The sequence below is a fragment of the Rhyacophila brunnea genome, unplaced genomic scaffold (genome assembly GCF_057557595.1).
Source record: "Rhyacophila brunnea isolate RB1 unplaced genomic scaffold, BYU_Rbru_1.0 scaffold_10, whole genome shotgun sequence".
NCBI lineage: Eukaryota > Metazoa > Arthropoda > Insecta > Trichoptera > Rhyacophilidae > Rhyacophila > Rhyacophila brunnea.
In genome coordinates this window covers 37,050,621-38,204,053 of record NW_028232752.1, presented here as the reverse complement: position 1 = coordinate 38,204,053, position 1,153,433 = coordinate 37,050,621, and the positions used below count along the sequence as shown (strand labels likewise).

Genomic DNA, 1,153,433 nt, shown 5'->3' with positions numbered 1-1,153,433 from the left:
ATAAAATGAGTGTTACTAAAGAAGGTTTATAGAATAATATTACACAAAATTTGCCGATACGATAAACAATGAGCGACAACTAAAAAAATATGTAAGTACCATCACGCAACTACATTTTTAAAAATTTGTATGTACATTATGGATATCATAGAAAGTTGACAATTTCTTAAACTTTACTTATAATATGGGAGTAGAATAAATTTATGAAAAATAAAAAAAAATCGGCGCTTTGCTCCTCGCGGGTTGGCTTCGCCCCCCTGGACCCTTCAGATGATTGCGCCTCGCAGGGGTGGGGGGGGGGGCTTCGCTCTTCTGGGCCTCTCAGATGATAGTTACTTAAACCCTGACGGCTAAAATTATTAAACATGGAACATGCTTTGCCTACTGATTCTCTGAATGCTGGTTGTCCAAATTCGATAGAAAATTTATTTGTCATAGTAACCGAATCCAAAGGATTCAAATAATTTAACTATTCTGAAAATTATGTAAGTAATTACTATAATAAAACCAAAGAAGTAATAATAACAGACGAACAATACATCGCACGGAATGTAAGCTACTGAACGTAAATTGAAAATAGTCGGCACGCGTGAGTAATCGGGGCGGGGCGCGGGCCGCGGGCGGGCTGCGCGTCTATAGTTATTCTACGTCTATTTTTCGTAACACTTTTGCGTCGGAGATCATGAGTAAAACATGTTCCATATTAAAAAATGTGATAACATATTATTTATCATTCGAATTTACGTGATCTACGAAGGTCATAATTATTATAACGAAAACCTACGATACAGTCTAGTAGTCGATAATGAATCATGGCTCTAAATACTAATCTAAAAATAACACAGTAGGCAATAATGTATGTTTTATCAATACAGAGTAGCATAATAAAATAACGATTTTGTATGTGAGAGAACTGGAATGATACGTTTGCAGTGAAATAACATTTACCAATTTGCACCTGGGCTTTCTGTCGAATATGCCTGGTCACCTGCTGCAAAAAGATATACATAGATATTATGTTATACATGCTGTTTCGTAGTATTTTTTTTTACATTACAGTACATTGTTTTCGTTAAGGCTAATACTCCACCTAACAGAGGCGCCTAGCAGAAAAACACGAATCTTACAACTTAAGACATTTTTTGAGAATTTACATTTTAAAGTGTTTTAACTAATACATACGTACCTAAAAACAAAAATTTAACCTTACCATTAAAACAAACGTTACAAAATGTGAAATGGTTAAAGAGGGTCGCATCTTATTATTACTTACATATTATTTTGTTTAGTTTAGTTTAGTTTTTAAATTTAGTTTATTAAGAGCATACTTCAGTGAAACGGCAAATAATTTTCAACTATAGGTGCGACCAAATTTTGGACTCGCTGGCAATCGAAGAGCGAAAGTCGAGCTGTGAGCACGTCAATTTGTTTCGTGATGGCGACGGGGGTATTAATTTTTAAATCGTGTAAAGATGACTAAAAAACGTTACCTATTTACTTGAAAAAGAAAACATGTCAATGAATATATTATTATTGTTACTAATAGAATAATAAACATAACATTAAATGGACGCATGTTGGATTTATGTGACAAATTATATTTCGTTCGGCACACGTCATTTGCACAATCCCAAGTTTACCCCCAATTCCAATTTAGGTATAGCCTTAAGTTTTTTCTAACGCACATGAAATTTTGATGTTTATAACTAGGAATCATTTTTATTTATATAAAATCTAATTTTGACAATATTAAAGCTCTCTAGAAAGGGAATAGTGCGTAGAATTACACATTGGGGGGGCTAAAGAACATCAATATAGGTATACAATGATTATTGTAAATATTGTTTTTTGCTGGCAAAATTATTTATTATTTCAAGTCTATATTGACATTATAGCAAGTGAGGTTAGTCGATTTTTACCAATTCTGAGTTGTGTAAATACATTTTTTAACTCGCGATAATATTTATCATATTATCTTCGTGTAATTTTAAGAGTATTGTACCTTTTTTTATTTCTAATTTAATGATAATTTCTATTTTGTCATAACGAATTTATTTCGTATGTGCATGCGCCATTTAAAAACAAAAATTGTCAGGAAATGATCTTTTGTAATAGGAATTAGTTACATGTATACTAATAGTTTTAAAAAGAAATTCAAACGTTTGCAAAAGTACTAATTGGGCCCCTAGTTTCTAGAGGTTACAATATTTGCACAATTCTCTGCCTCAAGGTTTTTTTAATGATTATTTTCAATTTATTTTTGGTCCCTGGGCTCTAATAAATTTGGGGACCCTTGGTTATAGTCCCTTTAGCACATGGTAAATTCAACCCGTGCGGTGACCATAATGTCGTAACAGTTTTTTGCGGGATGTTCTTTCAATTCACTTTTCGTTTAAAATCCCACTTTTGATTTTTATTTAGAATTTTTTAGATATCTACATTATTTTTACCGAAAATAATGTAAATTATAAATATTAAAACCAAAATTGTAAAAAAACAGTTTTTTCCTTATTCTAAAAGAGAAAATAAATCGGCAGCTAGTAAAGCACACATAACTCATTGCAAAAGAAGACACAATAATGGCCACTATGTTTACTAAGTATAATTCGTAAATATAACGCAGTATAGTATTATTATAATAACGTCAGAAAAAAGTCTACCACAAATGTAGGTACCTATGTCATATGTGTGTATGAATAATATCAAAATTAAAAGCAATAATTCAATTTAAAACTATTAATTAGCTTGTTTTTTATTCAAAGCTGAGTATATAGTATCTAATGCCTGTACAAGATTAATATTATTCATTGAACAACTTCAGAAACAGTTGAAAAACTGTAGACCAAATAATAAGACAAGAACACATATTCAATATTGTTGGAATTTGAAATAAAACTTCAGATGCATAGTCATTAGGAAAATATAATATATATTATATATATATATGTAGTATTTAAGCCGATAACGTAATTAGTAAAACTTCTAGCTCGGATTGCGATGGATGTGAGTTCATGTTGAACATGAACATGACATGGTCTATTAAGTTATAAAATTTTATGAAGATTTTTCTTATGTTATGTTTCTGAGGTTGCTTAAAATTATGTAGGTGGGTACAAATTATATTTTATTGGTACTTATTTCTTTTTTTTAGTGGTTATTTTTTCTGATTAGCTTTCGAGTAAAATTTTGTTTTATATTCAATGATTTAGATAAACATAAGTATGACGTAGTGAATGTGCCTTTGTTATTCTGAATAATAAATTCTCACTACTATCTTGAAATGCTATAAATACATTATGCCTATGCACAGATAAGAAAATATGACAAAAAGACCGTTATACAACAATCATTTTCAAAATAATTCAATAAAGCTAGAGCTTATTCACTTTAATGAATTTAATAAAAATGCAATGTTGAAAAGATACACACTTTGTTAGGCGGGACGTAACTGTGCAATCTGCACCTATATGCTATTTATTTTCAGCTTACCGTTATTGGAAGTGAATATTTATGAAAGGCTTTGAAAGGTATCAAGAGATTCAGTACAAAATCGTATCAATGGAAAAAAGCCATATCGATATTATTTATGAAATTAATTCGGATAATTTTGTGCAATAGATCTATATTACTTTAGTACCTCATTCATTTACTAGTATATTGACAATATTATCAAAATAATATTTACCAAAGAAGAACTAAAGAACACAATCTCTTTCTTCTCAGTCAAAATATTTGTAACGAACGAACCTACAACCATCGCAATCAGGATGGTGCGCTTTAGCAATTAAGCTATATAGGCTACAGATAAGCTTGCATGAAAACTATTTTTTTTGATGTGATATATGTATGAGGAGTTCAAAATCCAATTCCTGTCCTGATCCAGATTTCCCTCTGATTAGCGACGGACAAAACATCGAGAGTGTCGACAGCTTCAAGTACCTGGGGGTACACATCACGGGAGATGGCATTTTTCAGAAAGAGCTCGCTATCCGAATGGGAATGGCTGGAGCAACATTCTACTCGATACGGAATGTCTGGGACTACGATGACGATTGTACTCGGTCAAAACCAAATGCCGCCTATTCGTCGCTTGCATTCTGACGGTGCTGCTTTACGGTAGCGAATCATGGCACCTTACGAAGGCTCAGAGCAATCGTGTACTGAGCTTCGAAAACAGATGTTTGCGACGAATACTGTATGTGCGGTGGTATGACTTTAAGAGCAACGAGGAGATAAGAGAATGCACCAAGCAGCCTCTCATTACGCTGAAAGTGAAGAGGCCCGTTGGACCTGGCCCGGCCACGTGCTGCGGATGCCAGAAGAGAACTTCAACCTGGCTTGCCTGTTCTTCAAGCCGACCGGATTCCGTCGTCCTGGAAGGCCGCTAAATACAATAATCAACAGAGTGTATACGGTGGAGCTACGGGATGCTGATTTGACCTAGAACGAAGCAAGAAGACTGGCGAGCGACAGGGATTCTTGGAGGCGCCGCGTGGTGTCCATATGCTCCAGTAAAGGGGCGGATGGATATGGCAAAAGAAGAAGAAGAAGAAGTTCCAAATTATCTATGTTCAATAAAGAATGCTACATTCTGAATGTATCATTCATTGAATAAATTGAATTTAATTAAAAAGTTATTATTGCATTGTCTTGAGAAGTAAATAGAATTAAAATATGAGCTAATTATCAAGTATTAAAAACTATGAATTAAATTTTGTTTTTGGGTTATAATTATTTTGCATTCCTCTTTCTCCCTTTTTTCTCGACTGTCTGAGTTTATCGCAGAAACTATTCTTAAGAGACGACAAAATACGCACTCTTCAAGGAATCCATAACATCGTGGACAAGCAGAAGAACAGCCCAAAAACAAATAACCCTAAATATACTACAGCCTTTTAATTAACGTTTTAGGTAGGTATCTAATTATTGATATTACCAAACATACAGCAAACATGTTTGACTATAATTAAACCAGGTATTTTGAAAAAAAAATATTTAGAAAAGTATTATATTGTACCATCATACCAGTAATATATTATAATATCTACCTTGGCAGCTTGTGATTTTATTATATCCTAACATACACCAATATGATGGAATGAATATTTTTTTGCGATTGATATGCAAATTCGATTTTTTCAACACATATGAAAATTAAAACGGAGGCTTTCGAGTATGTGTACAACATTTTTATTACATTGTTAACCACGAAAAAAAAAGAATGTACAAAACGATACAGCGTAGCAGTGACGTAGGTACGTAGAATTTTCATTAAATTTTATACTACCTCCAAAATTAAACTATTTTTATTTCAAATATGAATAGGTAGGTATGCACTGACACCCCTCTCTCGGTTACTCGTTGAAAAAAGGAAGTTTTGATTGTAGTAAGCGCTTTTCCGGGAAAGTTTGTTACAGACCTAAAACAAATAACATTAAAAAGCTGCAATATCATGTAGATAGCTGCGTAGTACACGTTTATTTATAAATTGTTTTTTAAACGAGAAAGGATGGAACAAGTCTTATATATAAAAAAATACTATCTAGTTGTTATTTGATTCTAGGTTGATAATAATTATAATGTTTTGCTTTTCCGTTGCCTGAAACGAAATAAATTACCCAAGTGACTGACGTATATAAAAACAAAGCCTACATACTAATAATGGGATTCGCTCTGCAGGGAATTTACTTTTGCGAGTGTGATCATGATGGGGTTTCTGATCCATGTATAAATTTACACACATATGTCGAATAACTGGTATACTAACGTTTCGTTATGTTCAAGCATTTTGTACCTACCTATACAATCGACACAAAAAATATAATACTAAACTTCTACTGTTGAACTGTAGAGAAGTACTGAAATAATAACTAAATTGTACATAATCGTAGTTAGGTACCTATTGATGGTTTTTTTTTTTTTTTTTTAGAATTATTAATAACCATATCCTTGCTTTTTCGTACAAGGTGGTTGTTAGTAATTTTGAACAATCACAAACACCCAGGCTTTGAGAAAAACACATAAATGTTACCTATTGATGGTTATATTTATTATGAACATTGCAAATTAAATTTGTGAATAAAGGTTAGTTTACGAAGAAAAGATTTAGTTTGAGTGAACATGGAATTATGTTTTTATTTTCAAAGAACAGTAAAGTTATAATTTTATTGAATCAAATATGCACTAATGAAATACATAAATTCAAATGTTGGTTATTCCACCGTGAAGAATAGGATATTGGTAAAGTAGCGTTTTTCTATTCACTAGTCGAAGTAGTTTGTTATCAGTTTTTAAAAATGTTGCTACGGTAACTTAAAACTATGATTTATCATAATTCATTACAGATAAACCATACATACATGTTATACATGTTTAAGATTAAAATAAATACGTATTAAATTAACACTGTTTTTGGTATTATAAATCGTTGTTGGAACATTGTTGGAACAAATAGTTTTTATATAATAATATAATATATCATTGTGTTTACCCTGTCACTTAAAGCACTTCGCAGCGGCAGTGAACACTGTTTACATATTGTCCAGACAACACAAAACGAATATTTGCATAGGTATAAAGCTTTTCAGCAAATTGCAATCAATAATGCCGATAGTATATTGATTTAGGTACCTATTATAAGCATACTATTGTATATATATACGTCATATTCATAAATTTTATTTCCAATTTATACTAGGTACCTATTTAGCCCTTAAACTTTAATAATAATGTTATCATTTATTACCAGCTCTATCCAAATATCTATATTTCAACATTTTCTGTCTGCAATAAAAAAATATGTATCATCTATTATTCGTTGTGTATAATAAATAGGTACTAGATAATTATATCCACAAAGCGTCGGATGCGTTGTTTCGAGAAAAAGAATCCAAAATCTTAAACAGCTGATATGTACCTGGGTAGTTGAACATCATTCAATAAAAATGCTAGAGACCGAAAACTTTAACGTTGGGCCTAGTGGCGGCGCTCGTGTTGATCTTATCTATGGTTTTCAATTTCGAAGTATTGTGAGTATTGCCAGAATTAGAAGATATTATTTCCCACTTCCTTAAATACGTATATATTTTCGCAAATTTCAAATAACATTTCAAATACATTTTTCCCAAGAACTTATGAAAAATTTTATATGGCAACATTAAAATTTTAAGTGTGTTTTGTAGCTGTAATCGCGGCAACTCTTTCGACAACGTTTTTTTTTTTTTTTTTTTTGAATTATTAATAACCATATCCTTGCTTTTTCGTACAAGGTGGTTGTTAGTAATTTTGAACAATCACAAACACCCAGGCTTTGAGAAAAACACATAAATGTTTTTGTCATGACCGGGAATCGAACCCAGAACTCTCGGGTGGAAGGCCAGCGCCTTACCCACTGCACCACGAGAGCCGCCTCGACAACGTTGTTGAAGAGCTGAATTAGGTTATTTTGTCGTTTTTCTTCTTCACAGTAGGAGATAAGATGACTTATAAACCTCCTGCTGTCTAGAGAGATGATGGCGAGAATAATCTCACGTTTTTAAGTATAAAAATAACTTGCAGTACAGAAATCTTAGATATGTAGGTACTTACCTACTTCATTTACACTCAGGCCGCTTATATTGAATTGGACAAGTAAAATAATACAAGGGGACCTCCGAACCTGTTATAAATTGAGAGCAAATAAATATGACATAAGACATAAGTATGTGTAGTGCAAGGTGGCGACGATTCCTCACAGGGGTGGAACTATATTATGTTTTAGCACACTAAGCAATAAAAAGTATCTATAATAATATATAAGTACCTATTGCATTCTGATACTAAATAGATTTCAACAAAACAAATAAGTTGATTTAAAAATTAATGGGATATATGTAGGTACATTCAATTAAGTAGATACCAATAAATTCCATATTATATAATATTATAATACAGTAGTGTTGCTACTGTGTCACAAATTCACTTTAGGAGCTTGTAAATTCGCAAATCCTATTTTTTGCTGATTGGGTTTCTATTAATAAATTTAATACACGCCTTTGGTTGGTGGTCTAAGGCAGTACTTCTCAAACTGGGGGGCGCGGCCCCCTATGGGGCCCTGGAGCTCCTGCCAGGGAGGCGCGAAATATTTCAGTATTTCAACAAATATCTCCCAAACTTAAATGACGACCAAAAGTAAAATTTTATTGGATAAGAACACCATTTGCTAAATCCTTAAAATATGATCATATTACGTGGACTGCTCAAGAAGAATTGATTGATATTATTAGGTCAGATAATTCCCTTGAAGTCGAATTTAATGATAGAAGTCTTGCAGAATTTTGGATAAGGCGACAGCAAGAATATTCGTCAATCGTACATAAAAGCAGCATTGTTAATCATAATTCCTCTTCAGACAATATACCTATGCGAAACAGCACTTTCATCTTTATAGGTGTGTGTAAAAAATATATACAGGTCGTGTCTTTCAACGGAGACTTTGGAGCAAACCCTGCGAATTAACATTTCAAACATTGTACCGGATATTGATCTATTATCTAAAAATATGCAACCTCACCCCTCTTATTAAATTGTTTTTGTAGGCTGTAGTAGCTGTAATAAATTTGAAGTTAGTTTTTGTTTGTTTTTATTTAAATTTTTGATTTAACAAAATTGAAAAATGTTCTATTATTTTTAATAAAAACGTACCTATAATAATAATTAACGGTAAATAAAGAACTATTGGTCAAGACTAAAATTTTTGGGGAGGGTGTCCTTGTATTTTTTCTGATTTCGGGGGCCGTGGTATAAAAAAAGTTTGAGAAGCACTGGTTCATAATAAATTATTTTTAATTTGTGAAAAATGCGTGTTAGCCGAAGCTACCGAATCTGTTTTGTTACCCAGTGGTTCCGAACACTAAATTGTTATTAGTTCTCAACATATAAAAATGTACCATTTTTATATTTTTGGAAATTATACAACAAGAAACAGGGGTTTTCCCGGGACGGCTGTCTTTCTAGCATTTTCTTCGTTTTGCCGCTGTACACCCATTCTAGTATTTTATCGTCTTTAAGCTTGAAAGTTGTCTTTTTACGTTAAAACGTTAAAAAGGAAGTAAGTATTAAATTTATACCTTACGTATATGTTACCGTACATAAATTTAATGTTACCACCTGACGTTGAAGTTTCTATGTTTTCTTTTTGAATCAAAAAATAATATCTAAGTAAGATAAAATCTAAGATACCTATTCGTTGGGTTTCTTTCTATGTTTCAAAGGAAAAATCCAGCAACTAGATTCAAAACACGTCTGAGATTTGAGTTGTTACGGTCTCCAAAAGCGAAAAAATGAGTTCGTACGAAAAAATACATTCACAAGAAACTATAGCTAAAATAAGAACATCGGAGTCATTTTTAAACCTGCTATTTTTTTTTAATTTAAATAATTGAAAAGTTAAACACTACATAACATTTTGATATTTGAAAAAAATGTTGCTGGCTTCTTTATCTTTCTGGAATAGAGGTAGTTGTTACTACAGTAAAGCAGTTCATGGAATCTTCACGAAATTAATATGGTTTACATCTAGGCGCATCTCTTGCATGGATACGACAGAAAAAGAAGATTAATTCTTGTTTATGCCATTATCAAAGACTAAGGTCACCACGAACTCAGGTATGCGTTGACTGAGTTAATCAATGACATTATTAATGGACGACGCACTCAGTACAGTAGATAGCAAGTAAATTCACTCATAGCGACATTCGAGCGTGCATAGGTAGACGTCACGCAATATCCATTATGCGATATCACGCACCGGGAATTTATAGCAATATCACCTTTATTGTAATGTCGTTAGAACAGTGTTTCTAGTATCAATGTTCGTTTGAGCGAACCCGTTCGAACCGAACCATTCGGCAGACCCAACAAAAATCATCGGGAATTTATAGCAATATCACCTTTATTGTAATGGCGTTAGAACAGATTATGCCATTCGGCAGACCCGACAAAAAAGTGAGTGTCATTTTTTTTCCAGATGCTTCGTCCATATTAATGTCATTGGAGTTAATACGACTTAAGCGACTATGACATCCGTTTCTCTAAAAAATCTATTACGGAAAGAGATTTGCATGAGGCTAATAATATCCATACTGGATTGTAGAGCCAATTAAAAAAAAACATTTCGTTAATCACTAGAAAACTTTGGCGAAGCCTAAAGTATAAATACCATAAGTTTGGAGGATGTACATGGCAGCGAAAAACTATAAGCCGAGCATAGTAGAAGGAGCTAAGGGAGGCCTTCATCTAACAGTGTATTAATACTGGCCGATGATGATGTAAATTTACATATCAAATATTACATAAAACCCCATGGAGCATTTTGTGTGGCTGTTCGTGTTAGGCAGATACCAAGATAGTAGTTTAATGGTAGGTAATAATTTTATAATCCTATATTATATACATAGGTCCAGGAATAGAATAGGACTATTTTCACATACAGTCTATTACTGGCGAATTAATCATAAAATGGTAACTGATTAAATCACGTATGGTGAATAGAGCTATGAAACCAAAGGTGAATCAGACTAAAGGCACGTCTTGCCAGTCAGTAAACAAGTTTTCAAGAGAATTTCAAACATTTTCTTTTATTTTTTGCACGATCGCAAAAAGAAATATTTAAAAGGACAAATTGAATACATTGAAATCTCTGGCTGAGTAGCCTGCTCACAGCGTTGTGCTTATAACATTATTATTTTGTTCTGCTATTGGCAATCAAATATCGAAAAAAAATATATTTCTTGACACGTTTCACGCTTACAGTTTACTTCAAAATTTTATTTTGAAGCATGCTTCATCTTCAAGCGTTTTGTATGATAAAATAAATGTACATTATTTTAACGATTCAGTAAAACATCGTCTGACCAGGTTTCTTAATTAATTTTTAAAATTATGTATCGTTTAATGTACCACATACTCCTGGTATTCGATTCACCGTCAAACAGAACAAAGGTAGGTACGAGGGTGGGTCAATAATTCCTTAGAAAAAAGCATTAAAACAGTTTTTATTTTTGTATTTTTTTTTTATTTCTCAACATAATCTCCTTGGAGCTCAATACACTTAGTTAGACGTTTCTCAATTTTTTTTAAACCGTCAGAAAAATAAGTTTTCGGAAGGTCCTCAAAATAAGCATTTGTCCGATCGATGACTTCTTCATTTGAAAAAAAACGTTGTCCACTTAGCCATTTTTTTAAGTTTGGGAAAAGGAAAAAGTCACTGGGGGCTAAATCTGGCGAATACGGTGGGTGGTCGACCAATTCGAACTTCAATTCTTCAATTTTAGCCATTGATCGTAAACATGTGTGAACACGGGCATTGTCCTGATGAAAGAGGATTTTTTTCCTGTTTAAATGAGGCCGTTTTCCTTCAATTTTGTTTTTTAGCTGGTCCAATAAAGATGCATAATAATCCCCTGTTATTGTTTTTCCTTTTTCCAAATAGTCAACGAAAATAATTCCACGTGCATCCCAAAATACAGTAGCCATAACCTTACCAGCTGATTTTACGGTTTTCGCCTTCTTTGGACATGGTTCGCCTTTCGCAATCCACTGCTTTGACTGTTTTTTCGTCTCGGGAGTATAGTGGTGTATCCATGTTTCATCTACAGTCACAAAGCGACGAAAAAATTCATCCGGATTGCGTTGCATGAGCGACAACAGGGCTTTAGAGGCCACCACCCTATTGCGTTTATTGTCGACTGTGAGCAAACGCGGCACCCATCTTGCAGAAATTTTTTTCATGCCCAATTTGTCATGTAAAATAGAAATGACGCTACCTTTTGAGATCCCTGTAACCTCAATTATCTCACTCAACTTTAATCTTCGGTCACTTAACACCATATCGTGGATTTTATTGATCATTTCTGGTGTAGTCACCTCTACAGGACGTCCTGAGCGTGGTTCATCCTTTGTTGATGTACGACCACGTTTAAATTCATTTAACCAGTTATAAATAGTTGCAAGTGAAGGAGCAGATATGCCGTGAACTAAATCCAACTCATTTTTTATTTCCTTTGCTGTTAACCCTTTTATATTAAAATGTTTAATAACAGCTCTAAACTCAATTTTCTCCATTTTCCATTTTTCCATTTTCCACAAGAAATTTTTTTTTTAAATGTACGAGAAACACACAACAACCCGACCAATCTGATTGAAACTTCGCAGCATACTGAATCGGTAGTGCCGCTGCATGAAAACAAACCGCTTACAGTACTAGTCGCGCCACCTGTCGGCTTTTCTAAGGACTTATTGACCCACCCTCGTATATTAGTTTAACACTGGTTACCAAATACCAACCCATGGATGGTGAAGTCATATTTTCTGGAATCGCCAACTACTCTTAAATTATTAAAGAAAGAAAGATTTTCTTACACTTTTCTTGGAAACTTGTTCCATAGGCAGTAAACAGTAGACTGCAGCGTTATTTTGTTTTGCGGTTATCAACGTTTAAAATTATGTTGTTCCTGGTTAGGTAGTACATCTGCATCTATGCAAATTAATCAATGGTTAAACAGTTTCACTATAAGCCTAGTACAGACTACAGACCAAAATAATATATGTGTGGACCTTTTTAATGAGTTTTCTACTTTTTTGCAGGAATAAGCGATGTATGGTCCCAATGGAGTTTTACATTCTCGCGATATTGTGCCACAAAACTTAAATTCCGACGTTGTGACTTACCCTACCACTCCCTGCAAGAACGATTTACATTCTACGGTCTGACATGGCAAGTGAGGCTGGATATCGTGCGACTTGGTGTTTACCTTATGATCCAATGCTGGCGTATGACAAAATAAACTACAAATTATGTAAGTAAATACTGAAACCATAAATTGTGTAATTGAAGAGTTTTTTTAGAGATTCTATGTCGTTGTGACAACGTAACATCTCTTCGGAAATCCAGATATAGTTCTGGGCACTTGATGGAGCGTGATCAAGTGCTACATGACCGTACTAGTCTAAGGACTTGGAACGTGGATGTTAAAGAAATGGATAATACGAAGACTGGATGCTTTGGAGGATATCACGGGTACATTAACAATGAGAATAAGAGCCAATAAAATAAGATGCTTTTATATATAGTATGAAGGGCAGAAAAACTGCATATTTTCCGTAATGACAAGTACGATTTACTCCAACTCATAATGCAGGAGATGGTATAGTGCAGCATAAGCGTAAGTATAAAGAGATTCTCTTGGCTACACAATCTATGTGAGTGGCCCAATGTCCAAGGCGTTGGGGATATGTTACGACTGGCCCAGGATAGGGAGGTGTACAACTTGGTCGCCAACCTTCGATAAAATATAGCATCTAACTAAGAAGATATCGCATGATCATTATAATGGATTTTAAGTTTTTTTTTACAATGTAAAAATATTTTTTAATTTGAGTCAGACAGTGCCTATTATTTAATAATTATTATAACCATAATATAAATTCTTAAAAGTAACTTGTTGTTTTGCCAGTTCAATTCTTTGTTACTTTGTTGGTTGAGCACTTATATAAATTAAATTTACACTGTAGCCTGTATACTTTGTGATTAATTTAGTACACACTCTAGTATTTCGATCAACATAATTTACAACAAATTCGGAGATAAGTATTTTGTGATTTATTACTTTCTCCCTAAAATTAGAAAGTGAAAGATTTTTCTATTTATCCGTATATTATAATATGTATTAAATACACCCATGATGACTGCGCCGTCGGCCTATAGTGTCGTGGGTCCCTGTTTCCAATCCTGGGTCTGGCGACTACACATATTGTTTTTAAATTTGTGTATGAGTCAGAGTATGGACCTAATAGGTTAAGCAAGTGGCTGACATATTATATTTCTCGTAAAAACAAAACCTGTAAAAACAAAACCTGTTAATACAAACCTCCACTCTGTGTTGGTCCATTTGATCTTATTAGGATCGGACACGGTCCAAAAAAAATAAGTATTTCAATTACATAATGTAAATGTTACATGTGAATTTGCGTACATGACGGTGGACCATATCGCACGTATTAAAATCGGTATTGCTTGAGCATAACCTGTTAACTGTAAAGTTTTGAATTTACTAGAGAGCGATTTTAAACATAGAATTGGCCCTGTAACTCTGTTAATTTTTTAATCTAACATTGAAAATATATTTTAAAATAAATAAATAAATAAAAAAAGAAAAATATGACAATAATTATATTTTCGATTATTATGCTAATTAAGAAAATAATGTCATTTAGTGATCAAAATTTTGGTCATGTTTTGATCAAACGGACCGCTGTGTTTGTTCATATAATATCATAATATTACCATACAGATATCAAGTTATTACCAAATGGAAGATAATACCAATATTTACTATCAACATAAAATAACCAAACAAAAACTTGATAATGCCCAATCATCACCGAAATAATATTATGATAAAATAAATCGAAAGCATTTTTTTAGCCAGTTTCACCTTTACAATCTACTAAAGAAAAATATCTAGATGTGGAGATAGGAAGACCATATCATTCGAATAATATATCATTGCTGGACAAATCACATCACCCAATGGTATCCAAGAAATCTTCTGCATCAGGGTTCTAGAGCGCCTGATAGGAAAATGAGATAATCTAGATTAGAGGAAGTAAATGGCTACGAACGACACTACCGAGAAGAGTTGACGAGTAGAGACCTTCATACAATAGTAAATCGACAGCTGCTGAGATGATGATGACTGTGAAATATTAGCCAATTAGACAGTTTTTGTAATACATTTTGCATTATATTCTGTATTGATCAATGCTACAAATAAGTATCATCGTATATTTCGTTACAAACACTATTTGGGGCAGCTCAGTTTATTATATATTCTGAGAGGGATCATCGTATTTCAACAAAATGTCCAGAATACAGTTTGTCCATCCTATATTCAATTCCGACCAGGACTTTCCGTGCATTGCTGTTGCATTTTCAAACACCGTACAGAGGCTGTGTAAATTATGCATTATTTTTCGTAAATAAGTTAACAAACCATACATACACGTATTATAGAGTTAGTAGGGGCTAGAATATTCGTCTCTTGTCCCACATGTCTCTTGATATCATGGCCAATTTTGAGGCATTTGACAAGTTTTAAGAAGCATTCCGATTTCTTCTTAAAATTCATCAGTTTAATCTTTTGACTTCTCTCCTTCAGGGTAGTTTCAGTACACGAGTACAGAGGACACAAAGGTTGACACAATATTGTCACGTCATGTGAATTCATATAATAGAACCATCAGAACATTCCATAATAATACCTGACAATCTACAAAAATGTTGTGTCAACTACCTGTCATGTTTAGCTTCCTTCCAAACCACTAAAACAAAGATAATGGATAATTTTCACACATAATACAAGTGAGGTGACTTGAGTATGATGTTGATACTTAATATATGTGAACGTTTTGCCAGTGAGGCGAGTTTTCTATGAATTCGTGTGGCGTAATAATAATATGTTTCTGCCTTTAATGTTGCTAAAGATAAAAAATGATACCAGAGACAATTAAGATTAATCATTAATAAAAATTAAGATAAATATTCTATACGTTTCTTTTAGCACTGTGGTGCAAGATTGTTACACCAGCTCGTGCGGCTTCGTTTCTGGATAAGGAAGCGTGACATTAAAAACCTTTCATTCATGCAAGTTTACAGCGTCATGGAAGGTGATCTAAAAATATATTCAAGCTCATAATCTTATAAATTTGTTATCCTTATGTCATATAATATATACCTATCCAATATATCTATATATTTAAGAATTTTGTTTATATTTTTTATTTGGGGGTATATTTACATACCTTCTCAACGCCCACATAGGTACAAGGCTAGATAGGGGTTCCGATCGCAGTTATAGTTATTAATTACTTATATGTACCTACTTACCAACTTCAAATTCAATGCGAACTATTTGCGGTGTAATGTGAATCGTACGTTTAAAACATTTTCTAGCGTCCCTTAGGGTTTAAATTTGGGGCGATTGTTTAGGATTTTTATAAGTAAGGTAATTACAAATGCTATGTTTTTTTGTTCGCTGGTGACTTGAAACTCTTTATGGAAGTTTTCACCTTGGACGATTGTCGTCAACTCTAGCTATCAACTAGCTATAGATTATATATTATATTGGGACAGGCGTAACAAATTGTATCTACTTCAATATTTAATACATAAATGCAATATTTTGAGTAAATGATTTTACTCACGAATATTATTTTTCCAATATTCGATGTATCTTAGAAATTGGAAGATTCGGTTGTTTGTTCTTCCAAGGTCGGGAGGACAATAACCCTCTTTTACAAAATCTCTTCGGATATTGATGTATTCCACCTACACGAAGATGATAAGAGATGGAGGTTGGTTTACGAATTCGTAAAATAAGGTCTATTTAGTACATACATGTATCTTTTATATAATTTTTGGATTTAATCTTTTCTAATACTACTTATATTTCTTTGTTTTTCCATGACAGTGTGTGAACGTCTTGAATTTGTAATTTTTAATGTTCACTATATTTAATAAATTCGAATTTGCATAAGTAGGATGTGTACTAAGATAACTGATAAGATTAATGAAAAAGATTGACGTTGTAAATAGGTATGACTTATTTATTGAATTTTAATTGCATGATATTATCAACAAACTTTTATTGCTTGTTAATTGAATAGTGTATGACAATAATAATTAAGTAGGTTCGAAATTGATCGGTCATAGTAATTTGAGCAAGTACTGTAAACAGGTACAATCATTCGGATATACATATAATATTTACCATGTTCAACAGAGTGGACGAAAAATACACAAACTCAAAATATATAAATATCAGATTCTAGAATCAAGACCAGCGGAGCCCAACCCGTAGCTCGCGAGCAACGTGTATCTCGCGTAGCGTTTTAAAGTTGCTCGCGACTCACGTATTCAGAATATAGCGCGCAGTGTATGTCAAAAATAGGCAAAATTGCTACTCACTGTGGCAACACCTCGTCGCCAATCACTACTGGCGAAAAGGCGAGAGTAATAGGTAGTATATTAGTCTATGAGCGAGACGATGCGCGTTCTAACACAGGTTGCTATTAGAAAATGGTACAACGTAGAACGACATTTTAGAACGGTTCATAAAAATATGGTACTGAATGTCCTATTAAAGGCAGTATAAGAAAGTCTAAAACGAAAGAATTGAAAACCACATTAGTTGCCCAACAATCTATATTTACTATGTCCGTAACTAAATCAAGGTTTACTACAATTGCTTCATTTAAGATTGCACACATACCTACTTGCTACATCAGAAACATTGTTTCAAGAATTTAAAAATAAGAAGGAAATTAGTTCAGATATTGAAGATGTTCAATTATCAAGAAATTCAGTCACTCGTAGAATAGAAGCAGTGTCTGAAAATATCAAATTACAGAGAAAAAAAGATTTCGAAAAATGCGTTTTTTTTTCAAAAAAAAGAAAGGTCATCGGTCCAATGTGTGGCTCGCCTAAAATTTTTTAATTCTGAATTTGCTCGAGATAGACTAAAGGTTTGGCATCACTGATCTAGACTAAAGTTTCTATTGAATTTAAAAAAAAGATTTATAACAATATGTTATATATTATCTTAATAATAATATGTAAAAAATTATATACATGAAGGTGATTTTACACGAAACAATATACTTACAAACTTTTAGTGTAGTTCAAACGTTGAAAATATCTCTATTTGACTAGGTATTTTTTGTACTCAAGTAGTCCGTTATTATTCCGAATGTTTATCTTATCCTTGTTAACCAACTAAGAATTTAGGAGCATCAGTTCTTTGTTTTCTCAAGGTTTAGAAACATCTTCCATTGATGATGGAAATTGGAACAAAATTGCTTCGGGTATCGATTCCTATAAGTACTTTACTTTAATCTTTACTTGTTTGAAGCAGGTACGCACACAGGGGTGGGTTCACCCGATAGTTCTGGGTTCGATTCCCGGTGACGACACAATATTTATGTGATTTTCTCAAAGCCTGAGTGTTTGTGATTGTTCAAGATTACTAACAACCACCTTGTACGAAAAAGCAAGGTCATGGGTATTAATAATAATATTATTTCTAAAAAAAGCGGCCACACACTGACAATAATTATTTGGCAGTGTAAACAAATAAAGAAAAATAAGTCGCCTAAAAGAGTAGGTATCAGAAAAGAAAGATATTTGGTTTATGGTGTATGTAGGTACTCATTGTTTCAGATCGTTACCTAAACAAATGAATATTTTCATCACAGGTTTCATAATAAAAAGTTTTTTGTGATGACAGCTTGCGAATGTTGTGCAGAAAATATGCTTCATCAAATTGCAACAGACTGATGCATTTTTTGACCGAGTTTCGTCTATTTTATGCCGCGAGTCTTTGTCATTCATTATTCATAAAAATGCCGCAATGAAACCTGTCATAAAATTTATACAAAAAACGGCAGCAAAGTAACACATTATTATTTTGTAGTTACTTTTTTTAAATTTATTATTATGTTTAAAAAAATCTTCATTAATTATTTTATATTAACAATTTAATCTGGTGGAAATAATTTCATTTCTATTATTTTAGTGGTATTCAAAGTGTGTGCTGCAGGATATTCGAGTATTGTTATAGTTCGCACCGATGCACGTTACTCGTACCTGTTTCTTTTTCAAGAACTGTTTCGCACATAGTTTGAGTTAGGTCTACCTTTGTGTAAATTGTACATATTACATTGGAGAAAGTATATCCATTAATAATATTTTTCATTCATACAAAATTCAATGATGATTAAGTCATTATTTTACAAATACATTATTATTAATAAACCTACTTATACTACTATATAATATTCATTCTATTAATTCCATTAATAAAACTACCGATCGGTATCGAGGGCAAAATGTGTTTTATTAAAAAAAATCATTGTATTATAGTTTCATTTCCTGACAAATTGATAAATATTTTCATTTATAAAATCTCATTGACTGTTTTTTTTCATTCATAAAAATCATTGAAAAAATATTTTTCATTCATAAAAAAATTCTATTTTCATTTATAAAAACACATGGATAATATTTTTTTTCATTCATAAAAAACACATTCATTAAAAATTGATAAATATTTTCACTGATAATATTTTTCATTCATAAAAAAAACTAAGTAATTAATTCAATTATAAATACATTGTTATAACTCAACCTAATTTATCCTAACGCAACTATATCGATTTTTGTTTATTACCTATTTATTTTCTTAAGTAAATTATTGTAGCCTCTTGAAGATTTATATACGTAGAAAAGCCCATAATTGATTGCCAAAATGTGTGAACATCTAAATGTGGATCCCAATTGGAAGTATATCTTCAAATGTTTGAATCTTGTTAGTACCTATACCTGCTAAGAAAAATGCCATTTTCTACATTGTCACAAATGAAAAATACGCAATAATCTTTGACTAACATCGATGATATCAATAGAGTCTGAAATATTAAAAAAACTAACACACTTATTTTTCTAAATATTTTGGAAAATTATCGAGGCCTCCAGTTCGTAAAATTTTCCATTTCGATCGCCGTCTTTTATTGCTTATTAATATAGAACTGTGGAGTAATGTAGTGCAAAATATATAAATACAATGTATGCTGTGTTGCCCATAATGATAAAAATATTATTTTTTTCTAAAATAAGTATATGACATAATATTTGGTTTGGCTGTGTAGGGCCAGCCCTGTTTTTGTCATAAGGGTGGACGCTATCGAGTTAGATACAACGCTACTTAGAAACTAATCTCGCAACATTATTAGTAAACATCGTGACTATTTTCCTAGAAAGACTAATTTTTTAAAACAATAGGTACCTACCTGCCTAAATAATAATTATACAATGAGTTTAGTTGTTGGAAAAACATTGTATAATATCTATTTACTAAGATAAATGATATAATTATTGGCATTTCATAATTAATAAATATTATGTTTTTACCATTGACAGCATAATGTTTATAAGGAAGATACATTATTACCACTTCGCGTTTTTAATAATTTATTAATGACATCTGTTGACAATCATGATAACTAAAATGACGTTTATACATTTACATATTATTTTACTGTTTACTAAAACGCATGTGAAATGACGCCCTTAGTATACAACATTATTCATGTTTGGTTTACGTACATCACTGATCGGTTCAGTCCGTCATGGTCTGAAGTTTCTAACCTAACCATATTATTGGGCCTCTTTTCCGGGGTATCGGGTCTGCCTTTAGGCTGGAAAAATTGAACCCCCGGATAAAAATATTGTCGTACCGTACTACTTGAACTAGACTAACGAAATACAATGAAATTGGGTCTATTTCTAGTCACGTGCGGTGAAATATGATAAAATCGAACAATGGTCAAGAGTCAAGATTAGGTTAACAAACATTAAACAAGTACTTACCTAACTAACTCCGCCTTACTATTATTATTATTACCCATCCTTGAGAGTGTCAGGGGAGTTAATTTTTAAATTTTTCAAAAAGTGTTACTTTATTTCATTACTGATAGTGATTACACAATACATTATAGCAGTGTTTCCCAACTAGTGTGTCGCGACACACAGCATTATAAAAAAAAAATGTCAGTGGCTCGTAATTTTATAAAAATATATTATTCATTCATAAATTTCTCAGTTTTTGTATTTATTATTATTATACTATTATTACTTGGATAGTAGGTATATAGTCCAACAAATTTTGTTAAGTTGTGAGTAGAGTGGTTCTCAATATTACATAGGTACTTATACCTTCCAAAGTAAGTACTTATATTTTTTTCTAAATTCATCTCATATTTTTTATTGAATTTTCTGCTATAATTATTTCGATTACATCATAAACTTTATAGTACATCAGTGGTTCTGAACATTTTATAAAAAGATTTTTTTTAATACTATAAATACCTAAATAGGTATGTCGATTGCATAATAAAAAAAAATCAATGATTATTATATTATTCTTATTTTGCTTGGATAAAAAATATCGAAAAATTATTTCAGTGGTTGTCAACATTTTATAAAAAGATTTTTTTTAATTCATCCCATAATATATTTTTTTCATTGATTATTATTCTACACATTTTTTTAGATTACATAATAAACGGTAGCAAATCAGTGGTTACCACATTTTTTTCCAAATACTAGTTCTAATTCTAATTATAGGTAGGTACCTACTATAATTATTTCGATTGCATAAGAATTTTCATTTTCTTCTAACGAATATTACACTATTCTTATTTTGATTGGAATGTAAAATTTAGTAAAATAAATTTAGTGGTTCTCAACATTTTATAAAGATATTTACCAATCTAAATTTATCTTATAGTGATTATCATTAAACTATTATTTTGATTATTATACTATTATTATTTTTCTTGAATAGTAAAATATATACTTACTTAAAACATTTTCACTATTTCTCAACATCTAAATAATATTTTTATGATACTCGTATTATGTAATCCGTAAGTACTATAAGAATTATGGTATTTGTACATATTAAGTATATTTTTTGTTCCGTGTACTATCTACGATAAAGGTATAGTACTTACGCCCAAAATACTTTGAATTTTCAAAAAAAAATATTTTAAATATTTAATTTCTACATTAAAAAAATAGACCAATCGCACCTATTTACGTACCTATTTCTGTACCTATTTCTGTACCTACTATAATTTCGTAATAGAGAGAAAATTGATGAGCCGAGAAAAAAATGTTTGTGAGGTAAAAAAAAACTTGAAACGTGACGGATTTTCTCAGATTCGTCGGTAAATTTTTTTGACCAAAAGAGGTAAAAAAAGATGAATCGGAATTATTTCTCAAATTCCCGTTACTTTTTTGTGATACAAAAAACCTATACATTTTCAACTGAAGATAATGCGTACTATAATTCGGTGACAAAAAGATGGCAAAACTTTTGCCTCTAGTGCGTTAATTCGTAATGCACTAAGGTAGTATGAAGCAATGATTCCTATAATTGTCAAATTATCAGATTCCGTAATAAGCTATAAAATCTTATACTTAGCTTAACTATAAAAAGTAGCATTGATTTTAATTATTATCATACAGTTTATTTGTTTTCAGTCGGTAAGCTACGAGTATAATAATATTATAATTTATATCAATTTTTGCTCATTCAGTCGTTCTTTGAGAAAATCATATCAAACGACACTCAAAAAATGGAATCTCCACTGTATAATAATAGTACTTATTTTTTATCATAAAAAGCATCTTCGATATAAATATAAATGGTATCATAGTTCGTATTCAAATAAAGAATCCATATCTTAAATCGATTTCAGTATTATATTGTAAAAACAATATTGAATAGAATTATCAGGGCCTGCGGGTCAAAGGCGGAAGTAGCCTTACTCACAGTTCATTTTCATTTTCCTAAAACTTAGCAGAGTCGTTGAAATTTTAGAAAATAATGTATATTTTGAAGGGCATCTAATTAATGCTTCTTAATTGCGGCATGATATAGATTACAGTCAAGTTAATTCGTCTTTTCACTGTGAAAAGTTTTTTATACACCTGAATAAACTATCCATACTCTCATTTCGCAAGGAAATTATCGTATTATCTATCAGTGAATAATCAGCTTTATTTTTTGCATCCTATATGTGAAAACATCGAGTTGCGGAGTCATCAATATTCAAAACAAAAGTATGTGTTATAATATCATTTGAAGATATTATCAATACCTAACTGCATTGAGAAGAATTAATAATTGTCGATACTTTTTTCCCTTATCTCTGGATATTAGTTAATATTCGAGTAGTATTACAAAATACTAAAAATTTTAACTGAAATAATTCATTAATATTCCTTCGTCGACGATGGAGCAAGTAGAGTTTACGTGCTGGTCTTCTGATCAATACATCACGGGTTTGAATAATGCAAGCTGAATACATTTCAATTATTGAAGGTTTCAATCCATTTGTGTGTAAATTAATGGATTCATTTAAATGTATGAAGATACTTCCGATATCACTATGGGTGTACATTTGATAGGTAGGAGCTAAAATATTTAAAATATTTCCTTACATAAATTTAAAAAAAATACCCAAATAAGCACAATAAGAGCATTTGATAATATATTTTAATAGTAACGTTGGTTACACTTGGCAGTTTACTGGGACTATACGATGTAATGCAGAGGAATTCGAGATAACAGAAACATAAAATAGAATATTGCAGTAGTAGACAATGTATAGAATGTGAAATTTCTGTGAAGTACCTAAAGAGTTGGATTTGAATGCACTTGTGAGTTACAATATTGACTTTATCGCCATAGCGATGGCGCAAGTCCCAAGTAATAGTTACTTTTTATTATTATCTTATTAGTTATTTATTATTTATTTTTTTACTGAAAGGTAGTCCACGAGATGTTAATTTTTTATTTTTTTTATTTTAAAGACTTCTTCATTCCGCACGGTTTTTCGCTCTCCTCTGTTGTAATGTAAATCAATTCAAATTAGCAAATTAAATTTCAGTCTCGATTAAACTACAAAAATATTTCTGTCCTATTTATTTTTATCCTTCACATATTACTATTTTCAAGCATGTATACTTACATAAATAACATTAAAATTAGCAGTTGTGGTTATCAAATATAATATGTGTGATGAAATTATACTGTATTATATTTTTTATATAACTGTACCTATTATATTTTTATCAAAATCAAGAGAACTCTAGAGAAGTTTTTTTCAAATACTTATATGAATAAATATAAAATAATATCATGCATTCCGCTTTCATAAAAATGTCACCTATCACTGAACTACTACAATATTTCAAATTGAAATGAAAGTTTACCTGTTATTCAAACAGTTGAAATTGAAATCTACAGGTGCCGATAGGAAATAGCAGGTTGATATTTTAACAGATCGTTTATACGTTTGTGCAATTGAATAATGCCAAATACCTACCAAAATATACACCGTCTATTCAATATTGAAAAAATAATTCTACCTACATTACAGTAATAGAACTCGTGATTTCTCGACTTTTTCGAGATTCAAGATTTAACTCTCTCTTAATTATTTCTCGAGAATTCTCGATCACTACCTCTAATTGCAATAATATTGCAAATTGCACAATACTGTTCATGAATGTGACATAATTCTATGTATGTATCTAATTATATATTTACATTATCTATGATGATACCTTTCGGGTGTGTTTATGTGGTTGTTTCACTACTATTAAAATGAATATTATTTGGAGTATACTTATCCAAAAAGCTTAATTAAAAGTTTGGCGATATGGCGATTGTTTAGAATATCTGCTTCGTCGTCTTAGAAGTGCATCGGAATGAGTTATTCTGTGACAAAAAAATACTAATATTTCGTGGTAGAGTGAAAAATAGATGACTAAACTATTACAATAATTATTTTGAATTGGTCTCCTGTATAGTTTCAAATTGTCAGTGATATACTTTTGACTTTGCAAATTCGATACTTATATACAACTAACCTTATTTTACCAATGTTGAGAAAATACAAAATCATTTTAAAAGCGGTATGTTGTCATTTCGTGTAGCTTTCTAAGTTATAAAAGTTAATAGACCTATTGTGTACGTAGAAATTGGTTCATCTTTATTATTTATATTATAAATGGACTTTTCACCGGATTCAATATCGAATATTGGAATTTTATATTGAGAATCGTCGCGCGGGCACTGTGTGCAGTGCTGTACATATATACAAGACAACCCGTTGACATTAAAGGAGGGCAGAATGGCAAAAATGTAACATAAAATATTCAGACATGTTTTCTATTTCCTTTCTCAAAATTGAACCTTTTCCACAGTCTGTAATACCTAGTCACTGGTATAATGTTAAAGTATGTTAGCATATTGACAGTGAATGGGATTCAGTGCAAAATCGATTGTATCTCAATGATTTAGAACGTTATATACTCGTAAGTCGTAATACAGTTTAAAAAGTATTACGTATTTATACTTGTGTATCGCATGAAATCAAATTTACTAGATATTATAGTGTAGGTACTCAAGTATATTTTTTACAAAGTGACAGGACACATATAGGTTATTAATACTTTTTATAATACATATAACACCAATTCCTACCAGCTTACTGAAATTATCAGACACTTATATTATAGAATTGTACCAATATTAATATAACAGCATCATCACTCGTTGCCTAAAAGCCCAGGGTGGATATTGGTATTTTCAAATCGTCATCACCAGTTTTATGCAATCCTCGTCACGCCATCCAGCCACCGCAATTTGAGTTGGGCAATTGGGGAATTTCGATGCTATAGATTATGATGGGGTCTTTGAATTGGGGAATTTGAAAGAATGAACTATAATTTAATACTGACAATAAGTGTTTCTGTATTACTTTCTCTGGGTCATGAACCTCGATGATATATAATTATACAATTTCCAAAAGTACTTTAAAGTGTCAATCTGAGGCGAAAGATTTTCGGATAATTTTTGATTCTTCATTATATTTTCACTCGCATATAACTTCTACAGCTCTACGTGTGAGTAAACTTCTAGGATTCATCATGCGACAAGCCAAACTAATCAAGAATCCAAATGTTGTACGTACACTCTACGTTTCGTTAGTGCGTAGTATTCTTGAATATGGGTCGATTATCTGGTGTCCTTATGAGGTTTCCTACATGCATAATTTAGAGCGCGTCCAGAAGAAATTTCTTGGATGTCTTTATTTTAAGACGTACCTATAACAATTTTCCTTTCGTTAATTCGTCAAATGATTACTTTCCGACTGTCTTTCTACAAGGCATGCTCACTTTTCACTCTCTTGAATCTCATAGGTCACTTTCTGCACTTGATTTTTTTTGCTTGTTATCGTGAGGAATAGTTTCGAATCCCGATGTCATGGAGAATTTGAATTTACATGCGCCTGTCAATTACCTACGTGGTCGCAGTCATGATCTATTCGGGGTCGGAAACGTTTCTAGTGTCAAGCCTATCAGGCATCATTACAGAGGCGTGCAAGACTAGTCTATGCGCTTCCCAAAGAAATAGACATTTTCAATGACGTGCTATTTATTTTGATTTAGAAATCTTATTTTTCTGTATAATTGTATGTTTTTTTTCATATATTTTCTTCTTCTCTCTTGTGAGGTTTATATTTGTTCTAATGTGAACGTCTTAATTTAGATTTGTTAGGTCCAGTGTCTTTTTTTCTTAACGTAGAAAAGTCAATAGATGAATTAGTCACCTGGCAGTATCAAAGAATTAATAAGATGCGAATGGTAGACCTAGATGCAGCTGGAATGACGAGATACCTACCTCCATTTCACACGCAGCGAATATTATCGCGTGACCATTTTCCATGTACACGCCTGTGAATGAGGGACAGTTAGCTTCTGCGGAAGTAAGACGAACGTGGCCATGCAATTGCACACATAATGGATTGATGTAGTTTTATTCGTGTCGTTACATTACATTTGTACGTATGCAGTTGGCCGTATCACTCTTCACTGTGAGATGTTTTATCGGAAATATATGGTCGTATAGTATTGAGATCAAGTTCATGTCCAAAAACACTTAAAAATACTAAACATACATAACTTGAAAACACCTACTAGAAAAAATCACATTAGAAAAAATACGACACCAGATGGGATTTGCAATTACTGCGAGAATGATACTCCGAACAGTATATATCTGAGGTGTTTACAAGTTATGTATGTTCAATATACTGAATATTACATTCTCAAATATAGTGAATTATTCGTTGAATAAAAGATATGGTTTACTTAAAAATACGTAATAACAACCACCGGAATACACAAGAATGATAGAAGAAAATAGTTAGTTAAATTAATTATAAATAGAATCATATACTTAACTATTTATATAAAATTATAGAAGTGGTCGTACGTATCAAATATAATATGATAGGTAATAATGATAGTGATATTGTCAGATATATGATATCAAAATCTAACTAATGTTTTTAATGAATCAAATAAAATTGTAAAATTACTGTCTTCAATGCTCCATGAACAACGCCTTATTTAAAGATATCTATATTTTGTCAATGCCATACGGCCATCTCTTTCTGGTAAAACAGCTCACGGTGAATGATACTACAACAAAATGTAAACCGTACACTTACATCTAACCAATTTTATTTTGACGATGATTATGTTTTTTAGACGAGACGAGGAGAATAATAAAATTGTTGTACAATTTAATCTGCAATTAAAAATGACACGCATTTATTTGGTGTCGTATATTAACGCTCTATCTACATATAAGATAGTGTTTCTTCTACATGTTTGATCGCTTCACACTTATGATGCATGGCATCCAAATATATTAATGTAGTGTTTCCATACAAAAATACTACGAAATAGTTTCCCATAAAATTAAAGGTAATTCTGAGAATCTTATCGTAAACGCTGAACACACCAGAATACATCATAGCGCTACTATTTTGTAACGAACAAGTCGCCATTCGACTCTTTTAGTTTAGCAGATGGCATTCCAAAAGTTACCTCGTTTTAAATCAACCTATGCTTTGTACCAGGCATGGCATTAAAATAATACACACCTATAGTAGGTAGACAATATAATATAATGGACACATGCCATAATATGAGGCGTCTAATTCCAAAAATCGATAAGTCCACATTTGGTCAAAATCGAGAAAAAAATACGCACGTATTTTTTGTATAATTTTACACAATATGTATTGATATATAAATTCCAAAACGCGACATAACCCTACGAAAAAAAATATTTTAAGTCTCGATTTATTACAAAAAGCGCTCCGTCCGTGTTTCATATTATTTAAAGCTTGATGATTTCGCGCGTGTTTAAGTCAACCAATAAGGGAACGTTCAATATTGAAAAGGGCGTCTTCCATGCTGTAGCATCTGGTAAACTCATGACAGTGCCACGAAAATATGTGCCTTATGCGGAATAAATTAAAAAGTGAGGTACAAGTAGCACTACGTCCAATTTTATTTTGCCCATATTTATTACATTTAAGAGTTTACTAGCTGAAACGAATCGCCATTTGGTTCTAATTCCGACATAGAATACAACGGAAAAAATAATATCACGTTAAAACAAATAATTGAAGCTTGAAACAAAAACGTTGTTTCCCGAAAATATTGAATTGTGGACATGTCGCTTTTTGTAATTAGACGCCTCATATACTACATAATTATGAAGCTGAATAATGTGAATATTGATTACACATTCTTTTAATATTTATAGTCCTTCATTACATCCATATTGAAAAATAGATCGACGCAACCCGTGTTTTTTTATATTTCTATCTGGAACCTGTTAAAACCGTGGAAATCAATAATCTATTAGTAAATGTCTCAGATCGAGAGGTTTATTAACAAAAGGGTTTTTTTGAAACCGAATTTCAAGTCTGTGGCTATAAGGCTTTAAAAACGTTGAAAAAAGATTTTAGTCATTTTATTTATAGGGTTAAATATTATTGCCACTGGAAAATACTAAACCTGTCTGTACGCAAAATAAATTTATATACTTATACATATTTTGTATTTATATAAATATATAGTTTCGTATGTATATATATATATATATAAAATTATTAGATATGTATCTCATTACGAAAAAAATATTTAATTATGCTCGTAATACCACTCGGTTGCCACTAAATACCTGCTGTGCATAATTTATTACCTATTACTAGCAATTAAGTGATAAGTTATAGTTTTCAGAGGGCCTTATAATTTTCACTAACGATATTATATGCCTGCGTACCTAAGTACATATTACAAATTATCTTTTACGGTTTAAAAGTTTTGGTGGCAAAGTCAAACAGAGCATTAACAGTACTTAGTGGTTTTTAGTTATGTTTTCTTCTAACTCTTAACTCCTATTGTCTCATCTTTTATTTGACTTTATAATCGAAAAGATTTATTAACAATTTATTTATGCCAATAAATGTTAGCCACGTTGTCAAAGTATTACTTCCATGGTTTGGATTCAAACATACATTAAAATCAATATATTATACGTTTTTCAGCACATGATTCTAACTCGCCACCGACGATTTCGTAGGTGGATACATAACACACGCGTCCATTATGGAGGTTTATTAACTTTATATATAGGTACTATGTTTTATATTAATTATTGATACGATGCCTTATTAAGTTATCATCAAAACGTTTTGATTGTTTACATAGTTGAAGTAACTAAACTAAACCAATGCATATATTTCGCAGCCTTACATTATATCGAACTATTCATTATAATGCTAGCAATATTAGACGGCCAAAACATATTTGTACATTTTAAAATTGTGAATTATAAAAGTGGATATTTTTTGAATTACAATGACATTTTTTGAGTTAGTGATTTTTAAATGCTATATTATATTATAAACTATACCTACCTGGCGTCCCTGGTTTTATATTTAGCGGACTATACGAAGGAATTTAGATGTTGGTGGAGGACAGTTGACGCAGGGATTTAGTCGAGCCACTTACCTTTATGATGTGGTCCGGACTGTTGTCTCTTGGAGCGCTATGGTGAATCCTGGTCAGTCACTCACACACACTCGGTTGGATTATGTTTGGTGTATCACTCTCACGGTAATTGCAATCCACAGTGTACTTGCTTTATCTAGCGGTTAATGAGTTTATTGAGTTAAACTGTTTGGCGCGGCGGCCGGCGAATTATAACTGGGAATTATTTTATAATTGAGTCACTATGATGATGATTGATGAAGCTTTGATGGTCAAAAGGTAACTCCTGATTGAATTCCGTCGGTGTTGACGCGGTAGCGGTGAAATGGTAACAACACTTGTTATGTGTAGAGTTGGGTTTCGTGAATTCTCGATAATTTTTCGAGATTTTCCATCCCGAATCTCGAGAACCTTTTCTCGAGAATCAGGATTTCTTTATTATTAAATATTAATGAAAAAAAAAACATTTTTATAATGAAAAAGTGGACAGAAAACAAAACTTTCAAAGACTGATCGGGGCATTTAACACAATAATTAAGCCAACGTCGACTCAAAATGAGTCCAATTTTTTAACATCAGGGAATTTTGTGTCTCACAAGCGTACGCGATTGTCAGACGTTGACATTGACAATGTAAATGTTTTGAATTATTTTTGTTTTCCTTCTTCTATTTGTTTGTCTTCTTAAATAAAAAATCATATTTTTTTGGAATTTGTTTGTTTTAGACTTATTTTAGGATTTTTACAGTATTTTTTTAATTTTCTCGATAATTCTTTTCTGGAAATCACAAATCTCGAGATTGAGATTTTCTCGGGAAACCCAACTCTAGTTATATGCCTGGGAGACAGAAAAGATTTTGGGATGGTATTTGAACGGGAGGGAGTATTGGGTGGGAATTTTGCAACAATAATTGGCGCAACCACTAACTACCCATCGATGTATTTACCATTCACTCTAAATATTTGCCATACAAATCATAATACTTCCCAAAATTATTACAACATGTTGACATAACAAAGACATGCCTAAATATTTTGTGTTCATTCAGCATGCAAAAATAAATCTAGAATACTTATTACGTTTTCCTTTATTAAAAAAATAGGTGGTGCTAAAAAACTTGAAATCTTATTGTTGCCTATAGTCCGGCATTGTACTGTCACACTTTTAATTTATGATGGCTAGACTACTCATATAAAATATATTTTTTGTGAGATTTTTTCAACAGGTACCTAGATTAAATTTGATAACACTACCTGCGTGTTAGATTATATTTTGCATTAGGTAAATACCTACATAAAAGTACGCAGTAAAACGTAATTTAAAGAATAACAAAAAAACCATAATGAGAAAGATACTGAGATAGCGTTAGATAAAAATAATTGTTAATAGGTTGACAGTTTTCAATATGATATTTTCTCAAAACTAGGTTTTTAATGAATAATTCGATTTGGAAATCCCACGCTATTTATAACTTATCACGTTTCTGTGAGAATGGGAACAATATAATAAAATATTATGCTTTATTAGAATATTATGCCTAGTCAATGTCATAATCTTTTTAGCGTCGAACTGTTTCAACGCGTCGAGTTTATGAAAATGCCAATTATTGCAAAAGCTGTCGACTCATACATGTCTATATAATATACATATACTGTCTGAAGATAATATATACATATTATTCAGCGATGGTTATATTATCTCGTGTCCGGAACTTGTACGTATGCAGTTCGCCGTATCACACTTCACCGTGAAATATTGTATCGGAAATATATATGGCCATATATTAAAGACCGTCCAACCTCTTTGGGTTGAAATTCACGTCTAAATAAAACACGGTTCTTGTCGGTTTACACTTTACAGGAAACCAGCGGCAAACAATTTTTGAAAATAGCCAATATAGTGGATTATTTATTAGGTTAGTGTGACACCCCCGTATGGTCCCCATTTGGGGATGTCTTTGTGTATCTGAAGAGGCCCGAATCGGTATCGAAGCCAACAAATAATAAAGCGCTGATTACGAAAATAAATAATAATAACAGAGCCGAGCCACCAATGCCTAAGAGTAGATTATAATATGTTGAATGGCAACAATGACATAATATAACCGTTGACGATTTGCAACGTCGCCTTCTTTCGCCAACGGCTCCCGTTGGAAAAAATCACAAGATGGCGCGCAGATCGCGACAAGCAGCAAAACCGCGAGCACGCCGATTTCGTAGAGATAAAATAAAATATTCAAAATGTAACCATATAGTATAATATTAACGTAAATAAACTCGTCGTCTTCCATCATAATTCCGGTGTGTCAATTATCCACCTCCAAATCCCGAACCCAGACGATAAAAAAGAAAACAAAACACAAAGTGACAGTTGAGAAATTTTCTCATACCAAAATGGAGGGAAGTGATAAGTGGCCCCAATCAACGTGGGACTACGCTTCTTGATTTTGATCGTCTGGAATCAAGAAACAGGTGAAATTTCTTTCACCCGGACACACACCCTGAGATCCAAACACCGGAATAGGAAACGGCGAGGAAGAAACATCCAGAGGCTTGCCTCTGGTGGCGCTCAACAAACTATAATAAAAAAGCAGTAGAAAGAGGATGCTGCCAAAGCCAAGCCAGTGAAGAAAAGAGCAGAAACACCCGGATTGCGAAGTCATGGCTCCCGATGTACTCCCGACCAACTGCATCCGCCAGCGAACTTGGCCCACGGACGGGTGTATCGGGCAAGACCCTGGCTCCAACGAGGGAAAACGGCGTCAAATGCCCTGCATCATCAGCCGCTTGAGCCCTCTTCGTCAACAGCAGCGTGTCTGTGAGCCTTGCAATCAGCCCTGGCCCAGATGCACCAGGATGAAGAGAGCTACAAAGCGGCCTTCTTCAGCTGAGCAAAGCAGCCTCCATCAGCGGAAAGCAGCCAAGCAGCATCCTCAGCCATTAGCATCATAGATTAGTTAGTTTTAAGTGTTTTGTGTTTGGAAGCGATGTATAATAAGTTATTTCAGTGCTCGAAGTGAAAAATTTTACAACCCGGAGCGGTTGTATGAGGCAGAATGGCGTTCCGGTCCATTTCGGGCCCTGATATATTTTTAAAATTATTTTTATGAACTTTAAAGCCATTTTAAGTATTAAATTAAGTTTTCTGCATATCATATTAGTATAATATCAGTGTAGTGCGTGTAATTCGATAGCCGCGGCAGGGCAAGCGAGCAAAAAAAAGGGGGTCGAGTAATGCGCCGGTATGCATTTTCGTGAGGGATCGACTGATTTTCGGACGGTCGCTGTTGGGAAGGCTGGGTGCGACGTCCTCTCTCAGCATCCGCCCGTACGGTAGACATGGGGAGCCGCGAACCACTACGCCCACAAAGCGGCGTAGTGCTGCATCCGAAACTCTCCGGTTGCCGACGGTCCGAGGGTGTTGAGAGGGCTGGGCGCGACGCCCTCCTCTCTCAGCAGCTTTACGGTAGGCCTGGGAACCGCGAACCACTATGCTACAGTGCTGCATCCGAGTCTCTCCAGCCGCCGACGTACCGGGAGGGCTTCGATCCTTCAACGTCTAGAGACGCAACCACCCCTTATCAAGCCGCCGCACTCTCCAGTTACACACGCTATCGTAATCAGCCCTTAGTTGGCCCGATCCCCATTCGGGCCTTTCCGGAGAGGTGCGCATGTGACACCCCCGTATGGTCCCCATTTGGGGATGTCTTTGTGTATCTGAAGAGGCCCGAATCGGTATCGAAGCCAACAAATAATAAAGCGCTGATTACGAAAATAAATAATAATAACAGAGCCGAGCCGCCAATGCCTAAGAGTAGATTATAATATGTTGAATGGCAACAATGACATAATATAACCGTTGACGATTTGCAACGTCGCCTTCTTTCGCCAACGGCTCTCGTTAGAAAAAATCACAAGATGGCGCGCAGATCGCGACAAGCAGCAAAACCGCGAGCACGCCGATTTCGTAGAGATAAAATAAAATATTCAAAATGTAACCATATAGTATAATATTAACGTAAATAAACTCGTCGTCTTCCATCATAATTCCGGTGTGTCAATTATCCACCTGCAAATCCCGAACCCAGACGATAAAAAAGAAAACAAAACACAAAGTGACAGTTGAGAAATTTTCTCATACCAAAATGGAGGGAAGTGATATTAGGTTAGGTTTTCATTCTTGAATTCATGAATTTTGCAAAAATCAGCTATGACAATTGAATTAATGTTCATATTGAATCTAATAAAATTTGAGACCGTATAATATACGGTTATCTCTTTCCGATATAAAGTTCAAGGCGAACTGTGCCACGGTGAAACGTTTTACGTACAATTTACGTGTAACCATATTATCTATTGTTTATTAAATTTTTTTTCCTGCAAATATTATTTTATTTAATAGTGTGCATACTTACATTTTCCGACAGTATAGTACACACTTTTAAGATATTTATATATATATATAGGTACCTCTTATATCAGTAGCGTGCGGTCCATATATGCTGTAGATGCGAGATATATTCGTGAAATTAGAATAATATTATGCATTTCTTGTGCAATTTTACAAAACTATGCTTCTTCTAAAATATGTTGTATATTATATTATTGTTTGAGACTTTTACGCTGTGTTATTCATGTTGTATTATAATATTAAGAAAATGCAGTAAAGCTAACACTCCGCAAAACCACACACCATACTAACTACCAGGTACAATAATTGATTAGTTACAAACCGCATGTAAGATAATAGGTAGAAATAAGATATAACTATATTTTTTTCAATAGCATCCTCATAAACAGTTTGTCAATATCAGTTTGTAGAGATAAGTTTCTAAGTAAATACTCTACTCAAATACATCAATAATTAGCTAAAGACTACAGGTAATTGTGATCAAAATTGGTTTAATTTGACTAAATCACTGTCTATATTTGGTTTGTCGCAATATTATACGTCTACCAAAATAATCACATAAGAATAGTTTCAAAGACTTCAGATGAGAAATTCGCGGTGCCATTTCCGTATTTGAAGGCGCCGATTAAATTGGAGGGGTAGCGGCGAACCGACATTCCCCTAATCCATCTCTGTCCCAATACCATCCATCCATTTGACCTGGAGCAACTGATGCCGTCCACAGATTCGGAGCAGATATTCCTCAAACTAATGATGATTGGGAGCCATGGAAATGACTTAGTGCTCCGAACTTAGTGATATATATCGCACCAACCATGGGAAATAATAATTCAATTTCGGACAAATGAATCGATAAATCAGAACGTATTGTTTGATCGAGTTTTCAATAAAGCTCGCCAGACCCTTATCAAGAATGGCATCTTACAATAGCCACTTTAATCATTTGTCACTATATAAAGTCTTAGTGTATAATAATTAGTGAATAGTTTCTATGGATTTGATCAGTAGGCAGTATTTTATGAAAATGAAAATGGTTTTTACCAACATCGGATGATAAAATTTCATTACTTTTATTAAAAAATACCTATTTACGTAAATAGTGTAGGTACATAGTAGCAAACATAAATTAGTTTAATATAAAGTAAATTTTGTGAATAAACGGAGCATTCGCCAACAATTAAAATACTTATACAAATTATGCGTACACAGATATCATAACATAAAAATAATCGTAAGAATCAATATAGGATTAGATATATAGGATTTAAAAATGTAAATATACTTATTGCAATTACCGTATTGATTTACGTCAGGGGTCTCAACCTGCCATACGACAACTTTAGTATACGTAAGTCGGTTGGTTGTCATGTAGTCTTCAACTCGTTTCATTGTGGTGCGGGAAGAAATCAAAGTTTTTATGGAATAACGTCAGTGTGAGCTGGTTAAGCCATTGAAGTCAAGAATTTGTCCAAATTCTGGGTAATTTTTCTTACATTTTCATTTGCGATCTCGATATTTATCTTCAATTAAAAATTATACCCGTATTGAAGGCTTATGACAAGTTTAAATCCTTTAAAGACCATCCTTTGACATCCAAAGGATTAAAAAAACCTATTTCATAAATTATCTTTCACTTGAAGACATGCTTAATGATAGGAATATTTTTTTTTCCATGTTTTGACTACAACATGAATAAGAAACAGGAACAAATAAATCTAATGTTCAATAAATTGTGGTTGTTTGTACCGTTTATGTTTTTTCTAATTGCGCAACGTATATTATCATTGTATATGCTAACTTAAAAACTTATTTTTAGTTCAATTTATTCAGCCACATTACCGCTTATTGCTGTCTGGTTAAAAAGGCTTATTCATCTTTAGACGTGATTATTACCTTTGTTGTAGTTGCGAACATTAATCAAACATTTCCATGGGTTTTGGGGTGTAGAAAAGGTTGGTAATTATTCTTCTATCGGGTCAAACCATAGATGATTAAGAAACCCACTATCAGATGATTGGAGGCTTTCGAGATGTGGCCACACTTATGAGAAGGTTTTATGAGTCAATAACTTATAACAAGTACTAACTACTACTACTAAGTCTACTACTAACTCTAATAGCAGTTATAAAACTGCTATTAGACTTAGTTATCATGATTAATAATATTACTTCCTAGATATTTTAAAGTAATAATAAATCGCACCCATAGTGTAAAACCATAGTAAATGTAAATGATACGGTCTGGAGATATCAGGGTTTAAAATAAAAAAAAAGAGTTTTAATAAAACAACATTTGGTTTATACGTAAATTATGCGACATTCGTTTACGAATGTCTATATTGTTTAATGTAACTTATCAAAATTATACGTTGTTTCACATTTAAATCTTTATGTAATATAATTCAATAATACCATTTTTTTTAAAATCAAGATTACCGATTTAATTTTCATTTTGAGAACTACGAAATAAGAGTACCTACTGAGTTTTCGCGCCAAATCTCGTGTTTTCATTGATTGGTATCTAATATAAAAGTCTATTAATACATTATTTTGCAAGATGCCAATATCACACCAGGTACACACTATGAACTGTTTCTTATATTATTTTGATTCTAGAATACAATACATTCATAAACATAATATTATGTTGAAAAAGTTGTAGGCTTTTGAATAGTTTAATAGTATAATTAATTCATTCATATTGCAAGCATTATTTACATAATTTAGTAGAAAGGAGCCATAAATTGACACAAACATCGGTCGTCAATTAAAGGAAATTAACTTTACTTGTTCAATATTACTTCCTTTTTAACCTTTTTTTTTAAAATATATTAATTTAACTTTGGTATCTTCGTCGTACTAAAAAGTATTGCCTAACTCTAGAAGGCATTAAATCAGCGTAATTGTCGTCAATTTGCAATTAAATTTTCCTCTATAAGGTTTTTGTAGCTTAATTCGTCGGTTGCGGAGAGACACAAGCCCTTCGTCGCTTCTTTGAGGCATCAGCATGACTCTCCCTCGACGTGGCTGCATGCTGAATTTATACGATGATGTTGATAAATTACTCAATTATCCATTCCCGCTATCCGGACCTGGATGGCAGTGCTGTAGACCTATTATTCACATAATAATAATATTTTGTGTTATAAGAACTGCATTATTTTGCTGGACAAGTAATTTTTGTGACATAACATATCCGTTTGATTTTTTAAATTCACAGTTCTGTACAACGCAAGAATTAGTTGCGTTTATGGCTTAGTTTCGTTATTATTTGACGATTTTTTGTTACCCGGTCCATATAAGTCCAATTTAACAGTCTAAATAATTCATTCCTTCATATTTCCGGGGTGTGGAAGTGGGGTATTTTGTCCCACATTGAGTTTTGATTGTGTTTATATAAGTACAGCATGCAAGTCTTGCCCGAGGATATGAAGAGATCTGTAGAACGCTTTCTTCTTGGAAACTACCAACACCATGAGAGCCATTCAGTTCGCGCGTAAACTTTACTTTTGCCACTAATCCCCGACTTTTCTCAAATGACTGGATAAAATCAGATAAGCAGTTATATATTCTTCCGACCATGTCCGATCCTAATGAGACCATTTGGGCCTCCAAAGAGTGGAGGTTTGTATTAACAGATTTTGTTTCTACGAGAAATGGATGTCTACCTATTAGGTCCATACTCTGACTCGTATACAAATTGAAAAACAATATGTGCACTTTCCAGAACTAGGGTTCGAACCTGGGACCCACGACGCTATAGGCCGACGCTTAAACTTCACGGGCGTTGTGGGTGTAGTTATATAATTGAACATAATAATTTGATGTTTTTTTTGTAATAATTGTTAAATGCCTGTAAAAATAGATAGGTATTTTTGGTTGATGGATTTATTTTGGTTGTTATTAAATACACCTAACCTTGAGTAAAAATTGTCTGATCCCTAGTGGAAAGTAGTCATGCGAAGGGAGGTTATACAACTTACAAGTAATCCACGTGCGTGAATCTTTAAATTATATATAATACCTACATAGCGTTTTATATATTAGTGTTTAAGCTATATAAAACAATATGCGTTGTCAGTTAAATACTTACTGAAAAAAAATAAAATTTACCATCTCATTAGTAAAGCTGCACCTAATCTATGAAAAGAAAAAAAGGGTGAACACCAAGAAAAAAAACCGGCGAAAGATTTCAGACATAAAACAGGAATCACAGATTTTTTTTCAAAGGAAAACTCGCTAATATTTTGATTTAACTCTCTTTGAAAAATGGACTATCTTTAAAATTTTGGTATGTATTATAAAGGCTGATAGTTGATGTCGCAAGATCCAAGAGAATCCTAAAAAGATAGGTCATTTTAAGCAGCAAGGCAGTCATATATGACTTTATGAGTAAGGTGAAAGAGTTAATCTAATGCAGTATCTCAGCCATTATATCAACGAGGAAGACGACATGCCGATCTCCGCTTCAATAGAGAAGTAATGTGATTCTTAAAAGTATGTAGAAACGGTAGAAGGAAACAAAGAAATAAAATAATTTTTTTATTTTCTAGATACGCTACTGTTGTGCAACTAAACGATGGGACGTTCCCTCCAAATGTCTAGCTTTCAAATAGACTTAACCAGACGATCCTAGCCAATTATTTTAACCACACGTCTATCGGGATTAACCAACACGATAAAGCTTTCAAATCATTTTGTTTTTATCATGTTTGAAATGTCGTTTGGCTCAAGTAGCGGTTATACTTTTTATGTCATCGGTAAAGTTTCAAATGAAAAAGCGGCGCAAAGTTTCGCGAACTCTGTTTTTCAATGTCGCTACGCTTTAAGTGCTTCTTGAAAATACATAACATAATTTTATTCTGTCTGAGTCTGGAAACAGATTATCAACATTTAAATAGAAACAAAAACAAAATACTTGAAAATATAAGTTATTAATCACTTTAAAGGCATTAACTGTCAATTCTTGCTAAAAAAATAGTAAACTATTTTGAACCAAATTTAATAGTAATTCCCTTTTTTTGAGCTAAACAGTATAACATAGGTAATTAAATTAATGAAACGAACGCACTATTAAACTTAAAATATGATCATTACGTTATGATATACCTTTTAACAAGCAAAATTTAATGATGATCAGGACCGGTTTCGTTTACTAAGAAGTTTCTAGTTTCTAAGAAGAAGAAGATCTAGTGAATAGTATGATAAAAGCGCGTATTTGTTAAATGGTAAGAACTAAATAATCGTTAAGTAAGGGATTAACAAGGCGCTTAAGATGTTGGGCTTCGTCATGCGTACTTCCCGGGTCTTTTCGGATGTTACTAATGATGGTATTAAACTACTAATGATTACTAATGATGGTACTAAGGATGGTATTAAAACTCTTGTTTAATTCTTTAGTTCGAAGCAGGCTTGAGAGTGGGTCTATTGTTTGGGCACCGCATCAGTTGAAGTATGGCCTTATGATCGAGAGGGTTCAGAAAAAATTCTTGAGACTCCTTTACTTGAGGTTGTATGGATACTATACGTGGCTTTATCCAACTGACTTTCTCTTAGGTATGCTTACATACTGCAGTCTGCAATTTAGAAGAGATTTTCATTTAGCTACGTATTTTTTTCGACTTATACGAGGTCTAAATGAGAACTCTGCCATTCTGGGCAGTGTTCACCTGTGTGTCCCTGATAACTATCTTAGAAATAGGGAGCATCAGTTGTTTATTCTCCCAAGGTGCAAAACCAACCTGTCATTGGTAATGCCAATTGGGAGGGCGATAACTATGTTCAACCAAATTGATTCGGGTGTTGATATATTCCACTTCCGTGAGGTGAGTTTAGGTGGACGCTATTTTATAAATTCCTAAAATAGGGTCTCCTTAGCAAACTCGGTGTACTTCTTTGACCTACTGTATTATACCTAATTGTATTTTCACTGCATTTGTATGTTTATATTATGTTCTCTTTTTATGTTTTCATTGTTTTCCCTTTTATTACTTTTCTTTTTCCTTCTTCTTTATAATACTATTTCATGTCATGTTGTGAACGTCTTATAATTTGTAATGTCCACAATATGTAAAATAAATAAATTTAATTGTATTGAATTGAATTGAATTAACCGTGACTGGTACAAACTAAGCAAAATTAACTTTATTACGACATAATAGGATGATTGGTGTTAATCAATTTCAAATACAACATTCTCCAACAATACAATGCAGTTCCACCATGAATTGACAGTTAACAAAATAAAAGAAATATATACTTACGTATTATAATATGAAGTAGTCAATTTGTACAAAAATGGAAAATACCTATTGTAATGCGAGCGAAAGTAAATCAGAATTAATAATAATGTAAAAGTGATCGATTGCCAACAAGATATTAATTGGATGATATTATTCGTTGGAAATTACCCCTGTGAACTCTTCTCGCTATAGGACTCTCCAAAATAATTCTTGGGCACCTTCTATTCCAGTTCAATATTGGGTACATTTTCTTTCTTGTTTACCTTGACACGCTTCATTCTGTCACTGCAATCTACACTTTAATGAAAATGGAAGTGGAATAATATCTTATAATAACCATTTAACTGAAAATAATAATTTGAAAGGGTTAATATTTAATATATGAGGGTCTCCTTAGCAAACTCGGTGTACTTTTTTGAACTACTATAATAGATGTATAATTGTATTTTCACTGCTTTCGTATGTTTATATTATGTTCTCTTTTTATATTTTCATTTTTATCCATTTATTTTTCTTTCTTCTTTGTAATAATGTTTTATGTCATGTTGTAAACGTCTTAAAGTTATAATTTCTAATGTCTACAATATGTTAAAAAATAAATAAATTGAAATTGAAAATCATTAGTAATAATATACATAAAACCATAACATACTATTAATAAAAACAACTATTTATTTAGAACTAGAAAATAGTAAATAAACATAGTAATGAAAGTGACATAATAAATATGAGCATTTGTGATTATTTCATTCCAGATTGATAAACTTTATTTAAAATTTTAGAATATTTTATACCTTTTTAAATTTAGTTTATCTCCTGATATTATGTCATATTTATATACGCCGGATACATTGAAACTCTTATAATATACACTAAATTATAATATATTGCTAATCAGTGATAGACAGATTATGTTTTTCACACACTAAATAAATATTGGTGAATGTAGTGGTAGTCCACCTAATATTATTATGTATGAAAGCATTTCTTTAAATACAGTGGAAAAACTGATTATAGCTCAACATAAACTAACCTCAAAATTTGTCATTTCACATAAGCACCAGTTGCGTCGATATGCCCACTGCGTCAGTTTAATCTAATCGAATATCACCTTTATATGATACTTTTAAGTATTGGTCTTTTACTTCATTCGTTCAGTCTTTTTTATGTTGGCGGGGCTAAAGAAATTTAACTTAAAAACATTTCATAAAACACGACACAATGGAACGGCGTAGGTATTATATAAAAACCTTATACGCAAACTCAAGGCAAACACAATGCAAAAAAATATACCGGCCACGTACTGAAAGTTGGCCACCCTTTCAAATTTCTTGTGTAATATGAAAGCGTAGAATTTTAGATAATGTTGACTTTAATTATCGCAATTTATATACTTATGTACGAGTAGTATGTTCATGAATTTAATTTATATAATGTTCAAGTGCCATAATTTTATAGTGCAGTGGCGTAGATGTTTTTCTATGAAATTGGTAGTGCAGACTGTAGAAGTATAAAGCGCGTCACCTGAGCGTGAGATTGTTGTGAAGTGCAAGGTGTTTGCAGGAAAGAAGCAGTTTGACCGCGCCGTTCAATTTCGCTGCCCATCGTTAACCATATAAGATTTTCTTCCTTCCTTGGTAAGATACTTTGGTGTACGAATGGCGTGCTAAAAAGACGTGCAAATGGTGAATTAATTAACATTCAGTTTAGAAAATACTTATATTACGTCGATAGATGAATACACCATGATATAAATACTAAATTGTGTAGTTAAAAACATTGGTGACTCATAAAAAAAAACATTGATAACATCGATCGAGTGGGATTCGAACCCTAATCTATCTGCGGATATTATTACCGAAGAACTATGCATATGTGGTATTTTAAAATTCTGTCAATTAATACCAACTATCTTGGTTTATCATAAGTCATCCATGAAAACTTCACTGATTAAAACATTTCACATCATCTATTTTTATATGGATTTATAGCCAATGCAATGGTTTCATTTTATTAAATAAAAAAACACAATTTAAATACAATTCTTAATGATAAATACAACTAAATTTGATTCATAAATGATGTCAGGTTTACTGTAAAGTATTGTAATTTTGACAGGTTTGTACTTGACAGTAGTTTTGAAATAATTTATTTTTTATTCACAAATAAACAAACATAATGCTGCATTTTTAAATAGTTTATGAATATGTATTAAAATAATTTAATTTGGTCTAATTTTGTATAGAAGTATAGACACATAATACATTCGCTAAAATCCTGCACAGTTTAGTGCACGTCATTTAAAACCAAATACTTAGGTTCTTCAAAGAATGCACCCAGCTAAACTTTGAAAGACGGTCCTCGTGCTTTACTCCACGGTGTACTATCGAAAAGATGTCAATATGTGGAGAAAAAAACGCGTTAGATTTTAGCACGGCATTGAAATATGACATATGTACCGATCGAAATTAAAATAAATATCCTGTCAGATTTTCGTTTTTCGACTTCTTCAGGATAATATGCTCGTATGAAACTTGTAAACATCCTGCATTCTGATTTCTTATATCCACAATGCTTTGTTTTTAAATAAATAAATAAAATACAATCAAATGAGAACATATTTTTATCAATCATGTGTATTAATAATTTAATCGTCATTGCTATGATATTGTCTAATCTAATCTATAATTGAGTTTTTTTTAAACGTATTGTATTTGATTTTAGCACTGAAGATTAATATTATAGAAACAAAGTTTGAATGGTCGATCAACATGAAAAAGTCTTCACTTTCAACCAATAATAATATGGATCGTGGACACGTTTCACGATTTTGTATAGTCATTTATTATTTTGCTAATAAACTTGTTATTTTCATTTGTAGTATACGCCACTGTTATCCAGGCTCGCAAGACTGGCAGTTTTCACAAGAGAAACACTCACGAAAGGTGGCGCGTGGAAAAGATACCGTTTCACTAATGGTCTCTGCAGTCATGAAAAAAGATAGCTATGCCTTCGCCTCTGGTTCTCAAATATTAATTATAAGGTTTCGTCCTCTGCTAATGAAATTGACTTACAACTCGTTGTATTTGATTATGTCGAAGTAGGAAAGGAAGAGAAAGAGCATTTTCCAAATGAATGAATTAAATAGATTCTGAGACAGGTTATGATAATATTTTCCGCGGAATGCTGAGAGGATTAGAATCAAACCCGGAGAAGGTTGCTGTACATCGGCTAAATCATCCGGACCACGATGTTGATCTAAGAGGTTCCGATGAAGAAGTAGATAGAGGTACCTTTTTAATATTATCTTCAAACCATACATACATTACTTGATATCAAAATGATTAATTATATCTAATAACTAAAATATTTACTCGATGCAATGTGGTGGTAATATTTTTGAACAGTTTATTTAGGTAACAATTTAAGATATTTAAAATTTTATTTTTATAATATTATTCAGGCTTTGTAGGTAATAAATAAGTTAAATTAAAAGTCAAATTAAAATAAACAATAAAATTGTTTATGCAACATCTACGTGATACTGTTACAGCATAGCGTAAACGTAATGCACCCTTGTAACCATACCCATAACACTAACCTACTACAGTAAACTGTAGGTAGCTCAAAGGGTTTGCATATTATGGCTAATCAATTATTGTGGTGAGAACGGTTGTCAATCAACATTAAACTGAACAGTGTATCTAAGAGAAAGCGATTTTTAACATTACTTTAATAACGTACAAGTGAGTACAATTTGTAGCTGTAAGAAGTATAACCCATTCCTATAACACCGAAAGTAACTGGTTACCAGAACTTGGTAAGTGTTAGGTTATAACACTATTTTTACAAATTTTGAATCGAATAAATGTTTTGTTTTATTACCAACATTTTTATTTAAATATTGCTTAAACATCATTACAATAAATATATTTAACGTACATGTTAATACTATTTGTTTATTTTGTAGAATATTTGAAAGATTTTCAACATGATGAAAAATCATTGAGAAACGCTTGTTAGACTACATATTTACCAGAGAAGATTACGGGGCTATATAAAGATTTTTGTATAAATATAAAGAAAGTATTATATTCTTTGGATGGTAAATTATGCATTCATCGTTAACCCAATATACGCATAATGTTACTACGAGTACTACTTTACTATATTAATATAGGATTAGGTAATTGATCACACTCAAATATTAAAATATTATGATCAAAAATCCTCTTCATATGCGTTTACATGCGTATGCATGGACACTGAAGGGAAGAGAATGAAAATGGCTGTATGCTGTTAAGTTGGGGGAAAATACTTAAAAATAACCAAATTCCATGAATAGCAAACCGGTTGAACTCATCTATCTTAAAATAGCTATACACTTAGGATTGGCTCTCGGCGTTATGCATATTTGGATTCTTTGGTTATATTGGACCTAGAAGCGCCGATATAATCTGTCACCAGGGAAGTGGACAGAGAAAGCCAACGTGGAATGATCCCGACTATTTTCGATACCTATGAATCCCGGGATTGATAAACATAATCCAGAAACTTTCGGGATTGATTTTTTTATCAATTTTTATGGAAAATAAAATAAAACGAAAATATAACAGAAAAAATACTTTTAATAACAAATAACTACATTATAAATATACTGAGTTTGAATGAAGTTTGATTTATACCCATGTGTAAGTTGCCGATTCATTTTATTTTTTCACATAAATTAATTAAAATGAGAAAGATTGGGAAAAAAACAATGCTTAACGCTTTCGCTGCTGAATAGATAATGAGATTTTAATTGCCCCCTTTAAAATGCACGTTAATTACATCGATCGGCCGCCTGGTCATTACGCACCGTGTGCGTCTTCCGCGTCCAAAGTATTAAGTAATTCCACCATGATCTCATAAGTTTTACGGCAGTTTCATATTTGGCTGACTAATTAGATTTATGAAGCGGAAAGGCCTTATGTACACCATGATTTGCTTTGCTATTTTAAATGTCGCTAACCCATTCATTAAGTATTTACTATCAGAAACAGCAATCTCATATTAAATTCACATTATTATGTATATTACAATATTATTTAATCCATTAAACTTATGTATTTCCAAGATTGAACGTATACAATATTAACAATAAATGTCTTATATACTAGTATAAATTATACTAGATTTATTTTTGACCGATTTTATTAATGTTATTTGTAAATATACAATTTTTATATTAACAATGGAAAAAAATGCCAATCCCGGGATTGTCAAATTGTAATCCCGAAATCCCGGGATCAGAATTTTGGCTCGGGATTGGATTCCCTAATCCCGACTGACTAGAATTACTTGGTTTCGGACGCTACAGACTTTTTTTTAACAATGGCCCTCGGAGTTATGAACTATGGCACGGAACCGTCGAGTGTATCGGGAGTATAAGAATAATATCATATTACATAATATTACTATGGTTTATCTAGTAGTAGATATACTTATTAATTGAATTGGTGTTTATGTGGTTGTGAAACAAAGTTTTTTTTAGTTGATTATACGATGATTGATTTATTTATGTTAACAACCATTTGGACCACAGACCACCAAACACCATACGAGAAATTCAGACAACACGAAATTGTTCAGTAATTTATTTTGATCAGTAATAAGCAGAAATTTTCTTACTAGGTATAAGGAATACGTACAGTCATGAAAAACAGGTAAGGAAAATTTACACTTCGTAAAGCACCACATTTTTCATCCACACACCTAACAATACCTGTCTACTTATCGTCGCTATAGGATTTGTTTCCCGAATATCCATTTTTGTCGAAATCGACATTTTAATGCAGTTCAATTTCTTTTATCGAACTCTACCGAAATCATTTATAAAAACAATATATTTTTATCTAGGAACAGAGATATTTTTTTGAAAAACCCGAATACGCCATGTTAAGTTGCAATTAGTCCGTGTTGTTCTCCCGAATGTCCAACTATTCGTACCTGAATATCCAAGTTAATTTTGGTCGAAATAAATCTCGGCTGAGTTTTTATTTCCCGAATATGACTTTTAGCCAATCAAACCGCGCTGACGCCGTGCATCTCGCTCCCACATTCACGCTGTCCAGCTCTAAAACAATCACGCCCACTTTCATATTTTTCGGCCGTCCGGAGTGCTCTTTCAAATTTCGTCTTATTGATATTGTTTTTAAAGTTACTATTGTTTTAATAGTGAATTCATCAAATTTGAAGAGATCATTTATAACTGATACATCACCAGTTCGCCCTGAACTTATAGTAAAGTTTTGGAAGTGAGTATTTTAACCTAAATAACTGCATTTTGTTTTGATAAATGACACAAAATCCCAACGGTTATATGAATTCTACAGTATGACCCGGCAACTACTATGACGTAAAAAATAATTATTATTTTAAATTATTATTAATCAAACATTGTTTGTCTTTGTTTTACTTTTAATCTAGGCATTTCTATGAAAATAAAGGCGATGCTATTATTTATTTTTGAATGCGCTGATAGTTAATTTAATTTAATATGTATGTTAGTAACTATTTATTTGGTGAATATTATATACTTAGGATATTGGTACCTACCTAATATTAGCAGCCAATGGTAATTAATTTATAGATGCTATTATTTTGTGTTGTCATTCCAATAGTTAATATATAATATTTATTTGGTGGTTTGTAATAAGTTTAATTGTTAATTATATAAATATATAGATATAATAATATACAGATATATATATACATAGTTTTTTTTTTTTTTTTGGAAAAAGTATTAATATAAAATTGTTAGCAAGTACGAGTAAGTACCATCATAAAATATTGGAGAAATCCGTGACGTCGGTTAGTAATTGAAGTAGTAGATACCTACTTTTATTTAATAAACAAAAACCGATCGCCGATAGTCGCTTGATTTTGAAGAATACTGATGAGCAGGTATTAAAAGGCCAATAGTTAAAGTTTGTCGTCATAAGTATGTCACCTCGTAGCATAGTGGATAATTCGTGGACTGGGTCGTAAACCCAAGAGATGCAGGACGATTCCTGCCGGGTGTCTTACTTTTTTCAAAAAGATTTTTTCTATTGGTTACAATATATTTTCTCAGAAGTGATTTTCAAAATTATGTATGTTCAATAATTAGAGTGGTACATTAATCTTGTGAATTATTCGTTGAATAAAAAAAAGATTATTAAAAACTATTTTATTACTTATTACGAAAAAAACCGAAAAAAGCGAATGCCGCATGTTATTATTACCTACGAACTTGGGTTATTACGATCATTAGATATTTAAATAGTAAAAGTAATCATTAACAATTATCGTTTAAATAAATATAACATTTGAGGTGCGTACTTTTTGACCACTCAGTAATCCGTGGGCCGTGCAGCAACACACTACGGTCTTAAGTCCCGAACGTCCATGTTTTGTCCCGAATATCCATTGTTCTGAGAGAGCGCTAAAAATTTCCCGAATATCCACAACGAGTACTTGTAAATAAAACGCATTTTATGTGCATTTACTGATTTATACCAGTATATTATTCTTGGAATCTATTCTTAGATAATGTTGCAATCATACAGTGTAGAAAGAATGATTGATACATCTACTGATATTTCAATATACGACAATGAAATTTGTTTTTCGTCTCCTGAAAAATTGACATTTGGTCTATTCGGGAAACAAATCCTATAGCGACGTTATGTGACAGGCGTCATCGACTTTGTTTCTTGGAGCAAATCGGGACAAATAAATACATTAAGAAAAAGTCCAGAGATGACCTTCCTTTTGTAGATATTAACATGTTTACTAAACTTCTTCCTAAATTATTTTAATAGCTACTCAATGCTAATTAAATCTGTAAAAAAGAAATAACCAGATGAAGACTACACCATTTTTGTAAAATTCAAGATAGCCACTATGTAATAATATGTATTATGCTTTGTCTTTAAAACTAAAAATGCATGGTGTCTTTTTCTTCTTCTTCGGCCATATCCACCTCTTAATTGGAGCATATGGACACCACATGGCGCCTCCAAGAATCCCTGTCGCTCGCCAGTCTTCTTGCTTCGTTCCAGGTCAAACCAGCATCCCGTAGCTCCGCCTTATACACTCTATAGATAGTATTTAGCGGCCTTCCAGGACGCCAGAATCCGGTCGGCTTGAAGAACAGGCAAGCTAGGTTCTCAGCGTGATGAGAGACCACCGCACACACAGTATCCATCGCAAACATCTGTTTTCGAAGCTCAGTATACGGTTGCTCTGAGCCTTCGTAAGTTGCCATGATTCGCTACCGTAAAGCAGCACCGTCAAAATGCAAGCATCGAATAGGCGGCATTTGGTTTTGACCGAGTACAATCGTGAGTCCCAGACATTCCGCATCGAGTTGAATGTTGCTCCAGCCAATCCCATTCTGATAGCAAGCTCTTTCTACAAAATGCCATCTCTCGTGATGTGTACCCCCAGGTACCTGAAGCTGTCGATGCTCTCGATGTTTTGTCCGTCGCTAATCAGAGGGAAATCTGGATCAGGACAGGTGCTATTACACAAAACGTTGGTTTTCTTCGCGTTGATTTTCAAACATTTTTCACCGATTCAAAGGTGTAATTCATAGCGTACTCGGCGAGGTGGTTCGAGATGGACCACGGGCGTTTTCTGTTCGTATATTGGTCATGACGATTTTTCGTAATACATCAGCCGGAATCGCTCTATAGTTGAAATTGGTGCACTGCGCGTAAAAAAGTTTCTAATAAATTGCTTCATCTTTAATAAATAATATTCTATTGAAAATTTACCTAAAATATCGTGTGACCAATTTCACATAAACGTGCACCTTTGGAGGCAAAAAAGTTGTGAAAATATTTTACGTGCAGAAGGAATTGTCTCCTTAATGGCGGTAGAAGTCGGAAAATGTCGAGAAAAAGTCGCCGCGATGCTTATTTATGGGCGGCAATCGACGCTATTCGAATGCGGTGCGAGACATCGAACTGTAACATTCCAAGAGAAAAATCGCCCATACCTTCTGGTGCGGTCAGTGTATTTTTTTCCGAAAGATCTTTTTATAATATCCAACGACAGTTTAATGGGACCAAGCTTATTTATGCGGTAATTTTGGCCGAGAGAAAAATCTATCATTAATGAATATCCATACTATAGGTTTTTAATATTTTTTCATTTGTTAATATTATTGCAATATCGTGCCTTGCCGGCGAGAGGGAACGGTGGATGTTGATGTTGAAAATATTCTTCAAAGAGTTTGATCCTAAAAATTTGAAATTGAAACAAGGTTACTGAAACTCATCATAAAAGTCCGTCGTTTTGCATTGCAGATTAATTTGCTAAAGCTGCATTACAGCACCTGTACACGTGCATGGATTTACTGTTGGCAGTATGTATTATCGCGGTCATAATAAGAAAATGTATGGATAAACATGTATTATCCTGCAGTTGCCAAGATTGCATGCATGAATCAATAATGTAAGCTTCTATCAAGTGGCGAAACTGCCAACAAACAAACGAGCTACGATTGAATTTTCAGGTTGACCGATTTTCACTACCTGTCAAATAGTACGAAATAGTACCATAAAATGACATCATCGCGTCTCGCTTACTCTAAATAAATAAAGCTCTAAAGAATAAATCGGAGAGAGAGTCAGCACTTTTACATGTAAACAGTTATTGTCACAATTGTTTAAAATACGCACTATTTCTGTCAGTAAATCCATGCACGTGTACAGGTGCATTATATTTATTTATCAGTGCCGCATTAAAATATAAAACTGCCTGCATAAGTGATATAAATGTATGACAATATTATTTTTATACAATTTATATTATATATTATTCAGATAAACAATCACTGATAGTCGAAAAGAGCTATAGGCACATCTTATTATGTATAATGTACAATGTTAATATAGTTCGTTAAATTATTTTTATATTACCAAGCTGGCAAAACATAATAAAGTAGAATATATTATTTTTCTCTGATTACCAAATCCAGTGATTACCACCCGCGGTAATTCAGTAGATACCACAGGTTATCCAGGTGCTTACCGCTCGCATCAGAGAATCGAGTATCCTAGCACAAGGTATGTTTACGGGAAGAGGAAAGTCAGTGTTCGAAGTGATTAAGTAAAGTAAGTAAACGTACTTAGTATGATATGAAGGCGTTAGGTTGACGAGAAGTGGACGTACCGTGGTGAATACTGAATCGCAGGTGTTCGACGTAGCAAACGCAGCGTGTTCAACCGTCTCATACGAACAGTATAAAAATGCAATGCACAGTGTGTGGCTTCCAGCTGTTATTAGAAATTTATCAATGGGTACGTACTCTTATTTTTTTATATTGAAAAAATACACAAAAATACAGTATGATTGTGTTAGGTACTGTATTATATTACTACTACATTCTACGAAAAAAATATGAAAAAAAAAAATATTGACTTCATTGAAAAAATATTAAATTTTCGTATCAAACTTAAACACGAGGGGAAAAGTTGCGATGTTCCAGCAAAAAAATCAATGAACTTGTCTCACTCTAACTCATTGATAAGCTGTATAAAAATATGCGTAAAAAATGCACAAGCCTATAGAGTAAGATGTTTTAATACAGTGATGTCAGAAAGATTGTAGATAATAATATTATTGTCTTTTTTTTTTTTTTTAAAGAAAATCATATTAAAGGTACGGGATAACGTTCATTCTTTTATCTTTACAATCTGTGTCGTTCTTGACCATCTCCATCATTTCACACCATCAAGGTCCTATCACGGTAACCTTTTCCAATAGAAAACACGTCATTACTGGAGAAAATGTTATACAATACAATAATATAAGTATAGATACACGTTATAAATATATAACGTAGAAAAGCCTCAAAAATATAGATACCATATTATGTTATTTTCTTTAAACCGACAAAATTAATAAATACCTAGTATTGTTGACTGAAATGAAGAAAATACAATTATTGATACTTGGTAAATTGATGGACTCCACTTTTGGCTGAAAATTACTAAAGGATACCATTTATTGCATCATGCTTTGAGCACGTGCTATATAAATTCGATAAATCCAACTATTTAAATAAATCGAAAAAACATTCCAAGAAAATTTGCCAACTCCACTGGGCTCCGAGATCTACACTGCAGAATACGTCATAACTCCGTCATTTTGTATCCAGATCTATTAGAAGTGCATCGTTCATAAGCAGCTCTAAATAAATCGTTAAAAGGTGGTTTTTTCTGTCGATAATACAAAAATGATCCATGGTAAGTATGCTTACAAACAATATATTATACTTTGTTAGAATATTATATTTTCCAAAAAAAGTGTTGGGCTGAGTGGGATTCGAATACATGTCTTTCGCTTGTTTTGCGATGACTCTGAATAATGTCAAATATTTTTTTCCTAAAAATTACATAATTATATTATATATTACCAAAGAATTGTTGAAACATATATACCTACCCATAATTTGGCTGGTAGGCTTTTATATGACAATTATGCCCCGTAAGTTAATTGAAAGTTAATGAATAATTATTTTGATGTAATCGTGGAACGGTAAAGTTAAATAATCATATAAAAATACTCGACAACTATTTCAGTTGTTATAAGACTGTGAGATAGTGTTGATTGTTTTTTTTTGTTTCTATTAAATAGGTATGATTAAAAATAAACGATTTTTTCTTATAGTTTTTTTTTATTATGAATTCACCATCAAAATCACCCTGTTTTGATAGAATTGGCCAGTTTGGCGCCGTAAAGGCACGTGTGTTTTATGTGCCTTACTCTCCTTTCGTTTTCGATCTCCCGGCCATAAAATGTGACGCGGTACATCCGCACGTACGGTGGCCGCGCAGCTGCCTATTATTTATGAACGGGAGCTGAAAAAATATTGGGTAGGTATGTTTGAATGTAATAATCTCGGTTTGACGAAACTGTTTAGAAAAACAACGAAATTTACTATAACATATTGTATTTAAAGGTAATAGTAATTCTTATAAATTCATTTATTTATACTGTGGTAGATTTTTGACAAATAATATACAAAGAAGAAACACAAAAATTGTAATGAAAATAATCTTTATAAATAAAAATAAGGTTTGGTACAAGTCGGTTACGGGGAAGCCAGGCGGGAACTGCGCTAATTGTCATAGCCGATTTTGGCAAAATTAATGAATTCAAGAATTAAAACCTAGCCTAACTTAACCTCACCTAAACTAATCCAACCTAACAAGTAATCCAGTATATCGGCTATTTTCAAAATGTGTTTACCGCTGGCTTCCCCATAACCGACTTGTACCTACCTAAGGTTTTACCAATTGAGTTAAAGACGTTTCTAATATAAGATTGTTTTATTGAATCAATATGTATGTTCAAGCATGTCTGTGAACTCAGAATAATGTTAATCAAGATGAAAATCCTATTTAAACTTTAACGGAACCGATAGCATATCCAATTTTTTAATTCAATTATATACGTTATTAATTATACGAGTATTATATTAATTATATAATTAGAATGTATTTTAAGAGTGTTTAATTATAAAGCATTTTTTCAACTTCCCATTCATCTTTCAAAACATAAAGATTTTATAACACGCCAAACGAAATTTAAAAAATGTTAAGATTTAAGGCTATATTCCCAAAGTGCAAGGGCGGATTCACCAGTATTCCGAGTGCACACAAGAGCAGTTGCCCGCGTTGATAAGGGCCATCAAAATTCAAAACACATTGAGAAAAAATAGCGAAATCCTTGACAACAAAGTTTTAAATTATTGAAAGCTATATAAAAGCTGTTTTCACAGTAGTATGGATTCTTTATTGGAAATTATGAAGGCGGTAAGTCAATACTGTAGTACAAAATGGTGCTAGAAATCTTCTCTGAAAAATTCTTCGGAACGAAAACCTTTGGAAACATTTTGAATGGGAGACAACAACGTATTTCGGAACTAATTAACACAGATTGTGATACTGTTGTGGAATTTAAGATAAAGAAGGAATAAATTATTATGATATCAAACATCACGTACATATTATGAAATGCGATGCTTTGTGTTCTTCACCATTTTTAAGTAGGTAGTTACATTATCTTCAATGTATAAAATAGAAATGTCAGTCCATCGACTGGTTAAGTCCACTCTTGAACCCCACATAATTATTTAGTTCTACGATATCAGTAGATACTGTAAATTACGAACACACGTTTTTATTAGAGTGCAAATTATTTCATTGATAACATTTTAATATGTACCTATGCAAAATCCAAAATAATATTATATGGATACATTTTATTTATTGCATCACGTTGTTTGTATCAGATAATTGGCTATTTAAATCGTGACCGTATGATGGTCTTAATGAAGATTATCTCATCGTTTTATATAAAGATTGTTATATTATAGATAGATATAACTAACTAAATAATATTAATATGTAAGTACATTTATTTGTTACATAAGTGTATATATTTCGTATGTTTATAAATTTGTAAACGTACATGCAAAAAAAACTGATATAACATGTTATTTAATGTATTCTTGATGCCAATATAAAATTAACTACACATTATTAATTTTAACTGTTTTCTAGAAAATATATATAGCAGTCAACAAAATAATGCATTAAAACTTTCAAACCAGATTGTAGACTACAGTTAGACTGAAGAGCATAAGTTTACAATAGGTACCTATATATAATATTAACATTTTAAATGTTAACAAAAAGTGAGAACTTTTTAGTGGTTGACGCAAAGTTGATCATACTCAAACAGTCCATGTTCGTACAACTTAACGAGCTTTTTTCAGTTATAAAATAAATGCTCGTTAAAGTAGGGTAACCAATAGCAGTCGTCATTATAATTCTTTCTTTGGAAATATTTTATTATTATTATTATGAAATTAAATATGACATAACATTTGAAAATATCACATTGCTATCTTTAAAATATAATTCTTTCGTGAAAGATAGAAAATAAATTATAATAAATTAATATATTTTTATAATTTAGTATCTACTTATTGTACAATTATGTGATTTGATGACTACATATTTTATTATTATTGATATTGATTAATTGATGATGTTTATCATCCATTAATCTTTTGGTCCAAATCCAACTGTTGTTCCTCAGAAGAATGACCAATAATTATTTGTGAAATGTAATTCATATTGGTCAAAAATCGAGTGAGAAAAATGGTGCGTTTTTGAGATCGACTCTCTCTCATACCAAAACATTAATTTAAGAGTCATCTTCTAAATCGATAACTACTTATATCAATAACAAGAACTAATCAGGACATGTGACTGGAAGGGGTGAACGGGGTCCTGTGCTTATATAATGCACTGATACTGCAGTCCGAGCAGAGTAGAAACGGCTGGGATAGGTCTTCGTCTAGCAGTGGATCGACTTCAGCTGATGATGACTGTGGCATGAAAGGGTAAAGTATGCAAGTAATGACACTATCAATTAAATATTAAAATGACATAATATATTATAGCTGTGGTTGCTACACGCTGCCGACAGTATTTTTCATACTATTAATATGCATGATTTGCTTCTTTCGCAGATCACTCACATCCACAATTTGATCTCCCATACCTTATATAAACAGTCATCATTGTGGCGTGAACAGTAAACACGTTAGTTATTTAGCAAATAGTATTAATTAGTAAATTATCGACTGAGAGTAATAAGTGGAATGTAAACTTAAATTTGAAATGATTAATGTTTTGTACTTTTCCATTTGAATCGTTTTTGTGACCCAGGATTCACCTTTCGTCATATTCTGACACATGCACGCTCACCAATGGTAAACTTACAACTGGCACTAAATATAGTTAGGTAGGTACATACTATTTAAATATGTACATAATTAACATATTAAAATATAGCAAAAATAGATTGAAGACCCGAGAATGAGAACAGGATATAAACCAAAAAATCTAAAAACGGTTTTTCGGTAATTTCATATTAAAAAAAAAACCTCTCTCGATGAGTTCGAGAACGAGATATAACGAACTCCTACTTTTGCCAAAAGATGGCATTAGTGGTATCAAATTCAGCTAAAAGCTAACTTCACTTAGAATGAGAAAGATATATAAACCATTTATATCTCGTTTTCATTCTAATTCGAACGTCAGTGATATTTTTGTAAGCTGTCAATTCAAAGGTATCTTCTTAATATGTCTAGTGAAAGTGAAGATATGTTCAAGAATATGGAAGATAGTGACTCTGAGTACATCTTAGAAAGTGAGGAAGAAGACATTAGTACTACTCGTCTTCCTAGGAAGACTAAAAAACAACCGGCGAAAATATTGAAGATGTTGATCCCCAAATGAATGAAAAATATTTTTGATACTCATATTTTTAACATTTTTACTTATAAGTGATAAAAAAACATTTATGAAAATAAATAAGCCAAAAAACGGACTTAATATTCATTTACTTAGTGTTCAAAAATTAAATAATAAAATTGATATTGAAAACAGGATAAAGACCAAACACAATATTTAATTGATAAAAAAATATGTATCTGCAAATATTTAATTATTTTTTTTATAAAATGTTCAAAACCCCTTTAACTATCACGTTACATTCACTTTTTGAAAGGTAAGATCACATATATTTTTTAAATCAGTTTATAGGCTCTCCTGTAAAATTCACTATTTGGTCTTTGTATAGTTCTCATTCTCATGTCTTCGATTATTCAAATGAAGAATTTCCATTTGATCGTTTGCCATTGACGAGTAAGGCGAAACCCTGGGTGCAAAAAACTATTCAAATAGAAAAGTAAAAAACTTAAATCAATTAGAATAGTTATGCACATTGTATTATATTTGTAACAAGAATGGTGACACCAGCTAACATAATATAAAATTCATCGAGTGTAATGAACTTCTGAAATAAAACGCCCATTAATTTTCTTAGTGTATCACTCGTTATATGAAACTGTTCAGACGACGTTGAAAGTATACATTTTCTCTAAGCACTTTTCGTGTTGCGTTTTGTGATGAATTTAGAGCTTTTAAATTCGAGACATTTATTATTTTTCACCAAGGGAGTGTAAAGTTTTGTTGCACAAGGGAGCACTGTCCTTACACTAGTGTTCTTGTTTTTAACATTGTTACTCGTATATAGTTCACAAAAATTGAAAATTTTCCGATTAAATTATTAAAACTAACTATATATCTACCTAATGTATAGGTAATTTCTAAATAATGCGCCGTAAGTAATACTTTTACAGCGCTTATCGGTCACACGCCACACGGGCTTCCCGATACAAACCGGTTTTCGCAGGTAAGCTTGTGGTAACATGAGCGTCTAGCCGGCGCGTAATTGTAAAATGTGTTTTTACTTGTTTTGTAAAGGTATACGATTGACTGCAGAGGAAATATGCAAATTACTTCTACACAACCCATTTACCTTGACCCAGTGCCATTTTCCGTGCTTCTTTTCGAGTCAATCATGCAGCGTGTATATTGCTCTTGCTGTATCACTGCGGGGAGGGAGATGTCAAGATATCAATGCGTGTGATTTAATGATTTATGTGCGTGGGGTCAGATCGGAGATCATGCGCACCATGTCGCATGCTTTTGGCGTTGCGAACGCAGCGTGGGACAACCAGTCCCATACAAAGTGTATGAGAAATGTAGTCCACAGCATGTGTCTGTCACCGGTCGCAGCAAAGGGTCTAGGACGATTTGGCACCGCGAACTGGCCTCCGGCGATTGGCCTCCGGTAATTGGCCGCCGGTACAATCGGCCGCTGGCACAATTGGACGCCGACCCAATTCGACGCCGACCCAATTGGCCTCCGGGAAGATTGGACGCCGCACAATTGAATTAAATGCGCAAAGGAATAGACGTACGTTACGATTTGTTGGAGTAAATAAGCAAGTCAGTTTAATATGCTTCTATCTTCTCAGTAGTTGTACCTTATGCATTTCGCGCTTGACACATTTTTTATTTTAGATTGAGAATAATTATTATGCCTTATAATGTTTATTAAAAGAAAATAATTCTTCCCTCATTAAAACTTAAAGATGTGGAAAATCAATTAATTTATTGTCTATATATGGGTACTTATTTATAATTACAACAAATATTAAAAATAATGTTAGATGTTAGAATTTAAATAACATTATATTTCAGCGTTTTATCGACTTAATATTATAACAAAGCTTAAACATGTATATTATTATGCATAAATGCGTATTTTAAGATAGTATGAAATTAGAAACAAATTTTTAAGAAGTTATCTGCTAAGTATAAATGTTTCAGTAGTTTGATTGATAAACTACTTAGGTGCTGAAATCTCGAATGGCCGAAATCCCGAAAGCCGAAATCCCGAATACCGAAATCCCAAAGGCCGAAATCCCGAAAAATAAAAAATACAAACATCAATAATTGCGCAATGCAAGAGACACAAAAACCCATTTTTTGTGGAAATATAAAAAAAATGTAAAATACAAACATTGCGCAATTTTTACAAGAGACACAAAATCCATTCGTTCTACAAAATGGTCACTCCTGAAAAAAAAATGCGCAATCGGAAAACCCATTTTCCGCAAAAAATGGGATTTGTTTCTCTTACAAATTATTAAATTATCGTGAATTGCGCAATTATTGGTATTTGTATTTTGCATTTTTTATATTTCCACAAAAAATGGGTTTTGTCTCTCTTGCAAAAATTGCGCAATTATTGATGTTTGTATTTTTTTATTTTTCGGGATTTCGGCCTTCGGGATTTCGTCCGGCACCCAGTACCTAAGTAGTTTATCAATCAAACTACTGAAACATTTATACTTAGCAGATAACTTACTTAATATTTTGTTTGTAATTTCATACTATCTTAAAATACGCATTTATGCATAATAATATACATGTTTAAGCTTTATTATAATATTAAGTCGATAAAACGCTGAAATATAATGTTATTTAAATTCTAACATCGTTTGATGTTGTTTCATGTTAGCTCCTTTAATCCACAAACTGATAAAGATTTTACAAAACATCAACGCTGTAAAATATCCAACCCCCTTAGCAGACTTAAACTTGAGGACAAAATCCGAGACCTTTCATCCGATCGTAATGCATTCATCTGTGGCGATAGCGGCATTGTTTACCTCTAGCTGACCCTAAAACTCGATCCAAATCTAAGGATTTACCCTTGCCCCAACTTGGCTTTTAACAACAAGGGACCAAGTCACCGACGCACGGCGGGATTATGAAAGCTCTCGCACGAAACTTTTATGACTGGCCGGATTTATGATGAAGCTTAGGAATTTCCAAAATGTGGGAAAAATGGCACCCGATTAGTTAATTTATTAGAGGTGTATTTTTTAAATGAATTCTGTAAATTTTGAAACAGATGTGGCTTCTTCAGTATATTACCGCTAATATGGCAATAATTATTGTACATAGTAAGTTTATTCACTTTGTAAATAATATGCCAATATAAAAGTAAGAAACAATATGTATTTACGTGTACCAAGGTATAGAAATGTCAAACAAATAGGTATGAAGAAATCTCTACACAAGGTACCATGAAGATCCACGGCGAGAGACAAGTCAAGCACACAAACTTTTGTATTGTCTCTTTCATACCTAGCGTCTGATGCAGTATTTGCGGCAGGAGAAAGGTTTGTGTTCCTATTCATTCGATTAGTCTAACCTTGACCCACACATGAAATAGGATATCTTTGAACTTTCAGAAACGTCTTGTTGAACATTTTATTTTAAAGGATGCCTTCGAGCGCCATCCATAAAAAATCAGTTTATCGTTTAACTTTACCATATTTTAATCACTTTATTATTTTTGTAAACCAAAACCAGTCTTCTTCTATTAAAACCATGTCCATATTTTGTATCGCATATAAGATTATAATTTTATTTATATAATCACTGAAGTACCCGGCTTAGCACGAAGTCACTTTGTCAATCGATATTACTTAACAAAATAATAATTACATTCTTCAATATTAAATATCTGTATCTATGCATGCATATATAATTCTGAGAGCTTACTCAAATAAAAGAACATTGAACTAAAATATAATTCAAAATATGCAAAGTTTATCTAGATATGTCGTGAAAATTCAAAATTGGAATAGGCAGGTAAGGTAATTTGATCGAACAAACTTACTGTATCTTTTTTATGTAGGTGCTTGTAGATGTCAATTAGGCACAAGTAGGAAAAGGATATCAAATAAAAATATTGTGACTTAGAAAATAGATTTCACTAGCAATAAAATGTTTATCATCTTATTTAAAGTACAGTGTTTTCTTTTTCAGAAGCGGTCCGTTTGACTTTTGCCACATATAGAGTATGACCAATTCAGAAGAGACATTACAGACTCCATTTCATCCACAAAAATCACCATTTGGTACGATTTACATGCTGGTGGCATCGTCAGAACTTATTTCGTTAAAGTGAGGCCAGAGTTCGCGTTAATAGTCAATGGAGATTGTTACTGGACCATGATCAATATATATATATTTTAAATACGACGTGATATTGTGGTTTCAACAGGGTAGCACTACTTGCCAAACGGTCACCGCAGCCACTGACTTCAAAGCAATCAAAATTTGGCGATGATAAGTTGATTTTGGTCTATTTATAATAACTGGTCTTCAAGCTTATTCGAATCGACATTTCTGATTTTTTTACTGTAGGGCTACATCACTGGTTTAAATTGATAAGCCAGCAACAATTGACGCCTTGGATGCCATTGTTCGTGTTATTCGTAATATATGACCAGAATTGAACCTCTAGAATGCACTTAGTCAAAAACAACCGTGGTGGCAATATAACCGAAATCATTTTCAAATATTAATGATTGTAGTGTATTGATTTTTTGAATAAAAAAAATGATTGAAAGGTAAATTTTTGTATTATTTTTTACAACTTAAAGTTCTATCAAGCGTAATCCTTAGATGCGAGTATATATTTCCAAATTAGATTATAACGCCCTCTCATGAAATGAGCTTATAGTATATTGACAATAATTATTACAATAATCAAGTAAAGTATTCCCATATTTTGAGAACGTCTGGACGAAAGCTGGTGTTTGAAAATAACCCTGAAAGTGCCGCCTAAGTTCATGAATAAGATGAATACTGCATCAGGTGACAATAATTGATTGGACGTTGAGCTAAAGACGAATAAATCTAAAAATATCTACTTAGTTAATCATACGTTAGCAATTCTTTGGCGTAGACGTCCATTCATTAAATATTACGTAGGTACATAGATTAGTTATAAAGATAGAGTATATCGACAATAAGTTATAAAGAACAGTCCCAAGTGCCTGAATGAAATGTAATTTTTAAATAATGTAGAATCAGGCAATAAACACCTCAGAGGAAAAATATTTTGATTATTTGCGTTCAATTTAATCATTGGATGATTACCTCTCCAAGCTGATTTCATATTTCGCATTGCGTTTCCACGTATATACGTCAGCAGATATTAAATATCTCGTCAATCCAGTAGCTTATATTGTCTACCTTTTATAATTAGATTAATTCAACGATTGTACCTCCTCGAGCTAGCTATATTTTCGCATTATAGTTATGCCCACCATGTACCTCTCCATGCCACTCTCTGTTAATTTAAGTGTCTGAACCTCTTTTTTACTGATGATCTTGTTTCCTAAGCATATGTGATCATAAATTCAAGAATATAGCATTAATTAAAACATAAATATTCGAATCGCTGCCGGGCGGGGCTCGAACCTACGTCCACTGGCTTCCGGCCAATGTTCTAAGCACAATTTTTCTAATAAAATTGGTATATTTTTTAGTTATTTTCGAATTATATACAAAGTTACTTTACTTGCTGCCTTCGGTTTTCAAGTTTTTTTAAAACTTTTTTCATAATAATATGTTCAAACAATTTTTGTCTGAACAGTGGAATATCGAAAAGAGTTCAAGGCTGATTTCAGAACCCTTGATATTATGACCTGAATAAATTTTTACCAACCGCATGGAGCAGGTGTGCCGAAAAAGGTTAAGGTCATTGCATGTAAGGCCAGGGAATTATATTAAACATGATAAAAGTTTCGTAACAATATTTTATGACAATAATTAATTGATGTAAATTAACACTATTACCATGTTCATTTCTAAATGGCTCATATAGGTCTCCGTGGAGTGGAGGTTGTATTAATAGATTTAGGTTTTTGCTAGATATGGATGTTAGCAGCCACTTCAACTTATTGATCCATACCTCGGGTCTAAATACACATTAAAAAACAACACATGAATTTGCCAAACCCGGGATTTAAACCAGAGACCCATGAGATTTATCATCGCCATCATCAACCGAGGTCGATCCACTGCCTCTTCTATCTCCTTCCACCTTTTTCGGTCCCTAGTTATTTGCTGCCATGTACATTCATCAAACTTTATGAGTTCATTTATCTAGACTCATAATGGCGAAATTTTTTACTCGCCATCCAAAATTTTATACTTACTGCCTTTAATCTGCTTAGCCACCTCTTGTCTGGTTCCTTATATTATATATTTTGTGGTGTTTACGTGTGATACCCAACATGTACCGTTCCATGCCTCGTTGCGCTACTCGTATTTTTTAGATTTATCTTAAATTAAGGGTCCTTGATTGATAACTTTTCGCTTAAGATACAATACGAGGTCATTTCTGAAAATAACATTCAGACGCCAATTTTTCTTTAAGCTAAGCTGTTCTCATTATAAAGTTTCTGTATCCAGTTCAGGAGGTCATTTGGGTCATTCGCTAAAACATCAGTGTAATATAAAAAATGCTAGTGACTGAAGTATTTACCGTTGATGGTGATCCTACTGTTCTTCCAGTCAAGTCGACTGAATGGATCTTCTAGAGTTGCGGTGAATAATTTGGAGTGAGATCGTGTCGCCTTGCCGGACACTTTTGCTAGTAAAAAATCTGTAAGACAGCTTATAAAGGTTTACACTATCCGTTACAACATTGTATTTTTATCCAGGATCTTTGTAAGTGGGATTTATTGGTTTGTATAACGCACCTAGATTTGGGAATTTTCAACTAGAATTAAATGCCTTTTCGTAGTCAATGAAACCAAGATAATATAGTGATAGTCTATAGTCTTGATATCGCTCTCTTGTCTATTTTAATGTAGCGTCTTCTGCCCCCATGCCATTAAAAACCTTAAATTAACTATGTAATACTATACTGACAATCCATTTTCAGATAGTAATTCATCACGAGGTGATTCACATTTTTGATAAAAATATGATAAAACAGCATTAATTTTCGGCAGCCACTAATATATGATGCAGTAGCATACTAAAAAGTATTTAAATTATTATCATTGCGTCTCCCTTGTGTGGCTACGGATACATCTATGTATCCGTATGTCTTTCTCAGATGACTTGTTGCCATTCTCTAGGATGATTTCGAAAGCCATGGTATGCATTCAGAATCGCACAGTATAATATAAAGAAAAAATAATAGGAAGGATATATATATAAATAGGACATTTATTTTTTTCTTTTATTATTTAATAATATTATCTACTGAATAAGATACCTACATAAGATTTAAGAATTTTAGATTCTTCTTTATATACTATTGAAAAATCGCAGGCTGGAGTAGACTTGCACTCACATCTTTCACTGTCCGGATGAGTGCTCTAAACTTTAAGCTATTGATCTATCTATAATTGTTAATATGTTTGAGGGTTTTAAAAATTGTATATATTTTATATATCATTATATTTCTGAATTATTAGAGATTTTTGTTTTTTTTCAATAATTATTGTAATTGATAGTTAACGGTATTCATTGTTCACGTTTCTGACTCGTATGACATCGGTGTTATCTTTTAAGTTATAATTATCTTTTTGTATTCTTTAAAATCGTTACATACATATATATCTATATTCGTATATACTTACTTGTAAATTGATTGCTACTAGTACATAAATATTGCTGTACTTAATTGTATAATATAATGTAATGACATATTTGGAATTTATAGTATGAGATAATGTAATTAATTACTATTGAAAGTCGTAAACAAAAGGGTAAGTAAACTAATTAAATTTTATGAGTATTACATCGATACTTATATTGGAATATATTCAATATCGGGAGACATGTAATATTAATTTAGTAAAAGGTTTATTTCTCGGTAATACGATAAAGCAAACTTGCCTTTGTTAGATATTTACCTAAGCAATAATGTGGAATTTGCTTAATTAAATCACAAACTGAAATTGATAATAAACTAAATAGCAGTAAATTTTTTAGTGATATTATGCCATAAAACGAGCCTTTGATCTCATTAATAACGTAATATTGAATGTATTTTATTTTATAGCGATAGATTTTGCTTTATAGGGAAATTACTAGATATATATTTCATTTTCCAGAATTTACTAAGAGGTGAATGATCGGCTATTATCGTATACACTGTAGCGGCAATTGGTTGGAATTGTTTCGATTATATAATATTATATTATATGACTGTATAGTTTATGGTACGTACTAAGGCCGATCGGCTTTTTATCCTAGATAATCTTTATGACTCACAATTATAATTATTGTATACATATTGATATTAGTTGTGGGTCAAAAGGGAAAAAAATAGAATAAATGAAAGATGATTATACAGTGTATGTGAGCAATGTTAACCAGATGATTAATTAAGGAATACGTTGGTTTATTGGTTTATCCTTCTAATTGAAGAGGAAAGTAGTGCAAAATGAAAAAAAAAAAGTTCCATACCTATTATCTGTACGGATAGAGAGAGAATAAAAAATGCTGTCATGGAGCATAGATTTTTTATAGAGCTTTAGAGGATAATTTCATATTATAATGTTTAATAATGATGATAATGTGTAAATATATGTAAGAAGTGGTGTTACGAAGACAATCATTGAACAAGGGAAAGACGTGCACCTTTCCAAACTAGTATCTTTGGACAATAAATAATATTGAAATCATCATTATCATCGGCACTACAGCCCAAAGTGAGTGTTGGTCACCTCCAGAAAATATCTCTACTCTCCACCGCAGTCTAGTTTTAACTATTGAAATCAATGACGTATTTGAAATACACAAAATCCCGTAAAAATATACATGGATGCTATATTATTTAAAAGTTGCTATAAATGATCATAAAAAAGGTTTGTTTTTATATAGTTGATTTATTGCAGTTTGCTACAGTAATTCGTGGGGTAAAATAACAGATTTGCATCAGGTTTACAGTTTTTAAAAGTTAATTTAACTACTTAATTTTTTTCGAATCAATAATACCTAGGATTCATAATTGTAATAATATTTATGGAATATACATCATTTTTCATATTACATTAGAAACATAATAATATATATGTATTAAGTTATACATATAAATATATTTCAACTGAATGGGGGATATGGTGACGAAGTTTATACCTTCGTGAGTAAAGTGACTGAAACCAATAAAATTATTATTTAATTTTGCTGCAATATAAACTGACAATTTGTCACAAACGCCTGTTTGGCTTATCAATCTTAATATATTATTTAAAAGCATTTAATTTGTATTATTTAAATTAATTACTATTGATATTAATCAACAAGAGAAAAATAAATTTTAATAACACATTATTAACTGCAGCTATGCACCATGCTTAAGTATCGGTTTCTAAAATATTTAGAGAGAATGTTCGGGTTTTTTTGTGAGCGATAAGACGATATGATATTTTCAAAGGCATAGGTAAAGAATTTTGATATATTGAGTAATCCAAAAGAAGCTTCAAAGATTTCGTGATGCGTGAAATTGATAATCAACCCACAAAATCACGGGGGGATCACGTGACTGGCAGAATATTTTACATAATCCATCAAAACTCTTGGTTAAATTCCTTTCATGAATGATTATTCAGTAATAAGATTTCGTTATGTTCTCCACGATTGATTGATGAAATGAAAAACGGGTCTGATTATTTTTGACTGTTTTACTTCATCAGACAATTTACATGGTTCAAAAGTTAGCATTCACATCAGACTATCGATTTTGGCGGGGTATTTTTCTAATGTAACAAAAAAAAAATCAAAATACATCTATCTCCGTTAACATAATATTTCACCCAATTCCCATATATTAATATGTCCACGTGCTGTGACCCTGCCTATATTAGATCTGCGGCCTGTAGATTGCTCTTGTACCCTCGCTGCAGAGAGAAGAAACTTTGAGTAGGTAGGTGAGAAAAAGAGTAGGTATGTTACTGCCGGTCAACGGTTAGTTTTATCCCGCAAAGAAATTGATTAACAGGATAGAAGAGAGGACCAAAATAAAGTCTGGTCGTTCTGTTGCGATAGTGTTTATATAATAATTATCGATTCTTTGTTTACGCTATAACCAAACCACCCTTTTGACTATACTACAGCGATTGCAAAACTATGGTACGTGTATCAGGTATGGCATGCACGCAGACTCAGGTGGTACTCGAAAGAATTGTGATAATAATTGTTGACACTGTTGACAGAGTAAGCCGGACGGTTGATATTATAATATTATGAACATACACCTGACTTAAATTGTTTTATCAGTTAGTATTTTTGCATGGTCATTCCTTTTATTTGTAAATTAAGACCTATTTTAAATGGAAAGTATTTTATTGGCTAGTTTTAATGAACGAAAACAAGTAGGTATAGAAGATATATTATTATAAAAAAATGTATTCCCACGTTATATGTATGCTATTCTGTATATTCACGTACCTACTTGTACCTATATTCACGCCCCTTACTGTATAATTTTAATATAATATAAATTATGGACTTATAATATAAATTATATATTTAATACTGAAACAAAATGACTCAATTGAACGAATTACTATCTACAATTAAACTAAAGTTGCCGAAGCACTTCTAAGTGACTCAGTTCCCGTGTCTGATTTCAGTAGTAAAATCATCTGCTTGTAGGTATATGAGTATATACCGCATTTAAGCAGGGTTTTCATCGGATTACCTAATTTATGTGATTTTATGAAAAAAGAACGAAAATTATAACAATACATGCATACTCCTAATATGTAGGTAGAGTGTAGACATATAAATTTTCCCAAATAGGAACTGTCGGCGCGCACACATTCTTCAAACATTTGTTTGGTTTTTTGGAACGTAAGCATAAAAAAGGTTCGCCATTGATGGAATAATATGCTATTGATAGTCAAAATGTGATCTACCTTATTAAAATATATTATTATAATAAACAAAGCATCGTTTTTAAAGTTTTTATTTCTCTTTTAATGCTCAATTTACAGATATTTTCTATGTATATAGACTTGAAATTTGGAACGCAGGTGTCTATGCGGTAGTAATCAATATATTAAATTAAAATTGTGAAGTGGTCGAGTAATTCAAATACAAAGTCTCCAAAACATGGTTATGGTCAGTTAACTATTCGAGATAGTGGAAATTTTTGTGGAGCATTGTATTATTTAGATGGGGTCTCTATACAACGTTATTAACTAAAACCATCTTGTTTGTTAATGATTCTATTGATCTGAAACCTTTATTAATAATTTTTTCACTTATGATTTCCAGATAGAACTGTACAAAATATGTGTGTCGTATATTTACTTTTGAAGATAGTGGAACTTAACTAGTGCACGTCGTCGTTTTTCTCGTGTGGCGAAAACTGTGCAGTAAGATTTACGATATACAATACTTAGTAAGTAACTACCTAAATACATTTTTTCGCAAGTAAAATTTATATCATAGGCCCACAAAATAGATTACATAGTGATAATATAAATAAAATGAAATCATACAGATTGGCTTATTGATGGATCATCATATAATACCGGTTTGAAGTGTATGTCGACTACTGAGACAATCGGAAGTTTTTTTTATAAATGGAATTCTATCAAGTAAATGCGAATGGATTATTAATAATTATTTTTTATGATATTACTTAATAGTATTATTATGTACTTATAAAATTTACAAATTTATTCAAAACGTCTCTACGGATACCATAACTATGAAAAAATAATCATTATATGAAAACCGTTTTATAAAATTATACTAATCCTATTAAGAAAATTAAACTATTTTTAATGCCATTATTCGCTATTGAAGTGAAAATTTCATTTTTAAATATTTTGACAGGTCAATTGAAATTGAGTCTATGCTTTTTCAACGTCTCTTCGAATTTTCTTTACCGATATTGTTTTCGCACTATAAATGGTTTGAATAGAGAAATATTTTTTTATTCAATTGATTGATAACTCACTATTCAGCTCTAAATAAAGTTTTACCTGGTCTAAAAGTTGTAGAACATTATTTCATCAATCAAGTTTTTTGTTTTCCATTATTTTACTTAATTCTATGTTTTGAAATCGTTAATTTATCGAGAGCAAAAATATTGATATTCGACAGTGCAATTTAGATAAATTACATAAAACGAAATTGATACTGTTCTTTTAAATAATTTACTTTATAATATCAGATTACAATTATAAGTAAAAACGACAGTCACTTCTATTAAGTAAATCGCAACTGAAGCGACCAATAAATTCTTTATTTATTATTTCATAACTTTCTGTTAATGAAAATTTGTTTTCAATTAAGTATTACTAGAATCTCATTGTTTTTATTATTTAGTCTCCCACTCATAAGTTTTGTCAAATTATTAGTAGTAATATTTAAATAATGATCTTTAGTATTTTTATCCTTACAGTTGTAATTTGAATTTAATTTGAATTTAAGATTATACTATGCTTCTAGTGGACTTGGATCAAACGGTCTACATGAACCTCCACTCTTCACAACTATCTTGTCTACATGAACAAAGTACATATCTAAGACGTTTAATCTCGATGACTGTTGCAATGATATTATGAGGGTCTTTTGTTAATGCTTTTAGATCGTCATTGTATTGTCTTCTCTATCTTATCGCAACATCATCAATGGGTTCAAAACGTCACAAAGCAGCTTACCAACCTTCAAAGAGACTTACCCAGAATTTTAATATAAATCAAGCTGACAGTCAATTAGGCATATTATAATTGAATGGGGTTCCCTAATTTTTTATATTTTTACAAGGCAGATTTTAATAAGTGTTTATATCAAAGCAGTCCTTTAGATACTCAAGTGGAGTAGCAGGAACTAATAAAATTATTGATCTCCCCTGTTTTATATCGACCCCCTTTTGTCGGTGCGGCCGGTACCCTCTGATAATAATCTCTCCTTTGTCCGCGGTGCCTTTGTTCGTCAAAGTCCAAGAAATGCACAAGTTTGGCTTTCTCCAAAGAAAATATACACAGGCTTACGTTATCTGACTAGGAAAATGCTTTGGGTGTGTGCCAGGCTGTTTCGCTTTGAAGCCAAGGGAAGTGAGCCAAATTGAAGACGATCGGGCGAAGCTGATATGGACAATATCAAATTTGATAATAACTCTGCGTACAGTTTATTTATATCATCAATCGACTATAACATGTAACATTTCTCTTTTAAAATAAGTATTGTTAATTTTAATTGAAAAACACAGTTAAAAATAACTATTCAAAATTCAGACAGCCCTAATCCCAAATACCGATTTTCTGAAAGCCGAAAAAGTATAACAATAATTATAGTGTTTATCAATCTAACTACTTAATTGTTTTCAACCGTCTACAAATAAAAATAATTTCATGTGATGCTTCTTTACTCATACGACAAATAAACCAGTTATATACATTGCTGGGTTTATTAGAATGTTTGTGTTTAAGGGGACACAAGTCATTCCAATACATTTAAATCAGATACATTCTTATGAAAATATTAACACTATTTTATATAATTTAAGAATTCATGTAGTGTTATCTAATATTAAAAATAAAATGATTATAACTTCTAATACAAAACAATTAAATCATAAATTTATGCACAAATATGTATTTACGTCAAAACTAGACGCAGTTTACATATATGTTACTTCTACCTAGGGATTGCAATATCGAATGAAAATACTTATACCGGTGATACCTCCACGTTTCTACGTGAATGGAGGACCCCTTTAGGGTAAAGTACGAGTGAAGATATGGATGCCACATTCATGGTTCTTATAGTCCGCCAAGCCAAAGTCCTTCTATCGCCGCTCTATGAATAAGATGCTTTGTATTAATTAACTATAAATATACTAATTACCAGATACGCGAGATAGAGGCTGATCACGCAAGATTGATATGTATAATAATTCGAAACAAAATGTAATGAGTACGTATTTAAAGGACACCTAAAGAAATAATTTTTGTTTTTAAAACAATACCGTAACGCGAAAAAGTAAGTTAGGTAAGTATAATATTTCGACGGCGCGGAAATTTAAATTTAAATTTTTACAAAATTTTGAATCGTAGGTACTTAGTAAACCTCCCGTCGTTATTAAGGTAAGAGAAAGCAGGTTATTTTGAAAAAAATTACCTGCGATTAGGTCCAAAGTATGCAAAGTCGATAGCCGTAGCCGCATAGGCGGGTTGGGTTAACCTGCAAAGAGCACTTCTGGGAAATGCGTTGGTGACCGGTCGTCGGACGCATGTAATCTAATTATTGTAGATAAATAGTCCCGACTTTCGATCTATTAATTCTAAACGAATTATTAAAGCAATGTATCCAGCATATTAAATTTTTTTTTAAATCGAATGGCGTAAGTCCCATTTCGGGGGCCTACCTACAACTAGTCTAAAATTGATGAACAAGGTTTCTTCGCCTGGTCTGATCGGCCAATCAGGGAGGTACGAGACTCGCGCCTAATCCATCTAAGGATACGAGGGGTCGAAAAAGGGAGAAGGAAGTCAGTAAAACCGAGGCCGTTGGGTAGGATGGACAGGGTGTCTCCGCGTACCACTCCTAGTGTTTTCGCCGATTGTCAAAAATAGTTTCAGAGTTCACGTGTTACGTACGTGGAAGGATTAGATCCTTAAATTTTTAATTGCCGTAGTCCACGGCGCTCATCAGTAACAAATTTAGGGCTGTTGCAAAATTATTAATGTGTATTGATATTGTGTTGTGTATGTAACTTTCTGTGAACCTAAACTGTTAGAAATAAAACTTTGTGCTACGAACAACGTGTGTTTCATTGGGAATATCCACCGTAATCAACTGTCAAGACCTAAACTTACACTGAGCGTGCTCTACCCAAACACAAAACCCAGCTTCTATTGACCGCCCTAAACAATTTACATCACTGAGCTAGTCGAAGGGTGGAAGCTAGTTGTGTGACTCCCACGTATCGATCGACGGCACTCTACCAGGGCGTCATTGACGCCCGGTCGACCGGAGAGTTGAGCGCGGAGGTCGGATCGGGCTGTGCGGCCCCGACTCCCCTCCCTACCCGGACTTCCGGGGTGTCACCGGTATTTTGGAATTTCCTATTGAATACTATCGACCATGTCCGATCCTAATAGGATCATATGGGCCTCCATAGAGCAGAGGTTTGTATTAACAGATTTTTGTTTTTTACGAGAAATGGATGTCAGCCACTTGCTCAACCTATTAGAATTAGGTCCGTACCCTGATTCACACACAAATTGAAAAACAATATGTGTACTTGCCAGACCCAGGATACGATCCTGGGACCCACGGCGTGATAGTCCAACGCTTAAGCCGTGCGGCCACCGTGGGTGTGAATACGAGTATTCGTAAAATATATGGGAAAAAAAAACAGAAGTAAATCTCTTTAAAATATTAATATTTTACAGCACGTGCCATTGTTGGTCTCCATGGGCGTTGAATGGCAACATAAGTAAACCAGACATCGCGTAAACCGACAAAAATAGTCATGTTAAACTTTTTTTGTAAATTAGTACATTTTGTTTCCACTTTTAATAACGAATATAGAAATATATAAGAAATACCGGTATTGCAACCCCTAATTGTACCCATTTAATCCTCAGTTTGTCAATTATTATTTCACCGCTGCTTACTCTTTTTGTGAGTTATAGCGTGAATGAACATTACAAGTTACCATTACCTATAGTCTATAGGCTAAGGGTATAATCATATTACAATCCAATGTAAAGTAAAAAATGCCTAAACTATAATAATTGAAATAAAAGATAAATGCATTGATCAGACTATAAATAGTAAAGTGACATTATTTTAAAATAAGTTGTATCATAATAAACCCTGTAATACTGCAGCTGATACCTTCCATCGATAAGTATTGTAAAGGAAGATGTCCCCTGGGATGGGCTTTTTGTAAGGAGACAAGTGCAGTGGAAATATATGAAAACGTTCTCTGTCAATAACATGGCCACTGGGCAACATCAAACAAAATCATATACCGAATACCAAAATGAAAGTCCTGTGCAAACTTAATACGCATTCAAGAGATTTTATAGCTTTCTTTCGATATTTTGTAGTTTGTCTTAAATTGCACATGTACCAAAACAGTATTTTGGTACAATGCGCATTGATTGATTGATGTTTTATTTGTATACTTATGAAATTGATTTAATTTTATGCAAAACCTATTTTATTGTTAAATTTATCAAATAAGTATTAGTAGGTACTAACATTTATGACTCTAAATTGGACTAAATTTAATAGATTATAATTTATATTGGAATAAATTTGATAAATCTAATGGATTATAATCAATATGAACACTTTAATGGATTATACTCAATATGTAACGATTATTCATACTTGCGAACTATTTTTTGAAAATAATAATAATTTCATTTCAGTCTTCCTTATCCACGGTATTAACTATCAACTGGAGGCACGGACATAAATAATATTACGTGTCAAACGTTTAAAGACAAACGATTTTCTAAAACTATCGTAATAAACTTAGACCAGGGGTTTACAAACTTTTTCGCCAAAGGGGCAATAATTTTGAAATCAAAAATGTTTTGCGGGCCGCCGTATATACAAATATTTTCTGTTTTTAAAAAACATAGGGCAAAAAAATAAAAATAAATATTTCATTATGTAAACTTATATTTTTAACTAAATATACATTATTATTACTTTTATTAATATATTTAAAAAAATATTTAAATTTTTGACGATTTTTTGTGATTTATGGAATTATTTTTTGTTTGAAACTAAATCCTGCAATCTAGGCTCAAATTTTATGGTGTGAATACGCAATACAGATGCGATATGGTTGTTTATTAATTTTGATCATAAGTTTGATTTATTAATGCTCATTATAGAAAATATTTTTTCACAAATATAGGTGCTTCCAAATAAAGAAGCCATTTCATGAGCATGTTTAACTATATTTGGATATACCTCAAGTGAAAGTCCTTCGTTGAATCCAATTAAATTCTAATCAAGATAAGATGCTTTTGCTTCCACGTTCCCTTGCAAGTCTATTATTTCAAACTGCATTTTTACGGGAACAGTGTCCGGCTTACATGAAAAGGGATTTTGAAAAATATTAAAGTTCATTTGATGATTAAAAGGATATTTAATTTTAAACTTAATTTTTAATATTCGATATGAAGACGAAAAAATAATACAGATTTACCATAAATTCCGCGGGACACATCAAAAAGTCACGCGGGACACACTTTGTGAACCCCTGACTTAGACGATAAATTAAAATTTATGTTATAGGTATATCTTTGAAATGTGGTATTGAAAGCGTGTGATAAGGATTCCACGAACGGAAGGAAAAGTGCACGAATATCTTTGTTCTATAAAAAGAAAAATAAAAGTATAAAAATGCTTAAAATATGTATTATGATAGTTTTGAAGTTAGGAAGGTTCACAGTCCGCAAAAAGATCAAGAATCGACGTGGAGGAGTTTAGTCACAAAATGAAGGACGCTATGAGACTCTCAATATCTTCAGACATGCAGACTGTGGAATGCAGCAATCGCTGGATAAGTATAACTAAGAGGGCTCGCACATCAGAACTCGCCGCATGCGTCTTACGACAAATTCGTCGATGTGACGTCATCGTAAACCAAGAAACAAACGTTATCAAATGGACCTTCGCAGATTGGCCGATGCAACTGCAACTCTGCGACCCTGCGACATTTGTCTAGTTGCAATGGCCAAAGCGTGCATGTCGATCTCGGGAATGTCGCCTCCGCGCAAGCGCACAGCTTGCGGCCATCGGCCATTTCTGTTTCTGTCTCTTTCTACACTGTCATTGCTCGCTCATCGCGGTGAGTGTTTGACGCTTGTTCATACAATCAACACAATAAAAATGGCAGACGAGAGACTTTTCCTTTTTCACGTTTGACGTTTGCCGCTAGGCAGATGTGCGAGTTGTAGCATACAACATTCGCCGGCAGTCTCAGAAGTCTTTGATTTATGGCCGTCAGGCACACAAGGCGAGTTGCGATGTGCGAGCCGGCTAAGTCGGCTCGCACATTGGAACTCGTCTCGCCTAAAAACGCATCGAATACGTCGATGTGACGTCATCGTAAACCAAGAAACAAACGTTATTAAATGGACCTTCGCACATTGGCCGTTGCAACTGCGACGCGAGACGATCCGCTGATGCAACATGACGAATTTCGAACAGCCTGCATGTCGTATCTAAAAAAAGACGACTCCGCGCAAGCGCACAGCTGGCGGCCATCGGTCATTTCTGTCTTTGTCTCTGTCTACAATGTCATTGCTCGCTCACGCCGCCGCGTTTGACGTTTGTTCATACAATCAACACAATAAAAATGGCAGACGAGAGACTTCTCTTTTTTCGTGTTTGACGTTTGCCGCTGGGCAGATGTGCGAGGATGTACGATGCAACATTCGTCGAAAGTCTTAGAACTTTTGATTTATGGCCGTTAGGCACACAAGGCGAATTGTGATGTGCGAGCCGGCTTAGAGTTACGATTGTCAATAGTGAACGAAATGAAAACGAAGATGAATATAGCTACTTCTTAATAATATAATATTCATATTATTGTATGATATAATTATATGTATTTTATTATAATAATGTGGATAAGTACCTACCTACAATATTATGAAATTGTCTTTTATTTGAATAAATATTTTCTTCGATGCATAATTTATTAAAACAGTTTTAAAATGATTATTCTAGAATTCATAGAAATAAATTTAAAAAAACCAGCAACAATATAATTCCACATTTCAAATCTTAATTGCTTCCCATTCTCAATGTTTCTTATGTCATCATAAACTAAGATAGTTTTTTCCAGTTTGACATAACTACTCTTCTATGAATATTGCCATGGTAACCTAATAACTAAAGAAGTTTCCCGAGGCAAGAAAGACAACCCAAAGCGACATTTTTTTGTATCCAATTGTAAATTTTAAATTCAAAGCGACGAAGGAAAAAATAATAACGTATACAAAGAGTCCACTTTCCTTCGTGAAGTGGAAAACTTTTCCTATAGAGCGGGGTCACCATTGGGCGAATTTTATTTGTTCTTTCCGGAAAATCGAGGATAATTTGATTTGGGAGACAATATTCTTTTATATTATTATATGAAGTAGGCGGAAATACCGTGCTCTTTTTGATTGATAAACAATGTTATGAATGCTGAGATGTGATTTTTGTGTTTTCTTTTTTTCTCTCTCGTATACCTAAAATATAACATACATGAAATAAGCTATTCGCTAAAGGAAAATGAGTGATTTTTTTGATTTACTACGTAAACATATTATTATGTTATTATTTTATATGCCTACTCGAGTAATCAACAAATACAAAAAAAATGTATTGAGACTCTATTTTATGTTTTTTACTGTAGGTAACAATGTTTTGTTTGTATACCTGCATATTATTAAAACCTAATCTCAGTGGTCAACAAAATAAAATACCTATTTGCAGAAAATAAAACAGATTCGGTAAAATAATAAATACATAATGTCATTGTTGTGTGCTTGGACTATGTTTTATTTTTAAGAGACTATCTACTGATCTACGCGTATATAGGTACTCTAATTTTATATAACATTTTAACATTCCGGGGTTGGCCCTGGACTCCTCAAGTCATAGTTTTCAGTTTGCTATATCCTCCACAATAATCCTCCAATTCGGAATTCTGATCAGTCGCGCATCCTGGGCCACGCCATCCAACCACCTCTATGTGGGTCTCCCAACTTCCAACGCTCGTCCGCTTAGACGGATTCACATTAGAAATTTTCAGTGCCGGTCGACCCAAGACTTCGCAATTGTGATGACGTATGCGCCACACTCCATCTTCAATTCTTGACTATGTCCGATCCTAATAGAATCATAATAAGGGCCTTCACATAGTGGAGGTTTGTATTAACAGATTGTTACGAGAAATGGATGTTAGCCACTTGCTCAACCTATTAGGTCCATACTCTGACTCAAACACAGATTGAAAAACAATATGTGTATTTACCAGACACAGGATTCAAACCTGAGACCCACGATATTATTTATTTATTTAAGAAATCAAAACATTGTGGACATAGCAAATCTAAAGACGTTCACAACATGAAATTTACATTATAACAATAAAATTACCATCACACGAGAGATAAAGAGAATATGCATAATGATAATAAATACATACACTTTTATACAGAAAAATAAAATTTCGAATACAAAATACATAACATGTCACCGAAAATGTCTACGTCTATGGGGAGCGCATTGACTAGTCTTGCACCCCTCGCTAACGGTGCCTGATAGGCTTGACACGAGGAAACGATTCTGATCCAGAATAAATCATGGCTGCGTTCACGTAGGTAATTGACAGTCGCATTTAAATTCATTATTAGCCGACGCTTAAGGTTCTTTGCCATCGTGGGGTATCTTCAATATTGGGTGCAAATATCACATTCTGGATCTTTCGTTTATATATAATAAGACCGTTTTCAGACTATTATCGACCTAAAATTCTGATCTTTATTTGAAGACTGGCCACAGCAGTGTTTTGTATTTTTGTGTTTCGCGATACCACTTTGAATATCAGATACTTACGGATTCTGAAGTTATACTTGTTGGCTATCAGAACTCATCTTATAGTTTCTGTTTACATATCGTTGTTAGCGGTGATTTTTTTAATAATGCTTTTTAATTGGTATTACCTATAAATTTAAATCGTTACAAACTGTATATTATTCAAACACAAAAACCAACGTTACCATTGAAAAAAATCAACAACCAAAAATCAACCTACTTTCCATTAATATTACTAATTCGAGTTCATGACTTTGATCTATTCTGCCAAATTGTTCAATTTAATGTTGAGGTTATAATAAATGCGTATGTGTCTTGGGAAAGAGAAACTCGCTATAGTTTCGATCGTTTGGGAATTAAAACGCAATTTTTCACATTATTTTGTACTTTATTGTGTTTTTTATTCATTTCAATTATAATATAAACATAAAAAATGTTTACACACGTTTTTAATTTATTCTTAAAAAAATTTGTTCGGTACGACTTAGGAACTCGTAGCCCTAAGTCGTACCGGATATAGCATTAGTCGTACTTAACGTAAAAAATAAACATGAAGAATAAATCTAAGTAATTTCTATCCTCTTTTTTGGTAAGTAGAAACATAATATAGATAAATAATCATAAAAATAAACTCTTATTAATCTTGCAAACGTCATACTCGCACAAATTTGTCTCATTTTCAACTCAAGCTTGGAAAGCTTAACTTCGAATTTTTTAATTGTTAAACCATGGAAACAAGATTCCAAAACAATTACGTGCTCCACCAGTTCTTTCTCCATATTGTTAGTCAATTTATTTGGTCTCCTTAACTTTGCCTGTTTGTTTATGGCTAATAATTGATGATGCTGCAAAGTTGGTTTCGGGATTTTAAAATCTCTACCAGTTTTATTAAAGCACATTAAACCACTCTAAAATTAGGATCATATCACCATTCTTTTATATGATGTATAGTAGTTTAGCCACTTCAACCAGAAAAAATAAATAAAAATAATTTATAAACACTAAACATTTCATAATCATATGTCGTACCGGTATGATTTCAACGCAGCTTTAGGACACAGAGGTTTTCAAAATAAAATCTAACATAAATTTATAACCGCGACGTTAACAGGTAATTCATGTTCCAAAATGACATCACTAAACACTGTTAAATCGGGAATAATTGACATTTATTTATATATTAAACCACTGATAAGTATTATAATATAATCTTACGAATCAACCAAAAATATAATACTAAGAGAGCCAAAATACTTTCCAAATGAATATTTCTTTGATAAACGTATTGGTTACGTATTGCTGGATGCAATTTAACATGAATTACTTATTAGTACACTTTCTGATCGATAGATTCAATGTTATGACCCCACTTGTCGAAATATTGCAGTGGTACGACTTAGGAGGCAGTGCGACTTGGGCAACCTTCCCTTAAATGCTCGATTCTTATGGCAAAGAATTAAAAGCAAGTCTGACCTCCTACGCATCTATTCTATATATTATGCGTAGGAGGTCAGACTTGCTTTTAATTCTTTGCCATAAGAATCGAGCATTTAAGGGAAGGTTGCCCAAGTCGTACTGCCTCCTAAGTCGTACCACTGCAATATTTCGATACACACGACTGATATCGACCGCTGTCGAGGGTAGTTTTTCATATTTTTGTGTTGATGTATTATAATTTATACAATAGGTTAGTTATAATTGTTACAATAAGTGCTGTATTTTAACTGCACCTCACTTGGCTGTGCTAATTTTTAGAGCGAGATAGACAGTTATAACAATTACATATAATACCGCAATACAAAATATGAAAAACTACCCTCGATAGCCGTCGATAGCAGCCCATAGCAGTCTTGTGTATAGAATAGATGCGCTAGTGTCATAATATAAATTTATTATTAGGTAGATTCTATCACTATATACCTAATTACAATTTTCAAATATTTATTAAGTAAAATAAAATACTTAATGAATATTTAAAAAAAGATGTCTTATTGTGTAAGAATGCTATGAACGTTATTCGTTTGTAAAGTACACGCAGGATGTGTAAAAGGGGAGCTGCTTTTCTTGTAAGATGCGATTACATTTCCACGTCGTTGCCTTTTTATGCGTTTCGAGTTTGAACTTTCGACTCAATGATTTATTTCGCATATTATCGTCTAGACTCCAGACGCGTCCATGACTAGCAACTTTTGCGCATTTTTGTCCAAACCTGATAGGTTTATCTATCGGTGATTTATTTAGCTTTTTCCACTTCCGTGACGCATCGTGAGCCGTGATGCCCATGGGGACGCCCCTTAATTGAATCGAGGGATTGCTCATTCGATAAGGATGGAATGAATCATTTCTCGTCTATTGACTAGTCACGACTCACGAGTCAATTACTAGAATAAATTAAGTGCCTTCCACTTATACAAAATTAATAACATTATCAAGTCTATTTATACATTTGTATTATAAATGATGGTAGGTAAAAATAATTATATACTTGTATTGTATTTTTACTAATTATCAAAAATATAATAATAATATTTTGTATATGTAATAATAATATAATAACAGCAAACATATATTATTCGGATTTAACCTTTAAAATCGAGTGGGTAATTCAAAACTAACATATTACCCCGTTTACACGTGCATGCATTTACTGTTAAGAGTAAGTATTATCGCGGTCATAACAAAAAAATGTATGGGCTAAACATGTACGAGTATTATCCTGCAGTTGCAAGCTTGCATGCATGCATCAAAAAACATTGGAAGCTTCTGAATTTTCATGCGACAGTAGGATTTTCTCGATCTGAGTCTGCGCAGTAGAACGATAGTGGCGAACCTGCTGGCAAAAAAACGAACTACGAACGAATTTTCAGGTTGACCGATTTTCACTACCTGTCAAATAGTACGAAATAGTACCATACAATGACAAAATCGCGTCTCGCTCACTCTTAAATAATGAGATTGGAGAGACAGTCGCCACTTTTACGTGCAAACAGTTATTGTCATGATGGCTTAAAATACTCATTATTGCTGCCAGTAAATCCATGTACGTATACAGGCGCTATATATCTTACTTACAACAGTTAGGAATGGGTTGATGGAACGTATTTTAGAACGTTTCTTTTATAGTTATTTTTAACGATCAAAATTCAACAAGAACATAGTTTATCTTAAAGCAATGTGCCCATACAATCTGCAGAAAGCAACGCCAATAAAAAAGACAAATTTCTTCCTCCCCTCCTGACATATCAGGCCTCTCCCACCCCCTTTCCATACCCCGTTTCTCTAATAGCCATTCCGGGTTCGAATAAGGACACTATATTTTCCGGTAATTGTCTTGTTTTCATGTTTCTCTCAACTTTTTGCTAGCTTTCCTTTAGATTATCAACTAGCTACGCTGCTGGCGCTACGCAATGTATTTGGCAAACAGTTGACTCAGTAGTTTCTACGAGACTTTTTATGTGAGACTATCACAGTGGCAACTCGTGACGTATTTTTTTAATGAAAGCAACTATGAACATAGTATTATCCTATTAATAAATTGGGATAAATATACGTTTTCAATAATTAGTGTTCTTAGTGTATATTTAGTATGGAATATTAATTTTACAGCGTACTTATGCAACATAATATTGTTCCCATTTTTACGTACTGTAAGAGAAAAATGTCATTTTTTTTGTTTAGCCAGTTATTAAAAACTATGAAAATCTATGTATTTTTGATCTCTCTTCAGTTGAAAATGCATCCAGCAAACATAGCGTTGAAACTGAGGTGACGATATAGCATATTTATAATACTAAGAGAATGAGAAAAAAGACATATTCATAAACTACTCGTCCCCTACCATCAATTTACTAATACACCATGTAATTCATTAAATTTACATACATTCATGATAAGAAATACTGCCAAGTATTACCTAATAATATTTTTAGTGTGTTTTACAGTGATTGCAATTTTCATAAAATTGTGTAGCATTTTTGGCTATTCGCCCCATCCATTAATTAGGTCTTTGCTATAAAAAGTATCATGTCATTTTTTTCAAAGGCAGAATTTTAACCCTCGAAAATCCTAAAATAGTGTTATATTCAGCGCGCGGTACAGCTATGGATTGCAACATACATTACTCTTCAGACAATGCACCAAGCGAGGGTTTAAAAGTACATACGCAGATTTTGAAATTAAAAAATATGATATTTTTATGTACTTATAATAATAAATGAGTAAAGTACCTACTCAAATGCTCTGATGAAGCGTTACTGGAAAAACAAATAATATCGATTGTACCGTTATTCTGATGATTACTACCGAAAGGTGATTAACCGTTTGATTTAAACGTACCATTTTTTTAATCACTTACCTATACAATATAATATATTTTAATATCAGAAACGGCAAGTAAAAGGTAAATGTAAACCTAATGCGTTGACTGTAAAGTTATTAATTAACATGACAAAATAATAGATTGCTTCTTAACAATGGAAAAGCAGCGTTCGAATAATACAATGAAAATTTGATATTTTTTTATTGTTAAAAAGTCGATGTAAATAATTAATATCAGAATACAATAATTTAATTTAATTTTAACGAGACGCCCATGATGTTTATCAAGCTTGTCATCAAAACAGACTCCATTATTCCCGTTTGATAAAAACATAATATAAATATTAACATACATGTTGCCTTATATTATTTTCTCTATAAACAAAGCATTTTCGATACAGAGCCGGCTTGAAGACATACTGCTTTTGTTTCTCTGAAATATTATATATTATAGTAGATTATAATTAAAAAATACTATACACATGAATTTTCTCATAGGTAATAAATTTTGTTTTTGTTTTCTGTTGCTTTATCGTCGATGCGGAAAACAAACTTATATCAGGTTATATTTATATCTAGACAAGACGAATTGAGGTTTCACTTATTCCACCATCTTGTTTCATGTATGTAATAAATGCTAATGTAAGTCGTAGTAAAAAATACCTACTGAGTAAAAAAAGTTATCGAAACATCAACAATAAAAGAAACCAACACTCATAGAATTGCAGACAATAATATAACGCACACAGAATAAGTTAAATAAAAATGATTGAGATATTTTAACTTTTCAACCAATGAATAATCAACTCATCTTAAAGAGGTAATCGCTTTTAGTTGTGTACTGCATCAGTATTGACTTAACAATACATGAGGATATGGTGTTTTGAAAACCGCGTTTCATGTTTCTGGATACATATTAAATATTATATGAAAAGCGGTCAATATAAAACGGAAATCAATTATGATTTCTCAAATCTTGATTTTTTGTCAACTCAATTGATAATAATTGTGGTTTGGTGGTTAGTGATAGACCAATATTCATTTGTAAAGTGTTTTTTTGAGTGAAAGCATAGTATTGTATGGCATGTTTAATAATTTTGTTATTATTATAAATTACAATCACTCACATGAATAATGTTTGTCGCTATTCTAAAGGCAACCCGTCTGACGAATCTGACAGATTTCTTCCAAAGTAAGTTTGTTATTATTAGTAGTCTTGGCATGTTGCAATAATCTATGCATCAGCGATCTAATTTCTAAGTTAATTTCAAAAACAAAATAGGTGCAAGTAAGTAGGATAAATAGTGTGATATTATAACGACATTATCTGAATGAAAAATACGATTCCTGATTTAATTTCTTCAATGTTTCGATGCAAATTTTTAATATTATGTTTGGCATGGGTTTTATCTAAATTCTGAATATTTGATAACCGAACAAAAACTAGTTCAACTCACTGTAATATAGCATGTTGCTACATGATACTTTGGGTCATGGCCTCCATATCCTGAAGCGAGGCTACGGTGTTTGACGGGCCCCCCAACTTCTCGCTAAGGTTCAGGGCAGTGTAATATTCTACAGTAGTGTCCCCAAAATGGTTATTCCGTGGAACTCCAGGTTCCGTGTAAAATAAAGGGAATTCCATGTTTTATTAGCGATTTTTCGTATTTTTAAATAAATCTGCTTGAACTATTGTCGACACTGGGAATCATACTATGAAGCACTGATCGCGACCGCCTTTGTGATAGCCAAGTAACATGCGACCCTTCGCCAGTCAGGAAATACGCCAACAATAATTATAAAATTTAAACCCACCCGTATAATTACCCCGCAGGCGAATTTTTTTACTATTAGAGCAAATTTGTGGTGTGTGTTTATCTCGCTTAACTGGTCGATACGCCACGCCGGGCCCCTCCTAAGCTCGGGCCCCCGGGAGAGCCCTGTCACCCCCCCTCTTTTTGGGGGCCATGCTTTGGGAACTGTATTGATCGAAGTGAGTGATGGATCAAGTTTTTCCCCTGCCTGATCCTCAAAGTATCGAAGAAGAAAATAATCTCCTACTTCAGGCATTTTATGCGTAGCCAGAATTATAAAGTTCTCCAAATTACAATGGAAAAGAAAATTTAGAGATGAATATTGATGAAATACTAGTCCTGACAGGCCGATATACAAGTATAAAGTCTCAGGATTCACGCATTATTTCATGGGGCCTAGAACGGAGAACACTTCGACAGATATATTCTTCGACAGAGACTACAGAGTTAAGAAGCTGACAGAAAGAAATTAAATAATCTTTCAATATTTTATTTATGCATAGTTATTGATTCCACCCTGGGCAACTTCATATTCATACGACTAATTTTCTTATACGACTATTAAGCATTTTCTTAACAATTTACCCACAAAAACAACGAATCTAATAATATTATTCTGCCCTTTGTGTCGTTAATAACGTCAATTTGGTATATTGTATTCATTAGAGAGAGAATTTATTTGTTATTTTCCGAGCAAACAAACATAATTAATTAAAAATAAATTACGGTATTGTATAGTTATTTACGTCCACGACTGTAAATATCACAATAATATTTTTATTACTTTGGCCTCCTTACATTCAATCTAGATTTTAATAAACCGGTACACAGAGGATTGTGCAAATTATTATGATTTTATTTTAAGATTTAATTTAAACTGAATGGTCAAATTATTAAAAGAGTAAAAATAATATTTTGAAGTATGAATCGAACCAAAGTGGAATTTGTAAGTGGTATCGATTTATGAATTATATAAAGAGCGAACCTGACCGTTCGACTACCTTCGGCGGCCAAAAGGATGGGAACTTTTGGGGTATTAGATCGATATGATCATTAACTAAAAGCTAGTTTTTTATAAAGAAAAATGTATGGATACAGCACGTTTGGAGTATGAAATCGCACCCAATTTTAAAATAACATAATATTGTTACCACATTAGCACCTGTATAATTTAAAATATTTGGGTAGATTTAAAGTAAACATGTAACATACAATTTAACACACGATTTTAATTTTATAAATAGGAGACACAATTTATTTAGCGTCCTTTATTTTTAATATTTTTATATTTTGTAACATTAATAACATATATGTTAACTATTACCTTTTATAATAGTGTAATGAAACCACATGTAATATTTTTTAAACGAAACATTTCTAACTATAAACCGTAAAACATTTTTTTTTCAAAATATAAGGTATATTTTTAATTGGATATAATATATTATTTTTTACTCTGTTCAAACTTTTCTCCAATAGAAAAAATACATTCAACGAAAAGTCTACAAAACTTTTTCAAAGATACGGGCTTGCAAAATAATATATCACGATTTGAGTACAGTACAGGAGTATATCATTTAAGTGTGTATTTGTAGTTTGTGTACAGTCTCAATGTTACAGTTCATTGTTGTCTATCGAAAACAGTTCCATAAAACAGTTTATATATTTTTTCTCCTTATAATAGTTATTCTCTAGTTATCTCAAGTGAAAATGCGTGAATTAAGTTCAAAGTGAAGCGAAGCGGTGATTGAAAGCGTTACGTTTTTTAATGGCCGATGGTCATTTCACTCAGTATCAGTTTTATTTCGCACTGTATCATAAAAGGTAAAATATAAATAATATATAATTATTTCTGATTATTAAAGGGTGTGTCAATTTTGTTGTCAAATATAATGTATTTTGAAAATAGGTATAATATTAAAATATGTATATAAATTAATATTTATAAATAAAATTTCTGTTATTATACAAGCAGCATGAAACACTTCTAAAAAATACACAGAATGAAAAAAATGATACAGGTAGAACGTATTACTTCTTAAAAATACTACAGTATTACATAGTAAAGAAAAATAATAATTTAAATGCATGACACTACATGAGTACATAATAATATAATGAGACACGCAGGTAGAAACCTTAGACATTGATATGAATTATTTTTCTCTTTTGAAAAACCAACCGTTACGTCCTACCCCATTATTTTTTAGCAATTTCATTGGAAATCACGTCTAGCCTAGTTATCATATACTTTGAGTTTTTCTTTACGATTTTTATGTATAATTTTCTTCAATTGATTAGTATACTATTTATTACATATTATTAGAAAATTAGTTGGAGACATAATATAGGTATGTATTTGCTAAAGTATATAAATCATATACAATTAATATTGAAACTGAAAAATTAATATTTTAAAAACCACCGATGAGTATGGCACAGACGAAACAATAAATTATTGTTTCTGGTCGCTACCATATTTTACTGTACAAATAGGCCGATCGCAAGATATTGGTTACTTTCGAAAATGCCGTTATTCTAGTCATTGTATTCTCTCAACGGCATGAGTTCAGTGATAATACCACATTTTTATAATGGACTATACTGTAGATAATCAGTAATGTTTGACGTCAATTAGTGTGTATAATGGCCCGAACATCGACACGTCACGTGCTAGCACTTTAGAGATTCATTATCTCTATCTCAACGTTTCTATCATTCTCTATGTCGCGTTGAACAGCACGCAATGTAACGATATTGTGTTCGGGCCATATGCGTATTCTTAATGTTTTCAACCGTATTTTTAGGCAACAGTTGTTTCAGTGTTAAAAACAAATTTCGTCGCTCACAGTTGCCGCTTCGGTTCACTGTGAACGCAAACTTTTCCATACATAAAACACGCGTTTGCCTCCAGCAATGTTTTTTAATCTTTTTTGCATGATAACTTCATCACAGCGATTTCTGTAACCTTCAAGAAATTTATTTTTGTAATTGTCTTTTGCTTCCATTTGTGATATTAAACTAAGTTGAAGTTTGTGATGGAGCAGAAATTCACTTCTTGATGCAGTATTTATTTAGTCATTTCCTGTACAGAAATTGACTTTAGGTATATCTAATATAGACATTGATTTATTTTTTGATAATCAATTAGTAAAGCACTTTAAGTCTTTTATTATTAATTGAAGTATGTAATATATTATTATGAGAGTCGTTAGACAATTAAGGATGGAAAACCATAAGAAGAACCACAAAATTTCAAGACTAGATAAAATGTGGAAAAGCCAAAACATATAACTAAATAAGTATACTTTAGAACATCTACAAATCTAGTCGGTAGTTTTCTTCATAATATGCCTTTATGGTGTGAAGACATGAGAAAGTATGAGGTAGAAAACGGATATAATATTATGTGTTTAAGACAAGGCTCACTAACGTCGCGGTACAAAACTGTGAATTTTGATCATATTGCTAGCTTTTGCTCATACTTTGAATGCAATACTGTAAAATATTTATGGAAACCGATGATTGTTTAAAATTAAAATAAATGGTAATACTTAAATTTATTTGATCAGAAAATGCAATCTCCATTTACTTCATACTGATTACAGCATTGCATTCGAAGATAATCAAAAACTATCACTAATATCATAGCTCGCTATCCATTACCACAAACTGACCATAAACGGCCTTGGTTTGAAATATGGTGCTATATTAAGAAGACGCTCTGATTAAAAATACCAACTCTATTCTGAAGAAATATGTAGGATATGGTCTCAGCGCTGTATTTAAGATGCATACCTACTCGGTTTCTTTAGTCATAAATTTCTCGTAGTAGTTAGTGCTGACAATTTGAAGAGTATAATAGTCTTCTATAAGATGAGGATGACGTGGTAGGATGCCAACTAAGTGGAGTGACGTGGTGATGACTATGATGGATGTTAACTGTCAGTTGTTACCACTCAGCTTTACTTATTTCAGAAGAAGTGGCAGACTGGCAGAGGGTCGTCGAGTTGTCAAAAGTGGAGAACACTGGTTAATGGCCTACCAAACAACACCCGCCCCGCACCACACCCGGTCTTAATTGGGCATATCACGAAACCCTACGTTTGGTGTGAAGCATAATTTTTATTTTTATGACTGGGAGTGTCTCAGGAGCAGTTACCCAAGACTAAGGTTGCCATGCACTCAAATGTGCTTTGACTGAATTTACAATAATGGAGAACAGTAATTAACTTTTCTGTACTTCAAAATGCAACCACAGTAAATCGTTCTGAACTTATTATCAAATGTTGTATTTCAACAAAAACAACTACGCCACTTCGGCCACATCATCAGCATAGATCACTGATGGAGAAAAGTGCTATAACGAAATCTTGGAAGATCCCACTATTAGATGGACAGATTACATTGGAAAAACTGTAAGATTGAGATACGGAAGTATATTGAAAGAAATGGAATACGTCTGTGCCTAGCAGTGGATTCCAGTACGCCAAAGACGAACAAGAAATCGATATTCGAAAAAGTTTAAATACTCTCTATAGTCCAAACTCTTTGAATTAAACTATTAATAAAATATGCTCATCTAATCACGTAGGTAGATTATTATTATTTCAATGTATAAACTTGTAAACTTGTTAATCTGGAGACATTATCGACGTAGTATCGAAAGCTTTAATGATACATATTATAGAACAAATTTTATTTATTTGGCATTCCAGCCAGCTACGCCTGAGAAATACGTCCGCAGGCGATATATGTATGGAATAATAAGTCAAGGGGGTACATTGTATTTCGACTTTAGTACAGTGTACTCGTGTACCACCGACTTATCCTTATAACACATTTTAGACCGGCTATATGGGATTAGTCGTAATAATAAAATAATATCAAAAGTAATTTAAAGTAGTTATATATTATTAATACTTTTTTCTCCATAGTGCTACATCATAATATGAGGTTTATTCTCATTTTCAACCTGTGGTATAGTAGAGGAAGATCATGGTAATCGAGTTAATAACTCAGTAGCTAGAGCATTTGTTCGGTACGTGAACGACGCATGTTAGAATCAAACTCGATTTTAGATTGTTTTCTAAATATCTTACCTGGTATAGTGCAGATGGCAGAGAATGCAATAGATTTAAACACAGGTTTTACTAAAAACTCTTTATTCTACATATTTCCCCCTATTCCTCCTATTCTCACCATTGAGATTATGTTTTAATGACAAACGTATACTGTATAGGTACTTAAAGGTGTAGGAAAAAAAGCACTTCATACGGAAAGGTTTGAAGGATCGACCGATAGCAAGTGAGTTGACAATGGGAATGTTTTGCTGATGCGGAGCGTGTCATGTTGATCGGTGCACAGGTATGATAGTGCGGTTATTAGTTACGTTGGTACGTTTGCGACATACCAGTGAGATAAGAGGCTCTATCCAGGCCCACCAGAGAAAAGGTTACCAATCTTTGGTCTGGAACTTTATTGTTGTTGTTGAAAGTATTGTAAAACGTCAATAATATAAAAGAATGATTATTCAAAAGTCAAAAAAGTACTCACTGGGGTGGTATTATGCCATTACGGGTGAAACTATACCACTGGGTCTTTTTGACTTATTTAAACTTGGTGTCTCGGTGTTATTAGTGCTAGTTCCCTATACCATCATAATATTTTCTGTATGTACTAATTTATTCAGGAAAAATAGGGGTAATTGAAGACAATACCATCTTAATTTTGGTGATGGTAATATTGTGTAGGGCTTAGTGGCCTACTGAACCCGACTCTCTCTGATATTTCTACAATGACCACAAAAAAATATTAACAAACTCACTCAAATATCCAAAGGAACATTTTTTAGATGCCTCAAATGCAATTTTTTTTAATACTTAAATATTTTTTTTAATGAATAAAGATTTTGAATGTAGAAAATTGTTACATTACATACATAATACAGGTAAACTATAGTTTAATTCCATCGTTAAACCTTAAACTTTATAGTATTGGTCAAAACGTATGGCTAAAATAATATGTTTTGTTATCCTAAAGATTTTCACGAAGTCACATATTAAATTTACAAATACTAATATTTCTTGTGTGTAAGTTAACAATGTGTTAAGAGGGGAAATAAACGAAATTAAGACGAAATAGAATCAAGGGGACATGAGAAGAAATAAGGAAGAAGAAGTATTCCGATATTGCACAAGGCTTGTGCCTAGGGGCTGTTTAATGGAAGCATTGATGAATGTAATAGGAGGGAAGAAACGGCTTACGGGAGTTGCATCAATGTAATCTTAACTGTTATTACTTGCTGCAGTAAACTATCTACAAGTTACGACATTAGTTAGTTTACTAACTAACATGCCATAGAAGCATGTAATAAAACTATAAGTTCATATAGTGTTACGTAATAAATTTTATTATATTTTTGGCAAACTATATTCTTGTTTTGGTTCCATACATCTAAACTTAAGCAACTGTGGAAATAACTGACCTGCTTTTAAAATAATAGTTAATCAGGTTTTTTTTCTAAATCCCTTTATGAATATACCGCAATTCCGATTAATTAAGAGGCCTTCAAGTGCTTTGACACGAAAAGTACTAAACACAATACTCATACGTATTGAATTAATACATGGTAGAATAGTAGTACCCACGATGGTCGATCGGTTTACACGTAGGCTTATCCGACGTATGGCAAATATACATATTGTTTGTTTGGAGTTTGGACCTAATTGGTCGAGCATGTGGATCCATTTCTCGTAACCTATAATAGGTCAATAGAACATGATTTAAAAAACACTTGACATGGGGTTATTAACAATTTTCTTAATATTGACACACCGCGAATATGATTTCCAAAATAATTGCACCACACCCGCATACCCGTTTTGAAATAAAAATAATGAAGAAATAACGAAAATATATCAAATAATATTAATAGAAATAATTGTAAGTTTTTCTAAATTAGGTATTCAGTATAACATGTACATAATATTAAACCATCTGGAATAAATAGGATACGTGAGACTAACGTGGTTTACATAAATTAAGAGCCATTGGTAGACAAACTTACGCACAACCATAAGAAATCTTATGCAATGTCTCTTGCTAGTCTGATTAGAATAAATGAGTCACCCAGAGTCATAACTCACATTTTGCATATTTGTCATGTTTGACTTAAATATATAAAAGTGATTCTAAAGGCATTAATCTATACAAAGAAAAATAGTTGGCTATCAGAAGTCACTTTAAACTACCTGAAAATCGTTCAAAAAGTTGACTATTGGTATCATAACTCACATTTTTCAATGAATGATATGATTTCTGTCATCAAGACCATTCTAATCGATCACGGACCTTTATTTATCATGCAACCTTAGGAGTATTATAAATATATATATATATATATATTATTTAAAAAAAATAATGTAAATCGACTCACTTGCTCATTAATATTCAAGGGAGTTCAAAACTTTTCTTCTAATTACAAGATTTTTGGAATATGCGAGATATGACTCTAGGCAACTCAAATATTGATTATTTTTGTTATATAAGTTTCTTCACTGTATTAGATTACATAATATCTATCGACTGCGCTATGTTTAGTGATTATTTCTCAATATAACCAAATATCTCCTGACATCATGTTATCATATATCGACCATATCCGGTCCAATTAAGATCATATGGGCTTCCATAGAGTGGAGGTTTTTGTATTAACAGATTTTTGTTTTTACGAGAAATGGATGTTAGCGAAAAATGGATGTTGTGACCTTGCCAGACCCAGAATTCGAACCTGGGACCCACGATGTTATAGGCCGACGCTTAACCCGCGCGACTATCGTAGGCGTCCATATTTACCAACCAGCGAAACACGCACTGTATCGCATTACAACGGTTGACATTTTTGAACATTTTTTTACAAATAATGTAAAAAAAGTAAAGGTAAATGATTTTCAATTATGCAAATTTATCAATTTTGATGAAAATAATATAATTTGATTTAAAAAATAATATTTTTTTAGTCAACATAACACATTGTGTGGTATTTAGAGAAATTTATTGTTTCATAAAGAAAGATTGTGATTATTGTACGATACGTTACATACATACGATTTCTCTTACTGAATAAGATCCTAACTACAGTAAATTACTATATCCTACTTTATTTTGGTACAAGGTTATGAAATAATAATTGCAGATGGCAGACTTAATAAATTTAGCGGAGCTGACAACCGAAAAAATCGGGTCACTATACTCGTATCTAGTCGACTGGAATTGTTTAACGGCCCGAAAAAAGTTTATTACAGATAAAATAATGTAATAGCAGACTCAGATAAATTAATCTGTGTGTTCTAGGCCTACAGATAAAATATATTTCGCAAATACTTTTTCGTGGTACTGAAATATGGCGGATTTATTACTAGCATTGCAATTGTTATATTTACCAATAATTACTTGCGTTTCGGTAGGCAGGTACAACAATTTGGTATATTTTCAGCGTCTGTAGTGTACAAATCTGACAATTCTAGGGATGACTAATTATTATAAAATATTTTAGACACACTGTTAGAAAATATCTATTAATCGGATAGATCCGAATATATGGTTGTCTCCAGAGGACAGAAACGGATTTTGAGCACTTTCAGAGTGAATGGCCAATAAATAATTGCGTGTGTAATACTTTATAAACAATGAAATAATAAGCATAGAAATTTAAATTAAGAGAATAGTAGTGATTATTCCTATTAGGATCGGACATGGTCGAAAGAAGAAAAGTGATAGGCTATAAATGCCTCTACGGTCCAGAAAATGTGTTAATTAAATTAATTGGCGTTTACGGAGTAGAACTACATTATAAGAGATTAATACTTGGTGCTGTTTACGGATTGAGACCTGAGGGTAGCCGTTTATATTTCGGGAATAACAAACAAAAACGATTTTTTTTACAATAAAATTTTTCAAAATATTCTCCACGAAAATTTATACACTTTTCCATGCGTTTGAACCAATGCCGTTAAAATGTCAAACTTTAAAATACAGAAGTCAAATTACACCTAGCAACACCAGTGTTGCAAATTCTCGAAATATAAACGGCAACCTATATAATGGTTTAAAACAAAGTTTATACAATTTTACGATTTTTGGTTTATTTATGTTGGCAGCTATTTCGGGTTATCAAATCATCTTGAGTTGCAAACCACTAAACCGTCATTTGAAATGCATCTTGTACAAAATACTAATAAGACAAGTTGTCATGTATGACTCGGAATTCTGCTACATGACTAAAAAATGGGAAAAATCCTGGGTTCATTTGAATGGACCGTGATGCGCGGTATCTTTGGACCTACCAAAGGTGGAGACGGAGATGCAATAGTAAGATGTACGGTTTATACAGGAGCCCGCACACTGTGATGTATAACTAGGACGCACAAGATTGTTGAACTATTGCATAGTAAAGTATACTGTTCAACAAGATCTTCTTGTCAACGTGTTAAAACTGTGAACTAATAAGCCCCTCCTATTTAGTTAATTGCACTTCGACTCCAGCGACTTTCAGTTATTGCCTAGATCTTCTCGTCGGACAATAGACGAGTCACGCCCGATAAAGAAACTGCAATCCAGAAAGCCGGAAGACAAACGAAGATCTGATCGACTTCATGCAAGATGGAGGGATCGTGTCAAGTTGGGTTTAGAGATAATAGATGTCAAGATCACATTTAATATCATAAAACAATATTAGAATGTGAAACAATACAGGCGTCCAGCTGGCGGCTCTGAATTGTCCCCTTTCTAATTAACCATCAAAATAAGCCGATTAGTTGTGCGATAATAAATTATCTGACAGAATTATGATTAAATTTATTTTATCTCAAATTATAGAATTATAAATTAAAATTTATAAAATTAACTATTAAAATAATTTCGATTCGTCATAAAATCGTGCGTACATTTTTCATATTGCTAATTGAATGAAGCGCTTGAAATCCTTTGTGCATAGAACCAGACCGGGAATTTAATATGATGTAGTGCAATTTCAGTGAAGCTGAGGGAACATTCGTCCAAATATTTTTTATATACATACATATTTGGTAGAAGAAATCGCTCCACCTTAATAAATTTAACTTAGTTCTGCATTTCTCTATCATGATAAAATAAAAAAAAATCCCAATTAATCCTGTCAAATAATTCATTTGGAAATTAAATGGAGTGACGAATATTGCAAAGCCTCTTTCCACAAAAAACTTTTTTTATAAAATATGTTATCACTTCACCACATATAAAATAGAGTTTAAAAACTAACCTTGAGACGATTTTGATGATTTACGTAATTTAATAATAGTAATTAAACGTAATTGCCGTTTTCGCGAAACCGATAATTAATTGGTTTTATGGTGTTATATTTCTTAATACTTATAGGTAGTTGTAGAGCTCGTACATATGTTCCGGATGCCGTTTGGAGTACGACACTTCGTATCTTTGTGGCACGGCCTCAAGGGTTCCGTCGCCGTGGCCGGCCCTCCCTCACCCTGCAGCGGTGGTACAAAAGCGACCTACGTGTTGCAGGTTTGACATGGCGGGAGGCGCAAGAGTTGGCGATGGACCGAGGGAAGTAGCGCGAACTTGTGCTTGCCCTATGTTGGGTCATGACAGGGTGGAAGAGGAAGAATAGAATGGTGTCAGATTCTTATGGCAGTGCAGGCAAGTCATTTAGGTGTTGGTCTATTACATTTAAATGACACTATTACCGTTGCACAGTAGTTTCGTCGTGTCCGCAATGTCAGAAGAATCTGTCCTTCCTCTACCTAAAAATCGATGTTGTTTTTACATCAAATAAAAATTGTTTAAACTATAGATTATAAAAACTTTTCTGATTACATTATTGCATTATCAAAATACATTTGAACGACTAAAATAATTACTTATAAAAAAGTAATATTAGGTTGAAACCGTTCAACGAACGGCCATTTTGTAGCAGTCATTGAATTCAAAAAATAGGTTTATATAACATTGATTACATTTTTGAAGTTATACTTCTTTTGGCGCGTTTGGGAAATCAGATCAGAGTGTGTTTTTGGCGTGTGACATGTAACACATAATTTATTTTTTCACACGAAAAAAAACGCACTCGATTGGATTCGAAACACCGATTGTTCGGTTATCAGCCGAACGCACTATCTTTACGCCATGGTATGGTGCTGAAATCGTGACGATTATACAGTATAATATTATAGTTTAGAATTGTTCCGTAGCCTAGGCAGCGAATTTATTATTGTCGGCCATTTGCAATTCCTTACGTAAACAAACTATTAAACGTCATAGTGGCAGTTGTTACTTTAAAAATAAAAACAACGATAAATAATTATATAATTTAGTAATATAATTAGTTAAAGTGTATAGAAATAAACTAACGGCGTTCCAATAAGCGGTCCCTTTCCTTGTAATTTAACAAGATAATTAAGAGCTAGTCGAAGAATCTAGGCTATCACAAGTTTTGTTTTTGTTTTGTTACGCCAAAGAAGTATAACTTCTAACCCACATCGATTTTTTTTAAATTTGATTCATCAAACGTAACGCATAATTTATTCAAATATTTTGCGTTATAAATTTATAAGTCAATCAATCGTACAGTAATTCTGCCACTTGTCCCTATTGGCACTTGGTCCCTTACACTCTTTGTTAAATATTTTATATAATTGCCACCATGGCGTTTCATTCATGACTCTCTCAAACAGACATGGATCTATATTTTTGTTTAATGTTGTTTTTTTATTTCTAACTATAGTTTTACTAACAGTTATATGTATATAATATGTCAATTGATCTTCAAATGCATAACATGTTCAAATTATAAACTGTAGTTTTTAAATAATTTTTCCAACCAATCTATTTATAGTGCACAGTGTAGATAAGTTATAGTAATAATTAATAACACAAAGCGTCATTGATAAATTTTAAGATTAGTGTAAATGTAATAACTAATAACATAGGCAAGAAAATATTTTACTGACATTGATATTATAAACAAAATGATAATAATTTAATAATAAACAGTATATTGTACGTAATATTTTTGATAACATTGTGTATTGTAAAATATGAATGAAAAAAGATGATATTTGATATCATATTACGATGAAGCCAATTTCAGCTTTGAAACCTGATACCTACTATGAAAGTTAAAATTTGGTCCAGCAGCGCTCACATTTTTATAAAATTTTAAAATGAAAAATATTAATAACATTATTAAGGTTTCATGTCGTATAGAATCATTTTTTACAATGTATTTAGGGAAAGTCTACATAATAGTGTAAGTATTGGTATAAAAGCATTATTTATCCATTTAAACGAGAGTTATTTTTTAATATGTAAGAGATTTTAAAAAATATCAAGAATTCTAACTGATATGTATTGATAGGTATTCGAACATAGTCGTTGATGCGTAGGCTGGAAATAACGCAATATAAAGTTTCGTATATAAGACTTCACTTTAGTGATCAACAATTTCAGGAACAGCCATAACACGACATGTAGAACACTACTATACCTCATCGTATCAGGTTATGGCTACAGAGTATCACTACCATGGCCCTCACAAGGGAGGAGGTTGGGCTCTAGACTAGGGGCCCGGGTTTAAAGGGGGCCAGCGTAGCGGGTCGATCATATAAATGAGATAAACACACATCTTAAATTTGCTCTGATAGTAAAAAAAGTTGCCTGCGGCGCTATTTTATTTCAAACTTATTACTATTTTTAAATATAAAGTTAAGCGATGCTATTTTTGTTGTTGTGTGTTGATGATACTCGACAACTTCATAATTCGATGTGTTAAAAAATAGCTAAAAATACACTGAATTTTATTCGACCTTGAACACCATTTGGAAAACGTCAGTGTAGAGCTGAGAGCTGTCAGGATGCCTTGAAACTTAGCGGTAGGTAGGGGACCCGCCAAAAATTCTGGCCTGGGGGCCCGCTTCAGGATGTGGGAGCCATGATCACTACATAATATGCTATTCTATAGCATTATTTCACTCAACTTGTAGAATGTCGTTGAACTTGCATTTTCGTGGAACACTTGATTCACCATATTATTGTCTCTGCTAGTACGCCCTTCCAAGGTTTTTACTTAATATAGCTTTTCATATTCAGTACCGAATACAAATTTCGATAGGGAGGGGGGGGGGGTAAGCTTAAAGAGTAAAGACCCTCACAAACTGGTTTCATCGGTCTTCATCGGGTAAGCAGGTAAGTAGATGTAATAAAGCTTTTCCTGGGATGTGATGGAACGGTTGTTTTTATGAGAAGGTTCAAAAATAATACAGAATACATAGGTTACTTTATATATTATAATCCTTCATCCTTTTATTATGCCAATAGCTATGTAAAATTAAAATATTTTTTTTCAAAGCTTTGTCAGATGTCACCTGTTGAGAATGTTTCTACAGAAATGGTTAAAACTTAATTAGCGAAGCATGGATTGTTTTGTAATAGTGTGTTTAATTCAATGTGTCGCGCACGGTATAAACCAAAGTACAAACAAATGGACGCGCCATCTATTATCCGACCATACAATTAAAGAATTTCACGATGCTATTTAGGATGTTTTTTCAACATATTATCAAGAAATGACAAATACTTAATGGTTTTAGCCAATAAATAGCAGTTAAATGTACAACAGTTATAATAAACATCAGAATTCGATATCTCAGATAGCTAAGTCATGTTGTAGTCAATTTTATAAAATAAAAAAAATCAACGATGATCCAGAGTTGATGACCATGTATGAAATGGATACACGTAATGTAATATCCTAAGGATATATGTAATTTCCATTTATACTACCTGTGATAAAATGTATAAATATTTAAAAGAATAGAGATTTGGGTCAGTTGCTTAGTAGTAAGGTGTTATCTTACTGACAAGCAGAAGACGTGTGTTCGAATCCTACTCGGTCCAAGATTTGTTCTATTGTTATGTTTTTGATGATTTTACAACTTAAGTACTTATGTATTTTTAATGAAGAATGTTGAACTCACAAGTTTAGTATCCTAAATATTGCGGGATCTAATACTCTATCAAATTACGATGTGATGGTTTGTATATTATTATTATATCTGTGTGTGTATGGATAGGCAATGTGTGAGCGCCTAGCGGCTTGATTTTGCTAGGCGGTCACGATTTATATAGCTGGCCTACTGTTTCGAAAATTTATTACCAACCAACTGTCCATATAATTTAACAATTAGAGATGCAATCCGAAATTTACATTATTTTCCCACTAAAACACGTATTTTAAAACTAAATTTGAAAATAGGCTCAAATAATACAGGTATTGTTATACTTCAATAATTTTATTCTACTCAGTATAATATTATTATGATTCTTTTCCAACTTGCCAACGTCTACAGCTGATCACGTTTATCTCACATTTCACCCCACTGTGTCTGGTCCTGTACCTTTCATATTCAATACAATCTGGTAATATTAACCATGGTCAACTTTCGTCTGTCTATACTGTCGTATGAGATTTATCAACTTCAAATCCTGTGAAAATGTGGCACTATTTTCTTATTACCCTGACACATTTATAGTGTGTAGTGCACTAATAATTCAAATTTATTTATTTTACATAATATTGTTAACCTTGCCAAATATTTAAATTGAAATTTATTTATTTTACATATAATGAACATAACAAATTATAAATTTAAAGCGTTCACAACATGACATAAAATAAGTGTTAACAATTTTTGAAATATAAATACAGAGCAATGTGAGTTAATAATACGAATAAGTAACATAATAAGAAATAAAAGAACATAATTAAATAAAAGTAGATGGAAGCACACAGAGTGAAAAATTGATAGACCCTATCTTAAAAACTTATAAAACAATGTCCACCTAAATTCACCATCGCGTAAGTGGAATATATCAATTTCCGAAGCGATTTCATTAAACATGGTTATTGCCCTCCCAATTGGCATCAATAATGGCAGGTTTGTTATGCACCTTGGGAGAACAATGAAACTCGCAACATGATATGGGAAATATCTAGGTAATAATATTAACAATGTTTATAATACCTACTTAAAAACATGATAATTAGAAGTGTAAACCGACACGGGTAAAAAAAGTACATGAGAGTACCTACACCAAATAAGCTAAATATACCATCTATTAAGAATTTGTAGGCCCATTTAAACTCATCCTCACGCAAATGGAATATATCAATATCCGAACCGAATGATGACTGCATGACGAGTGATGGTGAAGCTACTCAAATCATTCATATTTATGTCATTCATCCATCTACTAAGAATTATTTCCTTTAGAGGCTTCCAAACAATCCGGAGTCTTGCTATCTATTATTCCTCCTACTAACTTTTTCAGCCCATTTTTTGCGATATCTGTGAGGTTTTGTTCCTCTATAGATATTTATAATTTTATCATTCAATGATTTTTTTTTTACAAATTTATTACTTTATCGTTCGCAGTGCCAATCTTAATTAATGCGACTGTCATACTACATTTTTATTAATTACCGTAGATCTGATTCTTTTCGGTAGTAAAAAGAATAGTATTCCCAGATTAATTAATTTTGATGTTGTGTGATTGCCTATTTATTACCTATGCTTTTTTAAGCACTACACGCTATCATACCCTGGAACTGTAAAGGAGTTTTAGTTATTTTAACAGTATATTCTGTATAGCATTGATGAGGTGGATTGTGTGGCATATTATAACTATGTTATGACCTTCAATTTAAAGTACTGTATATACTCGTACTTACATTAAAATTAATTATCGGTCAGAACAAAATATCTACATATACTTACTTATAATGAGGCTTTACTTGGAATATATTATGTCATGTGTAGTGGCTTTTTGTGATCATATCCTTTGTCAAGGACCGACGTGTCTGCTCACAAATTTTTCAAAATTAAAAAGACGAGACCCACGAGCCTTGGTAAAATTTTACGTTTCACAGCCATCCAGGAGCACAAGTAGCACCCAACGATTTAATAACCGGTTTATGGTTCTCATAGAAGACAACGGCGAATTTATTTACGCTTTAATATCCTGTAAAATTCTTGATATTATGTAATTTCGATATATAAATATATGAGTCTGGGATTTGTCTCTGGGCAATCTCAAATCATTCACCTAACAGCTATTTCAAAGAACTAATAAATATATTGCTATTGATTCTATAGAAAATCATCTCATAGTAGTGTACAATTATTTATAGGTTTCTCTTGTGATCTGACAGATGATATTTTTTGCCTTTCGCTCATTTAATCTTCCTTCTTTGTGTTCTGTAGTTGCTGCGCTGATAACTTTGCTGCTTTATCAATGATCATAAAGAACAACGCAATAAAATTGCTAATACTACACAATACAGCTATTTGCAAACAGAAATAGCAAACTCAATAACTATCTCATTAAATTGATTATACTTTCATTTTTACAAGCACGTACTATGAAGAGTAAACTTTACAGAATTACTAATATATTTCCATGGTTTTTTTTATTGTTGCGAATTTTCTTACTTATAGTTTTTCATTTAATTAAATATGTCAAATAAAGTATCAAAAATCTTTTCAAAATATTCAGCAGTTATTTGATGAATACCAAGATATAATAAACTCATTTTATATTTTAAAAAATCGGTGCGTGTACTTATGTAGTCGCGCGTTACTTCTTTGGCGTAACAAAAACAAAACTTGTGATAACCTAGATTCTTCGACTAGCTCTTAATTATCTTGTTATTTCTCGTTATTTTTATTTTTAAAGTATCAACTGTCACTCTGACGTTTAATCGTTTGTTTACGTAAGGAATTGCAATGGCCGAAAATAATAAATTCGTTGCCTAGGCAACGGAACAATTATACTATCAAACTTGCGTTTGTATACAGCTGACTGATTCGCAACTATTTTCATACTGTCGTAACGGTGTGCGTGCGCAGCTCTCGATTTCACTCACGCCCCAAAAGAAGTATAACTTCAAAAAATAAATAGTTTCCATCTAAATTGCATTAAATTATTAATGTATAGTATTATTTTGAAATACTACGAAACGATCTCATTTTTTGGTTCACTTACATAATTATCAAATATTTGAGACGTCAAAGCACAGCAGTTTATATGAACTTATTTATCGTGATGTTCGTTAGGATTATTTATTCGCGTCGATTTTTGTATGTTGACATGACGTTTTAGTCTAATTTAACGATAAGACGCAAACGAACTTCGCTGTTTGCAATATCTTCTCTCTAATGTATTTTTATTCTAAATGCTACTGCTTCTTTCCCTTATTATATAAAAATAAAACTAAAAGCTCTATATAAAAAAATGTATTCTAATAAACATCGGCCCCAGTACCAAAATATTATATTTGTCGCAACATCCTTTGGTGGGATTTTTTAAACCAAATGATTCAATACCACTGATTTTCAATTACTTTGACCGAGCATCCTTATATTATAGTCCATTACATGCCGCACATAGGCTTTTCTGGTCCGGTTCTATCTGTGTGGTCAATCCAGTGAAGTCACTGCATTTTATATGTCATATCTAATGGTCATGTTTTTTTTTATCCATCATTAATGTTTTCATAAAGACAGTGAACAAAACGAGCAAATGAATCGCATCGAGTATCCAAGTTACTGGCATGCGTAATCTCAGGCTTGAAAGAGAAAAAAACCGCATAGAAAAAAATATACATGGAACAAAGAAAACAAATACAATGTTTGATTGAAGGGCCCCGTCTTCTGTTTGAGTCGATGTGTTTTGTTTTCGATGAAAATCGACAACCGCAGTGATTTTATCTTCGCTTTTTTCGCCGAACGAATATTTTACAAAGATGCGAACAGAAAGATTTTCCATACAGCGCAAGACCGCCTGCGTCTCGGAATCAAATGATTCTGAATAATAATAATTATTATTATCATATTGTATAAGATTTTAATTTCAGAGAATTATTGGAAATTTTTTCAAGGTGATCTGAAATAATCTTCATGAAAAACTGATGAAAATACATACTAAATAATGAGTAAACTCGTCTCACAATCAGAAATAACCAAGTATAATAATTTTACAAAATTTGGACAAAAAAAGATATTGCATATTAAAAATGTACACTCACAGACAATTTATTCATTATGAACAATGGGAGGTGACTTTTGAAGACACTATTAAATTTAGGCGCCTGAATGTTGTACAAACGCGAGTTTGCTTATTATAGGTATTCACATGCATTCCAACATATTTAGCATGCGTTCCCAATCCACAGTGGGTTTTTAACTCTCTAGTGGTAAGTTAAAGAAATGTTGATTATGATGGAAAAATCTTTTTCAATCTGGTGAAATTTAAATCCATAATATAGAAGGGCTTTATTTTTAACAATAACAATAGTTTGGGGCCACGTTGGACGCCAGTTATAGGATGGTTTTATTAATAACTGAGAAACACGTTGGGCCCACGTTGGTCGCCAGTTATAGTATCTATGTTATAGTCTTTATAAAATATAAACACTTCCGGTTTTAGTATTTATTTCGAGTTCATAGAGATTAATCAACAATAACAGAGAATACTTCAAACGGTACACGAAGATAGATGACTTGCTCGAACAAATAACCATCTGAACTTGCTAAAGGATTAGTTCAGTTCAAATAGGTATCACATTTGAAAACTAGATACCACACTCACCACTAGAAATGAATCTCAATTGTGTAAGGGGCTTAGTCTCAAAATAGAGGACCTGTATGATCAAAAGGGTTAAAGCTAATCAGACTAAACTGACTGGCTGTGATAGATCTGGGAAAGATCTCTAAGAAATACCAATTACGGAGTTATCATCGAGTTAAATCCTAATTCGTCTATATAGTGCTTGCAATGTCCAGTCAATGGGCAGCGCTATCTATGTCTTTTAGAAGTTATGCCTGCAATACTAATCGATGAACCATGTCGACCGAAAATATGAGAATTTAGTTAACAATAAGAACAACAAATGGAGTACAAAATTAACACAAGTGCATAAAAAATAAATTTTCAGTTAATCAAATTAGCATGTTGGTCCACAATTAACAAATGTGTGTTAGATCTATGTATGGATCCAATAATTTACTGGTATTGGTCGTAAATTATTGGTGAAAATTAAACCTAAATGTAGTAGCTTATTTTGGATAAATTAATTTGGAATCCATATACCAAATAATTACTACATATGAGTATTATGTTTTATTATTATAAATGAAATAATAATAACTATTAAATGAATGACTACCAGCCAATCGAAATACACTAACAAATTCATACTATTCGAATGATTAAATGCGTTGTTTTAGATTATTAATGGTAATTTACCACGTGCGCCCTTACATGAATGACATAAAGAAAAAAATAGTAAAGAAATTGTCTTTCTCCTTTCAATCTATATCAATTTATGAGACTGATGTGTCAGCGTCGCTCATACCATGAGCTGTATAACTTATACATATAATGATCCAACCATCGTCAAATGTACTAAGATTCAACGTCGTCAATACGCTTCATACATTTTTTTGTAAGTATGATACAAACGCAGATTTACTATCTTAAAGTCTGAAATTTTGATTGACAGAAGCTTCGGTGGTAGAATGGAGTAGCGAATAATATTCGAGTTCTTGGCAATCAACAATTTCCACAACAAGGTACAAAGTAGAGATAACCTGGTGAGCTTGTGTAAAGAAACCAGGGATCATTCTAAGCTGTAGATGTATGATGATAGTCGTGACGTAATACACGAAACTATATTTTTTTTATTGATGTTTTCTATCTATGTGGTAATCACTAATAATTGCTAATTTTCAAAGAGTACAAAATCAAAAATAAATCATTATTCACAAGACTATATTTTTGTGTGGGTTACAGACATTATAGTTTCTTCCTTATACAACGAAAATCTAAAAACTCTATTTGTAAATGGTTATGAAAACCTATTAAATGTTGAGTGATTATATTTCACTACCTCGCCACAGTTACTCACTGAATCTGGAATAGCTTTATAATCTTTGTTATATCGTGAAATTTCTCGGTTTCTCGAATATGCAATTTTCATTCTCCCTAAAGACACTTATAAATTATAATAAACGTAACACGTCTGCTTATGATGTAGGGGCAGATGCTATGACGTTTATAAAACTGGGATACGGCTGATACAGAAAACATTTTAAACGACTTATATTCGACGAAATGTTTGAAGAAAATATAATATGCGTACGAAAAATTGACTCCAGTGAAAGTAACGTAGCAGACTGTAGTATGGAGAAGTGTATGCTGGGTATAACGCGTAAGGATTAAATATGGAATAATTGTATGAGAGGAAAAACAGGGTCATGCAATATGACAGATTTATTGGAGTTTGATAAAAAAAATCTTAAATAGTATTGGATATGAAATTCTAGAGAAATGTAGATATTTGACTTTTGGGCTGTGATAGTGTGTTCTTATATCTACTTTCTTAGAGATTTCGGGGTCGTTCTAAATACCATATAGTGAAGTGTACTATTAGGTGTGTAAATGCAAACGCTACTCTAAATGTGTCGAAAAGATTCGGTTTATGTAACAGCAAACGTTACATAGAGTAAAAATTGGGTGATAGTATATTGTGTTAGTTAAAATCAGAGATGCGATGTTGGATATTGAATTATGAACTGACATCGCCGGATGAAGTCATGACGTTTTTAAACGTGGTCTGTCATCACTGTCAATATTGTCGGGGTTCCTGTACATTTAAATGGGCTACTTTACCAAGATAAAATAATTTTAACTTATTTTATTTTCTCAGCACTACATTCTGAGGGATTTGGCCTCTTTCACCAGTGTTTTATACTGGCTCGTATTCCTCTGCAATCTAATCTAGTTTAAAAACCTTTCTATCATTTTGTTTAGTCTGCCTTTTCCTCTCTTCAGTACTCCACTGTTCAGGATATTTTGATATCCTGTCGCCCGGTATTATTTCAATATGGCTTTGCCAAAAGCAGTCATTCCAACGTAAATATTCTACAAATAATTAGCTATTCATCTAGGTTGTTTGATTTATACTTTATATTTATGCTGTGATGCCCATTTTCTAGTATGCGTCCAAAGATTCTACTATACAGATTAAACATTGAACATTTCTCTTCTTCATTCTGGGTCCGATATAATGCATCACCACACATAACATAACGAATTCCATACATTTTATGGGTAAGTCGAGAACAAGGGTGGCAAAAAAATATTGCCACCGGTTGCAAAAGGAAGAGTAAATCTTGATAAAAAATAAATCGTTTACGTGCGCTAGAGCCACAATCGGCCTAGAGTGCATTTCGCTGTACACTTGGCGGCGTTTATACGCTTAAACACTGGAGATTGCAGGCTATAAAATATATCATCTTTCTATAATAGGATTTTTTTATACGGGTTTAAAATTTAAACGGCTGACTTCATCGGGAAATCGATGAGATCTTAAATTTTTATGCCACCAATATTGGAGTTATTGCATTTTCAATGTTATTTTGCGATCTTAAAATGCATTGGGTTATACGATTTCTCAATAAATAGGTGCTTTTTAATATTTTTTATGGCTAATATAAGAGTGAATTACAAAAAAAAAAAATATTACTTGTAAACGATTATATGATACAATTCGTACTGTTGGTTGCATACACACACATTTCTACAAGTATTACAGTATTTAGACAAAAAACAATATACCTAATATTAATTTATTGGAAATCTAATAAATCGATGGAACGATATTTAGTGTCAAGTTTTAGATTTATTGATACCTCTTCCACAATATAATATTATTATATTCATAACTGGTTTCGTCCTGACATTGAGAATGTGCATCATGACGAAATTGGTCTCGGATTATAATCATATATTGTGGAATGTGTACAAATAAAACTATAGCTAAACAATAAAAGTGTTTGTTTTTATTATAATTTTCATAAATACTTTATTATAATATGTATTGTTAAAAATATATTAAGATGGTGTTTACAGACAATCTAATAGACAAAATAAATGCATGAATATTCTATTACCACACGAATAATAATCAATCATGCATCTAGTAAAAAATGTATTATATTATTATGTGTGTTTGACCCAGAGAAATTCCGCAACGAGTTGGGAAAATCGCTAAAATGCATTCCTCGTAAAGGCCACTTCATGGAAGCCCATATTATCGAGGTTGCTAAGAAAAAATGGCGTAAGAAATATTATCGCAAAAAATATTATTTATGGCGTTAGATTGTTAAGATCATCATCGTCAGTTTCTCAAAAGTGTACCAGAAAGATTTATTCCGTGACGAAGTTATAATTATTTTTTGGTATGGTAGGTAGTTAGTTAAAAATATCTGACAAAACAAATAAAATTTCTATGGTAGCAAATTGTCACATACACTCTTTGGCTTAGCAAGGTTATTTAATTTACTGTTTTATTATTTGATAATGTTATATTTGCTTTTTTAAATTACACTCAACTAAATCAGTCCGCTAATTGCCTTAATTTCAGTCCCGGCTTCTACCATAGTGATTTTCTATTCGTTTTTAGTAATACTAAAGTGAAAACTGTTAGAAAATTTCCTTTTCAACGTTCACTATTATCCTATAACATTTCATGTGGTGCTGTAACTTTATTCTTAACCCCAATTTGCCCTCGGTTTGTTCACTTTGCACCGGGTTAAACAAACCATTAAGATGCAGGTGCACAGACTCTTAACCGATCTCAGATGGAAAGTTTCTCCCGGTTTCCTCTTTTATTTGGACACTAGTTCAAAAAACAGTCAAGCAGGGATAGTTTCCAACTCTGAGGTGAATATATTGCAGATGTTATCGCGCTAGAGACAATATGCTTTGCGTGTCAAACTTTTAATTTATTTAAAATTTATTAGGGCAAGTTTCCATATCAAACAAATGACGCCACTAGATAGATGTTAGTGAATATTATTATATTACGAACTATATGTTATTTAAATGTTTTACTAACATTAATAAGATCAATTCTGACGGCGCCCATTCTTATTCTTAAGTAAATATATGGCAGTGATCTTCTGAGACTACATGGTTTGGGAACCTAGTTCTAATGAAGTAGGTTTAATCTAAAATAGAAGCTCGGATTCATACCTTGAGGTTAAGGTTTTAAAGGCTGAGTTAGGCGTTGGGTTATACTGGGTTTGAGCTATCCATCAGTAAGTTTCACATTATGGTTACCTATATAAATATAATTTTTTATAATAGTGCCGGTTGAAACAAATAAATTGTCGCTAAAAAAACATAAACGTCATCTTTCTCTGATTGACTTCCAACCTAATTATTATGTATCTATTGTAATTTAATATATAAAAAATTATCTTACCATTATTTTCGTATGTGTGTTACAATAATTCATCTCCATTATACGTTTTCAGCAGCGCTCGAAATGGAAAATTTTATGAACCGGAGCGGTCGATTTTACGAAAATATTAACATTGTTATCCAATTTTATGTGTATTTTATAAAAATAAGTACATTATGTAAGATTTTTTATATGACCTATATAGCTCAGACGATCAAATATTTTATTCCACGAGACGGAGCGATAATTTAGGGGAATGTGTGAACCGGAACGGCGCTCCAGTCCATTTCGAGCCCTGGTCTTCAGCAATCTTTACATTCCATCTTATGCGATACCTACATGAAAATATTGAGATACCCAGTACGCCCGTCACATGGTCGAAACATCGAGTAGGGGACCCCCTCTCCCACATCGGCTCTCGATGCTGCCGGTGACGATCAGGGTCGGTCTCAAAATTGCACTTATCTCTTCTGGCAATAGGTATAACGAAAAAACTCCAGATCTCTCTAGAGACATATTTTTTTAGCGCAGTTTCTTTACATTTATATTTTTAGTATGGATACTGGGCAATCTATGGTCCATTGTGTTATGGCGCTGCTAGTTATATTTTGTGAAAGCCCGTCATTGTTTTTTTGGCAATCCCGATTATTTTATCAAAACTAACAAAATATTTACTGTTTTTCTTGGAACACCATGTACGATACAGCTGAAGTTAATTTTAGGTTAGCAGAAAATAATTCACTATTTTCCTTAGAGTTCAGGTACAGTATGAATTAATAAAAATGTTCCTTTGTGTTCCTGTGACAGTTTTGTATGAGGCGCTTAATTTGATTTATAATGGAACTGAAACTCGGCACAAAAAAATAATTGTCAAAATCTAGATAAAGGTACCTACTACATTATTACACGTTTCGTTATATTTACTCATTTTCATGATTTTTCTGAGTGAATAAGAATTCTTGGAAAAATAAAAATACATGATTATCATATTATAATTCCAGCCCTTTAACAGGTTTTATTATTGGAATAGGGAGCATTTTCACATTGGAAGGCCAATATTATTCAAAAAAATCATTTGAAAATGAACATTATTTTCTTGTAGTAAATGTCAGTAATTTTAAAACTTTTCATTTTACGCTTTCTTTCTAAAAAAAATACTTTCTTACCTGATCGTAGCATAAAATAACCCTAGACTGGGTTTTGGACGTTTTAGTGATTATTTATTTTTGAAACATTATTAAATCGATTTATTACTTTTAAGTTAACTAATCTTTTAATATCATTGTTTTAATTGATTTTTCCGAATCTTCTATTACTCTTCGGTATTTAACTTAATCTAACCTTCCTTAGTCTGTGAATATGAACAAAAAAATAAATGGAATAAACATTATTCAGTAAAGGTTAGGAGTCATTTAAAAGGCTACGGGTTCCCTTGTCGTATTTTTTCTCCCCTTATATTAACTTTACATGGAATCTAAATATATATTATTTGTCTTTTTCTTCATCAGAGATCTCATGATTGAGGCTTGTAACTCGGATGATTTGGCTATTTTGCTGCCTTATTTATGACTTGACTAATATATATCCCATAATACATCTTATAATATATTACCAATTAATTCAAACAGGAAAGATTAATTTATTAGGGATTGAAAGCTTTAATATTTATTTATAGCTTCTATACTCGGGTCGAATCCTTAGTACCCGTATTTTTATGTATATTTCACCCTATGGTGAAGAGGGTTAAAAACAAATATATTTTTCATCTTCTGAAGGTCTTAAACTTGTAATTTATAATGTATATTCATGTACATTGTAAATAGTTGAATTTCAATTTTAAAAATAAGGTCAAATGAGATTAAATAATATCAAAACCACAACTTTTACACTGCAGTATTTTTTTTTTAAATTTTGCGAACTATCCTATTTTAAATGCAACTGTACGAGTATGTCAAAACCAGATTCGCAATGTCATTTTATTCAGTCAAGAGTTATTCGTTTTCCATTTTAAAATCATTTACCAAAGAAACCTTGCCGATTTTATTTTATAATAGATTTGAACTATTAGTTTAAAATATTGATACATTAATAACATTGATACTGTGTTTAATTTAAAGCAATTATTAACAAAATCTTTTATCATCGTAAAAATAACAATTCATTTACTTCCATGTACAAGTAAGTATCCATCTGATTTCTAACATTGAATAAAAGTATGTATCTACCTATTTTTGTTGTTTATATTCATTGAATACTATTGGTACTTTGATTCAGACCGTCGGTTGTCAGAAAGTCGGTTGCAAATATTAACGCAGTCTGAAAAGTGCTTAAGTTGCATGACTATTAGTTAATTTTATCGTAATTAAGTATCGTAACTAAATTGCTAAAGCTGATTTACTTGCATCCGATGAATTCAACTCGGCATCACATTTTTTCAATTAAAAAATAGGTATGTTACTGAGATGTTTCCGAATAAACTATGTTCAAAAAAGTATATATTTTGTGAAATTTATACATGTGAAATATATACTCTTATATAATACTATTATGTCTTAGTGTGATGAACAAAATCTCAGTTCTCATTCTATGTTTTTAGGGTTTAAGAAAAACATCAGTAGTCAGCATTTTTACCAGCTGGTCTTAGATATTTTAACAAAGACCAATGAACCCCAAAAGCAAAATGGTACAATTTTGACCGTTCAAAAATTCAATAAACTGATCCCTCTCAAAGAGATAAGGTGACCAAGTTTTTAAGCAAAACAATAATTTACACTTCGTTTAATTGGTGCTTTCATTTATATGTCATATTTTCTCATGTTTTTTTTCTTTCTTCTGTGGCGTTACTACTGATCTTGGACGCACCAAGCAAACTCTTTCTTTCTGGCCTTTCACTCCTCTTCAACTAAGATATTATATAAAATACAATAATTATCTATTGGCTGGTCGCCCGATGCATATTCCTACGACTGTTATCTCAGTTCTAATGGACTTAATTAATGGTAAAAAGAAGACGTATTTTGGGCAGTATTATATATTCGTTTGACGGATCTTGGATGCCTCGTAAAGAGCTTACAGTTTTTTTTAAGCCAGATATATAATGTAAACTTTGTAATCAATCAAATCAATTGGATGAATTTACTTAAAATATAATTATGACTCATAGGTAGACCACAAAAGGATTGTAAGATTGAACGGATTTTAATACTTGAATACTGAGGACGATGTCGTTTACACAGTATTATATTCACACCTTCCAATTTTTTTCAGATGTGGAAAATAACATTACAAATCATATACCTACTCACTAACTTTATTTATCGACTCTACAGTCATAATAATTATATTAGTGGCCCCACGAAGAGTTATATAGTTTTTTTTGTTAAATATAAATGGATATTACCCAAATGGTCAACCTATTAGGTCAATGCTCTATGACCAAACACAAACAACATGTGATTTTTCCAAATCCGAGATTCGTACCCGAGACCTACGACATCATAAATGGATAGATTATAACTCATCCATCGTGGTGGATCAAAAATATAGAACTTAAAATATAATAGTTACCTATAATGCAAATGCTCAGAAGAGTTTGAATTTATTGATTATTCCATATAAAACATAATGAAATTATAATCAAAATTATTATGTCTATGCAGTATATACATGGTTGATGCGTGCTGCACTTTGTGAGCTTGGTTACCATAATTATTATACTAATCATAATAATTGTGTGGTGTACTCAAAGAAGACGCCCACGATTTCCGCGCGGCTTAAGCGTCGACCGATAACATCGTGGATCCCAGGTTCGATTCCTGGATCTGGAAAGTACAAATATTGTTTTTCAATTTGTGTATGAGTTAGACTCACTAGTTGGAGTATGGACCTAATAGGTTGAGCAAGTGGCTAACTTGCATTTTTCGTAAAAACAAAATCCGAACACAATACAAACCACCACTTTTTGGAGGCCCATATGATTTTATTTGTATCCGAAATTGTCAAAAAATTACCGTAGGTTTATTGAAAACAATAAGAGTAGATTACATTGAAAAAAAAAATGAGTTTGATTGGCGATCCAAAACTGCCATTTGCCATTACGCTACTTCGAGATTCAGTAGTGTGGAAAATGCTGTTGAACTCTAATAATAATATTATAACATTTTCAATAAGACAAATATAATATTATCTATTAATATAAAATGTAATATGAAATAACGAAGTATGGTCACTTGACCGAGTAAGGGTTAAATGGAATCCAAACATTAGGACCTTCGTAGATCGCGTTCACATCTGTTGCTTGGGTTTTGAGAGCACTTCTAAGCCCGTCCGGCCACTTCTTCGGCTGATGCCCGCTTTTCTTTTTTCATTCAATTTTCACAATCCCTTCGACATTGTACCGATTTTCGAAATTACCGAGTCAGTGCATCTGAAATTGGGACACACTTCATGTTTTAGGTTTATCAGTGGGCATTGAACTTAAAAAGTTATTATACGAGTATTATCTAAAATTGGATTGCATATTGTAACTGCCCTCATCTTCGGTTACATTTCATAATTACGGTAATATAGAGCCACCAGTGGGTATATTCCTTACTCATCGACCACTAAAGTGATAAAGTGATAAATATTATCAAACTTAGGGTAGGTTCGTATCAAAGTATTAGCACTTATTGTAATTGTTACAATAAGGGCTAATATTTTGATACGAACCTACCCTAAGTTTGATAATATCTATCACTTTATCACTTTAGCGGTCGATAAGTATAGAATAGACCCACAGATAAGGATTTTAATTTGAGAGGAGGGAAGTAGGGGTATATTTATTGGAAATGGAACTTATACATGAAATTTAATGTTTAGTTAAAAAAACATTAATTGTTAAAGTTAAAATTACTATACATTTAATGACTTGCGACTTTACTAAACAAATACCTTTCCTTTTTCATGCAGCTGCGTTTAGATACTAAATAATATGATACTACAAAGTTGTAGGTAGTATTTTTGATAAACTCATAATTGAATACAACTGCCACAATTTCATGTTACTTACATTATTTTACTAGACATGATCTTTTAAATATTTGTGTTTGACTCTGGATCATGGATGTAAATGATATACTATATTGAGAGAATAACTATCAAAAATACTATTACACGAGTTTCTTCACTTATTTTTATAGAGTGTTAAGGTTAATTAACATAGTCGACGGCAATTAAAATTACAATTTATCTAATAGTCGATTAAAATTACGTGTTTTACTTGGAAATAGTTAAAATATTATACATAGCGCTAGTTCCCAACAATAAAATACTAAACTAGGTAGTTATGTCGATGGTCTACAATGGTCACCATCTTTTGGATGTTATTGGTACTAACACAATATAAGCATAACTAACTTGCATAACTTTAGCGGATGTCCTTTATTGTTAGGTTATTAGTGAACTTTTTTCTTAGAATTCCCTTAGTTTTCTTAGAAATCAATAAAACCAATAAAATCAATAATTTATTAATATAGATACGTCTACAATTCCATATAAATATATGTAAATTATGTATATATCAACAACATGAGAATATTTTTGAAGCAATTTATGTGATATTAAAATGTTGAGACAAATACTATTTTTTTTTAAATTAAAATCACTGCGTTTTAAAAATTAAAAAAAATATTTCATCTATTATAAATGTATACAAAATCGCGGGCCATTCAAATTTTTCAATTGCTACGCTTTCAACTTCTTACAATAAAACCTGAAAATAATATCCATCAAAGTAAAAAAAAACTTCAAACTACCATTCCAAATACTTCCAAATGGAAGAGAAAAATACAAGTGGAAATTGAAAATTCAAAGAAGTATTTTAAATATTAATTTTTTGATAAGAGCGTAATCTTGTGGGGAGTGGATGTACCTACCATACAAAATTTGCAACATTATGAGGGGGAAATATCAGAATTGGAAATTTCAATGCATTTTATAAACGCAAGAAAAATGGTAAGTAATATTATATAAGTGCCGACAGTACTTTTTAACATCAAATGGCTAAATATAAAAAGTAAAGTTTGAATAATCATAAAAATTTTAGGCTCCACACCTAGATCGGTTTCTTTCAAGATATCAATTATAATATCTAAACAAATTTAAGCATTTTTTACAAATACTCACTTGACAATATAATATAATATATAATGTTAGTATAATTGTTGACGTTGGCAGACGAATGATAAATGACCGAATAATTTTGCGTAGTATCAAAACTAGACAACCTCAGTACCTTGACCATATTAAAAGAGAACAAAAGTGTATTACCAATCTAATTATTTAATAAAAGATCACCGGTGTAAATAGCAGAGAAAGATATTGTATACCGTGGCCAGTGATTGGTGCGAGAGTGGTTCTATCGATCTGTTCCAGTTATTAGATGATAAAGTGAAATTTGCCCCATTAGTGGATGACCTTGGGTGCTGGAGAAGAAGGGCTGTAGGTGAACACGCGAATAAGTAGACTGAGGAAGAAATTATGATCCCTGACCCACGCTTTTGTATCCGATCTTAAATAATGTAGAGATTGTAAACAGATATGTTAAATAGCTTTTTAATATATAATTAGCATTTATATATTAAATACGTATATATTAAATACATTTAATATAATAGCATTTATAATATAAATGAAATATTTAACAAAACCTAACATGAATCCTATTCGAAGATCATTTAGATACATTATTTACGTAATGACTGAGGTATTTATCATACACTTCTAAATGGATATCATGAAACATAATATTATTATCTAGATACAAATAAACATTTTAAATAATTCATATTATGAATACATACGTTTTTTTTTTTTTTTTTTTTTCGACCATGTCCGATCCTAATAGGATCATATGGGCCTCCACAAAGTAGAGGTTTGTATTGACAGATTTTTTTGTTTTTTACGAGAAATGGATGTCAGCCACTTGCTCAACCTATTAGGTCCATACCCTGACTCACACACAAATTGAAAAACAATATGTGTACTTGCCAGACCCAGGATTCGAACCTGAGACCCACGGCGTGATAGTCCAACGCTTATGCCGCGCGGCCACGTTTACTATCGTGATATTGCTTTAGTCAGTGCAATATGAAAGTTTGCCAAGAATAAAGTTTTTATCGGCCTCAAATTTTCTTTGAAACATGCAGTCTGCGTCTAACGCCAAGTTATAATATTTAATTATATGCGAGATATTTTATAAGATAGAACAATATACACTTTGCTTTAGAATTATTTTTTAACACGATATTTCAATGACATCAGTAGATGGGGACCGATTTGCAAGAAAGGTTCTAGAAAGTAGGCCTCTAACGGGACATCAAAGTATCATCAAAGAAAAATTCCTCATTTAATTAAGGTTGGAGATTATTTCGGGTATTACGCTAAAATATATTTGTTTACAACGACATGACCTCCTTAAAATTGAAAGTAAGATTTGTTTCTTTAATTTAAAGAAAAAAGAGAGCATTAAATTCAATATACATAGTAGTATAAAAAACAGTCACACATATGAATAAAGCATACGATAAGTACGAGTATGTAATATGAATGTATGATAATTTCAAGTATAAATTACATTAACAATGAAAATCTATTGACTAAAACTAGAGATAAGATATTCATATAGAGATGGGGCATTGCGCGATTAGGTCAAAATGTATTATTTGATGGTGGTGTCATCAATAAAACGCTACGAACCGAAAGATACAAGACAAGATGTGCTGTTGGGTCGTCTGTCGAGTCAGTATCGACGCTCGGGGCAGAAATCCTTGACTGGTTAAATTTATTACCAACTTCTTTCAAATGACTTCTTCCAATTTAGATTCACTTTACTATATACTCAAAAATATAATAATATATTCGTACAATTTTATTGAAGTTATACTTCTTTAGGCGCGTTTGGAAAATTAGATCAGAGTGTATTTTTGGCGTGTGACATGTAACACATAATTTATTTTTTCACACAAAAATAAACGCTCTCGATTGGATTCGAACCACGGATTATTCGGTTATCAGCTGAACGCACTACCTTTACGCCACAGCATGATACTCCAATCGTGACGATTATACAGTATAATATTAGTTTAGAATTGTTCCGTTGCCTAGGCAGCGAATTTATTATTGTCTGCTGTTTGCAATTCCTTACGTAAACAAACTTTTAAACGTTATAGTGGCAGTTGTTACTTTAAAAATAAAAACAACGATAAATAATTATATAATTTAGTAATATAAGTTAAAGTGAGTAGAAATAAACAAACGGCGTTCCAATAAGCGGTCCTTTTTCTTGAGTGTGTAATTTAACAAGATAATTAAGGGCTAGTCGAAGAATCTAGGTTATCACAAGTTTTGTTTTTGTTTTGTTACGCCAAAGAAGTATAACTTCTAACGCGCGTACATAAGTACACACACCAATTTTCTTATATGTTTATCAAGCCTTTACTACGACCAAGATTTTCATTTTTTATCACACTTTGGATAATGTACCCAAGTTTGTTATCACCGTTACTAGATTGACAGATGTACAAGCCAAGAGCACTTCAGCGTTAAGTTAGTTGTAATTGTTACAATAAGTGCTATGTTTTAACAGCACGTCTCTTGGCTATGCTAAATTTTAGAGCGAGATAGACCGTTTTCACTGTTTAGAGGCTAACTTATTGTAATTGTTACAATAAGTGCTAATACTTCGATACAAACCTACCCTAGATAGCAGCCATAGCGGCCGAAATAAATTAATATTATACTAATTAAAATAAAACACGTACGATATACATGAAACATCATATTATATCCATCATGCGTGGTATCTCAAATACAGCAGAGTCACGAGTGACTTAGTGAAAACTCACTATAATCATTAATAAAAATATATTTGAATGAAAAAAGAAACGCAAAAAATGGGATGCGTTGTTTGATGAAACAGTCTTCATGTCGTAATATGAAAACCGCCAGAAATGGTAATTAAAAGAGTCGCGACCGCTCGCTGAGCCAAAAACCTCTTCCCGAAGTAATAAATGTTTTTCGGGCTTATTAAAGCACATTTACGAGTGGAAAATGTTTATATTATTTTTTGGCCTGTTGTCATGAGATAGTGGATTTGTTGTACCATCGGATGCAGGACTGTACTGTTAAAATAAAATATTGAATAAGTGCAACATTTTTATCGCACAACAACTACGATGATAATAATAAGAAAACATACGATATCAAAATTTAAATATTAGAAAAAAACAAATGCTTCAAAATTATTGGTACTAATTTTATTTGCAATTTATTTATATTTTCTAATAAATGATATTATCCCTATAATATATTAATACATTGACTGCTGACCTATTAATTAGGTACCGCTTAATTACCCCAATTAGATAACATGCTAATGATATCTAATGGCCTTGGGCCAGGCGTAGTGTGCGCACTTAACGAGTTAAGTGTTCTAATAACAATTGATTCTATCACCTATCGAACATTTTTTAGTTTCAGAGTACTATCAATAATCAACGTAATATTTATCCAACTGCCCCTTTTCCTGATTAATTCATTATAATCTTCAGCATATCAAATACCGTCAAGAAATCACCAGGTATCGTTTTTTTTTTTTTTCAATATTTAGATAAATAATATATTAGTAACGTGATTGAACGAATGCGATGGGCAAGCGGTAATATATTGTAGTAATATATAATGTCGCGGATTCTGGGTTCAAACCCCGGGTCAGAAAAATTCAAAAAGTATGGACCTAAAAGGTTTAGCAAGTGGAATCATCAATTTTTCGTAAAAAATATCAACTCTAGAGACACATTTTTGATCCTATTACGATCGAATGCGGTGATGTAATTTAAACAAAATTTATAATTAATAAAAAACATGATTAATAGCCTGTACTAAATATAATCCAAATTTGAGTTATGCCGTTCTTCCACTTGGTAATAATTATTAATTAAATCATTTTGCGCAATGCTTAATAATGTAAAATTCACGATTAAATATAATATATAGTTTAAAAAAATCTTGAATCTGATTCTGAGGAATAAAATCAATCAATAGATAAATTAGAATATATTTTTTTAGTGCTCCATGAAAGACACTATATTATATTCAGGGCGCCATGAACCAAAAAAGTTTAAAAACCACTGTATTACGTCATCGTACAGATAGGTATGTTGCACCTTTAACAGGAGAGTTTTGGGTTCAAAATTATAATGTAAGATTAAAATATCTAAGTTTTTATTCCGTTTTATTATAATTTGGCCACACGTTTATACTCTGTGAAAATTTTATTTCAGTTACTGAATACATGATAATAATTAATACTACCAAGCCCTTGTCCCAGTGCTAGCCTGGTTCCGGATGTAGGTACCTACTGAAAAAGGGTAGCCCATCGTCTTTGAAGCTCCGACCCGCACTCTGAAAATTATTTTATTTCTGGTTTTTAAGCTTTACAACAAAATTTATATGTAAATTGGCGTAAGAACATTTTCCGGGTTGCCATTTAGCAGCAAGAGCCTACCTTTGCATTTTTATGGTTGTATCTTTTGTAACATTTTTTCCAAGTACATATGTAAACATGTATACATCATTACTATTAAAAGCATTAGAAAAAGGAGCGTATGGTAATTCCAAGATACATGACGTCATGTAACACATTTTATTACATAAACGTACGTTGTACAGCTATTTAGGGTAGCGTTAGCTCATTGGTTTAACTTTGGCTCACAATGCTTTATATGTAGTAATATTTAACTTGAAGTGTACCTAGTAGGTACATACTGTGATCATACCTCCTTTATAACAAAAAATGTTGACTTGTTGGAATGAAAAATCATGTAAATTCAGTCAAAGCACACTTGTATGCATGGCGTTACAAAAGACTTTCGTAACTACTCCTGAGACTTTTCCAGTAATAAAAAAAATAAAATGCACATCAAACGTAGGGTCCCACGATATATCCGATTAAGATCGGGTGTAGTGCGGGTTAGTTGTGGTTGTGGAAAAATAGAGAAAAAACAATTTGTAGTAAAATATATCAAAAATGATACTACACCAATAATACAACAGTAATACACCAGTAAAGAACACATTATGTACTAATTGATTTGTTTGGAATTATTGTGATTAATTGTAGGTAAATACTTTTGTTCGTAAAACACCAAAGACATAGCTTAATTATATTTGTTAAAAAATCTGGTGTACTTACTGTATCTGGTTACAAAAATATATGCAGTCAATAATGAATACCATTTTATCAATAAAAGTAAAACGTTTAATTGTAATATAATGATATTGTTAAACAAAATTGTAAGATACTATTTCTTTTATTCAACGAATAATTCGCAATGATTTGACAATATAACATTTTTTATGTTGAATACACATGATTTGAAAACACATATACCAGTAAAAATACGACGCCCGACGGGACTTGAACCTGTAACCAATTCGCGCCAATGTGCTTTAAAAACCGATAGCATATTATTTAACGCAATTTGGTAATCATTTCATGAAAGAACTACTATTTGATTTCGTCGTAATTGAGTAGGACGCCCGTAGCTTAATTGGTAAAGCACATTAGCGCGAATACATTTTCACTCTCTCGAAGAATAGTGGTTAGCCATATATCTAGAATACGAAATCGTAAATTTAGAATACAGCATAAATTTTAAATTGAGTCCTGAAAGTTTATCAAGTTATTAATAAAGAATTACGCATATTATTCACGGAGAACGCGACATCATAAGACATATTTTTCAATTTCAATTGAAAGATTATCTTTGAATGGAAAAAAAATATTTTTTCTTAGTGTTATTTTTATAGGTATATATTTGTATTGATTAATTGAAAAAACTTTAAATCGTAATTATCAGTAAAGTATAATATGTATCTTATTATGTTGATAGATGTTCTGAGTAAAAACTGAGGTATAGTACCTCGTAGTCCAGTGCGTAAGGTGCTGACCTTTCATTCGGACGCTACGACTTCGACTCGGTGAGGTCACAATAATATATTTATGTGATTTTATGAAAGCCTGGGTGTTTGTAATTGTTTCTCTTCTATTACTAAATACACTACTATTTCACAATACTACTTACTATTGGGCCTCTTGGCCCGCTGTAGTGTTGAAAATAATACGATGTTTTCGAAATCAAATTTATGAAATAAATAAACAAAAATATCTTAATTAACTGTAAAAAAATATTGTGACTCAAATAGTGGAAATAAAACAATATTATTGTATAGCAAGAATAAAATAACAGTAAAATAATCAGGGAACAAATAAATATTGTCGATGAAAAATATGTATTATTTTTTCCTTTTAAAGAAAATAATATTTTGAATAAACGAATCATTTAAATTATATATTTCTATAATACTACGTTAATTAACCTGTCTGTGACATTGTAGCGATCTATTTTCAAAAAACTATTTTCTATCTCGAATACATTTTAATGTAGTCACAATAAATGTATTGTGACTGTGTCCTTTAATCTTTATTTCAAACAATATTTGTCCTCCAGACAAGTAAATTTAGTAATGAATAGACGCACTATTTTATTTAAATGAATAATGATGATCACCACTATGCGTGCGGCAAGTCGGAGTCTGCCTGATGAAGACTTCTTGTACCAATAATTTCTGCACCTGTTAATATCAATAGTTGCCATTCTTATTTAAAGTCCAGTAAAAGATTATTCTTATTGTTATTTATCTATGTTTGCTCATTAGTCAGGGAATACATACACCACGAGATGCTTCCAATAATAGTTTATGTTTTACTGAATCTTCCCAGGGTATAGTTGGACCATTAATTTACAACATGTTGATGGTACTTTTTTTTCTTCCATAATATTCGATCCTAATATAATCATATGAGCCTCCACAGAGTGGAGGTTTGTATTAACATATTTTGTTTTTACGAGAAATGGATGTCAGCCACTTGCTCAACCTTTTAGGTCCATACTAATACATAAATTGAAAAACAATATGTCTACTTGTCAGAACCTGGATTTGAACATTGGACCCACTACGTGGTATTTAGCGGCTTGAATTTAAAGTTTGTGCCTTATTCCGTATCATCCGAGGAATCCGTTGTTGATTTCAGATTACAGCAACTTACATGGTTATTTATTTGACTGCTACGAGGATAAGTGCCTGTTGGAAATACCCACTCAATCTCTATTTAGGAAAGATTATTAGGGATTAATAATGGGAAAATATAATAATATAATAATACACCCACGATGGCCGCGTGGCTTAAACGCTGGCCTATAGACTCGAGGGTACCAGGTTCAAATCCTGGGTCTGACAAGTACGCATATTGTTTTTCAATTTGTGTATGAGTCAGAGTATGGACCTAATAGGTTGAGCAAGTTGATGACATCCATTTCTCGTAAAAATAAAATCTGGTAATACAAACCTCTACACTGTGGAGGCCCATATGATCCTATTAGGATCGGACATGGTCGAAAGAACAATAATATAGGTATGACCTGGAAATAGAAGAACATAAAAAAATATCTTTTACTCAGCCGACTAAATTTGAGATTAGGGATTCCGTCAAATACATCTATGTAATAATATTAGGCTGCTCACATGTAATTACAAGCTCCTTGGTAGAGTAGTTGATAAAGCACTTGCTCTCATAATACTTATATTATCCAGATATTATTATTTTTGATATAAATTAAATTATAATACTTAAGTAATAACTTAACTTCACGATAAAATACAATATAATATAGTACTAAATACATCTAATATGATGTAGGTTATGCTGCAATTCTTTTGTATTAGAATTAGAGCTATATACTATCTTGCTCGTTTCTATTGAGATATTTTTAGCAAATTAACACTTCACAATTAATAATTTTTGCTATTTTATCTAAATAATTATTATGATCATCATGCTTTATTGTAAACCACGCTATGCTACTCTAACTTTCTGGACATGTCTTTTACTGCTGGCCCATGTTTAGCATGCATATATATTATGTAATTATTTCCGGCGGAATATTTTACGTTTTAGATTTTGATACAGTGGGAAGTGACTTTTGAGTAAGTATTCATTTAGCTAAGTACACTCCAGAACAGTTTTGATCAATGAATAACGTAATGAAACATGTCCAGAATACATTGCACGTATAGGTTAACAGTAACTAAGAAAAAAACATCAATACATTTAAAATTAATTTGTGTAACAAATAAAAATCGAACATCAACCTGTCCATTGTTATCAGAAAATACGAGAAATTATCTTCAATATTCTTTGAAAAGAACGTTTTTCTCTTATATGTGCATCGATAAACATGTCTCATTTCCTCTTTTTGGTAAGGATGGCTCATTTTTGTAGGATGATATACTAAGAAAACGTATTAAAATGTCGACGGAGAAAATGGAAAAATATCAAAGCCTTATCATCACCAATTTCCGGCATAGAAATTGAAAAGTAGTGCACGGCTTGTATTATATAGGTGAAAGATGACATTATTTTAGTATATTATGTAATGATAAGAGAAAAAAATCCATACAGTGCTTTTATATTTTGTGAGATAATATTATATAATAAAGCTAAACATATTTCGACTTACATAATATTTTTCTCCATGTAACCGAACATAAAATATTATACCATATACATTGTAAGTAAGGTGAGTATGAAGCATTTTCGTCAAGGCAAGGAGGTTCATTAATTTATTAACAATAAAATAGCACCAATTGGCGCATATGATCCTCCTTTTAATCCGTTATTGTTTCACTTTGCCAATTATCATTATGTAATTGATTTTTAATTTAAGTTGATAGTTTTTTATTTTTGATTTATTATTTTTCAAAAATATTTACTTGTCTAATATACCTAATATTAGGTACTTTTATGAACATGATTTATTGTGAAGCCAAGCAGTTATTTTTAATTAAAAGTATTATATAATACGTCTTAATTCAGATACTATAATAATGATGACTCTTATACCTACACGGATATTAAAAAATAATTTGTACTTGATTTAGTACGAATAATCTTGTCAATAAAAGACCACTGTAGGCAATGGCTTCTCATGCGGAGGTCCAGGCTATATTCCTTGATAAGCCAGCTTATGTGCTTTTATCAAATGGTGGGTGGGTGTTTCTGTGATAATTTCACGGCTTCTGCTGCACTACTGTTTCCTTACTACTACAACACTGTAAATGAATATCGTGATTTGTTGAAATGGTAACAGAAAGAAAAATAAACCAATCCTACTAAAAATAGATATCACATGTTAACAAATCACGATAGAGAAGTAATAATAATAACACTTTAGAAAAAAAATAGAAAACCCAATTTATATGTGGATCCATTGGACGAGCTTTCTGACTTTAGGCTTCCACGTAAATATAGCGAGTGCTTATGTTGCGTGATTTGACGCATTTTCATCTTCATTATGACTCGGTTACGACTTATTCTGCGATTAAAGTTGTGATTATATTGAGATGCACGTCGCGTACTATCACGTAACGTCACAGTAAGGTGCCGCTACGAGAAAAAGTGTGTAATGTCGTTTTTCTTGGTGATTTTGAATCTTTAAATCTTTAAAAGAACATTATCAGATAGAAAAATCTGCCAAAATTATCAGAACATATTGTGCCGTACTGCATCGGCACCTGCATGACTCAATGAACGTTTTTATCATCTTCTACATGTCAAAATCGCATGTTTTTTGTTTTTAGCGGTTGGTACTATGTACCTAGTTTTATATAAGAATGTTGTCTATTATCTATAGTCTGCATATTGGGTTATGTTCAAAATATTATCTATGGATATAATATCGCAAGTAATTTTCACATACACACACATAGAAACTGTTAAAATTAATTGAATTTAGCGTAAATAATGAATAATAATTCAAAATACTTATACATAATAGTTGGCACTCCCCATTATTGAATTTACAAAGGTGGTGATCGTCAAAATATTCTGAAAAATGACGAAACCATAGACTAAATTTGTTGCCGTAACAGCGTGACAGTACGCGACGTGCATCTCAATATAATCACAACTTTTTTTGCTATGTTTTCTGATATTTTTTTTCTTTGCCATATGCTTATATATTATATTATAGCTAGGTACTCAATTTATATGTATAAGACAACACATTAAACATTCAGAGTATTTCAAGTTTTTTATTTAAATTATATTTTGAATTCTTAATCTATTTACTTAATTTAAAACGGTAGGTATAATAAATAATAAAGCTACTAATCATTTTGCTTATTTTTATAAACTAAGTTTTGAAATTTTTTAAATGTAATATGAAATTGGTAAAGGGATTTTTTAATACAATAAATACACAAAAATAATGTCTATATTTCATCATTATTTACGTAAGTTTTATAAATCCTAAAATTAATCTCTGAAGGGTTGAGAGTATTCGTACTGAATTTCTGAAATCGGTTTGACATCAACCATAGAACTTCCTCCCCGTGTTCTTCCGTGATCTTGATTGCGGATAAAAACTGCAGGGTTTGGTTATTGTAGTCAAGGATTTCAAAGTATCTTACGTCAAAGGGCGCCGTTTTGTCCCACCTGTATAGGGCAATAGGATAATTCTGCCCGAAATACAATCGTCCTGATTTGTCGAAGTCTTCACCTGCTGCTTGTGTTAGACGAATTCCAGTGATAGGCTATAGGAATAGATATTAATCATTAAAATTAACTTTATTTACATACTTATACTTTAGAATTTTGATAACACATTGAAAAAAAATAAACATATATTTCATACACATCAGAAGTAGGTATACATATTAGATTTTTTTTAGATCAATATTTGCAACGACTGGGATTTGAACTTCTGGATTTGAATCCGGGTGCTGTTTTTTTTTAATTTTAGTTTTATAAAAATATATGTTGGTAAATACATTTTATTATTTTTTTGACAATATACCAATATAATATGACTTGGCTATAAATTATAAGCCCGTAATGGCCTAGTTTTAACGTATTTGATTAGCATGTCATGGGAGTCGGGCTTGAATCGTAGGTCTGGAAAATTCACATGTTGTTTTTTTAATATATGTTTATATCTTTAGTATGGTTGAACCTAATAGTGAATAGGTTGAACAAGTTGCTAACCTCTATTTTTAGGCAGCTAATATCCACATCGGATCTTAGAGATGGAGAAAAATGGAATAAACTACTTTGTTTATTCAACGGATAATTTAAAAGATTAGAGAATGTAAAATTCTAGGTATAGGTATATTGAACAAACATAATTTGAAAACATCTCATGTATATAATATAGTGATTATTATGCATTTAATTGATACCTACATACCTAGATTTAATACAGAAATACCGATAGCCAACATTGTAACGTAAATTTATAAGCATTCCATGTAAGAACTACTAGTTAAAATCGTCATAATCAAATAGGATGCCCATAGTTGAGTTGAAAAAGCACGCTAGCGCGAATCCAACGGTTGCAGATTCAAATCCGTATTAATATAATACAATCCGTATAATTGTCGTATTTTTTCTATTTTTTTTTCTTGTGGGTATATATAATGAGATGAGATGTTTTCAAATTATGTATGTAAAATAAAGAGGTTTAAAATAAGACTATTATATGACGTAAAATTATTATAGGGTATCTTAATAACATACCTACATATATTTCATTAAAAATGTAAGAAAAAAATGGATTCAATATCGTACCCGAAACTCCCGGGGCGCAGCATTGGTATTCTTTTGAAACAGCGTATAATTCTTGATGACAGATGTAGATACAGTGTTCTCCACATTTGATGCCAACGCATGAAAATAAAGGGTATCAGCTGGTCTTCCGCGGATGCGAGGATATAAAGCTAATCCAAGAATTCCTGCCATGAGGTCAAAGCTTTCTCCTGGAGATATAATCAATAAACTTATTGAAAAACAAACAATATTTACCTAATTTTAAACACAATTTTAATTACTTAAGGTATTTTTTCTAACATAAAAAGACTTGCTACGGAAAAAATAAAAAAAGTTAAATGTAAGTACAAAGAAAATTGTTTTTTAAAGTAGGTATTAATTTTTGCATTCCAAGTTTGGCACCAGTCTATTCTAATTTTCCGATGTAACAGTAAGTATACCGGTATATGCAATTGCTAGAATAGGCAAGCTGATGTAGCGAGACTAAAGCCTAGTGCAGATGCGACCACTTGTGGCTAAGCGTACCCACCAGTGGCTAGCATACATCGCATGTTCATGTATCTACTTACAGCTGCTGCCCACGTGTTCACTGTTCACCTCACAGTAAAGCAAGAAGAGAAATATACAATCGTTGGATTTTACATTCACTTCATCGTATGTAATATCTGGTGCTTAGCCAATATGGTATAATAATTGACCATATTATGCCTTATTCATTGTATCTTTGTGTATTAAACCATTATGCATTGGAGTAAGTTCACGATCAACGACACGCAGTAATAGCTCGCATGGTCATACGTGAAAGTACTATCCACCCACATTCAATTAACACCCATATTCATTTAACAGTATACCGATAAAGTAATAACTGAGTATGTGTGTGTATGTTTAATCACCTGCAATGGTATGGGTACCAAAAGTAGGCATTGGATAAAACTCCTTGTTCTCAATTCTCCAGGATCGATTGTTTTGCATGTCAAATACAATAAGGCCGAATGCGGTTGCATCTGCGATGTATACATATGTGTTTTTGCACGAATCCACCAAACTTTGTACATCTGGTACCTGTAAAAAAACATGTTGGTGGGCATATAAATGACAATTTTTGTTGGCAGTAATTTATTTAATAAGAAATAAACGCCACAATATAGTTTTTTAATAGATTGGTAATATTTTTTAGACTTGATCATGTGCGATTTATTCCACGAATATAAAAATAATATGGCACAGTGACAAGAATTGTGCAGTCCATGACCTTTTCAGATAGTATGAAATACTGGCAAAAATGTTTTATTTAATATTTACCAACTTTGCTATTATATATATATGTATGATATGATATTTGCTAACTTTACAAACTACCCTGGTATGTTAATTTTTCGAAAGGATATTGCAGTGGTTAGATCTTCACAAATGATAATAATTTTAATTCTAATGGATTTAAGTTTTATACTATTCCATTTGAGTCGTTTTTGGCAACCCGGGTTTCGCCTTTCGGCATTTTCAGGCACTGTGTATACTCACCAAAGGCAAACACTCACTGACAACGAACACCCTTAATTCTAACTTATATAATAAATCAATACAATAAAGTAGGTAAAAACTCCATTACCTATCTATCAAGTCAAGGGTCATATGATATCAGTCTTTAAAAGTTATTAGTTAATAGTTATTACTTATTAAGAATAGTACAAAACATTAGAATTTAAATTCAAATTCCATCAAATAACTTCGGTCGATAGTATTAATATGATAATAATTTAAATGATACTAATCTTACCGGATTGACAAGAAGTGTTTTCTCCCTGATTTGATCTTGTGGAATCCTATATCTCAATATAAGTTTGTCAGTGGCTAGGTCAAAGGCAAGTAGTTGCGGTGGGCAATTGGCATTGGAGCCGATCTTTCCAGAGTCCGCTACCCACAGCCTATTGCAGTCGTCAGCCTGCAAGTTAACAATATAATCTAGCATCGGCCTCTGGCGGTCGCAAAACCACCAGAGGTCGAATTAACTTCGCCACAAAAATCCTCAGATCCACACTAGATATGAAGATGATAAATGCCAAACGCATAGGTGGCTCACTTAGAGAAGAGAACCCCAAGTATAAGTAGTATATAATAATAATATTATAATGTGTTCTCCAGCAGAGCCACAAGCTGAGAATAAATACTTGGAGAATACCGTATCCATCTAAAGGTCAACGCCATAATCAAACCCCCACACGAGAATATCGAATGCTCTGTCAGAATTGATGACACTATTACAGAATGGTTCTGGGTTATGATCGAAGTCAGACATGGTTGTGTCTATACCTTTAACATTGACGATTTAATTATTTTTCGGAATTTATTTTAAGTTGTCTGGATGCCTAATTGGGATGAAAATAAAATAAAAAACGAGATAATGAGAAATATAGTTAAGTACCTATATCACTTGATAAAAATTAATAATAATTACAAACGATTAAGTAAGACATATTTAGGTATATAAAAATATTAATAATTATTAAATGGTACCGCAATTCTGAATACGGAAGTCAAGCCAACGCAATTGGAGCCTTGGTTAACATGCCATGAATAGCTAGGATAGGGGAGCAGAAGAGGTCCACCGACTCCTGGCGAAGAGCTGATCGTGGTGAGGGTGAATGCACGCCCGGGTCCTTGACGGGGCACCGTCACGAATATCCGTCCTTTGCCATCGTTCCCTACAAATATTTTATATTCCATATTTATTATGTATTCTGCTTTACCCACTATGGCTGAGCAGCTTCGGCTTACGATGTAGTGGGTCCCTAGTTCGAATCTCGGGTATGGCAAATTCACATGCTGTTTTTCAGTGTATGTTTGGAGCAAAGTACCTATTAGGTTGAGCAAGTGGATAATATCCATGTCTACTGTTAAGCGCCGGATAGATGCCCTTGCTTTATGTACCACAAGCTTACCTGCGCAAAACGGTTTGTATCGGGAAGCCCGTGTGTATGGACAGGAAAACTGAAGCTCGCGCAAACCGAAAAGCGCTGTAAAAGTAATTTTCACAAAATATACTGCGCAGGCAAGTTGTTACCGTCTAGCCGGCGCATTAATACAACATATTAATATGATTATAAATGATTTTCTTCAAATCGGACATGATATAAAAAAAAATCCGCTTCAGATATTTCATGGCCAATCGCCAATCGCTCATCCTGATGAACACCATTCACCCGTCGATGACTGCTCTCTTCCGAATTCCTCTTCGTGTTTGTTTAAGTATCATTTCCCATGTAGTGTGTATCGTTCATGAGTAGCCAATGAGTTTGTTGTTGCGATCAACTTTTACATTAAAAAAATACTAATAGCGAATTAACCATCAAATTTGCAAAGTTTGCAACTTTGAACAGCTTCATTAAAAGCTTAACGTGTTGTGAACAGATTAAACTCATATACACCTTGTAATGTTGGCTTAATGTTAATAATAACATTTTAATTTGAATAAGATAAATTTCATAAATATTCTTAACTTAAGTTAAATTCAAAAGTATCGTTGGGGAACATTTTTATATTGGAAGGTCACATTAATTAGTTAGCTGTAACCCAATAAAGTCACACGTAAAAAACTTTGAAATGTGTGTACATTTCTTAGTAAAAAATCTAAATAAAAAATATTTATGTACTAACTTTAAAATAAAATACACGTTTTTTTCAACCCTTGGCTTATTTAATGTAATTACCTATGTAATCTGAATAAAGATCTAAAGGCACGGATGCTCCAGGGATGAAGTGGTTCAAGGAAATTGCCTTCTGCCTTTCTGAGGCATTGGGAAACTGGAAATCTAGCTGTGACCACTGGTGCATCAGCTTTAACGACAAATGGTCTCCAACACATGATGATGTAAGGTATGACAAACCAATCAGACAAAGCAGAAACGGCATCGTTTGGAGAGTCATTACTGAAAGAAAGTAAAATTAAAGTAAAAAAAATACATCCTTTCCATTATGTGGGTATATATTTTTTTTATCCTACGCTCGAATCCCACTCGGTTTAACTTTTTTTTCTAATATTATGTTCAGGTTTCTGAGGTTTATCAAAATGATATATTTATTTTGAAATAATAACATAATACCATTTTAAAATCTTATGTATATTAAATAGGTATGCATGTATTTGTGTATGTGATTTTTATCAAACGTTCAAGTTGCCTAATGGTAATTTTTATCGAAGTTTTCCAAGTATTACTAATGTATATTAGAAAATAATTATTTAAAAGGTATGAAGCCTTGTCATCATTGCTTTTTTTAGAGTAAGCCTACCTATTCATATATATCGAGATATTGAACATTTATAGTGTACTTTTCTTCGCGGGATTCATTCATTCATTCGTACACGTCTTTTACTCCAGCCCAGATAAATTATGGCTTTCTGTAGGTACTAATTAAGTAATTTGTTGTCAACTGAACTGACAAGTATTAATAATAATTGTTTAGTTTATATAATAAATATATCTAAATAAACGTCACTTAATTTATTGTCTATCCATATTTTATTTCAATATTAATCGGTTTTGTCTGTGGCATACATCAAACGCAGCAATTGTTATTGGTTGAAAAAGAAGTAATTAGAAAGTGTTATAAGTGTTACACTAAAAATAACACTATAATGTAGAATAAAACTGAATAGAACTGAGATGCTTAGTAGAAATAAAATAGTTTAAAACATAAATAAACTGTACATACCTTTGTAAAAAGTAGATATAATTTCCAACAATACTGCTGTAAAATGTAATAACAAATTGATTGCAACTATAAAATTACCACTGCAGAAATAAATCTTCACTATATCACTTAACACTGTTCTATTTTTCACGGTCGAAGCAATTTATACATAGTAGACATTATTTGCAGTAAGTAAAATGTCGAAATAGTTTATCAAATAATTAAAAAAAATATTTAGCTAACGTCTGTGTATAATATTGTTAAGTCGCAAATATAATAAATTATTTGCAATGAAATGATAAGAAAAAATAAATTTCATAGGCACAGCCAGTATGTCAGTGTTATTCTACGATCTATATTATCTTTATTGCGCATATTGCCGGGAGTTTGTATATATGTCAGTCATGGCCCCACAAGGGTGGGGGGAGGGGTCACATGACTCTAGCCCGGGGGCCCGGCGTGGCAAGACGATCAGTTAACTGAAATAAACACACACCACAAACTTACTCTAACAGTAAAAAAAAGTCGCCTGGGGCGCAATTTGATGAATAGAATTTTATTATTGTATTTCCCGATAATAAGCATAATATGCAATATCGCATATTACTTAGCTATCACAAAAGGGGGTCATAATAATACCAAAAAACGCTATAAAATACACAGGATACCCGGATACACGGAATATCATTTGGGGAACACTACTGTAGAACATTACACTGTCATTAAGTTAGCGATATGTCTGGGCCTGCTTCAGGTGTGGGGGCCATGATGCCAGGAGTCAAATAGTAAATATATTAGGTTCTGCGGAGCAAGAAGCAATCTTGAGAATATTCATCCTATTTAAAGAACATGTTTCTAAAAAAATATTGAATAAAGTATAAGAATAAAGCCTGAGTGGTCACACCATTCGGCGGGGCGTGAGCGGCGTCCGTAACTCAAACGTATGCATATAGAGTTTGCATGGTATTTGAACATTTGGCTATCTACTCGTTATACTACTACTGTTATACTCCTATCCCAACTAGTGGAATTCCGTCCTTGCTTGGCAAAAATATCCAGCGGGGTGATATCGTCTCGTCAAAACTATTGACAGCTACTTTTGTAAACTCATTCAGGCAACAAATATGTAGGTATCATACTTATTAATGACAAAAACTCACGTGGTAACTGTTTTTTGGACTATTTTATTTAACAAACAGTTATAATATTATGGACCTACTTGTATATTGCCAAATAATATCATTATTAAAAATTAATATGATATTTAAAAAAAAAAACAATAATTCTAACATATTAATATGTTCAAGGTTCTAATTAATGCTTAGCATAATATTACGTTGGTATTATTATCTTTGTATGTAATATAAAAAAAGTCATACTAATAATAATTGAAGTACAACATTTAAAATTATTAAAAAAATATTCAAGCACGTGCCACTTTTAAGAATTGATTAACATACGATATTTTCAATATTATTAATATTTACTATAATATAGTTATATTTATTTCACTGTCATACCGTTAGCTTTATTATAACTGATTTGTATAATAATATATAGGTATATTATGTAATGTAAATGTTCACATATTTGAGATATTATGAATACGAATATAAATAAATTACAATATGTACTTATCTTATAACATTCTAAAAATAAAATCTTCAATTCAAGCAATCGCCTGACTAAAAGTTTTTTAGTTAAGTTGGCGATGTCCACACATCGAAAATAATAGTATAAAAGTGTCACTAATTTTTTTGTCTATTTAAAAATACCAACTTTAAAAAATCCTTTATTAAAGTCTAGAAAAATATGATAAGTTTGAAGAATATTTATTTAATTATTAGGTACGGCATGTTAGGAAACTACATAAGTACAAAATGCTTGAAAATAATATTTATCATAATGCTATAGTAAGGAATTAAATGCAAAATAAATATTATTAAGAATTGGCAGGTATGCTTCTCTCTGCGGAAGATATTGTTATATCCGGATGCTTCATTGCATTCAGTTTAAAAGTAACTTGCGGTACAACGTAAAACTTTTCCATCCTTTCCCATTCGTTTGATGATATCAAAATTTGCCATCCTGTCAATTCTCATAAATTTTAGTGTCCATACACCCATGTAATAGAAAGAGATTGAGAACAGAGGACAATGCCGCATTTCATGGCTAAGAGACAATCTCTCTGATGGTGGCCAACCTCCGATGTGAGATTGTATGAGAAGATGTAAAAAATAATTTAATTGTGTATTTGATACGTACGTATGTTGGGTTTAAATGCACAGATTCACTACGTAGTGAATATTATAAAAAAATATTTGTTGCTTATTAGAAAAAATCTCGTAGGTATCTAATTATCTTAACCCCATTTTGACTTTGTTTTCACTTAAACCATTTAACCTGGTTTGTAAACAACATAAAAGCTACATCGAATATGATACTACAGACTCTTCCACATAAGGATTCGTGTGCCATACACTTTGTGTCAATTTTCTGTCAATATAAATCTTTTAATTAAAGCTTAAATTATTCTGAATCATGTGTGTTTACAATTTCATTGTATTTTATAAATTTATGTAACATAATATTCATATATATTATACGCAATAAAAATAGATTGTGTTAGTCACGCGAAAACTCACTCTGTGAAACACAGCATATCTTTCGAACAATTTACTGGCATAAAGGTGTAAGAAAGAAAAATTCAATTAAATTTTTACGGCGTTCTGGCCTGAATACTTCGCTTGTATTGTAAGACTGGAGGCAAAATTCTTTCACAACACTATCCAGATAATGGCTTCAAATAGAAGTTTTAACGCATATTTAAGAGCAATATTAAAGTTTCCATAATGGAAATGTGATTTTATTAAATGATACCACTTTTCATAAATTCATTTAATTCTTCACTCACCATGGTGTACGTGACTATGATCATTCTCATTAATATTCTAAAACTATGTGGATATATTATTATCTTTCGGTTTGAGAGGTATAGTGTTGATCAAATACGTTGAAATATATTCTCTATATAGAAGGAAATAGTCTAAATAAAAATACAACTGAAAGGCTGGTAATTAAATAATTATCTCCAAGGTATTTTTCGGTGTAGATTCATTTTGAGTAGTTACACAGTTTTCTATATTGAATAATCAAACACTGTAAGTATTTCAGTCGGTACGATTTTAGATTCACTTAAATAGTCAATTCCATGACTTATTAAATATTAAGATAAACACTGAAAATTGCATTTATTACGATCGTTTCAAGTACAACAAATAATTTACTTGTACTGGAACGAACTTATTTGTCATGTTAAAGGGTGTTTTCTTTGATAAATATTGTAAATAGGTACCGAATACACCAAACCAGTAATTAATACCCATCTAAATATTAAGATACATCATCACAAAAGATCGCAAACAATGGTATTTTATACCGACAGTACACGTACAGAATATAAATTGACTTATGGATACCAATAATCTAACTATCTGTTAAACTAATCGAGTTTTATAATACGTTCATAAGACTCGCACATGCTCTTTAATGTTAAGATTGGTACATTTGGTATATTAGAGCATGTAACTTAGATGCCACGAGGGTCAATTTTAACGCTTTTTTTAAAAAAAATTAATCTGCGAAAATCTTTTCACTTTGTCAACTTGACCATTTTTCCTTTTTTCTTTGGTCTTCTCCCGTGAGACGTTTTAAAAGTAAATTCAGCAATAGCATCCTTGAGTGCGTGGTAACCAAAGCCTTTGGTAGATGGTCTTTTTGCATTCCCAGACCCACATACAGGAGACGCTTCTGGTCAACTTATTGGTTTTTATGATATATCCGATTAAAATCCTCAGTAGAAGGTAAAAGTAATTAATGCTACACCATACAACTTTGCTTTTTAGATATTGATGCTGGTTTCATCTAGATAAAAAGTGGAAAAAGTGTTAAAACCGTTATAATTTTGTTGCTTATTTTTTTTTCTGAATTTATTGAATATATTAACTGTGCGCATGATTTTTCTTTCAATGTTAAGGTAATAAATACAGTTTTTACATGGAGATATTGAAATTTGATTTCAATAAGCTAACGTTTGTATAAGTGGATAATGCTGAGATGTTGAATGGGGATTTCATTGATGCATTTGTTTCTAAAGGCACATTTAAATCTGCTAGTTTCAAAGTCGGTTATCTCCATATTCAGCCACTTTGAGATAATCGCAAAAAACCGAACACCATTATTCAAACTGAAAATAGAATATTTTTTTGCAAAAATATTAGTAAACAAACATAATTTAAAAATACGCCTGAGAAATAAGTAACCACTAGAAAAAAAAATAAAAAAATACGACCACTAGTCTATAAAGTATCCCATCTGTTTGCGACCAATGTTGACTAGTGGTTTTTACAAGCGTTTTTTTTAAATTTTGTTATTATTGGCAGTCGGCTTTTGTATAATAAACAATGTGACATTCTTAAATAATCATGTAGATTATTCGTTGAATAAAATAAATATTTTATTAAATTAGAAAACAATTAGAAAAAGCAAATAACAATATAAAGTGCGGCGTCGTCGTTATTGCTATCAAATTACGCCGTAATTGTAATAATATTTTTTGAATGCAATCTATTATGGACCATACTGTGACGTTGGGTTTATCGCCCAATTCTGAAGTGTTTAGTTTGCCATCATACTTTGGTTGTATGATGTGATACCCCAACAGTATAAGTTTCTATATATTATTACTTAAGGAAAGATTGTTGGTAAGTAAGGCTTAAGCAAAAAAAAGAACGCCTTTGCTAAAAAATGTCAGAGATGTGAGCATTTCACTCACAGAACAGATTAATAAATATAATTACTATAAGTTATACCCCACACACTACATTTGGACGCAGGGTTTTGAATATGTGAGTATCTTACGTGAACCACACATTGTATACGTGAAATAGTGTATGTTGTGACCTTCAAAAACACCAAAATTGAATGAGCGTCAGTGCATAAACCAAGAGCTGTTGTCAAAAAAGGACAGGCATATTTTTGATACGTGTTCAAGTTTATCCCATATTCTTCAACACTCGAGATCGGTTACGTGTTACTCCACAACCGTTATGTATTTTTGTTTCCATCATTTCTGAGTTCCCTGGTTTCATTTCTTTTCAGTTCTGCGGTAGGTAGAGAAAAGATTATCAATATCATCGCCAATTTTTGGTAACAGATAATGTGGCACTTACAAAACAGAAGGGTCGTCAACTTAATGTAATTAATTATATTCATATAGAATAATATTATAAAAATTTAGCCTTGGCTTTATTTTTTTTGCAAAAATTCATTATACTTAATTATTTTAGAGACAATTAAAAAGCATTATAACAAAAAAACATTTTTCGTTAAAATTTTTTCATAAAGCTTCACTTTTTCCGTCAATTAATCAAAGTTTCCTTTTGTAAATGGGAAGGAACCCTTTCACTGAATATTTTTTTAATATACCGTGACTTAAGTTGTGAATAAAGAGCAAAAACTTAAAGTTTTCTCTCTGATATTGAGATGGGTCATCAAATTGCTTATACGGGTCGGGTCGGTGATAGCGTAAAAAAGAAAGATAAGGTCACAAGAAGTTTTTTGATAGAAAAGTGTAAAAATCTTTTTATATTACCGACCTACAAAGTACCGTAAAAAGTAGAATATTTTTTTTACTAACATGACTTATCAATAGGTTATATTTATGTCAATGTAAGTACCTATATATTATTATGTACGCTTAATTTTTTTATAACATAGCTGATATAATATGTGCTTTATAAAATATTTCACAATATTTATGGGATAATAATATGTACTTACAAAATACCTGTCATTATTTACATGCTCTTGCCATTAGATAGTAAATATAAAATATAAATATAGCTAATAGCAATTGGCACATAAAGCCTATCGACAACCATTTCCAACACCACTCCGCTGTGGCAATGTTATATAAATCATCACAAGGCTACATAATATCAGTGATACGTTTTTACTTGACACATTTATATTAAAGCGCCTGTACATGTGTATGGATTTACTTGCACCTATAGTGTGTATTTTAAACTACCGCGATAACTGTTTACACGTAAAAGTGTTGACTGTCTCGCCAATCTCATTCTTCAAGAGTAAGCGGGACACGGTGTTGTGATTTTATAGTACTATTTGACGGTCGATAAAATCGATTCACCTCAAAATGAGTCTGCCTGGTGTAGTTCGTTTTTTTACCGGCAGGTTCGCCACTATTATTCTACTGCGCAGGCGCAGATATCGAAGAAATTACAACTGTCACGTGAAGATTCAGAAGGTACCAAACTTTTTTATCCTTGCATGCAATCTTGTAACTTGCACGATATTACGTGTTTACACGTGCATTTATTATTATGACCGTGATGATATGTACTATCAGCAGTAAATCCATGCACGTGTAAACAGGTTATCATGGTTAATCATGTAAGTATACAATAATTTTTCGAAGAGTGGTGTTATGTGTACACTATGAATACTATGAGAATATTATGGGTAATATGGACACGCTGAAGGACGAAATTTCGTAGAAGTGAATAAATAAGGGGGTTAAAGATCGATTTGACAAATGTTACGTAGTCATACTCTTACAGCGGTATAGACGTATAAAATGCCCAAAAGACAAGATGAACCATCTTGAAGAGGTCATAATCAATCAGTGAATTGCTCCAGATTATGATTTCGATAACCTTCAACTAAGAGAAATCGAACGTTCAGAAGAAAGTTATGAAAATTGACGTTTCTGCCATATCCTCAATTCATTCGTTTGAGGGTCGCATGATTTTTTTCATTCTTACGGTAATTACTTCACCCCTTTTTTGTCGAGTCACAAAGGGTTACAGGGTGAATAAAACAAGGGATGTGCATTTTATGTACGCTTTTTTCTGTCTGAAAAGGGTTCTTAATAGCATATTGTTGATGTTGTATTGGCTACACATGTAGCGAATGATGAATATTAATTGACCGCGTGACGCTTTTAATGGAACACCGTGCGATGACAGAGATTCTTATTTCGTACTTTTTATTAAAATTATATTATATTATAAACTCTCAGAACATATTTAAGCTCTGGCTTTTTACTGGTTTTTGGATGATTTTTTTTATTATTGGTAAATTTTTAACGAATTACGGATTTAGATTTCTTATTATTATTTGTTTTTTGCATTTATTCAATAGATAAGGGTTGGGAGTTTAACGCAATATAAGAATATTAATATAGCACTTCAACTTTATTGTATCATCTGTATTTCAATGTATATATTATATATACTCGTGTATAATATGCGTAATTTTTAACACGTACGTATTGTATAATAAAATTTGTAGCTTGGACGGATGTATTTCATACTATGTCGTCATTGCACCTAATCAGCAATGTATTTTTTCATTCATTACAATTCATGATATATAATTTATATTAAACGATGTTGTTATCTTAATTATTGATGTAATGAATTCTCATCATTGTTAATCCTTTATATAGAGAAGATATAAAAATACTTACGAGTGACGTGGATTCTTGGTACTCATATTATTAATTATCCATCTAAAGACAAATAAAAATGTTAATAAGGTGCATTGGGGAATTCCGAATATGGGTATTGTCCGAAAGTTCAAAAATTCTACCAATCGAAGCGATATTTTCGTATAGGCAACATTTAGTCTAGATGCCATGTTCATTGTGCTCGCCTCGTCAGTCATCGCTAGTCGCTAGTGTCAACAATGCGTGCATACCATCAAGTTTTTTCGGATAAGTGTTTTTCGCGCCATTTTTGCTGATTCTTCTTTTTGATTCTGTGTTTTTTTTTTTTTTCGGAAATACCCCTTTGGGGTTATTCCGATATATATTCATTCCGCAATAGCCCACTTAACTTTTTCATAGTAATTGGCAGTGATTCTCAATATGTAAAGAAACTAAAATTGTATCTAATTTAGATGTACATAATATACTTAATTAAATTAATAGTAAAGTAAGTAAATTTAGCGTCGTCTTAATAAGAAGCTATCGCACGTCCTATTATAATCTTGGGTAAGTGCGGTAACGCCAGCCTTCACTTAACAGCATAACTAGTGTACCGATATCATGAGCGAATATAGCGATTCTGATATTATAGATTATCTTGATTTTGAAGAATTGATGGATGAATACTCTGAAGATGATTTTAAAATATACAAGGAAGAACCAAGGTCACAAAAAAAACAAAAGATGTGAAATATGGTGAAAGTTTAACTGACGAAAAGATACTCACCAACAACGATTCAAATTCTCTCTGTACTAAGAGTAAAGGTGTTAAAAAAAATCAAGCGGATAAAACAGATAAAAAAAACGAAGAGAAAAGACACATTGAAAGAGATGACAAAGACAACGTTGATGTTTTTATAAAAGGAAAAAATATGACAACTAGAGAAGACTCAAAAGAAAAAGACAAAGATGAACAACTGCTACTAAAACTGAAAAATAAAGATATAGTATACAAAACTCAAGAAAAGGACCCTGCCATGAAGGAAAATTATAAATTAAATGATTCAGTGCTTGTCAGATATTCAATCAGAAAAAATGGAGATTGGGTTCATAGAAAAAATAATAAAACATGAGGAAACATACTTCTCTATCAACTTCTTAAAAACTATGAGACCACAGCAGCAGCTAACCTTTATTACGATCAAAAGGAAAGATAGTGACAACGTTCCAGAGTCATTAATAGTGAAGATGATAGATATACAAAAAAAGTGCCGATGAAAAAGAATATTACTTATGTAATGATAAAGATAGATTTTATTTTGACTGATTGCGTACCAAACCAATAGATCGTTATTATGTATATGTAAGGCTTTCAGACCATGTCTTAAGCAATTCTGTTATATTTTTTAACAGTGTAGCCCGCATTTTAGTTTTAGGTTTACTAGCAGGAATAAATATAAGTTTATGCCATAAAAGTAGACGAAAATGATTAAAAAGACAAGTTCCGACTTTGATTTAACATTTTTATGTTGACTAATTTAATTGTATGGGTATGAAGAAAGTTTATTTTGCTATGCAAAAAGCAGTAAGTAAACAAAAGATATCTTTATAAAAAAATATTGTTCTATCAAGGTAGTCAAATAAGAATGTAGTCTCAAATAAAAAAAAATATATTATTAAAATTATCACTTTCTTTGATTTTCCTCGTCTTTATTTATTGATTTAAGGTGGTAGGTACTTGTGTCATATTGGGATATTTTTCCTCATTATTTGTCACCGGTGGGAACAAAACTGGTAGTGACAACCGGTAATAAACCTCCCCCTTTTCATCCCGTTCCACAATCCCTATAATCCTAAGTACTTAACTGAAATGTTGAGAACCACTACCTTTTTTGGGGTAATTCCGAACTAATAGTATCAAAAGTTAGGGATTATGGATACTATTAACAAAATTGATGATATTTTGTGTTAGGAGTAATTACGGTCGAAAAAGAAAGGTAAACCTTCGGTCAAAGTGCAATAAAATCAATTTTTGAATAATTTCGGAATTACCCCAAGATAGTTCGTAATTTCCCCAATGCCAAAAACAAGTGACTCAATATTTCAAATTCTCAATTTAAAGAACCCAACTATATTATATTCCAGAATCTAATATATATTTATCATACATCTTTTCTTTAAGTACACAGAGGTAAAACAATAATTGCAGTAAATATAAAACACTTTGAATAATTAACCGAAATATATAACCTCTAGCCATCTCATAGAAATTCCTGTCGGAATTACCCCAATGCACCTTACATAATTTGAAAACACCCCAGAAACACACCTATTAAAAAAATCTAAAAAAAACCATAGAATTCCTGCCAATGTTTTAGCCACTTACACCATACCTAATTATGATGAAGTTAACTAATTGCTATGTAGTTGAAGTGCTTATAGGTTTAATCCTTGAGGATAAGTCATTGGTGTTTTATGGTCTTTTTTTATTTTTTTTTTATTTTATAGTTATAATTTGTTAATAATATTGGTTTCATTTTTAATAATATTTTGAATGATAAGATTAATGCTCTTAATATCTTCTACAATTTAAAACGATTTATTATAAGTGGGTACATAAATTAGTAAGTATTGAAATTTTGTTGTCATTTCGTTAATGATAAATATTAATTACGAATTTACAAATATTAACTACTTAAGTAATTAGATGCAGGTACGTTTACCTCAATTATAAAGTAACTACAGTTATTTAGAAATATGAACCCACCAACAAAACACTGGATTTTTAAACGGTTGCATGAATACGAAATATAAATATTTTTAAAATCAAAATCCAAATATTATCAAAACTGTACAATATCGTTGGTAAGTCATTAACATAAGTTTGTTTGTCAATACTAAAATAAATATAATGAGTGGAAAAAAATGCTTTTGGCTAATAATTCTATTTTTATTTCTATGAAGAAGAAATGTAATATTCAACAAAAGAAGACGAAGAAAGAGTAAAGGAAGCAAACGGTTCCGTACGGCAGTCACGTATTTTAAAGTATTTAGCGTTAAGCCGTTCACAATTTAACTCCATGCGTAGATTTGACGTCAGAAGCTGCTTTAGCCGACTGCTTATCTCTTTAAGCTCTTTTTGGTGGAATGCCAGCGTTTTCATATCAGAACTTTATAAAATTATAACGCATTTACTTTTGCTCTGAGACATTACATTTTCGAAGTTTTCCTATAACAAAATGTTAACTTGGCTTTATAATCGAATGCCAGCGGATTTTCCAAGAAATTTTTCCCATAACAAAACGTTATTTGATTTTGTAACGAAACGACAACAGATTTGCTATAGCTTTCCGCAGTTCAGATAGAGAAAGTATTAAATTAAATTACTGTTGATCACGTCATAAAGATTACGTCTTATAATATCTAGAATAATGTACTAACAACAGGATTATGATTATCTATTATATATTATAAAAAGATTAGCCAAACTTTGGAGCCTTTTTCTGTTTTCTGTTACAAAAATTTTTGCTCTGTTTTTCGTATAGCTAGAAACTAAAATTTACTATCAGGAAAATAGAAAAGATACAGTAACGTATATAAAAATTTGAAGGCGCCACAATACTCTAAAAATAAGGTGTCTATACGTCAATTGATATGAAATACATTCACTAATACGTTCCTCGTGGATGGTTTCCAGATACAATTAAAAATAATATGTTATCGATTTACTTTTCGTGCTAATGAAACTTTAGCATTGCATTATCATCGTTGGACAAGGGGTCTAGAGCGCGAAGCTTTTTAATGAATCGTGGGTTATTATTTACATTAATGCGGAAAAGCAAAAAATGGGCACATGTATTCTGCGTAGTATTCTATTTATGAAATACCTACTTTCTTTATAGCAAAATATAATAAAGAAACAAAAAATATTTTGTTTAAATTGCTATCCGTTATCACCTTCAACTTTGAGTATATATCTATTGCTCAAACGTATGATGTCAATCAGCAACCTATTAAATATGTACCGAAGTCTAGTCTGCATTCCACAGAATAATAATTATTGAATTATATCATCATATTAATTTCGGATAGATTATTATCATATAAAGTATATTTTTAAAATACCGTAATACTATTAATATATTTTTTTTCAAGCCTGGTAAACTGAATCCTGTTGAAAATTCCAAAAATAACATCACTCGTACCGAACGTTGACAAAAAAATCTCGACAATTTATGAATTGTCAAGCATGTCAGAGATTAGAGAGCAAAACAAAAAGTTTTACTTCTGTAGGGAGTGTTGGCCACGCATACTATTTGCTAGTTAGCTTTTTAAGTTTTAATTCAATTATCTAAACTATGATTAAACGATTCTTATTTTTCCAATATAATTATGTAAATATATTACATACATATACGAGATCTTCCTTTTTATTCACAAGTCCATTCAGTAGTTATTTCAAATATAATAAAACTATTCCGGAAACCTTACTAACCGTAACTATCAATAAAATACGTTTGTATTATTTTTGTCAGAATTTCGTATACTAAGGCATTACATTTATCATAATGTATCTGTTTATTTTTTCGCAAAGTATTATATTAAAATAAATAATGTTTTACAAAGCTATTAGTAGAACATTCAATAAATTATGTAAAAAAGATGAAATATAGAAAGTCCGATAAAATATATAAAATAATGTTACTAAAAGCTGTTTTCGGAAGTGCTGCATATCAAAGGATGTAATATCCAACGATAAACAATGAAAAATGAACATTCTACCACTATCAGCTTCCTGGATATAGCTGGAAAATGTAGTTTTTTTTTACAGAGAAAAATAAAAAAAAATGCATCGTTTCCGACAGTGTCTGTAATGGAGAAGATAGAAAATCTGCCACCAGTGAGCCCCCTTCCATATTTGTTGGAAAATAGTCGCTGAACCCCCCCTTCCCCGTCGTTTATTATTATCTGTCCGTTCTACCGGATGCAGTATGTACTATGTTAGCGTTAGATTTTATATTATAAAACGAAATAAAACGCAAATACGGCATAAGAAAAATATGCATAGAAATAGTTTCTTTCGGTTCAACTTTATTTTCCTGGACTTTTATGAAATGTATGATTCCAAGAAATGATTTTTTTCCATAATAAACAATCTACCTAAGTTCCCACACCCGTCATGTATGTAGAGTCGTGAATATGCACGGCCACCTTCCATGACGCTATAAACATGTCTGAGAGAAGTGATTTTAAGTGCTCATTTCGTCCCGAACGGGACTGATGCTGTGACTATGCACCGTCGTGCTTAAAGAAGGAAGTTAAGAAAGAAAAAAAATAGACCAGCTCTGCTGTCCCCTTATGTTAAGCGTCCTGTGTATCCGCATACTGAGTGTCACGAGTTGAAATAGTCTACAGAGAAGTCGGGACTATCCCTCTCCCCATACGACGCTGCAAATTTCTCGAATGTCGCAAAGTTGGCCTTGGTTGTTATCAGATCTGCGTGGCCAATTAGGCCCATGTGAGGGGACGGATACAGGCAAACAGCTCCGCTCATTCGTGTTCCATAAGCGGGCAATCCCAGAGGTCGTGTTCAACGTCTTGGTGGTTATGCCCGTAGGCACAACCCGGCCCATATGTTATCAAGCCAAACTCATGGAGTCTGGCGGCGAAGTTTCCATGGCCGCTTAGGAACTGGCTAGTACAGCGTGAAGGTTGGAGTCTTCTAGTTAGGTGCCTGCAGAATACGTCTGGAAAAAACGGTAAGTGTGCCGCCTCGTGGTGGAGGCCGTCCACCTCGCCTGACATGCCGCATATGCAGTATAATATCAATACTGAAGGTTCGATAAATTTGGCTGTATATTATATCGGCACTGAGACAACTGGACGCCAGACCAAGTGGGCGCTGCACTGTCGAGTGAAATAACGTTCATGAAATAAATAGGCGTTCGATACGATTTGATACAGAAAGTAGACGAGGAAGTTTAATAAATTTCGATCTACTACTTAATAAGTAAGTAATTAAGTTAACATAATGTTTTGCCTTTTTTTTGAATTCAAAATGATTATGCCCGACGCATCATATAAAAATAAAGAGCCTTCTTCTCGTTGGAACTTAAACATAATAGGGTGGCGGTGGGAAACTTAACATATTATACAATATGTATATAAACACATAGATTGTAAAATACAGCTATTTTTTTTTTGAATAGAAAACGAGATTTTTAAATAGATATACTAGAAAATATTTTTGAGTTGAGTGAAATTCTAACATACACCTTTTTCTTTCTCTTTACTTATTTTATATAATCCAGTTAAATATCTTCTGATAATTTATAATAATTACACTATCTGAGATTTTCAAATTCCGAAAATAAATTACTGACATTCTTTATAGATCGTATGTGGAGATTTTAGTATAAAGTTTATACTAAAATCTCTATATACTATAAACCTCATTTCACGTGTAAATAATTATTACTTTAATTATAACACTAGCTACCGCGAACTACTCCTTGTGGGAGCAAATGTCGCGTGAGTTGAGATTTACTATTAGTTTGTTAATGAAAAAAAAATGATAGTGATGGTGGATATTTCCAAATTTATAAATAAAAAATATTTTGTAAATAAAGTAATAACGTTTAGCTTGCCCACTTCACACGCAATTTATTAGATGGCAACTCTTACATATATGCTGGGCAAAAAACTGAATAAATATTTATCATAACCTTAACATTTAAAAAATTGTAAGGGCACTCAATGTATTTTCCTGAACGTATAATACCATCACATGCCTGCGAGTAGGTCGAATCACTTCGACATAATTGCATATGATGCAGTAGTGCATTTAAATTTCTTTGAAGCAGCTTGTTTAGTTTGCCTACTATACATGCAATTTTGTTAGATAAGAGCAGCGCTCGAAGCAGAAATTTTTACGAACCGGAGCTCTTGACAATTAACATAGTTATCTAATTATATATATGTTTTATAAAAATAAGAGATTTTTGTTATATGGCCTATCTAGCTCAAACGGTGAAAATATTTTTTCCACGAGACGGAGCGATAATTTTGGGGATTTCATGTACCGAAACGGCGCTCCGGTACGCTCCAGTAAATTTCGAGCCCTGGATAAGAGCAATCATTTTTAGATCTAACTAAGGTCGAAAAAATCTGAAAGAAAATGTTTCATACTTAAGTAGACATAGGAAAGATATTTAAAAAATTCTCATGGCAACCAAGTTGTTCCGATTGATTTTAAAACAAGCAATAAATAAATAATAATTACAAGATAAAAAGAACTTTTTATATACCTCGTTTTTAAATTTTCTGTTGAATCATTATAAACTTGACAATTCTATGTATTAATAAATACTTATTTTGGTACTTGATAGAAATGCTGAATAAATATAGAATACTGAAATTTTATTTTGACATTTCATATTGATTTCCATAGTAACGTACGTATATATTAATAATTTAGTTGCTAGGACTGGACACACAAGAAAAAATGTGTAATGGACAAACAAGAATACGAGCTAATAAAAACGTGGTAAAAATGAAAAATGACACTTTCTGAAATTATTAGAGAAAAATTTGTCAAATAAACGTAGTTTGTGTGCAAGTGACAGTAGATGGGATTTTTGTTTGTTTTTCTTAAAGCTTATTATTTAATATACTTATATGATTGTATTCAAAATTCAATGATAGATGATTTAAGAATGTAGCACTATTTTCATTGAAAATATATATATTTAAAAAGCTTCATGCATATAAGATTTTTTTTTTGAAAAAACATTGGATCGGCGAGTGATCTAACATTATGTTACTATTGAGTGCTTTGAACAAATTAAGCCACGGAACTAAGTGTCCTTACAAATAATTCTTTAATTTCCATTTGCGTTCAAATATGCACAAAACTGTTTATATTATAGAGCTACTGTTCCGTAAAACCGATGTGTCAGCCAAAGGCAAGATTCCGAGCGGCCGCTCACAGGCTCACTTGGCAGGGCATCTGTAGTCGACAGGCCGCTCTACCACTGCAGTAACACGCCACTCTCCGATACGGTGGTAGACGTATACCTAGGTGCCGATCTGTACTTGATACATCGCTGTGTCAGAAAATTAAAAAAAATATATTTATGTGCAATTCCTCCGCACGACAATCCAAACAACTTTGTAAAGAGTCGAACACTTTTGGTTGATTACTAGTCAGAAAAATATTTGGAAGTGAATTTTCTTTAGTTATTTTCCGTACATAATCTGTATTAATAATTATGTTTACCGTAGAGGGTACTAACATTAGATTAAACTCGGAAAAGATAATTAAGTTTGAAAGACTGTGCATATTATATAATCTAATAAGAACCTTTTCGGAAAAACGGACTTCTAAAAAAATTAAACTCTAATAGAGTTATAGTATTTAAGGGTAATAGAAAGATTTTTAGACTTCTGTTTTGAATATCCGTTTTGAAAACTTTAAAAGATATTTTAGAAAAGAAAAAATGTAATAATTTTTAATATATTAGTGCATCTTCCTTCCGGAATTATTTTTTCCTTTAATCTAACGAATTATTATTGGTAATGTAGGTATTTAGTTAAAAATAGTCCAACAATTGATACACAATTATTTTAAAAGTTTGATTTCATTTAATTTTATTATAAATACAGCATTTGCATTATATCATTGCGTCTTTCTCCATGTTCTTATCTGAATAATTCTGTAAATATAACGCTAGTTTTTACGGTTGATTTCACAATAAAGTTTTATGAAATAATCGGTTTATTACAGTAAAATATTGATTTATTTTTCAGCTCTATACTGAAAGGATTATGTGGTCAAAGAATTTAAAATATAAAAGAAAAATGCTATTTAAAAAAAAAGTAATTGAAAATATATATTAAAATAAAAAAATGTATCATTTCAAATACTCTCAAAATATCGCATTATTACCTAATACAAATATTTACAAACCTCATCGATGTATTATTATGTTACAACACTAATTATTTTCTTATTCAATTGAATACTGCTTGATCTGTGATGATGGTATACTGAGTTTCTCGCAGAAACCTTTTGATAATGTTTATTATTTTTAAGCTATGAATTCAATGAAAACGGCTTAAAAATAAATTATATCTTATAATATAATATAGATACGTCAGTTGATGTCTTCAATAGATGTTAAACATATAGAGAAAACACTTACAATTAAATGAATTAATTTATAATTAATATAAAAATAATACAATACTCTTTTTATGAAATTAAGAAGTTAGTTTTGTTTCTATTGTTAAATTATGGAAATATTCCGTTTAAAGGTAGTCTAGCCGTGTAATAATAATATTATACTTATCACAATATAGTCAGTAGATATCATATTTGAATATTTTTATTGTATGCCCAAAATCTGTCTCAAGTTTGAGAAGAAACCAGACGACTGCTTCTTTATTGTATTTTTCTTTCCTTATATTCATGCCTTCTTTTTATATATTCTACTTTGTATGTTTTTCAATATTTTTTCTATTTTTCATTTTTTTGGGATTACTACTTATATGTTTTTATTTTTTAATAACCTCTCCAATACATTCTTTATCTTAACTGTTTTTAATATTTCATTTATTATGATTTTTGTGTCGCCTATTATTGGGACCATCACATATTTTTTTATTTATTATTCTCTATAAATATAGTTTTTGTCTGTGATTTATCCCGTTGGTTGACTTAAATAAAAAAAAATACTTTAGTTTAATTTAGTGAAAGTATCAGGATAAGTAGGTAGTTAAAATCAATAGACATACCTACCTTGTGTCATGTAAAATATATTATTTGTATAAAGCTAGTTATTGTTAGGATAACATATTAATTATCTCATATCTGGGTCGATATTGCCTATTTGTACTTCTCGGTCAAAAGTTTTTTAATGTGACTTTTTTAAAGTAATTGATAATTATCATCGATTACGTAACATGAAATATGCTTCCCAATCGGTCGCAGCAACTGATGGAAAGCGATATCAGTAGATGTAGTAGTAATGTAATTATGGTTTGGAATTATTTCTAATACTATTTGGATGTTAATTATATCTTTAAGTACCTACATAATGTAAAGAACTCAATTCAAATCTTAAAACTAATATGATTCATTAGAGTATACATATTAATTATTTAGAAACCATTATTATTATAATATTTAACCCATAGATCAATTTTCAAAAATATTACCTTTGAATTTTAATCAAATTTATGGCATGCGTTACTTAAAAATATACTATTATATAAACCATGGCACAACATGGCGTCCGTTATAACAAAGAATAGAGAATAAAATAAGATAGAGGCCCCATTCCGTTTCCAAAATTACAAACCCACTTTATCACACGTCACGTTTGAAAAGCTAGGTACCAACCAACACCAACCCGGCCGGGACGAATGGCATACTTATAGGCAGCTCATGATTTCATACAGAGGCGTACATAAACTTGGTAAATTATATTTTTTATGCAGTGGTTGTGATCATTATTAGATGTTATTTCGATAGAACCAAGTGGACTGTACGGAACGGCAGTGATTACAATCACAGTATAACGAGAGGTGGATAATGTGGAAAGACAGTGATCTAGTACTGATGTTGATGGTATACTAACTGTAACTCTTGAAGATGGCGATCGTAAGCCATGGATATCAACTTAAGTTTGAACGAAATTATTATGCCAAATATATGTTTAGTTTTGCCCTATCTTTTGTTTTACGCTTGAATATTAGTTGTTCGATCATTAGAATTGAACTGGTCCATCATTCACAAAAATATGCTAGCTACGGTACAAAAATAATTACAAGATAAAAGAACTTTTTATATACCACGTTTTTAAATTTTCTGTTGAATCATATAAACAATTCTATGTATTAATAAATACTTTTTTTGTACTTGATAGAAATACTAAATAAATATAGAATACTGAAATGTCATTTTGAGATTTTATATTGATTTCCATAGTAACGCACGTATATATTGATAATTTAGTTGCTAGAACCCTCTTAGCTACCAATAATAGTGTTTTACTTTTTACGAATTTTTTCCGAAATAACTTTCCATACAAAACATAATTAGCTGAAAATGAATTCAATTCTGTTTAAAGATGGCTAAAAGTATTAAAAGAATGCATTGTCGTTGTGTTCTGATATATTTTAAATGTTTCAAATGTCTAGATAGTCGGGAATTTAGCTACAAATCTTCAATCGTCCAATACAAATCTTGGACAAACAAGAAAAAAATGTACTGAACAAACAAGAATACGAGCTAATAAAAACTAGATAACAGAATAAATGCCAAATTTTCTCAAAATTTAAAATTTTTCCAACGACACGCTAAAAAATATGTTACAATTTTATTAACATTGTTTTTACAAGAACAAAGATTTATAAGGAATTTTGTATATTGTCATAAAATTGCAAATGAATGCACGTACAAAATCGAGTCATCGTTTTGTATATGGCATTTATTATATTTTATAAGATATAAGGTATTAACATGTTGATTTTCAAGCAAATCCGGTATAGTATTTTAGTTATATTATGAAAAGTTTTAAATTGTTCGCGATACTGAAAAACATTTGATTTAACACCATACACCAGAAATGAATTTTGAAAGCTAAATGTTTATTAAAAAATGGCAAATCTGACAAGAAAAATGCTTAGTTGCCAACACCGTTCACCTCGTAATTGGCTCAAACATGCAATATTATAATAGTTTTTAACTGAACTAAAACTGAAACATTAAAAAAAAAAAATTCTGATTAAAACTGAAATTTAACAAAATATTATTCTTTTGAAATATATGTATATTTACGAGAATACTAATTACATATATATACAAATTTTCATTCAGTTGTCAAAAAATATTCAGAGGTTTTTTTTTTTAAATTGTATATATGTTATTTATTATAAATTGTATTTTTGTCTTTTTATTCACTTATATTATATTCAATCACTGACACATTATTATTGCATGTTTTTTGGATTATTTTCCACTACTAAATTAAGATTACGACTTAATTAAGATTTCATCAAATGTGTTGAATGACCCAATGTTAGAGCGGCATGCACAATCTAAGATTTCGATCCTAAGGATAAGTCGCCGAAAAACATTACTTAACTATAGACAATCCTGTGTATAGAGTTAAGGAATCCTTAACCATAGACTACTTTTGTTATGAACACGCCCCCTTCTGTATTACCATTTACTACTGAGAGCTGCTGTCAAAATAAATTTGCATGTCTATAAAACAGTCCATACACTCAAATTTATTTAACAATGTATCTCATCATGGATATTGATAATTTTAATTCGTTTGGCATGTACTTGCAGAATATTATTTTACTTTTATACGCCAGCCCGCAGAAATACAAGATGCCAGATGATAGAATGACACTTGACGCTAGTGTTACCATGTTAAAAAAATATCTTGCGGTGACTGTGGAATCACGTATAATGACTTATAACGGAAACATAAGAGTATTATAATTAAATATTAATATGTATTTATAGTTATTGCATTTATAAAATGCAGTTGTCATATTTTTGTCATCGTTTAACAATTATAAAATAATTTATCTAAACTATAGGAAAGAGAATTTTTAAATATGGTATTATTTTCAATTGTTTCTGCATAGTGTTTTCTGCTTAGGAAATTTTAGTTATGACAAATGTTTCTGCATTCCGCTCTTACACTATTATTTGTGTTTAAAATATTTAATTAATGAAGTTAGTGATTAATTTGTGTCTGGGCGGTAATGTCTGGGCGGCTTTGTCGTGACCCCGATTCTACGTCTTTGATTTTTCGATAGAAATGTATAAAAAGACGAGTAAGTCGTCGATATACTTTTCGAGATAATCAACTTCAAAAATCAAAAATATTATTGTGATGAGAGGGTTTATTATAATATGGAAAATGTAATATTATTACTCATATAGTAGTGAAATAATAGCAATAATATTTAATGTAATCATTCTATTTTTTAACTATTAATGAAAATGAAAAAAGCATTGAGGTACTTACATATTGTATGAAAATGAGGCTTTAGAAACGCCTCTGCATCCATCCCACCCCCACCCCCACCCATGGCAGAGACAGACAGTTAAGACCAGCTGCTGCGTCAAAAGTGGGATGAGTAAAGCGACCCTTACAATTTTACGATTGAAGAAGATATTCGAATGGTATGCTGGAAATTCAGAATTTATGGAAATAAAATATAATCACTGATGAAATCGTCAGACGCGCCCGTCAAAGAGCGAACCATTCGAAATTGTTTAGAAATATAAAAAACGATCTAATGATTAATTCCGAATAATGAATAACAGTGTCGGAAATTAATGAACTGCGCAATCGGATTCCGGTTCAATTTTCAATTAATGTATCTACTGAAAATTACGAACGGCAAAAAGAATTGAATGAATGTTATCAATCAATTCAGCCGTTCATCGTAATGACAGCGTATTTCGTATCTACTTTTAACATTAATTTGAAAGTATTTGTTTTTACTTGAAAATAACTACTCACTAAATGATTATACTATACGATAGAAAAAAAACGTCGCCACTGAATTTAAAATATAAACAAAGAAGAGGTGAATTTAAAACGTAATTGGAGCTCCTCAAGATAAACTTTCCAAAAACCCATGTTATGAATGGCGTTTAATAAACTGTATGGGATTCTTTGTTTGACCATCTCTTGTCAAGTCTGAATGCGTAGAGATCTATTTTTTTGCCGTAAGTAAGCTAAATATTTGTTCCTCGTAGATGCCAGGCTTAAATAACCGATCAGGTCAAATGAAAGCTTGACAAAATGCAGTAGTTTTTCATTTGCAATTAAAACATGACGGCACTCCCAGAAAATGGGATTAATTGTAAGACACAATATATTAATAATTTATTAGTAGTCCGTTGGGACCTTTTTTGGTGGCGGATATCACATGACGCCTTCAAGAATTCCTATCGCTCGTCAGTTTTGTTGCATCTTCAAAATCATCATTTACTTTCTATGCACTAAAATAAACATTTTACTCGATGTAAAAGTAAAATAAAAACTGATAATAAATTACCTTACAGTTCTCATATAAAGCGGAATATCCTCTTAATACATTGGGCTCATATACTGGATTCAATTATTCGTTTAAAAAGTAACATCCCATGGAATCAGGCATTGGTGTTTATTTGCTATTCCACGTTGGGCACGAATAAATATCATTTATTAATATAATTATAATTAATATAATTGAATTTGAGGTTTCACTAGTATACTATCCACAAAATTAACACAATCAAATCATATGTATGTGAAACATAACTCCAAATAAACATAGTCAAGAAACTTAAAGTAACATATTATCATGGCAGGGAAAGGTGGATGGTGGCAATAACGTGTGCAAAAAACATGAAATAATTGAATAAGGAACAAACCAGGATCTGCAATATATGATATAAAGTTTGCTAAACATCTGAAATGAAATTCTTTTGCCACATGGGTAAATTAAAAAAATAGTGGCTGAACAGATTTATGCATCTGAGAGATACACAGCGCCTGCAAGTTAGGTCCGTTGACTGTTGGATCGACGAAATAGTTAAGCTCTAGAAAATAAAGTACGTAGGTGACTATTTTAACTATATAAGGTTGAGAAAGACGGAATCAAATTTTCTGTTACATGGTGGGGTAGTATGGATGCAAATTTAGGAGATGAAACGGAGAGTTGGGACGAAATGTGGTTGTATAGATGCATCCTCAAAATTCTTTGGAATGATAGTACTATCATCAAACGAATGGGAAAGAATAAAGCTAGCAGTTTATCGTAATATTAAAACCAAAATATTACTGTACTCTGCCACATTATGAAATGACAGAATCACATCTTCATCAACTCGTAGCAGAAGATGACGCCGCATTTTGCCACTTAAAAACCTTGATGATTGGTAGAAGTGCGAGTCCAGCGAACTGTTCCGGGTAGCTCGAAATGATGGTGGCAGAGAAAAGAGTGCCACGAGCACAAAAAGAAGATTGAAATAGGAAATACGAAACCTGATTTTAAATGAAACTTTGTGATTAAATAACGTAGAGAAAAATGAACAGATTGAAGAACCATAATTTAACATAAATTATAATTCAGTCTTTCTAATTCGACTAACAATGTAGACATGTTTTAATGATATATAATTTAAGGTGCACCCAATAATCAACTTACTGTAGAATATTTTTACCTATAGCCAAACTTTTATAAATCCTATCACGGCTGAATTAATTAAATGACATATTTTAGAATAATATTGACCAGACTAGACTTCGTATATAAACCGTAAATAGACCGAGACTAAAGTTTCGCACTTGTATGATATAGTCAAAGTTTGCAGTGGATGGGGAGAAACTTTTGATGTGTTAGTTTAATTATTGAAGTGAAACTCAACGGAAAGCAATCTCGGTGGAAGTTTATTTTGGGTACCTACTATTCAACATACATTGTATGTAAAATAGAGTGGTATTACATAATCAGTGTATTATTAATGTATTAGTAGGTTACAGTGTCGATGATATTATTATCATTTGAATGGATTGAATTGATATTCATTCTAGAGCTATTAATCTTGATATTGTTGATACATAAACTAGGCACTTAACATAGGAAATTAGTCTGATTACTAAGAAACTTCAATAAATTATTACCCAAAAGATAATTGCTATAAATAAATTATTGCAATATATAATATGTTTATGCCATTATACTACATATTGATGAAAAGAAAAATGTTACCACCAGTGTGTATTTCATGATATATCTGGTGATAAGTGGATTATGAGACAATTTATTTTTAGGTAGGGTGTATTGAAGACTTCTTCATCGTTGAGAATTCATGATTCAAACCCGTGACGCAAATGATTTGGCCGTCGCCCGTCTGACAGTCTTCTCCGCGTTTGGTTCAAATTTAATTTAAAACTTTAAAATTGTTAATTTTTTTAACATAATATAGTGAATATTACTGATTACTAATTTAAGACGTTCACGACATTTCATTTAGAGATAAAGAAATATTATTAAAACAGTATTATATAAAAAACAAATATATCAGTATTAAGTTATTAAACAGTAGAGAATCGTAAACACAAAAAATATAAATTAGATACAAGAAAGTACATCGAATGAGCTAAGCAGACCCTATTTTAAGAATTTATAAAACAACATCCACCTATAATACTCATCCTCACGTAGGTGGAATATATCAACATCCAAAGCGATTTGGTTGTTGATATATACCAATTGGTATCACCAATAGCAGGTTAGTTCTGCTCCTTGGGAGAACAAATAACCGATGCTCCCGATTTCTAAGATAGTTATCAAGGACACACAAGTCAATACTACCATGAAAGGCAGAGTTCTCATTTACACCACGTATAAGTCGAAAAAAATACGTAGCTAAATATTGATATCTTCTAGCATTTTAATGTATGTAAGCATACGCTACAAAGCTAGTTGGATAAAGCACGAATAGTATCCATATAACCTCGAATAAAGGAGCCTCAAAAATTTCTTTTGAATTCGCTCCACCATAAGGTCATATTCCATCCTTTTTATTATTATCTAATGTATGTTCTCTATGTTATTATACACTGTAGTTAATCTTGGTCTATATTGTGGAGTATTGGAAAACAACAAACTGTCAAATGGAAAATATTTACCTTTACATAATCGACGTAAATTATCTTTTATGTGAAATGATTATATTAGTCATTTGCTTAACTTATCGAGTCCATGCTCTAAAAACAAACTATATTACAGTCTGTTAAAAATATAACGTCCACGATGTAGAGGAATATACATTCCGTTAAGAAGCAAAATTGTAATTTAATGCCATTTCGTTTTCATTATAAATATACCTAACTATTTTTTTTAGATATCCAGGGGATCTGACATTTATAATAAGAAAAAGATCATTCATTTCACGCAATATTAAATGCACTGTCATCAATAGACTGATAAATATCTCAATCGCTCGCTTCAGCGGTCGTTAACGACAAAAAGCTATGCGATTTTTATTGGAAAGCTTCGTCGAGATGCAAAAGCTCCTTGCCGTTACTTGGAAGAGCGGAAAGGGTACCTAAACTTCGCTACTTTTCCGTTCGTTCCAATTATTCTCACAGCTTTCGCTTTTTATTAAAATCATAAATTCCACGTCAGGAACACTTGTACATTATTCCATCCCGCTGTTTGCCCTCTTGCTCTTGCGTTATATTCCAAGGCGATTCTTACCCTCTCGAGATGAGTGAAGAAGATGGAGATATGTACTTATTGTACCTACTTTTGAATACAATATGTTAACGCCTTAAGTTTTTGTACGTGACCCCTCATTTTTGTATGTTAATTTTTACAATATTCGTGAATTTGCCTACAGGCTTTTGAGTAATTCATCGACCCATCACCGAAACACTCCAAGTACTTATGCTTAATATAATGTATTGTTAAGATGTTTTACACGCATCACTAACATTCCCGAAGAAGCTACATTTCGCACTGGGATTACGATGTCATTACTACGGGTAAGCGAGCGGGAGGCAATTGTTCAATAGTAGTATAGTTGTGAGTCCCATTCGGTCCGCACCGAGTTGAATGTTATTGCAACCATTACCATTCGAATAGCGAGTTCTCTTTTCAATTAGACATCTACCGTGATGTGTATTCTTAGGTATTGAAACTGTTGATACTCTCAATATTTAGCCCATCGCTAATCAGGGGAAATCTGGATCAGGACAGGTGGTATTGCACAAAACATTAGTTTTCTTCGAGTTGATTTTAAAACCAACGCGAGACGATTTGTCAAGCAGCCTTTCGATTGTCTCTTGAAAACCCTCAAATGAATTGTCGAGTAGGATGGCGTCATTATATGGGTAACAGGTATACCCCGGTCGGCTGATATGAAGTCAAACAGGATGTTGAAAACAAATGGAGCAAGGACACACCCTGTCTGACTGCGGTCGTGACTCCAAACTATTCCGTGATAATGTTCCAATTCTGACGCAGTATTCGCTATTCTCATGCAGGAGTTTGATTATGGCGATGATCTTGGGAGGTATTCCAAAAACATGGCATCTTACGAAGGCTCAGAGAAACCGTATACGAATCTTCGAGAACATATTATATTTGCGAAGGATACTGGTATGCGAGGAATAACTTTAGGAGTAATGTGGAGATAAGAGAACAAACCATGCAGTCACTCATCACACTGAGAGTGAAGATGCGTCGTTGGACCTGGTTCAACCACGTGCTGCCGATGCCAGAAGAGGACTTCAATCTGGCTTGCCTTTTCTTCAAACCAACCGGATTCCGGCGTCCTGGTTAGAATTCATTTATTTTATATTAGTTCTCCGTGGCATTCTTTCCCATGGGCACTTTTTATTAAATTAAGTCTTTGTAAACTCAGCCAAAAAACACTTAGCTGATGTTTCATACCTCTATCTGCCTCGTTTGGTCCCCCACGGTAATTGGTAATACCAATTAGGTCAAATCGCTCATCAACGATATTATAATTATTATACTAACGTAGTATTTTTGTGGGTGATTTCGGTTGATTGTTTTTTTTTATAAATTATTAATATACGGTATGTTAAAGCTCACTTAGTGGCCTTATACATAATTTTATAGATTTTTTCACTATTTCCATATTTTTTATTATTGGTTAATTTGAATTATTTCACTTCTATTTTACATATTTTCTCTATATTGCGTGTAATTTATAATGTTTGCTGATATAAATAAATACGTATAATTTATAAAATCCTTTTATTACTTGGTATTCATTATACATGGGAACTATTTTGGAACACATGATGAGCATTATCAAGTACATCACTTTTTGTCTATAAAATGCGCAAAAAATGGTAGGTATCATATATATTATATAGAGACTTGAATGATAATAAAAGACTCCAAACAGTGATCTTATTGGATATCTGTAAGAGTAATTAACCGAAAAAGAGGTGCAAAAGGACCGATAAAGTAGTGGATGACACCAATACCTCAAATCGAGTCAAATTATAGCGCTTTGGAAGAAAATAAACAAACGAACATTAAATTAATATACCTACTCGTAGGTAGGTACATACCCATGCATTGTAAATAATGCTTTAATTTCAAAAAGCATTGGCGTTAAACTAGAAGAGCCCTTGTTATTTTCTAAATGTATATATATATAAATCAATACGACGTGATATTCGTTAAATAAATAAATAAAAATACTGAAGCATCAACGTTCAGGAAAGTACTTGCCACCTGACCGACACGAGTGGAATTAGATTTTAGGGAATGCAATTAAAAATTTGTACTAGTAGGCAGCTTTCGACATTTCTCTTCCAGTTTTTCGCCAACAATTTTCCCCAAAATATCACTAGTTTGCGGTTATAATATATTTATACAACATTTAGTTTCTGGAGATTAATCATCCTTCAATCTTAAAGGTTCTGACAGTATCATAAATGATCTTAAAAATCATCAAATTGAATTTAAAAAAATATTTTTTAAGATACCTAGATAAAATTATTTAGACCAATCATAATAGAGCTATTAAATATATTAATCACATAATATATAGCGTTATGAAATATCGCATCCTACCAGCGATTGTGTATTTTGAATCCGCCAGAATTACGAATGACATTGGTGGGAACATTAGTGAATGCCATTTCAGCCTATGTTCAGCACATGTAAATTATACGTAAAACATTTCACCGTGGCACAGTTCACCGTGAGCTTTCTTATCCGAAAGAGATGACCGTATACTATACGGTTTCCAATATTATTAGATTCAATATGAACATTTATTCAGTTTGCCGATTTTGGCAAAATTCATGAATTAAAGAATGCAATCCTAGCCTTTCCTTATAAATAATTCAGTATATCGGATATTTTCAAAATTTGTTCGCTGCTGGCTTCCTGTAAAGTGTAAACCGAAAAAACCGTATTTTATTTAGACATGGATTTTATGTCAGGTACTATACGACCCAAAGAGGTTGGACGGTCTTTAATATACGGCCATATATTTTAGATACATTTCACGGTGAAGTGTAATACGGTGAACCGCATACGTACAAATTTCCGAACATGATCTTAGATGCTATATTCTATGACATAAAACCGACGCTTGTAGTGAATCTTATACAAAATATTAATAACACCACTTTTGCCACGTATGGCACGCAGACGTGGTATATTAAATAGGTGTCTTTACAAAATCATAATAAAAAAGGTCTTGCAAAGTTAATCAGAGAGTAGTGCATGGTCTCTTTTCACCGAGGCTTGATTTATATATTATATTATTAAATAAAAGTAAGAATCCCGCACGCTCTAGTCTAGTGCATTCAGATTAATGTCTTGATAAGTTGCTCCTCGGACACTCAGTATGAGTTTGAAGGACGGCGTTGCAAACTTACGTCCGCTCAGCGGTGAGTGAGTATATTGATACTATGGTATGGTACATGTATTCTTTTAATCATACCTATTTTATTTAATAAAAATATTTTGAGCCACGAATCGTTTGAATACCAATTAGTTCACTGCCTCTTTCTATGAACCGAATGTTCCAGTCAAATGTCTGATTGGACCGCAAATAACTTTTTCATCAGTAGTAAATATATAGATAAACTTTGCAATAAATGCACTGGATTCATTTTAAAGGATTTTTTTGATTATTTGAAATAAGGTTTATGTTATTTTAACAAGTTTTAATGATATAGATAATGATCTATCGTTTGTAGCTTGAAGCAGTTGTATATACCGAGTATAAACTTAAAAAATATTGAATATTATTGAGATGCATTCTATTTTATATATTTCAAGTAAATGATAGCTTTCAATAAGAGATTATAGTAAAATAGCGGCTATTTTTAAAGAAACACTACAAATAATATAAAAATGAATAATTGACAGATATTGACGATTAAAAAACTAGGAATTTCCATATAATTTATTACAATTTACATTGCTTTTTCAGAAGACAGAGAATAAATTTTCCAAGGATAATTAAAAATATATTATATGTATAATATAACTATTTATATAAAAAAAAACAATAAAAAAAATCTTAGAGACCAACCAAATTATTTCATTTACTATATCTTAAAACTACTCTTAAGTTTTTAAACAATATTGTCATAAGAGCTATTTTCGCTAAATTTGATAACGACTTTGATTACTAATAATTATTGTCAGAATATTATAAAAAAAATCATTAGCTGTTAATAATAATATTAATTTGTAAATAGCGATAAAGTAGTATTTTACGTGGTATAGATTATAGAATATAAAGTGGCTAATACTATGTGTTGTTTTATTTCAATCATGCTTGGAAGATATAATTTTTCATCGAAATGCTGATTAAAAAAGAGCAATCTTCTGATTTATTTAATTCACGAAAATATGCTTTTCTCACGAAAAATATCAAGACCTCAGAAATAATAATGTAGGTATCCCAGGATTCAGAATCCCGGGATTACAAACCCTAGTTCCCATATACACATGTTTATAACTCAATCAATTAGGAGCGCAGCAAACATGGTCTGAATGCTGAAATTAGCGGAATTTCCCAATCAAGTGAGGTCCCAGACGTAATGCGATGAATTTCTGAAGCATATTTTCTGCTATGGTATTCTTTGCACGTATATTGGGTTACATGTTATACAATTTTCCGTCGAATTCAACTTAATATATCTCGACCGTTCGTACGAATGAAACGTACAGAGTCAATCATATCATACTGCATTTATTATTAATAAATATTTAGATTATATAATAAATAAGTAATATATTATTATTATCATTACCAGCTGGCATTGATTTACTAGTATATAAGACGTCTCTAATAGTCTTTCACTCTTCCTGGTACTACGAGTATGATAATTCTTAGCTAATGCGTACACAAATAAATTTGAAGCAATTCTGGTACCATATGTGAGAAAGTGTGTAATGACCATGATTTAAATTACAATTTTCGTATTTCATATTTTATAGATAATAATAAAAAAAATACCATAGATAGTTTTGTTATTAGAAATTATCTACGAGGTTGACACTTGCGTTGGTAGATTACCTAATGGTTAAAACTCTCACTCAGACAAGTAAGTGTTTGATTCACATTCGGCTTAAAATTTTCTCAGAGGCATGTTTCTAAAGATTATCTATGTTATGTTTGTATTAATTATAGTCAAAGCTAAGACTTATCTGTTGACATGGTCTTTATTCTATCCTGATGCACACGAATGCTTGCTTTATTGTTATACTTGCTTTATACTTGCTGTTGTTATTGTTATACTTGCTTTATTGCACACGAATAGTTTACGTATAGTCGACCGTGTCGATTTTTTTTAAATGTATACATATGCAGCTCGCCCATCACACTTTACCGTGAAATGTTGTATCGGAAATATATGGTCATGTATTAATGACCGTCAAAATTCTTTGGGTCATATAATACTGAGATAAAATTCATGTCTAAATAAAATTACGTTTCTTGCAGGTTTACAGAAAGCCAGTGGCAAAAAAAATGAAAATAGCTGATATACTGAATTATTTGTTAGGCTAGGTTAGGTTTTCATTCTTGAATTCATGAATTTTGCCAAAATCGACTATGAAAATTGGCGCGGTTCCCGCCTGGCTTCATGTAAACCGATATCTACCTAAAACACTTAAGTAATAAAAACTACCGAAATACAAAAGGAAGGCAGTAGAAAATATGAATGTAATTAAATTAGAAAAACAACGCGTAATTTTTTCATCTCGGTGCTATAGAGATGACCGTATAGTATATCTATATACGGTGATCTCTTTCTGATAAGAAAGCTCAGGGCAAACTATGTTACAGTGAAATGTAATACGTACAATTTATATTGTAACCATAGTCAACATCGTAAGAGATATTGTACGTACTGCCGGACTGATGGAAACAACGCGACCTCGCGCTCGTCATATACTTCAAATATACCGAAGATAGATCGAAGATATATTGAAGTAAGTAACCAAGTATAACGGTTAAAAATGAATGGTGAATAATCACTATGACTTATTCAAATAATATCTTGCCAATACCACGCCAATGGTCGTTCCGTAACTCGTGGTTTATTCACTTGGATCGTAAATAAGTAAATGATACAGCGCGTATGCATTATTATATTCATCAGAAAATGGGGAATATACTTCGTGGTGTGCTCACAGCCTTGTTATCTTATGTAAAAATTACTACGATATTCACCTGCAGTCAGTTTATGTACGAGTATCTACTACAAACTATACTCATGCAATAAAATATGAAGACGGAATGTGAGACCAATTTGCGTCACGCGCGAGACTTATATTACCGGCTTGCCAATATCGGAGGAATGATAAAGATACGAGGGTGGGTCAATAATTCCTTAGAAAAAAGCATTAAAACAGTTTTTATTTTTGTATTTTTTTTTTATTTCTCAACATAATCTCCTTGGAGCTCAATACACTTGGTTAGACGTTTCTCAATTTTTTTTAAACCGTCAGAAAAATAAGTTTTCGGAAGGTCCTCAAAATAAGCATTTGTCCGATCGATGACTTCTTCATTTGAAAAAAAACGTTGTCCACTTAGCCATTTTTTTAAGTTTGGGAAAAGGAAAAAGTCACTGGGGGCTAAATCTGGCGAATACGGTGGGTGGTCGACCAATTCGAACTTCAATTCTTCAATTTTAGCCATTGATCGTAAACATGTGTGAACACGGGCATTGTCCTGATGAAAGAGGATTTTTTTCCTGTTTAAATGAGGCCATTATTTTTTCTTCAATTTCGTTTTTTAGCTGGTCCAATAAAGATGCATAATAATCCCCTGTTATTGTTTTTCCTTTTTCCAAATAGTCAACGAAAATAATTTCAAGTGCATCCCAAAATACAGTAGCCATAACCTTACCAGCTGATTTTACGGTTTTCGCCTTCTTTGGACATGGTTTGTCTTCGCAATCCACTGCTTTGACTGTTCTTTCGTCTCGGGAGTATAGTGATGTATCCATGTTTCATCTACAGTCACAAAGCGACGAAAAAATTCATCCGGATTGCGTTGCATGAGCGACAACAGGGCTTTAGAGGCCACCACCCTATTGCGTTTATTGTCGACTGTGAGCAAACGCGGCACCCATCTTGCAGAAATATTTTTCATGCCCAATTTGTCATGTAAAATAGAAATGACGCTACCTTTTGAGATCCCTGTAACCTCAATTATCTCACTCAACTTTAATCTTCGGTCACTTAACACCATATCGTGGATTTTATTGATCATTTATGGTGTAGTCACCTCTACAGGACGTCCTGAGCGTGGTTCATCCTTTGTTGATCTACGACCACGTTTAAATTCATTTAACCAGTTATAAATAGTTGCAAGTGAAGGAGCAGATATGCCGTGCACTAAATCCAACTCATTTTTTATTTCCTTTGCTGTTAACCCTTTTATATTAAAATGTTTAATAACAGCTCTAAGCTCAATTTTCTCCATTTTCCATTTTTCCATTTTCCACAAGCAAATTTTTTTTTGAAATGTACGAAAAACACACAACAACCCGACCAATCTGATTGAAACTTCACAGCATACTGAATCGGTAGTGCCGCTGCATGAAAACAAACCGCTTACAGTACTAGTCGCGCCACTTGTCGGCTTTTCTAAGGACTTATTGACCCACCCTCGTACGATATTTTTCGATGAATTTTCATCTCACATTCCTTTCCTTCAGGCGATTTTACGCTACTATTGCGTTCAAAAATCTTATATCTCGTAAAAAAAACATTTTGTAACGTATTACATCTTTTTAGTATTATAGGTAAGAAAACTTTTTGTAGTTTCACTATATGTGAGACCGTCTGGGTTAAATAAATCAAATTTACGAATAAAAGAAACAAAAAAGAACTCCCATTAAATTACATTCTAAACTCTAATAAACTTATTATGAAATAAGTCTGAAAAAGCTAACTGTATTGCTTTTTTTATTTGAGTAAAATAATATTATTTAGACCTCTAGACTTCTAGTCTGAAATAAAACGCTAAAAAATACATATTCAATCCATCATTCAATTTATTGGTTTATTAACTTTACTCAAACAATAATATAATATTAAACGTACCTATACAGGTGGATATTATAAAATATACACTATATGAATACATGATTATTAGAATTATCAGGCAGACAGAGAGTGCAACTAAATAAAAAAAAAAAACAAATCGACATCAGTAAAGAAAAAAAATCATTTAACTTGGTAAAATTAAGCGAATCAAAAATTTAACAAATAACAAAACATAAATATGCACAGCTATTATAGTTTTGGTTATAGTCAACTTTATAATTGACATTATAAGTAATATTATGTAATTAACATTTTAATGGAATATTTATTTAACTTTTTACGTGTTGATTAGGAAGGTGAAATATAAAATAAATTAAAAAAGTCAATAGTAAAAATTTTAAACAATAAATATTGGATACTTTGCATCTAAATAAATTAATACAATAAAAAACTTATTTCAAAGAATACTAATTGAATTCGTTTACATCTATATTGGCCATCGTAAGTTGAATTTTGCATTTCGGCATCTAAATCTAACACCAACTATATACTATACTTACCTATGATAATATACACACACACCCAAACACACCCATATATAAGTATATAATCATCTTATATATATTCAGCGATATCTGTTGTATACCTATATATTATGAATGTACAATAAATTCACTGCCGGATAAACGGACGTGCATCTTCTCCTCCTGGGCCAATAGTATTGGCACTTATATGTAGCAGAAACCGACACAATCATACCAAGGTTTAAATTAATTTGATACACCTCACGCGTATAACACATACAATCAATTACACACATATTATAAAACACACACACAATATCAAAGCCAGTCTCATACTATCACGTGACCTGAAGGTTTTTGTAGTCTAAAAATCCCTTTTGTATTTTGTTATACAATCATGGATTCATCTCGTGGTCTCGTGGTCTGAGCCTCCGACTCTCTTGAAAACGTAATTTTCTAGTTCGAGTTAGAATTGGGGTTGGGTATTACATTTTTTAATTTAGTGCTTGTTGTCGTTTTTCGTATAATATTTATTATAAAAAGGTACAGTATAATATTTTTCTTTCAGTACAATATTGATAATGAACAAACTCTAAATTTAAGTACCTTCTGTAAATTTGGCTATCATGGTAGTTGTTTTCAGCTATCTACCGTAGTCTACTTATCTACAACAGGCACCCTTCGCCACTGACACGTATAGATATATATTATAATAACAAGGCGAATTAACTGTTTTTGTCAATTAATCAACAAATAAATATCTAGCTTTGGTTGTGTATATAATAATATGGTACTAGAATAAAATTAGTAAGAGAAATAATAATTCACAAAACTTTTAAAAATAGCGTAAGTAGATTTTTTGTAAGTATTTATTTCAGAGAATTTATACAAAACCTTTCAAATGAATATGTTGCAGTAAAGAAGTAAATTCTAGCAGTGTACGTGATATCTGGAGTTTTCGAAGGGAGGCATTCCACAATCATTGAGCGCTATTTATATTTATTAAATATATATTTGGACGTCTAGTGAAGTGAGCCTACTAGATTTTCATATAATTAGACTAACATGATAAAAGTCATAGTTTCCATCAAACATAAGAAATACCAAAGTATAAACTCTTTAATGAAATTTCATATTAAGTATACATTGTATCTACTCATTCATCATAATATTGTATTTTACGCCTTTTCTTTCCAATTTATTTATTTTCCTTTTAAGGGGGGACATGCTCAGCGTAGGTCAAAATGGAGCTTTTGTTCTATTTTCAAAGCATGATCCTGGACATACCATAAACGTTGTAGATAATCTATTTATACAATTTTGAAGCCTTATTATCTTTTATATTTATTTTAAACATTTGATGACTGCATAAAGTATTTTTATTACATAAAATAGTATTCTTTTAAACCTCTTGCTCTAATGTTTTAGAATATAGTCATATTTCAGTACATAAATGTGCAGTGGTGTTAAGATTTTTTACATTTATTAATTTTTAAAGGCATTTATAAAACCATCAGTATATTTTATGTTGACATTATTATAGTGAAATATTTACGATAAAAATTATATTGATAATCTCTCTGATCCCAAATTTGACAAGAATTAGGCATTTTATTATTCAAAAATAAGCAAGATTAACACATTTCAAGATAATTCTAAAGATACTAATTATCAGCTATGTCTTTGACCATTCAAGTGTGATAAATATTCGACGAATAGTGATTGCTTTATAATAATTATTGACCTAAGAATAAGGTAGTGTTTTTTTGAAATACGCCATTTCTTTTGGCATTCCCCAGTAGTTAAGCTACAACATACGGCCGTAGCCATAAATTGACAAACTATAATTGAAGTAGGGAGTAAAATGATGTTAATGCGCGTGTTTGTACATGTACCGTTTAAAAAAAATCCGTTAGGTATAGTATATTTGTATGTTAGATTTTTTGCGTGAGGGGTTCGACGGATTCACTTGTCAGCAAAAAACAAAAAACCGAGAAGAGTAAAAATAAATTATATACGTCTTTATCAATCAGAGGATTGCAAAGGGCTGGTGATGACTTTAACATAATATGTATTAGTATGTTGCGAAAAGATTTGCTTGCAATATGAGTTCTTGGAGACATCGGTTAGTGTCTATGTATATGCTTACATGGATAAGTAAACACAATGAAGAAAAAGATTATTATATCAGTTTTAATTTCAAGGTTTTAATAATTTGTGTGTTTTCTCGTAATAACTTGCAAGGTAGAATGCGGGAAATGCTGAAATCAGCAGCAAAGTAGGGTCCAATATAAACGTGTCCAACAAGAATGGTTTACTGACCAAAAACAGTTTTCGTCAATGCAACTGAGCTAGAACAGATGAAATATAACTTTCTGGGTCGTTATTTATCCATATTAAATTGATCGTATTTCCAAAGTGGTCTATATTGTTTTCGGCAGACAGAATAATATCCTAAAAAGTAACCACCCACCGTGCTTTAAATTAAAAATGTTGAACTAGTGTGTATTATAATCAACTTACCTTACCTTATAATCAAACATACCTCTCAAGCATAAACTCTCAATAAAATTGAGATTCTGAAACTTGGAGAAGCACAGCATGGTATATAAAAATGAAACTTGAGACAAATAACAAAATAATTGGATAATGGAACAAACAATGGTATGCGACTTAATGGAGTTTGCTATACTTAAATGGAAGCAGGCATTATACATAATATAAAAAAAAATAATCATCATGTTGTACCGAGGTATTTCTAGACTAGGTATGAGTAGCTGGACCAGCGAGATAGTTACATGCCAATATAACGTACATGCTCGAGAGCAATGGGATCCAGAACGATAATAAATATAATTTATTTATTAATCCAACGCTCGTAGGTGGAAACTTGTCATTGGTTTCATACATTCAGTTTTGCAGCTTATATATAGGCCAGATTTGCAACGATGTAACTTCTTGCAGATGCATACTCAGCTTTCTGTGAAATACGTTTGCAATTTATTTTACATTATTAACTTTTCTGTGAAAATTTACTTAAATTATTTGATATTGTGAAGGATAATAATTTAATAATATTGAACAATCAGCCAATATTATGTGCTAATATATACCAACACAGCAATATGCAGTTATCAATAATTGTATGACATGTTGAAAATTACAGTCTGAAAATATTATGAAATTTTCTTACACCTATTCATTTAGTTCTAACTTCACGTAAGTTATATTTATTAGTTTTGAGTTAATCGAGTTTGAAGATATATACTACAGAGTAAAATTCTAGGTAGCATAGTTTTATTCAAAATAAGTCTAATTTGGAGAAGGAAATCAGTAGAGCATTACCATTTTTGGCGGTAAATGGTTGACCATACTAAAATAATATGCGACCCGTGATGTCGAATTATTTAAGTAATGAGTAGTTATATACAAATAAAATTAATAACATCAATTATATGTTGCAAATCTGTGTTTGCATTTGGGTTTAAAAAAAATTGTCCGCTAATAGATCTGCATGGTTCAGTTATAATTCTGATCTTCTACATTCGTTATAATTTTTTTTTACTTATATCTCGTTCTTTAAATATTTTTGTATTGTTAAAGATTAAAACAATAATTATTTTTTCACGCGAACTATTTTTTGACATGCGGCCGTATTTAAAAAATAAACTTAAAGACGAATATGACCAATTAGCCTAAAAAGTTGGCCGAACCTAGTCTAATTTATATTAGTTTGATTTAATTTAAAGCTACACTAGACAGACATACTCGTAAAGTCACGTCATATAAGCAGGTATTTTGATTTAGATTACCCCCCTTTGTGAGAAAAGCTTCAGTGAAATGATTAACAGGGTCTGAGCGTCGCGCTCACAGATGGGATTATAGGATTTAGTTCATGGCATGCACGAGATAATCACCTTCCAGTCTGCCAACGTTGCGCAAACATTTCAAATATTATAGGTAAAGATTTGGATCAAAACGAAAATACCATCGAATTAAAACTCAATAACTAACATAATATATCTACAAAGCAGAATTCACATAATGTAGAAACCGTAAATTTAAATTTAACACAATCACTGCTGAACTTTTAATTACCTTTTAATTACCATATTTAAATAACATGTTAATTATACTCGTATCTAATGGCCAAGTACTCCGAACGCGCCAGTCGCGGTGTTAGCACTACACGAGTAACTAGTAATGTGTAACTGTCTCTTTATTCTTGGTGAAAAGACTTTGCTTTAATTAAAAAAAAAAACAGAATATAATTTAATGATGATCAGAACCGTCTGCTTCAATAAGACATCTTCTTCTTCGCCCATATCCGCCCCTTAGTTGGTGCATATGGACACCATGCGGCACCTCCAAGAATCCCTATCGCTCGCCAGTCTTCTTGCTTCGTTCCAGGTCAAACCATCATCCCGTAGCTCCGCCGTATACACTTTATAGATAGTATTTAGTGGCCTTTCAGTACGCCGGAATCCGGTCGGCTTGAAGAACATGCAAGCCAGGTTGAGGTTCTCTTCTGGCATCCGCAGCACGTGGCCGAGCCAGGTCAAACGTCGCCTCTTCACTCTCAGCAAGATGAGAGGCTGCTTGGTGCGATATCTTATCTCCTCGTTGCTCCTAAAGTCATACCGCATACCCAGTATCTGTCGCAAACATCTATTTTAAAACCTCAGTATACGGTTGCTCTGAGCCTTGCCATGATTCGCTATCGTCAGAATGGAAGCGTCGAATAGGCGGCATTTGGTTTTTACCGAGTACAATCCTGAGTCCCAGACACTCCGCATCGAGTAAGGCTATCATAAAACATTACCAACTGATAAGAAGTATGCATTCTTAAATACAGCTTGTATCGTCCATGCATTATTTAACCAAACTAATACTTGGTGATCAATTTATTATTGAGTGTCATTGGTGCTTTATTAAAATTATTATGATCGTCTAATGTGATAACGAGAACATGGCTATCCTAAAACCCGCTGGATCGATAAATTCAGTGCCTGAAACTGACAAAAGATAAAACCCGGGTTCTGATTTCAGAAACAATGATACATAATATTATGGAATAGTAAAAAACTGTCATCAGATTGAATAATATAAATAGATTTTCAGTAACCATTATTATTTCTTATTTGTTTTATCAGAGATTTTAAGAATATATATCTTATATATGGAAAGGATGTACCTACTGCATTTTAAAATAAATATAAAATATTTAACAATCTATGTAACGCGATAGGTTAATAAGATAATATCTGTACGAGATAATACCTGCTATATTAATACATAATATGTGTGTTTATTTATCGTTTCGCCTTGAATTTGTATTCTGATCGTCGTTGTATAAGTGAAAGCAAATCTGAAGCCCATAGTTTATCCGCCTATGTTTGTTACATAATATGGATTAAGTTTTGATTAGGATGAAGGATTAATACGGCTAACTCGTCTCGCCTCATCGTACCGGTAAGCTTTCACCTGCTATATATTATTATTATTATCTCACCAGTTTATTGTAAAAACATCTTTCAGTTTTCTTGTAAGCCTTGCCGACATTACCTAGCGTCCGGTTATTGGCGAAAACTTTTCTACTATCAATAGGATTAACGCGGGAAAACTATTTAATTACTTTTGTTTTGTGTTGTGTTGTTTATTAGTTCGTTTTTCTATGCTTTCCGTGTTACACGTCGAGCGACTAATTAAGCATTAAATTCATAAGCTTTTTTATTTATATGGTACATATTACCTAATTACATAATCGGCCATATTCACATAATATTTATATTTAATGACTAATAAAAAAAAGTTTAATATTATGTAAGTGATATTCTCATTTTTCGTAATTTTTCATAGTTTTAATTAAAGAAGACAGGTTTCTTCTTAACTGATATTTTAAATTGGATTCAACCAAGATTGTGTGTAAATAAAAATTGTGGAAAAGGTACGAACGAAAATGTCCATTAGGATGAAACCGGTTTTTGTTTAATCCTAACGGATAGTGTTTGTTTCTTATAATACCTATAAGTTATAATACTAATAAGAAAAAATAGTATTATTTTTCTATTAATAATTCCCAAATACAAAACTCCTGACGTCTGCCTACTCCTCATCCTCGACAAATTCCATCGCGATGAAAACTTCTCCGTCACTATGCAGCGGGCACGGCGGTGCTATAAAAGCAATATGCCTACACGCTGCATGTTTCACATGGTAAGTGGAGCGGGATGTGGCGATGTATTGAGGGAAGTAGCAATGACTAATGAAGTACTTCATACAGTTCATACATAATACATTTTACCTAAACTGGCTGTAGAAGTTGATAGCTCTTCTCATTTATATAGGACGTATTACTACGATTAATTGATTGTTAATTTCAATGGTTGCCAAAGCATGTGCCGTGGAATATAATACTTCATTGAAAGATGGTGGACAGATATTCTGTGAAAAATTTTTGGGCGCCATAAAAATCACCAAGAGCAACCTGAACATTTTTTTTTTTTGGTAATCCTTCGTTTATTGCATGTTCATTTCAAATATGTTGATAGTTATATTGTTTAAAAAAATGGCAGAAAGCAGTTCGAACAATTTAAAACAAATAAAATTAGCCTTAATTTTTTAAATGTATTTTTTTTAAATAATAAAAAAAATAATAAAATCAAACTGTGGTTTGGGTAAGAAACGGTTAACGTATTTGAAAGGTAAATGATGGGTTAAAGCATGTCCTTTATCAAAAAAGTAGAATACTAACCCGAAACCAGTCTTATTCTATAGTGGCTGCATATAGTATAGGAATAAATCAACTAAATAATATAAAATTTGATTATAAAAGGTTGTCCAAGTTCCGGTACGAAATTGTCTTGTAAAATAATACACAATTTATTAATATTGTTAACTTTTTGCGAATATATTTATTTCAATAGAAAATTTGTTTTTTGCAATTACATATGAAATAAAATATCATTCAATTGACCTCCCTGCGTCATCCTGCAGCTCACGATATGCTGACACTAACTTTCAATGATCATTTCACATATTTAGGGCTCCATTTTGGTCATAATATTAAGGATGCCGTCCTTAAATATATCAAAGCTTTGCGGATACCCCATAAAAAACGACTCCAAAGGTGTAACATCATCTTTAAATTCATCCGACGTTAGACACCATTAAATAGTTCATAATACGCGGCGAGGGTACTACCTGTAGCAGTATCAAAAGAATATTAAATTGAACATACATAATTTTGAAAACACATATGAGAAAAGTAAGACACCCGGCAGAAATCGAACCTGCATCTCTCGGGTACCGTGCCCATGCACATAGAATTACTATACTAAATGAGTCATACTTTATTTTGACAAATTTAACTAATGGATTTTAATGATCACTGAAGTGCTTTCCAAATTGAGCTACTATTGGCGATCGTCGCCGGTGGCGGCGGCGTCGATCAGCGGTGTATGTTCAATAATTAGAATGTTACATTCTTTAATATTGTGAATTATTCATTGAATAAAAAAAAATAGTTAACAAAAACATATTAAATTCATTAAAAGAAAAAAAGACTCATAAAAGATTACAAAATATAATATTATTTACGTGAGATAATTTTAATTTTGTATACATCAACAAAATATGTCATCGATAAAGTCAAAATTGAATAAAAACGTAAACTTATAGGTTCACAAATAATTCAGTAAGCATCTTAAAAATTCTTTGATATTCATTCTTTTTACAAGAAATTCTTTTAGCCTTGGACGAAAGAATTTACTGTCGAAAAAATATATATCAACCGAAAAAAGAAAGAAGACAACTTCAATGGATTGTAATTGTAATAAAATGAGAGACTTTTTATCTGACAATAACATTTTTAGTATGTATCCACGGAGGGAAGTTAGAGAGACTATTGAATCTTTTCATACATTTTCCACGTGAAAGAAATAAATCCCCCTGGGCGGTCTGCTTTCACGTATTCAAGAGAATGTTTACTCGTCGCCCTGGCCGAGAAAAATACTAAATAAGTGAAGCAAAACTCTATACCCATCTAAACACCAGAGTTTTGATATTATTTTTTTTTGGGTTTGATTAGTACACTTAACAATGGGAACTAAAAATGAAAACTTCTCTAGAAACACAGATGGCTCAATTAATAGACAATGCGGCGAAGAACCTTTTCGAATATTGAATGTGAATATACTATTTATTTTTAATTGTATTTACTAAAACATAAATAATAATAACTGTATAATATTATAGCAATTAAAATAAAACAAAATAATATAATATAGTACTTAATATTACTAGAACTGGTTTTCCACAGACGCAAGCTCTATATGCTGTTAAAGTAGCGCCAAACAATGGACATGTAAGGCCAAATCATTCAGAACACGATCGTAGAAGAACATATTTTGAAGTATAACTTAGAATTATGATAATTAGTATAAACTGAGGTATAGTAGCCACGTGCTTTTAATTGATAGAATAATATATATATAACAAGTTTTTTCTTGCTTCCCAGGGTTCTATAGATATAAAAGCAAGAGTAGGTACCTATGTATTAAAGTTATGACCATGTCCAATCCTAATAAGATCATATGGGCCTCCACAGAGTAGAGGTTTGTATTACCAGATTTTGATTTTATGAGAAATGGATGTCAGCCATTTGCTTAAAATAGATCCTGACTCATACACAAATTTAAAAACAATATGACATCTGTACTTGCCAGATCTATGATTCGAACCTGGGACACATGACGTCATAGACTGACGCTTAAGCCGCGCGGACATCGTGAGTGTCTCCATATGGTGTGGTGTGGGTCCATGTATTAAAACTTCTTTATAATATATCAGTAATCTGAAGAGTGGGTAGATTATTTGGGCTCTATGTAAGTTGAAAAATACTCGTATGGTGAAGATAATTTAAATATTTTTACATGAGATTGTGTACATGTCATTCGTATGAGTATAGAATTAAGTGTAACTTGAAGAATGTTCAATGGTTACATACCGTAGTTTAAAAGTTAGATTATATTTTTCTTTGGCTATGTATATTTATCCAATTGTACGTGGTGTAAGTGAGAACTTTGCCATTCTTCTTCTCCCTGCTTCTTTAATAACTATCTAAGGATTCAAGAGCATAAATGATTCTCCCGAGGCTTTTGACTAACTTGCCATTGGTGATAATAATTAGGAAGGTAATAGTTGTGTTTATTTTTTAGTTTAAATGTCATGTAACTACAAAATGCCTAAAAACTAAATGAATTGAACTAGTAATAATATGCAGAACCTGGATATACACAATTAAATTATGTGGAGTACGGATTAAATATATATTATTTTGTTTTAACATTAGTTAATTAATATAATATTTAGAAACAAAATAATTTTGAAAAACCTCAGAAACATACATAGTATTAGAAAAAAAATTATAACAAAGGATCTAAAATATTTTTAAAACCTTATGTAATATATTCGATATTGAATAAAAACATAATATTTTTACATATAGGTAGGTTAAATGAAACTTGAATATGAAGACTTTGATGAAAATATTATTATTTGCTACAAAAGAAAATAACAATAACAAGGAAAGAAAAGCCATAATAATATATAAATGAGGTACTTTTATTCAGTTGTGAAAATGTTTTGTTCTTAGAGTAATGGAGTAGATATACTTACAATTTTATATCATTATACCTTACTAGATTATGACGTTCAATTTTAAAGAATCTATTTTTTTTTATTAAAAATAAATTATGCTTTTCTTTATTAATGATTAATTAAAACGAGTAATTATTAAAAGATAGCAGTGATAGAATTTATATAATTCTCAGTATTATTTCATTTGATTACAGTAAAAAGTTTTTTTTTGTTAGAAGAATCTAATAAATCTCAGGCGAAGGAAGAAATGTTAAATACGACTGACAGAAGATGGCAAAGACTTAAATAAATAAAAAAGCAAATATCACTAAAAACAAACCAAAAATGTTCTGGTGAAAAAATAAATCATATCTTTCAACAATATAAAAGACATATAGATTCTTATCTGCTTTGTACAAAATATGAATTGTCTTTTGTGATGAAAAACATACTTTTTTATTTCGATAGAATTGAAAAGAAATGTTTCCAAGCTGGATTATTTTATATTGAAAATATACAACAAATGGAGGTATATTATTTCTTCATTACAAACGATTTTACGAGTATTAAAAACCAATATTCTTTTACTGTTTCGAAAAGTTCAATACCAATGATCACCGATCACCACGGATGGATGCCATGGTCTTTGTAAGATTAAACATACAATATTTAATTGTCGATATCGGTGTAAATAGATATTTGTATAAACTTTATGATGTTATTATGAATTATTTGATGGAAATACCGATAGCTTAAAACTCAATATTTTAGTGGCTTTTACAATGAAAACGTCCTGTCGACCTGTTGGTCATAATAGGCTATAAACCATAGACAAAAACAAAGCAAAGGAAACATACAAATTAGAGTAGATTATTTATTTTTTCAAAATCCATTGTCAGTGAGTTTGATATTCAAGGCAGATTTTCCTCACCTTTTCTAAGCCGCTTTCTTTAGTTTTTAGCGACAAATCTCGTAGAGAGAATGATTATTTGGAAGCATTCGTGGGATTTGGTCTAATCATTTATGTCGAAAAAGAGGAGGCATAACTCTCTCCAGATGAACGATCAAATGAAAAGTACCATGAGTATTCCACTGACATAAATATAAAATAATATTAATATATATATTATATAAATATTTCTCAACTAATAATAAGATTTTATGTAAAATACGATTTGAAATTAAAATTACAAAGTATTTATTATAATGAAATAACTAAATTCCATTGCAGATATTAAACGAACTATGTTAGGTACCTACAATACACTGTCAGTAGTTAAACCAGCTAGATTTAAAATAATAACTAGTGATGTGCTACCAATAATAAGTTATTTGGTAGTCACATCATCAAGAGTAAACAGTAAACTATTATATTATTTGAAGGAGATTCTTGTTTTTAGAATAAAATAGCATTAAATCTACATGCTGATAATTGCAGGATACCGATCACATCCTCTGGGAATGTCCCCATAGTCGGCTGAAAGGGAAGAGCTTCTCAAGTCGGTCCGAACCTCAGTTGGACCGTTCTGCCATTGCGACTTGATATCTACGAGGGAAAATTTCTCAGCTTTGAAAAAGTTTGCGGCATTTTACGGCGAGTCAGAAGGTCTTTTCTGATCAGTGTTCTCTAGAGCACGCCAACCAAAGGGAAAGTTGCTCTTGGGACAATTTTGGCACAGATTTGAAAAGCGCCTAACGTTCGTTACGCTACGGTATACGCCTGCATAACTGGTGTGGAGACGTGGCAGGTGGTGGAGGCAAAAGCAAGTTCAAAGAAATAGGATGAAGGTAAAATACCACCCCCAACCCTTACCCATATAATTTTAATACCGGTTTTGAGAAACCACTTACTGCACAAATATATATTATGCTATTAATGTATAAATACTAAACCTGGTATTGTATAGTTTACGATCGATTTATATGGGATTATTTTGGATGATTCGAATTATAAATAATATTGAAAATCTCGTATTACAGGTTCGATAAGATGATTGTCATTATCGCCTCCCAGGAATTTGAGTTGAATCGGGAGCTGACGTAATTTGGCCATCACACATTCCTATCATTTTGCGGTGTCCCACTGCTAAAGATTGCTTTTAAGCCGACCCTCTCGGAAATCCGAAACTCAATAATCCGAGAAAGCCATGCCCAAAAGGCCATACCAATACTCCCGAATACTCTTGACTTACACGAAGGGAGTTTATTGGCATCAAAAACCGCTTTCTAATACTCAGACTCAACGGGAATTTAGTGTTTTGAATATATTTTAGTACGTGGATAAAAAGGTTTAAAAGATTTCACGTCTTTTGAGATTTGTGAAATAAACATGTGACAGGTGGTGAAAGAGAAGCTTAGGAAACTATTTGGTACATTCACCTACTTAAACTTGTGTATACCCTTTAAGAAAGAAGAACACCTAACAATTACGACTAATAAACACCTTTTTTAAAACGGTCTAAAATATGTTTTGTTTCATTTTCTTATTTTAAATAAATTGAATTATTAATTACAAACCTTTCAACGATAATTACTCAATAGAAATTGCTTCATCATTTTTACTTACTTTATATTATAAAATAAAGTAGTATTTAGTATGTAATCAATACATACTGAATATACACAAGATTTAAGAACGTTAGATAATGTAAGACAATACCTACACAATTTTGAAAAAGCAGAAACATTAGAAAATATGTATGTTGGATAGAGTGGGATTCGAACTCACGTCTTTCATTGTCTGGTGGGTGTTCATATTCATTAAGTTTACAATATAACTCATGCTACTTAATCCTAACAACTACATTCTCTGAGTTTGTTCAAATTTAACTAGTTTAGAGTTTACTATCATGATCGTGTGAGGTGGTAACCAATGATTTTTCAAATATTTAATTAAAACTATATACTTACCGATGATATTAAGATGAGAATATATTTTACTAGCGGTATCACCCGGCGTTGCCCGGGAGTGGAAAGGTTTAATATTTGAAAATAAAATTTCTAAATTTAATACGTAGAGTGCAATGGATTGAATTTAAAAAAGTAAAAAAATATAATTTTAGGGATTTTTATTTTTAACATAATATAGTATATTTTTGTACATTTATTGCATTTAAATATCTTAAAAAGTAATAAATATTCAACTTATTATTGTAAAACTGTCCCGGGGTGCAACGGGTTAAATCTGAAATTCGAGACCCCGACCACGCACTCCGGCTTCATGCCGCTACATACAATTTAATTATTGTCCGTGAGTGAAGCAATCCGATTTAATGTGGCAGCATTGCGTTGCCCGCGCTAACCTGCCGATTAGCGATTCTATAACACAATTATTTGCATCTAATTTTGCTATTTAACCTCCGATCGAGCTGAAATAGACACCAATATTTTTTAAATGTACACATTCTAGCGACATTTTAAATAAAATGGGGGTTGCAGCATTAACTTCCGCGTTTTAAGGCCCTGTACGCGGCGGCATTTTTCGCCAAAACTGTAAAACTGTCCCCGGGGTGCAACGGGATTTATTAAATCTGGTATTTGAGACCCCAACCATGCACTCCGGCTCGTCGGCCTCTATCTACTGTCCAAATTTTGTCGAAATCCGACTGCATGCAATGGAATTGTATAAAGAAAAACCGAAGGACGGTACAAACATACAAACATCCAAATATTATAATAATTCTTCAAATTATAGTATAGCTATAGATTATAGAAGATAACAATTTTGGGTCTTACTTTATGTTATTTACCCTTTGTTCGTATTAAGTTTTACCCCATTTTCGCAATCCGAAACTAAAGTGGTAGGTATATATTCAATGTTGAATGTATCTAAGTACCTACATTATTTAAATTGACTGGCTTATAGAGATGGCCAGCTGACTGACGCAAAAAGCGTTGAAAGGGTTGAAATAATCACTAGCCTACCCCAATTTACGTATATCTTTGTGCACTGCGGCTTGATTCCGGTCCGGCCCATTCCGGTTAAGATGAAGAAATTCCGGTGATAAATCACGTCGCCGGCCCTGTCCTTCATTGTGCAATTCAAGCACACTCGATAGAAATAATATCACTGCCCCATTGTTCATATCGTTTTTTCCGCACCACCCCGGAATTTATCGGGCTTTTCATCACTGTCTGAACGGCCAGTGGGAGGCATCGCTCAAATGGAACCCACCCCACACCCCAACCGTTACCACTGACCACAATTATTACGAGATAATATATTTTCTGAGATTGGGATCTGTCGATCGACTTGGTCGGCCTAGTGAATGTGTGGGATTATAATTTTTGGTTTGATACGCAATAAAGAAATTGTAAATTTTAAGACAATCATCATGCATAGCCATTATTCGTTGAATCGTCACTATATAAAATCAACATTTATGTTTATAGACTTTCATGTTTAATTGCAGTTTATTAAAAGTAGCATATTATATAAATCTAAATGAATTTTCTTATATTTTTAATACAATATTTCAAATGACATTATTTTTTATTATCTATATAAATAAATAATACAAGCGATTTTAGAACGTTTCATAACACCCAAGATATATATATATGCATACTAGAAAAAATTATCTGTGAAAATATAGATGCAACACTCATAGCGGCGGAATTAACACAAGTCTATGGGGATCCGTGTCAGCATATTGATCGGCGAAATTAAATATCCATTTCATGTGATGTCAAATTATGGCAAACTCAGTAAATAGCTGACTGCCGTGTTAATTTCCGCATACCTATCTGTTTTTTCACATAGTCAGCTATATCCGATGACTCCATATAAAATGGCTGACTCAATTATAATAATTCTTTTCAAGATATTGTTTTGATTGTGAGTACGTCAATAATTTTTTTTCCCGACCATGTACGATCATAATAGGATCATATGGGCCTCCACAGTTACGTTCCCGGTTTGTTAGTATCTCAGTCTCTATATCGCTCCGCACAACATCTCATTCTGCCGAGATTCGGACCTCAGAACAGTATCATATGTATTGTAACATAACTACTGTAACATACTCTTGTACCGACTGTTTACGCTGCAAATAAAACTCGCTCTTCCATCCATCGGAGCAACCACCAAGTCGCGACTTCATCATCCACCACACCATGACACCAAAAGTGATGACCTACCACAAGTCTATCAATATGCAACTGAGGCATCATTTCAGATTCCGTTAATATTGTATCTCATCTTCTTTTTAGTTTGAACCATAATACATAAGTACTCACCTTGATTCCTAGGCGGCGCCCGGATCTTTCCAAGATTTGGTTTACATGTACGAACGTTGGAAATTGTGTTAAGGGGGGACATGCTCGTCGAAGGTCAAAATTGAGTTTTTATTGTATTTTCAAACCATGATCCTGGACACTCCTTAAACGTTGTAGATAATCTATTTATATAATTTTGAAGCCTTATTATCCTTTATAGTTATTTTAAACATTTGATGACTGCATAAAGTATTTTTGTTACATAAAATAGTATTCTTTTAAACCTCTCGCTCTAATGTTTTAGAATATAGTCATATTTCGGTACATAACTGTGCAGTGGTGTTACGGTTTTTTACATTTATTAATTTTTAAACGCATTTATGAAACCATGAGTATAATTTATTACGAGATAATTTTTGTAAAATATTCACGATAAAAAATTATATTGATAATCTCTGTGATCCCAAATTTGACAAGAATTAGGCATTTTATTATTCAAAAAATCGGCAAGATTAACACATTTAAAGATGATTCTAAAGATATTATTATAAGGTATGTCTTTGACCATTCAAGTGTGATAAACATTCTACGAATAATGATTGCTTTATAAAAATTATTCACCTAAGAATAAGGTAGTGTTTTTTTGAAATACGCCATTTCTTTTGTCATTCCCTAGTCGTTAAGCTACAACATACGGCCGTAGCCATAAATTGACAAACTATAATTAAAGTAGGGAGTAAAATTATGTTAACGCGCGTGTTTGAACATGTACCTAACCAAATTTTTTTTTATTTTTTTTAAACGGTACATGTTCAAACTCAATATCATTTTACTGCCTACTTCAATTATAGTTTTTCAATTTATGGCTACGGCCGTATGTTGTAGCTTAACCATTGGGGAATGACAAAAGAAATGGCGTATTTCAAAAAAACACTACCTTATTCTTAGGTCAATAATTATTATAAAGCAATCATTATTCATAAGATGTTTATCACACTTGAATGGTCAAAAACATAGCTTATAATAAATATCTTTAGAATCATCTTCAAATGTGTTAATCTTGCCGATTTTTTGAATAATAAAATGCCTAATTCTTGTCAAATTTGGGATCACAGAGATTATCAATATAATTTTTTATCGTGAATATTTTACAAAAATTATCTCATAATAAATTATACTAATGGTTTTATAAATGCGTTTAAAAATTAATAAATGTAAAAATCTAACACCACTGCACAGTTATGTACCGAAATATGACTATATTCTAAAACATTAGAGCGAGAGGTTTAAAAGAATACTATTTTATGTAACAAAAATACTTTATGCAGTCATCAAATGTTTAAAATAACTATAAAAGATAATAAGGCTTCAAAATTATATAAATAGATTATCTACAACGTTTAAGGAGTGTCCAGGATCATGGTTTGAAAATACAATAAAAACTCAATTTTGACCTACGACGAGCACGTGGGCCGTTTGTTTAATTAAACTATTTTATTATTTAAATGGTACACACGATTTCAAGATATGGGATTCTTTATCACATCATATAAACACATTATCACATGTTTGAAATAATTAAAATGCGCATATAATAATTCATAAACATAGTAGTGGGGCTCCGCCCTCCCTGAGCCACTATCTTCCCTTGGAAATACGCGCATTTAAAAAAAACTCATATCGATAGCTTACTATCATAGTAGAATATTCAATTGAACTGCAATGGATAATATTGCGTAACGACGGACAAATATATTTTAATAAACTTTTGATAATATGATCATGTCAACAAGCCAGCTGGACCAAATAGGCAGCACCAAATCGTCTTAGTCGCTGTAGAATAATATTACTTCCAGTCACTTGAATACATCAAGTTTGTATGTCAAACAATTACGGTATTAAATCTTTATATTACTAGGGTTTATACGCTTGTTTCCTTATATGGTAGTTATATTGTGTAAAAAAACCAATTAATTATCTCCGGATCAACAATATGTGAAAATGATAATGAAAATCCCATAGCGATCTGTGTAAAGTTTTAAAAGCGTGACTTGTTGTGTGTTTGTACATTTTAAAGCACTTTGTTTAAATTAAAATCTCCCTGTCAGACGAGTGTATTAGAGAACAAAAAAACAGATAGTAAAATCGAGTGCTTCCTAACATTTTTCGCGTCATGGCATAACTATTCAACCCACACAATTTTTGTGATATACCTACTGAACAAAAATTCTTGCTCTTTATATCACTTTTTTAGAATGTATATATATATATATATATATATCTTATATGTATTTAAAACCACACAACTCTCTTTAATTGGATTGATGCTTATAAATATTGATTGAATAAAATTGAATGATTATCATTTGATTTGATTGAAAATATCGAGAATGATTGGTCACATATATGTATGGTTGCAAATATTGATGAATAATGATTTTGAATCTAATCTAACTTAAAAGTATTCATGGATTTCGTCGAAATAATAATGGAGCTTCTACTCAACCGTGGTAAAATGCTGCCAAACTGAATTGGAATTAAAACTATCATTAGTTTTAAAATATCTATAATAAGTTAAGTAAATTTTTCCAAAAAAAAAAATAGGTTAAATTTAAATGTATTATCTGGTAGTAAACATTGGCATATGTATTTTTTTCTAGAAATAATTATAATGTGAATGTTATTCCACTAAATGCGACAAATTGCATGACAATTTGTAGACATAGACTGTACGGAATAATATCTTTCTTAGCACATTTTGAAATCGTTCATGGTACACCAATGTGACGCATTAAACCGGTTGAGAAGCTCTGGTATAAGTAATCGGGCTCGCGGGATATCTGCCGCTCGCTTTGCCCCCGCTATGCCATCAAGGTACAGCATTTACTCACTTGACTGGATCTTGATTGCGAGGCTGTGGGGAGAAGAAAGCCGAACAAATCACTGAGATTGCCATCGGAAAAAAACTGATAAGTATGAAAGTATAGGATGGTGCAAAATTGTTACTTGTGCGTTTTATTATTGGCATAATATTATAACCTACAAATAAATCAATGAAAAAGCGGACAATAGTACGCGATATGATACAGGTCGCCAAGATGGTACAATGGGATGCTGGTGATCTCTGGGCATATGCTGTCATGCAACATCATACAAGTTACGCTATTGATCTGTTGTTTATTTCAGTATTTAAGAGCCGGACTATTTCATTCTCAAAAAGCACACTTCCGAAAAACGCAATTTATTGTAGATTTCTCTTGCCCATTTTATTCTTACATTTATGGCTTTATTATTTTAAGAATTTCGAGTTTCAGATAAATTCAAAGTAATATAACACTTAATAACCAATAATCTTTTTTAATCGTAATTTTTTACATATTTTTTCCCAATGCTGTTTCCAATACAGGTATCCCACAACAAATTGAATATCACCTCAACCCATTTGCGATATCTAGTGTGCCTGAGACATCGGCGACATTTACTCTTTGAGTGTTAATATAAATCCGCTGTCTTATATACTCACCAGAACGACACTCACCAGTTTCCCCTACGCTAAGCGACGCTCAATTCCCACTAGTGTCTTAAATGCAGAGGATCCCCATGGTCTAAACGTTTCGCACACCGAGGAGCGGAAGATATAATTGGACATTAGCGTCACTTAAATTTTTAAACTCTTCCGAATTATCCGAATATCCAAGCTGTTCGCGGCTGCAATAAGGCCGTAATAAAGCGATAGAGTCAAGAGCAGACTGTCTCAAGAAGATTTAGAAAAATGATTTCTGCGGACCGCTGAACCGCGATTCATCATATTATATTTAGTGGTAATTGATGATGAGTCAACGTGGGGCGCCAATTTTAAATATTGTAGGTTGCAATAGGAATACAAAGATATGTCTAATAGATATAGGCTGAAAAAGTGTAATACGGTAAAGTATAGAGCTAGGATTAATAAAATGACTCTTAATATCAAGGCGTGTGATCGCGCTGTCACGTTGATCTGACTATCAGTGATACTTGAATCTATAGAGTATGAAAGTAGATAATTGAGTGGAATGTGAAAGATGCTGAATTTAAGAATATTATATTAATGATCTGGGCGCCAAGTGTCTTCTAAATAGGTACATAATGAAATACTATAAATTGAAAGAAAACACGGTTATAAGAGTTGACAATATCACAAGATAACACACATATTAATTTGATTATAACGAAAGAAAAATAGACACATGATTATTATTAACTATGGAGACTCGTTATAAATGTTTGCAAAGACATTATAATGTGTAAATGTGGGTAATCATTTGTTCCAAGATAATCACTGATACTATATATCATAAAAAGGTTCAAATGAAGCTAAAATACTGAATTTAAGGTTGGCCACCGGCCGAACGGCGACCGTCAATGTTAACTGTTTTAAGGAGATCCGTCCATTTGTGCTACCAGGGTTAAAAGTGACTAAGTCCAAGGAATATCGAGTCCTTCTGTGCTACCGCAACGTTAGAAATGTGTGAAAGGGAAAATCAATATCGCGTTCCTTTCTACTTCTGCATCCCTATACTTATTTTTGATAATGTATATTTGCAATATGATAGTACCTAATTATAATATTATGTTATTAAACTAGGAATGGTATCAGATCATTAGACCACTCTGTATCTACGCACAATAAATTTATTTATTGTTTGAGCGTGGCTATTTATCTTTCTAGAAGGCTGTGTTTTCTTTCAGTTTATGAGGATTACAAATTTAAATCTCTGATTGTCAAACAACTTTAGATAGGCCAAAAGGTTTTCCTTAATTAGGTACTGAATTTGATAGCAGTTTTTGCCTTTTCTAGCTTTTGCACAAATATTGAAATAGGTACGTATATTTCCATACATATGTCATATATTTTTTTGCAAAACTTCATAATTATTAGTAGTATTGCTTACAATATAATGTTATAAGGAATAAAATTTTACTTTAGCTACCTTATCTTGAATCAACTTCATTCTGGGTCTATATCGAGGATGCTAATATTTCAAATTAAATTACTGCATTTATGTACCTATACCTATTTATATATTATTTTTAATTAACTATTTTTTTATTTAAAGAATAATTCGCAAGATTGAAGAATGAAATATTCTAATTATTGAACTACATAATTTTTAAAACATTTCTGAGAAAATATACTATAACCAATAGAAAAAATCTTTTTTGAAGAAAATAAGACACCCTGCAGGAATCGAACGTGCATCTCTCGGATATCGCGCCCACGCACATAGTCCATTATGCTAAAGGAGTCATACTTAATTGCGACACATTTTAACTCTTGGCTTTTAATATTCACTGATTGATTCGCTACTTTCGATACTACTTCGATCTACTTACGAATTACGATCACTACTTTGATTTAAAATACAAAAGCCGCAAGTAAGCAAAGCAAGTAAGTAATGTTATGCAAATATATTATAATTATAATATTATTTATATCGCACCCGCGGTGGGATAGTTGATAGGGCCTTGATCTTTGATTATTATTATTGTTATAATATGATATGATAATTAATTCGAGCCTTCACGTCTGGGAAAATCTGTTTTTTTTGTGTATGTTTTATTCACTGCATGGCTCTAACTAATGGATTGGAAAAATGGTTAATGACCATTCTGGTAAAACATAGTATGTTAACATACCACCCACTTTGTGGAGACTCATATTATTATCATGGTCAATGTAAGAGCAACAATGGAAATTTGTTATTTTCTATTATTTTAGGTACATTTTATATGTGTAGAATAACAATAATATGAGAAACGCTATATTCTTTTTCCTTACATTCGTTCCATTTTTACACGTGCGTAACAACGGTAATAAAAGACATTTTAATATTATTTTCATTTCTCTCGTAAAAAGCTGAAAACTGATAAACGTCTGTTATGGGTTATAACGTAATAAAATTTTGATGTTTCTGTTCACATCTTTGAGATTTATTGTTTTTGAGGGCCAAGATTGCTGTCATAACGTACCGAACTGGTTTTTTTTATCCATTATTCAAGTGTCGTAAAAATTAAATTCTATTGGAACAAAAATTGATGTCGATAAAGACGTACACTTCATAAATAAATATTATTTGTGATTTATTGGTGACGTTGACGGTTAAGTAAAATGACAGTTATTTATGAGATGTGTGGGGTATATAACCACGCAGGACGAACGCAAAGGGTATAGTAACCTGTAATATATATTATAAAAAATAGTATATGCATAGAAAATATGTATCTGATTAGCGGCATATCCACTTTTAAAGATGACTTTGCACGTTCAAATACTTTACTCCAATACGTCTGCGTTGACTAAGATTCCACGGAAAATAATTATATCTCATTATTAATAATAGAAATCATTATTTAAGATAAACTAAATGTTCAAACCACCTGTATTTAAGCTTAGTCGCTGTAAAATACCCCATGATTTAACGTAAGCACAAATAGTTTGAAATAATAAACGTCGTGGATAATATAAATAATTCAAATTTTATTTAAATATAGACTAGCGTCATACATATCATGAAGTATCGTTCCACAAAATGAAATACACCGAAATAATAATAAATAAATGTATTGCATAACCATAACCGATCATTAGTTAACCAGTATTGGGTAATATATCTTAAACACTGATTATGAATGTAATATATACGCATGCAAGCAGTCAAGACTTCGTGCATCATTAAAGATGGGCGCACATAGAGGAGTAGAGGATTATCTCTACTCTTCTGTTTACTCTACTAGTCTACTATATGATTGTCAATTGAGGTGGTTAGGTTGCCCTCGCCGAGGTACTAAATCATCGGAAAAGTGTAAAGGACTTCATATACGTCACTTCAATACAATGTCCAAGAATGATATTAGTTGTCTCACCAATGTATAGAAAATCGCAATATGCCAAACAATAAACTCTACCGAAATAACTATCCATTATAAAAAAATATGTTGTAGAATTTAATATTTTACAACGTTTTTATTAGGTCGTATTCTTATTTGTCCGGTGGTTGTTTGTCCGGTACAAATCTTGCAATCAATTTTTCACTAACTTCCCGACTAGCTAGATATTTAGAATATATCAGAACACGATGCCAATGCATTTTTTTAAATACTTTTAGCCATTTTCAAGTAGAATTAAATTCATTTTCAGTTAATTCTGTTTTGTATGAAAAGTTATTTCGGAATAAATCCGTAATCCAATCCACTATTATTGGTTGCTAGGATCCTAACAACTAAATTATTGATATACGTGCGTTACTATGGAAATCAATATGAGTGTCAACATGACATTTCAGTATTATTTCTATCAAATACAATTGTTTTAATCGTTTATGCTAGTCAATTCAAATTTATATGATTCAACAGAAAATTTAAAAACGTTGTATATAAAAAGTTCTTTTTGTCTTGTAATTATTTAATAGTATTATACTGTTAGAAAATCGAATTCTACAAAATTTTACCGCAATTAATAATTTGCAATATAAATAATATATTATTGTCATTATTTATATGGTTTTTACGGTAAAAAAAATTAATTACATGATGTAATATCCTCACGTCATCTATCACGATAACAAATTTACAATTTATTAATAATTGGTTTGCCTTTAGCCAAATGTATTATAATCTTTAATTCGTTATTCATTGAATATTTAGATATTTTTTTATGATATTTCATGAATAAAGATTTAGGTACATAATATCTTATCCTATAAATTTTGTGGTATAGTTTGTCTTTTAAAAACATAATATATTATGTAATAATAAATTATTGTATCTATATATATATATATATAATATTGAGAATTGCAATAATATAATGTACAATGATTATATCTGGTGATTAGATAAGATACATTTGTATAATAATAATGTTATGTATCCAAATTTGAAAATACAAATCGCACACCTACACATATTCTGTCGAAGAGGAAATAGCCTTGCTTCTAATTACCTGTCCAACATCAGATAACCGCCCAATAATTTCCGCGAGTTTCCTTTCGGTCACATGTCAAATAAACGTCAGAATTACAAGCAAATCATTCAATTTATTACGAATCAAACGCACGACCAACTACGCTATTTAGCTGTATTTATATTTACTGAAATTCACTTCCTTTCTTTTGTATGTACGATTGATTGACTCATAAATTTATAACGTAAAATATTTCAACGTACGTTTGGTGAATTAAATTTTAAAAAAAATCGGTGTGTGTATTTATTTACGTGTGTTAGAAATTATACTTCTTTGGCGTAACAAAACAAAAACAAAACTTGTAACCTAGATTCTTCGACTAGCTCTTAATTACCTTGTTAAATTACACAATGAAGATTTTTCATGAGCGTATTGGAGCGCCGTTGATTTTATACACTTTAACTTATATTATTAAATTATATAATTATTTCTTGTTTTTTTTTTATTTTTAAAGTAACAACTGTCACTATGACGTTTAATCGTTTGTTTACGTAAGGAATTGCAAATGGCCGACAATAATGAATTCGTTGCCTAGACAACGGAACAATGTTACTATCAAACTTGCGTTTGTATACAGCTGACTGATTTGCAACTAACTTCATCCTTCGCGCACTTTCGTAACTCTCAATTTAACTCTCTACCAAACGCCCCAAAAGAAGTACAATTTAAAAAAAAATATTATTGTAATGTAATAAAAACTTTAAAAACCAGACAATATTTATTACAATTCTTCTTCCGATGGTACTACAACTAAATATAAGATTTGGCATCCTCATCGTTTTTATCAAGCCATAGCGCATATAGCGCCTTTACAGACATCAACGAAAAAAGGTATTTTAATATTCCCTTCTCTGAAACTCTGCCATCATCACAAAAACAGGCCACGGAGCAATGTGAGCCTATCTAAAACCCTTCATCCCGTCCTAACAAGTACCTACTTCCATAGTTTCCTGCATGTTTTCACTTCACCACCCTTTCAGGCATATACCGTGGCGTAACGAATAAAACGATCTCTTACAAAATAAAACAAAATGACACAGGTAATTATGAAATGTATTTAAAAAAAAATATTTCACCATCTTCTACGTATCTACACATATTGTCGTAGGTATATCGTAGCGTTACGAATGAGGCGCGGACAGTATTTCGTAAGAGCCTTGTTGTGAATGGCTTTCACTAAAGTGTGCAGGTTTCCTAGTTTAGATTATATAATTACTAGGTCAGTCGAGCTTATATGAAAATACGCATTTTTTATAGCTGTATGATGCCTCAAAATACATCAAATAATCATTTCAACAATTCCTTGAATAGTCTCTCGACTAACCTTATAGTGACGGTGGTGAATTGATGATACTGCATTTTATAAATTATAATAGGCGATTATATTTTTTTTCTAACAAAATAATGTGGCTACATACCTTTGTAATTATTATTTAAAAAAAAATCTAATTTTATACGGTATTTATAGGTATAGTGAAACCGGACTATGCAAGGTATTGCTGTAATAGTATGTTATTGTCCGTGTTTGTTTCATATTACCATAATATTACAATACTTTATCCAACGTATTATGATTTTCAAGTTCAAATAATAGAATTTGTTGTTTACAGAATGTGAAAACTAGCTCAGATATAGTCTGTTCAGAGCAAAATTGGAATACACGTATGCTGATTTACATAACATAATTTAAAATCCGTCCCATACTCGCGACGTCTTGCCGGGTTGAAACTATTGTTTTGCAACATTTTTTTTATCTACGCGATTTGAATTCAGTCCACCCTCTCGTGGATAGTTTATTTGAACATGTATCACAGAAAGGGTGTGTTCATTTTTTGTTGTTGTTGTTGTGGTTTGATATTCATGAAATTTTTATGTTCTTACATTGAAAGATTTTGTATGCAAACATGTATCGAAATCTAATCTATTGTAATAAATACCGATTATAAAAATCTAGTCACGTCCCTAGGCAAAGTGCCGACCTTAAGCAGACTTATGCGCCGGCTAGACGGCAGCGACTTGCCTGCGCGGTAAAAAATGCGGAACGCTTTTACAGCGCTTTTCAGTTTTTTGCGTACAGTTTTCCCGTCCATACACACGGGCTTCCCGATACGAACCGGTTTGCGCAGATAAACTTGTCGTAAAGCTTGAGCGTCTAGCTGGCGCTTTAGAATGCTGTCCTCTTTGATTTTTAGTTACAGATTTTATGCAAATTTGTTATGCACCTAATTACATATTTTATTATTTATTTTTGGCTATCTTAAACCGATAAATAACCTAAATAGGTACACCAAAGATCTTTAAATTGATATAAGAACACACCATTTACTAAAAATTACAGCATTTCTAAGAAACCTACTCTCAAAAAGTGATGGTTTTTGATATCTGGAGATCTGTGGCACCCTTGTGAAAATGCCATTACGATAGGTTTTATAGTACAAAAATAATTATGCTCTCGAGATTTGCTTCGATTATATTTTAGACTAAAATATCGATTATCTGCTTCACGGAAAACCGCAACTGCTCTCAAAGGTTATAATATTTCAGTATCAGTTCCTTCATTCGCCGCCCTTTATATTGTGTCGTCCTTATGCAGTGTATGCCTTGCGTGCCCTCACGGAACGTCACTGTAGAAAATAAGTCAAGATGTATTTTTTATTGTACACTAAATCTACAATCTAAGTATAGCTACGTATATATATTATATTTTGAATATAAAATATTACAGCAAAATATATTTTTAAAATGTTTCCACGCCATCACAGTCAGAGCGCTGCGTTTTTCTCCGAAACCGTGCTTTCAGATTCAAATCCGGCTTCGTAATTTCACATTTTGTTTTTTAATATACTTATATTCCTAATACCAATGTTATTATTATGACATGAGTGATCAAGACCAGAGTACATAACGCTAAAAAGAGGTCACATAAAAAGTTAACCGATCCAAGAAAGTAGAGGATTTGGTCAGATGGGAAAAACAACGAAGAACACTTTGAAATTCCCACGTGAAAAGTATGGATGAAACTAGAACCATACGCGTTGTGTTGCATGGAAGAGCCACTCGGCTATATCAATGAAAGTGAGTATTTTGATCTAAAGCAAAGGTCCAATATCTGTTGAGACATCCTTAAAATATAATATGGTCTGCTTAGAAGCAATTTTTAAAAATATATTTATATTTATTTTCTGTACAACACAATAATTATGGTTTATACAAAATATACAAAAGTCATTCTACAAAATATAAGATAAATAATACAGATCCTCTATCTATTTTTGTAAAATATTGCCAATTTAAAACGTACTATGTATATATTATAATAATTTATTTTATTTTACATATTTATTTCGTTTGTAAGTTGTTATAACATAAGCTTCGTCAATTAGTGAATAGTGACTACATATAAATACGTTTTGTATTATTTATATCATCATTTCTGTTACAGATGTATAGATATTATTTATTATATGTAGAGATGTTTTAACATATTGAGTTTAGGTAACAATCCCGCCAAACAAAACGCTGACTATCAAAATTCCGACAAGTCGATGGATTTATCCATACTATATTTACATTTACTCGTCTAAGCCCGATCGATAATTTGGTATTTTTCGTGATTTTAAGATGTCGGGATGATTTTAAGATGCAGTTATAAAATCAATATGGAAAATTGTAATAATATTAATTAAACTTTCAATACAAAATTAACAAAAACATTTGGTCGCGTTCATGTTAAAGTAAGTTGCCTTTTAATTAATTAATCATGGCTAAGAACAACTTGAGTCTCAGTTCCTTGAATACTATTTTAAACTAGATATTTCCTTACAAGCTTAAGGCCAAGATTGTTTCATAAAAAGTCTCTTTCAAAACGACCTATGAATCCAGATGTAACTAGAAGCTCTAGTATGACTGCTATCTAGTAAGTTTTTCATTCGCTTTGGCGCCCAAAACTTAATGCAAATTTGTACAAAATTCACTAGCAACTGAGCGCTTCACTGATTTCATTTTCAAGATAAACACACCCGAGCGTAAAAGTTTTTCTAATACAGCGATCCCTAACCTTTTGAAATAATTTAGTTTTCTACGAATATTGGCAACTGTTTAAAAGAATGTTGGATAATAAAGCAGTAGACAAACTCATATATTATAACAGCATTGTGATTGATTATTATTTTATTGCCAAGCAATGTGCAATAGTGTCATATTGATAGATGTTTATATTTATTTGAAAGTCAAGAGGGATTGAAGAGTGGATTCTTCAAAAATATCATTTTACAACGTTTTTCTCAGCTCGTATTCTTATTTGTCCGGTGGTTCTTTGTCCGGTACAAATCTTGCAATCCATTTTTAACTAACTTCCCGGCTAGCTAGACATTTGAAACTTTTAGAATATAATAGAATATCAGAACACGATGTCAATGCATTTTTTTAAAAATACTTTTAGCTATCTTTAAGTAGAATTGAATTCATTTTCAAATTCTGTTTTCTATGAAAAGTTATTTCGACACCATTATTGGTTGCTGGGTCTGGGGTCTTAGCAACTAAATTATTAATATATACGTGCGTTACTATGGAAATCAATATGACATGTCAAGTAGAAATTTTTTTGATCGTTTAAGGTAGTCAAGTCAAGTTTTTATGGTTCAACAGAATTTAAAAACGTTGTATATAAAAAGTTATTTTTATCTTGTAATTATTTAATTTATGAATGCAATAAAATAGCTTTGTGTATTGTATTATAAAATGATATTTTGTACCATGTTCTCCATAGAGTAGAAGTTGTATTAAAAGATTTTTTTACGAGAAATGGATTTTAGCCACTAACCATACTTTTGGCCTAAATCCAAGGTTCGCACCCGGGACCTTGCTATAATAGACTGTCGTGGTAGTCGTTTGGTCATTGTTGAGTTATTGGTTATTATAGACGTTAACAATAAGAATTGATGGTGGGGTATGAATGACAAGATTGCACAAATAACCAAATTGGCATTGAACGCGTTTGGGCGCCTGAATAGTAGGTATATGTATTCAAAAGTGACCTTCTATTGTGTGTCAAGTGTAAAGTTTTCAAGCAATATTTAATACCGGTGCTCACATATTCATGTTCATGATGGGCATAATGCGATAACATCATAAAAGAAACAAATTGATAAGAACGCAGACGAGAGTACACTATGTGATAGAGGTCGCTGTCCACCCATAATAGCCGCGCGCAATAAGCGTTGGACTATAGCTTCGTGGGTCCCAGGTTCGAATCCTGGGTCTGGCAAGTACTCAAATTGTTTTTCAATTTGTGTATGAGTCAGAGTATGTACCTAAAAGGTTGAACAAGTGGCTGACATCCATGTCTCGTAACAACAAAATCTGTTAATACAAATCTCCACTCTGTGGAGGCCCATATGTTCTTATTAGGATCGGACATGGTCGAAAAAAAAAGTATATGATATAACAATGGGCTACACATGTCGCCCAGCGAGTGGATAACCGCTGGACAAGTGATCATTTAATAGTACCCAAGAGGCACTCAATGATCACAAGGACGCCCTAAAATCCGCTGAATAGATGCACACATAAAGTTCGGTGGGTGTACGTGGCAGCAAAGAACTAGAAACCGAGAAGAATGGAAAGAGCTGGAGAAGGCTTTCATCCCGCAAGAAAGAAACCCCGGTTGATGGTGGTAATATAAAACCACTCATAATGAAAAGCATTCCATATTTCAAAACTCACCGGGCGTCTCTGGCATGTATATTTTATTTAATATCATTAAAGTTTTACCTAATAACGAAGTTGTAGGTATCTACTGTCATCGTATGCTAAGTAAATCTATTTCTCGACTCATCTTATTGAATATCAGTGACAGCGTACCTCGTCTAGGATGTTTACCTTGTAATTTTATTGCCATTTTAGTTTTATAATGTAAAATACTATGAGTGAAAACCGACAAAGCTACATGGTCTGTGAGTGAATTTATATCAAAATTGAAAATTAAGTGAATTGCCAATTTATTTAAAATGTACTCGTATGTCACCCTATGGTTATTCATCCATGCCGAATCTATGTACATATTATGTAAGAGGTAGATACACTACGTGCGTACATTGTAGAAAATTTTTACCAGCCTGGCTTGTAAAAATACATAAGTTTCTTCACGATAAGCCTTTGTAAAACCTGGTTCCTAATATAATATTTAATATCGTACTTTAATAGTTTTTCGCTAAAGCTCGGATATGCAATAAGCTCACCGTACTATTATTATACGAACGGATTAGTTTCTTCTATGTGTAAAAAGTGACATCTTTACGAATATAGCATCGTTATCATAAGATTTTTTGTGCGAAACGAAAGTAGGGCATTATATACTATAATACTATATTATTATTTATTATATTTGAAGCAAGCTTAAATGCTATCAGTCGTAAATACCGCAAACAAATTAGTAAACATTTTTTTAAATTAAAATTTTCTTAGCTGTAAAAAATTGCGCGAAAAAAATACCAAATTTGTTACAAAATATCATAAATGTATAAAAGTATATCATATAGAATGTTTTACGGGGTCGAAACAAATCTGAAAAAAAATTTAAAACGATTTTTTATGTCAGATCAATAAATCGATTATAATACAAATGCTCACATTTATAATGCAATTCTTTCTTCAATATGAAAAAAAGATAATTTATTTTATAGTACTAATTCTTGTCTAAGTATAATTTCATCGGTACTTTAAACTTATGATAATATTAATATTTTAGACATTTCATATGGTTTTTAGACATATATTCATAATGGTATTACAATCGAAATAACAATACAAGTATATTACCATTTCGCTCCTAAATATCTACTTAAGTAATATTAACAAACTGTTTTTAGAAATGGTTGGTATCAATTTGTCCAACAAGTTGGGCGATTGTATTGAATCAAACACATATTTAAAAAACAACATAATTTTATTACTCGGCCGCAGGCTGACCGCACGGATTCCAGACGGTTGTTCTATCAAAAAAGTATCCATGGGCTTTCGGAAACGACTGGTTGAGAAGATTTATCCAGCAATGTCCAGTTAATATATTATGTTTAATTCAATTTTTTGTACATTATTATGGCACGTTATGATTATAAGATATAATATCAAGAGAAACTAATAACAGTATCTGCTCTATCAGAATATTATATTATATTATGATCTTGTGATTACAGAGTAAAAGGTAGATAGATATGAGATTAAATTAGCAAGCTATTGAACGGAGACCAGAGACGAGCGAAGCTAGTCTCCCACAAAATGGTCGGCTGCATTCTGAAACTTAATTTCCTTTCCTCTGGCTTTGGCATAAATCACTAGACCAACAAGTAGCTGTGCCTTTTAGAGTGGGGCAAAATGTTTCGTTAGATGTTGGGTTTTTTATTTTTATAATAAGATTTGTTTTAATAATATTTACATAATTAGATTGACGTAAAGTGATCTTATTAAGACATGGTCAAATAAAAGCGACACTGTCGGTTGAATGTCACTTATTTAATAATTGTATTCTGATGGTGATGCTATGAAATTGTATAATATCTTTTCATACTTTAGAAAGTTTAGATGAATACGCGACAATAGATTTAGGTTGGCCATGTGTTAATACAGTATCAACCCGGTTTACTCTTTCTACAAACCAACCAGATTTCGACGTTTTGAAAGGCCACTAAAGAAGTTATATGACCCGAGAAGACAAAATGGCAATTTGGAGGTGCCGCGTGGTGTCTGGATTTAAAAAAAGTAAAATAATAATATCATTACTTTTTTGAACATCGGAAATAAATAAGACATCCAGAGTCAAAAACGGTAAATTTAGGGTACGGTAGTTATATAAATACAAAAAAATTTTAAATTGTTTAAAAATAAAGATTATCCATGATTATTTTGATATTTTTTTTGTATTTGCAAGTACAAGTAAAAAATGAAGAGTTTGGGGATTTTTGCGAATTTAGCCTTGACAATCTGTACACGGTGTAGGAAAAACGTGTATTACGTAATTATTTATTTATTTAACACACATGACACATGAGTACATAACAAATTATTAATTCAAGACGTTCACGACATGACATTTAGAATAAAAAGTACAGCGAAAATCAAATTAGTAGAGAAACAACAAACCAAAAAATAATTTTATAGCAAAAAATAAAATAAAAAACAACATTAATTCAAGAAAAATACAAATTAAACAATAAAATAGAATTTTAAAAACTAAATACATAGCGCATCAATAAGCATGTCTACATCTCCAGAGAGTGCATTCGCCAGCCGCACTACCCTCGTTATTGGTTCTTGATCAGCCTGACGTGAGGAAACAGTTTTCATCCAAAATAGGTCATGTAATTAACCACTCATGTAATTGACGGGTGCATAGATATCCAAATTTTTCAGAATATCAGGATTGAAAACTGTACTACGGAAGACCAGGAAAAATGCTTTAAGAGCAGAATGTTTATGATACCTTTTCTTTTCTCATATTATTATACATTAATCTTTAATGACCACATTAAATAAAAAAAAATCCCATTTAAAAAAATGATAAATTGATTAGGGAATAGAATATTTTGTATTCCAAAATATGATTCTATAAGAACACATGTTTTTCATCGGTGGTCTATCGTCAACTGAATATTTTCAGACGTCATGTAAAATCAAGTTCCATTATCAAACCATATTTTGTAACACTTAGTTTTTTTAATGAGAAACGACAAGGTATCATAATGACATAAACACGTTTTACAAAGGTACTACGTGTTCTTCATTTTCTATCTTCACAAACCACTCCGGCCTTTAACTCAAAGAAAAGTTTTTATTGCACATATTATAAGTATTTTTGAAGCAATGAAACGTTTTTGGTTTAGTTTTTACGTATTTAATGCTTTATTTATAATATAATATATAAATAAAACATTGGATATGTATACATATTATGTAAGTGCAGTTTTATTTTACACCAAAACTCTAAAAACGATATTAAATGGATTAATTTAAATTGTTTGACTGATTATCTAATGATGATAATAATACAACAAAACATTCCGTGTAACTACTTCCCATACATTTAAAATTACCCATCACTAACTATCGTAACTATATACCTAGGTATAAGAAGGTTTATATAGGTGAATGGGTAAGTTATTATTCGCCCACCTCTACCTATTGCTTGCTCTTTTCCTGAAAGATTACTTGGTACAAATTTCAGGCGTGGCGTTTTGATTACGGGCTCCACTAAACAAATTATTTAATGTAGACATAATAAACGTCAATTAACCAGAATATTGAGAATTCTTTGTTTTTTATATATCAATCAACAACATGTTTTTTTTGTTTGATTATAACAAATCGGAAGGATATAATATGAATAATACGTATGTTTAGTTAACATCGAATTGATAAAAATAATATACCTATAACACCTGTACTCACATTCCCACTTAAAGTTGTGCAAATTTATTATTTAGTATTACCAGAACTTTTTTGTAATGTAACGCGGTGGAACGGCATTCCGGCACCTTTTTTCGCGGTATTTTTAATGTTTCAAAAGCAATTAGATGAAACATTGTTCGCGATCACATGGTACAGGTTAATTTTCTTGAATCATCTCATATGAATCGACATTATCCTGAAAAACTATCGCGTTTGATATGTGCATTGAATTCTCTTACCATTTCTTCAAATGAATGTGAACGTGAATGTTTGCAAATGAATCTAATTATTACCCCAAGAGCTTCGTTGAAGACCAAAAAAGTTTCGGCACTTTTGGTCATCAAACTCGTCGAACCACATTTGACACTTTTCGATCATTCAAAATACATTGATCGGTGGTGACTCAGTGGAAGAAGACATTTGGCCATAGATTCTAACTATAAGAAAAGGAATCGAGACGATTTGTCAGACGAAAGTTGGACTGAACTTTGGAAATCACCATGGCCCCCAATCAACCATATAATTGAAATAACGCATATCACAAATTTGCTCTAATCGTAAAAAAATCGCCTTCTGCGTTAATTTCCTTCGGACGTATTAACATTTTAAATTATATGCTTGTGTAATTGCATTTTTGGCTAATGTTTGTTAATACACTGAATACCATTAATTTTACCTCAAACACCATTTGAAAAACGCTACTATAGAGCATCACATTGCCTTTAACCTTAGTGATAGGTAGAGGGCCCGCTTCACGATATGGGTACCATGAAAATTACTATATATTTTTATTCAAATATGACGTTTTTACAGTAGGTAAATTTTTTGGCAAGAAGTGAGTTCCGGCACATCTTTTTTTTTTTTTAAGCTTTGAGTATTACTACGCGGAGAATATTGAACTTCATAGTATGGATGTTAGGTATACTGTTATATTAACACTTGTTTCAAGAATTAATAGTTATTAGCCATTTGCCCAACCCACTGAGTCCATTTCTGGATCAAACACGTTTTGACACGGCATAATCGAATCTGTATCAATAAGGGCAGAGATGGTCGATCATTGACAATGTAACGTAATATATTAAAATATTTGGTTCTATGTCATTTTCGACATTTGTAGCGTTGTCTTTCCAGCTAATACGAAGCATTTAGTTTTATGACCATCATTTTATTTTTGGATAATATTATGTTAATCTTTACAAATAAAAAATAACTTTTTTTTCAGCCGGTGGAGCCAGATAGCTTCGTCTATCTTCGGGTAATTTTGCAATAAGAAATGTGTCGTCCGCATAAATCAAATTTGACAGCTTTTTTTCAACAACAGTGACGCCGTTTTTCCTCTCCCCAAGTACTTATATTATTAAAATATCTGGGGGGAAGACACATACCTGGTGAGCTCCCGATTTCACTTTTTATAATATTTTACCATTTTTAGAGTTACGCGAATAAAAACTAGCCTTCACAAATAAAAATGTTTGAATCTTCGATTTATAAAAAAAACTACCCACTTCCTCTGCCATCGTACATCGTCACAAACCTAAACTATATTAAATTCCTTTCATTTATCTCTTAATTAGCGTACATTCAGGATTTATTCATAGGTATCTTATATCAGCCTTATCCGATATATCGGCAGTGTAATAAAAAATATAATCCTATTAGAAATCAAAGTTATCATTAATACAGTAATACTCCGAAGTTACGCGATAGGTGGGTTCGACGAAAATCGCTTAAGGGGGGACATGCTCAGCGTAGGTCAAAATGGAGCTTTTGTTCTATTTTCAAAGCATGATCCTGGACATTCCTTAAACGTTGTAGAAAATATATTTATACAATTTTGAAGCCTTATTATCCTTTATATTTATTTTAAACATTTGATGACTGCATAAAGTATTTTTATTACATAAAATAGTATTCTTTTAAACCTCTCGCTCTAATGTTTTAGAATATAGTCATATTTCAGTACATAAATGTGCAGTGGTGCTACCTACTTCAATTATAGTTTGTCAATTTATGGCTACGGCCGTATGTTGTAGCTTAACCACCGGGGAATGCCAAAAGAAATGGCGTATTTCAAAAAAACACTACCTTATTCTTAGGTCAATAATTATTATAAAGCAATCATTATTCGTAGGATGTATATCACACTTGAATAGTCAAAGACATAGCTTATAATTAGTATCTTTAGAATTATCTTCAAATTTGTTAATCTTGCCGATTTTTTGAATAATAAAATGCCTAATTCTTGTCAAATTTGGGATCACAGAGATTATCAATATAATTTTTTATCATAAATATTTCACTATAATAATGTCGACATAAATTATACTGATGGTTTTATAAATGCGTTTAAAAATTAATAAATGTAAAAAATCTTAACACCACTGCACATTTATGTACTGAAATATGACTATATTCTAAAACATTAGAGCAAGAGGTTTAAAAGAATACTATTTTATGTAATAAAAATTCTTTATGCAGTCATCAAATGTTTAAAATAAATTTAAAGAACAACAAGGCTTCAAACATGTATAAAAAAATTATCTACAACGTTTGGAATGTCCAGAATCATGATTTGAAAATAGAAAAAAGGCTCCATTTTGACCCACGCTCAGCACGTCCGCCCTTAAGTCGAATTCGCGTAAGTCGGGGTACAACTTTTCATATAAATACATATATATTTTGTTTAATTGGGACCAAGGACTAACAAAAACACTTTTTAGATGAAAAAAAAATTAATAAAATTGCAGTTCTTTCTTCATATTAATTTGTACAAAATATAAAAAAAATGAGTTACGTAAAACGTTATTTTGATGTCGATAGCTTCATAAAATCTTACAAATTCGTCTGATGACATAATGCCTTCTTTTTTTCACACAGAATTACGTTGTAGCAGCATAACTTTAAATGGAACCTGTTAAGACTTGTAATAATGTTCGACTCCGGGTATGAAGTGGTGACCAAACTAGTCCTCAAAAAAGATAGCTGTCACCCAAAATTTATGATTTCGCTTCCAAATCACTGATAAACGAAAAAATCAAAAACCGCGTAACTCCGAGTTTGCGTAAGTAAAATAAGGTAATTTAAATATTACGCCACAACTTAAGCCCAGATAAATAATTGGTGGCTCCCTATTATAAGGCACTGGATTCTCATCCGGGGCTTTAGGTTCGATTCTTGGTGAGGTCACAACATATTATTTATGTGATTTTCTCAGAGCCTGGGTGTTCATATGATCGTTTCACTTATATTACCACTCTATCGCCATTGTGCCCCATGATCTGATAATGTAGTATTTAGATATTTGCAAATAATTTATAATAATACTTACCCATAGTGGTACTATATTATTTCAATTTCAATTTACTTATTTTTAGCATATTGTGGACATTACAAATTATAAGTTTAAGATGTTCACAACATGACATGAAACATTATTATAAAAGAAGTAATAAAATCGATAAAAATGAAAATATCAAAAGCGAACATAATAATATAAACATACAATAGTAGTGAACATACAATTATACATAGTTCAAAGAAGTACACCGAGTTTGCTAAGGAGGTCCTATTTTAAGAATTTATAAAATAGCGTACACCTAAACTCACCCTCATGCAAGTGGAATATATCAACACCCGAAGCAATTTTGTTGAACACAGTTATCGCCCTCCCAATTAGCATTACCAGTGGCAGGTTGGTTATGCACCTTGGAAGAATAGACAACTGATGCTCTCTATTTCTTAGATAGTTATCAGAGACATACAGGTCAACATTGCCCAGAAAGGCAGAGTTGTCATTCAATTATAATATATAAACGTTCCAAATAATTTCTAAAAAGGAAAAATTCTCACATTGTTTCAATAGTATTTCAATATTTTTATACAGACGTTTTAATACAATGAAGTTGTATATTATTTTGATTTACACGCCATTAAATATTTATCGCGTCAAAACACATTGTCTCAAGAAGCTAATACAATATTCTTTTACCAACATTGTATCGGATCATACATCTTAAGAATAACACATAAACGCTTTACGAACAACTTGAGGATTTCGTGCTTAAGATTTTCAGTGGCGTCTGAAACGATTATAGCAGTTTTAGCCGATTTTCAATTAACACAATTTATGGCGAAAACTATATTCTAGTGGCATTGAATTAGTGATTTGGCTAAACATCTAAATTTACGAAGATACCGCCATGTGCTAGAAAACAAATCACCCATATAATTTAGGCAGTGAGTTTTGGGCCTGCTAATACTGGAATATATTAATTTGGTCTAAACCACTCAATTTGTTAGATGATTATCATTTTATACCGTACACATAACCTAGCCAGCGCTGTCTCCCGAATTTTATTGAAGAAACTGTGCTCCAATATTCATACAGATCGACCAGTATATGATTTTATCTTTTCCTTACCATTCCTGATTGACCTGTAGAAATACAGTGAATTTATTTAAAAAAAAAATCACAGTCTTCAAGGGTTTATAATATCTAGGTTTTTGCGGAATAAGTGAACACGCAGGCTTTATGTGTATCTTGTAAAGAGTGTTTTTACTTTTCATAATAATAGAATTGTTAAAAGCATTAATTGTTTGCTGAAATGAGTTTCTTTTTAATTTCCTTAACGCAGTATATTACGTGTTTACATAAGCTTACGCAGTCAAACACATGAAGAAACAAGCAGTAATATAGGTGTAAAAAAATAATATATAATCGACTTAATTAAATAAATAAAAAATTAATCAAACTTCTACGTCTTGTAATAAGTTATTTAAATAAAGGAAATGCTATAAATTATAAATTATAATTTTACATATTTTAATCTTAAGCTTTAAACACTTTCTACTGACTGCACATTGTGGAGACATTTAATACTATTAAGTCCTTCTGATGAAAATGCCTAGATACGCCACTAAAGGTATTCCAGCTATGGTAATAAAGAAGACCTCATTCTTTATCTTTATCGTTATTGTCTCGGGATACACGTTACGCTTTATTCTTCTTTTCTGTTTTTATTTTCTTTCTTAAGCCTCGCTGTCTTTTATACTGCAACACCTTTATACAGATATACTACTGCTTATACAGGTGAGCATATAATAGTACTTTGATAACATTTAGCAATCAAAAAATCGTGGTATTTAAAAATAAATCGTCACATTAAAATCATAAATAAATATTATAAATACCGAAGTACGTACCGGGATTTTAGCATTTTTAACACTATGATATTATCTAGCCCTATATAATATTGTCCTAGGGTTTCGAGGTTATATACTCGATAACCCAAAAAAATAGTTTTGAAAGAATACTGTATAAAATTAATCCAATTTATTATTTATTTAGAAAAATCAACGCTAAAAGGAAAGGAATCGATAGGTACCAATTTAAATAAAAAATAATTTCACAATATATATATTATGTAATTTTCTCAAAGTTTGCATGTTTTTGGTTGTTTCACTTTTACTACTGCACTGCTGTCATTGGGCCCCATGGCATGGTTTAGTGTAAAATATAATATATATTTCCGTGTAATGATTTTTATCATGCATGCGAAATTGTTTTAAAACCCTTCAGCTTATTTTTCATGGAAACATGTGTGATAGTTAATTTTTGACGTTGGATCTAAGTGTGCATTTTTAATTAACATGTAACGTCACATCATATTTTAGATCCGGTGATATTGCATGCATGTTATAATGAAATTCCTAAAAATTCGCGCTGCCTCGCACACTACCAAGTACCTACCAGGAATACGCCGCCCCGTACGAAATAATACGAGGCTTCGCCCCATTCAGCGTCAAGTGATTATCCAAGCGTGAAGTGTACGACTGGCTCATTAAATCTTTTATGCAACGTCACTTTGCAGCACCCATATTCTTTAATATCCAACATTAAACCGGGATTATGTCTCCATACTCCCATCCCAGTTGTAAAACTCATAATACATGCCGAAGTTTTGCCAATTAGACTGTGGGTTGGCTTGTTAATTGGTTTTAATATGCACCATATGAGCGGTACTTAAATTTAAATAACATGGAATGATGACAATTTTGTTTTAATTCTTGTTAAAATTGACTATTTAGTAAAGTTATAGTGGTACCTAATACAATTATTTTACACAGTATAATATTAATGCAGTATTCAAAATATTTATTATAATAATAGTTATAATAATATCATATAATATATATTCTTATTGATGTTGTGAACTTTTGTGTGTTAAGGCTTTGATGTTTTCCATTTAAAAATAGATGTAAAAAGTATACGGCTGCACAACGATGTAACTTCTGAGTTTCGTGCTAAACCTACACTAACTATTATTTTAGTTGGGTTATTCCCTGAGATCGGACCATCATCAGGGTCTTTGACCGCAGTCTATAACATTTCCGTGATGTTATGTCTTCTTCTGCCGATAATACAGTTAATCAATATTTGCATATAGCCACACTTGTATCATCTCATAATGTGACCGAAGTACTGTAATAATTGTAGGTACGATTTGTTAGGATATAGTAAATGCAATAAAAAAATTATTTACCACACTACATACCCAGGCGCTTATGACGTATCATTCGTTAGCGGTATCGTAAAAGAATGTTTTTAAAAATGGGGGACTACAGGGCCACCGCCCACGGCGTCGCGTTGCTGCAGATAGCCGTCGCCTTGGGTGGTGGCCCTTAACTATATTGTGATTAGTGATTACTGATTACCATTTGATTGCTATGTACCTTATACGTAGTATCTTATAAAGTAAGAATGTTCTAAAATAAAAACATTTACGAGTACAAAATGAATCGTTTAATATATTTTATTTCATATTAGAGATTGTAATCCTGAACAAAATTTTCAATCACGAGATTTTTCTATTAATATCCTTGAATCATATCTTGGGATCTCGGAAATTGGGGAAAACATTTTTTTCCCCTTTTTTTAGTACCTATAAACATATTGGAAAAAAATACCTTACCAAATTAAACGATAATCTTTTTTTTTGCTACATTTAAGAACATGTTATTAATATTATTGTTAGATACTTATTTTTTTTAAAAGCTGCCTAAATTAAACATAATATTATGCGAAAATTCTGAGAAAATAAATTCGCTTGATCAAAAACTGATTCCAGAAAATCTAAAATAATAATGTTTAAAATCAAATAATACAATATGAATAAAATAATGTTCATTAGGACTGAGTCGAAAATATTTTTTTATATATAGGTATTACATTAAAACAAGTAAAATCGCAATTGTTTTTTATTTAGAAATTTAACGCTATAATATTACGTAGGAATATAAATTCAGTTTACAAATATACGGATTTTTATAATAAAAAAAACAGATAAAAATATTCCGATATTCTGGGATTCCATTTTAAATCATGGTATAAGAAACCATATTACGAGTACCTTTGTACAATGCATTCAATATAGGAGAGTTTCTTCCGAGACAGTGATAATTTCAAATCAATTTTTAATACCAGACACCAATAGCTAATGCTATTCATTGATTCGTTTAATGGGATATTATCGTGATTTATCTGAAACGGTAAACATGACAAAATATTTAGCAAACTTCTCCGACGACGGTCGCAAACTTGAAGTTTTTATCCGAAAGGCTGTATGAAAACTTTTCCATTATATAAAAGGCAGTCGGAAAAGCTCACGACCAGCCAACCACTTCCATACATTGTATTCATATGAAAATCTTCCTGAAAAGAAACCTTACTTTCCAAAGGTCAAAGTTTATCCTTATATCGGCTTAATGTCTGAATAGTGAACGCGCAAAGTTTTTCTATAAACTGGAAAGTCGACAGAATTTTTATCAAGGTATGAAGAGAAAGGACATAAAATTTTGCAATGTTATTATTTTGTGCATCTAAAAACTAAATTTACTGACTACTTTGAATTTTCCATCCCACGTCAACAACATTGACTCTTTCCTGTTTTGGCTTTTATTATCTTAAGTAGACCATGTACTTACTTGATATATTTTAACTACACAGATACTTATACAATATTGATAAATATTACATTTAAGAAAATTTAATAATAACAGAGACAAATACTAGAAGTGATAATATTAATTATTTATGATCATATTATGTACAGGTGACGATGAAAATTTTATGTCAATAGCTACTACACTAACATTAAATGGGTAGGTATTTATGTATATAAAATTTTACAAAATATTTTATTTATTTGATTGGTATTTCTGTAAGATCAGTTAGAGTTTAGTCTTGACAGTGGCGTTACAACTGAATTACCCTCAACCAAATATTATGTCGTGCATTGATGTAATGTGAAAAGACATGCCCTCATCAATGACAGTGACATATTATTATGTTAGACCCTTTTCGGTAAGATTGGTTAGCTATGTACAACTGAAATGACAAATTCTGAATTAAATAAAAATAACTGATCCAAGTCGATTCCGATAAAATGCGGAAAGAACCATTCCACATATTATTATGTATAACGATTTATATATATTATGGGTATGTTTTTCAAATGTATTTTAATATGTACATATTTATATTCGGTAATCATAATAAATTGAAACAATTAAGTCAATACATACTAATTGTTACTCTTAGTTGAATATCTTAATTTAAAAGGTCTGGTCCCTTTCTAGTATATTGTTTTGGAAACTTATTTTAATTTATTTTTTATTAAATAGTATTGATATCAAAATGTGTTTACTTATATTCGATGTATAGGTACGCCTTTGATAGAATAATCGTATTTCAGAATGAGGTCGCGAAAAAACAAAACTATAAATTAACCCTCTCGCATTGCTGGCGTGTTCATGGAAAGTGACATCGTTTTCAAAAGTTTGTACCCCTTCCCCTCGTTAAAAGTTTAATTTTCGTAACACCGAAAGTTGAAAAACTTTTCCGTAAGTATGTAAGCGACACCTGCATTATCTTGTTGTGGGCAAAACTTTACCTGGAAAGCGGTATTTATTTATTCTACCTATTCTAAATAGAATATAAACATGGATGAAGTGAATTATTGACGCTGTGGGTTTCTTGTATTCTCAGATTTATTAGTATACGACTTTTAAGTTTATACAATACTTAACTTTTTCCGATATATGTGATATCAAGTTACATTGCACATGTTAATTAAACATTAAGTATTTAACACTTATTTCATTTGTAATGCATGTTATATTTTAACTATTATTAAATCATCGTAGAATAGAAAATCTGCGTTTCCGGTTAAAAGTACTTAACATAGTTTTGATGCAGCTGAGATTTGAAATTAAGTTTACACAACATTTAACTTTTCCGATATGTGATATCAAGTTATAGGTATTACACAATATGTTCTTAAGTATTTAAAATTTATTTCATTTACAATGCACGTTATATTTATACTATTATTGAATCATCAACCGATAGGAAATCTGTATTTACGATTAAAAGTTCTTAACATAGTTTTAATGCAGCTGAGATATTCGTACTTAAATTATATCGAAATTTGTAAAATGTTCTTAATTTCAAAGATATTTCTCTCACTTTCAAATTAAAATTTATTTATGTACATTATAATAATATACTAAGTGAACATTGAAAATTATATGATAAAGGTGTTCACAGTAAAAGATTATTTAAAAAATATTATACATCCGTATAAATAAAGAAAATATAGTTACATTAGCATATTAAAAAAATAATATATTGTACTATTATATTAAATGTTTATACTAACCATTAAACAAACTTGAATGCTTGTCGATTTGAGAACTTGTTCTCAGTTGAAAAAAAAGCCAAAACTGACAAAACTTACTTTTACTCAAAATTTTTGAATGATATAAATTTTTATGTCGGTTCACTTGTCTTATACTTTTACAAAAAATAGATAAGAATATATAGTTGGTTAAAACTTTAAATAAGACCCTTACTCTGGAACCATAGAATTTATGTTAATTTTAAGCAGAAAAAGTGCACAAGTACGCTGCGGTGAACATATTATGAAGTAACATTATACGGGAAATGGTTTGAGTTACGACATATTTACCTGTCGTGTATACCTATATGCAGCCGCGTTTTGTGCACGGCTGCCCTCCATCACACTGTAAGTGTCTGAATGAAAAGATTTTAGTGACACTTTCTTGTCCCAAAACGAAACCATGCAATTTTGTGCTCAAAGAAAGAGTTTAGAAAATAAAAAATCTTGACTTGCTTTGTCATTATTTATCTTTAGTGACATGAAGTGTCCTCTATACTCGTGTCCTGAAAGTCTGCCAAAACAGGAGTTGAAAGTGATGAATCTAAGGAGATCTTCAGACTTTTGAAATTTCATAAAGTTGGCCAATTGGACCCGTGTGTAGCGGACCATGGCAGACAGCTTCGATCGGTCGGATCCCATCAGCAGGCAGTCCTAGAGAACGTGTTCAATATCATGATGGTCGTGCCAGTATGTGTATCCCGGCCCATGTTCTATCAAACGAAAAGTGTGAAGCTTGGCCACGATGTCACCATGGCTGGTCAGAAATTAGCTTACCTATTGTGCTGATCTTAATTATCGCATATGCAGGACATATCAGAACAAAAAATGCCGACTACCTCGACTGCTATGTATCGAGTGCTATCTTGTAGCAGAGTCTGCCTTATTCTTCAGATCTTGGCAGAGTCAGCAGATGGACGCCCTCGATGGCCATACGCTAGAGGCATAACCGGTAATTCCCAAGAAAAATTGCGCCACATGCGACCTTGAGGGGTCTAGCACTAAGTCCCTAATTTTCTCCTACCATTCTGCCATTCTGGTCATCTTTTAATAGACTAAGTACATTCGCTTTCGAGGCGGCCGTGTTGGGGTATTATGTATAAACTTGAAATCCTTGTACTCATAGAAGACAAGTTTCACTTATGCTCGACTTGTTTTTTTTAATTTTTTAATTTTTTTTTTTTTTTTTTTTTTTTACACATAGTGAACATTACAAATTATTAATTTAAGACGTTCACAAAGAACAAAGAAATATTATTAAAACAGTAATATATAAAAAAAGAAATAGAACAGTATTATTATTAAAGTTATTAAACAATAGAAAAGTATGAATACAAAAAAAATCACTGTGTGTACGTACGCGTTTTAGAAGTACTGTCTTCTTTGGCGTAACAAAACAAAAACAAAACTTGTGATAACCTAGATTCTTCGACTAGCTCTTAATTGTCTTGTTAAATTACACACTCAAGAAAAAGGACCGCTTATTGGAACGCCGTTGGTTTATTTCTATACACTTTAACTTATATTACTAAATTATATAATTATTTATCGTTGTGTTTTTTTAAGTAATAACTGCCACTATGACGTTTAATAGTTTGTTTACGTAAGAAATGGCAAATGGCCGACAATAATAAATTCCGCTGCCTAGGCAACGGAACAATTCTAAACTATAATATTATACTGTATAATCGTCACGATTGGAGTATCATACTGTGGCGTAAAGATAGTGCGTTCGACTGATAACCGAACAATCCGTGGTTCAAATCCAACCGAGTGCGTTTATTTGTGTGTGAAAAAATAAAGTATGTGTTATATGTTACACGCCAAAAATACACTCTGCACCGCGATTTCCTAACTATCGACTCGTGTGTCAGCCGACGACATGACCTAATTGTGACGTCAGCCAAAACACGCTCGAGGCATGCCGTCCAGCACACAGTGCTCACCATAGATATTATTATGATGAAACACCTATATGTGTATGGTGATAATGAATAACGCCACTGTCTGACCAGCGTTATTTTCTCGAATGCTATTATCACTCCGGTAGTACGTCACAATGATGTCATATGACGTCATGTCGACCGGGCGGCTTGCACTCGCAAGTTCTAACATAGGGCCCCTGATCTGATTTTCCAAACGCGCCTAAAGAAGTATAACTACAAAAATATTAATTAAATAGGTACAAGGAAGTACACCGGATGAGTTAAGCAGGCCCTATTTTAAGAATTTATAAAAAAACGTCCACCTACACTCATCCTCACGTAGGTGGACTATATCAACATCCGAAGCGATTTGCTTGGACAGAGTTCTGCCTCCCAATTGGTATCACCAATGGCAGGTTAGTTTGCTCCTTGGGAAAACAAACAACTGATGCTACCAATTTTTAAGATAGTTATCAGGGACACATAAGTCAATACTACCAAGAATGGCAGAGTTCTCATTTATACCACGTATATATATAAGTCGAAAAAAATACGTGGCCAAATATTGATATCTTCTAGCATTTAACTATTTTTAACGAGCTACTTCTCGGGTATACCGAGCAAAACTGTTAATGCGTCGATCGTTTAAAAACAACATTTTTGACCCTAAGCAATAAAATCCGACCGGGCAGTTAACTCGACCGATGCCGCCGGGATCGGATTACGTTTATGACACTAGTTAAGTGTCTAAGTACCTAATTGGTGTTTTCGCCGACAACATTGAAAAAGTATCCACGCATATGGTTGAAATTGTATGTAAAAAATCCAAGTTTTGTGAAGTCAGTAGGTACCTACCAGCGCCGGCGGTTCATTACAACAAACAACTTCTTTTGTAGTTTATGAATGCCATGCTTGTTTCGGGGATTTTTACGATGGTTTTCAGATTTTTTATGTTCTATGTTTAACTAGAATGTGGCGCGTCAAATTCAGTCGGTCCCATCTTCCTCGTAGTAACCAAGTTCGACTGTAAATGTTAAGAATAATGATAAAATAATAAATACCGCAGTATTGTAGTGTTTACGCCAAGTGATAGCATATGCAACAAGTCAAGACTGTCGGAATGAAAACTTTTCCGTACATACGCCTTCTCTCGGCAGAGGCTCACGTTATTATATCTGACCGTACTGCGGCCCCGTTCCTCCCCAAGCTGAAGTTTTTTAGTTTCCCATTTCCCGGCGGAAAGTTTACCGCGCGCAGCCGGCCGAGCGGGCCGCCGTATGTCTCGCTTACGAAGTTTTTAACCGAATAACTTCTCACAGCGTGGGCTGATCATTTCTTCCCGAACCGAATGTGAGATCGCGTGATCCTGGAAGCCATTATCCTTTAAACTAAGCGAAGAAGATACAAAAGTTGTTGGATTTTTTCATCTGAAAACGTATCTTATTTCATTGCAGTCGGACGTACTTTTACAACTGCGCCGTACAACCTCAGTTATCTACTATCGTTTCAATAAATTGGACATAGTTATGTAATGCAATCATAGGTCAAATAACGTTTTTGAAAACCGTAGTTTTTCTTATAAATTGTTTACAATAAAGATAGTTACATTCTTAAACCTTATGTGTAGTATTTCACATTCAGTATATTATAGGATTTTTTTTTATTGAATTATAAATAGCTTGTACTGCTGCTTACTAGATTGTACTCGGTCAAAACCAAATGTCGCATATTCGATGCTTGAATTCTGACGGTGCTGCTTTACGGTACCGAATTGTGGCACCTTACGAAGGCTCAGAGCAACCGTAACCGTATTGCGACGGATACTGGGTGTGCAGTGGTATGACTTAAGGAATAACGAGGACATAATAGAACGGACCAAACAGCCTCTCATTACGCTAATAGTGAAGAGGCGATGTTGGACCTGGCTCGGACCTGTCCTGCGGATGCCAGAAGAGAACCTCAACCTGGCTTGCCTGTTCGTCAAGCCGAACGGATTCTAACATCCTGGAAGGCCACTAAATACTATCTATATAGTGTATACGGCGGAGCTACGGGATGCTGGTTTGACCTGAAATGAAGCAAGAAGACTGGCGAGCGACAGGGATTCTTGGAAGCGCCGCGTGGTATCCATATGCTCCAATGAACGGGCGGATATGGCCGAAGAAGAAAAAGAAATAGCTCATGCACATATATGAAAAAACAAGAAATATTAAATAAAACAGTGAAACTGAGCATACAGAACATTCATAATAAAATATTATAGTTAGGTAAAATATGATAAATAACAAAATACAAATTAAATTATAATTATAATTGCGACAAATTTAAACTAATGTCTATTAATATTCACTAAAGCGCTTTCCAAATTGAGCTACGATTGGCTTGGAGTGATCCGTGAAGTCGGTTAGTAATTAAAGTAATACCTACCTTCTTTGATTTAAAATACAAAAGCCGATCGTACATAGTAGCTCACCTATGGTTATAATATATTTTTTTAGAAGTGTTTTCAAAATTATGTATGTTCTTTTAATATAATATGTCATAAAGTATATTTATTTATTATTCTATTAATATGTTTATTGTAATATTTATAATTTTCTCTCGTATTTAATATGAATTAATTGAATGATTCCTTGAAAATATTTCGATTTTTGTAATACTATTTCAAAATAGTACCTATACTATATTATAATGTCATGATTTTCGATTTCATACAAGAGCGAGCTTTGACCTCAATCCACCAACAGTGAATAACATTTTTCGGACTCGTATAGTGGGTCGGTCTTCAGTCGCAATTTAGTTCGTGATTTCGTTTCCCGCACATTCATTCACATAAATTGATGATAACTCGCCCTGCGCCATGTACCGATTGCCTAATGAATCGAAAAATTCGGTCCCGTTTCGCATTTTAGGTACGAATATTCACAAGCAGAATAAAATGGCGGACATTTTTATCGCCATGTTCATATTTCATGACTTTTCTGATAAATAAATCTGTAGATATTGTGTTATAGACCCTTTTATGCGAATTGTAAAACATAAACTGATGTCTTTCTTTTAACAAAAATATTTAAACTGTTTTGTTACTAGTATTATCTAACATTATATCCTACTATATTGGCGAAGATTCATCAGGTGATGATTTAATGATGAAAACTTCGTTTATTAATTATTGATAACAAATATTTCCATATGGATGGTTTATTAACTTAAAAAGATACATTCAATTCAAAAATGTGTAATATTACTGTTGTGGTACTTATAGCAGTGGACTAATTTTGAAAGAGATTGTGAATGGTGTATTACGGATCTAGGGAGGGGGGGGAGGTTACACGATAATGCTAGATAACTGATCTTTATGTTGAGAGGGCTGACGCGCACTGTAACCGGTTCGGTGTTTCATGCACTCACGCACTGGTAAACGGACGATACACTCTTGGATGGATGATATTATAAGAGATTGATGAATGATGATGATTTGTAATATGAATGATGAGAGCCGGTATCACGGCTTGGCAGGTGATCAGAAGTATCGGTTGAACGACAGTCACCCTATATCAAGCTGACCCGGCCGTGGCCCACGAACAACTTCTGAATCAGTCTGTATATTAATTGAATTAATCAAAAAACTGTGGTTTCGCGTTAACAGGCTAGCACGCAAACCAGTTGTCTTTAGCTGACTTATACGCAACGGTCTAGTCATGACCTAGTAATTGGTCGTCGTCTGGTCTTGTGACAATAATAAATAAAGAGATTTGAGCAGGGGGGGAATAAGGATGACGGCCACCACAATCGGCTCAACCAACTGAATAATAGAGAGAGCACCAGACTTGAATTAATACCTACTTAGTATTAAAGCTTACACAAATGGCAAAGAATTCAATTTAAAAAATGGTGAGTGAATCTATCTACATGCTGGAAAAAGTTATATAAGAGTGATCTGACACAGATCATAGATATATTATGTCACTAAAACCAATTTTGAAGCATAATAACGCATTGATTCATTATCTGTAATGCATTTCTTATAACACTAATGCATTATCACCTCTGGTGCGATTGTAATATGAATAATTATGTAGTTTCAGTTCAGAGTAAATTTGGAACGCCTCCCGTGGAACTATCTTAACAAGACATTTTCTAGCCATTTGGTTATTTCATTAAAATTACACGCTCTGAAGTCAAACACATAGGTACAGAAAAAATCACATGGCGATCTGATCTCTACACGTAATTCAATCTCATGAATGCAGGATTTGCTATTTCAGAAAAATGATAATTTGTCTCTATACATCTATATGCATCTATAAAAACTACGGTATGTTAACAGTTAATACAATAATAATAGTGTGCTAATTATTATATTATAAAAATACATAATTTTAAGACACTTCTGATACATACCTATTAGAAAAATAGTTTGGATTACTAGGAATTCGAACTCATTACTCACTGCCTTTGTGAGCACTTTTGCTGAGCACCATTATTATGACGAAGCTAATAATATGTGAATACATAAATATATTATATATTAATATAATATAATTTATTTAATTCGTAAAAGTATCTTGAATGTACAATTTTAATTTAAAATATCGCAATGTCATAAATGGGCTCTAATATCCAAAGTAAACGTTTTACCAAAATGTCTAAATGTATTTTAATTAATATTTAATAATATTCGCTGAGGCCTTAATTAAGGCTAGACTCATTTCTGTCTCTTTGATGATTGCTTGTTGTCTGTTATATGAATTTATTTTATGCAAATTTGCTAACTAACAACCCTCTACCCCTTCCAAGAGTATGTGAAACAATTTTAATCAAAACTTAATCATCTTATTCATTAGTTTAATAACATACTCCCCAGCAATGAATTGCGATAATTTTGAGTGAGTTTTGAATTTTGTGTAATTTATTTTGATATATTATTAACACAATGAATAATTTTATAAAATTTTTATCGTATCATACGTATACACATCCATAATGTGCTCAAAACAAAACTCAAATTTAATAGAAAGGTAGAATATTCTTATAGTGTAGGTATTAGTTCAATTTCTATGAAGTATCTATTCCTAATCGATTGATTTAGTTTATATGGACTAAATTAATATCATATATTATTTTATATTACCCTATCGAAACTAAGTGAAGTTAATAATGTTGGTAAAAATGCTTTATTTACTATATTTTAAATTCACTTTTGATAATAGTAATTTTTTTATTCATTGTATGTATTTTTATTTTTTAGTCGTGTAGGTATTTAATAATTTCACTGAATTTATTAGAAAAACCAGTTTGGTCAATATCAAAGAGAAGTATTTATTTAAAGTCTGCAGAGAATGATGCAATTAAATTCGACAGAACTCGATGCAGTTCCAGCGCAACTTCCAACTATTGGTATCCAATTTTATTTAACTACCTGACAAGTCATCTAAAATACACGACCATCTATAAAATACATATTGCAATGGCTCCGTAATATGCAATTCGAGGATCCGCTTGCAGTATTTCAGAATGAAATTGTCAGGTCGGGTAATCTTCCTCAATACTTTGCAATAAAAATGTAAAATATTGCATTTGGAGTACGTGAATTAATTCCCATTTTATGTATTTGTGTGAAGTTGTTTTAGAGCAGAAACATTGTTGTTTTTATTTATTTGTGTTTTAAATACACGCTGAGATTTTTTTCCAACACTGCAATAGATATGATAACTATCTTGATCGTGACAAGTTTGAAACTATTTTTTTCCCTTTAACTTTTTTTGTTCAGATTTTATTGGTAATCAATCAAGCTATATGTGCTATTAATCATGGGGGAGTGTATCAGTAGTCCAATGCAACAGGCACTGGATTTTCACCCGGGGGGTTCCAGCTTGATTTCCAGTGAGGTCACAATGTATATAATTATTTAATCAATGCATGGGTGTTTCTGTGATCGTTTCAATGATACTAGTACTACATTACTACAAGCCTCGTGGTTTGTTGTTGTACCGAAAAAATAGTTATTACTAATGCTGCGCTAAGAGATATTATGAATAATTACCATTTAAAACATAATTTATGCATTTAGAGTTATTTGTTTAATTTGAATGAATTTTAATAATTAAACGTAAAATTTTGCAATAAAAATAAGTAAAGTAAGTGTACGATATCGAAATTGTACTGATTTAAAAAAACAGTGAGAACAAAACAACATTCATTGAAACGCAAATGATTTTTTTGTTTGTTGATACATTTAAAGTAATTTGGTTGATCGACATTGGATTCTGAGGATGCGGGGTTGACGAAGATTTATCGTTTCAAAGGGCTAAGTATTTACATAATAATTTACCACTGTATTCACCCCAAATAAAATCATATTTTACAACACATTCTTTGCTCACACTATGAACATTATCGATAATTTGTATGAAACTCTACGTAAAGTCAAGTATATTATTGTTTATTATAGTAAAGTTATTTCCAATACTATGAGAGTATGAGGAGGGGATTAAAAACAGTTAAGTATGTAATATGATAAAGGGGGTTCAAAATTACGTAATAATTGGGTAGAAAATGTAGTGTTTTTGATGAAAAAATCATGAGAATCGTGAAAATCTCTACCCCACAGTATTGACAATAATAATTATTATATTTTAAATACGCTCGAATACTACAGTTTAGTATTCAAAATTGATAAAATTCTTAATGTGTGTGAGTGTGCATCAAGTTGTGAATAGGAATACCGAGGATAAATATATTATATAAAAAATACGATTATTAATAATAAGTTAAATAAACATTAAATTTGACATTTTATGATAGCTTTGCAGTGATATATAAGAAACAAAGGATGGCTAATAAAACAGCGTATTAATACAATCTTAAGGGGGGACATGCTCGTCGAAGGTCAAAATTGAGTTTTTATTGTATTTTCAAACCATGATCCTGGACACTCCTTAAACGTTGTAGATAATCTATTTATATACTTTTGAAGCCTTATTATCCTTTATAGTTATTTTAAACATTTGATGACTGCATGAAGTATTTTTGTTACATAAAATAGTATTCTTTTAAACCTCTCGCTCTAATGTTTTAGAATATAGTCATATTTCGGTACAGAACTGTGCAGTGGTGTTAAGATTTTTTACATTTATTAATTTTTAAACGCATTTATAAAACCATTAGTATAATTTATTACGAGATAATTTTTGTAAAATATTCACGATAAAAAATTATTTTGATAATCTCTGTGATCCCAAATTTGACAAGAATTAGGCATTTTATTATTCAAAAAATTGGCAAGATTAACACATTTGAAGATGATTCTAAAGATACTTATTATAAGCTATGTCTTTGACCATTCAAGTGTGATAAACATCTTATGAATAATGATTGCTTTATAATAATTATTGACCTAAGAATAAGGTAGTGTTTTTTTGAAATACGCCATTTCTTTTGTCATTCCCTAGTAATTAAGCTACAACATACGGCCGTAGCCATAAAATGACAAACTATAATTAAAGTAGGGAGTAAAATTATGTTAACGCGCGTGTTTGAACATGTACCTAACCGAATTTTTTTTTATTTTTTTTTAAACGGTACATGTTCAAACACGCGCGTCAATATCATTTTACTCCCTACTTCAATTATAGTTTGTCAATTTATGGCTACGGCCGTATGTTGTAGCTTAACCATTGGGGAATGACAAAAGAAATGGCGTATTTCAAAAAAACACTACCTTATTCTTAGGTCAATAATTATTATAAAGCAATCATTATTCATAAGATGTTTATCACACTTGAATGGTCAAAGACATAGCTTATAATAAATATCTTTAGAATCATCTTGAAATGTGTTAATCTTGCCGATTTTTTGAATAATAAAATGCCTAATTCTTGTCAAATTTGGGATCACAGAGATTATCAATATAATTTTTTATCGTGAATATTTTACAAAACTTATCTCGTAATAAATTATGCTAATGGTTTTATAAATGCGTTTAAAAATTAATAAATGTAAAAAACCTTAACACCACTGCACAGTTATGTACCGAAATATGACTATATTCTAAAACATTAGAGCGAGAGGTTTAAAAGAATACTATTTTATGTAACAAAAATACTTCATGCAGTCATCAAATGTTTAAAATAACTATAAAGGATAATAAGGCTTCAAAATTATATAAATAGATCATCTACAACGTTTAAGGAGTGTCCAGGATCATGGTTTGAATATACAATAAAAACTCAATTTTGACCTTCGACGAGCATGTCCCCCCAGTATAACAATAAACTGAATACAAAATGACGAGCATTTAATACGAATCAAGATAAATATCTGTCATTAGTACAAATCGGTAAATAAACCTCTATTATTTGAGTTTAGGGATTTAATTTAATTTTCATTACAAAATAATATGCGAAAGCCGCAATGCACCGTCCGAAATTATAAAATTAAACAACATTCATTGTCTGTGAGATTTGATCGCGCGCGTTCTCCTCTCGCCGCGGTATTGTTCTAATTACGGGAAAGAGTCTAATGGGGTGGGGAGGGTGCGTTGCCAAATGAAATCTTTTTGTTTTCAATTCGAGCGGTCCATAACTCGCGGCCGTTAAGCAGGCGACGCGAAAGTAAACATTTATTTTAATTCAGAATTAAGTCCGTCACTCCTTCAGTCTCCCCCTGTTTTATTTTGAGAAAGTTTAGTCTATGCACGCGCTTTATATATGACAAAATGCTTGACCCGCATTAATTAACATTTAAATGTGAATATTATTGATTAGCTATTTGAGATTTTTTTCGGAAGCTTACAATCACTCGAAGCTCTTTTCTAAAACCTATACTTCGATTTTTACGGGGTAATATTCTTAAAAATATTTAATTAAACTTCTGTTCAAAAAAAGAATGTTCATGGTTGATATTATGTATTTTTTTCTTCCAACTATTCGCGTTGAGTTTGAGACCGATTCGAAGACCGATTTCAAATGCCATTTGACTTATCAACGCAATTTCCGAAGATCATATTTGGAAAAGTGTTATATTTATTGCTAAAATCATTAGTATTGTTAAAGTAATCTGAGAATTTATAGCATGCCTGTTAAACTAGATTAAATACTTGGGTGACACAGTTACTGCCACACTCTTTTAAGTAATAGATATGGGGGGATTTGTATTCAACTCTTTGAATCGCCACAGTATTATGCGAGAATAAATGGAGAGAAAAAAAACAGGTCCTTCCTATAATGACAGAGAGTCATAGCTTTTGATCGGACTCAATGGTTCAATATCTGGGTGTACGTGTATACTGTTACGACCATTTTAGAAATACTCATAAAGAGACGCAAGTGGATGCATTTTCCTACTAGATATACTGTGGCTCCGCGAAATTGACAATGCGATCAAACGAAAAGACAAAGAATAAAATTCTGGAAAGCAAATGTGAAACGGATGGGTGAAATTATTATTCTAAAATTTGCGTTGCATTGGTGACCTGCTTGCTATCATCGTCCAAGCAAAAAAACAAAATTGACCTCTCTTCTTGGTCGTACACTCATGGATGAGGATCGTGACCACATTTGAATTTCGTCATCCTTTGAGCGACCAAGACTTTCCATCCTTCTCGATCTTCCGCTTCTCTCGGGGCAGAATGGATGGTGCCCCCCCAGTCAGCTCTTTCACTTGGTCGCTCCAGCGCGCAGACGCTCTTCCTCTGCTTCGCCTTCCCTGGAGGCCACCCAAAACCACCACCTAACCTAACCTAACCTAACCTAACGGTTCACAAAATGAATAAGAAGAATAATGGATTTCACATGGAATGTATTTATTCAGTGGAGAATGAAAAATGGCTGATATGAATTTATGAATTATTATTATTAATGAATTAATTATTATGAAAAGCTTTTTCAAGAAACTTGCTTCAAGCAGTCGAGTTTCAAGTGATTAAAAAATACAAACGCCTTTTTGCTCGAAGGCAGTCGCTCCCCTCTCCCCCCAGGCATCTTCAATTGTTTTTTGCGGCCGCCATTAGTTCATAAAGCCTCCACGACGCAGCGATATAATGTACCAGCGCCGCCGTAACTTGTATAATGGCGCTGCCGCTCTCCTCTGAGGCTTTCCATTGTCTTCTCCGCTGGTCTGTGTACTTTTGTAGTCGCCCGAGATTCTGCCAGATGGATGGAAACGGAAGTGGGCGACTGGAAGAGACATATGAATTGCAGGATATGGTTTTAAAGTACGCCTATATATTATTTTACCTGATTTAAATTTATTAATTTAGTAATTTGGACTATACATAGAAAAAAAATAAGATTTTGTGACCCCAGAACATGTTTTTTATTCAACGAATAATTCACGAGATCTGTAAGTGTGACATTCTTTATTGAACATAAATAATTTGAAAACACTACTAAAAAATATCTTTTAGAAAAATATTCGATCACCAGGACTTACGTTCACTGTATTTGCGCCAATGTGCTCTACCAACTAAGTACCTAAACTAAAGCTATGCGTGGTCTATCTAATTACGAAGATAATATTAACTAGTAGTTTTACATTTTTGAAGAGCTTCAAAAAATATTGCGTTAATTTTGACAGTCAGCTTATGTATTTTAAATCAAAGTATCAATTACCTTAATTACTAACCGGTGCCAGGATCTCTCTAAATTTTAGTTATAACTTAGTTAAACTTGCAACTAATTTAATATTTATTTATTTTTTTAGATTTATTCTAGTAATTATATGTTTCTCTGAGGTTTTAAAATAATTAGTAATATTCATATTATGATTGAATTGGTAATAATAGAAAAAACCTTGACAATTTATTATGGTTGCTTATTTGGTTGGAGCGGTTTACGCATCGGTCTATGGTCATGGATCTCAGGTTTGAATCCTGAATCTGGAAAATACACATAATGTTTTTCAATTTGTATTTGGAGTCAGAGTATGAACCTAATAGGTTGAGCACGTGGTTAACATCCATTTCTCGTAAAAACAACAATCTGTTAATACAAACTTCCACTTCGTGGACGTCGATAATATTCATCACTCATTTCAATCACAGATTCTATTTGGGTCTAGACCGAAGAGGTTTCAATACAAATACTTTATACGAGAAATGGTTATTAGGTGCTGACTGACTTACATTGAATACAAATACACACCAAAAAACAACACCATGTGAATTACAACACCGTTTCATTAGTGGAGCATAAATTTTTAAAGCAGTGTCTCCCAACTTAAGATAATTACCCGAACCCAGTAAGAGCTATAAGAGACGAGACAATAAAAGGCAGAGGTAGTAAGAGACATTAGAAGACAAGACGGAACAGTATGAGTGTGTTAGGCTTCTCAAAAATGTAGAAGAATACAAATTGATTCTTCAGATATTTATATGTTTTGAAATAGAGGCTTTATGCATGTAAAAGAACACACATTGTATAACATAATCACTGCTGACCGTTTAATTAGCTTTTAATTGCTACATTTAAATAACACGTTAATTATATCTAATGGCCAACTGCTCCAAACGCGCCAGTCGCGGTGTTAGCACTAAATGAGCTAAATTGTTAGTATATGTTTTTAGTAAACAAAGATTATGCCGAAATATTGACATACATAGCGATAACATTATTTTATCCGGACGTGACATGATGAAACTGCCTGTGCAAAAATTCATATCAAATATACGAAATAGTTTATTTTATTAAAATTTAGTTTTATAAAATATGTGCAGCGACGAAATGTATGCTAAATAGGACGGACAAGTCATTTTTATTTTAGTTTACATAGTTATTTTAATTAAAAAAAACTTTTTGTGGTTGTGGTTAGTGGTAAAAAATAGGTGTTAAATGAAAAATGGATTTCTTATTATTCATAAAACATATTTACACATTTCTATTATCATAAACAAGTATCATCTCAATTATAATAATAATATTGGCAACATCTATCTCTTAAACTTATTTGTTTATTTCCAACAGAAGGAACAAAATAAAACATAAAATTTGATAATCAATGAATACAAATTTTCATGAACACCAATTTAAATGTTATTTACCTTTGGGTACAGACATTGTTGGTTAGAAGTATTTTGGAGAGCTTCTTTCCAAACTGTAAAACCATAATATTTCATTCAATTTACTAATTTGAATTGATTTTAATAGGTAATATAATAGGCGGCTCTCGTGGTGCAGTGCGTAAGGCGCTTGCCTTCCACCCGAGAGTTCCTGGGTTCGATTCCCGGTCAGGACACAATGTTTATGTGTTTTTCTCAAAGCCTGGGTGTTTGTGATTGTTCAAAATTGCTAACAACCCCCTTGTACGAAAAAACAAGGACATGTTTATTAATAATTCTAAAAAAAATAGGTAATAGTAATAAAGCAAAAAATCAAAGAAACTTCTTAAGTAGCTGTGTAAAGATATTGTTCTCAATCGGTAGCCGACGGCTCGAGGCCAACAGTGGGTATTTTTTTCATTTTCATGTTAAATAACTCTTATATAAATATTTAATTAAGTTATGACTTAATTATATAGTATATAGGTAATTATTGAGCAGAAAGTAATATAAATTAAACTATAATAAATAATCATACCAAAGCCATATTCCGCCACTTTTCATTTCACCCTGATAGAAGTCTTATATTGCATGGGCGTCCTGTAATAATTAATTGAAACTTTTCTTGAAGAAAAAAGTTTGACTCGATTCTTTGGAGGGGTTATGTCACGTCAATTCAACTTGCATTCTATGAAATCTTTTATCTCTACTAAATTGAAAAGAGTTGGAAGCGCCATTTTGACATTTATAATAATTGTTTTTTTTTTACTCATTCAATTATTATAATATCCCGATTAGACAATATGTTATAATATTAAATTATTAATATAAATACATGAAGTTAGTTATTTATTATTAATAATTCATAATTGTAATGTAGTGGTTTCTTAATTTAAAAAATACGAATTTTCCTCGAAAATAAAAATGTGCTATGCCTGGATGATCTTTTGACACTTTTGTGTCTCCTGACGCACGTAGCACATTGGATAGAGTGATCTGATAATATTTATTTATTAGAACTTTTTTTAAGAAGTAAAGCATATGGAATCAAGATATAAGGAGCTCGATGAGAGCACGCGATATGATAGAAAGTGACTTGGTAAAATTCCAATAGCCCGGACATATTTTTTGGTGAATGGACAACCGCTGGATAAATGCACTAATACAGTAGTACCCACGAGTCTCTAAAATTTGTTTGATTGATAAATCGGTCAAATTTGTCAAAATTCAGCGGAAGCATGAATGAGAATAATGAAATGAGCATGAGAAGATCTTCATCCAGCAGAAGTTAAATTCCGCCGGATGATGATGGCATCTAATGCTAATAGCATTGCTTAAAGATAGATATTTTAACGCTAAAGTTAGACAAAACGATTAAAGTTACTTGCAATAACAAATGTTCATAAGTAGTGAAGGGTAGAGGTAGGCTGTTAAGATCGGACATAAATAGTGCACATTGATAGGTAATATAAAAAAGGGTATGCGATTTAATATAGTTAACTAAGAATCTAAGAAGAAAATGGATATGATATATAGATCAAAGAAGATGTAAATGCTGGTGAATCTACTTATCTACTTACACAAAAAGCCTTCGAATATTAGAACTAGTTGAATAAAATTAGTTGAGTGGTCTAGCAATGCACGTTACGTGGTAAAGCAAATCATATGATCGATAAGAATGGAAGCAGTATAGAGAGGCATTTATCCAGCAGTGAATGCATCCATATCAATGATGATTACCTACATCTCAGTCTATTATTGTTTCAGAATGTATATACCCATGTATAACCACGACATGTATCTGACACGAGGGAACGTGTTACAAAAACATAAAAGAAAAGCAGCCTACGGACTGTCAGAATTTTCTTTAAAAGAAAAATTAAGGTTCACGGTTGCTTATTTAATAACATGTTGCGAGTTTTCGCGTATGAAGAAAAGTTACGTATTTTTTCACTGACACATTTCAAGCAGGGGCCTTATTTTTCCTCTCGCAGTCGTCATTTTTCAGCGAAAATATTAAAATCGCGGTATTAATCAAATAAGAGTAGGCGCTTATGACGTCATTTATGTCGTTTTAGTTGAGCCCCTGCTCCGTGATAAAAATGTGAATTCGCGGACTGGAATTTTAATTAGTCCAAGTATTTTAAGTGACAAGGTTTAAAACATATTTAATTCAATAATAAATGTATGATAATCATCATTTATAGCACTTCAACCGTTGATGGGTGTTGGCCTCCTCTTAAAACCTTTTCCATCCTGAACGATCTAGCGCCCATGCTTTCTAGCTGTTGCTTTGGCCAAACATTTTCAATTCTCTCGTCATGCACTTCAGATATCTCAGTTTGGGCCGTCCAGATCTTATCTTGCATTCAGAGAATACGTACATGGCCCACGTTGATGATAACTCCTCCGACATTATATTATGCACGTGGCCAAACCAGCACTGCATTTTCATATGCCATGTGATTGTTATATCCCATAATGAGTCTACAGCTCTTCACATTACTGTTATTATATTCTTCATCAGCCACAAATATTCTTTTCATGATTCTTCTCTCAAAGATATCCATCATACTCTCTTATTTTTTTTACTGGACACAGAAGAGAGAGTTGATTTTGGTTTTCCTTGAGAGTGCTTTATTTTTCAGAGACTTTTGGAAACCTTATTTTATCGGTGGTATTATTTAGATGTATGTGACAAGAGACACGAAATAAACAAATGATTCCATATTTTCAAAAGCATCACCATCAACGATAAGACTGTTATTACCATTTGTTTATGCACCATGGAGAACTGGCAAGTATATTCTTAATACTTTCGTTTATTCAAAATCCCATTTTCGGAATAGCTTCTACCGAGATAAATCTTTGAGGGTTTCTGGAGACCAGATAATGATGACAATATCATCGGAAAACGCCAATAATTAAATTGATTTATTGAATTATATGCAATTGGCTTCCAATTTTGTATCACAGGTAACCTTTTAGAGGGTTAGGAAAAAAATGTTATTTTTAATTTAGATTTTACGTAGCCATATCATAAAACCCTCAAAACTCCATATAACTCTACTATCCAGTTATCATCAGGAGTAAACTAAATTTCACGTTCTTTTACTTATGTATTGCAAATAATGAATGGTATATAATATTAATTAAATTAGTATTTATTCAATAACAAATGAATAATTATGTACACAATTTATAAAATATTGAAAGATTTTATTGATGAAAATGGATGATTTGAATACCACTGACACATATTATGTAATATTATAAAAATTATAGACACAATAGTCTAAGTGGGATTTGAACAAAACTTGTACTATCTGGAAGAGTATACTAATTTGTTTCGCTACAGATCGGTATACGACTTATGTAAATCAATCCTAACGGTTTTGTTATCTGACGGTATCGAATTCTGCCAATGGAAATGCAACCAGATTTGAAATAAATCAATGTAAATAAAGGAAGTTTTAATATTGAATTGCTCAAAGTCAGCAAACCAAGTGGCTGAACATAGTAGAGAAACACCTCCACTTTCAAGGAAGAGGAAATTGTGTGTAATATTTAAAAATAAGTGTTTGTTGATAGAGAAGTAAAAAGTAAAACATGAATATTAAATGTATCAGAGCGTACGATTGCACTGTTCGTGGATATGACTATCAGTGAAACTTGAATCAATAGAATATATAAAAATGGATTTAAGTAGAATGTAAAAGATCTATATAATATATAAGATTATTTTTATATAAGATATAATATGTAAGATAATACATCAATAATTTGGGTGCCAAGTGTGTTCTAAATAATATATACATGATGAAATACTGTAGATTTAAAAAAAAAACACTTTAATTAGACTAATTAGAGATAAAAATTATTTATTAGAAGTTACAACACAATTAAAACAAATGAAAATATAGAGACAAGATAATAACTAAAAATCGAGACTCATGATCAATGTTTGCAAAGACAAAGAAATTATAAAAAAATTATAATATATGTGGATACTCATCTGTTCGGCCGTAGATAATCACTGATTCTATATATAAAATGTCCACATGAAGCTACTTGTAATACTGAATTTATCGTTGGTTACCGACCGAGCGGCAACTGTCAGGTAAACTATTTTTCAAAGAGATCCATCCATCTGTGCAGCTAATGTTAGAGTGACCGAGTCCAAAGAAAATAAAGCCCTTCTCTTCTGCCGCAGCGTTGCAGTTGGTGAAAAAGATAAAACCGATCTTGCGATACTTATACCTATTTTGAGATAGGGTATATTTGCAACGTGATAGGTGAAGTAGTAATAATAATATTACAAAGATTATAGATGGCGTCAGGTGTTAATACAATTTATTAATGACGTCCTTACAGTTATTACGAATAATTATAATTTAAACGTCATGTTTATTATTCAACAACTAGTGAAAAATACACATGATTGATGTTAGATTCTTATTATTTAAATTATATGTATTTTCATTGTATATTAATTAATATCGACAAGTAGATATATTATGTTGATTTTTGACAATTACGCACATTTTAAATATCTAAATACCCACGCTTTTTAATACATACACACAAGTGGAGGAAAATTCAAAAGACGTATATTTAAAATTGTACCTATATTTGAAAAAATCTTTTATTGTTCATATTATGTAATATATTATTTCTTTGTTCAATTACTTTCTATGACAGCGTAATTGATAGAAAATTTCTTTGTAAAAAATATAAAATTGTCAAGTACGTAATGTCAAAAATTTCGCCATAAATACTACTAAAGTAGATATCTTAAGATTGAATATGATATATAATCACAGCACACGGAGAGAGAGAGAGAGAGAGAGAGAGAGAGATATAGAGGGAGAGGACATGTGTTATATTCATTGTTTTCGCTTTATTTAGGCAGTGAGCTTTTTCAAATTCCGTGACGGATCATTTTGAAATTTTACCCGCAGAGCTTTTGGTTTTTCGCTCTTTGATATTCACAAACGGAATGATGTGAAAAAGCAGGCCTCGTTTGTGGAAATATTTCATAGAACATCTAAAATGATTAAAAAATAACATTACTGATTGTAGCCGCGCCAAAAAAAAAGAAAAGCTTCATACTAAGTGAAATACGTACATGATTAAAACTACAAGCTTTGAAAAAGAATTCTTTGTATTTTTTACGTGTAAGAACTTTTGAAACACTACGACTAGGTACGTTACAATATTACTATAAATATTACACAGTATAAAATATATGCTAGAATGTAGTCAGATTTAATTATTTAATTTCATCTTATTACGTATTTACAACAACTATTTGAATCTTAAATTGTCAACAGTAGTTAAACACGATGTCTACAAAACGTCGCTATAGGATTGGTTTGCCGAATATCCGTTTTTGTCGAAATCGACCTTTTAATGCAGAATGTTTTTTGTATCTAAATGAACCAGAACCATCCTTTTATTTAAATTACTTAGTAATGATAATGAATACATCATTCATAGCTGTAAAAACAACAATTTAAATATTTCCATGTATTTAAATATAGGATTATGAAATTTGCTTTTCGTCTCCTGAACATTTGGTCTATTCGGGAAACCAATCCTAAAGCGACGAAAAGTGGAACCATTTCACCATAAATGCGTACATGCGATTTCTTCTAGTGCGCAATAATTATGCAAGACAAATATGTGATTTTTTTTACTGTTGCTATTTTCGAATTTACTCACATCAAGTATATTGCATCGCTTTTTCTCACTCACCGTTCTTCTCACTATGTCTTGCTTCGTGAGAAAACTATCGAACCTCACGTTTATGTGTTATGTTTATACGTATTCGCAATATTTTGATTCAAAATTATAAAAGATAGTCACTAATATTAATGTTTTTTGTTTGCATATTATTAGGCAATTTCTACGTGATAATTGAGAAATATATCAGCAGGGTAAGTGGTAAATTGGAGAACCGGAAGCCGATGAATATAAGATGGTTAAGTTTCATTTCGTGCAAATATTTTTTTCTAATAAGAATGTTACAAAACATTATAGCATTTCAGTATTAAAACGTAAAGTCAAACCACACTAAGAATATATTTTTGAATCAGTTGATTAATTTAGTATAGAATTTTAATTATATAATAAATAAATTCAAATCCATCAAAGCCTACCTAAAGAAAAAATATGATGAGTATGGAAATACATTAACAGATTTTAACTATGATTGGTTATTTATTTTTCTCTGGCTCCAAACATTGAAAAAATCAATATGTTGTTCTGTACCCATTCATCGGAATTTGAAACCTTGACCCACTTTCAGAAAGAAAACTTTGTGGGTAAACTCAAATTTATTTATTTTACATACAATAAACATGACAAATTATAATTTTAAAACATTCACGACACGTAGTATCTCTGAGCTACTAGTTACTACACACTATACGACATAGCAAAATAAGTGTTAACAATATAATTATAAATAAAAATACATGATAACATGACTAAAACAAGTACATGAAAACACACCGAGTGAACCTCACTTAAAAATACATAGTGAATAGCAACATAATGCGTAATTTAATTAGAATAATGTCATATAGGTTGGTATGTAGGCTTTTTATTTGATCATAATAATATACTGCTTTCGAATAAATGTGTGGAGCCATTTATGTACAGTGGCGGACCTCTATGGGTAATCACTAATCAGTGTATTTATTTTTTATTAAAAGGTTAATTTTATTATGGCCCGAGGCTAAACCTTTCTTTCAATGTCCTGATTCCAATCATTGGTCTTCAGTAACTTTATCTACTATAATCTTTTGCTCTACTTCGTGATTGGTTAAGCTCTGCCCGAGAAAAAGAAAAGTTATATCTTTCTATTGGCATCACGGATTTTCTATACATTTGTAGCTTACGTGACCCAAAAGAATATGGCAAAGATATTTGTATGCTGGTTTGGTGAAATATAACCAGTGGCGTTATTTAGGTCATTACATTATTTCAGTAAACATAATTATAAATTTTAAGCCAACCTAGATTTGGAAAATGTCTTGAAATGTCTCCGTTATTATATTGTGTATAAAAAGAGTTCATTATATTATAACACAATAAATAATTAAACTATAGTATTAACACTGTAAAATTATTCTTTATATTATTATCGTACGAAATTTTGGATAGCACATTAATAAAATTTCTTATGTAAACACTATTTTGTTGATTTTTTTACATTTTTACTTCGAATTATACTTTCCGGAATTTTTTTTTCATTTGCATTGACTATATTTACAAATTGATACTTTAAGGGATGAAACATCATGTTAATAAAATCTTCTTTTAAATACAATGCCTTTTGAAATGTTACAGAGGAATAAAATTATTCGAATGTTGTTTACAACCTTTTATATAATCATACTGGATATTAATTTTTATAATTTCATTATAGTCATCCTAAAAGTTTTATTAGCAAGCATTGCGCGTTAAAGAAGTAATAATTTTTTGACAGGGGATGAAAAATATAATATCAACAAAACCTATAAATTATTATTTAATTTTTCTTTCACGTAAAGTTGCGATTTCCCCATTTCGCTCTTTTATCTTCGAACTTCGGTATTGTACGTGAGGTCACCAGTGTGCACTGCACTGCCTGCAATCCATACGTACATGAGAAATGGCGTTACAGTGATATATGAAATGATTTGTGAACAATTTATCGTTTATTGAGTGGAGCCACATACTGCGCTCATTGTTCACTGCACACTGGGAACAAATGCGTGATACAATTTTCGAAAATGCACTATTTTGATAAATGACACTGACAAAAATAGGGGGATGTTTCGAAGCCGGTACCAACTGGTGTTATACATACTTTTATTTAAGGTTGTAACTATTTATCATAATGTTATATACACGTCTATTCTATGACTGATCTAAAGACCGATGCCAATAAAATATTTCATTTATTAACATATAAAATAACAACTTTAAAAAAATGAATTATTTTATTTTTATATTCCACAACATTTGGTTATAAATACAATACTGGTTTCTTCCTGATGGACTCTCCTCAGGTCATTTCAGGTAGACTTTTAGATTCATTGGTAATATAGCCCGCATGAAGGATGGTACTTTTGATAAAAACACGTGGTATTTTCTCAAGACGACAACGAGGTCCCTCAAGATGAACGGAACAAATACCATAACTTTTACAATGACACGGGCCTGGCGTGCCATTGAAATTTTCAAATGAACAAATCATCTATCCAGTCATGGAATCCCGACGAAGAAGAAGTAAGGTAGAATATTGTTATCATACATCACCATAATATTAAAGTTGCCCACTTCATACGCAAAAAATAACAGTAACACTATATTATTTTGATTTTAAAATCTGTCGTCGAGATTTCAAAATTGAATTATTTGGCGTAGGTATCAAAAATGGCAAATATAAAATAAATATATGATCTTGCTGAATATATCTCATAATAATGACTATAATGGCGGCTCTCGTGGTGTAGTTCGTAAACCGCTGGCCTTCCATCCCGAAGCTCTGGGTGTGATTCCCGGTGAGGTCAAAATATATTTATATAATTTAATATGTAAATTCCTCAAGCCTGGGAGTTTTACCACTATTATTGGGCTTCGCGGCCTATTGTAGTGTTTAATAAAGAAACAAATAAATAATAAAAACATATATAACTGCATTTCAAGGTGGTCACAATTCACTTACATGAGGTAGCGACCGAGAAGAATAAGAAGAAATACGATTAGGTATAATATATTATATATAACTTAAACTTACAATCGTGAATTATACAACATATCTGTAATAAGTATAGCAGCTTCTGTATTTTACCAATTTATATCTTGTGAATAATGTGATATTATTCATAAAACACTTTTTGTATAACAAACTGCATACTATCAATCATCATAAGTATTGTTTTCCGTATGCATTTCTTTTCCGGTTATATTTTCTCCAGTCGGCCATCCGTCATGATTGTTAATTCGCTGTCATTTATGAAAATGCGACTGTTTCTGACGTCACTCAAGGAGAGCGTGTTTTACATGGGAAAAAATAGCGTGGCATGCAAACCGTGTTGTAGGCAAAGTGAAAACACGTCAAGAATAAGCGAACAAATTACTCACAGACCTGACAACATGCTCAAACATGAATTGTTCAGCCTTTTGCCAGATTCGCAATTCCTTGTTACATATAAATGCTAACATGATAATTGGACATATTTTTAGCATGGATACATGCTTTTTCCTTGACCTCCCGGGCGAATTCGTCACGAAATATCGCACAGGCGTAATGAAAAGTAAGTAATGATAGACTCGAGTCGGCCGCAAGCGGCGCTTCGCGGGTGACGGGTAAACCCCCGCCCCGCAATTTATTTTGATAATTCTATAAGTATTAACAAATTTCAAGCTGTTCTATATTTTTTCGTAATACTTAAGCAGAGACAAGTAGTTTATTTTTGTAGTCTTGATAATGTGTATGTGCAATTTTTGAGATATGTAAGGTAAGTACCTACTCTTCGTCAAGATGGTTTTCCGATATTCCTTCTGAGAATAACGTACTCTTACAATTAATAATTTGAAAAAATATATTTCCACCTTCAACACCGTTTTAGTACATTTTTTATGATAAATATAGTGTTCACTTCATAACTTTGCATTCCGTAATATATTTTATTAAATATATTACCCATTTATTTATTACTATAATAATACAATTAGTGAATATCATTTGTTCTGACCAACTCAATGAATGAGTATATAATTCGTTAACAAGAGAGATTATCATTTTTTTCTTTCGGATTTGGACAACCAGAATTCAGAAAACTAATAGGCAAAGCATGTATCCATGTTTAATAATTTTAGCCGTCAAGGTTTAAGTAACCATCATATCAAGGGCCCAACAAATGAAATGGAACAGTGAGCTTGAAGTCCAGTTTTAAGAATATAAGTAGTCGTTCATGAAGAAGTTGGTGTAAAGCACGGTCTATAATAATGTAAGATCATAAACATCTATTAAATACACTAATAGGTTGTTGTTATTGATGTTTGACCCTTCGCCGTACGTATATATTTAAAATACAATACACATATAAAATATACACTTTCATAATACAGCGTATATTATAAATTCCGTCCAAACATTTGAAAATGTACCACTCCAAATAATTTTAAGCCAAGAAGGTCTGGCTGATGCTGTGGTTTGAGGGCCAGAACAACTAATTAGAATACTCCAGTTGACATTATATTATTATACTCCGTATGTGGAAAATACTAGTAGCCAGCTGAGGATTTGAAATACCAACCTGGGAAAGCTTTTATAGCATGGATTTTCTTATTTAAATTATATTTGTCATAGTAGCAACACAGTTTTAAACAATTTTATTACCTTTGATCTAAATAAATTATTTTTATTACAGCATTAAGGTTATTTATGAGCAGGATAATAATATATTTATTATTCAGTTTTATTTACTTGTCTAACAACATAAAAAAAAAACATTTGATAGTAAACATGATTGCGTTCAAAAGAGACGAACAATTAGAAAGATTTGTCTGAATTCCATATTTGAATAAATGTAAATTATTTTATGAAATGTACTCTTATTAATATGTTTGTGCCCACGGTGGCCGCGCGGCTTGAGCGTTGGACTATCACACCGTGGGTCTCAGGTTCGAATTCTGGGTCTGGCAATTACACATATTGTTTTTCAATTTGTGTGTGACTCAGGGTATGGACCTAATAGGTTAAGCAAGTGGCTGACATCCAATTATCATAAGAAACAAAAATCTGTTAATACAAACCTCTACTCTGTGGAGGCCCATATGATCCTACTAGGATCGGACATGGTCGGGGGAAAAATTTTTTTTTTTTTTTTTTATTTAGGTAGACTGTTGTTTCCCAAAGTAGGCACTGGAGGGATCTCGTGGAACTTTATTTTTCCAATGGCAGTTACTCGCGATTGATGATCAAGTATGAAAAACTTGGAACTATATGCATAAAACATAACGGATACGCGAAGGCGTTTGAACTATAATTAAAAAACATTGTATTGCATTTCTGTCATCTAATTGACGACTCCATATAATTTATTGTGGACATGTTAGGATATACAGCCTGATAGGGGCAAATTTGTAGCATGAAACTAGGTTATTTCTACTCCTTAATTACATTTTTTAAACTTACTGGATTAATTACTAATATTACTGATCAATCTAGTTAATTTATCTGCAATCGAATTGCAATTTAATTGCAATTTGGTTTTATAATTTCTGTTCTATTTGTATATTTCTAGAAACCCTTTTTGAATTTAAAAAATACAATTATTAGTTCAATTAAGTAATTAATTATTAATTAATCCAAAGAGAACGATGAAAAAATTATAAAAAAGGAGCTAAGTTTAAGTAATTTTCTGTTAGACAATTAAACTTTAAAACGTATATCCAAAGGTCATATTTCAAAAATTTTCAAAATGAATTATTTAAAAATCAAACTCAAATTTATTTATTTTAAATACCTACCTATAGTAAACTTTAGACAGTATAAATTCAAGGCATCTATAGCATGATATGAGGTAAACAAGGGTAACATCATTCATAATACATATTTACAGAAAAAAGTATAATTAAAAGATAATAATAAAAAATATTTAAAAAAAAAAATACATGAAAGAAGACCTTGCTGTAAATATTTATAAAACTATGCTCACCTAAACTCATTCTCACGCAAGTTGAATATATAAATATCCGAGTTGCTTTTTTTAATTCTGCACCTTGAGAGAACAAAAAAGTGATATTCCTAATTTCCAAGACAAGTTACCAGAGATATTCACATAAATATTAACTAAAAATGTTGAATTCTCATTTACACCGTGGATAAGATAGAAAAAAAAATATGGACAAAAATAGAATAATATATCTTCTAACATTAGACTATAGTATGTAAACATAACTATGAGAAAGTCAGTCAGATCAAGAATCTAATAATAAGATTAAAATTGGAGCGGACGATAATCGCCAAAGGTAAGAAATTTTGTGGTCGATCCACGCTAAATGAATACCTGACCTAACTCGTTTGTTTCAGACCCTAAGTCAGCCGTCGTAAAAATATCCAGCGGTTCATTTTTATACATAAAACTTGTGTAATCGCAATCGGCTGAGCTTATGATGATAGAAGGGGAATTTTCAAAAACCTAGAAGGAAAGCTATTAAAATATGCCGCATTTTTTATTTTGGACAGAAATATTTTTATTCAAGTAGAAAGTATCATTTAACTGTGTAACATATATTAACGGTTACTTCTTTAAGGACATCTAGTGGTTTGGAATGGCGGATACTAAAGTAGGCATGTCCTGAAGTGCCGAAAAAACATAATTTTTTTTTTTTTATATTTGACATAGCGATTCGTATCGATAAAATTAACATGTTACAAATTAGTATTTCTGAAATGAAAAGAAAATGTGTGAAAACTTGCATTCTATATTCATTAATAAATCATAATATCATCATAATTATAATGATCGTATTAAGTTTCATCTACTTAAATCAGTGATTTTCATCCACGGAACCTTGACCCGTGCGTCATGAATAAGGGGCTACGCTATAATTTGCAAAAGATTTAATTTGGCAATAAAAGAAAATGAAATTGGTCGTGGACTATTTTTAAACAATGAAATAGTTATAAGTTTACTGTAAATATCGAAGAATCCAATAATTATCAATAATGAACGTCACCTTCTATTACGCATTGGACATTCCATTTCTAGCAAAGTCTTGAAAACTAGCAGAATTATGATATCGTTACAGCACACTAATTATTTATTTATGACTATACTATTTATCAATAAGTGTATATTTACTGGCCTGCTCAACATCTTTGGATAAAAGTTTTGATATAATAATTTATTCTATCAAAAAAATTACATGTCCCGCCAATACTCTTAACTATGAATCCAAAAATACTAAAAGGCGGCTTTTTTAATTTAATTACTCATTCTAATGTTCCTGTTGTCACCTTGAATAACACTGTGAGGATTATAATGTTATATATGTACATACTATTATAATACTAGTCCATGTTGGCTCTCAATTTCAAACGTACTCCTCGAGGTAGAACCAAAAAAGAGTTCATAATGCAGATGAAGACCTTAATCTTGCAGTGATGTGGTACATTCAGTTTCGGGTTGACATATTTCTAGGTGGTGGGGTTTAGCCATTAATTATTAAATATACATACCTACATACCTTCTAATATTATACATTATGTACCAAACTACTTGTAATAATATGATTTTATTAATGAGGAAATAAGTAATTTTGCAGTATAAATAATATTATTATTTGAGTCGTCACTTAATCGAAATCTACACCTAAAAAGCGTTTAAAAGTATTAACCTAATTAATAATAATTATTATAGATTTACCATTATCAGTTTTGAACAACGACATACAGCGAGCGTTTTTACTCACCTAAAGGTTATTTGATTCGCTCCCCGGTATGCGAATACTAACGCTAATGCATTCACGTACTTTGTAGACCGAGATTTGAGAATTTCAGCGAAAAAGCTTTCTTAATTTATACATATAGGTGTCACTGTGAAATATGGCGTATTTAATTTAATTTATTATTTTAATACCGCGTAATCATCATTATAATATTATTACATAAATTACAATTATTGGTTTAGTTATTTGTATAATAATACTTAATACATCTATAAAATTGCGACGGGTTTAGATGGATAAATTAAATTAAATAGTTCATTTATTCAAATAATAAAGTAGGTATATTATGACAACGATAAAAATATCAGACGTATATTTTTGACATGATAATGATGTTGGGATAGTTCCTATAAACCCTTAAGGTAGAGCCGCCACTGGGTACACTCAAATATAAGTAAGCCCGTACTCCAACCTTCTTTTCACCGATTACCTTCCACTACACATCGAGAGGTATTAGATGACGATTTCATCTTTGACAATACAAAACATCAGCTGAATGATTTACTCAATTGAAGAGTATATAAAATTGTTCAGTTATTATTAATAGATAATACAAAGAATTCACATATTGAAAGCTTACGTGGGCAATAAATTGAATTCCGTTCCTCCAAAAGAATGTCAGGTGAAAATACTTCAATATGATGTAATTATACACGCAACACGATTTTTATAGAGCGTTCCGCCAAAGCCGACTTAAGTACAAGCGGATGCATTCGAAAACTTGCCGAAAACGAGTGGTCCTACCTCTTCTACCCCCCCCCCCCTGCTGGCAATAGGTGACCTATAAATAGTGTTGTATAACATTGTTCTATATTTATAGTGCTTATACTGACGTGTCTGTCGTGCTCACTAATTGTCAGAGCATAATTATTGATTTCGTTAAAAACTGACTATTTTAACGTCTTCTGGAGACTTTGGAGTTCATGTGATTTAGTGGTTCAGTGTTATTAATAATTAGAAGTGATGATCAAAATGAGTAAATATTGTATGCTGTTTACGTCAGTTTTAGGTTATGTTTATGAAAAAGCATTTCGCAACTATCGCTCAATTCACCTTAAATAAAACACGCTGTTTAAATAAAATATGTTGAAAGTTAAGTAATATAATTTAATTTTAAAATGAGAAAATACTTAGGTAATGAAATTGGATTTAATAGTGTGTACTTTCCTACTCATATTTTTTTTAAATCAAAGTCTGAACAAAATATGTATCTATCTCCATACCAGCAATAATACAATAATTTATATGTACCTAGTTAATTGTCCACTAGGAGTTATTATGAAAATAAATATTACCTAAAAATCGATATATCCTGCTGTCTTCACATAAGGAATGGTTTGATTTTGATAGATGAGTTACACGATAAATTTAATTATACACCAACGTTAACACACCTTCTACAAACGTAATGTATAGCTCAATGCTATTTAAGATAACTTTTGGAAATCGGTATTACCACCAGTTTTTAAATGAAGGTCAAATCTGACTTTAACAGTTGATGAATAAGAGGAATATATATTATTATAAATAACACTGATAGGTAATACATTTGATTTGCGATTTTTTTTATAATTCAATTCGAAACGAGAAAGGGCTTATAATTATGTTGTTTTGCAAATCAATATATCAGGCAATCTGGGATCTGATTTTGATAGCTGAACAGTGGGACCACTTGCTTGTGCAAAAAGATATGCTCAGGCTTAAGATGGCGCTGGTTCAGCGGATCGACTTACTCGGGATTTCTTTAACTTAAGTTGATCGAGTAAGAACGACACTAACTATGTGCAGCTAGAAATGGGAATTTTGTATTTTCATCTAGCTATTAAAGAGCTATAATATAGGTAAGTAGGCACAGCATAAATCTTAAGTCTCTATAGTGAGCTATATATTGAATACAAACGTGAAAATGCGATGGAAAAATATTTTATCATTGAGTAGGTATGTACCACCCATTGAAAATGTATAAATTAAATACACCAAATTAACTATTCATTTCGTTAAATCAGTTTAGCTCACATGCCATCGTGTACACATATAATTATGTTTCCTGCCACAATCCTTACAAACGCGCATGCGCATAATCTACTTAGACGAAGGTTTATCCTGGACACATTGTCTTAATCCCATTTAATACACACGGTATTACTTAGGCAAACTGGTAATTGGTATAAGCTACCTGACCGAACCGTTTGTTTTGACTTTCCCGGATTCAAACGTATCTTTCCCATCTATTTAATACGAATACAATGAAGCGACGAGATTGGCCACTATTATCTGTAAAATAAATTAAGTTTATTGCATGATTTACTTACTTATATCTTGCCATAATCAATACTGGTTCTAGCTTATTTTACAATATAATGTATAGAGTAGATATTTTATAATTTCATATAGAACAGTTAATTTCTGTACCTCAGAGGCAGACGGATGCAACTCCGTTTTTGGGGAAAATGAGTTTTTTTAAGAATCGTCATGCTAAAGGCTTTATCTATTAGTGGCAGAGAAATGAAAGTCCTAGTCCAAGATATGCATAGCATAAAGATGCAAATACCATACCTGCCTTAGAAGCAGAAGGATGCAAATCCAATAATCCACTAAGATAAAATTCTCTCAAACCGTCTGCAATATGTACTAGACGAGAACCAGCCAGGAGAACGAGCTTTAGAGGAGGATACAGCACTATGGACCACATTATCCAAGTCATCAGAGAAATCCGAGCGGTAGCAGGAATACAAGCTGCCGCTATCCATGGGTTTTATAGACTATCAGAAAGCGTTCGATTCCATAAAGAAATTTTCAATACTCGATGCACTCAGAAATCAAGGAATCCACGGGCGCTATATAAATATTTTCAATAATATATACAGTAGCGCATCAACATCTCCATAAACCATCGCGCATTTCCTATCAGCAAAGGAGTCCGACAAGGTGATACAATCTCACCTAAACTATTTACAGCTACATTTGAAGACTTATTTAGACAACTTGACTGGAATGACACGGGTCCCCATAAATGGAGAATACGTAAGTCATCTACGCTTTGCCGATAACAATGAATAGTAGTTTGCAAGGCCTCCAAAGCAGAATGTAGTAACTCGTTGGAGTAAGCAACAAAGTAGGCTTGAAAATAAATTCATGTTCATTCAGCTCGAACTGGTGAAAAACTACATCTATCTGGCACAATAAGTGTCTATAGATGGATGTATATGTATATGAGTGCTTTTGTCCGCCTGAATAATTTCTTCGAAAATGCCTAAAGTGCAAAGTGTTCAACCAGTGTGTACTTCCCGTAACCACATGCGTGTGAAACATTGAGCCTAAGTAAAAGAGAGATCCAGAAACTTAGAGTAGTACAACGTGGTATGGAAAGATGCATGCTGGGCATAACGCAAAAGGACAAAAAAAGGAATGAGTGGATAAGGGAACAGACAAGGATTAATGATGTGATAGAGTTTGCTAAAAACCTCAAATGGAAATGGGCTGGAACATGGCTCGAAGAAAGGACAATCGTTGGACAAATTTTGTCATCCAGTGGTATCCAAGAGGTAAAAAACATCCGCAAGGTAGACCTAGAGGCCGCTGGATCGATGAAATGATAAAGTTCTCTGGAAAAACTTGGCAACGCAACGCACAGGAACGAGAGAAGTGGAATCAGCTTGGAGATTAGCGAGGCCTTCATCCAGCAGTGAATATGATGATGATGACATAATATTTTTTTTTTAAATGTGTTTTGCTTTGTTATATTTATACCTATATTTTTTTTTAACTTACGAATTGTTTTATTTTGGCTAGGTAAATAAGATACAAATCCACATTAACAAAAAATCTTTAGAGGCAGAAGGATGCAAATCCACACAACGTTTTTTATTTTATTTTTTTTAGATATAAAATTGTATTATATTTATTCCTTTCTTACATATTCCAGAAGTACTTTAATTGAATTAGAATACAAAAAATGGAATTTTCAAGATGCATTCTGTAATTTTACGTACACATTACTTGTCATACACCGGAGAATATAGAATATTGGTGGTTACGAGTAATATCAATGGATGCAGAGAAAGAGCATCAGTGTGTTGAAACGTTCACGTGAATAAACTTACTGGGCGCAGTTTTCACTCTACCCTGACAAAGTTCTTGAAGTGATCACAATTCTCAGCCACGATTGAATGTTCGATAATGTTTTATGTACCTGTGTTGCAAAAATATTGAAAAACCATATCCGCATAATATAAGAAGTATATAATATAAAAGTAAAGATGAAAAAATATTAGGTATTAAGGCTACTGTTTATTAATTCACTGTGTGATTCATTCAAACTATATGCAAATACAAATTTATCATCAGCATGTTTCAAACATCCCGAGAATTTACACCAAATTTTAGATACATTGAATCAGTCAATTGTATAAATTATTAATAATCTTCATATACTGTCAATCGCTGGATTATCATTATCATTTGAACTAATTATAAATGAATTGTGTTGTTTTATAAATTAGTACATACTATGACTATTACCCACGCTGACCGCGCGGCTTAAGCGTCGGTGTATGACGTCATAAGTTCCAGGTACGAATCCTGGGTCTGACAGGTAAAAATATTGTTTTTTTTTTTAATTTGTGTATGAGTCAGAGTACGGACCCAACAGGTTGAGCGAGTGGCTGACATCCATTTCTTGTAAAAACATTTTTTTTAATACAAACCTCCACTCTGTGGATGTCCATATGATCCTATTAGGATCAGACATGGTCGAAGATGACTATTTAAAATACGAATATAGATACATTGTCGACTTTGAACCAAACTGCATTTATTGTAACACACTTTTGTCATGCTATAAGTTCCACTGAAAGTACAAAAAGTCGTCGATTATTTTACATCATTGGCAGCTAAATTTAATATAATCGTCATTATTTGGGAAGGGGGATATGAACTACTATAATTTTCAGGTTTCCCATTATTAACATGTATTAATGTTTGTGTGTATCTAACATGTTATGATTATTTACAAAACAGACTATTTACGAGGGTGGGTCAATAAGTCCTTAGAAAAGCCGACAGGTGGCGCGACTAGTACTGTAAGCGGTTTGTTTTCATGCAGCGGCACTACCGATTCAGTATGCTGCGAAGTTTCAATCAGATTGGTCGGGTTGTTGTGTGTTTCTCGTACATTTAAAAAAAAAATTGCTTGTGGAAAATGGAAAAATGGAAAATGGAGAAAATTGAGTTTAGAGCTGTTATTAAACATTTTAATATAAAAGGGTTAACAGCAAAGGAAATAAAAAATGGGTTGGATTTAGTTCACGGCATATCTGCTCCTTCACTTGCAACTATTTATAACTGGTTAAATGAATTTAAACGTGGTCGTACATCAACAAAGGATGAACCACGCTCAGGACGTCCTGTAGAGGTGACTACACCAGAAATTTTTTTTTTTTTATTTTTTTTTTTGATCAATAAAATCCACGATATGGTGTTAAGTGACCGAAGATTAAAGTTGAGTGAGATAATTGAGGTTACAGGGATCTCAAAAGGTAGCGTCATTTCTATTTTACATGACAAATTGGGCATGAAAAATATTTCTGCAAGATGGGTGCCGCGTTTGCTCACAGTCGACAATAAACGCAATAGGGTGGTGGCCTCTAAAGCCCTGTTGTCGCTCATGCAACGCAATCCGGATGAATTTTTTCGTCGCTTTCTGACTGTAGACGAAACATGGATACACCACTATACTCCCGAGACGAAAGAACAGTCAAAGCAGTGGATTGCGAAAACCGTAAAATCAGCTGGTAAGGTTATGGCTACTGTATTTTGGGATGCACGTGAAATTATTTTCGTTGACTATTTGGAAAAAGGAAAAACAATAACAGGGGATTATTATGCATCTTTATTGGACCAGCTAAAAAACAAAATTGAAGAAAAACGGCCTCATTTAAACAGGAAAAAAATCCTCTTTCATCAGGACAATGCCCGTGTTCACACATGTTTACGATCAATGGCTAAAATTGAAGAATTGAAGTTCGAATTGGTCGACCACCCACCGTATTCGCCAGATTTAGCCCCCAGTGACTTTTTCCTTTTCCCAAACTTATAAAAATGGCTAAGTGGACAACGTTTTTTTTCAAATGAAGAAGTCATCGATCGGAAAAATGCTTATTTTGAGGACCTTCCGAAAACTTATTTTTCTGACGGTTTAAAAAAAATTGAGAAACGTCTAACCAAGTGTATTGAGCTCCAAGGAGATTATGTTGAGAAATAAAAAAAAATACAAAAATAAAAACTGTTTTAATGCTTTTTTCTAAGGAATTATTGACCCACCCTCGTATTTATTGTGGTAAAGTTAAGTATTGTACCGTTATTAGATTCTTGTACAGGTACGTCTAATCACAGGTGTGTAACTGTTATAGCAATGCTAAGAACCTCTAATCTACTAGAAATATAAATGTTATGTAATTGAAAAGAAAACGATATGGGAAATTAATTATTCACCATTTTTCGTTTTGAGTCTAGATTCCCTGTTGGCTGATTCTATACTCCAACGACCAGGCGGCAGCATAGAGTACTAGGAAAATTAAATTGCTGTTGGTTTTATTTCTAGGCCATGAAGCTTCATAATACATAAGCCGTTCCCGTGAAACCACGCGTTAAATAAAATATTCATTTTAACTGTGCAAGGTTTGTCCCCAGTGTAAAATTGGCATGTGTTTTGGAATTGTTTCATTTATTTTTTCATCTGTTTACTCTGCACAGTCTTAAAAAACCTGATTGAAACATTATACTTTCAGAAATATACATGACCAGGTAGAAGAAAACTATGTATTTGTAAATGTAAATGTTTCACGTTGTAAGATATAATATAATGATAAATGTAAAATATTCCATGCTAAGAGAGGAAAAATAAAACAGTATGATTGTTATAAGCTAATTAGTTATTATTAGTATTAAATATTGTAGATACGTGAATGCACAAAAAATGTATGTGATCATAATTATTTTTTTTATACATAATGACTCTTTACTCTAGGTCCTAGGATGTTGTTCATTAAAAGTCCCACTGACTTATGTCCTTTATTTGGATTTAAAAATAGGTACTACAGTTTATTTTTTCAAAAAACTCATATAGAAAATGATAGGTACATTTAAAATACTTTTATTTCTGATTGATAATATTTGATTGTTAACTCTTACATCTAATATTTTCATTAAGTACCTAGTTCAGAAAAGGTAAAAAAACGTCTGGAATCTGACAATGAAAGAAAAAAATACTACTTGTATTTTTTGTGGTTCTATAGTTACAGATTTTGTCATAATTTATTTTTCAAAAAAAAAGATTATTTTTTGGCAAAAATATAAGATTTATTCAAAAAATTACGCACTTATTAATTATGTTTAATTAAAATGTATTTATGAACTCATAAGATTTTTTTTATTTTTAACTTCTTTCATCTATGTAATAAAGATTAAAATTAAACAAATGGCTATTCAGCAATAATTATTTTAATTTAATGATGAAAAAGTTCTACATTATAAAATTATGATAGCTTATAACTTGTAATATTAATGGAGGTGCATTTCATCCACAGTCCAAACATTTTTTTTTAAATATTATGTTTATACTTAATATGTAATATTATATAAAAGAGAAATCGCTTAGTGTCTATTATGAAAATAGTTATTTTATTATTATAGCATACGCGTACTTCACATAGAATCGAATAGCGTGGAAAATTTAGTCTTCGAGTTAGAGGTTCAACGCGTTTTTTCATTAATCAATATCAGCTATAGTTTTTTTTTTTGAAACCATGTCCGATCTTAATAGGATCATATGGAACTCCACAGGGTGGAGGTTTGTATTAACAGATTTTTGTTTTTTACGAGAAATGGATGTCAGCCACTTGCTCAACCTATTAGGTCCATACTGACTGACTCATACACAAATTTTTTTTTATACATTTCTATTATTATTCCTTCCTGTGTATGGAATTACTTTGAAATAATCGATTTAACGATATCTTAATATAACTTCATACCGTAGAATTAATATGATCCTCTTATAGTATTATTTAAATACTTTTCATATTAGGATCTTAGGCGCATGATAAAAATACATATTATTGTAACAAAAGTTTATAAAAAATATCATTATGATCTGATGATGATGTATATACGAGATTATTTTTATATGTATCCTTTTTTTAATATACCTAACCCCTCTTTTGCTTTAATCACGTAATGGAAGTATCTTTTTAAATCAATTACTAAAATAGGTAACTGAATATACTGCACAAGGGAGGGCTGCCGAGTTTTTGTGCTATCTGAAAAAAAAAATCTATCCACCGTGCTTACATATTCAGGTTTTTAATCTTCACTTTCACGGGGTTTTAATCAACATAAAATCCTACATTTACATAATGCGTGTAATAATATGCGTAATGTATACTATGCTATCAGCGATGTAATTATTAAACAGTATTTATAATGTATAGTGTCTTTTTTCAACAACTTTTAACAAAAAAACAATTAAAATAATAATGAACTCTTGGCGGTAAGACATTGTATTAAATTAAAACGAAATTAAATTTATACTCCGTATCAGGATTGAATTCATCCGCTTGTAGGAAGAAAATTTGTAATTAGTTTGATGACAGTATTTTTCCAATAAGACGAAATTGGATCTGATCGTTATTAAATTATTGAGATTAAATATATGGCGATAAAAAACTCATTACCTGTGTCAGAAGATAGATCGGCGATATTAAATACTGTACCGCAATTACAAATTCTTTAATATGCATTTCCGTAGTGTCAAATTATAGTACTTAAGTACTTTAGTAAATTATAGTTATTTCCGCGATATCAGTCAGCTACTCAGATGTCCGTAAGTAGCTGACTCGATTAATATACCTAGTTACTTCCTAAATTATAATGGGTAGATATTATTTTGTTGTATAAATAGCGAATAATAATTCAACGGACAGGTCACTCGAATCTAAGTACCTGGTACGTTTCTATCGCAGTATAAATTACTGTCAGTTTATTTATATAATTGTACCGATTGTACCCTTGTACTTATGTAACCATAAATAAACTCTCACTTCTCCATCATAACGAATAACAATGATCGTCTTTTATCTACAACACCATCGACCCTCACATCGATCACTCTCATAAATGTTACAAAAACATCATTAGCCCTGGTTCTGTAGTCCTAGGTGGGACTTCGTCTCCATCAGAGAATGTCTACATTTCGAAAAATCTAGCGACGCTGCTTTCCAATTATTTTGGCCGAATATTTTCGAGCCCCCTATGACAGAGTTCAACTATTTCAGTTTTATCCGGGTGTTCTTTTACTCTCGGGGAATACATACATAGCATTATAGCATGTATTGTTGATGGCTCTTCTAGAATTTTATGGAGTAGCCGTTATGGTAAATATGTAATACACAATATTGATTTTTTTAAATACTATTAAATATTAGTAAGTAATTACCGTGTTTATAATAAATAAAATATATCCAAGACAGCGAGACATCGGCACTGACCGGTAAGGTGCATATTAGTTGGGAAGACGTCTCATACAACAGAATTTTTGTACGATACGAGAAAATACTAGACTCAAGGTTTTGTAGACCAAAGTAGCACCCATTTGAGGCTATGGCTATCTGCCTATTTTTTTTACTGATGACATTTTTTTTGATAACCAGGAAATAAAGGACATACTCGAAGAGGTAGGTGATGATTTGAAGATCTGGGGGATTATATGCTTGGTGATTATAACCGCCATATACCTACACTGTTTTTTATATTCAGGAATATATTTTATATATATGGTTTCAGAGCAGTTAACAATAATTTATACGATCATAGGTAACCATACTATATTGTGTTTAATGAAACCATAATAGAGTTAATAATCAACAAAACGCTTGCATTTTATTTCATTAGTTAGGAAAAGGGTACGTTTAGTATGTAATTTTGCAGTCAATTCCTATTTTTGAAACCAACACGTGGTCTCAATCATACTCGTTAATCATCTCTTAAAATTAAATCACATAATTATTATGATCCACATTAGAGCACGCATGATTATATAGCTTATGTGTTTACGGTATTTTTAATAAAATAGATAAAAGATTTCACTCACTCAGTGTGTTGATAATCTAAAAATGAAAATAAATATGATTAAAAGTCAATTAAAATTGTTAATATACTTAACATGTCAGTGTATCAAGTAAAGGGGCAGAAGGTGAACCTGTGTACATAGCATCCATTGCAAGGCTTGCGGAGAACAGGGAAATATTAATAAATCTGCAGAGCCTACTCTTGAATGATAATGATCCTCTGTAATGAGAGTGGCGATGAGGAAAAGAATACAATTTAGAATAATGACTTCTCATAAGCTATATGATGATAAATATATATGTATACAATATACCTAGATTCAGTTAATTATTGTGGAAAACGAAATTTGATAACTTTGCCAATTCATTTTCATTAAAAATTCTTGGAATAACGAAGAAAAATTTCGCCGCTTTAAATTAATTTGATTAAATGAAATCAATTTGTTTGAGAAGATTGAGTAAAAAATATTAAAAAAAACATGTAATTAAACATTATAAGTTGTCTGGCAAAATGGTTTGCTCTGACTTGGCTCTTACAACATATTTTAGGCAGGGATTTTAATATGCTCGACTTTTCTTTTTATTCCTTTTAACAATTCAACCATTTCTATATGATATTTTCATCTCAATAATATGTAGATTGATATTTTTAGATCAAGATATGATCAAATAAACCCTCAATCATAAAAGTCTTAGCTATACATAATTATCCATAAATAAGCAATGAAAAGTATAAAGTATAAAAACGGACGGTCATATGAATTAACGGTAGATGACGCATATCTCATATATCAAATATATTATCAGTGTGACTATATTTTAGGGTGTTAAAAGCATTTAACATAATTATTTTATTCGGCATCTCGGTTGATTTGTAAATATATAATATTGTTAATAACAAATTATACAATACGCAAGACCCAAGAATATACCATTTTATGGATAATACCTGCATACTTTTAATTAATAATTACAAAAACATGCCTATTAGATAAAATCACAAAAAGACTCTAGAATTTGATACCACAGACAGCGTAGTTATAAGCCGAAACAGCCTGCTAAAGCAGTGCTCCGTAACCTTTTCTCATCCACGGGACACCAAAGGTCTTCTCAGAATTCCACGGCACACCACACGTAAAACAATGTATACACCAAAACATGGACCCCACATCCTGAAGGGGGACCCTATGCCAGGATTTTTTGCGCTCCCTCTACCTATCGCTAAGGTTAATGACAGTATAATACTCTAAAATAGCGTTTTTCAAATGGTGTTCGAGGTATAATTAATGGTATTCTTCGGTCCCCAGGCTGGAGCCCTGTTGTGGTGGCCATGAACTAAAATTACATTGATTTATATTTTTTTTATTTGATAAATAATTAAATATAGGTACAAACAATATAACACACGACAAAGTACTAAATGTACATATTTGTATTATCAATATAATAGCCAATGGAACATCGGCGAATTTCAGTTTTAGCGTCCCGTCGTTTCTCAATTCAACAAATTCCTCTCGAATTTATAGGGAAAACGCTTCTATAGAATTGGGTGCAAAAGGGTTTCAAATCCAGTCGTATTGATTGTTTGAAAGTAATGGTGAAATTTCTTTTGCAGCAAAGTTAAATGTTTTTGAGACGGATCCAAAATTAAGTGCTTATTTTCAATGGTGGTCTGGTAGGTCCTTTAGTACATTTGTAGAGATCCTTGTCTTAACTCCTACTTTGTCAGAGCACGTCAATATATATTCATTCTGACCTTGCATTGTTTTAAAGTTAATACAGGTGCTTAAATATATTACCAGCCATGTATGAAAATTTGGCTGTTAAGTAAGTATTGTATAATATACAAAATTATTTGTATTTTTTGGAGCAATGCGCCATGGCACACCTAGCATCGTCTCACGGCACACTGGCTGCGGATTTTTGTGCTAAAGGACAAAATTCGAATGAGTTATCTATGATTCCCGGGTCATTGGCAAGTGACGATATGTAATCTTGGTGGAGAGGGTTTTGAAACTCATTTATTTTTGGCTGTATAGATATTATCATATTATCCGTGGGTTTATCCGACTGATTTTCTCTTAAGTATGCATGCATACTGTAGCCTAAAGTTTAGCAGGGAGGGACGCGGCGTAAATGAAAACTCTGCCATTCTTGGTAGTATTAACTTGTTTGTCTCTGATTACTATCTAAGAAATCGGGGATATCCGTTGTTTGTTCTCCCAATGTGCATAACTAACCTGCCAAGTGGGAGAGCAATAACTATGTTTAATTAAATCGCTTCGGATATTGATATATTCAATTTACGTCAGGTGAATTTAAGTGTACTTTGTTTCATAGGTTTTAAACATAGGGTCTATCAACCTAGTTCACTGTGCTTCCATGTACTTTTATTATTTTATTATATACTCATATTATCCTGTATTTTTAATTCAAGATTGTTAACACTTACTTTATGTCATATCGTGAACGCTTTAATTTTATAATTTGTCATGTTTATTATATGTAAAATAAATAAATTTAAATATGAATTTAAATCTTCACGGTCACCCATCGCTGGCGGAGGTGCCGTTTGACCTTTTCAGCATTTTGGTCAGCAATATTCATTTGAGCAGGTACCTTTGATTTTTTTCTTTATATTTTTTATATTATATCATGGGCATCTTTAAATTACAATTAATTAAATATAATATGATATTATCATAACGTTTGATCATACAAATAAATAAGCTACTCGAAATATCTTTTAAAATGATCACTTCAAATAATTATTCTACTGATTATATTTCTAAGATTTTCTAATATCTAAATACTTTCCGTGCCTCTGTATTTCCAGTCATTATGTATATAAAAAATAACATTGAGATTCCCTATTACACCCATAAAAGCTTAGATTTCATCTTTAAGCTGTTATTTTATACGTAATATCTGAACGGAGACAGATTACGGAAGGGGAAGCTGATAATTACTGCCTGTAAAATGTGGTTGTTATTTCTTGTACAGATTGTCCAACCCAACGAAGGAAAGCATTCATTTAAATATATATTAAATAATAAGGTATCTAAGTCTAATACATAACTGTACCAGCTATAAAACATAAAGTTTAACCGTTCAACATATTTAGTTATTAAGTCATATTTTAAAATAATATTTTTTGGTAGCAAATCAAATCGTATTCAAACTTAGAGAATTCTTTTCTAACCCATTCACTTTATTGTATTGAGTGTTCGTTATTTATGTACAAAGACAATATCAATGAAATTCACGTAAAATACACCATCAATCAATCGATATTGCTATTCGAATTGACGCGTTCTTTGGTTATAAGTTGTTACTGTATGGCTTTTCTTATGACATCAAAATAGTATTATTAGTAGTAGTAAAAATGTTGAAAGGTGGCACTGCAACCTGGTAATTTTTTTCTAGTATACTATAATATTATAATATGTAAGTATATAATTACTTCATGCTCTGGTCTTACTTCAGTAGACATTGCAATAATAGAACATTAAATAAGCGGCTACCCTGATTTTTTTGTGATTTTACCGAGGCTTTGACTGCGACTCGCTATCATATCGCCTCTTCTCTTCTAGAAAGGGATCCGCCGATCAGGTCCTCATTCCTATTATGTAAAAGAACTTTAGAATTTTGCCAAGCTCTTTCGTCTTTCCCACCGCCGGGCACCTTTCAATTCGTCGACATTATCATAGATATCCGCAATTCGCAGCTGTACTCTGTGATGTTCATATGGGCATTGTACTGCTATAACTATACAATGTCCTCTAAAACCTTTAAAAATGTATTATGTTGTAATAGGTATAATTATTGATATGCGCCGTAGTGTACAGATATACTACCTAAACTTGTTGCGTGGTCAATTATATAGGTAGATGGATTGTGTGTCGAATTGTGAGTTTTAAAATAAATAGCAGGTATTGACTAGCATAAGCGCTGGCAATGAAATTCATTATATTTGCAATACAGAGTTTAAAGTGGCCGGAAAAAATAATGATTTATCTTGACTCACAAAAGAATAGGTAATAATATTATCATGGTTTTGAAAAAAAGTAATTTTTAATAAATATTTTTTTATTCAACAAATAATTAGCAAGATTTAAGATTGTAACAATCTGTAATGAACAATTTCGTCATAATAATATAGGACAGACATAGCTTAGCGGTCAGTGCACATGGGTGAGAACCCCAACGGGTGCGGGTTCGAATCTTGCGTGTTTTCAAATTCTGCAAAGTTATTTTTTATAATTCTATTAATATGATTCATTTACGTTGACAGATGTTTCAGACTATAAACCGAAGTCGATCGTTTCGAAAATGGATCTTTAGGCCGAAACAGTTAAAGTAGAAACAAAAACAATAAGTTATTCTACCACGTAAAGAACAGTTCAATTAATAATGAATATATTATCATTATCTGCGACATTTATTATCAAAAATCAGATTGAGGTCAAATTAACCTACCGATAAAAATGTTGTGTTTCACTGATCTAAATAACATTTGAAAGCATACGTAACCATATATTATGAATACGAGGGGATTTTACAATATTCAAATTAAAATACCTGTATGATCAAAATTGCAATATAAACGAACAATGGCAGTCCCCTTAGATTTAAGAAAGTCATAAATCTTAGCCACGCAATTTAGCTAACGTTAAAATAAAATCGGTCTATTGTTCCGCACAATAAACTTTATAAGACGTTCAAAGTCTTCGTTCTGGCGGGCCTCAAAATATCCTTACCTGTGCATACATATCACGTGAGATAACCAGCGGGTTGCTTGCGAGCTACTTTGTCATTTTGAGACTTAAGTGTAAGTTGGATAATCGGAAAGCATATTTTTTTCACCTAAAAATAATACTTATCGAATTCTAGCAGCCAAGTTATAACTTCATCAAGTTCCATTTCACAATAGCATAATGTACTGTTTCCTATGGGAGGAAATGCGATGTGGTATGGAAGAAAATAAATCAGCCGATATGTTGTTTATTTTTGGAAATTTAATATTTTGTGCTAAAATTATATTGTATTGGTTTTAACTGTGGACTGTGTAAAAAATCACTGTATGAATTCAAATAAAATACTTGCACAATCACCAGTATCATTATAAGCGTAGATGAATCTACTTTTGAAGGCTTCTTCGTACCGATTTTAAATCTCATGATACTGTAAACTGCATTGAAACGAACCTACTATCGCAGAGCTTTACAATCTCAAAGACCCAGTGACCTACATCTACCTGTCAAACATTGTATACCGCTTTGGTATCTCTGGATGATTAGTGTAACGACTTTTCTTCTTCTATCTAAGTGTTCTGTATTTACATTATTAGTTCTTGGAAAACTCTTAGAATGGTTAACGTAGTGGGTTTTCCTTTTTTCAAACAAAATATATAATGCCTTTCTACAATTCACATTTTTTTTTAAATCAAGTTCGTAGTTGTTGTTTAGTTATTAATTTATGTTGAGATATTATATCAAAATATTATCTTATCTGCATAATATTGTTATCTTACTACAATTAAACAGTATCATTTTCATATAATTACGAAAAATGCGGTTGAAAAATTATTTTTTTCGAATTTTTATTACCGTTTTTTTTATTATATAAATTAAGGAAATTGTCTTTATTTGAAATATAATTATATGTAGAAATAAAATAGTTAACAGGTTCTGTCTTGGGCTGAAAGTGTTGTTTTACCTTTTGTCTACATTCGTGTTATAAAAAAACGAATAGAACATTGAAATTCCTACATAATTCATTGATAACAAAGCCATTTCAATATATACAAAACATGTAGCTTTTAGAACCTTCAAAACTAATACTAACATTTTGGTACAAATTGAGCCTCACTTGTAAATCGGAAAAGGTAAGAGACCCCTGTTATATAGTTTGAACTTAACCTAAACCTTTCAGTGGCTGCGCGGAAATTGTCTAGAGTTTACGACATAGGCGCACAAAATGCGTAATATCAGAGGATAATACTGGTTTAGCGGAAGAAGCTGGGTTTGATGGAACTTTAACGAAAGCTTTCAAAAGCATTTCGAGAAGGAGCTTTTTAGAATTTGAAAATATTGAGTATTCAATTCATAATTTATTACTCGAAGGGATGAGTATGTACTTTATTTTTATTGTACTTTCTGCTCTATAGTCACATATGTTACTGCTGTACCCGGTTACGATCACCAAAAATCTCTGAATTCTTATTACTACTAACAACCTGAACAATCCTTCTTTTATAAATCCGAGCCATCATAAAGCTATAGTTATAAAACCATTAACGATCACATACTATAATGACTTCATACGTTAACCTACGTGGTTATAATATTATCAATTTACTGTATTCTGCATACAATGTACATCGTCAATATTCATACTTCAATTAATGTAGATCATAGTCACTGAAGAAAATGAAAAACGATATTTTTGCTGTAATCTCATAGGTTATAACTGCATAGCCTAACGAAAGTTATGTTTATTCATACACCGTGTAACCATCATATCTCCAAGCCCTACTTTTACCTTCCGACCTAATGAAGAGTATCATTTTGGGTGGTTGAGTGTTATGCTTATAATATTATACTACCTATAAGAGTTTTTCAACCTTTTTTGCAGGTGGTCCCATTTTAAAATACCAATAATAGTTTCTTTCAAAGAGTGAAAAAATAACATTAAAAATTGCACTGTGAATATTATAAATGTACAAAATGGATTTTTAATAAAAATAATAATTATAACATGCCTATTTATTATTTTAGCCATCTATATATGAACTTATAGAATCGTTTTTTAAACGTAATAAATTGATATTTCCTTTCATAAGTGTAATCCCGTTCATTGATGCAAATTTAACTAGTTTTAAACGTTTGATTACAATGTTGTCAGTGACAAATAAAGATTTATTTTATTCATGGCATCAACACATTAACGAGTTTTTGAGAGTACTGACTTTTATCTTTTCCCTAGTTTAGATAGGTAACCTATTTTTTAATTGTTAAGCGATGGCAAAATTAAAAATTAATCCTATTGAATTTATATTGTATAATTTGCATAATAAATAAAAAGGATTGCAAGTTATACACATTTATATTTTTATAAAAATCGATGTTATTTTAAAATAAATATAAAAGCCATTAAAACGATGAATTAGTAAAAAATCTACACCGTGAAAAATTGAAAACTTAATGAACTAAATTTTAATAATAAATATGACCATAAAATATAATGTAATAATAACGTAACTGTGGACATAAATATGTAACAGATTCACATTTTTTTACAATTGTAGGTTTATCTTTGACTTAAAAAAATAGTTTTCTTTTTAATGTTTTCAGCTTACATATTTATTAATTAATACAGTTGAAATTGTAAATGATCAAAAAAATGTCTCAAATTGCAAGCTTCGTATTTTTCCGCTAGGTCTCCGCTTTCCCCTTAACCTGAAAATGAGTATAGTTCGTTTTTTTGTCGGCAGGTTCGCCACTATCGTTCTACTGCGCAAGCGCAGATTGAAAAAACCCTACTGTCGCATGAAAACTCAGAAGCTTCCAAACTTTTTTGATTCATGCATATAAGCTTGCAACTGCAGGATAAAACATGTTTATCCATACATTTTCTTGTTATGGCCGCGATAATACTTAAGCGCGAACCAAATTGAGGTGCATGTCATTGATGTAGCATCAATTGCATTCAAACCGAATGGGTCCATCACCTTGGATATTTTTAACTATTGTATCATTGAATTTTAATAAAATATCTAATGAAATTGTTTAAAATGGTCAATACCTATACATACACAAACATAACATCATCACCAGTATATCAATCGTTGCTAATGATGAAAATTGCGATAACTCACGACGCCCAATATCAATTTTGAAAATATCAAGTTTTTCGAGAAACGCCAGAATTGTCTATTTACACGTTATGGTAAGCTTAAGTTAAATAAGTATTAAGCTGATTGAATATATCGGATAGATCAAAGATATCATACTTAATACCAGGTATTTTACTCCAAAATGTTTATCACTCAATGAACAAAACAAAATTGCGCTGGATTTTTTTTATTAAAGATTCTCTGACGTTTATATGCATCGCTCTGTATAAAAAAGAAATGTATGTGTAGCTTGATAAAAAGAGAAAATAAGTGGAAAAGAAAAGCCTATCTTAATTTTAATGTATTGAATAGGACTTCGTAGAGCATGGCCGATGACTCAATAATACATCGAAAAAGGTTTCTTGTGAGCTATAAATTTTTAGGTAGGTATAGAAATAAAAAGAACGAAGTCCAAACTTATGCATATATTTTTTTCCAATAATATACTATAGACACACACATAATAATTTTCACATTCAAAATAAATGGTCGGCTAGAGCACTCTCCCGAAAAGCGACAAATTTGTTTCAAAATCAAAAGGAATCGAAGCAGATTTTTCTATTATGTATGTTTCTGCAGTAGTATTCGGCAACTTTTACTGATAAGTATCCTGTTAAAAATATTCTAACCTACTGTTTGCTACATGATGGTTATTACCTTGAGTTTTGTAACTAATTCAATTTTCGGTGAAATAATATTGTTTGTGGTGCTATAACCTAGATTTTCTTATATATTTTTATAATACCTACTTAATATTATTAATAATATAAAACCTTTACGAGTGGATAAAGTAAAATTTCCAATACCATTGCAAAATAAATACCAACATAATATTATGAAAAAGTATTATATCGATTATTTCTGGAAATGCGGATCATCTATAGGTGCTCTATCTATAGCATCTATGGACCGCACGCCACTGTGTGGATTTTGCAAAGCTTCGTATTTTGAATAAAAATAATGTTACATTCGTGTTGTGTGTATTCAGTCTTGAATAAAAATTAAAAGATTACGGTTATATAATCCAAAATGGGACTCGGTCGCCTCTAGCATCCAGCATTCCGCGAACATGAAAAGTAGCCTCTTGGGTAGGAAGATTTCTTTGAGACATATTCCGCCGAACTGAGTCACCACCCACAAACTATCAATGTAGATACAATGTACATAGTTCGTCGTCATACCTTATCCGCACATGGCTCCAAGTACCCTTCTCAATATATCCCGTTTGAAAAATACCTAGCATAAAAACGACCTACATAGCGCTGCAAACCATATTATGTTAATAAGGGTGTGATGGATATTTTTGGAGCTTAATTTTATTGAGGTAAAATTGATAGGTCCTCATTAAAAAGTGAATAACGAATATACATAATATAATTTATCAAAAAGAATTATAATTTAATATTATTTATTATCTTACGTTAAATTCAAGACGTTAAATTTTATTCTAATACGCTTTTATTGAATTTTTGATCTTTTATATCAACAAAACCATTAGCAAAATAAAAAATAATCCTCATATATTGCAATCGCTCGAGTGAGGCTTCTGCTCTTATACGGCACTCGATAATACTCGGCCGAATTTTTCAGGTAAAAAAGCACTGATCGGCTATACTTTGTTTTTATGTCAAATCGCGAAGTCGGAAAATTCTCAGGCGAAGCTACATTGTGCGGAAATCTTTTGTCGAGTGCCCTGACGTATGCTGGGGTGGATCAGGCGAGGAGGCTTTGAGGGATATAAAAACGAAGAGTGGAGAAGATTTTTTAATAATAAAGCACATCCGGCGGAAACCGAACATCGCGGGAGATTTATTTTTATTTTGTTTCCTTTCGAGGGAACTTATTTCGATTGTAAATTGGCTATTTTGGGATGAAATATTTTTACCGATAAAACGAAAGGTATTTCAATATTAGTATGAATCGAATTTGTAGTATTCCTACAAATTGGCTAATCAATTCACTTTGATAGCTTTTTGATTTATTTCCTATGTTATTACATAGAATAATTCAGACAATAAAATATCTTTAATAAAATAAGAAAATTTTTAAAATACTTACAAAAACACGTATTCTTACATTATTATATTAAAAATTTAATAGATAAATTCTCAGTCGCTTGATAAATAATTAGTTACTCAGTTATTCTAAGGAAATATATAAACTTAACTTAATTAAAATTATAAGCACAACCTCTCTCTCCAATAGCGTGACAGCCCCGACCTCCTCGATTATTTACTTTTACTATTATCTGTATCGAGACATCTCATCCCAAAAGTATTATACTTATGAAAGTTAATGAATTAAAATGTCTGCACTCCTAATTTAATCATTTTTTTTTTAAATGTTGTCTATGTTCTGTCTGGCTACATTATTATTGAGATAAAACATTGTATTGGTGGTTGCTAAAAACTAATAATATAGCAATTCCACAAAAAATAAACACAGTTGTAATGACAGAATGATGGTAATTCAAAAAGCCACTTATGCAAAGTTAAAAACAGAGTGATGATATCTCTTTAGAACACCACATTAATTTCACCTAGTCATGAGATTTGAACCAACGTTTAATGACTTCAGAGTAAAGTGTGTTTGACTAATACTGGTCTGCATATTTAATAATATTAAATTGGTAAAATATTTTAGGATATTATTTTTGAATTGTTTGTCGTTTTTTGGAACAGGCACAAATTTATACTGTAACGATATAAGTAATAAAACAAAAAAATATATATCAGCAATATTACAGCTTTCGGCGATTTACCAGAGATATTCAAAGTGTACCCCGAGGATATTCGAAAACATTAACCATTCTAGGCAATCTTATTTCAATGCATCACAAAAAATGTATTTTTAAATAGGTACCTACCATTTAAAGCTTATTTGAAAAAAAGACAATGTGAATAGAAGCTGACTCTTTTCACCAATTGGGATTTTTGTGGGATGTATACACTAAGGGTGTCATGGTACGAGTATGATACATTTTGAAAGCCACATTTATACACAATGAAAAGTCAAGTATACCCTAACGATGCCTACAATAACATAAGACTTGAGGTGTTCTGTTTTCCACATGCAATAAAAATAAAAAATAACAAGGCTTAGAGCACATGAAAACAACACTATAGAACCTACTGAAATAGAAATAAACAATTTTTATGGCATAATCTAGACGCCACGATAGAAAATAAGAAAAAACGCACGCACAAAATCTTCGCGAAATAATAACTAAGAGATATTTAATAATATTTCACTGTCAAAACGAATAGTGTTTTGTATTTGAACAAGTAGTAAAAATGTGCGATTCTGTTGTTAAAAGGAAGGCAATTTTATTCGGGCCGAAAACACGTCCAGTCTCACTTACTTGATGATATATTTTCTAAGGTTCACATAACATAACTAAGACGATGCTTATAGAAATATAAGAGATACAATAATATTCTCACTACAAAATATGGAGTCCAAAATAAAAAAAATGTTTTCTACACGTCATCAAAAGTTCTCATTTTAAGTTTATTTTTTTCTTGACTATTCCTACTTATAGAGCATAAAAACGAAAATTATGTCGGACCCCCAAATGATGTCAAAACGTAAGTTTTTGTATAATGTTGTTCACGCGTTCGCCGTCGTGCAAAATAAATTGGCGCTATAGTCACCAGCAGCGCATTTCAAATTCTGGGGGGACATGCTCGTCGAAGGTCAAAATTGAGTTTTTATTGTATTTTCAAACCATGATCCTGGACACTCCTTAAACGTTGTAGATAATTTATTTATATAATTTTGAAGCCTTATTATCCTTTATAGTTATTTTAAACATTTGATGACTGTATAAAGTATTTTTGTTACATAAAATAGTATTCTTTTAAACCTCTCGCTCTAATGTTTTAGTATATAGTCATATTTCGGTACATAACTGTGCAGTGGTGTTAGGATTTTTTACGTTTATTAATTTTTAAACGCATTTATGAAACCATAAGTATAATTTATTACGAGATAATTTTTGTAAAATATTCACGATAAAAAATTATATTGATAATCTCTGTGATCCCAAATTTGACAAGAATTGGACATTTTATTATTCAAAAAATCGGCAAGATTAACACATTTGATGATGATTCTAAAGATACTTATTATAAGCTATGTCTTTGACCATTCAAGTGTGATAAACATCTTATGAATAATGATTGCTTTATAATAATTATTGACCTAAGAATAAGGTAGGGTTTTTTTTGAAATACGCCATTTCTTTTGTCATTCCCCAGTGGTTAAGCAGATTTATTTGAAACCAGCAACATGACAAAAAGTAGCACAATATAAATTTTCAAGAAATAAAAAAAGTTTTTTTAATAACTTTGATGATGAGAGCAAAAAGATACTAGAGACGACTATTGGATTACAGATCCAGGTTTTGCCACTCATGTTTGTGACATTGGCGTAAAAGCCATGCCAAATATTTTTATACATTTGAAAATAAATTATAATAAAGTTTACTTTATCAAGTACCACAATATTTCAATTAAACAATCTTACCCTCAAAAAATACAAGATTACCTCTTTCTAATTAGTGATTGTCTAAATTAAAATAAGGAGCTATTTTACATTATCACATAGGAACGGATGAAACATTTATTATAATATCCGCTTATCAGTCGCAGGATACCTTGATTCTAACCAAAATACGATGATTAACATAGCTCTAAATGGCCGGACTGCACTGGAGCGCCGTTCCGGTTCAAACAATTCCCAAAATTATGTATCCGTCTTTTGGAAATATTAATTTGACCGTCCGAGGTAGATAAGCCATATTTATAACAAAGAATCTAACACACGTAAAATTAGAAAACTGTGTACCTATCTATTTATACCTTTATATAATGTAAATATTTTCGTAAAATTATCGAGCGCTCCGGTTCGTACAATTTTCCATTTGGAGTGCAAATGAAAATAAATATAATAAAGTTTACTTTATCAAGTACCAAAATATTTCAATTCAACAATCTTACCCTCAAAAAATGTAAGATTACCTCTTTCTAATTATAAGTGATTGTCTACTTAAAGCAAGGAGCTATTTTACATTACACATAGGGACGGATGAAACATTTATTATATCCGCTTATCAGTCGCGGGGATACCTACCATGTTTCTAACCGAAATACGATGATTAATCGCATCCCTAATTTACTTTATAGTACCTATGTATCATAACTTACCATGTCATTCCGAACGTCTTCAAAAATACCATCATTTGAATTTGTTTAATTTTTGTTTTGAATAAATAAGAATAATTATTTAATTGTTTTATTAAGTACATTTTTTTTATCAACTGTAGTTACGAGTGGCAGTCACTGTTCTTGTACCTATTTATTGTTTTATAATATCAAACATTACATTAGCTACTAACAATTTCATTAAATCAAATATATTTATTAGGTACCTACCGACTCTTTTTAAATGTTCAAAATATTTTTTTACTCCAAATAACCCACCTTTATTGATTAGCAACGCTAATATTTTACACCCTCTTGAACTGAACCTGTGTCCAAATTAGTGTGGTTTGTAAATCGGTACAAACTTAACGGCCCACGTGCTCGTCGTAGGTCAAAATTGAGTTTTTATTGTATTTTCAAACCATGATCCTGGACACTCCTTAAACGTTGTAGATAATTTATTTATATAATTTTGAAGCCTTATTATCTTTTATAGTTATTTTAAACATTTGATGACTGCATAAAGTATTTTTGTTACATAAAATAGTATTCTTTTAAACCTCTCACTCTAATGTTTAAGAATATAGTCATATTTCGGTACATAACTGTGCAGTGGTGTTAAGATTTTTTACGTTTATTAATTTTTAAACGCATTTATGAAATCATTAGTATAATTTATTACGAGATAATTTTTGTAAAATATTCACGATAAAAAATTATATTGATAATCTCTGTGATCCCAAATTTGACAAGAATTAGTCATTTTATTATTCAAAAAATCGGCAAGATTAACACATTTGAAGATAATTCTAAAGATACTTATTATAAGCTATGTCTTTGACCATTCAAGTGTAATAAACATCTAATGAATAATGATTGCTTTATAATAATTATTGACCTAAGAATAAGGTAGTGTTTTTTTGAAATACGCGATTTCTTTTGTCATTCCCCAGTGGTTAAGCTACAACATACGGCCGTAGCCATAAATTGACAAACTATAATTGAAGTAGGGAGTAAAATGATGTTAACGCGCATGGTTGAACATGTTTAAAATAAATATAAAGGATAAGAAGGCTTCAAAATTATATAAATAGATTATCTACAACGTTTACGGTATGTCCAGGATCATGCTTTGAAAATAGAAAACAAGCTACATTTTGACCCACGCTGAGTACGTCCGCCCTTAAAGTATCGGGATCCCATGCTTCATACGTACAATATTGTACGAATAATACATATAAACGATTTTGTAATAATATTATATACGAGTAGGTAGGAAATTACTTACAATCAAGTTGTACAGTACAATGGTCATCGGCCCTGGATAGAGGCCACCAGGTTGACTGTTCTTACAATGACTTCTCAAAAGCATTTGACAAAGTCGATCATGATGTCCTGATGGTAAAACTCCAACTTATTGGATTGTCTGATCGATTTTTGAAGCTATTTGGGAGTTATTTTAGGAACCGTCAACAATACGTATCGTACGGCCTTTATCAGACACAGAGCTTTTACACATTTTCTGGTGTCCCTCAGGGCTCAAACTTAGGGCTGTTGCTGTTCACGATTTTTATAAATGACATAGCATTGGTAATAAAAAATGTTATGTTTTTGTTGTTCGCTGATGACTTGAAACTCTTTTTGGAAGTTGTCACCTTGGACGATTGTCGTCAGCTCCAACTTGATATAGATAATATATTAGATTGGGGCAGGCGTAACAAACTAGAATTCAATATTGATAAATGCAATCTTTTGTCGTTTCGTTTACCAGAGCCTCAAAAGTGTTGTTTTTCCAATACTCGATGCATGGCAGAGTTCTGTCACGAATATCATCTGTAAAGGATCTTGGCATTAGGTTTGAGAGTAAACTGACATTTATTAGCCATATAGTTACCATTTGTAATAAGGCGCTTAAAATGTTGGGCTTCGTCATGCGTACTTCCCGGGTCTTTTCGGATGTTACTGTATTACAACTTTTATTTAATTCTTTAGTTCGAAGCAGACTTGAGAGTGGGTCTATTGTTTGGGCACTGCATCAGTTGTAGTATGGCCTTATGGTGGAGAGGGTTCAGAAGAAATACTTGAGACTCCTTTATTTGAGGTTGTACGGATACTATCCGAGGTTATCCGTACTTTATCCAACTGACTTTCTCTTAGGCATGCTTACATACTGCAGTTTGCAATTTAGAAGAAATCTTTATTTAGCTACGTATTTTTTTCGACTTATACGAAGTATAAACGAGAACTCTGCCATTCTGGGCAGTGTTGACCTGTGTGTCCCTGATAACTATCTTAGAAATAGAGAACATCAGTTGTTTATTCTCCCAAGGTGCAGAACCAACCTGCCACTGGTAATGCCAATTGGTAGGGCGATAACTATGTTCAACGAAATTGCTTCGGGTGTTGTTATATTCCACCTACGTGAGGATGAGTATAGGTGGACGTTATTTTATATTTTTTTTAAATAGGGTCTGCTTTACTCATCCGGTGTATTTCCATGTACCTATATAATTAATATTTTTGTATGTACATATTTCTACTGTTTAATAACATACTATCTATCTCTTTTTTTCTTCTCAATTCTTTGTCAGCATTGTTAAATTATATGTATAAACTATAATTATGTAGGTACTCCGTTGGCTTTAATTTTTAAAAAGCATACAGGAATTTCCCCACGGTTGTAGGAAGCATTTATTAGTGATTAACATTGTCACATATAGACAGACTCAGTGGTAATATCGGCGGATGTTGACATATTATTAATTCTTGTTCTTTCTATCGTCATAATAAAAGCGAGACAAGTAGTAAGCATCAGCCAATATTATAATAACTTTATATTGCAACGTCGTAGGAGTTCACATTGGCATAAGAATGGATAAAACAAATATACGCTGGACGTAACTTTGGCGTTAGAACATAAAATAATAAATAATCAGGAAGTGGAATTGATAGTTGTTTGAAAGGTTTCCGAAATGATAGTGGTTTCTAAAATAAGCGTATATGTATAGTTTTTTTTTCGAGAATCTAAATACCAGATGGCCATTGTGCCTCAACAATATTGTATATTCATAAAAAAAATAAAGAAAGTGAGCTCCTTCCAGTGGACGCACATTTGTCGATTCGGTGAAAGGACGCAGTATTGGTATCTGGATGTATATATATATATATATATATTTAAATATAATGTTTTTCTACAATCAAGGTGATCGGCAGTTATCATACTACATAGGCACTTAGTTGTGATATTGGCTCTATCCTTTTTGGTTTTCAGCGGCAAGTTTTGCCAGTGAAAAACCTGTGACATTATTGATTAGATCCGTCTATCTGGAGTGAGCTCTTCCAGTCCTACGACACGATTTTTTATAATTGCTAAACTCCTACCAAAGTATATGATCAAAACAGTCAGTTTCGAGTCTGGTGATATTTAATTAAAGGATTTGATTCATTTATACCTCTGAAGCTATACACCTGCTTCCTGCATAAAATGTATTCTATATTCGTGTAGCCTCTAAATATCTTTTGGCTTTACCATCCAAGTATCAGAAATTAAAACTTTACAGGAGAGACAAAGTTAAAAATGTCCCTCTGAGGCGGACGAAGCCGATATTATATACACGAGCTTACTAAATGTGTTTTAGTAGCTTTGGTAATGTTGCTGGTCTTACAAAGTGGTTGTAGTATCAACATGTAATTTCTCAGCTACTATTGTCTTTTCATTACCATTGATTCGCCTTTGTCAGAGATATTTGACCCAAGGTAAATATATTATTCGCTTGCTACCTATATGTGTTTCAGCAGCCTACTTGGTTACAGCATAGTATTATTACGATCTATAACCATTTGTTTCATCTTGAATATATTTACCTAGACATTTTCTCAACCCGGTTGAACAAGATTGTCGTCCTTATGGATTACTTTATTAGGGATTATATTCTACTAAATTATAATACATGTCTTTAATATTACACTTTGTAATTTCAAAAGGTACGAATAGAGTAATAAATCGATGTTCATTATGTATGGCAATTATATCCCATAATATTATCCCTAAGTAAAAGAGAGATCCAGAAACTTAGAGTACCACAACGTGGTATGGAGAGGTGCATGCTGGTCATATCGCGAAAGACACAAAGAGGAATGAGTGGATAAGGAAGCAGACAAGGGTTTGCGGTGCGATAGGGTTCGTTAAAAGCCTCAAATGGAGATGGGCTGGACACATAGCCCGAAGAAGGGACAATCGTTGGACAAATTTAGAAATTTAGTCATCCAGTGGTATTCAAGAGGTACTAAACGTCCGCAAAGTAGACCTAGAGGCCGCTAGATCGATGAAATGATAAAGTTCTGCGGAAGTACTCACACTCACAGGACCGAGAGAAGTGGAATAAGCTTGGAGAGGACTTCATCCAACAGTGGATAGATTCAGGCTGTTGATGATGATGACCTCGCATTATGTTTAAAATATTTATCATTATTACAAGCCAAGATGAACTTTAAATAATCTTCGTTTATTATCAAGATTTTACCATTGACGAATGGTTATAAACCTTTAAAATGTCACTCGCATATTTCATATTATTATAAACTACACCCATGAGGCATGACGTGAAAGATCCGGCAGCACTTACAGCGAAGATCAGCGGTAATGAGCACAACGAGACGACAGTAATTAGCAGCACGTCATCTGTTCCTGATGCGACTCGTTGCACGTTTACTCTATGTACGCACGTACAGAATATTATCATAATAATATTACAGTAAGAAGCGTTTAAACTTAGCGATGCTCAGAACCCTATAAATGATAACTAAATAATTGTAGGTTTAAGGGGGAGAGGCACGCCAGCAGAGAACCTAGCGGAAAAATATGAAGCTTGCAATTTGACATTTTTTTGATAATTTACAATTTCAACTGTATTAATTAATAAATATGTATCTGAAAACATTAAAAGATGTTTTTTTTGTTTTTTTTTTAATTTAAAGATAAACTTACAATTATTGTAAAAAAATGTAATAACATCTGAATTCGTTGCAGGGTCACATCTTATTATTACATTATATTTTATGGTCATATTTATTATTAAAATTTAGTTTATTAAGTTTTAGATTTTTTGTCGTTTAGATTTTTGACTAATTTATCGTTTTAATATTTTTTATAATTATTAAAAAAAATATCGAATTTTATAAAAATATAAATGTGTATAACTTGAAATCCTTTTTATTTATATCGAATCGAGCTTTAATATTGGAACCATGCCTAAAATAAAATTTGATATAAATAAAAAGGATTTCAAGTTATACACATTTATATTTTTGTAAAAATCGATGTTTTTTAAAATAGATATAAGAAACATGAAAACCATGAATTAGTCAAAAATCTAAACGACAAAAAATCTAAAACGTAATAAACTAAATTTTAATAATAAATATGACCATAAAATATAAAGTAATAATAAGATGTGACCCTGCAACGAATTCACTTTTTATTACATTTTTTTACAATTGTAAGTTTATCTTTAAATTTAAAAAAAAATCTTTTTAATGTTTTCAGATACATATTTATTAATTAATACAGTTGAAATTGTAAATTATCAAAAAAAATCTCAAATTGCAAGCTTCGTATTTTTCCGCTAGGTTCTCTGCTGGCATGCCTCTCCCCCTTAACGATCAGCTTAATTATATAATTATGTATCTAAAACATTTTCTAAAAAAGGTTTTTATTGAGGTAGTTTTTACGAACTTTTCAAAATGAATCCGAGTGAAAAAACAACCGTCACAGCCCAAAGGCAATTAAAAAAAACTTTCTTCAGTTCGCAAATATTATAAACAAATAAAAAACACATTAAATAATTAAAGCTGGATATGTTTATGTGAATGTTAAATATTATAATATAATATATTATATTCTAATTGATTTAAGTTTTGTACTATTTGCGTCGTTTTTAATGACCAAGTTTTACCTTACGATCTCTTTAAGCACTATGCGTACTCACCGATTGTACATGCACAACAGTATAGTTAATTCTCGTTTATATAATAAATTAATATAATGCAATACCAACACGTTACCTATTTCCACTATTTACTAGTAATGACAATTTAATACACTTACTGAATGTATTACTAGTGAATATCAGAATTATAATGTAGGTATATACTACAGGTTTTTACAAACACTACCAATATTGAAAAATTATTTTTACACTTGATCATTTACTTGCTATGTAATAAGGTGTTTATGTGATCGTTTCACTTATACTACTATATACTACTTTATACCACTATCATTAAATTTGGCATCACGGCTTGCTCCGTCACAGTTAATATGATGCTCGACAGAGAATTGGCGTCACGTTAATATGAAAGAAATCTTTTATTTTAAAAACCTTATTTATTATAAAAATTTTATTGTTCGTATGATTATACTTTACATGTATCACACAAAATTAATGAAACTTCTTCTTTTCATAGAATGAAAGATGTAATTACATCCACGAAATAACTTAAAAAACTTATTCCTTGGTGCAGCATGCACGTAGCGATCGTAGTACTATCTCGGCGTAGCACAGTTTCGTAGCCACCGATTCGTAGTTACAGTCTACGGCGGTACTACGACTAATGCTCGTTTGCTTTGCGATATGAAATTCTCATTTTGCAACGTACGCGCCAATTTATATACATGAAGGCTATGTTATTTAAGCTCAAATAGATTTCATATTAAATAATATATTTACATTCATTTTATTTACTCTTATTTCCAGTTCATTAGAGATTTTCATATAATTTACCACGATTGTTCTTAAACTGAGAATATGTACATCTACATAGTTATATTAACAGATTTTTTAGAGAAATATTTGTAAGCAATTTTTTAAGTCCATTAGGTTTTTCTATATATCAAATGGACATTGAAAAAAAATTATATCTGTATTTTATTCCAACAATCTAAATGTAAGTGGCTCTCGTGGTGCAGTGCGTAAGGCTCTGGCCTTTCACCCAAGAGTTCTGTGTTCAATTCCCGATCAGGACACAATATTTATGTGATTTTCTCAAAGCCTGGGTGATTGTGATTGTTCAAAATTACTAATAACCACCTTGTACGAAAAAGCAAAGACATGGGTTATAATAATTCTTAAAAAAAAACAAACTAAATGTACGAACAATAGAACTATGGTCTAAAATTGACAAACCAGTAAAAAAAAATACGTCAAACTTAAGAGCGAAAGTCCGTTTAAATATATATATATATATATAAAACAACCACCAATACCTTCAACCGAAAGTAACCGAGTACTCATAATCATATTTTTATTGAATTTATTTCGTATTGAAATTAAAATCTACTATGCTCTTAAATTCTTTAAGCTGGCAGCAAAGCTTAGCAAGGTAATTGGCTTTCACCGGATGGTTTTGTTTATTATAAGACTAATAAATATGTTATTTTTAATAATGATTTTTTTCTTAATGGATTTAAGTTTTGTACTATTCCATTTGGGTCAAATGAAATAGTACAAAAATTAAATCCATTAGAATTTAAATACAAATTGCATCAAGTACCATCGGTCAATAGCATTAATATTATAATGATTTTTTTTATATTCTTACTATTCACTCAAAATAATATGCTATAAAGTACAAATTATAATATGCTATTTAAATATAATGTTATGTAATTTGTTAATATTTTTTACTTCGCGTCTAATTGTATAATATACATATTATATCTTTTAATTTTCTTCTATAGAATAATAATATTTTTTTATGATAATGATATTAATTTTAACAATGTGTATTTCTGCTGCAATACCATATAATGAGAAAAAAAGTGTATATGACCTGATTACTTCTATCTCGTATTTTACAAATGATAACTGGTTATCCATATTATTATTTTATATATTTGATAAACTGAATATAATATAGTATACGTATACCTAATACCGTTAATAAAATAATCAGGTTGTATTATTATTATTATGAAGCGCTCAATCCTAAAATATGTCTACTATTGTCCTACCGACACCATTACCGTGTCAAGTCATCAAGGAAGCATAAATTAGGTTTTAGACGTAGAACCGTCTTGCTACTTTTCAACATTTTATTAAAAATATTTTTTCAAACAAACCAAAATTATTACATAATATAAAATTTAGAAATAACAGGTTTGTACGCTAAGAGATTTTTTCCCACTGACTCAATATTATCCTACAATAAATAATCCTGGAAAACGTAAAAACCATACCTACTAGAAAAAAAATCTTCAACTTCACAGTGAGTGCTCTTCACCATTTAAGCTACTAAATTAAGCTTCTTTTAAAATAATTCCTAATAACGCTAGATATATGAAGCGTTTCACGTCAATATATAACTGTATTGAAGTAGGTACCTATATGAGAATTTTAATATAACATGAATACAATACAATACACAATTTACATACTTCTTTAAATGTAGTGATTTTAGATATATCTGTATTTTTCCTTTGGTCACAGATATATATCGACGTGCCCTAGAAAAACCATGATAAGTCTGAAAATAGCGTTTTAAGTTTTATTAGCTTTTTATAATATCATATTTTTTGTGCATGTCCTGTAAAAATTTCAGGTCTCTAGCATAAAAATTGACAAAGTTAGGTTTTCGACAATGGTGCTCTATATCTACATATCGCATCGACCAAATTTGTGTTCACATAAATATCCGAGGAGTATAGTCATATATCAATAAAAAAAGTATACTGCGTTTTATTTTACGAGTAAGAAGGTTGTTATACTTGCAATAACAGTCTTTAACGGAGATCCTAATATACGGCATGGTTTATATTTACGTATCACATTAGTTTTGAAAAATATATTGGTTTATCTTCGGAAAATATTGGAATTTGCAGTAGGTAAATGCAGTTTTAGTTAAAAAGCTACTCACTAGTCACTAGTACTAGTGTTTTATTATCAAAATATTATATTATTGAATATAAAACAAACAAAATAGAAAAGAATTATTTTGTACTAATATAGGTAGGTACTTTTACTATACTAGGACACAGTAATAATGTTTAAATATTGATTATTCATTATATTGATTCATCAGCCAATTTCAATCCACCGCAAAATAAAGACCTCCACAAGCTTTCTTCGACTATTTTCGGTTAAATACTCTTCTACTTAGATACCCAAAAAACAATGTTGTAGGTAATGTTTAAGTTTGAAATTGTTATATTATTTGATATTAAATAAATATCCAATAGAAAACGATATGGATATATCATTATAATAATTCACTGTTTCAATTATTTAGATGAGTAAAAAAAGTATGTAATTATAAATAAACTTAATTTAAATAAATACCCAGCAGAAAACGACATATTTTAATTAAATATTATTACCTATCACTAGAAAACAAATTGTTTTGCAATTAAAAATGTACCCACCTAAAATATCCGATCATGACCGATCATAATGAGGCCCCCCACAGATTGGAGAACAGGTTTTGTTTTTACGAGAAATGGATGTCAGCCACTTGCTCAACCTATTAGGTACGTACTCTGACTCCGACCATAAATTGAAAAACAATTTGTATCTATTTTTCAGACCCATGATTCAAACTCGGAACCCACGATGTTATAGGCCGATGCTTATACCTATAATATTATGTTTTAACTTCAAAACATTATTTTATTTTCGGTACAGTATGACACATTTTGATTAAATTAGTCTTGTACATCGATAATAACAACTAGGCAGTATTTTCATGTTTAAATTACAAAATATTGTATTATTTAAAAGGAAAGACTTATCTAGCTAGCAAATACAAGAGAGTTTATTTTATTATTCTCTTAGTAAAATTCTTACTAATTACGGAATAATATTTATGACTTAAGAAAGTGAAAAAAATCATTTTTATTACTCTTTCAAATGGTGAGAATTTCCGAAAGGCTTACTAATTGATTTGTACACATTGGGACCAACTTAAGCTCATTGTAAAACTTAAATACGTCCGACGTGTTAATTTTATGTTTGCAATAATATAAAAGGGTATATATTATTATTACTTTGTACATTGAATGTTTCTCGAAAACGAGCTCTGTGGATTATAAATTATTATTACATGTCGGTCACCTAAAAGAAAAGATTAGCCGGGTTTTTTGAAAACTTATTTTATCTATTATTTTCAATAGAATTTTACCGAAAAACGTGTATAATAGTCAGTTTATGAATCATTTATTGTTGTCTAGAATCTAGGTAAATAATATGTATGAGATGGGATTAACATATTGTGGTATCCCCGGTAGGTATAATATCAAACAAAATATCAATTGGTTTTGAAAAATCTAGTACCTACTCTCATATATACTTACCTCGTATTAATTTATTGAATATGATTGTTTTAAAATATGAAAACTAGCATAAATAGTAATTACTATTTTTTATCTAAGTTAAATCGGTCGGAGTTATATAGATCGATCAAAATAGTAAGTTAAATAAAGTGCTATGAATGATAATTGATATTAAACTATGTTTTTTTGAGAAAGTATTTAATAAAACTCTACGTAATTGATTAGATTAGATAACAATATAATGTATCATTTAAAGAAAATACTAGTTAAAAGCCAACCATTTAGATAAATGCAGATTCGTACCACGATTATTTAAATTTTAAACCAAATATTACAATGTTGGGGAGGTACATATTTATTTTATCTTTGCAAATAAATTATTGCAATCATGACACCTCGTAATAATTAACATAACTGAGTTCAATTAAGACGTACTTATACTGATGTTTCATGATTTATGTTGACAATTAAATATAATTTAACTATGTTTACTAATCGATAATTAAACTCATATCAACAATAAACATTAGAAAAACAAAACGAAAGTTAATATGATCACTGTATCAGTATTTATAAGCTTTTAATTACAATTTTACAAGATCAATTACAGAAAGATATTATGTTGCAAAAATTGAATTGAAAAAAGTGAATAGAAGGTAGGTACTGAAAAGGTTATCACTCTTGCTACAGCAGAACTACATAATGTTGTATCAATGTTATTTTAGATAGGTAATTACCTAATCGTGATTATAGAATGTGTATGTAATACAAGCCTAGTAAAATTTTTATATGAATTTAACCTATTTTGATGAACATTTTAATAATACGATCTCATTTGATAACGAAAGTGAATTCAGCTGTCTTTAAATAATAATTATTAGGTTATAAATAACACTTTCCTTAGGTTTATTAGTATTAAAATTTTTGAAACTAATAAACCTACTTAAATATATTTTTTCCAACATTTCGATGCTTTGGTAGGTACATTTGTGCCAAATTGTTATGTATAATATTATATTCCACTAGTTATTTAATCTTTTTGTATTTTTGTATTGAACAATAATAATTATGTGTGTTCTAAAGTGATAATTACTAATTTAATTCACTCAGTATATCCTTTATGTAAACCATTAACGAACTTATAATGATTTATTTAATGAAATATATTATCTCTCTGGTTTCGATAATTGTACTGAATATTAATTAAATTAAAATTGTTCTAGCGATATACATGACCATTAACATAACACTGTTTTTTTCTATCTATTCTATATTTTTAATGAAAAATTTGTTACGAAGTAGGTATAAAAAATAGATATTTTATTGATGGTGTAGTAAGTAGTGTTATGTACTAATTTCCTCATAACTTCTTTATTATTCCATTATAAACATTTTTCCTGAATGTTTATTATTTTGTAATGTACATATTCTGATTATTTATAAAAATATCAATAATAATTTGCAAAAAAACATAAAAAGTCATACTTAAATACATTTAAATTATAAAAACTCCGTATAAAAATATATATATATATATATCAATATGTCCCTATATCCCTTGTTAAGATTTTATAGACACGCTGTACTATTTCGAGTTAAATATTGCGCAATGTCAATTTTTCCGTAAAAGAGCGTTATAACTATAGTTGTAATTAATAAAATCGTATGGAGTAAGAAAAATGCGACGTAAAATAAGGTTTCTATCTCAGAATATGAATGTGTTATGCGGAGTCAGTAATCTATTTCGTCCGCGCAAAAGCATGTTGAATCGAGTCAAAATATAAAGTGCGTAATATTATTCCAAATAAAAACGATTTTTGGACATTATCTCAGCTGTTAATTAATGAATCACCATTAAATTTTGATAGGAATATAGACCATATAATGGTCTATCTGATTTACTTAAATAAGATAAGAAAAAACTTACTCATTTTATATGATGAATTTAATAGCGTAAATATTTTAGTTTTTTCGCTCTCCTGAACATTTATGATTTTAGACTTATCATGGTTTTTCCTGGGGCCGTCGATATATACATTGACTATTATAATTATATTGCTTGATTCCGTGATATTTTACAAGAAAAAGTGATCGTTTCTGTTTATGTAACTCTTCCAATAGTAATGATAGAACTAATTGTATTTTTCAAATCAATCTTATCTTAATACTGTTATAAACCAGTATAATGGATAATATTAAATATATTGCTATCTTGTTGTAGGCTTTTTATTATATATATATATATATATATATATATAGTCACGGAACCGGAAGACTACAGTACCTTCAAAATTAGGTATTACTGGCAAACACAACAATAATCAATACCTAGACATTCAAAATAAACGTATGACTGACATTAATATAACTAAGGATTCCAAAATTTTGCAGGCACTCGCATGGACGGATAAATCTCGAAAAACTGATAATTTTTTAGGTAGCCTAGAGAAGACGGTGACCTCACAGCGTCTTGTGTCAAGTTGCTCGATTGTGTGAACGCAACGACGAGCATGCTTCCAAGTCATCATGCTCGGTCGAGCAAAACCGCCGAGCAAGAACGTGCGTATGTACTAGGCTTTAGAGGGGCGGAGCATCATTTAGAGAAAAGCAAAAGATCTAAGAAGTGGAGCGTGCTGGTCGTTCAAAATATGACTGCTTTTTGAATAGTGATTCTTAATCTTCAAAGAAACCAATGGGAAATATACCGATTATGAGATAGGGTCATAATAACGGATACTGTTTGGAGAAGTAAGCATTGGCATCCAGTTAAATGTTTATAAAACGCTTGATACTACGCAATAGGCATGACTTTCTTAAGTATATTGGTTGGGCCAATTGTGGTCGCATTCATCCTTTATTTCCACCTACCCTCGAATCTTTATTTATTATTGTTGCAAGATCAGGGCGACTAGTAGTTACGGGTCATGAGACGACCGTGATTGCGAATAACATTTTATTAGCTCAGGTTACTGCAAGACAGCCGACGCGCCTAGGCTTGTTGAAATGTCGCGCTCTACCTGATACGATACGAACGAGGCCACGTTAACTACAGAGTGACTCAAAACGCATATGTTTGACCTTCGTTGCGCGAAATCGAATACGGTTTGAGTGAACGTCGCGCCTATCATCTATCCTGAACTTGTCATCATCATCATCAAAAACAAAGTGAAAACGTGAGAGTGACATTCCGAGCCGAAAAAGAAATATTTTTTAATAAGTTTTTTTTTTTTCGACCATCTCCGATCCTGATAGGATCATATGGGCCTCCACAGAGTGGAGGTTTGCATTGAAAGATTTTGTTTTTTACGAGAAATGGATGTCAGCCACTTGCTCAACCTATTAGGTCCATACCCTGACACACACAAATTGAAAAACAATATGTGTACTTGCCAGACCCAGGATTCGAACCTGGGACCCACGGCTTTATAGTCCAACGCTTATGCCGTGCGGCCACCGTGGTATAAGTAGGTACGTAAATAAATAATAGGTAAGTACCAATATTTTTTCAACTTTTTCCACAAATATAATATTATGTATTTAAAAATATACAAAAAATTTTAGATTCTTGTTGACAATTTTATTTAGCTTGAAGAAGAGACAATCGTTGGACAAATTTAGTCATCAAGTGGTATCCAAGAGGTACAAAACGTCCGCAAGGCAGGCCTAGAGGCCGCTGGATCGATGGAATGATAAAGTTCTGCGGAAGTACGTGGCTACGCAACGCAGATGACCGAGAGAAGTGAAAGCAGCTCGAAGAGGCCTTCATCCAGCAGTATATTCAGGCTGATGGTGATGATGGTGATGATATAAAATACAATAAAATACCAACATATACGCAAAATATCATTCTATATTCTTAAACAAAAACTATCCAGTAATCTTTACAGTTCTCTTACGCACTGGTATTATATTGCAGCTAGATATAAAAGTAAATTTATATCTACGCAATAAAGTTACAATTAGGTATAAATATTATATCACATAAGTGATAGGTAGTTCCATACATATATCTTAGGCAAGACAGGGTCTAGTATGTTTTATCGGGCGTAATAAATTTGAAGAAAAGAAATACAGCCCGAATTTCGAATTTATCTACTTATGTCTCTCAATAAATGTGAAATAACGGGACTGCTCGCTTTTACTTTCACATATATAGCACTTTTTAACTTTTAATAGTCATAAACATGAATACGCTCGGTTTTGAGAGAGAAATAAAAAAAACATTTTTCTGTCGCATTTTCAAGTTATTGGAAAAGTTTTTCGAGATAATTTAAACGTTTCGAAATTAATAGATCCTAGTCTATCTATCATGGATTACCGTATTCCACCGATATCATGAAACCCTCAACAACGCGCAGCAACACAGGCGCTAGACCTTTGCTACTTATAAATTGAAATAGCCACAGAACTGGATAATAAATAGAATTCCGTTAGGCTATATTATTCAATACGCTACATTTTGATGCAGGGTTTTTAATGTGTGAGTGTCCTACGCAAATGAAACATACATTATGCACGAGCAATAGTGTGTGTAATATACCAATATTAAATGAGCGTCAATGCATAAGCCGAGAATAGTTGTCAGTATTCGACGTGTGACGTATTCTTGACACGTGTTTAAGTTTATCCCGGGTCTTTCTTACTCGAGATCGGTTACCTGCTACTCCTTACCGGTTAGTTACTTCAGTTCCCATTATTTCTGAGTTCCCTGGAAATAACTGAGACCGTGCGTACACGACAATCGCTAGACGTTACCACTATTTGAAAAATGTCATATACTAGGCATTTATTTTAGGGACGGTTTTGACATGGAATTTCATACTGGAACTTTCGTGGGTATCAAACGTGCACCAATCTGGTGAAAAAAAATATCTCAAGCCAGTTCCTGAATATCCATAATTGAATGATAAAGTGTACTATAATAAATAAAACAAAAAGAAAAGACTTAAATTTTTTATAATATATTCAATTTGTATCATTGTCATTTATATAATAAATTCACTCGTTTTATAATAAATTTATGTAATATAGTATTAATACATTTTTATACTACTATTTAGTACTCAAACACATATCATATCGAGGGTGATATTGCAAAATATTATGGGATCAATTAATTAGATGGCTCTGCATCTTTGTAGAGGTTTGGACACGGTGGAATTTTGATTGGCGGTATTTATGATGTCTGTAAAATGATTAACTATAGGCTTAATTAGACAAGCGCTAGGTAAATAATGTTAACAAACTCATATTTAGAGAACACAAAAGCGTCGAAATACCTCTGACACATAATTTAACACATTTTTTTAAAACAACGAAAACACATTCGTTGCAAGTAAAACAATTCAATTGTAAAATTATTATTTTTTAACTAAAAATATAGGTATTATAAGATTTGAAAATCGTCAGAAAAACTAAATATGTAGGGTAATATCTTTAAGGCTTATCTTTTTTTTGTAAACTAACCTGTTTCTATTAAATAAATGTAGTAAGTACTAGGTACTGGAGACTTACTCGTGTAGTAGTAGGGAATTTACTTTTATACTCCGTAGGTGGGTTAAAATATATTATAAAAATACGATCGCTGTTAAAGTATGTAGTAGTATTCATTTTACATATTATAATATTTTGTGGACAATTTCAATACGTAGTATTTGTCACTTCCCTACAAACAATGAAAGTTTTATCATATTATCAATGAGTATATGAAAACTGTATTTTTTTAATATTAGGTATTCGTTTGTACTTAATAAATAATAAGCATTTTTTCAGTATTTTTATCATATTATGTAGGTATTAAGCAATTTCTATTATTTTATGATAACAGTAATCTACAAAATCGCTGATTTATGTATTTTACTCAAAATGACGAATAATATAATACAGGTGTCATTTATTATGTTATGAAATTTATTAAATACTTCGTCTCAGAAATAGGACGTAATCCAAATCCAGGTAGCAACTTTGATGACAGCCTAGTCTTTCTGCAAATAGCTGCAAATTTATATTTAAGCCTTTGAATTATCGGGGTTGTTACCCTCCTTGCTAAGCAAATTTTACAAATTTTCGTAATGTATCTCAAATAATATTACGATAATAAGTCATTAATTTTGATCTTATCTAGAATTTTTTTATAATAATGTATGTTTATGAGGTTTCAAAGGTGTGTACCTATTTTCAATATGTGAGTGTTTTCCGTAGTGCAATATTTACTCGTAATTAAGTAATATTTTTTTTACATACTTTATTTATATTTAGTTGATAATATTTTGTGATTCCGGTGTTGAAAGGATTGGCCGGCTGTTGGTCTGCCGTTTCCAGGGGACGCCCGATTGCGGTAAATATGTTTTTGGTTAGGTACAGTGGCGATCTTCGAGGAAGTGTGCTGGCTCCAGCCCTATATAATATTTATACAAACGACCAGCCAACACCATCGAGTACAAGGCAGTTTATTTACGCGGATGATACGGCCGTAGCAGCTCAAGGCAAGACTTTTGAAGATGTTGAAAATGAACTATCCGCCACGCTGGAGAAACTCTCAGTGTACTACGAGAGCAACCACCTCAAACCGAACACACGGAAAACACAAGTATGTGCATTTCATCTTCGGAACAAAGAGGGCAAAAGAGAACTACGTGTTACGTGGAGAGGCGATAAACTCGACCACTGCCCAACGCCGAGATACCTGGGTGTACTACTCGACCGCACACTGACGTTCAAGCAACACTGCATTACTACAAAACTCAAAGTGTGCGCGAGGAACAATATTATAAAGAAACTAACCGGGTCATCTTGGGGAGCGCAACCACATACCCTGCGCACGTCTGCCTTAAACCTATGCTTCTCAGCCGCAGAATATGTGGCACCAGTATGGAGCGCATCTGTGCATGCCAAATATGTGGATGTATCAATCAACGAGACAGGTCGCATCATATCGGGATGCCTGCGACCGACCCTCGTTGATAAAATATACCCCATCATAGGCATAGCTCCTCCCGATATACGAAGAGAAGTAGCGGCGAATGTCGAAAAAAGGAAGCATACGCATGATCCCAGACACCCACTCCATGGACATCAAGCAGAGACCTCAAGGCTCAAGTTCAGATGTCTGAAAGGCACTGAACAGACTAAGAGTCGGTGTCACAAGGTGCAAGACAAACCTCAAGAAGTGGGGTGTCTTAACCGGCGAGGATGTCTCATGCGAGTGTGGGGAGGTGCAGGATGCGAAACATATGTTGGTTTGCCCTCGAATAGGGATTGAGTGTGTTGAGGAGCACCTGTTGAAGGTCAATGACAGGGCGGTCTCCACTGCAACGTTTTGGAAAGGAGCGGTGTGATCCCGGACACGATAAGTAAGTATTATTTAGTTTAATTTTTGTGATTGTTGAATTGAGTTGAATGAATTTGAATAAGCGCTAGTAGTTACCCTTTAGTATTAAAATACCAATACCGATTCTATAACATTCTTAGTATAGTTGAATTGGTAGCCATACAAATATATTTTAAAGATTGGTAATTAAAATTATATTAAAACTATTTGAAATAAAAGTAATTTTAAAAATATATAGGTAGGTATATTGATATTTCTAGCTGGTTTTATATTATGTAAATTAAAACTCAAGCCATGTTATGAAAAACCATAGAAAAATACCTTCCAAAATAAACCCTCAAACTCAAAATAATTTCAAGGGTTTTTGAAAGTTGCCTCCATGTACCTATATTGAGCTTGTCAAAATGAATCGTAATACAATAGTCTATATAATGTAGATAGATTTTTTTTTTTTGAATTCAACTACAATACGAAAATTTTAGTTTTTTATTAGCTAAAGATCAGTACGAGTAGTAAAAACATATTTTTACAGTAATATTATATTGTATATATGTCCTAACCGATATGGGTCCTTAACAATCAAGAATTATGTACCTAGTAGATGCTACCTACCTGCCAGTGACGTGCGGTGGTTTTTACTTGTAGAGATGCTACATATGCCCACTATAGGCTACAATATTATCTTCTCCTAACTAATCGAATCAATATGTCAATTAGTAGCCGATGTAGTAGTATGATGTGTAGCATTGCTGAGTGGTAGCTTTGCGATATTATAAACATAATATTATGTAACTAGCCGCTCGGTACTACTCACCATGGGAGCAAGTGTAGCGTGTGTGTGATTTAGGTACTAAAATAAAATGGTGGAAATTTAAACTTAAAATTGTAAAAATATTGTTATATATAACTATTAAAAATTATTTTTTTAATAGTTTACTATAAATAGGTAAAAAGGATTTAGCTTGTGCAGTCCAAACACATGCATCTTAAAAGCGAGATTTATTCTCAGCTTTAAAAGAAAATTGCGTTGACGTGTCAAACCTTAATGCATATTATGATGAATATTGTTATTATAATATTATTCTATTACAAATGTTTAAATTTTGCAAATATTTATTCACACATGAAATTAGTACTTTCTTACAACCACTTCCAGAAAGTGATGTGCGATCCAATATGTTTATGTTCATTGAAAGCAGTTCCTTTTTAGCAGCATTTTCCAATATAGTTTGTTATTGTGAATCTTTTTATGAAAATTGTTGGACTACTGGTTATTTACTTCATTTGAAAAAAAGATTTTTGTAAAAGCATTTCCACATTAATAAATTTCACTGAGAACTGTCATAGAAACATCATGATAGTATGTAATGACAAGAGATATCACTTTTTTTAATCTAGCATAAAATGTGTATCAGATTTTCCGAACAATAAATTTTAAAATTGGAATAACGGAAATGGTTATATTTGTATATTATAAATATCGAAAAAAAACCGTTTATGTTTTGGATATAATTATTATAATATGATATTCATAATATAATATAACGTGAACGATAAATAACAGCCACCCGTGAAAGTCTCTATCAATACATTATTAAAATATAGACGTTTTAGAAGATATTATATAGTTAAGTAAAATTTATCATATACCTAATTACACAATAAATATTATATAACATTAATATTTCTTCAGATCCTTTGCATCTACTATGGACCACTTATCACTGTAATATACCTTCTCTTAATTTATATTAATCTCAAGGTAAACAAAATCATAACATGTTTACAACGAAAACATCAAGTAAACATAATATTATTTCAAATCAATAAATAATATTTAATTACCGTAATTAATACAAACAATACATCCATATAAATTGGCCTTGAAAACAGGTTTCAATTTTCGCATTGTTTTAAAGCCATGATAGAAATACTTTCTTTATCAAATTATTTCTTGGCTAGACGGTATTATTTAGTTATTTTCTGTAAACATTTCTGTTTATTTATTCAGGATTTTTAAATAACTTCGATAACAATGGCTTTAAAAACTATTGTCTATATTCAATTGTATAACTATTCATTCGAAACGAGGGCCTATTCGATTCGAAACATAATCATCTTTGATAGCTTTTCAAGTATATTTTGATTGACAATTTTTTTAAAATATTGTAAAATACATTTCTCCTATACGTCTAGGATGATTCGGTGCCACTGACCGGGAGCTTATGACTGCCAAGACAACTAAACAATTAGAGAACTGGTCGTTGGGACAACTGGGTGATAGACTATTCGATGACAGATTAACGAAATGCATGAAGATATATATTTTCAAGATATTAAACAAGATATATAATATATACATATAATTCAGAACACCCCAAGCACACGTATATCACCTATCATTGATTAAAAACTATTGGTGTCAAACGGGACTCATAACCACGTCCATCAGATTCCGGCCAATGTGATTTACTAATTTAATCACCTGCACCATAGCTAATTACTACGAGATTGAACAATATATGATACGCGTCCGAAATGTTATTAATTTTAATGTCGGCAATGCCTAGAATCCAATGGGTGCGGGTTCGAGTCCCGCCGAGTGATAACTATGTTTGTGAGATGTTCCGAATTATGTATATTGGATAGATTAAATTAAACAAAAAAAGTTTTATTAAAAACTACATAGGTACTAGTATATTATAATGTGAAAGTCAAAAATATTTAGTATCTGCAATATAATATCAAATAGTAATTATTATTACTACTAGAACTATACAATTCATTCATAACAAATTCAATTTCATGGTTTATTTTGATTGTTTGAGTAAATCTAAAATTATTTGAAATGCTGGCGGTTTTTTGAGAAATGCATTCGACAATACTGTAAAGTTTGATATAATAAATACGTCATCAGAAATTGAAAATTGCTCATGAACGAGTTAATCATTATAATAAGTAGGATTCTTTCCATTTACACCTTCGTGTATTTAGGTACTATTTTCTAATGATTATTTTTTGCAATGTCTTTGACGCCTGCCTAAACTCTGTAAATAACTATAGAAGTCTATCGTATCTATAGACTTATATTAAAGAAAAATGTTCGTGAAATGTTACTCATTTGTCCAAATGGATGAAATTATCAGTGCGTTGTATTTGAACGTAGAAGCTTCGCAGTAATCCATCATATTATTATAAAGATTATAACCACTCAAATCCCGGACAGTCTAGATTACAAGTTTTCTTTTTCGTCTTCTTTGTTATATAATATCACCTAATATTTCATCCTACGATTCTCATTAGTGGATCCGGCAAAAGTTAAGGGCCCTTCTTTCCCTGTGCCCGTCCACCGTTTCACATGTGCCCATTATTTCCGTGAGCGAAAGCTGTTCTGGGCGCGATGAGTTGATGACCCAGAAGAATGGGACACAATTAAGATATCTTTCTATATCAAACGGTTTTTGTTCGCTCAAGATGTCGGGGTGGGAAGGGTGCAGCATCTGGTAACACAAAGAAGGAAATAAAATTTATCGCTTTTGTCGATTATTCGCTGTATCCATGTAAGTGTGAACGGGATAACGCCATGTCAGCGTTTTGTAAACTATTCTTAAAGGTGCTATTTCAGAAAGAGTAGATATTTTCTAAAAATGGAGACTTCAAAGACAATAACCACCATTTTCCAGGAAAGCCAAATCAAAAATCAGTTTTTGACAATTTTCTGTTTTGTGTGAAAATTTCTAATAAGGCCGAGTTATTTCATCTCTCTTTCTTCATTTTTCATTAATATGAATTATCGTTATTTTCTCACATTTAACTTTCATTATTAAGGTTCATTTTTAATTTTATTTCGCGTATAGAATACCATCTTTAAAAATCGAGTAGGTTCATTGTGGAGTTAGATACTACCATACTTGGTTACTGATTTACTTCATCCGGTGGATATATGATCAGCACAAGGTCGCGACTCCGCTTTTTTCAGTCTATCACCAAATCTTGCGCCTCCCGCCATTCTAGATCTGCAGCGCGTATATCATTTTTGTTGCACCACTGTATTGTGAGGGAGGGCCGGCCATGGCAACGGAATTCTTGAGGTTGTGCCACAAGTGTACGGAGCGTTGCGGAGCTCTCTGGTCGCATCCAGAACATATGTACCAGTCATGTGAAGTGTCTTTTCATGATTACTTCAATCACCGGGGACTTCCGTATTCGCTTACGAACTCTAGTGTTTGTATCACGGTCGTAAAAATGTACCATGTTTGAAACTTTGAAACAGCTTTGACCTCCATGCGACTCGAAGATAGCTGAATGCAGACACCACCACACCTATTTTGGATTCCAAGTTCAATAGAAAAACTGCCATCGACGGCAACTATGGCACCTAAGTATTTTAAGTTGGTCATCGGCTCGACGGGTAGACCGGAAACCCGCAGAGTAGTGTCGGCGTCAATGCATGCAGAACTCGACATGGATTTGGTCTTTGCAGCATTCAGATGAAGTAATACTGTCTACCTGTCACTAAAGGCTTGCGGTGAAAAAACAATGGCCTTATAGAAAGATATAACAAAGTAAGATATAACATGAAACAATATAATATATTTTTAATTTCAGGATTTTTTCTGAAAATTTCTTTATATTTTTTTTTTTGGATTACCAGAAGTAAATCAGTTGTATCAGTGGATATTTCTGCAAACTAATTATTATGTAAAAAAGTCAAAGGAGATACTATAAGTCGTTTTTGTTGTGCTTAAGCAAATAAGTTAATACTTATACAATTATTGTTATATTATGGATAGAAATCATTTATTTTATTTAATTCAATATCACAGTACGCAGGTAATTTTTGAATTATGAAAAAACTTGTGAATCCGTATATGCTTGGAATTAATTATCCGGATCTGGTGGTCAAATCAATGGGTACCCGCGTATGTTATTTAGGTCAGTTTTAGTTAGTTAGGTAAGCTCAAAACACGCGTCGAAAATAGCATTTTATTTTTTATCAATGTGTATATGTATCCACATTATCAACACAAAACCAATGGTTTGGAAAAACGGTTAATAACTACTATCACGTCATGAAGTATGTTAATAATAACCATCACTCTCACACTCACTCATCACACTAAGTTCATTTTATACGTGGCTTAGGAGCGTCTTTGGTAATTTTGTTATTATTATGACCTATACATTATACTACAATTATTTTCATATTATTGAAACGTATATCAGGTATGGAAAGTTATAAAAAATTAAATCTAATAATTCTGCCCTCAAAGGTATATATATATCAATGCTGACCATAATATTATTGACGGAAAGCCATTATATTAAGCAAAACAAAACTAATTTGTAGTATCCATAAACTTTGTCTGTTATATTTATGAAGTGATTTTTTTACGCGCAGTAGAGTAAATTCCGCTGATGCACACACTGTAACCGAAAATTATTTACTCTCGAAGGTCTACGAAAAGTCACGACAATTTACAACCCCCGAATTTTACACAAAATTATATTTTATCAGTAAAACTACATTTTACCATGAGAAATATTATTTTGCGTTGACTATTGTATTTTGCCGACATATTTATGTAGAAATAAAAAAGAATACCTTTTTTTGAGTGCTCACTCACTTTTATCTGGGTATATTAACCAAAGTGCATAATATAATATTAAAGGTATTTTACTAGTAAAGTTCCACATCGATGGCAGCGAATATCAAGTAGAAAAATAAATGCTGTCACTAATAAATTTGAGAACTTCTGGATACCACCTTTACATTGGATCGTAAATTATTATGGAACGGATTGCCTTCGCTTCACGGTAGCAATTGAATGTTAAGCCATACAAAAAGATATTTTCATGTGGGATTTTCCTGTTGAAAGAAAAAAAAAGTATTATCATAATAATACTTTCCATATAATTGTATCATTCCAAGTTCTTTTGTTGAACAACGAACACAATTAATTATTTTAGGTCTAGTTAAACACTTATGAGAAATATATTATAATAAATAGAAAAAATCTTTTTGATACTCTAAAAATACTCTCTGCGCATCTATTCTATACACAAGGCTGATATCGTTTGCTATCGGTGGCTATCGAGGGTATTTTATCATATTTATGTATTGAGGTATTATAATTGTTACAATAGGCTAGCCATCTAAACTGTCAAAACTGTCTATCTTGCTCTAAAAGTTAACACAGCCAAGATATGCGCTGTTGAAACACAGCACTTATTGTAATAATTATAATACCTCAATACATAAATACGATAAACTACCCTCCACAGCCGTCGATAGCGGCCGATAGCAGGGTTGTGTATAGTATAGATGCGCTGAAGCGCTTTGTAAGACCCATTAATTAAAATTCGTCGCAATTAGATATGATACCTATAGGATAGTGGTCAGTGCACATGGGCGCAATTTCCGAGAGACTTAGGTAGAAATCCTGCTGGGTATCGTATTTTTTTCAAAAAGATTTTTTCTATTGGTTATACTCATATATTTCTTAGAAGTGTTCTCAAATTATGTATGTTCAATATAAGAATGAGAGATTCTTAAATCTTGTGAATTATTTGTTGAATAAAAACCAGCTAATCAAAAAATACTTATTCTTTGTTCTTTTCTTTGTCCGAAGAACATATTGACAGCATGCGACGCCTCCAAGAATGCACGTCACTCGCAAGTCACCGAGTTTCCCATATATTTACCTTATATACCCTGTGGATGGTAACTACCTAGCAATTTTTCGAAATGTCTAAATTCGTTAGTTTGAAAAAATGGCAAGCCAGATAGATACTTTCTTGATTCATGCCTAAAAAGCTAGGTCTTTGCCTTGGTTGAGACGAGAATCAAATAATGCTTTTATATATTTACATAATGTTTCACAGCCTTTATATATTTACATGGTATTTCTTTATCCAATAAAAATGCTGTTTGACTATTAATTATGGTGAACGGAAGACTATTGATTTTTAGAAACGCTATTATATAGACACGAGTTTGGTAGAAAACCGAATGATATTTAAGTGTTTAATTTTGTATTCATATTTTAAAGTTCAAAATATGTAATTAATTGTATTATAGTTTAAATTTATGGATGTTACATAGGTATATCAAAGATATGTACATACATCAAAATACCATAACATCATGTTCGATTTAGCTATGTGATTTTAACTACGTACCTATATACTATAATTATTTAATCAATACCCGCCATGGGATATTATAAGCCTAGGTTAATCAGTGACCTGATCAGAAATATAATTATACGAGACTCGAAATATATAAATACATATCATATAATTGGTCTCGTTTTCCACGATTTCGTTTGTTCACTATCGCAAGCAATTATAATTGGTGGGTATACTGTATTTCATACTGTAAGAATTTTGAGATTGTATGGCCATAGAGTAAGCGAACGAGATTGAAGTATCACTTTTTGAAATCGTTATAGCTCACCGGTGGACTGAAAAATGGTGCTATTATTTTAAATAATTGTGCATATTTCGATTGGCCTGCATCTGCATTTCCAACTTGTTGCTTTTAGACATGAAGAATTAAGTATATTATATGGACCAGATTATCAATATTGTAACATTTTTCCTTAATTTATTTTTAGGTTTCATACATATTTTAGTATCTATTTAGTTACCTAAAAACTTCTCAGAGTTATTAATTGTTATAAGACTCTCATTGATTGGTGAATTGCTATTTTTAATCGATTACTTATTCATTTCTGTTATTGAAATGTTTTGCTTCTATAAGTAATATAATAATTAGTTTAAATAATATAATGATAAATAAATAAAGCTGCGAAATCGACAACTTTTGCAATGATGTACCAAACATTGGTGTATTAATAGAAAATTTAGAGGCCAGTGCTCGATATGACCCGAAAAAGAATAATGAAATATGACACAAAGATATAAATTTATTATTGAAGTTTTTATAAAAATAATTACAAGATAAAAAGAACTTTTTACCACGTTTTTAAATTTTCTGTTGAATCATATAAACTTGACAATTCTATGTATTTAATTAATAAATACTTTTTTTTGTACTTGATAGAAATACTGAATAAATATAGAATAAGTACTGGAATGTCATTTTGACATTTCATATTGATTTCCATAGTAACGCACGTATATATTAATAAGTTAGTTGCTAGGACCCCGTAAGCAACCAATAATAGTGTTTTAAATAACTTTCCATACAAAACAGAATTAACTGAAAATGAATTCAATTATGCTTAAAGATGGCTAAAAATATTAAAAGAATCCATTGTCATCGTGTTCTGATATATTCAAGAAAGTTTCAAATGTCTATCTAGCCGGGGAGTTAGTTAAACAAGATTTGTATTGGACAAACAAGAAAAAAATTGCACTGGACAAACAAGAATACGAGCTAATAAAAACGTGATAAAATGGTTTATACATTTTAAATTTAAATTGGAGCTTGTCACGTCAAAATTTTGTGGTACATATATTTAATACAAAAGAAGTCGTACTATCGAAATGTCTATATAAAGATAATACATATTTATATATATTATCAAGTATGAGGCTGCATACTTTGGCCATATTTTATGCGATGTATGATTTACTCAAGCTCATGCTGCAGGGAAAGGTAGAAAGCAGCATTGGTATAGACAGAAGATGATTCTCTTAATTCGTTCCCGACTAATGTCCAAGGCATTGTTGGTCTGATTGGGTTGATCTAGTATAAGAGGTTGAATTTATTACAAATTGGTCGACAACCTTAGATAGCGTAAGAAATACGAAAGAACGTAAGCAAGTGTGATTATTTTCTTGTCTTCTAATTTGTCATGGAAAGAGACATTATTTTAGTGAACACATTTTCAAATAACGTCATCGTGCTAAATACCTACGTAAAAATTTTCAGACATGACCTAAAATAATTATCACAGATCGCGCATTAATTAAAATTAAATTAAAACCAACCGTATTTCGAGAAAGACTAAAATAATTTTCTCGGATCATAAATTGACAAGAGTAAATGCTAAAATAAGGCATGTCAAATTCGTGTTTTCAATAACTGAAATTTTGCGTTACAATTGTTTACGAGTAAGGGATTGTTTAAAATTATTTAAAAAATAATTACAAGATAAAAAGAACTTTTTATATACCACGTTTTTAAATTTTCTGTTGAATCATATAAACTTGACAATACTATGTAATATAAATAAATATTTTTTTTGTACTTGATAGAAATACTGAATAAATATAGAATACTGAAATGTCATTTTGACATTTCATATTGATTTCCATAGTAACGGACGTATATATTAATAATTTAGTTGCTAGGACCCATTTAGCAACCAATAATAATGTTTTACTTTTTACGATTTTTTTCCGAAATAACTTTCTATACAAAACAGAATTAACTGAAAATGAATTCAATTCTACTTAAAGATGGCTAAAAGTATTAAAAGAATACATTGCCATCATGTTCTGACATATTCTAAAAGTTTCAAATGTCTAGTTAGTCGGGAAGTTAGTTAAAAATCTTCAATCGTCCAATACAAATCTTGGACAAACAAGAAAAAATTTGTACTGTACAAACAAGAATACGAGTTAATAAAAACGTGGTAATAAACAATACCTATCTGCATTTTATCGAGCCGTGAAACGCGAGACTCAAGTCTCTTGGTAGTCGATGAATAATAATATTGTAATAAACTAAGCGCTTATAATATTGATATAAATCTAAATAACGCGTATTGCTTGTAGCCATGTTAATTGGCTACTTTTTTCTTTAACTAGTATTCTGCAGAAACCATCCTGCAATTGAATCATCATTGTGCACTTAGGCGTGAGGAAAAAAATATTAATCAGAAACTGTATGATTAAAATGAGAACGGTAAAAAGAACAATAATTTTTTCTAATAAAAATGAGAAACATAAAGTCTTCGCAATTTCCCTCGGTTTCACGCTGACCTTAGGATACCGCCAACTGGACGGCGCCATCTGGATACCAGGATAACATAACCACGACAATCTTGGCACCACTACATATGAATGAACTGTATTAAAAAAATTACCTACATTACGAATTAAAATAGAAGACATCTGCGGTAAATGCTCTGTTAAACATAATGGGGAAATATTGTTGAGTAAGCCTTCGTAGGTTTGAAGGGATCCTCAAAAGTCTAAACAAAATAAAAAAACTTATTTTGTAATTTTTTTTCCATCACCGTCCTCAAGACGTTCTCGCTGTTTTGAAGGGCACACTGAGGATTTTCAAAGTTTGAGCATGACACACATATATTATGTAATATACATGCATTCAATTTAATTTATTTAGTTTTTACATATTATGAACATTACAAATTATAAGTTTCAGACGTTCACAACATGACATGAAACATTATTATAAAGAAGAAAGCAAAAGAAAAGTAATAAAAGGAATAAAAATGAAAATATAAAAAGAGAACATAATACAAACATACAAACTCATGAAAATACAATTATATATTTATAGTAGTTCAAAGAAGTACACCGAGTTTGCTAAGGAGACCCTATTTTAAGAATTTATAAAATAGCGTCCACCTAAACTCACCCTCATCCAAGTGAAATATATCAAAACCCGAAGCAATTTGGTTGAACATAGTTAACGCCCTCCCAATTGGCATTACCAGTAGCAGGTTGGTTCTGCACCTTGGGAGAATAAATAACTGATGCTCCTTATTTCTAAGATAGTTATCACGCACACACAGGTCAACACTGCCCAGAATGACAGAGTTCTCATTTATACGTATATAAGTCGAAAAAAATACGTAGCTAAATAAAATTCTCTTCTAAATTGCAGACTGCAGTATGTAAGCATACCGTAAGACAAAGTCAGTTGGATAAAGCCACGGATAGTATCCATACAACCTCAAATAAAGGAGTCTCAAGAATTTCTTCTGAACCCTCTTGACCATTAGGTCATACTTCAACTTATGCGGTGCCGCGATAAAAGATTGCATTTATCAATATTGAATTCTAGTTTGTTACGCCTGCCCCAATCTAATATATTATCTATATCAAGTTGGAGCTGACGACAATCATCCAAGTTGACAATTTCCAAAAAGAGTTTCAAGTCATCAGCGAACAACAAAAACATAGCATTTTTTATTACCAATGTTATGTCATTTGTAAAAATCGTGAACAGTAAAGGCCCAAGTTTGAGCCCTGAGGAACACCAGAAAATGTTTTAAATATGTGTGACTGATTTAGGCCGTACGATACGTATTGTTGTCGGTTCTTAAAATAACTCCCGAATAACTTCAAAAATCGATCCGACAATCCAATAAATTGGAGATTTTCCATCAGGATGTCACGATCGACTTTGACAAATGCTTTTGAGAAGTCATTGTAAGAATAGTCAACCTGGTGGCTTCTATCCAGTGCTGATGACACATAATCGGTAAATACCATCAGGTTAGTTTCCGTTGATCGGCCTACTCTAAATCCATGCTCTCCATTTATTATAAATGACTCAATTTTTGAAGAAATCATATTGTGCATGATCATCTCAAGAACTTTTGCTGGTGCAAAGAGAACAGCTACCAGCATGTAATTCTCCACAGATGACTCAGTACCACTGTTATGGATTGGAGTAACTTTTTTTTAATAAAACGCAATTTTTTTGTAGTAGGTACTTATTTCATTTTTAATCAATAGATTAGGACCGGTTTCGTCTGCCACAGAGGGATATTTATCTGTGACAATGTCCCTATGTGGCGGACGAAACCGGTCCTAATCTATTGATTGAAAGTGGAATAAGTACTACAAAAAAAAATGCGTTTTATTAAATTAAAACAATAATACAATGCAGTTCCACCATGAATTGACAGTTAACAAAATAAAAGATTGGAGTAACCTTCGACATCTTCAACGTTTCCGGTAAGATACCCGTCTCAATTGTGAGATTAAATATATATGAAAGCGGGCCTTTGACAAAGTCAATACAACCTTTAAAAAAAAAGTATTAAATACGTACAGCTGATAATATCAATTTTAATGATAATTTATTCATATTGTTACTGTTTTCTGGAAATGTATTATTTTAACAAAATGGTTAATTCGATATGACATATATTGCCTTTGCAAGGCTCCCCTCAGATGTGCTGTTCATCATCCTTTGCCGGAATGTTACTCTCGACGCATCTCTCGACTTTAAACGTTCAGTCTCTTTGTAACAAGAATAAGTTACAAGATGAGAATCTGCCTGAACTGAATTACAAGAAAATTATTTTCAGAAGCGAAATTTGACGGAGCTATTGATAACAATGGACACGTATTATTGTTTCTTATCGTCTCGGAAACACTCACTCAACTTTCATTTAAGTATATATTTACTAACTTTAAATTGAATTCATAATGCTCTATTATATACCTACTATAATATAAGGATCAGTATCAGGAATGGATAGCTGAAAAGAGAACACACTTGGAAGTAGCTTAAAGTTGACTTTTTTCACCCTGTCCGAGCAAGCATGAGGATATATGAAAAGGTAAGTTTTAAAATGTAGTTATTCCCTTCATAATAATGTATTTGTACGTCTCACTAACGCATCATCATGATGGTAACACTACATTCACATTAATAATATATCATTAATTTTATAATAATACAAGATTGATATAATATAATATATATATATATTTATTCATATTATTACCTGAATTAATTTATACAATAATTTTTCTCGACATATTTTTATTATTATTCTGACAAATCGCTAATCTTTTTTTAATAAGTAAATTAAGGTTAACATTTTTGTGATTATGACGTGTGTTAACAAAAAGGTTTCTAATATAATAAAAAAGGTGTAGCCAACTTTCAGAATAATACATATTTCCCTGCATGTTATCCCATTCTTGATAGAGGTTTAATGCAATAATTACAACAATAAAGATATTATGTGATCTACGGTGATATATTGAAGGTCAATAATTGCTTTTTTTCTATTAATAATGTTTACTTATCTGATAGTGTTCTAAGCGCCAACTTTTTTTATTCTATAATGATGCTTTAAAATCATTAGATCCGTACGATCCAAGATTAAACGTGCATAAAAAAGGTGATAAACTCGAAACCATTTGGTTGCCATAATAATACAACAATATTAATGTTTCACTAGTATTAAAGACAATTATCTAACTATGTATTCTTATGCAAGAAACATATTAACATCACAATTACAAATACATTACATATACAATTTAGTTACAATTTAAGTTAACATATATTTTTGTTATCACGAAATTAATTTTCTTTAACGGATGCTGCTAGAGTTCTTAGAATAGTGAAATAAGATACAGATGCACGAATTATCTGAAAATAGTAATAATTATTGGAAACAACATAATTAAATAGTTTTAAAATATATTTGCAGTAATACTACATAGCAGTTTTACCACATTGGAGTGTCGCGAGAATAACCGTGTCATATTTTTTTTCGGAAATCAAACTATAATAAATGCAAATTTAATGTGTTATTATTTCATTAAAAGCTGATTATTTTAATAATGTTAGTATTCTGGGATATCTTTATTAGTTTTAAAGCATGTTCCTAGTACTAAAAGGTTAAAAAAACAGTGCTAATGTAGTAGGTATATAGCATTGTCTCTTATAGGTACATTTTGACTAAGTACCCAGCATTTTGATCCATATTATGATAATACTGGGCGCAAAAGATTTTTATAGTGAGTTATTTTGGTTGTCTATACGTATATTTCTGAGTATGTTCCATGTTATGTTTTTTTTAAGTTGGTGTACAACATGTCAATGTTTACATATAGTATGAGACAATCTATATTATAATATTACATCTTGGCCAAAAGAGGGAGAGTTAGTCTGATGTAATGTGATGATTTATGACGATGGGGATGGGTGGGGTTGTAGAAAATGTGATGTTACAAAACTGACAAAACTGACAAAATATAAATTATTTTTTTTTAGTCTTCAATATACTGTAATAATATTTTTTTTTGTTACATAAAATATATTATTCAATTAAATACAAATACTTAATAAAAAATATTACCGTTGAAAAGCTTTCAATAGATATCAGGTAGAATTTGGATGCCGAAACCCCTAAAGGTTTCTGCGACCGCTGTATTATTAGTACAATTGATTTCCTGTAACTAGGTCCGTACATATACCATGGGCAGCTATATGCAGCGTCTGCGATTGCAGCGCTCTAAAACAATTAAAGTAAATTATTTCTTAAAATTTCTATTACTATATAGGTATACTTTGTATAAATATTTAGATTTAACTTCTCGAGTCCGATCGGCTACTATAAACATGGTTCCACAAGTAATGATTTTTCTTATTTTTATACATTTTAAGAGGCAGTTGGTGCGATTGAAAGTTTCCACATATATAGACTGAGCAGAAATATAAATTGACAAAAATATTGCACACTCTGATATAGGCAGTGGCGAAGGGTGGAGGTAGGCTGTTAAGATCAACCATAAATAATGCACACTAAACTTTTTCAGTCATACGTATTTGTTTTAAATTAAATAAGACTACAATTTACATAATATGGTATTGGTTAGTTTTTAAAATTCAATTAAACCCTGCGAAGACTAAGCCATAATAGATAATACTCAAAAATACTCATCTATCTACAAAATATCGAATATTATGCAATTAAATCATTCATAGCTTTGGATATTTTATAGATAGACTTATATTTTTTATCTATTATAATTAGGATAGTGTAGTGGTTTCCAAACTTTATGTTACTACGCCTCCCTTTTAAAAAACTCTAATCTTGGCACCCACCTTTATTTACAATGTACTAACACAAAAATGAAAAAAATAATAATTATAAAAATAAACTAGGTCGTACTACTTATATTATATTCATTTTTAAATTAAATTACTTTTCATGCGATGAATGTGCTTGTTTATTAGCACAACCAATTTCAAAACTATTCAATCCGAAATCATCATCGTTCATTGACAAATGGATTCTATCATGGGCCCCACATCCTGAAGCGGGCCCCCAGCCCAGGATCTTTGGCGGACCCACCTACTTATCGCTGAGGTTAAGGGCAGCGTGGTGCTCTAACGTGGTGTTTCCTAAATTATACACGGGAGTTATTATTTAAGTATATTAATCGTCATATAGATATCACGTCAAATTGCAACGCACAACCACATATTTAAAATGTCTAACAGCTCTCAAATAAAGTAGCGCCGCAGGCGACTTTTTTGTACTATTAATAAAATAATGTGAAAAATGCATTAGCAAACTAACTAAGACCTGAGTATATAAATTTTTGTTTGCTTCAATATATCAGGCGCAGAAATCATTCATAGGTGGAAACATGGCGAACTTATTTTTTTTAAATTTTGATTTCCAAAGCTCCAATTTTTTATGAATGCCTTCACTTTATCTTTTTAAATCAGTGAATGCATGAGTGGTCCTTGCATTATTTTTTTTTAATTTCAATCAAATAGACAAGTTTAACAACAAAATTATCGTTCCTAAACAAATTTTTCTCAAATTTCAACATTATGATTTGACCCTTTTATTTCATTTTTTCACAAAATAGCCAGCGCGCTTCACAATAGTTTTGAAGTAAGGTATTATAAAATTAGTCTCCATATTTTCAGACAGATTTGCAAACAACCTTTTATAGGGCTGTTTTTTTCTATGTAGTTTATAACTAGCGGCCGTTTTATAAACTATGCATTTGCAAACTGCAAACCTGTGGCTACATTAGTTGTGTTAAACTTTTCGCGCCTCCCAGTTTGGAAATCGCTGGGTTAGTGTCATATTATTGGTTCATTTTATGTAATTCAAATTTAATTTAATACACATTGTGTAATATGTATTCCTTACCCGATGAAAACCAATAAGTATGAATGAAAAATTTGTCGTATCACCCAAAATATACTAAAACTATTATGGTTTGGTTTAGGCAAGGTTTAATTAATTTTTAATCACTAACAATACCATCTGTAGTCCCAATAAAAGTAAATACGCATGACTTACAAAGTTTAATGTGCACTATTTATGTCAGATCTTAACAGCCTACCTCCACCCTTCGCCACTAGATGTAGGTATACCATTCACAAACAATAATTCAGAAATTATTCCCGTGATGCTTTCATCACAACTTTAAAAAGTGCTTTTTGTTTGTTACCCCCGAAAGAGTGTGGAAACATGGTGGGTAGTAGAAGAGAAGTATGTAGAATTCTGTTTTTTAAATTACCAAAAACTTTACTTTACGGTACAAATAGTTATAATTTTATAAATAATATAAAAACACAGGAAAGCAAAACTACTGTAACTAGTAAAGTTTCCAACAATTTAATAAAATAGAGCATAGCCAAACACCATAATAGTAAAAATGTTTAAAGAATAACAATGACCTAAATAAAAAGGCACAAAAGTACAGTAATTATAAATAGGTACTTATCTAACATTTTCATATTATTAATGTAGGCTCTCATATATTACTAATATATTAAAACATATCGATTATACTGTAAAAAGGAACAGATAATTTATTTATAGCAAATACGCAGTGGGCTACTAAATTTTTTTGCAAAAATATTATCTCGTCCATACACGTTTAAAAAATATATTTTGACAAAAGAAAAGTTTTATTATATTATGGTGTGTTAGACCAGCAGATTAAAGTTCTTTCTTTAAAGAAATTAAAATATTATTTTTTAATCAATGTAAGCAAAACCTTGAATTCTAGAATAATATAATCAATTTACCTCGTCCAATAGCAGTTGTCCGGCCCAGGCATATATGTAAAGGTGTCCAATTTTTATCATTACAAATGAAACTAGAGGAACAAGCTCTATATAGTTATGTGAATTCTGAAAATCAAATTAAGTATCTGTTATATACATATAGACCTACAAACTTATCTGAAGAATGAAATGTGGGAGCCACTGTCGAAAACTACCCAATCACGACTCGTAACTGGCAAAATCTGACATTGAAATGTTTTTTTTCAATAATGCGTCCTATGGTAGTTCGTAGTTCCATTTTTAGCCATTCTCCAGATAAGTTTGTAGGTCTGTACAAATGAGTTAATTTTAATAAAAAGATGATAAACTTTTGTATACATATTTAAATACCAGTAACTTGAGCAGTAAGTTGCGACCCTTTTCCTGCAATCTATTAAAAGACGAGGAATGTAAGATAAAAGATAATATCAATTGTAATACGTCATAAGTTAACTTCATGAGTAATAAAATAAAATATTTAGTGAATCTTTAGTAATATGGTAACAAAATGATAGTTATCGCCCAGAGCCAAAAATATTTTTACGGTACCATAATAATATGAAGATAGTGTCTCGCAACTTAATGGGATGCTTATACCTACCAGAAGCACCTAGCGAAAAAATACGAAGCTTGCAATTTGAGACATTATAGTATAGATGATATAAATAGAAAAGATTTCAAGTTATACACATTTATATTTTTATAAAAATCAATGTTTTTTTAAAATAAATATAACAAATATTAAAACAGTGAATTAGTCAAAAATCGACAAGAAAAAACGACAAAAAATTGAAAATAAGCTAGATTTTAATAATAAATATGAGCATAAAATAAATAATATAATAATAATGTAACGGTGGACATAAATATGGAAGAAATTCAGATTTTTTTTACGATTGTAAGTTTATCTTTGACTAATTATTTTTCTTTTTAATGTTTTCAGATACATATTTATTATTTAATACAGTTGAAATTGTAAATTATCAAATAAATGTCTCAAATTGCAAGCTTTGTATTTTTCTTCTAGGTGCCTCTGGTAAGCACCCCCCTTAATGAGAAATTTACATTATCTGCAAATGAAATTATGAATAACTGATAATATATCGCTTTTCATAAGATCATTTTATTTAAAATAACGGATTTTTTATTTATTTATTTAAGAGAACAAAATATTGTGGACATAACAAATTTTAATTCAAGACGTTCACAACATGAAATTTACAATATAATAAATAATACTCTCACAAGAGAGAAAAACATATATATATACTTTATAAAAAACATAAGTAGGGGTAAGTCGTGTACCTTTGGACAATTTTTATTTTTCTTCATTCAAGATTTTTTTCTCAATAACGAAACATGATAGAAGAAAAATGGTATTGTATTTATGTAAATCAATCAATTGTTTATGAAGTTCATATTTTTAATTATGTAAAACATTACCCTACTCTTCAGTAACATTAATTTTCCTGAAAAGAAGGTTTTCGTCCATAAGTACAATACATGCATGTACCTTTGGACATGAGTAAATGTACCCTTGGACATGAGTAAATATACCTTTGGACATTGATTGTACATGTGGACACGCTAATTAAAAGCAGGTTAAAATAAACGTAAAAATAAAAAAATATAAAACGAAGAATGAATATAAAATCACACTGTAATATAAACTTTTATACATTGGTACACTTTAAGAAGTCATTAAAATAATTAGTAATATATCATATGTACATATCTGAACTCACATGTATCGTGATCAAAAATTGAAATTTTTTCAGTCGCATCTGTTAATGTGTAACAATATATACGTATTCAATTAAGTTAATTCTGTTTTATAAAAAATAATTTAGTTTTTTTGGTGTGACTGAAAAGGTTACCTTTTTTCACGTATATCACTTACTGCGACTCTAATTTTAGAAAAAATAGCATCTCTGTATCTTTGTTATACCTACATCGTATGGCATCAATTGGCCAAATTCCGCATGACCTGAAATCAGCTGCAATATTCTAGGATGTAAAATGATTTCAGGTAACCTTTACCAATTAAGGCTGCCATATCATAAATATATAATATGATTTATCCAAAAGAAAATGATATTGATTCATTATATCCAGATATTTACTGAAAAAAAAGACATATCGTTTTTTGTTAGAGCTCGTTTCTCTAGCTAAGATCATTGCTTCTGGCCTTCTGAGTGATAATAATTTAGACCGTATTTTTTTAAAACCACAGAACTATCCTTGCTTGCGCTGAGAACCCAGGACTGCGGATTTTTTTGTTTTTGTTTTTAGCAATTGAAAATTAATTATATTTAAACCAAAATGAAGGTATGCGGTTTTTTCTGTTTCTTATCTTTTTCTAACTCTTTGTTCAACGTACCAATTTTTCTGCAGACTATCATAGTGTTCTTCCTTGGATTACTTCATTAACGACTTTTTTAATGTCGTCAATAGTAACATACTTTTTCTTTTTAGTCCCCATTTGCTTCTTCTTAATAACAATAAAATCATAAGTTACTTTTATACACTATTCGTGTACCAGTAGACATATACCGTGTACCTTTGAACGCGTCCATAGGTATACGTAAAAAATTGTCCACAGGTACAAGTGGTATACTAAAATTACAGAATACAATCCACATAATCTTGAGATTATAAATAGCCAATATTAATATTCTGACCAAAAAGAGCAGTTCTTCAGTTACAAATATGTTGGATAAATGTCATTTGTAACATGCTATTAAGTATAATAAAAATTTGTCAAAAACAGTGTAAAAATTTACTTTTTTGTTGAAAATTTTTTACACTGAATCTAAAACACAGCACATGCTTTATGGTATATTTGATAGGTGAGTATTTCTGAGTTACATAAATAGCATGCATACGTATTTTTGGAGAAATTATATGTTGCGTATTGTAATAGTTACCGACTTTGTCCAAAGGTAAAAGCGTCCAAAGGAACACGACTTGCCCCTACAATTTTATACAAAAAAATTAAATATCGAAAACAAAATACATAACATGTCACTGAAAATGTCTTTGGGGAGCGCATTGACCAGTCTTGTACCCCTCGCTAATGGTGCCTGATAGGTTTAATACGAGAAAACGGTTTCGACCCAGAATAGGTCATGGCTGCGACCACGTAGGTAATTGACAGGTGGATATAAATTTAATCTAACTAATTAATTAATCTAACTAATCTAATTAAGCTCCAACAATCAGGGAAAGTAGATTTACTCAAACATAGATTAAATATATACAAAAAATGATCACTTAAAAGTTTTTCGCATCCATTCAATAGAAATGTTGGAATACCATCTGGACCTACTGAAGATTTCAGATATAGTTTAGAGAAAGCATATTTCATATATGACTCATGTAGAGGGCCAATATTAAGTATGGGCCAAGAAGTATTTAGTAGATACTAGGTACCTACCTATATTATCTACCTTATTAAAATTGTAAATATAGGATATTGTCAAAAATTGTCATTTAGAAATATACCAAATGCGTGTAGTATAAAAATGGTAAGAAGGAAAGTCGGCTTTAAAAATGATAAAATATATCTTAGTAGCAAGCATACATTTTAGGAGTCCAACACTTTTTCTACTAAATATTTGAAATAAATAAAGCACTAAGTACAAAAAAATTAATTGAGATATAAGATATTAAATGAAAAAATATAAAATACTTATCCTTGAATTTTTTTTTAAATAAATCCTTAGTTTTTTAATTGTTTTTATTTAATGGATTTACAATAGAACAAACATAATTTGTATATTTTTTGTATTTTTTTCAAAAATTTAATTACAACTTATTTACATTGTCATATAGTGAAGAACAAACTCTCAAAATCCACTCACTATACACACACTCCACCAATCAGTTGTGATTTCTTTATATAAGTATATTATAATTTCAGAAAAATAATATTATTGTATATTTATAAACATATAACTACTGAACTAAAAAAATATTGTAGTGTCTTTTCTTACCATAGTAATTTCATGAAGTATAAGACAAATTGTGAATGCGCAGAATCCAAATTCAAGCATAGCATGGTGTTTGAAGATGTGCTCCATTTGGTTGACATAGCCAATTAAAACATTGTGTCTTTGGACAAATTTCTTCATCAGAGATGTGGCTAATTTTTCAGGAACATATTTGCTTATTCGGATTTTGCAAGTTGATTTACAAAAATATCCCTTCATAATAAAGTCCTTTGGTATGTATCCAATATTTCGTATATTCTGATTTAGAGTTTTAAAATGAGCCGATATATGTAATGCCATCGTTATAAATACGCTGTTTATAATACTGGCAGTCAACGAACATTTTATCGATGATATCACAATAAAGATGTATGTCAATGAGTATGGGAGTATTGTCGATGTATCGTATATGAATCTTGAATTTTCAAAATAATATTATTTAAAAATAGTTTCCCGTTCTCAATCACAACGAACAAAATATTTTCAGTCATAAATGAACTAAATAGCAGTGCCGAAGGGTGGAGGTAGGCTGTTAAGATCCGCCATAAATAGTGCACATTAAACTTTGTCAGTCGTAAGTATTTGTTTTCATTGGAACAAGACTACCCTGTGGAAAACCGGGCCATAATAAATAGATAATAGTAAAAAAATACTCTTCTATCTATAAACTATCTAAAATTATGCAATTAAATCATACATAAATTTGGATAATAATTTATAGTTAGAATTATATTAAATTTGTTTATGTATCATAGATTCAGATAAGCAGGGCTTAATGAATTTAAAAAAAAATAACCAACGATATTATGACGTGTAATATGTATTCTTTCTTAAGCCAACGAAAACAAATAAGAATGAATGAAAAAGTGCCCACAATTTTGTCGTATCGTAAAAAAATATGCAAGAACTATTATGGATTGGTTTAAGCAGGGTTTAATTGATTTTTAAAAACTAACCAACACCATCTGTAAATTGTAGTCTTAGTTCAATAAAAACAAATACCTACGTATGACTCACAAAGTTTAATGTTCACTATTTATGGCGGATCTTAATAGCCTATCTCCACCCTTAGCTACTGCTAAATAGGTAGATAGATATAATATGCAATTAACGATTGAGTACACATAGAAAAATTACAGTTATTTATATATGAACGTGTAGTATTCATATCAGCACAAATGAAACTATTGGTTTCAAAGTCGGTTACCTTTATGAGTATTAATTTTGAAATAGGTTATTACAAAAACAGTTATATACATTAGGACTGAAAATGGAATATTGTATGTAGGTATATCGTTGTGCAAACAATGTTATTATTTTTTTAGAATAAGTGAAAGCAAAATAAACGACTTTACACGCATTTGGATGACTAGAAAACCATTTTCAAAGTTAGTTGAAAAATATAAAAATGACGGCCGATGAATAAAGACATATTTTCGAAAAATTTCCGGGTTAATACTAAGTATATGTATAGCAAAGGGAGCTAGATTATGAAAATACACGACGTGAGAGACCGACTTATGAATAATACCAAAATTAAAAATGTGTAGGGAACGGACTTTGAAACCAATAAATTAACCAAGTAAGTATATATTATCTTCAGAATTCATACCGTTTTAATAAAATGAAGTCAATTTTAGTAGATTTTATAATAAAATGGCCGCTATAACTAAAAATAAATTTGTGCTGAATCTCCAAATTAAAATAAACTTCTATTAAGGAAAATAACTTACTCTAGCTTTACCGGAAATACAAAATTGTCAATGACCCCTCCACTGCACAATATAATAATTATATGGCACAGTGGTGATATAGCCATAGCAAACACCGCAAAATTCATAAAATATGTATATGCAATTGAAATTCGGTTGCCTTTTCTTTCAGCTGAAATAAGATATTTATTTGGTTTTTCGGTATTGAGAACATCTGAAAATTAAATATTTGTATATCAAGCGCATATAGGTATACCATACATGATAAAGATTAACAATTAAATAAAATAAGTGGCATTTTAAATATATAAATATGAAGTGAACACTAAACGATAGATAAATTTATAAAACGATGAACCCTAAAAAAGATTTAAAAAAAAACCCACTCTTTCAAGGAGTGGCGAAGGGTGCCCGTTGAATGTAGTAGGCTATGATAGATAACAGAAAATAAGTCATATGACAGTCAAATCTACAGGACAAGAAATTTAATTTACAGCTTCAGTAATTTACTGAACATATATTATTTAACTTTTATATAATAGATGTTTCACTAAAAAGAGACGACACGCATTAAAACATATATTCTACTAAAATGAAGTAATGGTCAACCACGATTTCAACTTGGGCTAGGGCTAGACAATTCTATTGTCTCCAAAGTTGATCTTTTTAACCAAGAGACCATTTGCATCAATCAAATCTAAGTATTAGTATACACTAGACGTCAAAATTACATCACTGTAAAAACATCATATTTCTTTATAAGTTAAAGCCGTATACGTTAGAACAGTAATATTGATATAAATATTCTGATTTCATAATATATTTTTTTTCACACAGACGGTGCAGTATTTTTGGTAAACACTAAAATACATAAAACGTTAGGGCACAAGATAGTACGACACTGATTCTCAAATTATATGTGAAAGTATTTTAGAAAAGTGTGTATTCGTATGTATGTTGTATATTCATATGCATCGAATTTAAAATACATACCTTCATACAGATTTCGTTGGTTAATTAATATATTATTAGTTTTATGGTGTATAAAATAATAAAATTATTATTGAATTACGTTAATAGGTAATTAGAAATAATTTTAATAATAATGTAGGTTTTAAATAATATCCTAGTATGTTGTAGTCTTCGCCACAGTCTTGTACTCAATTATTATAATTTGAAATTTTACCAACGATGCCTTTCGCATATCATATAGCTTCCTTTCTACCCGCACCAAATATTATTTTCAACAATTATAACATTTAATAAATTAAAACATAATTGTCGGTATTATTGCTTGATAAAGCTCACCATAAGAGTGAAACACGTATTGTCAAAATAATATCTAGTGATGGATACCTAGTGAAAATCTTATAAAGTATGTTAAATTTGATTTTATATTAAATATTCTTCACTTACATTCATTCCAATCCTGTTGTAATAGGTTTTGGATATAAGTATATTCATATCTTCGATAAAAAATACATAAATACTGTAAAAGCGACGTCGCAGCACCCATGGCAGGAGTAAAAGCGCAAATTTTTTCAATGATTTTAACAGCTTTCAAGTAGATGTATAAAAAATTTGGAACTGATAATATCAGAGAGGCAACTATTTGGATAATACATAATAAATATTGAAGCCAAGTCGACATTGTTTCATTAATTCCCATAAATGTAGACCAATATTTTATGTGCCACATTATCGTTTGGGGATTTATTTTTGTCATTATGACTTTACTGAACAAATTGTATTGGTTATATTACAAAAAAGTGTATGTATCGGTAACTGAACGTGATCTAAATTAATGCAAGCGCGCGTATCATTTATAAACTAGTATACCATCTGTTACATTCATATTTTTAACAGGATATGCGGTAATTAAAGTTAAGTTATTGGACTCTTTAATTGGTCAATTTACCTATAAAAAGTTAGCCTACGTAATTACCAATTATCAAACAGTATTATGATCTTGTAAATAATGGAATTCTTAAACATACACCCCAATACAAGTGAGTATAATAAAAAATAATTACATACTTTGAAAATTGTCATTAGAATAATTTTTCGCCAATTATGGAACGAATTTAGTACCTACCTCGTTATAACCCGTCAAAAACATAAATTTAAGATGTAAGTATCATAAAAATTTAAACATTCTTTGAATTTCAATAGCATTGGTAGGTCTCAGTTGCTCCACTTCTAAGTATATTTTAATAAAATAACAATATTATTTTAACAATAACTAGGTTTTAAAACAACATAATTTAGTACATACCTAAAGTTATTTGAATAAATTAGATGTTTGGGAGAAACGTCGCACCAGGAAGTGGGTTTCAAATTGACAATAGTGCACCATGTCCAAATTTCAAAAGAATACGTGTCGATGAAACCAACTTCTATGGAATACTAAAAGAAGTTTATCAATTAGAGTTTCAACCTGTTTTCAATGAGTATTTTACAATCATGTCTGACTTAAATAAATAAAAAAATAACAATCAATATTAGGTCTCTTGTAGTTACTATGTTTTAATACGTTTGCTTGTAAGCATATTTTGGTACAAATTACTAAAAGCGCTAGGCAAACAGACTAGATACCGAACTCAATTTAGCCCAATAGCCAATCTTTGAATTGAACAGGAAGGGTGAGAGATCCAATATATGGTTATGTTCCTTCACGGGAGAGGGAAGTGATTTAGGGCTCGGAGGGAAGATGAGTTCACTAAGCGAATCACCATTTCAAAGGACTTTACCCCTTTTTATACCCACAACTTAGGAATGTGGTAGTGAAAAAAAAGGATTGATGTTTGATATCGTTTTCTTATGTTAAAGAACAGTTTATTCACTCTATTCTATCGATATATACAAATATTTCAGTTTCAACATATTTATGTATTGTATGAAACTATATTATACAGAAAAGGTGTTAGATTTTTTAATAATACATCTATTAAGCTCATATTGAAAAATGAAATAACAGTCTTTAAAGTTGCGGCATGAAAATATTGTTAGCGGGTTGTTAACGGGTTTTATCATATCTCGTAGATTTTTTTAGTATGATTCCGACAAATTTCATATTGAACTTTAAAATTATATATTAGGTATGTGAATTTAATAGATTTTTAATAATTCACGACTTAAATGTGAGAATTTATACATGAATAAAATCATAAGGTGTATCAAATAAAATAAAATAATATGTAGGTAGGTACTATATTTAAACGAATAGCAATTTGTGTTGTTTTCATGCTGGGATACATATTCAATATGATACTTTCTTTGGAGGTATATTTTTTAAATTAGTATTTACAATCAAACACAAAACACAATGGAATACTTAGTAAACGTCTTGTCGCTGACCGCAGCGAGACTGATACATCTACGGAAATCATTAGAAATGATTATTACTATCCAACGTCTGAGAAAATTACAATATTTATGAAAATCTCGGTCGTCTTATTTCTAAGTGAATCAAAAATCAAATAAATATATTACATAGATAATCAGTGAAGCCAACTGTCATTGACTAAAATATGTCAGCAGTGTTACAAAATAGTATATTATTGCCAAAAATGATAAATCGTCTAAATAGCACTTTCAAAAATAAATTTATTTATCAATATTGTTTTCACGAAAAGAAAGATTGAGGTAAAAATTATTACTGTTTTGAAACAAAAATATTTTTATAAATTTTACTTTATTAAGTTATTTACGTTGACAGCTGTTTCGGGCTACAGACCCATCTTTATAAAAATGTTGATTATAATCAATAAAAAAGTTATAGTCGACATAATCATAATATGGAGTTCTAAAACGTAAACGCCAGCTCGATTAATGAAAAACATTGTTTCTAATAAATAAGGCATACAACGACAATCAATGTAGGTGTGAAAGTTAGTCATCGCTAACATTATAATAGCGTAAAGTGGATAGTATAATGTACCAAGAGCCTAAGCATGTTGATTTCCAAACAAATATTATGCTTAATTTCTCAATTTTTTTTTAAATTTTTTAGCTGCTTACTATAAATATGGAAAAATAGATTTATTGCCAGAATAAATGTATATTTTTCAAGCTATGTATTTATTCAAATATGCTTGATCTAACAAGTATAACACTATGTTACATGATTACATGATGCACATTCATTTACCCACTTACCGCTTTCAATTCTTCAGTATATTGAAGATATTTTGTTTGGCATAGTTTTTCTGAAATCATTCGCAGATGAAAGTTAATCTGGACCGTGTTAAAAGTGACCTCGCGTACGATGGAAACCTCGTAAAAAAAAGGCCCAGAAACATGTCGTAGCATAGCGTACTGTGTAAAGCTGTGAAAAAATAATCAGTTTGGAGAGGTCATCATGGAACAGTGGACTGATCCAGGGAGTGGCATAAATAATTCAAAAAAATATAAGTTGTCCTTATTTTATTATCGCAATAAAGAATCGTTTCTAAATCAATACATCGATTAAGTAGGTGTCTAAAAATATTCGCTTAAGGGTATATATTATTTAGCAATAGTATTAAAAAACTATTGGATGTCCCCAAAAACACCAATAAGGAAATCTATTGATAAAAAAGTATCGTATACCTAGTAAGTATTGACACGGGACACGGTCATGGCATCCCTATCTACAAAAATATTTTCTACCCTAGACTTCCAGTGCCTCTCTAAATGTAGGAAAGTGGCGTAATCATCTCACTCGAATTACAATTATTGTTTTTTATTTGCCCCAGAGGTTTCCGGCTAGAAAACATTTAGCACGTTTCATTTTAGAAGTTTATTAGAATTAGTCTAAGTGAATTAAGTGGATTAACTCTAACACTACACTTACGAATATACTGTAGTTTTACGTAGGTATGTGTGTATTATATACTACTTATTTCTTACCTTTCTCTTCATTAAAGTTTTTACCTGCAAAATCGTATTTATGCGTTGCGATCAACGTACACATAAAAGAAATATTTATTATATTAATATTATCGACCGAAGGTACTTGATGGAATTTGAATTTAAATTCTAATATATTTAAGTATTGTACTATTTGAGTCGTTTTTTGCAGGTTTTGGCGATTTATTATACGCTTATAGGGTGTATTATTATTAATGAAATAGGGGGATTTTTTACAAACACTTTCAACTACTCAAAATATCTTTGCTATATTTTTTATTGTGACCCCTGACTTGATAGGTAGGTAATGGAGTTATTACCAACTTTATTGTATTGATTGGTTATATAAGTTAGAGTTAATAGTATTCATTGTCAGTGTTTATATGTCTTTTGGTGAGTGTACACAGTGCCTGAAGATGCCGAAGGCAAAACCCGGGTCGCGAAAAACGACTCAATGAGAATAGTACAAAACTTATATCCATTAGAATATTTATTAAATTTGTTAAGCTACCCTAAAATTTCATTTGCGTCAGTCTACTAAGTAAAAAAATATGATGATTTTTTACACTAAGATTTCCGGGTCAAACTAAATATAATTCTTAGAATTTCCATTTACAGGTTGTGAAAATTCATTTCAAACATAACATCAATTTTTGGGACTAATTATTTAACTAATAAATCTAGTAATAGTATGATTTATAGTAGGTATACCAATAATATCATTAAATAGGTTATTATTATCTCAATGTGACTGGACTATTTTTCATTCAAAGTATATTATCGTAGTAATAATTTTATATAAAACGTAAAATTGGGCACAAAAATAAAAAGTAGGTACATCTATAGTCTAAGAGGTACATAGTTAAACTAATGTGGTAAACCAATTTTAATAGTTTCGACTAATATATAGGGACTTACATAACCAATCAAAACGCTCAAAGGCAATATTAATATATAGGTACGTTAGATTATTGCCTCTATAATCTCTTTATGCTAGTGACACATCATATTGACAGACTGTGTACAATGAACGTCACCTACCCCATCGTATGAACCCTTGACAAACGATAAACCGAGAATATCAAATAACGCAAGTAGGTAGAAGAACACACCAAACTTGACCATACAATAGCTTCGATACCTATATATTTAATACTTACTGAATACACAGAAGACTTACGAATATTAAATTCTTTATTCTTAATTCTTTAATTTTGGAATATTACGAGCACAAGCTAGTAAAGGCGTTTCAATAAAAACTGACTTTTATTTTTATTAAAAGTAAAGTAATATTTTTATTTTTTATCAATTGTAAAACGGACACATGGTAATTATGCACAACATGGAACATTGTTCAAATAATCGCTACGTCTCCTCTGAAAGATGATCATTATTTTGACCATGTTTTCCATGACTTTTGTACATAAGTCTTGCTATGTATCGCAGATGAAGCGCCGTATATTATTTTGTTAGAGATAAGGCATAATTTACGGCTTATCAGCGTAGACACATTAATTTTGAAAGAACTCAAAAGAAAGGTGTTAAATAATAATTATGATCTCGGAGGCCAGTAAACGTCGCCAAAATGGGAAATAACAAGACATGGAAACATAATTTACAATAACTCCCGTATTTCGAATGCATTATGATAGTTGGTGCTATCTTGCTAGAACCATAAGTCCATTTCGTCGACTCATTCAAATAAATGTAATCATGTCACGGTAATGGTCACCATCTACCACCAAGGCAATTTTAATTCCCAACTTCAAAAAAACACGGCCCCATGACAGAAGCTCCTACCCATATATTATATCCTCACCAAGCTGTAAACTTTTCACGATTTATTGTATGTACCTACTATATATTTGTCCATAACTGAATTACCATAACTCTAGATTATGTAAGTAAAATATATAATATGAAATGACAAAAAAAAAGTCCAGTCCAAAATGGCGACAAATCTAAAACTGTCAGCTTTTGGTTTTACACCTTATACAAGAACGTTAATAAGCTTGGTTAGCGTCGGGTCTCGGTTACAATACATTAAATAGATATTATGTAATTTTCCCTAATAATTATTGATTAAAAAACCGATCGCCTTTCGATTGGCTAAATTTGAAGTAGGTAAGTATCAGAAATAATTCATATGCATCATAGAGGGATCGACAACTTCAAGAATAGAGCACTCACCCGGAAAGTGAAAGATATGCGTATGACTCGGGGCACCTTTTTTAAGGAATTTTTCTAGTATGTGTAGGTATGTTTATGAGGTTTTTCCAATTATGTATCTTATTCTTTTTGTGGCATATCCGTTATCGGGCGTCGGTGATTTGTTCAGCCATTTTTCCATGACTCAAAAGGGATTGAGTGCTGAACTCAAACCAGTCTCTGAGATCTTTGATCCAGGACGTTTTTATTCTATAAAAGTAAAATGCAGAAATTAATATTTCTCCGGATGTCGCATGATATGACAAAAGTAAGCCACATTTTTTGTTTTTATTTCTTTGGTTATTTTTTCTGACCTCTTTATCCTTGACATAAACTCGACATTCGTGACTTTGCCATTCCAGTTGATACGAGGCATGCTTTTGTACGACCACATTTCGAAAGTTTTGTTTATTGTATATTGTAAAATAAATAAATACTTTAGAGAGTACACCTTTTTTCCCTTTTCTTTGACCAAGTCGCCTTTTAGTTTTTGCACATGGACACCACACAGCTCTTTCAAGAATCTATGTTGCTCGCAAGTCTTCTTAAACATTTCCAGGTCATGCCAGCATCCCGTACCTCTACTGTATACATTCTGAATTGTATTTAGGGCCTTCTAAGACAGTACTTTTCAAACTGCGGGGTGCGGCTAACTAGGCTCTGGAGCTCATGCCAGGGAGTCGCGAAATATTTCAGTATTTGCAAAAAAATCATAAAAGCTTGATGACTGGACGATAATATTTTCAAAACCTAAATGAAGACCAAAGTACAATTGGATAAGAACACCATTTGCTAAATCCTTAAAATATTATTATAACGTGGGCAGCTCAAGAATAATTGATTGCTATTCGATCAGTTAATTCCCTTGAAGTCGAATTTAATGAAAGAAGTCTTCCAGCATTTTGGATAAGGCGACAGTAATAATATCCGTCAATCGCAAAAGCAGCAGTGTTAATCATGATTCCTTTTTCGACAACATACCTATGCGAAACAGCATTTTTATCATTACTGGTAATAAAAAAATAAACACAGGTCGTGTTTTTCAACGTAGACTTTGGAGCAAACCCTGCGAATTAGTATCTCAAACATTGTACCGGATATTGATGTAGGTATTATATAAAAATATGCAATCCCCTCTCATTAAATTGTTTTTAAATTTTTAATAAAGGTGTACATATAATAATACAATGGTAAATAAAATAGAGTTGGTCACTAAAGACTAAAATTTTTGTGGAGAGGAGCCTTGGATTTTTTTCTGATTTCGGGGGCCATGGCATGAAAATGTTTGAGAAACACTTTTCTAAGATACCGGAACCCGGTTGGCCTAAGTAATGTTTTTAACATCAATTAAATATTTGGTAAGTACTTTTCCATTTATCTAATATAAGACTATGACGATTAATGTGTAGGTATATTTAAATTTCATTATATATATTTTTTTAATATGGCATAGGTGGTATTATGATTGATAAAAGTGATATTATAATAATAAGAAGCCGGATAAATCATCCGCTCAGCACAATGGGCGGCTTATACGGATTATAACAGCGTTTTATTATCACAGAGTTGCAGCAGAGAACACGTACAATGGAGTTATGCAAAAGTGATAAAATGATTAGAAGCGAAAGGGTAGAGACAATATTTCTCTTTTGTACTGTAATCTCTCAAACATACGAAATATACGCGATGTGGCAACAAAGCTTCTATTATTTTTTACATTTTCCTCATTGGGTAATATATATAACATAATATATATATATACATAATTCTGAAAATACTCATGAGAAAATTATAGCTAATAGAAACAATCTATTTCGAAAAAATTAAGACACCCGGCAGGATAGAACCTGCGTCTCTTGGTTATCGCGCCCTGCGCAGTACCACTATGCCACGACTGCTATGCTTCATTGCGACAAATTTTAACTATTGGCTTTTATTAATACCTGCTCATTAATGGTCTCCAAATTGAGTTACAACACATTTAATACAAAAATCACGTGACGTCACATTAAGAAAAAATTGTGTTATGACGTTTTTCTTGGTGTTTAAAATGTTATGAGACTGATGCTCCCATTTTCTGGCACATTTTGAACCGTTAAACGCACATTGCTATTTAAGAAAATCTGCCGAAATCAGCAGAACAACAATGAGGTTACCTCACCTTGAACTGCACTGCATCGACACCTGCATGACTCAATTAACGTTTTTATCATCTTCTACATGCATACATGCATACACTTCTCGACTGTCATGTCAAAATCAGGTTTTTTGTTTTTAGAGGTTGGCACTATGTATTTTCTATGAGAATGTTGTCTATTATCCATGGTCTGCAGGTTGGGTTCTGTAAAATATTATTTATGGATGTAATGTCGCAAGTAATTATTTTGACATACGCATACATAGAAACTGTTAAAATTAATTGAAATTAGCATGAATAATTAATAATAATTCAAATTACTTATATATTAGAGTTGGCACTCTTCATCAGTGTCATTCTTCGGTGAATTTACAGAGATGGTGATCGTTCAAAATATTCTGCAAAATGAAGAAACCATACACTAAATTTTTCGCCGTGACAGCGTGACAGTAGGCGTGACATGTAGGCGACATGCACCTCAATTTGATCACAAATTTAGAAACATTTTAGAACAAAAAAATGAATCGAATATGACATACATATATCGCTTGCTAGACTAGTGCTTCGACCAATTAAGTTACTGACTCAAGTCTTCATCTTGCGAATAATTTATTATACCTAGGTAACTTAGTATACTTTCAAATTCCGTTAACATAATGGATACCATATTTCCAATTAAAATCTAGGAAATAAATAAATTATTTTGATTCATGAATCACTTCAGGATTGGTCAACATTTTAATGGCCTTTGTTAAGGGGGGACATGCTCGTCGAAGGTCAAAATTGAGTTTTTATTGTATTTTCAAACCATGATCCTGGACACTCCTTAAACGTTGTAGATAATCTATTTATATAATTTTGAAGCCTTATTATCCTTTATATTTATTTTAAACATTTGATGACTGCATGAAGTATTTTTGTTACATAAAATAGTATTCTTTTAAACCTCTCGCTCTAATGTTTTAGAATATAGTCATATTTCGGTACAGAACTGTGCAGTGGTGTTAAGATTTTTTACATTTATTAATTTTTAAACGCATTTATAAAACCATTAGTATAATTTATTACGAGATAATTTTTGTAAAATATTCACGATAAAAAATTATGTTGATAATCTCTGTGATCCCAAATTTGACAAGAATTAGGCATTTTATTATTCAAAAAATCGGCAAGATTAACACATTTGAAGATAATTCTAAAGATATTTATTATAAGCTATATTTTTGACCATTCAAGTGTGATAAAAATCTTATGAATAATGATTGCTTTATAAGAATTATTGACCTAAGAATAAGATAGTGTTTTTTTGAAAAACGCCATTTCTTTTGTCATTCCCTAGTGGTTAAGCTACAACATACGGCCGTAGCCATAAAATGACAAACTATAATTATAGTAGGGAGTAAAATTATGTTAACGCGCGTGTTTGAACATGTACCTAACTGAATTTTTTTTTATTTTTTTTTAAACCGTACATGTTCAAACACGCGCGTCAATATCATTTTACTCCCTACTTCAATTATAGTTTGTCAATTTATGGCTACGGCCGTATATTGTAGCTTAACCACTAGGGAATGACAAAAGAAATGGCGTATTTCAAAAAAACACTACCTTATTCTTAGGTCAATAATTATTATAAAGCAATCATTATTCATAAAATGTTTATCACACTTGTATGGTCAAAGACATAGCTTATAATAAATATCTTTAGAATCATCTTCAAATGTGTTAATCTTGCCGATTTTTTGAATAATAAAATGCCTAATTCTTGTCAAATTTGGGATCACAGAGATTATCAATATAATTTTTTATCGTGAATATTTTACAAAAATTATCTCGTAATAAATTATGCTAATGGTTTTATAAATGCGTTTAAAAATTAATAAATGTAAAAAATCTTAACACCACTGCACAGTTATGTACCGAAATATGACTATATTCTAAAACATTAGAGCGAGAGGTTTAAAAGAATACTATTTTATGTAACAAAAATACTTTATGCAGTCATCAAATGTTTAAAATAACTATAAAGGATAATAAGGCTTCAAAATTATATAAATAGATCATCTACAACGTTTAAGGAGTGTCCAGGATCATGGTTTGAATATACAATAAAAACTCAATTTCGACCTTCGACGAGCATGTCCCCCCTTAATATTTTTACGCGAGTTTAAAAATTTAGGATTCTTTATTGAAACCGCATAACCTATAACTAAATATTATGAATGAACATATTAAAACATAAACAAATATACGATAGTGTTTTGAATGTGTAGATATATCAACATTTGTTTTAATAAACTCTCTGTTTATTTATATTCTATTTTAAGTCTCCAAAGTAGATAACATTGTTTTATTTGTATTTTTGTACATTAATTATTCTTAACAACGTTTACCTACAAGGAAAATATTCTATTATTTATTGCTAAATTTTAGTGGAATATTATCAGAGAAAATAAGGCATCTTCAGTGGCATTGTAATACATTATTTTAGAAAACTATACAAGAAAACGACCACGTTTATCTGGTGTTAGTATGCATGTGATATAGTAAGTATAGGTGAGCAGTGTTCGTTTATGTTTAAAAGTCAGTACAGGTACACAGCAGCTAGTAGCAGGTATCGCTAAGGGCGGTACTGGAACGCAAACCACCGTCATTGTCTAGCGTAGTGGTAGATAACCAGGAAATTCTGTATTATTTAAAAGCAATTACCTGTAATAATTATTGTATATGGATTTTATACGTGAATACCAACTGTTGAAATAAGTATTTTGATTGTGAATATTCTTATAATTTAATTTATTCTTTTGGCACTGTCCTTTATTCTTGTGGCGAACAGATTGCAGGACATCTCCTTATTCTTCATCATTCGTAACAGATCACCAACGCCTGAAGACATTTGCAGAGGTTGCGTATCCAAGACAACATCTTTATGTCTAAGCATTTTTGTTAGCCTCTACCTTTTCCTGCATTATGAAGTACATTTATAGTAGATCCTATAAATCTTATACATAGTCACTCATGATGGCCACGCGGTTATCGCATCAGCTTATAATTTCGTGGATCCTGGGTTCAAATCCCGGGTCTAATTAATGCGCAATTTTTAATATGTGTTTGGACCAGAGTATAGAACTAATAGATTCAGCAAGTTATCTAAAATTTATCGTAAAAACAAAAATCTCTTAATACAACCTCCACTCCGTGGAGACACAATCATGTGATCTTAAGATTGGATATGGTAAAAAATACATTTTGCGGAAAATGAAACAAAAATGCGCCTTTCTGCTATAAGTTATATATAATCTAATTTAGACAATTATAATAAGAGTGCGTACAATAAATGGTAAATGATTTAATGTTTTTTAGTTTAGTTATATTGCACTTATCCCATGACAGGCAATAGTAGTAGATTTCCCATCTTTGAAGCCAAAGCAAACGGATTGTATTTTAACGTAATTCACTGGATAAAAATCAAATGAAATTAAAAATTCTTTTGGTTGTTTTGGCCCTACGGATTTCGACGAATAGCTGAATTACCAAAGATACATTCACATTGTGATAATCTATGCACTGATAGATATTCATGAAATACTTAGAATAAAAAGGTTGCTCTCTTTCGGCTGGTTGACTCATCGAATTATAGCATACGTCTTCTGACTATAAAGTCTATCAAACTATAGGGTTGCATCCCTAAGAGGCTTTCCGGTACCAGATTCCGGGAAATGTGTTATACCTATTTATTTATTAATAATTTAAAAAATATATTCTTCTTTGGCCATATCTGTCCCTTAATTGGAGCATATGGATACCACGCGGCGCCTCCAAGAATCCCTGTCGCTCACCAGTCTTCTTGCTTCATTTCAGGTGAAACCAGCATCCCGTAACTCCGCCGTATACACTATGTAGATTGTATTTAGCTGCCTTTCAGGACGCCGGAATCCGGTCGGCTTGAAAAACAGGCAAGCCAGGTTAAAGTTCTCTTCTGGCATCCACAGCACGTGGCCGAGCCAGGTCCAACGTCGCCTCTTCACTTTCAGCGTGATGAGAGGCTGCTTGGTGTGTTCTCCTATCTCCTCGTTGCTCATCCAGTATTCGTCGCAAACATCTGTTTTTGAAGCTCAGTATACGGTTGCTCTGAGCCTTCGTAAGGTGCCACGATTCGATACCGTTAAGCAACACCGTCAGAATGCAAGCGTCCAATAGGTGGCATTTGGTTTTGACCGAGTACAATTATCCCAGACATTCCGCATCGAGTTGAATGTTGCTCCAGACATCACTATTCGGATAGCGAGCTCTTTCTGCAAAATGCCATCTCCCGTGATGTGTACCTCCAGGTATTTGAAGCTGTCGACGCTCTCGATGTTTTGTCCGTCGTTAATCAGAGGGAAATCTGGGTCAGGACCGGTCCTATTACACAAGACGTAAAAAAATATACGGCCATAATATTATATTGTATTATTAATTAAATATTTTTTATTTATTGAGTTTTTTATTTTAAAGCATTAGGTAGACGTATGTACTTATTATAATATAGTAGGTAAAATAATAAAATTGAGTAAGTAGGTACTAATTATTATTAAAACAGATAAAATAATTTTTATTTCATTGATTGTTAATTAAATAATAAAATGCTTTTATTGTGATTGAAACTACTCAACTTGATTATTTGGGACATTTATTTTATTTTCAAATATGAAAATTAATAATTGAATATTCGTGGTTAATTATTTTTTTCAATCTGTTGTATATTCAAATAAATAAAATATTCCCATTTTCATTAATAAATCACGTATTTCAATGAAAAATCAAACTGAACACATTTAAATAATTTTCCAATGTTTTCTTATGAATAAGTTATTATTACAATTTGTTTTATAGTTATATAAAGTTTGTGTATTGCAACGATTTGACAAAACACTTTTAGTTTAGTTGATTTCGTAATAATTATAATATATACATCCACATTTTTATATTATGCTATATTGATTTTTAATTATGTAAGCCTCTTCTCACACTTAGTTCTACTACTTTATCATGCTGTCATTTTTGATTTTCTGAAATTATTCATCTAAACTAAACAGTAAATATGCATTATATAAAAGAAAGACAATTTTAGACTTGTAACATTACATCTCTGTCAGTGTAGTTGTAAATAAATCTTAGTGCACACTAAGTGTTAAGATTGCTACAAACGAACCAACAATGTAAAATTAATTAAATAACTTTATTATATTTGTCTTAGTCACCTTTATCAGCTTCACTTTCATATATCAATTAGACTCCATCTTATATTCATTTATATACAAAGGTTTTTTTTTGTGATTTTACCGAGGCTTTGACTTCGACTCGCTGTCATATCGCCTCTTCTCTTCTAGAAGGAGATCCGTCGATCAGATCCTCACTCCTATTCTGTTATATAACTTTACAATTTTGCCTAGCTCTTCCGTCCTACCCACCGCCAGGACACCCTTCAATTCGTCGACATTCTCATAGATATCCGCAATTCGCAGCTATACTCTGTGAAGTTCATATTCACGGCATTGTAGTGCTATATGTACAATGTCCTCTAAAACATGACATTCATCGCAGAGCTGCGATTTGCTTCTTCCCATGAGGACATCAAATCTTTTGCCCATGGTGTGCCCTGTTCTTAGCCTCAGTATTAACTTAAGCTCATTCCTCGTCAAATAAGACTCTACAAACCAGGGCACCTCTTGTGGTGATGGTAGAATAGACTTACTCCATTTCCCCTTTTCTAATGATGCCCTATGGTGAAAATCTATCCACATACTTTGGCACATTTTCTTTATAGCCTCATTCTAGTCCAGGTTTTCTGGTATCCACTGATATGGTACCCCTGAATGGCCAGCTTCCTTTGCCAGATCAACGTGAAGTTTAAATTAATTAATAACGACAATTTGTTGTTAAACGTAGGTAATGCATTATTTTTGAGTTGTACAACGCTAAGTATTGTTATATAAAGTGTTTGGGCACACAGAAAACAATCTTGGTGCTCGAACCTTTTGGTGGGAATCGTCATTCTACTATCGCTTGCCGAGTCAGTGTTTTAACCAATTTAACTACCCGCTCAAGTTTCCTTCATATGGATAGTTTTAAATTTATTTATATTGAGGTGAGAATATTTTCAAATTCTGTGGATATATGGCTTTCATCTTTCTAATTTAAATCAAAGTTTATTCAATAAAATTAACATTACTTTTACTTGATTTATATAATATGGAGGTAGAATCGATCAAAATTTTAGTGTTGACATCTTGTGTTATCCAGAGAATTGTAGTCCGTAGTCTATAAAGAATAAAAAATAAGAATCGATTCGTTTTGCTTTAAAAATTTCTTATAAGCATATTATATATATTTTTTAAAACTAACGTACTTATTTTTATATAATAACCAATATTATACGAAACAAATCGCTATACCGCTCAAAACGTCGGATTGTAGGTATGTAGATCCAACGTAAAATAAAAAATGGGATTTATAAATTTCACTGGATACATCCTGTATACGGTGAAGTAAATTCATTAATTATATTTTCAACATTGTAGGATAAAACATCTAAGTAATATTTTTTGGGAATATAAAATGGCGCTAAGTAATAAAATAAGAGTAGCTAATTCAAAAAAATACAGAAGAATTTTTACACTAAAAGGGCCACTTAATTTAATCACGTATTCTACATTGTACTCACAAATCGTTTGTCATTTTGCTAAGTTGAAGTAACAATCATTCTAAAAGCAACTCAAATAAACTGGATTTCAGTTGAAAATACTCCAGCAGCTCGGGGGAAAAAATAAAAACAGTATTCCGTTACTCTTTTTATCTAGGACAAGGTAAAAAATGTAATCTCGTCAACCATCTCCTTAATCCTGGCTATCCGAGACTGAGAGAATTACAAAAATTAAAATAAGCTCGAGAAATAAGGGTGTTTCGTGGAGAAAGGATTTTTTTTATAGCGAGAGAGCGACGCATTTGTATGTTTAATGCACGCACTGAAAGTATGCGATAGGGTACGTAAGTAAGTATAAACAACCCGGTTAGAAACATTATTTGTTATTATTCGAACTAATGTTTCTTACTATGAAGACCACAATTAATAATTGCTTAGAACTTCATTTTCTTGTACATAATATTATTTATAACATAAAATTTCATAATTTTACGTTTTTAATCTGTTTACCAAAATCAAGACTGTCTTGTTATACGAAATATCCTTAGAAATCTAAAACACATATAACATACCATAATAATTAATAGTACAACGTTAATCTAAAATACTATTATTATAATATATAGAGTTCTCTCAATTTTAGCAAGCGATCTTATTTAAAAAACAAAAGTGTAAATTTGAGATATCTCGACTCCAGTATACCCCATGGGTAAGAGTAAATTACATAGCATAGCATGGAAAAAAATTAACATGTTATTTAGCATCACAACTTTACGTATAATATTAAATTAGTCTATGATTATTTTCATCAACCTTAATCGATTCACTACTAGATATAAGCATTTCCAAGTTAATATTCCTGCATCGCTCTATTTATCAGAGTTTGTGATTGTATATACCTTTTTTATTATCATTGTCAGCCTTGTTCAATCCGACCATGTCCGATCCTAATAAGATCATATAGGCCTCCACAGCGAGGAGGTTTGTATTAACATAGTTTGTTTTACGAGAAATGGATGTCAGCCACTTGCTTAACCTATTAGGTCCATACTCTGACTCATACACAAATTGCAAACAATATGTGTCCTGGTTGCCAGACACACTACTGAATGAAGTCCCCTTAAGGTGATTCTACGATTGTCGATTCTATGAATTACTATATTTATCAACATTCGTAATGTTGCATAGATATATTTTATTTATATCATTATTATCATCATTAACGTATATCAATCCACTGCTAGACGGAAACCTCTCTAAACTACATATAACATTTTTGGTGATACGTTGTTTTGATTTCATATTAAGTTACGTAGAAGAATAATTTATGCACTATTCTGCTCAGCTTTCCAACTATATTTGACAATACCAAAAAATTATCAATATTATAATAATATGTCAAACTGTTTTGAAACCGGACCTAGCTAGGTTTTTTTCATTATATATTGAAGTCAATTCAATTTTACACTTCTGACTACAATTTTCTTTTCCCAATTGAGAAACGTGGTGACAAAAATAACTATGTATTTTTATTTCTTTGCCTACTTAGGGAATAGATTATAAAGAGAACACGTTATAATTATTTATTCAATTGGTGCATTACGGATATTCAAATAAATTACTATTTTCGCTCCAAATTAGAGCATTGCAAAACCCAGAGTGACAGTTTTCATAAAATATTTTAGGAATGGTTGTTAGCCATTTATCTACTCCATTAGGTTCATGTCCCGTAATAAAAAGAAAAAAATAACAAATACTCCGAGTGCACAAAAAATAGAACTATTCTGGCAAATCGTAAAAGTAACAAATTAAGGCCATACCTCAGTTGAGACACGGTCTAAAAAGATCGTCGCTAGGCGATGCGTGGATTGCGGGTCGCGGGTGCAAATGAGGCATATCAAACCAAATATAATTTGTCTTATACATCCAACATGTGTCCATTTAATGTTCTGTTTATTGTTTTATCAGTAACAATAATAATATATTCATTGACATGTTTTCTTTTTAAAGTAAATGGGTAACGTTTTAAGTCATCTTTACACGATTTAAGAATTATTACGGCCGTCGCCATCACGAAGCAAAATGACGTGTTTCCAGCTCTACATTCTCTCTCCGAATGGGAGCGAGTGCAAAATTTTGTCGCGCCTATGGTTGAAAATTATTTGCCGTTTCACTGATGAATCACCTTAACAAAATGTCAAATTGTCAAACGGAAACAAGTGAAAAACTACGGCACAATCACTGCGTTACCTTTTAATTACTTTTTAATTACTACATTTAAATAACATGCTAATTGCATATATTTTTTATTAAATTTATTTCACAATTATATTAAAATCCACCACTCTGTCATCAGGGCGCTAAGCCGTATGTAAAACTCAGCGATACAGCTCGCTGTTGCCAGGTGGCTCTGCTAGTATCATCAAGTTCCACAAAATTACAGGAAGTGAATATTTCCTTTAATTTTCGTTGTTTTTCCAACAAAAACCATAAACGTTTACATCGTTACAAAGCTGAAATCAGGGCCCATTTTATATTATCTGGTAGCCCGGATAACCGTTTATAACATACAAGTAACCTACTTTTCTCGACGACTTTTTCCTTTGATCTTATCTTATACTTAATGGTATTTTTTATAATAAAACGCACGTTTACATCGAAAGTGAGTCGTCTCGGTAAATATAGATTCTCTATCTCAGAAAAATTGCCTCGGCCACCCCCTTGAGTCAAGTCGTTGCGAGGTTGTGACGAACATACAAACTGCCTATGATTCCTGTCTAATGTGATATCAATAAAAACCTAACACCAACGCTCCGTTTACACATGCTGGTCACTTGCCAGTGCAGGGAATGCTTGGAATTTATATTAGGGGAGCAATTTATTAAGACAATAATTCGTAAGAACTTACTATGTACTGATATTGTTGAGAGCATGTACACTTAGGGTGCTTGATAGAAATTGATTTAAAATTACCAAAATACTATAATTTAATGGTTTCATAAATGCATGCTGATAAATATATATGTTTTTGGAAATCTTGATCACCATGAAACACAGCCAACAAAATGTGCGACAAATACTATCACCCTTCATGGCCGTTACTTTGACCAATTTCATGTTAGCTTTTCGTACTACATTATATGCAAGGCTATCGGTTTCAAAGTCTGGTATCATATAATATCTTTTCGAGATAATTCTAAAAACCGCTATGTGTATATGTGGGACTGCATATAGAATTTATATTGTTTTGAAACAATATTAGTGTATTATAATAGCTTACATACCATTAGAAACCAACTATTAAAGTAGGCCAAAAAATTGAATAAATGACACCTGAATATATTATCTAACTTTCTTTTGAACCGACCTCTTATTTAATACTATCTTACTAGAAAAACTGGATATGATAGATCATAAACATACACAAGATAACAAGTACCTATTCAATGAACCCAAATCGTGAAAAATGTCAACAAAGGAGTAGTTACATGTGTTCTTGACACTATAAAAGAAATCTTAACATCAGTGTTTGTTCTTCTAAGATTAATAACTAACCAGCCATTAGTGATTTCAATAGCCGCCGTATTTAAACAAATTGATTTGGGGTATCAATATATTTCACTTACGCTGGAGTGAATTTAGTTAGTCGTTAGGTTATGTAAGGTAAATTGGTAAAGCACATTGGAGCAAATCCAGTGGTTACAGATTCAAGTCCCGTATTTAAAAAATATATTTTTTCAAAGTAAGTAAATAATATATTTGACGTGAAATTATTGTGTCTTTAATATTACTTTCTACTTGTAATATCATGTTGTTAACGTGATGATCTTATATTCAATCAATTATTATAATAAATAAATGTGTTTTAATCTTTCCCAATATTTATAGGGCTGTAGTTTCAATTATTTTGAATAATATGCATATGGCAATTGAAACGGAATATTTATATATTATATACAAATTTATTTGTTATTCCATTTGAAAATAATGAAATTACGGCAGTAAAATCTAGCATCGTCATTAAGTAGGTACTTCTAAAACATTGAGCCTGTAAAATTGTAACTAATATTTTTTATTGTATTATAGATAAATAATTATTAAAATACTTGGACAATATCTTCATATAAGTAATAGAATACATTGTCATGCATTACTTGACGTATCTAATAGGTATACTGCAATCATTCAACAGTGGATGTAGAAGTAATTGTATTGTTTGCTAGAATATCAAATTCTATGTTAGCAAGCAAAACCAATAGAACTGCGAATCTCTTTTCAGTACCTATTAATTGTGACACTATTATTATGATTCTTGTATATAATATAACACGATATAAACGGCTATCGAAGTTCAACAGACAGCCAGTGCCACTGCTGTGTGTGACACAGTAGAACATCTCTATAACTACATCTAGGGGCACCATGCTGCTTTTTTGTGTATTATTTCACATTAAATGGTAAAAAAAATGACGAACCCGGTTGTATTAAGTTTTGCACTTTTGATGTTTTACTTACGCCTTGTGTGGTCACCACAGACTTTTTTTAACAGACTAACTATTAATACTATCGACCGAAGATAGTTGATGGAATTTAAAACTAAATTCTAATGGATTTAAGTGTTATACTATTCCATTTGAGTCGTTTTTTGCCAGTCAAGTCAAGTTAATTTTTTTTTATTGTGACCCTTGACTTGTAGGTATGTAATGGAGTTTTTACATACTTTATTGTATTGAATTACTATATAAGTTAGAGTTAAGAGTGTTCGTTGTCAGTGTGTGTTTGCCTATACATAGTGTTTGAAGATGCCGGCGAAATCCGGGTTGCAAAAAACGACTCAAATGGAATAGCACAAAACTTAAATCCATAAGACTAACTTTACTATTATTAGTATAAGTATTTCTTCGCACACATACCTGTTGCGGCAGCCCTGACTACACCAATTATTGCATTTTATATGGTGGCCGAAACAAATTAGACAAATTCACTTCCCCCATTGCAATTAGTCTACAGTTAGAAGGCATAATGGTGGTACAAAACGCTCTCGCCATGTTATTACTGGCAACTTTTCATTAGAAATTCCGGTCGCAGACTTCGAAGGTTTTTCCCGGTCGTACGTGATGCAAATTAATGCTGGGAAACCCGCTGCATCGCGAGGAATTCGATTTGGCATGGGGTGAATAAAATTCGGAAAACTTTTTTCCGGCGACTGATTTAAAAGTGCATTAACCCTGAGAGAGATTAATGGGTTTATTTAGAATGGCGGACTGACACAAACGTTCGTTGGGATCTCAAAAAAATATTTTAGTTTTAGTCGTTTCTTGAATATTCAGAATATACTTTTCATATTATATTCATCTCTTTACACATATCGGATTATAAAAAGCTTTTTAATTATAATAGTATACATTCTTGTGTTAAAGTTCAGTCATCTTCAGTTTCTTTTTAAATTTCATAAATTTATAGAGAACTAATCAAACCCTCATCAAACCCATATTAACCTATGGGTCGGAATGCTGGGCTTTATCAAAAAAAGATGAGAGGAAGCTGGATATCTTTGAACGAAAGATATTAAAAAGAGTCTTCGGAGCTGTATGTGAGGAGGATGGCACGTGGCGAGGAAGGTACAACCATGAATTATATGCGTTGTATGAAGATCCCCCTGTAGTCTCACACGTGAAAATGGGGTGACTTCGTTGGGCAGGCCGTGTCTCAAGTATGGAAGACACCCAACCACCAAAGAGGCTTCTTTTCAACAGACTAGAAGAGGAAAAGAGGATCGGGAGACCTAGACTGTATAGAAAGAGACACAGCATTCCTGGGACTAAGGTGGTGGAGGGAGCTTGTGGTAGACAGAGGGGAGTGGAGACGTTTCCTGGAGGTGGCCAAGAACCACATTGGGTTGTAGTGCCGATGATGATGATAATCAGATGAAGATGAATTTTTCGACTTAATGATTGAAGAGCTGGGGATTGAAGTAATAAATGAAGGGAGAAGTGATAGCTGAGTAAATCGACTTAAAAGTTAAATGGCCGATTATTAATTCTACAAAATTATCTAAATGAGGTTCTGTTCAAATAATTCATTGTTACAATTCAATGATACAATATTGTAATTTTTTATGTTTATTCATATTTCTAGTGGTTTAAGAAAGATTAATCGGGTAATATATTCAAATCATATGCCTACATTGGTATGAAAATAGTAACAACATTTAAAACTTATGTGTTATAAAGAAAATACTTATACAAAGCAGTCAAATATTTTACGTATAAATATGTACTTACATAAATATTGTGATGATGTGAAAATTTCTCTTATCTCATTTTTTATTTTCCTATATAATATGTATTGATTTTTGAGTTGCTGAGATGGCTGGACTGCGCCGCAGGGCATTTAAGGATGGAAGACGTTTTTGAAGAAACCCGCCAAAGGTTGTAGTATCAGAAATAAAATACATAAATTCTAATGGATTTAAGTTTTGTACTATTCCATATGATTCCGATTAATATGATAAATTAATGTAATACTTATCTTATTATTTATATTTATTTTTTTCTAAAACATGCGGATGGGTCAAATAATTGTAATATTGTTTTTTTTCAATAAGTAGTGTGTTTAAACCTATTCGCCCGGTAACCAAATACTTATTATAAAATAATTTTAAGATTCGTTTACATTGTAAATCTAAAGGTGTAATTACACCAGAAGACTACAGAATGCAGAAACAACCAGATTCAACGATTCACGCCGATCGTCGACTTTAAATAACAATAATTACACGATTCACTTCCAAATTCGACTTTGTTGACGGATGATTTGATAATACACGCTTAGTTGCTAATATTAATAATTATAATTTGGTCAAAAAATCTAGTGGTCAGCTTAGTGGCAGGACTAAACTGTATGCTTGTGTATATTATAAGTTTGTTCCAGCATTTGAAACTAAATAAATCAAACCGGTTCTAACTGATTCATCATGTATGTGAATGTGCTCTGAAAGGGAAGAGATGCTCAAGTCGGTCCGACCAGCTGTTGGGCCCATCGGGCCGTCCGAACAATTGACAATACTTATTATATTAAAAAATTGCGAATGTGAAGATATCTTCACATAGTTTTTGTATGGCCATAATATTTAGCTTGGTTTTTATGTTATATTTATAATTATTAAATTCATTTTCTTATATATTAGTTCCCCGTGCCTTACTCTCCTATGGCTCTTTTTATTAACTTTAATATCAACTCAGAAAAACAGACATTACCAGGCTTAAAAAATGCTGATGCTTCACATCCAGACATAGAGTCGTGTGATACGCTCGATTAAGACCGAGTGTGGTGTGGGATGGGTTAGTTCGGAGAGGTCATTGTTTGTGTTGGTTCATCAGATGACGGTCAGGTGAGAACCGAGATTACAAATTTTAGTAAAATTTAAATGAAGTTTGGTCTTGTAATTGAACTACGCGACTAGCAATTAATATTGGCGTTGGTATTGCTTAATGGGTTTCATCCGTTATCTATCCTTGACCTAATTTATGATTTATTGTATTTTATCCTCGAAAAAAACAGAAAACACGTATTATGTGGTGCCAATACTACAGATTACTTTTCTTGAAAAGGCGCGTAAATATAATTTTCTTCTACTAAATATAATAGGGCCGGACCAAAAGAAGAAGAGGGCCCTAAATTGTCCACATATGTTCTAAGTAAAATAACATTTCACAAGACGTCGCTATAGGATTTGTTTCCCGAATATCCATTTTTGTCGAAATCGACATTTTAATGCAGTTCAATTTCTTTTATCAAACTCTACCGAAATCATTTATAAAAATAATATATTTTTATCTAGGAACAGAGATATTTTTTTAAAAAACCCGAATACGCCATGTTAAGTTACAATTACTCCGTGGTGTTCTCCCGAATGTCCAACTATTCGTACCTGAATATCCAAGTTAATTTCGGTCGAAATATATCTCTGGCTGAGTGTTTATTTCCCGAATATGACTTTAGCCAATCAAACCGCGCTCACGCCGTGCATCTCGCTCCCACATTCACGCTGTCTAGCTCTAAAACAATCACGCCCACTTTCATATTTTTTGGCCGTCCGGTGACTTCTTTCAAATTTCGTCTTATTGATATTGTTTTTAACGTTACTATTGTTTTAATAGTGAATTCATCAAATTTGAAGAGATCATTCATAGCTGATACATCTCTAGTTAGCCCTGAACTTACAGTAGAGTTGTGGAAGTGAGTATTTTAACCTAAATAACTGCATTTTGTTTTGATAAATGACACAAAATCCCAACGGTTATATGAATTCTACAGTATGACCCGGCAACTACTATGACGTAAAAAATAATTATTATTTCAAATTATTTTTAATCAAACATTGTTTGTCTTTATTTTACTTTTAATCTAGGTATTTCTATGAAAATAAAGAGCGATGCTATTATTTATTTTTGAATGCGCTGATAGTTAATTTAATTTAATATGTATGTTATTAACTATTTATTTGGTGGATATTATATACTTAGGATATTGGTACCTACCTAATATTAGCAGCCAATGATAATTAATTTATACATGCTATTATTTTGTGTTGTTATTCCTTACAATAGTAAATATATAATATTTATTTGGTGGTTTGTAATAAGTTTAATTGTCAATTATAGAAATATATAGATATAATAATCTTACAGATATATATAAATTGATTTTTTTTTTTTTGGAAAAAGTATTAATATAAAATTGTTAGCAAGTACGAGTAAGTACCATCATAAAATATTGGAGAAATGACCGTGACGTCGGTTAGTAATTGAAGTAGTAGATACCTTATAATATATTTTCTCAGAAGTGATTTTAAAAAATTATGTAAGTATGTTCAATTATTAGAATGGTACATTCTTAAATCTTGTGAATTATTCGTTCAATAAAAAAATAGTTAATTACTTAAAAACTATTTAATTACTTAATCCAAAAAATAATCGAAAAAGCGATTGCCGCATGTTATTATTACATACGAACTTGGGTAATTACGATCATTAAGTATTTAAATAGTAGAGGTAATTATTAACAATTATCGTGTAAATAAAATATAACATTTGAGGCGCGTACTTTTTGACCATTCAGTAATCTGTGGGCCGTGCAGCAATACGCTACGGTCTTAAATCCCGAACGTCCATGTTTTGTCCCGAATATCCATTATTCTGAGAGAGCGCTAAAAATTTCCCGAATATCCACAGTGAGTACTTGTAAATAAAACGCATTTTCTGTGCATTTAATGATTTATACCAGTATATTATTCTTGGAATCTATTCTTAGATAATGTTGCAATCATACAGTGTAGAAAGAATGATTGATAAATCTACTGATATTAAAATATACGACAATGAAATTTGTTTTTCGTCTCCTGTAAAATTGACATTTGGTCTATTCGGGAAACAAATCCTATAGCGACGAAGAGGTAGTGATTGTGATAGAATATTGGCGTGAGAACCCGGTAATGTTATTTTGGCTTTATAATGCTCCATTCTAAAGCGGAAAAGGTGATATACCAAAGAGAAAACTAAGTTTTTTGCAAAAATAAAACGAAAAATTCCTGTCGCTAGTTCGGTGAAAAAATTCAACTCGTTTGTTTTATTTAAAATACCACATTATTATAAATTGCAGCGGCAGATTTGGCCGTGTAACGAGGGCGCCATTGTGATTGAGACCGTCGCAATAATACGAGCACTAATCCCGGTTTAAAGGTTATTCCCTTGAGCCATCATAATGCAGCGGACCCATTCCAGGCGACTGCCTTGCGACGGCTTGTAGAGCCGGGTTACTTGGAATGGGCTGCTTTGTGATTTCGACTCGGGTACAAAATTTGCATAATTACGGCGCGCGTTTGCGACGTTTTGTTTATTTTGGTGTGTTATGAAAGTGTGCTTGATTATAAAGAATTTTAAAATTGTACGTAATCACTCAAAATTTAAGAAAATTAACTGAAAACAATCGTCTTTTTCTTAAAAAAGACCATTTACCCAGCGACGTATGGAGACCATCAGGTTTTTTCGTGAATGCGTACACTTACCACTCGACTCTCTACTATAAATTGATGATGCTGATGCTGTGGTTACATTATGCGATGCCAAAAGTACAGCATCCAAAGAAACGATCCACGCATCACTATACTTAGCAGAGGAAAACACCCTACGTCGTTAGTAATTTATCTCCTTTAGTTGTACGAGTGTAGTTCTACCGAGCTGTTTCGAGTAGCAGAAGAAGAATGGAATATTGTACCAATACTGGCCATCTTTCAATAAGGGATGGCACAAGAAGAAGAATGAATTTCAAACACAATGATTGTTGTAAAACAAGTTTAGATATTTACCTAATATTATTTCAAGAAAATTAACTGTCTAAAAATTCAAAGCTACACACTGTTATAATAGTAACCGAGCACTATATTTTCATAGCCATCTTGTTTCTTGGAAGTATGTTTACTATTATACGAACCCTTTTGCCATTCTATTGAGGCGGATTTGTGAGTCAGATTACTGGGAAATACACACTGTCATATTATTTGAGTGTAATCTTTCTAATAGATGGAATCAAACCCTTTCGTTACTCTAGTAATTTGCCCGTAATTTTCAAGGGTGTGCGCCAAAAGCCTCCCACACCTAAACACCTGATAGCATCAAGGGGCAAAAGTGTATTAAGGGTAAGAAAAATGAATTGCGATCTGTGTATGAAAGCTTTAAATAAGACAAAAAGCTCAGGGACAGTCGTAATTTGTCCAAAATCAAAAGTGTGCTTTGTAAGGTCATATCTTTTTATTTCAATATATATTATAATAACGTCATTTGCGGTCATATTACATTGATCGTGAAAAACGAAGCAAGTGACAATTTGCAACTTTAGATTCATTTCGTTATATTTTTTACTAACTACAATACCAAATAGTACACGTAAATTTGCCACTGAATAACTGTTAAGCTAAACTTTGGGACCCAGAATATGACATAGGTACTTAAAACTATCCAACCCAACAAATAATCCATTTAGGTTAAAATATTCCGTCCAGTATTTTGGCTCAAACTGTAAAATGCAAAATGCACTATTATTGCAATGTAGGTAAAGTTACAAAATTTATATGGACAGACCCAGATGTCTAGGAGAGCACTTTATTATGCTTTATAAGTCCTGAACGAAGTGTATGAACCTCTGTGAGGGGAGGAGAGGGAGATAATGGAAACGTCCGCGAAAAAACTCTGTAAGTAGTGTAATTAGTAGTCGTTTTAAAGATAATTACGATTTTCAAAATACTTTTATTACACTTATGAGATTATTTACGAAAATAATTATGACATTGGATAAGAGATATAATATCTCAGTAAGTAAAGCACTTAAGAAGAGGCATCACATATTATTGTATCTTGACAATTATTATGTGACAACTATGGAATACATATTTTCATTATATCAATTTAACTGTTTGCTAACCACATGTATCTTGGTCAACAAGTGTATATAGATAAGATGTATAATAAAATTATTTTTTAATGACTGAATAATTCAGGACGCCAAAACTTGGTTGCCGCTATTCACAAAATGAAAATAAATCAACTGTGAATTTTTAAAATAAAAATATGAATAATACCTACTTAAGCCGGCAGGTGGTATACTTTATAAAGATCTCACCCGGATTGCAATGTATGCGGATTCAATCATAATTATATGATTTATTTTTTTGATCATAGATTTTTTCCAATATGTACCCATATTATTCAACTGACTTTCTCTTATGTATGCTTACATATTGCAGTCTGCAATTTAGATCTTGGAGATCGTTATTTAGCTACGTAATTTTTTTTGACTTATACGAGGTATAAAATGATTAACTCAGTTGTTTATTCTTCCATGGTGCAGAACCAACCTGCCACTGGTAATGTTAATTGGGAAGGCGATGACCATGTTCAACCAAATTGTTTTGGGTTTTGATATATTCCACTTGCGTAAGGGTGAGTTTAGGTGGATGCTATTTTATAAATTCTTAAAATAGGGTCTGCTTAGTAAACACGGTGTACTTCTTTGAACTTCTATAAATGTGTTGTTGTTTGATTTAATAAACGCATTTTTTTGTAGAAATTTGGACCGGGTTCGTCCGCCTCAAAGGGACATTTTCAACTGAAAATATCCAAATTCAGTATGTTTATATTAAGTTCTCGTTTTATATTTTCATTTTAATACTTTTTTTTACTTTTTTCTTTATAATAATGTTTCATGTCATGTTATGAACGTCTTGAACTTATAATTTGTAATGTACACAATATGTTAAAAAAAATTGAAATTGAATTACGTAATAATATTATTATGATGACTTTAAAATTGTATTCATTTATTTTTCTACAAATATACCAACTTCCTTGTTGAAATCGTTGCCAGGTGAATATCTTACCGTCATTTACAGCAGGTGGAACGCTACAATCCATATTATAAATACAGACATACCTTTATATACTTACGGGTATATAAAATATTATAAAATTAAAATAATATAACCCGCTTTACTCATTATATTACAAAACCCTGTTCCCTGTTATAAAGTCTGTCACTGCAAGCACCCGACCTAAGTAAGCCGAGATAAGGAATAAGATGGAAGAATATGGGTCGAGGATTCTAGTACGTCGTTAGAAACGCCCAGAATAGGCACTCCTTGTTTGTACGTAGTTGCTTATAAATTCCTGTGTCAACTTCAAACTAGAGAGGACAATCAAATTGTTGTGTTCTGAAATTCGTTTTGGAAATTTCATTTTTGTTGACAAAGGAACAACGGGCTAAGGTCAGACTAGTTCAACAAAACGTAATGGGGTTTTCGAAAAATGATAAGTATAGCAATGGGAAATATTGGTAGGTACAGTTATAATAACTCGGATTTCACAACAATCTACTGGTAGGTACGGATAATAACATATTGATTATATGTACCTATTCACTTTTTTTGTTTACTGTTATTTATGCAAAAGTTTGCTAACTGTGTATACGAAAGAGATACAATCTATGGACAAATTTAGTCATCTAGTGTTTACCGATTTTTTTTTTTTTGAAAGGTAGACTTAGATACCATTAGATTGACTAGATATCTAGTTAAGTTGAAATTCTTGTAAGTTAGATTACAATAACAGTTTGTATTTAACAGTGTATTTGTCAGTTTGTACTGACAGTTTGTATTGTCAGTGTGCATTTACCTTTTGGTGAATGTACATAGTGTCTGAAGATGCCGAAAGGCGAAACCTGGGTCGCAAAAACGACTAAAATTGAATAGTACAAAACTTATATCCATTATAATTTAAATTCAAATTTCATCAAGTACCTTCGGTCGATAGTATTAATATAACTCGGAGAAACTTGATGATTATTATTATTATGATGATTATGGCGCATGGAAAACCATAATCATCAAAATAAAAATACGAAAATGAATAACATAATGATGTTATTTGTACTAAAAATACTATCGTACAAAAATAATAGATATTATGATACTAACTGTCATAGTCTGGTAGCATTATTTTATAGATCCGAAACGTTCTGGGTTCGAATCCGCTCAATGGGGTTAATTTTAAAATAATCTATAGTTATTTTATAAATTTGACTGAAAGGCTTGAATATTTTTTTGTTCCTCTTTACTGTACTTTCTTACAGACCACTAAATAGGGTTTCAGAAGATGATTTCTAATTATAACCAAACCCTATAACAAAAATCGCTGTAGTTACTTCCTACATTGTGATGGAACCCATGTGTATGCTTAGTTTTATGCGTACCTAAGTAGCGTAATAATAAACAAACTACTGAGTATACAATTTAAGATAATGTATCAGTGTCGTTTGGAGAGTTTTGATCCGGCGTAGAGTAGGTACAACACAATTTAAGTAAACTGCATACTATACAATACATAATTTTATTATTTCAGGTGATAAATATTTTTTCAAAAATCACCAGGAATGTTGTCAATTCGTTACGTTGCGTATTTCAAAACCACACATTTCTTAGTCGTAAACTCGATCGTATATAATACGTATATTTTTATTTGGCAGTATTTTTTACAGCTCTGGACGTCACGCAGTAGGTAGACACTCACTGCCTTTTTCGCCTTTCACGATATTTTTATTTGCTCCAGTTGTTGACATTGCGTTTCATATTATTGAGTACACACTTAAAAATATATATACCTATATATGGATAGGTTTATAGGCAGCCATTAAACTGAAAAACAAATTCATATATTTTTTTTATTTGGCCAAGATAAAAATGAAATTGTCTGTCACACGGTCTAGCGAATTCAAAAAGTGACACAAAATAATTTATCGTTATACAATAAAATAATATTTGCACTAGTAAAATCAATCAATAAAAGACATGCTTAGTAGTATTTTTTTTTTATTTTGCATTATTTCTTCCGGGTTCTTGAGTTTTTGTATAGTCTGCCAGATTAGATCTAAGTTGGTAAAAAAAGTAAATTATCAGTCAATAATATTATACTCCTAAGAGAACCAAATGTGATTGCACATCGTGAATTTATATTAATATATTTTACCTCATTAGTTGCTATTTACCAAAATCATTGAATCCTTTTCTTAATAACACATGCTGAATACTGTTAAGTTGAACAATATTATGTTCTTCGGAGGCAGACAAAACCGGTCCAATTATTTAATAAGAAGTGGGATTAGTACTGAAAAATTTGCGTTTTTATTAAGATTAATAATATATCATAATATATTATATAGATAATATTCTACATTACAATTAATGATAACTTATTTTACGTAACCATTATTCGCAGTATATTAATATGTACTTGAAAATACCTACCCTATTTCATTTACTGGCAGCAGAATATCAAGGAATTGCTACAATTATTTTGTGCAGGGCTGAGTCTTGCCAGTGTACAATGACTGAGGGCGGTCAGTATATTAATATATGATACAATATACAATATTTTTTTAAATTTTGCATTTAAACGCTTCTTTTTCAATGGCATTACAGCACAAACTTGGCATCATCAGTTTTTTACTTCCATGAGATTCAATCCTCTGTTGCTCCATTCAGTCACCCACCATCAGCAGCATTTTACTCTTCACGCTCATATTATCTCCTTATACCTCAGTGATGTCTTACCATGAATTTCCTTCTTCAACATCCATAAAACATTTGTTTTAAATTCCTAAGTCATGCATCCGTTGCAGGTGATCCACCCAACTCCGTTGGAGTATTTGTATACATATGGAAAATTGATATATAGGTTATTTAATTTTCCTTTTGAATGTAACAAGTAGTTCAACTGTCGCCATTAAAATAGCTCAGTCGGTTGATTATTATCATGCGGACTATTGTCTCTTTGATTGATCTATTGATCTATCACCAGCTTAGTTTTGCCATATTATATAATTCTGGGTCGTAATATTCGATAGAAACGATAAGATCTATTCCCTGTGACTATTCTTAGTAATTCAATGCATATATCTATATACAAGCAACATTTAAATAAGATATTATACGAAAAATATTGGAACCCTTTCGTCTTGGTAGATATTGTGATAAAAATATACTGACTCTAATGCGAGTGTAGAAAAATTATGTTGCATTTCGGTTCCATTACGTAACTTTAATCTATTTTGATTATATAATAGTATAGGCCGTTTACACGTGCATGGATTTACTGGTAGTGACCATATTAGTAAAATACCAATGGTTATTACGTATTATCGTGCAAGTTACTAAAGTGCATGCATAGATCAAAAAAGTTTATCGGCTTATGAATTCTCAGGCAATAGTTCGTTTACGTTTAAAGAGTGAGATTGGCGAGACAGTCGGATATTTTGTGTGTTAATGTATAAATGCATTTGTTCCAATGACGTAAGTGAAGTTTTCCTGTTCTCAAACGAATATTATGAGGCGTGTATTATTTCACACAATTTTTAATGCTACAACTTTACTTTCTAAGTACAATAAAATATAGGGAAAAATAGTGTTTAATAATTAATTATTATATACAGACAGGATTAATTAAAATAATACAATTAAATTAGGATATCCCTATTTTACTTATATAACATTTATTATAATAAAGGGTTTATTGAGTATTCTTCTATTTTGAAAGTTAAAAATAATGGAAATAAATAAACAAGCATTAAAAGCAACAATTTACGCTTGAAACACAAAAATATCGTTTGCTATACATATTGAAAGTCAACTTCATCAGTACCTATTTAAATAAAGAATCCTTATGAGAAGATTTATGCATGCATAAAGAGATATTCGTGTTATATAATATTGAGAAATACTCTTATCGTTTGATAAAGCGTATTAGTTCCTTATGTAAAATGGGTTCCTTAAAAATCGAGTAAAATGGCAATCAATTAATTGTTCTCATAGGCGGCCAATCTCCTGGTTACCATCCTATTTCCAGTCCACTTTGATCCTAGTGTACGACAGTCCAAGCAAACCACAATAATACGGGCCTACCCTCGTCCACCTTAACTGGGCTGCCCTCTACGCCGCTACGGTGCTACGCCTCTACGACAGAGTATGTCGTCCCAACTAAATGACCCCTGCAAATGTGCGCGGAATTTGTAAGTGACGCCTTGCGGTATCTGCGTCAACTTTCCGAGACAGCCAAATCTGACATAGCCACGCCGAGACAACACTGATTTTAGTATTGTACTTGTTTTGTAACAGTGATTCTTTAATTATTATTTATGAAACAGTTAATATAGTGGGTTCTTCTATATTTTTTGTTTTATGAATAAAAAAATTCATCGCATCTATTCCATACACAATACTGATTCGGCCTTTACGGCAGCTAACCAGGGTAGGAAAATATCGAAATATTAACACTTATTGTAACAATTACAATAAGTTAGCCGTCTGAACTGTCAAAACTGTCTATCTAAATATATATCTTAAAAAATATCATTAGTTACAATAAGTGATAATACTTGGATACTTTCCTACCCTAGATAGCGGCCGAAAGCAGTCTTGTATATAGAATAGATGCGATGGTGTGAAAAAATATCAAATCGTATGAGTCTGATGTTTTTAAAATCTTGGAATAAAACTGGTTACATCAACCATAGTTTTCACGATTTGCGTTTAGTTTTGAACGATATTTAATTATAATTACATAAATCCAGCTTGCAGAAATAATTTATTACAAATTGTTACAAAGAAAAGGTTTGCTTGCTTTCATACCTAGCAAGAGATATTATTTGTCATACACTTATATCCAAGACTTCCATATAACTCATATATTCCACAAGTAATTCCATATGTATAATTATTGTATATCGTGTAGGCACTGTACTCATACAGGTCAATCAAACTATCTTCTTCCGTTAACGTAATTGATTACTAAAATCCCTGATATGTAAAAAATAAATTTTCTAATGTAGCTTTATCTTTTCAAAAGACTATGCATTTACGTGGTAGTAAGCTTTGATAATTTACATATGTATATATATATATTAAACCATGTCCAATCCTGAGAAGATCATGTGGGCGGCTCCACAGAGTAGAGGTTGTATTAACAGATTTTTGTTTTTATACGGGAAATGGATGTTAGCCACTTGTTTAACCTATTGGGCTCATACTCCAAATACACATTGAAAAATAACATGTAAATTTTGACAGCGTCGTAATTTGAACAAGGAACCACAACATTATAAGCCTGACGCGTAACCGCACGTTCATCGTGGGCGTCTAAATTTATACTTATAAATACTGTATTATATCTCTCATTCAGTATTCACCACGCAGAAAAAATATTTTGTATTTTTGTCAGTTGTATCTAGCTCACATAAGTTACACTACTTACTAGCTGTGATATTTTTTTAACCCAGACTTATATAAAATATATATTTTATTGCCTCTTTTTAAAAATGATTAGCATATCCAATCTCATAATAAATATTCAGGTACAACTAATCATTATTAACTCTGGTATAATTTAAATTATACGAATTCGTTCTACTATTCACAACCTGTACCTACAAAAAAAAGGATTTTAAATAATATTATCATGATACCTACTTCTATATGAGTAGGTTTGTGTTTTCGTTAGGTTAGATTTTATCTCCCGAGATCAATTAAATTTCAATGTTTGGTTTTCTCTACATAACTTCCACGTTTCACTGGATCCTTTTAGCTTAGTTCGATATATGTTTCTCTGTATATGCTTCCCTACGTCTTCGGAACATTGATGGAAAGCTTCTCCACCAACATCAAACAAAAAGCTCTCGAGATGTGCCCACTCGCGGAATTTTCCGGCGAACTTTTTCAAAAAGAAAAATAAAAGCGAACGCACTTTGAACGGGATTTGGCATGTAAAAAGAGTTAAAAGATAAACCGCGAAGCTTAAATACACAGCTCTATTTACGTGACCGGCTTAACAAAAGATAGAGGGAAGGTACGGCCTTAACAGGACGAAGTATAACGCCTTAACACATCGAGATCGTAATGATAACTATACCAAAACTTCACAAAAAAAGAAACAGTAATAGTTTCGCTCAATAGCATAATCAAGTTCTGTCATAATATCTACTTGCTCACATATTTTGTTTAGTAAACTAATATATCAACAACGTAGAATTTTTGATTAGATTCCTCATTAGTACCATTTAGATTAAATCTAAATGGTACTAAGGAGGAATCTAATTATGATGAATGTCATTCATTCAATTTTAATGAATGACATTTATTCTGTATTAAGCTTCAAACCTATTAACTTTTTATATTAAAGCATCAGGCCATATAACGACTAAAATTAAGAAATATGGTGTATCTTTAAAAGTCGGAACAATTTGTAAACTTCGTATGATATAATTTGTAAAATATCATTATTCTGTCACCATCCAACAATATATAATAACATAAAATATTCTTCTTCTTTCTTTTGCCATATCCGCCCCTTAACTGGAGCATATGGACACCACGCGGCGCCTCCAAGAATCCCTGTCGCTCGCCAGTCTTCTTGCTTCGTTCCAGGTCAAACCAGCATCCCGTAGCTTTGCCGTATACACTCTGTAGATTGTATTTAGCGGCCTTCCAGGACGCCGGAATCCGGTCGGCTTGAAGAACAGGCAAGCCAGGTTGAAGTTCTCTTCTGGCATCCGCAGCACGTGGCCGAGCCAGGTCCAACGTCGCCTCTTCACTTTCAGCGTGATGAGAGGCTGCTTGGTGCGTTCTCTTATCTCCTCGTTGCTCCTAAAGTCATACCACCGCACACCCAGTATTCGTCGCAAACATCTGTTTTCGAAGCTCAGTATACGGTTGCTCTGAGCCTTCGTAAGGTGCCATGATTCGCTACCGTAAAGCAGCACCGTCAGAATGCAAGCGTCAAATAGGCGGCATTTGGTTTTGACCGAGTACAATCGTGAGTGCATTGGTACATATAAAATATTAATAGTTATATAATATTATATTCTGTCAGCTAAGTAAACATACGAAGACATTTCTTAGAATATTGTATTTAATTAATGTCAATATCTTAAATGTTTTTTTAGCTTTAAATTAAATATTGTTAGTGTGAACAGCTTTAAGAATGACTATTTCGATCAATTAAGAATATTATCCTCTTAAAGGGAACTTAGACGGTTCTGATAGTTATTAAGTAAATTAAGTATCACTAGAATTCCAGGTAATGTGCAGATTATGCTAGGCATTACAATATATTGTAAGGTACGGTAAATAAAGAAAACCATGTTCGCGAATAGTAGATTTCGGTTTAATGAGAACAATTTCACGGTCTTCTGTGTATACGAAGTCTAAAAGCTAATTAGTATATTTATCATAATTTGAAGAATTCCTTTTGATTTTTTAGTTTTAAAAAATATCGTAGGTAACTGATTGATTTTAATAATAACTTACTTATAACTCATATTTTAATTTCACTTTAAGTGGTCCAGCGCGTCTATTCTATACACAAGACTGCTTTTCAGCCTCTACGTCAGCTATCTAGAGTAGGTTTGTATCGAAATATTAGCACTTATTGTAACAATTCTAATACGTCAATACATACATGATAAAGTGACAATATTTATTACTTTAGCAGTCGATAAGTATAGAATAGACCCACAAGTATCGCGAAATTATCTATAGTAGTACCATACTGATGCAAATTAATGTACAAATTTAAAAAAAATGGCAATTTTATTGTTATGATATTTAAAATAATCATTTTATGTGAAATAAAACTGAATATCCTTTTAATCGTAATTTTAGTATTGTCATAACTATTGATTGTAATGGTTTCTTTTATTGGGTGCAAGCATAAAAAAATCAGTAATGTTTTGAAATAACTATTACTACAATCATTCCATTGAACATTAAACGGGAAAAAATGGCAGAAAAGGAATTGTTGCATTTGACGGGCTTGCTTTGATTGCGTAATTACACAATCATTAAATGAAAGGGAAAAATAAATTAATCAAAAAACAAAATATCTATATTAATATTATAATAGTGAATATTATTATTATGATCATATATGTTTCGATATTTTTCTTATGATACGATACCGGTACCAGGAGTCAATACTTTTTCTATCGATATGACGGCCCTAGCTATAATAACTAGTAGGTATACATAATATTTATTATGTTGTGTTTAATTTTAATTAATATTATAATGACACCTTTTAACTATCTGACATACTGGAAACTAATCTTCTAACATAGGTACTGTAACCAAATATTATAAGGAAAAGTAAAATAATAATTTAATAATATCTTTCCTTAAATGTACTGATATAGACCGCAAATTTTGCTTTGCCAAAACGCCCACGATAATAAATTAACGAAGACACAATTTTCCCCATCGTATACAAATTTCCATTAGTATGTGTAAAGTTTAATTCCTCGTGATCTCCGTCCATGCGTGAAATGATTTGAATTTAATATCCAGCCGACTCCCGTTCGGCGGTCTCTCGAGTGTTGAGAGCCGACGCGTTAAAAGTTTGTTTCACTTGTCTAGTATGGTTTGTTCAGACACTAATGTAGAAATGGGCCATGAAAGGCAAATTGATACGTATTTTTCGAATGCCCATACTTGCGTAGAGACTTTACTAACTATTTAAAGTTTCCAGACTCCCATTTGAATTAGTTACCTACGTCTAAAATAAAAATGTGTTCTAAATTTGAATAAGACTAACTGCTGCGAACTTTGCACATATTTCGAATTATTTAGTAGTTAGTGAATTAATATATTTCTTGACATCGGCTATATTATATTTCTACACAAAGTTTTAAGCTGTTCATAGTTCACATACATACGACCAATAATTGCACTTATTTATGTATAACATTGGTTAGCCTTAGACGAACAATGATGCAGATAGATACTTTTTATCTCTAATATATTGCACTATATTATATGCGATATTATTATTAAATAATAAATTACAAATATAGGTCGTGACTGTTGTGATAAAACAAATTTGTTCTCTCTAAAACAGGAGGAAAATGTTGTATTTTTTACAACATATGACCAATGATTGTAATATACGGGCAACGTTGGACTTATCAGTGCAAAATATCAATATTTTAAATGTCAAATAGAATATATTATTTTCAGAATTTCCGTGATATGTTATTTATTATTGTATTGTTTTTTTTCTATTACAACTATGCTACATAGCTGTATCACATTTTGTTAGCACTTTATATCGTGACATTCATGGCACGAGACCGATACCAGTCCCTAGAGGTCGCGATCATTACAATTGATTATATATTCTGGCCTGGCAACACTCAATTTGGATAGAACACGTCTTTCTAGTTAGTCCATGTGAATAATTAAGAATCCTTCGTTCAGTGTAAGGTAGACACCGTTTCATCTAACTATTCTTGTAACTTACACATAGCCTCTAGCTAGATATAAACTGCATATTGTAAATGCATTGCAAAACACTATTCCTATAAAGAATTAATTTACAATCAACTAAAAGTATGCTCTTCATTAAATTATGTAGTTAATTCATGTTTTATTAGGCAACGCAATCGTATGGCTTATATAATATTATTGTATTAGTACACCGAGTGAGCTAACCAGTGGCGCACCCAGGAGGGGGCAAGGGGTCCTGGCACCCCCTAAACATGAAAATTATCAGAATGATTTTAAACATTGAAATGGCAATAAACTATACCTTTGGGCTTAGACAAATAAAAACACGGCGAAAAAATGATTTGTAATTATTCTCCAGCACCCTTTTTAAAAAAAAATCTTAGATTTTAATTTCTAACACAAAAATTTCGAAACACTAATGTCGGGTTTTTTTAGAAACCCAATCTCTAATGGAGCTGTCAAAAAATTCTCGGTGTCCACCCGAATTCCGGAGTGGTGTAGGTCATGGCTGGGGAGCCCCCCCCAATATTAAATCCTGAGTGCGTAACTGGAGCTAACTATACCCTATACCTTATTTTAAGAATTTATAAAACAACACAAAGCCGCCCCGCACCACACTCGGCCTTAATCGAGCGTATCACGAGGCACTACGTTTGATGTGAAGCATCTGTACAGTTGTTTACGCCTGGTAATATCCCAGGAGCAGTTACCCAAGAGTGAGGTCACCACACTCTCAAGTAAGCTTTGACTGAGTTTACTGATTTTACTGTAGTGCATAGTTCCGGTAAGAGAAAAGACAGAATGAAATTAACAAAAAAGAAAGGAATTTAATAAATATAACAAAAAACGAAGCTAATCATATGGACAGCAAACATTATGAGAAGAGATCTTCACGCCCGCAGTAAGACGCCGCAATTTGTTTAAATGCACGATATTTGGCCTTTATGGCGACAAGGTCAGACGGCCCAATGGGCCCAACAGCTGGTTGAACCGATTCGAGTAACTTTTCCCTTTCGGAGCACATTCTCGGACATTCCCAGAGGATATGGTTTGTAATATTTGAATTTATAAAACAACTTCACTGAATGTCACCCTCATGCAATTATCACTACCAAGACAAATTCTCATTTATATAACGCTTTAGTTGGAAAAAATAAATAGCAAAATGCAGATTCTTTCTAACTTTTAAACTACAGTTAGTATGCAGGCTTACCTCAGAAAAAGTCAGTAAGATAAAACCACGGATAGTATTCATATACCTAGTCTTAGTAAAGAATTTTCATTTTTTATTAAGCCTCTCCAGTCTCAAGCATACATTTACTATTATTGCGGAGCCCAAAAAAATCCTTAGATTCAAACCTGATAAATATGCATAAATAATCTCACATGTTTCGTCAACAGCAATATTCTAATATATATCGATGATTTATATCTAAAATGTATTTTATTATCATTCAAAATTATTGTATGACCATAATTTTACTCAAAACTTTAAAACAACAAGAATCACTCCATGGAACGTAGTCTAGTATTAAATTATCCCAACACTTATCGTTGTTTTTTAGATAAACCAAAATGCTTTCAGATAAAAGCTATTGTATGTTTGGTAATAAACAAATTATATTTTATTTATATTTTAGGTTAGAATGATAGTTACTAGAGACATCTTGTGGTGCAATTTATAAACACAAGTATAACTATCTGCAGTGTATATTCAAATATAAAAAATGACATTATTAATAATTACAAAAGAGTTATCACTTATACAAGACAAATAAAATTCAATTTAGTAACCAAATAATTTTGCGAAAGCTGTTGAATTTATAGAAGTAACACTACGTTTGGTTTTGCATAAAGTTGTGGGCACAATGTAAATAAACATCACATATAGTTGAGACCTTCCAAACCTTTGAAGTGAAAGAAATATTAATATTGATGTCTTCAAATGAGTTAGAAAGGGACGAAAAGTTTTACGTATCGCCAAAACAATAAAACTGCAGAGCCTTGATCAGGCTATAGAAAGGGAAAAGTACAAACTTTCTCAGGCATTCCCAATGAAAGATCAATGGTATACGTATCTACTTATTTTGTGGTTTAAGATTCATCGCGTTTGATACTTTTACAGTTCTAGCAAACTGTCCAGGGCAGTAGGCGATAACATGAAGATTTATCTAATGTTTGCTGATCTCCGATAAGCTAGTACAAGGAAAAATACATTTGTCCAGTGTTATTATAGAAGACAGATAAAAATCGATCCTAATGAAATAGTACAAAACATTTATCATCAATATCCAGCAAGTAGATAGCAACTTTATATAATTATTTTAATCACTATTTAATTTTTGAAGTTACACTTCTTTAAGCGCGTTTGGAAAATTAGATCAGAGTGTATATTTAGCGTGTGACATGTAACACATAATTTATTTTTCACACAAAAAAACACACTCGATTGGATTCGAACCAACGAGGTACAAGTCGGTTATGTGGAATACAGCAGCAAACACATTTTGAAAATAGCCGATATACTGGATTATTTATAAGGTTAACCTAACCAAACCTAACCTATTCTAACCTAACCTATTCTAACCTAACCTAAACTAACTCAAACCAACAAATAATCCAGTATATACGGTATTTTCAAAATGTGTTTGCCGCTGTATTCCACATGACCTACTAGAACCAGTTAAGACGATGTCATTATTCTAATTACGAAGGAAATGTGACCGTTAACACCATCTATTAATATTTAATACGCGCGTACATACATAAGTACACACACTGATTTTTTTGAATAGGTACCTTTCTAATTAATTAACCTTGGTCGGATTTGGGATCTTCGGAGCAGATTCTTTCACTCAGCCCAGTCCTCTACTTTCTTTCTCCAGTTGATAACTTCTAGTGCTTGAAAGTATCTCTGTAAAATATTACGCCATCCGCATCGTGGTCTTCCCACAGTTCGTTTAGGTACCTTCTGGACCATTAAACGTTTGTATAATTTGTAAGTGCTTGTTCATCCTTGTGTCATGTAGCCAGTCTACTGTAGATGCTGGTCATTGATAAATCTGACAAAATCATGCTCATTAAAAATATTATAGAGCTTATAGCGACATGTCCAGATTCCATCCTTGCGGATTCGGTCAAAGATATTCAGAAAATCATCTCTCATCTATATTTAAGCATAAATCTCAAAATACTTCCTCGCAATAAAAAATAATTATCTAAATTGAAAGCCCAGCATAATATAATTAAGATTTTTTTGTGTTAGTGTCACTTTCCTGTTGTTTGAATATATTTTATTGTAAATAATTGATTAATTAAGTTAGCATTTACTTGGTAGAATTCCATTTTACAAGAAATGAAAATATAATTAATATCAATTACTAGCTGAAGTACCCGGCTTCGCACAGGGTCGCTTCGTTGTTATATTTATCTTAGATATTTAAAAAATAATAAGGGGTAATTATTTTTTTAATATTAAAATATCTGTGTAATACAATATGGCAACGTGAAAATAATTCTAATAGGAGTAAAGGTCAAACAAAAGACACTAAATTAAAATCGCAAACTATGCATGTAAAAATATGCAAACGTTATTAATGTTATTTATATGTAGTAAAAAAACAATCTAAATTAGATGGAACAAACAAACTTTGTATTTTATATAATACTATTAAAAAACCTTCGCAGGTGTGCCCACGACAACTGACAAAAGCTTCATCGCAATCGGATGAATGGTATAGGAACGCATACGAATAGAAGAAGAAGAAGATGGTTGTACTAATTTAGAAACATTCGCGGGCGTGCGCACAACAACTGGTCAAAATTTCATCGCAATCGGATGAATAGTATAAGAACGCATACGAATAGAAGAAGATAGAATAGAAGAAAAAGAAGAAGAAAATGGTTTTATCAATTCAGATACCTTTGCGGGCGTGAGCACAATACTTGATCAAAATTTCATTTCAATCGGATGAATGGTATAGAACCGCATACGAATAGAAGAATAAGATGGTTGTACCAATTCAGGAACCTAAGCGGGTGTTGGCACAATTACTGACGAAAGTTTTATTGCAATCCGATGAATGGAATAGGAACGCATACGAATAGAAGAATATAGAATAGAAGAAGAAGATGGTTGTACTAGGTTGAAGGTTTCATCGCAATCGGATGAATGGTAAAGGAACCATACGAATAAAAGAAGATATAATGAAGAAGAAGAAGAAGATGGTTGTACTAATTCAGAAACCTTCGCGGCTGTTGGCACGCTGTTGCTGTTGGCTGTTGGTTGTGGTTTATAATGAAGAAGATGGTTTTTCTAATACAGAAACCTTTGCGGGTATACGTACAACAACTGACGAAAGTTTTGTCGCAATCGGATGAATGGTATAGAAACCATACAAATAAAAGAAAATAGAATGAAGAAGAAGAAGATTTTTCTAACTCAGAAACCTTTGCGGGTGTGCATACAACCACTTACCAAAATTTCATCACAATCGGATGAATGGTATAGGAACGCATACGGGATAAACAGGCAGACAGACAGACAGACAGACAAACAGACAGGCAGACATTCATTTTTATATATAAGATATAGCCTATACTCTTCGCGAAAGTGCAAGCAATAAGTTGACAAAGTTTTATCGCAATCGGATGAACGGTATGGCAGGGCATAAAATACGAACAAACAAACAAACAAACAAGCAAATATTGATTTTTATATATTAGATATTTTCATTTCTTGTAAATCATTGAAGTTATGCAAAGCAAATTATTTCCCAATTAATAATATGAGGCGTGTATTTTCAAAGTAAATTTTTCCACTTTAACAAATTTTTACGGTGTTGGTGTTAGGTACGAGTACATATGTTTTTTAGATTGGAATACGTTACTTTTGTAACTAACACCGATTTTGAAGTTGATTTGTCTACTGGATTGAATGCTATTAAGTTCTTTAATACAAAAAATACTTGTTCAAAATATTATCCTTTAAATTCTGGCATTCATAACTCATTTTCGTCAAGTAGTGGAATAAGTTTAATTTGAAAATAAACCCCTCAAATAATATTATAATATAGTATCTATTTAAAACAATAAAAGAACACTTATTACTTTCCTTATTTTTTACTCAGGTATATAAGCTATTATAGTAGGTATAGGTATATACCTACATATAGTAAACTTTAATGATGAATCAAAAGTCATTAAAAGACATTTGTTGGATATTCAAATGAATTTAAAACTGGAGAAATAATAAAGTGATAAAGAATATTTTCAATGATATATTATATTATATGTAATTATTTCATAAAATAGTATTAATTCATCTTGAATTTAAGTTTTAATTTTATGTACAAATAATTGTATATTTGATACTCATTATATCTCGATTGTTGATTTCGGTAAAAAACACACAATATGCAGCGCATCCATAACTTACTATAAGAAATCTCCAAAGAGCAAAGAGTAAAGAGATGGAAATCCATGACTAATTTAGTCATTATTTTATACTTCTTCCCGCGATTATCGTACCTCTACTTATTGATGAGTGAAGTTATAGTGAAGTAAGTTGTTCAGTACATTATTTAAATCCAAAGTATTCTCTCATAAATATTCGTTGCAAATCCTTTACATCATTTATTTAATAAGGGACTTACAATAACGAGCTAGAATTTTAGTAGAGATCGAATTGCTAGATAAAAGATGAAAATGTCTACGGGTATGTATGTACTTAGAACTCGATATTCTTGTTAATGTCTCTTGTTTTGGTATTACGATACTTACTTTGTTAAATAATGTACCTCTGTTCTGTTATAAGATACTTATATATAACGTAGTAAATTTTTTATACGGGATATCCACAGGACAGATTGATAAATAAAGTCGCACAGACAATCCTCTAAACTCTACATTTTGAAGCAGGGTTTTGGATGTTTGAGAGCACGTGCAAATTGTTGATAATAAATAGCTTTACGAAAGAAATACTCAGCCGTACTATATCGATGTCTACTTTTCAATAGAAAGGTTTCAAACGAAATATATCAGTATTAGAAATATTGGTATTTTAACACGTTTTTTAAATTAACATACCTACGCATTTAATTTACACTTTTATACACAATTAGGTAGGAACATCCTTTCTAGATATTGATAAAAGGGCGCATAATTGGATTTTCTAGTATATTTATATGAAATGAATGAACATAAATAACATATTGTACAGAATAATTACAAAAATCTTATCAAACTTATACAAGACATAGTTAATATTTTAGACTCATTTAGTGCTAACACCGCGACTGGCGCGTTTGGAGCAGTTGGCCATTAGATATAATTAACGTGTTATTTAAATGTGGTAATTAAAGGGTTAGCAGTGATTGTGTTAAGTAATAACTACATACAGCAATGTTTACGTACAATATTTTATACTAGATATCACATTAATTGCACATATTATTAAATAATTAAATGAAAACATACATTTTTGGCTTATACAACTAACTGTCATCCATCAAATACATATTTTATTAATGGTATGGTAGCAAAAATCATCGTAATAAACAAAAATAATGGGAACCATGTATTTACAGACTTTCGATTTCAGACTATACAAGTATAATTAAAATATCAAAAACGACATACGGATATAAATAATAAAAAAAAAATATACAAGATTTATTCAATTGATTCTATTAACTATTTTTTTTGTTCAACGAATAATTCACAAGATTTAAGAATGTAACATTCTAATTATTGAACAAACTAAGTTTTGGTCTGTGATTTTATTTCCCTGGGTATGTATGTATTTGTATGGCATCATTTACACTGCATACGAGTAAGCGAAGTAAACCTTTATGTAGGTACTGATATTTTTCATAATATTCTTAATATAAAATCTACACGTATTACCTAATTTTCTCAATGATTCAAGGGTACAATAAAATTTTGTTTACGTTAACTCTACACAATATTACACATCCCTTAGTTATGTCATTCTGGTATTGTGATTAAGAGTTTAGATTACTTACAACAAATTATATCCATTTTAAAACATATGACAATCCTTCTTACCACGCCGTTACGACAATACCCTTTCCACCACTATCCAGAGAGATGAAGCCCTGTGGATGTTTGCTTTGGTCTCTTATCTGCGTGTACTGCGTCTAGTAAGCAACTTACCCTTAGACCCTGGGCCATCTATCATGCATGCATGTCCCAGGGTACATTCTATTTGCCATTGTTTACAGTACTGCCTAACCCTTTGCGCTAAGTGTATAGGGATGAGTGAATATTGATTACTGTGCTTACGCTATGCTGGGTGGTATGAATATTTTATTTTTGATGTCATAATACTTAAAAATTGTACATGTATTTTAACAGGTACCTATTTCAAATCACCGCTTACTATAATTCTGTTCGACTCTTTTAAAACTACGTAAAACAAGAATATCAACATTTTTTCATATGTGCTCATTTTTATGCAATTGCTTGATATTATTTTTAATTAACTATTTTTATATGCAACGAATTATTCAGAAGAATTAAGAATGTAACATTATAATTATGGATCATTGGAAAGCGCATCAAAGAGTATTAAGAGCCATTAGTTAAAATTTGTCGCAATTAAGTATGGTGCCTTTAGCAAAGTGGTATATGTGCATGGACGCGAAACCTGAGAGATGCGGTGTCTTACTTTTTTTTTATAGATTTGTTCTATTGGTAATAATATATTTTCTCAGTTTGTTTGATATTATGTTTTATGTTGCCATACTTTTGAGAGATATATATAATAAAGTTCTCTTTATTTTGTTTCAATATTATATATACTTATATCAATCATTTAAAAATCATCTGTTCTCATTTGTGTGACTAGTTTTCAGTAACAAAGAGTATATGGGTAGTGCGACGGTTGGCGAAGTACTAACCTCTATGTAGCAAATGCTTACTACAGTACTTGGTTGAGTCCATACAGCCTTCGCGGTGAACTCGTAAATTATTTTGGATTTAAACTCCTAAACCGCTCAAGTGGCGAGGGCTTACATTTAAACCAAAAGCCATATAAACTTTGCCCAGCGATTCTAGGATTTTCTTCAAATTACTCGAGGAAAATCGAATGTTATACTCGTAGTATGATTCTCCGTGCATGAAATATATGTTACTTTGAAAAAAAAAACAGATTTAACAAGTGAAGAAATATCAACAGCTTTATGATGCACAAAATAATTAAAAATTGGGACCCAATTTAATTAAATGTAATAATTACTTAGAGTAATTGGTACTTAGTGAAATTTTCGACGTTGTGCTGGCACATTTTATAATTCCATTTTTTCAATATGTATATGGTTTAGATGTATTGGGTGAAAATTTAATAACAATGCCTGGTAAATAAAAACGTTGTAGATAACGTAACTTTTACTTATACTTTAATATAATATGATAAAATGAGAGGCATTTTCACAAGAATATAAAATATATTATTAAATAAAAAGCATATCAATAATGTAAATAGTCACTTCTTGACATTATATTGTGCTCTATTTTAATGAAGATTAAGGAGAACAATATAACGCATATGTAATATGAAATTATAAAATGATAAAAGAGGACAATCTCTACATAAATACTAGTTTCGTGGTAGTTGCGGTTAGTAGGTATTCAATACGTTCAAAACGTGCAAAATCTGCTGGATTTAAGTGTGAGAAAAATGAATAATCGAAACAACTAGTGAATTGATTTTGGTAAATAATTTAATGTAACTAATCAGCTATATCATTTTATTGATTTTTTACCAAATAATTTGATTTAATTGTAGGAATTTGCTGTATTATTCTGTAAAGTGTATACTGTAATTTCATACTTTATTCAAGTTATGTATGTTGACAGTGATGTAGTTTTGGGCTACCTATTGTTAATATAAAATTAATATATAAGTTATGTTCTTTTAGATATATCATTTTAAGAGATTTGGTTTTAACAGCGTAATAAATATTTATATAGAGTGCTTATATAATATTATTATGTACTTGTTTGAAGAAGGGGCTTTCAATAATTTAATCTTAATCCATACAAATTAAAACAAAACTTTTAGTTTGCAAAGTATCCGCTAATTTAATTTTATGCTAATCCCTGTCAAATACCTTTTTGAGTGAAAGATTATTGGCGATATTTAAAGTTTCTTTGTTATCTTTGTCCGTCGGAATTGACTGTTTAAAGGAGAATTTCCAAATTCACCCAAATGATAATCGTATGTACACAAAATTTCGGTTTACCTTTCCAGGCGCTCCAACTTTAGGGTATATTGGCTGGCTGAGAATTGAGGATTATGCTACTCTTTGTCTACTGGATTAGGAAAAAGGTTTTAATTGAAATTCACCGTTAGGTAATTCCGTTAGGCCACTGTGCGGCGTTATACTCCGATATTCTCTTGCCATGTTCAAAATCAACCTAAATTTTCATTTTTCGAAATGTTAATAATACTTCTTTTTATACTTATATTATTAATGTCTTCAAGTAATAATTTATCGATCGGTATGTACGATGTAAAAATATAGGTAGATATGGATTTTCTATAATAATTAAGTAGAGCCGTTTGTAGTCAACTGTCATATCCTTGAGGAACCAGTTTGACAATAAGTCACTGAACGCGGCGGACGATTACACGCGCAGACAGATTCAAAAGTTTTTACAAATATTATAACCCACTCATTGAGGTAAGGAAAAAATATACATTACCATTACTTAAAATTAAAAACTAATATACTGGTATCATTCACTTCAATGGGTCATTCTCAATAGTTAAGAAAATAAGTGAATGAAACCAGGTCCTAATGATTATTAAATTATGTCCAGTTATTTCTTCATAATATTGTTTTATTTAAATTAATGCCGTGTATTTTAACCAAAAAATGAAAGTTAACACCATGACTTTGACATTATAAGATCATTGCATTTTTTTCAATTCATGAAAATGCAGTACATAACTACAAAGTAAATGAAGAAATGGAAAACGAATATTGGAATTCAAATATAAGATAATGAACTACGTTTTTTGTCTGTGGTAAATTATTCGCAGAAGTCTAATCCGCAGCAGTTAAGTTTCCGTGAATTTACTATTAATTAATACTAATAAATATTGAAATGGCGGAAAGAGTTCCAGGAACCCAGTACTTGGCCAAGATCATTTCCTACAATGTGTCGCTACATTTCAAAATCAGCCAAGTCCACCTTTACGTATTTTTGACTTTTTTGTGAATTGCTGAAGAACTATTGCTTTCTAACATTTCTGCATTATCAAAATGTGGAATTTATTCATTTTAAATATTCTATACTTGAAATAATATAAATTTTCACCCTTGTGACTGTGTATTTGAGAAAACAAAAAGCTGTTTTTCTCCTATTCATCTATTATGGACTTGGCTGATTTTTAAATCTAGCGATACAAAAATGTTAGTGTCTAATTCTTTAATATTCCATACTAATATAGAAAAAAATTAAAGTCAATTTGAGCTTCCCTCATTCATAATAGGTATTTTCGATGATTGAAACTCAAAAAAGTTTACATTTAATTTAATTATAGCAAACTGTTTTGAATAGGATTTATTAAATCAAATGGATTTTCTCTCAAGACCTGTCCGACAATAACGAATATATTAACAGTAAACAAAATTAATTTATGAATTTACTTTATTATAAAATTAAAGTAATTCACAACCGTCGTTTGGATATGGATCCGGTGCTTACCATCAGGCTAACGAGTGTCTTAAGAGTATATTACTTAATGATGAAATAAATACTTTGTATGGATTTGAGACCTGGAACCTGACAAATAAACAATAAAAGACCACGTATTCTAAAATATAAGTAATGAGAAATTTGTACTAATAACAAAAAACCATAATTGCACTATAGTAACGCTGAGATAATTCAATCCTAAAACAGTTAGCAAGATGTTAAAGGCAAGAAGCCACAGAAGGGCAGGTTACGATGTTAGATGCCATGAATCTAGAATTCTCAATAAGGTTTATGATTAGGATTCTAATCGGCATCTCGCATCTGGTCTTCCTATAGGTCTTTTGTGCTGCATCTTCAGTTGTTTATGCTTCTAATGGTCCGTTAAACGTGAAGCGTTTTGATAGTATTTTATAACCAATATATTTGTCACGTGGTAGGCTCATCGCAGATTTTTGGAAAATTTAAAGATTCGAAGGTCATCAAATAGCTTATAGCCCTCATGGTTGTAGCAACGTCACCAAGGTAATTTCCAACCATCTTTCGCAATAATATGTTATCATCATCATCATCATCAGCCTGAATCTATCCACTGCTGGATGAAGGCCTCTTCAAGTTGCTTCCACTTCTCTCGGTCCTGTGCATTGCGTTGCCACGTACTTCCGCAGAACTTTATCATTTCATCGATCCAGCGGCCTCTAGGTCTACCTTGTGGACGTTTTGTACTTCTTGGATACCACTGGATGACTAGATTTGTCCAACGATTGTCTCTTCTTCGAGCTATGTGTCCAGCCCATCTCCATTTAAGGCTTTTAATAAACTCTATTACATCGCAAACCCTTGTCTGCTTTCTTATCCACTCATTCCTCTTTTTGTCCTTTCGCGTTATACCCAGCATGCACCTCTCCATACCACGTTGTGCTACTCTAAGTTTCTGGATCTCTCTTTTACTTAGGGTCCATGTTTCACACGCATATGTCATCACGGGAAGCACACACTGGTTGAACACTTTGCGCTTTAGGCACAGTGGAAGGTCACTTTTGAAGACATTATTCAGGCGGCCAAAAGCACTCCAGCCTAGCTTTACTCTGCGAACAATTTCATCAAATATACATCCATCTATAGATACTTGTTGTCCCAGATAGATGTAGCTTTTCACCTGTTCGAGCTGAGTGCCATTGATGAGGATCTCTTTTTGGCCTGCAAAGCAGTTGAACATGACTTTCGTCTTTGTAACATTTATTTTCAAACCTACTTTGTTGCTTACTTCAGCGAGTTCCTGCATTCTGCTTTGGAGGTCTTCTGAGTCTTGCGAGAAAATTACTATGTCATCGGCAAAGCGCAGATGACTCAGGTATTCTCCATTTATATTGTCCACGTATATCAATAATAGGACTACAATAATAGGACTACAATAATAGGTATATAAACGGATTTTTTTGTTTCTTGACAACCTGTAGGATCTACAGTGAATTTTAATGAATTTTTAATGAAATTATTCAATAAATAAATTGAATACCGATAATAAAGAAATCACTAAATAGAACAGGGATTTTTATAACTTCTTTTAATAGATATAACATCCAAAGAGTATCCACATCAAATTATTACAACATTAATAACATCGACCAAGGATACTTGATGGAATTTGAATTTAAATTCTAAATTGTGTGGGGGGCTATACGAGTGTTGGTATACAATAAAAAAATCAGTTATTTTCTTAATTTTATTTTCTTAAATTTAATTCATTGTATATGGTAAAAAATAACAGAAATATTTCTACAGAAGAAAGAATCATTAGTAATGAATCCGGATACCAAAGCTATTTTTTAATGGAGAGAGAAATGCGCAAAAAAATCTGTAAGATTTATGGATTATTTGCATTAAAAAAGATTTATCATAGATACAAAGGTCAATTGAAGTACCTAGTGAGCGATAAATCTGTCAAATTCTTATGAAATATTACTCCAGCGATATAAACAACAAACCCACTACTACTCCTCTGAAGTTTTACAATCGGTAGGTATTGTTTATCATAAAAATATATTTTAAAAAAAAAACATTTTTTTTCAAATATTTATTGAAGGTTAATAAAACCTGTGAGATATAACTAATTGTAAAACTTATAGATTATTTGGGAAAACTTTGTTTATACGTATATTATTATGTATGCATGTATACAGATCCAAAGATATTATACCCAGTGGGCGGGCGAGTAGTTAACAATTTCTTCTTCTTCTCATGACATCCTTTATTGAAGGTTGGCCACCATCAAGGTGGTCTTTGCTCTGCCTCTTAGTTTTTTGGAGGTGCAGTAGTATCAATCACGTAGGTTCTTACGCGACAATATGCAACGCCCTTTGCTACATTTACCGTTAATCTTTCTTTAGATGACGAGTTGTGGACTGGTGTACTTTTATCCTCTCATAATGTGGTCGAGGTACTGTAGTTGTCTGGTGCAAGTGCTTTCCTATTCACTTGAGGACGTGTGAACATTTTATTGCACTGGGAGACCAAGGATTTTTTAGAATGCATCTATACAGTCATAAGTCTCCGTGACATCTCCTGGCTTTGCGTCCGTATCTCTGTGTCATACTTATCGTTAAAAGTAGATTTGTTGTTATAATATCAACTATATATTATATTACATATGTACATGAAAATATATTCTATTTAGAAGCTAATATATCCATTTATTTTTTTATATAATAATACTCTAGAACAGTGTTGTTTACATAATTTACATAATTAAACGTTTACGTTATGAAACCTTAATCGTGTCCTTTTGTGATAACGATTTATGTAAATGTTACCTTACTGCTGTTATACAACAAGGAGAGTCGGCGTGCAAAATAAAAAATCACGTGGATCATGATGTTCAATTATTCTAAGCTATTAAGTACATAATATTTCTCAATTGAATACAGGCATAAGTGGCATCACAAGGCCCTTTAATAAACGATAGTACCATGGGTGCGGAAAAGGCGATTCGCAGTTGTAATGGTATTGTTTGTTAGAATTAAAAGAGGCATTTTAGTAAACAGTTAGTATCAATACAACTGCAAATTACCTTTGCATTATCCATGCTGCCGCCATAAAATGATTTCAGTATACATAACTCCGATTTTCATCCATTACAATACTTTACATAGAGCGTTATGAAATAATTACAGTCAAGATGTCATGTTAGTTTTCGTAAGCGATTGTATACATGTAAAAATAAATTATTAGTAGATATATAATACAATAATATCAAGTAACATAAATAAGGTAAATTAGTTATTAATTATAAAATGGCGTAAGTATTTATCTCAAGCGATATAATATAATATCAACCGTTTCACATCCAGTGAATATATTCGCTGCATGTGACACGAGGGTGATCGAACAAGCTTTTTTCCGACGATTGTTGGTGGGTAAGTCATAAAAAATATAATTGAAAAAAATATATCATCAGCTGTCAGGCAGTAAAATGATTATCAAAGACTTGCAATAGTAATATAGGAAACAGTGGGTCTATTCTATACTTATCGAACACTAAATTGATAAATAGTATCAAACTTAGGGTAGGTTTGTATCAAAATATTAGCACTTATTGTAACAATTACACGAAGCCGGTTTTTATTGTTGCAATAAGTGCGATATTTTAACAGCAGCAAGATAGGTGCTGTTAAAATATAGCACTTATTGCAACAATAAAAACCGGCTTCGTGTAATTGTTACAATAAGTGCTAATATTTTGATACAAACCTACCCTAAGTTTGATAATATTTTTCACTTTATCACTTTAGCGGTCGATAAGCATAGAATAGACCCACAGAACTATTTATTTTGTTATTTACAATTATTTTGAAAATACAGAAAGTTACACAAAAAAACCATCATTCAATTTGATATAGTCACTCTAGTCAGTGAGGTTTTTAATATGATTTGAACTAGTTTGTACGTTATTATCATTAGTGTATACCTACATAATCACGAATAAGAATCTAATGCTATTTTACCACGTTTTTATTAGCTCGTATTCTTGTTTGTCCAGTACAAATTTTTTCTTGTTTGTCCAAATCTTGCAATCGATTTTTAACTAAATTCCCGACTAGCTAGACATTTGAAACTTTTAAAATATATCAGAACACGATGACAAAGCATTCTTTTAATACTTTTAACCATATTTAAGCAGAATTGAATTCATTTTCAGTTAATTCTGTTTTGTATGGAAAGTTATTTCGGAATAAATCCATAAAAAGTAAAATACTATTATTGGTTGCTAAGGTGGTCCTACCAACTAAAAATTATTAATATATACATGAGTTACTATGGAAATCAATATGTAAAGTCAAAATGACGTTTCAGTATTCTATATTTATTCAGTATTTCTATCAAGTACAAAAAAAGTATTTTATTAATACATAGAATTGTCAAGTTTATATGATTCAATAGAATTAAAAATGTGGCATATGAAAAGTTCTTTGTAATTATTTATAATCTATTCACGTCCCGTAAGATTGACCCTCCATGAATGCACTATTCCTTACCTCCGTCCATCAGGCACTCTTCGTCACCGACAGACATCAGCTATATACCCGTAAACAAGACCGTCCGGGATCTAACTATGACACGTAAATGCTATGCACGTGTGCAAGATAGGTCGGATCCATTGGGGAGATTTATTCGATATGGAATACACATCGGTCAACAGTCACAGGGCTGGTTGATGCGCGCACGGACTGATCTGATACCGCGTCGGCTTTAGAGCGCCGTGTCTGTCTCGGTGATACATCAACGCCAAAGGGTATCGATAAGTATCACACATCAGCGAAATTTGTAATATGGTGCATGATCAATACCTAGGGTTGTATTTATTATGTTACCTTTATTTGGTATATTGTAGCGAAGGATGGAGGTAGGCTGTTAAGATCCACCATGAAAAGTGCACATTAAACTTTGTTAGTCGTACGTATTTGTTTTTATTGAACTATCACTACAGTTTACAGATAGTATCGGTTAGTTTTTAAAAATCAATTAAACCCTGCCTAAACTAAAATACGATAAAATTGTGCACACTTTTCCATTCATACTTATTTATTTTCGTTGGATTAAGAATGCATAATATTACACATATTGTTAGTTCATTTTTTTAAATTCATTAAGCTCTGCCTCCAAACTATAATAGATAAAAAATATTATTGTATATATAAAATTATAAAGTATGTACAATATAATTGCATCATTTTAGATATTTTATGGATAGACGAGTATTTTTTGACAATATTATTATCAATTATGACTTGGTTTCACAGGGTTTAATTGAATTTTAAAAACTAATCAACACCATCTGTAAAATGTGGTCTTATTTCAATGAAAGCATATACGTTCGACTGACAAAGTTTATTGTGCACTATTTATGGCGGATCTGAAAAGCCTACATCCACCCTTCGCCACTGCTATTTCGTCATCTTAATACTGCAACCATACAACTTCAATTTTGATTTTGCTGGGATTCTACGGTACCTATATACCACCACTGTCATTATCGCCCGGGACACATCCACTACTGTATAGAGGTCTCCTTTAGCTTCCTTTATTCATCTCGTCGACTCAGCTGATTTCAAGGCAGCCTTGTGGTTTTTTAATGCCCCGTGAAGTTGAATACCTGTGTTTTCTTCAGAGGCTGTCAATTTCAGAAACAACGTGTCCAACCCATTGTCATTTGAAGCTTGCATTATTGTATATGTATATTTATATTACCTATCACGGTTATTATTTTCTTAGTAATTTTCCATCGTGTGTTAGTTCATTAACAATCAAATCGAGTTCTTATTGATAGAACAAGTAAAACGGTAATATACCGGCAGGTGGTTGCATACTAGGAATACATAATATTATCATCAGCGACAAATTTTTAACCAACTTTAAACATAGTTTTCCAATATTTTTATTGTATTTTAGGTGATTGCCATTAATTTTATGAAATTGTCATACGTTTTTAAAAAGCGGACATACCTAGCTACTGTTTTTGCATACAAGTAGCATCCAGTTTGACCTAATCTTCTCAAACTAAGAATTGAAAGCTATTTATCATTTGGCTCACCGGCTGGCTGAGAAACCTGTAAGTAGTATCTGTATAAAAATTAGCTTATAAGAAAATATTGTCAAATAGTTCGTCATCACCAGTTAAATATACAGGGCAGCCAAATTTATTTATAGAATATGAAATAGAACAGAACTTGTGGCTTCCCATGGTAAAATTTTGCTATCATCTTAAAAGAATTTGACGTTGAAGCAAGGTTTTTTTCGCATGCGGAAAATTTTTACACTATAAATTAATGCTGTTAAGATGTTCTGTATATTGTACAACAAAAAACAGACCCGTGACTAAATTTATTTAGAAAAAAACTAATGTGCGGGTTAATGTGATTATTGATAATCCGTCGCATTATTCGTTTATGATTGTTTTATATGTATATGTCACATTAATAAAAACGCCTTTTTATTCAAATGAGAGAGTGGGGGTCGCGACTTGAAAAGGGTTGGAAACCTGTGGTTCATTTTATGCCGCTATGATTATAATTTCGAACATATATTTTTTTATATAGTGTTTACGGTTGATTCTTTGTATAAGGAAATTTTACTATAATAATAATACATTTTCATTTATACTTCTTTTATATTAGTTTATATCTCGTTTAATTTCAACATATATTTGTAGCTAAACATAAACATAAAGCTATATGAAATTACTTTAAACAAACCAATATTATTATGTTATTATGTTTCAAGAAATATATAAATAAATTATATAATTTTAAAGCCAACCCTAGTTAGTCGTCAGTGTATGCAGGCAGCAACGTAACGGAAAAGTGCATTAGATGAAATGAGTTATATTGGAAATCATGGACTAAAAATGGTAATAACGTATATATCGTCTTTTCCTATCAGTATTATAAGAATGACATGAATGTGTTTGACATTCGAGAGGTAAAAATATTTTTTTTCATATTTAGAATTTTACATTTTCACGGTTTTCGATGGAAATGTTTTCATTATAATAACAAATATATATAAAAAGCATTTTACACCGACTTTTGGCCGATTTTTTAATGTATTTATAGATTATATTAATTAACATAGGTAGGTTTGTACCTACTTGATTTTTTTTGGTAAATATTTTTTTATTTGTTAGGTTTGAAAATCAACTCTTAAAACAAGTAGTTATATTACAACTAACTTACCTATATAAATAAGTTCACGGCATGGTAAATAGGTATATTTATATAGTACAAGCTCTGTATAATAGTTTGAATAATGAAAAAATCTATTAAATGTGTGAAATTACTATTAAAAAGTGTCCCACTATTATAGCAGATGAAATTAATTCAAACGGATAAGCAGCAAACCATCTCAAATAATAAATTATACAGTTTTAGTTATGATTGAGAAAAAAAAATGAACTCGTGATACGTAGAGGAAAATATAGGAACCAGATCAATATTTGAAAAAAAAAACAGTAAAAGTATAATAACAACATAATATATAGATATGAGATAAAAGGAATTGCTTGATTGTCTGAACATAAGTATTGAACATTTCAATAGATGCACTATTATAAAGGGAATGAATCTTTGGCACTGAGGAATTCATTTTAAAGTCTGATCTCTGAAAATCAATGTGAAATCGGTCTCATTTGTTCACACGAAACTGGATAATAAACTCTAGAGATCGAAACAGCATTTCAATTCAGCATTGAATTAAGAATTTCAAACTTTTAAAAAAGCTCCGTTGTCTAACGCCTTAATTTAATCGTGTAGATAGTTAGTAGATTCTGTCAATATATTAACAGTAATAATTAGATATATTAAATAATACTATTACATAAAAGGATTTTGTCATATTGTTATTTATGTATAATTAGGTATCGTACATTATAAATATTTAACAACAAACTGTAATAATACGTAATGATTATAAGTCGCTTCAAAATCACACAACAATATTGTAACGTTTCAGAATCCTAACAAATTACAAATAGTAATATTATACCAGCACAGGCTTAAATTTTGTATCAAACCAAATATTATTATTGAGTCACATTCAGTACGATATAATATATAATATATAATATTTGCGTATAAACAGTATAATAGAACGCTAACTAAATAATCAGGAGTCGAGTGTGTGTACTGCCGTGGCTTTAAATGCTTAAGCCTGGGGATTTACTCCAAATCTCGAGAAATGTACCCACTGAATCTTTGAAATACAAATAATATGGTTAATTTATTTAACATAAACACATATGATATTGCTATGAATCATACAGCTTTACAATAATACTAGTAATACATACCACAGTGTTATCGTAATATATATCTAGGTATTTTTGGGATACTCGATTCATGCCAAAAAAAATGTTTTAAGAAGTTATGTATGACCTATTAGTTTAAATTGTCGTAATTAGATAGGAAACTCGTAGCAGAATTGGTTAACACACAGATTGTCGTAACACCAATGGTTATACGGATTCAAATCCCGACGAGTTTCGTATTTTTTTCAAATATGATTTTTTCTAGTGGGTATATTATATCTGAGGTGTTTTTAAATTACCTATGTATGTTCAATGGAATCTTACATTCTCAAAAACTTTTTAATTATTCATTGAATAAAATAAATGGTTTATTAAAAAAAGTTCAAGTAGACGTTATAACTAAAATAGTTGGCAAGAGCCGGGCGTCAGTTAGTAATTAAAATAATTAATATTCCTTGATTTAATACACAAAAATCGAGAGTCAATTTGATAAGCATTTCATGTATTTATGACCCATTAGTTTAAATTGTCGTAATTAGATAGGAGGCTCGTAGCATAATTGGTTAATGCACGGATTGGTGCGACACCAATAATGGTTAAACGAGTTCAAATCCCGTCTAGTTTCGTAATTTTTTCAAATATGATTTTTTTTAGTGGGTTTTTTGAGGTGCTTTCAAGTTTTGTATGTTCAATAAATATGGAATGTTACATTCTCAAAATCTTGTGAATTATTCATTGAATAAAAGAAATGGTTTATTAAGGAAGGTAATGATAATGTATCAATTACCCATTTTCCGGGAAACAGATGAGTCGTTTCATCAGAATGTATCAAAATATTTATACGATACGTCTTTTTCACAATTTGAGTGTGCAAAATCAATCAATGCATCAAAACCGGATAAACATTTGAAATTAGAGTTTTTTTCCATTTTTATCGTGGTAGTTGAAATCCAGGTAATCCGGCCCGCGTCGAATAATTTATCCCAAATGCAAATACGGAATGCGTCGCAGACATACTGTAGAGATAACCTGGTGCTTTTGGGGAGCCTCCAGGAAAGACAAAGCACAGGAAGAGCGTCAGCGCGCAGGATATGTCGCAATAATTCGTAGATGAGCACCTGTAGTAATAACTGTATAGCTGCAGGCCGGGTCTTCACCGCTATACTTAAAGTGCGAAGAATCTGGGTATGGGGAAAGTGTGAGGGTTCACAGATGAAGCGACTAAAAGCTATAAATACTGGCCGGGGTAAATGCGAAAGCCAATGGCACTTATTAGATTTTTTATCACCCTCCCGCCGCCTTGAAATATCAATAAAAATAAATGGATTTTTTTTTAACGTACCACTTTTAGCACAAGCGGGTGAAGGTCGGCAGCAGTCATATAATACTAAGTGGACAGAAAAAAATTATAATATTACACAATAAAATTGTTAACATGAATTATTTTGAAAGGCATTATTTTCCATACTGTTTCGTAAAAAGGATCAGGCAAATAAGCATGTAGCATATCGTTTTAATAACGCGAGAGCTCTGTACTTATATTGACTGTGGCCGCAGTGGTTTTTTAATAATGTCGGTTGTACGAACGAAATGATTCCTCTCACAGAATCCGACATGTGACATTTTATTTAAACACGGGTTTCATTTTAAAATACACATCAAAACGAACCCGAGGCTTTGCACATATAGCATATTGTAATATTATATGCCGTAACAATGACTAATCTGTGTAAATTTGTTTTAATACTACGTAATGGAATTGTATCAAAGAAACTTCACTTTTTTGTAAGCAAACGATTAAATGAAGTCTGAAGCGATTGTAATAATATTATAAAACATTGTCATTATTTATTGTACCGTTATTCAGTTTGTGAATGTGACAAAAACAAAATAGACTTGAAAATATTCGTTTTTCATATTCCAACAAAAAAGAAATAAATGGATAATGAAGCAAATAAAAGTGTTTGTCATAATACAATCCGTAAAGACATTAGAAGCTCGAACGACCAGAGATACCGGATCAGATATTGGATTTTGCTGCAACAACTGAAGCTGAAATGAAGAACCTTGGAAATGTCAAACATTATATTATGTTACACGGGTTTTTCAAAATGATGTATTTTCTATAAAAGTAACATTATTGATATGAGATAATACAGTAAAAAAAAAATTGATTGCAGTGTAATAAACAAAATCATAAAATTATGAAGAAGTCTAGTTACCTTCACCCCTATTATTCTTACCGCTTACTTGTTTACTACTACATCACGAGAGCCCCTGTCGAGAGTTTGAACTTGAGAAATTGGTGTATTAAATTGATAATATAACTTGTATGTGAAATGTTTACTAAGTCAAAGAGCACACTCAAGTTAACCGTTATTATTACTAAATAATAATAAGATAACAATTATTTTAAAAAAAAATACGCTCTAAAAATAGAGCGCTTGATGAATCTACATGTTAGAATAAACAAATATTTTTCAGATCAGTCAGTAGAGCGATTTTCTCGGGCTCGAAGGATCAGAAAACTACGACGCAATGTACAAGTTTGTATAGGTATATAAAGATGTAAACGGGCAATTTGGATTTCTTCCGGTGTTGACACTTTACACAGCTATGGTTAATATAAAGTACACAGGGATGAAAGTCTTGTTATGAGATTCAAAATTTAATAATATATAGTATTACAAATTAAATATCTATTTTTCGTAGTGTCAAATTATAGCAAACTCGGTAAGGAGCTGACCTCAACAGAGTCGAACAGTCATCCATTGACGTAAATGCCAGATAATAGCTGACTCGATTATTTCAATAAAAATAATATTATTTTGATTGTATAAATAGCGAACAATAAATCATCGGAAATGTTACGCGAATATACGATTCCGGTCTGTTACTATCGTTGTATCGTCCCGCACAACATTTCATTGTACCGAGATCCGGACCTCGGATCTGTATCATAAGTTTAGTGTTGTTACATAACTACTGTACCGACCATTACGCCGCAAATACCTCGCTTCTGCATCCAAATTCGACTTCAAAATCATCCTCAACACCATGACCTACGACAGGTCGACGACTACCATAGTGGTAACTCAAATCGAACCCCACATTGATGACCCACATCGAACACCACAAATCTAAATATGTGATGTTGATATGCATATACGGCAGAAATGAATTTCTGTTCGAAAACTTAAAAGATGCATTAAAATATTTCCCTTAGTTAAAAACAAGTTTAAAATGGGGTTGCATATTTTATTCAATACTGTTTTATACTACTAATAAATAAGGTTAATATTTCATTCGTAAATAGTTAAACAAGCAAATTAATTTGTAAGCAAAACAAGCGGCACAACGCCGATATAAACCTGTATAGCATTATTTTACACCGTCAATAAATACACAATTGCATTTTCATGGTTATCGCAATTCGCAATTCTAACCGGCAGCGATAAAATAACGCTAGCGGTAAGTTCCGCTCTAATAAAGGTAACGCCATTCGCGAGAATTTATTTCAGTTACAGTTAAAAGCAATATGCACATTTACCGGTCTACCATGATGCAGTAAACTTTTCGTATATAAAGTACAAAGTATAAATTAAAGCACTGTTTTGAATTGCTCTTAATAATTAAGAACGGTAGTGTACCATTCTACTCCATTTAATAACTCCATTATGGGGCCATTAGCAGGCTTTATGCATAAATAAGGCATGACACCAATATTTTATCCGTTTTTTATATAATTAGTAAACAGAGAGCCACATTTCGGTGATCAACTTGAGGGGTTGGTGTACTAATTAATAGTAAAACTTCCAAGTTGCCGGTGTATTAGGTAACATATTATTTTGAAAAACAACACCAAAAAAACTATAGTGCAGCGCAACTAGCAGTGTTGACCTGTGTGTCCCTGATAAATATCTTTAAAATAGAGAGCATCAGTTGTTTTTCCTCTCAATGTGCAGAACCAACCTGCCACTGGTAATGCCAATTGGGAGGGTGATAACTATATTTAACTAAATTGCTTCGGGTGTTAATATAGTGTTAATACACTTGCGTGAGATGAGTTTACGTGGACGCTATTTTATGATTTCTTAAAATAGGGTCTCCTTCTTTGAACTTCTATAGATGTATAATTGTATTTTCACTGCTTTCGTATGTTTATATTGTGTTCTATTTTATATTTTCATTTTTATCGTTTTTATTACTTTTCTTCTTTATAATGTTTCATTTCATGTTGTGAACGTCTTAAACTTATAATTTGTAATGTCCACAGTATGTTATAAAATAAATTGAAATTGAACTTGAAATACGTAATGACAGAAGAATTGGAGTATCTCCCTTAGAATAATAATTATAATATATTACAATCAATTTAATAATTTACACCACTAGATTCCGCTAAAATGAGATCCTAAGTGGTTAAATATCCTAGACATTGGTGATAGGATACGGCTGGTCCAGGGAAGGAAGATGTGTTATAATTTGGTCGTAGAAGACAGTACCAAAAGAATAAGAATAAATCAAAAACCTACATAAAATAAAAAGCTCAATCAATATTATAAAACTTAATAGAAATATATTATTATTATGATATTATTAGCAAAGTTATGAAGATATTTTCGTGAACGTTGTTGGCGTAGGTACGCACTTGTGAAAATTTATGATTTCGGCCGAAAAGTAGGTGGGTAGGTACCTACGCTGTTTTGATCGACTCAATATTTTCAGGAAAAGCTTTTAATGGGCTCAACTATATAATATTTCCTTACGTTTTCTCTAGAAAAGTTTATAGGCATTTCCCAACCCCTCGGAAAAGTCCGGAAAAGTTGGCTTTTGCGATTTTTGTCTCTCGTGCAAAGTTTCGTGGCTCACTTAAAAAGTGTCATAAGTTTCCAGTGGATATTGCATAAATAGATTGAAATTTATTTGCGGCATAATAATATTCACCTAACTTAAAATGTCGTATCGTTTTTAAGTTTTTGAATAAAAAAGTCTTCAACTCTTTTTCGTTTGAGTCTAATGGTTTAATTAAAATTTTGGGTAGTAATACTTCGGGCGAAATAAAATGAAAGAGATGCCTAGGCTCCCATTCAATGTGATGAATTCTAATATAATATTTCATATAAGGATTATATACGGCAATGTGGAGGCGTGCAAGATATTTGTTGCACACTTATTTTATTGCAAGTCAATTTACCAAATTATGGAGAAAATGTACCTCTTAAAGATTTCGTCGTATTCATCTTATACATGTTGCAAAGTCTCCTATTTCTATATAGTTATTTTTTTTTCGTATTTTTCTTTGTAATGTATTAACATTATTTAATAAGATAATGAAAGAAGACATATTACTTACTGTAGAGATGTAAATATTTTTATTATTGCCATGCTACATATCTGAAAATAAGACAGTAAGGCGCAGACGACACCAACGGGCACTAACAGTAGTTAGGTAATTATCACAATAGCCATATTTTGCTACGACATGTTGGAGCGATTCGTAGGTGAGCACCCCAGTAGTTATAGCTGCATGGCAGGTATTTATTGCCAGTGTACCTAAGAAAGTGCGGGTTTTGCAGTGGAAGCGACGAGGCGCGGGAAGTAATAGGTGGAGTAAGAGTGGAAATAAGTGGAATACGAATAATACAGCTGTAACACATTTCATACGAATAAAAATTAATATTCTACGGCGGTGACATAATCTGTTCAGTAGATATTATGCATGTTCAAAGAAGTTTTATGATTTTTATTGCATTTGAAAGTTTTCTTCTCATACCCATTGTTTAATCTACCTTTACCGTAAGCGATTTTTAAGAACTGTAGGTATATGCTTTTTGAATATTTGTTTCTATTGTGTATTCTGTGTCCACCTGTTACACCTTGTCTATTTTACCACGTTTTTCTTAGCTTGTATTCTTGTTTGTCCGATAGTTGTTTATCTAGCTAAACATTTGAAACTTTTAGAATATATCAGAACACGATGCCAATGCATTCTTTTAATACTTTTAGCCATCTTTAAGTAGAATTGAATTCATTTTCAGTTAATTCCGTTTTGTATGAAAAGTTATTTCGGAAGTAATCCGTAATTCAATCCACTATTATTGGTTGTTAAGGGGGTGGTCCTAGCAACTAAATAATTAATATATACGTGCGTTACTATAGAAATCAAAATGACATTTCAGTATTCTATATTTGTTTGTTTGTTGCAAAATAGCAATAAAATGATTTGTTGACAATTGCTTTATTTATCCTAAATTATTAATACATAGAATTTTATTGTCAAGTGTATATAATTCAACAGAAAATTTAAAAACGTGGTATACAAAAAGTTCTTTTTATCTTGTAATTATTTATATCTTATATTCATTAATATTGTATACTTTTGTGATTATTCTTGTTGATAGGCGTTAATAAAAAAATATGATAATAATAGATAGCCGATAACCGAGAAAAAATAATGATAGAAAATTAACTTTAATAAAATTAAGAACTTTGGGGGTGAAATTTCATGTCTACTACATAGAAGTACGTATAAAAACGTCACAGCCGAGAGCCTTTATTGTATAATGTACCTAAATCAAATGATTATGTGTATAATAACAATATCTTCGATTGCCAATACTAATCAAGTTATACTTAAGATGCCGTTGGTAGAGTAGTCGCAGAGTATATCATATATAATTATATGAATAAATATATATGTATATATCCATGGATCGCAGTATCAAATGTCACACTTGACAAATTTCCATGTTCTATTCTTTCATGTGTACCTATTTAGCTCTAGTTCCAATAAGTTTAGTGAATGGCTTATAACCATATCATGCAACCGTGCCCGGAAACTTGTACGTATGTATTTCGCCGTATCACACTTCACCGTGAAATGTTGTATCGGAAATATATGGCCGTATATTAAAGATCGTCCAACCACTTTGGGTCATAGTACTGACATAAAATTCATGTCTAAATAAAACACGGTTCTTGTCGGTTTGGAAGCCAGCAGCAAAATAGCCGATATACTGGATTATTTGTTAAGTTAGGTTAGGTTAGGTTTTCAATCTTGAATTCATGAATATTGCCAAAATCAGCCATGAAAATTGAATTAATGTTAATATTGAATCTAATAAAATTAGAGACCGTATATTATACAGTTATCTCTTTCCGATAGAAAGCTCTGGGCAAACTGTGCCACGGTGAATTGTTTTACGTACAATTTACATGTAGCGATGTAACCTCATGCAACAATAGGAAACACCAAATTTGGAGAAGTCTGACGCCTTGAGTATTTGGACTGAGTAACTCACATATGAATTATCGGGCTACTACCAAATCAAAATAGCCCAACAAATTGTAAGCTTCAATCATATATGCTGCCGTCATCCAATGTGTTTATAAGAGGCATCCGTAGGGATTAAATCTTCTTCCATTGTGTGAATGTGTAGAAATCTTCTTCTTCTTCTTTGGCCATATCCGCCCCTTAGCTGGAGCATATGGACACCACGGGCGCCTCCAAGAATCCCTGTCGCTCGCCAGTCTTCTTGCTTCGTTCCAGGTCAAACCAGCATCCCGTAGCTCCGCCGTATACACTCTTCTCTTCTGGCATCCGCAGCACGTGGCCGAGCCAGGTCCAACGTTGCCTCTTCACTTTCAGCGTGATGAGAGGCTGCTTGGTACGTTCTCTTATCTCCTCGTTGCTCCTAAAGTCATACCACCGCACACCTAGTATTCGTCGCAAACATCTGTTTTCGAAGCTCAGTATACGGTTGCTCTGAGCCTTCGTAAGGTGCCATGATTCGCTACGGTAAAGCAGCACTGTCAGAATGAAAGCGTCGAATAGGCGGCATTTGGTTTTGACCGAGTACAATCGTGAGTCCCAGACATTTCGCATCGAGTTGAATGTTGCTCCAGCCATTCCCATTCGGATAGCGAGCTCTTTCTGCAAAATGCCATCTCCCGTGATGTTTCCCCCCAGGTACTTGAAGCTGTCGACGCTCTCGATGTTTTGTCCATCGCTAATCAGAGGGAAATCTGGATCATGACAGGTGCTATTGCACAAGACGTTTGTTTTCTTCGCGTTGACTTTCAAACCAATGCGACAGGAGTTGTTATGCAACCTGTCGATTGTCTCTTGAATGCCCTCGATTGAGTTGTCGAATAGGACAGCATCATCGGCGTATTCCAGGTCGCACAGCTTCACCGTGGGGGTAACAGGTATGCTAACTTCCGTATGAAGTCAAAGAGAATGATAAAGAGAAACGGTGCAAGGACACAACCCTGTCTGACTCCGGTCGTGACCCCGAACCATTCCGTGACAGTGTCTCTAATTCTGACACAGAATTCGCTATTCTCGTGCAGGCTTTTGATTATGGCAATGATCTTGGTAGGGATCCCGTATGCTCCCAGTAACATCCAGAGGGAGGTGCGGTGCGGACTGTCGAAAGCCTTCTCATAATCCACAAAGCAGCAAGCCATCGGACTGTTCAGCTCATGGCTCTGCTGGAGAAGACATCGAAGGTCTTAACCACTCTAAACTATCGCAAGTACGATTTATAAAATTCAAATTACACTGGCAACCTCGCAGATCCAATCAGGTTCGACGACACATGCCAATCGTGAAATTTCATTTTGGATTCATTCTTTCGCACGACTCAGTTACCTATCGTCTACTGAAACGTTCGCAACGGGAACTTTTCTGCATAATTCTAAAATACCTCAAAAACATACATATTCAATACAATGTATGTGATAACTTTTTGTATTGCAGATTAGGCATATTTTGGGAAATGTTATTACTCCTGGTTTTGTTTCAGCACGTACTTCTTTACAGTCTTCTACATTCTGCCGCAACATTACTGAATGAATTAATACAAACCGTAGCAGTCGAGAAGAACTTTTCCTTCTGTCACTTAGTTCATTATATTTTAAAATACGTTGCGATAAATGACACTACGTTTTATGTAAAAACATCTTTTCTGTAAATTATAAATAAAAGCTTGCGTCCGGATTCACTTGTAGATAAGGCGGATATTTAAAATTAATATATACTGCATAATAAAGTGTAGGGGAATCTGCCTTGTAAAGTTCTTTTTAATCCAGATTGGGATGTTTCCAATAAAAAAGTTGCCGCCGAGAGAAAGTCTTAATATAAAAACGACAGGCGATGTTCCTCCTCCCGCACGAGAATAAAAAGAGAGAAAAATGTTATTATACTTTCAAATCTTGCGCCTTTTGAATAATTTAGCATTTTATTTACATGGCTATAACCGTAAATCGTTACGGACCGAATTCAGGTGGGGCGGCAAGGGGAAGGCAACTTGTGGAAGTGAACAAAGGAGATATTGCTTTTGCAGCTGTTACGAAGCAAAGATGACTAGACAAGTCAAACGGCTCGGCTTTTTGCTCTCTTCAAGGCAAAGCTATTTTTAAAATTTGATTTAGGCCTCTGCTCTACTATATTACAAACACGTCAACTATCAAATCGTAAAGCCTTCCTTAGTTTTAACGATACGTCTTTTCTGTACTTCTAAATTGAATTGCTAATTTAATAAACATATACAACATGATTATATGTTTGCGTCATATAATATTTTATAATATATTGTTTGGCTGCCTCCATGAGCTTTTGTAACAAATTTTCTTTCGTCATTGAAACGACTTCTCTTCGATTATCGGAAAGGCTTGGTTTTAATTCGTACAATATGAAGCAGGAATCTAGAGTTTTCAAAAAATATATGTATAAGTACTCACTAAGGGTCAAGTCTGAGCTTTGGTGTAACTGACAATTACGGGTTTCTCGTAAAGAAAAGCTTTTATTTTATAAGCCAGGTTGTATTTTTAATAATATGAATAAAAATGATTTAGTAATTCATATGTAAATTATCGTTGTCACATGCGATTTGAGAAAAATCAAGACAAGAATAAATAGTAAAAGTCAGTGACGTCCCTAGGCAATATGCCGCCCTAAATCAGACTGAGAATGCGTACCCCTTTCATTTTTAGTCTCAAATTGTTGGATACCTATGTACCTACTTATTTTCGGCTATCTTAAATAGACAAGTACAACTAAAAAAAATTAAAGTCACATAAGTACACATCATCTACTGATGATTGGAGTATTTTTACGAAACTTACTCATAAACATCGGTGTATTTAGGTAACCACGTAAAGTTATGAGTAGTTGACAGGTTTGAAGGCCCTCTGTGAAAATATTACCCGTGCGATAAACTTTGCGGAATACCGCCACTGCACTCAAAAGTTGTAATAATATTCTCAATTGCTCCTTCATTTGCCGTCCTTTACAGTGTGCAGATCCTAAGCAACGCATGACATGCCACTGGTAAAAGTACATTGTTAAATTTGTATTTCAACATTTAGTTTAAGGACCATGCATGTATATGACGTGTGGTCACCTTTGCTTTAAATAATAGGAAAAACGTACTGCGGTAAATTTTTTTTAAAGATTTCAGAATAAATGCTTTCTAGTTGATTATTACTGGAGATACTCCGAAACAATAGTATATATATATAGACCGCACACCACTGTTTTAGGTATGTACATAGTTACAATTACAATAATAATATGAAATGTATCTTGAATATTATTTTAAAGATATCGGTTATAATCCATCCATTTATATTCTTAAGGAGTGAAAATAAAAGGAGTAACTAGACACTTTTAGATATTCAAAAATTATATAATATAACAACATAATTGTTATGAATTTCACATAACTAGTAGTAGGTGCTGTTACACCCCCGAATGGTCCCCATTTGGGGATGTCTCTGTGAATCTGGAGAGGCCCTAATCGATATCAAATCAACAAATAGTAAGGGGTGATTGCGAAAATAATTAAATAATGTTAAATATCCGACCGGCAACATTGTCTGAATGCTGTTAAAAAAAATACGAACGGCAACGTCGCATTTATAACGCTCGCAAGCGGTCATTTGTTTTAGCGGGAGAAGCATTTTTGACAGCAGTCAGTCAGTTTGACATCAGTTAGCAGCAGTGTTAACCTCGCTATCCGTCTAAATTAAATTGAAAAGAATTTGTATAAAAATGTAACCATTTAGAATATTAACGTAAATATACCTTGCCGTTTCCACCACAATTCCGGTGTGTTATTTGTCCACCTCCAAGTCCTAAATCCAGACGAAAATCTATACAACGAAGCAAAGTGACAGAGTGTTTTCACTTTCGAAAATGGAGGGAAATGACAGTGCCTATTCAAATTCAAAGTAAAAGTATAAGATGCTAATTCCGCGTCAGGGTGAGTGCTATGGTTGGTATGGTATTGGTTACATATCAAAGGTTACGTCATGCTCGTCTCTGGTATTTTAGGCGAGTTTAAACTTCACAATTGTATCGACTTGCCTGTTATATTAATGTATGTGTTTTTTATTAAGTCGATATGGTTAATGGATGGCTAATAACCAGCCCTCTAGATAATATCTGAACTATGAATGTTTATATGCTTTGTATCGGTAAAAAAAGGTCATTTACAAATGTAACAACCCTATGGCGCCGGTTACGTAAAATCAATTGGTTGGGCCAATTATGGTGGCACTATTTCCTTTCTTCCCACCTACCTCAAATCTTCAGATATTGTTGCAAGTCAACAGTTACGGGTCATGAGTCGACCGTGATTGCAAGTTAAATTAGTTACTTTAAGACACCCGACGCGCCTTAGCTTGTTAAAGCTATCTGAAACGATCCGAACGAGGCCGCGTTAACCACAGAGTGACTCATCTGTTCAACCTTCGTTGCGCCAAATCTGATATGGTTTAAGCGAAGGTCGCGTCTATCATCCATCCTAAGCTTGTCATAATATATCCCAAATCCCAAGTAAGCCGTGACAGTGAGATTCCGAACCGTCCATTTACTAGTGCGTGAGTGCGTGAAGACCGAACCAGCGCACGCCAGCCCTCTCAACATAAAAGGTCAGTATCTGGCATCCTGTTTTAACCCCCTCGCCTAGATCCGCAATCCACCAGTATCTTCAAATTATAGTCCACTATAAAAGTGCAACTATCGATATTTCATATAATTTTATAATGAGCTGTTTATTTTAACGACAATATTAAGGCGTACTGATTCATGTTTTTTTTTTTCATTTTTGGTTGCAGCTGTTGTGATTTTTTAATTTATTGGCGTTACAGTCCAGGGTGGACCTGGCCATCTAAAACAGACCAATTAACTCGACCATCTTCCTTTGTTCTCCAATCGATTATTCCCAACAGCCACCAGTCTTTCTGAAGTAATCGTATTCTCGTACTACGCCTTCTAGTTCACAAAATTTAATGTCAACCGGTTCTTAATCATCCAAAAAATCCTACCCGTCGCAGGCGTAGGATTTTGACATGGGTTATAAATAGCATAATTGTAGTGACGTCACCAGACGCAAATTAATATCTGTAACTTTTAGGTATCATTAACAGTGAATATCCAGCTATTGTTTGTTTTCTTTTTCTTTCTAATGCTACAATCTTATATGGATCTCTGGCCCCCATCTGGTAACTGCTTGCATCCATGTTTGTCAAAATCCACTTCCCCCTTGTTTAAGACGGCCAAAATCATTAAATCTATCGCGACCGATTTCTTCCGTCATGTACGAGGTCATTCAAGATTGCCGAATATTAGTTCATTTGTCATGCGTGACTTGTCTACTCTGCAACAGCAAGATTTAGGCAAAAGCCGGAAGGCGTTGTTGTTGACTAAATGGGAGGAGCTTGTTAGTTTCTAATGGAATTGCGGTTAAAAATGCGAGGAGCTTGTAGCTCATAGTTTTAACATGTAGCCAAGAAGATGTTATTCGAGTATACCTTATATACGCCGCGCAATTTGAATCATTGCACAATTTACCGACGGGCTTATGCATACATCGTAAACCTCGTTATTTTATCTCCATCTCCAACACGACTGGGTTTCATTGATACGTCCGAATATGCCACGTAGCACGCATTGCTCATTGCCCATCCAGATTTCCTTGTTTTTGATCATGAATCCTGGTGATCGTTTGCAAGCCACACAAGGCAACTTATCTTATGAGTATTTTATACAAAATACATTTCAAGTAATGTATTAATTTCCAATTAATGGGGAGCACCTCAGTCACCTGCGCTTTGCAGATGATATTGTTATACTTTTACAAGACCCTAAAGACCTCCAAGGTAGAATGCAAGAACTCGCGGATGTCAGTCAAACGATCGGCCTAAAGATAAACGTCTCAAAGACGAAAGTGATGAGGAACTGTTTTTCGGACCCTGCGATTGTCTGTATTAATGGCACCCAACTCGGGCAAGTCAGCAGCTACGTCTATCTCGGACAGCAGGTGTCCATAGACGGAAGCATGCACGATGAAATTGCTCGAAGAAAAAAGCTGGATGGAGTGCTTTCAGACGTCTGAATAGTATCTTCAAGAGTGACCTACCATGGTGTCTTAAGCGTAGGGTGTTCGACCAATTTGTGCTACCCGTGCTCACGTATGGTTGCGAGACGTGGACCCTCAACACGAGAGATGTCCAAAGGCTAAGAGTCGCACAGCGAGACATGGCGAGGTATATGTTGGGCATCACGCGAAAGGACCGTAAGAGAAACGAATGGGTTAGGTAGCAGACAGGAGTACGCTATGTAATAGACGTTGCCAAACAGCTGAAATGGAGATAGACGGGGCACATTGCTCACCGAAAGGATAGCCACTGGACAAATGCCGTCATCCAGTGGTACCCAAGGGGGACGAAACGGCCACAGGGTCGCCCTAAAAGCCGCTGGATTGACGAACTGGTAAAGTTCAGCGGAAATACGTAGCAGCGAACGACACAGGACCAAGAGAGTTGGAAGAAGCTTGGAGAGGTCTTCATCCAGCAGTGGATTGACTTCGGCTGATGATGATTATGACATTTCAAGTATCGCTTCAATGCATTATAACATTAGCGTAGAATCCCAGGTACTTTTTTTAAATTTTTATACTTTCAAAAATATTGTACACCCTGAAAGTTTTACAATTAATAGTCAACACAATTTAATAATATTTCAATTCAAGAAAGTATATATATAGTATGTAGTGTTTATAATTTGGAAAACTAAGTAGCAGTTGTTCCGTGTGATCGACGACAGTAGGACGTCTCCAATAAGGAGATAGTGAGTGTTTACAAATTAATAATAACCAGTTGTGCGTGCGGCGTAACAATAAATTATTGTTACAAAGTTGTTTACATTTAATTGTCTCTGACTACAGGGGCGCTTATTAAAAATCAAAAAAATACAACGTTGCCAGCAATGGATCACCAAAAAGAAACCCAACAAACAATGTCATATGCATCAGTTGCTCAAAAAATGCAGTTTCCGAAGAAGGAGCAAGCCATCGTTCTAGATGCTATCGATGGCATCTCTATACGAGAATACACGCTATCGATCGGGAATAAGGTAGGTCCATGTAATATAAGATATGTATCTAGGATTTCCCAGGGAAGAATATGTATATACTTGAGTAGTGAAGAACAAGCAGACAAATTAACAGAAAATAAAGAAACAGTTAAAATTGGAAACCACATACTAGAAATCAGGCCGCTGATCACCAAATCAAAGAGGATAATAATATCAAACGTATGTCCTATAATCCCACACAGCGTTTTGGAATCAAAACTCAATGACTTAAAGATAAAAACTACCTCACGTATCACAAGCATCAGAGCTGGTATTAACGAACCGGGTTATGCACATATTTTAAGTTTCCGGAGACAGGTTTATGTAAACCCAGAAGACACCATAAAACTGCCAGAGTCAATGCAAATAAATTTTGATAATACCCTGTACTGGATTTACGTCTCCACCGAAAAATTGACATGCTTTATTTGCAAAGAAGAGGGCCATCTGGCCAAATATTGTAAAACAACTGGAAATAATGAACCTCACACTGTACAATTGCCTGAATCTCTCAATGTTCCAAAGGTGTTAACCTCTCTTTCGTTAGAGAGAGAAAATACACTCCAGGAGGATGAACTAGCCGCAGATATAGAGTCGGACAACTCTATTATCAACAAGGATACGCCAATCGGTTCAAAAAGGCCGTTGACCAGTCCAACTGATATCAGCAGTGTAGAATTTGAATTTGAAGATACAGTGAAAAGGAATGCAATCACACGCATTCCTGCACTCCAACAGACACCAAAAAAATCGAAAAAAGTATCCACTGAGGATACAAATGAACTTTTGTTACCTGCCAAGGAACATGTTGAAAGTAATCGTCATAGATTTCCCATCGATTATGAAACATTACTCAGTTTCCTTGTGAAAACACATGGAAATCCCAATACCGAAATGATTGCTAATGAATTTACTACTGATATAGAAGCTCTTAATAACATGCTAACAGAAATCTATAGTCATTTAAAAGAACGTAGCATTAAAATTCGCATAACAAGGATCAAGAAAAGACTCGGTAATCCACAATTAAAAGTTTCCAGTGAAGATATTAGTTCGTTGGAAGGACAAGAGGAACAATAACATAATGCATAATTCCAGCAACAAAGTTAACCAATTTATTCAATCTGATATACGTATTGTTTTCTGGAATACAAGAAGTATTCTTAATAGACTAGAGGAGCTTAGAGTGATGCTAGATGAAATTGATATTTTTATAGGCGTGGAAACATGGTTAAACGACACTATTTCTCACATAGTTATTAGCTTCCCAGGTTTTATGGTGCTTCGGCGAGACAGGACGTACGCCAGAGGAGGAGAAAATCTTGGGAAAGAAAAAGGAACACACTACTATCAAAACTTTTATAGTAGATCTCCTAAAACTTGGTTTAGTAAACATTGTAAAATAAAGCGAGATGTAATAGTGACAATAGCTAGAAGCAGGACAGGGCATTACAGTCTCAACGAATCATTGTACAAAATTAAAGTGGTAGATAGCCCTCAGTGTCAGTGTGGACATCCCACTCAAGATCTTAACCACATTGTCTGGCAATGTGATGCCTATGACCTGGAGAGAGAAGTGTTATTGAATATGTTGGGAAAATGCAGGTTATACCCTCCTTTTCGTTCGTTCCTGGCAAAACCAAATATTTCAGTTATGAAAATTGTACATGAATTTCTCCAAAAATGTAACGTAAATGTCTAGTGTATAATGTAACAAAAATGTAATTCTGTATCATTAATAATGTAACTATTTATTCCTGTCGTTAAAAAAATGTATGTATACTTTTGTAAACCATTGTAAAGCAGAATAGCCTTCCATTCAGAGAAGAGCTCAATTGCTTCCAAATAAAGAAAGAAAAAAACTACGTAGATTAATTGTAATTAAGTATATTATAATGTTTCTAATATCAATCTAAAAAAGCAAGACAAAGTCGGAATACTCCAAAATGCAGTAAGAAAAAAGAAAAAAAACAAACGCGGAGTAATTTATACTTACACCTTTTTGCTGGCAAATTACTCATTAAATCTTACCTTTAGAAACTTGAGTTATTTACAGCGTTCTTCGTAGACGTTGATTTATGATCTTCTCTACTTAAAGGTGCAACAGGATTTTTACTTTGTATTTTAGCACATTTTCCTTGCTCCATCAAATAAAGTAATTACATTGAAAAATATCAATAGTACATAATATCATTGCCTTACTTATTACATTGAGAAATTACATAAACGAAGGAGTAAATCAGTATAGAATTATAATAGTGTAATGTTATCGTATATCTTTTGATACTAGACTGGGCTGCATATTTCATATTAAATAAGCCATTTATAAATCATAAATGCACTAAAAAAATACCTTTATACTAAAAAATACTAAAAGAGGATAAACCAAATAATAAAAAAATACTGAAGCATAATAGTGACTGATGATTACTGTTATTAGATAGTAAACAAAAATAATTCATTATAAAATTAGAGTTCTCGGATAGGAGAAAACTTTGAGCAACATAATATATTATCATTACGACAAAATTAATCAAATTCCGTCAAATACAATTTAAGTAGTAATAATATTAGTTAGGTAATAAATTATAATTATATTTTTAAATGTAATAAACTCCATTAATTTACTAATGTATCGTTAATTAATATCGATATAGAGAAGTCATTGCAAATTATTTCATTATTAGGCGCATACTGATTGAGTGAGCAGCCTCTGGCATTTGCTTTGCAAAAATAGCTTCGCGAGGCAGCTCCCAACAAAATTAACGTCACACGAGGCAGCCGCGTACAGCACCTTTAAGCACCGATAAACCGACAACGATTGGATCGGGTCGCGGCAATGCTCGGGCGAGTTGCGTACTGAATGACTGAGCATTTTGCCTCGCGAGGCTTTTACGTATATTATCTATGGCGAGCTGGCTCGCGATCCCGCCAGGCTGCTCGCTCAGTAATTACGCACCTATTGATTGAATATAATGTTTGGACGTTTTTAATAATTCCAAATTAAATTATTAGTTAGCAGTACCTTATTATGAGTTTATTTAGTAGATACGCTGTATTTTCATTAATATTAAGGCATTCAAATAATAAAATCATGACAAAGCTAAGATCGCATTGATGGTGGCCGACCTCCGCTAGGGAATGTCACAATAAGAAGAAGAATAATATTGTGACAAATATAATTCAATAATTGCAGATCTATTAAAACGTTTTTATTTGATCGTATTCTTATTTGTCCGGTGGTTTTTTTTTTCGGTACAAATCTTGCAATCGATTTTTAACTAACTTCCCGACTAACTAGACATTTGAAACTTTTAGAATATATCAGAACACGATGCCAATGCATTTTTTTAAAATACTTTTAGCCATCTTTAAGTAGAATTGAATTCATTTTCGGTGAATTCTGTTTTGTGTGAAAAGGTATTTCGGAAGAAATCCGTAATCCAATCCACTATTATCGGTTGCTAGGGGTCTGGGGTCCTAGCAACTAAATTATTAATATATATATACGTTACTATGGAAATCAAAATTACATTTCAGTATTATTTCTATCAAGTACAATATTTTTGATTGTTTAAGCTAGCAAGTCAAGTTTATATGATTCAACAGAAAATTTAAAAACGTTGTAAGTATATAATATAAAGTTCTTTTTATCTTGTAATTTTTTTATCATTATCAGCGAACTGCACATTCTAGACAGAATGTACATGGTTTGCTTGCATGAGTCAATCTCACTAATCTGTGGTAGGTACCTATTATACCCCGCAGGAATGATGAACGCTTGGAAAAACTTTTAATCATAATAGTATTTAAACAGATCAAATGTCGAATGATAAGAGAACGCACCAAGCAGCTTCTCATTACGCTGAGAGTGAATAAGCGACGTTGACCGTGGCTCAGCCACGTGCTGCGGATGCCAGAGGAGAACTTACACCTGGCTTATATATTCTTCAACCCAACCGGATTCCGGCGTCCTGAAGGGTCGCTAAATACTATCTATAGATTGTATACGGTGGAGCTGCGGGATTCTGGTATAACCTGGAACGACGCAAGAAGGCTGGCTAGCGACAGGGATTCTTGGAGGCGTCACGTGGTGTCCATATGCTCCAACTAAAGGGCGGGTATGGCAGAAGAAGAAATATAGAATACGAAGTCCTTATAGATGGACAAACTTAATCAAGAATATGAAAGGTTTTCCATTGGTGTAAGCCCCGGGTGCCGTGAATTCTAAGAGGGCTGCAAGCAAGTCAAAAATATGTACGTATAAAAAAATCGTACATACCAATTCAAGTAAAGATAAGTTATTATTTTTTTTTAGATAAAATGCTATTACAGAACTGTAACCTTAATTCTTCATAAATGAAATAATTCTGCTGAAGAGTTTGATAATAAACTTATCAGAATTATTTCTGATTACCTGAGATGTAATTACATGAAAGTTTGTTATAAAAATAACATTTTTAGCCTAGATAGATTCCATAGAAATAAAAACAACAAGCACAGAGAAGGCGTCGATATAAATAAAAGCGAAGCGCCTTAGTTATTCAGGCGGCGTCCGTATAATTCAAATCGCATGTACACTAGTGCCGTTTGATAGAGGCATCCAAAACCGCCCTCTCATCTTCTCGATTCAGTCATTTTTCAAGCGCAATGATGTGTTTGCGAGGCGAGGTAGGCGGATGAGCTGGATCGAAGGGCGGCAGGGCGCTGATGGATTAGATACGCCGCCCATCTACCTTTACAACATTGCGTATGGCGGAATTGAATCAGGGTTAACAAACATATTAAGACTAATATCCAGCTAAAATATTTGAAAGATTTTTCTTATTATTATGGCAGACCGTTTGGCCTGTTTTATTAAGATCTTTGCTAAATTCAGTAAGACTAAGGCCACATAGGTAGGTGCTTTGCGTGGTGGCTACGTGCTAGGTGACATATCCTAGCGAACGAACACACAATATTCTATCGCAATGGCCACACTGCACGCTTCGCGCCTCGCTACGTGATTATGAGTCACCTCGTGAGTCTCCCGGCGAACAAACGTGTTGGTTATTTTTATTGTGTCACCTAGTGATTTTGCCATTGTTTATGGATTTTGGAAGATGGCGGATGTTTATTCAGTATGACAACGTCAAACACCGTTATTTTGAGGTTATGAATAATGAGGCATGGGATGAATTGACATTATGCACCCAACAAGTTTGAATTTGCGACTTTCGACATTTTAAACTTAAATTCTCTGTGAAAAGTAGCTTTCTGGTTAGTTTTGAGAGTGACATATTGTTGTTGACTTGAGCGCACCCAAATGTCAAATAAATTTGTACCTAAGCACGTAGCATACAATGTGGCAGTAGTGTTTTTAGTAGACAAGCATAGCACCTAGCTCAGCACTAGCGAAGCACATGCCTATATGGCCGAAACCTTATGGCTACCTTTCTAGTGATTTGCTGGCAGGATGACGGTAAGTCAGTGTATTCATTAGATGCATTTCGAAATCGTCTATTCTTTACGTGATCTATGTGTCATTATTTCTAGGGTTCGCATCATTTTGTTTTGGGTATGTCTATAATATGTATAATATGTTTATAATATATAATATGTTATAACTATGTTCAACCAAATTGCTTCGGGTATTGGTATGTATATTCCACTTGCGTGAGGGTGAGTTGTTGTGGACGGTATTTTATAAATTCTTAAAATAGGGTCTCCTTAGCACACTCGGTGTACTTCTTTGAACTTATATAATATATTATGTATAATTGTATTTTCACTGCTGTTTTATGTTTATAATAGTAGGTATGTTCTTTTTTTATATTTTCATTTTTACCCCATTTAATACTTTTGTTTTCCTTTCTTCTTCATAGTAATGTTTCATATCATGCTGTGAACGTCTTAAACTTATAATTTGTAATGTCTACAATATGCAAAAATAAATACATTGAGTTGAAATTGAATTGAATATGTCATATTTGATATTCGGCACGTTTTGGAAAATCGTGTTTCTAAACCATGTCTTGTAGATAATTCTGAAAAAGTTTATATTTTACTAGTCATTTAATTTATGAAAGTGAGGTTGCAAAATATATTCTGAATATCCTGAGTATTATTAAAATGTTAAATTGTCACATTGCTGATGCATATGTAACGACCTTCGCGCATATTATGTCGTGATATTGCAGCAATTCAAAATGCCTCGAATTAATATTACAATAAGTTCAAAAGAACTTTTTTATACAGAGAAGTATTATTTATGTGAAAAATTGTGTCGCAAATAACAAAATGTAAGTAAGAGACCTTCGCAAAACGTTTCAACAAAAGTAGCATGCGTTGACTTTTGCTTATAGAGATTCTGTTGGGAAAAAAAATGATATAATATGTATAATTAGCAACATTTTTTATCATTATTATTCACTTACTATTAAAAATACTACTTTTATAATTTTCAGAAGAATTAAAGTTAAGAAGAATTCAACAAACAATTTATTGTACAAATAAAACATTGTATTATTACACAGTTTTCAATCTTCGATTTATACGGATGTTTCTCATCTGCGTCATCTATGGACATACGCCATTGGTCATTGGTATTGGCCATACGTCACTGTCTTTTAACAAATATTCTCATCTGTCTTATTTGGTAGCCCTTGTTTTTTCCACCTGAAAACAGCAACAATTATATTATTATGAACACTAACCGACGTACCTTAGTCTTCGTTGTATATTTATTAAGTGTAGCATATGGACACCACACGATGCTTCTAAGAATCCATATCGCTATTCCTGCATTTTCCTGAGTCATATCATTTCCTGTAGCTCCGCCATGTAGACAACGTAGCTGCTATTTAGTGGCTTAATATGACGCTGGGATCTGATTGGGCTTCGAAAAATGAACGCTTATTTGAAACACTCTCGTAATATCCATAATATTATATTACCTATGTTGTATATGTTATATGTGCTCGATGCACCCACGCTACGTTAATGTTAATTTTTGGTAACCCTGCTTCAGATTACCCACTCTATAAGCTCTAAATGGGAGCTATCTGTGGAAACCCTGCAACGGAAATAAAATCGAAATCGAGGTGAGTTTATCAACCAATCAATTGCAGTCTACCAATGGTAAATATTCGAAAGTCTCACAAAATGGCGGAAACGAACTAAAACACATGAGAGAACTCTATAATACCAATCTTTTGGTAAATAAATTAATACTGTATTTACCTGCTTATTCTTATTCTACGTAGGTAGTTTTTGGCAAATTAAAAAAAATACATCAATCAATTTAATAGTTCAACATGTTAAGTTTTGCTGGAAAGATATTGCATAAAATATTTTTCATTTTACGGTGCAAATTAAGTATGATAGAAGAGCATATTGTTCACCATGCAATTTCTCAGATCATGGAAACAAAATATACAAAACTATCCGATGACATACATATCTAGATAAAATGCTGACATTAAAGTGACTCAAAACGAAGATACACTATACTAAATTTTATGGTTTTGTTAATTATTACTACATAATATTATTTGATCATGAACATAGCCATACAGAAAGACTATAAAACTCGAATGTACAAATCTACAAACACGTATAATGTATTAGCGCGACTGGCGAAAAAATATCAACTCCACGTAATCTACTCTCCTTAGTTTGCCGCCCAAAAGCAAGGCATGCTCTTAAATGGAGCATCACCATCCTTGGCAATCCTCATTATGAGTCTCAGATTTTGATTCCACGTGAATGTTGTCATATTATCTCTTGGATTTTTTTTAAAAACAAGTTGCTTAGAAATGACAAAAATTATTTTTATATCATAAAAGGAAGTTTTGGAGGCCACAAATTGGTGCAATATTAGGTTATATTATTGTGATTTTATTGAGAGTATTCGTAATCATCATATTTTTTAAAGCTCCTGAAGACTAATCGACTTCAAAATATAATAACTCTTTCACATAATAATAAGGAAGTATTATTGTAGATATCGGAATCGGTAGTCAACCAGTAAAATTATGTAGAATAAATATTAAATTAATATGTATATTGCATTTATTTTAATTATAAATACGTCACCATGTACTGATAAATTTATTGAAGTTATGAAATACCTGTATTCTGTTGAGTGAGAATTGTTTTTCCATGAATGTGTTACTTATTGTCTTTGAATACAAAAAAATCATTTGTGGCTAATTATATTCAATATTACGGATTGAACGATTAGTTAACAACATATCGTCGTAAAATTTAAATCTGTAAAATGATTTGCAAATCTAAGCCCTAGTGATACATCGTTATTGCGAGTAGCAAAGAAAAAAATAATTAACTAATAGTACTAAATATTATACACCTCCATGTATTTCGATATTTACCATACCAACACCAATAATTTTAGGATCATGTCTGCCCAGATTACACGTTCAGTCACATAAAATATGAACTAGAATACTGAGTCCAAAACTCTGATAAAGATCAACACAAAACTAGCTTAATATTCGTGTGATTTGATCGGATGTATACTATCGTAGTAGATTTTTGGGTTTCCACCGTGTGTCCTTCTTCCTTCTTTACTCGACGTTTCGGGCTCGTTGAAAATGTTTCTGTATTACATTTTATAGGTCAAGAACCCCGATTACATATAATTATATTATGTCAAAAGTATATTAAAGCGTCAATCTGAGGTGAAAGATCTTGGGATAATTGTTGATTCTTCATTATCTTTTCACTCGCATATAACTTCTACGGCTGTACGTGCGAGTAAGCTTCTAGGATTCATCATGCGACAATCCAAGCCATTCAAGAATCCAAATGTTTTACGTACACTCTGCGTCTCATTGGTGCGTAGCATTCTTGAATATGGGTCGATTATCTAGTGTCCTTATGAGGTTTCCTATACCGCGTCCAAAAGAAATTTCTTCGATATCTTTATTTTAAGACATATAACTATTTTCTTTTCGATAATTATTCGTCAAATGATTATTTTCCGACTGTCTTTCTGCAAGGCATGCTTACTTTTCACTCTATTGAATCTCGGAGGTCTCTTCTGCTCTTGAAACACTTTCGCCTGTTATCGGGAGAGATCATTTCCAATCCTGGTGTCTTAATGAAATTGAAATTAAATGCACCTGTCAATTACCTACGTGGTTGCAGCGATGATTTATTCTGGATCGGAACCGTTTCATCGTGTCAAGCCTATCAGGCACCATTAGCGAGACTAGTCAATGCGCTCTCCAAAGTCGTAGACATTTTTGGTGACGTGTTATGTATTTTGTATTCGAAATTTTATTTTTCTGTATAAAATTGTACATAGTATATTTTTATTTTTTAGTATCATTATTATATATAATATTCTCTTTTTCTCTCTTTAATGTAAATCTCATGTGGGTGCACGTCTTGAATTTAGACTTATTATGTCTAAAACGTTTTGTTTTCTGAAATAAATAAATATCGTTTTTGCCTTTTATAAATTAGATACTTATCCAATTTAAAGTCACCAATTTTTCAATTTTCTTTGGTCAATGAGTTTTTGAGATTTCGTATGTAGTCATCAATCACTATTGTGGCCTTTCATTAATTGTCATATAATTATTATTATTATTTATTATATCCCAGTCTATATACTATTATTTTTCTGATATTAATAAATATATAAATGTAATTTGTAATAAATACATATTTTTTCTTTACTGGAGGGCCGCAGCTGATTGTGCAAACTGGAAGCAAGTGATTTATAATTCAAACCCTCAAATTGAAGTGTAGCGCCATCGAAAAAAATCTTATTTATGTAAAACCTCTTCCCGAATCTCTATAAAGTTTTTATTTCTCTTTGTCTCTGTTAGAGACTTTTAATAGTGATTGTTTTTTATTTAAGACTAAATAATATACTTAGGTGCATACGGCTTAAGAATGTAAGTAGTCTGTTATATTAAAAATACATATTTTGAAATATGTACTCTCAGTAACATACATAATTTTGAAAAACCATACGTAAAATTGATGGCCATAGTAGGATTCAAACACACATTTTTAACGCTTGCTGGGCTACTTATTTACTAGTTAATCCACCGACTTAAGTACGAACTCAGTGACCAAGATAATTAGGTAATGTTTATTTATTATCACACTAGCACTTATACTAAAAAAATCATAATTCACCAGTTTATTGATACTAACACTATCTCAATGGCATTTTCCATTAAAAGGATCTTTAAATAGTTTAACTGGTAAATTAAATAATAAATTATTCCATCCACAGAACGTGGCCATGAAACAGCAGTTATAAAATATTAAATACTACCTTTTCCGCAGTTTTATGGTTTAATCTAAAAATTTGCATAATCTCCACCGAATTATCCATTGCTAGGGTGACCATGATATTTTTTTTACTAATCAGGACACATAAAATTTTGTATATATATATATGTATAGTTGAATGATTTTTTTTTTCACCAGATTCTTTAGTCACCATCAGATTTACTTTTATCCAAACAAACAGCACCAAATGGTATCATCACTTGCAAGTGAATCGAGGAATCTCCATGTATTGTAAAATATATAATATATCGTAGATGGTATAAATTATACGATTTCTGCTTTAAAGTTTCTCTTACTGTTATCATAAATTGTATTGTGTCTTGTGGATGGCAGTGAAGTTACCCTAATAACATAGTTTCTAGGTCTATTGTGACACAGTACGTTTAAAAGTATAAATGTCGCTTTGGCAACGTAACAATACATAGGTTAGACCGTTAAATAATATTTCTTCGTTGTTATTTGCTATTTGTTTTATAAATAATACTAATAATATGAACTACATGAAATGCACAACATATATTATGTAAAATATTCTAGAACCTGCGTAACTTAATTCAAGAAAATTTATAATATTTAGATTCTGCGATTTATTATTGAGACATGTCACTTTTAATAACTTTACTTTCAAAGTTGAAGAGTTATAGAAGAAAAGTCTATAAGCCGTGGAAACCACTTACGATATGTTTAGATACTAGTGTGTATTCTCTGCATATTTAACAAGACTAACATTAAGAACGATAAAATCAGTGACGTATTCATTATAATAAAATTATTAATATATAAGTTTACACGATTTATTAGCTAACTTTTATGTTTACTTCATTGTGGGCAGCTTATTGGTTCGCTCTACACTGTCCGAATTTTTTTACATATTTGACATCAAGATCACATTTTATATACTTCAATTGCCATGCTTTATCCTGCCTATAATATAATTTATTATATGTTGTTTATTTAATGTTGTTGGGTTCGTATTTTCCTCTTTCTCGACAAAAACGTCTATTTTCTATACACTGTTAAAGGTAGTTACTATATAGTAAAAAAATATTTCTTTAAAACTTTATTCGTAGTACCCTTCTAGACTTGTTATTAACGCAACGACCTTAAATTAATTATTTAACAGGTTCATAGTAGATCATCTTGAAAAATATAACAAAAGAATTTAAATATACAATTTGAGAATTGGTGAATTTCAGAATGCAGATTGTATACTCTTGCCCTATAGGTATATGGTATAACGCTGAAAGCTAGGATTACCAATGTTTTAAGAACAATTGCTTCATTATTTTCGTATGATGAATTATTGAGATTCCTCGATCCTTCTATAATATTATAAAGGTTGCTAAGTCGAAACTACTATCAGTATTCATTCATACACATTATATGATGTAAAAAATAAAAGGAATATACGTGACGTGTGCTAACCCTATCCATACAAAAATTTCAGGCGAACACGCCAACTGTTTCGATTATTTACACTCCCGGTGCCACTTTTTACGATACTTCGGACTCGAAGCAATTTTATCTCGCGCGCCATATTGCTAAATTATTATTATAAGACGGAATGAAAAGTTTGGCGGGAATGGGTTAATAAGCACGCGGCCACAAAGCTTCGGGGAAAGTTTTATTCGCTCTTTTGGGAAATCGCGCGTCTACCAAATGGCAAATTTGGAGCAGGACTACTTATATGTATTACTGTCGTTTCTAAAAACCCACTCCTTTTTAATTATTTCTCAAAATTATTTTTAATCGTTAAAATAAATATAGTGCTGTATGTGATATTGTATTTATGTGAATATTTAAGACTCTTAAAATAAGAGAAATCCATATTACGAATTATAATACAGACAACGTGGAAAAATTATAAATTAAACAATAAATAATGGACAATGATATACCTAATATCATGCAAGGTATCAAAATATTAATGAACCCGACATATCGAACGAACAATCGCTTGTCAAATACAGTTATAAATTGGTATACAAGGGGTACTAAGCAACAACAAAACAACCCTAAGAACTGATAGATTGAGAAATTCATAAAGTTTGACAGAATAATGTTATCGTGAATAACTAGGAACCGAGAAATAGCTATAGGAGGCATTCACCTAGCAATGAATTGATACTAGCTGGAAAAGATCACGCCATGATTAACTCGCGAAATCCAGCACCTTCAACGAGTCTATCACATGAAATTTATCGACACAACGAAGGTTTGTGGACCCGGTCTTAATCGGGCGAATTACGGGACCCTATATTTGGTCTAAAACATTAGTATGTTTTTGATTGTTATCACATTTTTATGACAGTTATCCAAAACTTAGGTTGCCATGCACTCAAATGTGCTTTGACTGAATTTACATGACTAAATTGAAAGTTCCCATTGGAAAGAAAACCACAAAGAGGCAACATTTGATAATACATGTTAATAATACAAGATAATACATACAAAACTGCCGAACAATCTAAGTCAAGAGCTTTTCAGGTTGACAATATGCCGCCGCTAATTTTATACATGCAACAATATTAGCTTTGTGGCGACCAGGTCGGATGGTCTGATGAGCCGAACAGCTGGTTGAACCAATTTACGCACCTATTTCCTTTCCCAGGACATTCCCGGAGGATACAATACAACGGAGGAACAATATCTACGTTTCGCTGTATAGTGCCAAGATGTCTGTTCCTTAGATAAAGCATTTTGACAATAATTGGGGCCAGCGCCAACTCCTGTAGCTATAACGCATGCAACATGTGGGTAGTATTTCGTGTTCTTCTAAGAAGATGACAAAATCCGGTTAGCACAAATAAATATTTTATTTGTATTATTATATTATATCTGTAATTGGATGAAAAGCATTTTACAGACATATTTGTAATGTACTCATAAAACTGAATAATATTTGACTGGATTGTGCAATGCTTGTATAAATAAATACGACCGTTAATGGACTGAAAAGCGTAGCTTTAAGCCGTACCATTATTGATAGTATCCACCAATAATACATATCGGCCAGCCCTAGTTCAAAAGCAGCAATCCTCTTAACAGCTTTCGCGCTGTCGGCTTGCGTGGATCAGACTTTCGGTTTATCTCTACATGGAGTGGGACAATAGGAAAATCGCGAGCGCAATCTCTCCGGACTGCTCTGTGATTATTTTCACCGGATAACGCTTAGTTTCTATCTATCCTTCGCAAGAAAAACATAAAAACTGGCAGGAAAACCTTTAATATTTTTTAGAAAAAGTCTTTAAACATCGAACATTCAATATAGGTATTAATTTAGTTACCAATCACTATCATTCTACTACTTACTCGGGTCGGGTATGGCGATTCGATTATTGAGACACTTGTTATTTGGTTAAAAACTAGCATACTGGTAAAAAAAATTGTATCACCTCGACAACACTCTCAGAAGATCAATGGTAACCCCATGAATCTGAATAAAATGCAATTAGAAAAAATAGTGGATGCTGGACTTCTTTGAAATGAATAATGAAAACGGTATTCGAAACTATATTCGCCTAAAATAACATTATAACGAAAAATACAACCTTAAATTATACACGCTTCAGGTATATCGATCTTCTAAATCATCTCACTTGTAAAAGTGGGGTGTATCCGTTAGGCAGACTATAATTATTATTATATCAAAGATAAAAATAATATGCCCAATCATAAAATAGACTTCAATAATTCACTGAGCCGGACTAGAAAAGTAAGGTTAAGAGACCAAAACTGAGATGGTTGAACTGTGAAGAAATAAATACATAAAGCTTGCGACAGACAGAAGTGAGATCAGGTAGGTATAGTTAATTATCGTTTGTGCCAATTATAATAGTAAAAATAAATACAATATTCTCAAGCTTATTTTATTTATTAATGGGTCATGCATTTTGTGAATTATAGCCACCGAAGCACCAAGTAAACGCTAAACGTAAATACGAAGATGCAAATCATAATATATGTACATATTTACATAAAAACGTTATAATTATTAATAATATTCCTTTAAAATTAACATAACAAATCTAGAAGGGTGCAAAATTACTTGTTAATATTTGTGAAAGAAAATTGTGCAGAAGCCTCAGGATATGTACATGAAAAGTTAGGTGCAGGTGAAAATATACATAAAGCAAAGCATGAAAATAAATTTTCATCGCCGCACAAGCGTGCAAAATATTACCCGAGGCACTCTGTCCATGCTGCACCGATCTAGGGATTTTAACACCGGTTTTTTGAAATGTTAATTAATTTCTTCTTGTTGAAAATACATAATATTGAAATACCCCAGAAAACATACATATTAAAAAACTTTGAAATAGAAGTTGAAATCGAACATTGATATGTATTTTCAATAAGAAGAGTTCTTTCATACATTCTTATACCTGGAGTAAAAAAAAATATATTTAATTAATAATTGTTCACAATATGTAGAAATAAAGAAACAATAGACAAAAATAATTGTGTTTTAACAACCTAGAAATCGTGTTAGTAATATAATTAATTACCTTGATTTAATTGAAAAGCCGACTGCTCCAACTTCCCGAAAAGTAATACTCAATAGGCGTATATTATATAAATATGTAAGATTTAATTCACATGAATCACCATAGAACTGCCACCTGGATAGTGAAGATGTGATGCTCGACTCCCACTTGGAATTACCCTTTTATTTAAGATTTTTTCTAATATTCATGTTTTCTGATAATTTCAAAATTATATATTTTTTTAATAAAATACTATATAATGATAGCTTTAACCTCAATATTAACTACATAGTATCATAGTAATAGGCCAGATGCATAGATGTCATTCAGTTAGCCTATGCTTGACTTAGTTACATGATAATTATGCTTTTTGAGATCGAAAGAGGTTGTCATTTTTAAAAGTCCAAATATCTTTATTAAATAATATACATTTGATATAATATAATGGCAAAAATAGAGAATCTGGGCCATATAAATTTAATGATTATACAAACTTTAAATTATTTATTATTTGTGTTATCGTTATCTGACTATAATACCGTTGAAATGTGAAAATACGCCACTAAACCGGTAATGTTTCATAATCCATGTGCGAGCTATTTCAGTTTTACTGCAAATTAAGATTTTCTAAAACATGATGCGTTTATTCATCTTTTTCAACAGGTGCATGAACGCTGTCAACAGGTCCTTGCCATTCATAGAGAATGGTGCCTTTATGAGAGGAGATGAAGATGCTCGGATTTAAATATTCTGCATATTATTAAAGAGGAACATTGGAAAAATGCAGGGTGGTTAAAAAAATTGCAAATAATTATATTTAAGGATGTCATATTGTCTAAAAGTAAAATATAAGATGTTTTACATAAAAAAAAAAATTTATAAGGAAGTTATGCGTATCATCGTCAGACTGTAGTAATACACTGATGGATAAAGATCAATCCAAGTTGATTACAATCCTCTCAGGCCTATGCGTTGCATTGCCAAGTTCAATAGAACTTGCAACAGGGTTTTGTACGAAATTTCGTACGTTTTCTATTACGTATCAATTCTATTTTATGTTTTTATCAAACGCACAATAAACTAGCCACCGTTCCTCGATATCGATGTGTTATTCTATGATACATATTATTACAGTATTGATGTTAAGTTACGGTATTCAACATTATTAAACGGTTTACCTTTTAATAATGTTAAATCTGGTTAAACTCTAAATTAAAATGTTATCAGAAAACTGAATACATACCTACTTTCATAGCTGTTAAGACTCTCAAACTAAGAAATAGAAAGTAAATGTTGACAAAGCTGTGCTATGAGAATTCTCTTTTTGAAGTTAATACTTCTTTAGGCGCGTTTGGAAAATCAGATTAGAGTGTATTTTTGGCGTGTGACATGTAACACATAATTTATTTTTTCACACGAAAAAAATCGCACTCGATTGGATTCTAACCACGGTTGTTCGGTTATCAGCCGAACGCACTGCCTTTACGCCACAGTATGATAATGCAATCGTGACGATTATACAGTATAATATTATAGTTTATTCCGTTGCCTAGGCAGCGAATTTATTATTATATGTGCTAAGAATTGTTCCGTTGCCTAGGAAACGAATTTATTATTGTCTGCCATTTGAAATTCCTTACGTAAACAAACGATTAAACGTCAGATTGACATTTGGTACATTGAAAACATTATATAATTTATTAATATAAGTTACAGTGTACAGAAATAAACCAACGGCGATCCAGTAAACGGTCCTTTTTCTTGAGTGTGTAATTTAATAAGATAATTAAGAGCTAGTCAAAGAATTTAGTTTATCACAAGTTTTGTTTTTGTTTTGTTACGCCAAAGAAGTATAACTTCTAACGCGCGTACATAAGTACACACTGATTTTTTTTAATTATTATTTATTATATCAGCGATGTCATAAGTAAGCCGGCTTTGCTAACTATATGAACATCAAAAGCTCGTCTATAAGTTGCTTGAAAAATGTTCCATAAAGTAAACGACATGGATAAAATGCCTTTAGGTTCTTGCCTGACAGATGTTTAACTGCACCAGAATAGAAGTTTTAATAATGTCAACTTTTTTTCCGCTGCAACTTTAGCTTCAGCTTTTTAATGTTTTGGAGGCGTAACAGATGGCAATGTCATTTGCTGTGCTGTATGCGGCTTCATTTTATACAGTGATTCCAGTAAGGAAGATTAAAATCTCTCAAAATTAAGTGTATACATTACTATGATTAAATTAAAAATAAATTAAAAGATAACTTCTTGTGTGTTGCATAATTACAAATAATTTTATTGCTCTAAAAATAAGATGTGTAGCTTATAGGTGGACACGAACGTGTCAAAATTTTGTATTTTAGATGAAATAGTCTTCTTAGCTCTAGGGAGGTTGTCACTTGGATCCTTAATGGCAAAACTGCAGGACGGAAAACTGTTGAATAAAATGACTGTTTAACAGGAATTTGTATAGTGTTATTATAGAATAAATAACTTTGAACTCGCTTTTTTATAATACGAAAATAATATATTGAACAGTCTTTACAACTAGATTTATACTTACTCATTTGGCCAGGAAGAACTTTGCATTATTATTTTTTATTCAATAGTGAATTATACACAATATTTAAGAAGGTTCGATTCTTCATTATATAAAAATACATATTATTATCGTTGAAAAGCCTTAGAAACGAGTTCCACTCGGTCCAACCCTTTTTTCAATGTATGTTTTCGAGATTTATCAAAATTACGTATTTTTTTAATAAGTAGGTAAGAATATATAGGTTATTAAAATTAATTATTTACATATAAGAAACTTTACAAATTAAACATTCAAGACGTTCACAACGTACTGTGAAAAGACAAATAAATGGACTGAGTATTAAGCCGCATTTAGACCAAGCGAGCGAATGTTTGTTCTTCCCCCACTCCAGCGAAATTCTTATGCTAGCTCAATAAAAAACGTTTACGTCAAGAGAATTTCGCTGGAGTGGGGGAAGAACGAACATTCGCTCGCTTGGTCTAAATGCGGCTTTAGACTATACCGAACGAACTTAGTATACCTACCTTATTTTAAGAATTAACAAAACAGCGTCTGCCTAAACTCATCCCCACGCAGATGAAATACGTATATCAGTATCCGAAGCGATTTAGCTTAGATTGGTGGCTATTTCTCGTCCAATTGGCAGTACCTATAACAAGTTAATTATGTAACTTGGGAGAACAACCTGAGGTTTCAAATTTATAGGGTACCTAGGGCAATAGTAACAAGAATGGCAGTCTTATAATTTACACAGCGTATATGTTGTAAAAAGTATGAAGCCAAATATAGATCCGTTCTACCTTTAAGACTACGATACCTATGTAAGCATACCTTAGAAAAAGTTAGTCGATACATACAGCCTCGAATAAGTCTTATTTTTGTTGAACCCGTTTTGCCGTAGGATGCGGTCCCCTAACAATATACCTGCTCTCACACTTGTATTGAACTACGGAATTGAAGTCGCAAAACCTACTCTGGAAATTTTTCAAAACCCACTTTCAATATTTTTTAAAACTCACTACTAATTTTATGACATTTCCTTGCAATTTGTGTTCATCATTATCTACGTATTAGGCCCGTTTCAGACGGGACACCGGTGTCGCGCTCGTATATAATAAGGATGCCTTTGTATTCGAATAAAAGAGCCTTTGTATTATGTTTATGAACGCCCCGAGCTAATGAGTCACTTTTTGAGCCGCTACATTCTCAAGCCGCCGATACACGTGTTTTTATGACCGCAGCCAGTTTTATGTTCTAATTAATATCGCGAAATTATGCGTCGACTCATTAGCTCTGAGCGTTCATAAACATAATACAAAGGCCCCTTTATTAGAATACAAAGGCCTCATTATTATATACGAGCGCGACACCGGTGTCCCGTCTGAAACGGGGGTTATACGTCTGTTAATGTGATGATAAAATAAAATTATAAATATCTAATATCGCCGTAGTAGGTATGAAGTCTGTAAAGACCCGGGAACTATATAAGACGTAACCCAACATTTATAGAGCTTTTTTATAAATGATAACTATAATGGCCACTAAATGACAGTTAACTGTCAAATGTAGTGCCAAGATCCTTTACAGATGATATTCCCTAAAGAACTCTGCCTTGTATTTAATATCGGAATAAACAATACCTTGGAGGTTTTATTAGGTAATTGAAAAGAATATCGTAGGTATTTATCAATTAGGTGAATGATCTTTAAAGCCAAGGCACTGGGTGGACTTTCCGGGAGACAGAAATGACGAGTCAAAATATTTCTTGAAGGTTTTTAAAACCCGCATTGGGCTTTTATGAAAAGTGTTATTGTTTCATAAAGCGCAGGTTTGCCATAAAGTTCAAAATTCTTAGACATATGCATATTTTTCATATTGAGAGATCATTCATTGTGAAAAAATCATTGCAGAACAACTCTATTAGTTATCAAAAAATGTATGTAGACTTATCCGCACAAGTTAAGGACAACAGGGATTTGAAACCTCTGATAAAATACGATTTTTAAATAATAGCATTTGAAACATATTATACGTTTTTACGTCAATCTGTGTAAACAAATTTATATAATAAATAAAAAGATATTTCTATCCATTTACCCAGAATTGATTGGCTTAATTTATATTATCGTATGGTATTTCAATATCAGTCAGCGTATGAAGTATCCACATATGTTAAACAGTCACTGGTGCTGAGTATGTTGATATTGATAAATTAAGGCGTAATACAATATATTTGACATCTATGATTTATTGCAAGAGCCAATATCCTATCCAGTAATGCAAAAGGGTGCTGTTAAAAATTGTGGGTGGTGAAAAACGATCGCAGCACCCGTGAGGGGTGGCTGACAGTTAAGCCACCCTCAAGTGAAAAATGTGACTTGCACTGTTGCACATATGGCCGAGACTGCAAGAGCCACTTAGTTGGCTGTAAGATGTACCCACAAAATGTAACGTAGGTATTATATTATATTAATTATTAAATTTCTGCTGTTTTTATTTTGAGCCATTTAAGCAGTTATTATAAGAAAATAATACTAAACGCACTCAGATTAGGCGAGTCTACGAAATTGTATATTAATATATTTTAATAACATATGAAATTAACCAATCAAATCAGTGAAAATAAATCTTTGCTAATACAATTAATGTATATTTCAACAAATTTTAAGCCTTGATAATGGTGTGACAGCAGAAATAGATATCAACAGAAAAAGTAATTTGTCGAATTAAATTAACAATCTCAAAAACGTACTTATTATCACAGAAAAAAAGTGTATCGAATGGGATCGATATTCGAAAGGTATGTTTCTGAAGTTGTCCTAAATGTATTTTTCATAAAAACTGTTGAATTCTATTTATTAAATTAAAAAATAGTGTGAATCTTTTGTAGAGCTTAATTAAATATATTATATACAACTCTAACATGAGGCACGGGTCGGTGCTGGTGTCGCTATGCGTGTATTGCCGATGTATTGCGAGCTATCAGTTCTCCAAACCATCTCTAAGTCTCTACGTTGTATCAAATAAACGCTTTCTGATTCAATAGTTGAATTGAGTGAAGATTTAATAAACAAAAAGTACGAGCATAATATGAAATGTAAATCAATTATAAACGTATTATAATATATCATATTAACACATTGAATGACAATGGTTGACTTGCTAAATTTCTGATCTATAGTTCACTCTGTTGAATAGGCTAAATATAATAATGTGTTTAACAAATGGCTTACCATAAATCCTAATAAAAATTGTTATATCTTCGTTGTATAGGTTCATATTCGGTATATGCGACATCCACAATGTAAAATAATTACGAACAATATTTATTTATTTTTTGAGAGAGGACAAGGAAATTAGCAGAATTTTAATTTTATCCAGTCTCTGAAATTCAAGCCAAATACAAGCTTACCGCTTACATTACTTGGGTTAGGTTAGGTTTGCGGTTAGCGCCAAAACTAAAAAAAATATTTGGGTTATAGTATCAAATACTTTTTATTGCTGAGATTTTGAAAAATCAAATTTATTACTGCCTATTTACGATTTCAACAAAAATCTATTATACGCACTGTAAATCGCATCAAAGAAAGGTTAAACATAGTCTATATTGAAGCGGCACTTTCTAAGAAGGCGGTGAATTATGCAAAGAATGTGAATAATACAATTTTTGTACATTCTTTGTATATTCCATGGAGATGACCATTTTAGCTAAATTTCTTTACATGTCATATTTTTTAATATGTATACCAATATTATAATGAATTTATTTGCATGCCATGTAGGTATCCATTTAAGATAGCCTTTCAAAAAATGACAAAATGCAGAAGGTAATGAAATCACAATTTTATTGATATCTGGTTCTGAGTGGCACTTTGATTAGATAATACGTCACTGATTACTGATTTACACGATATCTTTTTTTATAATTTATTGTTCTGAATCACAGAAAGCACCATTCAGGTAGGGGTTCCACGAGATTTTACAAAATACTCCAAGGGTTCCGGTTACAAAAAAAAAAAAATTGAAAGTCGCTGGTCTACACTCCACATGATGCAGTCTTTTGTTGTGATTTGTGGAAAGTATCATCCTTAGTATGGTTCAGTAAACTCTATCAAACATGCTGGATATTGTGAACAAGAATCATGCGGAAAGTTTGAAAAGTTACTTAACGCATTGGAACCAAACTTCAGTTAAGTTAGTAGTTATTAAATTGTATGATAACATTACTGTATTTGACATCTCTCCGCTATTTAGCGGCCATGTCACGAGGAAGATTCTGGGCTTAACCCAAGCTATATCATAAATTTAAAAGTATGCATGGCTGTAATTTTTTCCTTTCCTCCTTTTACCCTTTCCCTAATATTCCTAAGTGAGCTGGAACATACAGGGAAAATATTTACCAGTATGAAATCCCCATAAAGAGGAGGTTTTGCACATTCATAATACTAGTTTCCATTAAGTGCTACTGCCACTATCTTGGAAAACAGCACCCGATGAGGCACAGTGAAATAATGTGTATCTTAGTACTCATAATTTCAAAATCTCTATTTTACCTTCCTACCTACCCCATAAAGCTTAATAACCGTTGCAGATATGATGAAAATATGTTCTTCAGCTTTCAATTAAAAGCTAACAATTGTTTGCCACTTTCCAAAATGGCCTCCTTAGTACAGAATGCACGAGTGTTAATTTTTATTATGTTATTTATTATTACATATCCCAGTATGTATTATACAGGTAAGTACATTTTTCGACATTATCTACATATGTAACATTTATGTTGACGTATACAACTTCACATATTCTAATTGAACATAGCAGGAATACATAAGTTAAGACAATTACTGTTAATCGAGTAAAATTTCTTTCTTTTATGGTGGTAACTGTAAATTCTTGTTGGAAATGCATTGTTTTAATTTTATTGAAATAAAAACGAATTTAGTACTAGTTCCGTTATTTTAATGGACAGGACTAGTTGAAAATGTCCCATTGAAGCTACTACTGCTAGTAGAATTATTTAAGGGATTCACGAATATAAAGGAACATTTAGTTTAGGTGGTAGTTGGAAGCATCATGTTGACTTAGAAGTGTTAACACAATAATTAGGAAATGGGTTCCAAATAGTTAAAACATCAAATGTATTATCTCCTCGTATTCCAAGCCTTGGCGGAGTACCTCGCCACTCGTAACTTGTTCAGCGCAGCGCTGTAAATATATTACTTACTCACCTACCGCTGCGCCGCTTGCTTTCGGAGGATTGCACCAACGGATTTAATGTTAATAAAGATGAAGTTTATAAACAAAGCTTATAATTTTAAACTAGAAGTTGCACATAAAACTTTTCTATCTACTTATATATGCAGAGGTGTGAAAATTAATATAACGAATATAATTTGAAATAACTATTAAACGAACTTATAAAACACCGTTATTATTGCATGGTTTTACAAGTCATTTATGGATTTTAATAAAAACATGTTTTTAACATTATGTGGCATGGAGAAAATAGTTTATTAACATTTTAAATACAAATTTGGAGCGACGTCTCTATTCCGTCTAAAAATTTGACAATGGCCTAATTTGAAAATGGTAGCTATTTTCTAACATAATTCGAAACATCCTACGATATATATATTACAAAATATTTGCATGATTGGTACGTAAGACGTACGTTCTAATCCACTAGATTTTATTTTCTTTATTTATTTTTAAAAAAGACATGTTGAACACATAACAAAATATTAATTCAGGACGTTCACAAGATGACATTTAGAATAAGTAAATCAATTCGATAAAAAACAAGGTGGAGAAAAAAAAGCAAAAAATTATTTTATAGAAAAGAAATAAAATAATTCAAAAGCCAATATAAATTAAACAATGAAATAGAATTTTAAAAACAGAATACATAATGCATCGCTAAAAATATCTACATCTCTATTGCTCTACATCATTGACCAGCCGCACAGCCCTCGCTATTGGTGCCTGGTGAGCCTGAAATGAGAAAACAGCTTTCACCCAAAATAAGTCATGACTGCTGCGACCACGAATGTGACAGATGCATAAAAATTCAAATTTTCTAGTATATCGGGATTGGAAACTATACCACGTGAGAGCAGGAAAAAATGCTTTGAGAGCAGAAGTAACTAAAAAGAATGAAAGGCTAGCATGCCCTGAAGAAAAATTTTCGGAAAATACTCGCTTGAGAATCTGTCAAAAGGAAAATAATTAGTAATAATAGTGTGAATAGGAGCTATATTCCTTATTTAGGAATAAAAAGCACCCAATACAAACAATACTATTCTGAACTACTAATACAATCATTCCTAGACGCTAAATTTGGATGTTTAAAATTAAATGGGAGTCGTTTGTTTCTCTATGTAGTTAATAAATAATGTTAAATGAAACACTTAGGAGAATAAAGCTTTGTGTACATACGTATGTAATTGAATCGAAATGCACCCGCCTGATTAATTACTTACATACCAGTTTGCTGTATCATATATTTTAACCCAAGAGGTTTGTTCGGAATTTACAGACTGCTCTCCAAGCTAAATAACATCTGAGGGCCTATTCATTCGTAAATGCAAGCTTTGCGAATAAATTCATCACACTGACGTAAACTAAATATAAAGTTTTACAAACAGCATTGATGAAAGATTTACGAAAAAAGTCCTAAGCAAATAAAATATGTGGATCTGAGTGTAACTCATATTCATGACACTTAAATAATAGTTAATTTAATACGAAGTGATCAAATTATAAATTTAATCAAAATATTATGCAAATCGGATATAATAATATGGTACGAGTATGTACTTTTTCATCAAGGAAAAATATATAATGTCTTTAGATCTATATTCGATAATAATTTCATTTACGAACTGACTGGTATTTATATATCGCACCCCCAGTAAGATACTGTCGTAAGTCTGAAATCGGCGTTTTCGAGTTATGGATGTGGTTAGATTCGTATTTTTTTTTGCTATTTTAATAAAATATTGTCATATCTCAAACTCAAATATTGTCAGAGAGAAAGCATTTAATACAGTACATTACTTTCCGAAAACTGTTAAATCGATAATAAAATAGTGTTGTAACTAAGTTACGACAGTATTTTACAAGAAGCTTTCTAAAAAACTAAAACAATATTTTTCAAAAAAATACTGTTGTAACTCTGTTACTACAGTAAGATCTTGAGATACATCGTAATTTTCTCACTAGTTGCATGGATATTATTGTTCCAAAGTATTCAAACAAAAAAACTGGAAGCAGCAGAGGCAACAATGTTTGTTATCAACTTCAATTAAATGGAAGTAAAATACAAGAAGTATGCAAAAAATACTTTATCAACACATTTGGGGTGAGTGAAAGGTACTGCTCCACTGTGTGGAAAACAAGGGATCTTCTTTTCGGAACGCCAATTCCAGAACAAAGAGGTCACCATGGCAATCACAAAAAAATTGAAGATGATTTAAAAAATGATATAAGAACTCACATTAAGTCTTTCCAGTGATCGAGTAACATTATTTGCGTGCACAGACATCTAGATTGTATTTAGATGGTAAATTAACAATTGCTGAAATGTATCGGTTATACAAAAAACAACAAGCTGACAGCAATATGCCATTTGGAAAAGAACACTATTATACACATCCATATTTAATGACGAATTTAATATTGGCTTCTTTAAGCCTAAAAAAGATTTGTGGGTTGAATGCGACCCATACAATAATTGTTCACCAGAAGAAAAAGAACAGCTTCAAGAAAAGTATGAGACACATCAACCTGGAAAAAAAGAGGCAAGGGATGAAAAGACCAAAGACGTAGCAGAGTCCCTAACTAATGGCCAAAACAGCGTCATTAATGTAGCTGTATATGATTTGCAGGCTGTTTTACCGCTTCCTTGCGGAAATGTGTCAACTTTCTATTATAAACGAAAGTCGGCAATGTACAATCTTACAGTCTATAATATCACTGAAAATATTGCAAACTGATACATGTGGGATGAGAGTCAAGCTGCATGAAGATCCAATGAAATTGGTAGCTGTGTACTCGATTACATTGCATGTGAAAAATATCATCACATTGAGCATTTTATTTTTTACAGAGACAATTGTGCCGGGTAGAATAAAAATAAATACATTGCTGCAATGTATTTATATGCCATCAGGAATTCACAAAAAAATAAAACGATCTCTCATAAGTTTTTGGTCATCGGGCATACCCAAAATGAAGGCGATATTGTCCATTCTACAATTGAGCAGCAGAAGACTAGGGCTCTAAAAAGTGGACCAATATTTGTGCCCGGCCAAATGATTACCATTGTACAAACAAGTTATAAAACAGGACAACCATACATTGTTAAACCCATGACAACAAATAATTTTCACAACAAGAAAAAACTAGCAGATGAAATCGGTAAAAATTACAACACGGATGAAAATGGAGAAAAAATTTTGTGGCAGAAGATTAAAGTTATAAAAGTAGACAGAGACTATCCATACATTATTTTTTTAAAACAAGTTATCATGAAGAATGTAGTAAATTGAATGTTCGTCAATGGAAAATAGGTAAACCGTTACCGATGGATGGTCTCGATTCATCCAAAGCATATGAAGAGCGGCCAAAAATAACGACAATTAAAAAGAAGGATTTGCTTTCTCTCTGAAATGCTAAACATCGTGAATTTTATCATGATTTTGTTGCTTCTCTTCCAAGTGATGTTTAAAAATTAAAAATCGTATCTAGAAATTTTATTTGCCCATTAAATAAAATAATTAAGTATTTTTTTGTTGTTTTGAACTAATAATTGTATTTTTCTTGTTTTTTTTCAATAAATCTTTAAAGATTGTACCATAACTTAATATTTTGAAAACCTTCCTTTACAGTGCCCAACAAATTAGTTGATGTGTGATTAGTGTGATTAGTGATGGTAGGGAAATTTACATAGAAAATATTGAGTTGATTCAAATTTTGCCATGAAATTTTCAAATATCCTAATAAAATACTGTCGTAACTCAGAAATATTCAAATATCTTTATTTGTATATGTTTTAGAGAAAAATGATGAATACAGTTGAAAATAGATCATGTTTTTCCATAAAAATGAGGAATAATTTTTACATTCAGACTTTTCCTGTATTTACAAAGAATATTTGAAACTTCAAATGGCTCTCCTGCAAAATGCCATTTTCTGGATTACTACAGTATTTTACTGGGGGTGCGATATACATACGTGAGTGGTGTAGTTCTATGTCGCAAAAGACAACAAAAACAAGAAAAATATACGTGTTTCCATAAATTATTTTATTCATGATCTTGACCCTACTGCAATGTTTGAAAAGAAAATGAGGTTTAGATGACGGCAACATAAACAAGCTATTTCGTCATTCGTCCGGAACAAAAACTGCACATTTTATTACCAGCTATATATTTCACCCTTCATGGTCGCTGACGCTAAGCCAGTGGTCGCCAAATTTTTTGCCTCTAAGGAACCTAATTATATTAATGTTAGAAACATTCTGAGTCGTTAATATTTTGTGCTACTATAAAATCATCGTCTACAAAATGTTTGTGATATTTTTTATAAATAAAACGAATGAATTTATATAATTATTATTGTATTGTTCTTGGTACCGCTACCTTTTTTTGTTTATTTCAATATTGAAAAGAAACTATGTACGTATAGTTCCATGCGGATTATATATTCAATATTAAATTAATTAATACATTTCAATATTATATAATATGTACCTACTATTTAGATTTTGAGTTAAACTTTTCATTAGAATTTGCAATTGACTTGTAATTTTGGAGATATTAAAATATGCAGTAAATATGTGACCGAACCTAAATCATCATTCTTGTTATTAAATGCCATGGTCATTTTCATCCTGATGAGACTGCGAAAAACAGAAAACGAAACGAAAATGAAATTAGCACGAAATCGGTTCTGATCGTATTAAAATAGGTGTAATTATTAATTTTTATTATATAATCCTTGTATTATGCATTTTTTTTTAATTTAATTATTACAACAATTCATTTTCATCAAAATCCAACATCATTAACGTGATTAGAAAAAGAAATATGTACATTATCTGTATTTCATTAACTGTATCCTGAGTTATGTAAGTGCATTTATTATGTTCCTTCTTCAAATTTACTCCGATGTCAACCTAATTCATTGGGTGAAAATAGGTTAAAAGGTCCGGTCTTTACTGAAAACACCTAGATAAATAACTAGCTTGTGGGTAACTTTGTTTACCTATATGTTATAATGTGGCAAATATGTATATAGTGTATTCGTGAACTTGTAAAGGCCTACTAGTAGCGGCTTACATCATCAAGAGAAAGGGAAAGTTGTTATAATAGTTTACTACTGTTTAAACGGAAGTTTTCAAACTTTGTCGTTTCACTGTCCTCTAAAAATATCAATTTGTGGATGAGTCAGATTAATTTTTCACAATTTTCATCACAAGAAAACATATTATTTTATGTACGAAAGCTCTATAAAGAAGGACATGTTGAAAGTGTGGCTGTACGAAGCAACGTGCCCTCTGAATTTTCTATTGTGTATCATAAAATCATACAAGGAGTAAATTAAAAAAATATATTCTCAATTTTTACGTACATAAATAAACTCATTAAATTATAGTGCTTCAAAAAACGTAGGTACTCGTACATCCTTAAGAATGCAGTTATTTTTTTATGTAAACTGTTCAATATTTTTACCTGATTTGGTGCGATCTGGTGTCGCATACTAAGTATATTCAACATAATTTCCGTGTGCAGATTGGAAACGTTTATGCGGACATTTTTTATAGGTGCCTTATGCCGGGTAAGTATGATAATTATCGTAAAATTTAACGAGGTTGCCGGCGACATGTTGCCAATGTGGACCCGGCATTAGAGCTTAGAGGAAACATTGGTTCAATCGGGAGGCAACAATGGTAGTGGTATTTTCAAAAAAACATTGTTCTTAGGTCGGTACATTGGTAATTGGTCGTTCGGCAGACAAATGGAAGTGAAATCATACACGATTTCGACTTGCGTAATATCTGAAAATAGGATAGATCGTCTTGAAACGATGACTTGAATAGATTTTGGCATACTAAATCACATTGCATTATACAATTTGTGTTATAAAGCTAGAGCGGATTTGATTCTGGAAAACATTCCGTTGAATTTTTCACTATATACGAATTTATTTTTACATCAGGACTATTTATGAATAATTATATAATAATGTTATCAATGGAGTTAGTTGTTTATTACCTGGTTCAGTTATATTAATTTATATACTGCCATCTTGTAGTTCAGATTGGAGCCGTATACACTGTACGTACAGTGTGACATGGTATTCATTTATATAATATTATGTTCAGGATGCTACATAACATTAGAAAAATAATAAGATTAAGTAGTAAATGCTAGCCATTGAATGACCATGTCGGATCTTAATAAGTTCATATGGGCTTCCACGGAGTGGAGGTTTGTATCAACTCATTTAGTGCTAACACCGCGACTGGCGCGTTTGGAGTAGTTGAGCATTAGATATAATTAACATGTTATTTAAATTTTTGTTTGTAAAAGAAATGAATGTCAGCCATTTGCTCAACTTATAAGGTCCACACTCTGACTCATACACAAATTGGAAAACAATATGTGTACTTGATAGAACCAGGATTCGAGCCTAGGACCCACGACGCTATAGTCTGACGGATAAGCCGTGGGTGTTTACCAAATACTTTATGTCAGACTTTCGCTAAGTTTGGCAGAATAAATCTTTATAAAACAATTATTTAAATCTATCTTTTTATTTATACTTTGCATACATAGAGTCACGGGGTATTTTATGAAAATATAATGATAATGTTTTTGAAACCCCTACCTACCGCCCACCATGACAGCTGGAACGCCCACTAGTGGGCGGTAGGGACCAGGTTGAATACCCCTGATTTAATTTATTATTACTATAAACAAAGCGATGGCAGCTGACTTACTAAAACTTATCCCACGCGATTATTTGTTTTCTTATTTGAGGGCTACATGTAAATTTACGTATTATATAAAATTATATTTAGGTACTTACCTATCTATTTTCAAATGATTTCTCCTTGTATTCTAGTGGCTTTTTATTACGTATTTTAAAGTGTTTTTATTTAGACATTAATTTGATCTTGATATCAATACTATACGACAACATGTTTCCGATACAACAAATCACAGTGAGCTGGGATACGGTGAACTGCATACGTACAATTTTCCGGACACGTTATTTGAGAACCAACGTGCTTCCCAAATAATACGTTAAATTAATGCTCCTAGACAAAGAGGAAAACATTTTGTTTCGCATGATAGATGCACGCTACAAAATATTCCTAAACACATAAAAGTTTCGCACAGCTCCATAGGGTTTTATTGCGATTCTTGCCCTTGCGTTGGAGGCAGTAACCTCAGACCTGGCAAATTTATTAACATTATATTAACACGACATAAGGTAGGCGCACTACGCCATATCACCCTTCATCTTGACAATGGGTGAACATTTCCTAGAACATAATATTATATGAATGAGGGAGGGAGGTCAACTCAGAGAAATACGACAATCTCAGAATTACGTAAATCAAAGTAGGTACAAACAATGCTTATCAGGTAAGAATTCTGTTTATTTAATAAACTGTAAAAAACATAAATAATCATAAATGTCAATGATAGGGCAAAAATCTTTAACACATATTTTTTCAAACCTTTTTGATTCTTTTTATATTTAAATATTATTTGTTATATATTATTATATTTATTAACATAAAACACGTTAATTATATTTACGTAAATTAATAGTATTATAATAAATTGCATCTTTCATATTATTATGTCGCTATAATATATCCGGTGTAGTACACCATTCATCTTCAGAACGACACTAAGATAAAAAAAAATCCTTAGCTGTGTTCTTTCTTTCGTCCAAGAAAAGGAGAGAGCATCCATATATTTTTTTAAATATGTTGTAATCGTGAACCTGGAGTCTCAGAAACGTTTAACGAGGAAACCATGAGAAGCCTATATTTGAAAATAAAAGTGGTTGAAGACAATCAAAGGTGACGCATCTCTACTAACGATGTACTGTTCTAACAATTAAAGTGCGACATACAGGTTGGAGAAGCATTCACTACCGAAAGGTATTTCGCTAAAACTACTAGTACAATTAATAGACAGCAAAAAACATAATATATATAGTAGGACGTTCATTACATTTTATAAATCTCAGCGGTTAACCTATGACATACTTATAAAAAGTTTATTTTTCATTTAGTCCCTTGACAGCTAAATGCAATCTATTCACTAGTCCTGCAATAACGTTACCTAGTTTGAAAAAAAATATTGTTCTAAAAACCAGGCTCTCATTCTTATCTTGATAACCTTATCGCTTAAAAAGCAGAGTAGCCAGGTGTACCAGGAATAACTGCTAGGGAGTGGTTTATCTGCTGCAATTCAAAATCCTTGAATGGCATTCTGCGTATTCCTAGATATGTGCACTGGAGCGTTATCGTGAAGGCGCATCATGCTTGAAATGAGGTTTCCATGAGTTTTTCCTTGATAAGACTCCCGTAAATCGCTTATTCTGTCATAGTTGTCTTCTGTGGCATGAACTCGAAGAGCAAAAGTCTTCACTTACCCCAGAATATATTACTTACTGGCAGTAGCGCACCCAGAGGGGGGGGGGGGGCAGGGGGCCTTGCCCCCCCCCCCAAAATATGAAAATCATCAGAATGATTTTACACATTGAAATCGAAAGCGAATAAACTATACCTTGGGCTTAGACAAACAACACGGCAAAAAATGATTTGTAATTCTCCAGCACCCTTTTTAGTAAAATTTCTTAGATTTTAATTTCTAACACAAAAATTTCGAAACACTGATGTCAGGTTTTTTTAGAAACCCGTTCCCTAATGAAATTCTCGGTGTCCACCCGAATTCTGGAGTGGTATAGGTGATGGCTGGAGAGGGTTGACAGGGCTCTAGCCTGGGGGCCCGGGCTGTGGGGGGCCGGCGTGTCGGGTTGACCAGATAAGTGAGATAAACACACATTATCACAACATTTTAAATTATATAATTGTCCAATATATTTTCAGATTATTATGTGTCGATACTCGACAGCTCCATTATTAAAGTAGATGTATTGAAAATCGCCAATAATTCACTGTATAAGTACCCTCAATTTGAAGTAAAACACAATTTAAAAAACGTTAATGTAGTGTTTTACACTGTCTTTAATCTAAGCGGTGGATAGGGGGCCCGTCAAATATCCTAGCCCAGTGGTCGGCAAACTCATTAGTCAATAGAGCTAAATATCAACAGTACAACGATTGAGATTTCTTTTGAGAGCCAAATTTCTTAAACTGAAATTATATGCGTAGGTAGTAAGTAGGTACACTGCTAATTTACTTAATAAACTTTAGTTAAAGTTTTAAGTCCTAATTAAATTATATGGAGGTACACTGAATAAAACTGAATATCATACGTAATAATGATCTTATTTATTAATAAAAATTAAATTGTAAGTCAGGTATCCATAAAATTGAATCATGACAATGACTGACAAACTCAATGTGAATAATGGCCTTGCATCTCCTTGTAAAGTTTGGGTAAGTCAGGTTCGTATGTTGTTGATTTAATTTTAAGCACGATTCCAGGTTCTCATCAATAAATCGATTTTTCAATTGGAAATCTTTTTACTAATCACAAAACTTGCAATATTAACATTGTTGAAAGATTTTATTCAGTACCTAATTAAATACAGAACTTTATTTTTCTTGACTCTTCTCCTCAGCTGCTTTCTTCCTTGCATCATCGACAGAATATTTAGCGCAAAATTACGAGTTTTTAGTTGTAGTATCTCTCTAAATTTGAATGCGATAATTTTTCCCGACACATAAATAAAGGTCGGTAAGCCATTTAAGTTTTGAATAAACGCGAAGTCTCGGTCTATTCAACATTACATTTACGGTTATCCTCTTCCATTTTCTTTGCTTCTTCTTTGTAGCCATATCAAATATGGCAGAGAGCATCTGGGGGAGAGAGCTCAAGGGGCCAAAGAGCCGCAGTTTGCCGACCACTGCCCTAGCCTGAGGGCCCGTTTCAGGATGTGGGGGCCATGGTGTAGGTACACCGAGTGCAATAGACAAAAGACCGATAAACGAGATATTAGGCTGTGTTGTATTGAGTAGGTTGTGTATAATTTAAAAGCAATAATACTTTTTTGTCCATTTTCAATTAATATGTTGAAACCTCAATATTAAAAAACCAAAAATCTGCGATAAACATTCGGCGAAAAGAACGACTACACCCACTACGGCGGTGGTGTAAATCAAAAGAACATTTTTTTCGGTGGAATTCGGCATAAATATTGTAGCTCTCTAGACCAGTGTTCCCCAAACTTACGACATCTGTGTACCCCTTCTATAATTTTCGTAACACTGAGTACTCCTCGTCAAAGAAAAATGCATATAAGTACTTTAATAACAATCAAAATATATTCCTTTTGTAGTACATAAACAAAATAATAATAAACGAAAAATAAAATTCATTCATAATAAAATATAAATCAAAGTTATACTATAAAAAAATAACATTCATTATAAACCATGAGAAGGATGAAATTATTTATGTTGAAACGATAGATCATCATAATTTGGTTCCCTGGTTATTAATTTTAATCTGAGATGCGGTTCCACACCCAAAGGCTGTTCCTTTTTTTGACTTAATGTCTACAAATGCTGAAAAAGCAACTTCACATAGATATGAAGTTGAAAAAGGCAATGTATTTCAGGAATTTCTCTGTTAAAACTGGATACACATGTTGCATTTGCAACCTAAATGATGTTTAAGTACACTCCTTATATTTATTTTGCAAGAATCCGTCTGAAGCTAGTAATTCCAACAATTGCTCTTCTTCCGCATGCGATAAACCTAGCATGGATGTTGTATTAATGCTTGTTGCACCAGGCGTAGCCATAACCCGGTGCAGCACGTACCCCCACCAAACTCTTCCCGTACCCCAGGGGGTATGCGTACCACACTTTGGGAAACACTGCTCTAGACCAAGCGGGTAGCACAGCCGATATTATTTAAGCAATGTTTCAGCATACTAGGTACACATGTCCAGCATGGTCGCTGTTCACTTCCAATCCGCCAGTCGCTCAACGGTTACCGCCACTATGCCTCAAATTTAATAAAAACTAGGAGAAACTGTACAAATATATCGCCGTGTATTGTGAAATTATATAAAAATATTTATATGAAGAAGAAAAGGAGCCTATGGGACTAATTTCCATTCTCCTCCTTCGCCCCCCCCCCCAATAATAAATCCTGGGTGCGCCACTGTAATCAACTATAATTGTATATATATTCAATAACAATAGTAGATTCCATCAAAGATTCCGTTTGACCAAGCACATAGACACAGTGACGTCTTTAGGTAAAGTGCCGCCCTAAAGCAGAATAAAATAATGCAACCTCTTCCATTAATATTCTAAAATTGTACGGCTAATTTAGTTAATACTGCATATCGAAGGGTTGCCAGAGTAAACGTTTTATAACTTTGCACTTTTTTGCACTCTTTACTATACTGATAAGCCTCATTGCGTAATTACCTCGCATAAAATTAGATCAAATGATATTTACTTGTATTAATATAATATATTATTTACTAATAAATAAATAGACAAACAATACATGTAAAAAAAAATTTTAGAATATTTAAAATCATTTTCATCCTAGAGCTGGAGTGCAAAGTTATGAAGCATATACTCTATCAGGGAACTCTTGAGTGTGGACATTTGCGACTAAAGTAGAAAGCCGATACATTCACAACGACTGGTCCTACTTTTTCCGCCCCTCTCGTTGTTGTCTATGGATGACCTGTCATTGTTCTATAGAGTGCTCATACTGACGCGTCTGTCGTGTTCACACAGGGAATGGTTTGATTTGAATAGATAAGTTACATGATAAATAATACACTAGCATTAACACACCTTCTACAAATGTAATGCATAGATCAATGCTACATATTTTTTGGAAATCGATATTACCAACGGTTTTTGTGTGAAATACTAGTCTGACTTTGACCTGGTGAGGAATAACAGGAATGCATATTATTTATAAATAACACTGATAGTTAATATATTTTGATTGTATAATTCAATTTGAAACGAGAAAGGGCGAATCAATATGTCAAGCAATCTGGGATCTGATTTTGACAACTAAACAGTGGACCGCTCGTTGCTTGTGCAAAAAGATATGCTCAGGCTTTATTAATCTAAAGACGGTGCTGGTGTGGAGTAACAGGCAACCGATCGCGAGTGTGGAAGAATATGTGATAAAATTAAACACGACGTGTCAAGAATGCCACACGTCAAATACTGACAATTGCTCTCGGTGTATGCATTGACGCTCATTCAATATTGGTGTATTGAAGGTTGCATCACACACTATTGCACGTCTATAATGTTTGGTTCATTTTCGCATTCACTCACACATTCAAAAACCTGCTTCAAAATGTAATGTATTGGGGAATAGACTATCGGAATGATATTTATTAATCTATTCTGTGATATGAACTATGTATCATCATCGGCCGGAGTCAATCCACTGCTTGATGAAGGCCTCCCCAAGCTTCTTCAAACTCTCTCGGTCCTGTGTCTTTCGCTGCCACGTATTTCCGCCGAACTTTACCAGTTCGTCAATCCAGCGGATTTTAGAGCGACCCTGTGGCCGTTTCGTAGTATGTATATATATCATGATAAGATTTTAATTGAATTCTACAAAGGACTTTTACTTACTTACTAAGGAGGTATATCCAAATATAGTTAAAAACGCTTCTTTATTTGGAAGTACCTATATTTGTGAAAAAACATTTTCTACAATGAGCATTAATAAATCAAACTTAAGATCAAAATTAACAGACAACCATATCGCATCTATTTTGCGTATTCACACCACAAAATTTGAGCTTAGATTACAGTATTTAGTTTCAAACAAACAAAAATATTGCATAAATCGGTGTGTGTACTTATGTACGCGCGTTAGAAGTTATTCTTCTTTGGCGTCTAAACAAAAACAAAACTTGTAATAACCTAGATTCTTCGGCTAGCTCTGGTGTGGTGATTTAGAATCAGATTCACAAAATAAATAAAAGTTTTTCTTTGGTTCATCGAACTATCTATATTTCAAAGTATTACGCAACCAGAATGCATTATAAATTATAAAAATTATGTGTTACATCGCAACTGGTCACACGCAAAAAATACACTCTGATCTGTTTTCCTAAACGCGCCAATATAAGTATAACTTCAAAAAACAGCATCGCCTGGGTTGTATGAGTGCCTAGACATTTTCCAGTGCTTTTATAAGAATGTAGACTAAAGTAAATAGTATCATGACACCTACTTTTGTATTTCATAAACCATCATCTACTACCTACACTATACAGGGATTTTATAAGAACCTAATACATTCGCCTAGTATGAAAATATCTTTATTCATTATTTAAATTTAGTAAGAATGCGAAAATTCTAAAAGAAATTACCATGGTAACTATTAAACAATAATCAAAAACGAATTGTCTTTAATTGATTATAAAGCAATATATACCTACATAAGTTTATGAGTGCCTAATCCATTTTTTCCAGTGCATCGATAATATTTGAAAAATAGAACATTATGATGATTTTATATTTCGTTCACAAACAATCTACCTTATCTATATTATGAAAGCCTAATACATTTTTTTTTAAATATGGAATATCAATATTATTTTTAGCGTAGTAATAAATAGGTGAAAATTGTAGAAGGCATTGTCATTTCTACATAAACAATCTACCTGCAGGATCTTATGCGAGCCTAATACATTTTTTTAAAAAAATGCGATATGTATATTATTTTAAGCTAGGTGAAAATTCTAAGAGAAATTTTTATTTTTTTTAAACAATCTACCTGCAGGGTTCTATGCGAGCCTGATACATTTTTTTCAAAATATGCGATATGAATATTATTTTAAGATAGGTGAAAATTTTAGAAGACATTGCCATTTTTCTAAAAACAATCTACCTGCAGGGTTCTATGCGAGCCTGATACATTTTTTTCAAAATATGCGATATGAATATTATTTTAAGATAGGTGAAAATTTTAGAAGACATTGGCATTTTTCTAAAAACAGTCTACCTGCAGGGTTATATGCGAGCCTGATACTTTTTTTTCAAAATATGCGATATGAATATTATTTTAAGATAGGTGAAAATTTTAGAAGACATTGCCATTTTTTTAAAAACAATCTACCTGCAGGGTTCTTTGCGAGCCTGATACATTTTTTTCAAAATATGCGATATGAATATTATTTTAAGATAGTTGAAAATTTTAGAAGACATTGCCATTTTTTTAAAAACAATCTACCTGCAGCGTTCTATGCGAGCCTGATACATTTTTTTCAAAATATACGATATGAATATTATTTTAAGATAGGTGAAAATTTTAGAAGACATTGCCATTTTTTAAAAAAACAGTCTACCTGCAGGGTTATATGCGAGCCTGATACTTTTTTTTCAAAATATGCGATATGAATATTATTTTAAGATAGGTGAAAATTTTAGAAGACATTGCCATTTTTTCAAAAACAATCTACCTGCAGGGTTCTATGCGAGCCTGATACATTTTTTTCAAAATATGCGATATGAATATTATTTTAAGATAGGTGAAAATTTTAGAAGACATTGACATTTCTTCATAAACAATCTACCTGCAGGATCTTATGGCACCCCCCAAACATGAAAATTATCAGGATGATTTTAAACATTGAAATTGAAAGCCAATAAACTATACCTTTGGGCTTAGACAAATAAAAACACGGCAAAAAAAAGATTTGTAATAATTCTCCGGCACCCTTTTTAGAAAATTTTCTTAGATCTTAATTTCTAACACAGCAATTTCGATACACTAATGTCAGGTTTTTTTAGAAACCCAATCCCTAATGGAACTGTCAAAAAATTCTTGGTGTCCACCCGAATTCCGGAGTGGTGTAGGTCATTACTGTGGAGGGCTGACAGAGCTCTAGCCTTGGGGCCCGGGCTGTGGGGGGCCCGGCTAGTCGGGTTGACCAGATAAGTGAGATAAACACACATCATAAATTAGCTTTAATAGTAAAAAAGTCGAACACTTTTAATTACTTATATAATTGTGCAATATATTTTTTGATTATTATGTGTCGATACTCGACAGCTCCATTATTAAAGTAAATGTATTAAAAATCGCCAATAATTCACTGTATAAGTAATTTAATTGTATAATTAAGTTTTAATTTAAACTAAAACACAATTTGAAAAACGTTAATGTAGTGTTTCACACTGCTTTTTATCTTAGCGGTAGGTAGAGGGCCCGCTAAATATCCTAGCCTGAGGGCCCGTTTCTAGATGTGGGGACCATGGTATAGGTACACCGATTGCAATAGACAAAAGATCGATAAACGAGAAATTAGGCTGTGAAGAAGGAAAAGAGCCTATGGGACTAATTTACATTCTCCTCCTTGCCCCCCCCCCAATATTAAATCCTGGGTGCGCCACTGCTTACTGGAGATTTTCCACTTTCAACTATTTAGAAGCAAGGGAGGCCAATTAATGCTTTGGCTGCATATTATACTCAATTGGAGTTTTACCAGTTGGATTTGACAATATTTGAATACAACTTACATGGAATTTCCTAAGGTTATCTAAAATAAAGCAAATATTTATAATATTTATTTAGATGAATGGAAAATTGTCTACTAGATCCTAGAACATTGTTTTAAATTAAATGAACCATTCAGACTTGACTCCATCTTGGATGCCACCTTTGTTGAAATGGACTTGACCAAGTTCGATTTCAAAAGTATTGCGCCGGGAACGGATTTAAAAAAGAAGTTTATTTTCTATTTCTCTTCTCTCTTTCAAAAACAGAATTTTCTTAAAATCCGATTGAATGCAGTAGTACGTATTTGTTATTTCCATATTATCATTAAAAAAAACATTCTTTTGGGTTATTCTATTTGTAGACAGCCATTTTTTATCTGCAGAGACTCAAATATTTCCAAAGCCGTGCTGAAAATAAGGCTATAAATAAAAAAACCAAGCAAAGACCTTTGGCATATTTTATTGACTATCAAAAAAACTGACAATGAAGTCAGTTATATAACAGGTAGTTATATATACTCACATGACTTTATATGTAGGTATATAAAATATATGCATTAAGCGTTGGCTTTGATCGAATCAGCGAATAATTTGCTAATTAACCCGATCAAACATTGAACTAAAACGGTTGAACCATCGTTTGGTTATTTGCATTAAATGAGCGTGTGCTTGCGAAGTCCTTTTGATGTCGTTCTCAACGAGGGTTTATAAAATGACGTCCCAGTGAAAGGGTTAACAAACCAAATCGATTTTTTTCACATTTTGCTTTCCTGGTATTAAATTAAACTCACAATGGTTTCGGTTACGATATTTTTTCTCACTATACCTGTTCAATATTATTCACCGACTCCGCATCTTTTGTTTCAGTGCGCATTGGGTGTTTTCATTTCTTGTGAAAGTTATATTAGGCATATTCGAAAAAGTATACCTTCAGAATCTACACGTCTTATTAGTTAAGATAGGGTTGGGAAACCTGCGGCCTTATAGACCATTGGGTGAGCCCATTTAAGTAAAATATTAAAAGTAAAATATTGCTAAACAAATATCTTTATTATTAATAATATCTATGCTTTCATTTTTTTATACTTAAAATGAACATATTTAAAAAAGTAACGTATGAAAAAATCCCCGACTTGTGATTTCTCGACTTTTTCATTTTGATTGATTTCTCGGGAATTCTTGAAAAATATTTTTTCATCTAAAAAATTATCTTTCGAAAATTTAGAAAATTTATTCCTCGAATTTCAATATTCACCTTTAATGATTATTTCTCGAGAATGTTATTATTGAGGCGAGTTTTCTCGATCTTAGCCTCTATCCTCTACCGACAGCGAGAAACATAGCATCAGTAAGTCATAAATGCTATTTAGACACCACATAATCATAATATGTTAATAATTTTGTTATAATGCAACTTTAAACGACAATTTTAATATTATAAAGTTTTTATATGGGGGAAAGAAATATTGAAATATGAAAAATATGATAAATTCTCACGCCTTCGGCAACATACGCAAATTGTGTTCTTTTGCCTTCCGACGTATATAAATAGTCGACTATGTTCCGACCACTTATTGGTGCAAATCTATATTATCCTAATGACCATTAAGATAAAAAAATGACGGATTCCCATCAAGATCATCATCTGAAACTGCAAACCTCCCCGTTGTTATCATATATTCAAATTTTTTCATAATATAAAAAACGATCACACATCATTTAAACGCTACGTAGTGCAGTTTTAAAAAACACATTTTTTATATTGCTATGCCAAAACAAATAATTACGGAAATAAGTCGCCCTAATATAATAGGCAATACAAATTGTGTATCAATTGGTTCTAAACACAATATATTTTTAACGTTAGTTAACAAACCTTGTTAGACTATTACAATTATTATAATGTGGATTGTGAAATGCGACAATGTAGCCGTTCAATATTAAAATGCCCCCCCCCCCCGAGTTATAGCGATTTATTATGAAACATTTTTATTTAAAATAAAATCGCTTTTTATTTTATTCAACTATACAGACTTCACTGATAAGAAGTCATAGTTCACATTTCATAAGGCAAAAAGCGGAAAACTTCGAGGATACTCATTATCTACATTAAAATACTCAATAACAATAACAAACATTAATACATAATGTTTACTGAAAAGCATAATATTATATATGTATATTCCTAATTCCTAGGGTAGTAGGTATTATATTGTCCTATTTATTAAATTGAACAATTGGGATAGGGAGCCGCCTGGTTTGATTTAGTTTAGTTGGTAGCGTGATCCATGGATCCGAATTCTCCGAGTTCGAATCAATATAAAATCTGTCAAAATCCAGAGAATGGACGTTTTTTTATATTCTACCATTGCTTCGTTCCATTATCCATTCCCTCTCTACCAATAAGGGACGAGCAAATAGTTTACGAAAATCCTCATAAAAATTCTAGCAGGTGAAAACTCAAACGGTTAGGATAAAGAGATTTGCAATAAACATCCCTATTGTAATATACATATAGAAATCGTTTTATAACCACATTCATAATGACTGTAATCATAATAATTTATGTATACAAAATTTTATTTATATACCTAGGTAGGTACTTAGTGATGCTGTTGAAAATATATAATAATAAAGTAAAACAATTATTTTCAACGTATTACTAATTTTTATTTTATAACTATTATAACATTGGCATACAATAAAATTAATTATATGGTGTATACCAGGGTTTGCGAACCTTTTTCCGTACGCGTGCCAAAATTTTTCAAATATTATTTTTCGCTTATCTGACGTGCCGAGCGTTTATATAAAATTTTATTTTAGGTATGGTTATAATGTTTTTTTAAATAAATATAAAATGTATTAAAACTATGAATTAAATTTAAATAACAAATATCACCATAAAATATAGTGACGTAATAATAAGAAGTGGTCCTGTGACAAATTCACAGTTTTTATAACATTTTTTTACAATTTATTGTAAGTTTATCTTTGACTTAAAAACAATCTTTTTAATGTTTTCAGATACCTACATATTTATTAATTAATACAGTTGAAATTGTACATTATCAAAAAAATGTCTCAAATTGCAAGCTTCGTATTTTTCCTCTAGGTGCCTCTGCTGGCATGCCTCTCCCCCTTAAGGGCGGACGTGCTCAGCGTGGGTCAAAATGGAGCTTTTATTCTATTTTCAAAGTATGATCCTGGACATTCCTTAAACGTTGTAGATAATCTCTTTATGTAATTTTGAAGCCTTATTATCCTTTATATTTATTTTAAATATTTTATGACTGCATAAAGTATTTTTATTACATTAATAGTATTCTTTTAAACCTCTCGCTCTAATGTTTTAGAATATAGTCATATTTCAGTACATAAATGTGCCACCACCACCACTGTTAAGATTTTTTACATTTATTAATTTTTAAACGCATTTATAAAACCATCAGTATAATTTATGTCGATTATTATAGTGAAATATTTACGATAAAAAATTATATTGATAAAATCTGTGATCCCAAATTTGACAAGAATTAGGCATTTTATTATTCAAAAAATGGGCAAGATTAACACATTTGAAGATAATTCTAAAGATACTAATTATAAGCTATATCTTTGACCATTCAAGTGTGATAAACATCCTACGAATAATGATTGCTTTATAATAATTATTGACTATATATATACTACTACTTTATAATAATTATTATAGACCTAAGAATAAGGTAGTTTTTTTTTTGAAATACGCCATTTCTTTTGGCATTCCCCAGTGGTTAAGCTACAACATACGGCCGTAGCTATAAATTGACAAACTAAAACTGAAGTAAGGAGTAAGATCATGATAACGCGCGTGTTTGAACATGTACCGTTTAAAAAACAGATTTTTTTCGGTTAGGTACATGTTCAAACACGCGTTACATTAATTCGTCGTTTCCGTTTGCGCATCGATTGGTAAATATTATTCGAAAAATTAATATAAAAACCGAAGAAAATATGCTTGGCTTTATCGTCATTATTTTTTAATATTATGTAGGTATATATTTGTTTGTAAAACTCTTTTGTATATTTTTATATGTATTTTTTTCTCTCTTCAAAATAAAACATTCGCGTGCCATGCAAAATCATCTCGCGTGCCACTAGTGGCTTGGTGTATACAGTCGTAATGTGGTAGCTCTTATATTATATTCTAGGAGCGGAATGCAGAAACATTTGTCATAACTAAAATTTCCTTAGCAGAAAACACTATGCAGAAACACTGTCCTTAGTTAAGATCATTTTTATTGAAAATAATACCATATTTAAAAATTCTCGTTAGGTAAATTAGGTAAATTATTTTATAATCGTTAAACGATAACAAAAATATGACAACTGCATTTTATAAATGCAATAACTATAAATACATATTAATATTTAATTATAATACTCTTATGTTTCCGTTATAAGTCATTATACGTGATTCCACAGGCATCACAAGATTTTTTTTTAACATGGTAACACTAGCATCAAGTGTCATTCTTCATCTGGTATTTTGTATTTCTGCGGGCTGGCGTATAAAAATAAAATAATATTCTACAAGTACATGCCAAACGAATTAACACTATCAATATCCATATTGAGATACATTGTCAAATGAATTTGAGTGTATGGACTGTGTTATAGACATGCGAATTTATTTTGACAGCAGCTGTCAGTGGTAAATGGTAATACAGAAGGGGACGTGTTCATAACAAAAGTAGTCTATGGTTAAGGATTCCTTAACTCTATACTCAGGATTGTCTATAGTTAAGTCATCCTTTTCGGCGACTTATCCTTAGGAACGAAATCTTAGATTGTGCATTCCGCTCTAGGATATTTATTTAATAATAATAATACCTATAGAATCAATCAAGTTAGGTCAAATTTACCGTATAATGGCATCATAAATATCTAAATAATATTGCTACGTAGCTATTTACAAAATATCTTGGAATTCACCATATACCTAGTGCATGTATGGACCGCACGCCACTGGTACTTACGTATGAGCAAGGTCGCCTACGAGAGCTCTTTTATACTTTTTAGATGTTGCGTTAAGTCGATGTGAGACGTTGTTGACTTTTGTCGATGGACATTTATTTTTTTCATTAATGATTAATCATGATCTAGTGCTAGTTCTAGTAGGTAGATTGGCGAGCCAAAAGCTCATGGACGTAAAGTCATCGGATTTCCCTATGCTCTGCTACTACGTAACATAATATCAACACACGAGTAAATTAATCATATTTTTGACAGTAAATTATAATGGTTAAACACTGTACATTAATGTCTTATATTGAAAAATAATTATCTTATTTTTGTGTATGTTTAGGTCATGACACCCACATCCTGAAGCGGCCCCCAGGCTAGGATCTTTGGCGGGTTCTACTACCTACCGCTAAAGATAAAGGCAGTGTGACGCTCTACAGCAGGGGGGGGCAAACTTTTTGGATGGAGGGCCAAATTCAAGAATTCGAAATGAGCGGCGGGCCGCAAGCAAAATACCATTTTTAGATATACACTATTTATTATCACGAAAAATAAACATTAAAAAAAATTATTGAGAAGAATGAAGTGGTGTACATTTTTTAAATTCAGGTGTTAATTTTGTAGTTGATTTTCTCAAAACTGCTTGTAAATGGGCATCGGGGATATTTCACCGTAAAGAATTTTTATTGAGGTTCATGATCGAAAATGTTTGTTCACATATATAGGTTGATCCAAAAATAACGAACATTTTTCTTGCATAATCTTCAAGTTGGTCGAATTTGTCTGAATTAAGGGCATTGTAAAATTTGGAGATTTCTTCACGACAATGCAATTCTCTTAAATCAGTGTCACACTGCAGATCAATAATCTCAAGTTGTAGCTCTGTCGGTACACTATCAATATCTATTGAAAATGGATCGCGTACTATTGCTAAACTTGTCTCAATTTTTCGGAAGTCACCAAATCTTTGTGAAACATCGTCATTCAGGGCTTTAATAATTTTACCATATTCTTCAAATTTATATTCTGGTATATTCAGCAACTTCAAAGTTGGAAAGTGGTCCGCGTTGTTATTTCATATTTGTCGAAGGAATAACTTGAGTTGTAATTGAAATCCATTCAAACTTTTTACCTTATCTTAGGCATTATATTTTTTTCCTTGCAACGCAGAGTTAACAGTATTTAAATGTGTCACGATGTTCAACGTAGAAAATAGTGGTTACATAGTGTGAGACGAGACGCAAGAAAGACGTACTGAGATAATACATTTTTACGAAACAGCAAAAATTCTTCAAATTGTTATCTATTGTCAATATTTTTTAAAAGAATATAAAAAAGTTATTCGTAATCAGAAGTACAATTAATGATGGCGGGCCGCAAAAAAATACCCGGCGGGCCACATGCGGCCCGCGGGCCGCAGTTTGCCCCCCCCTGCTCTACAGTATCGTTTTCTAAATGGTGTACGCGGTAAAATTAATGACTGTGTATATTTAGTGTTTTTTTGTACATTTTAATACATCAAGGAATCCCAATCGTCGGAATAAAAGTATGCAGACTTGAGGTGATCCACGCGAGTGACAAAACCTATAACTTTAAATCATCTGATTTGCGTGGTAGATAGAGTGTAGACACAATAAAACAAGTACGCCACTGTATGATAACTAGTAACAAAGGCACCCAGTATTATTTTACTCCAAATAATTATTTACTCTCCGGTATAAGAATTGAGTCGGTTGACATTTTACACAGGTACAAGGTTAACCCTTTTGAAACGCGTTATATTTTCCACTTCAGTCATTGTGTAATCGAGGAGGTATAAGTCTACGTCTAGTGATTAACATTTTGGTGAGTAAGTAGGAGTTAACCTAATTTTAAAAATAAATTTCCTTGTAGAAGAGTAAATACATTATAACAAACTTCTTCGTATGTATTATGCCATGAATTAAAATGTTTCTGCATACTCAGACACTCCGCACTTTGAGTATAGTGATAAACATCTTGCCTGCAGATTATAACTAAGGGTATTCACCTACGAGTTATTGCGAGTTGTCGTATCCAGTAGCTCATATATTATATATATATAGTTCGTATCATAAGTGGTTTTCGAATGCGCGTGACTTTAATGTTATAATTATTGTATCTTAGTGTCCGTTTGTGATCTGAATAATAAAGCAAACTTTCAGTGCCCCAGATAGTTTCACCAATTTATGAATGGCTTGAGTCCACATGCCTTGCTAAGAGGAATTATTGGGCCAACCCGTTTAAATTCTTTTACTTGAATAAAACAGTGCCAACATAGTGTACAGGTGGCGACAATATTATTACTGACCATTCAATTCTCAAATTTTATTTCTTCATCAATATTGTTGGCACAAAATTTCCTTTACATGGTTTAAGTCTCGCTAGATAGGTACCTACTTCAATTTATACTTACGTTTAGCACAATAACTATTTATAATGAAGCAACATTAGAAAAACACAATTATTTAAAAAAAAAAAAAAAAAAATTATGCGGTTTTTCAAAAAAAATACTCGCGGAACCCACGGGTACCGAAGAAGAGGTTGGGAGTCACTGCTCTGGTGACATGTAACTTAATTACAAGTTGTGTATTTTAAAGTGTTTTTCTCAAAATAATACATTTAACGTATGTGATCTTTTTTATTTTAAATCTTCATAGTATTAATATTAGTATTTGTCCATTCTTCACATCAAAATAAATATCAAAATGTCATTTATTTCATATTTTCAAATAAAAAAATTATCAGTCAGTATTATTGACTCAATAATATATTATACATACATAATATTATAAAGAAAATATTACGAGAAAAAGATTATCTAAAGCTAAACTAACCTATATAATGTTACTGTAAGCCGGTTCACGGAAAAAAACTGAAAATATGAGAATCTTAAATATTCTCCCGCATCTTCTGTCGTATTAGCTCCACCTAGACGGGGATTACTTAGTGTTCTGCTATTATAACTCCTTTTATTTGTGGGGATGGATGTCAGGATTTAAGAATTATACCTAATGGAATTGTATATAGATACACGTCCGTTGTATCAGAATGGAGTTCCCAAAAATCCATCCCAAAGGCAAAACTATAACTTCACAATTTTATTAAAATCCAACACCATATCATTATGACGAAAAGCTGTCTACAAGATCTAGTGAGACCTAAGAGATTAAAGACTGGAGAGGGAACATGCCATCATTTATGTACTAAAAAATACGAATCAGATAAAGACAGTTGGTATTCTGGAGCTGCTACTTCAAGTTCGTGTCGTAAAACAACATGGCGGATATAATATTGTTATTCTCTCGATCTTGAAAGAAGTAAGACCTTTGAAGTAAAAAAAACATGGTCTCTTGCAGTGCAATAGGATGCAAAGCCAGGAGAAATGCCGGCGTATCTTTTTACAGGTATTTATAATAATTATATTACATTTTTCTTTACGTTTATTGACGTTTATACGTTATTATTCGGTGAAAAAAGTGTTTATTAATGGAAGAATACAAATGAGTAACAGCATTTCGGAAAAAAAATATGCATACTATTAATTATTTATGCATTGATAGTTTTTCCTAAAAGATCTTTTACAATAACAATTCACAACTTTTACATCAAACGTCAAAAAAACGATTGCGAAAAATCCAGGGCCGTATGCATAATATTATTTTGAACCCAAAATACACGATGTGTTTTTCAAAGTAAAAACTGTAGTGCTAGCTATGTAAATAATGACTGTTATTAACTAGCAGCTAGTTAATGACAATCATTATTTACATAAATTTTATATTTCATTTCAGAGTAAAATATATTTTTAAGAATACCAGAACCGGAATAACAAAAAAAATGTATTTATATGAAGTATGTAATGGAGTATATGTAGCAATTTTATAATGTTATATAAATTAAATTATTTCAGATTTCCGAAAAATGAAGTTCTTCGGACATTGTGGATTGACGCAGTCGGGTGGGTGGACTGGGTGCCATGTCAATATTCATTACTGTGTGGGAAGCATTTCTTGGAAAATGATTTCATCAGAGGTGGATACATAATCCGGCTGAAAGAGTCTTCAATACCATCGATATTTTATATGAATGTACTTCAAGTGCGGTTAACACTTTGTGCATTTTATACATTTTTACTATAGTTTAATGAAATGATATTTTGTATCTAATATGTTTATATAAACAAGTAATTTTATACACAATATGTCAGAAACGAACCCATGTTATATTTTTATTTCATAAAATATTTTCAAAATACACATGAGTGTAAATAAGTAGGTAATATAATAAACTTTTGTTTTGTTTGTAATTTTTTGTGTTTTTTATTTAACAGTTTTATGTAAACAATACTGCTATGTTATTTTATATAGAACAATATATAAAAACACGACCTTATTTCTTATTCTAATATTTAACCATTTGCTATTAACTGATGTGTGTTTAATTTTTCACAATATTGTCTTTTTGTTATTAAAAATAAAATACTTACTTCCATTTGCATTATTCTTTCTTACTCTGATTCCTAATAAAGTTTTTATTGCGGGAACTTTTTATAATGAAAATACGTTTATCATAAATTGGTTGTAAGCTGAAGTGTTGATAAAAAAAATACTCAGTGGGGCGTTTTTATGTCCGAGTATGGTCCATTTGCAGCAAAGTGTACCTAATATCAGAGAGATAAAACTTTGTCTCACAAAACGAGTACGCACTGACAGTTGTGTGCTACCTCTGTGGGAGGAGTCCAATCACTTTGAGCGAGACAGACTGGCGAAAGCCATTATTGACCCAGAGCGGAATGCAGAAACATTTGTCATAACTAAAATTTCCTTAGCAGAAAACACTATGCAGAAGCACTAAGGTTATTGAAAATAATACTATATTTAAAAATTCTCGTTAGGTAAATTAGGTAAATTATTTTATAATTGTTAAACGATGACAAAAATATGACAACTGCATTTTATAAATGCAATAACTATAAATACATATTACTATTTAATTATAATACTCTTATGTTTCCATTATAAGTCATTATACGTGATTCCACAGGCACCACAAGATTTTTTTTTAACATGGTAACACTAGCATCAAGTGTCATTCTTCATCTGGTATTTTGTATTTCTGCGGGCTGGCGTATAAAAATAAAATAATATTCTGCAAGTACATGCCAAACGAATTAACACTATCAATATCCATATTGAGATACATTGTCAAATGAATTTGAGTGTATGGACTGTGTTATAGACATGCGAATTTATTTTGACAGCAGCTGTCAGTGGTAAATGGTAATACAGAAGGGGGCGTGTTCATAACAAAAGTAGTCTATGGTTAAGGATTCCTTAACTCTATACTCAGGATTGTCTATAGTTAAGTCATGCTTTTCGGCGACTTATCCTTAGGAACGAAATCTTAGATTGTGCGTTCCGCTCCCAAACAGTAAGGTAAATGTACCAGTAATTGACTATGTACCAGTAGTTGACCTTTTTTCAATAAAATGCCCAAAATAAGAAACATAGACACGGGATTGCTCTAAATTGTAAAGTTGAGACAAGTGAAGCCATCTGTGGTCGGATTGAGGAACTAACACATCACCATATGTTATAGGAGCGTCATAGCAGCTATTTGAAAACAACACATCACGCCGTAAGCATTTTATTTTTAATTTCTTAAGTAAATTCTTAAGGCCGTACATCAGTTGAGGCACGGTCTAAAAAGATCGTTGCTAGGGGATGCGCGGATTGCGGGTCGCGGGTGGAAATGACGCCTGTCAAACGAAATATTATTTGTCATATAAATCCAACATACGTCCATTTTATGTTCTGTTTATTGTTCTATTAGTAACAATGATAATATATTCATTGACATGTTTTCTTTTTAAAGTAAATGGGTAACGTTTTTAGTCATCTTTACACGATTTAAGGATTAATTGGCCCGTCGCCATTACGAAGCAAAGTGACGTGCTTCTAACTCGACATTCTCTCAGTGAATGCGAGCGAGTCCAAAATTTCGTCGCGCCTACAGTTCAAAATTATTTTCCGTTTCACTGATGCGTCACCTTAAGGATATCAGTGGATGTAAGCATATGGCAATTTAATGTTTTTGACTAACTTCATAATATCAAGTTAATGCATTACGGGCAGTCATAATATTGAAGTATTGATATCATTTGTAATTTTTAAGTTATATTTACAAGGAAGCAAGTTTGTGGGGGGTCAACTACTCAAACTTTTTTTAATACCATTTCAGTAGTTGACCAGGGTGCGTCTATTTATTAAATACGTATATTAAATACGTCTATTTGAACCTTAAGGTTATCTCTGACATTATATTAAAAACAATTCTTAAATGATTATACCTAGATACCCACGTATTAACACTTTAAAATGAGTAAATTCTCAAAGAAATATTTCAAATTGCAAAAATACAATATAACCCAAAAATATATTATATAATCTGACATATCAGGGAATAATAAATAATATTAGTTACAACAATTTATTTAAAATTCAATAGAGGAATAATGTACATATTTATACATAGGTATTCCGAATAGGCCATAGAGCTGAGTAGGCAAATATTTAAAAAATAATAAGCTGCTACATAATTGTGAAGTTTCATTAAAGTAGCAACACTGCCGTGAGCCGTCTGCCACAGAAAGTTTCCCGCGCCAAATCTGACAGCGGTTGTCAGTTCAACTTAATTTTTTGGTTATAGTTAAAAACTGTGCTAAAATAATAAAGAATCTGTTGTTATCAATTTTAAACAGTTAAAGCTCTCTAAAATTATTAAACTTGTGTTAAGTTAAGACCTAATAAACTTTTCTGTCGCGTTGTTTAAGTAAATAATACTATTAGATATGTAACCTAAAACAATTTGTTTACTTTTCGAAGTATAATTTTAGTTACGGAGATATTGCACATTACGACGTGTGAAACGTGTTTTTAACTCTCTGAAATAAATACTGAATGTAGTTTGTGTATAGTTTTAAGTGGATAGATTCTTTGAAAGTTGTTAAATAAAGTGAAAAGATGTCAACATTACTTTCGGCGGAGTTAGCGGCTACGTGCAATGCATTGGGGTCGCTGGATAAAAGAACCGGGAAGTATCTAATTGACGACTTCACATTGGATACAGTCAAAGATCTCATTCGTTACTTGAGGCGTGACGACGAAGATCATGAGATAAGAAGGCATTTGGGGCAGACTAAGGTTTTGGAAACTGATCTTTTGCCCATTTTGATACACCATTCGGATAATTCTGAGCTCTTTGACGTTACTCTCAGGTAAAAAATGTTATATTATAATATATAAACTATTTATTCCATATACCTAAAGCAAGTTTCATTATGTACTAAAGATATCTATAGATTATCTTTAGTTCTTTAGTACATAATGTTGGTATCATTTTTTTTTTTATATATTTGTGTATAATGATGTTTTGAATCCATTGATCTTGGATTCAAATCCCATATTTGGTGAAATTTACATACCCCTTTTTGAATGTGTGTAAAGCAATGACACCATGACTTAGGTTGTATGGTTGATAAGGGGTCGTCCATATATATGTTGTCATGTCTTAATGGCGTGGAGAGGGTCTGTGACCGATGATCATGGTGGTTGTAGTAAATGTCATACATCCAAGACTAGAGAGAATATTCCAAGATGACATTTAGGTAAACTGAAATCAATAATTATTTAAAAAATGCTGACAAATAAGGGGCATCCAAGAAATTCACGTAATTTAGATAGGGAGGTACAATATTTTGTGACTGAAGGGGACGACCCCCTAACCATTTCTTGTAAAAAAAGGGTCAGTTGATGTAATTCTACAATTGGAGACCCAAGTGCAATGCTTATGAGTGAAAATGGTAATTTACCATGAAAGTACGTGTATGTAGGTAAAGTGTACTAAAAGGTAATTTTTGAAGAAAGCCATTAAACTAATAAATCAGTGTAATCAAAATATTTCCTTGTCCCACGTTACTGAGGATTGTAAACTGATATACTGCATACTGCACTGCAGAAATGGAGTCATTTGTGAAATCTCTTAAATAGATATTACCTAGGCACCAGTCTTCATCAAAAATGTCTGATTTAAAATTATCCTGGGATACATACTAGGTATGTAACACCCACGGTGGCCGCGCGGCTTAAGCGTTGGACTACCATGCTGTGGGTCTCAGGTACGAATCCTGGGTCTGGCAAGTGCACATATTGTTTTTCAATTTGTGTGTGAGTCAGGGTATGGACCTAATAGGTTGAGCAAGTGGCTGACATCCATTTCTCGTAAAAAAAACAAAATCTGTTAATACAAACCTCTACTCTGTGGAGGCCCATATGATCCTATTAGGATCGGACATGGTCGGAAAAAAAAATGTATATTTGAGGAATGTTAATGTAATAATAAATTGAAATATTTACTTACTTTTAGGCTCGTCGTAAACCTGACAAACCCACCACTGCTTCTGTACCGTGAAGAAATACCGACGGAGAAAGCAGGTCGGAGATGTTACTTACAACTCTCAGCTCACATGGCTGCATACAAAGGAAACTCCTTCACTGGCCCTGATATCTGGGCTGTCCTAGCGAATCGACTTACAAAGATTTTGGAAACCGTAATATATTTAAAATTATCATCAAGTACATTATTATCCAATAAAGTCTACAAGACAGTCTGCTAGCCTCTAAATTCATGGATTATGGGTTCGATTAGCGGCTTAATCTGTGTTTTCTTAATGCATTTGATTCCAGAGCATGGACTTGATAGGTGGAGCGAATGCTGATAAAATAGTATATTATACTGCTTCCTAATTTATTTAGACCTATCTTTAGCAATACCTGACCTAAATAATATATGTATGTAAATTTAGATTTTCTTAAATGTTTAACTGTAAATTATTACAGTTAACTGTTTTCCAACATTCCATATTTATGTTTGTTTAAGCTTCGCCAGCATATTACATTTGCATATGGTCTTATTATTTCGAAATTCTAGTTTCTGTTGTATTGTTTTGCTCCAAAGTTGCTTTGTATTTTGCAAACTGATTGGAATGAATTTATATTCAACGAGTATAAATATTCACATAGAACTGCCAAGCTCTTACTGTTGTACGGTTCTGGGCTACAGAAGCATAGTATTCTTAATAGAATTTCCACATAATATACCTGTGGCTCTTTCGTATTCATAATATAATTTTAAGCACTATAAAGTTAGTCTCATAAGTAAATATACTGTTTTACTTAACTTAATTGCTGAAATTTCATTGGCTCGTCTGCTTTAGTTTCTAATCCAAACTCCCACTGTATTTACACTGCATAATCTTTTCCATATTCAAGCTGTCAAGACACTAATTAACACTTTTCAAAGCAGTATTAACTGCATTTGACTCAAATGTACTATTTTATCGTATACTACCAGATTTTAATAGAAGCTAATTAAGTAAATGGTCATAATAACTAGGTAACTACTGTCTAAATTACTAAACAAAAGTCCAGGCTGGGTGAAACATTTTTTACGAGGATGAATTGTAGACCATTCAGTTATCCCTTAATAAGAGGGTGAGGATATTGAAGTAAAGAGAGCATTTAAAATATATGTATGTATCAGATCCAGATAAACAAATAGATTTAAAAAGGACATGGTAGGATTAGAACCCGGTCCCTCCGGATTTATATTAAAGTAAAAGAAAATTACCTTGTGACCACTAAACAGTGAATGACTCAACGGAGTAAAGTTTGTGTTAATAGAGTTTTGACGAGAAATGGTTGTTAGCCATTCGCTTAACCTATTGGGACATTGCATTGAATGAAACACACATTCTATCCAGCCGTAGGATCGAACTTGCAACTCACAGCTTGGGGGTGGAAATTGTAATTAACAAGAAATTTACTATAGATTAATTAATTAAGTAGGTAGTACTTAACCTAACATAACATACAACACTACATATTACGATGAACTATTTTTTAACCTACCATTTTTGGGTTTTTTATACTTTCATAGCCATTGACTTGTGATTTCAGTTTCAGTTGGTTTGTACTTTTAAACTTACTTCAATTAGATTCTCCTTCTGAAAAGTATTTATTTCTTTTAGGATGCCAGTGAAAGGGACGATGATACTGGTCTTGTGATCGAGCGGATCTTGGTGTTGGTGCGAAATATTCTTCATGTCCCAGCTGATGACAATGATGCTAAAAGACCCGATAATGATGCTAGTGTCCATGACCAGGTGAACTAATATGCAAATTACAATATTTTTTTACAAAATTTATGACAATACTGTCATCACAAAGTCATGAATCGTATAACAATGAAATCAATTATCAAAGAAAATATTTAAAAACAATTGGAATAATACTGTCAATTAATATTATCATCATCGTTATCATGATCATCACAGCTATAGCGGCCAAATGCTCCATCTAGAGCGGATATGGAAACAAAATAGTTGATGTAAGGTATTCTTATTTCAGGTATTATGGGCCCTCAATCAGTCTCGCTTGCTCGACATCATACTGTGCATGTCGTCAGAAAACGAGAGGCAGTACTTCATGCACATTGTTGAGATAATTTCATTGGCTCTGAGGGAGCAGAACCCGACAAGTCTGGCTGATGCCGCTCTGCAACGGAGTATGGATGAAAAGCTGAGGGATGAACAGGAACTCCTGCAAATTAGATCCCATGAGACAAAGAAAAAGTTTGATAAAGTCAGGAATTATACAGCAAATAGGTGTGTTTACTTCAATATACAGTCGAAGTTGGTTATTACGAGGAAGATGGGACCAACTGAATTTGCTCATTATAAGCGTTACTTGTTATATCAGAGAATAGGTATTTTTAAATGAGCGGTCACATAACACAAAAAGTCGCAATTCAAACAAGAATTTTTCCCCGAAACAAGCATGGCATTCATAAACTACAAAAGAAGTTGTTTATTGTAATGAACGCTGATAGGTACCTACCGACTTCACAAACCTTAGATTTTTTACATGGAATTTCAACCATATGCGTGGATACTTTTTCAATATTGTCAGCGAAACAACCAATTAGGTAGATACTTAGACACTTAAGGTGACGCATCAGTGAAACGCCAAATAATGTTCAACTGTACGCGCGACGAAAATTTGTACTTGCTTCGCATTCATTGAGAGAACGTGGAGTCGGACGCACGTCACTTTGCTGCGTGATGGCGACGGGCCAATTAATTCTAAAATCGTGTAAAGATGACTAAAAACTTTACCCATTTACTTTAAAAAGCAAACATGTCAATGAATATATTATTATTGATACTAATAGAATAATAAACAGAACATAAAATGGACGTATGTTGGATTTATATGAGAAATAATATTTCGTTTGACAGGCGTCATTTTCACCCGCGACCCGCAATCCGCACATCGCCTAGCAACGATCTTTTTAGACCGTGCCTCAACTAATGCATGGCCTTAACCAGACCCCGGCGGCATCCTGTCCAGTCAGATTTTATTGCTTAGGGTCGAAATGTTTTTAAACAATCGACACATTAACAGTTTTAAGAAAATTTTTGACGATGTTTTAGCTCAGTATATCCGATAAGGAGCTCGTTAGCAAAGTGAATAAATGTATGGAGAAAATCATAAACTAAAATGTGAACGAATGATTCCTCGTTACATCCGAGATCGCGCTATATCCGTGATTGTAATAACCGAGCTCGACTGTAATAAATTTTATTTAAATAACATTTATCAAAAAGTATCAGCGCAGGCAGAAAAAGGTATGTTTTTATAATAATTTTATTGGAACAAACTGTTTTTATAAGAGTTAATGTATGATATATACTAGACCTGTGAGAACCTCCATATATTTTATAAGTTTAGTTTCAGTAGCCGCTTCCATTAAATCAAGATACTGAGCTGTTTGGTTGACGGGAATGATCATTTTGTCACATTCTGAAACTGTCATCTTAAAATCAATGGTATCATTTTCAACATGGTATATACCTGATTTTTGCATACTGAAAAAGACATAATACAGTATACTTTACATTTTACCCCCAACTAATGTGTAATTTTTAAATCAATAATTTAGTTGAAATGATTTTCAGGCATTCACGCTTTGGTGGTACCTACGTAGTTCAAAACATGAAGTCGATTTCGGATAACAGTCTTATATGCCACAAGCCTCTATCAAAAGTCACCAGCCTTGATTTTGATATGAATAAGGATAGAACAAAAAAACCTAAAAACAAGAGACCAGCTGATGATGTGGCCACCGTGGAACGGAGATCGGCGTTTGCTATCAGGTAATTTTTTGTAATGGAATGTCCCACTATGAATGCTGGCAATGACTAGGGCATTCTGATAAGCAATTCAATTATATGCCATTCTATAATTATATACATATATAACACATTCCTGAATAATTGAATTTAGGTATTGATGATATTATGTAACCCTATCACTATTGTCTGTCTTCTATAAGCTGGCGTGCGGTCCTCCCCCCCCCCCCGCGCTTCAGCATTCAGCACTGCATTCCTTCTTGTTCCCTCCCATTAAAAACTTGCAACAGTCAAACGCGATGGCACAATGCTCTCCGTCCGCGAACAATGTGACGTGAACGCCAGCTTATAGAATATAGACTCAACATCTGTACATTTTCTGTGTTATTAAATTTATTTAAAATTAACAACATAATCGTTGTGCCTTCATATTATTATAAATCATTAGCCAATCACTAAAATCTAATAACTCAGCTAATCTAATGGCTCCCAAACTTTTGAACTTGAAGAACCCTTGCAAAATATTTTTTTTTTTATCTCTAGAAATATTATAAATTTCCCTATTTTTACAGGCTGTGTCTCAAAGAATTCTGTATCATATTTTTAAATGGGAGCTATAATACGTTAATGTACTATGTACGAGACGTCCTTGTAAGATCAAAAGCTCAAAAGAATGATGAAACCTACTACATGTGGACAATGAAGTTTTTTATGGAATTCAACAGGAATTATAATTTTCAAGTTAAACTTGTGAGGTAAGTTCAAAAATTAAAACAAAACTTTATTCCATAATATAATCATCACCCTCTCCTATCTCCACTCATCTCGGTCCTTGGTCTTTCATTGCCATGTACTTTCGTTTAACATGATAATTTCATCGATTCGGTAGACTCTTACCTATGTAAATTTGTGAGTAGTAAAAGTTAAATACACTACTGTTTCACTACACTACTGTCATTGGCCCTCATTGCCTGTTATAGTGTTGAAAAGAATATATAATAATATGTAGGTAGGTATATATAAATAAATATTTTTAAAATAAAATTCTTTAATCCTCATTGACTTTGTTTAATGAATTAAAAACATAATTTATTAATTTTCAGTTACCTAACCTCAAATAATTTAATGACCATTATCTGTATTAGGTATTTACATTAAATAATGTTATTATTATCACCATCATCTCAGCCAATTTTGATCCGCTGCTGGATGAAGGCCCCTTTATGATGTTTCCACTGTCGTCAGTCTTTTGTTGCCGCGTAATCTCATCATCTAATGTTACCCAAGAGATATTAAAAAACTCGAAGAGGGACCAAAAGACCGCCGGATTGATTAAATAGTGTTCTACCATTCAAATAATTTATGACACCCCTATAATAGAAAGCCCCCTGGTGAATATATAATCTTTTTTTTCTGCCGAAATAAAATTAAAGAGAAAACCCGAGAACTAAATCAAAGAGAAGTTAATTTAGCAAACTTAATTTCTTGATGTTTATTTGAATTAAAATATCACTCTTTCTCTTTCTCTCTCTTTCCCTATTGTTCTCGAAACATTCTAATTGTTTTTTTATTCAGAGTTTTTTTTTTCGAAAAGTTTCAAATACTTTTTAAATATACTTGAAGACTTCATTTACATCTTTATTTATTCCCAGAATAACTTCTATCCTTTTAATTATTTTTTGCCTTCATTAGCTGTTACTATTTCCAAGTTTTCTCCTTGCCAGTTTCTTATTTATGAAATAAAATATTTAACAGTCTCTCATATTTAAAAGAAATATATTAGAAATTCATTATTATTGAATTAAGGCAAACGTATTCATCTAGCGATAGAATATGAAAGTTACAATTATATACATTTTATTGACAATTAACATTTTCTAACATTTTGTTTTCAAGCGGGTATCTACTTATTTTAAATAATCAATAAGTACAACCATTAAAATGAAAAATATTTTTTTGTTCTTTCAAAAGTGTACAATAATGATGTACTAAAAAAAAAATATTTTTTGTTTCAAATTATTAATTAATAATTTTTATTATTAAAATGTGCTTTAATAATAATATTATTTTATGTCGATTTTCTAAAAATAATTCGTAGTTTTAAACTTTTAAAGTATGTTTATTGAAATTAAATAACATTAATTTTTCTAAAACTTTAAAAATGAAAATTATTTGTCCTTTTTATTTATATCGAATTATCGGTTTGGCAGTCATGATAGCGAAGCTCCAATCGGTGTAAATAAAAATAATAGAAAAACATTCATGCCATTCTAACTGTAAAGTAATGCTTTCTCTGACTGTCATTATTGGCACCATCTTATAATTTATTTTGAATCCTTTATATATTTTCAACTCACTCTCACTCATGTGGAATAAAATATAGTAACAGATAAAAAGAGCAATATACGAACCTACAATATATAAAGTGCACTGAGTCATATTACTATAAAGAATAAAATCCCATACAAGCATTTAACTGCGCTGTTGAGTACACATTTCAGTTTTGCAATTAATTATATTTAGTTGTGCTAATACTCGTAGCTCCCAAGTGTTGTAGCAAAAGTTTGCAAAAGCTTAACTAGTTTCTTATATCTGAAGCCGGGAAAACATTTTCCAGTTACCTTCCAACTCATATTAATATCAAAGAGGACTTTAATTACTGCACTCTGTCTCTCCTGTGGGGACATTAAATTATTTATGTGCCATACACTATTGAGTTTGTTTAATGTCTACTGAAAGAAATATTTCATAAATTAATATCAGTATACTTACGTAATTTTGAAAACACTTCTGAGAAAATATATTATAACCAACAGAAAAAATCTTTTTGAAAAAAGTAAGACACCCCACCCCGCAGGAATCGAAATGAGTATTAAAAAGGTCAATAGTTAAAATGTGTTGTAATTAAGTATGCCTCCTTTAGCATAGTAGACTGTCTGTGGGTGCGATACCCGAGAGATGCAGGTTTGATTCCTTTTTTCCTAAGATTTTTTCTATTGGTTATAATATATTATTTTCTCAGAAGTGTTTTCAAAATAATGTATGTTCAATAACTAGAATGTTACATTCTTAAGTCTTGTGAATTATTCGTTGAATTAAAAGAATAGTCAATTTAATATCAGTATATTTCTAAATAAAATGCAAAGCTTATTCAACATTATATTATAAACCAAGATGATAGAGTAAAAGTCAAAATATTTGAAATTGAAGCTGATTTTTTTTACAAAATCTTTTGTTTGACACACTGCAAGGAATCAATAAATTGACGAATAACTAACTACCATTGCTCATGAAAAAGTCTGTTAAATTAACCCTCATGAAGTAGAAGCTTATAATATGCTCCTCTGGTGAGAAAATTTGGATTACAAAGAACTGATTAAATTAAATACAAGTCATTTCATATTGCAAATTCATTTGGAGCAAATATCATACTTATGAGCTTTCTAAGCTTATTTGCCAAGGCCGCACTTTAATAAAAAAGCCTTGCAAACGATGCCACAATGAACCTTCATTAATTGGAATATTTCGATGAACAATCACAAAAATCGTCATACATACATAATACTAAAATGTACTTTATAGATTAAATAAATATACTTTATAGATTATAGATTTATTTATTAAAAGTGGAATTAGATAAGTATAAAAAAAAATGCATTTTATTAAATTAAATTAATAATACTCTACCATACAGCCGAACTAAGAAGACATGTTTTTTTTAAATATTTTTAGCGAAACTATGTCCGTGTCAACATTTCATTACGTCCAGCAACAAATGGATAAGTGCGTTGAGATGATCATGATGGATAAAACGAACATCTCACTCTGGGTGAAGAGGCTCCATTTATCCCTGAAGGCATACCACGAGCTTCTTCAGACCATGATGGCAATGGATAGATGCAGCGATACTAGTGTGCAAGACTCTTCAAAAGTTATCAAGAGCAATATATTTTATGTTCTCGAATACAGGGAATTTATTTTGCAATTGATTCTCAACTTCGATGAAGCAAAAATGCCAAGGTATGTATGTATAGATAATAAATTCTATGTATTTAAAAAAAATATTATAGAGTGATCGCGAATGATTACAAACATAATTATAATCATGCAAACCTAACTCTCGTTTGATGCATATTTTTTTTGCTAAAAAGTTGTCCGTGTATCTAAAATGTCGGATTCGCCGTTATCTTGCCAATCGCCTAATTTTCATATTAAACAATATGTTTGTATCTCTGTTTTTATTCCATGCATTGAATTAAAGAATATTTTTTCCGTTAAGCGAGAGTAAAGTTGGCGATGCGAAGTCAAATATAAATGGTGGGTTTGTACATTTTTCTTTTAATGTCATTTTATATATTTCACTTTATGTTAATTTTAATAAATATAAATAAATTTAATGTGTTCATCTTTTTTTTAGAGCTTACTTAAAAGATTTGATTGAAACTGTCCACGTGTTTTTGAAAATGCTTGAACAATTCTGTAACAGACATGGTCTCGTCGTCCAGAAGAAATCAAGGAATAAGCTTAAGAAGAAATCAAGTAAGGAAATGATGGCTTCTTTTAATATAACAATTACTCATCTACTATAGAATATTGCAGGATCATCCGCCTCGAAAACTATGAGTTGCGAGATTGAATCCTATGTCTAGCAAAATCATCAAGTGTTTTTCCAACGTGTGTTTGATTAAATGCAAGGATTTGATAGATTGGGTAAATGGCTAGCACCCAGTCATCGTAATTTTTTTACTAAGATAATGTCCGCTCTGCGGAGCTCTATATGCTCAACTGGTGATTGAAAATGTAATATAGTGAAAAGAGTAGGTATCTACTTACCACAACCGTCTTTCAATTTTTTTTATCAATGAGTGATAACACCAGTTTTTTCTTCTCTTCACAGACAAAAAGAAAGATAAAGCAATCAAATTTGCCACTCCCGTTGTGATCGACAAAGAAACCCAATGGGATGAAGTGGCCAATGAGCTGTCGGCTGTACTTCAGAGCGATGCAGAAATTTCCACTGACTTCCTTCCGTTTGATGCTGCGTCAGATGTCGCCATTGAGGAACAGAAGTAGGAAGTATTCAATTCCATTATGTATAATTTTTCAGAGTAGGTGGCTGGCACCTGTGGCGATGATCTTGATCCGAATCTGTCATGGTAACCATGGCGATAAATAGAAAATATTCACTGTCATCATTTTCTTCTACTAGCATAACAGTTCAATTCGAGCCTTGGCCTCCACTTGTGCTTTCCTCCAATAAGTGCGACCTTCTGCGGCATCTCTCCAGTCTTCAACGCTGAGTAAGGCTCTTTCATCTCTCTTCACCCCTTCCTTCCAGCATCCGTGGTCTACTGATGGCTTCCTTCCTCCTACGTTCTCAACGAGGACCATTTTTGGTAACTTCTCATGTTTCTGGCATGCACCTAAATTGCATGTGCATACAACTAAAAAAGCATAAATTTACGATTACAAACATTAGCATTTAATAAATTAAGTATAATTATACCTAGTTCAAATTTAGTACATAAAATGTGTTGAGAGATGTTTGCTTTTGCATTATTTCTATGTTACAGACTGACATCAGCTATTAAAGTTCGGTAAGCTATTTAAAAATCCTCCCTTTATCTATTCAGTATCAGTGAAGCATTTTGATTATGCATATTGATAAGATGGTGTATGAAGAAAACATTCTTCTTGGATGATACAGGGTATCCAAGAGTGTATTGAAATATTTCTCGATTGTGATGTGTTTGAATTTTGGCAATTTTGAAAACAATTGACAAGAAGTGATTTTACTGAGTTTAATTATGAATTAAAGAAGCTGCTGAAATTCTGATATTACTAGTATAGATATAATATGTACTAGTTGTAATGAATCGGATATTATCTGTTAGAAAGCATTTTTCCTTTATTCTTGTGTCCAAAATATAGTACTACATACTTATGTATCTTTGTTGGTTTTCTTTATACATCCATGTGTAGAGAATATAATATATTTTCCAAAATGTCCAAGGTCAAAAATATTTACCACTCTGTATAAAAGGCATTTTCTACTATTCCTTATGTGCACAGTATACCTAGCATGTTTATTTGACGTATCCATGAATTGGATTTTTTATATCTCCCAGTTGAATTGACACCCTCTTGTTTTTTTCTTTCTGCTAGGGGAGACTGTATGAGGAAAATCCAGAAACTTTTGAGCGAACATCGCTTCGAAGATGCTATTGGCTTGATTCGAGCTGCAAGGTATGTATTTTATTTCTCTCTATACATATAAATTGGATATTAATGTGACTACTATCTGTTGAATTAAGTTTGATATTGGATTTACAGCGAGACATTTATAAGTAAATTCCGCATATTCATAACATGTCAATATTTTGTTTTATTTACCTACATATTTATGTAATGTAGATCACTGCTTCTCCAACTTTTTCATACCACGGCCCCCGAAATCAGAAAAAAAATCCAAGGCCCCCAAAAATTTTAGTCTCTAGTGACCAACAGTATCTACTTTATTTACCATTAATTATTATTATAAAAATAAAAAATAAAAAAACTTGTCTTCAAATTTATTACAGGCCTTGAGATTTTGACTAATTTGTATCAGGTATCGTCCAGTGATCTCGTTTTCAAATACTGGAATGTTTCGCGGCTCCCTGGCAGGAGCTCCAGCGCGCCCCCTAAAGGGCTGCACCTTCCAGTTTGAGAAGTACTGCTGTAGGTAGCTAGCCTGTAATGATTCAATTTATTTTTTATGAATATAGATTTGGAACAAACAAACTTTCACCTAAGTGTAGTGATATAAAATATTTATAGGTACGTATATTTTTATTTTGTTTGTAATTAGGTACCTATTCCATAATTTCACAAAACAATTACGGTGGCTTAGCCGATAGAACAGCGATCTCTGAAGTCATGGAGCGCAAGTTTGATTTATCATGGCTGAGAAAAATGTTTTTTGTCAATGTGTGTTTCATCTAGTGCAAGGTACCGATAGGTTAGGTCAGGGGTCGGCAAACTCTTCAACTAAAGGAACCAAATATGAGTAGCACAACAGTTAAAAAGATTTTCGAGAGCCATAAATATATATTTTTATAAATACGATTTATTTAAATGAATTAATTACATTTTATAATTGTTTATTTATTAAGGGGGGACATGCTCGTCATAGGTCAAAATTGAGTTTTTATTGTATTTTCAAACCATGATCCTGGACACTCCTTAAACGTGTAGATAATCTATTTATATAATTTTGAAGCTTTATTATCCTTTATATTTATTTTAAACATTTGATGACTGGATAAAGTATTTTTGTTACATAAAATAGTATTCTTTTAAACCTCTCGCTCTAATGTTTTAGAATAAAGTCATATTTCGGTACATGAATGTGCAGTGGTGTTAAATTTTTTTACATTTATTAATTTTTAAACGCATTTATAAAACCATTAGTATAATTTATGACGAGATAATTTTAGTAAAATATTCACGATAAGAAATTATATTGATAATCTCTGTGATCCCAAATTTGACAAGAATTAGGCATTTTATTATTCAAAAAATCGGCAAGATCAACATATTTGAAGATAATTCTAAAGATACTCATTATAAGCTATGTCTTTGACCATTCAAGTGAGATATATATCCTACGAATAATGATTGCTTTATAATAATTATTGGCCTAAGAATAAGGTAGTGTTTTTTAGAAATACGCCATTTCTTTTGGCATTCCCCAGTGGTTAAGCTACAACATACGGCCGTAGCCATAAATTGACAAACTATAATTAAAGTAGGGAGTAAAATTATGTTAACGCGCGTGTTTGAATATGTACCTAACCGATTTTTTTTTTATTTTTTTTAAACGGTACATGTTCAAACACACGCGTCAATATCATTTTACTCCCTACTTCAATTATAGTTTGTCAATTTATGGCTACGGCCGTCTGTTGTAATTTAACCACTGGGGAATGACAAGAAATGGCGTATTTCAAAAAAACACTACCTTATTCTTAGGTCAATAATTATTATAAAGCAATCATTATTCATAAGATGTTTATCACACTTGAATGATCAAAGACATAGCTTATAATAAGTATCTTTAGAATCATCTTCAAATGTGTTAATCTTGCCGATTTTTTGAATAATAAAATGCCTAATTCTTGTCAAATTTGGGATCACAGAGATTATCAATATAATTTTTTATTGTAAATATTTTACTAAAATTATCTCGTCATAAATTATACTAATGGTTTTATAAATGCGATTAAAAATTAATAAATGTAAAAAATCTTAACACCACTGCACATTCATGTACCGAAATATGACTATATTCTAAAACATTAGAGCGAGAGGTTTAAAAGAATACTATTTTATGTAACAAAAATACTTTATGCAGTCATCAAATGTTTAAAATATTTATAAAGGATATTAAGGCTTCAAAATTATATAAATAGATTATCTACAACGTTTAAGGAGTGTCCAGGATCATGGTTTGAAAATACAATAAAAACTCAATTTTGACCTACGACGAGCATGTGGGCCGTTAAGTGAAGAAGATTTCCAGAATAAAACTAACGTTAATATATGTTTTTATTGTTGAAATTATAAATACAATTTTCACGCATTCATTAAAAGTAATGTAAACAATGACCTTCCTTGCATTTCTTTGGAGAGTTTCTGTATGTTTGGTATGTAACTTGCAGTTTTTAATTTTAGGCGAGTCTCCAAATTCTCGTCGGTTATTTGGCTTTTCTAAATGCTTTTATATTTTTCATGTTTGAAAATGACTATTCACATACATATTATTAAGTAGAGTCGAATATAGTAAAAATAGCAAATGCAATTTGTTTCAACTGGTCATATGAGTTCGGAAAGCTATTCCATGTATTAAAAATCATTGTATCTAGGTACCTTATGTAGATCTTTTAGAGTGCTCCACTTGTGTTGTGAAATTAAATTGCATTTTTCTCTCACCAACTCTTCAATTTTGGTGGCAAGACCTACAAATTTCGAGTTCCATAACTCTTTGCATGTTAAATCCACCAATAAAATTGTGTTTCAAAAGTGCTCCTGTCAATATCAAATATAGACAAATTTAATTTGTCGACTTTTACAATGGGCGGATTTAAAACAAATGCTAGGGTTTGATTACTATTTTTAAATTCTTTGAATCTTCACATAATAATTATATTCCCTCATATTTAATATTGCTATCCTAAAATAATCAGTGGTAATGAAAGCATTATTATTATCAGTTACTTATAATATTTTCGAACTCTGTTTACATTTTTCTGTTTTATTTGTTAATAAAAATCTTAGCGAAAAATGTTAAATTATTTAGGAATATTTTGCACTGTATGTGTTGTATGTGACCTTTTTGCATTCAAAATAAGAGACATAATGTAAACAAACAATCATACATTTTTGCGTCAATCATCACTGAGGAAAAATTAGGCTCGCGATAATGTCATTATATAATATAATAAGTGTTCATAATTGGACACAAAAAATAAAAATTTTGAATTTTGCAAAAGTTTTTGTAAAGATTGTGAATTGGGAATTTGGCAAAAAAGAGCCGCACGCCAATACCCAAAGAGCCGCGGTTTGCCGACCCCTGGGTTAGGTGAATGACTGACTAATGTTCCTTGTAAAATATATTTTTATTATAAACTACCCTTTCCAATGCTCCTAAAACCTAAATTGAGCTATGGCCTTCCCATTTTTTCGTCTCAACGGTATTTGGTTTTTCGCTACTCTTGTCTACCTGGTCATCAGTACCAGTAGCAGTGTTCGAAATGGAAAAGTTTACGAACCGGAGCGCTCGACAATTTTCTGAAGATATTTACATAATTAGCTGTGTCAAATATTATGTGTATTTTATAAAAATAGGTGTGTTAGATTTTCTATTATATGGCCTATCTAGCTCAGATGGTCAACATATTTTTTCCACGAGACGGAGCGATAATTTTACTGATTTCACGAACCAGAACGGCGCTCCGGTGCGTTCCTGTCCATTTTGAGCCCTGACCAGTAGGCATTCCCTTAGCATTTTTTCTTACATCATTTCCCCAGTGAAGTCTCGGTTGTCCGATGGTTTTTTTCTCACCAAGCAATCCAACAAACATACATATTTGGTATTCGCGCATCGAAAAATTTAATTAGGAGCCTACCAACAATTATTCGAAAATATATAAAGAATAAAAAATATTGTATTTTTTATTTAAAAGAAACTGTATTTTCGGAAATTAAAAAATAATTCATTTCAGTCTCTCCTTTTCGGTTAGGTAATAATTAGCATTTTATTGGATTTTGATTTAAGACGAAGGAAACTCGGAAAATTCTATTAACTTTTCGAGAGTTTTTAAAAGCTGTAACTTTTTTCTTTTCAACTTTATTGCATATTTTTATGACCGATAAATTTCTTTTTAGTGATGTAGTTGTTTTCCCATTCTATTAAAAAAGCACTCTTGTACAGACTGATTACAAAGTTTAACATCCTTTTCAATTAATGTATTTAGATGGATGTACTATAAAATATAGTAATTTGACATAAAATTGAAATCGTTAAAAATAAAGTTTGATCTTGTCATTTTGGAACCTTTGGAGATTTCGAAATGAAATAGTACCAGTATTTTGTGCAAGTTTATGGTCTAGCAGTTTTTGAACTAAAACGGAAAAAAATTGATAGACATAAAATTCATTGTTATGGATATTGGAAGTAGGTAGTCAAAACGTCGACCAAAATAAAAATATTTAGAAATCACAAATAGACACTTTACAAATAAACGATTTTATTGTATTTATTAAATTATAGTCTATGTCACAATTTTATTGATTAAATTAAGTATCCACTGATAAATAAAATGCAATAACTCAAATCAATAAATTGTGTACACTTGAGTTGAATACGTATTACTTGCTAACATCAGTTATCACCCTATTGCAAAATCCTACCATTTGAAATACCTGTCATTATATTGGTATAGTAGAGTAGTGAGAATTTTTTTTGGAATTCTTACATATTGCAGTAGAAAAGATAATCTTTAAAAAAATACTTCGGTATGATTTAAAACTGTTTACTAGGTAAGAAATGAAAATGAAAAACATGTGGTGTCAGCAGATTCCATGATATCATCCACAGCATAGCAAGCAATAGATGTTATGATAGAATTGTTCCATCGCGTATCCATCGACTGAAATGTTATAGAACATCATCCAATATTGCATAGCTTTTAGAGGCAGCTGTTTACGGAATACTATTAAAAAAGCGAAATAACATGTTTTAAAAAGAAATACTCTTTTTTTTATTATACTCAAAATTGTTTCCATAAATTTGATGTCGACGTTTGCGGCCACCCTGTTCTTGTTTTACATATGACAACCCTTTCATTATTAGTTGTGTTAATCTGCCTTTCCCTGATAATTATTTAAGAACTTAAAAGTATGAAATAATAGATGCAAAATTATCCTGCCATACGTGTGATGCTAATTGGGCGGTCAATAAATGTGTTAAACCATAATATTCCATTCGAGTAAGGTGACTTAAAGTGGACGTTGTTTTATAAATTCTTAAAATAATCTCTATTTTGCTCACTCAGTAAACTTCATTGTTATTATCGATGGCGCTCGTCGTCATACCTTTAAAAAATACGATATATATATATATATTTTAAATACGATATATAGCTCATCGGAAAAACTGTATAGTTAGTGATTAAATAATACTCCATCTTCACAGATTGGCCCAAGTATGTTTTAGAATACCCGCGTTCAAATACCACCAGTTTCTGACAAATCACTGGAGCACAGCGGCCATGTATTTGCCCCGTGTGTCAGCGTGGCGTCGGTCTCATGAGAGTTTTGTACAGCCGTATTTTTGTTTTGCTGAACTTCTTTGTACTTATATACTTAAGTAATTTTGAATGCATATATTTTTACGAATTATATAGACACCTACATACTGTTTTGTATTAAAAAATGTACTTGGCAAACAGCCTGTATTTTACCGTTAGTATACCACTCCTATGATTCAATAATAGCCTTTGTTAGGGTAGTTTTATCGTAAAGTAACCGAGGGAACATTTCCAAATGGAATACTTAAGGGCGGGGGTTGTCTATTGACATTTTGCCTTAGTTCCGCCTCACATTCCAGATTCCAGAATTTCTTCTATTAATTCGGGTAGGTATTGTTAATTTAAACTGCTTTGACAACTTTTATCAGTTCCTGTACTTTGAAATACGATAGCGAGCGTATTTATTACTAACTTACTGGTTATTAAGAAATGTGGTGTATTCACCCACAATATAGGTACATAAATAATATTTCGAATATTCTAATAATATAAATACAATTTTAATCATTATGTAATGTTTTCGTTCAACACTTTTAGAATAAAATAAAATACCTACCCATTCCAACGCAACTGGTGCGTTGCCCATCAGGTAGCCATTAGATATTATTATCATGTTATTTAAATGTGGTAATTAAATATTAATCAAAAGGTCCGCAGCAAATGGGTTTTAATATTAATATGTATCCACTACATTTTTACATTCGTCCGGCGGCAATCCTGCCTGCGAGTTATGTGTCTGGCCCATCACTATTTAAGGGGTAAGGGGTTTGGCATACTTAATTACGTTGCATAAATGATTAAATTTCGTCATTTTTTATAGAATTTACCGGTTATAGAAAAATCCTTAAAGCTGAGAAACTTGCAGTGTATAAACATGTTTATTATCATCACGAAAACTTATTTAAGTTCTGTGTTAAAAATACGTACCTACCTACTCTTTTTAGACTAATTCTTTTCCACGCGGAACTTTACGAAATCTTAGTTGTTGTTGAAACTATGGAGGGTTTATTTTATGCACTTTTAATAAACTCAAAATTAACTACCTATTTCACGTTCTTGCTGCAGCTTTAAATTACATGAAAAAGAATCTTGGGATATACCTCCTACGTAGGTACTATTATTATATATTACTAACATAACGTTATGGGCGCTCAAAATCCCATAGCAACAGTAAGTTGGCTACATTCTTGTTATCTCTTCATGTCATTTTTATGTGTAAATATGGTATCCGAGGTACCTCTGGTGTGGTTTCTCATTATTTACGTTTACTTTTGATAATTTTGAAATTTCAAGAAGCCACCGGAATTTCGTAGCAACTTATTATGAAGAAAAAATGGTCGTAGCCATCAGGCCAATACATACATGGCAGAAAACCTTGAAGTCGAGTGGAATTTCCATCGACCAGTACTTTCCCCAAACTGTAATTTGTATATTTGTTATCATTGAATTTCAATATATTTGAGTAGGTATACGAAATATAATTGGAACTTTCGCTGAGTTTAGTTCTTCTCCAGTTCGAAGTAATCGTTTCTTAAGTATTGTCTTCTCAGATTAAGTTCTTGCATCCTCCTAGGACAAGGGTTGGCAAACCTTTTTACGATCGCGTGCCAAAAATTCCCAAATATTATTTTTCAACTGTCTGGCGTGGCGTCTATTCTATTCTAAAAATATTGATGTTCTAGACACCATTCACAAAACATAGCACACATATAGCTGTATCGCTTTTTTCAATTATGCCATACATTTTGATGCACCAATTTTAAAACTGTCTGCCAGAATTACTAGTACTAGCTCCATAGGGTTTTTGCTTCTTATTTGATGCAGCTATTTTTTGTTGCTAGAAATGAAATTGTTTGTCAATGTATAAATTAGTTAGGTTCTTTACGCACTAATTGACACCATAATTGCTCTGATCAGATGGGGCATTCTTTCGCTACAGTGGTCTCAAACATTGTAAATCGATCTAAATTAGAGATTAGCGGCGCTGCATCCCCCGCCACCTGAGGTTAGTGCGATAATGTTATACGTGACGCATAAAGTTTAAGGACCGACATATGCAATTATATATTATTTGCATTAAACGTAATGCTTATTCTGGTCCTAGGACCTAGCGAATAGCCAACCTTTTGTAATGTTAATTACAATGGGTGGGGGTGAAGGGTTAATGGATATTATTGAAAAAAAAATTATGATAAAACAGAACTATATTATTGTAAATTTACATAATATATGTGTGTTCAACAGGGTTCCTCTCCAATAAAGCTTATCAGATTCAAAACAAATATATATTATGTATAGATATATGCGATATATGGGATGTAAAAACAGGCTAGGACGAAACATTAAGCACGATTTACTCTGGTCTAACGTGGAATCTACTACTGGAGGAGGCCGGGATCCGTGCCTAGTTATTAGGTCAAATATGTTGTAATGAAGCTTATATTGAACGATATTATTTGTGAGTAGAAAATCGGAACACCGAAAGGAAATTGCACGGTGTGCCTAATTCTAATTCAAATTCAAATGCCTGCTTTTTATTCATGCAAATCTGTACGGAACCCAAATAATCGCCAAGGCGTAAATAATTTTTGTTCACTGATACAAATGTATAAGACAGCGTTTTTCCATTAGTGGAGTATGGGGGAGTGATTGACGTGCTTGGTGGTGGAAAATACTCCGATAAAAAGCCGCCGCGACAAAAACAATGCCTCTTCGCATTGTGGGAAACGGAAACATACTGATGTAAATGTATCTTCTTATCTATTTAAAATCTGAGGATGCGGGACGCCACTGGATGTTGTGAGTCCGACTGGAGGATATATTAAACTTATAGCGCCTGTACACGTGCATGGATTTACTGTCGGCAATAGTGCTTATTTCAAAATATTAAAATTAAATTGTAGGGTTTTTCAAAAAAAATGCTCTAGGATTTCATTTTTAATAACACAGTCACACATAAGTCACAATTTCATAATATATATTATGTGATAGTGGATGAAGTACGACAGATTTATCATTTTTTTTAATGTACAAAATTGTCATCTAGCTTATTCAGTAAGAACATAATAATATAATCATTTCCCTTAGCGTGGAGCCATTTTGTTTTTAAACATTTTTCCATGGCTTACTTGTGTTGTATCACATCCCACATTTTCTTCTCCCTTAGAATGTAGTTTCGTTGTAAAATTTGCCTTTTCACTGTCTGTCAAGCGGTATTAAGATATTGAAAATGTCTACGTCGAGAGGGGAGAGACTGGTAAACGGGACGGAACACAGTATACAAATATTTTTTTCCGAAAAAAAAACAAATGATAATTCCTCTTAATAACTTCCGCGTCAATTCTTTTTTATTACATCATTGACATGACGCTAAAAGCAAAGGTGATTGACAATAATTTATTACTTCTCAGTTTTGCTTTTCGTTACACCTTACATAATTTATTAAATCGTAAAAGTATTTAGTTTACTCAGATTTATTCATTTATATCAGACAAATTTACTCAGATTTTTTTTAATGATAGGTATACAAACACTAAATGATAATAATATAAGTATATGGATGAACTATTTTTTTTATTCAACGAATAATTCACAAGATTTAAGAATGTAACATTCTAATTATTGAACATACCTACATAATTTTGCGCGAAACCCGAGAGATGCAGGTTCGATTCCTGCGGGGTGTCTTACTATTTTCAGTAAAGAATTATTATATAGGTATTTTCAAAATTATTTATACATGGATGAATTCGGTTTCTTCCACAATCGACAAAATAAGTCAAAATAGCGTCGATACAATACACGATCGATACAATCGAATACATGCTAAAAGGATATGACTATATTCACAGTTCATTTCAATCAATATAAATGCAATAATTGTGGGAAAATGATAACGTTTTTACTAGACGTAAAGTAAAGTCATTATTTAGTTACATTTTAAGAAGTCCATCGGTGAAACCTGGCGAGATAAACATAAGTAGGAATATTGCTTTACTCCTCGCTAAGAAGATGGCACAGAAAGGGGAAGATTTAAAAAATACGAAATCGAGTTTGCTGAGCTAAAAGGTCTAAGTGACTATTTGCAATTTTATAAAAGAGTAATTTAATTAAAATTGGTATTTAATTTATTTAGTTTCATTTTCAGTAATTTACTGATGCAACCTTTTTATAATAGATTTAACTAAATACAAAAGACAATATGCAGTAAAATACATATTTTACGAAAAAATTGTTGGCCACAGATAATTGAACTTGCAATAAAAATTCTACGGTTTTGTTACTTGGCTTCTTGTCTGGTAGGGCACTCGAACTTAGTCTGTTCTGTGCAAAATGTGTGCAAAGGTATGTAGGCGTTGAAGCATTATTCGTTTCTTATAGTAATAAAATACACGGTTCTAAGATCACTAGGACAAACACCATTAAAGTTAATCCAAAAAAATTTAATTATACCGAGCCTTTGTTTGCATGTGTTAGTGGAGGCTTCAATAGACTTGGATACAGTAGGTATATATTATATGTGTTTGTGAATCATGGCCCAACATCCTGAAGTGGGCCCCCAGGACAGGATCTATGGCGGGCTTCCCTATCTATTGCTAAGGTTATGAACAGCGTGATTTTCTACAGTTGTGTTCCCCAAGTGGTTTCCACGGAATCCCAGGGTTAAGGGTATTCCGTGGATTTTTAGCGATTTCCGGATCCGGATGATTTATTGAGCTGTCGGCGTTCAGGATAATATTATGAAGTACTGATTGCGACCTCATTTTGTGATAACCAAGTAACATGCACCCCTTCGCCATATTGTATAAAAAAGCCATTTTCACAGTCAGGAAACACTTAAATTAATTATAAAATAAAATTTTACACGTGAATTATCATTTAATTATATCAATCATCAAATTATATCACACAGCCACATATTTTTTAATGTTAATAATTATTAAAGAAAATAGCACCGCAGACTACTTTTTTTACCATTAGAGACAATTTTTATGGTGTGTATTTTTTTTGCTTACGTCAGCGATTTCCAAACTGGGAGGCGCGGAGTGTTGCGAAGGGAGGCGCGAAAAGTTTCACACAATTAATGTAGCCACAGGTTTGCAGTTTGCAAATGCTTATTTTATAAAGCGGCCGCTAGATATAAACTACATAAAACAGTCCTATAAAAGGTTGTTGCAAACCTGTCTGAAAATATGGAGACTAATGTTATAATACCTCACTTCTATAGTATCTTGTGAAGCGCGCTGGCTATCTCGTGAAAAAATTAAATAAAAAGGTCAAATCATAATGTTGAAATTTGAGGAAAATTTGTTTAGGAACGATAATTTTGTTTTTAAACTTGTCTATTTGGTTGAAATTTAAAAAAAAAAATGGGTGAATAAATCAATGCAACGACCATTAATGCATTCACGGTTTTAAAAAGGCGAAGTGAAGACATTCATAAAATGTTGGAGCTTTAGAAATCAAAATTACAAAAAAAATAAGTTCGCCACGTTTCCACTTTTAATGCATTCACTGTTTTAAAAAGACGAAGTGAAGACATTCATAAAATGTTGGAGCTTTAGAAATCAAAATTACAAAAAAAAATAAGTTCGCCACGTTTCCACTTTTAAATGATTTGTGCGCCAGATACATTGAAGCAAACAAAAATCTATTTACTGAGTTTTTGGTTAGTTTGCTAATGCACTTTTCACGGTATTTTATTAATTTTTAATTAACTTTGTATCGGGGATATTAAATATTTTAAATATGTGGTTATGCGTTGCAATTTGATGTGACCCCTATATGATGATTGATATACTTCAATGATAATTTTTGATATATATGATGATATTTAAAAAGGTGTCTGTATTATTTAATGAAATAAAGGGGGGAGGCGCCAAGATTGTATTTTTTTTTAAAGGGAGACATAGTGACATAAAGTTTGGAAACCACTGGCATACGTGTATGGGATCGATCCTCCATGCCGGGCCCCCCTAAGCCCTGGCCCCCAAATTAGAGCCCTGTTGCCCCCACTTGTACCTACATTTAATACCTACGTAGAGCTTCATGACTCTGTTGGTATTTTTACCTTGCCTAATATGGAATCTGCGACTGGTGTGTTCATATATTTTCACTAGCTACCCCACCAAAAATAGTTGTCACAGAATAACTGTATTTAACGCAATTTTGCGACCCTAAATTTGACTTTCTAAACAATATAATCACAGAAATAACTACTTTTTAGTGAAATGTCTCTTTGCGCCCTTCTGGCTTAGCAACCTGGATATAATCCCGCTTGCATGCACTTTTAGGATTGGCAGTTAATGACGTCAGCTCGCTATGTGCATCCTCGACTCGGTTTATGCATTTTCTATGGACAAACTTTGTCTCAATTAAAATTTTCATACTCTGCCAACACAATAAGGTGCAAACACTGGCCCTGCGATGAGTAAACCGCACGTTGCTAACCTTTTTAACCAAGGATGGAATATGTACATTTTTTTTTTACCTAAAGTATATGCTTCATTACTTTGCATTCCGGCTCTAGGGTGAAAATGATGTATCTAATATATGCATTCTAAAAATATTTTTTAACATATATTATCTGTCTATTTATTACTACATATTTATTAATAGATACAAGTAAATATCATCTAATTTTATGCGAGCTCATCAGGCAAAGAGGCGTATCAGTATAGTGAAGAATGCAAAAAAGTGTTATAAAACGTATACTCTACTATGAGGATCAAATCTTATTGATAATAATCAATATATTTTTTTAAATGTAATTCCCTGCATTAAAACATATTACCACGTGGTAATTTCTGACGTTTGAAACTCATTAACCTCAAAACGAAACCTGAATCCGTGATTTTTTATTTCTCCATTGAAAGTTAACCCAAAGTATGAAGGTACCCGTCGATGAATGTGCTTAAAATCGGACGAATTTTGAGTTATAAGGCAAGATTTTTGTGTGTGAAAAAAATCTCATTAGTTTGCGGCATTCGCTGGCAGAGACTACTTGCTAAAGGTACCGTACTTAATTACGACAAATTTTAACTAATGGCTCTTGTAGTACTCTCTGAAGGGCTTTCCAAATTGAGCTACTAATGGCTATCGGCTTTTGTATTTTATTTATGCATGTTTAACAATTAGAATGTTGCATTCTTAAATCTTGTGAATTATTCGTTGATTAAAAAAAGTAATTAATGAAAAATAAATAATATTATAAAAAAAATTAAAAAGTATAGATCCACTGCAGTGGCGAAAGGTGGAGGTAGGCAGTTAAGATCCGCCATAAATAGTGCACACTAAACTTTGTAAGTCATACATATTTGTTTTCATTGAACTAAGACTACAATTTACAAATGGTGTTGGTTAGTTTTTAAATTTCAATTAAACCCTTTGAAAACCAAGCGATAACAGATAATGGTCAAAAAATACTCGTATAATCTATAAAATATTCAAAATTATGCAATTAAATCATACTTATATACCTAACTTTGGGTATTTTATAAATATAATATTATTGTTTATCAATTGTAGTATAGTTTAGGCATGGCTATAATGGATTTAGACAAATTAACAAACAACATGTGTAATATGTACCTATTCCTAAAACAACAAAAATAAATAAGTATGAATGAAAAAGTGTACACAATTTTGTCGGATCGCCCAAAGTATACCAAAACTGTTATGATTTGGTTTAGACAGGATTTAATTGATCTTTAAAAACCAATCAATGTCATCTGTAAATTGTAGTTTAAGTTCAATGAAAACAAATACGTTTGACTAACAAAGTTTAATGTGCATTATTTATGTCAGATCTCAACAGCCTACTTCCTCCCTTCCCCACTGAGAGCCTGTGCGTTCCAGGTACCAGAGCAAAAAAAGAACAATCGCCAAATCCCAAGGTTGTTAATCCATCGCAGCCCTCGTAGAAGTGAAACTGTCGAGTAGGTACCTATTGCTTACCTACGTGAGATTTGCATAGTCAGCCGGCCGCGTCACAGAACAGCAGCGGCCCGGCTAACCTCATTTGCATAGCAATTGGCGGTGCAGCGTCGGCTTCGGCCTCTGGGGGGTATCCAAAGATCGACCGGAAACATCCGAGAGGTGACTAGTCGCTCGTCCCCCGACGATAAGTCACATCTAGTTTGGCTTCGTGGAGATACAATACGACTATCCGGGAATAAAAGTTTGTTTTTAACATTGGTATTTTTATCGCCTTTATTTACGACTTCGAAAGGTTTACGTGATGCGTATTCGTACGCTTATATGGATTGTGGGGTGGGACATCTAAATAAATAACTGTAGCAATTTTAAGTTAAATAAATCCTAAGTAGTGGGGTGATATCCTAACAAATTTATTACTGTATCTAACAGTGGCAAAGGGTGACTTTTGGAAAGAGGTAGGGTGTGGAGAGAGCACACTTGTCAGGTAAATACTTACGGAAAATAAGAAGATAATCCGATATTACTACTGATGAATAGGTTACACACTAATGACAACGACACACTAAATCGATGAAATTTCAAAAACTTACTGACGATATAAAATTAGGCAATCCGTTTGAATTATGTATTATCCTATACATTTATAAACGTAACATATTTTGTCATCTTTGAAAAAGTCCGTTGTTGTGTATCTGTTCCACAACAGTTTATAATTTTTCCCGTAAAACTAAGCATTTTGAAATACTTTTATATTTAAAACACTGACTTATGACTTATTAGATCTCAACTGACATAACTGACTGAATAAATTATCTTAATCTATGATTCAACTAACTGATAGATAAAAATCACGAGATTAATTATTTTTTATTTTTAACAACAATCAATATTTACATGTAATTGAATCCCATAGAAATTATTTTTTTAAATATCTTATACATTTATTATTTGCTTAAAGTGGCAACAATCGACAATAAACATTTACATAAAGAGTATGGCTAGGCCTACACTAGACGGAAGCTCTGTCGCTGAAATTACGTCGCGGTAAATCCGTTACTAAACATTGCAGCCACATTCAATATTCCGTGGCAGATTATTAGTCGACTGCCAAAGCTTATTTACTTGCACACGCGACGCCGACTATCCGCCCAGTATTGCCAAGTCAAAATTTTTAATTTCAGTAGAATATGTAAAAAAAATTCAGTAGATTCGACAAAATATCAGTAGATTTCTGTTTTAGGAAAAAAATTTCGCCGCGGGCCGCAGGTTCCCAGATTTTAATAGTCGGCTTTTAGAAAAAATATTTCACCGCGCGCCGCAGGTTCCCAAATTTTCAAAGACGACTCGTTTTTTTCCCGGATGGTGGGAATTTTGTGGAATGAAGAAATATCAGTAGATTTCATAAAATATCAGTAGATTCAGTATATTGCCAAAAATATCAAAAAATATCAGTAGATCTACTGAAATTTCAGTAGACATGGCAACACTGTATCCGCCGAATGTGCCGCGTTGCATTATGTAACGTACAATGCAACGTTGGCGATCTGACGCTAACGGAAGATCGGTTCGCGGAGGACGGAGCAAACGCCGATGTTGAGCGGACCGCTGACGGACAACCGATCTTCCGCGTAATGTGCCCGATGACGGCAAATTATATGTAATAAAATGTATTGGCGTTCCGTCGCGCATCCTCCGCGACGGAATTTCCGCGTAGTCTGGCGCTGGCCTATAAGCAGACACAGGCGTTTATAAATCCAGACCAAATTTGTAGACTTGCCTGAAGAGATGTGACGTCACAGCTATAGAAAATTGGTTTTGGATTATCACGTTCAGATTTCAGTCATTCAGTTGAAAACAGATGACGCTTATCATTTGTTTTTGATTCTAAACTTGACTAAATTAAATAGTCGGCATTCTTAATTCAAATGCTTACGATAGATGACCCTCAATATTTTTAGATTTTGCACATTTTATTTATTTGTTTAAATATAAATTTAATACTTGAAGACATACTTTTCTTAGAAGGTAGGCATTAAATAATCGCCTAGTATGGAACCTTCGCTACTGGTATCTAAGTGCCACAAAGCTAAAAAGTCCAATTTAGCCGAAAACGAGTTAAGGTGTCTAGATTTTGTATCTACCTAAATTATCATATTCGTCAGTACCAATTCACACTTTGAGTCTATTCATAACACAAACCCGAAGATTTTAAAACAATACAGCCGTAATTATATTAACATTAATGGCATGAACAATCTTAAATTACGTTTTCCCGAAAATCTTCTCAAACAAAAAGCTGTCTAGCTCTCAAGTACAGATTTTCTTTAGACGATTGTTTATTTTTTCGTTCTATTTATTTAAGCCGGTGAGAACATCAAAAATTCATCATGATCCTACAAATAAAGTAGAAATTTGGTACGCTTATGGAGTGTCATTCGTGGATCAAGGAAATCTGCAGTTGCAGGGTTTGAGTCGTGGACGGGCTACGCAATAGCTTCTCAATCATGCTGATTATCTATATAGAAGTTTCATTTATTTATTTACAAAACATTGTGGACATAACAAATCTAAATTCAAGACGTACACAACATGAGATTTACATTATAAGTCAAATATTACCCTCACAACAGAGAAGAGAATATAGAAAAAAATATATAAATAATAACAATAATAATAACAAAAAATAAAGTAAAATCAAAACATACTTAAGTACAATTTAATACAGAAAAATAAAATTTTTGAAAACAAAAAACATACAATTTTATACAGAAAAATAAAGTTTCAAAAACCACCTAGGTGCCCAATATTAACACATATCCACAATTTATTTATGACAAATTGTTATTACATATTCTCAATTCACATGTATTCCAAAATTCAACCTGATACTTTATTTATTGCAACAAAGACAATTGTTTACTGTTTTAATTAGGGTGTATGCCATAGATAAATTATGAAAAAAAAAAAAGATTTTTACCATGCCAGTAGGACCTGAATCAACGAACTTACTCATTGGGATTACAGCTTCATTGACAGCATCGCAATATAAGACATTTTCTATAATGTTCCTGAGGAACTTTTCTGGTGATCCAATGCCATGGCCATGTCAATTGTTTCTTTTTTCAAACATGTCGGCAACAAGACACGGCAAACAAATAGGCCATGGTTTATTTAGTGCCACAGTTGCAGTTCGTGGGAGCACCGGGGTATTTTCCAACGTTCTCATGTATTTGTTTCTGAATAAAATCATTTTATTTTTGGATGGAGTTTTCTTACAATTTTCAAATCATGGGGTTTACGGTTTCCATATAAATTTAGATAGGATTATCGGGCCAATAATGAACTATAAGCTACTGGTAGTTTCTTGAAATACAATTCGTAGCAAAACAATGCTGATTATTTGTGGCATTTACATTATAAATTATTTTTAAAAACAATTGTAGTGAAAGCATTTTTTGTAGTTAAATGGAAACGATAACTAAACAAGTATTTACCATTACCTGCTGGAGAACATTGTAAAGGCTTAATTACATTGGCAGACGCGCAGATCCAACTAGATCCAACGATCCACGCCGACCGTTGTGACCAACATCTTTAATACTTTGGACGCGGAAGACGCACACGGCGCGTAATGACCAGGCGGCCGATCGATGTAATTAACGTGCATTTTAAAGGGGGCAATTAAAATCTCATTATCTATTCAGCAGCGAAAGCGTTAAGCAATTACATGCAGCGATTTGATCGCTTTAGTCCTTACTTTTGATTGGTTTAAAATAACATAGCGATACTATTATTAAAAATATAGGTTGACCGAATTTCTATTGAATCCTATTTCTTCGTTAGATTAGTGGCCACACTGTAATTTTACAATTTGCAATTTTACGTCAAAACTCAGCTTTCAAACCGAACCTCGCAAGCGGGTGGTAGCTTCGGATATTTTCGTACGTTCTCGGTAATCTTCGCTCGAATCTTCGTGAATCGTGGCAGACGGAAATAGGATTGGTTCCAATTTGCTCACGATCGTTCACGATCCCGGAAAACTACAGATAATGGATTTTGGCAATCGTGGCAGACGATCGGGCCAGATACAATCTGCCAATGTAATTTGAGTATTTGATGTTTGTAGCAACGTATTAGGTTCCTTATAGAATAGAGTTGTAGTGGCGTCGGTCATTGACCGGCGTTTTAGCAGCGGCGCTCGACGGTGCGTCCTACTTCGCTCTTCAAATTCCAAGGTGTTTGGATGCATAATGTACCCACCTAAGCGCATTTTTTTTATTTACTATACTTTTGTTCACTATCCTCCCTCCAATTATATAAAAAACTTCATTATTTTACCAAACTCACCTTCCCAATGCCAGGAGACATCTCAGTTCACCAACGCTCTCAAAGACATCTACAAGTCGCTCAGTCGCAGCTCTGATCTGTGTACCATTGCACTGCAATGCATACAATGCTCTGAACAACATTATTATCGTAGAGCTTCGAATCGGTTCTCTCCAAGAGAACATCGAATTTGGTAAAGTCAATTACCATTTTCTCTTTCCAGGAAAACATGCGAGCCGCCATTGGGTTGAGGTTATATACGACTTTTTACGAGTAGTTGTTAGTTATTCGCCCAATGAATCATGTCCTTACTTTGAATGAAACACAAATTAAAAAAAACGACACATACTTTTGCCGGTGACAACAATAAATTAAAGTCCTTTTAATTGCCTCTATCTAGCGTTTTTATACCTGTTAATCCGAATTCAATGTTGATTACTAAATCTCTCGCCTAATTTTATTTTGAAGTGTTTGTAGGTGTTTCTATAAATACCACCACAATCACAAAGTTAATGAAGTAAATGTATTCCGACTTCTATCCTGTCTCCTTTAAGTTATTCAGAACCCAAGCCTAGTATGCGATTCATAACATGTGACTTATGAATTTAAATTTACATTTTGTGCTTGATACAATAATTCTTCTCGACTCATCATTTTTTTTTCGTATTCTAAAATCTAAACCATGCTACAATAAAATTTCCGTTGAAAATTAAGGTTAAGACACTATTACCAAAAAACCCGTTTTGGCGACCATTTTACCAAGATGGTATCGTTTTCCCAAGGTAGATTTGTAGTCTAAATACCGTTTTCCCTCGACATTACCAGTCCTCCCCTCTGGCGACCAGGTTAAATCACGAAGTAATTATGCAATGAGTGCCGAAAAGACCAAAATGACTGATGAAAAATTGAGTATTTCTTTGTTATAGTGAAAACAAATGCCGTTTAATTTGTAACGCTTCAGTATCCTCAGCCAAAATAAGTTAATAACACGTTTGTTCAAGTCGAAGAATTACAACGGGAGAGTGTGGTAAATCACTGCCAGTTATGGATACTAGATAATAGATCATAATCTACATGAAGTTGGACATGCCTATTTTAAACAAAGGTTAGTTCTCAGTGTCTTATTCAATATGCTAGAGTTAAGCTATGAAGAGAATAATTATGTGCTCTTCTTCCAAGTCTTCAGCTAAGAAATACTTATGAATGAAGTAGTGCATAATATATATCATTTCTATAAAGCCGGTAAGGAATTCGAGTTTTCTGATGGGTCATTGGGGATAATTATTTTGGTAAAAAAAAACTGATTTCACGGTTATTCGACTTTCGATTAAATACAAAATTATGTAACATAACTCATGTTTTGTGAGGAAATCTAGGGTCGGTAAAATATTCGACTCATTGGATATTGAGTTTGCCATTCTCTCATATTCAAGGGTAGACCTTTTCGAAGTAAGCATTGCTTATAAATAAACCCCCTTTGGTTTAAGAGAATTCAAATAAACTTTACTGGAGTAGTTAAGAATATTCCAAGTTTCCAGTTGAGCAGTTTACTTATATTGATTTCTTTTTGGGATTCTAAATGATATTGAAACATATTACTTTTATTAATCTTATATTAATTTAATTTCAGCTATATATGACTAGGTACATGTATGAATGTATGTAAATATATGTCTTTACACTAAATTGACAATATCCTTTTCGATTGTTTTCCGTATTCTATGAGACGTCACGTTCAATAGGCAGATGCTAATGCGGCGACTATTCATTCAAATAATATGGTCTCCGCGTTCAACGTTCTCCCAAAAACTATTACTTTTTGTTACTGATGCTACTGATCAGAAACCTTCGCCAATCGAATCCACGTAGAATGTCCATTCCTTGATAAATTAAAAAAAAAATACCACGATTGTATATCATATTTAGTCAACATTAATGCACTAACCAAAAAATAAAACCCACATAATATTATGTCGGTGACATATTTATATCGAGTTTATATTACCGTTTATTTCCTAATTTAAAAAAAAAGTGAAAGCCATTTAAAGGTTCACAAAAGAAACTAATTCAAATAATTATAATACCTAGTTACCTGCTTTTTTTATAATGTAATTAGTCGAAAAAGTAGTTTAAATTAATCCGATCAAAAATATAATATGTGTACCTATATAATGATAATAACAATAGATTTAGAATTTAGACTGACAGTTCAAAATAATGTTGACATCAATACGATGTTATCTCACATGACCCTTATTATGATGGATAAGTTATTAGATAATTCATAAATGTCAATAGTGACTACCGATTCCATCGAAGTGATGAAATTAATCATTTGAATTTCAATTTCCGACGGAAACAAAATACAACTGAGATGTTTTGCCTGTGAACATCTTTGACAGTAAGCTATGAAAGATATTTACCATTGCAGTCTTATTAATTAAATATATCAATATTTGCATATTAATTAATTAACATGGAAATATACATTTCCGAAGGTTAAAATTTATAGGTAGAGAAATCTCAATAACATGTTATTTAGGCATTTACCTGTATTCTAATTTTATTTATACACGTGTCTCGAATCTTGAAGCAGTAATTCAAATTATTATATACTTATTTTGTTTTTTTCATTGAATGGAATGAATAAAAAAGCTTGCCAATACAATTGTATTAAAAACGTAGGTAGGTATCTAATTTGTATTGAATTTGAATGCTTTCGTAGTGGAATTATTATATGATTTAAAATAAGATCAGAGTTTGAAATAAGATTTGGATTTTTTTTTTTAAATTTTTTGGCGAATATTTCTAATCATATTAGGTAGGTATATCGTAAATTTTATTGAACTCTTATGAATAAATACAAATTATAACCACATTACATAATATTGATCAACAACATTTAAAATAATAATTACTCCTTTGCTTCGCTTACCACGATTTTCCCCTTAAAAATTCCTACCTTCCCTACTGGGAATGGGACGACTGGACACCGGACAATTGGACGCCGCACTGTCGTAGACACGTATACAGAACGTAGACAAGGTATTTTAATCAGTTTCTATCTACTATTTAGTAGTTTTAATTCATTTTACTCTTAACATAATGTATTCTTTATTGCGGATTGAGAATTACCATGCCTAAGGCTTTATATAAAATAAAAAACTCTTTTTTCGTTGGAACTTAAACATATGCACGATTAAATCATTATTTACGTCTGCATATTTACATTCTCGCCAACTATATATAATCATTTAAATATAAATAATAATATTAAATATTTTTTTAAAGTACCTATAAGTACCTAACGTCTATTTATTTTCGAATTCCGTGGCGTCCAGTTGTCCCGGTGCCAAATCGTCCTAGACCCTCCCTACTCTATTGTAACTTTGAGTTTTTATCTCAGTAGTCTTTTTCTCACACGTGGTGAATACCATTTAATAAAACTATCTATGTAAAATAATATAAGGTGATTTTGCAATTAGACGTCTCCAAAGTAATTAATGATACATTAGTAATATTTTGATTCAATAGTTATATTATGTACCGTGTTTTTTGTATTTTTTAAATTAGCAATAATTACTGACGTTCAATATCGAGAAATTGTATTTGTAATATAAATGTCATCTATTTTAATTAAATTTATGTCACAATTTAAAGAATTTCTTTCGCTTTTTCCAATTACTCTATAATTTGTGTAGAACTTTCCCCGCTCAATGCCTTAACCGGGAAAGAAGAAAAAATGCACGAAGAAAATATCTCTTGACAGTAAAATGCAGTTTCTTTTAGAAGTTGCGCGGCTGAGTGCTTCGGGCCCATTGCCATAGGTACCACCTACAAAGGAAACTATTTATCTCCTAATCCGCCGCAATCGTGGTGATTTTTTTTATTGCAAAGTTCGCTTACTGTCTTGTTTAAATAAATATCGTATGAAACTAAAGATAAATAGTTTAAATCTTATGATGTATTCGAAGAACTATTCACTAAAGTAGGTGTATTTTCAGTCGTGTAATGTCGGGTGTCTGTAGTGTCATTTCGTCTTAGCGTTACACTAGTAGACACACAAAACAGATTATTTTTGTGTTTGACCAGTAAGTAAAGTAGTACAACTTTATACTATGATCATTATTATTCGTAATCAAGTAAAACAAAAACATTACTTAACATAATTGTGATCTTCAACCGTACCTACGCTATATAATATAGTTTGTCGATTTTATGGTATGAAAATCTCGAGTGGGTAGGTACTCGTACAATGTACGAAAACTGATGTATTTTTATTAGTCCCTGTTGGTAAATTTAATAATAACTCAGTAGGTACATCGTCGGGTCTGGTAGAAAATAGACGGAGTGTTGTCGAGAAACGAATGCTTTTCTTTCTTACGTATTATTTATTCGAGTTGTTCGCTTTGTAATAATTTAAAATCTTTTGATAATATCCCTTTGATCAAATAATAATTTCGCCGCTAAGAAAAAAATCTGACATTCCAGGTATGTTAGTCAACTTAATTTAAACTTTTTGTTTTTAAATCAACTTAGCTTCTCTCATAAATAATGATGTTTGCTTTTTTAAACGAATTATCTCAGCTGGCGAGATGAAATTTCAAGGTTCGGAATCTAATTTTGAAAGAGAAAACCTTTTTTTCCCTTTCTTGTTAAGAGTTTTAACCTGCCTTGACAGTTTTAGCGTTGTTTACCTGGATTCTTAACAAACTTTTCCTTGGGCGGCAGCTTGACATAAATTATTCGCGTTCTGCTCGTGACTTATGGGTTTTATTACGGCCCACATTGTCTATGACAGAAAAATATACCGGGATCCCGTGTATTTTTAATAAATTTCGCTGAAAATTCCCGCTCTGATTGTCAAATTAAAACAAGTTGGTATTTCTGGCAAGGTGTGATTTACGCAGAGCGCTTTTTGTATAAATTTAAAAGTCTACGTAAATAAAGAAAACAATGCTTCTTGACGTAAAGTATATAGGTAATATCATTTTGAAAAGCTTTGAAACACACATATTAAAAATCCCAGATTAAAAAAAATGATTGGAATTCGAACTTCTTCTTCTTCTTTGCCCATATCCGCCCCTTAACTGGAGCATATGGACACCACGCGGCGCCTCCAAGAATCCCTGTCGCTCGCCAGTCTTCTTGCTTCGTTCCAGGTCAAACCAGCATCCCGTAGCTCCGCCGTATACACTCTGTAGATTGTATTTAGCGGCCTTCCAGGACGCCGGAATCCGGTCGGCTTGAAGAACAGGCAAGCCAGGTTAAAGTTCTCTTCTGGCATCCGCAGCACGTGGCCGAGCCAGGTCCAACGTCGCCTCTTCACTTTCAGCGTGATGAGAGGCTGCTTGGTACGTTCTCTTATCTCCTCGTTGCTCCTAAAGTCATACCACCCACCGCACACCCAGTATTCGTCGCAAACATCTGTTTTCGAAGCTCAGTATACGGTTGCTCTGAGCCTTCGTAAGGTGCCATGATTCGCTACCGTAAAGCAGCACCGTCAGAATGCAAGCGTCGAATAGGCGGCATTTGGTTTTGACCGAGTACAATCGTGAGTCCCAGACATTTCGCATCGAGTTGAATGTTGCTCCAGCCATTCCCATTCGGATAGCGAGCTCTTTCTGCAAAATGCCATCTCCCGTGATGTGTACCCCCAGGTACTTGAAGCTGTCGACGCTCTCGATGCTCTGTCCATCGCTAATCAGAGGGAAATCTGGATCAGGACAGGTGCTATTGCACAAGACGTTGGTTTTCTTCGCGTTGATTTTCAAACCAACGCGAGAGGAGTTGTTATGCAACCTGTCGATTGTCTCTTGAATGCCCTCGATTGAGTTGTCGAATAGGACAGCATCATCGGCGTATTCCAGGTCGCATAGCTTCACCGTGGGGGTAACAGGTATGCCTCGGTCGGGTGGTATTGACTTCCGTAGTATGAAGTCAAAGAGAATGATAAAGAGAAACGGTGCAAGGACACAACCCTGTCTGACTCCGGTCGTGACCCCGAACCATTCCGTGACAGTGTCTCCAATTCTGACACAGCATTCGCTATTCTCGTGCAGGCTTTTGATTATGGCAATGATCTTGGGAGGGATCCCGTATGCTCCCAGTATCATCCAGAGGGAGGGGCGGTGCGGACTGTCGAAAGCCTTCTCATAATCCACAAAACAGCAGGCCATCGGACTGTTCAACTCATGGCTCTGCTGGAGAAGACATCGAAGGTTGTGGATTTGGTCTGCACACGCTCGACCAGGTAGAAACCCGGCTTGGTTTTTCCTGAGGACGTGCATTATTGGGTCCCTTATTCTCATCAAAATGATGTTTGCCAAAATCTTTCCCGGAACACTGAGTAGCGTAATGCCTCGGTAATGTTACTTGCTGGATGAATGCTATCAACTCAGATTACAGAAAAATAGTTAGTACATGTGATTTCCATTTTTAGGTGGAATTTAAAATACAAAAGAAACACATTAAAATTTTGAACTATTTAAAAATATATCCAGTACATTCGAGATGCGCCATAAAAATCACGAAGTCGACGACTGATTTTCAAACTAAACTTATATAATTTGGAAACGTTGTCCTAGCGTGACTAGTCATGATCATTTGCCTGGATGTCAAAAAGTGAGTGTTGTATCACAACTAGGTTTGACAGTTAACCCTTTCGTAAGTTCTGTCTTAACAAAACAAAAAACAAAAACACCCGTTATATGCATGTTCCCTGTAAGGTGTGCGCGCACATCTACCAAAATGTGTCCGCACACATGTTTTCATCCCTCGCACAGTCCTCACAAAAAAATATTGTAAAAGAATGTTTCCTTAAGCAGATTTTAGTTTTACTCGAATGCACGAAACCATCACATGAACAATATTATAAATAAGAAAAATATTTGTTGCATCACCCCATTCGTCAGGGTGAAAAGAAACACTTTTTTATAAATGTTTTTATTGAACAAAAACAACCCAACATACAAATATTATACATTTAATATAAAAAAAACTTTTTGTAAGTTTGGTATTTAATATATCGTTGTAAATGTTATTATTATATAAAATCACTGAAATTAATAATTACCTTAAAAATATAAGTTTTAATGAAAAATTTTATGTGTGTGTTGTGGGGGGGGGGGGGGTGTAAATTTACCGCACCGGGGACGGGTGACACTAACCCTAGTTACGCCACTGCTCAAATCCGCACACACAATAGAAAAATTAGAGGGAACGTAGGTTATAAGATAAACGTGTGAATGTATGAAATGACGAACGCACATTTTATTATAAATAACAAGTTTATTATAATTATTTTTCATTTAATGTTTTAATGAACCTAACCTAACCGAATTTTTTTTTAAACGGGACATGTTCAAACACGCGCGTTAACATCATTTTACTCCCTACTTCAATTACAGTTTGTCAATTTATGGCTACGGCCGTATGTTGTAGCTTAACCACTGGGGAATGCCAAAAGAAATGGCGTATTTCAAAAAAACACTACCTTATTCATAGGTCAATAATTATTATAAAGCAATCATTATTCGTAGGATGTTTATCACACTTGAATGGTCAAAAACATAGCTTATAATTAGTTTTTAGTATTATCTTCAAATGTGTTAATCTTGCCCATTTTTTGAATAATAAAATGCCTAATTCTTGTCAAATTTGGGATCACAGAGATTATCAATATAATTTTTTATCGTAAATATTTCACTATAATAATGTCGACATAAATTATACTAATGGTTTTATAAATGCGTTTAAAAATTAATACATGTAAAAAATCTTAACACCACTGCACATACATGTACTGAAATATGACTATATTCTAAAACATTAGAGCGAGAGGTTTAAAAGAATACTATGTTATGTAAAAAAGATACTTTATGCAGTCATAAAATGTTTAAAATAAATATAAAGGATAATAAGGCTTCAAAATTATATAAATAGATTATCTACAACGTTTAAGGAATGTCCAGGATTATGCTTTGAAAATGCAATAAAAGCTCCATTTTGACCTACCCTTAAGTTGAGATTAAGATGCTATTCTGCTAATACTCCCTAAATGATTTAAAGCATGGGTGGCCAACCTTTTCAGCAGCCGGGCCAGATTCTAAAAATGAGACTTCCTACCGGGCCGCACACCCGATTGTTTTTATTATACAAAACAAACAAGAAATATATATTATATATTAATTAAATAAAACAAAAATGAGAATCCGACATATTTATTAGATTAGACTTTTTTAAATAATAAAAAATAAACAAAATAATATAAAAATAATAAATTTTAATGGGAAGTTTGATTTTGTGTGGCAGAACTAAGTGCATCAATATCGATATCGAGTGAGGTTGTTCCTACATGCAAACAGTTTTCCAAATGCACGTAAGTGATTCGTATTCTCACTCAGGATTTGATATGCTTCATCCGACTAAAAAGCTGTTCACACGTGTAGGTGTTTCCAAATAGCGAAGTCATCATTAGATCATGTTTGTAAAATGCAGGATATTTCTCCTTGTCCAAATATGTTTTGTAAAACTCTTCCAAGCCAACCTCATGGAATATCTCCGGTAATAAATTCACGTCTACGGAGAATGGCGTTGCAAATGCAGCAAAAAGCACACGGTGATTTTTAAAATCATAATAATTTGCGAAATTAGCACATCTAGCGGCAGCATTTGATATTTTTTTTTTCTCACTGCTCCACGGGCCACAAGTTGACACCCAGTGGGCCGCATGCGGCCCGCGGGCCGCGTGTTGGCCACCCATGATTTAAAGTGAACAATAAATTTAGGAAGTATCACTACGAGTACTTAAATAAATTTTAGTTATTTACCTACGTAACATGGATTAAATTATATTAATTATTTACTACTTGTAAATTAAAACTACTTTATTTATAATATTATATTACTTCGATATTTTCTGTTTCCTAAAATTAATCTCTTGTTTCTACAGTTCGCCCTATTCTACTGTTTAGTTCAAATCTCATCGGAACGAATCCTCTGTTATGCAATGATCGTCATTAGCCTCGATCAAGGCCTCTCCACTTCTCTCGGACAGCCTCTAAATATGCATAATTTGACTTTTTGAAATAAATTTTACCGAAAATGAGTCATGTGCAGGATGTGTACATTAATTATCATATTATCTATCAGGCAAAATCCGATATTATTAAAACAATACAGCGTTATTACATTAACATTAACGGCATGACAAATCATAATTGCGTTTTCCTGAAAGTGTACTTTGTCGAAATAAAGTAGTCTGGCTCTCAGATGCAAATTAATACTATGTAATTATATATTACTATAATAATTATTATAAATATAATTATTATAATAATTGTTTTTCCTCAAGCAATTTCTGATATTTATTTCATATGTATGATATTTAATACCTGAGGCTATTAATTTCAGTTTGCACCTCGCGAAGTTTCAGCTAATTATATTAGAGGAGAAAATTTTCGGCCGAGATATTAAAATTAATGTATGTAACTTATGGTCGCCCTAATGAACACTTCAGATTTCGTCAGACAGAAAATTGGAATAAATTGTTTCTTTTCTTTTGCAGACAATGAAGTTATCTCGATTGCATTAGAGGTCAAATGTTCGAAGAAGTGAATGATTTCTTCAAGGTTTTTAACGATTCATATTATGTGTATGTACAGGTAGGTAGCTGCAGCGTGTGACGATTTTTCCTTGTATGGATGCTTCTGAACATAATATCATAATATATTATGTAGGTGCATGGTACATTTACTTAGGGTTTTATAATCTTGGCGGGAAGCTGATGAAGTGATGCGGTGTGTGATGTTGCAGCCTGGTAATAATTCTCATTTAGGTATATATTTAAATAATTACGTGATACCAGTAATTTATAACCTTTAGAAGAAGTAAAGTTATGTCCACATTATCATTCGATGCACATTGAAGTTAATGGCCCCACCAAAACACACCGCCCCGCACCACACCCGGTCTTAATCGGGCATATCACGGGACCCTACGTTTGGATGTGAAGCATCTATGACTGGGAATCTCTCAGGAGCAGTTACCCAAGACTAAGGTCGCCATGCACTCAAATGTACTTTGACTGAATTTACATGACTTTCAGTTAAGCACATAAAGGCAGTATTAAAAATTGTAGTAAGGAACAAATTAAAGCTAATACAAAACTGATGAACATTCTAAGTGAAGAGATCTTCACGTTGGCAGTATGACGGCGCAAATTTTCTAAATGCAATAAAATTGGCCTTTGTGGCGACCAGGTCGGACGGACACACATAATATTATTACATCGCGATTTTTTCTGGGGATCTCCACATCTACTGTATCTATGGATCGTACGCCACTGGTAGATTAGTATCTCTGTATTCTATAAACTGGCGTACACGTCACACGGTAAGCATTGTGCCGTCGCGTTCAACTGTTCAAGTTTTCAATGGGTGGGAACGAGATGGACGGTAAAGGGTGGGGGGGAACCGGCACGCCAGTTTATAGAAGACAGACTCTATCTATACGTACTGCCGCCATAAAATAAAAAGTACCAGAGACCAACCAATAAGGTATAATTTAAATTCATTTTCCACCAAGTAAGCGTAGTTTAATAATAATTTTATTATTCGTCGTCGGTCAACATATTGATCGATACGACCTATGCCGTCGTATTAATAAGTATTAATAATATGTAGTTACGTGTCGTTACAGTCTTATTTATAACATATGCTCTCCTTCCAAAACGCAGTACATTTTCATACTTTTTCGGGCGTGTACCTTGACGATGGATAGGTACCTCTTAGGAAAAACTTCAGACAATCGTGGTGGTAAATGAATACACCAAGTGTAATATTCCTATTGAGAAGAAACCTTCCGTCTCGTATTATGACGCCGAAAATGTACTAAAATCTAAACAATTGTCACTTTTAAATCAGGTTGTAATAGGTGATCGGTCTAACTCAGCGTCGCATCTAACGTATGGCTTTAAATCTAGCGTTTTTCTCACCGCAAACAGCTTGAATTTTCTCACCATAGAGCTCGAATATTATACCAAATTTGTTTCAAAATCAACATGCCGGTCTTTTCTACCTTATATTATCTTATAAAATAAATATATAAATGTTACCAACAAAGTGATGACTAGATTTCTTTTCTATATAAGTACATTTTTTTTATTATTTTCGGATTTTTTTCTTCTTCGATCTTTGTTTTTGTAAAAACAATGTATAACATATAATATGTAAACAATATATTTAAAAAATGCTAGTTTCTAGACACTTGGAATTTTGAGATAATCTATTTTTTTGCCATCTATCTTCATTACTCAATATGGCAAATTTTTGTAATTAATCTAACTGCATTTCGGACATACCATTTCAATCAACACAATATGGGGACACTCTCAAAGAATGTGCTTGAATCCTGCCATCCTGCGATTCATCTTATAAGCAGTCAAGTCGTCTATTAGACCTAGCTGGCAGAACTTGGCGGGAAACTACCATGACTTAAGTACCTACCATAACTATGATTTGGATATCATAAAATAAAACATTGAAAGATCTCTAAGAATATATTACATGCGACCCATTTTTCCATATGATGTGGTTTTCAGCCTCTCTATATTTTTCTAGAATTTGCTAAAAAGTGTATCATCCCACTCAGTTTATTTCATCAATTTACAACATAAAATAAGTTTATTTGTCTCAATATTCACTCGATGGAAATGTTGTTTTCTTTTATCGACTTATATGTCATACTAAGAAGTACTCCATATAACAGAGCATCTCAAACTGAATACCTAATTGTAATACAATATTGCCATATTTACAATCCTTCTATTATTACCAACATGTATTTATATAAGTAGGTAAGTACCATTTTTATGTTCTCATCGATATCTCTCGATTTTCCTATCTGCGGTTTCTAGCATATGTTGTCACTCTATATAATATAAGATATAGATATGGTGTGATTCATAACGCTGTCATGTGGTTCACCAATTTTATAGTAAGATGTAAGTATTTAAAAAAATATTTAATTTTATTTGTTCATGTTTATAATTACTAATTAAATCATCGACTAGAGACACTCAGGTTGATGGAATTGTAATAAAAAAATAATCGATTTAAGTTTTATGTACCTACTATTATATTTCAATTGTTTTAGTGACGCGTTTTTCGTCTTTTGGCGTCTTCGGGCACCATATATGATTCGCATTTGGCAGAATTTTTATACTATTTATTGTTAAGTATTCGATTTTATCTATTGCTTCCACTGTATTCTAATATATTATTATAATAATTATATTAATGTTACCTAGGTAGGTACCTACATAAATTTCTTCTCCGTATTTTTTATCTTGAATATTTTTTTGGCTATTGCATTCTATTTTGTTAACTGTCTTTACTAACAATAAAATTAAATTGTCTGCGATTTCATCTCAGCACTATGTGTATATACACATTAGTTTGTGTGTTTTTCTGTCCGGTCCGTTATACAGAAAAAAAATATTTGGTATACCATTATTGATGAAATTCACAGGTTATAGGCAACATTGCTAACACAAATTCAGTATCTCGATGTTACGAAGTTACAAGAGACAATAACAAGACAATAATTGGGTACCAAGTGAAGAAGTGAGATGCGGGTCGAGGTGCACTAATCTACGTGCAATCGTGCACGCATGCGATCGCGTGGGCAGTGTTGCAATGTCTACTGCGATTTCAGTAGGTCCAGTGATATTTTTGTGGGAAAAAATAAAAATATATGATGTCATCATCATCATCAGCATGAATCTATCTACTGCTAGATGAATGCCTCTCTAAGCTGATTCTTCTTCTCTCGGTCCTGTGCGTTACGTTGCCACGTACTTCCGGAGGACTTTATCATTTCATCGATCCAGCGGCTTCTAGGTCTTCCTTGCGGACGTTTTGTACCTCTTGGATACCACTGGATGACTAAATTCGTCCAACGATTGTCTCTTCTTCGAGCTATGTGTCCAGCCCATCTATATGTAGGTATGTTATATATGTATGTTAGGGAAATATTTGACGTGGCTTAAATAAAAATATATTTGTGATATTAAACAATATGTACCTATGCTTTAAAGGCTACTTATTCAATTTTCATCAAAGTAAAATAATGTATTTTTATATTTATTCTGCAACCTATATATATACATACTTACCTACTTACCTGTTTTTTTTTAAATTTTCATCTGGCAAACGCATAAATGTAAAGTCTGATTAGAGAGGTTCGCGCCTAAATCCAACCGTTTTGTATCTTATATATTTTAATATTATCTGTTTGTATTTTCAATTGATCGAAAGAATGAGCTGTCGTTATTTTTATACAAATTGTGTACTTTGGCAATTTTCTGGCTATTCTCGTACACCCAATAACTTCTATGCGTGTTATTCCTCAATAAATATAGCTATGGAGTGAGGGTATAATAAACTTGATGCATATTGAATATACATATACTCATATTTACAGAAATCTTGTGTACTAGTTAAAAGAAAAATGCAAGATTATTATACCTTTGAAATAGATGAGAAGACATAATAAATAAAGATGATTATTTAAAACCAAATTACTTCATCGGTAGGCATGAAAAACACTTTTGCTACGTCCTGACAAACCTAATTTAATGGCGAGCAATTTGGGAAGCGCTGATTTAATAAAATGTTCTCGTTTTTGGCAAAGAGAGACAAAATTTGTCGAACAAAATGGCCCCATAGGATTAGGCCTGCGCCCTCGTCGATAATGGTCCTATTGCACGCTCCGCAGCATAAGGTTTAACACCTATTAACTTTATTACGTACGTAGAGATTCGTACCTATGGAGAGGTACGGTTGTACGATTGTACGATATGGCCGCCACCTGACACTATTCTCCGTACAATTATACACACATACGAGCACTCGCATTTTCACACATACTGAGAAATACAAGCACACTGAGAAATACAAGCACACTGATACATACATAGTTACATATTATTATATGATTAATTAAAATATTTAATTGTGGCGGTTAGTTTACAAAGCCAGTGTTGCCAAGACAACATGTGAGAAAACAAGCTAAGCCTAACCAAAATATTGTCTATTTGGGTCCCTATTATTTATTCTGTCTTCTCTATGTGTTTTCTATGATATATGCTATTTACACTAAAATAATTGTGTGTACTCAATATTGTATAAAAAATAATTAATACTTACCACTGAGGCCCTCAGTAGGTATCCTTACTGAGGAAAATGAAATAATACAATGTTTTAAATTATCTTTTACATGGGTAACCTTTTTCTTTTACCTAAATTAATACCTCAAACTTACATTCGTAGTATCGACTGGTAAATCGTTAAAGTGACAAATCAGGGAAATGCCAAACTGTTCGAGGTCAGTGAAAGTCCAATCCACAGGGAAAACTACCCCGCCATCAACGCATATATTTTTTTAGATTTACTTCACAGTTATATTAAAATCCACTACAATGTCGTTAATACACTAAGCTGTGCGCATGACCCAGCAAGATAGCTGTTTCTGCTAGTAAATATAAATATAGTAAAGTCATAGTAGGTACAATAAATGTCTTAATTAATTATTTATGCAAATAGAAATGTCACACCACCTTTCGTTGTTTTGTCTGATTTCCGCTAATTTTAAATAGGTACTAGTGTCGTGTTTTCAGCTTATATTTCGTGAGGAAAAATCCATTAATTATTTTTTGTTAAAACTCATACGTATACCAGTGTGTTAATTTGAGATTTAAATAGCTTTAAATAATAATTTTGATTTGTGATATATCGAGTATATAGAAAGTATTAAAACTGCTGACCAATGTTTCGATTTTTCAAATGAACTTCAAAATGGAATCTCAGATCATATAACCCGTGCTTTGTTCTTCACAAAATCGCCCACACATATACACACATTGACACATACAGATATAAAATTAAAATATCCTAGTTGTGGCAGTTTTCCCGCCTTATTTCCGAATCAGCGAGTGTTGCCAGCACAACGACGCTAAACTTTTATGAACTAATCCAATTAGCGGCTACCATTGTGGGATTTCTCATTGCGGGAACCAAGATTCTAAATAATCATACTGTTGCAAGTTTTGCCTTGCTCGTCGGCAATGGCGGCTTAGTTTTTTAATTGAATCGCCCTGGGCACGTTTGCTATGCCCCTCTATAGTCAACAGGGACTTTCGATGCCGGTAATTAAAAGGAAAGAGTTACTCAAAAGTGCCCAACCTTCAATTGGGCCGATCGGCTATTGCGATCTGGTTTCTACGAGTGACGATAATTGAGGTAATGAGGATTAAGCTAATAACATAGGTGCATCGCTACATGGGCAAACCGATTTCAAAGATAGATATATTATGATTGCAGTGGCCAAGTATTTTCAAATAAAAGAATGTTACATTCTTAAATCTTGTGAATTATTCGTTTAATAAAAAAATAGTTAACAAAAACCTAGCGATACTATGAAATCATTCACAACATATTATATCTATGTGTTTATTCGCTATATTTTTATATATTACTAGCTGAAGTACCCGGCTTCGCACAGGGTCGCTTCGTGGTTATATTTATCTTAGATATTTAAAAAATAATAAGAGATAATTATTTTTTTAATATTAAAATATCTGTGTAATACAATATATCAATATGAAAATAATTCTAATATGAGTAAAGGTCAAACAAAAGAACACTAAATTAAAATCGAATCCAAAATACGCAAACGTTATTAATGTTATTAATATGCACTAACAAACCAAAATTGGATTAAACGAACTTTGTATTTTATATAATACTAATTTAGAAACCTTTGCAGGTGTGCGCACAACAACTTACAAAAATTTCATCGCAATCAGATGAATGGTATAGGAACGCATACGAATAGAAGAAGATAGAATAGATGAAAAAGAAGAAGAAATGGTTGCCTCAATTCAGAAACCTTGGCGGTCGTGAGCACAATACTTGATCAAAATTTCATTGCAATCGGATGAATGGTATAGGAACGCATACGAATAGAAGAAGAAGAAGATGGTTGTACTAATTCAAAAACCTTTGCGGGCGTGCGCACAACAACTGGTCAAAATGTCATCGCAATCGGATGAATAGTATAAGAACGCACACGAATAGAAGAAGATAGAATTGAAGAAAAAGATGAAGAAAATAGTTTTATCAATTCATTAACCTTTGCGGGCGTGAGCACAACACTTGATCAAAATTTCATTGCAATCAGATGAATGGTATAGGAACGCATACGAATAGAAGAAGATAGAATATAAGAAGAAGATGGTTGTACTAATTCAGAAACCTTCGCGGGTGTTGGCACAATTACTGACGAAAGTTTCATCGCAATCGGATGAATGATATAGGGACCATACGAATAAAAGAAGAAATAATGAAGAAGAAGAAGAAGATGGTTGTACTAATTCAGAAACCTTTACGGGTGTTACCACAAAAACTGATAAAGGTTTCATCGCAATCGGATGAATGGAATAGGAACTCATACAAATAGAAGAATATAGAATAGAAGAAGAAGATGGTCGTACTAATTCAGAAACCTTTGCGGGTGTTATCACAACAACTGACGAAGGTTTCATCGCAATCGGATGAATGGTATAGGAACCATACGAATAAAAGAAGATATAATGAAGAAGACGAAGAAAATGTTTGTACAAATTCATAAACCTTTGCGGGTGTTGGCACAACCACTGACGAAAGTTTCATCGCAATCGGATGAATGATATAGGGACCATACGAATAAAAGAAGAAATAATGAAGAAGAAGAAGAAGAAGAAGATGGTTGTACTAATTCAGAAACCTTTACGGGTGTTACCACAAAAACTGATGAAGGTTTCATCGCAATCGGATGAATGATATAGGAACCATACGAATAAAAGAATACATATATAATAAAGAAGAAGAAGAAGATGGTTGTACAAATTCAGAAACCTTCGCGGGTGTTGGCACAACCACTGACGATCGGAATCGGATGAATGATATAGGGACCATACGAATAAAAGAAGATATAATGAAGAAGAAGAAGAAGAAGAAGATGGTTGTACTAATTCAGAAACCTTTACGGGTGTTACCACAACAACTTATGAAGGTTTCATAGCAATCGGATGAATGATATAGGAACCATACGAATAAAAGAAGATAGAATGAAGAAAAAGAAGAAGATGGTTGTACTAATTCAGAAACCTTTACGGGTGTTACCACAACAACCGATGAAAGTTTCATCGCAATCGAATGAATGGTATAGGAACAATACGAATAAAAGAAGATAGAATAAAGAAGAAGAAGAAAATAATGATTTTTCTAATTTAGAAACCTTCATGTGTGTGCATACAACCACTTACCAAAATTTCATCGCAATCGGATGAATGGTATAGGAACCATACGAATAAAAGAAAATAGAATGAAGAAGAAGAAGATGATGATGATTTTTCTAATTCAGAAACCTTCATGGGTATGCATACAACCACTTACCAAAATTTTATCGCAATCGGATGAATGGTATAGGAACGCATACGGGACAGACACACAGACAGACAGACATACAGACAGACAGACATTCATTTTTATATATTAGTATAGCCTATACTCTTCGCGAAAGTGCAAGCAATAAGTTGACAAAGTTTTATCGCAATCGGATGAACGGTATGGCAGTGCATTCAAAACGAACAAACAAACAAACAAACCCACAAACAAATATTATTTTTTACTAGCTGAAGTACCCGGCTTCGCACGGGGTCGCTTCGTGGTTATATTTATCTTAGATATTTGAAAAATAATAAGAGGTAATTATTTCTTTAATATTAAAATATCTGTGTAATACAATATGGCAATATGAAAATAATTATAATAGGAGTAAAGGTCAAACATAAGAACACTAAATTAAAATCGAATCCAAAATATGAAAACGTTATTAATGTTATAAATATGTAGTAAAAAAAAAATCAAAATTGGATGGAACAAACAAACAACAAACTTTGTATGTTATATAATAATAATTTAGAAACCGCACACAACTGACAAAAGTTTCATCGCAATCGGATGAATGGTATAGGAACGCATACGAATAGTAGAAGAAGATGATTTTCTAATTCAGAAACCTTCGTGGGCATGCGCATGACAACTCACCAAAGTTTCATTGCAATCGGATTAATGGTATAGGAACGCATACGAATAGAAGAAGAAGAAGATGGTTGTACTAATTCAAAAACCTTCGCGGGCTTGCGCACAACAACTGGTCAAAATTTCATCACAATCGGATGAATGGCATAAGAACGCATACAAATAGAAGAAGAAAAAGATGATTATAGTAATTCAGAAACCTTTGCGGGCAAGGGCACAACAACTCACCAAAGTTTCATTGCAATCGGATGAATGGTATAGGAACGCATACGAATAGAAGAAGAAGAAGATGGTTGTACTAATTCAGAACTCTTCGCGGGCGTGCTCACAACAACTGGTCAAAATTTCATCGCAATCGGATGAATGGTATAAGAACGCATACAAATAGAAGAAGATAGAATAGAAGAAAAAGAAAATAGTTGTAACAATTCAGAGACCTTTGCGGCGTGAGCACAACAGTTGATCAAAATTTCATTGCAATCGGATGAATGGTATAGGAACGCATACGAATAGAAGATAGAATAGAAGAAGAAGATGGTTGTACCAATTCAGAAACCTTCGCGGGTGTTGGCACAATTACTGACGAAAAATTTGTTGCAATCGGATGAATGGAATAGAAACGCATACGAATAGAAGAATATAGAATAGAAGAAGAAGAAGAAGAAGATAGTTGTACTAATTCAAAAACCATTGCGGGTATTACCACAACAACTGACGAAGGTTTCATCGCAATCGGATAAATGGTATAGGGACCATACGAATAAAAGAAGATAGAATGAAGAAGAAGAAGAAGATGGTTGTACTAATTCAGAAACCTTCGCGGGTGTAGGCACAATTACTAACGAAAATTTTATTGCAATCGGATGAATGGAATAGGAACGCATACGAATAGAAGAATATAGAATAGAAGAAGAAGAAGATGGTTGTACTAATTAAAAAACCATTGCGGGTGTTACCACAACAACTGATGAAGGTTTCATTGCAATCGGATGAATGGTATAGGGACCATACGAATAAAAGAAGATAGAATGAAGAAGAAGAAGAAGAAGAAGATAGTTGTACTAATTCAGAAACCTTTGCGGGTGTTGGCACAATTACTGACGAAAATTTTATTGCAATCGGACGAATGGAATAGGAACGCATACGAATAGAAGAATATAGAATAGAAGAAGAAGAAGAAGATGGTTGTACTAATTCAAAAACCATTGCGGGTGTTACCACAACAACTGATGAAGGTTTCATCGCAATCGGATGAATGGTATAGGGACCATACGAATAAAAGAAGATAGAATGAAGAAGAAGAAGAAGATGATGATTTTTCTAATTTAGAAACCTTCATGGGTGTGCATACAACCACTTGCCAAAATTTCATTGCAATCGGATGAATGGTATAGGAACGCATACGAATAAAAGAAGATAGAATGAAGAAGAAGAAGAAGATGATGATTTTTCTAATTCAGAAACCTTTATGGGTGTGCATACAACCACTTACCAAAATTTCATTGCAATCGGATGAATGGTATAGGAACCATACGAATAAAAGAAAATACAATGAAGAAGAAGAAGAAGATGATGATTTTTCTAATTCAGAAACCTTTATGGGTATGCATGCATACAACCACTTACCAAAATTTCATTGCAATCGGATGAATGGTATAGGAACGCATACGGGACAGACACACAGACAGACAGACAGACAGACATTCATTTTTATATATTAGTATAGCCACTCTTCCCGCAAGTGCAAGCAATAAGTTTACAAAGTTTTATCGCAATCGGATGAACGGTATGGCTGCACATTAAATACGAACAAACAAACACACAAATATTAATTTTTATATATTAGATATATTAGATTATATTAAATATAACTAATGTTTTAGCAAATTTAATATTCACGTTAATTGAGATGTTTCGATCTTTCCGCGAACACAAAACCAGTTTATTTTGGCACACTACGACAGAATGTTTTTCATAATTTGGATAAGTCGTGATTTTTTTCTGTTTCGAAATAAAATACCGACAAAACAGCGGTCAGAAGAGAAGTCCAATTTTCGCCCTAGCCACGAGCGTTTGAATAACTTTTGCTCAGTTGGCTTTTTCTCTAGTAATTTATCGACTGGTCGGCATGGGATGATTTCGCAGCGTCAGCGAAAAAACCTTATATCAGATTGTGTGTGTTTTTTTATTATTAACTTTAGGTTTTCCTCACATTTTCTCTTGGTTTCGTTTATTCGGAAAACTCTATCATTAAAATATGATCGTGTTCGGAAAGTTTTTGCATCTTTTTTATGTTAGTTAGGATTTGTTGCTATTGCGATAAGAAGATTTATGGCGTTCGTAATAGGTTATAACTACAGTGTTAAGCACCGATCGGGAGAAACATATTAACCCCTTTTACTAATCTCATATTAACTTCATTAATATTTTGTGCTCTATTTCTATATTATATCGGTGATAATTAATATTGTGTAATAGTTAAAAAGAGGAGATTAAAAGAGTTGGTAGAGAAGTAAAAGTATTGCATGATTATTGAATTGATCAATGGATATGATTAACAGTGAAACTTGAATCTATAGAATATGTACAAATGGATTTAAGTAGAATGTAAAAGATGTTAAATAAACAAGTCTTGTAGGTGTATAATTTATTAATAATTGGGGCGCCAAGTGTGATCTAAATATGTACATGATTAAATACTGTAGATATATATTGTATAATATACAATATTATATTATATATGGATACTCATCTGTTCGTCCGTAGATATACACTGATTCTATATATAAAAAGTTCAAATAAAGCTACTTGTAATACTGAATCTAAGGTTAGCAACCGCCCGAGCGGCGACCGTCAAGGTTAACTGTTTTTAAAGAGATCCGTCCATCTGTGCCGCCAATGTTAAAGTGACCGAATCCAAAGAAAACAAAGCCCTTCTCTTCTGCGGAGCGTTGCAGTCGGTGCTAAAGAACCAATCTTGCGTCCTTTTGTACTTGCTTATCCCTATACCTATTTTGAGATTAGTTAGAATGAGGTATGCTATGGGTAACTGAAAAGGTGCTAGGGCAGTCATATTTACCGGAATTCAAGTTGCAGAGAGTTAATATCTATACTTAAAAGACAGCGTACACTTTTATTTGACCAATTGCAGAGTCGAATCTGCGACTTGCGGTTTCATACGCGATCACACAGAGATGTCTCACAAATAAATATTATTTTTCAACCACTTATTACTTAGTGGTTGATTAAATATTTACAAGTTAATGTAAACATTGAGCATTAAATAATCGTTTGCTATCGAGTATCCAATATTAAGGTAAACGCCTAATAATTGTTTAAAGAGTTTGCGCCACTAATATATTATATATATATATATATATATATATATATTATGTATATGTACTTCATTTTACGTCAAACGACATGTTGTATTTTTATTTATTATTTTAATTGGATTTCGGCGAAAAAGTTGAAGTGCACAAAAAGTCACGCGTTTACGTACGTCATAAAATACATTCGCTTTTGTATTCGATTGCCTCTTTGGCGTAGAAAAAAAATCGAATTGTGTTCGATGAGTTTTTTCTCTGAATCAATTTGTTGAAGAGTCCTTTGCGAAAGTCGCTGGCAAAGCTTTATGCTTTTTTCATAACACTATTGTCAATTGTATTGTGTTGTTTAAATTTTTCTCAAGCTATAATCTTTGACGATTATCCGGACATAGGCTGCTCTACTGTTGTTAGATAACGCATCGAACATTATAGTGCAGGATCCCATAGACTTTTCGTATACATAATATGCGGAACGCATTCTGACAATTGGAATAGGTTTTTGGGGTCACAAAGATATATAATGTCGATGTTGCCAGGCGATATTAGTGGTAATTTTTTTTTATTGAGGTTTTAATTTTTTTTCTTATAACCCACCAAAAATTATTCTGTGTTCTTCAATAAAACCAAGACCGAATCAGGGATTGATTGAAAATGCAATAATTGTACCATGCCAGCGGCATGGTCGTAGAACGGTTCGTCCCATTTGAAAAAATAAAAATAGCGGGTAGTGCAATGTGTTCAAAATTATCGATTCTTAGAATCCTCTTTGGCTTAAATTATTTTAATTGATTGTAATTTGTTTTGAGGGCTGACAAAAGAATATTTGCAATTAATCCACCACATCTAAGAGACAGTCTCCAAGGCTTACATATTATTAAGAATTTAAATATAAGTATTTACATTGTTTAAGGGCTTCAGCACTAGTTTATTTATGGAAAAGCTCATCTGATCCACTATTTGAGCCTGTTGATTTCCTACAACTTGGCTATGAGTTACGAGAAAATAATTTGTATCCAAGACAAATGACGAATGAACCTCCAACAAATTATTTAGTTAAACCATGCAAATGTAATTCTAACTGCCGTACATTATCATGTAGCTATAAGAAATCGGCTTTGACATCTATATCATTGTGCAAATCTGTAAGTAGTGTTTGTAAAAACTGTGATCATGATATATAAAGCAGTTTGAACACTTGACTTGTTTCTTTTTTTTAATAAAGTGCACTTAGTGTGGTTAGCGGTTATCGTTATTTCATTTATTCACCTACTTATATGTGCAACCTACACTGTTTCTGGATTGACCATTATAGTAAAACTAATGTCATTTGCATATATATGGTAAGGAAACCAATCTGAGTGATTCTATACAAAAATATTACCTAAATAAAATAATTTAAGCCTAGGAGGATCCTAAGAATCGATAATTTTGAACACATTGCACTACCCGCTATTTTTATTTTTTCAAATGGGACGAACCGTTCTACGACCATGCCGATGGCATGGTGCAATTATTGCATTTTCAATCAATCTCTGATTCGGTCTTGGTTTTATTGAAGAACACAGAACAATTTTTGGTGGGTTATAAGAAAAAAAATTAAAACCTCAATAAAAAAAATTGACCACTAATATCGCCTGGCAACATCGACATTATATATCTTTGTGACCCCGAAAACCTATTCCAATTGTCAGAATGCATTCCGCATATTATGTATACGAAAAGTCTATGGGATCCTGCACTATTATGAATACGAACGCTATATACGCAAGTCTCTCCCTTCAAAAATGCCGATAGGCTAGTCTTGCTAGTGCGAATTGATTTCCACGAGTGTTAGTTACTAATTGCCATTTAATTTTGTTTGCGGTAGATAACATACGGTGAGAGACACGGTTTCTTTTCTAGTCAGCAAGTACTTCCCAAACTTTTTCATACCACCGCCCCCAAAATCTGAAAAAAATAATTTCCGGCCCCTCTCGATAAATAAATTATTTTAGTTACCAAAAGCTTTATTTGGTATGAAATATTACTATACTTATACATAAATAAGAAAAAAATACTATACGTGAAACATACAAAAACAATTTTATGAGAGTGATGCGATTGCGTGTTTTTACATAACACGTCAATATCAGCTTAAGTTAAATATTAGAAATGGTAATTCACAGGGAATCTTCCCAAGTCTCCGTTGAAAGGCATGACCTGTGTTTATTTTTTATGAGTGACACCGATAATGAATAATATATGCTGTTCCGTATATGTACCTATGTTGTCGCAAAAAAATATGGAATACCAATGCTGCTTTTGCAATAGACGAATATTCTTGCTATTGCCTTATCGAATATTATGAAATACTTTTTTCATTAAATTCCGCTTCAAGCGAATTATCTTCTGATGATCTTACAACCAGGGCTTTAGAGAGTTCCTGGAGCACTCTCGGTAAAACTTAGGCGTTTCTCATTAGTTACGCCACGGTATAAGTCTGAACGTGTATTGAAATATGAGAGGTAGTGGAGAAAGCATATAATAGTGATAGTGAATAAAATTAATCCATTTTCAAATTTTATATTTTTTTAATCCATGGATAAGAACAACTATTTTTTAAATTCGTTGACAAATATTTTCAATCCGTTTTTAATCCCATGGCTAATCCGTAGCTTTGAAATTCATTATTATTTACCCGATAAGATTGACGGGCCCAAATTGGCAAAATATTGTTCAGTCCCAATTAATAATATTTCTTCCCGTGACCACACTGGGATTGAGGGCATTACGCAACCAACATGGCATATTTCTAATTAGGGAGCCGTCATTTTCAAAAACAGGATTCAAACCTTTTCAATTTAGGCCATGTAATTGATTTTCTAATAGGTCTCCTATTCACGGATATATATTTGGTAAATAAAACCGTTGGTTTGATTTCAAATTATTCGGGGTTTCTTTTGCTTTTAAGTAGGTAGGTACTACTACTTCACCCTATCATTTTCCAGTAGTCGTAAAGGCAACAAATTCTCGGTATATTGCCACGTTCTACGCCTCTCGAGGACAGCCTATGTTTAGCTGCCTGTTTTGAAGTTTGATAATAATGAAAGTATGAGTTAGGGTTCTTACCATAGGTACAATGTCCGAAAAAAGGATATGGATATACCTATATATTATATGCCCTTCATCGATTTTAGAAACGGCCCTGCTCTATCTTTCATAGTCTTCCATTTCATTATAAACACACATTAACATGCATTATAATATATATAAAAAATATTAGGGTTTTAAATTATATATAGGTATACTTATATAAATATAGGTATATCTACCATAGTGTCTTCCATTCCAAGTTATTTATGTTTTGTCAAGTAGTAGCTACTTTTGTATATGGCCTATCGAGATATTGAATACATATTATGGAATGTTCAAATAGTTAAAAAAAAATGATTTTGTTTTTGTACTTGCTAGGGATGTCTGGCCCGAGAATGACGTCTTCGGAAGTAACCAGATGGCGCCTGACGAGGAGTTTTCCATCATGAAAATCATCTTCATGGCACAAATTGGAGCTGAAGAAATGGGTAAGTGATTTTAGTATTGTAATTATTGTATTCGCTTATTCAGAGATTATGTAAATGATCGTACTTCCAAGTCCAACTTCCTTTTATGTCACGCATCCTTATTATTTGTTTTCAAAAATGTTCCATTCTTGTTTATGCCATATTATTCATATTTCATATCCCAGAGAAACCGACCAGGTTATCTGCCATGCACTTCATATGCTCCCAGAAGAAAAAATGGACTTGTGCTAGGCTGGCACACTTGGTTAATTCAAGTACACATTCATTTATGAACTTATTGGAAACAAAGGCAACATGGTTCCAATTTGTTTACCGTTTTTCGAAAATAGTCAAAATCTTTCACAGAAATATGTGAAATATAATTGTGGCTAATTCTTTCGTGAATAATAGGCAAGCTAGTGCCATGGAAAGATTCCTATGGCGTAAGGCTGGACTAGCCACTAGAGGGATTGTTGTATAAATATTGCCATAAGCTCCCATGGTGAACAATCCATTTCGAAGGTTTCACGGGTAGGGGATACCTTCAATAACAAATCAGTGTGTGTACCTACTTATGTACGCGAAGTTATACTTCTTTGGCGTAACAAAACAAAAAAAAAACTTTTGATAAACTAGATTCTTTGACTAGCTCTTAATTATCTTGTTAAATTACACACTCAAGAAAAAGGACCGCTTATTAGAACGCCGTTGGTTTATTTCTATACACCTCTGACGTTTAACCGTTTGTTTACGTAAGGAATTGCAAATGGCCGACAATAATAAATTCGCTGCCTAGGCAACGAAACAATTCTAAACTTTAATATTATACTGTATAATCGTCACGATTTCAGTATCATACTGTGGCGTAAAGGTAGCGCGTTCGGCTGAAAACCGAACAATCGGTGGTTCGAATCCAATCGAGTGCGTTTTTTTTTGTGTGAAAAAATAAATTATGTGTTACATGTCACACGCCAAAAATACACTCTGATCTGATTTCCCAAACGCGCAAAAAGAAGTATAACTTCAAAAAAATCAATATCTTTATTGCGGAATGCAACGTTGCCTTGCCAATTTAAAATTTCCTATCTATCATTATATTATTGGGATTTAACGTAACCTCCGCAGTGTATCCATAAGTGAAATATGTACCTAAGTCTAATAATTGTTGCGATGTCTTTAAGTGGGACAGGAGCAACGTATGATAAACCCAAGGAACGTATTCATTTCGTGGAAAAGGTAAGGTTAATATGCAACTGTGCGTAATAGAAGACTTAAGTCAGTTTATGATTGAACACGATGTGAAGAATATTGAAAGTGGCTAAAGTGCGAACCAGGTGGAACCATTGAGGTGACGTCACAGTAAGCTGCCGCTACGGGAAAAAAGTGTGTAATGTCGTTGTTCTTGGTGTTTAAAATATTATCAGACAGATGCGCCCATCCCGTAGGACATTTTGAACCTTTAAACGAACATTGTCAGTTGGCAAAATCTGCCGAAATCACTAACGTAGAAACTGTTAAAATTAATTGAAATTAGCATGAATAATTAATAATAATTCAAATTACTAATACATTATAGTAGGCACTCTTCATCAGTGTCATTCTTCAGTGAATTTACGGAGATGGTGATGGTTCAAAATATTCTGCAAAAAGACGAAACCGTAGACTAAATTTGTCGCCTCGACAGCGTGTCAGTAGGCGACATGCACCATACATGCACTTCAATTAAACGTAGTTGTGCAGAATCTAGCCAGTCCACAATAATGTCAAGCTGAGATAATGGCACTTTAACAACAACATGATATTAAAAATGTATGTAAAATTTTAAATAGTATTTTATTTCAAGAATATTATTTTGCGGCTTGGCTATTTTCAGCAGAACGTAGAGAAAATCTTCTCGCATCTGATCTATATCATATCTCATTTTTTTATTTTTGGTGGACTGGCTACTTTCTGCATAACTATGTCCAATTGGATTCGCGCATAAGGGTTTAAAAATAGTCGATTCCTAATAATGATATTTTAAATATCCCACAGCTATTGCGAAAAAATTTAACAAAATAAAATGAAATTGTAGGCGAGAAGTATTCAAGTAAATCATTTTTTCATCTACCACAGATAAAAGTTTCTCGATCATTAAACGCCAAACCAGCTATACTTTTTTTCTGAAACGCTCGGTAAATATTCGCAGAATAATATTCTATTCCGACGATTTCGCAAAAATTTAACAAGTCGACGCGTTCCCCAATGATAATCACCTTATTCGAATCGAAAACAGAGACGGGCGGCAAAGAAATTGGCGTTATTAACAACTCCGTCTAACCCACCTGAGATTCTGGAGAAAATAACGATAAAAAGTTTTGGGTAAATACTTTTTTAGCCTCCCGCGAACGAGTGTTTTATCAAAGGCGTGTATTTTTTCGGTTAGTAGAGTTTGGCAAGTATTATAAACGGCAGGGTAAGTATTTACAGTAAATGGAAAAGTAACTGTATTCCCAGTGGGTATAATCTAGCTGTTTCATTTATTTTTAAAGTGAAACACAACACTTGCATAAGCAACATTTATAAGTTGGTACATAATATCTTATTTAAATAAATATTGGAAAATTCGCAGGTGCTTATGCTCAAATAGGCTCATATATGTCAGAATTGAAGGCTTATTGTTAGAGCCATCTGTATATTATAATACGTATTTGTGTAAATCAGTCAATTATATTTATCATATATTATCGTAATTGAAATAAATGTTTATAATAGACAGTTGGAACACTATAGATAGCAAGAATAAAAGTGAACGACATTATGTGCGAGAATGGAGAGTAGGTAATACAAAAAGTTTCATTTCTTTCGCGTGTGCTACCAACGCGGACATGTTATTTTGTTAACGATCATTTTGGGGTTCTCTCGGTGTTGACATATTATAAATTATAATTTCAATGGGGATGTTGAATAATGAATTAGTTTTCATGCCTTTGTTACGCGTTGGTATGCGAGTAACACTAGTAAGGTCATTTTTGGATGTCGCTGACTGGAAGATGCTATCTGGACGGTACTACAACTGGACGATGGTTATCTTCGTATATTTGATAATGTTAAATGTTGTTGATTGTTTGTCACCATGCGTTAGTTGAAATATATTGAGCATCTTGAAAATACGTGTTCATTTTCATTTATTATTGTGCAATATTACTCCAGTTAAGGTTCTAATGTCACGATGACGCCCAGTTGTCCTGGCGTCCATATGGCGGCGACACTATTTACCATTTCCCATTTCCCATTCCCGTTTCCAGGTGACACTATTTACTAAACGTTCATGAATGCACTTACCTTTCTTCTTCTTATTGTGCCATCCCCTAGCGGAGGTTGGCCACCATCAAGGCGATCTTAGATTTGTCGTCTGCTACCAGGAACAGTTCAGTGGAGCTGCACTCGTACCTATCACAGAGGTTCTTAAGGCACGTAATGCGGCGCCGTTGTCTGGTACGCTTACCATTGATATTTCCTTGAATGACAACTTCTCGGTCCTTCCCCATTCGATTGAGAACTTCAACATTTGTCACCCGGTCAGTCCAAAGAATTTTGAGGATGCGTCTATACAGGCACAACCTGATGATAATTAATTATAAGGCTTTCATCAAATATGAGAAACGTAAATATAAGTAGAACATGAATGCAGTTAAGATGCACTGTTAACTAATATGTAATATTTTTAACGTGACCTATATTCTAATTAGCCTCTGGTATTGTTTCTCCTCTGGGCGAAAACAAATTCCGTCTCGCTCCCTGCCGCGCGTATACCTCTCGCTCTACTCTACAGATCCATCGTGGAGAAGACAATTTGGTCGGAAGGTTGCCGCATAATAAAATTACCTCGGGGAATAAATTTGAATGCGAAAATCATTCGACGTACTTTAACGGCGCGTCAGCCGCGACGGGTGACATGACGCCGCACCTCACGGCTCACTGTCAGCCCCGTTTATTTCAACCCCCTCGTTCTGCACCCTGCGTTCCGGCAAGGTAGTCACTTGATTGTTTTTTCGGACCCGATTTCGTTTTCACACTGTGACGCCTTCCAGCTGTAGGTACGTTAACAATATTTTTCATCACAGTTTTCCGTTAACAGTTTGTATTAGTAGCAAAGGGTGGAGGTAGGCTGTTAAGATTCGTCATAAATTGTGGACGTTAAACTTTGTTAGTCACACGTATTTGTTTTTATTGAACCAAGACTACAATTTACAGATGGTGGTACAAACTATAATAGATAAAAAATATTATTCTACATATCTATAAAATATCCAAAAAGTTATGTATGATTTGATTGCATAATTTTACAAATTTTTGGTTGTGTTTGGTGTATATTGGTTTCGATTAGGCATTAACGCCAAAAAAGCGGCTTTCTTAATAATACAATACTATAACCGAATATGGGTAACTGCCGCCCTCAGGAAATAAGCTACTTCCACTGCACAAGGCATATTATGCCTTAATATTGCTATGCCTCATGGATGGTGTATCTTTATACTCAGTTCAAGCATCTCAGAAGTTATGAAGTCAGAAGTATGAAGACTCCCCCTTTCCCTTCTGGTCCATTGGAAAGGAGCATTTTAGGTAGTTTTGTATCTTATGTAGTATATATTCAATTTTTTAAATTTATTCATGCGTATTGCAAATTAAAAACCCACAATTACCGCGTGGCTTAAGCGTCGGCATATAGCGTCGTCGGTTCCAGGCTCGAATCCTGGGTCTGACAAGTACATATTATATTGTTTTTCAATTTGTGTATGGGTCAGAGTATGGACCTCATAGGTTGAGCAAGTGGCTGACATCCATTTCTCGTAAAAACAAAATCTGTTAATACAAACCTCCACTCCGTAGAGGCGAGGCCCATATGATCTGATTAGGATCGGACATGGTCGAAAAAAATATCTTACGATGGGTTTGCAATTAGAATACGTTTTAATTTTTATTCAACATATTCTGCGATTACCCATTGTCGTAATTATTGGTTCAATGATCAATGAGTAGGTAGGTACTATTCGTTCAAGATTTTTTTAGATCCTGATAAGTCTGAAGGTTGATATTCTCATTTTTTTTTTAATATTACTAGTAGTATGTTGTAACAAGGATTACCTACTATCGATCCTGCGTGAAAAGCGTGAAGATATAGTGTAGTGTTTTGTTTATTGAATTTTAGTTGAATATCACTTTTCAACTTTGCCTAGTAATAATACAATACATAAATAATTATTAGGGATTAGTATACATATTGTCTCACCACAATGGCGGTAAGCATACTAAAGTACCTACACAAATTCAATGATAAATAAAGAGATTATGCAATGTCTTCGGAAAGTGATGATTTTGAATAGATACTCAAAAAGCATTAAAATATCCAGTACAATACCAATAATGAGAAATTAAAGTACATATTATACTATTCTATGTTCTATCTAAACTGTGGTGAATAATACATATTTTTTACGTAGTGTGGTTTCTTGTGCTTAATATAATTTTTATTTTTTATTGTGCCATTTTGTTTGTGTGTACCAATATTGGTGCGATTAATCAATCTCATTTCACTTACTTCTTTTATTTATATGTTTTATGTCATTTTATGAAAACCAAAAACTAATAATTTGAAATGATCGGTTATCCAAGAAAAACGACTCGTAATAGATGCCAAAAGGCGAAACCTGGATAACAGAAACGACGCTATATTGTAATATACACTTACTAGGTGGAGAGCACATCCAAGGATGTACGAAAACATATCTAAATTTTTGTTAATTTTTAGAATCTTTATGCGGATATCTATACTTTAGGAACGTACCTTATGTAAGTAAAACAGCAAAGTTCCCATATAAATTTGGTAACTAATCCCATACCATTTTTTAACCACTGCCAAAGAAAATGTCTTTCGTATGTAAATGTGTTATTTATATAATGAATAATATTAATGAATGCCTTCTAAAACCTAAAAAAATTCATGCTTTGCAAAATGTTACGTAGGTACCTATTATTTTAAAGAACCACCTCAAAATATAATATGCATGTATAATTTAATTAATAATTATTTTTTAGTAATGCGAACGACAGCAATGTTATTTTCATTTGTTCTGTTCATCTGTCATATCAAGAAATAACCCGTTCGCATTTGAGGCTTCAATATTGGGAAAAATGCTAATTTAGATTATGTAAGATTTTATATACGTTTGAATATAAATAAAATATACATACATCAAGTATACCATCAGTAAATAGTAGGTATACTAATTTCTGAAAAAAAACCTTATGTAAAATAGGTTGCTTTCACATAAATTCAATTGTCATTATATATTATTTTTTCTTAGAATAAACAGACAAATAATACTGGATGGCATATACGCACATACGGAAATATGTTGAGAAATGCACATTATTATTTTCATTCCAAGGCAGAAATTATAGACCTCTACAGAGCAGAAGTTAATATGAAATTTAATAGTTAACAACGATTTTTTTTAGATGCTCTGGATTTAGATATAAATATTAAAACAATACTAAGTATATGAATACGGTGGCCGCGCGGCATAAGCGTTGGACTATAAAGCCGTGGGTCCCAGGTTCGAATCCTGGGTCTGGCAAGTACACATATTGTTTTTCAATTTGTGTGTGTCAGGGTATGGACCTAATAGGTTGAGCAAGTGGCTGACATCCATTTCTCGTAAAAAAAACAAAAATCTGTCAATGCAAACCTCCACTTTGTGGAGGCCCATATGATCCTATCAGGATCGGACATGGTCGGAATATGGTGCGGTTCCGACATTCAGTTCACTATTCCACCGCGGTCTCCAGACCATAGTCAATCAAAATATATAAAATTTAAAAACAGAGAAATACATGCCTCGTGGGTATAGGTACTGTGTAAAAGGAATAGAATTACTTTGGTAAGACTTTCACCCAGGTGTGGATAATGCAGACTGAAGATGATGATGACTACATCCGAGCTCCAGCTTTAATTCAGTGTTCCGCCCGCCTTGTTTAATTTTTCAATGATCAAAAATTAGAGCTACCCCCCTCCCTCTCTGTTCGCTACAATATTTGAATATTTAAAATTGGAATGCTTTTGTCTAAATTGAACTGAAAACGCCCCGCGCGCTGCCAACTTTTGAGTTTTCGGCTGTCGAGAGTTTTTTCATATCATCCGCCTGCCGGGCCCCCTTTTAAAACATTTTAAATGAAATGGCGAATATTTATTTAGGCGCCGCATAAAGTTGCGAAATATAAATTGAATGGGAAAGAATTATGCCACAGAATATCTTGTGAAAAATACAGAATAACTTTTATCTGTTTTTGATAAAATGTTGTTATTAAGACACTGCATTTCTTGTCCGTCCAAAGATAGTGATGAAAAATAAAACCGTACCTCTGCGTAGATTCATTTACAAACGGTACGTTGCACCATTTTGTTGGAACCACATATTGTCCAGATCAAAACCATCTAATTCATGCTAGAAAAAAATAAGTACCTAATCATGTGTATGTAGCGTTATTCATTGACAGTAACTGGTTTACCATTTTCATTTTCAAAAGAATACGGTTTAATAACACCCGAAAACCATAAACCACACCAAACTGCTAATTTTTGCGGATGCGAAAATAATTGTGCTTATTTTCACCGGTAAAGTGATTTTTTCATGAAATAATGGATCGGTTTGAAGTTGCTCTAAAGCCCACTCAGAAAAATTTCGATGCACTAAAACGGTCATTCGGTCAAAGTTTTTGTGAAACTGTATTTTATACGTCTTCAAATGACAATTTTATGAAGAATATTACATTTATAACAATGTCAAAGTTCTTGAGAACAACATGTAATTGATTGTTCTAGATTTTCTTCCATACTTTGATTGACAACATCAATATTTTCAGCTGTACGCTTACGTTTTTGACGGGTTGGATTCTTACCATCACACACGTTACTATTTGACTCGAATTTCCCAATTAAATTACGAATAGTAAGCTCTAATTATTTCGACCATAAATTTCATCTAATGCCCGAAACGTAGCACCAATAGATTCATTATTGTTGAAATAAATTTTAACAATTTGTTTACCCTGTAGGTACAACTGTGTACCTTTTCATGATAATTTACCAAACAATACTGAACATAAAATGTAAATTTTGGTAGGAATCAGAATAAAATGGTGGCTATGATTTTTGACAAATCTAAAGTGCTAATTTGATAACCCTATATATAAGCAGTGAGTGTGTGTTGAAGATTAGGGTGATTGACCATGGACTGTTTACTTAATCGGTTAAAGGATTCTAAGAATGTGCACAGGCTCTAACTAGTACCTATTTATACAAAACTTTCAGGTATATTATGATTGATTTTAATTCTGCACCATCGAGTCAAATTTGAAAAATATCGACTTACGTAATACTTAACCATAAGACTTAACTACTTTTTCATTTTAAGTCCACGATATGTGCCTATACAATATTTTATATTTAGTTACTTATTTTCTTCGCCCTGTCACGCAACTTCATCGGATAATAAGGCAAGCATAAAATGACGCGCCATTTCTGTCAGTCCAGGGTCACGTCCCGCACTTCTTCACAATATGTAGATCTCTTTTTAGCATTGCTAGAAGATTGCATCTAGAGATATATATTGTGCCATACATGTACATGTCGTGGGTACTCGGACAGCATTGTAAGTACATACTTACATGACCCGTCCACAGCATATGCTTTTTCAACAACTAAAGTGTATGACATCGTCGTACCAGTGACTACACGCTATTGATCAGATGCCAAATCTCACAGCCATGCATTTGCATAGGTAGCATGCAAGCGTTTTTAAGTCTAAATATTAGTCTAGCTGGAAACTAAAATGACTACATTGTATTTATGTCACAATAACGACTATTCACAACGTTGTGCGTTACACAGTTTAGAAGTTGGTGAAAGATTTCAAGTCGCTTTTCGATCTCATCTGGCTAAGTGAGAAATGCTCACTTTATTCCCATTGTGCCCAACACAGAGTCAATAAAACGTCGCCTTTGATGTCTTCTCATAACTTTTCGATCGTCTAATGAAACGTTATTTTTTACACCGAAAAGATTTTTCTTTCTTTAATTTACATTTAAATGCTTCTTTCCGGCTATTGTAACAAACCGCGTCGGGGATTAACGATCGGTATAAATTAAAAACCATTGTTTTGTGCCGTGACAATAAATAATCTCTAATGCTTTGTATTTTGATAATTCTATGATGAGATTTTCTTTTGTTGTACAGGGTGTCATAGAAATATACGACTATAAATGAAAATGTCTACGTTGATCAGTTAGTCCTTGTAACGTGTATTAAATCCAATTTAAATCTATCTTAGCAACTTCAATAATGGTGAGTCCGTGAACACACATTGTACTTATATGCAGTTTTTAATAATAATATGTTGGTAATTATACACATAGAGCCTGTGTGCATCATACATTTGTAAAATATTTTAGGTCTAAAAATAGTACCTCTGAGAATATATGAGACATTCTAATACTTACATAATAATATCTTCATTTCGCATACTATTGTTATTGATTCGAATCATTTCGATTTTCTTAAAACATACAAAACTGGACATATAAGTTATATGCATTCATCTATAATAATCATCGATAATAAACAGCAGAAAAAACAACTTTTCTGAAAACCATGTTATTAACTAGTTACATGAAATAGTAAATTACCAATTTTGCTCTCAAGTGGAGCATGAAGGCCGCAACAAAGTGCGGGTTGTATTAACGGACTTGTTTATATCCATTCATACAATGCATTGCGTTGAATGGGGACCAAAGAATCCGGATGTATGTTGACTTCATGTGTTTTTACTAGTAAAAATTGGCGCAATAAAGTGTACAGAAGTGGCTAAAAGGCAGGTATCAGTTCGTTATAATACAATAAAAATATTCCATTCTCAAATCCTGTGAATTATTCATTGAATAAAGCAAATAATTTTAATAATTATTGGAAATATATATTTTTATCAGAACAGTGAACAAACGAGCATATTATTCTCCTTAAATATTGAGTTTTCGTATTTTTCGGTAATGCTGTGTCCACGTATTAGTCATTGATTTTTTAGGTATAAGAAAAAAGATACCTATTTATTATCACCATTTTTGTATTCCCACTAAACTTGTTTAATATAAGCTTATTTCCGAACCTACTGTAAATTGTGAGCTTTCATTTTAATAAAAGAGATAATATCTGAAACCTTAATTAACTCATCTCGTTAGTCAACGTACTTGTTACTATGAATCATTTTATATTTGCTAAATTTTCAAAACGATAGGCGTCTATGATGTAAATATTGATTAATAATATAATATCCATAACAAAGACAGATTCCTGGTTTAATTATTACCCACCTATTGTGAATGAATTTCGTGTTAATTAACGCTTTATGGGGTCGACATCTAAAGTTCAAGTGTAATAATATGTTTATTTACAGTCGATTTCGTATAACGCTAGTTTCTATTTACTATAAACATACCTATATCTATCAATCGTGAAACCTTAGATCGGTGACTTTTAAACTTGTTTATTTTCGCCGACAAGAAGGGAAATTAAGACATATCTGATTTGAACTCGTAGTTTTATCATAAGGGAATGTGGTATTTGAAATGATGTTATTGCTTGAATAAAACAGCCACCGAAATATACGATACTATCATTGTGATCATGCTCATTGATTTAAGAGATTCTGGACTTATAATAATCATTTTAAATACTCTGCAACGTCCCTGAGCACCGAGTCCCGTACTTCGAAAACCTGTCCTTTAGACGAATATTATAAACCGTCGTGTAATGATATATTTTCATTATCATTACACTTTCACATTATATTAAAAGGCTTCGTATTTATAATAAGGGTTGGATATAGATTCACGAGGAACTTGCAATTAACCGGGTAAACACGGTTATAATCGGTTTTTTGTTTTCTTTGTATTAAAAAACGTATTAATCAATCTTTGGAATATCTATTAAGATATCTGTGTAACTTAATATTCGATCAGTCTTAATGAATTTCATAAATTTTTGGGGATTGTCTCTACTGTGCCCGGTGCCTGATACATTTTTTACACTGCGTCCAACAGGTGGCCATTAGATATAATTAGCATGTTATTTAAATGTGGTAATTAAATAGTAATTAAAAGGTCCGCAGTGAATGGGTTTTAACCACCAAAGTTATCCTCATATCCTATTGTGCTCGATCATCATCAGTCTCCGTTTAGTGTCTCACGGCAAGGGGTTCCTAAGCAGCCTCCTTTAGTCATACCAATCCAGCGAACCAGTAGTCTTCACACCTAATACCAAATATGGTAAGGATTATTTTGGAAACCCGTGAGTGGAGCGGAACCCGTTCGCATACAGTGCACATGTTCTCATCATTGGAGTCGTTGCATTTATAGAGAACTTGGGTAGATTTTAAACGTTATACAGTTATGTCTTATTCGTCAGAGTCCTCCTTTTTGAAGTCAACCGTTCAAAATACAATTTCAATATTATTTGTGTTTGAGAAATTCACTATAAGTATACGAATTCCGTCCTTAATGATTAGAATAAACCAGTTTTAGTTGTTTTATATGGCCAATAGACTGATGTTTCGGCTTACGTTTTAACCATTTGTAAGCCCTGTTTGGGGAGTAAGTAACTATTCTGAATTGGTTACCTAGTGATTTGTGTTACGTATTAGAAATTAAATGTTTAATATTGGAAATACTAATATTGGTTATTATTAAATTGAATTTGATTAGACCTTGTATATGTCAAGGTATATAGTATTACAGCTGATTGGTTGTAAATAATTAGATACCGATAGACGATGTTGGGTTAACATCGTTGTATACCGTAGTCAATCTATAAATACCACCATAATTCAGTTTTTGGTTAAATATACCATTGATTTTATAAACCTCAGCTCCGTAACTTGAACTTTGTATATCAAAGGCACCGTGCGTACGCCTCGTCGTCTTCGATTTCAACCTGATAACATATCACGAATGACTAGATATCATGTATGGCTAAAAAATATGGTGCATGACCAAAACATGAAAAGAGTGTTTGGCACATTTGACTGAAATTGTTGCGCGGTATCCACGAACCCAACAACGACGCAAAGTCTGTGGTGTAGACGGATATACTCGAGTTTTCTCTGCACCTGGACTATAACTAGTGTGTATGTATTGAAAAGTAATTTGTGGGCTGCTTATTATAAAACTAAAATTGTTCATTGGCGACATGATGACGTAGGTAATTGGAATTGAAATTCTGAATAGAATTTAGAATTCTGAGATTGTTCAATTTAGGAAAAACATAATCTTCAGCATATGCACCCACCAAAGTAAATAATATTATACTTTTAATAATAATCAAGACATTTTTTTATTGTAATCGAGTAGGAATTTTCTTATACCACCACAAGCTCCTTAAATATTGTGGATACGACGCAGTCTTCTTGTGTCTTCGCAAATCATGTTAGCATCTTGAACCTCTGGTTGCATACATCCTGTGAGGTATTTAATGCTCATCCGGAACGCTGAAATCTTAATGGTTTCAAAAAACGTAGTGGAGTCTCTTGTAGCATCCGTAGCACGGAGTCGAACCAAAAGCCATTTTTATAGGTTTATCAATATAACTGAAAACATAAATGCAGCTAAAATAACATTATGTGGTTTACAAACATCCGCAATTGGTACGACTGCTGCTCTGTCCACGCAATTTTTCCTGTTGTAGATGGTAAAAAGAAGGTCACCCCGATGCTGGCCGTCCTCTGAATTATGGTATGCACAAGAAGAAGAAAAATTAATACAATCGTCTCATTTTAACATATTGTTGACATTATTCTATAACAAATATACAAATAAAAAGATGCAGTTCTATATATATACGTACAATTTAGAAATTATCACTCGTTCACTAGTTTGTTTTTCAGTTCTCGAAATATGCGTTCATCTCGGTATTTAGCATTTTCAAGCCCAGGACCACAATCAACACATCGAGCGCGATCCCAGAATCCCTAGTCAGTAAGTTTATTTATATAATAGATATACACAGTTCTCTACTATACAATAAACTGTTTGGTAATGTGATTATTGGTCTTTATTTCCGAAAATAATCACAGCGAGCTGTAATTAACTTCAATATTTTGGGGCTCGCGAATAATCAAGCGGGCCATGGACGTCCAATTATATTGCCACCGTGGATTAATCGCGTTGAATAGTTCGTCTGACGTTTTCGGTCCGGCGGGTGTGTTCAATTCAAATTATTTACTCGGACGGAAAAATAATTTAATTGAAACGTTGTGCGACCCAAATAAAATTTGACGCCGCTCTCTCCTGTCATCCGCGCAATGGCGCCCCAATCGAGGAAATGAACCGCCCGCCCCTTCCTTGAATTTCGTCTTAAATTTGCTGACATTAATATTGTAAAATATCCCGGAATATTGCGACGAACAGTCGACATGACAATAAAAACGCTTGGTTAACAAAAAAAACAAGCGTAGATAAGTACTTACAGCATCATGAAACTAATCCAAATGATAATGAAAAAAACTTAGGCTTGCTTATAACAATAATAACACATTAATTTAGTTAACTGGAAATTCTTGATGGAAAATTATTATATCGATTAATAAAGATTATTAAATAATATAATTAAACAACGACAGGACTGGTTGCGTCCTCTTAACAAGGAATTTAAATCTAATAAGAAAAAATAATTAATTTATTAATAGGAATCAATGTAAAGATTTATGTTAATTATTGTAGCCATTACAACTAATTGAATACAATATTCTCTGTTTGATAATAACACTTCAAATAGTTACTTACTGCAACCTGTTACGTTCCAGCATCGTAGCATAGGTGACACCTTTCTTCTCTCGAACCATCGCTACGTCTCGCTCATCCCCTCATGTACATTTTGAACATATTCAATAAGTTTTCATGTCTTCAATAATTAATTGTTATTTTAAAATTGTTTTTTAATTGTCATACATTTTATTATTATATCATTTAGTTGATTTATATTCTTAATAATATGATTTAAAAATTAAATTTCAATTACTATTTTTATTATTCCTAAATGATGAATGTTCAATTAAATTTCAGTAAATTACAATATATTTTTATAATATTTTATTTTTCCAATATTAAAAATCCACACTAGGGATCTATCCCCCAACATGTAATATACCTCCCTCAACCACCTTGTAGCATAGTGTAACCATGCTGCATTAGCCCTTTGAAGTGTCATACTAATCACCCGTATAAATAAATACCTACTACTATTTATTTCGTACAATTTCGCAGGTGATTAAAAAATCTGTGCGTTTTGAATGTTTTTCTGTCCTCTATGAAGCAGTTTATGGTTTCTGTCAAATTTACTCCGTGTAAGTGTTTCAGTCCACATAACATGCGTCTATTTATATTAGCTTCTTGCCTATTCAATCGGTGAAATAAATATAATATGCACCAATGCCTGATACAGATTTGTGTTTTTGCTAATCGCCTTTCAAATGCAAATAACACGTCAATTACAAAATCAATTAAAAGTGCCCGTAGCCATTGTGATCATAGCTGTGAGAGTCAATTAGTTAATTTTATTCATGCACTAATATGTTGGACGCCATTGCTTTGGTGGTAGGCCTCGGTGCTATTTGGCCGAGGGTAATTCGAATTCGGTGAGCTGTGACTGCCGACTCTGATACTACCCCCGGCCGGGTGTAGGTATATTTAAATACCGTTTTTAAAATTTCCCATTTGCAGTCGGGGAGAGTTCAGCGTAAAAATAAATTGCATTTATTCTATTATTTCTGAACGCTGAACATGTACTTGTACAAATTTCATTTTACAATTAATACAAGTCAATCAAATTCTACACGTTGGTTTTTGGTCGATTGCTATTTTCGATGCCTCTATCTTCCATGCTGGTATTTTGGTTAAAACATTGAGCATTGACAGTTTTTCTGTACACAGTAGGTACCCATTGCTCTTTGAATCAATAGGTAAAAAATGATAATGATCGCAGAATTATAATATGTTAAATGAAAATTTTCAAATATTTTCAACATAATAAATATCGTAGACACGTCATCGTAATAATATATTGAGCATTTTGTTTTCGCATTACATCAGTGTCGACTTAACACACAATATGTCGTAGATTTAAAAAAAATGAATAAAGAGTATCAAATATGCCTAACTTATGATAAATAGACAATGATGCACAGCGTAAATAAATAGTCCCAATGTATAACAATGAAGTATGTATGGTGGATATACATTTAAAATGTATCCGTAGTCTTGCTGATACATCGGGCGCACTGTGTATACAATTGTGCGCTAGATGGTACACCTACTTCAATTTTAATACTAAAAGCTTTCTTAGTTCACTGTACGATAATTAAGTACATTTTACACAAACAAATTATGTGCTGTTGATATGCGCTTTTCAATTTGTGGTAGGTACCTATCTGCCAACTTCACGCCGTATAAAGATAACCATAGTCCTGAATCCCAGTTGACCCATTTATTCCAGAATAAATACAAATAAGTACACATACCTAAATAATCCTCATGGGTACATAATTTAAACAATTGTTTTTTATGCGGTTTCTTTTTAAAGTTGCTAGCCCACTTTAACTGATAAGGCGTACTGTACCTAATTCTGTTTTATATTAAAGCTTTCATTTCCATACGCCATACGGTACCAAAAGTTAATTAAAAAAAACATATTTTATAAGTATGTATGCTTTTTTATATAAAGATGTGACAACGATAATTATGATTTTTACCTATCGTGTAATTTATTTCATTTGGTTTTCGTGTAATTTGCAAAAAAAAAAACAGAAATCCATCGACGTTTTCCAGGATATTAATATTCCATTTTTGTACGTTTGAATTTTCCTTTTTTGAGATTATATTACTTTTAATTACGTTGTTTATACAGCCGACCTTTCCCCCCCAACTGCCACCTCCTACAGCGTGGCCTGTGTTGTGAACGATGTACGAAAGACGAGTCATAATACAATGTACAACCTTTATCTTTTTCATCATATCAAACTAAAAGTTTATTACCTTAGTAGTGATAATAATGAACAAATTGAAACAAACCCGTCCATGTTGGCGTTTGTCTTGGGATAAAATATGCACGGTTTCAGCTCGGTGCTATTCTAAAATTCAAAGTTCGATATAAAACAATGGTCTTAGCATGAGCGTACTGTGTGAAGTTCCTCCAATACTATACAGTCAGATATTAAGAAGTTTAAATCGGGTCGGGTAGAGAGTCCGCTGAAGATAACGTTCACACTGGTCGATCTGTGGAAGCAACGTCCGAAAAAAAGTTCAAGAAAGTCGAAGATTTAATTTTAACAAATAGACAACTAAAGTTTTCTCGAACGGATGATGACATTGTTATATCGGGAGGTACGGTTTATTAAATAATTCAAGAGAAATAAGCTATATCTAAGACCAGCACGAGATTGGTTCCTGGATTCCGTTTACGTTGATACCATTTCAGAAAGATACCAAACGCAAATACCACCATGAAAACTTTGATGAAGACAACAGTATTTTTTTACATCAGACGATAGCTCAAATAGAAGACATGTGTCTGCCATCAAGATCCTGAGTCATAAATGGAGGTTATACAGTGGAACCACAACATAGGTATATTCGTGAATCCCATTTGAGTAATATTTTTTTTATTACAACGTTAATATTATCGAATTCATGTCTAATCTAAAATTATTGCACCTATAAATTTAAGCCACCCCATATTATTTAAAAAATGAAACGACAAAAACATTATAGTTCGTGTCCATACAAAGAAAAAATCATCATTGTTTAGGATTAATGACATTGACTTAATTAACTCCATATATTCTACATTAACTCCAGGAGTTGGGTGTTTTCCGTTCTCGAGATACAGGCTACCCAACGGAACTCTTTCACGTGTGTGGAGATAGGGAGATCATAGTGTGTACCCACAGCGCGTATGAGTCGTGTGTCATCCTCTTCGCATGCGGTTCAGAAAACCCAGTATCTTCCTTTCAAAGATTTTTAGTTTCATTTCTTTTTTGTAAGGCCGGCACTCTTATCCATATGTCAATATTGCCTCTATGGGGGTTTTGTTGGGCTTTATTATAGTTCCATTTGAAAGGAATCTCGATCAAAGTATTTACGTAAACCGTAGCAAGTTTTGTTCGCCAGATATTGCCAAGATTGTCAATACTCACCTTTAGTCAATTACGGAATATGTACTATGCGAAAGAGACTTTTTTAGAAAAAAAATCTAAAATCGCGGATCAGAAAATATTAGCTGTTTATTTTTTAAGCACATTACCGCCTTCAAATTAAGATGGATTAGAGGCTTCCAAGTTACCATTACTCAGAATAATATTATTTTCTTTTATTTCGCGTATAAATCATCATATTTTTCAAATTTAAAAGCAATGCTCGGCTATTGTTCTGTTTCATTAATATTTTCGCCAAAAAAATAAAATCGCGTTTCTCTTGCGAGGGTGAAAATTAATGTGGCTTAGTCGGAGTTTATTATTAGTGCAGATTATTCTTTATTATTTCGAATTAAGTATTTTTTTAATGGAAACCAAAGCACTTCTCTACTATTATTACCATAATGTAATAAATAATATTACCATAGTGTAGGTACATATTAAAAAAAAAAACAGTATCAATAGGTACCAGTGGCTAAGACTCCATAGTAGGCTATTATTTGAAGCCTGCATTCTAAGAAAAATAGATAGAAAATATTTAAATAATTAAAAAATGTGCGGGAACCAATCTATCGTTAGAATAATAATTAATTAATATTTAAAAAAAAAATGAAAGCTATCTATCGTTAGAATTTTGAATAAATAAAAAATTAGTGACAAAGCAGCGCCACGTGTTCTCTAGCGAGTATTGAAATATCGATTCATTCGAGATAATTTTGGCGTTCTTTTTGTATGAACTGCGTGTCACGTGACGTCAGGGTGGTATGGTTTTGTTCATACGAATCTATAAGCTTATAAGGCAAAGCCTAAAATCTCCGCATATATTTAGTGTCGATGAATGCCGCTTTATTCAAATAATAAATAATTATGCGGTAATAAAGAAAAATAATTCTATGGGTTCAATCACGTCACATACAAAAATATTTTTAATTTTAAGTCAAAGATATACTTACAATTGTAAAAATTGTAATAAAATGTGAATTTGTTGCCGGACCCCATCTTATTATTATATATATATTGTACGGTCAAATTAATTATTGAAATTTAATTTACCTTCATTAGACTGAAGCTACATTTTTTTACCTAGCACAATTCTTCTTTTAATTTAGATTTCTTGGCTACTCTCTCTCCTAATAGAGAACCCCGGGTTAATTATTTGTACACAGTAGAAGTATCTTTGTATTATTTTATATATGGATTTGTGTTAGCGGCAAGACATTAGGTCAATATTACTTGATAGTAGTGAAACTCTATCCGCCATCTGCATAGGCACAGTAGTGCTATTCACTATTAGTCGAACCACCTTGTAAGTGACTACCCTCTTCCACATACATATTTCGGCTTACGATATATGCTATGTAATAATGGATTTTATAATACTATAATCTACCATCTAACAATGAAACAAGCATGACGTTCTGCTCTCTCGTGATGTTTTAATGTTTGCAATATTTATTCGTGATCTAGTTTTCCACAGGTGAACCTACCTACGTATTTGCATAGATTTATTCAACTGTATTTCCGCCCGCTTGCACGCGCGCTGCATGTGAAATGCATTAGATACATTATTATTTCCTGTCAAAATGAGATATTTCAATTTCCGTTGCGCTGAATAGGTACGGGATTGGTTTGACTTACAGCTGTCGTTGTGGTGATTACTCTCGGAGGCTGTATAGCTAAAACCACCAGGAAACAAAGGATGTTCTATCAAAAATAAAATAGCTCTCTCTTATATGTAATGAGATTCAGTATTTAAGGGGGGACATGCTCGTCGAAGGTCAAAATTGAGTTTTTATTGTATTTTCAAACCATGATCCTGGACACTCCTTAAACGTTGTAGATAATCTATTTATATAATTTTGAAGCCTTATTATCCTTTATAGTTATTTTAAACATTTGATGACTGCATAAAGTATTTTTGTTACATAAAATAGTATTCTTTTAAACCTCTCGCTCTAATGTTTTAGAATATAGTCATATTTCGGTACATAACTGTGCAGTGGTGTTAAAATTTTTTACATGTATTAATTTTTAAACGCATTTATAAAACCATTAGCATAATTTATTACGAGATAATTTTTGTAAAATATTCACGATAAAAAATTATATTGATAATCTCTGTGATCCCGAATTTGACAAGAATTAGGCATTTTATTATTCAAAAAATCGGCAAGATTAACACATTTCAAGCTGATTCTTAAGATATTTATTATAAGCTATGTCTTTGACCATTCAAGTGTGATAAACATCTTATGAATAATGATTGCTTTATAATAATTATTGACCTAATAATAAGGTAGTGTTTTTTTGAAATACGCCATTTCTTTTGTCATTCCCCAGTGGTTAGGCTACAACATACGGCCGTAGCCATAAATTGACAAACTATAATTGAAGTAGGGAGTAAAATGATGTTAACGCGCGTGTTTGAACATGTACCGTTTAAAAAAAAATTAAAAAAAATTCGGTTAGGTACATGTTCAAACACGCGCGTTAACATCATTTTACTCCCTACTTTAATTATAGTTTGTCATTTTATGGCTACGGCCGTATGTTGTAGCTTAACTACTAGGGAATGACAAAAGAAATGGCGTATTTCAAAAAAACACTACCTTATTCTTAGGTCAATAATTATTATAAAGCAATCATTATTCATAAGATTTTTATCACACTTGAATGGTCAAAGACATAGCTTATAATAAGTATCTTTAGAATCATCTTCAAATGTGTTAATCTTGCCGATTTTTTGAATAATAAAATGCCTAATTCTTGTCAAATTTGGGATCACAGAGATTATCAAAATAATTTTTTATCGTGAATATTTTACAAAAATTATCTCGTAATAAATTATACTAATCGTTTTATAAATGCGTTTAAAAATTAATAAATGTAAAAAATCCTAACACCACTGCACAGTTCTGTACCGAAATATGACTATATTCTAAAACATTAGAGCGAGAGGTTTAAAAGAATACTATTTTATGTAACAAAAATACTTCATGCAGTCATCAAATATTTAAAATAACTATAAAGGATAATAAGGCTTTAAAATTATATAAATAGATTATCTACAACGTTTAAGGAGTGTCCAGGATCATGGTTTGAAAATACAATAAAAACTCAATTTTGACCTTCGACGAGCATGTCCCCCCTTAATTGTTTGTAAATATAATTCATAAAATGTGCCTATCAGTAATTTGGTATTTACCATATTACAGTGGCGAAGGGTGGGAGTAGGCTGTCAAGATCCGATATAAATAGTGCACATAAAACTACATTTGTTTTTATTATACCAAGCTACAATTTACAGATGGTGTTGGTTAGTTTTTAAAAATCAATTAAACCCTGCCTAAAGCGAACCATAATAGTTATGGTATGTTACGAGTGATCCGACAAAATAGTCCACATGTTTCATTTGTACATTTGTTTTCATTGAATTAAGAATACATATTGAACATGTTATTGGTTAGTTTTTTTTTGAATTCATTAAGTCTTGCCTATACCAAACCAGAATCGATAAAAAATATTCTTCTATCTAAAAAATATCCAAAATTATGTATGATTTAATGGCATAGTTTTAAATATTTCATAGATAGACGAGTATTTTTTTACTATTATCTATTATATCTAGGTTCTTGCAGGGTTTGATTGATTTTTAAAAAACTAACCAACACCATTCGTCAATTGTAGTCTTAATTCAATGAAAACAATAATACGTATGACTGACAATTTGTAGTGTGCACTATTTATGTCGGATCTTAACAGCCTACCTCCACCCTTCGCCACTGCCATATTGTTATATTGTATTATTGTTTATTGAATTCCAAAGAATGAACATTGAAATAATAATAATACATTATGTATTATTATATCATGATAAAAAACATATGTACATACCTATTCATCTTATTTTTCGTAATTTTATATGCTATTATTTGTACTTTTTCGTTTTTATTTCTGTTCTAATGATACATTGTATTTGGTTACCTTTACCAATCTGCAACATTTTGTTCTGTGTGTTGTGTTTTATTTAATATAATTATTTCTCTTTTAGGTGCCTGCGCCGATTATAAATAAATAAATATGTTTTTTTTATTCGCTCTATAATCCGGTGTGGATCTTGGCAGCCCAACGACCATGTTTCTTAATAGATTTTAGTTATGGAATGGAAATGGATGTAAGCCAATTGTTAAACATTAAATTTACGCTTGATGAAGACCGAGTGTTTTCCGGGGCGGATTGGTTTGGAGCAGCGATACTCAACCTGCGACCCTTTAAGCTTTTATGTGCGGCCCGAAACACATTTATTATCAGGAATTTCGTATATCTTGAGATTCGTTTCGACTTTGACGTACAGATAGTGACACCCGAAGAGGATTGTCATTATGGTCCACATCAGATCTGGTATAAGAGTGTTGCTATTGCACACGATTAATTTAAAAAAACACGCATAATTTTTAAGATCTCAAAAATGTTTTGTAAAAAAGGGGGGCTTTCATGATTTTTTTCGTCACACCAGTAGTGATGCGGCCCGCATTACTTTACAAATATATGTATTTGGTCCGAAGAAAAAAAGGTTGAGTATCATTGGTTTTGGAGGGTCTCTGTGTTGTTCAACCTATTCAGTCAACCTAGGTCATGGCAAGGCAAGATATATAAAGTATATTATAAAATGTCGCTATTTCTCCAAAATTGTTAGTCAATTGCAATTTCTAATGCAAATTTTTTCTTACTACTGTAGATAAACCGTGACATTTTAATTTGTAGAAAATGGGTGGAATTGAAATGTATTAAAAGGTATATAAGGTTGTCTTGTACTGAATCCAAAATATTTACATAATAATGAAAATTAGCCTTTTTTAATAAATTATTTCTTTTATTCAAATGATTCACAAGATTTTGAAAATATAACATTCCAAATATTGAACATACATAACTTGAAAACAGTTCAGATACATACCCACCAGAAAAAATCAAATTTGAAAAAAATACGTCCCATCGAGGTTCGTATTTTTTTCAAATTTGATTTTTTCTATTCGGTATGTATCTGAACTGTTTTCAAGTTATGTATGTTCAAATTAGCCTTTGAAAAGTAAAACTGCGCCAATTATTGTACATACTCGTACATAGAAGAGAACCAAATACTACGAACGATCATATTTCATAGTATTTAGATAAACAGTCACAAAAATCTGATGTAAGCATCATACGTATATTAAAGATACGTCAGAATGAGCAATGCTGCGCCAACATACATACCTAATGTATTTTTTAATGCTACCGATTCAGCCACATTAAACATGTTGCAGAATTATCATACACCTTGTAATACTTAAACACATAAGATTTCCTCTGCTTCTCAAGTCAGTACAACCGGTTGGAACGGTTGGCCATTACGATTTGATTCTGCGAAGGAATATTTCTCAGCTTCTAAAATGTTTGCTGTGTCTCACTCTCACGGCTAGTAAAAAGGTCTCATCCCGTCAAGACTTGACCATCGTAATAGATTAATCCCTTGATTACACGTAACGAGTACAGTGGTGAGACAGCAAAATGTCACTAGACCGAGAGAGTGTATAATATAAGTACGTATTTTTCTCTTTTCGCCTTTTGTTGCGAGTCAGTTCACTTAAGATCAAAAAGCAGATTAGTTTTGAGTACCGAAACATGGATCGTAAAACGTACATTAAAAAATATACTAAGCTGCTCATACCACTACTGATAGAAGAATTGAATGAATTATTGCGCGATGAAGATAAACGTATTTGGACAAGACAGTGGATTTTAAGGAGACCAGATCGTGGTGCAACATACACTCTTTTTAGTGAATTGGAGTTAGAACACCATGATGAATTTAGAGCGCTTCTGATAGGATGTAGAACGTTTCAATAAATTGTTAAAAAATATTACTCCAATGATACAAAGGTACGAGTGGCGAGTGTCTGTTTAAACATGTCGAGCGGGCCAGCCAGTCAGTGTCGGTAGGGTGGGGGGTCAGGCTTTCGGTCTAGTAAATAGAAAAGGGTCCGAGTGACTGTCTCGCCATCCTACTAGGCTGAACGCTCGGCCGACCGCTCGGTAGTATGTTTATACCAACCGAGCACTCGGCCGAGAACACTGTCTCGCCACTGTGCTCGTTAGGTGTAAGCAAGGCATAAGTCAAAATAGGAATCACTGAAATCTAATTCACGCGAACCGAGGTCTTAGGTTGTTGCTCTTGGCATACTTTCAGCAAAACTTTTAGTGGCGCCTAGCATTCATTATATCTTGATATACGCCCTTACAACGGTTGAAATGTGGTGGCTACTGGAGGGAAAATCATGTTCAAACTCTTTGAGTACCTAACTAATGTAGATTTCCGAACAACTGCATTGCGACATTCCAAATTCAATTATTTCTTATTCGAATAGGTATTGTATCTACATTATTGTTCTCAGTTTATTATTCAAAATCCAAGTTTTGTATGCCAGCGAAGACCACCCAGTACTCCGTCGCAGTAGTTCGTACTAATTAATTGGTATTCGCGGTTTTGAAACTTTAAAACTTCTCCCGCCGCAATTGAATTTGGCTTAGTATTATTTGCCGGAGGACCCGTACCGAGTACTATTTGTAGTAATGTTGGAATTTTAAGTTGATTGTTTATTCTAAGTTGTAGGTATGTTTCTGTTTGTATGTCAAGTAACAGAAGTTATCGCGGTGTTGTAACTTTATCTCTCGGATATATCCGGACATCGAAGTTCTTGAACCGAAGTGGTTGCTTTTATGTTGTGATCATTGTAAAGAGTGCAAGTAAAAAACGGCTTTAGTTACACAAATATTAATATCAATACATCTTTAGCACTTTAATTTGTTATACATGTAGTATGAGTATTTTCCGACTAACATTCTTCAAGGTATGCTCACTTTTCATTCCCTTGAAGCTCGTAGGCCACTTCTGCTCTTAAAGCATTTTTCCCTGTTTTATCGTGGTATAGTTTCCAATCCCGATATTCTGGTAAATTTTTGCGCCCGTCAATTACATACGTGGTTGGAGCCATGAACTATTTTGGATGAAAGCTGTTTCCTCATGTCAGGTTCACCAGGCACCAATAATGAGGGTTGTGCGGCTGGTCAATGCAATCCCTAGGGATGTAGAAATTTTTATCGATGCATTATGTATTCTGTTTTTAAAATTCTATTTTATTGTTTAATTTGTATTTTTTTTAATTATTGTTTTTTTATTATTTCTTTTCTATAAAATATTTTTTTGCTTTGTTTTTTCTACTTTCTGTTGGGGGTCACTCGGTGTGTGGTGTTCGATGTGTAGGTAGAGGATGATGATAATGACGAAGTCTTCAATGTAGCAGGGTGAGATTTATTAGCAGCGTATTATACAATGATAGTTACGAGCTACGTACTTGATTTGAGTGACATTGAGATAAATTGTTCTTCGTTATTTATACAATAAAAGTTAGTACATTAACATTAAATTCTGTTACATAATCATATTAAACTAAATATAGAATCAGCGTTTTAAATTGAATATCGAAAAGAAATATTATTTGTTATTAGGTTATTACAGTTGTAAGCAAATACTATCGGAAATGTTTACTCAGCTCATACACCGTACTGGTATAAAGTGCTGTGATATGTAATAATACACCATCTCTTATTTCGCCTAATCGACTTGCTGGTCTAGCTTGAGTTGTTTACTGGAAATGGCTTGGGAATATTTTACTGCAAAGTAACTTGATATTTTTATAAACAATAGATATCTGATCGCTTATTATTCTGCAGCTACATACCCCCTTTCCACTTTCCACTTTCTATTCTAAATGTCATGTTGTGGACGTCTTGAATTAATAATTTGTTATGTCCTCAACGTGTCTTTTTTTTAAAAATAAATAAATAAAATGTTGCATATATGTACATATTTAAATTAAAATCATTACGACGTTCACATGATCCTGTTCTAAACTAAACTGCTTGAAGGCATAGATCATGTCGATAAAATAACTAATAAATCTTTGTTTTGGGTGTCTTTTAAAGCAGTGTTTCTGAATGTGTTGCCAATTGGGAGGGCAATAACTCTGTTCAGCCAAATCACTTCGGATGTTGATGGTGGATGAGTATTTATAGGTGGACGTTGTTTTATAAATTCTTAAAATAGGGTGTGCTTAACTCATTCGGTGTACTTCCTTGTATCTTTTTTTTTGTATTTACATTTTTCTACTGTTTAATAATTTAATAAGTACTGATATATTTCTTTTTTATATAATATCTACCTACTGTTTTAAGAATATTTCTTTGTTTCTAAATATCATGTTGTGAACGTCTTAAATTAATAATTTGTTATGTTTACTATATGTAAAAATAAATATACTTATGTACAAATAAAATAACATGTCTTGGGGACAAGTAAAAAACTCTTTTGGGTGCCTATAAAATTAAATATTATTAACAGTATTAAAAACCATGTTTCAGCGTACTTAGATATTAAATTTAATTTGCATTAATCATAGGCAGGGTGATACCTCTATGGCTAGAGCGTTCACTCGGACAGTGAACATTTGTGCGGTTTAGTCCCACTTTGTCTAATATTTTTTCTAATGCGTATGTTTTCTGACGCACCTACCTATTTCAAAAGTGTGTATTTTCAATAAGAAAAATTAAAAATTCTTAAATCTTGTCTATTCACGATTAAATAATAAAATAATAATTTAACAAAATTATGTGTTGGATGGATTGACTCGTTTGTTTTGACAAAAATGATGAATGGTGTGTTGATGTCACATTCTACTAACACGCGTTCCATTATGCTTGTACAAAAACGGTTTCTTAGTAATGTCATGCGTGATATTAAAAAATCCCTGTGAAGTCCTTCACCTTTTCATTATAAATTAACAATACACGCCGCCACATTATTTTGTTCTCGTATCTTTGTAGCGTGCTTTTTAAAAATTCATAGTACATATAGGTACCTATGAAAAAATCTCCATTGAAATCCTCACTTTGGCAAATGTTCCATCACCTGACCCTTTTCGGTCATGTGTATAACCTTTTTCGCTTAATTTTTATTTATGATGATGGAACTTGCTTTGTTCGTTTTCGTCCGTTCCTCTTCAGGCCGCCTTTTATTTTGTTTTGCTGCCTATGTGTAACACGGAATGAACTTTTCTTCCGTTTACTCAGGTACAGATAAAGTGACAGTGAAGTGCGAATGTATTATTATTTACTTGAACAATCAAGGTAATCTCTCATATGAATATTAATACATTCACACTTCTCTGTCACATTATGTCATCACAGTGATAATTATAATTGCATTTTAGTTGAATATTATGTTTCATAATATTAATTTACGGTAGGAATCCAAAAAAATTCTCCAAAATATTATAAATGCGCATTTTTGATTGCGAATATCTAAAAACAATATTATATAGTACCTACCGACTTACGTTTTGCGAGTTTTTTGGCGATAATTGAAAAAAATATATACTTACCTACCTTTGATTATTATTGATAAAATGAAAGAAGTTACACATTTTAATACCTATTGTATCGTAATAATATTAAACCATCCATAAATTTGACTTGTTCAGCTTGGTGGAATAGTGGCTGCTGATTATACTTATTTGAGTACCTAGTTATATATAAAACACTAAAATTACCACAAGGTACCAAAAAAAAACTCTACGCTTGCAATTAATGCATTCTATGAATATTTATCCCAGCACAAACTTATGATTAAAAACTGCGATTGGTTTGGATTTATAATATGGTGGGTCGTTTTTAACACGGCATATAAGCCTTAATACTATGTGTCTCCTCCACTACTGTTGGTACTACTAATTAGACTGTACATATGTATTTTGTTAATTACCTTTATATTTGAAAGCAAATCTACGCACGTCCATGGGCCGGTGCGATGTATTTGTTCAGCAACCGCGGTCCAACCTTTTTATTTGACCTAGTTCGTCTATTGAGATTTACTAGAAACTTTGTTTCCATCCGTGATGTGATGCCCGAACAGTCCCCGTGTGTGGTAAAACTGGCAAGACATGGCCGAATTACACCATAAGATACGAGTCTGGTCGTTGGGACAGAAAATTGGATGGAGAATTTATTCTCGGTAACATTTTTAGGGATGATTCAATTCTTTATTTTACGCATCAATCGCTTCACCCCTTTTCTTCTTCAGATCATAATATTCCTTAATAAACCTCCTGAATTACACATCGTATTTTTCCACATACCGCACAACGCATGGGATATAATTTAAAATGCTCTGCGCCAGTGCTATGGGAAATCATTAAATTTACTTCTCCATTTTGTCGCGCTCTAGTATCGGAGCATAGGAGTACATGCATGGTCATAACATTTTCTTCATTTAAGGAACACATCCTTCGCCGTTTTCATGCTATAACTACAGAGAGTAACACTTTCTAATGAATCGCTGTACGATAAGAAAGATTCGGTCATAACATTTTCTTCAGTTAAGGAACACATTCTTCGCCGTTTTCATGCCATACCTACAGAGAGTAACACTTTCTAATGAATCGCTGTACGATAAGAGAGATTCAATCGCCGCAATGGTTTCCGTGTGATTGCGGCACAAGAATACAGACTATCAGGCGCCATACGTCTCAGGCACGTCAATCGCATGATACAGAATGAAACCGTATTCCCATTTGAAACGATATGCAATGAATGCTCACTAAAATGCAATTTCAACGAGATACTAGAAATTGAGGAAAATATTGCTGTTGCTGTTCATTTCTGAAGCGAACGCTGTAGCCATTGAAGACTCGATATGATTAAACTATACAGTCTGTACCGAGGTACATACAATAAATCATAACATGCAGGTCCATCAATCGTTTGAAAGAATGGTTATGTCATATGCATCGTATAAATAACATGGACCGGCAAAGATAGGTATATCCAATAATATATTAGGCACAGAATAAGAGGCAGGATATTCTTCAATTAAAGTATCCAGTTAGAAAAATGACTCTTCGGATAGAAAGTAGTGGAGATCTCTTAATGTTTTATTATATCAAAAAAATGTCAGATCTATAATGTATGCTCTTCTCGTTCATTAAAAGTGTTCAAGGTTCGTCTGAATTCAACAACCATCTCGACTAATCAATATTTTTGCTTTTTATAAATCCGTCAATCATTTTAATGAAGTTTGAGGCTTTCACGGTTGTTTTTTATCGTAGTAGATTTTTGGGTTTCCACCGTGTGTCCTTCTTCCTTCTTTACTCGACGTTACGGGCCATTGAAATCCATAGAAACCCTGAAAATATTAATAGGGATGATGGATTACGGTTAAAAACGTCATGGCTTCCGGCACTATCAGCAAAATCCAATATTCGAGCCGGTACACCTGGTCGTAACGATTGACAGATTACTCTGAGCAACGTTTGCTCTTAGCTAATCGGATTCGTTTTGAGATTCTTAGAGTAACGTTTACATTCACATACCTACACTACATTTTCATCATAAAACATATCATCTCTTGATAATGGCCTCTGCAACGAGCCCAAAACGTCGAGTAAATAAGGAAGGTAAACACACGGTGGAAACCCAAAAATTTACGACGACATTTTAATGAAATCTTGCCTACCACTATTCTAGGATTCCCATATCCACCTGTCGTGTATGTATAGCAGTGAATATGCAGGGCCGCCTTCCATGGCGTTTAAATTGTGTCTGTAAGAAATATTTTACGTTGAGACCGTGCACTGCGCTGTTTATCGAAAAAATTTAACACACACAGAACATTCAGTGATCTCTGTATCCGCGTATTGAATATCAAGATTTGAATGCGATGTTGATTCTACGGAGGAATCGGGATCAACCCGATTAACCAGCTCTGCAGATGACGCTGCAAATTTCTAAAATGCCTCAAAGTCGGCCTCAGTTGATATCAAGTCTGCGTGGCCAATTGAGTTCATGTGCTAACGGAGTCTGGCAAACAGCTTTGCTCACTCAAAATTTTGTCTACCAGTCGAATTTAATCGAATTGGGTTTTCTGTAGTAATATCGCTGATGATAGTATTCAACGTATCCGCCACCTTCCTTCTTTCATCCTGCCGTCCTACGTGACTTTATTTAGAGGCGAAACTTCATATTATGTTTTCTGCAGATCTCATCCGACGCACTTCCTTTCAAACACTTTGCAAAGTAATATTAAACAACTGCGTAACGCCATTTCGACCGTATTGGCTGCGCCCAATATACAAAAGCTTCGTGTAGTTTTTCTTTCTTTTTGTTGGTATACAAAGTTTGTAAACCTTTCGTCAAGATTTTGTATTTCAGTCTATGTCAGTAACGGGTCCAAGCCATAATCCCAACACTCAAAGTCACGACAAAGGTGCGGAGGCATCTTGATGGTTCTGTCGTTACATTTGTCATTTGATCGATTTCACAATGTTATATCGATTTTCACTATGATACATTCTTACAAAGTCTTTAATTCGATCTTCACTTTCAATCGATATCACTGGAAATAGCCAATTGATAACGGCTGGAAACAATATAAATGTTATAAAACTTCTTTGGTCGTAATAGCATACAATCGCATAAAGGAAAATGACATCAGACCAAAATTCATCACACAAAGTTATCAGGAAGTTATCTAGCAGAAATAGCTTTTCAAACAAAGTTAATTTTGCTAATTCTCATTTATAATTTATTAATACTATAATTATTTTATATGTGTATCTAATTAGTTAACTCCATTAATTTCCAATACGTTACCATTGTTCCTAGAATGGACGATTTTACACCTCTTGAGTGTAGTATTTTTATTGTTTATGATTACTAATGATCTATTATTAGGTTTTGACGATTTATTATAATATGCTTATCCAGTGTATTATTATTGATAAGGTAAGAGGTTTTTTACAAACACTTCAACTATTCATAATTTGTTTATTATATTTTTTTCATGTGACTCTTGACTAAATCTAAATAGGTAGGTGATAAATGTTTACCTACATTATTGTATTGATTGGTTATATAAGTTAGAGTTAATAGTATTCGTTGTCAGTGTTTGTTTTCCTTTTGGTGAGTTTACACACTGTACGCAGTGCTTGAAGATGCCGAAAGGCGAAACCCGACTCGCATTAAACGACTCAAACGGAATAGTACAAAACTTAAATACATTAGAATTTTAATTCTCATTTAATTAAAATTGTTTTAAAACCATTATAATGGAGCCCTTTACCCTGTAAACGCCAATCCAATTAATATTCACCTAACCAAGAAACAATAGCATTAATCAAATTTTCGGACTAATAACAAATCGTCACTGTTCTGGCAGAAGACACTAATTCGAAAAAATGACATATTGCGTTAGTTATACCAAAATGTTCCTTATTTCAAACTTTACCGTCTGGAAACCTTCTTAATAAATAAACAGTCTTTATTTTGAAGTCATCCTTTTTACGATTATTTAATAAACTCACATGATAGACCATTTCAAACATTTTAACAACTTCAAAGTCAAATTACTCAAAATTAGTATTCTCCAGTTAGTGTGTTCTGCCAGAACAGAGACGAAATGTACATAGGGGTTTTATCAACTATATTGACTATAATATGTATCTACCCGAAGCTACACGCTCAGCTATTCTTTGTATACCCACGGTAATAATGCGCAATGTTTAAGCAAATATCTAGTGAATCAACAGATCAATCATAATACATTACCTTTACAACATAATAAATCCTACTAGAAAATCTTTATTTAATGAAAAATACTTTCGTGAGAAAATCCAAGTAATCACCTGCTGGAATACATAACACCGACAGGTAGGTACAGAAATATAATAATATATGAGTGATGACCACGTCCCACATTTTTTTTATTCCAGGCTGAATGTATTAGACAAGATCTACGAATATAGGATTGTTTATTGAAAATAATCAACTTAGAAAGCCTTCAGAAACATACTTGTTACAAAATTAAATAAAAAATGTACAATAAAACCTGAACCTTGTGAGATTCAAATACCCGTACTTATGTCGTTCTATGATTGTTTTATAGTAATTATTGACCTACGAATAAGGTAGTGTTTTTTTGAAATACGCCATTTCTATTGGCATTTCCCCAGTGGTTAAGTTAAAACAATCATTATACGTAGGATGTTTTATCACATTTGAATGGTCAAAGACATAGCTTAGGTATAGTCAGTTTCTTTAGAATTATCTTCAAATGTGTTAATCGTGCCCATTTTTTGAATAATAAAATGCCTAATTCTTGTCAAATTTGGGATCACAGAGATTATAGATATAATTTTTTATCGTAAATATTTCACTATTTAATGTTAACAACAATTTTACTAACGGTTTTATAAATGCAGTTAAAAATTAATAAATTAAAAAGTCACCACTTTACATGATGTACTAAAATATGACTATTCTAAAACATTAGATCGAGAGGTTTAAAAGAATACTATTTTATGCAATAAAAATACTTTATGTACCTAGTCATCAAATGTTTAAAATAAATATAATGGATAATAAGGCTTCAAAATTATATAAATAGACTAGCTGACCAGGCAAACGTTGTTCTGCCATATAAATTATTTTTAGTGAATATTTTGGTTGTTAAATAAAAAGTAACGAATGTATCGTAAGTGTGTGGGGATGGGATCTATGACAGAAAGAGGAATAGAGCACTGTAGACGATGACCGACGATAAAAACAAAAAAACATCAACCATTCATTTTCTCAATTCAAAATGAGTAATGATGTTCATAATGAATGAAATACCTGTGACAGGATCTCGTTGTTTAATGTTTATGCAATATCCGTCTTGTCCCTTCCAGAAAATTAGCGGATATTGGAGAGCGTCGTATGAACGGTGTGTGTCAGCGATGAACTCCAGATTATTGTTTCTTCTTCGAATCACGATTTCTCGCGTCGATGTGCGGTCGCCAACCATGATTCCAGCAATGTCGTCAACAACAGTCGCATTGAATCGACGTACGTGCTCTCTAGCTGGTGTTTTATCAGGATTGATGACAATAGCGTGATTGTTACTTTGCAATTCGTGCATGTGTGCTTTGAAGAATTTCAATAATTCATTGTGCTCATTCAACAGGGCGTCCAGTTCGCCGACGATGCGCCTGGCATTAGGCGAATTGAGGCTATTGTAGCCGCAACGTGCATCCACATGATTGATGTCCTCACCGCCGCGCCCATGAAGTAGATTTGTAAAAATGTATGTGGTTCGTTTGGCATAAGCAGCAATGAGCCTACTTTGTGGTATACTTGACCTTTGATTTTGAACGTAGAATGGAATTGTTGACCATTTGCCGCAGTATTGTGAACTATTTCCGTTTCCATTTGGAAGCATGAATTGAATGTGCGAATGGACTTCAGGAACAGGTTTGAATCTGGAACCGTGCCAATGAGCAAGCTGTTCAATGGTTCTGGTGGTATCTCAATTTCTGGTAGTTACACTTTTCCTGATGCGCAACACATCCCGGCTGACTCATGTTTGAATTTGAGCGCATGACAATGGGGACATTCTTTGTCCATAGCACCAATCAGCACTTTTGGATGAGCGGAATATTCAATATCTGGCTTGTACTCGAATGCGAGAAGAAGGAACGAAGCGGATGTAAATGTTCGATGTACTTGTTGGCGTTGTCGGTCATTTGCTCTGCGTGTGTTAACTACGAACCGGCGCGCTTGGCTCCATTCCAATTGTCGTTGTTGATTTCGTTTAGCTCGTGCCTCTTGTGATTGAGATGCACGCAATTGCGACATGCGTACACGCACGTTTTTGTTATCTTGTTGGATTTGTTCGTCTGTTCTTTCTACTCTACTATTTCGCATCTTTGTTGCTTTATTCGTTCGACGGCCCAAATGGCCCCCCTTGCGTCTTACTGGCATTGTGCACTGTAATACACGCACATAAAAATAGATAAATTAAAATAAATCGTACAAAATTTTGCACGCACTGCGTTGTGATTTGCCGAATGAAATGTCAAAATGACGCGACGCTTCTCTTGAATTCTTCTCGGACGTAGTGCCATCTGTCATTCAACAACATAAACAATTTCGTTCTGTTTGAAATACGAATGACGGTTAAATTTGTTCATACAAAAATAATAAAATCGCGATTAAAAAATGGGAGGATGGGGGTAGGAAAATGAAAATTTGAGGTTATAGGTATTTTTTTATGCCAAATAATAAAAAAATACAAAAAAAAAATTGTCAAAAAAATAAAAGAAAATTTTTCTGGATAGAGATACCCTAATCATTTAGCGGTATGAAATATACTTGTTGACCTATTCTCATACCTAAAAAATATACATAAAAAAATTCATAAGAATCGGTCGAGCCATTTCGGAGGAGTTCGACCACAAACATCGTGACACGAGATTTTTATATATATAGAGATTATCTACAACGTTTAAGGAATGTCCAGGCTTATGCTCTGAAAATACCATAAAATCTCCATTTTGACCTACGTGGCGCATGTGGGCCCTTAAACTTTATCAATAATCCGTAAGAAGAAAGCAGATCGATACCGAAATGGTTAGAGCACTCACCCGGATACATTTGTGTTCTAATGCATCTAAGATTTTTTTAAAAAAGGTATAGTTCTGTTTATTATTCTAAATAATAACTTATTCTTTGCTGTGATATTTATTACTGTCTGTTATGATTTATTACGTATTATTTTTCTAACGTATTTTTCGGTATTCAGATATATGAGCTTTTTTTGAATGATAAGTTTTTGCAAAATATGTTGTTGGTTCGTGTTCGTTTCTTTGTTGCTTTATGTGTCACACCGATACAAATTTATTGCAAAAACTCACTCAATAAAAGTCACTAAACTTAGATCGGGAATAACAGGATTCGCATATTGAAAATATATGAAGCCTGAACTGGAATAATAAACTTTCCCCCCTGTTATAGCAAGTGTGGATACAGGAGTCTTCAAGCTTTCACGGAATACGTAACAAGGAATATAGTATTAAAAATAACCATTCAATTGGACAATTTATTATTTAGTCAATAGCTACTTCGGCTGTAACGCCCCCATTCATGAGGAAACTTTAGACTGTTTCTCCTAATTTATAGTTATTTAATTTAACCCATGGTCGCCTGATTGGTACGTCTCTAAAGCCGTCGTTCACGGGGTTGATGCTGCGCCTGCTCACAAACATGCATGTTCCATTTTAAATGTGTGTTTGATCCAGTACAAGCCTATGGTAAATTAATAGCAACCATTCTTCGTAAAAAAGGTCTGTTCATATAACCTGCACTATGTACCTATGTCCATATTCTCCGATTAGGATCGAACATGTTTAGTTACCTACTGTTTGTTTTAAAATAAGTATTTAAAAAAGTTTCTTTATAAATATAATTGGCGTTTACGTGGTAGACAATCGTTTTGTGTTATAAACCCACCCTCAGAACGATCTGAATATAACTAATCTTAAAGGGAATGTTCCCGATTCTCATATCGTGTTGGAGAGAACGTACTCTCTGTTTCGTCTCTTCAGAAGAAGTGGCGTAAGTAGTTTATTTATGTATTGTTTGATTTTATTTTGTATTCTTATATTACACTAGAAAGATTTAATTACATGGACTTATATATTTTTGCATAGGTATTTAAACGGTTAAGCGAGGGCTATTCCACGTATTGACAGCTAGATTAATTAAGTTACAACTGCAGAATGTATTTATTTATTTATAATTTGTCCGTAATCTTACATTGATGAACGTTGACACACAGAAGCACTATTATAGGACCTTGAATTGGATCTACAATATGTCCGAACTCTGAATGTGCTTTACTTCATTTTCACGAAACCTTGATTTCCGTGCTCTTTATACCTGGTATTTAATAAAGCTTACAATCGATTTGACCCAAATAAACTGCTGGACAAGATCCATATTATAGAAACTACTGTAAATGTGACATTTTAAATTGTTACTTTTAAGAGAGTTTAAATTATATTAAGGCTACTTCAGCTGAGGCATGGTTTAAAAAGATCGTGACTATGCGACGAGCGGATTGTGAAGATGACGCGTGCCGAACAAAACATAATTTGTTATAAAAATTCAACATGCGTCCTTTTAATGTTATGTTTATTGTTATATTAGTATCTAATAATAATAATATATTCATTGACATGATTTCTTTTTCGAGTACATGTGTTACGTTTTTTGGTCATCTTAACACGATATAAGAATATATTCCTCCGATACCATCACAAAACAAATTGACGTGCTCACACCTCGACTACCGCTCTCCGATTGCTGACGAGTGCGAAATTTCGTCCCACCTATTATTGAAAATTATTTGCCGTATCACTTATGTATGCTCTTAAATACCACACACTGTACATGTTTCTGTACAGTATGTGGTATTTCTATATAACATCATAAAAGGTTTATTTTGGTCCGCGTGACGCAGCTTGCGCGCAATCCCAATATAATAGAGAATGCTTTAATCGAAGTTGGGCGCATAAATATTGTTTGATCGCGTAATTTAATCCGGGAGAGAAGGGGGCATTCGAAGATAGTTGAATCGCTTTTCGGAAATTTATGTCCTGGATCAAGGACCCAGTCGAAATGCCTATTCTTTGATTCTTTTATCCGGAGGCCTTCTCGGGCTTATGAGGATGCGCCGGGACGCCATACTGCCGAAAGCCGACGCCGATATTTTAGGTAACCGATCCTCAAATATATTAAACATGACGCATGTAATAAATTATTTTATAATAGCATCTACAATCGTTAAAATTTATTATTATATGTTAGTTCTAAATCTATTTTGATTCCATGGTGATATAGTATCTATCAATATTTTATATTATTGAACAAATAAATAATTTTGAAAACACTTCTGAGAAAATGTATTATAACCAATAGAATAAATCTTTTTGAAAAAAGTAAGACACCCCGCAGGAATCGAACCTGCATCTCTCGGGTATCACGCCCGCCGCGTAGATATAGACCAGACATATACCACTATGCTAAAGCTGCCATACTAATTACGACTTATTTTAACTATTGCCTCTTATAATACTCTGACGTACTTTCCGAATTGAGCTACGATTGGCTGTCGGTTTTTGTATTTTAAATTTAAGGAGGTATTTTAAATACTTTCTAAAGTCTTACTTTTATCAAAAATATTTTTTTCTATTGGTTACATTCTTAAATCTTCTGAATTATTCGTTGAATAAAAAAAAAGTTAATTTTATATTATTGTTTCGTTTTTGGGTTAACTAATACTTTGGACGCTGAAGACGCACATGCGCGTAATGACCAGGCGGCCGATCGATGTAATTAACGTGCATTTTAAAGGTGCTAATTAAAATCTCATTATATAGTCAGCAGAGAATGAGTTAATAACATAATAATACGAAAATAAATCAATTAAATTAATGTAAATAATAATTTATTAAAATTAATTGATGTTGCATTTAGAAGAAACCACAAATACCTAGGTAATTTAGTGAATCATGCTAACACGATCGGTTACCGCGGTTATTTTTTTCATTCACGAATCAGGAAGTATCATTAGAAGAGTGGGGAATATCAAAACTGCTCTTTGTCAACTTCTGGTGCTCAGAGCTAACGTGGAAGGCGTCTTCTCACCAAGCAACTTGCGAAAGGGATTTTTCACTATGACAGCATATTATTACAATATAGGTGCCTACCACAAACCCTCTAGCGTTACGTCACAGGAATCTTTACATAGCACTAGCGTGTATTTCTCTCACGTAAGAAGTTCCGGATATGACCATAGTATATATGGAAGAACCTGTTTTTTGATTATCTGTAAATATAGAAATGCTATTTCAATTAAAACAAACATTTTTAAATAATGTAGTATTTGTGTAAAAATGCCCGCTCTGAAATGATCTTATTTACTATACCTTCTTACTACGAGCTATACTTACTTAAAATATCTTCTTCTTCTTCTTCGTCGTCGTGTCGGGTCTTCAATAACTACAATATGTCGCTCCAGAAGTTGGCAAAGGCGACACCATTTTTCTCGGCTTGTAGGATCTCGTCGAAACTGCAGCTTACTGGGCAAGCCTTGCATGAAAATAGGTGCTCCGTGCTTTGCATTTCACCGCACTTGGAGGTTTGTCATCGGAGAACTCCCACTTCACCATGTTGTCTCGGGTGCGCCCTACCATGGTTCTCAGTCTGTTTAGGGCTTTCCATGTATGGTACCCGAGACTGACTCCGGGTGGGAGATTCTCCGAGACTTAAAATATATAAAAAATGCATGATTGTCGTAAAATACATCTGCGAAAAATAATAAATAAATACTAATAAATCAATACAAACCACCACTCTGTGGAGATCCATATGATCCTATTAGGATCGGACATGGTCGAAAGAAGAAGAATGAAGCATACATATTTCATTATAATTTTTACACTTCAGTCATTTTGATCGCCACGTTGAATATCGCGCCCTATGAACTTCCAATATTAAAAAAATATATTTGGTGTCGCCTACACCCTGCTTTCATACGAGTGAATGAATTTCCCATTAATAAGATTGTACAAGACGAATAACAATTTTAATTACCAAAGTTAGTTTTCAATCCCAGGTTTTGGACATATAACTTAATTCATTTTCTATTTTTTGTAGAAGAAGCCATTTTAATGATTTCTTTTTATATGAAGACAATAAGAAGTCTTCTATCAATTGTATATTTGTATCTCTGTAGAGGCCGTCATCCTAATAGCTTTATTTTTTTTATTTTTTCATTCGCATATTGTTGAGAGTTGTTGCATATAAACCTACCGTGAAAACATCGAGTGCTAAAGGAGATGTTGGTAGTAAAAATATAAGTTTCACGATGAGTATATACATTTATTTTGAAACAAAAACAGCTTTAATAAAATTTTGAGTTGACCTAGTATTAAATTAACGCGACGCCAAAATGTCAACTATTTCGAGTTTTTAATGATGTCCTTGTTTTAAAACTTTCCTCTTCTAGCAATTCCGTTTGAGAAACGGCGCCGTACGCTTGCTTGTTCTACAATCTACAGGCTCGATTGTACTCCGCTCTGAGCCAGTATGGCAGTAAGTAGAGATACGTTGAAACTTTGTAATGAATTTGAAATTTACGGTGTGGACCAGACATTTGAAACTCGGCTATTTCCTCCCAACAAGCTTCGCGTTTTCTCCGCAGGCCTCGGAGGAAAGAGCCTCTTATCTCAACCCCGCGTGTGCTTTTAATGAAATGGGTTATTATACGATCTCTTGTACTTATTTATCAGAAGGATCGCTTTATAACACTTTGTTTTTGTTTTAAACTGCGTTTTTTTAAATGAGATTTCTTCTGGGTCATGACGCAGGTGCTTATTACATTTTTATTTCATTCTTCCTATTTTAAGCTCTACAACGGGATAGTTGGTAAACCGGCTTATTTGTGAATATGTAGATACTGGATACCACTTTGATTACATCTTACAAATTATAACTTTTTTGTAAATTCTCTTTATTCACAGAGTGCAGTATTTTTTCGTTAATATACATAATTCTAATGGATTTAAGTTTTGTACTATTCCATTTGAGTCGTTTTTTGAGATCCGGGTTTCGCCTTTCGGCATTTTCAGGCACTGTGTAAACTCAGCAAAGGAAACACCGAATACTATTAACTCTAACTTATATTATTAATATTAATACTGTTGACCGACGGTATGAATTTAAATTTACTGACACTTCAACTATTCATAATTTGTTAATTGTATTTTTTGTGACCTCTGACTAGATAGGGAGGTAATGGAGTTTTTACCTACTTTATTGTATTGATTTACTATATAAAGTAGAGTTAAGAGTGTTCGCTGTCAGTGTGTGTTTACCTTTAGTGAGTGTACACGACGCCAGAAGATGCCGAAAGGCGAAACCCGGGTCGCAAAAACTGACTTAAATGGAATAGTACAGAGCTTGAATTCATCAGAATTCTAACTTATATAACAAATCAATACAATAAAGTAGTTAAAAAATCTATCACCTACCTATGAAGTCAAGGATCACAATAAAAAAATATAGCAAACAAATTTTGAATAGTTGAAGTGTTTGTAAAAAAAAACCCCGTACCTTATCAATAATAATACACTCGATAAGGGTATAAAAATTCGTCAAAACCTAATAATAGATCATTTAGTAATTATAAACAATAAAACTACTACACTCAAGAGGTGTAAAATCGTCCGTTCTGGGAACAATGGTAACTAATGGAGTTAACTAATGAGATATAAATCTATGATATCAGTCTTTGAAAGTTATTAGTAAAACAATTAATATTCTTACATGATACCTACTTTTTTATTATTTTTATTTTATAATATTATTTTTAAAATATAACAAATCTACAAATAAACCCACCTAATATATGTATATATTTATATACACACGTATACATACCTACATCCGCATCCATACATCCTCATACATAATATATATATATCTATATTATATAAATGTTGTATACCAATACCATTGATCTTGTAGTCTCGCATGTAAACCGTCATTTATAAGTCATAGGATATAGCAATGGGCTATTAATTAAGAAAGCTACGTTGATCACTCAGCATAGGTAGGCTCTGCAACTGTGCTCTATTTCTAATATTTCTTGGTAGAATTTTGCACCTTTTTAATATCAGACGTATGTTTTTCATTGCTAATTTATGAAATAATATAGTTACATAGCGGTTTTTCAATTGTATAGGTACTGATTGTTTACGACGTAAAATTTCATGTTTTAATTACGTACGAATACCTAACTTATTTTAATCATTTTATGCACTAATGTAATTATAGTGGATAAGACTCTTTCAAATATTATTATTTTATTTGAAATGGGATAAATAAATCCAATTAAATATGACATAATGTAGGTTACCTTATATTATTACACCTGCGAACAGTCTAGACTAAATCCACACAACATAATTACTCATATTTTTAGAAATATATTATTTTCATATATAACAATTAAACGTATTTTTATAATAATTTATATATAGAGTCATCCAAGCCAACATAGTATTGTAATTATGTGTTGACCCTTTCTTACTAAGCGAGATTTCAATTGTACCCACAATCGTTTTCATATATTGTCTGGACAAACACATACTCAGTGTAGTGAAAGTTATAATAATTACATATCCAAATTAATAATTGTGAGCTTTGTATAAGTCAGGGGGGGCAAACTTTTTGGATGGAAGGCCAAATTCAAGAATTCAAAATGAGCGGCGGGCCGCAAGTAAAATACCATTTTTAGATATACACTATTTATTATCACGAAAAATAAACATTAAAAAAATTTAATGAGAAGAATGAAACTGTTGAACATTTTTTTTTAATTCAGGTGCTAATTTTGTAGTTGATATTCTCAAAACTGCGTGTAAATGGGCATCGGAGATATTTGATCGTAAAGAATTTTTATTGAGGTTCATGATCGAAAATGTTTGTTCACATATATAGATTGATCCAAAAATAACGAACATTTTTCTTGCATAATCTTTAAGTTGGTCGAATTTGTCTGAATTAAGGGCATCGTAAAATTTGGAGATTTCTTCACGACGATGCAATTCTCTTAAATCAGTGTCACACTACAGATCAATAATCTCAAGTTGTAGCTCTGTCGGTACACTATCAATATCTATTGAAATCGATGTTCAACGTAGAAAATAGTGCTTACACAGTGCGAGACGAGACGCAAGGAAGATATACTGAGATAATACATTTACGAAACAACAAATTCTTCAAATTTTAATCTATTGTCAATATTTTTTAAAAAAATTATAAAAAAAGTTATTCGTAATCAAAAGTACAATTAATGATGGCGGGCCGCAAAAAAATACCCGGCGGGCCGCAGTTTGCCTTCCCCTGGTATAAGTGATACAATTCTATAAAATATATTTTCATACGATAAACACTCTTCTGCAATCATGACATATGTACTTGATGGAAGGCGATCACATACTAGGTACCTACATCATAGGTACATCATACGCAATTGTCTACCTACTGAGTCTGAGCTTAGATGTTAACATCAATGTTATAACTTGGTTTTGCAAATAGCGATTATACGCATACTAGTACTACTATAATAATAAGAAAAGATCGCGGAATTTCGACAATCACTGCTGAACTTTTAATTACCACATTTAAATAACTTGTTCATTATACTCGTATCTAATGGCCAAGTACTGCAAAAGAAAATTTTAACGAAAATGATACTTGTAAAAACATTAGTGTTCAACATATTTTTGTAAAGTGTAAGGTACATCACGAGTCACGAAGTTAAGATAACGCAATTTAATTGGTGTATTTTAAATGTAGACGTCGAATTGTTCGAAGTCATTGGAAGAAGCACGAACCAATCAATCATCCAGAAACTCGATACAAAATAATAGTTGTCAATGTCTAATACGCATTCTACTATATTTCCGACATATTGCTCTTCATGGACCGTATAATCTGGAGCGACTGGTGATTTTTGGTAGTTTTCTGGAAGGCGACGCACAGGATAAGTGCTGAAGGGACCATGCGCATTTCTGCAGGGTCCAGGACAACTCGATGCCGGGGCAACTGGGCTCCACGCAATTCGCAATGCGCAAAATCGAAAATAAATAGACGTTCGTAAATTATAGGTAGAATTTTTAAAATATATATATTTAATATTATTATTTAATACTTGGTGAAAATGTAAATATGCACACGTAAATAATGATTTAATTGTACCTACATAATATGTTTAAGTTCCAACGAGATGAGAGTTCGTTTTATTTTTATATAAAGCCTCAGGCATGATAATTCTCAATCCGCAATAAAAAAACATGTTAAGAGAAAAATGAATTAAAACTACTTTGTAATAGATAGAAACTGATTAAAATACCTCGTCTATTTTCTGTATAAAATCGTAACGGACGTCTATTTATTTCATTCGACACTGCGGCGTCCAATTATTCTGGCGCCCAGTTGTCCCAACCAGCTCTTGCAGAATGCACTCTGTCCCGAGAGAAGTTTTATGTATGCCATACTCATACATTTTTAACACTTCTGTGATTTTTTTAAATTAAACCAGCCAGCAGATTTTGTTTGAATTGTTGGCAATATTATCTCTTCTATAAAAACAATATTTCAAACACATGTAGGTACTAAAATTATTATGGAATATTAAATTTGTCAATTCTTTTTGTTTATTGCTATTAAGGTTTATATTTTCGCATAATTATTATGAAAGAGACACCCGGGCCACTAAAACCGAAACTTTATGAAATTGTATAAATTTATTATTTATTCTTACTGCTTTTGAAATCTTTTTGAAGTTCTGTCGTCAATCACATTATGTACAATATTATTGCTTGCAATGTTCTACGCGGATTGAATTACTGCATTGTAATAATATACTACACAGTGAAAAGATAAACAGAACGTAAACATCTCGAGGTAGAATATTATGCATTTGTGTTGCTGGTAACTTTGGAGCACACAACAAGCCGAGGCTTCACAAAACTCCTCGTAAAATATTGCAATACGTATTTTTCTCCGTTTACATGCACAGGAGGCAACTTTGATGGAATTTATATTGGGTATCTAGGTATGTTTGTGAACTACTGCTGCATTGTTTTATCGTTTTAGTTTTTGCAGTGTACTATGTTACGATTGACGTAGGCGTAATTTATTAGACTGTCAGGTTGAGAAACAGACAACCCTGAACTTCTATCAAGATTAGCGAACATGATATTAGTGAATATAAAATACAACATAATATGAATAAATGTCGGTCTCAGTAACCGTTTTAGGTTCGTTGAGGCCCCAGGTTTGGAACTCCCTTATCGATTTTCTTTCTGCTATATCATGTCATTGACTGATAAAAATACTGCATTAGTTATATATCCAAGATTTTCTGTGATTATGGAAAACATGCATCGTTAAAAGATTTTGCTATTTTCCGATGAAGTGACCGTCTTTTCTGCTTAATCGAAAACCGCCACTATAACGGTCCCTATAACGCAGGGGTAGTCAACCTTTTTATACCTACCGCCCACTTTTATCTCTTTTAGTAGTACAATTTTCTAACCGCCCACCGGTTCCACAATAATGGTGATATATAAAGTAGTTATGTAACTTTACTTATAAATCTTTATAAAACAACTTACTGTAGTTAAATCTATCTTTTTATTTATACTTTGTATAATACATAGAAGCATTTGAAGTCTGATGAAATTACATATAATTAATAAAATTATTAATGACTATATATAATTCACTTACGTAACGTGAACTAAACTTATGCGAGGGCGATACAAATAGTATATTTTCTGAAATTTAAATTGTCACGGGGAATTTTATGAATGAAAATGCTTTTAAAACCCCTACCGCCCACCATGAAAGCTGGAACGTTGACCACGAGTTGACCACCCTGTTATAACGAATGGAGATAGGAAGCATTATTAAATCAGTTTTTACAGTTATTAATAATCGTATGAATATTATAGGTACAGTGGGCGAAGAATAAAAAAATAAGGTATAAAAAATAATTGGTAGATATATGTAGTTAAGCAGGAATCAGGGAATTAAAAAAAAACTACGTTTATTAATATTTTCAAGAAATTCAGCGTTTACTCGGTGGCAATTCATAGTAAATACCAAAAGGTGGTAACTGCCAAGCTATTTATAATTGGCAGTTATCAAGTTATTATGTATGGTTTGTATGAAACTGTGTAGTTATTTGTTTTGAATTGAGCAAAATAACAAAATAATACTAACAATTGATAGAATTTTCAAATATGACCTCCCAGTGAATTTAACCGCCGGGCTGGTGATAACGTATGCATGTGCAACATGGATCGTAAATCTAAGAAATAACCAACAATTAAAATAAGTTCAACGTACATGTTGTGCATAATAGTAATACTTATATACTATAAAAGATACAGATAGATAGGGAAGTGGACAAAAGTACCGGATGTGATGTGATATAGGTCGCTAACGTGATATGACTGAATTCGTCACTCGATGAGTTGAAACAACCAATCATTGATTTTATCATAAAGCTTGTACGTAATTAACAAATTTCAACTTAAGTAGGACAAGTGTGAAGTTTTTTTCAGATTCTCATCCCCCTCCGACAGGCATTATTCGCCACTGCTTTATGTGTGTTATCCCTAACATTGAAGCCACCTTTCATAGCTATAATTTTTAAAAGATTTCTTTCTTTCTCTGTGGAATATGTGCGTATATTTTTGTTAGCTCACTGGAGATTATTAGGTAGCAAGGCGGCGTGCCAATAAATCCACTTCAACCTATTCATTTTCGCGGAAAATTGCGATCAGCTTATCGTAAAAATGTTAATACACACACACCTACTAAAATATCTTTTATAGTGTTAACTGTCAATTCATGGTGGAACTGCATTGTATTATTTGATAAATTATTTTTAATTAAGTAAAACACACTTTTATAGTACTTGTTCCACTTTTTAATTAAATTTTGTACCGGTTTCGTTCTCTTCAGTTGATAATGTCCCCTTGAAGAGGACGAAACCGGTACAAAATTTAATTGAAAAGTGGAATAAGTACTATAAAGTGGTGTTTTATTTAATTAAAAATAATAAACCAAAAAATACCTACTAAAATATTATAAATAATATTTTATTTAAAGAAAAGTAAAGGTTTTCAATATAAATATATCCGTTTATTTTTAAATGGTTAAGTTTGCTGACTACATAATTTTGATAAGAGCTATTCGTTCATTACGCCACTGTATAATCCCGATATTTTGTGAATACGTAGTGGGTAGTAGGTAGAAAGTTAGGTGTTGTTTTCAACTGGCACACACAAATTATAAACAAAATAATAGATGTTAACTATAAACGCGATAAGCACACTATTCATCTGCACACAATAGTCATAATATAATCATTAAAAAAATATATTGAATAAAAACGAAATATTACAATTTGATCAAAATATATATTTAGAGAAAATACAAAGGTATGTAAAATGTCAATAAATGAACGATATTAAAAAGAAAAGAATTAATCCCTAGAATTGAACAATGCGTGGAAAGTTTGATTTATATGGAAAAACACGTACAATTATATAAATGTAGATATTTAGAGGGTTAAATATTTTGTTTCATAATACAATAAATTGTGATTATATTTCCAAGGGTGTGTATCCAATAAATAAGTCATTTTACAGAAATAATGTTAGATAGGCATTTTTCCGCTCGAATTTTATACATTTTAATGTTACTAGTATCGCTGTGATTATTATCTCTTCTGTTACGGATGTCTGTAATAGTGTCGCGATACATTAAATTACATCATGATGAACCGGAAGTTTGCATGCATATGACCCCTCAGACGAGGGTGGAAAAGGCAGATGGGACACCATTACTTACAGTGCCATTGCCCTACATTTTCCAAAATTAGGTTAGAGTATCTTATAATATTACGACACTCCGAAATGAGATAAATAATTACGCAAAAGGCCCTCCATCTTCTAGGGGCCCCGTCTAGAGTTTCGCGAAGTTGTTTGACGTACATTCAAACTAGCGGAGGTAATTTGGTCGAACTGTAGAAACTCGAAAGAGCTTTCTCTCTTTCTCTCTTAGAACGCCGACATTATTTTTACGAATACAAGAATGACATGGTCGTAAATAAACGGAGAGCTTTATGCGCCTGGGTTTTTCCAATGTCTGCTGACAAATCGTCATATTATATATTTATATTTAATAATATTAAAACTAATTACAATAGTTTTTGTATTTGGCCTGTTAATCGTGTGTTCTTAATTGTCCATCTTTTTCGATGTTTTGGGCTCATTGACGAGATGATTATCAATAGATAATATTATGTTGGGTATTGTTAGCTAAAATGTATAGAATACATATTTCCCACCAACCATCCCCTCATTTACCATCCCCAAATTAATCGGGCGTACCCGGAAGCACAAAAGGTGATAAAGCTGCTGTTATTATTTAAATCCGGGAATGTTTCACAGTAGCTGCCCAGAACTTAGGTTACCATGAACTCAAGCGTCCGTAATGAATTTATTTTTAAAACGGCTCGTAAAATAAGAGCGAAATAGAAAATAGGAAATTAATAAAATTAAAGGAAGAAAGTGGTCGAACCTACTAATTGGTGAGATCTTCAGTATCGCTCGCAGTATGCCGGCTGTCGTGGTTTACATATTTTAATTCGTATTTTGCGACGTAGCTAGTAGAAAATAAACAAAATGGTCGTAGTCTGTGAACACCTATCTGGCAAATTTCAGCCCAAGTAAGATGTTTTATCATAACGAGGTGTTTAAGAGTAAACTTTAAGATGTGAAATTTCTTTAACCATTGTTTATGCGGGAGAGGAATTACATCCCAATTATCTGTCTGTTATATTATGTGTGTACAATAAGTTAGCCGTCAAAACTGTCTATCTCGCTCTAAAATTTACCACCGCCAAAACAGGTGCTGTGAAAACATAGCATTTATTGTAACAATTACAACTAACGTATTGTAATTGTAACACAATAAGTGCTAATACTTCGATAAAAATCTACCCCAGATAGCTGCCGTAGCGGCCGAAAGCAGTCTTGTGTATATAATAGATGCGGTGGTGCTCAGTATTATTCTGAATTTGATACTATAAATTGTATTAATCGAGTTATCACTTATTTGTTAGAATTCCATTATGTAAAATGATAATGGTATTAATATTATAATTACTGTTTCTTTTCTTTAATATTATTAAGTAAAACAATGTCATTTTGTCAAAGAATTTTGACAGTTACGAGTGCTAAGACCATTATTGTAATTAGTTACCATAAAGTTGTGTCTACTTTCAAAGTATTTATTCAACCTTTTCAATGCCGAATTGTTTTTGGGTAAATTTTCCTAATTCTGTTTTGTTCTATAGACCGAAGGAGGCTAGTTCGTGGGACGAGAATGGAATTAATAAAATACCCGTGTTGCCATATCGTTGCATTATTTTTCCTGCTCCGCGTCTCCATTCTGCGCTACATTTTCTCTAATGAGATAAGATTTGCTTAGTATTATGTTTGTGTACTTTTGAGGTAATAAATATCTTTTTAAGTTAATTTTTAATGGAGAGATGTTTCAGTACTTTCGTAACAAAACATTAGCTCTCTTTTAATATAATTGCCGGACTACCATTTACACGCAGAAAAAGCTTAACTTTACACGGTTGAGAATACTATTTTTTAGGAGAAGAAGTGTCTATGAAAAATATGTATTTCATGAAATTATTCGCAGAACAATGTTGGACTGCAGTATTTCAATAGTGACGTTGTGCCTAAATCACTAAGTATTCAACCAGTGTGTACCTATAAACGATATTTCCAAAAACATAGAGTTGCACTGCGTGATATGGATAAGTGCATGATGGGCATAATGTATAAAGACAAAAAGCGGAATAACTGAATAAGGAAAAGCCCAGTCCATGCGATGTAATATAGTTAAACGTAGACGTTGAGACCGATACAGTTATTAAGTTTTGCTGAAGTGCGTTGCAATGCAATGTACAGGTCTGAAAAGAATGGAATCAGGTTAGAGTGACCTTCATCCAACAGTGGATTGATTCAGACTGAGGATGACGATAGTGAATAACAATTCAAGATAATATCAAATATCAGTAGCTTCAAGTAATTGTACCTGTTTACTATATAATAATATATTAGTCAACCTAGAGTAAACCGTAAATTCTTATTTTATTTTTACGTTTTACTTTTATTCAAGTAATTTAAGCAACCACTGACAAGCTTTTGTTGGGTAATTAATCACTGTAGTGTTTACTACGAAGAATTTCCTTGTCAATATTAAAATCAGGTAGGTAGCGCATTTCTCAAAACAACGAATCATCGTAATATTGCCCTCAAAGATTTTGGAAAAGACACTAATTTTGTATCTAAGCGCCACTTTATTGTTTTTTCTTGTTCCACTGTAAAAATGAAACGTATCTAATATTTTTACTGCAAGAATATAAATGTTATCCTCTTTTTATCCTCTTAAAATTCATATTATACTGATATTATACTGAAAAGCAAAAGCCATGTTGCCATCCTAAATTCTTACCACAGAAACTCATCAGGCATCCCGTGTCAATGCGTATCATTGTAACTATTACGTACCTATACGTATTTCTTAATTATAATAAATCCATTACTATGTGGTCCATATAAATAACAGTCCAATAATTATTATATTAATACTATCGACCAATGATACTTAATATTACTTATACCTACTAAAATTAACTCATGTTATGGTTCCATATGAGAGGCTGACACAACATAGCATCAGTTAACGTATGTATTTTATGAGTAGCAAGTAGCTTTAGAGAAACTAACTAACTTGTTTTAGACGAGATGATAAAAATAACAGGAGAGTTCCACTTGATAATTATGATGAATGTTGATTTATAGGTTTACAGAGTCCAGCTACCAGGTATTAGGTTCTTGAGATTAGTTTTGTATGTGCAAATGTGAAGCCGTAATTTTAGTGTAAGCGATGGTGACAATTATTTTAGATAGTAGGTAATTGTAGAAATCCATATAGTTATTCATTATTGGTTTTATCTTATTATAAGGACATTTTCAATTGATTGCCGTATAAATAAATTATAATTTGATACCGAACGGTTTACAAAGTATAAATGGTATTAAGTATTTAAATTAAAATGCAATATTCAACGATTAAGACAAGTTATCAGTCATGCATCTGTCATTGGTTAATGCATAGTGCGTGAAGATGGCGAAAGGCGAAACCCGGGTCGCAAAATACTCAAACAGAAAAGTACAATGTAACAATAAATCAATTATTATTATTTCATTAAATTAAAAAAAAACTCGGCACTCGCGGGGGGGGGGGGTTAGCCCCCCTGTGCACCTCAGATTATTGCGACTCGCAGGAAGCTCCGCTCCCCCTGGGACCCTCAGATGATGGTTACTTAAACCCTAACGGCTAAAATTATTAAACATGGAACATGCTTTGCCTACTGATTCTCTGAATGCTGGTTATCCAAATTCGAAAGGGTTTACTCGTCATTCCCGAAGCGCCGTTCGCGGCCGACTGAACTGTAGTCTCTCGCGGCCCGCGCCGCGATACTCTTGTGACATTATTTTTAGTTACCGCTGCGCCTGTGGGATTTTTCGTAACGAATCCGCCCGAGAGGTCAAAACAAAGGCATGTTCCATGCTAAAAAATGTTTATCAATATTTCGCTCACGGGCACGCTCTTACAAGGTTGAAAGCATAGTAACCCAATTTATTGAATGAGATACTCGCGTGTATGCATGAATTTATATCTATAGCAGTGATGGCGAACCTATGGCACGCGTGCCACCAGTGGCATGCGAGATGATTTTCTATGGCACACGTTTGAAGAGAAATATGTATAATATGATATATGAAATAATTAATGACAGCATTGTAAAAAAAAAAATGCAGGCAAATACTCTTCAAGAATAAGCATTACGTTAATTTATTTATTTATACGTTTTATTTATATAAGCATAGAGCGGTCGCGCCGCGAACCTCTAACGTTAATCGCTTTACAATACTTGAGACCAATGTAGCGAGATAATGCCTCTGAGATAATCTGATCGGAGGAATTATGGTGGCAATTTGTGTGTAAATCATCAAGCTAATTAATACATTAAAAGACAATTTAAAAATTGGTAGACCAAAATATATAACGTGAAATATAGCTTATAATAGAAAAAAAGTGATAAATTTGTATGTGTGCTATGTTCTGTGAGTGGTATCTAGAACATCACCATTTTTTAAATATATTTTTTCAAAACTATTTTGCCTCATAACTGCTCGGCATGTCAGACAGTTGAAAAATAATATTTGGGAATTTTTGGCACGCCTACGTAAAAAGGTTCGCAAACCCTGATCCATAGCATTATCATATGTATGTACTCCATAAATATTGCTGTCGGTCGTGTGTGTAATTAATATATTGTTCAATTTAATTATAAATATTTTATGATCTAAATTTAGGATTATGCTCACAAAAGTGCATACTTAATGTGTCTAGTATTATCCATCTCCTCTGCGATAGTATCGAAGTATTATTTACAGTCAAAAAAAGAAAATTGCGAGATGGTATCGCCTTTAAAAATTGCCTACGACATTTCAGGCGGAATACTTGCGCCTGGCTTTTCGCAATTCTTTCGGAAGTGGAAGACGCGAAATGGAAGTAACTGGGAGAGATGCCAAGTCTGCGTTAACTGACTTCTTCAGTCAGTAAATACCGACCTTGTTATTTTGTTTCCTCTTCCCTCTTCTTCTTCACATATTATTTATTCCCGAGTTGCTTCTGCCTGTGATATTATAATCTCTTTTTAAACGACCAACAAAATGAAATATTTACTCTCCAAACAAGAAATGATAATATTGTCTTGAAATGTTTTGCACACATTTTCGGTAATTTATGGCTTTAAGATTAACCAGAATGTAGTACAATATTTAAATAACATAATGTCTACGTTGAACTAGTAACAGTACGTCCATATCGAATTATTATATGCTCCGATTAAGATCGAAGCTATTTATTTTTACTTTACTCAGGCTATTTTTTAGTATAATAATTGTGATCAGAATCACTTAACTAGTTGCATGCTTTGGTTTTGCATTCTGTTGATAATATTCCTATAGTCAATCCATATAGAAGCAGTAAATTAAAATATATTGTAGCTATATCACTAATTGCAATATATTAATTGTAATTCTATCGCCTAATAGCCCTAATACATATAATTTATTAAAAAAACACATATAAATGAAGACGAAGTATAATAAATTGTCAAGATGATCACAAATGTCAAAGAATGATTTATATAATAATAATGCATTTAAAATTGACCTAGGAGCCCCTAAATCCAAAATGTCAGAAACAAATTCAATTTTCTATAATTACCGTTTAATTGAAATGATTTTTAAATTGATTTTTCTTGGATTGATTTTTTTGTAGACATGTTTTTTTATAGTGCTGTATTCTAATTCGAAGCTTAAGTTCACGTTTTGTAACTGAAAACCCATGAAATACTAAGTAACTTTGCGGTGACCACAAGATTCCATTACTTAATTTATTTTTGATTGGATTCATGATTTTTTAAGCAATTATATTAAACGTATAAAAAGGTTTTACAAAATTATTAACAATGCTATATGCTATCTATAATCTATTAGCAAATTAAAATGTTGTGATTACTCATTAGATAAGATACCATTGATAAGTGCATAGTAAATGGTAGATACGGAGAAATCTATTTTGTGAGCCCCCTCCCACCAATAACAACTATTTCAAGTTCTTGCTATGCACAGCGATTTAATTTGATTATTTAAGCCAAATAGTTGGATATTAAATTTTAAAATATAGTAAGCGACTTGGAAATAATTTATGGCTACAAAGCTGCGGAAAAATATAGATTGGTACAGAAATGGCGATTGTTAAGAAGCGATGTCTTTGAATATGTTTATAACGAAGGAACGTGAAGGTATCATATAACCAACTAAAGTGGTGTTTACTCGTGAATTGCGTGTGTTCTACAAAATCTTTTAGCGTATGTATATAAGCATAGATAAGACTTCATTGATTCTATTATTATGTTGAGTTTCTTTGTATTCATTTATATACTCGTAACAATCAATTCCTGTACAAAGAATTAGATCCATGTAACTTATTACATTAAACCGTTCACCTGTTGAAAGATGATTACATTTCTATAGCTCCATCCCGCGAGCTTTTAATAAAATTACGTCTAGCTTTAAGCTCCCTCACTTTGGCCTTAGACTTGAGCTTTTCCCGGTTGCGATCATTATTAATATCGCGGCCATAGACAGTAGACACTCTACCACCCCCTCCTTAAGCTGACCTATTGTTCGAGTATAGACTGCCATTGAAAACTTATCACAATGCGATGGTCGTTCGCTCTGCAATATTCGCCCCACGATTTACCCGAAACTTTGTCCGTTGCTTGACAATTCGCCATACAGATAGTGGTGTCGGTTTAAGTTTATGCGATTGTTATAATCATTGTCTCTTCGACATATTTTTTGGGGTATATAACCAGGGTCTCACGTTAGGGGGATTATTGTGGATACTATGGTAGAAAGTTAGTGATTTTTTTAGAATGTAATGTTTCTATGTATATGTTTAATAATATTACTTATTTATTTAAGAAAACAAAACATGGACTTAAAAAATCAAAATTCAGAAGTTTATAACATGATATTTACATTATAAGAAATATTACCCTCACAAGAGAGAAGAAGAACATATAAAAAACAAACAATTTTATACAGTATAGTTTCAAAAACAAAAACGCATCACATCACTGATAAAGTCTATGTTTTTGGGGAGTGCGTTGACTAGTCTTGCAGCCATTGCCCTCGGCAAGCGTGCCTGATAGGCTTGATCAGAATAGATCATTGCTGCGACCACGTAGGTAATTGACAGGCGTATATAAATTTAAATTCTTTAGGACGCCAGGTTTGGAAACCATCCCTCGTGATAACAGGCAAAAAATGTCTTGAGAGCAGAAGTGACCTATGAGATTCAAGAGAGTGAAAAGTGAGCATGCCTTGTAGAAATTATAATACTCAGTATTGAAATAATCAAGATCTCAGTAATAAAATTAAATGCTAAGTAAGTAAATAATTATTAAGACACTGATTGGAAAAATAATGGCGTGTACTCAGACAGCAAAATACTAGGCATTTATATAGAAGCTATAATACCAATTCAAATTTATTTAAATTATAATTATCTTATCCAAATATTTTAAATGGTTCCATAATAAAGTTCGTTACACGTTTCTATACAATTTTCGAACGGTTCTCATAATGTGCATTTGTTCACGCACACGTGTCTCTTAGTCTGAACTAGGCATTGCCGTTTGTATATTGTAATCTAATAACATGTTGAAGATCGTACAAATATAATTTTTGCTTTTATTATGATCGTTCATAATTGATTTGTTTCATAATTAAGATACGTATTCATATACTGCCCCGTGCGTAGTTAGATATATCGGGCAAAATCACGCAAGGGCCGCACCGCACCCAGTGTTTATAAAAAAAGTCCCTTCAAAATGTAAACCGAGAGCTTTTTCGATCGCCCTTTCAATTCTTCACCCTGATCCAATCGGCTTTCCCATTCAAAAAAATTTCAGTCCAAAATCAATGCCAAGAGCTTTTTTAGCTTTTCTCCCATTTTTTTCAGTTTTACGAGCGATTTATTCTTAATCGTATTATATTATTGGATTACACATGTACCTACACACCGGTGACTTTCAGTTATCTAGATTCTAGAATAATATATTAAAGTAGGACAAATCGTTTATTCATAGTCATGACAATAAAAACAGGAAAGCCTCATACTTTGACCATATTATCTGTAATAGATTTATTCCATTTAATAATACAGTGCAAGATATAGGGCAGCAAAGGCATGGGAAGAGAGATGTGTCAGGCATCGGTAATTAGATTCGACTGATTAGTGATAGTGGGATGCTTAATCGCCAACCTTCGATAGAAGACGGGATCGAGGGAAATTGATGAATATTGTATTCTTTTTAATCTGCATACCTACTTATCCTTATTTAAAGCTCAATTTAAATATTGTCATAAAACACCGTCTAGGCCTTATTTCAGAATAATATAATATATAATATGCGGTGGCTCTCGTGGTGTAGTGCGTAAGGCGCTTGCCTTCCACCCGAGAGTTCCTGGGTTCGATTCCGTCGGGACACACCATATTTATGTGTTTTTCTCAAAGCCTGGGTGTTTGTGATTGTTCAAAATTACTAACAACCACCTTGTACGAAAAAGCAAGGACATGGTTATTAATAATTCTAAAAAATATATATAATATGCATTAAACTTACTAAGCCACAAAGGCTGACAATTTGCAACATTAGGTACATTAAAGCAATTTGAAATATTTTGTCATTTTTTTAATTACTTATTTAGAAAACTATTTTCTTCACTACCAACTATTTGTAACTTCATCGAATACTTCTTGCTCGAGCAATTTGGGGACAAGGAAGACGACATTCCATACAATATAACCCAATAAACAACTAGCGGCTTTTATCCAAAATGTCCCTTACAGCAGTGGTGCCTATTAAAAATGTGCGCAAAAGCAGGCTGTTCGAAAAGTGATAATCCCAGACAATCTTAACTCAGTGCACTGCTGATACATAATTACAATAGTAGATGCGTATATGTACTTCAGTGGGTGTGTTCTTAAAGATATATGAAAATTTTATCATCTTTAATTTTTTTTGACATCTTTCAGAAAACCTAAAAAAGCTTATATATGCGATTGTTAGCAGCTTTGGAAATAAAAATTGTTAGAGAACAAAAAAAAACAACAAAACCTCCACATAATACGTACTATTTATTTTACGGGAATAATATTTAAGGCGCCGTGAAATAAAGTGTTTGAAAACCTCTGCGTTATAGTATAATGCGTTTTACAAAATTTGAAAATAGTTGCCGATGAATTGTCCAGGTGAGATTCCTTAGGGTCTCACGAAACGGTGGCCACCGCCTCTCTTCGTTTAATAGTATAAAATAATATTTTACCCTCCGCTCCATTGTTTGCCATTGCTATCGCCATTGTACTTGTATTGTTCGAATTTATTTATGACATCACGAATTTCGATTTCGCGCAGAACTTATAAAGTCGTCTATCCTCCATTATTGGTTTCTCTTCTCGCTTTTAGAGTGCGTTTCAGAACATGGCAGCGATTACCTTCAATAAGCATTGATATGCCAAATTCAACACCTTCCTTCTATGAAGAAGGGAAAAGGGTGATAAGTCTATATTGATTTCATATTCGGTTACCTCCATGAAATTTTATTTGAAGATAATCACAAAAATATATTGAAATTATAGTTTAAACAAAAATCTACATTTTCCTTTCACATCTTATTTTTAGTACGTAGACTGGCGTTTATCAGACGTATGTAGTAAACAATGGCAAATAGTCGGTAATATAAGACAAATAAATGTTTACCTTGTCTTGTAAAAATAATTTAAACACTAATTGTTAACGCCACAACAAATAAAAGCTTTGTAAAGAAAGAATAGTAATATAGTGTAGAGTTGTAGACTTTAGGTGTATTGATCTAATATTTTATACGCCAGTAATGATTTTAAAAATGAGAAACTAGCAAAATTTATTAATCACAATAAAACAGCAATATGTAGTTAGTACTAATTCCACAGAGTTTAATAATAATCTGGACCGATTTCGTCCACTTCAATGGATATTTTCAACTGGATCACCAGTCCCATTGAAGAAGATGAAACCGGTCCTGATTATTATTGAACTAAGTAGAATTAGTACCTACTACATGCATTATGTGTTTTATTTTTATTAATAAAATGTGTTTCCACCAACTGACAGTTAGCATCATAAAAGAAACTAGCAACATCTATGGATATTATAAAATTATTTCTCAGACATTCGGTCAGAACTCAATACTTGGTCAATGCTTGCATTCTGACGATGCTGCATTACGGCAACGAGTCATATCGCAGCTGTATGCTGGATTTAGGATTCGGATTCAGATTCTGCTTCTGCCGTATACTTGGTAGGCTTTGTCAAAAAATGCATATTAGAAAACCATACTGAAAAACAAACTCGTTGGTTTGATATGCAACGCAATCCGAAGGGAACGAGAAATATATCAATTTAGCTACCGGATCAGGTTTCAAACGTGACAATAATTTCTAAAAATAAGTGGGTACAGTCAGTCTTCAATAAAAAATGATTTGATTACAAATACTTAGCTTTGTTGCACGATTGATTAAATCACAAAGGTATAGTATTATTTTCTTGAATCGGTGTACGTTTATGTTCAAAATTAATACATTATCTCCCCCGAGGTGTTTAAACACGACATAATAGCAACATCGCGTGCGTTTTTAGATTATGTTAATGACGTTATTTGGGGAAATTAAATCATTCGATGGTTGGCGTTGTGCAAACATTTGCGTTGAATATTATTTAATTTGGGTTCATATTATGCAAGTGCCCTGTTCAATATTTTGTGGAATGCGCCGCGTCATTACTCTCTGAATATTATTTGCATTTCGATAAATATTATTGTATTCACTTTGATTATTTAATCTATTGACTAAACATAATTAAACTTTTAATTTTGTACTATTCCATTTGAGTCGTTTTTTGAGACCCGGGTTTCGGCTCTCGGCATCTTCAGACGCCGTACAGCAGTGGAAATGTAGGTAGGTACTAATACAAAAATGAAAAAAAACTTAACAAAAGTTAAAAATAAACAAGGTTTTACTACTTATATTCATTTTTAAATTAATTTGTTTTTCATGCGATGGACGTGCAAAAAAGATTTCAATAGTAGTCAATCCAAAATCATCATTGTTCATTGATATATGGATTCTATCATAGGCCCCACATCCTGAAGCGGGCCCCCAGACCAGGATCTTTGGCGGGCCCACCTACCTATCTCTGAGGTTAAGGGCAGTGTGGTGCTTTAATGTAGTGTTTCCTAGATTATACGTGGGAGTTATCATTTAAGTATAATTATCAATCATCATATAGGTATCACATCAAACGCACAACTACATATTTGAAATATTTCATAGTCCTGCAAAAGTAGCGCTGCAGGCGATTTTTTTTACTATTAGAGTAAATTTGTAAAATAAATAATTTGAAAAGTGCATTAGCAAACTTAAATAGATTTTTGTTTGCTTCAATATATCTGGCGCAGATATCATTTAAAAGTAAAAACATGACGATTTTTTTTTTGTAATTTTGACTTCCAAAGCTCCAATTTTTTATGTGTGCCTTCACTTTGTCTTTTTAAACCAATCAATGCATTAGTGGTCCGTGTATTAATTTACTCATTCAATTATTTTTTCAATTACAACCAAATAGGTTTAACAAGTTATCGTTTGTAAAAAAATTTGCCTCAAATTTCAACATTATGATTTTGACCCTTTTATATCATTTTTTCACGAGATAGATAGCGCACTTCACAATAGTATAAAAGTGAGGTATTATAAAATTAGTCTCCATTTCTTCAGACAGGTTTTCAAAAAACCTTTTATATGACTGTTTTTTATGTAGTTTATAACTAGCGGCCGTTTTATAAACTATGCAGTTGCAAACTGCAAACCTGTGGCTACATTTATTTGTGTTAAACTTTTCGCGCCTCCCTGTTTGGAAATCGCTGCTGTACAGTGTACACTCATCAAAAGACAAATATACACTGACAACGAACACAATTAACCCTAACTTACATAACAATTAATACAATGAAGTAGGTAAAAACCTTATCACCTACATACATATAAGTCAAGGATCACAATAAAAAAATATTTACATATTGTCTGAAGAAACCGAAAAGCGAAACTCGGGTCGCAGAAAACGACTCAAATGGAATAGTAAAAAACTTAAATCCATTAGAATTTAAATACAATTTTCATCAAGTACCTTCGTTCGATAGTATTAATACTATAAATAATAATCCGCTATGAATACATTCGTATGCGTATAAAATTACAACATAATGAGCGAGGTATATTCATTATGTTGTAATTTTTTTTATTTATGTCGGAATTTATTCATATTACGATACCTAATTAATGTCTCTATTCTTTAAAGAAATATGTTTTCACCATAAATATAATATAAAAACATAATATTCTACATCATTTTCGGTATATGTACGTCAACGTTTGGTTTCGTATACTTTTTTTGTATTAGTGAGATTATTTTAAATAAGTATCTATATTTTGTTTTATATTATTTTATAATATAAAACAAAATAATTTTATGAAGCTTTGACTGTGATCCGCTGTCATATTGTTGTTATATTATATTTTATAAGAAGTGTATTTTAATTAATACTAGTATGTCAAATAACAAAAGGAACCTAGAATTGTCCTCCATTAGGCAGGTATGTAAAATATTTTCTGAAGTTCCCTAGACACCTTAAGTGTACATGGTCTCACACTCTTTGTATTTCAATTATTATTCGCTGTCACAACTCGTCTCAGTGTTACTCACCCGTTATGTCTATCAGCGGACGATCGATCTCTACCACCGTCATCAAAGAAGAGGGTCTCCACTACTTTTAATACATCTATGGTCTCCACAGTCCAAATGTCTACTCCAAATGTCTAGAAACAAACTGTATTTTTTGACAAGAACTAGTATTTTTTGAAATCGGCTTTCTTTGAGTTAACTATGGTGTTAATTTATAATAACTGAAATGCGTTAATTGCTAAAAAGTAAAATGAAACCAAACAATGTAATTTATTGTTATTTGCAAAAGATAACTGCATTGAAACGTTTCACTGTTAGCCATAACATACGCGTGCTACGAGTACCGCGTAATTACCGCTACGTCTCTACGCTCTTTCAGTAAGTTGTGTACCGTGTTATAACAAAATAGTGACGAAATTAACAAATTGTGCTATAAGTGTCATAAGAAGAACTCTCCAAACCCGTGGTTGTGTTTGGCGTGTGAAAGGTTGTTATTTCGATATAATGATATTATATTGTTAATTCGGTATTATTCGGACGACTTTTTGTCGGAAGGCACTTAATCGTACAACACTCCTTACAATGTGACTCCACATTATTTTAGCGAGAACAAATGGGCAGTAAATTAATTTCAAGGGAGATACACTCAACGCGAATGAATTAAACAATTAGACTGAAATTCGCTGACGTGTTGTAGCTAGAGATAAACGTTTGGGGCGGTTGAAGATTACGTATGACCCTCGTCTGGCTGCCGGTTGAACGCCTCCCCATCTCTAATATTATTAGCAGCCTAGATTTAAACAGCAGTAACAAAATAAACTATAATATGATTAATTCGTAATTAGTCCATCCACTGTCCAAGTCAAAAGTTGTGTTGTGGTCAATGACTTCGGGCCTTGTCAGCATTATTTCGACTGTGTACGAATTAGAAAATCATTTATCGCATAATAGTCGCATCTACAGTCAGCATATTCTACACGAGTGACATCGAAGTGCTATAATGCAGAGAGGCCAGCAGATTTCTCAATTGCAAACTTCATCAACAATGACTCGCAATTTACCGAATGTTCATGCATATAATTAGCAGGCCATGGTTGATGAGTTAGTCAGTCTAAATACCTATTAGTATCAATCATAATCTCCATCCGATTAGTAAGCTTAGTGTAAGTTGATCCGCACAGCATTTTGTTCCACCGAGCTCGGACCTCGGAACAGTATCATAAGTATTGTAACATAACGTTCTTGTAACATACATTGCACCGACCGTTTACGCTGCAAATAAAACTCGTTCCTCGATCCATCGAAGCAACCACCAAATCTTGACTTCTCATCTCTCCTCCTGATGACTCTCCATCTACAACTCCTTCCTCCTCATCGCAAAAGTTGTATTTACGTTATAATAGCATTAATTCGAAACTGGCTTGAGATTGAGTCCATTGCTTGGTGCCACATCAATTGAAGTACTTGACTTCTTTATTTGACTACTACATTGATCTATTCGTGCCGTTATCCAACTAACTCTCTCTTGGGCGTGCATTATTGACATACATCATGACAATTATAAATACCTACTTAGCATCAGTTATTTAGTATTCTAGCCATTGGTAACTAGCCTTTGGTAATGCCAATTGGGAAAGCAATAGCTCTGATGCACCAATCTGCTATGGATATCAATAAATTTTATTTGTGAGCTTAGGTAGATAGATGGTGATGATAAATGATTAATGTTGGTTAATTTTGTTGACTTGCTCTATTTTCTTGTACCTACTTGTATATTACACCTTTGTTTATTTTTTCACACTGTTTTGTAATAATTTGTTAAATCATGCATATTTTCTATATTGTCTCGTTTTTTTTTAGATAAAATAAAATATATAGTAGGTACTACATTGTTATCGTCAGGAAGGCGACTACCCTAAGCGGTGCCTGGCTTCCTTTAACAATTCTCTCCACCTTAGATACGTCAGTCATCCTATCCGTTGCTCTATTTTGCTAGCGATTTAAACCTGTTGTACCCTATTCATATTGGATTGCTTGACAAGAGTCGTTTGCCGGTGAAATTAATACGGTGGACATACGGTATCTACTATAAATTTATTAAATTTCCACCAAAATATTGTAAAAATATTACCAGGAAATGTTTAAATTATACCCACTAAAATATACTAATAAAAAAGGCAGATCGATATATTTGTATACTTACTTCTTTTTATAGATTATACTGTGATAACTTGATAAGGCTCACCATTAATTAGTTCGTAATGGAAAAAATGGAAAAAATATGACACTGTTTGATATGTTTGAAATTTAGCTACAAGTCACTTTTACACTAGCTGATAAAACATCATATTATGTGTCTGAAATATCTCCAATAATATATTAGATACAACAATGGATTAAATACTTCTCTCTCCCAGTTGATTTTATTTTATTTTATAAATATAGTATAAGTCTAATGTAAAATACACGTCCGGTAGAGAGAAATATTGGCAAATCCAATCAATTCTACGGACCATGAAAGCGTACTCTCACACCATCGTCCGCATTAGGTGTCATTTCACCCTTCACAAAACAATTACTGTACATTCCTTCCGTATTCCTAGCGGCGATAAGTATGTCTTGCCTGCGTGACGAATATATATGGCAGATTGAAAACTCCATAATAGGATATGTGTTGTTAAATTATACAAATTTGAAGCTTTCAAAATCACACCCTAAAACAAGCTCTCAAATGAAAAAAATAAATATATATATAAGCCAAGGGAAATCTTTGCCCATTGCATCAATATTATCAATACTACCCCAGGATTAGGGATTCCAATCCCAGGATCCCGAATTCCAGGATCCCGGGATCCCGAGCTATTTTCGATATCTATCAATCCCGGGATTGATAAACATAATCCCGAAACTTTCGGGATTGACTTTTTAATCAATTTTAATGGAACATAAAATAAAAACGAAAATATAACAGAAAAAATACTTCTAAGAACAAATAACTACATTAGAAATAAACTGAGTTTGAATGAAGTTTGATTTATACCTATGTGTAAGTTGCCGATTCATTTTATTTTTTCACATGAATTAATAAAAATGAGAAAGATTAGAAAAAAACAATGCTTCGCACTACTAACAAAGTAATTCCACCATGATCTCATACGTTTTACGGCAGTTTCATATTTGGCTGACTAATTAGATTTATGAAGCGGAAACGCCATAAGTACACCATGATTATTTGCTTTACTATTTTAAATCTCGCTAATCCATTCATTAAGTCTTTACTATCAGAAACAGCAATCTCATATTAAATTCACATTATTATTTATATTACAATATTATTTATTCCATTAAATTTATGTATTTCCAAGATTGAACCTAGATATACAATAAATGTCTTAAACAGTATAAATTATACTAGATTTATTTTTGACCGATTTTAGCAATGTTATTTGTAAATATAATTTTTTTTTATTAACATTGGAAAAAATGGCAATCCCGGGATTGTTGAATTGTAATCCCGAAATCCCGGCATCAGAATTTTGGCTCGGGATTGGATTCCCTACCCAGGATAGGTTAGAAAGATGATAAGGATGGTAAAATTGAGACTAATTCCATTGACATCTATGGATCAAGTTAGTAATGTTGTTGCATACCTGTGGTGTATGAGATGCTTGCTATTATTCTAGATTAAAAAAAAACTCAGATCACTTAGTTATTAGGTGCAAGATTGTTGGGTCGGTAGTTAAGTCGACGGCTAGCGAAAGATGTGTGATCGAATCCTGTTCGGTTCAAATGATTTTTATAATAGTACCTACCTTACCATACTGTATATTTTAATGCCTTTAGAGTTAGAGTTAGAGTTTTGAGTTAACTCATTTAGTGCTAACACCGCGACTGGCGCGTTTGGAGTAATTGGCCATTAGATATAATTAATGTGTTATTTAAATGTGGTAATTGAGTGGTAATTAAAAGGTTGGCATTGATTGTGGAGATTTAAAGATGTATCATTCTTCGATAAACAATAAGTATTAATTGGATACCAATTGAAACAATCTTTGACCGAGTGGGATTCGTACATATGTACGTATTTAGGTGTACCTTGCTGATATTTTCTAATAGCTACGCTATTTGAGATTCGAATTTTCCCAGTACCTAACATCTAACACATTTGCAATTAAAATTAAAGTAATGCAAATACTGACTTGATTCATAGAAGCAAAACTAACAACGATGTGGAAGTACATATTCAAATGTATGACTAATAGGATTCTCTCTAGTTAAAGTCCAAACCCTTTGGATATTACGCTCTTTAGATATTACCTTCAATGCAGCATTAAAATGAGCAACCTTCTCAATCTAGCAGAATATTTCATTACGGTATTTATTTGTGCGAATTGAAATATATGAAAATACGCGGAGTTCGCTTAGTATGCCGGTCGTAAATTTCACATCGGGTGCGTGCTTATTATTATCGGCCCTAAGCCTTTAAAAGCCTGCAAAACGTGGGGGGCTCTGTCCATTTCGTCAATATTAATTAGAAGGGACGCTCCCGACTGCTTTTAACGGGCTTAAATTATAAATTATTCATTATCAGCGTGTACACCTGAACCGTGCGCCGGACACTTAATACGGTCACCTTTTGGGATGCTTCGGAAATGCTCGGCATTCTATTTCCTTTAATTCGAACCCCATAGCATCGTTAGAAATGTGTACGCAGTGGAGCGATGCGGATAAGAGAAGCGACGAAACTAATTGAATTTAAATACACAATTAAAAAGAAATGAAAAAAATGTGTATTCGACAAAAAAGTGGGATCTAGTGGGATTTGAAATCCTATCTTTCACAGGTGATCTTGCTATTTTCTTCTTCTTTTTTTTGACCATGTCCGATCCTAAGAAGATCATATAGGCCTCCACGAGGTGGAAGTTTTTACTAACAAATTTTTATCCAGATCCCCTTGCTCAACCCATAAGGTCAATACTTTGACTCCCCACACACATTAAAAAACAATATGTGTATCTGCCAGACCCGGGATTCAAACCTGGAACCCACGACATTATAAGCTGACGCGTTAGCCGGTCGGCTCTTTGGGTGCTCTTTATCTATTAAGCCTTATCTGTCTAATCTGTCATAAAAAAAGTCTAGTAGATATTTATGTTTTTAAGGTCTTTGTATTGATTATATTTTATCGTAGTATTGAATGAAAAAATATAATAATTCATAATTGAATATATATTTATTGTACAAGAGGCGTAGAGTTATGCATTCTATTTCAAATTCGAATAATTTCAAAGGTAGCTTTCCGGTTAGTGAGGGCCTGGTTGAACCTAGCTAAAGAATCTCAGAGACTATTTATGAACCCAGTAGGTACTGCAGCAGACTATTTCAAAATAGATGGCCAAAATGATGGCCGGCTTCCGATAATGGATATTCATAGAAAATATATTCTTCAATTTTGTTTATTTTTCAGTACCTATAGTTAATAAAAAATTATCATTTCTTTTAAATAGCCATTTTAATCAGCAACAGTCTACACTATGTTATACAGCAAGAACATGTGGAGTTACTTATTATTGATTTGATGGTACTGAAGATGCTTAAATTCGAAACCCGAGTCACTAACTTTTCAGTAATAACATTCAATTTCTACAAAGCAACATAAGTCGATAGTGTTTACATTTATAGAGTGCGTTGATACCTACACCTACCTTTACATTCATCGCAGCTTGGGTCGCTTAGCTTCATTAAGTTCTCCAACTAAGGCGGCGTCCGCTTTTCCTGGCTGTATTTTTGGGATACCGGGCTTTGGAGTGAGGTGAGATTTTTCGATGGCATTTTGATTATTAAATTTCATTCCGCCATAGGTGTCATCTCCTGTAAGATATCTGAAATATGAGATAGAGCCCCATATCTATATACTTACCTATACGAGTTTCCTCAGTTATTTTAGTTATATAGTCATCCTTAGTAGGTTCATTTAATTTAGATATATATGAAATAACTTCATCTTTATATTTAAATTCAAATTATTTATTTATCATAACAAATTATAAATTAAAAGCGTTCACGACATGACATAAAAAAAATAAGTGTTTACAATATTGAAATTAAAATACAGGGTAATATGAGTAAAAAATAAAATAAAATAATAAATACCTACATGAAAGCACACCGAGTGAACTAGGTAGATAGACCCTATCTTAAAAACTCGTAAAACGACGTTCACCCAAACTCATCTCATGTAAGTGGAATCTATCAATATCCGAAGCAATTTGATTGAACATAGTTATCGCTCTCCCAATTGGCATAATGCCATATCCGTTATCGTGCGTCGGCGATAATTTTGGCTAGTTTTTTCCTGTCTGTTCCCAGTTACCGAGTTGTTGAACCAGAGAGTTTTTCTTCAGTAGTGGCTTCTCTTATCAGATATCTTCATCTGAATAATAAGCTGCAGAAGTTAATTGGATACCGTATGGGAGTATAGCAATGTCCCTCTTCTTAGATTGAGAATGTGGAAACCATGTGTTTTTTTACATTTATTTAGAGACATAAAATATGAGAAGTACTATAAAGATGTATTCAAGATTTTTTTATTACTTCTTATATTAATTATTTTGTCGGTCTCCACTATTATATAATTAATTTTAATTAATTGTAATCCTTGGTGTAAGGCAGGTTAATAAATAAATGATTTAATGTTAAAATAATCTTAATAAAAAATATTATATACGATCAAACTTATTAAAAAATGTGATTTTGTTTTCTCGAAAATTCATCGCATTTCATCTCTTGAAAGTTTGATCTCTTTCTCAGGGTAGAGAGAGAGAGAGACAGAAATAAAGATCCGCGAATCATTTTAAAGTCTTTGTTATTGCTTCTTCAACATATTGTTTGAATGCGGACTACAGACACTGACAAGAGGTTTTGTTTCAAGTTTCAATAGTCTGATTCTAGCATACCTATTATTATATGGATTTTTGGTGAATATCATATTCTTTTTAATAACTATCTTTCGTGTTATAGAATAGTTTTATTTTTTCTACATTCTACTCGTGTAATTCAGTTTTTAAGTCAGACCTAAAAAAAAGTTTGTAGATAATAATAGTTTAATGTATACCTATGTTATATATTTACGTAGTTCATGTTATTTGTTTTTAGATGGCAGCCTTTTTAACTTGGTGTTTTGGTCTTAATTGACAACATTTATCATATCATAACGTTGGAAATTTCTACCCACGAAAGTCGTGTGCAGAGACTTGTACATGCAGTTCGCCGTATCACACTTCACCGTGAAATGTTGTATCGGACATATATTGCCGTATATTAAAGACCGTCCAACCTCTTTGGGTCTTATAGTACTGAGATAAAATTCATGTCGAAATAAAACACGGTTTACACTTATATATATATATAATAGCCGATTTACTGGATTATTTGTTAAGTTAGGTTTTCATTCATGAATTTTGCCAAAATGAACTATGAAAATTGAATTAATGTTCATATTGAATCTTATAAAATTGGAGACCATATAGTATACGTCATCTATTTCCGATAAGAAAGCTCACGGTGAACTGTGCCACGGTGAAATGTTTTACGTACAATTTACATGTAACCACTAGATATAAATCTAGAACGAAACAAAAAAAGCTGCTCTCAACTTGTCAAACGATTAATGTCACCAATCATAATAATAATTTAAAGCATGATCTGCTTAATTAGGTTGATAACTTTTCTTTATGGTTACACGCATTTAAAAGCGTTTGTCGGTGGTAATAATTGTCACCAAAGTCAAACCGTAGGGCATGACAGCATTCGAATCGTTGAGGGAAGAAAAACGTAAATAAACATTGAAATTCGTACAAATATTTATCAAGCGATCGATAAAGCACTCTTTGCGTTTGGTGCTTTTTGTATTTGTCAGACGAATAACCTCAGGTTATTTTTCGTTTTGCCTGCTTTCACCTTTCTGCGGAAACCAGTCAACCCCACATCCTAACCATTAGGCTCGCAGGTATGGCCGTGTATTATGCAATATTCCCGAACTCAGGCAGTGGATTTTGAAAACGAATTTCAATGTATTTTCTACAGTCGGAAAGAATCACCGAACGAAGTAATTTATCACGCATATTTAATAACGTAATACATATTGTGTTTTAATGATTTTTTTTATGAAAAAAATGTTAGTAAATAATTTTTGTTTGGCATATTTTAATGCAACTTCAGGTTAATCAACCTAAGACAAAATACATGCGCACGAGTAAGACTCCTTCGAACTCGTCGATGGCATCATAATTTGAAAATTTATATGATATCTGGAATATCGCACATCACTTGTCAAACTGACATCAGCGAAGATGTTACAATACTACTAATGTTTTCGTATCAAGACTCTTCACTAAGAAGACAGAAATACCTAAATATTTACAAAACCCTCATGAACACCATGCTAACTTGAGGATATGTGTGCTGAGAATTGATGAGACGACACTAATCAGGGTAATCATATTCTTTTAGTGGACTTCTTAGCGAAAAATAAATTAATACTGTAAATCACAGCGCATCTCCTGGAATATGAATATAGTGGAAGCCCGATCTACCGTTCTCGCATTAATCGTTTTCCCACACGGATCGTTCATTTTTGAAAGTCCCGCCAAACACCCATAAGAATAATGTTAAATAATCGAGCATAAACCATTCCCCGATTTATCGTTTTCATCGATCTATCGTCTAAACATTATGGTCCCGTCACAAATATTATCCCGATTGACCGTTTTTGTTGAATATTATTCATTTCGTATAATTGTTTATACATACTAACCATTCAGTCGCGTCGTTTTGTTTGCACATGTCGATCGGCGCTCAGGCTTGCCTCGCATCTCGTATCGCTAATTTTTATAAGTCGCAACTAAAATGCCCCCCATGAAGAAAACTAGAACTCTACATGATAAACTGAAAATAATTGAAAACGGTTTTGAAAATAATTGAAAACGGAAAACGGAAGAAAAACCAGTTTTTTTTAAAATAATTTATTTATCTCTCATTTATCGTTTAATAGGGTCCCTTGAAAACTGTAGAATCGGGGATTTCACTGTAATAAGTACTGTACAAAATTGACACGTATGTCCATAATTCTTTTAGGTTTGTTTATTTTACCATCGATTCAATGGCTTTATTATATTTCGTGACGGATATATCGAAGGCGTTTGTAAAAATATATAAATAATTTAATGTGGAATCATAAACACTACTCTCTCGTGCAGCTTCTAGTTCGCGACTCAGCATGGATATCTTTGGTTAACCAGGTGAATATATTTTGGTTATCTTTCTCTATTTCAAAAATCTTATATTTCTGCTAAGTGTAGGTATACAATTATTTTTTTAATCTACTGCAATAATTGTGAAAGGTCACATGCAGTGTTAGAGTGACTCGCTTTTACTTCTTTCTAAATGGTAATATTTCCTCCCTGGTTAAGTGCACGTAAAAATCCGACAACTGTTAAATTTTTCCGCTTTTCCTGTTAATTATCTAGATTCAGTATCCGCTCCGGTCACTGTTTCAAATGTTACCCTAATGAAAAAAAGGTCGGAATATTCATGGGCGAGCAGTAAAAGCCTGGCAAACGGCGCGACTTTACTGCGCCGGGCTTAGGCAAACCAATGTTTAGTGCCGTCGGTCGGTCTATAGCTTGCGTCGGTAATGCAGTTTACTAGACTGTACTGCAGTGGTCGTTAAGGAGATAGTCTTGAGTGCTCAATTATTGACAAACTAAGACGATACTGTCGGGTTATATGGTATTAACTTTTGAAGTATCTAATTATTTTTAAACATACCATTCGCTATGCAGATGATAACTCTATTCCACGGAAATAGCCTAGAAAACCTTTAGTTAAATTACTACTATTTTTCTTAGATAGGGCACAGGACGAACCAATCACCCATCCTGAGTCTCGAATTAAAGAAATGGGTCTCAACAAAGACGCATCATTCTGAAATTGTTGTTGTGGACCTGAGAGTTTGCAGAACTTGGTGGTTTGAAGTAACCGTCGGGAAGGTGAAACAGAAGTAGGGCACCGTTGTGCTGAAGCGACCAAGTGATTGATGTCACTGGAGCATCCTTAATTTTGCTCTGAGAGAAGCGGAGGACCTTGAGACCTGGAGAGTTTTAGTTAGGTACACAGAATTTAGCTATCAAATCAGTGAAAAGAAACTGAGAAGAGATACTTGGACACTACCTCATATAGTAGATCGTAATATTAGAGTGAACACGTTAGAAGAATATGTCAAAGATATTAACGTGAATTTGAAATAAACACCGTTACTGCAATGTGTGTACCTAGTGTTTGTTTTTGTACACATTATACACTAACAAATTTGTGTGCGAACACCTGCACATAATAATACAGCGAAAACCAAATTAATTTCTTAGACTGATACCAATACAGCAGTGAGTTGTTGTTCAAAGCCGCCGCTTCCAAAATTTTGACAACCCACCTCTATGGAGGCGAGGAGCCATGAAAAAGAAGGTAACGCGGCTGTGTCAATCTATTGGATGAAACTTACGTAGAAGTGATGAAGGATGAAAACTTACGTGAATTTTTACGTAGCAATGTATTCAGATTACACACATCCATCGCATGCTGAGCGACTGATTCACAATTGAGCTACCGTAGTGTCCGAGCAAGTATTTTCTAATAACTACTCATTTGATACATTTTCTAATTCCGTTACTAATGACTACAATCTTTTATAATTTGACTAAATATTACAACTTTAATAAATTGGTTCCATATAATATGGCATATGGACTTTTCCAAATGTTTATTTTTACGACATTTCATTTGATATTTTTTTATTTTATTCTTCAATGAAAAAATATTTAAATATTATCTATTTCTTATTATTTACAGATAAAACGTATTGTGTATTATTGTTAATGACATGGCTAAAAGGTTAAGTTCTTCTGCCTTTACGTATCTGTCCGAGAGCTTCATTCGCAGGGAAACAATAAAAAATATGCAATTCAAACGATGCCAACAAAATATTGTCCCTTTATGCTGCACCAGTTGCTCTGAATTATCCTGTTTTATTTACTCTATGTGGTATTTATGTCTGGCGGGCGGTAAAAGCCGAGAGGAATAATAGAATAACAAATGAAAAGCATTTCCATGTAAAAATATTTTAGTGCCTGGTTTAAAAAAAAAATCATAGAATCTATAATTTTAATTATTTTTTATTCATTACCTATTCGTCTGAGCTATGAGAACAAATTTTTGGGCCAGTTACTGAATATGTGATATTTTCTTTGGTTTATTAATAAGTCTGTTTTTGAACGTTTTTTATTTCATTCATTTTCATTAATTCTATCTGGAATAGTTCTACTGTCGTTATTGGATTCTATTAATTTACGTTATTGTTGTCATAGGTAGGGAATCCAATCCCGAGCCAAAATTCTGATCCCGGGATTTCGGGATTACGATTTGACAATCCCGGGATCCCGGGACTGGTCCCGAAATTGGCATTTTTCTCCATTGTTTATATAAAAAATTATATTTACAAATAACATTGATAAAATCGATCAAAAATAAATCTAGTATAATTTATACTATTTAAGACATTTATTGTTAATATTGTATACGTTCAATCTTGGAAATATATAAGTTTAATGGAGTAAATAATATTGTAATATAAATAATAATGTGAATTTAATATGTGATTGCTGTTTTTGATAGTAAAGACTTAATGAATGGGTTAGCGAGATTTAAAATAGTAAGCAAATCATGGTGTACCTACTTATGGCCTTTCCGCTTCATAAATCTAATTAGTCAGCTAAATATGAAACTGCTGTAAAACGTATGAGATCATGGTGGAATTACTTTGTTAATGGTGCGAAGTATTGTTTTTTTCCAATCTTTCTCATTTTTATTAATTCATGTGAAAAAATAAAATGAATCGGCAACTTACACATGGGTATAAATGAAACTTCATTCAAACTTAGTTTATTTCTAATGTAGTTATTTGTTATTAAAAGTATTTTTTCTGTTATGTTTTCGTTTTCATTTTATTTTCCATAAAAAATGATAAAAAAATCAATCCCGAAAGTTTCGGGAATAGGTTTATCAATCCCGGGATTTATAGGTATCCAAAATAGCTCGGGATCCCGGAATCTCGGGATTCGGGATCCCGAGATTGGAATCCCTAGTCATGGGGTAGACGAATACCAGGAAACCATGAAATTCTTTTTCCATAAGAGAGAAAGTGAAGAAAAATTTAATTTATGTGTTGTCAATTATACAATTATTCTATTAATTGTGTTAGCTTGTAGGTAGTTCGGTTCTTCGTCTTCGGTTCGGTTCTTACTGAATTACCCTACAACATTATTTTAAATTTGATACTTATGTAAATATACAATAGACAAAGATTAGTGTTTGATAAGCTGAAATTTAGATACATATTGAAACAATTCAAATAAAAATTTCAATTTAATCAAAATAAAAGAATTGCGCATGCATTGTCGTGTAAGTAAGTCGTCAGCTGAATGCAGAACTATTCTAATTTACATTTGAAATTTTAGAGGAGAGAGTTTTTTTGAGACAACTTACTGAAATTATTTATTATTTTTATGGATAAATGTACACATTATCTTTTAGTAAGATTATTGATGAATACGATGGTGCATACCACAGAAGAGATAATAAATATAATACCGATAGGCTATATTCAATACGCCGCATGTTGATGCCGGGTTTTGAATGTGTGAGTGTCCTACGAAAATGAAGCACGCATTATGCATTTAACCCGGATTCTTCCTTACTCGAGTCGGTTACCTGCTATCGCCTTAGCCGTTATGTATTTCAGTTCCCTTTATTTCTGAGTTCCCTGGTGCATACACTTGTTTATATATTTAAATAATAAATAACTGAAGTAGGCTGTTTCAAAAAACTCTTCTGAAAAATATTTCAAATTCGAGTTAGAATAGTTCTGGATTCAGCTGACGAAGTGTATGAATGTTTTGGGCATTGGGTAGTAATGCTTCATATTAATTAAGCTAATTGCTCTTAGATAATCGCTACTAATAATAACATGTGACGATATTATAAATGATCGTATTTATTTTATGTATTTATAAATATTTTCGGAGTATCGAAGCGTATGTAGTTTATTTGACATGTACAAACATCTTTAATGGATCAGGAAAATTTTATGACTCAATAATTCTGTTTTATTATCTTGTTCCGAGAAGATACCGTATTTTCATCGTGTTGATTCAAGCCACGTAGACGATATATACAGCGACGATCCCGAAACCCCGAACGGAAGACTAAACAAATGCCCATCGCCTGTAAAACACAATAACGTACAATCGCTGTAAATTCGCAGTAAAAAATGTCGCGGCGCCGTCTTAACCCACGACGTAACTTTGTCTCGGACGATTGCGCCTGCCCTGCGCCGGAAATGCGCGCCATTACCCCGTACCCCGGCTCCGGACGTCTGAATATTTTATGCCAAACTGTTGTTTACACCTGGCTGGAGGGCCGTTACTTGCCCCCGGCCCTCGTATACGACAGTGGTCTCCAAACCTGGTAGATCATAGACTCCGCTAAACCAAATTGGATTCTCAATTCAAATTCAATTCAATTCAAATTTTATTTATTTTTACATATTCGACCACGTCCGATCCTTATAAAATTATACAGAGTAGAGGTTTGTGTTAACCGATTTTGTTTTTACTAGAAATGGATGTCAGCCACTTCCTCAACCTATTAGGTCCATACTCTGACTCATACACACATTGAAAAACAATATTATGTAAGTATACTTGTCAGACCCAGGATTCGAACCTGGAACCCACGACGCTATAGGCCGATGCTTAAGCCGTGCGGCTATCGTGGATGTTATAGTGAACATTACAAATTATTAATTTAAGACGTTCACAACATGACATTTAGAAGAAAAGCAATATTAATCTTCGACTTCGTTCTAAGACTTCGTTAATGTAATGAACCCAAACGCATATCGATTGAATTTAAATCATCTGTGGAATTTGAAGTGACACCACCAATCAGCAATCAGCAATCAAGCGTGTTATCATCTGCTCCATGGTGGCTGGATATGTTATTATTTTTTCTCATTACTGAGGTCAAGGATTTATGATTATGAACCAGTGGTGATGAATTTTCAAATTATGTATATTCAATAATTAGAATGTTACATTCTTAAATCTTGTGAATTGTTCGTCGTATAAAAAAAATTGTTAATAAAAAAATATATATAAGTACCTCCATCAAAATTACGATTTATTTGCGCATGCTTAGGTACTATCTTCTCGCGTAATTCTTTGCATTCATTTTGTCAGTAAGTTCGGGTAATGTGATAATAATGATATTACTTTCTCGTATACATAATAATATGCGTTCAACTTTCGTTTATTTGTTTTCGCACTTTTACCGTTTTTGTAGCGCCAAAGCACACCGCTTTGTAAACCACCGGCGTAGGAAACTGCTCACTCTGCGGCAACATTTTTCCAAGTCGAGAAATGAGCTGTGAATAAATGATCGGAATGTCTTGGCAACTTCGCGCCGTGACAGGGGATTTGATGTAACGCTGTGGAAAATAAGGTATGGCGATTTGTCTGCAAGGTGTGCAACGGAATCAATAAACCCCCAGAATCACAAGCACGTCTTTTTTGAAATCAAGAAACAACTGTCTTATAAATGTGGGTATTATTTGAGTTACCATAAACATAAACCTCTAGTACTGACAATTAAAATTACATAAATATTATGTATTACATAGCTGCATCGTTTACACTTTTATAGTATGACCGTTCTTATATACTAGAAATAAAAATAATTACTAAAACATTATGTATTATTATGGTATGTACATACTGTGACGAAGTTAATAATGTAAGAGTAAGCAGTATAATGTATTATTATGTGGTTGAGAATTAATTTGAAATGACAGATCCGTTATTTTTTAAAACTCATCTTTCCCGCGCTTTTGTTTTAGTATCTACATACTAGTTTCATAAAATCCTCATAAGTGTCGATAGGTACGTACCGTTCAGAAAGTATCATGGTCTTCCTGAAAAAAAAGGAAGCCGTAAACCTTTTTTGACCGAGCTCTGCGAAAACAACACGTGAGTGTTCACTGTAAAGCCGCATGAGTAGTTTGTATATTCTTATTGATTAAAGCTTTGTACTTTATCATTTTAATCATTGTTTGCTACCCGAATTTAGCGTTTTTATGAAGATTTTTGTAATAACCATGCCCTTACTATTTCGTACAAAATGAGAGATACTTACATTCAATTATTTATATATTCGACTTTTTTAGTCCACTTCACACCCTCCCCCCACACCTCACCTTACGTCTTTCCCAATCTCAACCATTACTCTCTGCTCCGCTGCCGCGATATGGCCGTCGTTTACCCATTTTGTTGATCGACGTCATACCGTTATCAATAATTTAGTCCAATTGTCCTTCCTTTCGATGGTTACGCTCATATCCACTTTCACCAATCAATTCATTCCAGCATGTTGGCAGTCTTTCAGATGCAAATGAGCTTGCTGGATTTCTTATCTTTCAAAGTCATTCACATTATAATTGCATTTATAATATTAGTCCCATTTATAGTAGTACCTACATTTTTTTATCTGTAAAAGTATTTATAATATGGTCAATTTGCTTATAACATCAATTTCATTCAATCACGAAAGATTTTTCCGTCCTGTTAAGCAGTGGCTTGAGTCAAGTTGACATCGATCTGTACAACGGCTCTAACTTTTCATTAAATCTCTGACAATCAATAAAAAAATGTTGTTATTTGTCGCCATATATATGGAGTTGGCAACAGATAAAGCCGCTTAATTATCTCAACAACCCAATGTTTATGTTGATGTATATATGTATTTCATCGATTACGAGAAAGCATTCTATAGTGTTAAGCATCCAAAACTTCTCGAACTCTTACACGAGAAAGGCATCGATGCAAGATACATTGAACTGATAGCTAACATATATTGAAAAACAAACAGAAAATATTAGGATCGAAAACGAAATAAGTGGAGAGATGAAAAATCGTCGCCGTGTTACGACAGGGGTGTACCTACATTGTTACATGTGCTATTTAACCTATACTCAGAAGCTATTTTCAAGGAGGCCTTACAAGGTGAATCGGCAGGCACTGTGTTTAATGAGAAACCTATTAACAATATGCGGTATGATGACGACGATGGTGATTGCTGATGGATTAAATAGTTTGCATCAATTGGTAGAAAGGGTTAATGAGGTCAGCAATTCTTGTGGTTTAAAAATGAGTCTCAAGAAATCAACATTATTTCTATTAATATCAAAAAATAGTAACACCAAACACCAACACAAGTTTAGTTATTATCAGCGAAACAATTGAATGTATGACCCGTTACAAATATTTAGGAATATGGGTCAATGCGAATTGGGAGCAGTCTCAGGAAATAAAACTAGAATTGAGATCGCAAGGATTGTCTTTTTAAAAATGAGACGCCTCCTTAACAACCGGGACCTTAACTTAGGTCTGAGACTGCATTTATGTTACGTTTTAATGTTCTCTAAATTCTTTTCTATGGTATGGAAGTATAGATGCTAAACCAAGAGATGCCACGGAGAGTTGAAGCTTTCGAGATGTGGCCGTATAGACGGATTCTCAAAATTCCTTGGATTGACCGGGTGACAAATATTGAAGTTCTCGATCGTGTGGGAAAGGATTGAGAAGCTATGCGTAGTATCAAATCCAAAAAACTACAGTATCTTGGCCACATTATGAGAGGACAATAGTACAGCAGTCCCCGACTTGTCATCCAAGGAAAGATCAACGGTAAGCGTAGCAGAGGCCGACGTTGCATTTCATGGCTTAAGAAACTCCGTGTAGCTCCACCAAAGTGTTGCGAGTAATGATAAGGCTAAGATCGTCTTGATGGTGGTCGACCTTCCGCTACGGGATGACACGATAAGAAGTAAAATAATTTTACATTTATGATGGTAAATTTTGAATTTATATTATGAATTATTTCTCTTACTCCGATAATTGAGTAATCCATCTCATTTGTTACTAAAATACTCTTCTCATTTTTCGTAATAAGGTTTATTGTTGATATTGTCCAATTCATTTTTATTAGGTACACAAATCAAATAAAAACCGCATGGCATCCGAATGTATTGCGACAAATAAATGATTGAATACTTTTACCCTTAACTGCTCTATTTATATTAAAACCGTCAAGGTATTTTATTGTCAAACTGTAAATATTTAACGCGTGCAAACATTTTTCAATTTATAAAATTTAACCAAAGCACTCCGATTGATAAATGGATTCATTTAAAATTACGTTTCGCGAATGCTAAATTCTCGATCGGTGTGAGCATACTCCTTTTCATCTGGTTTTCACAATATATATACCTACTGCGTCCCTGTATATCAGGGGTTTCCAACTTGTTTATTGTTGTGCTCAAATTTCTATATAAAAATATAGTCGTGAGCCTGTAGATGTTTACTCAACCCTACAACTCACGCATTATTGTCCATGCTCATTTATAGAGCATAAACAAAAATACGAACAGGAAACGACAGTCAATAAATCAGTTGCATTTCGGCCTTTCAACAGTGTAGTCAATTTACGCGCCCAGCTCCGCTTAACGTTCAACCTAAATTCAAATCATAATGTAAACCTTCAAACTCAATATAAAAACTAATTTGATAGTCCTGTATTAGTGCCGTGTTTATCCATTCTTATTATTTACAATATAAAACCATGAAAATACCACCACTGTGTATTATTCCTCACTACCCGAATTTACCATATCACGCACACTCAACGCAACCTTCTAAACAAGATAATCTTAACATCGGGGCAACATCAACATCAACGATAACCTCCGATAAGCTACCTACCAAATTCGCACGTAATCTCAGTTTATTAGAGCTAGCTAATTGCTTGGGTTTGTTTAGAAGATTTCAAACTCATTACCTGCTCTAACCACTCAAGTATCAACGAAATAAATTGTCGTATAGCTACCATCATCGCGGATCTTTTAAGATTCATTAAACGATTATTTAATATAACCCACTATGGAACCCGTACTGTACAGCTTTCGGTCTCAATTGATCTCGGTCTCAATATTATGAATCGCAGTATGTGACGAGAGGCGTCTACACTTTTTTAAGCCTGTAAATGCCTTAAAATCAACTACCCAAGTTCCCACGCACTCAAGTATGCTTTTACCAAAGTTATATAAAAAAAGACTCATTGGAGAATATAAGAGCAGAAAGTGTTCAAGCTGACTGAGTGGAAAGATCGTTGCGCATGCCGTATGACATCACATTTTTGGATTCAATGCGTTAAAGTTGTGAAAACCAGGCTGGACCGATTTGAATAACGTTAGCCTTGCTGTACTCATTTTAATACATTTCCTGAAGATGTTGTTAGTAAGTTAGTATCATATTGTGAATGACAGCCGTAGCGAAATGTAGATTCCGTTAACATATGGCTATCATTTTTATATTTTGGTTAGCACAATGAAGACATAACCGGGTCGAACAATCCACATGCTATGTACGGTTTGCGGTAACAATAATTTTTCCCATCGGAAATAAATTGATTTTGTCATTAATTGGTGTCATCAAACATATTATATTAAATTTGTTGTGTTTTTTTTCTTAATTTATATACGGTTCTACACGCGTAGGGAACGTTGCCCTACAATTCTTATGCAACGTAACTTTGTCAAATTGATAAGAGAAAAAACTACAATTAATCATGAGATATTTTTATTAAAATGTCAGTATTCGATCTCAAATTTGGATGATACGCTCAATTTCATATTGTGTAACATAACACGAGTGAAAGGCTGACACCACAATGTACGAGCTGTTACACCAAAATATCTATTCGATAATTACAGACTATCATGTTGCCATGCTTAGATACTGGCCAATGGACATGCGCCATTCATTAGTTAATTACTATGACGGCCCACATGATTTCGGCCATATGATTTGGTTTAGAAAGGCATTCAGTAAAGCGGGATGATAATGTAAATTGTTTATGGTATTTCAGCGACCGATACAATGTACTATTGGAACGACAGTGTTTGTTTATAGTATGGTTTTATCATAAAATTTACGATCGCAGGTGTGTTTCATGTGTTAATACATTGTTCGGATCTTGAAATATGCTTAGTTTTAATGAAGCTTCCACAGTATGGCCATAACGACGGATTCTATGAATATGGTGGATGAATAAGATCACTAATGTGGAGATATTTAATAGGTCTGAGTTATTAAGCAACATTTCTACTTATTTTAATATATTTAAAATTCATTAATTTCAGTTACTTTCGATCCACTGATGGATGAAAGCCTCTCGTTGCTCACTCCAATTTTCTTTGTCATTAGACTTCCGTTACCACGTTCCTGGATCCGTAAATATTAATTATCTTATATATCCGCGACCCTGAAGTGCATTGAGCAGCTGGAACGAATTCTAAATGCCGACAGTTAATTTTGGGCTCGACTTCAACGTCCAGTCATGTCTTTAGGCTCTAGAAGGGCCCAGACGGGACCGTGAGAACTCACCGTTTCTTGAAAAACTCATTGTAACTCATAATCTAACAGTGATGAATGAATGACCCAGCACGTCCTACCAACTTCTTAACCACTACTTCACTTTGGTCTCTAAAGGCGTATTCAACCGCATTGCCAGTCCATCCGGTCGTGTTAGTTGGCGACCACCGTCTGATTACTTCTAATCTCGAAGTACTGAAGGGTCTCATACCCTCTGCTCAATCGATGAGCGAATCTCTTCAGCGTCATGGGTCAGCCAATTGGGAGGACTTCGACCGTGAATTTGGCTGGACAGGTTTTCTTCCCGTTCAGAAAAATGGTTAAAGAAACTGTATAATTCAAATTCGGCAGAACCACCGCAAGACCACCAAATTTGATACTGTGGTGGAAACGAAGTTTACAAAATTGCGAAATTTAGTTAGGAGTGCTAGAAGGGCACTCAAAACTGCCCTAAGAAGATGTAAAATGCCTCCAGGGCCCGGTGATCCGTCAACAATGTATGGACAAACCAGTGGAGGGATTTTGTATTCGAAATAGGTGGACACGGTCACGGGCTATTAGAGCACACCATTTTCATTAAAACTGATTTGCGTATTTTAATCCCGATATATGTCCGCGCAGAGAAATTATCCAATCACGCAATTCGCATTCTAAGTGCATGTCTATTCACTTTTTCAAAAATATTGTTTTTGGGTTATCGATACGAACACAGAACAGATTATTCTGAGTTCCCTGGATACGAAATTGCATTGTAAATAGTTATTTATTTCATGCAAAAAGATCACCTGTGATTCAATGGATTTTAAAATATTATTTTTGAGCATGTCCGATCCTAGTAAGATCATATTATGGGCTTTAGGTTTGTATTTAAAGATTTTTTTACGAGAAATGGATGTTAGCCAATTGCCCAACATATTAGGTCCATACCCTGAATCAAACACAAATTGAAAAACAATAAGTATGTGTATTTGCCAGAACCAGAATTCGAATATAGGACCCACGACGTTATAGGCTGACGGTTAAGCCGCTCGGCCATCGTGGGCGTGAAAGAAATTTATGTAGGTACATATATATTGTTTTCTTAATTAAATGTGGTCATTTTCATTATGTAAATCATACCTATTTCTAATCATTGTGAACAATGTTTTTGTTATTTAAAGTTTGCCGATTTCTTGATTTTTACAAAAATAAATATTGACCACTGCATCTCAATACTTTTTTTTAATGAAAATGTCTACTCGGCCTACCAATTGTTCACGGCGATCGATTGATGGAATATCACAATAAACATTTATTAAGAAGGTACACATATGAATTTAGCAGATTGACCAAATATAATTATTTAGGGAAGTGAAAATGAAGTGGAAACATGAAGTGATATTATGGATCAGAAAATTGATCACAACTATACGCCTCCTTAGCAAAGAAGACCTCAACCTACACCTGATACTATGTATGGATTGCTGCCATATATTTCGATGCTTTTCTATTGCATGGATGTATCGACACTAAACATGGAAATATCAAAGAGAGTTAAGGATTTCGAGATGTGGCTTCATGGACGTATCATTCAATTTTCTAGGCTGTTGTCCTCAAACGAATTGGTAAGGACCGAGAAGTTATGCGTAGTATTATATTTAGAAATGATAATACCTACCCCAGCCACATTACGAGAGTAAAAAATAGTATAGAATTTCCCAACTAATTTTGCAACCAAGGATCAACGGTTATACGTGGTAAAGAAAGTAGCCGTGGTTCGTTTTTTATCTTCTGAATTTTTTCGATTAGCAGGATATATGGTTAAATATGCCTGTGGTGTCTTGACCTTCGATTGGAAATTACACAATCAAATATTTAATCATCTAAAAAACGTTAACTTGTATCTAATGTACATTTCGTAACGGTGACTTTTTTTATAAAACAAATATTTATATCAAGTCATTTGTCAGGTATGCTTCAGTTTGTTTTTTTTATCCACTTAGGTACGCTAATTAGGTAAAGTTTGAAATGACCCAATTATTATAATAAATACAAATACCTTTATTCAATAATATGTTAGTATACACAAGGCATCTAGAGGGTATGATAAATGTACTACGAGTACACTCCAATCAGAAGTGGCAACATTACAAATGGCCCTCTCCGATATATTCGGAGTCTTTCTTTACCCGGCTGTTCATTGTTGCTGTTACTTCGCACGCCTCAATTTGCCTCAATAGCTTGCCGTTAAGCTCTAGGTATGCATGCTAGTAACTTGGCCTAATCGACTGAGAAGCTGCTTACAAGCATGCCATAGGTGTATTGCATTTCGCAGTGACTTTATCAGGTTACATAGTGAATTGAAGCTATTGAAAATTGCAGATGATTCCGGTCTTTTAAAATTGCAAACTATGTGAGTTTCTACTTATGTTATATTTGCTGTGTCGAAATTGATCACAGTGAATATAGTAATATGAACACTTAGAGGCTTTAGGTTTAGATTGAGGCATGCCATGTGTTGTCATGCTGGACAATCGTGCAGATTAAAAATATAGTTTTACGATAATCGCGTACCTACCTACTTAAGATTATTGAATTTGCACTAACGTTTATTTAATCTACAATATAACCTCATAACATGACTTATAAGGGATGTTGGTTGTTGTTTGGTGTTACAACTACATCCGTTATTAGTTTATCAGATGGATTGCTCATTCGTTGCTGATACTCAGTCGTTGGCGTTTTGTATCGTTTATAATTATGGCGCACAATTAACTTGTTTGGTTATACTCGGTAAATAACATAGGGTTGAATTATATTAAATCACTAGGGTTTACATGCAACTTTTAACTTGATATTTTAGTGGAGTACCGGAGCGCCCTTGTAATCTCTACACAGGAAAGCGGTTACTAGAGAACTGTCAGATTGGTGTTTCTGCTTCACTTACTGTCTATGCCCCAAACATGAGCATAGACAATAGTGTGGCCGTTTGTAGAGTTGGGTAAAATCTCTACAGACACATATGATATAATTTAAACGATCTCAAAAGTTGTTATCAACTGCTTACCAGGAGTTTACATTTTTTGGATACGTTATATGTATAGCTTCCACGGATTGTCTCAAATTTAATCTTTTCTGATTGAAATCTTTAGTTGAATTTTCATTATTTTATTTTTAATTTTATGGTAGTAGTTTGTTACACGCTCTGGTGATATTACTGTTCACGATGTACACGAACAGTGAACAGTAAAAATAGATGATTTGAATCTTCATGAATGACGATTGCAAATATATCAATGCTAGAGTGTGACTTTATGTACTGGACACTGGTAAGCCAGGTACTCGGTATTGGCATACCATTTCACTGACTCGTGTACCAGCGACGTTAATCCGCTCCCGGCCGCAGAAGAAAAATCACTCGTTAAACTTTCACGGGGCGTTGCTGGAACACTTCTGAACTGTCCACCATTTGTTTTATTTATTTCGCCGACCTGACTCCTCTCAATAAAATTTACGACCGGCCTCTCCTTTGGGCCGTAGATAGGTGGTGAATGGGTACCTATGTATACCCGTTTCCACTCGTCCGACACTTGCCGGTCGCATAAAATGCGATGGACAGGGGGTGGAATGCCGGGAAATTACCACCAAACACTTTTTCTGCAAATACTAGATGAGTTCTTATGGCAGGTGGTGCTGGCTAATTGGATACACATGAAGAATTGTTGGTAAATTTGGAGTTAAACCTGTACGATCCGCGAACTTTGTAAGAATTCTATTATATATGTCATTATGGTGCCCTATTTTTTTCGCCATATGAAACATACACAGAATGATCTCATATTATTATTTTATAAAATACTATTAATCTATACAACTTCGTTCAAAAATTTAAAATAAAGCCGCATGTCGGTAGATACATCGTATAGTCGTGGCTATTACACTGTTTTGAATTACCATTTCGCGTATTATACAGTTGATTTAATTGTTAAAATTTGCTACTGCATTTTGTAATTTATATTTTAATCATAATACCCTTGTTCTATGATTATTGCGCTTATTATGATCTCATAAATTATTATATCGTATGATTTACCATTCAATATAATATAATGCTGAAATAATGTATAAACATTTTTTTATGGTGAAATATGCTTTTATAATGATATCAGATTTTCCTGCTTTGCGTTGGAATTCATGTTTTCAATCGCCGATAGATCTCTGATCAACATATCCCTTAAACGCATTTCTGATATTAATTTGAAACTTTAAGACGATACCTACTTCAGTGAAACGGCAAATAATTTTCAACTATAAGTGAAACGAAATTTTGGACTCGCTGGCAATCGAAGAGCGAACGAAGAGCTGTGAACACGTCAATTTGTTTCGTGATGGCGACGGGGGTATTAATTCTTAAATCGTGTAAAGATGACTAAAAAACGTTACCCATTTGCTTGAAAAAGAAAACATGTCAATGAATATATTATTATTGTTACTAATAGAACAATAAACAGAACATTAAATGGACGCATGTTGGATTAAATGACAAATTATATTTTGTTCGGCACGCGTCATTTGCACAATCCGCGCATCGCCTAGCCACGATCTTTTTAGACCATGCCTCAACTGAGGTATAGCCTTAATCTTGTAAGTATAAAAAATGTTCTAATTGAAACAAAAATAGATTAAACAAACGTTCATGAATTATTGTTATTGCATCATCGTCCGCAAATAAAATTATGTTGTTACCTCAATACTACAACTCGATAAATTGTTTTTCACTATTTTTGAGATAGCTATTCAATATGATTCTACATTTCCTTCTCTATAAAATGATAACATTAGGTAAGTCAGAAGTTGATGGGAACTGTATTAATTTTGTGTTTGAAATTATTAGACAACTTTAAAACAATATATGCATTAAACAAATAAAATAATATATCCACAATATTTTTTCATACAATTGAACATTATTTAATTGTTTCCAATTAGACAAGCATAATTTTCAATTTTTAATTTAAATAATAGTTATAGCCTAGATTTATGTTAATCAAGTAAAGTTTAAATTTTATTTTCCCAACAATGGCCAAATGGGAGTTATTTAATTGTAGTACCTATTGAGGTGACGATGTATATGTCGTGGGCATAACATAAAATATAATACATTTGCTAATACGGCACATAAATTATTTTACTTACACAGGGATTGGAATTAGACTAAAAGCTCTCTCCCATTTTTTACTATTAACTCGAACGTTGTCACCTCGGATTGAATTCAGTCATGTTACGTATCTTATAGTGAGTGATTTACTAATGAATGAAGCAAGGGTGATACAATTCCGCGTTCTTGTATACACCATTGTTGTCCTATTTTGCTAACGTGATCACAGGTGTTCACGTATTATTACTGATGTACTGTGGGTAGGTACAATGCATTCCAATAAGGTTGATCATTCGTAATTTCCACCCATGTCCGGAATCTTTCCCGTTTATAGTGTTTATTGGGATTTTCTGCGTGTTTCTTCGTATAAATTGATTAGTAGAATATTTAAAAAATATTTTTTTCCGTATTCAATAAAATGTGTTAATAACTCATATCAGCCGAACATGGTAAAAAATGCTTGGTAACTTGGACCATATAATATTGAATAACCACAAGATTTAATAATGCAGTACAATTATTTTGATTGAAAATGCATAAATTATATTTGATTTAAGTTTTGTATAATATAAAATATAGATCAATATGACTCAATCGATAGTATTCTGTTTTTGAACACAATTTCTAAAAGTGCTAATAAAGAAATCCTAGAAAAAATCATGGACCGAGTGGAATTCAACTCGCATCTTTTGATCGATGTGTATATGCATAGTGTAAATTGACTCTAAGAATAAGTACAATCTATTATTTAACTAAACAGCAAATGCAACAATCGCAAAACTAAATTAGTATTTAATACTGAAAGATTTAAGAATGTTAAATTGTATATAAGCTAAATTAGTATTACTTAATTTGGTCAGTATTAATATTACGTAGATTTAAATTTCAAATACGGTTACTATTTTTTTTGGGTGGAATTCGAAGAGCATCAGTTATTAGGAAACATACGCTTGAGTCAGTAGTCTAGTTAAAATGAAAATGTGTGTCTGAATCTCATTCGGGCCAAGTTTTTCTCCAGGATTTTTATTGTGGGCATGTTTTTAAGGCTTTTCTGTCGATCTAACTAACTCGTTGAAGCCTGCAAGACCCCACATCCTCAACGATCTTTCCATGTGTCATTTAATTAGATTGTTCACACTTGTGATGTAGGTAATTGTGGCGTGTTGTAATTTGTAATACAATCCCTCAGTAACTAACTACCGTTCCGTCATTCAGGCAATCTCCGAAAACCAAATGAAACAAAACTAAAACTACTCCAGATTACACGCCCCATTCCAGAAGTATTATATATCTCCTTATACCCGCTCGTCTTATTTAACCGAGTTGCACGTATAATAGTGTCTGTTTGAAATTTCTTCAAATAAGAAAAGCGTAGAGAGGAAACTCGCACGAATGTTTACTTTGCTACCAGTTTTACCATTAATTGATTCTTATACGGTTAATGTTTTCATTGTGATTAACCGGCAAGGCAACCTTATTCTGTTGTATTAACATCTGCCTGGATCAATCCACCGTTGGATATTATTTATATATATGCATATTATTTAAGCTTATTCAAAATATGTGTATTGTGTTGATACATAAGTACTTTCGCTTAACTGGTTCTGGGCAAGTATAACTGGGATTCCGATATTTCGATATATTGAGATATTCCGTATTGAGTCGAATGCTATTTCAGTCATTGACATTCAGATACCTACATCTCTTTTATAGGCGAGGCCAGAAAGCTCGACGAAAGTCACCAACCACGAAACACCAAATCTGTCATGCATTGACACGTTTTGAAGACCCTAGATTTACGAGTAACGTTAGTGACAACTTGAAAATGAAATGTATGGTGGTATAGAAAACATGAAAAAAGATGAGACTTGGATTGTATGCGACTATTATGTAAATTGTTATTATATTTAATGACTATTTAAGAATGACGGCAGAGACATAATAAGGGATGGTTTTGATTCTATTGTCATATTTGAATATTTAACACTTTGTAATGCGAGACATCGCAAACAATTACGGTATGTTCAATATTGGTTAATTTTATTAAATTCGTCATTTTCAACCTTAATCGATTGCCAGTGCTGGATGAATACCACTGCGATCAGATCCCAATTATCGCGGTCCTGTGCGTTGTGTTGCTATATACTACTTCAGCAGAACTTATCTCGTTGAACCAACGACTGTCAAGTCTACCATTTGAACGTTTTCGATTACTTGGGTATCACTCGACGACTAGATTTGTCCGGGTGGTAGGTATATGTTCTTGGAGCTTTATGTCCAAAACTCGATTACAACGCCTACTTTTGTTTGTTCCTTTGGAAGAAAACCATTCCAGCCTAACTACCAGTGGCGAAGGGTGGAGGTAGGCTCTTAAGATCCGACATAAATATTGCACATTAAACTTTGTCAGTCATTAGTATTTGTTTTTATTGAACTAAGACTCCAATAATTTACAGATGGTGTCGGTTAGTTTTTAAAATCAAATAAACCCTGCCTAAGCCAAATAATAATATTTTTGGTATACTTTGGGCGAAACCATAAAGTTGTGCACACTTTTTCCTTTATACTTATTTGTTTTCGTTGGATTAAGAATATTATACATATTTTTAATACATTTTTTAAATTCATTAAGCCCTGCCTAAACCAAACTATAATAGATAAAAATATTATTATATCTATGAAATATTTAGAGTTATGTATGATTTAATTGCATAATTTTAGATATTTTATAGATAAATGAATATTTTTTGACTATTATGTACCTACTATGGCTTGGATTAGGCAAAGTTTAATTGAATTTTAAAAACTAACAAACACTATCTAAACATTGTAGTCATAGTTCAATGAAAATGAATAAACATGACTGACAAAATTTAGTGTGCACTATTTGTGTCGGATATTAACAGCCTACCTCCACCCTTCGCCACTGCTAGCTACCATCATAACAAAAATGAGCTATCAATAATAAAGCTTTTTTTTAAAAGAAAATTATTTTACTGATAAATTTCAATATAATATAATATGGTAAGTCTATATATATAAAACAAAGTCGGGTTAGTTACACCATTTATAACTCAAGAACGGCTGGACCGATTTTTATGATCTTTGATTTGTTGGAATTGTCTCCGCCCCGAATAGCAGAATAACTATAAAAACATCGGAAAAAAATACGGAAAAAAATTATGAAGAAAATTCATTTTCTCATACATTTCGTATAGAACGGCTTTTTTGATATCTCGAGAACTGATCTTTTTTCATTTATCATTTTTTTTGTTCGTCTCGGCCTCGAGAAGTTTCCTCGCGCATTGGAAAAGTAAGAAAATCACAAAAAAATTAAATCCGTATACAACTAATATATCCGTATACAAAAAATAATAAACTGCGTTCGGAGGAGTATATTCATTTACGCGATGCATTCAGCACCGAAGGAGATGCAGCTAATGTTGGTCGATTGACTATTGTACCGGCGATGTATATTGGCAGCCCGCGTCATATGCATGAATATGCGCAAGATGCAATGACATATTATGTTCGTCATTACGGTCGTCCAGATCTATTCATCACCTTTACGACTTACGTACAATCCGAAATGGATAGAAATTGATAAACTGCTACTCCCCGGACAAACATCAAGTGATCGACACGACATCACCGCACGTGTCTTCAAACAAAAAATCCTGTCGCTGATGAACTACATTGTTAAGCATCGCGTCGTTGGGGATACTCGATGCTGGATGTATTCGATTGAATGACAAAAACGAAGCTTGCCGCATGCACACATTCTTATTTGGTTAGTCGAAAGAATTCGACCAGACCAAATAGATGACATCATATGTGCCGAGATTCCTGATCCCGAAGCCGATCCAGACCTGCATGATGTTGTAATTACTAACATGATTCACGGACCGTGTGGCGCCATCAACTCACAATTATCGTGCATGGTCAACGGCAAGTGTTCCAAGCATTATCCACGAAATTTGACGGCGGAGACTATCACTGCCAACGATGGTTATCCACTGTATCGGCGACGATCACGCGATGATAACGGTAGAACTATCACAACGAAAATGACGGGAAACGATATCGTTGTCGACAACACTTGGATTGTTCCGTATTCGCCACTTCTTTCCAAAACATTCAAGGTGCATTGCAACGTGGAGTTTTGCTATTCAGTGAAGTCCATCAAATATGTCACCAAAGGCAGCGATATTGTGGTTTTTGGCGTTCAAACTCCCAATACCAACGATGAAAACACGCACCATCAAGTTGGTCGATTTGGCGTCTTTTCTCATTTCCCATTCATCAACGTCATCCCACTGCTGTACATTTGGCGGTGCATCTGGAGAATGGTCAATGAGTTTATTTCAACGCATCGAATGTTGCTCAACGTGCTGAAACATCTCCAGCCACAACATTTACCAGTTTCTTTTCGATTTGCCAAAGCGATCCGTTTGCACAAATGTTGCTCTACTCTGAGATGCCACGTTATTACACTCGGAACGCTTCATCGAAACAATTTCAACGTCGAAAGCAAGGCGATGCGGTTCCTGATCATCCGGATGTGCATTCTACTGATGCTATTGCTCGCATTGACACAGTTCATCCGAAGAATGACGAGCTTGTGGTTGTTGCTGGTAAATTTTCGTGGGCCGACATCATTTGAACCACTTCGAACTGTCAATGGTGTAGTGTGCCCAACATTTCGTGCTGTATGTCAACAGCTAAATTTGCTTGAAAACGATACTCATTGGGACATGACAATCGCTGAAGCAATTGTTTCTGCATCTCCAAGTCAGATACGCACATTATTTGCTATCATTATTTCGACATGCTACCCATCAAATCCACCTGGACTGTGGAACAAGTACAAGGATGACATGTCAGAAGACATTTTGCATCGAATTTGTGTCAGTTCAGGGAATCCCGATCTCTAGGTGAATGAGATACATAACCAGGCTTTGCTTTTGATCGAAGACATGTGTTACCTCATGTGCGGCAGTGTGTTAGTCAAGTTAGGAATGCCAACGCCACATCGTGGAATGAATGACGCTTTCAATCGAGAATTGGAACGTGAACGTGAATATGATTGAGATGCATTGAACCAATCAGTTCGAACGAATGTACCAATGTTGAACCCCCAACAGAAGGAAGTGTACGATACGATAATGAAGGCAATTGATGATGGAAATGGTGGCTTATTTTTCCTCGATGGGCCCGGTGGAACTGGGAAGACATTCCTTATGTCATTGATTTTGGCCACTGTTCGTGCGAGATTTGAAATTGCTGTAGCAGTTGCTTCTTCTGGGATAGCGGCCACGTTGCTAGAAGGATACCGAACGGCTCATTCAGCGTTGAAATTGCCGTTAAACCTTCAAATGATTGAAAAACCGACATGCAATATTGCGGAACACTCAGCAATGGCCAAAGTTTTGGTAGCAAGTAAAATCATCACCTGGGATGAATGCACAATGGCGCACAAACGCATTGGCAGCACTCAATCGAACTATGAAAGATCTACGCAATTACTCAAGATGTTTTGGAGGCGCAATGATTCTACTATCTGGCGATTTCCGCTAAACACTACCAGTCAGTCCAAGATTTATCGCTGCCGATGAAATAAACGCTTGCCTCAAATCATAGACTCTGTGGCTCTACGTGAAAATACTTCAGCTGACGACAAATATGCGAGTTGCATTGCTAAACGATCCATCTGCCGAAGATTTCTTTAAGCAATTGCTGACTATCGGTAACGGCCGTGTTCCTGTCGACGAATCGAACGGATTGATTTCGTTTCGCTGAATTTTTGCAATTTCGTCTCAGCGAAGGACGACCTCATCAACAAAGTGTTCCCGAACATCATTGCTAACCACAAAAATCACAATTGGTTGAGTGAACGAGCAATTCTTGCGGCAAAGAACAAATATGTGGATCACTTAAACTTCACAATTCAAAATCAAATCGTTGGTCAACTGCATTCCGTCAAATGTATCGACTGTGTAATAAACGAAGACGAAGCAACCAACTAATAATATAAAGTGAATTTTTAAACTCATTGGATCTGCCTGGCTTGCCACCGCACAATTTACAACTGAAGGTTGGCTCGGTAGTCATCATGCTTCGAAATCTGAACCAACCAAAACTATGTAATCTATTTCATTTTGATTTGATTTTTGCACATTTATTGAACTTAATTCATTTTGAGTATTCATTTTAACTTAATGAAAAACTGAATTTAATTCAGCTAATAAGTTAATACAAGATTATTGATTGTGAGGCGGTACGAAGTTCGCCGGGTCAGCTAGTATTTACTATAAAATGGAAAAAGTAACTCTCTAAAATATCAGTGTTGATTTAAGACGTGATTATAAATATAACTTTTCTAAAGAAAAATAATGGAACGAGAGTGACTTACTACTTACAATGATTATAACTCAAAATTTTCATTTATTTAACGAATTTATGTCGAAATATAATTATTGTATCCACTATATTGGTAAACAATTTCAACATCGAGTGGTTTAAGCTATTTAAATGTTTTGCCATGTTGGAGATTTATTTTATTATATTATTTAGTTTAAACATGGATAAACATCGCAATATTTATTTAAATATCAATGTTCTGTTCCTGGAATGGTTTTCCATCATTGTTTAATTAAAGTTCTAGCGTAGGCGGTTTGTTAACTTTACTGTATTATTTTAACGTTATGAAAAATAATAATATTCAAGATTGTTATTTGATTTTATTAAGTAGTAATGATAAAATTTCACGTAGATTAACGGATCGCAGTAGATGTAAAACGCCATGGATGGCCGAGCGGTTACGCGTCAGGATTGCAACTACGTGAGTCCCGGGTTCGATTCCCGGGTGTGGCAAAAATTCACATTTTTTTTCGGAATGTATCTTTGAACCCAGAGTGTGGACCTTATAGGTTGAGCAAGTGACGAACATCCATTTCTCGTAAAACAAAAATCTGTTGAGAAACCTCTTCGTGGGGCGGGCCATATCCGCATAGGATTGAGAACCGATTAAAAATAAAGTAGATTGATATAAGAGTGATGTAAAATTGATATAGATATTCTATATTTTAATTGTCATGTATTTAACATTAGTTATTTTAAGTTTGCTTGAATCTAGGCTAATAATATCTACTTTTACATTATTTAAAACGAAAACATATCGTTATTATGCGTATTTTTATGGAGTTCTTTTGTTATACTTCTGTAACATAAAATAGTAAAAAAATATTATATTTATTTGATTTAGATTGTAACATTACATCACTTTTATGCAATGCGCTATAAATAACATAAATGTATACCGTAGGTAATGTACGAGTACCTATGCAATTTAACAGGCAATGGAAAGCATGCAATGTAGTTATAATTTTATACAATGTTAATCCGCATAAATGGAGATTAATATTATGTATCTGTGGCGTGCGGTCCATAGATGCTGTGGATGTGGAGCATCCTCAAAAATATTTTACTAAATATTATGATCACATATATTCCTTAAGACTTGATTGACACGATTGTTCGTTACTGTTTATATATTATGTTATAAATATTACGTAAGCATATTTACCTAAAACTTTGCTATACTATACACCAGTGGTTTCCAAACTTTATGTTACTACGACTCCTTGGCGCCTCTCCACCCTTTATTTCATTAATTAATACAGACACCTTTTTAAATAGCCAAAAATGTACTACTTAATTTACAACAACGAAAAAAAACTTAATTATAAAAATAAACAAGATTTTACTACTTTTATTATATTCATTTTTAAATTGATGTGTTTTTCATGCGATGGATGTGCTCGTTTATTAGCACATAGTGCTCTTTTTCTACTAAACGCGGCCGATATTTGGATTTCATTGCAGCTAATGTAGAAAATCCCGTTTCGCATAAATATGTTACGAATGGTAGCAGTAGGTACTTTACTTACAACTTGCATTGCTTTTCTTGACAAATTATATTATTCTTCACTTTGATTCAATCGAAATTGAACTAGGGTTTTTGTTTCATTGAATTATTGCATGATAATTCTATCAATTTTTTCCTTTTTAACAGTAGTCAATCCAAATTCATCATCGTTCATTGACAAATGGATTATATCATGGGCCCCACATCCTGAAGCTGGCCCCAAGGTCATCAGGATCTTTGGCGGGCCCACCTACCTATCGCTGAGGTTAAGGTCAGTGTGGTGCTCGAAAGTAGTGTTTCCTAAATTATACACGGGAGTTATTATTTAAGTACATATAGCAATCATCATATAGGTATCACATCACATTACAACATACAACCATATATTTAAAGTATTTAATAGTCTTCAAATAAAGTAGCGCCGCAGCCGATTTTTTTTTAACTATTTTATAGTACATTTGAGATGTCTGTTATGCCCGGGTCCCCAGGCTCTTTATAAACTATGCATTTGCAAGCTGCAAACCTGTGGCTACATTTGTGTTAAAATTTTCGCGCCTCCCAGTTTGGAAATCGCTGTTATACACCATACTTTTTTATCGACCTCCCGTGAACCCCTGTAAACGGACCCTATGAGGACTTAATTATTATTATTGACAATATGTATAATGTTTTAATGTATAACATTTACCATTATGCTCAAACAATATTCAAACATATTCATATTATGCTCTGTGTGTAATTGTTTTATATTTTTATATTAGAGTTAACAGTATCGATCATTAATAATAATCGTAAGGCTATTTTACTCCGGTTATTTTTATCTAATACATACCTACATATTACGAGTATCATGTCGTCTCAATAATTCCAAAATGATCTCTCAAAAAATTCAATAATGTCGAGTTACTTTCCGTTGCATCGCTCGATTTACAAAATGAACTTTCTGGCTCTTCCAACAAAGGGGCTGTAAAGCGTTGAATGTGCTTTATCCTCGATTCCTCTGAGACAAGAGAGTCGCTTTCTTTTACTCTTGGACGATTTATGTCCCATTCCTCTTTGACATTATACCCATTGTCTTCCGGATGCTAGTTTGCTTTGTGCCATCGATTTTATGCAAGAATGATTTTTATCCTCGACGCTTATAATCGCTTCTTATCAATAATTGTTATCAATTTGGAAATAAAAGTTTTCCTCTGTATAAATTTAATATAAAAAAAATGTTATATATTGAAAAAGCTTAGGAATACTTATACCTTCATATTAAAAAAACTTTAGACGGAAATAGATTTGAATACCTATTTTTTTTACTTTTCGGGTGAATATTCTCAGCCATTTATTTATTCGTTGATTATAATTGCCGTTTCAGAAATAACGTATTTTCAATTTAAAAAATGTTACATTCTTAAATACATATTAAGTAATTTTTTGTTCGGTATTTATTTTGAGTCATCCCCTATGCCCAATTTGTTAGCCGATATGAAACCTGAAAAAACAAGCCGCCATATTCTAAGGAATACTCTCGGATATATTAGTATAATAGACTTATAAATAGCGCGCACTATATCGTATGTCAATATCGCTCGGCGGCATTGTATAAATAAAGCATTGAAAAGTAAAACAATCATGTTCCATACTAATCCGAACTTATGGGGCCTTGAAGGTTTGCATTAAGAGTTTTGTTTTTACATGGAATAGGTAGTTGTAAGCCATTCGCACAACCCATTGGATACTTGCACTGAATAAAAAGCTCATTAAAAAACAACATACATTTTTTTGATCAGCTGTTGGTTCGAAACTGCTGTGTATCAATGATAGCCGTTTTACATGCTATGCCAACGTGGATAATTAGGCGGCCCTCGGATTCCCGTATGTAAGGCACTGTCCTTTTATCCGGAGGCTCCAGGTTCGATTCCGGCGAGGTCACAATATTATATCTATGCGATTTCATGTGAAGTCTGAGTGTTTGTGATTGTTTCACATATATTACTAACTACATTATTCTCATCCCTCATGGCGTGTTAAAAATAGTGCAATTCGTAAATGACTCTTTTTTTCATTATTTACAAACAGATAAATAAAGTATGTTTTGAAAAACGAACTACTTTCTCTACCTACATTTGAAAATCTGCTGTCAGTCAAATTTTATTGTCCACATCTACTTAAGTAGAAAATTAAGTAATGGGGTTGGGAATTGATGGGAACATCGTGTGGAGTGGGAAGTAAATGAAACACTTAAATACATAAAATAATAAAATTGTGATAAAATAATAAGGCTGTTTAGGAATAGAATAATATTCAAACCAATTATAAGTCCTACTTAATGTATTAATTGGATTTGCGTTTACGTGGTAGAACTCCACTATAATGGCTTTTAAAGAAAGTTTTTTGTGTTAATATTACAGTAGATATTAGTAGAATTAACAAAAATACTTTATTTAAAAACCATTAACTTAATTTACATTGCGATGGTATTTCTCTCATGTAGAAATAAGAAAATAATGAAATCGTGTCTCCAGTAAGCCATAAAATTTATTCATTTTCCCCGCGCAGACGTTTCTACGCATTGAAATGTTGTTTTGTGAAATTCCATCGAATAATAAGTACCTCCGGAGGTTCAACCAATTTAATATTTAATTGTTCCGAAAACTCTTTACCTATGTATTATGTAGTTGTGTGTTTACAGAGTGAAGCGAGGAATCAACAGACATGCTTATTTAAAATGTTAACCCTATCCTATGCAGCGTATTACACTATTCAAGAATATGTGGTTGTTTGTGAACTGTTTTAGAAACATTAGTACCCGTTTGCTGGTGTATTTGCCGTACAAATCTTAACGTTAGTCGGGTTATGTTCATTTGCGAGAGATCAAGTAATAGAAAATCTTAAATATAATCAGCACAGTAAAAGTATTATCAATTGTCAGCTACACACATTTTAGCGTTAGGCTGCGTCGTGTGAGATTGTGTATTTTTTCAATGGTTATACAATGCGAGTTGAACCAAGTACCGTAAGAGGATTTGAAATAAATGAATAGAAAACACAATGTATACCTAGTATTTATTCGGTTTATTCCTCTTAGTTTCATAATAATTAAGACCAGTTTCGACCGCTTTTAAGGGATATCGTCCACTGATGAAATCATGAATTTAAATAACGCAACCGGTCCTGATTATTAATAAACTAAATTGAATTAGTACTATATTATGTTGTGTTTTATTTTAATGAACACAATGTCTTTCTACCATCACACACCACATAAAAGATAATTGAAAAAATGTACGTATGCTACGTACTTTTTAAACCCATTAGTTACTGGGTACATTTAAATTGTACGTATTACATTTCGCCGTATCACAGTTCAACGCGATCTTTCGTACCGAAAAGATGTGGCCGTATAGCATTGAGATCAAAAAATGTCGTTTTGTTCGTACAGCATTGCCGACAGTAGTGAATTCGATGCATATTATTATAATGGATATGGAGTATTGTACACGTTTCCATTATTCTGTGGATTATGTACCGAAATTTTCCATACACATAAAGTATAATGTGTAGGTAACACACACTAGATGTTCAGTTATAATAAATTGAAATCAGATCATTACGAATGCATTAAAACTCCATTAGCGACTACCGTGGCGGATATTTCCGAAGATTAACTAAAATTCCCGCGAGTTAACCGCTAAATTAGTGAATATAATAGGCCAGTAAATTGCAGGTAGGTTTTAAATAATAACAGCGATGAATATAGGGTGAATATCCAGTTCCAGTGAGCTTTTTGAATATGCTCTTATTGAAACGAAATATTCACTAAACTAACGAAGAACAGATATTGAATAACACGAACGCTCATTATTGTATTCATATATTGATTTATTCATCATCATTTTCGTGCTTGAACTGCATTATACTGTCGGTTAAAGGTACTCGATAGAGTTTGATTGATTTAAGTTATGTTATATTCCATTGTTTGACTCAAATAGAATATAGTACACAACTTAATTCAATTAGAATGTATATATTGACGTTGACACATTAACAGAATATTATCGAAATTTGATAAAACCTCAGAAGATAATGTCAACGCGATTAAGCATTTATCTATAGTTCAATTTGATTAAGCGCAGGTTCCGGACTGCGAAGTCACACTCGGCGGACTTTTTAAAATGACGTTTCTAAGGTTTTTTTAAATCATGTATATTCTGAATGAATAGATACATTTGGTTGCAATGATATATGTCATGTAAATCCGTGTTTACATCTACGTGTAACTCGTAGCTTTATCTATCTGGGAGAATCTTTCTTCTCACGTCTTGCTGGCATACATAATAGAATAAGCAATGAGCATACATACATAGATTTCGAGTTAGCAAATCATTCGAGTCACATCTGTTGGGTTTTTTTGTTACAGAAATCGATAACACTCCGCACGTCTTATTTGGGAAATCCTTGAAAAGCTTCAATTTATCTTTACGGTTGTATCAGCTGTTGCTATTCATTTTTTACTCACATCGAGCGCGAATAATCTTTGACCTTATTTCAAAGTGAACTGTCAGGGATAGTTTTAAATACCCACTTATATAATAATTTGTTCAATCATTATATGCATATAAGACCTGACGCCCAATAATATTTTCTGTCACCTGAGATCTGAAACATTCGGATTACGATTAGCGTCTACACAATAGAGAGTTACGTCACTTGGATTTCTGTTTTGTACCAGTGTTTGCTCCTCCTTCCGATGATCATTTTGAATAATTTAACAAAGAAAACGCACACCCACATTCCCACATGTTTTAAAAAAAAAATTGACACATTACGTCACCTATTTGCGCCTCTTAATATGCCCGTATTATACCAGGTGTAAGATGCTTATTAGTCCCCGATGTTATTGTTCGTATCGTAGAAGGATGCTTGGTGTGTAATGTGTGACATGGTATATTCGGGACATAGTTGAATAATACACGGTGTTGGTATTTTCATGGTGTTATACTGTAGTATAAAACTTGGATAAACACGGCACTAATAAAGGACTATCTCATTGGTTTTATGCTGAGTTGAAAGGTTTACATTATAATTTGGATTTAGGTTGTATGTTACGCGGAGTTGCGCTCAAAAATTAAATACATTGTTGAAAGGCCAAAATGCAACTGTTTTATCGACTTTAATTTTCTGTTCGTATAATTATTGTCTATGCTATATAACTGAGCACGGACAATAATACGTCAGTTGTAGAGTTGAGTAAACCTCTACAGACTACGTTGGTTAGTGCGTGGGTGGGTTCTGTTGGTAACGTCTATGGTACTTTATTCACTCAATCGAGAGCTTTCTGTGCATTTTCATATTTTATATTTTATCATCCATAAAATGCGTAGAACTTCTCACGCACGTGGACCTCCAATGATATTTTCGTCAACAGCCCAAACATTCTGTTCAAGATTTCTTTTTGAAGATGTTCATATATCTTTCATCATGTTTGCTGAGTGCCCAATATTCTGATACATATCATGTATGTTAACACTGAGTGCAGGAGTGGATTCTATTCGGTTGTCCATATGTACTTACTGTTGTAGGTATATCAATCACTAATCCACAATCAATGCAATGGATACGTATGAGTAGAACGTCTCACTACATGATTAGTTTAAGTAAATATTTATGACAAAATTTTAAACAGCTTTTGTGTGAAGTGCTGTCCAGTGAATTTACTGTGCCATGTAAACTACGGATAAACAAAATGACCCTTATTTGCAATATTTTAATATATTTTAAATAGTTGACATCTTATTCAGAGTAAGTCGTTTCGGAATGCTTAAGTTTAATAAAAGCTTTCCGACATTCAAAGTTGCTGTAAAGCTTTTCATTGCAACAAACTTTCTGTCTATGACATTTAATAAATATTTTCCATTTGCGTTTTTTTTTTTGCGCCGAGTAAATATAAAACTTTAATTTTACTTAGGTTGGTTTGTTTATAGTTTAAAATGACCTTTACAATACGTTGTAGCTTTTGGAAACTGTATTTTATACAATCAATTCCATAATATATACATATTATTGGGAATGTCTTCCGAGAATTTAACGAAAGATAAAAAGAGTACACGAATATAGTTTTTTTTAAATCCCTATGTGCATATTTTTACTAGGTACGTTTAAAAATATATATCTCATATGATGCAATTATGTTCTCCAATACATGTTCATCGTTTCAGTTATATCAAAATTATGTGGGTTAGAGGAAACTTCTACAAACAATTAGATAATGTAATTATGTCACAGTAAGTAATTTATGTTGGTACATACGTTATAATGCTACCCCGTTCTCAAGTCGAAAGCTTTTAAAACAAATTGTAATATTTCAAAAGCCTGCCCGAAAGAGGTCCTTCAATTAAATATTTGCGACCTAAACCAATAAATCTCCGCCAACCGCACTTGGCACATCCCATTAAGTGAAGTTCGATAATAGTATACATGTAGATATAAATTCGCCCTTTTATCGTCGTCGGGATGAACTTAGGTCCTTTGTTGGTGGAAGAGAGAGAGATGGATCGATATTGCACATTCATTAACGAACCCCTATAGTATTCGAATTCCAAACAAATAATTTACATGCATGAATGTTTATTGACGGCAAAATGGATGTGCATATTCAGTGATGTAGTGATGTTGTAGCGCTCAATTACACATTCTGTAAATATTTTGTGGAAAATACAAATGCTTCTGTAGAGATTTATTACTTACTATTCATATTCATGAATTTGTAATGGATTACTGAGAGGTACAAAGGAAGAATATTCTCTTATATGCGGATAGAACTTTGCTATTAATGGATTGGTGCACAAATATTGTATGTCCAGCTCTGATTGAAATATATATATTATACAGAAAACGTATGTCTGTATCGTACCATTATATTGTTATATTATTTACCATTCAAATAGGGTAACCGTGAAGATATAGCCTTCTGCAAATACCTACATGAATTGTTTATTTAACATTCGATTTTTAATTCATTAGAATCTGTCACGATGGTTTATCACAAAATAAATAAAACTGGACATAAAACATCCTGTGCCACACACCGTCGACATAAGAAAGTAAAACGTTAAAAGAGGTTTCATAGAACAATGCTTAAGTTAGGTACTAGTAATTTCGAATTGCAGATTTCCTTTTAGCATATCTCAACCTTGTGGTCCTCGGTTTATTTGCCGCTCCTGCACGCATATCCGGCTATGCTAAGCAGATTTTCTGAAACGGAAATATCGTCGCGTTTTGTATATATTGGTAACAACACTACGCGGCACGCTATTAATTGCTGACAAAAAAACACAATACATATCTGTATAAAATGATGGTTACATCAGTCAACTAGTGTACTATGTGATTCTATACCTCTAAAGATTTTAGAGCTCCGTGTGAGAATGAATTTCTGACTCTTGCCAAATCGATTTGTCATATTATAATATTGCCTCAGTAATACTATCATCATAATAATATATCGGTAAGACGCGTGAACCGGTATATTTTGGTAATCGTGATTTACTGACCAAAATACAGCCAGTTTTATTTAATTTAAAAATGTTGCCTTTTAGCAAGGCGCTCCATGGAAAGCGGCCAACATTGGCGATTTCGCATTATTATACCAGAGAAAGAATCAGTCATCTTATGACCGAGCTATCGAGCATCCAATTTCAAATGTTACTTCTCCAGGCCTGTTTTTTTCGGGATACAGAGGTGTGTTGTAATCTTGAACCTCTTTCAATGAGTTAAAAATCAATTTCATAACCGTCTATAATTAATTATCATATTCACAATGCTTTGTCGAATATGTAAATTAGTTTCTAATTAAATGTGTTTGGTCAGATTCGACCATAAATAAAGTAGGTACCCATTATCAATAACCTACCACTCCACCCCGTGAATCTAAATCATGTAAAGTTTTTTTGCCGTTTACCGTAAGGAACCATTAGTCCTACTGTGCCAGTAAGGTTTGATCTCCAACTGGTTGGATCTTCAGCACTCTGCCAAATGCACAAAGCAAATAAAATACTATATAGGTTGAACATAAATCGACAACATATTATGTTCACCAATAAATAAATTGTATTAAATTTGTGTATCTGGTGTATTTTATTCTCGTACACTAAATTACACGTATCCGCCACACTGCTACACCACTGTTTGTACGCTCTGATAATTTTCCAAAATGGTTCGTAGTTGTTCATTTATCGATTTTTTAAAAATGAAAATTTAACTACTATTAACACTACCTACGTGTATCTGTATTAGAGAAATCTTTAAAATGTTTGCTAAACAAAGCTTATTCGTACTAAATGAGTTTTACCAGTAATTAGTGACTGGAAAACTCAACTTGTCAATCAAACAAAACAAAAAGCAGATTAATAAATTCCATCTCTTAGTTGTTTATTAAATTTTAACAATACTTGACATTTACTTGACGTTTTGAAATTATTCGAAGTGGTGATTTGTGATAAGGTATGTTGTGAATAAATAAAATACAAATATTTAGAAACCAAGGAAAACTCTCTTTTTAATCTATTACTATTTCGACGTTCATAAACTTTTTTTTTAATCCGGAGAAGTAGGACAAACTGACCCAGTGAGTAATTCAACGTTGCGATGTTCATAAGAAAAGTAATAATTATGATCATTGTTATTTGTAGAAATATTAATGTCTCCCTTTATATTTTTGCAGTCGACAAAATACGTGCGCCGGTTTTGAGAGTTGGTTGAACAATGTCCCTCGATGGCAGTAAATTAAACACGTATTTCAAAATTTTCTGGAATTGAGCCATTTTGTATTTACTGTTTGGCGGCATTTCCGAATCAGGGTTTTGCAAGATTTATAGAAGCTTCCCGGTATCGGTCATCGCTATGTATTTACCGCCCAAAACTATTTTGGTATAAATAATTAATTGTAGATGTCTAGAATTATTCAATAATATATAGGTAAACATATAAGATTGGAGGACTCTAAATATGTTTGCACATAATGACATATAAATTTGTGTATAATTATGTATTATTGAAGTGGATTATATCGATATCCTAAACAATATGTGTACATAGATATTGCTCACCCAAATGGTATCACCAATGGCATGTTATATTCATAATTTTGGGTTAATGCACAACACAACTGACGCTCCTGACTCCCTAGTTATAAGGGACACATTTCAATAATGGCAAGAATTCTCATTTATACAATGTGTAGTAAAATAAAGATGTGCATACAACTTCTTCAAAATCTACCTCGGTTCTCGATCATATTACAGTTCTTATATGCTATAAAGTTTACAAAATAAACGAATTATAATAAATGACGCATTTACATTATTTTCTTTAGAATCACACATTAAAAAAACTTTCAGAATATCTAGGACCGAATAGAACTCGAACATACATCTATTGAGAACCGTCTATATTTAATAAAGGATATTAAATTTATTGCTATTTGTATTGTTCATCAAACTAAAATGATGCTTGTGTAAACATTAGTATTCTCTATATTGATATACGGAGTCGAGTCATGGACCCTGAAGGCAAGAGAGCGGAAGGAAATTGATGTCTTTGAGATGTGGTGTTGGCGCCGAATGCTTCGTATTTATTGGACGGAGCACAGCACGAAGCAGTCAATCATCCAGAGACAGATAAAGGAACGGCTCTCGACAATATGTCGAGATAAATGATTTCTGCAGTTTTTTGGACATATTGTCCGGCGCGGACCAGACAACCTGGAGAGACTGGTGGTTTTGGGTGGCCTTCGGGAAGGCGAAGCAGCGGAAAAGCGTCTGCGCGCTGGAGCAATACAGGAGCAAACAAATTATAAGGTCAAGACGTTCACAACATGGCATAGAACATTATTATAAAGAAGAAAGAAAAACAAAAGGGATAAAAATGAAAAATATAAATAGAAATCTTAATATAAACATACAAAACCAGTGAAAATACTAAGGGTATAATAAACATAGGACGCCACATCATCTCATTATAATAATATACATATTATTAAATTATAAGTTGATCTAGGTAACCGATATCAGGCGAAAACGTTAATTATACACGATAAAAATATAATAGTTTTCCCAGAGCCATCGTTTCGCGTATGCATAAAATAAATAGTAGGTAATTAAATAAAATTCTGATACTGCGTTGCCTTGGTCGCAGTAGGATTGTTGCAATATTTTAAGTTAACATATCGCAGTGTGAAAATTAATAATATTTATGAAGAAATATCGCTCGGTCTGAGGTTAAGATGGTGCTATTAACAAGATAAACTACCCGACCTTTCATTCGACGAGGAAGTTTTAATAGGCACGTGGGAGCTTGCGGAAAAATATTTTGAAATATTTAATAATGCACTCGGGCTCCGGATGAAAATATTACAGAAGACGCTGAGATTCTATAATACAGAAACTGGAAATTTCAATTGGGAAATCTTATCTCCGCAGATAAATAAAACAATTAACGTAGCATATTGGTATTTTTTTCAATCTTTAGTATAAAAACTCGATCTTTACAGGACACATTCACATTATTGATGTAAATTGTACATATTTTTTTCATTGTTTATTGCCAGTGTATATATTATTATAATTTATATTATCATTTTGTAAAATCGAATTCTACAAAGTGAATAAATAAAGGCGCCAACCTAACTGTGGCATAATTGGTTCATCGATCGCCCGTTTCTGAACCCGGTAGTTGTGGGTTCGATTTCGCGACTGTAAAATACACGTGGGTCTTTTTCAGTGTATAGTTGATTCCGTAAAAATACCCAATAGGTAACAATCATTCCTCGTGAATGAAAGTAGTGTTTCTAATTCAATCAATTAAAGCCTTCTTATAATACGAGTTATGTTTAACGATGTTGCTAAAGTCTTAATTTTTGTTAGTGTGTTTGACGCGACTTTACGCAATGTGTTTATCATTTCAGTTACGGAATTCACATAATATCATATTCCACGAAAATCTCGGGTCTGATATCACTCATTATCAGAGAAAACAGATTATAAACATTACTGTAATATTGTATTTCAAAGCAAAGCAGTGAAATAAACCAATAATTTTAAACATTATTTTTAAAAGTGGGACCTCTTTAGAAGTTAAGGTGAGGGTTTTTGAAGTTATACTTCTTTTGGCGCGTCTGGGAAATCAGATCTGAGTGTATTTTTGGCGTGTGACATGTAACACATAATTTATTTTTTCACACGAAAAAAAAAACGCACTGCTTGGATTCGAACCACCGATTGTTCGGTTATCAGTCGAACGCACTACCTTTACGACACAGTATGATACTGCAATCGTGACGATTATACAGTATAATATTATAGTTTACAATTGTTCCGTTGCCTAGGCAGCAAATTTATTATTGTCGGCCATTTGCAATTCCTTACGTAAGCAAACTATTAAACGTCAGAGTGACAATTGGTACTTTAAAAATAAAAACAACGAGAAACAATTATATAAGTTAGTAATATATGTTAACGTGTATAGAAATAAGCCAACGTCGTTCCAACAAGTGGTCATTTTTCTTGAGTGTGTAATTTAACAAGATAATTAAGAGCTAGTCAAAGAATCTAGTTTATCACAAGTTTTGTTTTTTATGATACAAATTTTGCTGTGTAAAAAATAGTTATTCTGATCCGACCGTGGGACCGAAAGGCGTTGTGTTCACAACTCCACTTGGGGCTACGTTATGTACTTGCAATCTTATGTGGGAAGTCTTGTCTATCTTCATTAACCCAATATATTTCCGTGTATTACCTGTCGCCCAAATTCCCATAGACAGCAAGTATTATGCTCGCAATTTACGCTGAATGTACGTATCCCACAATACATATCGTTCAGGTCGGTAACTCCAAACGAGCAAGTTCATTATCCGTGTTAAACTCTCGCATTATTATTTCGCACAAAAACACGTCCGCACCGCCATTAGGGGATGGACGAGGCTTCACGGGGTCGTCGCTAGTTACCTACCCTCCCACGCGGCACGGAGGACACACTTCAATCTTTGGCCATGAATGCTGAAAGACTCGTTTTGTGTGTGGCCTCTGTTCTGCGAGGGTGGAGATTACTCTGTCGAAAGTTGTAAATATTTAAATGGACAATGCTATAAAAATATATGTAATTGAATGACGATCAATATTCTTAGTCGATGCTTTTTTCGATTATCATGTCATTTTTAAGACAATCGAAATAGAAATACACAATGACATAAAAAAATCAATTTACGGAATTTATTTAAATACTTGATTACTTTCTACTTACGATTTACATGTTTATATTTTTGATTTTAATTGCGGCCGAACAGACTTGGGGTCTTTTACGCGGTGCATAATATGTTCCCAAATAATGCATGGACATGGAATGAGAACAAGAATAAGACTTATACTATTTTCATATATACGTATACTTACTATACATAGTAAATGATTGTGAAATGATATTATTACAAAATTTGTACACACATAACGTGATGTAGTTAATTATTCGTATACTTACTATACATAGTAAATGATTGTGAAATGATATTATTACAAAATTTGTACACACATAACGTGATGTAGTTAATTATTCTTCTTGGTCCGCCTTGTCCGCGAGGGTAGGTACCTAATCTCATTAATATTTTTCATTTGACGAATTATAATATACAACAGATACTAATGTTTGAATTCCCCTTATATGCTACTTTAGTGAATGTGTAACATCTTTTCGTTGAAACGTCTGTTGCCGAAGGTCAGCATTGCCGATATTCATATTTCATAACTTGAGAATTTTAAGAACCGTTCCGGAGGTAGAGTGAAGATCGGCTTGACGGATGACACACAATGGAGAAAGTTATTAGCTACTTAAACATAACGTCCATAATATTGTTGATATCATTATATTCTATATACTGCTCAATTAAAGCCACCTTTATTTTTCATAACCTTCTGACGTGGTTACTGCCCTCTTATGCTCTTATTATAGAAAGTCATTCCAATATTTTATTTGTTAACATTTGGTTGTCTATAATATGCTCAACTTTCAACATAAATAACTTGTGTTGTAAGAATATGCTCGCAGTTACATAAAATGAAAGCATGAACTTATTTTTTTAATAAAATAAAGTTTTAAATTGATGATTTAATGACATTTAATAACTATTTTTATACCTATTACTGAACTTTGATACTATTTTATTTTTAACATTATTGTAATGTTTGTTTTGTTTTTGTTATTCAATTGCTATCGTGAGAGATTTTATTAATCTAGCATTTGTTATTGAACATATCCACGTAGTACCTACGTTAAAATTAAAATTTCAAGGGATCCTGACGCCATCTATGAATCCAGGTAGATTGCTTTAATCCAAAATCATAAAAGATGGTCGTCAATATTAACGGTATTCAAGGTATAACCACGGACGCATAGTTGTTAGTATTTTTTGACGATTGCTTATTAATATCGGCCTTCGATCAGAGAACATAACTTGACCTTTATCTTATTTTATGTTTAAAGGTTAGGGAATACGTAATTGGGTGAAATTAGTAGGTCCCTACTAAAAAAGTTATTTATATGTACTTATATTTCATAATTCCATTTTTCTTCAAACGCTCTGCTACACAGGCACCTGAAGTAGTAAATATACATACATTGATTTCTCGAAAATTCAAATTATTTAGTATGTGTACCTACCGTAGGTACTCGATGAGTTGAGTTTGAAGTGAGGGGTCGTAGAACATGGGGGCGCGGGTTAAACACTAAATAATTGACCCTTAAATTCTGCGGAAGGGCCCAAATAATAATGGGGCGACCGTCTAACCGGCCGACGCCTTTAATCATTCAGCGTCTGGCTGTGCGATGGCCATATTACATCGGTAAACTCGATTATAAGCTGTTTCTGGGCGCGGCGATAAAGTAGTGTAATAAGATTTAATTGTTTATTAATTAATTTTGGTTTTGACAAATGTCGTATTATAGATTTTCTTATTTTATCATATTATCTAGTCCGAATCAGTCTCAAGAGTAAGATTACTAAGTACTATACACTGATTTTTACGACTATGACGTACAGTGGAATGTCAAATATTATTGACTAATAATTGGGGTTGAAGACATTCTTAACTAAAGTCCAGATGATGATAAGTTATGATCATTGAAAAATATTAATAAACCTATTGTACTTCCGAAAAATTCTCTTTTCATATTAATGTTTGAAAATCTCTATTGTAGCATCAAATTTATACACACTGCCTTTGTTTGGCGCGGTTCTTCTACAAAAATTATATACAGCACAGCTTAGTAAATTTGTAAATTATCTAATAATAATATGCGAATATTTTATATTGAGACCATAAATAATGTGTTACGCGCACCTCATATCTATCTATAAGAACTAAGAAGATATAAGACAAATATACCCTGTACCTACATATCTTAAATATTCAAGTACATTTCATTTTACTTGTAGCCAGTGGCGGCTCGTGGATAAGATATCTGGGGGTGCTGCGGTTGATTGAAAATAAAAATAAATGTTTATTTGGATTATATTTCACTATCGACATCAAAATTAAATATAAATTGTTTGCAGAAATAAATTTTAACAATGTTAATAAATCATTAGAGCTATATTTATTTCCTCCGCTATCGCGCGCGTGCTCACGTACGAATGCAGAAACTGCAAAATACTGTCGGGCCGGCAGTACCGATCAAACTCCCAGCTGCGTGCCCCGCTCCCCGCACCCGTCCTTCGCCAATTCGAGCATATTCGTTTGAAAACGGTGCTGCAGTACCGCGGTGTATGATAATTACTGGATGTATCGGTGCGCGGGCGAGCTTAATTCACGCTTAAATAATATTGATATTTTCATATAGGTAATAAGTATACATAAATTAATGTATATCATGATATTACATTTTTCTCAATTTGCTTGGGGGTGCTGCAGTTCCGCAGTGCATATAGCACCGCTGCACTGCTTGTAGCACACATGGATTTGTTTTTAAGTTTATGCGCATGCCAAATGTTGTATATTTCCCACTTATACGTAGATTTTGTTCAGACTATGGAAGTCATCGGTTCGCGTTTCCAAAAATCTTAGTTAGTAGGTTTGCTTAATCTTAGAGTATTAATAGTCTAGTCATATGAGGTCAGAATAACCCTTCCCTGTACACAATTCTCCTAAAAGGGAGATATTGCATATATTTAGTGCTTATGACCAGTAACAACATACCGAAAGTCAACAGCCGTACATGCTGTGCTTCAGCCGTCATCTTGGAAAATGTTATGTGATTTTTAGTTTTTCAGCTATATCTCAATGACTGAAAATTAAGAAATACATGTAAATATATAGTATAAAATATTTTTATCATATCTGCTACGGTTAATCTAGCTATATAGTAGGGAAGAATGTAAAAAACTGATTCTGATTTTATTTGTGTAATGATTATATTAAGACACTTGTCAATTCACGGTGTATCTCATGCACTATTAAAAAAATAGCTGAACATTAAACATCAGTCGATGGTTTCCAAAATGGCAAGTAGCACATACTAGAAATTAGTGCATATGCAAAGCAAAGCCTCCCTTTTCGGGGGATTACTTACGGATTAAACATTTATTGTAAAAATGATCATTTTACGAAATATTAATTAATTACAGTAAAAAAAGGAATTATGGGATTAAGAAACAAGCTTCAGACAATGCTGAAGCATTTGCCTCCATGAAACTGTTTTTATAAATAACTGCAAACATGTAGGTACGTACCAGTTGCCAATGTCTCACTAAACTAACGAAACCGATGCTTCTGACCACTTTTAAATGATTTTGTATAGATGAGATTGTTGATTGAGTACAATACAAATTACAATAATTAATAAAAGTTATATTATACTATTACGTCATCAGTATAAAACTTTAATAAAATAGAATTTAAATGTAATCGGTCGCTAGTATTGTATAACACTAAATGTAATATTTTTGTAAATAATGATCTATATGACTGGTTTTCAAGTCGAGTTTATTAGGGTCGGGTGTCTACGTGTATTATGGCTGTACTAAGTTAAATGTCAGCATCGTTTTGTTTCACTTCTAACTCATTCATTGTTGGCGGCACTGCATATACCAGACTTTGTTCTCTCTGAAAGTTATAATTGGTATACATAACCACGCGCTGCTTGATTCATTGGAATCGAATATGTTTAAATCGAACATATGCAAAAACAATGCACTATCCCCAGCTACTAAACTTCGATCAATGTGTAATTTATAACGATTTTACAACAATCAATGTAAGTACTCTAGTGTAACTTGTTTCCATTAGTATAACTTTGGCAAAGTAAACATATTATTTTAATAAAGTAAGTCACTTCATAAATTATCAGGCAATGCGTTTGAATTATTTATACTTCTTCAAAAATATCTTAGATTTTTGCAACCTTTGCAAAAAAATCAATAAAACTTCTCTTTTTTATGCCATGTATGTTATTACATATCAACATTGATTTCGGTTATTCTTTCAGAAATATATTCACTTTTATCGAACCTGAGTGTTTCTGTGATTGTTTCACGACTACTATACTTCTGTAATAATAATACTACTGTTATTGAGACTTGTGGCATGTTGTAGTCTTTAAAAGAAAAAAAAAGACAAAATTAAATTATTTTGTGAATTAAAATTTACTCCTAACTCTATCTTAAAATAATGTTAGAATATAATGCAATTAAAATGATTGAAGCGGGTAGTAATTTCAGTACGGAATTTGACTTATTTGCAATATAAACAGTTAGATCCTTAGACTATAGAGGTTAGATCACTATTTTAATTGGGTGAGAATACCCTCTCGGGTAATGAAAATGTGTTTTCAAATCCCAGTTGATTATTTTTTTTAAATGTATTTCTGAAGTGTCCAAAATTATTTGTCTCTAAAAATAAAGACATCTATTGATTAACATATCTAACTATCAAGTTTAGATGAGGTTCTATAAAATTGACTTAGATTCTTTGATTAAAATAGTGTTTGATTTGTATTCAGTTAATATAATAATTTGGTGAATTTGGTGAACATAAAAAGGTGACGATTTCAATGACTCTAAAATACACCTTAAATGGAATAACTGCCTCTGGGAGATTTAACAATAATAATAGTCTTATGAAATATTTAAAATTCATTTATATTATAAAAACATATATATATATATATATATATATTGGTATATTTCTGATATGTGTGCTATGTTCTCGGCAACGGAAATCCTAACCAACGGGCCCCGATCCTTCACGTGGTCCAGTGGAAGGTGTATGTCAGTAATAAGACTCGATGGATGATAATCTTCAGAGATATTTATTCGTCAATAATTCTCAATTTACAATTACATGGTGTATAAATATAAGTGAAAGAACTCAAGAGAGCTTAATCAGCAGTGAAACAACTCGGTGAGCAGAGCTGAGTTAAATTTGAACAAGTTGAATGGTCCGAGTTGAATGATATCAGTATCATTTACAATATTATAAATATGAAATAGTAAGTAAGTAATATTAGTGACGCTTGGTTCATGTACAAGGGTTTATAATATGTGTGTAGTAACACAGCTAGATAGGGTGGATAAATTGGGATTGATCAATAATTTAGTATTGAGTAGGTACATTGCAATAGTCGAAATCACCTATCGAATATTCTTAACACTAGTACATAATTAGTTACTAAGGGTGTCGATGAATTCAACAGAAGACAATTTATTGTCATTGGAAAGACATCCTAGAGAGGGGAGTTACAGATACATGACATGTGTTTTTTATTATGTATGAATTAGATTTCTTCTGTAAATCTACGCTAATCTGCATAACCAAAAAATGTGATAGAATATAAATTATTTATGACATAATATTTATCTAAGTATACAGAATTGGGTTATTATCGCTAATGTAAGGACCCAGTTTAAAATTAACATAGAGTCTGTTTAATCTGCGTTGGATCCATGTCACCCGAAATTAGTATTCCGGTACACGATTGCCTCTGACCGCTTCTCATATGTAGGTATATGAAATGTTTCTGAGTGCGTGGCCTCTACAGCGTAGCCTCTGCGACGAAGCTCTACGCCGTAGCCCGTTATGACAGTTGTAAGGCGTTTTATGAACGTCATAATAGGAATTAGGTGTTTGTTCGGGCGTGTGTTAGTACTATTAGGCAAATCATCATCCCTGTTAATTATCAAAACCTACGAGTCTTGAAAACACACGAAAGTTTGCCAGTGTATTATGTTACTCTTATTGCTGTACGACCACTAATGCAATTAATTGCCTTGTGTAGATAGTGTAATACTTTCACTCTGTATGTTTGTAAAAATCTGCGGTATTTAACATGGTTACATCTTGTCTCTTCATTTTAATGTACACAAGTACGTCATATCGTCGGCTTAGTACGTAAGTTACTAGCCAACATTGAGTTGAACATGAATTGTATATTCTTTCTTGTGGTAATCCTTGTGATTGAAGATTTTGATTAAGATGTTGGGCTTCGTCATGCGTCCCGGTATTAAAACTTTTGTTTAATTCTTTAGTTCGAAGCAGGCTTGCGAGTGGGTCTATTGTTTGGGCACCGCATAAGTTGAAGTATGGCCTTATGGTCGAGAGGGTTCATAATAAATTATTGAGAATCCTTTACTTGAGGTTGTATGGATACTATCCGGGGCTTTATCCAACTGACTTTCTCTTCTAGGTATGCTTATATACTGCAGTCTGCAATAGAGAAGAGATCTTTATTTAGCTACGTATTTTTTTTCGACTTATACGAGTTATAAATGAGAACTCTGCCATTCTGGGCAGTGTTGACCGGTGTGTCCCTGATAACTACCTTAGAAATAGGGAGCATCAGTTGTTTATTCTCCCTAGGTACAAAACTAACCTGCCACTGGTAATGCCAATTAGGAGGGCGATAACTATGTTCAATCAAATTGCTTAGGATATTGATATATTCCACTTGCGTGAGGGTGAGTTTAGGTGGACGCTACTTAAAAGATTATTAAAATTGGGTCTCCTTGGCAAACTCGGTGTATTTCTTTGAACTTCTATAGATGTATAATTGTATTTTCACTGCTTTTGTATGTTTATATTATGTTTTCTTTTTATATTTTCATTTTTTTTATTACTTTTCTTTTTCTTTATTTTTATAATAATGTTTCATGTGAATAATAATTTATAATGTCCACACCACAATATGTTAAAAAATAAATAAATTGAAAATAAATCAATTTAAAATAACTCTAGAATACCGCTGAATTCTGGATCTACTTTCTACATCGCTCCCTATCTTCTGCAAGCCTTGTGGCAAATACTCCGGGCTTACGAGAGGTTTTCTTCACTTGGTTACTACATTTTTCATTTGAGATCTGCCCCTCTCTTTTTGCACATTCCGCAGCACAAAGCATTGTCACAAAGCAAAAATACAAAAAGAGATATTAGTATTTAATAAATTAATAATAGGGCGAATGTGATTGATATTGGCGGGCCTGGATCGAGTGTCTTCCGTCCAACTTGAACCATATACGTGACGGAGTCGTGATTTTTGGTCTCTTTCGCCTTGACGTTGAAACGATAAACATTGGATCGTATATTTACACCATGAACGTAATACAAAAGTTATATCAAATATGTGAAAAGCTTGCTGGTCTTGCACCAAGGTGCGAAACGGTACTCGTCATTATTCTGAGGTAGAGCGTATTATTCAGATTATATTTTGTTTATTATGCAAATGCCAATTCATTGTTAAGAGCACCACATGTCACCTTCGTCCACGCATGGTTAGTTTTACCTACCCTAAATGTTTTTTTTATATTGTGTAAAGGTAATTTAATTTAAAGGTGGTTTGTAAATACATATATCTTTCAATTCTCTCTCTGGTAATATTCTTGTGAATATAATTCCATCGTATTTCAAAGACAACGGTAGCGGCCTTATAAGATAAGATGTTCAGCGTGAGATTCAATCCCGCACACCCTTGAAGACAATGCCAATAAAAGAGTGGCCCGTAACCTATGATCCATTCATAATCTTTCTAATCTCAACGTTTCCGTGCTCAGTATATTATATGTTACTAAATTACACACCAGTTCATGGTTTGAAAGTAGGCATGTTAACTGATAGGTTTATAGAGGTTCTACCTAGGACGCTTCCAGACAGGTACGTTTTCAGTCAATGAAATCAATAATAATTAAATGTGTAAGTACCTACAAGTACTGAAATTATTTTTGAAGTTATACTTCTTTATGCGCGTTTGGAAAATTAGATCAGAGTGTATTTTTGGCGTGTGACATGTATCACATAATTTATTTTTTCACACAAAAAACACTCGATTGGATTCGAACCAACGATTGTTCGGTTATCAGCCGAACGCACAACCATTACGCCACATAATGACACTGCAATCGTGACGATTATACAGTATAATAATTATAGTTTAGAATTGTTCCGTTGCTAGGCAGCGAATTTATTATTGTCGGCCATTTGCAATTCCTTACGTAAATAAACTATTAAACGTCATAGTGGCAGTTGTTACTTAAAAATAAAAAAAAAGAGAAATAATTATATAATTTAGTAATATAAGTTAAAGTGTATAGAAATAAACCGACTGCGTTCCAATAAGCTTTTTCTTGAGTGTGTAATTTAACAAGATAATTAAGAGCTAGTCGAAAAATCTAGTTTATCACAAGTTTTATTTATGTTTTGTTACGCCAAAGAAGTATAACTTCTAACGCGCGTAGATAAGTACACACACCGATTTTTTTTAGTTTTCTTTCTTTTATAATAACATAACAATATATACATATTATACTGTGGCACGGTCTGTATTATTTCGTTTACATATAGTAGGTGGATACTTAAATATTTAAGACTTAAGTGATATGGAACATTTCAATTTATCTAATATAATATGTGAAATTGAGTGCCACGTCGCCTGAAAAGGCTGAGAAGCTGTAATATTATTACTCAATTATAATCGTAACTCACTTGTCAAAATTTCACTTTCAAAGCCTTGTATATTATATTTTTTCTTATTATAATAATAAATTGTGACTATATTTAGGTTGAACCTTGAAATTCTCAGCAATCGGTTTAGGTATAAAGTACTTCCCTGTCTCAAGTACAACATATACGTTTAGTTAACAATTGTGCTTTGAGAGATTAAAACTGGGATGTGTTATTGTTTGATTTATAATCAGGGACGTGCATAAATATATATTTAATTAATTTAATCATAGCTATTTCTTTAATTAGCTATGAATATAAAACAATAATTCACAATATTCAAAGAATTACAAGACGTTAATTAAAGGAGGTCATATTGTATTCATTCAGTGAACCTGCATACATCGGATAGTATTAAGTCTACCGAGTGACTTCCTTGTTTTCACATATACTTTAAACCATAGTTTCTTAACCGGTGGTCCGCGAAGATTTTCGGGTGGGCCGCAAAAATTTTCTGCAGTTCAAAAATAATTAGTATCCATTTTTAAAAGCTTATATTAAACTTCAAGTAATAAATATCTTTCAGAACTTGTGCACCTACAAGGTTTCACAATGAATTAACAAGTCATTTCGGGAATAAATGACACTATGACGTATATAGTCATAAATCGTTTCATAGAAGGACGGGGGTTTACCTAGAAACCCTACATTTGAAGTTAGGTTGTATTATATTTCGACAATTTTTCAAAAATAATGTAAATATAATTATTTATTATTTTATTCCAATGTTGATGGTCCGCCACACATTTTTTGATTTTTTAGTGGTCCGCGGGTGTAAAAAAGTTAAGAAACATTACTTTCAACTACGTCTAACTAACTAACTTATCTTAAACAGGCAATAATCGAAGATATTGATAGGACGATGTCCAATGCAATTCTAATTTTACTTATGGCGAGTTAGTTTTAACTTTTGGAAGTGAAATAATTACTGTTCTGTAAAGTTTTAAATTACCACTTATGATTGTTGGCTTGGCAATCACGATATCTCAAATAGACAGTGATATACAGAGCATGTCACAACGGTTTCATTTACAAGTCATTTGAAATTTTGCAGTTTTTATTATGATTGCAATTAAGTGCACAAACAATTTGACCAAAATCATATCGGTAAAAAAAGCTTTGACATCACGAAAATATCCTCACATTTAAAGTGATCAATCAGACATGTTAGACAGTCTATGAACAGTTAACTGTGAAATCATAACTATAGCAATCTTTTTAAATATGAAGATGTTGGAATTGAAGGTAGTATAGACTAGGGATTGCAATACCGAATGAATATAATATAAATACCGGTGTTTCGGTATTTATATGGAATACCGGTATTCGTCAAAACATATTATAGAAAAAAAGAAAAACCTATCAATAAATATAACCATTAAACTCTATTTGCAGTTATCAATATTGCAATTGATTTTTTGTGTTGGTTGGTTGGATATTAATATATCGTCGACAAACGATTGAACAAGCAACTTAATTTATTTTGTTTCATTGAAAAACGAATTTCCTGCCATTCCATTTTTTAGGTCATGTAGGTACCGTCAAATGAGGTGAATAGCAACAATGGGGTTAGTTGAAACAAAACTTCGAAATAATTTTGAACGCACCAGACAGCGCGCCGAAATAAAAAATTAGCCGATTTTTATTTTGTTTTGTTGGTGACACTTGAAATAAATATAATCACGTGGTTGTTCTATCTTGGCAACATTTCCACGCTTGACAGCTCCCTTATCATTTGTTGATGGCGCACATGTTATTTTGACACTGAAGAAACTTTTAATCTAAGTATGAAATTATTTGACTTATTTAATTAAAAATATATTCTAGTTATTTCGTAAATTAGTGAAATAATGTGTTTAGGTTGGATTCTAGAATAGTCTAGGATTGAATATGTTCACCCCACAACTTAAGGAATAGAAACACAGATGTTTTTTCAATGGCTGTTTCTGTTCACCCCATCTTGCGGGGTGAACAGCAACAACAACTTAAAAAATAAAAAAAATGGCCACGCTCAGAATGTTTTGTATATTCTTTGCTAAACACTATGGCTGGACCAAGATCCAAGTTTTAGTTAAGTTACAAGTAATTATTTGTTTGAATATATGAACTAGCTTAGTCGACAAATCCGGAAAATGTTGCTATTCACCCCATTTGTCGGTAATAGGTTGAGAACTTCTGTTTTAACATAATGCAACCAAGTTACTTACTAACCTAACCCAACTAGAAACATAATAAAAGGTTTATAGTACCTATGTAAAAATAACGTACTTTCACGAGTAGACAACGTGAGCGTATCAATATAACGCATAGTTACATATATTTTTTTCAAAAAGGAAAAATTTGGTTTATCTATGATATTTTTTTATTAATTCCCGCGAAATAGAAACATTACAACACATGGCGTATCAAAAAATAATATTTATTACAATAACTGCGGTATAAATTGTTCCAGTACATACGCATGATTTACAGGCGTTTTATCCAACGACTCCCCGCTGAGAACGCCACTGTAACGGTTCTGTTTGGCACAGCTTCGTATACATTATGAAACTTGTGGGTTAACTACAAAATTTTTCCCCACCTGTTATAATATTTATCTACTCCTGTGTGCGGACTGAGGAAGTAGGGAAGGGGGGTTAATATGGTCTTACATTATAACCAAAGATACTCAAACATTAAATGTAGTACCTAAGTACATGTAACAAGTTATATGAGAATGTCATAAATAATAATCATAATTTTAGAAACAATTAAAGAAAATTTAAAGAAAAAAACAAAAAAAAAAAAAAAAGTATATAATATTATACTATATATTCAGGTATCATTTAAATAGCAATTAATAATGATATTAATTAATTAAGTATAAAAAGGATATCAAAATACACACAAGGTTAATTTATTGTGATTCTTGACTGCTTAAACAGACCTATTGAATATGTAAATACAGAATACATGAATTTCATGATAATGAATAGAAAAATCTATAAGTAAAGTGTAATATTAAGTGTAAAAATTAACGTAAACTGGGTCACAATCTTTTGTTTTTGAATATGGGAATGAAACTGGATCGTACTTAAGAGTCAAATATTAACATAAAACCAAAAGGCTTGCTGTTTGGCTACTTAATTTTAGTGTAGATAATTATTCAGTTTACCTTAACAATGATATTAATAAAATTTGTCTATTAAAAAGGTCATGACAGTTATTGACGATTTAAGTGTCTTCGATCAAATTGCCATCGGTGTTTATCACAATATAACTATTATCTGGAGTAAGTAACTCCTATCTAATTATACGACCAACAGCTGTAGGCGCGCAACTCACGTGCAAACATATTTTTGGTACTTGTGCGTATTGCATGCTTAGTGAGTGGATAAGTGCGTATCTAGCATACCATTGTCACTGTGTTCACCGAGGATTTTCTACCATCCATCAAGCTGACGTAATCTCGCTGGCATGGTATGGGTTTATGCTTTACCACTTTTGTTTTTCGAACTGTGCAATTATTAAATATGAGATATAAAGGGTAATTCATAAATATTAAATTTGTTCTTTCATTATTAATTTATTAGGTACGATATTTATATTTGATTGGGAACCCAAAAAAAGTTCTCACTTTGTTAACATCTTAATAATAATTCCGTCTTTCGTACCCGCTGTACATTTCACTTTAAATTTAAGGAAACATGAGAATTTTTTTCAATTTTAAATTATTTCTCAAATATTTAGTTTATATTTAAATTTCCTTAGAATACATTTTTTTTCATTTTACTAAATCCACTTGTTTGTTTTTTCTTTTGCAAAAAATTCATAATTTGAGGTGTTTATATTCGGTATCTTTATATAATAAATTGAGTTTCGAGATATATTTGCAGACTCTCCAGATGCTTGCTTACTGAGAAATATACATTTTTCTAATTGGTCTAATTTTATACTTTTTATCAAAGAACAGAGATATTTTTGAATTTTTTCAAGTAAACACGCTGCGTAATTATATTTTCTTTTTTAGGGAAAGAGAACGAATTACCACCTAACGATTTTAGTGAAAACATTGATTGAAAATACACTTTTTGTATTTTATTATACCCTTGGCCCTTTTTGTTAATCTCGGTCGCATTTAAAAACAATATTCATCAACTATTGTAGTATCAGTGGGTGTTTATGTAATCCTCAAAAATATACACGAAGTAATAGGTACCCAATAATTTATACTAGACTAGCTAGACCATAAGTAAAAATGAGTCGATATATTTTTATTCACGTAGAAGTGCCTTCTTAAAAATGATTTAGTCGAATCAGGATTGAAGTGAGTCGATTATTTGAGCCCTTCATAGGTTGATGGTGGAGAGCACAGCTTTTGTTTTAAATTTTCTTTAGACTTTTTCTCTCGCAAGCTAACATACTTTTATTTAAGACTTTTAGAAATTATGTGAGGTATAATAGTCTGCTGTTATTTCTAGTATTGATGTGTATGTCTCTGAAGCTAGGTATCCGAAAATGAGTTATTTATTCTCTTAAGGTGCATAACTATCGCGTAATTGGACGTGCAGTATGTAATAATAATCATATTAAAAAAAATACTATAAATTCTACTAGCCTAAGAAAGAGTTGAGATCGACGTTGCTTTATACATTATTGGATATAGGGAATACTCACTGTTTTCGGTGTAGTTCCTTGTACTAACGTTTCTATAATCTTGTATAATTTTTTATAACCTGTTTTAGCCTTTTTTATTTAATACTGTTGATGGTTTAACTATATTATCTCAATGCGTTTTGATTGATCTTTACAATCTCCACTGACAGGATGTAAACTTCCTATACTTACGTATGATTTATAATGTTCGCTCATGTATATAGGGTAGACTAAGCATTTTTGTGATACTAAATTTTTTGGGCGTTTTCAATAGGAGAAATATTGTAGTTTTTTTGTACATCTTTGATAACAATCATGATAATAAAGAAATATATTATTGACACAGATAAGAATTAAGTTTCAAATGTATTTAGCAAAATAATTATTGAAATGTGAAAATAGTGGCAAATATTGAGCTTAAGGGGGAGAGGCATGCCAACAGAGAACCTAGCGGAAAAATACGAAGCTTGCAATTTGAGATTTTTTTTTAGATAATTTACAATTTCAACTGTATTAATTAATAAATATGTATCTGAAAACATTAAAAAGATTTTTATTATTTTTTTTAATTTAAAGATAAACTTACAATTGTATAAAAATGTAATAAAATGTGAATTCGTTGCAGGGTCACATCTTATTATTACATTATATTTTATGGTCATATTTATTATTAAAATTTAGTTTATTAAGTTTTTAATTTTTTGTCGTTTAGATTTTTGACTAATTCATCGTTTTAATATTTTTTATATTTATTTTAAAAAACATCGATTTTTATAAAAATATAAATGTGTATAGCTTGAAATCCTTTTTATTTATATCAAATTTTATTTTAGGTATGGTCCCAATATTGAAGATCAATTTGATATAAATATAAAAAAATCAAGTTATACACATTTATATTTTTATCGATAATCTTGTTTCGATCGATATCGATGTTTTTTAAAATAAATATAAAAAATATTGAAACGATGAATATTAGTCAAAAATCTAAACGACAAAAAACTGAAAACTTAACGAATTCAAATTTTATTACATTTTTTTTACAATTGTAAGTTTATCTTTAAAGTAAAAGTAAAATTAAAAATCTTTTTAATGTTTTCAGATACATATTAATTAATTTATACAGTTGAAATTGTAAATTATCAACAAAAAAATCTCAAATTGCAAGCTTCGAATTTTTCCGCTATGTTCTCTGCTGGCGTGCCTCTCCCCCTTAATCCGCGATACGAGCTAACTCTGTGATAGTATGGGTGTAATTCTAATTGTGTGATAGGAAATTTGTATGACTTTTAACAAATAAAAACAATTGAATAACAATATTAAAAGATACTGAAAATCTGACAATGAAAATAATGATGATAATATTATTTTTTGATGACTAATGTTTGTAGATATATCGTTTTTTTTGCGGGATTATAGAAGTACCTACTACACAATTATTCTGCTTCATTTGAAAAGAATTTTTATGGTTCTGTGACGAAAAATAATTAAAATACCAATAAACCAAGAGGAGACCAAATCTTGGCCCATATAAATGGTGAAGTGTGATTTCCATTACAAAGATTATTTATTTCTTTGAACGATTCCTTAAATATAAATATTACGTATTTCTTCCTTGGCTGTGCTGTTAACGTAAAAATGTGGACTATCACGAAGAAAGGTCAGTTTAGTTGTGGGGTAACTTTGACTCGTGCTATTAAAGAATAATCAAGAATAAGTCTATAACTTCTTAACGATTCAATTTTTTATTTGATTTTAGTTGAAAAAAGAAACTTTTAATTGATCAATATAATGGGACATTTTGAGAATAAATTGCACACTATTGCACACGTTAAACTAAGTTTATATATACGCTTAACGCGACCATAATAATAAATTGATACATACTTACGTTATCGTTATATTCACAGATGATGAGTGATGTCTATAATATGTCTACTAATCTACATTCATATCAATCAGCTTCCATACAGCGTAGTATTTTAACATCAAAAAAAAATATCAGTGAATTTAAATTTTATATTCTGCCTAACTCGAGTTCCCACATAATATAATTTTTCTATACTAGTTACTACTAGTTTACTAATATTTAAATGTGTTCTGATATTAAGCCTATTCGGACGGTTGATAAGTGAATTATAAAATATACTGTATATACAATGACATTATTAATGAAAAACGCACTCAATACAGTGGCTAGCAAGTAAATTCGCGCATAGCGACATTCGCACATGGATAGGTTGGCGTCACGCAGTTTCCATTATACGATATCACACATCGGGAATTTATAGCACTATCACCTTTATTGTGATGGCGTTAGAACAGTGTTTCTAGTGTCAATGTTCATTTGAGCGGACCCGTTCGAACCGAACCATTCGGCAGATCCGACAAAAAGCATCGGGAATTTATCGCAATATCACCTTTATTGTAATGGAGTTAGAACAGATTATGCCATTCGGCAGACCCGACAAAAAAGTGAGTGTCATTTTTTTCCAGATGCTTCGTCCATATTAATGTCATTGTGTATATCCCTCCGAAATCATCGGTAAACAGGCCCACGAGTTAAAACTATGTTTAATAAGTTAAAGTCTTTGTGATAATCCATGTTGTTAATAATTAATTATTCATTACGTAATCTGCTACATAAATATTGGATAATATTTTAATTACTTAATTTACTTCCACTTGATAAATTAGTAGATCTTCATATTTTGATAACTGAAACTGGTATATTTATAAATTATTCATGACATTTTTAGCAGCATCATTTGTCAGTCTGTTTCTTGATAACCGTCTGACTATTGACCTTTACTCTTCTAGCGCCCTTTACTCATTACCATTACCTACTTTACTTGCCAGAGTTGTTACTAGGGATTTTAATCCCAGACAGGATATCTCCGGACCCCGCGATTGGTAAATATTTAGAAGATTTACAGAATTCTGTAAAATGATAATCAATCCATTTAGGTATTCTTATATTTGAGTAGAGAGAATATTTGTTGATCCTGGAAATCTAGATCAAAAAAGTAAATACATACCTACTATGATTTGGCACCCACATTGATCTACTGTGTAGAGCGGCGGCCCTTTTTGTATAAATATGAAGCCGTAAGCCGCGAATTCCAATTCGCGGCTAGTCAAAAAAGTCGTATTGTTTTTCAATGTATATTTGACCCAGTGTACGAACCGTATGGGTTGGTCGAATGGCTAACAACTATTGCTTCTAAAAACTGGTAATACAATCTTCAACATCGCAAACAATGAAAAAGTTGACAATATTATGCCACCATATATTATTAAAATATGAAGGGTTAAATCACAATATCCCAAGATTCCAGTACATTTTCTTATCGGTGGGAGTTTAGGATCGCACACCTTGGCGATTTTCTGTACGAATACATGAGTTTTATAGTTTCAAAAGATACAAATCCCACGATTAATTACATAGATTCAAATATTTCTAGCTGTCAATTATTAATTAAATTCTATTAATTATAATTATTATTATAATTAATAGAATATTAAATTATAAATTCTAACGTATATTGAACACATAAAGGTCACAGCGCTTTTTTTGAAACTACGAAAAGGGACTGAATATCTTTTGAATTTATAAGAACCTACGTACATTTTAATCTTGTTAAAGCAATCTCATCAATCAATGATCTCTCAACTATCGCACGCTGAACCATACTATTAGACGTTAACCCTCACAGCGTGAGGACTGGGTATATGGGAACTTTAATATTGTATGAAAGCGGGCGGGTACCGGCACACTGGCGTAGCGAAATCGTAGCTCTGGCGTAGCAGGCATGATTGAAGTGTAGATCGTATCTCCTACTCAATCCGTTTTGCAGCGCCAAAGCAGGCATCGTCCACTGGTGAGAGATATATGGAACACAGAGCCACGGGTAAATCCTCGCTATTCTGATGTTTGTGTTTGCGCGGATTTGTCTTTTAGACTTTTATTTCTATTTAGAGATACGTGGCGCTTTATTGAATGCCACTGTGTTTTCGTGTTACATATTTTTTGTTTTATTTTTAATAATAATAATGTCGGTTGTTTATGTACCCTAATCTTATTTAGGCTTACTATGACCATCGTCATTGGCTGAAATCCTTAGAACATATATGCTTATATCCGTGAGTATACTATTGATTTGTATGTATCCTATACCAAGTCTCACTTTGTCCTTTGTACGATTTTCGCCTATAGGTACTCTCATAGAACATCAATATATTTATAACATACATACTTAACTTAAAATTAAAAACGTCTCGTTAATCGGATGAAACCGGTCCTGATATTTATTAAATTAAGTGGAATAAACTGTAAGTAGGCACCTACCTATGCATCGTGCTTTAGTTTTTTTTTTAATTATTAATACGCATGCCCTTTCTTTTTCGTATGTAAAGTGGTGTAAATGAGAACTCTGTCATTATTGGTATTACCTGTGTGTTCCAGATAATTACCTTACACATAGGGAACATCAGTTGTTTGTTCTCTCAAGATGCAGAACTAACCTGCTAATCGCTTCGGATATTGATATATTCCACCTACGTGCGATTGAGTTTATAAATTTCTAATATAGGCTACTTAACTCAGTCGGCGTACTTTTATGTACCTACTTTATAATTTTTATATTTATTCTTTATTGGCATTTCTGATTCGCTATTTTTCAATACATTGCCTAGTTACATTGTTTACGAGTAATGACAATTTAATGCATAGTATTTATTGTAACCACGACGGGTTTTTACAAACATTTCAAATATTCAAAAAAATTAATTTATACTTTATCCTTTATTTAGGAGGTAACCTTATTTTATTTTATTGTATTAATTTATTATATTAGCTAGAATTGTATTTGTTATCAATCTGCATTTACCGTTGGTGAGTGCGCATAGTGGTTGAAGATGCCTAAAGGTGAAACCCGGGTCGCAAAAACCGATTCAAATGGAATAGTACAAAACGTAAATCAATTAGAATTTAAATTCAAATTCAATGAAGTACCCTGGGCTGATAATATTAATTTTCTAAATAAATTTGAATTGTTTTATTTTCAAATGTAATCTTGATTTAGTTAATTCTGTAATCAATCATCATAATCTATCCAACGAATAAAGACATTGTTTTTCACGTATTTACGATATTATTTTAATTTCATACTACACATCATGTTTACAGTGCGAGCAGTTAAACCAATTTCATATGTCGTGAATGTGAATATAAAGAGATACAACGATATTACAACAACCTACCGTTGACCATTGTCGAACAAATGCTGACTCCATTCGATATATCAATTACAATATTTTTTTACCAGTCGACATGGTTGTGTTTACGCTTGTGCCTTTCTGGGTGTTTGTGTATGGGGAGAAAAGTATGTTATTCAGAACCAAATGAATCAATACAATATGGAATAATTACATTAAAAATAATACTTCCAATTCGCAATTATTCAATATTCAATAAATTTCACTTTTTACATAATATTAAGTATTTGTTATTTTCGGATTAGTGGGCTAAGCTCCGCACAATTGATGCGCGATATTTGGCGTTACTCTTGTTAGAATACAATTAAAGAAATTATTATTATAATATTAACAAGTCTTGAGTGAGACACATTTTTTTTATTGACCTGTCACATGGTTGTGTTTCATTCATAATTATTTTTGACACGTTGAAGTTGTTTTACGACGTGATACCGCAATGCTATACCACAAATCGGGATATATTTTCTTTGAAATCTCCGTCGACATGTGGACATTTCCCTTTTAACACGTTAACGTTGCTTTGCAGAAAATTAAATAAACAATATTTAAAGGTTCAGAAAAATAAAACACAATCTGGACAAATTCCGGACTTATGGCAAACTTGCATTTCAACCTTTCAGTAATTTTCAAACATGCACAGCATTTTTTGCGTAATTAAATTACATTTTGTTAATTAAAAGTAATTACTATTCTGTTTTGCTTGTGCATGTATTTTTTGGAATTTATGAATTTAAATAAGTTTGCCCAGATTTCACGAATCTAAATGAGCATCTTGGTAGGTTGGCCCCGTGGGATCCTTGTTTAGATAGGTTATTATTTTTGCAATAGCCTTTTTTCTACTGCGATCGTTTATATGGAAAGCGAAGGGAGAAAATTCAGAGCTTGATATTATTTGGCAGAGAGATGTTATCTCGAATTGTTTTTCTACACTGCGGTGCAAATGCTCCCCTTACGTCCACATTTGAAATCTGCATTACGAAAAAACACGACATGTTTTTGAAAACAAATCTTACAATAACAACACTTTGGAAATATCAGAGTATGTATATTTTATATTATTATGTTACCAATATGTGGTAACGTATTAAATTCGTATATTATGAAAACACGGATCTATTCAATGATAATAAAATTTATTTTTACGTTCTGTTTATCTTTTATATGACATCTAATACTTACTATTTTTTTTGATAATTTTAATGTTAAAGTGGACATACCGCAAACAAATAGGTTCCTCGGAATACTGGCTTTTCAGATGTTTTACATGCTGTATCAAATAATCCATTCCAATGCTGTTCTATATAATATTCAAATAATCTTAACTATAATGGCATTAACTATCAAATATATATTTTTTTTAGTATACATAACTTTCAGATTTTTGTATCAGTTGGGAATGTCATTTGAAGCGGATAAAACCGGTCCTAATTATTATTAAATGCTATGGAGGAAGTTGTATATGGGTAGTATGTTTTATAACCATATTCTAATAAATACCACGTATTATTTCTAAATTCGTACAAATTACCCAGTTGAAATAAAGATGAGTGCTGATTTTTCTGGATGTTTTCAATCGATTCAATTATTTTCGGCCAACTTGCACTTGATTAAATGCTTTCGGACAAACAGAGCTTCGCACAGTTTACATTTATAATAGTTCCGCGTGAGAGATTATTTAGCTAAGCCCACCGAAGTGTCTACTGCCTGGCGTTACAATAATGAATTCAAAACCCCGCATCTGCTGTCTAAGCATTATTCTGTGGTATTGCGATATGGCACTTTCGTACACCGCATTATGGCATTATGTACGTATGTGCTATACGAAACACATCTATTTTTGATATTATGTTCAAAGCCTCCCGTGGTCCCAAGTGCCGGGTATCAATGTACCATTAGGGCCACACTCTTGTATAGTATTTTATTTCAGCGGCTCTTCATCTGGCTTACAAGAGATAATAAAGCGCATTTGTATAACAGCAAGATTAAATTGCAGCCAACATAGAACAGGACCAACATTAATCTAAATATTTACATTTTAACTATTCCATATAGACCTACTAATAGCTGAATAAGCAGCGTCCACATAATATTACCTTGAGCTATACTAACAATTAATTTAATTTAACTGAGATTTATATTTTACTAGTATATTTTCTACATTATAGAATTTGTGCAGTAGTTTATTTATGTTAAAAATGCGAAAACTTTATTACGAAAAATGAGCGCATGTACATCACTAAAAACTGGTAAGGCAGATTCATAATTCGCCATAATTTTCAAATTCATAATTTGTAAGGTGCATTGCATATCTGTATTGCAGATCCAACTATGAAATGTCAATTGACGGATATATATCAATATACTTGCATTTGTACCCAGCGTCGCCTGGGGGTTTTCCTTGGTGTTTGTGTGTTTTTATTGTTCCATACTGCTACTACAAAAAACAAAATAATAAATGTGTTGTTAGTTATTAATTCTCAAGGCTATAGGTTCTGAATTTGCGTTTTCTTGGTTAGAATATATTCTTTTCCACTTTCATTAAATATTTCAGCCTTTGACAGAGACGATCTTGTTTGGAATTTTGCCAGGAGGTTTATCTGCTTATTGTATTACGCCAAAAAATTAACTGTCGGGATAGTTAGTATTGGCCACGTAAGTTATTTCTTGCCACATATAATAACGATTGACATTACTCATTGTTAAGGCGAATGCAATGAAAATCGAGAAAAGCCGCTTGAAGCTACAGGAAAATCACTTATAATCAATATCATCATGAGAACAAACTCATTCTTGATAAAAACCATTAAGTAAGTTTCCGTTGATCGCCTTGTTCTAAACCCATGCTGTTCACTCATTATAAATGACTCGAGTTTGTCAATCGGGCTATGCATGGTCATCTCAAAATTTTTATTGGTACAGCGATAATAGGTATCAACCTGTAGTAGTGCTCCGCTGACGTAGTAGACGCTGTGAACCTTTGATATATTCTATTTTCCAAAAACATCCCGCCTCCATTGTTGGTTAAATATGTATTAAAGTGGGCAATTTTCGACAAAGTCAATACATACATTCCTTTATATGTACGGACATTATCCGAAGAGCGTGTATTATTTTTTATTATTCCTAAACCTGTTAAGGCAACATCCAGATTCGGAATATTACAAATGTGAACTGACGAGAAAATGATTCTTGTCACTATGGCCGTAGATGGTCATATTTTCCAACTCATCAAATTGGTAAACCCAACATCGCTTTTTAATAACAACCTAATTTAAAAACAATTCGAGATTATCTTATTACATACTTTATCGTATCAATCATGTTCTCTCTTGGAATGGAAATATTTTGACGAAAATTACCACTAAGCCGTAATCAAGCCGATCACAATGTTATATTATCAATTTCTCCAATGTCATATCAGAAAATCGCCTTGCATTCGTTTAATATCTTGGCTTTTTAGTACTTTTGTTATTATACTGAGGTATTATCTGCGAATTCTGAATTCTCATTGATATATTTTTGACACCGAATAATGTGTTCAAAGAACTTTGTTGACCCGTTACCAAGGTTACCGATTATCAAAGGAATATAAAATGAAGTAAATGTCTATATATTCAATTCTCGATATTGTATTGTAAACTTTAAGCTTTCATATCTAGTGAATTAAACTACAAAATCGTTTAGTTTTTTTCGCGTTGATCCCAACTTTTGCCAATGAATCTTTAGTAAAAATTTCGACGCCAAATTGACCTCGAGTACTTTTAGACGCCTAAATAGTACCATAAAAGGTGACATCCCATTATTATATTATATTAAAAGAAATTAATGATTTAATGTGTTGAGATGTATCCTTCTCTCGTCCTGAATTATATATAAAATACAACAAAAAAACGTGGAACACTTTGCATTTTAATAAAATGTTGATAGAATTTTGGGAATCTGCCCCACTTAAGCCTGTAGTGTTGTTTGAAGGGGCATTTGCATGATCGTATTATACAATCGAATTCCTATTTAGCAAAATGGTTTTATTAACGAATTTCGCATCGCAGATGGCCTCGAGGCTCAAAATCCGACTGCCGGAAGTGTTTTCACGACCCTCGAGGGAGCCATGTTATTTAGAATAGATTTAGTTGGAAAATTGTAGGTACCAGGGCTCATGTTTTTATTGATCCGATATTGTATTCGGTAAACAGAGATTCACCGTTAAACTTCATTGCTATGTGTGATTTTAATAATATTATTAAGATTGATCTATTAATAATTAAGAGAGTTTTCTTGGTATGATTTTATTTTCACGGTAGTATTATATATAGTATTATTATAGTATTAATAATAGCGTCCGTTGTGGACCAGTGGTAAATAAACCACTTATGTAGTCGACAGTATTCTAAATGTATATCTACAACGCAAAATCATTTGTAGCTGATGTAATTATTTTTTTATTTCCACGTTCATATATTTAGGCGCCGTTTTCTAAAGTAGGTATCGAATATCTCTGAAATGTGCTAAGAAAAGCTTTTATTTGCAATATTATGTTTACAATTTGAATGTATCATATTCTATATTGTATATATTTTGTGATGTTAATTGTTTGTTGATTCACTAAGCGATGGTGACTCGTTTAACATCTTCATATGATCTGTCATTTTAGTCGCTGTCTATGTATAAGTGAAACAACCCGTTTAGTGAATTATGTTTTGAAATATATTATGTTTAGAAACATTTAGCAACATCTTTCAATACCATACTAGCCCGTATCATCAAAACTCGCAGACTCCAAGAAATCCCTTTCTATAAATCTTCTGACTACTGGATACATATTATAATTCTTTGTTCCCGGGCGCTGTATAAATATTTTAATTGATAAGAAAAATATTCAGCAATGCAACACCATTTGTCAATCTCCATTAGCCATCGCCCATTAAGCCAAGTTATCTGTCTCGTTACATACAATCTCTCCCAAACTATTTGAAATGACAATAGAATTTCCATAAACGGATAGTATCTGAGTTAAATGTATATAGCCGACCTATGACATAGTAGTTTTCTCGCCAGAGTCCAAAGATGTCACAAAATGCAAGAACCAATAGAAATAAATTGCAGAGCAGATTTAAAAATAAACGTATCAATGACGAATTTCATGTTCTAATTAAAAGATATCATTTTTAACGGAATCAAATATGGAGCGTCGTTAGAACGCTAATAGATTGTTGTATAAAAAGGTGTATGCTGTGCATAACGAGGGAGGTCAAAAGGAACAGACATGGATGTTTGAAAAATCAAAACGAGCAGGACTCATAGTTCAAAAAACATATACTCGCTGGACACGTCTAGTTTATCCAGGGGTTCTCATGGAGTAGAAAACGTCTGAAAGATAAACCTAGAGGCCGCTGGATCGACGAGATTGTTACGTTATGCGGAATACGTGGCAATGTAACCCACCGAGAGCTATGGAATCAGCTTGGAGAGAAATTCATCCAACAGTGAATTCATTCAGTCGGATGACGATATGCTTAGAAATATTAACACATACCATTTGACGCATAGATAATCCATGCATAAGAATAATATGTTTTCATACCGATGCGCGACTTACCTAGCTGATAGACTTGCGCGAACAATGAATTTTCTTGTCTATTCAAACTAATTATCTAAAAATAATGTATTTAGTACAAGGTGAAGGTTCTAATGTTGTATTAATCAAATTATATAATAATAATATACTGCATAATATTGGTAGTTATCGAAGATACTCGTACCTAGCATATTGACCAACGAAAGCCCTTAAGCAAAACAGAGAGACCATGTACTTCATAATGAGCTCGATAAGCCCTCTGAGCTTTCGGCTATTATCGTATCAGATAACTGACCCAAGTTTCGAATGTCCTAAGAACTTAGCTAAGCAAGTATTTATAATTTATCATTGACCCAACGATACAGCTCATATATTATTCGCGCGGCTTGTTTTTGTGACACAATTAACGATTGTTCAGTATCAAATATTTACACAAGCACCCCTAAAACTCTGTTCCTCTTGTCTTGGTGGATTATTTAATAAGAATTTAATTGCATTGATAATTATATGTAATAAATGTTGTTTTTCGGTATACCTATTACCTACCTACATTTCAATAACACTCAAAATATCAATACAAGTAAATTCTGTAGACTTATATTTGCTCTCACTACGGCCTTACTTTGATGAGAAAGAGGTATGACGTAATATTCTAATCGCAGGAGGCATATTATCCGAAGGTGCAAATATTCTGGAAAATTCACACTTTACAATAACTACAACTTTCGTTTCAGTGACCTCTATCGTCTATATGAGACATTTACTACTTAATGTTACTCATTGTATTCATTTATTAAACTGTTTTTTTAATGAACAAATTACAAGATTTAAGAATGTTACATTATCTATTGAACATTCATAATTTGACAACAACTCAGAGATATATTATGTAAGTAGATAACCAGTAGAAAAAAATCTTTTTTGAAAAAAAATGTGACGTCCAACAAGACTCGAACCCGCGTTTATGTTTCGGGTAAACGCAGGTTTGAATACCGTCAGAATATTATATAATATGAAAACTCCGAAAGTTGTATTGCGATTTGAAAATTTAAGACATTCAAAACATGAAACATAATTACTTACATTAAATTATGTAAGTACATATGAAATTGTATACATAATGAGTAGGTATATAAATAATTTTACCAGATAACCTTGACAACTTTTTTTAAGACTTTTGTAAGAACACCCTCTCATGTAAGTAGTCAGTTTAGTTAAATAATATAGTCGTTCAGTTCATGAGTTAGTTGTACAATTTAGGTCGTTTAGGATAACAAACTATCGATGTTCCTTGTTAAAGTTAGCAGAGACACACATGTTAACTCTATCCAGAATGTTTTATTTCTGATTGATAATTACGTCATGCACACCTATTTATTTATAATGAGTTTTCGTGAATCGCATTACTGTCGCTAGAAAAACCGTTAAATAATTATTATTAATTGAATAAAAATTCTGCAGCCTCATTTTATTATTCATAAAAAACCTTCATGTCGTGGATATTACCAATATGCTCATCATTGGTTTATATTTAAAACGTATCTTAGACTTTTTTTATTTACTGGTGTATTTGTGTTTTATTTATTTTTATTTAATATTCCATAATAAATACTAGTTGTGTCTAAATATACTTTTTTATAGACCATAGAGTCAAAATATAAGAAATATAATATGTAATTGCTTGTAATATTTAATTTTAATAAGTACGAGTTTATAAAAGTTAGCCATCATTACGAATTTCCGCCAAATAAACGATTAATCTTTTTAAACGATGAAGGTTAGATCCCCCAACGTTCCGAGTAAAGCTGAGAGCATATTATGTTTTAAATAATTCAATGTGCACCACTGAAGTGCCACACAAGCGTGAAGAAAATATATAGAGGTTCTTAATGCAAAAGGGCGTTAGGGACAATACAATTTGAAACATACAGGTGAGCAAAATAAAAAAAGGTTTCGTCGATATATTTTTCATTATCAACAAAAAATTTAACATAGTAATGGAATAACTCTTTCGCTAAAACCCTTTTATGGCGCAGAAAATGAGATTATAATAATCCAACACCGTAAATTATTCGTTTTCAACAAAATGTCCCTTACGCCGTTTTGAATTAGCAACGTCGATATGCTGAGTATTATGCATCATCATTCGATTTCTCGCGTTTGTTTAGTGCTGACGATTTTGCTGTCAAACCCTTCTCAATTCGTGCCCTTTTTGGATTAGTCCGTAATATATTATTTGATCAAAAATAGAACTGTCATTAACAATTGGCATTCTCCCACCGATCGCCGTTTCCTGAGAGACAACAAAATATCATCGAGCTTATTTTTGAGAAATGATTGGCATTTAGCAAACGATTTCTATTAGACTAAATATTCAATTGGATGTACCTATGCATATTTTTGCAAATACACTACTTTTGTTTCCATCCCCGAGAGTCGTGACCATTGTAAAATACCATGAAATGCCCACCGTCTTTCGCCACTCTCAGGGTAAGGTGAATTTACCACCGATCAGCTACTTTACTTGATCATTTCAGCCACATAAAGTATTATCATGCTTAGAGTTCGGTGAAAACCAACCAAAATCGCAGTTTCTCCAGATATTATTGTTCAGTCGTCAGAAATGGATTCTTAAAATCACTGCCACTGCACCGCACTGACTGACTTGATTTTCGAAGGTCACTTTAGTACAATTATTTAAGTAGTCTTCACTTGTTTTTAAATTTATTCTTTCAGAAGTAGTTTTACAATATAAGACATAATGTCAATAACATCTCTATATTTTTTCATGACAGCATTCGCAAAAATTAAAATACTTGAAAAGCTCGAAACCGTTTGACGATTCGATTTCACTAGATACACTTTTCGTTTAGTCTTCACACTGGTCTAAATTTTGCAAACTTCAGTATCTTAGAGGAAATATCACCAAATCAGAAGCCATAAGTTATAACCATACACGTACATACTATTTATTCGCCTTCATGGCTGAAATTCATTCTATTACATTTAATCGACGTGTAGGTACTAATTTGATAAGTGTATATATTTTTGTTTAATTCTTAAAATCGTATTCGAAGTCAATGTGACCCGAGAGTCGGAGTAAGATTCGGATTTGATGCCAGGGTTAGATTTATTATACGACTACATAACTGATCCAAGGTTATACTAATTCTGAGTCATTTAAAATATTTGGCGTCCACATAAAATTTCAAAACAATTGATTGCTCTACAGTCTATGTTCTCTTTTTCTCACAGTCCACGATTCTATACCATACATTATGATTATACAATAATATTGATAATCTTATTGTGAGTGAAAATCGAAGAAAAGAAAATAGTGTAGGCAAAATATTAGATTTACTTAGTAGGTTAGGGTAAAACTTGAATTCGAGCACGAAATACTATACTTATCATAGTTATCTATCCCAAAATTAGTAATTATTACCTAAATTTCAGTACCTTTGTGAGATTTCCATCTAAGATAATAATATATACCCCTAATTCCTCGGAATATAATGAAAATTTTCTCAATTGATCTTTGTGAAGCACCTAATTTTAGATTATAATTGCGCTCCCCTCATACTCACCTATATATACGTCTAATAATAATGCTAATAGTACAGTTAATACCTACCACTTACATAATATAGGGGTTTCTAGAGACGGTTTCAATCCTATCGAATACCGATATTTAAGTTTTTTTTATACAACTAAATAGGTATAATATATTATGTAAACGGTACGTAAGTATATAAAAGCAACACTAAATATCTTCTTAATAGTTTACTTACATCATATGCACTACATTTTTACACAGTTAACCGGTTATATGTTTTTTCAAATATTGCAAAGTATATTCATAATATGTACATTATTACGACTAGGGATTCCAATCCCGAGATCCCGAATCCCGGGATCCCGGGATCCCGAGCTATTTTCGATACCTATGAATCCCGGGATTGATAAACATAATCCCGGGATTTCGGGATTGATTTTTTTATCAATTTTTATGGAACATAAAATAAAAGCGAAAATATAACAGAAAAAATACTTTTAATAAAAAATAACTACATTAGAAATAAACTGTGTTTGAATGAAGTTTGATTTATACCCATGTGTAAGTTGTCGATTCATTTTATTTTTTCACATAAATTATTAAAAATGATAACGCTTGGAAAAAAACAATGCTTCGCACTTTTAACAAAGTAATTCCACCGTGATCTCATACGTTTTACGGCAATTTCATATTTGGCTGACTAATTAGATTTATGAAGCGGAAAGGCCATAAGTACGCCATGATTATTTGCTTTTGCTAAATCTCGCTAATCCATTCGTTAAGTCTTTACTATCAGAAACAGCAATCTCGTATTAAATTCACATTATTATTTATATATATATATATGTATTTAATAGTATTTTCTATTAAACTTATGCATTTGCAAGATTGAACGTAGATATACAATATTAACAATAAATGAATACGTGTATTAAATAAGGCTCTAAGTACCAAAAAGTAGTATTGCCTGTAGTTACAAAATACCGAGTCATTGCAGTAAAATTTCATGAAGCGGACCTTTTGAAAATTGTAGTTTTACAGTGTGAAGCAATCACGGCAGCTTCTATAATTTTAGGTATTAAGAACTCGCAATTGTCAATACACCATCTTCAGCTATTTTATATTGAATGCCGTTGACCACTGCAGTGCCACTTACACCATTATAAATAAAACACGCCAACGGACTTACAACGTCGACAGGTTTAATTATTTTGCTGTATTTTTTTAACTTGCTTGAGGCACTTAGACTATAGTTGAAGTTATTGGCGTTGGTATGTAGAACATTTTTTTATAAAAATGTCAGTTTTTATTATTTTGGTACTTAGCGCCTTAATTAATACACGTATTCAAATGTCTTAAATATTATAAATTATACTAGATTTATTTTTGACCGATGTTGTTAATGTTTTGTGTAAATATATAAATTGTATATTAACAATGGAAAAAAATGCCAATCCCGGGACCAGTTCCGGGATCCCGGGATTGTCAAATTGTAATCCCGAAATCCCGGGATCAGAATTTTGGCTCGGGATTGGATTCCCTAATTACGACGTAGTAATATTTACCAAACGCTGTTTATATATTCTGTACCTCAGAGGCAGACGGATGCAACTCCATTTTTGGGGAAAATGAGTTTTTTTAAGAATCGTCATGCTAAAGGCTTTATTTATTAGAGGCAGAGAGATGGAAGTCCTAGTCCAAGATATGCATAGCATAAAGATGCAAATGCCATACCTACCTTAGAAGCAGAAGGATGCAAATCCAATAATCTACTAAGATAAAATTCTCTCAAACCGTATGCAATATGTACTAGACGAGAACCAGCCAGGAGAACGAGCTTTAGAAGAGGATACAACACTATGGACCATATCCAAGTCATCAGAGAAATCAGAGCGGTAACAGGAATACAAGCTGCCGCTATCCATGGGTTTTATAGACTATGAGAAAGCGTTCGATTCCATAAAGAAATTTTCAATACTCGATGCACTCAGAAATCAAGGAATCCCCGGGCGCTATATAAATATGTTCAATAATATATACAGTAGCGCAACAACATCTCCATAAACCATCGCGCATTTCCTATCAGCAAAGGAGTCTGACAAGGTGATACAATCTCACCTAAACTATTTACAGCTACACTTGAAGACTTATTTCGGCAACTTGTCTGGAATGACACGGGTCCACATAAATGAAGAATACGTGAATCATCTGCGCTTTGCCGATGACAATAAATAGTAGTTTGCAAGACTCAGAAGACCTTCAAAGCAAAATGCAGGAACTCGCTGGAGTAAGCAACAAAGTAGGCTTGAAAATAAATGTATCAAAGAATAAAGTCATGTTCAACTGCTTTGCGGGCCAAAAAGAGATCCTCATCAATGGCATCCAGCTCGAACAGGTGAAAAACTACATCTATCTGGCACAACAAGTGTCTATAGATGGATGTATATTTGATGAAATTGTTCGCAGAGTAAAGCTAGGTTGGAGTGATTTTTGCCGCCTGAATAATTTCTTCAAAAATGACCTCCCTCTGTGCCTAAAGTGCAAAGTGTTCAACCAGTGTGTACTTCCCGTAATCGCATGCGTGTGAAACATTGACCCTAAGTAAAAGAGAGATCCAGAAACTTAGAGTAGCACAACGTAGTATGGAAAGGTGCATGCTGGGCATAACGCAAAAGGACAAAAAGAGGAATGAGTGGATAAGGGAACAGACAAGGATTAATGATGTGATACAGTTTGCTAAAAACCTCAAATGGAAATGGGTTGGACACATAGCTCGAAGAAAGGACAATCGTTGGACAAATTTAGTCATCCTGTGGTATCCAAGAGGTACTAAACATCCGGAAGGTAGACTTAGAGGCCGCTGGATCGATGGAATGATAAAGTTCTGCGGAAAAACTTGGAAACGCAACGCACAGGAACGAGAGAAGTGGAATCAGCTTGGAGATTAGCGAGGCCTTCATCCAGCAGTGAATAGGTTCAGGCTGGTGATGATGATGATGACATAATAAATTTTAAAATGTGTTTTGCTTTGTTATATTTATACCTATATTTTTTTTTAACTTATAAATTGTTTTATTTTGGCTAGGTAAATAAGATACAAATCCACATTAACAAAATATCTTTAGAGGCAGAAGGATGCAAATCCACACTACGTTTTTTTTTTTTTTTAGATATAAGATTGTATTATATTTATTCATTTCTTAGATATTCCAGTGGGTCTATTCTATACTTATCGAACACTAAATTGATAAATATTATCAAACTTAGGGTAGGTTTGTATCAAAATATTAGCACTTATTGTAACAATTACACGAAGCCGGTTTTTATTGTTGCAATAAGTGCGATATTTTAACAGCAGCAAGATAGGTGCTGTTAAAATATAGCACTTATTGCAACAATAAAAACCGGCTTCGTGTAATTGTTACAATAAGTGCTAATATTTTGATACAAACCTACCCTAAGTTTGATAATATTTTTCACTTTATCACTTTAGCGGTCGATAAGCATAGAATAGACCCACAGAAGTACTTTAATTGAATTAGAATACAAAAAATAATGATCATTCATTTATGAGTATCAGTTATGAGTATCAGTTATGAGTATTCGTTTAAAATAAAAATTGTTTCTTGGCTCTCCTGAACAATTGGGTATTTGGCATTGGCATCCGTCTGCCTCTGAGGTACAGATATTATTATGCATGGTCAATCAATTTCATGACTGGATTGGCTGTAAGGCATAAAGCCCATTGACGCAGCGAGTGCGGCGCTCGCGCAAAATTTCTACAAGTGGCGCGTAAATCAACGAAAATACAACGTAATCAAATACGCCAGCGCCCACTGGATTTTGACGACGCATTTTACGCGCGCGCCGCATGAATCATCGTTTTTTCGCGAATCACCGCTTCTCGGCGATACGAATGAAAGAAAATACAATGGAGTCCATTCATTGAACACAACGAGTAAAAACACGCTGCGCGAGGCATAGTCGATCGACGGGCGGAAAGCAATTATTTAATTACAGAGAAGTCATTGTTTTATTTTATTGCGTGTTCAGTTTATCGCTGGTTGAATAATGTCATCGTAAATTTTAATTACAAGCCCCGAAATAATATAATATTTTTATTGCTTTGTTATGAGAGGCGCTGTAATAATATTTATTTTCTGCTGCTTGGGCCGCTTATAACATAGGTGAAGGGTAATGCGCTGGAAGAGACGTGTGATTATGGTTATGAATAAACACTGCATACGCGGACTTCGCGCGCCCGACGCGTTCTGTGGGCATCATCGCTAAGGAACACAGTGTATAACATGTATGTATTCATGTACAACAGAATAGTTATCTAAATAAATACACACACAAAAAACCTGTCTTAATACAGCCATTCCGCTAAAATTGCAGTAGTAGAACAGGGCGAATATTAAAAAAATATATTGATGTATATTGTATCGCAATATAAATTACTAATATTAAATTGTCAAAAAATTAGTAATATCGATGAGAAGAGATTTGAATCAAATAGAGGCGATTTGCAAAAAAAAAAAAATTGTCGACAATAATTAAATATGTTATTTAAAAGACCTGCGATTCGCTTAAATCCAGTTTTCCGATTAAAATATACAAACATCATCGTATTGCAATATATACATATTTGTGTAGATGTAACGAAGATTATTCAAACATTAATCAATAATGGACTATGGAGAGCGTAAACTAAATTGGATTAGTCATTAAAGGTGCATTATTCTTAGGTATTACATAATCCTTACCCGTGTTTAGTAAGTATATAAGGTATTAAAACACAATAATATCCTTTTTCGATCAACGGGTTCAAATACCCGTACCAAAACTAGTAAAAGTTTACAATAATGCCGGTATTGAAATCCGCATTTATATGAATATCTATAATGGAGATCAGCAATGCTTTGCGAACTTTCGTTTATCAATCAGTGATCAATATCGTTTGAAAGCATCACTAGAGAACTGTGGTGGAGTGTAGTAACGAGTACAAAGGCAACTGGTATCCGCAGGCGTATCAATACACAATTAGTCAGGGCGGGAGAGCTGGCGGCACTCGCACCGAATAACTGCGGCAGCAGAGCCTGGGTCGAAACTCCCGCATCCATTTCCTCGATGAATATTTTATCGATTCGAATCGATGCGAGTCGGGACCTGACAATGGTCTGGGAAGTTAGGGCTTAAAATAATGTCATTTAAAATTAATTATTACTTAAAGTAGGCACATTATATAAGTATTAGACGGAGTCACGCATTCAGATATTATGACCGTGTGAAAAATTACGTTTGATACAACATAAATATAAAAACATTTACAATAAATAATTACGAAACGACAATTAAGCTCCAACCGTTGTCATATAATAGATACGTTATTCAGTATTTCACATACAGTCGAACTTGGTTATTACGATCAAGGAAATAGTGAGATCTCGGATGTAATGAGGAAACATTCGTTGACATTTTAGTTTATGGTTTTATCCATACATTAATATTATTCACTTTTATAACGAGCTACTTCTCGGGTATTCGGAGCAAAACTGTTTATGTCTCAATCGTTTAAAAACAACATTTTCGACCCTAAGCAATAAAATCCGACCGAACAAGTAACTAGACCGATGCCGCCGGAATCGGATTATGTTTATGACACTAGTTAAGTGGCTAAGTACCTAATTGGTGTTTTCGCCGACAACATTGAAAAATCCAAGCTTTGTGTAGTCAGAAGGCACCTACCAGCGCCGGCGGCTCAGCACTTCATTACAATAAACAACTACTTTTGTTTCGGGGATTTTTACGATGGTTTTCAGATTTTTTATGGTGACTAAAATAGAACGTGGCGTGAAAGATGTTATATAACGATATAACGAGTAATGCTTATAACGAGCAAATTCAGTCGGTCCCATCTTCCTCGTTATAACCAAGTTCGACTGTAATTGTAATTAAACTCGGATAAATCGAAGAAAATGATATACCTATCTAAGGACACCAAGTGCAATTTAAATGCTGGGATTGAGTGCATTCGGACGTCTGAATAAAAAAAAAGTTTGTTCAATGTGCATACCAATGTTGTTGCTAAATAAATCATCATCAGCTGGGGTCGGTCTGTTATTTTTTCGGCAACGGAAATCATTACCAAGAAGCCACAATCCTTCACGTGGTCCAGTGGAAGGTGTATGTCAGTAATAAGACCCGATGAATGTTTATTCGTCATGGTCTGAGAGTACAATTACAATATGTTATAAATAAAAGGGAAATAACTCTGGAGAGTTCGATTCGCAGTGAAACAACTCGCGGAGTAGAGCTGAGGTAAGTTTGAACAAGTTGAACGGTCCGAGTTGAATGATTTCAGAATCATTTACAATAGTATAAGTATGAAATGGTAAGTAAGTAATATTAGTGACGCTTAGTTCACGTACAAGGGTTTAAATGTGTGTAGTAACACAACTAGATAGGGTGGACAAATTGGAGTTGATCAATAATATAATATTGAGTAGGTACATTGCAATAGTCGAAATCACACCGATTGAATATTCTTAACAATGGTACAGAATTAGTAACTTAGGGTCTCGGTGAATTAAACAAAAGACAATCTTATTAAATTAAATTAATAATACAATTTATTGTCATTTGAGAGATATCATAGAGAGGGGAGTTATGGATACATAACAGATCCAATGTTAGATGAAGATCTCTCCTAGCTTATTTAAATCACCTCGGTTCATAGTTCTTCGCTGCACCGATCCTGGGGTGTTTAGGGCGCACCTGTGGTAATTTAATTCCCTTTGGATACCTCTGTACAATTCCATTGGTCCATTAGTTGTCGTTTTCACACTTTTAATTGCAGTTATAATAATAAAAATTCTAAAATATGGCTGAAACATAATATGTACAACATTTGAATAAGTATACCTAATAACTTCCATATTAATTTTTGCCCCACCACGAAAATAATGAAAAAATATAGATTTTAGATCCCATGTGAAGCAAAAGTTTTCAAATTCGTTCATAGAGGTATTAATTGCGGTCACACTTAAAGTAGGGTCTCGTAAAGTTAGCTCTCTTGATAACCTTGTTTATATGCATTATTTTTTGTATTCATTTTTTAATCATGGTGATTTTTTTATATTTGTGGGAGTCATCACTGTGGGTTTCATGGTGTGACGGATGAAGAGGTCGTCAGAAGGAGAGATGAGAAGTCGGTAAGTCGGAAGCGTAAACAGTCGGTACAAGAGTATGTTACAGTAGTAATGTTACAATACTTAATAGTCAATATGATATTGTTCCGAGTCTTGGTAGAATGAGATGTTGTGCGGAGCGATTCCGAGACCGAGATACTACCAGACCGGGAACTTTATTCGAGTGACATATCCAATGAATTATGATCCGCTATTTATTGACGTATGTACTCACAATTAAAATAATATTTAGGAAATAATTATTATAATTGAGCCAGCTTCTTATATGGAGTTTGCGTCATCGGATATAGCTGACGATGTGGAAAAATGGATATCTCGTAAACAATCATTACAATCAGCTATCTACTGAGTTGCCATAATTGGACACTACGGAAAATGGGTATTTAATCTCACTGTTACATATTTTCTTTGTGTTATGTTTCATGGCGTGTTGTGAACATCTTTAATTTGTAATTTGAAATATTCACAAAAGAATTAAATTTTCATTTACGATAGCTAATATTAATTTCTATGATTATTATTCTTAGGAGAACGTTTAAGTACATATTGTATATATTTCCGGAATTTTGACCGGAACTACAATCCCTAATGTGTACGTAGGTAGGCATATTTCGATATAAAATCCCTGCTGTATGTTGCGGCGTACTCATTTCGGGAAACCGCCTGCATTATGAATCATGCGTAATGGTATATTATATTATCATGACGGCAATCAGTCCATGTGAATAATTGATCTCCGGATTCGGATCATTATACGAACTAGGTCGGATCCACACACCCCCATTCGCTACGTATGAACTCGTATTGAAGCGTAACGTATAACCCTTCATATGGAGGTATTATTCATAAGGCGTATTCTGCGCTGAGGCTGGCTCGGAGGTTCTCACTTATATAATATTGTAGTACCTGGCTGTGTAATATGGTTTGGATAAATTATGAAAAAGGTTGAATTATTTCATGTTTGTTTTCGATCAGAAGCTTTCAACCTTTTTTGTCATAAGTAAATATTAATTAACTATTTCTTTTATTCAACGAATAATATACAAGATTTAAAAATTCACCATTCTAATTATTGAACATGCATAATTCTGAAAACACTCATGAGAAAATATAGCCAATAGAAAAAATCTTTTTTTCGAAAAAAGTAAGACACCCGACAGGAATCCAACCTGCGTCTCTTGGGTATCGCGCCCTGTACATAAACACTATGCTACGACTGCCATATTTAATTGCGACAAATTTTAACTATTGGCCTTTTTAATACCTGCTCATACCTGCGAATACAAAAATCGATCGCTTACTGTAGGTAACTAAATTTGGAGAGCGCTTATTAAAAAAGCAAATATTTAAAATTTGTGGCAATTAAGCATGGAAGTCGTAGCATAGATACCCAAGAGACGCGGGTTCGATTCCTGCGGGGTGTCTTACTTTTTTCGAAAAAAGATTTTTTCTTTTGGCTATATTTTATCATGAGTGTTCGCAGAATTATGTATGTTCAATAAGCAAATATGTTGAAATACCACACTTTGAAAGATAGTAAAATCAATTTGAGCTGAACTTTTTTTTTTCCATTTTGATAGATACTTTTAGAATTTATGTACGTACGTACCTGTTAAGTATTTTTTGACACAACATTTAAATCTATTTGCTATTTCATAGTACCTATGACAATTTTCATAAATTCATCATGGGACGCTCATCACAATTGATTATTTATTACCTACATAAAAAGTAATGGTCTACATAGAATAGGCTAGTGTTAAGGTTAAGGTTAAGTAGTCGTTTTAAATAAAATGCTAATTTGAAGAATTTAGAAAATTTTAAAGAAAAAACATATTTTTTCCTACTGAAATACTGATAGCATAGTATTAACGTAATAAACATAGATCAAAATAACATTTTAGTCGTTGCTTTATCAAATATCAAAAGTATTTTTTTCTCCTCGAGTTATTTCATGTTTATACAAGTTTTAATTAAGTTAAAAAATATAACCTCGGATACAGAAAGACCACAACAAAAGCCAATGGCTAAAGAAGCAGAAAATAGTACAATGTGCTGGTTTCGCTTGGTGAATGGACAACCGCTGGACAAATACCATCATTTGTTTAATGCACAGATTGTCGCGACACCAATGGTTATACGGGTACAAATCCCGTCGAGTTTCGTCTTTTTTTCATATATATTTTTTTCTAGTGGGTATCTGAGGTGTTTTCAAGTTATATATTATGTTCAATATATGGAATGTTGTATTCTCAAAATCTTGTGAATTATTCATTCGAATAAAAGAAATGGCTTATTAAAAATATATAATGTTAATGTAATATTTACTGTTTTATTCTACAAAATGACACAAATGTACTCAAGGCGCTGTTGAAGAAATACGAATCCAAAATAAAATTAGCACCATAAAGCTAAGCAGGCGCAAACAAAACCAGAATGTTTAACTCGATATCTACATACACAAATTTAAAAAACCAATAAATAAAGTGAGGTATAATATATTGAATACCCAGGTTTTGACTTCGGCTTGAGGCTGTAAATAAATATATATTACATATATATATTATGTAATATCAAGATGGCGAAATGCGAAACACGCTTAAATTTCAATTTCCATTAAGTATAGAGTAAGAGCTACTATTATGGGCCAGCTTCAATTATTGGCCACTTGCAGATAAAATCTAGTTTTTTAAGATATTAAATCAACATTGCCATCTGTTAAGTTATTAAAAATCTCGTCAATTGTTCCTTCGTTGGTAAAACAGATAATTGTTACTTTTAGCATTATAAAACAACCTCAAAACCGCATTTGTATCTGACAGTTCGAGCGAAACCGTGAAATAAGTGCGATTTGTTGTAAATTGTACAAGGACATGACTTCTGTTAAAAGGTATGTTAAACATTTAATATACAAAATGCTAATCCAATTGACAAGTATATATGCATTTGATTTATGTATATATCATTAGACATATATTTTGGAAAAAATAGGTGGGTAGGTATATTATGATGGTGGCCAATAACTGATTCCAAAATATGTCGATTTTCCTTTATCGGCCGGCCTTGCTAATAATAGAATATGTGACTAATTAGTAAAGTATTACATTTATTTTTATTAGTTGAATAGTGTTTTAACAGTATTATTAATCATCTTTGTTTTTATTATATTTCTCCAACATTCGTAGATAAATGTTGGCCACCTGGCCCATAATTGTAGTTTTGATGGCCGATAATAGAAACTTTTTTCTTGATTGTTCCAGAATAAAAATGCATCAAAATTAACGAATGAAATATAGTCAAGAACTGAAGAATAAAAGAAGCAATAGAGTATATGAAAGACCACAGTGAAGAGTCTTTGCGTTCAGTAATAAGAAGATTTGAAATACCAAGAAGCTCACTAAAATTCCTTCCGCAAAAATCCTCTACTGAAAAGTTTTGTATGCTGTTCCGACTGTGAGAAAACTTAAATGATTCTCATTGATCCTTCATGCTACGTCAAGATGTTTGTTAACTTCTATTAGCTAGGTATAAGATTTCTTTTGAATTTTTGAAATCAATTTCCAACAAGCTCTACGTATTTAATTAAATATGCCTATCTCACTGTAACTCAATGTGAATGTGTTCTTTGTATTTTTAAGTAATATGTTACGTATGTCTAATAAAATGACGAAAGAGTTGCATTAAGTACTTGATTGAACACTTAATAATAATGTGTGATCATAATATTACATAAACTGTTTTTTAATTTTTGTTTAAATAATGTTATTACTAATATAATACTATATAATTATATAATACTAACTAATACTAGGGAATCCAATCCCGAGCCAAAATCTGATCCCGGGATTTCGGGATTACAATTTGACAATCCCGGGACTGGTCCCGGGATTGGCATTTCTTCCATTGTTAATATAAAATTTTTATAATTACAAATATCATTGATAAAATCGATCAAAAATAAATCTAGTATAATTTATACAATTTAAGACATTTAATGTTAATATTGTATACGTTCAATCTTGGAAATACACAAGTTTAACGGAGTAAATAATATTGTGATTTAAATAATAATGTGAATTTAATAGGAGATTCCTGTTTCTGATAGTAAAGACTTAATGAATGGATTAGCGAGATTTAAAATATTAAAGCAAATAATCATGGCGTACTTATGGCCTTTCCGCTTCATAAATCTAATTAGTCAGACAAATATGAAACTGCCGTAAAACGTATGATATCATGGTGGAATTACTTTGTTAAAAGTGCAAAGCATTGTTTTTTCCAATCTTTCCATTTTTAATAATTCACGTGAAAAAATAAAATGAATCGGCAACCTACACATGGGTATAAATCAAACTTCATTCAAACTCAGTTTATTTATAATGTAGTTACTTTTTATTACAAGTATTTTTTATGTTATATTTTCGCTTTTATTTTATTTTCCATAAAAATTGATAAAAAATCAATCCTGAAATCCCGGGATTATGTTTATCAATCCCGGGATTCATAAGTATCGAAAATAGCTCGGGATCCCGGGATCCCGGGATTCGGGATCCCGGGATTGGAATCCCTAGTTATTACCTACAGCGATTTCGGGGTGGCCAATAATTGCATCTTTTGGTGACCAATAATTGAAAAAAGTGGCCAATAATTGTAGATTTCTGCCTTTTTTTTTTGATTATTTTTTTTATGATGTAAAATATAGTTTTTTAAATGTTCTGATAATTGATTATTATAAACAAATAAACAATTTAACAAATAATATTTTTTTATTTCACCTTCCTAATGATATCTGTCCACAAAAAATTAACAAAGTTGAAAAAATCCTTAAGTGGCCAATAATTGTAGCTCTTCCCCTATCTCTATAAAGCATTTAAATTGTAATACTATTGTTGTGTTCGGTAGTTCTAAGATATAAATTATAAATAACCATGTTTTTAAAATTCCGATATTAAAAATCATAAAACATCATAAAATATATTATGATTAAATATATGTTAATGTATAAATTGTTTCCGTTGGGAACTCAAATTAAACCGCTTATAATAATTATTATTGATTTAAATTCTGTATTTATATCAGTTATTTTTTGGGACTCGGGTTTTACAAATGGTAAAGTACACAACTAAAATCAATTAGATTGAAAAACAATTAAAATTAAAAAAAGGTGCCCTCAATCGATACTATTTATTATCAACTTGTAATTAACTTGTGTTTTATTAAATATACTAAAATGTTTATTATCTTTAAAAAAATATGTAATTGCCTTCAATTTTAATGGAGTAATTATCTGTAAGAACGGCATATTTACTGTAGTAATAAACTTTTTGGACAGTTCGAAAAGGAAAAAGTATTTCCAACTTCTGTTGTCCCAAAATGTATAATTTTCTTTTTACGCAGATGTGATTCAATGTACTATTTTTAAGCTGAATAGTTTCACGAGTAAAAGAATTTTATTAATAAAAAGCATCATTCGGGCACGCAGAACTTTGAGAAGGCATCGTCATTTTATGTTTGAATTCGGCCGTTTGATAAATTGCGAGATTGGCCTGTAGCTAATAATCTAATCATTGGTACCAGTGGTCCTTTTGGCCATCACTTTCATACTTTTAGGCTCCATCCTATATATAAGAAAGTTTTGTCACCAGTTGACTTGTTGAGCGTGCAATAAATGCTTATATATTCAAATAACGCTTGTGCGTATTTATGTAAATCTGTATAATTAGTATTATAATTTATTAATTTGTATCAATCATATCTGCGTATGTCTGTTTTTGTTTAAGCTTTTTTGAGATAGTTAGTATACCTGTCTCGTCTCCAGGATTCCTGCATCTTGAATTGTCGAATTATTCATATACCTAGTAGGCACCTGTGTATTGTGTATTACCAATCAATGTTTAGTGGGCACCTCACAAATAATATTAATTCATTACACAATTATATTGTGACACATCGTTTATTGTAGATTGATTCGAAATTAAGGGGGGACATGCTCGTCGAAGGTCAAAATTGAGTTTTTATTGTATATTCAAACCATGATCCTGGACACTCCTTAAACGTTGTAGATGATCTATTTATATAATTTTGAAGCCTTATTATCCTTTATAATTATTTTAAACATTTGATGACTGCATGAAGTATTTTTGTTACATAAAATAGTATTCTTTTAAACCTCTCGCTCTAATGTTTTAGAATATAGTCATATTTCGGTACAGAACTGTGCAGTGGTGTTAAGATTTTTTACATTTATTAATTTTTAAACGCATTTATAAAACCATTAGCATAATTTATTACGAGATAATTTTTGTAAAATATTCACGATAAAAAATTATATTGATAATCTCTGTGATCCCAAATTTGACAAGAATTAGGCATTTTATTATTTAAAAAATCGGCAAGATTAACACATTTCAAGATGATTCTAAAGATATTTATTATAAGCTATGTCTTTGACCATTCAAGTGTGATAAAAATCTTATGAATAATGATTGCTTTATAATAATTATTGACCTAAGAATAAGGTGGTGTTTTTTTGAAATACGCCATTTCTTTTGTCATTCCCCAGTGGTTAGGCTACATCATACGGCCGTAGCAATAAATTGACAAACTATAATTGAAGTAGGGAGTAAAATGATATTGACGCGCGTGTTTGAACATGTACCGTTTAAAAAAAAATAAAAAAAAATTCGGTTAAGTACATGTTCAAACACGCGCGTTAACATAATTATACTCCCTACTTTAATTATAGTTTGTCATTTTATGGCTACGGCCGTATGTTGTAGCTTAACTACTAGGGAATGACAAAAGAAATGGCGTATTTCAAAAAAACACTACCTTATTCTTAGGTCAATAATTATTATAAAGCAATCATTATTCATAGGATTTTTATCGCACTTGAATGGTCAAAGACATAGCTTATAATAAGTATCTTTAGATTTATCTTCAAATGTGTTAATCTTGCCGATTTTTTGAATAATAAAATGCCTAATTCTTGTCAAATTTGGGATCACAGAGATTATCAAAATATTTTTTTATCGTGAATATTTTACAAAAATTATCTCGTAATAAATTATACTAATGGTTTTATAAATGCGTTTAAAAATTAATAAATGTAAAAAATCTTAACACCACTGCACAGTTATGTACCGAAATATGACTATATTCTAAAACATTAGAGCGAGAGGTTTAAAAGAATACTATTTTATGTATCAAAAATACTTTATGCAGTCATCAAATGTTTAAAATAACTATAAAGGATAATAAGGCTTTAAAATTATATAAATAGATCATCTACAACATTTAAGGAGTGTCCAGGATCATGGTTTGAATATACAATAAAAACTCAATTTTGACCTTCGACGAGCATGTCCCCCCTTAATTGACGATGTATTTAAATATAATTCCGGGGCGGTAATAAACTTTGATTGTCAATACTCTAAATCGATTATTAGGTGCAATAGATAATGAATCATAATTCAATATACGACCATGAACTGCTAATATCTTCATAAAAATATATTTTACACGAAGAAGAAAAAAACCTTCTCATTTTTATGTATATTCGGTGCTTATGAGATTGACGCCAGCATATATTTTTAATCTTTCGGCCATACATAGTTTATGATCTTTTGGAACACGATGCACCCGTCACTAGGTAGCATGAAATACGTCGTTTCATAAAACAATGCAATATATTGGTAGTTCACAATCGTAATAGGTATATCTATACTTTGATTGTTAATATTTCATAATTCTATAATAATTAATAATACTTTTGAGTTTGTTTTGTTCCATAATTTAAATTATATTTTCAAAAAGTTGTTAAAAAGACAATTTGTTTTATGTAGGTACTTTTATACTAATGATTAGGTAACATATAAGATACCACGTCTCCATAATATATCCATAAACTTTATAAGTCCTATAAACCCAAACTAACTCAATTGTCTGCCTATGACATGAGAAAATATTTTAATATCGTAATCTTTTACAATGGCCATTTTGCAAATTAATTAGAATTTAATTGATCGAATTTCATTTTATAAAATGATAATATAAATTATAAGTATTAAAATATACCTACAGACTATGTTATTAGTAAATATCTATTTTAATCCAAACAACATTATTAAGACTACAAAAATAAAAAATAAACTCTTACATTTGAGTCGCTTAGAATCATAACTCACATATTCCAAAAATCAAGTTTTGAGATAATCGCTAAAAACCAACAGAGCACTATTTTTTGTAATTAGAAGAACAGTATTGAACTCACTAGAATATTAATGAGTGAGAGAGTCGAATAACTTTTTTTTTTTTTTTTAATATATATACCTAATACTCCTAACGTTGCAGACATACAGCATACTATGAGAAATAGAGCTCCCCGATTGGTTAGGAAGGCGTTGGTGACAAAACTCTATTCTTTGAAATATACGACATATTACACCAACAATGAACTTTGACAACTTTTTTCACATGGTTTAAATTGACTTTTAATACTCAACTATTTTTCGGTATATAGAATACTTCATTTAGAATCACTTGGCATATTTAACTAAAAAACGACAAAATTGCAATATGTGAGTTATGATTCTAAGCGACTCATTTAACGGTGATCGTAATGCATCTGCGCAGCAATTTGAAAACATAAATTTAATAAAAAACAATAATAAAAACATTAAAATAATTTAACTCTAAAAATAAACATAATTTAGAAAAAAAAAGACTTTTTTCTTAGTAGGTAGATACCTACAACATATTTTTTGTAGTAGTTTGATATGTTCTTTAGAAGACAACAAAACGATTTAAAAAAAATATAGTTTAGAGTAAGTATCTTGTTTCAATTTTAAATACATCAGTTTTTCCATAAAACATGAATGAATGTAACTTGAAATCTTTTTATTTATATCTATAGATGATTTATATCTTTAGATTTGATATAAATAAAAATAAAATCAAGTTATAATCATTTTATTTTTATAAAAATCGGTATTTTTCAGATTAAAAAAAAAATGTTAAAACAATGAAGATTTGAAAAATGGAAACCATATCAATTTTAAACAATAGGTATAGTTTCGTAAATGTTATTTAATATGGTTTCAGTGAATACGTGCCTTCCTATTATAAATAATAAAATCAAACTCATTAGGCGAAGAAAATTATCAAATATGACCACTTGACTGTAATATTAATATGAAAATTTATAATCAATTTAATAAAGGCGAAATATGGATAATGAGATTTTGATATATTCACAGAAAATAATAACAGGATAGGTAATAAATGAATGGGCGAACGGTTTATTGTTGTAGTCTCGATAATGGCTCAGAACTAAATATAATTTATATTATCATTTTACTATGTAATATCTGAGGTAGGTATATTATATTTTTATGATTGATTAAATTGTGTAGGCATATACGAGGGTTGTCCAAGAATTAAAGACCTTTATTCATTTTTGGCGACGCGGATGTTATTTCTCAAAAGATGGCAGCACTGGCGTGTAGCGTAGACTTTCCTCTCCAGAGCGAGTGGTGAGCCGGCTCGGTAGCTGCTTCAGTATGACCTTTACGTCTGTTTGAGATGGACGCTCCGCTGTCGAATCCTGCCAAATGCGAGGTGCGTTCAATCATTCGGTTTCTCGACCAGGGGGTAGTCCACACTGTTGAAATCCACCGTCGTCTCACATCAAATTATGGTAATGTGATGAACCAGCGGAATGTCAGGAAGTGGTGTATAGACTTTTTGAGTGGTAGAACGAGTATTCATGATGTGGAGGGGAGAGGAAGGAAGTCCTGAACTGGTGACGTTTTGTTGAAGAAAATCAATGATAAAGTTCGTGACGATCGCCGTCTGACAGTCCGCGAGCTCGCAATTTTGATCCCAGACGTCAGTAAGTCTACCATACAAACGATTTTGAGGAGAAAATTGAGGTATGCAAAGGTGTGCTCGTTGGGTGCCCAAAATGCTGACGGAAACTCACAAACAAAATCGTGTGAAAAGCGCTTAGGTCTTTTTGTAGCTTTTGGACTCATTCAAATGGGATGTCCTCCGTCATCCTGCTCATAAGCCCGACCTGGCGCCGAGTTATTTTCTTCACCCAAAGCAACATTTGGCCGGAAAACGACCGACGAGGACGTGGATGAAGAGATGAGAACATTTTTGAGGTCAGCGGGGCCGGAGTTCTACTAGGGAATCGAAAATCTAGTACCACGGCTCACCAAGTGCATCGATCGTAACGGGGACTACGTCAAATATCGTACAATTTTTTTGGAAAAATATTTTTTTCCTGATTTTTAAAATAATAAAGGTCTTTAATTCTTGGACAGCCCTCGTAATATATTGATTTTATTATAAATAAACTCAATAACATTTATTATTGTATATAACCTAGACTTTAAGTGTAGCTGACAAGTACAGCTATATCAGTGGTCATAATAAATGAATCCAGGCAATCGTGTCTTATTGAAAACGTGTTTTTAATAGTAAAATGATCGTAAGAAACCACTATTTCTATGGTCATTAAAAATTATGTAGCTAAAAAGTCAACGTTCATTTTAACGCTCATTTTAAGATACGCGTTTACGCCAACTAGCGACCATAATGGTGCGAATTCTTTTCAGGTAAAACAAGTACCTATGAATGTCAGTGAACTAAGGTACTCGTTACTTGGATCCAGTTATTATATGTAATTTTTTGAGGATCTGAGGAGTGAAGGGATCTAAGTGCAAATGTGGCCAAATAGAGTAAATCGACATCAGAGTTTGTGTTCGCCAAACCCTTTTTCTGAGAGTATTTGTTATATGTTATGCATACTTATCTACAAAGCAGTTAGTTACATGTGTGAATCTTTTCTCACGCATGACTATGAATGTGCTGAACTACTGCCATTAATTAATTAATTTATATTTATAAGTCACTTGCACCCCTTTAATCTTCAGAGTTGAAATTATTGATTATGTCAGCAGGCAGTACATATACTTTGTAATCTGCTGATTTGTATCTATACTTATATAATTATGTTCATCTTTCTTAAGATTGCGAGGAATCTGCATAGAATGAAGGTATGAGTATAATAATATAATGTAATTGTGTAAAACATCTTTTATGCGCCGCAGTTTTCCACCGTAGCTAATAGTATCTCTAGAACGCTAAAGGTATGTAAGGCGATTAGCAGGCTAAAATGTATGAAAGTATTTAACTCCAATATTTATGGTAGATACCCTCGCTTTTAAAGCTCAGGTGAAAAACCGTAGCGTTAAAGTTAAAAGCTTAGGGACTTTTGGAGGTTTCGTATTTAAAGACATTTTTATATTAGTTTAAATCTAACACTTTATTTGGCAAATTTGTAATTATTATACATTTATCTCCATATAAATATATATTTATTAATCATTGCTACAATTTGTAGGGAACCGTTCTTTGTTCCCTGAAAATGATTTTATTTACACAATATAACGAGTCAATTTTTACAAGAAAAAGTTTATAAAATCATTCCCTGCTAATTTAATTTACAAAACATTTTTTTCCAATAACTTTATTATTCTTATCAGTTCCCAATGAACGAATATAAAATAAACTACGTCTTATGTATTGTGCTTTATTTGATTAGCTATCACCGAAAAGTCTGTGATTTCTAATAGTAGGGAAATTGGGAAGACCAAGTAGTTTTGATTTGAATGAGAATACTCCTATACAATACAATATTGTTTAAAACACAAATTTCAAGACTATTTTTTTATAAATCCTATTGTCATTTACTGAATACCATTTTTTGTTTATAATTCATCATACATACTTTCTGAGAAAAAAAAATAAATTCATTTTTTGTACAAAATAATAATATTAACGAAAAAAATTAAATCACACAAATAATTTTAACTAGTATTCTACAAAAATTTTCGTCTTGTAAAAAATATAATTATTAGCAAATCTTTCATTCATTTTCTATAATATTTTTTTTTATATACATCTTTCTATATTATTTTATTCACAACATTTTTAACACCTATTCACGGTCTCAAAGTGAGCGTGGGTTGATCACATTGTTCATTGTTCGGCCATCACCGTAAAAAGTTTTTTTTTCTTTTGTCAGTTTTCGCATCATTTATTTTTCGGGAATTATTTTGCGCGAAGGCGCTCCCCGAACGGCGCGCATTTGTGAAGGGCTCGACACTGAAAAACACAATTTATATTGCCATTTTGCTCCAATAACACCAAACTTTTCAAAGTGAGATTATCTCTTGTAGATACCCTCGAGTTAAAATTTCAAAACATAAATTCCTGACTTTGATAACCGTAGATTAATAATACACCATCAAATTTATCAAAAGCAGTTTATGAATACTTATCATTATGTTAACATAAACCAACTTTAAAAAATAAAGATGTGATATTTTAACAGATCGTTTTTAACAATACTCAATGTTTAGGAATAATTTTATTGTTAACATTGTATACACTTTATCAAAACAAACATATTTTCTTGCTTTATATTACTGTTTCTCAACTTGTTTTTGAAAAGAAAGATAAATATTACATTATTATTTGAATACATTTTCAGTGCGTTAGTAATATAATATGGTGTAGGTAGCTATAGTACACACATAAAATATTATAAAAGATTACGACAGAAAGATTATGCTTAATATAATTAGGTAGCTTATTTTAATTTATATAAAATTAAATATACTTGGTTCCAACTGAAAAGAGTGTTTAAATAGAGAACATAGTATTTAGCTATGTACTACTAAATAAATTATAAAAAAATACTTACATTATTGTTATGTGAGGGAGTCATACTCGATGTCAGCCACGTGTTCCCCCGTTCTTAAATGTCACCAGAGCTCGCCTACGGCGCTGATTGTCGGCACTTCCATCATGTCTGGTGCACCACTACTGGGGCTGGGCCTAGGCCGGCGGCGGACGAGGCAGGCACCTGCCACAGCCGCGCAAACTGCTCCACTCACGGCAAGAAGGGCCCCTAAACTTGGCCCGCTGCTTCCTTCTGCTCGGAATCTTGAAGTCTGGTACTCGGAAGCATTTTCTCCTTGTCGTTCTTCAAAATTACCTGAAGTTAGACTCTCCGATACGTCTTCAAATATTGCGGTTTTAGGTTTACTGGTTTCAGATATCCTACTCGAATTTGCTTCGTTGCCTATTCTCATCTCAGGTCTGATATCGACTAATCCTTTTTCTTTATTGACCGACTTCCGGTCTTTATTTGGTAACGCTTTCGCTTGGGTGTTCTCTTTGTTGCTAGTTGGGTCGTTTTCTGTTACGATTTTAAATACTGTTCGCGATTCTTCTAATCCAGTCTTTTTATTATTGACTCTTTTTTGAGTTTTTCTCGAAGCCTCTTCTTTGTGTTTGCCTTCGTAGAGGATGCTCGAACTACCATTTTCTATTCTCGCTCTTATCTCCGCCCGCGCTTCTTCCAATTCTATTGCTTTGTTTACTGTTTTCTTAGTATCGGTAGAGAGGGGCACTAAGGCTTCTTCTTTGACATACGAGTGAGTTTCCTGAACAGCCACGCCTTTTAGTATGCTTGCTGAATCGCGCAATTGTGTTGATTCCACTTCCGAAACACCCTTAGTCGTGTGATTCGTAATTTCGGCTGCGACCATTTCTAAGCGGTAATTGCCATCGTACAAAACAGTAGAGTTTGATATATAGCGCAGAGGTTCTCCGGTGGATTTCTTAGACTTTACATTCGAGTTTGACTTATCGTTTCCATTTTTCCGATACATAAAACTCTCCGGTTTGGTATTTTTATTCTCGCGCGTCTCAGACGGCATCGGCGCTATTGCCGGATGTTGCGAGCATTTTGTTTTGTTTTCCGTGCCATTTGAATTTCCGGAAGAGCTACACAGTGAAACACTCTCTTCTGTCGTCAAATTCATTTTTTGTTTTGCGCTCGTTCCATTTTGAATAGCGATCGGCGTTCGCGACATTTCTGAAAATATTTCCATAAGTTTACTTCTGCCCGCATACATCGCCGGGGTATTTATTTGTATACCGGTTTTCTCAAGTTTCCCGTGGTTATTGACAATTGGTTTTTCATTTTCGATTTCTCCCATGTTCGATTCGGATGTGCCAATATTATTGAAAGACTCGATATCCTTGAGAATTCTCGAATTTAAATGACTATGCGCGTCTAAAATATCGCTTATTATTTTTGAATTATTTGGCATATTTTCCTTGCTGAATTGCTTAAAATTTTTCTCGGAAATAGTATATATTTTCTGATTGCTCGAATTACTTTTTATTGTATTGTGTGATAAATATGAATTGTTATTTATATTTTTATCAAAGTTCAATTTATCATTGTCTGTATCGATCGATTCAAATTTAGTCTGAATTCCATTATAAAATAAATTATTGTTTTCTGATTTCATAATAACAGAATGTATATCGGGTCGATCGTTAGTTTTTATTCCAGTTAAATTTATCGTCTTTTTACCATTTTCACTTTTATTTTCTTCGGATGAGTTAAGTAATTTTGATATATTTCCATATAAAATATGTATATTTTTAGAAATGTTTTTACTTTTTAATATCGGCAAACTAATTACAGTATGTCCTGATAAAATAGGTGGTGTAAAACATTTCACTTGACTATAGTCATTCGTCAAATTCTCTCTCATCCATTCAGCTAGCCAGTTTAAGTCACTGCAGTTCAGCTTATTACCTTCAAGTTTCAGTATTTTCAATTGCGGTAAAAAGTGCAAGAGGTCAGACCTTATATTGGTGATATTCGAGTACCGCATGTCCAGGTGCTGCAGTCGTGTCATAGCCGCCAACGCTGCGGTATCAGCCATCAACTCTCTCGCAAGACCGGGGCTGAATTCTAAGTAGAGGTTTTCTATTCCCTCCGGATAGGGAACGGGAAACGAAATGTCTCTTGCGGGAGGTGAAATATCGACGAAAGCTATTCGCAAGTCTTTCAGAGATATCGGACCGCTGAATGTATTCGGAGTCAATGCTTTCAACGGGTTATTTGATAGATCTAATATTTCCAAAGAAGTCAATTGAATGAAAACATTTTCTTGTATGTAAGATATCAAATTATTTGAAAGGATTAAAGTCTGTAGTGATGACAGAGCGGCAAAATCAACTGTAGTCAAATTTCCTATTAAATTACTGTCTAACGACAAGTATGTTAATTTATCAGGTAGCATTCTTGGGGGTGTTCGTAATGCGTTCCTGTTCAGGTATAATTGAGTCAGCATTTCTAGCCTTCCCAGGGCGTCGTCTTCAATGTCTCCGATTATATTATTAGCAAAATCGAGCATGCGGAGAAGAGGATAACTGTCAAGGTCACCGCATCTTACAGTCGCTATTCGGTTTCCCGCTAGTGTCAAATACCTCACCGAGTGCGTTAGAGCCTCCGGTACTTGAGATAATCCGGTACGCGATGCATCCACCTGTCGTAATCTGCGCCCCGTGCCGACAAAAATCTGCGCATCCGGCTTCAGGTGTGGGTTATCTGCGAGTAATAACCGCGCGAGATTCGGTAAAAACTGTAACGCGCCTGGAGCAACACTTGTCAGCCGATTGTACGATACGTCTAACTGTTGTAACGGAAGAAGACTGCTAAACGATCTCTCTGATAACGCTTCTAATCTGTTAGAACTCAGATTTAATCTTTGCAATGATGACAGAGGTAGAAAAACACCGTCTCCTAAACGTGTCAAATTATTTACCGATAAATCCAAATGCAACAGTTCTCCAAGACCAGAAAAACACTCTGATGACACTTCAATTATTCCATTAGCGCTCAAGTCCAGATATTGAAGATAGTTCATCGAGCGAAAGATTCCGTTTCCAACATGGCTCAGATTATTCCGCGATAAGTCAAGATATGTCAAGTTACTCGCTTTTAGTCCAGAATCTATCTTAGCTATAGAATTATTAGTCAGTATAAGAGTTTGGATGCTATAGTCATCGTTTAGGTATGTCTCGGGCACCGTGTCAATTAGGCTGTCCCTGATCTCAAGCTTGCGTATGGAGAAGCGATCGGAGAACCCGCTGTCCTCTCGATGACGCCGTAGTCTCAGAAGGTATTCAATGTCCCTGCAGCCGCGGATGTACAGATGCTCGGTGTCATTGGCCACTGTCAGATAGTCGGTCGGGCAGCCCTGGCAGGCTACGGCGATGTCCGAGCAGGCGCAAGGCGCGGGGCAAGGGCGACTGGTGGCCGAGCACATGCCGAGGAAGATCGCGGCGCACAGACACGCCGCCGACAGAGAGGATACCATCTTTTCCTTGGCTGGTCGATCACATCATAATCTTCGTTCGCGATTTTAGACTCGAGCGGACTGCAAACAGGCTTTGCATGATCGTCCGCTCCACTACTATGTTCATCACGAAACTATCGTAAAGTTAAACTAAAATATTCCCAGAATCTTTTATCAGCTTTAATAATCCACATTTATAAAAATATCTATTTTATTAAAAAACAATTGTTGCACATAATTTAAATACTCTTGACAGTCCATCTCGACTGTCTTTTACTGCATGTGGTGAGGATTCTTATTTTCTTCCCATTTTAACAAATTTAATGACACGATATAATTAAGTCAAAGGATTTTTTGTTGTAATTAGTACCTTCCAACATTTTGCTGCGCAAATATTTGAACAACAAAAATCACTTTTAATTTGGCACGCACAATCTTTTGATGTCGCACCGTTCCGTCCGAGCTGCTTTCCTCTCGTCTCGTTAAGCCGACACCTGGTTAGTCGCTGATTACCCCACTCTCGCTGTCTTTTAACTTTATCTACGTCTTCGCTCGGAGCCGGCAGGTACTCGCGCGTCCTCGCTAACGACTCCGGAAATTTTGCATTTCACGCTCGCGAGCCGAACAATCCTCGCGAATTCGAATTGCAACCGACCCTATTACCCGCTCATTAAATTACTTCGCACTCTCTCAACTCTCACAGAATACGTAAACAAATTCATTGGATATGTTAAGTTTTTTTTTAATATAATATATTTATTACTGTTTTTTTTGTTTATTTGTTATTGCTTGTGGTCCCGGGGTATCGAGGTCGTGCTTGAATTGACAGATTCGACCGACATTCCCGCGGGGTAGTTGTAACGAAATACGTGTAAACAATATCCGGAGATCGGTTCGTTAAGGGCTTGTCATCCCGCTTCGCGTAGGGTCGGCTCGGCAGACGAGCGGCCACTGACGGCGCTGCGAGATCGGGGAAGGGCGGAATTGTAGAGGGCGGCCAGAGGGGTGGGGAGTCGGGCGCCGGCGCCCTGCACCGCCCGCGGTGTCGCCTCCACAAAATTCGATAATGCAAGGAATTCCGAAGATTTTTCGTTTTTTTTCGCTCTCCTCTTTGCACTTTTCCGATGCGCGACTGCCGCCCGTCGGGGGGAGGGCCGTGGCCTGGAGGGTGGCGGGGCGGAATGACGACTGTCAGTCTGATGCTATCTCCGCAAGAGTGATGTCTGTCGATGATATCTTCAGGATAATGCCATTCGAACAGCGGAAACTTTCACCCCGCCTAACCTTTTTAATGTTTCCGTTAAATTTATTTCTTTTTTTTACACTTTTTATCTCTTTTATTTCTCAATTATCATAGAATTGTTTATTTTCCTTTCTTATTCAAGCTGACTTATTTATTAGTTGATTTATCATTTCCTATGTAGGTCTACATAAATTGCCTAAATTCAATGGTAATCGCATCAAAAACATATTATTAAAACACCATTGTTTACCTCAGATAGTATTAATTGTAGATAGATGGATCATAATACTCACCTAGACAAATCCCGCCCGGTCCAATTTTTTTCAGGATTTATTTTATAGAAATATGTTTTAAATGTGGTAAAAACAATATTGTTATGTAAATAAGTGAAACTTTCATTGAAAATGTCCCTCTGAGGCGGACGAAACCGGTCCAGATATTAAATAAAAGTGGAAGAAGATGTGATAAAAATTGCGTTATATTAAATTAATAATACAATGCATTTCCACCACAAATTATTGTCAGTTAATACAATGAATCCATATTTTATTTAAAAAGATCAAGTATACGCTTAAAAATAATTTTGGTTTCATTATACCTCTACTGTTTGTCTCCAGTTGTAGACATTCTTGAAATCTCTTGCATTGTTCGTTATATTATCTTACTTTAAGTCTCCTTTATTCTCCCCAGACCTCGTTAGATTATTATTCATAAATTATCGGTCAAATACGCATCATATACTGAAGTTTGTTCGGTAAGGCACATTATTTTCCGAACATAGTATCATTTTGCTGAACAAACACATTTCATCTGTCGCTTTGAAATCAAGGTAAGATTATTTTATCGACCCCGTATTTATGTATAGTATCTAACATGCTACTTATCTGTAAAATAATGGTTCATTCTTCAATTTGTGTAGTTACTAGATGTTAGGTATATTTCAATATTTTGGTCTGTTTTTGTCTAAATTTAAGTAGCAACCAAAGATATTGTAGTAAGTAATTAATTATTCTTCTAGAGAATGAAATTGAAGCAAATTAGGGGAAATCTAGTTTTCATACAAACTCTTGATGTTTTCTACCGTCTTATTTTTTCTTCCACACAAAAATGGAAATTACGTCAAACTGAAACTTGCTTCCGTGGATTTTATATAGAAACTGAAGACCCATCTGAAAAAAGATTCAGTACCTATCTTTGGTAACACCGCTATTTCTGTGTTTTTTTGTTATCAGGGACCGAGCGCAAAAGGCAAATATGTATAAAGTGTATATTTGCCTTGAGTGTACATACATAGTGCCTGAAGATGACGAAAGGCGAGACCCGGTTCGCAAAAAACGATTCAAATGGAATAGTACAAAACTTAAATCTATTGGAATTTTCATGTTTATATTTATTATTAAACATAACAATCATTGGTCTTCTTTTTTGTTTTACTTAAAACTTATTTTAGGTCTTTATTCGATTGCCAATCGGAACCATTCGTATTTGTTTTCAAAATAAAATTTCTAAAATAGTTTTATTCGTCTTGCCCAATATCTAGCAAATAATTATGAAATAACAAGTATCTGGGTACGTAATTCAATTTGAATATATATTATTACAGTATTATATTTTCGAGTAGGTTTGTGTCTAGGTACAGGCAGTTATATTAGTTTTAATACCTCCGCGAGGGAAACGACCTGTCCTCTCATTGTAGCCAACAAAGGGTAAGTAACTCATTAATTTTAATTAGGCTCCATCATCGACGCAAGTAGCTCAAACTAAGCAGGGGGATGCTTTTCCGGCATTTAGAGATAAATTAGTGCGCACCAGATTAGCGTCATAGACTCAATCTGTTTGTTATAATTAGGCGGTTCGCATACGAACGCATTTATAATAATAAGTAATATTATTATTCATTATTGACACATATATATATATATATATATATTGACATATTGACAACAACAAATAGTGTATAATTGGCATCAACACCCCTCTACTGAATAATAATCATCATTACACTATCATGGTAACTTAACCGCCCAGGGCGGGTCCTAGCCTCATGCTATAATTTATGTCATCTCCGCTTATGATAAGCTTCGCCAGGTTTCTGATTCAGCCGCTCAACCACCGAAGCTTTGGCTTGCCAGTTAACCAGAATCGGACAGTCTGGCCTACGATGCAGCATACATCTTGCGTACTCGGCACTCGCATATGATAAAGTTTACAATGAAAACGAGACACATGTCGTGTAAAAGTAACAAAACTTCATTTGAGATGAATATAGAACGAAACAACTTCGGAAACGAATTAAATATTATTAAATGATATGTGGTTTCCATTACATTGGTTTAACTGCAAAACTTTTCATACCTAAACTTGTTGAGTTATTGATGTTTTAAAAATGACACCTCACTGTCGTGTACAGGGGGCGAAACACCATCTCCATTCTAACATGATGTTCAGATCAAGACACAACGTTCACTGTTTAGGTATTTTACTTTAGTTATAGGTGGTGGGGTTATATTTAGAAAAAACTGTCAAAATCAATAAGTACCTACATTAAAATATGTGGGAAAAATAACAAAACTTTGTTTCCAAACCCAGTACTTATATTATTCTACACGCAATAATTTTAATAAGCCATCTTTTATAACCATTGATGAGACGTCGTTTCAGCTGTTCTCAAAATAAAAATTAAGAGTTTGCATTAATAATTATTATACATCTCGGCGGCCCTCGTAGTCCGATGTGCCTTGCATCCTGGGGCTCCGGGTTCGATTCCCGCGGAGGTCACAAACCATATATTTATGTGATTTTCGGGTGTTTGTGATTATTTCACTTTCATGACTATGATCTACCATCGTAAGTTGGCAGCCGGTCGAATTTGAAACTAAAATTGTCTATCGAGGATAAATTTGTCACAAATGCCATTTAATTTTACAACATGTTTCTCGAATTATGGATTGCGCTTACGTTTATTTAGCTCTCATGGCGTCAAAATATCAAAAACACATTATATTTAGTGTTGATAAATAAAATATACCGACCTATTAAAAAAAGAGATCAACAAGTAAAAAAGGCTTTTTCCTTTTTAATAAGGAATGTACCTAATACATAATTTTATATTTGATATAGTATTTTATAATCGAATGAGTGTTTGTTGCTAATTTAGGTAGGTACGCTGTTTTTCTTGCTCGCAAGATTTTTATTGTTTGTACATTTGAAAACATAAAGAGCATTTTAGATTATTAATAAACGAATGTGACCTTTCAATATTTGACATTATTCGATAGCTTCTTAGCACCAATTATTTGGTAAGTATTTAAAGTAAGCTATATTTTATTATAATCAACAACGAATTATTTCTCCGCAGACGAAGCGCAAGCCGAAAATAACTTCGCAGTAAGTAGTGTTTACTGATTGGGCTTTATGTCAAATTTATTCCAGACTGAGTCAAATGTTTACATTTTGAAACGTCAGCGTGCAGAATTCGGGATATATATTGTGTTATTGAAAATACAGAAGAAATAAGTATAGTGCATAATGGCAAGTAGTTCTAAAACAGTTCGTGGGAATGCCAGAGACATCATTTTAAAAGTATGGCAATTCTGCGATGATGAAAAAGGACAAAAAGAATTGATTATTTATATCGATAATGGAATACAACGGCCAGTCGCCATGACAGTTGAAGATTTATTTTCAGTGTTACCAAGTTGCATTTATATTACAACGCAAGTAATTTCTTGGTTTTTTTAGTTTTATTCAAAGTTATGATATAAATAAAAATCTATGTCGGATAGCAATATAAATGAATACTTACTTATTATTTGTGTATGTAAACGGATTTATAAAGAAATTTAGTGTATTAATTAAACTGACATTTACAAGTTTGAATTCCATAATATGACCTCGACTGGTTTTATTTTTACCGTAAATGGTCCTGAGAGTGACTCAGAATCCGATGATAGTCTATCTGGAATTGAAACATTATAGTAGTTATATAATTTCTACATTGTTTGTGTAATTTATAGTTATCGTGTTTCATTTAAAATTCCATTTATGTTGATACTATTTAACTGTCTTTGGAGTTTAATTTATTTTCGTTTTTTTTATTATATTTTTTTCCATGACTAAAATATACACAATACTACTTTATATTTTCCAATTTCTGATTTTTCCAACTATGCATTTCTTCCTCGTGGTTATAAAAAAAGTAACACGTTTTTATTTTGATTGTGTTAATTTTTTATTTTAATAATATTTGTACAGAAATCTACTACCAATAAAAAATTATAAATTACCATTTTTTGTTAGTTATGGCAACATTCTCAATGTCATACTAGCGCCCTCGCTGAAATGCCAATTTATGATGGTAGATCTATAACTACACTACTGTTTCACTATACAACTGTCCTTGGGTATAATGGGCTGTTGTGGTACCTATAATATATATTATAAAAGAATATAATGTATGTATGTATAATATTATTTCAAAAACTGTAAATTAAATCCCTATATATTTTGAACTTCCTCTTCATTCTTGTATGCACAGCTAAGTAATAACATATTATTTGACAAACTCAATTTGCAGATTTATCATATATATATATGCCAATGTGACAGTTGTAATTATTTTAATTACTTATACTGCCTCTTCGACACGGTGCGCGGAGACGAGAGCGGCGTCATATACGCCTAAGAATATGGTATAAATAATTAGGTAGCTATATAATACATACGTATTTACATGTAATATTTAGGAATTGTACAGAAATTCTCATGAAATATAGTAATCGTCGATTGTATGTGATACCTTTGGGTAGGCTACAAATTTCAATATTATACAGTAAAAGAGAATGATACCGAGTTATTCTTTAATTACATATACACAATAAGTATATTTTAATACTATATTACTTTCTGTACCCTGGTTTTGGTTTTGATACTTAAGGTCCTTGGGGACCGTTTGCCGTGTGGATAGTGGTATAAATTGGTAGTCGGTTGGCCGACATATGAGTACCGCTCAGGTGAGTAACCGAAATAGCAATTAGAAGGAACTTTTTACAGATATTAATTACCTTGGTGGTACTAATCGTGTCGTATAATATAATAAATAAATGCAATTGCTTATATAATCATAAAAATGATAGTAGGTATGAAGTTATTAATTTTCTGTTTGTTACACATTGTTTTACAAAATGCTCCAGTCGTATCAAAATTATCATGTACTTTTTGGACTCTATAATATTTTAGACATCTCATATTTTTACATTGATTGATAGTTATATTGTGCTGCCTATTCTAGTGTGGAAAAAGAGAGAACTCAATGAAAGGATTGCTCTGGATTCAAACATAATATCGACTGTTAAAAAGAAAAAGGACTTAACCCACACAAATCAAATTTTACAGGAGGCATGAAACCGTTATAAAAAAAAACCAATAAAAATGATAGTTAATATTTTTTTCCAATTTCACTTACTTTTAAAAAAAAAAAATATGCTCAATGTCGAAAATTATTCGGCATTGTAGTTATCATTCTTTGGACATAGCGTATATTTAGTCGTATTCAATGTCATTATCCAATAAAACCTATTCGGAAAAAAAACTGAGAGTTAATTCATTTTCCCTTTCTACAGTCGATATGGTGGCATGTTAATAATGAATGAACTATAATTACTTTTTTATTATAAATGAATTGATCCAGACGGAGAACAATTTTATTGTGCGATAATACCGTACGTTTATTAATGAATTCATACATTTCCAGATTCGTAGATTCGTATCGCGGCGAATTGCAGTCGACCGTAGGAAAATTTTCACTTCAAACACATACAAAGTTACACCAATGAAACTTAATAAGTAAATTTTTTTTTTCAACCAAGTTACTTATAAATTATCAAGAATCATAATATTATTGCATAGACTAATGAATATAATATATGCATTACATTGTATCTTAATACTTATGCTATTTTTGTTTATATTAATGTTAGTTCAATATATTGATTTCCTTAGTTAACCAGGTGAAATAACTCAGTGAATATTAAGTAGTTCTAGAATTGTTTTTATAATAACTTAGTGTATTAGCTAAAAGTTAGCTTAGTTACGGGATAATCCATATAGACCACACGGCCTCTATTGTGGCAGCAAGTATTCCGCAACAGCTTACCTCACATATCATCATAGTTTTTATATTGTATTAAATTATGAACTATTATCCCCAATACATATACACAAATTATTTTTTTATTGGGTCTACGATTTTATGTATATATTAGTTATATTTCAAAGAAATTTCCTAACTGTTTATTACAAGGAATGGCTGTAGGCTATTTGTTGGTTGATATTAAAATTATTCTGGCTGTTTTCCGAATTTATAAAAGCTATATTTAACCAATCCAAATTCAATATGGATTTAATTTTTGTACTATTCCATTTGAGTCTTTTTTTGTGACCCGGGTTTTGCCTTTTAGCATCTTCAGGCACTGTGTACACCCACCAAAAGGCAAATAAACAATGACAACGAATACTATTAACACAAACGTATATAACCAGTCAATACAATAAAGTAGGTAAAACTCCATTACCTACCTATCATGTCAAGGGTCACAATAAAATTTTGTAAAAAAACCCTTTATTAATAACAAAACACTCGATAAGCGTATAATAAATAGTCAAAACCTAATAATAGATAATTATTAAATAATAAACAATAAAAATATTATACTCAAGGGGTCTTATGGTGAGTGTACAAAGTGTCTGAAGATGCCGAAAGGCGAAACCCGGGTCGCAAAAAACGACTCGAATAGAATAGTACAAAACTTAAATCCATTAGAATTTGAATTCAAATTCCATCAAGTACCTTCGGTCGATTGTATTAATATTCAATATGTATTATTCTAATGTTATTTTTATACGAGGTAAAAAAAAATGCTGCATCTAATGTCATCTGCATAATAACATTGTATGTCGTAAATGTATGATAAAACATTTATATGACAATTCTCCAAGATACAAAATCAACACAAATGAAATGTAAATGTGTAAATGTGTTGATTATCGATACGAATCTTAAAACCAAAGATTTTGAAAAAGTACCCAACAAACTCATTCAACTACCTACAATAGATTTATTTAGAACTCGACTTTATTTATCGTGCGTGTAGTGTTTTTAGAAAGAAGAAGTTTCCACTATACCAATATAATTTTTCACTACTAAATAGAAGGTCACACACCACTCCATATTTGCTTACTCCTACAGAGGGTAGTTCCAGACAGCTAGTATATTATTAACCGATTTTGAATAACTGCATGTAATCTCTCTGGAAGTTCCTTTTCATTTTCCAAACGCGTATGGTAATCAGAGTTGTCCAATTTTAACGTATTGTCTCGACTACTCAGTCGCGGCGGATTTCTATGTTTGGTACTCGAGACTGGATCTTAAAAGAAGAAGCTTTTGGTCTTACTCATTCTTCAAAATGTTGACAATGCAGCTAATGGCAATAACCACATAATTAACCGTCTTACCCAAAGAAAACCGATTGTTCGCACATGAAGTGCTGACCAATCGCCATCGCGTTCAATCGTATGCCACTGATTTATGAGTTGTTTATCCCCTATAAACCTAGTGATTCTAAAATATTTTATGTATGGTTCTTTCTGTAAAAGTTGATATCCAATATATTATGACGTCAAGTTTATTTTCAGTTTGTACTAGAATTATTTTTTAATAAAACATACGTAATTTTGAAAACACTACTGAGAAAATATATTATAACCAATTGAAAAAAAAATTAGAATGTTACATTCTTAAATCTTGTGAATTATTTGTTGAATAAAAATAATAGTTGCTTAATAAAAATTATTAGCAAGTTCAAGTAAGTTACAACAAAAAAATCTTGGAGTGATCCATGACATCGGTTTGTACCTACTTTGATTTAAAATACAAAAACCGATCGCCAATAGTACCTAGCTCAATTTGGAAGCGATTCAGTGAGTATTAAAAGCCATTAGTTAAAATTTGTCACAATTTGACAAAGTGTGACGCTCTATAGAATAGTGGGCGCGATACACGAGAGATGCAGATTCGATTCCTGTCGTCTTACTTTTTTCAAAAAGATTTTTTCTATTGGTCATAATATATTTTCTCGTTCGTATATAGCGTTTTCAAAATTATGTATGTTCAATAATTAGAATGTTACAGTCTTAAATCATGTAAATTATTCGTTGAATAAAAAAAATAGTTTAACTTTTAATAGTTTAATAGACAATTTCGTTTTTCTGTTTCGACTGAAAATGTTTAAACTTTCGAATAGTTAACCCAGTTTACCTTTTGGTGAAAAAAAATAGTCGCTATATTGTTATTTATTTTGTGTGCTATTATAATGAAATTATAATTACTTTGGTAGGTTAGGCTCCTTAGGCGAATCTGCATATTGAAGTCGTTATCGTATCAACCTTTTAGGTAGGCCAACAAAGTAAGTACACTTACCCGTATTTTGCATCAGCAAATTCATTATTATCTTCCAAAACGGTATTTGCTCCATTCGCTGCCTTGGAAGTTTCTTTCCAAGTAGGAATTGAGTTGAATAGTTAGTGCGGTGTATTAAGTTTGCCCCGAATGTAATTAAGTGAAGTTTTTGCTCCTTCCCATACACTTAATTAAGCCTACCTTTCTTGCTGATGTATCGAAAATGTCGACTCGCTTAAAAGTCCCATTACCGCGGCGAAACAATATATTAAACTGTTTCCTTAGCGGCGTTTTAATTGCGTTTGAATATACAGAACGGAGCTGTTAATTAGCCATTTCGAATCCGCGAATGGCAGATATCGAGGGAGGCTTGCGTTTTTTCGCATTAAGCAAATATTCGGATATAATTATTTATTAGGCGGCATCCCTAATATTCTACCAAGATCTTAATGGGCTTTTAGTCACCCCTGACAGACTTTAATGCATTGCGCATAAGGTATATACTGCATTGCAACTCATAATTATTTAAACAAATATTTATTATTAATCTTGTATACCTAACAATTATCAGATTATACTTTTCTCAGTGTCTTCATTATTTTGCTCTTACTTGGAATAATTGCGTTCATTTTACTACACACATAAAGATGACCGCAGCTGCGTTGTACTTAATTCGTGTAGTAGTCATTGCGTATATCTTTTCTTAAATTCGCCATATAGAACTTAGTCGTAAATGATTTATGCATCAATAAAATTAACCTTTCACAGAAATTTGGTTTCCAGATCTCGATGGTGGATAAATGTTACTTAAGATAGTTATGTAATTGTAAATTTTATTCGAACTATATCGACATAATAAGAAGGGCCTATATATTATGAAATAACTGTTGTCATATTAATAGGCTTGTGGGGTTCGATTTGGATGTTGCTCCGATGGATGTTGGAGCGAGTTTTATTTGCGGCGTAACGTTGGTACAATAGTATGTTACAGTAGTTGTTACAATACTTATGATAATGTTCCGAGGTCCGAATCTCGGTACAATGAGATGTTGTGCAGAACGATACGGAGATTGAGATAGTAACAGACCGGAAACGTATATTCGACTGACATGTCCGATGACTTATTATTCGCTATTTATACAATCAAAATAATATTATTTTTATTGAAATAATCGAGGCAGCTATTATCTGGCATTTGCGTCAACGGATATGCAGAATTTATTATTGAGGTCAGCTCCTTACTGAGTTTTCTATAATTTGACACTACGAAAAATAGATATTTAATTTGAAAATCTATATCTCTATGGGCTCATCATTATCAATACCGTCACTAAAATCTAATACGAGTCTTGGCCACCTTCAGTAATCTTATCGGGTCCAATCTACCGCAACTCAATTCTTTATTTGCTGTTCTGGGAATATTATACTGACGTTCCTACAGTCGGACTGATTTATAGTCGATAATTAATGTAACGTGAAGGTATTGTCGGCGGGTGCTCTTAAAGTGGTAGGATTTTAATTCGTGGCAGATTCGAAACTAAATTTAATGGTGTCCCCGCGCTTCGCGTCTACGCTGCTACGGCGCGCAGAGGTGACAGGGCAGCGCCGAAAGTTTTGGTAAGACTAATTTATTCGTTTTGTAATTGAAATACATACATTGATTCATAGTCATTATATTATAGAAATTAACGCAAATTTAATTTAAAAAACTCAGGAATTATTAATTTTATATTTCGAAGAGAGTGTTTTTTTTTGCTTGTATCAGTAGTAAATGTTTATTACAGCTTTTATGATATAATATGAGGATTATTATAACTCCCCCAAGTTTGTCGCATATTTTTTTCGCATAAATACTATCGATGGTAATTTTTTGCGACTCGAGTTTCGCCTTTCGATATCAGGCACTAAGCCTAAATACTCATCAAAGAAAAAAGCACCACTGGCACAGAATATAGTTAATTAACATCTATATACCAAATTTATACATCACAAGATCATTATAACATAATTATTATGAACAGAAGTTCTTATATTAAAATTAACAATTATTGCTGCATTAGGTATAATACAATATCGGTACATAATTACTATTGCGGAATTACTTAACTGTCAGGGGAGCAAAAAATAGATGGACATAATAAATGTACAACTGCTCAAAGTAGTGGTAGGCATAACATATCTACGAAAAATAATCAAATACCATCATCCACTTGCATACAACATATACATACAAACATGTATAAATGATTATGTACGTCTAAGGTATTCTTTAGTGCTTACGACCGTATATTTTTACATTTTATAATATTACAAAAGTAAAGTTCTGGAATGCACCATCTTCGTCAGGCGAGGTAATATTGCCTATTGTCTGTTGTAAATACCATTCATTTGACAATTACGTATATATTTTGTTCCAGGAACAAATTGATTTTTTTGTGTCCGTCCTCATTAAACCGTGAACTCCGAGGCACGCTACTGGGGGCGGGGCAGGTACTCCCCGGACTATAAATCATCTTCCGGCCAGTGGCATACAACGGTGCAACGTGGCTCGGGTGTTAGCAGTGGACACCTCCACATTCTCTCCGATTTAACCCTTTCTCTGAAATGTTATGCCAAAAATCAGCATAGATTATTTTTTTCTTATATAACAATCGTATCAATGACACGTTGTAAATTTATTTATGTAGTGAATCAGAAAAAGATTCTTAATAACATCTGTTATGTACGCTACAATACACAGTACGCAATAGTTATAAATAGTGTATAAGATAATATTTTATAGACAAAAACAGGCTGAAGTTATTATTGCCACGAAATAACATGCAGATAATGAAAATACTTAAAAAATTGATAACATCAATTAATAACAAATAAAAACTTTTACATATGTATTCAATACTCGTGCATCTACAAAAATTAAATAATTTATAAAAGAATACATCGATCGTAATAGTCGATAAATTTTGTTAACCGCACAATAGATAGCATCATGCAAGAGCTGTCTTGCTCTAGAGTATCTTGGTTTTCATATGTTTATCTAAATTGTTTTCTCATTTTTATCTTAATTCTACTTATAATATCTTCTTTTCAAACTTGAATGTGTAAAAATAAAGCTGAAATATTGTGAAATGTGTAGGTACCTTTTTAAGTATATTCACGTATTGCTATAAGTAAGTTTCGTAAATATATGCAACCGCGATTTGTTAACGGCCGCCTTCCATGACGCTATAAACGTGTCAGAATGAATAGATTTTAGTGCTACACCTTTTTGTCTCGAAACGAAGCTGCACGGAACTGATGTAGCAACCATGCACCTTGGTGCTTATAGAAAATAATAAAAAATCTTGATTTGGTCTGTCTTATTTGGCGTGTAGAATATAGATATACGCTCGCGGCGTTCGAAGGGTTAATGGAAAGCGCCCACGTATGCCTGCCTTGACCACCCGCATAACACAAGGGCGGTAAAGCTCGCGGGCTTTTGAGCGATTTTTATTAAGAAAAACTGCGAGGAAATGCACCATCTTAGCTGTAAAAGCTATCCCATTAGACGCTGTCATAGAGCCATGAAATATGTGTTGATTTACTTACAGCCGCTGCATTTTTATCATGCACTACTAATATAATAAATTTTCACATGCAACTTTATTCTCTACGGAATATTGACTCACTTTATTAAATACAATTGAAGTAGGTAGGTATATAAGTTAAATAAAGATCAGAAATACACCTAGTATTCTTTAAAAAAATGGACAAAGTTGTATTTAAACGAAACCTTGGTCATCTGAACATCTGAAAAAAGAAAAAAATATTATACTTACTTCGTACTGTGATATTACTTATGCGATCAACTAATGAGTGTTTTCGCTTGTGCGATGGTCACATTGCATTTCGGGCAATGGAAAAATAAAATTAAGAGATATACTTTAAAACGGATTGTACTTAATTGAGTCTATTTATGTTTTTTCGGTAGAGGTCCCGTTGACTTCGCCATCACTCTTAATCTCTTATACCATGACAATATTTATTAATATAATTTCAATTACAATTTAATATTAAAGGGTTGATATTAATAAATAATATCCAAGTACAATAATTATAAAGCACATTCACGCTATCACTCAAAATATCCTAAATTATTTACTCAAGCTATCGTATACAAGTATTTAACTAGACATAAAATCTTATGAACTATTCTGATCGTTTTACCTCTTATTTTGACGTCGTCTTCTATCGAATGTTGTCTATCCAGTTGCATATCTCGAAAAAAAGGGCGCCCACGTTTATTGCATTTATACCTGGAAATAAACCGACCATGATGAATATAATATTATCAGCGAGGGTTTCAAATTGATAAACAAAATGTTATTTTTTTAGAAGAAGGTTCGAAGGAAACTAATTGAATACAGTTGGTTGCAATTTCATCAATATAGGTTTTTTAGTCATATCCTAACAAACGGAAACAGACTTTTCACATGCAGTTTTTTGTGACGTAATTTTTTTTTAAAGTACGAGTATATATAATTTATTGTAATGAATACGTTTCTCTGCGTGCGATGCTACGTGTATTTATATAAACAATGATGAGATAGCAATTCATTGAACAGAGAATGATCGTGACTTATGTTTTTTAATATTTATTGTATTCGTTTGGATTGATATGAAATATTGCATTATCAGTTCTCTGCAGCAAAGCTGTCTGAAAGTTTTCTTGTCATGCTTGGGCATTTTGGAAAAAAATATAAGAGCAAACGTAATCGCTTGGTTATAAGTAAATACGTTATATTAAATTTCCATAAAAAAAAAAATGCAGGTATTTATTATGTATGAGTTTTTCTCAATTAGGTAATCAATAAATTTAGTATGTAGGAAGTTTTTTAATTTTGCATCTTTTTTAGATGTTGTAATTTGATGTTTCTGAGAAATCAATATTTTGTATTTGTAAAATTGAGAGTATTCTTTAAATTACAATTTTTTGACAAACTCACGTCTCTCCGTCGAAACTCTAATCCTGAAACATTTCCAATCCTGGGGTAACGTGATCAAGAAATTGTATGGGACACTAGTATACCGATATTGGAAACCGTAGTATATACATATTATCATATCACCCAATTTTATAGTACGACTCTCGAATCTCCGCATCGGCGAACCCATTTTTATTTATTATATCATAAAATACGTAGTTCACATAATATACGCCGGGGGTTTCCCCGTAATAAATCATTCCCAGCCCCAGATGAATCTCTGACCTGACGTCACTTCCAAAGCCCGGCCAGAGCATTTTCTTACAGCACCCCCTCACGGCTCGCCTACGATAGTATTTAACCGAAGAATGACTAGTTTTAGTTGCGAAGTACGCAAATGAAAAATTCGTTGTCGATTCCGACAGGGCTTTTGGCCTAATTGAAAAACCCTGTAAAGAGTTCGACGCTCTTTATGTTCGACTAACGACCACTCTATCCACCAAATTATCCGTCGTAATGCGATAATTTCGCAAGTTTTATTTATTGTTTGTGGCGCTATAGAAATCCAATGATTGCTTATGGAACTAATTCATCTATTCACTCGCATGTCGGTAGAGCATTAATGCTAGCCGAATAGAAAACTCTAACAATCGCACCAATAGTTGAATAATATCGAAAGTATTAATCGAAAAACAATTTTATACTATCCACTGAGCTGAATACCACTATACCATTTTTTTACGATCGACAGTCACTTTCGTCTGAGGTTTATTTTATGTATACATCAAATTTATATCGACTTCAAGCGCTTAAAAATCTATCTATCAAACCTCAATTGACACTTAGCTTCTCTTCTTATAGGTATTTAAATAAATTTGTTTCATTCCTAAGTAACATTATAATATTATATACCCTGTGTTTATTATTGAGGTTCTTAGAAACGCCACTGGTAATTAAAAAAATATCCCTTCGTGGAAATCGTTGGTTAGGTATTACTTATTTTAATTAGATCAGGGTTTATCAGACCATCCCAAAAAAATCTCTAAAAAATATGTAATAAACTAGGTTTGATTAGGTCAGTTTACGCTACAGATAGATCGATGTAATTATTAGTTTTAACTCAGTGATAATCTTTAAAAAACAATTACATAATTTAATTCGACCATGTCCGATCCTAATAAGATCATATGGGCCTCCACGGAGTGGAGGTTTGTATTAACAGATTTACGAGAAATGGATGGCAGCCAATTGCTCAACCTATTAGGTCCATACTCTGACTCATACACAAATTGAAAAACAATATGTGTGATTGCCAGACCCAGGATTCGAACCTGGGACTCACGACGCTATAGTCCGACCTTTTAGCCGCGCTGTAAAGTAAAACAATAAGTAACCCATAACCCAACAATAAATCAATAAGAAAGTCAGAATAAAAGTCACTTTCACATGGTGCTACCTGATAATTTTATATGATAAGAAAGCGCAATAGAATATTGTTGTAATTAGTTATATTAAGTAATTCACGTATATTCCGTGTTTTCTTGTACAAATAATTATGTCTGTAGTTCTTTCGCCACATAGCCAGAAAGAAAACACAATACTATGGAAAGTTTCATTGCCAGTGAAGATATCAAGGGTTGCCGCGGAAGAGGGACATCTACACACGGGTCCGATCAGGTGATGACTGTACATGTACCTACTTTCAGAAGCGCGGAATCCAGATATCGCTGAAATGAAACGAACTAACATATTTGAAAAGATTCAAGATCCTCATTATAGTGAATGGCACGAAGCCGTAGATAATCTATTATGGTAACACATTTTAATTGAAATATATTTAAATTTAGAACAATTACATTATTCCTAACGACATTTAGAATTTCTAGGGTCAGTAGAATAACGCACGTATGACTACACAAAACATTCAATTAAATTCAAAGCATCGCCAAATTCTTAATATGCCCCACTCTCTGGAAGGGTTGTAACAATTTAAATTGTAAATAATTGCTCAGTAAATTCCACGTATGGGTTATAATAAAAACCCTCACATATTATATCTGTATATATAGGGTGCATGATTCGTATATTAGACTATAAAATATCCATTGTATGGCGAAAGGTTTTTGTGGAACGATTCCGGTCCTCGGAACAATACTCCATACCCTTCTCTAAGAGCTGGTGGGACACCCTAGCCGGAAGCGTTTTTGTATGCATACCTATTATTTTTTGACACTATGAGTAATTTTCATATGATACATGGTTCGCCTAGGGGCTTTTGAAATTCTCCACTGGACTTCCGATATTTCCATTCAGCTGTAGAGCGAATATATTAAGGGCAGGGGCGTAACTATGCACGCCATGGGACTAATGCTCAAAGTTTTTAAATCAATCTTTCAATTTACCGATTTGTCATCAAAATTAATTGTTTTGGGGCGTTCTTGCTTAGAAACATTATAATTATACTCGCGCACTTTCCCTTAACAATCATAATATTGTAACAACTTACAAAAAATTGAGAAAATATTACATTTCACAAACAATGAACCTTATGATAGTTATATGGAAATTGGAATACTCACAGTATTAGATTTTACTATGTTCAGAAAATTAAAACTCCAAAGGTTTTCGAATGACTGGGAAATTCATTTGCTTTTAAATAACGTGATTTGTATAATTTTTTAATATTGTTATTTAATAGAGATATAAAATTATGTAAATAGTGATAAACATTTAAATGTGCCTATATATAGGTCCCATAATTAAACATTGATGTATATAGAGCCAGACGAAATGCCTGTATTTGTTAATGTTCGTGAAAAATATACCCGTGTTCGGTGTATATTATGTAGGTATTTAAACTATCGTTTACACTTGACTATGCAGCCTCGCAGTCCAGTGCGTAAGGCGCTGGCCTTTCATCCGGGAGTTCCGGGTTTGATCCCGGTGAAATCACATTTTTTTTTATTATTTCACCTATATTACTATACCTACTACCGGCATTGGGACTCATGGATAGTTGTGCTCAAAAATATGTATCAATATATATTTTTAAGCAAAGAGGTTGAAGACATGATTTGTTCTTATAATATTAAATTGGAACCTAAGCTGATTGAGAACTAACCTGAAAAACAAATTTTGTTTTATTTGTCAGTTCGCCAAGGACGCATAGAAACATTGTATTGCATCGCTTACCATTTTTTTTATACATATTGGCCCGTTATTTATATGAATAACCACATATAATAATATTTGTATATACATACTTTGAAAAGATCTCATGCATATACATACACACCATAAAAAATCGTTTTGTAGAAGAAAAAAAATTCGACACCCGACGGGACTAGAACCTGTATCTGCTGGATTCGCGCTCGATAAGTTATTAATAATACTGGGATTTGCTGGTAAAATATTGGCATACGTGTCATCCGAAAGACACTAAACGGTCACAGGCTTGAGCTAAACCATGTTTGAACGACGATGTGAACAGATTCGGCAGTAGTACGCTGCATCGCAAACCTGCGGTCTGGGAGTTGTGTAATCAACTTGGGGATATCGTCAACCAGCAGCGGATCGACCGCAGACAATGTTGATCATCATTATTAATGGCACTACAACCTTTGGCGGTACTTGTACAAAAACTTCCTGGACGTTCCAGCGCCGACACTCTCCAGTTGCTTTGACCCAGCATTCTTTAATCTCCTGTGGCGCAGTCCAATCATCTCAATTTCGGCTGTCCAAATCTTCTCTTGCCCTCCATTGTTGTGTACATAGCCCACCTTGCTGGTATATCATCCAGCATTCTACACACGCGGCCAATCCAGCGCAGTCTCCACATTTTCATATGCCATGATCAGTGGTCGGCAAACCGCGGCTCGCGAACTACATGCGGCTCTTTGGCCCCTTGAGTGCGGCTCTGCCACAAATGCCCTCTGCCCTATTTGACATGGCTACAAAGAAGAAACAAAGAAAAACGGATGACGAAATCCGTGAATTTAAAGTTGAATGGATCGAGACTTTCGCGTTTATTCAAAAGCTAAGTGGCCTACCGACCTGTATTATTTGTCGGTAAAAATTGGCGCATAACAAGAAGTCAAATTTGGAGGGACACTTTACAACTAAACACGCGTCATTTAGCACTAAATATCCTGTCGGTGATGCAAGGAAGATAGCAGTTGAGGAACTTTGGAAGAGTCAAGTTCTGTATTTAATTACTGAATACAATCTTCCAACAATGTTAATATTGCATGTTTTGTGGTTAGTAAAGAGATTTCTAAGAGAGGAAATCAAGAGTAAACTGAGAAGTCGTCTTATTGATGAGAACCTGGAAACATCAATAAGACTTAAAATTAAAAACATCAACATATAAACCTGACTTACCCAAACTTTCCAAGGAGATGCAAGGCTATTATTCGCATCGAGTGTTTGTCAGTCATTGTCATGATTTAATGTTATGGATACTTCACAATTTAATTTTTATCAATAAATACGATCATTATTAAGTATGATATCAAGTTTAATCAGTGTACCTACCTATAGTTTAAATAAAGCTTAAATCTTTAACTAAGTTAATAAATGGTGTACCTACATAGGAAATTTGGCTCTCAAAAGAAATCTCAATTGTTGAACTGTTGATATTTGGCTCTGTTGACTAATGAGTTTGCCGACCACTGTGCCATGTGATCTTTTCACTCCCATAAAGTGTGTACAGGTTCTCATTATACCTACTTTGACCTCCAAATATCATATTCTTGAATAGCCCCATCTCAAAACTCTCCTTTCAAAGATATCTATATTTCTCTTATCCTGTGGCCAGCATTCTGATTCATACGTTAATACTGGGCGCAGGAGAGTTTTATATAAGGTTATCTTAGTTTTCGTTTAGGGTGCCATGTTCTTCAGAAGCCTTTGGAGACCAAAATAGCAACTGTTGGTGATTCGGATTTAATTCGTTGCTAGTGTTTTTTTGTCACAAGGTGCCGTAGATACACAAACGAATCCACAGTTTCAAAAGCATTGCCGCGAATGATAAGGTTGTTTTTATCATTTGTTGTACTGTGGAGAACTGGCATGTATTTTATTTTACTTTCGTTTATCCGGTGTCCTGTGTTTGCATCAAATGACTTTTCGGAAATAAATGTATGTTTTAGGGTTTCTGGGGACCGGGCAATGGCATCAATAAAGTCGACATAATTATATAAATAGTTGAATTGATTTATGGAATATTATGCCCCCCGGCTTCTTATTTTGCATCACGGTTAATCTTTTCAAGGATCACGTTAAATATAAGGTAGCCACGTGCATCCCCCTTTCTAAGACCGTTCGTTGTAGGTAGATGTGAGATAATCTATTTTAGATCCGAGATGAGATCTTGAGATGCTTAATTTGACCATATTCACGAGTTTGTGTAGTGCGGCCAATGGTGAAATGACACGTTATTATCAAACATATTACTAATCACTTATTTTTTACAAATACCTTTATTATAAAAGTAGTACATATACTCAAATAATATTTTTTAGCAATCAGACATGATAGAACTCAACACATTACCGAAACACATGTCATAAAATATATGTTGTTTTTGTACATTTGTAGATTTTATAAGTTATCTCGAATTATCGATGCATCGCTTAAATTATTGTGCATAGTCACATATTATTTGGTATCTTAAATTATTAACGACTATTCTTGTTTCATTCGTATTATTAATACCCACTATGGCGTAGATTTATTCTTCATTTTCCCACCGATCCAAAACCACTGAGTCAAGCGCAAGTAAAAACCCTCCGAAATTCCACGCGCGAAAGCTCGGGCGAGCTTTTGAATAGGCGAGAGGTTGACCGCAGCTTTTTACGTGAGCTTCCACCGGGTAATTCTTTTGTATGGCGGCTAAGGCGGAATTAATTCGATATTGTTTATACGCCAGTGTCTCTCCTCTCTCTCTGTATCTCTCGATCCTCAGATGGAATAACCCCCACCCCGCACCGCCTCCCCGTTCGTCTATGAATTATGCAAAAGGTTGCGTTTGTGAAACTGATACTGAAATATTTATTGTCGTATTGTTTCTTCTACAGGGTGGGAATTTTATTCCTAAGGTCGCGCTGTTACATAATTTCGTATAACTTCCGAGATGAGACTGAGCGATTTTCGAAAACTTATTTACGATTTCAGCAGTAAATTTTAACCTATAACTAATTTGTTAGGTTTGTCTTTGAATAATTAAGTTAGATAAATCGTATGTAATACCATAGTCCACATACTTTTATATTGATCAGGTATGATTTCGTCAGTTCAGAGATATTATCACCTGAAAATGTCCCTCTCTTGTATTATAACCCTTTCGATAATATCGAATTGAACATGACGCCTAAAGCCAACTATATATATTATAAAATCACCAATATTTTGATAATATCAGTACCTTGATGTAACTTACAAAGTTGGTAGCCATTTCTCGGCCGAATGTGAAATACCGCAGATAGTAGAGTTTGAAGATTACACCATTTTGGATGCTGGAAAGAGTTAACTTACGCGACACGGTTATTTGAAATAAATAATATTATAAATGACTTGGAACAATCACCAAAAATATAAACCTATATTTGAAAAATATACATATACCTATACGATACAGTTACTAATCACGCGGATATTTCGTAATAACTATATTGTTTTTTTATTAAAATACATGCAATGTCTTTGCGCCAAACATTGGCAGGTGATTAATATATATTTTTTAATTAAATTATTATATTATTGATATAAATACAATTTTGCTTACACATATACTCGTATTACATGTATACATACTAAACTTAATATAATCATGACTACAATTACTTGGTAGAATTCCACGTTCCAATAGTAATTTACTTTTAATTATATTATATTCCATTTATAATTAAACCTTTGTACCTACTTAGACTACAGATACATCTCAATGTACCTATTTGTTGTTTTATTTCGGCATTCAACTCGTGCCTTCATCCTACATTAGAAATAGAAATCATATTTGGCTGTTTTTGAAACATGATATTATTTTACAAAATATCTTCACTTCCTAAAAACCGACGAGAGATGAATTCGCTACTATGCATAATAAATTCCGCCGTTCAAAAGCACATTAGTTAGGACAGATTCAATTTTTATTTCTCTACGAGAAATTTCATTTGGTTTTAGTTCGTATCATCAATTACTCAACACGTCAGATAGTTCGCACACTACTTACTATACCAGCGTTTCTCAAATTAATTTCCACACTGAACCGTTTTATATTTTATACTAAAAGAATCCATAAGTGGTTGATAAAGAATTTTATTTTTTCATCTCATTTGAGATCCAAAATGTCAACCTACGACAAATTGAAAATATTTTATCACTCGTATTAATAATGGTTTTATCCCTTTGCATGGCAAACATATTCCATTTAATTCTGTGAATATTTTACCAAGATTATGCACTTTTTGATAACCACGTAATGTTTGTTAACCGAAGTCAATGATCCAGAAAATAAGACTACTTAATACTTCACCTAGTTATGCCACTGGAATGTGAATGCGAAAGCAGAGTCGAGTGGTGATTAGTCATAATACGAGTACCTTCACATTTGGTCGACTTTTAATAAAGTAATTAATCTGGACCGCTTCGTTTAGTACATTTTAGACTGTGATTGAAATATAATTAGTTGATCTTCTTCAATCTGTTATTTATTTATGTATTATACATTATAACTTAAAAACCAGCAACCTTTTCGAAACATATTTGGGAAACGCTGTAATTTACATAATATGTCAGTGGATATATCATGTTATATAATTCAAATCTCCACTGATCGTCTTTGAGCTCTGACAAAAAGTTGTTTGATGATAAATCTACATACATAGATACTAATAATATAATATGTACTTAGCTGTTTTCGTTCAAAATCGTTAATGATAGAAAGCGGGATGGGATATCAGCTAATACGCATTATATTGAACATTACGTAATTAATAATTGATGGAATAATGAAATATTACTCATACCTTAAACAGAAGTGATTTTGAAAGGTATTTAAAATTATTATCAATTAATTCCAAGAATGACAGTTGGAAAACAAGAACGTTAGCTAAATTGGTAAAAGCTGTCATCCGGAAAGTAAACGGTGTGAGTTTAACTCCTAATAAGTCGACGACGATTTTTGTTGGATTAGTATAGGTATTCAAAACTATGTATTTTTTATAAAAAAATACATTTTATGTTGAAAAAATTAAAAAAAATGGTTATATTTTTCATTCTCTCGTATGGTGGAAAAGTGATGACAACGATATAGAAATATCCACAGAGCCATGGTAGTATGAAGGTGATTGTGAATGAACACTATCTTTTTACTTAGCAGGGCAGTATTGGTATATATGACAAGATTACTCTCGGAACCAAATTGGCACGGGGCGCATTGGGCGCCTGAATAGTAACTTCAAAAGTCACCTTATATTGTACATGAGTTCAATCAATGTATGCTATTGGTCGTTATAAAACTAATATGTAGTTTGTGAAACTGGTCCTATAATATATGAGAAATCCAAAAACTAAGCTGATAAAATGCCAAATTACCTGGCAACCGCTGTACAATTTAATGTAGTTATACGTTGGTAGTCAAAGACCAGTAAACAGCCATAGGGCTAACCTGAAACCTTCCGGGTTAACGAGCTTATCAAGTTTGATGGAGGTACTTGGCAGCGAAAAATTGGGATCGACAAGAGTAAAATGGGCATGGAGAACCGTCATTCATCAGTGGATTGACCCATGCTGTTGATGATCATATGAATGTACGTATTGCCATTCAGTGTAATGTATTTTTCATTAATGCTCATCTGCGCACAGAAATGTTGTAGAGTTTTCTAAGATATTTACGCCAGATATAGAAATACATCATTTATTTTCGAGAGGACGCTCGAAAGACGTTTATCGTAAAAACCACCCGCGCCGCGATTTCGCTTTCTGTCCCTCAACCTTCACTATTCTCAGCGAAATTTCAAAATGATTTGTCAAAATTTGACGCAGATTTAATTTAGACTTTCGAGAAAATAGGCATCGATTTGGTGCTTATACAATGGAATTTAATTGTTCATAAAAAGAACGTACGCGTAGTTAATTTTTTTAATATTTAAGAGATGCCTTATTTTATAAAGCGGCCATTTTATGATACCTATATACCTACAAAAATATTCTGCAAACCTCTGAAAGTCTCTCAAATAGGTTTATGAGTGTTACTCGTTATCCATTCTATACATTTATCTGGATTATTATTTATTTTTTCATTTTATTAAGTTAGGTTTACACTTACACACGGTATTTATATATTATTATTATCATCTAAATCCGAGTTTTAGCCGCTCCCAAGAATCGTTTTAACTCCCATGTGTCTACAGCTAGATCATCTCGCTACTTTAACCTCATATTATATGTATCGTTTCTTTCTGCACAGTCCAACCACCCAAGTTTAGTGTTTAGACTGTATTTTTCACTTATCTATTTTTTGGGTAGGTGGGGAATGTTATTCATCGGTAAAACTTTAAACATTTGACTTACCAACTGAGTTGGCCCACTTTTACGTGTAAGACATAACTTCCTCGTCACACGCTGTCTTTATATGCGGCTCCGAAAATGTTCCAACTTTTTGGAAAACTATTCTGTAATCGTTTATAAATTCTGATATAACGTTTATTCTAACTGCATTTATTATACAACATATTATTAAATAAAATACAATCATTCCAGAAGATTTGGTTGACAAAAAGGACGTACGCTTATATCTCAATCTTGGACAGCAATTTCTCTCGATGCGTGGTTTACGGATTCAGCTACTTGTACCTAAAGAATAGGCTCTGAGAGTCCACTCAAATAAAATAAACAACTCTTCGTACCATTTAAAAAAAAAAAAATTATATTAGTGCTTTAATGGAAACATCAACCTTCCCTCACTATGCACTATGCAGTGATGTTACATGAATATATACACGCTACGTTGCAATTTTAAAGGGTATCTCATCACCTCTACACTTTGTGCCAGTTAATGTATTCGGTTTACCTATGATTGACATTCTTAATTTGTTTTTATTTAATATTAGTGATATTTCTCATTACCTAATTTTATCACGTTCTCAACACTTTATTCGTTTCTATTGTTTATTAGTAATTTACATTTTATTGCACTGGCTGAAAGTATTTATAGTGGGTAGGTATTTAATAATATAACTACTACGGTATTTCCACGTATTTCAAATTCCAATTGCCTCGGAATAATCGCACTTAACTCTTCATTCATCGAGGTTCATAGAACTTGCAAAGTGTCTAGTCGGTACACAGCTCTCTCGACTTTCCTTACATATTATAACTTTGCCGTTCACGACATAATGATGAAGTTTCAAGACTGTGTGTATACTCTGACCGATCGCATCGGTACGAACCAGCTGACCCGCGACGGACGCCAGGTCCCTGGAGACACGGAATATACCCTATGTACTCGTGCTTTATGGGAGGGCGACTTGGTTGTCAGGGAAAAAACCTATAAACATAACCAAATTACTTTGCCGAAAACGGGGAGTTTACTAAAATTATGGCCCCTTCACGACTGTGACAAATTTTGGCATTGCATGAATGCACGTAGCACCCCTTGGGTATTCAGAAAGTACAACCCCAATGAGATTGTAGGGGAGGATCAGCTGTCTTTATTAATTGCATTGGTTTTTCTTGTTAGATTTTATTAGGCACTTTGATATTCAGTACCTATAACAGATATTCAAAAATACTTTGTCGAACATAATATGCTTGTTATGACGATTAGAGGTTCATATTTATTTAAGTTAATTATATTTTGTTTTATTTAATACAAGGTTTAAGAATGTAGCATTATTTTTATTAAAAACCATAACCATTAACAGCCGATATGTAGAAACTTATAAGAAAGATCTTAGTAAAAAAATTCACGGATTCGGATTCGTGTACACATCTTTCGAGTATTTTAAATCGGATGTATTAGAACAAGGTGTTTTATTTAATCGAATTTGGCGTGTAATCCAAGAACGTTTCCGTTATCGGAATTCTCTGAATTATGCTTCAAGTAGTTTTGAAATGCATATCATGCTTTTTTTACTACTGGCACCATTTTAAATATATCAACTTTAATAATGTTGATTGAAATTAGTAATGTATTTTTCTGGTATCTATATTGTTTTATTACAATATTCGTAAAATTAACAAATTAGTCAGTATCTGCCCCGCATCCTGGATGTACATCACCTTCAGGATAAATTCATTATTGGGCATTCACGTTTACCATGACACTTAAGTAGGTACATGATGAAGTTCACACGTAAATGTCAAATACGTAAAAGCGAATTTTCAATATGCATGCATTGCAATGCACCCTTATTGCAATGTAGGTAGGGTGCATTTTGTAACTACATTAATACAATAATATGTAGGTATTGTATAAAACAATACGTGGACAGATGTAGATGCTTCAATATTCAACCTTATTCAACTCTATTTATGTGGTTACGAATAAGTTAAATTTGTATGACCAGACGCACAAGTTTATGAACAATAGTAGCAGTACTGTTTGTGTCTTACGGAAACGTTTTTATTTTTCAAATGCTGCGTCACAACGTTAGTACGCGCAACTGTCCATATAATATAAGACGTATTATAGGCTTCAGTCTAGTTGAAAAGTATTATTAAACCCATATGTATATATAACATTGTCAGATGTTGTTGAAATAATAGGTATATTATTTCGGGATTTCCCCAAAGTTCTGTTACTTTTTCTCCTCTTGATATGATTACGGCAAAAAAGTCACAACACTTTATGTTGTTCTTTTGCTATTACCTTCATCTACGTATATTTATATTTTTATATGGAACGTGGGTAAGTGAGTATACAATAGTTGGCGTTATATATATACGTTTATATATAAATGTAAGAAATCACGCGTGGGTACGGACATCTACAGGAAAAAAGAAGAAAAAACTACGCGAAGAATTTCCCATTTGTCAACTCTTGCCGCCAGTATGTTTTCATTTTCCTAATGCCTCTGGCGAAATTTAGTTTTTCTTTTCATACAGAAGATTACCTAGGCGGAGCTTGCCCTCGGGGCTAAGCTTAGTTTCCCTTGACAACATCTTTGATAATATATATTTATGTACACCTAACCGGTAGTAGGTAGTACCTCATCTTTGTGACTTGAGACGGAAAATTTCGGACATTTCAAAGTCAGAACAATAAAACTAAACTTGTAGTATTATATTGCCAATTTAAAAATATATTCTTTTTAGTCATTTTAACAAGCGCTAAAAGTAAAACGATATGGGATCGACTCATTATTTTTAAATTGCCAACGTGAAATAGTAATGTAAAATAGTGAGTAGAAACACTGTACCTTTGAATATTTGTATTATTTACTCGTGTCTTTTTCAAGAATAGGAAATGATTCAAAATAGTAATTGTTTTCATGATCATTATTTTATAAGTGTTCTCTTTCTATATAATCAACTGACTAAAACAAAAATATAATTTAAGTTAAAAGATACTATAAATTAAAATATTGGACAAAGCTCAGTGATATGCCAGGTATTTCTAGGAAAAATCTGAACCTCTATTCTGTCTTCTTTATATCAACTGTAAATACCCAATTCACAATGTATTCTCAGAAATATGACATGCTATCACAACCTAGCAAGAAGGGATAAGACTAATGTGTTACTAAGATTCTTGGAATTCAAATAGCGAAAAATAAAACAAAGATGTTTCTACCATTTATATGGTCATATTCGTTGTGTCACATATGGAATATAATATTATGATCATAAACGGTGAATAAATCCTTGTATATAAGACAGATTCTAATGTATACGAAAGTAATGCTGTGAGTCGTTTACTCTTACAGATTCCTTAATGCAAACTTTCAACCCAACTTTAAATGAAATAAAACAGTAAATTTTATGAATCATTAAATGCGTAGATATTGCCTAGATAAACCCATAAACTTTTTTTTAGCATGGAACATGCTTTTGTCTTGACCACCCGGGCGGATTCGTTACGAAAACATCGCACAGGCACAGTGGTAACGAAAACGAAAGTAAAATCACGAAAAGAGCGCGGGCGTTCAGTCGGCCGCGAACGGCGCTTCGGCAATGACGTGTGATCCGCGCCCCGCAACCTCAATTCCTACGACAAAATTGATTCAATTTCTTTATTCATAGTTAGGCACCAACATTACTATATGAATTCATAAATTTTAATTTTCAGAAAAGTAATTACTTTGACTAATCAATTTTCTTTCGAATTTGAACAACCAGCATTCAGAGAATCAGTTGGCAAATCATGTTCCATGTTTAATAATTTTAGCCGCCAGGGTTTAAGTAACCATCAACTGAGGAGCCCCCCTGCTATACTATAGTCTGCTATTATTCATGTGAAAGGACAGACCGCGTCTACATAGCAATCCTACGTTGACCAGAATACAGAATACTGAGATGAACACTCATAAAAATCGCGTGCCATTCGTAGGTTCTGGTTGCGTGTTTCAATTATTTTTTCTGTGACTGCCAAGTAAATTACACTAAAACCGTTCTAGAATTTCCATCAGTGCAGTAGTACTATGTGTTCGTAAAACAACCTCTTGTTATTTCCCGAACTATTTAATTCTTATATGCACATATTGTTATATCGTCACACCACTAAGACGTCAATTCAATGCGTATGTGTACCGGCGAAAGCTTGAGTATGAGTAAAACGGTCACAATGACTAGCTATATAGTTCAATTTGAAAGTTTCCCGGGTGCGCGACGCTTGAGCATGATATGTTTCTAAGCTGCTTGTAAATTTCTTCCGGAGCGAACACATTATTCTTTAAATTGTTAAAAGATTAATAGCTCAGGTGTTTTCGGGGTCGGCGGAAAACACGATTTTAAATGTCGATTAATAGGGAGGGTTAGAAAGGTATAACCGAGGGTGTAATTAGTGAGTATCAAATATATTGTTTTTTTAACGACTCATCGAATACTAAGTGTAATATAATATCGTATGGACCAGACTTGATGTAGGTACATTACATATTTTCGTGGTAACAAAAACGACAGAAGTAACAACCAGTTCTCTTAAAAAAAACGCGCGATGGTAGCGAAACTTACGAATTGTGATCTTACCATTGTTCAGTTTGTTGTATACCAACTTGTTTTAGGCATTGAAAAAAACCTGTTTAAAGCGTCGATGACATTGAGCTACTTTACAAGCTATAAGCCAGCGAATTTACAATCTGCTTATAAACTCGCCCAGTGCTATCATCGAACTAGCTAACAAGCATATTGTCAACAATCTAACGAGAAACGTTGAAAGCCGGGCTACTTTACTCGCTACTCACTGGCGTGTGGGCCGATCTGCGTCTGCGCAGTAGAGCGATAGTGGCGAACCTGTCGGTAAAAAAACGAACTACTCAATACGTCCTGTCAAATAGTACCAAAAATGACGGTTTCAACTCGCTAGCTTGTTGGCTTCTGAGCGAGTGGAAAGTTTAGTGTATCATCACAATCGCACTAGCTGACACGCCCGCTTTTAAACTCGCCGACTAGCAGCTTGTAAAGTAGCTCATCGACGCTTAAGTAACATATTTTGGCGATGGTATAGCAAAAATAAACGAAAGAATGTTAGTAACAATCATAATATAGTGGTGGTGATTCATGCTACGACGGGTGGCACACGTCGAGCCAACGCCACCGGGTGTCAGTATTACCAACTAATCATAGTTTCTAATGGATTTATGTTTTGTACTATTCCATTTTAGTTGTTTTTTACGACCCGGGTTTCGCAAAAAAACGACTCAAATGGAATAGTACAAAATTTAAATTCAAATTTCATCCAGTACCTTCGGTCGATAGTATTAATATTATAAACTAATCATAGTATGCCGATCTTATGCTAAAGCTAAACCCTATACCGAAACAGTTCGTCCATGACCGTCGTTGTTATTGTTTCATTGTCCACAATATTTTATTGGAGTTAAAATGAATCGGAAACGCTTATTTGTTTCATTTATTCTGATCTGATGTGATATTCCATATCGCGGATTGAAATTTGAATCCAAATATTTTGGGTGGGTATCATAGGTATCAGGTATAATAGGTATCATAAATAACTGGGTATTTTCTCAGTCATTCTACCAATTTTTCGTCTTCCCTTTTCCTGACAGCCAAAGACTGACTGGTAACCAACTGATCGCGTGGTACCTACTGGTAACAGAAAGGAAAGAGAAGAGGCTAAATCTGCTGCTGCCCGGACGAGCCTCGGCCTCGGCCCGGTGTCGCGTGAACTAGTTCATACAAAATGTTCATGATAATCTTTGACCGGATGTTGTCTGGGCCCGGACGATACCATTCGTAGCATGAATCATCCTTCCGTATATTATTCGGCTATTTATGTGGATGGTGTTTTTTCGTTACAATAGCAATGTGATTTATAATGTTGACTGTGGTATGTCAATTCGGACTATTAATTGACGATGAAAGTACTACATACAATGGTACATTTACATACTTATTCAACAGAAAACATTAACTTAGCTTACTTGAAAAAAAAAGCTTACTTGCAAAATTTTACATTTTTGTAACAATTTCGTGTAGCACTGGTATGATTTTTGATATTTTTTTCTTATATTCGCAAAAAACTGATAATTGTAGTCCAACCCGAATAATAGAGGTCTACACAGTCGAATAATATTTATTCTGTACCATCACACCCACACCTGAAAACCGTTATATCGTTACTGTTTTTCTCAACTCGGTTATTCGTAACTTTGATAGAGCATATTTAACTATGCTTAAAATATTATAACACTTTAAAAATGGTTTAAGCACACACACTTACCTAGTCACTAAATTATAAGGCAGAAATCGATTAAGTGCATAAGTCAGGTTTTACAGCCCTTTACGTATCATTAAAATTCAAATGCATTCTTTCTTATTCTTACGCATATTGCCGAGGTTAATCGCATGCATAATGCTTTCTCACTTGTATTGTGCTTGGATTCCACAGGCATTGATCATTACTCATTTGTTGATAATTACGTCTTCATTCCATTGATAAACGGTGTATTTACAAAGCTTCAAAGACAGCCTCCGCAACATAATCAATATTATTCTCGCCATTAATTAAAGTGTTGCCAAAGTTTGCGTCGCAGCGAATACACCCATCTGGGGATTTCTCTCGCACAGTAATCTTCAATTGTTTGAATGAGTAATAAGTCCCGAGACACTGTAGCTTTGGATGGGCATGTCCTGAATGCGCTGTGCCAAGATATATCACTATATCAGTCAGCGAGATAGCGGAGTGTTTGTGACTGAACCAAAGAATATTAGGGGCATCGCATTTCAACGCCGAAACTAATGGAGGTAATGCCAACAAATTATGTATACTGCATAATCTTCATTTTTGTCTCTTTTTAATTTTTTTTTTATGTTGTATGTGTAACTTTATAGGGAAAAATCTTTATTAATTCACGTCAAAATTCAGCGTACTTAAATGTAATTTTCCATACTGATAAAATTTGTTTTTCATTGGTTAAACATACTATTATTGATATTGCATTCATATTTCGTACTTACTGTTCCCATACATTTTTGGCACTTTAGAATTTTCTACTCGCTTCAATAGTCAATCAAAAAAGGTTACACGAATTATAAAATCGTGTTATCACTAGTATAGTAAACAAAATGATAGCCTGCTCCCCAATAACTCGAGGTTTGAATATTGCTATGGACCCCAAATAACTTTTACGTAACTCGTAGCGTATTTTTATGAGCATAATGCGTAACCTATATTAATAATAAGTGTTTTTAATTAATAAAAAATACTAATAACTGTTATAAGTAACCGAAATAGCTATCATCTTAAAAACACCCGTAGAATTTAATATAATTATCATTTTGTAAAATGGAATCAAGATGAAGAGAATCGAATAAATGCTGACTATTAATTAAAATACTTATTTTTAATGTATAAACTTTAAAACTTTAAAATTAATTTATTTATACGTGTTCTCTTTCGATTTGCGATATTTGTTTGAAACCACGATAACACAAATGTCCGACTTTGTAGAGTTGATATTAAAGTATATATATATTTTGGCATTATACTCATTATGTGCGACATTGAAATACGCCTGCCCAAATGTAAATCAGTTCAACAGAAAAAAATCTGTTGTCGTGCCGACTGAAATATATTTTGGCATTACGCGTCCCGGATCGCTGAGGTTTCACCGTAATCGAACGGTTCAATCTCTTAAGTGTACACTTTCGCGTGGGAGCCTGTGGAAACTTAAATATTTGGCGGTGTTGTTTTCTTCATTAAGGGTTAGCATATTAAATTGTAACAACATCGGGAATATTTCAGAATAGAGACGAGACTCTTTTTTTCTGATGCATTTTTTTTGTGTTAACTCAAAAAGTAACTTTTACTCTCAATTATATTCGATATCTACTGCCTAACGTTTGGATCATAGGCACCGTTCACACATAAAACAGCACTGGAAAATGGACGTCATGTTCTTGAGAAAGTCTTGTTAGCGTCTATCTGAGAGAGCATGTTATTATTATCAACATGAAAGGGGATAGAGGAAATGCATCCTCTCAATGTTCCAACAGGATTTGAGACGGGGCCTTACCTGGTCCAGATAATCTATAGAGGTTGTATTACCCTACAACTGTCATGTTGTTGTCTACGGTCATGTATAGAGTTATAGACCATGGATAATGACGCAACGAAAAGACAGTTGTCATTGAGCCTTCCTATAATATAGTCGACACGCGCCATTGTTCCGTGTATCTTTTAATATATAATTTCTTAAGTATAATTTAAACCTTTACACTCAAACTAGAATTACTATAATGTATTTCATAGGGCCGTGTTACCAAACTTTATTACCATAATATAAAACCAAGAAAATACCAACTCGTGTTTATATTCATCACTGCCCGAACATATTATGTCACATTCACACTCAAGCAACCATCTGAACTTAAACTTAACATCGGGGGTAAGAATAACAATTCATTCATCCCTCCGATAAATCACAGGCAGCTTCACATTTGGTTAATAACTCTTTAAATTACTATATTACAAAATGCATTTTCTGCATTATTTTGCGAGATTTTGTATTTTTATCGAATCATTTCAGAATCGACCAACCCTGCTTTTTATTAGATTTTTAAATTCTGTTTCTATTCTCTCTTGTAAGAACTATCGTGAATCCCCAATGCCCAACCAGTCTTGCACACGTGCATCCCTAAAAGATTTATTTATTTTTCTCATAATTAGAATAGGAAAGCTATTTTTGAAAAGTCGATTTATTTAGATGGCCGGAAATAAATATTAAAATATTATGTACTTCATATATTAAGTCATTTGTAACTACAGTAGAACCTCGATTATCCGGATTATTTTCATTAAAAGACTAATTGGATATTATCCATGCTTTGAAACGCGGTGATTCGGGACGTTATCTATCTAATAAGTATGGTGTTAGAACGTCAACTATCTCGGATATAAAAAAACAAAGTGAAACTATTATGAAGTTTACTAATTATTTAATGTCAGAAGATGGAAGCTCAGAGCGGAAAGTTTTGAAAAAATCAGGAAATACAGAAGTTGAAGAGTGTATTTTTATGTGGTTCATACAAAGACGAAAGAGTCACGTCGGTAATACAGCCGATAGATCAGGGTGTAATTGAAACATTCAAACGTTTATATAGAAAACATATGCTTCGACGATTATTGCCACCAGACGAAAATAATGAAGAAATAGCTTCTACGAAAAAATAAATTTAAAAGATTGTTGCTACATGGCAGCAGATAGTTAGAATTCTTTAGATGTGTCAACTTTGAAAAAATCATGGAACAAAATTTTGAAAAGACCATTAGTAAGTTCCAGTAACGCGGTAGAAATGCTTTAAGCTTTGAGCAAAAATCGATAATCGATTATTTAATAAAAAAAAATTATTATACATATTTGTATGTATATACTTATATGTAAATCTAGACAAAAAAAATATTAATACTGAATATACTTGTCTTTCCCTGTCTGATTTTTTTTTGATTATCCGGATTTTTCTTTATCCGGACTATCTTCATCCCAATTAATTAGTCCGAATAATCGAGGTACTACTGTACATGCATGTACCTACTCTGCATTTTCTGTACCTGATAAAAAAATTGTCAGATATGTATGTAGTTAGTTTCAAATCTTGATATATAAATTTCTACTGTGTTCCTTGAAAATAGCAACTCTTACAGCCTGTTTTTTTTAAATGCAAATAATGTATAGTTTTTTCCCCAAATATAATGTAATGCATGGAGGTAGCCAGATTGACTCAATTTCGTAACCGGATACGGTTGTTTTGCCAGAAAACTATGTCAGGGCGATCTAATCGAACTCTATTTGCTTATCTAAGATGATCGTGACATTAATGGGAGAACTCTTAGATGAGACTTAACAGGTATTCTCAAATCATTTCGACCCTCTATGGGATGATCGGTCAATGCGTGATTTCTTGGAGGATCAATTTCTCAACTTTCCAATAGTTTTTGTCACCTTTGTCTTTGTCGGCGAACGAAAATATCCAATCTAGCGCACAACAAATAGCTGTTGCTCTTGTTACACTCTCCCTATAGTTTGAAGAGCGCTTAACGTTCATTACGCCACGTCTTTATATAGACTTACCCAGTAGTAACAAGCATCTGCGTCACATCAAGTCCAAGGGCGTACCTTAGATGTTTCTAAAAAGAGTTGGTGAGTGTTACAGGCGTAATTAACAACTGGTTCTCTCCATCCATCATGTGGCATGAAAGCGTCGCATCACTGTGATTGATATGACCCTACTTTTAGTGTTAAGGAATCCTTATGACTGGCGGATTATTTTATTTCAGCCATATAACGTAAATATCAGAGCTTATTTTTAAGGCTTGTTAACAATTTCTTTGCTGGCTATAGTATAAAGGCTCTTCTACAATACTAAATTCTTAAGAGCGGACGTGCTCAGCGTGGGTCAAAATGGAGCTTTTTTCTATTTTCAAAGCATGATCCTGGACATACCTTAAACGTTGTAGATAATCTATTTATATAATTTTGAAGCCTAATTATCATTTATATTTATTTTAAACATTTGATGACTGCATAAAGTATTTTTATTACATAAAATAGTATTCTTTTAAACCTCTCGCTCTAATGTTTTAGAATATAGTCATATTTCAGTACATAAATGTGCAGTGGTGTTAAGATTTTTTACATTTATTAATTTTTAAACGCATTTATAAAACCATCAGTATAATTTATGTCTACATTATTATAGTGAAATATTTACGATAAAAATTATATTGATAATCTCTGTGATCCCAAATTTGACAAGAATTAGGCATTTCATTATTCAAAAAATGGGCAAGATTAACACATTTGAAAATAATTCTAAAGATACTGATTATAAGCTATGTCGTTGACCATTCAAGTGTGATAAACATCGTACGAATAATGATTGCTTTATAATAATTATTGACCTAAGAATAAGGTAGTGTTTTTTTGAAATACGCCATTTCTTGTGGCATTCCCCAGTAGTTAAGCTACAACATACGGCCGTAGCCATAAATTGACAAACTATAATTGAAGTAGGGAGTAAAATGATGTCAAAACTACCCCAACTGTTTGAATGAGAAGCCTTTTAGTCTCATCATTTCGGAACTAGTACCGATCTCGCAAATCGGTTCAGATTCATCTTGAACTCTTGAGTATGTCTTCCTAAACCAAACTTCTTTAATTAACGTGCGTGTTTGAACATGTACCTAACCGATTTTTTTTAACGGTACATGTTTAAAAAAATCACCAAACCTTCTTATAAATATACACAGAGTCTACAGATGCGTTTTTTAATCGTTAAGATGTGGTTTATATTAAATTTGTTGGTATTTTATAAACAAATTAAAACAAACAACCCCTTCCCCCAACCTTCTTCATTCCATGTTATCAAAAAGCATATTTCTCGGCAACGCGACTTCCATTTAGTTTTGGCTGTCCACGTTGGCCTCTGTCCCAAATGTCATTATTGGTCTTGAGGCCTGCGGAGAAGTTTTATAAATTCTTATTTTACCGTATTGATTAAACAACGCTTACGGTAATATTATTCAAAGGATATATCGTAGACATCTTAAAGTTCCTAATATGGATGAAGACTTTTTTATTTAGTTCGTTGATTCAGCGAATTTAAGGACGGCCCTCATGATCATATTTTTATTCAGCAGTTACCCACTCGCCGAGCGACATTTTCATTCCCTTGCCATTTAATCAAATTGGCGATGTCTAGTAATATCAATGACATATTAAATAGACAACTCACTTCATACCCGGCGCGCACGAGAAATTGTGCATGAAAGTCATTCACAGATGTATAGGTAGATGTCAGTCACGTGACCATATGACGTATCCGTTTCCATTATGCGATACAAGCTTCGAGATTTTATAGTAATATAACCTTTATTGTAATGGCGTATTAGTGTCATGACTCATTGCGTTAGAAACAGATTCTCGGTTACTTACGACTTCTCGGAGATTAGACGCAAGTGAGCCCAGCGAATCACAGGCGACTGACTGTCCAATGGTTCATGTCATTCAATTGCATTGAATAAACATTCATCAATATCTTAAAATGGCATTTTATAAATAATAAATAATACTAACACATGAAAAGTGATATCCCATCTTTCTTGGAGTGTTTAGTAGATTTTTTTACAATTTTTAACTAGGCACATTGGCATTTTGTAACACAATAATAACGGTGGAGTCGAAACCTGACAGTCAGAAATTTTGTATGGGCAGACCCAACGGTGTCGCCAGACCGCTTGCAAGCAGAATGTTCATTTGAGCGTAGGATACCGATATTAAAATATGAATTTCGCCATCCGGCAGACCCGACACAGAGTGAGTGTCATTTTATTTTCTAAATGCTTCGTCCATATTAATGTCATTGAGTAATATCGTATCGTTTTGCCTGCATCATAATCTAAAGATTTCTTTAGTGGTATTTCCGTGTTATGGTCACATGCAACTTATCGTATATGATTTTTTTAAATCCATATATAATGTTTACGTAACATCAGTAAGATACGTTAAGTTGATCGCTTAACGCCGTAGATACAATGGCAGGTCACTTTACAACAGTGATCGACAGCCTTATTGGAGATTAGATAAATTATTTCAGTTTTGAAAATACGGATAGTGGTTTTATATGTATAATTATATATATGGTTTTTTAATATATGGCACATATATTATTTAGTCGTCAGTGGGGCTGTTGATCAGCTGTTGCAAAGTATTGTCATACAACAACAGAGCAATAACTTCGATAGTAATACACTGAATAAGTGTTAAGATATATTATCATTCATTCATTTTAGCTGTTCTTTATGTAATTGAATTTGCAATGCAATATTTTATTAAGAAAATAGTTATTTATGTACTATAGTAACAATATTTACATGAACAACGTATTAAAAGACAATATTAAACATAACGCATCGCTGTGGATGCCTATGAGGTTATCCGGACAGTGAATTGATAAATTAAACAGCATTTTGCAATAATTGGTGTTCTATAATCTCGACGATAAGAAATAGCTGAAAGTAAAAAACATTCGAGGCACCGACCACGCAGATAATAATTATTAGAGGTTCGTTCATCTTACGAAAATTAAGATTAGAATTATTTCCCGTCAAAAGTATTTAAAAGTAATTACCTACGCCCTACGGGATTCAAAAGATTGATTCGGAATCATTCATTAACGAAATTTTGCTGGAAAATGAATATTGGAGGAATTAAAGAACGTATAATACTTATCGGAATTATTAGTAATCGATATTATTAGTAATCGATGGGTTTAATCCAGCGTTACGATTGTTAACTTATTTTATTTGATCAAGTATACCAGACCAATAATCTAACAAACTGTTACTATTACAGGCGAGCGTAGAGGTGCTGGGAAGGTAGTCCCCCCATGGCTGCGGTGGCTCCGTGACGAAGCGGCGGTCATGCTACGCCATTTGTTTCCCGACCAGCGATACTTTGTACCTCTCCCGTGCCAAATAGCGGCGTGTTAACTTCCATTTTGAGTGAGCTATCATGCATCAGGATTAAGGTGTCATTATTACCCGTGTCAGTCAAGTACTCGTACCAACTTGCGAAGTAGGTATCTATTTACCTAGATGTCTGTATTCAATAATGCTATATCCATGTGAACATTGACGTTTTCCCCACGATACGACCATTGGTACTTAGGAAAAATAGCAAGAAGTTACAGGTTTATTGTTTAACGCGGGGACGATTTCGACATGGAGATATCATGTGTGGAAATGAGTGGATGACGTAATTTCGTCAGTCCGGCAGAGAAGGAACGCACGGGGAATGGGAATTATGGCCGACCACAGGTTGCAGTGCCTGTGTGACTCCCTGGGATTTGTTTGTAACTGATGATTGTGTGTGTGCACACGTATGATATTTCATCTATTTTTTTCATTTTTACGTGATTATGAGACACGAGTTGCAAACGCTGTTCATGACTCATCAACGCACTGCCCGAAGGTTTTTTTTTTAAATTTATTTTGGTTGACAAATTTTGATTTTCATATTATATTACCTATGTCCTATATCAGCACTGTCCAACTTCTTTTCGGCCGTGGGCCATTTTTTCTTAAGCAAACATTTCGGGGCCAAACAGGATGGGTAAATGAAAAGTCAGTTATTGTCAATTCAAAAGAGCATTGTGGTCTTACTTGTTGAGCAACAATTTCTTTTATGTCAATATCATCATTTTTTGTGCCAAGTCTAATTATATTTTCAACGGTGGAGTCCTTCAAGCTTTTTCTATATTTTGATGTTATGTATTTCATGTCAGAGAAGGCACGCTCGCAGATATATGTACTTCCGAACATAGAAATGATTCAAGTCCAAAAACTCTCATTTTTGGGTATTAATCCATACGAGACTTTTGGTGGGAACGCTCGTACCACTTTCGATCGATCGGGCCGACAAGGGATGACGATTGGCAAAATGTTGACCGACAAATAAAACTAATTAGTCATATTTATTTATTTGTAACGCAATATTTTAATTCTCATCAACAAATTTATGTTTCTTTCAAGCTGGAAAAATTAAACAGTAGATATATTTCTTTGTTTTGGAAAAGTATATGTAATATTTAGTATTATAATGTTTTCATATTTTAATGTATGATGGGTAATTCTCTCCCCAATGTTTTACGAAAAATTTGCTGTACAGCTCGCGGGCCGTAAAAACATTTTGGCGAGCCGCTAGTTGGACAGCGTTGTCCTATATTATACCACGTATGCCTATATATTTTATATCCAAATGTGTGTATATTATCATCAGTCTGAATCAATATACTGCTGCGTGACAATATCACCAAACTGATTCTATTCATTGCGGTACGTTGTTAAGTTCTTCCGTATAACTTTCGGATGTTTTCTACCACTTGTCTACTTTTCGAGCTATAGGTACATATTAATATAATAAGTATTTTTTTGTTGTTAAATGTATGTCGTTTCGGCTTAAGGGCCCACATGCCCAACGAAGGTCAAAATGGATATATTATCGTATTTTCAAAGCATTAGCCTGAACATTCCTTAAACGCTGTAGATAATCTATTTGTATGGTTTTGAAGCCTTATTATCCTTTATATTTATTTTAAACATTTGATGACTGCATAAAGTATTTTTATTACATAAAATAGTATTTTTTTAAACCTCTCGATGTAATGTTTTAGAATATAGTTATATTTGAGTACATCCATGCGCAGTGGTGTTATGTAAAGCTGTATGCTATGTAAAGAATTTATAGGTACTTATTGTTATAGGTACTTTGCATCGGCCTATAGCGCCATGGGTCCCAGGGTCGAATCCTGGGTCTGGCAAGTACACATATTGTTTTTCAATTTGTGTATGTGTCAGAGTATAAACCTAATAGGTTGAGCAAGCGGCTGACATCCATTTCTCGTAAAAAAAATTCCAAAAACTGAAACTGAAAATATGATCTTATTAGGATCGGGCATGGTCTAATAAGAAATGAGACTTATTATTTAAAACCAGTATTTGCATCAACCAACCGAAACTTGCATCACCCTAAAATAAAAGTCGAATTATTATCCGTTCCTACTTACTTTCTTTATAAGAAAGTATACCTTTGCCCTTCAGTAGGTACATATAAGGGTAAGAAGTATTACTTTCCTCGGGGAGAACACTTTTATACTGAAATGATGCCCAAGTATAAATGCATCCTCTCCATAAAGCTTTGGCCATCCTTTTAGAAGCTCCTCTCTTAAGATAACGTCACTGGAATCTTAGAAGTTTATTTCTATTACGAACTTCGGTCTGACATTAATCAAAGAGCATCAACTGGACAGCTGTTTATAGTCGAGCGTACGGAATGTGACGCAGTTGCGTTGCTTTAAAATCCAGATATAATTCAAAATATCTATTTCAAAATTAAATACGTCGTAACTACCGGAGTTTGAGTTATTTTTCGCTTATCGGAGTTTTTATTTTCGTATATTCTATCAATGTAACTTGTTTTCGATTATGAGTTATATATCACGTGGCGTGAATTGTATCAAGTATGCTTAATCACGGACAACGAACGCTCCCTTTATGGTGGTTTGAAAGATCACCAGACAAGTAAACGTCTTGTTTCAGAAAGGAGTAATGGCATTTTTTTATTATAAATTTATCAATATTTGTTAAACCTATAGTAAACCATGCCTGTATCAAAACACATGTATGTTGATTGTAAAAAGAATAAGTTTGTTATTTTGACCGGGACTTTAAACCCACTACTGACTGTCCCACCCTACCCCACGAAAGGCGCTTATAATAGTATATTATACATCAGCGCTGTCCAACAGGCGTCCCGCCATTTTTTTTTTTGCATCTACCTATCCTTTTTGGCCCCAAAATGTTTGCTAAAGAAAAAATGGCCCGCGGCGTAAAAGAAGTTGGACAGCGTTGTTATACATGATTTGTTAATTAATTAATTGAACTGTGGTTGACATGACAGAACTACATTTTAATGCCTACGAAACATTTTTTCTTTGTTAATTCTACCATATGTTAGTTATTTGTGTTACCTTATCATTCATCCTAAGAATCTAAATATAATTTGGTTTAGGTATAGGTAAATCGTTTTACAGTGGCACCATGGGTACGGCAAATGCGCCTTGCAGTTGTAGTGGTATTGTTTGCTAGCATTGAAACAGGCATTGTCGCAAGCAATTCAATACACGCGCGAATCGCCTATGGTGCCACTGTAGAATGATTTACCTATACTATATACTGTTTATATAGCTTTCGAGCATAAATATCTGAAATATCGTAGATAAAATGTTTCATAACAAAGGTTACATGCCTACTATTCCAATATTTTCACCTAATTCATCCAAATGTCCATGTCCTATCATAAGAAGATCATAATATGGGCCTCCACAGAGTGAAGGTTTGTATTAACAGTTTTTTTTTGTTTTTACGAGAAATGGATATTAACCACTTGCTCAATCTATTAGATCCATAATCTGGCTACAGACACACATTTAATAACAATATGTGTATTTTTCAGACCCAGGATTCGAACCTAGGTTCCACGGCATTATAAGACGATGCGTTAGCCGCTCGGCATAACATTAATTTTGTAAAAACTGTAACAATGTGTAAATGATGTACAGGTGTACTATTATTTATGTATATACATATGTTCTATAAAAATTATACATAGCTGTTATGATATGTATAATATGCTTTATGTCATCATGAAAATGTTAATTTGTTGGATAAAGGAGACGAGGAATAATAATGCATATACATGTTGAACAGCAGAAGACGTGATACTTATTGTTTTAGGTACCTACTTATTATTACACCCACGTTGGCCGCCCAGTTTAAGCGTCGGCCTATAGCGTCGTGGGTCTCAGGCTCGAATCCTGGGTCTGGCAAGTACACATATTGTTTTTCTATTTGTGTATGAGTCAGAGTATGGACCTAATAGGTTGAGCAAATAGCTGATATCCATTTCTCGTAAAAATTAAATCTGGTAATATAAACCTCCACTCTGTGGAGGCCTATAATATATTATGATCGTACTTGGATCGGACATGGTCGAAAAAAAAAATACATGCTCCAGCAAAGTCTACAAATTATTCAGGTTAGCTCACAAACATACTCCAAATTATTTTTATTCAACCTTCATACGGCACCCGGCCTACAATAAATTAGGGTTTTGATAGAAAAACCCACTTATAAAGAGAAGTATCTTCGATATCAAAGCACCTCTGACACATACCTACATAATTACTGCAGTTTATTTCATGAAAATATTTATTCGTAGATTTCATTTTTCCAACAATCTTTACGTCGTATTTAAGTTTGTGGCATCAAAGTCGGGTAACTCACGAAGAAGTCAATATGAAATTTGTTGGTTTCTATACTGTATACATCTGTTGTAGACGCCAGACGGATATTGGGGGATTTATCCCTGCAGCAACTCTGTTCTCAATCCGAAGAGGAGAAACGCCCGATTCGTAAATCCAGGAGCCAATTGGATCGTTGGTAATCGAAATAAATTGGCATCTTGCTTTCTGTTTCTCTTTATTTTTCTTTTCTTTTTCAATGCCGCGTGTATTTGTAACGCGTGAGCTGTGTTGCTCTTTGTATCGATAAAGTTTTCCCCGGTTTCATCTGTGGCAGGTCGACCGTGGATTAATCACTAAAGTTATTATGTCATTTTGATGAGGATGAATTCTTTTTTTTCTTCTTTCGTACATATTTAATTTGTATTGGCTTATTTTTCTACAGTTTATTTTCAAAATTACTTTAATGATCATAAATATTAATTATTTGTCGAAAGGCAATATATTATTAAAATAAAACACAATAAATGTACTTACTACCTACTCGGTAATTCACATAATTTCATAAAACAAAAAGAAAAAAATATAAAACGCGTAATCACGTAAAACTACCTACTTTATACATAAATTTTATATATAAAAATATTCTAATTTAGGTGCTAGGAATTGAAGGAATTCACGTGACATGTATATAAAAATATTAGCAGCAGTTATCACATCAACACATACATATTTATGCGTGGATCAGGATACTACCATGTAGCCATACATATTTATTTGCCAAAGACTAAGTGGAACATTTTGTCAAATTTTCCAAGAATGCAAATTTAAAAACAGCGACAATTCAAAAAAAATATTAAGTCATAATCAGCTATTTATACAATAGTAGAAACCTTACCAGAATTTTTCAGCCGTTACTATTTTGAAATCAGACATCGATATATTCGGATGTTAATTAAGATCAATTGAGTACCTAGCAGTTTAAAATTAAATTAGCACTAGTCAAGTTTCTTATAAGTAAAAAAAATAGTTATTAGGTGGTTTTACTTATGTAGGTATGTTACCTATTTGTCACTGATGTCAAATATGTAATGAAATACGTACCGAAGAATTTTATTCCTAACACTGATCCCATTGAGTTATGTGTATAAAATCTTCATATCACGTATATATATCGAATATTTTGGCCTGACTTTTCCACCATCAATCACTAAACATGAATTAACAATGAGGTATCAATATTTGTAATAATAATAATTCATATTACCGTCCACGATGACCGAGCGGCTTACGCGTCGGCTTATAATGTCGTGGGTTCAAGATTTGAATCCTGGTCCGGCAAATACGCGTTTTGTTTTTTAATTTTTGTCTGGAGTCAGAGATCCACCTAATAGGGTGACCAAAGTGACTAATACTCATTATCGTAAAATCAAAATACTATAAAATATAATGTTAATACAAACGTCCACTCTGTGAAAGCCCATATGATCCTGTTAAGATCGGACATAGTGAATGAAGGTAAGAAGAATAAATAATCATTTGAAAATATTACTTGATTTACAAAATGTTCATAATAATTATGTAGCATTTAAAATCTCATGCTTAACTTTAAACTGGATTTACTTACGTTTTTTACTATATTTGCACTAGATTTATTTTATTTTCAACTCAAAAATAGTCATGTTAACATTGTGAGCGACAAACCACAAATATAATTTTCTAAAGAATTAATCCGCTGACAAAACAATTAACGCGTCTATTGTGAGAATCAATTTGTTTCGCGGAAAATTGGCTGCCATTGACAATTGAACTAGTCAAAAGACTAATCTAAGTGGAGTATACTTTAGGTCAAGAAGAAGTTAAGAAAAAAGTAACATATTACTTAAGCGTCAATTACATTGAGCTTCTTTACGAGCTGTTTGTTGGCGAATTTAAAAGCGGGCGATTCAGCTACTGCGATTTGATGATTACACACAAAACTTTCCATTCGCTGAGAAGCCACAAGCCAGCGACTATTTTGACAGAATGTAGTTCGTTTTTTTACCGGGAGGTTGCTACTGCGCTCTACTGCGCAGACGCAGTTGGCCCACACGCCGGCGTGTAGCGTGTAAAGTTGACCGGCTTTCAACTTTTCTCGGTAGAGTGTTTACAACCTGCTTGTTAGCTTGTTCGATGATTACACTGGGCGACTTTACAGGCAGATTATAAGTTCGCCAACAAACAGCTTGTAAAAAAGCTCAATGTAATTGACGCTTTACCGTGATCTGGCATTTAAATAAATATTGTATTGGCGTTGTATCTTTTTCTTACAAGTCCTTAGATCATGTTTCTTGCTTCGAGCTATTAGATCATTGAGGCTTGTTAGTGTCGAGTGTATCGATAGCTTTCTCTTTCATGACTGATAATAATTTATCTCGATATGATTTGCTAAATTAGAATCAAAGTCTGCAGTTTGCGTTATCGATATTGGATGCAACTGATTGAACATATATTTTTAATATGAAAGAAACAAAGTTAAGTTCAATTATTTTTATTAAAACTACTGACTATACCTAAGATATAAAGCGTAAAAATATACCAAACATATAAAAATCTTGAACAAAAAACGCACGTATTTTATTTGCAGAACGACAGCTTGTACCACTCAGCATGCGACTAAATCGTTATGAGCATACTTCAGTGAAACGGAAAATAATTTTCAACCATAGGTGCGACGAAATTACGGACACGCTGGAAATCGGAGAGCGATAGTCGAGCTGTGAACATGTCAATTTGTTTTGTGATGGCGACGGGGGAATTAATTCTTAAATCGTGCAAAGATGACTGAAAAACGTTACCCATTTACTTGAAAAAGAAAACATGTCAATGAATGTATTATTATTATTACTAATAGAACAATAAACATAACATTAGATGGACGTATATTGAATTTTTATGACAAATTATGTTTTATTCTGCACGCGTCGTCTGCACAATCTTCGCGTCGCGTAGTCACGATCGTTCTAGACTATGCCCCAGCTAAAGTATAGCCTTAACCTTGCAAATATTATCCAATAATTACGCTACTTCGTACTAATAATATTCGCTATTGAACATACATACATACATAATTTAGTACAACAACAGACACATGCGTCTTAGAAAAAATCGTAGGATTTTTTTTTACCGAATGGGAAATAAACATCCATTGCGTTCTCAGCTTCAAAGCTCCAAAGCGACAGAAATAATATAACAATAATTTATTGTTATATCATTTCTGTCGCTTTGGATTCTGATTGATAAATATTATTTAAAAAAAAATGTATTCAGTTGAAATTGTCCCTCTACGGCGGACGAAACCGGTCCTAATTTATTGATGAAAAGTGGAATAAGTACTACAAAAAAAATGCGTTTTATTAAATTAAACCTAAACCTAAAAATTAAACAACCTACTTTGATTTAAAATACAAAAGTCGATAGCCGATCGTAACTCAATTTGGGAAGCGCTTCAGAGAGGATTATAAGAGCCAATAGTTAAAATTGGTCGTAATTAGTATGACAGCTTTAGTCTAGTGGTCTATGCGCGGTGGGCGCGATATCCGAGCTATGCAGATTCGATTCCTGCGGGGTGTCTTACTTTTTTCAAAAAGATTTTTTCCATTGGTTATAATAATACATTTTTTCAGAAGTGTTTTCAAAATTATGTATGTTCACTACAATATTCCTCAATATACTGTTTTTATAGAGTTACGTAATTCCTCGATTAGTTTTTGTATACAGCTGTTAATTTACTATGAAAACATTTCGCGGAAAATTACAAATAGTTTTGAAAAATGCTTTAGATTTGTTGGACGTTACTGCGAATACTGTTTCCAACCCAAAGAATCCCACTTAATAAGAACTTCCAGAAACACTTGCTTCTTAAAATCGATAAATTCATAGAATTCTTCTCGGGACCGTTACAAAATTTGGCATAAATATTTAGTCGCAAAAATTTAGGCATTAACTTTTAACGCTGATGTTACTTCGTCCTTGGAATACGTATAGCGAGGATGTGTTATCGCGCAGTGGTAACAAGCATCTCCTTTGTAATCGTCTTCCAGGCAACATTGTTAACTATGTGCACATTCCGGTTTCACGTAGATTTACGTATTGCATCGTAAGGCGGACGGACTGCTATCTCCCGAGATTTACGAGTAATTACTCTCAGCGTAAATTTATAACGATGCTATGATATTATGCAAGCATTATGGTGACAAAATAGTTTTTCATTAACCCTACTTAATTATATAAACTTCACTTTATATGTACTCGTATACTAGTACCTAAATAAATGTTGTATAACTTAATTTCTTTTGAAATTGAAGCATCATTCATAAAAATACTATGCGATAAGTGAAAGAAACATTAAAATTTGAATATGTAGGTACCAGTGGCGAACGGTGGATGTAGTCTGTTAAGATCCGCCATAAATAGTGCACACAAAACTTTGTTAGCCATACGTATTTGTTTTCATTTAAATAAGACTGCAATTTACAGATGGTGTTGGAAAATTTTTAAAATTCAATTAAACCCTGTGAAACCAAGCCATTATAGATAATAATCAAAAAATACTCGTCTGTTTTTAAAACATCTAAAATTATGCAATTAAATCATACATAACTATGGATATTTTATAGATATAATAATATGTTGTATCTATTATAGTTTGGTTTAGACAGGGCTTAATGCATTTAAAAAATGAACCTACAATATGTGTAATATGTATTTTTAATCCAACGAAAACAAATAAGTATGTATGAAAAACTGTGCACAATTTTGTCGTATCGCTCAAAATATACCAAATCTATTATGGTTTAGTTTAGCCAAGACTTAATTGATTTTTAAAAACTTACTAATACTATCTGTAAATTGTTGTATTAATTCAATAAAAACAAATACGTATGACTAACGAAGTTTAATATGCACTATTTATGACGGATCTTAGCAGCCTACCCCCACCTTCGCTACTGGTACCTACATATTTAAATTTTAATGTTTCTTTTACTTTTTCAGCTTTTAGATCTAAAAATTATACTGTTAACTGTTTTATTACCTTAATATTTCGACGGAAACTTTTTAGAATTTTTTGTTTGACTTGATTGATGAACCTAAATGAACGAAAATTTAAAAAAATATTTACTACTACTGAACCCTTTTACGCTTCAGCATCGGAGGATAGGAAAAGCATACGATCGCGTCATTTCTGTCCGTCTTTTACCACGTCTTGTACCTCCCATTTCCCAATATTTACAGAAATATTATATCTTTCAAAAGAATGATATTTTGTTCGCTATGAAATGTGTCTTGAAGTAATGCGATTTTTTCCGTTTCAATGAAACTTTCTTTCTGTTGTCTGAAATGCAGACCTTATACCTACATCTGTGCATATGTATCACTATGACTATTGAAATAGCTCTGTTTTTCCAGCGTAATCTGGAACAGCATAGAAGATCGTCCATGTCTGCTTATTGTCACGTCGTAGGGAAGGACTCATAAAATGTTATTACCATATTATACCGGATCATCGTAAAAGTTTGTTTTTTTTCTTCTTCTGTCCCAGCAATGGCGGCCGCTCTAATCGCGAAAATACGTAACTGTCGCACTGCTTTCTGCGTGCTCTGCGGTGATAAATTTATTACGAGAAATCCAGTAGCCGCCATCATACGGGTTTAATAAAACCGGGCTAAGTTCTAAGGTCTTTGTTTCATTAGGGGGTAATTTAATATATGTTCCCGCATAGGGGTTGAGGTGAACATTCCGGTCCGTTTTATTTTGCCTTTCGTTCCACAGCAATTTATCTTGTAACTCGGGGCGAAGGGTGATTTCTTCAGAATGTTTGAATGCACATATCTTACGGTTTCTTGATTAAGAAAATACCATCAGACGTTCCGAAATCACAATAATTAATCAGCTTGCATCTTAGCCAATTAATATATTTTTGTATCACAATGCTATTGTTAACGGTCAATTCTTGGTAAACAAAACATTTTAAAAACAAACGGTTGACCGGTGTTCCAATAAAATGTATTCCTGCCGGGTGTCATACTTTTTTCAAAAAAGATTTTTTCTATTGGCTATGTTTTCTCATGAGTGTTTTCAAAATTATGTACTAATGTTGAAAATGGATACAGTATACACACAATGAAAATGAAAATAATCCTTATGAGGTGTATTAATATAATATTCATTTACAAATAAAGTTTTTATACTTTTTTGGCACACTTCTTGGGATATTTTTTTTTTACATTTAATATATTCTTCCTTCTTCTCTTTCGACGATTTTTAATTAATGTCTGCTACCCAGAATATTTCGATGGAGCTGCACGCCTACTTAAAATACATAGTGTAATATACTTCTTAATTCACATTTTATTATATACGGACTCGTCCACCCAGGGCTACATTGTCAACTGATCACATGTAAGTACATATGTGTTGTTAGGGCAACAATAGATTTTTAATAAACCATTTCTTTTATTCAACGAATAATTCACAAGACTTTGAGAATGTAACATTCCATAAATATTGAATATACATAACTTGAAAACACCTCAGAAATGTAGGTACCCACTAGAAAAAATCATATTTGAAAAAATATACGATGCTCGGCGGATTTGAACACGTATAACCACTGGTATCGCACCAACTGTGCATTAAGTTAGTTCAAGTAGACGTTATAACTAAAATATTTGGCGAGAGCCTGGCGTCGGTTAGTAATTAAGGTAATTATTATACCTTAAATTAATACACAAAAACCAATAGTCAATAATAACGCAATTTGATAAGCATTTCATGTATGACCTATTAGTTTTAATTTTCGTAATTAGATAGGCGGCTCGTAGCATAATTTGTTAATGCACATGCGATACCAGTGGTTATACGGATTCAAACCTGTCGAGCATCGTATTTATGTATTTTAGGAACTTCATCTTCTTTATATTTCAACTATTCCTAGAATCATAGTAACATAACAAATAGTAAATAATGATAAGAAAAACTAATAATATTGCCCAAACTGGCGTTTATATTTCAAACTTCTTTCATTTGTTGGAACTAGTGCGGTAACGCAGTCTGACAGCATAGGATGAAACAAAATTGATTAGCATAGCAAGAGAAACGCTTTCGCTTGACTGAGAAAAATACTATGTAGCCATGACCTAAACCTGGGAACAAAAATGTTAAGTTAGTATGTATTTTCCTTCTTGACCCTTTTACGCGATGTTGAGGTGAGGACAACGAAGAAATAATTTCGAAAGTGAACCCCTGGCAAAGTATCTAACAACGCCATGGCGCAAGAACTCAGCCTGGTTTGAGTGTAGCACTACTTCATCCCTGTCCAGAACAGTGATGGACAAGATATGGCCAAAATCATCGCCGACGTCCGATCACGGATATGACGGATAAAGAAGAAGTAGAAGGGCATTATCAACTGCAATTTTTCAATTATAACATTTTCATCGCTTGCGGATGATCATTTGAAACAGGAAAAAAGGTCCTGATCGTTAAACTACGTGGAATAAATATTACATATTGTGTTTTAAATTAATTTAAACCAAACAAATATTTATTAATACATATTTATCTTTGCATGTTGCCAAACCCCACATTTCTATTTTAAAATACTGACATATTATCGTGAAACTAGTACGATAACGTAATATAATAATGTATTTGCACATACAGGTTAATAATGTAACGGAAATAAAAAAATAAGGGTGGTGAGTATGTAATAATACCTATACTATTCTTGACCTTCAAATTCATACATTTTTTCACTTAAATCCGCTAAATGAGATGTCCCAGCGCTGTCAAAGAAAATGAGCATTTATGAGTCGTTTATTTATTTCCTTTCTTCCGTCTCAATTCGAAAATAAAGCGACTCAGTAAGTAGGGGGTGACACCATTCAATTTAGTATTTGGCCAGATAGAAACGCGCCTCGAATATTGATGGGATTTCGTTAAACATTTATAAGATGTCGCCCTGCGAGAACTAGACGACAGTTTCTCTTCTTGCGTCTTATTGATTTTTTTTCTATTCTATAGTTTTCGTTTTTTCTCCATCGTGTGTTGGGAAAGCTCACAAGTTTAGATAAGTTTTGTCAAATATTTCAGATAGAATTTTCTCGTTGTGCGAATCGAATTAGTGTGGTATCAATGGTACAAATTTTCTATTGAAATAGTTTCATACAGCTGTTTCTGTTGAGCGTTTACACGTTGACGATCGGTGTGTAAATTTTCTTATTGTATAAGCTACTTCACGTGTGATATATTACTACATTCATGCAAATAATTGCAGTGTTTCGAGTAAACGGCTAATGAATAAAAGAAAATAACTTTTTGAATGAACTAGTTACCAAATATTCATAGGTTTGGAAAAATCATTAAAAACCTTACTGAGTCCTATAATTTGACGATTTTTGAGAACACCTTAGAGCCTACGCTGTAAATTGGATCGAATTGAAATCAGGTGAGATGGCGCCGTGGTTCAGAAGATTACATGAATTTACAGAACCATGTGGCTTGGGCCTTAGATAGCGTAATTATTATCTCTGTAAGATTGGTACTTGGATCAGTAGCTTAGTGAATATCGCATTCATTTGGCAATCGAAATATGTGCTCGAATCCTATTTTGGTCAATTTTGTATGAAAGATTTTTCTAATGCGTACATTTTTTCTAAACTATCTACATAGTGTCATTTAATACATATATAATAATTCGATTTTTTTTAAATTTACTTTAACGATGATAATATAATCTACATAAATTTAGGGTTTTAGTTAGGCTATTTAGGTTATAAAGTATATTAAAGAATACCACCAAAATGCTAAATAATAACGTAAAACTATATAACCAGTGTTCAAAACTTTTCCTTAAATGTAATTAATTGCTATCAAAACAATCTTAACTTTCTAAAAGAGGTCTTAGTCCACTTAGGACTGTAAAATATATTTATTATTCTCTTATTCTACGACCGCAATACTTGATTTTCATGCAGGAAATTGTCAATACACACTTAATTACCATTCACAACCCTCTTCACGGGTGGCCCGCACCCCTAAAGTTTTTGTTAATGTATTAGCTTTTAACAGTGGCTTTCTGATTCGCATCGCATGTCACCTATGACGTCGCCGGAGCGTAAATTTAATGTTTTCCCCCTTTTCAACTTTCCGCTGAACAGCCAGTACTACATGTCGAGTGGCTGGAGAAAACACTGACAAAAAGGTTATATAATTTTCTATTCACACCAGGCTACAAGAGAACGACTCATCGTAATTCAGAAATGACAAAAACATTGCATTACTGCTTGAAAATATGGAGAGGCCAACGTACTGGCAGGTACCTACCTGTCCGCATTAATTTTAGTCATCCAATTTGAAAAGTTATTCTTGACTCGTTGGAATTTTGTTTGTTTTATGTCTTATGTGTGGGCTATATCAGGTCTCATTTACTTGAGAGATTATTTTGGCGACGGCGTCATTATCCTGCAATATATTAAATAATTCCTCTACACTTATAATTCTCGTTCTCTTAATAATCTATAGCCTGACTTTTGTCTTCGTATTGACATAGTGATTTTCTGGGAACTATTAATCGAAGAAGAATCGACTATTAATTTCCCATTTCAGATTCATGTGTAGTAAAATATCACTGATTTATTTGCCAGATACTGTACTGACTTAAAAACGCCTTGTATTTTGCACTCCACAAGTGTAATATAATACAATGCTTTTTGGCAATGACACATGGCAAATTAACTTGCTTGAATTTAACGAAAAGCATTTCTAAAAACTTTATATGTTTCACAGATGTGTATCTATATCTGAATCTTCTATCCGATGCTTACCAGCTTGCCCAAGCAGATAGACTATGATATAATACGTTCATCGATCAATTTTATAAATAAAACATATTAATGATCATAATAGTGCATCTCTTCTTTGAGTCCTAGAGTTTCAGTTGGGTTCTATTCCACTCGTATCTGGGCTAGCTACCATTTCTAAATATTGTGAGACGCATAAATTAATTCTGGTTTATAGAATAGCCACTTTTGATTCAGATTATCTCAAATATTATTACGTTGCCGAGCAGTGACTCGCGGGGTGGAGTAAGAAGGATGATAAATGAAACGAAATGTACATGATAAATGAAATGGTTCACAAAATATCTGGAGAGTTGTAAACAGACTTTTGACGGAGTTTGGGCGGTGGAGGGGGGCATTGGACGAAAGCGGCTCCCATCTCAAAACACCTCCGCCAAAAGAGAGGAATTTTTAGTGCGCCACTGCAAAGAAACGCTTTTTGAATTACAAGATTTGTGATTTATTTATGTCATCGTTGTATTTGCTGAAGCGTGATTTGATGTTTTTCCTGCGGCGGTTTTCGTATGAATTTTATTCTCATTGCATAGCACCGGGTCATATCATACTTATTATAATATATATGTAAATATTATTAGAATTTAATTTAATAAAACGCAAATTTTTATAGTAGGTACTTTTTCAACTTTTCTTATTTATATCTGCGCATCTATTCTGTACACAAGACTGCTTTCGGCCGCTACGGTAGCTATCTATGTTAGGTTTGTATCAAAGTATGCACTTTTTGTAACAATTACAATAGGTTAGCCGTCTAAACAGTCTAAACAATCAAAACTGTCTCTCGCTCTAAAATTTACCACAGCCAAAAGAGGTGCTGTTAAAACATAGCGCTTATTGTAACAATTACAACTAATTTATTAAATTGTTACAATAGGTGCTGATACTTCGATACAAACCTTTCCTAGATAGCTGCTGTAGCGGTCGAAAGCAGTCTTGTGTATATAATAGATGCGCTGGACCGCTTTCGTCCGCCTCAGAGGGACATTTTCATCTGACTACAATGCATTTCCACCATGAATTGACAGTTAACACAATAAAGGAAATATATATATATAAATATTAATCATATATTTGCATAGTCATTAAACATTTCAAATATGTTATAATTAGGGCCCGGATTTGTATGCAACAAAAAACATAGTTATATGCATGCACGTATGCACTTAAAATCAATAAAATATGCACTAAAACCGAAGAAATATGCAGTTAAAAATTGACATTTTTTGTGGGAAATAATTGTAAATACCCACTTTACCCAATATTACTGACAAAAAATCGAATAACTAGTTAATAATTTTTCAACATAATACGATATCAGAACAAAAAACACAAACAAAGAATATAAAGTTAACCAATTACAATTTTCAAAATAGTTTTTTCACAAGTATCTACAAATAATTGAATAATAAATCCAATGTAAACCAAACATAACTTAAAAACAAAAACGACACACTTAACTATTCCTAAATACTATTTTCTGTTTTTTGCCCGAAAAAAGATTATATCATTTTTTTCAATATTATGCTCTGGCATAAAAATTTTCCGCATAGGTATCTGTCAGTATTGTGTTTATATGCGGAAAACTAACTCTAAACGTCCACTTGGGCAAACTTTAAATAATAGTGCCCGAGTTGACTTCACTTTTTCCACTGATAAATCCACAGCTCGGAGATGGCATTAAAAATGCAAGTGCATCTAAACTATCTTCCTTCCTAACTTAGTTATATTTCGATAAAATAATTGAAAAAAAACTAAAATTATACATTCAAAAGCTCTAAAATATGCATTTATTTATGTAATATGCACTAATGTCTCAAATATGCTCTAACGTCTTAAATATGCATTTATATGCACAATAAAATTTTATTTTTGGATTCTGTGTCTTTCAAAACAGATTTCTGTGCAACTCTCATATCTGCGCATACACCCTAACAAAACATGCACTAGCATATAAATCCGGGCCCTAGTTATAATATAAGTACTACTTATATTAATGTGCCATGTTTTGTTTATACTATTTCATTGACTGGGAAATGGATGTGTATTTTGATTTCTCCTTCGGCCATATCCCCCCCCCCCCCTAGTTAGAGTATATGGACACCACGAGGCGCCTTCAAGAATCTCTGTCGCTCGCCAGTTTTCTTGCGTCACTCCATGTCAAACCAGCATCCCGTATCTCCGCCGTATACACTCTATAGACAGTATTTAACGGTCTTCCAGGACGTCAGAATCCGAGTGGCTTGAAAAACAGGCAAGGCATGTTGAAATTCTCTTCTGGCATCTGCAGCACGTGGTCGAGCCAGGTCCGACGTCGCCTCATCGCTCTCAGCGTGATGAGAGTAATTAATTAAATGCATAATAAGAAATTATTTTGAACATACAAATAGCTTAGTCCTACATATTTTCATAAACTCATATTCTTTTACATAGTTTTTACATTGTCAAGGATTATTCAAACATTCTAAAATGGCGTTTATTAATTAAATAGGTGTTTACGTAGTAGAACTCCATTATATTTTTTTTTGTAACGAAACTATTATTGTTCATTCTACTTGAATTGAGTCATTTACATTGACAACTATTTATGGCTATACACCTAAATTCAGAACGGTCGACTATAGCTTAACATCATGACGTTTAATTTGTTTTTCTCATACTTATATTGTTTGATTAGGTACCTAAACTAATACTAAAATAATTGGACAACAGGTATAAATTTATATTTTTCTCAGAAGTGATATGTGGTTCTCCTATTTTGAAGACTATACACTTAACAACTTATCTTCACGGTATTTCAATATGACTTCTTATCTATGAGTTTACCATTGTTTTGGCGGCTGCTCAGTAAACCACATGTATCTTGAATCTTGGAAACTATGTGTTGGATTAAAATATTTGAATAAATTTTAAGCAAAAACACGCTGTCTTTTATTTTTTTCGAATGAAATATAAGCGTATGTAGCGTCCACTTCAACTCAGTCATTACTCAGTCCGTCGCTGACCTCCGGGCGCAACACACGCGCATTACACACTCTTGCACACAAGGCTATATTAACATCTCTATTTAATCAACTCCAAATAAACCTAATAATTGTTGAATCCTACTCGACACCTTCAAAATCTAAACAATCATGCTAATGACTTTGCAAACAATATTGTTTGCGTGATCAAAGCTAACGTAGACGAGTTTATGACGTACAATAAAAATAAAACTGCACCTATGTATGAACGTATTTAAATAAATAAAAAAACTCTACATTATTGGAAGATCTACATTTAACGAACATTGAATTTAAAGATGGTGGCTTCATTGCCCATCGTAGTATTAACTGTGGGTCTAAACTACTCTAAACTATGGAATAAACAGATGATGTGTATATTATGTATACGTCATAATGATAACTTAAACATCGTCATAATATCTTGAAGAAGAACTTTCTCTCTCCTATTTTAATTTGACATGTCATCCCTTAAGGGCTTTCATTGCGAATGCTTAGCTGAATAATAAATTAGAAATGTCGCACACATAACTGACGGTGACGAAAAAAACAGTAAAGTAAGCAAAACATATTGTCCGCATTTTAAACGTCACCCGAGTCTGCTTCGGCCATTTTTCATGAGAATTAGTGACGTCACTCTTCCCTCCGTGTTCTGCTGCGTTGTTCAAATAAACAATTATATGTAAATTTACACTTTGAACGAGGCATCTTTCATCTGAGCCAGAGGTCAACAACCTAATAGATTATAGAAGAAAAACCCTCGTTAATAGCGTCGTATAAAATAATTGCGAAGTCTGTCTATTTTACCACGTTTTTATTAGCTCGTATTCTTTTTTGTCCAGTAGGTACACATGTTTTCTTGTGTGTCCAGTCCTAGCAACCAAATTATTAATATATACGTGTGTTACTATGGAAATCAATATGAAATGTCAAAATGACATTTCAGTATTCTATATTTATTCAGTATTTCTATCAAGTACAAAAAAAGTATTTATTAATAGGTACATAGAATTATCAAGTTTATGTGATTCAACAAAAAATTTAAAAACGCGGTATATAAAAAGTTATTTTTATCTTGTAATTATTTCAATTTATTTTTGGAACTAGAGTATGGACCCAATAGGTTGAGCATTAAATTTTCTTAGCGCCGAACATGGTAGGTATAAAAAAGTTTATATATTAATTGTTGATTTATATAACATCAAGTCATTTTCTTCTCTATTCATTTCGTCAGCAATTATCACATTAGAATATCACACCCACCCCCCTTAGGACGTGACGTCATATATTTATAATGTAAATATGTAATCTATAGAAACAGATGAGATCTTTTTTCTTATTTTAGTAATTAATACAAATCTAATATTATGTATATAGGTATGTAGCCACCTAGGTACCCATATTGTTACTAATGTCAAGCCAAGATCTCTAGATGCCAAATACTTTACTCGATCCAAATTAGTACACGATGTTCCACATTGTCATTTTTCTCGAGATTGGCCAAAAGACAGAGACAACGTATTATCCGATTTAGCTATCTGACTTCTTATGGCATATATACTGCAATCGAGCCTCAATGTCCGAGCGGACCAACCAATGATCGGACAGACTCGAATAGCTCATCTATTAGAAACATCGTTTTTACTATTTATTGTCATAGTTGCCGCGAAATATCATGCCAAAAATCACACAGACAATATTTCTATTAATAATTCAGAGACAATATTGAGTGCGCTAATTTACGTACGCGGCCGCAACTTGAAATGCCTGTCTCGCGCGACATTGTCTTTTAATGTAAACTTTGGCATCCCCTTTGCTTACTTTCGGAAGGGGCGTCCACCCCCTGCTTTGAGAACTTTCCCGCCAAAAATTTTGCGCGAATGATGACGTATTTCGAACACGTGTCTGTTCATCCCACTCGTGGATATAATTCTATATTTATGTGGCCTGTAGCTATGCTTCTACAATCTTGACGAGAGTTACTCTTCATTTTATTTGTTACTAGGTAGTTGACTGAAAATATTAATTTAGACATTTACCTTATACCTAGTCATTATAATTCTTCTTCTTATTGTGCCATCCCCTAGCGGAGGTCGGCCACCATCAAAGCGATCTTAGATTTTGTCTTCTGGCACCCGGAACTGCACTCGTACCTATCACGGATGTTCATAAGCCACGAAATGCGGTGCCGTCCTCTGCTACGCTTACCATTGATCTTTCCTTGAATGACAAGTTGGGGAATACTGTACTTTTGTCCTCTCATTATACTTCTTTTATATTTTTTCGTAAATACAAATAAAAGAATCGTTGTGTTCTACAATGCTAGTATATGGAAAGCTCTTTGGTTAAATTTAGATTACATTATAAAACCTGTTTTCTTTAATATCAGTGCATCTACGATATGCGTACATGGACTGAATAGGGGTTGAGTTATCGGATATTACTTTATCTATTTTCACAATTCACTTTAAAAAGCTCACGAAAATATCTAGATATTGTGATGAATACAAGGTGATTACCCTTCTTATAAAAGTAAATGTCATGAATTACCACTTAGTACCCGCAGAATCTCTTATAAATATTTACAATTCATTTCAGTTAAGCACCATACCACCTAATAATGCACAAAACACTTTCGTCAACATATTTAAAATTGTATACTATTAATTACCGACAGAGCATTTAAGATATTGGGCATTATAGATTGGAGGCTATCCAAGAACACTTCTATACGAGGAATGGCTATCAGCCATTCTCCCAACCAATTAAATTCTTTATCCGAATCATGAAATATTGAAGAAAAAAAACACGCGAGATGTGGGTATTAGCCCACTCCAGCGATTTCAAAGATGGGCACTCTAGCAGTACATACTCCGTGGTTAGATGGACAAATTTTAATATGAAAAATGACAAAAGCTTCTAATCTTTCCAATAGATTCAGTACTTTTTGATAATTTATAAATTGTGTGAACACTACGTTGCGTTTGTTTGCTGTACTCAGTTATACCATCGCATTTTATCGACTATTGTTTTCCCATATTCTTTTCTGTCCCCACTGCCCAATATTGACAATAATTTTAACGTCAGTAACGAGGGATATAGATATACATAAAAATAGGAAAAATGATTCCAGAGATTATTTTTTCAGAAATTTTGACATTCTCATTTCTCGAAAGATTCGAATTATTTGAACAAATACATTCATTCCGTGACTCTTTCGGTATGTCCGAGGCTCTCAAAAAAATATTTGCAAGTAAAAGTCACAAAAAGTTGTTGATTCTGGAGGGAAAAAATGGTGGAAAAAACCGTGTCCACAGGAAAAAAAATCGGGTTTTGCTGGAAACAAATTGGAGGGAAAACTACTCCGCCCGGGACGCAAATAAATCATAACAAATATTTTTCTCGCCTAAGATAAATAAAAATGTTTTGAGAATCTCAAAAAATCAATAAATCAATTTCGAATTCTCGAAAATCTGAGTAACCTAAACCTTCTAGTGCGTAAGGCGCTGACCTTTCAACCGGAAGTTCCGGTTTCGAGGCCTAGTGATGTCACAATATATTTATGTCATTTTCTCGTAGCTTAGGTGTTTGTGATTGTTATACTTATAAAAGGTACTAAACACACTACTGTCATTGGGCCTCATGGCATATTGTTATTTTAAAATGAATGTATATGTACCTATAGTTATATATATTAAATACAATTAATTAATAAACGTACATTTCGTTAGCCATTCTTCATGAAGCTCACCATGTGAGCAAACCACGTGTCGCAAACCAATTTGTAATGTGTGGTAAATAAGAACCAAGCATGAAATACACTTTATAAAAAGGCTTGAATTATTTTTACCTTTATGCGGATACATAATCATCATCAATTTTTGTTTTACTAATATCTGGTTTACCAACGAACCATGTCGCATTTTAAATAAGATTCACATCTTTATCATATTCTGTTGTAAATTGTATAATAAACAAATATGGATATACTATTATATCTCTTCATTTACATACAATACGATTCAATAAAATACTTTGTTCTCCATTGAGAGACAGGATAGAAATAGTGTCTAGTATAATTGGGTGTTTTTAGAATTCTCGATTCCTACTTCACCATTTCACAAAGTCATTTCACTCTGACGACTACATACCTACCTAACAGATGCCACCGCTGGTCAAAATATAAACACACTATGTTACCCCTTCTAATATAATCTCAAAATACACATAGTTACGTTCATAAACGTTTTTCCATACATACAGGACCTCATTTATTATTAATAATATTATTACTTTATGGGAAAGATGGTATTAAAACAGACTCTGATTAACACAGATAATAATTTGATATGTTAGTTTCGCACCTACTTATTTCCACTAATAAGTACGAACAATAAAACATAACTATCACAATTAAGTGTTTGTTATACTTATCAAATATAATATTATTTCCACACTGGCATCGTATTTTTATATATTTTTTTAATAGTTTTTTTTTTTGTTTCTAGGTAAGTGACATGTTGTTATCTACAATTAACGTGTGACTCGAACTTACAGATGATTTAAGGTAACAATTAGTTTATAATGTAATATGTATTTCTATTTTTATAAGATACTGCTTATGTCAATATCTGTTTGTTTATTATCCTCATTAATTCGACGCATCGTTTTAAAACTGAACCACAATTTATTAACATTCTTAAAACAAACTTCAAAGGGGTAAACTATTCCCCGAATAGGGTGATTCCTTACCTACTTAATTATCAAAGTCACGTTGCATCAACATTGCTCAAATGAACCCATTTAGACGCGTACGAGATCTACCTAATGCGCATGCAACGTACATTCATAATTTTTACGATACCTGACATGTTAAACACCAATTTAATTATTATCACTATTATCAGTGCCTTGGTGATGTATAAAATGGTTTCCTTCAAAGACATTGAAGAAACCTTGCGGTATCGTAATAAATGAAAGTGAACCTGATAACATACTAATAGACTATCATTTAAATTAGTTGCATGTCATTTCGCAATACATATTTAGTTTTGACAAATCTCACACTGTTATTAGTAGGCATCGCGCGTATCCGTTAAAAACCGATAACATTCTATTGAAATCAATTTTATATTCAAACAGTAAATTCCCCCAATTATTAAATGTGCAGGTATTTCCCATATAAAATCTGAAACTGACATCCGTTACAATTGTATGGGTAACATTTATTGTAACCACCTACATAGAAAGTAGTCAAACATTTTTTTTCCGACAACGTCCGATCCTAATCAGATCATATGAGCCTCCTCAGAGTGGAGGTTTGTATTACGAGAAATGGATGGATGTCAGCCACTTGCTCAGCCTATTAGGTCCATACTCTGACTGACACACACACTGAAAAACAATATGTGTACTTGCCAGACCCGGGATTCGAATCTGGGACCCATGACACTATAGGTCGACGCTCAAGCCACGCAGCTATCGTGGGTGTCAAACATACTGAACTATAATTATTTAGAATATTCAGATGAACAACCATAAAAATCGCGTATGCCATAAATATCACTGAAACATCCGTTAAGATTGGAAGACTGCGCTCGCTAAGTCATATGCACAGTATGAACGACAAATAACCTCTAAAAAGAGTAATATGAGTCACTCCTTGTTTGTCACTATTCATTCCTTGACCCTTAATTATATTATACATAAGTACATTATGAAACATCTTTACAACTTGACCTGTTAGTAAATCACACGCGATCTCGGGATCTGGAAATGCTCGCTCCTTATTTATTTACTCTCTCCGTGTAACCAAACCAGGCCAAGAGTGAGCACGTCTACACTATTGACTGTGCGAGTTTACCAAGTTTCTCTTCGTGGAGTCTGGTGGAGAGCTTCTACTGAGGGAAACTCCCGACCAAGTTTTCCCGTTTTCATTACGTGGAAGGCGGTAATATGCGAGGAGGGATCGCCGTGAATTTAGGATAAGGGTTTTCATGCCGGTATTACGGGGAATCGGTTGACTACTGTATTCAAAATTGAATGGACTGCGCATATATAGTTTTCTTTACTGAAATATAATGTATATTATGAAATATACACAAAATTATCAACCCCAAGTACCTAGTTCTTATTATGCCATCATATGGCCACTAGTTCCCCAAACCGAATTAGGTACAGATACGATACTGTACAATGTAACAGTACATTCAAATATTTAAATGCATGTACTACGAGGTTGTTCTTAAAAATATTAGTTCAACAAATATAGTGCATTCCTAAAATTGACAAAAGGGCGGACGTGCTCAGCGTGGGTCAAAATGGAGCTTTTTTCTATTTTCAAAGCATGATCCTGGACATACCTTAAACGTTGTAGATAATCTATTTATATACTTTTGAAGCCTTATTATCCTTTATATTTATTTTAAACATTTGATGACTGCATAAAGTATTTTTATTACATAAAATAGTATTCTTCTAAACCTCTCGCTCTAATGTTTTAGAATATAGTTATATTTCTGTACATAAATGTGCAGTGGTGTTAAGATTTTTTACATTTATTAATTTTTAAACGCATTTATAAAACCATCAGTATAATTTATATCGACATTATTATAATGAAATATTTACGATAAAAAAATATATTGATAATCTCTGTGATCCCAAATTTGACAAGAATTAGGCATTTTATTATTCAAAAAATGGACAAGATCAACACATTTGAAGATAATTCTAAAGATACTAATTATAAGCTATGTCTTCGACCATTCAAGTGTGATAAAGATCCTACGCCATTTCTTTTGGCATTTCCCAGTGGTTAAGCTACAACATACGGCCGTAGCCATAAATTGACAAACTATAATTGAAGTAGGGAGTAAAATGCATTAAAGGTTTAGTATTTATTAATCTATTTTGGCAAATCAAAAATGTGGTATCGCATACAAAATACAAAATTTGTATGATGAGATATATGCATTTGTTTAGTCATACTTTGTCGATTTGTATTTGTACCGGGTAAGTAAATTAGTCTGGTATGTCTTCAGAAAACCGCTTATATAAATATATAATATATATATAAAATAAAATACAACAAATAACTGTGAGGTGTTTGTTTTCTTCTATCCCAGAATCCCGGAATCAAACAATGGGTAGTCTTATAATCCCGGAGTCGTAAATCCCTAAAATTTATGGTGATTCCGTCGTAAGGCAAATGTTGCGTGTGATGATTGAAGCTTGTGACTATCATAATTATTATTACAAGGGAAGTTATTACTATGGTTTTGATATTTTGGGGTGTTTTAAATTATACTGAAGGGGTGAGTTTTGCTTTTTGATTACCGGCATATTAAATTTCGTCGAGCATTGATACACGTAGAAAGTTATGGGGCGTATGCAGCATATTTCAGAAGTACGTATATAACTTAGAAACATTATATTGTTTTATTCTGAAATGAATATATTATATATTGTGTATGGTTTCTATGTATTTATTGAGTAAAAAAAACATACATTTCCATCATAATAGTATGCTTCAAGCACCCTACAATACATCTTCATGTACTTACGAATACCTACTTAATTAAATTTACAACAAATATATAATTTCGCAATAAACATTAATACAAAACCGATAAATAATAATTAAAAGCAATGAAATCAAAAATGCAGTAGTATTTAGGTATAAGAATACATAAAAGAATGTATTTTTTAGTTCTATAAATTATATAAAAGCCCTGGCGACCTGGGTCAAGGTATCCACTAGCTTTGTTCCCTCTTCTCGGTCCTATGTTATTCGCTGCCACAGACGTCTTCAAACTTGATGATTTCGTCGATCTAGCGGGTTTAAAGGCAATAGCAGACCAACGTGGCCGGTTCACTGCCATTTAGTCAGTTTGGATTTTATAACGATGGATAAGGATCGCCTTTGGAATATTATTTTGTAGGTTAGTCTTTAAATGATTTCCGCACTCCAACTGTTGTTCGTGAAAAGACTTTGCGATGCCTTCAACATGCGGTGGATTAACTTCGTCGACTGGTGTTGACACTCGCTATCATTTACTCTGAGATTGTCTAAGTTTTGTATTAAAATAAGAAGCGCTTAATTACGCTCCTTGGGAGTAATATCATGGTCTTAAAATGTGAGACGTCTTAAACAAGACATATTAAATAAAGTCTTTTAAGTTAAATAAATGGTATGAATACAGCGCAAACAATAAAATTATATGAAATACTGTTGGAAAATATTTGCTTTCAACTCGCGAACAAATTATTATACTTTCTCTCATGACTTAAAGTTTTGGGCACCTATACTGAGAAATATCATAATTTGTCATTTGTAAAATGATAAGCGGCAACAAAAGTGCGGGTGTATTTACTTTATATGACAGCAAACAAACACATGTTTTATGTTGTTTTCTTATGTAATTCGTCCATTCGTATCAAGGGCGTTGTACTTCTTGATATTATTTCATTTAAGTATTTTTTCAAACGTAGATAAATCTTAACAAATTAATTAAGCATACGTTTTTTGTTCGATTGGGGATTATGTTATATACGTCTTTCATTTTTTTTTTGTATTTAATAGATAATATATTTTTATGTTCTGGATGTAACCAAATATTGTTTTTTCAATTACATTATATATTTTATTTAATTAACTATTTCTTTTAGTCAACAAATAATTTACAAGATTTTAAAAATGTACCTTTCTAATTATTAAACATACAGGAGGACCTCGACTTTCGCACATAATTTGTTCCTGAAAAGGTGTGCGAATGTTGAATGTTCGAGAGTAGAGGGAAGTAAAAAAAAAATTGTGTGTATTTTGAAATATTTATTTATCAAGTAAATATAAGATGTTTAAGAGACATGTTTAAGTGGGGTTTGCAATTATTTTGCAGCATCTTTATCCGCATCAGCCGATTCTCCAGTGAATTTAATATAAACCAACCGTTACTTGCTTGAAAAATCGTGTTAGAATCTTCTTTTAATCTAGCCTTCCAATCTTTGTGCAAACTAAGAGCCTTCGATTGAATAATTGAAATATTCAGAGGGACATTTTTTTGATGTTGGTCGTTGATCCATGATGACATATATTTTTCCATTTCATCCATAACTATGCCGTGTCTTTTGGAAACAACCTTTAAAGATATATCTCCACAATTTTGAACGTATTCCTTAATTTTATTTTTATTTTTCAAAATTGAACATATCGTAGACCTGTTATTATCATACGAACGTCCGATTGAAGCAAAAGATTCGCCGCTATCAGAACGTCTAATAATTTCCATCTTTGCCTCGATTGTGAGAAGTTTGAGTCCTTGATTTCTTTTTGTTCGTATCAACACTGCAGTTTTTCCGTTTCTCACTCATGTTTATAAATTTTTAGGGTGAAATATTTCAAATGAATAAAATTAGCAAAACGCACAACATAACACGCCCGCATACGCTCCTGCGCAAGACCATAGACTGATATACTTTTCGCAAGACTAAACCTATCCTAGCTAGCTCACAAGCAAAGTGACGGGTGCGAGCAGGATGCAAGTGACGCACGAAATGCACTTGCTTGTGAGCGAGCGAGAAGGGGATATCTTAACCACACGGCGCGACGTTTTAAAAAAACGATTTTTTTGAAATGGGCGAAATAGCGAATTGTGCGAAAGTCGAACGTTCGTAAGTCGAGGTCCGCCTGTACATCATTTTTGAAAACACTCATGAGAAAATATAGCCAACAGAAAAAATCTTTTTGAAAAAAGTAAGACACCCGGCAGATATTGAATCTGCGTCTCTTGTTAAGGCACAGGGCGCGATACTCAAGAGATGCAAGTTCGATTTCTGCCGGGTGTTTTACCTTTTTCAAAAAATATTTTTTTCTATTGACTATATTTTCTCATGAGAGTTTAAAAAAAATATATATTTAGGTACCTATATATAATATCACTGTAAATAATATACTACTATTACACCACTGATCTGTTGTTGTATTAAATATCAGATAATGTCGAATATCAGTATAACGTAGTTATATTTTGACGATATTTAACGTGTTTGGAATTATTTGACTTCACATTATTACAATGCTGCAATACCAATTTTCACAAGGTTTGCATGGGATGGTTGAACCAATGAAAATTTAACGAATTCATAGATGCTAATCAGGTAAGTAGTGTATGGCTGGAACTTGCTATTATGAAGTAAGTTATGAACCCCACAACATTGGTGCGGAGGTTTCTCATCATTTGAGCACACAAAATTAGACCTATATGCCACATTTGACGAAGAACCTATCACTCCGTAGGAACCTCGATCTTTTTAATTTTGTCTTCCGCCTCGGGCTACCTCTTCAATCCATTTAACCAAGCTGTAAAATATCATCTGTTCACTCGGGCTCAGGCTCGTGTCAAATATTATAACAAATTAGTTCACGACATGCCATAAAATAAGTGTTAGCAATTTTTCAAATAAAAATACAGGGCAATGTGAGTTCATAATACAATTAGTAATCAAATAAAAAAAAAAATTATATCAAACAACGTCCACCTAAATTCACCCTCACGTAAGTAGAATATATCAATATCCGAAGCGGTTTGATTAAACATAGTTATTGCCCTCCCAATTGGCATTACTAATGGCAGGTTAGTTCTGCATCCTAGGAGAACAAACAACGAGTGCCCTCGATTCCTAAGATAATTATCAAAGACACACAAGCCAACACCACTAAGAATGGCAGAGTTTCCATTTACGCCGCGTATAAGTCGGAAAAAATATGTAGCTAAATAAAGATCACTTCTCAATTTTAAGCTACTGTATGTAAGAATACCTAAAAGAAAGTCGGACTAAAGAGCCACGGATAATATCCATACAGCCGAAAGAAAAGGAGTCTCAAAAATTTCTTCAGAACCTTCTCCACCATAAGGCCATACTTCAACTGATGCGGGGCCCAAACAACAGACCCACTCTCAAGTCTGCTTCTAACTAATGAGTTATAGAGATTTTTTAGTACCGTAACATCCGTAAAGGCCAACATTTTTAGCGCATTTTTACAAATGGTATCCATATGACCACTAAACGTCAGTTTACTGTCAAACATAATGCCAAGATCCCTTACAGATGATATTCGCAGGAGAACTCTGCCATGCATCGAATACTGGAAAAACAATACTCGTCAGGCTTTGTTGTTAGACCATGTCCGCCCATATTCGAAGTATATGGACAGCATACAAAACGGCGCCCCAAAAAATCGCTGTCGTCCTTCTCTATATTTGGCAATAAAGCGTATGCCTAAAAAAAACCTCATGTGTGGAATATATACTTAATTACTCTAAACTTATGTCGTTACTACAAAAAACTGCGTAAGATCAAACATGTACATTAATGATTAAAGTAATCTTTGCGTATTAATGATAACGGTTCCCATTGATTATACAAGTCTTGCGCGTACGGATGTTATATAATATATTATGTAAGTTTCTTCAGTTTAGCATATATTTTGACGTAATTTAGCGAACCGTGGCACGTATAACTAATCATAGGAAACGCGGCCTCGAAAATTCCATCGACGTCCTAGTACGGCCGTCAGTCTATGTCATGCCACTTTTACTTTTTTGCATGACTCGCGGAAATATTTCGTGAAAAGTTTTCGCGCGTCGAATTTCCCTGCTACCGTGCGCTTGTGTTGCCCGTCGGAAACACATTCGAATTTTGAACGTGAAAATTATTGACAGACTCCAAATTGCGTTTTCACATGTTGTCTGACACTGCCTTACATACCTGATTTTTTTTATAAAATCGGTCCTAAAACCTAAATATCGACTACGTATTTCTTGGTCTTGACATTTATTTTTATAACTGCATATACCTACCAACTGCCAAATAAAGACATATCTGAATTTATAGAAGGCCTCATCTGTATTTGTCTGTGTTTTTTTGGTATGTGAAAAATAGTTATTATTTTAGAATTACTGGTAATTCAATTAAGACATACAATATTTGTATTCTAATTATAATATATATTTTTTAGAATTATTAATAAACCTACCCTTGCTTTTTCGTACAAAGTGGTTGTCAGTAATTTTGAACAATCACTAACACCCAGGCTTTGAGAAAAACACATAAATATTGTTTCCTCGCCGGGAATCGAACCCAGAACTCTCGGGTGGAAGGCCAGCACCTTACGCACTGCACTACGAGAGCCGCCTATAATTATAATATTATTACTATCGACCGGGGGGAACCCATTACAACCAAATCGATCTGTTTGCAAACATTAAAAGCATTTTCATTCAATGCATTCAATACTTAAATGTATGAACATGTTTACAATATTTCTACCAACTATCTCTCTGTTATAAGTGTTTAATTAGAAGTCTTTCAGACCCACTTCAAGATTCAATAAGTAACATAATCTTTATGCATGCTCAAAAATAAGTTTTTTTTTAATTTCAGCAATATTTTTTTTCCTTAGGGCAGCATATTATTCGACAGGCAATGTTGTTATTGCACATATTATTATTCTAAAATCTCTTATATGAAAATTTCATATCTAAACGCCACTTTGTTGATTTTTTATCACTTTCACTTCAATTGGTGCACTGTCAAAATATATTCCATTTGAATTGGAAATCAATTTTTTTAATTTTAGAGAGTTGCCACTTTAAATTCTGGTTTTCTATTCATTTCGGTAGGTTTTTCGACATTTTAAAGTCGCGCTGGCAAAATACATTACCAGGGCTCTTAACTAGTTAATATACTTTGTCTCTTCATAACCTTTTGTGATTTTCGAGAAATAGTTGTTAGTCACTTGTCCATTCCAATGGCTCACTTCACTGAAAAAAACAATAAGTATTATTGTTATTGCAATGTTCTAAATACAAAAAAATACTTACCACAGGAACTATATACACATCCGAAGTGAATTCGTATCATCAATATTATGTAGATTTATTTTATAATTATATTAAAATCCACCACTATGTGGTAAGAACGCAAAACTGAATCCATTCTAGCGAGACTGCGGGCTCCTGTCATACCTTTGAATATATACTGTAAATTTTTAACAATAGTATTTATACTTGTCTCTTTATTTAGTAATAACATGTGTACGTTCTTTTATGTATTAATTGATTATAAAAACAATAATTAACTGTGTTTTGTGTCAGTATGCATTTCCATTAGCCAGTGCGCATATAGCCTGAAGATGTCGAAAGGCCAAACCGGGGTCGCAAAAAAATACTCAAATGAAATACATAGTATAAAACTTAAATTAATAAGAATTACATTTAGGTTATAAATTGACAAGTTATATTAACAATATAAACTAAAGATTAGTTATATTAAAATTACCAATAACGATTCAATGTCGTATATCCACGTAAGATGTGGCATTAGTGCATCCTGTACGATCTATCATCTTATCTCCTGGGTACTGACAAGGTCTTGTTACCGCAGAACATATTAATTAATCATTTGCAAGAATCTGTTCTGAAAGCTCGATACACATAAGGTTACGCTAGGTTTTCCTAATATGCTATTCATTGTTTGTGTGGATTATTCACATTAAAAAATCATAAATGAATTACAACCAAGTAAGCTTTAAATCTATTGAATAGATTAAGTAACTTTTCTTCTAGGTTTCATTGAAACGTACATACAAGTTGATTGATTTTGAAGATTCATCAAAATTTATTTTTGATACTAATTTACATGTCTTGAATGGCTGGCTATATGATAGTGGCAGTTGGTGTCAAAATCTCACCCGACCTCACTTAACCGACACGATTTTCAGGATTCTGACATGTGGGGATTTTCACAGTTAAGATTTTGATTATATTTCGATGTTGAAATTGTTATATATCGAGATTTTGATCGGTACCACCTAAAATCATAATATGTCCTATTCGCGTGTACTGTTTGTGATGTGTAGAAACCACAGTGATTACGCTGAAATAACGTATATAATTCATAATCATATTTTCAATATGTACCTCAACGATTCAATGTTAATAACTTTCAGACTATAATATACGGAATCAATAACATTGCTTAGGTAGGTATCATTTTAAATGTTAGGTATTGAAGTTAGTGGTTTAAATCAATACAAAACAGTGGCACAAATTATATATTTAACGTCTAGCAGCGCTCCCTACAATGCCACCCAAATACTATGCACCCATTGCACCCCCAGCATCCACCCTTCATCCCTTCGATAGTTTGCCTAAATCATCTTATCTGCTTGTCAGAGCCTGCCGTTTGATGTATCAATACCTCCCTAAATAATACAATATTCAGATAATCCGACTGAAATATCCCTATGTGAAAGCTTGAATAAACTAAAGATTACGATATCTATCAGAGTGATTTCGCAATTATTATTACGCAGGTATTTAAATACATTTGTTTATATTTTATCGTTTCTAATTTTGCCTCAGAGTTATTTATGATTATTCAGACACCCACGTTTAATACATATTACATCTCGAGACTGTTTGATTAAGTGCCTATAATAAGTAGTATGCTTATATACCTATATCTTACGAAAAATATTGGGGCTGTTAAGACAATACTGAATGTTGTAGTAAGGTAAACGATTTTTAACTGAAATAACAGTAAGTGTGTAAAGATCTTGTACAGTCAAGATAAAGGTGGGTAGGTAACCTTCTGACGAAAGGTAAGTAGATAAAATTACAATAGTACAACTTACTATAGAATTGATAAATACAGGCGGTACACATAGGAAAGCTTTAAAACATCACAGACAATATTAAATTATGTATGTTAAAATTAATATACACATTTGATATGCATCACAAATCAATTGCTTTAAAGAATGCAAATAATCCCATGAGCCAACCAATTTATTTATGATTTATTTATTTTACTCCTTATCACTGCTATCTCAGTATATTAGCTTGTATATATAGCTATCTCTATTTACAAGACGCTATTGCTGAACCGTTGCCAGTACGAAAGCTTAGGAATTGCGGATATGTGTATTTATATTTTAGTACTAGATGAAACCGCTGGTTTTCATACATTTTAAATAAGTACGCGAAATACTTCATAGATTACATTGAGTATAATATATTATATACGTATCACTGACTGCTCGCGCTGTGCCTGTTTTAAATACACACTGATAAATCGATTTCTATTTTTTGTATCAAGTGCACGTTTATTGTTCAATGAATGTTCGTAAGTCGAGTGAAACGTTGTATTATAATTCTTAAATACGAAGTCTTCGTTACTGAACACTGACAGATCTTCATTTATTGTTTTGAGTTTGTTGTGAGCCAAAGCTTATGATATTAAATTTAATGGATACATGCATACTTTCCGCATATTAAATTTCACTTCGATAATATATTTAAATATAGAAGATTTACAGATGCATTACACAGTTTGTCGGCGCAAAAATATCAGAAATTTTTATAGCATCCCTACGTCCGCATTCATGTTTTAGAAATTCTCAATTTATTACTTGCAATAATTCAATTTTAATATCAAGGCGCGTTTAGCGAGACAATTATCTTTGAATTTATGATTTTGTCGTTTTAAATTCCTACGTGCTTTAGTAAGAGACTGTCGTCCGTATGAAAAAATATTTATAATGTTCATATTTATGTTGTAGCGTAATAGCTGGTAAAACACAAAAAAATCACGCCATTTTGAGATTATTTTTTGTGTGACCGACATTTTAGTAAACAAATAACATAAGAATCTATTAAAAGATGTAATTATTTTAGTATATAATCGAATCATTTTGTTATCAAATACTTCGAGATGTTTAAACCATGTCTAACATTTGCATTGAAAAAGTTTAAAAAATAAATGACGGAGTTATATGTCTTTTAACTATATAAGTATTCCTTTTATTATTCACGTTTAATAGGTGTGATATGAAATATTGCAATTTTCCCGGACTATATAATTTTATGTATGATGATTTTAAAGCACTCAAATAAATATATTTCCCACAACAACGATAATAAACAGAGATTTGTTAAAAATCGTTCACATGTACGTACCTATTTATTTTTACAACGTTTTTATTAGCTCGTATTCTTGTTTGTCCGGTGCTTGTTTGTCCAGTACAAATCTTGCAATCGATTTTTAACTAACTTCCCGACTAGCTATAGTTTTGAAACTTTTAGAATACATCAGAACACGATGCCAATGCATTCTTTTAATACTTTTAGCCATCTTTAAGCAGAATTGAATTCATTTTCAGGTAATTCTGTTTTGTATGGAAAATTATTTCAGAAAAATCCGTAAAAAGTAAAAGACTATTATTGGTTTCTAAGGGGGTGGTCTTAGCAACTAAATTATTAATATATATGTGTGTTACTATGAAATCAAAATGAAATGTCAAAATGATATTTCAGTATTCTATATTTGTTTGTTTGTTTTTTATTTACTTCATATCAAGTACAAGTTTGAGCATATTGAGCATAATAATTCAACAGAAAATTTCAAAACGTATATAAAAAGTTCTTTTTATCTTGTAATTATTTATATATTCGTTCTATTCTTCGCATTCACAACCTCCAGCTATTTACTACACAAGTATACAATAAATGTATTAATTATTGTTAGTGATACATATTATTAATATCGTATTAAAGTAGGTACTTATGGTTTTTCTATATTATTAAAAATAATCTACATAAGTAGGTACATCTATGCGTAGGCAGCTTTATCCGATGCTTTTAAATGTATGAAAAATGCTTTTCATTTTAAAACGAAGGGTAAATATGCGTTTCGCGAATTAGGCACCCACATACTTCATCCCACAAATTGCGGGGTCGCATTTGCTTCCCTACCGCAATTTTTCTTTGACATATCTCGGTCACTCATCTGTACAAATGCCCGCTTTGCCGATCTTTCGTCGCACTCGCACCATAAAAGAAATTCAGCTTTCGCTGCTGCAATTTAATGAACGTTTCACGATAAACGACCGCTTTTATAATATTCATACCAGGGATTGCAATCCCGGACAGATTTCCAATTCCGGGATTAGTATTCTTGATGAAATTTCTCTTCTAAAACTCTCTCTACTTCTCAAATTATTAAAGGAAACATTGTATAAACTATACTTTTTTTCAGTTCGTGAGATGTTAATTTTCCATATTTGCCGTTTTAAATAAATTATGTACTCTTATATATCAATTACTTAGCAGATATATTGCGATATCCAAAATTATAAATTTAAGACCTACCGATCGGATATACGAACAACCTTTTAACTGTTTTTTTTTATTCAACGAATAATTTGCAAGATTTAAGAATGTAACATTGTAATTATTGAACAAACATAATTTTGAAAACACTTCTGAGAGAATAATATATTATAACCAATAGAAAAAATCTTTTTGAAAAAAGTAAGACCCGGCAGGAATCGAACCTACATCTCTCGGGTATCGTGCCCACGCACATTAACCACTATGCTAAAGGAGCCATACTTAATTGCGATACATTTTAACTAATGGCTTTTAATATTTACTGAAGCGCTTTCCAAATTGAGCTACTATTGGCGATCAGCTTTTGTATTTTAAATCAAAGTAGGTATTACTTTAATTATTAACCGACGTCACGTATCACTCCAAGATTTTTTTTTTCAACTTACTTGAACTTGCTAATAATTTTTAATTAACAATTTTATTATTCAACTAATAATTCACAATATTTAAGAATGTAACATTCTAATTAATGAACATACATACTTTTGAAAACACTTCTGAGAAAATATGTGCGTGGGTCCGATACCTGAAAGATGCAGGTTCGATTCCTGCGGGGTGTCCTACTTTTTTCAAAAAGATTTTATCTATTGGTTATAATATATTTTCTCAGAAGTGTTTTCAAAATTATGTATGTTAAACAACCTTGAAATAACTACACTACCCTTACATAAAACGACCTTAAGACTTTTACAGGAATGTTATTTTCCTGTTAATGCACTGACAAGCAAACGATATAAATATTCAATTAATTTCGTGATTAGCATGCATTTACAGCATATTTCTGCGAAAATCTGCTCTCCAATATTGCGAACGTACCCGATCATACAGATTTTTTCGTAAGATGTTTTATTGGTATGTACAAAAAAATAACAAAAATAATAAAGTAATCATCTAATATTCAATCATCAACCTGCATTCTCTATTACATATTATGATGGAATGGCTGCTATTATTGTACATAAAAAGAGAAACAATATGGATTAGAACAACATATGATTAGGTCCATGTTGTTTGACCAATCATAATATGAAATCATTAGTAATTATTTAATTGAGCTGGCGATATTATTTCATTCAAGTTATATACCTATTTATTTTATTCACAAAAAAGTCTCACTTTGTCAAAAACGTGTTATAACTAATCTCGAAAGTCCGGGATCCCATCAATTTCGATACAGAAATCAAGAAATCAAACGGGTTTGTAAACCCTAGTAGGTATCAACTTATGCGCAGATTTTTCATAATAATGTAGCCGCAGAGATTTCAATTTTCTCTCTTTCAAAAAGTCTGGGGTGTATTTATTATTTCAATTTCGTCATTATGAATGAGGTACATTAGAATTACGAAATGCAATAGTATGAGTGCGATTCGACGCTGAAATTTTAGATTCTGTTCCAGGCATAAATGATAAAAATACTATGTACAATTGCCATTCATTTACAATGGTGAAACGTTTTTGTTATTTTTTTTATTCAAGCGAATAATTCACAAGATTTAAGAATGTAACATTCTTTTTATTGAGCGTACACAATTTGAAAACACTTCTGAGAAATATGTAACTAATAGGATTTTTTTTTTTTGAAAAAAAATCGACAATCATGTTGAAACATTGTCATTGTACGAATATTGTTTATATTATATTCATTAAATTTTTATTATTCTCTTACATTGCGAAAGCTTTAGTCACAATGGAAGGCTACTTTTTTTGGTAGTTTGGAGTAATTTCAGCATCCAATACTATGAGTGGTATTTTTTTATTATTAAAAAGAAATTATAAAAAATCTTGTGTCCAGTACGATTTGTGCACTCAGCCAGGTTACATAATTTGGTATTTTTTGTCGGAACAACCTGCGAGATAATAGAGATGACATAAGATATTTTCCATTTACTTGATAAATTGCACAACTGCTTGAGATCTTCCCGGTTACTTAAGAAATATAATTAAGTGTAGTAAATTGTACTTCAAGTATGTGAATGCTGTTCCGAGAAATAATATGGTTACCTGAGAACGAATGTTGTTTATATTTATAAAAAAAAAAAGAAAGTAATATCTATTTCAAAAACGCCAAAAAAACTAAATATCATAACGTTTATTTTTAATTTATGAGAGCTATGTGCGGAATGGTTCTTACTTTCACGATTCGCGTAATTAATGGTTTTCATATATTTTTAGTTAGGTACAAGAATGTATTAAATAAATTCGCCTTATTTATGGAAACATCATTGTATTACGAGGGTGGGTCAATAAGTCCTTAGAAAAGCCGACAGGTGGCGCGACTAGTACTGCAAGCGGTTTGTTTTCATGCAGCGGCACTACCGATTCAGTATGCTGCGAAGTTTTAATCAGATTGGTCGGGTTGTTGTGTGTTTCTCGTACATTTAAAAAAAAAATTTGCTTGTGGAAAATGGAAAAATGGAAAATGAAGAAAATTGAGTTTAGAGTTGTTATTAAACATTTTAATATAAAAGGGTTAACAGCAAAGGAAATAAAAAATGAGTTGGATTTAGTTCACGGCATATCTGCTCCTTCACTTGCAACTATTTATAACTGGTTAAATGAATTTAAACGTGGTCGTACATCAACAAAGGATGAACCACGCTCAGGACGTCCTGTAGAGGTGACTACACCAGAAATGATCAATAAAATCCACGATATGGTGTTAAGTGACCGAAGATTACAGTTGAGTGAGATAATTGAGGTTACAGGGATCTCAAAAGGTAGCGTCATTTCTATTTTACATGACAAATTGGGCATGAAAAATATTTCTGCAAGATGGGTGCCGCGTTTGCTCACAGTCGACAATAAACGCAGTAGGGTGGTGGCCTCTAAAGCCCTGTTGTCGCTCATGCAACGCAATCCGGATGATTTTTTTCGTCGCTTTGTGACTGTAGATGAAACATGGATACACCACTATACTCCCGAGACGAAAGAACAGTCAAAGCAGTGGATTGTGAAGGCAAACCATGTCCAAAGAAGGCGAAAACCGTAAAATCAGCTGGTAAGGTTATGGCTACTGTATTTTGGGATGCACGTGGAATTATTTTCGTTGACTATTTGGAAAAAGGAAAAACAATAACAGGGGATTATTATGCATCTTTATTGGACCAGCTAAAAAACAAAATTGAAGAAAAACGGCCTCATTTAAACAGGAAAAAAATCCTCTTTCATCAGGACAATGCCCGTGTTCACACATGTTTACGATCAATGGCTAAAATTGAAGAATTGAAGTTCGAATTGGTCGACCACCCACCGTATTCGCCAGATTTAGCCCCCAGTGACTTTTTCCTTTTCCCAAATTTAAAAAAATGGCTAAGTGGACAACGTTTTTTTTCAAATGAAGAAGTCATCGATCGGACAAATGCTTATTTTGAGGACCTTCCGAAAACTTATTTTTCTGACGGTTTAAAAAAAATTGAGAAACGTCTAACCAAGTGTATTGAGCTCCAAGGAAATTATGTTGAGAAATAAAAAAAAAATACAAAAATAAAACCTGTTTTAATGCTTTTTTCTAAGGAATTATTGACCCACCCTCGTACCTAAGATATTGTGTTAAATGTTTGTTCTTAAATTATGTTTACGCGTCAAGGCGGCGTGCTCATACTATTCATAACATTCCTTCAAATAGTCGATTTATATATGAGTATTTCCAACCGTACAAGTCATATCGCCATAGTATACATCCGCCCTACCACTCTCAAAGGCTTAGGACATTTATATGTTTATTCCCCCTTTGTGATGTACGCAAAAGGAATACTTGATGTACCCAAATGGATATCCTTACTTCATTTTCATATAATATATATTATAAAGTGTAACCTGTATTAAAGTCAGTTTCGACATGTTGCTGATGTAACACATTTTTGACTACAAAGGGAAGGAAACCCAAAAATGTATTTATCTTTCTTTTTTCTCTCTGTATATATTATTATAATATAACCCACATTGCCTTGGGCAATAAGCTCTGTTGTGAGTTGTAACGTATGTATATCTTTTCACAATAACATTGAATTATTATAGAGTCAATGTCCAAGTTAATAATATAAAGGATAAACTAGAATAATTTTGATTTCAAAGGGAGCATATAAACCAAAATAGACCGTAGGTATCCCGTTTTTTTGTTACTAGAAATAATAATCTAATACTATTCACACAATCAACGTAATGCCAGGGGGGGGGGGCAGAACACAGAGATTTGGCCCCAAAACCAGGTAGTTTGATTTCAAAACGGTAGTTGTTAAAATCAAAATAGGTATGTACCTATGCCCAATTATTATAATTAAAAAATAATAATTTCAGCAAGTTTTTTGTATCATAATTGATAAGATTATTTTTATAATATACCTACAGCACCAAATGAGATTTGTAAAATATATAATATGACGATCAAATTTATTTCGAGTAATAAATGCATTAGAAATATTATTTTGTTACCTAAATGTAGCCGCTTTAGGCCGTCTGGAAAAGTATCTAAATTACGACGTTTAAACAGTACTCCCCGTCATCATAACAATATATAAAATACAGGCCATCGGTTAAAGAGAGGTCTACGAAACTAAAAGTAGGTAGCACACTGTGGTATAAACATATTTTGCATACTTGGCATAGCGAGTAAAAAAATAAGAAACAATATGATTGGCAACCCAATAATGGTTCGCAATGTAATATAGTTTACTAAAAACCTAAAATTGAACGTATTCTAATATATGCATATTAATTCATTTAATTTTGATTTGTAGTTCGGACTTTGAAATATTTTTTATATGGAATTATTATATAATGGCCTACATACATGTCTCTTATAGAAAGTGTCTATACATAAACCCAGTTTAAAGTCTGCGTGAGAAAAATCAATATGGGCGAATGCGAGGTAGGAAGCAATAGCGGATACAGATGTCAAAAGAACGCGGCGACGTGTTCGGCGGATTTTCATATAGGTATACGACACATTTCAAAATGTGCCGAGAAAATAGATTATTTTTTAGTTTAGCTTTTTCAGGATTTCGCTCATTTTTCTTGGTCTACCACTGGACATCCTATATATATCCTCCTTTATAATAAACTCATTTAGAATTTTAAAATATATTTTCTTGTCTAGCCGTATTACCAAACAGCTAGTATTTGTTACTGTGAGTACATAGTGTGTCAAATAAAAAAAGTACAAGACGTACGCCAGTCATGTCCACCTGTAGGTTGGCAGAAGACACAGTTTAATAGAATTATTGAAAGCTCTGCAGTGTTTAAGAGTGAATAAATTCTCTTTCAAATCGTGATGAATTGTTTTATAAACCTATCAACGCCACTACAGCTCAACGAAGGTCAGAGACGGGTATCTTTCCAGAAGCGTGGAAGATTTCGAAGGTTACTCCAATCCATAAGAGTAGTATAATATAGTCTTCAGTGTAGAATTACTGGTCGGTAGCAGTTCTCTCTGCACTAGCAAAAGTTCGTGAGATCAACATAAACTAACCCGATGGTATTTACCGATTATGTGTCATCGGCACTGGATAGAGGCCACCGGGTTGACTGTTCTTACAATGACTTCTCGAAAGCACTTGACAACATCGATCATGACATCCTAATGGAAAAACTCCAACTTATTGGATTGTTGGATCGATTTCTGAAGTTATTCGGGAGTTTTTTTAGGAACCGTCAACAATATGTATCGTACTGCCTATATCAGTCACGAATATTTCAAACATTTTTTGGTGTCCCTCAGGGCTCACACTTGGGGCCATTGTTGTTCACAATTTTTATAAATGATATAGTAGTGGTCATTAAATGCTATGTTTTTGTTGTTCGCTGATGACTTATAACTCTTCATGGGTGTTGCCAACTTGGACGAATGTCGTCAACTCCATTTTGATATAGATTATATATATTAAATTGAGGCAGGCGTAACCAACTGGACTTCAATAATTTATCGTTCACTAGAGCACTTCCCGGGGCTTTTCGGATATTACGGTATTAAAAATTATCTATAGCTCCTTAGTTAGAAGCCGGCTTGAGAGTGGGTCGATTGTTTGGGTCTCGCATCAGTTGAAATACGAACTTATGGTAGACTGTAGAACGAGTTCAAAAAATTTTTTGAGACTCCTTTACTTGAAGTTGTACGGATACCATCCGTAGCTTTACCCAACTTGCTTCCTATTTCGTATGTTTATATACTCTAGTTTAACACTAGCCGATATTTATATTTGACCACGTATTTTTTCCGACTTATACGGGATGTAAATAAAAATTCTGCTATTCTTGGTAGTATTGACTTGTGTGTCCTTGATAACTACCTTAGAAATCAAGAGTATCAGTTTATTCTCCCAAGGTGCAGAACTAATATGCTATTGGTAATGCCAATTGGGAGGACAATAACCCTGTTCAATCAAATCGCTTCGGATGTTGACATATTCCACCTACGTGAGGATAAGTGTAGATGGGCATTGTTTTATAAATTCTTAGAATAGAGTTTACGTAGCTCTTTCAGTATACTTGTATCTAATTTATATTTACTCTTTCTACTGTTTAACAACTTAATGCTGCATATCTTTCTTTTTTTATATAGGTAAACTGTTTTAATTTTGTTTTTAAATGTCATGTTGTAAACGTCTTGAATTAGTAATTCGCAAAGTTCAGTATATCTAAAATATATAAAATTTGATTCGAATTTGATTTGTTGAATATCACCCGCCTCCACTAACCTTCCAACTTCCCCACTGCCTACTGCAAGCGCCCCCTCGCCTGAGTCCCAAAGATGCGTTGTCTTGTTTTATACAGTCCAGCCATTTTAGCTTCTCTCTAGCCATCTTCTCGTCTTTCCGTTTAATTAGCGGGTAGCTTATTGAGTTAGGTACCTATCCTCCATTTTTGAGACGTGCCCTACTGAACGGAATCCCCATACTTCCACGTGATAGATGATATTATATGGATCACTGTACACTACGTACAGTTCATGAGTAAACAGTTTTCGCTACTTCCCAGCTTCAGATATTGCTCAGAAGACATTTATTTTCTCATTAGCTATACATTCATTTTTTCTAAAGCTCATATTCCGATCCATAAGTCAGTGATGAATCTAATGAGATCATTCATCATCATCATCATCCATCAGACTGAATATTTCCACTGCTGAATGAAGACCTCTCCAAGCTGAGTCCACTTCTCTCGGTCATGTGCGTTGCTTTGCCATGTACGTCCGCAGATCTTAACCATTTCATCGATCCAGCGGCCTGTAGATCTACCGTGCGGACGTTTTGTACCTCTTGGTTACCACTGGATGACTAGATTTGTCCAGCGATTGTCCGTCCTTCGCCCATTTCCGTTTGAGATCTTTACTTCAGTTAAATCTGACCCATGATCCATAATGTATGTGTTAGCAATATCTGACTGTAAATCAATGGGTCGTGACTTCGAACCCCGCATCTAGCAAAATGTGCATATCTCGTACATATGTGTTGTGCAGAAGAAAGACCCAATGAATTGCGGAATTGACTAACGTATAATCTGTAGGTATATTTTTTACCTACTTTGGCGAGTTGTATGTAAATAAGAAGTTATGAAATAAGCATAACTTATTACATTTTTTCTGATGACTCACACCTTTTTGCCGATATCTGCAAGTTCTGCGACTGAAAGTTAACTAACGGTAAGTTTTAAGTAATAATATGAAAGTAAAGATTTCACAATATGCTAATATTAAATTTACACTTACCAAAATATATTTTATTGAAAGCGTTATGTAGCTACTTCTTTGCTTTGTATTTTAAATTCACTTTTACTGAAAAAGCCTTTTGTGCGATAAAAAGTTGTGGGAAATTGTGTCTGAATTTCTCAAAATAAATATGATAGATCTTTCGCATTATATTTATTTTCACGCTGAAAAATCAAAATCACATTTTGGTACAAAGGGTCGTAGACATTTCTTCCAGTTTATTGGTTTTATCATTCCTAAGTATGTATTTATTTCTTTTTTAAAAATCCCCGATTGTGTTTTTTTCTTTTTTTGCGCCGCCTGAAAACTTTTTTTTGTGAATTTCCAGTGACCCGTTGGGTCTTCTTGTAGTGTTAAAGAAATTCTTTTTTTCTCCCAAGGTCGCAGGTAAAGAAAAGTTTTCTCAGAATTCAAATTCATTTTTGTTGAAGGTTTTTTTGCGGTGGCCTAAAAGTGATACGTCACCTTACCCACTCTAAAACTTGAGATTTTCACCTGACCTATCTGCGTATAGTATCTTACCCATATCCATAGCAAGGTTATCCATTGATGAAATATTTCAACGAATATCTGATATTCTAAATCTACCTTGTTTGCGCCACTTCAATTTCATGTTTTGTGCAATTGTCCATTGAATAATAATGCTAATCTATTTATTGCCTAGGAATTGTTAATTATTCTATAATTAACTTCGTATAAGCGATCAGTGCGATTTATATTTATACAATCTAAATATAGATGGGTAGGTGCCAAAAACAGTCATTGAAATATATAGGTACTTTTTTTAGATGACATGCTCAATTTTGTGGCAACCAAATACTTTGAAGATATTATTCTCCATATATAATGAGTTATAGTTCCTCGAAATGACGTGACAGCAAAGAGTACATATTTGAGAAGAGTATAAAGCGCTTGAGGAGGCCTTAATCCAGCAGTGGATTGAAGCAGGCCCGTGATCATGATGATATAGAATATAGGTGGTGCTTAAATATATGAACATAATATAAAAATACGGTTACTTACTGAGAGTAATGATTAAATTATTTGAAAGTTAATTCACATTACAGATTCATTTGTAGCAATCTTCATACTGTATCCCACATTGTTGTGCATGGGTTCATTATTATGTAGGTATCTGAGAAATCTCATAAAATTGCAAAACGCATCCAGAAGTATACAATGCAAACGCGTTTAAAGCACTAGATTTATTTACCAAAGCTGCACTGAAAGAAAACGCCTGTCACTACTATTAAAAACGTTAATTAAGTTTATCGTTATACAATGACATTGCCTTGACAATTTAGATGAACAATCACGATTAATCAAGAAATCAGTCATGTCATAGTATGTTATTATAAAACGTCAAAGAAGGCCACAAAATACGCCAGCAATGAACACGAATTTTTAACCGACTGCTTGTCGTGAAACGATTTGTCACATATTTTGTCGTGTTTTTAATTACCTCCAATATTATGTATATAACTTATAATCTAAATAGTATAAGAAAACATGTAGAAGAAACTGTTTTGTATTCGTATTTAACTCAATACGTTCGCTCTTTCAGCCGAGTAGGTACCTGATTGTTTTACATAATTTAATAAAGATAAAAATTTTTGTCCGTAAAAAGTAAATATGGTTGGTGAGTTTTCTTTTTCTTAATCATGTCAGTATTTAGTAAATAGTTACCAGTACACAGTACAGTACCTATTACAAGTACTGATCCGCTAACTTACATGTGTATCTGTGACGAGAGTTCTTTCAGTTTCCTCGCAGGATCTCAATAGAAGTCAAATTGCGGCACTGTTACGGCTTCGAGAATAATGGACACGTAGTTTATTATGCGCACGTGCTGAGTCGCCAGTGGCCGCCAATTTTCAACGAGTGCTCTTTGAAATGTACAGGGAGATCTACAAACAATCGTAATCGGTTTCGTTCAATTATTCGCTAGTTATTGAAATTCTTATCAAATTAGTGTAATTTTATTAAAACTATTTATGTATACTTATATTATATTTATTTAATAAAAAATAATATTTTCCATTAAAAAGGTACCAAAATACCTCATAATAATGTATGTGTTAGTAGATAAGTTATTATTGATTTTTTTTAAGTACCTACTTATACCGATTATAGTTACAATATATTATTAAAGCTAATATATATTACTTAATACAAACCTCTACTCTGTGGAGGCCCATATGATCCTATTAGGATCGGACATGATCGGGAAAAAAAAATATATTTTACTATATATGTATGTCTGCTGATTGTGCCATCCCCTAGTAGAGGTGGGCTACCACCAAGGCGATCTTTGATTTGTCATCTGCTTTCCGGAACAGTTCAGTAGAGCTGCACTCATACTAATGACGGGGGTTCTTAAGCCACAAAATGAGGCGTCGTCCTCTGCTACGCTTACCATTGATCTTTCCTTGGATGACAAGTTAGGGAATGCTACACCGTTGTCCTCTCATAATGTGGCCGAGGTACTGTAGTTTCCTGGTTTTGATACTACGCAGAACTTATCGGTCCTTTCCCATTCGATTGAGAACTTCGACATTTGTCACCCGGTCAGTCCAAAGAATTTTGAGGATGCGTCTATAAAGACGCATCTCGAAAGCTTCAACTCTCCGTGACATCTCTATATATTTATATTATTAAAGCGGTATTCTTACAGTATAATTATATATACACCCACTTATAGGTATTTATTATTAATAAAGTTTCCAACACTCGTATTCGCCTATCTAGGCAGATCTGGATTATTTTTACATTTTAATGTTTATTTAATATATTGCCAGTAAATAGCTTAATGTAAAACAACACAGAAAATTATTCATTGCCTTTTTTTACTTTATAATTAATTATTTATGTTTTAAGATATATTAATTTGTTAATTTAGTATATAAACAGTATGTATTTCTACTCTCTTGTAAAATGGATATTAACCAAATTTAAAATATATGTATATATTATATAATGTAACCTTTTTTGTCTATAATTCCTCATTCTTCATATGTAATTTCATTATATTTATGCTCTTCTTACTTTCTCACTTTTTATTCTTGTTAGGCTTAACTATGTTATTATTTATACATGGAAACTTTGTTGGTTGCAATATAATTTCACTATTATTTTTTAAACATATTTTTGTATTTAAAATGTAACTGTTTGTTTCCTTAATAAATAAATTAATAAAATAAATAATCTGTCGTATGTTTACCGATGCTGCCTAAGATGCCCGCATCGGTTAACGATTAAGGTTTATAAAATAGTACAAAAGTTACGACATTTAAAATTTAAATGCGCTTATTACAAATAAGCAAGCAAAGGACATACTGTACATATTGGTAACGACTTCGGAGAGTTGAACGCTATAAATTTTCAATTTCCACTTTCTGGGGTCCCGACGAATAGCGCACCACCTCCCCTTACCCTCATGCCAGTCTAATGTCAAAATTATTTAACTTCTTGCCCGTGGTGGGTCAACCTTTTTCTTCTTTATGACTTTATGGTTTCTCTTTGCTTAAATTGACGTCAATGTCTCAATCGAAATAAATTACGACGATCTCACGTTTGGCATATTTTGCAAAAGAATATGTTAGTACGTAACTTTTTTTTTTTCGTTTCAGTATTTCCATAGAGACACTTAGGTACTGCTTTTAGAAAATTATACTTTGAAAAAGTCTTAACTTCCCTAAATCATATTTATATAATTGATAATATTGACGGACGGTACGCGTTCGCTTTATCGAATACTAATCTTATTAATTAATAATTATTGATAAAGCATTTACTTTGTATTGAGTTCCATTTTCCAACAGTGTAATATTAGTTATACTGAATTCCACAAATTTAGTAGTTACTTCGATACCTGACTAATTTTCTTGTGCCACCAGTATAGACACTATCTAATTAATACAAACCAGAGTGTCGTCTTCGTAACCAAAATAACTATCGATTAAAATGTAATATTTTGGAATTTAATATTATCAATATTTTGCTGATATGAAGTATGGCATTAATTTACTTTACACTTTATATAAAGATGGATTTTAGTAGTGTGGCTTCCGCCTTTTAGCATCTTCAGGCTGTATTTAAAATGGCCAATCTTCGTGTAGATGACGCCACATAAAAGAAAAAAATATCCATACATGGGGACTCAGAAATCAGAAATTCTTACATTATAAGATAAATATTTGCGAAATTATTTTATTGAGATTGGGATGGTAGACCATATTAAATGAAGATTAAAATATATTTAAAATGTAAAACAATGACAAACCTGCACTTAAAACAAAATAAAAGTTAAAATATCGGAATTTTTTGTTTCATATTATGCTCGTGGCGGCTTTTGGAAATTATAGATCACTACATACTGTTGTATGTAATTAATTACACATAATATAATATATGCGTATTTTGTTGTATGTGGATGTACCTTTTATCGTAAATAGTCACTTCATAATTTTTATTCTAATCTTTAACTTAACCCTAATTTCAAGTATCAGGTTGGTTATGTTATGTTTTATTTTATTTATTTCTCTTCTCTCTTATGATGGTAATATTTGCTATACAAGTATGTATTTTTATTTAATTGTTAATATGTATCTATCGGGTGAAAGGTCTGCCAGGTGGGTAAAAATCTGAATGAAAGTATCAGAGAATTAACAAAAGCGTGATATTCGTACGATCTTCAAAATCGCTTCGAATAGTATGAGCTTTTATATATCTAAATATATTTACCCGATTATAAAATGTATTGAAATTATTACAAGATAAAAAGAACTTTTTTTTATACTTACCACGTTTTTAAATTTTCTGTTGGATCATACTTGTCTTGACAACTCTATGTATTAATAAAAACTTTTTATTGTACTTGGTATAAATACTGAATAAATAGAGAATACTGAAATGTCATTTTGACATTTCATATTGATTTCCATAGTAACGCACGTATATATTAATAATTTAGTTGCTAGGACCCCTTTAGCAACCAACAATAATAATTTTCCATACAAAACAGAATTAACTGAAAATGAATTGAATTCTGCTTAAAAATGGTTAAAAGTATTAAAAGAATGCATTGTCGTCGTGTTCTGATATATTCTAAAAGTTAAAAATTTCTAGCTAGTCGGGAAGTTAGTTAAAAGTCTTCAATCATCCAAGACACATCTTGGACAAACAAGAAAAAAAATTTACTGGACACAAGAAAAAATCTGTACCGAACAAACAATACGAGCTAATAAAAACGTGGTAAAATGTGAAATATTAAATATATACTTAGGTACAAAATGACCTTTTCCTATTCTGAGATTCAATTTAGTACGGTAGGTACCAATGTATGTTACATGCAAAATACTTTTTATCAAACCTTTAGATGTGGGTTATAATAATAATATATTGTGAGGTTATTTCCCAGCCATTTATAACCCGAGCGCGACACTTGGTTTCCCCGGCTGTCACACATCAAATAATATATTTTCCACAGGGTTGATATATCGAATACCTACCCCTGGATTGAAAATTTTTCGATGGACTTATTTTACGATTTTTCAATAACACTTCCCCACAACACGTTGAGTGTCGCATTTTGCTGGGTATGATTTGTAAGGTTTCGTCGAACTTATATTTTGCCCCCATAAAATGAATAGAAAGAGCCTTGGCTCACATTTTTGCTATAGTCTAGTTCAGTGGTTCACAATCAGTGTGTCGTAAGAATAACTTTAATGCGTCGCGAATTTATTTCGAAAACTACAATAAATACAAGTGTGTTAATATTTCAGGCAAAACTTTACTTTGGCAAAATTAACAATTTTGGTGTTTCGTGAAATCCTAATTAGAGATTAAGAGTGTCTAACTAAATGTTGAAAAATACTGGTCTAGTTGATTATGGGAATTAGTTTTATATATAGTTTTACAATAGAAACTGCTCAAAAATAATTTTAATAGAGGACACGTTTTCGTGATAAAAATCTTATCTTACTTACGGACCATGTGACTCCTTGAATCTGTTTACCTATTCGTTATCTTAATAAAATGGTTCTCCATAATATCTATAAAAAGCATTCTGTACGTCTACGGATATATTCTCGTATATAGCTCGTCATGGACGTGAGAATCTGAAGAGCCTGGTGGCGATGGCTTGCCTCCAGGGATGGTGATCAACGCACTGAATCAATCAAGTGGAAGTCTTACATAGTGGATGCAGTCTCAATTCTGACCTAAGACAAATCGATATCCGTGGGTTAATAATCTTAACTTCACATATGATGACTGTATTTTGTAGTGGTACGATACCACTAAGTTCGTCTGACAAAATAATATTTCTATTAGACATACGATTTTATAAATTATCCTATCATACGTTTTAGCTCATAATACATAGTATAATTCTTTTCTTAATACATTTTTATTATCTTCAAGAGATACTTATAATATCTTCAAACGAAAGCAAGCGTTCGTCGATCACTATATATGTACGTAAAGATTCATACCTGCTCCCAATCCACAATTCAATCTTGCTACGCTTCGTTCTCGGCGTCCTATTAAAAAGTCCCTAGCCCCGTGGCGTAGGCGAGGTGCTCGTACGTGGGTCCCGCGTCTCACACTGCTGCGATATCTCTCGCCTATCTACGCCGTAGAGCCGTGGACAAACGGGGTCTACGACGTATTGCCACAGTGACTGTAACCTACTGACACAGGTATGTAATCATATTTTGTACTCACTCTAGGTTACCTAGTTTGCAGTTTGCTTTACGTCGAGTCTAGGAAAGGAGTCGAGTATATAATTATATTTATTAGTATCGTAGGTACGTATTATTTAATTATCGTTCTGTATTTACTTGGATAAAATCTATACAGAAATTAATTGTCCAAATAATATATCGTTTTTTTTAATGCGTGTTTGCTTATAAGCAAGGAGTCATATTCTCCACTTAGGAGCGGAAATGTTATTATACTTTTTAATTATATTGGTGACGATGCATTTGTAATTTTATTGCAATACAATCAGGTGTATATCTTGACCGCTTGCTGAGGATTCGTATTAGTTTTCTAAGAAATAATCACCCTATCAATTTCATTCTCGTTTAATCGATGTAGGTATATAATATAACAATTGCAATATTCTTAGACTACTGCGACCACTGTTTTATATTACCGACGTTTATTATTATTAAATGAATGATGTCAACTGAAATGCATCATACTAATTAAAAATATTAACACATATTGCACTAAAATAGTTTAATAATATTCAATATCGGTTTCGTTTACTCAGATGAATTCAGTTGGCAATGGCAAGTATTAGTGAGCAAGACGGGACAATATGATATCTATTTAGTAATGTGGATTACGTATCTACTTAATATAATGGTCTATATTTTATTTAACAATAGAAGGTGTATGCACTTGTGTTTAATTTAAATAGTTTTTTTTATATTTTTTAACTATAAACTGTTCATATTTTTTTATAAATAGCTAGGAAAAACTATGGTGGTGTCTAATAGTTATAAATAAATTTGTTAAATTCTAAGCATTTCTAAACTTTATCATTATTCAGTATTCTTTTTTTTTTTCGACCATGTCCGATCCTAATAGGATCATATGGGCCTCCACAGAGTAGAGGTTTGTATTGACAGATTTTTTTTTGTTTTTTACGAGAAATGGATGTCAGCCACTTGCTCAACCTATTAGGTCCATACTCTGACTCATACAAAATTGAAAAACAATATGTGTACTTTACCAGACCCAGGATTCGAACCTGGGACCCACGGCGTTATAGGCCGACGCTTAAGCCCCGCAGCCATCGTGGGCGTTCAGTATTCACCACTTATAAAACTATTTATTAAGACACCGAGTAAAATTTATAAATCAAAATGTTTCTACTACTAAATGTATCAGTATCCTTAACTTTATGTGTAGGGTTATGTAATATAAATTTATTCTTTCCGTTATATTCGATTTGAGTGATTTACCAGCTGTCCCTTTCTCATAATATGTATATATCCCAAGGCCTGAGCAACAACGATGCATAAGTGCGAGTGAGAAAGTATTCGGCACCCTTATAATCTCTGCGACACGCGCTAGAGTAAGATAAAAGGTTTACAGATGTGTAGAAGATTTTGTAGTCGGCGTAGCCGCCAAATCTTAGTTTTTTGCTTAACTAAGCGTCGATAACCTGCAAGCGCGTGTTGCTAAAATTGATATTTTTTGTGTTAAACATAAAGTCAGTGGTAAATATTTTTGTTAATTAAGTAGAAAAGATGGTTCTGTGTGTTGTATTAAAATGTGGTAGCCGTACTGATAAGCAAGAAGATGGTATTACGTGTCATATGTAAGTTGATACATGTTCGTGATAATTCATTTGTATATTATTATATATTTTAATATCAAGTGACCGTGTTTCTTTAAAATAACTTAAATTATGGATATTTTTACCTAATGGTTGAAGTTTGGCCGCTTAAAAATACTATATAACGTAAAAAAAATGAAAAATATATTTTAATTCTGAGCGTCCAGTGCGAGCACTAGCGAAATGGTCTATGGTGTCAAACATTTGTGTACGAATGCGTTCGCTCGCCCACAAACCAATCGCACGGCACGCAGCTTCATTTAGCAATGCATTGGGTGGCGTCTAGATGTATCTATAGTCTAAGCTATATCCCTATTTTTCTTTCATCTCTCACTTAATAGTATTTCAAAGTGAAAAAATATCATTTAGAAAAATATTATGAATCATAATTTTATTATCTACGTATTAAATATATAGTTTACCATTTCCTAATGCCGCGTCTTGCTGCGACAATCTCCCTGACTATTGCCTGGTCCGGGACATAGGTCTCAGGACGACACGTCAAGCGTTAATTTGATTCGGCACGGTGGACGAATGCAGATTGTCCAGCGCCTGCCGCTGGTCTGCGGCACTCTGCGCAAGTGTCCGGTTCAATATACCGACTTCCTCTTTAGGCCCACGCGTCCGGCAAATCGCACGAATCGAGCTTTTTCACGTTCGTGTCTTGACTAGCAAATTAATAGAATCAATAATATCGCTCAAATGTAACAGGTTATACGGCTAATTTCATCGCGTACTTGGTAGTAGGTCTACTGCGCCGTTCCCGGACGATTGAACGTGCGGATAGTTCCACGCGTGCACAGTTTCTTAAGAAACTATTTTCTTCTGACTACGATATTGCAGAAAATTAATAGTGACTATGACATTGCAAAATAATAATTGTGTATAGACGACACTATTTCACCACAAACAACGTTTTATAATACGGGTCAGAGTGTCTCCTTCAGAGTTTTGAATATATTATGCAATTTACAAACAATTGAATGAGTTGAATTTAACTAAAAAAATCGATGCAAAAAATATTTATTATATTATAAGCACTAATTTTCAGAGACAGGTAAAAAAATTAATTACCTACTAAAATGTTGAAATCTTCAACGAAAAATGTACTTGATATAGTGAAGCAAGCTGCAAAAATTCACCAGCGTGACAGAAAAGTAGAGCAGAATTTCATGAACTTCTAAATTTTATTGTTTTTATCACATTTAATTAAATTCAACTTATCGAGATTTTAAATGACGGGTTAATACCCTGCGAGTTTTGTCAAGGGGGTATTATATATTTTTTAAATTTCAGCTATTTAATAAGCTTATGCCTTAATGTTTGAAACATATGATAATTTTATTATACTACTTATAAATACACGAATATTCTTATATAATAATATATTCTATTCTCCATTGGTTACATTATCCGATTATCTGGCGCGGCGATACTAATTTTTAGGATTTATTCTAATTTGTAACAAACTATGACCACGAAAAATACTATTACATATTTCCTGTCGTCTGAATACTTTTAATAAGCATCCTGGTTCCTTTTAAAATAGTTACTACTTATTTAAGGAAAACGGTTGACCTTTATATGCCATATTACGTTAGTTAATTACTTAATAAACTATTACCATCTAGCCATCGTATTCGTAGCTTTTTTTTTTAAAAAAACATGCCTTTTACCGATATTTCGACGTTTTTTTATTTATTTTTTGAGTTAATTGCGGATCTTCCGTGGAACGCAATATCCGCCATTCCGCTGCACAGGACTGCCCTCGTAGCCGTGTAATTATTATTGAGAAAAAATATAAATATATTAAGTGATATCTCGGAATGTTTAACTGCATTTTCCCGCGCGTTTTCTCTTGTAAACGGTTTAATAAAATTTTACGTCTCAATAAACGTCCCAAGGAATAAAATGAAACGACCTGGTTTCCAACAAAAATTTACAAATTAAATAATACTCACACTCGACCTACAGAATATTCTTGAGAATTATTTTTAGTGCCTTGGTAGTTATTTTATTATTCAATTCATTGGCCATGTAATTCTTAAAAACCATATCAATTATATTTAATACAATAAAATTAATCGATCCACAGTACTTTTTCCGGAACAGTGGCAGAACATGCCGTGAGTCATAGTTTAAATTCAGATGTTGTTGTTATTTTTGATATGTGCTTTGTCATTTCGGATTGGTTATATGGCCACTTCTTGCACCAACCTTGCAACCTCCACTAATTACAGGCACATATGCACTGATTTCAACTAGAAATTGTAATTGACCAATCTTTTAATTTTATTAAAATTTAGTAAAATAGACAATATACCTACTGCCATATTAAATAATATCGTATTACATGTGGCGGAGGATGCTAACCACGCCCTCTGGGAATGTAAGAGAATGTGTTCTGAAAGGGAAGAGTTGCTCAAGTCGGTCGAACCGGCTGTTAGACCCATCGGGCCGGGCCGTCCGGCGTGGTCGCCACAAATGCTAACTTTATTGCGTTTAAGAAATTTGCGGCGTCTTTTTGCGAACGTGAAGGTCTCTTTACATTGTTTTGAATGTCCGCATTGTTTTAGCTTCGTTTTGAATATTATATATCTAATTAATTAGAATCATATATTTTTGTTAGTTCCCTTCGCTCCTCTCTTCTATGGAAATTAAATTATTTCACTGTAAACTCAGTCAAAGAACACTCCAGTGCGTGACGACTTGAGTTTTGGATATCTGATCCAGAGACATTCCCAGGCGTAAACAACTGCTAATGCTTCACACCGAACGTAGGGCCTTGTAATACGGTCGAGTAAAGTGTTGGAGCGCCCATGTATGTGTTATCAAATTAAAATCACAGAGAAACATATTATCTAGTTTTTTATAGTATATTTTACATGTCTAACTGCTTAGCACAGTTTTCAGATGTAAAGTATCACTATCAAAATGTAGAACTTTATATGATGTGATACGATATTTGAAGCACTGAACTAGGAAGCACGAAGCACGGAACTACCATTTAGCGAAATTTTAATAAAATTTCTAAAATTAGAATTTTAATTTCAATTTTAACTATTACTTGAATTTATCATGTTTTCACATTGGATAACTTTTAATAATACGGGTTACGAAATTTAATAAGTGTCTTCTTTCAACATACGTAATATATTATTTTTTGTTCGTTCAGCCAATAGAGTTTTTCTTTGACAGAACTGTATGTTTACAAATGCTTCAAATATTTTTATTCGTATAATATAGGTGAAAAATTCGATCAAGAACGAATTATATAATGCTTATAGAGTGGTGGTTTTATTTTTCCTAGAATAATTCTCAACAAATCTTTAAGTTTATAAATTCAACATCACGAACAAGTTTCGACACCTTTATATAACTTGACGGACAAATGTTCCTTCTGACAGAGCGGATATTGTTTGTGTTTTCTGCTTATTCGTATTATACAAAAAAACACAAATTAAAATGATGACAATCAGTTTTACGCTTTTTTCAAAATTCGGCAGCTTTTTAACAAATTATTTTCCACCACATTGTGTTGGACTCAAAAGAGAAACCAATGGCATTGATGCAAAAAATTCAACACTCAAATTCGTTGATTATTTTTTAATTGCTCTTTTGAAACTTGTTTTAATCCTTTCGGCTCCCGTACTTCGTAAATACTTGAACGTATACAGATTATTATTATAGATACAGCTAATATTCCGATAATTATTTTACTTACCCACGTACTTCTTTTTGTTTTCCTAATCTCTTTTCGCATTCTTCTGTGCCGCCGTAATTATTGAAATCACGTTTCGCAGATTACGAACGGCCGAAAAGTTCCCGCATTCGGCTGAAAACTTTTATCGGGACAAAATAATTTACAATTGCATCGTGACTTCGACAAACAGTCGGAACATTTATCTGAATAACATTTCGTTTGGTCCGGGAACTTTCGCGTTCTGGAATAACCTTTAACTCTAAAAATAAATTTTGCTAGGATGCTTTTAAGGCATTTTCTGTCGAATTGCGTAACCGGTTTCAACTTAATGTACTATCCACGCGGTCTTAACCGTTCGTCGCACGGGTACATTATGCATATTTCGTTACATTATGATAATTTTGGTGAGATTATCATAAAAAATATATCACCTTACATAATATACGCTTACTGTTTAAGTGTGATGTTATATTATAAGAAATGTCGTTATATTTTTTAACCTTTGTTGTGAGGTCACTGTAATAATTATATGGAAAAGAAGTGCTATAAATACCAAAATGCAACAGAATTCGTCTGGTCAAGTCTCCGGTATTTTTTCGGGTCTTCTTCGTTTAATTAAGTTGTCTTTTATTCAATACTATATAATTAGTACACAAGATTGATATATTTTTTTTCATTTAAAATACATGATTTAAAACCACCTCTGAAACAGCCCAGAAAATATTTAACCCAATTTTTATTAGGTATGTTTCTGATTCTGTTCATAATTATGTATGTCCAATGAAAAAGTTATAGTACTCGTATACTTAACGTCAAACCTAAAAAACCAGATCTTAAAAACGATTTGTCAATAAGTATTGTGGATAGTTTAATTTAAATCCTACAAAAGATTGATACCAATATTGACGGAATATTGAATATTTCTTAAGAAAGCTCGATATGGATAGCATTTGCGCCACTAGTTTAATTGGTTGAAAGCTGTTCGCCCGATTAACGTCGGATGTGCGTTCGAGTTCAATTTTTTTTTCTTCTTGAATTTGAAGTATGGTACTAGGGTTGTTTCAAATAATGTATTTCTTTATAGCATGACTCATGAACAATGAAATGATGAAGAATGATCCACATAATATTGTAGGAGCATCGGGTATTGGAGGAGCATCAAAGGATTTAATGTAAAAATATAATTAGGAAATGCTTGCCAACGGAAACATAGAAACAAATTCTCTCAATGTACTGCATATGAAAATCTGAATAAATAAATAACATATGCAACTTGCTTTCACCTTGCAAATGAGTTCCTATTAAATATCTCTATATTCAATGATTTTCAACTTGAATGTCTTCTTCTGCCGCTTAGACGCTAATACGGTCCCCTAATAAAGCTGATACCTCACACCCTCTCCCTCATTCCATTTTAAAATTTGTAAGTGTACGGCTTTTCCTAAAAATCTAAATCGTTGTGTTAATTATACTGTACTGTTATATGTCAAATTTTTCCTATCCTTGGGTTGTACGAATGGCTAATAGCCATTATTCGTAAAAATATATAAAACCCCCATTCAGGTTATGAGCGAAATCAGTATTGTATATATTTTTTTATTTTTTTTTATACAAATGTGTGCAATATCTGTAAAATAATTACCTGTTTATGATTTGACACGTATTGTCTATGAGTTTACATTCGATTAGTACAGTGTTGAAAATATCTATCACTTACCATTGATAGATAGAGAGACCACTGGGTATTGCAACTACTATTGATCCGCAGAATTTCAGCTGAGAGAAAAACAGTTGGTATAAGGTAAGCCGCCTGACCCAGATGTCAACAGGCCTATTTCTAGCCAAACCAGTTGTCAACAAGTTTATAGCTAAATCGCAGAATTAATATTAAGCACTATAGATCTACCATCATAAATTGGCATTTCAGCGAGGGCGCTAGTATGACATTGAGAATATCACCATAACTAACAAAAAAATGGTAATTTATAATTATTTATTGGTAGTAGATTTCTGTACAAATATTATGCAATCCATAATTCGAGAAACATGTTGTAAAATTAACTGGCATTTGTAACAAATTTATCCTTAATAGACAATTTTAGTTTCAAATTCGACCGGCTGCCAACTTACGATGGTAGATCTTTAGCTGTAATAATGTCACAATCGAAATATGTCACTTAGGTTTATGACTTAGTTTCATTGGTTATCTGATAATTTAAATTCAATATGAATTATTGCAGAAAACATCGTTATAATAATTTATAAAGCACGTTTATCACCACATGTAAAAAGTACAGTTTGGTGAGGTTTATCAATTGTGAGCACCCACGTTTTCGTTAGAATTTATTTAATGTTAAAATAGTAATTTCAAAATCCGTCATCTCACGAATAAAGTAGGGTTAAAAATAAACACTATATTCTTGCAAATAAATAAAGATATTATACATAAAAATATAAATAAATACGTTGTATAGAAGTAACGCATTACATTACAACATTTTAAGTCATAGTTGCTCCCCACCCCTCTTAATTTATCTATTAAAAAATCCCCACTCTAAATTTATGTTTGAGTTTATGAGACAAAGCCTACCATGTGAACGAAATACGTGTGGTAAACAATTTGTATAACAAGATAATTAAGAGCTAGTCAAAGAATCTAGTTTATCACAAGTTTTGTTTTTGTTTTGTTACGCCAAAGAAGTATAACTTCTAACGCGCGTACATAAGTAGGTACACACACAGATTTTTTTAGTTTATTTTTAGATAAATATATATAAATTATAATATTATGAACAACACAATATTATATTATATACGGGCTGTTTTTCATTTGCCCTGCTCCTGGATAAAATTGTAGGTATATGTTAACAACCAACCTTTATTAAAGTAGTTTTTTTTCTCTTTCAACCTACGCAATATGGGGATCGCATCCTACAATTCGCTAAATAAGCAAGTCGAAGATTCTATGAGGCCAACCCGACTTGGCTTAGTTAGACGCAACACCACTAAGTCAAAAATATTTGAACTTAGCTTCATTCGCCAGCGGCCAGAGTATTTATATACCATCTATCGAACGTACCGGCCCATGAATCCAAGACCTGGATGCAACGATACTGTGATACCACCGATCTCCGCGGTTATGGCGCCGAAGACCTGAATGTCTGAAGATGAAAGTCAAGATACAACAGTATGGGGACTGTACGTGAATAAAGTACGCTGACTTATAATAAAGGTAGTAGGCTATCTATGACTGATTTTCAATCGCATCGGCTATATTAGGACTTTCCAAACTCCGCAGCAAATCGCATGAAGAAGTGTCCGTCTCCGACACACAGTTGATAGAGCCGCGATGAATACAGTGGAAATCAAAACAATAATAACTAGCCTTAGAAGATGGCACATGTAGAATAATAAGAATATATTTTTAGAATTGGCAACTTGCAACTTACAATGTTGGTGAAGGTAATATTGATTGAAAAATAAATAAGATTCATCCATCATGTGGGATATAGGCGCAATGCGTTAAATTGTGCATTGGGTTCAACGACAAAAGAATCCGACAATAATATAGTTGGCCACTGTGTAGGTTATTGATTTGATGTAGGTGTGGGATAATATATTTTTAAGACTATATTTTCTTGCCCTTGGAAATTTAAAGGAAAACATTTTCTTTTGGAAAAATTACCATAAGCCTGGAGATACTCCCTGCTTACCCTCGTCTTGACCGGCGCTCTAGCTGTGGCGTTCTTATTAGCACTATTTCATGTTTGTATTCCAACACTTTTCTTTTTCTCCTTGAAATGCCAGCGCTCCTTAACAATTTGAAGACACTACCAAATTCGTATTATATATGGATATTATGTGTTTCTCGTGTTCTCTGGTAATTTGGTGATGATCGAGTTTTTTTTTTTTTGTTTATAATATATAGGCAGGTATTAAAGAATATTGTATGGCATCGTAGATCTATAGCTTTTGGCCAACTCGCCATAGGTATATAATACAAAAAAATATAGTAGTTAACAGAGAATATTAAAAAAAAATATCCGTTATAATTGTACATCGAGTAACCAATAATACAAACATAGTGGTCGATTGCTTCTATACAAATATAATCATCTGTAATTGTATGAAAAAATTGTTATTACGTGCCTGTAGTTTTATTATTTATACCGAAGAAGATCATTGAAGGAAACCCAGGGGGGGAAGGCCAGTGGGAAAGCCACGCACACGATGGGGTGATAACGTTACAAAAGATGCCAGCCAGCTACTAAAAATCAGGAATTGGAAAAGACGTGCGGAGGACCGTACCGGCTGGAAGACGGCGGTGGAGGAGGCCAGGGCTCGACTTGAGTTGTAGCGCCATCGAAGAAGTAGTAGAAGTTTTATCATTATATATTTTTTTATGTAGTGACGTTGGCTAATATTGTTTCAAACCTACTTGTGAATAATACCATAACAACATTTTATTTTTTTTGAATTTAGTACATATATTAACTACACTTATCTTGACCTCAGTATCTATTGTTCTAAAGTCCAATAAGTAGGTACTAAGTATTTTAATACCTGCGCAGTTCCGAAACACTTAGGTAATATTGCCAATGCCTTGATAATTCTTTAAATATGAATAATATATTTTATGGCCTTGTAATATGTTAATTGTGATGTGACAATTAATGTGACACCCACGGTGGCCGCGCGGCTTAAGCGTTGGACTAACACGTCGTGGGTCTCAGGTTCGAATCCTGGGTCTGGCAAGTACACATATTGTTTTTCAATTTGTGTGCGAGTCAGGGTATGGACCTAATAGGTTAAGCAAGTGGCTGACATCCATTTCTCGTAAAAAACAAAATATGTTAATACAAACCTCTACCCTGTGGAAGGCCCATATGATCCTATTAGGATCGGACATGGTCGAAAAAAAAATGTTTATTTATTAGATAAGCAGCGAGTATGTATGTGTACTCTGTGTCAGTTGTACACTAGCTGAAAAATAATTTTCAACTATAGGCGTGACAAAATTTTGGACTCGCTGCCATTCGGAGAGAGAACGTCGAGCTGGGAACACGTCAATTTGTTTCGTGATGACGACGGGGGTATTAATTCTTAAATCGTGTAAAGATGACTAAAAACGTTACCCATTTACTTTAAAAATATAACATGCGTATGAATATATTATTATTGTTACTAATAAAACAATAAACAGAACATTTGTAGCTGCGGATAGTAGATAGTACAATGTATAAAATTACTCTGCAGTAATATATTCCCAGCGAATCAATTTCCAGCAAACAACTGTTAGCTAGATCAGCAAGTTGATTGGCAATATTAGATACGGTTTATTATTACATCATATCACAGCACATTATATCATTACGGTGTATTAGCCGAATAATCATTTTTCATGGTATCATATTGTCTTACGACTGTGATAATAAATAATATTTCATTTCGCTACTCGATTTAAAACGCTGACTCTATAATTAGTCCAATGTGATTATGTAACAGAATTTAATGTTAATGTATTACTTTTTATTGTATAAATAACGAAGAATAATTTATCTAAATGTCATTCGAATCCAAGTACCTAGCTCGTAACTATCTCAGTGGATTATATGTACTATCATTGTATAATATACTCTTGTACCGATACGCTGCTAATAAATCTCATCCTGCTACATCGTAGACTTCATTATCATCATCCTCAACCCACACACCGAACACCACAGTAGTGACCCAACACATTAAATGGACGCATTTTGGATTTATATGACAAATTATATTTCGTTTTGCATGCGTCATTTGCACCCGCGACCCGCAATCCGCGCACCGCCTAGCCACGATCTTTTTAGACCGTGCCTCAACTGAGGTATAGCCTTAAAGGTGCCGAAATGCAAAACCCGCGCCATTAAAAATAATTCAAATGGAATACAGTAGAACCTCGATTATCCGGACTAATTGGGGATGAAGATAGTCCGGATAAGGAAAAATCCGGATAATCGAAAAAATCATAATTCACAGTTGACAGGGAAAGACAAGTATATTCAGTATGAATAATTTTTATTTGTCTAGATTTACATATACATACATACACATGTATAATGAATTATTTTTTATTATTAAAAAAATCAATTATCGATTTTTGCTTAAAGCTTAAGAGGGGACATGCTCGTCGTAGGTCAAAATTGAGTTTTTATTGTATTTTCAAACCATGATCCTAGACACTCCTTAAACGTTGTAGATAATCTATTTATATAATTGTGAAGCCTTATTATCCTTAATATTTATTTTAAACATTTGATGACTGCATAAAGTATTTTTGTTACATAAAATAGTATTCTTTTAAACCTCTCGCTCTAATGTTTTAGAATATAGTCATATTTCAGTACATAGCTGTGCAGTGGTGTTACGATTTTTTACATTTATTAATTTTTAAACGCATTTATAAAACCATTAGTATAATTTATGACGAGATAATTTTTGTAAAATATTCACGATAAAAAATTATATTGATAATCTCTGTGATCCCAAATTTGACAAGAATTAGGCATTTTATTATTCAAAAATCGGCAAGATTAACACATTTGAAGATAATTCTAAAGATACTCATTATAAGCTATGTTTTTGACCATTCAAGTGTAATAAACATCCTACAAATAATGATTGCTTTATAATAATTATTGACCTAAGAATAAGGTAGTGTGTTTTTGAAATACGCCATTTCTTTTGGCATTCCCCAGTGGTTAAACTACAACATACGGCCGTAGCCATAAATTGACAAACTATAATTGAAGTAGGGAGTAAAATGACATTGACGCGCGTGTTTGAACATGTACCTAACCGAACTTTTTTTATTATTTTTTAAACGGTACATGTTCAAACACGCGCGTCAATATCATTTTACTCCCTACTTCAATTATAGTTTGTCAATTTATGGCTACGGCCGTATGTTGTAGCTTAACCACTGGGGAATGACAAAAGAAATGGCGTATTTCAAAAAAAACACTACCTTATTCTTAGGTCAATAATTATTATAAAGCAATCATTATTCATAAGATGTTTATCACACTTGAATGGTCAAAGACATAGCTTATAATAAGTATCTTTAGAAGTATCTTCAAATGTGTTAATTTTGCCGATTTTTTGAATAATAAAATGCCTAATTCTTGTCAAATTTGGGATCACAGAGATTATCAATATAATTTTTTATCGTGAATATTTTACAAAAATTATCTCGTCATAAATTATACTTATGGTTTTATAAATGCGTTTAAAAATTAATAAACGTAAAAAATTTTAACACCACTGCACAGTTATGTACCGAAATATGACTATATTCTAAAACATTAGAGCGAGAGGTTTAAAAGAATACTATTTTATGTAACAAAAATACTTTATGCAGTCATCAAATGTTTAAAATAACTATAAAGGATAATAAGGCTTCAAAATTATATAAATAGATTATCTACAACGTATAAGGAGTGTCTAGGATCATGGTTTGAAAATACAATAAAAACTCAATTTTGACCTACGACGAGCAATATTCTAAAACATTAGAGCGAGAGGTTTAAAAGAATACTATTTTATGTAACAAAAATACTTTATGCAGTCATCAAATGTTTAAAATAACTATAAAGGATAATAAGGCTTCAAAATTATATAAATAGATTATCTACAACGTATAAGGAGTGTCTAGGATCATGGTTTGAAAATACAATAAAAACTCAATTTTGACCTACGACGAGCATGTGGGCCGTTAAAGCAGGTTCTACCGCGCTACTGGAACTTACTAATGGTCTTTTCAAAATTTTGTTCCATGATTTTTTCAAAGTTGACACATCTAAAGAATTCCAACTATCTGCTGTCATGTAGCAATAATCTTTTAAATTTATTTTCTTGTAGAAGCTGATATCTGTTTCTTCATAATTTTCGTCTGCTAGCAATAATCGTCGAAGCATATGTTTTCTATATAAACGTTTGAATGTTTCTATTACACCCTGATCCATCGGTTGTATTACAGACGTGACTATTTCGTCTTTGTATGAACCACACAAAAATATACTCTTCAACTTCTTTATTTCCTGATTTTTTCATAACTTTCTGCTGTGAGCTTCTGACATTAAACAATTATATCCGAGATAGTTGACGTTCCGACACCATATTCATTAGATAGATAACGTCCCGATTCACCGCGTTTCAAAGCATCGATAATATGCAATTTGTCTTTTAATGAAAATAATCCGGTTATTCGAAAATCCGGATAATCGAGGTTCTACAGAAAACTTAAATTAATTATAAAATACTAATCCCGAAATTGTTCTGGATTGCAATCCCTGGTAATCACCATATTACTTTGTTTGATTATCTTGTCATGCGAGACTCGTCCTAGTGTCTAAATGCCCGTTCAATCAGTGATAATAAACAGCCCGCGAGCCTCAGTTTGACAGCAGTATCCCAATCCTTCGTCGAATGTTATTTCTGCGCTGGGCTTCCCGGCCGCAAGTTACGCGCTCGCCCTTTGTTTTTGATGACTTTGCGAACAGTTTCCCTTTTGTTGTCTCCGCTGCCCCCCTCCGCGACTCCTGCCTATCGTCAATCAGAGCGATCAGAGTGGAAACTTTCACCCTTTGCCGTAATTATTCATGGACCGTCGTCATGGGACGTCTTCTTTATTTTGAGCCGACATTATTCTTGAGGGCGCTTAAAGACAGTTGTCAGGTAATATTATTAAATTTATTAATTGACTTCAACGTGACTACCTTTTCATAAAGTTTATAAGAACTTGAGACAATTATAATATTGTTGCCATTCAGCTATTTTTAAGAATTTTCATAAATACTCTAATTGATTTTAGTTTTCTAAAATTCCTTTTAATTAGTTTTAAGCAACCCAGGTCTCTTGGCATATTCACCCTTTTCAAATTTATTTATTTATTTTTACATACCGTGATCTATACAAATTATAAATTTAATACGTTCACAACGTGACATTTAAAAACAAAGAAACAGTGCAAAGAAAAAATAAATATATCCAGTATCACAAAAACAGTATGAAAAGTAAGTAAAGGGTACAAAAATGATATAAAAAAAAATATATATAGATGTAAATTATAAAGCATGGAAGCACACCGAATGAGCTAAGTGGACCCTATTTTAAGAATTTATAAAACAACGTCCACCTATAGTCATCCTCACGTAGATCCGAAGCGATTTAGTTGAACAGAGTTATTGCCCTCCCAATTGGCATCGCCAATGGCAGGTTAGTTCTGCTCGGTTAGTATATATCTGACACTAACTTTACTGCTCATATATTGAATAATTATATTAATAGATCGTGATCTCCATGATCAACCGGACCAACACTACCATTTCAGACTTACAGAACTACGACATTAATTCACACACTGCGTTCAGCAGACCGACGAATGTACTCTCATGCTCCTTAACTGAACCACTATATACTCCCTACAGCCCAACTTATTTCTTTTCAGCGACCGCAATCGGGAACCCATTGCGTCACATGGAGACCGACCTTCCCTCGAGTATATAAAAAAAATAGAAAACATGGTGGCCAGCCAGACTCTTCACACAACTGCATGAGCCAGGACCCACCCACCCTAGGTATTAAAAAATCTATAAACCCGAAAAAACAGATCAAGGGCTAAGCATAAAAGATAAAATGCCCCTCGAGGGAACTGCATCGGCCACCCAAGCGCCGGAGACCCCATGCGCGTATTTTTACCGAGAGCATCCTGCTCTGGAATTTTTGTACGCAGGTGGTACAATTTGTATGGATAGACTTTGACTATATCACTGACACCAAGTCAAAATTCAATTGTATTCTGTGTCATCTAAATTTCTTTCTCCCCGAACAAAGTCACTGGAAAGATACAGGAGAACTGAATCGACGAGAGAGCAGTAGCAACACAAAACTGACATAACTTAGGTCGCGAAGCCTCCATGGTCTTTATCTAGATTTGCCATCGTATAATAGAGATAGAAGCACGAGATGAAGAGTATAAATACGAATTGGTGCCTTGTAATATGAGTCATACACAAAGCAAGCAGTAGATCGACGTTATTCGAAATAATAAATGATATAAAAAGCTATAAACCAGTCCTGGGAAAGACGTCAATGGTCGTCTACTAACTGTCGAGAATGCAATCGAAAAAACGTATTGGAAGTTTTGACGAAAATAAGACTTGATTTAGTAATTTAGTTACGTGTGCCTAATTGTTAAGCGATATCATCTTGAACGTCACAAATGTGCGCCAACAAGAGTTATTACTTGACGAAGATACAAATGTTTTTAGCAGGTAACGTTGTCATTATCACTTATACCATTTTGGTTTAGCAATATGGATATTATGGTATAGTCAGTATAGTGTAATGTTGTTGCATTTTCATTCGTTCTGAATTGAATATAAATAAATGGTAAAATATTTACCCGAAATTGATGCAGTGAGCAAAGAAAAGTCTTCATCGATCCGATATTGGAAATACGTTAATCGTTATTGTACATTATTTAAATATCTGAATTTAACTCATCGATGTCATTATTATACCTATCGATTCAGTGATGAAATATTTTTTTAGTATAATGGAAATATTTCATTTAATAGTTCCCATATAAAATACGGCTCAGATTTTTTATATACCTACGTATAGTTTTTTTGTATCTTTCTCGTGTTCATGTATTGTGTACATATTATCATATTACATAGGTATGTATTATATTAGACGAAGTATGCGTATACTATTATCAAACACTGATGTCAGCAACGGTTACTGTTTTTTTTTTTAATAAACGTTTGTACAAAAACCGTCTTGAAAACGGCCTTATAGAAATCATCAGATTTTCATGATATTCTGCACCGTGTTAAAAATCTTATTACTGATATTAAAGTTTACTGTGAATTTATAAAAAGCTTTTTAATCATAAAATCATTTTCCTTTATTCCTTTGTTGATTGGTTTTCGTTAACGACAATTTTTACGATTTTGTTACATGGCGCGTTACATTTTTATAACTATTTCCAGATAACGCCAGGATTTGCAAAAAAATCACGAAATTAAACGATAACCATTATTGGAAAGACATTTTATTAAATACTTGCCAAGTTCCTAGTTTTTATATAGGATTCAGTTGAAAAATAATTGATATTTTTTTTTATTATCGATAAGAACGATTTTTTTCATATTATGTTATATAATTTTTTTGTATTTTATTTTTCAACGACGTGGACTATAATTCGTCTCATATGTATAGGTAAATGAGACTAGGTAGTATATTATTCTGTAATGTTTTTCAACTTAATTTTGAATACTAAACCATCGCTAAAAATTCTGCTTCCACAGTATTATATGTTTACTGTCGATCTGTCGATCCTTGGTGTAAAGCTATTTTGTCAACTTCGAGACAATCACTTGACAGTCACGACACGTTTGTTGTAGTTAGGGAAGTGTCTTAGGCAAAGCTCCATCTGCGATACGCAAATACGCCGAAAATCCAAAAAATAGACCCACATTAAGTTTAACAATCTATAAAGTATTTTAAGATGAATCTCTAGTACTATAAACAAAAGTAAAATAAACGTGAATGCATATAGACACGTCCTAGAAGGAAAGTGTCTGCCTGTGTAAATGCCATTCATGTAGCAATAAAGCTAGCGGGTGAATTATAAATGTCCTCTTGCAATCATCATAATTTTAAGATGCATTTATATATTACCCTCAGTTGTTAACTGGGAATAGTGGCTTTGGCCCCGTGCCCTTATTCAGCTTCGCCTAATAATATATTCTACTTGCTTATGAGTCGAATTACAAGATATCGATCATCCCCATATACCGATTGAAGGGAAAAGCTTCTCAAGCCTGTCCAATTTTAGCACCAAATAAAACTATTACACACGATTAATAATCACAATTACTGCTAACCTTTTAATTACCACAATTATATCTAATGGCCAACGACTCCTGACGCGCCAGTCGTGTTGTTAGCACTAAATGGGTTAAGTGCAATATTTTGGATATTTAAAGAGTAGTGAAACATATCACCTGCAACTTTTTATACACTCATAGAAAATGGGTGTAGGCAAGAGATTGAAGGGTATAGATATGGTTTCATAAAAAAGCAAAGCAAAAAAAAACAATAAGTAATATACTCAGCTTACTTTACAAATTAATCATTCATTGCCCAAATTTAAGTGATATAATATCATATTTACACAAATACTTGTCTAAAAAAATAATAACTGTACCCATGCCTGAATAGACGACTCATCTCGTAACGTAGGTATCGGTACAATGAGGGATTGCGAGTAGTGACGTCACACATGGGCCACTCCGGCCGACGTCCATTGTTTAGGCATGAATGCGCGGGACACTGCCCGACGCCCGGAGCACACTTCCGGCCTAGCCCTCTGTTGTGCCAATATCAAAGTGGGGTCACCAAGTTTTTTTATTGTCGAAAAGGTTATATTCTAAAGTTTTCTTTTTTTACAACCTCTTAGCCGCACACTTAAGGGTACCCGTTGAAGTTACTGCTGTGTGTATCTGTGTCTCTATTATAATATATCCATTTTATTTACTATTTTTGAATAGTTTTAATCTTCACATTTTGATAATCATAAAATATTCACCCATGCATTTTGGCACTAATTATCTAGTTTATATTCTTAATTTATTCTATAAGTAGAAATTGATTGATTTGCTATACAAGAAGAAGTACTAGTATGATGTTTTATTTTATACCTTTACTCCAAAACGCCATTTAGGACATTATACAGTACCTATAGTTAAGTTGGTAAATATGTATATCGTCGTTGCACCTTGAAAACCACATCTATGTTATTTAGAAAAAATATCGGGAATATTTTCGTCTTAGAATATGGTCATATTGACAAATTCCAGGATATCCTCATAATCGATGATTTTTTTTTTTTGCAGTATTACTTTTCTTCATATTTTTTTATTGGCAGTATAGCCGATTAAAAAGTAGTAAAACGTCACAGGGCCGTATATATATTATATTCAAACGAATCTTCTAGAGTCTAGACAATAAACGTGACGACTTTCACATAATATGTAGTTGGATTTGAGGAACGGTATACTGAAAGTATTTAAATTTATTTAGTGCAAATAATCCTCAATGAAAAGTGGGTGCCTACTTAGATACTAGTCGGTTTTGAAAGCGCAATAACGAGAAAAACTATATTATCTGCTATGGCTACATGGTTTACAAATGCAAAAAAGAACATTGCACCCTTTAAAGAAAACTTAATAAATAATATTTCCAGGGATTGGACAAGTTATTCGGTGCAGAGAACTTGCAGTGGATAGAAGAGAGTGGAGACGTTTTCTAGAGCTTAACCCATATTGGGTTGTAGTGCTGACGATGGTGCCGGAAAAAATAATATAATTTCATAATTTCGATAAATTTGTAAGAAAAAAAATATTTGGTCACATCACAGTAATATAGTGGGAGTATTATGGTTTAGCATTGTCAGCTGCTCCCGCATATAATCCATCTGCCATTCGGATGGGCTAACTACGCACCAAATTAATCTGATATACGTACTACGTTATTTTTAATTTGTATATTATCTTCAGTCTACCTCAATATATCTACTAGTGCCAGCCGACGTTGTGAATACCATCCGTCCATTCAATCAAATAAATAAGACATACGTACGTTATACAGTCGTCTCATATATGTGTAAAAAATAGTTATTTATATTTATTAGTTGTGGGTGCGTTAGTATTATTAAACATTGGCTAGAAAGACAACTGTATGTACCTACGTGAGATGACAAATAATTACCTAATGTTTTAATAACAAAAAACAACCCGTCGGTTTGTATGATCATCCCGACCATGCCCGATCCTAATAATAGTATATGGGCCTTCACAGAGTGGAGGTTTGTATTAACAGATTTTGTTTTTACAAGAAATTGATGTCAGCCACTTGCTCAACTTATTATGTCCATACTCTGACTCATACAAAATTGAAAAATAATATGTGTACTTTACCAGACCCAGTATTCGAACCTGGGACCCACGGCGTTATAGGCCGACGCTTAAGCCCCGCGGCCATCGTGGGTGTATGATCATAGTTTGTTCTTATTATTCTTCAAACCACTCGATGACAATGTCGTAAATATATCACTTTTTCGTATTCTACTTTTCTGTAAATTCTTTTAAATTCCATATTCAGAGCATTATTCCCTTACAAACTCATATCGAATTTATTAATAACTATGTTTCAAAGCTCTCTCAAGCTCAAATCGCTATAAAGAAAATAAAACATCGTTTGATTCCGACACTCGCTATAGTGACCATGTTGATAAAACTCTAGCCTCCACTTTCAATGGTCATACTATGACTATTGAGGTATGTACCTACTATAATATGGTACGTACCTCAATAGTCGCTTTTAGAGTAATCTCCATTTTTAGTAATAGAGGTCAATAACTCCATTAAATTCTAAAAAAAACTTTAAGCATATAGCTATTTCGACTCTTACACCCGTAGCTTGTTACATAGCTAATTCGGTATTAATAAAAATAAATTTAATGAATTTATTAGAATTATTGAATAATATATATATATAAATTCAAATTCAATGTTTTTTTACATACAGTGAACATTACAAATTATAAATTTAAGACGAAAAAGAAAAGAAAAATTAAATAATCTTTATAAAAAATTGTACCTAGTAATAGTAGTAATAAATAAATTGTATATTGGGAAAATCTAGGATATCAAAAGTTTTATAAATACTTACTTGCTTATATAAATATATATGATGTATCTACCTAAATACAAATATCAATAATTTTATTGTACACCTTTAGTCATTGTTATTTTTTTTTGTTATTTGTATATAGTTTTACATTCTGCATTTACTTCTATATGCAATCTATTATTTTAATAAACATTGTATAAAGTAATCATTGACGCTGACAGAGCCATTCCAACCAGTTACGATACTCAGCAATCAGAATAAATGAGTCCAAAATGAAGCATAAGTGTAGGTATTTACATAATATAGTTAATGATTTTACATGTATCACTAATAATGACTGTGTGTATAACCTGTGAAAATTATGTTTTCGTTTCAATTATTAATAATATCCATTGGAAACGATTTAACCATTTTTTCTCCATATGTTCAACATGTACTTATTATATTATATAATAATACATAATAATTTAATTAGTACCTATAATATGTAGGTATTTAAAGTATTTTACCTTATTTCTGTTATATTACAATCTTAGGTTAAATTGGGTTAATATCATCTCAGATTCTAAAGGGTTTGCCTAAAAGCGGATATGATGCATACAAATTTGCCTATGTTAAGTTACTCGAAACTAAAATTCATTGATATCAAAATATGAATAAAAAAAACAAAATACCGATTTATGTGAGAGCTCTCGTGAAATATTTTCCGTTAATCGATGTTTCTGAACATCGGTAATTATGACAGTGAAGCATTTTCTTTCGAACAAATCCCGGCAAGCTTTGACAAAGGTCGCAGCGCCCGTGATTAATTCATCGTTGCAAACATCGCTACGAGCTCTACGGCGACCCGTCAAGAGTCTTAACTGGCGTAGCACTCAGTGGCTTGCTTCGCTCTTCGATATATTTCAAGTAATATTTTTTTTTTACCTGACCTTTTTTAATTTTTTTTGCCTTTTAGGCCTTTTGCCTGACAATTGTATTTTTTTCTCAATTCAATTTTAGTAGGCTCCCATGTATATTAAAGGTATCTTGAGAAACGTCGTATTATTCTTATAGTTTTGAGTGTAAAATATTTACTTTTATTGTACGTACTCAATGGTGAGAAACCCAAATTATTGTAATCATAAATAGATATCAGTAGGAAACTGTGAGTCCGATACTAGCATAATTTGGGTAAATTAATTAGGTATTTTTAATTTAATCTGGTTTCTATGTCCAACCGCGTCTGATAATTAATGGTGGCGCTTTTAGCAAGTGTACTGTAATTTTTAAGGTGATGCTAGGAGGGGGGGGGGGTGATGAATACCAGGTACTGACCTTAGATGTGGTGATGACTGGCGCGCACTGTAGCTAGTTCGGTGTTCTCGCACTCTCACTGGTAAACTAACGGTGCACTTTTGATGGATGATATATAAATGATGATGATGACGTGTCGTATGAATGATGAAGACGCGACGTTAACTCAAACCGTATCAGATTTCTAATACAACAACACTAAACCAGGGGATTTAAGTAGGGGGGGACTAAGGATGAATGCGACCACAATTTGGCTCAACCAATTAATATTATGTTTTCAGTAGGGTAAATACTTTGTGTATGGCACATAGTAGGTATACGTATCTTATATACCGTCCAACAAGTACATCATAAAATATTTGTAGTACCTACAAATGATGAAAAGTTGTTCCAACAGCACTTACTCGTTAGGCTAACATTACCGTTTGTTTGTACTTCACTGCATTCCGAACGTTCGAGAGCTAATGGCCTTAGTCGTTAATCCAATACGAATAACGTTGGAAATATTTATGAACATTGGTTGACAGCCAGCTGCCAGCGAATATTGAAACGAAAAGAACAATATGTATTATTGCAAAGTGTTCAGACTTCTGGGGGTGGCGCATTTATTATGCATGGCTTATATAATATTTCTGCTTCTGTTCCCCGTTCGTTATAGATATTGGCTGCACCGATCCTAAGTAATTTGACTGAAAATGCTGTTCCAAATTTTCTGTGGTTACTGTTGATGCTAATTCCATCATCTCGTTGTCCATTTGTAGTTCCAATATATTATTTATTAATATGGTGTAGCTGTAGGTAAAGATAAAGAAATAAGTTCTGCTCATTCACATGTCAGTGAAAGGACAATAATAAAAATTTCATTTGTTTTCTGGCTGTCATAGTGCTTTATTTCTTCTCCTGAAGAAAAAAAAATAATGAAAAATACACTCCTACATAATACTACAATACAATAAAGAAGTTCGCGGGTCCCATGCATTGAGGCACTTGTGCGTACATGCAGTATGTGGCCCACTACAGCCTCCGGTACACACGTGCGTCTCTGCATGATATCATCATTCTCTATCTTAACCATTAACCACAATGAACACCTGGCCTACAACTCCATTCGGCGTATGGTAACAGTTAGTGGTTGTCTAGCAGCGTGTCCGGAAACTTATACGTATGGAGTTCGCCGGATCACGCTTCACCGTGAAAAATGATATATCGGAAATATATGGCCGTATATTAAAGACCATCCAACCTCTTTGGGTCGTATAGTACTGACATAAAATTTATATCTAAATAAATCACGGTTCTTGCCGGTTTACACCTTACAAGAAGCCAGTAGCAAACAATTTTTGAAAATAGCCGATATACTGGATTATTTGTTAGGTTAGATTAGATTTGGTTATGTTAGGTTTTCATTCTTGAATACATGAATTCTGCGAAAATCAGCTATGAACATCGAATTAATGTTCATATTGAATCTAATAAAATTAAACGGTCATCTCTTTCCGATAAGAAAGCTCACGGTGAAATGTTTTACGTACAACTTACACGTAACAGTCTAGCAGTGGTTGGTGGCTAGCGAAATTTAAAACACATCAGATATCATTGTTACATGCAATTATTTCCATGAACAAAGTTGAATTAGTAGCAATGGATAAAACCATCACCCGGAAAGTGAAAGACATGATGTCGAATCCTACTTAGTTCGATTTTTTTGTATGTATGTATGTATCTTTGGTTTCTGATTTTTTTTAAATTCGATTAGTATGTGAAATCAGTATCCGGTTTGCTAAATACGTGGTCGATACTAATTTCCCAAACTACTTTAATGTATCGCATACGCCTCTATCGCAGAAAGTGTCCTTTTGAAATAAATCCTGAATAGAGATTTATACAACCTGAATTATTCAACAGTCCTTATGTTTGATAACCTGCTATTCTTTTTCACTCGAAAATGGAATAAAAATATTTTTATTGTTTTGCTTTCGAATTGTGTAAAGAAAAAATGTTTTATGAGCAATATTGTGTAGGCTGCGATACTCGTTGTTTTATTTGATTTATATTTTACCTACATGCAATATTTTGTTTATATATTGGTAGCCATTTTTATTTTAGATCGTCTAGACATGTGTATTTTAGAATTAAGTGCTCGTCTTTGTTCAATCTCGAGAATAGATAGTCCCTTTTAACATTATATCTACAGTTTGACATGTTCCTACTTAGATCGCTATTCCATGCAATCCTCACCCTTGTAAAGTGCCAGGTCTCGGCTTTTAGTACGTCGTTACCTATTTCAAACTAACTTACAGTTACTACACGCGTATACAGTTACATCAATTTAATAACATCTTAGTCGGAGAGCTTTTGAAAAAATACAAAAGTCGGGCGAAAGCTTTATGAATTAAACTACAGACTCGAGTAGGTTCCTACTACCCATGTACACATTTCCTGATAATTATTACGCATTTTAGGTGTTTTCAAATTCCGTTCATAATCACTAAAAACTTTTATAATTTTCATCGAGGCCTAAAACTCTATTACAATGGTTTTAAAATAAAGTATAGTTACTATATTTGGGTTATTTATGTTGACAGGTATTTCGGGCTATAAACCATTTCTCTATATTTAAATTTCGAGGTAATTTTAAGAAGTAGCACAGAATTTAAAAATAATGATTAATATATTGTTTTTATTTGTATTTCATATCCTTGATTGACTTCTTACCTTCATGTCAAATTACAGTACATCTCCGTACCCTGAACCAATTGTATGAGATCTTCAACGCCTTGGACATGTATACATTCATACACACGGAGGTTACTTAGTCAAGACGATCTATCTCACTGTCTACTCACGCTTCTGTTACCATCTACCTTTCCCTGCATCGTATGGCAAATCATGTTTCTCATTGCGTAAAATATGGTCGAACTATGCAGCATGTCTGCATTTGAATACAGTTATAAATTATCTTGGTTTATTTGCACGTCTTAAATTCTTGTCAATGGTGACGTGATCACTCCATACAACGCATCTTATGTCAATGTAGCTTACAATGCAAGCATACACACTGCATATGCATAATAAATGTGTAACATTCAGTTGAACTGCAGTTGACTAATTTTATTGCCTCTGAAAAGGTAGGAAATTAACCCATGTTCTAGGCTTTTTCACGGCTTTTTCATATACTTCTTGTGTAGTTGATCGGAGACTTGAATTCGCTACATATCCAGTATCAAAAAAGCATAATAAAAGAGCAATACATTCACATTTTTTATAAACATCGTCTGTTCAAATAGACGTTGTCAACTGATTTTTACATAGATACATAGCTACAATTAATAATTATTTGTGAGAACATAATAATTTCTATAATCAATATTATAATAATTTCAATATTGACTAATTAATAACTGGATGGATATTTGCGGGTCTCGTGGTGGAGGAGACGGGACCGCATCGTTTGGGGATGACCAGGAGGTGAGATGAGAAGTCGAGATTTGGTGGTTGCTCCGATTGATGCAGGAGCGAATTTTATTTGCAGCGTAAACAGTCGGTACAAAAGTATGTTACAAGAGCGTTATGTTACAATACTTATATTATGATATTGTCCCGAGGTCCGTACTCGTGGGACAGGAGCGACTTACACGAAGCTTACTGATCAGACGGAGATTACGATTGATACTAATAGGTATTTAGACTGAGCAACTAATCAACTATGACTTGCTTATTATATGCATGAATATTCGGTAAATTGCGAGTCATTGCTGATGAAGTTTGCAATTGGGAAATCTGCTGGTATTATTGCACTTCGATGTCACGCGTGTAGAATATGCTGACTGCAGATGCGACGATTGTGCGATAGTTTAAATGAATTGCTAATTACAATGTTGAAATAATGCTGAGAAGGCCCGAGGTTATTGACCACTACAGATATATTGTATAATATAACATGAAGATACCTGGGATTTGTAAAGTTTTCTAAGCATTATTTTTTATATATTTTATGTATATGTGCTTATTAATTTTACACTGTTACTAATTATTGTTTTGTTTAACTATTTTTTTTTATTGTGTTTTGTTAATTCATTTTGTTATCATTAAATATACATTAAAACTTAAGACATACATACACTAGTCTAAGAATCACTACTTAAAAACAATACAATTTACCTAGCGAGTAAGTAATAAGTTTATAAAATGAATTTTGTCGATCACATATAAAGGTATCAGTTACATTGAAATCAATCGGCACTAATAGCTACTTACATTTTGTTTCTTTGACCATGTTCCATTACGCGGAGTATATTATAGTGACATCGTCAAAGTTACAAGATTCACAGTCCCTTTCCATTATTCTCCCTGTACACATATAAATACAACATAATCTTTGTGCTAAAACCTTCATTCGCTTATTGTACATGCTTATGCTCTTCTCGGCAAAATCGTAACAGGCACTGACAGGCGCGGGTAAATAAATCAAAGAGGCGGGTAAATTAAATATGTCTAAATAATTCAACCCTTATAAAACTAATAACAACTCCAGGTGTTCCCTTCTCGTAAATTAACAGGGCGTGTAGGCATACAATTCAAACCTTACGCTTCGAGATTTCGAAAATTAACAAAACATGAGGGCTTAACATTTTTTTTGAAATCCCTGTGGTATCGCTCTACCACTTTTCATTTGTATACCGTGGCAGTCACGAATAGTGAAATCCCATAGCGTTTTAGAAAGGTCATAATATTTATGATATACTGCTTAGGCTGCGTGTCCGGAAATGTGTACCTATGCAGTTCGTCGTATAACACTTCACTGTGAAATGTTGTATCGGAAATATATGGTCGTTTATTAAAGACCGTCCAACCTCTTTGGGTCGTATAAGTACTGAGATAAAATTCATGTCTAAGTAAAACACGGTTTTTGTCGGTTTACATAAAGCCAGCGGCAAACAAATTTTGAAAATAGCCGATATACTGGATTATTTGTTTGATTAGGTAAGGTTGGGTTTTCATTCTTGAATTCATGAATTTTGCCAAAATCGGCTATGAAAATGCTCCACGAACAACGCATAATTTTTTCATAGAGTTGGTACCGTTATCTCTTTCCGATATGAAAGCTCACGGCGAACTGTGCTACGAGTACATTGAAATACTAAACTAATACAAATACTAAATATAAAAATACTAAAGTAATACGTACAATTTACATGTAACCTTATGCCGTGTCTACACTGGCAACCTCGTTAGATTTTACGATAATTATCGTAAAATTTAATGAGGTTGCCAGTGTGGATACGGCATTAGGCTGCAATCAAAAGACGTAAAGAGTAATATAATTTTTGAGTATGTTTGGTAGAAAGTGCGATTGGATACCTAATTATATATTCAGGTATGAAATTTGGGGATGTAAGTTGTCAATTTCATTATTGGGTATCAATTTGAATCAATGTCAGCCCCCTACTGTATATGACGTAGGTAACATTAATTTTGCGCTAAACCTAAGTATAATTATTAGTAATCGTTGCAGGTCGTAACCCTCGTAAAGCAAAAACGAATTGATAATATAGACTTGACTTAATAGGAATGGATTTAACAAAAATTTAAAGCCACCTCAAAGCACTCTTGTGTTTACTCGATATTTTATACTGATTTTGTTTTCGTTTTTTTTAGTTAAACTAGGTTATATAAAACCGATTTTTAAAAATAGTATTGTTAGGATTAGAAGCCACTTCCAAACCTTTGCGTGGCTCCGTGCTGACCGTGTATTTGTTTACAATCTTTCATCCTCCAACCATTTTCACTAGTAACTCCCTGGTATTCAATACAACGCATTGCAGATCGGATAATATGGTGCTTCATGATGCTATCAATCGTGCGGTACGCTTACTTTATAATACTGTTGAGGTTGATGTTTTTTTTTTAAATTTTTTTTTTTTATAAAACCATTGAGAATGTTGAATTTATATATTTTTTTATTTGTAATTTGTTGTTTAAACATCTTATGCCTATGTGATTTCTTGTAATTTCTTTCTTTCAATCTTACTGTTTTTTATATACCTACTGTATATTACGGCGCATTGGCCAAAAAACTGTATTACTTTAATAGTTGAACAGACCTAGCATTGAAAAAGAAATTTTTATCTTAACCAGTTAAGTGAACGATTATTGCGGGTACCTACCTAGCATGCAAGGCTTTCATTGCTCAGTGTTCAGCTACAAACGACCAGCGCTTAACTCTGTTATTTCATCAAGATGTCAGTCGGGAATGTTTACAGTTATTATTTGAAATAGCGAACAGTAGTCGCGTTCGTGCCTCTTATCTCGTTCGCCTCTCGCTCTGCTTTTAACTCTACAAACAATGATGGTTAAGTGAATTAATTGCATCCTCTCATACGTTCAGCAAGTGGTGGCGCTCTGGCTTACTTCGACGCGTTTTAATCACGTGTGTTTATTCACTGTCTCTCTGGATTTAAATAGTTCATGCAACATCGCAGCTATCTAACATAATATCAATATTGCGTGTTTGAAAAATATTGTCACTGTATCGTAATCGATTTTTGGGTTTCCACCGTGTGTACTTCTTCCTTCTTTCCTCGACATTTCGGGCTCATTGCAGAGGCCAGTGTCAACATATATGTGTTATGATTAAAAATGTCATGGCTTCCGGCACTGTCAGTAAAATCCGATATTCGATCCGGTATCTCTGGTCGTAACGATTGACATATTACTTTGAGCAACGTTTGCTCTTAGCTAATCGGTTTCCTTTTGGCATTCATAGAGCGACGTTTGCATTCATACACCTACACTACACTTTATCATAACACATAGGTACGAGTATCTCTTGATAATGGCCTCTGCAATGAGCCAGAAACGTCACGGAAAGAAGGAAGAACTACACACGGTAGAAACCCAAAAATCTATTACGATAAAAAAACAACCGTGAAAATCTCAAACATTATATTGGCACTGTAATTACTTACTAATGGCGGATATTTTGTATTGATATTTTTGCACGCATATTCTCTGAAAGAATTACCGAAGAAATCGTCAGGAGATCATTTGTCTGGAATGGATTACATTCTAATATTTGAATAAAATATTATAGAGTGATCCCCTCCACTATCCATGACGCATCAAATGTTTAACCGATGTGTTCTTCCGGAGGTATGGGTGTGAATCATAGACCATTGTTTCAGTGTTAGATAACGGCATTTTCTTGCTGTTCCACTCGCTGCTGCCTTTTGTTGCTACGTACGTCCTTTAAATTTGATTATCTTACCCATCTAACGGGCTCTTGGTCGCCATTGGATACCAATGGTTGGTTGTGATGTACCTTTCCAATTACTTTCCAAAATTTCCAACGCCTTCGTCTGTTCTTGTGTGAATTTGTATATTTATTGATCAATGAGCGTTATGCCTAACATTCATCTATCCATACAGTTTGACCATGTTTCAACATTATACTTTAGTACCTACATACCTAGTAACACTTTCTGGTTCAGTTATATCACGTCGCTCATGGATATTTTATTCAAACGTCCAAATGCACTGAGCGATGATGAAATATGTATAACATTTTTTTAATTTAACTATTGATTTTCTGTTTCAATATACTTAATTTTACACCACCACCATGAGTTACTACGTTCATTTGTCCAATTTTCATTTCTCTCTCTCTCTCTGTCCTGTGCGACCTTGCGTACCTGCGTAAAGTTGTTTAACGACATTTGTTTTCGGGTCACGAAAGAATAAATTGTTATTGGTGAAAGGAAAGTTACAAACACGGACGCACTACGGCGCGTGTGTTTATGCCCTACCCGAAGATCTAGTGAGGGCTTTGTACCTTTGAGAAGGATGCGGCATTGGTAAATATGTGTGAATAATATATTATACTCATATGTGTATAAATATATACAAACAAAGTATCCTAATTTAGTATTTGTTCACAGAAGTACAATATTGATATACTTAAATTAATTTAAATTATATAATAGGATTTAACATTCTTAAGATAAAAAAAAAACAATATATAGAACTTTACAACAAGGTCATACATTATAACTGGTTCAGATTGCCAGGACACTGGATGCCAATCATACGGATTTGTAAAATAATCCTTATATAATAGGATAATATATAATAAGATAGGGTCGTAGACAGCTGCAGACCGTAGCGAATTAAGGAGACATATCCATACTTAACTACAATAATAAATACTTTTTCGGTGGTGTTGCGGTTCGATTTGGACTTTCACTTCCTCCTCAGTTTTCTTCTTGTTTTGTCCGATTATATATTGATATATTATTTAGTCACGCTCTCCTCGCATTTTAGTTTAATGGTTGTTCTCAGTCTTTTAGGATTCCTCAAGAAGCAAAAAAATACACAATTCACCCTATTACGCCCTAGTAACAGGGCAACAACAAGGTCGCGGCATTTCCCTTAATGGATCGGAACGTCCCACGCCACGTCCGACCTGCATATCGTAGCCCATTCATTCGTGTTGTAATACTGCAGTGCATGACATTGTCGACGATGCCGAAAGACGTGTGGCTAAGCCACAGGGGCGTGGCGGTGTTACACTCTGAGAAGTGTGATACACCCGCCCGAATAACCCTTATTTCACACTATACGGTTTTAACCGTACGGCAAAAGTCGAACGGTGAAAAAACGAATCGCCAACAAGTTCACGCTCTTTTTACACTATACGGTTTATGCACGGTTTTTTCGTCTCAAACTTAGTTTGTGGTTGAGTGTTGTGCTGACCGTACGATTTAAAACCGTCAAATGTGAGAGTGTGCATTAGGTCACATATACATTTGAGTCATCGGTGGCCGTCTGGGCGCCGTGAATACAGTGGGAAAAAGACGGCCGTGTAATGTGAAAAGGGCAATGCTTTTCTTCACGCCACTAAAAGAATGTCGCCGTTCGATTTTTTGCCGTATGGTCAAAACTGTATAATGTGAAAGGAGCTTAAAGCTGTAGTCTATAAATAGCTAACAACACGTTTTCGTACCTATACTACTAGTCGATACCTTCGCCATTATACTCTTGACGGGACGTGAAGATGAATACTTGGCTTGGGTCGGTAGACGTAGGGATTGCATTAATGCCGAATGAAAATGTCACTAACGGTTTTTCGCTATTTCTTAAGGGCGGACATGCTCAGCGTAGGTCAAAATGGAGCTTTTATTGCATTTTCAAAGTATGATCCTGGACACTCCTTAAACGTTGTAGATAATCTATTTATATAATTTTGAAGCCTTATTATCCTTTACATTTATTTTAAACATTTGATGACTGCATAAAGTATTTTTATTACATAAAATAGTATTCTTTTAAACCTCTCGCTCTAATGTTTTAGAATATAGTCATATTTCAGTACATGCATGTGCAGTGGTGTTACGATTTTTTACATTTATTAATTTTTAAACGCATTTATAAAACCATTAGTATAATTTATGTCGACGTTATATAGTGAAATATTTATAATAAAAAATTATATTGGTAATCTCTGTGATCCCAAATTTGACAAGAATTAGGCATTTTATTATTCAAAATATGGGCAAGATTAAAACATTTGAAGACAATTCTAAAGATACTAATTATAAGCTATGTCTTTGAACATTCAAGTGTGATAAACATCCTACGAATAATGATTGCTTTATAATAATTTTTGACCTAAGAATAAGGTAGTGTTTTTTTGAAATACGCCATTTCTTTTGGCATTCCCCAATAGTTAAGCTACAACATACGGCCGTAGCCATAAATTGCCAAACTATAATTGAAGTAGGGAGTAAAATGATGTTAACGTGCGTGTTTGAATACATGTTCAAGGGCATTTTCGCCAAAGTGAAATGTTTGAAACGCCATGTTTGAAATTTAGGTAATATTATTTTTTCACTCAAATTAACCATTTCTATATAGATAGCTAGCAGATTCCTTGTTCTATTGCTGAATTGGTGATAGCAATTTTTCAGCAAAATATTGATTAATACAATATTTATATCATTTTTATTATGAAATTAAGCATAATAAGTTTCCGTTCCGTGACTACGAAACTAAGCTTATAAAACATGAATGAGACACTTTTTATCACTTAAAAGAGCTCTATTAGATTAAAAAAAACCATACACTTAAAAATAAAACTACAAATAGTTAAAAAATATTATTGAATTTTAATTCTTGGGCACATTTCGTTCCACTCCGTTACCCTATGTCTATAATGGCAGAGCATTTTTCCTTTAGTATTTGAAAAAACCAATCAATGTTCGTTCTGCTATTTTTTTAAAGACAGTAATCACTTTTACTAAATTTTATTGGAAAAATACATAAGTTTCGTTATTTAATAATCAAATGAAAAATAGTTAACGTTCAACTTTTTTGGGGACATTTTCGGAATGGAACGAAATGGTAACGGAATGTAATTTGTAAAGGTAAAGTTACATGTTACCATAAAAACAAATTTTTGTTTTATGAAATTTATTTGAATTTTTTGATAGTCAGATATATATTCAACGTGCGTCACAATAACAAAACAAATCAAACTTAATCACTAAAATATACATATTTTATAATAAATTTCACAATACTAGTAAATAAGGTAGGTAATAATTTTGACGCACTATACATTACCACAACTTTTATTTGGCATTTATATTACTTGTAACTCAGATAAAAAATATTTTAAAGCAAATTAACAATATATGAAAAAAATTAAATCAGCAAGGGATTCGGACGCGAGTTCCTAGCGCGGCACGGAGTATATAACTTTTACGAAAATAATTACAGTCGAACTCGGTTATTACGATCTCGGACATAGCGAGATCTCTGATGTAATAAGGAAACATTTGTTGACATTTGGTTTATGATTTTCGCCATACATTTAATTTATTCACTGTTATATCGAGCAACTTATCGGATATCCCGAGCTAAAATACTGTTAATGTGTCGATCGTTTTAAAACATTTCGACCCTAAGCAATAAAATCCGATTGGACAGGATGCCGCATTACGTTTATGACACTAGTAAAGTGTCTAAGTACCTACCTTATTGGTGTTTCGCCGACAATAATAAAAAAGTATCCACGCATATGGTTGAAAAATCCAAGGTTTGTGAAGTCCGTAGGTACCTATCAGCGTTCATTACAATAAACAACTTCTTTTGTAGTTTATGAATGTCATGCTCGTTTCGGGGATTTTTACGATGGTTTCCAAACTTTTTATTTTCGACTTTTTGTGTAATGTGACATGCTCATTTAAAAATACCTATTCTCTGATATAACGAGTAACGCTTATAACAAGCAAATTCAGTCGGTCCCATCTTCCTCGTAATAACCAAGTTTGACTGTATGTTGTCTTGAAATTTACTTGTATTCATCAACATAAAATGTAGCTATACAGGTTGATTGTAATCAAGACGTACTTTTCTGACATTTCGCGAATACCTACAGTTCCAGGTATTAAATCTAATAGGGTACACATTTCTGTTAAACGTGGCAAAAAAATATTTTTTCATACATTTTTATAAATTTCTATGCCTAAAGTGTATGGAGAAGTCTTAAAATTTTGGTGGTGTATAACAGAAAGAGTATGACGGAGCCAGTGCCTGTCTTGCAATTATTTCAGTCTGGTGTTTTTTCTTTTCCTTCTGTTGTTTTTTTATCTCTCCATACTTTTATCTGCGCTAGTTTTGCGTATTTAGACATATCACATACTTTTTTAATCTTTATTATATAGTCAGGTTATTTTCTATATTTTTAATGAAAATATTTTTGTTTTTCATACGAACAGACAAAATAAAACTTTTTATAATCTATGAAGAACTAAACACACAATGTAAACCCAACTTTATGCATTCCATTTCGTTACTTTTACATTCCACATATACGTTACCACCAATATAGTTTCGGAATGGAAGTAACGGATTCTGTTTCAGAAGTGGTTGAAGCCAAAATTTAGCTTAGTTTTATTGTTAAACCTGCGATATGTTTTATTATATCTGTAGTATGAAAGATAAGCTCCATATGTATAGTATGTGAAATGGAAATATGTGATTTCTTACCTTACAAATCGTGGTAAGAGTAGTGGAACTTCTTAAATGACCAACCCAGAAAGCAACCTGTTCCGATAGCGATACCGACACACACCAACAATTTAAATTGTATATGGCGATCAGTGTTATACAAAAGTGTTGCTACATTAAAAAAATACATATTTATAGTGGAAATTTTTCGCCTTCATGCTAAAATCGTGGTAACGGAATGTGGAATTCCACTTTTTCAAATATCCTGGGACACACTTTAAACGTAATTTTTTTCAATATTGGTCCAAATTTACGGAAAAACTGTATATTTTCCAAAAATAGATAATGTAGGCTGTTAAAGACACTTCGAATTTAATTTTTCACACTCAAAATTAATGACGAAATCAGACTTTGTTTATTTGAATTTAGGGGTGGGACACTACCTTTCGATCTAAATAATCAATTAAAAATATATACAGGTCAGACAGTTGTATTTAACTGATCGAATAAAGTAAATTAATAAATTTTCATGTTAAAAATACATAACTTTCCAATATTCTGTAATATAATAACTATGAAAAAATCAATCAAAGTCATGGGACATGCCAAAAACGCAATGTACAAACTCTGGCGAAAATGCCCTCAAACATGTACTTTGAAACATGTACTCAAACATGTGTTTGAACATGTACTGTTTAAAAAATCTTTCTGAAATTCTTCAACGTTTATACAGTCATCAATAATAATTATAGAATAATTGAACATTTTTGTCACGGATGTTTTCTATTTCGAAATAATATTATGATAATTCATCGCGACAATTACTTATAGAAATATATTTGATGAAATTTCTTTTATTATTTTTTCACCTCTGTTGGATTCACTGAATATATTTGCATTTTAGCAGCACATTACTTATAATTCATTTTCAAAAACGTAAACGAGTGTGCTTTCTTAATACCGAATATTCCGGTATTTTCGATTTTTAAAACCGGTATTTCGGTATCGATAAATACTTGAATACCGGTATTGCAATCCCTAGGTAGACGTACATCTATATGTACGTATATTCAAAATATGATTATGTATTATATTATTTATTTCATGTTGTGAACGTCGTAAATCAATAATTTATGTTTTCGTCGTCTTGTTACAAAGTTGGATGAAATCGATTTTACGACATGTTTAAATTCTATATTTATTTTATTTACACCTATAATGATATCTTTTAGAATATCACAATACGTCTGACTACTTTTAACTAATACATTTACCACACTTTCTCTATCTTATCCTCTCTCTTATACACCTCAGGTCCTACCCCACAAAGCACCAGGAGAATGGTCCTTAATCCATAATTTGCACGCGTACGAGAGGTAATACTTGGGAGGTTGTTTTAAATGTCGACAATCCTTTTGTCAGGAGCAGGAAATTAATGCTGTTCGTTTGTATTTCCCTCACGACTTTCGCGCTTTCTTATAACAGTTCAACTTTCATTCATTCACAAAACTTTAAATGTTTCATATTAAAAGGTTATTGTACCTACTCTTTTCATTGAAGTACCTACTCTTATACATTTCGCTAATAACACTTTGGGATTTGATTAACTACTTTTCGTTAGGCGACTTAATTAACTTCAGCAAATGTATATTTGGAAATACAACTCGATGGCGGTAAAATAAATTTAAATGTATTAAAAATTACGTCTAGACATTAATTATATACATTTATATGTTCCTTAATTCAGTCTAGATTAAATCATATAGTGAAGTGTTTATTCTTTTTTTATTAATTTTTTACTATACTTATATATGTTTTTTCGTGTTACTGTATTTTTTATAGCAATGATAAAACTACATTTACTATTCTTATTTTATCATATTATACTCGTTTCACTGGTGTTGAGTGCCTGTCGAATTATTTAATACCTCTATGCTGTCGAAGCAAAATAGACTGTGGGTAGTGCTAGGACAGTCATATTTACGGGAATTTTATTGCATCCTCAGTATTTTACTAATACAAGTTACTGAAAATCATATAAAATATTTTACTTTTTTATAATAGATATTTCAATAAGAAATACACCATGCACTAAAAAGATATCCTTCGGGCCGGGGAGGTAACAAAACGTGCGTTAAACAATGTATATACAATTGACTAAATACGAAATTGCATCGCAGTGAGAAGATAAAATCGCCTTCTTCTTCTTTTTCTTTCACCCTGTCACAACCCAGCATTGGGGCATAGGGCAAGCGCAAGTTCGCGCCGCTTCCCTCCATCCATCGCCAACTCTTGCGCCTCCCGCCATTCCAGACCAGCAGCGCGTAGATCGCTTTACTTTAAAATCGCCTTACTGGATTATCATTATCATACGATTTCTTTTTACATACAATGTTAGTACCTAGTTCTGATAAGTCCATCGGATAAATAACACACAGCAAGTCTTCACTCGACAATATGACACTAATTATGATGCTATCGGCGTATTTGTTTACAAAACGTATTTTTATTTTATATGCGTGAACAACTCCAAATTACAGCAGTCTGGGTCGCTCAAGATTGGTGCTAGTATATATATATATATTATATATACGACTGAATATCGTCTATGGGTGGATCTATATAATCAACACGCACAGACAAATGGCTCTGGCTGTGATCTAAAAATATAATTAAATATTTGTTTGAGGATATAACATAATAAAGTTATAAGTCCTCGCCACTGACGTATCTTTAATATATTGTAATGTCATGTATTTTTGGATAAATAGATAAATCATTATCATTATGTCGATTTCGTTTTTCGTTAAAATACTATATTATTTTTGTACAAATAATTGTTTCAACAATATTCATTGTATTGTTTAATTTGTAGAATTGAAAAAACTTAATCCTTTTTATCTTCTTCTGTTGGTGTCATGTTATATCGAAAGTGTGTAACCAAATCGCTTTCGTTATCAATATATTCCACTTACTCGAAGGTGAATTTGGATGGACGCTCATGTGCAATTTCATAAAATACGGCCTGCTTCGAATGCAATGTGTTGGGCAAATGGCTAACAACCACTCCTCGTAAAAATTCTGTTAATGCAACTGTGCAATCTATGTCCATATACTCAGTTTGAGTGTTATTAAAATTTCGAATAGTTAGTTTATAGTTTAGTACCTAATACGAGAAAATGTGACGCGATCTTAGCTAGGCATCGAATTACTTTAAATACGTAACTACTGAGATATAAGTTGCGCAATGTCTGTACTTAAGTCTTTCTTCGCTGCCTTGGTTAAAGAGAAATTCTTTCTGGTCTCGTATTACAAAGAACTTGGTATTTGTACAGAATTTAGACTCATTACTTCGTAGAAGATCTCGCTCGGTTGAATTCAAATGACTCAACTCGCCTGGGATTGCGGAAGATGCTCGCACTGCTTACCTTTGCCATTTAAACAATTGCTCTGGTACTATAATAATCAGCTTCTCGGATAATTCAAACTGAATACATAACCTAAAATAACGAGTAGGTATATCTTATAAAATATGTAGATGAAACGATTCATTAACCGGTATATGATAGTATTCACATTTCACACATAATACCAATCACTTCGCGAATTGATATTATTCACTATATTGTTTATGCAATTCAAGTGTAAACTACTTTATTTTTTAATTTCAACTTTTATTCATTTATTTCAATTTTTTTAGCATATTGTAGACATTACAAATTATAAGTTTAAGACATTCACAACATGACATGAAACATTATTATAAAGAAGAAAAAAGTAATAAAAGCGATAAAATGAAAATATAAAAAGATAATATAAACATACAAAAGCAGTGACAATACAATTATAAATCTATAGAAAACACCTCTACAGTAGGGAATCCAATCCCGGGATCCCGGACAATTTTCGATACCTATGAATCCCGGGATTAGTAAACATAATCCCGAATTAGTATAAGTATGTACAATGTTGGTGAAGTATATGTACCTGCACATGTCTCATGGATAATAAATAACCATTTTTGTTGTCATATGCAATCGTAAGAACATCAGAAAATTAATAAATTCGTTCATTTAACCAGCTGGACGCCACTGACGTTTTGGCACGCGAACGGCATCTAACCGCCAGTGCCACGGACGTGCAGGCAGGCACTTGTTTCTACGCTGAATTTTATGAATGTTATCTTTTCTTAAATAAATAAAATAAAAGTTTTACTTTCACATCATTATCTACAATACAATTACAATATTATTTACTTCATTAAACCCATGTATTTCCAAGATTGGATGTACACTATATTAACATTAAATGTCTTAAATAATATAAATTATACTAGACATTTTTGACCGATTTTATCAATGCAATTTGTATAAATAAAAAAAAATATGAACTATCGAAAAAACCATAATCGCGGGATCGTCAAATTGTAATCCCGAAATCCCGCATTTTTGGCTCAGGATTGGATTCCCTACTCTACAGTCTATATATGCACCTAAAATCCTTCAGACCATCTCATTATTTTTATATTCTAATCGGAAGTAGGCCACCATAAGAACAATCTTCACTTTATCATCTACCATCCGGAACAGTTCAGTAGAGTTGCACTTATCAGAGTTTTTTAATCACGAAATGCGGCGTTCTCCTGACGACGAGTATCAAGAAACACCAAAGTACATAAATGGCATTGCAAAATTTTGTAAAACTAGTCCCAGTCATTTTAAATATAGTTTTTTCAACTTGTCTGATTTCTTAAAAAACGAAAATACCGGAATTTTGGTATCGATGAATATCGGTATCCCGGTTTTCAGAATTACAGTATTGCTATCCCTATTTGTACTATATTACGATAATGAATAGGAAAGTAGACTTATGTCATGCAACCCAATGAGACGTAGTTGTAGACTAGTAGAAGCATGCCAAAAATTTGCTGGCTAGATGGAACAACCTAATGACTGCTGTATACTTGGGGTACCAGACTAGAAAACGAACGACTACTTTTTATAATAGTTTTGGACATATTTTGGTGAGTTGTTGAAGGAAACGAGTCATGGCCTCCACAAGAGGTGGCTGACAGGATTCTAGCCTGGGGGCCCGGTTTAAGGGGGGCCCGTCCTGGCGGATCGATCAGCCGTGAGTAACCATAAGTGAGATAAACACACATAACAAAATTTTTTTAATAGCAAAAAGAATTTCGCCTGCGACGCTTTTTCACTCAAAGCACAATAACAATTAAAAATATGTGGTTGTGCGATGCAATTTTTGATTATTGTTTGTCGATATTCGATACTTCCATGATTCATGTGGGTGTATTAAAAATACAAAAAAAAAACAAAATTTTACCTCAAGCACTATTTGGAATACGCAACTGTAGATCGTCACATTGTCTCTAACGTTAGCGATAGGTAAGGGGAGCCGCCAAAGATTCTAGCCAGGGGGCTTGCTTTATGATGTGGGGGCCATGAAACTAGGACCCACCTCGGGCTGTCGCGCTCCTGAATTTTGTAGTGTGGTGAAATATTACCTGCCATTCTTTATTGTTGCTTGTATAATTACATAGTTTGTTTTACAAATCATAGCATAACTCATACTCCAAATTTGTATAAAGCTTTAAATTAACGATACTCACTATTAAAAAAAAAAGATAGCTGTAACTTAATACGATTCCTTAGAGACTTCCACGGTATGCCAAGCAGCACTTCACTTTTTCAATGTAAATAATGAAAATAATATGGTCGTCTTTTCTCTCCAAGCTCTTGAACTTTACCTATTTTTTTATTTTATTTTTCTGTCGCGTGGGAGACGAAGCTGACTACGACGTACTTATGATAGTGTATTAAAATGTAAGGGTCTTCGACTTAAATGTTAAATTCTTGGTATTATTTTCCTACGCCTGAACGACACTGTTTTATTTCATAGGAAGAAAACATTTAAATTTAATTGTAATATTTCGTTTTGTATACACATATATTACTTCGTAATATAGTCACGATATCCTCACAATTTCTGGGAAACGTTGTATATTTAAAAAGTTTAATGAATAAAAATAAAGATGATTTTTTGTTTTCAAAAATATTAACCAATTACAGTCATGTGATAATTTTAAAATGTATATATCACTTGGTAGTCACCATAAAGCACAAAATAACTTTTAGCAACTGTAAGTGGATACCAAAACTTTACTTGTAATTTCATTTAATAGTATAATTATTGTCAGTAGGTACTATGCGATGAAGGGTAAATAAAGGTTCTATAATTTTAAAATTGAATAGTTGATAAGATTTTCAAATTTCCAAGAGTCACAAATCGGAGTTTTAAGAGAGAAGATTGTGAAGGTTACTGAGAAATTAGGGTGTAAAATGTTGATTATCAATGTTGTAATTTGAAAAATTTCTCACACAATATTATTATTAGAATAGAAAAACTAAAACGTAAAACTTTGGTGCATATCACAATATGTAATTCGTACAGTAGTAGTAACAATATATTAAATATGGTAATTCTTATTTGCAGTGGTAATTTGTGGAAGTATAAAAGCGATAGTGAATTCTTATAATTCCACAAATTGTTCACTGAGTCCATCATCAATAATATATAAATAAACGATTTGTCGTAGATAGTAAGTATCTATCGTAGAAAAATATTATGACTCTATTCTCCATCTATATTGTAAATTTATCGCCTATCTAACAGTATCCCAAAGTTGTAAGCTTGCTGCCAATCTCACGATCCAGCTATACATTATTATTATCTCATTTCTAAGTATTGTTCAAGAAACAAAACCAATCTCGTGTTCTTCCTCCTTTAATTGTACGTTCAAATCACTACCTGATTCGCCTCATACAGCCGTCCTAATGACAATTAGTTTTTAGGATGATAAAGGTTTTTCCGCCGCCTTAGAAAAGAGCCGACGCAGGATCTATCCACCACAATGTGTACGAACTAGTAGGTTCCGCAAATTTTCGCAATATCTCCCTAAACTCCCCCGCTAGCCTCCTCCTCCCGTTTCTGTCGTTCGTTTTTATTTCTGGCACGCTTTTCCTTTCGTACCCCACGGGCCAACCCTTTCCTTTCATTTTAATGCCCATTTAGGGGGGAATTTCGCTTTTATTTCGCCTTGCGTTTCTCTCTGCGCTCGGACGTTAAATATATACCGGCCGCAATGAATGCTCATTAAAAATAAACGCTTATTGCATAGATACCCCGAGCAACTTTTGCGTATTATAGTGTTGTCTTTTTTTCCCTCGCTCTGTCGAAAAAAGACATTTTTCTTTTATGCGGTACTCTAAAAAGATATCGGTTCTAAAGTAAAATTCGTCTCGAGCAAGATTATGACTGAAAGAAAAATATTAAAGGAGTGGCGTCGTTTATTTTTTTATCATCTTGTAAAACAGCCATCGTAAATGGTTGCACTTTTAAAACAAAATTTATATCTTTCTTTTTTACTATTAGAATGTATCACACTAAAACTTTTATAAATATGACAACACAACCATTGGGTTTCTGTGATAAATAAATAATAAACCTTTTGGGTACTTACCCAATTAGATGTTTTTTAGGAAACTGTATTTTTAAACCATGTCCTCTCCTTCGATGGTGAAGTACATGGACACCATCGGCGTGGTACTTTCAATAATTCATGTCACACGCCAGTCTTCTTGCGATATTCCAGGCATGTCCAATTTCAAGAAGGCTCTGACCTACTATCCATCATAGTAGCAAAACTGGCATTGTTTTACCATTATCCTACTGCCATTCTTCAACTTAAACAAACGTATTATATGTGTATTATATATAAATTTATATATTATATGTGTTATTTAAACGTATTATATAGTGGTTATGGTAAAAAAAATGATAGCTCTTTCCACAGAACTTTAAAGTTCGTTATAACTTGTTGACTTAACTTAACCAATGAAATAACACAATAGATTACAAAAGTATTGATTTTTTTGCATATATCACTAAACTATTCTTCTACTGTGCAATAATTCCTATTCAAAATCTATATATATATATATATATCAAAATATTATTACAAATGAATGTATACGCCTGTAACATTTTCACAACTTAAGTTCCTATGGGTAGATCGCCCAAACTACATCAATCAATGACAATCAACTACAATGATCCTCTTACTAAGGTTTTGTTCTTAATATAATCTCTTTGTGTCTTCGCCTCTCTTGATATTACTTTTCATTGCACTACGAGTTGGGATAATTCATATTTTTCAATGTGAAAAATATGCAGTTGATTAGTATGCAGCTTTTCTGCTTTGTTTACGTTGTGCCGCGTTAAAACCTCGTAATCAGAATAGTCATTCGGCCAAAAAATCATAGCCGTACTAAATAACCACATCATAGCCGCTTAATATTAACTGACTTAATTTATTTACAATCGATGATTGTTAACCATTCGCCGCACCCGCATATTGATAAAAACTCAGGTGGGCAACCACTAATTTATCAGTATACGCGGTAGCATCAGTATACGTTTACCTATTGACGACCAATTACCTACATTATGCATGTCGATATTAAATATGACGTCATACATTGTTACCAGGTTAAAGTAAATATTTCAAAACCGCAACGTTTAATCAAATCGAGCAGCGTGACCTCGTGTCATACGTGCAGTAACAAAGCCCCCGTGCACACACACGGCATCCAGTGTCAACGAATTGGCTGCAATTGTCCGACCGCAGTAGGCGCGGCGCGACTTTCGACGGCTGCGGCGCTAATTGAGGATTCACGTCGCAACCGCTGCGGTCCGCGGCCGACGCGACGCACGCTGTCAAATCGCATTAGAGTGACGCGTCGCGACGCGCATACATGAGCGGGGCGCGGGCGTGACCCGACTCGCCCCATCTCTATGATGTACTGCCTAGCTAGTGACAGTGATAATGAACAATAGTCTTTGTCACATTACTTCACTTTGAGATTAGTGACTTTTTTTTTTAATGAAACGTCTTTCGTCGTAGAAACAAAAATGGCATAAAGGAAAAATATGAGACGAAAATACGTCACGAAATATCATACGCTCTTCACTGGTAACTCGCTAGAGTAACCATGCCGCTTCACGCAGGTCTCACAGAGGTGAGTTAGAAATACTTTCACCAGTTTGCGTACAGTCTCGGTATGTACTACTAATACTCAGTACGTGTGGCCCAATAAACTTGTTCCAAGAAACTTGTCGAAGTTCGATCGCATGCGGTGAGATCATCGCCGTGACTCGCTAGTTGGTACTGTAGGTAGACTTTCAATAATATTGACATTAAATGCGCGCAAGCGAGATAGCATAATACACATATGTCTAGCAGTGATATACTCAACTGGCATTGCTCTCCCTTTCTCCCCAGTTGTAAAGTTGGTATAGTGAAGGACAGAAATGGAGACATCCGTTTCCGGTCCGTTTTATAGTAATAATATGGAGTTAGTTTTAGATCCAGTTGAGTATGAGACTTATATCGTGCTGACATCAGTATCGAGTCCCGGAATATGTACTAGTGCTCGAGTTCTGAGAGTATTTACGCGTTTATCTGGTTTCGTCACGTCGAGTTTCTCGATTTTTAGTGTTATAATTAGAACTTATAGACTGAATTCAAATTTTATGCGTGATCGTGTAAATGAATAATAAGTATATAAACAATTTGTGTAAAAATGGCTTCTAAAAAGTCAAGTAGGTACGCCAAACGCTCTATATAATATCCCAAATACTAGTATTTTTGGAACAAGTTTAGATAGTAAGTATTTTTTTATACTGGTAGTAAGTATACTTGGTCTTAAAAATCGACCAGTTTTCCTCATCCTGACCTTAAAATATAAAATAATATAAAATCGCCTTACATTCCACTACACTAGTTTTTTTAGTTTTGGTACGACGCATGGCTTCTCTGTCTTTTTCCATTAATTTTTTGGACGTTAACCAAATTATCGATGCGATTTTTGCTGTATGTCTAACCGGCACATCTCAAAGACTTACTCTCAGTGAAATTCCCTGGTTCAATGTCCATACCGCCATAACATAAAAAAATTAATAACGCCGTACCATAGTCACGTATTCTGAGGTCTAAGGTAAGATACAATTGTAACCATGTACTTAAATATTTTAATTGATCTTCTTGTGATATCAATATTGGATATTAGTAAATTCTTGAATCACTTACCGTGCTTGCTCAATCGCTGATAGACACAACTCCCAACTGTATAGCCACCGCCGGACAAAGGCCGCAGAGGGACGCTTGAGCCCTTTGTCCTGCCCGGCTTGGGGTCCGCACCCCGTACCCAGTATTACGATACAGCGTTTTTCAAACTTCAATGCTACAACGTACCGAACACTTCAATACAACCGATTGTTTTTAAATACGAGACTGATATACAGTGCTAAACAACACAATATTATATTTTTATCATTAGAGAACTTCCAAATTTTTATGATTATATTATTACCTGGTTGTATAGCTCAAGGTGTATTTTTGCCGCCTAATGCGAACTTCTTCGCCCTGCTGGGTCCTCCACTCACCTACCTTCTCCAGTCGCTCATTTCTAGCGTTCTAAACTATCAAACTACCGAATTTATGGTGTTCTAGCACACCGTATTCTTTCTAATCTCTAATCTTGTCTTTCACTTTAAAATAAAAATACGAGTATAATTTTTGCTGCATACTAACGAAACAATTAACACAATGAATACCCAGATATTTAATTTTAAAACATACCCCACATCAACAATTTATAGTTAATTTCACTTGCAATACGAATACCTACCAAATGTCAAATTACAACTTTAAGGCATCCATAACATGACAATTATAATATATAAAACATAAGTAACATAATAAAAACTCCGAAATGATTCAACGTAACTAAAACATTTATCAAAAATAGTCTGGAAACATACGTAGGTACATTATTATGTATGCATAAGGAAACACAGCGAGTCAGCTAAATTTATTATCGTAGTATACATAATTAAGAATTTATAAAACATCATTCATCTATACTCACTCTTACGCACCGAGACAAGATGGTGAAGTCATATTTTTATGCAAGTCTTGCCCGGTAAGCTGCAATTTAGATGAGATCCTGCAAGCAGATGAAAATGGTGTTGCCTTCGCCAACTTCTGGAGCGACACATTGTACCTAGCTATTGGAGACCCGACACGACGAAGAAGACTCACGAAAGAACTGAAGGAATATATCGATATCCAAACAATTTTAGTTGGACACAGTTACTGCCTTCCAAATTGACATCGCGCATTGCTTATTACGTTAAGTACGTTTTGGGAATCGCTGGTATTGACGTTCCGTTGAAAAAACACCGCTCGCTGGGCCGGGGTAATTAAATTGGTTTTTAATATTACAACAATAGTCCGCTGGGAAGTTCTGCGGATGAAACGGGATTCGTGATTTTTCCCCTCTGTGCGGTGTTTTCTTTTGTAGTATATTTTTTTACTTGCTGATACGGACAGGACGTATAATATCCACCTGAATTCCATAAAATATATATCGTGTTTTCCGCCCAGATATAGATTACTTGCATGTTCGTATAGATTATATATTGCCATAACGTCATAGCGTATCGACATGAATATTCAAGGAATACACATTCAATATAAATTTCTTTTATTGTGTTTACTGACAATTCATTCTGGAAATCCATTGTATTATTAATTTTAACAAAAACGCAAATTTGATTGTACCTACTGTCTCCACTTTTTATTAAATAACTGAGCAGGTTTCGTCTGCGTCAGGGGGTCATTTTCAACTGATATAAAATGAAAATTTTAATGGATTTAAGTTTTGTACTATTCCATTTGAGTAGTACTAGTAGCGTTTGGAATAGTACAAAACTTAAATCCATTAGAATTTAAAGTCAAATTCCATCAAGTACCTTCGGTCGATAGTATTAATATTATTTATAAAATTAATGAATGAATGATTTATGTTATATTATCTTAGTTAAAAATGTCCCTCTAAACGAAACCTGTCCAGTGATTTAATAAAAAGTGGAATCAGTATAATAAAATTTGCGTTTTTATTAAAACTAATAATTCAATATAAAGTTCTGTAATACTAACATTATTTTTATATGAATAATAAGTGAATTAAAAAAAACCGGTCCATTTCTGTAAATAGCATTTTATAAGCAGGGAAAAAACCGTATAATAGTACTTTGCTTACAGTGTTTAAATCTACATAGATATTAACTTAAAATACTATATTTTTGATAGGTTTATACCTATTTAACATATCATAATACTTACATGCATATAAAGATATAATATATTAGTCTAATGGATTTAGAAATGAAATCTCAAATGGAATAGTACAAAACTTAAATCCATTAGAATATAAATTCAAATTCCATCAAGTATCATCGGTCGATAGTATTTATAATATCATAATATATTATGTTTCGACCTCGTGATTTTTATGTGAACCCTATTTTCATTGATATACATAACTAAGGTAATCCTTGCAAGCTTTGGAAAATTCTCATAAATACCTCGCATCTATTAGGAAAAACTTTGGAAATAGTTGGATCCAACCATATTCAATTTGCTTGCTGGATGAGTACTCTCACCCCTAAGTTAATGGGTTAGCTATTCTTCTTTCAGATGTTTTCATTAAGATATTTAAATATGTTTTCAGATTCCGTATATATACCGATATATCCCTATTTTCTGATAAGATGAATTTTAACTAATAATAAGAAGCTCAGCCGTCGACCGAACCCGGTCGATGATAATAGGGATCTGGAGGTGTCTTGTCTGTCGGTTGAAAGGGAAGTGCTACTATCTACCGATCCGGTATTGTGACCATATTATTTATATGGAATTGACCTACATGGTAGACCCTTGTCCACTTTCCACAACCACATTTTTGAGAAGTTCTTCCCGGGACGCACCCAGCATAATTTTGAACCTCGCTTCCTGTTCTTTGACCCACTGAATGTGCTCAAAAAAGCACTAAGATGAGACAGGTGGTGGAAGGAAAGCACGATCTTAATGATCATAATGATTTCGCTTTATTTTATTGAAAAGTGCATATTACCTTAAAAATCCACTGTTTTCATAGTCTCGGCATAATAATGTGGCTGTTTCTGTTTGTCAATTTAGTAGCTAACCCATTTCAAGAATCACCCCCTTGGTAACACCTACAACCTACAACGCAATGACCTTATTAAATATATATCCGAAGCACACACCATAATCCCCACTCACTACATAAATGTAAAAAATATACGTCCCTTCGCAGCTTGCGAAATTGAGATAGCATTCGTTTTTGTCGTAGATAGGTGCGAGGAAAAGCTCGCTTACCCTGCCATCTACGGAACACCTGCAGCCATCGTTAGAAAGTCTAGCTACACGTGTCATATTTATGATTTAGGGTGTTACTTGACCCTTATCAAGGTTAAAAAAGATTCATTGTTTTAATGCCATTAACGACATTCTAATGGGGTATCATGGGATTTTAAAAATAATGTATTTAGTGGCCGGTAGAGTGTTGTAAGCTTCAGAACTTTGGGCTCCGGCTCTGGGATGAAAATGATATAATATATTCTAAAAATGTATTATTCACATATATTATCTATTTATTTATTTTTTATTACATATATTAAGTACACGTAAATATTGTATTTGATTTAATTGTATGCGAGGGAATCAGGTAAAGAGGTGTATCGGTGTAGTAAAAAGTGCAAAAAAAGTTATAAAACGTATCTATACTAGTAAGTCCTAGGTACACAAAATCTCTTGATTCCGCTACCCCACGCGAAGGTACGCGTATATATGCATTACAACTAATTCTTTATTCCTAGAAATCAAAACATATATCTCTTATAATGACACAATGGTTAACAACATTATAAACCTTGAGTATTCCGCACTCCGCACAATTTCTCCATTCTTAATTCCCATCACCTCGATTAATAGTATCTTCGAATTTTATCGGCTATCCTATTTTTGCATTACATAAATATCTTTTTTGCTATTTTTATACAACACAACAGTAGTGACAATAATTGTTTTATTACATTATCTCAAACACAGGTATAACGGTCGTCATATGAGCGTAATACGTACCTATCGTAAAATAATACTTATGATGAATTCCAATAAAATATGTTAAATTACTACAACATTATTTGGTTGCTAAAAATTATATCGATATGTCGTGAGGAATGGCCTGATCAGTTCTTTGTATGTTTAGAAATTTATGTTTCGAAAGAGCACTTCACATTTTAGATATTTACGTATTCCAAAGTAACACTTTCTTGTTCGCTATCTGTATTCATCTCCTTACTTATGTTTTCATATCGCTGTTAGCTAGCGGTGACAAAAGAACCCAGGTAAATTACCTGTGGTAGGTTTTCCCGAATGAGTCATTCATTCCGTATATTTCCATCTGGCTACATCGGATTTATTATCGGACTAAGTTGATGCGAAGTCATTTGATCGGAGGATTCTAGCTACCCAAATTGCGATTGTTATAAATGGTGTGGCCCAGGATACATGACTGATTGGAGAAGGATTACGGAAGATAGACCGTACTGGGGAAGGCGACTTGAGGAAAGCAGGTCTTAATCCGCACTTTTGCACCACGAATGATGATGATTGATTAAAAATATATAAATATATATGTATCTCAATTAATAAGCTGCTGAAAATTTTACCAAGGTAAGTAAATCAATCTCATAGTAAAATATTATGCGATTGTAAAGTATACATATTTTTGTTTTCAACATTCTGTAAACAATGTCTTATTCTCAAATGATCCTATATTATTATTCTACGAAAAAATGTTATGTTTATTAATGTTTTAGTATTTGAAGGTGAACAAATCAGGCCAAAATATTAAAATTATACAGGAATAGTTTTTATGGAAATAATACCGTTTTTTACACCAACTCAATGAAATATTAAACTGAAATATTAGGAATTAAATGGTCATGTGGCAAAAATATTTAAAGAAGTCTCTTGTATAAAGATGGAGAGTAACTGTGTTGTGGTGACAATAAAGGAGTCCGTTACCATTATTTTTTTTCAAATTCTTAGGATAACGTCGTTTATTATCTGTTTATTTAATACAAAAATTTTACGTCTGAAATTCCCTTCATTCATTTATATAGAAAAACCACAGAAGGCTTCGTCTGAAAGAATGTCCACGAAAAAAATTTTAACTTTATAAATTATCATAAATTACCTGAGTAAACGCTGAATCTCTTGAAAAGAATGTTCAACACCTTCTGTATTATGTGTTTCTTCTATTTAATTTCCATCGCTAAGCCTTCAACGTAGCTTGAAATAATGAGATACTACTTACGAGCCTAATGCTGTGATAACCCTTACCCGATTTCGTACAGTTTTCTACAGAGTTATTTATTATTTGCTAATTTGGGATCAAAACAAATGTACCATAAATTATTTTGTCAGGCCCACATGTTTTTGTAGATAAATTACCCACGCACACAATGCCTGTGCCTACGTACAACACTTCAAAAGACCGTGTTGTTAACAACGTCATTACCCAAAAAGAGGCCTACCGCGATCCAATCTATGATTTTCATATTTCCCTTTTCGGCAGTAGGTTTGTTTTGTGTTGTGCGAGGACCCAAATTGGGGGCATCACATACTTAGACAGGGACGTCGTGGTATTACATTTACCCACCCAGTACCTACTTGCCGTAAAGACAGGCGGCCAAATTAAAATAAAAAAATGAATAAACCAATTACCAACAAATTATACGGTATTAACATGTTTTAATTTAACATAGGTTATTATGAATACTGTCAACCGTGATTTCTTGATGTCAATTCTATTTTTAGAGTTTTGTATGTTACGAATATACGAAGTTCATACAGTTTATTTTATAGACTAACATCATATTAAAATACCATCAATAAATCATACGGTAATAAAGGAATTTGTAATTGTGATAGCGTTCCTATCAATTAAGATAATTAATTTTCTCTTACTGATAATAACTAAGTGGCATATAATAGTAATATACTAGGCTTTCAAAATTTATGCTTTTATTAATTGTTGTTGGATTTAGTATATTATTATTGTATTTATTATTACGTCACTATCTTTTTGTGTACATACCAATAGTACCAATACTTATAACCTCAATATACTGACTGGCGAAACCCGGGCCGCTAGCACCGATATAATAATAAAACAAAACTCAAGGAAACAAACAGGTACTTTTATAAAATATAATGTACAAAAACTTAATAAAAACTGTTTAATGGACGGGTTTGAATTTTCTAAAGCTCAATTCGTGTTGCACATCAGATAAATAAAATATGTATTGTTATGTATATTAGTGTATCTAGGGTAGGTGGGTATACTATAAGATGGATGCTATAACTGCAAGGATATATATAAAGGGATATAACGAATAGGGATAGATAGTTCATGTAGAGCATGGAAAGGAAAACAGGATCGTGGATTATTTATTCCTACGGTAATCACCGTACGTGCCTGGTAATATTATGTAATACTCACTTAACTGACAACTTTCTAAATCAAGGTATAAGTTAATGTTACTTGGTGTCTATTTTTGAATGTAATACGCCCGACTACGTAGGGCAAGTCCAACCACGGAGACCGAATTCGTCTGAAGATTGTGATCCAAGATAGCGATTTTACCCGAAGCCATGCCTCTTATAGCCTTCGACCCAGGATATTCCAAACAGTGGTTGACAAGGTTAACCTTTTCGACTATAGACTCATATAGGGTTGTGATACTTAGGAACGGAGTTGTGTGCAGTGATATTTGAACTATGTTTTGTTTTTAAACATAACAATATACGAAAGCAAATGTTCGTGTACCGTAATGTGGGGTACGCGTACCGTTGTTTGTGGTAAACCCTTTAAATTTATTAATTCGTAGATCGCGTTGGTCACGAGGTTCCTAAATCCATTTCCTACCATTAATATAGGTAAATAATATTATTCACATCAAATTAAGAATGATGGAGTTATTAACAGTGACAATTGCATTCATAGCGGCGGCCCTGTTCGCGCCCTTCATATCATGAGTCGCGACACTCGGACACCCGTAGGGATGATAATAGAGCTCCCGGACAGTGACATGACACCGGCCGGATAAACCAGCCGAGCGCCCCCCTGTCTCCGGCCCCGTGTCAATCACAGCGCTGCGGCGGGACCCTGCCATGTCGCGCTCGTAATTGCATTCGGACCGCGGTTTACGCCCCAGAAGGGTAATATTCCGAATAACATCATTTCACGCTATAATGCGGATAGACCAAGCGACCTTAATGATGATAGTACGAGTACCTAAGCATCCGTATACCCATTAAAAAGAGTGACGTTAGAAAGTTAAGTTATATCCTTAGACCTCTACGCCCTCGTAGATCCTCTACATCATCGTAGACCCTCGACGTAAGTCATTTCATATTTAAAAATTTTAAAATATGATAGTAGTAATAATTTATGACTGCTTCATGCCTACATATATCATACTCAGGACCTAGTTAATAAGCATATTTCTGTTGACCTTGTGTAGCATTATATAATACATAGTTCCAGGAGCAATAGTAAGTATCATCCTTAATTATATAGAAAAGGATTCATATTTTTACCATACAGCAATTAAGTAAGAATTTATCATTTTATTATAAAGCTGAATCTCCATGAAAATATATAATTGCAACGGAGGTAATTTCGATATATTATATAGAAATACAGTTTTGTAAATGTAATCTATTGAAAAAATGTGATTTTTTGGTTTTCTATAATTTACAATTGTTGTTTCTTATCCCGGTTTATTAGAGTTTGAAACTCTATTTATGTAATTTATCTGTTTTTAAATTTCGAATCCCAAAGACCACAGATATTATCAACCATTAAGTATAATACTATTTGATTTCTTACAATATTATTTCTACAAAATTGTTGAGAATACAACATTTTTTAAAGATCGCCCGGAGATGGGACGTTCGTTCAAATATCCATTTGGTACATTTTTAAAACGATTTTTGTAAATACGTATTTTCCAAGTTATTTATTTATTTAAGAATACAAAACATTGTGGTCATAAGAAATCAAAATTCACGACGTTCACAATATGAGATTTACATTATAATAACAAATATCACTCTCACAAGAGAGAAGAAAAAATAAAAAAAAACAACATAAACAATTTTATACAGTAAACTAAAGTTCAAAAACAAAATGCACAGCACATCATTGAAAATGTCTATGTCTTTAGAGAGCGCATTGACTAGTCTCGCACCCCTCGCTAATGGTGATTGATAGGCTTGACTCGAGAAAACAGTTCTGACCCAGAATAGCTCATAGCTGCGACCAGGTCGGTGATTATAGGTAATTATTTACTCTATAATAATGATTTTAGATCCAGCAAACGGGTGTTGGCAATGTTTTTTTGTCTTACTGGCCAGTAAAATGTCCACTTTCCATAATTAATTATTTATTATTTGTAATAATAATAAATTAATTATTACACCGCAATATTTTTCTACGGAACAGTGAAATGTACATCACTAACTATTCTGTTTTACCACCACTATCAAGACAAGCATGATTGTAACTTGGTATATAAATCAAAAGCGCCGCGATTGCCGAGCGGTAACGTATCCGCTTGATAAGTCAATGGTCTCGAGTTGGAACCTCGAGATTGAAAAAAAAAATACATAATGTTTTTCAATATGTGTTTGAACATAGATGTAGATAACCTAATTCTAATAGGTTGAGCAATCAGCTTACCACGTGCCATCCATTTCTCGAAACCTCTTCATGAGGCGGTCAAGATCCATACCGGATTGTAGAGCCAATGAAAAAAATATAAATCGCAAACAGTTTTTGATACAATCTTAACCACTCTGTAGAAATAATGAGTTTTGACATTCTATCAAGTAGGTATAATATTCCAACTCAACTACTGAGAATTTTGCATTTCACTGAGGTCATTTCGAGATGCATGGTGCGTGACTATAATATGCAATCCTCTTGATTAATGCAGACATTACGCCAGTGAGTGGCTCTGGTCTCTGTGATATGGGATTATTGATAGAAGCGTGACGCATCCATGTATGGAGTAAATTAACAGTTCGGCCCTGCAATAATATCATTATGCCAAAGGCGTTTACCGGGACAATACGTCACTGCCGCCTCGTATATTATTATTATTACGCTAGTCATTCTATTAATCAGCCCACCACTTGTTACTAGCTTCTGGATATTAGCATAACTAACTAACATAATAACTCTTCGTATTATTAGCCTGTCGTTTTTCTTTGAGGCTTCTAGCGATACATTGTCTTAGCGCCTACAATTGATTAATTGGATAAAACAATTAATTACAAACTGTACTATCAAGGTTATGTTTTACAAACAATCCCGCAATATTTCATGTTGATTTTCATTCAACAAACTAATTACTTTATTCTAAGCATTATATGTTCAATTAGATATGAACAAAAATGTAATTAAATTCTTCATAATTCTACATAATTTTGAAAACACTTCTGAGAAAATATATTATTACCAATAGAAAAACTGTTTTTGAAAAAAGTAAGACACCCCGCAGGAATCGAACCTACATCTCTCGAGTATCGCGCCCTTGCACATATAACCACTATGCTAAAAGTGTCATACTTAATTGTGACAAATTTTCACTAATGGATTTTAATACTCACTGAACTGCTTTCCAAAATTGAGCTACTATTGGCGATCGGCTATTGTATTTTAAATTATAGTAGATATTACTTTAATTACTAACCGACGTCACGAATCACTCCGAAATTTATATATTATGTATGTTCATAATTAGAATGTTACATTCTTAAATCTCGTGAATTATTATTTGAATAAAAAAAATAGTTAATAATAATTAAGTGATACTTCATTCATAAATAAATCAATGACATTCAGACGTCCGAATGTGAACAATTTCGTCATGCAAACCATTATCTATTGACACTTATTGTTATCTATATACAGGTGTAATTGCAGACTTGCTCGAGCTGGACACCATTACTTTTCTTTGTGTCAACCAAGTGGATAATCTTGGTTTATATATTCGAAAAATGTATCTTTAAACCTATTTGATGGCTGTTTTATACTACAATATAACCTTGTTTTTACCTGCCCGGAATTCACGTTTTCCCGGCAATTGCGTGTAATTTTTTCAGTCCCGATGTATTTCAGTACATTTAATGCCCGCATTTACGTATTTCTTTCCAGCGATTTACTTCGGAAATATTCAAAATATGCGAATTACGCGCGCTTGACAATCGTGAAATTCGAACGGCGTAAGGTGAGAATTACATAACAAAAATGCAACAAACTAATATACTTACATGATTTTTTTAATAAAAAATAAAAAAAAATTCAAACAAATTTTAATCGAATGTTGTTTTTTAATAAAACGTTATTTTTTTAGAAACATAAAATTTAAATGTTCTTTTTTTCAATACCCCCCTTTTACATTTTCCCTCCAATCAGTTTTTTTTTCAGTCCCTTAAAAACTGTATTTTTTGAATGTCACTAAGATCTCTTAAAAATGCGATAATGTCATCCGCAAAGCGCATATAACTTTAATATTCTTTTCAAGAGAAAGTGTTTACTTGGTAAATTATGATATTTTATAATATGGGTAATCACTTGATATTCATTACAATCTCAAATTGTTTTTACGACACGCTTGAAAAGGCTTACCAAAGCGTAACACGTATCGCACAAACAATATCTATATGTGGTGAATACAAAGTGGTTACCGACTTAAATATTCTTCATGAATGCGACTACCATTATGTTCTTGTGATTTGACTAAACTCATTTACTATAATAGCCGTAAAATTTATCATAATGGTGGGGATAACTTTGTTGATGGTTAATCTGCGAGACGGTTTGTGAAAATTGACGGATGCTGTTACGGCACTGTACACATTGCTGGGGATATTTGTATAGGATATGTAGATTCTTCTGTTATTTAAGACCCCTAAAATAATGGAAAATTTATTTGTGGAATCAAAGCCTTTTTCATAACCTTTGAAGCGAAAGTAAAACAACAATTTTAATTTATGTTGGCGCTGTATGGCTTCCCTGACGGGTCTAGGACGATTTGGCACCGGACAACTGGACGCCACAGAATTCGAAAATAAATAGACGTTAGGTACTTATAGGTACTTTAAAAAAATATTCAATATTATTATGTATACTTCAATGATTATATTATGATTTAATAGTTGGTAAGAATGTAAATATGCCGACGTAAACAATGATTTAATCGTGCATATGTTTAAGTTCCAACGAAAAAAGAGTTTTTTATTTTATATAAAGCTTTAGGCATGGTAATTCCCAATCCGCGATAAAGAATACATTATGTTAAGAGTAAAATGAGTTCAAACTACTAAGTAGTAGATAGAAACTGATTAAAATACCTCGTCTACACGTGTCTACGACAGTGCGGCGTCCAATTGTCCGGAGGCCAGTCGTCCCATTCCCTCCCTGACAACTTGTATGTAGTTGTACTACGAGGGTGGGTCAATAAGTCCTTAGAAAAGCCGACAGGTGGCGCGACTAGTACTGTAAGCGGTTTGTTTTCATGCAGCGGCACTACCGATTCAGTATGCTGCGAAGTTTCAATCAGATTGGTCGGGTTGTTGTGTGTTTCTCGTACATTTAAAAAAAAATTTGCTTGTGGAAAATGGAAAAATGGAAAATGGAGAAAATTGAGTTTAGAGCTGTTATTAAACATTTTAATATAAAAGGGTTAACAGCAAAGGAAATAAAAAATGAGTTGGATTTAGTTCACGGCATATCTGCTCCTTCACTTGCAACTATTTATAACTGGTTAAATGAATTTAAACGTGGTCGTACATCAACAAAGGATGAACCACGCTCAGGACGTCCAGTAGAGGTGACTACACCAGAAATGATCAATAAAATCCACGATATGGTGTTAAGTGACCGAAGATTAAAGTTGAGTGAGATAATTGAGGTTACAGGGATCTCAAAAGGTAGCGTCATTTCTATTTTACATGACAAATTGGGCATGAAAAATATTTCTGCAAGATGGGTGCCGCGTTTGCTCACAGTCGACAATAAACGCAATAGGGTGGTGGCCTCTAAAGCCCTGTTGTCGCTCATGCAACGCAATCCGGATGAATTTTTTCGTCGCTTTCTGACTGTAGATGAAACATGGATACACCACTATACTCCCGAGACGAAAGAACAGTCAAAGCAGTGGATTGCGAAGCCAAACCATGTCCAAAGAAGGCGAAAACCGTAAAATCAGCTGGTAAGGTTATGGCTACTGTATTTTGGGATGCACGTGAAATTATTTTCGTTGACTATTTGGAAAAAGGAAAAACAATAACAGGGGATTATTATGCATCTTTATTGGACCAGCTAAAAAACAAAATTGAAGAAAAACGGCCTCATTTAAACAGGAAAAAAATCCTCTTTCATCAGGACAATGCCCGTTTTCACACATGTTTACGATTAATGGCTAAAATTGAAGAATTGAAGTTCGAATTGGTCGACCACCCACCGTATTCGCCAGATTTAGCCCCCAGTGACTTTTTCCTTTTCCCAAACTTAAAAAAATGGCTAAGTGGACAACGTTTTTTTTCAAATGAAGAAGTCATCGATCGGACAAATGCTTATTTTGAGGACCTTCCGAAAACTTATTTTTCTGACGGTTTAAAAAAAATTGAGAAACGTCTAACCAAGTGTATTGAGCTCCAAGGAGATTATGTTGAGAAATAAAAAAAAATACAAAAATAAAAACTGTTTTAATGCTTTTTTCTAAGGAATTATTGACCCACCCTCGTATAACCTCCTCAAATTATTTTCTCTGTTGGGCAATTTACACAATTTACTGTGACAAAAACAGTAGGTACATATATTTCTATGATATTACTATCTACGTTTGCATTGTAAAATTTTCATCGTTTTCTTCTCTATTTGACCACATGCTTGATAATTTTTCGGAATCGGTTCACCTAACTTTTACCTGACAGGCATCGTGTCCGGAAATTTGTACGTATGCAGTTCGCCATATAACACTTCACCGTGAAATGTTGTATCGGAAATATATGGTCGTATATTAAAGACCGTTTAACTTATTTGGGTTACGTCGTAAGTAGAGTTCTGTAATACTGATTTCTAAATAAAACACGGTTCTTGTCAGTTTACAGGAAGCCAGCGGCAAACAAATTTTGATAATAGCCGATATACTGGATTATTTGTTAAGTTATGTTAAGGTAGGTTAAGTTACATTAGGTTAGGTTAGGTTTTCATTCTTGAATTCATTAATTTTGCCGAAATCGGCCATGAAAATTGCATTAATGTTCATGTCGAATCTAAAGAAATTGGAGACCGTATAGTATACCATCATCTCTTTCCGATAGAAAGCTCACAGCGAACTGTGCTACGGTGAAATATTTTAGGTACAATTTACATGTAACCGACAGGCATAGATCGGATTGTCTTCATATCTAGACTTCGGAACGTATATGTTGTTAAAACCATGTCTGATCATAGAGGAAACCATTCCACGTTAATAAAGTAAAGTGAAAATAATAGTTTTTTATGGTTTTATTATATTTTACGAATTCGTTATTTTATTCCATCGAATATATTTGCATCAAGACTTCATTTTATGTTAGTGAAGCAACTAGGACGTACATGTTCATATTATAACATTTGTTTTACTTTTCCGCATCGCTTGACAATCACACCCTGGCGTTACCTTGCTTCCGTACGAGAATTTTCATCCACACAATATTAAATATAATTGCCCGACAGAATCGTCGCATCGCAGCGTTATTATTTGTATATCATTTAAAATGCAGCTATGTTTATTTCCGGCAAGAGATTTTTATTTTACCGTGCCGTACTCTGAATTTCTCGCGATACCTGAACTATGATACTCTGAATCACCATAATCGAACCGAAACTTCTTGCACATCATATTCAAACAATATAATTTGAATTTTATTACCACCATGTATGTGAATCTAACCCATGGCTATGTTCATCAATGTGACAAGCTTCATCTACTTAACCTCGTTGTGTAACTTTAGATTAATAAATACTTCTGAGATACCAACTGAGAGGAGGGTAGGTACTTGATGGAATTTGAATTTAAATTCTTAACGATTCCATTGTACACGAGGAATGACTTTTGCGCTTAGCTACAAAATGCATTAATAGTATCTAAATGTGTTTTTTCAAACACTTGAAATATTCAAAATTTCTTTTTATACTTCCATCCTATATACTATTATACTTATATCCTTTACGTCTTAGGTAATAAGGTTTATGTCTTTTTTTATTGTATTAAACTAGATACTATTATTCCATTTAAATCATTTCATCGGCGAATCAATTAGGATTTAAAAACATACTTGAAGCGCCTAGTTTCAAAAGCCCCTAAAACGGTTTTTGAAAATTTTTGAGTTAGATATGTATTTAAATGGATATTTTTGTTACCTATATGATGGCCAAAGATTGAACTTTAAAAAACGTCAAAAACCGACAATAGGTGTGATCAAAAATTAGGGTAAATTTCAAAACGTGCTAAAATGGTTGGGTGTGCTTTTCAAATACCCCTAAAATGGAAAACCAAAATACTCATTAGAATGTTACGAATTAAAAAATAAATAAATAAAGTTCACAGATTTAATACATATGATTTTATCTCATTCTTTTCAAAACTACCTAAAATAGTTTTTCTCATTTTTCTCAGAACTAACTAAAATCGTTTTAGGGGCTTTTGAAACTAGGCGCTTCACTTATTCATTATGTTTATTATTTACTCTTGGTGGAACGACATCCAATTGTTATCCATTAAAAGGTCATTAAAAGATTAGCAGTGATTGTGTTCACGCAAAGTTAGTCAAAGATGTAGTATAATACATGTGTACGAACCACAAGTAAACTAATAACAAACATTTTTAAAATTTCTTCTTTAAATACCAATTATTAATATGTTTGTTGCTTAGCTAAAACAGCAAAATAAAATTTTAGCGAAACTTAGTTACCATATAGCACAGTTCACATGCCTACAAAAAATGCATTTTCAAACACCGGCCATTGCCGATAACGTCCATCCAAACAGATATTATGATCCACAATTTTGGACTCAATCACGAAATCCCAGGATTGAATATTTAAGGATCTCGATTTAAGTTACGAGTATATATGCATTTTTACAAAGAATGCCATTCACAACATAATGAGAATGTTACAAAATAGGATATTTCTAGTAAGTCTTCTTGTTTATACAAATAAATTTAAAATAGATATTGTTTGCGGTTTTTAACGGTTGTTTGTTATTGATTGAATATTAATTGGTCTGGAATATTGCGATTCATAATGTATACCTAAATAATATTACATCGTCGCTCACTTCTCGTGCGCAACCTGGCATCATTGGGCAGGAAGCAGTTTTGCTTAAGCTGAACTCACAACACGTCCCGTCTTCCGGCGAGAGAGAAGGCGGCAGGCTTGTTTACATTTGGTTGTGCGTCTGCGACATTGTGTACCTACTCGCATTATTCGTATACATTTAATCTGGTAAATATTGAAGTGGGCCGAGCAAGGCAAACAGTGCGCGGGAGTTTCGACGTTTTTCCTCTTGTTGACTTTTATATTTTCCTTGTTTGTCGAAATGTTCGTGGAAGCGAGGCAGTATTATGATTTTATGGCCGCTAATTAAATGATCATAATGGGCGAAAGCTTTCTAATTTTGTTTACGTGGGCTTACCTACAATTCGTTTTACAATGGTGCCACGATGCAAGTCAAGTATACTGATTCGTACATGATATCAACGATTTTTGTCGAACACACTAAAATAATGGTCCAGTTATAATTACCAAATTAGTTATGCGATTCATGGATCAATTATTTTTAATTATGTCAACAGAAACGCTTCATGCAAAAATGGTCCAAGTAGAATTCGAACTTATATCTTTTACAGTTTGAGAATTCCACGCGGTCCAATTTATTTCTAGAATTTTTCTAATAATATTTCTGAGAAGGGAACGTAGTTTATGCATACATTTATACAAATGGTATAAAAATGCAGCTACAAGCGAATGTACCTACCTGCAATAAGCCTTGCAATATTTCTTCGACGCCGACGATGGTAATGAATGACATTTTGGTAAATTCATAACATAATGTTAATTAACATGCTATAAAACTTCATTTTGCTTGAATGTATAAATAGGATTGTAAAATAGTCACCGCGTGGTTTCTATACACTACTGACCAGTGGCGAGGGGTGGAGGTAGGCTGATAAGATCTGCCATAAATAGTGCACACTAAACTTTGTCATTCATACGTGTTTTCATTGAAATAAGCCTTCAACTTACAGGTAGATGGTGTTGGTTAGTTTTTAAATTCAATTAAACCCTGCGAAAACCAAGTCAATAGAAAATAGCCAAAAAATACTCGTCTATCTATAAAATATCTAACATTATGCAATTAAATCATACATAACTTTGGATATTTTGTAGATAGTATAATATTATTTTATCAATTATGATTTCGTTTAGGTAGGGATTAATGATTTTAGAGAAATGAACCAACAATATGTGTCATATGTATTCTTAATCCAACGAAAACAAATAAGTATGAATGAAAAAGTATGCACAATTTTGTCATATCGCCCAAATATACCAAAACTATTATGGTTTGGTTTAAGCCGTGTTTAAGAAGTTATAAAAAACTAACCAACACCATCTGTAAATAAAATTGTAGTCTTTGTTCAATAAAAACAAATGCGTATGAATAACAAAATTTAATATGCACTATTTATGAGGGTTCCTAACAGCCTACCTCCATCCTTCGCTACTGCTACTGACTACACCTAGTTTGTTGTTATATTGAAAAAAACAATAGACACGTGTTATCTTCACAACCTTGATGAAATCCCTATGGAAATGATTATTTATAATTGTAACTGCTTTTCAGTGTTCACTGCTATGTTTTTTAAAAAATATTTTGCAATATAAGTTACCAAAATAACTGCGTTGTATTATTCCAATTTAAAACTTCTATATTTTTTATTACTTCAATATTTTTACGGACGTACTTTTTTACCTTCCCACCTGGTATTGCCTGAAATATGTAAATTTGTTTTTTTGTTGTTGTTCAAAGTTGGTTGGCCGCTCTCATAATAACATGACATGTTCCAGGAAAGTTTTCATTGCGTATCGTTTTTTCCGAAATTGTATAAACTTTGAGGTATACCTAATATGAATTAGCATCATTTTATCAGCTGCGGATAAATACAGGTTTTTCGGATGTTTATCTAGAATACGCCATATACTTCGTGTCGACTATCGGATCTTCAATGACTACATGGCAGCGCAGATCCATGACATTTTTCCAGTGAAACGTTTGTTAAGCATACATAATCTTTGATCATTGAATCGATCACTACGACTGCGATCTGAGAAAGAGTTACGTCAAAACCACGCTACATTGTATTTATAAAATAATGATAAACTAATCTTAAATCCATTATAGTTTTGGGTGAGGACTGAGAACTTCTCAATGAATGCAAGTGTTATATATCTTTAAATGTTGATGTGAAAATCGAAATGCATAGGCTTAAAAAATGTGGAAATATTAATATTCAAATTCAAAAATTATTTATTTTTACATACCGTAAACTTTACAAATTATAAATTTAAGACGTTGACAACATTACATTTAGAAACAAAGAAACAGTGTAAAGAAGAAATAAATATATGCACTATCACAAAAACAGTATGAAAAGTAAAGTAAAAGGTAAAAAAAATATAAAAAAATAATTATAAAGCATGGAAGCACACCAAATAAGTGGACCCTATTTTAAGAATTTATAAAACAACGTCCACCTATACTCATCCTCACATAGGTGGAATATATCAACATTATATTGCTGAATTCTACCAAGTAAATGCCTATTAATAATATATTTTGAATTAGGACTCGTCGATTTCGCAAAAATCAACTACTCGTAGAACTTATATTTGGTTTTTCTATCTAGACTATTTTCCCGTAAATCTCTTCAAACGGTTGCATCATTCACATAAAAACCTTTCATACACAAAAATCGGTGAGGGTGCACTTATAATTCGCCAACCGGAAAGCAATAACTAGGTCAAATCCTTATAATCGTGAATGTACATTTGGTGGTAGGTGGAGCAGGGCCCTCAATCCCGGAATTGTGCTATTTTTCGGATTCCAAGAGTCGGTTTTCTGATGTTGGGTGCTTATTTCACAGAACATATTGTTATTACATAATTGTACATATTGAGAGTTATTCGAAATGATTCTACTGACATCTTTATCCAGAGTTGTGTAGTGGCAGATAATCTTACGTCAAAAAGTCATGGGAAGTATCGTATGTTTTATTTCTTGCGCAAAAATTAAATGGGTTGGACGAATAACGACCAAATATTTCGTAAAGAAAATTTCGTTTACCTTACCTTGACTATCTCAAATATTGACTCCAAGACCCTATGTGCATTTGTCGTCAATTGGAAACTTTAATACATATAAGTTAGGAGAAACCCGTTGTGTTTTTTTTACCAGGTTCGATCATAAGAAGAGCATATATATATAAGCCTTCACAAAATGGAGGTTGTATTAACAGTTTCTTTTTGTTTTTACGAGAAAACGATGTTAGCCACTTACTCGACCTAATAGATCCACAATCTGGGTCCAATTAGGCACATGAATTTGCCAGACCTGTAATTATAACCCGGGACCCAAGATACGCGTGGATGAATTTTAGCGAACAATATTACCACGTATTATGAATCACATTATATTAATTTTTACTAAGTTGTTTTTAAATGTTCAACAAATATTTTTGTTCTAATACTATCGACCGAAGCTACTTGATGGAATTTAAATATAAATTCTAATGGATTTAAGTTATGTATTATTCGTCGTAATAATGTATAACCCGGGTCGCAAAAAACGACTCATATGGAATAGTACAAAACTTAAATCCATTAGAATTTTAATATTTTTGTTTTGTAGTCGGTTTAATATAAACATAATAATACTAATATAGGAGTATTGCAATAAATAATGATTAAATGAGCAAATCTCCTTTCTTCGATCATGTCGGACCCTGATAGGATCATATGGGCCTCCACAGAGTAGAGGTTTGTATTAAAAGATTTTGTTTTTACGAGAAATGGATGTCAGCCACTTGCTCAACCTATTAGGTCCATACCCTGACTCACACACATATTGAAAAACAATATGTCGTCTCTGTTCTGGCAGAACACACTAACTGGACAATACTAGTTTTGAGTAATTTGACTTTCAAGTTGTTAAAATGTTTAAAATGGTATGTCATGTGAGTTTATTAAGTAATCGTTAAAAGGATGACTTTAAAATAAAGACTGTTTATTTATTAAGAAGGTTGCCATACGGTAAAGTTTGAAATAAGGAACATTTTGGTATAACTAACTCAATATCATTTTTTCGAATTAGTGTCTTCTGCCAGAATAGTGACGATGTGTACTTGCCAGACCCAGGATTCGAACCTGGGACCCACGGCATGATAGTCCAACGCTTATGCCGCGCGGCCACAGTGGGTATGAGCAAGTACGTAGTAAATATTTCCGTTTTCTCCACCTCTGACATCTGAAAATGGATGAAGTCATTCCGGCATCTGAAAGTCTAGCCGGGATTGCAATCCCTATAACGCGGCACCAGAATCGTTAAAACGCTCAAGTGGGCCCGCGCCGACCCACGTACTCAGGGCCTCTCCAAATCCCGGCAAATTTATATTTAAATTGCCACTTAGGCGACCGTTGTACCGTTCTAGGTCACAGTCGTTACGGACTACCCGTAGATGATAAAAAGATAAACTTGAGATACGCCACCGTCACATATTTTTTGCTCGCTTTAATCAGATAATTTTAACACATTTATTTCCCATTTTCTTTGAAGTATATTTTTCGTTAAAATATTAGATGAAAATAATTGTCTGGATCAATATAATAAATAATATTATATACTTCTTCAATATATACCTACTCCTAAAAGACTAAAGAGACCTCTAATATTTGAGTTAAATATAAACAGAGCAGACCTTAGAAATCCAATCATTCGTGTTTGCGATCCCAATTGTATGTGTCGATAGATAGATATTCAATGAGTTTTCGTTGTTTCATCAAAAAATGTACCTTCCTCCACCGAACGCCGTAGAGGAACCAAATGGAAATAAAGTATTCCGAGAACGATAAGACGCTTTTTATGAGTTGCAGGCTTACGTAGATTTACAATTCAGGGACGGATTAGTCAAGGGGTTAATGCACGTGTGTCACTTCTGCATATCGTGAAAGAGAGTTTCCTTTACCAGATTTGCTCCAATGCACGAAACCATCACATGCACAGTTATTCGACTCATTTCTCGGAAGACAAAGGTCAAGTGCGACTAACGCGAGCACGCAAGTGAACTTTTACGTCGAGCGAGATCATTATATCCGTCCTGTTCTATCGCGTGCCAAAGTAATCGAAAAGAACATACGTATTTTAGTGTTTATCAATGACCACCTACGTGCCGGGTCCTCCGCATTTCTCAGTCATAAGTCTTAGTCTTAATAAATCCCTTAAAAATATAAGTTTTATTGAAAAATTGTATGTGTGTGTTTGTGGGGGAGGGGTGTAAATTTACCGCACCGGGTGACGGGTGACACCAACCCTAGTTACGCCACTGGTCATATGTGTTGATGATCTGCACACGCCATAGAAAATATACAGGGAACGTTGGTGATAACATGTAGTGGTTCACTAAAATATGCGGTCGCTACAGATACTGAATCAATAAATGCGTGAATACCCGGAACAGTTCAGTGGAGCTGTACTCTTACCAATCACCTGAGACACGAAATGCGGCGTCATTCTCTGCTACGCTCTAATCTTGTAAATTCAATATTTCACGTATGCATTTGAAGCAGTAAATTTTCAAAAGTAAAACTACAATGGGAGGAATTAGATATTCTGCATCCTGCGCCCTTCCCTACCTGAAGTCGGCCACCACCGAGACAATCTTCACTTTTTTGTCTGCTACCATAAAAGTTTGGTGGATCTGCACTCATACCAACGACGGAGATTCTTAAGACATTAAATGCGCTGACTTCTTGTGATATCGTTATTATTTCCACTAACATATTATATAGTCTAGTTTTGAGTCTAGGAATAACATTATATTAAATAATGCACATTTCAATTCCACGACATGCTGTGAATGACTTAGGTACGTAGCTATTTTTTAGTCGTGAAAAGGCTTACACGCACTGCTATATCCTGTCTTATTTCATTGCAGATATAGGTCCACCGTTTGAATGACGGCACTCTATTCATCGGCAGACTCTCGTCCGTGTTAGTACGCCACTGTAAATTATTCATTACCGTGTATAATGGAAAATTATTTTTAAAGTTTACATTACCGCGGGGCATTTCGTAGTGAGAGTTATCGCCGCCCATGATTTTTACGCCTTTGGGCATTCCCTAAATGCCTGTTTTAGGACTATGGCAAACCTTTTGAATTAGGCATTCCGTACAAGGGTCTGCCGAACTTGGGTACCGCAATTTATTTACTTCGCCATATGTATGAATCCGTCATGGGAATTTATATGTTCCTATATATATAGTTACTATTAAGAACACATTTGTACCTCACTTTTTTTGCTAGGGATTTTTTACAACTTAGCTTTATTTATTTATGAATATCGATTACACCAGGGGTGGTCAACCTTTTTATACCTACTGCCCACTTTTGTATCTCTGTTTGTAGTAAAATTTTCTAATCGCCCACCGGTTCCACAGTACTGTTGATTTATAAAGTATGGAAGAAACTTTACTTTATAAAATTACTTTGTATACATAGAAGTCTGATGAAATTACATTTGATTTGATTAGATGCTGCGAAACTAAATACTGGCTATCTGGCTCAATTTTTGTGAGGAACAAACGAAGGTCTCCTCTTTCGTAAATATTCAGGCGGTTTCTTTCTTTGGTCACATGACTAACAGCACTAAAGCCTGATTCCACAGGAAATGAGGTCGGGAAAGGTATCAAATCATATCACATATTTGGATTTAAGACAGGCATTTTTTTTATTTTGCCATAGTTTTTCATATACACCACTATCATACTATGTTTGCTTTCTTCATCATATCTAATTTCTAACAGTTCTTCTTGGCAAGATGTATCAGTATGTTCAATATTTGCAGTAAAAGGATTTTTCATCCAGTCATACACCTTCAATTTCAAAATATCTTCAAACCCCTACCGCCCACCATGAAAGCTGGAACGCCCACTAGCGGGCGGTAAGGTCCGGATTGCGTACCCCTGGATTACACTGTATTCTTCACATTTGAAACTATTTATATTGTATGCGGCAGATGTTTCATCAAGTGTGAGTACCAACATTTACGTTTCGATCTATATAATATTATAATAAAACTATTTCTAATACTTTGTGGTTGGGGTTCAATTCAATGAATCAAACATGTTCCTACTTATGTACCTAATTGTCATATAAATTAATATTAATTTACAAAAACTGGTACCAAGTAAAAACAACCCCTCTTCTCGTACCTACTTATTAGACACTTATTTAAATTCTCCGTAGTTATTCTTAACCAAGTTAGTATGATTATAAAACGTAACGCCATCTTATCTATGGCAATAACAATCCAGTACACGTATACAAGATAAATAGACGTAAGTAACATTTCATAAAAATAACAAATGTCACCCTCGGTCTCGTTACCGCCAGAACAGATTCCTTTGAGATTGCGCCTCTACGACAAGATGGATGCTCCCCAGGAGTGATCTGTCATTTGTTTTCATATTAAACCACTGGAAACTAGGACGATAGCATCATTGGATTACCGCCATCGTCGGTTTCTGTCACTATGTAAATCTTTTTATATTTTTGATGAGCATTTCATCTGCAATAACTCATCTTCAGGCTGTATATATATCTTCATAATAATATATTATGATTTATAGAGACGATTTACTAAATAAAGCACTGTTACAAATGAATCTCTTCATATAGGTATTCGAATAAATATTTAATAAATTTTAAAATAAATTAAGTGAATGTTGATAGTGATAATTTTCATGGTTATTTCAGTTGTGGTTTTCTTTTAAAATATCGCATAAGTGCTTGTAATATGTATAATAAAGTTCAGTTTAAAAATAATATCGATGCTTGATGTTGTAGACTTACTTACTACACCTCATAACAATTCACCGTCGAGCGGCGCATAGGAAGAGCACAAACTAATGCAATTATTCTCTTCAGATATGCGCTACCTACATCTTGTTATTTTATGGTATTTTCTAGGGAGTAGAAATAGTAAACTGAAAAACATTAGCTGTACGGTTGTACAGTGGGTATCTAACATACTACGGTACGGGTATTTTTAATACTAGATTTTATATTGAGACTATGTTTTATACCTTTTTCTTTACTTAGTGTTTTCACGTTATTTTATTGTGTTAATTTGTTATATAAACGAAAATTAACTGTATGTTATTTGCATTTTCCATTGGTGAGTGCGCATAATGCCTGAACATGCCGAAATGTCAAATGAAATGTAAAATATCAATTAGAATGTATTTGTTTTGATTTACTTCAATTGATCTATTGGATTTATGCCATGCATTGACAGTTAACATAATTAACAAAAAATATTATTATAAAATGTTACAATAATTAATTTTTTCTACTATTTTTAAATTATACTATTTGGTTTGGCCAATCATGGACGCCCTCATCCCAATACTTCCCTCCTACGTATAATCCAAATTATTGTGACAAGTTCGGGCGCAACTCAGTTACAGGTCATCAGTTGACTGTGATTGATAAACAGTTAGTTATCGGTAGCCCACGACCGGGTAAACTTGCTACAGTGTGACCGTCGTCCAAGCAATAGTTCAATTCGGGTCTCCTTACGAACTCAGTCAATTAGATCAACTTGATAGTAGGCGTGTTACCGGCACAGCTGTGTCATACAAACTTGTCATCATCATACTTATTCATAAGTGTAACCGTGAGATAAACACCTGGCAAGCCATGATTCCGGCTCGGGTGAATAAACAACCGTAAACGCATACACGGTGACTCATCAAACGAGTATCCTTTCGAGTTTCATCATTTACCCCAAAATCCCAGTGTACCGGTGATAAACAGAACCATGCCCATACTAGTGCGTGAGTGCAATTTATACCCGGGACCTACTCCAACCAGAAAACGGACAACATCAAAGTTAGTGCATGGATCGACTTCCGTTTAAACTGCCCTCCTCAGAATCCACATCCACAATCATCCTAAATTACAGTAGGTACATTATACCAAACGCCGTCACTGTTTAAGGGAAAATATTACGTAACGTATGTATTGAATGTATCATTTTTCTTACTTATTTATTTTATCTTTTGACAATTACATTACTGCCAACAAATAATCTCATTCAACGTTACAATAACTTCGATATCCGTATCATTTGTAAGCGTTTTTTTTTTTCAATTTACACCAAACAAACGAAGGAAGGAGGGAAAAAAATAAACGATATTTTCATCTCGGAAAATATGAAAACTTTTTAAATTATATCAACATTCCGTGTATACTAGCAACATTTATTTATACAATAAATGCTACGCCCCGTGCTGATTTATTGTTGTCATCTTGCAGAACAGCTTATAATATAATACAAAGAATGTCTCTCTCCGTCGACCTTTTTCTTCTTTATGTTGTATGCTGAACATTTTTTCAGCAGTGTATTTTCTTTGTGAAAATAGCGCATACTTCCCGCTTTTAAGATTGATTAATAAATTGTATTATGCTTTTGAGCAATATAGGAAAATATTCCTTTCGGAAAATTGCGGAAATTCACATTGTTGCTGTCTTGTCATCTTTTCATTTCGTTAAACGTTTAGCATTACCGTTTGGTTTGTTTATAATAGAAGTATTTAAATAAAATACGTACAGTATGTAGTTTATATGACAAGTGATTAACTACCATCGCCCAATATTATATATTTTGAACGAGTGCAGATTCCCGAACTGAATCAACAAAACTACACTCTGCGTACATTATCGATAATCATGACAGTGGAATTAGACTTTCGTGTATAGATAGGCCCCATTTGACTCTTTAGTACTATGGCATATTTAAATATGTTTTTTTTTACCTTACATAATATACTACATTCAAGTGGCGAAGGATGGAGGTAGGCTGTTAAGATCCTATATAAATAGTGCACACTAAGCTTTGTCAGTATTACATATTTGTTTTCATTGAACTAAGACTACAATATGCAGATTGTATTGATTATTTATTAAAATCAATTAAACCCTGCCTAAATCATACCATATTATTGTTTGGGCATGCTATGGGCCATCCGATAAAAATAGTGCACCCCTTTTCAGTCATACTTATTTGTTTTCGTTGAAATAAGAATACATTTTATTACAGATGGTATTGGTTAGTTTTTTTTTCATTAAACCCTGCCTAACCCACCCAACCATAATTAATAAAAAATATTCTTCTATCTATAAGATGTTTAAAACTATGTATGATTAAATGGTATAATTCTAGATATTTTTTAGATAGACAACTATTTTTGACTGATATCTGAATATAGCTTGGTTTACGCAGGGTTTAATTAATTTTAAAAACTAACCAATACAATTGAAATATTGTAGTATTAGTTCAATGAAAACAAATATGTATTACTGACAAAGTTTAATGTACGCTATTTATGTCGGATCTTAACAGCCTACCTCCACCCTTCGCCTTTGCCATATTGTATCCCTACAAAGCATGACTACCCGGCGCAGAATAAGAAGACTACATAATGAACTTTTTTCTAAATGCAAACATCGATGTGCTACTAATATGAATACATGTTTCATGACATTGTTCATAGATCAAGGCTAGACTAATACACCTAACCTAGAACTCAAGTTGCACCTCCCGTAATCATAGATGCATCCGAATCATGAACACGGCAATTAGTACTCGATCTTTCATTATTATTCTTAATTTTGTGCCGTTTCTATCGAAAGTTGGCGACTAACACACTACATCTCCATATTATGGGCCAGTCGTATTAGATCCCCAATGCCTTGATCTATTATGATCGATTATGCTGCCTTCTACATTCCCCTGTATTGTGAGTTGGAGTATATTATTATTTATTTAGCTGCTGAATATTTTGTTAATTGATGGGTTAATTATACATTTTAGGCATCTTCAAAATAAAGTCTTAATTTAATGAATAAAAAAAAAATATTATTGCTCGTTTTCAAGCTGTATAATAAATTTTCTCATACCACTTGCACACACCAAATTTTCCAGTATTTTCTCCCATTATACGTCTCTCTTGATTTAAATATATATGTGCGTATCATTCAAATTTTCCTCATAAACAGTCGTGTGTTCAAAGCAAGTCGTAATGTGGCTTTCATGAGTGATGTGAAGAAATTTACTGCACAAAAACTGCCGAGACAAAACTCCCTGTAATAGCTGTCAACGCTAACGGTACCAAGATATATTATAAGCGTGCTTTATCGATGTGGAGTATGCCTGGATATGTCATGGCATTGTTCGTGTGATGTTGTTTTGTTACTATTGCTTAGCTAAGTTGACAAACTTTTTTTATGGGACATCTGGCAATATAACGAATATACATATAGTACCTACTGGTACTGGTATGTATGCTAGTCAAGGAAATTTTTGATTGACTTATATATTCCTCTTGTAATGTCATTCTTCTGGTATTATTTAATTAATTATTTAAATTAGAACGATAGTAGCTTTATCTTTACGAAATTCGACACTTCAGATGACGATGATAAGTATTCGATCGAAGGGCATTTAGATACATGTAGTTGTACCCCACCCTTTTTTTCTAGGATCTTTCTATTAGGTTATGTTTCTGCTTATTGGTATTAGGCAGTATGCAGCCAATAGCGTGTCGGTTGATTCATCGGATAGGGAACACAAATTAAATGGGAACTGCTTACCCTGCTGGGAGTGGTACCTATAACACACTTCATATTTCAAATATAAAAAAATATTGGATAAACATAAACACGTCTTAAAGGATATAATATTTTAAATAATTACGTCTGTTTCATGCTATGCATTAAAGTTTGTGTCGTAAACAAAAAGCGCATTCATTTAAGGATGATCGACGCGCTTTGTGTTCTTCAAGTTGGGTTATAAAATAATAAAAATCGCCCGACTTTATATTTCGTATGCTTCTCTAAAGCCCGGAATTGTTAAAATATCTGCATTTCACATTGCTTTGTATTGAATATTACTAACCGGCTGCCTTATCCGCGTGCCATGTACATTTTTCAGCTTCCATAATTTGCTCTCATCCAGAGCGGAGCGGTGACAAATCATCGCGTGGTTTTTTCGGCAAACAATTTCTTACCCCATTCGCCAGACGTTTGATTTACATACCCGGCGAGAAGGAGCGTTGTCAAAGCTCCGGGATATAAATGGTGGGCGAGTCCCGCAATGCCTGGAGGGAAAAAATCGTTTCGAATATTGTTTTGGTCGCGGCGCAGGCAAATGTATGGCGTCGCTTTAAAAGTCATTTTGTAAGTACCTAGACTCTGTGACTCCCCGTCCCCCTGACGGATGTCTTTCGTGACTGAGGAGGTCTGGGACAACCTGACTATTTGCCTAGGGCTCATTTTTCTCAATTGAAATTGTTTCGTTTATGAAAAACGAAAACAATCGCATGTTTTCGTACGTAATTCTCGATATTTTTTTTGTTATGCATTCTAAGAATCCTTAATAAAACAACTTGCATTCATTTTTGCTGAACGACGTCATTTTTATTGAAAAATCTCATAGATAACCAATCAATTTCAGGTATGTAAAAATATACTTATAATATATACTTCCCTCAGTAAGATTGTCATTTTTTTTGAGAATTTATGTGCTTAACTGCTCTGAAGTATGGTGGTACTATTTTCGTATTTATATAATATTAGCATAGGGATGTTTTTTATCTGTTTGCCTCGTATGCCAACCACACGGGTTCCGAATATATTCCTAATGATAAGCTCCGCTGAATCGAAGGACTAGAACTAACGTGTAGGTATAACTTTGATCTATATCGCCATTCGTAAAGATATGATGGTACAAAATAGTATAGTAGTAATAGTATCTTATCTGTTCAAACACGCGCGTTAACATCATTTTACTCCCTACTTCAATTATAGTTTGTCAATTTACAGCTACGGCCGTATGTTGTAGCTTAACCACTGGGGAATGCCAAAAGAAATGGCGTATTTCAAAAAAACACTACCTTATTCTAAGGTCAATAATTATTATAAAGCAATCAATATTCGTAGGATGTTTATCACACTTGAATGGTCAAAGACATAGCTTATAATTAGTATCTGTAGAATTATCTTCAAATGTGTTAATCTTGCCGATCTTTTGAATAATAAAATTCCTAATTCTTGTCAAATTTGGGATCACAGAGATTATCAATATAATTTTTTATCATAAATATTTTACTAAAATTATCTCGTCTTTAATTATACTAATGGTTTTATAAATGCGTTTAAAAATTAATAAATGTTAAAAATCTTAACACCACTGCACATTCATGTACCGAAATATGACTATATTCTAAAACATTAGAGCGAGAGGTTTAAAAGAATACTATTTTATGTAATAAAAATACTTTATGCAGTCATCAAATGTTTAAAATAAATATAAAGGATAATATGGCTTCAAAATTATATAAATAGATTATCTACAACGTTTAAGGAATGTCCAGGATCATGGTTTGAAAATACAATAAAAACTCAATTTTGACCTACGACGAGCATGTGGGCCGTTAAGTCAATTTGCTTTGTCAATTAATTTATAATAAGGTTCTTCCTATGAACGCCAGTATTTATTTTTCATTACTGATTTTTAAATTCTCCGGTACACGATTATCAATATGTCAAAAATGCGCCTCATGTATATAATTGTCATCCAATCCTTTTACTACTAATATCATGGCCCCCACATCCTGAAGCGGGCCCTTAGGCCAGGATCTTTGTCGGCCCTTCTACCTATCGCTAAGGTTAAAAGCCATGACGCTGTATAGAAACGTTTCCAAATGGTGTTCCAAATAAAATTAAGGATATTCAGTGTATTTTTTTTGTATTTGTCAATAAATCCTTTTGAGTTATAAAGTTTTCGAATATCGACACACAATAATCAAAAATTGCATTATACAATCAGATATTTAAAAATATTAATATTTTTAAAGTAAAATAGCGCATAGCCCGGTCCCCCGGGCTAGAGCCCTGTCAACCCCCTGTGGGGGCCATGGCCAATGACTAATATATATATATATATATGTTCGTTCCGTATATATTAGCCGATGTTTATGTTATATATCATAGTTTTCATATAGTGTAGGTTCTGTAATATATATATTTCTAAATAATATTACTAATCTGGCATTTCTTTGTAACTGGACTTTCTGGAGCTACAAAATCCTCTAAACTAAACCGCAATTTTCCTTGTTAGATGTTTCATAGATTTTTTTTTTGCGGAAATCCTTTTAAGCATTATGAGTCCATAATATAAATGGCGCACAGTTGCTTTTTGCGAAGTATATGCAATAGCAGTCATCGCAAAATGTGTTTCATACGCGGTTACCTCGCGACGGAAGCAAATTTATTCCGGCGTCACGGCTCGATGCAAATGAAGCAGCTCGTCTCAGATTACAGCTAGAATTGGCGCACAGTGCGTTGTCTCTTGCCGCAAGAAATATAAAATTAATAAACCACAGTAACGGCATTAATGTTATATTATTAACTACATTTCTTATAGAAAATAAAAAGAAGTAATGTTGGCCAATATTTGCTCTAAAAATCTTCAATCAATTCAATTTATTTTTTAACAAATTGTGGTTATTACAAATTATAGGTTTAAGACGTTCACAACATGACATGAAACATTATTATAAAGAAGAAGAAAAAGTAATCTATTGTATCCAATCCAATGCAAGCGATGTTGCAGTAACGGTATACTAACACGGGTGGTACAATAACCGTAGATGTGCAGTACCCAGCAACCGATTGTGTAGGACTGTAGGTAGACACTGTAGACCAGTGGTTACGTATCTTTTTTTGTAGGAGGAACCCTTAAAATATGTCGGGTAACCCCTTCCTGGCAGACTTATATGATTTACAGGAGGGGTATAACAGTGATTTAAACATTTTCATTATATGTCTGGTTCACTGGATATCTACAAAAAACATTGTATAATCGTGCATATGCTATTATTTCCTAATGTATTTGTGATTTTTGATAGCATCAGTGATTTTGTTCAATTTCATTTTTTTTAACATATTGTGGAAATTACGAGTTATAAGTTAAAGACGTTTACAACATGACACGAAACATTAATGTAAAGACGAAAGAAAAAGAAAAGTAATAAAAGGGACAAAAATGAAAATATAAAAAGAGAACATAATATTATAAACATAGGAAAGCAGTGAAAATACAATTATACATAATATATAGTAGTTCAAAAAGTCCCTACACCGAGTTTGCTAAGGAGACCCTATTTAAAGAATTTATAAAATAGCGACCACCTAAACTCACCCTAACGCAAGTGAAATATATTAACACCCGAAGCGATTTGGTTGAACATAGTTATCGCCCTCCCAATTGGCATTAGCAGTGACAGGTTGGTTCTGCACATTGGGAAAATAAACAACTGATGCTCTCTATTTCTAAGATAGTTATTAAGTACACACAGGTCAACACTGCCCAGAATGGCAGAGTTCTCATTTATACCTCGTATAAATCGAAAAAAATACGTAGCTAAATAAAGATCTCAGTAAAGGAGTCTCAAGATTTTTTTCTGAACCCTGTCGACCATAAGGCCATACTTCAAATGATGCGGTGCTCAAACAACTCTTAAGCCTGCTTCGAACTAAAAAAAATATAAAAAGTTTTAATACCGTAAGGCACCTCAAAAGATTGACCAAATCGGGGCGATACAAGAAGTGTCATCAGTCCCATTCCGACTTATGACTACGGCCCAGAATATTCAGTACTCATAAGAGGAGCTTTGATAATATATTCTAGAGAAACATCTAATAAGAATTTTTGGAACCGTTCTAGAAAATAAGCGGCTGCTCACAAGAATGATTTTACATTAATTTGTTATCTACTTGTGTTTCGATTCTATCTACGTTATCTAAAAACTAGAAACCCAGTCGCACAGTGCGTTTCATTACAAGTCTCGGTGGTTCATCTTTCAAGTTTATCTCCATAGGAATTTATGTTTTACTTTACCAGACTGCGTCGCGTAGCACCGTAGCGCCGTAGCAGCGTAGCTCGCTGTAAATATTGCAGCAGCCAATCCGCGTGCTCCTTCCGCCGCTCCCGGTTTGTTTGCACTTTCAAAGACGTTACTGCTACGCCTAATATAACCTAATCAAATTTTGAATATCATACTCATACCGTGGGGACAGCTGTTGCGAACCGTCTTTCAATATTTAATCGCCACCTACCAACATACCTTGTGTTCGTTTTATCGTTCACATAGAATATATGTTTTTAATACTTCACCTTTAACTTTTTTTGATTTTAAAAAACTTACAACACATAATAACATCTTCTCAATGATTTGGTTATATTTTATAAAAACATATATGTTAATTATATAGTTTTTTAATGGCGAGAAGCAGAATGTCCGCTTTTAAAACCATGGTTTCGGATTCGAAACTTGTGTCCGAAAAGTTAACTTGTTTTTTTTCGGTATATATTTGATATATATCAAGTACGATCCACAATCATGACAGGGGCAACCGGGAAGAATATTTAAAATAATGTTCATATGCATAAAATGTGTGTACTCATATATTATATATTTATAAGTTATTAAATTTAATATTATTTATGGTTTACCACTATATTTGCCAATGCACAATGCTAAATAAACGAATTATTGACTAAATGAAAGGCAGTGTTTGGTTGTTCTGCCTCGCCCGAATGAGTTGCGTTTTTACTCTAACCCCTCGCGTCTAGATACAATTATTATAAAACCACTTTCGTAGTGATCTATCAAGAAAAAATAATTGTTATCTTACCAATTATTAATGACAATACTATATTTTTAGACCATTTCCGATCCTAATGTGCCTCTAGATTTTTTTAACGATAAATGGATGTTAGCCACTTGCTCAACTAATTAGATTCATACTCATACTCCAAGCAAACATTGAAAAGCAATATGTATTTATTTATTTATTTAAGAAAACAAAACATTGTGGACATAACAAATCTAAATTCAAGACGTACACAACATGAGATTTACATTATAACAAAATAATACCCTCACAAGAGAGAAAAAGAGATTATATTAAATAATAATAATAAATAAAATAAAAATAAAATTTCGAATACAAAATACATACCACGTCACCGACAATATCTACGTCTTTCGGGAGCGCATTGACTAGTCTTGCACCTCTCGCTAATGGTGCCTGATAGGCTTGACACGAGAAAACGGTTCCGGTTCGGACTAAATCATGGCTACGACCACGTAGGTAATTGACAGGAGCATGTAAATTCAAATTCATTAATACACCAGGATTGGAAACTATCCCTCGCGATAACAGGCAAAAGTGCTTCAAGAGCAGAAGAGACCGACGAGATTCAAGAGAGTGAAAAGTAAGCTTGCCTTGTAGAAAGGCAGTCGGAAAATAATCATTTGTGTATTTGACAGACCGAACATGGTACTCATGACATTGTAAGCCGACTCGTTACCCGCTCGACCATCGTGGGCGGCTATACAACAATTTTTATTTTTTTTGACCATGTCCGACCCTAATATTATGGGCCTCCACAGAGTAGAGGTTTGTATTAACAGATTTTGTTTTTTTTTTTTTTACGAGAAATGGATGTCAGCCACTTGCTCAACCTATTAGGTCCATACCCTGACTCGCACACACACTGAAAAACAATAATGTGTACTTGCCAGACCCAAGATTCGAACCTGAGACCCACAGCGTGATAGTCCAACGCTTATGCCGCGCGGCCACCGCGGGTGTTAACAACAATTTTTACTACACAATAAAGCCATATATTAGATTACATCTGAGAAAAATACGGTTAATATTTTTGTCGTAGTTTTAATTTAATTACCGAACGATATTTGTTCGTCTTACGCAAGTTTGGCTCTTTATAAAAATATTATATTATGGAAAACCCTCATTGCTATGACGCACGCCTTTGTATACGTAATGTATTTTGAATATTCTCTCATTTCTTTAATATGAATCCCAGTAGATAAAGGCAAATTTTCCATAGCTGGTAATATTTTTTTCACTCCGTCCTTTCTTATGTCATGCAATAGATTTATTGTTAGTGGATGCTTGTTTTATATTGAAAAACTGCAAGCTATTTTCTTGAACGTCAAAATAAGAAATATGATGCTGGAATAGAGATATTTTATTTGATTATCACTAGTGCTTTGTAAAAAAAAACAGATCTTTGAGATATATTTTATTTACACCAACAGAAAATAGAAAATATTATGTTAGATGAATAAGTGAACAAAAGATTTTTTAAATTATTATTCTTCATCTATATCCCCACAAGTTCACTCGATTTGTAAACAGTAAGTATTATAGGTACATGGGATACACAATCTTTTCCGTTATATATGTAATAGTCATACTTTTCTTCTCTGCCTATGTCGTTCAGTGCGTTTTCTCTGATCCCGACAGTATTATGTATATCTGCCGTGTAATTTGTGAACAGAATGCAGGCGACTTTAAGACTCCGTTGAGGTATCCATAGCATATAGCCAAGCGGTTACATCTAAATTGTACGTATTACATTTTACCGTAGAACAGATCGCTGTGAACTTTCTTTTCGGAAAGAGATAACTGTATACTATACCGTCACTTCTATAGCACTGGAATGAAAAATTACGCGTTGTTAATGGAGCATTGCAGACAATAATTTTGCAATGTTATTAGATCCTAACCTAACCTTACAGGTAATCCAGTATATCGGCTATTTTCAAAATTTGTTTGCCGCTGGCTTCCTGTAAACCGACAGGAACCGTATTTCATTTAGACATTAATTTTATCTCAGTTCTATACAACCCAAATAGGTTGAATGGTCTTTAATATACGACCATATATTTACGATACAACATTTCACAGTGAAGTGTTGAAATTTCCGGATACGTAGCCAAGCAGGGAACAACGTGTGACGAGTTCGACTGCAAGTTCCGCTCTCTTATCTCCTTACTTCTATCAATAGCATACCTCTTCAAAACCCAGTATCCGGGGTTCCCTCTTCCCTAAGTTCAGTATGCACCTTGTTCATGAATCGTAACGTAAAGCTGCATTTTCAGAATGGAAGCATTATTGTTACGGAATTTGTTTTTTACCGACTACAACCATCCCAAATATACCGCATTGACTTCAATGTTGATCCAGCCATTTCTATTAGAATTGCGATCCTACTTTGCGAAGTCTTATCGTGCATCCCAGTATATTTGTAGTAGTCAATGACTTGGGGCCTTGTCAGCATTTTTACGACAGTGTAAGAATTATCAACTTAAGTAAACTATCGCACAATCGTCGCATCTACAGTTAGCATATTCTACACGCGTGACATCGAAGTGCAATAATGCCAGCAGATTTCTCAATTGCAAACTTCATCAACAATGACTCCCAATTTACCGAATATTCATGCTTATAATTAGCGGGTCATAGTTGATGAGTTAGTCAGTCTAAATACCTATTAGTATCAATCTTAATCTCGCTCCATCTAAGTCTCTCCGCACAGCATTCTATTCCACCGAGCTTGGGCATTATTATAAGTATTGTAACATAACGCTCTTGTAACATACTCTTGTACAGACTGTTGCTACAAATAAAACTCGCTCGTCCATCCATCGGAGCAACCAACAAATATCGACTTCGCATCTCTCCTCCTGATGACTCCTGGTCATCCCCAATCACGGCGGTCTCGTCCCTCAGCCACGAGACACGCAAAATATTTAAAACTGTCGACACTCGATTTTCTGTCCACCGGTGATCAGATAGATGAAAATCAGAATCCGGTCGATTTTCTCTTGAATGCCGGGCCTATAGAGTTGTCGAATATAATATTCGAAATATTTTTTATTGGTTTATGCCATTTTTAGATTAAACTAAAAATAATGTAAATTCTATGCTCAGGTGCTCATGCCCTTTTATAAACAAATATGTAAAAAATATCTTTTTATTTTCATATTTTATTCATAGATTCGACTTTTTAACATGCGGCTCACACACAGCGCTGAGTTTTTCCCTTTTTATGAAAGCAAAACGAATTTGTCTTCCTAAAACGTAATGCTTTTGCAGATTAAAGAAAAATATCGTACTATCTGCTTAAAAGTTCAGTTAGTAAAATAAAGCAGTGAAACGTACGGCAAGATAAGCTCTGCTAAACGGAGGATCGTATAGCTACAGCATAATCTGCTGGAGTAACAACTTGAATGCTAATTACGTGCTTATAAAAAGAGCTACATTATTTATCACATATTCTCGTAGCACTTGGGAAATGTTCTAAGTTGATCTCTTAAATATGTTCCACGCTATTATTCGTGACTATATGCATATTGAAGGCGAGTTACTTTTTCATGCTGTTCCTTGCGCAACTAGATGTTAAATGCATATTTGTTCTCAATAACTTATTCAAAATTATGTATGTTCAACAATTAGAATGTTACATTCTTAAATCTTGTGAATTATTCGTTGAATAAAAACTATAGTTAATTAAAAATTATTAGCAAGTTCAAGTAAGTTACAACAAAAAATCTCGGGGTGATCTCCGACGTCGGTTAGTTATTAAAGTAATACCTTCTTTGATTTAAAATACAAAAGCTGATCGCCAATAATAGCTCAATTTGGAAAGCCCTTCAGAGAGTATTAAGAGCAATTAGTTAAAATTTGTCGCAATTATGTATGGCGCCTTTGGTATAGTGATAGGTATATGTCACATATATGCACATACAATATGTGCATGAAATGCGATTATTTCAGATATTACCACTTATTTAAACCTACGAGATACTCGTACGTGAATTAAATACAAGATAGTAGATATCACGCAACTATCATTCGGTGTAATATTAAGCGGTGTCCACATTGGCAACAAGTTGCTGCCAACCTCATTAAATTTTGATTAAAATAATTAATGGTCATATAAATTATCATAATTATCGTGAAATTTAATGAATTTGTCAGCAACTTGTTGCCAATGTAGACACGGTATTAACTTCATATTTTTCCCGGTTCTTCCATTACCTCAGACATTTCGTAACATGCGTACGTCACGAAAAATCTCTTGGCAGTTTCAATTTTGCTCGTCGATCTTGCCGAAGGTATTCTTCGATATCTCTTGACTTACGATCTTACTTCTCACCGTATAATTTTTCTAATTGGTATTTTTTTCTAAAACCCACGTTAACCGAAGGAAATTTTTCGCCGACAATTATTTATCTTTGGAAACTTTCAATTCTTTCTTCCGCTTGGTCGTACACGAGAATGTGAATTATTCATTTGAATAAAGAAATATTTAATAAAAATTGTTAGCAAGTTCAAGTAGACGTTATAACTAAAATATTGGCGAGAGCCGGACGTCGGTTAGTAATTAAGGTAATTAATATTCCTTGATTTAGGTAATACACATATACCGACAGTTCATAATTACGCAATGTGATAAGCATTTAATCTATAACCTACTAGTTTAAATTATTATTATTATTATAGATTGGCGCGACTCCACGGGTTCAAATCCCGTCGACATTCGTTTTTTTTCAAATGTGATTTTTTCTAAGGGGTATATAATATAATGTATAAGTATATCTGAAGTGTTTTCAAGTTATGTATGTTAAATATGTATCGTTATTTACATTCGCGGTATATGTTTACAAATAAAAGTATCCAAAGGTTTGTTTACGTGAAGTTTGGTAGGTACCTTTAATTAAGAAGGTTCTGAACCTTCCATATCATGTGGTAATAGTATTTCAATATTATTATTTAAAATAACCAAAACCTCATCAATCATCTGTTATGACACTGTTTTTATTTACTTATTTGTTAGATTTACACCATGCTAACAATTTTTTTCGCATTTCGTAGCTTAAGATTTTCCTCGATTGGTGCGAGTGCAGATCCACTGAACTGTTCCGGGTAGCAGACGACAAGTCTAAGATCGCCTTGATGGTGGCCGACCTCCGCTAGGGCATGGCACAATAAGAAAATGAAGAACAAATTGTTATGTAACCGAAAACTGTAATTACTTTTTTCTTAAATTTTTCCCATACCTGCACTTTGATTTCAGTTAGAAGTAACACAGTTATATTAAATATTTTCTAATATATTTAAAAAAAAATCTATACGTATGAGATTTATTAACTTGTCAACCTCAGTGTGAAAGACCCTAGTAAGCGCGTTAAACACTATTTGAGTCACCATTTATCAAATGACACAATTTTACTTGTACGTACCTACTCGTATTTACGTATATGTACTTATTTTTATTTGTAACTACAGATGTAAGCAAGAAGAATAAACTCGTATTAAATATATTAAAATGTAATCAGCAATAAAAACAAACGTTCTCTTTTAATGTCTAACGCATTTTTTTATAAACTCAACAACACTCCTGTTACAAAAAGTTCGCGTGTTGTTTCCTCGAAATTACTGTCATACACTCCGTCTTCCAGAAACCACTCAAAACTTAAGTGAAAAACATGCAATGTAAAAATTACTCGGTTCCGCTCGTACTCGAGAGAAAGAAATCTCAAAACATGTCGTTTCTTTGAGCGAATCCGACGCGGTGGCTTTTCACACTCCAATTAAAATATTCGCAACGCCGGCGCCGTGCTTGCTAGTTTTTTAAAATTTGCTATGTAACCCGTAGAGGCTGGCCGTCGAATATATCGGTGCATCGACTTATTATACGTTTTCGCATGTACCTACTGTAATATTATATCTATCGACTGACAGAACTGTAATGCTACTAATGATATTTATTAGCAAAATTATATTATTATGTGATTAAATATAATTTATCGATTTTTTTTATCTCGAAAAGGGTTTTAATTAATCTACAAAGTAATTAAATAGTTAGGTATAAAAAAAATATAATTCTAAACACGAACTTTTTAAACTACATTTTAATCATTGTAAAATAAAGAAATGTTCATATTTTTTTTCATTTACCAGAGCCAAATTAAATGCAAAATCTTTTTAGGGGCCGCAAACCAATTATTTTTTTAAAACAGTAACACTTCCGCTTAGTCGTAGACGAGAATGTGAATTATTCATTAGAATAAAGAAATTGTTTATTAAAAATTGTTAGCAAGTTCACGTAGATGTTATATCTATAGTATCGGTGAGAGCCGGACGTCGTGTGGTCGATTGGTGCAATTTATTAAATGAACGCTCATGTTAAAACAGTTTTACCCGTGATTTTATAAACAGAAAAGTCAAGGTTAACGTTTAAAATTAATGATTTACTTTGAAACCTTCGTTAGTCAAAGAATTTAGTGGATTCATTAAAATGCTAAATTATTTATTTAATAATAAGAGCGACAGCAGAAGCGTATTCTAATTAGCAGCATTTCAAGGTTGTGTTGACACATTACCACACTGTGGAGATTAGTGACTGGTAGTGGTACTGGTAGACTAGTAGTGGTGGTTTGTCTTTTTAACGTATTCATTATTATATTAATACTATCGACCGAAGGTACTTGATGGAATTTCAATTTAAAGACATTCCATTACTCAAATGGAATGTCATCATCATCAGCCGGGGTCAATCCACTGCTGGATGAATGCCTCCCCAAGCTTTCTCCAACTCTCTCGGTCCTGTGTCGTTCGCTGCCACGTATTTCCGCCGAAATTTACCAGTTCGTCAATCCAGCGGCTTTTAGGGCGACCCTGTGGCCGTTTAGTACCCCTTGGGTACCACTGGATGATGGCATTTGTCCAGCGGCCATCCTTTCGGCGAGCTATGTGCCCCGCCCATCTCCATTTCAGCTGTTTGGCAACGTCTATTACATTGCGTACTCTTGTCTGCTTCCTAACCCATTCGTTCCTCTTACGGTCCTTTCGCGTGATGCCCAACATGCACCTCTCCATGCCTCGCTGTGTGACTCTTAGCCTTTGGACATCTCTCGTGTTGAGGGTCCACGTCTCGCAGCCATTTGCAGATGGGGTCATTTTCAGCTTGGAAAGCCGCTAGCCTGTTCTCCAGCTCTTGTTGGAATTCGACTCTGCTTCTCAAGCCTCTGCGGACTCTGGGCTTCTGCATCAGTTTGGATCTCTCACGTTTGATGTTAAATCGTACTTTACACCTTACCATTCGGTGGTCGCTGCCAGTATTAATTTTGTTAATGACTGTGCTGTCTAGAAAAATATCTTTCTTATCGGTGAGGATGTAGTCGATTTCGCTGGTTCGTTTTGCTGGGCTTCGCCATGTCCATTTTCGAGAAGGCTTCTTTTTGAAGAATGAGTTCATGATGTAGAGATTGTGGTTTTCCGCAAACTCCACTAACATGTCTCCTCGGCCATCCCTGGTGCCATGTCCGAAGTTCCCGACCGCTACATCATCCTGGTGTTGAGATCCGATTCGTGCATTAAAGTCTCCCATGATGATAGTGAAGTGACATTTCCGTTTATTTTTCAACGTACTGATTTCTTCATATAGCTCCTCCACTATTTCATCAGGTGAGTTTTGAGTGGGCGCATAAATTTGCAAAAGCAGAATCTGGTATCTTTTGCTGAGCTGAAGTGTGAATGGAATGTAGTGTAATGTAATGGAATGGAGGTAAGTCACTCAAATGAAATAGTACAAAACTTAAATCCATTAGAATTTCATTTATTATTGATCATATTGTAGTTTGGGATTTTTTTTTCTGCTCTCAGTAGCCCCAATGTATTCAACATGCTATTTGTGCGATGCGTCCGTAGATGCCACATAGTATGTGAAAACTAAATGTGACACGCTACGAAGTTCAGTATGTCCAATGATGACCGCTCGTACTCCCCGTTTTGATTTTACAGATGAACACATTGCATTCATTTATGACCACCGGTCGTACAGTTAACTACGACTTGTCGCGACGTGTTCCACCCAGAAATGATTATAGTATGCGCATGGCGTAGGTAAATCTAACAAATAAACATACTCTTTGGGTTTACGTTTTAAGTTAAAAATAAATATAAAGATATTTTTTTGGAGACAGATACGTTCTTATTCTGGTAAAATTAACCAACTTTCTTAATACTATAACACAATGTAACTGTTTCCAACATTTAAACATATCGTTTCTCAAAAAAACAAAATGTTTCCAAACAGCGTTCGTGCTACGAGCTATGTAGCTACGAAGTGTTGGCGTAGAAGCGCGCTTTTTTTGGTCGTGGAGGAGGCCGCTAACAATAGTGGCGAGTTTCCCGAGATAACGACGATTCACGGAGACGTGCTGTTGCATGTTTACAGTCGACTCGAGTGGCTCGAATGCCCGATTTTTTCTACCTTTAAGAAAGAGGCGCTACACAAGAAATAGCGTGTTATCTAATTATTCATAGACTTTTGGCCCATATCTCGTAGATAAGTAGTCGTATGATATCCTCGTATTTTCAAACAGTCTTTCTATACATATTATGTACAGTTATGATAAATGTGCTTTATACAATGTAATCTTCAATGTCCCAAATTATCAAGATTTTTTAAATATATATTAAAACTATTTTGACAGAGTAGTTAACAAGTCGCTTTTCTGTATTGTTGCAAATAATTGATATATTAAAATTAGATGATAATATCTTAGGACTAAACTACACAATGTGATAAATGTCGCCACGCTGGTAACATGTCCCTCGAAAACTGAACAAATACTGGACAACATAAACATAAACCCGCCAAACCAATCCGCGATTTTTTTTTCTATTGCTACCAATTCAACCACATCAAAAACTTTGAAGAATCGCCATTAGTGTTTATAATAATAAAAAGTTCATGAGACTTAATCTAGTTATTGTACAACGTATTTGATATATACCCACTAATAGTATTACAGACTCAATATGCTTTATAAAAAATAAACCTAACACCTGACCTAGTGACGTTTTCTTTCTCTGAAAAAGGAAAATAAGTTTTTCCTTCGTCGGTGAGGTTGCTCAAAGAATATTGTCAGCGGTTAGGTTAAGATTTTCCGGCCCCACTTGTGGGGGTTCATTATTTTGCTTCTTCAAGATTTTCTCGTATTGTGCGTTCTGATAAATTTTCCTCTCTGAATATTCTAATTTCGTGTTTCCACTTCAGGACTTTTATCGCGTTATATCTCATAATAATGACTTCACAACATAACAATGGGTAAAAATAAATTTATAATAATTCTAAGACGATATTAAAAATAGTTTGTAATTTTAATTACCTACCTACCGATATTGTTCGTAAATTCTAATGGTATGAGTAGTAGTAGTATTATAGCATACTATTATAGTTGTTAGAAGTTTCAATATATACTACTGTTTTCCGAAAATATCACTACATCTAACTCGTGGAGAAATTCTGTGGACACCCAAAAGACTGTGGACGCACATCTAAACTAGCCTTGTCTGCGAAACAGCCTTATTGTAGGAATATCGTACTCATATTGCATAGCCGGTCGCGCACATGTGAGCCTAGCGACAATAAAGATTGTCACAGTCTCACTTTTCGTGCGTTTTTATATCAATGGCGCTATAGCAAACTTCACACTACTTTTCTTGCCCACATCTGTCAAGAAACAATAAGCAAATCTACACAATTTCAAATTCTCTCAAGTAATCGCTTTCGGAAATATGTATATATTGCAAAGATAAATTCTGCAACTCGCATTATTATGAATGGATGTTATTGTTTTATTAATTAGATACTACACACATGATGAATGAAATTTCTGATTTGATCTGAATTGATTCTTTTGAAAAGACGTAAATTATTGTGCACAAACAGATTTCCAAGTACACCGAACTACTTATTTATTTTGTATGAACGTAAAAAATACTTATGCCATTGGTACAAAATAACAAATAATGTAACGTCATAAGAGATCGCCGGAGATGATTTGAGATGTTGTCAAATGACTTGAAAGCTCTATATTCATTTTTTATTTGTCGTTGGCCCATTAGTTGGTATTTTCAGCTAAAAATTTATATTTTAAATTCTTCATACCGTTGCTTATTTTTGTGTTGCTATGTTGTGCAGGTGTTAAAATTGTTATCTTTAATATTCTCTCTGCGTAATATATTAAATGAATTTGAAATAATTACTTATTCTGAGCAGGTACTTATGTACTTACCTAAGAAAAATTTCAATGATGGTTAAATTTAATTATTTTCTCCCCCTACGTAGCACGTCATTGGAAATAGATACTTATTTCAGAATGACTTTCAGTACCGCTCATGTACAGCCCAAAATAATATGTAAAATGACTATGTACTTGATTTGATATCTTTCTCTTGGTGGATGTACCTACTGCCGTCTTTCTTCAAAGATAATAGTAAGTACCTGATTTTGCCTCATACATCCAATCACCCTCCTCATTATGCTTCTTAACCTTTTGTTATAAATATAATCATTTTAGCCAACGTCCTATTGTATAACTGGTCAGACATTAAATCATATAAAGTTTATTCAATTAAGCCCAGTATACCTATAAATATTTAGGAGTATAAATAAATAAATTTGAATTTGAATACAGAGGATTGGAGAATGTAATTTAAGTTATTTTTTATTACAAATATTGATATTTTTAAAATACTTAGAAACATATTAATAAGAAAAATTTAGTTTTAATAAATTAAAATCATACAAATGTACACTAGGTATTGAATAAAGAAAATAATTAGGTACTAATTAATAAACTACCGATCGCAAAAAATCTATTTTACCATGACACTTGGTCTCTGTTGTCAGTAATATTACATTATAATGTTATATTACGTACAATACTACAAAGAGGATCAATTGTAATTTAGCTAATTGACTATCATCTCTACTTTCATTGGCTCGTCCTTCCTTTGAACTTTTATCGATTGTTAATGGCAGGAAACTGGCGTTTTTCTTTGTACGCTTTTGATGTTACTTCAATTACTACGATTATCTACCTACTTACATTTTTTATCCATTTCATTCAGTACAATCGATTCCATAAGAAGTGCTAATTGGATTAAAGCTGTTAATTATTGTTTTGGCTCGATAATCATCTTAATACAAATTACTAAATAAAATCAACCCAAAAGCTATTATTATTCGGAAGGATTCAAAATATATTCATCATCGTCACTACAACCAAATTTTGGCTCCCTCAAGGAAATATCTCCGTTAGCATCAAGGATGCTGCTTATTATTATACGCTGTGCAATCATCACTCCTTTTATATCATACTATATTGAATTGTAGGCCCTTAGGGTCAGTCCAATAAGGTCGTCACAGTTGTACCGGCTGTCCCAGAAGTACCCGACCTGATGTATAGATAGCAGTTGTTGTTTGAAAATAATGACCATGATAGAAAGTACCAACCTTATTAAGCCTAAGTTTGAAGTTTGACGACGCTACGTTGTTCAGTAATTATTTGTCAGCCATCAACAGTGAACGCTCTCAGCGAATTTCTAAACATGGAAAAAATTGGTCATAGTTATGTGATACAATACTTTCATTTGAAAGGCTTCAGTCCAACCAATATCAAAGCGGCGCTAGATTCTACTCTGGGGGTGTCTGCTACTTTGTTTACAATAGTAACATATTGGGTGGCTGAATTTAAACGAGCTCGGACGACCTGCCAAGACGAACATCGCAGTTGTCGACCAAATGAGGTGACCAGGCCAGAAATGGTGACGAAAATCCACAAAATGGTATTGGATGAACGTCGACTGAAATTTGCGCGAGCTAGTAGACATGGTCGGCATTTCAAAAAGTGTTGACCGTTCATACATGACATGATTATGCTAAAGTTATTCACATAGAGAAGTGTAAATATCTCCTAAAATTTTCATTGCTTTAAATTTTGGTGTAGTTCTTGGCCGCTATTTGAGGAGTTGTCATTAGTTTTAAAAAATATATCAACTTTCCTGACACTGGATTCAAACCCACGGATGAAGAATCGGTTTTTCTGCCAACATATGTGTTATGTTTTATTCTTAAATTTTAATATTAATTAAAAATTAAAAATCCGTATATGTCGACTGCAGAATAGTATAATATGTGTCGTCATCATTTAAATGAAAATCTATGAATAAACAAATAAATAATTCAATACAATACAATATGAATGCTAAATATTTCCCAAGGCTCATTTTGCTTTGATGAAAATTGCTCATTTCTGAGAAGTTAAATTGCCTCTACAACGTGGATATACTAAATCAATACCTAATACCTACTTATTTAATATCGATGCGATCTGAAATACTATTATTCATTGTTATTTGTCTCCATTATTGAAGACTTTGTGCCTCAAGCAATATATTTAACTTCAGATCAAATCGTCTTTGTTTGATTTTGTCAGTTTTTCATTCAATATTTCAGCGTATACCATTAGTCTTGGTCTTAACTTAACCCTTTGCACTCTTTTTATATTTAATTTCATTTTGACATCGGCTGATGTTAAGAGTCTACCTTACGTCCCACCATTCATCTATTATTATAAAGATAAGTCCTCAATCTTTGTGTATTGTCTTTTGGATTTTTGTGTTTCTCAAAAACCCTATTTTGTCATTTATTAAAGCAGTATTTACCAAAGTGAGGGCTACCACTAGAGGGGTTTATCAGCGATTCTGAGTGATATTACGTTCTGCTTGAACAACATTTTAAACCCTTTCAGATCTGTCTTTCATTTGTTCCAAGAAAACATGTTTACTATAATTATAGCACACTTTTTGAAAGTCAATATGTAAATACATAAAGTATTAATCTCTCTCTGCATCTGTTTAAATTATTCAATGAGCCCTAATCATCCTGTCCGCTGACGTTAAGAGTGTCACGAGTTAAAATGCATGAGTCTACAAAGGAGTCGGGACTATCCCGCTCCCTATACGACGCTGAAAATTTCTCGAATGCCGCAAAGTTGGCCTCGGTTGCTATCAGATATGCGTGGCCAATTGGACTCTAGCAAACAGCTCCGCTCGTTCAAGTTCCATAAATGGGGAATCCCAAAGGACGTGTTCAACGTTTTTATGGTCATTCCTGCAGGTACAACAGCTAGATTGATCCGACTTGAGCAGTTCTTCCCCTTTCTTACACGTTTTACTACAATCCCAAGAATTTGGTTTGCATCCTGTATTTCTCCGCCACGTGGACATGTTGAATGGGTAACAATACTAAGCTTCGAGAGCCTGTCAGCAAAACTACTGTGTCCAGTCAAAAAATTACTGGTGTAATGGTACGGAGTCAAAGCGGCAGAGAACGCAGCAATTGTTGAAAAATATATTACGTATATACTTCTGAGCGCTACGTTCTATACTAGGCGCAGTTTAATCAATTTATGTTGTAAGACTGCGCTACCTATGTCATGTGCACCATCTGATATACAATGAACTGGCAAAGAGAGTACTATCGACTAATGGTATATTCATGATACCTAATACAATTTCAGTAATGTTTCAAATATACAAACGTACGTTTCTTATTTATTTTTAATATACTCGTATATACTGATTTAACAAAGAAAAAAGTCGTCAAGTTTTATTCGTAGACGTCATAGAATAACACCACGTCATAAATATGTATTTTAGATTTAAGTAGCTACTTTGCATTCGTCTCCAAAAACTCTAATAAAAGTGTGGCTTCTCTTACATCTGTCGTGTGATTCACCAGACCGTTTTCTTAATTCAATTAAACTTTGCACCGGGTCTTATATTGAAAACTTATTTTCGATTTTGTTTTTAGTGCTAGTCGCTTTTATACAATATGAGGTTTTTTGTAGACGTCTAGATATTTCCATATTTTTAATATACCTACCTACTCTCTGAATTTAGATTAAATATATTTTTATAACGAAATATTTAATAATATCCTTCTACTCGACTTTTTTGTTAAGAACGGAATATTTTTTAAATTATCGTTGGGTAGGTACAATCTAATACTAGGTATACCTGTCTGTATACAGGAATTGACTTTAGTTTTGTATTTTTTATGATTAATACAGGATGTGCCCCGGGAAGGTTTACTGCTTTAATTTTGTATAACTTTATGGAAAATGAAAACAAAATGGTTTAATGATGATAAATGTTTTATTAAATGAATTACGTATGGAAGACAATTTCAGCTAAATGTCCGCCTCTGTTAACCTACAAATTCGGGTTTTTTTTACAACATTTTCATCATATTTACACACATTTCAACCGGTATTTCATGTTTCAGTTTCTGGTTTGTTGTCATAAACCTTGCTCTTCAGAAATCCCCACAAAAAGAAGTTCGGGGCTGTGAAATTCGGCGACCATGGAGGCCAAATAAACCTTGCTCTTCAGATATCCCCACAAAAAAAAGTTCGGGGCTGTGAAATTCGGCGACCATGGAGGCCAATCGATAACCATTTCTTGAGACAATTTGTTGTGGAAACAGATCTCTCAGTAATGCTATTGTAACATTGGATATATGTGAAGTTGTACCTTCTACCACATGTAAACCAAGTCTAAAGTGTTCAATTTTGGTGTCAAAAAGTTTGCAATCATGTTACAATAACGTTATCCATTAACAGTTACCGTAAAGCCAAGTTCATCTTCAAAAAAGTAAAAGCCAATGATTCCTCCAGACCACATAGCGCACCATACTTTTAATGGATGCAAAGGTGACTGATGAATAATTTGGCCATAATTATCTGCTATAGAGACTCTTTTTTCAAAATCATTCACGAAACGATAAATAGTGGGTTTTGATGGCACATTTTTTATACCCAAAATTGTACATAATTTTCTAGTCGTTACAATGATTGATTATTGATTTTGATAAAAATGTTTTTACGATTAAAACACATTGGTTTATCGAATATAGTTATTTATAATAAATTTTCCACGTCTATACTTCACGATTTCCAAATATGAACTGTCAAAATTCATTTTTTTTTAAATGGCGACCAAACAAAATAGTGAACCTTCCGACAAACAACCTGTATTTAAAGTAAATAATACAAATAATTCATTGATTAATCGATACATCGTTTACTTGGTAAAATTTCGTTTTGCAACACTATAATATCTATAATATTCAGGCTTATTTTTTTTTATCGATATCTGTTTCGATTCAGTCCACCCTTCAAGACTTTTCGTTTTCAATACGAGGTCCAATAATTTAGTAGTAGTGAAGCAATCACAGAAATACAGTCTTGAGAAAATCACAAATATTTTTTATGGCCTTAACGGAAATCAAATCGAATCCGGACCCTGGTATTTGAAACAACTGCCTTACACATTGCACTACAAGGGTCTCCTATATATCTTTAGATATCAACTGTTTTGATAATGGTGTTACAGCCAACATACATATTAAATTTGTTGATTTTAACATAGTTGATAATATAATTATTGTCCTATTGCAAATATGTCAACTTATACCTAATAGTGAAACAAATAGAAAAATAAATTATCTTTTTTATAGCTCATTTGGTACATTTATTAATTCGTGATATCATTTTCGCGAAATTGTGGGATAAATAGTTATACCAAATTTATAACCATAAATTAATTGCTGAATTCCCCATCGGAAACCTATACATAAACAGAACCAGATTGAAATTATTTATAGAACAAAATCGTATTTCTTCTTTTATATTTATTATGACTCCAGGCAATCGCGCATTGAATATCAGGTACGTACCTGTGTGACCATATTTTATTCTCTTCAACCTTCCGCGAGCTTTCTCCAAATAATACCTTATTCAGAAGAACCTAATGGCCTTGCTTTACTGATTGAACCCAACCGAAAAAATCTGCTTGATACATCGTTTTGGAGAAATCTAAGATATTTATTATAACGCTTAAATATTATTTTAAGTAAATTTGGTACGAAAAACACCACTACGGCCAAGTGCTAAGTCCCTTAGAAGTTTGTTTGTTCCAAGATGTTTATTAATATTATTTAATATATAACATATAACTAATAATAGGAAATAAATATTGTATAATATTCAAGTATATTATTGAGCTCCAACGATATCAGTGATCAGAAATGACGAACGGATAGATAACCGAACTCGCTCTACTTCGTGAACTTGTAACCTCTGTAACAATTCGTCAAATGTTTACCATAAATAATTGTTAGCCCTTTACAGGTGATCCTAATGTGTTTGTGTTAATATTAATATATTATTCAACTCTGCGCTGAGATATAATTTTTAGCCCCACTGTTTTGTTTTTTTACTGAAAAATAATTATGTTAACCAAGTGTACACAAACCCTCCCTCCACTGAAATCCCATAATAAAGGACTTTCGAGGATCCTCATTCAGGATACAGCTAGTAAAATGTATCAATAGACATCCAAAATGAATATTTGCTTTATTTTTTTAATAGCAAGATATTCGACATGTTGGTAAATGTGCGGAATAAATTTGTGATTTCTTAGATTTTGTTTTGTTTCTACAGTATGAACTAAAGAAACCATTAAAATATTTAAAAAAAAAACTGAAATTATACAACACATAAAACCAGGCCACGTAACTCATTTGGTGCTAATACCGCGACTGGCGGATTTGCGAAAGTTGGCCATTAGATATAATTAACATGATATTTAAATGTGGTAATTAAATATTAATTAACAGGTCAGCAGTGATTGTGTACAGTGTGACAGTACATATAATGTTTCCGATAGTAACAGTAAATCTTAACTAAGTACATATATATTATTTTTTTAGCTGTAGGTACCTATACTGTATGTGTACTTGGATTATAAATATTACATGTAGTGCACAGTCGGACGTAGAGTGATCTCCCAAGGTATACAACAACAAAAAGCTCTGAGAAAAGCTTTCATCCAGCGGCTAACTGACTAGTGACTGCGATACATTACGTGGGATGCGCATGTCTTAAAGAGATTAAAAGCTTACGAACAAAACGTACGTAGCTTCTTTACAATTCGTCCTCATTCAGCATTGTCTGTTTGGCTAAAAAAAAACTGCTACGGACGCGTGTGTTACTCAGAAAGTGTTTACGTGCTTTTTTGCAAGGCTTTGTATTAAAACGTTTAATGTTACCACAATGGATAAAAGTGGAAGTGATCTCCCAAAAAGCTTTCCTAGCGGGCCGAGAGCGTTCATTGTGAGTCTTACAAAGAGCGTTACGCTTTCGTATTTTTTTCTAATGCTACGGCTAGAGTGATCGACCTTTGTTTGCCTTTTTTTGCAAGAGGTTGTAGTTTTTTATGGCAATCCTCAAGAAAAACCTTTGCGACCAAAATTAGATTAATTGGATGTACTTTCTTTGATTTACTTCAGGTAGCTAAATTTTCAGAATCATAATGAATGATGCCATTATAATTATATACAACATCATTAGCTTGGTAATCCAATGCGATTTTTTTCCTTAAAATCGTAGTTCCAATGGCACCCCCCAACCAATGTCATAATAGGTCGTCCCTGCGATACTCCTTGATAGGCGCCTAGCTTTCATTTTGCCATGTTATACATCTGCATAAGTAGTATGAACGAAATGGTAGTTTTTATGAAACTTCAATTCTATAAACCATTTGGTAGTAATATAGTATTATTAAGCATGAACAATACAAAGAAATAAATAATGAAAGTCAAAACTAAAAAGTTTACATTCCTTGACCACATAATGCGATATCCTGAGAAGTATGACCCCACTCTCCTATCTTATCTTCTCCATATTTTCGGTTAGCTAGACCCTGGCAAAAGTATAATGTCCTGGCTCCAAAATATCAGACTGGTTTGTGCTCTGCACCACTGCACCTATACCACAATATACGTGTGCATAAAATATCAGTTAAATTGAATACCCTGGAATAACGACAAAATTAACTAGTAGTTTTTATGTTTAAATTAACGCAATTTGATAGGCATTTCAATATGTAAAAATATAATTTAATTTAATCGTAATTAGATAGGACATCAGTGACTGAATTGGTAAAGCACATTCGCAAGTTCAAGTCCCGTCAGACGTCGTATTTTTTTCAAATATTTTTTCTAGTAGGCATATATCTGCCCGCGATGGCCGAGCTGTTACCGCGTTGGCTTATAAGGTCGAAAGTCCCGGGTTCAAATCCTGGGTCTGGCAAATGCACATGTTATTTTTCATTGCGTGTTTGGACCCAGAGTATACACTATGCATCTAATAGGTTGATCAAGTGGCTAACATATTGTTAGTATAATTTTGGCAACATACATGAGAATACATACAAATACCAGTCGTTCTAAGATCAATTTATTGCAAGTATTAATTATTACGAAAGAATAAAACAACTTCAATGTTGTAATTACCTGCGTATGAAAAGACGATGATAAATTTGTTTGTGTGTGTTTTATGGACTGTTGAACATCGAAGAGTTTTATTATCGCCTTATAAGCCAAATACTTTACGTTGGATCGATAAAAATAATTATTGTTTTTAGTCCCAGACGCCTGCAATAAAAACGCCGGCTTAAGGAGGAATATAAACTTTCGCCCAAGGAAACATTTGGATAATTACAATAAAAAAACGTGATAATGATCGATTTTCTACGTAACCTTTTTACCAAACAACTGAAATTTCCTTTTCCAAAACGTCTCAAGTATCGTCAAACGCCAATGAAAAATATTCTCAATTTATCTTTGGCGTAGTATATGGAATCGTATCCATGAGGTTGGCATTTAGGCTGTATACGGTCTGCGCCATAGTTATTCTGTTGAGCAGTCTTAACGACAAATTGATAGACTCGTGAAACAAGCAATGTCTCCTTTATGGCATTAATTCCGCATTTGTGTTTTGGCTTGGAGAGAAAGTCATTACGAGGCAGTTGCTTATACACGGTGATTCAGATTTAAATACCTCGCCGTTTTGTCAGAATTTTTGTTGGCAACATCGCCCAAAGTATTTCCAGTCAAATTTTAAAACTGAAAATTCAACATAGTAAAAAAAAAGTAAACCACTGTTAGGTACTGTCTTTGTCCAAAGCGGAGCATAATATGGGTCTCCACAGAGTGTGTTGCCGGTTGCGTTAACAATATTTTATTTTTATGAGATATAGATTTTAGCCACTTGCCCAAACTATTACGTCTATACTCTGGATCCAAAGAACATGTGAATTTGTCAAACCCGGATTTTGAACCGAGACCAACGACTTTATAAATCGATACGTTACCAGTCAGTCATCGTGAGTGCAACAAATCAAATATTGTATATTTTATATGCTTCCTTACTTTTTATTATGCGGGATCAGTGACAAACAATTTTACTATTGTTGTATGTGTTTTGTGATGGGAAGCATTTCCTCAACACTATTATAATATATTGTGTCATCATCATCAGCCGGGGTCAATTCACTGGACGAAGGCCTCACCGCAACAGATATTATGTATGCATACAGCATATTAAATGTTATTTTTGTTTTCCTTTATGGTGTTAACTTTCAATAATTATTGGTGGAAATGCATATTAAAATAAAACAAAATATAGATATATTACTACAATATGTATTATTTATATTATCATAATCAGAGCTTGTAATTTTTGATTAATGAAAAATTAAGAATACTTATTTGATTTCTAGTAAATTCTCGAGAACTTTTTATTTAAGGTATTACGCGAGGAAAATATTTGGTATGAAAAGAATCGGCTGTTTTTTCTGCATAAAATTTTGCGCCTAGAATAATAATCGAGACCTCTATCTTGCTTATATTTTTTTCATTAAGTTTTAGATTAAGATTAAGATTATTTTAGATTTTTCATTAAGAAGACTGTCGTCAACCGATACCAAAAAATATAGCTACTGTCACAGTTTTCTATACTTGTACTCTTATACCTACTGTTCCAGTCGTATATTATCCCGAAAACCTTGGACATTCAGTCACTTATGAAGGTTGCGTATCGAAGATAATCTCTTTCTGAATACGCCTCTGCTATCCTTATACATTTCCTTCATTATGAGCTATAGTGGATAATATGGCTGAAGTATATAGGCGCTTGATGCTTGACAGTGGCTATAAATTCTCTTACATGTTGGCTCATCTTAAAACAAACTCTTTTCTAATGGCATAGCTCCAGATAATCCTCCTGCGTAAAAATATATATTTGGTTGGGCCAAATATGCTAGCCCTCATTCCTTTCTTCCCACTTACTTCCAAATCTCTTATTTATTATTATCACAAGACCAGACGACGACCAATTACGGGTCATCAGGCGACCATGATTGAATAACATGCAGTTACCTCAAGACAACTGGTGCGTGTAGGCCTGTTACCGTTAAACCACAATTTATTGATTAATTCAATTGTCGAGTGACATCAAGAAAGCGGTCGCGTTGCGGGCCTGTGATAACTTAACCGTCGTTAACTACCGAGTGACTCAAAACCTGTAAAACCTGTGACTCAAAAGGTGTAAAATAGTCCATTCTGGCAACAATTGTAACGTATTGGAAATTAATCGAGTTAACTAATGAGAATGATATAAATTATCTGAGTCTTTAAAAGTTATTTTAAACAATTTATATTCAATGAGTTATGATTGTGACTTCAATGATTCGACCATCGACTAATGTTCTATGCGACCTTTAAAATAATCAAAATATCAGGGTATGTTTGTTTGAATCACCGAGTATATTACGGTAGTAGTTTCCTTCGTCACCCGTCCTTACTTGTGACAGGCCAGTAGTTAGTAGAGAACCCTATTACGTAATTTTAGTATGTACATTATCTTATTAAATTCGAGCATTACTATTTACGACTGGGTAACAATATTATATTACCTCATGTAGTACGTATTGCAGTATTATAGGTATAGGAAATTAATCGTAGGTATTGCACATTGCTATCATAGCATCATAGCATCAATATTAAATTTACATTGTGAATAAATGTTATCATGCATAAAAAACGTGTATTGAAAAATGTACTTCTGAATTTTATCTAGCCGCTGAAATTCGAACCTCCAATCTTCGTATAACAAGTGCCACATGCTTTTCTACAATATACAGGGTTTTAATAATATTACGTCAGGTCTCTCCACGAGCTTAATTAATCTCAACGATGATGCATCTCTTTATATGCAATTGAACAGATATAGTTGAAATGTACGGCCCCCTATTATTTCCCAGTATATTCAAGAGAATACTCTTCCACGATTGAATGTTTTCTACCCTCGAGACAACGCCTTTCGCCCACTTTTATCTGTACTACGATAGAACAATGTGCACCTATCTAATCTACGGTCGTAGCGTTCTCAACTACTATCTTTCTTTAAATTTATATTGTGTCTGTCCATCAAGAATCGATTGATTTTTTTCAATATGTGCTTTGATCAATTATAAAAAAAAAAAAAAAGATTTCGAAGGTTAGTTGAATCCACACCGAATTCTAGAATCAATGAAAAGAAACAGCATATTTCTCGATATACTCAAATAACTATTACTTTCTTGAATGCAAGAGTAAACGATGTTTGAATGTACGACGTATGTCCGTGTTATGTATACCAATGTACATAATCATGCCTTATTGAGGAGAATATGTTTCCAGTAGGGCGGATCACCCCAGCTCCGTTTTAAATTGAAACTCCAAATTTCATTAGTGCACTCGCAGACACCGTGCGAATCCGGTAAATATCTGAAGCCTGGACCCGCTCGTGCGTGCCCGACACGTATCCCGCATGCGTCAAGATTTCATACATAGCTCCCTCATACGTCGTCCGTTCATTAAATGTTTACATTTACTCTCGTTTGAATAATTCAAACGTTGCCCTACCGTTTTTTTCCGACCGTTAAAAAAATTACATGATAATATTGCATCGTATGTAAAGTGAAAATGTAATTGCCTTTCCTCCCACCACCCGTCAAATACACCTGTTATACGATCATATACCAAGTCGTAACTAAGTTTTTTTTACTATGTCCGATCCTACGACCGCCATCATATCGGCCTCCACAATTAATCCATTTTTGTTTTTACGTGAGATGGATGTTAGCCACTTGCTCAACCTAGTAGGTCCACAATCTGACCGAAGAAATGGAATAATGTTACATATTAATATTATACAAAGAAAAAAATCTTAACATATACAAAAATCATAAAAAGTACATCAAATCTATGTAGATTCCATTTTATTTTTTTATTAAAACAGCGTTCACTTTAACTCATTCTCACATAAATGAAATAAATCAACATCCGAAGCGGTTTGCACATAATTATTGCCCTCAAAGTACCCATTACCAATGGCAGGTTAATTCTCCATATTTGAATAAAAAACAATCGGTGCTTCCGATTTCTAAGATAGTTTAGGTCATCGGTCAATACTACAAAGAATGAATGAGTTTTCATTTTCTCCGCCTATACGTCGTAAAAATATGTATCCTCCTCTTCTGGTTTCTGGTCTGGTTCAGGTCTCTAACGGCTATTCTACAGAATTTAAACATACATAATTGAAAGTCAATCAGATAAAGCTACGTTTAGTATCCATACAAGGTAAAGGTGTTTTTTTCAACACTTTACCCATGTACATTATAAGCCGATGCGTTACCGGCTCGGCCATGGCGTGTATGATTTTTAAGCCTTAACTAGCAAGAGTGGTTAATCATATACGGAGAGTAAATAAACATCCGTGTTCTGGATCCAATTCGCCATAGGTAGTATTTGGAAATAGTAAATTTATCATATAATACTTTAAGATAATTTTATAATGGTTACGTATACATCTGACGATTTTTTTTTAAAAATATTATTGACTAGTAGAATAATAAATTCGAGGCGAAAATCCATTGCATTAATAATTTTAATAAAACACAATTTTACTGATCCACATCAAAAATTTTCGACTGACTTTTATTTCAACTTTTTATAGAGTTTAGTTACGTACTGAATTGACTTATTAAATAACATAAAAAGACATTTTTTTAAAGAGTATTGCCAAGGTATTGGATTTTTTTTAAGTATGCGGTACCTACCAACATAACTTTCATTATATACCTACCATAATATACAGTATTTCATATTTCACAAGTTGACCTTTAGTGTGCTATGTAAGTACTTCATACGCTTGTTTTCAAAGCCAATATTCCCAGAATATAATTTACTTCACACAAGAAACTTTTATGATGTGGGCCGTACAACTTTCGTCCAACGCCTAACTTGACGTGGCGAATGTGACACGTTAAATTCTACGTGATTTTTTTACATTATTTTTTTTCAAATTGTAACTTTACATGGGAATTAAAACGCCATAATATTTTTTTTCAGATATCTATTTATATAAATATCTGTCCAAATACAGTGTGTATTTATATGTGTATATGTTAGTGAAAAGAGCATGAACACTTAAAAATAATTTACATTGTTGGAGATATCCATATAAAATCTATTATATTATTAAAAGTAATACTATCGACCGAGGGTGCATTTAAAATCTAATAGTATATAAATATAGTCATTGTCGCAGTAGATAGTCGAAATGTTTTATGACATATACCATAAAACCTTTTTTTTTAGTTTAGCAAGTTTAAAAAGTTTAGCACAAAAGTATATGAATCACTAATCTTTACCGCTTAAGATCTAAGTAGAGATATTTAACAAGTCAATGGACTGAAAAGGTTTATGTCGAACAATGACATTAATATGGACGAAGCATCTAGAAAATAAAATGACACTCACTTTGTGTCGGGTCTGCCGGATGGCGAAATTCATATTTTAATATCGGTATCCTACGCTCAAATGAACATTCTGCTTGCAAGCGGTCTGGCGACACCGCTGGGTCTACCCATACAAAATTTCTGACTGTCAGGTTTCGACTCCACCGTTATTATTGTGTTACAAAATGCCAATGTGCCTAGTTAAAAATTGTAAAAAAATCTACTAAACACCAAGAAAGATGGGATATCACTTTGCATGTGTTAGTATTATTTATTATTTATAAAATGCCATTTTAAGATATTGATGAATGTTTATTCAATGCAATTGAATGACAGGAACCATTGGACAGTCAGTCGCCTGTGATTCGCTGAGCTCACTTGCGTCTAATCTCCGAGAAGTCGTAAGTAACCGAGAATCTGTTTCTAACGCAATGAGTCATGACACTAATACGCCATTACAATAAAGGTTATATTACTATAAATTCTCGAAGCTTGTATCGCATAATGGAAACGGATACGTCAATGGTCACGTGACATCTACCTATACATCTGTGAATGACTTTCATGTACAATTTCTCGTGCGCGCCGGGTATGAAGTGAGTCGTCCATTTAATATGTCATTGATGTCGAATGGTTCAAGAATGATTTGAAAAGTTTAAGGGGGGACATGCTCGTCGAAGGTCAAAATTGAGTTTTTATTGTATTTTCAAACCATGATCCTGGACACTCCTTAAACGTTGTAGATAATCTATTTATATAATTTTGAAGCCTTATTATCCTTTATGGTTATTTTAAACATTTGATGACTGCATAAAGTATTTTTGTTACATAAAATAGTATTCTTTTAAACCTCTCGCTCTAATGTTTTAGAATATAGTCATATTTCGGTACATAACTGTGCAGTGGTGTTAGGATTTTTTACATATATTAATTTTTAAACGCATTTATAAAACCATTAGTATAATTTATTTTGAGATAATTTTTGTAAAATATTCACGATAAAAAATTATATTGATAATCTCTGTGATCCCAAATTTGACAAGAATTAGGCATTTTACTATTCAAAAAATCGGCAAGATTAACACATTTGAAGATGATTCTAAAGATATTTATTATAAGCTATGTCCTTGACCATTCAAGTGTGATAAACATTTTATGAATAATGATTGTTTTATAATAATTATTGACCTAAGAATAAGGTAGTGTTTTTTTTAAATACGCCATTTCTTTTGTCATTCCCTAGTGGTTAAGCTACAACATACGGCCGTAGCCATAAATTGACAAACTATAATTAAAGTAGGGAGTAAAATTATGTTAACGCGCGTGTTTGAACATGTACCTAACCGATTTTTTTTTTTTTTTTTTTAAACGGTACATGTTCAAATACGCGCGTCAATATCATTTTACTCCCTACTTCAATTATAGTTTGTCAATTTATGGCTACGGCCGTATGTCGTAGCTTAACCACTGGGGAATGACAAAAGAAATGGCGTATTTCAAAAAAACACTACCTTATTCTTAGGTCAATAATTATTATAAAGCAATCATTATTCATAAGATGTTTATCACACTTAAATGGTCGAAGACATAGCTTATAATAAATATCTTTAGAATCATCTTCAAATGTGTTAATCTTGCCGATTTTTTGAATAATAAAATGCCTAATTCTTGCCAAATTTGGGATCACAGAGATTATCAATATAATTTTTTATCGTGAATATTTTACAAAAATTATCTCGTAATAAATTATGCTAATGGTTTTATAAATGCGTTTAAAAATTAATAAATGTAAAAAATCTTAACACCACTGCACAGTTATGTACCAAAATATGACTATATTCTAAAACATTAGAGCGAGAGGTTTAAAAGAATACTATTTTATGTAACAAAAATACTTTATGCAGTCATAAAATGTTTAAAATAACTATAAAGGATAATAAGGCTTCAAAATTATATAAATAGATTATCTACAACGTTTAAGGAGTGTCCAGGATCATGGTTTGAAAATACAATAAAAACTCAATTTTGACCATCGACGAGCATGTCCCCCCTTAATTCATAAAAATCAACCTCAAACTGGCTACAATATTGTATATCTCTAGTGGGTAGGCGACACAAAACTGTCTCATAAATTACCATGATTATCGGACAGTCGCTTATTGAACTAACAATTTCAAACATAACCAAAATGATCAAAAGTTTAACGCCATGATTTCAGCAATCATCTAAATTTAATTTAAAATATTTGATGCGAGGGACATTGTTATCCCACGAAACCGATCCAGATAATTGTTAAAATGATATAAATCAAGTTATCACTATCTAATAAAATATATGCATTAAGTACCGACTATAATTTATTTTACTCATACTATTCATTGAATTTTTCAGTAATTTAGCAATTGGTTACATATATACATTTATATATTATATTTACGTTCAATCCTTCCAATTAACATATTCTTCCCTTGTATATTTTCAAGTGTTATGTTTCTCCATTTTCCACACCCTTCCCCTCTCAGTTATGCTGTGTTTGCTTTGGCTTCCCACTGTTTGAAGAAAATTATTCACAATTTGTTCAGGAATATTTATGGTTTATCAGAATCATCACATTATTTTTCTGGAAGGGACCATTCATGATCGTCAATATTTATGTATTTAACCCGCCTAGTTTGAATTGTAGGAATAATTAATGAGAACTTTATGTATCAATTAAACATTCGATAACCAAAATATGTACATCATTTTGAAAAATCACATAAACACACTTAACAATGTATTTTTCTAATAATATTTATTAATAGAACAATATATAGAGAAAGATTGATCCGACTAAGATTCGAACTCACATACTTGCATATTCAACGTATCTTCTGAATTGGGAGCGAATATGAGGCCTTACTCTCCAAAAGGCTGGGTCATTCTATAGTAGGTTTTTGGGGTCGTAATAACTATAATTTGCATGTATATTGTGTTGAATTGTCGACAGAACTGTTTTTTTACATACTATAATTTCATATTCAGATATAGGTACAAATTGAACAATAATATTCGGAATGGTTAATTTATGTACATATTAGTTAATAAATCGTACATGACATATTATATTTCACGGCTTATCTTGACAATATCTGCAGGAAATATAAAATGTATTTAAATGCTATGATTATCCTCGGTTTTAATAAACTATAAATGCAAGACGTTCACAATATGGACAAGAAATGAAATAATGTTATTAACATTATACAAAGAAAAAAAATCTTAATATATGAGTACATATAAAAATTACATCAAACCTATGTAGATTCCATTTCATTTTTTATTAAAACAATGTCCACTTTAACTGACCCTCACATAAATGAAATAAATCAACATCCAAAGCGGTTTGAACATAATTATTGCCCTCAAAGTATGCATTTCCAATTGCAGGTTAATTCTCCATATTTGAATAAAAAAACAATCGCTGCTTCCGATTTCTAAGATAGTTTGGGACACCGATCAATTCTACCAGGAATGAATGAGTTTTCGTTTTCACCGCGTATAAGTCGTAAAAAAGTGAAAGTCAGTCGGATAAAATCACGTTTAGTATCCATACAAGGTACCTAAAGGTGATTTTTTTTTCAACACTTTACACCACAAAGCTGTAGTTCAACTGATAGAGGGCTCAATCAATAGTTAGTTCACCATACCACTCAGTGAACTTACCGCGTGTCTTTCCTAACAATGTATTGTTAAAATCATATATTATTTAAATTATTTCTTTACACATTTCTAATTAATCAAGGTTCACGTATAGTTGGCGACGGTGTCTACCTGGTGATAAAATATTGCCGGCTTATAAAATATTTACCTTGTCTTTCATACTTTGCTGTCTGTCGTAGTTGACGTCGCGAAATTGTACATCGTTAAAATTACTTAACTCTGACAGCCATGATGTGTTTGGCCTAATTACCTTGCATAGAATATATTCAAACATTTTCTATCACACTTGGAAATTTATACGCTGAGTTTGTAAAGATTTCTTAGTACTTAGCTCAGAGCTTTTCAAGGTGTTAGATCATAATGGTTTCTTGGAGAGCTAAAAATAAATAAAATTTCATTGCAGTGAGCTGACCATATTAAAGAAAAAGAAGGATGAAATCCACCATAGAAAAAAACAATAAATCACGACGTAGCAAATAATACCTATCTCTAAATGTTACAGCAGTTTTTAACCTCAAATAACGCTCTCTTCTCTCAAGAGCCCCCAATTTTTAATAAACCATTTCTTTTATTTAACGAATAATTCACAAGACTTTGAGAATGTAACATTCCATAATATATTTTTTTTTCTAGATGCCTTTATCGATACCTCGCATTTACTATCGCGGTGTCTTTAAAGACTTTGGCAAGCAAATTACTCTACTTGATGCCAGTCAAATGAAAATTGTGGCCACTGAGAATAATGCCTTATTGATAACTATTCTTCTACCCGCATCTGGTATTGCTAATTTGAATTTGGCCAGGGCCTATGAAACCGCCTTGGAAAAAAAATGGAAAATTCTTTGTAGCGCAAGGCGTTAGTGTTTCTGTTGAATATGTTGTCGTATTCATTGGGAACTGAGAACTGCGATTTATAGCCGAGTTTTTCCCGTGGTAAAAGAAATGTCGCATAGGACTGATATTCTGAGCATATACTTATCCTATCTTATATGACTGCAATCACTGGATCTGAAAGGCATGAATCATCATTACATGTCACCATTTATTATTTTGATTCGTCCATATATTTTCAACATATATGGTTTATTAAAAAATGTTAGCAATTTCAAGTAGACGTTACAACTAAAATATTTGGCGAGAGCCGGGCGTTAGTAATGTTAGTAATTAAAATAACTAATATTCTTTTATTTAATACACAAAAACAAATGTCAATAATAACGAAATTTGATAAGCATTTCATGTATGACCTACTAGTTTGGTGTTTTACTTAGGTGTTTTCAATTTATGTATGTTAAATACCTATATATATTTTTTTAAATCTCGACAAAATATCATCAGAAAAATAGATAAACCAAGTAAGGATCAAACCTCATTTCTTGGACTCTCCGGGTGGGTACTCTTATTCTTTCAGATATCGCCCCGCCAATGACCGATCGGAATTAAATTTAAGAGCTGTGTCTTCGCGGAAGGTAACGCGAACAACTGTGTGATTAAATCGAGGCAATAAATATAAACCCGTTCGAATGCGCTAGGCGTCAGCCAAGTGGACACAGATTTCAAACAATATTTGTATATATTGAACTGATTTTTTTGGATATCAGTAAACTTTATCATGTTATTTGTGGCTGCCTTCGTAGCTCAATCCTCCGTTTTCTACCTTCAGTCGATCACTTCTAGCACAATATCATTGAATATAAAGCGCTTTGAATGCCACTGCTTGTTCATCTACATATGTCACGTGGCAAGCTCATTGTGGGCATTGGATGTTGATAATTCTGATGACATCGGGCATATCAAAGGTCTAATAGATCTCATAATTATAGCGATGTTGCCAGATGCCTAATACCTCTATCTTCTGGGAAATCACAGACAGTTAATCTCCTTCGAATCAAAGTACAATACTAGTGTAGCAATCATACCACTTAGCATTAAATGAGTGACACACTTTAATTTGTATGTTTTGTTTTCAAAACAAAACAATAAAGCGATAATGATGGGCAGCAGTTCCTCAATCATAACTAGATCAGTAGGGTATATTATGATTTGTAAGTGCGACAATATCTCTTGTAATATATGTACTGCATTTGTATAAATTGGAAGGACAATCCATGAATCCTCACTCACACATCGAGTCCGTCACGCAACGCTTTACTATTGTCACGAGGTCCTCGCTCGACATAGTCAACCTACATTCCACTAGTAGCTGCAAGTGTAGACCATGACTTTTGCGGCAGTTTTTTGTTCATGTCCCAATGACGGGAAATCTGTAAAGAAAAATGAAAAAGTAATGCATCTAAATGTCCTCATAATAATATATCACCACTCTTTAATAGGCTTTAAGTTTATGTGACAAACTTTAATACATATTATAGACCCATTCGAGAATTAGGTTTGTTTGACTTATCAGTCTGCTGTAATTGTGCTTGGAAGTTACATGTTTTCTTTATAACACCAAATCATCATAATATTAGGTTCTCAGTGTTTTTTTAAAGCTTCTCGTTGCAGTACTTAGCGGGCCTAAGCTTTAACGTGCATAGATATTATTATCTTGTGTGTAGCGTAGAGCCAACAGCCCGGAGCAAAATATTTCCCCGCGCTGATTACGTTTTCCGCCAAGACACTGGCGCTCATGTATCTAGTTTAGGTATACATACCCAAACCACGCTAACGTCGCAGTAATCTACTTATCTATAAATCAAACAAATTCACTGCTTGCCTTGAGTATGCAAGGACGTTGTGTCAAGTATCTATCACCTTGCTTGCCGCGCTGGCGTCGAATATAATCACTTTGCATAATTTCAATATAACGATGAATTACATGTTTACCTCAAACTGCTGTGCCACGTCTTCACACCCTATAGCCTTTAGTATATTGTAGGCCATCGGGCATATACCGTAGCGAGTTCCATGACAAAACAGAACATAACAAAATGTGAGTGTACACGGAGCCTGAAGATGCAGAAAGGCGAAACCCGGGTCGATAAAAACGACTCAAATGGAATAGTACAAAACTTAAATCCATTAGATTACATATATTCTCTAAGCAATATAGTAATTTAGGATTCACATAGACATACATATAATATATATGCTATCCAAGTCTATCAAATCTTCTTCTAACAAATCAACACATGTAAGGCTTGTAGGTATAATACAAAGTTTTTTTTTCATATGAACTTTGATGTTGGTTGTCATTGCGATCGGAGGATTGTCTAATTCATTATATTGAAACAGGTACCTAATGTTTAAACAACAACGCTTACCTACCTTTGCATATTAGCCATTTTTCGCACAGTAGGAAAGGTCTGGGAGGGGTCTTTTTTTAATGAAAATATCTTTTATAATAAAAGGAAATGTAATATTTTATGTTCAGGATATTATAACAGTAAAATACTGAAGATGAAACAAAATTCAATTTCAAGTAGCGTACATATGGCTATCATAATATAACGTTTTTTTCTACTATAGCCTACCTAACTTCAACAAGCACCCTTTGCCACTGGTAAATAGCTGTATATACAGAAAGGTTGAAAATCTGGACAAATCTATTCATCCATTGGCACACAGGTGGCAACGTAGAAAGGCCATTCGATTGGCGAGATCGTTTAGTTCTGCGGAAGTACGTAGTCATGCCATTCACACTGGACTGGAATCATCCTTAACCGGTTAAGTGCCCAAAGCGTCTTTGGACGCCCTAATTACACCAATTCTTATGTTAATTACTATCAATTAACTAATTGCGGCATATAAAGGATTAATATGCCACTTGATTGGTCCAGGCTGATGATACCGGTTTGTATTTCTCTGATCGATATGGTTTATTTATTTTATCATTGAGTATATTAAATTCATTTATAATTTAAATTTGAGTTTTCGACGTTTTAAATTACCTTTACAATTCCAATTAATCTTCCAAAGAACTCGACTGCGCAGATATCGCGCTGCAGTCTTATTAAATTGAAAAAAGCTCCAGCCAATAACCAATAACCGATGTTTCGTGAAATTCGATAACCCTTGATGTAATTTCTTTCCCCTTTTGATTCGAAAATGCAGTCTAGTCTGTGTTGTTTTTCGGCGAGGGGGTCGCTCCATAACGAAGTCACATTGCTATATTTTCAATTCACATCTTGTCAGATCCATCAGAATAACTGTTAGTCGGGGTGGGTTCCGACACCCGGTTCCGTGCGCCACCGATCTGCGAGGTGGCTGGTGGTGGTAGTTATCGGGCTAATTTTCCAATTCGCTTTTCCGCAAAGCGCCCCACTCCCATTGGCGGATGTCTCGGAGATTCGAATTCAATGAGATTTGAATTTCCCATATCTCCATTGACAACCTTCCAGGTATAATCAAAGTAAGGATTATTTCTAAGGTATAATACATATTTTAGTTTCAACTAATTAAGAATTCGCAAGAACTTGGATTTTACTCATTATTTTAATGTATATTTTTAGAATAGACATTCAAATTTGAGTCATTATATATTATATATAAACGTCATAGTTTATATTTCTGGTGTGTTTACTCTCATTATTATTTTATTTCATTTATAAAACATCCTAAAACGAGCTGGAGTAGTGATATTATTACCGTGTTAATACGTCTCAAGCGCGGTAATATGTTGGTTTATGAAGTCGTGGGTCGTGGTCTGAAACACTCACATTTTGTTTTTTCAATGTGTTCAGAGCATGAACATATAGGTCGAGCAAATGGCTAACATACATATTGCGTTAAACAAATTTGTTATGAAACTTCGTCGTGAGAAAACATAACAGTTTAATAAAGGGATAGCAAATATGGATGTTTTTTATAGAATTCCTAATAGGTTAAACAACAGAAATATTGGTAGTTATGTATTAGAAATATCGATAAAAAATAATGGATATAATAAGATTTGATTATGCGTCAACCTAGAATACATATTATTTTCTCTAAAAACTTTTTACCACCCCTGCATTGCTATGCCAATTTACAACGAAACAAGACCGACACCCGCGTCTCTCCACCCTCGGTATAGATGTAATAATGCGCATCGATGAATGTATAAATATTTTATTTATGCAGGAATCTGTTGACAGGATCCGTGCGACAGCCAATTTTGCCTTATAAAATGACAGTTTCAATTTGTCACATGAATAATTTTGGTTCTTCGATCAGCCGCTTGGTTGACTAAAAAACAACAACTAATACGTTAATTTATGTTAGATAAAATTTGAATAGTGTTTTACAGTGCATACTCTTTTTATCGATAGTACTATAAACATACCACATAAGCATGATTTTCGATAGTTATGTTATGACAGAAAATATGACGTAGTTAGTGGGACGCCGGGCGAGAGAAAACGATCCAATAGGCTTTATGTAAGAGCAGTCGGAGATAATAACAGTAGTAATAATTAAATTTACTTACCTATGTAATTCGCGCGCAGTAGAAGTAATCGCAATCTGTAGTACCTAACTTATTTTTCTAATTTACATTTCGATTTGTATAAAAACAGAGATACAAGAGATAATTACAAGATAAAAAGAACTTTTTATGTTCAACGTTTTTAAATTTTCTGTTGAATTATTATGCTCAATATGCTCAAACTTGTACTTGATATGAAGTAAATAAAAAACAAACAAACAAACAAATATAGAATACTGAAATGTCATTTTGATTTCCATAGTAACACACGTATATATTAATAATTTAGTTGCTATGACCACCCCCTTAGCAACCAATAATAGTCTTTTACTTATTACGGATTTTTATGAAATAACTTTCCATACAAAACAGAATTAACTGAAAATGAATTCAATTCTGCTTAAAGATGGCTAAAAGTATTAAAAGAATGCATTGGCATCTTGTCCTGATATATTCTAAAAGTTTCAAATGTCTAGCTAGTCGGGATGTACCTTAGTTAAAAATCGATTGCAAGATTTGTACTGGACAAACAACCACCGAACAAACAAGAATACGAGCTAATAAAAACGTTGTAAAAATTCATGCATATTTAATACACGACAAGAACAATCAATGGGTGTTGATGGTTGTAGTCCTATGGGTATTAAGATTATATAGGAAAGCGATTTTTCGACCGGTGTATCGCTAACGTTTGTATATAACTCCTAGATTGTAGGAATGACTGAATTATTAAATATCGGCTCAAAGACATTCTATTCGAATTCTGATTGAATGTAAAATAAACGTATCCACATATTGAAGATATGGCAATAAAGACTGCTACAATTTTTCACCACGTTTCTAAATAATCTTTCACGTTTATAGTTATTCCTAAGAATTAAGTGTAAGACTATGGGCTTATATTGTTTTATAGTATATTGAGCAGCACATCTATTCTATACACAAGACTGCTTTCGGCCGCTACGGCAGCTATCTAGGGTAGGTTTGTATCGAAGTATTACTAAAAAAGTAACAATAATTACAATAAGTTAGCCGTCTAAACAGTCATCACTGTCTATCTCGCTCAAAAATTTAACACAGCCAAGAGTGGTGCTGTTAAAACATAGCACTTATTGTAACAATTATAATAAGTTTGTTGTAATTGTTACAATAAGTGTGAATACTTTCGATACAAACCTACCCTAGATAGCTGCCGCAGTGGCCGAAAGCAGTCGTACTCGTGCGTATAGAATAGATGCGCTAAAGTTACGATTAGCTCTTCCACAGATTGAAAGACATTCCTACTTATAATTTTATTTAGTCTTCATTTTTAACCGGATCTATGTCGCAAGCGCGATTCCGTTGTGCGTTATCCTCATTATACTGGCCGATTGCTTAAATAATAATTTAATATATTGTACACACACTGCCATCTCTTGGAATCATAGTAAATACTATTCTTTATGATATTATAATTTTAATATATTTCCAAATAAGATATTAATTATGTTTATAAGGTTTTATTTTTTCATATAAATTCGCGGCCCGCTGGGTAGCGCTATATTAATACCTCCCGGCATTTAATGGATTTTAATGATGATCCAATAAAACAATCTGCTCGATGTATACCTACATCCCCTTAAATTTATAATAATATATTTTAAACAAACCGGATTACCGTGAAGTTTGATAGTTTTTAGAGAAAAGTCTCTTTCGGTACATTTACATAATTTCTAAAGATCTAGCTTATGATGAAGAATATAGCATTCTTCATCGAAAATATATTACATGGAAAACCAACCCCCCTGACTAAGACATAAGATTCTTCCTAGGAGGTATGTTCCTTTTCCATGTATACTTATCTTTTTAAAAATCAACAAGTGTTGTCTTTAGAAACATGACACATTGTGAGATGATCTTAAATTCAAATTATTAAGTTTAAAAATCCTTTGTTTTTAATTTTCATTCGCCATTCAAAACGTTTATAATTTTAATACAATTTTTAAAAGCGGATTTCTCTATCTAAAAAAAAACTAAGTACGATTTCCTCCTAGAGAACTTTCCTAGTTAGATAGAAAGTTGTGATTTCGCTAATTGAAAAAGCATGCTTTTCAATATCTCGGTATTATGAATGAGTTTTCATATTTCCGCAAGGGCTGGACATTTTATTTACACCTAAATTATTTGAAATATTTTCGGTGTGCTACGAATATTATTTTTTTTACTACCTATTTCGAGATTTTCAACTTATTTAGACTTACTTTGGATTAGCTTGGACTATTACTGTATAAAGTTATTATAAACGTGTTTGTATTGCAAATCTGATGGCAATTCCGCAACGTTTTTCCTGTTGTTGAATTAGTAGCCATATGAAAACTATTATTCTTTTCGTTGGCGCATTGATAGATGGCGGCTATAAACTAGTTTCTCGACGCAATCTGTGGCAGCTGTTTTGACATATCAGCATTATGTAGCGTTATATCGTTATAACATGCAGGTTTGGGAATATTTATCAAAAAGATCTAAATAATGATGGTTCGGTGAATTTAACTACCTACTAATCATGAATACTATTTTTCTGAGTCTATCCTGGCACACGCAGTTGCAGCTACATTTTACTCGTACATTACAGTAGCAGCTACATTTTACTCTTATTGATAGCCACCATGTGGAGTCGCCTATTCTGAGACTTCGTTTTAACGTTCATCTGACATACCTAATATTCGTTGCTTCAGTTCTTTTCAATAATTGTGGTTATAGCTAAGTGTTACATTTCTTGGTATAATAGTAATCATAAATATTCTGTAAATTTATCTATGCACCTTCCATAATGGCATAAAAATCATTTATTGTGAATTTAATTACTACAATAATTAACTTCAGTATTATTTTTCTGCAAAATAACACACAATACTAAAACGCATACTTAAAGAATTATAGTAGATGTCGCCCTCGACTCGGACGATCACACTACTTTTTTATAACCTTTTTTCTCCTCCACAATAAAAGTTTCTCGCGGCATTTCCTATTCAGAAGACTATTCAATTTTTTACCATTTCGCACATGTTCAATCAGCATTCTTTACTGTTTCATAAATCTAATAACATTCATTTCGAGAGATTAGCTTTTAAAAGTGTTAAATCACTCTATTGATATTTGTCACATTTCTAAGTATAATATCATCATCATCATCCAAGGCCTGTCCACTGCTGGACGAAGATCGCTCCATAGCTCTTTCCACTCTTCACAATCCGTATTTCTTCGCTGCAACCTACATCCACTGAAGTTGATGAATTTTACGAACCAGCGCTTTTTGTGGTGACTGTATGGCTGTTTGTGCTTACCAGTTATCTAACTCTTTGGCAGCATGTCTGGCTCATTGCGATTTCATCAGCTTGGCGACCTTTATCACATCACATATTCCTGTCTGCTTTTTATCTTTCATTTTGTGGTTTTTCTGAATTATACCCAACATGCACCTAACCATGCGATGCTTTGCTACTTTTGGTTTTTTAATTCATCTTTTAACATCCGAAATGTTAATTTATCCGATTTTATCCATCAATAAAAACGTTTTTTTTTTCGATCATTCGTCAATTGAATTTATGCCAATATTTAATTTTTAATATGTACACTTAATGGTTGGCGTATAGCATTTAAGAAGCCAGGTAGCTTTACATTTTAATAATACTGCTATTCTTTAGTATGTAAAAAAGACTCGACAAGGCGAAGAGAATTTGATGTTTATTGAATATACTATTCTATATTCTTGAAATCAATTATTATACCGTCAAATAGGGTGTTCTTAGAAGTTTTTTTTCTCTCCTTAAAGTCAATTGAATCTCTTATCATGCCTCGCGATCGCATAAAGTCTGCTCACTTTAAAAGAGATCTTTTGTCACCAAGCGAAACAGACGACACAGTTAAGGATAATATTGTTCGCGGAATCCCAGTCTGCCGCCCTAGCATGCCATCGCTCCAGCCCGTTTAACCACTCTGGTGGGCTTAGAATGCATAGGCGGCCTTTTAAGCTTCGTCTTCACCGAACACAAAACACAGGGACTACGCATTCTAATAATTAATGTGCATTATTTCAACACATTTTTTACTATGTCTGTATCCCACCACAAACAAGTAATAATTAAATTATGGCGGCATGTTATCAGTGATAAAAAAAAATATTCTATATCACAGTAAAACTTTTTGTTTCTAATCGTTTTTCTTTAACATATCATATTCACCATTTCAGCTACGACACGTGAGGATATTATGCAACTTGACAGTGTAAAAGTATTTGATGGCACTTGCACACCAGTTGTCTTGGTAGTCACTGAATGTACATTGCAGTCACGCTCTACTCATGACCCGTATTTGCTCGTCGTCTGGTTTTATGACAATAATAAATATGGGGATTTGAGCAAGTGGGGAATAAGAATGACAGCTACCACAATCGGCCCAACCAGTATTTAAAAAAAACATACCTCGTACCTAGGTATTAATTCCCGAAAATATCTTGAACCGGGTGGAACTCGAATATACGTCTTTCGCATGCCGGGTGAGGACTAATTAGCCACCGGCGCACACAAATTGTAATGTATACCTACATACTTGCCAATAATGATTTATTTTATTTTATTCAAAACTGAATCTATTCATAGCCTGAAATTGTAGCTTTCTTCACAAGACAAAAAAAAACCTGCGAGTTTAGTAGGTACTCGATAGCTTAGTCATCAGATTCATATTATTTATTGCGAAAGCAACATCCAAATTCCCATTGCCATCCATAGACCATTACTGTTACCATATGTTTTCCACGCTGTCTTACTCGATTTTGGTGTAATTGCCAAATTAACCAGTCCGTACGATGGATGAGAGTTACAAAGGGTATATAAAATAATTTTCAATAATCTTTGTATTCCTTATTTCAAATGATTAAAATTTAACGGATCTAATTGGATTATATTTATAATAATCTAGCTGTAAATGTATTTAGTTCCTAATTTGCACAAATTGTATACAGTGAAGACTAAGCTTTACCCAGTCGGGGGTGGCAACGCGCGTTCAAGGGCTCGCGAAACTTTAAAGCCCTTGGCAACCATTAACGACTTGCAACGCAGAATGAAAATATATAATCGTCGCCGAGATGTGAAAATCACTATATCATCGAACTTTTTTTTGTTTCAGTTTTTTTACGGCCCCTTTTAACGCGCTCAAACTGAGCTACATTTCATAAACTTTTACGTTTTGCCCCTCTGTGAATATATTGTTATACTAAAATTTATGGGAACGTGACAATTAAATGTATTTTTATGCAAATATTACTGTTACATGTATCTAAGTATACCTACGTTTATTTGCTTTAATATTGTTTTATTGAAAACATTAATAAATTCTAATTGGTGCAAGTTTTTTTTACTATTATATTATATTAATCGGTCTTGGAGACCCGCAACCCCACGTAGTCGGATTACGTTTTCTCTAAATTTACACCAGATATAGATTAGAATTGTTTGATGCTTTTATTAAAACATGGTATAAATGCATGCGTTTATTAATGTTGGAATAAAATAACTATACTGTTAAAATATACTGTTGTCACTGAATATCAGGAAAACATTGTTTTCTATCTGCGTACGAGGTGTTTTGTGATTATCAGTTTAAATGTCGTAAAATGTTATTATACCTAAGTAAGAGCATAACTAGCAATATTGGAAAGTTTTGAATGAAAGAGTGCCAATGTTAACACACTAAGGCCCGTTTCATACGGGACACCTGTGGCGATCGGCCGCATTTAGACATAATTGAATGGGCGCGTTCAGACGGGGAGACACGAGTGTCGCGTTCATTTAGTGCAGGGGTTCCCAACCTTTTTGTACCCTAGAGCACATTCTAAAATATCGGTAGGGTGGCGGGCACCACCTATTTTTAATCGACAAACTCCTTTCATAACTTATCATTTCCCCATAATTTATTTTCTTATATTCATAATCTATTAATAAATAATTAACAAAAATGTTTCAAAATAATAAAACTATTATTTAAATTGCATACACACAGAGAAATGTATTTACAAAACGTAAACAAAGTAAACAAAAAACACAAATACAAAGAAAACATTTTATAAAAAAATAGAATATCAATATGTCAATGTGATCTTTGTTTATTAATTAGGATTATTGTTAATTAGGAGAGTATGACGATAATCCTGTTAGCAAACAATCATAAAGATGCTCATCGGTGAGTCGAGATCTATATCTTGATTTTATTAAGTTCATGTTTGAAAACAATGATTCGCATAAATATGTCGAACCGAAAAATGATTCAATTTTATATGCCGCTTTTTTCAAAAATGGGAACTTTTCTCTATCCACTGTATTCCAAAAGTCCTCTGATATTAAGGATTTAAGCAAAATATCATTCTGAAGCTCCAAAATTTCTAACTCTAGTTCTTCTGTCTTACCTTGAACAAAATCTGCAATACATGCGGCCATTTCCATTACATTTATTTGGCAAGTAAAAGGTTGATACAGAAGGAAACAATTGGCTCGATATCTGTAAACTGCAAAAATCTCTGTTCAAATTGCTTTTTTAACACTTGAAGATGCTTAATAAATAATGACCCGTTTAATTCATTGTTACCTAGCATTTTATTCATATGTGGGAAATGCACGACAGAATTGATCTGCAGATGATGAGGAGTAAATGACTTTACAGAGCTTATCATTTCAGCTATGTTTTTGTCTTTCCCCTGCAACTCCAAATTTAAAGAATTCAATTTTTCCATGATGTCTGTGAGAAATCCCAAATCAATCAGCCAGCGAGAGTCAGCTATTTCATCATAATTTTCCTTTTAATCGTTTATAAATGTTTTTATTTCTTCTTATTTCTTACTCTTATTATATTATACAATTATTGTTCGAACCTTTTATACACTACACTATCATCGAGCTAGACCAGTAGACTACTGTACGAATTCATTATCAACCTAAATCCATCCCTCTTAATACGCGCGTTGCATTGCCACTAATTATCTCGTCGATCCAATGGATTCTATGTGTACTTTTCGGACGTTTTCAATTTGTTGGGTAGGTACCTACCACTAGATAACTTAATGAACTTGACTTTTGTTAGCGATTGTTCTTTCGCCGTGCCATGTGTCTTACTCACTTACATCTAAAGTTTTTTGAAAAATATATCACTTACATTATACCTTAGCAGATACTTTTGTTAATTATTATTATAATTACAATAAATAGCGAAAAAATATTTTGGAAGTTAATTTACGCTATATGTCTTTGCACCACCAAGATTAATTCAGTAATTTTATTTGTACATAATTATAAAATTGCAAAATATATTTTTTCTTTCATTCAAGTTTCAAGTGTACAAAATAATAATGTTGAAACAAGATATCATTTTTATACTTTAAAACATGAAATTATATGTTATTCGACAGCTGTTGATGATAGCTGGGTAGATAGATAATGAAGTTCTCTATATTTCGTTTACATACGTTTTTTATTCCCTCTTCCCTTAACAGTGGCACATTTCCCGCTGATGTTGTGCATCGTATGCAAAATTTGACTGCCATAAGTTAGCGCCCCTACTAGTAAACGTGCTCCCCCCCCTTTCTAAGATCAGTCCTTTCCACTCCTAGTAAGAATCCCCTACTTACAAGACTTCTAGGTTTTGCCACCCCTGCTTTTATTTCAGCCTACTATGCTGCGCGTTAAGGCGCTTTCACAATAGGAATGTATCGGATATAATATTTTGTGAATTGATATTAATATGAACGCATTTATTAATATTATATATATTACATACCTTACATGATATGGGTAGTCTGTAAACATATAAAAATATTTTAAGGAGAACTACGACAAACACAAAATTTAAGTGCATGATGAATCCAATTGAAGTATTTTTTCTTCTTCACCATCGTTAATCCGACGGCCAGTTAAAAATATGTCAGTAAATCGAACCCTAAAAATACCCCTGATAACCATAAAATAAACAGTGTGATTACATGTACCCACATAAAAATAAAGTAACTATTTCTATAACATTCGTAATCATTGCATAGTTTACTTCGTGTTAATATTGTAAGAACGGTAAGTTTAAACGGAGGAATACGTTTCAATTTCACAGCGCTATTTAAAATAAATTTGGGTTCTTTAGATATTTCTCACCCAAAAAATATTTGTATTTTTATCACAGAATAACTTTTTCGACGCACTTTCGGGATACTGAAAATAACATTTATAAACTATAATATAACCCCATAAATAACCAATTTTCGACAAAACATCTTTAACGCATTTTTGCTCAGCACACTTAATATGTTGGTACATACATATTTTGTCACTTGTGCTGAATGTATAAATAAATTTAAAAAAAAACTTATATATTTCAGAGTGCACTAATGCGTGCAGACGACGCTTAATGTGACGCATGGAGACATCCTTAAAAATGACGTTTCCAAAGGCTCTACCCAGTTTAAGCAGATTCCTCGTGAAACCACCCCACACGCATCCTTCAGCATTCTTTAGAGATGTATTTTAGGCAATTTTCACGATCGTTGCATTTCGTTTAGTTCAATATGGATGGATGCCATCATTTTTTATAGTTAATCGAACGGGGTTTGAATGTTGAACATAACGATTTTATTTTTGATTTTTCACAACTGGTAAAACAATAATTCTCCCCTTTATTTGTTTATGATCGTTTATGATGAGACGTACGCATAATACATTTCTTGGTTTTCCTATTGAAAATTGTATAGTCCCTAAATCTTTTTAATTTTACTCTAATTCAGTTATAAAACATATTATTTTTCTTTACTGTAAGTATTCTAATGTATTTCAAGTTTTCGTTTCGCATATATTATAATGTAGTTCGTGGAAATGTTGCGTACAATAAACGTTGGTAAATTCCTCCCTTGATAAAACCCTCATCTTTTCGTGATATGTCCGTGTTGTCTGTGGAGAAGAATTGCGAGGGTATTGCCGTAGACACGACCACTGGCGGTGGCCACCGATAGTACCTACATGCTACGGACTATACTGCACATAGTTACTAAGGTGTCTGCATACGCCTCGTAGAATGCGACGTCTAGATGCGACACACTACAGATTTGGAAAAGCTAAATAAACAACTATCTGATGGCTGCTATTACTACGCGTACTAATTACCGCGTCTTGTTGCATCGACGGTTAAATCTCCGCAGACATCATTGGCACTTAACAACTATAACCGCTGACGGGCATGCTCAACTATTTACCAGTCGCTGCGACCTGTCGCACCCACAAGTGGTATTATGTTCAACATCATACCATTCGCAGGGTCGGGTTCAGCTAGGTTGACGTCTCCATTATTTAAAAGTCATCTCATTTTGGATATATCGGTAAATCTTAATCCTGGTTTTACTTTCTTGAGATTTTTCTCTATACCTATGTATGTTTATTATAGTTTTTGCGTCTCTCAGTTTCCCCTGATTATTTGATATATATCACGCACAAAATATAGGGACTCGCTCAGAAAAGAATTATCTCTGGAAAATAAAATGGCTGAGCAAAAGAATCAAGTGTTGATCAACACTCGATATCCCTTTATTTTGCCGTGTCAATAATTCGGGATCTTCCAGCGCGGAAGCTCGAGACAATGGAACGCACAAATCTCTTTGTGATTGTTGATCCATCGCTCAGCTTAATGCACAGTGCACACCCTCCTTTACTTTATTCTATGGCCATACATTGAAGAGTATGTTCAAGGTTCGTAACCGCCCACTGTCTCTAAGGAGCTAAGTGCTCTAAATAGGTCGAAAATCAAGAATTTTTCGGTGCTGCCCAAAAACTAAGTATGATAGAAAAAAATACTTACCACTCGCTTGGTTCTTTGAAAATATAGCTTGATATCTGAACCGGATAACTTGGAAGAACAATAAGCTGAATACAGATTGTTTGGGATGTCTTATTGTATCCGGTCATAACCTAAATACTGAATAATGGTTTGTTAACAATGTTATGTTTATTAATTCTATTTAAACTGAGTTATTTACGATGACAGCTATTTCGGGCGTCTAACCCATCTTCAGTAAGGCCGACTATAATTACCCAGATAAAGTAAAATTATAAAAATTAGCTATTTTATTTTTTTCAGCATTTATTTCGTAGAATTCAATAGTACAAAATGATAATATTAATTATAATAAATTCTACAGGATGTTTTTAATATAATTTATATAACATAATAAACCATTTCTTTTATTCAACGAATAATTCACAAGATTTTGAGATTCCATATATTGAACATACATAACTTGAAAACACCACTAGAAAATATCATATTTGAAAAAATACGATGCTCGACGGGATTTGAACCTATATAACCACTGGTATAGTGCCTTCTATCTCATTACGACAATTTAAACTAGTAGGTCAAATTTCGTTTTTATCGAATATCGGTTTTTGTGTATTTAATCAAGGAATATTATTTAATTACTAACCGACGCCCGGCTCTCGCCTATTATTTTAGTTATACCGACTATTTGAACTAGCTAACAATTTAATGCACAGTTGGCGCGTTACCAGTGGTTATACGGGTTCAAATCCCATCAAGCATCGTATTGTTTTCAAATACGGTTTTTTCTAGTGGGTATATATCTGACTGATCTTTGACACCCACGGTGGCCGCGCGACTTAAGCGTTGGACTATCACGCCGTGGTTCCCAGATTCGAATCCTGGGTCTGGCAAGTACACAATATATTGTTTTTCAATTTGTGTATGTCAGGGTATGGACCTAATAGGTTGAGCAAGTGGCTGACATCCATTTCTCGTAAAAACAAAATCTGTTAATACAAACCTCTACTCTGTGGAGGCCCATATGATCCTATTTGGATCGGACATGGTCGAAAAAAAATATATATCTGAGTTTTCAAGTTATGTATGTTCATTATATTACATACATTGATAACTCTGTTTCCAAACTGTTATAATAGTGTTCTACCACGTAAACGCCAGTTTAATTTATTAATTAATGAATACAGCCTGTCTAATGCCTAAGGTTTGCTGGAGTTGCTTTACAGTAACGATTCGTATCACCTTAAGAAAACACAGCAACTGCATGCTGAGCTGCAAGAAAAGATTATGTTCGCGTGGATACTGAGCGTACAATAAGATAATAAAGTTATAAGAATCTTGCTCGGTCACGTCCTACCTTCGCCTTTAACGAGTCTAACCCAGGTGTGCCGTTTCTTCAAGCCAAATTGTTAGTCATGTTATGTATATATACTTAATTTATTTATCAATATATTTCATGAAATTATACTGAGAATTCGTCGATGTAGAACATTCATTTGAGCTTTCACTTTTCCACTGATGAGGGGTATATTTCTGTATTGTATTGAAAGCTGTTAGAAAACAGAGTGCACTTCAAACATTCGTTTTTCCACGTGCACCCCACTTGACGCGTGTGTATCCTTTCTATCCTTTAGAAATCACCTATCTAACCGATACATATTATCGGTACCTAATAATGATTATATATTGTGTATATTTCATAATTTTATAATTCCAATATACATGAAAAATTATTTTCGTCTTGCCATCACTATCAAACTGGACTATCATTATAAGTATGACAATAACACACAAATTATAGTATTGATGGGTGTATTGATCAACGATTTGTATATACAATTAATATCAATCAACACATGATCGTATTCGATGAGTCGATAGTATTGAATTTCCATGATGAGGGAAGACATTGTAATGGCATCCATCTGTCTTACAAAGTTACGTTTTCTACCATTCTACAGCACGTGGGTCCTTAAGCGAAAAACTGCGTCTTAAAAATAATGTTATTTTATTGTGCTATTATGTTTATTAATGTCAGTTTAATTTTGTATAATATAAGCCACACATTCGCGCAATGTTAAAGAGCTTAAAAAGCAGACACGGACTTTTTAATCAGTGCCCAGCCCGCTACAATAATGCTACTCTGCATTCCGAATGGAAACTCCCGCTGCATTTTTGCTCTCACAATGAACGTAATTCTATGTAGTGAACTTTTTGAGCTTTTTTTAACAGTTTACATAGGGATATTTAACTGCTTGAAGCCAGTTACTTCACTGAACACTTATCACACAGAGCGACACGCTTGTAGGTTCTGGACAGTACAATTATAATAATCGGTATCGTAGTATTTGAGTATACGAAACTAATAATACGGGTCTAGGACGATTTGGCGGCGGACAACTGGATGCCACGCAATTCGAAAATAAATAAACGTTAGGTACTTATAGGTACTTTTTAAAAAAATATTTATTATTATTTATATTTAAATTATTATGTTAAGTATGATTTAATAGGTGGTGAAAATTTAAATATGCACACGTAAATAATGATTTAATCGTGTATATGTTTAAGTTCCAACGAAAAAAGAGTTTTTTATTTTTTTTAAAGCCTTAGCCGTACTAGGACGAGCGCTTAGACATAGTTAATCTCAATCCACAATAAATTAAAAAAAAACATTATGTTAGGAGTAAAATGAATTATAACTACTAAGTAATAGATAGAAATTGATTAAAATTCCTCGCCTACGTTTTGTATACGTACCTACGACAGTGCGGCGTCCAATTGTCCTGGCGTCCAGTTGTCCCATTTCCAATAATACCTACTAAGCATTTTTATTTGGATGCTGTCACAGATAAAATACACCCCTCATTATAATGACAACAAACCTGGAGGAAATAAGAAAAAAATTAAGAACCAAGTTTGACAGTGTTAATTGAATTGTCACCGCACTGTGTTTTCGTAACTGAAGAACTAGGATAACAAACAGCTCAAGCGTAGAGATATCCTATAGCGGTCGAGATCCACACATGATTGTAGAGCCAGTGTTGATGAGTCACTACGGTGATTATTTTATTTAAGATTGAATGCACCTACGACATATTTAATAATCTTATATTTTTTGAAAAATAAAAATCAAAAAACTCTTATACTACAGAAAATTAGCTAAATACGATAGTTGTGCAAACATTAGTGTTCTTTATATTTTAATACGGAGTCGAGTCATGGACCCTGAAGGCAAGGGAGCGGAAGGCAATCAATGGTTTTGAAATGTGGTGTTGGCGCCGAATGTTTCGTATTTCTTGGATGGAACACAGGACGAACCAGTCAATCATCCAAAGACTGCAGAACGGCTCTCGACGGTATGTCTAAGACGCATTCTGCAGCGCGCACCAGACAACCTGGAGAGACTGGTGGTTTTGGGTGGTCTCCAGGGAGGGCGAAACAGAGGAAGAGCGCCTGCGCGCTGGAGCAACCAAGTGAAAAAGCTGACTGAGGGCACCATTCATTCTGTCCTGAGAGAAGCGAAAGATCGACAAGGATGGAAAGTCTTAGTCGCTCAAAGGATGGCAATATTAAAAATTGGCCACGATCCTCAGCCATGAGTATACGACCAAGAAGAAGAGTGAACAAACACATGTCATTCGATTTCTTTTTACGAAATTTGAAACACAGTAGGTAGTTAGCGTAGGTAAGTATTGAGAAATATTCCTAAACAGGTCAATCAGTTCAAATGTAATCATTTTTTGAATATGAATGAAAGGTCCTTGTTAAATACATACATCTATCATGCCAAATACAGAACGTCACAAGTAAACTTCAAAGTTCAATAGAAAGTTTGCCGGTTATTTTTTAATACAATAAAATTTACAACGAATAATGTTAAAAGTTTCTATCACTACTGATATTTGATGTACGAGTACCAATATATAGTTTTTTTTCTCAATTTGAAACGATAACAGTAATACCCTTGAATGGCTTTAATAAGTACGACTATCTTGCATAAAATTATAAAAATAGTTGCTATAATCCTAGAATAATCATATAATTACATCTTTCCTACAAACTCCATAGATTGCCAAGAGTTTATGCTATGTAGCTCGTAAATGTACCCCAATATGCATTATTTTCTAAGTGTATCGCAATTTGATTCATACGAGTATATATAATTTATTTTTCATCACGAACCGAATTGCACCATCTTCGATCGTTCGGTGTGATACGCCCATATAATTGCGTTTACTTCACAAGCGATGTCCCTCTGCTCTGGTGACTGCCGCTGTAATTTGCATATTAAAACAGCCCTGAAACTATTGTAAATATATTGGTTTTTATGCATCCCTCTGCGTCGGTTCAGCGTTAATTAACTATTAACTAACGTATTAATAAAATAATTTTAACCCCACCACCGACGGTCTAAACTACTCCAAACCTAAACCCTAAATTTGAATAATATTAAATAAAAATACGGGTATATTTTTATAATTATGTACTTATGTACACTGTCAATTTGGAACAGCCTCTGATTCATACTTATGATACTTCAAAACAACTATTTATATTATAAATATCCATCAAAAATGGCAACCATATTTTATTATTTTCACCCAAGGCGTTATTATTACTAAGTCTGGGTCATAAATCTCTTCACGTCTTTCTAAATTATATTTTTGATTGTCATTTTTTTCTAGTTAGACTGAATACCTAATTTTCAACAGCCTCAGATACATAACTACTAAAATCGTGAACCGGGTAGAATTTGAACGCACATCGATCGCATTACGAGCAAAAGCCTCACGAACTAATCGGTACTATTGCTCAATGTGGGTTTTGACCGCCTTATTTTTTCTCACGTATAATAAGAATAATACATATACGTAAGATTGTGTTTTTATCCCTGTAAGTGATTTCGTCATCGTAAGTTAGACGTATGATGTATCTATATCTTTCCTACTTACGTTTCTAAATAAGATTCTGCATTACGCTCTCTGGCCGGCTGTCAATTCTGCTTATATCCGTATTAATATAATATCTCTTGAATGTTACAACTAACCACGAAAACAGCAATTACAATGGTAAAACATATCGCAGAAACACTTATATTTAATAAAATCATATCAAAGTATTATGACACCCTGCACATCTATTCTATACACAATACTGCTATAAGCCGCTATCGGCAGCTATCCAGGGTAGTTTTTCATTTGTTGTAAAGAAGTAACAATAATTACAATAAGTTAGCCGTCTAAACAGTCAAAACTGTCTATCTCGCTCAAAAATTTAACACAGCCAAGAGTGGTGCTGTTTAAACATAGCACTGCAATAAGGTAGTTGTAATTGTTACAATAAGTGCTTAAAATTAATAAATACTTTGATTTAAAAAATGAAAAACTACCCTCGATAGATGCCGATAGCAGTCTTGTGTATAGAATAGATGCGCCGGTATGAGAAGTCGACGACTTTCGTATTGGAATACGAGCGCCGTTTAAAAACAAAATAATAAAATTGAATTGATAAAAGTTTTCTCACTTATCAATATAATCCTTCGCAATAATTTCCTTTGGCCAAGCTTATTCGTCTGTCATTCCAGTTACATAAACATGAATTAATAATCCCGCAGCTAACCGGCAGTCCTTATGAATGTTTCACTCATTGAATAATAACGAATGAACAATCGGTTTTCCCATTCCGCGAACAATGCGCCGCCAGTCGATTGTTTTCGTTCGGACGGTGTTATCAGCCGTTGCCAGGCGAGGCTCGTTCGCGCCAACATTTGACGAGTCGGCCGTCGAAATGATTATCATACAAATTGCGTTATGATTTTAATTATAGCAAATTTGATGAGTTTTTGATCAATATTTTATGAATCACCGAATAAAATTTTGATAGCTGACTGGGGATGTGCGATTGTAATCGATATCTTCGCTACGTGTAATCGATTATTGAACGAATTAATCGATTTCTTTTAAAAGTACCCAAATATTATGTTTGAACCTAGCTTTCTCAAAAATAACCAAAATGGAGTTGGTTCACTATGCTTGTGAAACACTCATATTAGAATGACGTGCCTGCATTCAATAAAATTTTAGATAATTATATCGACATTTTAGTCATTTGTAATTATTTAGTGAATCGATATCTTTCAATATATTATGTTTAAATATTGTGTTGCGTTGTAAATACATACATATTAGTATTTGCTTTGAAATATATATTAATATCTAATATATGATGGTTTTGTTTTGTACTATTCAATAGAACTATTTTGGGATCCTGGTGTCGCCTTTCACTCTTTCAGCATCTTCAGATTGTTAAAATTATAGTACATATTTATACTCTTAGCATAGTCAGAATTAGTACCTAAGTATCCCTTTATATTGCAATAACTGAATATCAGGAAATTACTGTATTTTGTCAGCGCACAACGTTCTGTGCAGTTCTTGATGTCCACTTCCTGTGAAGTACGTTGATGCGGCTTGATAAGACAGCGCTAATGAGATGGAATGGGCAGATGGAAAAAAATACTTTAGCCATTGAAGAAAACCTCATAGTCACGGGATATCAAAATATAAACTGATACTGAATTAATTAATTAATTTAATTATCTTTAGGTCATTTCGTTTTACAGATTCAATGATTATAACAAGAATTGCACTCTTCTGCTCTAATATATCTTTAAAAGAGCTGCACTGAGATTTAAAATGCCTCGCGTTATTGCTACAAGCATAAACCATAACTTTTATAAAACGGACTATAATTAGAATAAGTATTTTTAGATAATCAATCATTAGTAACATTCGAGTTATTATAGTATTAATGCGACTCGTGCACAACAGGTTCTACGATTCGGTCCTTTCAACAACTAAATAATATATTATCACCGCCATATTTACAATAATGTGAGCAGGTACCGACAATTAATTACAGCATGAGCTGCCGATTTAATGAACTTAAAGCTCGCAATATACCGCCTTACTCACATCACTAGAGTGCGAAACATTTCTGCTATAACATGTGTGCAGTTGCCTCAGAATTGTTAGAATTTTACTTAATGATAATAAATGTTATATTAAATATTAATGTTTGTTTATTGGTCGACATCAATTTAAGTTTTGACAGTTCACACGGCTAACTTATTGGAATAAGTGTTAATATTTCGATTCTTTTCTACCCTAGTTAGCTGCCGTAAAGGCCGAAAGTAGTCTTGTGTATAGAATTGATGCGCAGGACCACATTTCAGATTGAAAAATAATAATTATTTTGCTTAGTATTCATTGTTATGTTGTTATAATTTATAATACTTATAATATAGTCCCACTTAGATACAATACATACTTCAACTGTTACAACTGAAATGGCTATCGGCTGAAAAACAAATTTTGGAGTATTACGTCTTTTTGTTATTGTTAAAGGAAAGTTATGATTTATGATATTTTCATTTTTCTTGCACATGTGCCTTCCTAATAATCTTGACTCGGTACCTACTTCGAAACTTCTCTTCGATACATGAATATTGTTATATTAAAAGAAATGAACGCTGAAGTCGCTTCAATCAAGTTTACCATATCAAACGTCTGCTTCACTGTTTACAAATCAAATGTCTGCTATTCCAAGATGACGGACCGAAACGTCTTATGTTTCTTTGTGCCTGGCAAGGCATTCACAACTTTTTCTATTCCACTGAGCTTTAATTAAGGGCTATTGTTTCCGAAAGATTTAACTCATCAAATATCTTTAATGTTTTATTTACTTGTTCATTTGTTGGTTTTGGGTGTTTTCTAAACGACGTAACGGCCACAGACATTTTTTGCAAATATGAACGTAATTGTGATACTATCCACATTCGTTACCGTTTTTTTAAAGTGCCAATATGCATAGCAATGCTACTACATATTATTATGAACGCGTTCACAGTCGCGGTTTAATCAACCCGCTTTTAATGTTCCGCATAACTTCACTCAGTGAAAATTAAACGAGATTTTTAATGACTTTCCTTTTTGTTGTGTATTTTTATCATTATTTTATTTTGTTTTCGTATTACTGAAAGTTTTTTTCCTCTGCGACAAGCGAAAGTAATGTTAGCTAAAAAATTGTGAAATAAGCGTACCTACGGTTTGTTACATTTTTTTTACTTAAATTATGTCTATCTCAAATCTATTAATTTTTATCGCTAATCCGGCATTTCATGTTTTTCGTTTTCCCCAATTTTCGAGTTCTTAATCTATATTTTCATTTATTTCTCTTTAAAAAAAAAAAATTCTTTGGTCGAATAACTTTTTAAAAAGGTCAGAATTTTGAACTTAAACATTCTGTAAGCCTAATGGATTTTATACATCTCATTTATTTTTTGTAACTAGTATTTCCAATCGAATGATTATAATGAATTTTCTAAAAACGTCTTCAAAGCTCCAAAAGCGTTTAAAAAGCTTTTTAAATAATATTTAGAATGGAATCTTTCTCAGCATATTTTCAGCGATACGTACTTATTTTTACATGTATGTACCTATACATTTATGTAAAATATACAAACACAACTTTTGTGAAGGCTCTCAGCTTTTAACCGTCTGAATAATGATTATTATTTTGGGTCGTTTATAGGTGCTTAATAGTTTCTGGCCTTCTTCATGTATTAGGGGTAATACGTGATCATTATAAGCAACATTGCATTAGTGTTGTAGTCCTCGTTACACCAGAGTTTTCCAAATTTGTTAGACTACACCACCAACAGTTATATAGCATATAACAATATTACTATCCAATATAGTGAGATAATAATTTTAATATATTTTATTTATTGAATACAATAAGAGTTTATATAACAGACAATACGTACAAACAGTGTAATAGAATCGTCTAAAATTAGACAAGAATTTTGTTATTTATTAAACAATATATCAATTTAGGTCGATGGATACTACCGACTCGGTGACTAACCCTAGATGTCAAAACAGGTTTTTATAGCAGAGATAGCTGAATTTTAATGAGTGAGATGATAAACCAAAAATAAAAGTCTTCATACATAGGTCCAACAAGTGAAAGTAACTGACTTTCAGACATATAAGTATTCTCATACATACTATGTTATATTTAGGGTATGTGCTATTTATTTTATAAAATGTTTTTCCAGCCGGTAATAACCGGTGTATTAATAAATTCTGTCCCGATGGCTCCACGCACGCAGCCCGTTATCTCTCACCACTGTGCATTTTATACAGGCCATTAAATTTGACATTATCATCATCGTCTTGTTTCCCTCGCACGCCCTCATTATATCACCCCTCTCGCTTTGCAGTTATGTGCCGTCTGTCTATTTATTGCATTTTTTTGCACTTTTTTCTATAATAGTAGTGCCCAGACAAACTACTTATGCTTACTCTGGGGTGATAATCGAATAGTTTTTAGTCTATTTATTATAATATAGTACTTTCCAACTAATAAAACAATGAAAATAGTGGTGTCAGTGACAGCATTGCCAATTTAGCGTTTTTTGTCAAATCTAGCATTTTCGCAAAAAACGCATCTGGCTTGTGACATTTTTACTAGCGTTTTTGATGCCTCCAACAGCTTTAAATGTGACGAAAAACGCTAGATATTTAGTATATTTATTTTCATGCGCATAAATTTCAGACTATCAGATACTTAATGCTGGTAGGTAGGTACCTATTCTAGTAAGAAATAACACACGATGAGACAATTTCATGCATTATTTAATGTGTTTATATAATTATTCCGAATCTCCGCGTATATAAAATAATAATTATTAATCTAAAAGGTATGAAATTTAATTATCTGTGCCTGTCCTACAAGAATGAAGCTCTTGTCTTCAAACATGAAACAAAACTTGAACGCCGTAGGTATTTTTTGTCAATTTTTAAATATATTTCTGGTAAAATGTGTAGTTTTTACACATACCTATCGACATTTTGTCGAGTTTTTCACGTTTTTCATTCTTGGTAGAATAAGTAAATTTACTTTCACAAAATCTAGCGTTTTTTCATGTTGATTAGCTTGTTTTCATACCCCGTCTGGTATGTTTCCGTCAACAACAGTTAGTAACACTAGTCAGTGAATCGGTTTCTCCACGGCCTACATTTATTTGTTATGAGCATTATAATAATTTCACTTGATCTCTGTATTTTATCTTCTACATGTTATTGTGCCATCCTGAATCCTGCCAACACCGGGGCGACACTCACTTTACTTTATTATCTATTAACCATAACAGTTCAATGGAGCTGCACTCCAACTAATCAGGATCTTAAACCACAAAATGTGAGTTTTTAAACTTGCTACATTATATGATGACAATCTTGGACGGCATTTGCCTAGTATTCCATATTTTTTTTTTGTTTGTTATTGATTTCAACAATCAGCATTTTTCTGGAATCTGATACAGGTAAATAGCAGCTGTGCAGAAGATATAGAAGTGTAGGTGACAAAAAGAAGGTGCTTTCCTATAATATACTACATGAAGGTCAAGCAAAAATCATGATGAGATTTAATAAAGTAAATAAAAGCAGACACGAGTACGCGATGTGATAGACTGATAGAGTCTAAACAGATGAAATGTTAATGCACTGGACATGTCATGGACATGAGTGAAATACCGCTGGACAAATGCCGTCATACAGTTGTACCCAAGGGGCACTAAACACCCACATGGACGCCCTAAAACCCGCTGGATTGTCGAACTCGTAAAGTTCGGTGGATGTAGGTACGTGGCAGCAAACAACTAGGGACCGAAAAGGATGTAGGAAGCTAGATGAGACCTTCATACAGACCTCGGCTAATGATGATGATAAATGACAACGTATTTAAACTATAATGTTGAAAACGTCTACTTCGTCAGGCAATGCGTTAGAACCTCCACAGTGTAGGCATATATTATCATCAAACTTTTAATGAGATTTGGTTGTTGGACTACTTCTACACAACGTGGTTTAATACGCTGGATACATACATATTAGTAGATGCAGCATTTTGAGAAATAAAAGAACCATCATAAATGACACTGATCTTACAAATCTCTCTCTTCCGTAAGCAAATAAATGTGGTTGAAAAATATCCTCTATCTACTTTATAGAATAATTATTGTATTGCTAGGTATAGAACACATGGTGGCTTCACCAAGCATGAGTAACGATTTTTAACTAGTTTATGTATTATTAAATTTATTGTTTAACTATCAATTTGATAGCAATGTAAAAGAAGCTATATCATGTGGGAAATGGTAGTTAATACAATTCTAAATTATACCTAGTTATGTAAAGGGAGAGGATTTTTAATTCGGAAATCTAAAGGAGTGGGGAGGGATTGGGGTTTACAATGTTAATTATGAATATGTTATTGATTTTAATATGTTTAATTTTATCTAAAATTCTAAACTTATTTTAAGCCTACTGTAATCTTGCGATGAAGAATTTTTAATTTACTATCATTTTCACGATTATTTTAGACTTTTGTGTTGGTTGTTTATTCTGAAAACTACCCTGTTGCTATAAGGTTGCATTTATTATTGCAATTTCACGTTCATGTGTTCGTCTTATTCTGGTAAGGTGCCCACACTTACTTAATTCCACTAAAAGTAAATACAGGAATATATTGACATGTTGATTGAAAAAAAAATCGAATTTGACTCGACCGCTGAATTCAATCCCACAAAAGGCAAGCGTTCTGACTCATACTTTAGTTTTAGTAAAATATCATTTCGCCATCTATACGTATTTTCAACATTACTTTCAGAAGAATTTATTTTATTTTCTATTAGACTTTCTTTGTGTTTATTTCTTGGTGAATACCAAAAGTTTATTTGAGATAAAGAAAAAATATCTCGTTTAACTCCTAATAGCTTCTCCTATCAGTCTTTCGTGAAAACCATCTTATTACTAAAAGGCTTAACATCTGGTAAGCAATTCATCAAATTACATTAATTAAATACGTATGTATTCTAGACTAGCAGCTCACAGAAAGTACGAGTATTCAAACTATACGAAAGAGGAAAGACGGATCGGCAAGTTCTCTTAAGCGAGTGACTTTTGGAAGAGTTGCGCATATGTTTTAGCTGCTACTTCGTTTGCTGCTTTATAAACTTGAGAGACGCGTTAGTTGTGTAGGACTGTAAGTGAATAAAATATAAGCATGGCGATAAACAAATCACATAAGTAGTTAATAGTACTAATGTATAAGTAGGTACTTATGTATTTTAAATGGTTTCGGTGTTCACACGGTTTACTTAAAAGACAATATTATAAAATATCACAGAAAATATATTTTACGACATTAAGGTAGCAGTAGCGAATGTTGGGGGTAGGCTGTTAAGATCCGCCATAAATAGTGCACATCAAACTTTGTTAGTTATACGTATTTGTTTTTATTGAACTAAGACTGCAATTTATAGATGGTGTTAGTTTTTAAAAATCAATTAAACCCTTCCTAAGCAAACCATAACGATGACCGAGTATTAAATAGTAACAACTCAAAAAACGTAGTTTTGAGACAATCATGTTTTAATATTTTGAATATTTTACAATACACAAGATTTGACAAGTTTTAAAAGGATACATGTCAGAATTTATCTATTCTAAATTGAAACGTGAACTACACCCACGGTGGCTGCGCGGCTTAAGCGTTAGACAATTACGCTGTGGGTCCCAGGTTCGAATCCTGGGTCTGGCAAGTACACATATTGTTTTTCAATTTGTGTGTGAGTCAGGGTATGGACCTAATAGGTTGAGCAAGTGGCTGACATCCATTTCTCGTAAAAAACAAATTCTGTAAATTTAAACCTCTACTCTGTGGAGGCCCATATGATCTTATTAGGATCGGACATGGTTTAAAAAAAATGAAACGTATGGTCAATCGCCAGTTATAAATGTAAACAATTCGAAATTGATCTGTACAAAACTAGTTTTTTTTGAAAGTTTGTTAAATTCTATATGGTTTTTTTTTGGTCTCAAGGTATCTCACTTATTTTTTCTAATTGTTTCTATACGAAATCGACAAGAGCTCATTTTACGAGTATTTTGATACCAATATCGCGAAATGTCGAATTTTTCACTTGTTACCGATCATACTTGGTCATCGATATTAGATTTCTTATATTTTTGGCGATACGACAAAATTGTGAACACCTTTTCATTCATACTTATTTGGTGTCGTTAGTTTAAGAATACCTATTACACATATTGTTGGTTCATTTTTTTTAATTCATTAAGCCCTGCCTAAACCAAACTATAATAAATAATAAATATTATTCTATCTATAAAATATTTAAAGTTATGTATGATTTAATTGATATATTAATCATTGGACTAGTATTTTTTACTATTATCTTTTATGGCTTGGTTTTCTATAAACATCTAAAGTTATGTATGATTTAATTGCATAATTTTAAATGTTTATAGATAGACGAGTATTTTTGACTATTATCTATTATGGCTTGGTTTTCGCAGGATTAATTGAATTTTAAAAACCAACTAACACCATCTGTAAATTGTAGTCCTATTACAATGAAAACAAATACGTATTATTGACAAAGTTTAGTGTGCACTATTTATGCCGGATCTTAACAGCCTATCTCCACCCTTCGCCCCTGCCAGTTAGTTGGCTTACATAACGACATTATTGAGTATATGCGTAAGTACTGTTATTTCGAGCGTTCACGATTACCTTCCACTACGTGGCGGAGAACCAGATGGCGAGATTTCAAAGTTACCATGTAGTTACTATTTATTGATTAAAAGATTTTACATTGAAACGAAACCACTCGAAATGTTATAAATATAGTTTAATACAATAATTTCTTACAAACTCAGAACAAGTTCTTCAAGGTAACGTCCGTTTCTTCTTACCCCTAAAATAATGGTGATATGACCAGTGACGTTCAGAGGGAGTAGGCAGGTCATGCGTTGCATAGGGGTGTCACATATAAAGGGCGGTGAATGAAGGATCGAATACGAATATTACAACTTTTGAGGGCAGTGGCGATTTCCCATGAACCAGAGAAAGTATCGTTTCAGTAAAAAAAAAATCGAAAGATTAAAAATCCTGGCAACATAACTAGTATTGTAATACCCATTGTATTGATATTGCGATTTATCAAACAGGCAAGATTTTCACAAGGGTGCTTTCAAACTTATCAGCGACATATAGATCCATGATTGTAATTCTAATTTTTAACTATTAATTAACTACCTACCTATTTCTTCTGTCTTTCCGATGGTGTTATTACGTATTTTTAAGTGTTTTATTTTGACATGAATATTATAGGTTAACCGAAATAACAATATTTATTACAATATAATAAATTACAGTTTAGCGTACGTACTGAACTGTATCCATTTCTCGAAAATACTTCATGCATCTATCTAATTGAAACATTACCGTTTGCTGACTAGGTACCGTCGCTTTTTGTTACACACGAAAAATATACTCCACGGTGAAATGTTCAAAGAACAACTAGTCATTTGATTAAATGCTATACGAACATATTATGTTTAAATGAAAACGGTGCACGAGTAAGTGTACTACGGTCAATTGTGAACGTACAAATTTCCGGACACGAGAAAGTACCTACGTCATGGTAAACTAAGTAGATCCCATTTTAAAAACTAATAAAACAATATCCACCTAAACTCACGTAACTGCAATATATCGATATCCAAATCGATTCGATTCAACATAGTTATTGCTCTCCCAATTGGCAATACCAATTGCGAGTTAGTTCAATTTGATATTAAATTATAACCATTCATATGATGGCAGGGTGTATACAGCATACAATAACGTTTACTCAAATAGCTCAACAAACGATACATTCCACTAACAGAGCAGACACGAACAAAGAAGAAGAAAATAATTGTTATTTTACCTGGGTATTTTTTCAATGTAGCTGAAATCTTTTCCATTTGTCACTAGACCTAATATTCTGCCAAAATACACGAACACTAAGTCTACGTTACCAATAGGTTTGATTTAATAAATAATAACGTTTTATTGTATCTATAATATGAGATTTTTTGTGTATAATAAATATTTGTCATTTTATATCTAAACTTGACTGTCTTTCAAAATTCATGCACCGCCATTAAAAATTTGCAGGGAAAATGACTATCAAAAGCAGTGGAGAAAGTAGCCTCGAGCATATGTCATTACACGCCGACACAGCTCACTCCCGTACAATCGCAAACTTTAACTTGACGTTTTTTATTCCTTATCTAAGTGACGCGAAATATTTTCCATCCATGCGCAATATTGTTCGGTTGCGCATAAATCCTGTGATTTTCCGATTTTAAAGAGCGGCAGTATCTGAGTCTTATTGTAATAAAATCTATGTAATATTAATATCACATAACTTGACCCCTATTTATACAGAAATCATGATCCCCACAAGGGGTGGACTATCAGGGCTCTAGCCTAGAGGCCCGGGAATAGGAGGGGCCCGGCGTGGAGGGTCGACCAGCTAAGTGAGATTATAACACATTGCAAATTTACTCTAGTAAAAAAAGTCGCCTACTTGACTTCAAGACTATTAAATATTTTAAATACATTATTGCACATTTCAATTTGATGTGATATGATGATTGATGTACTTAAATGATAATTTCCGTGTATAATTTGGGAAACACTGCTGTAGAGCGTCACACTTCCCTTAACCTTAGCGATAGGTAGGTGGGCCCACCAAAGATCCTGGCCTGGGATGTGGCCTGGCTTCAAGATGTGGGAACCATGACAGAAAGTCATAAAATAAAATTATACAATAACAAAATACTCAATTTTATCGTCACTACGTCTTCTTCATCGTTGAGGGCTGTTGCATTGCATATTTTCATATTTTAAATTATGCATCGTGTAGTGGATGAATAATGAATTGCGTGTGATACATTACGATATAGCTAAACTTGTATTATGGTCTTTCGCAATGTTAGAGAATCTTTACTGACTTTTCACAAGTATTCTTTATTGTTCATTCGCTCAACTCTTCTTTCATAGTTTTCGATCTTTACATACGATGGCATATTATAATTTATTGTCAGCTGTATACATACAACATACCTTATTGCTTATTCAATTTGCAGGATAAGTCATATGAAACTTTTGCTGTTAAGTGTTTCTGATACAGATGCTTTCCGAAAGCAATATTTTTTCCAATCAGACAAAGCTCGACATTTCAAACTTTCGCTTGCCACTCTTAAAAGACCACCGTCGGCTTAGGAACTTGTTTGGTATGCAAATAACCGAGTGGCTCTGTTGTTATCGACGCAGCTCACAGTTCTCACACTTTTCTCTCAACGTTACCCGCTTCTGTATTTCACCGTAAGCCACCGAACGGGGGGATGTTTGAATAAGTAAATTGACATGAAAACTTCTCAGTTGCAATACTCGACATGATTTTGTAGTATTGGTTTTTAATTTTGTCTTATTAGGTACTGGCTGCTTCTTTACGTTATAATATATATATATATATATATACCTAATAGATACATCCATTTTTCCAATATTCCAATATTTTTCCAATATGGTGGTTTTGACTATAAGTTCTACTATCTAGACCTAATAGCATATCCTACTTGCGTATGTGGTGAATAGTAAGAATCCGATCACACCTTCCTTATGTAGGTGCGGGTACATTAATTGCATGGTATATCAAGACACTGACGCGCAATGCCACTCTCTTAGCGTAGGTTTGTGTGGTAATCTCAAGTATAATTTGGCAACACCGCAGCACGTACTGGAGTGTATCGTCTACCAATATCTTATTTTCAGACAGATGACCCTTCTTCCTTGACCCTTTCCATTATTATTCATCATCGTGGCCTTCTCGGCTGATGATCGTGGTCACTATGGACTACTGCCGAATTCTGAATCAGATTTCTACGTTTTTCGTTGCTATGTTACCCTTGTGGCAGAAGCCACAGATTTTCCCATAAAATCCTTCACCTGGTCACTCTAACTCTTCGATGTTAGCTCACTACCCATTTTACAAGGTATGCTGCTTATAACAATTAAACTTTCGATGTCATCTGGGTTTCGGCAATCAGCATGTCGGAAAAATCGCAGAATGCCACAATAGGTATCACCTAGGCACACAAAAAAATGTTTCAGCTGCCGCAGCATCGAGGAATTGGTTATATTATGTTCTGTTGCATGTATCTACCATTTTTTTCTTATTTGGCTCTTTCAGTCAAGGATTCCACACCATACAGGTTGGCTTAGAATGCCGCCTACGCCAATCAAATCTTTCGTTCTTTAGTTTCGTGGCAGGTTGGACATAGCCGATTCTCCAGATGTACGGCTAATCTCCTTCTTACAGCCATCCGACCTCCGAGTCACATGCATTCAAATTCACTATCGCATGCACCGGAACTACTTACCTAATACGTTACTTGCTCACCAGACTAATATCTGATATCGTAGTATCTATAAACAATATTCACTTTATATATTATAGCCAACAACTACGTCTACCTCGTCGTATAATCAAACTGACATGATGCGCAATCGGTGGCTTGCACAATATATTGAAAATGACCTCCCATGTAACGTGTGCAAGTGATGCATGAATCCCTTATATTTAGACAAATAAAAAATATGAGTGGCGGTACTTGGCATGGAAAAGTACAAGTTAAACAAAACAAGGGAAGGTAAAATGTGATAGAGGTCGCCAAGCTAATAACATTGACCAGACATGTCATACAGTACCCAAAGGGCACTAAACAACCACATGACTGCCCTAAAACCCGCTGGATCGACGAAATCGTAGAGTTCGGTGTAAATTACAGCAAATAACTAGTAACCGGGAAGAGAAGTAGGACCTATAAAATGCCTTTATCCAGTAATGTATCGACTATGGCTGATGATGATAATTTCATATAGTTACATTTTTTCGATTTTTCGTAAAGTTATACAGACCTCTTAGATTTACGTCTAGAGCTGCAGCGCTGAATTTTAAATGAGTTAAACTCTTTCGTAACTGCTAACGAAGGGGCGATAATCACATTCCGACCGAATTTATTTTAGTTTTTCGTTCAGCGACCGCGCCTCTGGATCAGCTAACCAGTTTCTGCCTGATATACATCAGCTATACAAGGTGGGTACGAATATCATTTCAATATTGTATTATTATTTTTCTTAAATATGTGACAACTTTACTAAAGGTATTGTAAAGGACCCACTTGAAACTACTAAAATAAAATTTCACATACGTAGGATATATTTTCCCCATCAGATGTTTTCACTTATAGACATTCACGCGCGCAAAACGTTTTACTATTCTTCGATGAATCGAATATCGAATTATAAATCATGTCAATCAGTGTTTCGATGTCTACTGAAATTTTCGCCAGGAAAAGAAGAAATTATGATACGTGTAATTAATAAAAGTCACTTTTTAAATGATTTTTTTAAAGATACTTGTGAGATTATGTCAATATGCACGCTTTCACCAAACACGATCGTTGAATTCCATACATTTTTGTCTATCTAATGATATTTTGAAAAAAGAATCAAAAAATCTACTAAATTTTGGAAATTTTATCTGGCAACACATTCCCACTAGTCATAATAACGAATAACAGTATTATTAATTGAATTTTTTATTCTTATATTATTATCGCATGGTCTTGTTTATATTTCATTCTCAAGTGACCTGTCAACTATTTTTTGTACTTACTCATTTAATTATTTTACCTTGATTTTACTGAGCGATTAGTTTTAATACATTAATTAGATATGTTTAAACCAGGAAACACAAGCATTATGGGGTGGGTTGCCTTCTGGGTGAGACTGTAACAAGGTTTAAATGTCGAGTATAGATAAATATTGAATAAGCTTAAATACATGTTAAAGACTATATCATTTTAAAGTTAGTAAGTATATTCATATTACATTTGTTATAAATCATTCGCGAAAACCGAATACCGATTTAGGTAAAATTATATTTTGCTTTCAATTGTGTAAATATCCTTGTCTCTCGGTGGTATTTTTAAATTCTGTAGAGGTTTCGGGAATACCGTGTAAAAAGTTTTTACGGTCGTAAAAATCATTAATCCCTTATTGAATCGGTATTTGCGATTTTATTTTAGTCGCTTTTATATGTCCGGCTCGGAGTTTTGCGATTGGGCGGCGCGAATTTAGAATTTCGAACCCGGCAGCACACGACGCCTGACGTTGTGTCCTGATACACCTAACTAACGAACTGTGACCAATATAATAAACTCGACTCAAAAATATACCTTAGGTACCTACTAATTTTTATTTTTCCTTACTTGAAATGGATATGTATTTATATATATCATATAAATTATTATGAGGGAAAAAGACGATACCACAGTAGTTGCTTCTGACTGTACATGCTTCATTAGATATTCAATAATTATTATGTTATATATGTAATATATATTGTATTATATTTGTTTTTTGTTTATTTATCTGTCTGTAACGCATTAGAAAAAACGTTTTTAAATGTGTAGAAGAGAGCGATACAGGGATAACCCGTACTAAAAAGGGTAAGATGAGATAAAACATACACTTAATGCAAATTAAAAATTTAAACAACTATAAATTTAAAAAATAACTGACGAAAATAAAGGAATCGTTTATTATAATCTGGTTGTGAAAGAAAACAAACGATATAATACTCTCGCAATAGTTTGACATATGATAAAGCCAGCACTAGCATATCGAGTATAATATAGAAAATATTAAACGACATTACAATAAATTAATTTGTGACATAGTGACGGAAAGGTATAAATAAATATGGTGTCGGATAGAAAACACGATTTTGACGACCCGATCACTGGTGGGACTGTCTATTAATTGATTGCAATAAGTGCCGAATGAAAATATCAATACCGATATTTCGGTTTTTTTATTGAATGTCGGTATTAATACCGGTATTCTTTTAATCATAAGTATAGAAAAAAACAAAAGTATCTATCAATAAAAATACCTATAAAAATCTTTTTTAAACTTTCTCTTTATAACAAAAGTATCTAAATATATACATAATTTTCTGTTGACATTTAAAAATATGTATAGATAATAATATGATAGAACCGCTGATTTTTACAAATACATCGAATTAGATATCTCAATCGGATTAAATATTTCTGAAAATACATAAACGTCTGTGTGCTTTTTAAACTATGTTTAAGTTAGAGGTGGGAAAATTAGTCGATTTTGAAGACTAAATATACTTTCTACCAATATAAAAAATACTTATTATCGAAACTTGTTCCAAAATACTTACTAGTATTTGGGATATTATATAGAGAGTTTGGCTGCAAACGTGCGTAGCTGTATCAGTGCTTTTTAGAAGCCATTTTTACACAAATTGTTTATATATCCAATTTCACAATCATGCATAAAATTTGAATTCAGTTTATAAGTTCCAATTATAACACTAAAAAATCGAGGAACATAAATACTAATCAGTCTCTTACGCAACTGGAACTAAAACTAACTCCATATTATTACTATAAAACGAACTTGTCACCATTTCTGTCCTTCACTATACCAACTTTACAACAACAGTGACGTCAATGATAATTGAGTGTATCACGGCTCGACATACGTGTGTTATGCTATCTCGCTCGCGCGCATTTGAGCACCTTATTATCAAAAGATACCTAACGACCATTTTCGAGTTTTTTCAAATTTTGATGCCAAACTGTTCTCTATGGCAATACCTATAGAATACGTATTCATTCGCTTGCGTAACTGCTTTAAATACAGAGATAATTAATGTTGAAAATCATGTTCAGTATCAAATCGTGCTCAAATCCTTAATGGTTTAGTTTCAAAATAGACTCATATCCATACAACCAATGACATCAGAGATAAAAACCGCCATTTTGATTTTTCGTCCAATTAAGACCGTAGAAGGAAAGGTCACTGCCTTCAGTCTAACCTTCAGGATTGTTGTGACAGTAATTTTTTCCGTGTTTTCATTGAATTCTTATTACATTTTTGAGATTTTTAAGACCATGAGTGGTTCAGTGTGTTTAACAATTCTACTAGTACATATTGGTAAAGCTAGAAAACGCCAGAGGAATCCGGAAAGATGAAAAAGTCGATTACAAAAAAATGACAGGCAAGTTATCTTGAAGTTTTAATCAATAATTCTTATTTGTATCAATTTATTTGATTATATTTTACGTGATAAAATTTTTCTTTAAAAAATGCTTTCATTAAGTATATGAATATAATATTTGTATAGATAGATAATAAAATGTACCTTATACGTATGTAAATGTACATTATATGAATATAATATTTGTATAGGAATAAGTACCTATCTACTTTTTTTACAAATGAGAAAATCAGAAAACATTCTACCTACTAATTGAAAGTATGTATTACTAAATTCTTTTTACTAAAATTGAATTTACTAAAAATAGAATGATGTTTGACAGTTTTTTTTTTTTTTTTTTTTGTGATTTTACCGAGGCTTTGACTGCGACTCGCTGTCATATCGCCTCTTCTCTTCTAGAAGGGGATCCTTCGATCAGGTCCTCACTCCTATTCTGTTAAATGGCTTTATAATTATTTTGTCTAGCTCTTCCGTCTTTCTTTCTTTCTTCTTTAGACGCCAGTGTTTTATGCACCAGAATCGCTCTCCTCCGTATCCATCCCTTCTGTATTTTAAATACATCGTGTAATCATTGAATTTCAGATAGTCTAATTCAGACCTCATCCAAGTCTCTGAGATTAATGCTATTGAAATTTTTTGTCTTATTAAGTAGAGTTCTATATCATCCTTTTTTTGCTTCATACTTCTGGCATTCCATTGTAAAATCCTAATTTGTTTTTTATTATCCATTTTGCTCCAGAACCTCCCCTAGAATTTCCTTTAAGTGTCCTTCTTTGAATTGTTTGCATACCCAGTCCACTGCTTTAATTATTAGTTATTTAATGATCTGCTGCCAGTCTCCCCCTTTCAGCAAGACTTTCATAATTTCTCCCATCGCGTTAACCTCTGTCTTCCCCTTTGAATTTTTCTTATTTTTTGTAGGCTTTACGCTACTACCTGTAGATATTATTGTTGAGCCTGAAGCTTCTACCACCGCTTCTTCTTTCTTTTTGTTTTCCTTAGTTTTTTGAATTGTTTCGCTTTCATCTCTTCCTACGATTTTTTTTTGTTTTAATATGTCAGCATAGCTATTATTTAACATATTTTTTTTTGCTTCCTTGAAAGGTATGTTCATTTTTTTCATTGCTTCTTTGCAATTCTTTTCCTCTTGCTACTTTGGGCATTTTTGGCTGTTTGCCGCGTGGTTACCTTTGCAATTGATGCACGTAATTTCCTCATTTTTTTCGCAGGTTTTGTGGTTTTCACCACACTTAGGGCACGTTTCTACTGTACGTCCGCAATTGTTCGCGATATGCCCATATCGCCAGCATTTGTAGCATTGCATAACCCTGAATACATACGGTTCTACAGCAAAAGAGACTCCATATATGTAAATTGTTCTCGGCAATATTTTCTCCCCAAATTTAATACTGACTGACGAGGTCTTTGTCAGCTCTCCTGTATCACCTTTTCTTGTCAACCTCTTAAGGTTGATTACTTTTGCATCACTTTTGATTTCCATTTGCAGTTCTTGGAGGTCCATATCAATATCGACTTTTCTTATTACTCCATAAGAGCAGGAGTCATTCTCTTTGGTCACAAAACCGAGATCTTTGAGTTCTCCAGCTTGTTTCACTTTATCTGCTTCTTTTTCGTCTTCTACTTGGATGTACGTCTTTAAATTTTTATTGTAAATTTTCTGTACTTTTACTCCTGCCTTATGCAGCATCTGCGCTATTTTCAATTTTAATGGAATTTTACTTCCCGTCGCTATCATGACGATGTTTTGGTTTCCCTTTGGAGTGACCCCAGAGTCTCTTCTGGGTTTTTTTCCAGAGGTCACCGTCTGCCATTCTTCTTCTTTTTCTCCAACCACTTCCTCTTCATCATCGTTTCTTTTCTTCTTCGTTTTTTTGGTTTCATTCACTTCCATCGTGGTGTTTTCCATTTTATTGCTTTTGCCGTTCACGCGGTCTTGGAATTCGCGCAACAGTGTGAACAAAAAACAGTGTGGACAACCCCTCGCTTCACAGCGTTTGACGCACTCCCCGCACAAAGTGCACTATCCGTGCAACAATAAATATTTTTCACTTTTTCTCAAGCACTGGCACTGATTGTCAAAATCACATGGGACCACACATGTTGAGTTTATTGTCAAATTCATTTACAAACAATATTATTTTTGTTGTATCCCGTATTTATAACCGTTCGCGAGTATCCAGGCGAATAGCGTCCCGAATACGCAAGCGAAGTTGTACAACCTCACTCCACCGCTGTTGGCTTCCGACTGATGTTTGACAGTTAAACATAAACTAACAATAATGATGTGATACGATATTTTATGATTGTCATTGATAAAAACAAACATAATATCCATTACCACACTTTATTCATGAATACTTATGATTCTTATGAATCTTATGATGATTCCGACCATGTCCGATCCTGATAGAATCATATGGGCCTCCACAGAGTGGAGGTTTGTATTGACAGATTTTGTTTTTTACGAGAAATGGATGTCAGCCACTTGCTCAACCTATTAGGTCCGTACCCTGACACACACAAATTGAAAAACAATATGTGTACTTGCCAGACCCAGGATTCGAACCTGGGACCCACGGCTATATAGTCCAACGCTTATGCCGCGCGGCCACCGTGGTCACTATCATACTTCTTATGAAATTTTATGATAGTCATTGATAAAAACAAACATATTCATTACACCTACCGCAACGTATTCATGAATAGGTACTGTGGGTATTTATACCTAGTATTAATTTGTATTATTGAGTGTCAGGCTAGCTATCATTAGCTGCTGCGTCGTAAAGATATTTAGCCATATTAGTTTTAATACCATTGGTGAACACGTGTAAATAATAATATTTCGCAACCTAAAATAATCGAAATACATCGAAATTTTATTCACATTATACCTACAATACATAATAATATAATAAAGTATAAATGATGGAATGTAATGTATTAAATTTAATGTGATAAGTGATAACCATATGAATTAGACATATAAAGAAAAAAAATAATTATTTTTTAAAATTACGTTTACCCATTTGTTCTACAAAAAAATGGTTCTTGTCTCTCGTGTAAAATTTGCGCAATTCAAGATAAGTGTTAAGATTGCGCAATTATTACTGTTTGTATTTTTTTTTATTTTTCGGGATTTCGGCCTTCGGGATTTCGGCTTTAGGAATTTAGGCTTTCTGGATATCGGCCATTCGGAATTTCGGCCATTCGGGATTTCAGCATTCGGGATTTCGGCCTTTCGGGATTTCGGCCATTCGGGATTTCAGCATTCGGGATTTCGGCATTCGGGATTTCGGCCTTCGGGATTTCGGCTTTAGGAATTTAGACTTTCGGGATTTCGGCCATTCGGGATTTCAGCATTCGGGATTTCGGCCTTCGGGATTCCGGCCATTCAAGATTTCGACCGTTCGGGATTTCAGCATTCGGGATTTTGGCATTCGGGATTTCGGCTTTAGGAATTTAGGCTTTCGGGATATCGGCCAATCGGGATTTCGGCCATTCGGGATTTCAGCATTCGGGATTTTGGCCTTCGGGATTTCGGCCATTCGGGATTTCAGCATTCGGGATTTCGGCATTTGGGATTTCGGCTTTAGGAATTTATGCTTTCAGGATTTCAGCCATTCGGGATTTCGGCCTTCGGGATTTCGGCTTTTGGGATTTCGGCCATTCGGGATTTCAGCATTCAGGATTTCGGCATTCGGGATTTCGGCTTTGGGAATTTAGGTTTTCGGGATTTCAGCCATTCGGGATTTCGGCCATTCGGGATTTCGGCTTTCGGGATTTTGGCCATTCGGGATTTCGGCTTTCGGGATTTTGGACATTCGAGATTTCGGCCTTCGGAATTTCGTCCGGCACCCGGTATATTGTATTATCGTTTTATATTGCAAGTATGTAATGAAGACGTATAGTGTAAAGTTTTAATGTCGAAATTATCACTAATATCAATTATTGTATTTCAACAATTTTAGTTAGGTTAGGTACATTTCTCTAAATTTTACATTTTTCATTTATTTGCTAGTTTAAATCATTATATTACATATACTATAATCACTATTACTATATTGTATTATCGTTTTATATTGCAAGTATGTAATGAAAACGTATACTTTAAGTTGTAATGTCGAAATTATTTTACGCCCAATATTCTTTTTTCTTTGATAAAATAATAATTTTCCAAAATAAATAATATAACACATCTTTCATTATTGCTTACTCCGTCATACACCCCTGGCATAAATTTTAATTTCAATCCACTTTATTTCCTTTCAAAAAAGCCTATATCCATATGATTGACTTTCAAACCTACTCAAATCCGATGTTAAGTATCAAAACCTACCTAAGTGGATTTTAAACACTAAATAACTTTTTAAATGTTGCTTTTACATTAGTAACCCGGCAGGTGACGTGTTATTATCTACTTTTTTATTCATTAATTTTATCTTTTCTTATATTTTGCAATAATTAAGCCCATAGCAGTTTTTTCGCTTTTGCCAACAATTGTGTTCGTGGAGTTAAGCAGGTTTTGGTAATATACGCCTCATTTAATTTCAATAGTATTGAAAGGCGAGTCGCGATGGTCTCATCGCAAGCGTTCGAACAAGTTTCTTGGAACAAGTTTATTAGGCCACACGTACTGAGTATGGGTAGTTGCATGCCGAGACTTTAGTACACAAACTGGTGACAGTATTTCCAACTCACCTATAGTATAAATTTAAGTATTGTAAGACATCTGAAATGTCAGTCCGCCTGTATTGTATTCTTTTTTTTTTGATTAATGGTGTATTTTGACCCTCAAGTCTTTACATAAAAGGTGTAGAGTAACGTCTTGATTCAAAATATTTGCGTATTGGCAGAAAATAGCTACAACACTCAATCTGTATAAACAATTAATAAAGTAGTCATAAAGAAATGAAATAAAATTAATTTTCGAAAATGTCTGTTTTCTTAATACCGAAGATAGTGGTATTTTGTATATTTAAAACCAGTATTTCAGTATCGATTTTTAAAAGAATTTAAATCCCTACCACTGCCACCTAGTAATTTGTCTACTTGATTATAATGATGGTTGTATAAAAGTAATGAGTAACAAACGTTACCTGTGAAAAATTAATTTTTGTTTTTTTTATACTTTCTTACGACTAATTAATATTGTCCCCATATGCCATGTAATAAAATTACAAAATTCTGTCTTTTGCAGTATTATTACAAATATCTTTTCTAACTCGTCAAAATTACCGTCCACATAGGACTGAGTTGCCGGTTCCTAATTCCAATGAATTGGATTGCTGCACCATAGATGTGAAATAACAATGCTTTTTTTACTCCCGCCCCAATCACCTCGACGCTTCCGATTATCGTTCGTGCTAACTGTGTGTCCGTGTTTATTTGGCTAGTGTGTACTAGGTACTATTAAAATTTACATACCCATTACTTTGTATTACCAAAAAAATCGGTGTGTGTACGCGCGTTAGAAGTTATACTTCTTTGGCGTAACAAAACAAAAACAAAACTTGTGATAACCTAGATTCTTCGACTAGCTCTTAATTATCTTGTTAAATTGCACACTCAAGAAAAGAGGCCGCTTATTGGAGCGCTGTCGGTTTATTTCTATACACTTTAACTTGAATTACTAAATTATATAATTATTTATCGTTGTTTTTATTTTTAAAGTAAAAACTTTACTGTCACTCTGTCGTTTTATCGTTTGTTTACGTAAGTAAGTGCAAATGGCCGACAATAATAAATTCGTTGCCTAGGCAATGGAACAATTCTACTATCAAACATTAGTTTGTATACAGCTGACTGATTCGCAGCTAACTTCATCTGTCGCGCACTTTCGTAACTCTCAATTTCACTCTCTACCAAATGCCCCAAAAGTATAACTTCAAAAATATATATAGCTGCTATATAGATGCTAAGACCATCCCCATAGCTCCATTTATACGTAAAAAGCTATACACTAAGGAGAAGCTAAGACCATGGAAATCTTAGTCGCACAATATGACTTTATTCTTTATTTCAGACGACACTTACAATAACATTTTTTGTGATATTAATTTTTCAATTTTGAATTTATTTATTTTTACATGTTGTGGCCTTTACAAATTATAAGTTTAAGACGTTCACAACATGACATGAAACATTAATATAAAGAAGAAAGAAAAACAAAAGTCGTAAAAGGGATAACAATGAAAATATAAAAAGACAACATGATATAAATATACAAAAGCAGTGAAAATACAATTATGCTTTGTATATATAAGTACACCGAGTGTGCTAAGGAGACCCTATTTTAAGAATTTATAAAATAGCGTCCACCTAAACTTACACTCACCCAAGTCGAATATATCAACACCCGAAGCAATTTGGTTGAAAATAGTTATCGCCCTCCCAATTGGCATTACAAGTGGCAGGTTGGTTCTGCACCTTGGGAGAATAAACAACTGATGCTCCCTATTTCTAAGATAGTAATTTATCAGGTAGACACAGGTCAACACTGCCCAGAATGGCAGAGTATGAGAAGAAAGAGAATATGATTGCGAAATGTTACTTTCTGAGATGCGAAAAAATATGTGACAATATTAACATGCTATATAAAAAGTCTACATAGTATTCAGAGTAAACTCCCAACGATACCTCAAATTCTTTCATTTTTAACCCATGTACGGTATTTGAGTCATTGTGTGCGTACCTACATTTCAATAGACAATCTCTTCTTATAATCAAACACCCTCGATGAATAGGGTTAAATTAGTTGGGTAGTTATTATTAATTTAATCCTAACATAGTATCATATTAGGAGACATCCGGATTGAAGCCCGATTAATTGACATGTATTATATGCTTTATACTCAACACAAATGAGCTATGCTCAACAATGTACTTTGGAATAGTACCTACTTACTCACGTGTTCTAAGGTAAGTACGTATCACACCCCATTTATATTCCCCCGGTAATCGTCTATGTTTAATGCCACTCGAAATAAGTAAACACCGCCTGAGCCGAAGGGCCTGCCTATACTTACGTGTGCACTGCGCTTCTAATTCAATTAAGGGAGAAACTAATTAAAATGGCGCCCTGTGAATGATTGATGTTAGAATACTAATGATTATTAAATAGAACGCTGAATGGCGAAAGCCTTTAGACTTCACCAAGAAAGGGTGGGTTTCTTCACAATTAAACCTTCTACGATTACATTAATGGGGTCGTGGAATACTTATTGATTATATGTAATTATATTGACTGAATTTTGTTAGTTTGTCACATTATTTTATTATTGTAAACATTACAAACTATTAATTAAGACGTTCTCAATATGAAATGTATATTTTTAAAATAACACATTACGTTAAGCCACACTATTACGATATAAAACACAGATGACATTTATGTTTCTTCCGAGTAAATTAAGCAACACATATTATATTTAATACACTGTCAAATAATCAACATAGGTGTAAACTGTAAATAATATATAAATTCAAAGCATATAATAAGGTAAAAAAGATACATAACCGATTTTCCAAAATGTCTACATTTTTATAGATTGCATCGACCAGTCACGTAATAATCAAATATTTATTTATGTGTATTGCGCAACATATTAATGGGTAATATCAAATTAATTCATATTACACAAAAAAATCGTAAAATAAAACGTCGAAAAGGAATAATAATTTAAAAATGAACTTCAGACATAAAATCAATGATGTATAATATAATATTAATACTATCGACCAAAGGTACTTGAATTTAAATTCTAATGGATTTAAGTTTTGCACTATTCTATTTCAGTAATTTTTTGCCACCTGGGTTTCGGGAGTGTACTATTTTTATTGTTTGTAATTACTAATAATGATCTATTATTATACGCTTATCGAGTGTATTATTATTGATAAGGTAGGGGATTTGTTACAAACACTTCAACTATTCATAATTGTTATATTTTTTATTGTTATCCTTGACTTAATAAGTAGGTGATATAGCTTTCATCTATTTTATAGTGTTGATTTGTTATATAAGTTAGAGTTATTAGTATTCGTTGTCAGTGTGTATTTATTTGCCTTTTGGTGAGTTTACACAGTACCTGAAGATGCCGAAAGGCGAAATCCGGGTCGCAAAAAACGACTCAAATGGAATAGTACAAAACTTAAATACATTAGAATATAATGTTTTTTTTAGATTAATGGCTATTACACTAAATTGAGCAGGGATTTCTAGTAATACCTACTTCTAAAGTACCTACCGAGCTTGTACCCCAATAAGTTCAGCAAATGGTCAACAACCTTTCCTAGTAAAACGAGTTTTCAGTCTTAATCTTGGTGATGCTAAAAATACTTTAAAAGTACCTACCTATATTAGTCGGTGATCGAAAAATGGCAATAGTTATTTACCGTAGCCAATCTCCTATTTATTAATTATTTTATTACATTTACATTATTATAACACTTGTTTATTTCATCATGTATTATTTTTTATTATTAATATTAAATGGGCAAGCATCTTCTTGTAAACAGTAAAATGACATTTATTGAATTGTAACTGTCACTTCCCTTTACCTCTTCTACTAATATATGGCTTTATGTGGTGCAAGAATCCCTCGTGTAATTCAATTTCAAGTATGATCCGATGATGGCTGCGCTTCACAAAATGTCAGTTGCAGGATGTTGTTTGTTAAAAATTAATTTAACTTTTTGAGACAAACCAGACAAGAAAACAACATGATTTCAAAATCCCTGTTGGGCGAAGTTGTTTTCTTTAAACTGTGAAATGAATTAAATATTGTCTTATGTGAATCGTTACTCAATTATACCTGCTGGTGTTATTAGATATTTATGACCTCAATTGTACGTTAAATAAATTAGAATCATCAAGTCAACTTTTTATTTGCAACGAAAACTAATAAAAGTAATGATATAGTATAAAATAAGTAGTCGCCAATTTGTCGAATTACGACATCACTCTCCTGTCATCCCTACAAATATTTGCATTATCACGTAGGTCGTTGTGATATCGATCCATTAAGTGGTTTGGCGCGCACTAATTGTGCATTGGAAAGCCCCTGGCCTTTAGCCGGCTGCCGGTAGGTACTTGACATGCTATCGTAGCCAATGTCGTAGACCGGGCAGGGAGTCTGATGCCGCAGCCCGTTCTGAACCAGAAGTCAATTGTGAGGTGTTTACTAGCTTTCTGATTATTGTTGACCTGCATTGTTTATTTAATGTTTACATATATGTACACCAGACATAATTAATTATATGGAGATTGGCCTAATCATATGAAAATGTGCCTAAAAAGATGTTTACTTTTTATTCAAATTTCTAAAATGTGTGGTTTAGTATTTTGTTTATATTTAAAAATCGCACTTAGGTACGTCAACCTGGAATTTTTTAGAAAAAACACAGAAGGGTCCATCTTTGGTTTAATTATATAACCATAACAAGTACCTACTGATAATCACGTTAGTTAATATTCGTCATTAATCCACCGTTGATAACTCGTTGGTGCCGCTGTGCCACGACCGCCGACAACGGTCTCCACCGCATCTATTCTATACACAAGACTACTTTTGGCCGCTACGGCAGCTATCTAGGTTAGGTTTGTATCAAAGTATTAGCACTTATTGTAACAATTACAATAAATTAGCCGTCAAAACTGTCTATCTCGCTCTAAAAAATATATATAATAGCCAAGAGAGGTGCTGTTTAAACATAGCACTTATTGTAACAATTACAACTAACTTATTGTAATTATTACAATAAGTGCTAATACTTCGATGCATACCTACCCTAGATAGCTGCCGTAGCGTCTGAACGCAGTCTTGTGTATAGAATAGATGCGCAGGTCTATATTCCGAATGTTGTTTAGCAATCGGATACCTACCTCTGGATTTGTCTAGCTATTGACTTTTTTTCGACCTCCGTAACTTCTGATTTCCATTTTGTGTTTTTTTTCAACCAAGTTAATTGCATGCCTGTGTTCGTTCCTTTGTCGCAGTGATTCCTAGCATATGTATAGCAAACGACAAGATATTGGGCTTCAAGATTTCCCATCTGTTAATTTTGATAAAAAGTAATATTTTTGTCACAAATTTGTTCTATTCGTATTCAAGCAAAGATAAAAAAAGTCTCAATTTTCTCTGCCGATCCTCAACATTACAATCAAATAGGCTAGTGCGATACTACATTTTGTACGTATTCTATTGATTATCGGTATTGTAGTACATTTCATATGTTTAATTATATTTTATGTAAGGCATTCAAATTTAATAATACTTAAACAAGATTATCAAAACTGCTAAGAGACTGTGATTGTTTATTAAACCTGTCAACTACATCACCTGTATTGTGTACGACGATAAACCTTTCGAGAGTTTCTTATTATAAATAGCGCCGTTAAAACACTACCCCGCTTAAGATGCGGTCAAGGAATGCCTCCAGTCAATTTAAGGGCGATTCGCTTGGCATTTAAATTTTACGATTCATAAAATGTTTGATGGCACACAACGAGGGCCGAGCGCCATTTTATGAGGCGACCCTAGCCCTTCCCGTATGGAAGGGTTGCGGTGTGCAAAATGTTGAAAATTTTATTTTATTTGGGAAAGACGGTACATATAGCATATATTATAGTCATGGTAACCATCATACACTTTAACGATCATTGAAGTTTGTAGGAATATTAAGATACAACTAATAATGGTAAATATACAATATGCAAAAGTTCTGTTTAAGATCATAAATCATCTAAAACCACATTGGCGATGGGCCTTTTGTGGTAGGTTTGGCCATTATAAAATACCTCAATTATCTTTTCAACAATTATCTTTTCAAATACAATGTATGTATCCCTGAGAATTTTTATATTTTTTATCGTTTCACCAATTTACCCCACCTTTATTACACTGTTTTAGATATTTCTTACGCTTTTTTCTGAATTATTAATTATACTTACATAAAAAACATAGTTTTGAATATCCTCAGAAGCATGCCCACTCCTTAATAAAATGTTTGCCAGGCGGGATCAGAACTAACATTATTGACTGTCCGGGTGAGTTCTCTTACTGTATGAGAATGATGTGAGTTTAAAAACCACCCTTTTTCTACGATTTTTTCTAGTAAATATATTTCGGACATTTTTGATAATTATGTGTTTTCAATAATAAGAATGAAGCATTCTTTAATGCTATATATAGCTATATATTTAGTATGTAATAATAAAACAAACAATTAACTATATTATAATATTTTGGAAGGAAGGATAAATTAAACTAGAGTAATGTTATTAAAGTTCCGTGGTATCGGTTGCCAACTACACATATTAGACATATAGCATATTAGACATAATATTTCAGATTGACCATTTGCTTTGTAGAAATTACAAAAATAATGTTTTGTTGTAGTCCATGACAGGCCTTTGTCACTTTCCGAATAAGTATGAAATAGGACTCTAAAGTTGTGATCAAAATGAGATACATGTCACGTCACTTTCACGCTGTCACGGCGATAAATTTAGTCTATGGTTTCGTCATTTTGCAGAATATTTTAAATGATCACCACCTCTAAATTCAATTATAGAGAGTGCCAACTCTAATGTAGTAGTATTTTGAATTGTTACTAATTCATGCTAATTTCAATTAATTTTAACAGTTTCTATGTGTGCGTACGTTAAAATTATTTGCAATAGTATATCCACAGATAATATTTTGAACAGAACCCTACCTCCAGACCATAGATAATAGACAATATTCTTATAGAAAATATATAGTGCCAACCACTAAAAACAAAAAACCTGATTTTAACATGATTCTAAAAAGTATAGACATCTAGAATATGATAAAAACGTTCAAAATGTCATGCAGGTGTCGATGCAGTGCGGTTCAACGTGAGGTGGCCTCATTGTTGTTTTGGTGATTTCGGCAGATTTTGCCAACTGACAATGTTCGTTTAAAGGCTAAAGCGGCAGCTTACTGTGATCTGACGTGATAGTCCGCGGCATGCACCATAATATAGTTCGCGCTTTATAGTTTCATTTATGGAACACTTTTTGTGATAACCCTATAAAGAGCCTAGGTACCGACCGGCGTCGCGACACTGCACGCGGATTTCCGCTCGCCGCAACAGTACTACGCAATTGCGTCGTCTGGGAGGTGTGGTGCATGGCCCCCACAAGGGGGGGCTGATAGGGCTCTAACCTGGGGGCCCGGGCTTAGGGGGGCCCGGTGTGGCGACCAGCTAAATGAGATGAACAGAAAACAAAAAGAAACTTTATAAAATATTGACCTGTATTTTTTCATGCAACTAAAATTAATTATTTTATTAGGCACAACACAATTATTCCTTTCACCATACCGACTTATTTCGGCTCTGGTGATTTACAATCTTTATCGCAGTCTATCGGCCGGTCACCGAGGGAGATCACGACCAAAACCCTCTAAAGAAAAATACAACGACGCTAACAAAACTTACATCTATCTCACTAACCTTCTTCTTCTTCTTCGATGGTGCTACAGCTCAAGTCGAGCCCTGGCCTCCTCCACCGCTGTCCTCCAGCCGGAACGGTCCTCCGCACGTCTTTTCTAGTTCCTGATTTTTAGTATCTGGTTGGCATCTTTTGTACCATTATCACCCTCACTAACCAAGCTCTACATACTAACCTTCAATATAAGATCACTGTAATCGTACGAACGCTTAATAGAATTGAGGGAGGCAATAAAAGATATAAAATTCGACATAATCGGACTATCTGAAACGAGACGTCAAGGAACAAAGATAGAGGAATATGACAATCATATTCTATGTCACATAGGACTTACACCTGGAAAGTATGGCGTTGGATTTTTAATACATAAAAACACAATAACATAGAAAACTTCAAGGTTTAACAGATAGAGTGGCACTATTGAATTTAAAAATACAAGGAAACGAATTATCTTTCATACAAGTATACGCACCCACAGAAATAGCGAAAGAAGAATAAATTGATACCTTTTATACAAATGTAAACAAAGCTATTAACCAAGCACATAAAACTTTTATAGTAATGGGCGACCTAAATGCAAAGATAGGCCAAACCCAGACAAGACGAATACTTAGCTACGAAATCAAACGGGTATGGAGAAAGAAACGATTTTGATTTTAAATCAATGGCGTCAGTGAAAATATAATTGTTCCCTGCAATTTAAATCATTGTGTGGGGTTGTCAAATCCACCACAAATGTACAGCTCACTTTCTTCCATACACGCATCAAAATGTTGCTCTAATAGTAAAAAAAAGTTTAATTCGAGATTATTTAAAGTTTATAATAGGAACTTATATGGTTGGGGAATACAATTTTTGATTATAGTTTGTCGATATTAAATACTTCGAGTAGATGTAAGTAGATGGTACTCAACAATACGCTGAATACTAATTTTTACCTCGCGGAACAACATCTGAGAAACGCTGCTGTAAAGCATCACACTGCTGTTAATCTTAACTATAGGTAGGGGGGCTCGCCAACAATCTTGGCCTGGGGGCCCCGCTTCAGTATGTGGGGGCCATGGTGTGGTGTCTGGTGCATACACGTATAAGTTAATGTCGATTATTTGTTTACTAATGTAAGTATAGTAATTTTATTCTGACCGCCGTATTAAATGTTCATCCAATTTAACTTATTAATCATTTTATATATAAACATACATATTTTTTTTAACACTACACAGGCCATGAGACCCAATGATAATACTGTAGTGAAGCAGTAGTATAATTAGTAATTTAAGAGAAACAATCACAAATACCCAAGCTTTGAGAAAATCACATTAATATATTGTGACCTCACCGAGTCGAACCGGAAACCCCTGGATGAAAAGCCATCGCCTTATTCACTGAACTACGGGGGGCGCCTGATAATAATTATTTTCTTGCTTTATGTAATAGATAACGTACCTACTGTGCAATACATTTGGGATCCTGCAGGTTTCATATTAATTAAAATATAATGAAATCTTATATTTCTAGGTACGTTATAACTTGTATACTGCTATATAAATTAACAGAAGTCAGAGTCATCTACAGCAGGGATCGGCAACGCGGCGCCCGCGGGCGCCAGTGCACCCTCGGAGAATATTTGATGCGCCCTTAAGATACCATCAAAATATAATACTGCCACTCCACTAACAAGTTGAATATCTTCATACTATGCTACGATATATTCTTGCCTCTTTTTTCTAACATGAAATACTTAAAATCAAAATATCGACCAAGACTCACAGACCCTCACTTGGTCAAATAATGCTGTAGGGCAGGTAATTCTAATTATGTAAATATATGTAAATATAAACTATAATAGGTTTAGTTACCTAGCTGAAGATTTACAGTGCCAAAGTCTCGCATTGATTTTTTTGCATAGGATCTATTCGTATATAAATATATGTATGTACATTTAAATATAACACCCAATTTAAAATACATATTAACAATTTAAATTTGTAATAATATTCAAAATTTGAATCTTGGTTTATTGTTTAACTTTTTTAGTATTTGTATTTTTTATTTGAAAGCTTGAAATAATATTAGTTATATATTTCTTGTGATTGCTGTTGATTCCTGTTGGTTTATGTCGATATGTATTTATCTTCTCTTAAATAAATATTAATTGATTAACGTGATGTTTAATTTATAGAACGCCATATTATTAATAATGCACATTTCTGTGGTTTTCGGGGTTAGGCATATAAAGATGTTCTACTGAGATTTTTATTATTTATCAGCCTTATAATGTATATATTATACGCCCCCGGCTATGATCAAAATTTGCATTTCGCCCTTCGTGGCAAAAATGTTGCCGACCCCTGATCTACAGAATTCAAGAACATTCTAGCACACGTTTCTTTATTTTTACACATTTATTTTCCACAAATTTTCGTAATATATTTTTGGGCTGTCACCGCGTGTTTTTCCTCCTTCTTTACTCGATGTTTCGGGCTGGTTGCAGAGTCTATTCTCAAAGATAATGTGTCGAAGTGTACTGGAAGGTGTATGAACGTAACGTGCCCGAAACGTAAAAGAAAGATTAAGGAAGAACACGCGGTTTCAACCCAAAAAACTTTTTTTATCAGTGGGTTCGGTATCATGATACTATAATTATATATGAATTCTTAAAATAGATAGATGTGTCATACCCACCTTCAAAGATATATTTGTTAACACCACGTGCCTAACATTTTCAAGATAGCGACAAGATGCAAACTTATACAAGATACACAAATAGAAAATCTACATATATCTGAGGGTAAATCTCCTTAGCTACGAGGGTGGGTCAATAATTCCTTAGAAAAAAGCATTAAAACAGTTTTTATTTTTGTATTTTTTTTTTATTTCTCAACATAATCTCCTTGGAGCTCAATACATTTGGTAAGACGTTTCTCAATTTTTTTTAAACCGTCAGAAAAATAAGTTTTCGGAAGGTCCTCAAAATAAGCATTTGTCCGATCGATGACTTCTTCATTTGAAAAAAAACGTTGTCCACTTAGCCATTGTTTTAAGTTTGGGAAAAGGAAAAAGTCACTGGGGGCTAAATCTGGCGAATACGGTGGGTGGTCGACCAATTCGAACTTCAATTCTTCAATTTTAGCCATTGATCGTAAACATGTGTGAACACGGGCATTGTCCTGATGAAAGAGGATTTTTTTCCTGTTTAAATGAGGCCGTTTTTCTTCAATTTTGTTTTTTAGCTGGTCCAATAAAGATGCATAATAATCCCCTGTTATTGTTTTTCCTTTTTCCAAATAGTCAACGAAAATAATTTCACGTGCATCCCAAAATACAGTAGCCATAACCTTACCAGCTGATTTTACGGTTTTCGCCTTCTTTGGACATGGTTTGCCTTCGCAATCCACTACTTTGACTGTTCTTTCGTCTCGGGAGTATAGTGGTGTATCCATGTTTCATCCACAGTCACAAAGCGACGAAAAAGTTCATCCGGATTGCGTTGCATGAGCGACAACAGGGCTTTAGAGGCCACCACCCTATTGCGTTTATTGTCGACTGTGAGCAAACGCGGCACCCATCTTGCAGAAATATTTTTCATGCCCAATTTGTCATGTAAAATAGAAATGACGCTACCTTTTGAGATCCCTGTAACCTCAATTATCTCACTCAACTTTAATCTTCGGTCACTTAACACCATATCGTGGATTTTATTGATCATTTCTGGTGTATTCACCTCTACAGGACGTCCTGAGCGTGGTTCATCCTTTGTTGATGTACGACCACGTTTAAATTCATTTAACCAGTTATAAATAGTTGCAAGTGAAGGAGCAGATATGCCGTGAACTAAATCCAACTCATTTTTTATTTCCTTTGCTGTTAACCCTTTTATATTAAAATGTTTAATAACAGATCTAAACTCAATTTTCTCCATTTTACATTTTTCCATTTTCCACAAGCAAATTTTTTTTTTAAATGTACGAGAAACACACAACAACCCGACCAATCTGATTGAAACTTCGCAGCATACTGAATCGGTAGTGCCGCTGCATGAAAACAAACCGCTTACAGTACTAGTCGCGCCACCTGTCGGCTTTTCTAAGGACTTATTGACCCACCCTCGTACCACTAATATAAGTAAATAAAGCTTCTACTGTCTCAAATCTTCTGTACGTGCTTGGAAAAACAGATTAATTAGAAACAATTACAGCAATATACGTACATATTAAAGATGTGGTCAGATAAGGAACCCATAATATATGAAAATTCTTGAATGCATACGTGGAAAGCACTGGCGACATGGTCTCAAAAAATGCATCCCGCGTCAATAATATCAAGATGATATTATTGCCTCTATCATATCATATATGCCTATATTGCCTCACACACGCCTGCATCTATCATCACGTATCATTCTTTCGTTCGCGTAATATCAGCTTACAAATTCCTTTCATGTATGCTTCTCAATAGATGCAATCAGGTGGCAACCCTTCCTGTCCCGGCGACAGTATACACCCACATTGTGCTCGACGACGTAAATGTATTCCATTGAATATTCAATGCCTAAATGGGGGGCTATTTTGTCTCTAATTCACCTCGCGTGATTGGCCTGCCACGGCCGAGTTAAGTGAACTTCTTTGTGTTGAAACAACACCGGTGTTTACCTTTAAAACTCGAGATTTGTTTTGAAAATATTATGCCTTTATTAGGACGGTGTGAGCTTATTTGCTTTCACCCCTATATTATAATGCCCTCGCTTATTGAGTTGTTGCGCGTAGGTGTTCGTTTATCCATCGTGTATTTTATTAAATTGAATATGAATTCGGGGTTCGGGACGTTAATTTTATGCTAATACGCTACGTATTATAATCACTTTTGAAGATACTATTCAGGCGCCCAAATGCATTTTATGTCAGTTTTGTTCTGAAAACAATCTCGTTCTAAATTCCTCCTTCAATTGACTCGTCTTTATCATTACTGTTGACTTCGAGACATTGATTTAAGATACATATATATATCATCATCATCAGCCGGGGTCAATCCACTGCTGGATGAAGGCCTCCCCAAACTTTCTCCAAGTCTCTCGGTCCTGTGTCGTTCGCTGCCACGTATTTCCGCCGAACTTTACCAGTTCGTCAATCCAGCGGCTTTTAGGGCGACCCTGTGGCCGTTTCGTACCCCTTGGGTACGATTGGATGACGACATTTGTCCAGCGGCCGTCCTTTCGGCCAGCAATATGCCCCGCCCATCTCCATTTCAGCTGCTTGGCAACGTCTATTACATCGCGTACTCTTGTCTGCTTCATAACCCATTCGTTTCTCTTACGGTCCTTGATACCCTATGATACCCAACATGCACCTCTCCATGCCTCGCTGTGTGACTCTTAGCCTTTGGACATCTCTCGTGTTGAGGGTCCACGTCTCGCAGCCATACGTGAGCACGGGTAGCACACATTGGTTGAACACCCTACGCTTAAGACATAATGGTAGGTCACTCTTGAAGATACTATTCAGACGTCCGAAAGCACTCCATCCCAGCTTTGTTCTTCGAGCAATTTCATCGTGCATGCTTCCGTCTATGGACACCTGCTGTCCGAGATAGACGTAGCTGCTGACTTGCTCGAGTTGGGTGCCAGAAATACAGATAATCGCAGGGTCCGAAAAACAGTTTCTCATCACTTTTGTCTTTGAGACATTTATCTTTAGACCGACCGTTTGACTGTCATATATATATATATATATATATATTATTTTTAACACTAGAACAGGCCTAGAGGCCCAAATGACAGTAGTGTATTTAATAATATAAGTGAAATAATCACAAACACCCAAGTTTTGAGAAATGTCAAGGGGGTCTTTTGGATCTTTTGCAAATACAATAATGTCGTCACCAAAGCCCAGGTGATTGCGATATGCATAGTCAATGTCAATTGCGACGTTCCTAATGATGATAACAAATATGTTGAGCGCACGATATCTGTCCTGTTATATACCGTATCGAAGTAATGTAAATTAACCCACAAAGAAGTGAAAAAAAAAAATGCTTTTGGGAAAATCATTTTGATTTACCTAAACAAAGAATCATTAGAGAATTAAAAACAAAAAAACGAAGATGTTTTTCTCGAGTATTCAAACTTATACTGTAATATTTGAAAATACGATGTGACATATTGTGTAATATGATGCGTATAATGTACGTTGCACTCGAACATTTTCGAAATCCGCATAGCTTGCCAAGTATGTGTGATATTATGTCCCTGTAGATTGAATACCCAGTCAGTTGTTGGAGAATACTAATACTGGTTCACTGATAAGTTGGTGGGCTACTTTTTTAGAATATGCTTGATAGTTGTTTAGAGTTAGTTAAATATTATGTATCGTGAGTATACACTTATTTATTCCAGGGTACGTAATTAGTAAAATATATCTATTCTTGCATAAGCAATGCTTCTAAATCTGTCTGTATGTAGAGTCGACAATACAAGATTTTCATGCTCTTCCCATACTTGGCTTACTACGGGTTCCCTCATAAAGCTTTCTCTCTTTTGGCATTTTAGCATGTGAATAGAATCGGACTTCCTATCTTCTCGCTTACGCCTCATTTAATCCTAACGTCGCGTCCCCCTTCCTCGCCAGAGCATATTATTATATTTTTATCTCGCTCGTTTCATGTGATAGATAGCTGGGAGTTTCAGAATCTGAATGCAATCATAAATATTCACCCGCTTGCATATCACCTTATTACTATAGAAAAAAGATCAGCTTTTTATATTGACTTCCTTTAAAAACATATATGCGGACAACCTATTGCTTCTTTTCATTTTTGTGTGCCAAATATTACGAAATGGAACACCCCATTCATTTAATAATCAAACTGTATTATAAATTTCGATAAAGAAATAATACGATTTGCGGCTGCCATCTGGGCGCCAGTATAACTGGTCAATTGCCATCTTGGCTCCGGTAAAGTTTAATGAAAGCCGTACAGAAAGACATTCATGCGTGTTTTGAGCAGACCTTCACTATCTATTCGGTCCCGCGTCCTATCGAACGAGTTAGAGTTATTTGCCATACCTATTTCCAACAAGGTTATTAAAAAACTGTGTTACGTGGCATACTTCATTCTTTGAATACTTAAAAGAAACCGGTCCCTAGATAACAGTGAAATGTGTATACTGACCCGCCCCACGAGAATGTTAGCACTGGCCTAAAGCACTCCAGGCTTGTTTTGTTGTGCAAAAAAAAATCATCAAACAAGCCTCCATATTATTCTGCGTGTTACCCCAGACGTATAACATGTTAGCATGAATATCCGCCATTTAAAAAAAGCATCGAGATGTTAAATCCATTTTGAAAAATAATTCTGCAGTGGCGCACTCTAGCATGGGGCGAAATTCAATTACTCGTAATATGAGAAAACTTTCGACATCTCAGCGGCAGAGCAAAGCGACGCTGACGGATGTCTGTCGTTCATTACACATACATCACGCTTATTATGCGAGCAACGTTGCCGCCACCTCTTAGCCGGGTCGTTGGCTTAAATTGATACTTTTACGATGCGTTTTTTAACGTTGAATAAAATATCATTTTATTCCCAGCGTGCACTTGTTACATTTAAAAATAGGGTCTATTTAGCTCACTCGGAGTTGAAGGAAGTACTCCCCTTCCAAATACTTATATCATATTATTTTGGTATCAGTTATCACATTGCTTTTCTATTGCAGTTGTATTAACGCCAGCGTTTTTATTGTTTTACTTATTTTCTTTATATTTACTTATTTATTAAAAAAATACACGTTGAGCACATAACAAAAATATTAATTCAAGACGTTCACAACATGACATTTTGAATAAAAAGTACAAGTAAATCAACTAGATTCGGAAAGAAACAAGCCTCACTCATCTACAAATATTACAAATAATCTAATGGTTTTAAGTTTTGTACTATTCCATTTGAGTCGTTTTTTTTGATCCAACGCTATGTACCGTGCTTCATGGATATCAACCATGCAGCGCGCCGATCGTTATTGTAGCAAGGCTGCTGAAGAAGGCAGGGTCATCGATGATGATATTATAATAGTATATAAGACGTATGTATGTAATCTCAATCATATGTATCGATTTAATGCACAAAATCTCCTTCTAAATACCTAGTTTTAAAAAACTGCCAGTAAATATTATAAACCGTTTTTAACACTTATGTATTTTATTTTATTAGTTGAACTGATTCACACTTTTGTTCGCTGCCTCTCAATCCTGATGCCTTGGAACTCTGGTTATTAGTTTGTAACCCAAAACAGCCATCACAATTCACAGCTTGAAACCATTGAACTGACAAAAATATTTGTCTGTTTTATTTCTTGCCATTGGTTATTGTGGTTTTCTATCCGATATTAAAAGTATCCAATGAATATTGTTTTATTTATTATACACTTAGGTATTTTAACAATATTGATATTGATCCAGACTCTGCTTTAATTAAGATTCTACTATTAGTATTATATATCTCACGATTATAATTTCAACCGAATCACCAAAAATAAAATATATAATGTACTTACTGTATTAATTAACAACAAATGTAGGGAGACGCTTTGATGTACCTACAAACAGTGCCTTTCAAGGTCGAGCTTCAAAATCTTTAAATCAAAACACCGCTAAGCTACCGTCTTATATTTTAAAAAATGTTCTCACCTTCCCATCTCCAAGGAGAGTGAAAAAATATATACGTACCGATAACTTAGCCGGTAAATGACGCCGTTGATACGATGTAATTAATTTCTGTATTCAGATTACATTGTGAACTTATGGATACATTTTGCTATAAAAATACTCTTATTAAAGAAGAAGTTAACATACGTAGGTACGTTATATAGACAAGGCTGTTGAAGTAGTTTGAAGTATATTTTCTCGATGCAAACTTGAGGTGGTATCAATTGAATATGTAGTTAGTAATTATATTATTTTACAAAATTAATTACATTGATGTCATAGATAATTTATGAATGTATAATAAAATAAATTATAACTGACCCATTCTAAAAAGAACGTATAATGCTTTGTTTGTCTCCCATTAAAATATAATTTCGTCAAACTGAAAACCTTTTAAAACAATGACAACGGACCGCACTAATTGTGTACGCAATTACTTCATAATGAGCATTTTCACAAAAAAAAACTGTTTTTTACTCTTTCACACAGGGGAGGATGAAAAAGTTCCCGGTCGTTGTATTCCTATCAAGATTAATAAAATATTCAAAGCCCAATGTCCTCCCGTCTCTTTTAACTCGTCCATTAACACATTATCCGCTATTGTGCCCCCCCCTGCGCGGTACGCCCTTTTTAGCTGCCCTTATCACGCGAGGGGATCCCTTGTTTATATGTGTTGTTTGTGTTTATCAGACAATTAGAGATGTTATCTGCACGCACTGAATTTTCAGTAGTGACGTGCTTGTGTGGGGTCGAATGTAAAATTTTGAATTAGCTCAAATGGAAATATTTACAAAAGTTTCTATATTCCTCGCGATGTCCTGTATTATTCAAAATGGTTTATTTATTAAAATTATTATAAACTTATTAATGTTCTGTTCTTGTTTCAGGTAAGGACTTTTCTGGCAATATATTGATCGTGCAGCCACAATATTACAGAGCACAAACTTGTTCGTAAGTAGTTTGCATGTATTTAATTATAACAATATAACTACAACATATTGAAACCTACTCCTTCGGTTTCTTTCTAATACCAAACCGAGAACCAACTGACGTGATTCCAATTAACGGTTAGGTGCATTTAATAGCATCAAAAAATTACACTTCTTGACCGGTGTTTTTAACTGCACAGAGATTTAACAATATTTAAAAACGGAACATATTTTGTTATTGAATTATCATTAAACATAAACTGTAGTTTAATGAGCGCAGATTTTTCTAATACTTATGTAGCAATGGGAGATTACTCGTAACGTAACTTAGAAAATCCTCAGAAACTTTTGGTGCAAGTGAGATTTAAACACAAATTTTACGCTAGCGTGGCGAGTACTTTTACCACTAACTTTCCAGAAATAAGTACTTCTTCTTCTTTTTTCACACAAATTCGCGCCACTTCCCTCGGTCCATCGCAAACTCATACGCCTCCCGCCATGCCAGACCTGCAGCGCGTAGATCGCTTGTAGCACCGCTGCAAATAAGTACCAATTACTAATAATTAAATAAAGTGCATTATTAATATAATGCATTTCCACCATGAATTGATAGTTATCCCAACAAAAGAAAATAAGTAAGTACCAATGGTGCAGATTATATCCGATAACTATCTAGGTATATGATGTGTTTTTTAATCCTTTCAATAATTACCACCGTCTATCTAATTTTGTAATAACATTACTTTTTTGTCGATCTTGTACTCTTTGTTGCATTACGTATCTTCAATTAAGAATTCTACATTCTAAAATTTTGTTTTATTACATTCTTGAATAAAATATAATTGATGGGTACTTCGTCGTGTCGTGTCTTCAATGGCCCCACGATATCGCTTCAACAGTCCACACACCGAAATCGTGATCTTATAGCACACTGTTAAAATTGCATTTTGGTATCCATCTCCCGTAGGGAAACAGAATATGTCACATGCTTTGCATTTCGTGGCACGTCAAGGCTTAGTCGTCAACACTCATTTCACAACATTGTCTCTAGAGCGCCCTGGCTCTCAGTCTGTTGAGGGCTGTTCGTATTCAGTGCTTGAGACTGGCTCTAGGGGCATAATTTTATTCAATTTATGCTAAATCTGTTATTAATGAATTGTATTAATTGATATAATATACATTGTATACCCTTGTACATATTTTGTTATTATTAAACTAGATCGAAAGCCCATACAAGGATGTACGAAAAAATATCTACATAGATTCTAAACTGTTAGAAACTTGAAATTTAAAAGTTGCTGTTAGAACTATTATGCTGGCATCTATATTTTAGGAACCTTCCTTATGTTAAACATGACAAAAATATTACATAAAGTTGGTACCTACATATCATGTTTTTACCACTTCCAACGAAAATTTGTCGCGTAGGCATGTAAAAGTATTATTTTCACAATTCATAATTTATGAATTCATCCAAATTGCCCGAATGTCTTCTAAAACCCTTCAGTAAATCTTTTCCATGCTTTGCATACAGTTTCCTATTTGTTAAAGGAACCACCGCCGTATATAATATGCACGTATAATTTTATTTATAACCATTTCAGTACGGAATGCAAAGAGTAGCAATGCTATTTATATTTTTTTATTTGTCATTGACTTCAAAATAATATGTTTATCTTTGGATCGTCGCAGGGCACCCTTGGGTATTTAGTTTTATTTGTTTAGAAAATGTAAAATTAAATATAAGATGATTATTTCGCGCATTAAAACGTCACTGAGAGCCCTTCTCCGACAATACTGGGCTGGTCAACTCATTGTTTCCTAGTTCATTATTGTTCCCTTAAAAGGGCGGGGTGCAGTGTGCGAATAATTTATCGCGTCGCTTCTTCTTATTCGTGTAAGTACTTGGCTCGTTATCTTATTGAAAACTTAATTAATTTGTCGGCCGCCCAGCTAGACGTCGCTGCCGGAAAAGCTTTGAATAATATCTGAGAAACTTTCCGATTTATCTGCGTATTGTCGCTTTTCTTTAACCCTTTTTGTAATCCACAATCAATGATCTTTGAGTTATTTAACGTTCGTTGATCGAGTCTTAATTCATGCTGTGTAAATGGTACTGACGTTTAGTTCTGGACTTTTTTTAACGAAATTATTAAAGTATGTTAATAATTACTTTTAATTTGTGCTGAAATTAAATCCAAATATATTGTAACACCGCTTTATAATATGTTATATCAGTTCGTAATGCCCTTATACGCAGATAATACTGGCCATGGTTGAAATTACGTATTTGAATTGATCTAGTAGTGCTCTACGTACGTCTGAAATAAATATGTACCTATATGCCTGAATGTTTTCCTTTTTTCTAACCATGTGAACACAATCAACATATAAAATAGTGCACTTTATAGTCAGGTTAATTTAAAATACACCGTAATATGTATTTATATTGCAGTTTGTAATTCACTCATAGTTTTGAAGATTTTGCAACCATTTGCGAACCACCGAGGCTTTATACTTTGGACGCTGAAGACGCACCTGGCGCGTAATTACCAGGCGGCCGATCGATGTAATTAACGTGCATTTTAAAGATGTTAATTAAAAAATCATTATCTTGTCAGCAGCAGGTCATATGATCGTTTAATGTATCCTGGGTACTAGGTACTGCGTGATTGCGTTTGTCCAGCGGTCGATGATGTTATTGAACGGAATTAATAGTGCTTCACACTAATCGTAGAATCCCGTAATAAGCCCGATTAAGACCGGGTGAGATGCGGGGAGACATGTTCGGCATATTGTCTTTCCGTCATCATCACGCGGCAAGCCCTTTATCACATAGCGCACATTTGTTGGCGAACTCGTCCATTAGTTTATAATTTGTTCAACATATCCATCCTATATTTATCCTTATATTATATTTATCTATAAAATGTTATCAACCACCAAAGTTTGATCTTCACGTTTAATATGCATTCTTTCAATCATTTTTTTCACAATATATAAATATTTCGCGACTACACGCCAAGCACTATAAAATACTCGTCGATATGGCGTAGACCTCTACGCCGCGTAGACCTTGGCATCGCTTGGTGCTACGCCGAAATGAGCCACATCCAGCCCGAGGCCGTCGTTACTGATAACAGATGCGAATATCCCCTCTACGTAGTATTATGGATAGGCCTTTAAATATTATATTTTTTACACTATCAAACCAGTTTGGTCGCTATTTACTGCCCCGCGAAACTACCCACCGACTGTTCACTGTTATTTTTAGCTTTTTATTCAAAGGGTCAGGCGAACATTTTCCTGAAAGGTTTATTTTGTATTTTATGATCAGCTATCTAAAATTTTGATTTTTTTTATCCGTTATCCGCGACCATATTTATTTTGTTATCTACATTTTACTATAATTATGTACTGACTGAGAAACGGCCTTGTTTTCTTTCTCCATAATATTTAGGTATATTTATTTATTACAAAATAGTATCTATTTTAGTTTCTTCTTTAGGACCTCTAATGACTATAAATTGTGACCCGGATGATTAGCCAGCGTTCTCTATGGCTTACCCCAGTGGCGAAGGGTAGAGGTAGGCTATTAAGATCCGCCATAAATGCACGTTAGTCATCTGTATTTGTTTTTATTGAACTAAGACTATAATTTACAGATGGTGTTGGTTAGTTTTTAACAATCAATTAAACCCTACCAAAACCAAATCATAATAGTTTTGGTATACTTTGGGTGGTACGACAAAATTGTGCACGCTTTTTCATTTATACTTATTTTTTTTCGTTGGATTAAGAATACATATTACTGTATTACACATATTGTTGGCTATATTTTTTAAATTTATTAAGCCCTGCCTAAACCAAACTATAATAGATAAAAAATATTATTCTTTCGAAAAAATATCTAAAGTTATATAATATTAATTGCATTATTTTAGATATTTTATAGATGGGCGAATATTTTTTGATTATTGTCTATTACCATGGCTTGGTATCGCAGGGTTTATTTGTATTTTAAAAACTAACGAACACCATCTGTAAATTGTAGTCTAATTTCAATGAAAACATATACGTATCACTGACAAAGTTAAATGTGCACTATTTAAGGCGGATCTTAACAGCCTACCTCCACCCTTCGCCACTGGGCTTACCCAAACCCTTTCGCCATTCAATTGCACGCAGAGCCTGTTTCAGCGAAAACCCTGACATTCTCTGATCTACGTCTCTCCAACATTCGATTTGGTCAAATACCATGGTTGCTGGTTGAATCTACATTTTGAAATCACATTTAATAAAACACGTTCTACAGGCAGGTTAAGTTGATGAGTATGAGTTAATGAGAGATGAACGACACCGCATATAATATATACGGTCTTTTTCGTTTTCGGTGTTGATAGAGCTATTTTAATTATGTCAAAAGAAACTAATTCTCACCATATTAATGCATCAGTTATGTTATCACTTATCACCTTTACTGATGCATTAGTATGTGGTTAATATTATATACTAGTGATATCACCATTATCAGGCGCCTGTCGGTCGCTGTAGCGGAATACCAATACAATAATATTATTATCATTCCGCTGCGAACCGCTCGCTACATCCGCCCGCGTATTTTCTCAGCGAATTAGTAGTGCTAACGGCGTTAGTGCACTTTGTATTGGGTTTATCTAACTACCGGATCGCCCCTGGCTGTGCCATATCCGCTGGACGGATAGGCGGGAACCTATTTAGGATTTGTATTTCGTTGTGTGAATAGGTATGTGGTAACGTTCACTTATAGTTAGTTATATCTTCATTCTTATATGATCATCAAAGTATAGGCATTTAATGATTAATTTGAATTTACTGCATACAACACCCTACTTAATGCAACGTGAAATATTTAACTAATTCATGAAACTTATTCCAACACGACAGTTTGACTAAATTCAAGTTTTGTTTCACGTACGAGAGATAACAAATAATTACAAGATAAAAAGAACTTTTTGTATACCACGTTTTTAAATTTTCTTTTGAATCATATAAACTTGAAAATTCTATGTAATAATAAATACTTTTTTCTGTACTTGATAGAAATACTGAATAAATATAGAATACTGAAATGTCATTTTGAGATTTCATATTGATTTCCATAGTAACGCACGTATATATTAATAATTTAGTTGCTACGACCCCCTTAGCAACCAATAGTGTTTTACTTTTTACGATTTTTTTCCGAAATAACTTTTCATACAAAACAGAATTAACTGAAAATGAATTCAATTCTGCTTAAAGATGGCTAAAAGTATTAAAAGAATGCATTGTCGTCGTGTTCTGGCATATTCTAAAAGTTTCAAATGTCTAGCTAGTCGGGAAGTTAGTTAAAAATCTTCATTCGTCCAATACAAATCTTGGACAAGAAAAAATGTGTACTGGATGTAATGGAACATGAATACGAGCTAATAAAAACGTGGTAAAATACTTCATTATATTAGCATCGACCTATTTTAGCAAACGTGCCGTATTCAAGTAAATTAGTTCTGGTCAAAATATTAACGTTATTATCAAACTATTCACTAAGGTTAGTTAGTTATATATAACAATAACATATAAAGTTATAATCTATTGTATAAATTCTAGATAATGGCTTAAGACGAACAAGTATGTTCAATTAAAATGTTGTAATTATTTAACTGTGAAATAATAAATGCATCTATAATTGACGCCCGATTGATTGTGTGGGTTACGTGACCTCGGATCATTGAGTCAACATAATATTACTACGTTTTTACACAACTTATCAGGTTATATAACATAACTTTGACCACTCTGCCATTAGACACACACACAACAAGTAATACATCAACAACAGTTCTAAAACACGAATTGTAACCATACATTTAGAACTATGGTTTTTAATCCTACTACAAATTTTGCCGATGCCTGATTGGAAATATCCTTATACAGTTTCTTGAATATCACATAGGTAATAATGTAAAACACATCACGCTATTGTACTGCCTGGGTTATTATAGTACACCCATTAAGTAAGTGAGTGTACGGGAACGGGAGCTAGGCCGATAGATTAGTATACTATAATCCAACCGTAACCCACGCAACTTTGTTAAGCCCAATTTACTTTCATCTCTGATATACACCTTCGCTTTAGCATTATGATAAACTTCCCATTGTTCATGGTTTAAATAAACTATGTTATAGCTACGTGGCTCAGATAATGGAGCATTTGCTTATCGCTTTTGGAGCTTTGAGTTCTAATAATTATCTTTCTCTTCTTCTCTTTGGCCATATCCGCCCCTTAACTGGAGCATATGGACACCACGCGGCGCCTCCAAGAATCCCTGTCGCTCGCCAGTCTTCTAGCTTCGTTCCAGGTCAAACCAGCATCCCGTAGCTCCGCCGTATACACTCTGTAGATTGTATTTAGCGGCCTTCCAGGTCGCCGGAATCCGGTCGGCTTGAAGAACAGGCAAGCCAGGTTAAAGTTCTCTTCTGGCATCCACAGCACGTGGCCGAGCCAGGTCCAACGTCGCCTCTTCACTTTCAGCGTAATGAGAGGCTGCTTGATGCGTTCTCTTATCTCCTCGTTGCTCCTAAAGTCATACCACTGCACACCCAGTATTCGTCGCAAACATCTGTTTTCCAAGCTCAGTATACGGTTGCTCTGAGCCTTCGTAAGGTGCCATGATTCGCTACCGTAAAGCAGCACCGTCAGAATGCAAGCGTCGAATAGGCGGCATTTGGTTTTGACCGAGTACAATCGTGAGTCCCAGACATTTCGCATCGAGTTGAATGTTGCTCCAGCCATTCCCATTCGGATAGCGAGCTCTTTCTGCAAAATGCCATCTCCCGTGATGTGTACCCCCAGGTACTTGAAGCTGTCGACGCTCTCGATGTTTTGTCCATCGCTAATCAGAGGGAAATCTGGATCAGGACAGGTGCTATTGCACAAGACGGTGGTTTTCTTCGCGTTGATTTTCAAACCAACGCGAGAGTAGTTGTTATGCAACCTGTCGATTGTCTCTTGAATGCCCTCGATTGAGTTGTCGAATAGGACAGCAACATCTTTAATGAATTAGGTATATAACTGTAAATAATCAGTATTATCACTTATCAGTCACATCGGACTATAATAGCGTTTGAAGGATTTATTTTATTAATACTAATCTCAGATTATATTTACATGGGTCATTATATTATAATATGTTTTATAAATGTATAATAATTTATTAATGAAAATGTCAGCCTTGAACTTTAAAAAATTCTCATTCCGTCATTTTCAACGGTTTATTATTAGTCTACCTATATCGTAAATCTTTATTTATTTCATTGTTTAGTCTTCGTTCAATCAGTTGAAATTTTATAACTTAGGTCGCATTCGAAAATGTAAGGGCAAAATGAGAAGAAATCTAAAGTTATAATGGTATGTATGTTTTGGATTTCATTAAAAAAACATTTAAGTATAATTAACTGTTTTTTTTTATTCAATGAATAATTAACAAGTTTTAAGAATGTAACATTCTAATTATTGAACATATATAATTTTGAAAAAAAATCTGAGAAATTATGTTATAACCAATAGAAAAAATCTTTTTGTAAAAAGTAAGACACCCGGCAGGAATCGAACCTGCGTCTCTTGGGTTTCGCGCCCACACACATTGGACCAAAATGCTAAAGGAGTCATACTTAATTACGACAAATTTTAATTAATGGCTTTTAATACTCACTGAAGCGCTTTATAAATTGAGCTACTTGAAGCTTTTGTATTTTAAATCAAAGTAGGTATTACTTTAATTACTAACCTACGTCACGGATCAATCCAAGATTTTTTGTTGTGACTTGAACTTGCTAATAATTTTTAATTAAGTATTTTTTATTCAAGTTATTAAATACGACAGATGCAGGGTTCGATTCCTGCTTACTTTTTTCAAAAAGATTTTTTGTATTGTTTATGTTATCCTAAGTAATATATTTTCTCAAAAGTGTTTTCAAAATTATGTATATTTAAGTATAATTTCATACATTTCTCTAATACCACATTATTTATTGGATTACTTACTGTCTTTCCAGCAAGAATTGATCCTAAGTTTACAACATTAAAGTGACCGCGTGGGTAATGTTAACAATATCCATTTCGTTATATATCGGCTAACTTTGCACTCAGCCGGTTAATGAATGTCGTTAACCCCTTCTGTACCTTGTCGATACACCTTTGCCCGCCTGGCTAGCTCAAATCAATGCCGCACCCTTCTACTTAACAATATCTCTGGGCTCACTTGGTCCAATGCTATTACCGCTCGCAGTAGTCCGATTAAGCTGTGTGTAATCGCACCCTCGATATGTTTAAAGGATTAATTTCTCCGCATCTCGGAGCGAACACACAAAGGGTTAATGTGTAAACAGTACTCTTCGATGCACATGTTACAAATACAATCAATCAAATGCACAGCAATATTTTTTACTGTATCCACCACGCTAGACGTAATACATTTGTCGTATACGTATCGATGTAAAATATGATTAACGGAGATCGTTTATCAATCGTTTGCCCCATCCCATATTCAGGTGTTTTTAAAGTGGACGAAAGTGAGAAGAAAATGCACGTAACCTTGATTGGAATAGGTAGTTATATAACTATAACAATTTATAGAATACTATTAAAATGGTAAATATCACATTTCCGATAATTTCTGCAGCTGGCGTATTACCATTATGTACATTGAATAAACAGCTGGAGGAGTTCTAATTTTGCTCAGCTGAGTAATTCAAAAAGTGATTCTCCTGTAAATTCATATCACCAGAGGAGTATCATTTCACAATATTGGTAACTTAACTATGGTCAAAAACCGGGGTCGATATTTTATTGTGTTATGGTCTCTACTAACTAGTTCCACACTCCTCGGCCCCTAGTGCATTTGCTGAATTTGTAGATCTGTCAATCATGCGGGTCTAAAGTTCTAAATACGGCTCTGTGGTGTTTTAGTATTCTTTTCGAACCACATAACTGTATTTGTCCAGAAGTTTTCTACTCGCTGAACAACATGCCCAACGCATTGACATGTCATCAATATGGTGACATCACTTTGCGCACTTTTAGGCTTCTTACGCATTGTCGATTGGTCTCCTGCAACCATAGTTGCCAGCAACCAGAAACTCTGACTGATTGCCGCAACCACGTGCGTAAATGCTGATTTCCTTTCATATGCTTCTTGGTTGCTGTCAACCTGGTTGCCAGCGACTGGTTGACAGTGCGTAAGGGACCTTATTTGCCTATTCATACATTGAATTATTTTGTGGTATTTCCGCATTACACCCAACATCTACCTGTCTATAAAACATAGTGCAAATATAAAATTGTTATATTTTCGAATGACCATTGTCAATTTGAATAGTATTAAAATATAAGTTGTTGATATATTAAAATGTTCCATATTATGAATATTCAATAACAATCTTTTAATATTCATTTAATTATGTAATAATGCTCCATTTAAATGATCATAATAGCTAAAATATTAATTTTGCATATTTTGTCGACACAATTTTAACTCGAGGATTGGTGAAATTTTTGAAAGACTCACACTTATTTAATTTGAAGAAACGACCAAATTTTATATTCAAGATGTCCTTTTAATAATGCTGCCTTTTTGACGAAATTAAAAAAAGTCTCCTGCAATCTCGTCGCCTTTATATTTCTAAATTAATTTTTAATCCCGAAAAGCTTATTGGTGGCTTCGGGTGCAGCGTCCCCCGCAATATCCACCCTTGAGGGGGGGTCTCAGGGTGCCGGAATAGATAATAGATAGGGGACTAATCAACGCTCCAGTCGAGAGTTATTAGCGGCCGCCCCCTCCGAAGGTACGATCGACACACAGTCGCTTGGTGCAGGGGCGAGTTTGGCACTTTGCCAATCGCCGTAACCGTGGCCACGTTTTAATCCGTTTAGTGAGCATTATTCATTGTAATTTGTTTCCATCGTTCCACGTTATGTTATCTTTTTGTTATTATTAAGTTTATGACGCTCGAAACGCAGTTTCTATATGGCATTGTATTTCTTATATTTATTCATTTCTTCTCGTCGTGGAAATGTGTGTGTTCGAATACCACTATTTTTAAGATTTTATTTAGTAGGTACTTCTCCGTGTATAATTCTGGGACTATAACAAGTATACTAAACTCAAAAATAACCGAGCTTATAGACGTTCCTGTACCTCAGAGCAACAATATTGTAAAGTTAATCCTGGAATTTTATGGAATGGAAAAAATGTCGCACCTAATTCGTTTAAATATGGCACAATATATCCTGTTACCCGGAGATTCACCGCACTTGGCAACTACCTATAGGTACTCATTGTGAGCAACGCTACAAAAATAGTGTAGTGCGGGCAATATAATAATTAAAAATAATCATAATAAACTATTTCTTTTATTCGACGAATAAGACACAAGATTTCAGAATGTAACATTATAATATATACTGAATAGTGAATATACATAATTTGAAAACATCTCATGCATATTATACACACTAGAAATAATCGCGACACCCGACGGGACTTGAACATGTATCTGCTGGATTCGCCCCAGTATGTTTTACCAATTAAACTATGGGCGCATTAAATAATTGTATAATAAAATGTCTTCAAATTATGTATATAAAAATAATCACTTATTTGTAGTAAATTTGGATTCGGAGATCGGGGTATAATCGGGGTAGCTAAATGATACAAGACAACTGACACGAACAAAAACGCCGACCTTCAGTTAGTGTTTGTGGCAGAGTATGGTTTAACGACATAACTATACAAATCTAGCCTTGTAGTCAATTCTACTTCTCAATAGCCATGCGACAACCTCACGACACGGTTCAGACAGGATATATAAGTCCCATGGTTCTAAACTATGGAAGAATCAAGAATGAAATGGTCAAAAAGACCATGAACAGGTAACCACTAGCGTAATCGTTTAGTATTAGGAAGTAAAATGTATGTTGTTAACCTTTTCTTTGTAAATGTAATAAAATTTTACGTAAAAAATTTTCGCCTCCGAAAATCAAGAGTGCTCCAGTGTAATTGGTACGCTGTGACCACAGACCTCGAAATGTCACGTCGTGAAATATCAGCGCGATGTATTTTTTAATATAAATTTCCGGGAAATCTCCATTAAACTTAGAAAATAAGTTATGGAAGAGATTGTTTACGTAAAATTTAGCAAGTACATGCTTCAATAACTTTTATAGCAATAATGGAAGTGTATGAAAATTGGAAAAGAAAATTGAATATTTATAAATTTATATACTGTATAATTGTGAATAAAGAATTTTTATACTAATTTTATCAATACAAGATAGAAGCTAACTACTGTTATAAAAATACTGTAAACGCGTACCTATATTTATAGACGCGTAATTATAATTATAGATTTTGTTAATGCTATAACATACTGACTATAACGAATATTGTAAAAGTAACAATTGGAAAAACTTAAGATTCTGGTATAGTTGGGTTTCTACCCATAAATAATAATAAATCTTAATCGCATCTTGGGTAAATAAAAGAATTAAATACTGCAACTAAAAATACAAATTGGCGTGTGACCTTGAACTTTAACTGAATTCTGTCCGACTAAAATTTACGGCCCAGCTGTGCTGGCTCGCGAGGTAAAAATAGATTCAAGGTTACATCCATATTACTATATAAAAGTCACTATGCAAGATTAAATAAGTTAGTAACTGTTCGTGTATAACATCTTGTTAGGATTAAGCATTTATATATTTAAGTTGAAATGTTAAGTATAATATTATAGTATTTTCTCGTAATAATATTCGTCCGAAAAGTAAATATCGAATGAGAAAGTTTCTGCGGCTCCAAACAGTTTTATTAAAACTTAGTAAAATTCTATTGGCCTAAAAAGGCCAAGAGTGGTGGAAAGGACTAGTACGTGGGTGTCAACCTTTCGTTTTGACATTTTAAATTTAAAGACTGCCATTCCCTTATTTAGTACCCGAATACTTATTCCGATACCTCGATGGAAAGCTAGAAACTTTCCCCTTCATTTGAATACGAAAAATCATATAAAATCAACTATTTTGCTTACGTCATCCTAACTGCGCATTTAAGGGACATGTTCTAGAGGGTGCTTGAAACACCCCTATTAAGTCTTAATTTTGCGAAAATAAAGTAGAATAAATTTAACCCGACTAAATTAGAAGATATCTCTATTAGAAAGTTGCCAGGAACGGGAGATATACGTAAATTCATCCCGTGAGAGAAAGATATACATCTGCTATCCCTTTCGGACTGTTTCCTGTTAAACCTCTATCCGAAGGGTATAAAAGGCGACCACTTTTCCCGTAAAATCATTAGTTTCTACACTCTTCACCAGCGATCTTCAGCAAGCAGCAGTCCTCACTGCAAGCTTGTGAGACATGGTTCTCAGTACATTCGCGATTCCTACGTACCAGTAAGTCCCCCTTCGGCGGGCAAAACGTAACGCGAATAACACGTATCTGTCGGTAGTGACGTCGGCCGCTAAAACGCAGCGCGAATAGCACGTATCTGCCGGTAGTGACGTACACGCGGAGTAACTTTATTTTTCATTACTCATCCTACGAGGTGACGTAATCGGGATAAATTACGCGATCGGATTTGTTTTATAAAAACAAATTAATAAACTCAGTCTGTAATAATAAATTTTACAAATCTTTTCGGGATTATAAAATAAATTTTTGAAACTTTATTAAGTAAACATAATTATAAAACAAGTTTTGGTAAATAAATTTGTAAACATAAAAACAAATTTTAGTAAATAAATTTGTAAACGTTAAGCAAACCTTTTGTAAACAAGTTTGTAAACACAAATAAATATTTGTAAACATGCTGTGAACATAAATAAACTTTATAAACAACAATAAAATAAATTCTATTCTTTTTATAAACCTAATACTGTGTGACCAAAGGATAAATTATATTTTCTTTCTTATGGGAAAATATTCCAGGAATTAAAAAAATCCTAAGAATATCTGCGTATACATTCTCTGAATTAGGTGTGACTTTTTTGGGAATTTGTGAAAGATTTCACCGAGATCCTATAGTGAACAAATAAATAGTTTACTGATACTTTAATGAGATTTAATTACGGGAACAATGACAGTTAACCTTATTGTGTGACCGTGAACTCTGGTACCTGGATAAATTCGGCACCACACCAGCTGAGAGTTTTATTCGGGAATTCAAAAGTTGTGATACTACAAAGGAGATCCACCTCTCCTAGTTCATCACTAGTCTCCTCAGTGACGGCCCGGTAGCATTATTGAGCTAGCCGTGAGCCGGGTCATGTCACAACCCTACGATATTAGTGTGTACCGTGTCTCTACTACCCTTATTTGCCTTTGTTGTTCAGGTGTAATGCAGATGAATGAAGGCAGCACGCTCAGCCGTGTTGGATCGGTGGCGGCGTCAACCGATTGCACGATTCACACGCTCCGTTGTCCCTTCCTCGGCGCTATATCTCTGCTACATGCGCCTCCACCACAATTTCTAGAGAGATTCTTGGTACTATTAGTAACACGAGAGACATCTAGAAACTGCTAGTTTATAATAATGATGCTCTGGAGAACCTATATATATATGGTTAGATTAATATTCTTAATTAACTATTTCTTTTATTCAACGAATAATTTACATGATTTGAAAATGTAACATTTTATATGTTAAACATACATATCATAACAAAACCTCAGATATCAGTGGCGAAGGGTATGCTGTTAAGGTCCGCCATAAATGGTTCACATTAAACTTGGTCAGTCATACGTATTTGTTTTCATTGAACTAAGACTACAATTTGCAGATAGTGTAGGTTAATTTTTAAAATTCAATTAAACCCTGCGAAAACCAAGCCATAATACATAATAGTCAAAAAATACTTGTCTATCTATAAAATATCTAAAATTATGCAATTAAATCGTACATAACTATAGATAGATAGAATAATATTTTGTATCTATTATAATTATAGTTTGGTTTAGGCAGTGATTAATGAGTTTAAAAAAAATGCCAACAATATGTGTAATTATATGTATTCTTAATCCAACGAAAACAAATAAGTATGAATAAAAAAGTGTGCACAATTTTGTCGTATCGCCCAATATATACCAAAACTATTATGGTTTGGTTTAGGCAGAGTTTAATTGATTTTAAAAACTAACCAACACCATCTGTAAATTTTAGCCTTAGTTCAATAAAAACAAATACGTATGACTAACAAAGTTTAATGTGCACTGTTTATGGCGGATCTTAAACGCCTACCTCCACCCTTGGCTACTGTCAGATATATATACCAACTAGCAAAAACCACATTTGAAAATAGTATACGTTTAATTGGTTAAACAATATTGGTGCCATACTATTGGATATACGGGTTCAATCCCCGTCGGGCGTCGAATTTTTTTTCAAATGTGATTTTTTTCTAATATTTATATATCTGAGATGTTTTCAAGTTACGTATGTTTAATATATAGAATGTTACATTCTCAAATCCTGTGAATTATTCGTCGAATAAAAGAAATGGTTTATTAAAAAGCAAGGTCAAGTAGACTTTATAACTAAATATTTGGCGACAGCCGGGCGTCGGTTAGTAATTAAGGCAATGAACGATTCCTTAATTTAAAACACAAAAACTGATCAGTCACTGAAGTCAAAATATAACGCAATTTGATAAGCATTTAATGTAGAACCGACTAGTTAAAAATAGCGTAATTAAGTAGGAGGCCCGTAGTTTAATTGGTTAAAGCATATTGGCGCGATACCAGTATTTTCTTAAATGTAATTTATTCTAGTGGGTATATATTTGAGGTGTTTTCAAGTTATGTATGTATGTTCAGATTATCCCACGATGGCCGCGTGGCTTAAGCGCCGGTCTATAGAATCGAGGGTCCTAGGTTCGAATCTTGGGTCTGGCAAGTACACAATATATTGTTTTTAATGTGTGTATGAGTATGGATCTAATAGGTTGAGCATGTGGCTAACATCCATTTCTCGTAAAAATAAAATCTGTTAATACAAATGTTCACTCTGTGGAGGCCCATATATGATTCTATTAGGATCGAACATGGTCGAAAGAAAAGAAGAAGTTCAGATTATTATTTAACTGGTATTCATTGACATGCCAATATAATGGCAACCAATATAGAATCAAATATATTTTTCAGGTAATTGTGGTTAGTGTAAGTTTGTTGGGCAACGAGTAAGCATATACATCTAGAAAAGTGACGAGAATTGGATACAATCATACAATTGATGTTGCAAATGGATTAGAGCAAGTCTTTTTACCATTCTTAGCGTCGAATCGAATTAGTCTTTATCTTTAATTTTTAATGTTGTTTCACATTTTTTGCAAATCGTACATTATCACTTTTTATCACTTACTTCAATAAATCAAAATACCCCAAGGCACCAGTAGACATACTTTAAAAGCAACCGAATAAATTATTTAGAATCATTTTTGTTGAAATTTTAATACTTTCTGATTATTTTATTTTTAAATTTTCATTTTCAACGATTTCGCAATTGTTATAATTCTAAAACGTTATTATATTATATCCCGGTTATTTTTAAATTACATTTTCAGAATTGATACATTTCGGAATGACACGCTTCAATCAATGAAACCTTTAACCAAATAACATCAAAGTAGTACATACATGCGTTTACAATTATAACGAATAGTACACATAGGTACCTAATTAGAAATGTCACGTACCAAATTGATATTTAATATTTAAATCACAATATTAATACGTGTTATGAAAATGAATTAGATGGAGTATGTGCCGTAACCATAGACACCCACTGTGGCAGGTACATCATCTTACATCAAGTTTCCCCAAATATACAGTGTATATTACAAAAAGGAATCTTTGTATCTAGCATGTAGTCCTGTTACACGAATCGTGGAATATTTACTATTTAGGTATCTATTTTCGGTAGTAAGACACAAGTGCCCAGTATCTAAACTCAGCGTAGCATACAAAGCTTGCACCTTCGACCCTGCTGCTAACACATTTCTCAAATATTTTGCCGTGTGGAAACTTAAGTACTCTCGAATGAAAATGATATCCCAGACACAACGCTATCAAAACTTACATTTTATTTTGTAGATTGGTAACTGTGATTGATTATGCGTGTCTTGTACTATCGTGCTGTGAAACTGAATTTCAGTTTACTTCTTCAACATAGAAAACATCACGATTCAGTTTTTTTCTTCTCAGTTTCTTTTATATATACTTTATCTAAACATGAGTAAAATGGATTTATGTCTGATTTTCAGTATAGATCCATTCCTAAACAGCTTCTCATTTCTCTGAATATTCATAACTTTATTATCGGGGGCCCGAGCTCAATGAGGTCACACTGCAATTATGTGGTTTTCTCAGTTTATGGATTTCTGGTCATTGTTTTGACTTCAATTACTATATGACTACTTCAATTCACTCCATTGAGCCTCACGGCCTGTTAAAGTGTTAAATAAATATTAAAGAATTGTGTTCGTATATGGCGCATACGAACATAATAAAGTTATGAATATCCAAAGATATGGAATACTACAGTAAGTATGCCGATGGCACCGTCATATTTTACAATAGATGGACATTCAAGAAACGATAAACAGACCGCATAAAAATTCGTCTATTTGACTGCTTAATTTGCAAATCGGCTAACTCCAATTGGGTAAATTATTCAGAAAGGATAAAAAAAACTTTATAAATTAACTTTAACAAATAAGCCGCACAATGAATGATTACACTAGTTGGTTTCCCTTGTACCTATATATAAAGAAAATGTATATAAAGAGCGGAGTTGTTCCATTTATGATATTGTAAATTTGGCATCTGCAGTTGGCTGTTTTGTGTGAAAAACGATAACGCTATAAGTTTAAGAGTTTGTGTGAGAATAGAAAACATGCTTTATAACAAAATGCCATCAAAATCTAATTTTTGGTCAAAAGTGCAGTTCGCTGGTTTGCAGATTAAGCAGTCGTATTGTTTATTTTAATTCAACATAAAGTAAACTAGCGTTGTGCAATGTCACCTGCCCGATCCAAAATATCCTTGGTTAGCGACGGAGATTACATCGAGTATCGACAGCTTTAAATACCTGTTGGTGTACATCACGGAAGATGGTACATCGTAAAAAGAGTTCTATATCCTAATGGAAAACACTAGACCAATATTCTATGCGATGCGGAATGTCTGGTACTCATGCTTGTTCTCAGTTTAAATCAAACTCCGTCTGTTCGACGCTTTCATTCTGATATTCTGCTTTACATGTCAATGTATGTATTAATGTAATATATTTAATCCATAGATATTATTTAAATCTTTAATGAAAACCGAACTCTCATGAACTTAATATTCATAGATAGTATAAGTAGAAGCAAGTGTGCATGGGTACAAGTTTTGTATTGGGTTAGGGGCGTATTTTTGCTAATGCTCCACGTTCCAAAAATATTATGCTACGCCCCTTAGACTGGTTGTGTTATTTTTGATGCAAGACTAATGTTGTGCTGGTTGGATGGCATGATCTAGGTTTTGCAAGGTCCTTGGTTGGAGGACGATCGGAATAACCTTGGCAGCAACATAAAAGAGACAATAATAGATCCTACGTGGAGAAAGCATTAAAAACACCCGCAAAATACATTTTTTTTCAATATGCAAAAAATATCCGAAAATGATTTGAACACTTCATGACTTTCTGATATCAGTATTTTATTACATTATTGATTAATATTTCCTTTAGTTACGGCCAACGACTGATTCAGTAAATAAAAGCGTATATTAAATAATGAAATCGTTGAGTTCATAAATTCTGTTTTAGTAGCAGGTTTAAATTACCATAATTATAAACTAATGATACATATTTTCAATTCCAACCAATGTAAAGGTTCATTCATAACTACATCATCAAACGTTCCAGATAAGTAACGCAAGATATATGACCGTTTCCCTATTATTGACTCTAATGGACACTTATCTTGCTAACTACAGAATTTCGGATATTATAAATACATTATGAATGATGAAAATATTTTGCAAACGGTTAAATATATCAATTTGAAAGTATGATGAATAAATTTAAACCACTAAAAATGTTACAAAATATAGTTTTAATTTTGTACGTACAATTCCTGTAGAATAATACAGACACGTACCATCACGGACAAGATATTCTCCGTGAGTATGCCATGCGGCTATGGTCCGTATCTATGAGTACCGGTACTGGTACGTTACGTTTGATATGATTGCACTCGTAGACAATATATGAGAGAAAATTTGTTTTGTCTGGCACGTTGGATGTCTGTAGAGATGAATGGACCTTAATAAGTATTATAACTTTTCTTATTATACTGCCACAACTTCAAAGCCTATCCAAAACAGTTGGAAGGGAGTATGTTGCGCAATATAGCAGTTCACTAAGCTAACAATTCATTCGTTCTGTTTGCGTTCCTATCATGAAATTTATACACCTACGTGTTGATACCACATAACAACATCCATTTCAGCGGTTTTCATTGTTATCCTGGAAAAATATAGTATATTTAATATATAAAACATAGAATACTTCACCATCACGTCTACGTCTTCTTCGACTGACAAAAGATCATCGAAATGTGGACCTGCGTCAAGAGGCTTTTCAGGAGGAATTATTGGACCATTATTTTTATTTAGTATGGGCGGAATGGAGAGGAGGAAAGTGACGAAGTGACGAAGTGATTCAGTGACGCAACTGCCCGGGGTGTGACATGGCATCCTTCTGTCTTCTCCAATGTCATCTTACAATTCTGGATGTGAATCACTCGCGAATTTTGCCATCTTTATTATTTTATTTATCTTAAGCTCACCAAAGCCTTCATAATACTCCGCTATAACGTATGCTACACACTCGTCACTTCAAAAAAGGTTCGTCCAGCGTTTTCATACAAATGAATAAGTTCAACAATTTATATGTCATGATCATGATAAGAAAACGGAACACAGGATGTATACGTACGCAATGTATCTAGTGGGTGACAAAAAAGTTTGGTGATTTTCATATCCTCCACGTTTGAAGAGGAAATGGCCACTTCCCAAAAAATCGTGTTTTATTTTGGTCGCTTATAAAACTCTAAATAAGTATCTAATTATTTCTGGTTGGGCCATTAATAATTGCATCCATCCTTTCTTTCCACCATCCACAAATCCCCAATCAGTGTTACAAAACCAGGCGAACACCAGTCACGGGTCATAATCGACCGTGATGAAAATAACATTGAGTTAACTCAAGTGATATGTAGCAAGCGGACGTGGGCAAATTGGTACAGTTTACCGTCGCTTCCTGCCTACAGCGTGACTCAAAAGTTAACTCAACACATATCTTTTCGACCTTCGTTCCACTAGGTCTGTTAGGGTCTGAGTGAACGTAGCGTGGCGTACATCAATCATACAACCTGTCATTATCATACATCCACCTCATATATCATCCATCAACAGTGTACCGTCAAGTGCCGCGCACCGGGTAACCCAACAAACAATACCGCGCGAGTGACAGTGCAACCAGACCACGGAGCCATCATCAACATCGTAAAAGGTCAGTGTCTCGCATCCTGTTAATCCTCACCCCCCTAGTTCCGGAATCATCCATTCTCCATCACCTTCAAATTATACAGTCCACTGGTAAAAGCGCCACCAATTTATTTCAACTTAATAGTTGAAATTCATCATGCAATTGCAATATCGTTAGTGAGTTATAAGCTTAAACATAAGGAACGGATATATATGTGGAAGATGAAGAAGATAGATATTAGAGTTAAAATGAAAAGCGGATAAAATACCTAAAATTTTGATCGATACTATAGTACCTATTTAACAGTTTCGTTAAAATAAAACATGTTCTGCATTCACCATGTTTTATTCAACTCGGCGTTACGTTGTGTGTGGCTTGATTTTTAAAGAACATGGATAACTTTGTCAACGAAAGAAAAAAAAACTGGCATAAACAGCAAATAGGTACAAGTTATAGAATTATTTTCCAATTCAGAAAAGGTATCACAAAGTAAACGATTTCAGCAAAATTGAAAACTCGTTACGTTGACTATCAAACATACATATTATTTTCTACGAAGTTCGTGATGAACGTGAAATGAAATTTGTATGAAATCTGAGGAAACAAGTGAAGCCAGATTCGTAAAGCGATTACGCAACGTGCGAGATTGGGAACTGAAAACTATTCGCCTGTCAAATTGTATAGTGTTGTTAGCAGAGTTGTCACAGGCACAATATACATTGTTCATGTCAATTTAGATAGGTTTTGTGTCACATTATCATTTCGTGGTAGTCTTGAATCTTATATTTGCGTTAATGTCTATTGGTTGGGTAGTAAATAATATATAATTGAACGTTTCTCTTGACTTCCTGGATCATTTGTTGAATGTATTGTAAATACACGAATTGCAAATGGTACATATGTATTTATTTGTCCGTATTTATATTAAGTAGGTACAATGCGAACATACTAACTACGTCAATATTATTGTAGTACCTAGTAGAAACAGAGAATATTCCCACCAAAGAACATAATCTATGTAAACTTGTAGTTCATGCTCATGTATTGTAAATTATAAAGTTTCAAAAATGTCTAAACTAAAGTTACGTCGAAAATAAGATGAACATCATCCATATGTCAGTAATTTTCGTATTAAACCGCATTAATTCTGAACAAATGATCATTCCTTACGTCTTTTGACTATGCAATATTATTTCCGATAATTGTTGTTTACCATACATAGTCCAAGAGTCAGTCTTTCCTACTATTATAAATAATTTGGTGTATTATCTAAATACACAAAGCCTCGTAAAAGTATCAACATATTAGAAATAATCTTGGATAAAGGGGGTTCGAACATACATACGTCTTTGCCTTGCCGAGCTACCCCCCTTACCACCTTTTCAAATATTACATAATAACAATGCTATCTGTAGTCTTTTTCAAACTCCTTTAGTTACTTATGGCTATTTTTATAATGCATACCATAGTGTAAAAAATGGTTTTATTATTTTTACAAAATAAATTTTGACGTTCTTGTAGTTGTTTATTTTTTTATTTTATATTCAACAATAATATAGTACCTACTGAATATACACAGGATTTGTGAATGTATCTCTCTTCACTAAACATACACAGATAACTTACAAAACTTCATACACATACCTATCCGAATCTCAAACGCTCCAAGATTGTTTCTAGTATTTTTCTGAGTATTTGCTTTCATCAACGACAGGGATCATTAAGCACGTCTCAGACTCGTTTTCATTCGCATTTATTTAACTATGTAAATCTCGCAACCTTATAATAGCTTAAGTCAGTTTTTCGCAAGACTGGTGTACGTACCCACCCCTCCTTGTTTTACGTTAAATTGAAAAGATAGCTTCATAGTTTACTTTACTTACTTTGTGTATATTATACGAGATTAGTATATCAGAACTTGTTATACCCAGTGTATATAATATAGTCTACGAAAATTTCTTCCCTTCATTCGACGGGCCAACAAGATTTAACCAAGGTAGTTGAAAATGGGGATGACTATCCGTGACAATATTAGAATATAGGTTGACCTCTAGTTACCTTGACATATTTGTGACAAAATCACCTAAGTCTTATACCCTAAAACTTGTTAACATACTAGACCAAAGACATTATTGCAATTTTGTAACGTATGTAGATTTTTTTCTCTTTTTTGACTATGTCCTATCTTAACAAGATTGGATGTGCCTCCACCGAGTGGAGGTTTGTATTGACAGTTTTTTTTCGTGTTTACGATAAATGGATGTTAACCATTTGCTCAACCTATTAGGTCCATACTCTGACTCCAAACACAAATTGAAAAACTATGGTAAATTGAAAAATGTGTATATGGCAGACTCAGGATTGGAATCTGGATATTATAAGCCGACGCGTAAGCCCCTCGGGCCCTCGATTATACGGCTATATGGTGACAACTTCAGTTGTGTTCATAAAATAAAACAACAGTTTTATTTTTTATTTTTTTTATTAAACGCCATGAAGCCGCAATGGAGGCTTATTCAGCTGTTACATTATATACATGTTTATAACAGATTTTTTCAATAGATTACAGTAAGATAAATAATAACAATAATAATATTTAAACAGCAATAGAACATTTGGTAAGGAACAATATAAAATAAAACAACAATGTCGTTGAGTTTTGAATATTGATTTTTTATAATTCCCCTTATTGCAATGTAGGTAGAGTTCATTCTAAAATCACTTTCACTTGTATTTATATATGCGATATAATGGAATCTATAATGAAGGTAGTTTACCAGGGCCTTTTTGCATTTGCTGCGTCCAGTAATCTGTGAATACAGTAGAACATATTGAAATATAGTACCATAAATATGTTACGTAAATAGTCACCCATTTTTAATTTTACGAAATGACTTAGGTATTTAAATTTTAAAAACGCCATAAGATTTTCTTTACCAATTTTCCTCAAGAAAAGGAATATAATCTGTTTTACATTCGAAATCATCACAGAATCTATTCACTTATTATTATGACACTGAACACCATAGATAACAACTATTAACTCGAAGATACAAATTATTAAATACCCTTATATATTGACAACATATTGATTAGTATTTGAAAAATGCAATGTTTCCTGGTTTTTGTAAAAGTGCCAATAGCCCGTACTATATACCCTCTACTTAGTATACTTTGTGGATCGTAAGGTAGCATTGTTCTTAGAATATCGACAAAATAGGGAGAGTTTCGGTCACTACTAGGAGTGGGGTGGGTGTCGAACTAAATCACAACTATGGCTGGGTGGAGATGAGTCATTTACCCAAATGAGCTTTACTTTGGGATATAAATTTAACCCGTCAGATAAGATGGCTGATGAACTGTAATAATCAGATTATTTAGAAGGTCTTGTGTAAATATTTACTCTTTTTTTAGTGTTGGTTGACCAATTTTGTTGTTTACTGGATCGATTGGTTGATTATTTTTGTCATATAAAACATATTTTTAATATTGCATATTGTAAAATGTGCGACATAATTTGTATGTTTATTTTATGTATTGGTTTTTTATACCTCCCCCAATTTGATGTTCACAATATCATGTAAATTTAACGATTTTTTATTTCTCCAGTTTGTGAAAATATTAGTTCGTTTACATTTAAATTTTCGTTGTTTGGATGGCTATTATAAAATATGACCAGCTGGCAAAATTCAAATAATGTTTCTGAGGAGTTCGAAACATCTACTCTCCAACAAGAAGATTTAGGCAAAAGCCGGAAGGCGCTGTTGTCGACTCAATGGAAGGAGCTTGTAGTTCACAGTTTTAACACGTAGCCAAGAAGATGTTGTTCGAGCATAGTGATGGAATTACGACATTATACACAGTTCATCCAAAATCTGACTTTAAAAATATTTACTTAATCGATATGTATGTATCTAATGGTATAGGTAAATAAATATTTTTTAATCCAAAGATAAGCTTACAATTTCAAAACTCAGTTTATTATTATATGGGAACTTATTTTTTCTCGGATAAATAAAAGAAGATTTTGAATAGTGTGTCGTTTTAATTTTTTTTTTTTTAAAAACATCATTTTTTTGTGATTCTTTTTAATTATTTTATGAGAAAATAATGTGTTTGACACTGTTTAACATTAAATCATTTTTATTTATATGTAATGAAGTCACCAAAAACTAACAATAAAAATATTGTGGTATTGTGGATATTCAATAAACGGTGTATTTACAAAATTTACAGCCATATACCTCCACATTTTGTTTTTCTTAATTGCTTAAAATATTAAATAGTAGGTAGTCAAAAATATAAGTAGAAGTACTTCCATATTTTTAAAACATACATAATAGGAAAGAATCTTTGACAGAGTGATAATCGAACACATCCAGACGCCATCCATAAATCAATGTAGTAATTAATGTATATTGACGTAAATTTTAACTACGCCAACCATTTCTTTGTGTAGTTTATAAATATGTAGGTACCTTGATTTTTAATGGCGCTCAATTAATTGTGTTAGAGCACTTGCCCATGTATGTTTAAACCTTCACTAAGCTCAACTTTTTTTCTAGATTTTATTCTAATATTTATATTTCTAGAGGTTGAAAAATTATGTATTTCAAATAAATTATTCAATAAACACTGAATATAATTATCCAATACGCAACTTCGTGAGGGTTAAGTATCTTGATGAGCATTACCAACACTCTTCGAGTAGCTACCGAAGCCTTATCGGTTTCTTATCTCCGGACTAGTGCTTGTAGGGTCGCACGAGACCATTTATATAAGGGATATATCCGTAAGACTCTGGGGTCGCGTAGGGATATTCGCACGTTATAAATTCACACCCTCACACCAAGTATTTGGCAGTATAAACAATCTATAATACCCGTCAGTACACTAAGCCTGACTTAATTCAGCGAAATTACTTGGAATCTGTGAGTGGCTCGTGTTTATTCCGCCGATATCTACTGGGTATTGCGTTCCCATACAATTATTTTACTTTGTATCGCGAATCTGATAATTGGAACGTATAATTCAGAATATATGCATAGCAACGTTATATATTACAGGTACGCTTTATAAGATTACACCTTCGTTTACAAAAGCTCAATATTAATGTTAACACTTTTAGAGAATAAGTCAAAGACATCTGACGAAATTATCCTAAATTGCACTCCCATTTTCACCAGGTACATATTTGGTATATGTATTTTACAAAAATATTTAACTTACATAATGTTTGAGGCTTTCACGGTTGTTTTTATCGTAAAAGATTTTTGGATTTCCGGCTCGTCGTACAGGCCATTATCAAGAGATGATATGTTTTAGTGTTGGTATATGAATGTAAACGTTGCTCCAAGAATGTCAAACACGAATGTCGATCCCGAAACATCGAGGAAAGAAGCAAGAAGTGCACTCGGTGGAAACCCAAAAATCTTTTACGATGTTTAAATAACTGACTGATTTAAACTGCGTTAACACAATGGGTCAATAAAAATGTATGTAAACGCATTTTAGGAATAATGAATTATCTTTATTGCAATATTGGTAGAGTAAATTTTTAACCACTCAATCTTTTTTGGAAAGACATATTTACATATTTCGGTTGTATGGGCAGATTTTTAAGACGGTTTTTTTATTCTTAACATTCTTTATTTCAGTATGATAAAAATGTAGGAAAACACACTATGGCTGTTAATTAATAGATTTTTTTTATGAATTTAAGTGAGTTTTTTACGCGAAGTTAAGTATTTACATCATTCTCTCTTCTGATGAACCACGAATCGTCACCTCTAATAGTGGTTTGTTTCTATCAGGGCAGAGTGGACGCTTCTCTCAGCAAGCTTCTTCCCTTGGCCACTCCTGCACGCTATTCCTCAGCTTTGCCTTCTACAATCACATATTATTGGGTTACCAAGAGCTAGTTATCGATGGAATGGGTGACTTATGACCATTTACTATGTGGACTGTGAAGGCTGGGCGAAATGCTAAATTGCTTTTATAGATTTATTGAAAGCATAGACATCCATTCATTAACCAAACCAAAACTAGGCATGTCGTGGAGACCTGCGTCCCGCCTGTCTTTCCTGTAGGAATCCACCAAGATGATAAAAGCGGGGAATAGACTGAGGTTTTTCTCTTTTGCTCTTTCTGTTGATATTTCTATATTGTCTCTTTGCCCTTCCACCATACGAGTGAATTATGCTAATAATATAACGTCTATCTTATATTGACGACGTGAAACAGCTTTTAATGTGTTTTCGTCATCACTCTTCAATCCAGCGCATTTTAGGTCATCCTTGTCGTCGTTTTTTTCATCGGATGACCACCCGCTGAGCGACATATCCAACCCATTGCCTTTTCATTTGATTAACAAACTCTATTAAATCGTGTACTCCCATCTGCTTTCTTATCTATTGGTGTTTTTGATGTTGTTTTCACGTTATGCCCAACATACACAACTCCATGTCATGTAGCGCTACTCGTAATTAGTCTTAATAATAGTTCATATTCTCTTAAATGTAAACTCATAGCTCGAATAACAGACAATCGCTAGACAAATTTAGTCATCCAGTAGTACCAAAGAGTAGTCCAAAATCTAGATCTGTGGACAACCCGACCGATGAAATGAGTATATATATAGAAACGCAATCCACATGACTAAGGGATTTGGAATCAGCTTGGAGAGGCCATCATCCAGCAATGGATACTTGCAGGCAGACGATGATGATGAACACATTAGTAATATTAAATATATATCGCAAGTGTAAACACAATTTATATGAACGTACGTATATTCTAAAGATATCTGTATGTGTATGTATGTCTACAGGCCTACAGCAAATGGATCCTGATAAAACCCTCAGCCTTTCGTTTGGATCGGCCCTCGGATTGAAACTTTGCGGGATTATCTTGTTTTCTTGTCCTCATAATCTTTTCTGAATATACCAACACAGATTTATTTAAGAAATAACGAAGGGATGTATATTTCGGTAGGCCGGCGTGCTTTTTTATATTGAGAAACTGATCCGCTTTTTCTAAAGTGTGTTAGCTTTTTTGGAGGAGCTTTACGAAATAAAGTCGATTCAATTATTATGAGTAAGGACGCAGACTGTACGGGTTTATCGATAGATACGAGTACGTACTTATTTTTAGTGTATTTTCAAGAAAAGAAACATGATACAACACAGAACATTGGATCTGCTTTTTTGCCGCATATCAAATTTAATGAATCTTATAACTTTTGTGTCTATAATTATTTTAAATAAATAATTGCTCTTTAATTGGTTTTATTACACAAACAGTACAAGTATACTGCAATTTATATTTGATTTTACAATTATAAATACATCATTATTATCAATACATAATTCGTTCGTCGCAGATCAAGACTACAAACGTAAACTATGCCGAAGTACCTAGTTTCCATCTGCTACGGATATAAACCAAATCTCGTTTATTTAATACAGGATACCCTCATGTGTTAAGCCTGGTTAGACTAATTTATTTGACCATAATATGATACGCTTAGGAGCGAAAATGCTTTACATTTTTTATCAGGCGATATGACAGCAGGTCGCAGTCAAAGAGTGTCGCCCCGGAAGTGAGAATAGGCAACACCATTTTCCTCAGTCTGTAAGATATCGTTGAAATTGAATTTTAGTTGCCACGTTTTACAGTAAATGGGCCTTACGCGGTTTGCATTTTACTACACTTACAGGTTTCGTCTTCACGGAACCGCGATGTTAGCATATTGTTTTCAGTCGATTGAGAGTTTTTTTATATTCTGTACTCGAGTCTACTTACTAGATTTACACATTCTTCGAGATCCTCAGAGGCTACACTGCTTCCCTCATGATCCCATGCGAACGGTCGGTCGTTTTCGGATGAGACAGTCAACGGTATGGTTGTCGCCATTAAGCTTCGTGCTTTCTCTAAGTATTTTACTCATAGATAAAATATCTTCTTTCATAAGAATTTTATTATTTATTTCAGAAATAATACACCAATGTCTTAAATAATTCTGGAAAACAATAACAATATGTAATAATCATATGATTTCCAAAATAGTTATTATTTAATATACGAAATTAACAGCATTAAGATCATAGGTATCATATCTTGCACTGCTGAAGGAAAAGTATACATTGGCATTACACTTCGTATGGGCGACGCGTTAATAAGCGTTCGCCAAAATAAATAGCGTCCCAGCCTCAAAACTCCGCTGCCTATATATACTGATATGTGCTGATACTTACTTTACTTATATGTAATATTATTATATTGTCCCATTACGAGTCCTGTCAATAGGCTTTAGGGCGGTTATTCCATTCCTACAAAATAACGGCACTTAAAGAAAGTCATATATCTGATCTGAAAATTTATACAAATATATATAACCCCTAGACACTTCCCAAGTAATAATATAATGGTATAAAAAAAAAACGTTCGAAAGCATAGTGGATTTCAGTGGCGAAGGGTGACTTTTGGAAAGAGGAAAGCTGTGGAGATCAGAGAAAAAGAGCACCCTTGTCAGGTAACTTACGGGAAATAAGAAGATAATACTTACGATATTACTACTGATGAACAGGTGCACACTAATGACAACGACATACTGGTCATAGGTTTCACCGCTGAATTTGTCAAATTATTTAAATCACTTATGGCAGTAGAATTCCACGCAGACTTTTCTTTAGCAAACAATACGCATCGCCAACAAAAAAGTTTGTTTATGTATAACTGCCAGTTAAAAACGAATATTTATCATATTAATTGTTGTGAAAATGTCTAATAAGTTTTTTTGTTGTATTCAAATCTAAATGAACCCTTGGAAGGTCAAGCTTCGATAATTTTTAATTTTTGAAGAAACTCGGGAATATTTTTTTCAAAATGAAATCGTTCGCACATCTTCGATCGGGACACTACACAATTTAATAAATACTTATATATTAAAAGCATTGGCGAATAGTTTCGGTACAAGATGAGATAATTTATCCACATTCAAAACACAGTAACATACTGAATTTTGTATTATAAAATCACCGCTTTGAAATGTCAATATGACATGAATTGTGAATAGCATGTTATGTTTGTCTATGACTAAAGCAACCTAAATAATAATCGCGAATTAATACAATATTTATTTGTAATAATAATTTATAAATTATATGTGATCGAACACAAAAGTTTTTTTTTAATCATCCTTATTATTTATTATTTGCTTAAAAAGATAATCATAGACAATAAACAAATCAACATAGCGCGTAAGCTTGTCCTGTAACGCTTCCAATTCTGGAACAAAAACGCAGACATGTATGAAGTTGGCAACTGAATTGCGGTAGAAAATTCGGCTTCGATTGTGTTCGACATAATTCTAAAAATAGCACTCACGTTGTGACGTTCCGTCATTTATTTTTCATTCGAGACTTGACTGAATTCAACCCTCTACTTCTAAATACCGACGATAGATGACAATCAATATTTTTATTATAACCTAGTCCTAGACAATATAGATATTTATTTATTTAAATTAAATACTTGAAAATAAAAGGTAAGCTTTAAATAATTGCTTAGTATGGAGCCTTCGCCACTGGTGGATTATGAATTAGTTAGTACTGATGTTGGTAGGTAAAAACTATTTCATAGTTATTTATCATTGTATCTTGTAATTTTACTTCATTAATAATTTTAAATGAATTATATATTTTTTCGGAGTGGCTAAACACAACTCTTAAAATTATATATACCTATTAAATGTCAATTGAATAATGGATTTTTTTATATTTATACAATGAAAAATCCCAGCTTATGTAAGCTTTTCGTTTGAATTGGAACTTGTACCGTTAGTCGAGTATTTATTGTATTGAATGCTATCACATCCGATGAGTTTTCCGAGTCATGTCACTCGATCGACCTTTCTATGCTACGTTATGCGTTAAACAAGAACATCGTTCACAATAAACATTGTTATACAGTTTCCTATTCTCTTGGCCATTTCACCAAATTCAACTTATGTCAGTATAATATTATACATACATACATACCTAATCTTCAACAAGTATGATATAAATGGCTAAACCAACTCTGGCCTTTTGATTTATACCAAACACGCTTTATATAGAGGTTGCAATCCTGGATCGAATTTTCAATCTTGGGATTTAGTAGGGGATCGTCGCGTCTATATCATCCATCCTGAACTTATCATCATCATTCATCAACCTCATAATATATCATCCATCAAAAGCTTACCGTCCGTTCACCATTGCGTGAATAGTAAACACCGAACTGGCCCCAGCGCGCGCCAGCCCTCTCAACATAAAGATCAGTGTCTGGCATCCTGTCTATCCCCCCCCCCCCTAGATCCGTAATCCACTAATCCAACATCACCCTCAAATTACAGTCCACTGCTAAAAGCGCCACCAGTAATTTCAATCCCCGTCTCGGCAATCTGGGATTCGTGAATACAAATGTTTTTTTGCACGAATGATTATTTTTCATTGCTTAAAATTCGAATATGAATTTCAATATTTGAAGAATGTGACATGTTAAAAATCTATAAGATTATTATTTTCCATTGAATGGTTGACGTATATGTTTATATTATTGTAAGAATTATAATAAGAAACTATCAAATTTATTTATTTATATTTAAAAAAGAGATTATTTCCGATGATAATCATGTTAAAGTTCCCACTACCACCCGTCATATATGCAAAGCCGTGGATATGCACGGCCGCTTTCCATGACGCTTTAAACGTGTCTGAAAGAAGTGATTTTAAGTACTCATTCCGTCCCGAGACGGAGCCGCATGGGACTGTGAACGGTAGAATATAGTGCCCACCACCACCCGTCATATATGCACAACCGTGGATATGCACGGCCGCTTTCTATGACGCTTTAAACGTGTCTGAAAGAAGTGATTTTAAGTGCTCATTCCATCCCGAGACGGAGCCGCACGGGACTGATGCTGCAACAATGCACCGTAGTGCTGAAAGAAGAAAGTTAAGAAAGAAAATGTTTGTTTTTGGACTGGCTCTGCTGTCCGCTGACGTTAAGCGCTTTGTGTACCCGCATACTGAGTGTCACGAATTGAAATGGATGAGTCTACAGAAGAGTCGGGACTATCCCGCTCCCCATACGACGCTGCAAATTTCTCAAATGCCGCAAAGTTGGCCTCGGTTGCTACCAGATCTCCATGACCAATTGGGCCCGTGTGAGGACGGACCCTGGCAAACAGCTCCGCTCGTTCGAATTCCATAAGCGGGCAATCCCAGAGGATGTGTTCAACATCTTGGTGGTCATGCCCGCAGGTACAACCCGGCCCATCTACTATCAAGCCAAACTCGTGGAGTCTGGCGGCGAAGTTGCCATGGCCGGTGAGGAACTGGCTAATCCAGTGCGAAGGTTGGAGTCTTCTAGTTTGGTGCCTGCAGAATACGTCTGGAAAAAAACGGTAAGTGTGCCGCCCCTTGGGGGAGGCGGTCCACCTCGCCTGCCATGCCGCAAATGCGGTCTTGTACACAATGTCACTTACAGTCTTCCTGTAAGGAACGTCCTCGGATCTCTGCGGTGGTGTCAGATGGACACCGGCGAGTATTGTGCTGATCCCCCTCAAGAGGAGGGTGATCGATCCTCTGACTTGGACGTGCAGATCGAGGGGTAGCACCCCCGCGAGTACGGCAAGCGCGTCAGTAGAAGTTGTGCGGTAGGCTTTGGTAAGCGAGATCAGCGCAAGTCGCTGCCCGCTTAATAGTGCGCGTCTCACGAGAGTTAAGGAGTTTACTCGAGAATGCCAAATGCTGGAGGCGTAACCGGCAATTCCCATGAAAATTGCGCCGTATGCAACCTTAAGGGCTCTAGGCTTAAGTCCCCAATTGCTGCCCGCCATTCGGGCCATTCTCTGATAGGCCGAATTGGCCTTAGAGACGGCCGTCTTGGCGTGGTGAACGAAAGACAGCTTGTCATCAAGAATTACTCCCAGATACGTAACCCTTTCGGAGAAACGCACTGAGGTCTGGCCAAAACGAACCGTGGGCGGCCGTCGAGTTATGTTGACCCGAGAACTACCCCTGAGGAGGACAGCTTCCGTTTTGCTCGGGGCAAAGGTCAGCTTGTTCAGCAACCCCCAATTAAGGATTCTGCCCAAGGCGTCCGTGGCTGCACGCTCAAGTGCCGGTCGGCTGGTCGCCCCAACAAGCAGGAGCAAGTCGTCGGCGTACGCAACGAGCGTGCAGCCCGGAGGCAGTGGCAGGGACAGAACGTCGTCAAACAGAATGTTCCACAGAAGGGGTCCCAGGACGGAGCCCTGGGGACACCCCATGGTGGTCCTCCTGTGAATCAGGCTGGGGCCGGAGTCGTAGGTTATCTCCCTATTGCTGAAGTAGCTTTGAACTAAGGCAAAGAGGTCCCCGGGGATCTGTTTCAGCCTAAGCTTTGCCAGAACCAAGGGCCACCACGCAGTATCAAACGCGCCCGCTATGTCGAGAAAAATCCCGGCAACGAGGTCCTTGCCAGAGCTCTCCACAGAATCGATCACAAAGCGAATCGCATCCTCGGTGGACTTTCCGGGTCTAAACCCAAATTGTCTTTGCGAGATTGGACAGTTTTCCGACAGGTGGGACTCAATCCTGCTGTTTATCAATCTTTCCAATATCTTCCCGAAGACGGGAAGGAGCGTAATCGGTCTATACGCTTTCGGGTCACAAGGAGGGCGACTGCCGGCTTTGGGGATCACCGTGAGATGACCCTTTTTCCAGCAGTCGGGGAATATGCCACTACTCATGCATTCTTTGTAGAGTTGCGTGATCTCGTGTGAACGGTAGTCGGAACGGAATAGTACATACAAAGTATACCAGGACACTCTCGTTCATCTCAACATTAAATTGTACATGTTAGTCGAAAATCACGCACATGTTAACGCACTATATTAATTAGCAGGTTGCTTCCGGGACGCTATCAGCATAACATTGAAGGGCACTTACGCCACGGTATACGCTCGCATAACGGGTGTGGAGACGTGGTGGGTGGTGTAAAAACAATAAGCATGTACATGTTAGTAGTATAGGTGACATAGATTATCATATTTCCATTATATATTTTTTGCCATAATACCTATATATTTCACTGTATAATATGCGAATATAGTGGAACAACTTGACCTTGAATTTGTGCAGATTGTGATTTCTTCTACTGCACACAAATTACATAGGGTAAATTTAATCATTGTTAGCATTATTATTTCCGAGTGCTCTTACTTAAAGCCTATTGCATCGTTTTCTCCCATTCAGCGTCACTCTAATTCATATTTTCGGTAATAACTCATAACTATCGAACATCACGCTTATGTAGTAATTTTTATAGTTATAAACGAGTACGGATAAGACAATTCTGTAATGACATTAATGCACATTTCAAAAAAATATGCAATACTTACACACTTATTGTAATGTTATTTATATATGTATCGCATTATCGCGGCCACGTTAGCAGCATATGCAAACAATGCTTTACAAACATTAATTGTTAATTTTTCAAACATATTATTCATCTGTATTCATAGAATCTAATATTTTTTTCATGTGTAGACTCAGATGGATATTTGTAAGGCGGGTCGTCTACGAAGGCCCTTTTATGTGTCCATTAGTGAGTATATTCTTCGTGTTTAAAACCCCTTTTGTTTCTTATTCTATATTATTATATATATTACACTTGCAATTACATGCAGTGTTGGTTTGTTACTGTCACGTAACCTCACCTTTACACGTATTGCATTTCACACCGTATTTTTATTGAGTCTTTCTACTGGAATTATTGTACTATGGTATTATTATAATTGGAAATACAATCTAACGAGGCGACTCCAATTATTACCTGTGGCGTGTTGCGTTTCGTATTTTCCGGAGTCGATTTCGTGGTGAGTAATCTAGAATTTCTAATCACTGACGCCTTCTCCGACGTGTTAATTTATCGTTGCCATGGTTTTACCCTCGGACAGCTTTCTCGGAAAACGTGTCCTCAGGCCGTAAACTTATATTCAATGCTTCAAGAATCTCTAAACATTATAAATTATAACTTATTATTGTTTAAAACTTTAAAATATGAATTAAGCGTACATGTATTGTTACGTATTTCCTTTCTTCAAAATTTAGCATTTAATTACCAGTTATTATCATAATCATTTCACACATATAAAACAATATCCAGTTTGTGGACACCTTTGTATGTTTTTATGGTGATGTTTAATCTTGGATAACGCCTTCTATCATCCCTATATCGGAGGTCGGCCACGGTCTTCTGCAGTTCCTCTCTATTATCGTCAGCACGTAGATGAATTCGTGTCCGGAAACTTGTACGTATGCAGTTCTCCGTATTACACTTCACCATGAAATGTTGTATCGGAAATATATGGCCATATATTAAAGACAGTCCACCTTTTTTGGGTCGTATAGTACTGACATAAAATTCATGACTAAATAAAACACGGTTCCTGTCGGTTTAATCTTTACTTACAGGAAGCCAGCAGCAAAAAAAAATTGGAAATAACCAATATATTGGATTATTTGTTACGTTAGGTTTTTATTCTTGAATTCATGAATTTTGCTAAAATCAGTTATAAAAATTGAATTAATGTTCATTTTGAATCTAATAAAATTAAAGACCGTATAGTATACAGGCATCTCTTTCTGATAGAAAACTCACGGCGAACTGTGCCACGATTAAATGTTTTTCGTACAATGTACATGTAACCAGATGAATTTGGGTGAAATTAAGAATCAACATATTATGACAATCATAATGAGTTGTATGGTAAACTGTTTTCCTCCATAATGTGGCTACGGTAATATGCGATCCTCGGCCATGAAGTAAACCGACCGAAAAGGATGAGTATCAATGTATGCAATGCGTATGCCATACTCATGCCTTCCTCATTTTTATATCCTAAAAGGTGGCGTAATAGTGCCTGTCCACGTGCATGGACTTACTGGCAGCAATAGTGCGTATTTTAAAATATCGTGATAATAGGTAACTGTTTACACGTAAAAGTGCTGACTGTCTCTCCAATCCCATTCTTTAAGAGTGAGCGAGACGCGATGTTGTCATTTTATGGTACTATTTCGTACTGTTTCAGGTAGTGAAATTCGGTCAACCTGAAAATTCGTTCGTAGTTCGTTTTTTTGCTAGCAGTTCGCCACTATCGTTCTACTGCGCAGGCGCAGATCGAAAAAATCCTACTGTCGCATGAAAATTCAGAAGCTTCTGAACTTTTTTGATTCATGCATGCAAGCTTGCAACGGCAGGATAATACACGTTAACTCATACATTTTCTTGTTATGGCCGCGATAATACTTACTGACAACAGTAAATCCATGGACGGTATTAAGCAAATAGATAATCAATTCTTATGACCCCATTTTTCATTTCGTTTTCATATTTAGTATAATAGTATATATGTATTCTTTTTAACACTATAGCAGGCCATCAGGCACAATGAAAGTAGTATAGTGAGACAGTGTTGCAGTAGTAGAAATGTACAATCAAACACCCAGGCTTTGAGGAAACCACATACCTAAATATTTTGTGACCTCCCGGAGCCTCCGGGCTGAACGGAATTTAGCCACAGCGTCTCGCTTCCACATGTCACCAGCCAAACTACTCGTAGAAGTGTATTTGAGGAATGATCATCAACCGGGGGATTCCGGTATTCGGTGATATTTGCGATTTCGAAACGTACTACATACATATCGAATATTGTGGATCTGATACAAATTGTCTGCATTTATAAACTTGTCCTATGCACCTGTATGTATGTACCTACCCACAAGATACACTCCTCATACCAAATCTCAATGGTAAAGCGAATACATTCCATTTGAATGGGTCAAAGCTATCTGACGAAAATCTATAAAAATATCCCTTCGCTGGATAGGTCGAGATCATTTTTAATCTACATATGTACCCATAAATTATATACCTGAGACAGGATAATAGTGACACACTGAAATGAACGCAGATTTTGAAATTGATCATTATTATACTATAGGTGGAGTTCATTTATCGTGTGCATTTTTTGAAACTGCTTACGAAAAAACCTTTTACAAACTCCACAGACTCAGGTTATATGTGCATGTTCGCTTGGGGCACCTCTTTTCCATTCACTGCATTAGTTTATTGCGCTAATGATGGAACATTACTACGTAGGTAGTAAATAACAGAAACACCAGTAGTAATATTGCACTTGTGATGTGCGTAATGCGGCGCGACTTTTTTCAATTCCACAAATGAGTATGAACCCTAAAAATACATGATTTATCGTGTCGGTTCCATCTATTATAAAATTTACGAAATGCTTTGTTTCTGACAGTATTATTATTCATAATATTCATTGCTGAATCGTTAATAAAATCAGAAATTAACTGTTCAGCTTGCGGGTTGTTTTTTACTAGTGCATTTTTAAAGCCACTGCTGCGCTTGCATTCCAATTTCCTGTCAATTAATATTTGAATGGCGGATAATTAACGCTTTTGCGGAAAGCCAACTGCCCCTCCTGATTCAGTTGGATATATTCAGCCCGTTGCCTAATCGTTCGCAGTTACAACTTTGCATATTGCATCGATAATCAGTTTTAAGTGCCGAAATAATTTCCAATTGCTCTAATTATCGCGTGTTATGCCTACCTAAAGCGAAACGCTTGCAGTAGTTAAAATTGTGCTACACTTTTATTATTCCTTTAAAATTGCTCGACTTGTTATGCTTTTACTGTTTCGTATCATCAATGGTTCTGGATTTCTATCTTAATATGTTCGCTACAGAGATTAGATAGATGAACAGATTAGTTATGTGCCTAAAATGACCGCTGGAATGCATTTATCGATACCTATTTTTCCCAACCCGTCTCGCCGACTTTGAGGGTTCGGCCGGTTTAAGCTTAATATTTTCTCTCAGGGAACTACTTTTTCTGTACAGTCGTATTGTTTCCCTATTTTATTTTTTCCAAGCTATTAACCAATATTAATGAAACACTTCTTTTGGACATTATTACCGAGTGGTTGGCGATCTTCCTTGCTTTATATATTTATAAAATCAATAGCTATATGTACAAAAGTGAATTATTCAGTTTTTCATTACCACATAGAAGTGGGATATTATGCAGCCGTAGTTTGTCATAACATAAATAAACATTTCCGTATCCCGATATTCTTGTAATTTCGCTGACAAACATGTAGCCTTCTGGCTTTGTCAGTATGAATAATATAGTTTGATTCCTGGTAGAGCTTAATATTGATATATTTTCTTACCTTTTCATTCATTAACTCTAGCATACAATGTTTATTTATATATAGCCGATACACGCTTTCCCGTGAAACACCACCTAAATCTTCACCGATGCCATGTAAACTTGATTCTTATTACTCTCGCTGTGCCATTGAAACATGTATCTGGTTTTGCTTCTTTCTTAATCGATCGATATTAAATTGAGAGGTACCTATCGTGTACTGGGGAGAGCCCATATCTACAGTAGGTATATTTTTAATCTCTACCAATCTTGGCTAACGTTTCACAACAATTATTGTAGTGCAGTAAACGTCGAAATACAAACATTGGGGACAGTGTTGCCAACTGTCATTGACAAAAACATACCAGACGGGGTATGAAAACAAGCTATTTGGCCGGAAAAAACGCTAGATTTGGTGAAAATAAAATTGCAAGTAAATTTACTTATTCTACTAAGAACGAAGTCAATACTTTTGTTTTCGCTTATCGAAAAAAAATGCAAAAATCGAAAAATGTCGCTACGTGTAAAAGCCACACATTTTAACAGAAATATATTTCAAAATTTTCAACAAATACTTAGATATATTGTGTCAACGGCGTTCAAGTTTTTTTTCGTGTTTAAAGACGAGAGTTTCTTTCTTGCAGGACAGACAAAGAACGTGTTAGATTAATAATAATTCTTAGGTGCTATTTTATATATGCGGAGATTCAAAATAATATACGAAAATAATGCATGAAAATGTTTCATCGTGTTTTATTTATAACTAAAATAGATACCGACCTAGGTACCTACTTTAAGTATCTGATAATCAGAAATTTGATGCGCATTAAAATAAATATGAATATCTAGCGTTTTTTCAACACATTTAAAGTTGTTGGAGGCATCAAAAAACGCCACAAGCCAGATGAGATTTTACAAGCTAGTTGCGCCTATCGAAAAATGCTAGATCTGGCAACGCTGATTGGGATTAGTATGTTTTGGGAGTCCGTCTAGCAAAAATTTAGATACTAACGTCATTGGTCAATCTGTATTTTTTTCGGCACTAGGTATGTGAGTAAAACACTAGCAGATTAATATTTGACCGAAATTATTGAGCCTTGCTTTTGGTATTTTGTCGCTTTGAGGCTTTCATTGTCACAATTATTGTGCGCGATAAACATTTCCCTCTCCTCTGCGGTTATTACTGCCTCATTAACGACCATTCAACCTATTCCGGCACTGTATTTTATTATACTGACTAAATAATAACCACTTTTTGAAGAAAGTAACGATGAGGTACAAGACGGTGTACATAAATCTACATATAATTTTCTTGGTTGATTAATAATATTAAAATCTATATAGTAATTTGGTCGATAGCTTTTTGGTTGCAACGTGACTATTGAGATAATTATTTGACTTACCTCTATAAGTAACATTTTGCCACCAGACCAGTTGTAATAGGTGAAAATAAACTATTACTTGGGAATAATTTCTCTAAAGAAAAGACTTTGCGTATACATAATGTTAGTGCCCAGGAAAATGTAAAAAATAAATGTTGAATTTATTGAAGTGATGATTGTGTCAAATGTCTTTTTATTCATTATTTATCTTGTGCACTCTTCTTTAATGGGTTATTTTTTTAATCGGATTTTATTTTCAAGATGATGTTAACGGTAGTAAAACTTACTGGAAACAAGTAGGTACCTTGCATATGCAAAGCTGAGCTTTAGACGAATGATTTACGAGCAATACAATCATTCACAAAATACTAATTTTAATAGAAATAAATTAATACTTAGAAATAAAATTGTCATTTGAGCCGTAATAAGGTTTAACATCTTCCGAGATAACGGCGTGTACGTGTGTTGATTTTCATCCCGATTCTTAGAGCAGAAGCAGCAGGATCAGTGAGACAGTAAAGGAATATCCAAATCCTGGTAGGATTTTTTTGTATAAAATACACATTTCTATTGTTAATTTTTCGGGAATATATATTTTTCAATAGATAATTTGGTATACCTACATAATTCTGAAAACACTCATGAGAAAATATAGCCAATAAAAAAAACCCGGCAGGAATCGAACATACGTATCTTGGGTATCGCGCCCTGTGCATTACCACTATGCTACGATGGCCATGCTTAATTGCGACAAATGTAACTATTGGCCTTTTTAATACCTACTCACAATCGCTCTCCAAATTAAGTTACGGTAGGCGATCGGTTTTTGTGTTTTAAATTAATCAATTTTTTACTTTAATTACTAACCGATGTCACGGCTCACTCCAATATTTTCTGTTGTAACTTATTAGTTCAAGTAAGTTCTTCCAAGACTCAATCAGTGAATCTGCGTCGCTGCCTGTAGTCCATTATATTATATATCCAGATCTTGTACGGGTGTAGGTTCATGGAAAATTTGCCATAAAGCGCCGTATAAGCGGCCGAGATGCTGGTTTCCAAATGCAACTCGTCATATCCATTAATATTATCAGGTTTTGATGGCCTCTGCAAGATACCCTAAATTTCCGAGTAGAAAGGACGAACAATACACGGTAGCAGTCTAAAACCAAGTAGGTCCATCGATGATAATATTATATAAGTATTGTATTTGTGGCACATCTCAATGTCTTTATACAGCCATACTAATAATATTCAATCTCTCTAAACGAGGCCATTTGCAGCGCGTCATCAGCGATAACAGTGGTGGTTCAGCCATAAATCTTCAATTCGGTCAGAGTCGCGCCGAGTCGCCTCTACTATCAGCTATCAGTTATCAACGCTAGCGGTCATTATGCATATCAATAATAATACACCCCGGCAAGCTTTGTACTTTGGCACTGTTCCGCTACCCTTATAATTTTTTTTTACAAAAATAATAATTTTAATGATTTTTAATTATATTATATTCTGAAATATATACTTATACGTATGCGTGTAAAATTAAATTCGTCTCAGGGGATGGCCACAGATTTCAATTTAATCATCTATGATCTATCATCACTTATAGAGAATTTCATCATTTGGAAACCTTATTTTAACTTTTCTTTCATATTAAAGCTCTATTTTCATATAAAAATATTTGTCTTAACATTTTTTTAAAGATATATGGATGTAAATATACCTATCGCATAATATAGCGACCCAAAATAAACATAGCCTAGTTAATTATTCCATCCAACCTTTTTCAAATTTGCACATAAGAAATTCAAATAATCTTCCTTCGAAGACCTCTTATTAAAATATTCGACGCAACGCTGAGACCTTTAAGATTGATGATCAGTCCAGAGGAAGTTTTCCATCGCAATTTTTCAAATTGGATCTCAGTATATTTTTACATTCCCGCCGACCCGAAGGTGTTTGCCAATTGAGAAGAACATATTATTGGTAAAAGTTTTTCTCTCCAATCGTGTGATGGCCATATTAGACATTAAAGCACGATTCTATTTTCTCCACAAAGTATGGTAGATTACAATGCAGAGCAGCAGAACCAACCTCTATTTAACCAAATCGATTCTAATGTTGATAGATTCAAGTTGCATAAATGTGATGTTATGTTAACGTTATTTTATAATTTCTTTCAACGGGGCTACCTACGATTATGTTTTTTTATTACCGACTTGTTATATATATATTGTACTAACGGAGTAAGCTATCCACCGATTTTTCAATATAGAAATGCAATTCATAGGACTGTGAAAAATGTAATCAGCTTGTAGAGGCTTTCATCCAGCAGTTAATGATTCAAGCTGATAATGATAAACATAGATATCGTCACCTCAAGACTACACCTCCTTGATTTTCACTGTTTTTGAGATAGCTATTGAATATGATTCTACATTTACTTCTCTACAAAATGATAAAAATAGGTAAGTTGGTGGGAGGGGAACTGTATTAATTTTGTGTTTGAAAATATTAGATAACTTTAAAACCATACATGCATTAAATAAATAAATAAATATTTACAATAGTTTTTTTATACAATTGAACATTATTTAATTGTTCCCAATTAGACAAGCATAATTTTCCATTTTTATTTAAAATATTTATAGCCTAGCTAGGCCCTAGGGCCTAGATCAGGGGGGGCAAACTTTTTGGATGGAGGGCCAAATTCAAGAATTCGAAATGAGCGGCGGGCCGCAAGCAAAATACCATTTTTAGATATACACTATTTATTATCACGAAAAATAAACATTACAAAAAAAATATTGAAAAGAATGAAGTGGTGTACATTTTTTAAATTCAGGTGTTAATTTTGCAGTTGATTTTCTCAAAACTGCTTGTAAATGGGCATCGGGGATATTTCACCGTAAAGAATTTTTATTGAGGTTCATGATCGAAAATGTTTGTTCATATATATAGGTTGATCCAAAAATAACGAACATTTTTCTTGCATAATCTTCAAGTTGGTCGAATTTGTCTGAATTAAGGGCATTGTAAAATTTGGAGATTTCTTCACGACAATGCAATTCTCTTAAATCAGTGTCACACTGCAGATCAATAATCTCAAGTTGTAGCTCTATCGGTACACTATCAATATCTATTGAAAATGGATCGCGTACTATTGCTAAACTTGTCTCAATTTTTCGGAAGTCACCAAATCTTTGTGAAAAATCGTCATTCAGGGCTTTAATAATTTTACCATATTCTTCAAATTTATATTCTGGTATATTCAGCAACTTCAAAGTTGGAAAGTGGTCCGCGTTGTTATTTCATATGTGTCGAAGGAATAACTTGAGTTGTAATTGAAATCCATTCAAACTTTTTACTTTATCTTAGGCCAGTGGTCTCCAACCTTTATGTTACTACGCCTCCCTTTAAAAAAAATCTAATCTTGGCGCCTCCCCCCCTTTATTTCATTAAATAATACAGACACTTTTTTAACACACAAGTTTTTACTACTTACTTATATTAAATTCGTTTTTTAATTAATTTTTTTTTCATGCGACGAATGAGCTTGTTTATTACCACAATCAATTTTAATAGAAGTCAACCAAATTTATCATCGTTCATTGACAAAAATTAATGGATTCTATCATGGGCTCCACATACTGAATAGGGCCCACAGGCCAGGATCTTTCACCCATATATTTAAAATATTTAATAGTGCTATTAATAAAATAATATGAAAAATGCATTAGCAAACTAACCAAGAACTCAGGAAATAGATTTTTGTTTGCTTCAATATATCTGGCGTAGAAATCATTTAAAAGTGGAGACATGTATTATTGTTATATTATATTAAAGAAATCACGTCAAAAACAATTAAAAAAAACAATATCACACCCTGCCTACAGCACGAAACAGCAAACATTCTTCAAATTGTAATCTATTGTCAATATTTTTTAAAAGATTATAAAAAAGTTATTCGTAATCAGAAGTACAATTAATGATGGCGGGCCGCAAAAAAATACCCGGCGGGCCGCAGTTTGCCCCCCCCCCCCCCCCCCCAGGCCTAGATCAATCAAGTAAAGTTTAAATTTCATTTTCCTAACAATGACCAAATCAGAGTTATCTAGTTCTAGTATTTGAAGTGACAATATAATTTTTCATTCAGACAATTTAAATACAGCAATGGACCAAGGAGGACAGTGGATTAACCCAGTTTGAAATTATGTTAATGTATATTAACTATTAAGTATATAAATTGGTATGCAATGTCACCATTTTTTTATAAATATATCATCGTGATACACAGGACTCTGGGAAATGTACTAACAACTAATTTATAATATATTTTATTTTCAGTGGGTAGATATGTATTTATCTGTTAATATTTTTCCATTTGGTCTATGTCTTTAGTTGTTATACAAAGTATGAAAGATAGTTCGAAAATAACAATGAGCATATTCGAGTTTGACCATTCTCGCTTAGTTCGGTATAGTTAAATGAAGAATTCATATCCTAAGTAGGAAGCCGATATTTTATACGTGTAAGTTTTAATCGCGACTGGCGGCGCACTCCTGATATTTTTTATTTGTCGATCTAGGTTTGTAACACTGCCCTGTAGTTTTGACTAATGAAGCCTGTTGAAAATATTTAGCAACCTTCCAGAGTACCGGCATACAACTGGTTTGAGGAAAGGCTATGTCAAATTTAGACTGTTTAGCATCTGTAACACGTGGCTTAGCCATTACGACATTATCGACGGATTAATGACATAGACCGGTCCATGACAACATTGTCCGTTGTAAAAAAAATAGTTATTAACTGATAAAATATTCATATTTAATTCAATTAGAAATTTATATTTTCTGGTCGGATTTAGTTGATCTGGATCGTCTGATGTAAGTAATACGACCATAAGACAAATCGTTCATCGCCTTTTATTTGACACCTTCTTGCCCGCCATTCGAGCAAAACTTTAAACTTTCTAGTGATAAGTTTTCAATGCAATTAAAACCAGGAAAACTTCAGAATAGTGCTCTGAAATAAGAACCTCTAAATTATCCTTAATGAGTTATTTACATACCCGCTCCGCTAACAAAGCTAATTAAGAAGTTTGTAAATCAGACAAAATGATTTTAGTGATGTCCACAAATGACTTCAAACTCCTATTATGTTAATGAAGTACCTACGGTGCGTACTATGGCAATTAAATACTATTAGTCCAAAGTGACTATGTATAATATTTACTACCAGCCAAAATCTTGCCCGAATTATTAAACCATGCAACACGTAGAAAGGCGTACTATATCATACATTCATTTCAAACTGCATTGTTGGTCCTAAACATGAATTAAAGGTACTATTTTTATAGACTTGCTTTTTTAAGATCAATCTATATTATTACATAAATAAAATATTAGAATTAATATTGGAACAAATTTAATGCTTACATCGGTATGTATGATTAATCAACGCATATCCTTATTTAACCCAATAACATACCATGAAGCCCAATGAAAGTAGCATAGTGAAACAGTAATTTTATTAGTAGAAGTGAAACAATCATTCCGGGCTATAAGAAAATCACATACTTAACTATAATTTGACCTCAAGAGTATCGAACCCGGAGTTCCCGAATTTTATATTTAAAATATCATATTTTCTTTTCTATCTGTGTATAATTCATTTGCTATTTAATAGAAATGACATAGATACTGCTGATGAAGGATGTTGAAGAAAACCTTCTTCCAGACGACACCTTGTGTGGTTACTCTGTCACAGTTGTGCGAGATTCAATGTGTCGCCATTCTTCTATTCAACATACAATAAATGCCTTTCTGACTCTTAAACGACGATATGAAATTTAGTAGGCCATGGGATTTCAGATCACCGTCGTGGCATATTTATTGAATAGGATTTCTTCATTATCTTTGGATATACCGTCTCTTCTTTTTCATTTGCATGGTCAATGTTTTGGTTTGTCTCATCACCATTGAATAATGCTTTTATGTAATGAATTTTAGATGCGTGTGCTGTTTAACTTTCCTGCTATGTATATTTTACTTGTTATCTGTATGTCAGGTATTTTATAAAATTTATTTTTAACCTGGTAGATATTATTTTACCGCATGTGTTTCGCTCACATAGTAAACTTGGTCAGGCAGATCTGGCATGACAAAACTCGTAAGTGCGTTCACATGGAAATGTTGCGGCCGTGTGCTTGCTCTATGCTCTGCATGCTGTGGTATGACAAGGTGAAGTAGATAGTGACTAGTAGGTACTTACATACATATTTCGACGAAACCGTTTAAAATCATTGCAACGCACATCATCAATTTTAACGCACAATCATCGCAACACAGTGAGGTCCTTTTAATATTATCACTATGTGCCCTTAACTAAACACGATAATTCCTCTTAAGAAATCACAAGCACTGCCCGGCTTAAGCTCGGGTTCTGTATGGGCCTGGTATAAATTAGCCGCGTTACCATTTTCATGAGATATAAACTACATCCCTAAAGGGGCACAAATCCACCTAAGCCTATTATCGAGATGGGTTCGGTAATAAAACGCACATTCAAATGCCTGTACATATGCACTGGTTTAAAGTTCAGGTCTGCGACTATGCAGGGCTGAAACCAAAACAATATCAAAGTGCGCATAAATCAAGCTACATACACGTTTTAAATGTAATTAAATAATTAACACATCCTTAATAAGACATCGCATAGATGGGGTCGTTTTCTTTGTCCATTGAATCAATATCCACTAAATGAACCAGTTAATTCAGCAACCACACATATTACAAATTTAAAATCTAGTTTAATATGAATTATACCTACATATTGTACAACAGCTCTTCGTTGTATCGTATTCTGTACGCCCCCTTTCTTGCATAGTCCAAAAATCTTCCTCAGAAACAGTCTCGCAGAAACTCTTCGCTACCATACATGACAACCGTTCGTATCATTCTGTTATTGTGTTTTAATTTTCTATTTCTGTCATGATTCGGGAACTTCAGCATAGACAATATAATTATTAGTATATAAGTCAATTTGCGACGTTGCCTTATTTCAACGAGCTCCGCATTGATAATTATTAATAATAAAGTTAATTTAGATGATTCTATTAATATATAGTTGATTATTAACAAAACATAACAAGCTATTCATTCACCCGTACTTTGAATAACATAACAGTAATGTTTTTTATAAACCAATTAAATTATTCAAATGTCCCCATATAATAAGACGGCCCCGCAAAGTTGTCCCGTCCCTGGCGGTTAGCGCCCCCGAAAAGGGACGTACCGTTCGTCGTTGTAATGCCGCGTGTTGGAGCCCATTACAACCCTTACGACTTCCCAGAGGGTGCCAGTGAATTTGTCCGAGTGGATCACATAGCCCATTGTTTAAAATATTTCCGTCGAAATAGCGCGCGAGTTATAAATTTCGCGCCAGACATTTCGTAGGCATTTTAGGAGGGTAATTTAAGAGTGCCGAGCGTATGGAAACAACGGGAACATTTTGTGAAATTTAACTTAACGACTGTTAGCCGCCGACACTTCCTCGCTTGTATATCTCTTGTACAAGTGTTCAGTACTTGTACAGTTCTTGTACAGAAATCATTCCTTGTAAAGCCAACGTGCTTTTATTTTATTGATTAGAATCATTTTTACATGTTTTATTATCTACCTTCTGATAACTGTGCAGTTGTCCGTGTATGTATCCAAATGTATATATTATATCATACGGACGTGGTATCTACTTATTTATGATTAAATGTGTACCAGTGACTTAAGTTAAAAATGTAATACGAACAATTTTCACATCACCATATACACATTTATAATTGAATTCTGATACACCATGTAATTATTTAAAAAAAAATATATATTGCATCAAATCTTTTGCTCATTATGCGACCTGATCCTAGTCTCACTATTAGATCGAGCTCAATTCTGCTCAGAGGCGACTTGCCAAACCAGGGCATCGGACATGGGGGAGGTCTAAATTTATCTTTGTGTATCCATCTATACATATTATTATACTTACACATTTTATGTATAGTCTCATTGCAGATCATTGGAAATATCCATACTTGCTGATTCGTCCGAACATTATTTTGCACATTTTAATTTGTAATGCATTTTTTTTATATATATACTTACTATATTTATATAAATACTTTTTTACTTTTGTTTATCTGTTCGCGGGCACATGTATCTATATTATATCGAACTGTTTCAAGAAAAATTTCTCCCACAAAATTATTGTTAGACAAATCATCGATGAATGCAATCATAAGCAATTTAAATTATAATTTATTTCAGCTTTATAATGTTTTATTGATTTGTTTTACCGACCCAGAATTTGCCATTCGCCATCGTCTAGCACTATACACACTTACCGGTGGCAAATATATAATTGTCACGGAATACAGTTATTAAATAAAAATTCCATCAAGTACTCTCCAGTCGATAGTATTAATTATCGCAATTGTTGTTATGTTGTATATCTGAGTAAAATTGTTATGACTAATATTCTGATAAAGCATTGTTTTCATGAATTGCAGAAGTGTTTTCTATTCCCCTGCGTGCATTTCAATTTTCTTTCATTCCGTAAGCAATGTGTAACTATTATTTTCTTCTCACTACACAACAAAGCGATTTTGTCTCCTCCGTTTGTGATTGCATTTTTACTATTAAAGTTTGCAAAGTCGCTGGGACACCCGTAGTAACTTGTATTCTTAATATTTCTAGGATAGATTTCTTTTTTTATGCTAACTTTTCACTCCAGCACTTTCCTTTATTACTTTTCCTACTATCGTATTGTTTTTATTTTAAGTAAGTATCATATCTTGCATCTACTTCCTGCAGTAGACAATTTATATTATTTTTAAATGCAAACTGTTACTCCTCACCATGGTCTGGCAAACAAGGGGGCGGCTGGCAGGGCACTAGCCTAGGGCCCGGCGTTGCAGGTCGAGCAGTTGAGTTATATAAATAAACACCACAAATTTGTTCTAATAGTAAAAAATCTTCTAATAGTATTTTGCTTACAAAATATTAACATTTTAAAATATCTTGTCATGCGGTGCAACTTGATGTGATGTTATGATTGATATTCACGTGTAGAATTTTATGTTATAATTGTTTTAATATGTTTTCTGATTAATAAAAATTCATATTTATCCAATATGGCGAAGGGTCGCATGTTACTTGACTACCACAAAGGAGGGTCGCAATCAGTGCTTCATAATAATACGAGTATGATAACGAGTGCCGACCACTCAATAATTCAATTGAATTTGTTTAAAATTGCTCTTCATTTATCCTCGTAGAACCGTGGGGTTCCGCGGAATACCATTTGGCGAACACTATTGTAGAACATCACACTGCCCTTAACCTTAAAAATAGGCAGGGAGGCTGCTAAACATCCTGGCCTAGGATCCCGCTTCAGAATGTGGGGGCAATGGTTCTCACACATACGCAACACTGTGAAAGTAACCCAAAATTTATTTCGCTACATTTAAATCAATTAAAATAAATAGTCGTTGCATACAAATATTCATAGATCCAGTACATCTTCCGTACGAGCCAGGTTACAGATGGCGATCAAACAAAAGAGATCATCTTATATAAAGTAGGTATATTTGGATAACTTAGTATATGACGACAATAATATGTAAAACAAACTGGAAACGGTGAAGAAAGTTTGTTTTTGACAAATTCAGAATTAAAATGAATACCTAAAAAATATATACCTTACATTATATTTTAGTCGACACTAATGCAATGAGCCGAGTAAAGTCATCGGTTATATGCGCTATAATATTTATACTCGGTGTATAATAACTTTTAGATTAAAATTTATTTTTATCCTTGCTTATTTTTTATGAAATCGAGCGTTAACTTCCTTACCTGTGAGGTTAGTTTTTTTAAAAACGTTTATTAATTCTTCTTATTTAAGTACTTATATTCATGTATAATGTTAAAGTTATTTTACAATATATTCATACGTAAGATTCTAATCAACCCCGTCCTCGGTGTAAGGTTTGTTAGGTCTACGAATGTCATACATGATTAACCTTTTGTTGGTATTATTGTCATATACGGCGAATACTAATCTGATTATGGGCCGGATTATTCACGCATTTTAACCGAAATCACAGCATCCGTACTCGCCGATGCTCCCTGCCCTCTTTCACTACGATCGCTTTCAAAGAACACGCAACAAAAAACATTCTTCCACACAAAAGACCCTGTGAAATCAATTTAATACAATCTATTGAACTGCAAGTAGAAAGGACGCTTTTGCTCACAAAGCATCTGAAGGTTGTAACGCACAGTGGGATTTTCTATATAGAAACGTGACTGAATTCCTACTCTGCCTTTATATTATAGTGTTCTGAGAGTATACCTACACATTAAAAATGTTGTGCGTTTTTTGTGTTGCTTGTCAAACTAAAATAATCAGCTAAGTCAATTTACCTCTCAATAAATACGTACCCATTATTTTCCACGACCCCCAATTTTCTTCTTCGTTGGGCCTCATGAGAGCTGCATACCGCATCCCGGCTGATTTTATTATAATATGCCAGCCTTGGATGGCATTTAGACGATTTTACAATCAAACCCCCTGGTACTATTACCTTATAATGTTCATCGGCACTTGGAAAATGTTAAAATCGGTGGTTCTCTTTTAAGTGGCCGACCCAGTAGGTACGCGGTTAATTAAAAATCGCGTTTACCTACACCTACAGATACCTACAGATACGCAGTACATCGACGATGCCCTCCAAAGGTGAGAAGACGGATAAACTATCCACAGGGAAGCGGCCAATGCATCAAATGACACTGGCTGCTGCGTGTAAGACCTAGCAGAGAAATCGCGAGTTGAGATAATCGATTTGACTACGGATCATTCCATCAGTCAATTCTTGCTCTCACTCTTAGGCTATTGCTTCTCAGACGCATCTACATCAATGTGTCTACTTTTGTTAGTGCAATTAACTTTAATGTCTGTCTGCACCTTCCCACCTCCTTTACCGAACGTGACCAAATACTCGCAGTTTATCAAAGCGTATGTACGTCGTCTCGATCCTTTGCTTCTTGTCCGTATATGGAAGTCTCAGTATTCGCCTCCATCAAAACATCTCGAATGGATATGTAATCTGACTTTACTTTTGTCTTGCATGAAATGCTTAATATTTTTTTTTTTGCTAATGTAGTGATGAATAGTTAATACACAGTGATGGTATTTTCTTGGGTTTATATTATGGTGTTTCTATAAACACGGCATTAATAAAGGATTATCACATTAGGATTATGGTGAGCTGGAAGGTTTACAATATAATTTGAATTTAGGTTGAATGTTACGCAGAGTTGCGCGCGTAAATTGTTTACGTTGTTGAATGGCCAGAATGCAACTGTTCTAGGACGGTCGAGATGCAACCGTTTCCTTTTCCGTTTTTGCGTAATTGTCTATGGTCTATCAATGACCATAGACAACAACATGGCAGTTTGTAGGTTTATATACGAAACATCTACAATTCCCCTCCTTAATTTTTAGATTTAAATTAGTACTGCATTCTGGAGGCATGTGTAATATATTGTATTAAGTAATACTTACTGGATAAATGCTGTTTAACTTACATTACAGAATTTAGGTATTTTCGATGAATAGGTGATTTGTATTAAACACTTAGCGGAGTATGAAGCTTGAATGTCATAATAAATATTAGTTTTCCATTCCTCCATAACAACACATATCCACCCAATTCATCAATGCGAATTAATCTTCTTTTTTCTTCTACTTCTTTGACCATGTCCGCCCCTCAGCTGGTGCATATTATCCCTCTCTCTCGCCAGTCTCCTTGCGTCTTACCAGGTCATGCCAGTATCTCGTAGCTCCGCCGTATATACTCTGGATAGTATTTAACAGCCTTCCAGAATACGGAAATCCGGTTGGCTTAAATAATGGACAAGCCAGGTTGAAATTCTCTCGAGACACCACAGCACGTGGCTGACCCAGGTCCAACGTCGCGTTATTATTATTACTTATGTATTTATTAAATAGTTTCTATTATTGTTTTACTTCATATTTTTTTGTTTATCTGTAAACTTCTTACTCTCATTAAATTGTTAATATCTCATAAATACACATTCGTCATTAAGTCATTACTTACGAGTTTGTAATGTTTGTTTTATAATTAATAGTAGTAATTATAATAAGTTTACTCACTGTGTATTGTGATGCTTTCACACATTTAATTCTCAATACATTTTTTCAATATAAATCATTAAAGTAAAAATAAGCAACCTACTCAATCTTGATTTTATAAATAACATTTTCCATCTTGTTTTCACATATACCTAGGTACATTCCTTTATTTTATTCATAAAAAATAATAATACCAGTGTATTTAAACGTTCAAATAATCGTAAACGTGGCTATTAATTTTAGCTTTACAGCTTATATTTAAAACTTCAAATTTTCATTTCGGCGACAAATTTTAACGAAATATATTAAACATTTAAATTTTGACCCATTTACTCGGAATGTCAGCCGTCTGTGTGGCGGTCCGCCGCGCAGGGCTCCTCTTCCTTTACACCGTCAGCATCTGTGCCGGACGGGACTGTGCACGGGACTCCATCCCGACTCAATTGAATTAAGTGTGTTGTGCCATTGGATGAACCCACGTTATTTCTTGTTTTGCTCAAATCCTAAACGAAACACTGTTGCAATGTCCAAACATATTAGCCTGTATCTCTACTTCTACTACATACCTATTGTACGTACTGGCCGGACTAGGAGTTATTTATTAATATATATATACATACCGTATCGTAAATACTTTATTGTTTTATCCTCTCGAGTGAATAGAAATGCCTAATAGTGTTGTATTATTTGTAATATGTAGGTATAGAATAGTAACAATCTTCAACTATGGTGGAGCGACTAAATAAACCATTAGATAATTTGGCGCATGGAACTCTAGTTTTCTACTTCGAATGTTTGTTACCCAGTTACCAACCACATTAGTCTCATATTGTAGTCTCAATCACACATTGAAAAACAATATGTAGTTTTGCCAGATTCATGATTGGACCGGCGACTCACGGCGTCAGACATCTCCAATACCAACCAGTAGGTACATTTTGAATGCAAACTTCGGTTTAATTAAATACCTGCGTTTTGAAAATACTGAAAATACTATTCGCAGTCATGTTTATCCACAATTGTGAAAGTAAATAACATTTTTATAGAATGCTTAATAATATCAACAGTTTTAAATCCTGTACAGGGACAACTGTTATACTTTTTTTTACATTATAGTGGGTTCTACTATAATAGACGATTTTACAAACTAACCTCAACAACAGGTGATAACCACACACTTTAGACAGAGTTTTCTGTACTGGTAGAAGCTAGGAAAGTCCACCGTTAGTATTCGCGATTAGACAGCGTACCCCGCCTACTAACGTACCGCATCTCGTCGCTTCCAACGCGTACCTCTGCGTTTCCGTCTAATGAGTATAGTGTATAACACCTGGCTGAAGCTATAACCACAGGTGAAATGCTCACCCATGACTCATGCCAACCTATCGCGCCCACAATGTTACCTTGTTGTTCTCAGTGTTCCGGAAAAGATTTTGGCAAACATTCTTTTCTGAGATCTGAGATCCAGTGTTGCTTGTGAAGACCGCGCACATGTACCTAGCGACAGTCGCGCGTAGCCTTCGAAACGTATAGATATATGAATGCGGTGATCGGCGAGCCGGTATAGGAATGACCAATTCGTAGGTGATTGTATGTGACTTCGACTCGGAGCCCGAGAAAGATGCAACTTGTCTACTGCAACAGCCAGATGTTTCTTTTCAGACGAAACAGTCGCATTCGACTAATATGAGGAGCTTCATTTGGCAACGTGTGTTTTGTTGTTTTTGTTGAATAACGATGACGTCACATCGACGTATTCGACACGTTCTAGGCGAGGCGGGTTTTGATATGAGAACCGACTTATATGCACGGGTATCCAATACGGGTATATATATATATATATATATATATATATATATATATATATACGCAGTGTCTCGTGATGGTGGGACAATGACGGGCATATATTATTATTTTCTGCCAATTTATATTCTGCTTACGTAGTAACTTCAATATTGCAATTGTATCTATATATGGAGGCAAAGCATCCATTAATAAGTCAACGAATAGGTACATACCCTCTATGCTTGTATAGGGTATTCCGATCGCCCGACTGCCGTCTGTTGTATTTTTATTCGGTTCATGATTTATTTTCTTTCGATCGTTTATTTACATCCCATACGTCGCTGTGTTCATTGTTTTCAGTTTACTGTAATGTTTTTGACGTATATGAAAGTTTTTGGTACATTTACGACCTTTATAAATCTGCCGTTCCTTATAAAAATATTCATTTACCTATGGAAGTCGTTTTAGATAGGTACCTACTTATATTTATTATTCGGATATAACATTCTCTTTTATTCATTCAATATGACGTATTTAATACATGTTTGTATGGCCAACGCGTTAGTAAATCTAGGTTAAAAGGATGTCTTTTGTTTTGATATTTGCATCATACACTCTTAGGAACATCGAAACAAATGCCTAATTCTAAGCATTTCTGGTGCTGGAAACGGGTACTAAAGGTCTCGTGGATGATCAAACGAAACAACGATTCCTCAATCAGCGAACTCGGTACGCCATCGCCCGACGGAGAAGAAGAATTTTATTATAGAGAATTTTTTAACTGGAAATATGATAATTATATGCGCTTGTCTTCCTTTCTTATTAATTTAAGACGTTCATAACGTAAAATATAATAAAAAATACATTAAGTATATAAACATCAATCAGTAAAAAGAAGTCAAACTTGGTTTGATATATAGGTACATTGCTCTAACTACTGTCATCGCCTTAGAAGATTTTTCACTTCAGGAGTAGAAATATCCGATGTTCCCGTAATCTGATCGTACTGTATGTATGTCTTACATCTTTTTTTAATATTCCACAATGAACATCACACGATTGGTTTTTTCTAGCTCAAACGAATCACAAAAGATTTTTAGAAATGCATGGCATTTTCATTGATACTTGAACAACGAATTATTGGCGAGAAGGATACCAAGTTCGGTAGCGTAATGGCGAAATATTGTGCTATATTAAACTAATCAAAACACCTATTTACCATCTTAAATAACTACGTACGTTTGTATTGGAATGTCTGGTGTACTGGGAATTAACGATTTCTGAATGTTTCTTCTTTTTACTCCTGTTTCACATGAGGTCTAACTTTAACTTTGTAAGTTTTCTTGTTGTGACGGTTCGAAGCATTTTCGTTTTTCCCAACAGCCGTCAAACTAACTCAGTTTGAAAAATAACTACCCACTACCGAATCTATACAACGACGCATTTAAAATAAAAAAAGTTTCTTTCTTTATCGCCCGAACTCGTGTTTGTGTACGTTTAAGTGCGCTGTTTTAGGGACATACCCCCGCAAAGTTGGGTAGTAAAAATACCCTTCAGTGTTCAAGAGGCAATAAAATCGCGGGCATCCCCCGTGACGCAATAACGTCTCGACTGTATCAACTGCAGAAAACACAAAGAGATTGCATCGCGAAAGTGGAGAAGCTTGCAGATCAAAAGTTGCATGTAAGCTCGACGGAGCTTTTGCATTCCCACAATACTTTGGCCTGCATACGTGATGTTTATGAATTCATTGTGTGATCTTGTAGTCTCGTTTCAAGATTAACTTTATTTTGAATTCCGTTATGTAAGACTTTATTCAGGGATCCGGTTTTTCTTTGTATTACAAGTATTTACGGTGCCTATTATGTTTCAGAAATACTATTTTGATACTATATTATTATAACATAACTAAATTTCTATATGCATGTTTTTACATTTATTTCATTCATGCAAAATTGTTTGCATAAATAATAAAATCAATTTGCATATACATGTTATCTGTATTTAATTTATGTATTCAAAATTAAATGTATTTTTCGATGTAATAATAATTTTGTGATGTATTTATTACTTCTACGGAAAAATACGAAGCTTGCTATTTGGAACATTTCTTGATGATAGACATTATAATTAAAATACTGACGTACCTCTAAAAATATTTTTTATTTAAAGTCAAAGTTAAACTGACGATATAAACAGTTATAATTATAGTTACAGTTATAGCTATAAAATGCAATATGTGATCCCATATGTATGGTCATGCTTATTATTAAAATGTAGTTTATTAAGTTTTCTGTAATCCATTTACTATTAGCGTACTTCTTAATTTTATCATTTAAATGTTGTTTGATAACTTCTCTTGGATCTCTCCAATCTATCTATATAATTTGAATGATTAATTCTGCTCTATACATAATTTCTTTTATTTAGGCATTTGTCCGCTTATCAATCTAATATTATGGTTCCCAAAATTTTTCGTTGTAAGTTTTAACAAAAGAAAAAGGATACCATGCCGATAAAAGTGTAAAACAAAATACCATCATTGTATACTAATATTGATAAACCTATATGTTCATATTATTGGCTCCATTAAATTCATAGTATCTAAGTTAGTACTAAAATTTAATGTATCCTTACATTTTTTTTAAATGTAAAATACAATTTTGATCATATTGGAAACAAAACATTTCTTAAAATCATTAAGCTATTCTCCTGAATTTTGTACCTGCATTTTTCCAATATTGCATTTCAAAAAGTACTTACATAATGAAATGAAATTTCCCGCTCTTTTCATGTATCTTATCTTGTGTCTACCTGCTTTCATGGAATTTTGTCTATTTTCAAAACTTATTATATCCTTTGTTCGTCCTACTAGGTTTTGCACCATATTTTTCCAATGAATTCGATACCTAGCGTATACATTTTTATTTACTTTTTGGAACATTTTTATTAAATTTTATTTGCTCTATCTTAACAAAATACGCCATATCGTCATATGCTGTAAAATTAAATAAACAACAAAAATTCCAATAGCTACATAAACAACGGCAAGGATCTGGAGTTGCTTTTTTATAAGTACCCACCGACAGTACATCCAATATTCAAAGACATACGTTTACAAACAAAATAATTCCTACACACGTTTCCCTACATGATATGCTCTATTCGTATGTCAAACATGGTATAAGTATTTTTATCTGTTAGGGTTAGGCACATGAAATCCTTTACTGACCTTCCGAATCATGATGCATTATTTAAATTTCATCTGAACATAATATTATAGGCGCACTTTAACATTGAGAAAACCCTTATCTGAGTCACTACTATTCACTAAAAAATATATTCATTAATAACGTCGGCAGTAGATAAATAACTCCGCTAATTTCCATAGTTTTTTTATGATTGTTCACAATTAACTGACTTTTTTCGGAAACATTGAAACAAATTTTAATTAATATTCTAATGGATTTTAGTTTTGTATTATTCCATTTAAATTGTGGTGAGCGCGCATAGAGCTGAAGATGCCAAAAGATGAAACCCGGGTTGCAGAAAGCGACTCAAATGGAATAGTAGAAAACTTAAATAAATTAGAATTAAAGGCTACGTGAACGACGCCATTTAAAAATAGATGATATTATAGTATACCTGTATTTATATTATCATCATCAACCTTAATTATTTCATTGTTAGTACATTCCTGCCGGTCCTATGCATGTTTACAGTTATCGAAATTTGTGATATTATATACCTATTCATTTCGTCATTATCATACGTAAACCAATTACCTACATACTGCTATTAATTCGCGTAAAATAGAAAAATCCGGGTAACTGGATTATCCAATCTGACAGCCCTGATCTCTAGTGACACCACTTCCGGCGCCGGTGTCAGAAAGACACGACCCTCGCTACCTGCACTCATCGAATGGCAGCCGACGTAAAATTGTGCAAAGTTTATTCATTGCTCGACGATCGACTCGACTCGGCGCTTGCTCGCGGAAAATTTTCATAAAACGCTTCATTTCAGCTCTATTGGCTTTATTCTTTCGCCGGTTGATGGTAACACTGACTTTTCTAGTTTTGTAGCTGATCTGGCAATCTGAATTTGAAAATGGAATTATTGGCCGGCTATTGTTGAGGAGAGGTTACTTTTGACCCGATTGTATTTTCAAATAGGTAGGTACTTAATTGTCAGTTAGTTTCATGTTCACATTTATATCGTTTCTTTTCACATTCTCCTGTGAAACTATACAATAGCTTTATCATTGTATTTGTATTATATTAAATAGCTCATGATTACTTAACTGGAAATGCTAATTACGATTATATGTATTCACCTCATGTGATTGCTAAATATAATATGTTTATTTCAATGGATGACTTGGTGGATGTTGGGTGGATTGGACTAAACCCCATACACTCGTACATTTAGGAACATGCATTTTCTGCCGAGAGTTTTAGATAGAATATTTTTCTTCTCGACGGACTCGTGGAACACCTGCATACTTTAATTAAAATTTGTGGCTTAGGTTTAAAAGTAGCAGTATACTATTTACCTTTTTGATAACATCCACCAAACTCATAAAGGGCGGACGTGCTCAGCGTGGGTCAAAATGGAGCTTTTATTCTATTTTCAAAGCATGATCCTGGACATTCCTTAAACGTTGTAGATAATCTATTTATATAATCTTGAAGCCTTATTATCCTTTATATTTATTTTAAACAATTGATGACTGCATAAAGTATGTTTTTTACATAAAATAGTATTCTTTTAAACCTCTCGCTCTAATGTTTTATAATATAGTCATATTTCAGTACATAAATGTGCAGTGGTGTTAAGATTTTTTACATTTATTAATTTCATCAGTATAATTTATGTCGACATTATTGTAGTGAAATATTTACGATAAAAAAATATATTGATAATTTCTGTGATCCCAAATTTGACAAGAATTAGGCATTTTATTATTCAAAAAATGGACAAGAATAACATATTTGAAGATAATTCTAAAGACATTGATTATAAGCTATGTCGTTGACCATTCAAATGTGATAAACATCCTACGACTACTGATTGCTTTATAATAATTATTGACCTAAGAATAAGCAAGTGTTTTTTTGAAATACACCATTTCTTTTGGCATTTGGCGTTTGAAAATTAATAAATGTAAAAAATCTTAACACCACTGCACATTTATGTACTGAAATATGACTATATTATAAAACATTAGAGCGAGAGGTTTAAAAGAATACTATTTTATGTAATAAAAATACTTTATGCAGTCATCAAATGTTTAAAATTAATATAAAGGATAATAAGGCTTCAAAATGATATAAATAGATTATCTACGTTTAAGGTATGTCCAGGATCATGCTTTGAAAATATAAATAAAAGCATGTCCCCCCCATACCTCTGCGAGCCAATTTGAAAACATAATTTAAATACTGATAACGTAGGTTCTCGTACCTATTCAAAGCAGTATACAGATTTTTTAAATAAAAAATAAATCTTCCATTTAAGAAAATTATATACCTAAATATATTTAAAACTATAAATTGCAATCCTTTTCACTTGATTTGTTTTAAAGCAAACCGCACTATTTATTCAATTAATTCTCTTTAGAATAGGCATTCTATTAAATTATTGTTCAATATTTCTGGCTAGGCACTTAAACACTGTATTAAACGATCTTTTTGTCTGCATTCTGAGCTTGTTTTCATTATTTGATTTACTGTTTTAATAATAAAATTTGCGGACCCTATTATTAAAACTAAAAATCTATTGTTGCCGATAATGTTTAAAAGATTGCTGACTCCTGCTATAGGAAATCAAAATATCTTAATTATTTTAAGGTTATCCTTGTAACACCCCACGCAATTTTGTAATGACGGTGGAGAATGTACTAGTATGAGTGAAGATACTGCGGCTCAAAAATAACGCTAGTTTCTTCTCCCGCACAGTACGCGAATAATGTGAACAATTTAAAAGTAATTTAATAGCAACACTTCTATACATAATAGAATGCGGTAATACAGTTAAGGCCCCCATAGACGGACAGTTCTCGTAGCAGTTTGAACATGGCACAGACAATAACTGTTCAATAACTGTACGTTAGTGGACACACCACATATCAGTTTAACTACCCCATTTAAATCTGTCGAACTGTCAACAGACGTGCCCATATACGTACAGTTATTGTCTGTGGCAGATCAAGTGTCAAAAACTATGGAGGTTATGTTCGCCGAGATCATACACAGGGGTACCATGTGTTAAATTAGTTTTAAGTAGGGTATACTTGAACGAACGTTTGATATACGAATATTTTTACTTTGTTAGATTTATTATGATTACAATTTATTGTTTGTGTAAATATATGTCCAGATTCTTTTATTTTGAATAAATTATTCATAGTATACTAATTGTTGTTTTAATAAAATTTAATTAAGATAAAATACATACGTATTGTTTTATTTAAATCAGGATTATATACATTAAATTTATGTAATATGTTTTATTCAATCACCAAAACAATTTACTTATTACGTCTTTCCGTTATCATCACCCTGTTATGGACATACATTACAATTGCAAGTTGGCGTCTGTTTCCATGATACCTAGACATACTTTTGTATTTAAGTAGTGGAAAATATTGTTTGCGGTACCTAGTTGACACCACAATATTCGTAATTATATAATATGAGTATCTCGCAAAAGAACTAACACGCAACAAAAATAATATACTTCTTACGAACGAACTATGACAGAACTGTCAAAATTTGCCGCCAAATCGCGCCAGCTACTCCTACTTTACGTTACCAGCATCTAACGTCAAACGAGAACTTTCGGCTAGTTGAAATTCCAACAGTTTTACAAAAACACGGGAGTGGGGGGTCGCTGGCAGTTTGAACATGGCACATATCTGAAAGGTCGAAAAGTGTCCGTCTATGGGCGCCGCAGATTATCTACCAAAGATAACTGTATAGTTATTAACTGGCATGTTCAACCTGTTACGAGAACTGTCCGTCTGTGGCCGGCATTACGGAGGTGGGGGAGTACTGTAATGTGATAATGAGTTCTGTATTTGGCGTAGCGTAAAAATACATTTTCTTCTGCCCTAATGTTGCGCGGTCGGTAATAAAAACTGATCTTAGTTGAAAGTTTTGGCAGTTGCTCTATTGCGTCGTAGACTTGTTACGGCGCGTAGGCGAGCTTTGCTGGCTTTATCTACGTCAAGCCAACGTACAAAATATGTTTGTTTGTTTCATCATCTTATATTAATTTCTTGGTATATTATTTTTACAATTTCATAGTTTTTTATCTTATGATTTGTTCCGACATTCAAAAATAATGGAATGCACAAAATTATTAACATTTTTTAATTTTGATTTGTTTCTATTGCCGCGACTTCACAATTGCCCAAGTACCTACGGCGAAGATGGCGACATTCGCGTTGGCCACCAAATGTTTACCGTCTAACGACACAGTATCGATGTTTCAACACGCATCAAATGGCGCCAACATTTTTTCATTTTTGACCATTATAAAGATGAGCATTAGGTATTAGGTACGATTTCCATAAAATTTTCATCAATAAGCTTTCATGATCAACCTTTTTATCAGTAGAACCAATTTAGCTATTTTTAAGGAACCGCACAGGGTACAAGCGTCATATATATGATATATTTTCTCCCGAATCTAGACACATTCTTATAAATAACATACCTATCGTAAAAAAACGATTAAATACCTATCTTAATTAGCACATTTCATGCAAACGATTCATAATCGCACTTCACTGATAATAATTATTAGCCTTGCAACGATACTAAAATTTATATAGTCAATTTAACTACACGTACACAAGGAACGTCTTAGTATGGTGGTAATCGTTCAGAAATGTCCTTCTCACCGTATTATTCATCGGTTTCCATTTTTTTTTTAAATATATGCTTTCCGCCATATATTGAATTTCTGTGAAACTAGTACCTATACCCCTAAATCTGAGGGGAAATGTAAATTTAATAAGGAACATTGTGTCTTAAAAAAAAATATTTCAACCATAATACTATATCAGTTTACTTTCTTTATTGATGATGCATTATTGTGTTGTTGCTGTTCGTATTGTTTCCTTTTGCTACAATATCTTTTTTATCAATCGGAGTGGGTACGTTGAAGCTAGCTCAGCTTCACCCACAGCGTGTGCAGGCCTATAAAGAAATTTCTATACTGCAAAACAATGTTTGCTTTCAATCTTAAGTCTGTTCTTTATTATGAGAACGATTTTGATAGTAACTACTAATTGCGAGAGTTAATATAAACTTAGACACGTTAAAATACATAGTTTCAATTCTCGTTTATTTTACTTACTTTAAATAGTAAGCAATTTAAACGTATATTTTGTACTTAAACAATTTGTTGTTTCCAAAATTTGCTTTAAAAGCGATCTATCTTTCGCTAATGTCCAAACTTAGATGTAATTTGAAAACGATTTCGCAGACATTATTTTTATGATTTATACTTCTTAATAGTTTTGCAAGTAGTCTTTTCGATACTTAAGTCTTTTTGATTACAACTCTAGTTTCATGTATTACTCATCGCGCAGTTTATTTATTCATATATCCAATATTGCAAAATCAAAGTACCTGCATATCAATACATATGACATATAAAAATAATAACTAATGTTTGTCTAATCGTACTTTTACAATATTTAGTTAAAATTATTTTTGTCTAAATTATGTACAATACCTATAATAAAAATTATGTTTACCCAAAAATCACATTTAACCATTAAATGCAATATATTATGCGATTATAAGTCGATGATTTTCAAATATAAACAATGATTCAACCATAGTGAATACGCCATCGTTATATATTAAAAAAAGTTCTATGCGAATTGCTGCAGACTCGACATGATATCATATGAGGTTGTGGAGTTTTAAGTAATTTTCTAATAATTGGTCTAAGTCCAAATGAGAGAGTTAAGAAGAGGAAAGATTCGTGATCAACAATCGTATCGGTAGCTTCACCGCGAAAGTTCACTTTCCTGATTGCTTCAAATTCTAGTTGATATCCCATTCAGTACAAATATGGTATAATTTACGTCTTAAACCACGTAATTTAACCTCGATCAGATTAGACTTTTTAAGTCTATTTAGTGATCTTAATAAACAATTTCCCTCTTGCTTACTTTACTCGACAGACTTCTTAAAAAAATAGCAAACCATTACCAGAAGTAATGCCTCTGTTTACGAATAAATCAGCGCTGCAAAAGTGTCAGGGGCCCCCTCATAATGTACACTTAACATCACGGTTACAGCTCATTTGTCGGCCGTGGAAGTCCGTTAAGCGGTAGGTGGCCCCCCTATCATCCGCCCCCTGGGATTTATCCGTCCAATTTATGTTGGAACGCTGGATAGGTACTTACTCCCACTGAACATTAAGGCTTTTTGGGGATTTTTTCAAATTTGAGTTATATTTCACTGTAACTTAGCTTGCCTAGTAGGGTATACAATATAGAGTTATATAGCTTTTAATAACAGCAAGGAATAAAACTCCTTTGTAATTCTACAGTTTCTTAGTCTTAATATGACTTTGGTAGTTTATAACCGTTTTTGTTTAATTTAATTTCTCGTTTTCTCGAGCATTTGAACAAAACTAATTAAATGTCACGCCAATACATTCAAACCGAAGATCTTAGTAATATTATTTTTTTCTAAGTATACTTTTATTGATTGTAGTATAATATTAGTCATATAGAATCAAAAGTAGAACTCCATAATTTAATATTTGGGGCTATGAAAAACGTCTTATATAATTCATTTACAAAAAAATTATTTTACTTGAGATTTTTAAAAAATATATCGTATTAAAAAATATACAGCCTTTTGTCAGTCATTAGATGGATAGTCCCATTTTGTATTATATACAACTCATATGCTATTATTTATAGGAACAAATATTTAATCAAACTTTTTTTTTCATCCTGCCTCATTGTTGAGAAACGTCATTCCCTTTGAATATGTATCTCTCCTGCTATCCTGCTCCACACAGCTTAAGGAACTGACTGACCTGTACTCCTTTGATTATGATTTGACTATCGAGTGTGTGACCTCCTCATTCTGCATTGACCGTGGATTTATCTGTAAGCAATGTGCCTTTCTAAATTATTATCGTTTTGCCTTCTGAATATGTGATCAAATAACTTCACAAATTTCTAGAGACATAATTTAAAGTGAGGTCCTTCACCTACAATTCTGCTTATTTTTCCTTATCTTTTTGTTAATCGTCATCATCAATTACGTTCGATCTACCGCTGCGTGAAGACCTTCTCTAGCTCTTTCAACGCATCTCGCTCCCTACCCAGCATCATGTTGCTCGACCCTGTTTCAGTGTCCATGTTTAGCGTTTTTTTTGTGATTTTTTTAGTTATCCACTCGCCGAGCGTCATTTTATTGTCATGGCTCCTAATTAATCACGTTATCTTATTTGCTATTTTACACTTTTATTTTTTCATTGTGATGCATACGCGTTATGACTAACAGGCACCTTCCCATACCGCACTGCTATTTACATACAGAAAACTCCCATACATATATAATCTGGATACTAAAGGTAAAGCGTTGGCAAAAAAAATGAAGGACTCCAAGCCAACCCACTCCGGCTTAGTCGAGCGTATCACGAGACACATTACGTTAGCGATGTGAGGCATCTGTACAGTTTTTTCGCCCGGGAGCAAATACCCAAGACTGAGGTTGCCACGCTTTGACTGACTTTATAGAGTTACTGTAAAGCAAAGTGCCTGAGAGAGAAAGACACATGGAAATTACATAAAAGAAAATGAATTTAGTTTAAATATAACAATAAACGAAGCTAGCAAAACGGACGGCAAAAATTATGTGAAGAGATCTTCACGGCACGCCAAGCGTTGACAGAATAAGTCAATGAGTCAATACGTCATGAACGCGAATTCGTAATATTTTATTCCAATAAACTCAGAATTTATTGTACGTATGTGGCATTATTTACGCGGGCAGGTGCGAATATATTGGCATAATTATACAAAAATGGTGGTAGAACAGAAACGCCAATTTTTCATATTCAGAATAAATTAGAGTTCATTTTTCCACCACATTTATATTATGTATTGATCTATTTGCGATATAACTTATTTTTATAAGGTATCTCAAATATCTATGGCAGGGTCGTTTACAGTGGCTCTTTTATTCTTCAGATACTACTGCCATCGGTAAGTAAATGCGTACATATGACGACTGATAATAATATTATCTACAATATAATAGTGCCTACTAACCCATCATGCCTCGTCCATGCTTCAACGGATATCTTCCGAAACACAGAACCTGATGTGACATTTCTGCAGTTTTATAGGTAGGTATGTCGTTATTAACGAGCAACTACCTTAGACTTAGATGTGCCATGTATTCAAGTGTTCTTAATGATTATTTATACTATACAGCTATAGTAGATTATATTATACAGCTCTATATGTCGAAAATATGACTATCCAGAGACAGTTAACCCTGCAGGTTTATTTTTGATACAGACACCTTTAATTACACCTGCAGCTTAGTTAAGCCGCCCAGGATCCGGATGCGGGTAGGCGGCCGAGGGCGGGCGAGGTAGGCGGATTCTCTTCATGCGGATAAGCGAGACTTATTAGCGACTTTTGTTATCTGCTGCCCTAAGGCTGGATCGCGTTGCAAAGGAGGACATCTTAACGATTTCAGACTCGAGAGTATAAGATACTTGGGTGGTGGAATATAATTGAATTATTAAAGTTGAAAATTTAGTTAAGTCACACTTTTTTTTATAAAAAACGTATACGTAAAGTACCATAGATAACTGCCATAAACATAAATACGAGCACTATTATAATATTAAAGACTATGTTGATGCCCCTCTACGTCTAGAAATAGTGTCTAACTTTATTTTATCGGTAAAAATTTCAAACACATTTATTTATTATTACTCTTAAACTCCACTTGAACTTAAGAATGTTTTCAGGTTTTGTGTTTTAATGGAAAACGCTCAGCCCGCCACAAGCATGTAACCAGAAAATACAAAGCTTGTAATCTCGTATATTTCCAGTGTTGAAAACAAAATTATTTAATGACTCAGTTAAATAGATACTAAATATTTTTTAAATCCATATTATGGCATTAATATTCCTCACTAATTCTGTGCGTAAAGTAAAGTGCGTCTGATTTAAGACGACAACGTAAGTACGATTGTGTGTCTGTGGTGTCTGAGGTGTCTTCAAAATTATGAATTTTGATCAAAATTTAGTTCTTTTGCACAACCGCCAGTTAAAATTAAATAAAATAAAAAACAAAAAAAAACAGGTCTAAATAAAGTATTCCAATGTGTGTAGGTACTGCAAAGTGTTTCTCGTCCAGTGGAAAACGCTCTTCCGGCCGGCAGTACTTTATTTGGAGAACGTTTAACGGAACGACGCGACACGTGATATCTTGTAGAAAATTTAGTTCTTTTTTTCAGAAGCTTTTACTGCCATCTATATTGGATCTCGAAAACATGAAGATCGTAGATGGTCTACGACGCTAATCCTCTGCGACTCTATGTACTTTACTGCCTTGTGTATATGTACACATTATATTGCCGTCGGTTGCTTGCGAGATTTTGCTTTTTGTCAATTTTATTTTCGATCGCCTTAGTACATAGATACTGATTGGGGATTGCAATCCTGACAACCGTGACATGGGAATGCACAATAGCAAGTAAAATGTTTTCCAAATTGTCGTATATGCTACCGGTAAAATGAATTTACACTAAAAAAGGTTATAGATTTTTTAGCTGTGTAGATCAGAGATGGCGACCCTTTATCTACCAGTAACTCAATTTGTCTGCAAAAACTATTGCAAAAAAATATTGGCATATCAGATAAATAAAATTAAAATAAAAATATATTAATGTTTTTACGCAATGGATTGTTATTCAAAAAAAAAAATATTGATGACGGTAAAATACGTACATTCTTGCGGGGATAGTTTAAAAATCCTTGTACTTATATACGAATCATAATTGAACACACATAATTTTAAAAAACACTTTTGAGAAAATATATTATAACCAATTGAAAAAATCTTTTTTGAAAAAAGTAAGACACCCTGCAGGAATCGAACTTGCATCTCTTGGGTTTACGCTCCATCCGCGCATTATCACTATGCTACGAGGTGACATACTAATTACGACAAACTTTAACTATTGGCCTTTTAATACCTACTACTACTTCAACCTACTACTTCAATTACTAACCGACGTCACGGATTTCTCCATTATTTTATGATGTAACTTACTCGAACTTGCTAATAATTTTTAATTGACGAATTTAATTCAACGAATAATAAATCTTGTTAATTATTCGTTGAATAAATGAAATAGTTAATTACGAATCATAATTGTTTATAATAATCTTTAAATTAAATGTATAATTTGAAATATATGTTTTACAATACATTTGTTTGTTTGTATAATATCTGCGCAACAATACCAAATGCATAGTTCTCAGTTATTTTTGTTTCTTGGAGAGCAATTGTACATGCAACTTATCGATAAAGTTCACTACCCGGATTGCTATGAATGTGGATTTATGTCCCATTTGGCATATTTTTTTCTGGGTTTTTTAATATTTGAGCTTATAGCGCCTGTACACGTGCATGTATTTGCTGGCACCGTTAGTGTGTAGATTAAACTATCGCGATAATAACTATTTACACAATATAAAAGTGCTAACTCTCGCAAATCTCATTCTTGAAGCGTAAGCGAGACGCGTCTATTGTACGAGTATGATGCCAATTTTGACTGGTTGTGTAAATTAGTATCATTATCGTTCTACTGCGCATGCGCATACGTCATGCATCGCGTGAAAATTCAACAAATTCTTCGATAATATGTACGTGTTTATATTTGCATTTTATCGTTATGGTCGCGACAATACATACTGCCGCCAGTAAATCCATGCACTTGTGAACGAGCTATTATACGTACTATAATAGTATGTATTGGGTAGTACTTAATCCAAATGTTCATGCTTTATTTATTTATCTCGTTTCAGACATCGGGACAAATGACCCGGAGGAAAGAAAGAGTGAAGAAGACGAGGAAGGTATGTTATTTTTTACAACGTTTTTAATAGTTTCTTGTTTGTCTGGTGGTTGTTTGTCCAGTACATATCTTGCAATTGATTTTTAACTAACTTCCCGACTAGCTAGACATTTGAAACTTTTAGAATATATCAGAACACGATGCCAATGCACTATTACAATACTTTTAGCCATCTTTAAACAGAATTGAATTCATTTTCAGTTAATTTTGTTTTGTATGGAAAGTTATTTCATAAAAATCCGTAAAAAGTAAAAGACTATTATTGGTTGCTAAGCAACTAGTCCTAGCAACTGAATTATTAAGTACGTCACTATGGAAATCAAAATGATATGTCAAAATGTATTTCAGTATTCTATATTTGTTTGTTTTTTATTTACTTCATATCAAGTACAAGTTTGAGCATATTGAGCATAATAATTCAACAGAAAAATTAAGAACGTTGTATATAAAAAGTTCTTTTTATCTTGTAATTATTATTAAAGTTGAACTTCGTGAATACCGTGCTAAATAATGGAATGTTGGCTTGTATGCTATTATTTTACGTCAACGTACATATTATATTAAATTAAAATAGCTTGCTATTCTGTAAATACACTTATATTTATTACGTGGTTTAGTTATGAAATCTTATTTTTTATCAGATGAAGAAGACGAGGAAGACCGTCCTGCACAAATAATGGAAGCTGATTTTGATTTCAAGGAATTTTCTAATCGGTATGTATTAAAATAATATGTATAAGCGGCGTAGCGGAATGATGAAGCATCCGATTATAGTTATAATACTCGAGGAAGTCTAGGATATTATATCCGAATATTATTTCAATCTGAAAACGTTTTTGTTCAGAAATTTTACAGTTTTTTAAACAAAAAATTAACTACATTTCAGCAATGAAAATGATCACCGTACAATAACATTCATCGGACGCGTATGACAATGTGGTTTTTTTTATTGTAATTTTGTCACTGACTTATTTTCTAGCTTATATTTATATGTTCCTTAAAAATTGACTAAAAAATCTTCACACGTTATTTAATTGTTTCGTTACTACGCCTCTACATGTAGGTACCAGTGGCGAAAGGTGGAGGTAGGCTGTTAAGATCCGCCATAAATAGTGTACACTAAACTTTGTCAGTCATACGTATTTGTTTTCATTGAAATACGACTACAATTATTTACAGATTGTATTGGTTTGTTTTTAAAATTCAATTAAACCCTGCGAAACCAAGCCATAATAAGTAATAGTCAAAAAATACTTGTCTATCTATAAAATATCTAAAATTATACAATTAAATCATACATAATATTAGATATTTTACAGATAGAATAATATTTTATATCTATTATAGTTTGGTTTAGGCAGGGCTGAATTTAAAAAAAATGAAAACCAACAATATGTGGAATATCAATAAAAAAGTGCACAATTTTTTCGTATCGCCCAAAATATACCAAAACTATTATGGTTTGCATAGGCAGGGTTTAATTGAATTTTAAAAACAACCGACACCATCTGTAAATAATTGTAGTCTCAGTTGAATACAAACAAATACGTATGACTAACAAAGTTTAATATGCACTATTTATGGCGGATCTTATCAGCCTACCTCCATCCTTCGCTACTGACATGTACCTAGTAACCTTACACTCCCCATTAAATACGACTCTAGATCTATGGAATTAGTTAGAAAAGAATATTTCTATTTTTTTTTAATTATAATATTTTACGAGTAGAAATAATATACTTTGTAAATTAATGAAAAACCTTTGGTTCTCAAACAATCTCAACGGAGATAATATTTTTACGACCACTTATTTTTGAACAAGAAAATCATTTAGTAAGTAATATTCTTTTATTACCCAATGCATCTTTGAAATAATAAAATTTTTCGTTTTACATAATACAGGTAGGTGGCAGTAAAATTCTCTGTTAACAAAATTTTTCTCTGAATGTTTCATATTATCGAGATTTTAGGGCTCGTAAAATATGTTTTGATATGACGGCGCTCCCGATGGATAGATAAAAATGATTAAAATTGACATCTTTATTGCCTTTCGCAGAGCAAATAACGCGGCATGGTGCCTGTTAATATTTCAATTCATCGAAAATTAAAATGTGATCAGCCATTATGGTGGCTTATTGCGGCGCCCCTGGAAACTTTTCGAATAATTCCGCCATTTATGCGCTAAAGTTTCCAGGGCAGACATTAATTAAGTGTTACCAACACAACTTTATGTATATTTTTAATTATTTTTTTAGTCGCCTTACATATTTATGAATTTATTTACTATCGAAAAATGTCCTATTTTTACTTTTCAACTACGTATATTAGCACATGCCACATTACATATCTATAAAAACCGCGAGGTTCGGCTAGAGAAAAAGGCATTCGTACGAACTTTTTGTATTTCAATTAAAGAAATATATAGGTTTTTGAATTGGTAACTACAGAAATGATCATTTTCACCGTCTTGGTGACCCTTCTTGAGTGTAAAATCGAAATATTGACATGCAGGTGATATTTTGCTTTGATTTCATATTTATTATTTGTTATCTATATCTACTTATAATACAACAATTAATCGACTAATAAATTTGCGGACGGAGAACGAGTGTGATGTTTGCTACAAATAAATCTGCAATTTGAATTGATCTGCGACTAATTTAATCATCAGTAATAGTAATCTTTGTATAGTTGCACTTTCATATTATTTTGACTCCATCGTTTTCCTTGATAATAAATTACCTCTTATCATAATATGAAAATTAAAAGTGTATAGTATACTATTTAGATTGCTTTAAATGCCTACTTATATCTACTACAGATTCTTTTGAAGATTTTTATGAACATCCTTTTTATAATTAAATAATATTACTTGAATGGTATATTAAATATATGTAAATATAATTACTTCTTACTAATTTAACAATTTTAAATATTGTCTCATTGTAATTAGCGTTGACTTGATAGACTTAACCCACCCTTGTTGACGTGTTATTTTCTTACATGAGTATATTGTTAGCATATCTAATTTTTCACTTTGTCATATGTTATACCTAATATATCAGTAGCGAAGAACGGAGGGAGGCTGTTAAGATCCGCCATAAATAGCGCACGTTACACTTTTTAGTCATACATATTTGTTTTTATTTAACTAAGCTACAATGTACATATGGTATTAGTTAGTTTTTAAAAATCAATTTAACGCTCCTGAAAACCAAACCATAATAAATATGTTTTGTGGTATATTTTGGACGATACGACAGAATTGTGCACACTTTTTCATTTATACTTATTTGTTTTCGTTGGATTAACAATACATAAAATTACACATACTCGTGGTTCATTTTTTTAATTGTTAATTCATATGAAAAATAATATTCTATCTATATAATATTCAAAGTTATGTATGATTTAATTGATATACTAATCAATAAGATAATATTTTATTGATAGACTAGTATTTTTTTACAATTATCTTTTATGGCTTGGTTTCGCTGGGCTTAATTGAAATTTAAAAACTAACCATCACCATATATCTGTAAACTATAGTCTTATTTCAATGAAAACAAATACGTATGACTGACAAAGTTTAGTTTGCACCGTTTATAGCGGATCTTAACAGCCTACCTCCACCCTTCGCCACTCAATTATATATATATATATATATATATATATATATATATTAAATCTACTACCCTGAAGACGCGACCTTCTAACCTCTTCATATGTTTTTCCAGTTTTGCAAACCCGAAGGTGATCAGGGGGTGCGCTTTGTTGCTGCAGCACTTCGACAGGAACTCGTCTTATTCCAATCACTGTGCAATAAAAATGTTGCATAGAGTCGCATGGGACTGCAAGTTCTCTTCCATGCTCTTCCAGGCCAGTCTGTTTAGAACTTTCCAGAAGATATTGGACTCCAAAAATAGTCAGCATAAGGTAATACGTCTTAACATTTGAGTGTAAATGTTCTGCAATGTATACGAAATATTTCTCATTGTGGATTGATTTAATTTTAGCATCTTTCACCAAGATTTTTTTGTATTTTTTCACCTAATAATACACCTAGATACAATTATTTGCACCCGCGTATGCTTTATATAAATACGAAGCCGTGGGTTACAGGCTCTAACCAAGGGCTGGTCATAAAATGCATGCTATTTTTTCAATGTGAATTTGATTAAGTGCCTACACATTTTTTTCAGTTAATATGTTTGTTTAATCTAACTGCTAGACCCGACTAGTTAAGACTACGCAAATGAATAGTCAACAACTGATTCTCGTTAAAAAGTCTATTAAAATCTTTATCCTGAAAAATCCATATAATATGCTCTGCATTTGGACGATACCGGATAAAATACTCACTTTACGTCATTTTTATGGATCTCAATTTACAGGTTTTAATCATCTAAGAGTACTTCGAATCATCCGGCATTCGAGTATCCAATGAACGTAGTTATAGAACAGAAAATCGTTTAATATTGTATAGACACCTTGTACGAAAAAGCAAGGGCATGGTTATTAATATTTTTAAAAAAATGTATAGAATTAGACTCGAGTATCTCAAATTAGTTTATCTCTCCAGGAACTGCAGAAATTCGCTGTTTTCATCATAAGAAATTTCACTGAAGTAGCCACTAAGAACCCAAAAGCTTTTATGGAAACACTATTCTGGAAGACAAGTGGGGATGCTTACGAGGTGGAAAATGGATATACAGATATGGACAACTTCAACAAGTTAGTATTTTTATTGCTATTTATTACTTTGGATATTTGAATATTTGGCATATATTAGTATCAAGAATGTAGGTGCAATTATAAGTACTTACCTACTACTATTTTACACAAATTGTTTATACAATTATTATCCATTTACACAATCACAAAATTTGAATTTAGTTTATAAGTTTCAATTATAACACAAATAAATCGAGACACTCGACGTGACAAAACCAGACAAACGCGTAAATACCTATTAGAACTCGAACACTAGTACCTATTCCTGGACTTGAGACTGACGTCAACTCGATATAAGTCACATACTCTACTGGAACTAAAACTTGTCAGTTGTCTCCATTTCTGTCCACTATACTATACTATAATTTGTTCACTATACCAACTTTACAACTGGGGAAAAAGAGAGAGCTATGACGTCAATGATACTTGAGTGTATCACGGCTCGACATACGTGTATTATGCAATTTCGCTCGCGCGCATTTAATGTCAATAGTTTTGAAAGTTTACCAACTAGCGAGTCGCGATGCCGATGATCTCATCGCATGCATTCTAATAAGTTTATTGGGCCACACGTACTGAGTAGGTATGGGTAGTTGCATCCGAGACTTGCGTACACAAACTGGTGACAGTATTTCCAGCTCACCTCTAGTATTATATACCTCTATGTACCGGAAAACAAACGCATACCTTGACAACCTCTGAAAGATAGCCCGTAAACTGGACATGTGAATTGCAGGACACGGCAGTGAATGGATGAAATCAAAACACAATAACGAGAAGATGAAAATACTATTTAATTATATGTGTTTTCTTCATTAATATCTAGCCATTTAAATTGCGTTGAAATGAGGGTAGGTACCTATATTTTCCAAAATGCAATTTTATATATTTTACCCCGTGTGATCCTATTATTAACGAAGACCCTAAATTTAATATATATCATGTAGTCTGTTTCCTTTTTCGCAAGTCGACCCAATAAATTGATAAAGGCTCCATATTATGTTGTGTCGCTTACAGATGCCGGGATTCAGCGATAAATCGGTCCCTGTAAAGTTATATTCTTTTCATTTTTATTATTGTCGTAAGAATTTTCTATATTTCCTGAAATTGAAACGAAAATAATAAATAAATTGTCGTAATGTTTCATTTCAGTACATATTATGTAGGTACACACTGTACTAATAATTTAGTGTTTCGTGGCTTACAATAAATTTCGTTTAAAATACTTAATATCGAATTTTGTATAGGCTGATTATTATTTAATTCATTATTGAACATTATGATTTTGTGAATATTAAAAGTATATAATGGGCAAAATCCAGCCATACAGTGATACACCTAAAACATTTCCTCCGTTCCGAAAACTAACACAAGGTACCTAAACCTGGGGGCTGCTGGACTACTAGATTAAAATCTTCGTGACAACGCAACGCAACACATGTCACCGGGAAGTATGGAGAGGCCTTTAGCCAACAGTGGATCGATACAGGCTCATGACAATATTTATCGTCGTATTAATTACAATGAGAAAAGGGAAAACAAGTTTGTGTATTTAATCACAGAATACAATAATAGTGGATATACAGTGTTGCAGATGGCGCAAGCATCATCTGTAAGATTCGATACCTTGTATCTATTTTGTATTGAAAGAATTTGTGCGTGAGACCTTTTTTTATGTATCTACACTCAAAAAAACACTATCATGTCAAAAACATCGATATTTGATATTTCTTTCATATAGAAATAATTGTATCGATGCTTTTTGAGTATAGTTAGTGATAGCACATAATATTATACAGATGAGTAAAGTCAGATGTGAATTAGTAATCCTAAATTATTTTATTATTTCTATTCTCAGGAAATCTAAATCCATGTGGACTGAAGAACAGGAAGAAGAGCTCAGGAAACTTTACATGGAAAATCAAACGAATCCTACTACTGAAATGGGTATGTAATTAAACCATTCCTAAGTTATGTCTTTATTATTTTTTCATGAATCGTCATATTATTTACCGTTTAGTCAGTCATTTGTTTATATAGAATCAGATAATGCGATTAGCTTTTTTGACGACAACTCATATCTTCTAAATATTGTTAAAACAAACTGATGCCTACCTATGTTTTACTTTTATGTCGTACAAATGCTACTCTTTTGCCATTATTTATATCTATGTAGTTATTTTATTAGTACCTACGATCAGTTTCTATTTCATCCTTATTATAAAACCCCCCTCATAATCAGTAATACAAAGGCGTTCTGTCAATTTTCTTTTCGTAATCATCATGACTGAGGATCGTGATCACTCCCGAAAAGGTACTGTGACATTCTGGATGAACCTTCTTGAGTTTTCCTTCCTCTGCTATCGGTGTATATTTTGCTAATTTAAAAAAAATCTTTTTGATGAATCTTTTCTATAAAATACAATTCATGGTTCAGTTCAGTGAAACGGCATATAATTTTCAACTATAGGCGCGACGAAATTTTGGACTCGCTGGCACTCAGAGACCGAATGTCGAGGTGTGAATACGTCAATTTGTTACGTGTTGGCGACGGGGGTATTAATTCTTAAATCGTCTAAAGATGACTAAAACCGTTACCCATTTACTTTAATAAGAAAATATGTCAATGAATATATTATTATTGTTACTAATAGAACAATAAACAGAATATTAATAGGACGCATGTTGGACTTATATGACAAAATATATATTTCGTTCGGCATGCGTCATTTGCACCCGCGACCTGCAATCCGCGTATCGCCTAGCCACGATTTTTTTAGACCATGCCTCAACTGAGGTATAGCCTTAATGTATTTCGTAACTATCGTCAAATAGCTCGAAAGTATTTTGTTTTGTAGTTTTCTGAAAACTCTTATTTTAATCGTCACTTCTATGCATTGTTTATTTAGGTTCGCATTAATGCTGATTACAATACAATGATTGCTCATCTTTTATGTATTGTTACTTACGTATATTTGCGTCTAGCTTCGCTTCGCAAAATATTATGAAGTTTTCGCATTTCTTATCTTATACATAATTCAACGAAGCAAATGTTAATCGCCAACAATAATAGTCGGGCGATAACAGTTCAACTTTGCCGAAAGGATCGCGTCTCTATTTATTCTGTACAAGGTTAAAAGGGTTCGGCCTTAGGTTGCTTGATCGGCAAGGATACGGCAGCAGAATGAATTGACGAAATCTCTCTGTGTCCGATTTACATTTCATTGATATATACTCAGCCGCACATACAAAATCTCAATATCAAAGTAGATACGTTAGCTGGACCATAATAGGTCAAGGACACGGACGCCAATTCGTAATATCTTAAACAATGATATGTTGCAATTGTCGAATTAGAACGTGTCCGGTAACTTGTACGTTTGCAGTTCGTCGTATCTCACTTCACCATGAAATATTGTATCGAAAATATATGTCCATATATTAATACTTTGGACGCGGAAGACGCACACGGCGCGTAATGACCAGGCGGCCGATCGATGTAATTAACGTGCATTTTAAAGGGGGCAATTAAAATCTCATTATCTATTCAGCAGCGAAAGCGTTAAAGACCGTCCAACCTCTTTGGGTCGTATAGTACTGACATAAAATTCATGTCTAAATAAAACACGGTTCTTGTCGATTTACACTTACAGGAAGCCAGCTGCAATCATATTTGAAAATAGCCGATTTACTGGATTATTTGTTAGGTTGGGTTTTCATTCTTGAATTCATAATTCTTGAACTTTGCCAAAATCAGCTATGGAAATTGAATTAGTGTTCATATTGAATCTAATACAATTAGAGACCGTATAGTATACGTCCATCTTTTTCCGATAAGAAAGCTCACGGCGAACTGTGCCACGGTTGTGCACATTTTTGTTTTGTTTTGAATTCATAAGGCTCTCTGCGAGTAAGAAATACATATAATTTAAATAAAGATTCCATGTAACTAAACCCTCAGAGATCAAATAAAATATGAACATATCCGTAAAATTTGCGTAGTTGGTTCTTTGGTCAAATGGGGAAGATAAGGAAGAAAATTCTGAAATGCACAATGAAGAAGACGAACTAGAAGCACGCTAAATGTCGTCGTCAAGACATTCCTCTCGAACTATTAAATTATTGAAGGAGTCAAACTTCCATATCATCTCAATAAAACAGACCTGTCGAAAACAAGAGTAAGAAAGATAATACAATATTTTTCCACTAAGAAAATTGATAGTTAACACCAGCGTTTGTTAACACACCAGCGTTCGAAATGGCTCGAAAACGCTCGACAATTTTACTAAAATATTAACATAGTTATCTAATTTTATGTGTATTTTATAAAAATAAGTCTGGTTGATTTTTATTATATGGCATTTGTAGCTCAGACGGTCAATTTAATATTTTCACGAGACAAAGCAATAATCTTTGGAATTTTATGAACCGGAACAGCGCTCCGATCCGTTTCCAGTATTCTATCCGACTGAGTTTTAGGTATGCTTGCTGTACTATACTGTAGCTTTAAATTTAGATGGATTCTTTATTTAGCCACATATTATACGCGGCGTAAATGGAAACTCTGCCATTCCTGGTGGTGTTGGCTTGTGTCTCTCTGATAATTATCTTAGGAATCGAGAGCATCCGTTGTTTGTTCTCCCAGGTGCAGAACTAACCTGCCATTTGTAATGCCAATTGGGAGGGCAATAACTATGTTTAATGAAATTGCTTCGGATATTGATATATTCCACTTACGTGAAGGTGAATTTAGGTGGACGTTGTTTTATAAGTTTTTAAGATAGTGTCTATCAACATAGTTCACTCTGCGTGCTTTTATCTACTTTTATTTTTGTTATTTTATTTTTCATTTAATACTTATTGTATTATTAACTCACATTGCTCTGTATTTTTATTTTAAAAATTGTTAACACTTTTTTTATGTCATGCCGCGAACGCTTTGAATTTATAAATTGTTATGTTCATTATGTAAAATAAATTAATTTGAATTTGAATCTCGAGCCCTGATTAACACCATCATGCACCAAGTGATTAATAACATTTATCACATTTTTCGGGTTTCTTCAGTATGTGCCATAGTATGTTTTGTCAGTAAAACCTTTCGGTCGTGTATGAGCAAACATCGGAATATGTAAATAAGTTTTCACTGTGTAATATATTACGTAACAATATAATTAACATATCAATTTTGTATAGCCTTAATTTAGAACTCACGGCCGAAGGGACTTAAGACGAGATTTTAATTCTGCTGCACGATTGGCTCATGATAATCATAATAAAATACAGTAATAGATATTCAATTAGGTACGGAATGTTCGTAATATAATAATACGGCCAAATACTGTATAAATACACCGATAGCGCTGCATCCTATTTTTTCAATTCTGTCGGCATGGGTTTGGTTCGACCATCTCCTTGGAAAATCCTTACGCTGCATTCTTTCCTCATGAATAGCTTTGAATAAACTTCTCTTTTGAATTGGCTCTATTTATGTTGACACAATTCCTCGATATTTCTTATAAAATATACATGTTAAATTCTTTTCTTCCATACAGCGTATACAATTTTCTATATCAAACGCTCGGAAAATCAATAAGTCCAACTTTTATATTTTCCATTCTACGTAATATTATATGATACACATTTGGTACGTAGGTACTTTTTATAATACAAAATCGTATAGTAAGACTAATAAGTAAATAATATTCTTTTGTGGTGTCTAGTCGTCATCATCAACACAGTGCTGGATAAATGTCTCTTCAAGCTAATTCAATTATAATATGTCTGCAAACTCGTATTTACGAAAATACCTTGTATTAGATTACTATTTCCTCTTCTTTAACTTCCCTTTCCTGTAGGAAATCTGATCATCAGACTTTTGTAAGAAATGATACTTGTATATTGCGGTATTTTGCCTGTGGCATTTCAAATGTAAATTAAACATCTCTTCTATAATCGAGACAAGTTTGAGTACAAGACAGAGGTCGATCAGGTGCTACATTATATCCTCATTGGAATATATTATAATGGACCATCAGAAAACCGTAGGCTTTCGAAATGTGGCTGTATCGACGTATTATGAGGATTTGTAGATCTGATCACGTTACCAGTGAGGATGTGAGTCAATAATTCAAAGGAATTAATATCTTCCATTAAACAAACTTATTTGAGCAACAAATGCGTTGATAATAAGAGATTCACGCAACCTCTTTGAGTGAATTAAATTCAACGGCTTTGGTGAGCGGATACGACTAGCCCGAGATAGCGGAATGTACCGTAATTTGGTCGCCAACCCTCCATAGAAGACAGCTGCAAGGGATGAAGAAATATATCGTTCGGTCGACTCACCACTTTCTATTTCTTTTCATCCCATTTTTCGATGCTTATGATCATGGCCCCCACAAGGGGGGCTGAAAGGCCTAGCCTGGAAGCCCGAGCTCAAGAGGGGCCCGGCGAGATAAGTGAGATAAACACACATCACAAATTTGCTTTAAAAAAGTCGCATGCGGCGCTATTTTCCTTCAAATAATGTTATTATTTAAAATGATGTGGTTGTACAATACAATTTTTAATTGTGTATCAATACTCGTCAACTCCATAATTCAAATGGATACAGAAAACACGAAATATACACATTAATTTTACCGCGTACACCATTTGGAAAACGCTACTGTAAAGCGTCATACTGCCTTTATTCTTAGTGATAGGTAGGAGGGCCCGCTTCAGGATGAGGGGGCCATGCTTATGATGTAGGAATTCTTTGTGTATAATCAGATGTAGAACTTTTATTACCTACCTAACTCATTTACGATTAGAATTAAAAACGGTCCGTATTATCTTGGTAATCTATTGTTTTTACAATACTTTTAGAAATATTAATAATCAATAAAAACATCTATAGTGTTTTTCATCAATATGAATAATAAATATTGGATAATAACCATTTCTTTTATGAAACGAATAATTCACAAGATTTTGAGAATGTAACATTCCATATATTGAACATCCATAACTTGGAAACACCTCAGATATATACCCTTCAAAAACATTCTCAAAATCTTGTGAATTATTCGATGAATAAAAGAAATGGTTTATTAAAAAATATTAGCAAGTTCAAGTAGACGTTATAACTAAAATATTTTGGCGAGAGCCGGGCGCCGGTTTGTAACTAACGTAATTAATATTCCTTTATTTAACACACAAAAACCGATAGTCAATAATAACGCAATTACTAGTTTAAATTGTCTTAATTAAATAGGAGGCTCTTAGCATAATCGGTTAATGCACAATTGGCGCGATACCAGTGTCCCTTCGAGCATCGTATTTTTTTCAAATATATTTTTTTCTAGTGGGTGTTTTCAAGTTATGTTTGTTCAAATATTGGATAGTTGTCATTTTGATAACAAGCATCATTTTTTGTAAATCATTGCATCACAAATTTTTATTATACACTTACTCGCCTACCTACTCCAAAATATAATTTATTTTTTCTCTCCTAAGTTACATAAACTTCTCATACTGCTGCTTATTTCATTCGCCTGGCTGTAACTTATGTATGCATGCTTATATTATGTTGAACTTCCTTGAAGAACGGTAAGGTAAACTAAACTATCTTGCGGTGCTAGAAAATAAAAAAGTCGTGTATTTCCAGAATCGATTTAAAGTTATGATCGAGGCGTAGATTTTGTTCGAATTTCCCTCCACCGAAGTTCGACAATGCTCGCGGGACCAATAATAAAATGTCGATGTAAATATTCCCTTAAAAGAGAATAGAAAAAATATGTAAAGTATGCAATAAATGGATTCTTTTACATTTTTTAATAAAACGCTTGTTGTTTGCTCTCACTGCGGAGTCACTTAATACAATCTTAACCTTATTGATTTTCGTTCGTTGTAAAGTTGGATCCAATAGTTCAGTCATTTTGGGTTTAATAATTTGAGTAATAAAGAATTTTCCGATAACAAGAGGGTGCCATTTGAAATTTTAATATTAAAATACTTTTTACGTTATTTTTTAACGTTTTTAGTGTGTTAGATTTGAATAACAAAGCAAACATAATATTTTGTAAGTTGGCAAATTGGAATTTAAGTATGCTGGCTTTTCTGTTAGTGCAATCTTTGTTGTACAAATGACACACATGCTTGGAATATTTTTTATTGTTCATCTAAATATTCTGGTAATATTGAGAAGCCAGTTTGACAATTTATCAGCCAATCATTTCATGATAGCCTGTTTCTCATGTCCACTCATGATCGTTCATCGTCATATTGTGCAATTTGAAGTTATAGGTATTTAACGGATTTATTAACTTCATTGAATTGTGCAGAATAATAGTAATTGTATGCTATTTGAGTGAATGAAAACTTGTGTTGAAATGCTCACGGTATTTGACTGATTCTTGTGAAAATAGTAAAGTTGGCTCCAAATGAATCTGCAATACCAAATAATTTTCATCGAATTTATACGGCAGGTCATGGGTCCTTTTTACCACGTTTTTATTAGCTCGTATTCTTATTTGTCCAGTACAATTTTTTTCTTGTTTTGGACAAACAAGAAAACATATACAAATCTTGCAATCGATTAACTTCCCGACTAGATAGACATTTGAAACTTTTAGAATTAGAAATAGAAACACCACGGCAATGCATTCTTTTAATACTTTTAGCCATCTTTAAGCAGAATTGATTTCATTTTCAGTTAATTCTGTTTTGTATGGAAAGTTATTTCGGAAAAAAATCGTAAAAAGTAAAACACTATTTTTGGTTGCTAAGGGGGTCCTAGCAACTAAATTATTAATATATACGTGCGTTATTATAGAAATCAATATGAAATGTCAAAATGACATTTCAATATTCTATATTTATTCAGTATTTCTATCAAGTACAAAAAAAGTATTTATTAATACATAGAATTGTCAAGTTTGTATGATTCAACAGAAAATTTAAAAACGTCGTATATAAAAAGTTCTTTTTATGTTGTAATTATTTTAGTTTAATTTCCATATATTTCAACCCTCATATAACAATTATTACTATAACATCGTACAATGTTTTTAAAATGTCATGAATGACCACCAAATAAACGCTGAATATCTTGAATTTTTTTTTTTTGTGAAAGTGGGACCTAATATAAAGCTAGATATCGTTTTGGTTATAACCGTACGACATACTTCGGTACCTACATGGTGTTAGAGAATCATTATATAGAACAATGAATCTTTTGTCGTTTACCAGAGCCTCAAAAGTGTTGTTTTTCCAATACTCGATGCATGGCAGAGTTCTGTCACGAATATCATCTGTAAGGGATCTTGGCATTAGGTTTGAGAGTAAACTGACATTTATTAGCCATATAGTTGCCATTTGTACGAGTAACATGGCGCTTAAAATGTTGGGCTTCGTCATGCGTACTTCCCGGGTCTTTTCGGATGTTACGGTATTAAAACTTTTATTTAATTCTTTAGTTCGAAGCAGACTTGAGAGTGGGTCTATTGTTTGGGCACCGCATCAGTTGAAGTATGGCCTTATGGTGGAGAGGGTTCAGAAGAAATTCTTGAGACTCCTTTATTTGAGGTTGTACGGATACTATCCGTGGCTTTATCCAACTGACTTTCTCTTAGACATGCTTACATACTGCAGTTTGCAATTTAGAAGAAATCTTTATTTCGCTATGTATTTTTTTCGACTTATACGAGGTATAAATGAGAACTCTGCCATTCTGGGCAGTGTTGACCTGTGTGTCCCTGATAACTATCTTAGAAATAGAGAACATCACTTGTTTATTCTCCCAAGGTGCAGAACCAACCTGCCACTGGTAATGCCAATTGGGAGGGCGATAACTATGTTCAACGAAATTGCTTCGGGTGTTGATATATTCCGCCTACGTGAGGATGAGTATAGGTGGACGTTATTTTATAAATTTTTAAAATAGGGTCTGTTTAACTCATCCGGTGTATTTCCATGTACCTATATAATTAATATTTTTGTATGTACATATTTCTACTGTTTAATAACATACTATCTATCTCTTTTTTTATGTCATGTTGTGAACGTCTTAAACTTATAATTTGTAATGTCCACAACATGTAAAAAATAAATAAATTGAATTGAAAATTGAATTGAATTGAATTGAATTGAATGAAGTTCCACTGTGTTACATAAGACCAATAAATCTTTATTTTCTCTCGTTTTAGACGTCATCGATTGGATCCAAGAGAACATGGTTGACCAAAGCAAGAGTAGACGAGGAGTTATCAAGAAACTGAAAGAACTCGGTCTCATCTTCAAGGCGCCGACAAAGAAGAGTAACGCGCAGGCGAAGACATCCGTTCCAGCCGAATTTACTGAAGAAGAAGATGAAATGCTTAAAACACTTTGGGAAGAATTGAATCGGGAGACTGGTCTGAACTTGCAATTTGTTTTTATTTTTACTTAACTTAAGGCAGTGATGAGTAATCATTCTTTTCGCTTAGAGCAGCGATACTCAACCTGCGGCCCGCGGGCCACATGCGGCCCTTTAAGCATTTATGTGCGGCCCGAAACACATTTATTATCAGGAGCATGATTTTTAATTTTGAAATAAACGCTTGGATACACATTACTTTTGTTTATAATTTTTAAAATCTCAAAAATGTTGTGTAAAAAAGGGGGGGTTTCATGATTTTTTTCGTCACACCATTAGTGATGCGGCCCGCGTTACTTTACAAATATATGTATCTGGCCCGAAGTTTAAAAAAGGTTGAGTATCATTGGCTTAGAGTGTTAAGACAAATAAAACACTTAAATATATTTGCCGCAAATAGGTATTTTGTTCATATAAATATCTGAGCGAATAATATGTCTATTCTATGTATTAAAATTCGGCTTATCTGTTTTCCGGAATTTGGACCAAAAATCTGCTATGTTCGCACATACCTGGCTAATTTATATACATTTTTACTACCTACTTCTTAGAAACATTGTGCCGTGACTTTGCATAATGCTTTTATAATTTCATTTATAAAGCTTAGAAGATAGCCAGTGCAATAAAATACTGATTAATACTCCAATTAATTTTTCAATTTAATTAACGATCATTATTATTGCTTCTCTGTTCGCCATTTTCCAGTCAATCAAATCCACCCCTCATTGTTGCTGACTGCATCGCTTAATATATTTTAATAATGCACACTAAAGTGGTTCTTCTCTTTAATCTCTTTCGGTTCTAAACCTCCATCCCCCGTTTTCATTCTCCCCTTAGATCCGATCGGAGAAATAATCTCCAGAATGCCATTAAAGCGACCCAAACAACGCTTCGTGAATCGCCTTCTGGAGCTCGACTTTATTAAGGACAGGAAGGAATGCAGGAAGAAGCGGCAGAAAAAATCACTCGGAAAATCTTCAGGTGTGTACCCTATTATACCTAATAGTATATTTTAATTGTATACAAGCGCGACTTGTCTATATGAAATTTTTGATTACCATCGGGATAGTTGTTGGTAATATCTACAATGCAAATGAAAACATCATGTTGTATGGATCATGATCATACTGATAAAGATGTAGAGTGTAGACGAAACGTATGCATATTATATATTATTAATTTATGAATCACTAATTATTGAACAGATTACTAATTTTACAATTTATGAAAATTATTGATCTCTTTATATTCACCAGTCATGTAAATACATATATGACAGGTTTTGACTTTTAACATTAACTTTTCTATTAGTTATAATATATTTTCTCAGAAGTGTTTTCAAACTTATGGATGTTCAATAATCATGATGTTACATTCTTAATTCTTGTGAATTAATCGTTGAATAAAAAAAAATACTTTGTTAATTAAAAATTATTAGCAAGTTCAAGTAAATTACAACAAAAAATATTGGAGTGATCCGTGACGTCGGTTAGTAATCATAGTAATACCTACTTTGTTTAAAAATACGAAAGCCGATCGCCAATAGTAGCTCAATTTGGAAAGCGCTTCAGTGAATATTAAAAAGCCATTAGTTAAAATTTGTCGCAATTAAGTATGACTCCTTTGGCATAGTGGTATATCTGCGTGGGCGCGATACCCGAGAGATACGGGTTGAATTTCAAAAAGATTTTTTTTCTATTAGCCATAATATATTTTCTCAGAAGTGTTTTTAAAATTATGTATGTTTAATAATATTACATTTATGCCGAATGCTATGTGTGGAGATAACAAAAGAGCTATATATAGTTATGTTTGAAAATAATATGGATAACATCTTTCAACAATCCGGATTTTTATTTAATAAAAATGGGATTCCTTGTTAGGGAAATACATGTTCTATTCTAGAACCAACATGGCATGGCTGCGGTCGCATAGCGCTGTATGTACTCGTAGTGTAAACGTAAACAATGGAAGTGGAATTTTAGTGATAACGTGCGAGAGCGGGAGATTTTTAGTTCAACAGAACGCTGTCGATGTCGAGTATATCAATGATGTCGGCATCTGTCATATCATTGTGACGGACTTACGAAGCATGCAATTCAATATAATTATTTACAATTTTTACTTTAGTAATAAATTGGTTATCGTTAATCAAATGCTAAGTACCTAAGGTACCTAAACCTCAAGGTTGCCGGTGTTTTCTTTACGATATTCTGTAATTTTGATAATTTAGATTACCTATTATTTAATTTTTTATGACTTCTTTAAATAAAATAATGTCTGGATCTGTGTCGCACAATTGAAATATATTTGTAAGAAAACGCCAATTGTGTATATTATTCATTGTCGTTTTTATTAATAGAACTCCCATGTCCAACCTGTTGAAATGAAAAATATTTCTCTTGTATAGCGTCGGGCTTTTTGTAAACCTTTTGTTATTCATATTTATATTAAAACAGTGGTTCTCAAAATTTATTCGATCTTTTAACAACTTTTTTCATATAAGTACTACATAATCGCATACCTTCACACTGGTGAAGTTTTGACTATATAGATTTTTTTATCTTGATTCCTTCGGGTTTTTCTATAGGCATATAAAAATAATATTTTTTATATCCCTATACCGAAAAATAACAGGATAGCATTCTAAATTATACATTTTCTAATGAAAGCTTCTCAATACAATTGTAAACATATCGTATCTAATAATTACATACATAATTATAAAGGTATAGTACTATGTTCGCTCTTAATCGGAACATATGGGCATTCACAGAGTGGAAGTTATTGTAACACATTTTCTATGAGATACAGTTATTAGCCATTCGCCCTGCCCAATAGATCAACGTACTGGATCAAATACACAATGCCAGTACCAGCCGAAGAGTCTGTATCCGAGACCTACAGTGACGGCCGCTCTACCAACTAAGCCAACGTGGGTATTTCATACTTCACTCAGTGCTAAGTATATAGACCCGGGTCGTCTTGACCGTTTTCGAACCTTCAATCATTTTCCTTCCTCAGCCACCCGTATGGACATTTATGTGAGAATTATTAACCCCGAACATAATAATACATCTGTTCATAGTATGCCTTATGTTCGCGACTTATGTATTATAGTTTGAGAACCGGTCCCAAGAATCCATCAAAAGAATCGGAGATGTTCGTACGAAAGAACATTCAATAAATCCTCTCTTATTTGTAAATTCTCCCCCTCCCCTACGTTTCTCTTTCTTACATCCCCACACTTCTCTCTCATCCGCTATCCCATTCATCTACGATTCTTCGCACACTTCGATAACAAAAAAATCGTCCATTGTGTGCGTGAATCTTTTTCCATAACTAATGATTCAGACAATTTAACTCTATTATTACAAATTATTGACAACGCAGGATTTCCCTCTACTAAACCTAGCATGGTTCATAAGAACTTTTTGTAGTGTAAACGGGTTTAATACGTTTAAATTGTTAATCTTAGATACATTCAACAACATCATTATACTCAACTACATTTTAGTGTTCAAACCTTGCATGTTTGGTCATCGGAGAACTTCTCATGTTTTCACTATAATGTACCATCATCTATCATCAAGGTCTCTAGTATAGTTCTAGTATATTGTGTGATTTTCATGTTCGATACTCGAGACTGGCGACTTAAACGGTTTCTTACATAAATCGTCTGATTTATTTTTAAAAATACACCGTCGCCAAAATTAATTATTTTTAAATTTAAAACAAAATAAATATTAAAAAAAAAAAATTACCGTGACAAATGTTGAATGAAATTTTCAGATATTCTTTTAATTAGATCATTTGTATTCAAAGCAATACACACGATTTCGGAATGTAACAATCTTGAATTAACATTGATGCCTACGTGATTTGGAACAACCTCAGAAATATACTTATTAGTTAAATCATAGGAATAAAAATAATCGGATAGTACTTGAACTCACATTCATCACCTTCCGGGCTAGCAGTTTTGCCAATTAAGCTACCCGATCATAATATAATATTATACTATCCATGCCGAAATTATGAGATGGACTTAAAAATAGCACTGACTTATAGTAAAGGTATTACATTAGGAAATTAGGACATGGATCGTATTTGAGCCAGTCTGCTCGCTGAGATTACGGTATGGGTTCGATTCAATTTCGTCTAGTATTTGTCTTCTAGACTTATTTCAGCGATTGTTCCAAAGTATGTAGGTACTTTCATAAAACATTATCTCTATATATATAAAAATCTCGTGTCACGATGTTTGTGGTCGAACTCCTCCGAAATGGCTCAACCGATTTTTATGATTTTTTTTATGTATATTTGTTAGGTATGAGAATAGGTCAACAAGTATATTTCATACCGCTAGGTGATTAGGGTATCTCTATCCAGAAAAATTTTCTTTTATTTTTTTGACAATTTTATTTTTGTATTTTTTTTATTAGTTGGCATAAAAAAATACCTATAACCTCAAATTTTCATTTTCCTACCCCCATCCTCCCATTTTTTAATCGCGATTTTATTATTTTTGTATGAACATATTTAACCGTCGTTCGTATTTCAAACAGAACGAAATTATTTATGTTGTTGAATGACAGATGGCACTACGTCCGAGAAGAATTCAAGAGAAGCGTGCAGCGCAGTGCGTGCAAAATTTTGTACGATTTATTTTAATTTATCTATTTTTATGTGCGTGTATTACAGTGCACAATGCCAGCAAGACGCAAGGGGGGCCATTTGGGCCGTCGAACAAATAAAGCAACAAACATGCGAAATAGTAGAGTAGAAAGAACAGACGAACAAATCCAACAAGATAACAAAAACGTGCTTGTAATAATATACTATCTTACAATATAATTTAAATGAATTTCCATTGATGCTGCTTATTAAATATGAATATCGATTATTATTTGACGTAGATTTGTATCGTATACAAATACAACGTATTTCAATGAACGCATTCATTTGTTTGGATTATATTTGCGAAACGAAACGTGAAATTCGAAACACCTTTTCATACAGTTGATTGATTCTCGCTAATTTTCATTATTGTAATATTGAATGAAATATTACCGTCATATTTCTTTTTAGCGGAAGCAGTAGCGTACTATGTTAACAAACATTCGAGGTAAAGGGGCTTCGTGATAATAATATGAGAATCCTCATCGTTGGCATAAATTACAAAATGTATGTAGCCTATTTTATTTAAGTTTCTTCTATCGTGTCCGTGAGAGAGATGCGCCTAGACTTTTCCCACCACGCCTTGGTTCCCGTGATGGCCACGGCATTGGCTTTAAACATACCATCGATGGTGCAGCCAGATGCAACGAATGGACAGACAATCACATGTTCCGCAGTTTCCTCGGCGCACATTCGCATTTTGAAGGTTCATCGGAGTAAACCTACTTCTTCTTGTTTTTAGTTCCAGTTACTCCAGTTCGTATCCAATTCATCGTCCTCACTGCGAATTCTCGCGTTCCCCTAGTCACTAGTGGTAACTTCTCTTCGGACACCATTGAGAAAGGTTCTTTTGAAGCATCTTTTGCTCCACCTTGCTATTCTTTCCACTACAGGCGGTTCCGAAATTTCCGTGGATGACCTAAGGAAGCTTTTCCTAAATTTTAAGCCTAATTATCCCGATGTAGTAGGTATCTTTAATCACACATACACTTTGTGTGATGTACATCGACGACTACTTATCTACAGAAATCCGCTGATGCTATTACAGCCAGAATGTGCACTTTTGCGACTGGTGTAGGTATTTCAAGCATCCTGTTAGCATACGGCAGCCATCATTGAGGGATGTATCTACCTTTGAATATGTGAACGGTATCATACAGGATATACGTATTCACCGTGTGGACATGATAAAAGTCTGCACGTGGCACCAGTGACAGTAGGTTCAGCCCAAATGAGCCATTCGCCATCTCAACGACACTCAATCCTTAGCTGCTCTCTTCTGATTTGCCACGAAGAATACCATGGAAACCCTTCTCTTATCCTACATCGTCTCGTCTTCCCAAAGGGTTCTTCACCCCTTTGCTATCTCTCCATAAAATATATTTTATAAAATGCAGGAGTCGCTTATCATTTTATCCCGGGCACCGACCATCTCAGTGGGAGTTTATATTTGTATAGGAATAGTCTTCAATCATTTCAGAGAGAACACACTACCTCTTTGCACCGATTTTTGCATACTTCTCCATCGTTTACTGGTCTATATATGCATCGTAAGATCTTTCTTTAAAACCTATCCATTATCTCTGTATTAACCACCGTTATGGTCCAGGATTCACCTCCATAGGATGCTACTGTGTGGATGATTTAGATTTAAGATACATAAATAAAGATGTATCAATAAATTATCAACCACATTATATCTGTACCTGACTGCGAAAAACGCAATATTATAGAATTTTCTTGAAGCACGTTACGTAATCTAATAAGTTTTTTAAGAGACCACCTTTTCATTTGTTTTTCATATTATGAAGCGAGACCCGGATCTCAGATATATTAGGAATGGGGAGAGCGAAATATAACAATGTTGACAGTGTAACTACTGACACATAATGAAATTATTATAAGATTAACTACCTCAATAATATATGTATATTATAATAGTGAATATACAATAACAAAATGTTTTTTTATCGAGGTGGAGTTGTTTAATAATATATAAAAAAGTGTCTACTTCTGCATAATATGTGGTGTAGTGTTAGGGCTTTTATGATTATATTCAAATAAAGGTTTTCGCTAAGCAATGCGTTTGTCGTATAAGAGGGAAGAGGGACCTACCTCAAAAATCATAGATTGATTTGAGCTCAATATAAATCAGCGTTAGATAGAAAAAAGATTCCCAAAATCATTTCTAACGTCCGGTAACGGATATAGTGCAAAAGGAGAAGAAGATTGTTAGAAATATTTAAATTAATTCATTAAAAAAAAAGAAACCATTGTGGACATAGCAAATCAGAATTCAGGACATTCCCAACATGAGACTTAAATGGAAATGAAACTGGTTCTATTCAAATAAATGTAATCCTTTCCTATCTTTTTCATCGTTCCCTCGTGGCTGAGGATCGTGACCACCCTAAAATTCACTAATCTTCGGAATGTAATCCAGAAACAATTAATTAAATTCGGTTTAACGAAATGTCTCATATTCAAAATTCTCCTGCAACACCGTTTTTATGGTCACAGCTGGATATGTCCGATTTTCTTTGTAATGGGGGAGGCTCTTAATGTTTAGTGGCGCCACTGTACAGGAAATATTTGTTATAGCAGGCCTAGAATCTTTGTTTTCGTCAAATGGCTGCCGTGGCATTTGTCAGTGAAAGGTACACAAGTGAAATTTATTATTGTCATTAATTTCACGGCTTATTTCAAAAATATCCCCGAGATGTCGTAACTTTCCGCGCGTAATTTCTTAGAAATTGTTTTTGCATCAATGTGCAATATTTCATTTCAGGGCGATTTTCATTTATTTCCCTTATTCTAAATATTTTTCCCCACCTTAGCACGGTGGTTGAGTATTTAAATTGACCGATTTTTTATAATATATTTTTATTTACTCCTTGGTGGCAAAATTTGCTTAAACGAAAATGCTCATTGAAATCTGACTCCATTTTTAGATCTATATGGTGTATTGAATGTGTTTGAAAAATTCACTCTACCTACATTGCAGTATGGTCCATACTTATAGCTAATTTGCGTTTGTCTCTTTACAACATTATCAATCTATTCTGCTGACGTGTTGACGTAAATATTGTAACATACAATACATAGAACATATTACATTATCATATATTATAAATGTGGTTGACAAAATAATCTTGAGTGCTTATTCCAGATTCACGTTAATGTCTTTTACGTATTCTGCAACATATCATGATTCGCTAGGTATCTCCAAGTTTAAGTCAACGGTTCGTAAAAGAACCATACCTATAGAAATTTTTCAGTTTTGTTTTCTTATTTCACCTACAAATTACATTCATCAAAAATATTTTTATTTTACAGTAATATTTATGCCTAGTGTATTCCAAATATTTCTCACCTTTACACTAAACATGAATTCACTTTGAACGATCACTTCGTACATGGATCATTCTCTCCCTCTGCCATTATTATGAAATTGTTAACATGCATCGTACTTTTTACATTTTATAATATTAATTTTGATGTAGTTATTAAATATCTCTATAAATAAATGTATTTATAAATGCAAAAATTTAAATTTTAATTTTGCTGTTTTTAATACTGAACTCGGCTCTCGTTTAAATATCGCCTATTATTGTCTCTCTCGCTATTGTAGTGGAAGGTTGTATTATACAAATTAGCAAAATTTAATAAACCATTTCTCTTCTTCAACGAATAATTCACAAGATTTTGAGAATTTAACATTCCATATATTGAACATACATAACTTGAAAACACTTCAGATATATTCCCACTAGAAAAAATCATTGAAAAAATACGATGTTCGACGGGATTTGAACCCGTATAACCACTGGTATCGCGCCAACTCTGCATTAACCAATTATGCTACGAGCCTCCTATCTAATTACGAAAATTTAAACTAGTAGGTCATACATGAAATGCTTATCAAATTGCGTTATTATTGACTATCGGTTGTTTGTATTAAACCAAGGAATATTAATTAATTACTAACCGACGCCCAGCTCTCGACAAATTAATATTTTAGTTATAACGTCTTCTTGAACTTGCTAACAATTTTTAATATACCATTTCTTTTATTCCATCTATATATATATGTATATCATATGTATAACCAGTGGAAGTGGTTATACGGTTCATATCCTGTCGAGCATCATATTTTTTTCTAATATGATTTTTTCTAGTGGGTATATATCTGAAATATTTTCAAGTTATATATCTTAAATTAGTAATAATTAAATACTTGCTCTATTATTTCCGCAAGTACATAACGTAAAGTGGCCTGAAGATTCAATGCGCTGTGTAGTATAAAATTAGCATATATTTCCAAAAGGAGTAGATTTCCGGTGCCCGAATCCAACCCTAAAAATCTACCCTCCCAACTTAGTGATGGATGCGAAGTCAACCAGCCAAAGGGGAAGAACCACCGCCGATCCACTGTTAAAAATAACCGGTGCCTTATTTTGATGGATCGCCTCGGTTATGAATTTCCCCGTCTGATATGTGACTGCAATTTGTTTGATCTTGATAGATTTGTTTACCTGCGAATCCATGGTGACATTGTTATTTATTTATGTACACTCACCCTTCCAACCCTACATCCTGGGGTTTCCTTTTTCGGTAATACTAGACTCGACTAGGGGAGGAAAATGCACGAAATAAACGCTTATTATTTTACATAGGGTAAGAATGCATTTATTTTTATCATGGAGGCAAACACTGCGTCTGTATTTGGCAGAATATTACATCATGTTTTTTTATCGTCAATAATTTGGAGCCATTTTAATATAGGTACCAGTGAACGCACAATATTCTCAAGCTTCTAGGAATACCGTATACGATTCCGTTTCAGTTGCATGGTTTTCGCTTGATAGCCTTGATAGATAAGACGCTGAACACGTCCTCTGGGACTGCCCGTCGATGGTATCCTATGGATCGGAGCTATTTTTCAGGGTCCGTCCACAGACGGGCCCGATTGCCCACGCCGACTTGATATTAACCAAGGCCAACTTTGAGGCATTTGAAATTTTTGCTGTGTCATACATCATGAATAATTCCTATCCCTCCTTAGATTCATCACTTTCAACTCCTGTCTCCTCTGTTTCGGCAGAGTTTCAGTGCACGGGTACAGAGGACACTTCATTTCATTAAAGATAAATGACGCCAGATCAAGTCAAGATTCTTTTTATTTTCTAAAATTCTTTAAGCACTAAGGTGCATGGTTGTTACATCAGTCCCGTGCAGCATCGCTTCGGGACAAGTAAGTGTGGCAGTAAAATCTGTTCATTCTAATACGTTTATAGCACCATGAAAGGCGACCGTGCACAAACCGCGGCTGCATATACATGGCGGGTGGAGATGAGCAAACTCAAATCATTGTCCTCTTACCAGGACAATGATTACACGCGGACAGATTGAAACGCCATTGCCTACTCACTTCGATAACAAATCATTATGGCATTCTATAACCATTATAATTATGTATTGACTATTTTACCACTTACAATTTTCGGCTCATGTCTGTTGACTACCTTTTGCAATGAGCGAGCTTTTTGCACAATGATTTTCTACCTGTATGAAGTTGTAAAAAAAAATACGAAAATCGCTTGGACTCCGAATACAGCATCTAAATAAATCTAAGTTATTCTTACATTTAAAAATCCATGATATTAATTATGTGTTATCGAAAATCAAAAACACCATGTAATCCAATACTTGAACATGCTGCTGTTGTTTTCTATGAAATGTTCTAGTTCTTCAGTTATTTTTACATCGTATGTAGAGCTTTTCAAGTATTTTTAGTAATGCCTTTAGATATGTATATCTTATCTTTTAATGTTTCTTTTCGTCTGAACTCTGTAGGGGTGATAAATAACGTTTAATAAAAATATTTTTTTGGTACCAAAGAAGTAACTTGGTACACACGATATACCTATATGATAACGGGTTGTAATTATATACATATGATATGGGGAAATATGTGTGTATGTACTTAAAACAGTATGTTTTTTGATTCCACAGTGGAACAAATGTTAGAGCGCTGTGATCCTGGTCTATTGGTCACGATATCGAACCCCGGTTACTAAGTTAATTGAATTATATGTGTACCGACTCACTGTCTGATGAATGCATCTCATTAAATAAAGATATCAAGTGGGTAGGTACATATTGTTATTAAACATTACACCACACCCTTGCTTGCTTGCGTGAGCGTGTGGATATTCCTTCAGTATATTATAAAGATTGTATTGTAGGAAGAGATCAAATTCCATTTTAAGGAGCGGGGTCGTATGGAAAATCATCGGCTAAGACTCAATCGATATTATGCTATTATTAATATTTACCTTGACTAGTCAAACCAATTAAAATTCGATATATAACCTTAATATATTAATGCAAATAGAGCGAATTGATTTATTATTCCACCTGTGGGAAATTAAAGATCAGTATACAAAAAATATATTTAAATTTTACTGGACGTGGTTGGTTGATTCTGAAAATTTCATTATATATACATATATTGCATCTATAATTTATATTTGTGCATATGGTTATAGTGTCATAGTCTGTGGCATTATTATTTCCGTTGATCATAGTCGTTTGCCTCAGTCCTACAGGCAGTCATTGCAATTAAGATTGTGGTGATATTATTGGTTGAGGAATCAATATACACAAAACATATTAACCGTCGATTAAATAATGATTGGTGTGAATTTTGTTATACTTTATTAATATCGTAATAGTGAAATTTACATTCAAAAGTTTATTTATTTTGCAAAAGTGCGGAAGACGCGACGGTGGAAAAAGGCAATTTTCCTCGAATATGGGTTTAGTTAAAACAACTAAGTATACCATTATTTTGTTATAAGAAAGCATTTTGATGTTTAATATTGCGAAATTACTTTGTTTATGGATGTTTTGGCGGGCTTAATTAAAACAATTTTACGATTTTTTTATGGAAATTGCATTCGCTTATTAAAATGGTAAATACCCGAGTCTTTTACAACCGGGATTTGTTTACGCAATTTCTTTATTCGGCGGGAGAATTATTTTCTATGATCGCTGTTTTTTAATGAATAAGTACAACTGTATAATGTTTAATTCATTTCGCATTGGATTGTTATTTTTTATTTCACAAAACTTTGGTGTACCAACCTACCATTTATTTGACTTGTGGATTTTGAATCGTTTTTGAGTTAATGTTCTCTCTCTTCTTTGATTTCGTGCCACATGCTTTCCCTCGACCACTTGCCACGTCTCCGGTTGAGTAGCTCTTATTTTTCCACCGACATATGGGAGCATTCCTAAAACATATTTTCATTAACATCCTGCAATTCGCCACATATACATGTGTCAGATTCTATTGGACCATGCTGACACAGCTTGGCAGCGAAACCACATATCTATATCCAGTTAGATCAAAACACCAACGCCTTGTTTGCTTAACCAAGATAGTATAGTCTTTCTTCTGTTTTTTCCCCTCTACCTTTGCCTGCATCATACGTTGGAGATAATCATATTTATCTTTGTGGAAAATATGGTTAAAGCATTAAGTTTTCTGCTTTAGGTGGTAGCTATAGATTCTTATCTTGGCTTATTGGCTCATTATACAACCTCCTCATTGGTGACGTTACCTCTCCCAGAAATCGTTATCATGCGCCAATACAGGTATATTGCCGATCGGCTTTTGTATTTTAAATCAAAGTATGTATTACTTCAATTACTAACCGACGTCACGGATCACACTCAAAGATTTTTTTTGTAACTTACTTTTACTAATAATTTTTAATTAAGTAGCTATTTTTTTATTCAATGAGGTTTAAGAATATAATATTCTAATTATTGAACATACACAATTTTGAAAACACATCTGAGAAAATATATTATAACCAATAGAAAAAATGAAGTGCTTTCAAAATTATGTAATGTTCTTGTATTATTACTTGTTAATACTGATAGATGGCCAACGAAATAATCCTCATACATAATGATTTCATATTTACGATAGTTAACATTTTGTTATTCTTAATTAATTGTAATCCTTATTTGAAAATAGTAGTAACTAAGTACCTGCTGCTCCATTAGAGCAGCATACATGCTCGACGTATCATTTAACAATGTTGTTTTAATACGATAATTTGTATTTTGAATCCCACACTTTTCGTAGACAATAAAAGCGACTCGAATGTCAAAATAAGTCTTGACTGTTTTATTACAGCATTGAATTGAATATAGTACGTATTGTCCTTCAACTATACCTAATATTAACATAAATTACCTACATACGTTTATTATCAAATGACTAAAATAAATATTTTTTTGTATTAATAAATTTAATATTTATTCCTCAGTCGGAAGCCAACAGCGGTGGAGTGAGGTTGTACAACTTCGCTTGCGTATTCGGGACGCTATTCGCCTGGTTACTCGCGAACGGTTATAAATACGGGATACAACAAAAATAATATTGTTTGTAAATGAATTTGACAATAAACTCAACATGTGTGGTCCCATGTGATTTTGACAATCAGTGCCAGTGCTTGAGAAAAAGTGAAAAATATTTATTGTTGCACGGATAGTGCACTTTGTGCGGGGAGTGCGTCAAACGCTGTGAAGCGAGGGGCTGTCCACACTGTTTTTTGTTCACACTGTTGCGCGAATTCCAAGACCGCGTGAACGGCAAAAGCAATAAAATGGAAAACACCACGATGGAAGTGAATGAAACCAAAAAAACGAAGAAGAAAAGAAACGATGATGAAGAGGAAGTGGTTGGAGAAAAAGAAGAAGAATGGCAGACGGTGACCTCTGGAAAAAAACCCAGAAGAGACTCTGGGGTCACTCCAAAGGGAAACCAAAACATCGTCATGATAGCGACGGGAAGTAAAATTCCATTAAAATTGAAAATAGCGCAGATGCTGCATAAGGCAGGAGTAAAAGTACAGAAAATTTACAATAAAAATTTAAAGACGTACATCCAAGTAGAAGACGAAAAAGAAGCAGATAAAGTGAAACAAGCTGGAGAACTCAAAGATCTCGGTTTTGTGACCAAAGAGAATGACTCCTGCTCTTATGGAGTAATAAGAAAAGTCGATATTGATATGGACCTCCAAGAACTGCAAATGGAAATCAAAAGTGATGCAAAAGTAATCAACCTTAAGAGGTTGACAAGAAAAGGTGATACAGGAGAGCTGACAAAGACCTCGTCAGTCAGTATTAAATTTGGGGAGAAAATATTGCCGAGAACAATTTACATATATGGAGTCTCTTTTGCTGTAGAACCGTATGTATTCAGGGTTATGCAATGCTACAAATGCTGGCGATATGGGCATATCGCGAACAATTGCGGACGTACAGTAGAAACGTGCCCTAAGTGTGGTGAAAACCACAAAACCTGCGAAAAAAATGAGGAAATTACGTGCATCAATTGCAAAGGTAACCACGCGGCAAACAGCCAAAAATGCCCAAAGTGGCAAGAGGAAAAGAATTGCAAAGAAGCAATGAAAAAAATGAACATACCTTTCAAGGAAGCAAAAAAAAATATGTTAAATAATAGCTATGCTGACATATTAAAACAAAAAAAATCGTAGGAAGAGATGAAGGCGAAACAATTCAAAAAACTAAGGAAAACAAAAAGAAAGAAGAAGCGGTGGTAGAAGCTTCAGGCTCAACAATAATATCTACAGGTAGTAGCGTAAAGCCTACAAAAAATAAGAAAAATTCAAAGGGGAAGACAGAGGTTAACGCGATGGGAGAAATTATGAAAGTCTTGCTGAAAGGGGGAGACTGGCAGCAGATCATTAAACAACTAATAATTAAAGCAGTGGACTGGGTATGCAAACAATTCAAAGAAGGACACTTAAAGGAAATTCTAGGGGAGGTTCTGGAGCAAAATGGAGAATAAAAAACAAATTAGGATTTTACAATGGAATGCCAGAAGTATGAAGCAAAAAAAAGGATGATATAGAACTCTACTTAATAAGACAAAAAATTTCAATAGCATTAATCTCAGAGACTTGGCTGAGGTCTGAATTAGACTATCTGAAATTCAATGATTACACGATGTATCGAAAATACAGAAGGGATGGATACGGAGGAGAGCGATTCTGGTGCATAAAACACTGGCGTCTAAAGAAGAAAGAAAGAAAGACGGAAGAGCTAGACAAAATAATTATAAAGCCATTTAACAGAATAGGAGTGAGGACCTGATCGAAGGATCCCCTTCTAGAAGAGAAGAGGCGATATGACAGCGAGTCGCAGTCAAAGCCTCGGTAAAATCACAAAAAAAAAAAAAAAAAAAATTTATTCCTTATGGCCGTGATCGCATACATACATATTATTATTGTTTATTAATTTTGACTGTTCTGTCAACCCTGAGAAGCATTCTAAATTCAAAATCTTTTGAGTCAGATTTCTCTTGTTTGCTCATTGTAAAGATTTTGTAAACCTCATGTTATTATTATTTATGTTTACCTGTCCTCAGTCGGTCCATAATGCACCGCGTTCCCCCTTTTCAAAAAAAAACTCCTTCAATAGAAGCAATATTTATTTATGTTTTTATATCAAAGAGGAAGTGCGGGCATACACGCCATCTCGAACCGTTTTCAATTACACGAAATGTATTGGGAGGGGGGCCGAGGTTTTTTTTTATATTTATCTTTTGGTCGTAAATATTTTATTGCAATGTTGATGCGACTTAGTGTCGGCAACATTCTTGCGTCGAATTTGCGAATCGATTTATTTTATGTTTTTATTGAAAATGTGCTGATTTTTTAAATTGTATTTTGTGTTTTATTTATTTGTCCAACGTCATATTAAAATAACGGTGTTTCTTCTATGATTGTGTACATTTCAATTATTGAAAATTGAGCATATGTATACATAGGTTTATTAAATATATACGAATATTGATGTCACAACATACATAGTGTGTTTCAATCGTATGCATTAAGCGAGGAAATTTAATAAAGATAAAGAAAAAGGTTAAGTACTACTTAGTAAGCTAGTAATGTTTACTGAAATATATACCTTACTTAGGTAGGTACTTTCCTTCATTCAAAAAATCGTTTTTTAGACGACTGATTAGTTTTAGATGAAGTGGCTGAATTAATGAACACTTGCACTTTATGCACGAATGACCTTTAATACAATGTTCTAAAATAACACCTTTAACAGCAAGAATTAAAAAACAATTCAAATAAAAACTACAATTTTGTATTTTAAAAAAACTCTGAAATGTACGTCCGTTGAACAGATTCCTTTTATTATGACTTTTTTATTGTTAATCTTATTATTGAAATGTAGTTTGATAAATTCGCTCGGTGTAGAGAGCATTAACAATTTGAAAGTATGTATTTTTTTTAAATCCTATTTCAAACCACCGATGTTTCTAATAAGTAGTGTGTTTTATTTGTATCGAATCGAGCGTTAAGTTGAATTCGCCGTTTAACGCCGCTGACTACTAATAAGATAGGATAATACTCGTATCATTTCGCATTTTACGTTTTTGAAGTAATACTTCTTTTGACGCATTTAGTACAGGGTAAAATTGAGAACTGCGCGCGCACACCGTTTCGAAAGTGCGACATGATGAAGTTAGCCGTGGTCGGGGTATACCCAACGGATAGCAAAAGGATAGCGTGAGGTCACTCTTGGATATTTTATTCGAGCACAATACATGCACCCCACGTATAGTTCCGTCAACTGCCAATTACGTTCGTTTACCTTATTATTGAATTTCTTCGGCACTGAGAATTAAGTCTTTCAACGAGCATTGATGTTTAATACTTTGATAGACAGTAAGTATAGCTACCCTCCCCCCATGACTGTAGAAAGTGAAATATGTGTACAATGCACTTATCTGACACACAGCTTTTTTCGTCTACAAAAGTCTCCCTTCCGAATTCGGAATTCTCCATTGTTCCCTCAATTTGTACCTCGCGTAGGGAAAGCAACTTTGCAACTTCTCTTGCTTTCTCCGCTTTTATTATTTATTATTTATGTATTTCCTTTGAAATTTCTTCTGTTTTGACAATACTGCCCGCGCCATGCAGGCTGGCGACCGAGGGGTTGAATTTTTGAGAAATGCGTCGAAGAAAAAGTTTCTTTTTCAAACAATAATTATTTACATTTATCGCTCGTTTAATATCTTTAATCGAATTACGACAATCAAAAATACAGAGCCATATTAAATGATAATACAATGAAGGTACCTCTATATATTGCGACATTATAATACTATCAATAATTATTATCGATAATTGGCATAGATTTATAAAATGTGTATATTACCTACTTGGTATTGACTATGCATAAAATTTATTGTACGACACGTGTTTCGCCCACGCGGTGAGGTTTATATGGGAGTATTTCAAAAAGGTTTAAAATAGTAGTATTTAGTATGAGTACCGAAAATTTACAATAGGTAGCTCTCACCGTAGAACAGATGCATGATATCATCATCAGTCTGAATGTATCCAATGCTGGATGAAGGCCTCTCCAAGCTGATTCGACTTCTCTTGGTCCTGTGCATTGCGTTGCCACGTACTTCCGCAGAACTTTATAATTTTATCGATCAAACTGCCTCTAGGTCTACTTTGCGGACGTTTTGTATATCTTGGATACCACTGGATGACTAAATTTGTCCAACGATTGTCCTTTCTTCGATTAATGTGTCCATTTCCATTTGAGATTTTGGCAAACTCTATTACATCGCAAACCCTTGTCTGTTCCCGTATCCACTCATTTCTCTTTTTGTCCTTTCGCACTATGCCCAGCATGCACCTCTCCATACCACGTTGTGCTACTCTAAGTTTCTGGATCTCTCTTTTACTTAGGGTCCATGTTTCACACGCATATGTGATTACGGGAACCACACACTGGTTGAACACCTTGTTATATTATTGAATATTATTCGATTCTATGATATATTTCATATCCAGAAGTTTTTTACCATTTCTCTGTTCACTTTATTTGTGGATACTTTATTATGCAGAAATAGATAAAAAGACAATTTTACTAGTGTTACTTTTTTAATTGGCTTTAATTATTTAAGAGTTTTAAGAATACACTCGAACTCATATAATTATATCATTTTTTTAGTAAAACTAGGTGCTCTATATACATATTACAATTTGTTTTATGATGTAATGTTTGTGATTTTTTATAAAGTATTACACTGTCCTTACCAGGACGCCAGAACCTACCCACTTTTATGAGAGGCGAATTTTTGCGAAATATTTATTCGTTCATATTGAAAATGAATAAAGAAATTTTTCCACATTTTTTACAGATTTTTTATATATATGTGATTTATATATATATATATTATATATATATATATATATATATAAATCACCCGAGGGATTTTTACGATGGGTAGTCTATTTTAGTATTTTTCTATGATATTGTCTACGACCTACGTAGTAGGTACGTAACGTTTTCTCGAAAGGTCAGAGTATAAAAATATGTATGTATGAAAATATAAAAACAGAAGTGGTGTGAATTTTATGCGAAAAGAAAAACTACTTATTTATTTGATTCTTTCGTATGCATGTGAATTTATTTGTACATAATACTCGTATATTGTGTTGCCATTATCACCAGTCATAATTTTATGACATCTTCATTCTTCACTCAACTTGAACTCTGCCGTTTTTGGCAGTGTTTTGATCTGGGCGTACGTCCCTGATTGTGTTCCCTGGACCCTGATAACTATCTAAGAATTCGGGAGTTGTTTGTTCTCCCAATGTGCTGAACTAACCTGATGGCTATTGAGAAGATAATAACTGTGTTTAATCGAATTGCTTCGAATACTAGGTTATAGTATAAACATAGTCTATTTAGGTCCCTCGGTCTACACCAGGGGTTGCGAACCTATGGCACGCGAATATTTTATTTGGAAGAGAAGCTACTATTTTATATATATTTTAAAAATATGTTTTTTATAAAAAAGTTTTACAAATAAATATATAAGTACTTACTTATTTAATAATATGATAGGCATGAGATAGGAGAGGCATGCCAGCAGAGGCACCTAGCGGAAAATACGAAGCTTGCAATTTGAGACATTTTTTTAATAATTTACAATTTAACTATATTAATTAATAAATATGTATTTGAAAACATTAAAAAGATTTTTTTTTAAGTCAAAGATAAACTTACAATAATTGTAAAAAAATGTTTTAAAATGTGAATTTGTCACAGGACCATATCTTATTATTACATTATATTTTAGGGTCATATTTATTATTAAATTTTAGTTTATTAAGTTTTCTATTTTTGACGTGTAAATTTTTGACTAATTCATCGTTTTAATATTTTTATATTTATTTTAAAAAACATCGATTTTTAAAAAAATATAAATGTGTATAACTTGAAATCCTTATTTATATCAAATCGAGCTTCAATATTGCGACCATACCTAAAATAAAATTTGATATAAATAATAGGAAAAAAATATTCAAAGAATAAAAGATATGCCTTCGGCTAGAAATACGGTAAAAGATAGAATATCAAGAACTCAATTGTAATTTTTAAACTTTTTAATAGAATTCTTCAAAAATAGTTTTTTAGAAACCTTTTTTTCGGTATGAAAAACTGCTCGACTCGTCAGACAGTCGAAAAATATTATTTGGGAAATTTTTGCATGAGCACGTAAAAAGGCTCGCCAACCCTGGTTTTTAAATTTCAATTCTATTTTGATGAGTTTCACAAATACTTATTTAATAAATATGTAATTCGAACTCATTCGGAGAACTGAAGTTAGAAATTTTGGACCTCCAGAATGATAGTACATATGCTAAAATCCTTTTAATGTCAGATGAGGACTTCTGGAATACTTTTGAAATACAGTGGAATTTTAAAATGTGTTCTAGGTCAGTGCTTCTCAAACTTTTTCATACCACGGCCCCCGAAATCAGAAAATAAAAATCCATGGCTCCCCTCTCCAAAAATTTTAGTCTTTAGTTACCAACATTATATTATTTACCATTAATTATTATTATAGGTACATTTTTATGAAAAATAATAGTAGATTTCATTTACTTTCTTGTAAAGCAAAAATTAAAAAAAAACTAAAATAACTTAAAATTTATTACAGCTACAGCCTACAAACACAATTTAATGTGAGGAGAATGCTTGCATATTTTTACATAATAAATCAATATCTGGTACAATGTTTGAAATGATAATTCGCAGAGTTTGCTCCAAAGTCACCGTTGAAAGGCACGACCTGTGTTTCTTTTTATTACCAGTAATGATGAAAATGCATTTTCGCATAGGTATGTTGTCGCAATTAGGTCAATATAAATTTTGTACTTATAATATTTTGTTTAACTAAAAAATCTAAATAATTTATAAAGATTAGTATATTATTTATCCATAATATCGTCACCGTTTTAGCAAAACCATCTATGTGTCACTTTTATCAAAAATGACTTTTAAATACCAAGTCATTCCTTATTTTTTTCTCTATAGGCCAGTAAAATGATCTATGTGTTGGGTAAACTCGCTCCGAAGTTATTTCAAAAAATAAAAAACAGCTATGTGTAAGGTTCAAAAACCACGGTTCACAAAAACAACTATGTGTATATTATAGTAACATATAAGTAAGATGGTATTTTGATATCGAGAGTGTAATGTTTTTTTACAGTTTGTTTCTATGTTATATGCTATGCATTATGGTCTTGCACGACGGTTTGAAAGATGCTTTCTCAAAAAGAGAGACAGGAAATATTCAATAATTTCTGGAAGATGCCTACATGGTCAATAGGGTATAGGCGAGAATTAATTTAAAAGTTGGATAAACAACTACAAACATATCGATGACAGTGGCCAATTGAAAGCAACAATGACAGGTAATAAGAATCTGACTGAAGATAAATAATTGGTAGTGCAACCAAAAATCAAAACGGAGAGATTTGTGGAAAAAATGTTACATTATGGTTGGATCTAATTCCAAAGTTCCCAGCCATTATTGCAAAGAAAATACCTCCAGGGTGTATGTGGAATCGTGTTTCCGATCCAAAATACAAATGCATGATGAATATATAAAATGGTCTCTGTAAAATGGTCATAAAGCAGCAGAATATACTCCAGTATATTTACCACCAAAAAATCAGTATCCACCAACCACGTAAAGATCAGTGTGCCATCACTGCCATCTGCTGTAGTTATAAAATGAAGAATGTTTCAGAAATGGAATACAATAGCCACATTATTTAAAAAAAAAAAAAAAGATGCTAGAAGACCAAAAATGAAATGAAGGAGAGTACCAGAACGTGGACGGTTAGTAATCACAATGGATCTCCAAAGTGTGCTGCTATGTCCAAAACACAGGCACAAATGTATTATAAACAAAAGCTGCAACTACACAATTTCACCATATACATTCTTCATAATGTATCTTCTAATGAATTTGTCTCATCTCATCGAAAGCAGGACAATACAATGAAATAATTCTAATATCGGATGGGTGTAGATATCAAAACCGAAATAAATTATTCGCTACTGCTCTAAGTTATATCTTTAGAGAGAAAAAACATCGAGATTCAACAGCTTTTTCTGGAAAAAGGCCACACCATGACAGAGGCCGATAGTGCACATGCCACCTAAGAAAAGTATTTTAAGCCTCCAATATATTCACCATCTGATTATATAGCACGTATGCGGCTAGCAAGACCAACACAACCTTTAAAATTAATGTCATTGATTTTTAATTTTTAAGAATTATGGATAAGATTAAATCTGGATTAAGTTCAATCAGACCAGGAAAACGAATCGGAGATCCTGTTGTATATGATATTAAAATGTTACAGTATCTACCAGATGGAACAATATTTTACAAACTCAACTTTATCAGTGCAACCGTTTGACTGCCTTTGTAATATATATAATGAATCATTGCCAATATCGCAGTCGAAATACATACATCTTCAGGAATTAAAAAGTGTAATAGAGAAAGATCACCACTATTTCTACGATAACCTAACATTTAAACCTGCTAATAGAAAGTAAACGAACTTATAAATATAATATCATCTCACTATTGCATTAATAATTAATAAAATGATATTGCAATTTATCATTAACGCACTATGTATATTTCAACTATTATTTATGTAACAGTTTTTCATGAATTTATTATTATTCACATTTTGATGAATAAATTAAACTATGTGTATTTACAAAACGGTCAAAACAACTTATGTGACATCACAAACTGTATTTTTATTATTTTTGTATTAAAAATAAAAGATTTTTGTAAACAAAATAATAATCTTAGACCATTTTCTGATTATAATAAAGCATTCTTCATAATTTTAATGTTTAAATGTAACATTATTTTTTTATTCAGTTTTATCCTTCTCCTGCACAATTTGAGAAAGTGCACATAGATGGTTTTGCTAAAACGGTGACGATATATTGGTATTATAAGGTATTGTGATCGCGTGAAAATTCGACCTCGAGATTTTGACTGATTTGTACCAGTGATCACAATTTTTATGATTTTTTTTCAAATACTCAAATATTTCGCGGCTCCCTGGCAGGAGCTCCAGGGCCCCCTAGGGGGCTGCGCCTCCCAGTTTGAGAAGTACTGTTCTAGGGTACAAAAAGGTTGGGAACTGTATTGTATGCACTTATGCACGACATATCATTTTATATACCTACCTACGAATTTCATTTTCAACAATGTCTTATCAAGTCTTTAATACATAATATCATATAATTTTTCGCTTATCTAAATGAATGAATTATAATTAGACAATATTTATGCGAATCACCTGTTTTTAGTAGCTATATTGATAAAACCATTTATCTTCCAAGCATAATTAAAACTGACCAATACCTGTTAGTTACTTTTTTATGAGCACCTTCAAGTGGAAATCTGGCTCTGGCTATAATGTATTTACTATAAATATTTTATGTAATGGAACTGGCAACATTTCCAATATTATGGAACATTTTAGATTATTATTATAGTACGAGGGTGGGTCAATAAGTCCTTAGAAAAGCCGACAGGTGGCGCGACTAGTACTGTAAGCGGTTTGTTTTCATGCAGCGGCACTACCGATTCAGTATGCTGCGAAGTTTCAATCAGATTGGTCGGGTTGTTGTGTGTTTCTCGTACATTTAAAAAAAAAAATTTGCTTGTTTACAAAAATGGAGAAAATTGAGTTTAGAGCTGTTATTAAACATTTTAATATAAAAGGGTTAACAGCAAAGGAAATAAAAAATGAGTTGGATTTAGTTCACGGCATATCTGCTCCTTCACTTGCAACTATTTATAACTGGTTAAATGAATTTAAACGTGGTCGTACATCAACAAAGGATGAACTACGCTCAGGACGTCCTGTAGAGGTGACTACACCAGAAATGATCAATAAAATCCACGATATGGTGTTAAGTGACCGAAGGTTAAAGTTGAGTGAGATAATTGAGGTTACAGGGATCTCAAAAGGTAGCGTCATTTCTATTTTACATGACAAATTGGGCATGAAAAAAATTTCTGCAAGATGGGTGCCGCGTTTGCTCACAGTCGACAATAAACGCAATAGGTTGGTGGCCTCTAAAGCCCTGTTGTCGCTCATGCAACGCAATCCGGATGAATTTTTTCGTCGCTTTGTGACTGTAGATGAAACATGGATACACCACTATACTCCCGAGACGAAAGAACAGTCAAAGCAGTGGATTGCGAAAGGCGAACCATGTCCAAAGAAGGCGAAAACCGTAAAATCAGCTGGTAAGGTTATGGCTACTGTATTTTGGGATGCACGTGGAATTATTTTCGTTGACTATTTGGAAAAAGGAAAAACAATAACAGGGGATTATTATGCATCTTTATTGGACCAGCTAAAAAACAAAATTGAAGAAAAACGGCCTCATTTAAACAGGAAAAAAATCCTCTTTCATCAGGACAATGCCCGTGTTCACACATGTTTACGATCAATGGCTAAAATTGAAGAATTGAAGTTCGAATTGGTCGACCACCCACCGTATTCGCCAGATTTAGCCCCCAGTGACTTTTTCCTTTTCCCAAACTTAAAAAAATGGCTAAGTGGACAACGTTTTTTTTCAAATGAAGAAGTCATCGATCGGACAAATGCTTATTTTGAGGACCTTCCGAAAACTTATTTTTCTGACGGTTTAAAAAAAATTGAGAAACGTCTAACCAAGTGTATTGAGCTCCAAGAAGATTATGTTGAGAAATAAAAAAAAAATACAAAAATAAAAACTGTTTTAATGCTTTTTTCTAAGGAATTATTGACCCACCCTCGTATAAGAGGCTATCCGAAAGCTCATTCGATCCATTTAATAAAATTGTCAGTAGAAAGCAGGTTCATGGCTATTCAATACAAAAAGGAGGACTAACTTCGAAGTGTAGAAGATTATAAAATAATTTCACACAGCAGTGAACAATGATAAAGCAACGCAAACGGGAATGAAACCAAAGATCTACATTCTACACAATGGTAATTTGTTTGCCAAATCATTCCATGATGCCCTATGTTTATAGTTATCGTTATTGATAGTTGAAATAAGAATATTATTAGTATGAATCGTGCACTTACAATTACTTCTGTGACACTTCTGGCAGCGTAAACTGTTGTGGGTACTTATCATTTATAATCTCACAGCATACTTGCACATAACGGTCTGTAGTCATGACATTATGTTAAATGAGAAGGTGCGTAGTTCTATAAGCATGTATATTTGGAACCAAAACCTAGAGCAATGTCTGATGTCCCGTTTCTCTTTTCTAGTTTGATTAAATCAACATGATTTTATTATTTCAGGTCAAAGATCTGGTACTTCCGGAAGTGAATCGTCTGATTCAGATACTGGTCCAACAGTGATAGGGAAGAAAGCCACCACCAAAAAGAACACTGCCAATAAGTCGGCTCCCAAGAAACCTGTTGCTAATAGAATTCCAGTCTCTAGTGTGGAATTAGCCAAGTCTCTCATTGCTGCTGTGGAATCAGGTAATTATTTAATTTCAATTTAATTTAGAAGAATCACACACTGAAAATCAATTGTCGCCATACTTAAGTCTGGGGCAGTGATTCCAATCCGGGGTGCCGCAAGCTGACAATCAGCAGGTTTGCGAAAAAGTGCAATTTGATATCTGTTCGGTGGCCTATTATGTAGAAAATAAAATGTTTAGCTTGATTACTTATTGTGTCATAGTTGTTTTTCAAATAGCTAGCTGGTTTTTTACCTGAGAAGCAATGTTTCCTCTAAGGTGTGCGCGCGCACACCTACCAAAATATGTCCCTCACACCACCCCGGCCATCATAGCCGAACAGGCGGTCGTGGAACGTTTTTTCCCGTGTAGCGGTGACCATTTTAAAATAAAAAATGAGTGCAAATATAATTTTGACCAGCGAAAATGACAAAATATAGATTGATTTTGTAAGAAATAATGAAGCTTTATATAATGTGAAGAGCTAAGACTATAGCAAAGGCCAGTTAAAACAAAATAATAATATCGGAAGTTTAGTCATCCCTTATTTGATTCAGTATATAATCAAACAATACTGGTGCTAAGCGAAAGTATTGCCTGATTTTTTTCTCATTGCAGTGCAGACGGCGATGCACTAAATTTGAAATACACCCTCAGTAGCACGGTTTCTAAATACTTATCTCACTCTCCTCCAAACGATTCGTCTTCCTTGTCTTCCGATGACTCCTCATCTTCCAAATATGTCTAGATCATCTTTTAAGTTTACATCTCTGATTACCGTTCTTACGATCGTCTTCTTACGTCCGCCACATCACATCATGTTACGGCCGCTACATAACGGCACCGCTTGCTTAGGAAACCCTAGTTTTACCTAAAAGTTTTTATTTGTTAGTTCAATTTAACGCCAAAGAATATTTAAAAACTTCATTGGTTATTGACAAACTGAATAGAAATTGGATTGATATTATAAGATCAGCTCACCATGGCGCCAAATAACATAGCATAACTATTTATTGTATACTGCATTTATTCATATTATATCCATTTAATTCCAGGTTTTACTGAAGCTCTAAAGTGGGTTATGGAGTCACTTGAAGAAGTAGCACTAGATCAAGAAGCTGAGGGTTATGATGCGGAAACAGAAGGAATCCCTCTGGTGCCCATAATGGAAGAATCTGTCACCGCCATGGATAATCCTGTTTTCACAGCTACCCTCAAATGCCTTGGAATTGAACCACCGTTTGATGAACAGGTTAAATATTTTCATAGTTATTTTAAGAATAAACATATCAACTGTATAGATTGCTCAGAATGGATTCACTTATTGTTAGTCAATAATGACAGTAGAACACTTTTGCTAGTTAGTATCTTATTCAAACATGTTAACTGGACTAATTATTTATTCACTGATGTCCCTTTAACGGCCCACGTGCTCGTCGGAGGTCAAAATTGAGTTTTTATTGTATTTTCAAACCATGATCCTGGACACTCCTTAAATGTTGTATATAATCTATTTATATAATTTTGAAGCCTTATTATCCTTTATAGTTATTTTAAACATTTGATGACTGCATAAAGTATTTTTGTTACATAAAATAGTATTCTTTTAAACCTCTCGCTCTAATGTTTTAGAATATAGTCATATTTCGGTACATAACTGTGCAGTGGTGTTAAGATTTATTACGTTTATTAATTTTTAAACGCATTTATGAAACCATTGGTATAATTTATTACGAGATAATTTTTGTAAAATATTCACGATAAAAAATTATATTGATAATCTCTGTGATCCCAAATTTGACAAGAATTAGGCATTTTATTATTCAAAAAATCGGCAAGATTAACACATTTGAAGATGATCCTAAAGATACTTATTATAAGCTATGTCTTTGACCATTCAAGTGTGATAAACATTTTATGAATAATGATTGCTTTATAATAATTATTGACCTAAGAATAAGGTAGTGTTTTTTTGAAATACGCCATTTCTTTTGTCATTCCCCAGTGATTAAGCTACAACATACGGCCGTAGCCATAAGTTGACAAACTATAATTAAAGTAGGGAGTAAAATTATGTTAACGCGCGTGTTTGAACATGTACTTAACCGAATTTTTTTTTATTTTTTTTTAAACGGTACATGTTCAAACACGCGCGTCAATATCACTTTACTCCCTACTTTAATTATAGTTTGTCAACTTATGGCTACGGCCGTATGTTGTAGTTTAATCACTGGGGAATGACAAAAGAAATGGCGTATTTCAAAAAAACACTACCTTATTCTTAGGTCAATAATTATTATAAAGCAATCATTATTCATAATATGTTTATCACACTTGAATGGTCAAAGACATAGCTTTTAATAAGTATCTTTAAGATCATCTTCAAATGTGTTAATCTTGCCGAATTTTTGAATAATAAAATGCCTAATTCTTGTCAAATTTAGGATCACAGAGATTATCAATATAATTTTTTATCGTGAATATTTTACAAAAATTATCTCGTAATAAATTATACTAATGGTTTCATAAATGCGTTTAAAAATTAATAAACGTAAAAAATCTTAACACCACTGCACAGTTATGTACCGAAATATGACTATATTCTAAAACATTAGAGCGAGAGGTTTAAAAGAATACTATTTTATGTAACAAAAATACTTTATGCAGTCATAAAATGTTTAAAATAACTATAAAGGATAATAAGGCTTCAAAATGATATAAATAGATTATCTACAACGTTTAAGAAGTCTCCAGGATCACGGTTTGAAAATACAATAAAAACTCAATTTTAACCTTCGACGAGCATGTCCCCCCTTAATATTTATGTAGAAAGAAATTCTTAGACAATATCAATATGCCACAGTACAATGAGGTTCGATAGTATTAGCGCAAAACAAGACAGTGGGAGGACACTACAAGATTACAGCGAAAGACTACAATGATTCTTACTGATCTTGAAAAAAATATAGGTAATGGTGCTCTGTATATTCCATCAATCATGTCGTCATTGAGTCATTAAAACTTTCTGATATGGCAATTTTTTAAAAATGGTTTACCATATTTCCTATCTATTTGTTCGCATAGTTCAGTAAAACCCTCAATGTTCAGTAGAACAAAATTAAATTATAATTTATTGTAGAAACTTCTCATGTATTATTTCATCTTAATGAGACAGTAGTACCTCTGATATTCATCATATCAGACCTATTAAAAACACACAATGATGATAAGTCGCCCCGACCCTACCTGTTATATAAGTTATTCACAGACTTCTACCTTAATTTTGTGCTTGTTAAATAGTTTTGTATCGCTCCTGTAATGTTTCAATTCTGTCACATCACAGGTTTTAACGGTGCTATAGCAATATTATCTTTATGCATAATATTTTAAACAACCCCAGCCACCTACTTACTTTTATTTCTTAGGTTATTTAAAATAATACAATTCTTTTATCTTTTTGAACAAAATGATAGTTTAATAAATTGTTTTTATTTTATTACATTATAATGAAACTTTGATTGTTTATGTACATAGGAAATTTATTGGCGCATCCCTGGTCACCTTCACCTTGATAAACTAAGAAAAATGTGCGACATAATCAACAAAGCCATCGAAAAGATTCTGCTGGTTCCTGAAGAACAAATATCTGAGCAGATTCCAAATATTTCAAAGACAATGCAACAGACCATCGATAGAATCGTTAGCTCGTCGGAAGAGGAGGATGATGATGATTTTTTCAATCGTTTACGTGGAATGAATTCGTCAGAATTATCTGACTCAGCAAATACTTCAAATCTTACAGAAAAGAAAGAAACTGTAAGTAAAGGAAAACGCAAAAGAACTGACAGTAATATTGAAGAAAAGAGCTTAGACAGTGGAGACATTCTTATAAATAGGAAAACTAAAAAAATGACCATAGAATCGTTTACCAATAATATGTCTAATGAAAACAGTGATAAATCAGTAAGCAATTCAGATGATGAAAGAGCGGAGTCTCAAAATGATACAATTGTTAATGTTACCGAAAAGAAAAATAGATTAGCGGTTTTATCGGACTCCGATGATGAACCGGACGCATCAGATAATGTGACACCGAGAGCGAAGCTTAACAAGAAAGCTGCCAGAGCCGATTTGGATTCAGATAAATCTGACAGTGATCAAGAAATGGGAAATTCAGATAACAAATCGAATGCGTCATCGGTACATAGTATTGCTAAAAAGAATAGACCTGATTCTGATTCTGAAAATAATGATAGTGATAAACCTTATGGAAAACACAGTGTAAAAAAATACGTTCTGGCTGAATTTGATTCGAATAATTCTGACGTAGATCATAATGCACCAAATTTAGGTGACAGACATAACGCCGAGAAAAAAGTGACAAAGGAGACGAGCAGGTCAAAAATTGGATCAGACTCTGAAGACAGTGCTAGTAAAGTATCTTCAGAGAACCATGGCAGAAAGAGATATGTTACAACAGAATTCGACTCTGACGATTCCGAGTTGGATCATAATAATACAGGAAATTCATCTTATAAAGCAAATGCTAATAAAAAACCGTCAAAGTTAAGAAACAGTTCAAATGTATTAGCAGATTCTGAAGACGAAGACAACAATGAAACGGCAGAAAGCGGTGTTAAAAAGAAGTCTGTCACGGCATTACTAGATTCAGATAATTCTGACAACGAGCATGAGAAAGAAAATACTCACAATGTTCTAAATACTTCATCAAATTCTAAAGATAGCAAAAGTAACTTGACAGAGTCCAAAAAAGTGTCGATGAAACGTAAAAAGATCTTTATTCTTTCCGACGACAGTGACAACTCTAGCGATGTACCGACCACTACGCAAAACAATGAAAATAATGAGACGACAGACAAAGATTTCACTCTAGAAGGTAAAAATAATATTACAGAAAAGATAGCAGAGCACAGTGTCGATGTTATTGACGCATTCGATTCTCTTCTTGATAATTGACAGTGTCCATCTTTAAATTATTATTATTGATAAATGACATAGCATTTACTGATAATAAATTCCACAAATTTATGTAGTCAATATAAATTATAATTGTAACACCATTATCAAGACGATCCGGTCTTGTGAATACAGTTGAACTCGGTTATTACGATCTCGGACATAGCGAGATCTCGGATGTAATGAGGAAACATTCATTGACATTTTGGTTTATGATTTTCTCCATACATTTATTCACTGTTATAATGAGCAACTTATCGGATATACCGAACTAGAATACCTTCTGTTAATGTGTCGATCGTTCAAAAACATTTCGACCCTAAGCAATAAAATCCGATCGAACAGGATGCCGCCAGGGTCGGATTACGTTTATGACACTAGTTAAGTGTCTAAGTACCTACCTTATTGGTATTTCGCCGACAATAATAAAAAAGTATCCACTCATATGGTTGAAAAATCCACAGTTGAACTCGGTTATTACGATCTCGGACATAGCGAGATCTCGGATGTAATGAGGAAACATTCATTGACATTTTGGTTTATGATTTTCTCCATACATTTATTCACTGTTATAATGAGCAACTTATCGGATATACCGAACTAGAATACCTTCTGTTAATGTGTCGATCGTTCAAAAACATTTCGACCCTAAGCAATAAAATCCGATCGAACAGGATGCCGCCAGGGTCGGATTACGTTTATGACACTAGTTAAGTGTCTAAGTACCTACCTTATTGGTATTTCGCCGACAATAATAAAAAAGTATCCACTCATATGGTTGAAAAATCCTAGGTTTGTTAAGTCCGTAGGTACCTACCAGCGTTCATTACAATAAACAACTACTATTGTATTTTATGAATGCCATGTTTGTTTCAACACCCACGATGGCCGCGTGGGTAAGCGCGCCGGTCTAGTGTCGAGGGTCCCAGATTCGAATCCTGGGTCTGGCAAGTACACATACTGTTTTTCAATAATTGAACTCTGACTCCAGCACAAATTATTTGTGTATGAGTCAGAGCAAGTGACTGACATCCATTTCTCATAAAAATAAAATCTGTTAATACAAACCTCCACCCCGTGGAGGCCCATATGATCCTATTAGGATCGCACATTGTCGAAAGGAAAAAAGAATGCTTGTTTCGGGGATTTTTACGATGGTTTTCAGATTTTTTATTTTTGACTTTTTGTGTAATGTGATCGCTCATTTAAAAATACCTATTCTCTGATATTATAATGAATAACGCTTATAACGAGCAAACTCAGTCGGTCCCATCTTCCTCGTAATAACCAAGTTCGACTGTAGTTACAACTAATATAATTGACTGAAACAAAATTTTTGAATTTTAATATTATTTGTATCTTTATATTGCTGTCTTACTGTTTCAATAATAATCATTATAATTTAATACTGTTGATATATTATATACGCACTTCGTTACACTAATGTAGTGATGTCCTGAATCTGTTGTGTTCGTTTAATATTGAATATTAGTTTTATGAATTCAATCTCATTTTTATAGACCCACCGTTGTAAAATCGTTTGCAAGGGGGACGCACGGTAGTGGGTACATAGGGGGTGGAAAATTCACATTCATGTCCAGTAACGCATTTCAGTTGGTCAGCGCTTTGCACGCACCACCCCTGTATCCACCGCTGCGCTTCCCCTCATAAGCAATCTGACAGCGCTGGGTCCTCGGCTACAATATGTTTCTGATGTTCAGAATCTATTCTTTGTTTATCATTTATGAGTTCATGGTGTTGCATAATATTGCTATGAATATATATACAGTGAAACCCCGATTCTACGGTTTTCAAGGGACCCTTAAAAAACGATAAATGCGGGATCTAAGTATAAATTTTTTTTTTTTAAAAACTCATTTTTCTCTTGGATTTTTTTTGACATCTAGAATTATTTTCAGTTTCTCAGCTAGAGTTCTAGTTTTCTTCATGGGGGCATTTTAGTTGCGACTTACAAAAATTCGTGAGATGCAAGCCTGAGCGCCGACCGACCTGTGCAAACAAAGCGACGTGACTGAATGGTCTGTATGTATCATAAACAATTCTACGAAAGCGAAATAAAAAATATTCAACAAAGACGGTCAACCGGGATAATATTTGTGACAGGATCATAACATTTAGAGTTTTAGACGACAGATCGAGGAAAATGATAAATCCCGGAATGGTTAATGCGGGATTATTTAACATTGTTCTTATGGGTGTTTGGCGGGACTTTCAAAAATGAACGATCCGTGCGGGAAAACAATTTATGCGAGAACGGTAGATCGGGGTCCACTGTAGTGTTCTTTTATGCTTTTCATTACCTGTTTATTAAAAATAAGAGAGCTTGCAAACAATTTTATTTAAGTACTAGTGGTATTGTACAAAAGGATTCTGATCTTCATTTATGATTTATTATAATGATACAATATAAAAAATCAGGAATTCATAATTTACATTAATAAAAAAACATTTCAACTTTACAGTAATTTTGTTAAAAATATCTACTGCAATTGAAATATTGATGGGTTGATGTTGGGCACGGCTGATGTATCTTTTGAGTAAGAAATACCCTATACACAACGATATTGCAGACAGCAGACAAGCGTTATTATAGTGTACATTGTAACCGACCCATCATTATTTAATATAAAAATAATCAACATTTAATTATTTATAACAAGCAATGTTAGCAGATTCTTTTTACATTATTGCAAGTCTTACACTCGTGTTTATTTTATGGCATTCCGAAACTATTACAAATTATTTGATAATGCTTATATGAAATGCTGCTGTGTCAGCTGGGATGAATTGAGGGACTCATGAGTAAATGATGTTCAAAGGAAGATATTATGGGAGACTTGTTTTCCAAAATAAACTGGTGTCATATTATTTTTCTTTTGATATTCAATGGAAATAAAGCGATAAGCGATGTTTTCTATTATTATTTCATCCAATTTGGTTACTAAAAAAATGTTACATCTGATTTTTTCGATCTTCCAATCATTGATTGAACTTTTTTCCTTAATATTATTTACCGCTCGAGCCCCTCAATTAAAAAACCAAACATACTACCTTTGATAGAGAAAGTTCTTTCTATTTTGTTCAATTTATTTTTCACTATTATGTTTATGTGTGATTTTATTTCTCTTTAAATAACTTATTGTCGATTAAATCACTAATTAAAAGAATCCTTCATTTAATGGCCAATTTTGAATTTTATGGTGTTTCAGTAATTTTTTTTGTTACTTGTATTGAAGTTATTTTTTCAATAAACTAACAGCACAGTAGTGCTCCAAAGAAATTGTGTTTTACTCTTTTAATTATATTTTTGATAAGTATCTTAATGTTTTTATGAGGTTGTTCTGATTTGAATTTTGATTTTTAAAGTGTTTTAAGTCATATTATATCATAGGATATGTATGTCTTATAAAAACTGTGTATAGAGCAATACTTTAAAAGGAAATACATAATATAATCAAAAATGTGTATTTACATTGACACATGTATCTAATTTGCAGTTGTCTATCTACCATCGAACGCAAATGCATGTGTTAATATGCATCGCTTAGCTACAAGTATAACTTCATTTGAATTAAACTATTACTATTGAATCTTTTACATTGATAATGAGCAATAATTGTAAAATAAATTAAGCTATTACACATCACCTTCACATTTTTCTAACTACAATAATCAGTTGTCTAACTATTTGACTATTAATCCAGGGAATTTGTCCATATTTGAGTTATAATAATCAGCTAGATAATGGCACTCGATTTTGACTTCCAGGTGATTCTTCGATGCATAGGTAAATGCTTCCTGAAACAGAAAAATAATAATCTCTATAGTTGATACATACTGTAGATTAAGAATATATGCAGTTATTTTTATGAAAATCATAACTTATTTAGCTTTCAAATTTTCCCACCGTCACTTAAGTACTCAATTTTCGCAGAATAGCTTTGATAATAAGCCATTAATAATACATACAATTATTTCTACTACAGTATCCTACCTCTTTGGAGGACAATGTTATGATGAAAGATAAAAATATTCTTTTCAATACTAAGACTGAGAAGACAAAACAGTCACAGAAACAGCCAGTCACTCTTCGATTTTTGCCAACTGGAGATTCATACAGGAGTTAAATGTATTTATTCAGGGTGGTCAAGTCTTCGATTGCTCACATCGTTCCAGATCCAGACTTTTGTGCAGCTTTGATAATTGGCCTTTTTATATTTTGATCATTATATAGTTTGGCTTCCACGTTCCATAGTTCAAGACGTAAATAAACCTCGTTAATAAGCTTCAATACCCTGTAGTTTGTTCATTTATTCATAGTACGTAGTGTGAATTGACGATTAGTAATAACACCATAATAATATTAATAACGACACAGTGAAAAATTATAATAATGTATTGTCACATCGGCGGTCACTACATACAATGTTTTTATTGTTGCTAGGGGTGAGGTCAAACAGAGATGCATACATGGAGTAGAGCGAGAATGAAATAGATTTATCCAGCAATTATTGCCGTATTTTCGATTGCGTTCGATATAACATATATCGACCAACCATGTTGCCAGAGAGCATGGGCAATAGATGTAAAGTTTCGGCAACGTAGACTACTATTGTCGTGTTTTGGGGAACTATTAACAGCGACACAATTGCCATATCAAATTGCCGTAAAAAGTGGCTCGTTTACGGGCCCCTTTAGATGTACAATTAACTATGAAATCAATTTACAAAATTTGAATTTTTACCTATTCTAATTATACCGAAAAATTGATGCGATAAGTGGTCCATTTGTAAACATGTAAACTTTATGATTGTGTTTACCTTTGCCAGTACTTTAGCGACTCCTTTACCTCTGAATACTTCAGGAACTTCTGTGTGAATTAAAATAATCATTCTGTCTTTTTGGTTGTAATCTATTGTTGCTTTATCTTAAAAAAATACATAACATATTATTAGATATCGGTAAACAAATTGGCTGGCTCAGGACCAGACATGACTAACCCACATTTCTTAAATATATAGTTTTTTCCTTCCAAATTACTTGGACATCAACAATTTATTAGTGCCAGATACGACTAAGCCATAATACGAATTCAGTACAACACTAGCATCTGTAAGCTGTTCTGGCAACTACGATTTTGTTTTTATATGAAAACAAAAAACGACTAACCAACATTCAAAATGGCAAACAGTGACAGTTGTGATTCGTCTTTGTCCGGTATTTTGGTGATAATAGTGAAGATGGTGGAGATTTTATACCAGAACCTTCAACATCGTCCTCGGAAGGTAATATTTTATATTCATTTTATCATTCAATTCTTTGATTTATTAATATTTTTTAGCTTTTATATCACCATGTTGGATAGTCTCTTTTGCTTCTTACAACATTTTTTTTTAAATTTTGCAATGATGTTTATTCATTTTAATGTTTTATTTCCAGGTAAACCCCAACCTGACAAGGCTATGAACTCCATTTTCATCATCTCGGAAAAGGCAAAGACGTCCTCACACTCATAAGAAAAATATAACAAAAGAAAAATTGATGAGTGGTGAAGCCCATGCATCGACTTCAAAAAAAGGTATTGAAGCGAAGCATTTTGAACCTAAAATCTGTGAATGCAAATTAAATTTCAATGAAAAGGTGCCTACAGACATAAGTAAAAGTATTTTTGCAATCTTTTATTCAATTAATAGGGAATTAAAATCGGTGTTTATAATGGGTCATGTTGAAATAATACAAAAAAAGAGACAATATACTACTACTGCAACAACATTGTTCTATGTAAAAAAAAAATAAAGCCATTACTTGCAAGAGATAGAAAAATGTCCATTTAAAAAACACAAAGATCCTCGAAGACGATATAACCAACCGGAAGATTGCTGTTGACGGAGAGAAAGTAAAATGGCTTAAAACATGCTGGATAAGGCTCAAAAAAAATCATCCATGAAATCTTCAAATGAAAGCAACACTCCAAGAAGAATGTATCTTCACTGAAGTTAATTTAAAAAAGAGGAAGAGAGGAAGAAGCTGTTCTTACGAATGTTTACAACTTCCTGAATTGTATCCAACTGGGATTTGAAACTGAAAATATTTACTTCCATTTACATTACATACCTACTCCGCGATTCATCACAACTCTTATAACAATTTAAAAGGCAACAATGCAGTTCTGGATCATGGTTTAGAATATAATACATAACGGGGAAGAAGAACAACAATTATAATAGCTTCAACAATTATAATAGCTGTGGGTTCTCAAAATTCTATCACCAAAAATAAACGTGTAAAAGTGACCAACAGAAGAAAACGAAATAATATGTGAAATACCAAAAATGACTAACCCATGACTAACCCACATTATTTCATTAAAATTTAAAATAAAAAAAGTCAGTAACTTTAATGTTTTGTAACTTTTATGTTTCTGTATTTATTAAAAATAAAAATACATATGAAAATTGTGTGGTAATTACACATGTATTTCAATAGATTGCGTTGTTGTGTCATCAATGGAGATTTAAAAAACAAGTTCTACCTTAAACCCCTATTATCTCAAAATCACTTTAATGTGGGATAGTCATGTCTGGCCCTGAGCCAGCCAATTAATAGGTAAGGTAAATACTGTTGCAGCATTATATACTGTAAAAAAATTTTGAAGGAACAACCAAAAGAAGTCACATTTCTAAATGTAGAAACCAAAATGAACAAGAAATGTTATCACGAATTTATGCAGCGTTAAACTTTAATTAGAAATTGTTTTTCATTACAAATGTAGGTAGTGCAGGGTTCAAGTCAACTAATTATTGAGGACAAAATTAAATGTATTATTTTATAGTTTCTGAATTTAAAGAAACCAAAACGTAACGTACCCAATTATTTTTGAGTAAAAGTAGATTATATTAAGTTTTGGTTTGTTTTTAAGTCTCAAAAGACCAATACAAATGAAATCGGCCTTTGCTGCATTTGCGTCTGTTATCGAATCTTGTTTATTAACAATTTGGTAAATATACTGAAGAGCACCACATCGCTGTAGCGAAGGATTGAGGTAGGCTGTTAAGATCCACCACAAATAGTGCACTTAAACTTTGTTAGTCCTATGTATTTGTTTTTATTGAACTAAGGCTACAATAATTTACAGATGGTATTGGTTAGTTTTTAAAAATCAATTAAACCCTGAATAATCTTTAATAGTTTTTGTATATTTTGGGCGATACGACAAAATTGTGCACACTTTCATTCATACATATTTGTTTTCGCTGGATTAAGAATACATATTACATATATTGTTGGTTAATTTTTTAATTCATTAAGCCCTGCCTAAACCATAAAAGATAAAAAATGTTCTATCCATAAAATATCCAAAGTTATGTATGATTTAATAGCATAATTTTAGATAATAGATAGACAAGTATTTTTGACTATTATCTATTATGGCTTAGTTTTCGCAAGGTTTAATTAAATTTTAAAAACTAACCAACACCATCTGTAAATTATTATAGTCTTATTTCAATGAAAACAAATACGTATGACAGACAAAGCTTCATACATTTTTTATGGCAGACCTCCACACTTTGCCAATGCCACATTGTTAATATCAATATGATTTGTTGCAAAAACAGCTTACCTATTATTGTGTAGATAACAATGAGAAATATCTTTTTCTGGTAGGGAAGATGTTAAAATAAAAAATTACCTTACCTACCCAACCTTCTATGACTGACATTTTTTTGTGAAATTGTTTCGAACAAAAATGTTAATTCTAACGTCTACGTTTAAGTTTATTTACCATGTTATGAATTATTTATTTATTTAAATAAAGACACATTGAGCACATCGTCGCTGTAGGATTGGTTTGTTGAATAGACCAAATTTCAAATGATCAGATGAAAAACAAATTGCATTATCCTATATTTAAATACATGGAGGTATTTAAATTGTTGATTTAACAGCATATGAATGCTGTATTCATTACAAAGTAATTTAAAGAAAAGGATGTTTCTGGTCCATTTAGATACAAAAAATCATTCTGCATTAAAAGGTCGATTTCGACAAAAATGGATATTCGACCAACTAATCCTATAGGGACGACATGACAAATTATTAATTCAAGACGTTCATAACATGACATTTAGAATAAAAAGTACAAGTAAATCAACTAGTGAAAAAACAGGGTAGAGAAAAAAAAACAAAGCAAAGAATAATTTTATAGAAAAGAAATAAAATAAAAAAACAACGATAATTTAAAAAAATACAAATTAAACAATAAAATAGAATTTTAAAAACAGAATACATAATGCTTCGCTAAAAATCTCTACATCGCTATTGTTGCCTGGTGAACCTGGCATCAGGGAACAGCTTTCACCCAAAATAGGTCATGGCGACCACGCATGTAATTGATGGGTGCATAAAAATTCAAATTTTCTAGAATATCGGGATTGGAAACTATTCCACGTTAGAGCAGGGAAATATGCTTTAAGAACAGAAGTGACCTACGAGCTTCAAGAGAATGAAACACGAGCATGCCTTAAAGAAAGTTAGCCGGAAAATACTCGTTTCAGAAACTGTCAAAAGGGAAATAATTATATACATTAAAAGATGTCGAAGAAATTTTTTCTGAACACGCTCTAAAACAAGCTTATAGAAAACCCATAAGGACTCCATATGATGGACCCATACTCAAGAATACTCCATACTAACGACACAAAGAGTGTACGTAAAACAGTTGGATTCTTGAATGGCTTGGCTTGTCTCATGACGAATCGTAGAAGTATGCTCGCACGCAATCCCGTAGAAGTGATGTGTGAGCGAAATGATAAACGTGAGTCAAACAATATGCCAAGTTCTTTATTTTCTGATTGACTCTTCAGTAATCTATTTGACATATAGTCTAATATAAATTGGATATCTTGATTTCGAAAAGGAAAAACACACACATTTGTCAGTATTAAATTCGAGTCCGAAGACCCCGAATGTTTTGATAATAGACATCTAGCTTCTGAAATGAATCGATATTGTTTGGACATCACAGTTTTGGACTACGAGCAGGCTGTTTCCACTGCCACTCGCTTACGACCGAGTTAAAAGGCCAAATATCGGGCATAATAAATTTGGATGCATCCAACTGCGGAACAACAACTTTAAACGAAGCATAATCTTCTTTGTTAGAAGTTTATGTACTGATATATTCATACCAGCTACACTTTCACTTATCTACACCATTTTAAAATTCTGTCTTACATTGCATACATTCAATATTTGCAGTAGAGTATCATTGCCATACCTCCATTAATTTCGGCATAAAATCTGTTTTTCTCTACATCCTGCTTTACAGATATGGAATCGGATGAAAAACCGGCCATCTGTGATCTGGTTAACATTTTATTCAAATGTATGCCAAGATAAATATTTCTGATTTTCTGCATCATGTGTAGAATTGAATACTAATTAAATTTAATGAATCCACCCTACTAATTTTACCGAATTATGAAAAAATAATCATTCTATTGCGAATACGTAAAATTTTGCCTAAAAGGTAAAATTTATTTTAAATATCACCAAAACAATAATATACTGTCAGATGGCTGTCAGTGGTGTATCATAAACATAGATAAATCATAGCTTTACAATGCTAACAGTACCATAAACTAATATACTGTACTGACGGGCAGCGTCGCCATGTCTACTGAAATTTCAGTAGATTACTGATATTTCAGTAGATTACTGATATTTTTTGATATTTTTGGCAATATACTGAATCTACTGATATTTTCTGAAATCTACTGTTATTTCTTCATTTCACAAAATTCCCACCAGCCGGGGAAAAAACTAGCCATTTTTGAAAATTTAGGAATCTGCGGCCCGCGGCGAAATTTTTTGCTGAAAGCAGAAATCTACTGATAATTTGTCGAATCTACTGAAATTTTTTTACACATTCTACTGAAATTTCAAATTTTGACTTGGCAACACTGCAGTGACGGGTGCTGCCATCTTTTCAAAGTGGAATTAAAGTACAGCGCCTCCAAAACTATAGTATTTGGGGGAAAATATAGTACGCGCTGTCATCTGTTTCAAATGTATAGGTTTTTTGTTTCTCAGAAAAAAATAACGGAGAATTTGAGAAACTCCGAAAAGGTAAAACAGGTATAGTACGCCCAAAATACTATAATTTTCAGAAATCGGAAAAAAACGTTGCCAATAGGAGAAAAACAACGCCAAAATAAAAATAATCCGTGAGAAGCAAAAAACAAATGTCCACATGTCTAAAAAAGGTGACGTTAATTACTTAACACAGCGATTTCCAAACTGGGAGGCGGGGGGTGTTCCAAGGAGAGGCGCGAAAAGTTTAACACAATTAATGTAGCCACAGGTTTGCAGTTTGCAAATGCATAGTTTATAAAACGGCCGCTAGTTATAAACTACACAAAAAACAGTCCAATAAAAGGTTGTTTGCAAACCTTTCTGTAAATATAGAGATTAATTATATAATCCCTCACTTCTATACCATCGTGAAGCACAATGGCTATCTCGTAAAAAAATTAAATAGAAGGGTCAAATTAATCATAATGTTGAAATTTGAGGCAAATTTATTTAGGAACGATAAATTTGTTGTTAAACTTGTCTATTTGGTTGAAATTTAAAAAAAAAATGAGTGAATAAATCAATCCAAGGACCACTAATGCATTCACTGATTTAGAACGACAAAGTGAAGGCATTCATAAAAAATTGGGGCTTAGGAAATCAAAATGACAAAAAAAAATCGCCATATCTCCACTTTTAAATGATTTCTACGCCAGATATATTGAAGCAAACAAAAATCTATTTACTGAGCTCTTGGTTATTTTGCTAATAAATGTACTTTTCACATTATTTTATTAATAGCAAAAAAAAGTGGCCTGCGGTGCTGCTTTGTTTTGGGGCTATTACTTTTTTTTAGTATGTGATTGAAAAATCCTGACCCGGAGGGTCTGTTTCAGGAAGTGGGGTCCATGATAGAATCCATTTGTCAATGAACGAAGATGAATTTGGATTGACTTCTATTGATATTAATTGTGCTAATAAACAAGCACATTCGTCAAAAATGAATGTAATATAAGTAGTAAAATCTTCTTTTTTTTCTTCATTTTTATATTCGTAAGTAGGTGCATCGTTGACTATTTAAAAAGGTGTCTGTATTATTTAAAGAAATACGGGGGGGAGAGGCGGCCAGTATATTTTTTTTAAAAGGGAGGCGTAGTAACATAATGTTTGGAAACCACTGACTTAACATTTGAATTTTGTCTAAAAAAAACGAGACGTTAATTATCCTTAATGGATATTTTGTCTAAAAAAACAAGACGTTAATTACCTTACGTTTAATTTTTTGAAAATGATGCAGAAAATTATTGGTCACTCAACGCGTACTATATTTTTTGCCGAAATACTATAATTTTGAAGGCACTGTACTATAATTCCACTTTCAAATTATGGCAACACTGCTACTGCCAACTGCCTAGGCCAGCGTTGCCATGTCTACTGAAATTTCAGTAGATCTACTGATATTTTTTGCCAATATACTGAATTTTTGATTTTTTTTCGAAATTCATGAAATCTACTGATATTTGGCTATTTCCCATATTTTTAAGTCAACTGGTGGTGAATTTATTAATAAAGTTGAAAAGATTTACGCACGCCTTTGTTGATTTGGATACACGCTTCTAAATTAACAAAGGACGCATTGTTACGCTACCCAATACCGGCATTTTAACCCACTGACATCATCATTGCTTAAAAAATAATAAATTAATACCTACCTATTATTATTTATTACGTAAAACGTCACACCATAACGTAACATGACTCAATAATCATTATATTTTAATGCTATGCTATATTGTGTGACCAGCAAAAATAAAATTTAATGGGGATGAACAATTGCATCATTGTTAAGTGATAAGCTGATAAGAAGGTAACCGAAGAACAAGAGACATTATTCAAACATTTCAATCATTGCTAGTACAAAGGGTTTTTGTCCACAAATATTTTTTTTAGAACGCAAAAAAACTTTTTTCTTCTGGTTTCAAATATTTTTCTTATGCACGTAAGTTCGAATGAATGATACTTTTTGGATCCGGCTCAGGTACATAAAGTAAATTTGAACATTTAATTTGGTTAGGTATTACTTACTGAATAGCAATTTTAAATTTCAGGTCAGGTTTCTCAAGAACCTTTCAGCAAGTAAAGGTGAATGTACATAATTATATGATATAACAATTTATAAGTCTTCCGATTAGTGAGAGCGCCACATGCTGATTTTGATATATCATTCAATATTTTTTATACTGTGGTGAGCTTAGTACTAAGTTCGAAAACCGGACAATTTATGGTGGCATATCTATAACTAAAACTTTCTCATGATATTTAGAATGAAAATAAAACTGAATAAAACATCGCGAATGGAGAGATTTCCTTTCTATAACCAGGAATTATTTTAATTACACCAAACAATGGGATCTCGAAACTCGAACAAAGAACAACTGGGTACCTACCTAGTACCTACTTTTTATAGTTTTGTTTTCATCAGATTGTTTAGAGTTTAGACAGTCGAAAATGGATTCTACTGTGCCCTTAATTTTCATCAGTTTTATTCTAGCATTCTCCGATAGCAGCAGTTATAGCAATATTAAAATTATTAATACAAGTTCGTTAATATTGATGCCTATTATTTTTGAACTTCTTAAAATATTTTTCCTGATTCATTTGTTATTCAGAAAACATTTTAAATTGTCCTTAGTAGTAATCGTGAAACCAGTGATATAAAAATAACTAGGTGCCTACTTAAGTTTAGTGATAAATCGTATTATAAACTAACATTATTTTGTGTAGAAAACAATAATAACGAAAACAAACAATAAATAAAACAATAAATAGATGGTGATGAATAGTTTTATTATTGTTATTTTTTTCATAATTGAGCCGTTGCCCGGAATAATGTTGTATCCAACAAAACTCTCAATGTTGAGTTATTGATGGAATAATGTTGGGTATGTTATTATGCATCTTTTAAGGTAAGTATTATGGTCGGGAAACAATATTTAAGCTTGTGGCAGCATTTTAAAGTTATTGGTTTATGGAAGAACGTTGTCTATGCAGTTGTCAAAATGGCGTCGCCGTCCGTCAATATCACGGAGCGTGGCTTAATTCATGTAAATAAAGGAAGAAAACGGACATCCAATGTTTTAAACTGGAGAGATAATAAAGCCAAGAAGTTGAAGGATGCAGGAAAAGAATATTTATACAGAAAAAATATTATTAAACCTGCAATTGAGCCACCGAAACAGGTTTGTGGAATAATGTTGTATACGATTTGACAGTTCTATTGATGTCACGAATAAAATTACTATGTTCGACATATTATTCCTCGTCGAACGTTAATCGATTGTATTCAAATGATTTATCCATATTGTTATTTGATAATAATGCTTGCATTATATTACTCTTTATATTGTTACTTAATATAATACCTTTTCAAATTTTTTAATCGTTTCTTTCTATTTTTCGCAGGGTCGCGTTTGTGCCGAAAAATGTTTGAATCGCGGATGTGTTCTCGATTTTAACATTAAGACAGAAATACAATCAGCATTCAGGTTGCTAAATCATAATGGACAGAGTCATTATCTCGTCTCATGTATCGAGAAATTGAATGTCGGACGCCGTATTCAGAGACCAGACGAAGATAGTGCTAATTATGATAATCACTCACCGATTGACTTATCTTTCCGTAAAATTTGTACTTTTAAATATACAGTAAAAGTGAACGGTGAGGTATATCCAGTGTGCCAACGTACATTATGTGACATTCTTGGAGTAACGCCTAGACGTATCCAGGTGATACAAATTAAACTTAAGTCAGGATCAGGAGTTGATGATGGACGAGGTCAACATATGAACAGACCGCATGCTAATAAACCTGATTTAAGTGTATTAGTATGCAATCATATTAACAGCTTCCCAAAATATGAAAACCACTATTCGCGAGACCGCGGTGATCCGCTCAGGGAGTATTTAAATCCAGATATTAATATTAGAATAATGCACCGCTTGTTCATAGAACGCATCCGACTAGTAATGTAAAGTATTGGTTTTACAGAGATATATTTAATACTAAATTCAAGCTGCGTTTTGGTCAACCACGTTCAGATACGTGTCGCACAATCAGAGCTCGAACCTCCCACAATGAACTGGAATCATGGACATCATACAGTCTTCTACCACCTCTTCGTGGAGGACGGGGAAGATTGGCTAACGTACGGAGAAATTTCATGCAGTTAGGGAGCTTGGAACTCACTCCAATGTACTCCAATCCGCTGCCAATCAAGGCTGCTAAGCTCAAAGACCTCAATGATATGTGTGAATTCATGCTAGATGAGCACGCTGCTTTCTATAAGGCACTATTGAGTGAAGTAGAATAAATAAAAAGCATTTTGTGGAATAATGTTGTATGTGAAATTTTCATATACAACATTATTCCATTAATTCACTATATTTTTTTGTAATAAATTCAAATTTAATTGTCTTTCTTCACACTTTATATTTTAAAACTCTTAATAATTGTTTGTTTATTGTATTTCAAATATAAAATGTAAAAAAACATAACTGATTTAGTTTTTTCCATTTTTCTCAAAACAAGAATATTGTTGGATACAACGTTATTCCGGGCAACGGCTCAATTATTATTACAAGACCATAATATTCTAAAGTAGCATCAAGGTCGTTTGTTATCTGCACAAGGTGAGTTCTTTCCTTATTTTTAAATCATACCTATCTGATATACTTATTGCATTTTCTAAAATCTACTAATATTTGTGTTTTCCATAATATTTGTGAGTAAATTCATGATTATGTTAGTAAACTTGACATGATTAATGCACTGAAATGAAATGAAATGCAATGAAAATTTGGAAAATAAGTTTGCAATGGAATATTTCTTGAAGCCCTCGCTAATTATTTTTGAACTTTCTGAATTTTTTCTAAAAAAAACGAGACGTTAATTACCTTACGCGGTATTTTACTCTAAAAAAACGAGACGTTAATTACTTTACGTGTAATTTTTTGAAAATCCAGAAAAGAATTGGTCATTCAATGAGTAGGTATTCAGAATCTGAAATCTACTGATATTTTGTCAAATCTACTGAATTTTTTTGTCACATTCTACTGAAATTTTAAATTTTGACTTGGCAACACTGGCCTAGGCATTTATTTTTTAAAAGGCTGAACAAACTGACGCTTTGAAAATGGAGTTTTTAATTTATTTTTGCAACACGGATGTGATACAAACAATAAATTGCATCACGGGAAAAAGAATGCAAACGCAATTTACTTCGGCGCCTATCGTCTTGTATACTAGGAATTGTTATTTGAAAGGTGAGTACCTACTAACATTTTTATAAATGAGGTATTAACAATCTATTTTTTAAGCATTTTTTGTTTCAATAGCTTGTATAGCACGGATTACCATGATCACGGTATTAGTGAACCGTTTATCTAACCGTGGCAAAAAAGACATTTGTATAAAGATTCTCCATTTCTCCAGTTTCAGTATACCTACACGGCACAGGAGAAGCCCCAGCGCGAGACGTCTCAACAAGCAATCAGCACGAATCAAAACATTCAGGTAATTAATGAGACATTAAAATTACTTATACGAGGTTTTTTAAAAATATTCTTCACGATAATTTATACACTTTTCCTTTAACTACCTACTTATGTGTTTGAAACAATCTGGAAAGCATTTTTCCCACTTTGCAGAAGGTAACTCCAAACCATGGTTTTTGAATGCACCAACCGCCTCTTCTAGTGTAGAAAATCGTTGACCACGCAATTTATCTTTGACTGTCGGGAATAAAAAGAAATCATTCGGTGCCAAATCGGGGCTGTACGGTAGAGGTGGGAAAACTGGTCGATTTTGAAGACTAAGTATACTTACTACCAGTATAAAAAAATACTTGGTATCTAAACTTGTTCCAAAATACTTACTAGTATTTGAAATATCAGCTTTAATAGAATCGTTAAAAATACGTCGGCTTTTTGAAATGTCCCATTTTCGAGACAGGTACAGCTAGAACTGTGGCGCTAGTCACTCATGTTTCAGTAGTTATCCATTTATACAATCACGCATATAATTTGAATTCAGTTTATGTTTACAAATTACAATTATAACACTAAAAAATCGAGAAACTTGACGTGACGAAACCAGATAAACGCGTAGTCAGTTAACGTTATCAGAACTCCGTTATTCCGGCTTGCGACTGACGTCAATTCGATGTAAATGTCTTACTCAACTAAAACTAAAATTAAAACCCGTCGCATACTAAACATACGCGGTCGCGACGCCGAAGCGATGATTTCATACGTGGCAAAACTACGAACTAGCTAGCGGTCGGCGAGATCTCATACCATGTGTCGAACTCCTGGACTCGATAAAGTTTCATACTCAACTAAAACCAAAACCTAAAACCCTAAGGCGAACTCAAAAGTATCCTATAAAACGAACACGTGACCATTTCTGTCCTTCACTATACCAACTTTACAACAGAGGAGAAAGGGAGAACAATGACAGTTGAGTATAATATCACGGCTAGACATACGTGTATCATGATATCTCGCTCGCGCGCATTTAATATCAATAGCGCTGAATAGCGAGTCACGGCGCATATATTAGCAAATGCGTTCGAATTCGAACATCTAATACGTTTCAAGTTTCTTGAATCAAGTTTATTGGGCAACAAATACTTAGTATGGGTATTTTCATCCGAAACTTAAGTACACAAACTTGTGACAGTATTTCCAACTCACCTCTACTGTACGGCGAATGACCCATCATTTTCAGAGGGACATTTTCAACTGAGGCGGACGAAACTGGTCCTAATCTATTGATTAAAAGTGGAATAAGTACTACAAAAAAATTGCATTTTATTAAATAAAAACAACAATACAATACAGTTCCACCATGAATTGACAGTTAACAAAAAAAAAAAATTACTTAATATTATTTAACATACTTAATTTTATTCATATTTTGTTTTTTTTTCGTATTTATTTACGTATACCGTGAATTGACATAAGACCGGAGCGCTCGATATTTTATGAAGATATTAACATAGTTATCAAATTTTGCGTGTATTTTATAAAAACACGCCTGTTAGATTTTTTATTTTATGGTAAGAGAGACCTTAACCTTACACAAGGATTAGAAATTATAGCACCTACTTGCTTGGACAATTTCAACTCTTAATTTTAATGGTGTTTTCTTTTGTTTACCAGGAGTGGTCTGCCTCTGCCTCGGGCATGCGGGATATGCAGAATGAGTTTCAAGCATCCATACGCGCTAAAGCTTCACGATGAGCGACACCATCAAAACGTTCGGCCGCATGGGTGCGAATTCTGTAACAGCTCCTTCAAGAGGAAATGTGAATTAAAGGAGCACGGAGAAATTCATTCTTCCCAGAGGCACGCTTGCCATCTGTGTCCGAGGGAAACGATGAAAATATTGCGTCAGCACATTAAAACTAAACACCAGTTTCAATGTGACCGACGCGACTCAACCAGGTCCATTTACCCGGATCACCCAAATGTGTTAAGACTCCAAATTTTTTTAAGTACGTTTGTTTGTGCATTGTCATGCATTGTTGCTTATTATTTCGTAAATATAATAAAAAATACTATAATTGCAATGAATACAAAAGCATTTAAAATATGCTTGAATTTTGTCAATTCGATTAACACAGTTTTAGATGTTTTCAAACAAGACCATTTTAAATTATATTTTACAAACAGCACTAATTTAGTTAGCGTGTGTGTTTGGTAAATTACCCCAAAATATTCAAGACACAGGATATGGACAAACAACCTGGAGGTGTTTTAATGCTTTCCTTATAGGCATTGGTTATTAGCCATTTGCTCAATCCAATGGTTCCAAAAAATACACAATTAAAAAAAAAAAGAAAACATGGTTAGACATTGAGCATTAGATATTTACTATTACAGTGCTCAAATTGTTCGGGCGACGCAATGTTATTTAATGTAATAATAACATTGTCCTCATAAATTACAAAAATATGTCTGTTATACAAGTGCAATGCACAGGCAGTTAATGCAATAACAAAAGCGACCTACGCGCTGCAGGTCTGACATGGCGGGAGGCGCAGGAGTTGGCGATGGACCGAGGGAAGTGGCGCCAACTCTTGCTCTTTGCTTGTCCTATGCCCTAATGTTGGGACGTGACAGGGTGGAAGAAAGAGAGAAACAATTGATTTCCGACAGAGATGTCAAATACGTCCAGGTGGACAAATAACAAACACCAATTAATGTTAAGTGGGGATAACTAAACGAAGTTAACAATTAAGAAAAAATTGTGTTGATTAAGAGCCGAGCCACACCGGGCGACTCTGGTCTCGAGACCAGACCGATATATGCTTGCTTGCGCGACTACTGGGCGACCAGGTGTGGCATGGTCCATATAACTGCATACATCAGTCTGGTCTAGAGACCGGAGTCGCCTGGTGTGGCTTGGCTCTAACATCTCACATGTTGAGTGATGAGTGATACTGAAAAGTGATTGTGGTATTTAATCAGGGTAATATGTGGCCTGTGGTTTAAATGCAGAAAGTGTTGAACAATTGAAAAACATTAATATTATGAATTGCTTTGAATTTGTTTATCATCTACAGTATACCTCCTGTTAATTCAAAATCCAAGAGATTTGTATGGTACGAGATAGTAACAGAAAATGATGTTATCTTGTACTTACCAACTTACCTTACCGGTGACAAACTAACCAGTCATACAAATAACCAATGTAAATATGAAATAAAACTAATATATAGATAATTACAAAATGAATGAATCAATAAAATGTTAATTATAATAAAAAATTACAATATAAATGATTGCAAATGACATAGCTTCTAACAGAAGGCAAATGCAATCAATTACATAATTATTATTAATATCAGTGTGAAGTTCACTTTCATTACTTTGTTGTTTATTCCTATTGAGGGTTGTGAAATATGTAATATACAAATTGATAATATAATCCTAATCAGAATACTTACCCACCTACTAATGATTATTCATTTATTTATTTAAAAAAAAACATTTTGAGTGCATAACAAATTTAAATAATGATAGCGCAATCAAACTGATTTGCCACTAGAAATTCGAAACTTGAAACACATGCGTCCACATAAATGTCTGTCAAATGACCCAGTATGCGAATTGGATTGCACAGCAGTGTGCATGACCGAATAAATGTATCTTATAGTTTGCATTGAGCACGAGTTTGGCCTGCGATCGCTAGAGGCCGGCAGATGGGGAGACGATGGCGACCTGCAGTAAGCACCCGGTAGTGCAAGCAACGCCAGTTAGCACACTTTTTCATACTTGCGAAAATTAAAAATTTAATATTGATGAACATGAGAAAATGGCATGAGCTGCAGGCACCGCTTGTATGGACGGCCCACCACTCATAGGTAGATACCTAATAAGTTAAACACTTCAACAAACTAATAAATGAGGTTTCTCTAATGTATTACAATATTTTTATTCAGTATAATAATAACATTAAACATCGATAGGTACATTAATTATAATAATACGTATGTGTTTAATATAAAATGTATACTTAGGTACTATTATGTCACCTACTATAGGTAAATCACTATATTATATTGGCACCATAGGCACGGTAAAAGCGTTGTAGCGGTATTATTTGCTTGTTTGCTTGTTTGCTAGTGTTGAAATAGAGATTGCAGCAAATAATTCCAATACACCCTCGAATCATCCGTGGTGCTACAGTAGAATGATTTTCGTGTAGCCTATAGTATAGTGTACATTCTATACGAGCTTTCAAGAGAAGGTTTCTGTCTATATTAATAATAAATATAATATGCTGTGGACTTTGTTACAAATTTAACAACAAATTAATTTTAACAACAATTTAAAACATGTTAACATTATAATTAATTTTAATAGGTATCAATAATAAATATTTTTTTAATTACTACTGAATGGATATTGAACACTACATTTTACAACATTATATTATTGATTGTTAAATATCCATACTGAAGTCATAAAGGGAAAATATATACAAAAAAGTCACTCTAAAAATTAAGTAAGTTCTACAATATTTTGGGAGAAAGATCAGCTTTCTTAGCTTCTAATAATAATTTCTCTTGAGAAAAATATAGATCAACATTACCCATAATGGCAGGATTTTCATTACATAGGTACTACAGTAGAACCTCGTTAATAAAAACATGGATAATTCGAAATTCGCCGTAATTCAAAATTTTTGCGAAAAAAAAGTCCATTGAACATTATTTTCATATAAAACCATACCTTTAATTCGAACTTATTTCCTGTCCTGGTCCTGAGTCCTAGCATATAATAATATTCAATAAATCGTAATAAAGTACACTATTTCATGAGCCAGTCATTGAAAATTATGACAGACTCTTCGTAAAACATCATAAATTACTTATTTTAAGAAGGTAATAAAAATAATCCTGACATTTTATAACCCATTAACACACACAGAACCGGAAATTTGGTTGGCACATTATGATCATAAACGATATTGATGAAAATCAAAAAAAAAAAATTATTTTAATGTTTTCCCCCTATACATTCCATAATTCGTAATCTGATTTTTTTTTCGATTTTCCGTCCCTTGCAATTCTTATTAACGAGGTTTTGCTGTATTATGTAATTGGTCAAAATCAAGAATGGTAATAATAATGTTAACCAGCCATTCTAACAGGGCTCGAAATGGACCGGAGCGCTGTTCCGGTTCGTGGAATCTGTAAAGTTATCGCTCCGACTCGTGGTTAAAATATTTTGACCGTCTGAGCTAGATATACCATATAACAAAAAATCTAGCATACTTATGTTTGTAAAATACCCATAAAATTTGATAACCATGTTAACATCCTCAGAAAATTTTCGAGCGCTCCGGTTCGTAAACTTTTCCATTTCGAGCGCTGCATTCTAAAGAAAGTAAATTCTTAATCAATTATAATAAATAAATATAGTTGTAGTCTGGTAGATTATTGATTTTGTGCTTCTGGCTTATCATAGCTATATTTTAGTAAATTTTTAGTATCCTTTATATGTACATACCTACCGTACCTAATTTTACATTAATTTTACAATATTCATTATATTATGACTAGGTAGGTACTTTATAAACTCTAACAGTCATATTACATTAAAATATAATTTTATGTAAGTACATATACGAAATACACTGTTATCATTGAGAAGCTAATATATTATATATTTTTAAGAACTATTTCAAAATAATTTGTCATCAGCTGATTCATAAATTTTATCACATCGATGTGAGTAGGTAGTTTAAAGATACCTACACTAATTATTTTCATTAATAATATTTTTAATTTAATATAAGGTACCTTTCTAATTATTATTTACGGAATGTGTAATAATCCCTCAAAGGATGAGTTTTGTTGATCTTTATATTTATCTAATTTTTGATAGGCGACAACCTATATACAACAAAATATTTAAATTAAGAATATAAGCTATAAATTAATATCATATTTTGGTTCTTACATTCATTTCTGACAATAAATATTATATTATCATACTTTTATTCTAGTCTACAAGTATTTCGTTCACATATTTCATTCACTCATACATTCTAGTGACAAACATTTTTTAATATTCCATTTACACCTTGGTATTACATATTTATCTATAAAATATTCCTTATGAACAATAAAAATTAATTTCGACCTCTTAAGCATCAATTTAATGATAGAAATGGGCTGAATGAAGTGCTGTCACAGTCACATGAAATGATTAAAGTAAGCATTTAATATTATGTGTGTCATTCATGTTTACTAAGCTTGATACGCTGGCACATTTTAATGAGCACTCAATGTTTTGTTACATTCAGTTCATACTCAGCATAGTCATAAGCATTCAACCTTGATACATATATCAATAGTTTTAGATACTCATCTTCCTTACAGATCTAGATACATTATTTGGGTGGCTGATATTGCACCGAAAAATGACAAACAGCTCGCCATGGACACCACGGCTGTTGTTGTTCCAGAATAGCTTACGATGGATCCCATACACATGGAAAGGATAAATTGTGCTAGGAACACCATGCTGCTGACTATTGCAACATCTGTTCCAAGTCCCCTTAGCTGACTGCCGAGCTTTGCTTCTCCTTCCATTGTTATTTCAAACTGTAAACATAAAAAATTAATGGCAATATAATATTATAAGATGACAAAAAAACAGCGAGCAATAGATTTTTATATAATAAGATGATTTTATAAAAACATGTCAAAAACATTAGTTTATAGAGTCCTGCGGGTCTATTCTATACATAAGGCTGCTTTTGGTCCACTACGGCATCTAATTAGGTAGGAAAGTATCAAATTATTAACACTTATTGTAACAATTACAATAATTTAGATATAATAATTGTTACAATAAGTACCTACTATGTTCCAACAGCACCTCTCTTAGCTGTGATAAATTTTAGACTTAGATAGACAATTTTAACTGTTCAGACAGTTAACTTATTGTAATTGTCACAATAAGTGTTAATAATTCAATACTTTCCTACCCTATTTAGCTGCTGTAACGGACCGAAAGCAGCCTTGTGTATAGAATAGACCCGCTGATGTAGGTAAATCAGGAGATAAAAACGTTTAAAATATCTTTCAATAGGATGCTAATTAATTCCATTCCGTCCCATGCTGTCATTATAGTGCTAGTATACCAGTAGCGAAGGGTGGAGGTAGGCTGTAAAGATCCGCCAGAAATAGTCCACATTAAACTTTATTAGTCATACGTATTTGTTTTTATTGAACTAAGACTACAATTTACAGATGGTGTTGGTAAGTTATTAAAAATCAATTACACCCTGTCTACGCCAAACCATAATAGTTTCGGTATAATTTGGGCGATACGACAAAATTGTGCACACTTTTTCATTCATACTTATTTGTTTTCCAAGGATTAAAAATACATATGGTTATTTCATCTTTTTTTAATTCAATAAGCGCCTAAACCAACCTAATAGATAAAAAAATATTATTCTATCTATAAAATATCCAAAGATAGGTATGATTTAATTGCATAGATTTAGATATTTTATAGATAGACGGGCATTTTTTTACTATTATCTATCATGGCTTAGTTTTCACAGGGTTTGATTGAATTTTAAAAACTAACCAACACCATTTGTAAATTGCAGTCTTATTTCAATGAAAATAAATACATATGATTGACAATGTTTAGTGTGCACTATTTATGGCGGATCTAAACAGCCTACCTCCACCCTTCGCCACTGTAGTATACAGTTTCATGATATAATAGAATGTATGTATGCATTTTAAAATGAAAATATCGGTCTTAGCAACACATCATTACCAGCATTTTGTTTTTTCGATAATTCTACAAATTGCAAAATTGAAAGTAGTTAGGTACCTATACAGATGTTGAATTGCATATTACCTAATTGAAATACAAAATATTCAGTAACCAGCTGTGTAGTGCTACTTGATATTGCAGTATGAATACGCACACGCTTACAGAATTTGCTAGCCAGAATTTCTCGATTCAACCGTAGCGTACAACTTATTAAAATGATTGTGATGTTATTTGTGTGTGTTTTACTTAAAAAAAAACATCTTACTGTTCCTTGTGCATGATAATGTGCAACCAACAAGTATGGCATTGTGAACAGTGTGGAGTACATCACCCCGGCTGTCCAGCTGAAGAAAATGACTCCAACTTTATGCTTTGTCACCGCCATCAACAGCATCCCCAAGCTGTAAGTCAATAATCCTCCAACATACACCGACTTTGCTCTGAAAGGATTAAAAAAGGCATTAGGTATTGTGACAGTGTGTCAGTGAGTCATTGAGTTATTTACAAATGGTTTGTTAAATCTTAGTGATATTATATTGGTGCAATATAATAAGGGAAGCCATAATATGGTGTAAGGTTAGAACTAGATAATGACCTATTAGGTAGTTTAGACTTTAGATGCCAAGGTTTTTACTTTCTTTATTGTTTATGGAGGTAGTACAATATATTTAACAATATTTAATTAATAGATCAGGAAAATAATAATATATTGTGGCCTTTTTTAACCAATTTATGATAAATGCATAATTGATACATATTTTTTATTACTATTTATTCATCATTAGAAGACTTTGATACTTTAATGTCTCTCTGTAAACTGACTCTGTCTAACTGTTCTTCTTCGTCACAGCAGTCAGGATGTCACCGTGACTGGGGATAGTGATGTGAATGGTTTAGCTGTTAACTTTCTCAACGGGTTGGCCCTTCATTTCTTCGCATTCCGTGACTTGCAAGGCTTGTGTCTGCGAAAGACCTGTGACGCTAATGAATTGGTGTAACCATAGAGGTATTAAATAAAAAGAGGGGCAAAGAATCGGCTTTTTCATACAACTGAATGAAGCAGGCCAACAATAGCCGACAACTTACGAGAAATAGCAACGCGATAAAAAAAAATTCTGGGCATCACGGAGAATTTACTTTGGTCATTATAACGTACCCATAAAATAAAATGTTAACCTGGAAATTTTGCCACAACTTGATTACCAGCCCGCCGCACCATACTTTTTTACCATACCAGCCTGCTTCACCATACTTTCATATAACCTGCCGGCCCTAGGGTGTAACCATCTGAGTAGTTATAACTGCAAGCCAGGTGTTCATCACTATTCTCAAAGTGCGAAGTGTATGGGTACCTATAGGGAATTATCCTGAAAAATTGCGGGGTCCGCAGTTGAATCGATGAGAAGCTATAAATAGTAGGCGGAGTAATTCAGTGGCACATCCTAGATTTTGTTAATCCTGCCGCCTCCCACCATCATCAAAAATCAATGATAAAAAATTATGGAAATTTTTCAAATTGGACCCACCATGCCAATTTTCTGTCTATGGTAATCAATCAAAATACTGTCATTATGTTAATAGTTCGAATTGACTAAAAACGAACAAAACTTGTTCCTAAATACCTAAAAATCTAGTGCTTACCTAGTAAACTGTGTACTTGAAATTAAAATTTTATATCTCGAAATTACAAACATTATACTTCACCAAAAATCATGGATATTTTTAATTGTTCACAAGCAAACAATGAAGCAAAAACAAAAATGTTCCTGAATCCTATTTAACTAAGAAAAGTGCTTCAAAAAGAGAGATTGTTAGTGAATTGGAATAGAATAAGCTGCAGAAACATTCGACATGATATGCAAAGTCATTGACTCACAGTAAAGTTGTACCTGCGAGTACTCAGTCACAACAAACGAACAAGAACATAGAGTGAGAGCTACAGCATTCTGTTCCTGCTCGCATGGTGGAAACGCCTAGTGAACAAAATAAAATCTTCAAAACAAGTGTAAACTAAAAGAGCTTATAGAATGCTCTGGCTCTCTTTCTGTGTTCTTGTTTTGTTTGTTCGTGAGTGCACGACTTAGTCCCGTTTTCGGTTTGAGTGCAACAATACGCAAAAGTGATGCAATATTTAGTAATCCTATAGGTAGAGTCCGACCGCTTTACTTATACGCGCAGTGCAAGGCGTTGTGTGTATTTCCTGTTTGAACATGTCACGAAAAAAAGATGGCAAGAGTTTAAAAATTTAGAATTCCCAAATAATCAATAAATAAAAAAATCAAGAGCGCGACAGAACAGGAACGATTGCTAAACGCAATTGTACTCTCGCTCTAGCATGCGTTTAGATCAAACGAATGAGCATTCTAGCTAGATGCAGCGAATCTCTGTAGAATTCAAAAGAATGCTCGCTCGCTCGACAAAAAGCGTTTACATCAAGAGAATTTTGCTGGAGTGGGGGAAGAACAAACATTCGCTCGCTAGGTCTTAATGCTGCTTGACAATACCACTTTATGGGAGTGAGTCATAGCATCTTACTCAAGCTTAATTCTATGCTGTGCTTACAGAACAGATGTATGGTAGTATAAGTTTATCAGAGAGTTATAAGAAGATAATAGAACGGACTATGAAGCCTTTTGTTACATCTAATGTGAAAGTACTGCAGATGCCTTAAATTGTTCTTTTTCTAAAGCCAACCAGATTTTGATGTCTTGTAAGGCAACTTAATACCATTTACATTCTTAATGGTACCACACGGTATCCATATGCTCTGCTTTAGAAGTGACTATGGATGAACAAAGAGTAAGATAAGCACCAGACAAAACGTGAATAAAATATTATATTATGATATACCTTACCCGTATCGTTTAATCAGCTTCTCGATAACCAAAGAATAGCATGCGCAAGACAGAGAATACATGGACATCCCCCAGCATCCAAACCGCACCCCTTCCTCATAGAGCTCTTTAGATACTGATCCTTCTGGTGCCTTTTAATAAAAAGAAATCACGACATTAGGTAGGTATGTTGCTTCCATTTTTTTTGTATTTGTTAATCTAAATTCTAAATAATGATGGTTCAGTGTATGTGTTTGGGTGCTTATGTATGTATGAATGTAAAATAATAATGAATTGTTGACAGTCTCATTAGACTTGATTGAATGGTTTGAGGTTCTATCGGTGCCTCTCTAGTGGTAACTATTTCTTGACAATATGTTGTAGTGGTGGCGCTTGTGCTTTTGTTTCTGTGGATATTTCTTTGTTGTTGTCTCTATATAACCGTGGCAAAGGGTGGAGGTAGGCTGTTAAGATGTGCCATATTCACATTAAACTTTGTTAATCATACGTATTTATTTTTATTGAACAAAGACTGCAACTTGCAGATGGTGTTGGTTAGTTTTTAAAAATCAATTAAACCCTGCCTAAACAAAACCATAATAGTTTTAGTGTACTTTGGGCAATACGACAAAATTGTGCACACTATTTCATTCATATTTATTTGTTTTCGGTGGATTAAAAATACATATTATTATCACACATATTATTGGTTTATTTTTTTTAAATTCATTAGGCACTGCCTAAACCAATCTATAATAGATAACAAATATTTTTCTATCTATAATATTATATACAAAGTTAAGTATGATTTAATTGTATAATTGTAGATATTTTATAGATTGACGTTTTTTGACTATTATCTATTATGGTTTGGTTTTCGCAGGTGTAATTGAATTATAAAAACGATTATCGTATCATTTCAATGAAAACAAATACGTATGACTGACAAAGTTTAGTGTGCATCATTTATGGCAGATCTTAACAGTCTACCTCCACCCTTCGCCACTGCTATTATAATATAATACCTTGCTGCTGCTGCTATACGAGTGAATGAATGGTATTAAAGGTTCAACATATTCAGCATATTATAAAAACTATATCACTAAACTATAATATGATAAAGAATTTAACAATGGTTGATCTAAATACTTAAATTCAAATTTATTGGAAAAATAAAAAGAAATGAAAATAAATAAATATGTAGGTACTTCTTGTATTTACTCACAGCCGGATTGCCATTGAAGACAGCCTCTCCAACAAAATCTGTGAAGTATAGCGAGTAACAAACGTGAGCCATCCAACAAAAGAGATTTGTCAAACAAACTATCCGTAGAGAATATGGCATTATCACAATGGACTTCAAGTAATGTGACAATGAGACCTCCCCCGACACATTTTCCTGAAAGTGCTCTTTTTCATCAGGTAACGGTTTTCGTATCCCATTGGTTTCTTCAGGTGACTTGGTGTACTCATCATTTTCATTTAATAATTCTGGATTCTTAAATGGATTGGTCTACAAGAATAAGAAAATACATAATTAGCCTAGTGCCATTTTTGTTATACGGCAATGGTGTATACCAATTTTCTACCAAATGCCACTTATCAAGAAAATATGTTGCTGACATTATAAAGTGTTTTAATTGATATATTAATATATTTTGAAAACTATATTTTTTTAAACAATAGAATGAAAGATGAGAACTACATGTTTTACAACCAATAAATGATTCAAAACACTTTGGATTTGGCGGACATATATAAGATAAACCGTCGTGGATGTCCAAAGAAGTGCATTGGCTAAACCTAATGAACATGAGAGGATATCAGTTAAAACACTACACATTGTCAACGAGGGCCAGAATAAGGGACATTTCTCATGCTTATTAAAGGAAGCTATCAAAATATACCGGAACCCGGTGTGATGGGTTATACTTAAAAGTGTCATGGTTTCTGTATCTATGGTCATCACTACTAACTTACACTATGGCCCACTTTTTGCTCTGAGCAACGTTCGCTCACAGCTAAAGTGAACCCTTTTTAACACTGTAATACATTATGGCGTCTGTAACGAGCACGAAATGTCAAAGTAAAAAGAAAGAAGAACAAGGTGACAACCTCAAATTTACGGACCTTAGCAAGTCTCGCTTTGATTTTATCCTCCAAAATGTACTGAGTTTGCTGAATATGATGTCATATTTATTTAACTTTTATCAGTGATGATACCATAATGATAGTGATTAATCTATAACCAAAACAAATTGGCGAAAAGGTTTTTGTCATATTATTATTATTAAACTTTAATTGTGTTAACTGTCAATACATTCATGGTGGAAATGCATTGTATTAATAATTTAAATAAAACACAATTTTTTGTACATATTGAATCCACTTTTTTATTTTAAATAATTATTGTACCATTTTCGTCCACCACGGTACCATTTTTTAATTTAAAAAAGTGAATTTAGTACAAAAAATTGTGTTTTATGAAAATTATAATTATTATGCATCCATACCAACTGCCACCTTTAAATTTATAATTTTTTTGCAACATTGGCAAAACTGACATTTTTTAAACTAGGTATTATATAGTGTTTTTTTAAACTGAAACTATCATTCATCATTATCGTCACTAGTCTGGATCAATCCATTGCTGAATGAAGGTCCCTGAGAGTTGTTTCTATTCATATCGACCTTGTGCGTTGCATTGCCATCTACTTTCACAGATGTTAGTTATATCATCGTTCTAGCACTATCTTTCGAACATCGTTCTAGCACTACCTTTCGAACATCGTTTGCCTGTTGGGCGACAGAGGATGACTAGATTCATCCAGCGATTGCCTCTCCTTCTAGCTGCGTTCTGCCCGTTTCCCTTTAAGGTTTTTAGCAAACTCTGTAATTATGGGATAGATGCACTATCATTATTCAAATAATAATATCATATACAATAAGTCCGCTTACACTGAAAGTAGTTTCCTCCTCTTTATTTGCTATGGCTCCATATGATTTTTCCACATCTTTATTAATACCCGTTGTCTCATTACTTTCAGTCGATGCTAGAATTATTTCCTGGATACATGCATCATTTTCAAGGATTTCTAAGGGTATTTCACTAAAGCTGGTGATTGTATATGCCACACATATTATGAAGATTATTGTGATCAATGAAAATACCGCTCTGACATGACCACCGAGTAGAACTCCTGAAATAAGTAATACAATTGTTAAGCTTTCATGTAGAGATTTTATAAAGTATATAGTCTATTACTAGCATTAGATACTAGCATGTTTACGAGACATTGAGTGTGTAAAATTTCCAAGCAAAGAAAAACGCAATATAATTAACACATGTTCTCATATAGGGCATTTTGAATATTGATTAATGAAGAAGTCTTTAATTTCATATTTAGACTTTGTTTCAAATATATAAAAAATTATAGACTGAACTCGGCTGATATCGAAAATAGACAACTCATACTTAAGTTGTCCTAATTCTTAGCTAAGGTTAACATTTTTAACTTGGCAGAAAATACCTTAATCTATATTTATTATAGAATGCAGCTAATAATGTAGGCCCAAACTGTACAATATTATATTGGTGAGAATTTTCATGTCGTTGTGATAAAACTAATGAACATGTCAGCAAAAACTGTGTATTGTATTATGCTCTTCAGTGCATCTATTCTATACACAAGATTGCTATCAGCCGCTATCAACAGCTATCGAGGGCAGTTTTGTATCGAAATATTAGCACTAAGTTAGTTGTTATTGTTACAATAAGAGCTATGTTTTAACAGCACCTCTCTTTAGAGTGCTAAATTTTAGAGCGAGATAGACAGTTTTAACTGTTTAGACGGCTAACTTATTGTAACAATTATAATACTTCGATACAAACATATGAAAACTACCCTAAGTAGGTATAATGCAAAGCCTTCATCTACTCAAATCCCATAATGAAGGACTCCCGAGCAACCTTACTCAGGATCAAGCTAGAAGGGTGTATTAAATCTAAGACTATGTCAATTTAAATGACAATTTAATATTTTAGTACTTATAAATTTTAGTAAGTTTTCTGTGCTTAAAATTATTGTAAATGTATATTGTTATCTTTTGTGACGTCTGATAGCTAATTCCATCTGTGAGTCAATAAAATGATCAATGATGATAGGTCATTATAATCTGTCAATATTTCAGTGCCATTCACTTTCATTCTTATTATTGTATAGCGACACAGCTGTAAAAATATCAACAACATTGTCGCCATTTTGTTAAATTTACACAGATGTATATAGGTTAAGTAAATAGTAATCATATTTAATTGATTTAAACTCTTACTGAAGGTATCAGCTGTGTGCCAACGCAATGATCAACAAACTATTCCGCTGTCTATCTTAATTACATACCTAGCTATGAAAAGTGTATTAGCACCTATGCATAATGACATCTCTTCAAATATTATTGTGGCATTTTGTATCCATTATAATTATGACAATAGGTATATCGAATAATAAACAGTCTCCATAATAGAATACATATTTTATTTATGAAAAAAGTATGAATTATCCAGCACTGTTGAAAAGATATTGAGTACCAACCTACTTAATATCTACACAAATTTGAAGAATGCAGATATTTCACGCACTAAAACCACTTTGTTACTGTTTCACAGTTCTCTGGAAATTTCCTTTGAAGAAATAATAATTGCTAAAGATATCGCATTTTAAAATTGAGCTTTTGAATGCAACTCGGTTGGTACATCCCACAACTTTGTAGCCACCTATCAAAAAACATTTCAAAGACGCTTACGACGTTTCAATATGTCATAAACTATTCAACAGAAAAGTTTGTTTGAAAAACTGTAAGTAAGCTGCAGAAGCGTTTAGTGTTTTTTCCCAAATGGAAACGCTTGATAATTATACGAAAATATTAACATAGTTATCTAATTTTTCAAAAAAATTGTGTTTGATTTTTTGTTATATGGCCCATCTAGCTCAAACTGTCAAATTAATTTTTCCACGAAACGTTATAATTTTGGGGATTTTATGAACTGGAACGGCGCTCCGGTGCCCTCTGGTCTATTTCAAGCCCCGGGTATTTGTCACAGAATACATACACATTCACCATTTACAGGCTGTCAGAGAAGTTATAGAGCGATAACAAGAATAGGCATTTGATTTTATCACACATTCTTCAATTATAGTCGCCTTATACAACTAAGGAAACTTTAGTCAGTGTTTCCCAATGTGATTCTGTAGATCTCTGGGGTTTCGGAAGCAGTACCAGGGGCTCCGCGAAAATGACCAATTTTGGTTAGAAAAGATATAAATATTTTTTTCAAAAGTATTAGGTACGTAGTTAATTATCGTTTACTGACTACCGTCAGTGACATCCAGTGTAGACAAATAGATTATGCGTTATTTAGGGTCAGATTACTATAAGAGGATGGCAAAAAAAAATTAAGAAACGAATTCGAATAATACAACTTTCCTGAGTAGGTATCTACTAACTACAACCCACATGATACCATGGCAACATTTGTTGTGAATATTAATTTTTTATGAAGTTACTTGCACGTATTAACATTACTAATCCATTGTATCCTTGAGTTTGCTTATGGTTAGCAATTTTTTAGGTACCTACTTATCTCACTGATTATTGTTTAATATGTTTTGTTGTAATTTATCCTTCATATGGTAGGTAGGGCTGGTAGGGGTTCCTCAAGATTTTACAAAATGCTCCAAGGGTTCCGCTGACCATGTATGATTAAAAATCACTGCTCTATGCGGTATATAAACATCCTGAATTCCATAAAAAGTGATACAACAGCTAGCGTTAAGCTTCATAAGTCATCTTGTACATTTCCTGTTAGCAGGGTGTATAAATCTATATTATTTGCTACATGCAATCAGTTTATAAAAGGTGTTTTAAAAATAATAACAGTAAACAGGAGGTGGTAAAGTATTTGGTTGTAGGATACCTACCTAAAGCGGTAACGTCCCAGTTTATACCACCGAGGGCATATCCAAAGAATCCTCCCAATCCTGCCATTATGGTAAATGTGCTAAGACCTCTTGCATGGTCAGCTGTAAAAAAAATATAGCAATTTTTTAGGTATAGTCAACAGACTTTTATAGATTATTACATTTTTTTAGCATTAATGATTACCGAGACGATATTGCGACCATCTATAAGGACTTACACTTATCTCTGGAGCCTCAGATAGAGCATATAAGGAAAACATGTGTATTTTTTACATCTGTTGTATGATAGATAGAAAAATCTAGTATATACCTACATAATAAAAATTTATTTTATTGTTGAATTTGTTACCCGGTAATGTGACATCCAATAAATAAGCCCTTGCAGGACTTTGACAGGCATCGGCATCGAAATCTAAGAGAACTGTTCCGAGTATTGTGAAGAATATACCCCACGGATGTGGAGTAATGTATGTCGGTTCTGCTGCTACGAGTAGATTCGTGGAATTTGAAGAAGTAAATCTGACTTCATCTTTGTTCGCTGATGTCCGATGGGGAAGGACGGGTAACGACCATTGTGTCTCGTTCAGATACCCTGTATCATAAAAGTCACCCAACGCATATCCTATGTCTTCTCCGTTGGGGACTAGTAATAATCCTGGAAGATAAAATAGTATCTTGCATTCATTTTTTTTCTTGATATTGAATAATTGTGAATATTTTAGTAAGTAGTTTTAGTAGGTGTATTCAATATTTAGTAAAATATATAATTTCAGTAAAATGATTATGTGTTTTAGTTTGTATTTTATTATAATACTAAATTAAGTTAATGACTCATTATTTAGTTAAGTAATAGGTATTTGTAATAAATGTTTGGTTGAATCAGTGAAAGACAAAATGCAAACAATATCAGCATTTCCAGATGTCTTCCCATATAGTGAGCGTTTAATCCTAATTAATCAAACAAATAATGTTTTCAATAATAATTCTAGGTTATCAGACGTTCAGACCTTTTTAAAGTCATGTAAACCGAAATGTAAGTATATTTAAATATCAAAGAAGTGAGTGGTGTTCATATGGTTTTTGATATCTACTATTTTCTGATAATATTAATCCAGGGATCTCAAAAATAATGGGAAGTGTTGTAAGAAGGAACAATTCTCAAGTGTGGAGAATGTTGGTATAAGCTTAAAGACATCTTAAAAAATATGCTATTTTCAATATTTACCAGTCTATATTATAATAAGCATTAAAGTTTTGTCACGTAAACGTAACACATAGGCAATATTCATGATAGGTATTTGAAAACATTCAGGGGGCTTTGTATTTCATGCGTTTGTAGGCTTTCATATATTGTAATTAAGTCATAAACCATAACTGTCTTCAAAGTCTTTGTGTTGTGGTGACTGGTGTTCGCATCTTATTAATAATCTGTGCTGTTTACACGTCGTGTTAAAGTTTATTCCATATTTCTCTATACTCGAGAATCGTATCTTCTAACAGATACACTCAGAATGTAACACACTTTTTTGTGTTCCCTGATTGCTACTCCCCAACGGTCACCATCATTTGGATCCAGCTTTGGAGAAATTTTGTAGTGGTTGTTTTAAGTATCTATAGGTTGCATATTATTGAGCTTCTCAAGTAAATATACCTAATACTTAGCCACTTACCTATAAGTACTCCAATTGAAAGAAGCAAGATGAACGGTCTTCTCCTGCCAAATGGAAGTCTACACCGATCGCTCAGAGATCCGAGAATTGGCGTAAGGAAGAATCCAACTAGCGGCGAGAGAGCCCATACCAGAGTCATGTGTTGATGCTGGACTCCGATCTTGAGGAGTGTTGGCGAAACAAAAGCGGTTTCGGCAGCGTACGAAAATTCAATACCCATCACTGCTGAAGATATTCGAATCAGTTCACGCCTTGTCTTTTTTCTGAGAAGTAATTTTGTGTCAGCACTCGATATTTTTAAATATATTGATAAATGTGCCGCAGATGCCCGCATGACTTTTTATAAGTTTCTTTTTAGACCAAACCAAACCTAACCTACCCCAACCTAATATAACCCAATATAGGTACCTAATCTTAGTTTGTCATAATGATTCATCAAAATGTTTGAAAATTTCAAATTTTATATTAACATGGATCGAAAAGCGTCTGCGCCGACAGAAAAGGGTATTATTTAATATAAACTGTTTTTGTTAAAAAAAATATGAGAGCTCATGTGGGCAACTGCGGCACAATTACCAAAATATTTTTTATTTACCTTATTTCGTAACAAATGTACTAAGAAGAGTAGCTTATTGAAATGTGATTTTTATAGGTTACGGAAAGTTATTGTCACAATATGGGAGATATTTTAATATTCTTGATAAGAAAAGGAAAGAACAAAAAATTACAAGTTCCTTGGATCAAAAAATATAAAATGCAACATGTATTCGAAGGATGGCCGAGCTAGAGTCCTATCAGCTATGAATATTGCGGGATTGCCAGAATTAGTTCTCCGTATCGCCACAATACTTCAAAAATACGATGCACTTTACTACAGATCGACCACCGCCTATTTATTATCTATGCCGCCCGGTGCGGAAAGCTGATATGACATGAGCTCGGTATCATAATAAAATAATCATCACGCACTAGTCTATTTTTTGTGTAAAAACACCCATATTATTGACGTGCCATCCCTTTTTTACCATTGGCGGTATTTTTTACAATTTATTCGAAGCAACAATATCATAATACTCCGTCTACACGTGCATGGATTTACTGTTGACAGTAAGTATTATCGCAGCCATAACAAGAAAATGTATGGGTAAACATGTATAATCCTGCAGTTGCGAGCTTGCATGCATGAATCAAAAAAGTTTGGAAGCTTCTGAATTTTCATGCGACAGTAGGGATTTTTTTGATCTGCACCTGCGCAGTAGAACGATAGTGGCGAACCTGCCGGCAAAAAAACAAACTATACTAATTTTGAGGTTAGTTAATCGATTTTCACTACCTGTCAAATAGTACCATAAAATGACAACATCATATCTCGTTTACTCTTGAAGAAAGAGATTGGAGAGACAGTCAGCACTTTTACGTGTAAACAACAGTTATCGTCACGATAGTTTAAATTACGCACTATTGCTGCCAGTAAATCCATGCACGTTGATACCGCCTAAACCATGGCATCCTCAGAGGATCCAAGGCCATGAGGCCTGAATCATCATTGGGCTGATTCATGCAAACATGAACAGATCGACTGCGAGGCAAATTTCTAGCCCGTAAGCAAATAGTAATTATTAATATCATTTTTTTAATATTATTACCTACATTAGCCTTCATCCAATTTTGACCAATAGGTATTAAATTCGTACACTTACCTACATAAATATTGAAAGCAAAGTTCCCAGCCATACAATGTACCTAACACCTAGAATATCTGATTTGGGATTACTTTGAAAAAATATGTATTTGTACCTAGTTCAAATATTTCAAAATATGTACCTACCTAGCAAAGAAATGCAGTCCCTTTCAAAGCAGGTACCTAAAAAAGGTCGGACTGACTATTTCTGCTCTCCAAAAAGGGATTATTCATCCCCATTCGGTTTTCGAACTCTCGAGGAGCGTGACGTCGGCTGTGGCGCCGCGCTCCCGGCGTCACCGCCATTTTAAATTTATTTATTTTTTTAAAAAATATTTTTGAATATTTCCTACGCTGTAGTACTTTGTACCTAACTGTATTCCGAACAATAAACGCCCTGTTTTCGCCTGTACTTCCGCGTTGTCAATCAACACAAACATGTCCCCGAAAGAAGAAGCAGACGATACCACCGTGACTTGACATGACATTACATCATCAGGGGGGTCCAGAGTTCTCATCCATCACCCCCCCCCCCTTTAGGAGGTGACAATGGCCCCCAAGGCGTGGGGCATACGCCTTCTGATCGTGATCGTCTACGATTAGGAGGTAGGCGGATTTTTTTTCGTCCGAATCCAAGCCCTGAGAAGCGATTGATTGACAACCGGAAGAGAGAGCAGCGTGTGGAATTGTGTGAAACAGTACAGCATCCAGAGGCTCGACCTCTGGTGGCGCTCAACTTGCAAGCAAGCAGAATCATCAAGCCTTCAAGATGCCGCCTGTCATGGATCCACCGCAGTTGGGAAACTATCGCCGGCCGACTCATCGCGCATCATCAGTAATCACGCACGAGGATGCTGCCGAATAACAGCACGCCAGACCATTTCAAAACCAAGGACTCTCGATGTTACCCCGACCAGCTGTATCATCAGTCGACCCTGGCCCACGGATGGATACGTCGAGGAAGTTCCTGGCTCCAACTGTCTGCGAGCCTTGGAATCAGCCCTGGCCCAGACACGGGACACCAAAGTGCGTAGTCGACGCCACCGGCGCGTCATCTACCACACTTCGGAAGAGCCAAGCAGCCTTCTTCAGCAGAGAAAAGCAGCCTCCAGCAGCAAAGCGAGCAGCCTAGCAGCATCCTCAACCAGCCGTAGCATAGCGTCATAGGTTAGGTAGTTTCAAATAGTGTTTTGTGTTTGAACGTGGTGTAAAGTCAGTTTAAATATACAACATTTTAGCGTCAGTTTATACCTAGTAACCTAAGCCTGTGTAAAGAGTTCCAGAGTTCTCATCTCTCACCCCCCCCCTTTCGGAGGTGACAACGTGTACGGGCGGTGTAATATTGTAGAAAACTATGCTACTGCCAATGCCAGCAAGCGACAACTATTCCCACAGGTGTACAGAATATCAAACGAAATCTAAAAGTACTTATACATGTTTTCTTATTTATTAATGGACCTATACTGCGTTAATAAATTATTAATAACTGAGACGTGAACATACATTAATATTTCAGTTAAGTTGATAATGCCGGACTAGCGTACATAATATCATGGGATCTATTCATAGCTAGATTCAAATTCTTGATAATAGTATGTGCCTACCTGTAAATATGAGTATAATCAGAAGCAGGATCCATTCCATCTTCACACTGCTGTAGAGGTGGACGTGGCTGGCGGGAGGGTCGCAGTGAGAAATTGTTTAGGCGAGCTCTGACGTCACTGGATGCCCACTTCTCCCGTGCATTGTCGCGGAATAAGTGCGCCTTACCGGTCCAACCCTCGTACTCGTGGAGCTTGTCAGCCATTGTGCCTGGAAAGTGATAGTCCATAATTTTGTAGATAATGCATACGAATTACAATGTCCGAATCCGATTATACAAATCTTGAACCAACAACGAAAATGTGTTATGTCAAATAGGCATTTTAAGTGATATTAGATTATAATAAGGGGTAGGTATGCATGCAATATTATTTATTGAAGTCATACTTCTTTAGGCGCGTTTGGAAAATCAGATCAGAGTGTATTTTTAGCGTGTGACATGTAAGAAATAATTTATTTTTTCACACTAAAAAAAACGCACTCGATTGGATTCGAACCACCGATTGTTCGGTTATCAGCCGAACGCACTACCTTTACGCCACAGTATGATACTGCAATCGTGACGATTATAGAGTAAAATATTATAGTTTAGTTCCGTTGCCTAGGCAGGGAATTTATTATTGTCGGCCATTTGCAATTCCTTACGTAAACAAACTATTAAACGTCATAGTGGCAGTTGTCACTTTAAAAATAAAAACAACGATAAATAATTATATAATTTAGTAATATAAGTTAAAGTGTATAGATATAAACCAACGGCGTTCCAATAAGCGGTCCTTTTTCTTGAGTGTGAAATTTAACAAGATAATTAAGAGCTAGTTGAAGAATCTAGTTTATCACAATTATTGTTTTGTTACGCCAAAGATGTATAACTTCCAACGCGCGTACATATAAGTACATACACCGATTAAAAAAAAATATATATATCAGGCTCTCATAGACCCCTGCAGGTAGATTGTTTTTAAAAAATGGCAATGCCTTCTAGAATTCTCACCTATTTATTACTAAGCTTAAAATAATATTGATATCGCATATTTAAAATAAAATGTATTAGGCTCTCATAAGACCCTGCAGGTAGATTGTTTATGAAAAAAGGTAATGCCTTCTAGAATTTTCACCTATTTTACTAAGCTTAGAATAATATAGATATTGCATATTTTAAAAAAATGTATCAGGCTCACATAGACCCCTGCAGGTAGATTGTTAATAAAAAAAAATCACAATCCCTTCTAGAATTTTTACCTATTTATTACTAAGCTTAAAATAATATTGATATCGCATATTTAAAATAAAATGTATTAGGCTCTCATAAGACCCTGAGAGTAGATTATTTATGAAAAAAATGGCAAAGCCTTCTAGAATTTTCACCTATTATATATAGATATTGCATATTAAAAAAATGTATTAGGCTCTCATAGACCCCTGCAGGTAGATTGTTTGTGAAAAAATATAAAATGATCATAATGTAATCTACTTTTCAAATATTCACTACATTCTTATTGATGCACTGGAAAATCTATTAGGCACTCATAAACTTATGTAGGTATATTGCTTTATAATCAATTAAAGAAAATTGTTTTTGGTTATTTTTTAATAGTACCCACATGGAAATGGCAATTTCTTTTAGAATTTTCGCATTCTTACTAAATTTAAATAATGAATAATGATATTTTCATACTGGGGCAAATAGGCGAATGCATTAGGTTCTCATAAAAGCCCTGTAGAGTGTAGGTAGTAGATGATGTAGAAAGTTTAAGTTTATATTGATAAAATATAAACTTTCTCCAATAAGCACTCATTGGGCGACATTTTGATTATATCGAGTTTTCTGAATCTTGCTCAATTCACCATTTTTTGTCATTTTCATGAAAAATAATTTCATACATTCGACTTTTTACTCTGTTACAATAATATCAATATAGACACGTTTTCTTAATATATATTTTTTATAATATAATGTCTTAGAAAACATAACTTATTATAAAAAAATCCTGAAAGACCTCAAGTGGACCTTACATCGTTTCACTGTCTAACGATTTGCCTCAAGCAAGGGGCCAAATAACGACAAGCAGACCAATAACGCAGTGGATAGAACAGTCACCGGGACAGTGGAAAGATATGAGGTTCGCGTCCCTCTTGGTCTAACCTATTTTTCTAATATCTATGTTCTTAATTTAATATTCCTAAGTGTATAATATTCAGTATGCTTGCTTAGCAAAGATGCTTTAGTTAAATATGGGAGAATTGATCAACTTGCAATATTTGTGGGAGATTATAACAATTTCTCATATTGAAAATAAAATAATCGTAAAATTGACTCTTGACATGGGTAAGGAGCAGGGTATTTCCTCCCCACAGCCAGTCTCGGATACGAAATATGGACAAACTCCACACCATGGTAGAGTGCACTCGAGGTAATGATGATGTGGAGGATATTTGATAAGCCGCGAGTATGACCACCATAAAGAATGATGAAGAATATCATAGATTTGATCAGGCGACTTTGGTCTATTTTGATGTCACTGCTTTTCCATATTTTATTATAGCTTTTCATTACTCTACTTGCGATCTGTGATTAATCTTTTCGCATTCTCCGATGTGTGTAATGCAAAAGCCAGCATAAACAATATCTTCAACCATTATAGGTTATAATACCAGCACTTGAAATGGAAAAGTTAACAAACCAAAGCGCTCGACAATTTTCTGAAGATAGTACATAAGATAGTTATCAAATTTTATGTATTTTATAAAAATAAATGTGATTTTTGAAGTTATAGTTCTTTAGGCGCGTTTAGGAAACAGATCAGTGTATTTTTGGCGTGTGACAAAGTTGCGCGCGCAAATGTAACGCATTAATTTGGCATGGGACGGAAGTTTTGCCCGCCGATGCGACATAATTTATTTTGCGCGGTGACGTTCGGGTGTCTAAATGCTGGAGGTTTGTAATTTTCAGCTGTGGCTTGGGCAGGTTGGGTAAAAACTGAATGTTGCTTTTATTATGATTATTCATTTTTCATTTCGGTCTCAAGCATACATGCGCATGTGCATAGTCGTTCAATACCCACAACCAAGTAAACAGCACGTGTTGTAAACATAACCAATATTGTTTCATAATAAAAATATATATTTATAAACAAATTTCTGGAGTCTGATTCTACACTGTTAATTTATATTCATAAAACTTTATTTATATTGCAGTGTATATATGTAAGTAAGTATTATTATTTATGAGTAAAATTATATATCAATAAATAAATAAATAAATTATGTGAATGTTGAGTTGGTAAATAATTCAAACAATGATATGTTGTAAATTTACAATATTTAGACACTTCATACACAAAAATAAATATTTTTACGGTTTAGGAAAATATTTGTCGTATATCTCATGTCAATTTATTTATTAGCGGTTTATAATAATTGAAGACAATAATTATTATGTTTCATCACAAAAACCAATATCATGTTTCAGTTAAACCATTAAATAGGCTATGTTGTACTTTTGATTTGTAATAAATTATTATTGTTAACGAAACTAGTTGAACAGCATCTGTTTAAGCAAAGATTGTCGAAATATCGGTTTGCTAAATTTTTCAAACACAGGTTTTGAGATTTTTTTTTCCAAAGTAGGTACATTCGGCAATAATATTTTGTTTTGTTACGTCAAAGAATTATAACTTCTAACGCGCGTACATAAGTACACACCGATTTTTTCACGATGTGCATAACTTTATTATGTTAATGATGAGATTAATTATTAACTTTTTAGACATTTTGATACTCAATTATCTCCTGAAATGTATTGTTAGCGTGGGCACTCGTAGTAGTTTATTTACTAGTATTCTACTCGTAGTAGGTAGTTCTATAACAAGGTACCTAATTATGATGATGAAATCCTTCTTCTGCCCGATGGATCCTTATGTGTTTTCCCTATTAGAATCGCTGAAGCAAGTTCTAGTTTGTTATAAATGCCGTTTTTATGCACCAACCTTTCAAATTCTCAATGCATCTTATTTATGATTATATAACAATTAGGAATAGTGTTATGAGTTATAGGGATCCCTTTTTGCTTCCTTTTCGTATGTTTAGGCTCCATCTCTATTTTCTATAGAAGAAGGTTTTCTTCAATATTATGTTTGTTGATTATCGATATTCTTAGTCGGCTCTCACATCTGAACTCGCCTCGTGTGCCGCACAGCCATAAATCAAACCTTCCTAGAACGGCAATCCAGTGTTGCTTGTGAAGGCCGCGCACATCTACCTAGCGACAGTCGTGCGCAGCCTTCGAAACAAAGATATGTCAATGCGGCGATCGGTGAGCCGGTATAGAAATGACCAATTCGTAGTTGTTTGTATGCGACCTCGCGTCTTCGACTCGGAGCCAGAGAAGCATGCAACTTGTTAATTGCAACAGCAGATGCTTTTTTCAAACAAAACAGTCGCATTAGACTAATTTGCGGAACTCCATTTGGCAACGTGTGTTTTGTGAATAACGATGACGTCACATTGACGTATTCGACACGTTGTAGGCGAGACGAGTTTTGATATGAGAGCAAGCTATTATATTAGTGTGCTAAGATCGATTGATAATCTTGTAGGCATCTACAGAAATAGTGTTAAAATTATATTTTGCTGCTAGATTTGAAGAATGATCGAAATTCAGGTCAAAGATTGCTAGCCTGTTATCCTCTCGCCCAGTCCAAACTAAGAACATCTGTACGTGAACAATGTTGTCTACTCGTGGCGGAATACAACAAAACATGGACATTTATACAATAACTTGTTAGATTTGGGTACATAAATATTCTTAATCAGTTTTGATTGATGGGTATGTACAACTTTCGGACAGTTTACAATGTTCATTAACCCACGTTTCTTAGTCTGGATAATCACAGTTATGTTGACTGTAAAAAATGAGTTTCCGACTATTATAGAATAGGAAATAAATATTTTTGTGCCATCAACACATCTCTGAAAATGTTTCTCGTCGATTGTCTATCCATCTCAAACAAACACCGACAAGCGCCGAGTCAGACATAAAAATGTTGTGGTATCGTAAATAAGCACAAGTATCTTATTGAAATATCAAATACCTATCATTTAACCTTATAATTGAAAAAAAATCCACTTCAGGATCATGTTTCTCTTTACTTCTATAACAAACTGGTAATAAACAGTAGAGTGTCTATCATAGCACTATCACTAATATTTATTATTATTGTAATAGATAGAACATCTATGTCGATATGCAATTTTCAAAGTTACGTTGTTTTTAAATAATATTATAACATGTATTAGGTTTATATTCGAAAAAATCGAACACAATTAGATCTGGTTAGTTTTTTCCCGTAAAATACAAATTTTAAATACATTTTGAGTAAGATACTTGTCACAGTAATTTTATTACATTTTATTCTATCTGTGGTCACAACTTTACTGTCACAAGAGTCGTGCTCGAGCAAAATTATTGACAGCAGGTGAAAAACAAAGTTCACATTTTTTTAAACCATTTCATGGTGTATAAATTTTTTGTGGTTACTGAATTATGCTGCTTCATTTAAATAGAATTTAAATAACAATTATTCAAAATTTTAATGTATTAGCCTGAAGCTATCTATTGCCAAATGAAGGCCTCCTCAATATGATATTATTAGTTCATCTACTTTTGGTCCTGTGATGTTTTCACGTAGGTAGATACTTCTGCAGAACTTCACCCAGCGGCCTTTTGGTCATTTTCTTCTTCTTGTGTACCACTCAGTACGACGATGACTTTGTTATGTGAAATACTGTGTTCAATATAGAATAATTATTATTGATTTTTAGTGTTAAGTGATTATAGTTTCTCTTCAATATCGCATCATAAGATATCGTAAAATATTGTCCACGGCGCCAATTATTCGGGTACATTAGAATATATCTATTGAATCTAAATCTTATAAATATCGTTAGGAATAGGCTATCGTGTTGGCACAGTATTATTTTAAAATAGCTGTTGAATAATTAAGCAAGCTATTAATCTATTCGATATCTCAAAGTGAATATAGGTGAATAGCAAAAATGTCACGAAGCCATATCAAATATTATCGAGAGATTAACAGCTCGGGACGTACAAAATAACTGAAGCGATGTAATGGCATTTCGTGACACAATTTTCTAAAGCCTTATTTTAAAAGTCAATTGGTTTTAACAACTGTGTATTTGTACTTAAGAAAAATGTCATTGTACAGACAATATTTGAACGATAAATTTCCTTTTTTCTTGTGACTCCAGCGAGGATACTGAACTCTTCTTAAATTCTAATCCAGTTTCTGGCCCTAACTGATTCCGATATTTTACTAGGGTTCGAAATGTACATTTCTCAACCGGTATGTGAAATCAACTTGTCCAAAAGGTACATTAAACTACTTATGTCTTATAAAAAATGCAAATGAAAATCTATTTAAAGAATATAATTTTCTGAAAGTAATTAAAACAACATTAAATAAGGTATTTATAACTAACACGCGACAGAATTGGGAATTGTAATAAGAAAAGCAACGTAACACCACTATCACAGGCTTATGCTAGTCGCGTTTAGTGTTAAAGCAAAATTTAGCACAGGTGTGTTATGAATATAATATCACATTACCGTGATGTTTGATAGTTTTGACCCTAAACAAGAAGTGGTAGGAGGTCGTTTCACTTTTGTCTTTCATTTCACGGTTCTCAAGATTTTAAATCAAGGGTTCCGGTTCCGGTCCCGGTTTTGACTCCAAAATATTTAAAGCATTTTCATGGTTCCAGAAATCGGTTTCGGTTCCCGTACCAGCTCTTCAATTATACGCTGACTTTCAATCAGACATTACGCGAAAGAACCAACAACGAAGACTACGTCCAATGCCTCGATGAAATAAGAAATGACGCCGTAAAGTTTGATATTATTAAAAAATAAACTAAAAGTAAGTTATTAGGTACCTATTATACCCATACTCATATATAATCTTGAAAATAATGCGGGAAAATAATATTATAATAATTATTTTAAAGAATAGTTATATCGTATCATAGAATTTCATAATGAAAATAATTTGAATAAATGGAATGGAACTTGACCATTATCTACTATTTCCTGGCAACAAGAATTTTATGGAGTGATAGGTAATAGAATAATATGTAAAAACTATGGTGATTTAATTTTTTTGTTGAAGAGCGATGAATGATAAGAATTAATATACCGATTAATTTACATATAAATACAATAACACTAAAATAATACGGACAGGCGGTGACATAACACATAACAAATACGTAAGCATCTGATATTTTGAGTGTGAGTGATATATTCCATATATTCAAATGCATACTATTATAATCATTTATATTGTATAGCTAAACCTGTTTATTTCATTCTAATTATTGTTTCCTCTATAAAATTTATTACCTAGTGACTAAACATCAAACATAAATTTATTTACTATGTAAACTTTAACTAATGTCTAACTTTATTATTATTTAGGTATATAAAGTATACGATATAATCTATATTATATATACCTATATATCATAAATTAATATTTGTAACTTTACCACTTAAAATGTCACAATTATTTTATTTTGTGCGCCAGACATAACAATACCATGGGGGGGGGGGACATGCTCAGCGTAGGTCAAAATGGAGCTTTTGTTCTATTTTCAAAGCATGATCCTGGACATATCTTAAACGTTGTAGATAATCTATTTATATAAATTTGAAGTCTTATTATCCGTTATATTTATTTTAAACATTTAAATACGTGTATTAATTAAGGCGCTAAGTACCAAAAAAATAAAAACTTACATTTTTATAGAAAAATGTTCTACATACCAACGCCAATAACTTCAACTATGGTCTAAGTGCCTCAAGCAAGTCAAAAAAATACAGCAAAATAATTAAACCTGTCGACGTTATAAGTCCGTTGGCGTGTTTTATTTATAATGGTGTAAGTAGCACTGCAGTGGTCAACGGCATTCAATATAAAATAGCTGACGATGGTGTGTTGACACTTGCGAGTTCTTAATACCTAAAATTATAGAAGCTGCCGTGATTGCTTCACACTGTAAAACTACATTTTTCAAAGGTCTCCTATATATTATTATCCTAAGAGATTTTGGAAAATTCACTAACAGCTCATTTAAGCGACTTTTTATTGTTATTTTTACATCTTCACTTCAAAATGTGCGCTACCGATTCATCTACCGTTTGAATTGACCACATTTCAGAAATTTTCAATGATTTTACAGGTACGTGACGTTTATTCTGCTTCATGAAATTTTACTGCAATGACTCGGTATTTTGTAACTACAGGCAATACTACTTTTTGGTACTTAGAGCCTTATTTAATACACGTATTCATTTGATGACTGCATTAAGTATTTTCATTACATAAAATAGTATTCTTTTAAACCTCTCGCTCTAATATTTATAATATAGTCATATTTCAGTACATAAATGTGCAGTGGTGTTAAGATTTTTTAAATTTATTAATTTTTAAACGCATTTATAAAACCATCAGTATAATTTATATCGACATTAATATAGTGAAATATTTACGATAAAAAAATATATTGATAATCTCTGTGATCCCAAATTTGACAAGAATTGGGCATTATATTATTCAAAAAATGGGCAAGATTAACACATTTGAAAATAATTCTAAAGATACTCATTATAAGCTATGTCTTTGACCATTCAAGTGTGATAAACATCATACGAATAATGATTGCTTTATAATAATTATTGACCTAAGAATAAAGTAGTGTTTTTTTGAAATACGCCATTTCTTTTGGCATTCCCCAGTGGTTAAGCTACAACATACGGCCGTAGCCATAAATTGACAAAGTATAATTGAAGTAGGGAGTAAAATTATGTTAACGCGCGTGTTTGAACATGTACCGTTAAAAAAAAATTCGGTTAGGTATTTTCAAATTATGTATGGCCAATAATACTATTTTTTAGTCATTTAGATTTTAGACGAACCTACCTGAGATACCTAGCGGAAAAATACTATGCGTGCAATTTGAGACATTTTTTTGATAATTTACAATTTAAAGTGTATTATTTAATAAATATGTAGGTACTTATGTGAAAACATTAAAAGGAAATATATTTTGTATTTTAAGTCACTGATGAACCTACAATTTAAATGTTATAAAATGGATCCCATCTTATTATTACATACTATTTTATGGTCATGTTTATTATTAAAATTTAGTTTATCAAGTTTTCTATATTGTACTATCTAAATAAAATATGATATGTCAATAATTTGATTTGTATTTATTTTCAAGGAAATGTTTCTTAAAAAAAATAATTAAAATATGTTATATAAACACTTTAAATTGTAAATTATCAAAAAAATGTCTCAAATTGCAAGCTTCTTATTTTTCCGATAGCTGTCACTGGTAGGTTGAGGATTCGTCTTAAAAAATCAATTCAAGCCAAATATATTATATTGTATGAAGGACGTACATACTGACATAAATGTACCATACTTTAGCGCCTTTATTCTATACACAAGGCTGCTATCGGCGGCTATAGAGGGTAGTTTATCGTATTTATGTATTGAGGCGGTTAGTTGTTATAATAAGTTAACCGTGTGAATTGTCAAAAAGTGCTATGTTTTAACAGCACCTCTCTTGGCTGTGTTAACTTTTAGAGCGAGATAAACAGTTTTGATAGTTTAAACGGCTAGCTTATTGTAACAATTATAATACCTCAATACATAAATATGATAAACCACCCTCGATAGCCGCCGATAGCCGCAAATAGCAGCCTTGTGCATAGAATAGATGCACAGGAACGATTACGCTATATAACTGGCTAACCTAAATTTCGCATTATGCATAACGCTGCTTTATGCGTCTACTTATATCTAGTATCTACTATCACGCGATCAATATGAACTTACATAATTTCTTTCGTGTAGAGGTGATTAGACTATGATACATATTCTGGTGTCTGGGTTTTACCAGTACATGATTATATACCAAAGATAGGGAAAGTGTGACTATGGCTACACAATGAAAATAATTTTAGCGAAGGACCTCATTAGATAAAATGTCATTCGATTTAGTAATATGTGGTCGTAAAAATAACGTATTATGTTAGGTTAGGTTAGGTTAGGTTAGTAATATAACAACGGTATCCTCGAAAACGTCGAGTTTCGCTAATCTAGGTACGCAGGTGGATTCGCCGACCAATGGTAAAAGGCAGGAGCGATGAATGATGAATTTGTGGAGTGCGGAATAATAGAGATCCAAACAAGTATGTGAAAAATTTGAAAGTTAAACACGGTTATACCGTTAATGATACCATTGATTTTAACCAGTAATAAATTCGTAGTAGAATACAAATTATTTTGTTTCTAATTTTCCGTAAAGGAATAATGAGTTTTTTAAAGTTAATTTAATGTTTTAGTTATCACAATTAATGCATGTAGTGTTGGTATCTCTTCAATAGGCATTATTATATTTTCGTCTATAATAATCATGGATGGCCAGTGCGTCGATCGCGAAGGTATTTTTGGTCGATCGCGGACATAATAATTAATACATTGTACTATTTCTTGTTCAAACGAGTCAAAATTACTCGACGATCCAGCTCTTAAAATGAAATATAAGAAACCCTTCGAAGATGGTGAAATATGGAAAGAAGGTTTTATTAAAGCCGGGGGGGCATTATTTAAAAAAAAAACCTGAAGTAATGTCTTCAATCAATGACATCTCATTATCAAGAAATACAGTTATGCGAAGAACAGAAATTCTAAATGTAAATTCCTATCCTTGCAATTTCACGAGTCTGTAGATTACACGGATATTGTACAACTATGCGTTTTTATTCGTTTGGTTTTTGAAGATATGTCTGCTTCAGATGAATTATTATTAACAGTTTTACTACTGAAGGAACGAACCAGAGGAGAAGATATATTTAATGCATTATTTAGTCGCATATTAATCGTACTCGATTTCCTATTCATAAACTAGTATCGGTAACGACTGATGGAGTTCCTGCTATGGTTGGGAATCATGTTGGGTGTATTAGTTAACTATTTTTTTTCTTCAACGAATTATTCACAAGGTTTAAGAATGTAGCATTCTTTATCGTATATACTTACTTACATAATTTGAAAACAATATATTATAATCTGTAGAAACATCTTTTTACGGCGCCACCTGGGATACAAAAAACGATTTTTTCTAGTGCTTATATATTTCTGTATTGTGTTTTGAAATGACGTAAAATGAATCTTAAACAAAAATGTTAAGGACAACTTTATCTTATAGGGATGAAGCCTAATCGTTTGAAATTGATAGCAAAATATGCATTCAGACCACTAATTTTATTTTCATACAAACTTTGAAAAGGTAAAAAGCACGTACGAGTATATTTGTTTTCTTACAAAAACGGCACTTATGTCAAGCTGAAATTACATTCAGAAATTTTTATAAGAAAATCACAGTAGGCTTACAATAAAAAAATGATCATCATTGACTTTTAATAGTTTTAATTTTACGTACTGTGGAATTGTAATCTTACACATTGATTCAATTAGTAACGACTGTCAAGGTTTTTTTTTTATTGGAAACTGGTATTTTATAATTTATATATTATATTTTTTATTTTGACGTTAGGAATAGAAAAAAAGGGTGGGAATTAATCGCACAATGCAATAATCAAAATTCACAAAGAAAAAATAACTTTAACATTTGGAAAGTAGTTTTCACATATATTAAATGATTTCACATATAAATAGATGAAATCACATAAAATAGTTTGTTTCACAAAACCAAAATCATAAATCACTCATTGTAAATATAAATTCACTCAATTTTGACAACTGCACACATTTGTAAAATTGTTTTCACCGATAAATAATATATCGCACAAAGAAAAGGTAGAAATTCACAAATGTCAAACTAATAATTGTAGCAGCAATTCAATTTATTAGAAGGCAATCGAAAAAATGATGCTTAGGTGTCAATTTAATTAATGTTTAACGCAGTAGTATAAATATGTTGCTATCGTTTATATATTATTTGATGTAAATCTACAATTAAATAACACCACCTAGATATATCTTTTTCGGTTCATCGATATAAATTTTGGTAACTGTGGCGCAGATGCCGTCATGAGATTGTATACGTATCTTTTTTGAACTATACCTAACCTAACCTAACCTAACCTAACCTAACCTAACCTAACCTAACCTAACCTAACCTAACCTAATCTAACCTAACCTAACCCAACCTAACCCAACCTAATATTATTACCTAATATAATCTTAGTTTGTGATAATGATGCATCAAAATCTATAAGCATTTCAAATTTTAAATTAACAATTATTGGGTTGAAAAACCTATGCGCCGACAGAAAAGGGTATTTATTATAATTATCTACATGGAATAAACTGTTTTCGTAATAAAAATCATAAAAGCTCATGACGGCATTTGCGGCACAATTACCTAAGTTTTAATTAGCGTCACTTTTTAAATACTAGGTACTTATAATATTATTTGAATCTGAAAGTAGATACCTAATACATACTTATGTTTTGCCAAAATATTGTTTAAAATCATTAAACCTAATTTTCTTAGTGTTTGTATTATTTTACGATTAATTGGTTAGAATAGTATATTGATACGTGAAGACTACCTTTCCCTTAGTGCAAATCGATCATTTGAGAGTTGTAGTTGATTTGTGAATATCATCCATTTCCGATGTGACGAACATCTTTTTAAATGTTGTGAGCGCTTTGTGAAAACAGTCTATTCAATTGTGCAAATATATATTCCCCAAAAAAAACCTAATATGTCTTACTTTTACGCAATCTACTAATTTAATTAGGTTGTACATTTTAGCAAATATTTAATAACATTCAAATAATATGGAAATTTAACCACAACATTTATTATCAGGTAACCTAATATTATGTATGGGTATACTTAATATTTGATTAAATCAAATGCAAAAAAATGTTTCAATAAATCAAGTGAGGCTGAGTTGATCTGATAAGGCTAATATCTCTAGTGAAAAAAACATAATTTCGCATACCTACCTAATAATAATGTTCAGAGATTTTATCGTGCGGTAAGATAAACACCTGTTTTAATAGTTCACGTACCCAATTAGTTACTAAATGTATTTCAATGTAGGTAAGTAGGTATCTAAATAAAAACAAAAATAAGTTTCAAAGCACTTATTATAGAAAGGGACCAAAACGTTAGATGTTAGATTGTTGGAACATAGTAATATTATGTTAACTACAATTGACACTACTCATGGGTGTGAATGAATATTTTAAATATTAAATGTAAGTATGTACATACTATTATATGAATGATTAACCGATCGTATAAGAACATACCTTACCTTATGGTAGTGACGTATTTGCGATGGGTTAATAATAATTATTGGTTTCCATTTTCTTAATCTTTATTCAACCTACTGTGTGACTATACTCGTAGATACATATGAGTTAATCAAGTCTCTGGGCATAACTTGTATTAAGGTATAAATGCGTTGATAGATTTGCGGAATATATTGATCTCATTAACATTAGATTAGTATAAAACTTACCTAAAAATTTTAATATTTTTTACATGTATATATATCACTTACTTTAATAAGCCAGTGTCCTTTTCCTCTAATGTAAGTAACTTAATAAGTAGTTACTTCAATTCCTTGTATAAGGCATTAACGATACGATAACACTATCGTATTTAGTTCGTAAAAATCACTTATTTTATATTCAGCACTAAGTTACTTCAACACTTTTTATGGCATTATACTAAGTTTATTTAGTATGTTTATATAATTGAAATTGTATCCAATCGATTATTTTAATGATAAATTATTAATTATATACACAACTCAATATGTAAGGATGAATAATACCAAAATCATCTAACGTACAATCTATACTGTCACCAATATTAAAAATATTACTTATAAATATTACTTTATAAGAAAAGATGATTTAATAGCATTGTATCAACACAGCTTGTGTTATTGTTGACTCTAAAACACTTTAAAAATAAATTATCGACTAGTAATATTGAAGTAGGTACCTACTTTAATAATAATTATTTACCGATAGGCGACGTGGCTTTAATCAGGTTTCGAGTTCTATGAACAAATTTTGGTCCATACGCTAAGATTGTACCTATGAACAAAAATCGGTAGGTATGTACTTGTTATTTTATTTGTAGAACTGTGTCACAATTATTATTATTTATGATGTACTTGAATCCTTATCGATATTATAATGCATTTGAAAAATAAGTAAATGGTTTATGTTACTTGTCAACATTACTATATTTCAATGATTATTTACAATTATTATAGTAACCTTTAAAATAGTTATTGAAGTAATTAAAACTTATATCAATGACCCAATATTCTTATATTATTCTAACACGCATACATTTATTTTAAACTGTGACTAAAATGTAACATAATTATATGTTCACATTATTAAATTGTGTGGGTATATTCTTGACCTAAGAAAAATATTTATTATTATTATTTTATTGTATAATAGTTTAAAATAAAGACTTTTTCGCAAAAGGCTGTTACCGCTGCGGCGTCTATAAAGTAACTGAATCGGAATCGTAGCACTGACGTAGAAGGCTTTCAATTTAACAACTAGCTACGGCTGTAGGCAGCTTGGAAACTTCTACGCCAAGCAAAAGCCCATTACATTTTTTAATCAACTCCAGTACACAGTAAACATTTAACTAGATACTCAAATTGCTTCCATATTAGAGAAATGACTTTTTTGATTAAGCAGATTTTAAAACTCATTGAGTTCATTTAAACTTATTTTTATAATTATTCTAACTTTGTTTCATTTTAATTCAGATTTTAATTTCAATTAGTTTTATGAATCATTACAAGGTAGGTAAATAACTTCTAAACAGGATAATTTGTCAATGTATGTTATATCAATACTATCTTCAAAAGTGACCTCCCATTATAATGTCTTAAGCATAAAATGTTTAACGAATGTGTGCTAGCAATGCTCAGGTATGCATGTGAAACATATATAATATAATAATATAAGTTCAGTGGTGATTAATCAGTGGGTGCTTACAAATAAAATACGATTCTTCTTAAAAATAATCAACAGAGTACAATGATTTTCTCTTCCATCCATATGCATTGAAATAACAACGCTACAAAATAATAATGGCATTAGCCAACATGTAAGTATCAAATTTAATTATTATCCAAAAATCCTCATTCGGAAATATATGAATAAAAATACCAACAAACAATTATTTAGAAGGATTCATAAATGTATACAGTTACAAGTTACAACGAATGCAATCGAGTAGTTACACAAACGAATTTGTCGTCCAACTTTATGTGCTACCTATTAATGTAAAATATAATAATACGTCTTATTGTTAACACATATTTTAACTTCACCCAGCAGGTAGCGATGCAATGCTTGAATACTACATAATATTAAATAAGAATCATTCTTCGCAAGATGTAGGTATATTGTTTATTTTAACTCGAAAACCATTATGTAAAATGATATAATTTTAATATCAAGACATACAAGACATAACTTGGATATAATAAGAATCGGACAAGAGAGGCCTCTAAGAAAGTTAACCATAGTACATTTTAGTGTACATAGTAGTTTACATACCAGTGACATTTTGAAATCATTTCATTGCATTACATACCTATGCCATTCATATAAAGATTCGATTTAATTTCGCTAGTTCTGACTAAAAATAAGACGTAGATAGAGAGACTCTGTACGAAAGAAAACGATGCAATATGCTTAATGTAAAAGCAGTTTAAAATATTTAAGGAAACAATAATTAAATCCACCCTACGTAATTCGTACGCAGTAGAAGAAACCGTAATCTGCGCAATTTCAAGGTAAGTAAGTTGTTTCACTATAATACTATAAATAAACATAATATGGGTAGCGGATGAAAACATTTATTAAGAAAGTTATGTTTTTAGATCCACCTAACCTCTCGAGTCCCGAAATGTGTCTGGAATAAATATCAGTATGCGTAATGGCAGATATCAGGTAGGTAATTATAGCGTACGAAGTGTATTAATATAATTTATATTATTTACGTTCATGTCAATAATTAAACTGTGACATTTCTCTTCAATGTATTTATGGCTGTATCGATAGATAATACTCGTCATTCACTGTGAAAGATTTCTCAATTAAATTTTGTGTAAATACACCAAATTGTGTACATTAAAATTCCTTGTAATAGGTATATTATGTAAACATGCTTAGTTATATAATCTAAGCTTGATACGCAACCTAATTTTCAAGATGAATTTAATAATAAAATAATATTAACCCATAACTTATTCATACTTTTTAATGCTTTTTTTAAATTATTTAAGCTTGCCTGACTTTAATACAAAATACTTTATTTTTAATAATTTTAGCACATTTTAAAATGTAATTTATCAATGAATTGTTTCAAAATGCAAGCATCGTAATTTTCCGCCATGTTCCTTTGGTAGGCGGAGCATTTACCTTAACATACTCCTTTTCAGATAAATGTTTGTAAACCATTCGATCAACACATTACGTCCATAGACTTCAAATATTAATATCGATTGAACAAATAACAATTATTGGATTTTGTCAGTCACGTCATGATCCATTGTCAATGAGGTGATTCATCCATCATCTATTCCAGCGTGAGTGTATTAGAGCATACTTTATTCTTTTAAAATACAATATGCACTTCTCTTCAATAAAATAAGTATGCCACTAAGTTAATGACATCCAAAATTTCGTATATTTCGTTTCGGTGAGAAAAGATTTCACAAAAAAAACCTTTTTCTGCACTACGCCTATCACATTTGTGTATGAATTCTTTCCAGATATACACATACAAGTAATACATAATTAACACGTATGTAATCATACCCAGATTTATCAATTTTATCATATTGGAGGATACCTACTGTAAAAAAGTGTGTACGTGAGATTGATATAAAAACCATTGTTTAATCGATTTCAGTACCTCCCGAAAATATTATAATTTGTTTCATATTGATTTCTAGATAATAAACTACCTGTCTAAATTTAAAATAAATATACTGGATATGACTGTAAAAATATCCGATCTATTTGAAAAAATATTTTTTAAGCAAATTGAGTAGGAAGTTACCGAAAATTGTTGAAAGGTGTTGATTACTAAATTTTGTTGATATAAGCTTTTTCGAATTTCAAAAATTCTGGTTTTGATTCTGAATGACACAATATTATAACGTATACAATAATATACATACCTGTCAAAGATTGTCTGATTAAAAATGTAGGTATTTTCCTCAGAAGCCTTGTTTTAGTACAAAATTATACAATGTTAGATAGTACAACACGGTGGCCTTCAACTCACATATAAGTGAAACTATTAATAGAAGACACCTTTGTTCAGAATCTCGCTATTTGAAATTATTTTTTTATGTTAATCGTGTAAAAAATATAGGTTATATAAACATTATACCTAAATTTAATAGCATACAACAATAATTATATGTAGATACTAGCTGACCCGGCAAACGTTGTTCTGCCATATAAATTATTTCTAGTGAATATTTTGGTTGTTACGAATGTATCGTAAGTGTGTGGGGATGGGATATATGACAGAAAGAAGAATAGAGCGCTGTAGACGATGACCGCCGATAAAAACCAAAAAAACATCAACCATTCATTTTCTCAATTCAAAATGAGTAATGATGTTCATAATGAATGAATTACCTGTGACAGGATCTCGTTGTTTAATGTTTATGCCATATCCGTCTTGTCCCTTCCAGAAAATTAGCGGATATTGGAGAGGGTCGTATGAACGGTGTGTGTCAGCGATGAACTCCAGATTATTTTTTCTTCTTCGAATCACGATTTCTCGCGTCGATGTGCGGTCGCCAACCATGATTCCAGCAATGTCGTCAACAACAGGCGCATTGAATCGACGCACGTGCTCTCCAGCTGGTGTTTTATAAGGATTGATGACAATAGCGTGATTGTCACTTTGCAATTCGTTCATGTGTGCTTTGAAGAATTTCAATAATTCATTGTGCTCATTCAATAGGGCGTCCAGTTTGCCGACGATGCACCTGGCATTAGGCGAATTGAGGTTATTGTAGCCGCAATGTGCATCCACACGATTGATGTCCTCACCGTCCATGAAGTAGATTTGTAAAAAATTATGTGGTTCGTTTGGCATTGGCAGCAATGAGCCTACTTTGTGGTATACTTGGCCTTTGATTTTGAACGTAGAATGGAATTGTTGACCATTTGCCGCAGTATTGTGAACTATTTCTGTTGCTCCGAACGAAGTCATTTGGAAGTATGAATTGAACGTGCGAATGGACTTCAGGAACAGGTTTGAATCTGGAACCGTGCCGATGAGCAAGCCGTTCAATGGTTCTGGTGGTATCTTAATTTCTGGTAGTTGCACTTTTCCTGATGCGCAACACATCCCGGCTGACTCATGTTTGAATTTGAGAGCATGACAATGGGGACATTCTTTGTCCATAGCACCAATCAGCACTTTCGGATTAGCGGAATATTCAATATCTGGCTCGTACTCGAATGCGAGACGAAGGAACGTAGCGGATGTAAATGCTCGATGTACTTGTTGGCATTGTCGGTCATTTGCTCTGCGTGTGTTAACTACGAACCGGCGCGCTTGGCTCCGTTACAATTGTCGTTGTTGATTTCGTTCAGCTCGTGCCTCTTGTGATTGAGATGCACGCCATTGCGACATGCTCACACGCACGTTTTTGTTATCTTGTTGGATTTGTTCGTCTGTTCTTTCTGCTCTACTATTTCGCATGTTCGTTGCTTTATTTGTTCGACGACCCAAATGGCCCCCCTTGCGTCTTGCTGGCATTGTGCACTGTAATACACGCACACAAAAATAGATAAATTAAAATAAATCATACAAAATTTTGCACGCACTGCGTTGTGATATGCCGAATGAAATGTCAAAATGACGCGACGCTTCTCTTGAATTCTTCTCGGACGTAGCGCCATCTGTCATTCAACAACATAAATAATTTCGTTCTGTTTGAAATACGAACGACGGTTAAATTTGTTCATACAAAAATAATAAAATCGCGATTAAAAAATGGGAGGGTGGAGGTAGGAAGATGAAAATTTGGGGTTATAGGTATTTTTTGATGAAAAATAATAAAAAAAATACAAAAAGAAATTTTCAAAAAAATAAAAAAATAAATTTTCTGGATAGAGATACCCTAATCACCTAGCGGTATGAAATATACTTGTTGACCTATTCTCATACCTAACAAATATACATAAAAAAATTCATAAAAATCGGTCGAGCCATTTCGGAGGAGTTCGACCACAAACATCGTGACACGAGATTTTTATATACGAGTATATAGAGATTTGCTTCGACGAAGGATGGTCTTTAAATGAAAAGGAATAACAAACTCTAGAAAAAGATATTGTCAACACTCGCATTATAGATTGACTTTGATGTCTAGTTAACATTATAAATAGCAAACTATATTTGCCTAACCTTTCACTGGGATCTGCAATTGACTGTGTTTTATAAAAATAGCATGACGAGGGTTTTCATTACTCCAAATGCGGCAAGTGTGCTTATTTACAAAGCCATTTCAGCAAAAATGAGTTTTATCGCTGAAGATGATTATTTTATGAAATAATGGGTCTATTCGACAGTCCAATTGGCAAAATTTCAAGGCAATGGTCATTCGGTTTAACTTCTTGTGTTTTGTCTTTATGAAGAATATTCCACATTTTGATTACAACATCGATATTTACAGCAGTATGTTAACATTTTGGATGGGCAGGATTCTTAATATCATTGACATAGCATTTGACTCGAATTTTCCAACAAAACTACGAATAAAGTAAGCTCTGTAGGTCGATTACTTTAACCATAAATTTCACCTAAAGCCCAAAACGTAACTTGAATAGATTCATTATTGTTTTAAAAACATTTTAAAAATTTGTATACGCTGGAGAACTGTCTTTCCATGAAGATTTTCTAAACAATACTGCTTATAAATGTCAAATTTGGTGGGAATCAGAATATAGTATTATGGTCTCAAAATTTTGAAATTCTTTATATTTTACACAAACAATGTAGGTGCTGTATTTTTTTGTCAATGTTAAAAATACATAATAATATTTTATGTACCTTTATTTTGGGGGGTTTATACCCCTGTCAGCTTTTATACTCGGAAAATGCGCATGCGCAGTTTTTTTTTAGGTGTTTTCCGAGCTGGCAGTATTCAATTTGAATGTCTTATTGAATGTCTTTTGTTTTCCATTTCTATCGTAGTGTACAGCTGTCAAATCTAAAGATATTGCGTGCACTTTCTAAGCATGTTTATTCTTATTCTTATTATATTTTCCTTGACAGAGATTTTCTGGAGACACGTGTCGCTTGCTCTTTGCCTTGATTTCCCGAGCCACTGTACCTCGTATGAAGCCATTTTCCAATACCTTGTACTTGACTAGCAAAGGCAAGGTGGATTTATTTATATTAGCAACTACCTCACTGTAGATTAAATGGTTACCAATGTAAAATGTAATTTGAAGGATTACGTTTATATAAATAGATTGATAGATTAAACACCAGTCTGGATAGGCACACTGCTGGATAGGCACACTGATTCGTCAAATTAGCGGGCGCTAGGGACCTATTAGGGAGCTATGACCATTTCTCCTTTATAAAGATACGACCACTAACCATAGTCGCCGGTCATAACCACAAGCGGACTTCATTTCTCATACTGTTTTATAGGACGTCCATAGAACCTGCGTAATATGCGATAGTCGGATGTTACTTTGTGCTTGCTAGACCCTTTTTTAGCTGGTAGAATGCTCACATACGAGTCGCTTGACCTGTCGTACCGATAAGTGGATATCGTGTGCGCATAGCCTTTGTCCCTTTAGCATCATTGCATGACCACATATTGTCCATCGATTATCCATTTACTGATCGAAATTATGCTAATCGATATGCATGATAACACGTACATCTTCTCTGTTTGTTGAGAGATTAGCATATATATTGCACTCTTTTTGTGTTGTGCCCAATTTCACGTTGGTTGGCTTTATGCACAATGTAAGATTACTTTTGTAAAAAATATTCTAAAATGGATTAATTAATTATCACTGAATTTAAAGAGTGTATTTTCTGGATTATTTTAGTATATGATATTTGTGATGCTGTGCATATTGAAGTAGGTAACATTTTGTGGTTATATATTTTTTTCTTTAAAAAAATAATACATATAAAATTATCATTAAAAGCCTGAAGTAGTTTTTTGTAGATGGAGCTAGCATTGACTGAGTAAATAATTAATGATTAGTCTTATTCAATCATACATTTATACACGATGAAAATGAGGCTGTGATAAAAAATCAGTTTATTTAGATTATAGTTATATTAACCTAGATGGCGCTGTTTTACTTTTTTTGGCTTTTCACCTAATGTGTTATGTTTATCTGGTAATCTTTTATTACTTGCGTTTATTTTGTGACGTCCCGATTTTACTAATAGTTTGTAGCTTTCATGAAATGACGTATAAAAAAAGTATCAACAACCACTATTGAAACCTTGAAGAAGAATGAACATAATAATATAATAATATTCACATCCCTAAAATAGTTTTATAGAAATATGAATTTTTAAAGTGTTTTAGGAATGATATAATTTTAAGTCAATTATCTCAATTTATTAAGAAATTTCACTTGCTCTACAAATGAATAACCAATGTCCAATTGAACTATTTAAACTAAACGACATAATTGGTTGATATATGAATAAGATACGTATTCTAATTAGTTGATTGAATTTTCTTGGTTTTTAAAAGATATTTTCCGATTTAGTGTCGACAGAAGTAATAACATCATTCAAATAAAGAATCCTGTACACTTTCATGCACACCAGTTACAAATTCCTGAGATACTTTTTCAGGTCGATTATAAGGCGTTTATTATGCATGTATGACAGGTGCAGAGAGGTAGCGAAGCAGGTACATATAAGGACGCCAGAATCTCGTCGGCCCTTGAGGTATCTGGAGAACATGGTCGAACCAAGTTCAGCTTCATTCATTTAGATTTTACATCTGGCTGTATAGTGCACTCTTTTATATTTTCATGAGCATTCTTTAAATGGTGGTGAAATAAATAATACCATACGGTATTTTAATTGTTTTGTATTGCCACATCGCTCGTTGTGGACCGGTAAATCTGGTAGTTTTGGGTGGTTATCAGGAAGAGCTTATTGGATACAGCCTTCTCTTCTCTGTGTTGGGACCGAGAGGGGTGTAAAGTCTTTTTCGATCAAACGATTACGGAATTTTTGAGTGGCCATGATCCTCTATCATGAGAGAACGACCGATCAGAGAATCGTTCAATTTATTTAAAATGTGATTGTATTTTATTCTGTCAGTGTAGCTAAATTATTAATTTTGGTAGATGTGTATACTATCAGTGCTTCTCAATCCTTGTTGGGCCATTTTGCTTTTTACTAGATGCAATGAAGATTTATCTAATAAATGTGTTGTGATAAAGTTTTTCATAATAACACATGAATGTATATTATCATATAAAAGCATCTTGGACATATTCCCAAAGAATTAATAGTGTTATTGTGAATAGTATCCATTTTCAGATTAATACCAATTAAATTTCAAGGTATAAAAATGTTACTAAGTGAATTTATTACATACTAGAACTACATTTAAAATGATTAAAATGTTAGATGATGTGTATTCAATCTCTCAGTGCGACATTTTGGCTTGTTTAAGAAAGCTTAACGTCTTTTTGCCGCTGCTTAAAATACTGTTAATTAAACACCAAGAAAATAATATATTAAAAGTTACCTTTTTCTTTTTTATAGTGACGATAGATAAACGACATTGCTCACATGCCATAGTGATGGTGAGTGGTAGAAATTTTTTATTTATTTTAAGTAAAAACAAAATTCACACAACTATACAACTGAGTATCTGTCAAGGGTTTTTTATAAATTCTTAAAATAGGATCTCCTTAGCGAACTCGGTGCACTTCTTTGAACTTATATATAATATTATGTATAATTGCATTTTCACTGCTTTTGTATGTTTATAATATTATGTTCTCTTTTAATATTTTCATTTTTACCGTTTTTATTACTTTTTTTCTTTATAATAATGTTTCATGTCATGTTGTGAATGTCTTAAACTTATACTTTGTAATATCCATATGTTAAAAAAAAAAATTGAAAAAAAAACTAAACTTCGATGATCCAATTTCAATTTCACTCTTTAAATATAGATATTCGAAAAATTTTGGACATTGATGCAAAAAGATTTAGAATCAAATTGCTGAACTCTTTTGGATAGATGCTTAAATTTACTATAGGTACCTACGCACCAATTGCTTGCGACACATTTCACAATCGCTTACGATATACTGAAGTGCTGCGGCTCATTAGTTAGGAAGCACTGAATTAGATAGTGTGTGTACATAAACGTCATATGTACGTAGCGAAACCTTATTTCTCTGAGTAAATCCTGTTAAACGTGTTCACCGAATGACCCCTGCGACGCGTGTGAGGGTTGTTTGTATATCACTTCTTCTTTGTATGAGAATTTAAATGTACCTACATAATTTACACAATATGTAAATACAAATAAGTCATTCATTACATAACACACATTAAAGGATAAGCTTGCTATCGTATTTGACAGTAATAATCAATACATACACAATTCTATTAATTTGAACTTAATATTAATCTTACTTATAGATTTTAAATGATCTACAATTTTGTCAATTTTTCAGTAAGGAGGAAATGGAAAGTGGATAATGCAGCTTCTCATCAGATCTAACATGAAGGATACTTAAAGAGGATCTTATCCTAGCTATTCTTTGCTTTCTTCTCTTCTTGGTCGTACACTCATGGCTGAAGATCGTGACCACTTTTTAATTTTGCCATTCTTTGAGTGACCAAGACTTTCCATCCTTCTCGATTTTCCGCTTCTATCAGGTGTAATATTCGATATTAAATTGATAATAAATATTGAATAAAATAGAGGAGAGAATGTGTGAATAAAAATATAAATTGTAGAAATTGCAAGTTAAAGGTAGAGCATGATTAGATTTAAGCGTGAATAGTAAAATCGGATAATTGAATTATTCAGGGCCATGAGATCGCGCTGACAATTGTATGTGATTAACAGAGAACTAGCATCTATAAAATATGTAAAAAAAGGAATTTAAATAGACTGAGAAAACTATGTATAAAAGAGACTTATAAGTGTGTGATAAAATTGAATTGATAAAAAGGGCGCCAAGTGCTGTCTAAGTGTGTACATAATTAAATACCATGTAAATAAAGAAAACACTAGATTTAGAGATAACAATAGTTGTTTATTATAGGCAAAAAAAACATTAAATTTATTTTGACAAGTATAACAATTGAAATTAAGGAGACTCGGTGATCTTTTTTATGCGAAGACATGCTAATCTACAAAAAAACATTATAAATAAAAATAATAGGGTACTCATCTGCTCTGCATCCCTTCAAATTGTAGACACTGAATTTTAGAAATTAATGTTAATAAAAGTTCAATAAAAGTGAAAGAAAAACTGATTTTTATGTGGCCGGCGTCCATCCGGCCATGTACAAAAAGTAGGTTAAGTTGAAAGATCCATCCAGTTGAGAAGTCAGGGTAAAAGTGAACGAGATCGATAAAGGTGCAACCCTCCTGTCCGCCAAAGTACAAGTAGGTATCAGCTCCGGCCGCAGGGTGGGGGTTTGTGTGAAAGAGAATCGATCTTGCTTCCTCTTCTATCGGTGAGAATTTACCTACTCTCAAATTACGTATAGGTACGTATCCACAACGTGACAACACCCCTTTTCCACTCAAAGAAAAAAGATTGAACTCCTCCTAGGGTTTCCATTGGCAGTCAGCTGTTCATGGTGTGACTTATCGTGGTTGAATTTGCCCACAGCTCGTCAGCATCTCGACCATTGAAGTTCAGTTGCCTCTGCCAGAGTAGCTAAGTAGTAGACCATCGTGTGATACACTGACCCAAGATCAGTAGTGGAGAGCAGTTCCTCATCTTGCAGAGTGGTTTGTTCCAAGGGCTTGTCTTTCCTCGAAAATCTTTGAACATCGTTTGAGAAAAACACTTCGCAATACAGGCGTTTTGTTCACTTTGGATTCTTTTCACTTAAGGAAATTTCGTTCCTTATTTTTTCACTAAAGGAAATTACGTTCCTTGTTTTCACTTTCACTGAATGTTTCTTCAAAAGTAAAATTGTCATTTTCACGTTGAGAAAAAAAAATCTTGATGTTGATGATAATGATAGCAAATACCAGAAAGTAAAATTGATCACGAAGTCTCAAAAAGTCTCAGAAAAAATAATAATAAAATTATACAGTAAATATACAAAAATTCAAAAACTTATGCTAAACAATACCAATACAATTTATACATGTTGTTAGTCTGCCAGCATAGCAAATAAAAAAAAATGGTTTTAAGTTTTCAAATAGAAAACATTTGCAAAAGATGATAAATGATTCGTCAATAATAAAAAGCTTTATGAAGAACAAGCAAAGATAAAATTAAAGCGTAGTAATAAGTTATCAGATAAATGAAAGAAAAAAACACATAAGCAATTTAAAATAACATCTATCAGTATGTCCATTTCCAAATTAAAAAACTACCAGCAAAAAAAAATACTATTTTTAATTCAGTCTTCAGTTTAATACCGTTACGTGATATCGAGAACATTAATTAATTTATCTTTAAGCTCGCCATAGTTTATGACATTCTCATTTAATCGAGTTGAAATAGCTTCAAAAACAAAGGGAAAATATGCTTACAATTTAGTAGACTGATTTGATAAAATAGCTTACCGTTCAATGGTAATGCTTAGGTAAATACATTACATTAAGTAGACAATGTGATATTTAAAATAATACAAAATCTAGTATTGCACAAGCAACATCATAATAATGATGACTTATACAACATAAAAGTTTAAAGATGTAAAGTATCAAGTTACAATTCTTTGATAATATAAGTAATATTTTACAAAGAGAAATGCATAGATAAGTTTAGATAAAGATAAGATAACTCTTGGGAAGTTGATTTAGTGCAAAAAATTGTGTTGGTATAAAAAAACAGAAAGCGACCAAGTCAATTATTGCGTTAAAGATTAGTTATTAATAACCAGTAGATCCTGCGATAAGCACATAAGGATAACAGGTGGAAAAAATAATAACATAAAAGATTGAAGCAGTACAATGAAATGCATAAAAAGAATACAAGCCACTGCCACAAATAAAATTTCTACTTCCCATGAATTTCTTAGTTGCTGGAATGGTGTTCACTTCAAGGTTTTCACTCAACGGTTATAATACTATCTCACTGTTTGTAAGCAGTCCGTACATTTATAATTTAAACTAAATACAATTGAAATTTCAGATCAGTATGCAGACTTTTCTGTTTATCCCACGAGGATACTAATCCAGCGTGATGATGCGTGGAAATCTTCTACGAAACGTTATTTAGAAAAATGATGCACTAAGAAATACCCAGTCACAAATCTGTCTACCATGATTTCTCTACATGAATCTACTAACAAATAATATTAGGCTTATTAGCGAACTAATAATTAAGGATATTACGATTACTGTTGGCAAAAAACAAAAAGCTAATTAAAAGAACTCTAATTTTAATGTCTGCTATTTATGTTCCCAGCACTGTCAATATCCTGCCTCGACAATTCTTACTTCATGTACTCTAATTTTAATACAATTTGCATAACAGGGGGTTATTGCTTGTTGTATAACCATCAGAAGTTCCATATAAAAAATCCTTAGAAAGTTACATGAAACAACCAAGGGTCAGTTCCCTTTTAAATTCTAACTTAATTACTACAGAGCCTTAGCAGACAATTAACATCGCGAGGAAAACAAAGAGACTTCTCTATTACGACAGATATATACTTTCTTGGACTCACTTTCCTACTAACTAAAATTAACCTAACGTGAGACCATTCATGAACACAAATGTGAGAGAATTGCGAAATAAACGAATCTATTGAGAAACCATAATAAACGAGAGCTGCAACATAGCTACATCAAAAACTACATCGAAAGCTAGTGCGAAATTACTATTGAATACCACCAACGATATCCATGGATAATTACTAATTCAAGTAAAACCCATAACAAAACAAAGAATTTACTCATGTTTCGAGAATAAAGCTAAACAAGCCAACCACTATGCTTTCATGCAAAGAAAACATTCTGAATTTAGAGCCCGTTACGTGACAAATTCATTCATAGGATCTGCTTCTTCTCAACCTTAAATAAGAATAGTAGTGCAATAGCTTATGAAACTCATGCCATAAGACTAATGACTAAATAGAGTGATTGGGTAAAGCTCCTCACTAAATGTTCCCGACCCAAATCAAAGTATCTGTGAGCGACACAGATAAACTACAAAGTAAAGGACCAATCCTAAATGTCCGCGACTTCGCAGTTAAAGAGAGTATGGAGATGTATGAAAATTAAAGTTTTGCATAGCAATCATCCACAATAGAGTAAGATTGAAAAAAAAACTAGACCTCCGAACTTATAGTCACTAACACTTACTTCCTATCAAATACAAGCTCAATTTTCATTTCACAAAATTAATTAATAATACTAAAAATAAAAAATATATAACCCTAAAGTGAAACCAAACCATTTTGCAGATTGATTTAACAAATAAGATAGTCAAGTAACAATAAATTACAAGAAAAATTCTGTACACAGTACAGTTGTAAAAAGAGAAATAAAAAAGAAAGAAAAATACATGTTTTAGTGTGAAAACTGAATTGTCCTTGCAAGCATTTGCGTAAAAGCCCTCATGACCACAACCTAGCAAAACTTAAAATTGAAGATGTTGAACGTCCTCAACCATAAAATAATAGACACAATTAAAAAAAACAGGATTGCATTTGGCTGTTGACCACTGGAATACTGCGACACAAATCTCTGCAAGCCGACATTGCTTTTCATCTAATAAAAGCTTTTCAGTGTTGTAGTTGTGAACCTTGAATGAGATAAAACAATTATGTAGATTAAAATTGTCACAACATGTTGAAAGAATATTTGAAAACATATAATATAATTTGTAAGATTTTGTTTTAATCTTAATTTTGAACAAAAGAAATCTCGATATCAGATGTAACGTATAATACTAAAAGATAAAACTAATTGGAAAAGAGAAAAAAAAGTAAATGTATTATCTTAAATGCAATATTTTAAGTAATTCATACGTCATTTAAGTATATTATTTACAATACAAAATTACAAAATCATCATACCTAATTTAAACACAAGTTTTATAGAGTAAAAAATTTGTAAATATCAGTTTCGATATATAATAAGAGCATAATTAATCATGATTCATGAAAATTTGCAAAAAAAAAATATATGACATTAGAATCATAAACATAGGTATAGATTGAAAAAAAAACTTGTGTCTAGACATGCTAATGGATAGAATCACCCCCTTCGAAATGAATTTGAAAAAAAAAAAGAATGAGATGGAGCAGAATATTTCCTCATTTTGATACATTGAAAAAAAAACAAAGGCGTAAACCTCGACGTCATTAAAAATTCGATCATATTTTCAATTGTCTTTGAGTGACAATGTTAATCCAAAGATTAATAAATGTAAATTTAGTGATTAGTTAAAGTAAAAGTATTTTGGTAAAAAGAAAAAACAAGGGTAGCAATATTAACAAGCACACAAATAAGTTCTCAGTTTTCAGAAAAAATAAATGTAAGTTAGTTTGTCAAAATCATTTAAATTGTATTGTACAATTTTAATAAAAGTGAAATTTAAAAGTAATGTGCAATTAAAATAAGTTATATTTAGATTGAATGAAAAGATTAATAGTAATTTAAAAAATATTATGCTGATTTGGCAATATCTTTAATATGAAATTTCCCTATTGGTTTGAGATTTTTATCTCCAAGCAAGTAGATTAAAGGCGAAATTTTCTTTAAAACAACATTTTCCACGAATCTCGGCGCCAATTTACTAGAAAAACAATTAGCTGCCGATGATTGCACAAAGTTCTTCCCGTATATGATGTCTCTTTGTGACGAGTGGACATTCATATTAATTTATAAGTATCTAACTTTTTATAAACAAATAACAAGTAGTTATTTCAAATTTTACGATTTGAGCTCTACCATATTTTACGTGAAAATATTAAAATTGCACAGAGAGTGCTAAAGAGTAAAAACAAAATAATATACAAGATAAGCTTGTAGAGATATAAGAAAATGTGCGAAAATAAAAAAAACTGAGAAAAAAAAATTAATACTGAGCTCGCTCCTAGACAATTGACAATCGTTTTCAAGTAATAAAAATCTAGATAGAAAAAATTAATATTGAAATATTACTGAAAAATTATATCGAGGTTCTAATCGATGATAATTAATGTCGAAAAATAAAAATCGAGATAATCAATAAAAAATATTGAAATAATACGTAAAATTGTCTATAGTGAACGAGAAATTTACGAATCTTTAGATGTGAAAAAAATCTCCGATACTTGAAATTGAAAGAATAATTATGATAAAATTATGAGCAAAGTCAAGTATGAAAGATGACGAATAATAATCTGTAATAAAATTTAATCAAAAGATGAAAATATTCAAAAAATCAAGCAGACGTAATAAAATTACAGTAAGTATTTATTTTAATAGTCGTTGAAGTAGTGCTGAATCTCAGGTTTAAGATTAAGACTGCGACTATTTTATTTTAAAGATTAACATAGTGAAAGTTAATCACTGGCAACGAATAAATAACATCTGAAAAGAAATAGTGATGATTTAACCAGTTACTTAGCTTTTCAATTATATCCTCTGTGATATATTGAAGAAGGTATGTCGAAGACCAGACATTGTCCTCCCAAGATTGAAGAAGACAATCTTGATTTTTTTTTAAATCCTCTTTGAAGCATTCATCAGAATCCCATATGATGCAATCGAGTCAGTAGGTATGTATGCCCACGCGGCATAATAATTATCTGAAAAAATATTCATGTTATTTCCATTCTGAATTGACTAAAATTGAAAGATGTGCTGGACTAACAATGTTATAGCATTTAAGCTTCGTATTTGAGAAATAAGCTATAAGCAAATTAAAAAAAGTTAAATAAAATGCTTGTATTTTAAATGATAGTTAATTAGAATGCAGAGAAAAAAAAAATCTCCTGAGAATCATTGTAAGCAGATTATAGTTGTTTGAAAAAAGCAGGTATAACCACTGCATAATATAATTATATTTTTGTAATAGTAATGAGAATACTTGAAACTTTATACTGAGCAGTATCTATTGAACAGTAGGTAAATATAACCATTAGCTTATTTTAAGTTACTAAAGTTTACAAAAAACAATTTAAAATCTACTAGGAATAATACAAAGGTTTATGTATTCACTAGGTAGGTAAAATTAATGTATTTTAAATGTAAAGACATTTGTTCAAAAGAATATTAATAAAGCATTTACAAGAACTGGGTTTTGTGAAAACCGATAACATCCATTAGGATCGGATATGGTCAAAAGAAAAAACCGAATGCCTAAATAGGGGTAATTAAAAAAGGTCTAAGTAAACAATATAATAAAATATCGATACCCAAATCTAAGTGGTTCAAAACAATAAAAATGCAGCAAATTTCTCCGAACTGCAATAAAAAAATACAAAACCAGAATGCTAAGAAATACCCGTAATAAAATCGAGGGTTTTAAACCTTGAGTTAATGTGTTTCTGTGCAAAATAAACTGCATTTTAAATAAAAACACATGCGTTTCAAATATTTAGAGAAAGCAATGACAATAAAGTTGTAAAAGTCCCAAAACTAAATTGGGGTGCAATTAAGAGGGTCTAGAGCTAAATGTGACAATAGGCTAATAAAAATAAACCCACTACCTAGAAATGGTAAAGATTTTAAACAATAACAAATAAATGCGGTGAATTCAAAGAATTTTTCTCCGAAGTGCCGTAAATATAATTGGAAAGCAGATAAATAATATTATTTAAGTGAGAGATACAAAAACTAAACAATTGTTAAGTGTGGAAAAAAAAACCAAGGGTAAAATACATAATGACGGTTTCAAATTACTCTGAAATGCATAAAGTAGGTAACGACCTTGTTTACTATATTTCTATAATTCTATTTTGTCCCTGCCTAACTACTTGCAACAAAATGTTAAGAAGGTTTTATACCTGAAATGGGTTTTTGGAAGTAATAGGAATATACCTACATGAATGTTTTCATAACTACACATTTTGACAAAAAATGACGGTTATTAAATTTTAACATTGCCTTAACAACAAAAACTTTATGAAAAAATAGAATGAGATCTACGGAAATAAATTACGCGGGAAAATAAATTCATATACCTACCTACGTAATTTATCTAAAAAAATTACAGTCGAAATAATAAGAGAAAAATAATCAAAATGAATTGACAAACCGCCATTACAACAAAGCTATCTAACTATGATATTATATTAATTAAAGTTTGCGATGATAATAATTTCTAATATAATTAAATGTGGACAAATCTACCACTAAATTGAAACTTACTAAAAAATCAAATTAGAAACATTTGTAACAAATTGGATATTTAAAAAAAAATATTAATACCTACTGATCATGCCCTATAATAGAATGTCAGCAAGAAAAGATAATAGACGATGAAATTAATTCTGTTTATAACCTCATCTAATATTTAATTGAGAAAAGACTAGGTCTAGTAGATATTTTTATCTGCAAATCACTAAACAATACCCTCACTGACGCTAGAATTGATTAAAAGTTTATTAACTAAGTTTTAATTGAAACTTTTAAATATTAAACTTATTCAAACAGAAGATTTATCTAATTTAATATGACACTCAATAAAATAAAACAATCACTAATTTAAAATAATAACTAATAACCAGAAAAATAACCACCAAGCAGATTTTGCAATGAACAATGCCGCAAGCTATCTACAAACCATACACTTTTTATAAAAAATAATTACTGAAAAGAATATAAAGTTCAAACATAAGATTAAAATAATGGTTCAAAAACTTACCAAAAATCAAACCACTTGTAGACACTAAGCACAATGGAAGCTAGTATAGAAAATATATTATAGAGTAGGTATAGATAGTATAACACAATTAAGTTCTGAGATGTTGACACTTCGAAAGGTAAGACTGAAATGAAAGATGCGAACTGCCCCGTACCTAATATACAGTAAAAATGCAGTGCCATGTGGAGAAACTAAAAATCTGCGTTCGAAGCATCTACGGCCTCAACAAACAAAACTATATGAATTTCGCCAAATTATTGATATCCTCTATCAATATTTAATTGGATGTTAGAAAATAAACGAACAATGTAATTAATATAAATAATCAAGCGAAGATAATACAATCCACTAACTTTAACATAACATGAATTAAGTATTTTTGGCTAAGAAAAAATATATAAACCTAGCATTATTTATAGAATACAAACTAATGCATCTATAAAATAGTTTCTAACCAAAATTTGAGAAAACACAGAACCAAAAACTATGTTTAGATAGGATTTGCGATCAAGCATTTCATTTTTCAACGGACATTCATGATATTCATAATTCAAACAATTCACTATGAAAAGATACTATAACAGATTTAATAACTAGAGTCAAATGCCGTCGGACATGAAAATTTTCTGACTAACAAACCTAACAATATAGATTATAAGTCTCCTTCTAAACTACAATATTCCCAACAAAATTATATATACACTGTTCAAAAACTAGTATGATGATCAAATGTAATAATGCATTAGTAAAAAAATACAACATAGAAAATATCTAAGCGAAAAAATTAGCACTGCTGAAATAAATATACAAAAATATAGATTACAAAATAACCTAACATAGTAATTAAAATATCTATCTCCGCAAGCCAAAGATCACGTATCATCCGTTTTATAAGAATAAAAGAAATAATTTAAGAGAATAAAACAATTGACAAAGCCTCAATTAAATTAAATACAAGTTCCACTGAAAAATCACACACAATTGACAATCGATGTTAAAATAGTTCAACAATCGGTCCTAAGTTGTAGCGCCAATTGTAATATTTGGTAAAATGGATCATAAATATGTAAATAAAATAGAGGAGAGAATGTGTGAATAAAAATATAAATTGTAGAAATTGCAAGTTAAAGGTAGAGCATGATTAGATTTAAGCGTGAATAGTAAAATCGGATAATTGAATTATTCAGGGCCATGAGATCGCGCTGACAATTGTATGTGATTAACAGAGAACTAGCATCTATAAAATATGTAAAAAAAGGAATTTAAATAGACTGAGAAAACTATGTATAAAAGAGACTTATAAGTGTGTGATAAAATTGAATTGATAAAAAGGGCGCCAAGTGCTGTCTAAGTGTGTACATAATTAAATACCATGTAAATAAAGAAAACACTAGATTTAGAGATAACAATAGTTGTTTATTATAGGCAAAAAAAACATTAAATTTATTTTGACAAGTATAACAATTGAAATTAAGGAGACTCGGTGATCTTTTTTATGCGAAGACATGCTAATCTACAAAAAAACATTATAAATAAAAATAATAGGGTACTCATCTGCTCTGCATCCCTTCAAATTGTAGACACTGAATTTTAGAAATTAATGTTAATAAAAGTTCAATAAAAGTGAAAGAAAAACTGATTTTTATGTGGCCGGCGTCCATCCGGCCATGTACAAAAAGTAGGTTAAGTTGAAAGATCCATCCAGTTGAGAAGTCAGGGTAAAAGTGAACGAGATCGATAAAGGTGCAACCCTCCTGTCCGCCAAAGTACAAGTAGGTATCAGCTCCGGCCGCAGGGTGGGGGTTTGTGTGAAAGAGAATCGATCTTGCTTCCTCTTCTATCGGTGAGAATTTACCTACTCTCAAATTACGTATAGGTACGTATCCACAACGTGACACAGGGCAGAATACATGGTGCCCCAGTCAGCTCTTTCACTTGATCGCTCCAGCGCGTGGACGCTCTTCCTCTGCTTCGCATTCCATGGAGGCCACCCGAAACCATCAGTCTCTCCAGGTTGTCCGGTCCGCGCCGGACAATATGTCCAAAAAACTGCAGAATGCGTCTCAGACAAATTGTCGAGAGCCGTTCCTTAATCTGCAGTCTCTGGATGATTGACTGGTTCGTCCTGGGTTCTGTCCAAGAGATACGAAGCATTCGGCGCCAACACCACATTTCAAAGGCATTAATTGCCTTCCGCTCTCTTGCCTTCAGGGTTCATGACTCGACTCTATATAAAAATATAGAGAACACTTGTGTTTACACAAGCATCATTTTTGTGGTAATCGAAACTCCCCGATCCTTCCATATAGTAGTAAGACATGTCATCACATTTTTTGCAATCTGTGTGCGCCTTAGACTATAGATACTTTCTTATTTCCTGCCTTCTTATCTCCGCTTCACATCTGCCTTTTCCACTAATGGTCGACCCCAGATATACAAACTCGTCCACTGTTTCTAAGTTTTGGAGTGTACTTGTACGTGTTTTTTTCTTTAATTAAACCAAATTTCAGCATTCTAGTTATTAGGTCATTTAATACCATCCACAGGAGTATAATTATAGCGTAGAGCAGTGACTCTAAACCGGGTTCCGCGAGCAGTGGCAGAGTCTTCTTGAAAATTACCATAAAATTTTTAGCAATACAGTAAACAAAGTTTTAAAACAATATATTATTTTTAAACAATGATTTTTTAATTGCTTGATTGGATATGCCGCGTCCAACGAACCATTGAAGTATCTGGTGAGAGTTATACATAGGAGAGGAAATTTTGTAACATTGTACGCCTTTAAAATATGTACGGTAACGTTATAGTCAGCACGTATTGACTTATATTTCAAGTGTTAAGATAACTTGTATATCCGGAGCCGTAGGTAATACATAATATGTATTTAAATATTATTTAAATATGTTTTTACAAAAGTGTATTATTATTATTATCCTATATATATACCGTACCCTAACCGACGTCGGCCACCATCACATTATCTGCTATCTGGAACAGTTGGGTTGAGCTGCACTTGTACCAATCACGGAGGTTTTTTAGTTATGAAATGCGGCATTGTCTTTTGCTCTGTTGAGATAACAATTTGGGGAATGTTGTATTTTGGTCCTCTCATAAAGTTGCCGCGGTATGGCAGTTTTCTGGTTTTGATACTACGCAGAACTTCTCGGTCCGTTCTCATTTTATTGAGAACGACAACATCGTCAGCCCAAGGAATTTTGCTACCGCGACATATTATCCTGGTTTGACAATAAATTTAATTTATCTAATAATATGTATCTACGTTGGTACCAAATTGGAAAGCGGCCACACTGGATAGGGACAGGTGGAGGGAGTTGTTGGAGGAGGCCAGGACCCACACCGGGTTGACGTGATGACGTTGATCGTGATTTATTTTGAGGCAACGTATTCAATATTGTAAGGGGGGGGATTAAATAAGGAATGTGAATAATGCAACATTTGAGGCTAAATTCCGTGGAGATGACAACATTTTTGCCTGTAGGGCTAATATTTTTCGACCATTTGAGAATATGTATCAGAATAATAAAGAATTTGTTTCTGCTTATATGCGGCACTTTGATTACAATGTACACGTCTATTTTGTAATTTACCTATATGTGTCATCACCGTAGGGATTCCCCAAGATTTTACAAATTGGTGCGACAATAAATTACTACAGCCAAAAAAGTGGCAGTATAACCTCGAAAGACTGCCGAGCGATAGGGACACCCTCATAAGAGAGGCGCCGCGTGGTGCATATAGTACGCTCCATCAAAAGGCCGGACATGGAATAAGAAGGATACGATATTTTGTACGTCAAATTGGTTATTATTGTAGACGAAAAGTTTCTCAGAGCAAAACTTTCTTTCATTTATTTATTGTTTTTTATAAATTCACTTTAAAAAAATGTTAAAATATACAAAGTAGATAAGTACATAATATTATTATCACGACGTACCCGAGAGTTTGATCCTATAAGCTTAAATTGGCAATTAATTATGTTAGGTATATATATTGCTTATTATAATTTCTATACATTAAAAAAAACAGTAATAACGTATGTGAAACGTGGGTTTAAGAATCACGAATATGGAGATTAATATGGAAGAAAAGCGACGAGATTCATTCAATACATAAAGAATGGCGGTAAGTAAGTTGTATGTTACGAGTACCATTTATCATGACAAGTATTACATACTATAGTAAGAATTCACCAATCAGAATATTACAGGACAAGGCGTTCGTAGATCAAGACGACGATGATCAAATATGAGTGGGGAGGAGACGCTTCTGAAAATGAAAGACAGAAGCTATTTTCCTATAGAATATATACTATGTAGTGAATTCACAACGCCAGGAAAGAATTTTATTTCACAGATTGTTAGCACAATTTCCAGGTTTATGTATTCTAAGATAAAATGCGGTTTGTAGTTACTAGGGATTGCAATCTCGGACTAAATTTCAATCCAAGGTTAGAAATTTCGATTAAGATTCTAGGATTGGTAAAAACTTACTGAAAACTTAACTTAATGAAAAAAATCTATAGATATATTTTACTTTTATGAATTTATCACAACTGTAATACTATTTGTTTCTGGTAAGATATTGTATTAATTAAAATAAAACACAATATGTTTGCAGTTCTTAATTTAATAATGATTAGGTGAGTCCTATTGAGTAGGATGAAAACGGTCCTTATCATTTCTGGTGATACATTTAAGTATTCGTATTTAGTTGGCAGATAAACAGTTGTAGTTCATCTACTTCTACTATAAGTATATGACGTACAGTCGTACAATCCTTAGGCTACTGGGTCTTTTAGATATTCTAAGTAAAGAACAAAAAATAACCGACAAGAAAATGTGCCATTGTTATTCATAAAATAAATAAATATATAAATAAATAAATAAAGGTCTAAAAAGTACATTCTTAAACTTTATTGAGAATTATTGAAGTATATCTGTTGTTGTTAACAATTTAATAGTAGTCCATTTCAGATACAGGCAATATTATGAAATGTAATCCCAATATTACGAGGTTCTGGTATTACATACCCTAGTTCTAGTAGGTAGTTATTACATCAGCAGCACGTAAACCATTGAAAAAATATCGACCAAATCGGCACGATATATTATTATGATATTTTAAGGAAGTTTTAAAAGTCCCGTCTGAATTTAAACAAAAACGTTGTTGTTTTCTAATTAATGTATTTGCAATATTTGTTTATACATTCTTGTTTACAAAAAAAAAATCTTTCAGTAATTCAAATAAACAGGAAGACATAATAATATAATGATATCTAATCCGGTAACAATGGATATATCATTATTTTGTTCTCACGAAACACACACTTTTTATTATAAATAGGTATTCAGATTTTTTTTTCTTAATCATCTTCCATCTGCTGTGAGTTATGGACTATGTTTTAATCCGTTGATAAAACGACATCAATAAAATGTACGCAGTACGTAATTGCTTCTGATAAAATTAGGAACAATATTATAATAGTTATTAATGGTACTATAGGCCAAACTACTACTACACTGGGTACTAACAGATCACCAATCAAGACGTATTGATTGACGTACTATGTCAAATTAACGCGTAGCAACATTTTTTATTATCTCTTCTTACTAATTACTAAATCAATTTTAAATAGTTTGAACTTGTGTTCACTTGACAACATAGATTCGTTTCCATGATACTATAAAATTTGCGGATTATCGGGAGATAACAAAGGTAAAATAAATTATTTGCTTTGGTGAGTATGTACTCGTAACATAAATTATAATATCATTTTTAAATTTATGGCTGAGGTTTTATTTCAGTTTAAATAAGATATTTGACATACTATCATTAAATGATTAAAATACTTATGCAATTTTTACCAGTGGCAAACTCTCGGTACTATCATTAATACATTCACTGCTCAGCTACTAATTACCCGTTAATAAGTCCTATTCGATAACATGCTAATGACGTCTAATGGCCTTCGGCCAGGCGCGGTGTGCGCACTCAACGAGTTAAATGAATCTTTTCCTTAAAAATATTTTTTTTAAATAATAATATTTACTATGAATAGCATATTTATTATTCTATCCATAAGTAATCAAATTAATAAGTTCTGCGGAGGTGCTTGCCAACGAAAAGCTCAGGATGCAACCTATTAGGTACCCGCGCGTAATTGACTTACCCACTACAACATTGTGAGTTACCTGCCAAGAAAATATGGTAATATTTTTTTCAAATTATTATTTTTATAAAATTATTTATTTGTTGAAAATACCAATTATTTAAAATAAAGTTTAAATGAATAAATAATAATGTTTTTATCACGTCAATTATTAATTGTTTAAGTTGTTCATTAACAACACGCCTGGCGTGTGGCCATTAGATACTTATACTTTCACTGCTGACCAGTTAATTACCACATTTAATTATCATGCTAATTGCTACACGCCAGGCGTGTTTTTAGCAGTGACCGAATTATGGTATTTAACTGGTCAGCAGTTGAGTCGGAATATGGAGACTCATTAATGCATACAGACATTCACTGGTTAAGTAGAGGCCGAGTTTTAACAAGGTTTTTATCCTGTTTTGAAGCAAATCAAAAGAACTCAATTAGAAGACAAATCTTGGATACTTAAATTGAAATTTTTAACAGATAATATTACAAACCACTTCAATAATTTAAATTCACAGCTTCGGGGTAAAAAACACACTGTTTTAAAACTATTTGAATGTTGGAAAGGTTTTTGTTTGAAAATGCTAACAAAAGTAACAAATAAAAACATACGAAGGCATTGAAGATGTAGGTAGACATGAGTGAAATATAATATCAGCGCTATAAAAACGGAATTTAATGCGAGATTTTAGGATTTAAAGACGTATGATTCAATGTTTAGCTTTATTATAAAATCGGATGAGATGGATTTAAACGAGCTTGAGCTTAAATATTTTGGATATCTTGGAAAAAATAATCTGGAGTTAGAATATATTGAATTGAAATGTTCAGTTCTATGGATAAATAAATTTAAAGATCTTCGCCAGCACCTTGAAAACACAGAACACGATCACATTAATGCAATATCATCATGCTGGGCGTCATTACCACAAATTGTTCATGCTTAAAAAATTGCATCATTTTGTTCTATTACCAGCATTTGGTTCAACATATTCTTGTGAGCAAATATTTTCTCAAATGAAATGTGTCCAGAATACTCTTCGAAATTGATTAACGCCTGGGAATCTTGCTTCCTTTGCAAAATAATGTTGAAAAATTTAAAACCAAGGAAACCACTAATAAAAATATTATGCATGTTTTTATAAAATAAATTTGTATTTACACATACATATGCAAATATACGTATTATTATATATATAATATTTAAATACTTTTTATTTTATAAAAATAAAATTGTATTTTAAAAATATGAAAAATTTGTTTTTAATATTTACTTTATAAACTTTTACCCACTAACCAAATAATTTTTTCAACATTGATTTTTTTTTACCCAATCTCTCAAAAGGTTGCCGACCACTGATAGAGGAATGTAATCAGCTTGTAGAGGTCTTCCTACAGCAGTGAATTGACTCAGGTTGATAAATAGTAAAATTAGTATCTCACTTTCACCATCATCGTCAGGAGTACGACAACTCGGGGTGGGTACCAAATTCGTTCAAAAAATCTCTTCCTATGTCCCTACCTATAACGGCTGCTTTTTTCTAGTTCGGTAGTCCATGGCCAGTACCTCCTAGAACAAACACTATATTAATTATAATTGCCGCGCGTTACTTGGCGTTGCTATATAGTATATACTGTAGGTAGGTATATTATTATAACATATTGATCAGTGACCACAGTCTAAATGTGTATCGTTCTTCTATTACGTTGTCATAATTATTTAACTCAGTTCAACTAGCAGTCTTCGCCACTGTTTTTGTATATACCTACTTACCATAATATGAATATAATCTATTATTTGATAATAAAATTGATATTGCACTTTTTGCATATGGCAACTAGATTAATTGATAATAAGTTGGATATGTATAATCCATTTTGATTTATTACCTGTATAAAGTATTTAATTCAACAATGATTTAATCGAAACATTGTGGAATTCATGCGGAATTTCTAAAACTTATCTGTCCTATGGGCAATACCTGACCAGATAAAAAATAATGTTTAGATGTGTCATTATTATATAATTTTATTAAAAATTTACTAACTTACTGATGGCGCTACTGATAATTCGGGTCCATGGCCGACTGCACGACCGTCTTTCAGGATCTCTATCCCGAGTTCTATCCTGAGCGCGCGCGCGCGCTCTCTCTCTCTCTCCCTCTCCCCAGTCGCTCACATTCAGCCTCGCTGCGTCCCTCTTGGCGTTAATTGCCCATCTTCTGTGCGGTGGCCCAGGAACCGCCGAGTACCTCCAAGGGTTCGTTCATAGACTTTATGGAGAGTTCTAGCTAGATCCATCGCATCTAATTACGTGACTCACCCATCTGAGTCTTTGAGCCCTCAAGACATTGACTACATTGGACTTAAATTGTTAAATTGTACGGATGAGTTTCTGGATTTCATTTAACCAATCCAAGTATTTGTTCATCGTTTGTTCCCTCAGAATGAATATCTAATCTGCCTTTGGTAATAGCAATTGGGAGAGTGATACCAGCTGTATTCACCTACATCGTGATGAATATTTATATATTCCACATACCTATATGAGGGCGAGTTTAGGTGAATATACTTAATATACTCACTCGGAGAATGTGTCGTGTCTATTTTACGATTTTGTTTCCATTTTTCTTACAAAAGATTTTTTATTGAAATCTCATTAAAAAATTACTCAATCGTATCATCCGAATTTCTTAAATTTATAACTTGGAATGTTTACTTCATATACCTACATAAACAAATTGAATCTTTAAAAATTTAGATTGAAACATTGATTTGGAAATCGAGCCCTTAATATAAGAGAAATCCGAAAACTTTGAGTATTGTAACGTAACATGGAAAGGTGCAAAGGTTATGCATGCTGAGCATAATGCAAAAAGACTATAAAATACACCAAAGGCTGATAAGAATACACGATGTGGCAAAGGTCACCAAGCAAATGAAATGACAATGGACCAGATATATTCCTCGGCCAGTGGACAAATTCAGTTATACAGTGGTAGGTACCCAAAGAGCACTAAACGACTACAGACATGTCATTAAACCCACTGAATAGATAAATTCATTAATTGCATCTGGATACTAATAAATAAGGAAAATGAAAGAAACTAGACGAAGCCTTCATTTAGCAGTGGATCGACCCCAGCTAATGACGATGATGATGACATATAAGTACTTAGTGCCAATTTATGAATATCTCTAATTGGTTAAATTAAAATTTTGAAGAACCCGGTAAATAAGTATAATGTTAATGTATGCATTATACTTATCTTGATTTTTTTTCAGGTGTTTTTTATGTATCCCATTTTTTGACTTTGTCAAATTTATGATCAGCGATGCGGAATAATCGAAGATGGTGCTATTCATTAAAACACTTCATTAAAAATTACCCTATTCTTCGCAAAGCCGTCGGCTGCCGGAAGCGGTCACATTGAATTGACTTATCAACGTGTTAATTTTTTCACTTTGCTCTGAATTAGTATGCGCGGCGAGCAATCCAATTTCCGTCAACAGACAGGCAATTGCGCGCGGAAGTACAGCCTACATTTGCACTCTGTGCTACATACTATTCTTATTAAATTTGCGTCACTGAGGCTCCTCTAATGCCACTTTTTACCTGAATGAAAGGCATCAAAGAAAATTTAAATTATTGATTGGATTTTTGAATTAAACTACCGATACAATTATACTATTTATAATCTACACTTAATTCAATTAATTTAAAAATTGTGTCTTTTGCACAATAAATAACTGCATAAATTTTTCTTTAGTGAATCTGTGATAAGTGTAAAATTTGAATTTTTTAGATCAGTTTCTAGACAGGTGTACAGTTTTATTTAATTTTGTCAACTATGTCGTTTGGTGAATCCAAAAACTATTAAATTATAATAGAATGTGATAGTTATTTTGACATAATTTACTATTACAGTTTATTTTATTAATTTACTCGGAGAAAAACTCAAAGTCTTGTCAAAGTAATATTAGTTGTGCATTAACCGTAATTTACGGTTAGGCACATGTTAAAATACGCGCGTAAACATGATCGTACTCCCTACTTAATTTATCGTTTATCAATTTATGGCTACGGCCGTATTTTGTAGCTTAACCACTGGGAAATGCCAATAGAGATGGCGTATTTCAAAAAACACTACCTTATTCTTAGGTAAAAAATATTAGTTGTGTACTATCCGTATGTAGTTTAACTAAAGGCTAGTTCGTTAATATTCATAAAATAATAATATATCAAATATGTTTCACACAAATAATTTGAAAACGTCTCATACCCATTATAAAAAATCCTTTTCAGAAAAAAACACCCGAGGGGACATGAACCTGTAACCGCTGGATTTTGGAGACCGCTTTAGTGTGCCTTTTGTAATAAAGCTACGGGCATCCTACATAATTACGATGGATTTATCTAGTAGGTCTTAGTAATAATGCTTATTAAATTGCGTTAAATCTGTCATTTATTTTCAAATTAATATGTGTGTTCAATATTTTATATAATGCTATATTATTAAAACTTGTGAATAATTATTCGTCGAATAAAAGAAATAGTTTATTAGAAAATATGTTTAATTATTTGTACACTTCATTAAACTTGAAGTATTATATTCCACGGGTAATATTGTGGAAATAAATTTCCTTAGACGGAAATAAAAATAAGCTATGTTCGGAACTTGTTTATTACGTTCAGTTCAAATTTACTGCCAACAAGATTGCTTATAAAAGAGTGTTTGGATCCTTATTCTAGAAAAAAGGCAAATGACATTTTTTATATCAATCCATTTATCACATTAATAAAATATTTCAAATGCATAATATTACAAAAGCCATTATAATTATTACTACATCCCCTCTGCGCCTGTAAGTATTTTTGAGAATTCGTATTCTTTATATTATACATTTTCTCCGATGTTTTTAATCAAAAAATTGCATTATAGTGTCTAGATATTTTTATTAAATTAGCATTGACTTAAATTGTTCTGTACCAATAATTACACATTATAAAACCAATAATTAAATGAATTACAAATTCTACAAAATGTAGTGTTGAGTCCTGAGATATTTCGGCTTTTATGACTTCAGCACTATAATAATATGAAATCAACTCAATAACGAGTTCATCGCATCATAATTTAATTATAAGTAATTATTCATGGCACTTATGACAATATGAATGTAAGCTTAATAATCTGTATGACGTAACAACACATATTCCTGAAACTTGAGTCGACTATTAAGAATAAATGATATTCCTTTTTATAACAACTTTTTAGATGTTGACAGTAAAATCTTACTTGTGCTTTTTATAATTATTATTTCAAAGCAGTTTAGGGCGGATTCAACCACAGTACTAATAATAAATTGTATACAAAAACGAAGTGTATGGAGTGATTTTATATTTATTCTTTTATTTATGATTTATTTAAGCCATTTTCGATTATAAACAGTTTGATATTGGTTTATAGTAAATGACCTGATAGTATTTGTTTTATATTGAGCAATTTAGAAAACAGCACGACGTCCTACGATTTTCCGTAACAAAGGATTTGTTAGGGGTTGATTTGCTAGAATATGTAACAAGCTTACCGACATCATCCGGAATCCCAATAGAGAATAGACTGAAACGGATTTTTTTTGGTATAAATATTTTATTTCCTCGATAGATATTGTATTTTCCATAAAGTCACATTTTTCTTTATTTTATTATGATTCTCCCGTCAGTAAAAATACATGTATTTATCAGTTAACTTATGTTCCAAGAAAATTCACATTACATTATTTAACACACCAATTTAGGTAGTTCGAGAGTTATTTTTATATTTCCTTTCTAGTCTAATATTAGAAGCTACTACGATGGATTCCCGATTCGCCACTTTACCGGGATTTACCGATCCAGGATTTGCCTCTTGACGTCGTCAGAGTTTTTAATCCATTTACTATGGTATATTTAAAACAATAAAGGTGCTGATAGCCAAACTCGGGGTCATTTAATTAAACCGATCATTATTAGAACGTACAACATTCTTATACTTTTTAATAATATAATTTTGTGCTTGAATATAGATGATGAATCCATTGATTCCCTCGGTGTACTAATGGCATTACGTCCATTTCTGAATCGAATAAATAAATTTTGCGTCTTATCATTTCCAAAGTGTATTTGAATCCAAACGATGGGTCTAATGAATGCTTAATAACCAGTTCTAATACAAAAATCTTTTGAAACTTTCTCCAAAGTTCATACTGGATTGTAAAACCAATCGTCATGTTGACCAGCAGCCGAATAACGCAAAAGAGTTTTGACAAAAAATAAACCATTGTCAGAGCGGCGCCGAGTCAAGAGAAAGCGGTGAAAAAGGCTCGATATAAGTACAGTCGTGAATAGGAACTACGTATGTATTTCTTGCAAACTAGAAAAAATTTCATCTGCACATGTTTAGGATTAAATTTTCCTACTATAACATACCTTCATATCATACGTTTACACGTGGTTTATGACCAAGAAAAATGCTGATTAGCTTATTTTACAGGGCAGTCTACCTACATTTTGTGTCTCTGTGGTCCTTGGTAGTCTTCAGACTGATATAGGTATAATTATAGGTATTTTTAAATATCTCTTAGGTACCACTGGATATTAAAATGTATTCGGCGATGATCTATTCTTTGAGCGATATAGCGCGACAACAAGCGATATAGATCGACATCTAAGCTAAGTCACAACAGATGTTTTTAGCTAGTTATTATAAGAATAGAATGCTGTCAGTAGTTCATTCGTATCAATTCCATACGGACATTTTAATAAATATTTTGTGTTATAGTAAGTCAACTATAAAATCTGTGTCATCTGTGCTGGACCGTAGAAAATTATCACGGGGTTGCTCATAATAGACGTAAAGAGAATCTGGTAATATTAGTAATTACATATAAAATACACGATTTAGGAAAAATCAATGAAAAAACATATAGGAAGATTGACCGTGAACAAGATTTGCTTAGTAAATAAAAAATATGTACTGGTAATATATAATATAAATTATAATGAATCAACAATACTTTCAAAGCAGAAAAGTCTTCTTTAAATAATAAAAAAACTGACATCTTTATCTTTCCCTCAGTGTACTGTAATTATTTGCATGGATCTATCTACATTAACGATATCAGTTTTTTTAATTATTCAACCGTCAGTTAGTAGTTATCTCTTATTTATTTACAGAATTGTCTGTACATACAGAAGTCTTTTTAATGTACCGGTAATTTTTATTAAAATAATAAAAAACGTAATAATTGGGTATTTTAAGCCAAAGATTTATTCTAATCTGAATTATGTAGGTACATAATATATACACGATTTTTATCAGTATACATAATAATAATTATTACATATACTATTGTATTGACAGTAATCCAATGTCAACGATATTTCATTACGTAAAATGAAAACACAGACGATTCACATATTATTATTGTACTACTATAATACTAGTATATTATTATGTACAATTTATGAATCATATCTGTGTATTTTTTTAAATTATTTATTTGTATTTAGTTCCAGGGTATGGATGCGATGGTCAATTTTATCAATTGCTATATTCTGATACCATTGGCGAAAGATGGAGGTAGGCTATTAGGATCCGCCATAAATAGTGCACACTAAACTTTGTCAGCCATACGTATTTGTTTTTATTGAAATAAGACTAGAATTTACAGATGGTGTTGGTTAGTTTGTAAAATTTAATTAAGCCCTGCGAAAACCAAACCATAATAGATAATAGTCAAAAAATACTTATCTAGTATAAGGTCCATAATCTGACTCCAAATCCAGGATTCGAACCTGGAACTTACGACATTGTAAGCCGACGTGTGAGCCCCGCGGCCATCGTGGACCCATTCGAGACCAACGTTCGGAAAAGCTACGTTACCCTCAACATCCGCCATTAACTATTGCACTCAGTGCTAGATAGAAGCCCATGTCGTCATGTATGTATATGGGCACTTTCGAGAGTTGGGATTCAATCACAGTCTCTTTGTTATATCAGGCTCTAGAACTAGATTTTCGGGCGAACCTAATGCGGGATATATGGTACACGTCATTATGAAAGCCTATTCTGGATGTGCCATGCCTATCATTCAGGACAGAGACGTTCAAATGCTTTGCTGTCTTCATTTAGTGTCACTATTTATTTTCTTGCTCTTTCAAATTATGTAAAGTATGATATAGTACCTACATTTTAAATAATACATTTTTTGTTAAATCTATCTAGAACAACGATGGCGAACCCTTTTATGCTTACGTGCCAAAATATCCGTAATAATGAGTTGCGTGTCAGTGGCTAATATTGGGAGTAAATTATAACCGCATTGTGTGCCTATTAGTGGTGTCAATTGATTATTATAAACCTACCAAAATATATATTTTTATTTGCGCCCTGTCGTCTCCATAATGTAATAGTAAAAATAAAATACTAAATACAATTTTAAATACGATATTATTTGTTCTCATACAGGCAGAAGATTAATTTAAACAGTTAAACACACATAATATCCGTTAGGAAAACCGAGGAAAAACCCGCAACCAATACGATATTTCTGAATTGAAATGTAGAAGGTATAACCACCCAAAACATCATGCTGGTGAGAAAACTAATGACAAGCGATGTACATCAGATATTTTTTTATCAGAAATTTAACAACTTAAAAACGCTCCAGTGAAAATCTATTTAAATGTGACTGTCATACGTTTTCAAGAAGAATCTAAAAACATTTACTGCCAACAAACGATTTAAACTTTAAAATAAATACTTGTTCATATTATTACAATGACGACCGTCCGGCCGACTCAAGCGCAATATTGTAAGTGTTATAATTTATAATGATTAGCCAAATCTGTCTTGAAAATAATGCGAATTTGTTTTGAAATAAAATTGATTTCATCTAAGAGTCTTTCGCGCGCAACACGTGGCTCGCGTACCATAGGTTCGCAACCGCTGCTCTAGAAGTAGTTGACAAGAGTAGATAATATGTAGTATTAACATAAATAATAATGTGAAGGTGACACATCGTCTTGCAAAAAAAATATTGGTTAAAAATATAGTATATAATATTAACAAATTGGCCACGATCATTTACCTTAATAATTTTGCGCTTTTCACAAGCTGGATACATTTTGTAAAATGTCTAGGAAAAGTATAATTAATTTCCTACCCTCTGGAGGAAAATCCTACGCTGGAAGAAAAGCGAGACGAGTTTTGTGGAAAATAATGATAGGATTTCTGTCAACCGAGACTTATGGGTCCGCAAATCCTATTATACTCGTAAAATAACATTATTCTATTTCACTTAGCAAAGTCGCTAAACAATCTGATACTAATTGGGACTGCTTTTGTTTTTTGGCAGAAAAAAACTGACCGCCCGTACAAATTATACAATCCTATATATATTTATAATATATATACTCACATTGTTTTGGTTAAAATTAATGTATTTTTAGTTAGATAAAATAAATAGGAACATGGCAACAAAATATTTGGCGATACAGAAAAGAGGAAGCAAAAATATTCGCGCTCAAGTATTCCACTGAACTGTTTGCCACCCACGTCAAACCGAAGTTCTTCTCAAAATTCCGGGACACGTCATCATAAGTAAATATCTATATAAAAATGAGCATAGGCATAAATTTTACTAATTTACTATTAGGACCATAGTCCCCATAAGGGGGGGTTCGGGTGACAGGAGCCTAGCCCGAGGGCCCGGCGAGGCGAGTCGACCAGATAAGTGGGATAAGCACACATCACAAATTTGCTTGCTTTACTAGTAAAAAAAATTCCTTCAAAAATAAAATTAATATTTAAAATTATATGTTTGTACCATTAAAATTTTAATTCTGTATCAATACTCGATAACTCCATAATTCAAATGGATGTATTAAAATATACGAAAAACACTAAATATACACATTACTTTTACCACGTACACCATTTGGAAAACGCTACTGTAGAGCGTCACACTGCCTTTATCCTTGCGATAGGTAGGGGGGGCCCGCCAAAGATCCTAGCCTGGGGGCCCGCTTTGCGATTTGAGGGCCATGATTAGGACTAGCATAAGATACACATATTCACCTTAATTCAAACATTAAATAATCAATATAAACTGTACCTACTTATTTATTTATTTATTTCATATAACACTATATCATTTATTTGCCGTTAGTAATTTTTTAGTAGGTACAAGAAATGAAAAAAATGTTCACGTAAATATTACATGAAAAATGGGAGCAAAACTGCGATAGCCTTCCTTGCGATAGTCATTCCTCAGTTTAATAAATGCATCTCGAATTTGCAGAAAACAGTACTTTTGTAGATTTTTTTGAAATTTTGGTCAAAAATGTATTGGATTGCACATGCTTGATGCACTGGGATGTTCGTCCGCCACACGCATTTAAATATATTTTGTCGGTAATTGTAACAGAACCTTGAAGAAAAATACAACCAACCGATTGTAAATATGATATTATATTATATAAATCTGTCAGAATTTTAAAAAAATCTGCAAAATTTTATCTTAAAAATTTACAGGTAGCTCTAGTATAATATTTGTCTAGTTGTGTTTATCTATATAAAAATTAAATATTTACGTAAACAATTAGTCTTATCTACAAGGGTATTTTTTATCAATATTAAATCAGAAATATGATTTTTTATTTTTCCGGTTTAATTTAGCTGAATAATCTACTTATAGGTGATAAAATAAACAAATAATTATATATTATATTCACTCTTGTGTCGATTTTATTAATTTAAACTTCAGTATCTCATTATAAAATTAAAGTAAATATTACTCTATTATTGATTCGACACACATGTTAATGTATATTAGGTTTCTACAGAAATAATTGTATTTTTTTAAAAAAAAAAATCATTTCATGGGTTTCATGCTAAAATCATGTGACGTGGGCGCTATATTTTGGTACCATCAAATTCGGTTTTATCATTAATTTTACTTTTAATTAGGCTGTTGAATTATAGGTGGGAACAAATCAGAATATTTTTGTATGAGCTCAAAACGGGTGTAGCAGTATTTTTTTGTGTGGCGGTACAATGGTGATTCCAAAAAAATCGTCATAATTCGCTGTTCACGATGTGACGTAGGTATATATTGTAATGTGATATATACCTATATATGGTTTTTTTTTCAGCTTAAATTTTGATTGCTTTGTCTGCTTGATAATAAAATTGTTTAAGTAGATAATATTATTATGGTCACCTCGTTTCGGAATTTTAATTTGCAAATTAATATACGTATTAACTTCAAAAAGAATGAACAAAACATCCAATCAAAACATAGTATCTATAGCCGACGGGCAAAAAATAATACTGATTCATTGATAACCGATAAAAATCTAACAAGCATGTTATTATAATGTAAGTAGAAGAGTAATTGTTGTGAAATTAAGTCGTCTGATTTGTATCTTGTGCTAAGATCGGATAAGATTACTAGAATCCGCTTAATTTTCCTTACTTCTATAAATATATTTAGGTATATACATTTTATTGTGATGCTATTTATATAAATGACAACTAGTTACATGTTAAAACAACGATGACATGATTAATTTAAAAATACATTTTTATCATTTATATCGGTCATAGAATATCTAGTAATGTCGCGTTATTTATGATTAACGGTCATTTTAAATAAAATCATGAATGCTATCGACTAACAATATATTTATCAATATTTTTTCTCAAGATATGCATCCAATTACTATACTTTCTATCCTTATTTTGGAAATCCAGTCTCACATAATATAAGTTAATAACATTTTTATTTATAGAATAATATACAAAATTTAAGAATGCAACACACATTTGGAACAAAATCACAAACATAAAATTATATAAAAAATAATTTTAACAAAATTGTTACATTGCCTTTCAACAGCTTGACACCGACATATTGAAACAACCCTTGAAATGCCTCACAACCGTCATCAGTAGGACAAATATACAGAGTGTTGAGAGGAACTTAGTGTGCTTATAGGGACGCACTTTCTTTTGTGATTTGTATACCCGAGACAATAGTATACTTACACGAAAAGACATAATGCCATACATCGAAATGGTCGTCGCTCCCACTCTTCACCCATTTAACTTAGTGTTTCAAGGGCACCATGTGCGCGCCTTATTTTCATATTGAAACTATGAGAGACGCAGTTTCTTTTTAATTCGTCTACATGAGACAATCGTACAGACGAACAGTCATCGTGCCAGCTCCGTAAGTGGTCGTGGCTCGCGCGCGCGCACATAAATATTGTACATAATATTACAGACGTAAGTTCACTTCTAATATGTGCTTTACGTTTAATACGAGTAGCATGCTAAGACCTAGATGATTTAACGATTGGGTAGTATACCCTTCCCCTCGGCTCGGCTACCCCGCTCAGCATTCAACGCTGAGACTATGTCCATGGAAAATTTGGCCCATGAAGCTCTTAATTTGATCATTCGATATGAAGTTAGCCTTTTTTCGTCCTCTTCATCCTTCGAGGTAACCAAATATCACGAGTTTACGCAGGTTGTCATCTTTCCTTCTATGTCGTATTTCTTTGTGGTATGTGACACAAAACAACTGGAGAAAGATAGACAAATCCGTGAGTCGATCATTGGCCTTTGGAATATGTACATCGCCAGACGGTTTATTAACACATTAGTTAGTTGGTAAATGTTAGGATAGCACATTCTGAAGAAAACTGAAATAAAACTATATTTTATTTATAGAAATATGCAAGTATTTATTACTACATAGTGTTTTGCAGTTGCATGATTTAATTTACTTTGTTATATTACCCTCTTACATGTTATACTGATCAACATTTCAATTAACCTACACTATACTACATATATATTATGCATATATATAAAATCGTGGGTTTCCGGTTTGAATTCCGTGTCTGTTTTTGGATACAAAGCATCGATCTATTAGGTTGATCATCCATTTCTGGTAAAGTTAGGAGACCTCTTCGAGAAGCGATCAAGGTCCACATCAGATCTTAGAGTCAATGATGATGAATATAATTAGTATTCTTGTCAGAGTTGCTTCGGAGAGTTCTTCGGCCAACTGATTCTTTCTACTAACTTACCTAAATGAAGTTAATAATTTTATTGTGAATTTTATTTTGATAGAAACTTATTTTATTCAGATTAAGCGAGCTGTAATTTACTTATTATCGCTGAATGACTATAATCATCCGCATGTTTGGCTTTATAAGGCAGGATTGATTCCAAAGTCGGTAATCATTAATTCTGGATACCGACTCTTAGTAATTTTATCCTCCACCTGCCTTTACCACTGAAATCATACATTTCAGATAATATGATCTCAATATTATATTATACAACTCATTTTTGTAAGTAACACGATATTATCCATCATTATAGGCTGAGCCATAGCCCTGGCCCGGCCCATAGGTATATTTTTGGAAAGCGTTTATATATTAACAGTTGCATATTCACAATACTTTTATTATTGTTCTGTATACAATAATATCATTGCGATAGCGAGACGAAAATGGGTAGAAATAAAAAATAAATCGCAAAACTAGTTACAGCGGAACCGGCAAAGCATCAACTTATAGAAACTATTCCGAAAAAAATATACAAGTTGCAGCACTTCACAATATGTTCTATTATCTCAATCTAACCACAGTCACAACGTGGGCACTCATTCAATCCCCATGTATTCATCATACAACAACAACTTGAATATTATAATATCCACATCAGATTCGGTTTAGATATACTACGCTATAGTATTTACCCGAAAATCCATTGTCAGGATATTTGTCCAGTGAATCATCAATTAGGACATTAGAAGGGAGTTTCTCACGCCTGATTCTCGGCAGTAGCGTCGCCATGCACCCTGGTGCTTATTGTCTTCTCAGCAGGTATTCTGCCATCCAAAGAGGATTCATCGAGTGAACACTTTTTTTTGTTCTTAAATACATTACATATTTTTTAAATTCGAAGATAAAAATATTATGAAAACGTTTATCTTATTAGAATATATCGTTATATTGATTAAGATAAATGTTCAATGTTCACTTCTGTCACACAGGTATTTCCGAGACTGATGAGCCAGTTTTACGATAGAGATTTTTCTATTTAATTTGTCTTTTAAAATTACTACTCTACTATTTATAAAAATATAATAGATACGAGTAGGTATTATATTATTATCTCAAACAGCGTTAGTTGGCATTTAATTTTACAATTAAAATGACATAATAAGTAATATCGCAAACTTTATGATATATTATGTACCGAAATATTAACAACCGCTCTGTGATAATTGATAACTGCCGAAGATTCAGTTTGTGCAACTAATAGAATAAAAAGTATTTTTAATAAAATCATTTTAAAATTTACTTTTCGGACTTCTGACGGTCCCCGAATTCTGCCTCCCCCCCATTTTCCGCACCCCCTAACATCTCCGCATTTTGCGCCATTGTCTACATTTTAAAAAGAGCGTCTTATTAACATAGTACGGCGAATATTGGATATAATAATATATCAAATACACTATTCCCGAGTCCTGACATTGACAATGATATTTTGAACATTATTCACCCTATTTTGATCATTCTAATCCTAATGGGTCATTACAACATACGCTATATTACAAAAAAACTTTTATTAAGGAATTATTAAGGAAATTCACTGTCTTACAGCAAACCTATACAACCTTTCGGAGCTTCTGCGCATCTATTCTACACGCAAGACTGCTTTCGGCCGCCACGACAGCTATCTAGGGTAGGTAGGTTTGTATCGAAGTATTAGCAATATTGTAACAATTACAGTAAGTTAGCCGTCTAAACAGTCAAAACTGTCAATCTCGCTCTAAAATTTACGACAGCCAAAAAAGGTGCTGTTAAAACACAGCACTTATTGTAACAATTACAACTAACTTATTGCAATTGTTACAATGACTGCTAATAATTCGATACAAACCTACCCTAAATAGCTACCGTAGAGGTCGAAAGCAGTCTTGTGTATAGAATAGATGCGCTGGGGTAAATAATATGTAAGTACCACGTTCGGGTGACAGTGCCAAACGGTTTTATCAAAATAATGTATGTGCAATTATGTATATTATTTTACGCGTGATGCACAAAAGTGGGAAACCGTTCGTAATAAATGCAGATTTTCGATTTCATATTTCGTTCAAATTATTACTATTTATTTCTATACGGAGCAATAATTTTCTACAATAGTTTACTATATTGCATTCGAAGTATGAGCAATAATTATTATCACTATGATCGAAGCTTATAGTTTCGTGTCATGGCCTGACTGTAGCGGTCCTTAGTCAATATACTGAATCGGAACACAAATATTATCAATTGGGAAAATAATACTCGAATAATTCAGTCCACCCGGGGGTTTTAAAAACATAAACTATGGAATAAGCGGCGAATGATTTTGCATTTACTTGACGTTAGGCGCGTGTTGTACATTATAAAACATTAGGTATATAAATAATTTAGATATGTTTAAAATATTTGACTTATTTCCAGCTGTTATATTAAGAAATAACATGAATTATTTCTTAATTGATTATATCGCATCGGAGGCAAGGTGATCCTGTGTTATCATGCGCTTATAATTTTTGATCCTTGGTTCGATGTCCGGTTAAGCGTCATTACTAGCAATTAATCTGATAACAGTTGTAATGCAATATAATTCATAATATTACGTGGATATCCATTACATTGTTACTTAAATTTGAATAATCTATGTATGAATTATAAATATATCATTAATAAAAGGCCAATAATATCAAGCGATTGTTAATACTAAAAAATATAATATGAATATAAATATAATTATTGAGAGAATTACTTTAAAAGTCGGTTAACACATTTTTTATAGCTGTAAGAATTTCGTTCTTTTTGTCATCAGCCAAACAATTAAACAGTACTAAAATAAGTTTTTTTTAATATAATTAGAAGTTTGAGGTCCAAAAACAGTGTAGCACTTCGTGGTGTGGAGAAGTAGGTATATGCTGGGCATAAAGTGTGAATACAAAATTACATAATTGAATGAGGGAACTGCCAAGTTTATGCAGTGTAATAAATTTATAAAACCCATAAATTTGGAGTGAACTGAAGACATAGCTTGAAGAAAAAACATCGTTGGGTAAATCTAGTTAACTAGTGGTATGTGAGATGTACAAAATATCCAAGCTTATTGAATTAAATGAAAATGGTTGAACTAGTTTGGAGGAGTTTTCTACAGCAGTAGATTTCTCCGCGTCGTTGATGATTTTCTAAAAATATATTTTGATTGTTAAATAATATATTTTTCAAAGCAATTATTCTATTTGTCTTTTGTATGATACCTATGTGTTTTTTTTGTACCTCAAAATTCAAGTTGACGAATGACTTTTAAATCTGTATTTTCTTTAAAAGTTTAATATCAGTCTATTATATTAATGATTACAAAATGGTCATTTAATAATATAGTATTACTACATTTTCTATGAAGTTAAATAAAATTATGCGCTTCGGTACAAATTTATTTACTACACAAGTAAATAATAAATAATGTATGAAAACTCCCCGTCTCTATCGCAAGGATATCTTCAAGGCGTTTATTTCTTGCTGGTAGTCGAAAATAACATGCAACAGAATTTGTATTCTAATTTACAACAATCAGGAACAAAAAAATAATTTACAATTCATCAGTTCAACACTATAAGATTTTATGGATTTTGACGTTGACGGAGAATTAATTTTAAGCATATTACACTTTATATGACGATATTCATTATGTTGTATATTAAAATCGCCAAACAGTGCGAAATAACGAGATACTCTCAAAAGGTAACTATAACGGCCCACATGCTCAGCGTAGGTCAAAATGGAGCTTTTATGGTATTTTCAAAGCATAACCCTGGATATTCCTTAAACGTTGTAGATAATCTATTTATATAATTTTGAAGCCTTATTATCCTTTATATTTATTTTTAAACAGTTAATGACTGCACAAAGTATTTTTATTACATTAAATAGTATTCTTTTAAACCTCTCGCTCCAATGTATTAGAATATAGTCATATTTCAGTACATCCATGTGCAGTGGTCTGAAGATTTTTTAGGTTTATTAATTTTTAAACGCATTTACAAAACCATTAGTAAAATTAATGTTAACATTATATAATGACACATTTACGATAAAAAATTATATTTCGTAATCTTTGTGATCCCAAATTTGACAAGAATTAGGCATTGTATTATTCAAAAAATGGGCACGATTAACACATTTGAAGATAATTCCAAAGATACTGATTATAAGCTATGTCTTTGACCATTGAAATGTGATAAACATCCTACGAATAATGATTGCTTTATAATAATTATTAACCTAAGAATAAGGTAGTATTTTTTTGAAATACGCCATTTCTATTGGCATTTTCCATTGGTTAAGCTACAACATACGGCCGTAGCCATAAATTGACAAACGATGAATGAGGTAGGGAGTAAGATCATGGTAACGCGCGTGTTTGAACATGTTCCGTTTAAAAAAGTCGGTTAGGTACATGTTGTGTTGAGTTGTGGTGTGGGTGTTTATCTCACTTAACTGGTCGACCTGCCACGCCGGGCCCCCTCTAAGCCCGAGCCCCCAGGATACAGCCCTGTCAGCCCCCCTTTGTGGGGCCATGCGTGTAGTCATAAATACCGATTCATTATAAATCTTTATATCGCAGTATATAATAAGTACCTACTAGCCAAAATGTATTTTATATAAATCTAGGTAGACGAGTTATATAGAGTCACAGTTCTATGACTCCATAATAAATGATTATGATTATAATATTATGTAAAGTAATACGTAACAAATTTAATATTTTTTCACGCCTCTATTTTTGAATGTCAACCGTTCGTTGAAAATATATTTTAGCATTCTGAACGCAAAGAAGTCACATGAGCAGCGGCAGCGGTATGATAAACAAGGCTCATAAAAATGCCCTTCTACGATTTATTACCTTTGACACGTTCTATCAACAAGGAATATGTGATTGATAAGCATTAACTGTACCAAGAACCATAATTAATTGTAAAACATTACATATTATTACTTCGAAGAAAATAATATTATTATAGAAATTTAGTCTGGAATAATTTCAATACTTCGGTAGAATTCCTTATATCATATCGTTTTCAGAAATATAACCATCAGAAAAAATCCAGAATATTCAGCTAAGTTCCGTAAGTATGACTGAAGCATGAACCTGTTTGTCGATTGCAAATTGCTTAACTCCCTTCAACAGACTCTTTCTATCACTGTGGTTTGGTAACTACTAAATCTCTAAAACTCAAGTTGTCATGTGAGCTTTAAAGATGATACATACCCAACGCTCCAACTCCTGGTAAATAGGTAAAGATGGATATGCCATAATATCTCACAATGTAACAATGGACACCTGTGGCCAGTGTTGCCAAGTCAAAATTTGAAATTTCAGTAGAATGTGTAAAAAAAATTCAGTAGATTCCACAAATTATCAGTAGATTTCTGCTTTAAGCAAAATATTTCGCCGCGGGCCGCAGGTTCCCTAGTTTTCATGGTTGGTGGGAATTTTGTGAAATGAAGAAATATCAGTAGATTTCAGAAAATATCAGTAGATTCAGTATATTGCCAAAAATATCAAAAAATATCAGTAGATCTACTGAAATTTCAGTAGACATGACAATGCTGCCTGTGGCGACGAATTGATTTTAAACGATTATTTAATGTTTACATTAACTTGCAATGCAATGATTTATTTGCGAGCATTTGCTAAACTATACCTATGAAGCTGTCCTACTCGACAATTTAATCCAGACCATTCAAAAGATAATAGACAGGCTCCATAACAATAATTGGTCTCGCCGTCTCGCGTCAGTTAAAATTTTGATTTTCCCTGATTAGCAACGTTCAAAATACCGTGTCGATAGTATTAAGTATCTGGGGGTGCACTTTCGCTTTCACTCTCAGAAGTTCGTATTTTGAAAAAAATAGCTTGTTGTCTGAAAGAGAATGACTGGAGTAACATACAACTGCGGAATGTTCAGGATTCAGGGCTATATACATCCCGAAAAAACCAAATGAAAAATGATACAAATTTGGATCATGCAGCCTAATTTGAAAATGAAGAAATTGTGCATGACTGTTCTTCAAGCCAACCGAATTCCTATGAGCCCACAATGCCTTTAAATACCATCGACGTGCTGTATACAGTGTATACGATGAAGATATAGTATGGCGACATGACCTGGAAACAAGAAAGAAGACTGACAAGGAACAGGGACAGGGATTAAGAAGTATACTCATTAATAGCAATATATTATATAAAACGTTATTTCAAGTATCTACCAATGATTTGACTCTTCTGCGTTTCTTTTCAGTTGCAAATCGCTCACCCGCAGGAAGCGTTCGTTATCGGTGGATTTGGTGGATTGGTGAGATTTTCAAAAGTATACAATATGACTAATGCAAAAAAATATTGTTTCTGTAACTACAGTTATCACTAAAATAACAATAGGTATATCTGACTTTTGTCACGTTTTAATATTAGTGTACAGCGATGTTGAAATAATATACGTGCTGTGAAACATTGTAAAACAAATATATAACATATTAGAAGAAAATGTCTATTTATATGTTTTTTGTTTGTACCTGACATTACATCTAGTAAATATGAATTGTTTATTCTTTAAATGAAATTTTTGCAATATAAGATTCACGTTAACAATAATCATAAGTAGGTCTTTGAGGGAAACTACATATTTACAAAATGAAAAGCCAAAACTGTTAAGACAGTAAATAATTAAATTTCACCCAAAAAGGAACGTTAGTATATCGTTAATACATTATCCTATATAAGACTTTAATAAAGTTTTTTCTTATTCAGCAAAAATATTTTTGAATATATTATGAATGAATAAAAAAGATCTATATTTTCAATTTTTCTTTTTCAAAAGCCTTCGGACGTTAAAATAGTACATCCTAGCGAGGTTGATCCGGAGATTCATTTCATCGCATGTATTATTATTATGTATGACGAGATATCTTGGAGAAACAAATGATTCCATAGTTTGAAAAGCATCGCCGCCAAAAATAAGGTTACTATTATCATTTGTTGCACTATTGGCATATATTTTGTTTTCTTTGGTGAGTTCTATGTTTGAAGCAGCCGACTTTACAGAAATTAATGCCCATTTGAGGGCCTCTATGAACCGGCAATGATATATAATATTTCATCTTTTTTATTTATATTGAATCAATTTTCGGTATCGTCACAATATATTTGTGTTTAATAATATATTAATTTGAATTTATAAATATATGTAATAATACTAATTTAATAATAATTTTAAATGTATATTCATATTATTAATTTAAGTATAAATAATTATTTTAACTTCAAATACTAATTTTACTTAACATTTTATTTCGAATTTTAAATAATAACAGCAGTTTCAAACCAACCAGAAAAACAAAACCGTTATCAACAGACTGTTATTTTCATACAATTTTCTCGTTACAAACGTACAGTTTTGTTCTTCCGGTTAGACGAAATATATTCGCTAGGAAGGCGTATATTTTCCATAACGCGGTGATTTTTCTTGCTAAGTCACCGTCTTCCATACATTTTTAACTAGTCAATAATCCAGATTATATTGTTAATACATTATAATCGACAAATAGATGTAGATTTAGATTAGTGATTACTATAGCACTACGTAGGTACACCTCTTTTCAAGTGAGGGTAATCATGAAATGTTAAATAATATTGGTTCGATATTGAGTCTTCGCAATTGGTATTTTTAAAGGTAAGCGCGCATGATATTATGTAAATGGCAGATCATGCCCATGTGCAATTAGTGCTATCTAAAATAAATTTGAGATTCAGAGTTGCACAGTTCATAAGTTTTTTCTAAATGATACACAATTTCGTGAATTATTCAGCACAAGTTTTGGCATCAAAATATTTACTCGTATTATGTTATAAGGCTCATTTGAACTTGTCAATGAAATCAAAACAATTATCCTTGCAACGGGTCAACGCCATGTTATTTAAATGCTTTGCTAAAACTGCGTTTTTTTATGCATAAACCAAGCACATAAAATTCAAAGAAGTATCACTGAAACCTTCAACTCAAATGATAATATAACCTTCTCTATTTTTAGGTATTTTTAAAACGTAATAACTACCTACTTAATTATGTGCAAATAATTTCATTATATTTAAATATAAAAATTAACATAATATTATTTTGAACAGGTATGATCCGAATTATGTATACCTACAGATGTTATGCATAGTTCATTGCCCCTTTAGGATTTTATAAAGATGATGGTGTGTGTGTGTGTGTATGTTTTTTTTTTAATCTCTAATTATTTTTCATTCATGACAAAATAATATTATATGTAAAATGAAAAGAACAGTCTCAGAAACTGCTGGCTAAAACACAACTTAGATGTTGTAAATGCGTTTAAAAATTAATACATGTAAAAAATCTTAACACCACTGCAAATGGATGTACTGAAATATGACTATATTCTAAAACATTAGATCGAGAGGTTTAAAAGAATACTATTTTATGTAATAAAAATACTTTATGCAGTCATCGAATGCTTAAAATAAATATAAAGGATAATAAGGCTACAAAATTATATAAAAAGATTATCTACAACATTTAAGGAATGTCCAGGATCACGCTATGAAAACACCAAATTTGAACCAAGCTTATTGACTTCATGGGGGCCGTCTTCTTGCCATTTTACGTCGGTATAATGGACTATCAGCATAAACGATACTTGCGTTGGCAGTTTTATGGTTAGAGTGCTCGTCCGGCAGTCGATAGATGTGTTCGATTATTTTTGGATTTATCCAACAGCTATGTTATTGTGGGAGAAAACATATTAGGTATTACATTAAATAGAGACAATTATTTATGGTACTAATATAATACTATGATATGGCATAGGTACCCAGTAAATATTTTTCAAATAAACAGTAAAGAAAATAAATTGATTAATAATATTGCATACTTGAGAAAAATAACAATTCATTCTTTAAATAATGATTTAAAAAATGACTAAAATTCATCAATTCATGAGAAAAATATATGACCACGCGAATTAACTTGAAAGAAATTAATTTATATTAATTTAATTTTTCACTGCTGCGATAAAATAAAAGATGAAAAATAAATTACCTAAAAGTAGATAGGTATCTACTTGACGTGTATGTCAGATTTAGATTTTAGTATCGCAGAAAACTGCATTAAAGTTTTGGTAAGTCAAAAGCAACCCTAGCTTATTCTTTGATTTAATTATGGAGGATTTACATAAGAGAGATTAAGTATATAAATAACCCCAAACTGACAAACAAGAGTATGTTTTATACAAAAGTAAATTCCAATACATTGGTATGACACATAATACTTAGTGTATGTATATGTAGGAATTAAATTTACAGATGTATCTTGTATACGTTAGATTATTAAAGATATATTATTCTACTTCGGCCATATCTGCCCTTTAATTGGAGCATATGGACACCACGCGGCGCCTCCAAGAATTCCTGTCGCTCGCCAGTCTTCTTGCTTTGCTTCAGGTCAAACCAGCATCCCGTTGCTCCTCCGTATACAATCTATAGATAGTATTTAGCGGCCTTCCAGGACGCCGGAATCCGGTCGGCTTGAAGAACAAGTAACCCAGGTTGAGGTTCTCTTCTGGCATCCGCAGCACGTAGCCAAGCCAGGTCCAATGTCGCCTCTTCACTCTCAGCGTGATGACAGGCTGCTTGGTGCGTTCTTTTTTCTCCTCGTTGCCCCTAAAGTCATATCACCGCCCACCCAGTATCCGTCGCAAACATCTGTTTTCAAAGCACAGTATACGGTTGCTCTGAGCCTTCGTAAGGTGCCATGATTCGCTAACGTAAAGCAGCACCGTCAGAATGCAAGCATCGAATAGGCGGCATTTGGTTTTGACCGAGTACAATCGTGAGTCCCAGACATTTCGCGTCGAGTTGTATGTTGCTCCAGCTATTCCCATTCGGATAGCAAGCTCTTTTTGCAAAATGCCATCTTCCGTGATGTGTACCCCCAGGTACTTGAAGCTGTCGACGCTCTCGATTGTCCGTCACTAATCAGAGAGAAATCTGAATCAGGACATGTGCTATTACACAATACGTTGGTTTTCTTTGCGTTGATTTTCAAGCCAACGCGAGATGAGTTGTATATAAGATATATAGTCGTGTTAATATTGTCATTCTAACAATGCAATTTTCTTTCAATGGGAAGCTTTTTGTAGGCTATCGTACGAAGCGTCGCGACGCCCTAGGCTTCAGGAAGCGGGCCGTCGCGTCGCCGCCATTCGGATTTCAAGTGCAAGCGGTCAAGTTGATCAACTGCTTTTGCTAGTATATTATAACCGCGGCGCGTCTAGTATTATTTCAAATATGTCTAATTCCACTTTACGTATCAATAAATCAAATAAAAATAATTAAAATACAAATATTTTTGAATTATAAAGCTGTTACTAATAATCAATATTGAAGGAATATTGATAAATTTTTTTATTCAAAACTGAGTATGAATGTTAATATAGAAAAAAACATAATTTTGAAAAACCTCAAAAATATATATCTTAGAAAAATGTCTAGACTAAAGTTTAAACCGAGTACGACTCAAGCTCTTGTCTTTCACCTTCCTCGCAAGTGCTTTCGCCTCTCCAGGGTTTCCCAAACTTTTTCTGCAACGGAACACTTAGCTTATTTTTTAGGTTGGGTAATTCCTACTAGTAAAAAAATTAAATAAAAATGTTATGCTAACACATTATATATTTAGTAATTATTTTTAAATATAAAACTATAATATAATATTATTAACATAAAAATGTGAATAAATAAAGCACTCAATGACTTTGATGATTTTGAGTCCTTGAATTGCATATCTTCTTGATATTTTAAGCCAACTGGTTTCATCTACTACTGGTGGAACCCAGGAATCATCCTTACTAGTTTTCGGAAAATATTGCAAAAGATTTGTTTTCAAGTTATGTAGGTATGTGTTCTAAAAATACTTTGGAAACTTCTTCATCTACTTTAAAATTAAATTTAATGAGAAAAGATGGTCCTCCGTCTGTACCTAGATACTCATAAACATAATTAATTGGAGATTGATCATCACTCGCCTTTCAATATGAAGTAGATTCTTTACTTATTTTAGTTTTAATTATTTTACTTCTACTTAGTAGAAGATCTTTAAATGTGTTGCAGTGTATAAAACCTTTCCAAATTGTCGCGGAACACCTATTCAGGTTCGGCGGAACATAGTTTGGGAAACCCAGCTCGAAGCTATTGATACGTCTATGAGCCATAAGATTTATTTCTTATAACTACGTAACTTTAAATTACATCTATCAGAAGGCAATCTGTGTATAATCGATTAAAGTGAATGACATTACAAACTTAATTGTCACAGACATCTGGTACTAACCAAATATGCATTATTATTATATTTTTTCTATAATAAAGAATCTTTCATTATATTATATTATATTTTTATTATGAATCAAAAAATAATAACTGCATTATTCATAAGTACAATAACATCAATATTTCATTTTTTTTAGCGCCAAACGTCTGTTTCAATTAAATTAGTAATGTAATTAGACAACATGGGGTGGACAAAAGCACTTCAGCCCAGCTTAGATGCTCATCTAGACCCATCTATCAATACTTGTTGTCTCTGTAAGCCCTGTTGCTTGATCTTCATCTGTTCGAGTTGAGTGCGATCTTAGATTGTGAGGATCTCTTATCGACCAACAAAGCGGTTTAACATGACTTTCAATTTTTAATTATTTAATCGTCTAATTATGTATACTTTTTTGATAATTTGTTTTTAATAATAACCCGGAATCAGTGATAATAATATTATAATTAAAGTTAGTATATGATACATAAATAAATAGGTTGTTAACACTGCATGTTAAGAACCTGTCTACTTCAGACATGCATAATATTATTTTCGTAAAATTTACAATTCAGGTTGCGTAATGTGATGCTTGAATATTTACGCATATCAATACTGTTATGTTGTATCGAAAGCGAATGTTATCGACCGAATAATCGGCCGGGATCACATCGGGTAGGCCTTCGCAGCTCTACTCACCTGTAAACTACTTCATCGCCTGATTAACATAGCATAGTGAACTCCAAGTTTATGATATTAGCATACGCATTAGTTGAATAATATCTTAATATGTAAAATCTTGCAGAGTTAAATTAAATTTAGAATACAAGTTCAATGAAAAGAAGATTGGACCTCCACAGAGTGGAAATTACACTAATAGATCTTTTATGAGAAATTGATAATAGTCATAAATCATTGGGTTCTGCTTTGGAAGACACAATAAAAAGGGGCATGTAATGTTGGCCAAATGCAGTACCTATTTATAGAAGAAAACAAAATCATTTGCTATTCATATTTAATAAAATTTTGTGTTCTTAACTATGTATTAATTGTATACTTACCTACATTTTTACAACCTACAATCCGGTGTAGATTTTGACTGTCTAATGAAGAGGTTTCATAACATTTTTCCTAGAAATGGATGTCAGATACTTTCTCAAACCTTTCTGCGTTCAAACACACGTTGTAAGACAAGACCTTCGACTTAGCATGCCGATACGTTACAACTCGGCCATCGCTATTATGTACATTTGGGAAATTTATTTGGTTATAATCCGATCACGGGAAAGCAGTTCTATTGATAAAGTCAGTAGGTAAATAAAATACTTCGTTGGCCAAAAGTTTTCGTAAGGCCACTTTTAGTATGAAAATATTGTATTTGGATTTAAAAAAAAAATTTAATTAAATTAAACGTTTGTAACATTACTTATAGTGTGTCCTTTGTCTAATTTATACTATTTTCTGAACGTACTTTGCCATTTGTAAAATAAATAAATTACTATTTCCATTATTGATACGGCTGATTTAACTTTTCTGAAATAACTACACTGAGAATGAGTCCATGGAGATATAATAATAGAACAATATAATATAATGAATAGTAGATATATTGTTGTAAAATTAAATTTAACCAAATAAGTGCTATCTCAATTAAGAAATTGAACCAGGATATACAATAGAGTGGAAGCTATCACAGTAGCAAATCATGATTTTTTTTTGTTATATGAGTTTAAAAAAATCAATAAATAATTAATACAAATGATCAACTTCAAACTTCAATCCATGAAATAGAAGCGAGGTTTTGATAATTTTGAATTATAATTCTTCTTTTTGGTAAATTCTTTTTCTTTATAATTCAAACAAGAATGCCTACTAAACTATCCAAATATGTAAAAACTTCTTTGCCAAAATACATAATATTACTTCTTCTTAATACACACTTTGAGTATTTTACTTAGGTTATGTGGGATATTTAACTAATATAAAATACCATCTCTAGCAAGTATACTTTAAATTACGTTTAGGTTAATACTGATATTATAGAATAGGTATGTCAAATTTTAAAATGGCATAACTCCATTAAATAATTTTGATACTTACAGTAACCCTACGATATTATACTAATCTATAAGTAAGAATGATTTATTACATTCTGATAATTTCATTAAAGATGCGTTTTATATATTATGCACATATCACATGCGTTGAACGCAATAGTGAAAATGGAGCAATCCCCGCAAACAGTCATATCAGCGACTACTGATGACCAGTGAAAACTTGTTTACAGTTTGACTTAAGCTGAACTAAAAATTGTCAGTTAAAACCAGTGTCTAATGAGAATTTAACACATTTCTTCCTAAAGTAAATATGGTAAGAAACATACTTTTAATGCTATAGTTTAATGTTTAGCACATTAAAAACTGTTCACTGGCCTAAAGATACTCAGAATTATATGACCTATATTAGTTTGTAAATTACTTAGGATAATGTTAGTTTAAATAAATGAGTAAGAATTTCTTTGTAGGTTTTAACTGTACATATTAGGTAATAATCATATAATTCAGTTTATTAGACAATAGATTTTAGCCTGTCACACCATTACATCCAATTTGTTTTGATTATAGTCTGGCAATTTTTATCATCCATTATGTTTGTCTGTAACCGTGTTACTTTAATATTAGAATTAAAAACAACTTTTAATTGTTATTGTGACTGATCAAATTTAATAACAATTTATTTTCACTAAAAAGTTCTGTTTTTAACTTTATAGTGGTATTTTTAATAGTTATATTGTTGAAATTTGTGGTTTTTAATAATTTAGTTGAAGTATTTCGTATTAGTGTTTTCTATACATTTATATTATATATATAGCTTAATCTATAGTAGTCTGTTAAACGATAAAAAAGCTTTCTAGCTTGATTATTTTAACTAAATAGACGAAATGCGTACATAGTGTTTCGTTTATAGTTTAAACGTCTATGCAATTTGAAATAGGATCTAGTTATAAAATAAATGTATTTGAAATTATTGATAATACTTATTTACCTTGCTGAAAGAATTCCCATGCCGTTATTTTACCACTTTTATTAATTTTGGCATTGAGAATTCATAAAAAAATATAGTTTGGTTTAGCTAAATAACCTCAAAGTTATAAATCTAAACGATATCAGGATGAAAGTAAAATGCTATTAATAGAGAAATGTCATTTTTAAGTTACAAACCATTTTAAAAGATATTCAATGTCAACCAGCTCCAAGATGTATTCTAACATGATATAAATGTAATATCAAAATCATACATTTATAATGACTTACGATAGAAATAATGTTGTTTTTGATTCTCAGAAAACTTAGAATGATATACGATTACAAGCATTGTCATAAAGAAGCTGTTATCTTACAAAATATAATCATATTGTTACATTCGCCGGTCTGTTTACTGTGTGGTGGTGTTTACTGTTTGCATACGTATTTACTAAGCCCAGAACCTACACATCCAGAAAGAAAAATACGTAAGGCATACAGCGTAGCCGCGAAAAGTCAAGACAAATCAATTTCTTTGGCGACACCAAAAGCTCGCTGTAAATCATTCGAAGAGACGCTGCAACAATATCTAACTAGAAAGAAGACTGATAAAGTATGGCTCGCATACTAATTATATTATTTAAGATACTTACAATTTTATTTATTATTTCAACCGCTGTTGAAAAAATAACCATGTCAATGTTTCGTAACTATTAAATAATAAACATTGGCCAAGTCACAGTGTCAGAATATGTCCAACACTTTTACGAGGAGATTTACGTAAATATAATAATAAGTAATTAATATTTATTGAGTTAGCATTTACTTGGTAGAATTCCATTTTAAAATAAATGAAAATATAATAATTATTAAATTCTACAGGTTTTTTTTTAGTCTTGATAATGGTGTTACAACCGAAATAGCTATCGACAAACCTTTTTTAAAAAAACCTGTAGAATTTAATATTAATTATATTTTCATTTATTTTAATTAATATTTATTTATTAATATTTTCGTAAATAAATTCTTCTTCACATAAAAAACGACTTATAAAACAAAACATGGGACTTTTGAGTGATAAATGTATAAGTATTTTTTATGTGAATGAATGCTAAATGTTTTTTCAACTTTTCTGAAACATCAAAGTGTTTGTGAATCTGAAAGTTGAATAGAAATGTTGAAGAAATAATAGTGGTGATTGTATATTTTGTTATACCTACTCACCTTATTGTATACATATTTAACTATTTATACAGGTACGTAGGTTAACATTTTGTTTTTTGATTAATAGCTTACACATTATTTATTGTAATATAACTGCAATCTTTTCTTATTTATGAATATGTTTACGTAATTACGCAAGTCGGTTTTACTAATAGTGGCAACGCGTATTTCTGTGCATTTTAACATGGAACATGTTTTACTCATGATCTCCGACGCAAAAGCGTTACGAAAAATAGACGTAGAATAACTATAGACGCACAGCCCACCCGCGCCCCGTCCTGATTACTTACCCCGATTACGCGCCGTTACGTTTAGTAGCCTACATTCTGTCCAACGTATTGTTCGTCTGTTATTATTACTTCTTTAGTTTTATTATTGTAATTACATAATTTTCATAAAAGTAAAATTGTTTGAATCCTTTGGATTCGGTTACTCTTTTACTTATTTAGACAACCAGCATTCAGAGCATCAGTAGGCAAAGCAAGTTCCATGTTTAATAATTTTAGCCGTCAGGGTTTAAGTATTTTCTTCGGTCGTTCTTTATAGTAAATTAACCGCAAACAGAGTAAATTTAAAAACATTAGGTACTGAAAAAGCTTCATGCTTGATTGTACTAAAAACAAATTCACGAAACTAACCGTAAAAATTCTTACATTTGATTTAGATTAGGTACACCAAAAAAAAGATGGCCGAGCGACTAACGCGTCGGCTTATAACGTTATGGGTCCCAGGTTTGAATCCTGAGTCTGAAAATACACATATTGTTTTTTAATTTGTGTTTGGAATCAAAGTATCGACCTAATAGGTTGAGCAAGTGGCTAACATCCATTTCTCGTAAAAACAAAAATAATATGTTAATAGAAACCTCCATTATGTCGATGCCGTCATATTAGGATCGGACACGGTAAAAAAAAGTCATTATGACGAATTTTGGTTAATAACTCGTGTTGGTGTAATTATGAATGTTTTAATTATTGAATATGATATTTCACTTATTCTGAGAATGTCTGATATATAAAGCAGTTAATATAAATTAAATAAAACTAAGATAAAAGGTATATTTCAAGAAAAGTCAACATATAAAAAGCTTTTAGAACAATTACTATACGACCGCTGGTAACTGTGTTTGAGAAGTTTGGAAACTCCTGTTTAGCTTAGTATAAAATGCGTAAATGGCTGTTTATTTAATTGTCGTTGAGCTTTTATCTCACTGACATTGCAAATAGTTTGCTTTTAATTTAATGGGAGCATATTTGCAGTCATATATCATAAAAAAGGCGTCTATAATAAGAGTTATCTACGAAGGACTTTATCTTATTTTATATTATTTATGGAACATTATTTACTTTTGAAATTTTATTCAAGTAAACAACAGTTTACGCAATGCCTTTTCACGCCTAAAATAATTATTATGTCAGCTTTTTAACATACAGAAAATGGCAAAAAATAAAATACCACGTTATCACAAACTTCATCACTTCAAAATTCTCATCGATTTTTCAATTTTTTTTTTACATTACTTATACATTATTTTGATAAACAAAGATTGTTTTGATTATTATTGTGTATTATAAAATTTAGAAATAACACACTTTGAAACGTTGAGATAGAATGAGAAAATAGACACATTGATAACCCAACTACCCACATACCAGATTATCATAAATGGATTCGATATGTTACTGGCATATTCTATCAATACAATTGATATTGTATTGATTGGTGTGCTTATATTAAATTTTGCAACGTCTCGTTAAAATTTTGCGCATTGAACAAAACTGCATTTATTTTGAGTTTTAAGAAAAAATACGAAGCACAGTCCTATTTATTGTTGTAAACCGATCATGTTAATTCTTCTCTTAACAGATGAAATATGCCCGGTTCGTTAATAAATTTTTGTGAATAGGTCATTTATATCATCATTATATCGGCCACTCTCGTCCCATTGCTAGGTGAAAGCATCTCCTTGCGTCGTCCACTCTTCTTCTTCACTCTTTCATTGCTACGTACTTCTACCTAACGATCCAGAGAGCTATTGGTCGACCTTAAGTCCTACTGAATGATGAAAATGCGATGCCGTCTGTCTATTGCCACTTTTATACCTTAACACGTTGTATTATGTCCAGAACTTTTAATCCCTGAACTACATATTGCATTTTATTTCACTTAAATATTTTTATTGCTTTAAAATGATATAGGTATTTTTACATTATACATTTCAAAGATTTTTTAGTAGTTTATCTTTTCATATAATTTAAAAAAAATAATTACATACGTCATACTATAACAGTCATTATATCACAACATACTGGAATTCACCAGTAAAATAATGACAGATCACACAATTAATTAGGTACGTCAATTGATTTAGATAGCTACATCATTTAGTCAAATAGGTACTAATCTGAGTAAGAATTTTAGGAAATTTTAGTTTTATGGTACACAGGTAAGTATCATCAAACGTAAATGCAATGTTTGATTACGTTTCATGATCATGGTCATAAATGGTGACGAATCAACGATCCATCCAAAAAACAAGCCATTAAAATCCAACGTCATAATATCAGCTGCTGTTATCTGCTAATCCGCCATTGATAAGGACATTGACGCGGAAGCCAGGTCCCCTCTAGTGCTACAAATACCCCTCTCTCAATTGATAACCTGTTCTCACCTGATAAGATGACCACGTGCCATCTCCACCTATAGTCGATTTAAGACGCCGCGAATTACTCATTACCACTATTCGCTAAGTGCCATTCATGCAGGTGCATTCATTACCTACCGGAACGCGAGTGTAAACAATACGACTTTTTATTATTATTTTGAATCTCCTAATTTAAAATACTTAAATTAGTTATGGTTAATTTTAAATAAAAATATATTTCCTTAAATACCTAATACTATTGTGAGTGGTGAAGTAAATTATTTAATTAAAAATATATTAATGATAATCGACAATGTTACCAGATAGAAGAGATTCTTTCGGAGCCCTTATCCGTTGAAGGGATAATTGAAACTAATTAACTAATTTTATTTTTTAAATAAAGTGATATCATAGATTTTATTTAAAGTAAAATAAATACGCCAAAATGGGTAAGTTCACTTTTATTTAGTTGTTGTTTAAATTAATATTCTGTTATCATGAGGCACGTTTTAGATTAGTTATTAATAAATTATGTAGTTAATCACAGTTGTAAACTGTAAAAAGAACCACCCTTGAAAACCCTACATAGAATAATTCATTAAAATTATATTTATATTGTTATTTACTTAATTGTATTATAATTCAATCTAATTTACTGATATTGTCGTGCTTAATATAGCTTTAATTAGTGAATATCTGTAAACAACTATTAAAAATCGCCTATAAGGTTTATACATGTTAAAGGGATGTTGGCTGTGTGCATTGGTCAAACGACTGATGCATTTTTTTCAGTCAATAAATATTATTTAAATATATATATATACATATTGAAACGTTATTATTCTGGCATTATTCTATCCTGTATAAAAATAATTGATTAACTAAAATTATTAATTTGTCATTTTCTAAAATGTGGCCAAAGGATTCGAATTTTCATCTCCACGTTTTTAAATAGGTTATTTTCACTGCACCGTTGCGTTTTCATACTATCATAAGGATTGTTCGGTAACCTATATGTTATTACTCGTTGTTTGCGTAATGGTCCTTGATTGGCACCAGCGAATAGAGCATTTACCAACCCTTATAATATGTGTAATTAAATCATGGTTATATAAGACATTTTTCTGGCATTATTTCCATATTTTGGTCCAGTTTTCATTAACTAGGCAAGTAAAAGAATCTAGAGATTAGTGATAAATAGTTCTATTGTGACTTACAATACAACGGTGTACACGAGGAGCCGTACCGGACAGCTAGTATTATTATAATAATGAGTAATCATTTCTTTCTAAACGCCTTCGTATTTTATGCTTTATATCGAGTATAAAGAAAATAGTATTTGTATAAGTAATTTTTAATATTTTGTATTTAGTATTTAGTATAGGAATATCTATAAATAATATATTATATCGAGTTAGCCATTGAATGAGTTGTCCACTTTCACTATCGATTTTTAGCGCAGCTGTTTTTGGTATTCAATGATTACTTAAATGGCAAGATTGTGGATTTCGTGACGAATCCGTTCCTGATCATTTATCATTTATGTGGATAAAGTACTATTATTATCTTGTGTTATTTTATTGTAGTTCCCCGGCGCAGTCCAATTTCCTCTTGAAAAATGTATTGGTAATATATTTTCATTGAGTTTATTATAATAGTGATAGTATGTACCTACGAAGAGATTAAAAATGAAGTGAATAATAGATATATTATATTACAATATAAATTTTATAATTTTTGAAAAATAGGAAACGGGATTGAATTACAATATTAAATAACTACGATTCATTTTTAAATAAAATACAGACAAAACAAATTGAAGAAGAAGAATTATGATAAAAAAATAATTTATAGCAAAAACTAACTTTCCAACAATAGATAAAAAAGGAGTTGAAATTAATACTGACACAGCATTACTTTAATATGGATTACTTTGCATAATTCTCTAAACGACCTCATAAAGGCAGCACCAAATATTTTTCAAAATTTGATGTCATAGCCTTCATTGCGCGTATATAAAAAACTAATCTACTCATTTAAAGATGACTTTGAATTAATATGTATTGTGGAGTTATACTAAACAAAGTTTCTATTGGCTTTAACTTCAGAGCAATGTAATTGTAAATAGGTATACGATGTAATGCTTTGTTATAACTTTAACGTATGAAAAAAGATATTTTAAATAATATGCTTCTTTAAATAATAACAAGCATTGACACTTTTCTACGAAGTATGAAGTCAATATTTTGGTTACTCGTTTTCTTTTGAAATACGTGAACGATGCAGACAATAAAGAATTATTGATGAGAAAATTTTGCGCAAATTTCAAAGAACTGCCATTATTATTATAACATTTTTGACAAGCAAAGAGTACATAGATAATGACATGCAATTTGTATACTTTTTGCACAAAACATTTTAGGCATTTAATATACATTTTGAAAATAAATCGTTCTGTTTTGTTTCTTTGTATATTATGTATATACAAACTTAATGCCTACTAATTCATACAAATATTATTTTTTCCCGTTAACTTCAACGTCGTTATATTACGTTAAAATAAGTTTTTATATCATTGTTATGAAATATTTCGGTAACTAGTAAAAGTTCATACAAAAGTGTGATTAATTAATAATATACTCCTTCACAAAGTATCAACAGCAAACTAAGGCATTAATTAATATTATATTCAGTAAAATAAAGTAATAATTATAATTATATCTCCTGTATCGATGAATAGCCGATCGCACCGAATTACTTACAATACTCGCACGAACAACAATACCATCTAATAAATGTGTAGTTATTGCTCCATTCCTCCTCATCGCCACCCCTGCCGATCTCTTTAGCTATACAAATCCACCCTTAGATTTCAAAAAATCCGATGTTGTCAATGTTCGAGGAAAGTATAAAATTGATCACGAACCGAATCATATATTTTATGAATACATTCACGGATTGATTGACCTTTTATTGCATATGCATAGAGGTGTAAATAATTTTCAGTCAGGTTCCATTATCTCAGTTTATCTATCTTATAATATATCATCGTTTCAGAGGTAAAACTCATTAAATGCAAAAGTTTACCATTGCACGATACAACGTATAATACTTGGAATCCATGTCAACTATGTAGTCGTATAACAGCAGAAATAAAGAAAACAATGTAGGTTGGCGCTTAAAGCAAAGTAAGTAAAGTTGAGCACTTCAGAGCAATCCGACCAGTTATTCATTGGTGTACCATATTTTTTTATGCAATAAATTGTCCTGAATGTTGATAACATTTAAAATCAGGAAGTAACCTTTTTTTTAATTTTCACTTACGTAGGTATATTAATAGTTATGTTTGGAGTATGAACCTAATATTATGTTGAGTAAGTGGCTAACATCCATTTCTCACAATTATACAAACCTTCACTCTATGGAGACTCATTTATGATCTTATTAGGTTCGGACATTATCAAAAGAAAGAAAGAAGAATATGAAGAAATATTAAATTACATATCATTTTAATATAGTGTTAGTATTATTAAATGCATAGGTATGTGAACAGTGAAATTTTACAACAAAATAATAATAAATTCTGTTGTTATAATATTATATCACACGAAAATATAGTATTATTGTTAATTGTTTTAGGTTTGGCTGATTTCGTGGAGCATGGCGCGACGTTCGAGAACGCCATAACATCGACTGGTAAGTATCAATAAATTAATAATTGTAAAATGCAACACGTTAATATTAACTTATTAACAATACATATTATTATCGTGGTGACTATAAAGTTTAAAAAAATCGTAGTTCTTTGTATGTATATCTAAATATGTGTTAATATTATATGACGTTTTATATTATAAATTCAGTCGTTATCGACGTTGAAGAGGCTTGTTTTTTGTCCATTACATAAATATTGGATTCAATAATTAAGGTATCAATTAGTTTAGTTTACGGAGGTAAATTAGTTATTTTATATGCAGTTAAAGACAGTTAATTATTTTACCAATGAAATTTTTACTATTTTTAATATTTATTAAAGTGTTATTATACCTTTCTATTGGCTGTGTATTATAATCCCGCCAGATAATGAGAGATAACAATTCTATATGTAGCGTGAACGATTGATCATAGTGATACAGTATGACAACTTTACACTGATTTATCTATGTTTAGTAAACAGTATATAAATATTCAATATGTTCCTAAATACTTTTAAACATTGTCGTCTTTGCTTTGTTTTTGTATTGAGTTGAAACTTAAGAATATCTTATATTTAAGGTATATAATATTATAATATTATTAATACCAACGTATTATTTCCTGCAGGTGCATACCTAATGCTTTCAGTTGCATGCGTTTTGTAACAAAAATGTTCACCTAAGAAATCTGAATCAAAACATTATCCTGACATTGTTAAATATCTACAATAAATCAATATTCACTACTCATCCAAATAAAGTTATATAATAATATTTATAATTGAAATATTTGTTAAAAAAATCAAAATGATAGAACAATGACATGGATTTTTATAGTAAATAATCCACCTACTCAACATTTCATACAAAATGTCAAAATACATACCTAATCAAATTTTTACATGTCTGATTAAAATAATAAAGATAAGTCCATAGGTATCTTCCCAGTCCCCACCTATATCAATAAGTTCATAGTGTGAAATCTATGCCCATAAGATATTGAAATGATGAATGAAAAAAAATAATGAAACATATTTTGTAGAATAAAAAAAAATTAATATACTTATTTGTTACGGAACTTATTAAAATTTATAATAAAATGATAATTATTTCCCGATATATATGCTAATTAAAACCAAGAACATACAAATATCCTATAAATATTTCATTATATTGTGGCTCATTACAACGCAAAAGTACGCTAACTACTTATTTTTTATAGTTTTGTAGAATCTGTAATTATGAATATATTTATTTTTAAATGGTTATCCAATTTCATCATTCTTCGTTGTGGTCACTAAACATCTTGTATTTACGGTAGATGTTCTATTTTTTCACAATAAATGTTATTCCTTTATTTTTATAAAGGTTAGTCGGGACACTTAAATGTCATGTATTGTAATGATTGATAATAATCCATATAAATTATATTATTGTTTAAATATGTGGATACACAGAATTTCAAGGCTATTGGTTAACCGTAATCGCCAAATTTAACTATTGCAAAATCTACTGATATTTTTTCATAAAAGGAATTTTAACTAACATATTAATACCAATTTCCCAATTCTTCACCAATTCAAAAATCACAAAATCTTATGTTGTGTGCAGATTACAATAAAATATATTTTTAATTCGGTTTCCACAATCACATAAATGACAATCTTGTAGTAAGACAAAAAAACATTTGTCCTGACTAAAATGCCACTACTCAATTTTGTAAAATAAAATATCAGAACTAATAAAATGAATGGGAAAAATGTATTTTTTGATTGTCAACAGAGATGTCAGTGATCATTATAATATTGAAAAATAGTTCATAGTTTTATTTCAGAACCATCGGCAGTTCCACAATCCATTGCAATTCTCTCAAATTAGCTTTGCAGGAAGCCTGACTATAAAATTGATATTATTTATTACCATATTTTTGATGTCAATGAAAAGCCATTTGTTTATAATAAACAGAAGCAACTATTTTCAAAAGTTAAGCCTATTCTTATCTTAAACTACCTGTCAACATAATTATTTGACGTCGCACTGCCACTTTTGTGCAAAGATAAATTGCCCTGTCGGTCTGCGACTTGCTTTTCTCTGATTACCTCTTACGTAAGATAGATGAGACCTATTTAAACAACAATTATTTTTACACTTATAAACAAGCAACTAGACTTTACATTTCCAAAAATAACCGCGTTATAATGAAAAACAGTTGCAGTGTAATTATTATTTGTACGACTTAATCTAAAAAAACAAGCGTTGTTTTTTTGATAATATGGATAAAAATAGTTTTTTCACAAAGAACACAAATTATAATGACGTCAGATAAAGGACATGCATGTTTCAAAACAGCAATCCATTATGTTTATTTGAGAATGATTACATCCCTTCATTAATTTAAATATATAATATTTGAAAAGTATTCCACGAAAGTGCCTACTAACTGCAAAATGATGAAAGTTATCTGCATTATATTGATATGTATCGCAAAAAGGACCGTAACCAGATTTTTTACTTAGGAAAATGACTCGCAACCAGGGTTTTGCAAGAATTTCGAAAAACTTGCGGAGAAAATGCGACTTGAATCTTGTAATTTAAACTACGTACCTACCTTATAGACTACCAATATTTGTAGTTACTTAAGATATTTAAACACATTTAATCGGTTACATGTAAGTTGTACGTATGCAGTTCATCGTGGGGCACTTATTCGTGCGCCGCAGTACGTGAAACTTGAGTTCGTATAACATTTTATCAAATGACGAGTTCTTCGTTGAACATTTCACCGTGGAATACATTTGAAGGTATCTTACAAAATGCGGCGATAGTTTGCAAATAGTACTGTTCCAATTAGATTAACCCTAACCTAACCTAGTAAAGATATCTCCACATGTTGTAGCATACCTACAAATGTATTCCACGGTGAAATGTTCAACGAAGAACTCGTCATTTTATTAAATGTTACACGAACTCATGTTTCACGTACTGCGGCGCACAAATAAGTGTCCTACGGTGAACTGTTTAGGTACAAATTTCTGGATACGCATTTAATCAGGATTCGATTTACGCTTGATAGTGCCCTAGGCTAACATGTATTGCGGGCACCACAAAATTAACGTATTGAAACGTAATTTTAAAAAATCAATTATCATTTCATTATATCAATTATTTTCAACATTTGCTTTACAAGCTCAGAGGGTCTATCAAATCGGGGGCAATGAACTGAAGTCCCAATAACCCCAACATCAATGTGGCCCTGCTTTTAATAACAAAAACACCTACATTTGCGACACATTTCCTCCGATAAGTATTCTGATGTTAATTTATTAGATACTTATGACTAATTTGTTTGAGAAAATTTAACCACCAAAGATTCTTAGAATGTAAATTAACCGCTAACATTCGGGGAGTGGTAGTAGAAAGAATAGTTTCTTATTCAGATGGATATTTTATTGATCAAGGTTTATATATGTACATCATACAATATAAAGCAAAGTTTATAACGTATTATCCTTATAATATTATGCGACAAAATACTTTCTTTTTATTCTTCAATATAATATGAAAATTTGAATTAGAGAAAATCAAATCGAGATATTGATATAAAAGTCATAGTATTGTACCCAACTTTTCTCAGAAAACCATTTATATGATAATAAAACACGTGCTATTTTTAAATTATAGTCGTATAAATAACTTTAAAAAGTATTTTACAATCATTATCACAATTGATTATAATCTTTCGTTTTATTTCGCAAATAAATCAAAAGTCGAGAAGATAAGTGGTTAATTACGCGAATAACGTATACATATTTTCATTACAAAGTAGTAGGTCACGAAAACATTCTTTTAAAGATATCTCGTTGGTTATTGGAGTGTTTTGAATCTATTGATGGTTAGTAATTACAATCATTATAATTTTTACTTTTTAAGTATTGGTTCTATTTAAAGTATATTTATGCATTGTTTACTGAATTCCGGCATCCTGAAATATATTAGTAGGTTTGTAAATATTTTCCGGTTTTTAATATTACTTAAACATAATATTATCTTTCTAGAAGCTGCTTGCCTTGTTTACTGATATTTTAACGTAAACGCAAACTTCAACGTACCGTAGAAATAAGCCGTGTAATCACGCGGCATTCAAAGCTTTTTATACAGACTCCACATAATATTATTATACACATAATGAATTATTTTTATCATTTCACAAACATTATAGGTACCTATTATGCTTCTTATCATTTCAGTTAAGCTATATTGCCACGAAAAGTTAAATATTTGCAGAGTTAAATCACTCTCCGGAAGCCTATCAGCAATGACTAGACAAATTTTCAAATAATAATAATAATATAATTTTATTAATGATGAGTGCATTGTTAATTGGTGGATAATATGGCGCTAATTTGTAAACTCACTATTTCATATAATATAACTTTTATGAATATAAGTAAAACATTTCACTGATGTGGCTAAGAGTTTAGTTTAGTATTTATTATGTGTATAAACATTATGAGTATGAAATTAATCTAATAGAGGTATACTTTAAGGTCTAAATGACTGTAAACACATAAGTTGACAATAATATAAAATTCATAACTTGTCAAATCGTCTTAACTCAACCATTACATCAATGAAAAAGAAATAACAATGAAACAGTTGCTAGAGTGACAACTTATTTAAATATCCAATTTGTTTTTAAATAAAGTAAAATAGATATTCTATGAAGATGTTTATACCTATATGTCAGTTGGTATTATTTTACTTTTTTTATAACTAGTTGAGGGATCGCATATAATCGGGAAATTCCATAAAAACGGTTAAGCGCCCATTAAAGCTGTACTGAGAAATTTTTAGGAACCATCTTTCAAACTATTGGTTGGCATAAAATAGATCGTTGATGATTTATTCAATTTATTATGAGCAAGTCTTGGTGAAAAGCGATCTTACCGGAGTAAAATCGAGATATTTTTTTGAAAGCTCAGATATCTTCCCTCGTGGAAACTAAATAAAAGCTCTTTCCTTTCCGCTGACATTTGGATGCGATGAGTATCTTGTAATTCATCTCATAATCAAGTACCTAGGATATTCTATTATACCAAGAGGATAAAACTTTCTGACAAAATTACCATGTCCGGTTCATTGAGAAAATAAATCATTTGGTTATGACCAGTTTATATTTAAAAAAACGCACACACAAATAATTTGTTTGTGAATTTTAGAACTGTTACACACAATTTTATTATAACATGATATTTGAATATAATATATTTATATATATATAAGGTGTGTTAATATTGCTTGAAATAACGATAGTTAATGAGAATATTTTTATATTTCGCAGGATTTGGCAAGTTCCATTATCTCTTGCTAACGGTATGCGGACTGATCTATGCCAACACTGCTATTGGTATCACAATCATCTCCTTCGTTCTTCCTTCAGCGCAATGCGACTTCCAGATGACCTCAGAAGACAAAGGGCTTCTAACAGCTACACCTATGCTTGGTAAATGTGTTCTTTTTACTTTTTTACTTTATATCCACTTATTTCAGACGTAAACCAAAAACTTCGAAATTTTGACACAATTTTTAGCGGTTTCAAGATTACAATAATAATTCCTAGTAAAATTTCCTAGCAATAAGATCCATGAATTAGTAATTAACTAAAATAACAATTGAATCAGAATTTATTTTGTGCCAGATACATAAAGAATTACTTTGAGGAATTGTCATAAACGTATCACATCACTGAAAGATCGAGCGGAAACAAGGACAAGCCTGAATACTTTATACGATCTAATTAAAATATATTTGTCCACACTATGCAGTGTGCACATATACAACTGCCATTATTTGAAATTGAGGGTGCTAGTTCGATTTCCATATCAGGTATTCATTATATCCTCTTTCAATTTGTGCTCGGTCCAAAGTAAGAACCTATACTAAAGGGTTAGCAAAATTGTTATTCGTCCATTATTTATAACAAAAGGTCTGTAAAATAACCATGTGAAAATGGCAATTTACTCAATACTTAGCAAAGTTCTGTAATTTTTTAAGCAGATTTTATCAAACATTTAGTAGGTAATGGTTACCATTTTAAAAGGACAACGCTTTTTAAATTATGCTTTAGAATCTAATTAACCGCACGCATGAGAAATACCGGTGAAGATCCGAGGGAGAAACATAATTATTTTTTAATAGAAACTGTGACATTTTACCTCATACATTAATTTTTGGACATATTAATTAACCAAAAAATCCTAACAAAAATCATTTATAAATTTGCGTAGTTCCCGAAATATTACATATTATAATCTTATGAATTATGCATTAAAACAAATAAAATATATCAATTCAAATTATAAAAATAAGTGAAGTGATATTTATCTTGTCGTCTCATAACTTAGTAACCAAACCATGATAAATAACTGCCATCAAAATGCACAAATGCGTCGTCAGAATAATTGCATAATTTATATTGTTTGTTTATTCTTTCCATACGTTGACAATGAAATAAATTAAAAATATTGGCAAATAGAACTGCATTGGTATGCATATAAAAGAAATATATTCCTTGAGTAAGTACTTGTCAATACACAATAATATAATTTATGTTTTCATAACTTCACTAGTAAAAATTAACTGAAAACAATATGATCAAAATTAATTTTAAAATTCATATAATTAGTCCTAACCATTCAAACGCAAAAAAAGAGTCCTAATTACTGTAACAGAGACACCACTGAGGGTTCAAAAGAATTTATTTTTTCTAACCAATGCAATCGCAATTTTAAATGTTTTTTTTATTATTAGGAACCTTGGTCTAGTCATAGTATCATTGTACATTGGACATTGTTAACAGCATACAATCTAACTCTACCAGTGTCCATCCAGTTATGACCTGTCGCTATGATTATAATAAAACGCACGAAATTGAATTACTTTTTAAAAAATGATCTCCAATCACAAAAATATAAGCATATTGCGTCCAATGAATAAACTCAATGCTAAATGTATATTATTCATCTCAGGTATGGTGTTGGGTTCCTACTTCTGGGGCTGCCTGGCTGACACGAAGGGAAGAAAGGTGGTCTTGATTGCCACACTTCTCATGGATGCAATTTGCGGAGTAGCTTCCTCAGTATCACAGTACTTTGTCATCTTCCTCTGCTTTAGATTCTTCAACGGATTTGCGTAAGATTTAATTTAATTTTACTAACATTTAATAATTTTATATTTTGAGAGTTATATGGATATTATTATTATTTAGATAAATTGTGATAAAAATATTATTTTTAAGGTTATACATCTTTTGTGGCGTTTGGTAGAGAGTGAAATTGAGAGCTGCGCGCGCACACCGTTACGAAAGTGCGTGACAGTATGAAGTTAGCTGCGAAACATTCAGCTGTATACAGACGCAAGTTTGATAGTAGAATTGTTCCGTTGCCTAGGCCTTGCTAACGAATTTATTAATGTCGGCCATTTGCAACTCCTTACGTAAACAAACGATTAAAAGTCAGAGTGACAGTTGTTACTTTAAAATTAAAAACAACGAGAAATAATTATATAATTTAGTAATATAACTTAAAATGTATAGAAATAAACCAACGGCGCTCCAATAAGCGGCCCATTTTCTTGAGTGTGTAATTTAAAAGATAATAAAGAGCTAGTCGAAGAATTTAGGTTATCACAAGTTTTGTTTTTGTTTTGTTACGCCAAAGAAGTATAATTTCTAACGTGCGCACGTACACACACCGATTTTTGTATATTTAGATTTAAAATTGTACATGTTTTTAAATAAATTTTTAATCTTGTGAACAATGTAGGTATTTACTCAAACAGTTAACTTTTCAACAAGTGTAGTCATCAGTTTAGTTAGCTTTTTAGGGGCGATATTTTTAAATGTATCGTTTAATGTGACTCTATGTAGCAAAAATCAGTAAATACATACATTATTATCAAAAGAGTAGCCATAGTAAGAATCTAAAATACGATAAAGTATAAATTCTTGTTTAAACATTTTTTTCTTATGACTTTACGCCATTATATATAATCAAAGAGGTTGCCATTGCTTAATTTATAAAAATATTAGAAATCAAAAGTCGAAATCGAAGTCAAAAATCACGTTTATTATAATATAATATGGTTGAAATGAACTTGAGCAAAATAATAAAATATTATTGATAAGAGGCAATTAAGTAAATAATTGGTTTAGAAAATTGACTTAAAAATAATTTTATTCCTAGGGTTGCTGGAGCTATGGGAATCTGCTTCCCTTACTTAGGAGAATTCCAGCCTACCAAGCACAGAGAGAAGATCCTCTGCTGGATGGAAATGTTCTGGACTGTTGGAATCATCCTGCTGCCATGTAAATTATAAAATATATTGTATTTTAAACATACACTATGGTCAATGCAATGCTATCTAGGCATGAAATCTTGAGTTCTGATCATAGTGCTAGTAATTGCTTATACTTTTAATGGAATAAGCTGAATGTTTGCATTGAGTGAAAATTTGGGTTGAAAATTTCATTCATAATATTTAACAACTTATATTTCTTTTCAATATCCAATATTATACATTTACTGCAAATAGTTTATCATTTATTTCATTTGAAGTATAATATAAGCAATAAATATATTAGTAGGTACCACGAGCGGAGTAAAATTAAAGTTAAATTATTTCACATTGTCACCTGTGATGCTGAAAATGGAACATTGATTATTATCGCAAATTTGTATAAAAATGATATTTTGACAATCTTGTTCCAGATATTTTTTTCTCTTTCTTTGTAATATTATTATGTCCACAATCAAACCAAAAAAGTGGCATTAAATTTAAGTTTTGTTTTATATTAAATTTATCACCTATTTTTGTAGTTATTTAAATATAATCATTAAATATTAATACCATCGACCGAAGGTACTGATGGAATTTGAATTGAAATTCTAATGGATTTAAGTTTTATACTATTCCATATGAGTCGTTTTTTGCAACCCTGGTTTCACCTTTCGGCATCTTCAGGCGCTGTGTATACTCGCCAAAGGCAAACACACACTGACTACGAGCACTCTTAACTCTAACGTATATAGTAAATCAATGCAATAAAGTAGGTATTACCTACCTATCAAGTCAAGGGTCACAATAAAAAATATAATAAACAAATCATGAATAGTTGAAGTGTTAGTAAAAAACCCCCCTATCTTCTTAACAATAATACAATTGATAAGCACATTATAATAAAACGTCAAAACCTAATAATAGATCATTAGTACCTACTAATAAACAATAAAAATTTATATAAAAACAATAAATATATTACCTATATCATATAAGGTGGTTTATTTGTGAATTTTTATATGTTATTAAAAAAATATTATAAAAAATAGAAAATAATATCTCATTAGTTAACTCCATTATTTTCCAAGAGGTTACCATTTTTACTAGAATTGACGATTTTACACCTCTTGGGTGTAGTATTTTTATTTTTAGTACTAATGATCTATCTAGTATCTGAAGATGCTGAAAAGCGAAACCCGGGTCGCAAAAAACGACTCAAATGGAATAGTACAAAACTTAAATCCATTAGAATTAATAATCATTAAAGTTTTGCTGTTTTCTTTTCAGTGATTGCCTGGGGAATAATTCCATTGATGGGCCTAAGATATGAGTCTGAATACTTCATCTTCGACTCTTGGAATCTCTTCGTAGCCGTATGCGCCATCCCCAGTTTACTTCTTGCCATTTGGCTATTCGCCTTCCCTGAGAGTCCCAAGTTCATGATGGAATGCGGAGACTATGATGATGCTCTGCAAGTGTTGAAAGATATCTACCATCAAAATACAGGAGACGCGCCAGATAACTACCCGGTAAGCTATTCTAAGCCTATTTAACGGTACCTAATCGAGATTTGCTAAGTTAATTCGACTAAGTGTAGCATAGGTAATTGATTATCCCAATAACAGTGTTATATAGTTAACGTAATCCGCCTACTATTTGTAGGGCAGAGATTAAACACCTTTCATTTTGATCCGCAGGTCATGGGAGGAAGCCCATGGCTCGGTCAAATTCAATTATTCAATGTTTGGTTAGATTTAGAGTAGGTACCTAAAGAATCGGGAAAATGGCCGTGAATATAATATGCTTATATATATATATGTGATGACATGTTATTCTCCACATTGGATTGGAAATGATTATTTATCTGTATATATTATACTGTTGTTATAACTCAGTATTTCCCCTGGGGGTACGCAAAAGTTTTGAGCGGTAATCGGTTGAATTTTATTTTCCTAAAAATATTCGACTTGTAAGTGACTCGCGCAGTGTTTACAACCGCGAGTAAGTACCTAGATATGTATATTACGGTTACATGTAAATTTTACGTAAACATTTCACCGTGGCACAGTTTGCCGTGAGCTTTCTTATCGGAAAGAGATGACCGTGTACTATACGGTCTCCAATTTTATTAGATTCATGAATATTAACATTTTCATAACTGATTTTGGCAACATTCATGAATTCAAGAATGAAAACCCAACCTAACCTAACAAATAATCCAGTATATCGGCTATTTTCAAAATTTGTTTGCTGCTGACTTCCTGTAAAGTGTTTGTGAACCGACAAGAACCGTGTTTTATTTAGACATGAATTTTATGTCAGTACTATACGACCCAAAGAGGTTGGATGGTTTTTAATATACGGCCATATATTTCCGATACGACATACCACGGTGAAGTGTGATACGGCGAAGTGCATACGTACAAGTTTCCGGACACGATATATTATGCCATAAATACTATGTATTATATTTATGAAAATTTAGATATACGGTAAAGTAACATGAAAAATTAAATTTATTTGCATAAAAAAAGTCTCTTATCTGACTCTGAGGAATAATTTTTCTATAAACTTCTCAGTAGGGTATGCAGGTAGAATCAATCTACAGGAATACAAACAATTTTGTTTTGGTATTAATTACATTCGAAATTTTAAATCAGGTTTTGATATAATACAGAACAATAAAATCGTTTTCACTCCATTAAAGATGTGCCGTTAATTACACAAATTATGTTTTTTGAATACGCATTCCTTGTATTAAATCAGTGTTTCCCAAAGTGTGGTACGCGTACTCCCTGAGGTACGGGAAGACTTTGATGGGGGTACGCGCTGCACCGGGCTTTGGCTGCGCCTGGTGCAACAAGCATTAATACAACATCCATGCTAGAAGCTTTATCGCATGCGGAAGAAGAGCAATTGTTGCAATTAGCTTCAGACGGCTTCTAGAAAAATAAATATAAGGAGTGCCTACTTTAACATTTAAATTCTGGTTGCAAATGCAACATGTGTATCCAGTTTTAACAGATAACATCCTGAAATACATCTTGCCTTTTCCAACTTCATATCTATGAGAAGTTGCTTTTTCATCATTTGTAGACATTAAGTCAAAAAAAAGGAACAAGCTTTTGGATGTGGAACCGCATCTCAGATTAAAATTAATAACAATAATAACCAAGGAACCAAATAACGATGATCTGTCGTCTCAACATAAACAAGTTCATCCTTTTCATTGATTATAATGAATGTACTAAAAAGGGATAAATATTTTTTCAGTGTTATTAAAGTATATGCATTTTTTTTTTGGACGAGGGGTACTCAGTGTTACGAAAATTATAGAAGGGGTACACATATGTCTAAAGTTTGGGAAACTCTCTTAATATTTAGGTATTTAATTCGTAGATATTCGCAAATGTTGAAGTTGATGTAGTTATGACCCGATAAATATGTAAATTATTTTAGTATCATATTGTAATTTGATTGTAGGTAAAAAGTCTACAAGAAAAGGTCCGGGCTATTTCAGTGGTTTCACAGTCTACAAAATCAGTGCGAAGTCTGAGCATGCGGAAACCAAAAGATATTAGAAGGCTCTTCTCTGAAATCTGGGAACAAACCAAAGCTCTCTGCAAGCCACCACACAGAAAGTATACGGTCCTAACTTGCCTTATTCAGTTCGGATTAACGACAAGGTGAGAGAAGGTTTGATTAAATATTAACTACAATCAACTGCTAGATGAATGCCTTATTTATTTATTTATGCTCCTCTAGATCAGTGATCGCCAAACGGTTGCTCGCGGCGGCATTTTCGGTAGCTCGCGTAGGATATTTCATATTTATAAATCTGACATGACATTGAAAAACTATCCAGCTGTACCGTCGAACATTTTCCAGAAGATGGAACTCCATCACAATTGGAATTTATAGAATTTCAATGTGATTATTTTTTGTCCTTTAAGAGTGTTGCCTCAACTATAGAATCTGTATGGCTTTCGTCTCAACAGAAAAAGATCCAATTTTAGTTCGAATTGCGCTCAAAATGAAGACATTGTTTTGTTCTACCTACTTAGGTATGTGAATCAATTTTTTCCACTATAAACGTGGTTAAAAGAAAATATAGAAACATACTCCCAGATATCCAGCTGATATACTCACCAAGAATTGAAAAAATTGTTGAGGAAAGTGAATGCCATTCTTTTCACTAATTATTTTAAATTTTACTCACACTTATTTTAAGATATTTTTCAATTATTATTTTGTTTGTAAATACATAATTAAAGTACGCATTTTACGTTTTAATTGGATGTCCAATGTTCTAATTTATGTTAAGTAATATAATAATATTATGTATGGTACGATAAAGGACGATGATAAAAAAAATATAAAGATGGAATATGTATAAGTAGCTCACCAGACAATATCAATTTCTGAAAGTAGCTCACATCCTTATTGAGTTTGGAGACCACTGCTCTAGATGTTAAGCCTTTCCTTGGCCTATTTTTTTTACTAACAAAAATCTAGAAACTGGGGTGGGGTCTTGTGTATCACTATGACTGGATTTGACCTGCAACTGATTATTTGTTTGTCGTATTCTAGTAACATGTCAGCCCATTACCATTTCATTTGTATATAATATCTGTTGCACCGTGTACTCTTGCCTGATTTATTACGAAATTAATTTATTTTGCGATATTATCCAGTTAAATTCTTTAAACTTTTGGATATCTCTTAAATAATACCGTAATACGAATTTAGTATGAAGCAAATTAAAATACTTAAGTGTACGGCCTGAGTGGACAGCGTTCGGCGGGGACTGAGCGGCGTGCGGCAACTCAAACGTATTTTATTTTAAATAATATCTGTATATCTACCAATAAATAATTTGCACAGATTTGAAGTAGATTACGCCATTAAAACAACTTTAGTATTTTTTCATTTATCTTGAATATTGCTTTTCTTTAGTTACTACACCCTCATGGTCTGGTTCCCCGAATTATTCAACCGCTTCGAGGAGTTCGAAACTGCATTCCCTGGAGAAACAGCATCCGTCTGTGACGTCAGTTCCATACCGGTAGAAGGAGGCGAAGGATTCTGCGGGGACCCCATCAAGGACTCAGTTTACTTGCACACACTGATCATCGGCCTGGCTTGTATTCCGACAAGTCTTTTGCTGCCGCTGTGTGTTCATCGATTGGGTGCGAAGTTCTTCCTGAGTAAGTATTGCAATATTTTCTACCCCGTCATGTATCATCTGTTATCCATATTATTTATACATTTGCAGTAATCAATAACTATTCATAATATTTATTGTTATTCATAGAACGACCGGTTACCTGTAGGAATTTTGCCTGCTTAAATTTCAAAATGGGGTCAGATTCAGATATTATTATTTTAAATTTTTTTATTTATGTATTATTTTCCTCTAGTTATAACATGAAATCTGAAAAACTAAATGATTTAGTTAATATAGACATAAGACATAAGTATGACAACTTTGATGTAGTCATTATGAAAAGGACCAACGTCCTTAGCGTAGATCAGTGAACATTCTTTTACAATCAACATAGTTATGTATTTTATCACAATAATTAAACGCTTTCTTAATTTCCTTTAGTTTTGTTGAAGCTCTAGATATTTATAATATAATATTATAACTCTCTGTGTCTGAAATCTGCAGTTGTTTTATATTTATTTCTTTCTGTACGTTAATTCTTTTTTATTTCAGTAGAGGGGTTGGGAATCCTCTAATTTATGTAAAAGTGCGTAAATTTAATAAAATATATTTTATCTATCTATCAAATAAGTGTAATAGAGAGATTCGGGGTACAGAATTATTATCAGATAATCCAATACTAATTCAGTAGCACTTACCATATAAAATTGCTTACCTCAGTAGCATGTTCCTCATTGTGTAATGCATTTTATGGTATGATTGGATTATGGAGGTATTAATACCAATACACTTTTAGCCACTGGTGTCATTGTATATTTTTTTACGATGGTTAAGTACTGATTATCATTGAAGGTTAATGTTTATGATATTTTTATTGGAGGTACAACAATTTTTTGCCACTCATAAACGAATAAATTTCATAAATTTAAAGATTACCCGAAATCTAAAATTAGTAAAGAAATTAAGCCATTTAATTTAGGTATTATCATCTATTATACAATTTTTATCATACATTACTTATTTTAATATGCCTAATTTTATTACTTCTTGTTGTTTTATTTTACTCGGACATTTGCACGCAAATTGTCAACCATATAAAAAAAACATTTCCTACTCACTCCAATATTCAAGACAATTAAAAATAACTATGACATTCCTCTTCCTTCATCTTATCATACGCTAGTATTTGAGTATAGAGCAAATTTGTGCAGCATCGCTGCAGGATGAGAGAGAATCATCCTTGGCGACGGAATCCATGCACTGTCACAAAGGGTGAGGAGCATCGCACTCTCTGGCGGTATCCAGAGCACGTGAAGCACTTTTTCATGAATACATTCGTCACTATGGACTAATGTATCAGTTAATCGACATTCTTGTAACCGAGGAACACAAAAATTCTGTTCTGTGCGCTTCTGTCTTATAGCGCACTTCAGTGCATGGCGGAGGCATCGATTCGTATTACATATTGATCACTTTGTTTCACTATAAATAATTACTAATATTACGTGTCGGTGTGCTTCTTCAGATTGTTCAAGGTTTGTTTTATTATTTTGTATTCCCTTGAAGAATGAAATGGTAAGAAATCTTGGAAATAAATTATAATAATATAATTTTCACATGCACTCAGTTGTACGGGGCGAACGATTTTCTATGAACATTATTTTGCCACTCTTTTATGATTATTGATAGGTATCCGTATAATACATACATGTCTAAAGAGATTACATTTATTGAAGTAAAAAAACGGAAACTGCATTTTCTGTGATAATGAGATAATCTTTATCTTTATTGGAATAATAAATTTTATTTTAATTGGGTACCTACTTAATGTTATAAATAACCAGCAATAATAATAAAAATGCATTTAACAAAACATAGACATAAAAACATGATACAGTAATTAATACATAATAAAAAGCAGTAAAACAATTCACAGATTAGATTAAAAATGACTGCAACGTAGAACAATAATTAATTCTTTATTAGGTAAGTTCTTTAATAATTTTTACAATTACAAAACAAATGTTAAGGGAGTATTAAAATAAATGTGTGAAGATTTAAATTATTTTATTGTAGGTAGGTAGGTACTCACTTATTTATATAACTAATAATTTATTATTTTGGTCATATAATGCATTTTAATGTCTAATAAAATGAAAATACTGTTCAATATTATAATAGCATTACTATGTAAATAATTTTTTTATATAATATTATGTAGGTAGCTCACATATCTGCATATTTTCAAAACCTTTTTAATAATAGTGATAAATATTTCATGAAATATATCGCTCCCGTGATGTACTAAACTACATCTCCGCTTTCTAAATACGTGATTGAATAAAATTCTCATTTTTTTCATGGTCACACATGGAAAAAATAATCTTACATTAAGATTCAGCCTAAAGATATTATGAACCTTAACCTAAAATATTTAATAAGGCTAATGGTGAAGTTAGTTTGTTGTGAATTAGTATTGCACTCCATCCATACACTCGTATTTGCCTAAAATACGCTTTACGCGTGTAATACGTGTTACTAGACTAAAAATAATAAATGTCAAAAATAGTGGTAGGTGTAAGTAATCAAAGCAATACGTCGATAGTATCCGCTATTGTTTTATTATTATTTACAAAGCCTCTCTAACGCGGAGAATTTTTTTTCTATGGTTACCAATGAAGCTTCTCTAACATAATTGTTATCAAACCAAACGTTCATATAAATAGTCTTCTCCTATTACCTAGTCAAAAACCTTCGCTTTGAACTGAAAGTATAAGGCTGTTACATGTACTAGTCGTTGACAAAAACAGCTAATAAATAATAAAACTAGTGATAAATTATTGTCCGTTTCCCGAATTACACTTCTAAAAAATTCACAATATATAGATTTTTCAGTGTGTGTTTGGGTACAGAGCTTGGCCTAATAGTTTGATAAAAAGACCAGATATTTCTCGTAAAAAGTAACATGATTTTAACTAATATTGAACTTTTTCTTTAATTTAAAAATATAAATTGGAATTCGATTAAATCATCATAAGCGAAACCGGTGTTGGGATTATATGAAATTGTGGGAAAAGTTACTAAAATAAATAAATTTGACAAACATAATTAAATTATCTTTGCTATTTTCACATCTGTCCACCGATAACTAACATAATATAAAATTAATAACATTAATATTCAGTATGGGTAAACAATTTTCATACGAAAGTTGACACGGCCTCGAACAATAGTCATAGAATAAAATCTGCGAAGAGGCCAGTTTTTATAATTTGCATGAAAGGCGTTTGAACTGTTTTTGAGCAAATAGGTTTTAAAAATTTCATCATAACACGTAATTATTTTAATGAGTGCGCTTGGCATTAGTACTTGTAAATTTTAGATGCAAATTTCCGTATTCAATGAATACAAAAAATGTTACAATGATCTGTATTCTATTCAAACTACATAATATTAGTATGTTCGGTTTTAATAATGTTTTCCTACTACCTATCTGACATTGAGAAGACATACGCGAATAAGAACGTCCTTTCAACTTTAGGTAAATCATAATCTAAGGGTAAATCATAATTTTTGCATAAGATGAACCACATTTTAGCTAGTCTGCGAGATTTGAACCCATAATCGACCGATGAAATGCATAACGCACCGTTAGTATAATCGCTAAAATATTATTTCTTCTATCTTTCTGTTTGTCTGATGGTGGCCATCAACCAATCCCAGGAAAAGTATATTAAAATAGTATTTATCCACATGTCATAAATCCATTTTTCTCTCTCTGTTGCATACATAGTAGGTAATGGTTTTATAATTCAATGTTAAATTTGATATATTATTTGAAATGGGTTATCTACCGAATCGGAAAACGTCCACTTTGGTTCGGAACAGGTGGTGGTTTTTTCAATGATGAAGATGATATAAATATTTCTGGCCGTAAATGAATCTAATAATTTAGATAACATTCCGAGTTACATTTCTCTGAACAAATTTAATTTTATATATAAAGTGTAGGCTTGATTTGAATACAACACAGATCATGAGGGAGTTACAATGTGGCGACCTTAGTGTCTACGTGGCGACAGATGATTTTTCAATGAAAAGATTAACATTGGTAAAAATCACTACTTACTTACTTAGTTACTCGAGTTTAGTACTTAGTATGCAATTACAGTTGACCGCTAGTGGCCTTGCATTGTTTTAAATAATGACTCTTTTCTATTGTCCTTGCTTACCTGTAATTTAAGAAAGTACCAAATGACTTTGCCAGCCATAAACTATACCAATGTCTGCATTACCTACCCACTGATATTATGTTTTCACTGTCAAATATGAACTTTATTTTAAGGTTACTTCCTAGAAGTATTATTATTTATTATTTTTCTTAGATGAAGGAGTTATTAGCATTTTATTCGGTTTTGGTATTATCACCGTTCTCATTTTTTCCTCAACTTAATGTAAAAATAATACCATAATAAATCACTTCGCAAGTCCAAGCATTGTTTATTCAAGTATTCTTTATTAAAATAAATAAGTTGGAAGAGAATTCTAAATAAATTTATTAGAAAAATCCTAAAATAAACTATTTTTCATTCAACAAATAATTCATTTGATTTAAGAATGATAATAACGTAATTAAATACCTAAGTCTAATTCTCTCTGAAAGGGTCTCGTCAGTTTTATTTAAACTTTATGCATAGAGAGAGCGTGCGTATCTTCTGCATATTATTATATGTGTGAAAAACTAATGGTATATGTACGTACAAACATAATTTTGTAAAATTTTGATGTTATTTTTTTCCAGTCGTTTCTTTGGTGGTTGCTGCTGCGGTCACAATCGGGCTGTACTTTGTGCAATCTGCCGACCAGAATCTGGTCCTGTCTTGTATATTTGAAGCTCTGACATCACTTGGCATAAGTCTTGTATACTGTGTCATGGTAGATCTGTTCCCGACAAATCTCAGGTGATAAATTTAAAATAAAAAAACTATATTTTCCTCGAATATCTTTACATTTAATTACCGAGTAATTTTAATCCCTTGGGCCTTGACGTCTAACTCATGGAAACTTTATGAAGAATAAAAGAGCCATTGTACATTCTTCCGTAGACAGATGTATTTAGATGGATGTGATCGAAAATTGACACATACTTATATTACAATAAGGGAGCATATTGCAAACGCATTTTATGTGGCTGAAAAATGAACTATACATACATTGCAAACATGCATAAATTCTTTTTTTATTAAATATTGAGATTATGTATATACCTACCTAAGATCCTATAATTTGATGTCAATGGTTGATATAATTAGTAGGTATATATTATATTTTAAATATATTGCTTTGTCTACATAAATGTTATTTGTGTTCCATGTTTCTAACTGAATGATGTTTACATTGAAATTGTTACATACATATCTTCATAGTACATATTATTATGTACATATAAGGCAAACGCAATACCTACTATACCTTGGGCCCCACAAGGCGGTGCTGACTGGGCTCTAGCCTGGGGGCCCGGGCTCAGAAAGTGCCCGGCGTGGCGGGAGATTTAAAATTCTTGGTTGTACGATTGTGATTTTTAACTATGTACCGATACTCGACAAATACATAATTCAAATGGATGTACATGCAAAAAAATCGCTAAAAATACACCTTATTTTTACCGCGTACCTACACCATTTGGAAAACGGCACTGCAGCGCGTCACACTGCCTTTACCTTTAGCGGTAGGTAGGGGGACCCGCCAAACATCCTAGCCTGGGGGCCCGCTTCAGGATTTGGGGGCCATGATCTATGCATATTCTCGGTAAAGCACCACGCTCTGAGACTCTTACCATGTCTATGGTCTGTTTGCAGTGCATAGACTGCTTTCGTAGCATCACGCCATCATCCATAAAAAACGACAATAATATGCGATGACGTCCCATGGGATGATGCATTTTCTCATTAATTACATTTACTTATGTTTTATTTTTGATTCAATAATAACATGTTAAGATTTCGAATATTTTACTTGCTTGTAGATTCAGAATTATTATTGACAGTAAAAATAAATTAGTAATGTGTCTGTTCCAGGGTAATGGCCGCAGCACTCTCCCTTACGGCTGGACGAGGGGGTGGTCTTATTGGAAATTTGATATTTGGCTATTTAGTGGATCTCAACTGCGTCATTCCAATCGTTCTTTTCTCTGCCATGTTATTCAGTAAGTATTTTTATTAACCTACTTACCACGTACTTCGTATGATTCATGGTTTTGTGTAAATTAAGTTTGAAGGATATATCCAAATATTTAAAAATGATTTTACAAATTACAATTTAATTTGACCTCACCTCATAACGGATTAAAATAAGCGAAGTTTCGAATATAACTTACTGTGATATATTTGAATTTTGAATCCATAGCTGTAATAAAATATATTAATCATTTTTATGTTGTCCTTTTACAGTAAGCGGTCTCCTGTGTATTCTCTTGCCGAAAACAGGCGGAGATGCCTTGGATTAGGCGAAATACTCAAAATCTACTATGTAGGTTTACAATAATCACTCAACTTTCGTCGACAACACTACACCTGGTCTTCTAAGAGTTAAATTAGTGTTTGTTACAATTCTACTTCTTCATTTTTCCTAATTATTATTTGTATCTACAAATGTGTGGAATCGATGTACATAATATATTAATTTATTGAATTTGAACACTTTAAATTAATATTTTTAAATATTGTGTGAACATTATATTATTTATGTATTTAATTATTTATACATAGACTAGGTAATTATTATTTTCCTATAGTAATCCGTAAGAATCGATAATACGTTCATTTCATTTCATACTATATTTTTGTTTGTATATTGAAAATAAGTAGGAAAAACATCGTTAATAACATTCCTACATTTTTGTTTAATTCATATCATTATTGACCGAATGAAACTATAACATAATTAATTATATTGTTATATATTTTGTAATTAATCAGTTTAAAGATAAAACTCATTATCTATGGCATTTTAAAATGTTCAACAAAAATATAAAATGTTTGAAATTAATGAAAAGTTTCCGTTTCATATGGAAAATCTTAAAAGATCTGGTATGTACGTACTTTGTCCATAAATAATGACTATTTAAAATGAATTATTGAGGATATTATTATTTTAATCAATATAGATAATAGATAACATGAAATTATCTCATAAATTAGTATATTAGTGAATTTTATCTTTAACCTGACAATATTTATCTTATTAATAATACTGACAAGATAAATGTATTATTTTAATGCTTTTAATCACAGTCATTTAATTGGTATTAAATTATTTATTAGGATTATCAAATTATTATTATCATTGTTTCATAGACTCATATATTATAATATAATGTTAAATCATTGCTCTTGCATTATGCTCCGTGTTTATTTATTATTACAAATTAATATCCATATAATGATTGGTATTACAAATAGTATAATAATTATTGTACAAAGAGAATTTAGCTTTAAAGGCTGGTGCCAAAATCCTAATAGTCCTCAAGCTGTAAATAAATAATATTTTTCCCATAGTTATAGTATAAGTAGGTGTATTATAAACTATTTTTAATTCGGAACATATTTATTATGAATTTTTGCGATTGGCATGAATATATTTATATTATGTTAAAATAAGTATTTATGATTGTGATGAAATAAAAAATCTGAAGTATGACGACTGTGTATTATTTTGTATCTATTAATTCCTCATTCCATCAGTGAAGCTGCTGTCAAGCAGTGCAGAATGACGATTGGTTCGCTTCGGGTAGAGTCAAGAATCGAATGTTATGGGTGATGATCAAGTGACAGCTGTAATTACGAGAGGTACCTACATGCAGTTAAATAGAATGTACTGAAAAATTACCTTTGAGAAAACGTAATAACTTGAGATATGAGATTTATAAAATAATAATTATTGTAATATTATTATAATTATTTTGTCAGAGTAACGCCAACCGATTGCAATATAATTAATTATTCCTTACAATTTTACTTTATTTACCATTAATTAATTATTATTATTATAGGTAGATTTTTAATAAAAATAATAGAACATAATATTTTCATTTAGGTACTTGCTTGTAAAGTAAATATTAAAAAAAAAACTTCAAATTTATCACAGCTACTGCCAACAAAAACAATTTAATGAGAGGGGTGTGATTACACATATTTATATAATAAATCAATATCCGATGTGTACTTATACTGTTTGAAATGCTAATTCACAGGGTTTGCTCCCAAGTCTTCGTTGAAAGACACTACCTGTGCTTATTTTTTATTACCTACTAGTAATGATGAAAATGCTGTTTCGCATAGGTATGTTGTCGCAAAAAGAATCATGATTAACAATGGTACTTATGCGATTAACGGATATTATTTTTCCATATCGGATAAAGTCGTGTGAAAATTAGACCTAGAGATTTTGACAGATTTGTATCAGGTATCTTACAGTGATCACGATATGTTTTTTTTCAAATACTGAAATATTTTGCGGGTCCTTGACAAGAGCTCCAGGGCTCCATACGGGACCGCGCCTCCTAGTTTGAGAAGTACTGCATCCCGGATGGTTATCATCATCATGCTAAATTAGGAATATGTCGATAAATCATTTGATGATATTATATTTTGTTTGAAAAAAAAGACTTAAGTACCTTTTCTAACACTGCCATTTATCATAAAATCTTATTATCAATAGTGAAATAATAATTTTACACTGAAAATTCTTATGCCTACTAAAAATAGAACTAGGTAGGACAAATTATTTTCATTACATACTTACATTATTGCATTTTAAATGAGGTGTTTTAAAAACGATGCGCTTTTAAAACAAATAGGTACGTTTGAAATTTATGTTATTATCATAAAAAGTTCTTGTTAATAATTCATTGTCACATTATGTATAGTCTCATTACAATTGTAATTTTATTATTACAAAAGACATAATTATAATTATTTAGGATAAATTCAATTACTATTTTTTCTTATAATATTTTTTTCCTATAATAATATTATCTTATTACTATTATTATACAATGACATCTATTATATGACTCAATATTTACAATACAAGCAAAAAGTAGGGATCTGTAATATTTTTACTTCGATTCGGGACTTCGGCTCAGTCCAGCCGCTACAGAAACATTGCCATCTAGCGGCGATCCTCCAAACATACAACCAAGAGGGCCAACATAATACGGAGTGAAAAGCGCCGAATAAGGTTGTGTTCCAGGATTGAAATAATGCGCGGGAAATAATCCTTGACGCTGCGCCATTTTTAATCGAGAAGTCAATTGTTTTTTCCACTTCGTTCTTCTGTTTTGGAACCAGGTTTTAATTTGAACTTCTGTCAGATTAAGTGCTTTTGAAAGCTCCATTCTCTTTGATACGCTGAGGTATTTGTCGACTTTGAATTCTGTTTCTAGACGTTCTAGTTGTTTTGCACTGTATGCCTGTCTAGGTTTTCTGTCTAAGCCTGGTTTTCGGGAACGTCTTCCAGCTGGTTTTGGTGCTGAAAAAGAAAGACAGCATTACATTAAATATTTATGCTTTTAAGATCTACCTTTGGACATAATTGAAATACCAGTTGAGCTTCAGATATTAACGAATACCTACTTATTAACCTATGGCCAACAATATCACAGAAATTTGAAGCTGTTGAATAAGATCATAACCAATAATATTATCTGGTGCTGGTGTGGTGGCTGTGTTGCGTTTACTTTTTTTTTTATCTCCCAACCGTTTCACATAACCAAATATTCCATAATAGGTTTGTTTCAAATTCATCTCAACATTTTTTTTAATAGATAACGTTTATTAAGTGTACAAGATTAAATTTGAGCTTATCGACAAGATAAAAATCTAGTTCGATGTTAGGCCACCAATCCCCCCTCTCCTCTTGTATAATAATTATTTTATTTATACTAGCAGAGCCAGCTGTCTTGCTAGGTCTGGCAGACATCATTGCGTCCCAATGACATGCTGTTGGACCTACGTCATGGTAATATCCTTCCCACATAGAATTTGACTGTTTTTATTGGACAATGGTTAAGTATTCTCCACAATCAGGCTATAGGAAAAATATTTCGCACATAGTTTTTCAGGAGTTTCTGTATACCTACTGTGACAGCCCCGTATGGCCCGAATCGGTATCAAATCCAACAAATAGTAAAGCGTTGATTACGAAAATAAATAATAATAATAATAGAGCCGAGCCGGCAATGCCGTAGATTATGACCGTTGAAATATTGCAACGTCGCCGTTTTTCGACAACGGCTTTCGTTGAAAGCAAAACACAAGATGGCGGTAGAACGTTGCCAACAGCCAAATCGCAAACGCGTACATTTCGTCCTCCGTAAAATAAATTATTAAAAATGTAACTATTATATAATATTAACCTAAATATACCTTGCCGTTTCCAAAAAATGGTGTGTTATTTGTTCACCTCCACATCCCGAATCCAGACGAAAAACCAGACAGCAAAATAAAAGTGACAGTTTGTTTTCACTTTCCAAAAAGGAGGGAAATGATACTACCTGCTGAAATTTCTATAAGTAGGTACTACATATAATTCATAATACATAACAAACGCTATCTTTCATTGAAATAAATTATAATTATTGCTGTAAAAAGTTCCTGGGGCCTGGTTAAGGGTTATTAAAATTATGAAGTAAATCTAATGAAAATTATATGCGTTTGGTGGTGCCGTAGTTTTACCCTTGTTTCCATTTGATAGTTTGACAAATGGCTAACAACTATTTCTTGTGGGCATTGAAATGCTCTGCTGAGGAGTGAACATATTAATTTATTTGAATATCACTAATGCACCTACTGAATAATTAATCACAACGTGTTCACTTTATATTTTCTTAGTTGGGAAGGATATGGTAATAGTTATTTTTATCACCACATTTCTCAATTGGGGAAAGAACATTGATGTCAGAAGTGTGGAATTTAATTGACTTCAATATAATATGATATGTTTAAAATTTTATCTCAGTGGGCTACCGTAATTACTACGTTACTAGAAGCAGTGACGTCCCTAGACAAAATGCCGCCCCTAGGCAGCGCCAAAATGACGCCCCATTTTTATACAGTATTTTTTATCATCATTTCATGACTCCAATATCTAAAAAATGTGTTATATGGATACATTACCTACTAACAATATATTATATAATATAATATTATATAATATTATACCACTGAAAACAATAATCGTGGACGAAAAGTGGTAGGTGGGACGCTCTGCAAGAGGGGGGTGCATCTTCAGTTTCGACAGGTAACGCAATTTCCGTGCGTACTGGTTAATAAATCAGACTGCAATTGTTCGTAAATCTGCACGTGTCGTTGCTGGTTACCAAGGACGTTGAAGGGCAACGGATGTAAACTAGACATCGCGAACACGACAAAATTAATACATTTTGTTTCTATTTATTTTTTTTTTAAATTAAAAGGTATTTTCGTTATTACTAAATTTAGGTAGGTAAGTACCTATGTCTAAATATATCACATGATTCTACTCGATTTGCCGCCCTTCGAGTATCTGCCGCCCCCAAGCGATGCTCAATCTGCCTACCCCCACGGGACGTCACTGACTAGAAGAATGGAATTATATTATTGAGGCTACATCCAGTAGTGAAAAGGCTGATAATGATGATTTTGATATTTATATTATATCTTCAATAATTGTCGAATGGCTTTTGAATATTTTTGGGTTATATTAGCTAATTAAATTTAAATAAGTTTCATTGTTTCAAAAAAAAATCAGTAAATTGTTAACAACCATAACATTAAAAAAAATGGAATATTATGTACAGTGGCGAAAACTCCATACTAGGCGATTATTTAAAGCCTACCTTCTTAAGAAAAATAATTTTTATTTTCATATTGATGCATTTATATAATCACAAATAATAATATATTCAACATGCCCAAAGATATCTATCGTATAATTGTCATAATTTTACGATCTTTTCCCATATTTCAATACGCACCATCTATGGCATCTCTCGAAAGTTTAAAAAAATAAAACACACCGCATTTCGCTTCACATAAGGCGGCCACAGACGTACAGTTTTCGTAACAGGTTGAACATGCCAGTTAATACGTAATGGCGGCCATACAGTTATCTTTAGTAGATAATCTGCTGCGCCCATAGACGGATAGTTTTCGACCTGCCAGATGTGTGCCAGGTTCAAACTGCCTTCGACCCCCCACTCCCGTGTTTTTGTAAAACTGTTGGAATTTCAACTCACCGATAGTTCTCGGGTGACATTAGATGTTGGTAACGTAACGTAGAATATACCGCGCGATACAAACGCGGCTGGTGTTGCTTGTTATAAAATACAAATTCATTTATTATTAAAAATGTAATAATATTATGTACGCGAAGATCGCAAATATTATATTTTATTTATTTTTACGAGAGTAAAACAAAGTTATAGTTATTTCTGTAAACATATTATTTTATACATTATAATATAAATGTTAAAATTTTAGAGAGCATTATTAATTAAGTTATTGTGAAAATATAGACTAATAACTCAGTACTCAAATTTATTTATTGTATATAGTGAATATTACAAATTATTAATTTAAGACGTTCACAACATAAATTAATATACCTAATTGTGAATGACAATGACGGTAAATCTAAATAAAATTTAAGTATGTATATATTCTAATAATATCATCGAAATTAATTATTATACTGATGATTGATGTAAATATAATTTTGTGGCATGTTTAAATTTATTGTATATAAAATCAATACCTTTATAAATATTACCGTTTTCTAAAAATATGACCAAATAGATAATTAATACTGTCCATTAAAGGGAATAATTTATTCAAAAGAAAAGATTATAGTTCATATTTTATATTTACACGAAAGTGTATAATATTGTTTCGGTGAATCGATAAAATACACAATCCACTAGCGAAATCATGATTTATTTTACCAACGTCATAGGTGTGTATTTTATGTAAATTTGTTTCTAATAAAAACAATAATTATAACCATAATAAATTCAAAGTAAAATTATTCATGTATCAATATCGTGCAAGTATACCCTACCTAAAACTAATTTAAACAATACCCCTGTGTAATATCTCCGCGAACCTAACCTCCATAGTTTTTGACACTTGCTCTGCCACAGACAATAACTGTATGTATATGGGCACGTCTGTTGACAGTTCGACAGATTTAAATGGTGTAGTTAAACTGATCTGTGGTGTGGCCACTAACGTACAGTTATTGAACAGTTATTGTCTGTGGCATGTTCAACCTGCTACGAAAACTGTACGTCTGTGGCCGCCTATATTGTATAGGATTATTTTTACGCGAATCGTCGGGTTTTTCAATATGAAGTTTTTTTCTTATTAATTTATCTATATAATTTCAAATGGCGTCCCGCATATAAATCTACAAGTTGTTTCATTAACGCTTACATCGCTAGAGCACATTTATTCAAGATAATTAATAAGAAAATATTTAAAAAAATAATTTCTATAGGATTCAATCACATAAATATGTATTGATTGTTGTTAAAAATATAAAATTATTTATCTCGTGATTTTTATTTATCTATTAGTTCACTCATTAGACAATTTATATATCTGATATTGTACCTACCTAAGTCTGTGTTTTAAATATAGAAGTATTTTAAAATGTCTAGTTTTACGGGTTAAATTATAAATTGTTATGTAACATAATATATACACAACAACGGATATTTTCAAAGATGATAGGTAATATATTTTGAGCGTATGTTACGTTTATAAATGTTTAGGAAAATACATAAGTATTCTAACCAATTGCTTATTTTTATAGACTAATTATAACAAACCAATTAAGCTTTTGAAATTTCATCGATTTAGCGTACCTATTCATCAGTATATTGGGTTATTTTCTTATTTCCCGTAAATATATCTGACAAGCATGGTTACTCCCACAGCCTACCTCTTTTGAAAAGTCACCCTTCGCCACTGATGTATGATGGTATTGCCATCCAGCTATATCACATTTTTATATAGCAATTCGTAGGACCGACAATAGTGGAATCAGCTTAAGAAGTTAAGGTTAAGGTTATATCTACATAAGGTGATCTACCTACCGACTTATTTAGGCCCACTAATTAAGTCATATACAGGTCAATCTCGAAAATTTTCCAACAGGGCAGAACTCAGATACATAAAACACATGACTTCTCAAAGTTCTATCACAAATGTTACATTTTAAAATGATATTATTCTACTCTATTTTTCAAAATTTGGTTCATTAAACTTTTTTTCTCAATAATGTTGTGTGTTAGAAGAAAATTGTTCATTATGGGAAAACCATCGTTATAATTAATACCTTTAACACACACGGTGGCCGCGCGGCTTAAGCGTTGGACTATCACGCTGTGGGTCCCAGGTTCGAATCCTGGGTCTTGCAAGTACACATATTGTTTTTCAATTTGTGTGTGTCAGGGTATGGACCTACTAATATGTTGAGCAAGTGGCTGACATCCATTTCTCGTAAAAAACAAACTCTGTTAATACAAACCTCTACTCTGTGGAGGCTCATATGATCCTATTAGGATTGGAGATGGTCGAAAGAAAAAATAATTAAAACCTATACCCTTTTGAACAGTATGAAAAGTTTATTTCTAGCCACTAAATGCCGTTCACAAGGAATTAATTATTGAGATTAAATAACAGAAGGTAATAAATACTACCATATTTTATAAAAATAATAAAAGTATTTTGTTTTAATCTGAATTAAGTGGGTACCTAATTATAAATAAAAAAGTAAATATAAGTATTCCTAATCAAATCATACTATTTTATATGTTTTCAAATTTTATATCCAATAAAATACCTATAAGATACATATTTAAAAACAAAGGTAATTGTAACTAATAACAGTATTATATATGTCAGTGGTGTGCATTGACTTTTGGTTATAGAGCTTTGAGAAGGATTCTGTAAAGTGTAGAATAATTAATTAAGGTTTTATAACAAATTGAATCTTATCGTGATACATTTTTGGGTTGTTCTGTAAAAGTGGTTTACTTACATAGTAGAAATTACGAAGATATGTATAATAATTTGTTTACATATCACGTGGACAGGGTAATATTTCGAATTTAAAACGCGTCTTATTGTTTCGAGAGGGATGTTGGTAATTAAACTACTAAAACACGGAAAACTCTGTTATTATGCAAGAATGAATTAATGCATCCGATATGCATCGTAAACCAAAATGAGCGGCAAATCAGCTTTTTGGGTGACAGCGGAGCTTAAAATGCGCATATGTGGGTGTCGTTATTAAAAGGGGATGTCAGTACCTATACTACTTAGTTTATGTATGTCTCTTAATCGTAACGATAGGTATACTAAAAATAAACGTTAAATTATTTGCAATAATTCCCTCTTCGTTTACCAAACACAACCATGTGAAATGACAAAACAATGAATGGCATTCGAGAAATGCTAATGCGAACTTGTCGAAATAAAACCATGAAAATCCGTTAGACCCAAACCATTGTCATAATATAATATTATATATATTATATGCAACATCTTTGGTGAGACATCTAATATATATGCTATTAACTCTACAATAAATAAACATTGCTTAGAAATATCAGCTTTCTTTCGAAACGATTCTCAAAACCTATATTTATTTAGTGTAATTCTAGGAACTGAAAAAGACAAACATTAAAACACCCCTGTGTAGAAATGCACAATAATGTCGCACGATATTGTTAATTCGATAGGAACAGATAGGACCTGTAGTCGCTTACTGTCAACAAGAGTTTGAGGGTCTAACAAGGTAGTTAAACACGGACAAAGCCGCCTCAAAATTCGAGCAAACAGCACCGAAATGTCACCATCGATGGACCCGCGTCGGCCATCGTTGCGTAATTGCATCAAATTGACAGCGCAAATGAGAATCATTAAGTGAAGTATATTGCCAATTTAGAGCTAGACTGTCAATCACACTTAGCGTGGGAATGTTACGCATATGATTTTAAATATTATATTGTTTAGCAAACAATATTCAATTATTCAGCGTGCATGACTGTAAAATATTCACATTTTAGAATACAATACCTCTAAAGCCATTGACGTATTATTATTATGATCGAAGTGTGTATGAAATAAAAATCACTCCAAAATTTTAATACAAACTGCACTCTCGCTGTCAGTTTTCAGCATTAATTTGTGTAGCTATCTACGTCGAAGTTATTTTTACTTTCCTTCAAAATAAAAGTAAATATCTATTCTTATTACTATGTTATGGGATATTTTAAAGAGAATTGTTGTTATAATTACATATTGCATGCGCTTAAAACTGAACTTTACTTACATTGTAGATAGTAAAAGAGATTCTTACAGACTTTTTCCGGATGTCAATAATCTTTTCTGGAAAATGTTCCCGTTTTTCTGTTGATGTAGGTAGATAAATCAATGCATAAAACCATTGATGTAATTAAATGGCAGAAGGGAGAGTATGAAAAAAAAGAATATCGTAAACAAAATTTGCCGATAAAAACTGAGGATATGAACAGTTATGTTAAAAACTGACCAAAGTGATTAAACATTGAACTCTTCGTTGTTCATTTCTATACATCATTATTGCTATATTCTGCTAACGCGTATATAGCTGTGCCACTAGATGCTTATTGTAAAAATATATTATATTATGCATAGAAATGAAAATAATATAAATTAGGGTGACAGATTTTTGCCTGATGTCTTTTTCTATTCTGCATTTTTAATGGATGCGGGATTGAAACCAGTACTGCCCGCTTCAGAGGGACCTGTGCCTCTGCATCCACGTGGCTCAAGTGCGTAGAGCCGTCGTCTTTGTATAAATATTATGAAGTCGCGGTTTCAACGCCTGGTCGAAAAAATGTACATTTCCTTTTATGTCAATGTTTGTTCAATCCAGTGCAAGGACCCAATGCATTGGGCGAATAATTAACAACTATTCGTAAATAATCCTTTAATACCATCTCCACTTCGTGGAGAAGTATGTGGTCTGCTTAGAAACAAACATGGGAATTTACTTTACTCTATACTAGTTTATACTAATGCAGTTAGTAAAGTTGTGTCAAGTGTTGAATAATTATTAATGTCTGCAAATATAAATCATATACAAAAAAGAGCATAGATATTATTATATAGATACAATTTTATTTTATTCGAGACCCGTCTATTTTTTTCACTATTTTCTTAATGAGTATGTTTGTGAGATTTTTCAAAAGTAAATATGTTGTTATTTTAAATATTATACTCTAGGCATGTCTAACTTCAAGCATACTGTGATCTACTATTCACTTAAAGAATAGCAGTGATCTACCTCTCCCATTGTCATTCTTCAACTTGAAAATTATAAGTTTTGGTCTTCTTTCAGGTACTCATTGCACTAAACGTCCAAATATTCTCCTACTGTGCAAAAAGCCTATTGCGCGTCAGCAAGGGAACTACGCCTCGGTTTAAAATACGGGGATTCAGATAATATTCTCTTTTTCGTACGCCTGCTACAGGCGTGAGTAATGAAATACGAATCAAGTGATACGACGGGTTTGTCATGGATAATTTGAAAACGACTTTCACGTATGTAAGCTAATTTGGGGAATAAGAATAGGAATGGTTCATGCTTCCCTTTCAAAATCATATTATATCCCAATTGAATGTAAACGCTTTAAATTTACACGACTCAGTTCCTATGAGCCAATGGTGCAATCGACAAAAATCCATCCTGCGATGAACAATCCTGGTATGGTCTATATGTAGGTACATAAATGTATGATTTTTTCACCCAATTATACAGGTTAAGACCGTAAGAATAAGGCAGGGCAAAGATTTCTCACTTTACCTTTAAAAATATTATGATGTTGAAGAATTGAGATGCCCTGTTCAAGGCAAAAATCATACTGCAATATGGTCACAAGAAGAAGAATAAGACGATAAAAAGTCTGCAATGTCATCAAATCGTAAACACGGTAAGGCTACGGACTTTAAATAATGCGCTTGCATTATTTCAATAATGTATTGTGTATTTACGAAGGATTATTGACGTGTTTTCTCATTTTATGTTTTCTCATTTTTGAGTTTGCTAACAAAATGTAAATGACCATCATTTTTCAGTAAGTTGACAATTGACTTAACAGTTAGAAACGTCTTTAATGCTTTAAATACATTTTTGCCCACGTCATGTCACAGATGCTTAAATACTTTTTAAAAAAAGTAACACCTTATGAAAAATTATAAACCTAATACTTATAGAAATAAAATAATATTATCCGTGTCGACAAGTTTGATAATATTTGATAATTTATATTGGTAGTGATTTCACTGTCCAAACCATATCACATTGACGCGTAAATATTTTTTTGATTTCTCCCTGCAGTTAAGAGAAGTTGTCATCGTGGCAACTAACGTATGTACGTGTGTGGTAAACCAAATCTGAGTGTTCATTTGCTTGATGTTCACAAAATGAAATGTTAAGGTTTAAAATACCTATCTTATAAAGTTGGTGATTTTAGCGCACGTATCAAGGACTTGACCTGAGGCAATATTTTTATACCAAAGCATTCCGAATACCGATGTGTAACTTGAAAGTCTAGGATATTCTTTTCATCAATACAGCTAATCCAAATGTAATGTCCAAAGACGTTGATATCGAAATTTCCCTGTTAGTCGCACCCCTTTAAATGGCACCTCGAAATCTCCTAGGGTTGTGGGCACCATGTCGAGAACCCATGATCTAAATATAAGTGTTTTCTTATATATTGGGGAGCTTGACGAATATATTGTAATCACATTTCACAACACATACTCATATATCTTAGAAAGGATCGCTCTTAGACTACTACATTCCTCTTGCAATGAAAGAAGCGAACCACTAGCAAAGACTAGAGGTAAACGATTATACATTTATATAGGTAGCCGTGATCAATGACTATAATCAGATCTGAAAATGGAACTGGAATTAAACTTCGGAATCTGAAGAACTTCTTAATTATTTTATAAATTATTTAAATTAGTGTAACCGGAACAGATATCTTTGATTCTGAATATTTAAAACCTGGAACCGGACGGAACTGGGACCCTTTAAAAATGTCGGGATTTCAGAGGATCGTTTTTTTTAAATTTCGAGTTTAATATTTTTTTTATTCTACTATTCCTGGGCATTATTCACTGATTCAGTTATTCCAAAAAATGCTTATTTTATTAATGGTATCAGGATAATAATTCACCTGTATAAAAATTCCCTGGACATTATTGGTTATTAAGACAGTGGAGGATTTTATATAACGCAAGTGACGCAATAAATTCGTCATAAAATTTAAAAGGGGGCCTCCAACATAGAATAAGTTATTAATGTATACCAAAATCTTAATTTTTAAAGATTTTTGTTACAATAAAAAATCTTTTTATTTTTAGATTTCCTTCATTTGGTTTCATGTAAAAAAAAATATCTAATTATACATAATTCTGAATATAAAATACAGACATTTCTGTGACAATCCTTAAAGACCTTCAAATTTCGGACAATGATTCTTTGAGTTAAAATAATGTTTCTTCTTCTTCCGACCATGTCCGATCCTAATAAGATCATATTATGGGCCTGTATTAGGTTTGTATTAACAAATTTTGTTTTTACGAGAAATGGATGTCAGCCACTTGCTCAACCTATTAGGTCCATACTCTGACTCATGCACAAATTGAAAAACAATATGTGTACTTGCCAGATCCAGGATTCGAACCTGGGATCCACGACGCTATAGGCCGACGATTAAGCCGCGCGGCCATCTTGTGGGTGGGTGATGCCACCACCGTGGGTGATGTTTACTTTGCAAAATTATGTTAGTGATTAGCTCGTGTGTTACATTATTATTTGTATGCATGATGTATTTTGTATAAAATCATAAAGTAAGTCAAAACACAAAGCAGTAATCATGTTTGTTTAATTATTGGAGGTGAGAGTAATATAAACATTTTTATTTCTTTATTCACATTATTATTTACAGTTGAAATCAGATATATCTGCCTGAACTGGGTTTCCAATTTTTAATGCCGAATTGTTTTTTTCAACATTTCATACTTTTTTTATTAAATCGTCATTTAGGTAAGTACCTATAATAAGTAGGTATATTATAAAAGATTAAATTATAATTTCAATTTTTTTAGATATTGTAGGTAGGTAGGTAAGTACCTATATTTTATCCACATTGCATGTTTTTTGTAAGCAGTTATAAATAATTCTGATGTGTATATGCTCCGCCTGGAACGGGTATGAAGTATAGCTAACTATTCATAACTCTTGAATTTAAATATTTAGTTTTTTAATATAAAACTATAATTATTTTTTTATGGAATCGGAACCGAACCTGGAATCTATTAAAAAAGTAGTGTTTCTATAAGATCTAATGAAATTAAAAATATATACCTAATAGTTACAGATGGGAAGAAAGTATGTTACCTTTTATTTTGAATAATGAAAACCTGCAAGTAGCTTGTTAAATAATATGAATTTGAAATGCACTGTTAAATCATGTTAAAATCAGTGAGATCCCGTGGGACTAAGCAGGGACATGCTTAGGGACAGAAAATTACGGCACATACAATATAGTTCCAATATTAAATTATACATATTTGATAGTAGATTAATACTTATATGTATAATACTATATACATATAAGTATTAAATATTTTGATTAAAGGTTGTATAATTTATACAAAATAAAAAAACTCGTTTTAATTCATGGATTTATTTAGGGAAAATTAAAATTAGCTTGTTCGTTTTTTGTCGTAGGGGGGCTCAAAATCATTTATTGCGTCGAGCCTCTACGTCACTAAACGTGCCACTGCGCCCAGACAACAGCTCGCCGTGTATAATTAACCCCCTTATAAAAAAATCAGACAATTAACTTCCATATTTTAAATTTTGGCGTGTTATATTAAATATCATAAAACATAATTAAATAAGCAAATAAAATGAGACAATTTATTTAGGATTAGAGAGTTTTGAAATTCTGCTATTCGTTTCTGTAGCGCTGGTGAACTTTTGTTTCCGGCTTCATAAATATCTTTTCTGACTGATTATATTTTTAAATAATGATACTACTTTCCATAACCTAAATAGATACATATTCCATGGAAGATATCAATATGTTAGTAAATAATTCTTCTCCCTCTCTATATCTCTAAAATGCGAATAGAACCCTTATTAATTATATTAAACATATTTTACGTTTCGACGTTTACGCATTATGGTGGCCCTATTTTCCATTATTTGGTAAAGATATCAGATTCTAGAAAAAATAGTATGGACATATTCTTTTAAAGTTTTGTTATTAATATTCCATAGCCTACATAAGCATGAGTAGAAAAAAAATACACAGATTCTTGCTTTGATGGAACTGAACCTATTCAATTCTTCCACTGGAAACAAACATGATTTCCTTGTATCATATTATTATAATGTACTTTCAGCAGTCGAATAGTAATGTGTGACAATTTGTTGCGATCATAATATGTATACGGCCAAAATTCAATGTATATGAATAAATGGAACATTTTCAGTTTATTTTAAGTATTTTGTTTGCGATGTACATAATTTACGTATTCCCTATTACCAGCGACGTCCCTAGACAAAATGCCGCCCCTAGGCAGCGCCGAAATGCCACCCGATTTTTTATCATCCTTTCACGACTCCAATATCTAATAAATGTGGTGTATGGGTACATTACTAACAAAATCTTATTTAATGCCATCTTTACTTCAATAGACAATATTGCCACTGTTTTAATTTTTTGAAGTCTACGGTTTCAGATATATTTAAAAATACACCTGACAACTTTCAAAACTCGCGAATTACTGGCAAAAATATTTGGATAAATTAATTAGGTAAGTATATACCTACCTATAATTCAAATATAATTCGCAAATCTGCACGTGTCATTTCTGGTCATCAAGGACATGACGTCCAAGGACAACGGAAGTAAACTAGATATTGCGAGTCCGACAAAAAAAATACAGTCCTGTTAAACCTTTTATGTTAATTAATATATTTTGTTTCCAATCAGTGACCTGATTTTTTCAATGCAAAGATATTTCCGTTATTACTAAATGTATGTACGTATTCCCGTATATGTCTAATGATTCTCCTCGATTTGCCACCCCCAAGTGACGCGCAATCTGCCTACCCCCACGGGACGTCACTGCCTATTACCTACCTACGATTACAAACTAAATAATTTGTTAGCATTTAATGTTGGCGCCAATTTTTCTCTTCGTAATTTAATTACTTACGGATGGAATAATAAATCAATTCTTACTAGGTATTCGTGGATACTTTAATCGTAGTTAAAAGAGTTTTACGAGACAAAGTGAACATTACATTTACAGTCGTGTGGCAGCAGAGTTGCATAATTGATTATTATCTTCTAATGTATTTAAGTTTTGTACTATTCCATTTGAGTTCATTCGATCCATCCATTTAATTCCACTCAAATCTAATAGTACAAAACTTAAATCCACTATAATTTTAATTCAAATTGCCATCAAGTACCTTCGGTCGATAGTATTAATATTAAAATCTTGTTTAACATCTTGTTTGCCTTCTTGGCGGATTTTTATTGACCGATTTGCAATCAAAAAGTGATTTTGAATATTTGAATGCACTTGTTAGGATTGAACCGAGAGCAGATAGATAATCGTCATTTTGACTGATTTTTAATAATAATGTGAGAACTTACTGTGATATTGATACAGTGGGAACGCAAGCGAACTGGTAAATACAAAAAAAAATTCCCAACAATTAGAGTCTTATTACAGCCGCATAAATTAAATAGTCGTCAAAATATGCAAATAAGTATTTTCAATCGTTTAAATAATATATTTACAGATTGGTCAAAAAATATTGAAGAACCTATACTATTGAGGATTACATTTTACATATACGTAATTTGCACGAAAATATTTGTAGGTAACGGACACAAATATTGTGAATCTGATTACCATTTTACATTCAGAACGACTATTTTTTCAAATTAATAGAAATATGTAGGTACCTAGCTACGAGGGTGGGTCAATAAGTCCTTAGAAAAGCCGACAGGTGGCGCGACTAGTACTGTAAACGGTTTGTTTTCATGCAGCGGCACTACCGATTCAGTATGCTGCGAAGTTTCAATCAGATTGGTCGGGTTGTTGTGTGTTTCTCGTACATTTAAAAAAAAAATTTGCTTGTGGAAAATGGAAAAATGGAAAATGGAGAAAATTGAGTTTAGAGCTGTTATTAAACATTTTAATATAAAAGGGTTAACAGCAAAGGAAATAAAAAATGAGTTGGATTTAGTTCACGGCATATCTGCTCCTTCACTTGCAACTATTTATAACTGGTTAAATGAATTTAAACGTGGTCGTACATCAACAAAGGATGAACCACGCTCAGGACGTCCTGTAGAGGTGACTACACCAGAAATGATCAATAAAATCCACGATATGGTGTTAAGTGACCGAAGATTAAAGTTGAGTGAGATAATTGAGGTTACAGGGATCTCAAAAGGTAGCGTCATTTCTATTTTACATGACAAATTGGGCATGAAAAATATTTCTGCAAGATAGGTGCCGCGTTTGCTCACAGTCGACAATAAACGCAGTAGGGTGGTGGCCTCTAAAGCCCTGTTGTCGCTCATGCAACGCAATCCGGATGAATTTTTTCGTCGCTTTGTGACTGTAGATGAAACATGGATACACCACTATACTCCCGAGACGAAAGAACAGTCAAAGCAGTGGATTGCGAAGGCAAACCATGTCCAAAGAAGGCGAAAACCGTAAAATCAGCTGGTAAGGTTATGGCTACTGTATTTTGGGATGCACGTGAAATTATTTTCGTTGACTATTTGGAAAAAGGAAAAACAATAACAGGGGATTATTATGCATCTTTATTGGACCAGCTAAAAAACAAAATTGAAGAAAAACGGCCTCATTTAAACAGGAAAAAAATCCTCTTTCATCAGGACAATGCCCGTGTGAACACATATTTACGATCAATGGATAAAATTGAAGAATTAAAGTTCGAATTGGTCGACCACCCACCGTATTCGCCAGATTTAGCCCCCAGTGACTTTTTCCTTTTCCCAAACTTAAAAAAATGGCTAAGTGGACAACGTTTTTTTTCAAATGAAGAAGTCATCGATCGGACAAATGCTTATTTTGAGGACCTTCCGAAAACTTATTTTTCTGACGGTTTAAAAAAAATTGAGAAACGTCTAACCAAGTGTATTGAGCTCCAAGGAGATTATGTTGAGAAATAAAAAAAAAATACAAAAATAAAAACTGTTTTAATGCTTTTTTCTAAGGAATTATTGACCCACCCTCGTACATAAAATTTTATTTTAGCTCAATCTACTCTTTGACGAATGAGTATTTTATTGATACGACATTCTGACCCATAATTCTAATATTATGAGTATTTATAGGGCGGATGTTTAGAAGGGATCTTTATTTAGTTACGTAATTTTTCCGACTTATAGGTACCTACACAGCGTAAATGGAAACTCTGCCATTCGTGGTGGTATTGGCTTGTTCGTCTCTGATAATTATCTTACGAATCGAGGGCATCCGTTGTTTGTTCTCCCAAGGTGCAGAACTAACCTGACATTGGTAATGCCAATTGGAAGGGCAATAACTCTGTTCAACCAAATCACTTCGGGTATTGCCATATTCCACCTGCGTCAGGATGAGTATAGGTGGGCATTGTTTTATAAATTCTTAAAATAGGGTCTGCTTAACTCATTCGGTGTACTTTCTTGTACCTAATTTATATTTTTTTGTAATTAAACTTTTCTATTGTTTAATGCTGATCTTTTTTTTTTAAATACTGATTTCTTAAGATTTCTTTTTTTCTAAATGTTATGTTGCCAACGTCTTAAATTAAAAATTTGTAATTTTCACTATACTTGAAAATAAATAAAATTTGAATTTGAGAAAAAGAATTAACAGATTTTTTTAACATAATGGTGGAAGAAGTTGTTCAAGAATTCAGCAGTAATCTACAGTAATCGCTAATCACTATCCTCAGTCAAGAGCACGACAACGAGGAAGACAGGCAAAATATGTACCTACATTTTGGTCATATCTCGTCATGTCTATCGACTGGCAAAGCATCGCCAAAAGCAATATGTAGTAGGTAGTTTGTTGTTACGAAAGCACAAATGAATAAATAAAATACGTGTATATTGTTTTTAATCCTTCTTTAAATTCATCATAATAATATTTTTTTGAGTAAGTTAAAAATTTGATAACTTTGGAAAACGAAATGTTTTAGTGAATTAAAATAATATGTACCTATTTCATTGTGAGTTCGCTGCTTATACTATTATATAGTATTAAAATAGTTTACTATAAAAAAAATATCCAAAATCCGAATTAAAATAAATAACTTTTTTTTTCAGGAGGTACCTACCGACATAATAAGTACCAATATTTTTTTTTAATCTATAGTGCGTTATTTATTATTCGTCCTTTGGTAATTTCTATAATAGGATGTAAAACACTGTGCTCATTTGATTTTTACTAACTGTTAGTTGACATTACATTTGTTTGCTTGCCAATTATGGCGTATGTTTTAAAAATACTGTTGGTTTACAAATATACTGTAACATGTACTTACATGACAATAAGTATCAGCATTACACGTGAGTTAGTATTACATATTTTTAATAAATTAATATATTATTAACGTACTATAGTTGGGTTTCTTGATTAGTTTTATATTTTCCTATGACAATATCTTCTCCAAAACGGAGTGATATGTACTTATACAACATTTTGAGGGAATGATACACTTAAAATAATTGGTTTTCATCCATTTTTCTTAACTCATTACGTATGTTCAATGCAATTTTTGCGTTGCCCATTAGATGGACATTAGATATAATTAGCACATTTAAATAACATGCAAATTATATCTAATGGACAACGCAATAGTTGCGTTGGACGCACGTAATCAAAAACGGCCCTTGTCACACTAGGCAATAAGTGCAAGAAACTCCGTTAACCCTAAAATGATTGATATACTTACTTACTAATAATGGCATAATTTTTTTTTTGTCTAAATTCAATAATAGTTATGTTACGACTTATGGCCGTTTATTGACTAAATTTGGTATGAGTTTTAAATTATAAATATATAAAAATAATATTTAAAAAATGTGACGAATATATACATATCACTTGTGAAGATACCTACACGTTATTGCAAAGATAGAACGACATCAACCATGTCGGACACGTAAGTACGTACATATTGAAGAAATACTGTGGCCTATGTCAAGTTGATGAGTTTTTTTCGGGTCTTGAATATTAAATAGATAGGATTATTTTAATGCAGTTTCAGGAGTTTGCATCTAAGATTGCAAATAGCATATCGAATCACGTGACAATACGAAAAAGATACTCATGTAAAATGCTTTAAAAGTCGTTGATATTTTATTTATTTAGAGAAGTATTAATTTCAAGTAGGTCTTAGTAGTACTAAATGTGTGTTATGATAAAGCTTATCAGAAATATAATATGTATTATATTTTTTGGCAAGATGTTCGTGAAAATTGTTTTTTAACATCAGAGTTGAGATATATTAACACGGGTTATCTCCTAATATTCAAACAGAGGTAAGTATTTAAACTGGACACATTGTTTGCCCAACATGAAACGCAGTGTTTGCCTTCGACTGGTTTGTCTAAGAAAACATCTCGTTTATTGTTCACACCTAGTTACTTTTCTCGGAATCTCTTATCCAGAAAAGTTAGCGATCGAATTGGTAGGACCAATATCAGGTGAATTTACTCAATGCATTCCTGAATTTTAAACGCTTGATGGAATTCTTTGTTTACAAAAGCATATAACACGCGAGAGAATATTCTTTTAACACAGTGGCAGATAAGGTTTACCCAAAAACTGCGGATTATAACAAGGCCATATGAAATTTTAGTACTAAATCACTCAATGTCAATTTCGACCCGTTTTTAGTTTGATTGAATTGCCAACCACAGAAAAGATAATAATGAAAAGATGAACTTGAAGAGATTTGAGAATAACCGCCAAAATAGGTCATAATTGCTGCTGGTCGTAAAATATAAAAGTGCATACCCATAGAAAAACCAAGACTCTTCTATATAAACATGTCATACGCACATTGATTTTGAATAAAAGCGCATCGTGGAAACTATAATACGAAATCCATTGGACTGATCCACATATTTGAGGAATAAATTCTGAAGCTGAGTGAGGTAGTCCATGTTCAATGAGTGCTGGAGACACGAGTACCTACCAAAAATAGTCTTCGTTGGGAAGTCAGAAGGGATGAGATGATGATTTATGTTATGCAAGGTAAGAATCTTACTAAATAACTACTTATTTAAACTATAATATTTAAAAAATGTATATATATGTCTGTATTAGGTATCCATAATAATATGTAGATATAAATCTCCACAGTTTGGAAGGTAGGTATATTAACATTTTTTTCAGGGATTAGTTATTAAAATACACACATTGCCTGAAAAAAAACAAGATGCTAATTTGATACAGGATTCAAACCCCCGTTTCCTCTTTTCCTAACTCTTGATATAATTGTATTGAAATTAAATTCTAATGGATTTAAGTTTTGTACTATTCCATTTGAGTCGTTTTTGCGACCTGGGTTATGCCTTTCGGCATCTTCAGGCACTGTGCATACTCACCATAAGGCAAACACACACTGACAATGAACACCATTAACCCCAACTTATATAATAAAACAATAAAGTAGGTAAAAACTTTATCACCTACCTATTCAGTCAAGTATCCAATAAAAAATATAACAAACAAATTATGAATAGTTGAAATGTTTGTAAAGAAACCCTTACCTTATCAATAATTATACACTCTATAAGCGTATAATAATATATTGAAATTGTTTATGCAATTATTTCAAAAGTAAACAAGAGGTCCATTACATAAAGTGGTATGGAGGGCTGCATGCTGGGTGAAAATAAGACGATTGGATTAGGATCAATCAAGGATAGGCGATGTACTAAAGTTCGATAAAATCTAAAAACTTGTGCAATAATCGTTGAACAAATCTAGTCACCTGTGGTACCTAACAGGGATGAAATCATTAATTTCTGCAAAAATAGTTCACAACGGCAAGTCGAGAGGAGTGGAATGGCTGTAGAAGCGATAGTGGATAGATTCAGACTGATGATGATTATAGATAAATTATAATTTATTTGAGATTTGTACTATTCCACTTGAATATTTTTTAGCGATTTTAGTTTCATCTTTCAGCGTTTTTAGGCACAAAGAACATTCACATTTTATAAAAATATACTGAAATATAGTTTTCACTGTGCATATACCTATCAAATTAACATATTATTAAAGATGGTAACTGAAAATACTGTAGTAATAATATTGTAGATAATTGCGTAAACCTACATTTTTTTAAATCTACTTTTATCAGCTTGGCCGAGAACATAATATCTTCAAACTTATTATTGCTTACATTGTATTAAAATATATCCCAAAAATATAAAAAGCTAGGTATATTAAGTGAGATTCCAAAGGTGTTCGTCATGCGTGTGAATTAGTTTATTGAAAGTATCTGAATCGCTTTATTTTGTCTCCCCAATGTGTCAAAAACCACAAATGATCGTAATCCGCAAGATATCAATCAAAGTATTCAGAGCATTGTGAAAAATTAGTTATAACCGCATTATTTATGAACCAAAAGTAGTGTACCCTCTTTTATACTGAAGTGATCTTCAAAGTAGGGTGCGCAGAAGCACGGGGGCGCGGGATGAAAGTGAAATTATATTTAAATTGAACGTAGAGTAGTAAGTAGCGGGGACACAATATGTTGAAACAATGGTACCTAGTGGCTCTTGGCGGTTTTACATGAACCAGGTGAGACGGTTGGTTAGTCAGAAGTAATATGACGGAAGGATCGATAATCCCAATAACAACGTGTACCTATAATTTTTTCCTAGTCATTGGTGTTCTCCAAATTTATATACGGTGTTGATTCGTCGATCCTAAAGGCAAGATAATGCAATCCAATAAAATTGATGCCTTTAAAAAACGGTACGACAAAGCACAGAATGGACCAACCAAACTCTAAATAATGAAATAACCATCGACAAGATATTATGTGAGACGCATTCTATAATATGTATACAACATATTGCGCATTGTATACTTACGAAATTGGAAAGACTAGAGTAGCCTTCGGGGAATGCAATGCAGAAGATGGCCGTAAGTGGACTGGACCGACCAAGTAAAGAAGCTTACTGGGGCAGCCTTTGCTCTACTCTGATATATACAAAGAACAATAAGGACTGAAGAGTCTTAAAGATCAACTGATTACTGAATTTCAAAGTATTCACGATATTCAACCATAAAGGAATATAATATAACCAAAACAAGTAAGAAGAAGAAAAGATATATGTTTTTCGTTTTGCTTTTTAAAAATTACAAGTAGGTAGTCCACCAAAAATATTTGACGAGCCCTGCTTTATAGCACGTGTTTGCGCTAAGTGGGTTCCATAATTGCATTGCATCCTCCATTATGAGGCTGTCACGCGATCCAAGTATTAAGGGTATATAAAGCACACGGAAGCTTCGCGATAAAAGTTCCATAGAGGTCGTTAAAATCTCCCGCGGATCTTTAGTGGGCAAATTAAAAGGCGTGATGTTCGTGAACGAGTGTTGGGAAATTGTTAATAATGGCTGTCCGAATTCGGACAATGGAAAAGCGATTGCTTTTGGCGAAATATTTTTTCTGTTTGTTTTATATATCTACTTACTTATTTATTTTTTATAATATGTTGCAAGATTAAGTAATAATAAACTGACAACGTTACCTTTATTTTGCCATTATAACGACGGCAAAGACTCGATTAATTGAGTAAATTGAATAGGCATGCGATTGTAAATTCTGTAAATAAAGTCTCGTCATCAATCAATTTATTATTAGTATTATATGGGGGATCCTATATGCTAACAGAGAACCTAGCGGAAAAATACGAACCTTGCAATTTTAGATTTTTTATTGATAATTTACGATTTCAACTGTATTAATTAATAAATATGTATCTGAAAACATCAAAAAGATTTTTTTTTCAAAGATAAACTTACAATTGTAATAAAATGTGAATTCGTTGCAAGGTCACATCTTATTATTACATTAAGTATATTATTTTATGGTCATATTTATTATTAAAATTTAGTTTATTAAGTTTTCAATTTTTTAACGTTTAGATTTTTGACTAATTCATCGTTTTAATATTTTTTATATTTATTTTAAAAAACATCGATTTTTATAAAAAATATAAACGTGTATAAGTTGAAATCCTTTTTATTTATACTTATTACTTATAATACTCTTTTCAAGTAAAGTAATATTTGAATCATGTTATAGATTCTTATGAATAAATTTATATGCAATAATATGAAAACTGTACTTGAGGGGTATAAATGCAAACATGCCACTTTACACTTTTCATCATTTTTCAGTAACAACCCAAAACGTTGTATTGTAGATAAATAAATTCATTTATATATATATACAATCACTCATTATCACTCTAAGTTATTATTCGCATAATTAAGTTAATATTCAAAAATTCAGCAATAATACATAAATATTTACGAGATTGCGATGCATAGTGACAAGTTTACAAGGGTGGCGTTTTTGCATTTTATCAATGTGCAAAGTGTCATTAATTTTTCCTTTCACATTCCTTTTCCAGTTTTTTTTTGTTAGGAGATCTTTTTTTCGCATTGATTTTTAATATTGGCGGTTATGTTGAGTTTCATTATTCACGTATAAACAACTTCAAAGTAAGATAAACAAGAGAAACGTTACGTCGACAGGAATGATGACGGCCATATTGTTTATTTACGAAAGCAGCATTCCGATTGGTTGAGCTTTAAACCGAATTGTAATGTGGCAGTTTTTCAATTTAACTAGTGAAACAGGGGAGAGATTGAATTTAACTCGACTTTCCCCAATCGTTTTTCTATGATAGAGTCATTTTTGCATAGGTATGATGATTTTAAGTTATTCAGTTTGAAAAGGAGATTATTAATCAATAGCTAACTCAATATCCATTCTTGCAAAGTTGCATGTTTGCATTTATACCCCTCATTTAATATATATTTTTTGAATTATAACAGTATGTTACACAAATTCAAGTTAATTTAATCCTCATAAACTCATTTACAAGATTTCATTAAATATAATACAATGTAGTTGATACGAAAAGTATGAAATGGTTTGTTATTCCGTCGGTACCTAAGTAGTGAAGTGACAATGTGAGAAACTAGTCTCATTTTTCAATAGTAAGAAATTAGAAGTCTAGAATCGGAATTAATATTACTATGAAAATCATTAGCACCGAATTTAATAAGAAAGATTTAAAAGTTTCTAATTAAAATTGTAGAACATTTATTTACCTACCGAATATGTCGGAATAAATTGCCGTGCATTTCGTATATATGTATATTAATAGTATCGTATTTTAATCGTTTAGATTCTTCAATAGTCGTATACTGACTGAGTGAGCAGTCTCGGGCATTTGCTTCGCGAAAATCGCTGCGCGAGGCAAACAAAATTAACGTCACGTGAGACAGCCGCGCGCAGCACTTTTAAGCATCGATAAACCGACAACGATTGGATCATTTGTGTAAATGCTCGGGCGAGGCGGCACGTGCGTTTGCCTCGGGCGAGTCGCGTACTGACTGACTGAGCATTTTGCCTCGCGAGTTTTTTACGTATATTTTCTATGGCGAAGCTGCCTCGCGACCACGCGAGGCTGCTCGCTCAGTCAGTACGCACCTAATAAGCAGTCTTTGCCACTAATTATGATGTCAAGACTTACCTACATATTAATAAAAGGAATATTTTATTCCATCCGTTCTTCAGAAAACAATGTTTATAAAAAAAAACATCCTGAGAAGCAAGATAGAGAGGCAAATGTTATATTGTGTAGGTATTTGAAAAGTGTGCAGATCATATTAAAATTAACTGAACCTATATAGCTATGCCTACGCCTGTGTCAGCCCATTAGCCATGGGAACAAACAATTTAATCTTCCCCGTTTCAGACACAGCAGATATTATAGTTAGACGACGGCGAACGGTGGTCGTATGATGCGATAATATCCACTGCGTGTGAAACGGGGGTTAATATACCTACTAGGTATGCGGAAATCATTGCGGATATTCAAAATTACCCACCCTTTTCGTTATTAAAAAGGCTTTTAATTATTATACTTATACTATTTTAAATATTATTAACTCAACGACAGCAAGATGACCGACGCGTAGATATCATGATGGTTACATTTAGAAGAGGGAACTGCATAGTGAGATGTATCAATATGGTGGATATACTAGCAGCATCTCTCCAGCCTGCCTCCACAATTCATTATAATATATTTAGCCGACGATCGGAAAGAAAATGTAAACAAAACCACTGGCACCACCTGCGTCTAAAAAAACTAAATAGGTACGACTACCTGTTATTAAACTAAATTTCTGTTCCCTGGGTTTCGATTTATATGTAGTTGAGGATGGTAGCTAGAGTTCGATAGGTACCTAAATTGTGCTCAGGTGAGTACCAAAGGGAGTGAATAAGCGTAAGTAATATGTAGATACATAAAAATATGTAATACGAATGCTGTGTTGGTTGTACAGACCTACAAACTTATCTGTAGAATGGCCAAAAATGGAACTACAAACTGACGTCATTTTGAAAATTTCATTCGAATGTCAGATTTTGTCCACTTACGAGTCTTGATTGGGTAGTTTTCGACAGTGGCTCCACCATCCCATTCTTTAAATAAGTTTGTAGGTCTGTATTTGTATTTTGGGTAACCATGGCGACCCACTCCCGAAAAAAAGTTTTGTGTATTTTTTTGTAATCTTGTTGTCTTCTGTTTGTATCTATAATAATAATATGTACGTGTATGTGAATATTGTTAAACTATTTATGTCTTAATTTCTTGGCTATTATTAATTTGAAAATATTTTTTTACGCGGAATACGCTAATCAACGTTTTAACGTGACTCCAAGATTATTTTTTTTATTTTCTATTTATTTTAGGTAGATACCTACCTGATTCTTAAAATTAAATTTTATTCAATAAAATTACGGAAATAAGTATTAAAAATAATATAATATAATAATCCGTCATGAGTGTTTGTCTTTTCACCAAGTAATAGTGAAAAGTTATTAAAATATAAATTTAAAAAATAGTTTCTCAACACACAAAGTAGGCCAAATAAATAAAGTGAACATTTAAAATTATTGAAGAACAATTAATAGGTTTACCTTGAAGTCCCAGAAGCTGCGTTGGTGCTTTTCCCGTTGACCCAAACCAATTCCCATAGAACAGCGAATTGGCGGCTGGATTATGTACAAAAGATCCACTATTGAGTCTGGAGATTCCGTTGAAAGGTCTTGAATGGCTAAACTGGTCAAGGTCTGCTGAAGAGATAGGAGGGTGCAACCGATTGGAGTGGAGGATCTCGAGAATGGACGATGGAGTTGCTGACGATGGGAATGAAGGCGGAGGCGTAATGAATGATGATGTATCGTAGTTTGCTGACGTCGTCAGTGAGATTGGCAAGCCTGAAATCAAAATATCAATGTTTAATAAATACATTCTAAATAAATGAATTACTTTAATTAAAATTCACAATTAACTGAGAGAATCTCTGTGAACCATCAAACCAAACCACCAATGCCTTGGACATTGAGGCACTGATTATCAAGAGAATTTCTTTCTGTTTATGCGTTTGTCTGGTTCCCTCTAGTTTTTCCTGCATTATGAGTTTTAGTAAAACATATTTCTCATTGCGGAAGTATGAGTGACTGACGTACGGTAAACATAATCTTAGCTTGCTTATTGGTTGGTCTCTTTGATGGCATGGTCATCCCAGAAAATTATCTTTGTATACTAATTGAGCCTTATTTCGAAAGCCTTCAGTCTTCTAACGGCCGATCCCAATCGGACACCTAGCTGAATAATTGTATGGGGAACGGATTAATTCCGACTCCCCAGTAGATTCACCAATTTTAACTGCTAGCTAACTTGTTGGTGCACTAATATGTTTTTATTCAGATACGTTTGTGATGCCATGAAACGTGGTCATGCGCAAATCGTGGCTCCGATATATGCAAACCACGGTCCGATCCTTCAACATCTAGGTTTCGATTCTGTAGATCAATACGGAAATAATATAGCTTTTTTCTCGCCCTCTATGCAGATGAGATGATTCTTTGCTTCTCGTTACCCCAATTCTGAACTTGATTACATGGTTTGGAGAGCTAGTTTAGAAATGAAGATGGTCACCGTGGTATTACATTTCTTCGCAACACATTTAATTGACGATACAATGACCGCATAAAAACATTAAAAAACACTGAATAATATATTAATTTAATGCTAACATTCTATAATTTACCTACAACACAATATGTCATTGATCGATTTTCGCATACAAGTAGCTAGGTTATTTTTATAAGGATACATAAGGATTATGTGAGTTCAGAATACGATTTTTTTACTAACTTTAACTGCTTTGCTTAATCATTGATAAAATAAATCTGTCCGTCGGCGGTCGCTTGCCTATTTAAAATACTTCGTTCATCTGGTACATTATAATGTAAGTTTCCTATGAATTTAAAAAAATATAGTATAATTTGTTTAATTATTATTAATTATATAACAAAATCAAATTTAAACTCAAATGCAAGCTAAATAAAAAAAATATAGGTAGTCAGTTTACTTCACTAATAAACGTAATAAACAATATTACAAAAATAGTCATTTATGAAATTCAAATATTGGTTAAGGCATATACTTATATGGAATTTAAAATTGGCTTCACTAATTCAGTATAAGCTATTGTTTATTTATAGATAGTCACCTTTTAAACTAAACAATTAGATACTTATGTTATCTTTACAAAAAATAATTAAATATATTATTTTTTATTCATAATTACGAATATGGGAGATTTATGAATATATAGCATTCTATTGATTGAAAACACAGAACAAAAGTCTCTGAAACTACTGAAAACATGTGGATGGGATTCGAACATACATCTATCGTTTGTTAAATATTTTTCCATGAAGGAATGGTACATTCTGAATTTTGTTGATATTTAAATTTTAAACTTAAATATATTGTCAATATATTATTAACCTTAATTTAAATTACAAAGATGATTTGGTAGCCATTTCTAGATTTAACGCTGAAACCTCAGATAGCGTAGTTATTAGGAATTGTTCGCCCGGGCACTTGGGTTGGCGGTTTAATTAGTTAAGAGCCCGAAAAGCGAAAGATACTTATGTATTTGAATAAATTCAGTTCAAGATTTTTTCTAATATGTTTAAAAAGCATTTCTAAAATGATGTTAGTATTTGATAAAATATAAGGAATGAGTATATAAATAATTTTAAAAGCATTCGTATAATTTTTCAACTTTCGTATTTTTAAAATTGTTTATTATCTACATAATATCATGTTATAGTAATATAATATTGACAAGCATACCTTCTCCATTAACTGATTGAGACTTATCTGGCACTTGACCACCATAAATTCTATCCACGAATAATTTATCATCCGGCGACCGATGTTCGTATATTGTCACGTTTCTAGGGCTCGAACGATTCTTATCAATGCCCAATATGTTATCTATTGAAAACTTCTTACTTTGGATCGACGCAATAGCGCTGCTAGTACTTCCGAAATTTCTATCGACATTTTCCTTTATGACAACATTATCAGAGTTATTTATCACAGAAAACATATGGCTCTTTTTAATATAAGATGGCGGGTCTACATCGTCGTTTAACAATACACTGTCTTCTCTATCATTTACAATGTCTATACTGTTGTTGTCGTCGAATTCTGAATCATATTCTTGAATTTCTTCTGACGTTCTACTTTCCGAATCATCATCGGGTGACATTAATGATGAATGAAAAGGGTTTTCTCTCACTTGACTTCCTGGTTCAGCTTCCATTGTTATATTTAATTTAATTCAATCAACAATTTAACACGTGCTATTACAATCAATTGCATTTTACCTCACTTTTGTTGATTTTTATGTTCATTGTATTTTAATATCACTGTTGTCACATATTTTTTATCGTTTATTTTCATATATTTAAACACATAAATAACACATCAAAACAAAATAATTTACTTAGGTTTTTACGTATTTATTAAGAGACTGTCATATTGTACTTATTTATATATTTTTTTATGAACACGTTATGGTTTTTAAACTGTTAGTAAGAGAGCTTTATTGATGCCAATGAAGACGATGAAGTTTACCAAAATACGGTTCGTATGTGTCAATAAAACGTGATAAAAATTTGTAGTTATTGTTAAATTATTTGATGCACCAAAAGTAATCTTTAATATTCGGTAGCTTTTAATAATAAATTTAATAAATTCTCTGCGGTTGTTTATAGTCCAAGTTTACCCGAGCGCTTTTGGCGGTATATCCGGTGTAGAAATGAACCGGCGTCCGTTAAACAGGTAGCACAAAGTGCTTCCGGAAGGCTGTGGCAGCGTCTCGAGGCCCTATGGGGCGAGATTTTCAAAGGGGGCGGGGCCGGGAAGCCCCTCCACGGATCTTGTTAGCGCTCAGTTTTGGGTGTCAAGCTAAGCGGTGGTTAAGCCTCCGAATGGTTCGGAAAATTTTCTTCAGAGGGACATCACACATAAGTATGCAGTTAAAAATACACATCTTAATCATCAGCTCATCGAGAGCTTATATTAGAATCCTATATAATATTTTCTGGTGCATGTGTGGTCCATGCAGATATGATGCAACCATTGGCGAAGGATGGAGGTAGGTTGCTAAGATTCGACATACATATTGCACACTAAAATTCGTGTCACATTTATTTATTTTTATTGAACTATGAATACAATTCGCAGATGCTGCTGGTTAGTTTTTTTTAAATTCAATTAATCCCTGCCCAAACCAAACCATAATAGTTTAAGTATGCAATGGGCGATTCGAAAAAAACAGTGCTCACCTTTTCAATCATGCTTATTTGTTTTTGTTGAATTAACAATACATATTACAGATGGTGTTGGTAGTTTTTTTATGTTTTTTGAAATTTAAAATATCTAAAATAATTATGTATGGTTTAATGGTATAATTTTAGATATTTAATAGATAAACGAATATTTTGTTACTATTATCTACTATAGCTTGGATTAGGCAGTGTTTAATTGAATTTTTAAAATTAACAAACTCTATAATATACACATTGTATTCTTAGTTCAATGAAAACAAATATGTATGACTGATGAAGTACAGAGTGCACTATTTATGTTGGATCTTAACAGTCTACCTCCACCCTTCGCCACTAGGTGCAACTTAATATAATATTTATTTTACTAATGCCTAATGATGGGATATTGAATACTTATACTAAATATTATATAGTTTTATTCTTTGATATACGTTAGCTGGCCCTATTGTAGTGTATTCTACGAGATATAGGTAATTTAACTGGCCGTATAAATTCTTGAAACGCAGAATCTTAGAGAGGATGCAGCTACATTTTTTCGACTATCATAATAATTATAATAGTTCTCGATGTTAATCAAGGTTCGAAACTATCGTTTTAAAAATACTATTGTTTTATATTATATAAGCAACCAAATATCTATTATGATGTACGCAAGGTGGACAAATCACGTACGAAAAAGTAAGTGACATTTCGGAAAGTAGATTGCAGAAGAAGTAGCTATTAGCCGACCATGCATGTATAAAATGGATGGGTAATGTTGACTGTTGACACTGGGAGAAGAAGACCAGATGGAAATTACCCAGAATAACGATTCTGATGAGCGATGAGTAGGCCAAAACACATTCTAAGTTCCTGTTCTTGAGTTTGTCTATATACCTTACGATGTATTTGGTAAAGGTTATATAACTAACCATTGTATATGTAACTATACTCCAGATGCAATGAAATTGACTCAAACGGCCGACGAAAAACAAAATGTATTAAGTATAATACGTATGCTTATTTCCATAATATTTTTTTTCTTGGTACCATTTCATTGTTTACTTTACGGTTACTGTATTATTCAGAAACGGATAAAAATGAAACTAACTAAAGTAACTCATTTAATTTGGTGTACACATAACATAACTATTAAACGTTTAGTTGTGAAACACAAAGATTTTTTTGTCAAACACAATTATCATTTTGTAATTTCACATAAGTAATTATTATTACTCAGTTAAACTACCGCGACAGACTATTCAGGTCGATGGCCGACTGCACAACCATCCTCCAGGTATCGCTATACCGAGTTGTCTAACTCTAATCGGTCTTATCTTCAATATCTGAGTACATTGTCCGCCGACTAGGAGTATTGTATAGTTATTGATAATTTAATCAATTTATTCTTATAAGCAGTATGGAAAGAGAAAAACTGAAAGATAACACTACCTACACAATTATCCACATCCTGGTTTACTAGAAATTTGATTTTTAATATAATATGTGTCAATGGACAATGCATGTCCATATTATAATTATTATGTCGAAATTCTAAAACGACCAAGTGCACCAGTAGATGCGTCTTCTATGTTTCAGTGGATGTATGCTAAATGAACAAATGCTACGTTCTTAAATCTTGTAAATTAATAATATAATAAAAAAAATATACTTATATATATATATATATATATTATATATATAAACACATTCGCTGTGGACACCACGAGCCAATATAAACGTAAGCTTACAACAGTGTAAGTGGGAAGATATAATAATATCGGATTTTAATACCGTAACAAGGCGTAAAATAAACCTTGCCTACTCATTTTTCTTCTAAAGATGGTCCAAGAAGAAAAATTGGTTATTTTAAAAACTAAAATAAAATATTATGTAAGTACCTACCTATGTTCTACAGTTACCACATTACAAGTTTTCATTATTCGTTTTGTTTTAGGAATATAGAATGGGAATGTTTTAAAAAATCATGTCTAAACTGTATTTATAACAAAGATAACTCTAAAGACGGCTTATCAGGTGATATTTTTTATGGAGACACTAAAATTAATTATTACTTGCTAGGTAAATACCTAACCAAACTGGGAGTGTTTAGTCAGTTTAGTGGATATTGTAGGCTAATAATTAAATAAAATATAAGTAATTTGACATTTCAGATTAAGTTATAGTAAAATTCACACTATTCTCATCCGCATCTGTCAAAAATCGCAAAATATTTCAACACACTTTTAGATTCACCAAAACAGTTATAAGCGGCTATTTAGAGTACTTATAGATAATAGTTTTAAGACACGTTTTATTGCGTCAACTTAAAAATGTAGTTTGACTGTAGTTATCATTTAAACCACACTAAAACGTTGCAAAATCGGCATCAAAAGTTGTTATACCAAAAGGTATAACCCTCCCTTACTTAGTAATGGTACATAATGCTTCCTACATATTATTAATTTGTTTGGTTTTTGCCTGCATAAATTTGATATGCATATTGAAAAGCTATACCAATCTACTAAGGTATATTACTAGCATACATATTTAATATACATAATATATTATGAAAAATAATACTGAACCATTGAATTAAGAATAAATATTATATTTGATTTGCAAACGATATTGTTGTTTTCTTGCAAAGTATTATAAAACAATGGCGTACGCGTACTACATCTCATTAAAAATATACAAATACGACAATCCAATCATATTTAATTGAAATTTCAATTATATTACAGTACATTTTATTTCTAGTGTGCGTATGTGCAGTGGTGGACGAAACAAGGGCCACTAACTTCTTAGGTCGCGGATTCGAGTCCCAGGGAAAATCATGCTTGGCTTAACTGAAAAATTTTAGAATGAACTCATAGTCATCAATTGAATAGGCATTTATATATTTGGTAGAACTGTCTCAAATCTCAAGCTTTGCATTTTTTTCCGCTAGGTGTCTCTAGTAGACATAGCATTCACCTTAAGTTAGTTTTTATTAAATGTATGGAAACTGAATATTCATATTTCTCCAAATTGTGGTGCTAATAATCTATCATCATATAAATATTAGTAACGATTTAAGATCTAATAATCTCATTTGTAGTACCTTGAAAATCAATTCACAATATTCTTGGCACTATTAGGTATGTTTTATCGAATTTAAATTGCATATTTTAATGTGGCAAGGTAAATATTAAATATCCAAGTGACTTAAAATGCAATGATTTAATTCAGAGGTCGGTAACCATCTTCGATTCATGTGCCACATTCAAATTGGTTTTAATAATAGGGCATAAGGATTAAGATAAAAAAGGAATGTGAAAAAATAAATAAAAGAGGAAAATACAATATAGAATCTACATACATATTACTGAATATTTCTCTGCTTAATGTCACCTTTTCGTCAGTTTTCAGTTAACCAACTTATCTTTACTCATTTGAAAACATTCCGTCTAAAACTTATGGCTGAAAGTGCTTATTAGCAAAAATCATCTTTTTTGCTAAACTTATCATTCCTTATTTTGGTGAGTATTTCTATTTCCATCTGTAGCCTGTTTGGTACGTCATTAACTTCATTAAAAAGATTCAAAAATATTTTTTTGAAAAATCCGCGTAAGTTCCTATTTTTTTTTTTACCCATACAACATATTTTCTTATTGAAATAATTCACCATACGGACCGCAAAAAGCAGTTGCCGACTACAAGTTTGTATTAATACACTGAAAATTACAATATGCAAAAAACTCGATTTTAAATAATTCCATAGGATTCTTAATATAATATGAATGTAGTAATTATATAATACAAAAAATACGCACACCAATGCATGTGCCCTATAATAATATGTATAAGAGTATAATATGTACGTTCGATGTAATAAAATGCCAGTGTTTTACCTTGTTACACCCACCCCCAGTCAGTCGATTAAGTTCAATTACCTCGTTCAAAAAACAACCCCATTGTTCGCTAACACCAGATCCTCTCCGCAAATAATGGAACAAAGGGAGGCCCGCAAACCTTAAGGGTGGGTGGTACGCTTTCCGTAAAGTGTATTAATTTATTCTTATTTTAAAATGGGACAATGCGCCAAGTACAGCGGATGTTAAACTTTTTAAAAATATACACCCCGATATAATAATTTAAAATGTACCTAGTATGCCTATTGAGAGCTTTGAAGATTTGTCATACATGTAAATTTAAATTCGTATTATCATTCTTTTCTACCTAATTACCTAATAGCATGACTATAGGTATGTTTACTCATTTTCATTTTGAAATTTTGAAATGTTTAATTGCCTTGAGAAAAACATGTTGGCGGAATGATTAAAACAACTTGATCGGTACATATTATGCATTTTATCTACATAGGTATTAAATACATTATAAATGTTACCTACAGTACCTACCTACGCATTTAAGCGTAAGCATTCTATTCTATTCTATTTTTTTTTATATATAGGTATTATTAATACACATGTCCTTGTATTTCGTACCAAGTAGTTAGTTGCTGTTAGTAATTTTGAACAATTATAAACACCCGGGCTTTGAGAAAATCACATAAATAGATTGTGTCCTCACCAGATCGAGCCCAGAACACCCGGATGGAAGGCCAGCGCCTTACACAATGCACCACAAGAGCCGTCGCTTATTCTATTTAAAATTGATTTTTGACTGTAATTGTTTGCAAAAGTTTATCTGACTGGCGATGAACTCATCCGATATTTTGGTTAAACCGATACGTCATATCATTTAAAGTAAGAATTGTCATATTTTCTCTAAAGCACAGCATGTGGGTAATCACTGACTGTAGGTTACGTTCATGACCCGTACAAGGATGGGGGGGGGGGTGACAGGGCTCTAGACCGGAAGCCTATGCTCAAAGGGGGCCCAGTTTGGCGGGTCGATCAGTTAATTGAGATAAACACACCACAAATTTGCTCTTTGCACAAAGGCGCTATTACACGAATAAAATTTTATTTTATAATATATTTTTAGTGTATTTCCTGACTAATAAAAATGAATTTTCATTATATATGGCGAAGGGTCGCATGTTACTTGTTTATCACAAAGGGGAGTTGCGATCAGTGCTTCATAATATGATGCGAAGGCCGACAATAATTATTGAAGTGGATGTATTTAAAAATACACGGAACCCTGGAGTTCCGCGGAATACCATTTTGGGGAATACTACTGTAAAACATTACACTGCCTTGGAAACCCGCTTCAGGATGTGGGGGCCATGGTTACGTTACAGTATAACCTTATAAGACACTAACCAGCCCATCATAATGTTGAATCAAGTCTCGATTTCAATTCTTATTCTGTCTAATACACCCTCTTCACTAAATCGATTAAGCAGAGCCGTCGTTTTTCACTCCTTATCTCGTAATCGGTAAGGATTATTATCGGAATCCGAGTGTGCGTCATGCATATCACGCCTTCATATTTTGCATCAGTTTAATATTATGTTCGGATATTGGAGAGCTACTTTAGGCTATTTCTACCGGACACGGGCGATGACTGTAACCATTTGCTATATGTAGTTGCTCTGAACAGGGATGCTGTTGCAATAATTGCTGATGATGATGAACTTAAACCTGTCTCTGAAATTCTTGAGATAGTACGTTTTTCTTTTGTCAGTGCCTTCCTTACCAGAAATCTTGTCTCAAATCCTGCCTCGAATATCAAAGTATTTTCATATTCGAATTACTTATTTGATAATTTCTTTAGCCTTTTTTATAGTCGACACCACCTTGCCGTTTGTAACTTGGTGTTTTCAGCTGATATCAATCATCTGCATCTGCATTATGTACACTGAAATTTTCTTTATGGTTAAATAACTATGAAATCCTAATTGGGATCAAAGTATATAGGTACTTACTCCAGATAAACCTCAGATACTATAAAAACTTATTTTAATTCAGGAATATAATCTATATCCAGTGCATTTTTTGTATATAATTATCACCTTTCTGTACAATATGTTTCTTATCATGATACATTGTTCTTAAAATCATATAAAACTGATAATCATATTGTAATCTGTATAATTTTATTGAGGTCTGCATACTCGATAGTTAAATATATATGTATGTGTACGTATATACCTACACATATATATTATCTTTTTTTAAATCATATCCGATCCTAATGAGTCATAATAATATGGGCCTCTACAGAGTGTAAGTTTGTATTAACAGATTTTTTTGTTTTTACGAGAAATGGATGTTAGCCACTTTATCAACCTATTATGTTCATACTCTGACACAGACACAAACTTAAAAAACAATATGTGTGTGCACTTGCCAGACCCAGGATTCGAACCTGGGACCCCGCGCCGTTATAGGCTGACGCTTAAACCGCTCGGCCATCGTGGGCGTTAACATAATATGTACATATTATATGTTTTCTTTTTAATAGTTAATACCTATATTTATATAGTGTTTTAAAACTACAGCGGAACATGAGGGTCAATGACAGTATTGTATTTAGTAATTGAAAGTAAACAATCTCAAGCACACAGGCTTTGAGAAATTCACATACATATATTGTGACCGGACCTAGAATCGAACTCGGGGCACCCGGATGAGAGGCCAGCACCTTACGTACTAGATGTGAGTGCCACCATCTACACCGTATTAAAGCAATATACCAACCGTCTTTGTTTTTCTCAATTCGGTTGAGCACTAAGCTTTATACAACACAGCTAATCATTTTTATAAACCCTACATTAATTATTAAATAACATTTATTTTATTTTTTAGGCAAAATTATAATGTTTAAGAAAAAAACACTGTATTTGGCTGATCACCTAAAAGCGTACTGACACCGATAATGTGACTTAATACTGTCCGACAACAGGATCTCGTCGATAACCGGAAGTCGCTGTAGTCGCATATGGAAGACTTCTCAGTGACGTACCTGCCATAGTGGTAACGCGTGTTTAAAAATAATCTGTCGGCTCTCTTTTTAGATGCGACTCCTTTTCTTCTTCGGAATGAACCGAAAGTTTATTAAAATAGTAATTTTAACATCACCCATATCTTTTTAAGTATATATATTTGTTTATTATAAAAAACATCAAATTACGTAAATTGATAGATCCGTACACCACTAAAGCTAAGCGAAATGATACATTTAGGGGCGTCCATCATTTGAAACGGAAGTACGATTAACTGCATGGGAGGGGCTTGTTAGTTCACAGTTTTAACACGTAGACAAGAAGTTCTTGTTCGACAATAGTTGTGAATTCTACGCGTACGTTCGAGTTCGTTTTATTTTATTACTAAGCGCTTTCCATAAACAATTTCTTCATGTCATGGTTTCGCCATTCTGTTGTACTGATCAAGTAACTAAGCGCAAGAATCTGCCAAAAGGGGTGTATATTAGTTTAAATTTTGAGAGCTACCACCATGACAGATCGTGTGTCATTGAAAATATAATCGGGGCGTAGGATGTTTTCTCCTGGCGATAATTTATTTCTCTCGGAGTGTTTAGAATAGCGATTTCAGCTCACAATGGAATTGAATGACGCTCGAAAAGTGAGTGGGCGGGTGGAAAACAAATAGTTAAAGTAAACTTATTAAAAAAGTTTTTGTCTTAGCAAAATTTTACCAATTTGTTTTCTTCTTACTTCTTAAATAAGTCTATTATTATAACATTGTGCTATCTACGATTATTTTCCTATACAATTTGCAGAATAAAAACTTTTTTAATAAACTTATTTTATACAATTAATAATGCTTATGCAAGAATGAAAAATTTAAGATTGTGACTTCTTTGTTTGTTTAACAAACATAATTTGGAACAACCCCAAATACCGTACCGAACGAGGCTTGAGTTCACGCCAATCGCATTCTAGGCGGTGAGATTTATTGATGCAATTAATAATTACGGGAAAATGTCCAAAATAACTAAATTTTAGGTGTTATTTAAAAAATGTACCTATATTAAGAAATGTAAGATTGTTCCGAATTTTCGAACTGAAACATTATTTTTTGTACCACTGTATTTTTAAGATTTGGCGGATATGTTGAGTTTGAATCTAGGGTTTGGCAAATTAACATGTTATTTGTCAATATGTGTTTCGATTCAGAGTATGGACCTAATAGGTTGAGCAAGTGGCTAATATCCATTTATCGTTAAGAAGCAATTTGTTAAGAAATCTCTTCATGGAGCGGTATAGATTCATATCGGATTGTGTAGCTAATGAAAAAATAAGAATATATAATTTTATGGCGAAGGATGCTTTATTTTAACCACACTGTACAAGATATCAGCAATTTGCGGTGAGTTAAAAACATTTCTACTCTCGTTAAGTGCGTCTTTATAGGAACGGATGACTGGAGGTTGCTTTCATTTATTTATACACAATATTATATGTTCAAATTTTATTTATTTTGTATATATATATATATTTGGCATGGGTAACTATTTATATTAGACGATTTAAATAAAGAGACTAAATAATTAAATGATACATCTGTTGTCTATATCTGTTGGGTCTTGTCTCGAACGATCATAATATCGAGGCTTCAAAAATACGCTAATATACGCTAATAAAGCTACGTGCCAAGTTTAAAAAAAAAATAATAAATATTATTATTGCGTTGAAAAATTACTAAC

The 1,153,433-nt window shown here is 32.8% G+C and overlaps 8 protein-coding genes across 11 annotated transcripts; 3 read left to right on the top strand and 5 right to left on the bottom strand.

Moving 5' to 3' along the window:
* Positions 1-121,920: 121,920 nt before the first annotated feature.
* On the bottom strand, positions 121,921-127,180 carry LOC147079183 (major royal jelly protein 9-like). Its single transcript, XM_085956000.1, has 6 exons — positions 126,964-127,180; positions 125,771-125,958; positions 125,034-125,198; positions 124,150-124,318; positions 123,275-123,462; positions 121,921-122,241 (listed from the first exon to the last, which is right to left on the bottom strand). Exons 1-6 carry the CDS (start codon positions 127,178-127,180, stop codon positions 121,921-121,923), a joined length of 1,248 nt encoding a protein of 415 aa, XP_085812126.1.
* Positions 127,181-414,941: 287,761 nt separating this feature from the next.
* timeout (circadian regulator timeout) lies at positions 414,942-984,685 on the top strand. The gene is made up of 21 exons (XM_085954028.1): positions 414,942-415,573; positions 416,722-416,905; positions 418,385-418,519; positions 418,764-419,020; positions 420,374-420,571; positions 421,120-421,302; positions 424,280-424,567; positions 424,965-425,086; positions 425,445-425,616; positions 426,713-426,793; positions 469,589-469,698; positions 938,689-938,739; positions 939,380-939,452; positions 942,476-942,674; positions 943,321-943,472; positions 945,331-945,419; positions 953,663-953,869; positions 954,709-954,852; positions 978,336-978,521; positions 979,558-979,754; positions 982,037-984,685. Exons 1-21 carry the CDS (start codon positions 415,320-415,322, stop codon positions 983,477-983,479), a joined length of 4,725 nt encoding a protein of 1,574 aa, XP_085810154.1. The 5' UTR covers positions 414,942-415,319; the 3' UTR covers positions 983,480-984,685.
* Positions 619,999-624,216, bottom strand: 2mit (leucine-rich repeat-containing protein 2mit). The gene is made up of 2 exons (XM_085955082.1): positions 620,733-624,216; positions 619,999-620,131 (listed from the first exon to the last, which is right to left on the bottom strand). The coding sequence occupies exon 1, from the start codon at positions 624,214-624,216 to the stop codon at positions 620,794-620,796; it is 3,423 nt and encodes a 1,140-aa protein (XP_085811208.1). The 3' UTR covers positions 619,999-620,131; positions 620,733-620,793.
* A 662-nt stretch (positions 984,686-985,347) lies between the features above and the next one.
* On the bottom strand, positions 985,348-993,091 carry LOC147079180 (protein NATD1). The gene is made up of 3 exons (XM_085954043.1): positions 992,778-993,091; positions 988,321-988,427; positions 985,348-987,298 (listed from the first exon to the last, which is right to left on the bottom strand). The coding sequence occupies exons 1-3, from the start codon at positions 992,920-992,922 to the stop codon at positions 987,185-987,187; spliced, it is 366 nt and encodes a 121-aa protein (XP_085810169.1). The 5' UTR covers positions 992,923-993,091; the 3' UTR covers positions 985,348-987,184.
* Positions 993,092-994,970: 1,879 nt separating this feature from the next.
* LOC147079179 (uncharacterized) lies at positions 994,971-1,001,448 on the top strand. 4 transcript variants are annotated; one of them, XM_085949046.1, is made up of 4 exons: positions 994,971-994,989; positions 998,725-998,896; positions 999,066-999,146; positions 1,000,796-1,001,448. In XM_085949046.1, the coding sequence occupies exons 2-4, from the start codon at positions 998,767-998,769 to the stop codon at positions 1,000,837-1,000,839; spliced, it is 255 nt and encodes an 84-aa protein (XP_085805172.1). In that variant the 5' UTR covers positions 994,971-994,989; positions 998,725-998,766; the 3' UTR covers positions 1,000,840-1,001,448. The 4 variants fall into 4 exon arrangements, 3 of the variants coding, with proteins under 3 accessions (XP_085805172.1, XP_085805160.1, XP_085805166.1); XM_085949034.1 differs by lacking the exons at positions 994,971-994,989; positions 998,725-998,896 and adding exons at positions 996,495-996,813; positions 997,037-997,360; XM_085949040.1 differs by lacking the exon at positions 994,971-994,989 and adding an exon at positions 996,595-996,813 and having other exon boundaries at positions 997,037-998,896.
* Positions 1,001,449-1,003,080: 1,632 nt separating this feature from the next.
* lovit (loss of visual transmission) lies at positions 1,003,081-1,020,979 on the bottom strand. The gene is made up of 9 exons (XM_085949021.1): positions 1,020,716-1,020,979; positions 1,017,431-1,017,693; positions 1,016,110-1,016,415; positions 1,015,761-1,015,862; positions 1,012,741-1,012,982; positions 1,011,008-1,011,295; positions 1,009,804-1,009,934; positions 1,007,214-1,007,388; positions 1,003,081-1,005,753 (listed from the first exon to the last, which is right to left on the bottom strand). The coding sequence occupies exons 1-9, from the start codon at positions 1,020,940-1,020,942 to the stop codon at positions 1,005,523-1,005,525; spliced, it is 1,965 nt and encodes a 654-aa protein (XP_085805147.1). The 5' UTR covers positions 1,020,943-1,020,979; the 3' UTR covers positions 1,003,081-1,005,522.
* A 69,524-nt stretch (positions 1,020,980-1,090,503) lies between these two features.
* On the top strand, positions 1,090,504-1,115,317 carry LOC147079177 (synaptic vesicle glycoprotein 2B-like). Its single transcript, XM_085953980.1, has 11 exons — positions 1,090,504-1,090,936; positions 1,094,127-1,094,183; positions 1,099,524-1,099,685; positions 1,101,211-1,101,373; positions 1,102,426-1,102,547; positions 1,103,807-1,104,048; positions 1,106,003-1,106,205; positions 1,107,476-1,107,726; positions 1,112,488-1,112,647; positions 1,113,764-1,113,891; positions 1,114,136-1,115,317. Exons 1-11 carry the CDS (start codon positions 1,090,933-1,090,935, stop codon positions 1,114,189-1,114,191), a joined length of 1,548 nt encoding a protein of 515 aa, XP_085810106.1. The 5' UTR covers positions 1,090,504-1,090,932; the 3' UTR covers positions 1,114,192-1,115,317.
* A 1,487-nt stretch (positions 1,115,318-1,116,804) lies between these two features.
* LOC147079176 (uncharacterized) lies at positions 1,116,805-1,141,425 on the bottom strand. Its single transcript, XM_085955987.1, has 2 exons — positions 1,141,092-1,141,425; positions 1,116,805-1,117,217 (listed from the first exon to the last, which is right to left on the bottom strand). The coding sequence occupies exons 1-2, from the start codon at positions 1,141,423-1,141,425 to the stop codon at positions 1,116,805-1,116,807; spliced, it is 747 nt and encodes a 248-aa protein (XP_085812113.1).
* Positions 1,141,426-1,153,433: the final 12,008 nt, after the last annotated feature.

What these genes read in the sequence shown, in the direction of transcription:
- 2mit (XM_085955082.1), bottom strand. Translation starts at nt 624,216, where the DNA reads ATGGTATCCTCTCTGTCGGCGGCGTGTCTGTGCGCCGCGATCTTCCTC.
- LOC147079177 (XM_085953980.1), top strand. An exon ending in GAACGCCATAACATCGACTG is followed by an intron (nt 1,094,184 to 1,099,523) that starts GTAAGTATCAAT and finishes TATATTTCGCAG; the next exon opens with GATTTGGCAAGTTCCATTAT. An exon ending in CAGTTCGGATTAACGACAAG is followed by an intron (nt 1,106,206 to 1,107,475) that starts GTGAGAGAAGGT and finishes GCTTTTCTTTAG; the next exon opens with TTACTACACCCTCATGGTCT.
- LOC147079180 (XM_085954043.1), bottom strand. Translation starts at nt 992,922, where the DNA reads ATGATGCAGAAAATCAGAAATATTTATCTTGGCATACATTTGAATAAA. An exon ending in TTATGCCGAAATTAATGGAG is followed by an intron (nt 988,428 to 992,777) that starts GTATGGCAATGA and finishes TATTTTTTTAAG; the next exon opens with ATAAAGCAACAATAGATTAC. An exon ending in TCGCTAAAGTACTGGCAAAG is followed by an intron (nt 987,299 to 988,320) that starts GTAAACACAATC and finishes TTTCTGTTTCAG; the next exon opens with GAAGCATTTACCTATGCATC.
- LOC147079176 (XM_085955987.1), bottom strand. Translation starts at nt 1,141,425, where the DNA reads ATGTATTTATTAAACATTGATATTTTGATTTCAGGCTTGCCAATCTCA. An exon ending in GCAGCTTCTGGGACTTCAAG is followed by an intron (nt 1,117,218 to 1,141,091) that starts GTAAACCTATTA and finishes TTTCTTTTTCAG; the next exon opens with CACCAAAACCAGCTGGAAGA.
- lovit (XM_085949021.1), bottom strand. Translation starts at nt 1,020,942, where the DNA reads ATGGACTATCACTTTCCAGGCACAATGGCTGACAAGCTCCACGAGTAC. An exon ending in CTGGGACGTTACCGCTTTAG is followed by an intron (nt 1,012,983 to 1,015,760) that starts GTAGGTATCCTA and finishes TACTTATTTCAG; the next exon opens with GAGTTCTACTCGGTGGTCAT. An exon ending in AAGCTGATTAAACGATACGG is followed by an intron (nt 1,007,389 to 1,009,803) that starts GTAAGGTATATC and finishes TAATCCTTTCAG; the next exon opens with AGCAAAGTCGGTGTATGTTG.
- LOC147079179 (XM_085949034.1), top strand. Translation starts at nt 996,550, where the DNA reads ATGGTCGGGAAACAATATTTAAGCTTGTGGCAGCATTTTAAAGTTATT. An exon ending in TAACGCCTAGACGTATCCAG is followed by an intron (nt 997,361 to 999,065) that starts GTGATACAAATT and finishes CCATTTCTCCAG; the next exon opens with TTTCAGTATACCTACACGGC. An exon ending in GCACGAATCAAAACATTCAG is followed by an intron (nt 999,147 to 1,000,795) that starts GTAATTAATGAG and finishes TTTGTTTACCAG; the next exon opens with GAGTGGTCTGCCTCTGCCTC.
- timeout (XM_085954028.1), top strand. Translation starts at nt 415,320, where the DNA reads ATGTCAACATTACTTTCGGCGGAGTTAGCGGCTACGTGCAATGCATTG. An exon ending in AGGAATTATACAGCAAATAG is followed by an intron (nt 419,021 to 420,373) that starts GTGTGTTTACTT and finishes AATGATTTTCAG; the next exon opens with GCATTCACGCTTTGGTGGTA. An exon ending in TTTCAAGTTAAACTTGTGAG is followed by an intron (nt 421,303 to 424,279) that starts GTAAGTTCAAAA and finishes AAATATTTTTAG; the next exon opens with CGAAACTATGTCCGTGTCAA.
- LOC147079183 (XM_085956000.1), bottom strand. Translation starts at nt 127,180, where the DNA reads ATGACTCTCCAAACGATGCCGTTTCTGCTTTGTCTGATTGGTTTGTCA. An exon ending in AAACACTTCTTGTCAATCCG is followed by an intron (nt 124,319 to 125,033) that starts GTAAGATTAGTA and finishes GTTTTTTTACAG; the next exon opens with GTACCAGATGTACAAAGTTT. An exon ending in CTGCGCCCCGGGAGTTTCGG is followed by an intron (nt 122,242 to 123,274) that starts GTACGATATTGA and finishes CTATTCCTATAG; the next exon opens with CCTATCACTGGAATTCGTCT.